This window comes from Canis lupus, chromosome X (assembly GCF_048164855.1).
Source record: "Canis lupus baileyi chromosome X, mCanLup2.hap1, whole genome shotgun sequence".
NCBI classification, from domain to species: Eukaryota; Metazoa; Chordata; class Mammalia; order Carnivora; family Canidae; genus Canis; species Canis lupus.
This window is the reverse complement of record NC_132876.1, coordinates 6,184,882-7,338,314: the sequence shown is the minus strand read 5'-3', so window position 1 is coordinate 7,338,314 and position 1,153,433 is coordinate 6,184,882. Positions and strand designations below refer to the sequence as shown.

Here is a 1,153,433-nt window from a genome sequence, read left to right as displayed (position 1 = left end):
CTGGAAGCAACTCACAGTCCAATGAGGGAAACAGAAATATAAATAAGTGATTGTAGTACATTAAGCATCATAGGAGAGGTATCCAACATTTACTGACTCCCTGCCATATGCCAAGCAGTGTGGTGACGAAGCAGGACGTGTGTACAAAGTTCTATGAGAGCACACACAAAAAAATTCGTAAAGACATTCACAAGGGTTGTCACCACAGTGTGACATCAGGGAGTTGGCAGTAGCCTAGAAGCCCATCACTAGGAAAATGTATCATCAGTAAAGTCTATGGAATACTCAGCAGCAGTGAGAAGCCAAAAACTAGGTGTACACACAGCAACGTGGATATAACTCAAGAACACAGTATTGAGTGAAAACAGTGAGAAACACATTTCCAGTCCAATATCATCTCTTTAAATGTAAAGGCATACACAAAACACTGCAAGTCTTAAATTATCAAGGATCTAGATCAACACATCGCAGTTGGTATCTAGAAGAAGGATGAGAGTAGTATTAAGATAATGAAAAATAATAACAACATAAAATAATAAAAATAAGAAGGGTTGGCAGTGACTGATGATGCTAATGTGCTAAGAATCGAGGAGCAAAGTTATTTTTTTTTGGTTGTTTTTGAGGAGCAAAGTTAACTCAACTCTCTGCACCTGAGGAAAAATAACTAGCTAATGGGAATCCATCCGAGGGGCACCTGAGTGGCTCAGTCAGCATCCAACTCCTGATTTTGGTTCAGGTCATGATCTCAGGGTCCTGGGATCGAGCCCCCAGTCAGGCTCTGCACTCAGTGTGCAGTCGGCTTGGGAGTCTCTCTCTCCCTCTCCCTCTGCCCCTGCCCTGGTCTCTCTCTCTCAAATAAATCTTTTATTCATTCATTCATGAGAGACACACGGGGGGGGGGGGGGCGGGGAGACAGAGACACAGGCAGGCTCCATGCAGGAAGCCTGATGTACTGGATTCTGGTCTCTAAGATCAGGCCCTGGGCTGAAGGTGGTGCTAAACTGCTGAGCCACCTAGGCTCCCCTAAAATAAATCTTTTAAAAACGGAATCCATCTGATAACCCTAAGGAGAAGGGTAATCCTGGGGATAATCCCTGTGTGTAGAGACATGGAGGCATGAAGTGACTCATAGATTCACGGAACAGCACCAGGTTTAGCAGGGCTTGTAGAAGTTTTGAAGAGCTGATAATGTCTGAAAGCCCTGGATGAACTGAACAACACCCTACACGTGGATGGTATAACCATTCGAGTCAATCTGTCCCCTTTAACTACATTGGGGTTAAAGAGCAGGCTCCGCTCCCATCCAGCCCGTGGTGAGATTCTCTTTCAGTCACCCTGCAGTCTTCACAGCTTGTGACTACCTCAGAAACCCTATTCCAATGGTTCATTTTTGTGTACTGTGGCCTCAAGGAATGTGGCCTTTGATCCACTGCTTTAAAACTGGAGCCCCACCCGTACTGCTCTGGCTAGGCTAGGCGTAGGGTGGGAAGGAAAGTGGAGGCCCAGGCATACCTCTAATTCTGGGGCACCTGCCTGGGGCGGTTCACCCAACCTCCACCAATTCTCTCTGGTCACATTCCAGCTGGAGTCACTTCCCAGTTCTGACCACCCCTGTCCCACCCCAGACTGGGTCCTGGCCACTATCATAGGTGTATCTAATTCTTCACAGCCCTTATCTCAGTTGCAACTCCACATTTACTTTTCTGATAATTTATGTCCATCTATGCCTCTACGTTCCTAGGTGAAATGCTGGCAACTTTTCTCTTTTTATTTCTCGCTAGCACTTAGCACAGTGCCTGGCATATAGCAGAGGCTCAATAAACGCCTCCTGTATCCTACGGAGTACAGGCCTTCCAAAGGAAACCTAGGTCAACGTGGATGCAAGCTCGGTGCAGAAACAGGAATAAGAAAGAGCTGAGGTTTGTTGTACTGTGGGGGGGTAAAGAGGGAGAGCTGCACCGAAAACAGGCGCACTGGCCCCTGCAGAGAGGTCACCTGACTGCTGTACACATGCGCACACTCCACCCTCCTATTCAGGGTGGGCATACAGTAGGGGCCAAACAGTAGGAAAATAAATTGTAAAGAAATTTAACGAGTGTTTTAAGACATTTTTTTTTTTTAAGTCAAGTATGGAACTGAGCCGAGGGAAGTACACGGGTCAGTGCTGGGTCTGAGGGCGGCCTGACATTTCCAGAGGTCCTGACGCAGTCCGCTGCCCTCAGAGGGCACAGGATGTAGCCACAGGACAGCCCAAAAGCTCTTGCGGAGGGAGCGGCGTTACTCTCACCTGCTGCCTCTAAGGGTCACACAAGGCTGGGTCACCGTGGAGGCCACTGTTACTAGTTCAAAGTCGTCTTCAGTGTGATTCTTCACCTGTAGTCTTGTCCCCTCCTCCACCCCCAGCTCAATGAGCCTCTGCCCCACTTAAACGAACCCTCCAACCCAAGGCAGCCCAGACTCGGATACGTGCATACACGTGACGCTACGCGAGCACCGTTCCCACGCCTCTGCTTGACCTTCTACAGGCAAAGGCGCTCTGGCCCTCGCCGGGCGACGCCAAGCGACGCCAAGCGCCGCCGCCTCGGCCAGCGGCGCAACCTGTCACCGCCCTTCCCGCCTTCCCGCCCTCCACCGAGCCCGCGCACGCCGAGCCCGCGCGCCTTACGTTGGGCCCGGCCCCCAGCCGGTGCCTCAGCTGCACGCATGCGCGCGCTCCTGGGCCCGCGGGGAGAAAGAGGGCGGGACCGTGGGGCCAAGCCCGCGGGGGGAGGGGCGGTGTCGGTCACGTGACGCGGTTTCACTGTTTACACGCGGAGCGGTCGGAGCTTTCGGCCTCAGTCAGGCGCTCGGCACCGTTTCGGTTTCACTTCCGGTGAGGGGCCGCCTCGGAGCGGGCGGTGAGCCGACGGCGAGCGCGGGTGGCGGCGGTGACGGCGGCGCCGCTGCCGGGGGGCGTGCGAGAGCGCGGCGGCGGCGGCGGCGGCGGCGGCGGCGGCGGCGGCTGGGCCTCCTGCGCCCGCAGCCCACCTCTCGGGGGCGGGCTCCCGGCGCGAGCAGGGCTTTCGAGAAGATGGAGGAGCTGGTGGTGGAAGTGCGGGGCTCCAATGGCGCTTTCTACAAGGTACTTGGCTCCAGGGCAGGCCCCATCTTCGCCCTCCTTTCCCTCCCTTTTCTTCTCGGCCTCGGCGGGAGGCAGGCCTGGGGCCCTCTTCCCGAGCGCCGCTCCCGGGGGCCAGGGAGCACTCGTTGGGATGTTGTTTGGGAGAGAAGGACTGGACTTCGGGCCTGTAGGAAGCCCCTCGAGCCCCGCTGCCTCTCCTGCGAGAGGCCCCGGTGCCTGTGGGAATGAGAGCGGGCAAGGAGAGGAAGGTGTCCTCTCGGGAGCCGACGGAGAGCCGGGGATGGCCAAGGGCCGGCAGCAGGTACAGGATCCTGGCGGGAAGGGCCGGTATCCGCGCGAACTGCCGGCGACGGCTGATTTCCCTTTCCTAAATATCCTCTCCCAGTGGGATCCGGGCCTGACGTGTGGGTAGTTGCTGAGTAGCGGGGGGCGCTTCCGTCGAGCCGCCTCCTGCCTTGCAAAGAGGTTTTGAGATCTCCTTTGGCTTCTCTTTTCCGGTCCAGCATTGGGACTTCGGAGAGCTCCACTGTTCAGGGCAAGGGGTGTGGAGAAAGAGTAGTAAGAAGCTGTAGTCCGTACCGACTCACAATGGCAACTGATTTTTGGTGGCCTCTCTTTGTGGATTTCAGAAGAGATTGTAGATCCAAAAGTTTCAGGAAGACCCTGACATAACCGAGTAATGCATTAGAGAAGCTCGTAATCTTAAATATTCGCGTTCCCTCTCCCTTGTTATAAATGCGGCCAAATCCAGGAATTCAGATGCTTCAGCATCTAAAAGCATTATAGCAACTCTGCTGCTTAAGGAAAAAAATTTTTAACCCTCCAAAGGCCTTGAATGTATGCCACGAAACTTCAGGCAATTAACTGAGAGTGCATTATTACTAGAGAATTTTAAATCGTGAGTAGAGATAATTGTGTTGTGCTCCAAGTACTTGACTGTCTTCTCTGAATGTGTAATGTTGCAGTCGACGGTATTCAGGTTTTAAATAGACATGCATAGTATTACTGTGGATTTTTCTTTTTTTACGTTACACCACTGCAGATCAACTAATAGCTTAGATTTTCAAAAGGAGGTTTAGAAATATGTTGATGTATCGGTTGTGCATCTGTTGATACATACTTAGTCTAGATCTCATAATTTATAGACTCTTGTTTTCTCTTGAATGTTTCTCTGTAACTTCTGTAGGTAATATCCCACCTTAGTACAGTATTTTGGCAGTAAAAGGTACATATGGGAAGAAGCATGGAAATTAGCTATTGTTGTCCAACACAATTCTTAAATTTATTATGGCATGACTTACACGTTTCAAACCAGACCTGTTTGCAATGGGAAAATTAACAATTGACTTCATGTTTACCAGTTCTGTGGAGATATTTGGAGATCAGCATATTTCATAAGTGGGTAAACTATGTAAACTGTTCATACTTTGAGCCAAAAGATAAAACCTGTAGCTGTAAAAGGAAGAAACCCAGCGTTTATGTTAACATTCTCACCAATATAAAATTGTCTCAGTTGACTCCACAGTCAAAATTTTGGTTGTATTTATTTCAGTGGTCCATAGTGATTCCTGCTAGTTAGTGTGGAATCATCTGGTTCCTAGATTGGTAGTTTTGCTCACTAGATTTGTGGTACTAGCTATAATAAATATAAGTAGGGGTTAATGATTGAGCAGTATTCTAATAGGCCTGTACTATTTGGTAAGATTGGACACCACTGTTAACGTCTTCCAGTGAAGTTTGCCTGCTACAGGAGGGGCTACTAAGTAGCACATCGTGGTGTTGAAGGACATATTGTTCTCTTCCAGCAGCAACGAATGATTTGCTCTGGTGATTTTTCTTGCAAAGTGATTGGAATATAATAAGAATCCTATATCTTTCCTATTAATCCCCCATTTTAATTGTCTTTAACAAATTTGCTTAATTTGAAGATGAATAACAAAAATGGATAGTCCCTTAGTTCCTTGAGGAGAAATGTGAAACTTGGTCAAATATGTGTAGAGAAATTGCTATTACATTTACTTAAAGTTTATTTTTCAGAAAACTTCGAATGGTCTGTATTGGTAGAAAAAGGTTCAAGTTTTTATAGGACTCATTGTTCTGAGTTACAAAAGTAAAGCAAAAAGTTAACCGAGTTGCTTATCCAGTGGGATGGGCAAAAAATATGGGAAATGAAGACCAATAAAAAATGAACTACTGTGGAGAAATGTTAGATTCATGAAAAAATAGGGACCTGTTCATCAAATTGATAGAAAAGCCTTTAAAAAACTGAACAACTCAGATGACTTCAGTATTAGTGAATTCGACTTTGATTTGCCTAACAGAACCACCATATTGCAAGGAATGATTCCCCATCTTCTGAGCACATGGTCCAAGTTTACAGTATAAACTGGATAAAGTATACTTGGGCATATGTGGATTCTTTCTTTGCAAAATAACTAAAGCTCAGGATTCAGAATTAACAGAACCATAAAACCTAAACCCTAAGATTGGACAGCTCATTTTTATTTTTCCTTCTGTTTATTCTTAAACACTTGAAAGTTAGATTTAGTAGTTGTCAGAGCCACTACTTTTGTGCTTAGGTATTACTTTGACTTAGAAAGTTAGTCTGTACACCTTAACCTCTTCTGTTACTTAAGACATGAAGTCCCTTGGATAAACCTCACAAAATCTTTACGAAGTGTTTCCTAAATGCATAATGTTGAAATAAGGTCTTTATTCTAGGGACATCTACCTAAAATAGTATAGTGTTTTGCCTTTTTTTTTATGTTGGGGGTTTCTTTGGAGGGGGGACTTGACTTTTGGTGTACTGAGAATGAAAATGAATTTAACTCCATTTTATGTATAGAATGTATGTCATTCTGGTATGAATATACTAGTATATCCTGATTCTTAGGTTTTGGGTACCAGTATGAAAATTGCTGAAGATGCATAAATCATGTGTTGGAAACATAAGGTTTAACACCTTTTTGTTTTCTGAAAATATAGTGACTGGTATCTGATTTGTTATTGTAATATGGTGTGAGAAAGCTAAATTGTATTATTTTTAGATTTTCATCTAATATATCTTATGTTTTTAAGTTTGATACCAGGATAGCTTTAACATGGTGAGTAATATTATGGAACTAGCAGCTACCTATGACAAAATGTACAATCAGGAGGAAATATTTTTAAGACATTAGTGGCCTAGCATGTCACGTTAGTTACCTAGCCTGCTAGAAATCAGTGTTTTACCACAAATAAACTTGCGTAAGGCATTATTCGTGTTTTCTCTGAAGTCTCTAGATCTAACTTTGCATACAGATGTTATTATGTACTTCAAGGAAGTGAATTATTCAGGTCAACCACATTTTTTTTTCTTCCCCAAGTCTAACTTTTTAATGTTCCGTGTCTTTGTGGAAGCATTGTTTTTCCCCCATTGAACTGTGCATTTTCCAACTTCATGGTCACACATTCTGAAAAACCTCCAAATTATTAATTAAATGCAAAATTTAGTGATACAATAATTGAGTTTCTGATTCCTGTCCACTGTGGGAAGGTGCACCTGAGATGACTGCAGTCATGATCACAATAACTGAGAGCTTTCTAGGTGCCAGGCACTGTTCTAGACATCTCTAAATAATTTACTTAATCCTCTACCACAATCCCGAGGTCCTGTTGTTATTTCCACTTCATAGATGAAGATGGAAATGTACAGAGAGATTAGGTAAGTGGCTTACTACTAAGCAGCAGAGCTAGTAAGGGTCCTCTGATCTGGAATTTGAGATCAGATAGATTGACTTCCTGAAATGATGAAATTTAGCTTGAGAAAATGAACTGCATTTGATTTCCTGCCTATTTTCTTTTTTTTTCCTGCCTATTTTCTTATTTCATTATAATCCTTGATTATATTTTGTTGCTGTAACACCTCCTTAGCATTCTTTACAGTTGGAAGGTGATGCTGCCACTTTTTAGTATTGATGCAAAGATGTCATGACCTACTCAGCTTACCTATCTGCTTCCTCTTTTATTAACTCTCACAACTTGATGTATTATACTGTATTTCATCATATGAATGCCTACTAAGGAAAGAGAAAGTTGACAATCTCTGACCTTGCTATAAAATCTGCTTTTGTTATGTTGGAAGCACATGAGAACTGAAGTATTGAAAAGTTAGAATACACACACACAGGAAAGTTCATACTATTCTCTCTCTCTCTCCCTCCCTGTGTGTTGTCTTGGGGTCAGGATGAATCAGAAAGAATGCATTTTTCTCAGAATTTGTGTTAAGTGTCCAAGCAAAGTCAAGTATTCCTGGACCTGTGCTGTGTGGTTTGAAAGGTTGTTGATGCTGTTAATTGTGCTTTTCCCTCTCCATTGTTCATTCCTTTATGTTGTTAGTGCCTACAAACAAAGGTGACAAAGTGGTAACTAATTTTATATGTGAAGCCTTGGGTTTGAATTATATATCCCTATCCTCTGGTCCTATGCGTTTTCTTTAAGAGGGACATTTTGCATTGCTCTGCATTTTTTTCTAATGAGAGTTGTCATTACACTATAGGTGTTGTCTTTGGTGATAATGTAGTAGTTGTAGTCAGTGGTGGTCAGGGGCTTATATTGAAATTTTGTCTGTACAAGTGCTCTTGTGACCAGTGACTCATTCATGAGTTTACTAAGCTAAGGGGTATGAGATTGACCGTGAGGGTTAAGAGTTCACCCAAATAAGGATGGACTTTTTAGTTTCATCAATCCTCATAATGTAATGTTTGAATTGGATAACTCTAGTCATTGCACACTTTGGTAAGTATGATTTTGTGATTGCTTCTTTGATCTATTTGCCAATAAGTTGGGGATCACATAATGACTTTTTGATTTCTTTGTTTATTCTCCTCATGAGGAGCCTATATCTTTTTTTTTTTTTTTTTGAGGAGCCTATATCTTTCTGCACTTTAGCACCTTTCTCAAACCCCAAAGATTTTTGTTACGTTTTTGTCTTCTCTGAGTCTGTAAACAACCTTCTAGTATTTCTTTGAGGAAATAGCCTTTTCTTTTTGTATCCCAATTTTTAAGTCTTTTTTTGTGTGTGTGCTTTAAGATGTAGCTTTCTCAACTGCAATAGTATTTATGGTTCTGCATCTTTTATAAAATACGCCCCTCTCTGCTTTACCTCCCATTTATTTAGTGCCAACTATGTGATATGCGGGCATTGTAGTAGACAATAGACATGTTTGATTTCATTACAGCACCCTTAGAAAGCAAGTCCAGTTCCCCTGTATCCTTTTGTACTTGCATTTGAGGAATCTGAGGCAGGGAGACCACTTGGAGAGTCGAGTCTCACAGCTTATCTTGTAGAACCAAAATCTTGAACCCAGGTCTCATTACCAACTCCTATAAGATCCCTAGCTCTCATTCAGAAGGGTGCAGCTCCTTTTGTGCATTCTATTCAAACTCCTTCTGTTTGCCTTCTTTGGTAACCTCTCAGGAATCCCCTGAACCTGTCTTCTCCCCAAATGCCAACTTTGCTTGGGATCAGAACAAAATGTAGTTTTCCTGATGGTGGCAGGTGGGGTGATAGTGCTCTGGCGATACCCAGGGAACAAGGGGAAGAGTATTGGAGTAAGGGAGGGGTGGCTAAAAGAACAGCTGTTGGAGAAAGTGTGATGAGCAGCAGGAGGATGGGACCTTTGTTGGAAGTGGATGACAGTTTAGTAAAAAGGCGTTAGAAGTCTAAAGAGGTGTTTGTCCTTGGTGTGAGTGCAGGAGAGATGTGACCAATAGTTTGTTTTAGTCAGTGTATTACAGTAGCAAGGAGAAGGTATTACTTACCTTCTGTATTTACTTAATATGCAAAGTGACTAAAAATGACTGATTTTGGAACAATTGTGCAAACATCCACATATAGATAAGCCTCATTAACTTGAAGGCCATGGGCTGGTAGGCCGTATGATTATTCAAACTGTTTCTGACACTCTACATCCGGAATTGCTTTCCGAAGCCTTTGGTTGTTAATAGTCACAACAGTTGCAGACTTTCCTCCTTTGAGGGAATGTTTGATATTAGGAACTAGGCAAATGTGATGAATGAGTATGATTAAACTATGCAATAACTTTGTGACAGAAAAATGCAGCTATAAAGTAATAAGACTTTTAGAATGCTTTTAAGGTGGGTTTGAAATCAGTCCCCCATGTTTGGAAATTATTTAATATTATTATTATTTTTTAGAGAGGGAAACAGGGGGGGAGGGAAGGAGAATCCTAAGGAGGCTCTATGCCCAGTGCAGAGCCTAAGGTGGGGCTCGATCCCACAACCTGAGATGAACCGAGCTGAAACCAAGAGTTGGACACTTAACCGACTTGAGCCACCCAGGCGCCCCTGTAAATGTTTTAGATCAGTGCCATACAATGGAATTTTCTGCAGTATTGGAAATGGTCTCTACCTATGCTATTCACTACAGTAGGCACTCTAAGCCCTGTGTGGCAATTGAGCACTTGAAATGTGGCAAGTATAATCGGGAGACTGCTTTTTCATTTTATTTAATTGTAATTAATTTAAATTAATCACATACGGCCAATGGCTGCTATAGTGGAATAGTTAGAATAGTTTTAGACAAGGGCAGTGGTATCGGAAAGATGCCTGATTAAGTGAGAACAGTTCCTCACTTAGCTGTAACAAGGTTCCCTTAACTGACTAAAGGACTTAACATTTTCAGCATAATATACAATAAGGAACTTACGTTAATTACTGCCAAGACATGCAAACATAAAACTTCAGACAAGAATGAAAACAGAAGCAATGGCCCTTCATGGTACAGAAAGGATCACTCCTAATAGGAGTCTTGATTTTAGCCCATGGTGGACTCCCTTCCCCCAAAAGCAGATTGTTAATTCGGTATTAGCTATCAGGTAAAGAGAAGGGAGAAATGGGGCTTGGGGGGGGGTCTGTTATTCCTATTCTTCATAATTTGCGGAGCTTACTTTTTAAAACTAAGAATAACCAAGAACTAACCAGAGCTAGAACTATAAACAAACAAGTGATCCAATGAAAATGTGTTGGTAAACATCTTCAAAGACTTGAAGTTTGAGCAGAGTCTGCTTCTCTTTCTCCCTCTGCAGCTCTCCCTCTGCATGCGCTCTCTCTCTCTCTCTCTCTCTCTCATGGTCCCTCAAATAAATAGATTTATTTGAAAATTCAAAAATTTATTTGAAAGTCCCATCTTTTTGGCATCTAAGAAAAACAAAAATGTAACAAAGTGCCCTGGTGGGGACATGCTGATGTCATCTCAAATAATGCCTGAAAAACATGTCTGAGAATGAATTAAGGAAGGGAAAAAATGCCTTCCAGATAATGGAAAACCAGCCTCCTCATAGAATCTAAACACTGATTTTTAAGTTGTCATTATTGTATGTGCCACTAAGAGAGAACATTAAACTATGACCTATAGTAACTATTAAAAAAAAAAAAAAGACTTGAAGTTGATTTTTGTATGTGGTCTGACGTAAGGGTCAAAAATTTATTCTTTTGCACGTGGATATGCAGTTGTCCAGGCACCATTTGTTAAAAACACTGTTCTTTTTCCCCATCGAATTGTGTGGGCTTCCTTGCCCACAAAGGATTTATTTCTACCATACCCTAAGCTGTGTGTCCAGGTCAGAGCTTTTGTTCCTACCCCTCCCCCTTAGGCCTGGCCGACTTCTATCCTCCACTCCCTTTTGTGTGGCTAATTCTTTCTCAGCCTTCAAAGTTTCATAAGGAAACTCACCTTCTTCAGTTTGTCTTCCCTGATGAACATAACACCACGCACAGTATGTGTGTACGGGCACGTCTTCCTCAAAGGGTAGGATAGGAACCCCTTAGGCACTGATCCATTTGATCACTCACGGAGTTCTTAGTAGGCGCTCTGAAGCCCAACTAAATATTAAGACCTTAGAAAACTTACTCTTAATGGGGAAATAATAATAATATGGTGGGGTAAGTTTATGGTAGGGATAAGCATGGGATATGCTACAAGAATGCAAACGACGGAATTTAATCTAATCTGGGTTTTCCCCTAGGTGGTGACATCTGAACTGAAACCTAAAAGACTAATAGGATGTAGCTAGATGAAAAGAGGGGAAGGACAATGAGAAAGAAGGAACAGCATTTAGGGAGAGAGGCCCAGTAGTTTAGCACTTTGCTGGATCATAGCCTCCAGGGATGTGAAAGATGAAGCTTGGAGAGGTGAGGGGTGGGGCCAGGTCTTGAAGGGCCTTTTACAGCCAGAAAAGGAGTTTGGCCATAATCCCACAGGCAGAGAGAAACCAAGGAAGGAGAGAAACGTGTACAGAACATTTTTGAGTAAGAAGCTTAAATCTCTCAAGCCATTTTAAAATGAATTAAGAGATAAAGCCCCTTGGGTTTCTTTATGCTTTACCCTACTCCTCTAATTGTCAAAACAAAAGCAAAACCTCCTTTCCTACACCTATTAAAAACTTAATTTTATAGAATTACAGACAGCATGCTGCTTAAAGAATTCTTGATAATTAGTTAGCTATTACTTTAGTTATGTCATTTTATAGAATTACGGACGGCATGCTGATTAAAGAATTCTTGATAATTAGTTAGCTATTACTTTTGTTATGTCTTTCTGCAGATTACTAGCAATTGCGTCATCAGATTTAAAAGATTTAAACCTCTACTTTGTATTACTGTTTTTTCCTTCAAGTGCCTCTGAGATTGAGAATTTAATTAAACTCTGGTAATTGGACATTTTAGTGGTATTAGCAGCATATTGTTGTTAAGGAAAATTTAGTGTGCTTGTATATACCTAGATTTGAGGTTGTATTTAGTCATTTACTGTGGTATTCTCCTAAAATTTATTAAGGAGAAAAAGATAAGTTACAACAGACCTATACAGGCTGGCATGTGGCTTGTGGAAAAAATTTTTGTTTTCAATAATTCTAGCCTAAAGTGCACCTCCAGGTTTGTACTCACCACCTGCATTGTAATTTTCAATTATTTTGCTCTCTCGCTCTCTCATTAGATGCTGAAATCTGGAGCAGTTTTTTTCATGTTTTGTTTTAATTAATCCGTATTCCTAGGGCCTCACACATAGTAGGTGGCTAAATAAAGATGTGATCCACGAATGGGTCATCCTCACAAACAGACAAACTTTCATTTGAAGCTCCATTTTTTTTTCTTAAACAGAAAATATTTGATATCTCTATAAAATTAAATAAAAACGTGGTCTTAAGCTTAGAAGTTAATTTACCTGGTGTTTTTCTTACAGGCATTTGTAAAGGATGTTCATGAAGATTCAATAACAGTTGCATTTGAAAACAAGTAAGTGTCTTGCTATAATGTTAATGTTCAGGTTCTTAAATATTTTTATAGTAATTATTCTTTTTATTCCTCATTTAAAATATTTCAGGTCTAGTTTGAGTGTTTTTCAGGAGTGGATCTTCATGTTACTGACCAGGAAGTTCCTGAACAACTCCATGTTAAAACCAATGGAATGACTGTTCCGCCTAATGACCTTAGAGATCCCTTTCGTTTAACCTTGATGCCTACATTTCCGTCCCCTTGAATGTGAAAAAGAAACCGATACTTCTGTATTAATAACTGAGAGTTTGGATAGAAATCTTTGTTAAAAGATGAAAATGAATGAATTCATGAGTATTGGTAAAATTAATGCGGGTTTTATAATGTTAAATCTAAAATCGATGGTTTTAGTTGTCTAGTATATTTTATCAGGAATAATCATATTATTTTACATCTGTTTTCATGTATTTATAATCAGTAACAGCGGTAACCAATCTTTTCTGCTACAAGAGTAAATAGAAATACTTATAGGCCTACGAATGTTAGCCATATGAAGACGTATAGATGTTAGCATTTTATCAAGAGAGACAAATTTCTTGACTTAAATTTTTTGAAAAGTAATAAGGGCTATTTTCAGAGTAGCAATTCAAGATTCTAAAGTACATATAAACAGCTTAGCCAGAGTGTTGATGTGATCATGATCTTAGGATCATATTGAACTCTGAATAATGGTCAACAACTACAACATTTTGGATTTTGTGTACTAAGAGAATTGATAGTATCCCAAAAGCAGGTTGCAAATCTATAGAGAAAAGAGATTAGTAGTTGCTTGGGGGTGGGGGTGGGGAGAATCATAACTAAAGGGCATAGGATTTCCTTTGGAGGTGATGAAAATGTTCTTAAATGCGGCTGGTGATGGTTGTACAAATATGTTAATATACTTAAAACCACTGAATTGTACATGCACAAGTGGATGGATTATATGGTATGTGAGTGACATCAGTAAATTTGTTAAAATATCATATCTGACCCAGACATACTATAATTTGACTGTTAGATTCTTTTAGCTACCGAGAGGACAAAGTAGTAGTATTCTTGGATGCCTGTAACACATTTAGGGGACAGAGATAAAAGGATTTAGAATATCCAACCCTATTCTCAGCTCTAGTCTAGTCTCAGTCCAGAATATAAGTATGAATAATCGAATAACTTTTTCTGAATGCATAGAGCCAAAAGTTCCAGAATTTGCCTCTGCTGTTTCTAGTATCCTTGGATTTGTGTGGTTATACACTAGACTGTAATATCACACTTTTAACAGGACAATCTTTGATAACTTGAGAGTAATTTTTTTTTGTAATTATACTTTTATCTGCTTGCTCCCATTATTAGATAAACACTTTCCCATAAAAGAAGAGTTCTCTTTATTTTCCACTTTTAATTTCTCCTATAGTGTTTAAAGTGTTAAGCAAACACTCATTTCCTCCATGCATTTAAGAATGTGTCTGGTTAATATACTAACTCATCAGATCAGTTTCTCTTTTGTTTTCAGATTTCTACTATAAACCTAGAATAATTCTACATTCGGACCTTCTAATTCTCTTCTGTATTATAGCTGCATAAAAGTTTCTCTTCAAGATGTCATCCTGAGAATTTGAAACAAATAAGCTGTTTTCCTTGTGTACATGAAGTATGTTTGAAATTCAACACTGGGTTTGAGCACATCACTAGGGTATGATAGGTCTCTACCAAAGTAGTTTCTGCCCTTTCTTGGGCATTTTCTTTTTGTTTTTCTGTTAAAAAAAACTAATGTTTTATAGAACTTTGGACTGTATTTACCCTTTCTTTCCTTTCAGTCATAAATTCCTATTACTATAGTACCACTTTATTTTAGATGCTGTTTTTACCTTCCATATTTCACATTTTTGAATGAAGAATTTGAATTTTTCTGTGTACATTAAGACTTAAAATAAATCATCCTTTAGAAAATTATGTATTTTTTTGAATCACGTTTAGCAATGAATTTGTAACATGTTAAAAGTCATTTTCGGTAAATATAAAAAGGCTTTTCTGAAGTAAAGACAATGTTTTCTAAAGCTTCATAGTTTTCACATGTGTATAATTCAGAGAAAGGGTTCCATATAATACAGGCCTAATTGGATTTCCACAAATTCTGACTTAATTACCTACCCTTCTTATATATGGCTCTTCTTTAAAAAAAAAATTAGGGATACCTGGATGGCTCAGTTGTGTAAGCATCTGACTCTTGGTTTTGGTTCAGGTCATGATCTCAAAGTCCTGAGAGTGAGCCCCAAGTCGAGCTCTGTGCTCAGCACAGAGTCTGCTTGAAATTCTCTCCCTCTCCTCCTCCATACTTCTCCCTCCTCCACCCCCTACCCCTGCACACTTTCTCTCAAATAAATAAATAAAATCTTTTAAAAAAATTAGCACTTTTTTCAGTCCGATTTTACTAAAGAAAGCTCTTCAGAAAACAAGAAATGACTGCTGCAGCAGTTGAATCCTCCAATGTTTTTGCAGTTGGTCTTTTAATATTTAATATCATTTTGGATATAAAAGAATAATTTGGTGTTTTTCAAAATTGTTCCATATCATTTTAAATTTAAAAACATAGGCAACTTACCAAACTCCTATAGGCTGTCTCCATCGGGTTTCTGTGGTTTAGCAGACCCCACGAGGCCATGCTGATCAGCAGCCAGCTATCCATGGCAAGAATTGACCACCTCGTGGGATCTAAAATTTAAAGGGGGAAAAGTGAGTTGTGAATTGCTGATGTGCTGACTGCCCCATTTTGCTTGGGAATTAGAGGGCATTTAGGACCAGTTTCTGTGGTCCTTAGAATGTGCTTAAAATTCTTTTGCAAGTGGAAGTATGGTGATGATGTTACTAACACTTACTAACATTTAATTTAAGCATCAGACGAAATTGCTGTTGTGGCCTTGCATTTAGCACTCTTAGAGGTTGATATTACTGAAAGAAAGACTTGTTTGGAAAATTGTAATGTTGATCTGTTGTGTTTAGAGGACTATTCCAAACAGAACTACAAGGCTGCTATGCTGCATGCATACTTTGTTGAAATGTCTCTACATTGCCATTATGCCCGACTCAGCAGAACACTGACTGTTTTCAAAGCATTTGCCTCTTTAAACTAGAAAAACAGAGGGTCACACTTAACCAAGAGTTGATGGCAGTGTGGTCATTATTTCCATCAAACCAGAAAGAATGTTAATTATGTATTTGCTTATTTGCAGCTGGCAGCCAGAGAGGCAGATTCCATTCCATGATGTGAGATTCCCACCACCTGTAGGTTATAATAAAGATATAAACGAAAGTGATGAAGTTGAGGTAAGTTTCCCCTGCCCTCACGTTACTAAGCACTGGAGTGGGAGCATTGAATTTGCCTGTGTGTTTTACACCCCTCCTATTTAACACTGCTTAGACTACCTTGAAAATTATAGCTGTGATGGACATGTGCTTTTGACTGAGCCACCTTAATAATGATCTGAAAATACCCCGTGATGTTTATATGTGGCTTCTTAAGCAGCACTGAGGGCACATCATTGAAAGTCAGTACTGATTTCCTTTGCCTGCTAGGAAATTCCTTTTGCCTTTTCCTTGAATCTCTGAATCTTTATTTGAATAATGTATTGTTGGCTTACAACTTTGTCTCCATTTTAAGCAAAATGGATTAGGAAAATTAGTTTCATAAAGGAGAAGAAGTCATGCCTTATAATAGAGCAGCATTCTAGAATTTCTTTAAGTAGCAGTAAATCCTCCTGGTGTATTATGAAAAATTCATCTATGAGTTTTAGTATAAACACATATAGGGAAAACATCTTTTCACTGGACATGCTGTGAACCACCTGCGCATGTGCCATTGATGTCTTTGATCAAAATGTGCTATAGAGATATAACACATTAACAGAAACATTGTGTTTATAATTTCTCTAGCCACTGAAAATTGTTTGAGGACTTAAAGCACTCGGAGTCTGTTTTATATTGTAGTTGATCTGTGTAGTGTCCTCTCCTTCCTCCCTTTTCACACCATTTTAAGCTGCTTCTCTTCTTTTTTCCACAAGGCCTATTAATAGTTGCAAATTCATGAATATTTGTGGTATGAAGGAGGCAGCTAAGTAGACATTTATATACAGGTAAGGTAAAGTGTACTAGGTCCTTGAATTCTTATTTCCTGTGCAAGGGTACAGATGGTATAGTGAAACAGAAGAGTCCCCTGCCTTTGATGAGGTCACATTCTAGTCAGAGTAGCTAATATCATGGCAGATGGAAGGAAAAAAGTAAGAGGATGCAAGGTGATAATAGGGGCAGGAGTAGTATTCTAGGCAATACTCAGGGAAGGCCTCTTGATGTCCAGGCCTGTGTTCTTTTCTCTTTCTAAAGTAGAATAGAATAAAGTACTATTTAGTTACCAAAAATGTACTCAGTATCTATTAGATATAAGCGAGTGGGCTTGGTGTTGTGAGGGATCCTAGTAGGAAACACATTGTCTGTACTTGAGGACCTTCAGTTGTCTGCTTCCCTAGGAGACTACAGGCTTCCTGAAGGCAAGGACATTTGATCTATGTCAGAAATGCTCTGATAATGTTGGGATGGACAGCAGAGACTTTTTCCCAACTGAGTCACATGACAGGTGGAGACCAATGAAATACTTTGCTAGAGTGGCCTTACAGTATTACTTGACAATGATACATAACAGATTGTTGCTCTAGCTAGAAAAGAGATGAAAGGGATTGATGGTGGCAAGAGGGAAAGGTAGGTTAAATTGTGTTAGTCACTGTATTTTATAACCATTAACTTAGACTATAAAAGGGACACAAGACACCGGGTCTTTTGGTCTGTCTGTATCAGGAATGCTCATGGTAGCGACTGATTGAGAGAACCCCCCCCCCCAATTTTGTCACATAAAGATGGGGGACCAGTGAGTTGCTGTTGCCAAGATGACCTCCCTGTATTACTTAACAATTAACTGGGTTATTTCTTTGGCTAGAGCAGAACTGAGACGAAGTGATGGGGGCAAGAGAGAAAGGGCAGGTTAAGCTGTATTTAGTCACTGTGTTGTGTGACTGTTAACTTCAATTGTAAAAGGAGTTTTACTCAAGAACTGCCTCATCACCTGTAGGCTCTGACCTCTCTCTCCTTTCCTCTCTTATCCTCCTTGTCTCCCTGCTTCTTTCTGCTTCTGAGTATTTGTTTCTATCTCCATGTATACTGTCCCATTAATTTTGATTTGCTAGTGTCTTTACAAAAGGTTCCATGCTGCACATCGTAAGTGAACTTTGACGTGATCACCAGAGAGATTGGTTAGAAGAACTGATCCAGTATGTGAGAGCAGGAAGGTGGTATCCACAGGATTGCCAGGATGGAGTTGTCCATTTTAGTGGAGAGAGGAAGCGGACAGGAGACCAGAGAGTGACCAGGGATCTGTTCATTTAGGCACCAGGAGACATGAATGCCAGGGTGGTATCCTTAGTGGACTGAGTAGTCAGAGGTCTCACCTATTTAGTGACCAGGCAGTAGGCCAGGGTCAATAACTTCCAATTAGTTATTTGCTTATTAGAGAAAAAGAAAAACAATTATATACATTTTTAGATATGTTTTCAAAGCTCACAAAGTATCCAAGCAAAGTATGCCCAGGTTTATGAACAATCTGCTTTTCTTGAGCATGCATATACAGAGGACTGATTATTACAGACCTGAAACAAAGAAATAGGAAAGTGCTTTGTACAGGGCTCTCCCAGGTAATCAAGCAGTTTCTGATTATGTTTCTCTGCCTAGCTATAGGGTTGCAGTCTACTTTAAGGTATATAACAAATGACTTTAAGAGATACCTGGCTCATTTTAAGAATTTTCTTCAATGTCTGATAATCTATAGATTTCTGAATGTTAATTATGAAATAATCTATGTTGTAATTTTTGTGTAGGTTTATTCCAGAGCAAATGAAAAAGAACCTTGCTGTTGGTGGTTAGCTAAAGTGAGGATGATAAAGGGTGAGGTAGGAAACTGCATATTTAAAATTTTTTATACTATTTGCGTTTTCTAAACCCAGGTATTAAAAAAAAAAAAAAAAAAAAAAAAACCCAGGTATTACATTTCAGTGTGGATGTCTGTTTTAAAGGAATATCTAACTTGTCATTTTATTAAAATGTTTTCTCTACATGTTCAGTATGTTTCATGTGTTTTACTTAATTGAGCAAATAGTGTTTTTTCTTCCCTTTGGAGAACTTAAAAATAACTGTATAGGTATAGCTTATTGTTCTTACTTTAAAAACTGACCAGGAATGACTTTCATCTATTTCTCTCAGTTTTATGTGATAGAATATGCAGCATGTGATGCTACATACAATGAAATTGTCACAATTGAACGTCTACGATCAGTTAATCCCAACAAACCTGCCACAAAAGATACTTTCCATAAAATCAAACTGGACGTGCCAGAAGACTTACGACAAATGTAAGTTGGTATGCAAGAAGTGCTGAGAACTTACAGGTGATATGCAATTAATTTAAAAGAATACGAATTTTATTTTATTTTATTTTATTTATTTATTTAATTTTTTTTAATAAATTTTTATTTATTTATGATAGTCACACAGAGAGAGAGAGAGAGGCAGAGACACAGGCAGAGGGAGAAGCAGGCTCCATGCACTGGGAGCCCGACGTGGGATTCGATCCCGGGTCTCCAGGATCGCGCCCTGGGCCAAAGGCAGGCGCCAAACCGCTGCGCCACCCAGGGATCCCAAAGAATACGAATTTTAAAATAATAGAAAACACTTTTTAAATTCGATGACCTTTGGCAAAAATGATTTGCAAAAGTAGTGAAAAAAATGCCTTTAGCTTTTCAGCTGTATAATCAAGCCAGTACTGCACTTGTCTAAACTTAGTTGGCTAGATACATAGCTAATATACATTTGTTTCCTAAAATTAACTTTATACATAGAATTTTGAAATTTTAAAACTGAGTAGCACAGATCTGTCATAAGTTACAAATCAAAATCTAGACAATGAAGACTTCCCCAGGTCTTTTTCCTTTAAGTTAGTATTTTCAGGTAAATATGTAACAGGAGTTAACGAAGCTTCCAGAGGTCATCTCCATCTTTTAATTCTTGGTCTGGAGTAATGGTTAAGACTTTTTAGATAAGAGATTCCTTTTTAAAGGTTTCATCAAGGGGGTATACTAGGGACACCTGGGTGGCTCAGCGGTTGAGCGTCTGCCTTTGGCTTAGGGCGTGATCCCAGAGTCCCGGGATTGAGTCCCACATCAGGCCCTCTGCATGGAGCCTGCTTCTCCCTCTGCCTGTGTCTCTGTCTCTCTCTCTCTGTGTCTCTCATGAATAAATAAAATCTTTTTAAAAAGGGGGGGTATACTGAGTTTGATTTGGATGTGTCATACTTCAGATAAAAATTAACCTGCAGTTCACAGTACATAGGAATCCTTTTTTGATTGGAGAGATTGCATATATGTATAAATTTTTGTGCTTTCTGACTCCTATACATTTCCTTCTCCCCCCTAAATTGGTCAGAAGTTTTTCTATAGAAAAGAAGCAGCAAAACAAAATTGAGTACCCTGTAGTTATCCCCAAAGGTTAAGAAAATTGCTAATCATATGTAACTGAAATAAGGAAACTTGCAGAGGAGAGTGACTCTCCTAAATAATGTCACCTTTGGTAATCTAGAACCACAAGCAATCCCTTAAGAGCATAACTGTTTTTTTCCTCTCTGTAATCTCAGATCCTTGAAAGGGCTGAGTATTACAGAGATGAATAGCAAAGGAACCTTTTTTGTAATCTCAAATACTTGAGTAGGCTAAAAGTATTTCAGAGATGCACAGCAAAGGAACTAAACTTTTTAATGGATATAACATTTTGCATGCATCATGTTTAGTATGAATTCACAGTTCTTTACTAAGTACAAATCTCTGCATATACTTAGGCCTGTAGTTGGTAATTATTCATCTTAACTTCACAGTGGATATTATTTTTATTTCTAGGTGTGCCAAAGAATCGGCACATAAGGACTTTAAAAAGGCAGTTGGTGCCTTTTCTGTAACTTATGATCCAGAGAATTATCAGCTTGTCATTTTGGTGAGTGTTTTTGACTTCTCTATTTTGAATACTCATTTGGAGTATTTGCTTTGATAATAATTGTGTTAAATTATGTCCTTTAGTCCATTAATGAAGTCACCTCGAAACGAGCACACATGCTAATTGACATGCACTTTCGGAGTCTGCGCACTAAGCTGTCTCTGATACTGAGAAACGAAGAAGCCAGTAAGCAGCTAGAGGTATGTGGCTTTCCCTAGTGCTGCTTGTGTAAGGCTATCTAGAAATGATAACTGTGGAGTTAAAAACTTGAATATGGGCAGGTTGTCCTTTATTTACTGTTTTTTTTTTAGCAATTCCCTATATTTTATATTTTGAAAAATTAAATTATACAAAGCCTAATCATACTAAACTTTTTTATGCCTAAGGTTTCAGAATTAAGCAGCAGTTGATGTATATTAAGGAACTTCTTGGTCAACTCACTTTTTCTAGAAGTTCATCAAAGCTGCTAATAAAATGAGGCAATGCTTCTTCCATATAACATGTTATCATTTAAGTACTAGAGAGTATTTAAATATCTAATCATATTCCTTTCATTATGTATGTTTATCTCTGTTTAAAAGGGTATAGAACTTCTTCATTCTAATTGGTTGTCACTCTTTAAAACTCCTGTCTTCAGATTCCTGCCAGAGGCTATTTCCCTAACTTACTATTTCGTCTCTTAAGGTGCATTTTATCTACTTTTATTAATCTTCCAATAATTTCCATCACCATACATTTATTTTCATTGATAACTATCTAGTACTTCCATCCATTACCATAGAAACTAAATGGATTTTAATGTCCCAACTCAAGTATATTACTGTCAGGTTCCAGAGTTCCTTGTCATTAATCATTTCATTAGAGGGAAAAGACTTACGCAGTTGAAATAATAAAGAAAAAAAGTTGCAAATTGCATATTAAGAGAAGGTAGTCAAGGCTATATTCTTGTAAAACTTGCCACCTTCCCACTTGATGTCTGATTGCTGAACTCTTAGCAGGAGAGGAGACTCTCATACCTCCTTTTGCTACTTTGTTTTCCTTACGGCCATGGAGGTCTGTTTAATTGGTTTTTACTCTCATTCTTTCTTGATGTCCCTATGTTCACACATTTGTGGTTTCTTTAGTAATTCTCTCATAACTTTTAGGCCAGAAAGAGCGCCCGGATAGCTCAGTCGGTAGAGCATCAAACTTTTAGGCCAGAACAGCCTCCTTATTTTCATTGTATTATGGAAAATATACTCATGCCTCTTCTTAAACATCTAATTCTTCTTAAATGATCTGTTATGATACCTTTGACTTACCATTTATCAGTGAAAAGAATAAACCAGGTGAATGAACCAGGATTCAAAAAACAAGACTTCTTGAAAAGTCCTAGGAACATTTGATACATTTTGTTACTCTGATACACAAAATGGATGATTAGACTTTTAAGAATTGTTTAGTTACACTCATACATTCAAATTAGCAGGTATGTTGAATACTGAGAAACTAGTGTGCATGCCTATCTTTCCTCACTACTAATATTAAAGAGATCCACATATTCAGATAAGAAATTTCCATTTTTCAACATGAGCCACTAATATGTTTGGTTTTCATTAATGGCATGCTAGAACTAAACATTAAATTTTGATGATGCTGTTTAAAGAGCGAGCAATTATCCACAAGTTTGAGGTGTCAAGTATAACATAGTTCAGTCATTACTGAATATTTGAAAGAATTCATCATACTTGTGGATCCAGACCACAAGGTCTTACAGACTCCCATATTAGGTTGCAGGTGTGTATGCAAGATAAGTTGTAAATCTTTGGCATTCTGTAATCATTTGATTTAATGACTGCACCAACAATTTTTTTGATTCTGTTCCTCAGGTTGGGGAGGTAGGGGAAGGAGAGTATTGTTTTAATGTCACCATTTCATCAGAGGGATATCTAGATCACAATATCTAATGATAAGTTACGTAAATGGTGCAGTTTCCAGGAAAAAAACTGAGAAAAATATGTATGTATATGTATCCTTTAAATAAAAACGAATATGATTTTCTGTAAAGATGGTATTTAAATTTTTATTTTACTTAAATAACATTGAGTCTGTCAGATCTGGTGAGCTGGTTTTTATTTGGGAACATTTGATCTGCTTAAGTATTACATTATTGATATCATTGGTTAACTAAGGCAGCCTTGCAAATAGGTTTTCGAAAGTTACCTTGGAAACTTGACAATAAGCCCTTTCCTATTAACAAAAATATATCAAATGGTATAGACCTTCAGGAACCTAAAAAGTACTTATGCCATGGAAGGTATTTTCTAAAACCTGTTAGTTTACAATTGAAACTAATTTATAGGCCCCCAATATATAGGGTCAAGATAATTTATATGGCTGACCTAAATACAGTTGTCTTAATAGGTGATAAAGCATATTAATCAGATGTGCATTTCTCTTTAGAGTTCAAGGCAACTTGCCTCAAGGTTTCATGAACAATTTATCGTACGAGAAGATCTGATGGGTCTAGCTATTGGTACTCATGGTGCTAATATTCAGCAAGCTAGAAAAGTACCTGGGGTCACTGCCATTGATCTAGATGAAGATACCTGCACATTTCATATTTATGGAGAGGTAAATATTTTACAATACAGCTTTTTTTCTAAAATAACAATATTTCACATGGCTCATCTTTTGTCCTATTTTTTCCCCTTTTTTGTTAGGATCAGGATGCAGTGAAAAAGGCTAGAAGCTTTCTTGAATTTGCTGAAGATGTCATTCAAGTTCCAAGGAACTTAGTTGGTGAGTCAGAAATTACTGTTGACATACACTACAAAACACCATTTAGAAACAATTTAGTTAATACTGATAGCATTCCATGTTCATATACTTGGGGGAGTGTCATTTAATTGAAGCTTAAGCTTTGAAATATGGTCTGTTGTTACAGTGTACAGAAAATATATGATAAATACAATACTCAAAAATTAGAAAGTATATAAGATACTGCTGTGCTAGTTCAAACCTATTAGTGCCTGGAAGGATAGATTTTGTACAGCCTCTTGAGCGTGTATTTTCTATATCTTAAAATTAAACATTTTTTTCAAAGGGTGCGTGGGTGGCTCAGTCAGTTAAGCGTCCAACTCTTGATTTTGGGCTCAGGTCATGATCTCGGGGTCCTGAGATCGAGGCCCTGCGTTGGGCTCTGTGCTCAGCAGGGGGTCTGCTTCTCTCCTCTTTCTGCCCCTCCCCTAACTCGCATTCTTGTGCTCACTTTCTCTCTCTGAAATACATAAATCTTTAGGAGCCCTGTGGCGGGGGGGTAGTTGGTTAAGGATCCAACTCTTGGTTTCAGCTCAGGTGGTGATCTCAGGTTTGTGGGATTGAGCCCTGCATCGGACCCTGTGCTCTGTGTAGAGTGCTTGGGACTTTCTCCCTCTTTCAAATAAATACATCTTTTAAATAATCAATCTTAAACGTTTTTTTCAAAATGAATTGATATTTGAGGGCTTTATAATTTGGAGGATATTGGTATTTATTTGATCTAAGGGGTCTATAAAATCATAGCATTTTGAGTTAAAGGTCTGAATGTCAGTTACTTAAATTTAGTAAGTTACAAACCTAAAAGTAACTGTCTCTGGGGCTTTTTGCAACATCAGTAGTAATTCTTCATTTTGACTTTGAATATTGTTTTATTACTATCACCATCACAAGTACCAGCAAATACCAGAAACTCTCTACCAATACTTTCAGGTGCTGCAGACACCGTTAGCAGAACATATCAAAACAAGTTGCAGTTTTTATCAAGAATATTACCTATGTCTTTAATTTATACATAAGATTGTGACATACTGCCTATACATTTTTTTATTTTCTGAACTTGATATCACACAACTGATTATAAAAAGTAGCACACACCCTTTGGAAGATTTGAAGAATGAGAAAATATGGCCTTCCTGTGCATTTTTGTTCCCATAGTTTCTGTCCTGCTTAACCTGCTTTTATTTTTTATCAGCATAGAATTAATCAGCATCTTCCTCTGCCATTAAAAACACTTGGAATAATATTTTTCTCTTGAAGAAAATTAGTTCAAGGATAAAGACTAGTGAAATGAATGCAGGATTATTCATTCAGCTGTGTTCTACAGACAGCTAAAGAATGCAATGTTATTGAGATAACTTGGACACAGTTGTGTGTATAGCACTGTTCTGATTACTTCAGAGTAAGCAGGGTTTTAAATGATAATTATTTTCTTTTTTATTTATAGTTTGTCAAGCAATTGCATACATTTTATAGTTAGAAAAGTTATTTTAAATTTAGAAATTCTTATAAAATATAGTCAGAAGACAGGTTTTTTTTTTTTTCAGTAATTACCAAACAGAAACTTAGGTGTCAGATTCACTAAAGTTCATTTGGGAGAAGGCATGATGCCTCTAGGGGAACGTTCTTGGGTGTTGGAGTTGAAGTTGAATTTAGATTTCGGTCTCTAATTCACTTTTTGGTAGCTATTTGACCTTGTAATTGATTCTGCCCCCTTGAATCTTATTTTTCTTACCTCTAAAAAAATGTGAATAATAGTGTCCACCTTACAGAGTTGCTGTGATAACTAAACAGATTGTAGATAGAAAGGTATAGATAGATAGATGTACATTGCCTAAGCTCTGGATGTAGTAGGGGACCCTGTTAATGTTACTTCTCTTTTCTCCTCCTGATTCAGAACAATTCCAGTTTAGTAGAGCAGAATTGTAGTAAGCTGTCAGTTGAAACTTGAAAATAATCGTGTGGAGTAGAATTACATCATCTGCTATTAAAAATAGGTTCTACCTGTGGTCATACCTGAAGAGAAGAGGGTCCCAGCAGTGATCTTTCACCAGAAAGCCTGCTGAAGTACAATCAGCCTGGGTTTTGTTTTGTTTCTAGTGAGTAAAATAAAACAGTTCTGTTTTAGAGATTGTCTACTATGACACTGGCAGTGTTGAGTTTTTTGAGAAAGCATTTTTATATAATAGATTTGGCAAGGCAAATCTTTAGGGAGAGGTCTAATTAGTATTACATGAGTTTTCTTTGAGTCCCACAATATGATTTGTGTTCTCTTTTATTTTCACAAACTCTCTAGTACTGACACAGATTTGTCATTCTTTTCTAAAAATTTGCTTGTTTTTCATCCACTTTGACAGTGAATTGGTTTAATTATTCAGTTAACTATAGTTAACATGTTATACCTAGGATAGTTGAGATATTAGCAACATGTGCCAAGTTCATTTTTCTTTTTCCTAACTCATTTAGACCTTTATTAAAATCACATTTATTCAAAAAATGTAAGTATCATAGATTAAAAACAAACTGTGGGACAACTCCATGTAACTTCTCTCTTCCCCCACCTCTTTTCCTTTGAAGACAAGAGGAGCAGAAACAATTGACAAAAGGACCTCCCTATATTGGGAGTCCTGATTTAGTATCAGTTCTGTTCCCTGACCGCCAACCAGTCAAAGGAGATTATAGGGGTGAGGCTGCCAGACATGGTAAGAGTGCCGAGGTTATGCTGATTAGAAGAATCACAAGATCTTGTCATGAGGCTTTCCCTGAGTTCTTCTGTAGGATAGACTTGAAGCAAATTTTGGCTTCCAATTTTTTCCCTATCCTTGCCTTAGACGAGATGGTGGAACAAGCACATGATGAGTTTGGCTGGTATAGGGTGCTTTAGGTACCTTGAGAGGGCTCCTGGAAGCCAATGTGATTCACATGTAGATTTCTAGAACCAATAGTTCTTTTTTTGTTTGTAGAGTCTTGGTTTACACTAATGCATGATGATGGCTATGAAAGTGGTCATTTCCCAGTTAAGGATATGATTCAATTTTATAAAATGAGGGAAACAATGCCTGTTGATTAGCAGTATTCAAAGTCTTTGGAGTTAGAACAGATGGTATTGAATAATACTTAATCTTGAACTGGTTATAAGTTTTTTCATTGTGGTTTTGAGTTCTCTTAAAGTGTGATTTCTTAATCTTTTATTCTGTGACTGTGACTAGAGATTAAGAAGTCATACTTGACCTTTTAATATACTGATACAAGCTAAGAGTGATACACAGGAGTAGTATTATATTTAACACATTGGCCTGAAAAATGTGCCTTTCTTTTAGTGTATGTTTAGCTGCTTAATTCCTTTTCAACTTAGAGTATCTTTTATAAATGTGACATATAAGATTCTAAAAATATTTACCATAGGCAAAGAAGCAGATTTAAATCAGATACAGACAGAACTAAAATTGTTGAATGAATAAACGAATGAATATATTTTCTGTTATCTGTCATTTCCCCTCATTCCTTTTACAGAACTTTGCAGAGTGATACAAACCACACAGTGACAACCTAGTAAAACAGAAAGCCAGGTTAACTCTGTCTTTATGAAAAGAGTTTCTGTTTGGGTTTTGAAATCTTACAGTTTTATGTGATAGTTTACAGTGGGGTGTGCTTACTGGTTTGAGATAACATGTTTTTAAAACCAAACATGAATTATTCATTTCTTAACTTAGGCAAGGTAATAGGAAAGAATGGAAAACTGATTCAGGAAATTGTGGACAAGTCAGGAGTTGTGAGGGTGAGAATTGAAGCTGAAAATGAGAAAAGTGTTCCACAAGAAGAGGTATGTTATAGTCATGTGTTTCTGATTTGTCTGATAAAAGTTTCATATTGTTTTATTCAACATGTTAATTTAGAGCCCTCTACTGTGCACATGCTGGGAATGTGAAAATTCTGACCATTAGTCATGCCAAACGTTGTTATAGCTGGAAAGTGACTTGGGACTAGTCACTTGAACACCTTTAAATCTTCTTTCTCAATCTTTAAAATGGATGTACATAAATTAAAAAAAAAGTATAAGGCATTTTTCAAATATTGTTTAATATTGCTGACAGATCAAGTTGGGACACTAGTTAGGTTTTCTGCCTTTTGTTCTCTGTCCTTTTCAGTTTGTGTGTGTATGTGTGTTTATTTTGTGGTTGCTTTCAATTTTTATCTGGGCATAATGTCTCTTCCCAGTCTTTAAATTGTATAATCTCCACTTTTATCTTCATGAATATATGCTTTTTGGTAGCAGCTTGTAAAGTATTTGTGTGGGTTGGGGGAGGTAAGGGTGTGCTCTTCTATACAGCAATACCGTTTAAAAATAAAATCCCCCTAAATTGCCATGTTTTTCACATATTGACTAGTCTTTTGTGCAAGGTTCTTTTAGCTTTTGGGGGTTTTACTGCATAATATTTGCATTCTGTAATTCCATGTGCCAAAAATGTTTATAGTAATTTATATTCTTAAAATATGATCATTGATACAAAAATGGAGCTAAATAAAGTCTTTTAAATTGGTCCTTTTTTCTCTGTTTTGTGTTTTTTACCAAGGAAATTATGCCACCAAATTCCCTACCTTCCAGTAACTCAAGGGTTGGACCTACTCCCTCAGAAGAAAAAAAACATATAGATATAAAGGAAAACAGCACTCATTTTTCTCAACCTAACAGTACAAAAGTCCAGAGGGTAAGAAATATTTGTCACTCTGAATTATACTATAAGTAATTTCTTTGACCCAGATGTCACAGTTGGTGTTTTGGGTGTTTTCTCTGATTAGGCTTATAGGCTACTCATTTTTTTGGTGTTTTTTTTTTTTGAAATCTAATTGCCAGCTTATGAAAGATTACAAACCAAAGTGATACCTACTTCTCAGTTTACTCACAGTGACAAATATGATGCTATAAACCTAAAATATGGGGTTACAATTAATGATCACATTTTTTCTTTTGAGGGTGGTCTTTCATTTTTACATGCTGTATCTTTTAAATTTTGCAGGTTGTGGTAGCTCAAAATGTACCTTCTGTTAGATACATTAGTTACTACTTAGAGCCATATTTTAGAAAGTGGTTTTCAATATTTGAACTAACCTAACTGTTTAGAAATGGGTTTAGAAGTCCTACAGTGAAAGTCCTGCGTTCAGGCTTCTGTGTATCATTTGTTATAGTTAATGACATCACTTGCATTCCTTATACTGCTTTAGGTGTTAGTGGTTTCATCAATTGTAGCAGGGGAATCCCAGAAACCTGAACTCAAGGCTTGGCAGGTAGGAAAACATTCCTTGAAAAATAATTTTAATTTTATATTTTAATGTTTATTCCCCTTGTTAAGAAAGACCATCAGGGTTGGGGGATGGTGGAAGAGTGTTTTGGGGTATGTTCATCCATTGCCCTGGGGAAAAAGCTCAAGTTCCTTCCTGTTGGCTTATCAGGCCTTTCTTTGATGTTCACCTGTCCTATGTCATCTCTTATCACTCCGCCCTCCTTTACCCTCCAGAGCAGCTTGAACCATACTGAAGTCCTTAGAGTTCTCTGAACACTATTATCTCTGTGTACATATGTTTCCTCCATCGGAGTGCCTTTTACCCTCCAACTTGCCATCTTGCTTGGACCTTGCTCCTTGTGCAGCTTTCTTTGTGTACTTGCCACAGGTCCCCTCCCCCTGGCTGGTTCGAGGGCCTTGTCCCCTTCTGTGTTCCAGTGTGCTCATCCCTCTTGGTAGCACTTACTACATACACTTTCACTTGTTAATCTCTTTGGCCACATCATTAGTTATTTGGGGGCAGGACCCACTCTGTGGCCCATGAGAACTATTTATGGGAAAAAATGTTATGGTTCACCAGAGATGAAAAGCAAAACCTACCATTTTATAAAGAGAAATACAACCACAAGTGGATTGGATATTCCTCTCTGCCGGGCAGCTCAGTTCTTATCCTAGTCAAGGAATCCCTTTGTCCTGGTGTCCATATTGAAGGCCCCCCTTTGTGCTCTTGGCCCTTTTTCATTTTACTATTCTGGTCCCCTAGTGCTCAAATTAGAATAGCACTTGGGTACCACAACAGTTTGGATGTGGGGAAAGAGAATATGTTTTAAAATTATTTGCTCCAGAGTGATCAGACTAAATCTGGGACTTAGGGCTTTAAAGTTTATTTTAGACATACATGATCTAGAGGGAAGAGTGTAGCATTTCATCATATGACATTTTGGAAAGTAATAAGGTTTAACTGCTTTGTAACAACATTAGTTGGGGGAAAAATAGTTAAAAAGTGTTTTTGAGAAACGGAGGTCTGATTCATAAGCCTGATTATTTCCACAGTACATATATTATTCGATGCAAAAAAAAATCTGTATGAAGCCCATGGGTTTTCAGTGGTACCTAACTCTTCAGGTGATCATTGCGCTAGGAAGCAGTGCCTTGCCTACCAGATACAGGTCATTTGACAAACATTATTTCTTCATTGTTCAGTTTTGTTCCCCATCAACAGCCATGTTCATGTGGAAAGGTGGGGGGAACCTGTTCAGCCCCATAATGCATTTAAGATGCTGTTTCCTGAATGCAGGCAAGCAAAAGCAGCCCAACAGTAGCCACACCTATCAAATGATTGCTCTTTCTAATTTAAAGGGGTGATACTTTCTAAAGACACAGCTTCTTGGTTTTTCTTTTTTTTTTTTTTTTTTTCTTCTTGGTTTTTCACACTTAAAAACTTTGCCTAGAAAATTTTATCCTCATCAAAGCTGTATGGTTTTCTATAGTCACATGTGAATATAAGTAACCATGTACATTTCTTCGGTCGCAAAATATTGACGTCTTCTCCACTTCAGATGTCATCATTGCTAGCTATCTGCACGATACCTAGGCTTCCCTAGAACTTCTGACAAGAAATTTTTTTTTCTCCTTTGTATTCATGGGCTAGAAGTATAAATTTTTCAGTATATTCCTTTCTGAAAATCTACATTAAAGTAGTGTCATGGGGAAAAGATCAAACTTCCCTTATGATTCAGCCTTCTATAATTTTTAGAGTACATTACTGAAATTTATTGAAATGCTAAATTTTGTGCTCATGGACCTGCCTCTTTACCCCATTCCCCCGCACAGATTAATTAGTGCATTTTAATTTATCCTAATTCTTTTTGTGTTTTGTTTTTACTCTCTTGACTTGGTTAGCAAAATGGATTTAGTTTTTATTTCTGTGCCCTAGTATTTAACTTTGAATTTCTCTTTAAAGAATTTGATCTAGATTCAGCCTGTAGTGTATGAATTAAAGTACTTTAAAGTATTTGTTTTGTTTATGCATCTCATGTCAGAGCTTGTATAATTTTGAATTACATAATTTGTGATTTTGCCAACATTTAATAGTAGCATTTAAAACATAACAATATGGTACACTCATGGGGTTGCTGTATTGATCTGTCGTTATTCACAGTAGATGTGTAAAATCTGCCAACTACTTTTGTTTCCATGTATTGAGTTATATTTTCAACAAACCTTTGTATACCTTCTGTTTGTCAGGCCCTGTGTTAGGGATTTAGTCACTATTTGCATTTTTGTCAAATAATCCATTATTGATGTTATAGGATCGTTGTTGCCATTTATTTTTCAGGGTATGGTACCATTTGTTTTTGTGGGAACAAAGGACAGCATTGCTAATGCCACTGTTCTTCTGGATTATCACCTGAACTATTTAAAGGTGAGAACAAGAAGAACTTTAACTTCTAATCCTTTTGTACTAAAATATAAAAACTCCACAGTCAGGCAGTCTTTCAGCAGTGAAGGTTCATTCTAGCCTGTACGTTACAATGAATGACCTGTAAAAGGTAATAGAGAAAATACTTTGTTTTGCTTATTATATTCCTTCTGAAAACACAAGTCCATTTTCTATCATTACAAATTAAAGGACCAATATCCCAGTTCTTAGTAAATTCCCCTATTTCCCATTATTCTATTGTTAAACCCTTACACTCAATTTAGGCACTCCTGTACATAGCCTTTTCATTCAGTTGATCCTTTCTAGCCTTTGTGAGTTTTTTCCAGGCCAAATTTTGTGTCTGTTAACACTTGCCTTTGTTTGTCCCTTTTATGTCATATATCAAGGAAATCTCAGTGTTTCATGAAGTCGTCTGTTTAAATGTTTACCCTTTGTATTTTTCTCTATACTCTGTTATACAAAATATAAACAACTTATGTCTTTTAGATGCTCGTTTTAGTTAGTGTTTGTACAGTTAGGCCTTCTCTAGATTGCAAACTGGAAATCAGGAACTAGGAAGCTACAAGATATAGTGGAAGGAGCACTGGATTGGCAGTCCAGTGACTTGCTTCTAGTCTGTCTTCTATCATGGACTAGTTTATGTGACTTTAGGCAAGTCACTTCTGCCTATATTGGATGCTTTTCTAAGATTTCCTGTGGCCAAAATGTTCTATAATTCAATGAAATGAGATCTTACCCATGTCACTTTTATAATTTCTTCTTTTTATATCTGTATGCATCAAAATTACAAGTGATTGGTACTAAATAGTATTTAAAAATAATCCAGCTTTCTATTTTATGTATGATCTTATCTTAATAAGAATATTTTTGCTGATTTCTTGAAAGAAATAAACAATTTTGATTTGGATGCAAATAAGGGGAACAAAAGTGCAATAGTTAGGCTTCACTCATCTTATGGTGGTCACGTAATAATTGAAAATGGGAAGGTTTCATCCAGCAAGGTTTGCATGGGTAGGATACCCCATTGGTTTGCTTTTTATTTTTGTTTTAAGGTGTGTTTTATTTGTAATCTGTTGTATGTGGTTTTTTTTATATTCTTAGCTTAAATAATTATGATGACCTGGAGAGTTAGGGTTGCATTATAATCAATCCCTTGTTCTTTTGACTAATGTTCTTTTTAAGATCCCTTTATTTATTCTTCACAATTGAATCTTTTTTGGTTATCAGCAGTTGTCCTGTTGCTATTCTTTCCATCACTAGATCTTCCCTTGATTGGGCCTGGCATCTCTCACCAAAAGGTGACTGCTTTGCCCCATTGGGATAACCTGGACTACCATTCTGTTTTGCAAGATACACCCATTCCATGAGCTATAACTATACTCTAGGAGTAAGCTACTCACTCAGTCTCTCCTTTGCTCAAGTCCTTTGTAAAACAGAAAATTTGGTTCAGAGCACAGATTAAACCTATCTGCCCTTTCTTTGCCAGAAGCATCCACAACCAGGATTTTAAGAACTTAGCTTAACAGGGGCTTATCCAGTGACTGTCCATGTAGGCAGTCCCTATGATGGCCACTGCTTTCCTCAGACACCCAGTACTATTAAGAGTTATGGATCCAGTTCCCTATAGCCAGTAAAGGAGATGTTTTTTGGGTAGATTGCAAGGACAAGGGTTAGAATTGAAGCTTCATCTGAATTTGACAGAACCCAGCATATCAGAAGCACTGTGTGTAAGGGTCTGTCAGTGGAGCCCAGGTGTATATTTTGATCAACATTAATACTGTTTTGTTGTACTTGTTCTAGCACAGTTGTAGTCTTTAAGAGCTTTCAAGGCTTGATGTTAAGTCTAACTTTTTTGGTCAGCTCTTAAATAGTCATATCCCCCTCCCCTACCATATAAGGAATAGGAGCATTTTCAGTTTGCTGAAAATAATTTTTCCTTAACTGTGTGATCATATCCAAAGACCTACCATAATATATGTTCCTTGAAAGCGGAAGATGGCCCAAACGCAGTGCTTCATAAATTAAGATAAGAACTGGCAAATATATTTCAGTTAAGATTATTTACAGTGTGTGATTTTTAAGGTTAGCTGGTTAAACCTTAAATGTCATTTACCTGTATTTTAGAGTTGCTTTATTCAACATCCTATCATCAAGAAGTCCCCAAACTAGCATATCTGTGCCTTAACAGATTCTATTGGATAATAGTACCAAATCAACTTTAAATTCTATACAGTAGAATTCTAATGCTGAGTATTTTTGTTATATCTCTAATTATGGACATCGATAATCTGTTATCTATAGTAATTTTTCTTTTTAAGGAGACCATTCAATTTCCTGATAATTCTGTGTAACAGTGTTTACTATAAATTTAGAACTGAAATTGAAATATTTCCAGTATATTTTTATCTGATGAAAAGGAGAAAGGTATTATTAAGTAAAATGTCAAATTATTTTTACTGTTATCTTGTATATTTTAAATAGGAAGTAGACCAGTTGCGTTTGGAGAGATTACAAATTGATGAGCAGTTGCGACAGATTGGAGCTAGTTCTAGACCACCACCAAATCGTACAGATAAGGAAAAAGGCTATGTGACTGATGATGGTCAAGGAATGGGTCGAGGTAGTAGACCTTACAGAAATAGGGGGCACGGCAGACGCGGTCCTGGATATACTTCAGGTACAAACTAAGCATTTTACTCAGTAACTTTATCTGTTCCTAGACTTAATAGCTGCTAATCTCTAATATTCATTAGAACCCCATTATAACGGTTTCTCACTACATGGTTTCCGATTCACAGTGGGTCAAATTGTGTTGCAAGAGACATATAGAGTTAAAACATGATAATAACACACAGAGTTTACAGGGCAGGTGTGAGTTCTGTCCACGTTCTGACTGGGGATAAATCTGCTTAAGCCCTTGTGTGTTGATGACTTTCTTAAGGCCTTTCCTGATTTTATTACTGTATAGCCAAAATTTTTTTCATTTGTGTACTGTGGCTCATTTTTTTGTCAGGCATGTGCTGGTCATACTTGCTGGATGGACTGTGTAAATCAGGGCTCTGCATCCTATGGCTCATAAGGTGATTTTGAGTGTCATGGCCAAAGTCAGCCCCAGGCACAGTCAAGAAGTAGGCAAAGCTTCTCTTTGCCTTCCCAGCTTTTCTGTCAGTGCTTCTTTCTTCTCTCCCAGTACCTTCCATTGAACACTGTCCCCACCTGCCAGTTCCTACTGTCTTTCTTGCTCAACTGTGTATCTACTATGTAACTTGCTAATGATGGTATAAGGTATAATCCATCTCACAAATATTTGCATTTCAAAAAGGAACTCTTTAAGATGGAAAAGCCTTCAAGATCCACAGGAAAGAAGCTATAATGGTGAAGCTATAATTGGTCATTAGCTCCAACAGAGGAAGAGAGAGAGGTAGTAGAGTTGATATTCTGGAGTGGGGGAGAGAGACACCTACTCCTAAGGCCAACCTTGAACCTAACCCCTAACCCCTCTCCCAACAGTCTGTTCTTTTTGCTGTTGAAGTCCCACCTCACCATAGAGCTCTATTCCCCCACTCCCATCCCCCTATATCATTAACCCACCCCCCTATGCATAATGAGTTTATCTTAATAATTCCTTTATTAATGATAAATTATTTCAGTGGGAGTGGGAGGGAAGGTTGTGGACCAAGCATCAGGCAAGCCTATCCCCTTTCAGCTAAATTCAATCCCTCATCCCACGAAAGACCCTTCGCTGACACAGTTGCCATGGTGGCCTTTGCCACCCTCTCAGAGGTGACCAAAATGTATGCATTCCCCTCTGTCCCTGGGCCAAACCTTGTTAAAAGGAACTCTCTTTATAGAGGTTTTGTTTATCAAGGTATTGCATTTAACTGTTGTAGACAACTTTTCCTCCAGAGAGCGCAGATGTTTAAAGGAGCACAGCTGTTTAATGATGTGGCATACTCAGGTTTGAACTTAGATGGCTAATAAAATACCTTTTATTTTTTTTTAACGAGAACCAAAAACATTTAAAATCAAAATTACCTCAAATATTGTGAAACCCTTCATTTTGAATTTAAGATAATTTGTTTTACAAAATGGAAGGTGATAATACTCTTTGGGCTTGTAAAATTGGGAAGAATATTGGATTGCCCCTGAAACGTCTCTGGAAGCTTCTGTTAACCTAACTTTTTTTTTTAAGTCGGACAACGGTATATAACTTTTAACTCTTGATAGGAACTAATTCTGAAGCATCAAATGCTTCTGAAACAGAATCTGACCACAGAGACGAACTCAGTGATTGGTCATTAGCTCCAACAGAGGAAGAGAGGGAGAACTTTCTGCGCAGAGGAGACGGACGGCGACGTGGTGGTGGAGGAAGAGGACAGGGAGGAAGAGGACGTGGAGGCGGCTTCAAAGGTACAGAGGTGTTCTTTTCTAATAATAAAAGGTGAATTTTAACAACTGTCTGAAGTCCTGTGAAAGATCGTGGTGATTCAAGGACGTATTACTAAAACCCTCTTTTCCTGTTATATACTGGTCACCAGAGGAAAGGCTCAGCAGTAATCAACAGAACATTAGCCTTTCCATGGTATGTGTAGAATACACAAATAAACACTGATGACTAGTTCAGCTTCTTTGGGGATTCTATGCATAACCTGTGATCATTAGCTCAGGCTGACTGTAACATAATTGATGCAGAATTGTAATGCCTATTTTCTCCTGCTTGGTACCATGCTAGATTTCTGAGCATTATGTACCTGGAATCACTAGATTGTTGATTATATTTTAGATTCTGTGCTCTAAATAAGTTGAGAATGTGGGAATAAAGAACTTCCAGTAAGCACGTCAGAATCAGTAACTGTTGAATGTCTTAAAAATGACCTATAGGAAATGACGATCACTCCCGAACAGATAATCGCCCGCGTAATCCAAGAGAGGCTAAAGGAAGAACAGCTGATGGATCCCTCCAGGTAAACCTGTGTGCCACTTTTCATCTAAATTATTTGAATTACTGTAGTTTGAGACTTACAAGTTTATTTTAATTTTTAAACATATTCAAAAGTTGTAAAATTGGTATATGTGAAAGATTTTCAACATTACATTGTGGGCAATCCTAGTTTTTCATGACAAGTATACAAAGATTTCCCTAGAGAATATGCGGTCTTAAGCATTTGTGAAGACTTTGACAGCTCATCAGGACTTAGTTCCAAGTTGGTGGTTCTCCCCGAATTCCCTGAAGAAAAGGGACATCCTGGAATATACTGAGAGAGAGAGACCTCAGTAAACCCTGTTGATCCCTCTTCCCCTTAGTTGCAGAGATAGGGTGATCTCTTTGAGTGGAAAGTAAGGAAAAGAAGGTGTCTATCTCATAGGTAATATGAGAGGGCTGATGATGCTCTCAGCTAGTACATGCTGAATCAGCCAGCTGTTTGTTTATAACCAGTCTCTATTCTGGGAATCCCATTTCAGTTGGTTATGACCTATGCTGACCCCATTGTTAAATAATTTTAAAATTACCCCTGGGGGATGTCGGACACCGTTGCTAAGTGGTTTGTGTGTGTTGTGTTATCTCATTTAATCTTTCAGCAGCCCCTGAGGTAAGTAGTTTTATTTTTCTATTCTTTAGGTGAGTAAACTGAAGCTTTTAGAAAGATTCAGTCCTTTGTCTGTGGTCACATAGTGAGCATACATATAGTAGAGTGATATTTGAGCCCTGGTGTCTGATTCCCAGAACCCATAGTCTCCTCTGCTCCTTTAACTCTCAGTTCTTAGTCTAAGTAGTTAGGGTTCCTTACTGACTACAGATTGGTTTGGGACCAACACCAACATTAGTGGGATGCTTTTTAAGAGCAGAAACTTCATGACAGAATATTCCTTAGGAGTCATAGCAATTGTAAGTAAGTGTTAACTATTGGCAAGTTCCCAAGGAATAGAAAAGACCTTAGATTGAGATAAAGAGATGATGAAATGATGTACATATGTGTGCTTTACAAAGATGTAAGGCATTTATCTGTTGGCCTTGTAATTCCCCACTTAAAGTGTGTCCCATGAATTTGGCAATCTGGTCATATTGGTTAAAAGGATGCGTGTTCATAATTATATTTATAATTAAAACAGGACATCAAATAAAAAGGTTGTATTTTCTGTGTAGGAGAATAGATCCAAGTTAGAGCACTAAATCCTTGACAGCCAAACATTTAAAACATACACTGACCTCTCTCTCTCTCTCTCTCTCTCTCTCTCTCTCTCTTTGTGTCTCTCATGAATAAATAAATAAAATCTTTTAAAAAAAAACATACACTGAGGGATGCCTGGGTGGCTCAGTGGTTGAGCCTCTGCCTTTGGCTCAGGGCGTGATCCTGGGATCTAGTCCCACATTGGGTTCCCTGCAGGGAGCCTCCTTCTCCCTCTGCCTATGCCTCTGCCTCTGCGTCTCGTGTATAAGTAAATAAAAATCCTTAAAATAAATAAACACACTGAGACACCCAACATGTGAACACACTTTGAAATTACAGCAAACCATTTTGAGATATATGTAGCATTTGTACTGGAAGCAGATCAATATTTGTAGTTGTTTTAAGCCCACTGGTCAATATTATCTTCCTTTTATACAGCATCTGGAATTGTTAGCAGTGTTTTAAGTGTTCCATGTTGGCACTTATAAGTGTTCCATGTTGGCACTTATATTCCAAGATTTATAGGATACTTTTATTTTCTGAATTGCATTCATCTTTACACATGTCTTGGGATTCTACTCCTTCCACATATTAGTATTGTCAAATTTCCCTATACCATCATATTCTTCAGACAGAGCTCAAGTTGTATTATCATCTGACTTCCCTTGCCCAAAATACAAGCTATAAGAAAGCAATGCTCAAATTTTTCTCGTGTAAGACAGTGGGAGCCTCAGTATAGAGAAAGTTAATCATACCTATGGTAGACAATTCAGGTGTTAACTAAAGGCTAGTTACATAACAAGTTAGTTGACTTCTTATTCTGGTAAAGGTGGAATAGGAAGGCAATGATTTGGGCCCTGCCCCCTTGGGTTTCATAGTCTTTAAAGAATAATCCATTCTTTTGAACTCTGGTATTACATAGGTATATATTATCTCATAATTAGTAATAGTAATTCATTAACTATTTCTCATTATTTTATTCTGCTTAGAAGAAGACACGGTAGGATTGTGAGTTTTTAATCTAACTTTGGACGCAATGAGATGACCAGTGTGTTCCGGTTAAAGAAGAGAAGAGTGTTTTAAAATCATAAACTAAATAAAAAATCCTACCTGACCTTAATTTCTTGTACCTGACCTTAATTTCTTATACTACTTCTATCCTCACTCCCATTTCCCCTTTTAACATGTGGAACTTACACTTCAGGCTTAAATTTCTTATCAGGCCAATTACAGATTACAATAGGATATGGTCTGTGTATATAACAACTATAACTTGTTTTAGATCAGAGTTGACTGCAATAATGAAAGGAGTGTCCACACTAAAACATTACAGAATACCTCCAGTGAAGGTAATCGGCTGCGCACGGGTAAAGATCGTAACCAGAAGAAGGAGAAGCCAGACAACGTGGATGGTCAGCAACCACTTGTGAACGGAGTACCCTAAACTGCATAATTCTGAAGTTATATTTCCTAAACCATTTCCATAACTCTTATTCCATATTAGAAAACTTTGTTAGGCCAAAGACAAATAGTAGGCAAGATGGCACAGGGCATGAAATGAACACAAATTCTGTTTAGGAAATTTATTTTTTTGGTATTGGCCATAAGCAACAATTTTCAAATTTGCACAAAAAGACGTTGAAATTTTGAAACATTGCTTTTAAGTAATACTTTAGCATTTCAGGGCAGGATTTTAGTTTGGTTTATTTTTTAAAGTACTGAGCAGTGATTTTTTGTTGTTGTTGTTGATTTGGACCATTTTCCTGCATCGGGTGATAACTCGCCGGTACATTTCAGTTTTTCTGAATAAATAGCATTTTTGGTAATCATATTACACTTCCGTTTTCAATCTCCTATAGAAGTCCATGAAAATACTATGTCATTTCATGTCCTGTGTCAGTTTATGTTTGGTCCACTTTTCCAGTATTTTAGTGGACCCTGAGATGTGTGTGATGTGACGTTTGTCATTTTCATTAGCAAAAAAAAAAAAAGTTGTATGATCTGTGCCTTTTTTATATCTTGGCAGGTAGGAATATTATATTTGGATGCAGAGTTCAGGGAAGATAAGTTGGAAACACTAAATGTTAAAGATGTAGCAAACCCTGTCAAACATTAGTACTTTATAGAAGAATGCATGCTTTCCATATTTTTTTCCTTACAGAAACATCAGGTTAGGCAGTATAAAGAATAGAACTTGTTTTTGTTTTCGTTTTGTTGCACTGAAGTTTGACAAATAGTGTTATTGAGAGGGATGTGTAATTTTTTTGTATAGACAGGAGAAGAAATAACTATCTTTTCATTTGAGAGAGGCTAAAATGTTTTCAGCTAGGAACAAATCTTCCTGGTCGAAAGTTAGTAGGATATGCCTGCTCTTTGGCCTGATGACCAATTTTAACTTAGAGCCTTTTTTATTTTGTCCTCCCCAAGTTTTGTGAAGTTTTTCATATTTTAATTTCAAGGTTATTTGGGGGAGATAGGAAGGTCATTTTCATGTGTGCATAATAATCCTGTGAAGTACAGGTACTTTGTCTAAGAAACATTGGAAGCAGGTTAAATGTTTTGTAAGCTTTGAAATGTTAGGTCTAATGTATAAGTGGGATTGGAAAGCAGACTAGAATTGGTTAACAAATACTTCTTTCCTTTAGTTTTTTTTTTTCTTTTGTTTTTTGATGTGTTGGGTTTTGGTTCTGTTTTTGAGTCTTTTTTATGAATGAAATTTACTGAGGAAAAATATGTGAAGGACCTTCACTCTTAAGATGTTATATTTTTCTTAAAAAATAACTCCAAGTAGGGGTACCACTGAATCTGTACAGAGCCGTGCAAACCGAAGTTCTGCCTCTGATGTATTTTGTGAGTTTGTTTCTTTGAATTTTCATTTTACAGTTACTTTTCCTTGCATACAAATAAGCATATAAAAATGGCAACAAACTGCACATGATTTCAAGAATATTAAAAAGTCTTTTAAAAGTATTGCCAAACATTAATGTTGATTTTTAGTTATTTATTCTGGGAATGTATAGTATTTGAAAACAGAAATTGGTACCTTGCACACATCATCTGTAAGCTGTTTGGTTTAAAATACTGTAGATAATTAACCAAGGTAGAATGACCTTGTAATGTAACTGCTCTTGGGCAATATTCTCTGTACATATTAGCGACAACAGATTGGATTTTATGTTGACATTTGTTTGGTTATAGTGCAATATATTTTGTATGCAAGCAGTTTCAATAAAGTTTGATCTTCCTCTGCTAAATTGATGTTGATGCAATCCTTACAAATGATTGCTTTTAAAATTTTAAGATAGGCAAAGAAATCTATAGGAAGTGTTCTGTTACAAAATGTAACTGTTACCACTGGAAGTTTCACATGTCATAGGAAGTTAGCTGTTATCTACCAACTTTCAAGAACTTGATCTTGTTTAATAAGGTGGAAAAAAATCAACAAAATGGTACAAAAGCACATTGTGCCATTACAATATGCACTAAGTCTCTTTTTTTACAAAGGCTGAATTCAGCAAGGCGCTAACTTGCTTAAATGTGAATTACTAACTTCTAAAACTGTAATTTGATTCACATGTTTTCAAATGGAGTTGGAGTTGATTCGTATTACAATATTTGTGTGCTAAACGTGTATGTTTTTCAGTTCTAAGTCATGATGTTTTTAAAATCTTATTAAAGTTTCAAAAATCTGAAGATTGTTTATCTAGATGTAAATTTTTATTAAAAAGTTGCACTTATGAAAAAGCAAAAAATTAGTCTGAAAGATGTTTGCTCCTGGTCTTAAATTTCTAAATATAGCAAATAGTAGCAGTATCTGGGGGGAGGGGGAATTATGTATCATGCAAAGCATATATGCCTTGCAAATAATGTTTTATGTGCCCTTAAAGGGCAAAAACATAACTATTGGAAAGTGATTCTCCATATTCCCAGTTATAAGATTTCAACACACTAATTACATAGGGTGCCACCATCCGTATTAAACACATACTCCTGTCTGTGTACACATAAATATACCCTGCCATTTGGAAAATACTAAATGTGTCTATGTAGTTTAAAAAAGAAAACAAAACTTTTGATATCGGTTTCTCCATAATAAAATAAATGATGGGTTTGTAGGTAGAAGGTGCCTGAAATGGCTGTTGTGGTCACTTCAAGAAACTTGGGCATACCCTAGAAGAAAGGGTAGAAATGGAGATGTGATCAAGACAAAGTTCTCCTCTGTGTTAGAATCCAAAATAACTTCCTGATGCAGGACAGTCTCTTCTACATTGATGGACTGCCTCTCCCTTCCCCCGACGCCTCCCTTGGAAAAATCCATCTTCATTTTCTGCCTTTCTGGTTTTTCATTCTCCTGCTGGTTCTCTGCTATCTCTTCTGCCTGGTTCTGGGCTCTTCCAGGGCCAAAAGAACTGAGCACAGTCCATTAAATATGGTAGGTAAAACCAATCTATGAAGAATTTGTGCCTGGTTTCACAGTGGGCTCCAATGCTGCATGTGAATAGCCTGTTGACATCAGCCTTGAGACTCCACTTGGCTTACTCAGGCATTTCTCCCATCTGATCGCGATCTTAGAGCTCCTGCCTTTTAGAATCAATATACTGATTTGATCCCTGTTGAGTCCATTTGTCTCGTGGCCAAAAGTAGCATCTTTCCCTCATGACCTTCTGATGCCTCTGTAACCAGTTATTCTGAAACAGCCTTTAGCAGATGAAAATCTTGATTGCTTAGAAGGCTTAACAGGTACTAATATTTAAATCTTCAGCATCTTTATCACTGTATGTTTATTTAAGGCTGTTTAAAAATTTTATTTGGGGGCTATTTAGAAGTCGTCTTTACAGCGCTCCTGGGTGGTACAGTGGGTTAAGTGACTGACTCTTGGTTTCAGCTTGGGTTGTGAGATCGAGCCACATGTCAGGCTCAGCACTCAGCAGCGTGGAGTCCTGTTTTCCGCTCCCTCTGCACCTCCCGCTCATTCTCTCAATAAATATTTCTATTTAAAATTTTTTTCTTTCTATTTCTGAGTACTTGCCAGAAAGAAACACGGAAATCCTTTTTTTTTTTTAATATTGAGTTTTATGTTAGTGGGAGAGGCCTTAAAACTCTTTGCAAACTGCACTTGCTAAATGATTAAAGACTAAGCTTCAAAATGGAGTGCTTGAAGGCTTTCCCACCAATTTGTGTATACCATAGACTTGATTACAGGGGTAGGTTGAAAATTGGAAAGGAAGATTGTCAATAAGAGATGGTTACACAGAATCCTGGAAATTGGGGTATATGATGATGATTCAGCATCATTCAAAACTTCGATGGCTCATGTGGGGAGGAATAAAAAATCCAATGTTATTTCTTCGGGTATCCAGTTTCTTTGCTAAATACTAAAGCATCTTTGTAGATTTCCCTGGAAATCAAAACCTATAAAATACGGCATCAAAGAACAGAATGCTAGTGCTCAAGGAATATATATCATTAAAAGTTGCAAATGCAGTGTAGCTACTACATGACAAAAAGGGACATCGGGAGTTATGCTGTGGAAAAGGGAATTGTGGAGTAGATTCCACCCTTGACCAGGGCACAGACTAGCTCAGTGGTAACTGAGTAAGTCCTTTCATTTCCATGTGTAGGCTTTTCCATGGGTTAAAGAAATGGTTGCTAATAAGTGTTTGTGTTTTATATGGAGAAAGCTACAGAGTCAGTGGCCATGAACCTCACCCCTGGTTTCATCTGGCTCTCCGTGAATAGTCCCTGAATATTTACTAAATAGGCACTTCACAAGCTTCTTGGGGAAATGGGCAGTATCTGAGACGTTCCAGAAGTTCAGTGTCAAGTGGGAGAGCTTGAATCAATGGGCAGCTGCAGCATCTGGTACAGAAGATACTAAAATGCACAGGGTGAGGTGGGAGCATGTAGAGGGACCTGCCCAAATCAGGGTGGTGTAGAGCCAGTAAAGGGCTTCTCAGGTGAAGTGAATCTTACTTAAAACAGATTGGAGGTGTTAGCCAGGTATAAGGGTACTGTGGGCATTAATCTAGGCATGAGAAACTATTTGGGAAGTTTCCAAGAGTTCCTCATGGTTAAAGCACAGAATTTGAGGAAGAGAGAGAGGAGATGTGCTGTCAGAGGCCTACGGTGCCACGTTACAGGTTGGACTTCAGAGAGTCTTGGAAGGATCTTAAATGATCAGATTTCCACTTGGGGTGTGGTGGGACAGACAGGATTTCCCCATGGCTTTGGGAGCCCCTGTCAAGTTACCTTGTAACCAGCTAGCAGGAGGGACTGGGCCCAAATCCAACTTCCAGGACGCTCCTCTGCCCCCCAGTCCAAATCCAGCTTCCCACAAGGTCACAGGTGCCAGTGGTCTGTGTTTCCAGACAGCTCCCCTGACAGCCGGCAGTTTTAAGTCCTGACTTGATCCTCCGAGTACAAGGCTGCTCCCAGGCTTACCGTGTGGAAGGATAGGCTGCCAGAGAAGAAATAGCCGCCTCCCAGAGTACAAACCCCAAGGTGCAGCCAGCAATGCTGTGACCTTCGCATCTCTGCGAGAGAAAATGGGCATCCACGTACCTCTCCTTGCCGGTAATTTTGCCTTATGAAAACCTCTTGCTTTTGTCTGGTGGAGTGCTGTTTGCCTTCACCCACTGTTTCACAGATGGTGCCCAGCATGAGGCAAATGCCACTTACTCCTGCTCCGACCTCTTGGAAACTGCAAAAGGGATCAACTAAGCCATTCCAGGATGGACAGCAGCCCTCCAAGAGCTAGTGGGAATCCAAGGGTAGTGGGAAAGCTGGCTGAGCTGAAATCACAGGTGAACATGTTATTCCAGTGCTTATGGCCATTCCACGTGCCACAAAGGCCATGGAAAGCTCTCTGTGTAAGGCAGATTGAAACAGTTTGATCCCTCAGCACTCTCAAGTCAGCCATCCCTGTGAGCCCTAAGAAGGAAGAAATTGGGAGAAAAGAACTTTTGGGCCCAAGTGCCATTAGAAGAGTCGATTGAGTCTAACCTTTTGGATCTGAAATCTATCATCGTGCCATGTAGCACCCAGGGGTTGTCAGGGGTGGGATGGAGGTGCATTAACAGTCACAGGGATCCATTGAGGTTTGAAGTGCTTGCAGGGTGAAGAAGCTGCATCCACGAGGCAAGTGACACAGTGGCCAGCATTTGGGGTTTACCACGGGATTCCCTTTTGCGGAATGAATTCGCTAGTATAACCAATGAGGAGGGAGCAAATGTGCCTGCCCTGTGCTTGAACTGGATGCTCATGGAAATCAGATTCACACAGCTGCAAGGAGGAGACCTTCCTGAGGCACTGAATGCAAAGTGAGACATCCCTGCTGAGGTCCCAGCAGCTTTGAGGCACCCAGGCACTATTTACATGGTTGTAGGAAAACTCTGGGCATTGAGGATAACTTGTGACCAAGTGACTTTAATTCAGAGAGTGCTGGCAAACCTGATGGCATCTTACATGAGGAAAAGATCCCTAATTTTGCCTCCGCTGGGGAGTGAGGGGTGGGATAGTCTGTGGGCTGACTTAAGCCCCATCCAAAGCCGGAAGATGAGATAAGGGGCCCTGTAAGGTGCACCAGGTCTCGACAAAAGTGGAAAGGCGGAAGAGCACCACTCCAGACCTCTTCTGAGGCTCTCTCAGGCAGCATGTTCTGGCTCTGGGTCTTGAATGAAGGGGTCCCTAAGTCAGGAGATAGATGGGGAAGGTAGAGAGGCAAGTGGGGTAAGTAACTTGAATCACTGTGAGATTGCAGAGAGAACACAGGGAGGTATGCAGGACAATAACTTACTCTTTTTAAATACATTATTTTAGAGAGAAAGTGAGTCAGCGGGGAGGGAGCGAGGGCAGTGGGGGAAGGAAGAGAGAATCCCAAGGAGACTCCTCATCGAGCACAACCGGAGTCCGACTCAGGGCTCCATCCCACCACCCTGAGATTATGACCTGAGCCAAAATCAAGAGTCAGACACGCAACCGACTGCACCACCCAAGCACCCCATTCATAACTGATTTTACACCAAGGAGACCCCTATAGAGAGCTGATGCAAGGAGGTCCTGGGTGGGGGGATTCCCCTTGGAGATGGAGGCCAGTTGTTTTCCCTACTGCCTGGCCAGCAAATCAGCAAAGCCTCTCATGTCCTTGGCGAAGGCTCCAGAAGAGGAAGTTCAGTGGTTAGCCACATCGTAATGCTGCTGAAAGAAACTCAAAGACCCCGTCTCCAACAGACCTCCGTGCCACTCAGGAGACTGATTTTCTAATCCAACTGCTGGAGGGCCTTCCAATTCAGATTTGAGTTCATTCCAAGCAAACTTGGCCTAGGGCCCAATCCTCTGCCCTCTTCAGGGGGTTGCTTTCTGTCCTGGTCCATGTAGCCTAGAGCAGGTGTGGGGAGGATCCAGCAGACCTGGACCTACCAGACACTAGCGCCCGAGGAGCCGTTGTTCTGGGACCAGTAAGTGCATGGTCAATGAATTTCCCTGGGAGGCTTTGGGATTGGTTTTATTACAGCCAAGAGACTCGGCACAGTTACTGCATATGCTGTTGGTCCCCCCGTCGGACTGCATGACAGGTACGGACATGCCGGGCTCCCTCGACCCAGCGCAGCGCACTGACCCGCGGAGTGGGTGCGGGTATTGCCATCTTTCCCTGTGAATGCAGAGCCTCTTGTATTTCCGAAGCCTGCCGGGACCATGCAGTAGGTGAGCAAGAACACATTGGAGGCCTATTCCGTTGCCAGGAGGCAGTGGTAGCCCCCAGTACCCTCCAGTTCCCAGCCCTCTTCAGCCAGTGAGTAAGTCCAGCATCTGTGGTCCCTGATTGCAGATCATCGTGTTTTTAATAGTGGCCACCGGGACACCCAAAGCATCTGATTCACCAACAGGCCTTACTGGCACTTGGTACGTGGCCGTAGAGTTGCACTGTCCAGTTCTTCAGCCACTAGACACATGTGGAGGCTGCTCAGAGCTTCTAACGTGGCTGGTGTGAACTGAGATATCCCGCCCTGAGCCGAAGGCCGACTCTCAACCACTGAGCCACCCAGGTGCCCCAACAATTCAGTACTTGAATATAAAGAAAAATTAGGAAGTCTTCAAAATCCATCGTATATTCTCTCAGGAATAAATAAAATCTTAAAAAGAATAAATACTGAATTGTTAATATTTTGGACCTGTTCAGTCAATTAAACTATGTCATTAACATTAGTTATACCTGTCTCTTACTGTTTTTCTTTCAAATAGGTCTACTAGAAAATTTTAAATTCCATGTGTGCCTCACATTATATTATTCTTGGACAGAATTGCCCTACATTTTGCTAATGTCGTCTTCTCCAGATTTCTCTAGGAAGAAAAAAAGTACTTTGTTTTCATCTGGCAAAGTGTTAATTTTACCTTTATCGTCGTGCCTCGGGCATTTTGAACTTCCCCAGCAATAATTAATAACTGGAATATATCAGTAATGAGTAGGGTAATCCATTATATTATGTTGATGATATTTTAGGGGTTTTATTGTTTTTATTATTTTTATTTTTTTAAATATTTTATTTATTTATTCATGAGAGACACACAGAGAGAGAGGCAGAGACACAGGCAGAGGGAGAGGCAGGCTCACTGTGGGGAGCCCCATGTGGGACTCAATCCTAGGACTTCAGGATCATGGCCTGAGCCAAAGGCAGGCGCTCAACTGTTGAGCCACCCAAGCGTCCCTATTTTAGGGTTTTAAAAAAAGATTTTTATTTATTAGAGAGAAATCATGAGGTGGAGGGGCAGAGGGAGCGGGAGAAGCAGACTCCCTGCTGAGCAGGGAGCCTGATGTGGGGCTCCATCCCACTGAGATCATGACCTGAGCTGAAGGCAGACGCTTCACCAGCTGAGCCACCCATGCACCCCAGTATCATCTTTTTATATAGGCTCCATGCCAAGCCTGGTGCCCAACACAGGCTTAAACTCAAGACCCTGAGATCAAGACCTGAGCGGAAATCGAGTTGGACCCTTAACCGACTGAGCCACCCAGACACCCCTGTTTTTCTGGTGGCCCTCACAGCTCTCTATGCATGCTCTCTAAGCACAGCTGTGCACAGGTGGCTACACCTTGAATTAGGATGGAGACCAGGACCAGGCCACTTGAGTGCCCAGCTTGGGGGCTACATGAGCAGCTGTCCAAAGAGCTATTCCACAACCTAATAAGAAAAATTGTTGGCCTTGCAAACACTAGCTACACAAAACAGCCCTTCTCACCTGTTTGGCCTCCGGGTATTAGAGGCAGCACATCCTGCACCCAAGAATGTTACTTAAGAACCCACTAAAGTCATCGGACAGGTAGACAAATGTGATTGGAGCCCTCTGCAGTAAAGCCATGGAAGGAACACAGGTAGCAGTAAAATAATACCTGCTCCACCCCCAGAACTCCCATGGAGTTTTAAGTACCGGGAACCTGTCTCATTTCTGATGCCTCTGGCAGTAATACTCTGCCAGTATATGGATGGGTCATATCTTTGCCATGGAATGGTACATGCCTTTTGGGACAATTACTGGTTCTGGTGGGGACAAATTGTCTCACTACAGAAGAAAGTGTGATCCTCAGTTCCAACATTCCCATCTTGCCATGGGGTGTGGTCACTAAACCAATATCGATCACGGTCCAATCAGGAAACCAGAAATCACACCAGTGTTTTTAATGGGAAATTTAATATAGAGCTTGGTTAGACAGACATTAGAGGATTGAAAATTCAAAACAGGAACATTAAGGTAACAGCAGAAGTGGAGTCTGCAGGAAGCATCTGCCATCTTGAGGCCTGGGGGAATGAAGGGATAAGGCTCAAAGGAAAGGCCCACAGATTTAAAACTCTGAGCTCTAGGAAAGGGATGCTGTTGGTTGATACTGGTACCTTGGTAACTCACGGGAAGGCCTCCATGGAGCTGGGACTTAGACCATTGAGGAGGGAGTGGCAGCCAACTGGTTGATGCTGGTGTCCCTGAGGAGATGTGCTGATGCTGGTTCTGATGGGGGGGGGGTGCAGGGGGGGATCTGGAAATTGAATTCAGCTGCTGTTACTGGAGCAAACCATTCCTGCCACGGTCTTCCAGCCTCCCTCTAGAGCCTCTTATCGGCAGAACCTAATAGGCAGCACTGGCAACGGAAAAATATGGTGTGCGGAGTCCTAGCCCCAGCCTCAGAGAGCAGAGCAGAGGATGGAAAGATGGTTTGGGACTGAGAGACAATAGTTTAATCATTGACAAAGTGCAACAAGCTGAAAAAATGTTAAATGGAAGCACAGCCAATTGGGGGTTAGGCCACTTGCAAAAATAGGTTGGCTACCCTCTCAATAGGAACTGAGATGCCCCCATTGGCTGCTTTGCTTGAGTTACTGGCTTAATAGGGGCCTCAATTTTGAGACTTGGTACCATACAAGGAAACATGTCTCACTGATGGGTGAATAAGTTCAGTAGAATGCTAAGCCATCTGTTATAATGATGGTTAGTGCTGACAACCCGTGGCATTAGTTGCTCTGCACAATGGGTGGAACTGCAAAGTGCTGCTTTCAGCAATAAAGCATTCTGCTCCTCAACGAATGAAATACACCTTTTCATAGACTCATGGGCTGCTGCTAATGGCCTCACTCCAGTCAGGCCATTGAGCGACCCAGGATGAGACCAGTAAAATCATGCCCTATGAAAACAAATACAACTCACCCACAGGCTCAATAAGTCACATAGGTGTTTGTCTCCTAGAAAGGGCCACATCCTGAGAAAAGCAAGGCATCTGCAAGAAGTAAGTCAATTGAGGTCATGAGACATCAGTCATATCCATATCCATGATGACCTACTAGATCTATGTACAGACCCACAACACTAACAAAACCACCACGAAGGGCTGCCATTTGACATACAAAGAAGCTACCAATGCCACCCCCACCCCCACCCCCACCAGAGCCTGCACTCACTGACAGCTTCCTAACCCTGTAATTCAGGGTGAACTTGGTCACACTACAAAAGACCAGACTGGCTGGCTCATGCTGACAGACAGACTTCACAGGCCCCCTGCCCTCATTCCATTTGAAAATGCTCTCTGGGTGTAGGGTTGCTGTCCCCTCCTCCAATCAGATAGCCCATAGAGATTTAAGGCTCTGATGGACCACCTTGCCACATGGCAGAGGAGGTCAAGAGAGACTTTCAGACCATGATGCAGATCTGACATTTAAGAGGGAAAAGGAAGGAAGGAAGATTGAGTAGGAAGGATCTTAGAGTATAACACGGTTCCAGGCATGTTTCTACCAGGCTGATGGAGGTTCTTGAGCCAAAGTCACCTGTTACAGGGGTTCTTCTCCTCATAAGAATGGATCCGCATTCGTCCCCCGCCACTGTGCTCAATTATTGGCTTGAGGTGGTCTATAGGAAACATGACCTTGGCACAAACAGCCATGAATGCAGAAGGGTAGCAAGTGGGGCTGTCAGACAATCACGCTTGCCACAACAGATTGAAGTGGCACACTTGCCACTTGAAGTGGGCACCACACTACATAATAATAATTCCCCCTTTCTTTGGACCTGCATTGACTACAGTGAGTAGCTGGAAAGTTTTTACTACATAGATGAAGGAAATGTGGATGAACACAAATTTAAAATGGCATCTGGTGTCCTTTCCCACCAGGCAGACAACTCTGACACTGGGTATGTCATAGACCTCCTCTGCAAGTCGAGGACACTCCTGGGGCTCTTACGCTCATGCAGTAAGTCACTTTTACACCGTAGCCATCTTCCTTGATTTCAAGAGACTGCCTTTGGTAATTGAATTGTTAGCCCTGGGTCTCTGTGGAGCTTTTCACTCCAGCCTCTAAAATAAGGGGCCTGGTTCATTCCTGAGGGGAGCTTATGGAACCCAACTGGTTGGGCATGGACAGATCCAACTCTAGGAAGCAAGTAGAGGATTAAGGGGCAAATAACCTCTCTTTTGTGAAATAAGTCAATCGGAGAAGGACAAACATTATACGGTCTCATTCATTTGGGGAATATAAATAATAGTGAAAGGGAATAAAGGGGAAAGGAGGAAAAATAAGTGGGAAATATCAGAAAGGGAGACAGAACATGGAAGACTCCTAACTCTGGGAAATGAACTAGGGGTGGTGGAAGGGGAGGTGGGCGGGGGGTGGGGGTGACTGGGTGGCGGGCACTGAGGGGGGCACTTGATGGGATGAGCACTGGGTATTATTCTGTACGTTGGCAAATTGAATACCAATAAAAAATAAATTTATTATTTAAAATAAATAAATAAATAAATAAATAAATAAATAAATAAATAAATAATTACTTGAAAAAAAAATAACCTCTCTTTTCCTAGGCCAGATATGGACAGATTGTTCCCATCTGGGGCAGTGACCATACTGCCAACTATCACAAAGCTTGATATGTCACCCCCAATTTGATTTGACTGTGGGGGATCTTATGACCACCCCACTATCAAACAGCAGCTCCAGTATTGCTTCTACCAGGCAGAGGGCTGAGCCACTCTTTGCCTGGATTTTCTACACTCATGTACCATTGCCCGTGATGTCCATGCTAAATGGGTACAGACGTTCACCTTGGACAGAACTCAAAGCAGGCTTTGTGTTCTTTTCACTCACTTCCAGGGACAGCCTGCATTGCCTCCCCTGCCTCCTGCTTGGACACAGAGCTTCCTGAGAATAGCCATACAACTCTTTGGTAACCAAAGACCCAGTGGGCACAGGCTATATATCCGAGATTCCGGTGCCTTTAGCAGGATCTATCTGGGGGCCTTAGGGACACAGTTTATCATCATTTTATATGGGCTTTCCTCCCACCAGGAGGTGTTTCTAAGGCAAACTTGAGATTCCCAATGAGATAGCTGGGGTCTTAATATCAAAGATATTCTTGATCCCTCGTCTCTGCTTGTGTTGGATACCTGCATAGCTTTGCATTATTTACTGACTAGACAGCTTGCACTCTGGACAACAGCTCCTGCTGTTTCTGACTGAATACCTCACTGCAAGTGAAGCTAATGTCAACTATAGGCACTAGCCACATGGCTCTAAACTGCCTCCCACCTAAGTCCTACAGTTTTCACGATGAACTTTGTGTTCTTATTTAGGATCGTCTTCATTTTGCAGTGTCTTGTTTGCCATTGTCACCATTTCCAGAAACCCCATTGGCAAATCCAATTAATGTCTTAGTCCAATGGGAAGGCAGGTTTCACTGTGGGATAATGACAGAACATGAGACCATGTGCCTCATCTCACTAATACTTAGGCTTATGAGGTACCCCAATCAAACCTATTCTTGTGCCCACTGTACAGGACTGGCATCTTCTTTCACTCACCTTCCAAAGATAGATTAAATGGAGCAAAACTAGAGGCAGGGAGGCCACGTTGTTGGAGTAATGAGCCAACGCAATGACACAGAATGAAGATGGTGGGATCACTATGATATTTAAGAGCTAGAAACAGTGAGACTTGGTGATTATTATGTATGGGGAAAGAGAAAGGGAAGAAACTAGGGTTATGATTCACATGGTTTGGGCTTGATTAATAGTTTTCTTTCAGAGGAATGTAGATTTATTCATACAACTAATGTTTATTAAACATATACCATGAGTCAGGCAGTATATTTGATGTGGAGATGCAGAAGAAAATGACACTCGGAAACAGAAAAATCAGCATAAAATAATAGATAATTACAGGGACAAAGAGATAATCGTGCCTCTTCATATGATGCAATGAGAAGGGCACAACTCACTCAGCAGTGTTCCTGTTAAAAAAAAAAAAAGCTTAACCTAATAATTCGGAAACATCAGACAAGTTCAAATTGATGGACATTTTACAAAATAAAAGGCTGGTACTTGTCATAATTATTGAGGTCATAAAAGACAAGGAAACACTGAAGAACTGTTTCCAATCAAAGCAAACTGAAAAGACATGACAGTTAAATGCAACATGTGGTCCTGCATTGGATCTTCAACCAGAAAATACTGTCATCTTCTGTTACAGAGGACATTATCGAGAAATGTGGCTTATAAATCAGGTCTGCAGATCACGTGCTAGGACAATGCAAATTTCCCATTTTTGATAATTGCACTGTGATTATATAAGAGGATGTTCCTGTTTTTAGGAACTACATGAGGTATTTAGGAGCTCCGATATGAACTGAAAGAAGTTTCGAGCAGTAGCATAGCGGCTAAGCATGCTTAGGCTTCGGGGTTAGACTGCAGGAGTTCCAATCCCAGCATAGTTATTTACTACCTATGAGGCTTTGGGCAAGTTATTAAAACATTCTATAGTTTAAGATTCCTCCCTGGTAAAATGGAAGATGTTAATAATAGCACCTAACTCATAGAGATGGCATGAGAGTGAGATTGCCATATGTAAAGCACTTAGCCCCGTGTCTGGCATGTATGCATAACCAATGCTGGCTGGATTTCTGCTCTTTTGCCTCTACCCTGGAAATACAGAGAGAAATGGGATATGGCTCCCTTGTTCAAAGAGCCACAGTCTCGTGGGAAAAATAAGGTTAATAGATAATAACAAAACCACGTGATAAGTGTTCTGCTAGGGATTTGAGCTGAGTGCAACTGAACCTAGGACAATGAGTTCTGCCAGAGGAAGTCAGGAGAAGTTTCACAGAGGGCTTCTGGTTTGAAATGGATCACCAGGGGTGAACAGGAGTTTGCCAAGAATGCACTTTTTCCCATTTTTGTCAGGCCCAGGGCATCATTGGTGCAAAAGCACAGAGCTCTGGAAAGGGCATTAAGTAGTAAGTAGAGTACAGCTTCGGCCATGCAGTAGTGGTTGGCAGAAGGGCCAATATTGACTACTAGTCAGTTGACACAGGTTGAGATCCCAGCTTAAATATCACCTACAAACAAACAATCTCCCTAAACCTTGATTTCCCTGAAATATGGAAATATTAACACTTCCCTCATGCCTGTTAGGAGGAATAAAATAATATGCTTAGCCCAGCGCCCAGGACATGGCTCATCCCCAATAAAGGATCATGGTTAGTACCAATGCTAGTGTTAGATATTTCTAGGGTTTGCCACATTTCCTGATTCTTCTTTCCTAGGCACAGGCCTCCTTTGAGTGAGGCTTGGCCCTGTAACTTCCTCAGGCCCACGAGGTGAAAGCAGAAAGGATGCATGTCCTTTTTGGGTCGAGGCCAGGATGCTGTGACTCTCCACACTCTCTTCCCCTGACATAGCGATGTGGAAGCTCAAGATGAGAGGGTGCCATCAGAAGACAGTGGCACATCTGTCAATCCAGTTAACGGTGACAACAATGAGCAGAGTGCCGCCTGCCAACCTGTGTTGGGCATGTAGCATGAGCAAGCAATAAACCCTTGCTGTTTTAAGGTACCAAGACTTTGGCATTTTATTATCTTTAGCCACCCTTATAAGCCCTGAGGAATCAGTGACTTTTCTAGATCCTTTGGTGTCCCATGCCGATTCCAGCTAAGGGAAAATAGGCATTCATCACTCTCCCACTTTGTTGATGGGGTGATAAAAACGGATGGAAGATTTAGAAGCATGTGTGGTTAACAGAGGAATTCAAAATCATTGTAAACAAAGAAAAGTCATCCTGTCTTGCAAAGACTCAAACAGTGAGTGGAGGAGGTGATAAACATGGAACAGATCTTTCTTTCTCTGAATTAACTATGAATTTGGTTTTTCACATTCAAGCACCATAAGATTAGTGATGTTATAACCTAACCTTCTAGGGAAGTATCAGGAGGGACTATAATCTTGTCTGGGGCTCAGGAAAAGTCTCACGAAGAAGTGATATTTGGGGCGCCTGGGTGGCTCAGTTGTTGAGTGTCTGTCTACCTTGGGCTCAGGTCGTGATTCTGGGGTCCTGGGATCGAGTCCCACATCAGGCTCCCCACAGGAAGGACTATGTCTCTGCCTCTCTCTGCCTATGTGTCTGCCTCTGTGTGTGTGTGTGTCTCTCATGGATAAATAAATAAAACCTTTTAAAAAAGTGATATTTAAACTGAGGCCTGAAGGAGGAAGAGGACAGGAAGAGAAAGTGTGTGAAAAGGTAGCAGAGAGCATCATGAGTCTGGGCGAGCTGGGTGTGGCCATAAGAGGAGGAGCTGAGGCTGGGGTGGTCAGCAAGGCGCAGAGCAGGTGAGCTCTCAGGAACCAGGATCCAAGGAAAGGAATTCGGGTTGTCAGGGCAATAATAACTGGCTGTCGAAAGGTTTCCAGAACGGGAGAGGGATGTGATCCGATTTATGTCTCTGCAAGTATACGGGGGTCACAGTGCGGTGAATGGACGGGAGTGGGCAAGGCTACAGGTAGAGATGAGCTGAGACTATCTCAGGAGTCCAGAGACAACGAGGGGGAGGCAGTGGAAACAAGAACAGCGGAAGGAATAGAGACCTTGTGTATCAGTCAGGGATCTCCAGGGAAATAAAACCCATAAAATATGTAAAATCAATATAGATTTAGTTTGAAGAATTGGTCTATGTGATTATAGGAGCTGACAAGTTCAAAATTCCTAGGGCAGGCGGGTAGGCTGAGAACTCAGACCGGAATTGATACTGCTATCTTGAGACAGGATTTCTTCATCAGGGACATTCCAATTTTGCCCTCAGGGTCTTTCAACTAATTAGATAAGGTCCGCCCAGATTATTGAGGCTAATGTCCTTTACTTAAAGTCAGCTGATTGTAGATGCTAACACACAGCTATAAAATACTTTCACAGTGACACCTAGGCTAGTGTGATGGACTGACTAGGTTCTACAGCCTGGCCAAGTTGACACCGAAAATGAATCGTCACACGTAGTTTCAGAGTTAGAATAGAGAGCTGTTGGTGACTGAATGAATGGGGATTGGAAAATATGGAGGACTCAGGGGCACCTGGGGGACTCAATGGTTGAGCATCTGCCTTCCGCTCAGGGCGTGATCCTGGGGTCCTGGGATCGAGTCCTGCATCAGGCTCCCCGCAAGAAGCCTGCTTCTCCCTCTGCCCTATGTCTCTGCCTCTTTCTCTCTGTGTCTCTCATGAAAAAATAAAATCTTTAAAAGAAAATAAAATAAAAGCAAAATATAGAGGACTCAGAGAAGACTCCCAGATTTCCCACTTGAGAAACTGGACAGAAGGTAGTACTGCTGATTAAGATAGTGAACAGTGCAGAAAGTGCGGGTTCGTGGCGGAGAATCATTCAATTTTGGATGTGAGCCGTTTCAAGTGCTGTGAGTCAGCCAAGCAGAGATGCTTAAGTGAGGTTAGGGAGAGAGATCTAAACTGAAGTTTTGTAAATAATCAAGATGTAAGGGCAAGTCAGCTGCTGGAGCGTAGTGATCCTTTGAGGGGACAGTGTAGAGTGAGGGAGGAAAAGAGAAGAAGGCCTAGCAGAGGGCCCAGCGGGGGGGCCTAGAGGAGGAGCATCCAACAGAGTAAATAAAAAACACATAGGAAAGGAAAATGAGGAGGCAGCAATCTGAAAGTGCCAAGGACTTCCTGAAGGAGGGAACAGATTTATTGTCATCATTTAGACTGTAGCCTTTAGGGAGCCAGCAGAGGTTATTTCAGTAGGAAGAATCATTTGACTGCAGTGAGTATGGTGGGTTAGAATTGTGAGACCCTATTGGTGGAGAGATCCTTTAGGAAACTTTTGCTGGTCGAGGGAAGAAGTAACTATGCAGGTCTAAGCTAGGACTGTTTAAGTAGAAATAGAAGAGAGGAATGGGACTGAGGAGTATTTTGAAGCAAGATCAACCGGCATCTAATTGGACATAAGGGATTAAGAATCCCAAAAAGCTCAGAGGTAGTAAATCAAAGGGATCCAAAGGATGAGAACATCTACAGGAAAAAGCAAGTCAGGAAAAGGTACTGGTTTGGGAGAAAAAGATCGGAAGGCCAGGTTTGTACATGCTTCGAGGTGTAGCAGAGTATTTACACCTGCCTCCCAAACACACCATGTCTATCATGTCCTTCCATTCCTCTGGGTCTCTGTTCGGCCTCTCCTCCATGAAAAAAATCTCCCCCATCTTGTTTGGCTGGACATTTTCTATTCAATCTTCAAAACTTAAATTAAATGTCACTTTTCAGTAGCTTTCACTGACAGCCTCAGGCTGAATTATTTGCCCTCTTCTCTCTGTTCCTATGGCACTCTGATCACACCTTTGTTTCCAAGAGCATTCATCACATTGTGTTATAATTGTATTTTACATGCCTGCTTCCCACCCTAGAGCGGAGCTCCCAGAGCCCAGGGCCTCTGACTTATTCCATCTGGTTCTCCTAGAAGCAACAACATTGAACTTGCTTTGTTGATCTCGAGTTTAGAGCTCAGGACAGGGGTGAGGCGAGTTATATAAAGATGAAAGCACCACTGACACAGAGTGATCAGCGAAGAAATGAAAATAAATATATCACTCAGGAAAAATCCAGCACAAATAAGTAGCAGTGGGCTAAATCTCAGGGAATGCCTACATTTAGCCAATGGGCTAGGGATTAGAAGGACATGAGATTTGTGCTTTGTCATAGCAATTATCCATTAAAATCTATTTATTTAGTGGATTCTGTGTGCCACTCACTGTGTAGGCATTAAAACTACATCAGTAAATAAGAAGCAAGATCCCTGCTCCTACAGAGCTCACAGTACTGTGGGGACACATGGCTTCCTCAGGGAAGGAAGAAAATTAACAGTTTCAAATGCTGCAAAGTGTTTGAAGGAGGATAAATACTTCAGTGGCTTTCGGGTTTGAAAATTGGAAGGTGGAGGAGCCATCTAGCCAGCTTCATTGCAAGGATAACGGCCAAGAGTTGTGATGGAAAGGAAGTCAGAGAAGTAGAGAATACAATTTTCTGGAATGTAGTAGGCCCTTGAGATGCAGAAAACGAAACAGGTGGTAAAATCAGATAATGTGAGTCCCAAACAGAGGAGATTGACCACAAGCATTGAAACCATGGTTTCAGAGAGCAAAGGGATCTAAGGTCTTTTACTGACCCTTTCTCTTTACCTGGAAGTAGGAGGAGCAGCATCCATCACAGAGGGTTTTCAGGACAGTGATGAACCCAGGAAGGGTTTGACAGTAGGAAGCTAAACTTCAGCTAATTCAAGGGGAAGGAGAACAGGAAAAAGGAAAAGTGTGAGGATTTAGAATAATTTCTCTTCATTAGGATGGAGAGGTAGGATTCTCTATACCATAGGAGGCGCAGTGGAAGGAGCTGATAGAGCAAGTCAGATGTGGAACGTGCCTGGGTGGTAGTAGCCCTGAACTGGCTGGGTGTGAGGCTATTGAAGGCGATAGAGGCTCACTCAATCTTTGGGGGTTTGCCTCCCTATACTACAGAAACTAGAAAGCTAAACACTACATTTCCCATATTTCCTTGCAGACATGGTTTTGGATGTGACTTAGGTATGACCAATTAGACAAAATTATATTATGCTTGAATTCCAAACTGAACCAAATGTGGAGCAAAGCATCACATGCAGGACATTCATTTTGCTGGTGAGAGTCTGGAGTCAACAGTTCTGGCAGCAAGTTCCCAATCCCCAGGTCCCAGCTAACGTAGCATTTTCCTAGAACCACCAGTTCTAGAGCTCCAGTCTCTCAACTAGAGCAAAGGTAGTAGTTCCTTTTATTGGATGACAAGGATATCTCACACGAGATACACTGGGGTGGATTGTTTTTTAACTTGGCTCTCTTTTATAGGACACAATTACTTTCAGTAATAATCATTACATGAAATGAATAAATATAAATGGCCAGAAAAGAAATGCAGCCAGTGTGAAAATTTTCTTTTATTGAACTTCATATGTATATATATATGCATATACATAATCACACCATAGATATTAATAAGTAATAAAGGAAATATTAGAATCCAAGTGCAAAAAAGAGAAGAAAAACAATGGGTTAATACTTCTTAATTACACTGATAATTTTTGGGGGGAAAAAGGGAGAACAAACTTACATCTATATATTGGTCTGTTGCAGTAATGAATAATAGCATTCTAGTTTAATAAAAATCAAATAACAAGAACAGCACTGTACAAAGAAGGATCCATCTCAATTTTAAAGATTTTCAAATTTGGTAAAATCGTTCATGAATAAACTGTCATTTCACATTTACACTTACTAAACAAGCACAAATATTAGAGACATGAACTATACCTGAAGTGAGCTTGCAAACTGTGATGAACTAATTCTCAAAAACGAGCGTATGTTGTTGAGTCCAACAGGTGTTAGGGATTGACCAGTTGGAAGTTCTCTAAAACTGGAAGTTCTCCAACTTAACTTCCATGTAAATACAATGTTGATTAAAGGATATGTCATTAAGATGTGCTGAATTGAAGCTTACATATCTATTATTATGACTCAACAGCAGTCACAGCAATTTGTTTAGAACATAGTCCAATAAATGATTTTTTTTTTCAGAAAGTAAGCCAGACAGGAGAGCAAATGCTTTGTGGTCTCATTTATATGCAGAATCTAATTTTTTTAAAAAAAGTCAAACTCGGGCAGCCTGGGTGGCTCAGCAGTTTAGGGCCGCCTTCAGCCCAGGCCGTGATCCTGGAGACCAGGGATCAGGTCCCACATCGGGCTCCCTGAATGGAGCCTGCTTCTCCCTCTGCCTGTGTCTCTGCCTCTCTCTCTCTCTCTCTCTCTGTCTCTCATGAATAAATAAATAAAATCTTAAAAAAAGTCAAACTCATAGAAAAAGAAATGGAGATTAGAAAAGAGATTGCCAGGAGCAGGGAGATGGGGAAAATAGGGAGAGGTTGGTAAAAAGGGTATAAACTTTCAGCTATAAGATGAATAAAGTCTGAGGATCTAACATGAAACAAGGCGACCACAGTTGGTAACACTGTATTATACCACTGAAATTTGCTAGGAGGATAGAACTTAAATGTTCTTGCCAAAAACAACAACAACAACAACAACAAAAACAAACAAAAAAACCCCCCACAAAAACAAAACAAATGAGAAAGAAAAGAAAAAAGAAACAAAACAAAAGATGAATATGTACGGTAATGGATGTCTTAATTAACTAGATGGAATCCTTTCACAGTGTACGTGTATATCAAATCACTATGTGCACATTTTAAATTTCTTACAATTTTTTTTAGCAGTTATACCTTAATAAAGTTGGAAAAAGAAGAGGTTGGCTTAATAGAACAGTGAAGTCACCTCTTGAAAACCTAGTATGACACCACCTAGGAGAAGGCAACCTGTGAGTTGTACACTCTGAACTAGAGCCAATAATCAACATACAGTGTAGTTTCTTCCATAACCGGAGACGTGAGGCTAAGAACTAAGGGTGGTGGTGAGAGATACCTGATGACCCACTTGCAAAAATCTTGTGCTTTGCTTATCATCCCCACAACTCTGGTTCCTGCCATTTTAGAAGCTTATTATCTAAGAGAGGACTTTTTCTTTCAGGGAACACAACAATGGTTTGCACTGAACTAGAAGCAGGGACTGCCACTTCATGCCACCAGGCAAAGTAGTAAAAAAAAGAGAATGACTATGTTGGCTAGGGTGATCGATCCTGATCACCATTAAGTACTATATGCTTAGGGGAAGGAACTACACTGTGTTTCCATTTCCCTACTGAGGCATCCTTTATATTGCTTTCATTAAACCAATGACCATCTTTGTACATGTCTCCTTTTACACATGGATGACAGGATAGATACCCAAAAGTGGAATTTCTGCATCACAGACTATGTGGATATTTAACTTTACAAAGTGTCGTCAAATTGCATTCCAACGTGGTTGTACCCACTTATATCGCCACCAGCAATGACTGAATTTCTATTTCTGCATATTCTTATGAATATTTATTAATTTTTGCCAATCTGATGAGCATAAAATGATATCTCATTGTTGATTAATTTGCATTCCCCTGATTACCTGAGGTTGAGCATCTTTTCATGTCTGTCTATAGCAATATTTAAAAAATAGTGTCAATTCTCAATTTCCCACAAGAACAGTAGTCACATTCTGAGCAGTGGTATGTACCACCTCATGAAGCAGTTCTTGTATTCATGCCCATATGACAGATTTTCCTCCCTAATTAGGTCTGGGTTGACTAGTATCAAATTTAGCTCCCTCAAGAATATAGAATGAAAGAGGAAAGCCAGTGCAGAATTTTAAATCACCATCTGATAATCTTCAAAATGGCCACTTCGTATGGCTTTTTGTGTCCCCAATCTTGAATTAGTGTTATGTAATCCAGGGATTGCTCAGGCATAATCTTAGGGATTTTGTCCCTCTGAGTTCCAGTTAGTAATTTGGGTTTCTTTTTTTTCTAAGATTTGATTTATTTATTCATGAGAGACAGAGAGAGAGAGGCAGAGACACAGGCAGAGACAGATGCAGGCTCCGTGCAGGGAGCCCGATGTGGGACTCGATCCTGGGACTCCAGGATCACACCTTGGGCTGAAGGCAGGTGACAAACCGCTGAGCCACCCAGGGATCCCCGTAATTTGGGTTTCTAATGGCTTAGAAGTACTGGCATTGTTGTAGAACTGCTATGTCTTGCCTCTTTGCAGCAACTGCAAATGCTACCATCCAGGACAAGTCACAGCAAGCTAGAGCGAGAAGGAATCTTCGTAATCAGTCTGCCCATAGCCCATGCTTTGCAGAAGGGGAAACAGTCTCAGAGAGCATAACCTGTGAAGCGGTCAAGAGCTGAGTGCCCAACCTGCGTGCTCTAGCTTAATCTCCTGAGCCCTCAGGGTGGTTGTGTGGTGCTTGGTCACACGCTCATTCTCCACATGTGCTATGACATGAACAAGGTTGCTGTTGGGAGGCAACTGTTCATGGATTTCTCAAGTTTCTGCATGTCTCAGGGGAGCTTTTGTCTTTTGTCTCTGACCCACTTGTCTTGCCTCTTCTGCCAGCAACTAGGAAACTGCAGCAGGCCACCCTGTTACTCACAAGTAGGCTAAAATCTCCAACACTTCAGCTTCTTAGAGTTGCAAGCAGTAGTTTCAGAAGCTGTTAATAGCGTTTTGTGGGGCAGGTGTCCTCTGGTTAAATTAGTTTGGGAAAAGCTGAGCCCAAAAAAATCATAAAAAAAAAATACAAGGAAGGAAAAGCAGGTTCTTTTCTTGTCAGATCCTTTAAGAAACTAAAGAGCCCTGTGAATTGCTCCTGGATGTGGGGATGGGGTTGAGCGGGCTAATTTCAAGAATTATTTGCATAGAAACTTCCCTCCCTCCTTCCCCCTAAGGAATGCCTATTAACAGTGGAAAGAACAACAGGAACAATAGCATAAAATCAGCAGAAAACCATTTGGAAAGCCAAAGTAAGATATTGTAGGAATAGGGATGGAAACGCAGTGGAGAGGGCCAGTTTTCACATCCCTTGAAAAATTGAAATGAGGCAGGCTACAGTTAAGCCAGCATCAAGCACTCGCTCCTCTTGCAGGCCTGTCCAAACCGTGCAAGCTGCTGGGATTTTGCCTGAGAGTCCGATTCGAGAGTCAAAAGGGGGCTTAGAGACGATGCTGAGTCTCTCTTTAGACATTGCTGTGCTAAGGCCCCAGGAGGGAGGCACTTAGGCCCCCCCCTCCGATTCTTTAGTGGCAAACGATGGGAATAAAATCTAAGTGCTCTTAGAGATACTCTTTAGTGTTCCTCGCATGTTCTTTGTTGTCACGTTGTCCTGTTTCATCTATTTGTACCCAAACCTTCAAATCTCTGCAGGCAGGTATCATTTCGGTCCGCTTAGAAGCTCCGAGGACTGTATTGGCTACAGTCACTGCGCACGTCCAGCGCCGCCCGCTCCAGCTGCCTGCCGGGCCGGAGTCGGCCCAAACCCGCACGGTCCCGCACGGCGATCGAGCGCTGCGTACGTGGCTAGCGTGACTGCCAAAACGGCTTCTTGATTCCGTTTCATTTTAGTGACCTAGAGTTAACATCTAAGCAGCCCCAGGGGGTAGCGGCCACCGCAGGGACTAACGGTAGTGACCGCAGAGCGCAGTGCGGGACACGGGGGCCGAATGCGAGCGGGGACGAGGCGCCAAGGCCGGAGTCGGAATTCTCGCGAGGCACTGGGTTGCTCGGGGACCAGCAGTCCCGCCACAGCGGGCAGGCCTCAGGCCGCGTACGTTCGCCAAGAGCATGTTTCACAAGCAGCAGAAGCGCCAGGGCGCGGCTGGGGGAGTGGCGCGCAAACGCAGACAGTCGTTAAAAAGGGGCGGGGCCTGGGGACGACGGCTGGCACGTGCCACGTGCAAAGTGGGCCACGTCAGCGTCACTGTCCCGGGGGATTGTGGGGCGTGAGTCGGCGACATTTGAGGTCTCACCTCAGCGAGGCGGCCACCTCTAGCCATGCCTTCCGAGGGGAAGTCGATGCGGGGGAGGACCCGGTCCAAGTCCAGGGTGCTGCGGGGAGCCCGCTCCAGGCTCAGCTCTGAGGCGGGGTGCGTTGCGGAGGATCCGGCGACTGGGTCGCATCCCGGAGGTAGCCTCCCGGGCCGCCAGGCCGTCATGGCTGCCACGCCTCAGCCTGGCTGGCAGGCGTCTCTGTGTGGCCTCCAGGCCGAGACTCGCCACTCTCTGGGAAGGATGTGGGCCCACAAGCGCTTCGCGCTCCTGTTGCTCGGCATCTGGGTCTTGGTGCTGTTCTGTTACTACCTGAACACCGGTGAGTGAGGGCGGCGGGCCTCTGCCAGCCACGCGTTCGCGCCGGCTCTCCTGCCCTTTGACTTCTACCTGCCTGGTTGCCCCTGAGAGCCCCTCAGAAAGCCCTTCCCTCCCCGACTTCCCCGCATAAGATTCTAACCCCCCTTCACCCCCCTGCTTTTTGTTCGAAAAATGGCGGTGACCTTCACCTCACGTGAAATGGACTTTGCGGCGAGCAAGTGAGGCAGTTTAGTATATTTCAGCGTTGCAGAGCCACCACCGCTGCCCAGTTCCAGAATGTGCTCGTCGCCCCGACTTAAAGCCCGCGTTCATTCGTAAAGCGGTTACTCCTCATCTCCCGGCCCCTGGCAACCACCAGTTTGCTTTCGGTCTCTGGGGATTTACCTTCCCCGGACATTTCGTATAGAGTTAACATAGAATATTTTTTCTTTTGTGTCCAGCTTAGTTTACTTAGCATAATTGCTTTCGGGATTTATGCCTCTGCTACTTCGCTTCATCGTAATGGTCGAATATTATTCTGTGGCATGAATATACCGCGTTTTGTTTATCCATTTATCATCTGATGGGCATTTGGGTTATTTCCAGGTGTTGGCTATTATGAATAATATTGCTGTGAATATTCATGTACAAGTTTTTGTGTCAATGTGATGTGAATTCGCTTAGGCGTATACCTAGGAGTCGGACTGCTGGATCATAGGGGAATCCCATGTTGAATTTTTTGACGAAGCCCCAAATTGTTTCACAAAGTAATCGAACCATTTTACATTCCCACTAACAATGTGGGAGGGTCCTAATTTCCCAGCATTTGTTACCACTCCCTTTTTGATCATCACCATCCTAATGGATAGAAGTGGTACCTTATAGTGGATTTCATTAGTTTCTATAAAGACTACTGATACTGAGTATCTTTTCATGTGCTTTTTGGGCGTTTGTATGCTTCTTTAGAGAAATGGCTGTTCAAGTTCTTTGACCATTTTTTAACTGGATTGTATGTGGTTTTGTTATTGAGTTGTAACAGTTATTTATGTATTTTGGATGTATGATTTTTACATATTGTCTCCCATTCTGTAGGTTGTCTTTTTTACTTTCTTGATAATCTTTTTTTTTCATGCACAAAAGTTTTTAATTTGAGGCAGCCCAGGTGGCTCAGCGGTTTAGGGCCGCCTTCAGCCCAGAGCCTGATACTGGAGACCTGGGATCGAGTCCCACATCGGGCTCCCTGCACGGGGCCTGCTTCTCCCTCTGCCTGCATCTCTGCCTCTCTCTCTCTCTCTGTGTCTCTCATGAATAAATAAAATAGAGTCTTTTAAAAAAGAGTTTTTAATTTGAGGAAATGCAATTTATCTGGTTTTTGAATTTTTTTATTTTGTCACTTGTGCTTTTGGTGTCCTATCTAAGAATCCATTGCCAAATCCAAAGCCAGAAAGATTTATTCCTATGATTTCTCTAAAGTAGTTTTTGGTTTTATTTTATTTTTTAAAATTTTAAATTTTTTAAAAAATGTTTTGGTTTTAGCTTTTCTATTTAGGTTGTTGATGCATTTTTTTTGTTTGTTTTAAAGATTTTTATTTACTTATTCATGGGAGAGACACAGACAGAGAGAAAGGCAGAGACACAGGCAGAGGGAGAAGCAGGCTCCAGGCAGAGAGCCCGACGTGGGACTCCATCCTGGGTCTCCAGGATCACGCCCTGCGCTGAAAGCGGTGCTAACCTGCTGAGCCACCCGGGCTGCGCAGCTGTTGATGCATTCTGAATTGATTTTTTAAAAATTTTTATTTATTTATGATAGTCACACACAGAGAGAGAGAGAGGTAGAGACACAGGCAGAGGGAGAAGCAGGCTCCTTGCACTGGGAGCCCGACGTGGGACTCGATCCCGGGTCTCCAGGATCGCACCCTGGGCCAAAGGCAGGCGCTAAACTGCTGCGCCACCCAGGGATCCCCTGAATTGATTTTTTTTAATAATAAATTTATTTTTTATTGGTGTTCAATTTGCCAACATACAGAATAACACCCAGTGCTCATCCCGTTGAATGGATTTTTGTATATGGTGTGTGTTAGGGATCCTACTTCATTCTACATGTGGATATCCAGTTGTCTCAGCACCATTTGATGAAGAGACCATTTGTTCCCCATTGAAAGGTCTTGGCATCCTTGTTGAAAATTAGTTGGCCATAGATGTATGGGTTTATTTCTGGACTCCTAAGTTCTGTTCTGCTGATCTGTGTATCTATCCCTGTGCCAGTACCATCCTTTTTTTGATTACTGTAACTTTATAGCAAGTTGAATAATTGGGACATGTGAGTTATCCGGTTTTGTTCTTTATTCATTAGGTTTTGAGCATTCAAGACCCTTTGTAATTCCATATACATTTGAGAATCAGCTTTTCCATTTATGCAAAAAAGCCACTAAAGTTTTGATAGAAATTGCAATGAATCTGTAGATCAGTTTGGGCATCTTGCCATCTTAACAGTATTAAGTCTTTCAGTCCATGGATATGAGATGTCTTTCCATCTATTTATGTCTCTCTTAATTTATTTTAGCAGTGCTTTGTAGTTTTCAGGGTACAAGTCTTTAACCTCCTTGGTTAAATTTTATTCCTAGATATTTTGTTCTTTTGAATGCTATTGTAAATGGAACTATTTTGTTGATTTCCTTTTTCGATTGTTCATTGCTGGCGTATAGAAAAACAATTGATATTTGCATGTTGATCTTGCAGATTCTGCAGAGTTGCAGGGTACAAGGTCAACATGCAAAAATCAAAGTACTAGCCTCCATTTCCCCTCTCTTAAAGTTCTTCTACCTCTAACCTCATTTTACTAAACCCCCTTACCTCACCTCTCAAATTCCTTTCTCCATCACCTCCCTTCACAGAGACCTTTCCTTGCTCACTTCGCCCACACCAAGGCCTTTCCTTCTTTTATGGTTTGCCTTCCCTGCCTCCTCTACTTTCACAATTGACTTTCCTCTTTCACCTCCTGCCTCAAAGGCCTCGTTCCCTCAAGCCCTCTCACAAAGTGGGAACTTCCCTCTCCTCACATAATACTGAACTTTCACCTCCTTTCTTAAAGAAGTGCTCTTCTGTGCTTACAGAGGCCTTCTCTCTGTCACCTCCCTTCACAGATGTATTCCCTCCCTCATCATTGCTCAAAAGTTCTTAACTTTTAGTCAAGGTCCTTTCACTTTTCACCTCCCCACAATGACTTTCCTTTGCTCACCTTATCGGCATCCTCTTCCCTCACTCAAAAGCCTTTCTTCTTTATCTCACAAAGCCCTGAACTCCCTTCACTCCATCTTCCTTTGAAAATGCCTTCATTCACCTCACGCTGTCTTCTCTCTAACTTACTTTCACAAAGCCCTTCCTTGCCTCAGTCAAAATCCTTGTCTTAGCTCCTTATTTACCCTTCTCCAGGCCTTCTTCACTCACTGTCCTCTTAGATGCCTCTTTCAGCCCTCCAAAGGCCCTCCTTCCCACTCACAGCTTTCCCCTCCTTCACCACTCAAAGGCACACTCTTCTTCCCCATAGTCGACTTTTCCTCCTTCTACTCAGTGGTCTTGCTGCCTCACTTTCCTCAGTCTTCCCAACTTTCTTCTCCAAATATGTCTTGCCCCCTCACTCAAGTACTTTTCTTTTCCCCACAGCCTTCACTTTTTAGCTCCAAGTTGGCCTTTTTAGAAGCACCTTCTCTACCTTACCTCCCATGGCCCACCCTCCCTTCCAACTCCCTCTCAATGGTATCCTATCTCCTCATCTGTATAAAGGCCTTGGCTTTCCCATAGTCTTTCTCCCTCCCTCAAACTCTAGCCTCAAGCTCAGCCCTTCCACCATCCACCTCTAATCTCAATGACTTCTCTTTCCCTGCCTGCTCCAGGGCCTTCTATGCCCTCAACCAAGGTTCTCCCACAGCCAAAGAAGGGGGCAAAACGTGGGGAGATGCATTGTGAGTAAATGGAATATAGACCTGTATATACTATGTCGTAACTTTGTGGGATTATGACTTTTGGTGAGGGATGAAATTTAAAACTGAATAAAGTACATGCTATGCATTCTTTTCCAGCTATTTTATATAAGCTGGGAAAATAGGATTTTTGTTCTTTCACAAATATCTCAAGATACTTTTAAAATGATTGCTTGCAAATCATATTACTTCAAATTATTCGTATTTATTTTTCTTACTATTCATCTAAAATACCAGAGTATTTCTGAATTACTTTTACTGTATTTGTAAATGTTAGTTACAAATACATTTGAAAGCCTTACAAACTGAGAGCTTTTTCATTCTTTGAAAAAGTAAGTTAAAAACAAAACTATAAATTGTACATCATTTTTTCTTAGTCCATGATTTCTTCATTTTCTATTTCTATTTTGGGTAGAACTCTTTACAAAAAAAGAATACTGTTATTCAGTGTGATTTCTTTATTTCCATGGGGACTTTTTCCAATATAGGCTTAACATGTTTTCTCCTAAAATAATCCATGATTCATTCTTTATATTGTCAGATTTCCCAGATTCCCAGGAGGTGATATGACACTGGATGGATTAAGTACCATTTTGCATTTTAAATGGTTTAACTTAATTAATTTAAATGCACTGTGTTATGGGTTAAATTGTATCCCTTCCACAGAAAAAGTTGGAATTTTAAACCAAAGGACCTCAGAATGTGACCTATTTGGAGTAAAGGTCTTTATAGAAGTAATTAAGTTAAAATGAAGTGAACCCTAATTCAGTATGATTGGTCTCCTTATAAAAAGGGGAAATTGGGACACAGAATTAGACATTCATAAAGGAAAGACAAAATTAATAGAACAGGGAGAAGACAGCTGTCTACAAGCCAAGGAAGGAGGCTTTTTTTTCTCAGCCCTCAGAAGGAACCAATCCTGTTGACATCTTGATTTTGGACTTCTAGCCTCCAGAACTGTGAGACAATAAGTTTCTGTTGTTTAAGTCACCCAATTTATGGTGCTTTGTTTCAATAACCCTAGGAAACTAATACACACTGAAGATTTAAATAATTTGGCCATGGCCTGGAGTATTATGGTGAAAGCAAGGCACGTGGTCTTAGAGCTAAATTCCCCTTCTGCTTACTAGACAGACCCTTCTGAGTTCTCTTTTTTTTTTTCTCTGAGTTCTCTTAGATTTAATGCCACTAATAGAATTTGAGGTTGAGGGACTTGAGGTAGATCTGGGATATCTCTAGTTTTGTATTTTCATTTGGGCTCCCAAGACACTTTGCTTTTCAGGTTCTGTTTATGTAGAAGATATGTAGACTAGTGGCATACAGAATGAGGAGACTAGCCGATTGAGGACTGGGAGTTTGATCCCACCTATTCCACCGATTCTCTGTAACCTATTGAATCAGTCCTCATTGCACATTTTTTCAGGGAGATTTAAAAAATAAAATAAGAAATAAAGATTGAATAATAGGTAATATTTTCGGAATGCTTTAAAAGCTCTATGGACAAAACCATGAGACTAGTTTCTCTATTATTATATTAGAATACTTCACTTATCTCCTATCCTTGGGAAATGAATGAGACGGTGCATATGGTCTGGCTACCTGCTGTGTACCTCATTAAGTATCAAGCTTGCTCTTGCCTTAACCATTTGTGTGTGTGGTATGGTTAGAGAAGCTCTGAATTAGGAGTTAGGAGACCCAAGTTATTTCGATTCTGCCACTGACTTGCTGTGTGACCTTTGATGAGTCACTTTACCTCTTTAGGTTGCAGTTACCTTGTCTAAAAATTGAGATTTCACTAGATGAGTGTTTCTCCTGACTCAGTCATTTGTATAACACCTGCCTGGCTCTTGGTTATCTTACTGTTACCAGTTTTTCATATTTTGTTAAACTGCCTATTTTTTTACATAAATATATTTATTTATTTATTTACTTATTTATTTATTTTTATAAATATATTTATTTTAAAAGAAAACTGTAGCACAATTGTAGATGGAAAACTGATCATATTTGCTATCAAGAGAATTATTTCTAAAAATAAATATCCTGAAAACAAAGTAATGTTATTACATTTACAATTCTAAGCAATAAAAATAAACAGTGAAAGACATATGACAAAATATTTACTCATTCTACATTGTACTTCATTTAATCCTTACAATCCTTCAAAATAAATATTATCCCCATTTTGCAGATGAATAAAGTGAGGCAAAGAGAAGTTTACTGCCCGACTAGTCTGTGGCAGAGCCAGAATGCAAATTCAGGTCTATTTGAGGCCAAAGCCCAGAAAGACTGCAGCATAGATAGACCCTCAACTTATGAAAGCCCCAGCAGAATCTTCTCCAACGTGATAACATGAGCCACTGTTCCCATTCTGTCCTCACTCTTTAATTCAGTTCCTCGAATCTGAGAGACCTCCCTGCAGAGTAGGGCTGACAGCATAATTCATATAAAGAAAATGCAGGGTGCCTTGTTCAAAATTTATTATACATTTCAAGATGATAACAGAATCATGAGTAGGGTCCTTCTAAGAGCCAGACTCTGTAGACTGTGCAGGTCTTATACCCGTGGAGCCTGCAGCTTTGAGTCTGTTTTTTTTTTTTTTTCTGAAATGTAGTTAGATTTTCAGTCTTTTTTTATAACAGAGAAATTAAAAAATAAAATTCTTTGTGATGGGGAAACATAATTGGTCCTTTACCATTTCTTGCTGCCATTTAAGGAAGCTGGCTCCTAATCTTTTGTTTGCTGAGCATGTTAATGAGTGTACAGATGCAAATTAGAGGTAGAGAGGATGGAATTATTCTGCCTATGAAAAGCAGTGCAGGAGGGGAAAGAGTCTGGAGTCTACCAGAGTGAAGAGGAAGATCTGAGAAGACTTGGGTGAGGGCTGATGGGAGATTTTGGAGAGAGGAAAGTACAGTTGAATTGCTCCCAGGGATGAAAGAACAGAGATGTTAAGGAGAGTTTTATAAAGGTTTGCCATATGGTGAGTTATGTCAACCTTGTTGGGTGTCATGGTAGTTTTGATAATGCTAGATTGATTGATCTATCTACCCACACACACACGTATATATATATAAGTGAAAAAGAGGAAGAGAGAAACAATCATATATTTCTTTCTATGCTTTTAAAGTAAATACATAAATAGCAAAAAATAAATACATACATAGATATTCAACTGTGTTCCTCCTAAAATTAACTCATGTAATACTTTTGGTACTCATGCCACACTTTGGGAAGTACTGCTCAAGATAATTTGTAAATAATTATCTTTAAATATAGGGAAGAAAGAAACCAGTGGTAGAGTGCAGGTTAAAACATGCTGGAGAATTTTGTTTCAGGCTGTCACCAATGGTGCCTATCTGAGTAAAATGTTTAATTGCCTCCTCTATTTCAAATGTCCATTGAAATGACCAAAAGATCTATAATGATTGAAAACCAAAAGAACGAAGAAGGGTGCCATATGCCATCAATATGCCAGAATTTTGGAGGGTTTTCTGAAAGATAGACAGGAGGCCAGGCCAGACACTACTAAGGAAAGTTGCAGCAACCTGTGTTTGACCTCAGGCTTAGGCCAAGCCTATCTGGTAGGGCCTGGAGACTAGGGTACTTTGAGTTGGGGATCAATCTCTGTCCTAGAGGGATACCAGAAAGTACAACCTCCTATAGAAATTAACCTAGAGTGGAAACTTAAGCCACGTTGTGCTATACTGCCAGCCAATGCTTCCTTCATATGATGCACCAACAAGGACAGTCAGTTGGGGAAGAGGAGGAGCACCAAGTGAACAAATGGCAGTTTCTGGTCCTGTCAAAGCCACTTATAATTGATTTCTTTTCTGTATGGTGTACAACAGTGAGCCCTCTACTCTATTGAAGTGTGCCTGGCAATATTAATCTCATTTTTTTGTACCCAGTGCTGGAAGCACTCTTCTAAGCCCTTGGTGTGCCCAGCTGCTTCTAATCCTTTTTTGAAACTTAAATATCATCTCAGGCCATCCTCTAGTTAAAGTAGGTCCCTTACCTTATACTGTATTGGTATCCCCTTTCTTCACAGAGCTCATTACAATTGGTAATTATTTAACTTCTTAGTTTACTTATTTTTTGTCTGTTTGCTCCACAATACTGTAAGCCCCAGGAAGGCAGGGTTCTTATTTGATTTGTTGTATTCCCAGAACCTAGAATATAGTAGTCATTAAATACATATATGAGTAGGAGTTAGGAAAAACAAATAGAACAAAATGGGTTATTTTAAATATTGTCAAGATGTGTAATATACAGTGAAGATAAAACTTTAATGAATGAATGTTTATGCATAATGTTAAAATAAAACAAATGGTCTTAGAAATTCAAGTAGAAATGGACAAAAACCACAGTCACGGTGGGAGACTCTAATACATATCTGTTAGTCCTTGACAGAAAAAATAAAGATATTGAGCATTTGAATAACACCCTGTAGCTTGATTTAGCATGTATAATAAAGTTCATATTCATGTAATACATTTCATATCATAAGAAAGTACTCTACAGGTTGAAAATACACACTCAAGTGTATGTGTATGGAAATTGGTCTCATTAAAATGAGAAGGGTTATTTTCATTGATATAAAGGAGATTTAAAAATTATAAGTGGATATTATTATGATTCCATTGTAATAATTATTTTGTAAGTGGCTGATTTCCTAGGAAAACATGAAGAAGTGAAATGCTGTTCAGGAACTATTCTCTCTACAAAATACAGTCAGACTATTTATGGATGACTTTTCCCAAACCTTTAATGGATCATGTATTTCTTGTTCTGTTTAAATTGTTTCAGTATAGAAAAAAAGGATGGGAAGCTTCCCAGATTATTTTATGAAGCAAATATAAACCCCACACCAAAACATACAGAGAGATAGCACAAAAGGAATTGCAGGCACACTTAGAAATGTTGATCCACAAATCCTACGTACAGTGTTAGCACTATGGGCTTTATTTCAAGAATGTAAGAATATTTTAATATTGGGAAATATATTAATATTCAACAGTTAATAGGCAGAGGGAAGTATGATTGTGGCAGTAAATATTAAGAGCATTTGATAAAATCCCAGTTCCATTCTTGATTTAAAAGTAACACAAAATAACAACAGAAACTCTGTAGTAAATCAGGACTAGAGGAATGCATCCTTAGTTTAATAAAAAATGTCTGCCCTAAGCCAGAAGTCAAAGTTATACTTAATGCTGAAACACTGGTGCATTCCCATTAAAGTCAGGATTGACTGTAGCATGCCCATTATCATAGCTGTTTTTCACCATAGTTTCAGAAGTTCTAGCAATACAGTGAGACAAAAAAGAAATGAACTGTTAGTATTGGAAAGAAAGGAGACAACACCATCTATATTTAGTGATTATATGATTGTATAGATCTGGAATGAAAGTGAAGAACAGTGGAGAGCTAATGAGTCAAATAAGGTAGTAAATCAGAATATACATGAACCAGGGCCACCTGGGTAGCTCAGTGGTTGAGTGTCTGCCTTTGGCTCAGGTCATGATCCTGGGGTCCTGGGATGGAAGCCTGCTTCTCTCTCTGCCTTGCTCTCTGTGTCTCTCAAGAATAAATAAAAATTTAAAAATATATATACATACACCAAAATCAATAGCTTTCTTACATACCAATAGTAAATCAGTAAGAAAATGTGACAATACAGATCATATTTGCATAGCAAAGTATATATGATATAAGGGAGTAAACATAGTAAGAAAGGTATGGGACCTATATGAATGTAACTATAAACCTTACTCAGAGAGAAAAAAGAGTTGAATGAGTGGAGAAAGCAAACTTATTATTGGGTGAGAAGATTTTGTACAGTTATCACTTCTCTCCAAATGAGTTGACATATAACTGAATTTATGCTTAGCACATGAGACACATAATAAATACTTTTTAATGAATATTAAGTAAGTGAACATAATTACAATAAAAATATTGCTAGATTTTTTGACTTGACAAAATGATTCTAAGCTTCATCTAAAAATGTTCTTCAGAGTTAAGAATAAAAGTTTGATAATGAAGACTAATGAAAGGATTGCCAGGTCAGTTATTAAAACATATAACAGTGTAAGATAAATTATAACATTTATTGGTGGTATTGGTGCGTGAACAGATAGATTCATGGAACAGAGTAGAAAGTCAAGAATCAGATTTATAATTGTTTAATGACTTAGAATATGATGGTGAGATCATAATTAGGAAAGGGTGGGTGTAATGTATTTGGACAACTGAAAAAAAAAAGCATCCCTACTTCAAAATATATTCCAAGTGGATGAATGACTTAAATTTCCAAAGTGAAGCTATAAAAGTGTTAGAAGGAAATATTGGAATTTATAATGTCTTTCTAAACATGACCCAAAAGGCAGAAATAGTAACAGAAGAGATTGATATATTTGATTACATAAAACACCTAAAATTTTGAACTTCCCAAAACATCATAAAAAATATAAAGGTAGCTGACTACCTTGAAAAATATTTGTAACACATGTGGTAGACTAAAGCTTAAGTTCTCTATTATACAACAAATGTATGAAAGATATAAGCTCCCTGATGACTAAAGGTGCAAAGTAAAACAAAAGAAATACCATTATTTTGGCTATCAAGCTGGCAAACAACAACAAAAAAGTCTGGGGTGCAAAGTAACTTGTATTTGCCTGCACTACTGGTAGAAGTGTACCTTTGAGCAGCCTTGCTAGAGGGTAGTGTGACCAAAATCAAGAGCCATCCCTTAATTATTTATCTTAAGGAATTTTTCATAGCTATTTGCAAATACAGAGTTCCAGTAGTAATCATTACAATGTTGTTTATTTCTTCTTTTTTTATTGAGGTATAATTGATATATAACATTGTTAGTTTCAGGTATACAACATAATGATTAGATATTTGTATATATTTCAAAAAGATCACAATAACTCTAGTTAACATCTGTCATACATAGTTACAGAATTTTTTTTCTTGTGATGAAAACTTTTTTAAAAAAGATTTTATTTATTTATTCATGAGAAGCAGAGAGAGAGGCAGAGGCACAGGCAGAGGGAGCAGCAGGCTCCATGCAGGGAGCCCGATGTGGGACTCAATCCTGGGACTCCAAGATCGCGCCCTGAGCTGAAGGTGGCGCTAAACCGCTGAGCTACCCAGGCTGCCCTGATGAAAACTTTTAAGATCTACTCACTTAGCAACTTTAAATATGCAATATGGTGTTCTTAACTATATTCACCATAGTATACATTACATCCCCAGGACTTATTTATTTTGTAGCTAGAAGTTTGTATGTTTTGATGTTTTTAACCCATTTCACCTACCTCCACCGCCTCCCTCTGGCAACCACCAGTCTCTTCTATGAGTTGTCGTCGTTGTTTTGTATCTATGAGTTCTATGCAGTGTTTTTCATAATATCAGCATCTTGTGAATAACTGAAATGTCTTTCTATGTGGGAATGGTTAACTCAGTTGTATTAGAGCCATATAATGGAATACTGTGGGATTTTTAAAAAAGATTTTATTTATTTATTCATGAGAGACAGAGGGGCAGACACATAGCAGAGGGAGAAGGAGGCTCCTTGCGAGGAGCTTGATGTGGGACTCAATCCCAGGACCCCGGGATCATGACCTGAGTCAAAAGCAGATGCTCAACTGTTGAGCCACCCAGGTGCCCTAAGTACTGTGAAATTATTAAGGATAGTGTTGAAAAATATTGAATGATATAGACAAATCCATGCTACAGAGACAAAAATGGATATACTTTCCTCTGATATAAAAGGAAATGATGCAAATAAAACTAAAAGCAGTTTGTTGGAAATATTAAGGAAGAAGGATAAGGAGAGTTTTACAATGTCTAAGGCCTTGATTTTTGTCTGTAAATAAAGATACCATCAATATATGCCAAGAGTTTCTGTGATGGAATCTAATTTAGTTCGGATACATACTGTTTCCAAGTAGTTAATTGATTGGGCCTCAGTGTTAATGCTGTTTGTGAGGGGCAAGTTCAGTATTATAATTCAGTTTACAGCACGAGATGTGTTAGCCTATGGCTTATGCATTTTAAAATTATTTTTTTAATCACAAAGTTTTAAAAAATTAATAGTTTTACAGTTTCACAACAGAATCACATTCTGATTATTAATAGTACCTAAGCTATTATGAGATTTAAGTATAATATCTGTTAGCTCTTAGACTTTTCATAATTAAGCAAAGGGTAATTACTATTAAAAGGTCATAGAAAGTGATCAATGCTTTGTATGTTGGGATTAATAATTTCACTTTTTCTTAAGGGTTCTTGAGTTTTGTGTCTCCAAGTGAATATATTCTGTGGAGCAATGAAGATGCTGATGGACAGTCTCTGGAAAAAAATTCTGCATGGGAAACTCTGTTGAATTTTTTCCTTCCAACAAGTAAGTTCTTTGATTTTTTTTTTCCTCTCAATGTCCTCGTTTTGAAATGAGTAGTTAAATGTTTAGGAGGCAGTGTGGTCCATTGGCACGGGGGTGAGACAGACCTGAGTTTCAAAAGATTTTATTTATTTATTCATGAGAGCCACAGAAAGAGAGGCAGAGATATATAGGCAGAGGGAGAAGCAGGGTCCATGCAGGGAGCCTGATGCGGAACTCAATCCCAGGACCCTGGGATCAGGCCCTGAGCTGAAGGCAGACATGCTCAACCACTGAGCCACCCAGGCATCCCCAGACCTGAGTTTTAATCCTAACTCTGCCCTTTGCCTTAGGCAGGATAACATCTCTGAACTTCAGTGTCCTCATCTTTAAAATGAAAATATTTACCACAAAGAATTGTGAGGATGACTTAAGACAATCCATAAATGTTTGTTATTCTTTATAGAAATACTCTTCCTTCACAAATATCTAAACCTTTCACAATTTACCTTAGTGGCATTGTTTGAAATTTAGTCACTCACCCAGTACTGTGAAATCAATGTCTTCTTTAGCATTAACCAGAGAATTTTGTGGCTCTAATATTACGGAATATACCAGATGTTTTGCCATCTGTTTTAATGATAAAAAGTTCAGGTTTCAAGTCACATCATCTTTTTGTGATTCTGGATATAATGTTTTTATCAAGCACATGATGACCCCTGAGAATTATTAACCACAAATAAACATGTTTCATTTTCTACAGCATGTGGTGCCCTTTCAAGGAGAAGCTTCAAATAAATTGACATGTGAATTACAAAGATGAAACTTTTATTAAAAATCATTAAAATTTATTCTAACAAAATTTGATGTACATATATAAGCACAGAATTATATTCACTGTTTAGTTTCAGACTCTACCACTTAATTCTTCTATGATCTTGCATAAATCTCTTCATATTTCTCTATACTCGTTTCGTCAAGTACAAAACAGGCATAATACCCACTCTAAATGAGAATAGCAAAACAAATGAGGCCCTTAAATAAATTTTAAAAACTGCCACGGTCAAGTTGAGTGAAGAAAGAGAAATTTGAAGGGTTTCCTGGCTGACTCAGTTGGTAGAACATGTGACTCTTGATTTTGGAGTTGTAAATTTGAGCCTCATGTTAGACGATAGAATTTACTGTAAAAAAAAAATAGAGGTGCTAGGTGGCTCAGTGGGGTAAGTGTCTGCCTCTTGATTTCAGCTCAGGTCAAGATCTCAGGGTCTTGAGATCAAGCCTCTTGTGGGGCTCCACACTCAGCAAGGAGTCTGCTTCTCTCCCTCCCCCCCACCCCTGCTCATGCACACACTCTCTCTCTCTAAAACAAATAAATGTTTTTGAAAAATAATAAAATCTTTTAAAAACAAGAAATTTGAGGGGGTAGTATGTTGTGAAACTAAAAAAAATGGTTTAGTGATTGCCAAAATTGGTCATAAATGACAACAAATGATGATTTAAGCTTTAGAGCTTATGAAGATAACAAACTGTTCCATAATTGTCTCTGATAACATTATATAAACACTGCAGCCGCCTTTAAAAATAGTCTAAATAAGAATATCTGCATTTCCAAAATATTCCTTCATCCTGCTGCAGTAAGTTGAGTCAAAATCAATTGTATGAGATGCCCAACAAAATCAGACTGTTCCATTTTAAGAGAAACATTGGACCCAGGTTGATTCAAATCTTTCAGAAACAGTGATTAAATATTTATAAAATGTACATGCTATCTCTTTGAAAAGAATAGCTATAAGTTCATAAAATGTGAAGTATTTTTAACCAATTTTTTCCTCCCCTGTATAATTGAAAAGGAACATTCTTCCCACTTAAAGCACGTGCACACACACACACACACACACACACACACACAAGCCTGCCGTTTTGTCATCAGGCTGTTCATGAAAGATTTATCTCTTGTGCATTAAAGTGATAACCTTGAGACAGACTGGCAGGGAATCTTGAGAGGTTACACAATCCTCCTCTCTTTGGACAAAATTATATACTTAAACCTGATACAAAGTATTCTACCCTTTTTATTCTTCAGAATGCAGGTGTCTCAGTAATTTAAGTCTGAAAGTTAATTTTGGTATCTGGCATAAAGTCCAACAGAAGCTCAGCATTAGGTGAGATCTTAGAGATCACTCAGTCCAGTCTCTTCTGTGATTTAAAATCTCTTCTATGATTTCCATTCCTGGAAAGTGGTCTTTGAGCAATGCCAATAGTGAAGAATTCAACACGCAGTAAAGTAAGTCCATACCGTTTCTGACTAGGCCTGACTATAGTCACCCTTTTCTGAGTGTGTGGTGCCTAGAACTGAAAATGGTATTCCAGATGAGTATCCAACTTGGGGAGGAAAGTCACTGTGGGCCTGGCAGAATTGAAGAATAGATTGCCCAAGTGTATATAACAACAAAGTAGACCAAAGTGTCACATGTCTAAAATGTTTGGGAAATGAATATCCAGGCCAACTGGTAATGCATTAAATTTGTGGCCTTGCACAGGTTACTTTGATCTTCATTTCTTTATTTCTAGAATGGGGATTGTACGACTTAGAGAGTTTTTTTGTGAAAATTAGAAATAATACGTGTAAAGTGAGGAACCTGGACCAAATATGTACCTAGTGAATAGTAGCTATTATTTTACCTTAGTTTCAGGAATTGCCAATCTTTAAAAAAGAGGATATAATAAAATATACCAAGAGAGAAAAATGTGCCTGTAACCATGATACTGTTCTTTGCTGATGTTAAAATTCTTTGGGGTGATCATAAAACATCAGTTATTAACTTTTCTAAGTCTGTAGTTGTTGATGGTATTGGAGATTGAATTAAATCTATGCTGGCTTTAAGCCATAATGTGGAAGTTTTCTTTTTGAATAAAAATTTGGTATCTTTTTGGTTGTCATTTGTTTCTCTTATAAAGCAGGATTTTTTTTAAGCAACAGCTATTTGAGCTTGCAAGTCTCTATGAGCTTGCAAGTCTTATAGATTCAGATATATATGAATTTATTACAGTTGCATGAACTTTGGTATTCATGCCATAAGTTTTTGCCTACTGAAAATTAGATAGTCATAACTTAAGGCCAAAAGGGAGAGACTTAAAAAATACTATAGTGCCAATATGGTAAGTGTTCACAGGAAGTAGATCAATAACCGATAGTATCCACTTAACCTTACACTCTAGCAGTAACCTGTGAATTTTACTTACATTCCTTTTCGTTGACATATTCAGTGAGTTTCTGTAGCTTAGTAAAATTGAGTGAGAGGATATATATGATATTTTAACAAGGTGTTAGTTTTAAGGACGTTTGGTATTGTTATTTAGCTCCTTCTGTGTTAGATTTGTATCACTACTACTCAGCTTATGATCCATAGTCCTTTTAAAACTACCTTGCCAATGACCTCTTAACAATTTATATTTTCTGCAGTTCATCTAGAATTGAAAGTGTGATGTTAAATAACTTTGTGGTAGTTTTTAGCTTAACTCTTATTTTTTCAGCATTCATCACTATTTGTATATATCATCTAGTCTGTACCAGTTTGATTGTTTATCTGTTTTGCAGTCATTATTTAATTAAGGAAAGTGTTTATTAACCATACTGAATTCTTTTTCTTGGATTTTGTTTCTAAAAGCTTGCATTCCAAAGGAGAATGAGGTGCTGAAGGCTTGCAATGAGCAGCGAGATTATAACAAGAGTGAATGTTTGGAATACAAATGCTGTTATTCATCCTCCGAGACTAGTAACTTCAGCTGCTTCGTCCCATTAAAGGATAGTAAGTTCATCCTCTTACGTTTATTATATTTCTATTTTTAAAAATCAAATAAATAGGTCACAATGGCATAAATTTAAATTTGGATCTCCCAGGGACTCCTGGGTGGCTCAGTGGTTGAGTGTTTGACTCAGGTCGTGATCCTGGGGTCCCAGGATCAAGACCTATATCAGGCTCCCAGCAGAGAGCCTGCTTCCCCCTCTGCCTATGTCTCTACCTCTCTCTCTCTCTGTGCCTCTCATGAATAAATAAGTAAAATCTTTTAAAAAAATATTTTTGGATCTCCCAGCTTAACACTTAAAAGTGTGCTCCCAGCCCTAGAGCAAAACTGTCTGTAAAAGTCCAGAGGTGGTCAGGCCTCTATCCATGAATAGTTTCTGCTTAGTCCTTAGATGTGACTTTGGCAGTTCAAAATTAGTTTCATCTTTTGCTTTAGTCACTCTCTTTCTTATTCCAAAGATTCCAGACTCGAGATGTAACCCTCAGTGTCTGGAGAAGATACCAGTCAGGCATGCCTTAACTTATTTTTCTCTTCTTACCTTTTCTTCCTACTTGAGGAGAATTCTTCCCATTTTTTAAAAAAGTTTTTTTTAAGATTTTATTTTTTTATTCATTCATGAGACACACACACAGACACACACAGAGAGAGAGAGAGAGACAGAGACACAGGCAGAGGGAGAAGCAGGCTCCATGCAGGAAGCCTGACGTGGGAGGGAGAGAGAGAGAGAGAGGGAGAGGCAGAGACACAGGCGGAGGGAGAAGCAGGCTCCATGCAGGAAGCCTGACGTGGGACTCGATCCCAGGTCCCCAGGATCAGGCCCTGGGCTGAAGGCGGCGCTAAACCGCTGAGCTACCTGGGCTGCCCAAATTCTTCCCATTTATCTTGTCTTCAACCTCTCAATATGTAACAGTAGACTCGAATGTTCCTTGTTAAGGTTTGTTTATTAGCTTCTCTTTGTTCTATTGGTTTTGAATCAGGTTCTTAAGATTTTTTTTCTCTACAAAGTTTTAAGAACTAGGCCATCTGTTTTTGTGCCTGCATTTGGATAGTGGGGACGTATTACCAATTGGTCCCATCATGGACATATTAGATATGATTAAACACCAACAAATTCTATAAAAAGGATGCATACAGAACAGTGTTTTAGGTTAATGTAGTCCTTATTCAAATTATAGCTCTTTATTGAACATCTAGCAATAATAATGGAAACTGAAATCCAATCATGAATATAGTATTATAATTTCAACACTGTCACATGGTGTTTATAATTCATTCATCAGTTTAGCCTTTATATTATATGTGAAGAGACATTTGGTCTTTGTAGAGGAAAAAATTAAAGTGTGATTATAATTCCCCAATCATATAAAATGCATTTCCAAATGAATATGAGAATAAAATATGCTTGAGGCACCTAGGTGGCTCAGTTGGTTGAACATCCACCTCTGGGTTTCGCCTCAGGTCATGACCTCAGGGTCATGAGATCAAGCCCCATAGTGGGCTCTGCAGTCAGCATGGAGTCTGCTTGTCCCTCTCCTGCTCCCCTTGCCACTAAAATAAATTAATTAAAATCTTAAACAAACAAAAATGTTAAAAAGAATAAAATATGCATATTCACCTGCGGATTCTTGATTTCTGATTTAATGTTTTGTAATTTGGAAGTAAACATTTAAGAAGCCATTCCTTTAACAAGTTAACTATTCATAGATTAATTCACTCTTTGAGTGCTCGAGGATGTATAACATACGGCCAAGGAAAAAAACACACTTAGGCCATAGGAAGAAATATATAGTATGAGTCATAATAGTCTCTTAACAAAAACAGTAGCATCATTTTGTTAAGGCTTCCTTTGGGAGGCGTGTATTTCAAGTGTAGTATTTAGTTGTATTTCAAGAACATTTCATAAACTCTTACTACTGATAGAGTAGCAAAAATATTTACCTGTCATATAAGACTACCTCCTTATTTTGCTTTATTCACTGATAGTTTTTTATAAGGACTTTATGAAAGAGCTCAGATTTGCTTCTCTTGCTTAAGTCATAAAAGTAACAGGATATAATTAAACCAACAGAGCCCACACAGATGTTCCGGATGTTTGGGTTTGGTATGATCAGCATGATCATGCTGGGATGTCTGCCCATTTATTGCTGTACTCTTTGCCGGAGGAGGTAGGCAAACATAAACTTTTATTTGCTGATTGCTGAGTGTATTTGGATATTTCTGTGTAGACACATTTATTCATATGCACTAGAAACACAGGGATTATGTTTGGGTCCCTATTGTTTAAAAGAAGGTAGCTTAGGAAAAGCCTCAAATAGAATTACCATAATATTCTTAAATACATGTTATTTTATTTTTCCATAAATTTAGACATTCTCTTGCATAGTCTGTAATTCCCTCATCAAACAATTGGAAGGAAAAATACATCAGTGTACTGGGAGTGTGTGAGTGGAAGTGGTTATTAACTGCAAGTCAGAAGAGTTCCCAGAAGTGTCATCTCCATCTAGTAGACGGTCATCTACAATTGGGTCTTAAAAGCCTTGGTCTGTCTTCAAGCCAATTTGTATCAGATTTCTTCTTAGCATCTTATAAAAAATCCCGTGGCCTATTGGCATGGTGCTTCTAAGGTTTTTAAAAAATAGCTCCCTACATTCTGTAACAGTGGATATAGAGATAGAGAGCAGGACCAGGATTAGGGTGGGGTGAGTGAGGCAGTTGGAGCACAAAATTTAAGGAGGCACTCACTCTCAGGTTTGTGCAAGTGCAGGGTCGGCACTAGCATGACCCTGAGAGTAATTATTTCCCTCAATTCTCCAGTAAAGAAAAGGTACTGGGGCACATGGGTGGCTCAGCTGGTTGTCCCAACTCTTCACTTTGGCTCAGGTCGTGATCTCAGGGTCATGAGATGGAGCCCTAAGCCCCATCTGATGCTCTATGCTCCGTCAGGAATCCGCTTCTCTCCATTTGTCCCTCACTGCCCTCCACCCCACCCTTGCTCATGCATGCATATGTGCATTCTCTCTCTCTCTCTCTCTCTCTGTCTCTCTCTCTCTCAAATGAATGGATAAAACTTAAAAAGAAAAGAAAAGGTACCTGTTGAAGATTAAGTATCTTTTATGTTTTTATTTGAGTTAATGAGAAAGTGGTATTGGAGATACCAAAAATTGTTTAGATTTCACTGGAAGATTGACACTACACACAAGTTACCATTTTTCCATAAAGATCATTAAGTCTTTTTTCTTTTTTCCACCTTTTCCTGGAGTTTGGTGAATGTGTCATATTCATCACTGTATTTTCAGTCCATAGTAGGTTACCTCATATATTAAGGTGCTTATATATTTTTGTTGAATAAATGAATGGTTGAATGAATAAAGTATAGTAGATGGCATTGGCTAGCCTGGAAGTCAGTCTTACAATAACTTAAACTTTCTCATAATTTAAATCATTTTCTTAGACCATTTTATTGCAAAGGGATTGTCCTCTACTTACCCTTTCTTTCTTTCCTTTTTTTATAAAGAGTTTTATTTATTTATTTGACACAGAGATAGAGCCAGAGAGTATAGTCAGGGGGGGATAGCAGAGGGAGAAGAAGCAGCAGCCTCCATGCTAAGCAGGGAGCTCAACGTGGGGCTTGATCTCTGGACCCTGGAATTATGACCTGAGCCAAAGGTGGACACTTAAGCTACTAAGCCATTTTGAAGACACAGTGGAGTCACAGCCTTTCAACTCCTCCAGTTTGCTATCTGACAAGTCAGTTCTCTCACTTTTCACTTAGTTTCCTATATTGAATGTGTAATCCCTAGGCCTCTCTCATTTTCTTTCTACAGATGATTGAAAATAGAAGTAGAGTTTTTGACCCTTCCTCTGTAAAGTTTGATTTCAGATAAAAGATAACCCATGAATAAAAATTAAATAATATTTGCTAGAAAATAGTAGTTAGGATTATACCATGAGATTTACAGTGTCTTGTATAATAGGCCTGGTATAATAATTTTATTATGGCCCCTCTATTGTGTCTCTGTCCAGGAGTTTAATGGGAAAATTCAGGGACATTGGATTTTTCTTTAAAATGAAATTCAAAGAATTATTCCTTGATAAGAATGTATTTTCTTCTTTCTACATAGTATAAACTACTTGAGAGAGTTGAACAATGTGAATAGTATATTTATTGAACACTAAAAATTTTGGTTTACTATCATTTATTCATTTGTTTGTTTTTTAAATTTATTTTACAATTTTGGGTAAGAGTGGTATGTTTCTTCAGACATCCTGGGTTGTTTGTTGCAACCACAGAGTATGTGCTTATTAGCAGTTTTCTGCTTAGCTTAATATCCAGGAACAATGAATGTTTGAGCGTGGATGGGGCATTGTCAAGCTTTTCCTGGTAAGCTGATTTTAGAGGCAATGGGAAAAATTGTGTTAGATAAAGATCCTATCCTTGATGCCAAACAAGGAGCTTAAATGAAAACCAAAGCCTGCTAACCAGCACCCCCTGCCTTTTTGGCTTAAGATATCCCTTCAGAAGTATCTCCTTAACTCACTTGCTAGTCTTCATTTCAAACAATAAAGAGATAGATAAAATATTACAGTAGGTAAAATAAATAACCACATAAAAGGGAAATAGATGCAGCAGTAAAATCAATATGTAGTGGTTTTAAAGAGAAAAGAAAGTAGCCAAACACAGTTGTTTGTCTAAATCAGAAGGGCTAAAAGCCAAAAGCAGATCTGCAGTAACATGATCTGGGCCTATTTGTTGGAAGAACTCTTGAGGCATTGGAAGGTACTCTTAAGCTCCTCCTCTGGTTGGATCCTGTCCTATGCATTAAATATACATACCTTCAGATGTTGTACCTCTCCCATCTCGGCCTTTAGTTGGAAGCCAAAATAAGTGATGTTTTGACATTCCTCAACTCCTGAAATTTGGAGAGTAAGTTTTATTTACAGATTGCTTTAGGACCTAACAACTAGCAAGAGTTGGAGGGAGTAAAAACGAGAAGTAATATGAGCAGGTGGGAGAAATGAAAGCAGTTTAGGGGAAGAGGATAAGCACTTTCCAGAACCAACTGTATTTTATTCTTTTGGTGCCTAATTCGTGCTTTCCACAGTTGACATATTCAGTCACTGCTTGTGCTAGGGAAGGATACAGAAATGTCTAAGACATAGGCCCCTCTTTTAAGGAGCTTAAATCTACCTTAAAATAAGTCCCAAGCATGACATGTTAAATAACAATATAAGATGGAATATAATTAAGGACTAAAAGAGTAATGGCAGTACCTTGTCAAAGTTCTGAAGCAGTGGGGATCAAGATGAGTGGGAAAAGACAGAGTGGGCTCCATGGTAGAGGTGCTATTTGAGCTAAGTTTTGAAGGGAGGTCAAGATTTAGGTTGGAGGAGGCTCCCACAGAATTCGTTAAGTCCAGATGGAGCCTCCTCATTAAAAACCCCTTAACTGCTTGTCATTTGTAAGCAGTGGTGACTGAACTTTGCCCCTGGAGTAATCTATAATGGAATCTCTAGCTCACTTCTACTTAACTTGAGTTCAAGAGTGGTACAAACCAGGTACACTGAGAACTCAAGCCAGCTTGAGCTGGTTGCGCATCTGCAAAAGGGAGCAGAGAGCATTAGTGAAAAGCTTTCTAAGAATTTGCTACTAATAGCCTTATTAAACTTGCATATAAGATGAGTTTTGAAATTCATTACATCTTCAAGGTTATGTAAGATCTATTTTTATTCTCATTAATAGATATCAGAAGCCTCATTAGGTTTAAGTGTCACTGGCAGGCTTAAGACTTATATAGAGATGAAGGAAGGAAAAGATCAGGTGGATGAGGACAAAAGGAAGCAGAGGAGGGGGGCTCTAGTGGGAGAGAGGAGAAGAGGGTTGGCTGAATTGTTCCCATTACAGTAATAAAGTACCAATAATAGAAGTCTCAAGTGCCAAATTCATTTTCTAATTTTTATCTGTTTTTAGATAAAGTTTAATCTCTATGCATAGGCTAGTTAAACATCTGTGTATTATATAGTCATATGATGCTTGAGTATGTACATAGCTTTGGTAAGGTGGAAAATTCAAACAATACCATGCCTATTAAACTCAGATGGAGTGCATTTTCTTGTTTTTTTTTTCTTCCTATCAGATTGAATTTGCAACTTTGAATTAAGAAAAAATTCAGAACTCAGTCTGCAAATGACAAAACTATGTTTTCTTTCAACTAATAAAAAGCCCTGTTTTTTTTTAAGATTGTAGATCATCTGATACACAGATGATGTAAATAGCACATCCCCCATACACTTTCAATATTGCTACTTGCCAGATGGCTGTTACTGAAAATTTCTACATTTAGACAAATCCTGCTGCGTGATTCTCTGTATTATAATGTGGTTTTCATTATGCAGATAGTCTTAATACCACTTAGTTTCTTAGAATAGGAGGTAAAGAATTGGGAATAAATGTGTCAAAAATTGCCTAAAAATCATCACCCATTGAATTTTAAAAATAGGCATTTACATTTTCAAATCCCCATGTTTGTGTGTTTCATTATACTGTACAATATAATTAGTAATGTTATTTTGAAAAGCTTTATGCAGTAATTAGCCAACTGCTGAAAGGTTTGAAGTTCTTAGGATTATATACATATGAATTCAGAGAAAGGAAATAAAGTCTATAAATTTTAAAAGTATGGCTAGTCTCTGAGAACTTTGATAAAATATGATCAGATGAGAATGTGAGCAAACTGGAGCCCTGCTCTAACATGAGTCACTATAGATTTGAAACTCACATAAAGCCTGTTCTTCTTGGACCATGTTCAAGGTAATTTAGTTACTGAAATAATAAGAGAATCTCATTATATGGGGATTATATGTCTGAGGTGTTCCCATTGCAAGGACTCCAAGGGCAACATTTTAGAGAATTCTGGAATAGTAGGTACTATTAAAAAGAACATTTTGTTGCCAAGTAACTAATAACCTCATTGCAAAATGCAGTGGCCTTTTCTCAGTTCCCATCCAACTTGACCTTTTTGTCGCACAGTACACTGCTGACTGCTTCCTTCTTGAAACTTTCCTTCCTTGGATTTCATTGTTCCCCTTACCATTCTGATCCATCTCAGTTTGCTTTTCTTTGTTTCCTCAACTGGGGTTGTTGAGTCAACTGCCTTTGACTCAGGTCCTAATCCCAGGTTCCTAGGATCAAGCCTGGTATTGGGCTCCCTGCTCAGCAGGGAGTTTGCTCCCCCACCCCCTACTCTCAAATAAATAAATAAATCTTTAAAAAAATGAATCCTGAAATCCTTACCTCTACCTCTTCCATATTTCCAATTGCCCTTGTGAATTATTTGTTCTGTTAGCATCTTAAATGCATCATGCAGAAAACTGAATTTATCTTTTTTTCTCTCAAATCATCTCTCCTTGATACCTGTCCATTTTTGTCAGTGATTTCTTTAGTCTCCCAGGCCAGAAACCTTGGAGTCATCTGTGACTATTTACTTTCCTTTATTTTCAATGTGTAATCTACTCTCTTAGTCCACTTGTCACTTTTTGGTTTCCTTTGGAATGAGTCTGAAATTTGCCTCTTCTCAAGTTTATTGTTACAACTTGGTCCATGTCTTGTATGCTGTCAACTTCTGTCCTTGGTAAGTGGTTTCAGGAAAGGAGCAAAAAGGAACCAAGGTGTATTAGTCTTCTAGGGCTGCCATAGCAAAATACCAGAGACAAGGGGACTTCAACAATAGACATTTAGTTTCTCACAGTTCTGCAAGCTAGAAGTCCATGATCATGATGCCAGCTGATTTGGTTTCTGGTGAGAGCTCTCTTCCTGCAGATGGACATCTTCTCACTGTGTACTCACATGGCCTTTCCTTAATGCATGGGAGAAGAGGGAGAAGAAGAAAGCAGATTTTCTAGTTCTTAGTTTAAAAAACTGAAAAATTGGGGCACCTGGGTGGCTCAGTCAGTTAAGCATCTGACTTTGGCTCAGATCATGACCTCAGGAAACTGGGTCCAGCTCCCTGCTCAGCAGGGAGTCTGCTTTTCCTTCACATTCTGCCCTGTCCCCCTGCTCAAGCTCTTTCTCTTTCTCTCTCAAATAAATAAAATATTTTAAAAATAAACAACTGAAAAGTTAGGTTTTTTTATAGTAGCATTCATTTTACTGATTGAGGCTCCACCCTTATTACCTCATTTAAACTTAATTATTTCCTTAGAGCCCCCAATCTGCAAATATAACTGCATTGGAAGCTAGGGCTTAAATATATGAGTTTCAGGGATATAATCATTCAGTCCCATAACACAAGGCTAGCTAGCATCTAAAGGCAAAGAAAGGATTGAGAACTGCAGAGGGCATTGGAATGAGGTATTTAATCCTTAGAGTTTATACAAGAGAGACTATAATAACTAGGATGGGACTACAAGTGAGATTTGGAAGATGGCTAGGAGTTGAGTACTGGGGAAGGTTCTTGGCACTTTAATAGGAATATATGGCTTAAGAAGGGGAGAGTTGGTTAGAATGCTTGCCATGTAAGTTTGGGCATATACCTGGATTCCTAATCTATGTTCCTTCCAATACATCCTATAATATCCTGCCAGATTAATCTTCCAAAGATAGTATTATTTCATTTCATTATATTTTTCAAGAACTTCTAATGTATCCAAGAATATCTGGATTCCAGATCTTGTGTTAGGTAATGTGAAGGACAAAAAGGTGATTCAGAGCATGCTCTGTTCTCAAGGGACACATAGTCTAATAAGGGATATATACAAATACCCAAGGTAAAAAGTCACACTCCATTAAAAAGGTACAGGTAAAAACAATTAGCTTATTCGACCTTTTCCAGTTTATGTAAAGTTTTCACATACTTTGTCTTATATGACCTTCAAAACAGAGATGCAGGAAGGTTTGGTCTCTTGCTCAAAGTTACATAATGATAGAGCAAGGATTACAAACTATATTCTGAGTTTCTTTTTCTACTATAGAAAATAGGAAGAAAAGAAATGTAGATAAAAATACAATGGCATCTTGTTGCTTCAAGTCCACTCAAAAGGCTGTGGCTTTCAAAGTTATCTATATTAGATTCATTTTGTAACTCCAATGACATTTCTTAGAACTCTCCATGTACCTTGTGTTCCGTCTAGGGAAGTATCTTTACTTTTCTTGGCATACCCCCGGCTTTATTCTTGCCTCTATTGTTTTGCCCATGTGGCTCCCAAATTTTGTGATTGTTCTTCATCCTCTTCACTAATTTGAATTCTCTCTTACCTTAATATTACAACTGCCCCGATTCGTCCATGAAGTGTTCTGCAACTGCTCCAGATCCCAATGTTTTCTCTTTTCTTGGAGCCTCTCTCTACATTTGTGTTTTTAGCCACATAGTATAACTCATAATTATCCTTTGTCTTATGTTACTAGTTTTCTTTCTCTGGCTGAATTGTAATTTCTGTGAGGACAAGTTGCCAAGCTTTGTACTTCTTTGAGTGTTGATCTGTGATTTCCCAAATGGGGTCCCTGCACTAGTATCATCATCATCTCCTGGGAGCACGTCAGAAATACATGTTCTCTAGCCCTACCCCAGACCTACTGAATCAGGGGCCTGAGGGTTAAAGCCCAACAATTTGTGTTTTAACAAGCCCAGCAAGTCATTTTCTCTTTTTTTAAAAATAAATTTATTTTTTTATTGGTGTTCAATTTGTCAACATATAGAATAACACCCAGTGCTCATCCTGTCAAGTGCCCCCCTCAGTGCCAGTCACCCAGTCATCCCCACCCCCCGCCCACCTCCCCTTCCACCACCCTTAGTTTGTTTCCTAGAGTTAGGAGTCTTTCATGTTCTGTCTCCCTTTCTGATATTTCCCACTTATTTTTTCTCCTTTCCCCTTTATTCCCTTTCACTATTTTTTATATTCCCCAAATGAGTGAGACCATATAATGTTTGTCCTTCTCTGATTGACTTATTTCACTCAGCATAATACCCTCCAGTTCCATCTACATCGAAGCAAATGCTGGGTATTTGTCGTTTCTAATGGCTGAGGAATATTCCATTGTATACATAAACCACATCGTTTTATCCATTCATCTTTCGATGGACACCGAGGCTCCTTTCACAGTTTGGCTATGGTGGACATTGCTGCTATAAACATCAGGGTGCAGGTGTCCCAGCGTTTCATTGCATCTGTATCTTAGGGGTAAATCCCCAGCAGTGCAATTGCTGGGTGATAGGGCAGATCTATTTTTAACTCTTTGAGGAACCTCCACACAGTTTTCCAGAGTGCACATTCCCACCAACAGTGCAGGAGGGTTCCCTTTTCTCCACATCCTCTCCGACATTTGTGGTTTCCTGCCTTGTTAATTTTCCCCATTCTCACTGGTGTGAGGTGGTATCTCATTGTGGTTTTGATTTGTATTTCCCTGATGGCAAGTGATGCGGAGCATTTTCTCATGTGCTTGTTGGCCATGTCTATGTCTTCCTTTGTGATATTTCTGTTCACATCTTTTGCCCATTTCATGATTGGATTGTTTCTTTGCTGTTGAGTTTAATAAGTTCTTTATAGATCTTGGAAACTAGCCCTTTATCTGATACGTCATTTGCAAATATCTCCCATTCTGTGGGTTGTCTTTTAGTTTTGTTGACTGTATCCTTTCCAGCAAGTCATTCTCATGTACACTCACATTTGAGAACCACAGGTCTCTAGAACATGTGGTAGGGAACTCAGTAAATAATGATTGAAATAATCTAGTCAGCCATTTTAGTGGATTTTCTATCTTTTCTATGTTGCAAATGATAAATTACATTGAAAAGTTTTTTATCTATAAGATTGATGTTATGTTCTTTAACTGTCTTAAAGAATTTATATTAATTACAGTTTTTTAAGAAATATGGAAAAATCAACCTACTAGACCAGTGTCTATGATGCTCTAGTCTGGAATATATAATATATATATATATATTATATATAAAATATATAATAATACAGATTCCCAGGATACACTCGAGAGATTCTGGTTTAGTAAGCCTGGGATTTGGACCTGAAATGTGTATTTTCTGAAGCACCCAAAATGAATCTGGTACCTAGCCATGTGGAACTACACTAGACTCTCTAGTTCAATCATTTATACATTATACATTATACATTCATTCTTTCTGCAAATATTTATCGAGTTCTTACTTTGGTCTGGGCACTTGCTAGGTATTACATTCTTCATCTGATCATCAACCTGGGCAGCCTCACTTTCAATGTTAGAAGCCACCTAGGCCCATAGCTTCAGGGTTCCCTGATTTACTAATTCTGAGGAATCTCTCTTGTATTCTGTATTGGCCACCCACTTTCATGCCCATATCCTGAATCTTGTAATTCATAAAAAATTAAACCTCTGAGTCTCTGAAATCTTAAACTTTCAAATCTGAAACTACTCTTTGACCATAGGTGCTTTATCCTCTAGGTTTTTTCTTTCTTTTAGTCTTGCTACGCCTGTTCTTATTGGGACCTCTAGGCTCTTTAACTCTGTTTTCCTCTATCTTTTGTCTTTTAATATTATATGGTTTTTCTATCCAGCCTCTGGATCCTGTTGTCTGATACGTAAATCCATTTTTTTCTAGCTCCTTTGTTTCATTGAAATTGAATCCACATCACTTGTCTGCTCCTAGATCTATAAGTTCCTGGGAATTCTTAGAGAAAAAAAAAAATCTCAAAACTGTATAGATCTGTATCACAAGAAATTACCAGTGAGCCAATTACTGTTTTCAACCCCACACTCTACTTGATGTTTACAAACAATATACTTCTTTGCCACTCTGGTCTTTTCATACAGTGTACCACCCACTGATTGAAATGCTTTTATACATCTTCCTATCTCTACCCTTCTTTATCTGGCTCACTCCATTCTGGATGCAGATCTCAGCTTAGACATGACCTCCTCTAGGAAGCTTACCCCAAACCTCTGGCCTAGACTGCTTCAGCCAGACTTCTTCCTATTTGTCTCCTACCAATCTCTGCTTACCTCTGTTTGATTATCTCAATGTATATAATTATCAGCTTATAAATATCTGTCTTCCCTTCTAAATCTTAAGCTTCTTGGGGGCAGGATCCATATATCGTTCATCTTCATGTCTCTAGTGTTTAGAATGGTGTTTATTTCATAAATGAGCAAATGTGTTAGTGAATGAATATGATATAAGTTGACCTATATATTTCTTTTTTTTTAAAGATTTTATTTATTTATTAATGAGAGACACACAGAGAGAGAGAGGCACAGGCAGAGGAAGAAGCAGGCTTCATGCAGGGAACCCGACTTGGGACTTGATCCCAGGTCTCCAGGATCACACCCCAGGCTGAAGGCGGCGCTAAACCGCTGAGCCACCAGGGCTGCCCCTGACCTATATATTTCAAGTGTGAATATGCTGGTCACAATATGACATTTTACATAAAAAGAAGAAAATAACCTCTAGGACTCTGGACAAATCATTTCACCCCTACTTTCTCCCTAATGAGAATGAGCATTCTCATTAGATAATGGATAGAATATCTAACATTGGATCTCAATAATAAATAAGTCTGAACCTAAGTCCTAGTTCTCTGCAATCTAAACTAGTGCAGTGCGTTTCAAAATAATAAGGCCATGTTGCATTTTCTTTGTCAATTAAGATGAAATGTATTCCATTAAATTAAAAATAAAATCTATGTATAAAGAAAACATTTTAATTACATGAAATAAAATATAGTGAAGTCACATTAGAAAAAAGCAAAAGTTCCCAATTTCTTATCTAAAATTCTGAAGTTCAAAAAGCTCTATAAACCTAAAGCTTTTTTCCTAACTCATTTGGTAGCAAAACCTGAGCTGACCTGACCTGAGACATTTTCTAGTCATTATTTAATCTTAGAGTGAATCTTTATATATTTTGTTGTAGAAAATTAATGTGTTTGATCATGAGATGTTTCCCCAGACCTTATGGGAGTATCATGTAATATTCAGTATATCATATATATTACCTTTCTAAAACCCAAAATATTGGACATTCTGAAACACATTTGGCCCCAAGAGACTGAGAACTATGTAGTTGTTTCAGTTATTCTTTTGAGACTGAAGTTAATAGCACTACAACATAAAGAGGCCATAGGTAAATCATAAATATATTTTTGGCCTTCACCAACTATTTCATTTATGCCTGGAGACATTTTTATGATTAATCGAAGAAAAAGTATTTATTTGCTCCATATTTGTCTTACCTAGTAGAGCTCAGTGACAACTCCGTAATGCAGTTTGAGGGGAGAAAAGTGAGTATTATCTTCAAAGTCATCTTTTCAAAGGCAGGCTTTTAAGTCTCTGGGCCCTACATGCTAAGAACCTGGTTGCTCTGTATAGCTAAGTAACACTGTCAGGATCCAGGTGTCCTCTTCTGTATACTATCTAGTTTTGAGCTGAGGATAAGACTATGTATTTGTCATTACCTCTTCATAATATCATATGGAAATCTTTCTTTCTCTTTTGGGTTTCTTTGAGCATTAGCTTTGAGCATCTCTAGTTTTGCTTCTTGGCTTGTGCTTAAATCTTTGGAAAGTGAAAGATCTTGGAGCACCTGGCTAGCTTATTCGATAGAGCATGCAACTCTTGATCTTGGGGTTATAAGTTCGAGCCCCACAGTGGGTATAGAGATTATTTTAAAAAGATTTTGGGATCCCTGGGTGGCGCAGTGGTTTAGCGCCTGCCTTTGGCCCAGGGCGCGATCCTGGAGACCCGGGATCGAATCCCACATCAGGCTCCCGGTGCATGGAGCCTGCTTCTCCCTCTGCCTATGTCTCTGCCTCTCTCTCTCTCTCTGTGTGACTATCATAAATAAATGAAAAATAAAAATAAAAAAATAAAAAGATTTTAACAAAATCTTTTTAAAAAGAAAGTGAAAGCTCCTATAAACATAAATATCAATTAACATTTCCTTAACCCTCATTGGGTACCAGGTTCTGTGAGATATATAAAGTTACAAGGTAAGGCTCTAGCCTGAAGATTTTTTCCAAACTCTGAGGGGGGAAAGGGACAGGTTTGCATAGTTAGTGAGAGATTGCTCTTTAGATTTAGGCAGGTGTGTATTTAAAACCTGGCACCACTACTGAATAGTCTGGTGACCTTAGGCAACTTACTTTCTCCTCCCTGGTGCCTCAGTTTTCCCATCTGAAAAATGGACATGATAGAACCTGCCACATCAAGTCATCATGAAGTTTAAGTAAGATCATGGCTTATATACAGGCCTTGGCGTGTGGAAAGTCTGTCATACTTGTTATTAGTCATCATTCACTAATACTGCAGTGTGGTCTAATGGAAAGAGGCTGTGTTTTAGAGCCAAACAGACCTTGGTTCAAATGCTAGCATCTCCGTTTACTACTTCTGTGTGACCTTGTGTGAGTTATCTTTCTTCTCCAAGCCCCAGCTTAATAATTTGCTGAACAGGAAATACAATATCCATCTTATAGGATTGTTATGAGGATTAAGTGAGATAAGGTATGTAAAGTATGTAAAGCACCTGGCCAAGTTATTAGCCTGTGATAGGCTCTCAGGCACCCACAACCCTGACTATTCATGCAAGTACAAGGAAGTACAATATTGAATACTAGATGATAGCAATAGTCAAAGTGCAAGCTTCTAAAATAGTAGATGATAATCTAATAATGTGAACTATTACCATTTAGTTTTGAAATTAATAGGATGGAAGAATCCCTATAGGCTAGGAGTAAAGGGAAGGTTTTCTTTTTTTTTTAAGATTTTATTTATTTATTCATGAGAGACACAGAAAGAGAGAAGCAGAGACATAGGGCAAAGGGAGAAGCAGGCTCCATGGAGGGAGCCTGATGTGGGACCCAATCCCAGTACTCCAGAATCACACCCTCAGTTGAAGGCAGACGCGTGTAACTGCTGAGCCACCCAGGCGTCCCAAGGGAAGGTTTTTTAGGCAAATATCTTGAAGGGTGAGTAACATTGATATCAGCAAAGGGGAGTTAGGACAGCATTCCTATTGTGGAGGATCAAGTGATCAGAATGACACTATGTAAATTGATAGTGATGGTTATAATGATAAATATGAATGAGCCAAATGCAATATTTTCTATCAGATTTGCTAAATATGGTAAGTTAAACAATCAGGTGGGACTGTGTAATGAGTTATATGAGTAAATAGCCTTTTCTTTATGACCCATCACTTTTTTATAACCCATAATTGTTATTGTTCTATCACTGTTGAAAAGTAAGGCTTCACTTTGAACTTGGAATATTACAGCAAATGGGCCAATCCTTTACGAAGGAGAGTCAGCAGAATTTTAAAGGATATGAAGAAACAAAAAATGAAAATGAAGAGGGATGCTGAAATGTCAGGGACAGCAGAAGAGGAGGAAGGTGCAGGTGATGATAAAGAGCAAGAGACCAAAGGTAATTAACAGTAGGATATAAGATTTAAGTATTTAATATTTGATTCTTGTTACCACCATCTTAGTTCAGTTATATATATATTTTTTTTACCACATAAATGCTTGGACCACAGAAGTATTAGTTTCTAAAACTAATTGTTTTATCACTAATTGAGATATTTGGATGCTAGGAAGGTGTACAAGAAATGTGTCAAGTTGTTTGGGTACCACATTATTTGGTATATATGGTTTAACCCTTCAGAAGAAATAGTGGAATGCCAGCTCTGACTTTTAGGCTCCATGAAAGATACCCTTGCTAAATAATAATGGCTGTAGTTCCCCCATACGCGTTGACCATGACAAATATCCAGGGGAAGGAGGGTAGCTTCGGGAATCTGACAGACTACAGTCAAATCCTGGATCCTAGCTGTTAATGTCAGCTACCAGTTCGCTAAACTTAAATAATTCGAGAGAGGGGATCCCAGAATCATACACCAGGGACTACCTGACCCTCAGGCTTACAGATTCCCTAGGCTTGGCCTGGGTTTCCTCCTTCCATAATCAGTATGAAGAGCCAACTAAGAATAAAATGGCTGGTGAGAAAAGAGGTACATTTTCGGGAACAGAGTATAGGATTTGGTGAGGGGATGGTCAGGAGACTCAGGCCATTAATTAGTGGACAAGTTAACCTTTCAACAACTTGATACCATCAGCAGAAATTTTTGTGTAGCTTAAACAATATAACAAATATGAAAATGCTTTGAAAATTGTAATGCATTACTCAAATTTAAGTTGTTAATTTCTAGCCTCAGTTACAGAGATGCAGAGGAATAGAATAACAGACAATTGACCTTAGTGTCAGGAGACTCTGGTTTTAGTCTCAGTTTTGCCATTACATACAGTGAGAGCTTGAGCAATTACCTTAACTTTCCTGAGCTTCAGTTCACCAAGCTGTAAAATAAGTTTGGATTAGGTGAACAGGAAATGTGATTAATCTAAGAAAAAACAAAATCCTTATACAAGGTATATATAAAATATATATATAAATACATATATATATATGTAAGGTTATATGTAAGTATATATAATAATCCTACATGTCTATATATTACTGATTTGTATAAATTTAATACATACATGTGCATATGTATGCAAACATAGACACACATATATGACATTATAAATAGAATAACAAAACAATTTCTGTGGGCCATTTACTGGGGCATGGAAGTTCACACCAACGACAATTCAGAAATTGTCATTGTATTTGCCACAGTGTGTTTTATTTTTATGCCTCACAGTAATATGAGATGGTACACTGACAAACTGAAAATACGTGAGTTAAACATAGCATTGAATATATAGAGTTTGAGAACTTTGTTGCAATCATTTCCTTTTCTAACAAAGCATGATGTATGTATATTAGTCCTATCAAGTTGTTTAACTCTACTTTGCTTTTCTCCAATAGCATTATTTTCCCACTAAGAAGAATGTGAACCATTCAGAGCAGAGGAGACTGTCCCAGTCATCTAAACCTGATGGAGCATTTTAGTACAAAAATTAATTGTTATTTTTGTCATATTTACTTCCAAATATAAAATAAAGTTGATAGTTCTGTTTCTATGCATCAAACCAGGCTCTGAATTCTTCTTATTAAAAATAGTTTCAGAATTTAAAAAATATATAAAAAGCATTGGTAGCATTTCAGGTTCTAGATAGTGACAGGATTTTTGCAAATTGGGTTATGTTATAAACATATACTTCTGTTAGGGTTAAATAACACAGAGATTTCATGTTCATATTCACCTTCTAGCAAAATGTGTGTGTGGGGAAACTTAGTGATAATTTTTCACTTTATATGATAATGTGTTTATTTTGAAAAAAAGAGGTAACAGTATTTTGTAGTAGGGTTCTTATTTTGTAATTTATAACATTATTTTTTCCACTATGAAAGATACACTCATAGAAAATTTGATAAATACTCTAGAAGAAAGAAAAAAAATCATCCCATAATCCTACTACCAAAGACCTGAACACTGTTATTAGCTTATTTTTTTTAACAACTGTGTTCTGTGACATACTTGAATTGGTTTTTAAAAAGTTATCTTTTCTTTATGATTCACTTTCCTCTTTTGAAATGTGTGGGGCTCAAGTTTACCTGGGCTTGTTGCTCACTCATTCAATAAGAATTGATTAAGCTTCTGCTATGGACACTGCACTTTCTATGTGCTAGGGATATAGTCATGAGGAAGGTAAAGTTGGCCTTTCCTTCATGGAGCTCACAGTCCAGCTGGAGAGGAAGTCAGATAAAGAAGTAATGACAAGGTTCTGATAGGAGTACCAAGTTCTATGAGAGTATTTAGCAGGGGCACTTAGCCCAGACTTCAGGAAGAGGCATAAAATGAAAGGTAAGAAGGACCAATAGGTGTTTCCCATGCAATCGCAGTGTGGTGGGAGGAGTGTTTCAGATATGAAGGCCCAAGGACATGGAGTATTTGGAATACTGCAAATAGTTCAGGGTGGCAGCAACTTCAACTTAGATGTTAGATTAGAAGAACTTTATTTTTGATTGATTTATTTATTTGAAAGAGAGAGCACAAGTTGGGGGAAGAAAGAGGGAGAGGGACAAGCAAAGTCCATGCTGAGTCAGATGTGGGACTTGATCCCAGGACCCTGAGATCATGACCTAAGCCAAAATCAAGAGTCTGATACTTAACTGACTGAACCACCAGGCACCACTGATGAGAACTTTATAACCCAAATTTTAAAAATGGATTTAATCTTGTAGACAGAAGGGAACCAATGAAGGGTTTTAAGCACAAGAGTGGTAAAGGTTAATCTATGTCCTTAGAGGTCACTCTATTGTGTGGAGAATTGGAAGTAAGTAGCACTGGAGTCAAGAGAATCAGTTATGAGGCTATTGTATTAATATAGATGAGAAAATATGGTGTCCTGGGCAAGGGTTAGTGGCACTGTAGATAAAAGTAAATACATCTAAGAGCTATATATATGGCATGTAGCATTACTAGGACTTGGTTATTAGTTTGTGTGGGGAAGAAATGAGGGGGTTGAAATGAGAGTATGAATTTCAGGTTTCTAAATGATGAACCAACTGGAAAGATAGTGGTCTTATTCCTATTCAGTGAGATGAGACAATGGGGAGAAGGACAGGTATGGCAGGGGAAGATGAGTCATTTTTGGATAGGCTGTTTGAAGTGCCTTTGGAACATCCAGGTAGAGATGACTAGCAGGCAGTCAGATTTATGGGTCTGGAGCTCAGGGGAAAAGTCTGGCTGTGTATAAAAGTTTAGGAATCATCAATATAGGGATGATAATTGAAGTCCCAGTTAATGATTGATATCAACCAACAAGAATAAGAAAAAAAGAGAACACAAGCTTTTAAAGCATAGTCAGAAATGGTGTAGTTGTTAGTGGTGACTGAAAAGTATGAGGATAAGCAGGAGAGAGTTGTTGGGGAGGAAATATTTTTATATACCTTTCAAACTCATTTTGGCTGATCTAAGAATAAAATTGAAAGAAAAATTAACAGGAGAAAATAAAATTTAATTATGTAGACACAGAGGCTCTATAAAGAATTTGAGGCCTATAGGCAGTCAGGCAATTGAAGCTTATATGCCATTCAGAGCTAAGGAGGAAGAGGATAGGGGTCTGGGACTTCAAAAGGAAGACAATTCACAGGTAGATAAAAAAGAGTGAATGTTTAATAAATGTTTGCTGGGCCATACAGAAGCAATGGGATACACAGAGAAATTTTAACAAACTTTGCTAGATTCCTCGTCTGCCACACCTAGTCCATATTATACTGTAGTTATCTATGCTTAGTAGATCCCTTCCTGGAGTAGATCCTCTATCTAAATCTTTTAGGCAGTTAGCAGGAAGGCAAAAAAAGAAAGAAAAGAAAACCTTCTTGAGTTTTCTTGAGTTTTCTTTTACTTAAAAAAATCAGCCTAAAATAATCCACATGCCAAAGAGACATATTTTGGGGTGGCAAGTTTTGCTCCCCTGCAGAGTAGTTTAATGAAATCCAAGAGGTGGCACATTTCAAAGAGGAGGGAATGATCAACAGTATCAGAATTCTGATTGATTTCCACTGGATTTGGCAACATGGAAGTCATTGGTGACTTTGGCAATAGCAGTTTCAGTGATGAGGTGGGAGCAGAAACTAGGTAACTTGAGTTGCAGAGTGACTTGGAAGTGAGAAAGTGAAAGCAGTGTGGACAGCTTGTTGAAGTTTGGCTGTGAAGTGAATCAGAGAAACAGTGGTATAGTAATTGGTAGTTTAGGTTGGGGAGAATTTTTTCAAGATAGGGAGTAGAAGGAGCAGAGTGTAAAGGCTGGCAATGTGGGGAAGTTTCAACTGATCCCCAACTTATCCTGTTCTGTTTATTCCATGGCATTTATCACCTGTGAACATACCATATAGTTATTTGTTATGCTTATTGTTTATTTTTTTGCCTTCTACCAGAATATAAGCTCTTCTAGGACAGAGGTAGTTTTAGGTATACAGTTCAGGGATATATCCCAAGTGCCTAGGACAGTGTCTGGCACACAGTAGGTGCTCAACAAATAAAATACCCATTGGATGATTGGATTGGAAATGAAGATATTTTTGTAGTATTCTTCACTTTTGCTATGATTAGTGGGCACTTCCAAGGCAAACTGAAGTCTTAGGAAAAAAGCCAAACTGTACAATAAATTATCACCAGAGTTTAGTAAACAAGTGGTTGCTTTCAAAGCTATTCTCCAAGAATCTGATACTGTTGCTCTAAATTTTAAGAGCTGCATTCAGGGGAAAATTAAATTAAGAACAACCAAAAAAGTTCTCTGGGTAGAAATAAGTAATAAAACAACTATATAAGGAAATGAATACTTTATAAAATTGAAATTTTAGCAAAAGCAGTGGCAATCTATGGATATAAGCATAGTGTGATGCAGTACTCTGAAAGCAATAGGAACATCTGCAGCGGTTCTCTAACAGATTAGAAACTAGGTTGCAGGGGACACTGATAGAGATTACCATTAAGTGATAATGTGAGGGGAAAAATGAGTTTAGAGTGGCAAACAACTATAGATGCAGAATAAATGCTGGGCCAGAAATGAAAAGTTGAAGCAATTTAGGGTTGTTATTATTAAAGATTAAAAGTCAAAGGGAGCCTCGTGAGAGTGGGAAGGAAATAAGTTTTTTGGAGAGCTGTCTCCAACACCAGTGCCTAGTGCACTACTAAATCATGTCTGACGTGGCTGACCAAGTCCTGCAAGAGATAGATTGGTAGATAAGTGTGTCACTAGCATGCAAACTTTAACAGTCACAGAATCATTTCCCTCAATCTATTACTGTATCTGTGCCAAATAAAAAGACACTAGCTAAACAAGAAGTACTTTTGATGCAGAGCCTGATTACTTAAACTGATTAGGGTGACTGCTTTACAAGCAGAGGTGATGAACATTCTCCCCAACTACAGAGACATTGAAACTTTATTATTTTTTTTATTTTTTTTGACACTGAAACTTTAAATCAAGAATGACCAGGCAGCCCGGGTGGCTCAGCGGTTTAGCGCCACCTTCAGCCCAGGGCCTGATCCTGGAGACCCGGGATCAAGTCCCACGTCGGGCTCCCTGAATGGAGCCTGCTTCTCCCTCTGCCTGTGTCTCTGCCTCTCTCTCTTTCTCTCTCATAAATAAAATCTTAAAAAAAAAAGAATGACCAAGTGTTCAAAACCAAATCTCTTCCACCTTACCCCATGGCCAACCAGATATTGGTAGAGAATCTGGATAGATGTAAAGTTTAGTTGTTAGGAAATGAGGATAAGATCTCTCTTAGATATCAGCATCATGGACAATAGAAGTGCTCCATAAAATAAAGGCTTGTCTTTAGTATAAGAAGACACATTTTATTCATTATGGCATTTTGTAAATATTTCTCATCTATTTATGGTCTAAATGATGTACAACTTCCTTTGGGAGGACTAGGAAAACTGATAATACCTATTATAGGATTGGCAGACTGAATTCAAAGCCTCAGATCAAGCTGTAATATGTGGGTTAGCTGTTGTCTGTCCCAGATATCAGGCAGAGGACTTGCCAAAAAAATGGAGCTGTATGTGGGCTTAGCTTCAGAGTAAAATGAGCAGAAGGAGGTGAAACTCAAATGGAAAATTATTTAGGAATAGCAAGACTAGCCATATAATATGTGGGGCCTAGCACAAAATGAAAATACAGGGCTGCATGTTCCCAGTTACTAAGAGTTTCAAGATAGTGACAACAGAATTATTAAACCAAGCACAGGGCCCTTCTAAGAGCTAGACCTGTGCACAATTGCATAAGTTGCATACCCACAAAACCAGCCTTGAGGGATAGTTGTCATACATGACAAATTTAGTTATCATATATGGATCCCTTCCCACCTTCACCCCTGCCAATGCCAAAAAATGATAAAGAGTTAATGGAACTCAGTGTTAAACTTAGCAACTAAAACTCTATCGAAAGCCTTAGAGTATGGTTAATGTATGAAGGGGAATGCAGGCGTTGGCCAGGGCCTACGGATGGCAAAGTGGTTAGGGTAAGGGTTTCTAGTTGCACTCTTTACTTTCTCTTCATTGTGCCCAGAGTCAGATTCCATTTTTAAAAGGTGAATATTACCGAAATTTCAAGAACAGATAATCCCAATCTTACACAAATTGTTCCAGAAAGTAGAATAACAAGAAAAGCTGCCCATCACTTTTATGAAGCTGGTATGCTATAGATACCACAACCAGAAGAAGATAGTGCAAGAATATTAGAGAATATTAGAGGCCAATTTAACTTAAGGACACAGATCCAAAAATCCTACGTGTGTGTGTGTGTGTGTGTGTGTGTGTACTGAAGCCAACAATGTGAATGCATAGGGATATAATTACATTAATGAACTGAAGGAGAAAAATTACATCATTTTCTGAAAAGGTACAGAAGAAAGCAATTGATAAATATCAACATCCGTTTATGATTTAGATATCTTAGCAAACTAGAAATAGAAGGAAAAACTCCCTTAACCTTTTAAAAGAAAATAAACAGTATTAATGAAGACAAGTTAGAGGTATTCCCTTTAAGGTCAGGAACAGGCAATGAAGGCTGGTATCACAGCTACTATTTTTGTTTTGTTTTGTTTAAGTAAATTCTACCCTCAATGTGGAACTCAAACTCAAGACCACAAGATCAAGAGTTGCATGCTCCACCACCTGAGCCAGCCAGGCACTCCCACAACTGCTGTTTAACATAATACTAGACAATCTAGCCAAAGTCCTTTAAGAAAAACAAATATATCCTTTAAAGACTAAAAGAGGAAAACTGTGATTTGCATACAATATTGTCATTTACATAGAAAATACAAGAGAATCAACAAGCAATTGGGACTAATCAAACAGTTAAAGATTGCTGTATTCAGCACCTAGAGTCCATAAGAAGTCTTATTTTATATCAGCTTCCGTGCACTTACTGCGCTGGGAAAGGATAACCACTGTCCTGGTTGCCCAGAAGAGAGGGGTTTTCTTGGATGCAGGACTTTCCATGCTAAAACCAAGACAATTACCCTAGCTCTGCCTCTGATTTCTTTCTTCCCTTATAACCCCCAGAAATTTACTTTCCTTTCAAGCTAGTCTGTGTATTAAAATTTGTTTGGGTATTGTATTTTATTCAACATTCCTAGATATTTTTAGCATAAGGTATGGGTCTACATCAGCTCAATCTGCTCTTTTTTCAGAATTCTTCATAATAATCCTTTAAGAATAATGAAATGTTCAGTTACATGGGAAAATGTTCATGTGTAGAGTGAAAAAGATGATAGAGCTATAATGAATAGCTGAGTACCATTTTTGTTATAAAAATATATCATGTATTCATATCTTTGAAATTTTTGAGATTTTCTTTAGAGAATTTCTGCAGGTAAAATTGACTTTAGTGTCTTTTGGGGTGGTTTATTGTGGGTAGAGGAAAAAAGAAATCTGATAGGTTGTTGAGCAGTTGAAAAAGGGGAAGGATGACGGTAGAAGAAAACTGGTGAAGATTGGGAGAAGTAACACAGAGACAATGTTACCATTGTAGTGAGAGGGTTTATATTATAAACATTTTTGACCCACAGCTCTTTCTCTTTTTTCACATTACATGACTCTTCTCTCATATTGGAGAGAGAGAGTGATCAAATGTTATTCCTCAGAGCCCAGGATCCAGATGGCATTGTCTTATTGAGCATGTAACTAGGTCATTGGAGCAGGCATTTTGAACAATCACTTACTAAAGGGATTTTGTAAAATCCATGCTTCAACCAGAACAAAAATATAAGTTAACTAAGATATATTTGAATGTCAAGTATTCCTAGAAAGGCTCTGACACATCTTGGGGTTTTTTTATGGCAATAAAGCAAATTGGTAGCTGTGAACCCAGGTTCAAAACAGTTTTGATGAGTTGTCAGGTATTTCTTGGTTAGGAAAATGGTAGAGATATGTTCTTGGAATTTTTAGGTATATGTGTGTCACAGGGAAATCCCGTCTGAGGCAGTTTCTTCTTTTCTTTTAGATCTTATTTATTTGAGAGAGAGAGAAAGAGAGAGAGAGAGAGAGAGAGAGAGAGAGAGCACAGAGAGGAGGAGCATAGGGAGAGAGAGAAGCACACTCCCCACTAAGCAGGGAGTGTGACTCAGTGCTCTATCCCAGGACCCTGGGATCAAGACCTGAGCTGAAGGCAGATACTCAACCAACTGGGCCACCCAGTTTCCCCGGAGGCAGTTTATTCTGTAAAGAGTTAAACACAGGTAATGTAGAGAAGAGTGGGAGGGGGGTATAACGATAAAGGAGTAGCACTAGGAGATCTTTGGGGTGATGGAGTAGTTTGTATGTATCTGGACTGCAGTAATGGTAACAGTGAACCTACATGTGATAAAATGACAAAACTGTGCACACACATTGTACTGATGTTAATTTCCTGGTTTTGATATTGTACTATAGCTATGTGAAATGTAACCATTGAGGAAAACTAGGTGGTGGATATGTGGGACCCCTCTGTTCTATCCTTGTAGCTTCCTGTGAATCTCTAATTATTTCAAAATAAAAGTTAGAAAAACACCAAAAATTAGGTCATGTAGACTAGCATCACCCAGGAAAAGCCAATGTAACTCCCAAATATTCTGTCTACTTTGTCCTAGTTGAGCACCAAGGCTGGGAGAAGAGTTTTGGGCTGACTGATATGTGTGTGCCTTGCCAAGTAGTGTGTTAGGCAATGGAAAGGTAAATATAACCTGAAAATCCTTGTTCATTTTCACTTTTATAGGCCACAGTGTCTTGCTGCAGTTAGAGAAATGACCTTCCAAAACATTCCACAATTGGTTTATTTAGACTGTTTAGTCAAATAACCAATTAATTCACTAGAGGGTGAAAAAATCACCTAATGAATTGAATGATCAGTTAGAATGTTAGGTTCTTCACTCAAGTATAGACAGACATGGGATGCATGTTCATGATAAAATGGCTTACAGAACAGCTTTTATACAATTTGACTTACAATTTTTTTAAGTAGAGGGTCATACTTGGAATAAGCATTAACAACAACTAGTACATTGGAGAATGGACCTTAACCATCTAAGCTAAGTTTAAATGTAATAAAAATATTTAGAATTAGAAAAGACCAAAATTCTCTAATTGAATCACCTCATTTTATATGTAGTAGAAGTTTATATCTGAGTAAAAACTAAGATTTAGACATATCTAGGCATCCATTTTCATAGGTTCATTACATCAGGCATGGGACCTGGTTAGCTTTGTGCTAGCCACCAGCTAGCAGAATCTTAGTGATGGATGGGTGAGTAGAGTGTATTCCCCTGATTGGCTCCATAGACTAGGCCCGAGCCCTATGGAGAGAAGAGCATTCTTTCCATTTCTCCTTGGAACATAATATGTATTAAGGGTAAAGCAGAGAAGAAACAATAGGCATAATAAATTATGTGATATGTTAGAATGTCATTAATACTATGGGAAAAAGTAGAAAGTACAGCAGAAGGAGAGGGGCTCAGGGAGGCACAGATTGCACTACTGAATAATCAGGATAGAATTCACAAAGCAGGGACTATTTGAGGAAAGATTTGAAAACATTAGCTGAGCTGATATCTATCTATGGGAGGTGCATTCCAGCAGAGAGGATAGCTACAGCAAAGGCCACAGGCAGGAATGTGCCTGGCATGTTTGTGGAACAGCAAAGAGGCCTGTGTGGCTGATTAAGAGAGCAAAGGGAAGGGTATGAGGTGAGGAGGTAAGAGTGGTGGTCAGGGCCAGAGGATAGATAGGGTCTTATAGGCCATGGTGAGGATGTGGGCTTTCTCTGTATGAGATGGGAAACTGGTGTGGGGTGTTAAGAAGAAAAGAAATGGGACATGGCTTGTGTTTTAATAGAATCACTTAGGTTGTTGTGTTGAGAATAGACTTTAGAATGGCAAGAGGAGAAAGAAGCAGGGACACCAGTGATGAGCGTGTTGCAGCAATGTAGGTAGGTTAAACCAGAGTGGAATCAGGTGAGAAGTGATGTGACGAAGGTCTGATGCTGGGGAAATTTTGAAGAAAGGGTTGATAGGATTTCCTAACAGATTGGATGTGAGGTATAAGAAAAAGAGTAATCAGGGAAGAATTGGAAGGATGGAGTTGCTATCAGTACTGATCTAGGGAAGGCTGCAGGAGGAGTAGATTTGAGGAGATGATCAGGAAATATCCATGTTGAATTTGAGATGATTATTAGATATTCCAGTGGAGATGTTGACTAGGTCATTGGGTATAGGAGTCGGGAATTCAAGATTGCAAGAATTGTCAGCCTGTAGATGGTATTTAAAGTCACGGGATAGAATGAGTAAGATAAAGAAGAGGACCAAGGAGTAATCTTTGGGGCATGCCAAAATTGATGTAAGGAAAAAGAGGAGAACTAGCAAAGGAGACAGGGAGTGTCAAGTGAAGGAGGAGGGAAACCCAAAGTGTATGGTGTTCAAGGGAGGAAAAGAGGAAGATGTGATCCATGGCCAAATGCTGCCAATAGGTCAATAAGATGATAGCTTGCACTTGGAGGCTTATCAATACTGAGGTCATTGTAGACCTTGATGAGAGTGGTGTGGTGGAGTGGGTGGAATGAAAACCTACTTCAAAGGAGTTTATGAAAGACTAAGAGGAATTAGAGACACCAGATATAGGCAACTCTTTTGAGAGATCTTGTTTCAGAGAGGAACAGAGAAATCAAGCGATAGTTGATAGGTGGTGGAGACTGAGATAAAGAAAAATGTGGTTTTATTAAGGCAATGTATATCATAATTGGAAAAAAAGATCATTTCCCCATTTGAAATTTATTGATAAATGCACAATTAATGCAGATTGTGTTGAATTAAGACAAATGGAAAAAGGGGGAGTAAAGCAGCAGTTTTCAAAGTGAGATTCCTGGAACAGCATGATCAGTATCGTTTGGGGGATGTGTTAGAAATGCAAATCTTGGCACCTATGCACCTCCCACCAAGACCTACAGAATCAGAAATCTGTACTTTAACAAGCCCTTCAGGTGATTCTGCTGTACACTGAAATTTGAGAGCCACTGGTGAAAGCACCATTATCAGGTGAGTGTACTTCAAAATCATTAACAGAATATCTCCATTTCTTCATTAAGAGCAGAAGGAATGTTTTTTTCCCTCTCCCTTCCCATCTCTAGGTTGCTCAAGTGTCTTCATCCTAAAAGAAGTCTCTGTCTCTCTCATGGGAAAAATAACAGCATATTTGTTTGCTGATGGGAATGATCTAGTCCAGACTAAAACACTAATGATATAGGAGAGAGAGTTGTAAATTTGTTGGAATCATGTGCTTCAACAGGCGAGAACAGAGGGATCTGATGCTTAGGTGGCATTAGGAGCAAAGAAAACATCTATGGTAATAGGCAGGAAGGCAGAGAGCATGGGCACAAGCAAAGGCTGTGGAAGTTCTTATTGTTCCAATTTTCTCAGTTAACTAGGAAGCAACATCATTAGTTGAGAGTGAGGATGGAGGAGTTTTGGCAAGCTTGGCATCACATTCTGTGAGCAATACTCTGTAAAAACAGTCACTCTCAAACATTGCTAGTGGGAGTATGGAATCATTATAAAAGGACTCCTATGGAGAAAGATTTAGCAAGATTTTTATCCTTTGACACAGCAGTCTCACTTCTAGTAATTTAGCCTGAAGATATCCCTCCACAAATATGAAACAACATATGCACAAGGTTATTTATTGCAGCATTGTTTGTAATAGCAATATATTGGAAATAACCTGACCATCCACAGAGGACTGGTTGATGGACTACCATGCATCTGTAGAAAGAATAAGGAAGATAACTATAAGCTGACATACAGTGATTTCCTGGCTATATTATTAAATGAAAAATGCAAGGTACAAGAGAGTTTATAGTATGCTACCTTTTGTGTAAGAAAGAAAAGGGAATGAGAATATATATTTATTTTTTTTACAAAAAGAAATGGATAAACCAGAAACTGAAGAAAATTATTACATAGAAGTGGTGGGTAGAAATAGGGTAAAGGGAAACAGAGATGGGGATAAGACTTCTCTCAAGTGTCTCTTATCATAGTATTCATAGTCTTATTTAGATGTAATTCAATATGTAAAGTTCACCCTTTCAAAGTGTACAGTTCAATGGTTTTTAGTATTCACAAAGTTTTTCATCAATAACAACCATCTAATTCCAGAATATTTTCATCAGTCCCAGAAAAACCCCACACTTGTTAGCACTTAGCCCCTTGCCTTACCTCCCCCAGCACCTGGCAACCACCAATACACTTTCTATCTCTATGCATTTGCCTGTTCTGCATACTTTCTACAAATGCAGTCACGTGATATGTGATCTTTAGTGTCTGATCTCTTTCACTTAGCATGATGTTGTCAGGGTTCATCCAGGTTATAGCATGTGTCAGTATTTCTTGACTTTTAATGACTCAATAATATTCCACTGCATGGATATACCACTTTTTGTTTATCCATTCATTAGTTCATGGACATTTGGGTTGCTTCCTTCCAATTTTTGGTTATTATGAATAATGAGATTATGCACACTCATGTACAACTTTTTGTGTGTTTTCATATGTCTTGAGTATATATCTAGTATATACCTAGAATTGTTTGGTCATATGGTACTACCGTATTTAATATATTGAAGAACTGCCAAACTAGCAATGTATTAGGGTTCCACTTGCTCCAAATCCTCACCAACATTTTTTATTTTCTGTCTTTTTGACTGTAGCCATTCTAGTGGGTGTGAAGTGGTATTACACTGTGGTTTTGATTTGCATTTCTCTAATGGTTGTTGAGGTTGAGCATCTTATATGTTTATTCTATGTTTATTCTTATGTTTATGTGTCAATTCCATGTCATCTTTAGAGAAAAGCTTATTCTAATCCTGTGCCCAGTTTTTTTTAAATAATTTATTTGTTTGAGAGAGAGAGAGAGCGTGCACAAGTGGGAGAGCCAGAGGGAGAGGAAGAGAGCCTCAAGCAGATGCCACAGTGAATGTAGAGACCAAGGCAGGGCTTGATCTTACAACCTTGGGATCATTGACCTGAGCCAAAACCTAGAGTCAGATGCTTAACTGATTGTGCCACCCAGGTGCCCCTGTCCAGTTTTTAATTGGGTTGTCTTTTCACTGATGACTTGTAAGTCTTCATGTATTTTGGATAAATTCAGATATAGGATTTGCAAATATTTTTCCTCTTCCATGGGTTGTTTTTTTTATCTATCTATCTATCTATCTATCTATCTATCTATCTATCTATCATCTATCTATCATCTATCAAGAGAGAGAGCACAAGAAGGAGGGGCAGAAGGAGAGGGCAAGAAGCAGACATGCTGAATGGGGAGCCAGATGTAGGGCTTGATCCCAGGACCCTGATATCATGATCTGATTCAAAGTCAGATGCTTAACCAAGTGAGCCACCCAGGCACCTCAGTCTTTTCACTATCTTGATAGTATCCTTTGAGGCATAAAAGTTTTTCATTTTGATGAAGTCAATTTGTTGATTTTTATTTGGTTGCTTGTAGCTTTGGTGTCATATTTAAGAATGTATCACCTAACCCAATGTCAAGAAATGTACTTGTAAGTTTTCTTCTAATGTTTTTATACTTTTACACCTTATATTTAGATATATGACCCATTTTTACTTTATTATTCTATATGGTATGAGGCAGGGGTTCAAATTCATTGTTTTGCTTATGGGTATGCAGTTGTCCCAGCACCATTTGTTGAAAATATTATTCTTTTTCAATCTGATTGTCTTATAACTCTTATTGAAAATCAATTAACTGTAAATGTAAGGCTTTATTTCTAGACTCTCAATTCTATTACATTAATCTTTATTTCTATCCTTATGTCTATACCACACTGTCTTGATTACTCTTGCTTTGTAGTGAGTTTTGGTTAGGAAGTGTGATTCTTCCAATATTGTTCTCTTTTTCAGATTGCTTTGGCTTTCCCAGACCTCTTGTATTTCCATTTGAGTTATAATGTCTGCTTATTAACTTTTTTCAAAAATGGCAGCTGGATTTTGGGTGAGGATTTCACTGAATCTGAAGATTGTTTTGGGGAGTACCAATATTAAGTCTTCTAACCCCAATCATGTCTTCTCATTTGCTTAGGTCTTTAATATCTCTCACCAATGTTGTCTTTTTTCTTTCTTTTTTTTTAACCGATGTTTTCATTCCAGTTTTTAGTGAACAAGTCCTGTACCTCCTTGGTTAGGAATAAAGTTCCTTAGCATTTTATTTTTTGATGCTTTCGTAAATGAAATTGTTTTCTTAATTTCATTTTCTGATTTTTTTATTGTGGTGCATAGAGATACTGTTGATGTTTGTGCCTATATTCATAATGGGTATTGGTCTATAGCTTTTTTTTATTGTGATGTCTATGTCTTTTTTAAAGGATTTTATTTATTTATTTGAGAGAGAGCATGAGTTGGGGGAGGAGCATAGAGAGAGAGAGAGAGAGAGAGAGAGAGAGAAAGAGAGAGATGGGAACAAGTAGACTCCCCACCGAGTGCAAAGCCTGACATGGGGCTTGCTCTCACAACCCTGAGATCATGTCCTGAGCTAAAGTCAGATGCCTAACTGTCTGAGCCACCTAGGCACCCCCATATCTTTTTCTTTATTGTGGAAAAATTTAGATTTAGCCAGCTGGACTCAGTTTAAATGATCCCAATTTTGTTGGCAACATCCAGAGCATCATAGTCAGGAGCCATTCAAACATATACCTTTTTCTCTCAATCAGGCCTGATCAGAGTGTTGACTATGATATATCTATGTCATAGAGCTTCTTCACAGTCTATTTGATACGGTGCTTGTTGGCCTTGACATCTGCAATGAACACAAATGTGTTGTCATCTTCTATCTTCTTCGTGGCTGACTCAGTAGTCAGGGGGAACTTGATAATGGCATAATGGTCAAGCTTGTTTCTCCTGGGGTTTCTCTATTGAGGACATTTGGGCTGCCTTCAGAGATGCAGTGTCTGGAGCCATTGGAAGGTAGGTGACATTCAGATCTTTATTCTGTGACTGTGGACACCTTTCAGCACTGCTTTCTTGGCCTTCAAGGTATTTGCTTTGGCTTCATCTTTGGGAGGGGCAAGGGCTTCCTTCTTTGCAAACTTTGGCACCATCTTAATGAAAGGGCTATGTCTGGTTTTGACATCAGAGTTATAATCGCCTCATATAATGAGTTGCGAAGTGTTTCCTTTTCTTCAGATAATAATCTGAAAGGGATTGTGGGACTTGGGCTTCTGTTTGGGGATAGTTTTTAAATTACTAATTGAATTTCTGCTTTTTAAAAGTCTATTTGGATTTTTTTTATTTCTTTGTATTATTGAGTTTCAGTAATTTTTACCCTTCTAGGAATTTATCCCTTTCCCCTAAGTTGTCTAAGTTATTGGCATATAATTGTTCATAGTATTCTTTTTACCTCTGTATCCTTTTTTGTTTTTGTTTTTTTAAAGATTTTATTTATTTATTCATGAGAGACACGGAGAGAGAGAGGCAGAGACACAGGCAGAGGGAGATGCAGGCCCCATGCAGGAAGCACAATGTGAGACTCGATCCCAGGACCCTGGGATCATGCCCTGAGCTGAAGGCAGATGCTCAACCACTGAGCCACCCAGGGGTCCCCCTTTTTTATTTTTGTAAGGTTGATAGTAATGTTTCCTCTTTCATTTCTGATTTTAATAATTTGAATCTTCTCTCTCTTTTGCTTGGTATTGATATAGTTAAAAATTTGTTAATTCTATTGACCTGTTCAAAGAACCAAACTTTGGTGTCATTGATCTCTATTTTTCAACTTTCTATTTTATTCATTTCTGCTCTGATCATTTCTGCTCTCTTCTACTTGCTTTAGGTTTAGTTTGCTCTTCCTTTTCTTGTTTCTTAAGGTGGAAGATCAGGATATTGATTTGAGATTTTTTTCTTTTAATATAGGTCTTCAGAGCCATAAATTTTCATCTGAATTTGTACCTTATAAGTTTGCTATGTTGTGTTTACATTTTCATTCATCTCAAAGTATTTTACAATTTTCTTTGTGATTTCTTCTTTGACTTTATGGTTATGAAGCAGTGTGTTGTTTAATTTCTACTCTTTTGGGGTACCTAGGTGGATCAGTCAGTTAAGTGTCCAACTCTTGATTTCAGCTCAGGTCATGATCTTGGGGTCCTGGGATCAAGTTCCATGTCAGGCTCTGCTCTCAGCATGGAGTCTGCGTGAAATTCTCTCTCTCCCTTTCCCTCTGCCCTTCTCACTCATGCTCTCTCTCTGTAAATAAAGTCTTAAAAAATAATAATTTCTACTCTTTTCATATAGTTTTAGCTTTTGAACCATGTAAATATTTGACATATCCAAAAGAGAATTAAGAAAAGCAAATTAAGTTGAATACATACAAAAACAAATGATCCCAACTGTCTATCAGATTGGTAACTAAATCACAGAAGAAAGAATTCAAGTAAATTTTGACTCTAAACAATCTCAGTAGGATATATCCTAAAGATATAAAAATCAGGTGATTATATAATTGTGGTTTATTCCTATACTTTTAATTTTGTTTCATTGATCTATTTATCTATGCTGTCCCCAATAGCACACTGTCAAGACCACACTGTGGGACTTGATATCTGGTTGTGTAATTCCTTCAGCTTTATTCTTTAAGGTTGTTTTGGCTATTCTTGACCTTTTGCATTTCCATATAAATTTCAGTATCAGCTTGTCAGTTTTCCTAACAAAGGTGCTGCAGTTTTATTTGGATTTCATTGACTGCATAAATCAAGGAAGAATTGACATATTAACAGTGTTCCCCGGGGGCCCAGTGTGCAATGGCTGCAAACAGTATCCTCCTTGGTAATGTGTGGGTTGGCCTAAGAAACCTTAGAGACAGCCCTTTCCGGTGGACATTGATGTCTGACCTCATACTATCTCCAATCTAGGCTCCATACAGGTATGCAGGGTACCTTTGGAAAGCCCAGGGCATGGTGGCCAGGGTCTACATTGGCCAAGTCATCATGTCCACCTGTACCAAACTGAAGACAAGGAGCATGTGATTGAGGCCCTATGCAGGGCCAAGTTCAAGTTCCCTGGCCACCAGAAGATCCAGACTTCCAAGAAGTGGGGCTCTACTAAGTTTAATGTGGATGAATTTGAAGACATGGGTGGCTGAAAAGTGGCTTATCCAAAATGGCTATGGGGTCAAATTGTAGCCCTTTGGACAAATGATGGGGTCTGCACTCATGAGAACTATGGCACTGTCCCCTCCCTATTCATGCTCACCAATAAATCCTACTTCCTGTCAAAAAACCCCTAGTATTAACAACACTGAGACTTTAACCTATGAACATGATATATCCCTACATTTATTTAGGTTTTCTTAAATTTCTCTCAATAATATTTTCTAGTTTTCAGTGTAAAGATCTTACAGATCTTTGTTAAATTTATTCTTAGGTATTTAGGTATTTGATAGCTTTTCTGTACTATTGTAAATTAAAATTTTTTTCTACTTGTCCTGATCTATAAAATTAAATTGATTTTTACATTTTAACTTTATATCAACATTGTTAAATACACTTATTAGTTCACATTGCTTGCAGATTCTTTTGGATTTCTTATATATATAATCATGCCTTGTGTTAAATGATAGCTTTTATTTCTTCGTTTCTATTTCTTTTACCTTTTTTTTTTTTTTTTTTTTTTTTTTTTTTTTTAATATTTTTTTTTCAATTTTTATTTATTTATGATAGTCACAGAGAGAGAGAGAGAGAGAGGCAGAGACACAGGCAGAGTGAGAAGCAGGCTCCATGCACCGGGAGCCCGATGCGGGATTCGATCCTGGGTCTCCAGGATCGCGCCCTGGGCCAAAGGCAGGCACCAAACCGCTGCGCCACCCAGGGATCCCTTCTTTTACCTTTTATATGTTTTCCTTGCTTAATTACACTATCTAGGATCTTCAGGACAGTATTAAATAGAACTGTTGCTAGCAGATATCCTTGTCTTATTCCTAATCTCAGGGGAAATTAAAAAATAATGATTTAAAAAAAATAAATGATTTTTTTTGGTAGCTATTATTTATTCAGACTAGTAAAGTTGCCTCTCCCACCTGCATGGCTCAGTTGGTTAAGTGTCTGCCTTTGGCTCAGGTCATGATCCCAGGGTCCTGGGATTGAGCCCTGCATCAGGTTCCCTGCTCAGCCAGGAGTCTGCTTCTCCCTCTCCCTCTGCCCATCCCCCCCCACTCATACTCTCTATCTCAAATAAACGAATAAAATCTTAAAAGAAAATTGCCTTTTCTTCCAAGTTTGCTACAAGTTTTTTTTTGCTATGAGTTTTTTTTAACATCAAGTGGGAGTAGAGTTTATTACATGCCTTTTCTGCATCTGTAATTTTCTAGCTTTTTCCTATATGCTAAATTACACAAATTGATTTTCCCACAAACCCCATTTCATTGAGATATATTATCATTGTTAAATATCACTGGATTAGATTTACACATATAAATCAATGTTTTTAATTTTCATTTTTATACCACTTATTAAGTTATAGCTTCCATGTTAAAAGCTGTACCTATATAATATATTGATGAGTATAGGTACAATATATTGTACCTATTTAATAACTTGATGAGTTTGGAGATAAGTAAAAACCATCAAGACCATAGACATATCCATCACCTTCCAAAGTTCCTTCCTGCTCCCTTTATTATTATTATGTGATTTTCATTCCTTGCAATTTTTTTCAAGTTTTGATCATGCTGGCTTCATAAAATATGATGGCAAATATCACCTTTTTTCTGATCTCTGAAAGTGTTTGTATAAGATCAATGTTATTTCTTCTGTAAGTGTTTGAAAGAATTTACTAGTAAAGCCATTTAGGTCTGAGGTTTAACTTAGTTGCAAGGTTTTTTTTTCAGGAGGAAGGTTTTTAATAACAAGATCATTTCTTACACACATATAGGACTCTTTTCGTCTTGTGTCAGTTTTATTGAATTGTGTTTCTCAAGGAATTTAATTTGCTTCTTCAAGGGCTGCTTCTGATCTATTCTCTCACTTTTCTGAGTCTCCCAAGTACACTCTCTACCTTATCTCTTATGTTTCTCATATGTCTAATTTCCATCCTTTTTGCTCCCCATTCTTCTTTTTAGATATTATCTATTGACCTATCTTTTAATGCACTAATCATGTTTTCAACTTTGCCCAATCTGCTGTTAAATCCATGTGTTAAAGTCTTAGTTTTAGTTATTTTATTTTCTGTTGCAGAATTTCCATTTGGCTTTTTCTTATAGTTTCCAGTTCTCTAATGAAAATTTCTCTTTTGCTATCTATTTTGTTGAACCTATTTATCACAATTATTTCAGAGTCTGTGTCTGATAACTCCAGTATCACCTATGTTTCTGTTTCTATCTTCTCTCTATTGCTCTTTGTCTTGTTTATTTGTATGTCAATAAATTTTGATTGAATGCCCAACATTATGTATGAAAAATTATAAAGGCTTCAGATCATGTTATCTTCCTCCAGAGAGGATTACTCCTCTCCTCTGGCAGATAGCAGAGATTCAGATCACTTTATTTCAACTACAGACTTTTCTGACTCAAGGCTAGTTTGCCATCTTTATATGTCCAGGTTTGCTTCTGGTTCACCCCTATTTCTAGGGGTAGCCCTCTGGGAGTTTCAAATAAGAATCAGGGTTGTTTGCTAGGGCTCCTTCTACTTGGCATATTATAACCTCTTTTTCTCTCTCCAGCACTGTGAGCCTGTCACAAACTTGCTCTGCTTTGCTGATGCTTTCTGCCTGACTTCTTGTCCTCATTCTCTGCACAACTTAAACTGTAAATAACTTTAGAAGAAAACTGGTTCCACATGTTAGGTTCTATTTTGTGTCCTCCTATCTCTCTAGGATCTTGGTCCCTCAATAGTCAGCTAACTTGGCAACTCCAAACTTGACTTTTATAGTTTTCTGAGCCCCTTAAGGCAACCTAAAGCTGATCTGCTGGCTTCTTTGTCTCGTGCTCTATGCCAAAATGATCCTGAGGGAAAAATAGTGTGCAGAAAGTAAGGATTACCTTAATGAGCTTCTCTTCTTTTTGGATCTGATCTCTCAAATCTTGGCTGTCTCAGTAGTCCCCTGATTCCTTCATAAAAGATATTTTTTTAAACCGGACTTTTGTAGTTTTTCTTGTTAGAATATTGGTCTGCTAGAAGGCTAGTCTATCACAGAAGTCTTCTGAACTCACGATTAAAATGTGTGTGTATGTGTATGCATGTATTTCCCCTTATCTCTGTACATTGATCAAAAAGATATAAGAACAAAAACTCTCCAGTAACAGTGAACACAGCTAGCAATCAGATCTTTGTTTCTGTACATCATTTCCCACTAAGATGAATTAAGTTTCCTTGAAGAAATAGCTGATTTCAAGGAAAGCACAAGATGAGTCTGAGTAGCTTGCTGGACCAGAAATTAAGAAAAAGATCAGAGAATGATGGGAACATGTCATAAGGACACAGAAGCCAAACTGAAGAATTCCACCCACTGGCTAAGCCTGGAATAATTTGAACACCAAAAATAGTAATGATGAGGAAACAAAAGCAAAAATGAACTATTGGAACTTCATCAAGATAAAAAGCTTCTGCACAGCAAAAGAAACAATCCACAATACTAAAAGGCACCCTACAAAATGGGGGGAAATATTTGCAAATTATATATCTGATAAAGGGTTAGTATCCAAAATTTATAAAGAACTTATCAAACTCAACACCCAAAAACCAAGTAATCCAGTGAAGAAATGGACAGAAGACATGAATAGAAACTTTTCCAAAGAAGACACCCAGATGGCCAACAGACACATGAAAAGATGCTCAACATCACTCATGATCAGAGAAATACAAATGAAAATCTGTCAGGATAGCTAAAATTAACAATACAAGAATCAGCAGGTGTTGGCAAAGATGCAGAGACAGGAAACCCTCTTACACTGTTGGTGGGAATGCAAACTAGTGCAGGCACTCTGGAAGACAGTATGGAGGTTCCTCAAATAGTTAAAATACAAATTCAGCAATTGCAGTACTATGTATTTACACAAAAAATACACAAATACAGATTCGAAGGGGCACATGTACCCTGATATTTATAGCAGCATTATCAACAATAGCCAAACTATGGAGAGAGCCCAAATGTCCATCGACTGAGGAATGATAAAAAAAGATGTTGCGTGTACACACACACGGGGAGAGAGAGAGAGAGAGAGAGAGAGAGAGAGAAATATTACTCAGCCATCAAAAAGAATGAAACCTTGCCATTTGCAACAATGTGGATAGAGCCAGAGTGTATCATGCTAAGTGAAGTAAGTCAACCAGATAAAGACAAATACCATATGATTTCACTCATATGTGAAATTTAAAAACAAAAAGATGAACATATAGGAAGGGGGGAAAGAAAGAGAGAGGGAAACAAACCATAAGAGACTCTTAAACATAGAAAACAAACTGAGGGTTTATGGAGGGAGGTGGGTGAGGGATGGACTAGACAGGTGATTGGGATTAAGGAGAGTACTTGTGATGAACACTGGGTATTATATGTAAGTGATGAGCCACTGAATTCTACTCTAGAAATCAATATTACACTATATGTTAACTAACTAGAATTTACATGAAAATTTGAAGAAAAAAATGAAGACAATTTAAGAAAATAATCATGGTAAGGGTTCCTGACTGGCTCAGTTGGTAGAGCATGTGACTCTTGATCTTGGGATCACGTGTTTGAGCCCCACGTTGGGGGTAGAGATTACTTAAATAAATAAGCTTTAAAAATAATGGTGGTCATAGTGTGTAATACATTGAGTTATGTAAAATCCATGAATCCATGGTGATATTTAAAATTAAAGGAGAAGAGAATAAAAGAGGAAAGCTCTGTTTTTGTTTTTATGTTTACAGAAGAATGCCAGCTATGAAATGTAAAAGGAATGGTTTAATTAGAAAATTGCTGTTTTGTAATCCTCAAAGGAATAATTGGTTTAGGTAAGGATCATCAGCTGATGCAAAATGTTCTTGGGAACAAGTCTCATATCGTTACTCCACAGATTACTTTTAATAAAGGGGAAAATGTGCTCTTATAATGGGAAAGTTCAGTGGTTACCACCTTAACCAAGTGATCAAGCCTGGCAATGCCAGTAGTGGTTTGACGGAGTACCTCCAGTATGATCCAGTGGGAGGTAGAGAATGTCATTTATGTGACACTTATGTGACAAGAACAATGTGATGTTCTTGCTAGAAATATTTTACCTGAATTTTATCATGAGGACACAGGCAGTTCTATAATGTGGGGAGTTATGAAGGACAACTGATGTGGACTCTTCAAAGGATTTGATATCATGAAGGACAGAAGGAGTCATGGGGATTGTTCAGGATTTCAGTACACTAAAGAAATACAAGCCAAATGCTCTGAGTCTTGAGTGGATCCTGGATTGGAAAAACAGAAGCCACAAAGGACATTTTGGGGACAAAAGTAGAAATTGTAGTATAGACTTGATGTTGGATATTGAATTTATGGTGATTTTTTTTTTTTTTTTTTTTTTTTTTGTAGAGTGTGCTAATGTAGTTAAATAAGGGGATCCTATTCTTGGGAAATGGGAACAAATATTTCATGGTGAAGTTTCATGATAAAAGTAGGCTATCTTTCTATGATTTGAAAAAGGAAATGTGGGTATGTGAGTGTGTAGCTGGATGGATTGAGTGTAGCAAAATGTTAACAGTTGATGAACATAGGTGAGGGGTGAGAAGAAAAAACCCCTTGCAGCTTTTTACTATTTTTTTTCCAACAAAAATCCACAAGATGGCAGTAGAGGAATGTTCTTAGAATATATTTCTGCGCAGCTTCTATAAGGTGACCATATTCCTGATTTGAAAAGCAGGATGTGAAATCCAACAAAAGATTGTTTTTGCCTTGTGAATACATTTATATGAAAGTTATACAAAAACGTGAACACAAAATGCTATTTAGCTGTCTCATTCTGTGGAATGCTTTTATTGAAAGGCCATTTTGTTAAATTTGGTCCAACCCCCCCCCCCCCCAAACTGTATCTAAAATGTTGTGTGTATGGCACTTTTTCTGGCGAGAATATCCACAGCTTTCACCATGTCTCAAAGTAGTCAGTTATCACTCCCCAAAATGAGAAGGTTGAAGGGTTCAAGAGAGCAACACTAGGTCAATGCCTTAATGACATCAGGGTTGGTACTGTTTGAGTTTAGTGTAGTGCCCTGGCAATGAGTATTTGTTAAGTGGATTGATGTAGGAATGGATGGATGTAGATGGATGGGAAACCAAAGACCTCGGTGTGAATGTGACATTATGTGTCCCTCTTTCTTACACTACCCCCCCAACCCACACACCATGACCAAATGTATTTAGCAAAATATTTGTGGCCACATAAAGCAATTTCCTACCAAACAGAATCATTTGTTTGCATCTGTTTATTGTTTTACTTCCCAAAGAAAAATAGTTTATTGGTCAATGGAGATGCTAGCCACATACAGCTTTCTTTTTATAAACATTTATCAAAAACGTTCATTTTTTTTTGTAGTAACATGAGCCAAGCTTCTTGTGATTACAGAAAGCTTCTACTGTCTTGTGAGTGTCACCTGTGCCTGGTTGGTTTCCTCCAAGAGTTCCTGGTTTGGATCACAACTAGATCTCTACAAATTGCAATATGGGCAGCTTGCAATGTGAGAGCCAAACCACCTAACACTCTTCTCTTTTTCATTCACTAACTAAAGAGCAGGCTTTGTTTTCTTTTTTTTTAATATATAAATTTATTTTTTGTTGGTGTTCAATTTGCCAACATATAGAATAACACCTAGTGCTCATCCCATCAAGTGCCCCCCTCAGTGCCTGTCACCCAGTCACCCCTACCCCCCGCCCACCTCCCCTTCCACCACCCCTAGTTCGTTTCCCAGAGTTAGGAGTCTCTCATGCTCTGTCTCCCTTTCTGATATTTCCCACTCATTTTTCTCCTTTCCCCTTTATTCTCTTTCACTATTTTTTATATTCCCCAAATGAATGAGACCATATAATGTTTGTCCTTCTCTGATTGACTTATTTCACTCAGCATAATACCCTCTAGTTCCATCCACGTAGAATTCTATGGAATTGAAAACAACCTGGTAGATAGCTTCTTAAAAACTTGTATATTGACTTGATTGTAAAAGAAAGTCCCTGCTAAGTGCCTTGATCTGGGTATCTGGGTGGTATGGATTTTTTTTTAAAGACTTATGTATTAGAATCAACCAAGGGAAAATAGAATGGCCGTTTAAGATGTGTTGGCAGTTTGTAGTTGCTTTAAAGTGTCATTTACTGAATTCTTATCATTTTTTTGCTCTCTCAACTTCATTAATGTCAGAGAATTCCTTATTGAGGATTATGAGCTACCAGTAGTTAGCAATGTGACTGCAAATGAGAGACTAAACAGTAAAATAGGCATTTCTTTAGAAAGGAACTTTTAACTCCTCTCCCCCTGCATTTTCAAGGATTTTTTTTAATGAAAATTTGGTCTAAATAAATAATGATATAAGGGGAGCATATGTTGCCACAATCCTCTGAGACCTTCATATGCTGAATGTAATTGTTGCTCAGTATAATCAGTTCTGTCATTCATCTTGAACAGACCCAAACCAAAGAATGCCAATTAATTAACTTATAAATTATATCCTTGCTACATTCAAAGCTGTTTACATTATTAAAAGGTCTGAAATGGAACAATAAAAATAAATGTATAAATTTAAAAAGACAAATTGTTTAGAAGAAATGAGATAACCATTTAGAAGGAAGGAGATAACTGTACCAGGAATCTGGAATGACTTCTCTACTGAAGAGTTTAGCTCTGAGCTTTCTGGTTCCCAAGTAAAAAAGACAAGTAGGTCGGCTCTGTTGTTTGTATTTGTGTTTTGTATTTATGCTGAAGAAGGAATAAGAAATTTATTGTATGATATTGACTATAAACAACAGTGAGTGACATATTGGACAATGTTTTTTTTTTTTCTATGTTTATAAAACACACAGAAACCTTTGAGTGAATATTTTCTCCATCTACCCTTTATAGAAACACAGACAAAATATCAAATCACAACTTAATCACTGAAAAAAAATTTTTGGGAAACTGAGGGAATGTATTCTAGGAGCATATTTTCCTGATGATCTAAACAAATCGTTTTCAAATCTGGCTGCACATCAGAATCAACTAAGAATCGTTTAGAAATTCAGATTCTGTGGTCTACCATGCATCTTCAGAGGTTCTCATTCTGAAGGTCTGATGTTGGACCCAAGAGCCTATAGTTATTGATTCTCTGTGCATACACTGATGCAAATCCTGCTTTGGGAACCATTGGTCTATGATACACAATAAGCATAGCGTGTTTTCCTCTAGCATACATTTTCTTCAAACGTAAAAAATTTAAAAACATTTTTTTATTAAAACAAACATGAATTATAAATCAGAATTCAAATTTTGCATTCATTTCTGAAATAAAACATGAGCCTTACACATTTCATGCATGTAAGGGTTCATTTGGGGCTGCATTCCCAGACCCTGAGGAGATAGAGTTCGTGCCTCACTACTATTAAAGTATTTTGATAGAAAGGCTTTTAAAGCCTATAGGGAATTGTATCAGTCAGGGTTCAGTGCTTATAAAATCTTTGGAAGGACTAGAAGATTGGGGATCAGGAGGTACCACTGTAACTGGAACCCAGAGGCTAGGAAGCTGCTGCTCCAGTCCCTGCCAACGGTGCTGCTGCCTACACTACCTCCCAATGACACTCAACCAGCAGTGATAACAGCACAGGAAGATGACCTTTGTCTCACTTCCACCTCCCAAGATTTGGGACTGCAAGTGCATCTCATTGGCTATAGAATTCACATCCAGAATTGTAGCTGTAAGAGAGCCTGGGAAATTGACTTTTCAGTTTTTCCATCCCTGTGGTTTATAAAAAGGTATATAGAAGAGGTAGGAATGGGTACTGTCTAGGGATGCTGTCAAACATGATCACGAGTCAAAAGTGCTAATGAGCTGGATCTAACTGGCTAGGGAAGGCCTTGAGGTTCACAAAAATGGAGATATTGCCATCCACTTGCAAAGCTGAGATAGTCTTTCTAAACACAGGCTAAAATGGAAATTAAGTTTTTCCCTTTTATGGAAGACATTCTATAGATGACTCTGTCCTCCAAATGGCATTTGGTGTTGGCACTGGCATTTGAGCCAAATATCTTCAACTGAGGATTTATGAATCACATTTTCCCCAAATAATAAGTTGCTCATGAAAACCTTTTTCTTTAAGCACGTATGTGATTGAATCTGAGTTATATGTGAACTGGTATCCCATTTTTTTGTTTGGCATATGTGTGTGTGTGTGTGTGTGTGTGTGTGTGTGTGTGTATACGTGTATGCACATGTGGTTTCTGGAAGGCTTTACTGAGCTGGGAGATAGGCTGGCAAGTCCTCTGATTGTCCAGACATGGGTTATCCAAGGCTGACTTTAGCCTGCCTGTATTTGGGTTGGCTTGGTATCAGAAGGGACACTTCTCTGAGTGGATCACTGTAATAATAAATATTTATTGAGCACTTGTTTTTTGGTTAACATTCTGCTAAGTGCTTGACATATATTATTTCTCTAATCCTTATAACTCCTTGAGGTATATGTTACTACCCTCATTTTACAGATTAGGAAACAGGCACAAAGAGATTAAATAACTTTCCAAGGTGACAGAGCTAGTAAATGGTAGAGCCAAAATTTGAACACAGGTGTCTGATGCTAAAGCATCACTGTGTTACATGACATTGAAGAGAACTGCTGATATCTCTTTTCTATTTTATGCTTATTATCCTTTTAGTCCCTCGATTTTGGTCCAATGAATGACCAGGTTCAGAGCTGCAATATTGAGAGTAATAATGTGTTTAGGAGGGGAAGGGAATGTTTTTACTATGAGCTAAGATATGCACCCAAAGATTCAGGCAGACCAAAATTCTGTGATTTTTATTCTGCTTATGAAATAATCAGCTGTTCCAGAGCAGACACAAGATGAAAATCCTCTTGTTTTCCCTCCTTTCATGCTATTTGCAATTTACAATTATGGGGGCTATAGTACCTTCTATGTATTCCTGTAATGCTTGGCATTTAGATAGCAGAATATATTGGAAAAAAATAATAACAAGGTAGAGAAATAACATGCATTTGTCCATTGTTTGAACAAATTCTGAGTAAAAGAGAAAGTTTCTCTCAAAAAACCATGAATATTAAATAATGGGAATTTGTTGCTTGTCATTGGAGTGATGGCAACAGAATTGGAGTGATTTCCGCTCCTTCTTTGCCTTGTTATCCCATAATTCCACTTTTGTGTGTGGCACAGGTCCATACATAGTCAAAGGGAGGATGCAGACAACAATTTCTATCCAGTGTAACATGCCTAGCCTAAGAGTAAAATAAATACAGCTGCCCTTATCTCACAGGCATCTGTTGTAGTGCTTCTCAAATAAGGAATAAGGTACCATTTATACTTTGGGAGGGACGGTTCTATTGGCAAGGGCTGTAAGTAGGTTGTTTAGGGTCTCTGACTTCAGTGCACTAAGTGTCAAGTAGCCCTGACCCCATCCTGGAGGAGCAGAAGGGGCCAGGGCTCTGCATAATCCACGTGAGAATAGGGAATGCTGATTTTCTGAGGGACGTCTCTGGAGAAAACCAAATCACAGAGAATGAGTTTGCTCAAAGCAGAATCCCCAGATACAATACAGGGTGCCCAGTTAAACGTTAATTTTAGATAAACCATGAATTTTTTTATATTATAAATTTAATATAGAATTTAACTGAGTGCCCTGGATTTTTATTTGCTGAATCTGGCAAGTAATCTGGCAAACCAAACCCAAGGTCAGTTGCAGATCTGTGACTCAATAAATGATAGATCTTTGCCTTGAAGGCAGGCCTGTTTATTTTATCTTTATTTTTTTCAGTGTAATCTCTACACCTAATGTGGGACTTAAGTTCACTACCCCAAGATCGAGAGTCACATGGGCTCTACCGACCAAGCCAGTCAGACATCCCAAAGGTAAGCCTGTTTAGTGTGACTTCAGCTTGTATGTTTTCCACCTTTGTTGACCAGCTCTCCTGTGCAAAAACCGTGCCCCGAAGGATGTAAAGATAGGGTTATGATTCCTGCCTTTTAATTATTTGGCTTCTCCATAATGAGAGAAGGGAGTTGGAAAGAACTATGTATTGGGGCTATCTTCTTGAGGACCTACTATGTGATAAAGCTGCATCAGTTTACATTCTAGAAGAATTTAGAAAGTTTAAACAAGGAACTTATTTTATGCCTTCCTCTGAGGAGTCTTTGTAGAAACATTCAGATTATTTTATGGAGTGAAATATCTATAGAAGCAGCACCAAGGGTGGCCCTTCCTGAAAGTGACTTCCTATTTTTCTTTTTTGGTTCAAGGGGTAGCTGATTAGGAGGCTCAACCAAGGTCAGAGGCTTACGTTCATTACTGGATTTCACATGTTGGGCAGGATAGTGCTACAGATATGAATACAACCCACCTAAGTAGCTTTCTCAAGTTAAGACTTTACTAAAAACTCTGGATTCCAAAAGCTGAAGAAGCACTTTTTAACATGTACACCTTTATCTTCCCATTGCCTTTATTAATGAGGCTGTGTATATGAAAGTGCTCTGCAAACTGGAGAAGAATTTGAATGACATAACTGTGAAACACTATCTTGAGATGTGTGTTTTAAATGTGAAGGAATAAACATCAGAAAAATTAAAGTTACAGATGAGTTAAACTGCACATATGTTTCTGAAACTTGCTTTATTCACTCAACATTGTTTTTGAGATTTATCTGTGTTAATATATATAGGTGTACACCGTTAATTTTAACTGTAATATAGTATTCCACGGTGTGCGTAAAACACAGTTTTACTTATCTGTTCCCCTACCGATGAAAAATTGGGTTACATTGACTTTCTGTCTCGCTATTGTAAACAGTACTACAATAAATATACTCTAAGGTACATGTCTCCTTAGGCACATGCATTAAAGTTTTCCTAGGACTGAAACCTAGAAGGGGTCGGTTTGATGCTAGAAAATTAAAAGTCACCCAGAACAATAGTATATATTGCATATGAATGCGTACATATAGAGACCAGAATAAGAATATTTATGGGTATACTTACCATCTGACCTATTACTTCAATAAACCAAAGACAAGTAATTTTATATAGGTTAATAAAAGACATGAACTCGGGCAGCCCCGGTGGCTCAGCGGTTTAGCACTGCCTTCAGCCTGGGGTGTGATCCTGGAGACCCGGGATGGAGTCGCACATCAGGCTCCCTGCATGGAGCCTGCTTCTCCCTCTGCCTGTGTCTCTGTCTCTCTCTGTGTCTCTCATGAATAAATAAGTAAAATCTTCAAAAAAAAAAAAAAAAGACATGAACTAAAAAAAAAAAAGGAAAAGGAGGGAAGATACGGGAGGGGTTTGGAGCTTAAGCTATAACATTTTAGATCTTAAACAGAAAATTCAGAAGCATATATGGCGAAATGTTAGCTTCTGTTAAATCTGGGTGGTAAATACAAGAGTGATGTTACTTTTTGCATAATATAAATATTTCATAAATGGTAAAATGAAAAATATTAAGTTATAAAACTAAAAATGATTAGGTTGAAGGAATTCAGTACATCATCCTCTGCATCTGACCACTAGCTCACACTCTGATAAAAATTGAAGAGTATAGAATTCTCCTTCCCTTTACCCCAGCAGAGTCACTTCCTGACGTGCCACACTTCCAGAAACAGGGGCATGCTTGTTCAAACCCAAGCAAAATATACCAAAATAAAAAAAGGTGTGCAGGGAATTTCTAAACAAATCCCTGTTCAGTCATATTTCATGTCCTCTGATGGAGATGAGGATCCAGTCAAATTTCTTCTGAGATGAGTGCTTTAAGATGGAGGCATGGCATTTCTAAACCTGAAAGAACTGGATTTTTCCATTGGCAGTTTCTTAACAATTGTAGTGACAAATCACATGGGGGAGCTCTGGGCAAAGGGAACTAGAAAAGGGTGCTGCGGGAGGAAGGAGATTTTTGCCCTAGAAACAGATTCAGACAGTGTCTGAGAGCCCTAACTACCTTTCTTAGGCCACTTGTTTTTTGAGCAAGGGTGAATGCTGTCTTGCAATTGCACAGATGATCTGAAAATAAAAGAACAATAGGAATATTTTACCAATTCCTCAATCCCAAATCCAAACCAATGCAAAACAGCAGGTAACTAGGGCCCAAATGCTAAATTTTAAGACAAGACATTTTCCTCCTTAATTAAATACAAGTCTATGTCACTATTTGACGTTACGGACCAGGAGTTGTAGGGTGAATTACTGAATTCTGACACATATTTATTCAATTAACAAACATAATAATGTTAAGAGACAAGAATAGAAATCCAAAGACTCTATAAAGCAGGGAACAAAAAAATCACATTGGTGCCTAATCAGAAGGTTATTTAATGTTAATCAGCAATCATTCATTAATTAATGTAATCCAGCAAACCAGGGTGTACTTTATTATGGTTTGCTGACCAGAGCCTAATCAATGTAGAAGCCATTTTACTTTAGATAAAACTACATTCATGTGAAAATTTTCTGCTTTATATTTTACTGCCACATAAATCCATCCCCCATTGCGTTTCACAGATCAGATTAATCTACCAATATTAATAGCAGAAGTGAAATTAAAAATGAGATCCCAGCCACTCATCCAAACTACTTAACCAGCACAGAATTAAGAAGGAGCTCTGTGTTTTCCTTTCCCCAGAACCCACGCACAGCAGAGGGCTTTGTCCTGGTTGCAAATCTGACCACATAGGAGAAATTTGCTAAAGTGGCTTTTGTGCATGCAGTGGCATCATCAGGGCTGGCCACTGCTGTGCTTCTTTGCCAACAACTGCTACTGAACATTTGCCACCTTCCCTGCTGCTGCTGAGGCTCAGGATTAGATGCAAGGAAGCCAGCAGCCCTCACAACTTCATCTGTTGGCGCTGCAGGCAGGCAGGAGCCAAGCAGCATGGCAGAGGGAGAAACCTTAGAAATCATCAATTTGAAGATCCTGCCTCGAATTGGCAAGTCATAATGAGATGGAAGTAAACAGGACTTGAAGGCAAAGGGCCCCTGAAGGCTCCTCAGAAGGAGAGAGAGAAAGAGAGAGAGAGAGAGAGAGCCCTTTGGGAGCTGATTGAGTAGAGAGGGACAGTCTTCTGATGGGGAAAGTGTGAGAGGCAGACAAGGTTTTGTTACCGTGGCAGAGGGGTCTCAACTTGGCACTATGCGCCAGATATTTCTTTGTTGTAGGGGGCTGTCCTGTACTCCTATACTCTGTAGGATGTTCAGCAACATCTCTGGCCCTTCCCCATTAGATGCCAGGAGCACCTTCCCTCTCACTCCATCAGATCAGACAACAAAAATGTCTGCAGACATTGCCAAGTGCAAGGGTCCTCCGGGCGGGCAGGCTTGAGAACCACCAGTGTAGCATGTGATGGCCTCTTCAGCAGTCCACATTGTGGATTTTTTAAAAAAGATTTTATTTATTTATTCATGAGAGAGAGACACAGAGGCAGAGACACAGGCAGAGGGAGAAGCAGGCTCCCTGCAGGGAGCCCAATGCAGGACTCAATCCCAGGACCCCAGGATCATACTCTGAGCCAAAGGTGCCCCCCCAGGTGCCTCCGACATTGTGGATTTTGGTACAGCAAATGTGTGATTCACCTCTATTATGAGTTGAATTGTGTCTCCCCCCAAAAGACATGTTGAAATCCTAACTCTTAGTGCCTCAGTATGTGATGTGACCTTATTTGGAAATAGGCTTCTGCATCTGCAAATAGTTAAGATGAGGTCATATTGGTATAGGGTAGGTCCTGACCCATGGCTGATGTCCTTATAAGAAGACAGAGATGCACACAGGGAGAAGGGCATGTGACGATGGGGCAGAGGCTGGGGTGAACACGAGGCCTGCCAGCAACATCAGAAGTTAAGAGAAAGGCATGCTAAGAGAAAGTGCCCTGCTGACACCTTGAGTTTGGATTTCTAGCCTCCAGAACCATGAGACAATAAATTTCTCTTGTTTAAGCCACCTGGTTTGTGGTACCTTTTTTATGGCAGGTCTAGCAAACAAATACAACATCCCTGCTAACGTGGGTCTGTTAATGAAGTTGCCTTGTAGGGAGGATGTTTTCAGGCCGGGATGTCAGAGACCTGCTAGTTCTCTCCAGGCCTACATCTGTTTCCTTGCGGTATATACGTCTGATCCTATCCTTTATCCCTCTCCTGCATCTTCCTCTCCAATTATTTCACTCATGCTAAATGCAGTAAGTCAGTCAGAGAAAGACAGATACCATATGATTTCACTCATATCTGGAATTTAAGAAACAAAACAAATGAACATAGGGGTGGAAAAGGACACAAACCAAGAAACAGACTCTTAAGGATAGAGAACAAACTCAGGATTGATGGAGGGAGGTGGGTGGGGGATGGGTTAGTCAGGTGATGGGTATTGAGGAGGGCACTTGTAGTGATGAGCATTGGGTGTTGCATGTAACTGATGAATAACTAAATTCTACACCTGAAACTAATATGGTACTGTATTTAGCTGGAATTTAAATAAAAACTTGGGGGGGCGGACCTCACAAACCATAGAGTAAGCATTTTTCTTCTTTCCCTGACAACTGGCATTAGTCTATGAGAAACTCAAATCCAACCAACCTTTCATGCTTGTGGTCAAACAGTGGCAAAATTAATTAGGATCTCGAGCTCCTGGTACCTCTTCCGTAAGCTCTCCTTCATGAAAACTGTGGCTCAGTGCAAAAACTGACTACAAGTGAGGTTGTGCTTAAGAGATACAAGGAGATGACTCAACGGGAATTGGTGAGGGCTGTTGATAGTTTAGAGTTTCCTTCTTTTAAGATTTTAAGACTAGGGTCTTTGGCATGTTCAGAACTACCCTAGTCCTTGGCTTCAGGCTCTTCCCTGGGGTTGAAGTCCCTTATAGTTTTCAGTCCCAAGTCCAGGGAAGGTGGATGGGCAAAAGGGAGAAGTCAGGATGAGAGGCAGTGAGCCCCTGGAGTGGTCCCTGCCCCCACTTGGCCTGTGGCCTCTTAATTTAGCTCTTACTCTGCCTTGGCAGAGCCAGCTGGTCACACAGAAAAATTTGCTGTTTCAAAGTGGAATAGAAGTGTCAATGAGAGTAATTATGTCGAACAAAGTTTTCCTATTTTTCTCAGAAATTGGGGTGTGGGGACACATGATAACAGCTCCCATTTCATGTGTGCTTTTGATGTGCCAGGTGCTTTACAGACCTGCCTCATGGAACTATGACATCTACCCTTGGGAACTGGAGATTATTAGACCTGTTTTCAGATGATATAACTGAGCCTCAGAGAGGTAAAAGGGTTTGCTCTAACTTTGTGCAACTGCAAGGAGTAGAGACCAATTTGAATCCAGTTTGGCAAGGGAAGAACTCTTTTCATGTCACCACATTGGTCCCTGCTATGAGCCTGCAGGGCTTTACAGTGTGGATAAGCAAAGCTGTCTGGAGAATCTGGACACCGTGGGCATAACAATGACCCCCCAGATGTCCATGTCCCCCCAGGACCTGTGAATATTGTACCTTACATAGCTTTAAGGATCAAATTGTGTCCTCACCCAGAAGATATGTTGATGTCCTCATCCCAGATACCTCGGAATGGGGCCTTATTTGGGAATGGAGTGATTGCAGATGTACTTAAGATGAAGTTATATTGGAGCAGGAAAGGCCCTTAACCCAATATGACTGGTATCCTTACATAAAGAAGGAAATTTGGACACGGGAGCATACAGAACAGAGGATGCCATATGATGATGGAGGCATGGATTTAAGTGCTCAGCTGTCAGGAACATCTGTGACTACCGGAAGTGGGAAGAGGCAAGGAAGGATCTTTCTTTGGAACCTTTGGAGGGAGCATGCCTGGTGGTACCTTGATTTCAGTCTTCCAGCCTCCAGACTGTGAGAGAATACATTTCTATTGTTTGAAGCCACCCAGTTTGTGGTACTTTGTTATGGCAGCCCCAGAAAATTAGTAACACATGGAAAAGCGATTTTGCCAATGTGATCAAGAGTACAAACCTTGAGATGAGGAGCTTTTCCTGATTTATTGGGGTAGGCCCAATATAATCATAAGGGTCCATGTAGGAGGGCAGCAGGAAGGTCAGGAGAAGAGAGATTTAATGATATTCTGCTGCTGGCTTTGAAGACGGAGGAAAGAGTCATAAGCCAAGGAAAATGGGTGGCTTCTAAAAGCTGGAAAAGGCAAGGAAATGGGGCCTCTTTTGTAGCTTCAAGAAGGGCTTTTGTCATAGCCCTGACAACAATTTGATTTGAGCCCACTGAGACCTATTTTGGACTTCTGACCTCCAGAACTAGGAGATAATACATTTGTATGGCTTTAAACCACTAAGTTTGTGGTAATTTGTTGCAGCAGCCATAAGTGATGAATACAGTGGAAAAGCTGGCAGCCTTGCCTCTGGCCAGCATCCAGCCCCCAGCACCCAGCTGCTGTCTTGGACACCAGGGTTAGAATGAGGACCTGCACAGTTTCACTCACATATCTCTGGGTATATTCTATGAAAAGGAACAAAACATATTTACAAAGCAGATGTTTCTCCAGACACTGACAATAATATCTAAAAATATGAAAAGAGAAAGGATAGTACAAGATGAATGAAAAGAAATGTGTAATTGTTAGTAACACCTACTAGGTGTAGAGAACTTTACATTTTGAAAAATGCTTTCTCCTGTATGACTTCACTTCCTTTTCGTGATACCACTAAGATGAAGATAGGTTAGGGATCCCAACATATGGATGAGAAAACTGAGTTTCTGAGAGGTTAAATGACTTGCTTAAGATCACAAAGCTAGTAAATGGTAGGACTGCCACTTGGTGATAGTTTCTAAGTAGAAGCCTTTTCTCCTACATCATGCCTTCTTTAGCCAATGTAGTAATGTTTGGTTTAAAAATGATTATACAGTAGATACAAATTTCATAGTCCACACAACTCAGTTGCACAAGTTAGCTCACTATTTCTTTTTTTTTAATTTTTTTTTATTTATTTATGATAGTCACACACAGAGAGAGAGAGAGAGAGAGTGAGGCAGAGACACAGGCAGAGGGAGAAGCAGGCTCCATGCACCGGGAGCCCGACGTGGGATTTGATCCCGGGTCTCCAGGATCGCGCCCTGGGCCAAAGGCAGGCGCCGAACCACTGCGCCACCCAGGGATCCCTAGCTCACTATTTCTGTAAGTGAATTTAGCTTCTTTCTTAAGTCCCGAATCTGCCAGATAGCACAAAGCGTAATCTCAGCCACTTTTAGGTCTTGGCTTATATCAGCATCCTCCTCCTTATTCTCTTCCCTGACTGTCTTCTAAGTTATAGGAGGTTCATAAAACTTTGAGTCATGGGGAAAGGGAGGGCATACCTGCTGCTGCTGTGATGTATGCCATCCCCTATAGTTCTTGTCCACTGTCAAGAACCTCTGGTTCTTGCTCCACCTCCATGGAGCAATCTCTGAGACAGTTGCATCCCCTTCTGGCCCCCCGCCATATGGCCCATGCCACTTAGCTAGCATTGTCCCCTCCTCACAATCACATGACTCTTTTGGGTCCACCAGCTCATCATTTCTCCTAGGAGTATGGGGACACCACCATGCTCTCTCTCTCTTTCACACACCATTTGGGGCTGTTTCAGAGTCTAGTTCTGCCCTTAGCATTTCTAGACGTTATCTGTGCTGCTCCCATGCTGTGGTGGTGTAAGGAACTCCTACCAGGCTGTCACCTTACATTCACTGTTTCTACCATGGGCTTCAAAAGCTGATACTCAAAAAGGGAACATTCACATGTTTTTCTTTTCTACATCTCTGCAGTGACAGTCCTAACATGAAGGCAATGCATGTGGAATTCTCTAGCTGTTTGGGCTTGACTGGTGCAAGGGCATATTGGTGTGGGAAAACATCAATGAATATTTCAGAATATTCTGAGTCATCTTAACTCAGTTATCAACTATCTGGAAATGCATTAGAATTTGGGAAGTTTTGGCAGCCCCGGTGGCTTAGTGGTTTAGTGCCGCCTTCCGCCCAGGGCGTTATCCTGGAGACCCGGGATCGAGACCCACGTCAGGCTCCCTGCATGGAGCCTGCTTCTCCCTCTGCCCCTTTCTCTCTCTCTCTCTCAAATACCGACTTCAGAATAATTAAGTAGGTCATGTTGGATGCGCATAATTTAATGGCCATTAAATCTCAGAGAAGTTGCTTAATTTCACTTAGCTTCAGTTGCTGTCTGTAAAATGGGGGTTATCAGGATCAGATCCAGGTTTTGTGGGGCTCAAAGCTTAAACTGTTTAGGGGCCCCTTTTTAAAAAAAGTAATAAAAAATTACAGAACCAAAATTAGGTATAAGAGGGGATATTTGGCTTATTATTTTCCAGCTTATCCATTTGGGGGATAATAACAACCTCTGCACATGTGCCTCAGAGTTGGTGAGAAGTCCAAAGATAATAGATGTGAGAATGTTTTGTAACCTATGAAATGTGGTATGGCTACAAGATTGGAATGAACTTTAGAATCATAAGTTTGATTTGTTACATGGAAATTCTTGGTCTAAGTAATTACATGTAGGGAATTTTAACTGATCTATTTTCTGAGGTACATTCCATGTTATCTTGGAAAAGATAATTTAGATGTAAAAAGGAAATCAGTTAAAAGGGGGCTTTTGAACTCAGGGCTTAAAAGAGTTTGAGCTTACACTAAGAGAAACCAGACTATTCTAAAATAGGTATAGAGAAAAGAAAAGAAAAAAGCACAGGTTTGGAGGTGACAGTAACTTTTCTCTGTGTTAGTAAACCTGAGTACTATTTCAGAATTGGAGTGTGGTAAGTGAACCTAGAATTGGGGTTCAGAAGAGTTGGATTCAAGTTTGGCTTTGACCTAATTCATTGTGTGACCTTGAAATGGTGTCTTATATCTGATTGAAGTCTCATTTTCTTACACATAAAATGAAATGATTATACTAGATAGACCTCAAATTTACTTCTTCATTCATTTTTAAAAAATTTTAAAACAAATGGAATTGTTTTGGTGTAAATGACAAATTTGAATTACAAATAATTTAAGGAAAAAAATTTAAGGAATAAAAAAAGTACAAAAGAAAGTTAGAAAGTCACCTTTAAATAATTAAAATCTGAAATTCAATGACTATATTAGAAGAGTAGACACAGCTGGAAAACAAATTCATGAGTTGGAAGACAGATCAGAAGAAATCCTCCAGAATATAGTTCAGCAAGACAGAGAGATGGGAAATGTGAAGGTAACACCAAAAACATGGAAGACTGAGAGATTTGATGTAATTGGTGTTTTGTTGGAGATAATAGAAGAAAAGGCAATATTAAAGAATTAACTTTTCAATTTTTCAATATTGCTGAAAGAAACCAATCCTCAGGTCCAGGAAACCAAAATGAATCCAAAGCAGAAAAAATTCCCCATTTAGAGGTATTGAAGTGAACCCATAGCACATCTAAGAAAAAGAGCATATCTTAGAAGCAGGCAGAGAGAAAAGATAGATCACCAGAACAGGAATACCAAGGATGAATGCCATCTCAACAGCAGCAATCAAAGTGAGAAGGCAGTAGAATCATATCTTCAGTAGGCTAAGAGGAAATAATCATCAATCAAGGTTGTACACACAACAAAAATATTTTTCAAAAATGAGACAATTAAAGATATTTTCAGAAAAACAAAAATTGGGATCTTCAAAAAAAAAAAAAAAAACTTGCTAGTTTAGCACTGTGTTCAGTCCAGGGCATGATCCTGGAGACCCAGGATCGAGTCCTACATCGGGCTCCCTGCATGGAGCCTGCTTCTCCCTCTGCCTGTGTCTCTGCCTCTCTCTCTCTCTCTCTCTCTGTGTCTCTCATGAATAAATAAATAAAATCTTAAGAAAAAACCTTGCTAATGGAAAAATTTAAGGCTATATTTCAAAGAGGAAGAAAATGATCCCAGATAGAAAGCCTGAAAGATAATAAGAGACATAAGTACAGATGTTGGTTAATATCTGTGTAAATCTAAAGGAACACTGATGGTATTAATTAACAAAGTGTCTAATTTGTGAAGTAAAAAATAGTTCAGAAGTAAAACATTGGACAATGATAGCATATAGCATTATGAACTAGTCTGAACACCTGATCCCTGAGGTAGATATAAACTTTAGATCTGGATCAATATCTGCTGCCATTTGTTGAAACCATAGGAAATGGGAGACACATGCAACTGGCTGCCCTTTGAACATTGGGCATGGCTCCAAGCTAGTCAGCTGTGCTTATATTTTAGCTGTTTAGCACTTCATCCTGGTGGTTCTATAACTAAGGATAAATGGAAGAATGGATATTGGGTTAGACACCTAGAAGTCACTGCCACAGCTACGTAGCTATACCTGATTACCTCGAGTTGTGGCTGGGGAAGAGGAGGCTCAGAAGAGTCACAAAGCTGATGATGATGGCTGGCAGAGAAGAGGCAATAGTCTGGTTCCTCTGACTCTGAGTTTAGTGTTCTTTTTCCAGCCCCAGCCAAATTCCAAGAGAAGTTATTTTTCATCTACAACTCCTTGACACAAGTGTGTTTTGTTAGAGGCTAACATTTAGATCTGATGTCAGACACCTGTCTGGATTAGCATGTCAGCTGAACCTAATCTATTAACTATCTCAAGGGGGATGAACACAGGCTATTTGAGCAGACTATTGTTCATAACTTTCAGCCCACTCTGAGGGGATCCTCCAGTGAACTGGGAAATAGCTTTCTTCCTCCCAGGAATACTTTAAACACCAGCTCTCAGAGGTCTCAGACCCTTGACTATCTGGGGGTGTCATCTGAATTTGGAGTAATCCAAGACTGTGGTTTGCCTAATTGACAAGAGGGGATCATTTTAAGTTTGTGGGAATCTGTGGGTGCAGATCAATTACCTGGTGTAATATTAGAACAGACATGAATTTCTAGGCAGCCTCGGTACTTTTAATAAGAGAGTTGACATTTGATGGAGAGGTTAGTGAGAATCTACAGTTAGTGAGAATCTACTTGGGGTCTTAGGTGGTCAAAATAGCAATGAGAATATGGTGGTTCTAGCAGTAGTTTATGCTGGCTTAAGTCAGAAAAGTTGACTGCAAAATTTAGAAATAGACCACACGTGAGTTAATCTTCAGAGACTTCAGGAAAGGGACTCTCTGAGGTGCTAGGAATATGGCTGACATACTTTAGAGATAATTGAATTGGCTAGTATCTTTGTGTTAACAATAGTTGCTGGGAGGAAGAAAAGGCTCCCTGAAGAGACCTTGACATTCTGGCATTTGCTTACACCACTCAACTCTATACTTTTATGTCATGTATGAATTTTTACTTAAAATAGTTCTTTTTATTTTTTTACTTAAAATAGTTCTTGATGGAGGTGCCTGGGCACCTCAGTTGGCTAGGCATCTGCCTTCAGCTCAGGTCATGATTGCAGGATCCTGAAATCAAGCCCTGCATTGGGCTCCCTGCTCATTAGGGAGTTTCCTTTTTCTCCCTCTCCATCTGCCCCTCCACCCTGCTCATGCTCTCTCTCTTTCAATAAGTAAGTAAATAAATAAATCAAATATTAAAAAATAAAATAGTTCTTGATAGTATGTTGCTTATTCTTTTTAAAAATTCTCCTTGCTGATTATCTCTACTCACCTATTTTTATACCTAGCTCAGATGACATTTCCTGTAACAAGTGTTGTCAAGCCTCCATATCTGGGAGAGGTCTCCCTTTCCTGTGCTCTCACAGTTACCTGCATGGATTACTGTGGTATAATTTCCTGTCTACTTGTCTATCTCTATCCCCAGTGCCCTGTGCCTGCACATAGCCAACTTCAATGAATATTCGTTGGACAGAGGGAGGGATGCCTGGCTGGCTTACTCTGGAGAGCATGCAACTCTTGATCTTGGGGTTGTAAGTTCAAGCTTCATGTTGGGTGTAGAGATTACTTAAAAGTAAAATCTTTAAAAACTACATTGGTTGAACAGAAAAATGAATGAATGAATTGCAGTTAAATATTTGTGAAGATTTATAGGAGAATGGATTTTCATCTCATTAGGTAGGATATAGTATACTCTATAAAGGATATATCATTAGAAATATTTTTCAAGGGGCACCTGGGTGGCTCAGTCAGTTAAGTGTCTGCCTTCAGCTCAGGTCATGATCCTGGGTCCTGCATGGAACCCTGCATTGGGCTGCCTGCTCAGGGGGGAGTCTACTTCTCCCTCTCCTTCTACCCCTCCCCCTGCTTGTGCTTTCTCTCTCAAATAAGTAAGTAAATAAATAAATAAAATATTTTTAAAAAGTAAATAAAAAATAAAAAAGAAATACTTTTCAAGAATATGTAGGATAGGGCCATGTGGGTGGCTCAGCTGGTTAAGTGTCTGCTTTTGGCTCAGGTCATGATCCTAAGGTCCTGGGATCAGGTCCTGAACTTGGCTCCCTGCTCAGCAGAGAGTCTGCTTCTCTCTTTGCCCCTCACCCCCCTCATGCTTGTGCTCTTTGCCTCTCTCTCTCTGAAATAAATAAATAAAAACTTTAAAATATTTTAAACTTTTTGGGGGCACCTGGGTGGCTCAGTAGGTTAAGCAAATGATTCTTGGTCCCAGCTCAGGTCATAATCTCAGGGTCCTGGGGTCAAGCCTTGTGTAGGGCTCCACTCTGAGCATGGAGTCTGCTTGGGATTCTTTCTCTCCCTCTGCCCCTCCTTTCTTTCTCTCTCTAAAATAAAATAAATAAATATTTAAAAATTATTTTAAAAAGAATATTGTAGGATTTTATAAGGGTGAAAAGGCAAGAAGAATTCCAGACAAAGGAAACATCATAAGTAAGCCACAGAGGTAGGAGGGGTAAAGTATAATTATGTAATGGCCAGTTCATATTGGCTAGATTCGTGGTTCTCAAACTTGAGGTACATTAGGATCACCTGGAAGACTTACTAAAACTCAGATTTGGGGTGCCTGGGTGGCTCAGGTGGTTAAGCATCTTCCTCTTGATTTTGGCTTGGGTCATGGTCTCAGGGTTAAAGATTGAGCCCTGTGCTGGGCTCTGTGCTGAATGTGGAGCCTGCTTAGGATTCTCTCTCCCTCAGCACTTTCCCACCTCTATCTTAAAAAATAAGTAAATAAAATATTTTTTAAATACCCAGATTGCTGGGCCCCACTCCTAGAGTTCTTGATTCAGTAGTTGTGTAGTAGGTTCCAATAATATGCCTTTCTAACAAGTTCCCAGGTAATGCTACTGCTGGTGCTCCAGAAACCATACTGTTAGAACCACTAGCTTGGAGAACAGTATATTTAGAAGGAATGGTGGTAGATAAAGCTGGAAAGGTAGATAAGACAGGTTAGGGCTGTAGTGTGGTTGGTCTTTAAATGATAAGTTGCCTATTTTATTTTATTGGTTTTATTGGTGTAGGGGAACCATTAGAGATACCTAAATGTGTAATTTTATCAAAGCTATTGCTTTTAGGAAAATTAATCTTGTGGTAACCTAAAGGATGACTCAATGGAGGTGGGTAGTTGGGGGTTGAATGGAGAGATTGGAGGCAGAAAACCAGGTAGGAGGGGATTTCAATAATCCAGGTTTCAGTAAACCATTCTATATTGCTGAACCTTACCTTTTAAAATGTTAATCATTTTGGATGGAAATCTTCCTAAAATATATTACACACTTTCTGCTCTCCTACAGAGAGAATCCTGTACATAATGCATCCTCTTGATGACTCCAAGTTATCGTTATAAACATCGATGATTGCACTGGGTTGTAACACAGTGTGCTCTCATGGGTATGGAGGTGTAAAGAGCTTTTTGCCCAATTTTAAATGCCCTAGAACTGCTGTGAATTTTTAGTTTTGTGTCTTCTATTGATAACATTTATAACTCTCCCTTGGCAGCTCCTCTCTTCATTCTAATTGGCTGATTCTAATCTGCAATGGGCTGGAAAACCAGATATAATTGTGTGTAATGTAAGAGTAAATAGAGTGTGGGTTAAGTACTATTCTATGAATAAAGTCTATAAGCTTTGGGGTGTGAACTCTGCAACATTTATTTGGGCTGCTTATAGGTCTTTCAGGGTTCTTCCTTGAAAATAAAATATGGCTCCATTCCAGGTAAGTGAGATTGCCAGAAAGATGAGAAAGTAAATGTGTTGTCAATGGGAGTATCATGTATTTTCTTTCCAAATAAGAATACTTGAAAGAATTTATAAAAGTCATAATTCTGAGTAAATTTACTTCAAAAATGGGGAGGTGATGGATAGCATTTAAAAAACAAATTGTTTTCAGATCAATCCTCCTTACCCCTAATATCCTTTACCCTGGTAGAAGATAGAAATTATACTCTAGACCACAAGTCATTTGTGATATTCCTCTTGAGAAGCCACCACAAAAGATGCAGAAAACTTTCTAATGTTTGAGATGATGAAGAGTGTTTATTGAAGTTATAAGATACACCATATCTTTGGTAGACTCAGGAGGCAGGAGAGTAGGGAAGATTCCCATTTGATAGCATATTGAGTCTCCAAATAGCCTGCCTTTCCAAAGGAAGCGGAGTCCTGCAAAAAGTCTTCAGGCAACTGCATATGGGCCCTGTGAAGTTTATTAACTTGTTTTTCACCAAAGTGTAAATGTTGTAGATCCAAATACCAGCAGTTGGGGGAGGGAAAGGGAAGAGAGAATGCTAGATCAAAATATTTATTACCACAATGACATTGTAAAGAACTTAGGGAACATTTATTTATAAGTTCACACACACACACACACACACACACACACATTATTGACAGAAGAAATTGCTTATGAAGTCATCAAATTTTTATCCTTAAAAGAAGAAGCCAGAAAACAAGACCACAAATGACAAAACATCCTAGTTAGAGCCCAGATGGCTGCATAAAATAAATAGCCATTTCCTTGATGGAAGCATAGGCAATTTGGCTGTGTGAAGCTGCAATTCCAGCAGAGATCCTTGAAACAGATGTTGATATTGCTTGTGCATCAAAACTTTCTGAAAGAGCAAGATGTTCAGGTAGGATGAGAAACAAATAACTGGTACCTTCAAACTCTTATGTCAGTGTCACAGGGAGACAGTGCTCTCCCAAAGGGAGATTGCATTGAGATACCCAGAGTAGAACACATAGGAACAAAAATTAGGGAAGTTGGAATTTTTCTATTTCTATTATAGACTGGGAACATCTCCCAAATCTCCATTTTCCTTGTGTTCATTTTGATCCTCCCATTCTGCCTCCCTGTGTAGCTCTGCCTTCCTGAAATCATGTCAGAGAGACTACTACATCGGCTGTTCCTTTGGGGGATGATAAAGAATCATGGGAAGGAGAATGAAATTCTCTCGTGTTAGGAGGAATAGTTGCTTATGTGAGAATGGTTGGGACTCTAACAGATGGAGATAGGTGAGGAAAAGCTGTGCAGATAGAGGAAATAGTAGAAGCAAAGACTAGAGGTGAGGGAATGTGATGTGTTTGTGGGACGGTACCAGAGAAATAGAGCTAGGATGTAGGGTTTGTAAGAGAGGAATGGAAGGTTAGAAAGAAGACTGAGAAAATTTCATGAAAAATAATTATTGACACATAATGAATTCAAAAACATTCCAGGAAATCTTATAAAAACAGTGACAGTTTAGTTAAAAGTTTCCATCTGATATCTTATTTGAGAAGAAGCACTGAGTTCCAGTAACTCCAGAAATATTTACCTTTAGAATAGGAACAAATATTAAGAATTTTATTTTATTTTTTATTTTATTTTTTTTAATATCTATTCTATTTTTTTATTTTTTTATTTATTTATGATAGTCACAGAGAGAGAGAGAGAGAGAGAGAGAGGCAGAGACACAGGCAGAGGGAGAAGCAGGCTCCATGCACCGGGAGCCCGACGTGGGATTCGATCCCGGGTCTCCAGGATCGCGCCCTGGGCCAAAGGCAGGCGCCAAACCGCTGCGCCACCCAGGGATCCCAATATTAGAAATTTTAAAAGTTAGTTATATTTATTTAAAAAATTCAGTTATCAGAATAAAATTTTTTTTACAAATAGAAATCGTGTATTTTTTATACATGGCCAGTAAGATATCCTTTATTAGAAATGAAAAAGATGTCACTAAAGATGCCTCAGATATTAAAGAAATAATAGTTATGAAGAACTGTATGCCAATGAACTAAAAAATTTAGATAAAGTGGATGAATTCCTAGAAAATATAAACGTACCAAAACTCATTTGACAAGAGTTAGAAACCAAGAAATTGAATCACTAATCAGGAGCCTTCCCACAAAGAAAACTCCAGGCCCAGATGGCTTCACTGGCAAGTTCTACCAAATATTCAAGAGAGAAAAAAATTCCAGCTTTGCACAAAACCTTCCAGAGAACAGAAAATGAGTGAACATTCTCTGACTTGTTTCGTGAGACTAGCGTAGTCCTGGTACTGATGGATAAAACATTTAGAGAAAAGAAAAATGGAGGACAATCTCCTTCATTTTAACAGATGCAAAAACCCTAAGCAAATATGAGGAAATACGATTCAGCAATAAAAAATAGAATAAATCATCATGACAAAATAGGATGTATGCCAGGAATACAAGACCATTAGAAAGCCAAACAATGTAATTTACTACATCAACAAATTAAAGGAGAAAAATCATATGATTCTCTCAATAGATGTAGATAAATTATGATAAAATTCAACATCCTTCATGATTAGAATTTTCAGCAAACTAGGAATACAAAGAAAAAGCTCTAATCTGAAAAAAGGTATTTATTAAAGTCCTACAGTAGAAGTGGAGATGCCCAGAATGACAGAGTAAGGACCTCCATAAATCCTGCCTTCCCATAAAAACAATGGAAATTCTGGCAAAAAAAAAAAAAAATCAAAATCAACTTTTTTAGAGCTCTGAAAATTAACCAAAGATTACAACAATTTTAGGAATAGTTTTTCAAGAAAAACTGCTGAATCTCAATAAGGACAGCAGGATTTGTGGCTTTTAAACTTCTATTCCCACCTAACTCTCCACAGTTCCATGATACCCTTGAAAACTATTGGATGCTGTGAAAACCAGCAGCCTTGCAGCCATTGGAGATGAACACTAGTTTTGTAGCTCCTCAAAAAATCCCATCTCCTGAGAATTATCACTATTTGACCTGTCTGGAAGGTCCCTAGAAAAAACCTATTCACAGGTTTGTCATTATTTGACCAGACTCAGTTTACTCTTCAAGAAAAGCCTTAACCCCAGGACATTTGTTGAAAACAATCAGTAGTTAGTGATTGTTTCACCTCACAGCTACATGAAGCTGTGATACCAGTTGGAGTAAATAAGAAAATGATAAAAAAATATTAACAGAAGATCTGGAACTACATGTCAATAGGAGCTTTGAGGCTCTTAATATATTTCTGGAGATCTTAGAAGTCCAGGCACATGTGCTAGGCTGAGAAATCCTGAATTCAAACCAAATAAAATCAGATTCACTTTTAGTGAAAGTGAAAACTGATACTCGTACTTTGGAAAATAATTTGACATTTTCTAATAAAGTAGAAAACGAAAAAAAAAAAATGAAGTACAGCAGGGACTCAGAACAACTACTCCTATGTATATTCCCTAAATCGGTGCATGCTTATAGTCATGATAATATTATTCTAAGTTGTCAAAAGCTGGAAACAAACCAAATGACCATCAGTAGAATTTGTAAGTAATATAAAACAATAAAAATGAATTAACTGCAGCCAAGCACAACATAGCTTAATCTTACAGCTATTATGCTGAGTGAAAAAAAGCAAGACCACAAAGAAACATACAGGGATTTCATGTATAGAAATTTCAAAACCATGGAAAAGTATACTGAAAGGTTTGGAACTCCATACATACAGTTAAACCATAAAGAAACGCAAGGAAAGTTATATACAATTTAGGACAATGACATCTTTCAAGGGGTTATGGTAATATGGAGGGGGCACATATGGGTTTCTGTGCAACAGCAGTAATCTTTTTTAAATTTGGTTGATGTGATACTGTGATTTATAAGAAATACATATTTGATCATTCAGATGAACAAAATATATATCTCACGTGTATTTAGATCGTGTCCATGATTCCTGGCTCACAGCTCCTAAAACCCTTGAAATTCCCTATGGTAAGAACCATGAAGGTATCTTGTGCTATGTTAATGAGGTGACTTTTGGAAAGCTTGTAGGTAACCTAACTGTGGGTGTTGGGTGCCAGGAGAACAGAACCTCGTGATTAGAGGGCTGGAACTTTCAGCCTCACCCCCTGACCTCCAGGGAGGGGCAAGGGGCTGGAGATTGAGTTTAGTCAACAATGGCCAATGACTTAATCAGTCTTGAAGCTTCCCTAAAAACTGAAAAGGACAGCTCGGAGAGCTTCCCAGTTGGTGAACATGTAGAGTTGCTGGGAGAGTAGCACCCTGGAGAGAGCATGATAGCTCCATACCCCTTCCCTATACGTTGCCTTATGCATCTTTTCTGTCTCCCCATTCCTGAGTTATATCCTTACTAGATCAACCAGTGGTCTAGTAAGTAAAATGTTTGAGTTCTGTGAGCCACATTAGCAAATTAATCCAAACTGAGGAGGGGGTCCTGGGAATCTTCAATCTGTAGCTGGCTGGTCAGAAGCATGGGCAATTACTTGGGCTGGTGACTGGTGTCTGAAGTGGTGGGAGAGGCAGTCTTGTGGGACAGAGGCCTTAACCTATAGAATCTGGGTAGGTAGTGTTAGAATTGAGTTGAATTGTAGGATACCCAGTTGGTGTTTGGAGAACTGCTTGGTAGTGGTTAGGGAGCCCCTCCTTTCCATGAATTGTACTTGGCATCTGGATGCTTTTAATTTGTGTCAGAAATGGGATTTGCTAGAATGGCTCTGGCTCACAAACCATGTGGTTTGGGAAGAGAGAGGATGCAAGGGTGGGAGATGAAGAACCTTGGATTCCTGGGTGGCCCTGTGGTCACCCATAGTATGGAGCAGCAGCTGGGCTGCCAGCAGTTACTAAAGGTAAAAGTTACTGATGGACCTCAGAAATAGATCCAATTCCTGGTAATTAGTTCATTTGATGCATAAGGAAATGCAAACTAATAAGAGAAAAACAAACTATCCAATCCCTTGGTTATTTTTATCTGTAGTAGCTAAGCTGAGAATAAAAGAAAGGGATGGGTCCAGCCTTGCTGCTAAACCAAGATCAGATTTGGGTAGTCTGAGTTTGACCACTAGTCTCAAATCTCCCCAGAAAGGGGAAAAATATGCAGGAACAACAGAAGATACCTCTAAATAAAGGACAAAACCAAGAAACTATTGAAACCAGGGGGTACAGTTGGAAGGAGTTGTTTCATTTTATGGATTGTTATCATCAGCTTCCTGAGGAACTCCTACTAACTTGGATTATGAGAGTAACGAATTTGGAAGCTGCATCTTTGGTTTTAGATGTTGCAGAGTAGAAGAACATGTTTGGATTGATACAGGACCCACAGCTGACTATGGAACAATCACAGATGGACCATTGTAGAACCAAACTAGAATGGAGTCACTTATGTCAAGGACAAAATGGAGATGGTCAATACAGGTGCATAAAGGAAATGTAACCTTACGGGAATTTACAACTCTTCTCAGAAATCAGCAGAGGACACCAGCTAATCCTCAAATGTCAAGTCTGTTCACACCATCTTTAGACTGCCTTGTTCCCCTGATTCAGCTACCCTGAGCCAAATAGGGAAGAAGACCACTAATTAACCAATCAGCTGAAAAAGCCAAAAAACTTTTGCATTTAATTCATAAAAATCCCTTAGTTTGTGAGCAGCTTGAAGCTTGTTGTTCCCATAGCCTTGGGTGGGTCTCTGGCAGTGTCAACTTTACCTGAATGTTTTATGGGAGTGGATATTTTTTTTTGTTTGTTTTTGGGAGTGGATATTATGTCTGGCTGTGGAACACTTCCCCCACCTAGTATTTTAAAACCCAAGCCTGTTAAAGAAGTCCTAGTGGGTGCTACAGTTAAGGAATGCAAGGGTTGATGGAATTAAGGTAAATGTTTGAAGGAGAATTGAAATGTTTGAACAGACTTTATGTGTAGTGTGTGTGTCTCTTTTACCTGACGGTATTATGGGGCTGGACATTGTATCTGGCTGGGGAACACCTTCCCTATGTAATATTGTGAAATAGAAGGCATGTAAATCCACCCTTCGAGCAATATTAATTGGACATGCTAAATGGGAAACAGATTGCCTGAGCCCACACAGGATAGAATAGAATCTGGAGTGTTGGTAGAAACAGATTCTTTGTGTGATAGCCTTATGTGGGGTATAGAAGGGCTTATGGCAAAAACCTGTGAACCCCTCCCAGTGATAACTATGGGACTTAGGACTAGAGAATTTCCATGCAAGTGGAATTTACTACCTTGTTGTTGGACATTATTAATTGAGGCTGCCCTTATGACTGAAGAACATTAAAATGATCTTAAAATCTGAAGTACCCACAATGTGATGTCAGAGGAACACTGTAATGGGGAATGGCAATGCCCAGAAGACTTCCATAATAAAATGGACATTGTTTTATTTTTTTATTTTTTTTTATTTTTTTTTTTAATTTTTATTTATTTATGATAGTCACACACACACACAGAGAGAGGCAGAGACACAGGCAGAGGGAGAAGCAGGCTCCATGCACCAGGAGCCCGACGTGGGAATCGATCCAGGGTCTCCCGGATCGCGCCCTGGGCCAAAGGCAGGCGCCAAACCGCTGCGCCACCCAGGGATCCCTGGACATTTTTTTATACAGGATTATGCTGCCTGGGGAATGCAAGGAGGATACTAACAGAGAGCCAATTTTCGCTTAGAACTGACTCTGGAACTGCATGAGGAAATGCCAGATTCTATCATCACTTGGACAGTGCCCTATAAACAGCTCTCCACAGACAAGGAGCTGCTTGGTTTGTGGATGGCAGTTCCAGGGTGGACGTACAACATCCTGTTTGGGAGGCTACCACTCTATAGAAGGTAAAAACAGATGAGCCTGGTGGGTTGGATTGCATGCTGTTGTCCCAGCAGTTCTGGGAAGAATTGAACAGTGGGAAAGGCCCCTGTGTTTGGCGATTTACTGACTTATGGGTGGTGGCCAATGGTCTGGCCATATGGTCAAGGAGGAGGGCAATAGAAATCTGGCTAATGAAAGGGATGCACGTGTAGGGCACAGCCCCATGGCAGTTTGAGAGGTGTGTTAAAATACAACATGTTGATGCCCATCAGAAGCACCCCTCCCAGGGCACCTGGGTGGCTCAGTGATTGAGTGTCTGCCTTTGGCTGAAGTCAAGATCCCAGGGTCCTGGGATCAAGTCCCGTATAGGGCTCCCCACAGGAAGCCTGCTTCTCTCTCTGCCTATATCTCTGCCTCTCTCTGTGTGTCTCTCGTGAATAAATGAATAAAATCTTTAAAAAAAAAAAAGAATGCCTCCCAGGTTTAGAAGGTAATTGATTGGAATCGATTAGCACCTATTCCCATGTGCTCACTTAAGGTAGTTAGCTGGGTCCATGAAATAAGTGGCCATTGGGGGGTTCTGCAGCAATGCAGAGATAGACTGAAGCTACACATACTCCTTTTGCAGCCTCTGAGGCACCAGAATTGTTCTGTCTGCCAGCAGAAGAGACAGAGTGTGGAGTGCAGATGGCTATGTGGCAGATTCCCCGGTGGGAAGGCCCTGAGCACAGCTGGCAAGTGACACTCCTGCTAGGAGCCTTGGGTGGTTACAAATGGGTCTTGACAGGAATAGACACTGACCCTAGACTGGGTTTTTGCTCACCTGGTGGTAGATGCACAAGCTCTAAGTGCCATAAAAGAACCGGCACAGAAGGTATTGCACTAATTTGAACCACTGAACATCCTGTCTTCAGGCCAAGGAACATACTTTATAGCCTATAAATGGCCAACAATGGCCAGAGAGCTACCCTTCTGAGACGACTAGTTTGATAGCGAATTGGACTGGGCAAATAAAATGTTGGTTGTCCAAAGCATCAGGAGATAAAAGCATGGAGGGCTGTTTTACGTACGTTCACAAGTGTAAGCTCACACTCAGCATGAGCATGAGTGCGGCTAAAAGGAGCGTTCCCACTGGATGGATTTCACTGTTTTCCTGGTGGAGCTGGCGGAAGAGAGTGTGGGGAAGGTACGGAATATCCCCCATCACCTCTACTTCCCTGCCCCCACCCCCCATTTGATGCGGTAGACCAGGAAGGGCGGGAAGCAGGGATGATTCCCAAGTAAGAAACTATTACTGTTTTTTAACCATTACATCACAATTCCTAGGAACCTGAAGGGACAGGATGTGCCTTTACCCCTTCTGACCAAATTAGGGCTAACAGTGAATGAGACTATATTGCCTGGTAGTAAATATAGCATTTATAATATTGCTGCCTGCTAACTACAACAGCACAGTGGCTGAACCTGATGTCCCTTCTAAAGGTGGCAAGAGTTTGGGTATAAATGGGGAGAAGGAAAAATAGTAGCTGACAGTAAGGGAATGAATAAATGGGTTATGTAATGAGGGAAATCCAGTATTGTATTAACTAACACCTCAAAAGAGGCTCAGAGCAATAGATGGTATGGTCTCTTAGCTTAAGTATACCAGATGCATGAAAGGGTGACGCCACATATTGCTGACACCACTCCTGCTTTTGGAAACTGACCAGATAGAAAAGAAGCCTGCAAACCTTGTCCTGGGAGATATATTCATAACATATGATTAAGGACTGGATAACTATTAATGACTGAATGAGATTCTAGTAATGTGCCAGCATCTTTTGACCTTTGTGATTGTTTTGCTGTAAGGGATCCGTGTTCCAAGGCCAGGGGGTGGACAGCCAAATTGTGATTTATAAGACATACATACTTGGTCATTCAAATGACCAAAATATATTTCTCATACTTATTTAGTTTTTGTCCAAGGTTCCTGGCTCTCAGCTCCTAAAACCTTCTGGATTTCCTGTGATAAAGAGCCATAAAGGTATCTTTTCTCATGTTAATGAGATCCTTTGGAAAGCCCTTAGGTAACCTAAGGATGGGGTTTGTTGCCAGGAGAACCAACCCTGTGATTAAGAGTTGGAATTTTCAGCCTCAGGGGAGGAGAGAGGGGCTAGAGATTGAATTTAATCATCAATGCCCATGATTTCATCAATTATGCCTATGTAATGAAGCCTCCATAAAAATACGCAAAATGACGGGGTTTGGAGGGCTTCTGGGTTGGTGAACATGTGGAGGTGCTGGAAAGGGTGTGAAAGCTCTGTGCCCTTTCTAAATCATGCCATGTGCTTCTCTTTCATCTGATTATTCCTGAGTTATATCGTTTTATAATCAACAAGTGATCTAGTAAGTAACATGTTTATCTGAGTTCTGTAAGCCATTCTAACCAATTAATTGGACCTGTGGACGGGGTTCTGGGAACCTCTGCTTTATAGCCAGTTGGTCAGAAGACAACATGGGCTTGTGATTGGCATTCTGAGTTGGAAAGGGGTTTGTTGGAACCTCCAATCTGTAGCCGGTTGGTCAGAAGCTTGGGGAACACTTAGCCCGTGGAATCTGATGCTGTCTATGGGTAGAAAGTGTCAAAATTGAGCTGTAGTATGGGACACCCAGTTGATGTGTACAGAATTGCTTGGTGTTGGAGGGAACCCCTGGCCCCATGAATAGGATCTAAATATTTTTTAGTTGAGGTGACATAGGTATTTATTAATTCATTTTCTTTATGTATGCTGTATTTACAAAAATGTAAGAAAGAGCTTACATGAGTTTTTGGAGGCACTGAAAGGTGGGCCAGTATGACTGAGTATAGAGTAAGGATGGGAAGGCTGAGGTGGTGATAATACTGTTCTTACAATTCAGCTAAAAAACAAGAAGTTACTGTTTATTATAATATTAACCTTAGCAAAATAGAACTGTTGAGGTGATTTTGCTGCTTAAATAGTCATATATAAAGCATGAGTCTCTATTTCTCTTCTCCCATGGCTTACATATTTCTGTTCATTACATAAGGCATAGTTATATGTCTATTAATAAGCATGTGCTATGTATATATTTCAAGATACATTGTATAATGGAAATATTCACAGTATATATTACATATTATGAATATATTAAATATATATAACTATATATATCCATTCTGTTTCTAGCAAAATATATATAATACATAGATATGCTATATAAGGATAAACAAGGTGCTCTAAGTATTGTTATTTGTATTAATTGAACTTACATTGATATATGTAAGGACAGGGAGGTGGAATTTATATATATCAGTATATCAGTGCAAGTTCTTAGGAATTAAGGGACACAGGCTGTTCCTTGATTCCCGAGATGGCAGTGTAGACAGGTCATACTTATGAGTGAGGCCTTTTAATGGAGGGATCATTGCTTTTAATCTATCTAACCATTGTACTCAGAATCCTACTTGTAACTTCTGATTTCCAGTACATATAAAACAGTTTATAAAATGCTCTTGAGAGCAGCCAGGATGATTGCTGAAAAAGCATGAGGATTTTTTGGGCAGTGGTGCCAAGGGATTCTCAGAGGAATGTTATCTTGATATAAAGGAATTATCTTTAAGGCCCTGGCTTGCACTAATGATCTGATTTGGCCTTTCTAGCATTCATAGTTGTAAAGAGTTCAACTACAGATAATGTCTGTCTACTTGAAGCTTTTGAACTTCAGCTACTAAATCAATCCTGGAGACTGAAACACAAAACACATTTCTTTTACTATGCAAACCAGGCTGCATCTACCCAGTAACCAATCTAGTTCACTCTAGGTGTCCTTAGAGCACAATTTCATCACCATTGCTACTTTGTATGTCTAGAGAGTGAATTCTCTCTTGGCTAGGGTTAAATTGGTAAGTGTCCCATGCTCTCAAGTCTGATCCCTTAAAAATCTTCTGCACATCTACAGGGTTTTTTTCCCCCATGATCTTCAAATAGGTACTTATTAGATATGTGATGGCAAGTAATAGGGCATGAGCATGGTGTTGGGCAAATAGAAGTCAGGGGACCAAGCAGGGTACATCTAATTGGAATATCCTCTAATTTAAGACTATGCAAGTCATTTGCTAGGATGCAAATGATCTAACTGAAAAAGAGGACAGGTCCTGGGGTCAACATGCATCTCTCACACTGCTGTAATGGTCAGTCACATTCTCTGCTCAGAAAATGTAAATAGATGAAAATGACCCTGAGACCACCCACAGAATGCACTGACTCCTTTGCTGATCTTTAGTATTGATACTTTGCTTTTCCCATTTTGTTTCTTTAAAAAATATTTTGCAGGATCACAGCCTGGTAGATGTGGGAAGGATCCTAGGGAAATTCTAATCTGGTGCTTATCCAATTGTGCTCTGAGAACATTTCTCAGAGCCATCACAGAGGGGACTCCAGACTCCCCTATTCCAATATAATCAGAATTCTGTTCATTTATTCATCAAAGAAATATTTTCTTAATACCTATCGTATGCCAGCTCACCACACACCCCGACTCCGTGTGTGTGTGTGTGTGTGTGTGTGTGTGTGTGTCTATGAGAATACCCAGTGGCAAGAGAAAACATGAGTTTTTGGAGGCACTGAAAGGTGGGCCAGTATGACTGAGTATAGAGTAAGGATGGGAAGGCTGAGGTGGTGATAATACTGAAGCAGAGAAAGTCTGTTTTGTGTGGTGGATCTCAAGTCCCTGGACTCACTAGATATTATTTTTATAGCAGAATTTGGGGACTGCTGTGGCTTACCCATGACCATCTCAATAGTCTACTCTTTCAGGTGGCAGATACACTGTCAAGTAATCATTTGGGAGAACACCTAGGAAGGTGTGATGTGTCTTTGATAAAAGTAATTTCTTTTTATTCTATTTTATACTATTATTATTATATTTTATTTTATTTATAACTAACTCATTTTGCTTGACGGAAACTATGCCTACTGATTAGTAACTTCCCACTTCCCTGACAGCCACCATTCTACTTTCTATGTTTCTGTGAATTTGACTATATATGACTTACACTCATGAGAGTGAAATCATGCAGTATTTTTCTTTCTGTGACTGGCTTATTTCACTTGTTATAATGTTCTCAAGGTTCACTCATGTTGTTGTGGTATTGTAGAATTTTCTTGTTTTTAAAAGGATGTGAAAGAGATGGAACCCTTGAACACTGTTGGTAGGAATGCAAAATGGTGTAGCCACTATGGAAAACAGTATGGAAGTTCCTAAAAAATTAGAAATAGAACTACCATATGATCTGGCAATCCCACTTCTGGGCATTCATCCAAAAGAATCAAAAATCTTGAAGAGACATTAACACTGTCATGATCATTTCAGTACTGTTCACAATAGCCAAAATGTGGAAACAACTTAAATGTCTATCAACAGATAAAGGATAAAAATGCTCTTGATAATAAGGAGGTAGTGGGTAGATAAGAAGAGTGTTAAAGATCTTAACCTCCAAGTCCTGGCTTCTAATTAACTGAATTTTTTCAACAGTTAGTTCAAATCCAGGTGTTATTTCTAGAAATTTTCCATGGGAATCATGTGCCAGGGTGGGAATATGTTGCTTTGGAACAATGATAGCTATGATATATGAGTGGTACACACTCTATGTGCATTATCTCACTGAATCCTCACAATAACCCTATGAGGTAGACACTATTATTGTTCTCATTTTCAGGTTTTGCAGGGATTAATTAACTTGCCCAAAGTCCCATAGCTAGGTGTTCCAGAGCAGGGGTTTGAATGTTTTGGACCTGACACAGAATCAATTTTTGAAAAAGATGCTATCATTTCAAAAGTATATTTAATTGAAAGACATGACCAGTAGCAGTGTCAGGAACTCCCCCACTATACCTCAGGGTGCCTAGTTTTCTTCACTTATGAGCTTAGTCAAAGCTATACTTTGAAGTCTGGAGCTACAGCTCCAGAAAGGTGTGCACACAGTGTCCTTGCCTGAAAAGGCCTTTGGTCTGTTTCTCTGGAGACCCCTGATTAATACAGGAGGAAGTATGACAAGCAAGTTAATGTGGGAGATTCATTTAGGAAGCTTAATTTCAAGTTGACAGAAAGGGAGAGGTTTGAGAAAAAGAAAAAGGGAGAAAGAGAGAATGTGATTTCAATAGCTAGGGAAGGATGTAGGGAGGGAGTTGATACTGTATTACTACTTACATAAACCTGTTGGGATTAAGTTTGGGGTAGTAATCCAAGGCCAGGAGAGGGTTCCATGGTGAATATTCCTGAACCAAGAAAGAGGGTTAGCTGGGAGGAATATATAGAGGACTGCTTACCACAAGGATGGTCCATAGGAGGGAGCCAGGGATTTGTCTTCTACCAGAGTAGTACCTGGCATTTAAGGTCATGGGTTGAAACCCAGGAAGCAGTGCCAAGAATGAGATTTCTACACACCAAAGTAGGAGCTGCAGGGTCACACAGGTTTCAAATTAGGATAAATCAACCTGTGGAGGGGGTAATGGAAGGGCTGAAATCATGAAATGTAACAAATGGGAGCAAGGGGTGGGCTAGGAACCTAACTGATGGTGTATGAATTAAAGAACGGAGCAAGAAGTGGGCCAGGCAGGGATGGGAGAAGCAAGTGAGGAGTGACTCATTGAAAGGAGATTTCGAAGTAGAAGGGAATGCTCTTGGCTCCTGCTTTTTGGCTCTCAAGGTCCTGGTTCCAGGTGGTAGGGCAAGTTAAAGGCATGCGGCAGAACTGTTGAAATTGGTGATTCAGGTGTAGGTTTGGCATTGCTCTGTAAATTAGAATATATTTCTTGATTGTTGACAATTTCTAAAGTAATATACAATGTTAAAATTGCTTTAAATTTCAGCCAAATTCATAATAGAAATTTGGCAGATTTTCTGACTAAAGTTCCATAAGGGCTGGGCTTTTGTCCATATGGCTCATCCCTGTAATCTGACTAAGAATAGTATCTGGCGAGAAGTAGGTATTCAATAAATGCCGAATGACTTAGCAACATGGCTGAACATGCTTAAAAAGAAGAACGAGGATTTGAGGAAATAGTGTGAAGAGGAAATGGACCAACTGATGCTGAAGATTTAAATGAGCTTAGAAACAACCAGTAGCAAAACCTTTAGAAAGATGTGGAGGAAGGTAGAGTTTAAGACCAAGAAGAGGGAATTGTAGCATCTTCTTTTTTTAAAATTTTTATTATTATTTTTTGGTATTTTTTTTTGTAGCATCTTCTAGAATGGCTGAAAACCAGGAACAGCAACAGCAGCCTAAAGCAGATTAGAAACAACATGAAACGGAGATGATGCAGTTAAAGCAAAAAGAAGTACTCAACACCCATTTCCTCTCTCAGTAAATGCGTATTTCAAGGACCATCATTGAATTGTAACACAGCTCTTTAAAAATGATCTTCTGGACTTTCAGGGTTGGTGTGCTTAAGGAGGAGTGCTCTCCAGTAAGAAGTCTTATACCAAGGAAAAGAGGAAACAGATTTTGTTGACAAATGAATGGCTGTACGTGGGTGGCTTCCAGGGAACAAAAGAGGACCATACTAATACTAGCCACAATTAATTGACTTCCTTCACTGTGTCAGGCACTTTATATACATCATTTCTAATCCCCTCCCCAGTCCTCCAAGGTGAACGTTATTATCCCTGTTATACAGATGGGGAAACTGAGGCTCAGATGTAATAAGTGTTTTGCCTTAGGTCCTGTACTCAGAGATGGTGGACCTGAGATTCTCAACCACTGTGCTGTGTTCCTGACTCATAACCAAATAGTTCTTCCACCAAGAAGGAACAGAAATAACTGGAATTGCCTCATGAATTTCCCTTGTACAGCTTTTTAGGAATCAGCAATCCAGGAGTATGGCTATAATTATCACGGTTGAGCTTGTATTCACTTTCTTTTTTCCATTTCAAGTTTTTATTTAAATTCTAGTTAGTTGGGGGATCCCTGGGTGGCTCAGCGGTTTAGCACCTGCCTTTGGCCCAGGAGGTAATCCCTGTGTGGAGCCTGCTTCTCCCTCTGCCTGTGTCTCTGACTCTCTCTCTCTCTCTCTCTGTGTGTGTGTGTGTGTGTCTCTCATGAATAATTAAATAAAATCTTTAAAAAAATAAAAAAAATTCTAGTTAGTTAGCATATATGGCAAAATTGGTTTCAGGTATAGAATTTAGTGATTCATCACTTATGTATAATACCCAGTGCTCATCACAAGTGCCCCCCTTAATCCCCATCACCTATTTAACCCATCCCGCCACTCATCTCCCTCCATAAACTCTCTGTTTGTTTGCTATAGTTCAGAGTCTGTTTTATGGTTTGGCTCTCTCTCTTTTTTCCTTTGCTCATTTGTTTTGTTTCTTAAATACCACGCATGAGTGAAATTATATGGTATTTGTCTTTCTCTGGCTGACTTATTTTGCTTAGCATAATACACTTTAGCTCCATCGTCATTGCAAATGGCAAGATTTCATTCTTTTTGATGGCTAAGTAATATTCCATTGTGTATATGTATCACATCTCCTTTATCCATCAGCCGGTAGACATCTGGGCTCTTTCCATAGTTTGGCTATTGTTGGTAATGCTACTATAAACATTGGTGTGCATGTGCCCCTTCAAATCAGACATTTTGTATCCTGTAGTGCAATTGCTGGGTCATAGAGTAGTTCTGTTTTTAACTTTTTGAGGAACCTCCATACCATTTTCCAGAGTGGCTGCACCAGTTTTCATTCCTGTGTTGTTAATTTTAGTCATTCTTCCATGTGTGAGGTGGTATCTCATCATGGTTTTGACTTTTATTTCCCTGATACTGAGTGATATTGAGCATCTTTTCATGAACTTGTACTATCAAAGATACACGGGTCTTCTGAAAAGGTAACAGTGAAATGGTAATTGAAAGGATTTGGAGCAAGTATTATGTTAAAACCTCACGATTTCTGAACTTGTCTCCTGGAGAGACTTCCCCTACACAGCAGAGGACACTGGTGCCACATGGCATGCAGAAAAAATGTAGGTAAAAATGTACTGTAAACAAAAAAGCCCTATGCATCCACTTTGTAGAGTTGTCATAAGGATTAAATGAGTTAATACATGTAAAGCAGTTAGAATAGTGCCTGGCACATGGTAAGCCCCTAATACATGTTAGCAGTCACTGTTCTCTCCATTTGTCACCATCATCATCACCATTGCCAACTAAGCACAAACAGTGAGCAGGGCTGTGCTGATGCATATATATTTTTTCATTTGGCATCTCCAGCAAATCTCTTGATTGGCAGCATCAGAGGTTTCTTCAAGAAGTAAGGAAGTGTCTTTGGCTGTAGGAGGAAAACAGTGAAAACAGTGGCACTCTATCCAAGCAGAAGTGTTGGAGTGAAGCAGTAGAGAATTCTTGCTTGGAGTGAGGATATCTCCATGGTCCTGATATTGATTCTATACTAGGAACTTGCTGTGTAATCCTGGGTCCATTTAATCCATTTAACCTCTCTTAACCTCAGTTTCATCATCTGTAGAGTGGAGATAGTTATATCTAGTGGTTAAACATTTTATCTTCCCCTTGAAACTCTATGATATAATTATGTTGGGTGTAGATCATAGCAAGGTGGATTCAATAGCCAAATATGATACATTCCTTATGCTAGAGAGTACCAAAGTCATCTAAACTATCTATTTACAAGCATGGTTTTGCCAAAAAGCCTGAGGAGAAATGGGCACCCCAAAAAGAATCCAAGTAATTACAATGTATTGCATTTCAGAACTGTTATATAAATGGAATAATAGAATGTATAAACTTTTGGGACTATCTTTTTCAATTAAGCATAATGCCTTGGAGATTTACCCAAGGTGTTGTATGTATTGCTGAATAGTATTCCATGGTATGGATGTACCACAGTTTGTTTATCCACACATCTGTTGAAGGATATTTGGATTCTTTTCACTATGGGGATATTACAAATAAAGCTGCTATGAATAATATTTGGTACAGATTTTTGGGTGAACTTAAATTTTCACTTAATTGAGATAAATTCCCAAGGGTGCAATTGCTGGGCTATATGATAACTATATTTAGTTTTATAAGAAACTGCTGATCTTTTTTCCAGAGTGGCTGTATCACAATATATTCATGCCATCAATTGGTGAGTCATCCAGTTTCTCTGCATCCTTGCCAGCATTTGCTGTTGTCACTATTTTTCTTTCTTTTTTTTTTATTTATGATAGTCACACACACACACAGAGAGAGAGAGAGGCAGAGACACAGGCAGAGGGAGAAGCGGGCTCCATGCACCGGGAGCCCGACGTGGGATTCGATCCCAGGTCTCCAGGATCACGCCCTGGGCCAAAGGCAGGCGCCAAACCGCTGTGCCACCCAGGGATCCCTGTCACTATTTTTCAATTCAGCTATTCTGATAGGTTTGTAGTAACATCTCATTGTAGTTTTAATTTGCATTTCTCTGATGTTAATGATGGTGAACATTTTTTATGTGCTTATGTATCATCTCTATGTCCTCTTCCTTGAAATGCAGCTAAATATCCTTTGCCCAGTTTGTATATCCTGGAGAACAGATTAGTGGCTGCCAGGGGCTAGGGATGGGGTGGGAGGGGGTGGAGGAGAAAGGTGGCTATGATGATAAATGGATACAACACAAGAGATCCTTATGGTGATGGAACTGTTCTGTATCTTCACTGGGGCTGTCACAAAGTTACAAAAGTACATAGAACTAAATACACATGTGTACACAACATGCAAAAACACACAAATGAGTACAAGTAAGATGGGGGATATTTGAATAAGTTGGGTGGACTATATCAATATCAATATCCTAGCTGTGATATTGTACTATAGTTTTGTAGAACATTACCATCAGGGGAACTAGGCAAAAGGTACATTGAAATTATATATTATTTAACAACTGGATGTGAATCTGCAATTATCTCAATAAAAATTTCAATTAAAAATGTAATTGGAGACAGTAACTGTATTAAAAGCCTTGTTGTTTTGTTTTAAGACATCACCTTTTTCCTAAGGACTGACAGATTATTCAGTGAATTAGGATCATTGCCATAGCCTATATAAAAATGAAAGGAATAAGCAGAGTACAGGGAACCATTTGTAATAGCTTAGGATATCTTAAGCACCATTCATGATTAATTAATCATGTAATTTACATAAAGTTTATCTCCTAATGTAGCTTTTTGTATGCATAGCCTGTGGCTGCATATTTTACTTACTTATTGCCTGGCTACACACTAGTAGATGCTCAATAAATATTATACTAGATGGATGAATGAACGAACAAATGAACAAACGAATGAGTAAATGTTGTCCCAGAGAAACTTGTCAAATGTAGATGTGAACTTCCAGAGGACAATGGAGCACGAGATTAGCAATTACAATGAGAACAGGGTTATCTGAAGCTAACATGAGTAGCTTTCATTTTTCACAGATCATAAAAAAATATATATTCATTGTAGATAACGTGAAAAGCACAAAAAAGTTAAAGCCATGAATAAGTAATTTAATAATTTTGCCACTAGGATACTTGTTAATGCTTTGGCCAACATTCCTTCAATTATATATTACATATGTGCATATGCACACAGACACACACAGACACTTTTGTGAATTGCTATATATACCTGCCTTTGATCTCTCTTTCTGGTAGGATAATAGCATTTTTCTTTTCAATTTGTATTGCTCTTTATATATTAAGGAAAATTACCTTTTGCCACATTTGTTATTATATTTCCAGTTTATTATTTGCATTTTAATTTTGTTTATGATATTTGGCATGCAGGAGTCTATTTTTTGCCTATAGCCAATGTGTCACTCTTTCAAAAAGTGGTGCAGTGAAAAGCATAGCTTTGAGTCAGAAACTGGGCTCTGCCAATTGCTGCTAGCAGTATGACTCTGGACAACGTCATAACTCTATGACTAAGTTTCATTAGCTGTAAAATATAGATAATGATACCTAAATTATAGTTTGTAAAGATTAGAAATAATGTCTTAATAACATGGGGAAAATACAGCCTTTACTTTATAGCTTTGATGTAAAGACTAAATGAGAATAACGCATATGAAAGGTTAGCATAGTGGTTCCGGTTCAAGATGGTGATGTAGGAAGACCCTGAACTCACCTCTTCCATAGAACACACCAAATTACACCTATTAATAAAACAATTCCTCCTGAAGAAGAACTGAGGGCTGGCTGAACAGCTACCAGACAGCCAAAGACAAGACAACAAGACAACAGCAGGAGAGATGGAGACATAGTAACAAAGGAAATCACCACCTCCCACACTGTGAATGGCAGTGAGGAGGGAGAGTATTAAGGGACTGGAAATAGATTTGTTTGTCCTTGGGCATAGAAAAAAGCCCCAGTTTAAAAAAGCAACTAGCATATAAAATAGACAACACTAGGGCTCTGCCAAGCAGTGCAGGAGCTGTGGGAATCTCTCTAGGTCAGAGGAACTGGAGAATGACCTGGTTTACATTCCCACCTGAGCCTAGGGTCCACAAGCCCATACAGCCCCCATTGTACTGGGGCACAGAAAAAGAAGCTGAGTTTTAAAAGGGCCAAGAGGCTGTTGGTACACTCTTCTCTTCCTCTGCCTTAAAATCCTCAAATTAAAAAAATCTAATTTATGCCTAAATGAACTAGAAAAGAAGAACAAATAAAGCCCAAGGTGAGTAGAAGAAAGAAAATAATAATGACCAGAGCAAAAATAAATGACATGGAGGCTAAAAAAAAAAAAAAAAAAAAAAAAAGAAAGAAAAAAGAAAACAGAAAAAAATCAGTGAAACCAAGAGCTGGTTCTCTGAAGAGACAAACAAAATTGATAAACCCTGAATCAGACTCATCAAGAAAAAAAGAGAAAGAACCCAAATAAACAAAATCAGAAATGAGAGAGGAGAAGTAACAACTGACACCACAGAAATACAAAGGATATAAGAGAATACTATGAAAAACAGTATGCCAACAAATGGGACAAGAGAAGAGACAGATAAATTTCTAGAAACATACAATCTTCCAAAACTGAACCAGAGAGAAATAAAAAGTCTAAACAGATTGATTTCAAGAAATGAAATTGAATTTATAATAAAAAAACCTCCCTCAAATAAAAGTCCAGCATTAGACGGATTTGCAAGTGACTTCTATCAGACATTTAAAGAAGAGTTAATACCTATTCTACTCAAACTATCCCAAAAAAGAAGAGGAAGGAAAGCTCTCAAATACTTTTTATGAAGCTGCATTACCCTGATACCAAAACCAGACAAAAGCACCACAAAAGAAGAAAACTATAGGGCAGTATCCATGATGAACATGGATGCTAAAATCCTCCACAAAATATTAGCAAATAGGCATATAACAATACATTAAAAAGATTATTCACAATGATCACGTGGGATTTATCCTTAGGATGCAAGGATGGTTCAATATTTGCAAATCAATCAATGTCATATACTGCATCAATGAAATAAAGGATAAAAATCATGTGGTCATCTCAATAGATACAAAAAAAGCATTTGACAGGATGTGACATCCATTCATGATAAAAACTTTCAACAAAATGCAGTTACAGGGAACGTATCTCAACATAATAAAGGCCATATATGAAAAACCCACAGCTAACATCATCCTTGATGGTGAAAAACTGAGAACTTTCCCTCTAACCTCAGAAACAAGACAAGGATGCCCACTCCCATCACTTTCATTCAAAATGCTACTCGAAGTCCTAGCCACCATAATCAGACAAGTAAAAAAATTAAGAGGCACCCATTATGGTAAAGAAGAAGTAAAACTGCCATTATTTGTAGATGACATGATATTATACATAGAAAGTCCTAAAGACTCCACCAAAAAAAAAAAAAAAAAAACTACTAGAAGTAATGAAGGAATTCAGTAAAATGACAGGATACAAAATTGATACCCATAAAGTGGTAGTATTTCTATGCACTAAAAAAGAATCACAGAAAGAGAAATTAAAAAAACAATACCATTTACAACTGCACCAAAAAGGATGAAATATCTAGGAATAAACTTAACCAAAGAGGTGAAAACCCTGTACTCTAAAAACTATGAAACACTGATGAAAGAAATTGAAGATAAAACAAATGAAGGGAAAGACATTCCATGCTCATGGAAAGGAAGAATTAATATTGTCAAAATGTCCATATGGCTCAAAGCAATCTATAGATTCAATGCAATCCCTATCAAAACACCAACAGCATTTTTCACAAAACTTGAACAAATAATACTAAAATTTATATGGAACCACAGGAAACTCCGAATAACCAAAGAAATCCTGAGAAAGAAGAACAAAATTGGTGGTATCACAATTCTGGATTTTAAGATATAACACAAAGCTGTAGTAATCAAGATAGTACAGTACTGGTGCAAAAATAGGCACACGAATCAAAGGAAAAGAATAGAGAACCCAGAAATAAACCCACATTTATATGGTCAATTAATCTATGACAAAGATAGGAAGAATATGCAATGAGGAAAAGACAGTTTTTTCAATAATGGTGCTGTGAAAACTGACAGCTATGTGTAAAAGAATGAACCTGGACCACTTTCTTACACAAAAATAAACTGAAAATGGATTAAAGATCTAAATGTAAGACCTGAAACCATAAAAATCCTAGAAGAGAGCAAAGGCAGTAATTTCTCTGACATTAGCCATAGCAACATTTTTCTAGATACATCTCCTAAGGCAAGGGAAACAAAAGCAAAAATAAACTATTGGGACTACAAAATAAAAAGCTTTTGCACAGTAAAGGAAACAGCCAACAAAACTAAAAGACAACCTACCAAATGGGAGAAGATATTTGCAAATGATGTTTCTTCCTTTCTTTTTTTTTTTTTTAATGTAATCTCTATGCCCTATGTGGGCCTTGAACTCATGACCCTGAGATCAAGAGTCACATGTTCTATCAACTGAGCCAGCCAGGCACATCGTAAATGATATTTCTGATAAGGTATTAATATCCAAAATATATAAAGAATTTATACAACTCAACACCAAAAAAACCCCAAACAGTCTGATTCAAAAATGGGCAGATGACCTGAAGAGACATTTTGCCCAAGAAGACATTCATATAGTCAGCAGACTCATGAAAATATGCTCAACATTACTCACCATCAAGGAAATGCAAATCAAAATCACAATGAGATTATCATCTCACACCTGTCAGAATGGTTAAAATCAAGAAGAGAAGAAAAAACAAGGGTTGGTGAGGATGTGGAGAAAAGGGAACTCTCATGCACTATTGGTGGGAATGTAAATTGGTGTAGTAGAAAACAGTATGGAGTTTCCTCGATCCAATAATTCCACTATTGGGTATCTGCCCAGGGAAAATGAATACACTAAGTAGAAAAGATAAATGCACCCTTATGTTTATTGCAGCATTATTTAGACTAGCCAAGACATGGAAGCAACCTAATTGTCCATTGATAAAGGAATGTGTAAGGAAAATGCACAGCCATACAAAATGGTGGGATTGTGCTATTTGAGACAACGTGGATGGACCTACAGGGTATTATGCCAAACAAAATAGGTGAGATTAAGAAAGACAAATACAATATGATTCTATTCATAAATGGAATAAAAAAAAAGGAATAAAATGACAAAAAGCAGAATCAGATTTATAAACACAGAAGACAAACTGATGGTTGCCAGGGAGGAAGAGGAGGGGTGGGAAGTTGAGCAAAATGGGTGAAGGGGAGAGGGAGATACAGACCTCCAGTTATGAAATGAGTAAGTCATGGGAACAAAAAGAGCATAAGGAATACAGTCAATGATATTGGAGTTTTTTTGTCCCCCACCCCACCCCTCAATGATACTGTAATAGTGATGTAATAGGACAGATGGTAGCTGCATTTGTGAACATAGCATAATGTATAAACTTGTCAAATCACTAAGTTGTACACTGGAAACTAATATAACATTGTGTGTCAACTATACTCAAATAAATTTGAAAACTTGAAAAAATCTTTGCTATTTATAAAGAAAATTAGCATGGTACCTGGCACATGATAAGTGTTCAGTGTTAGTTATTATTCTTTTACTGCATTTATCCATGGGAACTCTTTTTCGTTCAGCCAGAAAATATCCATCCATATTTTATATATTTTAGCATATGTGTGTGTATGTATATATATACATATTAGCATATGTGTGTATATGTGCACACACACATTTTTTAAAGTAATTTTTTCTACCTTTGTCTCTTTAATCCCTGTGGAATTTGTTTTAGAATGATGGTATAGCTCTCCTACCAGGATGACACTTTCCTGGCACAATTTATTGAATGAGTGTTTGGTTGGTTGAAACATCCCTAGCTTTTTTTTGGTCAGATCTGAGAATGAGTATTTTTCTAAGCTTTGCTTTGATGTTTGTGGGAGCTGATGCATCAGAATCTGGTGTGGGTAGAGGTTTGTGACAGGGCCTTTATGATGTAAAATTTCTGTAGTGTATCATAATAAAAATTATTTGAAATGGAACGATGTTTGTTTTCTATCCCAAAGAACTATTTGGTAATAATTTTGGGCTTAGCTCAGCTACATCCCTGCTCCTCCAAAGTTGACCAACAATATAGGCATAGTGTGGGAGGTTGTTAGAAATGCAGAATCTCAGGCCCTTCTCCAGACCTGCTTGCTAAATCAGAATCTGCATTTTAGCAAGAGCACGTGGAAGTGTGAGAAGTACTAAGCTAGATCATACTTTACTGCATATATATAAACACACATACTTTTTTTTCTTACAAAGTAATGAATGTTCATTGTATAATATGTGGAAATTTTAGTAAAGTGTAAAAAAGTAAAAATTACATAAAATCCAGCCATCTATAATTAGCATCTGTGAATTTGATACTTTTCTAGAATTTTATTCATTAATTTTTAAAATCAGCACTACAGTATACATATCATTGTGCATCTCTATTATTACCTTGCATTTCCACACGTACTAAATATTCTTTAAAATCATGATTTTTAAGCGGCATGAAAATCTACCCTATGGATGAGGTTCATTTACTTAGCCATAACTCCATTGTTAAATAGTTTCTATCTTATTGGTATTGTGCTGTGAACATTCTTGTACATGCATTTTGAATAAATATTTGATTAACTCCCAAAGATAGAGTCTTACAGGATTAAGGAGCAGGAATAATTGTAGGCATCTTAATATCTATGGCCCAATTATTACAACAATTTACCCTTCATAACAGTACACAAACTTGCCCGCTGTGCTATGTCTTCTAGGCAGCGTTTCTCCAATTCTTTATTTTGAAAAGAATATATAGTCTGTAGTCTGATGATTATAGATTCATAGAAAGTTGGAAAGTAGTAACTAGTAGAGTCCCTTGAGCTCTTCACCCAGTCTCCCAATGGTGACATCTTATGTAACTGTAGTTCAATATCAAAGCCAAGAAATTGACATAGAATACTATTAACTAGACTACAGATTTTATTCAGATTTCACCAATTTTTATATTTACTCATTCGTGTGTGTGTGTGTGTGTGTGTGTGTGTGTTTACCTCTAGGCCATTCAATCCATATATAGATGTGTGTAATCACCATCACAGTCAGAATACAGAACTGTTCTGTCACCACAAAGGAACTCCCTCGTGCTACTCCTTTATAGTCACGCTCATCTGCCCCAGTCCCGGTCCCCTGGCAATCATTAATCTCTTCTCCAACTTTATGGTTCTGTCATTTCAAAAATGTTATATAAATGCAATCATACAGTATGTAACCTTTTTAAATTGGCTTTTTCCCCCCTCAGAATGATGCACTTGAGATCTATTCAAGTTAATGTATGTATCACTATTTCACTCCTTTTTATTGCTGAGTAATATTCCATTACGGGTATATTATCAGAGTTTGTATCAGAGACCTTTTTGTTGCTTCCAGTTTTCAACTACTATGAATAAAGCTACATGAACATATATGTATACATTTTTGAGTGGACCTAAATTTTCATTTCTCGGAGATAAACACCCAAGAGTGCAATTGCTGGGTTTTATGGTAAATGGATATATAGTTTTATAAGACATTGCCATACTCTTTTCTAGAGTTGCGGTATCATTTTGTATTCCCGTCAGCAAGGTATGAGTGGTCCAGGCTCCATATCCTCTCCAGCATTTGGTATTGTCACTATTTTTATTTTAGCCATTCTGATAGGTAAGTAGTGATATCTCATTATAGTTTTAATGTCTATTTCCTTGCTGGCTAATCATTTTTTTAAAAAGATTTTATTTATTTATTCATGAGAGACACACAGAGAGAGGCAGAGATATAGGCAGAGGGAGAAGCAGGCTCCCTGCGGGGAGCCCAATGCAGGACTCAGTCCCAGGACCCCAGGATCATGCCCTGAGCCAAAGGCAGACAGATGCTCAACCACTGAGCCACCCAGGTGCCCCCGCCCTGCTGGCTAATCTTGAACATCTTTTCATGTGCTTATCTGCCATTCATAGCTTCTCTTTGGTGAAATGTCGGTTTGTCTTTTGCACAATTTCTAATTAGATTGTTTTCTTTGTACTCTTGAATTTTGAGAATTTTTTATGTATTCTCTTTGAGGTCTGTAGTCTAGTTCACAGGGTTGTACTGATGTCAGTTTCTTGATCTTGATATTGTAGTACAGTTATATAAAATGTCACTGTTGGTAGAGACGGGGCTAAGGGTTCAGGGGCCTCAAGTACTAAAGTGGTTAACTTTTTCAGATATGGGGTTTGCAGATATTTTATTACCTTTTTTGTAGTGTTTGTAATCAGATAGGAAAGCATTCCTTCCTTAGTGGTGTTGCACTGATCTGGCTTCATCTCCTGCCTCAGGTTGCAGGGCCTACTCTGCCTCAAGATCCCAATCTTGGGCAGGAAATATATTAAGTCTCTCTCTCTCTCTCTCTCTCTCTCTCTTTCAGAAGGCCTTCGACTTCTTGTTCAGCTTCAATCTTCCTTCTGGATGTTTCTTGATCTCTTGGTGTATAAGCCTTATGCTTGGCTTTATGCTTCCAGAAGCCTGGGTTCCCAGCCTCTTTTTGATGGCTGGCACTGGCCCAGTGTCATTCCTTTGTTACCCTTCTGGTCTTGACTTCTAACAACACCTGATCTGCAGTATCTGCTACACTGAAGTAGAATACAAAAGCTGTCATAACACGTAGCTGCACAACCTTGTGAAAGAGCCATTTTAACCTAGAGAACCCAAGTTAGGAAAAACTGCAAGATTAAATTCCAATCTATTTGAAGGTAAAATCGAGGATGGCGTGTATGCTGCATCCATCAGTGGCTAGGGATGAAGACACAAAGGGTACATGAACAAGGCACTGCACCCTGTAGGGTCCTGCCATTCTCTACTTGAAGGAAGAGAAAATGTATGAGAAAGGGAAGAGAATAGAGGGAGACAATGATCACATTTATTCTTTCTGAGTTCAGTTATCATGCATCATAACTAGAACCAGGATCTGCTTTTGTTTGACGAACATGATTAATCTTACAAATGAACAATCATTAATTAGAGGAAATGACATTCATTCCTCTTGCCTGTCCAATAGTTCCAGATTTAAAGTCATTCTGTGAATTGAAGAAATGTTTAATGAATGCCAGTGTTGTGCTGGAGCCAGCAAGAGCTGATTGCACGTACCTCTTCCCAACTCTGCCTTCAGTGACATAGTGTTAGTAATCTGAAGTCAGCCATGGTAAGAATATTTATGCCGTGAGATCAGCAAACACTACACATCAGGACTTTTTTTTTGTCTCTCATGGGGAGTCACTTGCTCAACATTAACCAGTTCACCACGGGATGCCTACAATTGGGTAATTGCGTAGACTCTGGGAGATGAGCCATAATCTTGCTCTCTGGGACCTCAAAATCTAGGAGTCACAACCCCCTTTTGGAGCCCTTGGAGCCCAAACCTCTTCTGTCAGCAATTTTCTTCAGCAGTCCCACCCTTGACCACCTTTTCCTTCCTTTCCCTCTTCTCAGCCCTTCCTCTTTGCCTTTGGGAACTCCCATTTCATTGTTAAGCAGCTTCCTTATAATTACTTTCTCTGACCATCTCTTGCCTTGCCTTGATTGAAGAGTGCATTTCTGAAGGTAGTTTTTTTTTTTTTCAACCCTCTCAAGTGGAACCCATGCTCCCATGCCCCCAGCCTATAATGGGTCTCAAGCAGTGGCTGCCATTCTGTTGGTTTTCTGTGGCTATTTCAGACCATTATTACACCACCTTTATTCAATTGCCCCTCTTCCCATACTATCCAATTAGACTATCTGCCTTTCATTAACCCAAAGAGGGAACACAGTAGGAGGAACAGGTTTGGGAGGGAAGGTTTTTGACCTGGGAGGTACTGGTGGGAGGTATTGCTGGAACATGGAGGTGGGAGATGTCCAGCCAGGTATTGGAAATGCAGCTTCCAGGGGCCTTTGTAAGCAAGAGACTTTGTGGGATTTTCCTGGAATCAGTACAAGGGGTTCCTTTTCTCTTCCTACTTCTTTTCTACCTACTTTTATAGCACTGGATAAGGAAAAGACAACAGTCTACCAGAGATAAGAAAAGATTTTGTTTTATCTTACAAAGCATCAAATTAAAATGAATTTATATCTAGTGTAGTTTTACTAATATATATTTCATTTTCACTTCAAAAATTGAGGATCCAGAGCACCTGGGTGGCTCAGTGATTAAGCATCTGCCTTTGAGTCATGTCATGATCCCGGGATCCTGGGATCGAGTCCCACATCAGGGTCCCCACAGGGAGCCTGCTTCTTCCTCTGCCTATGTCTCTGCTTCTCTCTCTGTGTCTCTCATGAATAAATAAATACAAATATTTTTTTAAAAATTGAGGATCCAATGGTTTATGGCATACAGTTGTGGTTTACTACGTCTATAAAAACTATTTACATGCTTGACAACAAAATATTGTCAGCATTCTCAAGGATTCAGTTAACCAAAAAAAAAGTCCCTTTCTGACCATTCTGATTAATTAAAGTATACTTTAATGCAGAGGTCCAGGGCAACAAAATAAAAGCTTGCACTTTGGCAACCTTGATCTGTTTCACAACAAATAGCAGGAAAGAAGAGAGGGAATCATAACCTCTACTGGGATCTCTCTCCATTTCTACATGTATGAGCCCATCCTGAGAATGCATACCCCAGTCTGATACAGGTACTTTAGCAATTCACCTCTTCTTTTCCCCGGAGCACACTGGTTGACATTGGAACACCAAGAGCTTTTTGACAGATTTCTTAAGAAGAAAATCCTCTCCTAACAGCTTTATTTTCCCTATCCTACCAATTACTGTCTAAATGCTTTCAAATTCTGAAAGAGCAAGGCAAGAACATGATACAGTTATCAGTCCAAGTACTTTCAATGCACTCTTCTGTCACCAGAGTGGTTTTTATTGTTCTTTTATCAGCAATCATGATTTTATAAAGTGTGTGCTGTATTAATAATAGACCAGGTTGATGAGTTACTTTGCTATCAATCAATTTACTGAGCAATCATCATTACAAACCACTTAATCTTCACTGTGACAGCTTCTGATAATGCCAGAAGAACTTCCATGATTAATTTACAGTTTGCAATCCATATACATCAAACAGATAGTGCATATAGTAATATTTGCCACAGTTAATGCAAAAAGTGAAGGCAGCAAAAACAGTTTCATTATGATGTGGAAATGCACCTTTCTAGGGAGAAATGAGGATTTAAAGTGTATTCGTGCTCATATGTAATCCTTTATAAATATTTTGGGTTGTACATGCCAACCAACCTTATACATCATTATGAATATTTAGCTAAATGCTAAAAAATGTTGACCCCATTTTACACATATAGAAATCAAGACATAGACAAGGGTTTGTCAACATCCTATAAATAAAGTAGCATATAATTCTACATTTCTGATTCTAAGCAACTTCTGAGTAGTATTGACATGATAGAAATATAGACAGACAACAGTATTGAAGGTTTGGAGGAAACCTGGAGACATTTTATTTTTCTTTTCTTTTGCCTAAATCTAGTAGGATGAGATGCAGTATAAAATAGTGGTTAAGAACAGGTCTCTATCATGACACTGTCTGGGTTCAGATTTTAGCTTCAGTATTTATTTTATTTTATTTTTTAAATATTTATTTATTTATTTAGCTCCAATATTTCTTTTTTTTAAATTTTTATTTATTTATGATAGTCACACACACACACACAGAGGGAGAGAGGCAGAGACATAGGCAGAGGGAGAAGCAGGCTCCATGCACCGGGAGCCTGACGTGGGATTTGATCCCGGGTCTCCAGGATCGTGCCCTGGGCCAAAGGCAGGCGCCAAACCGCTGCACCACCCAGGGATCCTGCTCCAATATTTCTTAACTGTGTGATATTTGATAAGTAGCTTAACTTCTATGTGCTTTAGTTTCCTCATCTGTAACAGTAGGGATGATGATGATGATAATGGTAGTACATGCATCATTGGATTGCTAAGAGCATTAAACAGTCAACATTTAAAGTGCTTAGAATAGTGTGTATATGACAAATGGTGTATAAATATTAGCCAATATATATAACGATTTTGCAGATCCTTTAACTCATTGGCTAAGTATCTGCTGATTGACTTTTGTAGCATGTCTATACAGTCTTTGTTGGTTTGTTTGTCTTGTTCCATCCAGAATAGATACCATTATCACTTCTATGTAGTCCTCCTTCATTCTCTAATTTAAGATTAAGTTCCCTCCTAGGCTTTCCTGCTTCAAGTTAAAATAATTACAGATCTTTTCATCTTTCATTGTAGCTTAGATTTTCCTAAACCTTGATTACCTCTTTCCAGTGTGTCCCTAACTCATATCAGGAACGATTTTGCCTGTTCATTAGTGTGACTCTGGATGCCTTTTTAAAAAAGGGTTATTTATTTATTTTAGAGAGAGGGCAAGTGAGTGAGGAAAGGGGCAGGGGGAGAGGGAGAAACTTTAGCAGACTCAAGTGCTGAGTGCAGAGCCCAATGTGGGCTGATCTCAAGACCTGAGATCATGATCTGAGCCAAAACCAAGAGTCCAACGCTCAACCCACTGTTTCACATAGAGGCCCCTCTGGATGCTTTTATTATTCCATTATAATGGGATAATGGTCTCCAAGTTTTGAAAGGCCCACAAGAGATTGTCTAAGGCAATGTCCCTCAAAATGTGGTGTGCATCAGAATCACCGATGGCTCTTATTGCAAATAAGAATGCTTTAGACCCACCCTAAAGATTCTGATTCAGTAGGTCTGCTGGGGGACTCTGACAGCTTTATTTTTCTTTTACAATCTTACAGGTGATTCTGAAGCAGAAGGGTTGGGAGCCACTGCACTAGGACAAATACTTCCCTATAGACAGAACTAGCTAGATGTACTGGGTCAAATACTAAAGAGACTCTTTAATGGAAAGCTGGAGCTTAATGCAGTCAGATATAATCCCATGTTCTCAAGGGGCTCTGTTGTTATTATCATCATTAATAATATTTAAAATGGAATAATAAAGTTAACACTTATATAGCACTTATTATTTACCAGGCAATGTTCTAATGCATTATATTGACATACATCTATCAAGGTATTTCATCTCCATAACACTGTGACATAGAGGCTACGTATCTTACCTTATTTAGCAGAACTACCTACCATCCTTGTTTTCAGAAACAGAAACAGAGACATAGAGAGGATACTAGCTAATCGTAGGGACCACTTACCCTTTGCCAGGTTCTGGGCTCAGTAATTCTTTCACATGCATCTAATCTTCACAACATTTAATGAGGACAGTGAGACCTCAGTGAGGTAAGTTCTTTTCCAAAGTTCCTGCTACTGGTGGGTGACTGCACCACAACAGTTTAGGTTTTCACTGATCTCAAAGTCTGCGAGCCCTAGTTGTCAAGCTAGGTTATTGGCTTTTTTTTTCATAATATGGAGAGTAATAATGAGCATATATCCATCTCTGATTTGTAGACTCTTTCATGGTGAGATAAAGGAGTTGGGAAAGACGTCATTCTTTGAAAGGCCTTTTGAAGCCCTGTTCTGAAGAAAGTAGGAGTTTCATTCAGTAAATTCTAGAGACAGGTCCCCCTAAGAGTGAATCCAATAACCTAGGGCAGGAACCTCTACCATGCCTTCCTCAAAGGAGTCGTTATAAAAATGTTCGCAAAGCCCTAGGTTTTTCAGAGAATGAAATGGAAGAGGAGGGGTTAGTCTCAGGGGCTTCTTGGCTGAAATTTTTCACTTTCTCCTAAGTCTTGCAAATGTTCTCAAACCTCAGAGCACAGGAGGAAAGGTGTTGGTGATGCATCTAGGTATGAAAGGCAATGCCTTTGGGTTTCAAAATACTGAAATTTAGGGGAACATTTTTGATATATTAAGGAGACAGAAAACCCTTGAGCTAGGAACTGGACTAGAAATCTGCTCACTGTGTACTAGTTGGGAGGCTTATACAGATTTTGACATTCTTATCTAGGAGTTGTGTGATCCCAGAGATAAGACAGGAAAGTTCTCTATAGTTCTTTGAGTGCCTGGGAGATTAAGAATACTTTTCTCTTGGGCAGAGTTTTGGATTGTCCCTGCTATTTGTGGGCAGTTGCATTTTGGGACTGGATGAGATTCTACAGATTCAAAGGGGACAACTAATTTCTTTGGGTTATAGGTATTTCCTGTCCTTTACTAAAAATAATATAATAAAAAGGAACAGGAAACACTAATAAGAAGCAACAATATATAAATTGATATGTGGAATTGAATACAAGAAATAGTCTGCCAATGTATAGCAAAAAAAAAAAGTAAATAAATGAGGTGGCAAAGGCCATGTCCATGTGTGGTGACAAAGATGGACTTCTTTGTAGGAGAGATTATGGTATTTGGGGGAGAGGGTAGACTTGCTACTCCAAGTGTGATCTGCAGACCAGCCACATGGACCTTACCTGGGAGCTTGTTAAAATCAGAATCTCAGGCCCCCTTCTAGATCTATTGAATCAACATCTGCATTTTAACAAGCTCAGCAGATGATTTGTTCTCACTTTAAGCTTTGAGAAGTGCTGGGGAGGAAGAGTTATTTAAGGTCTCACGTTTGCTGCTCCAGTTTTGTGTTTCCTCTATGAGGAAATCCCCCTTTTTTTTGTGGCAGGGAAAGGGGAAATGAACCTCTTGAGTGGTAAATGTAGAGACCAATCTTAGAAAAAGCACAGAAGCATATTACTGTCTGCTTCTCTGGTCCTGACAATGAAAGAAAAACCAAGGAATGGCTAGGTCTTTCCATTTACATTACATGTTGTAAATAGGAACACAAAAAATCATTACCTCCTTCTCCATAAACATCTATGAAGCAAGGCTTTGTGCATGTGACACTTACTTGGTTGCGACACTTTTATTCATAGCTGAAAAGTACTGAGAAGCATCCCTAAATCGGCTTCAGATTTGGGGTAGGTGAGGAACTGGTGGGGGAAGTTAAATGAAGTTGGTAAAGAATCATTCTGACAGGATAGGTATTAAGACTAACTACTTGTGTAATGGTATGGGAGCCTGGAGCACTGGCTGTAATTGAAAACCTGAATCTCCCTTTTGTATACAAGGAGACAGTGAAGGCCCCATAGCTGAAAGTATTCTAAAGTTGTTTTCAGCCTATATAGGGACTTTGTCTTATAGTAAAAAGCAGCAATATAAAACCTTTTGTTTTTATTCAATAAACTATTGACCAGTGGAATCTGTGTGACTTTCTCATCATGGAACTGAGTGAAAATACCAGCTACACAGTTTGGGTTCTGATTGTGGTTAAGTATATATTTTAGTAAAAAAAGTTTTGGGCAGTCAAAAAATCCAGGGGTAACCACCTGCTAGTGGTGCAAATGGAGCTGCGCTTCGAAATGTAACACTATTTTGCCAGGCTTCCAGGGACTAAAGGATACCATGAAACATAATTTATGTGCTTAAGTCCATTGTCACATTGAGACAGTTCCTAAACAGTATTTACAAACAATAGCCAGACTTTGGATCCTCAATAAAATGACAAAATGTATTGATAGTCCTGGTAAGTCTGTGACTTCCAGCTACTCAGCCAAGGCTGCAGTTTGTTTAAGAGTACATGGGGAATTACATCAGAATTTGAATCCTGATCCGACTTACTCAATGAGACCTCACAATTATGTTTTCTATCATTCATTAGCAATGAATGAATGGCCTTTCTTGGTTATATCTCCTGGAAAGAACTGGAGAATCATCTACTTATGTCTAGAAAAACCTACCAATCAGTCAATGAGCCAGTCTACCAACCATGCAGCCAATTTATCTGAACACCAATCAAGCAAGCAACAAATCAATTGAATTCCACAAATTCTTAAGCTCTTTGTACCAGACACTGTGCTAGGTGAGGATGGTATAAAATTTAATAAGATAAGGTCCCTGGTCTTGAGGAAAAGACAGGCATTTAAAGAAAAACATTATATGATAAGCGATAAAATAGAGGACACCATGTTTTCTGCCTGGAAATAGTGGTGAGATGGAGGGACAGGTCCAGGTAAGATATATAAAGGAGATGACATTTCAACTTTGTTTTAAAGAATGAGTCTGAATGGTGAGATAACCTCTCCAGAACTAGGTCACAGCATGAGCAAGATCATGGAGGCATCAAAGGTCATGGTTTGTTTACAGAACAGTGAAGATTGAAGATAGCATGGGGGTGGGGAAGTCATGTCATATAAGTGCCATCTTCCACATGCCTAAATAGATTAATCTGAGCTCACATTACAGCTGCTCAGCAGCTGGATTTCTCTAAAATAACCCAAATAGGCTTGAAAAATTGTCATTTCCCACATGGAAGAATTTAGACCCCCTACTAAGCCAAATGTTTTCATCTGAATATTAAAAGGTTTGGGTAGCTAGATCATTTCTAAGGGCTCTTCCAACCCTAATGTTTTTAGTTTCCATGTTTATGTTCAAAAGATGGGTAATTAGATAGAAATGCTTATACCTTAAAGGAAGGAGGTATATTTCAAGCTGAAAGGTATCATTAGGTATTTAAATCTGTTCTCGAATTCTGCCTTAATGTCACAGCTCTAAGATGTTAGTTTGAACTCTTTGATAGTTCTTAACTTTGACAAAGATGCTAAGGAAGAAGGCATGTGCCAAAAAAAAAAGGGAAGGCATGTGCCTTGTCAACTTTTTTTTCTTTGTCTTGTGTTTACTTTTTCTGATTTAAAGAATGGCTTGTAAGGAAAATACACTCAAGTGTCTGTGCTGTGTATGTCATTGTGCTGATTTGCATGAGACTTCTTAGCTGCATGGTGATTAGAAGAAAGAACACAAGGCCCTAGAAGAGGGAGCTGTTACAAAATGTCAATGAAGATGATTCATCATAGCAGATGACCAGGCTTGTCTCTAGGCCTACTGACCAAGAGAAAGTTTTATCTGTGATACCTTCTCATTTCCCCTTTCTATATCCTTGTCTCCCCTGCCTTTTTAAAAGATTTTTCTTATTTATTTATCCATTAGAGACACAGTAAGAGACGCAGAGACAGAAGCAGACTACCTGCAGGAAGCCCGTTACAGGACTCGGCTCACTCAGGGTGTAAGCCGAAGGCAGCAGCTCAACCACTGAGCCACTCAGGTGTCCCTATCCTTGTCCCCTTTATTCTCCTTTCCCTTGGAAGTACCATATAGTCATCTGGAAAGAGGAGATATTTTTGGCAAGGAATTTACTAGCATCCCTTGACTATCATTACATGGATAACCACCTATTCTATCTACTTACATGTTGAGCCCTTAATAGGTCTACCTGCTTGTAAGACAGTCAGAAGTCTTGGCAAAGATTTTCTCCTTAACCAAACTTTAGTCAGGTTCCTCTGAGTCTTCTTCTCAATTAGGTCTTGACCTTGGCTGAGCCCAGATTTAGTGAAGAATTCTGCTAGGGCAATATATCGAGAATCCCCTCACCTTTGGAATCTAATCAAGCTCCTCTTTTCTTGTTTATGTGTGATCATGCCCCTCATTGCAGGAAACCTATCAAGTCAGTTTAGTAAGAATCTCTCTACCCTTGATATCTAATCAAGTTCCATGTCACAATTTCCCCTTCACTGTTCTCTTCCCTCTTCTCATTTGCCACAAATCCCCAGTTGTCTTTGCTGTATTGGAAACTGAGTTCAGTCTCTCTCCCTTATTGTGATAGTCTCTTCCTTATTGCAGTAATCTTGAATAGAGTCTTCCTTACCATTTTAACAACTGCCAGAATAATTTCTATTTTTTTAAAGATTTTATTCATTCATTCATGAGAGACACAGAGAGGGGCAGAGACACAGGCAGAGGGAGAAGCAGGCTCCATGCAGGGAGCTTGATGTGGGACTCGATCCCCGGCCTCCAGGACCACAACCTGGGCCGAAGGTAGCGCTAAACTGCTGAGCCACCCAGGCTGCCCTGCCAGAATAATTTCTCTTTGACAGTCTGCCTGAGTCTTTGTGGTAGGCAGGATTCTAAGATAGCACCCATAACCTTCACCACTACCCCCAGGCCCCAGGTGTTACTCCCGTGCTTATGTTGTTACATAGCCAAAGGAATTTTGCAGATGTAATTAAGGTCACTAACCAGTTGACCTTAAGGTAACGAAATTGTGGTGGCTGGCTTAACCCAATCATGTGAGCCTGTTAAAAACAGAATTTTCCCATCTGGTAGCAGAAGAGGAAGTCGGAGAGATTCAAAGAATGAGAAAGGATTTAATGTACTATTGGTGATTTGAATACGGAGGAGCTAGATGGAAAGGATCTGAGAGTGGCTTCCAGGAGCTAAGAGTAGTCCATGGTCAACAGCTGGAAAATGGGACTTTGGTCCTATAGTTGCAAGGAACTGAATTCTGCCAACAACTTGAATGAGCTTGGAGATAGATTCTTCCCCTTGAGCCTCTTGATAAGAGCCCAGGCTAGTTCATCTTGATTTTTTCAATTGTTGATACCTTGATTTTGGCCTTAATGAGACCCTAAGCAGGGAACTCGGTGAGCCTGTTCTGACTTCTGGCCTACAGAACAGGGAGCTAATAAATGGGTGTTATTTTAGGCCACAAAGTTTGTGGTAATTTGTTACACACCAATAAAAAAACCAATAGATCTTATTGACATATCAGGGAGAAGGTTGATCGACTGCCAACTTTTAGTCAGCTCTGTAATCTCCTCTATGTGGCATAAAACCATACGGCCAGGTTTTTCTTAAATTCAGTCAGCTCAACTCCCTAATTTAAAAGATAGGTAAAATCAACTTTAGGATTTCATGTGGCATGAGAAATTGAAAATAGAAGTCAGCGGCGTTTATAACACAAACTCATTCATTCACTTAACAAATATTTATTGGAGGTCTACTATGTGTAAAGCACAAATTATATTCTGAATGACCCAGGGTTTTATAGTCATCTGATTTCTTACATCTGCTTTTGTTTGTTTGTTTGTTTGTTTTTATAGAATTAGAACCTACATGAGGACAATCATTTTTTTGCTAGCTGTTGCTTACCCTACCTATATTAGTCAGGGTTATCCAGGGAGACAGAACCAATAGGATTGCAGATGTAGATATATAGAGAAACATAGATATAAACAGAAATCTATATAAATCTAGATCAAATATATCTCTATGTTTTTAATCTCTATCTCTATTTATCTATCTAGATATTTAATTTAAGGAATCGGCTCATGCCATTGTGGAGGCTTGGCATATCTCTGCAAGGTATGCCATCAGGCTGTAGATACAGGAAGAGTTGCAGTTCAAGTCCAAAAAAATCAGCTAGCAGAATTCATTGTTCTTTCAGGGAGGTCATTTTCTCTGAAAGCCTGATTAGATGAGGCCCACCCACATTATGGAGGGTGTTCTGCTTTACTCAAAATCTACAGATTTAAATGTTAATCTCATTTAAAAAATATCTTTATAGGGAAGCCCCAGTGGCTCAGAGGTTTAGCACCGCCTTCAGCCTAGGGCGTGATCCTGGAGACCCAGGATCGAGTCCCATGTCAGGCTACCTACATGGAGCCTGCTTCTCCCTCTCCCTGTGTCTCTGCCTCTCTCTCTCTCTCTCTGTGTGTGTCTCTCATGAATAAATAAATAAAATCTTTAAAAAATACCTTTATAGAGACATCCAGAATAATGTTTGACCAAATATCTGGGTACCGTGGTCTGGCCAAGTTGACACATAAAATTAACCATAGCACAACCTGTCATGAATGGAGTAGTTGAAGATCAGGCTTCTACCTTTTTCTGACAGTCAACAGGGAAAGAACCATATTTATTCACTTGCCAGAGACAATTTACTGCCAGAGAGAGAATGAGAGAGTTCCCTTGCCTACCCAGTGACTTCTGTCCCATACCTAGCAACCTGATGAACCTTTCTTCTTTTCTTGAAGAGGATCCAGGAGAGGGTTGGAGAAAAGAATAGGAAGTTTCTCATAAGCTCCAGAGATAACAGAAATGTCCTGAGACAGGAACCTGAGGAGTAGAAGAGTTCTTCCAAAATGCAGTGCCTGCCTTCAAAGAACTTATAACCTAATTGGAATAATACAGAAATGACTGGTGACCCTTGCATCTCCTGTTCTTGGGAGGAGAAATCAAAGAATTTGTATAATCAACACCACACGATTGGCCTTCTTTATCAGCGGTTTCCCTTTCCATGGTTTCAGTTACCCGTGGTCCACTGCAGTCCAGAAGCAGATGATCCTCCTTCTGATGTATTGTTGGAAGGTCAATAGTAGCCTAACACTACATCACATGCCTACTTACGTCATTCACCTCACATTATCCCATCACATGGGCATTTTATCATTTCACTTCATCACAAGAAGGGTGAGTACAGTACCATACAGTATTTTGAGAGGGAGACCACATTCACATTTATTACAATATGTTGTTATAAGTGTCCTATTTTATTATGAGTTATTATCGTTAATCTCTGTGCCTAAATTTATTATCGTTAATCTCTGTGCCTTAATTTATAAATTAAGTTTTAGCATAGGCATATATGTATAAGAAAAAAAATGGTATATGTAGGGTTCAGCACTGTCTGCAGTTTCAGTCATCTCCTGGGAGTCTTGGAACATATGCCCCATAGATAAGGGGGAGACTATTGTAAATCATGTATGGAAGAATAATTCCACCCATGAGTTATAAACTCGGTGATTCAAAGTTATCAATTGGGCAGGAAAAGGTCATACTGCTACTTTCTTCAAGACCAACAGAGTCTTGGGAATAAGAGCCTGAGCTCAGATAGCCCCGAGTTCAAATAGTGACTAGGGCCACCTGCTGTGCGTGCGTGCATGTTTGTGCATGTGCATGTGTGAGGAAGCATGTGTGTCCGATCTATAAAATGGGGGTATGCATATCCACCTCACATGGCTTTTGTGAGGATGGTTTAAGATATCTTATGGAAGGAAACTCAAACAGTGCCCAGAACATAGTAAGAGATTGACAAGCTGGAGTTTGGATTATTGTGAATAGTAGCAGTACGATCAGGAGAGCTACAAGAAACGGGGTGCGTGAAGTGAGTCCATTCTTGAACATTTCCTGAACAGTACGGGCTTATTTATGGACCTGCTCACCTTTGTCAGTGGATAGCAGATGGCGAGCAATGGATCTTTTCTCAATCCCTTCTTCTTGTCTCATAAGTGACATTAACAGGACCAGTACATATGAAGTAAATATGAAAAATCAAAAATACGTATATTGTTTACCTTGCACATTATTTGCTGTCTTATATTGTGCCATGACTTTTGTATCGAGCTTTGTGACCTTGAATGGAAACAGCAAGTTACTTTGGATTTAATTGTTATAATTTATTGCTTTTTCTGCCTTCAGCTGCTGACTGTAAATTTTTGTAGAGAAACACAAAATCGCTTCCTGTTCTTGACACATAAAGGGCTTTTTCCCCCTAGTTATGCTCATAATTTTATGCTGGGTGACCTTTGCATCTGTGGCTTGGTTTTATGATTTAAAAACTGCGCTTTGGCTGACAGACAATTCTGGAAATGATTTTTTTTAACCTAATGCAAATTGCCTGAGCCCAAGACATAACGCGAGTTCCTCTCTTTATATTTCCTGTTAGCATCACCAGCGTCATGCTGCCTATAAATCAATTAATCTGCCCTGGATGAGAGGCTCAAGTCCTGTGAAAACCGTTTGAGAAAATACCTTTGTTTCTACCAACTTTCATTTCCAACATGGAATTCCTGTAAAATCACATTAAGAGGCAGTTGGAACTAAAAACAATCAATTAGTTTCTTGTTTAGATAAAAGGCTCAGTTCTGATCTATAACGAGGACCATCTGAGTGGGAAAGAAGAATTTTAGTACTGATTATGACTCAGTTGTGTCTGAAGCCTTACCCTCTCTTTCTTCCCCTGTTGTGTGTGAAGAGAAGAAAGCACCATAGGTAATTGGTATATGCAGCCCCCGCTGGTTTTTGATTGTGGAAACACAGGCCAAGGCCTGAGCATCTTGTTGACTCAGTTGAACAGATGGAAAGCATGAAGATTCACCCTCATCAGCAGGTTAGAATTTGGCAACTTGAGCTTATGAGATTCAATATGCATATGAATAAATAATAAGGAAGAAAAAGTATTTATCCCCAACAAACTTAAATAATTGTTCTTTTCACAAAAATGCAATAAAAGCAAAATTAAAAGAAGTATTTTATTTTCTCATAAGCACTAATGAACAAGGGCAAAGTGGTCCTGGACTTGGAACTGTAGCTCATAAGACCCATTTAAGGCTGTACCATCCATAAACCCCTTAGCAGGCCGATTTCCTGTTGAAATCTACGGGGAATTCACCAACTTCTGGAGGAGAAGATCAAGTCTCAGAGAAGCTTCTGCCTGTAAATTCATTCACTTCCCTCTCTTCTTTTTATGGTACATATATTATGATGATCAGTTTTATTACTGCTAGAGCTATTTAAGAGAAAACATGCAGGCAGATGATTAAGGCTGACCACGTCCAATGGTGAAGTTACCACAAGGCCTTGCAAAAGGACAGTGCTAACCTGTGCACAGACTCGTTTGATTTTTGCATTCATTTCTTTATATATTATACACATACACAGGGAACAAAATGTGAAACTAAGGGGGCAGAGCAGACATTAAGGGGTGGAAAACATTTTCACAGCAGTATCTTGTCAGCTTTCCAGTATCCTCTGACTTATCAAGATCCAGACTCTCACAGCTGGTGCACATTTTGATGCCAAATGACCGGCATGGCTGAAATTAGAAGTCACCACGTCTCCCTGTATCAATTTAGTCTTCTCGTTGTCCCGGGTAACTTCCGAACATAAGTTTGGATTTTAAAGAGGATATATTTTTTGGAGATGTGGGCTTTTTGAACTTAAGTCTAGGCCAAGTAGATATATGGCTGAGAAGTAAAGTGAAATGAAAACCCTGCTAAGTGCCTTCTTTTAAGTTGTCAACCAGGGATGTGCCAAAGCTATTGGCAGAAGTTCAGGTTCTTTCGAACAAGGGCAACTTACCAATCCAAGAACCAAGGACAGCAAAGGAACTATGTGCTTGTGCTCTCCCATATTGGCTCATTAGGTTTGAGTCACCCATTCTTAATAGGAATCATTCTCTGGCTGCTAACAATATCAACCTAACAAGAGCAGGCCCAAATTTAGGGTTCTTAAGGGCTTTTAAGAGGACAAGGGAGCAACAACAGCAATTCTAACAGTAGAGAGGTTGAACTAAGGTTGAGACAAGAGTGGTGGTGTATCCATCTGAGAAAAGGTGTTCTGAGTGTCTGATTCATGAGATCAATTTGAAGAGTAAAACAAAATGTTTTAGAAGGTTTCCGGATCACATGTGCATGAATGTGTGTGTGTGCACATATGCACACTCATGATGTCTGTGCTTGCAAATAGGGATCTCATAATGTCCTCATGACATCATCTTTTGGAGAGAAATGTTTTTTTCAGCTATCAGGTTTTGAAGGTTTGGTCCAGTCCAGTTTCTGAGCCCCTCCAATGTGAAGAGAGCCAAAAGATCCTTGTGGTTGCAGGATTTTAGAATTAGCCTCATTTCCATTGGCCTTGAACATCTAATGTGCTTGGTGGTGTTTTTAGTTCCCTCATATGCTTACCAAATCATAACTTTCCCACTCCCACCATGTCCACCTGGCTTCTGTGCCCGAGTTCATGGTGTAGTTTTGAGTTTCCCACTGGGAGTAAGTTTGTTTTTGATACCTGCCCACTTGGCTCAGTTCTTATACTCAGATACTGACTCTTTCCTTCACCAAGCCCTACATTTAAGAGTTCCTTTAAACTTGTGACATTGGCCTGCCTGCTGCTCTAACAAATACCCTACAGCTGAATCAGTGCCCCTCACCGTGGTTGGACAGACTGCAGGCTTCTTTTGCCTCCTCACTCGAATAGATTGAGAAGTCAGAGCATGCCATTCACCTGAGATTTTCTGCCTGATGACACTCAACATCGGAAAGTTCATACTTTGACAAAAAAGGCATGTTGAGGTTAGAATACCGTGAAATGTCAAAATGAATGGAAGTATTAAATAACGAGTAATCTTAGTGTGTTTTAGTAGTATATAACCTATTTGTATATAGTTTTTGAACAACTAATCACTGGCCTAATGTACTCCTTGTTCTGGCTCTGATTTGGTCATTAACAGTACCAATTTATATCAATGTTTCCTTTCATATATGTTACAAACTTTATTGCAAAGTTTATAAGCAATGATTGTCACACATATGTGGAAGTGAGGTATACATTTTAATGAAATATGTCATATATTTATAATTAATTGAATACAACAGGTAGGAAACATACTGGTTTTATATAAACCAAATTTAGAATTTAAAGGATTTCTAAGTTGGTCTTCTTTATTTTTTATTTTTTATTATTTTTTAATTTTATTTATCTATTCATGAGAGACACAGAGAGGGAGAGGCAGAGACACAGGCAGAGAGAGAGGCAGGCTCCATGTAGGGAGCACAGTGTGGGACTCGATCCCAGGACTCCAGGATCACGCCCTGGGCCAAAGGCAGGCACTAAACCTCTGAGCCACCCAGGGATCCCTATTTTTTAATTTTTTAAAGTAACCTCCATGGCCAATGTGGGGCTTGAACTCATGACCCTGAGATCAAAAGTTGCATGCTCTACAGCTTGGCATCCTTTAGAAAGAGACTGGGGGGCAGGAGATAAAAGATAAAGGAGGAAGAACTTAATTATGATGAATCATTTTAGTAGCAGAGAATATATTTCCCCATTATTTCTCTACTTTTCTGGGTTTTCATAACAGTAAATACACTATATGTGGTAATTTTATAAAGGTGCCAAATTATAAATAATACTTCCTATCACTGCTAAACCAATAGAGGACTTTTAAATCTGTAACCAGTGCTAAAATATGACATTTTCATAAAATACATTTCCATTTTCTCCATGTTGATACCTTGTTACCAATAATTGCCAAAATCTTATAGTGGGACCTAAATAAATTTCTACATACCCAGAGGAGGGGAGGGATGGTCCTACCTTCCAAAGCTGCCAGATTTGCTTCTTTGGGGTCTCCTGAAGTGTGCAACGGGGAGGTCAAGCATAGAAAGTGGTGAGGCAACTCGGAGCCCATGGACACTTACTTCTGCTCTCTGCAGAACACTTTTTGTGCAGACTTTGGGGTAAAAATCCTGCTCTATACATATGTGTATTTATTTATTTATTTATTTATTTATTTATTTATTTAAAGGTTTAAAATATGTTGCTGATTAACAAGAACTAAAATTGAGATTAAGAGGGGCTGAAATGTCAGGCTGAGACATGTTCCTGAACACAGAATTGCACACATGAGTTCACTACTCCAGCGCATGTGTACAGATACTTAGCTATGTGAATTATAATTTTTCCAATACTAGGCAACCAAAGGAATTCCAGAAACAAATTAGATGTTGAAGCAAATGGCAGTTCAATTGACAACCATAACCCCAGATTTCAAAACTTCATGTATATCCCAGACAGTTTTGTGCTTGTCATTAACTGACTTGGTAATAAGTAGATAGCTTCACCTTTGAGCTCATACAATAAACCCAACAAAATCAGGTCGATATATGGAAGTTCCATGTAAGATCATGTTTTTTAAAAATCTCACTGATAAAAAACTTATAAGCTTTAAGGCTCACTGATTTAATGAAAATAGTGTCTCTTTTACTATAATGATAATGATAATAATAATCATTTTTACAAAGTATGATCTTATCCATGATCTCATTTGTTCCAACAGCCTAGTTAAATAGGTAGCATGGGAATTGTCATTTCTATTTTACTGAGGAGAAAATTAAAGCTCAAAAAAGTAAAATGACTTACTCAGAGTCACAGGGTTATTGTGGCCCAAAGCCAAGATTCCAATCCAATTCTTGATTCCTCACTCAGCGATTTTTACTCAGCCCGCCTTGCAGCCACACTGCCTGAATGTTCCTGGTTCTGAAGTTAGGGACCCTTTCTCCTGGGTGGAGTGCCTCTGATGCCAAGGTTCACAGGAAGGTGCATTGGTCTCTCAAGGAGGGAGATTCTTGGTGCACTGTAGATTCTGACCAGTGTGGTGAATTAGGAGGTGCCACACTGGACTTGAATGGTGATGTGAGCCTAAGATGAGAAGTTAATTAGACCTTTCGATATCTAATGAGGGTTCACATAATTTATCACCAGTAGAGAGCACTATAAGATTAGAATTAATGGCGGGCCTTCCTCGAAGAAAGGATTGTTTATACCATGAATGTATTACCAAGGCAGAGTTAAAATGATTGATTTTAAGCAAGAATGATCTGCCCTTGTAATAGTAGATCATTTCCATCAGTTGAATCTTTAGAGAGCAGTCATTCAAAACTTGCATTTAAATATAATATCAATATTAAAAGAAGTAGGCATTGCTTGCTTGCTGAAGTGAAATGGAAGAGACTCAATTCTGAATCAGAACCCAGGCTTGCCTGCTTTCTCCTTGAATATCTTGCTTCCAAACTGCTGTTGGAGTGTTTGTAACGTAGGGCTCCTGTTGTTGCAAATGGGACTTCACACATACAGAATAGGCTCTAACATCAGTTAGTCGAAAATATTACAGGGCTTCATTCCGATTGCTTTTATTTCTCTTGCTTGGCATTTGTGGCTGCTGGGTTTTCTTGAAACATTTTTCTGGTTATAAATATAAAATCAAGATTCATTTCAGAAGTAGCCTTCAGTGTATTCATTGTATTCACATAGTTAAAAGACATGCAGTAAATACAAATCAGAGCTCACAGTCGATGGACTGAAATATTGGCATTTAGTTGCAACCCGATTATGGTATTTTACTAGTCTAAACACTGAGATGTATCACACAATGACTTTCGTGCTGTGGAAAGCTTTGAAATGGATCTGCCTTAAAGATAGATGCATTTACACTTCATATGTTTTCCATCATTTTTTTTTTTTTACCAATTTGCCAGCTCCCCAAACTAGCGGTATTTAAACAAATTCTTCCCCCACAGCCATTTTGTTCTCTGATTTCACCCTGCCGTGAAGTCTCAATGTGAAATTGGCGATAGCATGATTGATCATTTAGCTGACAGCATAATCATGAGCACAGGGTAGAAACTTAGCTTCATATCCAGTAAGAGGAGAAGCTGGAACGCAGAGGTATTAAAATACGAGTATCTCAAACGAAAACAGAGGTAACATGAGAGCTTTAATGTTTGAATAAATCTTTCCCCCCCCTGATAAATGTGCTTTCCTTTTCAATTTTGTTTCAGTACTCAGGTTTTCTTATAAGTAGTATATTTATTGAAAAAGGCTCTCTTCCTTTACCCCTCCTTTATGACAGCCATGAAAGAACGCCCTCCTTTCTCCCCCTTGCAAAATGAGCCTGCAAACGCTCTCTCCTCTAAGTCCTTAGTGACTTGTTTGCCTGAATAAGGAAGGGGCATGTCTGTAGTAATATTGCATGTTGGATGAGCCCCATTCAGAAAACAATCACAACCAGGTTTCTGTTTATACATGTGCCATTAGGTGGACTTACTGTCACGGTGAGATGTTAGCTAGCCAACCAGGTGCACTGCACGTGGAGATGAGGACTTTGCATTTTTAAACACGCAAGGAAGCTAACTACTGGCATGAAAATTGGGTCCCTCAAACATAGGTTCTGTTGTTTTCTTTCCCTGAAGGGGCTCTATCTGCGCTTACCTAGTATACTGAACCACTGTGCCCATTGTTGCTATTGAATACCAAGTCCATTAACAAAGATTTTTATAGCCTTCAATAGGGTTTTCAATTGGAGGTTGTTGTTTTTAATTTTACATTTCATATAAGGATTGGCATTTTAAGGCTACTGTGAACGTTGATTTACTGACAGTGATAGATAACATCTATGAAATACAGAATACGGTTCTCTGGAAAATACTGGTGTGAACATACATATAACAGAAGAATATATGATGAAAAGATTTCAAATTATTTGTGTTAAATATCCAATGAGACAATGGATAAAGAATGCCCCTTGTATACTCTAGAATCCTACCATAGCAAGGTAGTATTTTTGTAGCAATATTTCAAATCCTACATATTTTGAATCTATTCTTTGGGGCTGACAGTTTTTATGTATACATGAATGTCTCTGAAGTGAAGGTATGAGCAGAGGTTAACTAATAAGCCAAAAAAGGCAAATACCGAGGTGCTTCCACTCAGCCTGTGTGAAGAAAGAGAGTAAAAAAATCCAGAAAGTATCCCGAGGCTTTCTGTATGTTATAGGGCCCTTGCTCTTTCCAGCCCTTTCCAATTCACATTTTTTGTTGTTCAGTTGTTCAACAATTGCTTATCATTTTTGCTTTATATTTGACTTATTGTCTTGTTCTCATAGTTGAGCTTAGAAATGGTAAATTAAAAGCATGAACAGAGGAACTTATCAGAGCTCCCATCACTGAGCAGAAGCTCTCAGATTTGGGGTGTGGTTCACTTGTGCCTTTCATGTAATTTTTGCTCTCTTTGCAGGCCAGCCTTGTTCTGCAGAGAACTTGTGGCTGCTGTTTTTCTCATTATTTCCTTATTTTAGGTACCAGTGATGTGCATGTGGGGGGCTTTAAAAATATCCTTCTTGTGCTGTATGTGTCCTCCTAACATATACCTAAAAGTCATGAGCATCCAGGGTAATAGGATAGACTTGAGACATGTCAACGTTTTTCTTGTCTGGAAGATCTTTTATTACACAATAATAGAAAAGTAGAAAATTTGGAGCCAGAACAGAAAATACAGGTCTCTAAATATCATGTGATCCTCTCTCTACACTACGTAGGACAGAGTTTGGCATAACCCATCTTGGACCAGGTCCAGTGTGGTATTCAGTTACTGGCAGTGCTAGAAACACTTGGTAAATCATGGACTCGCTACTATCCAAGCAGTTCTGTGGCTCTGACCCCAAGGCTGGTATAACAGCAGGACTTCTGTGTATTACACACAAAGATGGAGATGTAGGGAGTGATCTTGTCCACCCACTCTCCAATGGCATTTAACACATTCTTCTGTTTAATCCTGCACGTTTGTAGACTAGTATTACATTTGTTCCAATAACTCTTTGATTCTTAATATTCCCTCAAAATTGACTTCAGGAAGAATCTGTTATATCATTCTGCCATCACAGCCAGGGCCACATTGTAGACACTCAGTAAATTTTCATTTTAGTAATGAATGAATGAATGAATGTGTTAGGATGAAAATAAGGGTTTACAAATTAGATTCATTTTGTTGGTCTTTCACCCTGGTACCTCTAATTATGTTTCTCCTTTCAAAGATTGATCTCAAGCAATATTGTTGCTGTTTCTAATTTAAAAATCTCCATCTCCTTATATTAATTGAGAAAATGTTTACCAAATACCTGGAATGGTTCTTGATACATGGTAGACGGGCACTACTAGAATAAAAGTTTGCTAAACTCTTCTTTTCCAACTAGGGCTGGGCAGAATGACTCCCACCAAGAAAGGAGGTGAGAAGAAGGGCCGTTCTGCCATCAACAAGGGTAGTGACCAGAGAAAACACCATTAATATTCATAAGCACATCCATGGAGTGGGTTTCAAGAAGTGTGCCCTGGGGCACTCAAAGAGATCCAAAGATTTGCCATGTAGTAGATGGAAACTCCAGATGTGTGCATTGACACCAGGCTCAACAAAGTTGTCTGGGCTAAAGGAATAAGGAATGTTCTGTACCATATCTATGTGTGATTGTCCAGAAAATGTAATGAGGATGAAGATTCACCAAACAAGTTTTATACATTGGTTCTCTATGTACCTGTCACCACTTTCAAAACTCTACAGGGGAGCTGGGGTGCCTCAGTCTGTTATGAATCTGACTTTGGCTCAAGTCATGTTCTTGGGGTCTTGGGATCGAGCCCTGCGACAGGCTCTGTGCTCCGTGGGGAGTCTGCTTCTCCTTCAGACCCTCCCCCAACTTGTGCTCACTCTCTCAAATAAATAAATCAAATCTTTAAAACAAATCTACATTTAGTGTGGATGAGAACTAACCACTGATTGTGAGATAAAACTATAAAACTGCAAAAAAAAATAAAAACAAAGTTTGTTGAAAATAATGTGACTTGTACTGGTAGGTTCAATTATTTTAAATAAAAGAAAGAATAAAAGGGTACGGCATCTATGAGCTATAATGCAAACAAAGGAATTTAGGGCTAGGCATTGGCTTTATACCATATATAGAGAAAAAGGTGAAAGGGAAGAAAAATCCAAGAAGAAGGAAGAAAGGAAAGAATTGTTTCAGTCTCCTACTGATTGACATTTCATCTTATTTTGGATAAAAATAAATGTCATTCTTCATGCTTTTTTGACATTTAAAAATTGTGATAAAATACATGTAACAGAATTTACCATTTTAAAGTGTACAATCCAGCAATATTTAGTACACCTACAATGTTGTGCATCCATCACCACTATCTAGTTCCAGAGCACTTTTTTTACCCCAAAGAAACCTCATACTCATTAGCAGTTACTCTCTACTTTCCTCTCCTCTAAATCCTCTATGGTTTGCTTACTGTGGATATGTAATATAAATGGAATCATATAATATGTGGCATTTAGCTACTGATTTATTTCATTTAGCGTAAAATTTTTGAGATTTATGCATGCAGTATCTATCAGGACTTAGCACTTCATTCCTTTTTATGGCTGAATAATGTTCCATTGTGTGGCTAGACCACATTTTGTTTATCCATGAATCTATTGATAGACACTTAGGTTATTTCCACCTTTCGGTTATTGTGAATAGTGCTGCTGTGAACATTTTTGTACGAGTTTTAATCTGAACACCTGTTTTCAATTCTCTTAAACATATACATAGGTGTGGAATTGCTAGGGCATATGGTAATTCTATGAATAGCTTATTAAGGAACCGCCATAGTGTTTTCTGCAGTGGCTGAGTCATTGTACATTCCCACCAGCAATGTATAAAGGTTCCAACTTCACATCTTCACCCTCATTTATTATTATTTTTTTATTTTTATTTTTTTGTATACATTTTTATTGGAGTTCGATTTGCCAACATATAGTCTAACCCTCAGTGCTCATCTCATCAAGTGCCCCCCTCAGTGCCCGTCACCCAGTCACCCCATCCCCCCGCCCACCTCCCTTTCCACCTACTTCTTGTTTGTTTCCCAGAGTTAGGAGTCTCTCATGTTCTGTCTCCCTCTCTGATATTTCCCACTCATTTTCTCTCCTCTCCCCTTTATTCCCTTTCACTATTTTTTATATTCCCCAAATGAATGAGACCATATAATGTTTGTCCTTCTACAATTGACTTACTTCACTCAGCATAATACCCTCCAGTTGTATCTACATTGAAGCAAATGGTGGGTATCTGTCCTTTTTGATGGCTGAGTAATATTCCATTGTGTATATAGACCACATCTTCTTTATCCATTCATCTTTCGATGGACACCGAGGCTCCTTCCACAGTTGGCTATTATGGACATTGCTGCTAGAAACATACCCTCACTTATTATTTTCCACTTTTCAAATTGTAGCCATCCTAGTGGGTGTAATCCCTTTTCACTCTAAATGTCCTTCCAAACCTCCACTTTGGAAGTCTGCAGTACTGTGCAGGGCACACATGAGGCATTCTGTGCCACCAGTGCTGGCTGAGGGCCACATGGTGAAGGAGACACAGTTTGGCTTTTGTGCCTTTATATCCCCATTCTGTATCTTTCCTTTTTTTTATTTATTTATGATAGTCACAGAGATAGATAGATAGATAGATAGATAGATAGATAGATAGATAGAGAGAGGCAGAGACACAGGCAGAAGGAGAAGCAGGCTCCATGCTGGGAGCCCGACGTGGGATTCGATCCTGGGTCTCCAGAATCGTGCCCTGGGCCAAAGGCAGGCGCTAAACCGCTGCGCCACCCAGGGATCCCCTGTATCTTTCCTTTATCCACTTTCATTAATGCTTCTTTTCTTTTTTCTAGTGCTTAGTTTCTGCCTTGCTCAAGGTTTGATTTATTCACATCAAGAGAATTTGACAGCATCTCATTCCTGATGGGGGGTGTTTAATTTTAATAGGTCAACTAAACTTCTGAAATTTCCTGCATTAGTCAGTAGACACAGTTTTAGGAGACAGGGAGTAGACAGTAGGCTTGCTATGAGCAGCTACTAAACACAGTGTTTGTGACTTCATAGTCTGTTGATTGGGTAAATAAGCAATGCCTAGTGTAAACAAGGCTCTCGTCATAAAGCACATCAAAAAGAGTCTATTAGTCACTTGTCAGGAGAGCAGTCATTCATTCATTTAATAACAATTTGCTAGGGCAGCCCAGGTGGCTCAGTGGTTAAGCACTGCCTTCAGCCTAGGACCTGATCCCAGAGACCTGGGATCAAGTCCCATGTCAGGCTCCTTGCATGGAGCCTGCCTTTCCCTCTGCCTGTGTCTCTGCCTCTCTTTCTGTGTCTATCATGAATAAATAAATAAAACCTTTTTTAAAAAAAAGAATTGGCCAAATGCTTCGTTTATGCCAGGTGCTGGGCAAGTCACGATGGGTTGAATCTGTTCTAGATCCTACCCTTAAGGAGTTTTTTTTCTTTAAGATTTAATTATTTGAGAGAGAGAGAGCAGGCACATGAGGGAGAGCAGGGGGAGGGCCTGAGGGGGGTGGAGAGAGAGAGAAAGAGAGAGAGAGAGAATCTCAAGCAGACTCCATGCTGAGCGTGGAGCCCAATACGGGGCTCCATCCCAGGACCCTGAGATCATGACCTGAGCTGAAATCAAGGGTTGGACACTCAACTGACTGTGCCACCCAGGGGCCCCCTTGAGGAATTGTTTTCACAAGCAGTAGGTAGGGCTGATGTTATGGGCATCCACATTATCTTCTGGTAGGGCTGCCTCCTGAGTTGTAGGGAACATGTGTTCAGTGGCTGGCCAGGTATACAAATATAATCTGTGCCCCTGAAAAAGGCAAAATGAATTTAGGAATGCTCACTGTGAAGCTGTGACTCATACATGAAGGCTGTGGCTCCCCATTTCTTACACCCTAGACCAGCTCTGTCCAATATAGTAGCCACATTTAGTTTTGGAGCATTTGAAATGTGGTTAGGGCAATGAGAAATTGGATTTTGAATTATAATTAATCAAAAAATGTATTTCAGTTATACAATATAATGTTATCAACCATAGTCACCATGTTATATAGTAGATCCTGAAACCTTATTCATCCTAGAGCTGAAAGTTTGCTCCCTTTGACCAACCTTGCCCATTTTCCCTGCCACTCTCACAGCCTTTGGCAAACAATTTTCTACTCTGTTTCTGTGAGTTTAACTTTTTATTTAGATTCCACATATATGCTAAACCATGCAGTATTTGTCTTTGTCTTATTTCACTCAAGACCATGCCCTCAAGGTATATCTGTATTGTTGCAAATCAGAGGATTTCCCTGTTTCTTATGGCTGAGTAATATTCCATTGTATATATACAGCACATCTTCTTTATCCATTCATCTGTTAATGGACACTTAGGTTGTTTTCATGTCTTGGCTATTGTGAATGATGCTGCAATGAGCACGGGAATGCAGAAATCTCTTTGAGATCCCATTTTCATTTCCATATAAGAAGTTGTGATTAATTCATATTTTAAAACTGATATTTGATTCAATTATTAGAAAGCTTTTAAATGTATTTAGAACAATTTGGGTATGTGAACCCACTTATCAACTGTTAATGTTATAAGACCTCAATATAGATTAAATATTTCCATTTAGCATCTGAATTGAGGCATGTTGTAAGTACAAAATACACAGCAGGTTTCAGAGACTTGGTATAAAAATGAATGTAAATGGTCTCCTCAATTATTTTTTCTATAAATTATATTGAAATGATAATATTTTGGATGTACTGAGTTAAAGAAAAAACAATATTAAAATTATTTTCTCCTGTTTCCTTTTACTTTAAAAAAATGTGGCTACTGGACAATTGAAAATGCCTTCTGTGACTCACATTGTGTTTCTACTGGATGGTGCTGCTCTAGAAGAACACCAGGGTCATCTAACGCTATTTAATGCAAGTGTATTTAGTATAAAACTTCCCCTTTGGAATTCTACTTTATTCCATCGTAACTCCCAAGGATACCATCACCTTGTCAAGCTTCTCAAGGCTGACTTCAAGCAAAATGACCAAGAAGTGAAGCTACATCTGGGACTTTCTCTGAGCCCCCTTTTTAAATGCATCCTTTCCCTCTCAGACTCTGTCCAATGCTCTCAAATCATGCTCCCCCAGGCTTTACTTGAGTGACAAAGCCATCCAATAGAGTAATTCACACTAAAATGATCTTAGTTCAATGTGTTATTCCTCTCAGGGATATCTGCATTTTAAAATTTATTGCCTGCAGGGAGCAACAGTTAACTCAAAGGAATGAATTTAAGGGTGGTATTTTCGATACTGTGACCTCTAAACTTGAGCGATTCTCTGCCAGGGGTCTTCTTGATCCAGTTTTCTAGTTATAAAAAAACAAACAAACAACAGCCCAGGTCTTCCTCAAGATTCTCTTCCTTTACCCCTCTTCTGTCCTATGAGTAAGTAGCCATTGATAGGAAAAATTATCTGCTTTAGATAAATTCGTCTGCTTCATACTGATATGAGTGGGGATATTTATGGCCATTCGGAGGCAAGATGTGAAAAATTAATATGCCTTTAATTTCTTTCTTTGTTCTAGGAATGATAATGATGAGCAGTTTCCCTTTAATTAGACTGTTGGCTCCTTTAGGGTCGGCTGCCTAGAACTGAAAATACCAAATAAGTGTTCAGTCAGTTTATTTGACTATTTTTTTGTGAATCTCCAAAAAATACATCCAATCTCAGTAAAGCACAACCTGTTAGCATGAAGAATCCAGGGGCAGGTTATGGTCCATTTTTTACTTTTTCTAGGGAGATTTATTAAGGCTTGAAGAACTGGACAACTGTTAAAACTGTATAACCTACGGCATGGACTCTGTCTCTGTATGTTATTAGGGAACATTTGATATGAGATAATAGATATGACAAAATGGATATTGTTCTTTCTGGTATAAGCATAACCATGTAATTATGTTTGTGATTTTTCTCTTAGTTCTTTAAAACTCTCTCTTTGGATGGAAGACTGATCTATTGCATTTTTCTCCAAGAGTCGACATGAATGAAAAATTTAGGTTTCTTTTTTGGGGGGCTGAAATGGAAGGACCCTATTGAACTGGAAAGGGAGGAACAGTGTTAGGACTTCATTGTTATGTTGTACTTACCAAGAATATAGGAATGTGATTTTGGAGTACCCCCGAAAGTGTTTCTTTTAATGCCCCATTACCAATGGAGAACTTGAGACAGAATAGGGTTAAGCAGTTTCCCAGTGTTCCACAGTAAATTAGCAGTTGAATTGGGATTAGAATCTAGGTCTCCAAACCTTGGGGACTTCTCCATTAGCTCAGATCATGTACGGCTCAGCAGTTTCTTTCACAAGATCCTCTTGACATGACACATGCCATCAGTCTTATTTTATAACAGATGTTTTGAGGGTGGAGCAGATGGTCTCTTCCCTTCACCCTCCCAGCCCTTGACTCCAGAGAGTCAGATCATGTCAGAAATGGCACTCACAGCCCTCTTTCCCCAGAGGTCCACCTCCCCGTCTGCTCATCCTTTTTTGTGTGCTCATCTTTCCTATGCTCAAGAAAATACTGTTTTACTGTTCTCTTTCCTTATTAGGCTATGTGCTTTCCACTGAAGACTTTTCTGTCACTCATGTTCCTGCTGTCCTGAGTCTTCTTGAATTTTCATAGTCTAGTCAGTGGGAAGATCACTGGCTTCTAAGACATTGGCTTCTAATCCCATCATGACTCTTGGTGTAATGGATGACCTGTGACAAGTTACTTTTTACCATTATATCATGTACATTTTGGGCTAACTTTGGCCACCCAGAAGACTCCTATGGATGCCACTTGAGAACACTTTGAAAGTCAGAGAAAATCAATAAGGCCTCACCTACAAGTCCCTGATGCTCCATTGGCTTAATTTGCATATAGCTTAATCTCTATAGTACCACTTTTGTTCTTGAATGTCATTTCTACATTATTTTTCTTAAATATCTAAAAATGACCACCTGACATTCACTTTCTTTTTATCTAACCAGCAAACTTCATCTTGTGTCTTGAGGGAACCCAGTATGAGAAGTATATTGTGTGTTTGTGCTTACACACATGTACATGTGGGTGCCTACATAGACGTTTATTCATGCATTTCTACCCATTTCAGGGCATTGTGTTTAATTATGGAAACATTGACTCCAGAGTGACAGATACTTTGAATGCCCAGTCCTGATACTCACAAGCTGTGTGACTTTGGGAAGGTTATTTTACTTCTCAGTCCTGCATAGAGACTCAGAACATCACTACTATTGTGGGGAAGCAATGGGAGAAATAAGATGTGTTGGGAGACCATGATAGCCAAAGAGAGGAAAGAAGGTTCCTCACTGGTGAGCCGTCATCTCCAGGAGGGAACTGTTGCCCACTCCCCAACCCCCTGCATCAGAGTGGGCAGTATTGAGTAGATTGAGCAGCTGAGTTACATGTGAACTTGTTCCATTCTGGAAAATCCTATAAGGAGAACTAGTCAGTATTTCTTTTAATACTGTAGACAAACTATCTCATTTATATTTTATTTTTATTTAATTTTTAAAAATAGGGTTCGCACCCAGCATGGAGCCCAACGTGGGGCCTGAACTCATGACCATTAGATCGAGACCTAAGCTGAGATCAAGAGTAGGATGCCCAACCAACTGAACCACCCAGGTGCCTCTCATTTACATTTTACTACAAGAAATTGGTGGAAATGATGGCCATTTGCTTCTGATAGTAGCTATAGTCGTTCTGTTTTTTAAAATTTTGCTATGTTATAAACAAAACAACCTTATAATTAATCCCAGTGTACTTTCCTGTGTTGAGCTGAGTGGATATAATAAGAATGAGGATGTTGAATTATAAACTGAAAGATTCTCATTTTCCTGGTGAGTCTATCACAAAGCCCTTCTGTGCCCCTTTGTCTCCACATATTGCAATACTTTTATCTGCAGCCAGTAGTGGGCCTTGTTTTTACTCTCTTCTGTCCTAACTTGGGATTCAGTTGTGTTTCACTTCCTGCTTATCTCTATTTGAGGAAGTACAGAATGCAGATGGAGAGCACTGATTCTCCTTGGACATAACCTTCAAGTTAGACCCTAGAGGGTCTTAGGAATTTTCCAATTATTTATTCCAGTGTTAACATGTTTTATGATCTCCCTGGGCTCTTCTCTGCTCACACTAACTCTGGTTAGGAGATTGGATTAAGTGACCTCTCATTAAGTGAATACCATTGCCCTTGGTTTCTTAATTTGGCTGCTAGCCAATATCTGTCCCTTTCTACTTTTGGGTCTGAAGTGTGTCACCTTTTAGGTCTGAAGCTGATTCTGGGATCATTGCAAGTAAGAAAGATTCATTTAAAACAATTGAAGGGATCAATCATTTTTAAAGACTTCATCTTATTTGGTCATTGCTTCATTATCTTTTCAAAGTCTTTCTTTAAAAACCCTGGTATAATGGCAGAGAAACCTTGTTGGAATATTAGCCCTTCTGAATATACAGGCACCTTGAAGTGTACTGATTTTTGTATAACCCCAGAACTATAGGAAATTTCATGAGATCATTGAACCCAGCCTCTGCTTTTAGTTCTCTTCCTAAATTCTCCCTGATAGATCATTGCTCACTAGGGGTGGAAAATTCTATAATAACATTTTATAGCCTATTCCAATATCTGGACAGGTGTAGAGTTGAGACTCATAAGACCTTGCTGTGTCTCACTGGAAATTAAATGAGATTCTTGCTCTCCTAATTTATTTGAGTTAACAAAATATCAGCTAGTATTCTACTCACAGAGGCTCAGATGTGAGGACTGTGACATCTATCACCAGAGTTGATCCAGCTGCTCTACTTGACGAGGAGCCTGTCCTCTTCCTTCCTCACTGCTCTGGGCTCAGCCAAAGAGGACAACCTTCCCAGATACTTACAATGTCATGGTAATTGGTAGCAACACTAAGCATCAGCCTGTGAGCTTGAGTTCACAAGAGTCTTATTATCCTTCATTAGAATAGAATACGCAAGGAGCTTGAGTTCTCATAAGCACCAGAAGGGCTGCATAATCATGCTGTCCTGCCAATGTTGACTCCTGTGGAATGCATTTTGTATACAGTTTTCTAATGATACTCCAGGGACTTTCTACTTCATTAGGTCCTTTGGCACCTTCTAACATATTTACTGACTTAGGACATGCCTCAATGCCCCCACTAAGAAGGGTTAGTGGGGGTTTCCATGTGCTGGGCTGCTTGGTGGGCAATTTAATGCCCTGGAAGATTTTCATTCTGGTTGTTTGTTAATTTCTGCAACTTTGAATTTTCTGTGCAAGAGTCACCACAAGGAGAAAACTTGAATGAACCTTGCATATTGCAGAGGGTGTGATGGGAATAAAGAGGTGGCTGTCCCAAACTTGGCCTTGGATCCTGACTTTGGTGCTCACCTACTTCTTAAGGTTCTTCTCTCTTCACTTTCTACATCAGAAATCTTTCCATCATAGGCCTTTGTATTTGTTTTCCTGTTGCCCTGTTTTTGAAGCTTTTTCCTCTTAATACCCAACAATACCTGCATTTGCCCAGCTAGCTCCACAGTCTTGACTTAAATATCACCTTGTGATCTGGTTGGGATGAGACAAGCTATACACTCAAAACTTAATGACTTCCCCTCCCCACTAAAATAGATTATTTACTTTCATAGCACTCTGAGATTTTCATTCATTCAACACTACTTAACTTTGTCACTATGGTAAGTAGAATTTTAAGGTGGTCCTCATGATCCCTAACTCCTGGTGATCACATATTTTTACAATCCTCTCTCCTTGAATATAAGCAGAGCTTGTGACTTACTTATAACCAGTAGAATATATAGCAAAGATGACAGGATGATCAAATGTCCATGACTGTGTATCTAGCCTGTCTTCCTAAAATCTTTCTGTTGTTGGCTTTAAGAATCAAGATACTATGAATCCTATGGCCAGCTACAAAGAAAATAATTCTGTCAGCAACCTGAGGGACCTTGAAAGTGCATCCATCCCCAGTAGAGCTTTCAGTTGAGATCTCAGTCCTAGTCAGCACCTTGGTTGCAATCTTTTTTTTTAAAAAATATTTTATTTAAATTCAATTTGCCAACATATAGTATAGCATCCAGTGCTCATCCCATCAAGTGCTCTCCTTAGTGCCCATCACTCAGTTACCCCATCCCCCCACAATCTTTTTTTTAAAAGATTTTATTTATTTATTCATGAGAGACACACAGAGAGAGGCAGAGACATAGGCAGAGGGAGGAGCAGGCTCCCTGTGGGGAGCCTGATGTGGAACTCAATCCCAGGACTCTGGGATCATGACCTGGCCCAAAAACAGACACTTAGCCACTGAGCCACCCAGGTGCCCCATCTTGGTTGCAATCCTGAGAGAGATTTTCAGTAGAGGACCCAGGTAATCTGTGCCCAGTCTCCTAATGCACAGAAATTATAAGTGTGTGTTTTATGCTTCTAAGTTTGTGGTAATTGGGGGATCCCTGGGTGGCTCAGTGGTTTAGCACCTGCCTTTGGCCCAGGGTGTGATTCTGGAGTCCTGGGATCAAGTCCCACATCAGGCTCCCTGCATGGAGCCTGCTTCACCCTCTGCCTGTGTCTCTGCCTCTCTCTCTCTCTCTCTCTGGGTCTCTCATGAATAAATAAATAAAATCTAAAAAAAAGTTTGTGGTAATTGGTTACACAACATAGAAAAGTAATACTGCTATTGAATAATTATTTGCATAATTATAGTCAAATGTTTACTTCCTCACATTTTGTAAGTCCCTTGAAGGCAGGACCATGTCTCTTTCTAATATTGCTGTATCCTTTATGCATATTATAATGCTAAAGAGTTACCACTAAGTGAATATTGGTTAAGTGAATACATTTATGAATAAATGAACAAATGAATTTGAATGTCAAGCTTAGTTCTGGGGGTCACACATATAGATACATTTAGCCAATTTTAGGATCTTCAGGGAAATCCAGAAAACATATTTTGTTTGATATAAGAGTTTGTGCATTGTGTTTGCAGCGGGGTTAACAATTATAGCTGCCCCTTTTGGGTTACTCTGTGAGGTGGTAGTGAATTCCATGTCATTTAGGGTACTCAATCAGAGAAGGGCAACCATTTTTTTAAGGATGTTGTAAAAGAAATAACTTTATTTAAATAACTTACTATTCAGTTGGAAAAGATGACATACAGAAGGCAGATAAATATCAACAAGAATCTATTGATGGATATGTAGGTTTTTAAAAAAATAATGAATGTGATTATGTCAGAACAGTTTAGCTGAAAACAGTCATTAGTCAAGTGCTTTTCCAGCCTCAGCAGAGAATTAATGTGAAATTTGAACACATTTCTTAGCTTCCTGATTTTTTAATTTCTGCTACAAAATGATAATGCTTCTCAGTTTCTCATTGAAACCTCAGGGTGCCAAGTATTAACTAAAGAGAAATGGCAGTAACTGGCACACTCTGAGTTTGCTCTATTACCGAAGATGTCACTAACAAAAATAAATCCTAGACCTTAATTCTCAGCCACTATGATGGGTTCTTCAGAGAGCTGGGATGCCAGAGAGGGAATTAATGATGAAGTATTCTTTTCAGATGGAAACAAGGGTTCTGCCTATTTCAGAATAATTTCTTGCCTTTTAAGATTGGGTTAGTTACTGATTTATGGAGTAGCTTTTGACAACACCGTGGCCTAGAATTCTCTTCACAGCATGGTTACCAGCAGCCTGAACTTTTTCCCTACCCTATTCCTAGGAACTTTGACCCCAGAGGACCATCCTCATACTTCTCCAAGGAGAAACACATATTTCATTCTATGCTGCCAGAACATTTTAAAGCTAAATAGTGTAATTTAAGATCACCTGTCTGGGAAAATATCCATTTGAGTAACAGCCAAATCTTTTTTAATGTATGTTTTTTCTTACTGATTTGAAATGTAAAACTGCCTTTTTTGGGGGGGGTGGTGGGGAGCTGTGTCTGGGAACCTAAATGAATGGTCTTTGTTCAAAAACTTTCTCCATATTAACTTCCTTTGGCTCTCACCCCAGTCTAGTCAACTTCATAATGTAGTTTTTGCTGGTTTTTATATTTCTATCCCTGAAATCAAGCACTCCTCGTACTATTTTAACCTAGATGTGATGGACTGCCTTAATATGTCATGAGCTCTTTTTAACAGAATGTGTTTCAATCCTATAGAAAGAAAAACAATTACTAATTGAGGATCAGTACTTAAACATTGGGATATTACTGCTAAAGGTGAATGGGAAGGTCTGTGTGAGCACTACACAACAACGAAGTGGGCCAAGATTAAGTATGTAAGAGTGTAAGATAGGTATCCCCCTACTAGGTGAAGCATGGTTCTTCAATGATGAAACATTAGTTTTTAGTATTGAGACACTATTCTATCTCTAGCACATCTACCACAGTGCCTGGAACATGATAGGGGCTCAATAAATATTCAAAGAAATAATGAATGAATCAGTCTTCCAATTTATTTGTAGCCCTGGCCCTGATTTTAACATCCATCTTGGAAGTATTTTAGCTTGGTAGGATTCCTTCTACAGAAGGTGGTGACTAAAATATACTGATCTTTGAATCTGTGAGTAAAAGTGACTGGCACGTAAAAGGTGCTCAATAAATATTTTCTAGATGCAGCTTTTAACGAAGATTTTTTTTTTAAGTAGGCTCCATACCTGGAATGGAGCCCAATGCAGAGCTTGAACTCATGATCCTGTGATCAAGACCTGAGCTGAGATTAAGAGTCAGATGCTTAGCCGACTGAGCCGCCCAGGTACCCCTAATGACATTCTTATTGCTTCTCTTCAAATTCCAGGATAACTCGCCACTATTTTTTCAGTTTTTTGCATAAGCCTTTGTGGAAAGACGAAGTGATGTTATACACAAAGGGAGAAAGTCTGAATACACTTGGTATAGAGTGTATTATGGATCGAATTGGCACTCCTACACCAATGATACAATTAGAAGGCACATACGAATTATGCAGAATTAAAATTGGGCCAGGATGCCGGAGAGTTTAAAATAATGGTGGTGGCCAAGAGAAAAGAAGTGAGTGGGCAAAGATTCTCTTTGTTGGGAAATATTGGTAGTATAAACAGCATTTCATGAATAAGAATCATATCCTTTAAGGTGCTCTTTAAACATAGCAGTGCCTACAGCATAGATGAACAGGCAGTGACAATTGTCATTCATAGGAGATTTGAACTTGCATTTGCATTATGCCAGGGGCTTTGTAACAAGGAAGTAATTGCAGAAAGTCAGTGTTCATTGTTGTTAGAAAATGTGTAGGAAATAAATGTTCTTAGTGCAATGGTAATGGGGTAGGAAGGATAGTCTTGGATTATCTTGTGGTATCCATTCTGAAAAGGCAATGGCCACCTTCACCCTCCTCATGCTTCTTACTGAAAAACAGCAACCACTGTTGACCTAGAGCAATTTTTCTCAACATGTGACTCCATCTTACAAACCAACCCGTTAGAAGCTTGCTAAATATGCAGATCCCATTAGAGAAATGCAAATCAAAACTGCAAAGAGATAGCACCTCATATCTATTAGGGTGGCTGTTATTTAAGAAAGAAAAAACCAGAAAATTATAAATGTTGGTGAGAATATGGAGAAATTGGAATCCTTGTACACTGCTGGTAGGAATGTAAAATTGTGTAGCTGCTATAGAAAACAGTATGGTAGTTCCTCAAAAAATTAAAAATAGGACTACCATATGATCCAGCAATCCCACTTCTGGGTATATACAGTATTTAAAAGAACTGAAAGCAAGATCTTGAAGAGATATTTGCACATCTATGTCGTAACAACATTATTCACAATACCTAAGAGATGGAAGCAACGCAAGTGTCCATCAATGGGTGAATGGATTAAAAAAAATGTGAGATACACACACACACACACACACACACACACACACAGTGGAATATTATTCAGCCTTAAAAATGAAGGACATTCTCACATATGTTACATGGATGGACCTTGAGAACATTGTGCTAAGTGAAATAAGCCAGTCCCCAAAACAAATACTGTATGATTGCTTTTATGATGTATCTAAAGTAGCCAAATTTATACAGAATGGTAACCAGGGGCTAGATGGAGGGGCAAATTGGGGAGTTGTTCAGTGGATATAGTTTTGGAGATCTACTGTACAGCAATGTGAATATACTTAAGACTATCAAACTATCCACTTAAAAATAGTTAAGCTGGTAAATTTTATGTTATATATGTTCCTTTTGAACCATAATAAAACATTTTTAAAAATGAAGATACATTATATGGTCTCATTCATTTGGGGAATATAAAAAATAGTGAAAGGGAATAAGGGGGAAAGGAGAAAAAATGAGTGGGAAATATCAGAAAGGGAGACAGAACGTGAGAGACACCTAACTCTGGGAAACGAACTATAACTCTGGGAAATGAACTAAGGGTGGGGGAAGGGGAGGTGGGGAAGGGGGTGGGGGTGACTGGGTGATGGGCACTGAGGTGGGCACTTGACAGGATGAGCACTGGGTGTTATTCTATATGTTGGCAAGTTGAACACCAATAAAAAATAAATTAAAAAAAAATAAAAATGAAGATCCCCAAACCCTACTGCCAACCTGTTAAATCAAATCTGTGAGGCCAGGGGTCTGGGAATGTACATTTAAAACAAGCTCCCTGGTGATTTCCAGGCACACACCCATGTCTGAGAAGAGAGGAGTTTGGCTTTCTCAATTCACAAAGTACTTTTTACTTCCATTTTCTTTTTTTAAATTGGATTTAAATAACTAAAGTTAAAAAAAAGAAGTTTGCTGTTAAGAGTTACAGGGAAAGGATGGTTAGCAAGAGGGGTCAGGGGAATTATTTTTTAAATTATCATTACAGAAAATTTCAAATACACACATAAGTGGAAAATTCCCATGTCCCCATCATCCAGATAGTATAATCATGAACTCAGGACTTTTTATCTACACTCCCACTCTCACCCTGGATTATTTTAGAATAAATCCTAGGCATTATATTATTTCTATCATAAATGTTTCATTATCTCTAAAAGATAAGGAGTCTTCAAAACATAACCACAGTCTCATTCTGTCTAAATGTTCACAATATCCCTCATATCCTCAAATATGCAGCCAATGTTCAGATCTCCCAAATTGTCAAGAAATACATGTGTAAGTAGTTTGTTTGAATCAGGATCAAATCCAGATTCACTCATTGCATTTGGTTGATATGACTTAAGTCTCTTTCTCTTTTTATTTATTTTTTATTTTTTAAATTAAATTAAGTTAATTTTTAAAATTTAAATTCAATTAATTAACATATAATGTATTACTGGCTTCAGAGATAGAGGTCAGTGGTTGATCAGTCGTATATAATACCCAGTGCTCATTATATCTTGTGCCCTCCTTAATGCCCATCACCCATCCCCCCACCTACCTCCCCTCCAGCCACCCTCAGTTTGTTTCCCATGATTAAGAGTCTCTCACGGCTTGTTTTACCTTCATTTTAATATTTAATACACCAACTCTGTAGGTGGGTATTATTGTGATCACTATTTTGCACATCAGGAAACTAAGGTGCAAAGAAGCTAAGCAAATTGCCCCAGGTCATAGAGCTAATAAGTAGTGGAGCCTGGGTTCGAGTCCAGGTTCAGGTGGCATCACACTCATCTACTTTCTAAGTGTATCTTAACTTACTGCTTATCTCTGCACGCCTGTTTCATCTTGGACACGAAAGTTAGATTTGATCTGCCTTCACGGGTCTGACAAAATCTTGAATGTCTCAAAATGGTATTTATTTGATCTCTTATGGTTATTCACATTAGCATTTCTAGAGGATGCTCATTCTTATTTATTACTATCTGATTGTCACCCACCCACAAATAATACCACCAGGTATTATTTGACTATGACTGAAGTTTTCTTCTATTTGGATTGATGCTCTCTATTTTTAGTCACTCCATGTATATAACTTGTGTGTTTTCCTCTGTTGATTTGTTCACATGTATACCTTGTATGGTTCCTATCCTATGTAGATTCATCTGAGGTTTCCTGTATTTATTTTCCTTTTACCTTTGGAGTATAACTTTGAATTCTGTTGATATCTCTCACATGCATTTTATTGAATTAATTAATGTCAATCCAAATCTTTAGTGGCTCCTGAATAAAAGTCTACCAAAATGACTACTGAATAACGTTCAAATTCCTTCACCTGGTGTGTGGGATCTCAATAATTTGCCCTCAAGACACCTTTCTAAGGGAGACAGAACATAAAGACCCCTAACTCTGGGAAACGTACTAGGGGTGGTGGAAGGGGAGGAGGGTGGGGGGTGGGGGTGAATGGGTGACGGGCACTGAGGAGGGCACTTGACGGGATGAGCACTGGGTGTTATTCTGTATGTTGGTAAATTGAACACCAATAAAAAATAAATTTATTAAAAAAAAAAGACACCTTTCTAGCTTTCTCTTTTCCGCATGCCCAACACTACATCTAATTGGATCTGGAGAATTCATCATTTTATGAATATGCACTGGACTTTTCTACCTTCTTGCTTTTGTTCTAAACATTCCCAGTGTTTAGAATGCCTCTTCCAGTCATATTTACCCATCTTTAGAAATTTGGCCTAATTATATTTTCTCCCTGACTTTCTTTGCATATGATCTCCATCCTAAAGTGATCTCTCATCCCATGTATTCTTATTGTATCTAGTTTGTTCTGTGTAAAATTGCCTTGTATTCTTACAATTTGCATGTGTGCCCATTTTCCTCTATAAGATTATAAAGACTTTAAGACACAGACTGTGAAGTCAAAATCCTTAGTTGAACAACATTACTTTTGAACCTACTAAGAGTTACTTACTCTGATAGACACTAGGGCCACTGAGATAAATGACAGTTCTTGCCCTTATGGGGTTCACAGCCTGAAAGAAGAGACAGAGAAGTAAACAATTTTATATCTTACACAAGTATAACTCCTTGCATTCACCTTTAGAAATGCCATTCGTACATATCTTTAAACTTTAGCAGAGTGGTCAGTAATCTAATTTCCTTGATAATTGATTAAATGTTTCCATTGGATCAAAAACTACTAGCCAGAAATGACTTATAACTTCTGAGCTAAAATCAAATATAAGTGGAAATTCACTCAACTGGCCTTGGACAATTTAATTCATATTTCTAAACTTGGATGGGACCCACTAATTTCTCTTCAATAGTCAATAAAACTTTTGCAATGAGGAATAAACATAGAAGAGTGATGGTTTCTTATGCACCAATCCATGGCTGTGGATTTTGTGTTGATGTATTTGGTGAGATTTTCTTCATAATCTATGATTGTGCTCATCTATAACTCCAAAAAAAAATCAATAACATATTGGAATGGTTTTGGGTGGGAGGAGGGCAGATTGGGGAAATAAGAAAAGATCATGCACAATGCAGTGACTTCATGAGAAAGAATTACAAATAGATAAACACAGAGTGAAATTGAAAGCACTCCTGCATTCATTTATTTTTTTCTAGCATTTGTAGCAAAGCTTAACACAACCTTTCTTAGGCCTAAGAAAATCGTCCCCATGGACCATACACTTAAGATACATCTGTCAGTTGAGGAGTATCAGTGTATTTTAAATGATGGAAAGTTTATTGTAAACTAAAAATAACAAGAATCGTGTAGTGTTTGGGGGCCCTTGTTATTGAAAAAGATAGTAGGTAGTGTTCTTGGGTGTTGCCCTACTTTTTCTTTAAAAAGACTGAAGCTGTTATTTGGGCTTGGCCCTCTGGAAGAGATGGTTATCTCTATTACTGTGCATTTGTTCAGCACTCTGTGCTGTCAAAGCCCTTTCTTTGTTCACCTGCTGGATATGTCAGATGTATTACTGAGATGTTTTAAGTCACAATTCATTGGTCTCTTTCCATTTTTGGCTTTTGATTGATGTTAAAGGTGGAATTACTGACTGGGTATGAGATCACAACAGTATCTTTAATTAATGGAGTGCCTTGGCAAACAGAAACACATCAGACACAAAACTGTTTTTAATGATACTTCAGTTTGCTCAAACTCTCTTTTAGAGATTTTCCCAGGGAAACCAGTTCTATTTTTACGCTTTGTGTTTGGTAATTTGTATTTGGTCCTTAGTATTTTTGTTTTAATTTATGAAGTCCAATGATGTGAATGAATAAAAAGATGTTTTCTTATGTTTTTTAAATGTGCACTTTAATACATACCTATATCTATATGTATATGTGTGTGCACACACATATACGCACCTCTTTTGTTTTGATCTTGGCCCTCCAAACTCAGCTAATCCACTTACACACATTCCATCTTGAAATTTTGGAAAAGCATTGAAGATTCTAGTTATTCCAGTGATCACTACCCACTCGCCATTTGATCTTGACCTTGGCTCTTCTCTTTTTCATTACATATCTTACCTCCATGCCTTTCTCTATCTGCCTTGGGCTTGGATACCCTTCCTGGATCTTCCTTTTACCTTCATATATCATGGCTTTCACACAGTGTTCTGGGTTCTGTGGATTCTGTTGACTGTAGTGTGTCTGTTGCTTTATTAAAGAAACCACCTGGAGCACCTGGGTGGCTCAGTTGGTTGAGCATCCGACTCTTGGTTTCGACTCAGGTCATGGTTTTAGGGTTATGGGATCGAGCCTCAAGTTGGGCTTCATGCTCAGTGTGGAGCCTGCTTGAGATTCTCTCTCCTTCTCCTCCTCCCCCCCACTTGTTATCTCTCTCTCTCTTTCAGAAGAAATAAATAAATATTAAAAAAAGAATCCTGTTTGCTCTAGCTTTGCTGGTTGATTCAGATGCTGGGCATACACATACACTAGAATACTGGTATGAGAAAATGAGAGGGGAAGGGGTGAAAATAAGGAAAGAAATATGGCACTTCACTTTGTGTGGCCCGAATCTATGTATTTAATCATTGGTAAAATATTTATTGAACTGAATGACCATCTGCAGCGCTCCCTCACCCCCTGCCCCAATCCAAGTCACCATCCTTTTGCCTGGACTACTGTAGTACTACTGTCCTCCCTGCTTCAACCCTTTCTCCCTACAATCCAAGCACCATGCAGCAGTAGAGATGCCTTTCACCTAAGTCAAAACCCTCAGGTGGGAAATCAGATAATAGTAAATTCTTGATCGTGACCTATGAGGCTTTATATGATCTGGCCCCTGCCTACTTCTCTACTTTCTCTTCTCTCTCCCCTCTGCTTGCTCTGCTTCAGCCTCAATGGCCTTCTTGCTTTTCTGCAGAAGCATCAAATTCTTTCTTACTTGAAAGCTTTGCACTGCTGTTTCTTCTTTTTGAAATACCCTGCCCCTAGATCTTCACACAGCTGATTCCTTCTTGTCATTCAGATTTCAGGTCAAATGGAGATTTCTATGGCCACCCAGTTAGATGTGTCTCCGAGTCACCCTACCACAATGTCCTATTTTATTTAATCATATGTTCTTGTTCATTCATATATTAAGCTATTTACTATCTCTCTCCTCATCACTAGCATGTGAATTCCATAAGAGGAGGCACTTTGTCTGGCTTGCTCAATTTCTGAAAACCCAGCAACCAGAATGATGCCTGGCACTGAGTGGGACTCAATAAATTTATTTTTTTTAAAGATTTTATTTATTTTTTTATTTATTCATGAGAGACACACAGAGAGAGGCAGAGAGATAGAGGGAGAAGTAGGCTCCTCGCAGGGAGCCCGATATGGGACTCCATCCCTAGACCGGGATCACACCCTGAGCCGAAGGCAGACGCTCAACCGCTGAGCCACCCAGGCGTCCCATTAAATTTCTGTTTCCTTAATATTTTTGAGTGATAGCTAGAGTGTATAAGGACTTAACACGTTTTAAATATACTTAACATATATTCACTCATTACTTCTCACAATGGCACTGTAAGATAAATGACATAGTCTTCATTACATAGATAAGGAAACCAAACATAGGAAAAGGTGGTGCTAGTATTGAACCCCAGGTGTACATGATGCTGTATTAGTTTTCTATTGATGCATAACACATTACCACAAATTTAGTGGCTTAAAAGGTTTTCATTTATTATCTCACAGTTTCTGTAGTTCAGATATATAGGCATAGCCTTTCTAGCTTCTCTGCTCACAGTTTCACAAGGCTATATAGTTAAGGTGTCAGCTGGGCTGTACTCTAATCTGGCAGCTCAATTATGGAAGGACCCATTCCCAAGCTCACTCTAATTGTTGGCAAAATTAATTTCTCGTGGCTGTAGAATTCTTGGTAGCTTTCTTCTTCTACACTGGCAATGGACAGAGATAGACTCTCTGCTCCTTTGAGTCTCTGACTTCAGGAAGATCTAGACTCTATCTTAAAGGGCTAACCTGATTGGGTCAGGTCCATCCAAGATTATCTCTCTTTTGATTAACTAAACATCAACTAATTAGGGACTTTAATTACTTTTGCAAAATCCCTTAACCTTTGCCATATGATGTAACATAATCAAAGATTTGATAGCCTATTATCTTTGCCATATTATATTGCTTAGAAATAGGTTACAGGACTTTACCTATACTCGAGTAGGAGATTTATACAGGGATGTGGGTCACTGAGGGTCATCTTAAAATTTTGCCTACCACATGTTGCAAAAGATCATGCTATTTGTACTCTAATCTCTTTTGGGCAGAAGATTGGGAGCAACGACATTTAGAATACTAAGATGTTATAATTGCATAAGTAAAAGGAGAAGGAATAATACCCAAATGAATGAATTGTTTGAGAAGAGATTACCCAAACTGTTGTGCTTGAAGACACAATGCAAATCACAAGAAATAAATGGAACATTGCATATGATTGAATGTAAGAGGTTGACCCTCACCTCTCATTTTGGATCACAGTTTGCTTTGCAGTTTTCTGCCCCTCCTGGCCATCTCATTTTGTCATTTGGAATGGAGACACTCCACTTTAAAGGTAAACTCATGTTGTCAGATGTGTGCCTTACTGAAGCAAAAAGATGGCCTTCTATGGCAAGTGAACAGATTTAACCAGGCAGCTGCAGTAAAGACATGCTTTTGAAATGCCTTTTTGAATTTTCTGCTTTGAAGACTAGAAGAAAGGGATGAGCCATGTCTAGAGAGTCCACATGTATTCATTCACTGAACTTCTACAGAGCATCTACCAGGTGCCGGACCCAATGGGGCCTAGGCACAGAGGCCCAGAGACGCACAAAGTGCCTATCTTGAGGAGCTTTCAGTGTAGTGGAAGAAAGAGACACAGCAGCTGAATGGTATACAGATGGGTGTGAACACAGGCATCAGGGTGGGGGTGGAGAGCAATCACATTTGCTGCTAAGCTGAGGAGAGTTTTCCCAGAGGACAAGCCAGGTCATGAAAGAAGCGTAGGTGCTCACTTTGCTGACGAGAAGGATGGGACAGAAAGATCATTCTGATGAAGGCCAACAGCATGCGCAAAGGAGTGAAGCCCTGAAAGGGCATGGCTGTTGGGGTGGTGTGAAGCATGCAGAGGAGAGAGTGCAGGGTGAGTATGGGGACAGGATTGGTGACAGAACTAGGTGGTATTTTTGGCACTGGTGCAAACCACAGTGTGAAAAGAGATTTTACACTGTGAATGGCACTGGGGTTGCGCTATGAGTGGCCTCATTCAGACATAAGTAACCCAGGCAGACTCAGTGATGATAGGACACGGTCTGCCCTTCTATGCTTCCGTAAGAGCTATTTGCCAGTGGAAGTAGCATGGTGCAAGCAGCGCCCAGGGGCCCTCTGCGGAGGCTGTGTGATATCTGGGACTTTCTGCTATAAAGCTAATTAGTGAAAATCTGTGGAACTCCTAATGGTGCTTTTGCTTTTCATATCATTTCAGCTGAAATTTTGCATTTGCTCAGTCCTAACTAACCAACATTGACGGTTTTGCAAAATTGGAGTATATGGGAAAAAAAAAGATACATTTTATTTTTCTTCCTATCTTACCAAGGCCAACAAAAGTTGTTCATTCGACCTGATAATACTAAGTGTCTTTCAGCACGAATGTGTCTGCTTTTGCATGAAGGTGAAATATATGAAATTGAGGGAGGAACTGAACGAACACACAAGTCGCTAGTACGCCTGTTAATTCTCACAAGGTGATTCTGATGGTGGCGCTATAAGTGAGTGGTGCCAGAGTGGGTGTTCAGAGTGTGCATTTCAAATGATGCCAGACCTGAAATCTAAGAGGCTGATGGCCTCAGTATTTGTGTCTGCACTTACGGGGAAAGAGGATGGAAGCAAAGTTGAAAACAAACTCAAGGGGATCCCTGGGTGGCTCAGCAGTTTAGCACCACCTTCGGCCAGGGCGTGATCCTAGAGACCTGGGATCGAGTCCTGCATCAGGCTCCCTGCATGGAGCCTGCTTCTCCCTCTGCCTGTGTCTCTGCCTCTCTCTCTCTGTGTCTCTCTCATGAATAAATAAATAAATAATCTTTAAAAAAAGAAAACAAACTCAAGGGCTACCTGGGTGCCTCAGTCCACTCAGTAAGTGTCTGACTCTTGATTTTGGCTCAGGTCAGGATCTCAGGGTTGTGAGATTGAGCTTCACTTTGGGCTCTGCATTCAGTGGGGAGTCTGCTTGAGATTCTTTCTCTCCCTCTTCCTCTGCCCTTCCCCTTGCTCTCTCTCTCTTTCTCTCAAAAAAAAAAAAAAAAAGAAAAATGAACTCAAGATACACAAGTCCATCACTTACAGTAATGCTCCATAAGGATTGATTCTTTTTCTTTTTCTTAAATATTAATTCATAATTGATAGATAACTTGAAAATCCTGTAAGAAGGTCAGTATTTGGAACTAGCCAGATACTCCTACCTCCCAGCTATTTTTATTTGCAGGTTTGGGAAGTCGCTCCCCTTCTGCAAATTTCAGTTATCTCAATTCTAAAAATGGGAATAGTTTTATTTATCTCAAAGTTTCACAAAATGAATTATGTGAGCTAACATGTGCAAAGTGTCTAACATACTATCTGGAGCGAGAGATAGAAAAAGACAGCATGCAGTCTTATCCATCACTCAATAAGTGCTGGTTGAATTAGGCATTCAGGGAGCATTAGGTCCTGGGCTAGGGACTGGGTGCACAGTGCCGAATAAGGTGCCATGATCTCCTCTGTGAGACCTTGAAACCCCATGATCAGAATATCAGCTCTGCCACTTGTCAACTACGTGACCTTGGAAAGCCAGTTCATGTCTCTCAGCTTTAGTTTGCACATCTGTAAAGAGGGTGTAATAATACCTGCCTTGTAGTATTCTGTGGAGGTTGAAGGAGACAACGTGTGTAAAATACTGGGCTTATTGTAGGTACTCAGTAAATGGTGGCATAGATCAGCAGCAGCACCAGCACCATCACCATCACCAAAATCCCATTATTGCCATGAGAAATTTGAAGCAATCGGGCCTAACTGTGGTTCTATGGATTTTGTAACACTTTGATCTTTCAGCAATTGAATCCCACCCTCCAACCCTGCCCTCAGTCCATTTATGTTCAGGGGATAAACACAAACTTCAACATTGCAAAAGCATACGATGGTGACCCCTGCAGAAGCCTAGTGTGGGATGTGTTCCAACCTCCTTAATGTACCAATGAGGAAACAAAGGGGAGTTAGTGCCAGTCAGGACCAGAACCTTGCTCCTCTGACTCCAGGTCGACTGCTCTTCCTACCTTTCCACTGCTGCCTTACAGAGTGAAGGACCAATGTGACAGATGTACTGCAAACTGAACATAACGCAAAGCAAATGGTGTCCTAAATATATCTGAGCATGGACTGAGAGCAAAAAAGAGGGATTGCTTCATCAAGGGCCATGTTGTCATTAAGGTCATTGTAGACCACGACTCTAGTTTTGTTGATCTTGTGTTGACAAGCTTCAAGTGTACTTGGTTTCTATCTGCTGGGTAGTTATTGGGTTCTATGCCATCCATGTAAGTCTGATTTGTGATTTGCTCATTCATATTTTCTGCTGCCTCTTTTACTTTGATCTTCAGTTCTAGAATGGCATCATGGGAACACACAGCTACTTGAGCCAGTGATAACTCTGAACTCAAATCCTGTCACTCCCAATTACCCTCTGTGTGGGTGACTTGAGACATGTCACTTAACCTCTCTGAGCCTCACATTCCTTGTAAGTTAAAATCAAGGTAATAAGTTTTATACTGTAGGGTTATTGGGAGGATTACATGAATTAATCCATGTAATCAGCTTAGAATATTGCCTGGCACCTAGTATGTACTCAGTAAATATTGGCTCTTGTTATTGCATCCATATTTCTGTACAAGACTATCAATCGGCAGTTGCTTCCATCTTAGTTTGATGCAGATATTGAGAAGCGTAATAGACATTTAAAGTCAATCACCATGGTGATAACACTTTAATATCACCTTACACTTAGATGACACTGTAACTTTCTAATCTTTCAATATGTTAATAAATACTGATTGAGTGCCTGTTCTGGGCCAGGCTGAGTTTTATCCCTATGAAAGAGGCAAGGTCAGTGTATTTCTCTCCATCTGAAAAAGGAGAAAGCATGTGTAGGGAGAGGTTAGTGGATTTGCTTCACGTTGTGCTGTTAGCATTTCAGGTGGGGCTGGAGCTCAGATCTTTTGACTTTCTACCCAAAGCTCTTCTAGTTTTATCCTGCTTTTATGCCTAGCACAATGGGCCTGGCCAGACGCATGGTTAAGTGAGTATCAGGGATGCTTCTTCAAGGGTGCTGATAAAAGAAAAAAAAAAAAAAAGAGGGCAAGGAGCCACCAAGAGCTAGGGGACAGTCAGAAATCAAAGTTCAGGAGAAAAGCAGGGTTTGGGGAGGGGGCAGACAGGTGTCAAGAGCCTAGTGGGGAGTGCTACAAGGTGCCCACGAGGACTTTTGCAGATAGCCCGGCTGACCAGAGTGGGCTTCCTGTCTGAGTGGCAGCTCTTGTTCTGGGGCACATCCAGTCCGGAGCTGGACTTCTTGCCCTGCCTGATGCTTTGTTTTTCTTGAGCTGTTTCTTTTGAAAGGCTTTCTATTGTCTTGATGACAATAACACAGACTAGCAGCATTATAAATTGGTGAAGTTTATTGTTACGGTTTAGTCACGGGGAAGTGCCGGAACCCCACACAACTTTGGCAGTAGTGAGGCCTGTAAAGGAAATTTCGTGTGGGAGCGGGGAAGGCAGCTAAACGGAATAGGCTGTCCTGTGCATGTCAACATGGCCCCCCTGACTTCTGATCATTTCCCTCCCAGCCACGAGGATGGGTTTGCACTGGGCTGGCCACATTTTCTCCTTAGCTCCCGTTGTGACCAACAGCACCATTTGCCAGATGGTTCAATGGGGTGAGGGGACAGCATGCGGCTATGACATGTGACAGAGTGAAGTGAACTGACCCATGTGGGAATTGGACTGATAGCTTTCATATAAGGCTTTCAGAATCTCATTTCTCATAAACTATAGAATTAAACAAAAGGTTATGTAAACAGATCCAAACCAATTGACTTTGGAGTTAAAAACCAGCATTCATTCTGATTTCTAATCCTCATCAATCTTTTAGACAGATGTCTGGGGTTAGGGGTTCAGACAAAGACTTAGTTTGAAAATGACAAGGCCTTCATATGGACTCCGGGAGGACTTGGGTACCTATCAATTGCTAGCTAGTGAGAATATACTGTTGGCCCTGAGCAGGCAACTTTAAATGTCAAGAGGTTTGGGAGTAAAGGGCTGAATATCCCCTAAGTCAGGATCTCCAAATCTCAAGATCCTCAATACGACCGATTTTGATCCCCAGCGCCTCTGTTGAAGAAAATAGTGGCTTTAAAGAGCTCCTTGAATTTCTTGAAGTATGAAATTCCTCTCCAGGTGGAAAGTTCTTTTTCCATTTCTGTGCTTCAAATCTATGGAAATAGAGGAATCAAAGTTAAACATGCTGTCACACAGAAAGTTCAAGTTCCACATCTTGCTGCAGGTAAGGAGTCCGCTTGGTAGTTACCTCTAGTACTTTCCTAGCCGTGCTCGTACTGTCAGGGCTACCAAAGCAATCAGCACCATTTTGATGTTCTCTGTGGTGGTCAGCCTCTCTCCTGGCCTTCTTCCTCACCCTCGTCCCTGTCCTTGTCACCCTCTTCTGCTCGCCCCTGACTTGCAGGGGTAGAGACTCTAGTGGAAATTCACTTGTCCTTCCCTTTCCGTAAAGGCCTTTCCTCTTTCATTTCTCCCCATTGTCTCTGAATCGAGCCCGAGTTTTACAGTAAGGCTCCCACCTGCTTTCGATTGCAGAATGACCTTGGAATCTTCTGCTGGGGGAGTACGGCTCTCTCGCCTTCTAGCTAGTAATTAGTGTCAGATGATGTAAACTGCACAGGTTACAAATAGAGCTAGGAAAGATGAGACATGCCTTTTGGTTGAAAATGTTCACACTATGGAACAATTGGAAAACTTGAATGATGATCCCTTGCAAATATGTATATATATACATATAATATCAATCTGTATATGTGATGTATGCATGTACCTACCCATGCACATATGCACATGTATACATGTACACACATATATAATTTTTCTAATAGGATATGGCGGGGCTGCAACTCCTCCTCATTCTTCCATTTGGAGCAGAGTTTCTTCACACTGCGGTATTCGTTTTGATAACCGTGCAGAGACAGATGGCATTTTGTCCGCCTTCCAGAACGGAGGACTAGTTCGCCGAGCGATAGCTAGTATAATGAGAAGCCGTGTAAGTTGAAGCTGAGGTAAAACCAGAGCAGCTGTCAGTCCTTGTGTGCCAGATTGGAGATGCTGCAGACAAACTAATATTTCAACAAAAAGTTGAAGCGAGTATAGATTTGTGACCAAAATGATGGCATTTGATAACAATGCCATAGCAGATGTCCTAGAGTTCATGCTTGCTTTTTATCACTGCTCTGTGAGTGTTTTTGGAAGCGAGACCTACCGGCACAGCTTGTATGGAGCATGTTCGTTATAAAATTTTCTTTTACAGAAAACAATGAGATGGAAAATTTGTAGCTAATTTGGTACTTTCCTACTCTATCATGTTTCTTGACTTATTATTTAGGGAAAGATTCTATTCTTGTTTGATTTATGTTGGCACTTTCTGGCCTAATAAAAGAACATCGTGTTAATTTGAAATAGGGAATGAGAAACCCGAGTTAAGGTTCATGATCTAATGTTAAGTTTCCAGTATGGACCATGGGAAGATGCGACTCAGCCTATTTAGCGCCCTCCTATTCATCCGTCCGGTCTTACGTTTTGTGTTACCTGAGGGTAAATTTAAAAAATTTTAAAAAGAAATATGATTTTTTCACTAATGGCTTCTATCTACAGTTCTATTAATACTTGATCTTTCCTCAAAAAAGCAATTGTTTTAGATTCAGAGGGCTTACGGTCTTTACATATGGTGAAAAATGTGTTTTTAAGTGTGCATAATGCCTTTCTGGCCCGAGTGCTACATAAGGCAGTGTTAACATGACTCAGTGTTAGAAAGTCACTCGCTCAGAACCCAGCTCCCATGATGTGTGCATTATATGAAGGACAATTATTCAGGGTTTCAGCAGAATGGGAAATAGCTATATAACCTGATTGCCTTCTAACAGATTCCTTATTGGGAGAAGGCAATTATTTTCAAAGGTTGCTGAATGTTAATAAAAGGTTACATGTGGTAGTGAAAATGTTATAGCATTGAGTTTACAGATGGGGAGATAGTCCAATTACATACAAGAATATTTCTTATTACAGGGGCTGTTAGGACCAGCCCTGTGCCATACCTTTTAAGTGAATGGTGTTCATGGACAAGTGTTTCTGTCTCCCAGCAACTCACTGGCTCTTGAGAAATGTGTGGTTTAATTTCTGGCACTTCTGTTTTTCTTTTTTTTAACTTCCCTTCAAGAACTTCCTTTGAATTGTTTTATTTCCTAGCAGTTTGTGGGGTTGGAGTCTTAGGGTGATGGTGAAAGCAGTAGCATGGTTTCAGGTATGCCTGAATGAGTTGACCTACAGTTGTTTTGCAGGGTGTTAAACCACATTCCCGGCAAATCTCAGCTGGAATTGGAAACGTTATGATATAGTGACACACTAGTGTGTTAAAATAAATATGTGTGTAATTAAATAAACATATCTAAGCTAAAAGAGGAAAAAAACAACTCATTCAAGTTTACTCTCACCTACCTAAAAACAGTCTTGCTTGTCTGTTGTCCTTACATTGCCTGCTTGCTCAGAGCTCTTTTATTAAACAATTTTATTTTTTTTATTTATTTTTTTAACAATTTTATTTTTAAAGAGGATTGAATTTTGTGTCTTTTAAACGTTGAGTATATTATAATTATCAGATAAATGTAGTGTTATAAAAAGCATGTCCAAGATATTAGGCTTCTGAGACTTTTAAACTACTTAAATTAGTTTTGAAAAACTATTTAGGTTGCATTGCAGAAGAGTTTGGTGTAGTTTTAACTGTCATACTGCAGAGAATTTCCTTCCACTTCCCTTGGACCTGATCAGATTACTTGCTTGTGTAGAAACCTTCAAAGGTCCAGAGGAGAAATGTATCTTAGAGGAGAAACACCTTTATTTTTTTTTTATTTTTATTTTTTTTGAGAAACACCTTTAAATGGCATTCAAGGTCTTTCACATCTGCCCCCTACCTTCCTAGTGGGCCCTGAATCCCAGCACCCCTCCCCACCCCACATCCACACATCACACATTGAGCTCCAATGCTCAAAACCCAAGTCACATGATGGCTTCCCCATGCTTCCTTACCTTGGTATGTGCTTGTAGCCTCTGAGTAAATTGCCCTCTCTATTCCTCACACTCTGTTCCCTCCTTTAATTTCCCTATCAGGCATGACATACGTATTCTGGCACTGAAATTCTCAAAATTGCCAAATGGGTATCCTATTATAACTCGTGTGAGCTCTTCTGGAAGCTCAGGGTGCAAATATGTGTATACTTGTCACTTTTTTCAATTAAGTGCTCAGGCTCCCACCTGCTCGTTAGCAGGAAATGTAGTATCTCCCTCTTTTTTTAGAGAGAGAGAGAGAAAGATTGGGGTGGGGAGGGGCAGAGGGAGAGGTAGGTAGAGAGAGAATCTTAAGCGGGCTCCACACCCAGCACTGAGGCCTGACAAGCAAGACTGTTTTTAGGTAGGTGAGAGTAAACTTGAATGGGTTGTTTTTCCTCTTTTAGCTTAGATATGTTTATTTAATTACACACATATTTATTTTAACACACTAGTGTGTCACTGTATCATAACATTTCCAATTCAAACTGAAGCCTAACCCTGAGATCATGACCTGATCTGAAATCAAGAGTTGATGCTTTTTTTTTAAAAAAAAATATTTTATTTATTTACCTAATTGAGAGAGTGTGCAAGCAGCGGGGAGGGGAGGGAGAGGGACAAGCAGACTCTGTGCTGAGTCTGGAGCCTGACAAGGAAGGGGCTCATCACATTATCCTCAGATCATGACCTGAACTGAAATCAAGAGTCCAACACCTAACCAACGGTGCCTCCCAGGTGCTCGTGCAGTATTTCCCTCTTGATACTTCTCCATCCCCTTTAAATGACTAGGAATTCTAGGGGCTCCTGCAATTCAGCGACAATGGGCCTCTGGTTTCTTTACCTAAATAAAGGGGAAACTGAAATCCAAGTCCACACTTACTTACTATTGCCATACAGGGATATTTTTGAAAATTGGCAATGTTCAAAGGTTTCAAGAAGATTTTTCTTGCACCTCTCACACTGGCAAAAAGAAAAACACATGTTTGATTTCCATGGGGCATCTCTCTATCCTAGAATTTCAAAATTTTGTGCTTAATAATAAACCAGGCCTTACATTTGAATGACTCTTTCAAAATATATTCACATGATATCAGCAGAGCAGATCCAGTTGCCCCTTGGTAGAGGTGAAAAAGTTGAGGCTCAGAAAAGTTAAAATTTGACTAACATGGGGCAGCCTGGGTGGCTCAGTGGTTTGGCGCCACCTTCGGCCTGGGGCCTGATCCTGGAGACCCGGGAGCGAGTCCCATGTCGGGCTCCCTGCATGGAGCCTGCTTCTCCCTCTGCCTGTGTCTCTGCCTCTCTCTCTCTCTCTCTCTCTCTTTCTTTCTCTCTCTCTCATGAATAAATAAATAAAATCTTTAAAAAAAATTTGACTAACATGTTTAAGTTTGCAAAGTAAGCTAATCATGGATTTGGGACCAGAGCCTGTTTTTGACTCTGTCTCTCCTTTAAGTTTCTGCTTTTGCATTGCGGATCTCCTTTGTTTTGGTCCTCTGGCTCCTGGTTCTGCCCTTCCCTCTAGGATTGGGCCCATACTAGGGGCTCTCTCTCTTTTGGGTTACCTGAAAGGTACACCCCATCTGGCCAGTTCCTTGACATCCAACCCTGATTACTGGGCCCAGAACTGAGGCAGAGAGGAAAGAGTTTAAACCACTCTTAGCCCAAAGTACTTTCTCCTCCATGACTTTTCATGTTATAAGCAAATAAGCATCATTTCTCTTTTTCTTGCTTTTACTCTAATTAATTATCTTAACCTAAGATAGGAAAGTAAATTTTTTTTCTGTTATATCCATGTTTATGTGACTGTGCAACTAGCAACCATGGTGACTCTTCTATGTCTATGTGGACAATTGCTATGCTCAGGAACTCGCCTTTAGAATGGCTTTTGCCATTGAGCCACTTATTAAGTAAAATATACTAATTAAAAATAAGAAATCAAAGGACAGTTTGTGGGAGAAGTTGCCTCTGGGTGGGAAGAGGGCAGACTGTACTGAATGTATACTCTCTCAGGGTCAGCACACAGGCCGTGTTTCTTATGAGATAAACAAATGGCGTAGACCCAAAGATGACGCAGGAAACCAAAAGCAGCTTCATTTCATTGTCTGATAACCTAATCTTGTACATAATTCTAAACTCAGATCCTGCAGTATTGCTTGTGCAAGACCAGGGCTTGGAAAATGGACAAAGAAAGAATAAATTAAATTCAAGATTGAAAGAAATTATTTGAATTCTCTTTTGCACAAAACAGGCATATTTATTCAAAATTAAGCTCAACAAGAATAAGGAAGTTTACAAATCAGTGACTTGGTGGAATCTGTCAATTCTTCCCTCAGAGTAACTTAAGAAGGGCGCTGGGTGGCGTAGTAGTTTAAGCATCTGCCTTTGGCTCAGGTCATGATCTCAAGGTCCTGGGATCCTGGGATAGAGCCCTGTGACAGCTCCCTGCTCAGTAGGGAGTCTGCTTCTCCTTCTCCCTCTGCCCCTCCCCCCCAGTTATGCTCTCTCAAATAAATAAATAACATATTTTCTTAAAAAAGTAACTTAAGAAAGGGTAGGAAGCTCCCAGGACTGCCGTGAGGAAGTTTAACATAAAAATGGGTAGTGATATTGAAGAGATACCTGCACCTTCATGCTGATTGTAGCGTATTCACAATAGCCAAGATATGGAAACAACTTAAGTGTCTATGAACAAATAAATGCATAAAGATGATGTTGTGTGTACACACACACACACACACAGGAATATCACTCAGCCATGGGAAAGAAAGAATATCCTGCCATTTGCAACAACATGAATGGACCTTGAGGGCATGATGCTAGGTGAAGTAAGCTAGACAGAGAAAGACAAATACTGCATGGTATCACTTAACAGTGCAAACTTTCAACTGTAGATTGAATAAGGTTTGAGGATCTAATATGAAATATGGTGATGAGTATTGATAACACGATTGTATAATTGGAATTTCCTAAGACAATAGAACTTAAATGTTCTCACACAAAAAAAGTATACAAGGTGATGGATGTCTTAATTCTAACTAGATTGGGGGAATCCTTTCACAGTGTATATGTATATCAAATCACCATGATGTATACTTTAAATATCTTATAATTTTATATGTTAGTTATACCTCAATAAAGCTGAAATAAAACAATAGGTAGCAGATCCCAAAGTTATATACTGAGTTTAGATGCATCATTTTTCAAAGGACAGTTGAAGTAATCCTGGACTGTATACAAGTGAGAGGTCACAGCCAGCCTTGCTCCATGTCACCATCCCTCAAAATCCCTGTGCATTAATACTGACTCATGAGCAGTATTAAAAGAATTTTCATTACTTAAATCACCATTTTAGACTAAAACTCAGATGACTCATTTGCATACTGTTGACTTTGGATAGATTGAATCTTTTTCTTGCACCCACTATGGCTTTTTTACCTTTCACTATATTAACTCCTATCTTTAGTGATATTTTTTATTGGTGTCCATTGAAATAAAATGGTCTATTAGATTTGGAGCAAAGATATTAGAAGTGTTTCCAACAATAAAAAATTATATGATGCAAATCTGTAGATTCTGTTTTGAATACCAAGTCATGCAAATCTGTACAATTTGTGCAAATCAATAGAAAACCATACAGTGTAACATGTATTTTAGGTAAATGGTAGCACAAATATGTTTAATTTTGTAACCTACTTTCATCCTTCAAAGAACTGAAATGATAAAATGTCTGCAGACATATTTCCATGTCCCCCCCCCCTCAAAAATATCAGCAACTTTTTTTTATTGGCTGTGTGGCAAATAAATTAACCTGTCTCCTGTTGAGGTACATTTGGATTTTTTCCTGTTTTTCACTATTCCGAACAGTGCTCCAATAAACATTCTCATGAATACTGGGATTTTGTATTTTGTGATTGTCTTCTTTGGGTTGACAATTTTCAACTTTTCTAACCCGGCAATTGAGTGATGGTATCTCATGATAGTTCTTATTGTGCTGTTTAGATGATTACTAAAGTTGGATATACTTTCATATGCTTGCCATTTGTTTTGCTCTTTTTATTTTATAAGGTGCTCTTTGCAGTTTCTTTGGTTTTTAACACCTTTTTATTTTGAAAAATTTGGTTTGTAAGAGCTCACTGTATATTGGGATATGTTCCTTTATCTTATCATATTTGGTTGGAAAATATTTTCCCCAGTTTGTCATTTTTCTTCCAACTTTGTTTGAGGTATTATTTTACTATATGTAAGTTTTTATTTTCTAGTTTTTGTATATTCAAATTTTCTAGGGTTTTAAGTTATGGTTTCAGGGTTCCTATGTCACGTTAGGCATTTCTCACCCCAATATTTTAAGAAAAACCCAACCAAATTATCTTTTAGAAACTTTATGCTATTGCTTTTTATTACTGTATCTTCAATCTATCTAAATTGAATTTGATATAGAGTCAGATAGAATTTCAACTAGTAATGCAATTTTGACTTCGTCTCATACACAAACTTTAATGTTAGTTGGGGTTGATTTTTTAAAATCTTGATTGCTATCTAGTTGACCAAATACCATTTATGAAATAGTAATTCATCTTTTCCCGAATGATTTATTATATAGACATATATGATAAAATTACCACATATAATGGGTTCTATATCTAGACAGTATTTAATGAAATACTCATATTTACTTTAGGAAGCTGTGTCACTTATTTCAAAGAATGTACCGTTGAGGCCATTCATACTTAGGTGTTTAGATCATTTGGAAGAGAACTTATCTCTTCTGAGTGCCTACTATTTGGAGGTACTTTATATACAACTCTATCATCTCTAAACTGTTTGACCTTTGGTTAAGCACTTAACTTCCCTGATTTTCCCCTGTGACATTTGATCATATAACCTGTGCCCTAAGGTTTTTGTGAATCTCAAATGAAATAATGTAAGGCAGTCCCTGCTTTGTCCAGTAGTGCAGAACCATAAAAATGACCATGTAAGTTGAAACAATGCAAAGTGGTCCCACTGATGGAAAAAATTACAAATGTTTTGTGACCTTTATCGTTTTTGTCAAAACACTACAAACTCTTTTACTGTCAGTTATAAATGTACAGAGAGATGAAATAAAACTAAAACTAATATTTATTTATTTAGTACATTATACTTTAAAACAGTAGAAACCAAAGGTTTTATATCAAGAGTAGTTTGGACAGTGTTTGCCTTCTTGTTGTGTAACTTAAGATATGGAGCAACCATCATTTTTATGCCCTGGTGAGTTGTTATATACTCTTCCAAGTTTGGACCAGTTTCCAATATTTTAACCTTTTTACTTTCAATATTGTGAAATATCTCCAAGAATCCCCTTAATATGAAGATTTTTGTCAGTGTCACTTCCTTTGGGACCTCATCATCCTTTTCTCATAACTCCTTTGCTCATTTATGTTGATTAGCTCATCTTCACTGGGGTTTTTTGGTGCCATATCTTGGGTCTCTTGAATGGCGGCAGGGTCATAAGTCCCATGGTCAATAATTTCTCCTATAATCCATTTTCACTTCCATTGTTACCACTTTTCATTTCTTTGCTTCACTATTGTCATTGTTGGACAATTTCTTCTTTCAATTTTCCATTTTTTGGTAAAATGTCACATGGGTTTATCACTGGGACACAAGGAGGCAATGTAATGACACAATTTGTTTAGTGTACTTGAACCGAATAACAGATGCTCAGTGACCAATTACAGACAGACTTTGAAAGAAGTGACATAATTGATCACTAACCATGATGCACACATGTTATATATGTAGTGACTTATGGGCTGACAAGCTAACAGTGAAGTTTATACTTAATTCATATACTATGATAACAAATTTGAACTGTGTTGTTGGGGGCTTGTTCTTTAAGTAAACTATGGTAACAACAATTTGTGCATATCAGAATTGTGTAGTGAGGACTGCTTGTAAATTATATACCACAATGCTTGACACACAGTAGAAGCTTGTGAAATATAAATTCCCTTTTTTCTTCTTTTCCCTTCAGATGGATCTAAATAGCACTACACAAACTTTAGTGTTGATTAGAGTTAGTTACTGAGTTCATTATTTGAGGAAAGATAATTATATTGCATTGTTTCACATGGCCAACTTCTCTTCCTACAAGTGAGTTTGGAAAGGTCATGTGAATATATGACCTACACCATATCATCCAATTTCCGATTATGCATTATTGTTGTACCCTAAATACAGCCTTTTCTTTTGGCTATTACTAATCTCTCATATTCTCTCTTCATGGTTTCCATCCCTGGTTTGGGACATTAGTTATGCCTTTCAAGATGATTTTAGCTATCCATCCTGATAATTTTTGACATGACTCGAACACTTATTGGGCTTCAATTTTAGTATTTGCAACCAGTGTAAATATGTGAGTTTTAAAATTAAATATTCTTCCTCAAAAAATCAAATGCTCCCAAGTCACATAGGCATTGTTAATGGAACAAGTGTGTTTTCTCAATGGGAACAGACCTAAGTAGGCGAACCAAGCAGAAAGTTCATTATAGGGACAGTGTTTTAAAATATCACTTATAATGATACCGGACTTGAATTATTTATTTATTTTATTTTTAAAGATTTTATTTTTAAGGATCTCTATACCCAGTGTGGGCCTTAAACTCACAACCCCAAGATCAAGAGTTGCATACTGTATCAACTGACGCAGGCGCCTGTGGAGTTGAATTATTTATTGGCTCTAGGAGACTAGAATGTTGAATTTACTGTGGAAACTTAAAATATATTGTTACCTCTTTCTGCTAGCACTTTAGGACAGATAAACCAGTGTTGCAGTGCTACTTCTTCCCCTATAGCTCTTCATTCAGTATGTGAAAGGACTCTGAAGTACCAATTTTAGATATGTCAGTTATAGTTCATGGTTTATCTTCCACAGAAAGGTAGACCACCATTTTGTCATTCTTTAGTGAGATGCCAATTGCTGTTAAGTTAAACTTGCTAGAAACAATAGTAGTTCTCTGGCATGATGACTCTCATGGCCATCTGTTAGGGTGGCACTGTGCCCACCCATAGGATGGTATGCCAGTTTCAACAGGGCACAGGTGCCAGCCAAACATAGGTTTAGAAGGATAGCCTGCAAGAACTCAGCAAGGAGATCCTCCAAGTGGTTAGTGATGCCAAATTAGACCCACATGCTTCATTACAAGGGAACACATCTGTTGATGCTTGTGGGCATTATATTGTCAATTAAGGCTTTCTTTTTCTGTTTCTTTATTCATTCTGACTCTGGACTGGGAATACAGAAAATCAGGGGAAAAACTAGTCCTCAGCCAGGAAAACAATCAGGATTTCCCATGTCTTCTTCTAATATCTGTCTTCTGCAGTCCCAAACTTTATTCTAAATTATGTGAAAACTAGAAAGCACATGATATTAGCCTATGAAGTTCTCTGTTATTAAACATTTAGGAAACAACCAACCAATATAATGTCTGATTATCAGCAACACTTTAAGAATTTATCTGCTGGAACTAGAGATTGTGATTCTAGTTAAATGTGTGTCTTATGTATTATCTGTTATTTCTTTATTGAAGGATTATTTTCAACCAAGAATGAGACAAACCATAATGAGTCATTCATTATCCAGTGTTTGCATTCAGGTCTGGGCTGCAGTGCATGGCTTGACTCCAGAATAGTGTTATTACACCTTTGTGTGTTTCAAACTACATTCTAGGTTAGGTACGTGAGGCATAAGGGAAATACAGCTATCTATGCCATATAGAAAGAGCTTAAAACAAAGACTTTGGAGATTTAGGAGCAGAGGCAGGTCTGGGGTTGGAGGTCTTTCTTGTCATAATAGAGACTGTGGTATGTTGTAGTAGGTAAAAACCTGTACTTTAATTACAGGGTGGAATTTTAAAGGTCATGTCAGCCACTTTTCTCTATCACAAATGTTTGTGCACCCAGACAACAGATAAATTCTTGAAAAGTTAATAATACCATAGCTTGTCATGTAAAAGAACCTACCGGATTTTGAAATATATTCCCTACTTTTTGTAGTTGCTAGCTTGCATGGCAGATTTTTCTTCTCTCTCTACTTTCCCTTAGTCTCACTACCATAATCAGAAATCAGAATTTGCATGGAAACTGTATGAAGGGATATGGATGGTAGGGAGAAGAGGAAGAGAGTAGAATAGGAAGCACACAGGTTTTGGAGTCACAGAGACCTGGGTTTGAATTCCAGCTCTATTAACTAATAATGCTCCTCTTTTTTATTGAAGTTCAATTTGCCAGCATATAATATTAACATCCAGTGCTCATCCCATCAAATGCCCTCTTCAGTGCCCATCACCCAGTGCAAATGCTCCTCTTAATGCTAGTAACTGCTACTATCAGCTATGTGACCTTGAGCAAACAATTAAAATTCTCTGGTCCTCAGTTTTCTCATCTGTAAAATAAAGACAAAATATAAGGTGCCTGGCACATGGTTGGCACTCAATAAATGATAGTTGTTAATAGTAGGGTTATTATTATTAGGCTGTAGTGTCAAGGAAAGGAAAAAGTGGCAAAGGATTGGCTTTATTTTGTCAGCATACAGCCTAAGATGGCCTACTGGGCACTTCTCAGAATTCTTTTGGAAAACTGAGATTGATTTCCTGTTACATATTCCCCAGTGGCTCTCCTAAGTTCCCATCTTCCTCCCCTAGCCTCTAATTTCTTTTTTTTTTTTTTTCCTAGCCTCTAATTTCATCATAGTGCCCCTCACCAGGCACATCTGACTGTCCTTGTCTGCATGATTACACTTTCTCTTTTTTGTGTTAAGAGATACTTAACATACACAAATGAATATATATGTACATCTGCATATTATTATTGTCAGACATTAGAAGCTGCCAATCTGGTGCTATAAAACTGTACCTTGTGGCAAGTCAAATTTGTTTCCCTTATTACTAATGAATGTGGACATCTTATGTTTATTGGCCATTCATTTTTATTACTCAGTGAAATGGCTGTTAAGTCTTTTGCCTGCTTTTCTACTGGCTTATTTTAAGTGATTCTCGTTATATTTAGTAACATTTTTTTCCTTAAAGTTGATTTTGCCTGATATTAATGGCAATTCCAGCTTTCTTTGAGGTACTATCAGCACAATGTAGCTTCTCCCTCTCTGTTACCCTATGTTTTAGATATGTCTGTTATAACTAGATAGATTTTTAAAAATTCAGACAACAATCTTTATCTTTTAATTGGAGAGTTTAGTTCATTTACATTTAATGTAATTAATGACATATTTGTGTTCAAATCTACTGGTTTTTACTTTCGGTTAGTATTGCCTGTTCTATTTAATTTTCCTTGCATTAATCAATGCCTTTCAGAGTGCTTGCTTGTATGTTCATTGCATCCCCCAACTGTATTTGTTTAGAAGTTATATACCCTATATTTATTATTTTAATTATAATATGCATACTTTATTTCTATTATTTTGGTTTATAGCAGGCATGCCTAATTTATTAACACCTAATGGTAATGAATAACTTCACTCTTCTCCTGGGGAGTGCAAAGAACTTTGGACACTTTTCTTCATTTATTCCCCTCCCAACTTATTTTTTTTTATTTATTTTTTTTTTAAATTTTATTTATTTATGATAGTCACATAGAGAGAGAGAGAGAGAGAGAGAGAGAGAGGCAGAGACATAGGCAGAGGGAGAAGCAGGCTCCATGCACCGGGAGCCTGACGTGGGATTCGATCCGGGGTCTCCAGGATCGCGCCCTGGGCCAAAGGCAGGCGCCAAACCGCTGCGCCACCCAGGGATCCCCCCTCCCAACTTATATTAATATAAATACCCTATTTCCATCTTGTTTTCTAAGCCCATTGGACATCATTACTACAGTTTGATACACTCAGTGCTCATTCCATTTGCCTGCACATTTACTATTTCTTTCTTTCTTTCTTTCTTTCTTTCTTTCTTTCTTTCTTTCTTTCTTTCTTTCTTTCTTTTTTTTTTTTTACTATTTCTTTTTTTAATACTTCTTGCCGCTCAGACCTTCCATCTGTGATCACTATCCTTCTGCTCAAAGTGTATCTTGTAGAATTTCCTTTAGTGAGGCTCTGCTGGTGGTAAATTCTGTTTTGGTTTATTTTTAAATGTCTTTATTTCCCCTTCATTTTTGAAATATATTTTTTCTGGGTATAGCATTTTTTTTTAGCACATTGAAGTTCCACTCTTCTCTGGCTTCTATTGTTGGTATTTCTCTGGCTTCTTTAAAAGGATTGCTTTTGGGACGCCTGGATGGCTCAGCGGTTGAGCGTCTGCCTTCAGCTCAACGCATGATCCTGAGTCCAAAGATCGAGTCCCACATCAGGCTCACTGTGAGAAGCCTCCTTATCCCTCTATCTATATGTCTCTGCCTCTGTGTCTCTAATGAATAAATAAATAAAATCTTTTAAAAAATAAAGGATTTCTTTTTGTCCTGTGATATATCTGGGCATAGATTTCTCTTTGGTTTTTCCTACTTAGGAGTCATTGTGCTTCTGGAATCTGTGGATTAGGATTTTTAGTTTGTTCTAGAAAATTCTCAGCCCTTCTGTTTTCAAATGTTACCTCTCCTCCAATGTCTCTAGTTTTTCCCTCTGAGAGCCTGAATAGACTTATGCTAGGCCTTTCTTTACATGCTGTATTTTATATCTCTTAGTTTCTCTTTCCTTCTTTTTCCTGTGCTCTATTCTGAATAGTTTCTTCAACTTCATATTTGAGTTCACTGTTTCTCTCTTCAGCTATATTTAATCTGTTGCTTAAACCACCTATTAAGATTTAATCTCAGTAGCAATATTCATTTGTAGTTGTGTTTTTGATTCTCAAATCTTTGTGTTCATCGTTGATAGTCTTTTATTCTCTTCTATTTTTTTAAGATCCATATTTTTATATATTCCATTTCTTATCAGTAATACCTGTAATCCTTAATGGTTTAACTGTTCTTTCTTGTTTCTTCTGTGTTTTGTTCATGGTAACTTTTTTCCTTGTGTGTTTAGAGACTATTGTTGTGTACTTCAATTTGGTCTGAAGTTAATCTCTGGGACTTTTGTAGGTCTGGGTTGCAGATGCTTTATTCATAGAGGATCTATATACTTTCACTGGTAATCAGGAGTGCTGCTATATTAAAATAACTTCTAGGCTCGATGTTTCCAATCATGCCAGATGAATAAATTTAAGCCCCAGTCCCTTCTAAAACATCTCTGGAAACAAATTATTGGGATGGGTGTGGTAGGAACTCTGCTATTACTATTATTATTAATTTCCATCCATCTGCTGCCGTGGTTTATTCTGGGCTTGCTCTGATGGCTACCAGATATTGTTTCTGGCCTATCTTTTACTAATGATGTAGCACTTTCAAGAGGGCCAGATTTAAGTAAGGGTCTCAGGTACGGCTTCTCCATTTGCCTAAACCCAAGGATTAGGACTTAATTTTCAGCTCCTAAAACTCTGGCTTCCTGGTATGACTATTTTTACCCTGAGCCTTCCTTGGTTTTAAGTTTGCTTACAGTCTGCTGTGGTTTCAGCTTGCTCTTCCAACTCTTTCACCCTCCTCTTACCCTCCCCCACCTCTCTCCCTCCCCTACCTCTCTGACTTCTCCCTCCTCTTCTCCCATCTCCATCACCTTGGATTTCTCTTAGTTTCTTTTGAGCTCAACAATGCATTTAAATATATATTGTTATAATTAATCCAGCATTTAGGAGTTTTGAAGTAGGAAGGCTATTTAGAATGTCTTATTCACCATGTTGCTAAAAGAGAAATCTACCTTTCTCTTAATTTCCAACTCTCAAACTATAGTGCCTTTCTTCTTTCAAGTCAGCACCTCTTCTTGTGTTCTTGATCTTATCTCTGCTTACTTTCTCCTGAACCTGTCTCTATAATGTCTCCCACAAGTCTGTTTCATCTTCAACCTTTCTTGCCTTCTGTATTCAAATACTCTTGGGTTTCCTCTCTTCCAAGAAAATCTTCCCACAGCCCTGGTACCTCTCAACCTATTATTCTCTCTCATTTTTAACTAATCAATCAGATAAATATTATTATTAGAAATTTGCTATGTCCCAGGAACTCTGCTGGGTTTTAGGTACTGTCAAATAAGACAGCAAAGGCCCCTTCCAGAACTGGAATTCAGGCTTGTCTGACTCTGAGGTTTAGAATCTTTCTACTACAACTTACTTCATGTTTTCAGAATGGTCAGAGATGTATTTTAACTTAAGGAGCAAACATTTAATGAATATCTACTGTGTGCCAGGTAATCTGCTAGGGGTTGTGATATGATAGTAAGAAAAGCTTGTCTGGGAGGAAGAATTTTACTCTGCCCTTCAAGATCCTTCTAGTTGGACTAAGAATCAAATTGACACAAGACAGATTAACAGGAGAAAATCGAATTTAATAGCATAGTTATGGGGGTATCCAAACAGACATAAAATTCTAAAGACAGACAATTTGAGGGTTATTTGACATTCTGAGCTAAGGAGAAGGTTTAGGATCTGAGGATACAAAGGAGAGGAAGACCTTTAGCAGGACAGTGAGAGGAAATGACCAGAAAACAAGTTCCGCTATTATGCAGATAAGTTTCTTAGGTAAAGTGGAATCTCTGTTAGAAGCTCTTTGCCTGGTACTAACAGGCAGTTGAGGGGGAGGTGAAGAGCTTTTTCTGAATGATCAGATTTTAATTTAACTCAAAATAATCTTTTAACTCAAAGTGGCCCATCTTGGGGCATCCTGCCCTTGGCCCCTCCAGGTGAAATAACATCCTCACTCTCATGGAGCATGTGGTGAACAATTCAACATAGGAGATGTGCAGGGAGATAAGAGAAGATATAAAAGAGGGATGTATTCTATTTGAGGGGATCAGAAAAGGCATCCCCAAGGAAGTGACAAACAATGTCAACATCAACAATGCCTTACTCTCTTTATGCTTATTCTTCCTCGCCACTGGTTCAGCTTTATCTTGTTGCTAAAGTGCTATCTTGAGGATTACTAATGGCCTCCAAATGACTAAATCCCATGGCTTTTTTTCAACTCAACTTTTTAAATGTCTCCATATCAGGCAGCACTCTTTGACACCAGCCCTGTACCTTCCTTGAAGCCTTGAAATCCTTGGATTCCTTTCTTCCTCTCTACATACAGGTAGTTGCCATATCCTATGCTATAAGCCTCCTTCTGCAACAAATTTCATATCCAGTATTTCTGTCCCAGGATGCAGCCCTACTTAGTATCTCATCATCTCTTGACTAAATTATTGCAGAACTCTCTGCTCACTCTCTATCCCTAGCTTCATCCTTGCCAAAGCTGCTTCTTCAGTTCAATAGTTTGCAGCCCTGGTGTTTCATTAGAAAAAAAACATTAATACCCTGATATCACCCCCAGATTTCTTACTTAATGGATATGGTGGAGGGCTTTGTGTCTGTCTCTAGGTGATTCTAATATGCAGCCACGATTGTGATCTGTTGCTTCAATCTGGTGGTTCTCACACTTTGGAGTGTATCAGAATCTCCTGGAGGGCTTATTCAAATGCACTGCTGGTCTTTGCCCCCAGATTTTCCAATTCAGTGAGTATGCAGCAGGCCTGCATTTCTAAGGAGCTCTCAGGTGATGCTGTTGTTGCTGGACCAGGGACTACAGTTCAAATTCTATATCCATCATCAAATTTTCTTAAGCAAGAAGTCTCATAATATCACTCCTCTGCAAGAAATCTTTAAGGGCTCCCTTTGATCTATCAAAATAAGTACAAACCACCCACCATGGCCTTCAAAGCCTCTTACTATCTGTTCCTAGATGCCTATCCTATTATGTTTCCCATTACTACTCTCACCAACCAAATGAAACTACTGGCTCTTCTTTAAGCACACCGAGGTACTTCCTTGCCCTCATGTGTTTGCTCACATTGTTAACCTAGCTGATGCTCTTATTCTCGTGTATTTACCTGTTGAAGTTCCACCTGTCCCTCAAAGTTTATCTCATATAATTTTCTCAGTAGTACTTCCTTCCCTTACTTCCCAATTACCAGTACATACACACTCATTCACTCACTTGCGCTCTCATTCAGTGTCACAGTTTTCCCACCATTCCCAAGTACATCTCCCCTAAATCTGTGTGCTATCCACAGGCTGCTCAGCATGCCCTGCCTCATATTATACTGTATGTCTTCATGCGGAACCCTTCCCCAACTAAATTATACATGCCTTGAAGGCAAGGAATGCTTTGTGTTTATCTTTTTATATCCTATGGCCTTTCTAATCAAAGTGTGGCCCAAGGTTCAGGAGGGCTGCCATCAGCTGAATGGTCACTGGGAATGTAAAACCTCAGATTCCACCCCAGAACTATTGAATCAGAATCTGCATTTAAAGGATCTGCAATGATTTGTATGCATGTTAAAGCTTGAGAAGTGGACGCCTGGGTGGCTCAGCAGTTGAGCGTCTGCCTTTGGCACAGGGCGTGATCACAGGGTCCTGGGATCGGGTCCCACATCGGGCTCCCTGCATGGAGCCTGCTTCTGCCTCTGTCTGTGTCTGCCTTTCTCTCTCTCTCTGTGTTCTCTCAAGAATAAATAAATACAATCTTAAATATATGCATATGTATATGTATAAAAGCTTGAGAAGCTGTTCTGTAGTGCCTAGAACAGCTTGGCACCTAGTAAGTAGGTGTGAAATATCTGTTGACTTCAATTACCTAGAATGGAAGGTACAGTAGAATAGATCAATGCTTTTTCCCACCTGCCCCGGGGATGCTGCTCATCCAATTGCTTCCTGCATCTTTTTTGCAATAAACAATAAGATTCATTGAGTTAAGATTGAGTCAGAACACAGACTGAAGTGCACTGAGGGGGATATCAGAAAGTAGGAACACTTGTCTGGAAGAATTTGTAATCCAACTCAGCAGACCAGACAGCCCACTAAGATAATCTCTGTTTTGGATGACATCACAGGTTATAAAGTGGACAAAGCCCCCACCACCTGTGGGGGCCACAGTGCAATCAGGATATCTCAGTTCCCAAGGGTTTATTTCTCTATTTCTGGAGTTTTGAGCACCTGCCCTCTGGAAATTTTTGAATTTTTATTTACAATCTTAGGAGAAAGATACTGGTCTTATGGAATATTGCCTATTAGTGTTAGTCACCTCAGTGTAAGGGACCGCCCTGAAGTTGATTTTCTGTGAGACATTTTCTTGTTCCATACTTAATGGAACAGGCTGTGTACATACTCCATTCTTGGCTTTCACTGACAGAAATAAAATAGTCATTTAATTAATAATTATTTTTAAGGAATGTATTTGATACTTCATTCTGTGAAAGATTTGAGGCAATTTGCAACATTAACATGTGAATCATATGTGAGGAAAATAGAAATCAAAATAAAAAAATAAAAAAATTAAGACTATAGAGGTAATAGTATTAACACATAGACAAGAAACATTTTCCAATGTACTTTGAATTCATCCAACTATTTCTCAACTCCACTGCTATACTATAGTCCAAACCAATGTTCTCTCTGGCCTAGCTTCTTTCCCACCTCCATCGTCGCTCCACATTCTCATCCATTGCTCACACAGCAGCCAGAGGATCCTTTAGAAATAGAAGCCTGATCCTGTAAATTGCACCTTCCCCCCACCCACCCTGTTTAACAGCTCTACATATTCCCTTTGCACTTATGATAAAAGCCAATGTCCTTCAATATAGCCCGATAGACCTTTTGTGGTCTGTGCTGACAACCTGTAGTGGCCATTGTTGATTTTGAGGTACCCAGTATACATTTGTGCTTCCTAATCACATCCCAATTTTCTTTTAGGAAATCACCACTTTCCCATTGGATGCCGTCTGTTGGAACCATCAGTCAGGTGCCCTGCTCTCCCCTAGGTATGGGGCAAGCATATTTTCTTTTTTGCAAGCACATCTTAACAACAAGGCCAAGAGATCCTCCAAGAATGTGGGCCGAGGAACAAAGAGGTCAAAGTTGATTTAAGTTGATTCATCCAAGGGGCAGCACCCAGGCCTGGCCATTTCTGTTATAAGACTCTTCCTGGACTTCCTACTCCCTAGCCCCTTGGAGCTTCCTGAATCCTCACTATTTGTAAGCCTTTCCATCAATCCTGTTAGTCCCCAATATCCTTCCAAAAAATTTCATTTTACTTACATAAACCAGAAAACCAGAGTTGGTTCCAACCAATAAACCTTATTGACATATTGCTTCTCCTCTGTCACTCTCCCCCTTTCTTACTCTGCTCCTGTTAGATTGGTCTTTTGTTGTTTCCTAAAAGAGCTCTTGCCTCTGTCAGGGTCCTTACACATACTATGTTACCTTTATTCGAAGTGCTCTTTCCCCAACCACTTTAGTCAATCCATACTCACCCTAGATATCTCAGCTCAAGGTCATTTCCTCATGGATGACTGCCCTAATTTCCCTGATGGATTCAGATCCTTCTATTGGAACTCTTTTGGAACATTTCTCTTCACAATAGCTCTTATCACAGTTGCTATTTTATATTGAGTTGCGTGATTCTTTGTTATGTCTCTTGGCTCTAGGATGTTACTTACAAGAGGACGGGGTTTGTGTCCATTTTGCTTACTAATGCACTCTTGGTACATGGGGCAGTGTCTAACATATATTAGGCTCTCAATAAATATCTGTTAAATAGATGAAAGCAAAATTTGTGTGGAAATTTAAGCCAAAGCATGCTATTTCCAAACAGTTCCTGTTTGCTGCCAGTATAGTCATAGGAAAATACAGTCAGAGACTCTTTAGTGGGAAAATTTAAGACATATTGAGATAGTTGTGACTCACATGAATAAAACAACCACTTGGAAGTCATATTTCTTCCTTCCTTCATTTATTTGTTTCTCTCTCTAATCATCCATGTCCTTAACAAAAATGTATTAAGTATCCAATTACTGGTGCTGCAATGATGAATAAATGCGAACAAATAAGTTTTGAATATTAGAAATGTGCTTTTTGTTATAAATATGCCCAGTTAGAATAGTGAAAAAATTTAACTAGTTATTTGATGTGCAAACAACTACAGTTTGATGTATAAATTGCCTGATCTTTTACTCCCATTGAGATATTGGTCTCATATAGTCACCAAAATAACCTTTATGGGTTTTCTGTTTTTTATTTTTTACTTTTTAGGTAGCTCCCTTCACTGTTTTCCCAATGTTGTGGCTCTTTATCTCAATATTAGCAGAGACATGCCCAGCTCTCATTGCCTGATATCCCCAAGCATCTCCAATTAACTCTTGGACCATTGTGACAGGGTTGTGTTTTTTTTTTTTTTTTTTTTTTTTTTTTTTTTACCATTTTCATGCTACAGAACTAATTTTCATTGGCTGTGTTTCTTAAATAACCACATGGCATTTTTTGAGAGAGGAGATAAGTAGGGCATCAAATAAAATAACAACAAGATAAGGTGCTATACTCCACAAAGATTGGAAATTACTCGTTATCTTTTTAGAGTCAGCTTCCATCTGTGATATTCTCTCTCTCTCTCTCTCTCACACACACACACACACACACACAAACACAGCCTGACCCTGTCCATAAACAATGAACATGTTACTCTAAATTCAATAATATTTCAGTTTAAAAAAATAATAAGTGATCGTTTCTTTGTTGTTAATCATTTGCCCTACTTAATTCATTCATTATACTCTGAAGCTCTGAGATTAAGCCCCCAGGCTGGAGAGCTTCATATGAATCCTTTCTTTTTTATCTATTCCAAGTTAGATTAAGTCTAGGTCCTGTTTAATGAGGTGCCACTTGCTGGGTTTTCATGCAGAAAGAATTCCTCATCCTCAATGGTATGTATATACCAAATAAATTATCAGGCTTTTTTTTTTTTTTGAATTTCCAACTACTGCTTCCTGTAGGAAAGACTATCATTATGAGCTCCCTGGGATCTGGGCAGCTGGATTTCTTTGATTTGGATTTTTTTTCTTTTCATCAAAGCCCTATCTTGTTTTTCATTATATTTAGGGGGTGTGAGATTATGAAGAGATTTCCAGACAGCATTAAATGTCATGCCATGATGAACATGGGGATGGGGCTACGGGTGTAAGAAATGAGTCACGTTATGGGACTCTCCATCTCTAGTCCATTTGTACTGTTCTTAGTATAACCTGCTTAAAAATGAGCACAACTACTCATGTTTCTGCCCCAAATCCTATCATGTGTGTGTATGTGTGTTTGCACACCTGTGTGTTGGGGGTAGGAATTGCCAATGTTTTCATGTTTCATGCAAGGTTCCACACACAGGATCAATAACTGGATTTCCCCTTAAATGCTGCCTTTTGCTGAATATCCCAGCTCTAGACTACACAGTACTCCTTCCTCATGGGTCTGCTTGGCTACACTGGGACTCAGTAGCCCTATAGCAGGCTAGGAAGTAGTCAGGGAGAAAGGGAAAAGTATACAGAAAAAAATAGAGCAAAGAGTTAGAGGTGGTGGGAGAAGAGAGGAGAGGAGGTTCCCATGGGAGGTAATAAGACACTGGTAGTGCTAGGACACCACCCCTGATGGCACCCACCATTCCTGGCCTCCTCTAGATGATCTGGATCTTCCTGTCTGCCTTTTGGGAAACTAGTGTGTTTGATAAGAACCCAGTAGTAATGAGGCCAGCATCTTGGGTGATATTATATTATGGTCTACTTGGCTGTGGATAGAGGAAAAATAGTTCCTACACACCCTTACTGCCACTATTGACAACTCAGAAAACCAAGACAAAGTATAAATGATAGAGTGTGGCCCACTACTAACAGCTGAGAATCAAACATAGCAGCAGATTATATATAATTAAAGCCTCTCCTCAACAAAGTAAAATGTAAAAGAACAGATGGATTTTACCAGGTTTAATGTTCTGCTGTTTTAGTGTTCTGTCCTAGCAATGGCATTCTAGAGCAGTGTTTCCCAAACTTCTTCATGCTATGGAACAACTAGAGAGTGATGTCTGTTCTGCCTCCTTAGGTAGCTGGAAGAGGCTGTACATGATTGGGAGAGACAGGCCCAGGGGCTCTGGCTATCCCAGGTCTCACCCAGCCACCATGAGGACCATAGGGATCAGTACAGGGTCACTATAACCACTAGGTGGGTGGGCTCTGATCAATAGCATTTCAACAGAATGGGGTTCTATCACTTCAAGGGATTATTCTGTTAAGCACATTTTTCTAGTTAACCTCCTGGATATTGTATGTATCTGTGAATACATTTTTATTTTTCCCTTAAATCATTTTTCTTCCAATCTTCTACTTCCAAGACTGAGTCATGAGGCCTATTGCCCCAAGGAAGAAGAGGGCAAAACCTGCCCAAGACAAAGAGGTTGTTGATGAGCTTTAAGTCTCAAAATTGACTATTTTGAGACCATAGAAAGACCATTGTTTTGAAAGCCTGTCTTTGATGAGAGAGAAAGTGATTTCCTAAATCCCTTTAGCTCTCATCTAGCATATGACAAACTAGGCATTGCCGACTAGATCATGGATGTTTACTGTATTCTTAAAATAGAAGTCAGGATCTAAGAAAAGAAGTGCAAACCCTGTTCCTTCTGGTCCTGGTGGGTAGAGGAAAGAGGAGAGGAGAAGGAGAGAGGGAAAGGAGTTCAGATGCTGGGGTCTTCATTTTCCTTTTCTTTTGGGATGTTAGAGGAAAGACATTATTTACACGTTTCCAACTGGGTTCAAAGGAGCCTGAAAACATTGGGAGGCAGAGGGACAAGATACTCTTGTCATAGCCTTGGGAGGTCTCAGGTCTCTTGCAGAAGCCCTACAGAGGGCCACATCCAGCATGCTGCAGGAGTAATTGTGCAGCACTAGCAATGGAAAGCAGTACTTGAGGATCCTCATGGACTACACAGGCTGGAAAATTCATGTGTCCTAGTGAGGAAATGAGGAAGGCTGAGAGTGCCTAGACTTAGAACACAATTGACTCTGTGAATGAGGACTCAGGTCTGAAGGAAAATGGTTAAGACTATGGACCCTGGTGCTGGATGTGAGCTGGTTGCCCCAAAAGGTATGATGAAACCCACTGTATCTTAGACATCACCAGTCCAAGGAGCAGAACAGAGTGCTCTGCTATAGATAGCAGTTAAGGTGTAGAGGATACTATGTGGACCCATGGACTCTTTCATGTCTACCACTACTACCATGGGTATGGTACAAGCTGTTGGTGTTCACAACTTTGTGTAATACCCTCCACTTGACTGTGGGTGGGACCTGTAACCTGCTCCTAACCAATAAGATGATAATGGGATGCCATTCTCATGATTATGTTATATGTCAAAGATGAAGGGATGTCACTCCTGTGATAATGTTTTCTAGGATCTGTGTTACCAGCAGACTATCTCTAGAATCTCTTATTCTCTGTTGCTGACTTTGAAGAAGCAAGTTGTCATCAATCCCACTGCCATAGAGAAATGAATTCTGGCAACAACAGGAGTGATCTTGGAAGTGGATCCTCTCCAAGTTAAGCCTCCAGATGAGAAACCAGTCTTGGCCAACATCTTAATTGTAGCCTGTATGATCCTGAGCAAAGGACCCAGTTAAGCTACTATGCCCAGACCTCTGACCCACAAAAACAGTGAAATAATGAATGTGCATTATTTAAGCCACTAAGATTATGGTGATTTGTTGCATGGCATAAAAAACAAATACATGCAAGGTTATATAACTTTAGGGCCCCTTAGACCTATGCATCATCCTGAAGAGAAGGAGAGGAGGAGGAAATATGAAAGAGTGAGTATTTACCTAAGAGCCCATTAACATGAGAAGAGACTGGATTGGACTAAGTTTACTCAACTGCAGGAAGTTTTTCCTAATATCCAGGAGTGTGGGGTGTTAGGATCATGTGGAAGTTTTGACAAACTAGAGAGAAGCAAGGTACCTTTTTGTACATGAGTCTAGTGGGAGTAAATTAATCACATGCGTGCACACATGCACACACCACAGCATTAAGGTTATCTTTGAATTTATGTCTGGAGTCATTTAGGGGGTTCCATCCTTCTTGGATCCAGAGTGTTCATGTCTATGATATCTCTTTACTGAAACCTGATATTAAGTAAGGTTCAACCTGGAAAAATTGGGAGGATGAAGTAGGTTAAAGAGTCCCATAAGCATCCTGTTTCTTTGAACACAGTTCAATAAAATGAATAAAGCCCAGTATCAATGGCTTTTGTTTGTGAGATTTGGACTGCTCAGTATAATGAGTCCTCATTTGGGAAATTGTATCTTCATTTGTAAGAAACCTTAAGATATGGAGGGAGCATTAAAATGGCCCAGTTGATTAATTATACTTGGATGGCGTTCAGATTTGTTCATGTCAATGCATCTGGGAAACAGTACCCAGTCACAGAGTTCAGGCATCTTTCAGCCACCATGTGGCTCGTGTTGACAGTGTGAAATGAAGGCTTTGCCCTCTGACAGAGAACCTGGAATAGATCACATGCAGAGTTCAGGAGACTGTTCACTTGGGCTTCCCTCAGTGGACTTGGATCTCTCCAAAAAGGGAGGCACTGATGGAGTTTTGTTAGATTCTGGCAAAATGAAGGTTGGCACAGTGTTTGGTTTTCCTACTCAGCTCTGCCAGAGCTGATCATTCCTGAAGAGCAAGTTCCCCATCACTTTTCAACAGTTGCATCCTCTTTGGGTGCCATATTCTGTGCCTCCCTGACTCCTCACTGATTATGGGCAGGACCACTGAGTTTCCATCCATTTGGTATCCGAGGAAAGATTCATTTCCAGACTCCTAAAGTGATGATCCAGGACTCCAGTGAACCCTGGGCTGAGAAAATGTCTCTGGGCAAGCACTGGACAGAAGGAAACAAAAGGAGTACTGTTGTCCTTCCAGAAATGGATATGAAGATAAGGTAGAGAGATTCCATCATGGAGGGTAAAGTTTGGGCAGTGGCCACACAAGCAGCTGGCAACTCCATGGGGTTGGCAAGCCATGGGTGCAGCCCAGGGCCTTAAGTACAACAGAGCAAGGAGGAGGATAAATCAAGCACCGGGTAGTGTTGGGAGGTACTCCCCCGTTCCAGTTCATTTTCAGCAAAATTAAATAACCAACTGCTAATTCAATTTTTCTCACATATGCACACACCACTAAGAAAGAAGGGCTGGAGCACAATACATATGCCCTGAGTTATGTTAGTTTCCTCAAAAAGAGTGCTTTGAAAGAGAAAATAATCACTGTTGAGACAGTGTGATGGTGTGAAAGAGTTTCCTTTAATAAATTTAAAACTACTATGGATTGATTTATTTTTAAATGACAAGGTTGAAGTTAGCAAGGGTGAGCGTGGAGAAATGGAAAGAATGAATTACTTATGTCCATGTGTCCACATGTCTGTGTGTGTGTGTGTGTGTGTGTGTGCTTTCTTGAAATAGATATGCTGGTTTGGCTATTGCTCCATCCATATATTCTATTTCCTAGAGCTGAAACAATCTGTTTTTTTTTTCCAAGAGGAATAACAAATGGTTTGCATCACTCTGCATCTGGGTACTGTACTGGTGGCACTGTGCAGGAGGCCTGCCTCCCACTGACTTCTTTAGAGGAAAGAACAGTAACATTTCAGCTTCATAGTGGGCTGTTATCAAATATTTTGAACTGTAATCTTGTAATTACTATTAATGTTGCATTAAAAGATTATTTAATGAAGGAGATCATGCCGGGAACAAGCATTATAATGGCTCCAAGCAGCCTGCCTCCCACATACCTGGAAAAGTTCCCTACTGTTGTAGAAAGCGAAGATGAGCACTGCTTGCCAGTTCTAAACAATAGGCGTCACGCTAGATCTGTTAAGACCTGTTGCTTTTGGCAGACACACACACACGCACACATGCATACACTCACACACATCGAAGACATGAGTAAAAATTGATACCTATGGCTTAAGACAAGTTGAACAGAAGTCTCTAGCTTTAACCGCGTTGTTTAATCTGAGATGGTGCAGTGAAGACTTCACACAGAGAAGCTCTATGGAGTGTGTCTGCAAGTGTGTTTTATCTAGAAAAAGATTTTCTCTACCTATCTCCCACCAGTCTGGGTCATCTTCTTTCAGAGCCAGGTTTTCAGAGGCTTGTGCCTAATTCTGGAGCGAAAGCCATTTCCATACAGAGAAAGTGGGTGACAAATCAAGGAAATGACCTGTTTGTAAACTAGTTAGTGGCATTTGCAGTGGAATTGAGTTCTGTATGGGACAACATGGCTTTTTAGGATACATATTTGATCAGTGTATTTTATAATCCTTTGGAAACCCATTTGAGCATTCACGTGTGCAAGCTGAGAAACAGAGTGCCTGCGGAGCAAACTGAGAGTTTGGTTTCTATAAGCAAGCCCTCCAAACACCAAGAGCTTATCTCTAGTCACCAAGGAAAAGGGACCGTGCTTTATTGAATACTTACCATGTTCAATAGCTGAGCTCAATTCTATGCACACGTCTGTCTAGTGTGGGGCTTTTCAACTTCAGCTCTATTGACATCGAGCCCAGATGACTCTGACATGAGGGGCTGTACTTTGCCTTGTAGGATATTTAAGAGTATCTCTGGCCTGCACCCACTAGATGCCAGTAGCACTGCTTGCCCAGTCATAACAACCAAAAACATCTCCAGACATGGCTAAATGTCTCCTGAGCAGGGATATGTGTGTGAGCAAATTCATCCCCAGTTGAGAACCACTGCTCTAGTGTGATCCTGCAACCCTGTGTGGCAGGTGCTACTATTGTCCCCATTTTTTCAGATGAGGCAGCTGAACCTGGGAGAGGTAGTGACCCACCCAAGATCACACAAGCACGCATGTAGGAGAGTGCCCAGCTCCTTCCCTTCTGCTGGTGTCTCCAGGCCACTAGGTAATGAGAACAGCAGAGTGAGTGGGCCTGAGCATCAGCTTCGGGCCACCTGGGAGGTGGGTCTCTTCACATGTTGAGGCCTGAGTTTCTGTCCATTGCAGTTGAGGTGGCTGTAGCTTTAAAGGGAGAACATTAGAATTATGGCTGGAAGCCTGGGGTCCTTCCCAGGATCCTTTGCTTCATATTTATCAGTGGCCATCACCACCACCACCACCATCATCATCATTAGAATGGAAGAGATTTCAGATTTTGAGGATGAATTCTTTTCTAGAGCTAGGCCTCACTATCTCTGGATGTCAGGGGTTCACCTAGTGCCAAATAGAAAGAAGAGGTGTGAAGCATCAGAAGGGTAGGTTCTAATCCTGTGTGACTTTGGGCAAGTCCTTGCCCCTCTCTGGACCTCATTTGGACATCTGTGGAAGGACAGGGTGAGACTCAGTTACCCCAAAAGGCCATTTCAGCTTTAACCCTCTTCAGAGGGCTTAGTCACTATTAATTGTGACATGTGTAACATGCATCCTTTGGACTTGGTATTACTGGCTTAATGGCGACGAACTGGGTGAATGACATGGGGAAGGTTTATAGAGTATCTCAGTGATACCCTCCTTGTGCAGACTTAAGAGGACATAGGCACAGCCTCATGCTAAGGGAAAATGCACAGAGAGGAAAATTCCTTGTCAGTGCTTGTTTTTCTAGGTTTTAAAAACCACTGCTGTCAACCTGGGGAAATGCCACTGATTTGGCATCATAAAAAGAGTATAAAGACTTTTGCTCACAGTGCTATGGTTTTTATTAGGTTGCTGGGAAAAGAACAGCAGAGGATTCTTTATTATATATCTTCAGGTCAGAACTTTATTGCTTTTGGCCAAAGGCCATGGCAAGACTTATAGAGCAAAGGGTAGATACAATGTGATTTTTAAAAGAAATTATAACGATCAAAATAGAACTAAGTTAAAGTGGATCTCTGAGTGTAAGAGCTGGCAACATTTTAGCATTGTTTTCATAAAAGGGATCAGCTTCCTCTGCTGCTTTAACTAGGGTTTGCAATAGCTTATGCTTTGGTAATTGAAGGATCCAGTACAAATAGACATTTGATATATACACCTGCAAAATGTAGTAAGTGGTTAAAATCAGCCCTCAACAAATCAAACTCCAGTAAAAAAAAATACACAAAAAAATTAGCCCTGAAATGTTTGGGTTATTTCCAGAGACAGGTGACTTTGTACACAACCATGGGCATCACCCACATGCACAGGTTTCTCAGGCTAGGAAATTCTGGCTGGCGCTGCCTTCAATCATGGAAGCGGGTGTGCCTTGTAAATAGTTTTGTAGAGCAGTGGTCCTTCACCTTGGCTGCGCATTTGCATACTATTGCTCAGGTTTCACTACCTGGGATTCTGACCTAGTTGTTTTAGCATGTGGCCTATGCATGGGTGGGGGTGTGTGTGTGGGGGGTGTTTAGAAGTCCTGCCGGTGATTCCAATGAGCAGCCAAAGTTAAGAACTGGACTGTGAAGACTTGTCTCTGAAAGGTAACTTTTCCCAAGTAATTCCTTTTCATTATCCGCTACCACTTGGAAAATGACATGGGGAGTGATAACAGATCTAGGCATATAATTAGTCATCAGTGTGTGTTCAGTCTGGATCTGAATCTGGAAGAATTATACCTCTGAAAGATCCAGCCCATCAAACAGAGTATCTGATTGAAGATCTGTTCACCTAGATTCTCTTTGCCTCCACTTCTGATCTCAACTCCAAGTCTGTACATCCAGTTGTCCAAGGAACACTGTCTTATGTGTCCTGTGAGGACCCCACATTCCATGTGTGCTTGAGACTGGAATCATGATTGTCCTCCTCAAAACCTGCTTCTCTTCCTCAGGTCTATTGACAGTGACACACACCATCAGCCAACCATCATGTAACTCCTCTCTTCCTCTCAACTCTGAGATCATTCAGCCACAGCCTTTTTTTCCCCAAAATTTTATTTATGAGAAAGAGAGAGAGAGAGAGAGAGAGAGAGAGAGAGAGAGAGGCAGAGACACAGGCAAAAGGAGAGAGGCAGGCTCCATGCAGGAAGCCTGATGTGGGATTTGATTCCGGGACCCCAGGATCATGCCCTGAGCTGAAGGCAGGCACTCAACCACTGAGCCACCCAGGCATCCCAGGCATAGCCTTTTTTTTAAAATTTTTATTTATTTATGATAGTCACACACAGAGAGAGAGAGAGAGAGGCAGAGACATAGGCAGAGGGAGAAGCAGGCTCCATGCACCGGGAGCCTGATGTGGGATTCGATCCTGTCTCCAGGATCGCGCCCTGGGCCAAAGGCAGGCGCCAAACCGCTGCGCCACCCAGGGATCCCCATAGCCTTTTTAATTAAACATCAGAAATGTCTTTTTAATCTGTCTCCTCCTTTCTTTCCTCCTTTCTTTTTTTTTTACATTTTTTAAATTTAAATTCAATTTACCAATACATAGTATAACACCTAGTGCTCATTCCATCAAGTGCCCTCCTCAGTGCCCGTCAACTAGTTCCCCTTTTCTTCTTCATTGTCATCATGACTGCTTTAATACAGGCACCTCTCCCCCTGTTGGCCACAACTTGTTGATCACAACTGTAGATGTTTATTATAATTATCTGGGTGAACTTTGAAAGTATCTTGATGTCTGAGATCACATCCAGATACTGGCTTCAAATACTCTGGGTTAACACCAATAAAAAATTATTTTATTAAAAAAAATACTCTGGGTTGGGTTGGCATTCAGGCATGTTTTAAGAAACTTCCAGCTTTCTAATAGATGTGGGCAGGGTTGAGAGTCCCTGAATCTTATAGACTTCTCTTAGCAGCTTCCTTGCCTCCAACAAGTATATTCTGTTACTATCTGATATAATCTTATGAAATTCCCATCTGGACCCTTCAACGTCTCCTCATGACTTTTATGGTAAGGTCCCAACTCTTTTACAAGGTGTCGATGGTCCTTAAGAGATCTGGTCCCAGTCAACTTTTTGTTCCATCTCTCACCACTTCCATTTTGCACTCTGCTCCACAGGCCCACATGCCTCTGAGTTTGCTCTCATGGCTCCCTCTCCCTGAGCGCCTTTTCCTTCTCTGCCCAGCACTAATATATCAAGATTCATCTTCTGGGATCCCCAAAGCATATTGCTCAACGTTTGTTTTAGCAATGATCGTATTGCAGACCAATTTAAAAATGCTTAAGTGTTTGTTTCTCTACCTTTCTCCACCCCAACTGGACTGTGATTTCTTTGAGGATGGAGCCCATGTTGTATTCATTTTATATCCCCAGTGCATGGGTCACTGTTCTGTGCATTGTAGAGATTCAATAAATCGATTCAACTAATAGGCTAGTGTCCACTTTAACCCTGTAAATCAAAGATAATAGAATTGACACAATACAAATTATTTATAAAATTTGTTCTTCCTATTGTGAGGCTGAAGCCAACATAGATTTGAGACCTATTTCTTGAGGGGAAAATGGCACATTCTTTGGATATTTTATTATGGTCTCATAAATATAGATTTTTAAAAAATTATTTTTACATAATCTCTACATCCAACATGGAGCATGAACCTACAACCCCACGATCAAGAGTTGCATGCTCTACTGACTGAGTCAGCCAGGCACCCCATGAATATATATTCTGATTTGAATCCAAAATGATGGAATTAATGCTTCCATCGTACTGGAGAGCTGGTGGTGTTGGTAAATGCAAGTGATTATAGAAGGCTTTTTTATAATGTTTCCAGGTTTGCACTCTGTTTATTGTCCCAGCCCCACTCCTTTGTTCACATAGAATTTGAGTCACTGTACTACACTATGGAAGAGTTTTAGAGGATGATCGATTAAGTGGCCCCCTATGGTGCAGGAGCATTTCAGTCTGGTTCCTATGGCTTTAGTGACTGTGGCCTTTAATGTCTTAGTGTGTCATTTCCCAGAAAGTGCTTAGTTAAAATAAATACCAATATCCAGTATCAATTAACTGACTGCTAATATAGAGCCCATCAAATTGCCAGTTTGCCCCCCTTCCAATCATCAATTTTCTTTTTGGATAATTAATATTTAATGATGATTCTTTAAATAAATCAAGCCATTTTAACATATATAGGGGTCCTAAGTGAATATTTTTAGATATATTTACACTACACCTCATTTCACAAAGGACTTGAGGGGACTTCTAAGAGGACAAAAAATACATATTAAAATCAACACAAAATTCCAGAGTCGTAAAGGTTACAAGCTTTATAAAATATTGGCAAATACAGGGATAGATGTTGGAGGGTCAATTGAGGAAGTAAAAATACTAGGCAAGACAACTTTTGATAATTTGGTGTTAGATTATTAACCTGAGAACTACCCTGCAATCCAGTAATTGCACTACTTGGTATTTACCCAAAGGATATAAAAATACTGAATTGAAGGGGCACGGGCACCCCAATGTTTACAGCAGCATTTATCAACAATGACCAAACTATAGAGAGAGCCCAAATGTCCATTGACTGATGAGTGGATAAAGCAGACATGGTGTGTGAGGAATATTATTCTGCCATCAAAAAGAATGAAATCTTGCCATTTGCAATGATCCGGATGGAACCAGAGGGTATTATTCTAAGCTATAAAAGTCAGAAAAAGAGAAACACCATATGATTTTACTCATATGTGGAATTTAAGAAGGGAAACAGACAAACATATGGGAAAGGGGAAAAGAAAAAAGGAGAGAGGGAAACAAGCCATAAGAGATTCTTTTTTAAAAAAAGAAAATTTAAATTCTTTATTAATTTGAGAGGGAGGGAGAGAGTGCAGGGGAGGGGAAGAGGGAGAGGGAGAGAAAGTCTTCAGCAAACTTTGTTGTGCTGAGCATGGAGCCCCACCCAGGGCTCAATCTCACCACCCCAAGATCAGGACCTGAGCCAAAACCAAGAGTTGGATGCTCAGCTGGCGATGACACCCATGTGCCCCATGAGACTCTTAATTATAGAGGACAAAGTGAGGGTTGATGGAGTGATGTGTGTCGGGGATGAGCTAGATAGGGAATGAGCATTAAGGAGGGCACTTGTGATGAGCACTGGGTGTTGTATGTAAGGGATGAGTCACTGAATTCTACTCTTGAAACCAATATTGCACTGCATGTTAACTAAGTAAAATTTAAATTAAAAAAATAGATTATTAACCTGGATCTTCTAGGATAAATGAATGCTAAGCTATCTTATAAAATATTTATTAAGAAGGAAAAAGTTTCATGACTGTTCTGTATTTTACTGATTTATGTATTAAAATGTAAACAAGGATCATTAGCAGTGCCCATTTGGGGTTTTTCTAGGACCCCATCCTCAGGCAACAAGTTGCAATACCCTCCACTGCTACCTTGGCAGGACAGATCAGGACCCAGGGCTCCCTCACATTTTTAAAATGACAGAAAAGAGAGGAGAACCACAAAGAAGCAGGAGAAAAGTCACCAGGAACCGCCACTACAGTAAATAAACTGACTAATAGAAGCAAGCCAAAAACATAAAGTTTATTACTTGCACACAACAGCGATTTGGAATTTGTATGGCAGTAATGAAATACCCTGTAATCTGATTGCAAGATTAAGTATGTCATTAAGGTGAAGGTTGAATAGAAACGGGACTAAGATATGCCCTTGCTTCACCCCTTGGTCAAAGAACTGGAAATTCTTACCTTTATTATATCAAGGGTGTCAGTGAGAACCTGCTGAAGCAGAACTAAGAGAGGCCTATCAATGATGGGGCAGGGCCACTGGGCCAGAGCTGCTTTCTGGTGATGGAGCCAAAGGCTGCAGAGTAGCATTTCATAGTGCTTCGTATACTCTGTTACAGAAAAAGATAAAGTTTGTTTTATTATGTATAAAATTCTATGTGCACTGAGAGCAAGTCATGCTAAACTAAGTTTAATGCCTTCAACATCTATTTAGAAGAGTTTTAAAAGTCTATTGCTAGACTCTCAGGGCAGGAGAATGCTATAGATGTAGAACATTTGGTTTTCTGCACAGTGTTTGACATTAATTCATTCAACAAATATTTACCGAGTGACTACTATCTGCTACCCTGTGTGCAGGTACTCTTTTAGGCACTGGTGATACAGTAGTGGACAAAACGGTAAAAAAAAAAATCCATGTTTCTTGGAGCTGACATTCTCCTGGGAAGGAGAGGAAACAAGCTAATACAGTAACTAATATGATATTCCTGCTGATGTTAGGTGCTAGGGGATAGGGAGCCCAGGGGGGCCTGGGATAGGGCAAGGGATATTGCTTAATATAGGACAAGGTCAGACCCCTCTATTAAGATGACTGTGAGCAGAAACCTGAAGGAAGGGAGAAAACAAGCCACGTGTCTGTCTGGATAGAGTGTCCCAGGTAGAGAGAACAGCAAGTGCAAAGCTCCTGAAGCACAAAGGTGAGTGTTTGAAAACCCCAGCAAGGAGGCCAGCATGGTTGTAGCTGATGAAGCCCAGAGAGGACAGGGAGAGAAAGACAGTAATGGCAGAGTATGGGACCAGTGGGCATGCAATGTTCAGGCATGGTGAGGGCCTTGGAATTTACTGAAGCAGAATGAGATGCCAGGGTCCCTTATGGCATCTTGAGGATAGAGAAATGAATACTGGATGAAAGTTCAGTGGAGTGAAATTCTGGCTGGTGGAGCCATTACATGCAAAGTGATGATTAGTGGATCATTGCAAAAGTGGAAGGAGGGCTCTAAGTGGCCTACCATGGAGCTCTGCCCTTAGCTCCACCATCATATGCAATGCTTTCCTTTGACTTGGGTAAATAATCATGGTTATATGAATAATCACTAATACTTAAATAGTACTTAGTGCAAGCCAAGCACAGTTCCAATTGCTTCACATGTATCCACTTATCTAATTCTTTATGAGTAAGCACTGTAATTACCATCACTTCACCAGTAAGGCAACAGAAGCACTGAGATGCAAAATAAAGTGCCCAAGGTTATAAGGCTTGCAAGATGGTAGCCTGGTTCCAGAGTCCATCCTTATAATCACCATTCCATACTCTCAATGTAGAACTCAGACAAGTTCACCAAATTTTCAGATAAAACAAAGCTGGAGTCCATGATAATGTGTTAGTTGATAAAAGCAGGGTTCATATGAAAGACAGGTTTGTATCATCCTCTAGAACACAAATGTGTACAGGCATGAACATGCACATGCACACACACACACAGTCACTCAAATACAAGGTTTATATAACAACGTGTCCTTGGTTTTACTATGTCAGATGCATTCTGATCTCTTCGTTTCTAATTTTATTTTTTTTAAAGAGAGCACACGACAACAAAATTAATCTCACATCTCATTAATGGGTCCAGCCCACAATTTGAAAAACACTGACTAAAGCAATATATAATGAAGCACCACTTGCACCTGACCCACCAACACACAGGCACACCTCCTGTCCCTGCATTTCCTGGGAATTGCATTCTTTGAGTGAAGAAGAGCTTTATGAACAGGCTGAGAGGAGAAGAGCATTTGGGCTGTATTGGAAATTTGCCCCATGGAGTAGAAGGACAATGACTCAGTTTTCTCATCGGGGAAACGTGGTACAGCTGAATCAGTGGGGAGATTGCAGGAAGGTAAGTTCTGTGTCCAGTTGTGTTGTCCAGTCCAGTGTCAATGACTTTGCAGTTGTAGTTGGTAGCAATTCCCCTGTGATTTTGGCACTAGACTTACCATCAACCTAGTGTTTCATCCTTTCTTTAGTGTTTCACAGGAATTTATTTTTTTTTAAATTTTTTCACAGGAATTTCAAGAGAGAACTTATCAAGAGCTGATTATCTCAACTGTGATGTGGTAGGTAATTTTTGTAGAAATTCAGTATTTATTTTGAGTTTAGTAGTTTTGTATTCCAATTCCTCCATTCCTTTCATTTCCTTCCTCCTTCCCTTCTTCTCTCCCTCCTTTCCTTCCTTTCCTATTTTCTTTTTGGCATAGCAGACGGTCATTTGGTTCCTAACCATTAATTATTTTTTCCTTTGTAACAGAAAACTAGATTTTAGGTAATCACTGATTCATTGGAAGAGACAGTAAATTTAATATCCCTAAATATAACACTAAAATATAAAAATGTCACTTAAAGAGAAATTCATCTTTGCATTTTAAAACTACCATGAATTTCACAACTTGGTAGATACCAAGAGTCCTTGGGCACTTGCTGTGTCTATAGGGCCAAGGCCACATGGTGTCTCAGTCCCCCCACTCCTTGCCCCTCTTTGAACTACTCTCTTTTCTCTTTGTCTTCCATAATGGCATTTGGCCTTTGCTTGGTACTAAAGCTCTCATACAAAAATGCAAGTGTGAGTTCTGAACATATATTCTAGTACTTGGCTACAAGATGGCCACGAGATGAAAGTGATTCTTTCAGATTATAATAACAAATGAAAATATACAACTAAGTATTATAAAACTCTAGGATCATGGAGAATTTGTTATTTGATCTTGGAGAATCATTGAATTACATAATTCATCAGTTTCTAATGAAAAATACCAGTGTTTCTCCTGTGGTTATCCGTGGTGGGCACAGTCAAAACAAGTGTGGGTGTCATATAGTTCTTTTTCCTGATGTTTCAATGGGCTCATTGAAAGTGACTTTAACGGAGCGGAGGCAACATGGTTCAAGCAGACACCATTCTGGTGGCCAGGCTTGATCTCAGGATCTATGTGAAGATAGAAAGGTTGTTGGTAGATTACAGGTCTTTCAGCATGGTGTCCGGTGTGAAACCTTGCTCTAAGAGAACAGACTGAAAAAAAAAAAACCCATTAAATCCAAAAACACAGGCTGCAGAGTCACAGATCTGGATTTAAATCTTGGCTCCTCATCCTAGGCTGGTCTCTGTTATTTTCTCATTAGCCTGAGACACTTAAAACATTTCTAATTGGCACCAGCGTGGCTGTAAACACAAAACCCAACAAGGGAGCTGAAATTACAAGGCAGTGCCCAGCTATAGGTAGGGCATCCAGATGATTTCTAAAATGCTGATAGCTGATACTAATTTTTTAGATCTGATTGAAATTAAAACCTTCACTTTAAAACATTCTTCTGGAACTACAGAACACTGAGGATATGACAGTGGATCTTAGTTTAGGAAACAGTACATGAAATAAACCTTGCTAGACTCAGGAAGGTTGGATGACAAGGGTCCATCTGTAGGGCTGAAAAGGATTTAGTCAATCCTAAAATAGATATGGAGTGGGCTATGGGATGTCCCAATATTTTGCAGCAAACCCTGAGTCAGAAGAGACCTTGCTTTGTTTGAGAATACCTGAGTATAAGATCTAAGAAAACAATATATGGAAACAAGACTGAGATGGAATGTGCCTTATAAGCCTGGCTTCTCACACTCATGTGTATGGGAATCCCAGTGTGTCTTGCAAAATGCAAGTTCTTATTCCATAAAACTGGGGCAGGGCCTGAGATCCTGCATTCCTAACTCAGCTCCAGGTCATGTCAGTGCTGCTTGTCTGTAGGCCACTCTTGAATAGCAAGAGATTAGAGCCCTGGTTCACAAGTTTGCCTACGCATTTGAATTACCTGGAAAAATTTAAAATATTGATGCCTGGGACCCATCTCCAGGGATTCTGACCCAGTTGGTATGAAGTCTGACCTGGGCATCAGGATTTGGAAAAGCTCTCAGGGTGATTTTTATTATGCAGCCAAGTATGAGAAGCACAGCATTATAGAGAGCACCCAGAAGTAGATGGTGAAAGGGTGGCAAAAGGTCTAGAAATCATACCACGTAAGAGATAGCTGAAAAATACCCAGGTCATACAGCCCAGATTAAGAGATGTGTGCATGCACATGGGTGTGCATTTAAAGTCCCTGTGTTCGTGTATTTGATGGTAGAGAGGACTGAGTCTGATGGTTGCAGTGGATAAAGCCAGGGCTGGAGGGCGAGAAAGCTACATACTAATTTGATTTCGGCGCTTGTGTTAAGCACAGGTTGTCATTTTCTGATCTGCTGGGCTGTCCACCAGAGGAACGAGCTACCTCTTGGGGTTGTGAGCTCCTCATCACTCAAAGTGTGGTCTGCTGGCAGGGTTTCAGAAGGGCTTGGTGCAAAGTACAGGAGTTTCGACTTACCTGACTTCTAATTTCCCTCCTGATGGGCAGGGCTCATGGAAACCCCTAATTGGATCCTACCACCTGCCCTAACAATGCCAGGTTGTGACTCCAGTAGTTAGTGTACTCTTCAAAAGTTTTAGCAACTAGAGAATAGATAGAGCCAAAGACACCTCATTACCCGACTAGGGCTTTAATTATGAGATAACTTTCTTTCCTTTTAAATTTGAGTAGTACATTATTTTTATGCAGTTGATTAAATAATAAACCTACCTTCTCACCCTTATTTGTGATTGCATTCATAAGCCATGAATAATTAGAAATAATATTTGAAACAAAGGCCTTCTGGGCTTATCTCATGAAAAAAATAATTAAACTGTAATGAAATTTCTTAAGAATAATCAGCCTCTCTCCCCTCCCCCCCCAAAGACTACATACACGTGCATGCACACACACACACACACACACAACACTACGTGTAATAGTTCTCAAAATTAGAAGAATTGGTATAGGTCATTTGTTCTTCCATGTGAGGTGTTGTTCTGGGCATCATGGTGATTGTGTTTATCCCTGTCAGATTCGCCATTATTTTGCATTGATCAAGTGGTCAAACCTCAGATCTCTTCACAGAGGTCGGGTAGACAAAAAAAGACCAGGCTGGGGGTCAGAGGGAGCTAGCCCGAATACTGGAGCTGCATTCCTCAGCTGCCCAAAGACCTCAGGCAAATTGCTTAACCCCTCTAAGTCAAAGCACTAATACTGTCCTTATGGGGCTGTGGCCATGATCATCTGTTAAGTACCTAGTACAGTGCTGGGCACGTTTGGGGGCTCAACGCAGGGCAAAGCTCATATTGCTACACTGACAATGTGATTTATAAACCCCTGACTCAGAGGCACCTCATACATATACATGAGTAGTGGATAATACTGAATGGTAGCTGCCCACCCTCCAAGTGGCAGCTGTTTTTTGCTGACTGAGAACACCTGAGAAGTGCTTAGTCTAAGGACATGGTTTTTTTTGGTACAGAAAAGTGGAAAACTAAGAAATCCTGGTATCTAAGATTTTTGTGCCACCACCCAATCCCTTCTAGTTCCTACTGTTGTGGAGGGCAGAAATGATACTAATGACAACCTCAGCAGCAGTAATCCTGGACATAACATTCCTTCCTCCCACCCAACCCCAGTTTTGAGCTATAACTGCCATACATCACTGTAGGAGTTTCAGGTGTACAGATAAACGTTTGACTTACATTGTGGAATGATTATCACAATAAGTTAACATTCATCATGTCATGCAAATAGATAAAAAGAAATTAAAAAAAAGAAAAAAATTCTCCTTGTGATGAGAACTCTTAGGGTGTACTCTCTTAACTTTTCTCTCAGGCAGCAGTGGTAACTATAGTCACATGTTGTATGTGACATCCCCAGGGCTAATTTATCTTACAACTGGAAGTTTGTACCTTTTCCCAGTTCTCCCCCCCCACCACCTTCTGCCTCTGGTAACCACAAATCTGTGGTTACCTCTTTCTGTGAGCTTGCTTTCTTTCTTTCTTTCTTTCTTTCTTTCTTTCTTTCTTTCTTTCTTTCTTTCTTTCTTTCTTTTTTTCTTTGAGCATGTGACACTGGTTGGGGGGGGAGGGATGTAGAGGGAAGGGGAAGGGGTAGAGGGAGAGAGAGAGAATCTTAAGCAGGCTTCATGCCCAGCATGTAGTTCCTTGCAGGGCTTGATCTCAGGACTCAGAGGTCATGACCTGAATCGAAATCAATTAATCAACTGAGCCACTTAGGCACCCCAAGTTTTCTTTATTTTTTTAAGATTCCACATAGAACTGAGATCATACAGTATTTATCTTTCTCTGTCTGACTTATCTCAGCACAATGCCTCAAGATCCATCCATGTTGTTGAAAATGGCAGGATTTCCACATTGTTTATGGCCTAATTAGATTCCATTATATATCTATACCACATCTTCTTTATTCATTCATCAATTCAGGGACACTTAGGTGAGATAATAACTTTTTGAGCTCTTCATGTCAGGTACCACTGAAAGCTTTACCCATACTTGCTCTTTTAAGATGAGGTAACTACTGTTGATCCCATTTTACAAAAGAGGAAAATGAGGCTCAGGTTAGGAAATCACCCAGGAGGAGCACACTACTGGCAATGTGTACATGAAGATATAGATTCACAATCTCTGACCTGTAATTCCTAAATCCTCTACAGATGGAAAACTGAATATTTTTTGTAGGTTTGCTGGTTTGGTGTCAAAAGTTGACCTTAACTTACTGAGAGGCTATTTATGATCTTTCTTTATCCTACTTCATCTGAGTATTCATCTGCTTTGCCTCAGAAAAATTATTGTCTTGATTACAGGATATTGCTCCTGACCCCAATGGGGGCCTTACATTATACACAGTATATACATTGGGTTCTGTTTCTGAAATCCAAGTAATCCTGATATCTGCGACATTAGGCTCCAAGGGTTTCAGGTGAGCAATCATGAGCCTGCTATTGAAAAGATCTGTATTTGGGGGAACAAATCCACATTTAAGCTATGCTCCATGTGGATCAATTAACCATTTGTGAGCTGGACATGTAAGGGACTGACTCACCAATGGACTTTTGGAACAGACCCTTTCCCTAAATTTGCCTCCCTGCTTATAAAATTCGAGGAAGAGAAATTGTCCAAGCTGTGCCCTGTCTGGTGTGCTGGTGTTACCTGGCAACAGCTCCTACTAGGATTAAGGTTAAGGACAAGGAAACCCAACTTGCAAACAGATCAAATAACACAATCTAATTTCCATAATTAAGGTTAGAGACATTTGGGAAGATTGGAAATGTGGTTTCATTCCCCCAACTCTTTGGAACACTTCCATTTTCCCTTCTCTTTTGTGGCTCTGATTGGGGTAGAAGCTAAGACATGTGTAGAGAGAGGCAGCCGCCAGGCCCTTGTTTATCCCACAGCTACACCTGTGTCTCAGCCATCAACACCTGGCTCTGGGGATCCCTCAGCGCTTCGCCTTGGAGCAGGCACCAGGAAAAATTGCTGTTACAAGTTGCTGCAGCACGACCGCTACTGCCCTATATGTAGACTTCTCTGTAGTTCCCCAGGTAAGTATTTGGTTGAAGAAGTAGATCAACTTTTTGAGGGAGAGGGAGGGCAGGGCATAGAGGAGGAAGAGCACGGGAAAGATACAATCATCTCCCTGATGATTAATCAGTCCCCAAAACACAAACAGGACGAGGGGTTTTCTCATTGTAGTTGGTATCTGCCACCAAAATATTGGTTTTATTTTGCTTTTGTTTTTCTTTCTTTTTTTTTCCCTCCTGTACATTTTGGCACTTCTCACTGTGTGTTTCAGGTGACAGGATGGAGGACACTTAATGACTTTCAGGAAAACACAGTGAAATCAGAGTGAAAATTGAATGTGATTTCTCATGGTGCCCAAATAAGAACCAATCTCCCAAATCCATTCTGGTACATTCTTTCGAACTTTTTACAACATAAAAACATCTAACCTGTATTCAGAGCTATGAACCAGACACAGTTCTTGGTACTGAATTCATTTATGCTGAACAACAACCTCATGTGGTGAGGTAGTGTTTTTAGATCTATTTATTGTGTTTTTTAGACCTATTTATTAAGTTTAATCACATGCCATACTAAAGTATACAGTTCTATGGTTTTTAATATATTTACACATATGTACAACAATTGCCATGATCAATTTTGGAACAACCTATCACACCCAAACGAAACCCCATACCCATTAGCAGTCACTTCCTGGTCTCTCTCCCTCCAGTCCCTAGAAACTACTAATCTGTTTTCTGTCTGTAGATTTCCCTATTTTGGATATTCCATATAATTGGAATCATATCGCATGTGGCCTTTTGTGCTTGGCTTCTTAGGATAATTTTTCAAGGGTCATCCATGATGTAACGTGGATCAGAACTTCACACCTTTTATGGCTGAATGATATTCCATTGTGGATTTAGACCTTAATTTGTTTATCCATTCATCTATTGAAGGGCATTTGGGTTGTTTCCTGTATTGGGTTATTGTCAATACTGCTGCCATATACACTCCTGTGCAAGTTTTTGTATTTTCATTTCTCCTGGATATAGACCTAGAGGTGGAAGTATTTTCATGAATCTCCCTTTTACAGGAGAGAGAAGTGAACCACTGAGAGCAGAAGGGGTAGAGCTGGGATTTAATCCAGGAAGGGTTGTGAGGGAGCCCATGCTGGCTTTTCCCCATGGAGTCATATGTCTCTTTCACCAGAAAAGCAGTGCATTGCGTCTCACTAATCCAGTTGAGCATACTGGCTTTAGAGTTACTCTGATGGGGGTTCAAATTCTGTCCCACTTCCTCACTCTGTGACCTTGGGCAAGTCAGTTAATCTCCATGAGCTTCTTTTTCTGTAGGATGGTCGTGAAAGCAATAGCAGTTGTGTCGTGGGTTACTGTTATTATGAGGATTGAAGGGAACATCACATGTGAAATTCTAAGCATAATACTTGCCTGGCTCAGTAGCTTTTAGCTGTTGTTGTTATTATTATTATTAGCTTCTCCAGCACCTATGGCAATCCTGTATAAATTCTAGTTCAAAGTGACATTAACAATGAAATCTGTAATGTTTGTCACTGAGTGCCAGGACAGGGTGGGAGTCTTCCAAAGGAAAATGGTCTTTATGAATTGCAGGAACTTGAGTGAGTACCCACACAGTTTGGAGACTGACCAGGGGCAGAAGTGCCCACTGACCTGTTGGGCACATCACTCCAGATGGACTTAGTGATCAGGACCAGGAAGTCAGCTCTATAGAGTTTTTAGGAAGTTTAGACACATCAGTAAGGTTTCTCATACATACTTGACATGAGTGAGGTTGTATAGTGTGGAGACTATAGGTGAGGACTCTGGTACTAGACTGCCCATATCCAAATCATACTCTATCTCTTATGCACCGTGGAGCTTGGGCAGGTCACTTAGCATCTCTGTGCCTCAATTTCCTAATTTGTAGAGATAATAATAGCGCTTACCTCACAGGTCTGTTGTGAGGACAAAATGAGTTCATAGACATAACTCACTAGGAACCCGGCACATAGTACGTCCTATATATGGGCTCATTGTTACTACTGTTCCGGTTCCTGCTACTATTCTGTTGACTCATAGCCAACGGGCTTTTCAGGTGTCTGTTGGCCCAGTGAGATGCTACTTATGTGGATTGTGTCTTGTTTTTGTTATTGTTGATGTGAGACAAATGGCCCCAAAGCTTAGTAGTTTAAAATAACAACCATTTTGTTAAGCTCACAGATTCTGTGGTTGAAGAATTGAGGTGATTCTTTTGTAACTTGTGGCATTAACTAATGTCCCTCAGTGGCCCTCATCTGGTATATGGACTGGTCTGGAGAATCCACGATGATGTTATTTCTGTATCTGGTAGCTGGGTAGGGATGACTCACAGATCAGGACTGCTCCCAGAGCACTTTCCATCAGCCTCCTCATGTGGTGTGGGCTTTCTCACAGCATGGCAGACTCAGGGGTTCCAGTGCATAGGCAGAAGTCACATAGCATCATCTGTCACAGAACCAGGGTTTGAACCCAGCTCTGTTTGTCACCAGAGCTTGTATTTGTAATGAGCCTTTCTCCTTGCTCTAGGCTAGAATGGGATGTGTAGAAAGACATCTCATTGGTATGGTAGAAAACTAACTACATATGACAATTTTCACTGAAGTTATTCACTTGGTTTCCTCCCATGGTCACTTTATTATTGATAAATACAGCTGATGTTTCCATTGCACGTGATGTGATTTTGAGAGAGAGGAGGGAAACAAAAGGAATTCCTTTTCCTCAAAGACAATCAGGTTTATTCTTGCTCCCAGAGAGCTTGTAGTTTTCACTTAACTCAAGAAAAAAGAAAAAATACTAACCAAGAGCCAACTTGAGGAAACAGCAGTTGGGAGCTGCTAAGATATATTTCTCTGAATTACCAAGTGTTATGTGTAGGGGGGAAATGGGTTTATTGAAATGCAAAAATATACAGTACATGTTATGCTAAAAAGAGCCTATGGTGTAATTTAAATTTAAGTATGCTACCAAAAAAAATCAAATGTGGGGTAGGCTCACTTTTTCTATCCTGAAATTGAGTCTGTCCTTCATACAATAATTACAGTGATTACACAATCATTGTTTAGAGGGATCAATGATTTTAATGTAACTGATGTTGTATGCATTGTAGGCTTTAGAAAAACATTATGCCTATGACTGAGATAAGGCCCAAACTGTTGAAATTCATATGTGTGCAGGTTTCTTTGTTTCATTAAGATGACCTTGTCAGGTAACATGGCAAAATGACAAGTTCATATCATCTGTTCTGCGATTTTAGTCCGTTTGGTTATGAATGTCAGCTTTAGCAAGCCTGCAAGATGAGAGTTGAGAATTTAAGGTTATTGTATTTTCCTAGGTGAGGGTTCAAGAGAGATTCTCAGTGAATTCAGATTCAGGTAATATTTATTTAGTACCTTCCCTGTACCTGGCACCGTACTGGGCATTTTCATCTCATGCTAGCTCAATTAATCTTCCTTACAACTGTTTGTGGTTGCCTGAGTCTGGTTAGATTATGAATGCTTGTGATTATCACACTTGCCTTTGTGGCCTGGAAGGCTTTTCCCTTCTTTCAGAGATCCTTCAAGGCTTGGCTTAAATGACCCTTTCAAAAGATCTCTTACTCCTCAGAGGGAGCAAGGCCTTCCTTCCAGCTACTTCCAGAAAGCCCATTCTCTGTGATCATTTCCAGTCCTTTGCAGACTAATCAGTATTAAAGTCTCGGAGTGATTCCTTGCTTAGTTTGTTTCTCTCATTAACGTTTAAAGTCCAGCAGGGCAGGGGATTTTGTCTGTCTTGTGCTTCATCGCAACCTCAATGCCTACTTAGTCCATTGCCTGACACATAGCAGATGCTCAAGAAACATTAACTGATAGGCTGATCCAGAGAGAATGATTGGCTTGCACATGATCACACAGTTGGCATCTGCAACAAGGAAGAACAGTTACTAGATTCATGATTTATCCTTCTGTTTGTCCTCCAGTAAACAAACTAATGGTTTACAAATAAGTTTCTGCCTAATCAGAAGTGTGGGTGTAAGTAGTATCAGCTGAGTCAGGTTTTCTACTAAGAAGTGTAAAGCGTGACAAATAGAAATCAAGTTTACTTTTTAAGCAGTTATTCACAGCAGATTGTTACAGTGGTTTAGAAAATAGGACTTTTGGAGCCAGAATGTCTGGGTTGGAATTCAGTGTTGGTATTTACTCTATGTAGGGCTGGAGACAAGTTACTGAGTCTCACTGTACCTTGGTTTCCTCCTCTGTGAAGTAGGGATAGTCATTATAGTAGAATCCATTCCTGGCCTTTTCCAGCTTTTGGTGGCTGCTGGCCGTCCTTGGCTATATCGCTCCAATTTCTGCCTCCATGAGCACATTGCCTTCTCCTCCTCTGTACCTCTGAGTGTCTCCCTCTGCTTCTCTCCTATAAGGACACTTGTGACATCACTTAGGGTTTGTCTGGATATTCCAGGATAATCTCCTCATCTCAATATCCTTCATTTAATCATATCTGTAAAATCCCTTTTGACAAATAACATTCACAAATTCTAGGACTTTGGGTACAGTATCAGCATCCAGCACCACTTCTTGTGGAGGAGGCTATCACCTTAGTGTTGAAGCACATGCTCTCCCAGTCATCTATGGTGTCCTGGTCATGGCCTCATGGTGCCTTACTCAAAGCTTCCTCTACATTCAAAAGTCTGCTGTGTCCTGGGTGGTTTCATGTCTTCATGCTAACAGCGCACAGAGTACCCTGGTCTCACAGTTCTCTGGACCCCCACGTAGTAATGAGCTCTATACTCTAGAGGCTCCTCATCATTATTGTCAATGTCCCTTTGATACCAGGAACTCTAGTGTCTCACTCTCTGTCACACCACTGATTCATCCATCTTTCTTATATCCTTCCTTCTCTATTCCTGCTTTTTAAAAATTTTATTTATTTTACTTTTATTTTTTATTTTTTAGATTTTATTTATTTATTCATGAGAGACACACAGAGAGAGGCAGAGACATAAGCAGAGGGAGAAGCAGGCTCTCTGCAGGGAGCCTGACGTGGGATTCAATTCCAGGACTTTGGGATCACACCCTGAGCCGAAGGTAGATGTTCAACCACTGAGCCACACAGGCACCCCAATTCCTGCCTTTTTAAAAAAAATTAATAGCATTTAACAAGTATATCCAAAATATCATTTCAACTTATAATCAATTTGTAAGAATATTAATGAGATTTTATATTCTTTATGAAAATCATCAAAATTCAGAGTGTATGTTTTATTTACAGCATGTCTCAATTTGGCACTGAATTTCATTGGAAATGCTTGATCTGGTTTGAATTGGGGCTGGCTAGTGCACCTGAGGAACTAAATTTTTTATTTTAATTAATTTTAAAACTTATAACTGATTCAGTTATTGGGAAACTTTTAAGTATATTTGGGACATCTTGGGTAGATGTACTCATATGCTTATATGTACTCCTGATTTTTTATCTCAAAAATGATCTCTGGTCCAGTTAGCCCCCCTCCTGGCTTCTCTGCCTTTCCTGTCCAGAAATAGTCCAGCTTTACAATATCCTTTTTGCCTATTGGCATATATCTCTTTATTTTTTTTATTTTTTGTGGCATTTATCCTATAAAACTCTAGATTATCTAGCCTCTTTGCTCCAACACTCACTCAGACCAATGAGGATAGCTAAAGATCATAGCCCTCTGTGGATGCGGGCTACAGTGACATCACAGTCTCTAATATCACCTGGGGCCTGACAGTCCTTCCCTGGTTCCTAATCAGCATCCTTGTCCATTCCCCTTAGCAGCAAGTTTAGATACCTGTTTCCTGCCTAAAGCCTTAAACCCCTGGGGTACACAAATCTTTCTTTTTTTTTTTTTTAATTTACTTTTTTATTGGTGTTCAATTTACTAACATACAGAATAACACCCAGTGCCCGTCACCCATTCACTCCCACCCCCCGCCCTCCTCCCCTTCTACCACCCCTAGTTCGTTTCCCAGAGTTAGCAGTCTTTATGTTCTGTCTCCCTTTCTGATATTTCCCACACATTTCTTCTCCCTTCCCTTATTTTCCCTTTCACTATTATTTATATTCCCCAAATGAATGAGAACATATAATGTTTGTCCTTCTCTGACTGACTTACTTCACTCAGCATAATACCCTCCAGTTCCATCCACGTTGAAGCAAATGGTGGGTATTTGTCATTTCTAATAGCTGAGTAATATTCCATTGTATACATAAACCACATCTTCTTTATCCATTCATCTTTCGTTGGACACCGAGGCTCCTTCCACAGTTTGGCTATCGTGGCCATTGCTGCTAGAAACATCGGGGTGCATGTGTCCCGGCATTTCATTGCATTTGTATCTTTGGGGTAAATCCCCAACAGTGCAATTGCTGGGTCGTAGGGCAGGTATATTTTTAACTCTTTGAGGAACCTCCACACAGTTTTCCAGAGTGGCTGCACCAGTTCACATTCCCACCAACAGTGTAAGAGGGTTCCCTTTTCTCCGCATCCTCTCCAACATTTGTTGTTTCCTGCCTTGTTAATTTTCCCCATTCTCACTGGTGTGAGGTGGTATCTCATTGTAGTTTTCATTTGTATTTCCCTGATGGCAAGTGATGCAGAGCATTTTCTCATATGCATGTTGGCCATGTCTATGTCTTCCTCTGTGAGATTTCTGTTCATGTCTTTTGCCCATTTCATGATTGGATTGTTTGTTTCTTTGGTGTTGAGTTTAATAAGTTCTTTATAGATCTTGGAAACTAGCCCTTTATCTGATATGTCATTTGCAAATATCTTCTCCCATTCTGTAGGTTGTCTTTGAGTTTTGTTGACTGTATCCTTTGCTGTGCAAAAGCTTCTTATCTTGATGAAGTCCCAATAGTTCATTTTTGCTTTTGTTTCTTTTGCCTTCGTGGATGTATCTTGCAAGAAGTTACTATGGCCGAGTTCAAAAAGGGTGTTGCCTGTGTTCTTCTCTAGGATTTTGATGGAATCTTGTCTCACATTTAGATCTTTCATCCATTTTGAGTTTATCTTTGTGTATGGTGAAAGAGAGTGGTCTAGTTTCATTCTTCTGCATGTGGATGTCCAATTTTCCCAGCACCATTTATTGAAGAGACTGTCTTTCTTCCAATGGATAGTCTTTCCTCCTTTATCGAATATTAGTTGCCCATAAAGTTCAGGGTCCACTTCTGGATTCTCTATTCTGTTCCACTGATCTATGTGTCTGTTTTTGTGCCAGTACCACACTGTCTTGATGACCACAGCTTTGTAGTACAACTTGAAATCTGGCATTGTGATGCCCCCAGATATGGTTTTCTTTTTTAAAATTCCCCTGGCTATTCGGGGTCTTTTCTGATTCCACACAAATCTTAAAATAATTTGTTCTAACTCTCTGAAGAAAGTCCATGGTATTTTGATAGGGATTGCATTAAACGTGTATATTGCCCTGGGTAACATTGACATTTTCACAATATTAATTCTGCCAATCCATGAGCATGGAATATTTTTCCATCTCTTTGTGTCTTCCTCAATTTCTTTCAGAAGTGTTCTATAGTTTTGAGGGTATAGATCCTTTACCTCTTTGGTGAGGTTTATTCCTAGGTATCTTATGCTTTTGGGTGCAATTGTAAATGGGATTGACTCCTTAATTTCTCTTTCTTCAGTCTCATTGTTAGTGTATAGAAATGCCACTGACTTCTGGGCATTGATTTTGTATCCTGCCACGCTACCAAATTGCTGTATGAGTTCTAGCAATCTTGGGGTGGAGACTTTTGGGTTTTCTATGTAGAGTATCATGTCATCGGCGAAGAGGGAGAGTTTGACTTCTTCTTTGCCAATTTGAATGCCTTTAATGTCTTTTTGTTGTCTGATTGCTGAGGCTAGGACTTCCAGTACTATGTTGAATAGCAGTGGTGAGAGTGGACATCCCTGTCTTGTTCCTGATCTTAGGGGAAAGGCTCCCAGTGCTTCCCCATTCAGAATGATATTTGCTGTGGGCTTTTCATAGATGGCTTTTAAGATGTCGAGGAATGTTCCCTCTATCCCTACACTCTGAAGAGTTTTGATCAGGAATGGATGCTGTATTTTGTCAAATGCTTTCTCTGCATCCAATGAGAGGATCATATGGTTCTTGGTTTTTCTCTTGCTGATATGATGAATCACATTGATTGTTTTACGGGTGTTGAACCAGCCTTGTGTCCCAGGGATAAATCCTACTTGGTCATGGTGAATAATTTTCTTAATGTACTGTTGGATCCTATTGGCCAGTATCTTGTTGAGAATTTTTGCATCCATGTTCATCAGGGATATTGGTCTGTAATTCTCCTTTTTGGCGGGGTCTTTGTCTGGCTTTGGAATTAAGGTGATGCTGGCTTCATAGAACGAATTTGGAAGTACTCCATCTCTTTCTATCTTTCCAAACAGCTTTAGGAGAATAGGTATGATTTCTTCTTTAAACGTTTGATAAAATTCTCCTGGGAAGCCATCTGGCCCTGGACTCTTGTGTCTTGGGAGGTTTTTGATGACTGCTTCAATTTCCTCCCTGGTTATTGGCCTGTTCAGGTTTTCTATTTCTTCCTGTTCCAGTTTTGGTAGTTTGTGGCTTTCCAGGAATGCGTCCATTTCTTCTAGATTGCCTAATTTATTGGCGTATAGCTGTTCATAATATGTTTTTAAAATCGTTTGTATTTCCTTGGTGTTGGTAGTGATCTCTCCTTTCTCATTCATGATTTTATTAATTTGAGTCTTCTCTCTCTTCTTTTTAATAAGGCTGGCTAATGGTTTATCTATCTTATTAATTCTTTCAAAGAACCAACTCCTGGTTCTGTTGATCTGTTCCACAGTTCTTCTGGTCTCGATTTCGTTGAGTTCTGCTCGAATCTTTATTAACTCCCTTCTTCTCTTGGGTGTAGGATCTATTTGCTGTTTTTTCTCTAGCTCCTTTATGTGTAAGGTTAGCTTTTGTATTTGAGTTCTTTCCAGTTTTTGAATGGATGCTTGTATTGCGATGTATTTCCCCCTTAGGACTGCTTTTGCTGCATCCCAAAGATTTTGAACGGTTGTATCTTCATTCTCATTAGTTTCCATGAATCTTTTTAATTCTTCCTTAATTTCCTGGTTGACCCTTTTATCTTTTAGCAGGATGGTCCTTAACCTCCATGTGTTTGAGGTCCTTCCAAACTTCTTGTTGTGATTTAGTTCTAATTTCAAGGCATTATGGTCCGAGAATATGCAGGGGACAATCCCAATCTTTTGGTATCGGTTCAGCCCCGATTTGTGACCCAATATGTGGTCTATTCTGGAGAAAGTTCCATGTGCGCTTGAGAAGAATGTGTATTCGGTTGAGTTTGGATGTAAAGTTCTGTAGATATCTGTGAAATCCATCTGGTCCAGTGTATCATTTAAAGCTCTCGTTTCTTTGGAGATGTTTTGCTTAGAAGACCTATCGAGTATAGAAAGAGCTAGATTGAAGTCACCAAGTATAAGTGTATTATTATCTAAGTATTTCTTCACTTTGGTTAATAATTGATTTATATATTTGGCAGCTCCCACATTCGGAGCATATATATTGAGGATTGTTAAGTCCTCTTGTTGAATAGATCCTTTAAGTATGATATAGTGTCCCTCTTCATCTCTCACTACAGTCTTTGGGGTAAATTTTAGTTTATCTGATATAAGGATGGCTACCCCTGCTTTCTTTTGAGGACCATTCGAATGGTAAATGGTTCTCCAACCTTTTATTTTCAGGCTGTAGGTGTCCTTCTGTCTAAAATGAGTCTCTTGTAGACAGCAAATAGATGGGTCCTGCTTTTTTATCCAGTCTGAAACCCTGCGCCTTTTGATGGGGTCATTAAGCCCGTTCACATTCAGAGTTACTATTGAGAGATATGAGTTTAGTGTCATCATGATATCTATTCAGTCTTTGTTTTTGTGGACTGTTCCACTGAACTTCTTCTTAAAGGGGAATTTTAAGAGTCCCCCTTAAAATTTCTTGCAGAGCTGGTTTGGAGGTCACATATTCTTTTAGTTGCTGCCTGTCTTGGAAGCTCTTTATCTCTCCTTCCATTTTGAATGAGAGCCTTGCTGGATAAAGTATTCTTGGTTGCATGTTCTTCTCATTTAGGACCCTGAATATATCCTGCCAGCCCTTTCTGGCCTGCCAGGTCTCTGTGGAGAGGTCTGCTGTTACCCTAATACTCCTCCCCATAAAAGTCAGGGATTTCTTGTCTCTTGCTGCTTTAAGGATCTTCTCCTTATCTTTGGAATTTGCAAGCTTCACAATTAAATGTCGAGGTGTTGAACGGTTTTTATTGATTTTAGGGGGGGATCTCTCTATTTCCTGGATCTGAATGCCTGTTTCCCTTCCCAGATTAGGAAAGTTTTCAGCTAGAATTTGTTCAAATACATATTCTGGCCCTCTGTCCCTTTCGGCGCCCTCGGGAACCCCAATTAAACGTAGGTTTTTCTTCCTCAGGCTGTCATTTATTTCCCTTAATCTATCTTCATGGTCTTTTAATTGTTTGTCTCTTTTTTCCTCAGTTTCCCTCTTTGCTATCAACTTGTCTTCTATGTCACTCACTCGTTCTTCCACCTCGTTAACCCTCGTCGTTAGGACTTCTAGTTTGGATTGCATCTCATTCAATTGATTTTTAATTTCTGCCTGATTAGCTCTAAATTCTGCAGTCATGAAGTCTCTTGAGTCCTTTATACTTTTTTCTAGAGCCACCAGTAGCTGTATAATAGTGCTTCTGAATTGGCTTTCTGACATTGAATTGTAATCCAGATTTTGTAACTCTGTGGGAGAGAGGACTGTTTCTGATTCTTTCTTTTGAGGTGAGGTTTTCCTTCTAGTCATTTTGCTCAGTGCAGAGTGGCCAAAAGCAAATTGTATTGGGAAAAAGGAAAAAGAGAGGAGAGAAAGAAGGAAAGAAAAGAGAAAGAGAAAAAAAAAAGGGAAGAAAAGAAAAAAAAACGAGAAAAAAAAAAGAAGAAGAAAAAGAGAAAGAAAAAGAAAGGAGAAAAAAAGGGGTTGGGGGAAGGAAACAAATCAAAAAGCAAAACAAAACAAAAACAAAAACAAAAAAAAAAAAACAAAAAAAACAAAAAAAAAAGGAACCACAGGGGAGTATCTTCTGATTCTGTGTTCTTTAAGTCCCTTGGCTTCTCCTGGAAGTTGTCAGTCTAGCTGATCTTCTGGGGGAGGGGCCTGTTGTGCTGATTTTCAGGTGTTAGCAGTTGGGGGAGCTGCTGTGCCCCTGCCTGGTGCAGGGCTCAGTGGGGGTTGTTTACCCCGTGAGGCCGCAGGAGGAACAGCCCCAGTGGCGGGGCAGCTCTGGAAACCTGGATTCAGCTCCGGAGCTCTCCGTCTGCAGGGCCTGGAGGCTCCGGGGCGGGGCCGCTGATCTGCTCAGCTCGGGGCAGGAGCGTCCTTGCTGTCCTGGGCCCTCCCGGCCTCTGCCTGTCCCGGGGGGAGGCGGGATCCTGGGCTGTGTCCCGGCGCCCTGTGCTCCGGAGCCTGCGCTGGTGGATTCGCGCTCCCCGGCCGCGCAACCCCCTCCGCGGAGCCGCCGCCCGAGCCCCCCGAGCTGCTCCTGGAACCGCGCAGCCCCCTCCGCACGGAGCCTCTTCCTCTGCCCGAGCCCCTCCGAGCTGCTCCCGGGGCCGCGCAGCCGGTGAGGATACCAAGGAGAGGAACGCGAATGTCGCAGTTCTCAAGTGCAGTCCGCCCCTCCCACGTGGTAGATTTTTGGCAACTTGACCCTCCTTCCTCCCGATTCTAACGCCCTCCGGAGCCGTCCCTAGTGACGTCACCCACAAACCTTTCTTAATCCGAATTAATCTGGAGGAGGTTTTATAAATCAGAATCTTAGGCCCTACCCCTAACCGAGCCTATACTGTTTCCAGACTTTAGACATTCCCAATTGCTTTTAATCATTTCTAACGTACTTTATATAAGGAGATCAATGCATTTGCATTTTTCCAATAATCCTTTTATTGTCCTATCAGGGAAAGTAGCCAGTTTGCCCTGTTAAGATCAAAATAGCAAAGCTGAACTATATGATATTTGAATCCCAGAAGAACTTGGGTAAGGATTCAAATACTGTGAGTCTCAGTCTGGATGGTTAGCCCAACCTTGCAGGAAGAGAAAAATAAATATGAGTAGGAAATGGCTATTCTCTTTGAAAGTAACTGAAGGTCCATCAGTTGGTTCTTCTAGGTCATTTTTGTAAGACTTGCAAGGAAAGGTAGTGTTTCTTCATTCTGTGGCCTCATTTTACTGATGTAGGGAGAGGTGGGAATATTGGAGTCCAAATAGTTTCAAATTCCACATGAGCAGTGGAGTGCCACAACATCCTCTGTTCCCTTTGACCCACTGCTACTGCTGCACTTGGGACCTTGAAACAGTACATGGATGTTTCCTTATGCAGTTTTACCTCATCCATTGCTTTTCATGCTCCTTGGTTCAGACCTGGGAACATTCTAACAAATGAAACAAAAATAAGCCAAAGAATCCCTGGGGCAGTAGGACCAGGCCTCCAAGACCAAATTGCACTCTGTTCTCCTGGAACTGAATTTACTATGAATCTCTGCCCAGAAATGCTGGCCTTTTCTTCCATTCTGCCAATAACAGGACCTCAGTGTTCTGGAGCTTTATGGATAGCTCCTTTTAGAGCTTCATTGTAGGATATGGATTCAGGCATCCATTTGGGGTTATGTTCCACATATATGGCTTTCAGTATTCTAACATTTTATACAGAACCTCCCTTGTTCATGGTACTGAGCTAGGTACACAGAGAAGACTAAAGACATGACATCTTCCCTCAAGGAGCTTGTATAGTAGATAGTGGGGGTAATGGTGTCCTGGAACTGGTTTGAACTAGCTCATGAGAGCTGAGCATTAAAGTTTTAGGAATTTGGAGAGCTGATTGTTAAACACGACCATTAGTGAAAATTAAATTATATAAACCTATGGTACATTTTATTAAAAGCAAAAGTAAATAATTATTTTTTGAATTGTTTTACTGTATTATTGTCCATGCTTTTGAGATCATTTACATCTATTGTATTTGTGGAAATACTAGATAACGGTTTACTACTGAGTATCTCTTTACAGCTCTGTGTTCAGTGACATCAGATCGGCAGTTTGAAATTGGCCATGGTGGGAGTATTTACATCATGAAAATCAGCAAATGCTGTATGTAAATCAGGACTTTTTTGAGTCTCTTGTCAAACATCTACAAGTGCACCACTGGCTTGGCAGGGAATGAGTTAGAGAAATGCCATCATGGGAGTTCAGAGCAAGTCCTCTGTTGGGATTAGGGAAAATGCTTCAGGGAGGTGAGGACATTTGAGAAAGACCTTGCAAGATGGATCAGATTTTATCAGGCAGAGATTGATAGGTCTGGTAACCTTAACAGAGGGAAAAATGAATAAGGTCATGGCAGGGAGAAATCACTGAACATAATTGGGGAACAGCTAGGACTGTATGTGGCTGATACACGAGGCCAATGGAAGTTGATAGTAAAGATAAGGATGAGAAAGCTAGGTGAAGCCTAATTGTGAAAGGTTAAAAAGTCACAGTGAAGAGCTTGTACAAAAGTCAGTGGGAAATGGGGAACCATGGGAGATTTCTGAGCAGAAACATGACATCTTGGGGGCCATGCTTTTGACATTTTGCTATACCGGGCTTATCCAGGAGGGCCAGAAACAGGAGGTCCTTGCCTAGTTAGTAAGGCCATTGATTCAGTGTTGTGGTGGTAATAAAGACCTGAATTGGGAGTGCTGGCTCAGGAAGGAGAAAGGAGGAGGGTCCTGATATAAGAGACATTTTGAATGCAGGTTACACTATTCATCTGTCTTTTGATGCCAGCAAGATTCATTGCTATCTGGTGTCTTGGCCACGTGATAAAAGAAAAAATATATAGAAGCAGATAAAATACATGTTTTTAATGGGAACTATTAACAAGTGTTTTGCTAGTCACTTTTTGATTTGACTCTCAAAAGGAAATGTGCCTTTAATGTGAGTTCAGGAAGATGAATAATAGGATTTAAGATGTTTAATATGGCTAAACTAATTCTAGGAGTCAGTGTAGTAAGGTAGTTCCCATGGTCATGGTTCCACAACTTGACCTTTAGAAAATTAGTATGGTAAAAGGTTAATGTGGTGGAAGAAACAATCTCTCTTTCTCTCCCTCTGTTTCCCTCCCTCCCTCCCTCTTTCAATCCCCAGTAATTAAATATATATTCTGTTTTCTTTAGCAATATCCATGACATCTGGCTATGGGGCAATGGGATCCTAGAAGTGTTTGGGCATCCTTACCATACCTTGAGTGAGAGAATTGAATCAAGTATCAAAAGTTTTCTTCTAAGGAGGATTGTGTGCTGAGTCTTTCTCTTTTCACCCCTCTCCACCTCTCTTCCTCCATTGAAAGCTCAGGATTTTTGGTTGTATCAAAAGGTGCCTGAAATTTTTCCAAAGTGGTGTTTTAAGAAAACTCATGGTCTGTGGGCACATCAAGTGGGCACGACATTCCCACTCTCAAGAACACAAAGTTTTCTGCTTCGCTTTTGAGATTTCTCAGCAAAGGTAGCTCCCTACATTCCCTCATCTTGAAATGTAATAGAGATAAGATTTCTGCTGACACCAATTTTATTAAGATGCTTGTGCTTAAACTAGCTAAAGAGATTTGTATGTGGAATTTACATTCATGCTGAGTGAGAAGAGTGTGTGGTGGTCCATCATGTGAGTTTTGAGGGGGCTCTTGGAAATGACAGGTCGCTGGGAGCAGATATGGCTGAAGGTATCCAGAAGAGGCAATGGGGGAGGATTGGCATGGATATTCCAGAGGTGGAGCAGGCTAAGGACTGGGGGAGAATAGGTTCGAAGGAAGTGTGCTGTGGCTGCTGATGGATTGTAGTGTGGTGAGAGGTATTGAGTGGACATGCATACTACCTAGAGGGCAGTTGGACATTCGCTTTATTGCTTGTGGGCAACCCTGTGGAGGTGATGTCAGGCAAAGAGTATGAGGGAGATCTGCTGGGCTAGTGCTCTCCTTGAGACTTGAGTCCAGGGACCTGGCATCCTGAGCATGGTTTTCTCAGATAGTGGGTTGTTTTTGTTATGTTAGTGTGGGCAATTCATTGGAAAAGGATGGTGTTTCCCCCCACCCCCGATTCATATGTTGAACCCCTCATCCCCAGTGTGATGGTATTTGGAGGTAGGGCTTTGGGGAGATAATTAGGTCACAAAGGTGGAGCCCTCTTGAATAGGATTAGTGCCTTATGAAAAGAGGCCAGAGAGCTATGTTGTATTTTTCTGCCATGAGAACACAATGTGTCACAACATGGGATGGATTTTGAGGACATGGTACTAAGTGAAATAAGTTACACAGAGAAAGACCAACGCCATATGATCTCACTTACATGTGAAATCTTAAAAAAAAAAAATAACATCATAGAAACAGATCAGATTTGTGGCTACCAGAGGCCAGGAGCAGGAGTGGGGGAGTTGGACAAAGGGATGTCATGCACAGCATGGTGACTCTACCAGAAGTGCCATATGACATGCAGGAAAGCAAGGAGAGTAAATCCTCAGCATCCCCATCAAAAAAATAAATAAATAAAAGATACGAAGTGAAGTGGGCAGCCTGCAGCCCAGAAGAGGGTCTTCAGCACAACTCAGCCGTTGAGCTCTGAGCCTCCAGGACTGTGGGAAATACATTTCTGTTGTTTCAGCCAGAAACATGATGTGGAACTGTGTTAGAGCAGCTACCAGAAGATAATAGTGGGTGCAGGGAGAACAGTTGGGAGACTACTGGTGACAGATGACACAGGCCTGGCTGCATCGTTGATGTTGGAAATGAAGAATGCAAGGTGGATAGTAGTTGTGATGACAGATGCTGATAGACACAAGGGGAAGGAAAACTGAAAGAAATTTTAGAAAAGGGATATCTGATACATTTATATGATGCCAGGGAGGGTCGGCTGCAGACACAAAGCTGGGAACCACAGCACCAGGGTGGGGAGTCTTCAGGTACCGTCAGCTCACATGCAATGCACAGTCTCCAAATTTTTCCCTGAACTCTCTGGGAGCAGATGTGTTTCCAAATGGCAGTCCCTTCTGGAATGGGCACCAACCTTTTCCTCTTTGTGTGTTTGTTTTTTCCAAAGCTGACCCCAGGCCCTCTCTCCACATCATTTCCTAACCTCCTGACCTGACCTCCTTGGGGCCACCCCCCAGAGGGGCTCAGAAAGCCTCAGCTGCAGCAGAGAGGGGGGTTGGGCTAGAGGCAAGCCCAGCACAAAACACCTCTTCTATCTGCATCTGGGGCTGGCTTTGGGGGTTCTCTGCTCCTCTCCAAGAACCATTCAAGAAAACCTCTTTGTCCTTGGCCTTCAAAGGTAATCCAGCAACAACATTCTCTTCCCCATGAGAAAAGAGCCAGGACAGTCATCACTGTGATCCAAGGTCCAGGTTTCACACTCCAGTTCCCAGAATAAATCTCCCAACTCCAGAGCATATCTCTCTGTGGCAAAGTGCCCAAGCTTAGTCAATGGTGCAGTTATATTCTAAGTAGTAGTATGATAGCTCTCACGACATTCCAAGACAACTGAAGAATTTGGACCACCTTTAGACTCTGTTACAACCAAATCCTGTGCCGAGTCAGCTTTACTCCTCCACTCTATTTGAGCATGCTTCTAAACTGGAAGTGAGGAAGGTTCCCATTTTCTGTCCCCAGATCGATAATTGCTGGATGAAAGTTTTCTTTTCCAGTGGAGATAATTAGCTAGTCACCTTTATTCTTTATTTCATCCTGAAGTCCAAGCCTTGCATTGGCTTATGTTATTTCAAGAGTGATAACCAGAGGAATGGTGTGAAGAGGGAGAGGGGGAGCTTGGCAGCAAGAGATATTAGTGGAGATTTTTTTTTCCCTCAGCAGGAGGAGTTGGGAACAAGACTCTAAGCTGGGAGGAGGTGAAGGAGAACTGTATGGGATTTGCAAGCGTTAGCTCTCCACCAGCTGATTGGAACCCCTGAAAGCTGAGAGATTGTGCCAGAAGAAGGAGGGTGCTCTGCAGACATGCTTGCTTCTTGATCCTGGATACTCCACAGCCTAGGGAGCCAGATAGGCCAAGGCTGGGCTTAGAATTCTGGCTACATGACCCTGAGACTCAGTTTTTTTTTTTTTTCATCTTCGACCCCTCCTTTCCCCTCTACCCACATCTGGTCCACCTGCATATCCTGCAAGTTCCATATCCAAAGCATATTCCACGTTTGCCTACTTCTCCCTGCCTCCTCCAGCAATACTCTAGCCAGTCCCTGACTGTCCCTCACTAGGACTCTCAGTGTCACTGTTCTCCCTACACTCACTCTTGCCTCCTTCAGTCCATTTGCCAAAGTAACCTTCGGAAAATGCAGATCAAACACAATCCTCCAGTGGCTTGCCATTGCCCTTGGAAGGCGGTTCACACTTGAGAGGTTTTTCCATTGGTTTCAAGGTCTTCACTGATCAGTCCCTGCCTGTTTCTCTGGCTCCATCCCCTGCACTTTTCCATCTGGCTCACTATATTCCAACCCTTCCCTCCCCCACCCGCACGCAGGGTCACTCCAGTTATAGAACACCAGGGTCTCTTCCCTGCATCAGGGCATTTGCTCGACTGTCCCCTCTGCTTGGGGAACTCATGTACCTATGCCCATCCACCTCCAATCCTTGCAGGATTAGATTCTTCTCATCCTTCAGGTCTTAATTCAAATAAAACCCTCTTTCTTGTCCACTCTATCAAAAGGAGCACCTTGCATGGCATCACTCCTTTATTGTTTTATTCACGGCACTTATCATCCTTTGGGGTGTGTGTGTGTATGTGTGTGTTTCATCTTTACTGCTGGTTTCTCCCCAGATCATAAACTCTACAAGAACAGGTGCCTTAATTATTCCCCCCCTGGTCTTTCTAGCATCTAGAATGGTGCCTGACACATCATAGGTGCTTAACATATTTGTTGAAAATGAATAGACGAATGAATATTAATACAAATAAGATGAATACATTGTTGCAAGGATCAGGTGAAATAATAGAGGAGGCAATGATTTGTAACCTGTCTAGCACCATTTTTTTTTTGCAGTTGTTCCCATTATAAACCTTGCATTGTTGATTCCCAGGAACTCCTATCCACAGAAGATAGGAAATGGGCAATTCTTGGCTGCTGTCCTCTGCCTTATGCTCTGACCACCCATGTTCTACTGATTTGTTTGGTGACTTTTCAGTGGCTGCTTCTTCACTACCCTGTGCATTTCCAGCATTTATTTTGGCTTAATGGCCCATCATCCCATTTTCTATTTCTAAACACAGTAAAGCCTGATTTGTTAGGTGAAAGAACTTGAATTTATTTGAGGAAACTGTTTATCCATTCACAGTAATCCCTCGCCCCTTTGTTGGAGGGCTTGGTTTAGGGGTATGGTGTAGGCCCATTAACCATGATGGAGGTTTTTGTTGTCGTTATTTATTCATTTGTTTCCAGTATGATTAACATAGATTGTTATATGAGTTCCAGTTGTACAATATAGTAACTCAGCAATTGTGTACATTACTCAGTGCTCGTCAGGGTAAGTGTACTCTTTTTTTTTTTTTTTTCAGAGCCCAATATGGGGCCCGAACTCAACAATCCTGCGATCAAGACCTGAGCTGAGATCGAGTCAGATGCTTAACCAACTGGGTCACCCAGTTGCCCCAGGGTAAGTGTACTCTTAATCCCCTTCACCTAGTTCACCAATATTCTTCCAAGATAGATTAGATGTAAACAGTTGATTCTCTGTGTGGGAGTGCCTTTCAGAGAGCAGCTTAAAGATAAACGCTATTGCCTTTGGATAAACATTAAAAATGCTGGGACACTTCTCCCAAGGATGTTTTTTACACCACCCAATTTTGTCTTTCCCCAAACCATTGAGTGGGAACTTCAGTTGGTTGCTTGAGTCACCTGCCATAGGCCTCTCCAAATAGTAAATCTTGCCTGGCTTTTTCAGCCAAACCAATCCCTTATGCCATCCGTAGAAGTACTGGTTTAGGTGGTGGCCACTCCTCTCCTGAGGGATGCTGAGGGAGGCTGGGCCACCTGGCAGGCTCAGTGTAAATGGTTGTGACACCAGCTCAGTGGCAACGGCAACATTGCACTTTACAGGGGACCTTGTGGCCTTCCTCAAAGGCTTTCCCATAAATTATGGATTTCCTCAAGGGCAGTTTGAAGAAGCTGCCTCCAAAAATGGGATATGTAGGCTGTTTTTTGACCACACAGTTTTTCAGTAAGCCAAACTCATATCTCATATCCTATCTCCTAAAGCCACTAACTGTCAACACTGAGAAAACTTTAGGAGCCCTGATCTCTAGCACTCAGATGTTTGTTCCTCAGCCAACAAAGTTATTCTCATTGTTGGCCTTGAATTCCTGTTTAGATTTTGATACATATATTTGTCTCATTTGTTTGAATTTAGCTGTGTCTCTCAGGAATAAGATTCTCTTTTGCCTTATTCTTTTGGTAGTGTTTTTCTTTTTTAACTGTGGTAAACCTTACAGAAAGACATGATGTCAATTGTAAGATTGTTTTCACTTACAATAGAATGGAAAACACAGAACAGCACATCAGGCTCAGTTGGCCTGGACGGGAGCATACAGCTGCACATTTCTTAAAACCTTAATAAGGGGGCACTTGGGTGGTTCAGTGGTTGAGTGTCTGTCTCTGGTTCAGGTCTTGATCCCAGGGTCCCAGGATCGAGTCCCACGTCGGGCTCCCTGTGAAGAGCCTGCTTCTCTCCCTCTCTCTCTCTGTGTGTGTGTGTGTGTCTCATGAATAAATAAATCTTTAAAAAAAAACCTTAATTAGGATCCTTCATTTACTTCATCTTTTATCAACTGTCAGATGACATTGTAAAAGTAGTTAAGACTCCCAGGACCTTAACGTCTTGAAACTCCCACTCTTGACCAGAAGAGACTGACAAATGACATCATTTATTCTGAGAGCAGGTTGAATTTTAGCTTCCCAGTCAACACATTGGCAGTCATCTCTTGCTTTTCCACTGTTAATTTTAGGGATACCATCATTTGCATTCTGCCGATCTTCCCTAGAGAAATAAATGTCCCTCGTGAGTAAGAAAGTGTACACTAGAGTGAAAACTGCTGGAGTGCTGTCAGGATTCTGAGGGTCAGAGAAGCCAAAATCCAAATCCTTGCAAGAGCAAGTTGTTCCAATCCATTTGCTGTGAAATCCTCCTCACTGTTTTCTCTTAGTCCCAGTCTTGTGGTACATCTGTAAGCCAAGTGCCTCATTGCTATGAATAATAAATCCTCTTTTAGGGGACAATGGTAAGTGAAAGAAGTCAGTCAGATAAAGGCAAATGCCACATGATTTCATTCATGTGGAATTTAAGAAACAAATGAGCAAAGGAAAAAAGAGACAAACCAGAAAACAGACTTGACTCTAGAGAACAACTTGATGGTCGCCAGAGGGGAGAGGAATAGGGGGATGGGGGAAATAGGTGAAGGGGATAAAGAGTACACTTATCCTGATGAGCATTGAGTAATGTATGGAACTGTTGAATCGCTCTCTTGTATACCTGACACTCATAGAACACTATATGTTAAACTGAACTGTAATTGAAATTTTTAAAGAATACATTTAATTTAAAGAAAAAAGAAATTCTCTTTTACAATATGCTTACGCCCTGCTAGGGAGGAGAGAGCCTGGCCTGGCTGCAGCTGCAGGGAGCCTCTGCAAAGCTGAGGCTTGTGGGGGAGGTGTGTCTTGCCCAGAGCATCTGGGGCTGGGAAAATCAAGGAAAGATGCATCTTGAGGGAGGTGGGCATGGTTGAGATCAGAACACCAAAGAAGGGAATAAATAGGTCATCAGAGGAACAGAAAGGTTGAGATGCTGCTGTGTGTGGGGGGAACAGATCTGGGGAGAGGAAGGTCAGATGTCATGGGTTGAGAGGTAAGTGAGTGGGTGGGCCTGGGAAAATTCTTGTGTGGTAGGTGTGGGGAGCTAGGACCCGCATCTGGCTTTTTATTTGCTTTCCTTGTCATGTGCGTGGGAGAACCAATCACATTTCCAACCGTGATCACTGACCCTAATCACCTGTATCCTGCTCTGAGCAAGCACATGCCTTCTTCCAGTGGTGAAAAAACTTTTGTTCATGGGAAATACTTTTAGGAAATAAAAATATTCACTGGCCTCGTGTGTCCCCATTCAAGGTGGAAATCACTATATGGAGTTTATGGCAAAAAGAAAAGAAAAAAGAAAAAAAATGCTTACAACTTAGTTTACCTGCTTTATTGAAGACCACCAATGAGGAAATCGGCACTGCTTTGAAGTCACTGCAGTTGATATCCAGACACATTAGAGAAATAGCTCACCAGGAGGCAGACTTCTCATATTTTCTCCTGAGGTGGGAGAGCAGACCATAGTGTCAACGCAGGCTCACCATTTGTGTATAGGTCCTGAGTTACTCATCATTCCTGAGTGTAACACAAGTTGTGTAGATGTATTCTAAAATGACTTTGACTGGTTGCTATGGTGACAGTGGTCTCCAGAGTTCTGGAAAGTAGGCTTCATTGAAAAGGTGACATCTGAGAAAACATTTACAGGAAGTATGGAAGTGAGCCAAGAGGATACCTGTGAAAGAACATTCTAAGCTGAGAGGAGAGTAAGTGCAAAGGCCCTGAGACAGAAGCTTGCCTGGCATATGTGAGGAACAGTAGGGGGCTAGTATGATATGGTCTCCAGACATTATTTAGGGAGACAGAAGTGCTGCCAAGCAGGGAAAACCTTTGGCTGAAGGCAGTTTTCCATTGCTGTAATTGGCACCATCTGAGACCCCGAGTAAGCGAGCGATGGAGGACTCTGGAATTCAATGGTGACAGACAGTTAAAATAAAGAGACATAGAGAATTGTGGTTAAATGCAGAGGCTTTGTTTTTAAAAAAATGTAAGTTGCTCTGTAAAAGACACTGTTAAGGGAATGAAAAGACAAGCCAAGACTAAGAAAATATTTGCAAGTCACATATCTGATAAAGGACTTGTGCCAAAATCATACAAGGAAACTCAACAGTAAGAAAACAAACTAACCAGTTTTTAAAAGTGCAAGATATCTGAGCAGACACCTCAGCAAAAATTCATACAGATGGCCAATAAGCACATGCAAATTAAAACAACAAGGACATACTACTGCACACCTATCAGAATAGCTAAAATCCCAAACACTGACAGCACCAAATGCTTCAAGGATGTGGAGCAACAGGAACTCTCATTCATTGCTTCTGGGAATGTAAAATGGTCTAGCCACTTTGGAAGACAGTCTAACAGTTTATTATCAAGTTAAAATATGACCCAGCAATCACATTTCTAGGTTTTCATCCAAGTGAGTTGGAAACTTATGTCCACAGCCCATGAATGTTTATAGTAGTTTCATTCATAATTACCCCAAACGGGAAGCAGCCAAGATGTTCTTCAGTAGGTGAATGGATAAACAAACTGCGGGCACATCCAGACAGCGGTAAAAAGGGATGAACTGCTGATACATTCAACAACCTGAATGAATCTTATATGCATATTGCTAAGAGAAAGTCACCGATCTGAAAAGGCATGATTCCATCCATGTGATATTCTGGACAAGGCAAAAGTACAGAAGCAAGAAACAGGTCCGTGGTTTCCCGGGGTTTGGGGAATGGGGACGATTGACTAGGTGAAGTACAGGGGATTATTATTTTTTAGGATGGTGGAACTATTGTATATGATATTATACTTGTGCATTTGACCTTGCACATTTGTCAAGACCCATGGAACTTTATAGCATGAAGAGTAAACTGAATGGACACAAATTAAAAAAAAAATCATTTTGCAAATGGGAGACTCCCAGGATGGAATGTAGACCATGACAGAAGAACCTAACCTCATTACAAATATTTGAAGCCACCTCACTGAATGAGACAGGGGTGGAGGGAAGTTTCCTAAGTAACTTTGGAAATGTGTGGGGTTGTTAAGACCAAAGGCAAAAGAATCTGCACATAAATGCCAGGCTCTAATTCATAAAGGTGTTTCATGAATGAGTCTGATATTGCTCTGCATGTTCACTGAGATGGAACAGCTAAGTCAATGGATGGCAGGTGGTGGGAACCAGGAATCTCATTGTTGGAGAGGGAGTCGAGATAAGCAAAGGGGTTGGAGTTGGAGACATGTTTAGCTTAGTATAGATACAGATGGTTACATGGAGAGCTACATGTGTTTAAAGGCTCACATGTAGGTGAGCCATGTGAGGCAGGCCCCTTAAGGAGGCACTGTCACTGTTTCGATCAGTATTTCTCTCAACTGCTCCCTCTCTCCTTCTTTCATCTTTTGGTCTGATTCAATCTGATGCCAACCTTTCCAGTGAGATGAAAATAAAGCCATGGCTTCGAGATCTAACGACATGTTGCTTATTGAAATTATTTGAAAGGAAGTGTCACTGATAATGTATTATCCAGTTCTGTCTTGGGTAATAGTAGCCAGGTTCTCAAAATATATGGAGGCCAGACTCCAAATTTGCATGTACAGAGCTACTCTTTGAAAATGAGCTCTACCAGTCCCTGCTTCATTAATTTTGTGGTGCTTACTTCATTAACTAATTTAGTTTTCACTTCATTAATTTTCCCAGAATCTCTTTAACTTTTTCAATGCCAGTAGCAATTCCTCTTGCACATTCACATGATGGAAATACATGCTTGCATTTCCCCTCCCCCCTTGCTCTCTTTCTTCCGCAGTCTCATATGCATACCACACTTGATTCTGCAACTTGCTAATTATCTGTGGGAAATATTTGATCCCAATGTTTATTCTCAGTACTCCCAAAGATAGGTTTCTGCAGTTTTTTCCTTCTGTCTTTAGCTTTCATGCTCAGGGACAGAGCCTAAAGAAGACCTACAGTGTTTTGGCTTTAAGATCAAGGTCAATAGCCCTGAATTAGATGTTTCTGGGACCTTTGGATCTAGATTCTTACCTCTTCCAGGAATGGAGATGTGTCATATTGCTGTTTTGAATTCACAAAATTCATGTGCCTGTGACAAAGTAATAATGACCTGTATAGATATGATTACCAGGCACTAAATAACAGCAGGGGAAATCCTTTCATAAAATCTGAACCTAATTTATAATGGGGGAAGGAAATTACAGATATGCTCAGTGTCTGCATTTGAAAATGACGGTGCCAACTGAGCTTTTCTATAAAATCCATGGTGCTGGGTAGGGCAAAGAGAAGATACGAAATAGAAGTCAATTGTATAAGTTCAGCACTGCATCCCTGTATTGTCCCTCTGGGACAATAGCCACTCAGTGGAAAACATGTTGGTGTTCTTAGCTCTCTGGACATTCGAGTTGCTTAGGAGTAAAAGGACTCTCCCTATCACCTCATTTACTGCACAGCAGATGCTGTTCTTTGATAAAGAGCTGAGCCATAGAGGTATCTCAAGACCTTCTTTGGTGGGCCTTCAAAACTTAGACTTGACTATATATTCTTTGTCAATTCTGCCAAATTATTTTTTTGGAAGAACATTTTCTGATGCAGCCCACAGCTAAAATCAAAGGCTCAACTTAGTACAAGGTTTCAATGAAAGATCATGTATTTTAAGAAATTACTATGAGATGTCCCCCACACCAGACTGGGTAGATGACTTGCCTGACCCAGTAGAGCCTTTGCATTTGTGAGCTAGCCCACTATAATGTGTGTTTCCTCAGCAGGGATGATATGTGTGGGAGTATTTAATAAATCTTTATAGAACAAATGAGGCTATTATAGAATGAAATTTTGGTGTTTGTTATACGTTCCAGAACTTTGAACACTTAAAGTTTTAGAAGATTTGCATCGGCTAAAGATAGAATAAAAGAAGAGTAACTACCAACATGACCAATTTCTTTTGTACAAGTGAGAGTCTGTGCTAAGGACTTCCTCTTAGTCAATGAAAGCTGCTTCATTTGCTAGGTAAGTGTGATTATCACAAGTCAAGCATTCATAATACAGCTAGGCCTGTTCCATTTTTCTTCAGTTTAAGACATTTCATAAAGCAGGAGGACCTAATTAAACAATGGCTAGCTTTTGGACCAGGAATATATTCACAATCACAGTGAATTAATTAAACACAACGAACTAATTTGATCATTTTTTTCTGGCTGTGGCTAATATTTGACATTTGGTATATTAGTTCTAAAATTATCAACTCCAAATTGTTACTACAAAATGAAAGGGCTGGGGCTTTTTTTCTTTTTCTTTATTTAAACAAATGCACCAGAATATTTCTCACTCTAAATGAACATTGTCCTTCAGACTAGTCTCCTTGGTAGAAAGACACTCATTCCAATGATGTTGCAATTGGTCAATCCATTTTTGAAGTTCTTCTCTTCATTCATTCATTTCATAAGTATGTATTAAATGCTGGTTTTGTGCCAGTCACTGTGATAGGTCCTGGAGACAGAGTGGAAAACAAGCCCCCGCTTCTGACTTCCCAGAGTTTTTAACCTAGTCTCACGGCAATGCCTTCAGAGTTGTGGTTCTGATAAGAAAACCACTTCATTTAATACTTTGTTTTTCTTTTTTTTTAATACTTTGTTTTTCTTGCCAAATCCTTTCTATCAGCCTGATCGCCCACTTGATTCCCCACCTCATTCATTACACGTGTATCCAAATGAATTTCTACCAAACAACAAAACCAAAGCAAAAGAAACTATCACCTCAGTATACTTATTCCCATCCAGTAGCCTCCCTCCTCTGGATCATTACCACTGGTCTCCATACCCATTGCTTTAGTCCTCTACTAGTCCTCTACCATTTGAAACCCTTCAAAAGCTCCTTATTACCCAAAAGATGAACTCAAAACTACCTTTCTGGTGTCATCTCTTGCCCTACGTCCTGATTTTCATGCTTAGTAATCTGGGGCACCTCTTTATTGGGCTGGTGCATTATTCAAAACCTTGCAGATCTCATGCTGCCCTTCTTTTTATATGTTCAAGACAGCTTTGTTGGGTCTAAATTCTAATGCCATCAGCATTCTCCCTCAGAACGCTGTAGACATTGCTCCTTTGTCTTTTGGTAGTTTTTGTTGAAAAGAAAAAAATCATGATAATTTCAATTTATTTGTTTGTTCCTTGAATGCTAATGGGAATCTTTTAAGTTATTTACCAGGACATAATAAACAGGACATATATTTCTTTGTGTAGTAATCAATATATTGATCTTTGGTAGTTTTGTTTATAACATGGAACATGGTGGTCCTCTCTAATACCTAATCTCAGATAATTTTTCTAAACTGAAACATTTTCTTCTAGTATAGCTTTGATTATTGTTTCTAATCCATTACTTCCATTTACTTCCTCAGAAATACCTGGTACTGGTAGATAGACTATGTGACCTACCTTCCACAACAGCTACTTTTTTTTCTATTCTCTACAAAGCATTTTGGGAATGTTTTTCCGTTTATTTGTCTGCTTCCATGATTCAACTTCCTGTGGTGTCAAGTCTATTTTCTCCTTTTGATTCATTCTTTCATCTTGATCATTGCATTTTTTTTGTTGCTGTTGCATCACAGGAACCTGTTATAGAGGATTGTGTAAATCTGTAAATGAATACAGAATATTCTACTTTTAAAAGAAGGCTCTTTTTTATCCTGGTTGCTTTATAGCTGTATTAAAGGTGATTTGGGATAGAGATTTTTCAAGTTACCTCACTCATCTCTCTGTCTTCCTGAAAGATGGATGTATAAATGCTGACACGTTTATACACAATATAAATGCTGAATTCTGGGAATTTAGAATATTCAAAAAGTATAGCATGTTTTTGCTGTATTAGCCATAACCTGGCTAGGGATCCCATATTTTGTAGCTATGTTGCAAGTTCTTCCCTGTAAGTTTTAGTACTTTATGTTGGTTATTGCCTTTGGATAGTAAATACATAACTAAAAATCATTATTCTTCTCCATGTTCCTCTTTTTTTTTTTTTGGTGTTCTCTCCATGTCTCTCTTCATGTCTCTTAGTGAATTTAGCACCATATGCAGTTCTGCTAATAGCCCAATTAAAACACTAAATGAAATTTTGATCAGTTATATAACTTTTTTTACAAAATGGAAATAACTTTATTGTCTTTTGATCATAAAAGCAATGTATGCCCATACTATAAAAAGGCAAACAATATAGAAGCAGGGTGTTTGTTCTAAAAAAAAAAAAAAGGAGTTCATTGAAGAGATAAATGATATAGATGATTGATGGTTTGGCTTTTAGGGAATTATTAATGGAACTAAGATATGTTGCCTATGAAAGAAGTAGTTAAGCATTATACACATTATTTGTATTTATTTTATGAAATTCTTTTTTTCCTTTCATTTTATGAAATTCTTTTTTTTAAAGGATTTTATTTATTTATTCATGAGGGACATAGAGAGTGAGAGGCAGAGACATAGGCAGAGGGAGAAGCAGACTTCATGCAGGGAGCCCGATGTGGGACTTGATCCCGGGACTCCAAGATCATGCCCTGAGCCCCAGGCAGACACGCTCAACCGTTGAGCCACCCAGGCGTCCCCATTTTATGAAATTCTTAAGATAACGTTTAGGTTCCTAGAGTGAGTAGGAAAATCTTTTGCTGGATAACTCTCAGAAACTGCTAAATACTTGGAAAACACAATTATGTAATGCTCAAGAAGTATGTAGTTTAACTACCTGTTTAAAACTCAGATGCTGTACATGTTTCTAACTAGTTGGGATGCCTGCATGTTTATGATAGAGGGAGCATTTAATGGGGTTGGACAGACTGGAGTTCCAGACTCCAAAATACAGATGATGAATTGCAAATTCCTCTACTTGATCCCTATGGGTTATGGTTTCCTCCTTAAAAGCTGTATTTGAATGATATATAGTGGCTGGTAATAGTATCTGGCTCCAACCTTGTAACTCCCTTTGGGACTTTGTAAAGCTTATGGGTTTTGTTCATATTCCTTTATTTTAAAGAATAGCTTCCATGGTCTTCTCTAAAGGAATATTGTTTGGAGCAGCAATTAGTTGGGTGATTAATAAGTCTTTTCAGACATAAGTGTGTATATACACAGGTACAGATGTGAGTGTAAATGTGAACTATATATCTAAATAATGCATATTTTCAAAAAACTTACATTTGACCAGTTAAATGATATCTTAGCAACATCCAAATGACTGATGAAGCTCTTTTGATTTTACTTTTATTTTTAATGTAAATGTATATCTCTACCTACCTGACTGATTGTCCATCGTTTCCAGATAGCATGAAATTCACCATAGGGGTGTTGTTTCCATACTCATTCATTACTTCAGTCTTCTATTAATTTATGGAGGACCTGTTATGTGCCAAGCACTGTACTAGTTTCTGGGTAAACAAAGACTGAATGGCGGAGAAGAGGCTTTGATTTCTATGAGCCAGTAATACTCTAGTGGTGCCTATAGATAATTACAGCACAGTGTAGTAAGTACAGGGAAAAAGATGGCTCCATGGTGCCTGTGGAGCACAGAGTAGGGACAATTCACTTCGAATGATAGACTAGAATATAAACTGTATTCTTATCAATGAACCATTGGCTGAATTTCTATTGTAAGGTGGATTCCATGGTGAGTTCTGAGTGTCCAAGAGGTATATGACCTCAAGTTGCTTAAGACCAACACGAAGCTCAAGTTAGTGAAAAGGCATATTTACATGTTTAAGGAATAATGAATAGAGTTAACATGTAGGACTCTTGTAGAGTAATAGCAGGAAAAAGAGTTGAAGAGGTAGTTTAGGGTCACATTGTGGAGGTCCTGGAACGTTACACTATGAGTTTTTACACTTAATTCAATGTAAAAGCTAGTGGAGGGGCCACTGAAGATTTTTGAGAGGAATGAATGTGAATGTCCAGCTTCCCTGCTAAATATAAGCTCAATCAAGTAGCTGCTCCTCCCTTGCTTATCATTATCAGCTCAGAGGCAAGCACAGTACTTAAAATGTAGTATGTCCTCGAGAAATATTTCTTGACCAACTGCCTATATACAAAATGGTGTCTTCGACAATGCTGGCTGTTGTTAATAGCATGCGTTGAGTGACAGATGAGAGCCGGGAAAACCAGTTTGGCTGCCCTTGAGTAAAGTAATGAAGACTTGGACTTCAGCAGGATTATTGGAAATAGAATGAAGAAGTGATTGCAAGAAAGAAATGGATAGTACTTTGTGACTGGATAGGTCAGTGGAAAAAGGAAAATGGAAGAAACATGGATTAATCTAAGGTTTTGAGAGGGTAAGAGGAAAGGGCTGTTAGCAGAAATAGGGAGCCTAGCAAGGAAGCTAACTTGGAAAGAAATATTATAAGCATGGGCTTTAAAAATGTGAAGACACTAGTCCAGCAGTTTTCAACTAACCTCCAGTAAACTAGTCATAGAGATTATAGGTAACTTGTTTTGTCTGTTCCTGTATGATATACTGGTTATGTCCAAGCCATCAGTTATGGGAGTGGCCTGATGCCAAGGCTATAGCATTTTACACACACACACACACACACACACACACACACACTTCACCCCACCCCCCCACACAGCAGTAGGCAGAAAGACCACTGTGCCTTCTAAGATTGAAGCTTTTTAAATGTGAAGCAAACTAATCAATCAGATGAAAGCACAAGTGACTTCCACGGCAACTAAATAACAACAACAACAACAACAACAACAACAATAATAATAATAATAAAAATTACACAGGATATTTTAAATACCTAACCATTGAAATGCTATCTTTTGAAATTTAGTACTTCAATTTCAAGGTACAGTTCCATTAACTAGCATAATGAGAGAAAAATGCTATGTATGTCCTTACAGAGAACAAGCATTTGAATAGTGTTTAAAAAAATAGTAATAAAAAGACAATAGCAATTTGCTAAGGCAGTATGTCATAACTTTGATTATGCAAAAAGTGAAGTGGAGTGTAGTGAATTTGAGGTCAACTTTTCAAACAAGTCATCAGGGGGAAAATAAGAAAAGTGCCAGAGAGCTAAATATGCATGAAGCTGCTATTGAAGTTTAATGGAAAAATGGGGCTCTTGTCAGCTAGCTGAGTACTTAATAATGTTAACACCACTACAAACAAGTTGTGGTTTATTGCTTCAATTTCCTACGTACTGGCAAGAGAATTAACAAGACTGATGCATTAAGATCTTAGATTTCAGTCAAATTAGGTGACTAAGAGGGTGATGAAAAACACTTGTTCTCGAAGGGAACACAACTCTATCAGGAACTTGTTACATTCTGCATCAGATCATTGGATGAGCTGCTGATTTAACAGTTGCGCTGAAAAGGAAGCCCCTTAATCAATCCTTTTTGTACAAGAGCTATTATGTATTAGGTGATTTAAAGGAATAATATGCAGAGGTGGGAAGCACAGGTACATCTCTGAATATTTATGTTTGAATTCAGAGAGATGAGTAAGATAACGGAGACTTTGTGACTCTCCCTGTTTCATTTACAATGTAGGATGCTATTGAAGTAGACTTTTTGAAGATGAACTCGCTTAAGTTTTCCCTCCGATTTAAAGTAGGATCTCCATGCAATTAAATGACTCATCTGGAATCACTTGGTCAAATGGAATCTTTCTCCTTCAGGCTCTTTCTCAGCGCTAGTATGGATGGCAATTGTCACTGTTATGCTCAAGTATCTACCTTTACTGCCCTGTAAACCAGACAGAAAAAACGCATGGCTCATTACAAAACAGAGCATACATACGGCTTCTTCAGAAAAGGGGTTTATGAACAAAAGGTGAGAGTAGTAGACTGGTTGATGAAGGGCTGAAGATGTTTAATGAAAATGTACAGCTTCCACTTCTTTGGTGAAAAAGATCCTCATTGTATACTTGACTCAACTGAAAATCACCCAGCCATAGTACATAGAGAAAAAAATCAGACTGTCACTGCCTGAATATTAAGTTTCCTCTATAGAATATGGGAGGCCTCTCCTAAGTTGATACATCTCCAGAAGGTTTATCTGGTATGATTTGTCTCTTGGAATCAAAGTTACAGAGTCACTGAATCACGACTTGTTAGACTTTAAGGCCAGTGCTTTAAAAAATCTTAGCAGTAGGATTCTTTGTAAAATGGCATCTATGCGGATGCCCATTATATCTATGTATGAAAGCAGGCTGTTTTGGGAAAGATAGGGAAGGGAGCTGGACCCACCATCTGTCCCTCCAACTCTGCAGCAGCCACCCCTAGGGCACCTTAGAGGAGCCCTAGAACAGCAGGTATGATTGGAAAACACACCAATTCCATAGATGATAAAACCGAGGCTCAGAGTGGTGAAATGACTTGGCCAAGGTCATGCAAATCCGAAAACTAGGGCAGTATTTAGCAGTAGAAGCCATGTTTCTTCTAAATTGGGCTAGAGTGAGGTGAGAACAACCACCTGCTGGATGGAGACAAGGTGCCTTAGGTCTTCAGGCCTCTCCAGCTCTCACTTTGTGGCAACGTTCAGCGAGAATTGACACAAATAATTAACAGAAAGTTGCATTAATTTATGTCTCGTTAGATAGATGGTTTGGGAGTAAAAGGCAAAACTGCTTTTGTCTAGTGCTTGGTAGCTTTCAATTCCATGGAGGAAAGGAAGAGGTTAGGCGCAGTCATTAGGAAGGCTTCTTAGAGAAGCTGAAGTTGCTTGGGAAATGACACCACCATTGACTAGTAGAATACATCAGGTACAAAAGGGAGATGTAATAATAGAAAAGTAGTTATGCACCAAAATGTAGTATTACATCCATCCTGAGAGGTAATCACTCCTGTCATTACTGAGCTCTGTGATCGTTCAGTCTAGCATGATAGACGGCTTCGAGCTCAATCCCATCATCGGCGGATCTCGCTGCAGAGGCCTGGGCTTGTACAGCTCAGCTGGGGTTCAGGCAGATGAGAGAAATAGCCACCCTGGCAGTTCTTCACTGACCTTTAGGTATTGGTTATAGGCCTATGTAATTGAAATAAATGATTTTTTTTCATTAGTGCTTTATGGAACCATTTAAAATTATAATCTTTCCTGTCCGAGAATTAGTTTAATATGATCCACTATGATTACCTCTAATTGGATTTAATTTAGATTGAAATGTTGGAGCTCACATAATGGATAAGGCTCCAGTGCAGTGTGTGTGTGTGTGTGTGTGTGTGTGTATCTGTGTTTTCAAATTTCAGGAGATTGATTTTTCTTGCTATTGACTGCTCTGATTGTATGTTACTAAACCCTGTGCTGGCAAAAGACCTGGAATGTTCTTTTACTCCAAAGATAGTTGGAGTTAGAGAACATACAGTGTATTAAAATTCGGTTTTGGGAAGGGACAAAATCGAGCCACACGATTTCCCTCTATTCCTTGTCCCATTTTTGCCTGTTAGGGTACACTGCAGCTCTCCCCGTAAAATGCCATTTACTGGCTACACATCCCTCTAAATCTCTTGAGGTTTGGGTGGCCATTCCTAGTGTGGATGCTGAAAACCCTCTTTAACAGGCAAAGTGGTAAATGGCATAAGCATTTAATTGGGGGAACAGACTTGGAAAAAATAGTCTGGGGCTCTGAACAATGGATGAAATGTTGTGAAAGACTGGGATATAATGGCATTGTGTGACAACCCACTCTTGGCACCTAACAGCTCTGTTTGCTTTCTGCTTGCTTCTCTGTCCTTAGTGGATTTTTACTTGTGTCTTGCTGCTTCTTTCCTCTATTAGGGCTCTAAATGACTTAGTTTTTGCCATAATCAGGCAAGCATTTGACTAAAATATTTTGGTGCTTTTCCAAACATGTATTTTTAAAGCCATTTACACAGTGACACTGTGTCTTCTGAGCTCAGCATCTCACCAGGGGCCTGGCACTCACAGTTACTAATGTACTGGCTTCATTCCCTTTCTAACAGGAGGCACTGGTTAAAAGCCTGCTCCCACCTCAGGCTCGTTGGGTCTGAAACCTGACTGGCCCAGAGGAGCCTTATTTTAGTGATTAAGACTTCAGATGGATTACCCCCAACTTGGGCGCTGTGGATGGATTTGGTTATCACAGTGTGCAGATTTAAGGCTTGCTATTGAAAACCACAGAGATGAGTTATCAAAACTGTTCCCTGTAAAATTGGAAGCCTTACATACCAACCAGACAGGCACGTGAAACCAAGAAAGGGCAGGAGGAGCAAATCTGATTCCAAACCAAATGGGTATAATGCCTCCTTCCTTTGGTTTCTATCCAATCTTTCCTAGCATTCTGGAAGCTAGAATTCATAGCCTTGGGAATCTATTAAAATGAGTTTTAGAATACTGTCAGATTGAAAAAAATGAGTTAAGGGAAAACCCTGCTACCTGCTTGAAACCAAGCCAATTTACCGTTAAACTTCATTCACTGTGATTTTGCTCCACCTGAAAACATCTCGGCGCCAGGGTAACAGAGAAATTGTCTCATCAAGGACAATGAGCCAGATGCTAATATTACGATGGAGATGTTGGTCTTGAAAAGCCAGAAGGGAGAGTTGGAAGTTGGCTATTCATCTTTAATCCTTTAGAGGCTGATTTGACTTAGAAAGAGTTGCCCTTAGAGTAAGATGTTGATTCTGACCAAACTTTCCACTTCACCATGGGATTTTCTCTTTTTTTAAGGACAGACAGGAAGCATCAAGGCAGGTACCATTGTGGTCAAAAGGGTTGGGTGATCCTCATTCACTACCCAGAGAAAGGAGGAAGTCCAATGTTCCTTATCTTCATTAGGTGGAGTATATAAAAAAAATCTGAGCACCTCTCAGAGTCTGTGGATGCCTCTTTAATCTCCAGGCAAGGGTGAGGGTCAACATGAAGGGAAAGATTATATATATTCAACATAATATATTTGCATATATTGTTATATATTAATATAAGATACTATTAATACATATTAGCATATTTAATATATAATATAATAATATATACATACAATACGTTGGGAAGTTGGGAACGTATGTAATTTAGTCAAGTGGCTCCTGAACGAAATGAATAAGGCAAAGTCTTAGTGAGACTCTTAATAGGAGAGAGGAACTAGTAGCACAAATAGACAGTTTCCTGGATGGTTTGCACATTTATCTGTTCATATAAATAAAATCCAGGATATGACCTGGGGATTCCCAACTCTACCATAGTTGAGATGTCCTTTATTTTAATACCTTTCCATGCCAGCCTCATTTATCTGAGTAAAAGTAGCGAATGACATATAGTTGTTATATCTTAGTTTAAGGTGAACACAAATTATTTCTGGGGTGGGAGAATAGAATTTCACAATGTTCCTTAAGATAATTAGAGGCACTCTGAGGTGTCACAAAACCAACATTGGGAAACTGAACTAACTCTTCCGTTAAATTTGGTTTAAAGGGTTGGTAACTTTCAAATTTGTAATAAGTATGTTTAGAAATCCTGAGAACAAACTTCCTTTGGGTTTTTACCAATTTCACCTTTTACCACAGCCTCTTCCAACACCATGGCCATCTGTTTTGAGGTGGGGCCTGATAAGTCCTATAGGGAACTTTAAATTCTTATCTATTCTTTTTGGTGGGAGAGACATCTTTGCTTTGGAGGAATTTTGTGGTCCAGATCTTTAAATGATAGCATCCATACGAGAAATCACATTTGGTGATTTTGTGCTCCTGAGTGGACAAAATAAAAAACTATGTGGCATTGGTTGATTATTAGTACAAACAGCCCAAGGGAGCACTGCCAATAACCCACTATTTGATTTTGAGAAGGGTTAAAGGAAGGCGAAGACAGCCAGTGGAAACTGTTCTTGTCATTTTATCATCACCATCACCTCCATCATCATCATCATCATCATCATCATCATCATCATCATTTGTTGTTGCTATAAAAGAATGCACAAAAGAAAAATTCTCAGTGGTACCGGATAAAAAGCAAAAGTCTCCCCGACCCTTGCCCCCTTCTAGTTCCATTTCCCAGAGAAGCCACTTGTAACTGTTTTAAAGAGTCTGGAAGATCTCGCCATAATGCTAAATAGTATATAGCAGAATTTCTCAATTTGTCCATTTTAGATAGTACATATCAACTGCATTTTCTGTTGCTATGACAGATGAGGAATTTAGCAAACTGTGCTGTTTTCCACATTTCTTCTCCCTTCAACTTCTTCATTGGGTTAATTATATTATTTTTAAATGCCTTCCAGTGATGTTATTTACAAACTTTAAACAGTATATATCCTGTTCTATTTCTTATTTCATCCAATGTCAACACTATTTGCTCCCTACCTTGTAAACAAACAAAACACATGCCCACTTACCGCCATCTCTCCTTCCCCCTCTGCCTCCTGACTGTTTTCTCCTGTGTCATTAATTTTATGTTGTCAAGGTTTATAACATTTACAATTTATTCTGTAACTTCTGAACTCAACCATATGAAATTGTCATTTTTTATGTCAAAATAGCCCAATATCAGCAATTTCCTGTGGTTTGATCTAATAGTTTTACTCTTTGTGTTTGTCTATAGCTTGATTCTAAACATTGAAAACCAATAAATATCTGTAATATTAGATATATGTATGTTTCCCGTGATAGAACAAAGTAGTGTCACTGGCCTCATGATTTTAAATACCGTTTAATGACTCCCAAATATAAATCCCCAGCTCCAATCTCTCCCCCAAAGTGGAAACATTTCTAACTATGTACTTGATACCTGTGTATCACATTCTACTGACAGTTGCCTAACTGGTTTCCCTGTTTCTATTCTTGTTCTCATCCTGACAGTCCATCCTACTGCCCATTCTCCAGAGAGTAGTTAGAGTGATCTTAGAGCAGAAATCAGATCATTTCCCTCCATTGCTTGAAACCTTCCAATTGTGGGGTGCCTGGCTGGCTCAACTGGTAAAGCATGAAATTTTTGATCTCATAGGAGTTCTAGTCCCACATTGGGGGTAGGGTTCACTTAAAAAAACAAAACAAAACAAAACCCTTCCAATTGTACGGTTTTGTATTTAGAATGAAACAAAAAATCTTGTGCATGAGTCATAAGGCTTTGCTTAATTCTGATCCCGTCAAACCTCTTTGATCATATTTCCCATTACTGATGCCCCTCATTTCTTGTCTTCTAGCCACCATGGCCTTATGCTGTTTCTGCCACATACCATCATGGTTCCTGTCTTAAGGCCTTACAATGTGCTGTTTCTTCTGCCTACAGCACCCTGCTTCCAGATCTTTCCATGGCTGGCTGTTTTTTGTCATTCAGGTCTCAGCTCAAATACCACTTGCTTGCCTGACCACCCAGTCTTAAATAGTACATACCATTTCACCACTAGTCACTCATCCAGTTTTATTTTCTTAAAGAATGCTTAAAACACGATGAAATATTCTTGTTTGCTCATTTGTGTTTTATTTTTTTAAGTAAGCTCTATGACCAATGTGGGGCTTGAACTCCTGACTCCAAAGTTCAAGAGTTGCATGCTCTACTGATGGAGCCAGCCAGGCTCCCCATGTTTTTTTTTTTTTAATCTATCTTCCAGCATTTGAATGTTTACTCCATGAGGATAGGAAATTGTTTTATGTTTCTTTTCATAACCGTATAGCCCCTGAGCACCTAAGACACTGTCCAGCATGTCATAAGTACTCAACAAATATTTGCTTAAGAATATATTTCACTGAGAAGTAAATGTAATCCTAGGTAATTGAGAAGCATCAAGATTGAATGGATTATCTTTTTATACTCTGTCAATTATTCAAAAGGTGCCACATTTTATTTTGCTTCATATTTGGACCATAGTTTTGTGTGGATTAAAAAAAAAGTCTTTTATTGTATGTCTGTCTGTCTCTCTCCCTCTCCCTCTCTCTTTCCCTCCCCTACCCACCTCTCTACCTCCCTCCCTTCCTTCCTCCCCCCTCCCTTTCTGAAAGAAGAGAAACTTTCCTTCATTTCATAAGTAAGAACCTTAGAAATAGGTTCTTACACATATAGTTTATGGGGTAGCATTTTTTTTTTCTTGAACATCTTTTTAAAGCATCCTTCTAACTTCCTGTTCAGATTGAGCCAATTACATTCTGTCATTCTGTGATATGTATGCCTGTCTGGTACATTTCAGAAACAGAGAGGAGGCTAGTTTGACAAGAGTAGGGTGAATGAAGGAGTAGTAGGAGATGAGGTCACAGAGGTTATAGACATGTCGCGGAAGACTTGATAGGTTAGAATAAAGACTTTAGCTTGAACTCTGAGTGTTATCTTAGGGTATAAAATTTTTGTTCTTTAGCCCCTCTACTTAAAAAATTTTGAAAAACTTTCTTCTGTTATTGCTTCTTTTTCATAGGAGCCCATTCTTGACTTCTGTTCCTTGCATAATCTATTTTCTCTGGGGTCGTTTGTTTTGTTTATTCATGTTGGTCCTTCTCTTTTATTCTGTTGGTATTGCACAGACATCTGGTTATCTATGATTTATAAATGAAGAACCACATTGATTAGAACAGTAGCTGGCATGAGTTTCTTTCATAGTTGTACCGATGGGCTACCCTCTGGATCGAGAGTACTCCTCCGTAGAAGGGCTAAAGTGAGGGGTCTTTACTTTGAAGTCTTTCAAAGTATTTCAGACTAACTCTAGAAGTAGTAGACTTTAATGTATTTCATTCCTTGGAGAAGCTGCCCTTCCTTGTTTGTTTGTTTCCCTTCCAGGTGAGGCAGAGTGTCATCCTACGCTGTACCATGCCTTCTACAGCAAATATTTCACTCTGCTTAGGAAACAGCTCTTGGGAATCCAGCGAGGAACAAATACTGCAGCAGGCTACTTTGTATACATGGAGGAGGGGGAGAGGATAACTTGCCCTGTTACCAAAGACAGTCCTTTAATGTGGCCACCCTGATTGTTGTCCCACACCCCATGTTTGCTCTTAATACTTGTTGACTCTGTTCTTGGAGCTTCTCGGGGGCTCTGCTGAAGAAAGGATCCTCCATGTCCCTTGAGCCTTCTTCCATATATATTTTGGATGATGCCAGGGAGTTTGGTCCTAACCAATGCACTATGGTGCTTCCCAGCATGTATTTCCTGTGATGTGATTGGGCACTTGCAGGACAAAGAAGTAAGCACGTAGGATCAGGCAGTCATCTGGAACCAGAAACACTGAGACCATTTTCCAACTTTAACTGCAGTACTTTTCTGACTTTCCAGTTTAATAACATGATTACTGCATCAAACAGCTAGAGATATTACATTCTTTTTCATATACTATCTATAGCCTTCAGATATGGATCCTACCACAGACTTGCCTTTGCTTCCTTGGGCCATTGGTTGGAAATGGAGGCTAGGGAAGGGTAGGCCTGTGCCCTACAGAGGGTCTTCATTTAATATTCTTGGCAGCCTTATGAGGTGGTTAATAACCCCATTTTATAGATGAGAAAACAGAAACTCAGAGAACATAGGAACTAGCCCAGTGCCACATTGTTGGTGGCAGACCTGGGACTGGGCTCCAAATGTATTTCACTTCAATCCTTGTGGACTTTCTTTTATACCAATCTCCCTCCCCATCTCTTTGCCATTTTCCTCTGTGATAGGAAAGAACTCTGGCTAACTTAACTGTGATCTTTGTCGGCATGAGAGTTTCAGCATGCTGTGTGTGAAAAACATTGTTAGGTATAGGCTTTAATTGGTAATTATCTAAGTTTCTTGGTATTTTAGCATCTTTTTTCTTTGTCTTTGAAACACACATTGCTTTTCAAATATTGTGAAATTTTTCTCAGTGGAGATGCTGATACTATGTGTTCCTTGTTTCTATCATGAGCTTAATTAATAACCAGTAAATTCTGCTGAAGGGGGTGGTTGTGTTAATACATTTGGTTGTACATGGATGGAGTTTGCATTTCAGGTAGTGGCTCGTCTTTCCCCAAATAGGCAGCTTTTACAGAACAAAAGAGTGGCCATCCTAAAAGCAGTTGACTGTTCCCATCCAGCTCTAACCAGCTAAACCCTGCAGGCACTTGCTCAATTGTAAAGCTATGAGTGCACCACGTAAGCAAAGGTCTGAACAGATCAAGACAATATGTTGTAGACTCAAAAAAGCATGCTGGCTGCAGTAGGATAGATCCTCAAATCAGGGCCACAGTGGTAGGGATGCAGAGGGGAAGCTGGTCACTCTATCTCTTCATTCTGCACTCTCTTCTCCACTCACTGCTACCAGACCATCTTGGTTCTACCTGCAAGGACACTCTGAACCCAGAGACACACATGACAGTTACAAAAGCAGCCACCCCCAGCTGCCGGAAAATGTGTGTTTGGGTCCTGCTGATGGTGCTTCCAGCCCTCTGACTCACTTTCCTGCCCCACATTTCCCTTCCTTCAATAAATTTGCACACATTTTGAGGGACTGCTGAAATCAAGTATAATGTCCTTTGCCTATGTTCTTTGTCACCTTATAAATACTTATTCTGTTCGTGCTGCTTTTAGACACAATTCAGAGTCAAGGTCAAGGAAGGCTAGTAGGAGGTGGGTTTGGTACTTGCCCTGGGCACAGAATTAAAGAGGTGCAAAAAAAAAAAAAAACCCTCCCTTACTAATAAAGATGATTACCATTTCAATGCAGTGATTTTTAAAAATTACAATGAATGCTGGGTGCCTGTGTGGCACAGTCGGTTGAACAGCGGACTCTTAATCTCTGCTCAGGTCATGATCTCAGGGTCATGAGATCCAACCTCACACTGGGCTCCACACTCAGCCTGGAGTCTGCTTGAGATTCTCTTTCTCCCTCTCCATCTGCCCCTCCCCCTACTCTCTCTCTAAAATAAATAGATCTTTAAAAAATCACAATGAACATAAAATATTCCATGATGAACAAAATACTAAAATATTGAATAAAGACAGGATGTGACAGGGCTGGGATTTGGGGGAGGTGAAAGAGATGAGCCATGCAAGGGTAGGGTCAGATCCTGTCAAAATGTTTCCTTAGAATTTGAAATAAGGGCAAGAAACATTCTCAGGATTGTTGTTTTGCTTTTTATCACTTTAAATGAGAAAGAAGTGTAAAAGTGCTTTCAAAAGATCTTAAACGTGACATAAATGTAAAATATGACTGTATAACCATTATCATTTGTTTCCAATAATGACTGCCTGGTTGGATTGACATTTTAAACAAGTCTGTTCAGTTCTTTGAATCGCTAAAGATTTACACTAATTTGACTCCTTTTTTTCCTCTTTAAGTCATACAGGGAGCATTTGATTCAACTTTCCGCCCCTTCTTTCTTTTCTTAATTACCATTTACTTAAAACACAAAACAGAGGGAAACCCAGTGCCCAGCTCCCAGTCACAGTGAGGGAGATGCTGTCTTCAGCCCCACACTGAGAAAGGATAAGATGGCAATTGCATTTTAGAAGCAATTAGAGGAACTTCTGGATTTCCACACACTCTGTGACTTGGCATCTTGGTAGAATCTAAAAGATTTTAATGTTAGTGCTGAAAGATGGTAAAAATCATGTCTTGTGATGTAGAAAATGGAAGTTCCTGCTAAAGCTGCATTAATGAGCCTATTTCCCTAAACTTCATTAAGCCAACCATAGACGCTGCTCAGTTGCAGCCTGTCTTGCAGTTATTAGAAAGTGGTGTCAACGCAGCAAAGATTTAGGATTTACAAGTTAGGACTTAGTGTTCAACCCCAGCCTTTGAACCACCCTGAAGTGATCTTCTCGTTTAATTAAAGGCATGTGTGAATCCAACAAGCTACCTATCTCCTGTCTTGGCGCGCATCACAGGTAGTCTAGGAAGAGAGCAGAGCAGAATGGAATGCTGTTTATATAAATACGGTGTAGTACAGGTGTTGCTGCCTCCTGGAGATATTGGATTCCCGTGAATGAACGTACCATGGCAGGAATTTTCGACAAGCCCAGAAAATGACAGATTAGACAATGACAAAATAGAAACAAGAGCTACAGCTAATGTAAGGAAATTGAAATCACCATTAGATTGGGGAACGTGTCCAATGGAGCGTGTGTGGCCTAAAAGTACAAAATACAACTTGCCCCCTAATTGGGGGCTCAAGTTTGTATGTGCGGAAGCATGCCATTCTTGGCTCTTTCACTTGGGATTGATCAGCTAGGAGAGTTCAGATGGTAGGGATGAGGGTCAACTGGTTTCCCTCAAATCCATTCCAGTTTTAAGGAGGCCAGTTCTTAAAGGTTCTGATTTCTGTGTTTTGGTGTCTAAATTTAGGAATGGAATGGACACTCCAAACATCTACCCGAACAATCTTATGTTTTACGTACCTTCCAGTTTGCAAAGACTTTTAACTTTCCTTTGGTGATTTAATGCCACTGAGGCAGAGTCTGAGAGGTGGGAAAGCCTCATGGCGGAGAGTGCAGGCTCTAGGGTCAACCCGCCCTGGGTATGAGGCCTGTCTCTGAGTGGTAGCTGGGTACCCGAGGGTGGGGGGGGGGGAAATCATGGAATCTGGCTGAGCCCTCACTTCTTCTTTTGTCCAAAGGGGATCACAAGACCTCCCTGCAGGGATGGTTGTGAAGTATAAAGGAGGAAACACATGCCAAGTGCTGGGTGCTGTCTCTGGCATAGAGTCAATCCTGCCAGACATTAGCTGCCATTGTTACAAGTTCTCCAAAGACCCCTGTGAATGAGACAGGATTATTTCTTACCTACAGATTGAGAAATCAAGGCGGGGGTGGGGGTGGGGAGTGGTGTGTGAAATGCCCACCCCAATTAACAGAACAAGGATTCAAGCTCAGATCTTCTGACTTCAGTTTAGAGTACATCCCAGCTCCCTTAGCCACAATTGGTAAGCTAGTATATTAATTTCCAGCGGCCGCTGTAACAAATTAACACATATTTGATGGTGTCAGATAACAACGTTTTTGGGTCCCGTTCTGGAGGCCAGAAGCCCCAAGTCATTTTTGCTGAACTGAAATCAAGGTGTTGGCAGGCCCCCATTTCCCTTGGCGGCTTTAGGGAAGAATCCATTCCATGCCCCTTCCAGCTTCTGGTGGATGCCAGCAGTCCTTAGACTGTGGCCACATAGTTCCAGTTTCTGCTTCCGTGGATACACTGTCCTCTCCTCTTCTTTGCCTGTCAAATCTCTCTCCACCTCTTCTTTTTTTTCTTAAGATTTTATTTATTTATGAGAGACACAGAGAGAGAGGCAGAGACACAAGCAGGAGAAGAAGCAGGCTCTCTGAAGGGAGCCCGATGTGGGACTCGATCCCAAGACCCCAGGATCACGCCCTGAGCCACCCAGGCACCCCCTCGACCCCTTTCTAATAAGGCTACATGTGATGGCCTGTAGGGCCCACTGGGATAATCCAGTGTCATCTCTCCATTGCAGGAGCCTTAACTTAATCACACCTGCAAAGTCCCTTTGTGCTGTATAAGGTGACATTCACAGGTCACAGGAATTAATTAGGACATGGATATCTTTGGGGGAGGGGCTATTATTCAACCTACCACAGCTAGCATGTGAAAATTGTAGACTGGGCAACCTGTGCCCAGCTCAATTCCTACCTCATGCCAGTTTATTCCAATGCAAGCCCTCCATCTCCCCTCCTGCTGGCTTAGACATCTACAGCCCTAGTGGCCAACCTGGGCTCCTGAGCTGCCTTAGGAAAAGCCTAGCATGTCAAATTCTGATTCCAGCTTTATCCTCAAGATCCAAAATTGCCTTTCTGCCTGGGCCTAGCACTTGTGAGCTTGCCATTTCCTCTCCCACAGGCAATCAGTGTGGCCCAGGGCATGCCTTCCAGAGTCAGCTGAGTTCCATCCTCACACAAGGAGGGTTGATCTGCATTCTACAAGTAGACATGGGGATACTAGTGGAAAGTTCTGATGCACTCAGGTTGACTAGAATATGATGCAAGGATTTTAGGGCCTACAACCCTGGACACTTTCTCCCAGATTAGAGTACTCGGAGGAAAACATGTAAAGAGCTGCAGCTCCAAAGCCAATACCGTCTGGTCTAGAATCTTCTCTATGAATTTATTAATGGTTACAGAAATTTATTTTTATACATAATGTGTCTGTGTAAATGTGCATGGTCACGTATGCATATGTGTGTGTGTGTGTGTGTGTGTGTATCCTGTACTTTTCATCAAAATACCTCATTAATAGATTTTAATTCATGAGAAAACTCTAATAACACCTCTCACTGGTTCTCATGCTTTCATGTCAAATCGACTGAGCACCTCCTCCATGCCAGGCCCTTTTCTAGGTGCTAGGGATATAGAGGTGAAACTTCTGTTTCCCATAAACTCTTAAGGGGATAACAGTATAGGGAGTAGACACATTTAGAAATGACTAAAGAATGGTGTGATCAGTTCTGTTCATCTACACAAGGTTGGAAAAGGGTGCAGTACTTGCCTAGGGCACATAATTTAAGGAAGTTTTGAAACTCAGTATTGATTACTGAATTCTTTTTTTTTAAAGGTTGTATTTATTTATTTATTTATTTATTTATTTATTTGAGACACATAGAGAGGCAGAGACATAAGTACAGGGAGAAGCAGGCTCCCCTGGGGCAGCCTGATATGGGATTAAATCCCAGGACCCCAGGATCACAACCTGAGCTGAAGGCAGAAGCGCAACCGCTGAGCCACCCGGGTGCCCCTGATTACTGAATTCTTTCCCCCTAATGGTAAACAACACTTTAATGCAGTATTAAAAAAAAATCAAGACTACTGCCAAAAAAATCCATGATGAACAAAAGTGCCCCCCCCCCTTTTTTTGCCATGTAAGGTAATATCTCCACAGGTTCCAGGGATTAGGTCACAGACTTCTTAGGAGAGGAGGCACTGAAATGAGTGGGGTTCTTTGTGAGGCAAGGCCTGTGGAAGGGTGAAGCAGCAGGAGGGAGGCCACTACCCCACTTACTAGCAGCACATGTCTTGCCTCTGAGTCTTAATCCAGTCGGTGTCTGGGGCTTTGGCAGCAGCTTAGCTTTGGGTGTAGGTCTGTAGGAACTTTCACGTTGCCAAAATAGACTGTGCACCCTGGTGATGGCTGCTCTGGGAAATTAAAGCAGGAGCTCACCCAGAAATGCTCTATGTCAATGGCGTGCTAGCCAGATGTGGTGTTCCGGCCCTCTGGACAGAGGACTAGCGGGGTGGCTTTGGCATGTGCTTCAGGGGACTATGAGACTGGTCAAGGCAGTAACCACTGTGGTGTCTGTGCAGGGGCAAGACTGAAATCTGTAAGTAAATCAGGCCTGTTGCCTTCTGGGTGATATCCTTGAGACTTAGGTGTTATAGCAAGTTATTGAGGGTCACAGTGGATGGGGGGAGATTGGCATAATGCAGATTTTAGAGGCAGCTCCTAGTAGGCGGTGGCCCAAGTGGAACTCTCTAAGCTTATCTTGCTTGCATTGGGGAAAATTTGTCTTAGGCTGTTCAATTTCAAGATAAGAGCCACAGCAGTATGACTCTTGATTAAGTTACTAGAGCAGAAAAAGAAATAGGCTTAAGAGCATGAAGAAGGGCCAGGTTTCCTAGCTCACATTACCCCCTCGTCCCCTGCCCCTACACTCCATGCACCTAGCATCCACCTGTTGTCAAAACCTCCAAGAAGGTATGAGTTCCATTTCCCAAACAGAAGCGATTTTTGTAGTCTTCTCGCAGATCCTGAGTCATGCTGCATTTCTATTCCCGTGTCAGGGCCACACCAAGATCAGCTAAGAAATCTCTTGGTTTTTAATGCAGTTTTCTATTGTAAAAGTCATAAATATTCGGGGCACCTATGTGGCTCAGTTGGTTCAGGTTTCGCTCAGGTCTTGATCTCAGGGTCCTGGGATTGAGTCCCACATCAGGCTCCCTGCTCAGCACAGAGTCTGCTTCTCCCTCTCCCTCTCCTCCTCCCCCTGTTCTCTCTCTCAAATAAATAAATAAATAAATAAATCTTTTTAAAAAAGGAATAAATATTCATTATAGAAAACTGGGAAAATATAGAAAAATGAAATAAAGGAATCATATAACCTGACTTCTAAAATTTGATTATTGATAATATTATAACATATTTCCAGGGCACCTGGGTGACTCAGTGGTTAAGTATCTGCCTTTGGCTCAGGTTGTGATCCCAGAGTCCTGGGATCAAGTCCTGCATTGGGCTCCCCATAGGGAGCCTGCTTCTCCTTCTGCCTAGGTCTCTGCCTCTCTGTATCTCTCATAAATAAGTAAATAAAATCTCTCATAAATAAGTAAATAAAATTTATTAAAAAATAACATATTTCCTTTCAGTTTTATTGTCTGTGATAATTATTTTTCTATGCATCACTATATACGTGTATGGGTGTATAAATACATATATGTATGTGTGTAGGTATATGTTTACATGTGTCTATACATGTACACATGTGTGCCTATACAGTGAACACACAGATATCATTAAGGGTGTTTACCTTCCTGCAAGGAGCCTGCTTCTCCCTCTGCCTGTGTCTCTGCCTCTCTCTCTCTATCTCTGAATAAATAAATAAATAAATAAATCTTTAAAAAAAGGGGGGTGTTTACAATTTTGTACTTTGATTTTTTTTTACTTACTCTTCTTTGTTCTCATCTGTTTTGACCTATCAGCATCAGCCCACATAGTCAACCACTTTATCTTTGAAACACTCACTTGCCTTGGCTTCTCTGTTAGCACATTCTCCTGGTTTTTCTCTGATTCACTTCCCATTTGTTCCTAGTATCCTTTGTTAACATAGCTTTCCTTATCTGACCATCAAATATTGGGATTCTACAAAGCTAACAACTCCCCCCCCTTACTTTGCATTCATGTTTTTGGTGATTTTACCCATTGCCATGACTTTAAGTAGAAATGACATGCAGATGTCTCCCACATTTGTTTTTGTTATTTTTAATTCCAGTTTGCTTAATATACAGTGTAATATGAGGTTCAGGTATACAATGTAGTGATTCAGCATTTCTGCATATCCCTTGGTGCTCATCATGGCAAGTGTCCTCCTTAATCCCCATCACCTCACCCGTCTCCCAACCCACCTCCCTTCTGGTAACCATCAGTTTGTTCTTTGTAGTTAAGAGTCTGTTTCTTGCTTTGTTTCATTCTCTTCTCTCCCCATTGCTCATTTGTTTCATTTCTTAATTCCTCATATGGGTAAAATCATATGGTATTTGTTTTTCTCTGACTGAGCTATTTCACTCAGCATTTTACCCTTTAGCTCCACCTACATCATTGCGAATGGCAAGATTTCATTCCTTTTTATGGCTGAATAATATTCCACTGTATATTTATATTGTATCTTCTTCATCTATTCATCTGTTGATGGACACTTGGGTAGCCTCCATAATTTGGCTTTTGTCGATAATGCTGCAATAAATGTAGGTGTGCATGTATCAGTTTGAATCAGTGTTTTTATATTTTGGGAGTACATACCCAGTAGTGTGATTACTGGATCATAGGGTAGTTCCATTTTTAACTTTTTGAGGAACCTCCATACTGTTTTCTACAGTGGCTGCACGAGCCTACACTCCCATAAGCAGTGAAAGGGGCTTCCCCTTTCTCCACATCCTTGCCAACACCTGTGGCTTCTTATGTTGTTGATTTTAGCCATTCTGACTGGTGTGAGGTGATATCTCATTATAGTTTTGATTTGCATTTCCCTGATGAGTGATGTTGAGCGTCTTTTTGTGTGTCTGTTGGCCATCTGGATGTCTTTGGAGAAATGTCTATTTATGTCTTCTGGCCATTTTTTAATTGGGTTATTTGTTTTTTGAGTGTTGAATTGTATAAGTTCTTTATACATTTTGGATATTAACCCTGTAATGTCTCCCACTTTTAAAATTTTTTTTTTCATTTATTTATGATAGTCACAGAGAGAGAGAGAGAGAGGCAGAGACATAGGCAGAGGGAGAAGCAGGCTCCATGCACTGGGAGCCTGACGTGGGATTCGATCCCGGGTCTCCAGGATCACGCCCTGGGCCAAAGGCAGGCGCTAAACCGCTGCGCCACCCAGGGATCCCTCTCCCACTTTTTAAAAAAAGATTTTGTTTATTTATTCTTGAGAGAGAGACAGAGACAGAGACAGAGATACAGGCAGAGGGAGAAGCAGGCTCCATGCAGGGAGCCTGATGTGGGACTCGATTCCGAGACTCCAGGATTATGGCCTGGGCCGAAGGCAGGTACTAAACCACTGAGCCACGGAGGTATCCTTGTCTCCCGCATTTATGTCTCTAGCACAAACTTCTTTAAGATCCAGGTTCACAGACTGAGCTGCCTATTTGCTATTTCAATCTGAATGTTTCGTAGGCATCTCAAACTCAGCAGGTCTGCACAGAGATCTTGACTTCCCCTTCCTCCATTTGCCTCCTCCAGTCTTGCCCTTTTCAGCAAATGGTACCACTCTCAACCAGTGGCTCAATCTCAGAACTAAAGAGTCCTCCTTCATGCCTCCCTTTCCCTTACCTCTCACATCCAATCCATTACCAGGTCTGTTCTGTTCTACCCTACATGATATCTTGAATTGACCTACTTTTATATATGTCCCTTGCTATTCTTTGAGCTTAACAAATAGCCTCTTTTATTTGGCTATGACAGTAGTCTCTAAGTCTTGCCCCTTCCAACCCATTCTCTGTATAACATCCATAATTATCTCTCTAAAAGATAAATCATATTATGTGATAAAAATCTTTAACTAGATAACCATTGACTGATTAAATGAATTGTAGTACAACCATATGATGAAATACTATACAATTATAAAAATGAGGGGGGAGGGGCACGATGGGGGGGAGGGGTAAGATGGCGGAAGAGTAGGGTCCCCAAATCACCTGTCCCCACCAAATTACCTAGAAAACCTTCAAATTTTCCTGAAAATCTATGAATTCGGCCTGAGAATTAAAGAGAGACCAGCTGGAATGCTACAGTGAGAAGAGTTCGCGCTACTATCAAGGTAGGAAGACGGGGGGAAAAGAAAGAAAGAAACAAAAGGCCTCCAAGGGGGAGGGGCCCCGCGAGGAGCCGGGCTGAGGCCGGGGCGAGTGTCCCCAGGACAGGAGAGCCCCGTCCCGGAGAAGCAGGAGCTGCACCGACCTTCCCGGGCAGAAAGGGGCTCGCAGGGAGTTGGAGCAGGACCCAGGAGGGCGGGGATGCCCTCGGGCTCCCGGGGACACTAACAGACACCTGCGCGCCCAGGAGAGTGCGCCGAGCTCCCTAAGGGCTGCAGTGCGCACGGCGGGACCAGGGAGCAGCTCGGAGGGGCTCGGGGGCGGCTCCGCGGAGGGGGCTGCAGGGCGGGAGCAGCTGGGAGGGCTCGGGGGCGGCTCCGCAGAGGTGGCTGCGGGGCGGGAGCAGCTCGGAGGGGCTCGGGCGGCGGCTGCGCGGAGGGGGCTGCGAGGCGGGAGCGCAAATCCAACAGCGCAGGCCCACAAGGAGCCCAGGGTGCTGAGGGACACAGCCCAGGATCCGGCCTCCCCCGGGACAGGCAGAGGCCGGGAGGGCCCAGGACAGCGAGGACGCTCCTGCCCCGAGCTGAGCAGATCAGCGGCCCCGCCCCCGGAGCCTCCAGGCCCTGCAGACGGAGAGCTCTGGAGTTACTGCGGGAGCTGACTCCAGGGCTCCAGAGCTGGCCCCGCCACTGCGGTTGTTCCTCCTGGGGCCTCACGGGGTAAACAACCCCCACTGAGCCCTGCACCAGGCGGGGGGCAGAGCAGCTCCCCCAACTGCTAACACCTGAAAATCAGCACAACAGGCCCCTCCCCCAGAAGACCAGCTAGACGGACAAGTTCCAGGGGAAGTCAAGGGACTTAAAGAACACAGAATCAGAAGATACTCCTCCGTGGTTTTTTGTTGTTGTTGTTGTTGTTGTTTTGTTTTTGTTTGTTTGTTTTTATTTCTGATTGCGTCCCCCACCCCTTTTATCCCCTTTCTTAATTTTTCTTTCTCTTTTTCTTCTTTTTTTCCTTTTTTCTTTTTCTCTTTTATTTCCTTCTTTCTCTCCTCTCTTTTGCTCCTTTTCCAATACAACTTGTTTTTGGCCACTCTGCACTAAGCAAAATGACTAGAAGGAAAACATCACCTCAAAAGAAAGAATCAGAAACAGTCCTCTCTCCCACAGAGTTACAAAATCTGGACTGCAATTCAATGTCAGAAAGCCAATTCAGAAGCACTATTATACAGCTACTGGTGGCTCTAGAAAAAAGCATAAAGGACTCAAGAGACTTCATGACTGCAGAATTTAGATCCCATCAGGCAGAAATTAAAAATCAATTGAATGAGATGCAATCCAAACTAGAAGTCCTAACAACGAGAGTTAATGAGGTGGAAGAACGAGCGAGTGACATAGAAGACAAGTTGATAGCAAAGAGGGAAACTGAGGAAAAAAGAGACAATTAAAAGACCATGAAGATAGATTAAGGGAAATAAACGACAGCCTGAGGAAGAAAAACCTATGTTTAATTGGAGTTCCCGAGGGCGCTGAAAGGGCCAGAGAGCCAGAATATGTATTTGAACAAATTCTAGCTGAAAACTTTCCTAATCTGGGAAGGGAAACAGGCATTCAGATCCAGGAAATAGAGAGATCCCCCCCTAAAATCAATAAAAACTGTTCAACACCTCGACATTTAATAGTGAAGCTTGCAAATTCCAAAGATAAAGAGAAGATCCGTAAAGCAGCAAGAGACATGAAATCCCTGACTTTTATAGGGAGGAGTATTAGGATAACAGCAGACCTCTCCACAGAGACCTGGCAGGCCAGAAAGGCCTGGCAGGATATATTCAGGGTCCTAAATGAGAAGAACATGCAACCAAGAATACTTTATCCAACAAGGCTCTCATTCAAAATGGAAGGAGAGATAAAGAGCTTCCAAGACAGGCAGGAACTGAAAGAATATGTGACCTCCAAACCAGCTCTGCAAGAAATTTTAAGGGGGACTCTTAAAATTCCCCTTTAAGAAGAAGTTCAGTGGAACAATACACAAAAACAAGGACTGAATAGATATCATGATGACACTAAACTCATATCTGTCAATAGTAACTCTGAACGTGAACGGGCTTAATGACGCCATCAAAAGGCACAGGGTTTCAGACTGGATAAAAAAGCAGGACCCATCTATTTGCTGTCTACAAGAGACTCATTTTAGACAGAAGGACACCTACAGCCTGAAAATAAAAGGTTGGAGAACCATTTACCATTCGAATGGTCCTCAAAAGAAAGCAGGGGTAGCCATCCTTATATCAGATAAACTAAAATTTACCCCGAAGACTGTAGTGAGAGATGAAGAGGGACACTATATCATACTTAAAGGATCTATCCAACAAGAGGACTTAACAATCCTCAATATATATGCCCCGAATGTGGGAGCTGCCAAATATATCAATCAATTAACCAAACTGAAGAAATACTTAGATAATAATACACTTATACTTGGTGACTTCAATCTAGCTCTTTCTACCCTCGATAGGTCTTCTAAGTACAACATCTCCAAAGAAACAAGAGCTTTAAATGATACACTGGACCAGATGGATTTCACAGATATCTACAGAACTTTACATCCAAACTCAACTGAATACACATTCTTCTCAAGTGCACTCTATTCTCCAGAATAGACCACATACTGGGTCACAAATCGGGTCTGAACCGATACCAAAAGATTGGGATCGTCCCCTGCATATTCTTAGACCATAATGCCTTGAAATTAGAACTAAATCACAACAAGAAGTTTGGAAGGACCTCAAACACATGGAGGTTAAGGACCATCCTGCTAAAAGATGAAAGGGTCAACCAGGAAATTAAGGAAGAATGAAAAAGTTTCAAGGAAACTAATGAGAATGAAGATACAACTGTTCAAAATCTTTGGGATGCAGCAAAAGCAGTCATCAGGGGGAAATACATCGCAATACAAGCATCCATTCAAAAACTGGAAAGAACTCAAATACAAAAGCTAACCTTACACATAAAGGAGCTAGAGAAAAAACAGCAAATAGATCCTACACCCAGGAGAAGAAGAGAGTTAATAAAGATTCGTGCAGAACTCAACGAAATCGAGACCAGGAGAACTGTGGAACAGATCAACAGAACCACGAGTTGGTTCTTTGAAAGAATTAATAAGATAGATAAACCATTAGCCAGCCTTATTAAAAAGAAGAGAGAGAAGACTAAAATTAATAAAATCATGAATGAGAAAGGAGATCACTACCAACACCAAGGAAATACAAACGATTTTAACAACATATTATGAACAGCTATACGCCAATAAATTAGGCAATCTAGAAGAAATGGACACTTTTCTGGAAAGCCACAAACTACCAAAACTGGAACAGGAAGAAATAGAAAAACTGAACAGGCCAATAACCAGGGAGGAAATAGAAGCAGTCATCAAAAACCTCCCAAGACACAAGAGTCCAGGGCCAGATGGCTTCCCAGGGGAATTCTATCAAACGTTTAAAGAAGAAACCATACCTATTCTCCTAAAGCTGTTTGGAAAGATAGAAAGAGATGGAGTACTTCCAAATTCGTTCTATGAGGACAGCATCACCTTAATTCCAAAACCAGACAAAGACCCCACCAAAAAGGAGAATTACAGACCAATATCCCTGATGAACATGGATGCAAAAATTCTCAACAAGATACTGGCCAATAGGATCCAACAGTGCATTAAGAAAATTATTCACCATGACCAAGTAGGATTTATCCCTGGGACACAAGGCTGGTTCAACACCCGTAAAACAATCAATGTGATTCATCATATCAGCAAGAGAAAAACCAAGAACCATATGATCCTCTCATCAGATGCAGAGAAAGCATTTGACAAAATACAGCATCCATTCCTGATCAAAACTCTTCAGAGTGTAGGGATAGAGGGAACATTCCTTAACATCTTAAAAGCCATCTACGAAAAGCCCACAGGAAATATCATTCTCAATGGGGAAGCACTGGGAGCCTTTCCCCTAAGATCAGGAACAAGACAGGGATGTCCACTCTCACCACTGCTATTCAACATAGTACTGGAAGTCCTAGCCTCAGCAATCAGACAACAAAAAGACATTAAAGGCATTCAAATTGGCAAAGAAGAAGTCAAACTCTCCCTCTTCGCCGACGACATGATACTCTACATAGAAAACCCAAAAGCCTCCACCCCAAGATTGCTAGAACTCATACTGCAATTTGGTAGGGTGGCAGGATACAAAATCAATGCCCAGAAATCAGTGGCATTTCTATACACTAACAATGAGACTGAAGAAAGAGAAATTAAGGAGTCAATCCCATTTACAATTGCACCCAAAAGCATAAGATACCTAGGAATAAACCTAACCAAAGAGGTAAAGGATCTATACCCTAAAAACTACAGAACACTTCTGAAAGAAATTGAGGAAGACACAAAGAGATGGAAAAATATTCCATGCTCATGGATTGGCAGATTTAATATTGTGAAAATGTCAATGTTACCCAGGGCAATTTACACATTTAATGCAATCCCTATCAAAATACCATGGACTTTCTTCAGAGAGTTGGAACAAATTATTTTAAGATTTGTGTGGAATCAGAAAAGACCCCGAATAGCCAGGGGAATTTTGAAAAAGAAAACCATATCTGGGGGCATCACAATGCCAGATTTCAGGTTGTACTACAAAGCTGTGGTCATCAAAACAGTGTGGTACTGGCACAAAAACAGACACACAGATCAATGGAACAGAATAGAGAACCCAGAAGTGGACCCTGAACTTTATGGTCAACTAATATTCGATAAAGGAGGAAAGACTATCCATTGGAAGAAAGATAGTCTCTTCAATAAATGGTCCTGGGAAAATTGGACATCCACATGCAGAAGAATGAAACTAGACCACTCTCTTGCACCATACACAAAGATAAACTCAAAATGGATGAAAGATCTAAACGTGAGACAAGATTCCATCAAAATCCTAGAGGCGAACACAGGCAACACCCTTTTTGAACTCGGCCACAGTAACTTCTTGCAAGATACTTCCACGAAGGCAAAAGAAACAAAAGCAAAAATGAGCTATTGGGACTTCATCAAGATAAGAAGCTTTTGCACAGCAAAGGATACAGTCAACAAAACTCAAAGACAACCTACAGAATGGGAGAAGATATTTGCAAATGACATATCAGATAAAGGGCTAGTTTCCAAGATCTATAAAGAACTTCTTAAACTCAACACCAAAGAAACAAACAATCCAATCATGAAATGGGCAAAAGACATGAAGAGAAATCTCACAGAGGAAGACATAGACATGGCCAACAGGCACATGAGAAAATGCTCTGCATCACTTGCCATCAGGGAAATACAAATCAAAACCACAATGAGATACCACCTCACACCAGGGAGAATGGGGCAAATTAACAAGGCAGGAAACAACAAATGTTGGAGAGGATGCGGAGAAAAGGGAACCCTCTTACACTGTTGGTGAGAATGTGAACTGGTGCAGCCACTCTGGAAAACTGTGTGGAGGTTCCTCAAAGAGTTAAGAGTAGACCTGCCCTACCACCCAGCAATTGCACTGCTGGGGATTTACCCCAAAGATACAGATGCAGTGAAACGCTGGGACACCTGCACCCCGATGTTTCTAGCAGCAATGTCCACAATAGCCAAACAGTGGAAGGAGCCTCGGTGTCCATCGAAAGATGAATGGATAAAGAAGATGTGGTTTATGTATACAATGGAATATTACTCAGCTATTAGAAATGACAAATACCCACCATTTGCTTCAACGTGGATGGAACTGGAGGGTATTATGCTGAGTGAAGTAAGTCAGTCGGAGAAGGACAAACATTATATGTTCTCATTCATTTGGGGACTATAAATAATAGTGAAAAAGAATAGAAGGGAAGGGAGAAGAAATGTGTGGGAAATATCAGAAAGGGAGACAGAACGTAAAGACTGCTAACTCTGGGAAACAAACTAGGGGTGGTAGAAGGGGAGGAGGGTGGGGGGTGGGAGTGAATGGGTGACGGGCACTGGGGGTTATTCTGTATGTTGGTAAATTGAACACCAATAAAAAATAAATTAAAAAAAATAAAAATGAATGAGGAAGGAAGCCATGTAATGAAATGGAAAGAGCTCCAAGATATTATTAAGTGAAAGAAATGTATAGAGTGGTATGTATGGTATATAACTTTTGGCATATGACATAGAGACAAGTCAACAATATACATTTGCATTTGCATCAAAACTGACAGGATTCCTAAGAAACTAATGAAAAGGATTACTTGTAGATGAGTAAGAGGAAATATCCAGTGGATAGTACAGGGGTGAAAGTGAGACTCATCATAGTAAACCTTTTTTATTATTATTATTTGGACTTTTGAATCATGTGGATGTATTCACTATTCAAAAATGAAAAGAAGACTTATCTTCTCATTGCACTTAGAATATAACTGATACTATTCCCTACCATGGCCTGCAAGCCCCTTCCTAGTCAAGCCTCTGCCCACCTCTCCATGTTTACCTTCTACCATTCCTATCACTTTCACTTCCAAATCCAAACGATCTTCTTTCAACTAATCAAATAGACCTTGAGTTTTTCCTTCTCAGTGCCTTTGCATTGTCTTTTTTTCTGTTGATTGCCATTTCTCCTGGTCTTCCTATGGCTATCTCCTTTTCATCCATAAATCTCTGTTAAAATGTAATCTCATTTTGTCATCAGAGATACCTTCTCTGGCTTCTTCACCTTGGGATGTTCACCCCCACCCCAACCTACCTTTTATTCTCAATCATGGCACCATGGTCTCTTCCTTCCTAGCATTCCTCAGCATTTTGTATTGTTTGTTTAAATAAATTATTTATTTTGTTGTTCATTCCCCTGGAGACTAAAATTCACGAGGCTGGGAACCATTTATATAATTTTCACTACTGTATAACCAGCCTGTACCCAGTGCCTGGTACATAGTAGATGATCCATATGTCTTTGCCGACTGAATACATGCTTGAAGATGTATAAGTATTTACCCACATCGTTATCAATTTTTCAGCAATATCCCTATAATAACTTGCATAATATTCCATACAGTGGATCTACCACAGTTAACCATTTTCATATTATTTGACACCTAGGTGGTTATTGAATCAATGTATAAAAATAGGTTTAGGGGTGCCTGGTTGGCTCAGTCTGTTCAGCATCTGTCTTCAGCTTAAGCTCAGGTCATGATCCTGGGGTCCTAGGACTAAGCTCTGCATCAGGCTTTCTGCTCAGTGGGGAGTCTGCTTCTCCCTCCCCCTTTGCCCCTCTCCTTGTTTGTGTCCTCTCTCTCTCTCAAATAAAAAATCTTTAAAAAGTAAGAGTAGGTTTAACCTTTAACCTCGACATTGTTAGTATGGCTTGTCATATTTAAAACATTTTGATTTATGTAATAGCTCAAAAAGTGGTATCTTTAAAATTTTTAATTTATATTTCTTTAATTACTGATACAATTTTACACATTTTCCATATTAGCTACTTGGATTTCTTTTATGGATTGTCTTCAACATCTTTTGAATTATGCCCTTCTCCTTCCCCAGTGCTACTGTCTGAGATCAGGGTCTTACTATTTTTAGCGTGAGTTGCTTGAACAATCTCTCTACTGGTTTCAGGACCTCTGATCTTGCTGCCCTCCTGAGTATCCTTTCTCCTGAAGCCAGAGCACTTTTTCTAAAATGTATATTTGTTCATGGCATTGCCTGCTCACCACTCGTAGGTTCTGCATTGCCTAGAAGATAAAAAATAAGGTCTGTCATGTTATGTCCTTTAAGTATGGCTTCAATGGCTCCAGCCAAAAGTCTTACCCCAATCCAACATCATCCACACGCATGCCCAACATGCCCATCATATCTCTGGGTCTACTTAAGTTTGCTCTCTTTCTGGAAGACTCTTATATTGCATCTCTTGTAGAGCTGGGAACATTCACTTATCTTTCAAAATTAGGTCAAGAGCCATTTTTTCCATGAAGCTTTATTCCCCCAACGTTGATTAACTGGACCACTACCTTCCTTGTATTCTACTTCTGACTCATTCAGACTTCTGTCATAGCAACGATAACACTTAGTTGTGCCACTTTTTTTTCATTTGTCTCCCTGTGGATTTCAAGTACTTTTAGAGGCAGATTAGTTGTTATAAACTCAATGTTCCTTAGTGCCTAGCACATTTCTTGAAATAGGGTGTGTCCAATGAATATTTGTCCAGTATATTGTCCAGGTATTTGAGAATTTGTATTTTCCTTATGGATTTATGACAGTGATGTATATGTTAAAGCTAGGAATCCTTTGTTTTATTTATTATGAATATTTTTATCAGTTTCTAAATTGCCTTTTAAGTTTGAATGCTTTGGTTGTTTTAGAGGAGTTTTTAATATGTATCAAGGCAAATTTATGAATGTTCTAAATTATTTCTCACATTATTTATAAATTTAGAAATTCCTATTCCTATTAGACATTTGATAAATATTTATTTCCGTTTTCTTGTTTTTTGGTTTGAATTTTATTTTTACCATTTAACTCAGTAATCCATGTATGAATTACTTTGTGGTATATACTAAGAAATTCATTAATTTTTTCCCAGATAGTTAACCACTTGTCCCAATGCCATTTATTAATAACCTTTTTCTTCCTCTTGGTTTGAGATGTCTCCTTTATCATATATTAGTTTCATATACATAGTAGGATCTGCATGGAGGATATATATGATATCATTGATTTGTATATCTAAATTTGTTCCAGTATCCTAGCGCTTTAATAATTATAGATTTATAACATGTATTTTGAATGCAGTAGACTATAAATAAAAATTGTGATAATCTGATGGGGCTAATTCCCCTTCATTACTCTTCTTTTATGAAGTTTTCTATGCAATTTTCTTTCATTTGTTTTTCCTACTAAATCTTAGGATTATTTTGTCAAGTTCCCAAAAGAATCCTGTTAGTGTTTTGATTGGAGTTCAACTAATATTATAAATAATTGGAGGGCAAATTGATTTCTCTCTATCACATTTCGCCTTCCAATTCAGGAACACGGTATGTCTTCCTACGTATTCGAGTCTTTTTTATATAGTTCTCGGTGAAGTTTTATAGTCCTCTTTTTGTAGGTCTCATATGGTTCTAATTAAAGTTACTCCAAGGCATTTTGGATTTCACTCAGCATACTTCTCTGGTATGACTGAAAATGCCCATGCAGCCCACTGATAAATCTAAACCAGAAGATCAGGGCCCATATTTTCTAAGCCACATGGTTTGACAGTAATTGAGGCCATATAGTATGGTGGTTAAGTGCATGGGATTTGACATCTAGATAGATCTGGTTCTGAATCCTCATTCTGTCACTTATTAGCTATATAACCTTTCACAAGACATGTAAACTCTGTCTCAGTTGCTTCATCTATAGACCTGGACTACTAATACTACCTTTGCTGACATGGGTTTGGTGAGGTAAATGCAGGGTCATGAAAGTGAAGGTTTAACATGGCACTTGGTTTAGAACGAGTGCTCAATAAATGTGAGCTATGGTGATGATGCTGATGATGCTGACGATGATTAGAAAGTACAGAAAAAATGGGAAATAGGACAGTCTTGAGAATTTCACATTGCCAAAATCATGGGGAAATGAAAACCATAAATGATTCAAAGGCGAAGGAAAGGTGTACAGGGAGAGAGAGAGCAGGAAACAAAGAGGTGCTTACAGTAAGGAGTTCCAAGATTTCCTCTTTCTGTTTGAAGACTATGGCAAAAGGCTGCATCATTGTTGGAACCAGGCACAAGGACCTTTCTGAGGAAACCTCCAGAGGCTGAGGATGGGGAAGGGGAGGCAAATGAAATGTATGGATAGCCATTCTTCAAACAGCTACTCCCCTGCCTACCCAGCTGGGCCTTAGACCCAGGATGGGGAGAGAAACTTGTTTGAGAACCATTGTGTTGGAAGGATCTGGCCTGGTGGCCATGGGAACCCCTGGAACCAAATTTCTACTTGTAAGAGATGCTATTTGTGATGGTGTAGATTGGAGAGGACAGCTAAGTGATTCTCTAAGGGAAACCACAAAAAGGAACAAGCGTGGCCTTTGGAAAGTGATGGAGAAGTATCTGATAACCTAACCCCTTGAGCTGGGAGCCCATGGAGTTGCCTCATTATTATTTTATTAATCATGGTATATGTTGAGAATGTTGCATGCATTTAACTAGACGGTGAGATAACTTCTTAAATGGCAATGGGCATGGAATGGGGGAGGATGGAAGGGAGGGAGGGAAAGAGAAGAAAAAAGATTGGTGCCTATATGTGAACGCTTTCACAAATGTATACTCAATTGAATCACAGGCAAAGCAGAGTGTGAGTTTTAATCTGTAGGTGTTTTTACACAGTCAATTGCAAGGATGAAACTTTATCTACTGTGTGTAGCATTGTTTGGGGAAAAAAATCAAACTAACATCCTTAATTCTTAATTTAACCCAAAGTACAAAGAGTGAGCTGAAGGGTCAGGACCCCTGTAAAGAGCATATGAGAAAATATCCTCTTACCTAATGGTTCCTGTTCTAACTCCTTTATATTCCCAAGAACATCTTACTTTTTTTTTTTTTTTTTTTTTTTTAGAGGGAGAGGGAGAGGGAGGGACAGAGGGAGAGCGAAGGAGAGAGAATCTCAAGCGTGCTCCATGCCCAGTGTGGAGATCGATGCAGGACTCAATCTTACAACCCCGAGATCATGACCTGAGCTGAAATTAAGAGTTGGACACTTAACTGACTGGACCACCCAGGCACCCCACGAAAAATTTCAAGATGCAATTCAGCAATGTTTTTCAATAAAAGGTCCATTATTAAATAGTAGATGTTTTGAGAGATTCCTGGATAGCATGGTACCCTAGAACATTAATTTTGGAAAAGCCCTTCAAGACCAACCAACAGAGCCACCAGAGGAGGGATATGACTCACATATAGCTGTTCAGTGAGCTGTTAGACGAGCCAAAACCCAAAATGAGGTCTCCTGAACTCTACTGCCTTTTTTCCCCCATCAGAGCATAGGATCTGCCTATTTTAGAAACCCCCTAGGGCATTTGTCTCTTAGCACTTATTTTGCCCTGGGACCTTCTTCGCACATGTGGAACGTGTGTTATAAACCCACCAATGTAATTTCCTTTTCTTTGGAAGAATAGGGTGATGGGAATGTAGTATAGCCCACATGTGAGGCAGGAAGAAAGGGCTTCCAGAAGCTGAATTGTCTATCTTATTTCTTCCTTCTAAAGATATTTCCAAAAAGATATTTTAGATTTTAAACATTTTCATTTAATAGCATGGAAGATTGGCCTGTCTGGGTAAGGCCTTTAAGATGGGCTATGCTAGCCAACTCTGCTCTCCATCTAGTCTTCCCATAGGATCTTGAGCACACCTTCGGATATTACCGCTTTCACTGTGTGGTAATTGGCCAAGTCTACAGCACTATATCATAGTCTCTGTCTGACCTAATTGTGATTTCCTCCAGGGTCAGACCCAGTGCTGATACCCCAACCCCAGTGAAGGGCAGGGGCCCAAGAAATGCCTAAGGATTGAATCCAAGGAGCAGAGACAATTTGAGGGGCTCGGGGCTTGTACATGTGCTGTGTGGCCTTGGGTCAGTCAATGAACGTTTGTCTCCTTTCTAAGGGGATGGTGATAATAGTGTCACCCCAGAGGAATGTTTGGATAAATGAGATTTTGATCACCAAAGCTTTCTGTGACCTGCAAGGGACTATATAAAAAATAGGGCATATGATAGTAATGGCCAGCCTTCTTTGAGAACTCACTGAGGGACAGAAAGCAATTAAATCTGCACAATGACCCTATGACGAAAGGACTATTGTTATCCCCATTTTATAGATGGGAAAACTGAGGCATAGAGAGGCTAGACAATTTTTCCAGGATCCTACATCCCCAAGGACACACAACCAATAAGTGCTTATGATATTATAAACTAGAGAGAGGCTATAACTTATTCAAGCTGACACAGCCAAGGGTCAGAGACGGAACTAAAATCTAGGTCTTTTGACTCCCAGTTCAGTGCTCTTCCTACTGAACCTAATGTATGATGTGCTAGGAAAACCATCCCAGGTATCTCCTATGGAGGCATGATTGGAGGGCATGGCATTGCTGCTCGGAATGTGGCCTCTCAGCCTGAGGAAAAGGCACAGAAAGTGAAAATAAGAAGTTCTCTCTGGGCTGGAGGACTTCAAATCATGGGTCAGTTTTCAAAATGAGTCATTGAGGGGCCCAGGGGACGGCCTGTCATGCCAGGTGGGTTGGTGAAAGTGAAGGAGCACAGACCAACCTTGGTTTAGAAATAAATGACACATTTCTGTCCCTCCTATATTTCCATCCTAAACAATCTAGATCTCTGTCACATATATTTTTCATACCAACTTGCTGAAAGGTTATTTTTAAATAAGATATGACACAAATATAACTTGGCCAACAGCAGGCACCTTTGTATTACAATCTGACATTTCTAATAAACACCCAGTGATGTGGGGCTTATTACCTAGGCTTTGTATATAAAGCTAGGACCCTTTTGCTATTTCTGAAAACAAATTCTACTGCTCAACACTAATCCAGAGATCCTTTAAATGCCAATAGTCCACACTGTGTGCACATTTCTGAGCCACCTACTCTTTACTTTTCATGTGTGTGTGCATGCACATGCATGCACACCCAGTCCTTGTCCTCACAAAACTTAGCATCAAGTGAAATAGCTTATATCCACAAAACACTGGTTTTCTTCAAAGTATATAATAATGATGATGATGATGATGATGATAATAATAATAATAATAATATGAACAATAGCACTTACAGAAGGATTTATAGTCCTCAAAATACATGCATGCTATTTTAAATCCTGTATTATTTTCCTGGTTATGCACACGTGCTTGGTCCTTTAAAAGATTATCAGGACTATAGTAACATACAACACAGACTGGGACTGTCCCCCATAATGCCACACCACTGCAGGTAGCTCTCTCCAGTGACCACTTCGTGTCTATTTCCTATGTACCTTGCTCTGTGTGGGGGTGGGAATATATATTACAAAACAGGAAGAATCCAATGCAAAGAGTTTTACACTTGCTTTTTGTCACTTCTCTCAGCATGTCTTGGATGGCTTTGTATCCCCATACACATATCCTTAAAATGGGGGTTAGCAAATGACGGCCCACCAGCCATATCTGGCCCATGACCTATTTTTGTAAATAAAGTTTCATTGGCACACAGGCCTGCCCATTTGTTTACCTATTGTATGTGCCTGCTTTCATGCCATGACTGCAGAACATATTTAGTATCTGGCCCTTTACAGAAAAAGTCTTGTCCCTGCCTTATGACAACCATCCAAATTAGGCAGGGCTAGGATCACCTTATTTAGGTGTGTGTTTCTCCGTATTGGGTATGTAAGTGTCCTATTAACCTCACACTATGTGATATTCTCATTCATGAAATGTCATGTGTCAGTTGAGTCATATTTTCATTTTGCTAATTAAAGAACCGTTCTATGAAGTGACTTGTCCAAATGAGGAGTCTTTCTGTGAAGCGAATGGGCACCACCTACTTTGTCTGGTTTGTATGGTGTTTTAGGCCTACTAAAAAGCATTCCAGTTCATTTCAAACCCACACACATACAAATACATCCTCAATCACACTGAGGCACACGCATTCTCCCACAGTTACTAATTTACACACACACACACATGCTTATGTGCACAGGACCACGTCGAGTGACATAATACAATCATGCCACCAGCACTGGCAGACTTGCCATCACTTCATTCTAGGAGGTACCATGGGTTTCATTTCCACTGAAGGAAGGCTAGATTTAAGAAGGTGGGATGCTGGGGCCTCTGACAGGCTCATGAGCCTGAAGTTAGGGAAGGCATCCAGGGAAAAGAAGCTAAGTTGGAAGATGGTCATCAGATGCAGAGCGGGGAGGAGGTAGTGAGAGGCTCTCTAGAGAAGGCCAGTCTAGCTCTCTAGAGAAGGCCAGATCAGGCTCTAGAGCCTGATCCCATGAATCAGTGCCTTATTTTGGGGCAGAAAGTGGAGGAGGAGGTGGTGGTGAGGAGCCATTGGCTGGGCTATAGGAAAGGTGGGAAGGAAAGAAAAAACTAACGAAGATTGTGGCATTGATGTGAACAATTAATCAACATATAATGTATCATTAGTTTCAGAGGTAGAGGTCAGCGATTCATCAGTCTTATATAACACCCAGTGCTCATCACTCAGTTACCCCATCCCCCCCACACACCCCGGCCACCCTCAGTTTGTTTCCTATGATTAATATGAAAGCTCTTATTAAACACTACCCTCTACTCCAGGCTTCTCTACTTTTTTGTGTGCAGTCATATTACCTGGGAATTCTGTTAAAATATAGATCTTTGGCTCTTCAGGTGTGGGGAGGGGCCTGAGAGTCTATACTTCTAAGGGGCAGCCAGGTGATGCTGAGGCTGCTGGGCTTCAGGCCCCATTTTGAGGAGCAAGGCTCTGTTGCTTCTTTAGTGTACATACTTCTTAAGAACCTCTAGCAAATCTCCCAAATGTCTCCCCACTGAGTTTAGAACATTAGCTTTCAGGGTTTCTATGCCTAGATATAAGTCTCACTGAATTCAACTTAGTTTGTCCTGTAGCTTGTCTTCATTGCCAAACATGTCCTTCACATCTGCAATACAGAAACACCCCCTGAATTACCCCTGCTTCATCAATCAACTGCTTTCAGGACTTATCCGATGCATTTCTGAGATGCCAGATACAAATGATTGATTATTACCTTTTCACTTGCCTGAAAGGTACTATAAGTAATTGCTTGGTTCTTTTCCTTACCATTTGTTCAACAAATGTATATGACATTCCCACTATGGGCCAGGCACTGTTCTAGGCACTCAGGATAGAGCAGTTAACAAAGCCAGAGATGCCTATCCTCACGGAGTCTACATACTTTTGAGAGGGAAGGCAAGAAATAAACAAAGCAAGAATACTAGCAAGTGTGTCAGTTGAGTAAATGCACACAGGAGGGTAGAGAGGGCTGGGGTGGGAGATGCTTTTCTGTGTAGCTAGCTAGCAAAGACCTCACAGATAATGTGGTGTTGGAGCAGAGCCCTCAGAGAAACAAGAGAGCACATCAAATTACTATTTGGGAAGAGAGAATTGCAGCTAGAGGGACCAGCAAGTACAAAGGCTAGGGGCGGGGGCTACCTGGTTTATTTGGAGAACAGCCAGGAGCAGACTATGGGAGTGAGAGAGAGGCAAGTAGCAGGAGGTGAGGTTGCAGAAGTCATAGAGGGTCAGAGTGAGGAGGACCTTAGAGGTCTTGTAAGGAATGGGCTTTTACATTTGTGATGTGGGAACCATGGCAGGATTTTGAGCAGAGCAGTTTTTACGAGATCACTCTGGCTTCTGCATTAGGAATTAACAGGAGGGGAGTGCTTGGGGTTAGGTAGGAATAGGAACGGGGACACCAGTAAGGAGGTTGGAAATATTTACTTTACAACATTTTGTGACATGGTAAGCATTTAACACTGATAGGGTTACTGGGTTGAACTCCGTCCAAAGATTCAGTAATAAGGATGTTCACGGCAGTTACCACTGAGGACCTACTATTTTCTAGGCACATGGATAGTGGCTCCACATGGGCTGTTCTCATTGAATCCTCACCACAGCCTTATCAATTAGGCCAATGCCATTTTCAGAGAAGGAAACAGAAGTTCAGAAAGATTAAGCCACTTGCTTAAGGTCACACAGCAAGTAAAGGGCAGAATCAGGAGTCAAGCTCAGGTCTCTAATTCCACAATGCAACCTTCCCTACCATGATCCCAAGCATTACAGTTAAAGAAAAATTAAAACTGCTCTCAACTCTGCAACTCATCATTATTACCTATTTTTATTGATAAGTTTTTTTAAAAGGTCTACTGTTTCATGGCTTTATGATCAGTTTTTAAGTTCGAATGCTACAAAATAACATTATGAGTGCAAGGTCTCAGGCTGGAAAATTGGGTCTAGTTTCATCAGATGCCTCCCCTGGCAAAGAATAAAAAGCCTGTTGGTTAGTTTATGCTGGAGGCCATATCCTGTGCTTGGCTGCATACGGTGTCTCACCTCTAAAATGACATTAAAGAAAAAACCAAAGTTTATATTGCTTTTCAAGCTTGCTATTAGGATAGTATCCACAGGAGTTCATATGCTCACGGAATTTGCTGTGACTTTTTAAGGACTCTACCATGTACCCACTGCATCTTGGAAATTCAACTTAGAATAAAAAGTTGCTGCTGTAATCTTTAAGATCGCATCAAGCTGAAAAGGCTGTGGTGACTTAAACAGGGAAAAGACCTTTTCCTTCTAGGTTGAACAAATCTACTAATAGATCCATTTAACTTCATATTACCTTTCCACTCCTTTCCTGTTCTCCTAAACATGTATGTATCCTTGCGCACGCATAAGCATCTGTGCACGCGCGCGTGCACACACACACAGGAAAGGCTGCAAGCTGTCTTTATAGACTTTCTATTGCTTCAGAAGCCACTTCCTGGCCTGTGCTTTCATCTGAAATCTCGGTATGACATCTCAGCCCTGAAGGCAGTTATTTCTGTTGGTCTCTGGTCAAGAGATAGGCAACGTCCCATCTCTGAAGCTTCATTCTGTGGGTTGGGTAGCCATGCTGCCCCCCACCCCCACCCCAATCTGCTCCCCACCCAACAACCAAAGAAGAGTGAAATTCTGGAACGCAGACCTAACTTTTTTTTTTTTTTAAGACTCAAAAACCTTACTATTTATTGCCAGTGCATAAGCCTCCTGCAGATTTGTGTGTATTTTCTGGCAAATGCTCAGATACATGGCCAGCTGTTGCCCAAATTAAAGGGCATCAGGTGTTCCCTATGGGCAAAAACTGCAAGTCCTTTGTCTGTCAGATGGCAAGCAACCCTTAAGGCTTTGCCACTTAACTGTCTTGTGACCACGAGCAAGTCTCTTTGGGTCTCTGAGCCACAGTGTCCTCTCTGGAAAAGGAGGGAAATGGCACTTCCTTTATTTGTACTGTTGGCCATTGTTTGCTCTAGTGCAGGCCCTCTGGTTTGGTGGTGAGTCCATTTCCCATCCTGACTTGCCTTGAGTGCAATCTCCAGATAATGGGAAAGGGGACATAGCGGGTGAGAAGAAAGAGCTGATCAGCCACCTTCTCCCCAACTCCATGAAAATTCTTGGGCACACACAAAGTCCTTGGCCAAGAACACAGGACTCTTGTGACCTTGCAGAGACACTGAGAGACCAGCCTTTGTAGGAGGGCAAGCTGTCTCAAGTGGCCCAAGAACAGAGGACAACAGGCAAAAGTGAGCATTTGCTCTGCAGCCTAGGCATCATAGGTGGGGCTGTTCTATAGTTCTGGGCCATATTTTTCAGTTTATAGACATTTTACTATCCACAATATCATTCAAGCCTTCTACCACTGTGTGAAGTAGCCAGGGCAGGTGTTACTGTGCCCATTTTTATAGACAAATAAACTGAGACCCAGAGTTGAAGGGGTTTGCTTTTGGACACAAGAGTCAAGTCCCTGAGACCAGCTAGCTTCATCATTAACTCAGTGCTTTTTCTTTTTTTTTAAGATTTTATTTATTTATTCATGAGAGACACAGAGAGACAGAGGCAGAGACACAGGCAGAGGGAGAAGCAGGCTCCATGCAGGGAGCCCGATGTGGGACTCGATCCCAGGACTGCGGGATCATGACCCAAGCCAAAGGCAGACGCTCAATCTCTGAGCCACCCAGGCATCCCAACTCAATGCTTTTTCATTGTGCCCCTACCTTATTGCTAGGCATGTCCATAGATTTCAAATAGGAATGTACCTTCATAATGCATCGGGAAAAACAATCACAGCTGAAAATCTTCTCTGTCTACATTTAGTACATGATGATCTCATGGCTTTAAATACCATCTATATACTAATGGTTTCCCCAGTGTGGACTCCTCTAGAACTCGAGACTCATCTATGCAACCTACTACCTGGCATCTCCACTGGGACTGTTAGGATATGTTTCAAATCTCACAGGTCCCAAGCTGTAATCCTGATCTTCTGCACCACCACCATCACCACCACCCCCCCACCGGCAGTGGGCCATTCTTCCAGTTGCTCAGGCCAAAATCCTTGTGGTCACTTTTGACACCTCAACACTCACATCTTGAATTCAGGCCATCAGCAAGTCCTATTTGGCTATAATTTCAAATCATGTCCCCAACCTAATCATGTCAGCACCTGCCACATCTTCCAGTTTGGACTGAGCCTCTATCACCTCTCACCTATGTTGTAATAACTTCCTAATTGGTGCTAGTGTTTCTGCCCTCTCCCCCGCCCCACCCCCATACTTTATTCCTCCCCCAGGGGCCAGAGAGATCCTGATAAAATGTAAATCAGAGCACGCCTCTTCTCTGCCCTGAATCCTCCTGTGATCTCCCAACTCAGTAAAAATCACCACAGTGGCTGCTTGGTCCTAACATGACCCCACATACTCTTACCTCTCAGACCTTCTCTCCTACTATTCTCTTGGCTACTCTTGTCACTTAAACTATGCTGCCCACCTAGCTGTTCCTGAAACACAGCAGGCATGCTCCTACCTCTGGGCCTGTGCCTTACACTCTTCACCCCAGTGTCATTGGAGCCTCTGCTGCTCCTTCAACTCTGCTCGCACCTCATCATCTCAGCGAGGTCCATGCCAGTCATCCTCATTTATTTATTTCCTTTTCTCCCCTCCCCGCTCCCCCTCTGTCATCCCCATGTGTAGTGTGACTCACATTTAAGCGGGCCTCTTACCGTGCTTTATTTTCCCCTGAGAACTTGTAACCTTCTAACATATACAATTAACTTGTTAACTTATTGTCCATTCAAGTTTAAGATTCATGGACAGGGATTTATTTTTGTCTCTTTTGCTCACTGGTGTATCTCAAGTGTTTAAAACAGTGTCTGCCAGAAAAGAGTGGCTTGAGACATCTTGTTGACTGAATATTTGTTGGATGTAGAAAGAGGGAAATAGAAAGCTGGTGAATGTCACAGATGAAGAGTTAAGAGCACCAAGTCATGCCCCACTCATGCTGATAACTTAACACTCGTCCCATTGCATTGTAATTTATGGGTTTGCATATCTGAGTGAGTCAAGGTGTTAGGATAATGATTAGAGACAGGGACCTTAAAGGCTTCATCTTTGAAACCCTAGCTTCTAGCACAGTTATTAGGGTATGCTGAGTGCTGAGAAAAATGTTTATGGAGTGTGTGAAGCAGTGATGAATGAGCTCATGAGCAACAGGGGTAATTATTAACTAAAGATCAAAATGAGGAGGAGAGAGGGAGTATATATTCTTAAGGATGATAAAGATGCTGTGAATTATATGCAGCATTTACTCCATGCCTGGCACTGTGTTAAAATGTTTTGCACATATTAACTCATTTAAGTCTCATAGAACCCTCTGAGGTTATTTATATATGTGTTATTTTCCTCATCTTTCCAAAGATGGAACAGAGGTATGGTGGGATTAAGTAACTTGACTGTGGCCATACAGCTAGTTAATTTTAGAGCTAGGATTTGAACTCAGGTGGTCTGATCCAGAATTCATGTTATTAACCCCTACATTATAGAAAACTAGAATTTAAGATTATTATTATTAAAAAAGGCTTATTATAGAAAATAATGAAGATTATTATGAGAAAATATACATACTATTTTCATATGCTAAGTCTTAGAAGATCAAGGAAAGGGTAAACCTATTAGAATTCAGTATTTTCCAATGTTTTCGATACCTTTTCTGGACAAAACTATTAGATGGCCCTCTTGACTAATGTTTGACAAGATGTAGTGTAATATATTGTTCTACTTGCTATTTTTTTAAGCTCATTGCAACTTATGCAAGGTATGCAAACCTTGACCAAGAGTGAGACAAAGTTCAGATAATGATTAGGAATAAGGTTAGGAATTGGCCCTCAAGAGCAGAAACCTCATATGCTTTATCTTTGAAACCTAGTTTCTCGCACAGAGGAGGTATTGTTCAAGGAAGGATATAAAAATAAAAGGCTTTGCTCATGTGCTCTCCTGAAAATATCATTACTGGGCCATAGAGTCGGCTGACCTTGACCTAGGCTAGAATGCCATCTATCAAAGGACAGGAACAGAAAGTATGTAACCTTGGGAATTGTTTTGAAACCCAAAGACTAAAATGCTGTGGAATTGCCCTACAGTAAGGAACTCCACTAAGATGAGTACATATTTATGCCAAGCAAGTGTAAATTAATGTTGTTTTCATTTTGGTGGTTGTTCTTTGAACATCCTGGGGAGATAGACTGACAAAGTTTATATGCAGCCTTTCAAAGCCTTTTAAAAACATGTCACTATTATTGGAATGATAAAAAGACTCAGAACTGTTCAATGTTGTTATCTTTAAATTGCATGATTTAACGTATGGGATTTTAAAACTATATTCCTAATTCAGGTTTCCTTTAAGCTAGTAAAAACATTAAAAATACAGTGAAAATTGAATCAATAAGATCACATCATATATACTTAGCTGCACATCTTCACTGACAAAAGTACAACAAAGGGGGCTATGTTGTGGTTCTACATGAATCTGTGTTGGTGGCTTTCTTCACTAAGTATATTATGAGACAAGTTAATACTTCCTGTTAAATGTATCAGACAACAATGATCTATAAGTCCAGTAGGTTGCAACCTAAATTTTATGATACAGCCTCTGTCTTTATGGCCATCTATATTTCAATATAATTAAGTGATTGGTCCAAGTAATTCTGACATATGGAGTGTCCTGTGCATCAAGATGAGAGACAAAAACAACAAAAGAGTTGAATGGTAGCAGTTCCCAGAACTTGCTATGGTTTTGCAATCCAAGGTACCAGGCCCATGACAACATTTTGCTCACTTGGAAGAACATATTTGCCATGTGCAGTCCCTGATACAGAGGTGGTCATCATAGAGATGTTGCAGAGAGACAGTGACATCATTTGGCACCATGGAACAGCCACATAGTGCCAGGCCCTGTACTGGGCCCTGAGATGAAGAAATCTTAGTCCTGGCCCAATTCGCAGGTTTCGTTTGGGTTTTGAAGGAGTATCTAATAGCATTATCATCCAATGGGAAGCTGATTTGTGGTTGTGGAATATAAAGGTTGTGTTTGCTTTGAGGAAGAAAGGCATCATCGGGGCATTCCAGTTTGATTGCTTGACATTTTCCTTCATATTTTCTTCACTGAACAATGGCTCTCCGTGCGGAAATCAGATGGGTTGGCAATTTTTAATGTGGGTGATTAAGGATTTTCCAAAGAAATGTGGAGCTGACGACAGTTATAAATAAACGTTTAACTATTCATAATTAATGTAGTCATAGTTTATGTATTACTACAAATGTTAGTAATGTCACTTGTAAATATATCATTGACTTGGAAATGGAAATGACTTATTGAATTTTCTAGTCCATTTTCTGCCAATGCAAAAATTGTTCCCTCCTATATTTCTTTAATTGTTTAAGCCAATCAGTCATGTTTTTAATGACTTGATATATTAATAAATTAAGGTTTGGGGCCCACAGAGGGAAAATGTATACACATATTAGAGTCGATTATGTTCCTTACAGGAGGTTATATTCCTGCCAATATAGGAAATATTTGCTTTTTAAAATAACAAAGGAGACTTCAAATTTTAGGAGGGGATCTCGAACTTAATATAAAGGCTAGCAAGAAAATCATAGTTATTAACAAGCCTTCTATTTGAGTAAAATGAAAACAATTTAATATTTAGCTTCACCCTGTCATAATATTTTTCTTCTTTTCAGTATTATGGTTACATTTTGGATACCATGTACCTTGGGATTTTTCCAAAATGTCCTTGAAGAATTGAAAGAACGATTGATTTTTTTTTTAAGGAGACTGAATCTTCATCTCTAGTGTCCCTGCCTTTACCTAAGATGCAGTAAAGTTCTAACTCTTCCACAGGATTCTCCTACTGTGAATGCCAATATTGTAATTATTATCAAAAAAGACAGTCTGTTGTGTCCTATGATCATGAATCAATCTCTCTCTCTTTAAAGTGTTGTTCCCTTTATTCAGTACATCTTTCCCCTTCCCAAACAGGTGCCCAAGATAGAAAAAAGACCTGTGAACAAAACCACTTAAGCAGCTATTAATACAAATCTCAAAAATCAGACCAACAATAAATGAATAGATCAATGACTGGACTTGAGTACAAGAGAAATTTGAAAACATGAACAAATTGTGGAATATGTAGTCTTTAAAATGAGATCTTGCTCAGTACCCCAAATTATTTGACATTTATACGAGACTTTGTTTTCTTGAACTCTTTAAGTACAGAGAGCTTTGTGAAAAAACAGACACATAGACCAATGGAACAGAATCGAGAGCCCAGAAATAAACCCACACATATACAGTCAACTAACATTTGAAAGAAGAGCCAAAAATATTCAGTGGAGAAGAGATAATCTCTCAAAAAATGGTACTGGGAAAACTGGATATCCACATGCAAAAGAATGAAATTGGACCTATATCTTATACCATTCACAAAAATTAACACAAAACAAAACAACTTAAATGTAAGACCTAAAGCCATAAAACTCCTAGAAATAAACATAAGTGAAAAGCTCCTTGACTATGATTTTTTTTGGCTATGACACCAAAAGTACAAGTGACAAAAGCAAAAATAAACAAGTGGGACTACATCAAACTAAAAACCTTCTGCACAGCAAAAGAAATGATCAACAAAATGACAAAACAACCTATGTAATTGGAGAAAATATTTGCAGATAATATATCTTAGAAGGGGTTCATATCCAAAATATATAAGGAACCCATACAACTCAGTTTTAAAAAAAAACTATCTGATTCAAAAATTAGCAGAGGACTTGAATAGATTTCCAAAGAAGACATACAAATGACCAACAAGTATATAGAAAATGTTCAACATCACAAATCAGGGAAACACAAATCAAAACCACAATGAGAAATTATCTCACACTTGTTTGAATGGATATTATCAAAAAGACAGGAGCCAACGTGAAGGTGTGGAGACAAGGGAGCCCTCATTCACTGTTGTTGGGAATGTAAACTGTTGCAGCCACTATGGAAAATGGTATGGAGGTTCTTCAAAAAATTAAAAACAGAACTACCATATGATCCAGCAGTCCCATTTCTGGGTATATATTCAAAGGAAATTATTGCTATATAGAAGAGGTATCTGTACCCCCATGTTCACAGCAGCATTATTTACAATAGCCAAGACATAGAAACAACCTAAGTGTTCAATGGATGGATGAATGGATAAAGAAAATGTGAGAGATATATGTTAATATTTAATATTAATATATGGTGTTATAATATGTATTATATATCATGATATATATGTGAAATCATCACATTGTAGATTTTAAATATATATCATTATATTTGTCAATTCCAATTATTTCTCAATAAACTTAAAAAAAGAAAATGTGGAAGCACCTGGGTGGCTCAATTGGTTAAGCATAAAACTCTTGATTTCAGTTCAGGTCATGGTCTCAGGGTTGCGAGATTGAGCCCCACATCAAGCTTTGTGCTCAGTGCAGCATCTGCCTGCAATTCTCTCTCTCTCTCTCTGCCCCTCCCCCTTTGCATGCTCTCTCTCTCTCTCTCTTTTTCTCTCTCTCTCTCAAATAAATAAATAAAATCTTTTGAAAGAAAGAAAATGTGGTATATAAACACAATGGAACATATATAGCCATAAAAAGGAAATCCTGCCATTTGAGACAATATGGATGGGCCTTGAGGACATTGTGTTAAATGAAATAAATGAGGCAGAGAAAGACAAATCCTGTATGATCTCACTTATATGTGAACTCTAAAACAAAAACCTCAAACTCATAGAAACAGAGTAGATTGGCGGTTGCCCAGGAAGGGGAGTGGGGAGTGAGGGAAATGGAAAAATGTTGGTGAAAGTGTATAAACATCCAGTTATAAGACCAATAAGTTCTGGGGCTCTAATGCAGAGAACAGTGACTTGGAGTTAACAGTGCTGTATTGTATGCTTGAAAGTTGCTAAGGAAGTAGATTTGAAAAGTTTTCACTAAGAGAAAAGGTAAGTGTGAGGTGATGGATGTGTTAACTAACCTTGTTATAGTAATCATTTCACAATATACATACATATGTGTTTGTGTGTGTATCAAATCATCACATTGTACATTTTATTTATTTAATTTTTTAAAGATTTTTATTCATTCATTCATTCATTCATTCATGAGAGACACAGAGGCAGAAACATAGGCAGAGGGAGAAGACGGCTCCTCATGGGAGCCTGATGTGGAACTCAATCCCCAGACCGGGATCACAACCTGAACCAAAGGCAGATGCTCAACCACGGAGCCACCCAGGTGCCCCCACACTGTATATTTTAAGCGTACATAATGTTATGTCAATTATATTTCAATAAACCTGGGAAAACAAAGGGCTTTGTGATACTGACTTATTCACTTCCATGTTGTGTGTGGGAGTTCAGCATTACATCAAGATCTCCTTTACACAGGGCCACTTGGAGACTGACTTAGGAAGGACCCGCTTTCAGCACCACTGACTCATGGGAAAATACAGAGGAAACCAAGGACAATACTCATATAACCAACTCCACCTCCTAACTTGGGCACTGTTTTCATTGGGATCAGTAGATTAAAACCATTTCCACTGGTTCCTGTTCACTGCTTAAACTATGACTGAGGGACGGGGCAGTCTTTTCTTGAGTTCAGAGAATAGGAACTTTGTATCCTTATGTTCAGATTCAGGCCACAAGATTTTTAGTTAACTCCATTAATCTTGTTTCTGTATCTTTTTTCTCATGCTGGAAGTCCCAGGGAGGGATCCCTGGGTGGCTCAGCGGTTTAGTACCTGCCGTTGGCCCAGGGCGTGACCCTGGAGTCCCGGGATCAAGTGCTGCATCGAGCTCCCTGCATGGAGCCTGCTTCTCCCTCTGCCTGTGTCTTTGCCTCTCTCTCTGTGTGTGTCTCTCATGAATAAATAAATAAAATCTTTAAAAAAATAAAAAAAAGTCCCAGGGATATGGAAGAGGCACGTGGGGTCCTGGTAGTTTATTAAAATGGGAGAGACTGGAGTCCAGTGAAGTGAAAGAGCTGTCACACCAGGGAAAGTTGAAAACAAAGGAAAGGAGTTGATAATCAGTGGTGTGGAATCCCTGATCAAGTAAGAAGGATATTTCACCCATAAAACCAGTAAGCAACAGATAAAATCTTAGGACATTGATGCAGGAATCATGAGAAGTCTTTGTCACTTGGATGGTTCCTTCCCCTAGATTCTGTGGGAATGCGGGTTCTCCCCTATATTGATCTTGTCACGGCCATTAGTCTTAAGTGGGGCATCATGTGTGGGTTCTCTACTGCCCACGGCAGTGACTCATTTCAGAATAGAACTGGCTTGGATTCCCAAACCAATGTTCTTTTTCCACATTATGCTGTGGTTGAAAACAGCATTATTTTAAAAATTATCTTCATTATTTTTAATTGTTGATTAACAATTTTCTCTGCACTTTATACATTCCATCTAGCAGTTTGATTTAGAGCTGCTTCCTGCATATGAAATCAATCTGAGGGCCTGATGTCTAAGGAACCCTCTTCTCCCATATGAAATCAATCTGAGGCCCAGATGTCTAAGGAGCCCTCTTCTCCCACTCCCCTACCCATGCCCCTCTCATTACTCAGTGCAAATGTCTTTTAACATTTATTACCATTTGAAATGATCTTGTTAAATGGTTTACTTGTTTATGATCAGACTCCCCAACCAGACTCAGAAAATTTCTTTGTTCTATTCCTCCAACCATATCCAAAGTTCCTAGAAAAGTACCTGGAACATAGGCAGCCCTAGATGAGGCCATAGAAGGAGTCTATAAGAATGTAATGCCTGTCCTTTCCCAAAGGATAGAATTTGTAATGAATATATACATGCATGCATACATACTTTGTAAAAAGGGGTCTTCATAATAGCGTGGACTGTGTTTACTCATTCGTTTAAAAATATTTATTGGATTAAAACTATGAGCCATATTACTTGCCCAGGTGTTTAGAGTACAACAAAAATACAATATGATCCATGCCTTCAAGGAGCTCATAGACTAGTGAGGAAGGAGACATGTAAGCAAAAATGGAAATATGGGGTAAATAGTACTATATTCAAAGTTCATATAAATCGTCCTTGACTTCTCATTCCTGGCTTCATTGGAGTCATCCAGGGAGACTTAAAAAACACTGATGCCTGAAAGAAGCCAGACTCAAAGGCCATATGTGATAGGAGGCCATTTATATGAACTATTTGAAATAGGCAAGTGTGTGGAGGCAGAAAGTAGAGTAGGTGGTTGTCAGAGGCTGAGGGGCTGAGGCGGAGGGCAAGAGGGAGTGAGGAATGACTGTTCTTGGGTATGAAGTATCTTTTTGGGATACTTTTGGGTTCTAGAATTTGATAGCAGTGACGATTTCACGGCCTTGTAGATGTACTAAAAGCCATCTGATTGTACACTTTCAATGGGTACATTGAATGCCATGTGAATTCTCTTTCAGGGAAAGTGTTAAAAATGCTGATGCCTGGCTCCTATCCCTAAAGATTCTGATTTAGTTGGCTCTGGATATATTGTAGACATCGGGATGTTAGAGGCTTCTCTGGGAGCCCAGGTGAGGACTGCTGGCCTAACCATAGTGGAGGCTCAGAGAAGGCAGAGATCAACTCTGTTTGGATGGAGTAGAAAAGGCAGTTTATGCTCCAACTGAGGCTTGAAGGATAAGCAGGTCATTTGATCTTTCATAGGTGTGACAAAAACTTGATTGGGCATGGAGAAAGACTGTTATTGCTATTTTTTCAAGATTCCACCAATATCTAGGCATTTATCTATTTCAGAAGCATTGGCCACAAGGGTGATTTTTTTTTTACCTTCAAACACAGTATATGGGATTGTATTCTTCCACATGTAAATATGTGTTCTGCAGGAATATACACTCCGAACCTAGTGTAGTCAAGTTTCTTTTTTTTTTTAATTTACAGAGGAGTTGATAAAGCCAGCAAACATAAATTTTGAATAGCTTTGGATCATAGATGACTCACTGTTCGATCAGATAGATTGCTTAACCTGTGAGATTTCTTTTCTTCTACCCAGTATCTTCTGAGAGAATAGATATATAGAACCAGTACAATTTAACAAAGGAATGTTCTTACATGTCAGCCCCCATTTTTACTATTCTTAAGGTCACCTTCAAATTCTAAGGCAAAATAAGTCAAAGACCCATTGATTATGATTCCTTTTTGCAATAGAAAACAAGTTGGCCAAGGAAAGCATTAGGAAATCTGAGTTAAGTTAGAGGTACCACTTCGTGTTCCACACCCTGAAATTTATGTGATAAAGTCAAATTACCAAATTATCAACCACAAATCCTTCCCATCGCAGGGGCCTATTCATGTACTACTGCTTCTTTACCTCCCATTACTTCAGCATTTAGAGTACAAACGTAGGAGACCAGAATTTTCTCATTCACTGGTGATGACTACAGAAACTCTACAAGAGTAAAGCCAAACAGTCCAGAGACATGGTAAGAAAGAATAAAAGAAAAAAAAGAGCAGAGAAAAAGCAGCAGAGATGGTAAGCTACAGAAATACAGAGAAATTCACAGACTCAATAGGTGTTAAATCAGCACCTCCAAACCCTTATGCTCATCAGCAGGACCAGGTCCTTATTAGGAACAGAGATCTCTGGTCTCCCTACCAGAAAACCCAGTTCAGCAAGCCTAGGCTGGGTCTCCAATGTAAATTTCTACATTGTCCCACCCAGATGCAAATGGTCCCCATCCCACACTTGGAGCAACCCAGTAGTAGAGAAGACCAGGAAGGAACAGTAGCACTAGTGACAAAAATAGTGGTTTGTAAATATAAAGTACTTTTGCTTTTTAAAAAATAAATTCCAATATAGTTAACATACAGTGTTATATCAATCTCAGGTGTGCAATATAGTAATTCAACAATTCTATACAGTACCCAGTGCTTATCAGGATAGGTGTACTCTTAATCCACTTCCCTGATTTCACTCATGCCCCCAACCCCTCCTGAATGTGAACCATAAGTGTGTTCTCTAGAATTCAGAGCCTGATTCTTGACTTCCTTCTCTCCCTTTTGCTACATTTTAATTGTTTTCCCTCGTAGGATCTTCGGAGACAGACTGGGTAAGTATTGTCTTGTTCATTTTACAAATGAGTATACTGAAGTTCCAGGAAGTTAAATGATTTGTCCAAACCTACCCTATAGGAGGTGAGGTAGGTGATAAGAGTCAAGACTGAAATTTCAGGAATGAGCATTCCTTCCATTAAAGCAAGAAATTTGCATAAAACAGTTCAGTAACGTGGAGTCATACGGTGTAAGGGCAGGCAGTCACACAAACCTCAGTACTCTTTATGGGCCCTGAACAATAGTCCATGCCTAGGCTTGTCTCATCAAGAAAATTGTCTTTATTTCAGGGTATTATTTCAGAGTAGAAGATAATAGAATATATTGTGGAAAGAATTTTTTTGTCTTAACATTTTAAAATTGAAGACATTTCAAGTCCTCTCCTTTTTAGTTAGAGCCCTCAATCATATAGAATAACCCAATAAACATTTATTCATTCATTCATTCAACAAATATGCCACATAATTGAGATATTACTAGTACAACATTCCCACAACCTTGCCTTTGTGAATCTCTGGAAACATCCTCAGTTTTCTATACATTATTTTATCCTTATTATCCTTTATTATTATAAAATGTATCTGCATGCTACACATATTTATACTTTGCTATTTTCCATCTGTAAACCCAATAGTAAGCCCATAGGCTGTATTCAACAATTCCTTATTAAGTCATTGCTCTCTAGGACTCACTGTTTTCCTCATCCACTAGATGATTTCTAGCCTGAGTCACCCATTCAGGTGATCATCATTTTTTTCATCCCCCAGATCATAATTCTTTGTTCTTGAGCTTCATCATTTTTTTCTCACCTAATCTAGGCCAAACGGCTCTTGAGTAGCATGTAGACCGTTGGGTTGGAGCTAGGCCCCAATGACTTTCTTCTGCCTTCTTAACCATGGAGCACTAAAAGAATTCTTGATCATGTTCAGCCCTCCCTTCTCTAGTGACAAGCTGCCTTCTGGCTACATACCCAGAACACATTTTGAAGGGAACTGTGCAGGGAACAAGGAACTGGTGCCAGAATGTCCTTGATCAGCTCTATACTTTCCTTATAACTAACTCCCAAATCCTCTACCTGTCCCTTCTGTTTTTGATGCCTTCATTCCCATACACCAATTTCCTTTAGCATCATCTTCCACTACAAACAATTGGGAAGGATTATGCCGAGCCCTTCGTCTGCCTACACATTTTGTACACTGATAAAAAATTTTTCCATTTAAGTATTGTGTTTATAGCTTTATGTTTTGTATCATCAAGTTTGTCTCCTGCTTCTTAAGTCTGATGGAGATATTTTGAATCCGTTCTGCCTGCCTTTTGCTGCTCTTGCCTATGTGGTGTAATGCATCAGCTGAAACAGCTGTGACTACTATGATTGGCCAAAGGAAGCCCTGATGTGGACCAAAATGGAAAACACTTAGTAAAGGTGCAGAAAAGTGGAGATTAGCCCACCAAATTTAGCAAAGCGAGAATTTCAAGTTTTAAAAAAGCAGAGGGGCGCCTGAGTGCCTATTGATTTCGACTCAGGTCATGAGCTTAGGGTCCTGGGATTGAGCCTCTGCGTCGGGCTCCTTGCTGAGTGGGGAGCCTGCTTGGGTTTCTCTTTCTCGTTCTGCCTCTCCCCGTCCACACACCTGCTCACATGCTCTCTTTCTATCTCTAAAAAATGAAAATAAAGTTAACAAAAAAGCACAGACATTGGGCCCAGATGATGTGATTTCCTAAATACTATACTCTGCATAGTGTAACTTGTCCCTGGGTGTTGAAAACTAAATGTCTTAGGCAGCTCAGGTCGCCATAACAAAATACCACAGACTCGGTAGCTTAAACAACAGAAATGTATTTTCTCACAGTTCCGGAGGCGGGAAGTCTGATATCAGAGTGCTGGCAAGTTGGGTTCCAGTGAGGACTGTCTAGCTAGCAAATGGCCACTTTTCATTCTGTGCTCACAGGACTTTTCCTCTGAGTATGTGGAGACAGAGAGAGCAAACTCTCTGGTGTTTGGCACTAATCCCATCATAAGGGTGGAGCACTCATGACTTCATCTACAAGCTTCCAACACTATAGAACTTCCACACTGTGAACTCATGACATGCCTCTGAGAGATGCAGAGAGGAGACCTGGGCCACCAAGCCCACTCATGCATCCTTTGAGATTAAAACAAAGTGACCTCGAACCTGCACCAGGCTTTTTGGTTTGGTCTCATGCAACTATTATCAACGGTTCTTTTTTATATCTCCAGTGATCTGCTATAGACCTTATCAGTGGGTTCACAGTCAACACATATAGGAAGGGGCTCTGTGGGAGGCTCTGCCTCCCTCCTTGCTTCATGTTCATTTCTCCTCCCCACCTCCTCTATTCTAACTTTTCTAGTTGTTGATCCTGGGTATGTAATTGCATTGACATTGAGTAAATCATTTATTCATTTATTGATTGATTGAATAAATCATTTAGTCTTACAAGAAATACTTTTAAGCACCTACTACATACCAGATAGGGGTTCCGGGCACTTGGTATAGAGCAGTGAACAATAGAAGTAAAAACTTGCCCTTGTGCAGCAGACATTAGAGTATTAGATGGTGTGCAGAGCAATGGGGGAAATGGCACAGGCAGGAAAGACTGTTAGACTGTCTAACGGTAGACTGTTCTAGGGGGTCACGTTAGACAGGATGGCCAGGGAAAACGTCACTAAGAACTGCCATTTGAGGAAAGACCTGAAGGAAGTGGGAACACAAGGCATCTGGATATCCTGGGGAAGATAGTTTCAGGTGGAGAGGATAGGAGGTGAACAAGCCCTGAGGAGGGAACAGGCTTGGGATGTTGGAAGAACAGCAAGGAGGTGCGTGCGATTGTAGGGGAGCAGGGGCCTGACATCATGCAGGGTATTGCAGGGTGCCCAGATGGAATCGTACGTCCCTGCTATATACCCTACCACATCATCACTTGAAGAAAAAGTCAAGATTTGTTGAGGATAAAATGTATTTTCCGTCACTCGCCCATTAGGAATACCCTTCATGGGCATTTTCTACCATAACTCAAGTCAAAATCTACCAGTTTTATCTGGATAAAGCCTGCTGCCAATCTCTCCTGTCATGGGTAGAAGTTTTTTTTTTTTTGCTTAATTTAATGTAGTGTACATTCAATAATGCCCATGATCTAGTTTCTAATGTCCTGCATCTCTCTTTTAAAAGCATTGTTATTGTACCTTATAGTAATACCAAAAGCTATCATATATTGAGTGGCTGCCATGTGCTAGACACTTAACAGATGTTGTATCATTTAATCACCCAATAATTAGCCAACCAGTTAACCTCTGGGGTAAATATTATTATTATCCCCACTTTATAGATGAGCACACTGAGCCCTGGAAGGATGGAACACCTTGCCTAAGGTTGTTATAAAGTCAGACTTTAAAACTATACCCAAGTCAAAAAGCTCCTCTTTTCACCACACTAGGCTACAGATCTCCTTGGATAAATCAGTTTCCCCATAATGGAATCTCTTAGAGTTTAACCTTGAAGACTCATATCTGGAGACCTTGACAACTTTGTCTTTCATAGTGGGTCCTACCACTCCCTGACATCTTAGAAAGCAGAGAAGCTTTACATTCCTTGATCTTTTTTCTATTTCCATAATTTAAATTTTGCCCTGTTCTAATAGAGATTTACATATCCTCCCTATAGGTATATGTCAAGTGTTCTGTCTTTTGATAAATTAATTCCAGTTATTACCAAAGTATAATCAGAAAAGTTAGTATCTTTTCCTTTTGATTACATAGCACCTATTATAGCATTCACTTTTTGGCAATTCTGTTAACCTACTTCTTTTTCATAACCTTTTTTTTTTTGGAATATATTTGTAAGTAGCCTCCATTTCAGGATTCTTACATGACAGTTCTAAATATCTGACATGTTTTTTCTGCTTTTAACGTTGTCATCTTTTTTGTTGATATAGTTTTTTTTAAATAAATTTATTTTTTATTGGTGTTCAATTTACCAACATACAGAATAACACCCAGTGCTCATCCCGTCAAGTGCCCCCCTCAGTGCCCGTCACCCATTCACCCCCACCCCCCACCCTCCTCCCCTTCCACCACCCCTAGTTCGTTTCCCAGAGTGAGGAGTCTTTATGTTCTGTCTCCCTTTCTGATATTTCCCACACATTTCTTCTCCCTTCCCTTATATTCCCTTTCACTATTATTTATATTCCCCAAATGAATGAGAACATACACTGTTTGTCCTTCTCCGATCGACTTACTTCACTCAGCTTAATACCCTCCAGTTCCATCCACGTTGAAGCAAATGGTGGGTATCTGTTGTTTCTAATGGCTGAGGAATATTCCATTGTATACACAGACCACATCTTCTTTATCCATTCATCTTTCGATGGACACCGAGGCTCCTTCCACTGTTTGGCTATTGTTTTGTTGATATAGTTGATTGCTTCCTATCCTCACCCTTCAATCAAATAACTTTTGATATTTTCCCTTTCTTATACAGTTTTGGGGTTATAAGGTCATATCCATTCCCAGTATTGATCTTATCCATTCTCACATTCGTGTGTGTGTGTCTGTGTGTGTGTTGTGTGTATCAGGTACTCAATCAATATAACTTTCATTCTTAAATCCTAATGCCCTATGACATCCTCTATTAAATTCTGCCATTAAATCAGTGGTTTTCAATGTTTCAAGTAAGGGCAGTACTTTTTTAAAAATAGCTATTACTGTGCTTTCATCATCAAATTAGATGTGTTTAATTTTTTTAAGTAGGCTCCACACCCAACATGGGGCTTTAACTCATGACTCTGAGATCAGGAGTCGCATGCTCTACTGACTGAGCCAGCCAGGCACCCCAAAATTAGATGTATTTAAATTCTCATGGAGACAGTGGCTTTCAGAGTCAGGGATCTCTGAATTTCCAAAATTCCTTTTATATATCAAAAGGCAAAAGTGTCACATCCACTTGGATGGCTGTAATAAAAACTGACAACCCAGGTGCTGGCAAAGATGCAGGACTATAGCTGCACTGCTGGTTGGAATATAAAATGGTGCAGCCACTTTGGAAAACAGTGTCACAGTTCCTCAAAAAGTTAAACATAAGAGTTATCTGTGACCCAGCAATTCAAGTCCTAAATATATATCCAAGAGGAAGGAAAATCTATGTTCAAACAAAAGCTTGTACATGAATGTTCATAGAGGCAGCATTATTTATAACAATCGAAAGGTAGAAACAACCCCAATTTTATCAACTAGTGAATGGATTAGCAAAATGTGGTCTCTCCACACAATGGAATATTATTCAGCCTTAAAGAGGAATGGAGTCTGGTACATACTACAATATGGATGATTCTTGAAATGACATGCTAAGTGAGAGAAGCCAGTCACAAAAGCCCACATACTGTATGATTCCATTTATATGAAATGTCCCAAGTGTGTAAATCCATAAAGACAAAGTAGATTAGTGATTGCCTGAGATTGTGGGGAGGGGGAAATAAGGACCTCTAATGGATTTGGGGTTTCTTTTGGGGGTGCTGAAATAGTCCTAAAATTAGATAGTGGTGATGGTTGTATGACTCTGTGAATATACTAAAACCCACTGAATTACACTTTAAACGATAAATTTTGTGGTAAGTGAAATACACTTCAAAAAAGCTGTAAGAAAAAAGAAGGGAGAGAGGAGGAGGAAGGGGCAAGCCTGGTCAACTGAGACTGTAGCCATAAACTGGGAAAACTCAGAATATGATGCAAGCAAAGGATCTACTCTTTAGAAACAAAATGGAGCATGCCAAGAGGTGGCAGAGAGAGTGAAAGAGAGAAGGAGGAAAAAGCCAGACACCAGTGTTCCACCTCTCCTACTTATCCCATATTAATATGGGTGGACCCCATGGGGGAGTGGAGTTTTCACATTCCGACCAAGTTTGAGGAGGAATTGACAACAGACTGTATTTAACCCATCTTTGCTCTTTGGGACTCTGGGAGACCACCTTTCAGAGTAGAGTGCCCCTCGTTAACGAGGGGCAATCATAACAGAGGAGAAATCAATGCAAGAGGGTGGGCCACTTCTTCCTCAGTGCCCATCTGCCTTAGAGGGATCCAGAAGTTTCCACATGTCCTAGTAGAGATTATGTAGGTGGCTGAATGTTGGGAGTGAGCAGGCCTGCCATGGGGCCACCACAGGAAGGGCAGTCATAGACTGAGGCAGGGCTGGGACAATGAGGTGGAGCCCCATATCAGGCCTGGAAGGTACTTAGTGATGGAACGGGGGGTATCTTGGGACATTACTATAGAGGCCAGTGAGGACCTTCCACAAGGACCCCCATACCAGCCTCTGTTGCCATTTTGGGGAGTTTGAAATAGGGCTAGATGGTGAAACTCTGAAACACTGAGAATTTACCCAAAGTTACTAAGTTAACCCAGAAGAAATTATTTTTAATGGACAGAGAACTGAGTTTCCATTGATTAGGGGATTTTAAGATACCTTTCACCACTGTCATCCATGAGAATAGGGATTTTAGATGGATAGGAGAACTTGTACCAGGGTTTCTTGACTTCGGCATCATTGACATGTCAGTTGGATAACCCTTTGCTGTGGAGGTTGTCCTGGGCAGTGTAAAATATTTGGCAGCACCCATGCCCTCTACCCTCTACCCACTAGATGCCAGTAGCAAATCCCCCCCAAGTCATGGCCATCTGTCCCCTTGGGGGGGTAAAATTGCCCTAGTCAAAACCACTTTATTATAACCATAAAGAATGCCACACATTGTACACATATCTGAGGACAGAGGATGAGTCTTCAGCCCCTCTGTCTGAATACATGTCCCAGCTCAGACCTCAGCTATTTTACATGATGTGACCCAAGCAAACTTTCTCTCTTGTATGACTTCTTTCCCCTGTTGACCACTGCGAAGAGCCTGGTAGCCATATTCTTTCATGCATAATGCATATCCTTCTTTGTATGCAGCCTTGTTTCTGAGACTAAAATGACATCTTGTGTCTTTGCTCTCAGAGCCCCACGGGCTCCGTGTTGGATTTCCTGTGTTCTGAAACTATTTGTATTACCTGCTCTAAGATGTGCTTTCCCCGTTGGTGTGATTTTAATTAGTCCTTCCAGGTTTCCTTTGACCTCCCTCATCTTTCTACCCTCCTCTGCTGCCTCCCCTTAGCTGCTGCTCCTTTCGCTTTGTCTCTTCTTGCTTCAACTGGACCCATCTCTATTGGCTCATCTCTTTTGTCATGTTCTCCATTGGCTTCTTGGAGGCCTACCTGCTGCCCCTCTGTGTGGAACCTTCTAATTGAAGCAAGGTTAGGCCTTCCATCCTGTCCCCACCTCATCCTGACACTTCTTCCTCCCTAGCATCTTTCTCTGTTTTCCTTCTTTGTTTCTTGTCCACTGCCAGCTGAAATCGAGCTTCTTCCTTCTTTACCACACTTGTGACAACATGTCTGTGGCTCCCCAGCAGCTGGAGGGCGGCAACCTGGTGTAGGGGCAGGGCACAGAGCTGCGTGTCAGGCAGACAGGGACATGGATCTTGGACCTTAACACTTTGCTCATCTGTGTAAAGTGGGAATAACAAGAGTGCCTAGTCCAGGGGGACACTGGAGGATAAGGGGCATTTACGCTGTATTCCAGACCATACGCTCTGGCATCTAGTAGGTAACAGAGGGAATGTTTGTTTATCAAACAGCTGAAAGCTTGTATCATCAACATCCAGCCTGAGGCCCCGGGCACAGTAAGTGCTCAAGGCAGAAACATCCTTGAACTGAGCTGAAGTGAACTCTCCTTCCTACACAAGCTTGGACAGTCCAGACCTCAAACCTTACTTTCTTCCTATGTCACAACCTTTTCTTCTTCAGCTTGAAACTTCTCCTGCATCTTAGATTTGATTTCTCAAGCAAAGATGTTACCTGAACCTGCTGCATGGAATTCTTCTTTAAAACACACACACACACATACACACACACACACATTCCTGCTGCCTTTCTCCTAGTACACTCTCCAAAAGAAATCCTATTTTTCTGCTGATCTGAGACTTATATCAAACTCCTTTACTTTCTGGGATTTAATTATGACGAATATGTCCCTAGGGCTCATGCCAATTGGATTAGTAATCAGGATCCCCCCAGCGCACCATCACCATGCAGCTTTTGAAGCTGATCCGCACACCAATTCTTCCCTTGGTGGACTGTCCCCACTTGTTTTCTTCCTCCAGTGTGGAAAGCCTCTCTCCTCTTCTCTCATCCCCTGGCTTCCTCTCTGCCTGCAGCTCTTATGGAAAGCCAAGGACAGATGCTGCCTGCATTATCCGCTTTCTTGTCACTTCCTTTTTCCTATTCCCCATTCTTTTGCCTCCCTCCACTCCACTGCCATTCTTCAGATTTTTCTCTTTACCCTCTGATTATTAAAGTCAATTGAATCCTGTTGGATGAATTGAGTGGTTGGTACCAGCTCCGCTGGCAGATGAGGAAATAACCACGAGCAGTGAGGTTACCTGTTCACATCATAGAGTGGCACATCACCCACCGGCAGAGCTTAGAAGACAAATAAGCCCCGCCTCTTACCTGCAGTTTTTTTCACCTTGTCTAAACCATATTGACTTTATTTATTTTATTTTATTTATTTGAAAGAAAGAGAGAGGAGAGAGAGAGAAAGCAAGGATGGGTGGGGGGATGCCTGGGTGACTCAGCAGTTAGACCAGACGCTTAACCTGCTTAACCCATTGAACCACCCAGGCGCCCCAAAACCATATTGACTCTAAATGACGCATCAAGGATGGCAACAGTGGTCATTACTTAGTCCCTATAGAATCTATGAAATGCTTTTTTTTTATCCTTAAAGGTTAATGCAAATATCACAGAAGGAATCCACAAGAGTTCCCTCTAATATTTGTATAGAGGTGGTGGTGTTCAACACCGTTAGTCATTCGTTCTTTCAAAAATTATTTATACACCTTCTCACAGACAGCAGGAAGGCATCGTCTGTCCTTGGCCTTCCATAAGAGCTGCAGTGCTATAAACAAAAACTACAAATTCATAGCACTTCAAATTTACCAAGTCCTTTCATGAGCCATCATTTCATGTGAATCTTCAAAATGATCTTGCAAAGAGGGCATTATTAATCCCATTTTACAGATCATGAAACTGAGGCTCAGAAAGCTTGGACGATTTAATGTAAGACACAGCCAGGAAGTAGCAGAGCTGTGACTCAAACACTTTTTCCTCTTGACTCCAAAGCTCATATTCTTTCTATTTTAGCATTCCACTTCACACATGAAGGGACTACATTTCTAAAATCCATTTAGCTTAGTTTATGAATATTTATTGTTAAGAGTAGAAATGCATCAAATTTACTGACAAACAAGGTAAAGGCAAATCAGTAATATTATGTTTAGCTATTGATATGAGATGGAGCTGCTTGCAAAATTAGAATTCATTACAAGCAATAGATCTTTTTCATGACTAAGCTTTGCTGGATCTTATTATCTTGTAAATAGCACCAAAATAAAAGACTTGGGGTTTAATAGGGTAATGAAACAAGTTGATTTAGTCCCCAATTAAGCATGGTGGGCCAAGGCCTGCCTGATGGCTCACTCACAGAACCCTGGAGGGCTGTGGCAGGGTCTGGGGGACCAGACCAGGCTCTGCAAAACTGCATGAATCACCTGCATTCTCAACATTGGGAGCTTGATCAGGATTTTTGTAACGAATTTACAAGCGAGAAAGATTTGGATTATAAGACTGCATTAGGGGATCCCTGGGTGGCGCAGCGGTTTAGCGCCTGCCTTCGGCCCAGGGTGTGATCCTGGAGACCCAGGATCGAATCCCACGTCAGGCTCCCGGTGCGTGGAGCCTGCTTCTCCCTCTGCCCGTGTCTCTGCCTCTCTCTCTCTGTGTGACTATCATAAATAAATAAAAATTTAAAAAAAAATAAGACTGCATTAGGTAACTCTTTGAAAACTCAGTTTGTTTCTATGAATCACTGGAATACAATGAAGCACCAAATGCCTGAATCTGCCTACTACAAGGAGATGCGGTTTCCTCTAAGCCAGAGATTCTTAATCTTGGGTCCATGGATGGACTTCATGAGTACTCTGAAGGTCAGGGGTCACGTTGGGGGGGGGATAAATGCTTATGTGCGTGGTTCTTGAGTTTCACAGAGAGGGCAGGGCATGGTTAGCCACTGACAGAGAGGGCATAAGTGAGTACTTACTAGGGAGTGAGTAAGCCCACCTGGAGGGAGTGGGGCCAGAGGAAGGTCCCAGGCAGAACCTAGGAAATCGACCAACTGTAAGGTATGTCAGATATTTTAATAAAATGATTCTCAAGTCAGTGTCACAGGAATCACAGATGGTACGATTGGATCTCATGACAGGGGGTGATTATTAATGCCTTTTGACCCGGGCCTACGGGGATACTATATGAGGTTCATAAACTCCCTGAAATTGGATGTGACGTTTTGCATGTACATGCAGATGAACATATTTGTAAGGAGAGGAGCTCGGGCATTTCATCAAAGTCTTAGAGAGGGGTCCTTGATCCCTGAAGGTTAAGAATCACCGAGCTGGAAGAATTGTTCATGAAGCTTCGAGCTTCTGGCAATGACAGTGATTCAGGTTCCTTCCTATGTCCTACTTTCACCTTTATGTAATCTCTTTTCCATCTCTCTCTCTCTCTCTCTCTTTCTCTTTTCACTCAGCACTTGAGTCCTGCCTTGGCATGTGGGAAGAAGACCCCTTGGATAGAGAGGCATGGACAGGAGGCTTCGGGCTGACCACATAATTGAGTATTGAGTTCACACGCAAGACGAGGGATTTCCCCTTTGATTGTGTAAGACACTGTAAATGAGGGAGGCCATTGCCAGATGGAATACTTCATGGGCTATTTGTCATTATAAAGTGGGCAGGAGGAATTGACTGACCTGGTGGGTTAATCAGGATTCTGAGCAATGGCTTCATTGCATGATAATTCAGCACACAAGATTTATATAGCTCCTGTCTTCATTAACAATATAAATATTTCTTTAAAATAACATTTTGGAATGGAACACAGAATCATAATAAGTTTCTTCCCTCACTGAACTGCTAGGAATTGATTCTCACCTAGTTGGGTGGATGGCACTTAGGCTTCAGTGCTCCCCAGAATCATCCACAAGACATGAGTTACTGTGCTATAATTCTCACCTTGCCAGGGTTTCTAGCTTTCATAAAGGAAGCTGTCCTTGGCATCAGTAGGAAATCTCCAGGAGCAGATTGGATCTGTGACAGGACTGCCTCAGAATAATCTGGAATCCAAGTGGTGCTCTTGAGCTTCCCAATTCCTTCCCCACAAGAGCCAGAGACTATAGCGGGTATGCCCCACTTATGTAAGAGGTGTGCTTCTGAAAATCAGTGAGTAAATTACACAAACATATACATATGTAATGAAGCTTTCAATTCACATAGTCTGGTCACTATTGTAGAGCAAATTTTTATAAAGCAAAATGTCTTTTTGTAATATGAATACCACCACTGATTTTATAAGCATGTGTTTTTTGTATATTAAATTTGCTCTATTTGTATGTGAGCCTAGGGAACTACTAATTGCTGTCTTCATGTGTTCAGGCTGATTGGGTCAATATTTTCATAGGGTCTCTAATTCTTTTTTGTTGGGAACAGATGGCCCTGTTATATGAATAATAAACTATGAAAATTGAGCATACAAAACATTAGTATTATAATCAAATAAAACGTGCAACAAAGTTAAAAGGAGATATGTCTAATGATTTCTGTGATAATTGCATCAAAATATTAAGTGGTTTCAAAGCAACCCAAAATATTAAGTGGTTTCTATAAATGGCAATAATTATCATGACCCTGCAGGCCAATGAAACATTTGCAGGGACAGAGGTCATTGAAGAGAGTAAGGAAAACAGACTGGTAGCCTCTTCGATGGCCCCAAATCCATGGCGCAGGGAGACTCAAGCCTTTCCTTCCTTCAGCTGGTCATTTCATTGGCCCAACTTTCATGGAGCTCTTGATGGACAGAGATTTATTGTGTCAGACCTAACCTTGTAAGACCAAACCAGGAAAGTCACACTTACCACAGACTAGTGGTTCCTCAACTTGCGTAGGAGTCAGAACCACCTCCACCCACCCCCCCCCACCCCCCCACCCGGAAAGCTTGTTAAGGCATAGATTGCTCAGCCCCAATTCCACAGCTTATCATTCAATAAGGCCTATGGTTGGATTCAAGAATTTGCATTTCTTTTTTTGTATTATTTCTTTTTTTATTTCTTTTGAAGTAAGCTCCACCCCAGCACAGAGCGCAACTTGGGGCCTGAACTCACAACCCTGAGATTAAGACCTGGGCTGAGATCAAGAGTTGGGCACTTAGCCGACTGAACAACCCAGGCGTCCCCCCCCTTTTTTTTTAAGATTTTATTTTTAAGTAATCTCTACACTCAATGTGGGGCTCAAACTCATGCTCTTCACTTGGCTATCAAGATACCACACTCTTTGGATTTTATTTTTATCTTACTAGCTGCTAATTTCTCAGTCTTTATTGCTAGTTCCTCCTCCTCTTCCTGACTTCTAAACATTGGAGTAGACCTGGACTTAGTCCTTGTCTCTCTTCTCCTTTCTGCTGTATCTACCTGCTGGGTGATCTCATCTGGCCCAAAGGCTTTAAATATTTTAAATACACTGAAGCCTCCAAAGTTACTCTAATGAATGCATAACTACAAACTGTCACCAGTGTTCTGAAGAAAAGATACAAGGTATTGTGAGATCATATACCAGGGATTCTTGTTTCACTCTAGAACAGTGGTCAAGAAACTTTAACCTGAGGGCTGGTATTCAGCCTGGGACCTCCTTCTGCCAATAAAGTTTTATTAAAAGTTAGTCCCACCCATCTGTTGGTGTCATTCATCTAAGGCTGCTCTTGCACTAAAACCGCAGGGTTGAATTGTTGCAACAGAGACTACATACCTTGCAAACCTGACAATATTTACTATCTGGCCCTCTATAAGAAAATCTGTTGACCCCTGGCCTAAGAGATTGAGCTGCAAATGAAATTTGAGTTAAGGTTGGAAAAGTGAATATGAGTCATCCAGGCAACAAAGTGGGAAGAGTGTTTCAGGCCTCCAGAATAGCACTATGTGGACCATGTGAAGGAAGGGAGCATGGGGAATCAGAGAATCTGATGGAAAGCTAGTGTGGCAGGAGAATGAGATCAAGATGAGACTGACAAAGATAGAGATAGTTGTGTGCCTCACAAACACTGCCTAAAGCAATGCTTCCAAAATTTTATTATGCCTTAACAGATTTTGATACAACAGGTCTGGGATGGGGCCTGTCATCCTGCTTTTCAATAAGTTTCTAAGTGATGCCTAAAGGCCAGGTGCCATATACCACCTAGAAAGTAGAAAGACATGATCTCATTAAAGCTGAGGACTTGGGTGAGGGGCCCGAAGGAGAGGAAGGAATCAAGGATAACTCCTGATCTCTAACTTGAACAGCCCAATGGTGCCACTTCCTGGTCAGAGAAGCCTGGGGAGCAGGCAAATTTGAATATGGAAGTGGTGAGCTGAATCTGTGACATTCTTGGGACATTTACATGCAGAATAGTGGGTAGCTGAATGTTCAAGGCTGAAGCTGGCATGAGAGGGGATTAGGATTAAGGAAGGATTTTTCAAAATTAGGGGAGTGAGACTTGATTATTTTCACAGGCTTAGGGGAAGGTATAAGTGATGAGGCAAGGTATTATGGGGCTAAATCCAGAGGAATTACTACCCATGGCCAGGAAGAGGTTGGGGTATGACTGGTAAGAATAGTATTTATGCAGGTGTGTTGGGTGGAATTTGAAGACACTCACTGCTTGCCTCAATTTTCTTTGTGAAAAAGGAAGCAAGACCGTCCACTTGACACTGAGGCAATACAGTTGAAAGAGGAAAAAAGGAGGGAGGAATTTATGTACATGTGTGAGTGTGTATGCAAAATATCCAAAATTTGTGTCTTTTGATAAGATTTTGGTTTTTTTTTCCTTTAAGTATTGTGGCTAAGTGGTATTTTGGAAAAAGCACAGAACTTGGAAAGAATCAAGAAAACTGCTATGGACTTTCTATTTGACCTTTGACAAATCCTTTCCTTTGTGTGAGCCTCAATTTCCTCACTTGTAAAATGAGAGCAGCTGGAATTGATCCCTAAAGCGTCATCTAGTTTATGGTTCTGACTGAGTCCAAGAAAAGATTTTTAAATTTAGCATATAGATAAAGTAATATTTAATAGAAGTGTTTACATTTTATCTCGGGTCTTAACGAGGAGTACCTACGCTGCCTAGAATTTGGACAAGACTCAAATAAACATTTCATTTCAAATCCTCCTGAAACTATTCAGTACATTATAAAGAATAAGAACTAGGTAAGGATTTCAGCCTTGCAGAATTTCTAACTGAAGGTACACGACACTATTCAACACTCAAAACCTTCCAAGGGTTGGGTAATCCTGAGTCCATCTTCACAAAATGTGGAAACGGACGGAAGGGGATTGTGACTTGTCTAGGGCTTCGGAGGGAAACTTGTAATCCTGTTTGTTAATGCTAGGGCCTGAAGAAGAGTCATGTTTGGCTGATTTTCTTTGCTTGAAGTGAAAGGGCTCTGGGGGAAGCCTGTGGGGTCCCTGTGCTACATCACCTTCACCTTCACCTTCACATAATGACATGAAGTGTATCTTGTCGACAAGGTGTTCTTTGAGAGGATGTTTGAGAAGCTCCTTAAGAGCTGGGACCACATACAGCTTGTCTTGATATTTCCTACAGTAGTTGAATAGGGATTTATTTCGTTTTAAGCACTGTTTCTTAGAATGAGAAAATTAGATGTTTCCCAGCTAAGGTCTGGCTCACAATTAGGAAGGTCATGACTGATCCTGAGGTTCGTAGTCTTGATTATAGAGAATGTGATTCTAAAACCAAGTTCCTGGCAGGAAATTGGGTTTTGCCCGATTTGCTCTCTGGAATGAGAAGGTGGATCTTGGCCTTTCACTAAGTTGCTGTGTGCCACTGTGGCTCAGGTTCTGCTTTTCTGTTTTCTCATTTAGAAGTCCACAGCAACAGTGCCTCGGCCTATCTATCTTTTGGGAAGATAACTTTTAAGCACGCTGAGCTCTTAGAAGAAAAGTGTTTTATATGCCAAGAATTGTCACATCCATGCTAGATGCTTTGTAGTCGAGATACATTTTCTTTTTTTTAAGATTTTATTTATTTATTCATGAGAGACACAGAGATAGGCAGAGACACAGGCAGAGGGAGAAGCAGCCTCACTGCAACAAGCCCGATGTGGGAATCCATCCCAGGACCCCAGGATCCCGACCTGAGCCAAAGGCAGACACTCAACTACTGAGCCACCCAGGCATCCCCGAGATACATTTTCAAACCAAAATAAAAAGAGTTTGTCGAGTACTCCTTAATAAATAGAAATGGATATACTGGCCATATCTGCTTCATAGGGGAGTTGAAAGAACTAATTGGTGCTTGTAAGTTCCTTGAAGTCTTTGAATTAAAGAGTCTAGAATTTGCAAGGTATGATTACCTTCTGTATTATAAATGTTATAATTAATACACACATATTTTCCAATTCAGATGCATAGCTAGGACTTGTTCAAAATGAATAAACCCTTTAAAATGAATATTTTGGGGAGTAGCTTTTATATCCTCCAGAGTTCTGACTCATTTGGGTAGGCACCAATTGATATGGACTCTGGTCTCACCCAAGTACATTTTACCACCTGTGCTTTGTAATTTTAGTAATCTGCCTTGCATTTGTGGCAGGAAGGACTGAAATAACCTTGTGTTATGATTTATTCAAGCTTGACAGAAATCAGGAGCCAAATAAAAGGGAGGACATAAAATTCTCTGTCCAACAAGGTTACCTCTGATTGCTTGATGTTCTCTGTGACATTTGCTTGCAAAACTTTCTTCCAGCTTCATTAAACTGTCTTTGGTATGTAGCAACTAAATATTCCCTGTAGTCTAGATTTTCACATCCCCAAATGATTGGCCTTAGGGTTTGGGAGGGGAGGAAGGATGCCATTCAGGGCTTGGGTGGGCGCAGGCAGTGGGGGTAGTAGCAAAGGAGTGGTCTTTAAGCAGCAAAGACCTTTGAGATTTTTTTTTTTAGAAACATACTGTATTTACCTTCATTTACTGAGAAAATAGACACAATTAGTTCAGATTACAAAAGAATGTCCCATTTAGGTACATACTGTTCAGAGGACAGAGAACAAAATGCCTCTGCCCAAGCCGACCTGGTCACAGTGTACTGGGGAAAAACAAATGAAAGCGATGTTTTTAGAGTTCAAAAACATTTGAGTACTGTTAACTCTAAGGTTTTTTCAAGTTCACTATAGATTTGAAAATTTTTAAATAAAATGTTGGAGGAGGAAAAATAAGCCATGCCTCTTTACTCCTATTACACTACCATCTCTCCCTACCTCAGACATCAGGCACAGAATCAGAGCTCCCCAGATCTACTTCATCACCTTGTAAGATATATATTCTAGAATGTCCCTTGCCCTTCCAAAGTGAACATTAGGCATTTCTCTCCCCTTGTGTAAAGGGCTGACAATAAGATTATTAGAGCCACCTATGCTAACAGATTCTAAAACATGGACTCATAGAGGAAATAGGAAAGATGATAATGACAGACTTCACACACTTACTATTTTTTTAAAGATTTCTATTTATTCATTTAACAGAGAAAGAGCACAAGCAGGGGAAGTGACAGAGGGAGAGGCAGGCTCCCCTTGGAAGCAGGGAGCCCAACATGGGGCTCGATCCCAGGACCTGGGATCATGACCTGAGCCAAAGGCAGATGCTCAACCACCCGGCCAGCCAGGCACCCCATGCATTATTATTAACATCCAAGTCACCAGAGGTGATCTGAGATTCTCCTTTTTGGAGATGGGTATGAGGGAGAGGGGAAGGGGAGAACAGTTGACAGTTAAATTTAAAAGGCCATGGTTTATATGATGTGATGCGCTGAGTAGGTTCTTTAAAAATGTGGACCAACCATTTAAAAAGGGGAACTAACCCAATCTCATGGAACGACTGTTGCAATTATGAGGATTGTATTTTCCAAACCTAAAACTGGGACACGTACCTTGAAACTGGGACTGCCTGGAAAATGCAAGATATGTAATATATCCCATGCTCTGGTTCCAATCTCTGGCTTTGTACTCCCAGAGGCTGAAGGAAAACATTTGTGATAAAGTTCTATGGTTTGTCATGAATCTCATTTTATGTAAAGGGACAATTGGCATTTTGAATTGGAGTCCTGGGGCTGAAAGCACATGTGCATAATGTAAATATCTTAATTATCATTCATTATGCATCTTTGGGAGGTACATTATTATACATAATTATGCATATGCCTGTAAAGAGGTATGGCTCCTACCTACAGTGGCCACATTTCCCAAATCCCAAACTGAGAAGCATAATCAGAAACGTGGTCTGACAAGGAGATTGGATTTTTAAAAATCTGGGCTGTCTTGGAAAAGCTCAAATGTCCCTTGGCAGTAGATGTGCCCAATGTGTATGCACTTTTTAACAAAATACTAGGAGACTTGAAGATTGGCCCAAGTTTGTAAGACTCTAGAGTGTGGCCCAGTGGGCCAATTCTTCAGATGGCAAAGGTTAGAAGGAGGTCATGACTGGGTGACCTGAGAGCCATTTGGTTGTGTATCTTTGGCATCTGGGAGGAGTTAGGGAGACTTATACTGAAGCTTTAGGAACAAGGGAACACGGTCTCCATTTGGCAGGGAGATGAAACAGAGGAGGAAAAGAAACTAGTATTTCTGAGGGCAGGCAGTACCACTGCTCGGGCTGGGGGCTGGAGCCACAGGCCCCAGGCTCACCGTGCGTCAGCATGCAAGCTGCTATGGGCTGGCTTGTGTCCCCCCATATTTATATGTTGAAGGTCTCACCCCCTCGCCCCCGTACTTCAGAATGTGACTGTATTGGGAGATGGGGCCTTTAACAAGGTAATTACATTAAGATGAGGTCAATAGGGTGGGCCCTAATCCAGTATGGCTGGTATTCTTATAAGAGGAGGTTAGGGCACAAAGATCCCCCGGGGAGAAAAGCATGTGAAGACACAGGTAGAAAACAAGGCCAAGCAGAGAGGCCTCAGAAGGCACAAACCCTGCCAACATCTTGAGCTCAGACTTCCCATCTTCCAGAACCGTGAGACAATACATGTCTGTTGTGTAAGTCCTCCAGTCTGGGGTACTTGGTTACAAAGCCCTAGCAAACTAATGCACAAGCATAATGTTGACGTGATACAGGGGTTCCATGAGGGCCTGGGAGACAATAGGCCCTCTGGGAATGGCTTGGCTCTGGGGTTGAGCTCATCTGCTCCTTGAAGCAAGGAGAAAGGTAAAAATGTGACACTCTCTGAGGCCTTACGGACTGAGGTTTTCACCCCTGGCTCTTGACTTCTCCAAGGAGGGATTTGAGTATTATGCATATAGAGTATGAAGCTGGGCCAGAATTTAATGAAACCAGTTTGCAGAGACACTGAGAAGGCTTGTGTGTGGATTCCACATGATATTGCTGATGAATGTTACCCAGTAGTACCCCTAAAGTGGGGGACAGGATCATGATACAGTATCATCTTCAACCAATACCCCAATAGCTGTGTGAATCTGATCATACCCAAGGACAACGTTCACTTGCCATCAGCTTATTGTCATCTGTTCCCAGCATAGCTGTTTTTTTCCCAGATGAAGTGGGACTCAGGTTAACCATGAAGCCATCACATCACTTGTCTCTTAACTAGGCATGTTGAGAGGGGTCTAGGAGGTAGAATTTCCTCTGCCCTTAATGGTCCTTCTAGCTGGACTAAGAAACTGACATGAGACCCCTGAACAGGAGAAAAACAAATTCAACAGTGTACATATGGGGGGTCCACACACACATGGAAATTCCAAAGACAGTGAGACAGCATGATGCTCACATGAGCTCAGGAGAGGGGGAGGGGTCTGAGGATACACAGGGGAGGAAGACCATTAGCAGGAAGGTGAGGGCAGCATTTAGAAAGTAAAGGTTGCCCTAGGACACAAATAAGTTTCTTGGGTAAAGAAGAATCTCAGTTTTAGCTCTCTGCCTGGTACTGGCAGGCTTTTAAAGAGCTTTTCCTGAATCTGCTGAGCTTGGATTGCTTTTAAGTCAAAATAATGTTCATGCCAAAGTGGCTCATCTTGGGACGGCCTGCCTTTGGCCCGCACAGATGTCTGGACTTAGCCTGGGAAGACAAAGGCTGAGAGAGGGGGAGGCAGTGGAGCAAAGAGGCTCCTGACATCTCTCCCTCCCTCCTGTCTGTGTCCTCTGCACCAGGGCTGCTCCAACTGTTGGACATGCCCCATGTCATTTCCTTCTCGCAGCCAGCTTGTGAGGTTGGTGGGTGAGGAAACAGGCTCAGAGAGCCAAAGGCACTTACCTAAAGCCACAGAGCCAGTGAGTGACAGGGCCGGGCAGAGAAGCCAGGTCTGTGTGATTCAAAGCTTATGCCCTGGCTTACCCCACATGCCACTCCCCCCTCCCCCACACCACTGAAAGGATATAAATAGACCATCCTGGACTTACTCATTAAATCCCAGGATGCTAAAATGAAAGAACAACTTCCTTCCCTGCATGCCTTGAACACATCCTGAAACGGAAAGGAGGCACTTTAGAACAAATGGAAGGCAGTTGTCTTCATTGAGGGGCTGGGGGGACAAAAATACTACTTATTTTTTTTTAACCTCAAGTTGTATAGCATGGAAAAGTTGGCTTGAGAAGAGTTTACAGCAGTTCCTTAGATACCTGCAGGTCTATAGGATAGAAATGGGGGTTTTGCTATTCTCCTAGGCACACACACAAACAGAAATGCTCTCAAGGTGACGGAGAACTTATCTGGGCTCCCCTGAGGACTGTGCAGGCAGCCAAGGCCACGAGTGCTTTGACCTTGGGCCGGGATTCTGTGGAGACCATCAGTTATGGCTTCCGACTAGTAACTTTGCCTCATCTTAACCATTAGAGCTCATCAGTGCTGAGTACTTGCTGTGTGCCGACCACTCTTTACCTTATTCTGTGTTCATGGTGGTCGTGAGGCGGTGGCTGGTCTCACCTCCCTTTTACAGGCGAGGAACTTGAGGCCAGTGCACCTGGATGAGAAACTCAAATCGCCGGATCCTTTTAATTCACTTTTTGAGGGGGGAGGGAAGTTTGATTATTACCTCCTAAGTGCAGTTGGTTTAAAGAAGGTTATCCAAAGAAATAAATGCAGTTCGGTATGTCAGAATGTTTCAAACTATGTAGCTCCCAATGGGGAAAACCTATGAAAAGGTGATGATGAGTAGATGGGGCTGTTTGTTGGCTGACATCATGTCATGAGTAAGGGCCTCATGCCAGGGAAGTCAGGGAAGTCGAGGAAGTTCAGAGGAAACCCTAACCCTTGGGGCCACCTCAAGGAGAGCCGTCTCTGAGCTGGCTGAGTCACTGGAATAATCTACTTCTTCTGTAAAAGCACAAAACACCAGAAATCAGTCATCCTATACCACGAAGACAACTCACAAATCCAGAAATATGCACAAAAGCTATACACATAGACAATAAATCCGTGGCTTGAGCCTCATTCCTACACAAAAATGCACCACTCTCGCCTCCTAGTCTACTTACTGTCGCAGGCTACACTTTGCTCGAATGCTCAGATCCATTGGGGTTAGAAATCCCAAGCATAGCAACAGTGTCCAAGCAGAAGCAGCAGTCAAATGTCCCCGACTAGCAGAGGAAAGGCCTGAGTGACGACAGTCAAGCTCAAGAGCCAAATCAGAAGTGGGCTCAGTGGTAGCTGGCACGGCAGAGGGTAAGAATGGCAAGGGGCGGGGTGTAAGCAGCCTCCGGCTTTTAGGTTTTTGCCCCAGACCTATGGAAATCTTGTGCTTCCTGGCAGGCCAGCTGAGGGCATCGCAGCTAGTTAGGAGAAAAACATTGGCAAAAGACACTAGATCTTCCTCAGAAACAACAATACTTGCTGTTGAGTGATGGCTTACCACCGGCCAGATACTATGCAAAGCACACATTATCTCATTTAATTTTACTGAGTGACCATCAACGACCCTATGTGGCAGGCATATGTAGGCCCCATTTTACACCCAGGGAAACAGAGGCTCAGGAAGGTTCACAAACTTCTGAGGTGACACAGCTTCAAAGTAACAATTTATGGTCCATGTGAATTCTGAGCCCAGTCTTTACCCACCAGGCTGGGGGACAGCAAACTTTTTTTGTAAAGGGCCGGATGGTAAGTATTTTCAGACTTACAGACCACGTGGTCTCTGCCACAACTACTGAACTCCTCCCTAATCGTGCAAAAGCAGCCATAGAAGATATGTCAATGGATGGGTATGGCTGTGTGCCAGTAAAAGTTTATTTAAAAGACAGCTAGTGGGCCTGGGTTGGCTGTCGTTTGCTGACCTCTGAACGAGGCTCTAACACCTCCCTGTCTGCAGCAACATGTTGCTCTGGTCTTAAATTACGTGCCCTGGAACTAGAGCCTGATCTATCGGAAGGAAAGAGAACTAAGGAGTTGGGGCTTGAACCCCAGTGGCGCCACTACATTTCTGTGGGAATTTGGGGCAGTTCTGTAGTGCCTCTGTGCGTTACTTTTCCTACTTATGAAAAAAAAAAAAAAAAAGGAGAACCCCTGTGAAATCTACCTGTCTGGAATATATGTTTTCAGGATGAGGGAGAAAACATACATGGCCCCCATGTTGAAAAGTGAAATCACCATGCAAATCTTGAGTGCTTGCTTCTGCTTACACGGGGGAGTGGCCGTCCGGAGCACTGAGCCCTGATTCCCCCCCAGGTGACAACGGAGGCCTGGCCCCTGGTGTCTTTGGACAGAGCAGCAGGTGAGTCGGTGGCATTGCATATCCGTATGAAGGTCGATTCCTATGGCAACAAACAGAATCAAAAGCAGCTCCCTCACTGTGCAAAGGAACAATGGGAGGATAGTAAACCAGAAAGTGAAAATCAGACGAGATAGGGAATTGCAAGGAGAGTCGGTTAAGCTCAGCTTGAGTGGCTAATGCTGATACCAGAATAAACTGCTGATGTTGATAATGTGCCATCTCTCTCAGCAATAAGGGATTGTTTTCGTCGGGTGAGAGAAAGCTCTTGCTTTGTTGGAGCATTTGTTCGTGACACCATTAAACAGTCAAAAAGCATACTCCTTCCTGACAAGGAGCTGCTTGGTGCGAGCTGCCAGCAGGAAGCACGTCCTTTTGCCTTGCTGTCCGTCCATCTGTGTTTCCAGAAGGGCGATGGAGACCAAAAGGTAGCCAGCAGAAGGCCCTCTGATGTACAGCAAGACCTGCATGAGAAACCAGGTCTCCTGACTCTCTTGCCCAATGAGTTGGCCCAGATTTGGAATCTGAAATGAGTATTGCCACACACTCCTGTGTATCACAGCTGCTTTCATGGAGATGCCCTGATTTTGGCCAGTGAACCCACATCCAGAATCTCCTTACATATTATGCATTTTGGCACATCTTTAATTCACAGCCAACTATTGGACCTCTTTCTTTCCTGCCAAAGAAATAAAGAAAAAAGGTCCTGTATACTTCCATGTTCTCATGAAGTAGTTTCAATGATTAGGTTGCAAACAATACCTTGTTCCAGTGGTCATACCCCATGGTCACCTTGGTAGTAGCTGAAACTGCTCTTCAATGTGCATTCAGAGAACAAGAATTATGTATTGTAGGGTATCTTTTTTTAAAGCTTTCCTTTACTAACTACTGCCAGACCTAACCGCTATGCAGTACCTTTTAACTAATACTCAGCAAATTAGGCCACTGAAGTGACCAAACGATAAAGTATTTTCTTGCAGCTTTGCCAAGTCCATGAAGGACTCAAACAATAAAACCTCTTCCCTCCTGGATGTGGCAGGCTGTAAGGGTCAGCTTCGCCCCTGATTAGCTTCTAGATGTATTTACACAGAGATGTAGTAGTTTTCTAACATGTTTTTTTGAGAGAAAGAGAGAGAGCAAGGTGGTGGGGCAGAGGGAGAGCAAGACAGAGAATAGGAAGCAGGCTCCACACCCACCGCAGGGCCCACATGGGTCTTGATCCCACAACCCTGAGATTATGACCTGAGCCAAAACCAAGAGCTGGTTTGCTTAACTGAGGCACCCAAGTTTCTAATATTTCCAGGTAGACTGTTTCTTCCACGTTTCCAAGGTGTTTATTTATATCCTATGCTTTGCACACTTGAGGAACTGTGGGGGGCAAGAAGAGGTTAAATATAGAGGTTAAGAACTTAGGGTTTGGAGTCAGAGTGGAGCGATTGTGGGAGAATTACCTAAACTCTGTCCTCGGCTTTCTCATCAATAATGTCAGGAAAATAATGGTACCTGCCTCGAAGGGCAGAGTTGCAGGTGAAATGAGCTGATGCAGTCAGTACTTGGCAGATGTGCGCTCAGGAAGTGTGAGCCATTATTTCCTCGGGGAGCCTGAGAAGTTTATACTACTTATTTGCTATGATGCAGGAAGAAACAGAAAATATTTATTTTGAAGCCGTGAATAATGTGAGATAAAAATACAGAAATGCCAATTGTTAGTGCCGACGCACACATCCTCTATGTTCAGCCTACTTAAAGTCAATTTCTCCATCAAAAATTCTGTGCCGGGAGAGAATATTTTTCTCTGTGCCAAATGCCTTCCGTTTTCGACGTAACGGGTGTGTTCGATTATTGCTACATCATTTCCCACTGAAACATCTTTCCTCCAGAGCATGTGATGTCATTTATAGCTACTGGCACAAACATCTTTTCCCATATTTTGTCAATTAAGCATGCCACCGAATTTAATCTTTACAGTCTTGTGTGGTCTACTGAATGATTTGGAGGAAAAGGGAAATAAGAGCTAAGGGGAGGAACCTACCCTGTTGATTTCATTAGTGAATATTAAATATCATTATGAGGCTTGTAATGAACATACTGATAAACTTTGGTAAGCATTTCAAAGAACAAATTAATATTTAAATATTTAATATTTGGAACACAAACTTTTACACTGGTGCTTGCCAGTTCTCTCATAACAGACAAGATCTGCCTCAGGAAGCAGATGGCACAGCATGCGGGTGCAAGGTAAGGCTGCTCATTGCCAAAAGCTAGGTAGCACAGAGCCCAACTCATCTGTATTGGTGAGGTCGGTGTGGTGACTCGAGCAGGTCACAGAAATCTTCAGTTTGAGTATAAGCTGATGGTTGCGTCCGCATTGTGTTCCCCTCTAATTTTGCAGTCCTAACCCCCAGCACCTCAGGATGTGACTATATTTGGAGACAAAGTCTGTCAGAGGTGATTTAGTTAAAATGACGTCATCAAGGGGGCTCTAATCCAATATGACTAGTGTGTTTATAAAAAGAGATTAGGACACAGACACACACACACACACACAGGGAAGAGCATATGAAGACACAGGGAGGAGACAGCCATCTTCCAGCAAGGAGAGAGGCCTCAAAGACATCAATGTACCTGACACAGATGCCAGCCTTCCAGCCTCCAGAACTGTGAGGAAATGATTTCTGTTGGTTAGGCCCCCCAGTCTCTGGTACTTTGTTATGGCAGCCCCAGGAAATTAAGTCATTGGTGCCGTGATCCCATCAGCTGAAGCAGAGAATTGTAGTGGGTTCGCATCTGTTACCCTCCTGCTTCGGTGACTCCATGTGTGAGGAGCAAAACCGTCGCAATGCACACCCAGCCCTTGTCGAATGGCTGCCCCTTAGGTAACAGAGGAACTGGGTTTTCCTGGCAGAGGTCAGGCACTGGGCACCAGGGAATGGCCAGCAGGTGGGAAATCTAGGATTTTTGCCTAGGCCAAAATCTAGGCATGGGCTGAGTGGACCCGAAGGTGTTAGGAGGCGAGAAAGGCAGCTAAGTGAGCTAAGCTAACCTGAAAGTGCCTATGATCGAAGTGCCAAGACGTGAACTTGATGCAGATGCTGAGGTCTGCCTTAGCCAGAGGTCTCCCTTGTTCTTCCTGCGGCTCAGGGATGAGTCCCAGGATGAGCAGCATTGAGCTGAAACAAGCAGCATGGTACCGTGAAAAGAATAACAGGCCTCCGGTCGAGAGGCCTCGTCTCATAGTTTTGGACTGGTTATTCTGGTACCTCATTGTCCTAGGATGTGTTGGGTATTTGTTATAATGATGAGGTGCTGAACAAGGGACTGGGAACAAGAAACCGTGGTCTAGAGGGAGATAACAAGGGAAATTGGAGCAGAAGTGGGAACTTCCACTTAAGCTTAGTCGAAACACCCCCCGCCCTTGAAAATTTAAAACACTGGGTAGGACAAATGTGCTCTAATTGTCCAAAATCAATCAATAAATAATAGGCTATTGAAGTACAAGCAGGTCAAAATCTCCGGGAAATGGGAACTGAAGTGTTTTGCCAGTCCAGGCCAACTTGGCCTTCATGTGTCGTGGCCTCACAGGGTCAGGGGACAGAAGCAAAAACCCAAGGCCTGCCCTACAGAAGACACTAATAAAAGGCTCTTCCCACATTCAACTTGGACCCTGAAGGATTATACTCTGGTAGAAAGTAGGAACCAAAGGTATTCTCCTTCAGGGTTAATGAGAGCAGTAGAAATAAAAGGAGAAAAACTTGTCACTGAGAATTGTGGCCATGGATCCGTCCTCATGGGAAATTGCAGCCTATGTTGGCACTGTCTCTGTTGCCATTAATGGATCATCAAAGAAAAATATCAAGCTGTGAAGTATACTGAAGGTGGTCTTGGACTGGTGGTAATGGCCCTCAAGCACCTGGCAGAAGCAAATGCAGATCCTTCTGGAAGAAATTACTTTAAAAATGCCCACAAATAATTCTACAACAACGAGACATACACTCCACCTCAGTTTATTTATTTATTTATTTATTTATTTATTTATTTATTTATTTATTTATTTATCTATCCACCTCACTTTAAAGAAAGCGAACTACTTGGATAACACATTAAATAAATTTGACCCAATAGACTACATAGAAAATGTTAAAATCCACAACGATATTATGCACATTCTTTTCAGGCACATATGGAACATTCTAAAACTTCAACAATACCTTGTGCCAAAAGCAAGTCTAAACATATTTCAAAGTATTACCATCAGCTCACTGCAATCAGTAGAAATCAATAGGAAAAATACAACTAACACAGTCTCATGTATTTGGCTTTTATATTTTTTCATCACTTAACTATATTATTATCATTATTTTTTAAGTAGGTTCTCTGCCCAATGTGGGGCTCGAACTCATGATCCTGAAGTCAAGAGTCACATGCTCTACTGACTGAGCCCACCCATCATCACTTCATTTTAATTGAAAATGTAGACATTAAAATATGGCACAATTCTTACATTCTTTTTAATTTCTTCATTTTTCCATTGAGTTGCAACATGGATACAGTAATGTATAACATGCACTAATCTTTGGTATCTGGCTTAATTTTTTATTTTTAGAATTAACATACAGTAAAATCAATTCTTTGTTATATAGGTCTGTGAATTTTATACCATTTATAAATTCATATAACCACCAGCACAATCAAAATACAGAGCTGTTCCATCACTCCACCTTTAACCCCTGGCAGCCCCTGATCCATTCTCCATTTTTATAGTTCTAGTTTTATCTTTTCAAGAACATCATTAAAACATAAAAATATATACCCATAGGCTATAACCTTTAGAGACTGGCTTTCTTCACTCAGAATAAATTTCTCCAGATCTATCTAACCGTTCATTCCTTTTTATTATGTAATAGTATTCCATGATATGGATGTACCACAGCTTACTTAATTGTTAACTCATTGAAAGATATGGGGGGGTCGCTTCCAGTCTGGGCTATTTATTAATAGAGTTTCTATAAACATCCATATACAGGTTTTTGTGTGGGTATACATTTTCATTTCACTGGGCTAACCATGAATGCAATTACTAGGTGGTATGTTTAAGGTATGCTTAATTTCGTGAGAAACAAACTAATTTCTAGAGGGACTGTAACATTTCAAATTCTCACCAGCAATGCATGAGTGATTTGCCAGCACTTGACATGGTATTTTCAAAGTTCTTTTTAGAACTTTTTGTTTTAAAAATAATTTTAATTTTAATTTTTTAAAAACAGGCATGTATGTATGTATGTATGTATGTATTTATATGTTAGCTCCACACCCAATGAGAGGCTTTTAACTCATGACCCTGAGCCCAAGAGTCTCATGCTCTACCAACTTTTGCTATGTCTGATATCTTGTCTCCTAATCCTATGTCATGAAGATTTTCTCTTATGTTATCTACTAAAACTTTTATGGTCTAATATTATATGTTTGAATTTATTATGCATTTATTATCCATTTGAGGATAACAAGATATGAAGTTTAGATTGAGATTTTATTTTTTTGCCTATAGATGCCCAATTGCATCAGCATCATTTCTTGAAAAGACTATCCTTCTTCCATTGAATACCTGTGTTTCTTTGTTAAAGTCTGTTGGTCATACTTCTGTACATCTATTTCTGGATTCTCGATTCTGTTCCACTGATCTATGTATTTATTCCTCTGCCAGTGCCATGCTGTCTTGAGTAATGTAGCATTTTAGTAACTCTTAAAATCAGGTAGAATGATTCCTCACTTTGTTTTTCTTTATAAAAATTTTTTTGGCTATTCTAGTTCCTTTACCTTTCCATATGTATCTTAAAATCCTTTTGTCTATAATCTACAAAATGATCCTGCTAGGATTTTGATAGGAATTGGGTTAAACCTGTATAGCAGTTTGGGAAGCACTGACATCTTTCCTATGTAGAGTTTTCCACTCCATGAACATAGTGCGCCTTCCATTTATTTAGGTTTTTAAATTTATTTTATTAACATTCTGTAGTTCTAAAAATATTTTGTGGATTTTTTATTGGATTTATATGTGAGTATAAAAACGACCAGGTGATGAAGATGGGGGTTGTAATTTCAAGTAGATTAATCAAGGTAATATTTGAGAAAGGACATGAGGGAGTTAGTCATGCCAGTATCTGAGAGAAGATCATTCCTGGTAATGCAAAAACCTCACCAGTGCAAAAGCTCTAAAGCAGGAGTATTCTAAGCATAGCAAGGAGACTAGTTGATGGTTAGGGCAAATGAAGAGGAATGTAGTGGGAGAGGCAGCCTGAGAAAGAATGGAGGGACAAGGCCATACAGGGCCATCTAGTTCGGGCCTTACGTAAGATTTTGGCTTTTATCCTGAGTGAATTGGTGAGCTACTGGAGGGATCTGTGTAGAGCCGGGCCGTGATCTGACTTTGATTTTAAGAGAACATCTGTAGCAGCTGTGTTGAGAATAGACTGTAAGTGATCAAGGATGGAAGAAATGAGACCACTTCAGGAAGCTAGGGTAGTAAACCAGAAGCGGTTGGGTTCCGAAGAGTTGGTTCATTCAATAAATAAGCATTGACCAATGGTAAAGGCTATAGGAAGTCGTCAATGATGCCACCAAAACTCAGGTAATGATCTGGAAAGTGACAACTCTGAAACCAAATTTGGAAAGGAAAAGTACATTACAACAGCATGAATAACCATCTAATTACAAGTGTTAAAACCTAATTAGTATTCAGTTTATAACACCTAAGGTGCAAACAGCAGTGTGTGGGAAGTGTAGGATGCTGTCGGACCCATCCTCTTTTCTTGGATGAACACCAGAGTATTGTCTGCAATGGGTCTCCACAGAAATATGGATGGCATATCTACTAGCTTTGAAAAAGTTGTAAGGACTCAGTATTAGAAATTAGGCAATTAATTCAGCTGAAATAGTACTGTACCATGGGTTTACTCCTTGAGAAAACCAAAACTTGAATCAAACTAAATCAATCCTGTTAATTTGAGAAGCCAAGCAGAAATTTACTTAGCTTTGTTTCTGCTACTCAGCCAATGATATGTGACCCCAAATCACACCTCCAGTTTTTGATGTGTGCATTCGTAAATGCTTGTCATTGGGCCTGATATAATTAAATGGATTTTGAAATGTTTTTCGAGGTACATTGCCCCTCCATCCTCAGAGCACTATGGCCATTATACCATAGATCCTCATTAGGCAAAGGCTTACAAATCTTCAGTGACTTCATAAGGAAGGATTATAAAATTAAATCAGGGTTTTTAATGTTGAAACTTATGAGCTGTAATTTTATTAGGGCATATTTTTCTTCCTCCGACTGCACATATCTGCAAATAGCTTATACTCTTTGTATAATCCCAGGACTAGTTATAGACTATTTACTTGTTTTAAGAAGTAATTTAGACTGAAATGAATAACTATGCCTTAATAGATATAAAATATGTTGAACTTATCCCTGTGATTAGTTCATCATTTTCAGGAGGCAGGGAGTGGGGGACAGAATTTTTCATAAAGTGATTTAAAACCTAGTGGAAGCCTCCTGAAATAATGAAATAATAAATGTGAATTCTCTAGCTTTTTATAGAATTACTGGACAATGTCAGCTTACAGGTAGAAGGATATTTAGCTGTTATCTAGAACCATATCTGCCAAAGGAACAAATTATTTCGCCAAACTCCCTAAGATTTGGTATCAAGCCTCTGCTTGGACATCCTCACCAATCGGGAGCTCACTACATATTGGAACAACCTATTCTTATCAAATCTGTCTCCCAAGCCCTTCTGCCTACTAGTTCCATTGGAATAAATCAGAGCTGATTTATATCCCTCCTCACCTTGAGAATCCTTCAAATACTTGAAGCCCACTGTTCCTGACCTCTAGACCTTTCCCCAAACTGGTTGCCTTCCTTTGGATGTGTGTATGTTAGTTTGGCTTTGAATATCAACACTTTGGTATCTCATTTGTACCTTTACTGGTGCTTCCTGAGGGTTCTGTCCCAGAAGATCATTTACCTTCATAAGAAAAAAAATCTCCACAATGTTTCCAGGTCTGTGTGGGCTAGAAGGGGAAGGAATCCAACCATTTGGAGTCCAAGCTAGCTCAAGAGTCATGCAGGATACTCTTTAAGTATGGACAGGAGATCAAAGAATGCAAATACAGTAAAATCTTTGGGTTCTCCTACACAGGTATGACCCTCCTCCTCAGGTATAATCACACAAATATATTTGCTGGAATTTTCTGAAACCTTGCAACCCATTCTGCCCCTCCATACTATAGCTAATTGCTAGCTGTTACATTTCATAGTAGTGAATTAGGCAACTAAATGTCCTATTTGATTAGTAAGGTGACATAATGGGCCTACAAATAGGGTAAGGTTACCTCAGACTTCTCAGGGGCTGAACTGGATCAATAAAACATTTGATCCACTATTCAGTGGCTGACCCTCAGAAACAAATGCTACTTTGCTTGGTTTGGGTTTATTAATAACAGCTAATATTTATTTTTTGCTTAGTATGTGCAAGACAATGTGTGAAGCATTAGGTCATTTAATCCTCATAACAATTTTATTATGGAAGTTTCATCATCCACATTTTACAGATTAAAAATTGAATGTTCAGAGGGTCGAGTAATTTGGCCTGGGTCACATAGCCAACAAATAGCAGAGATAGAATTCAAATCTCAATCCATCTCACTGCAAAAGTCTAAGGTTTTGATCCTTGCATTATTCTGTAGTGGTCTGTGGAATACAGCTCTATAGCTGTAACATCAGATTTAAGGCCCATCGTGCAAGTCTGTGGCAAGGGTAGAGGTGGAGTTCTGGTGGATAAATTGAATGCTGGGCCATTCTAGCAGAGATGTTGTCAGTTTATTAACTATGTTTCTATTTTCACCCTTGGTATCATTGTCCAGGACCTGCTGGGTATCCTTTTTACTCCCACCCCCCATATCTGGATTTCGTCCTTCACAAAAGAGTTCTCTCTGGATTCCAAAATGTGAAATATATGATAGGGTAAATAAGTTCATCCTAATCTGTAAACAAGAGATGGCTAGAGCACGTATGACTCAGAATCTTCTTTATCATCTCTGGTAACATGTTCTTATTTAATGGGAGACTTCTGGCTGCACACCTCTGTGTTGGATGTTTAACCTTGAACAATGATTAAAATGCTGGGGTCTCAGGTCAGGCAAACTCCCTAGCAAGCAGGTGGAGGAGATAATTTGGATCAGATATGACCTTGAGAGCCTTCATTGATTATAGCTTTTGTAGAGCTAATTCTTTTTGTAGATGCTTGATGAAAGCAATCAGTTTAAAACTCGGATATCACATCCACTTTGCATAAGAACATACAATTCGTGGAGTGCCTGCGTGGCTTAGTTGGTTGAGTGTCTGGCTCTTGATTTTGGCTCAGGTCATGATCTCAGGGTCATGGGATCAGGCTCCACATCCAGCTCTGCACCCAGCAGAAAGTCTACTTGAGATTCTCTCCCTCCCTCTATCTCTCTAAAATAAAATCTTAGAAAAAAAGAACATACACTTCATGTGCAGAATCTGGGCAATGTTTCTATATGTGGAAAAGCCACTGATCAAGTCACTTAACTAGGTCAATCAGGTTATTTGGTTTCCTAACACAAAAAGTCATACTGAATAATAAAGCTAGCTTCTTAACTGCAAAATAAAAGATAAGGTGGTATGTGTGTGTTTAAATGCATTTCAGATAACAATGAGATCACAATCACGGAATTCTAGGGTCTATTGGCTATAAAGTGACATACTAAATATTGCTTTCCAATTTTTAGTTGTAATGTGTGAAATAGATAAGCACATCCTTTTAGAATAGAAATAGAAAATGCAAATCTATTGGAATAGCGATGAGAACTATATGGTATTAATGAAGAGAGAACTTTTTGAAGGAAATAATAGATGTTTGGGACTTTTTATCACCAAAGATCTGTTTCAGAAGTTAGAGGTTGTATTTTGCAATTGACTCCATGTGGATAACTGTCTTCCAAGAATTGCTCTCATGTTGTTCCAAAGTGAGCGAAGGGGGAAATGTAGAAACTAGGAATCTAAAGAAGCAGAGCAATATAAAAATGATAAATCGGTGGAGCATGTGGAATTAATTTAGCAAACAACAAATACTTTATTTTGAATGTCCAGTCTGCATGGTGGTTATCTAGAGTTTATTCTGAGTAAACACTGTAGCATAATTACAGCTTCATCCTAGTGTTCTTGAAAAATGGTATAGTTGGAGTGCCAGGGTGGCTCAATTAGTTAAGCATCTGGCTGGTAATTTTGGCTCAGGTTGTGATCTCTTGGGGTTGTGGGATGGAGCCCCACATTGGGCTCTGTGCTTGTCAGGGATCTGCTTGAGATTCTCTCCCTCTGCCTTTCTCTCTCACTCTCTCTCAAATAAATAAATAAATAAATAAATAAATAAATAAATAAATCTTGAAAAAAGGAAAGTGGCATAGGTATTCATTTGGGGTATCCATCCAGAGTGGATTAGTATTCCATTAGCATTCCATTCTTAAAATAAGCAAAAGAGCCAAAATAATTTTTGTTCAATGGGAGAATAACTGTTCCTTAAGGTAAGCCAAAGCAATAGTGTCTGTATTCATTTCCCAGGGTGGTTTTAACAAACTGCCACAAACTTGGTGGCTTTACACAACAGAAATGTATTGTCTCACAGCTCTAGAGGCTAGAAGTTTGAAATCAAGATGCTGGCCGGACTGTGCTCCTCTGAAGGCTTTAGGTGAAGAAAAATATCTGTGTCTTTCAGCTTCTGGTGTTGCCAGCATCTTTGGCCTACAGATATATCACACCAATCTCTGTCTCACCTCCACATGGCCTACACTTCTGTGTGCCTGTATCTCTGTGTCTATAATCCCCTCTTCTTATACAGGACACCAGTTGTTGGATAGGCCCCATCTTAAGTTGGTTATGTCTGTGAAGACTCTATTTCCAAACGAGATCACATGCATAGGTATGAAGGGCTAGGACGTCACTTGTCTTTTGGGGAGATGCAGTTCAATCCACAGCAGTATCCTATAAAATTACTGTATTCTTGAAAATCTCCTTATTAAAGAAAGAGATGCCACTCAACTACACTTTGAGGGTGGTATATCTGCAAGATAGACTTTGGAAACTTGAATGAGAAATTAACAAAGGGCAGAACCTGGACCTGAATACTCTCTCCAGACTCTGAGAAGCTCTCTTCTCACCTACCACCTCTGCTGCCCATGATACCTCCTAGGGCCAGTGGAGAGTGTCGGGAGTATCTTTGAGCGACCCAAATGCCTAAGCTTCATTTGATCCCCATTTCTCACTGTATCTCTGGTTAACAGCACAGACTCTAGAGCTGGATTGTTTAGGTTTAAATTTCAGCCCCGCTGCTTGTGAACTGGCTGTGTCCCTTAGTACCAACTCCCAGGCAAATTGGAGGGGCTGACACAATTTTTTTAATTGAGTTTCTCACAGTGAAGCTGTTTAGTGACTTCTATCATGTGGCGTCAGACTCACTGCTCCGCCTCTATTATCTCTGGGACACTTTTTTTAAATGTTTTCATCAAAAGAAAAATATACTTCTTGATGCATTCCATTCTTTTATTCGTATACAACTGGATGCCTAGCTCTCTATTCTGAACCTACTGCTCAACGTGGGGTCTGGCCCATTGACCTTTACAGTCTAGTGGAAATGAGCACAAAAATATTTTCTGGGAGTTCTTTTTTTCTAAATATTATTTTTGACAAGTGCTGGATATTTTAACTGATCTTTGACTTAAACCCTGGCAGTCTTATCTTTTATGTCCTCCTTTACTCTTGTGGATGCGTTTGGGTAATTATTCTGAAAAGAATGTCAAAACACAGCAAATGGTTTAGAATAACTCTGTTTATATCCCTTAGAGTGAGAGGGGAAAGGTCTTGGGAGAGAATTAATAATGTCCCATAGCTGCTTGCAGGGGACATCAAACAAATTGATAGTGATCTTGTTTGTAACTGTAAGATAGGACTGAAATTCATAGAGATGAACTAAAGCTGCAGAGCCTGGACCAGATGGAGAGGGTATTTCTGTGTGGGTCTGCATTGCTCATTAGCGTAGGAAGGAAATGCAGAGACAAGATGGGTGGTCAGTAAGCCCATTGGAGAAATGTCTCTGTGAGTGCAATGAGGGTATGATTATTTATAGCCAGCAGCGGAGTATATTTGCTTTTGTCTACATTGTGAAATTATTCTGAACAATTTTGAGAATCACTGGCTTCCATCTGCATCTCAAGGGAATCCTTCCAGGCCACTTTGAAAGGAGCTTTATCTTTTTCTTCTCCTAGGTCACTGAGTATTAATGGGACAAATCAAAACTCCATGGCACCAGCATGTGTAGCAGGAAAGAGCAAGTTGCCCTTTAATAAAACTAGAAAACACCAATATTTTCTCAGAAGAAATCGCAATTTTCATTTTTAATGTGTTCTGATAAAGTCGCAGAAGATTCAGGGCTTTCTCTGCTGCTCTCAGGTCAGTAGGGGTCCTTGACTATTATTTCCAGGCCTTCAGTCGAGCCCTCCTCCACCTCCTGGCCTCCCAAGGAACCCAATCCACACCCGGGGAATTCTATTTCACTTAGAAAGCACAACGTGCAATGAAGGCTCGACCTCTAGGGCAGGAAGTGGCACGAATGTACCTGCAGCTCATTGTAGATGTTCTAGGAGGAAAATTGTTCCCATTTCCAAGCAAAACTTGTACCCGGGAAGGGGCAAAAATTTCCAGAGCTCCAGGCAGGAAGGCGGGTGGCCAGGGTTCCAGCCCCAGCCCTCCCACCGGCTCCCTGTGTGGCCATGAACAGGCAAGTCTCAGTGTTTCCATCTCAAACATGATCAGGTTTGACCAGATGAAATCTAAGGGGGTTTTCTTGCTCTGGAGCCGGTGTGTTTCCCAATACTCTGCAGCTGGTGTCCCAGTGTGGGTTCTTGGACCCATCTCTGGGGCCAGGATCTTCCCCCCACGTCTTTGGGATCATTTCTTTTTTTTTTAATAAATTAATTTTTTATTGGTGTTCAATTTACCAACATACAGAATAATACCCAGTGCTCATCCCGTCAAGTGTCCCCCTCAGTGCCCGTCACCCATTCACCCCCACACCCCGCCCTCCTCCCCTTCTACCACCCCTAGTTCGTTTCCCAGAGTTAGGAGTCTATATGTTCTGTCTCCCTTTCTGATATTTCCCACACATTTGGGATCATTTCTATTTCCTCCCCTCCTCTGCTCCTTACCTTTCTCATCATTTTGCCTTTTCTCTGCCTTTTTGCTGATCCCTCCTCTCTTTCCCCTCAGCCTAAATTAGCAGTAGGTGAATTCCCTGTGGGCTTGGCTTAACGTTCAAGGTGGCATTTGGCTCTAACGAGGCTGTCAACCTCTGTTCAACAAGGCAGACTTTTTATTTCAAATCAAGTTTTAAAATGTATTCAGGAGGCTCTTAGTACCACTAGAGTATGATGAGGCATCCAAAAGATACTGCTGCAGTCCTGTTTTCAATCCAGCACTCAGGGGCCCCTTCCCAAGGCTGCTGACATTATGTCTACTGTCCAAGCCACCACCACCACCACCACCACCACACCTGCCCCAACTTTGGAGGGTTGCCCAGGGCTGGAGAGACAGGTTGATCTGATGGGACTCTTCGCTGAAACCAAGACACTCTGACTGCCAAAGTAAAGATGTTGGTCTGGAAGCTCTAGGGGCCGGTCCACCTCAGGAGCCACTGAGACTTGGTCATGCTGGGCGTCTCCATCAGCTGGCCCTCACAGCCTTGTTGGGGCCACTACTGGGAGAATTTGCCATCCCCACCCCCACACCCAGCAAATAGAGGTCTGATTTGTTTCACTATTTGTACAGCAGACTTTTGTAGCCTTCTAGGTTTTCAACAACCACAAAATTACTCTCTCGGCTCTGTTGTGGGAGCTTGGAAATGAATAGGAGCTAACACATGTTTGCCATGCATTCAGTCCCTCCCCGCCAAAACTCCAGGGGGTAGACAATGTGCTTATCAGCCCCATTCAGTGGCCAAGAAAGTTGAGGCATGATGATATCATGCAATTTATATAGCATGCAGAGCTAAGAAAGAGATGATCCAGGTGTCCAACCTAGGTAGCCTGGGCAAAAGTTTTGACATGCAAACATCATGCCATACTCACATGTGCTTTCCCATTGTTCCACATCTGGGCACTGGTTGGACTGGAACAAGAACCCATGCCTGTCTGGGGCCAGAGACCCCAGCTACCTAAGCTACCATGTCCCCGCTGGGGCCACCTGGGTGGCTCATTTGGTTAAGCATCCGACTCCTTTTTTTTTTTTTTTAAGATTTTATGTATTTATTCATGAGAGACACAGAGAAAGGGGCAGAGACACAGGCAGAGGGAGAAGCAGGCTCCCTGTGGGGAGCCCAATGCGGGACTCGATCCCAGGACCGTGGGATCACGACCTGGACCAAAGGCAGATGCTCAACTGCCAAGCCACCCAGGCGTCCCAGCATCCGACTCTTGATTTCAGCTCAGGTCATGATCTCGGGGTCCTGGGATGGAGCCCCACGTCAGGCTCCATGCTTAGCGGGGCATCTGAGAGTCTCTCTCTCCCTCTCCCTCTGCCCTTCCCCCTCCAACTTGCAGATGCGGGCACTCTCTCAAATAAACAAATCAATCTTTAAAAAAAATAAATAAATAATTGAAGTGTGGGGAAAATTCTCTGAAGGCAACCAACAGTGGTAGGTTGCCAGGCTCTGGAGCGTCACTTTGTAAAGCAGAAACATGAAAGTTAATGTACACCTTGAGAATTACAGAACTGCCAAACGAAAATGGCAGGTAAATTGTGATACCTGAAACCTGGGCTCCAGGCAGAAACTAATGGGGGAGGGGCAGGGCAGAAACTCAGTAAAATAGATTTTTAGCATTCATACAATGAACTATCTAATAAACTTGGCAATTGTCATAATATTTGGTTTCATTGAGAACACAGCCTGTTAGCAACAGGGAATAACTTAATCTGTTAATTAAATACAAAATTCAGTTCTCATAAAAACATCATAATTAGCCTTTTCTTACCTTAGGATATCTGCATCAGCAAATACTGGAATTTCTCAAGAAGGGAAATGAGGGGGTTCTTATGTCTGTGATGCTCACTGTGGCTTTGCCACTGTAGCTTTGCAAGTTCAGCACTCAGGAGACTTTTTCCTTCTAGATGCTTTTCTAGCAATTAGGGTATGCTACTATCCAGCGACAGCAGATGACTCAGTTAAATTCATGTTGCTTGAACTACAAAAGATTCATACATTACAGGTCCGAGTCTTGCTGTGAATTTCCACTGCTCTAAACCCGACTAAACCTTGCCTTCTCCCTTGCCACCTCCCACCTCCAGAAAAACACCTCATTTTAAGAATTTCAGAAGCAAGTCAGCGAACCATTCATTGGTAAAGTTGATAATTGTATAGAATGAGATCAAAGGGACAAACACTTGGAGTCGTGGATAATCATAAGCACCTGTGCAGGTCGGATGGCGAAGTGGTGAGGTACCCAGAGACTCTGAAGGACCTGGTTTCACAATCCAGCTCTGTATCTGTTTAGCCTCAGGATCATAGGTAGGTCAATTATTTAACATCTCAAAGCCTCCTTCTCTTGTGTGGAGTTAATTATATGTACCTATTGTAGTTTCATTGTTGTGAAGATTAAGCAAGAGAATATAAATGAGAGGCTTGGCCCAGGGCCAAGGTCACCCCCAGGCTCCAGTCACTGAACCACCTATGTGGTTTTCTATGAAAGCCAGGCTAGGGTCTCGCTTGTCCCTCTCAAGGCCTTCTAGTTCCTTCACCCAGTGGTGCCCTTTGCCTTCTGTCCTCTCCATGCCCTCTAGGCATGCATTCAGAAGTCACCTTCCTTAAGAAGGCTTCATTACTGTTAATTGTGTTAAGTGTGATAGCAATTATGTTTTATAAAAGTCCTTATAATAAGTTGAAGAAGTATAATAAAGTATAAGTGAAATGACAGGATGTCTGATAGGGCTTGAAATACTTCAGGAAGAAAATGATGGGAAGAGAATGAATGAAAGAACTGTCAACAGTTATGAAGCTGGGTTATGGGCGCACATGGTTTTAGTGTACGTTTTGTTTTCTTTTTGGATACATTAAGCATTTTCCAAAAAAAGTACACAGATCTTTCTTGACCTCCCTCCTCAACTGGATTAGATGTTTTTCCTATATACCCTTTAACAATGCCATTCTATCATCCCTTAAGTGCTCTCCGAATCATCTGGTTCCTTGATCGTCCCCACTATTAGACCATGAACCCTGTCAGGGTGGAGACCTCCATATTATTCATTTATGTGTCACCATCCCTGGCACAAAACAAAAACATAGAAAGATCACTTGGGAGCAAACTATTCATTGAATTGAATATACATTTTGTTTGGAATGTCTCTTTTATGTTTTGAAGCCTCCTCCTCCTCCTCCTCCTCCTCCTCCTCCTCCTCCTCCTCCTCCTCCTCCTCCGAGAAGCTTGTTTTCAGGAACTTCCCAAGGTAATTTTAGGAGCTGGTAATCCTCTCCTATTCTAGCCACTGGCTCTGAGAATTAATTAAAGAAAAAAGCCATTATAACACATCTTGTGCTAAGAATCGAAAACTCTCCATCACCAGTTGTCTTTAATTAGAAGGAGGTGATTTTCCACTTTACTCAAAGAATAAAACATCCACCTTCTCCCAACAAATTCAAGCTGCAACTTTGATTTAATACATGTGTACACAACACTTCCTTAACAGTTCTCCGGCAATGGCTAGGGACTCCAAAACCATCTTTTTCTAGATTGTAAATATAGACTTCAGGCACATTTATGACAGTGTTGGTGCTACCTGTGGGTCTCCCAAACATCCGCTGGCCTGCCACTTTTAGATTATGTATAAAAGTAACAACATATATTTAGAACATATGGTATATTCCTGAGGATCAAAATTCCAATGTTAGGATCCATTCCGCTTAATCGCCAAAAGTCTGGAGTACTCTATTGCCCGTCTTGAAGCACTGAGGCCTTTCATCATCAAATCATGAAAAGTGAGGCAGTCATTCCTCCAACAAATATCCATTAAGCTCTTCCCATGGGTACCAGGCCCTGTTCTAGGTACTGGCAATACAGCAGAGGACAGACCACACGAACGCCTCTGCCCTTATAGAATCTACACTTTAGAGTTTCCCCAGTCCCATTTTCAGGATGCAAACAACTAGTATTGGAAGTTGTTATTGGGGTTCCCAGTGAGAGTTATTCATGCACTACGTTTCTCCCTTCTCACCTACTAGTCAAGGAGCTTACGTAATAATCATTCTCTCTCTCTCTCTCTCTCTCTCTCTCTTTCTCCCTCCCTCCCTCCCTCCTTCCCTCCCTCCTTCCCTCCTTCCTGCATCATTGGTTTTATTTTCTCCTCAGGATCATTGTCATCAGCACACACACACATCACGATGTCTCTCAGTCAAGGAAAAAACAGCCCTCTCTAGCAACCACCTGCTTTCCTTGCCCCTCTGTACAGTAAAAATTCCTTAAAAAACATTGCCTGTACACACATATGCACTTTCTCTCCTCTCATTCTCCACTCATCAGCTATTCCTTTCCACTGGAAAGGCTTTTTGTCAGGGTCACCTATGACCTTTACTTTGTTCAACTCAATGATCAACTTGTCATCTCCTGACTTTCCTCCTCAGTCTCCTCTGCTGGTTCACCTCTTCCCTCCATCCAGTATCTTGCCTCCATCTGCATTCCTCCCCATGCAGCTGTCATCAAATCTCATGGCTTTAAAGACCATCTATATGCCAACCATTCCCAGGTATCTCTCTCTGTGCTAGACCTCTCCCCTGAACTCTGGGCTCATACATCCCCCTGCCTGCTCAATATTCCCATGAAGTAGTAGACATCTTAAACTTCACATAACTCAAATTGACCTCCTGATTCTTCACTCTCCTCCAACGGCTTCCTATCTCCTTTACAGTAAAACTCAAGTTTCTATAATCACCTATAAAACTCTCTATGCTTGTTCCCTGGAATACCTTTCCTGCAGACATCTGCGTGGCTTCCTCCTGCCTTTCTTTCTGGTCTTTGTTCAAGTGTCTCCTTCTCGATAAGACCTTCCCTGATAATCCTATTTAAAACTACAATCTGGGGTGCCTGAGTGGCTCAGTCAGCTAAGCATCCAACTCTTGATTTCAGACCAGGTCATGATCTCAGGGTCCTGGGATAGACCCCCACATTGGGTCAAGTTCTGCGCTCAGCAGGGAGTCTGCTTCTCTCCCTCTCCCTCTGCCTCTCCTCTCCCCCTCAAATAAATAAATAAATCATAAATAAATAAATAATCAATCAATCTACAACCTTCCTCTGCCCTACACTCTCTACCCTCTTTGTTTTTATCCATAGCTCTTGCCATAAATGAACATACTACATATTGTACTTTCTTGCTTATTTTCTATACTCCTCCCTGCCCCCCACACACCCAGAATGTAAACACCAGAAGAGTCAGGGCTTTTTTTTTTTTAAATCTGTTTTATTCATTGCTGAATCTCCAGTGCATAGAACAATGTCAGGCACATGGTAGGCACTCAGTAACTAGTTATTGATTTCTTGAATGAATGAATGAATGAATGAACACTTCTTCTTAGCCGAGCACAGGAGATACAGTAATCAACAAGACATAGTTCTTACCTGAGAAGCTCACAATGTAAAGAGGGGAAATAGAAAAGTTAACATAATTTCTATTCAATGTGTTAATTGCAATACTAGGGATGCATACCAAGGGGGCTATGGGCACACATGGTAGACACTCAGTAAATGAATGCCTGGTAAATGTTGAATAAATGATTTCTAATTTTATTAATAACAACAGAAATACTTCTCTTGAAACACTGACAGCCTCCTAATGACTCTTGTCCTTTTCAGCCCCTGGGGAACGAGTGAAGAGAGACCCTGTTGATAGAACACTGTCCAGCTCTACCCTGTACCACCTAAAGCGCTGATCTTTGTTTCTTGCTAAAATCACAAAGTCAAAATAGTGTTAAACTGAAAGCAAAAAACAAAAACGTGCCAGGATGCATAGCTCCCTAGAGAACTACAATAAGACTTATTATTCTGCATTAAGATGTAAATTGCATATACTCTTTTGAGTCAATATTTGCTGATTTTATACTTCTTTTAGCCAAAGGTGAGTTGGTTTCAGGTTGGGAAAAGAGAAAATAACAGAAACATGAGTTGCTGAAATGGAACCTTCCTCCTGCTGCTAAAACTTTGCACTGAAGCTGTGTCTGACAACAAAGCAATAGATTGGAAAATGAAAAATTGAGTCAACCAATTGTTCTGTCCACATGACATGTATTCTTTGACTTCTTTCCCCACTGAATTGATATTGTGTATATGTGGTTTGAAGAGTTGAAACTAGGCCAATGACGGGGGTAGGGGGTATCATGAGAGGCATTTGGCTTTTCTTGGGTGGTGGGAGCTTGGGAGTCCCCATAAACTGTTCTACAGCTGTCCTAAATGCAGTGTGCATATTGGGATCCCCAGTAGTCCCATCTGAATTTCTTCACATCCTGAGAATAGCACCCCTCGATCTGTACTAGAAGCAGATGAAGTTTTCACAGGAGCAATTGGTAGTTGGTACTGTGGGTTAGGGGCACAGAGAAAGAGAAAAGAGGATGAAGGTCAGTCTCATAGGAACCCCTTCATTGAAGGGGCCCCTTAGAGAGAGGACATGAAGAGAACAGTCAGAGAAGCTGAAAGAGTGGTTCATTTCAGTAGTCAGGAAAAGAAAGGATTTATGATGGAGGTAAACAGCATCACATGCCTCTAAAAGGTCATATAAGATGAGGACTAGCCTTAAGTTTGGGTCAACCTAAATACCCATTGACTTATGAATAGATAAGCAAAAAGTGGTATATCCATGAAATGGAATATTATTTCATCTTCAAAAGTAATGAAGCACTGATCTGTGCTATGGTATGGATGAATCTTGACAACATCATTCTAAGTGAAAGAAGCCAGTCACAAAAAGACCACATATTGTATGATCCTGTTTATATGAAATGTCTAGAAGAGGTAAATCCATAGACAAAAGGTAGGTTAGTGATTGCCAGGGGCTGAGGGGGAAAGAATAGTGACTGACCAACACAAACAGGATCTCCTTTTAGGGCAATGGAAAATGTTCTGGAACGAGAGGCCATGGTTGTACATGTGGATACTAAATGCCACGGAAGTGTACAGTTCAAAATGGTTAACTCTACGTTAGTGTGAGTTTCACCTCAATTGAAAAAATATGATTAGGCCTTAGGAGTGGTCATGGGATCAGGAGTTGGTCAGTGAAGGCATGGCTGACCATTGAGGAAAGGGAATGCAAGGAGTATAGAGAAATCTTTCAAGAAGTAGCAAAACAGGGTTAAACTGTGAAGGTTAAAAGAGGATGTCAGTTATTCAATGTGAGTCTCTGTGTTAGCCCAGAAGGAGCCAGTGGAGAGAGTGGGGTTGAGGATCCAGGGAGATGTTGGCTGTCTGATGGGGCATGGTCTCTGCAGAGGAGGTGATGATGGGAGCCAAAGCAAAGCAAATGGGTGAGCCTTAAATAAAAGGCAGAACTATGCCTCCCCTCATATGGGAGGCATGAAGGAAGGATGCCAGGGCAGATGGGAAGGGCAAGAAGAAGCTGCGAACATTCCCATCTATTGGCATTGTCTCTGTAAGATGAGGAGGAAGGGCAACAGATAGAGGAATGATTAAGACTGGTCACTTGAAATGGCCCCATGTGGCTACCAGAAGCTAGCTGACTTCCTTTCCTAGAATTTTTAGTGATGGAACAAAGATTGGTGTCAGGAATCTTTCATTTTTATTTATTTCAGTTGTCTAAATAAGCTCCTATTTTTCCATGTTAAAACTATTTATCCCACACACACATGAATTTAAGTTTTGAATTCCATTTGTCTAATGAGTAAATACAATTGTAATGATAAAAATAACAGTATGTTCAGTGAGTACTCCGATTGTACTAATCTACAAGTACAGTGTCTGAGGCATCGAAAGTTCAACACCTTAGAGAGTTAATTAAATCAAGTTAATTGGAAAAGATCTAATCTCCAGATAGGTAACATGGTTGATTATCTTATTTATGCTTAAACAGAGTAACAGAGGTCATTACAAGACTTTTTAGAAGATTATTGATTGATATATAATTTCTTAATTAATTTTGATTGACAATATCTCTTGCTTCTTGAATTCACCCCTCCTTCTTTGGAATCTCCTCAGCACAGTTGATTTATTGAAATCATGATGATTTAGCAAATTTTTTTTTTGGTTTAACCTAGTTTTAACAACAACAAAAAAAATCCTCTGCCATTTGGCATTTTATTGTGACTCTCTACAAATCAAACATGTGGCATGCAGCCAAGGGCAGAACTGGGAAGATGGAAGTTTCTGGGAGCATCGGAGGTACTAATTCGTGACTTAGTCTCCTTTGATCTTCCTAACTTTTTCCCACTCCCAAATTATGTGAAATAAACACATACTCCTGGTAAAAATCACGTGCTTGCTAGGCAAATGCAATTTGAAGACAAGCTTTTAATCCCTCTTCTCAACCAGTCTGTAACCTGTAAGCTCCTGCCCCAAAGAAATGCCAACATAGAGGGCACCTGGGTAGCTCAGTTGATTAAGCATTGACTCTTGGTTTTGGCTCAGGTCATGATCTAGGGGTTGTGAGATCTAGCCCCCAGGCAGGCTCCCCCACTCAGCACAGAATCTGAGTCTGCTTAAGACTCTCTCCTTCTCCTTCTCCAACTCCCTGCCTCTCAAATAAGTAAATAAATCTTTTTTTAAAAAGGTGCACCTTTACACTGAGTGGCTCAGTCATTTAGGTGTCTGTCTTTGGCTCAGGTCATGATCCCAGGGTCCTGGAATCAAGCCGTACATGGGGCTCCCTGTTCAGTGAGGAGTCTACTTCCTCTCCCTCTGCCCCTCCTCCCTACCTGTGGTCTCTCTCTATCTCAAGTAAATAAATAAAATATTAAAAAAAAAAGAAATTCTAGAGTAATTTCTGACCACTCTGCTTAAGGCAACCATTTCTTTTTTTTTTTTAATAATAAATTTATTTTTTATTGGTGTTCAATTTGCCAACATACAGAATAACACCCAGTGCTCATCCCATCAAGTGCCCCCCTCAGTGCCCATCACCCATTCACCCCCACCACCCGCCCTCCTCCCCTTCCACCACCCCTAGTCCGTTTCCCAGAGTTAGGAGTCTTTATGTTCTGTCTCCCTTTCTGATATTTCCCACACACTTCTTCTCCCTTCCCTTATATTCCCTTTCACTATTATTTATATTCCCCAAATGAATGAGAACATATAATGTTTGTCCTTCTCCAATTGACTTATTTCACTCAGCATAATACCCTTCAGTTCCATCCACGTTGAAGCAAATGGTGGGTATTTGTCATTTCTAATGGCTGAATAATATTCCATTGTATACATAAACCACATCTTCTTTATCCATTCATCTTTCGATGGACACCGAGGCTCCTTCCACAGTTTGGCTATTGTGGACATTGCTGCTAGAAACATCGGGGTGCAGGTGTCCCGGCGTTTTATTACATCTGTTTCTTTGGGGTAAATCCCCAACAGTGCAATTGCTGGGTCGTTGGGCAGATCTATTTTTAACTCTTTGAAGAACCTCCACACAGTATTCCTGAGTGGCTGCACCAGTTCACATTCCCACCACCACTGCAAGAGGGCTCTCCTTTCTCCACATCCTCTCCAACATTTGTGGTTTCCTGCCTTGTTAATGTTCCCCATTCTCACTGGTGTGAGGTGGTATCTCATTGAGGTTTTGATTTGTATTTCCCTGATGGCGAGTGATGCAGAGCATTTTCTCATGTGCATGTTGGCCATGTCTATGTCTTCCTCTGTGAGATTTCTCTTCATGTCTTTTAAGGCAACCATTTCTAATAATGGAGCAGGAACTGACTGCTTTGTCACTGGAAGGCAATGCAAACAGGAGAGAGCATCTGTTTGGGAGGCTGTAAGAATTTCTAGTTTGGATAGTTTAGACTAATGTGATCTTCTGGGTGCATTTAATGATAAATTCTTTCATTACAGGATCTACAATAAGGTTGAACCAAAGAGATCTTGAAATCATTTAAGTGTAACTATCTATGTATCTGTGCGTATTTCATTGAAATTCCTGTGGTATAATATTACAACTATTAAAATATTTGTTTATCTCGGGGTGCTTGGCTGGCTCAGTCAGTAGAGCATGTGACTCTTGATCTCAGGGTTGTGAGTTCAAGACCCATGTTGAGTGTAGAGATTACTTAAAAATAAAATCTTTTTTTTTAAAAGATACTTGTTTATCTAGATCCCTGTTTCCTCCAAAATATTAATTATCATAAAATGTATTTCCTACCTTTTCTTAGAACAGTAGTTGTTTCTAAAAACATATTCCCAAAATACATTCTGAAGGCAAATTAGCCTTCTTTTCTGAAATATTCCATATATTAACGTTAATGATTTCAAAGCATCTATCTGGAACACACCACAAGCTTTTGGAGAAAAGGAGCTCACGTGGATTCTAACTCACTTTAAAGTGCTTGCTTCCACATTTCCAAGTTACCTTCACCAAATGTCTGCTATTCTGACCATTTTAGAAGCATAAAAGATGGAGTCCAAATGATCAAATTGAAAAGAATGGAGAAAATTGACAATAATACATAAAGCAGCTGTGTTTAAAAGAAACCTTCAAGTATTCCCCACCTCATCACTGGCACAGCTGTAGGGGAAACTGCTGTAAATGAGCATGTTTTACATTTGGACAGTATAATGAATTTTCCCATAACACTTAAGCAATTAGCTAAGCACTGGTGTTTTGCATAGAATTTTGTCCTTGTTATAATAATTTCTTACATGTTTATATCACTTTAGGGTTTACAAACGTGCTTTGATGTGTATCGTCTTACTTTAACAAGTTTCTGCGCCAGGCACTTGGCACCCTCGGTGAGCTATTGCTGTTGGAGGCAGTAGGGTCTGGGATCGCAGTTTATAAATGAGCAGACTAAGGCAGAGCTGGGGTCGGTGCCTTGTCCCCACTGATGCAGTTAGGAAGCAGAGCCCAGCTTCTTGGTCCAATCCAAGTGGCCCAGAACCCATGCTCTTCAGCATCATGCTGTGTGGCCTCTGACGCTTTTCCTTTCTGCGTGCCTCGCCTCCTTTCTTTTCTAACCTGTGGTCCCTTTTTGTGCAAAAGTTTTATTGCTAGTCACTATGAAGGAGTAGTCATAAGAAAGAAGTGCTAAACACTAACAACCATAATTACAACAGTCATAACGGTAATTGCTAATATGTATTGAGCTTGACTGAGTGACTATCTGGCACTGACTGGGGGCTTTAGATCCCTTATCTCATGAAATGCCCACCTCGTGCCTATGTTGCATCTGAACCCGACTCAGTCCTGGGAGGCTTGCAGCACTAGTGTCATTCTTCACGTTGCAGATAAGACCTCAGGTTCCTTGAGCTTAAAGGACATGTCTAAGGTCACAGTGCTTAACAGTATGGATCTAAGAGTCCAGGTCATCTATCTTCCTGTCAGATACCCTAACTCTCCCCACTACACCTCACAAATACCAGGCCTTGGCCACTATGCCCCACAGATGATACTCTGCATGTTTGTTTTGCCATTTTATTTCCACGGCAGGAACCAATACTGCAGTGAAATTAATGATTGTGTCCTTCCTTACTGCTCCTTTATTCAAATTGCTTTATGCCCCAAGGAGAAGCAAGTGATGGCCTCTCTGTGCATCTGTGTCCCTTTTTCATTTCATCTTGTTCCTGACAACAAATTGAACTTCTGATGGGGATAGATAAGATTCTGACTCATTGAGCTGCAAGGCAGGAATGACTCAGTAGAATGAATGTGTTCTCTGGGAAGTCTACAGAAGTGATCTTAAGGAAGAAGAGTATGTACCAAGAAAACTATGCCTCTCTACAGGATAAGAGACTGAGTCAGTGCCCCAGAACCTATAACCCATTTTGTTCAAAGTGCTGTGAGACGTCCAGCTACTTTGCTTCTGTTGTCTAGGAGGAGGTGACAATAGGGAATAGGAGAACTGAGTTCTCAACCCAGCTCTACCACTAAGCCTAAGTCTCTTCATTGGCAAAAGGAGGATGTTGTACTAAATCATCTCTAAGTGAATGCCTTTCTGCATCAAAAAGAATGATGGCTAAGTTTGGTAGAAGATTTTATGAAATGCTTTTATGAACCCCCATCCCATTTACTCATTACAAGCCAGCAAAGTGGATGTTTGTCTTTCTCCATATTATGGATGAGGAAAGGACCAGGGCTCAAGAGCATAAGTGACTGTCCAAGGTCATACAGCTAGAAGTGGTGAAACTAGTACAAACTCAGGGCTTTTTGATCTTGAACTCCATCTTCTTACTATTATCGCATGTCTGTATTTGCTTATTCTATGTCTGGGCAATTGTGCTTAACATTGGTCTGGATCCTACTAATTGATGGGGTAGTCCCAACAGTTGATTCAGTTGTTTGTTTAGATTTTTTTCTAAATGGCCAATCATTACCTTAATTTGCTGACTTCCAATGTAGGACAGAGTATGCTACCATTTTGAGGGAGAATAATCTTTTTAAAAAGTAAATAACCTCCTGAATAGAAGCTATCATTTACAAACATTTCCCTATATTTAGGGCTTAAATTTACTCAGAACTCAATAAACCCCAAAGAAAATTGCTCCTCCTGCAAAGCCAGCCAAGATCTGCTTCTGAACCTCTTGCAACTTCTGCTTTCCACACAAAGGTCTGAGATAGAGATTCGGATTAATATGTGGCCTATCATCCACACCTTGTGACAGAGCCCTGGGGGTTGCAGATGTAGCTAGAAAAACACCTAGATGGACTTTTGGCTGGGTTTCTGTAGGGTAATTCTATCTTCTCAAAAGTAGAAAACATACAAGTTACTCCTTTTTATTACTTGGTGGGGACATTCAGGATCTATGTTTTCAAGTGTTCCTGTTAAGTTTGATTTGATAAACATGCATTGACCTCATAGACAGCAAGCTCTGTGTGAAGTGTGGGGAAGAAGGGATGAAGAGAGGTATGGTTCCTATTCTTAAAGAGCTTGGATACAAGTAGGGAAGACAAGCAAATCATAGTTATAACTCCACACAGGATAGAGTGAGTAATATGTGAAAATATGAACAAGGCATGGGCTATGGAAACCCAGAATATAGAATAAAGTAAATCTGAGTTGGTGTGAGGGGCTGGGGAGGTGGAGAGTGGACTTAGTGATCAAGTGATCAAGGAAGGCTTCATAGAGGAAGCAGCACTGGAACTATGACTTAAGGAAGGGTATGATTGCAAGATATGGAGAAACAGCATCCAAGGCTAAAGAAAAAAAAAAACAGCATGTGGAATGTCACAGAGACATGGATGTGCATACCGAGATCTAGATGGTCTTGAGTTCCATACTTTATTCTATAACTGGTGGGGAAGCATTGCAGGGTTTTGAGCAAGAGACAGATGTGATTCATCTAGAGTTTAAGAAGAAATCTTAGGTAGAGGTTTGGAGGAATGACTTGGTGGGCAGGGGTGATACAGGAAAAATTGGATGTAATCATGAAGTTATTATGACAATGGTGATGAGATTCTGAGTTCCTGAAGGGCAGTAACAATGGAAATACAAACATGAAAACAATTCTTTCAGCATTTTTACACTAAAGAGGGAGAATGTAATCATTTGGATGTGAGGGTGATGGAGAAAGACATATCTAGGATGACTTTCAGGTTTAGGACCTTGGGAACTGGGTCAATGTCTCCCTTCCACCAATAATAAAAATGATTTTAAAAGACACAAAACTTGGGGTGCCTGGGTGGCACAGTTGGTTAAGCATCCAGCTCTTAGTTTTGGCTCAGGTCATGGTCACAGGGTTGTAAGATCGAGCCCCATGTCGGGCTCCACACTCAGTATGCAGTCTGCTTGGGATTCCCTCTCGCTCTGCCCCTTCCCCTTGTTCTCTCTCTCTCTCTCTCTCTCTCTCAAATAAATAAATAAATCTTTAAAAAATTTAAAAACACAAATCTTGCATGGCACTTATGATGAAGCAGGTCCTGTTCTAAGTGCTGTCCATAGATGGATTTGTTTAATCTTCAGCCTTTATGAGGTAGAACCTCTGATCATCCCCGCTGTAAAACATGGAGAAGTTGAGGCAAAGTAAGGTATGATTATCTGCCCAAATTCACACAGATAGTGTTGTGGTAAACCTGACATTGGAATCCAGGCACTTCGGCTTTTTAATCATTATGCTAAGCCACCAATAGGACATGGAGTGCCTGTAACCCCACAGCCTTGAAAATACTTCGTGTACTGTCAAAAACTATTGCCAATGTAAGTACAAGAGAATGCCTCATAATTAATTTATATATTTTTATTATTAATAAGTTGGAACAACTTTCATGTATTTACTGACCATTTAAAATATATCCTACCTGTTTATATCGTTCGTTAATTTCCTTATTGGGATTTTTTTCAATATTGTATGAGTATTTATATGTAAGGAACATCAGGTCTCTGTAACATGTATTAATTTATATTACATGAATTTGCCAATATTTAATCACGTATGACTTACAAAAATGGCAATTTCAGATGGTTCTGCTGAATATTTTCATTTCATTAGTCATAGTGACAACTGGTATTTATTTAATACTTAATATTTGTCAGGCACTGTGCTTTACCTACATGCATTACCTCATTTAATTCTACAACTACTCCAGGAGGTATGTACTCTCATCTCCATTTTAAGATGAGGAATCTGAGGGACAGAAGGATTAAGTAACTTGCTATAATTCTTTTTTTTAAGATTTTATTTATTTATTCATGACAGAGAGAGAGAGAGAGAGAGAGGGAGGGAGAGGGAGAAGCAGGCTCCATCCATCCACACAGCCCAATGTGGGACTCCATCCCAGAACTCCAGGATCACGCCCTGAGCTGAAGGCAGATGCTCAACTACTGAGTCACCCAGGCATCCCTCTTGCTGTAATTTATGAAGCTAGTTGGTAGGCATGAGTGGGAGGCCTATCAAGAGTGAAACATGGTCTTTCTGCCTCAAAAGCCTATGATCCCAACCACTGCACTATATTGTCTTGCATTCTTCTTCTAGAAACAAGTTCCTCAAAAAACTTCCTGGTGGAATTTTAATTGGGATTGTCTTAAGTATAGATAAGTACAGGCACAATTGATATCTTTATACTATTGAGTCCTCCTATCTGAAAGCAAGGTGTATTTCTCCATTAATTTGAGTATTCTTTTACCCCCTTTTGGAGTGTTACAGATTTATTCATAGAATTATTCAAAATGATTAATTCTAAGGATTTATTGAAGGTTATCCTTTGGGTTTTTAACTTTTGTGTTGCTAATGTGATAGGATTTTTCTTCCATTATATGGTCTAAATGGTTATTATTCATATATGGAAAAGCTATTGATTTTTGGTACATTATTTTTGTAGTTATCCATGTTATGGGATTTTCTCTAAGTACCTCTTCCCTCTTCTCCATCACAAAACCACCATCTTCTCTCAGCTGGGTGACCAAACAGCCTTCTAGCTGGCCTTGTTGCTTCCTGGCTTGCCCCCCTAAAATCTGTCCTCCACACTTTGCCACAGTGATCTTTCAAAAGTACCAATTTCATGTCCCATGCTGAAGACTCTTAGGTCGATCCATCCTTACTGTCTTTAGAAGACATTTATGCCTCCTCATAAGGTATCCAAGCCCCCTTGTGGCCTGCCTTGGTCCACCTACCTTCCCAGTATGTCTCTTGCTACTCACCCACATGGATTCAACATTGGAGCCAGACCCACCATTCATATTTCTCATAGCGCAGCATGAATGCTCATGCCTTGGCACATATTGCACTCTGAATGCTTTCTCCTTTTTTCCACTTCTGCCTGGGGAGCTGCCCTTTGGGTCTTAGCTCCTCAACTCTTCTCTGAGGTCTTCCTTGAGTGTCTCAGGCAAGCTTTTCCATGCCTTTCTTTTTGTCTCCACACCATACCCTGTATATACTCCCATTATTGCAACTGCCATGCAGGAATGTCATTGTTCCTCTACACCAGCTAGTGGTTAAGATGGATTTTTAGAATTAGATAGACCTGGGTTTATACTCAACACAGCCAGCCACTTGCTATTTGTGTGACCTTGGCAAGAATAAATACTCTTGGGCAGCCCAGGTGGCTCAGCGGTTTAGTGCTGCCTTCAGCCCAGGGTGTGATCCTGGAGACGTGGGATTGAGTCCCACGTTGGGCTCCCTGCATGGAGCCTGCTTCTCCCTCTGCCTGTGTCTCTGCCTTTCTCTCTCTCTCTCTCTGTGTCTCTTATGAATAAATAAATAAAATCTTTAAAAAAAAAAGAATAAATACAGGGCAACTGTGAGGATTATTTAGGGCAGTATGTGCAAAGTATGTAGCCCGGGGCTAGGCACATGGTAGATACTCAGTATGTTTTTAAATTAACAGTGTAGAAGATGAGAAGAACATAGACTAACCAGATGGCATGGGCCTCAGAGACAGAGGTGTTGCTATGGAGAATTGAGGGAAGTTACACTGCAGAGCAGAGAGAGGGATGACTTATCTTTGGGCCATTGTGTATGAGGGATATGGAAGACTGAGCGGCCTCCACTGAAGAGTATTGCTAGACAATGACATTTTAATGGAGATTCAAGTTTTAGTTAAGGCAGTGGAAGTTGCAGAGGGAATACCTAAGGTTTCCACAGGGAGTTGCATGTGATGTTGTACCTGGGAACCCTCACTCATCCTATACCAGAGACCAAGCTGGCCTAACAGTTGGAGGTAAAAATGGAGTGATAGTGGTGAGTCTTGGGATGGAGGCCAGTTGTGGAGCCACTCCACATTCTAGTCAGGTTGGTAGTGACAAGAGTGTTATTTTACTAGCAGCTCAGGGTTCTGACAATCCCGAGGCCTGACACTGAGGCTTCCTTCTGAGTCAAGTACAGAAAATGAATCCCAAAACCCTGCCTCATGATATGAGTTCCCCCAGCCCCTCTATGTGATAACCTTATTTCCGACCCTGCTAACCAGAGGCCCTCTAATTACTTTGTACATTTTCTCTCAGGATAATCTGTATGGCTTTGGTTATTTGGCAGCTGTGACGCCATGAGGATGGGAAAAGAGCATCCATTATCTTCCGTTATGGTCTCTGGCCCTCAGGCATCCTCTGCCTTCTGGGGAGGCCTTTCTGAGGGTGTGGCTGGTATCTTCACTCTGGTGGAATATACACCCTGATACTGTGATGTCTAGAACCAAGGCAGGCCAGAACCATTGACCATTTCCTTGTCAATGCTTTTGCTTTTCTTTGCATAGCTCAAATCTTTGCTCTGGTGAGGGAAAAGATGAGAACGAGACAGAGACAGAGAAAGCAAGGGAGGAAGGGAAGGAGGTGAAAACAATTCACTATGTCTTTTCTTTGAAGAGAGAAGCCAGTCAAAATGCAGATGTTGGAGAGGGAGATGGAGGTATAGCCCTGCTTCACTACTTCTGACCTCTGTGGTGTGGGCCTAGTTGTTTAATCTTTTTGAGCTTTAGTTTGTCCATCTGTAAAGTGAAGATCTCATTGTATGACCATGAGCATCAGCAAATAAACATACAAAGAAATGGCAAATTTTTTTTCATCTACATAGGAAGAAATTCTTAAAATTTTTTTTTAATTTTTATTTATTTATGATAGTCACGGAGACAGAGAGAGAGAGAGAGAGAGAGAGGCAGAGACACAGGCAGAGGGAGAAGCAGGCTCCATGCACCGGGAGCCCGATGTGGGATTCGATCTGGGGTCTCCAGGATCGCGCCCTGGGCCAAAGGCAGGCGCCAAACCGCTGCGCCACCCAGGGATCCCGAAGAAATTCTTTACAAAGCAAAAACTAGCCCAGAGGTTGTCTAGTTGAAAGCACGTGGACTCAGGATGCACCTGGACCCAGGCTGGAGTCCTGACCAGTGTGATGCTGAGAAAGCAACATCATGTTTTAGAGCCCTGGTGGCCTTCTGAGTGTGAAATTTATTCAATTGCATTGAAGTCGATGTAAAGTGTATATGAAATGCCTAGTGTAGCTTCTGGAATACAGCAGGGCCTTAGCAATTGTTAGCTCTTACTTTTGTAAGGTAAGGTAAGGTAAGGTAAGGTAAGGTAAGGTAAGGTCATCACCTTCCTCCTCCTCCTCCTTTCCTCCTCCTTTCCTCCTCTTCTTCCTCCTCATTGTTTTGTGAAAGTTGACCCAAGCAGGGAGACTATGATTTGGGGGATATATACCAAACATGTTGGCTTTTCCAGGTTTGGTATCAATAGCAGCAGCAAACGTTTATGTGATGCTTATTCTATTCAAACAGGTATATTCTGTTTGTTATCCCACTTATTAATTAAATGCTGAATAGTCTCGAGTAATGGAAACAAAAAATGTATGGTGGCTTGGCTTATGTCAAGTCATCACCTGGCAGGATACAGGACAACATACCATCTACAGAGCGTCCCCGGAAGTTCTTTGTCCTCCAGACTATGTCCTGAAGCGGTAGTTATCTATTTCTAGTCCCCACATTAAAGAGTTTTTTCCCTCTTTTGTGTGCATATGTGTGATGAGTGGGGAGGTGTTGAAGGAAACTGGATGAAGAATGGAAGTGGGCCAGATCTTTTCCCTCTTTGTCATTTAAGAAAATGATTCAGCTTTCCATTTGGGGAGTTTCTAAGGGTCACCTTTATCCAATTATGACTCATTTTCGGTTTTTGTGTTATATTCTTAGACTTGAGAACTCGTACAAATGGAATTTTTTAAAAATATATGTTTTCTTAATAGTGGAAGTGACTAAAACTCACTAAAAATCAAAGATCTTTGTGAGCATGTCACTTAAAATTGGAAAAAAAAGAAATCTTTTCATGAAAAAAACTCTTTTATAGGTAGTAGTAATTCCCTCTTCTCCAACAATGCCAAGGTGGAGAAGGAATTATTTCAGATTTTTTAAAAAAGTGGATGGATTTAATTTTTCACCTCCTGAATTGTTAACAAAAGAACAATAACAAAATATTTCAGTAGGTAGACATGCACACACACCTGGGACCAATTAAATATTTTCCTTCATTTTAATCAGAATGATCAGGCTTTCTTTTAGAGTAGACCTACATTCCCCAATTTTGAGAGGTTTTTAATGCTATTTTTTAATGCTATTTTTAACAAGCCACATTCAATGATATTATTTGGGGATTTATTTAAATCAAATAAATGACTTGATCTAATGGTAGTTATAATATTTCACATTTGGATTGATTTTACAGATTTCAAATGGCTTTCATATATTATTTCATTTGATTCTCCCACTAGAAACATGTAACAGTCTTGAAAGGTAAGATAGCCAGGCAGTATTTTCTTGCTATTTTACAGGTGAGAAGACTTTTTCCACCAGTTTAGGTAGCCACAAGGCCAGACTCAAACCCAGGTCATCTGACTGCCTATCCAAGTGCTCTTCCAAATGTACTACCTTACTACTTGATCTGTCTTTGTTTCTTTTCCATTCCTTTAAAATGGTGTGGGGAACCATATTAGTTTTCCACAGCAGCTGTAACAAAGTCCACAAACTTGTTGGCTTACAATAATACCAATTTATTTTCTCATAGTTCTGGAAGCCCAAAGTCCCAAATCAAGGATTCAGCGGGCCATGCTTCCTCTGAAAGCCCTGGGGGTATACTTTCCTTCTTCTTCCTCAATTTTGGTGATTACTGAGATTCCTTGGCATTCCTTACCTTGTAGCTACATCACTCCAGTCTGCGTCCCTTGTCATGTGGTCTTTCACCGTGAGGCTCTGTCTTTGTCCAGATTTCTAAGGGTGCCAATGATATTGGATGAGAGCCCACCCCACTCTAGAATAACCTTAGGTTAACTAATGGCCTGTGTAAGAATGCTATTTCTAAGTAAGTTTATATCAGAGGTATTCAGGGTTAGGACTTTAATGTCAATCTTTTGGGGAGACACAATTCAGCCCATAACATGATTGAAATATGGCTCTCTTTCTTTGGAGTGTAATTTGATAAATTATACTAAAGACCATAAAATATTTTTACACCAAGAATAAAAGGACATATGTAGATACTGACAAAAACACACACAAATAATTTAATCTGTGATATGCTGTTTGGTGATCGGAATCTACTACAAATGGTCAGGGGGGTGGTACTTTTAGTGCACTTTCTGGGCATTGATTTGCATGTGGGCATGTTTTATCCCATAAGTGACCTTTTTTCTCTGAGGGCTATCAGAACCTTTTAGTTCCCAAAGGGAAGGAAGGTTACTAAAGTTGGATTTTTTTGAAAAACTGTCTTCAGGATTGATTTACATCTCTCATAACATGGATCTGGATATCACAAGAGCTGGAAATGAATTCATGTTGAAGCATGATTCTCATGAGCAATTGCCTTGAGAGGGTGTTTGGAGGGATTTTATAATTAGAGAAGAGTCATCAGAAGGTATTTTGGGCAGCCCAGGTGGCTCAGTGGTTTAGCGCTGTCTTCGGCCCAGGGTGTGATCCTGGAGGTCCAGGATCGAGTCCCACGTCAGGCTCCCTGCATGGAGCCTGCTTCTCCCTCTGCCTGTATCTCTGCCTCTGTGTGTGTGTGTGTGTGTGTGATGAATAAATAAATAATTTTTTTTAAAAGAAGGTATTTCTTTCGAATTTGGGTTGGAATATAAGCCTGGCTTTGCAGAATGTCCTGGATCAGTGCTTCGTAGTGCAAATCACCACTACCTTCATGACCACAGGCCTTGCAGAAGGCCTCTAAATAAATCATAGGGGTTTCATGAAATGAACATTTATTGAGCAGTTATCCTGTGCAAGGCCCTTTGCTATGGAGGACACAGGAAGAAGTCAGCCTTGCTTTTACCCTTCAGGGAATCTAGTCAAGTTGTTTAATTACAAAATCCTGGCAACCTACTATGTGTCAGAACTGTGAAGACACTGGTGATGTGAAGGATGTGGAGAGTTTGAAAAGAGAAGGAAGAGGGAGGGATAACTTCACAGAAGGTGCTCCATTACTCATGGGCTGGGGAAGGCAAGTGGGAAGCCTTACATAATTCAATAGGATTCAAACTGTGGCTAGAACAGGGCCACCTAACACAGCCTGAAGTCTCAGGCAGAGCCATTGCCTTGCACAGCTCCAAGGGCCTCTGGTCACATAACTCACAGTGTGGGAGTTTCTGCTTCCTGAGCTGATCAAGTGATGAATTAGACTCAGCCCAGTATAAAATGGAGCAAGGAGAGACCCACCACTGGTTCACACTAGTCTGTACATTAGCCCCTTTCTCTAGGTGGGTGCAGCCTGGTGAATGGAACATCGAAGTCTAAAACTGAGTCTGCCAGCAGGGTGGGGGCACAGCACTGACAACACTGGGAGGGGCAGGAGCTTTGGAAAGATTGCCCTGGCAGCAAAACACAGAAGAATGGAAGTAGGAAAGTGTGTAGGCAGCGAAGCCAGTTAGAGGCTATTTATCATGAGGGTCTGTTTAGACGAGAAAGCCATCATTTCCAACCAGGCCAGTTGCTTGGTCTTCCTACTCATCTGGCCCTGCTACAACCCATACCCCACCCAGCATCTAAATTCAGTGGTTTCAAGCCTAAGTCAAATCATGCCACTCCCTGCTGACCGCCTGTCGGTGGTTCCTTATTGTCTCTTAACACGGCTGACCTTGGTGTCCAAGGCTTGAGGATGGCCCAGCCTCCCTCTTCAAATTCTTCCCACTTCTCTCATCCCTTTCACTTTCTGCTCTCCAGCCAAACCACTTTCTTTTCAGGACTTGAAACGCAAAGCTCTTATCTGCTTTAAAACCTTTGCACTGGCTATTCCCTCTACTTGGAAAGCTTTTTCCCCAGATCTTGTTATTATCCTAATCTTCCAGATTTCAGATAAAATGTCATCCACTCTCAGAGAGGTCTTTACCTCACCACCTTATCTAAAGCATCCTCCCTATTGCCCTATCTCTTCATCCTACACACTGGACATTGCTGATTGCCGAGCCAGCAGGTAACCTCTGGCCCTTCCCCCTTCCTTCCTAACGAAAACTCATTTTGTTCACATACCCATCCTTTCCCCATTCAATCCTGAGTCTTAAGGGAAGCTGATGCTGCCACAGGTCCAGGAACGGACATGCTGGTCTAGAGATTATTTTAGCTCACTTGCCCATGACTGGTTGAGGAATGGGCATGCAGCCCAACTCTGGACAATTTATTCACTCAGAAAGAAATGTTCTGTACACTGTTCTACGTCCTGGGGATGCTGCAGGGAATAAAACAAATAAAATCTCTTCCTTCATGAAACTTGCATTCTGGTAGCCAGACAGGCAAGAAACTAGGGCAGAAACGTGCAGAGTGGCTAGAAGATTATTGCAATAGGCCAGGCAAGTGATGGTGGCTGTGTTGACAGTGAAGGGGTGTGAAGTTGTAGATTCGGAGTATATTTTTATGGTATAGTTGATAGAATTTCCTAATATATTGAAAAGAGAGAAATCAAGGGTGATAGCAAGATTATTTTGCCTGAATAACTGAAAGAATGGAGTTGATATCAACCTGATGAGCCAGATGGCAGGTGGTATGGTCTGAATGTTTGTCTCCCTGACCACCCCTCCCCCCCCCAATTTTTTTCTTACGTTGAAATCCTAAGCTTCAAGGTGATGGTATTAGGAGGTGAGGCCTTTAGAAGATGATTAGGTCATGATTGGGATTGAGACCCTTATAAAAGAGACCTCAGAGAGCTAGCTTGTCCCTTCTACCATGTGAGGTTTAATGAAATGACAGTCATCTACAAGGAAACAGGTCTCGCCAGACACCAAATCTACCAGCATCATGATCTTGCACTTCCCAGCCTCTAGAATTGCAAGAAGTAAATGTTTGTTGTTTATAAGCCCCCCGGTTTGTGGTATTTTTGTCATAGCAGCCTGAATAAACTAAGATAGCAGGATAAGCTGGATTTGGGGAGAAGGATAGGACAGAGTGGTCAAGAGTCCAGTTTGGGGCAGTCAAGTTGGAGGTGCCTATTAGACATACGGGTGGGAATATCAAATTGTTAGTTGGTTATGGAGATTCCAAAGAGAGGTCCAGATTAGAGATATAAATTTGAGAGTCATAAACATATAGATGATGACTTAAGGCTTTTTTAGAAAAAAGATTTCATTTACTTATTCATGAGAGACACAGAGAGAGAGGCAGAGACATAGGCAGAGGGAGAAGCAGGCTCCCTGCAGGGAGCCCAATAATGCAGGACTTGATCCCAGGACCCAGGGATCATGACCTGAGCCAAAGGTAGACACTCACCACTGAGCCACCCAGGTACCCCAGTGACTTAAGTCTTGAGACTAGATGGTATGACCATGAGACTGACTATAGTAGAAGCGAAAAGGACTAAGAAATGGGCCCTTAAGCTCAGATGTGCTGCAGATGAGAAGAACCAACAAAGGAGATGTAAAAGAATGGTTAGAAAGGTAAAAAGAAAACCATAAGTTTGTGGTTTCATGCAAATCAAGTGAAGCAGGGTTTCAGTGAGGACAAAGTAAGTGATTGATCAGTTGTGTCCAAGGCTACAGAAAGGTCAAGTAAAGTGAAAATGGAGGAATGACCATTGGATTTAGTCGCATGGCAGTCATTGTTGATGTGGAGAAGAGCAGTTGGGAGAGTGAGCCTGAATGGAATAGATGGGAAGAGAACTTAGAGAAAAAAAATCAAATACTGGGTTCATAGGCTATGCTTTCAGGAGTTTTGCTGAGGAAGGAAGGAGAGAAATTTGGCTAGCACCTGGAGGGGAAATCAGAGTCAAAAGAAGGTTTCGGTTTTTTTAAATTTCTGTCAAGAGAGAAGAAGTAATGGCATATTTTTATGCTCATGAGAATGATCCATGAGAAAAGGAGAACTTGAGATGGAGAAGAGACAGGGAAATTCATTAGAATGAAGTTCTTGGTTCAGTGAGAGGGCATGGAGTCTACTGCACAGTTAATCCATCGTATCTGGGCAGAGTATGTGGGTGCAAACACAGGTGGGTGGGAGTTTGTGGGAGTTCTCTTCTGTTTTCTCATTGAAATGGGAAGCAAGGTCGCCAGCTGGGGGGCGGGAAAGGAGGAAAAGTATTGGAGGTGTGACAAGAGAAAGGAAAATATAAAAGAGTTTTCCAGGATGGTGGAAGAGAAAATGGACTAAGAAAATATGATCACAAGGCAATATGAAGAGTTCACCTAAGGTGACCATTAATCTCAAGTGAGACCAGTCATTACGGCTGTATGGTTTTCTCCTGGCACATTCAGCCAAATGGGTAGAGTGTAAGAGAGAAGATGGAAACAGTGAGATGGGGAAGAAGCCTACTACAGGATTTCTGGAAAAACTTTCCTCTCATTTGAGTAGGAGTAGATCCAGATTGTGTGGAAACTGCAGCCTATCTGGTTTGAGAAAAATAATACAAAATTGCAAATATAAAATTATTACAAAACTTGATATTTAGAATGAGAAAATACATGAGGGGTTGGGACTTTAAAAATCTGACCTCACGAGTTCAGCAAAGCAGCACATTATTTTTATTAATGGCCTGACAAACCACTAGAATGTTTTTCCCCCTGAATTTTTGGTGAAATACTCTTTAATCACCTCTTGGAATAACAGTAATTGTGTAATATTTTCTATAGAAAGATAAACGAGTCCTTCCTCTAATGTGATTGATTAAAATTTTATGTTTTATGATTGATAACTTACAACAACACTTTCATAATCATTTAGAAACAATTCAAGGCTTTTCACTGGTTGTTTATAATTAGTGAGAATTCCCATTTTGATAGGTGTGAATGAAAACCAAATTTTGTCCTTATGATTTTACATGTTTGATTGTCGAAAAGATGTTCCACAGACTAGCTTCTGGCTTTGGATGTTTGAAACCTTGTTTTTTCCTTCAGTATTCACATATTCCTGAGGCTGGGCATGGTAGAACATAAAATTCTAGAACTCATGCCCAACACCTTCATTTCATAATACAAGGTGAGTCACCACAATGGGCAGTGGGAATATTCCTGAAAGCCGTTGCTACTCTGGAATGGCTAGCGATAACTTAAGTTTGTGCAGAAGTAACTGAGAAGTGTGTAAAAATATATTACTAGATCCATATTAAATATATCTACAACTCAAGTCTCTCCCTTAGCTGGATCCCTACAGTTCCCATGGTCATGCCAGTGCCCTCTGACACAAGGGGAAGTGTGACAGGACATGCCAGAGTGGAAAGAGACAGAGGCCTAAACGAAAGTTCTTAAAATACCTTATCTTTGCAAGTTTTATGAAAACCTATGACGGATGGGATTGCTAGGCTTTCCCCAGAGCTTTCAAAGGAGTTTGGGCAAGAGAAGATCTCTGAGGTTTAACTGAGCTTTATTAACAGCACAATAAGCCTTCCTCTTTCTTGCAAAGACACCCACCCCCCAAGAATGTCTCTCTTACACTTCTGAAGTTGTAGCATTTTCCCCTGGTGCTTAGAATTGCTGCAGCATCTTGTTCCCAGCCCAAAGATGAAGTCAATTTGAAGATGACAGTGTAGAGATAAACACTAGTTGGATACTTGATGATATTGTTGAGCCATTGATGAACAAACCCTGGAACCTAACTTACTTCCAGACTTCCTGTTACACAAGATAATAGATTACCTTACTCTTTAAACCATTTTGAATGGGAGTTTCTACTACACATAGCTGAAAGCATCCTTATTCCCTTTGTTTATTTTCCTCTAACCTTTAATTTTCCTAAAATTATGTTTTGAATTTATTCCTTTTTTTTGGTCTATCTAAATGTAAGTTCCACAAGATTTTATCTTGTCTCACGTGGTAGCTACAAAACCGAAGACAGTGCTCCGTTCATAGTAGATGTTCAATAAATATCTGTTGAATTGGACAAATGAATGAAGTATGGCATTGGCAGTACATGAGGCCAGCAATGAGTCTTCACTTTTGTCGTGCTTTATACTCCCAGCTATGCACCCTCACAGAAAAAAAGTGCATTTCAGTAAAAATATTCTCCTGATATTTTGAGAGTGCTGTGCTGAGGCATTGCCATTGCAGACGTTTCTCTGTTTCTCTCAAGACAAGTGACCCATTGGTTTTATCCTGTCAACAAGGCCAGGCTGGGAAATGGACATGTAAACCCAGAGGTTGCATTGCCTTGTTTCCACATGAGTACTAAATTATGGGCCCCATAGCAGTTTAAAAAGCTAGACCTCTCGGTGGGGAAAAGGAAGGAATTTTCTTTGGAGAGTAACTTTTGGCTTCTCAGTATGCTTTGTTCCTCACATTCCATCTGTCATCATGTTCTGACATTTCCCCGAACAGAACATCATCTGTGTTTGCCCTCTTCTCTTTATTCCCTGAGTTGGCTCCTTACTGGAGTTATCTAGTGCCCTCAGCACTTTTGCAAATGTTCTCCACCAACCCACTCTCCATCTCTGGCCAGTTTCTCCCTTAATTCCCTACGTTCATAATTGCTTTCTGCCAAAGAGTCTTTAGTGGCTCCCTGGAGTCTTGGGGGTTAAGACCATGTTTGTTTCCTCTCAGTTTTAAGAAAAAGTTATTGGATTCCCTGGAGACAAGAATTGAGGACTTATAGAATTAGCACTGGTGACAGCAGCCAATTCCGATTAGAGGATTAACAAGGCACAGGACCATTCTACAAATCAGAGAATACTGCCTAGGTGTGAATCTTTTCTTTCTTCCTTTTCTCTTTCTTTTCTTCCTTCCCTTATTCCTTCTTTCTTTCTTCTCTCTTACTTTCTCTCACTTACTATGTGCCAGACACTAAGACACTGTGGCCAAAGCAGGGGGCCACAGAAAAGAATAAGGCACAGTTCTTATCTCTCAGGGTGCTCACTGGAAGGTCATCAAGCCCACTCCTGGTGACTCAAGCAATACATAGAGGAGGTGAATCCTACAGTCATGGATCAAGGATGAATATGAATTAGCTCAGTTTGGTTAGAGTATTGATGGAAGATATTCCAGGGATGATGAACAGCATGCACAGAGGTCTAAAAGCAAGAAAGTACATGGCACATTCAAGGCAGTTTGGTTGGTAGAGTGGCATTAGATAACATCAAACACATAAGAAAGAGCCATAGCATGGAAGACTTCAAGAGAAATGTTGAGGCATTGATGGGTTTTCAGCAAAGGAATGGCATGGTCAGATTTACATTTCAGAAATGTCACTATGGCTTCAGTGTAGAAAATTGATTGGAGAGGATTCTTACAGCAGTGAGATCAGTCAGGAGGCTGGTGCAGTAGCTTAGGTGAGAGATACCACTAGCTTGACCTGGGATGTTAGTGGTGATTGTGGAAAACACTGAATATATGTGGAACACATTTTGGAGGCATGTTTTATAGGAATTGGTGACTAATTGGTTACTGGGAAGTTGAAGGAGAGGGAGAAATCAAAATAAAGATAGGGATAGGCAAGGATTTCTTACACAGAACACACATTAAAACACACACACATACACACACACACAAAAACAAAAGATTGATGTAGTGACTTCACTGAAATTAGGAATTTCTGTTCATCCAAAGATGCCTTTCAGAAAGTGAAAGGGCAAGTCACAGAGTAGGAAAAATACTAATTTATGTATATCTGTCAGAGAACTCATGTCTAGAATATATAAAGAAATTCTACCCATCAAGAGGAAAAAGGCAATCCAGTGTAAAGTCTGAGTAAAAATCTTGAATAGTCATTTTGACCGGTATAAGAGCAACCGGGTGGATGGTGGTGCCATCAACTGAATTGGGGAATATGATTGCAGTCGGTCTGAGTAAAAATCTTGAATAGTCATTTTATAAGTCATTTTATAAGACTTCCACATGGCCAATAAGCACATGAAAAGGTACTCAACATTATTAGTCATAAGGGAAATGCATATTAAAACCACAATGAGATATGATTATACACGCACAAGAATGGCTGAAATTTAAGCCTGACAATATCAAGTGCTGACATGGTTGTGCAACAATTAGCACTTATATACTGCTGGTAGGAGTATAAATTGGTACACCCACTTGGGAAAATTGTTTGGCAGCATCTACTAAAGTTAAATATACCTATTCTGTGACTCAACAATCCCACTTCTGGGTATATGCCTGAGATAAATGAATGGCCATGCCTACCAAAAACATGCACAAAAATGTTATTATCATGGTGATTCATAAAAGCCCCAACTGGAAACAACCCAAATGTCCATCATAGAATGGACAAATGAATTGTGGTATATTCCTACAATGGGATATTACACGGCAATAAAAAAAACACAAACTATTAACACATTCAGTGGAATGGGTGAGTCTTACAGCTACAGTATTTGTGAAAGACAAAAGAGTACCTACAATATGAACCTACTTATGTGAACAGACAAAACTAATCAAACCTGATAGATGTCAGAATAGCGATTATCTTTGGATGTTGGTAGTGATCCAGAAGGGGCACTCTGAAGCCTTCTAGGTACTAAAAATATTCCATAACCTAATATGGGTAGGGGTTACATGGTTGTATACATACGTAAGTATTCATTGAACTTTGTACTTCAGTTGTTTGTGCTTTCTGTATGTGTATAATACTTCAGAAATAGTGAATAGGAGTCAAGGATGATTTTTCAGATTATTTTTTTAAAGATATAATTTATTTATACATGAGAGACAGAGAGGGGGTGGTGCAGAGGCACAGGCAGAGGGAGAAGCAGGCTCCACGCAGGGAGCCTGATGTGGGACTCGATCCCGGGTCTCCAGGATCACACCCTGAGCCAAAGGCAGGCGCTAAACTGCTGAGCCACCTAGGGATCCCCGATTTTTCAGATTTCTAATTTGAGCAACCGGGTGGATGGTGGTGCCATCAACTGAATTGGGGAATATGATTGCAGTCGGCTGAAGCAGGCATAGGGGTCGTAGGAGAGGATGATGTCAGATTTGGACATTCTGAATTACAGGTGCTTAAACACACTAAGACATATCAGACTAACCTTGGGAAAGAGATCTAGACTGGATTTTTCAAATTAGTGGCTATTTTCCACTATTTGTACATTGTGCCCTTAAAATAAGATAAAAACATGGAGCCCATAAGAGTCACAATCATGAATGATCTCTGCTTTTAGAAACCCCCTTGCAGAAGAGTGTGGAGCAATGAATAACATTGGTGAAAAATAGTGAGACCAGCTGATGAAGGGCCCTAAATCTTCATCTGAAGAGTAAGGAATTGATTCAACATGTAGTTGAAAGCTATTATGGGTTCTTGAGTCTGGGAGGAACCTAACAGAAATACTCCTTAAAGTAGATTATTCCTGTAGCCATGTGAAAGATGCACAGGAGCAGGCCAAGGCTGGCATGGGAAACACCAATGAGGATGCCAGCTGCGGTCATTCAGGCTTGAGGTCCAGAAGGTCTGGCCAGAGGAGTGCCCCTGGGGATCAAGAGGAGCAGATGCAAGAACAAGGAACAGTGAGGAAAAAATCAACAGCACTTGCTGGCTGTAGGTGCGTGAGGGAGAAAGAACACTGAAGTCTAGCTCCAGCTGAAATCGTATGAGTTAGCCGACTTCTTCAAACCAGTACTTGAACCTGTTTCATAGTTATTGGGCATATCTAATGAGGCAATATGTGTAAAGTGGTTAGCACAGGCCTGACACACGCTAAGTATTCAATTAAGTTAGCTGCTATTATTCTATCTACAGCTGCTCACTGCTGGAGAACTTCACACAAGCAGGCGGGTTGGTTCCACTTTAAATTCATGTTTACCTACCTCAAGTGGGTCTTTTTTTTTTTTTAATTTTTTTTTTTATTTATTTACTTACGATAGTCACAGAGAGAGAGAGAGGCAGAGACACAGGCAGAGGGAGAAGCAGGCTCCATGCACCGGGAGCCCGATATGGGATTCGATCCTGGGTCTCCAGGATCGCGCCCTGGGCCAAAGGCAGGCGCCAAACCGCTGCGCCACCCAGGGATCCCTCAAGTGGGTCCTTAACACAGCTTACTCTTTCATTTGCTGTACCCGCCAGTACAAATCTTTCCACCTTCCTCAAGCACCTTGCCTCACTCCACCTTTCATTCTCAGCATATGAGCTAGCCGCTTGCATTATGGAGAAAATAGATGCCGTTAGAAAACCTCTCTGTCAACACCTGATCACCCAGCCCACGTGTTTGTGTCTGCCCCATGTGTTTGTGTCCTCCTCACCTGTTGCTACCATGGGGAGGTGTGCTATCCCAAAGACTGGTACTCTAGACAGCACCATTTCCTGCCTACCCTGGGCACCTCTAGAAAACTTGGGGTCAGCCCATCACCTGTCGCTTCAACCTCTCCATCTCTAGAGCCCAGCAGGTCAATGTAGGGCCCTCACTGCTTGGGTTCATCCACTGGCTTTGTCACTTATCAGCCATGGGTGATGCTCTTTGCCTCTCGGCACCACTGGGTCCTCAACTATGAACTGTCCTCAGCTGTGAATAAGGACCGTCTTCTTGGATTGATGTGAACCTTTACTGAGATTGTGCATGGAAAGGGCTTAGCCAGTGCCTACTGTGTGTATTATCTATGACTTCTTGAGTCTTGCTGTCAGTATTTAAATATTCTCAAGTGTGTCATGTCTAAAAAAAAAGAAAAAGAAAAAAGAAAAAACCTCTGTGGATCCCACAGGCTCCTATAACTATTGCTTCATTTATTTACTGCAATAAAACAAATATTCTGTGCACGCTGTACTCAGTTCCACCCCCCGCCCCCATTCACTCTTCAAATATGTCCAATCTTGTCAAGGTCACCAATGACTGAAATGTTGCTGGGTCCAACAGACGTTCTTCTATCCTCATCTTATTTAACCTTTCTGCAGAATTTCCATGTTTTCTGAACATGCCCTCATGTTTTAATGCTTCACTGCCCTTGACTTCAGGACCCCCACATCTTAATTCTCCTCCCACCATTCTGGCAGATTCTGTACAGTCTTTGCCACCCGATCCTCATCTACCCACACTTTAGCTATTGGTATTCTTAAGGCTCTGTTCTAGACTCTCCCATGACTTCAATTACCATCCACAGTAGTCAGGTGGGCTGTGTTATGCTGTGGTCACCAATTAGTCCTGAAATCCCAGGGATTGAACACACAACAATGATTTCTTCCTCACTCACTGCCAATACAGGGACTCAGGCTGACACCTTCTCATGTCATCATTTTGTGTCATGGCTTCAGTGACCACCACATCAGGGAGACAGGATGTGGAGAACTTCCACTCCCTCTTAATTGCTTCCAACTTTATAGTGACACCTGTCATTTCCACAGCCAGAACTAGACACATAGCTCAGCCCAACTTCAAAGGAAACTGGGACATTATATTATGTGCCAAAGGAGAAAAGAGCTGAATATGGTGAGTTCTATTAATTTCTAATACACCATTTACATGCCAGTGACTCACCAGATGATGTGTCTAGCTGAGACTTCTCTTCTGACCTCCAAATCTGTTTAAGTCAGGACTCCTGATTGCAAGTGATAGAAATCTAACTCAAATTACTTATGGGGTAAAATAATTTGTTTGAAAGATTATTAGATTGTCTTGAGAAACCTAGAGTCAGATATATCTATCTGATATATCTGCCAGGAATGAACCAGAACCATGGAAACTAGAACCTAGGAATGAGTGTGTCCATCTACCACCTTTTCCCTCTCTCTCTGTGTGTGTCTACTTCATGATTTCCTTTTGATTCTTTCTACCTGAATGTTTCTGACCCCAGTCATCATGGGAGAACATGATCACTGCCAGCAGCTGGGTTTCAAAGTCCTGTTTCAACCAGTAGAAGAGACTATGATTTCTTTTCCTCAGTCCTGTGTCCCAAATGCTGAGAAAGAATGTATATCGTCCAGCTTGGGGTAGGCGCCAGCTCCCTGGTTAATTCACTATGTCCGGAGTGTCCGTCAACCAAGTTAGTGATGAGGGGGTGGGGCAGGCAGGGGGGAGACAATCCCTAGAAATTGAGGGCAGTTTGGAAATAAACAAAACAGCAGACATCAAATAAAAACTAGTTTTACATTTAGCAGATAGTTAATGAGTACATACTATATCCCCAAGTCCATTCTGGGCATCGAGCATACATTATGGAACAGGACAGAGCCCCTGGCTCTGGTGCTATATTCTGGTGGAGGCAAACTAAGGTGAAGAAATAATCATATAATTTGAGGTGATGATAAATATGAGGAAACAAAATGAAATAAATGGATTATAGAGTGATAAGGGATGGCATTCTAGCTGGGACAATCAGGGATCTGATAGGACGATCTGAAGAGGTGCTATTTGAACAGACACCTGGATGAAATGTGAGAGCAATTCATGAGAATATCTGGGAGGGAGAGTGTTCCAGGCAGAGAGAAGAGCAAATATAAAGGCTCTGCAACAGGACTGAGTGTGTCATGTCCTAGTAGGAGCAAGAATGCCCATGTGGCTGAAGCAGTGTGAGCTGAGGGCAGAGTGATCGCCACTGAGCTTGGAGAAGCAGGCATGGTCAGGTCATGGAGGGACTGGTTGGCTCTCTAAGGAATTTGTATTATAATCAGAGCATAGTGGGAAGACTTTGAAGAGGTTAGAGAAAGCAGCATGGCATGAACTGATTTATATCTTTTAAGGATTGTTCTGGCTGCTATGTTGGTAATAATCTCTAGCAGGGGGAAAGTAGAAGCAGGGCGCCTGGTAGGAGACTGAGAGACTGTGGCAGCATCCAAAGGAGAGAGGATGGTGACCAGAACTAGGGTGGTCACAGGAGGAGTGATGAAAAGATGTGGTCAGACTGTGGGTGTACTTTTTTAGATCATGGGTATAAATGGTGTAAAAAATGTTTTTTACCACATGGGTGTAATTAACTCTACACCCAACATGGGGCTTGAACTTGCTACCCCAAGATTAAGAGTTGCATGCGCTATGGACTGAACCAGCCAAACGCCCCAACTATGGATGTATTTCAAGATAGAGTTTCCAGAGCTTCTGGTGAAATTAGATGTGAGGAGTGAGAAAGGGAGAAATCCGGTGAGAGTCCTACGTTTTTGGCTGGAGCACCCAGATAGATGGTGTTACCAGTTACTGAGATGAGGAAGATGGGGAGAAGCAGCCTTTAGTTGGGGAGTGAGCAGGATTCAGGTTATGTGTTTTTTTTTTTTTTTTGACAAATTGAATTTGAACCAACAGATATCCATGAGGTGGGAGCCATTGGCAGGTAGATGACACAAATCCAGGGGCTGAATGTGTCATAGCAGGCTTGAAACCCAAGCTCACAGGCTTCCCCCATTCTCTTCCTTGACCTATATCTTCTCCTGAGGAGAATATTCAGTCAATCACCAAATTACAATTTATTTTGAAGCCAAAATAGTCCTTGAATCCCACCACTTCTCATGGAAATGATCATGCCACCCCCTTGCTCAAAACTATCCAAGAGACTCTCATTGCTTCAGGATAAACCCAAATCCTTTCCCACAACCCACAAGGCTTTACGCAACCAACCTCATGGTCCTCTCAAGTTTTCTTCCCCATCTCGGATGCCTCCTTCCCAGCACACTCCACTCCTATCATGCCGGCTTTCTTTTGGTTCCTCGAACACACCAAAAACTCTCCCCCTGGACATTGTTTGTGGCTCCTGAAATATTCTTTCTCGACTTCTGCAATTTAATTTCAATAAGCAGTATTGCATCAGAGTGGCAAGGGCAGGTTCTGCAGCTGCAGGATGTCTGAGAACTGCCTAAATTTACTGCATGCCTCAGTTTCTCCATTTGTGTAATAAAGATATATAGCTTTTGTGTGGATTAAATGTTTGATCATATAAAAACCCTTCAAATAATACCTGTCACAGAGCAAGTACCCAATAAACAGATGCAGTTTTTATTATTTTTTAAAGTAATCTCTATGCCCAACATGGGGCTCAAACTCATGACCCCAAGATCGAGTCTCATGCTCTGCCAACTGAGCCACCCAGGCACCCCCAGATGCTATTCTTTTTTTTAAATTTTTTTAAATTTTTTATTTATTTATGATAGTCACAGATAGAGAGAGAGAGAGAGAGAGAGAGAGAGGCAGAGACATAGGCAGAGGGAGAAGCAGGCTCCATGCATCGGGAGCCCGATGTGGGATTCGATCCCGGGTCTCCAGGATCGCGCCCTGGGCCAAAGGCAGGCGCCAAACCACTGCGCCACTCAGGGTTCCCCCCAGATGCTCTTCTTAAATTAGTTCCTTTGGGTCCATTTTCCATGTCCTGTCCTAGATGTGCCCACAGTCCACTTTACACATCTTCACCTCCCTGATCATGATGGTAATTTCCTGTGGTCCTGAAGTTCCAATTCATTCCTTCCCAGTCACCCACTTCTGGTGGTTAAACACAGTGTTTCACCATATATCATGAGACAAAACAGCTGGGTGTCCCACACCACCCAACCCTTTGTACTACAGAGATGTCATGATCACTAAAATGTGCATCCAACTCTGTTAACAGAGTTTCAACATTCATCCTTAAAGAAATTAGTGTGTGTAAAAAAAAAAAAAAAAACTAGTGCCCTCATGGGGTGTCACAGAGCTATCCCTACAGGGAGTCATTGGGCACCTAGCTCGGTGGGAAACAGTTTCAACATATGTCCCTCAAGAAGTATACATGTAGCATGTGTTGTTAAACAGTGTTTCGCGCAGCTATCACTACAGCGAGTCATCGAGTCATCCATGCACCTAGCTGGGTTATACAGCATTTCAACATATGTCACTAAAGAAAGTAGCACTTGGACCACACACCGCTAACCACACTATCTCACAGAGATGGGGCCATACCGGGAGCTCGCACATCTAGCTCTGTTAAATACAACGTCTTTGGGGGCATATTTGGGAAGGAGGAAAGGGTCAAAGTCTACTCCTGAGGCCACAGCTTCTGTCTTGCTTGTTCCTACTCGCTGATCCCATTTCCACCTCATCACTCAGCCTGCAATTCCCAGGGAAGTGTTAAGCTTCATCCCAAGTATGGACGTGATCATACAAGCTTTCACAGGGAATCCACTTAAGAGTTCACTCCAGGGTACCTAGGACTGTTTCACTGTCCTTGAGCTGGGTCCTGTACCGCCCTCAGACCCACACAGCATACCCCTACCCTCAGACCTCCTCTGCAGATTCCCAGAGGGATCAGGCAGGTCATGAGTAGGATCTGTCCTTTCCCTGCTGGGCCACAGTGATTTCCCACAGACTATGTCCCAAACTCGGAGCTAGGTCAGAGTGAATCCTGGGGCTTAGGGTAGGGGCTTCATCGGGGCCTCCAGCACTCATAACCCAGGGCCTTCAGCATCTCCCCGCTGTAGTGGCGGGCTCCCTTACATGCCTCCCCATCTGGGTGACCCAAGATGTAGTTACTGTAAAGAGACATAAGCATACACACAGACATATGCACATCCCCAGAGGACACATCAAGATTCTCCAAATAGGGCTGTCTGAATCCTTATTAAGGAGGAGAAACATTTCCTGACTTTACAGTGATCAGCCCAGCTGACCCAAGACTGCTCTGGAAGTAGCATTTTAGTCTATTATGCAGAGCAGTACCAACCCCCCCTTTGTTCACTTTAGTGCTTTCTAGACTGTGCCCCAGGGCCTATAGGTGCATAAGGAATGGAAGCCATTACCGGGCTGCTTACCTCTTAATGGCCACCACTTAACTACACAAACACCTGGCGGAAGCTTTGAAATGAAAGGGTTTCCTTTGTCTTGCCTGTTTTTTAATTTCATAAATCTGACATATTACATTGTATAAATTTAAGGTGTATGGCATGTTACTTTGATATATTTATATATTGTAATATGATTGCCATTGAAGCGAATTTATCACATCACATCATTCCAGTACAGTATTATTGTCTATATTCATTACAATGTGCATTATATCTGCACAGTTTATTTACTACTCCTTACAAGTGTATACCCTTAAACACCATCAATCTTATCCCCCCCTACCCCCCATCCTCCGGTCACCACTATTTTACTCTCTGGTTTTTGTGCTCTTTTTTTTTCTTCCTAGTTAGAATTTTAGATTCCACATGTAAATGATATCATACAGTACTTGTTTTTCTCTGACTTATCCCGCTTAGGATGTCGTACTCAAGGTCCATCTGTGTTGTACCAAATGGCAGGCTATCTTCCTTTCTCATGGCTCAATAATATTCCTATATACAGACTTTCACACACACACAATATGTATGTATATACATTATATACATACTATGTGTGTGTGTGTATATATATATATATGGCATATGTGTGTGTGTGTGTTTGTTCATTCATCTACTGAGGGGCATCTAGGTGATTTCTATATCTTGGCTATTGTGGATAATGCTGCCCTAAACACGGGTGGGTACATATCTCATTGAAACTCTTTTCATTTCCTTTGGGTGTACACCCAGAACTGGAATTGCTGGATTACATAGTAGATCTATTTTCAAGTTTTTAAGGACTTGCCATATTGTTTTCCGTAGTGGTTGGACTAATTCACTTTCGCATTGATGGTGTTATAAGTGTTCCTTTTTCATCACATCCTTGTCAGCACTTGTTGTCTCTTGTCTTCTTGGCGATAGCCATCCTAACAGGTGTAAGGTGATATCTCACTGTGGTTTGGATTTGCATTGCCCTGAAAATGTATGATGTTGAGCATCTTTTCATGTGCTTGTTGGCCATTTTGATGTACTCTTTGGGAAAATGTCTTTTTAGTTCTTCTGCCCATTTTTAAATCAGATCATTTTTTGTTGTGTTAGTTTTTTATGTTTTGGATATTAACCCCATATGTGATGCATGGTGTACAAAAAATTTTCTCCCATTCCATAGGTTGATCTTTCATTTTGTTGTTTCTTTTGCTGTGCAGAAGCTTTTGAGTTTGATGTAACAACAAAATAAAAAATCAACAAATGGGACTACATCAATGTCTTCTATTTTGAAATGTGGTCACTTTGCTGGACAGGATGCTGAGCTGTAATCTCAGTGGGCCCAGGGGGGTCCAAAGTGAAGCTCTAATATCCTCTAATCTAAGTAACTGTCTGGGCTATAGATGCTGATGGGATAACAACATGTTACCCTTGTAGTTACCTAGAAAATGATTTGAATGATTACTTAGCATCTATCTTTGCCTCCCACTGTATTCTCCATGTTTGATTCCATACCTTAATGCCTGGTACATAGTAACTGCTTAATGAATATTTAGTCAATGAATGAATCTTCTGGAAGTATGAGTAGGTCACCATACTTTTAAAGACAAGTGATGAAGGAATTCAGAGAACTAACGTGGTAAGCTGATGGTAGAGGATACAAGATGAGCAGAAAGGAGACTGGCCAAGTTCACTTGGTGTTAAGAAGTAAAGGACTTTATCTAGGAGGTAAATGGGTATAGAATTTGTATTGCTAGTTACCACTGGTCCAGGCAGGAAGGTCAAGTCTAGAAGTCCAGGGCTGGAACACAGACAGAAACCCAGCATCATGAAATGGCAACTTTTCCAGGGAGCAGGCAAATGCAGGGGGAAATGGATGAGTTCCAGATGCTTGAGCAAGCACCCTTGGCTGGGGAGGGCAACAGTACTGGATAATACAGAAGCTGGATACTGGCAAATGGAACCTCAGCTCAGGGCAGCTGGGCAGCAGGAAACTAATCCACAATCTCAGGTGGACTCATCAACAGAAGGCGCCAATTCACACACCCAGAATATGGATCTGAGGCATAGAAGTGTCAGGTTTGAGCAGCGGGCCCTGAATTAGCAACAAAATTTGAGTCTACATCATAATAAAACAGAGGCCTTGCATCCTAAGGCCAGAACTAGGTTCCAAGTGTTGGCAGGATGGAACTGCCAAGTGCAAACTGACTTGGGTGTGGGAACGTTTACAAACAAAGGGAACCAAGCAGCTCTTGAAAGCAGAGGATGATGGAGTAAAAAGAGCACCCGAAACATCCTGACTTCCTGCACATGGTCCCTTCATTCCTATTAGTGTTCCTTTGGTTTTGCTCGTCTCTTTTCCTTCTGTCAATTCCATCCTACTACTTTTATTGTTGTTGTTGTTGTTATTAAACAGGTAATATATGAGTACTTTTTAATATTCATTTACATAAGATTCTGATGGACTATTATTTCTCTGAAGTCCAGTATGTTCTAAAAGTCTTTCTGACCCTGACCCCATGCTGATGTTATAATGGATCCTCTTCCAACTTCTTTTTTTTTCTCTTCCTTAGAACCTCTAAATCTGTTTTGTTATTGTTATTCTTTTTTTTTCTTTTGTGTCCCATTACTATGACCTCGGTTATTGTTACTTTGAACGCTCTCTAGGATTCCATTTATGGCTATTATTGCACGCTTTTGAGGACAGGGTCTAGTTTCTTGGTAAACCCTGTCATCATCAATTCATTCCTTCAAAGCACCTGTTGAGTGCTTAGTCTATACTAGGTGCTTGTTTCATCCAGAGTCATTGCTCTCAGAAGTCATACTGGCCAATATACAGAATATATTTATTGTCTGATACCTCTTTTTTTTTAAAAAAAAAAAACAAGAATAAAAGAGGAAAGCAATTAATATTGTGAATGCTGATTTAGCAACCAAACTTAGTCCATTTTTATTTTAGGACTAATAGTTGGTCTGGCCTACCTGGATTGGCCTTTTGCCAGCTCTTTCTGCCTGGCCTCAAGTGCAGCCCTCTGATACCTGTTCCACTGACAGGGAAGTTAGCTGTTGTTGCTAAAGGTCATCGTTATTGCAGGCTGCTGTAGTTTATTGCTCCTAACCTGGGAGAATTCCCTTTAATGGGTTCAATTTTCATAAAGTCTTTTCTGCTCTTTGGAGCAGCCATAATTTAGTGCCCCCAATTAATTGAGGGAGCAAAAATTTCATACATAGTTAACTACACCTTCCATCAGTATTTGGTGCCTCGAAAATAAGTCCCCAATGGACATTTGCCCCTACAAGTCATGCTGCACTGAAAAATTGGTGCCTGTGTGCAGACTGTTTCTCCTTCAAATGTTCAAGTTCAACAATGAGAGCAGTCGGCCGAGTGGAGAGTGTTTCCAAGAAAAAGAGCACTCAATGCTACTCTAGGGTATCCGACAGAGAAATGGAAGTGACTTTAACTTCCTCCAGGTAGATGAGTCAATGGTTATATTATCCACTCTTCAACCCATGCTAAATGAGTGAGGGTCCCCAAGAAGCTATCCATTCTCTTCCAATGGGTTGTAAGTGTTTGGTAGAAGCAGTTACTCAACCCAGTGGCTGACAGGACCTCACCAATTATGGATTGTTCAGATATGGCCGCTCAACCTGTACACTCCTTCAAACCCCTGAGAAGAAATATTTTTAAAAGGTTCACACTACGGGCACCTGTCCATCTCAGTCAGAAGAGCACACAACTCTTGACCTCGGTATTGTGAGTTCAAGCCCCACATAGAGTGTGGAGATGACTAAAATAAATAAATGAACTAAGAAAAATGGAGGTTCACACAGATTTCTAACTGGGATGGCCACTGTGGGGAAGAGACTCTGATCGTTGTCAACTGTCACCACACAGTGCAAGAGAAACAACTCAAATGCCCATCAACTGGCAAATGGTTCAACAAAATTTGGTCTGTCCCACAACAGAATACTACTTGGCCTCAAAGAGGAATGGAACACTGATACACATAACCGCAGAGAGGAACCTTGACTACATCATGCTAATTGAAAGAAGCCAGACACAAAAGGCTACACACATTATGTGATTCTACTTAAATTAAAGGTCCAGAATAGGCAAATCTGTAGAGATAGAAACTAGATTAGTGCTTGCCAGAAACAGGAGGAAGGGGAACAGAAAACAACTGCTTAATGGGTACAAGGTTTCCTTTTGGGGATGATGAGCATGTTCTAGAATTGAATGGTGGTGGTGGTTGTACATCTCTGAGAATATACTCAAAGCCACTGAGTTGTACACTTTAAAAGAATCACAAGAGTAGCTTGTTGAAAACATGGATTCTAGTCTCCTCCCTTATAGATGTGGCAATCAGGAAGTCAGGGGTGGGTGCTGGACAATCCATATTTTTAACAAGTGGCCAGGTAACTCTAATTGTCAGAGAAATTTATTAAAACACTGTTGTAATGGCTTCCCTTAGAGTTCTTCTAGGTCTCTACTATTTGACTTCTTTGCTATTCATGTTACCCATTTGTTTATCTACATGCTGTGCACTGTACACTTGAATCAATGCACCAGACATCCCTCTGGGGAGATAGAGATGGGTGGTATAGACAGTCTTTGCCCTAGTGGAACTCACAGGTGGTACTTTGGGTGCAGGGGATGCTTCTAAATGCCTTGTAAGTTCTAATTCACTTCCTATTGAACAACCAACCAATCTATCAAGAGAAGGCTGATGACATCTACCTAATAAATTCTTTTTTTTAGGTGGAAAAGAAAAATCAAGATATGAAAGTGTGGCTTTCAAACAAATTACCTTCCTTTGGTCTAGTCCTGCAGAGTCCACAGACAACATCCACAGTCCCTTTGATTAAATTAATAATCAAGACACTCAATAGATGGTTTTTCAGAGAAGTGCAATAATATGGAAGACTCCACACTGAGATATCATTTCTGGGGGAGCTTTGGTCCATGGCAACACAGTAGGCTGAATATAGTTGAGGTTTGGGCAGAGAGGCCTTCCTAACTGACCACTGGGAGACGGCCTCGCAGCAGATGCCTCTCTTGGCACTTGGAAAGAGCTGCTTCTCACACTATTAGCTGCTGTCGCAAACCCTTGAAAATTCTGAGGTTGACCTTGAAAAACAGTGAAACCACGACACAATGGTGAGAGTGCTGCAGTAATTAATGCTGAAGGTTTGGAGACAAATTGTCTGAAATGATGCTGATGTTTTTGAATGCAATAGAAAAATGGATATTTTCTCTGTTTTTGAGATCTATTTATTTATTTGAAAGAGAGCGTGTAACTGAGATGGGAAGGGGCAGAGGGAGAGAGAGAGAGAGAGAATCTTGAAGCAGACTTCTTGCTGAGCATAGAGCCCGATGTAGGGCTCCATCCAAGGACCATGAGTTCATGACCTGAGCTGAAATCAAGAGTCAGATGCTTAACAGACTGAGCCACCCAAGGGCCCCTGGATATTTTCAACTAATAGCAGGCCTTCGATAAGTTCTTATAATTGAATTAAGGAAAAAGAAAGCATAGCAAAAGGCTTAAGTAGGGGGAGGAAGGAGTGCACCAAAAGGATTCACAGAGTTTCAGAATCCCTGACTAATTCTGCTACTGTCCATCTTCTGTGCATCTCAGAGGCTCCAAGGGTCTTTGAGGAGGGCTCTGCGTGGCCAGAAGACTGAAGGTAGAGGAGGAAGAAAGATGATGCCACCAGAGCCCTCACTTTTCCTGCAAAAATATTGCCACTCTGGAGAGAGCGATTAAAGACCATTCTTTTTTTTTTTTAAACTAGAATGCTGGAAAGCTCATGAAGCTCTTCTGGTTCAAGTCCTTCTGTCTCTTGAGAGAACTAGGCAGGGCAAACTGGAACAAACTGGAACCAGAAGCTCCAGGTGGGACTTTCCTCCCTCTGGCTGGCTGCCAAGGAGATTCACACTTATTTCTCCCCTCCACTCTTCCCCCTCCATTCTCTTCTCCTTGCTGTCTTTTCTCTCTCTACCTCTTGTCCACCCTTCCTTGGGCCCTGATCCATGTTCTAAGGAACCAGAGATGAGTTAGCCTTGGTCACTGCCTGCAGGGAGCTCACAGCCTGTCAGATGACATGGACTTTGATGAGGGTATAGGAGGCAGAATGACACCAGCTGTACCAGACACATGGACAGGAGTTTGAACCCACTTGCACCATACACTGTCTGTATGAGCCTTGCCAGGAATGTGAGATTCAAAGGTAGCTGACTTGCTGGTTTTCACTGGGGACTCACGGTCATGTCTTTCCCTTCTTGCCACTTAGCCACAGCCAACATCCTAGGAGGACTTGCTTGTGGGAGATTTATTAAATACTTCAAACTAAATGCAGTCAGTAGAAGAGGATAGAGTTTCCCTTGGAGGACATGCTTTGAAAATGTAAGACCCCTTCTGGATTCCCGAGGGCTCCTGGGTTCCTGGATGGTTGCAACATAAATGTTTTCAGGATGGAAATGTGCCTATTAAAAATCACAGAATAAGAAGGCCTCACTCTGACTACTAAGTAGCCAGGCTGTGGACTATTGAATGTGACAAGCTAGAATGAAGGCCGGGAGTCTCCTTCTGTCTTTTGTTCTGCAGGATATAAATAACGATGCTGGGGAGCTCGGTCTCTCACACTGACACACCTGTAGCCCTAAGCAGGCAGCACAGGGTGGTGGGCAGTGTCTGAGAGCTTCCGTCAAGGGTGACCTGGAGTTCACACTGATTAATATTTGTTCAGCTGGTATCCAATGGAATCCTTGATTGCACAGAACTGAGAAAATTAGAGCTGGACCAACCCTGTAATGCCTTCTTCCTGGTACCAACACTGTTAAATCGGTCCTTGACGTCTAGTGTCAGTTCACCAAGCATTGCTTGTATATACACTAGTATCTTCCTCTTTAAAGGCTAAAATCTGAAGAAATGGTAATACAGTCATGAGCTATTGCAAGTAATCCGATGATGAGAAAAACAGAGACATATTGCTTATTTCTCACTTTTTTCTCCTGTTACCGAATGCCCTTCTCTCCTCTACTTGTTTCCTTGTGATTCTGTGCCACAGTTTAACACCGCACATGTCCTAATTCTGCAATACAGTTTGCCGAGTATCTCCAGGCATGGAGAATAGAGCTGAAATAAAATGTATTTTTAGCCCATCATTAACTCCCGATTGCCCATGCACACAGATGCTGTATTGCAAAGGATGCGGGCTTTGCATGGAGTGCAAAGGATGGAGTGGGAGCTGCATGGGAACCTGGTCCCACCCTTCAGGTAACAAATATTCATGGAGCAGCTGCCATTTTTCACTTACTCAGTGTGTGAACTTGGGTAACATCATCACCTGCACATTGGAAATAATAACTACCACTTACTATGTGCTAGGAATTGTTCTGAGTGTCTACACCTATCACTCCCTCAGGCATCAAAACAACCCCATTCCTATTGTAACAGAGGAAGAAAGGGAGCACAAAAAAACTTAAGTCACTTACCCAGGTTCATAAATTTTTTAACCTCCCTGGGCCTCAGTTTCCTTATCTGTAAAATGTGATAGTGATAGTACCAAATTTATAAGACTATTGAGATATTTAAGTAGGCTAAATAGACAGTCATTTAGAAAGAAATGCTTGGTACAGAATAAGCCCTCTCAATTTCCACGTTATTATCTTTAAGGAATATGGCCCTTTCAGAGGTCACCTTGTATATGTGCTTACTTGCTTATTTTCAGCCTCTCTCACTAGATTCTGTCTCTCTCATCAGATCAGGGCCTCTGTCTGGGTTCTTCTCTGTTATGTCTTTTAAATGCCTGTAACAGTGACTGTACATAGAAGGCAGTTAACTAATTGTTTTGTGAACGAATGCATGACCATGTTAATGACTTCTACAACGAACTGCCAAAGAAAATGACAAGTTCACCATGTTTCCATTTATTTCCTCCATGACAAGTGGTTCCTACAGATCAGTGACTTGGTTTGCTGTATGTTGAATGGCCCCATATTCTTTTTAAAAAAGATTTTATTTATTTATTTGAGAGAGAGCGAGAGAGAGAGAGCATGAGAAGGGAGGGGCATAGGGACAAACAGACTCCCTGCTGAGTGGGGAGCCCCAGGCATAGGGCTCTATCCCAGGAACCTGAGATCATGACCTGAGCTAAAGGCAGACACTTAACTGACTGAGCCACCCAGGCACCCAAAATGGCCCTATGTTCTATAATGAAAACTTTTCTACTTTTTAGCTGGCCTCTGTGTAATAAGATGCTAATAATCACACAGAGTTTTTTTTTTTAAGATTTTATTTATTTACTTGAGAGAAAGAGAGAACATGAGTGGGGGAGGAGCAGAGGGAAAAGGGGAATCTCAAGCAGACTCTGAGCTGAGCATGGAGCCTGATGCAGGGCTCCATCTCATGACCCTGAGATCATGACCTGAGCCAAAATCAAGAGTCGTGTGCTCAACCAACTGAGCCACCCAGGCGCCCCACGCAGAGGTTTTGTTAAAAGTTTTCAATCTCATGCCAGAAAACAATATCATCCCTGAATCACACCGTAATTCTCTGCTACAAGTCCTTGGAGCAACTTCACCTAATTTTCTTTATCTTTTTTGATGATTTTTAGCTCCTAGCTCAAAGTCACTGTCCCTGGTACTACTCCTGTATTTATTCTTGGTAATTTCAATGTTGACAAAGATGGTCCTTCTGGCACCCTGGCTTCTCAGTTTCTTAACCTCTTCCCTTTGTACAATCAACTTGTTCTTTCCCCTTCAGCCGGGCACCCCCAGGAACATACCAGAGCTCTTGTCATTGCTGATAACTACAACCCTCACAACTTCAGTTTCATGCATCCTAGTCTCTTTCCGCTACTTCCTGTCTTTCTGGTTACTCCCTCTAATGTCCAATTGCCAACCACCCCTTTAACTGTAGCAGACCCTGTAATCCTCTGATCCTATATGCTTTTCATTGTCTTTCTTCCACCTCGCATCCTCTCTCTCCTCCTATAGACATCCTCAACTCCTTTGCTCCCTTTTCACCGTGCTTAGCAACACTACAACCTACTTTGCAACTGTACTTGTGCAACTGGACGTGAATGTGAAAAACCCCACAAAGATGCTGGCTGGTTTGACTTTAAATTCACAACCATGACCCTCACATAGATCCTTAATGTGGCTCAGCAGCCATACACTATTTGCCAGGTCCTTACTCTTTCCCACTCTCAAAGATGACTATTTTGTACCTTCTCACTCCCCAAATTTCCATGTCCTCCTCCCTATCTTCATTTCAGTCGATAACCATGCTTTTTCTTCACTGAGAAAGTAGAAGCAAACAGGACAGTTTCCTCAGACTCCCACCATGACATCCACCTTCCCATCTCCCCTCCTGTTACACTGATCAACTGTGCTAAATGTAATGGTCAAGCTTTAGTTCTCCTCTTACCTGACAGCAACAGCTTGTTCACACACTTGAGCATTCCCTTCTCCTGGAAATGTTTTCTCAACAGTCAGGACCCCCAAACTCTTGGTTGTCTTCTGTTGCTACCTGCAACTCCTTAATCTCTTTGACTGACTCCCCCTCACCTCCCTAATCTCTAAACACTGGAGTCACCCTGAATCAGTGTCTACACTCTTTCCTGGGGTGATCTCAGCCAGTCTCATAGCTTTAAATACCATCTACATGTTGATGACTCCCAATTTATTTTTCCAACCCAGGCCTGATCCTCCTGCATGAGAAATGCAACCCACCCATATCCCCAGCACTGTCACTTCCACTTAGTAGGTTATGTTTCATTCATAGCTTAGCATGTAGCAATATCCAACATGCTAAGTGCTTTTAAAAATGTTTATTTTCAGGACACCTGGGTGGCTCTGTGGTTGAGCATCTGCCTTCAACTCAGAGCATGATCCCGGGGTCCTGGGATCAAGTTCCACATTAGGCTCCCCACAGAGAGCCTTATCCTCCCTCTGCCTGTGTCTCTGCCTCTCTGTGTCTCTCATGATTAAATAAATAATAAAATCTTAAAAAATAAAAATAAATAAAAATGTTTATTTTCTGTCTTCTCTTATTAGAATAAGCCCCAGTGAGACAGAATGTTGTGTCTGTGTGCTTTTTTCATTGATGTGTCCTTAGTGCTCAAAATGGTACCTTCCATGAAGTAGACGTTAAGGCTATGAAATAAGAATTTTCAGAAGAAAAGTCCTGGCAATTGGTTTACTTAACATGGATGCAAGGTGATTGCTGACTATCAGGAAAGTTGGGGGAGGTCTGGCCTAATCAGACCTTCTAGAAGCTGGCCCTTCCTTACCTCCGCAACTTAATTTTGTTCATTCTCTACCTTCCTCATATTGCTCTGTCTCATTGGTGTTTGTTTGTTTGTTTTGAGGTATATCAACATAATAATGTGTTTCAGGTATACAAGGCAATGATTTAATATTTGTATATATTGCAAAAAGATCACCACAGTAAGTCCAATTAAGATCCATCATCATACATAGTTACAGCAAAGTTTTTTTTTCCCATGATAAGAACTTTTAAGAAATACCACACTGGCTTTTTTATGGCTCATATAACATGCCAAACATCTTCCAACCCCAGGGCCTTTGCAATTTGATGTTCTCTCTGCTAGGAATGTTTTCTGCATGACTTGTTTGCTCAGTTTATTCAGGACAATGATTGAGTTGATGTAGTTTAATCCATTTTATTCAGAGCTAATAAATATTCAGGATTAGGCTTAAAAGATGCTCTAAGAGGTCTTTTCTGCCCCCATCCTTCTCAGTCTGGTGCCTGCTTTATTGTTCTTCATAGCACTTATGGCCACTTGGAATTAGGTAATATGTTTCTTTTTTGTCTGTGTAGACTACAATGTAAAAATAATAATAGCTGGACTATCTTCCAGGTACTATTTTAAGTGCTTTGCATGTAATAATTTTTTTGATCTTCACAACAGCTCTAAAGTTGCTATTACCATACTCACTTTGTGGATGTGGAAAATTGAGGCATGGAGAGGTAAGTAGCTAGCCCAAGGTCACACTACTAGCAGGCAGCAGAGCCTGGGCAATCTGGCTCCTGAGACTGCCTTTTGTTAGGTGACCTGAAAATAAAGATTTATGTCTGTTTTATTTACCATTATATCTCCAGGCCTGAAACATGGTGGGCACCTAGTAGGTGCTCAATAAATAATAGTTAAATGAATCATTTGGGGCTTTTATTAGTCTGTTAGGACTGCTATAACAAAATACCACAGACTCAGTGTCTTAAACAACAGAAATCTATGTTCTCATACTTCTGGAGGCTGAAGTCCAAGGTCAAGGTGTCAGCAAGTTTGATTTATCCTGAGGCCTCTCTCCTTGGCTTATAGGTGCCCACCTTCTCACTGTGTCTTCACATGGCCTTTATTTACTCTGTGTGTGAACACCCCTGGTATCTCTTCCTCTTCTCCTAAGGACACCTGCCCTATTGGATTAGGGTCCCTCCCTAACGAATTTATTTCACCTTAGTTACCTCTTTAAAGCCTTATTTCTAAATACAGCTATGTGGGGTTAGAGCTTCAATACAGAAATTTGGGGGAGACACGATTCAGTCTATAATAGGGTGGAAGCTCCAGTTGCTAGAGAATTAGCAAGATCAGAATTGTTACCAAGGACAAGACATGCCAGGGTAAAGAGAAATTTATACACAATGTAGTCCATTGGCTTTTGAAATCTTTTTTATTTTAATTTTTTTTTGTCTTTTAGTAACTGAAGCCCTTTCTCAAAAGTAATCTCCAGAGGAAGCCTACTACAAGCATGCAAACATGTTTTCCCTTTTGAGAGCTGAGATGGAAGGCCATGTGAGTACTGTACCTGGAAGGCCCCCTGACCAAATCCCAGCACCTCACTTTACAGAAAAGAGTTTTGAGTCTATAAAGCACCTCAAACACTTTCTACATTCTCCATGTCTCACAACAGGCTTGTCAGCTCAAAGAGAGGGTAACTGAATCTCCAGCTCAGGATTTATGGGCTCCAGGTAGAAGCCTGGAGACCTAGGCCACAGGGAGCTAGGTGGTCTTTAAACCTAAACCAAGGGAGGGAGAAGGGTGCCCATTACAAGCACACCAGGTGTAGCTGGGGAGGCCTGACCTCACCCCAATCAGAATAACGACCAGGCTGCTGCTGCCTTTGTATTAGTAGCAGCTCATCATTTTTATGAAAGGTTTAGGCCAAGTTTGAGTGAGACAAAAGCTGGCAGATAAGTTCTCTGATTGTATAGATCTCCATCACCTTCATTCTAAAGCACTGCTGAAAACATTATAAATCACTCCCAAGTGCCTCAGTTCAAATATTATTTCAGTATGCAAATTATAGTCATAAAGCATAATGAAGCACATTTGAATATCTAGTACAAAAGTCACCATATAAATATAAAATAGAAGTGAATGAATGTGGTCAAAGTTTAATTTTATAAATGTAATTTGCTTCCTGAAGCCTTTAAAGAGCTCCTGGACAATACTTGGAGGACCCAGCTAAATCTATGACCAGGAATTCCATTGTTTTCATTTTGAAGGCAGCAAGAATGTGACTATATATATATATATATATATATATATATATATATATATACACATGTGGATATAGGTATAAATCTAGATGTAGGTAGAAACATATGGAGGTAGGCCTAATGTCATCTTGTTCTCTACATTTCCTACTGATGCCTGGGTTTTAAGTAGTTTCTCTGGCATCACCATTTGTTGCATCTGAGATTCTCTATAAGTTTGGAGATCAGAAGTATACCTTAGACCACCTTGCTGGCAGGGCTGGGGTGTGGAAAGAACTCAGAGAGATTGGCTAGAGGAACATGTGAACAAGTCAAGGATTAGGCTGCCTTGCTGAAGGGTCAGGGTCCCAAGTAACAGAGCTACAATACTGAAGAACCCACGGGGACTGGAATGATTTTTGTCACAGGAAATGTTAATGTTGTGTCCTGGAGTCTTGCTTGATGCTTTGGTATGACCTGAGTCCCTAGGATTTTGTTTAATCACAAGAGTCTCTACAGATGACTGAGTTTGTATAGCATAGGACCTCAGAAGTGCAAGTCAGATGAAAGAGAATATTACAAGGATAATACAAAAAGTTTTTCTTATACTCCAACCCAAATCTGTGTCCATCTCCAAACATAAATGAGAAGGAAGTTCTCATCCTTGGCCCTGTGCTTTGCTTTTGCTCCTGCCTTTCTTTCCTTCTCTTTGACAGTAATATCCTATTATATCTTTTGGATTACGTAGGTAATACAAGAGTACATCCGTGTCATATAAGATTCTGGTTACCATTGCTTCTGTCAAGACCCAGCTCCAGATTGATGTTTTCTAAGAAATCTTTCCCACTCTGATACCTATCTGATAATTTCATGACTGCCTCCTTGGAACTTTAGGTGTTGCGTTGTTCCCCACTATCAGAACTCATTGTCTATCATTTGGAAACAATTCTAGAGATTTCCTTACATGTTTTATCTCTCTGAGTAGATTACCATCTTCTCAAGCAAAGGGCTATATAAGGGTCTTTTATTTATTTAATAATGTCCCATGCTTAATTCAATAACTTGAAGTGTTTGTGGATTGCCTGCTCAGTGTAAAACAACGTATCAGATACTTTTTACGTTCGTGAATGAATGAATAGCTTTTGGAAGGAGAAGCTTCTGATTAGATTTAGAAGAGGTGAGCTGCAAAGACCTAAGCACCCAAGCTTCATGACCTTCACTGACTTCATTCATAGTCACTTCCTTTGCCCCTGGATTGGGAAGACTCTGTGCCTCTTGGCTTGAGGAACCCTACCCTTGTCCCCGAACTATTTTTTGTCCTTTTATATTTGATTGAAACTGAGTTTCTGTTCACTGTCAAAGCCAGACTATCTATTACAAAGGCCTCTTCAATCTTTGTTCTAGACTATTGTTTGGGCCAGTCTCCCTAGTGTGAGTTTTCTCAATATGTGTGCTTGATAAAATGTAGATTCCTAAACCCAATCCTAGACCTTCCAAATAATATCTGTGATGGGGTCTGGGAATCTGCATCTTAACATATCTATCCCAAGTGTTTCTGAAGCACATCAGAGTTTGAGAGCCCTGTTTCTAGCAGCTCTGCAGCCACTGTGGTAAGGTCTATCTTGACCCTCAGTGTCTCTACTTTGCCTCACCTTCCTTCACTCAAACAGTGCAGACTGCCTCCTCTCTCTGAATGGCTGTTTCTAGTCTGTGAAGTCAGCTCTTGCTTAGATGCAAAGCAGATCTGCCTGCACAGTGGCAGATGATCCCCATCATTTATAAATGGCATTTATATATTGCCATTTTCATTCACTATTTTCCACTAATTTCAGAATGCAGGTGCCTTCAGGAGTGTGGTCTTTCAGAAGCTTTCATAATTTGCTTTCATATTTTGGGCCATACCATAATATTTTAAATGAACATTGATCATGGTGTAGGTAACAGTCCCACCAAGGAAAGAGGAAGTTCTGAGTATATTCAAAGTCGTGTGCTCACACAGAAGCCATTTTCAACATATTCAAAATACTACCTATTTGCTTTAATTCTAGTACTATTTATTGCACACGCTTTATGTTCTGGATATTACACTAGGCAATATGGGGCTAAAAACAAGTATTAATGATCAATTCCTATACATGGTCTGTATCTTCACATCTTGATTGGTATTTGGCTGCTCAGCTTCTTAGACAGTTGAATCAAAATGAAAGAAATCACTTATTCAGCAAATATTTGATGAACACCATCCACTGTGCTAGGTCCTGAAGACACAATGGTAACCAAGACAGACATGGTTGTTGCCCTCTTGGAAATGGCAATCTAATAGAGGATAGAGGTAATAAATACATAAATGAATAGATGAAACAATTATGTATTGTTAGATACATAAACTCAACACAAACCATGGCATGCTATATTCTAGGGAATAGAGTGGAGTTGAAGAGACGTGGATGAATTCAAGATATAATTTGGGCATACAGCCATATAGACATGCTGATAGATTGGATATGGAGGGATCAAAGACCAAAAGTTACCAAAGAAGATTTCTAGTTTTCTGTCTTGACAACTGAGTGGATGGTGGTGTCATTTACTCATATGAGAAAGACAAGACTTATGATACCTGGCCAATAAATGGGTGCTCTAAATCAGATATGCTATAGTTGAGATGTTCTATGAGAAATGCAAGAGTATATGTGGATATGTGCACATGGAATGCAGGAAAGGGTCAGGGCTAAACATTTGCAGTTGGACAGAGAATGTGGAGAAAGAAGAGAGAAACTGGAAAGCTATAAAGTATTCGAAGAGAAGCTCTAACTCAGTAGTCACCTGAGAAATAGAAATTAAAACTACAATGGGATCTCACCCAGTGGAAAGAGGAAGTTTGAAAAGTGGAAAATGGCAAATGTGGATGAAGATATGGGATCAAAGAGCCTCAGGTAGTATTGGCAGGAGTGGAGACTGGAGCAGGCATTCTGGGTGGCAATCTGGTTAGTACATGATCACATTCAACACATACTCCATGATGTAACAGTTCAGTCCCTGGGTGTGCAGCTCAAAGGGTCAATGGGGGACACTAGCAAGAATGTTCACGGCAGCACTGACAATCGTAATAATTGTAGTGAGCTGGAGATAATCTGTATGTGTACCTCTGGGGGAGTGGATAGTCAGGATGTGGTATGAGTAAGCACACCATGGAATATTATGTAACAGTAAGTATAAGTAACAGATCAGATGGATCCAACTAATGTTGAGTAAATAAATGCAAAACAGCATGGCATATATAATGCAGTACCTTTGCAGAAGTTAAAATATGCACACACAAACAACTCTCTGTATTTTATAAGAATGCATACAAACAAAATGATACACACAGAATACATTAGAATGGTTATCCACAAGGCCAAAGGGAAGTGAGAATGGGAGATGGTGATGAAAGGGAGTAAACACATAAATAAAACAAGAGAAAGGCTTTGTACAGGCCCCAGATAATGGGTTGTGATCTGAGGACCAATAAAACCCAGTCCTCCAGAGACCCAAATCCAAAGGAAATAAAATATGGGGAAAACAGCATGTGCCACACTGAAGAGCACCAGTATTTAGAGATTGGGGGAGATGAATGAATTAATTAATTCATTGGGTAGGTATCGTGTTCACCATGCCCTGAGACTACATGCAAGATGCACACAGATGTTGGTTCCCTGCCAGAAGACAGGGGTTTCTCCCTTCTCATTTTTTGGAACTCCAATTCATCCCCACTCCACCAAGGTTTTTATGGTTTAATTCTGGAGATAAATGATACACAAATCAGAATGACCATTTCTGATTTGTCTCAGGAGATACTATCCTTCAATGACTTAAATAAATGAGACAGCAAAAATATGTTGTGTCTCAGTTTTCTCAGATATGAAATGATGATCATATGGCCCTCATCATCTCTTGCGGGTTTATACCGACAGCCTCCTAATTGATCTCCTTGTCTGAGACTTTTCCAATCTACCTTCTATGTCACCAGGATGATATTTTTAAAATATAAATGTTATGAAGTCATTCCCTTCATTAAAAATGCTATGTGGCTCACTAGTGTATTCTTTTATTTTTTTAAGATTTTATTTATTTATTCATGAGAGACAGAGAGAGAGGCAGAGACACAGGCAGAGGGAGAAGCAGGCTCCATGCAGGGAGCCTCCATGCCAGGATCATGCCCTGGGCTGAAGGCAGGTACTAAACCACTGAGCCACCCAGGGATCCCCTCACTAGTGTATTCAGAAAAAAATGTTCCCTGCCAGGAACAAGGCAGCATGATTTTGGAAGAAGATCAGGGGCTTGGGAGTTAGACAAATCTATTTGACCACTAATTGGCTGTGTGACCTTATGTAAGTTATTGTACCTCTCTGAGTTTAATTTCTGTACCTCTAAAATATGTAATAAGAATTCTTACCTTATAGGGCAGTGGTTCTCATACTTTAGTATGTGTTAGAATCCCCCAGAGGGCTTGTTAAAATATGAATGCTGGCACCCATCTCTAGAGCTACTGACTCTGTAGGTGTGGGATGGACTTAAGAAGCCGCATTTCTAATAAGAAACTGCATTTCTAGTAAGTTCCTAGGTGATATTGATGCTAGTGCTGCTGGTCCTAGGACCACACTTGGCACACCACTGTTACAGGTTATTGTGAGGACCAGAAATGACGCATGTCAAGAGCTTCCCTGCTACACCATCCATAAATGGATATTACTGTTGTTGCTTTCATGTCCTGCCGTCTCTGGCTCTGTACTTCTCAAGTTTCATTGCCCACCACCAGCCTGCACACATCCTGTGTGCCAACCACAGCCAACCACTCACTGTTCCCTGAACCTTCTGTGCAGTTTTTGTCCTTGGGGGCTTTTATGCCTGTTCTTGTCTTTCTTCCAAGAATGTCCCTGTCTTTTCTCCCACCCTTACCACAATTCTACTTTGGAAGAGCTTCCTTTTCAAGGCCCAGCTCAAATGCCCAGGAAGTTTCTGCCTATCTTCTCCAGTTAGGATTAATTGGTCTTTCCCAATAATGCTTCATCCATCTGTTCATTTATTGATTCATTTTGTAAATATTTATTGAGTGTCACTATGTGCCAGACTCTGTGCTAGCTGTTGAGTGTACCGTGGTGAGCAAAAACGGATACTCTCCCTGCTCTCAAGGACTTCAAAGCCTTAGAGGAGAAAAGAGATGGCACTCAAATAAATACAAATGAATGTAAAATTACAATAGTGACAAGCAGTAAAGTGGGGAGGGTGCTGCTGCTTTAAGTACTATATAACACAGGAAGTTCCACAGAGGCTTAAAATGGCCCATTTTCTATAGGAATCATTGAACTCTGTAAGGTTGGAATGGGGGAAGAATCCAAAAATGACTTGAGTATGCATAGTGTCTTATATACAATGCACTTATTTTCTGGTCTGTTACAAGATTACTTCACTAATTCTCATAACACCATGATATGCAATCTCCCAGCTAACACTTGTTGAGCACATACTATGTCCTTGCCAGTAGTCTAGCTGGTATCAGAGGTTTCCAGATAAATAAGATGCCACATTTAATTCATTCCCCATACCACAGTAAAACAAAACAAAACAAAACAAAGGAACAAACAAAAAACCTAACACAACCACATAACTCCCTAAAAAAACCTTTTAGCTGTTCCCTCTGTGCTCTTGGGAGAAGTCCAGACTCCGTGAGCTTTAAGGCCCTTTGTGATCTGGATCTGGTATATATCTTCTGTTTCAACTAATGTCCAACACCAGTGCCCCCAATGTGGTCCACCTAGAGTTGTGGTTCCTTGAATAGGCCAGACTCTTTCCTGGAAACCCCACTCCTTACTCCTGTCCATTGGCCAGTGCTGGTGCATATAGGCTAAAAATTGAATTTCCCCATATTGGGATAAACCTACCTTTCTTACATCCTACCTTTCAATGGGGATGGGGTGGGAAGATGGAGTTATTTATTACTGACAGTGTCATTAACAATTGAAAGAGAATCCCAATGGTCTTGCAGTACCTCCAGACACTTGTAGCTCCTGATTTAGCAACACCATTTTCAAATTAATTTCAGATGAATATGTGATAGTTTGATGAGTCAACACAACAGTTGCTGCAGAAGTAAGTAATAATGACCCTGTCCTTCAAGAGAATCTTTCCTATTTTGTGAATCAATGAGAGACCAAGAATGTTGTCCCTTGTGCCTCTGCTAGGGACAGAGCATATCTCTGCATTTCAATTTTCTTAACCTATAAATGGAAAATCAATCTGTGTCCTTATCTGCAGAGAGCTTCAGGATCCCAAATGGGTCTGTCCCGTAAATTCAAAGCATACCGTAGAAAAAAGGCAAACACAAAGGTCATGGCCAGATCCTGTGGCTGCTCCTCAAGGGAAGCTTTAGTCTCTTAGGAATGTCTGCATACTCTTCCTGCCATGCTGTTGACTGTTAACACCTGGCCTTTCCGTGCCATAAGAAGAAATTTTATTAAAATATTTTGGCACTTCTGCTTTTAGTAGAACTAGGAAGCCGTGAAGCATGCACACAGGGCATGAAAATGAAACACACCCTGAGGATAGTTATGAAACTTTTTCAGACCCAAGAAAAGTCTCACTTTAGGCTCCATATCAGCTTGGGTGGGAGCCTGCATGATTTCCTTCACTTAGGCCAGCAGATCCACATCTATTTCTGACTGTTCACTTCTTGACTAAAATGGCCTATTGGCCTCCTCAGGGCAGACGTGGGCAATTCTAATGAGGTCAGGCAGTGGACACTTCCAGGTAGAGATGGGCCTCTACTGTCCATTCCCCTCATCCTAAAGAAGTCAAAAAGTCAAGGTTGACTTACAGACTTCTGAGCAAACACTCAGTAAGCTGAATCAAACTCAGCCAGTTGATCTCATAATATGGCTATTTGTGTGCCTCCTTTCTCTACTAGCATGTGAGCCAGCACACTAACATGAATATAAGCAACTTTCTGATTCAGTAAATTTCACAAAGGCCTGTAAGGCACTGTGCCAGAAGCAGGGGGGTGGCAAAGGGAGGTTGGAAGAGGATAATGCAAAAGATTGAACAGAATCTGATCATGTTAGTATGTTGGCCTCTCACCACAGACCAACCTGTATTTGCTATAGAGTTGAATGCAATGCACCGAGAGGCCATCTGGGACCTCGCTCTTCTGGTGGGTTAGTGCTGCAGTGCCAGGAAGACTTCCCAAAGCACAGGTCCTGAGTCCAACAGTGGAGGGAGGCTTCCAAGTAGCAAAATTATGCCTTTTCCCTTCAAGATTTTCTTTTCATTTAATTAGTGGGAAAAAATTGAGTTATCTTTCTTTCTTTACATGATGAGAAACATGACAGCCGTGCCATCCATTTATAAATATATCACCAGTGAAATATCGTGATGCTTAATTTTCCGACCTCCATCATACCCACATCCTATTTATGAAATGAAGTTAATTCACCTAAAAAAAAAAAAAGAAGTGGCCCCTGCCATTCCTCTGTTTCTGCTGGTCTGGCAGGTGACACATAAATTCTTGGACACATTCAGGCAGGACCTGGAGGCATAAAATGTTCCAGGATTGTGAATGATGCTGCAAAACCATTTTGCCATGGCCAATTGGGAGAATGAAGCAAATGGAGCTCTGGACACTGCATTCTGGTAAGCTGCTGGCAACTGAAATGTATGCAGCATTCTCTTGTCCTCTCTGTTTCTAAGAAAGGAGTTATAATTATGAAAGGGCAAACCACAACATTTGGATGCTTAGATAACTGTATCTTTGATGAGAATCCATGCTGTCTCAATGTGGGCTGGGAGCCTGGTTAGATGAAGAGTTGAGAGATTCCCATTTGAGAACCATTTTGGAAGTTTGGGCTTGGCATATCCCTGGAAGGACAGTGTAAATGATTTTCATCTTTAACTATTTATTGTTGTTCTGGACACCAAAGACTATCAGTAAAAACTAACCCAGAAATACATTTCTAAATCAGAAAGTTGAGAAACTGTCAGTTCAGGTCTGCACTGATGGTTCCTATTCAACTGGGCCCCTTTTGAATGAGAATCATTTGCCATATCAAGTTTCCAGTGCCTCTGTCTAAAAACCTTGGAGCAATCCTTGAATCCTTTCACAATTCAAATCCAAGCCATCAGGGAATCCTATTGGCTCTACCCTCAAAACCTGTCCAGAATGTGACCAATTCTGCTTCCACTGGTACTACCCTGATTGACAGCAACAGATTGGATTACTCGGTAGTTCTTTCTTGGATCTGTGGGTTTATACTTTTCATCAAAATTGGAAATCTTTGGGGCACCTGGGTTGCTCAGTGGTTGAGCATCTGCCTTCAGCTCAGGTCATGATCCCAGGGTCCTGGGATCAAGTCCTGCCTTGGGCTCCCTGCGGGAGGAGCCTGCTTCTCCCTCTGCCTATGTCTCTGCCTCTCTCTGTCTCTCATGAATAGATAAATTTAAAAAAATTGGAAATCTTCTTACTATTAATTCATCAGTATTTTTTCTCCCCCCTCTCTTCTCCTTTGGGGACTCCAGTTACACATATATCAGGCAGCTTGAAGCTAACTTACTGCTCATCAATGCTATTATTTATTTTTGTGGTGGGATTCTTTCTTTGCTCTGTTTCATTTTGGATGATTCCTATTTCTATGTCTAACCAATGTATTAACCTTCTCTCATGCAATGTTGAATCTGTTACTAATCCTAATCCAGGGTATATTTCATTTCAGACATCATTATTTTCATCCCTGGAAATTCAGTTTGGATCTTTTTTGTACATCTTTCAGGTCTCTGTGTAATGTTTGGTATTTCCCCTAGCTTCCTGAATATATGGAGTACAGTTTTACTGTTCTTATCTCCTAATTCTGTCATCTGTGTGAATTCTGGGTCTTTTTCAATTGATTGACTTTTCTCCTCATTATAGGTTAGTATTTCTCTCCTTCTTTGCATGCTTGATAATTTTCAATGGGATGCTAGACTTTGTGATTTTTTTTTATTTCGTAGTGTGCCATGTAGTTTTTGATTCTCTGTGGATATTGTTGAGCTTTGTAATGACCATATTTCAGCTTTTTGGGGGGCAAAATCTGTGGCCTTCTCTATGGTACCCTAACCTTTTCTATTAGATAATTAGTGTTACTGTGGTGTTTGGTCCTTTGACAGAAACAACTGTCTACAAACTTTCCTGTGAAGTTTCATTTGAACTAAAATTCTCACTTATAGGGCTCGTTTGTCACTTTTCCCATTTTGAGGGGATTTTATTCTACTATTGGCACTACTTTATTCATCTCCTTCCCACCTTTGCTTCTTCCCTAAGCAGCTATCCCTCCACCGTCCTTGTAGTTGTTTGGGGTCCTGGCCTATGGCTGTTAATGAGCATCGCTGAGGGCCTGTCCAGGTTCAAACTCTGTATCCTCTTCAGTTGGAACATTTAAGGCATCTTTGAACAAATAAAAACTAGATATGGCTAGGTTGATCCAAAGAACATGATTATAAGCAGGGTTTTTCCAAATTTCTTGAGGAAATCTACCCTACTTGCTTCTGATATATCTACAATATATCATAATCAATATATTTAGTAAGTGTTGTACCTTAAGTATATGTCATTTTCAAGCAGATTCAGATCATGCTTGTTAAGGGAGGACTAAATGATGACAAATGGAATGGAACCATAGCATTTCCTGTATCCAGTCTATTGAAATTCACTCTAAAGTGTAAAAAATTAGGTGGCACAAATGTATTCCCTCTTGAAAGGCTTTTGTTGTATAATTTCTGTGTGGGAAAAAAGAAGGATAGATGACAGTTAATAGTTTTTGTAAATGGAAACAGCACCGAGAGTCTGCCTGAGGAGAAATTGTCTATGAAGATCATATTTCTGAATGAAAACAGGATTTCCTTTGTGGCTTAATTCAATGAGCAATTATGGGAAAACATTATTAATTCAGATATACTCACTTTCACAGTGGACTGAAGCTTACTCTTGTCTTGCAAGTTTCTTCTTTACATTTGGCTATTATCTGTAACTTTGTCTTATTAGTCCCCCATCCTTCTTAATTCTGTTCTGCTTTTCATCATTCTAGCTACCTACCCTCCCTCACAGTTCATTTGTAGCTCATGTTCTCATCTTGATCTCAAAGCAGAGACCCCCATGAGCCACATTAATAATGATCTTTTAGATGTATAGAGTGATTTTCACTTTACAAAGACTTCTAATATTTATTTTTTTTTGATCCTCACAAGAGATAATTTTTCTCCCCATTTTACAGATAGGAACATTGAAGTTCAGTGTGGTAGTTGTTAATACTGTTTACCAACCGTTTGCACTTCTTCCCCCTTCCCATGCAGATGCTAGGATGGCATTTCCTGGCTTCTTTATGGTTGTGTGAAGCCAGATGACTTGTACTCACCAATGAATGGATAGTGGAAGTGACATGCACCACTTCTAGGCTGATCACTTAGTTGTCAATATCATACCCTACAGAGTAATCCTTTCCCCTTGCCACAGTGACTGGTAATATTTGTGACAGTGGCTAATAATAGCATGATCTATTGGGATTTGGGGGCTGTAAGTTTATTGTAGGCATCTCAAGTGTTGCATTCAGTAATAAATATAAATAGGACTATGATGCAAGTCTCCTCACCCATCCCAGTTTCTACTACACTGGTGTTTCCAAAAGACAAGAATGTCTTCTAGCGAACAGAGTTAAACAGTATTCTCTTTAACTTGGTTTGTCCAAGACTCTAAATACTAAGATGCACTGGGAATCTCCAGGAGGTGACTAGTTGTGAATAAATAGTACGTGAAACTTTCCAAAATTACTTGACCAGGAAGATTTATCTTTTCATTTATAAGAATTGCTGGATTAGGGCACCTGGGCGGCTCAGTCAGTTAAGCATCTGCCTTTGGCTCAGGTCATGATCCCAGCATCCTGGGATCAGGTCTCACATCAGGCTCCCTGCTCAGCGGGGAGCCTGCCCCTCTCTCCCTCCACCCATCCTCCCTGCTCGTGCTCTCTCTCTCTCTCTCAAATAAATACATAAAATCGTTTTTAAAAATTGCACAATTAGCATTGTACATAACACACTTTGGAAAGCATTGCACTAGTCACCCTGTGCTTCTCTTCATGTACCTTTTTTCATCTTTCTGGGGTTAAAAACTTTGGTTAGAGATGTGGTTAGGGAAGTTAGGTGGAGGTCTTGAGGTAGATTAGGGTTAGACTGAAGACCACTTATCAGCAAGATCAGCCCAAGTTGGGGAGCGTGGTGGCCAGGGGGAATATGTAAAGGAGTAAGACTAAGGCAAGCTGTAGGTTCACAAACACAGTGTGAACATGAAGACAGAGAGAAGGGCAGCTGCCTAGAGAATGCTATAGGTGATGAATATCCAAGTGAACCTCCAAAAGACGTGTAGTTGCTGAAGATGGGACAGAAGACCAGTCCATCAGTGAGCATGAGAAAGGTCAGAGGTGTCACCTTGCAGACAGCTTTGATACCAACTAACAAAGCCTGTAGTTAGGGAACTAACTAAGTGCTAGGTACTTTGATTAGCACTTTACATTTTATCACTTAATCCTACAGCTGTTGTTAGTGTCTCGATTCACAGATGAGAAACTTAGCTGTTGTTACTCAAACAGTAAGAGAACAAGTTGGGATTTACATCCTTATCAGTCTAATTTCACCACCAGGTATTGAGCCATAGTTCATGTAGTCCAGTTCTTACCAAAGATACCTCCTGCCACATTGACTTTTCTCTTTAATAGCCTAATTAGTGGACTTGGAGTGTATTGTCAATAGAGAATCCAGAGCACTAGACCTGTGGGATAATATAAAGGGGACTTTTATGTTTGGGCAGCCAAGTATTCTGGTTTTCTTCTCCAAAGTCAATCGTATAGATGAATCATCTTCCAAAATTGTGATAGTAAACAAAATGCCTTCAAAACACCTTGATGAGGGATCCCTGAGTGGCGCAGCGGTTTGGCGCCTGCCTTTGGCCCAGGGCGCGATCCTGGAGACCCGGGATCGAATCCCACGTCGGGCTCCCGGTGCATGGAGCCTGCTTCTCCCTCTGCCCCTCTCTCTCTCTCTCTCTCTGTGACTATCATAAAGAAATAAAAATTAAAAAAAAAAAAAACACCTTGATGAATAGAATTTACTTCCTAATCTAAGGCAACATCATTCTCATGTCAAAAACAAACTGGTTACAACTTGATCTTTTCTATGGATCGTTTCAGTCATTTGTAACTGAAGAAATAAGTTTTAAATTGCTAAGCCTCTGAAAGAAGGTGATTTCTTCTAATTCCAAAGTTTCTTTTTCTTCTTGCACTGCTAAAAGATTGGATTTGGACCATTTAGTACCCCCTACAATATTTAGTTTCCATGATTAGGTCCACAGAATTCAAGAAATATGAGTCATAAACTTTGAAACTAAAAAGCTCTGATTCATCTAGAATTTGTTGAGTAGATGAGACAGTGTATTGATTAACTTGAGTGGTTATGACATTTTCCCCTTTCATTACTAGTCATCCAGACCCAGATTTGGTAGTGAGATACTGTTTTATGCTTTTTGATCCTCAAACTTTGTTTGCTGTGGTTTGGTTAGCATTTTTTAATTTCTTAGTTGTCTCTTCAGGGCTGAAAATCAAGCTATAAACAAAGGCATTGATTGACTCAGTGAGTTGAATCACTTGGTGTTTAATTATGAACTACTTGGAGATTGTTAAAAATTCATGCAGTCTTGTATTTGTGGTGTACAGGTTTAAAAGTCATTAAGAAACAGCATGACTAGCTTAGATAATTAATATTTGGCTTGAAAAATAAAAACATTGCAATTATGAACAGCATGACCCATGGTCAATTATCTATCCCATTTTTTTCAAGTAAACCCCACAGCTCAAATAGATTCATTATGAAATTAGCCATTCATTCATTCATTCATTCATTCAACAGGCATTTTTTAATGATTATTAACTACTAGGTGACACGAACTATGCTGGAAACTGCCAAGGTTACAGAGATGAACAAAATACTTCTCTGTCCTCAAAGAGCTTATAGTCTAGCAGACGAGTTAATACCTCTGCATACAAAATACCAAATTAATACAAGATACACGTAGAAAATGAGTAATAGAAGGAAAATAACAAAGTAATTCAGAGAAGAGATACCTTACCTCCAGGGGAGAATATAGGAAAATCTTCATAGGACATATGGGATTCTGAGAAGCAATAGTGGACAGAATAGGCATGATTAGAAAGCAGAAAACTGTGAAAATCAAGGAACACTCAAGGACTGATACTATGATATTTTAACAACTACAAATGCACAGTGTGAGGTAATGCCTCCCAAATTCTATCATTTGTATAAAATGTGAAGGTCTTATGAAAATGGAGATTTTTTAAAAAATTTCTTTGGCAGGTCCAGGGTGGGGGATACGGTCTGCATTTCTAAACAAGCTGCCAAGCGACATCCATGCTGTTGCAAAATGTAGTCCACATTTTGAGTAGCAAGGTCCTAGGGCACTGCATTAGGAGTCAAATAGCAAGGAATGCTAATGGTCAACAGTGGGATACAGACTGGATTTGATAAGAAGTTGAGGTCAATGAGCACTGGAGTGATTAGAGAATGTTTCAGAAGAGAAGCAGAGCTAGAACTAGGATGTGGAAGAGTCAAGGACTCAATCAAATGTATGTGAAGAGGCAGAGATTCTAGGAAGGTAAAATATAGTGAACAAAGGTGCAGGGGAAGGAATGCATAGGGCGTCCTCAGGTAACAATAAGCAGATGAATCTGGCTGGAGTAGAGGCATTGTGGAGGGGATAAGTGGGTCATAATGCTAAAAGCATAAGGTTAGGACCACATCACAGAGAGCCTTGGCAATGAGACTAAGATGCTTGGGTGTCAGCTTTTCTATAAGCTTGGCATGATGAGAGTACACATTGAAAAGTCAACAAGAAACACAAAAGTACTGTCCGATTATTGACCCATGTACCCACAGCACTGGCCCTGCCTGGAAGAGATGCTTTTTCCATTTAGTACAGAGCTGCATATAAGCACCTGGGAAGGAAGGCTGGTAAGGAGAGTATCAGGCTGGTTTGGGCTTCCACAGAGGGTTTATTTGCTAATTCTTAGTACTCCTGTAAACCAGGAAGAAACATCAAAACTCAGCTGCTCTTTTTTTTTTTGAGATTTTATTTATTTATTTGAAAGAGAAACAGCATGAGTGAGAGGAGCTGAGAGAGAGAATCTTAAGCAGACTCCAAGCTGAGCATGGGCATGGAACCTGATGCAGGGCTCAATCCCAGAACCCTGAGATCATGACCTGAGCTGAAACCAAGAATCAGACATTTAACTGACTGTGCCATTCTGGTGCCCCAAGACTCAGCTAGACTTAAAGGACTGAAGACTGGGAGGAAGGTCACCGTTTCAGCCTTGGAAGATGATGAAATTGCCCAAGGCAGAAGTCTAGGGCAGGAGGTCTTAACGTTTCCTGGACCCCTTTGAAATCTGATGAAATTTATGGACCCTTTCACCCAAATTAATGCATAGATGCACACGCAAACACAATTTGTCATAAACGTACAGAGATTTCCTGGAAGTCTCTGGAGCCTGTTGGTTAATTGGGAAGTTAGGAAACTCTTCCTTCTAGAGGGGAAAAGAGAAGAGATAGAAGCAAAAAGGCTTGGAAGAAGAAGTAGTAAAGACAAACAAGGAGTTCTTGGTGAGTAAGAGGAGAGTCTAAACACTTTGGTATAGCATTGCCTGCACCAAGGGAAAAGAGAGTTTCTGGGGGACTGAGTATGTCAGCATTATTGTAGGTCAATGATGGGAAAACATGCTGATCAGGCAAAGTCAAGGTTGTTGTGCAGAAGAAATTTTAGTAGTGTGTTGAGTACATAAAACCCTACAAAGACAGTTAAGGTGTATGTCAACCATGAGGCAGTGAAGTTGGACAGGACTTGAAAAAAAGAGGGGGAGATGATGGAAAAGATGGGTAAGGCAGAGAGGAATTCTAGCATGAATCTGAAGAGAGCTGAGGAAGCTCATGGCAGTAAGTTAGGGCATGTGGTCATTGACCAAAGAGGGCATGGCAAGTGGCAGCTTGAGAAAATGCTGGAATTGGCATTGTGAACATAGGGAGTCCATCAAAGATGAAATCAAGGTTTGCGATCAATACCTGATGTACTACTAACGATGAAATGGATGGTGCTTTTGAGTTTGCAATATTTCTCTGTGCCAAGTGTCCCCAAGGATTGACCACAGATATCTGACACAGTCAATGGCAGGGCTAAATACTTGGTGCAAAAGGCTGGTCATAAAGGCTCCAAGCTGTAATCTCATGTTACTGCAAGTTTGTTTTCTGTAAACAACTTTCCAAGAGTGGTTATTTCACCCATTGAGCCAAATTCTTCCTGTGGAAAGGCAGCGTTATCTGTACAGCCAATCCATTGGAGAGGCAGCTATTGACAGCAAAATAAATTAAATACTGCACCTATTGTACCTAATCCACTTAATTGAAACTACTGTATACACATGCAGATGGGGTGCAATTTCATATTAAAATGTGAATGTAAATCATGAGTATCAGATAGCCAATCAGCAGGAATTTGGAATATATAATGGTTATTGGCATACTACCCAGCGTAGTGATAACAGTCCAATTTGGAGCAGACTAAATACAGGCAGATTTAGGTTTCCTCTGCTTCCTGGCGAAGGGTCTAAAGTCCTGAGGGGGAAGTTGTGTGGATCAGGAGGGATAGAGACTGATCCAGGCTAACATGGTAAGGCACACACACACTTTGCAGACAAATTATAAGTTGTTGGTGCCTGCCCAAATTGTGAGTGGATCTGCAAGATTGATTAAAATGATTGCTGGCAGTGTAGGCTATCAGAAATCATCACTTTCCACTTCTATCCCCTCTGACAAAGGTGCCCACTGAGATAGCACGCGGCCAGCACCTCGTACAGGGCCTGGTAATCACAGGGTATGCACCCAGTGGATTCTCGAGAAGGGCACTTTCTCCTTCCTAACAGGTGATTGCAGGGAGGAGGCACTGCTGTTTTGGTAATAGCACAGTGAACCCAGCTTTAGCAATTAAGGCTTCCACCCATAGTGAAACTTCATTTTCATTTTAATTCATAAATAGTTAGATTTTCGAGCCTCCGCATGAATTTTGTCGACATTTGTCCACATTACAAAAACGCAACACCAGATGACACATTTTGGCGCTGCATTTAATCTCCGTTTGAGAGACAGAGAATTGTAATGGGGAGTTGGCAGAGGTGTGTGTCTGCATTTCTAGCCGGTTGTAGCGTTCCGGTCCTCTTTGAAGCTCTAAAAGTTCTCACTTCTCTGAAGCTGTGAGAAAATGGCCAGACTCTCTGAGATGCCAATATTTTACCATCATCAATTCATCCAGTGCCAAAGAACACACTCACAAGTCATCTACGGTGTTCTAACAAAAGAACCCAAATGGAGCCTTGTAAAATTTGGGGTCCTAGCCTACCAGCCATTCAGCTGTTATGTGTGATATAAGCACAGTACTGCCTCCATCAAAAAACATTTGCTAAAAACCTAATTGGCATTCTGGAGTATTCTAGGAAGAGAAGGACATAAAACCCAGGGCTTCAAAGAGGAAGACATGGACTTGGGGCCCTCAGAGGTCCCAAATGCTACACGAAGCCAGTGGAGCATGCATACAGGGAACAGAATAAACATGCTCGGCCCCGCGTGACTGTCCAGTCAGGCATATGGCAGATAGGCTGTCCTCATTTGGCGTCTTTCCTCTGTTTTGGTATCTCACAACCAGTTAACATCTATTTTTGAGGGCCTACAATGTGCAGACCCTCGTGTTAATGTCTGTGGTCTGTGGCCCTCTTCATTACCATGGGGAAAGGGCGCTATCACCCACTCCCTGGGTCAGCACTCTGAGAAGCAGAGCAGGATTGTCGAAGATGGGCCATGTGAGTTCCGATCCCAAATCTGGCACCTTCTAGCTGCATGACCTTGGGCCAGGCAATGCCTCGGTTTCCCCATCTACAAAAGGGTGATAACTATAATACCTGCCTCATTGGGTTATTCTGAGGACTAAATGTGTGAAGTGTTTAGAACAGTGTGTGGCCTATCATAACAGTAATCACTACGTGAGTGTGGTTGGTGAGGGTTGGGGACAGGCCCCAGAGTGATTTCCCTGCAAGCCCAGCATGGTTTTAGGAGCAAAAGATTAGAAACGATGGGGGTGTCTCGAGGCCGAGGGCACAGAGGCAGCCTCCTGGTCTTCCTCAGCTGAAGAGTGGCACAAAAGAGCAGCTGACGTGACATCTGGATCTGAGAAGGAGCCAGGGTGGGAAGAGGGCTCACAGAGGGGAGGGAGGACACAGTGGTGGTAACATACGTAGGTGCCAGCATGGGAGGATGGTGCGTGCTAACGGACCTGACGCACTTGTCCCTGGAACCCCAGTGCTGAGTGAGCAGAGAGCCCCTGAACTGACACAATGTGTCCACCACCCAGCAAAACAGGGAGCAGAAAAAGGAGCAACTGTACTCTGTGCTAATTGTTGTTATTGTCACTGTATAGACAAGGAACGTGAAGCCGAGGAAGGTTATGTGGCTTGCCCAAGGTCACAGGGCTAGCTAGGGACGGAGCGAGGATTCCAACCAGGTCCCTGGGGCCAGAGGCGTGGAGGGAGCATGCACATCCAGATCTCGAGAAAGTGGGACTCAGGCAGGCTTCAGCAAATGCTAGAAAGCACGCCATGTACCTTCTGCTGGGCCTCCGTCTCTGCCCAGGACTTGAGCAGGTCCATTTTACATGTCAGAATGAACCTCCCAGCCAGGGCCCTCACCTCGGCCCTGCTAGCCTTTCCAAGCTCACCTGGCAGGTTTCCCAGAACAAAACAAGGCAGGGTCATTTCATTGCCAGGAAAAGAGCTAGATAACACTCATTCGAGCTCTTTTCACATGGTGTTATTTCTTACAGTATGAAATAAATATGTCAGACATCAGACCCTCGGTGACAAGAAATCTCCAAGAACATCTTGGATACTGTTTTTGAAAAAAGGCCTAATCCAAAGATTGGTGTGTCATTGGAACAAAGATACTGTAAACCCTTAAGCCTGGAATTGTTTTGGCAGCCAAGCCCAGTGCTGCCTTCTGACTCAAACAGACAGTTCCTCTAATTGATTTATATCTCTAGAGGCTATTTTACCAGGGCTCTGTCTCACCTGTAATGCTGTGCCTGCTTGACTACAGTTTCCGATAATTTTACGTATTAAAGCACGTATGAATCATAGCTCAAAAGGTTAAGTCAAAGAGATGCAAAACCAGACAGAAGAAATTTTAAACTAATGCATTGATCTGGATGCAAGAGAAATCCCAGTTCCAGCATCCACCCTGATTGTTCAAGGCCATGCTTGAACGGAACCCAGAAGATGAGTATAAGCATTGGAAGGCTCAGCTGCTCAGGGTTTGGGTTGTCTGGCCTTGGCCTTGGCCTTGCAAGGGCCTCTGGTAGAGAGCCATTATCTGGGTTGAGTTTACCTTATTCTCACCAAGCTTTACTCAGCTACATAAGCCACAGAATTTAAACACTTTGTAGAAGTGCACATAATACATGATGTGCTTTTATTTGTAAAAAATCTCCCCTACTTATGCAAAGAATATTGAATCTTATTTCCTTTCTATGTTTGGAATGCTGGCTGAGCTTATTTAAATCTTCACTGACATACCTTTAAGCAGTATCTCGTTTGAATGCTTTCATTGCCTGATGCTAATAGTACAGTTTTTCTTGATGCTTTTGGTTTCACTTTGCTTCCTACTAGGATATGGCATTTTTAGGTATGAATGATCATAGGCAAAATAATGCAACGGGGATTTAGAGCCACAGAAAAATCTTACTTTGTGCTTTTCGCAGAGGATAAGACTCTCCCCACAGATCTGAAGGCACAAGACTTAGCAGGCGTACCTACTGAAAATAGTATCATAGCGTCAACTCTTGATTATCCACATAGACCTTATCCTCTTTGTGACTTGTTTGCATTAATTTTGTAATGCCCGTATCAGCTTCAACCTTCTTCCAGTCCATCTCTCCCCATTGACTGGAGCCATTTACATTCTCATTTGCTGGGAGTGGTGACTAAAGTTAAAAATGTAAAATAGAATGAGGAAAGTAAGCTTAAGTAAAAGACATAAATGTCCTAAGCTAAGACAGTACACTTCTAAAACCAAATAGCAACGACTTTGGGCTTTTCGGACGTTTTGAGTTACCCGTCCTACAATTCCTCTCCCCTTTATGGCTTACTGAGAGTTGGCTACAATTTTCATTGGTGTTGAATCATGCACATACAAGCAGACTTCAGCCAAGAAGCTTGTACATCTTCCATATGGAGCTGTTACAGAAATTAGCCAGCTGAGGTTGAAACAGTGAAAATAAGAGGCCAATCTCGCTGGAACAGTAGAAGTAACGGGAAGATAAAAGACCAGAGGAGGGAAAAGTTGACCTCCATTTTCTTATTTTTCCTATGCTGCTCATTGTTCTAACAATTTTTTAAATAAAATTAGCTGTTGGATATAGAGCTTTGGGCGAAATTCATTAAAAGTTGTGCTCTGGAAAATGTAGATTAAAGTCACAATGAAATGTCAGATGTATTCATTGTAAAATAAATCTCAACAAATTAAAAGGAAGTAAAAAACAATTGTGTTCTGGGTGGGCTCATGTTCTCATCTCTCTGAATCACTGATCATGGTGAAACAAGCCAACTGTGCGTGGATGGTGGTGAACCTAGCAAATCACTCTTCAGATATCTGTAAAAACTTCAAATGTCTTTTTTCAGACTCTTTTTTAAACAGAAAAGTGAATCTGTGCATTTGAGGAAAAGACTGATAAGGAGATGCTATGTATTATCCAAGTAAATCATTAAGCCTTTTAAAAGGATTTTTCTTGGAGACCAAATGTCCGGTTCTGTGAAATTATACAGACGTAAAATGCAATAAGGTCATGTTCATCCAAGAGGAACTTGGAAACTGATGTTCATTGTAAACTTCAGTTAAATTCATTCTTACTTCTTTCCTCTGGGTCTTTGTGAATAGCTCATAAAAAACATTCTCAATAAAGCACCTCTCTAAGCAGTATCTCGTCTGAATGCTCTCATTGCCTGATGCTAATTTCACAGTTTTTCCTGGTGCTTTTGGTTTCACTTTGCCATGATTAAAGAGGATAAAGAAGAAAGTCTAACAGTGGAGGCTTTTTTTTTTTTTATCTTGGTTTCATCTGGCTTGATGTGGCTACATGACCGAAATACCAGGATTTGCTTTTTGTGCATTATCCGTGCATCTTGCTTTTCTACCTAAATCAGATTATGCTTGGGCCATGAGTAAATCAGCTCTTGCTTGTGATCATGCTGCAAGTGAAGTGTTGAGTTTATGTCCAGCTGGAAAAGAATGAGAGCCAGCACACAAATGACAAAATGTCTTCTTTACTGACAGCAACCATGGACCAAGGCATCTGATGTTGGATTAATTCCTTTGAAATTTGGTCCCAGGTGCACCGCGGGGTTGAGACTCCAAGTTTATTTAGCACGACAGAGCAAGTAAACTAGTCAGAAGCACATCTTTTCAAAAGCTTGAACCAGGAGGTAGTCCAGGAAACAGCCTGAATGGAGGCAAAGAGCAATGGATGAGGGCTCAGGAGAACTGGGGGACTTTGGATCAGTCACTTCCCCTCCTTGAGATGATATTTTTCCTCTGCAAAGTAGGAGCAATAATATGCCCCCTGTGTTCTTGTGAGGATGGCAGGGAAGAGTTTTCCAAGCCATAAAATACCAGGGGCTTGTACTGCATTCTTATTATTGAGAAAGGGGATTACTATTCTCCAAAGAGAACAAAGAGACTGTTGGTTGTTTATCTTTATGTCATATGTAATATGTGATTTGTTGTTGTTTAATAACTATAGAATGTTTATATTCCACTAGGATGCCAGCTGGCAGAGTTTGCACTGAAGTCAAAACAGATAAAGGAGGAGATGGATCATATTAGAAGTAATAGTGGGAGGCTTCTTAAAAGTCCTATCCTAATGGTTATGCCTAAATCAGTTTCCATACCCAATTTTTCAGTTAGGAATTTATGAAATGTGGTTTGGTTTCTTTGAGTTTCTAAATTCTATTTGGATGTGCTACTGTTCCCCGATACAAATTCCCTCATTTGGAAAGTGAATAAGCCATTAACAGTCTTTACAATTCAGTGCCTAGAATATGCAGTGTGCTCCAGGTATTATCAACTGGTGATACTTAAGAAGGAACCAAGTCATTTTCTGGCCTTTTTTTTTCCTCAGTGACACAATGTCACAGTGACATTCTCAATTCTCTTAGTCACTCAGGTCAGACAACGTCACTGACTCTGAGCGCTGTGCCTGGCATGCAAACTCTCCGTGCTTCCAATGAACACCCTGTGCCATCCTTTTTTTTTTTTTTTTTTCAGTCACTCATACATATTGGTGTGGCTTTCGATTGCTTCCTTAAGCCACATGAGGCATAAGTACAACAGGCTGATCAGAATGAGAAAAACTTTGAAACATCCTATCTTGGTTTTAGGAAGTAGTCTTAAAGTGTTAGTGACAATGAATGTGATTTTGGAAGCACTTAGACTGGAGATATCCTTGGAGGTCTTTTCCAGAACTACTAGAGGCAACTCTTCTGAAATCATTAGCAGATATTGTTGGTTGGCAAGTTTGACAGCCATTTTCAGCTCCCTGTGGATCCTGGGAGCAAAGTATCTATAGCTAGTTTTGGCCATGGGGGTTCAGTGTGGGACAATGAGACATAGGGGGAAATCTGTTGTAATACCTGGGAGATACTTGTGGTTTCTGGATAACAAGGCATATGTGGCTCCCCCTTTTTATTCTTTTTTGTTTGTTTATTTTTTTTATTTAAGTCATCTCTACACCCAGCATGGGGCTCAATCAAACTCACAACCGCAAGATCAAGAGCTGCACACTCCTCCAACCAAGACAGCCAGGTGCTTCCCACTTTTTATTCTTCTTGCTAAAATGTAGACAAAATGTGTGAAGCTGCAGCAAGTTTCTTATGACCATGAGGTGATAAGACCTCACTACCATACACATATACACACAAAGCCAAAACTTTGAGTGTAGCAGAGTAGAGAGATGGAAAGAGCCTAAGTCCTTGAGGACACTGTTGAGCCATCTGCCCAACTCTGAGACCACCTATTTCATACCTTATTGTAAATTAAGAGTAAATGTTCTTATAGTCTTATAGTTCTATATTCTTCAGGTACTATTTACTTTTTGCCAAAAGTGCTCCCAATGACTATAAAACACAAACCTGCATGACAGTTTCAGAAAGATAAAGAGAGAGGCATTTTTCCTTATAAATATTCATGACTTCTATCCCTTGGCTTGCCAACAAAACTTTATAAAGTATACTAGAAGCAGGAGTCTGACAGTAGAATGTTTTCATTAGACATCATTTTGTATCTAAAAGTTGGATTATCTATTCCTAATGGGGCGGTCCTCCTGCCACAAAAGTAAATTCTCATACTTAATTCTCCACTGAGTTGTAGCAATATTGCTGTTATCTATTACTCCCTTTGACAAAAGGAAGTGAGATTACTTTTTTCCAAGTTGGATTAAAAGCATCTTAAATAATTTAAATAAATAATAAACACAAACTAACAACAAGTAGCTGACAAATGGATTTTTTAAAAAGGAAGGAAAGAGGGAATCTATATGAAGACCAATCACTCAGCATAACTTGAAGACAGAGAGTACCCAAATTTCAAATAACTGTACTGGAAAACAGAAAATTTACCAGTTCCCAGAATGTGATCTCTCATGGCCCCAACCCATGCCTGCCCTCTGTAAGGCTCTGTGGCAGCAAAGACAAGAAAAACTTATGAGAGGACAGGACAGGGAAGTTGGCAAAAGGTCCTAAGTTTATTTTAAATCTATTGCCGGAAAGACTAAGTCAACACTAAGTTTGAAAATACTAAAAGAAAAAGTTTCTAGGAAGATCAGAGCATGAACCACAAGGAGGGAACTTCAAATTATACATGATTGAAGTGATACCTCTGGTCAAGCCCTAGTTAACCAGGCAGGCATGATGTAAAAGAATAGGCACGGTATAAAGGAACAGCGTTCAAAACACATAGCTTGGGTGGTGGTGGGGGGCACAAAAAGGAAGAGAAAAGAATCATTTGGCAGTTGGGTAGTCAAGAAGAATACAAAGGAAAAGGGAGAAAATTTAGGGCCTGAAAGAGAGCCACAAAATCTAAAATCTTCCCACCTCTACCATCATTACAGAATTACCTGAACTTCACTATACCGACAGAAGAACTAGCCTGTATTAAGTTGGCTTGAGCTGCCATAACAAATATAATAGACAGTGTAGCTTAAACAATAGACATTTATTTTTGCATAGTTCTGGAGGCTGGGAAGTCCAAGGTCAAGGTCTAGCAGGGTTCAGCTTCTTAAGAGGGCTCTCTTCCTAGCTTGACATCAGCAACTTTCTCACTGTGTCCTTACATAGCCATTCTTCTATGCATGAAGAGAGAAAGAGAGAGAGAGAGAGAGAGAGAGAGAGAGAGAGAGAGAGATCTTCCTCTTCTTCTACGGCCACCAATCCTAAAGGATAATAGCCTTACCCTTACTTACCTCTTTAGAGACCCTATCTACATGCAGTTACCTTGGAGGTTAAAGCTTCAACATATGGATTTTGAAGGGAGGCAATTCAGTTCATAGCAGTGCTGTTAAATTAGAAGTCCTGTAAAATGCCCTAATGCCATAAACATGAACCAAAGAAAAGAAAGCTATAGCAGAAAAATCAGGAAATAAAAAATACATATGAACTGAGGGCAGTACCCCTCCCCCAAAAGAAGACAAAACATGAAGCCTAGAAAAAAAACCACATGTGAACCACCAGACATAATTAAATACACTTAAACAAGTTCTTAAGGCTATCAAAAACTACCTTGAATCAGAAATTCAAAAACTAAAAATAGAAATGGACTGAAAACAAGGAGAAATAAAGAGACTTGAATGGGCCTTGGAAATAAATGGAAGAAAAAGACAAAATTATTTCATAAAAGAAGAATAAATTACAAGGGGCCCAAGGGAGGGGGAGAACAGGTTGAAATGAAAAAAAAAAAAAGGCAGGAAGGTTAAAACCAAGAGAATAAAAATGCTGTAAAGAAATGAGTAAAGGGATCCCTGGGTGGTGCAGCGGTTTGGTGCCTGCCTTTGGCCCAGGGTGTGATCCTGGAGACCCGGGATCGAATCCCACATCGGGCTCCCGGTGCATGGAGCCTGCTTCTCCTTCTGCCTGTGTCTCTGCCTCTCTGTCTCTCTCTGTGTGACTATCATGAATAAATAAATAAAAAAAAAACAAGAAATGAGTAAAAACAGTCATGTAGAAGGCAGTAGGAAGGGAAGAGAGGTAAAGAAGGAATAATATTTGTATTATTGGAGTCCCTGGAGAAGAAACAGCAAAACACTGAAACAGAGCTAAGATTTAAAACTATACAATAATAAAACGTCCCATAAACAGAAGACCTGAATTGGCCCACAGGCACCTAGGGAAATTAAAAGAGAATGATCAGCTCCAAGACATGACCTGGTAAAAGTATTATATTTCAAAAAGAAAAATAAAATCTCTGAGGCCTCCAGGCAAAAAGATCAATTAGCTTATACAACAATTAAGCCGGCATAGACTTTTCAAAGCAGACAACAATGGAACACTGCAGCATTTAAAACAAAACAAAACAAAAAAGAAAACCAAATTTAATGAAAGATAGCATAAAGCAAGGATATATATCCAACCAGGCCATCTTTGAAGTTTCCAGACTGCAGGAGACCAGTGTGCAACATACAGGAACTCAGGGAAGTCTGCATTTCTCAGGTCATTTTGAGGAATACCGTAAGGGGTGACCTTTATCTAATCGTATGGCTGGGGAACTTCTGCAAAAAGACTGACAGTGGGCATACTAAAATATATCTAAGACAGAAAGGAAGAGTTGTGGTGGGATATTTGTGCACAAAACTACACATTTGGACAGAGTAGAAATAACCCAATTACCATTAGGAGGAGGAAGGAGAATGAAAGACGAAATGGGAAAGGTGATAGGTGTGTGTTACAGTAACTAGGGAGAACAAATACAAAAACCAGACAGTAAAAGATTAAACAAGAAAGCCAGGTATGTTTTTTTAAAAAAAGTATGAACCATAGTGGTAAACACTAGGGTGAAAACCAAGGCCTTCCTGAGTAACAGAAAAAAATAATAAACAAAAAAGAAAAGTATTTGTATTTTGTAGAGAAAGGCATAGAAAATATAGCAAAATAAGCATAAGGATATAATATTACAGCACATTTGAGAGAAAACCTATCAGTCATACCAATAGATGCAGATAAGCTGAACTCATCAATTAATTTTTTTAAGAGAGAGAGAGAGCACATGTGCACACACATGGGGGTGAGGAGGGGCAAAGGGAGAGAATCTTCAGAAGGCTGCACGCCCATCACAGAGCCCAATGTGTAGCTCAATCTCACAACCCTGTGTTCATGACCTGAGCCAAAATCAAGACTCGGATGCTTAGCCGGCTGAGCCACCCAGGCACCCCCATTAATTAATTCTTAATTAGCACTGTAGTTGGCTCAAAACAAAAGAGCCAACTATAAGCCACATACCAAGCTGGACCTAAAACCACTCGATGTGGCAAGGCTACAAACAGAGATGAATGAAAGAATAGCTGACAGATGGAAACCAAAAGAGATAATGAGACTGATACCAGACAAAGCAGGTGTCAAGCCACAGAGCATTAACTGTGACCTAGTAGACAACTTTTTTCTTGACTAGAGCTTAATCAGTTTTATTAATCTTTCAAGGAACCATCTTTTGATTTCACTGATTTTCTCCATTGTGTTCGTTTTCAATGTAATTGATTTCTCTTTTCATCTTTGTTCTTTACTTCCTTTTCCTTGTTTTGGGTCTCATTTTCTGTTCTTTGTCTATTTAAGGTAGAAACTTTGGTGGATAATCTTAGATATTTCTCCTTCTGCCCCCCTAATTTGTGCACTTAATGTTCTAAATTTCCCTCTGGCACCATATTAACTGTGTCCCACTGATTTTGATATGCTATTTTCTTATTTTTATTCAGTTCAAAATACTTTTTTTTGTAGATTTTAAAAATGTATTTATTCATGAGAGACACAGAGAGAGAGAGAAGCATAGGCAAAGGGAGAGGCAGGCTCCATGCAAGGAGCCTGATGTGGGACTCGATCCCAGGACCCCAGGATCACAACCTGAGCTGAAGGCAGTTGCTCAACCACTGAGCCACCCAGGTGCCTCTGTTCAAAATACTTCTTAATTTTCCTGGAAAATATCGCATTCACTCATGGGTTATTTAGCAGTATGTTGTTTAATTTACAAATATGTGGGCATTTTCCAGATATCTTTTTGTTATCAACTTCTGTACTAAAACTGTTATAGTCTAAGAACATAATTTTATTATTTCTATTCTTTTAAATTCAATTTTTGCTTTATGGCTCAGATTATGGTCTATCATGGTGATTGGTCCATGTACCCTTAGAAAGAACATAAATGTATATGCTGTTGGCAGGTGGAACATTCTATTAATATCATTTAGTAAGGTGGTCAGTAGCATTGTTCAGCTTATCTGTATCTCACTTTCTGCGGTTCTGTCTACCTGTTTTATCAATTACTGAGAAAAGAATCTTGAAATCTCCAACTAGAAGGATAGATTTGTCTCTTTATGCTTTCAAACTGATCAGTGTTTTTGCCTCATGTGTTTTGAAGCTCTGTTGTTAGGTGTATAAATGTTAAAGATTGTTATGTCTTCTTGAGCAATTGACCTCTCATCATTATGTAATGTCCCATTTTATCCCTGACGACATTCCGATGTCTACTTTGTCTGAAATTAATATAGCTTTCTTTTGGTTGCTGGTTGTGTATTATATCTTTCTTCATATTTCACTTTTAACCTATCCACTTATTTCTATTCAAAGTGGGTTTCTTGTAGACATAGGGATGCATATTACTGCTAAAAGCCATGATTCACAATAAAGATATATCATTTATGAATATTTATGTACCAAATAAGACATCAACCACCTTTATGAAGCAAAAACTACAGGATATGGCACTAATAATGGAGAGATTAATAAACCACTCTCAGCATAAAAAAGATCAAGCGGACAATAATTAAGCAGAGAGATGAGCTAAACAACACAGTCAATTGGGTAGATTTTATGGAAATATATTAAATTCCCTTATAAGAGCAAATGTACACTCTCTCAATAAACCATGGCACAGGCACTGATTGATACTAGAGCATAAAAAAATATCAGTAACTTCCATAAAGCAAAAATATTACAAACAATACTCTCTAATAATAATGTAATAAAAGTAGACATTGTTAACAAAACAAAAAACAGAAAATGCTCATCAAATTGGAATTAAGAAAGCCTTCTATTAAACAACAGTTCAGTAAAATAGAAAATGTAAATTACATTACAGAATTTATAAAATAATTACATTGAAAAGACTATACATCAGAATCTATGAAATACATTCAAAACAGTGATCAGAGAATAATTCAGTGCACTATACACCTTTATCAATAAAAGGAAAGGCCTAAAATAAATGAAATACTTAGCTCAAAAATAACTAGGGGGAAGCCCGGGTGGCTCAGTGGTTTAGCACCGCCTTCAGCCCAGGGCCTGATCCTGGAGTCCCGGGATCAAGTCCCACGTCGGGCTCCCTGTGTGGAGCCTGCTTCTCCCTCTGCCTGTGTCTCTGCCTCTCTCTCTCTCTGTGTCTCTCATGAATGAATGGATAAAATCTTTAAAACAACAACAACAACAACAACAACAACAAACCAATAATGTCATAATAGGGGTGCCTGAGTGGCTCAGTTGGTTAAGCATCTGCCTTTGGTTCAGGTCATGATCCTGGGGTCCTAGGATCAAACCCTAAGTTGGGCTCCCTGCTCTGCGGGAATCTGCTTCTTACTCTCCCTCTGCCCTTCCCCCTGGCTTGTGTTCTTTCTCTCACATAAATAAATATAAAAAAAAACTTAAAAAATAACTAGGAAAAAATTTAAAAATGTACAAGGAAGAAAATAATAAAAACAGGAATTTATGAAGCAGAGGATAGAAAAAGATTTAATTAATAAATCAAAATCATTGGAGATTCCTTTTTGAAAATTATCAAAATAGTTAAATCAGTAACTAAAGAAAAGGAGAAAGTAAAATTGTACAAAACAAGGAAAGATAAGAGGGAAGAAATATAAATAAAATCTGAGATACTACTTTTCATGTCTTTATGTAAAAACATTTAAAAACCTTAATTAAGTGGATGATTTCTTATGAAAATCTAGATTACTGAAAATGAGCTTTTGATTTTTTTTTTATTTAGAAAGCTAAGCTGACCAATTTTCATCAAAGAGATACAGAAAGTTTAAAGGTTTTACTCCCATACCAAAAGAAACACCAGACTCCGATGATTTTACAGGGGAATTATATCAAATCTTCAATTACCAGTTTGTCCTAATGTGCTGTAAATTCTTCCTGTGCATTGAAAAGAAAGGAAAACTTTTTAACTCCTTTCAGGAAGCAAGTATAACATGGGTAACTCAATGAAATGAAGGCAATATTAAGAAACAAAACTAGAGAACAGCATCACCCATAAATATCAATGCAAAAATACTAGATAAAATATTAGCAAACAGAATCCAATACCATATTATGAAAATAATACACCACGACCACATGAGATTTATTCCAGGCATGTAAGGTTGGTTTAATAATAGGATGTTCATTAATACAGTGTATTAATAGACCTAAGGAAACAAATCATGTAATTATCTCCATAGATGTTGAAAAACCTTTTGACAAAATTTATTATCCATTCATAAATAAAACATTGATGAAAAGAATAGTTTAATATGTGACAAAAGTGTTATCTCTAATCACTGGGGTCAAGATAGTATAAAGATGGATTTTTCATAAGAATTTCCGGGAAAACTGGGAGGTTATTTGAAAAAAAAATGTCCTTTTTTGTTCACATAAAAGACATAAACAGACTCCAAATGGATTGGGATCCAGATGTCAAAAATGAAACCATACAAGTACTGGAAGACTGGTGGGCAAATTCCTCTTAACTTTGATATAAGGGATGCCTTCCTAATTATAGCTCAAAGTCCAGAGCCAATAAAAGAAAAAAAATCAATGAATTTGACTATGTACAATTAAAAAATACATGGCAAAGAACTATAAACAAAGTCAAAGATAACTGACAAAATGGGAGACAAATATTTGTGACATACACCACAGACAAGAAGGCTTATACCCTTCCTCTATAAAGAATTCTTAAGGGATCCCTGGGTGGCGCAGCGGTTTGGCGCCTGCCTTTGGCCCAGGGCGCGATCCTGGAGACCTGGGATGGAGTCCCACGTTGGGCTCCTGGTGCATGGAGCCTGCTTCTCCCTCTGCCTGTGTCTCTGCCTCTCTCTCTCTGTGTGTGTGACTATCATAAAAAAAAAAGAAGAATTCTTAAAAACTTAGGGACAAACAACCAAGAACCCAATATAATAAATGGGTAAAAGACACGAACAGACAATTCGCACACATGAACACATAGACACAGACTCACACACGTACACACACATGCACACACACGCATACACTTTCCAGATCTGTCTGCTGAGAGATGTAGGAGCAATGATCCCCTATTAGCAATGAATACACCCAGTGCCCAGATCTTGGTTTCTAAATCCCTTGCTCCCATAAAAGCAATCAGAGACCCTTGAGGAAGTAGTTGATTCCAGAGCCGAAGCAAAGAAAATGCAAGATGAATGTGGAACATGTTGTGGTAACTAAAAATAAAAAATTGCTCAAAACAGTGGGTGCATGTCAATAGGAAAACAGATTTCAAACTAAATGAGCTTCCAATGGCCAAATATGGTACAGTCTGTGAAGGAAACAAAATAATGATAGTATTCGATTATAACTTATAAAAGATAATAAGTGTACATGAGTCCATGGTGATATAAATAATTCAATAAATGGGGGCAGCTCTTCCTTAGAGAATGATGCCAATTGATAAATGAAGAAGGAAAGAGGAAAATAGAAAAATCACCATTAAAACTTCACAATAATTGTTGCAGCACCATCCATTGATGGATATTAAAAATGATGGGCAAAAATTTGTGGAGAAAGATTATTTCCACAGTCTCAAAGTGTCTTCCCCAAGGTCTTTATTAATTATGATGGGCAAAGTCATTACTTTATAGTGGAGAAACCCAGCAGACACTTTAACTGGGTGATCAAGGTTAACATCACCAGAGATAACACGTTAGCACCATGAACCCCATGATATAATACACTGAGGAGGGTGCAGTATTACATCTTTGATATTTTTACCAGAATTGCATGACCTCAATCTAATCATGAGAAAACAGCAGACAAACTCAAATTGAAGGACATTCTCAAAATAACAAGCCTGTGCTCATCAAAAGGATCAAGGTCATTAACATCAAGGAAAGACTGAGAAATCATCACAGATTGGAGGAGACTAAAGTGACAGGGCATCTAAATGCAACATGGGATTCCAGATTGGATTCTTGAACAGGAAAAAAAAAATGAGATTGGGTGGAAAGGGGTGACATTTGAATGATTTCTGTAGTTTAGTTACTAGTATTGTACCAATTTTCCTTTCCTGGTTTTGATCATTTTAGTAGGCCTCTGTAAGTTGTTAACATTAGGGGGAGCTGGGTGAGGAGTATATGGCAACTCTTTGTACTACTTTTGTAACTGTTCTGTATGTCTAAAATCATTTGTAAGTAAAAAGTAAAAAACAAAAAGACAGACAGATACACCTCCCCTTCTGAAGCTGTTGTTCTGATGGGGAGAACAGAAAATAAAGCATAGACATAACAATAAACTTTAAAAAATGGAACCTTCCCCGCCCCTCCGGAAGTACCACAACGACCTGGAGCAACACCCAATTTTAAGGTGTCACAGGGATAAAGGGGCTTAAAATCCTGCACTTGAATAGTTTCTGTTTGCTGCCTTGAGCTGCCATCGTGGTTCTTTGAGGAATCCTTGCTGAATTCCTTTTTGGATGTTAGTATAAATACATGGAGCCTGAAACAGTTTGAATCGGCCATGACAAGGACTTGGCTGTTGTCTTCCCTCACTCCATTCAATTTCCTTTGATGGAATCCTCTCGAAATCAATTGTCCTTTTCACCCCTTCTGAGGAATATATCTCACTGAGGAGATCACTACCGATGTACATCTCTTACAGAAACAAAGGCAGGGGCTTGGTCCCCAGGGGAGATTGGCCCTGGGGCTTCTGCAGAGACCCTAGTCCAATCTGTGCACAAACTTTTTGATATGAAAGTTTAATTTTTACAATTAAAAGGTAATACAGGGGCATTACAAAAATTTCTGGAAAGCACAGAAAAGTGAAGGAAAAAAAAATCACCCAAATCTCACTCCCTCATCTTCCCCCAGAGACTACTATATACTTTTTGATGCATTTGCTTCCAGTCTGCTTCCAATGCACCTGTTTTGTGTTTCTCAGGGCCACACTGTTTATATAATTGTGTGACATAACTTTTACATTCTGAACACAACCTTTTTTTATTTTTATTTTTTGGAATATTACAAGCCTTTTGTAAACATAACTGGAGTGCCTCTATACCTCCTCGAGTTTGGGCTATTTCATTGGGAGAACTGACTTGTTGCTCTTTCTAAATGATGCCAACTATTGGCAAGTTTTGCAGAGAACCATGTGATGGAGAGGAACAGGCACTGAGCTTGATGCGGGAGACATGGGTTAGAAGCTTGACTCTGTTCCTTATAAAACTTTCAAACTGTGTTCTGCTCATTTTCCCTCCCTGGTCTTTTTCATTAGCCGCAAAATGCCATAACCGATCCACCATCCCCCAGGGTTCTTCAAGCTCTAACATTCTATGAGAAGAATATTTTATTTTTTTAAAGGATTTTATTTATTTATTCATGAGAGACACAGAGAGAGAGAGAGAGAGAGGCAGAGACACAGGCAGAGGGAGAAGCAGTCTCCATGCAGGGAGCCCGATGTGGGACTCGATCCCAGGTCTTCAGGATCACACCCTGGGCTGAAGGCGGCGCTAAACCACTGAGCCACTGGGACTGCCCCAAGAAGAATATTTTCATTAAAAATTTTTATGAGGCTTTTTAGCAATTTTCAAAAATTCTGTATGTCTATGTATCAACATTGACATTGAGATTTACATGTTGATACCTCAAAGGTTATATAGGACATATTTATATGGTTCAGAATGTCATGTAATGGCACCCGCATAGTTTTGTTTTGCTGGGAGGCACACTGTTTGGCACCTGGGAACTCTAAAAAAACTTTTAAAAGTTTTATAAATTATCCCCTGCTTTGTATAGAATGCCCCTGTTTATATATTATAATAGTTTGCATAGTGTTAGCCACATTCTCAGAGGTCCTTGATTAATGGACTCACCATGAGATGTTTGTTCCTTATTTTGTGATTATCTTCAGGTCTTATTGAGATTGGGGACTTGTCCCTATAAACTGTCCTAATGCCTCTTCAGCCTTAGAAAATGTTAACTATAACCAGAATTCTTGCAGAAAGTTTTTATTGTTATGCTATCAGGAAACTTAAAGGAACTACACTTTGATGAGTGCTATGCATAGGTTCTAACTGGCTACATGGAAGCCTATTAATACAGGCTAATGGCTCTGAAAAAAACAAAAACCTCACTCATTAAAAATGTGCTTTAGGTCAAAGGCAGATACTCTAGCCAAAACAGTGGTACATGAAAATGGAAGGAAAATACCAGGTAGCATGTAGGTCCTATATTGGCGGGATTTCCATAACCCACATATACTAGGAAAGGATACCACATTGGAGAAAACACACATTACTAATAAGATTAATGGGAAATGAAAGTATAGTCAGCGCATTTCCCTTTCCAGAGCCCGTGGCTTTGTTTTTGGTTTTATTCTTTAATTGAGAACTATTTTGGTACCTTATAGTCCAGAGTCAGTATAATTCTTTCCAGGAAGGCCTGCTTTAAATAAGGTAAATTGCATGTGTTTTCTAAGAAGAGCTGTGTTTTCTCTCTTCAAGCAGTGCTATGGGGCAAAGTGTCTACCTAACTTGGGATCTTTGGGAACTTAATGAACACTTGTTGACAGTTATTGACTAGAGACCACCAATCCTCAAAACAACCAACCACCTTGAAGATTCTATTACAGACTATTGGATGGAAATTTGCAATTTTTCTCCAAAGGAAAAGACTTTGCTTAATAGGTCAAAGAACAAGTGTTTTATGATGTCATTACAAATGGTGCAAGATGCAACAGCTTGAGATTTCAGGACTGCAGGATTTAGGCATTCTGCAGAGGCTTAGGACACATGGTTATGGTTCTGACTCTGATAGAACTAGCTTTGTGATCTTGGTGAGCAACCCGGGCCCCTGTTGGGCTAGATATAATCAATAAGACTCCCAGTGGTGCTGATGTCCTATGATTCTTTTTTTTAAAGATTTTATTTATTTGAGAGCCCGATGTGGGACTTAATCCCAGGACTTTGGGATTGCACCTAGAGCCAAAGGCAGACACTTAACTGCTGAGCCACCCAGGCATCTCTGATATTCTATGATTCTATGATCTATAAAACTAAGTGCTGACAGGAAAGAAAAAGGCAATCTTGGGGGCATTATCCTGCTGATAAATTCAAATTTAAGTACAAAAACAAAACAAAACAAAACAAAAAAACCCCTCATCATGGCCTAATAAGTAAGGTCACAAGATCTGGGGAGGTGACATAAGGAAAGGCTACTGAGGCTCCAGGATGACACCCTGAAGTGCTGGGGAAGGGATGTGGCCCTCTTCCTGGCTGTAGTCTCTCAGAAGAAGGAGCTTTGGACTGGAAGACACCTTTTAATTGGATCCCTTTTAGCAGAGCAAAGTAGAGCACTGGGTAGAGACGGGCAGGGCCATCTCCCATTATCGTTGGCAGTAGATCCAGAGGGGTCTGACTCATTGAGGTGGTTGTAGGTTTAGGAAAGGAAAGCCTAAGTCAGGCTGTTGGGAGAGTGGTAGAAAGTCTTCTCAGCCACGCATCTGCTCCAGTCCAGCTGACTGTGGCCCATCATCCCTATCTGGCCCAAGTGCTGTGAAAAAGAGCAAGGGACAGGTGCCTCCCTCCCCCCATAGAACAAATGCACTAATTGTACCTCTGATGCTCATTCTGGACTTTCAGTTAAAGGATGAATGAGTTCTGGGATCTAATGTTTGGCTGATATATAGGGATCTAGCATACAGAACTAATGGTACTGATACCATTAATGATACTGAACTGTATACTTGAAATTTGCTAAGAGAATAGATCTTAAGTGTTCTCAACACACACACACACACACACACACACACACACACACACACACGGTTACTATATGAGGTGACCTGTGTGTTAATTAGCTTGATTGGGATAATCATGTTACGATATACATGAATATCAAACCATCCTTTTGTATATCTTAAATATATACATTTTAATTTCTCAGTTATACCTCAATAAAGCTGAAAGAAAGGAGAGAGTACTTCAAAGGAGGAGGGACTTATCAGTGCATTTTACTTCCTGAAAATAGAAAGGCAGAGCAGCTTAAATTTACTGTAGGCAGTCATTTCATGTCTTCTAATGCCACTGCTAAGGATTTGATTGTTAGCAACTTAATAGAAAAATAAAAATAGAAATAGAAAAATAAAGGTTTCACATGATGCTAAGAACCAGGAAACCTTAAACAAACTCACTGATTTAAAACTCTTAAATGTTTGATTATGAAAATCAATAAGCTGAACCCTTTCCAAAAAACGGTTACCAAGTAAAAAGAAATTTCTATTTCTTAATATTATTTTGACTTACAGCTTATTAGCCGGACTCAGGCACCCACGGCATGTGTGTCCCTTTGCCAAATAGAAACAAATACAAAACAAAACAAAAATACAAAGGCAATCCCTACAAACACAACCAGTGTAGTCAGCACCGCTGATCTCGCCTGATGGAGAAGCCTCTGAGACAGCAACCCTAGGGATGAAGAGAGCACGTATCTATATGCGGCTTTTTACCATTTACAAAACAGTTTCAGAGACATTAGGTTCCCTCTCTCTGACCACCGGGAAAATGCTTACCTTCCCTCTGGAATTCAGCCCTTCAGCCTTGCAGAGTGGGCTCTGGGAAAAGACTCTTGGCAATGCTATGAGAGCAGCCCAGGGACAGGGCTCTGAGCTCCAGGAAGCAGATTTTTCAACCACCGGACCAGGAACGGAGATGATGGATCTGGGTAATCAAGGTGACTCTTCACTTTACCTCTCTCATCATTACAAATTACCAATCTGCAGTTGGCCATGGATGGAGGGTGGGCGGAGGGTGTTGTATAAAGGGACTTCAAATCAAGGAGCCCTAGAATGTCAGGGCTGGAGTGTTTCCAACCCCCTTAATTTATAGACAAGACAGTGGAGTCCACAGATGCAGGAGAGGATTCCCCAGTGACATCTCAGAGCCAGCCACCAGGCACTCCCCCACAGTCAGCCTAAACACTATCTTCAACCTAGATTTCTAATCTCCAGGAAAAAGACCCATCTGAGTCTCCTTAAGTGATGAAGCAAGAATTACTCCACCATCTTCTTGCTTCCTGTTGCCTGACTGACTTTCTTTAATATGAGGGCATGGCTCAGCCAACTGCCTTCCCCCACTTCAGCCACAGTTGAGATGGGGGAAATTGCACCATGAGAATTTTTTTTTTAATCCAACAGTTAACTGATGCCACTGCAGTCCCAAAGTCCCAGAATCTTAGAGTTCCTGGGAGTGGCCCTGGGACTGTAAACAGTAAGGTGGGAAGGAGAGCACATGCTGGATTCACAGCCTAGATGACCTTGTCTTAGCTTTCATCGCTCAGTGGTCCCATTGTATAATCTTGGCAAAGTCATTTAACGTGTTCCCTCAACTGTCAAACCGAGATAATGGTCCCTTCCTTGTCGCCTTCCCCACAGCCACAGTGAGAGGAAACCCTTTGTGGGTGCAGAATGGAGGGTGCCAGGCAGCAAGGATGAGTCCCTGAGCTTTGGCAGCAAACAAACTAAATGCTCTGTGACTCTGGGCAAGTCCTCGGCCTCTGAGAGCCTCGGTTTCCTCTTGCAAGATAACATATGATAGTAGCGCCTACCTCAGAGAATCATGGTGAGGAGTAAATGAAATAATGTACATAAAATGCTTGGCGCAGGTGACCTGGGCGGCTCAGTCGGTTCAGCGTCTGCCTTCAGCTCAGGTCATGATCTCAAGGTCCTGGGATCAAGTCCCACATGGGGCTTCTTGTTCAGCCCTGCTTGTGCACACTCACTCTGTCAAATAAATCGATAAAATATTTTTAAAAAAATGCTTAGCAGAGCTCCTGGTACATAATAAAGGCTCAGTTGACATAATCTCTTTTTTCTTATGCTAAATATGTCCAAGAAGTCATAGGAATGTGCCATATAAAATCATAAAACACCATCATCAATACTGTACATCTAAACAGGCAGTGACTGATATGAAGTTTGGTGGTAGGTGATATTTAGGACTCAACGGAAGCCCGGAGCCGGGGACTTTGGAAGATCTCTGAAATGGGGTCTTTGTCTACAATAGTCAGAAAGCCCAAGAGAAGAGACTTTCCACTGTGATATATGATTGAGACCCAAAGTACAAAGTGGTAGAACGAGAGGTTCAGAGAATTGCCTTGATGTAATTTCAGTTCATCTCCTGGGATTGCCACCTTCATGGAGACTGGTCCGGCAGGCCCTGGAAGACTTGGTACACAGCAGATCCTGTGCTAGGCTTTGATGACACAGACCTAGGCCCTTCCCTCAAGAGGCTTACAGTTTCTGGGGGCACTGACACAGAACAAGGATGGATATTCTGGATTCTTTTCTCTTTCTTTTCTTTCTTTCTTTCTTTCTTTCTTTCTTTCTTTCTTTCTTTCTTTCTTTCTTTTTTCTTTCTTTCTTTCTTTCTTTCTTTCTTTCTTTCTTTCTTTCTTTCTTTCTTTCTTTCTTTCAAGATTTCATTTATTTATTCATGAGAGACACAGAGAGGGAGGCAGAAACACAGGCAGAGGGATAAGCAGGCTCCTGCGGGGAGCCCGATACAGGACTTGATCCCAGGACCGCAAGATCATGACCTGAACCAAAGGCAGATGCTCAACCACTGAGCCACCCAGGGGCCCCTGGTTCTTTCACCTGTGTGTGAGAACTGCCTTGAATTCAGAGTCACACGGGTCAATTCATTCCAAACTCATGACAGCACCAGGCTGCTCTGCCAGAGGAAGAGCCACAGTAGTAGAAGTTGGTGCGTCCCAAAATGGAGCCCATGGAACCCTTCCAAGCATGCTTGTTTCCGCAGGTGAGCTGTTACCTTGACCAGAATTTCTTCCTAGAGAGTAACGCAGCCTGACTGCACAGTGGGTCAGAGAGAAATGCTTCATATTTTAAGCAGAAATCTGAGGTGTGACAGGATGACACATGTATCACACGCTGTCGATTTGTTCATTTCTTGGAACTGACATTCACAGTGAAACTTTCCTAAATTAATCTTAATTTTAGACACTATCTACCAGAACCTGTGTGATAGTGCCTTTACTACAACTGCAAGAATGGAAGATTTCAAGTTCTTTGAAATGAAGATTAGTACCTGGAGACTCCAAATTAAACTCCTTTAGAAGTAATTCAAGTCAAAATCTCACTTTAGAAAGTCTGAGAATCAGCATTTCCATACAATCAAGCCTCTTAGAAAATGATTTCTGGTTTTGCCTCAAGAGATAAAAGACCCATCTAGCCTCTTCTTCGTTGTGATTCTGTTCTCTGGGGCCAGTGGTCCTCCCAGGAGGTTCTTTGGGTCAGGGTTTTTGGATATGGGGGGGATTGGTCAGGTGTGGAGCCCCCCACCCCCTCCCCCGACTGGGTCAGAGAGAATGGGAGAGAGAGAATGGGAGAAGCCAACAGAGCGAGGAAGGCCAAAGGAGAGGGGATTCAGCTTCTGGAAGTTGGGCTGAACTCAGAGCTGTGTGGCCAGACCAGAGAGGGGCTTTTCCAGGCAAAGCCAGAACAGCCTGGCCCAGAGGAATCTTCCACCTTAGCCGAGGTGCCCGAGGAGTGGAACCGGACAGAGGGAAGCAACGTGACCCGAGGGACTGGATGTCTGAGCTGCCAGTAGGACAGCAGCACTTGGCTCTGATCCAAGACAGCCTTATTTCCTTTCTCTTGCTCCTGCCCTCCCTGCAACCCGCTTTCCCTTTTCGGAGCTGCTGCTAAGCGCACTGGAGGAAGCTTGGCTCCGAGGCATATCTGAAGGTCCTCTAAGGGGCTGAGTTCTAAGGCTCTGGGGCCCCATCAGAGCCTGAGCTGGGGTGAGGGGGGAGGAGGAGGAGGAGGAGGAGGAGGAGGAGGAGGAGGAGGAGGAGGAGGAAGGGAGAAGGCAAAGCTGCTACCCTGTGTGGGAGCTGATGCTGACAGTGAGCGAGTGCAGGGCCTGGCAGGCTGGCTGGCCTCAGGGACAGCCTGGCCCCTTTGATGCTGCCTGTCTCAGCGGCCTCCCTGTTCCAGGAGGGTGGCTGGGAGTGCGAGCTCCTTCTGCCCAGCCCAGCCTTCCCTCCTGGTTTTGATCTTGGGAAGAGAAAGCCCCTGCCCCTTTTCGGAAGCAGCAGCAGGCACCACTTGTCTCTTCTCTCCTTCCCGCAGGCACTTCTGTTCCGAGTGCTGCCTCTTGCTGGCTCCTTCTGCTTCTGCTTGGTCTTCCCGCTGATTGGGAAGAAAGTGCACCAGTGGGGTGATGGGGGTCTGGAATTCTTAAAGGAGCAGCTTTATTTCTGTTGGAAATTTATTTACCCAGCACATAATTTTTCTTGTCTTTCCACAATCGATACAATCTGGTGAGAAAAGTGAATACAAAGTGACCATAATCACCACATTTAAATGTTAATTGTGGATGTTCTGGTTTCTCTCTAAGGATTTTCTAGCAGATCAAGCACTAGCCCTGGCAACAATCATTATTAGCAATCAAATCCAATTTGAGAATCGTTTACGGAGGGCACAAAGGTTGGGGGCCACAAATCTGAGCAGGGCAGCCCCTGCCACCTCAAGGGTTCCCAGGCGAGGGCTGGAACTCCCAGGAATAAAGAAGCCACCGAAATCATTTGAAAATCCCCTGCACCAATTTTGCCAATAGCTTTTTTGTGATGGAGGCTTTGAGCAGAGGAGTTTACAAGAAGCCAAACTGGTAAGGCAATCTGAAATGTAGTCTTCCTCTGGTTGCTCCTTGGTCGGTTTGCACTCAGTCAGCCAGTATTTGTGAAGAACTTGTTTTTTTTTATGCAAAATACATAAACATTTGAGCAAAGCCTCACTGGGTGCTAGAGTAGCCATATCTTAGCCCCCTGTTTCTGTATGTCAGTGATGTGGTTTTTTTTTTCTCACACTGAGATTGCACAAGAATTGAAACTCTGGGCCCCTTCAAGCTCAGATTCTGAAGGCAGCCACTTCTTGAAGCTGTGGTACCTTCTACCTACTTGAAGCTGTGGCTTCCCTGATTCGAGGTTCCAGTCCAGTTTCCCCTTTAGGAGAAATGTCGTATCTTGAGCAAAGTACCCAGTCTCAGTGCCTCTGTTTCTTCCGGGGTGGGGGGGCGGAGAGGAGAATAAAGCGAAGCCATTTGGATGATTTGGAGAATATGAGATAGTCTTAGAGAAACATATTCAAACAGAAAGAGAATGGCCAGGATGGCAAGAGCCAGATGGCAGCTGGATCAAGTCTCTATTCTTAGGGATGAAGAAAGTGAGCCCCTGGGAAGAAACTTTGCTGAGAGTCACACAGAGAGTCACTGATAGGATCAGAACTGGCACCCTGCTCTGTCAATTCTCAGTCTACTGCTCTTCCTAGGAGTCCCAGCCTTAGGATTTCAATAAGGCGCCAATACGATTTCCTCTGCAGAGGAACATGAAGAAGGCAAGGGAGATGTCTGGGACTCTAGAGCACGAGCGCAGCTGAAACGCAGAGCCGGGTCCCGCCCCTTCCGACACCCCTACTCCCTTCTCCCACACCCCGACTGCCTTCGAAGGCCAGGAAGCCTTACCCGAGGGCATTGGCTAAAGGGCTGCACTCAGTCCTGGAGCACCACTGGCGGCTGAAGAGAGGGGTGAAGCTGCACGTGGGGACAGATTCTCCGGCCAGGAGTGAGACAGGCAGCCGGCCGGTGGGCTAGTGGGCACACACCCGGTGGCTCTCCGTTTGCGGGAGGAGGAAAGAGCAGAAGTCGTTTGCCCCCCGGGCACGTGGCGGCTGTGCGGGGAAAGGTGATAGCGCAACCGACTTTCCCAGCCTCCTAATCACGTACCCGTGGTTCTCACAGGGGCAGTGGCTGCCGCCTACCCGAGCAGCCCACGGAATCCGGGGCCCCGAGCGCGCGGACCTACTAGGTGCGCGCCGCACCCCGCAGCCCGGCACGACACTGCGGCACGGATGGCCGGCCTGGGTGCGGGCACGCGGCGCCGCGGGGACGGTGAAGGTGACCGCCTTCTCCTTTCCGGCCCCGCGTGCTCTGTGCTGCGGGCCCGAGGGATGCTCGGGCCCGCCAAAGTTTGCTTCGGTGCTCGGGAGCCGGAGGAGAGTCCCCCGGGCAGTGGGGGGTGGGGGCGGGGTCGACCCCGATCCACGCAGCAGTTTGTGTGCCCTTTTCTGGTTCCCACCAGTAACTCGCGTGGTGGGAATGGGCGGGGGTTCAGAGAGGGGGGGTCCCTTTCTCGGGGCCTGTGTCCTGAGTCCCCCGTCCGCATCCCCGCAGCTGCCCCTCGGGCTCGGGCCCGGGTCCCCAGCTCTGCAGCCGCTCTCGGCAGCTGATTTTGACAGAGGGGGGTCCCGGGCCGCGCAGGCGGGAGCGGCGAGCCCCTGCCAGATCCGGGGCCGATAACGTGCCGGCTCCATGTCGCGGCTTCGGGCTGCCCAGGCTCCGCCCCCTGTGAGTGTGTAAGTGTGTGATGCTGCCGCGGCCGCCGCCGCCGCCGCCGCCGCCGCCGCCGCCGCCGCCGCCTGTGCAGCCGCCGCTGCCGCCGCCGCCGCTGCCGCCTCGGCTGCCGCGCCGCGCCGCGCCGCTGCCGCTGCCGCCCCGGCCGCCCCCGCCGCCGCCGCCGCCGCCGCCGGCCCGCAGCCCGCCAGGCGGGCGGCCCCGCCGGCCCGAGCCCCCAGCGCCTGCAGCCGCAGCGTCGGGGCGCTGGGCGCGCGGGCAGCTGCCGAGCGAGCGGACCCGAGCGGGCGGCCGGGCACTTCCTCGCCCCGTGCCGCCGCCGCCGCCGCCGCTCCGGAGCGCAGGACCCGGCACCCCCGGCGCCCGCCGCCGCCGCCGATGCGGCCTGGGCACTTTTAGCCGGGCGGGAGGGCCGGAGAGCCGGGCCGCCGAGAGCAGCGAGCGAGCCGCGCCGAAAGCCGCGCCGACCCGCCGCGAGCAGGGACGGACGCCCGCCTGCCGCCGCCGCCGCCCGGCCGCTATGGATCTATTCGACTTTTTCAGGGACTGGGACTTGGAGCAGCAGTGGTAGGTGTTGAATTTTGCCTTCTCCGTGCTACGCAGGTCCCCCGGCTGGGGCTGGGCTTTTCGCCTTTGTTAAGAGGAGCCCGGGCTGTGGTGGGGGCGCCCCAGACGCCCTCCCACTTGATCTCAGCCACCTCTGGCCCCGCCGCCGCGACTCCTCGGTCGGGTGCCCGGGCGGGGGGGGGGAGGTGCGGGCACAGGGTGGGATGCGGGTCCCCACAGCGTCGCTTGGCACTCCAAGTCCAAAGAGTTGCGTCTGGCCCAAATCGGAACCCGTGCCGCCCGGGGGGTTAGCCGCACGACCTCCGCGGGGATTTTCTCCGCGCACCGCTAGCCCCGGCCGGTCCCCCGGCGCACCGGATCCTGCCCGTCCCCAGTGCCTCAACTTTCCAGGTGTCCAGCCGCGGGGACAGTCGGCGGTAAGGTGCCGCCGGCCTCCCTCCGCTTCCTCTGCGGCCACCTCCCCCGCCGCCGCCACCTCCGTCCCCGCGCCGCGCGCACACCTTCCCTGCCACTCGCTCAGCCCAAGTTCCCCGCTCTCGGGCGCCTAGTGGCTTCGGGGGCCACCAAGCGGGGGTCCCCGGGTCCGGGCCGACTTCGGCGTTGCCTTTCTAGCCTGAGGGGTTTTGAAGTTGGCCCCCCGAAGTCGGCTGCTCGGACGTCTGTGCATATTTGATTGCCGGCTGGACCCCTATCCGCCCCCACTGGGAGGCGGCCGCAGATTTCTGTAATGGGCACCCAGCTCGGATTCCAAGATTTAGTCAGCTTTACCCAAAATACCGTAAACTTGTCTCTGAGAGCGTTTTGAAAGATGGTGCAAAGGTGATTGGGGAGCCGGAAAGTTGTTACTCACTGCATGCTGTGCGCGCGCGTGTGCATAAATAGTGATATACATATCTATTAACTTCTTAAAAAACTCCATCTTCTGCCACATGCGTTATTATTGTTAATCCGTCACAATATTTTAACATATCAATCGCCCCCCCCCCACAGCCCGTGGAATGAGACGGGGGTGGGGGGGAGGATGCGGCTGCACCGATTTAGAATTGCATTCTTGGTTATTGCCTTTTTAAATGTAGTTAGGGTAATCCACAATAGCGACCGATTGTGCGAAATCTTCTGCAATGTTAAACTGCTAGCAGCCGTTGGCTATGAATACTGTGTATTTTTACAAGGATTTCCCTTGCTGATGTGATATTTTAGGCAATTTCCTTCTTTAGAAAAGGGTCATACTCTTAGCCAATAGCTTCATTATACCAATCGTGACTCCCTTAGTTGCAAATCCAAGATAATCAGAACTTAAATACATTTTATTTTATAGCAATTCCGGGTAAATCCTTGAAGCCACAAATTACGCTGTATCAGTATTAATCTGTAAGGCATTTTTGATACCATGCAGGGTTTTATCAGCCCTGCAGAAAAACATTATGTTACAATTTTTAATAACCATGCTGTTATTTAAAAGTAAAGATCACAATAAAATTACTCCTCAATTAAATATTATGCTCCTGCACACAGCCTTTACTCTGCTTCACTAATTTATTTTGCAGACAACTGATAACCACAGCATTACTATTTGCATACAATTTGCCTAATATATGGTGTGGGTAACATCATTAATTTAACAGACATTGTTATAATTGATTTCGTGGGTGTAGTTCAAATGTCAAACATATCCAAGGTATTAGGTTTTTAAAAATGTGTTTCTTATATGGTTTTAATTTCAATTGAATCTTAGACACATGCAGTTGCATATTTAATGTAGATGGGCTCTTTTGATTTCTTTTTTCAGAAAGACAGGTTCCCCCCCCCCCCTTGGAGGGCTATTTTTTCCCTTACAAAGGAAAATTCAAAACCTTTTCTCCTCCAGTTCTGTAACTATGCCCCATCAGTTAAGAAACGTGCAGACTTGGACACTCTGTAGATATTATGTGAAATACGGATGAATTAATGTAACACATCTGCATAAATAAGCTGGCCTTTTCCCCCTGTGCACAGGTTCCAGGGAAAATTCTCCTTCTTACTGTTTGATTGTGAGGGGCAAACTTCCTTATGAATCTCTAAACATTTGTAATGAAGTTTGTGCATCAGTTTTGACCCCCCCCCGGAAAAAAAGGGGAACATAAATGTGACAATAGTGGATGAGCTCAAAAGCTTGATAGTGCCTTGAATGGAAATCTGTCCCTTTCCAAACTCTGTGGACATCTAGAGCATGCCAATTACATGTTCATTACATGTTCACTTCCCCTCCTGGGGAGTAAGTAGCTGCTTAGAGTGCTGGCATCCATTCCCCCCCCCCCAGGAGGTCCAAGGAGGAAAAAGGCGCCAGCCAAGTGAAGGGTCTCATTTACATTGGATCTTTTCTCAACATTCACTTGTGGAACAGAAAACTCTGAGCTGTCTCTCCCGCAACCCTAGACGTCTGACAACAAATGCATCAGGCCAGCGCAAAAACAAACTCATTTACCTAGACTTAATGAAGGAAGACTTTACATACACAGGCATATGTGTTATTTGCAAACACTTGACTACAGTAAACAAAAAGTACATGCCCATTTATAAACACACATTTGTCAGGATGAATGCAAATGGGAAGGATGGGGCATGAATGACGCTGCAGTGTGCTTCTGTGCTGGGTCTGGGCACGCTCAGTGCCTAAAGGAACAGACCCCTGCACAAACTGCACAAGTATCTTAATGGGTCATGCTCTGGACTCGACGAAAGGGCCAAAGCACAAGTTCTTTAAGATTCATGGATGAATGAGCAATGTTCACCTGAGTATGAATTTAATATGAACCATTCTGTGAAAGAGGAGGAAGGTGCAGAAATCTTGTCTGTGTGCACCAAAGACACCATTGCTGTCACAAAAAAATGAAAAAAAGGTAAAGAAAAAAATGAAATGGAGCTGTTTTAATCATTGCATAGATTTGCCTCTAGTAACTCGGTAAATGAATTCTTGAGGTGTCTGGAGATCTTGTGGCTAGATTTAGGCTTGTTTACCAGCAGTGGGGATGTCATTAATTCCTATTTAAGAGGGTATAAAAAGCAAAAGCAGAGAGCCTACAAAGCGTACAGCCTGTCAGTCCGGTGAGCACCACCTCCCCCCCCCCCATATTGATCGGCTATTGCTTTGTGACAGGCCAAGGTCCTTTGTGGGGATGCTTCTCTTCTTTTCATTAATTAAAAAGAAAGAAAGAAAGAAGGACAGACAGATACAGAAAGGGACACATTCTTAAACATCAGAAATGAAAAGAAAACCACCATGGCAGCAAACTCAAACTGTGAAAAAGTCTAGTGAAAATTGTGGTGAGGCAGTTGTGACGGTGGCTGACTTCTCGCGGCGAAGGCCGGCAGCAATTGCTTGTAGTTTTCAGTGATGTCTCACAAGTAGCCTAATTAGAGGCGAGCTTGCACACGGGCAGTTATACAGGAAGAAACTTAAACTCACTAAACTGTTATATAAATAGAAAGTTCAAAGGTCTGCAAGGGGCTGTCAAGGCTGGGAAGGGGCCATGTGCACACCAGGCTTCTTCTCCTGGGGGTGGGGGGAGGCAGGCCCCCCCGGGGGGGCCTGCCCCAGCAGCCCCTGCTTCCCCCAGTTTTCCTCAACCTCACGGGGGAGGGGGAGACCCTGCCTTTCCAGACAAAAGTGAACTGTTTCAGATGCAGCCGGGCATGGCCCGTGCACTGCAGCAGCCTGGCCGCCACCGCCAGCTCCGGGTGCACAGGTCCTGCGAGGCCTCTGTGGCTGGCATCCTGCGCAAGAGGGGAACAGACCTGTTTATAGATGGGAAGGTGGGAAGGGGGTGGGGGGAGAACCCATCCTGTCCTTGCCTTGGGGTGGTAGGAATGTGCAGGCGGCAGGGCAGGTCCGTGTTTTGATTAAGGCCCACAGGTTGCCAGGATTTCTCATTCTCTACCTGCAGCCATTTATCTTTCCCCCTTCCCCTCTGTTTGTCTTCCATTAAAAGGGAGGCAGTCTGTGGTCTGTTTTCTTTGCTAGTACAATCTGCATTCTCCAGTGTGCTGGAGCATTCATTCAGCCACCCATTGGGGGTTGGGTATGGGGAGGCTAGACTTGAGGCCGTGAAATTAGCTGATGTGATAAGGTCTCCCCCCCAACACCCCCCCAACCCCCCACCCCAAGAATAAAAGCTATTTCTGTAAATCTTAAAAAGGCCCATCTATTGGGCAAGAAAGAAAATTATCTCATGTTAGAAATCAGTTTAATGATACATGAATTGTTTTGCTAATGATTCAGTCAAGCATTTAACAACTTTAAAATATACAAATCAAGATTGAAAATGACTGCCTCAAAAATGAATCTGTCATTATAGACATAAACGAGATTCCAAACATTTAAGCATTTTGTAGATGGATAAAAATTATATTGTATTTAAACATGCTAATTATTGTTGAATAGAAATGACTTTAATGTGCCGAACCTTTATTTCATGCCCATTATTCTTAGCTAAGACTATTTCTTGCGTGCAAAATTTGTACGCATTTTACGTAATTTCAGAATCATAAAGGTCCAATAAAATGGCCATCTCTGGAACCGTCTAGAAGCTGTAGCCCTGTGAGCTTGTAGTTCCTACCTCAGAAAGCAAAACTGCCGGATACTTGATTAGCCTGTCATGTAGACAAAACAACTGGTACAGTGATAACATTTTTCACTTTTAATTTTGTCTTTCTTTTTCTGATTGTTGTGGGATAAAGAAAAATGAAAAAAAACTTGTTTACTGTTAATGGAAAGAAATGTGTTGCTGGTTAAAGAACTTGAAACCACAACTCAAGGAAACCTTTTGAAGTGTGTGTGTGTGTGTGTGTGTGTGTGTGTATGAATCTGTGTGTGTTTCACCTGTGCATATTAGAATGCATCGTCATTGTTGCTACTATTATTTGAGTATTTACTCTGTGCCCCAGGCATCACCGAGTGCTTTAAATAGTCAATCTCACTTTATCCTTCACACATCTTTATGCGATAGGACCTGTTATGATCTCTATTTTACAGATGAAGTGATGGAATCACCAGCTACTTGGTGATGCAGTCCAGGTTCTACCTTAGATGGAGTTGACCCCCAGAGCCTGCACCACGGACAACTGACGTTTTGTGTGAGCCTTTTCGACATGTGGAATCCTTTCCCGTGTGTCACCTCATTTGGTCCTTGTAAAATAGGATATGCAGGTGGTATTCCCATTTTACAGATGAGCAAACAGCCCTAGAGAGGTTGTTTGATTCACTTAAGTTCACGCAACCTGGTTAGTGGTAGAACTAGGTCAGAAATCTACATCTCCTAATTTCCAGGTCAGGTACCTCTCCCTGAAACCTCATTGCCTGTTATTTATTGTTATTGCAGGATTCTGAGCATTTAGCTGTCACTGAAACCAATGGATTGGATTGTGTATATCATACTTGTGTTAAAAAAAAATCTGTGGAATTAGCATGTAATTGACTAGCCATGAAAGTCTACTTTTTTCTTTTAAATACAAAAAAGAACAGTTCATGTACTGATATAATCTCTTAGCACTTCTTTGGTGGATGCCCCTTTAATGAAAACATGTGAAAGGCAGATTTTATATATATATAAAGAGGCAGAACTCAAGTCCTTGGGAACTGTCCATTTACATTTGAATGCCTTCAGTTTGAAGATTTGACACTTGCACGTAAAGAAGACCATGGTATATTTGGTTGTTTTGGAGCCCCAAAACTGGGAATCGGAGATTGGATGACATTTCTTTCCAAAGCTTAGTCACCTAAGTCCTTTGATTTGATCCTCACGATAACCTTTTGGGTTTGTCAAGACCAATATTGTTAGCTGCATTTTATAGATGAGAAAACTGAAGTTCAGAGAGGTTAAATGCCTTGCCTAAGTTTACACAGTAAGTGGATGGTCTTAGGATTTGTGTTCATTGCTCTTTCACTGCGTTACTGCTATTGCATTAAGTCGTTTATGTTTAAATATCCACACTGCTTCCTAGGGAATGGTGTATCACCCTCTTGCATCATCTAGCACAGTGCCTTTCCCATTACAGGTGCTCAATAAACATCTGTTGATTGATGTTGGAGCCCGTCAGCTCGGAGGGTCCTATGCAAATGCTTGTATCTTTCAAAGATAGTTGCTCAGTAAATCCTGGTGATAGTACTGGCCCTCTGCCTCTTTGATAGTGTTTTAATTGTCTGTAATGTTTTTGAAGGGCTCCTAGCCAGTCTGGCCTCTCTTGCGAATGTAATGAGAAAGAAAAACGGTTACAAAAAGAAGCTTGAGAGGACGAGGCAAAATCAGAACTCATGTTATTTATTGGTGTGATTTAAAAAAAAATTCCTGTGAATTCCAAGATACCCATAGAACTGAGAAAGCCAACTTTTAAGGCATAGGACACGGGAGCTAACGGACTAGAATTGTGTCTCAATCCGTACGGAGAACGTTAAAGAAGAATGTGTGACAAAAATCTGAAGGAATTGAATGGTGGAGGTTGGGATTCCTCCAGCTTTCCTTGAGTTTCAGCCTTCATGACTTGTATTTCATCACGGGAAGGCTGTTTTTCTACTTAACTGTAGCAGATCCACGCCATAAATTATCATGACTGTTAAACAAAGGTCCAGCACTAGGTTCCTCTAATGTAAAACTTTTATGTTGCACTTTAATGAAATTTTATATGCATGTTCAAAGCAAGGCACACTTTACGCTGCAGAGAGGGCGATGCTCTGAATTGTTGAATTTATTTTAAAGTAAATCTTTTCGATGACCTTAGCTGCTAACATCCACCTACTTACTGAGCTGAGAAAAATTATCTGAGGGCTTAAATAAAATGGCATGATTTAAGCAGGGCTGACAATAGCACTACAGCGAGAATCTGATTTTGATTATGGATTGCTCGGTTTATGGAATGCCATTTTTTTTATATACCTGTGCATTTTGCTTCATTTGAAAAAGAAAATCAGCCAGTGATTTAAAGTAATTTTTGATTTGGTTCTTCAAGAGGCATGTGCTGGTATAGGAAGGTTTAAAAGCCACACATTGGGAAGTAAGCTAAGGAAACAGGTTTGGCTTTCATTACCAACTCAAAATCACTCATCTGTTTATTTTTTCAATGTTCCCTTTGGTAAAAAAAAAAAAAAAGGATAAGAAAAAAACTCATTACCTCTGTCCTATGAAGAATGATTCATTTTGTTGCATTTCCAAATAAGTTTTGTTGCATTTCCAAATAGAGTTCTCTGTATTGTCTATGATCCTCAGTGGAAACCAGATCTCAGTAGCAGATACTGGTTCACTTGGTGGCCTTGATTAAACTATATGCCTGGAGTCCGAATTTTGTGTTCTATAGGCAGCATATCTCCTGGAAATAGCATTGAAATGGTTTCTTTCTTTCTACATTAATAAAAAGTAAAACTCCACTTATCTGGTAGTAATACTGCAATTGCAGTGTCTGCTTTAACAATCATTGGAAGAAGAAGTTTCATAGGAGTCTGATGTCTGCTTGGTCTGGGGGTCTCTAGCATGGTTTGATCAGACCAGCCAGCCAGAAGAAGCATGTTACGAAGTCAGTTTAACCTTCTGACTGTGGCAATATGTACACGAGGACCAAGCTATCTGGTGAACAATGAAAAATGCAATCACAGAGGCTTTACTTCTCCTTCCAGGATGTCAGTCAACTAATTTTTTAAACAAATTAATTTTCCAAAGGGACTGGTTGTTTTCGTGCCAGGTCGGCACAGCCACAGTAACTAAATTAAATTCCAGCATGATGGATGTTTCTGATGAAGTGCCATGGAATCATGGAGAGGTCTCATCAATTAGCCATTATTTATTTGCTGGCAAAAGGCTTGGCTCTGGTGTTTAGAAATTAATCAATCCCTCCAACCTGGTGCTTAAGGACTGGAGGGTGCTTCAGAATCGTGTGGTCCAGCCTTCTCATTATACAGATCGGGAGACTGAGGCCCAGGATGAGGAAATTGGCTTGCCCAAGGACACACGATCAGTAAGTGACACAGCTGGGTCGGGAGCCGGTGCCCTCGTTCAGTGTTTGTCAACTGTCTCAAGAACTCTTCATTTTTTTTTTCTTTTTTTTTTTTTAGGAAAGAACTCTTTTTACTGTGTACCTGCTCTGTGCTCAGCACTTTGTGAGGTGGCCACTTTCTGGGGGAGGTGAAAGGAATACCAAGCTGACCTCTGGCCCCACTGAATTGACAGCACAATGTAGAACTAGATTTAGGGAAATAGCGTGTCATGGATATAAGTAAAATAGGAATTCCGAGAGAGCGAGAATGTGAACTAGAGTCAAAGAAGTGGTCCTTATTGAGTGAAACTCTTTGAGTACCATCCACACAGTCCAGAGTGTAATGGAAAGCCAGAAATCTAGATTGTTTAGAGGGCCAGGAGTAGCCAACACTCGATAGTAAACAATGACCCTAGCCCCTTGAGTTCTCTGGTTTGACAGTAGCTCACACTTGTGACATCATTACCACAGTTATGTTTCACCATGTGGATGGAGTGTTCTCATTAACACTGACCACCATTTGCTGGGGGGCGACCACAGAACTCTTGACAACTATCTTGACTCTATGAATTATGGAATTATTTGCACAAACATTCTTCAAATAAATACCAAATGAAAATTTGTTTTCCTGAATCAGTTGAAACAAATGCTTGTAAATTGGTACAATTGCTGACAAAATAGCTATTTTCTTTCCTTTAAAAAAGATTTATTTACTTATTTATTTGGGGGGGGAGAGCAAGCGCACACAAGCAAGAGGAGGGGCAGAGGGAGAGGGAGAAGCAGGCTGTGGGGCTGAAGCAGAGGGAGAGGGAGAAGCAGATGTGGGGCTCCATCCCAGGACCCTGAGATCATGACCCAAGCTGAAGGCAGACACTTAACCAACTGAACCACCCAAGTGCCCCCAAAATAGCTATTTTCAAAAGAAGTGTATGTTGTGGCTCTTGAGATGTACCCAAATATATTTCTTCTTTTGTTTTTCTTCTTTTTTTAAACGAAGAATTAACTCATTTTTCTGGAAGGTGGGTACCAAGATTTTGACTTTTGTATTTCCTTTCCCTAAAGAGTGAGTTAGTGCCTTGGCACCATTTAATTAGGGTTTATATCTGTGTTTATGATTAGTTGTTTGGCCACCAAATAATTCTTTGTCTGGCTATCTCATCTGTCAAATCTTAGCTTGGTCTCTGGGAAGCCACTGGCTGTCATCCCCCTGCCTCCTTTGCCCAACAAACTCCTGCCCTGTCGTGTTAGACTCCCCTCCTCGGTGCTGCCGTATCACCTTGAACATGACTTGTGATGTACCTGAACTGTCCTGAGGGATGGGAATACATCTTTTATTTCTGTATTCCTAGTGTCTGATCCATTCAGAGTGCAGCATTATTCATTTATTGGATTCATTCAGGCACTGTGTTAGGTCTCAAAATATGAGGTGTAGGTGGGAAGCCATAGTAAGAATAAAGTGAAAATAATAAGCAGAGCTAACATTTCCAATGGGACAGGCTGGTTTGTGTTATCTGATTTCCCAGTTATACAAGGTGAGGAGACTGAGAAATACGGGTTCAGTGACTCGCCCAAGGTCACACAGGTAGTATATTGCAGAGCTGAAATGAACACATAGGCCACCTGAATCCTCAGCTTCTTTGCTAACCCGAGAGGATACCCCAAGGGAGATGTTAGGCAAGTGGCAAGCATGTTGTGGGGCACCGCAGTGGATTGGGTTGATGAGGTCTTTGTCACCCAGCTTTGGTATTACAAATCAGGCTGGGTTTGAGACAATAGAAAAATCGGAGATGTAGCTGGCCTGGTATCTACAGCAAGAGACCGCAAGATTCTCTCCTCTTGGATGTAAACAACAGATTAGGTGTATGGCAGGGGACCGCAATGATGTGTAAACTTTGAGTTAATTCAAACTTGACAACAACAGGAGCTCCCTGGGGATGGGTGTTTTGTTTTGTTTAGTTATATTCACTAGTGCTTCGGCAGTGCTCACAACCTTGCCTGGCACACAGTGGGTGCTCAGTGATTTTTGCTAACTGAATAAATGGATGGATCTATGGTAACCTGCTTCATGCTTTGTGTGGTCACGTTTGTGCACAGAGAGTTCAGAGATGTGCAAGAATGAGGTCTAAAGAGAAGAGTTAGAATCAAGGGAAGGGGGAAGAAATGTGTGGGAAATATCAGAAAGGGAGACAGAACGTAAAGACTGCTAACTCTGGGAAACGAACTAGGGGTGTTGGAAGGGGAGGAGGGCGGGGGGTGGGAGTGAATGGGTGACGGGCACTGGGGGTTATTCTGTATGTTAGTAAATTGAACACCAATAAAAAAAAAAACTTTAAACTTAAAAAAAAAAAAAAGAATCACGGTGGTCAGACAGGTAGGTACAGGTGGGTGTGTTGCCTTGCCTTCAATAGATATATTCTTGAAATAGCATGCTTATTAACATGCTGTCAATTAAATGCTCTATATGTGCATCTTGCTTGCCAGGAATCCTGTGGGGAATTCTTTATTAGGGCTCCCTGATAGCCCTAACTAAGCTTACCAGGTTTGTGATTTTAGATTTTTTACATACAGCATTCCCCCACCCCCTCCAATTTATGCCTACATTTAGTATCTATGGTAATGCTGTGATGGTAATTGTGGCAACTTAAAAAAAAGATGTCTTAGTTTATTGTCATCACTGGATGAGACAATTTTTTTTGAGGCTTTTGACTAGTACTAAGTGTGAGTGTCGGGGGAAGAACACACCTTCAACTTTTGCGGAGTATTTTTCTCCACACTTTTATAGCATTTTCTCCTGTGAGCCAGATGCCTTGTTTGTTTGTTTTGTCTTTCTTCTTTAAAAAAATAGTTTCTGCTTTGATGGCTAACCTAGGATTTGGGTTTTCCTAACATATATTTTTAGACTGAACACATTTTCTATTTAAGCCTCTGGAGGATTAAGATTTCAGTTTTGTCCCAAGGATGTGCAGAAAAGGTTCCATATGTTTTGTGAAATGGTTTGCTAGTCGAGGTATGAGACCCAGCATTTGCAGAGCATCATGTCACATGCTTTACGCACAAGACCTCATTGAACACGCACGCCAAAAGAGGTGTTTTACCCCTGCCTTCACAGAATTAGAATCAGCTATGTCTGAGCCGGACATCATAGAGTTTGATGGGTGATGAGGAGCATCTTTTCTTGTGTCCTTTGGCCATCTGTGTGTCTTCTTTGGAAGAATATCTGCTCGTGTCTTCTGTCCATTTTTTAAAATTGGATTATTTATATTTATGGTGTTGAGTTTCATTTTTTATATAATCTAGATACTAGCCTTTTATCAAATAGGTGTCATTTCCAAGTATCCATCAACTGATGAATGGATAAAGAAGATGGAATATTACTTAGCCATGAAAAAGAACAAAATTTTGCCATTTGCAGTGACATGGATGCCGCTAGAGAATATCATGCTAAGTGAAATAGGCAGTCAGAGGAAGGCAAATACCATAGGATCTCACTCACATGGAATTTAAGAAACAAAACAGAAAAGCAAAGGGAAAAGAGAGAGAGAGAGAGAGAGAGAGAGAGAGAGAGAGAGAAATTAAGAAACAGCCTCTTAACTACAGAGAACACACTGATGGTCATCAGAGGGGAAGTGGGGTGACAGGATGGGGCAAATAGGTGATGAGGATGAAGGAGGGCACTTGTGCTGAGCACCAGCCAATGTATGGAAATGTTGAATTACTGCATTGCACACCTGAAACTAACAGGACACTATATTTAAGTCATTGGAGTTAAAACCTAAAAAAATATTCTAATGGGAAACTTCAAAGTATTAAAAATAGTCTTGGAAAAGAACCTCTAAACATCTGTTTACTGTTTTCTTAGTGCAAAATTAAAGGTGACACAATGGACATTAAGGAAGACAGACAGATAAAAGGTAATAGAAAAATCTGGGACATTTTAATCCAGATAAAACAGCCAAGTAGTTCAATTAATCAGATATTAAGATACATAGTGGGAGGAGGGACTGTAGGTACTTACAGGTCTTTAATACGTTAGGTCACATAATCAGAAACGAAACATTCCTGAGTAGCAAAGATCCAGGAGAAGTTCAAGAGCTATAATGGACCTTTTTTTTTAAAGATCTGCTTATTTATTTTGGAGAGAAGAGTGCAGGGGGGAGGGGCAGAGGGAGAGGGAGAGAGAGACTCAAGCAGAGTCTGTGCTCAGCGCTCAGCACAGAGTTGGACATGGGGCTTGATCCTACCACCCTGAGATCACAACCTGAGCCAAAAAGCAAGAGTCAGATGCTCAACTGACTGCATTCCCCAGACGCCCCCACAATAGACCTCTTTTTTTTTTTTTCCACAATAGACTTTTAAAAAAAAGTTAAATATAGGGCAGCCCGGGTGGCGCAGTGGTTTAGCGCCTGCCTTTGGCCCAGGGCGCGATCCTGGAGACCCGGAATCGAGTCCCACGTCAGGCTCCCTACATGGAGCCTGCTTCTCCCTCTACCTGTGTCTCTGCCTCTCTCTCTCTCTCTGTGTGTGTCTCTCATGAATAAATAAATAAAAATCTTTTGAAAAAAGTTAAATATAAACTATATCCCTCTTGCTACAGTTAGACATTTTGACCAGTCACTTTTGAAGTTCTATAACGGTGCGTATATATTCAGACCGAATAGTAGTAGTCCCCATCTAGAATGATGAAGCCCATTGCTTTAGGATTTTGATTAGTATTTTACTCAGAAATTACACTAAATGCCAGTGCACACTCTAATGCCATTGAAAATTGACATGACTGGCACACTTCTACCATTCAAGGTTTTGTAAACAATTGCAGTTATTCGTGTATTTTCAGCAAAAAAATAGAAATTTGATAACCCTGTTTCAAGAGGTGTAAAAAGCTAAAGTGAATTCTAAATGTAGATTAGTAGCAAATGATGACAGCCAAACTAGTATTACCTCAGTTGATTAATCTATAAGGATACTGGTCAATGATTTTAACCAACAGCTATGCATAGTAGAATCCTAATGGGATCTGTCTGTTAAAATTACATAAAGTGGAGCATTTGATTTATTTCATAGTTTCTCAAGGCTCAATTTTAACTTCATACAAATAATGCATTAGTCACCCGGGATAAATGACACATTGAATAAAGTTGTGATTTTGTCTGCTTTTCATAATCTGATTTAGCACAGGATTACATCTGGCCTCGTAGTTTATGCCTATCCTAAACGTTTGGAGGGAGAGTGGGATCCTTACGTCTCCTGCTTCATATGTCATTAGATGAGAATGGACAGTATAGCCCTTGCCCAGCCTATGATGTGTGTGGAAGTCCTTCTAACTTGGGTGTAGTATTAAGAACTACCACATCTGGGGTCGCCTGGGTGGCTCAGGCAGTTAAACATCTGCCTTTGGCTCAGGTCCTGATCCCCGGGTCCTGGGATAGAGCCCTGCATCAGGCTCCATGCTTAGCAGGGAGTCTGCTTCTCCCTCTCCCTCTGCCTCTCCCCTAGCTCATGTTCTCTATCTCTCAAATAAATAAAATCTTTTAGAAAAAAGAACTACCACAGCTACAGTAAGGCAGATGGAAGGTTTTAGATGTTGTCCCACTTAATAGGTGATGAGCTGACACATTTCAGTTTTGGTTGGTAACCAATTTGAGGTGGGTTACGTTTTCAGGCCTGGAATATGCATTATTATAAAGGACATTTAATGAAAGAACACAAATCACTAAAATTCACTAAAACAAGTTAAAAAGCAAGAGACCACCAAACTTTGCCTAGGTGCCACATTCCAGCCCACCATCTCTGGTCATGCCTTTACCCTTAGCCCTGGGGTTGGGAAGTGTTTCCCTTGGCCCATGAATGGGGTAGTGGTTGCTCCAGGGGGGTATATCCCTCTGAGCCTTACCATGTCACCCACTACCCAATTTCTGGGCCGAGACCTGACAACTTTTTCTACTCTGATCACTGTTATTGCCATCTTTCATTAGGTTCGTTGCCGTAATGGAAGGTGGAAAGGTGAGTTTGTCCAACAGAAAAGCTTTGAAATCTGTTCGGCTTATAGTTGCATACCAAAATTAGAAGAAAGGAGGGGTTTTACATTCATAGCTGACTGGAAATATGTGGGCTTATATTTTTAAGAAGTAAAAAACATGATTAGTAGAAAGTTCCTAGAACTTCATGGACATCAAATAACTCTTAAAAACATGTAAATGATGAAGTATGAGGTAGATTTCTCTAAATTGAACGTAATCATAAAAATTCAGGGAGAAGCAATATATTCTGCAAAATTTATGAGTTTTTTGCGGGGGGAGAGTTTGCAAAGCTTGACAACCCCCAGTGCATCTGGCCTGGCACATTCCTGTTTGTAATGAGAACCTTATGAGGTTCTGGGCTTGCCCCCCAGGGGGTATCATAAATGATATGCAAGTCAGAAACTTCATGGCTCATGGCATTTCTCAGAGATGTTTTAGTTAACCCAGCCACAGGGGCAGAAGTTGGGAAGAGAGTCCACTCATAAATCTTCACAGAGCTTTCATTAAGTCATTTCTTTGCTATTGTTTATGGGAATTAGAGAGGGGAAGACAAAACTGAATGGATATACCCACCTGACCTCACAGAAATGATCCATGTTCTTGGGGTTGATGTGACTTTCATCATTTCATAGCCCCCCCCTTTTTTTTAACAACCACCACCACCACCAGAAAACCACAGAAGTGTAAATACCAGTAATGGAATCTCGAATGTACAGAGGCAGAAAAAGAAGGAAGAGTGCAATGCCAAAGTGATGGCTGTTTTTTTCCAGGTGTTTCTTCTGTCTCATCCTTCCTTATCTTCCCCATGTGCTGTGAAAGATTGGAATCGACCGCGGTCTCACTCGTGTAGGATGGGTGGCGTCCAATGGCTGGGAGGTCATGTGCCCGACATTTGTGAATTCATTGGATTTGCTGAACATAACTGTGATGCCACTTTATCATCAAGAGATGGGACCTTATTCCAATCTCGATGCTGCCTTTTGGGGGGGTGGGGAGTGGGGGTGGGAAAAGCTTGAGTTGACTTGGCCTGTGTAATGTTGACCCTTTAACGAGCTCCTACCTCCAACTCCCCTGTGAATTCTTGCCCCTTTCTGCATGTGCCCAGGGCTCAGCAGCCTTTGGGAGAAGCCTCGTGTTGGTTTGAACTGCACCACCCTCCTTCTGGGGTGTGGGGGGTGCCTAGCTGCCTCAGTCGGAAGAGCATATGACTCTTGATTTCAAGCGCAAGGTCCTGAGTTCGAGTGCCATGGTGGGCGTGGAGATTACTTCAAGAAGAAAAATGAATGACACAACCCTCCATCCTCTTTCCCCTGCCTTGCTCTCGCCATCTCTCGAATTCCTGACATCCATTCCTACAAACAGCTTAATTGTTCCAATTTTCTTTGCTTCCTTGGGTAGGTCTAATAGCATTCAGGCAAAGACAGCATGGGCATCACTGTCCTTTTCATTGTCTTCCTTTTAATCATATCTGTTACATCTGATCAATTTTCAGACTTGTTTACCCTTTATTATCCCAGTGAGCTGGGATACTTACAGCCGTGTTTGGAAAGGGGAAAAACAACACTGCTTTCTGGGAGCCATTTAACTTATTTCTCCTAAGGACTATTTGTGCATTTTATGAGAGACATGCTTAAAAGGTTATAGTGAATGAGGCAGCTACCTTGGAAGACTGAGGAGATGAGACAACAAGAAACATTTTTTTTAAAGGGAAAAAAGAGCAGTTTTCCCCCTTCATAAGTTTATTTAGAAAGGGTGACAGAGAAACTGCGCTGTATCCTCAGCTGGGAAAGAAGTGGCAATGACATCTTGCAAAATGTTTCTGTGAATTCCAAATCGTCAGTTCCAAACTCTTGCAGGTGATAGGGATTTATGCCCTACGAACTCGAAGAATCGGAGAAGGCCTCTCTTATTATTCAAATTATTTGCCCTTCATCTTCAACAAAATGGAAGGACGCTGGAAATGGCAGCCATTTTGCTTTGGCCACTTCAGCCACACTTGTTTCTACTTCCGGTGTCTAATAGTGAGATGGAATTTTCATAAACAGAGAATGGTGGTTGATGGAGGCTTCCTAGCACCAGTCCCGGTACTCTGCATCTACACCTCCGTTGCATATTGACAGGAATTCAGGCTGTCTGGGAGGCACATTTGTTTTCTCACAACGATAATCTCCCATTTCAAAACTGAAATGTAAAAATCATAAAAGCTATAAAAATATAAAAAGAAATATGATCAATTTTCATGAATCAATTTGAGCTCCTTTTCAGTGGCGTGTAGGCAAAATGATAAATGCAGCTATGGCTTGATTCTCACAAAATGGGAGATCATAAAGAGCTGTTGCTGTCTTCGAACTTGAGGCTCGTGGAGCTCTTGGAGGTTGTTAGAGCGCGGCCCTTTCCTCAGTCTCCCCACCGGTCGGAACCCAGCCTCTGCCAGGCCAAAAAAACTGGAGGAGATTGAAGATATACTTCTTGAGACAGCTAATTCCCTATGTGGAAGTTCTGATAGAAACTGCATGGTATGTATGAAAGGGGCCTCTCTGAGCTTCCAGTTCTGGGTTGCATTTCTGCCCCGGAGACCACACAGAATAAATATAATCTCTTTGGTTCACCCGAGCCCTTCGTGGGTTTGAAGACAGTCTTCCTGTGTTCACTGTGTTCTCATTTCTTAGGGCAAAATGCCCCAGCTTGTGGATAATTGCTCAGAGAGACTCATAGTGACCCTGCCTTGAAATGCAGATGGGAGGTGGCTGTGCCCCGAAGGCTCTCGTCCTGTTTTTTTAGGGTAGTTAGACCAGAGGGAGGCCTCTCTGCCCTGTCCATACAAACTTTTTCAGAGGTTGGGGTGATGAGCAGATCCTCAAAAGCCCTTGCTCGAGGAAACTTCCCTCTGGATAGTTTCTCCTTTAATTGCCACAATATGGGAATCCCAAAGGATGGAAAGACTAACAGGAACTTTTCCAGAAGGAATCAAATAACTAAGGTTGAATACTGGGGCCTCCGGGGAAACTGTATCTCTCTCACTGTGGCCACGTTGGCTTATACTTGGCAGGTGCGATGGCCCCCGTGTATTGAGCAGCTACTGTCCGTCAGACACTCTTTCTGAACGCTTTCAAAGCATGAACTTTGTTCAACCTTGCAGTAACCCTGTGAGGTAGTAGACATGTTTATCATTGACATTTTTACATCAGGGAGATTGCAGCCCAAAGAGGCTAAGTCAGTTGCTCAGGATCACGTAGGTAGGTGTGGTAGCAGATTCGAACCCTGGCACTGTAATAATGCACTGTAAGACGGCTTCTCGGAGACAAGTCTTGAGATGTTGCTCCACACTGGCCACCTCCTAACAAGCTACTACTTTGATGGTGCAAAAAGCCCCTCTTCTTCTTTCTGTGACCATCACTTCATCTCACACTACACCCTTGACTGGTCACATTCTCCTTGTGGTCTCGACCAAAACCCAACCTTTGTGATAGATGAAATTCTAAGTGTTTGGTCTTCTGAACTGGGAAATAGATGTTCATTCATTCCTTCATTTGTTAAGTATGTGTTGGGTGTCTACCACTGGCCAGGCTCTGGGGATCTCATGGTGGCCATTGTAGAAATGGCCCCTGGAGACTGACCACTAAATGCTGGACGTAGGGTGAGTGTTGGGCCAATGTTCTATCTGAGGATCCTTTCAGTTGTAAGGATTATGACCCTCTTTATGATGACAAGAACAGATACCCCTTGACCAGTCCTACTCAGTACCACTGCTCAGGTTGGTGTGTGCTGGAGATCTACGTGAAGGAGGGAGCATGAGAAAGAGGATTGGCCAGAGCCACCGCAAACCATCTCCAAAGACACCATTCTGAAAGGGCTCGAGTCATCAGTCATATGTGGAAACGTATGGCACAGGGCATCTGGCTTTCTTTGTGGCTTCCAGGAGGCAAGGATGACCTCACGCTGCCTTGAATAGTTTCTTTGGTGTTCAGTACTTATTATTTTGTGCACCTGTTGCATGAGAGGGATCTTAAATCAAAATCTAGCCTCTCTGACATTGTGCTTCAATGTTGGTTACCACAAAGTTTCATTCACTATTCAACAGACCATTTCCTGTACTGCACTACTGATGAATTTACTGTAAAGCCCCGAATTCAGCTGTACGGTAGGGATTCTCTGCGCCAATAGCAATCTAGATTATGAAATAATTTTCTCACACATTATTGTCACTGCTACTAGTGGGGCATCCTAAGATGAGTAATTTCTTGCTACTGAATGCTTTTTTGGTAAATATTTAGTTTAGAATCCAGACCAGAGCCTGGACCTGGAGGATGAGCCCAAGGAGACTTTAGATTCCATTTCGTTTTGGTCCAGTCTTGGCACTGGAGTACGAATTTTGCTGACAAGACCGAACACAGCCAGCTGTTTTCTTCCAGAGAGTCACCTTGACTCTCAGTGTGTGTGATAGATGACAGCCGTGGTGTTAAGAAGTTTATTTTATTTAATTGGATGGTGGTCCAATTATTTGTATTTGCAGTGCTTTGCTGGCATGGTCTTCCTCTTCCACAAGAAAGTTCTACATGACCATGGGTCATTTACTGACTGTCAGGCGAAACCTTTATAAGCCCTGTGCTCTTGTGCTCTGTCCCCAGCAGTGACCCCACAGATGTCTGACCCTTGATGGGGAGACTAAGGAGTGGCAGGTGGCGCTTGGTCACTTTCCACTTGAGTAGAGGTTACTTTGTGGAATCTCAGGTAGGGGAGTTTGTATGTCTTGTGTTTAAGCTAAGACTGGCTGACCCTTATCGGGAATGTTGTAGAGGGGATTCCAGCGGTAGATAAAGGTTGAACTAGATGACCTTTGAGGTGGTTTCAACTGCTGAGTTTTTATGATGCTTTAAATTCCCTTAGGAGAAAAGCTGTGGTGTAGGGCACTGGCTATGAATCTCAAGCTTGAAATTGTCGGAAAATAATGCCCCACTCCAATCACGCTACACTCACTTTAAATTTCAGAAATATACGGCTCACCATATTTTGCCTGATTTGGGAGGAGGGACTGTGGTGAGAGGGAGAATAGGGAAGAAGATTACTTGCAACATGAAATACAACAGACAACGAAAATAGCATCAGCACCCCAAACTTTAAATTAAAAAACATTTTTTTAAAGGATTGGGAATCACTGACACATATAGTGTCTAAAAAAATGTTTGCCTCATTTGTGAGCTCGACAAATGGAGCCTGTTAATTACCATTGCTGCGTATTGGCATTTAAATGGTGCCTTATCTAAATAGAGAGAGTGATGCTGGCTGCTTCTCTCCCAAACTTCTCTGTTCTTGCACTCCTGCCTCCATTTGGTTATTGGCAGGCTTGTTACAGAAGTGGCTTAACTCTTCTCTGGGTCAGGAGGGAGATGCTAACACTCTCAGGGTGGAGGATGTGTATTTACCTCCCTCTTAGCCACTCAATTTCTACGTGTCATCAAAAATCAAACCCAGGCGTCTTATCCTTCGTTGTTAATAACACCATGGAATAAATATTACAGTCTTGAAACACATTCTTAACAAAATCCCTTACAGCGATTTCTAGCTCAGTTTGGTTTATAGTAAATGTCTCCCACTCATGTAGACCCGAGAACAATATAGAGGGGAAGAAACTACAAATTAAAAAAAAAAAACCAAATGAGAAAATGAGAGCTTAAAAACGCAGGGAGGAATTTCACCTGTCCCTTGTGTTCACACATCATAATGTTCACCTGTGCGTATATATCGCGTAGACTTACACACTCATGTAGACATACATATATGTACACATGCGTGCATACAGAAGTTAGCCATAGATTCTAGGCTTTTGTGAAACTTAATCTCTTTAGATATGTAGTCCTGATACCCAGGACCCACCTCCCTCCCCGGTACATACAAACAACCTGTCTTACTCTGTTAGCCTTTTTGTTTGGTTGAGGGCTGTTTTGTCTAAACAACTTATGTCATTATTTTCTTTTAAACACTCTTTCTTTTAAAAACAATAAAATAATCAATGCCAGCTGCCCAGACACTTGTGCATTTAAAGAAAAAAAATGATATAAAACCAGCTTATATCGGAGATGCTTCAAAGGGGGAACTTTTACTATCCAGCATTTCTAACCATATAAAATCTGTTAATGTTCAGGATGCATTCTGGGCCTGATGCTTGTCTAGAATGATTTTCAAGTGTTTCTGAGTCCAGGAAAACCCCAAATGTATGTTGCCCCATGCCCTTTAACCCTCTTTAGTTTTGAGACCACTGTGTATTTGGAGGGAAATGTAATCCATCTGTTTCTGATTCATTTACACTCAACTCATCAAAATGGTGTCTTGTAAGAGCCATTTGATGTTCAAGAAGCTTTTGTGCATTCTTTAAAATAAGCTTTTGAAAACCTTCCCCAGCACCCCCACTTCCCCTCAGAAAGGCGTGTTTTGCCGAGGATGAGCAGACTGAATTGCCAGGGGGCTTCAGGTGGCAGGCACTGGGCTCCCATGTTTGCGCATTGGGTTGATGGGCTCATCAGGTCACAGAACTCTTCTGGCTCTTCACACTGGCCCAGCTGGCTCTGTTTTGGATGCAGTGGAAGGGATCTCGGAATAAATCTAAACAGAACAGGGAATTGACTGCCCTTAACCAGAACTTTCATTCACCTCTTCAGAGAAGAAGGGCATTTGTCCCAATTTGTCATCTGAAATAATATGTCTGAAAGTGGAAATAACTCCATACCTCACTCAGGTGCAATGTGTCCTTTATTTTTAGACCTTCCAGCTTTTGAAAAAGAATTTAATTTGCCTCACCGGCAGTTAATTTTTTTCTATTTACTAAACAATACGATATAAAATAATCAGAAATCTCTTTGATTTCTGCTGGTGGCAGACAGTGTCCCCAAGAAGAAGTCTGTGTGGAAGTCAGTTTAGTGGAGCATAAAGAGCACACGTTGCTAAGGCCAGTGTGGGCATTTATCGGTGCACTGCCTACATTGCACTGAAAATGAACTTTGGCCTGACAGGAGCAGTACAATTACAGGGGAGCCTCTGATGGTGCCACTGTCACCATTCCTGCACCCTGTGACAACACAGAGGGCTGGCTAATTGCAAACCCAGTACGGCCTCTAGTAATTACTTCAACTCAAGGTACATTCAGGTATAACTCATGATAGCTCCACAGCCTGGGGAAGAAACTTTTGCTTTCTTCTTATTAAGAAGTTCTCTTAAAGATTTATTAATTTGTTTGAGAGAGAGCGAGAGCGAGAGCGAGAGAGAGAGAGAGAGAATGCAAGTGAGCGAGGGAGGGGCATGGGGTGGGGGAGAGGGAGAGAATCCTCAAGCAGACTCTGTGCTGAGCATGGAGCCCAAAGTGGGGCTGGATCCCAGGACCCTGAGATCATGACCTGAGCTGAAATCAAGAGCTGGCCGCTCAACCGAATGAGCCACCCAGGCTCCCCAAGAAGTTCTCCTAAAAAAGAATATGTCTACTTCCAGGAATTAACACTGAAACATATCATAAGAGATCATTTGAGTTCTCAAGAGACATTTTCCTTCTATTATAAACAGTAAGAAAGTCTTAGGATCAAATTATATATATTCTGTAGTGTGTGTGTGTGTGTAATCTCCAGGAATTTTTTTTTAAGATTTTATTTATTTACTCATGAGACACACACACACACACACACACAGAGGGAGAGAGAGAGAGTGAGAGAGGCAGAGACACAGGCAGAGAGGGAGAAGCAGGCTCCATGCAGGGAGCCCGATGTGGGACTTGATCCCGGGCCTCCAGGATCACGCCCTGGGCTGACAGCAGCACTAAACTGCTGAGCCACCCAGGCTGCCCATCTCTAGGGATTTCTAAACTTGATAACGCCAATCCTTGGATTTGTCCTGATGTGGAAGCCAGTGGCTCCCTGACTACCTAGGTTCTCAGTTGGGGCCACGTGAATATTTCACATGAATATTTCAGGTCAGATTCGATCTGCTCATAAGTTCTTATTCTCATAACTTGTGAGTGTGTGGCTTCAGTGTGAAAAAGAGAGGGGTCAAATGAGTTGTGTCTGGGAGTCCTGCAGTGAGGTTGAAAAAGCATCGCATGTGTGGAACAGGCCTCACTCCCTCCACAGACAGCAGCCCTGCCAGGTCGGGACAGTGAGCAGGGGCAGAGAGTTTCAAGTGAAACCTTTGCCCAAATGTAAGCATCTGTCACTGCATGGCCAGTGAGCCGGAGCCTTTCCCTCTGCACTGGGGGCTGCGCAAGATCTTGCAGCTGGCCTCCCTGGGTCCCAGCGGGTTCCAGCTTGCCTTTGGACTCTCAAAACCTCCCCCCAAAAGTTCTAATGCAAAATAGTCAAACCATGGCTGTTATTTGCCCGCCACCTGTCCCGACCTAATGTCTTCACTTCTCCAAGCATGGCAGGTGCACAGCGCTCTATATTTAACTTCGTGGGCTGTCGCCGAGGCAGTTGACAAGGCTGTGCACGCATTTGCGTGGGCTGGATGACCAGCTCTTGTCTCTGGTCCATCTGGTGATAAGGACAGTTTCACATTATGTGTATTTTGGGGGGCATTTTGTATTAAGAGGCGAGAGCGGGCTTTCTGGGCATGTACTCACTTGTTTATATAGAAACAGGCACACAGTGCATCTACGAAACATCAGAAGAAAAAAAAAACACAGGCTTGGAGGGAAAACTTTAGTTCCTTCCTGCTGGGGCATCATGCTGCAGGGACCTTTTCAGTTTCGTATTCACTATTTTACTATTTGTTCTAGGGCTACATTGGGTGGGACTTAAATTTTAAATGCACATTACGTCTTTGAAAAGACTTTTCACATACCATTGTACCACAGTTGCTTACAATTGATGTGGATTTCCACTGACCCCTGCTAAGCAGGAGTAGCATCACCAGCCCTGTCTCAGTTTTGCAAAGAAAAAAATCCCTCAACAACCCTAGTTCATTAAGATATCCCTATCTTGTTGATATGATCAGGCTTATATTTTTAAAAAAGATTTTCTTTATTTATTTGAGAGATGGAGAGAGAGAGCGAGAGAGAGCATGAGAAGGGAGAGAGGCAGAGGGAGAAGCAGACTCCCCACTGAGTGTGGAGTCGGACCTGGGGCTCTATCCCAGGACCCTGGAATCATGACCTGAGCGGAAGGCAAATGCTTAACTGACTGAGCCACCCGGGCACCCTATCATGCTTATACTTTGATTTGTTGCAACCTAAGCTTTTGGGCACGTACTCATTTATAAACCATTCCAATAGCTTAGTGTACACACATACACAGAGGCGTACACATACATAAAAAGGAAACTGAGGCACAGAGAAATCATGCACCTTTTCTGAGGTCAGTGTTTATGTTGGGCATAGCAGTGAGAAATCATCCCTGAAATTGGAATTCAACTGCAGTTGCTAAAGCACTTGCTCCCTGCAGCATCTCTGTGGAATGCAAGGGTGATGTATATACATATAAATCTTCATTAAGATGAACGTGAGATATTATCATAACTGTTAATGTTAATATCTATTTTCAACATTAATAACCAGATGAGCAAAACGAGGCCAATAGATCTCGGTTCTGTATGTGATTAAAATTATTTATTTTCATTTCAAGTGAAAATGTTAAGTCAATTGCATGGTTTCCTCTGGATTTGTAATAGTGACATTGTAAAACATACACGTGCACATATACCCCATTCATGTAATTAAACCGATTCATCAAACATATTGTTGGAGAATCTCGGAAACGTGTGGGACAGAGGATTAATTAACTCAGAAGCATGTAAACTCCAAAAAGTTTGTCAGTCTATTTTTATTATACATATGCTCTTCCATGTATGATTTGTGACAGCTTAAGGACAGATGGCCAAGTGATTTACAACTCTGACTTCAATTATATACCATGTAGTCCAAGTGAAAATAGCTCTCTTGCAGCCCAAATAGAGATGTTAGCAACCATTTATAAGTGTTTTGAAATTCGAATCAAAGTCGAAGCCTTCTTTGTTTGATTTCAGGCAAAAAAAAAAAAAAGTGGATCTCCTGTTCTTAAAATAATCTCTGAATATTAATTTCTGTTCCTTGGGCAGTTTTAAAAATGTGCAAGTTTAAAAATGATGGTTTTTTCCCTCTTTTGTGTAATTCGTAGCAGATATTTCAACCCTGTCACCTCTTAAGAAAACCCTTAGATCCAGCTTCTCCAGATTTTTTTTTAATTTTTTTATTTATTTATGATAGGCACACAGTGAGAGAGAGAGAGAGAGGCAGAGACACAGGCAGAGGGAGAAGCAGGCTCCATGCACCAGGAGCCCGACGTGGGATTCGATCCCGGGTCTCCAGGATCGCGCCCTGGGCCAAAGGCAGGCGCCAAACCGCTGCGCCACCCAGGGATCCCTAGCTTCTCCAGATTGAGGAAGAAATGATCCACTGCTCGGTGTCATCATGTAGGCAGGGATGAGGAGGATGGTCAAGGGGAGAGAATTCTTTTTTGTGTTTTGACATGTAAAGGCACCCACCCCACCCTTATATTTTCAAAGTGGCAGTGTGATTCTCATTCAAAGCATGGGACACCATGGAAGAAACCCTTCTTTCTTGCCACTTATTGTTAGTATTTCAGTATTGATGCATAACTTATGTTAAAGCCTGTGGGGTATGTGCGTTTGTGTGTGTGCGTGTGCACGTGCGCATGTGCACATGTGGTCTTGGTTGTGCTGGTGATTTGAGAAGTATGTGCCTCCCTCCTGCAGACTATAACCTAGCCTTTTAATGTGAGGAGCGAGAGTAAAAATAAATATATGCCTCAAGAGAGAAGAGGTGGTAATATATTTTTGCCTTTCCATTTTTAATTTGCCCATCCTAAATACCGTTCCAGAAGGGTTTGTATGACTTTATACTTTCCAGAAATATTCTATTTTTGTAGGCTAATGGTTCAGTTTACTTCTCATTTCTTCATTGCCTTTCAGATAAGTACTTCCCCAGGAACTTAGTATTAAAGTTTGCCTTTCCAAATGTACCATATGGAATTCCCAAAGGAAATTATTTTCCAAGTGTCAGTCTCACTCATGAATTTGGCTGTAGAGTTGAGTTCTTTTCCTAGCACAACCCCCCCTCCCCAATTTGAAACATTTTCATAAATGAAAATACAGAGGGACTGAAAAAGGATCCCTGGATACTTGATTTCCATAAACATTTATTCGTGTAGAATTTTCCAGAACATTCCCGTCATAAAGGGAATGTAGAGGCAAAATCTGAACTGACAAACTTAGAATCTAAGAGGCCAGGCTTAAAGAGCACTTTTCCATCCTCAGGGTTGTTTTCATACGTAGATTCAGAGACATTTTCTATGTGTACTGCTGATGCCTTCCAAACAGCAGGCAGCAGGCGGCATGTGTGTCCTGGGATGCCGGTCTAGCCTTCCCCTGGATTCAGGACTTGTGGTTGCCACATCACCATTTGGAGCTACGACTTATAAAGTACTCAATCTCCTTGTCGACAAGTGTTGCACCCCTCCCTACAAGTTCTAAGAAATCAGGTCAGTTGAATTTTCTAGTATTTTTGGAATGCAAATTACCCCTACAAAAAGCTTCAACTGCAGTTGTAATTGTGGCTTGTTAAAAGTGAAAAACAGAGTTGTCAGAATTCTATTAGGAAGGAATAGTTTGGGTAATATTTTTCTGCTGTATTGACCTTGCTACTCTATAAAAAGCAAGTGAGTACAACATTTCATTTGTGTGTGTGTGTGTGTGAGAGAGAGAGAGAGAGAGAGAGAGACAGAGAGACAGAGACAGAGAGACAGGGAGACAGAGAGAAGTTAGTCACTGGTTTCCTCTTCTTCCTTTCTATAACCAAATGTAAGATGTTAAAAGAGCTTTGACATAACATTTAAAGTCTAAACTACAGCCAATGTCAATATTATGTAGCTAATATTGAGTTTAATCAAAAAGGTCTGGCTAATGTTAAAGCTTATAAAAAACAAACAAAATTGTGACACTTATCACTAAACTACCACTATTCAAGTCTATGGGCGATAACCTCAGCTTAGTGAATGAGCTGACTTTCAGAGATAATGGTGCTATTAGTCAGATTTGGTCCCTTTACCTTATCTATATTACAGATAAATAGCTCATATTTAAATAATCAGAATAGAAGACTTCATAAATATACATTAGGTTTTGGGCTATAGATTTCAACACTGTCTAGCTGTAGATAGAGCTCCAAAGAGATGGATATTAAATGTAGTAAGTTATCACTTAAGTGTTTTGTAGTATCACTGAAAGGGATCACACCCGAACCATAATTAGAAAGATTTTAAATGTTGGAAAAACAATTGAGTGGTGCGATTCACAGGGAAAGGCAGGAAGAATGTTTTTGAACAGTTAAGCCAGCTTGGAGATGAATGAAGGCAGACGACAGGTTATGCGGTGTGTGTGTGTGTGTGTATACACGTGTGCACGTGCTTACCTATATAATTCATTGCGTGGTGGGGTCCCAGTGTGTTAGTGGGCTACAAAGAAATCTGGAAGTCCTGAGTGCCCTGAAGGCTCAGAACCTCCACAGAGCACGGGACCTTGATTGCCAAGTTCGGGACTTCCAGGACTCTGCAGTCGCCCAGGCACAGCTCTCAGAGACAGACCCTTAGATGTAGTGACATCCGCAGATGTTTCTGAGAGTCGTTGCAGTAGTTGTTTTGAGTCCATGCGATATCTTGGGTGAGCAAGAAAACTGGCTGAAATGGATTAGGAAATCCAGGCAAAAAACTTGGTTTTCTACTCTGAGAGCTTTTCCTTCTCCCGTATCGATCGATTTAATCACTTAATCAGTTGACTCTTATTTTATTCCACTCTCCTCTGTTTGGGAGAATATTATTTTTGCATAAGTAGTCCATCCAGCACAGATTCCTAACTAGCTGGGTATTTCCCCTCTCCCCCGTGGCTGCTGGTGTAAATAAGCTGCATCTCTGCATTGGTAAATAGCACCAACACAATTTTCAAAAATGACTTTGAAAAAAGACATTACTGTCATTTGTATTTATTTCCAACATTCAAGATAACTGTCGATTCAGACACACTTGTCAGAAATAATACACAGAGATCCTCTGTACCCTTACCCAGTTTTCCACTTGGTAATATCTTACAAAACTATAGTACAGTATTACTGTCTCATTATCGTGAAGCACATTGTCCCAGACTTCACCAGTGGGAGACTCTTCAAGTTGGTTCCTGTGTTCTTTTGATCTTTGCGCACTTCCTTAATTTCTTTTTTTTTTAATTTATTTTTTATTGGTGTTCAATTTACTAACATACAGAATAACCCCCAGTGCCCGTCACCCATTCACTCCCACCCCCCGCCCTCCTCAATGAGATACCACCTCACACCAGTGAGAATGGGGAAAATTAACAAGGCAGGAAACAACAAATGTTGGAGAGGATGCGGAGAAAAGGGAACCCTCATACACTGTTGGTGGGAATGTGAACTGGTGCAGCCACTCTGGAAAACTGTGTGGAGGTTCCTCAAACAGTTAAAAATAGACCTGCCCTACGACCCAGCAATTGCACTGTTGGGGATTTACCCCAAAGATACAAATGCAATGAAACGCCGGGACACCTGCACCCCGATGTTTATAGCAGCAATGGCCACGATAGCCAAACTTCCTTAATTTCTGATACAGTGAGATGCTCTAGCCCATCTTGTGTTTTTTTTTTTCCTTTTTTTGCTTTATCCCTGAGGGGCTTTGATTCCTTTTATTGGAAAATGGTATTTAGAGAACAAGACCTGGGGGTTAGGTGTGCCTTTTTTAAAAAAGATTTTATTTATTTGAGAGGGAAAGAGCACACGCACACACAAGCAGGGAGAGTGGCAGGCAGAGGGAGAGAGAGAAGCAGACTCCTGGCTGAGCAGGGAGCCTGATGCAGGACTCAATCCCAGGACCCGAGGATCATAACCTGAGCTGAAAGCAGACTCTTGACCTACTGAACCACCTGGGCGCCCCGAGCTGTGCTTTTTACTACTAGAATGACATTATTTGTATGTTATCTCAGTACACGCAGCTACAAGATACTTGTATGTGCTTATCCCCAGATATACACATACACATGCATCTGTATCTATATCTGTTCATCTGTATAGGTGGTAAAATACCACAAGGTCGCACTCCTACCACCTATTCCAGTCAAAGACCACCATGTTCCTGTCTTCCCCCTTTGTTAAATGGTAACTCCTTCCTCTAAAATCGAGAAACCTAGCTCTCACAATCCACAATACATTTTTTTATTTGGGTCAAACCTACCATTACTAACCCACACCACTAGGAAAAAATGATTCAGTCAAAAGTCACTGATAGATTCTGAAAGTGGTGGATGGACATTCGAGGAGGAATGAGATATTTACACAATTTATGTGTCTCTGTCCACAAAATATCGCAAGGGGAATAAGAGTACCTTGCATTGGTGAAAGCTGGTGGACACCACCTTAGCCAAGCGATCAAAGGTGCCATTGTTAGATTTGGGACAGGTTGACTTCATCTGCTTCCCGTTATGAGGTATTGGAGAGGATACAACATCACTCTTCTGTGTGGTTCTTGATGAAAATGTGCAACTTGAATCTGATCTTGAAGAAACATCAGACAACAAACCCAAACTGAGGAGCGTTGTACACAATGTCAGGGTCATGAGAAACAGAAGAATGTAAGGACTACTACTTTAGGTTAAAAGAAACTCAAGGCACATGACAACTACATGTACTGCATGAACCTAGATCAGCTCCGAAGTCTATTTTTAGTTTTTTATAAAGTGTATTATTGAGGCAATGACAAACTTTAAATCAAGTTGGTAGATTAGGTCTAACAGAGTATCAACATTTAGGTCTTGATTACATGATAGTTACATTGTGGTTCTGTAAGAGAACGTTTGTATTTTCTGGAAATATACACTGAAGGATTTAGAGATAGAGGAGAATCATACCTTGGTAAAGGATATATGTATGGGCTTTTGTTTCATATTTTTGTGACTTTTCTGGAATTTTGAACTGTTTTCAAACCAAAAATGTTTTTAAAAAGAGGTAAGTGAAGGTCTACTTGTCTACCTCTATCATTTTCTGGAATAGTCATAGGGTCCCTTCTAAGCCATCTGATGCCATCTTGTCTGCTTGCCCTCACTCTAGTTGGGTTCAGATGAGTGTGCCTCTATCTTCCATCACTTCTGACTGCAGAGAAACAATTGAGGGACAGTGTACATATTGCCCCTCTGCTTACCTCTCCTCACAAGCTCTCCAGTGACCATTTGCACCAAGACAGTGATGATGCTTGGGAAACAGGGGCAGTGTCCTCTAAGTGCAGATTTCAGCTTCCCTGATGAATCCAGAGTAGCAGATGGCAAGTAACAATTTGTGCCAGGAGAAGAGCTAGGATAATTGTAATTAATTTTGTTTCTTAAATTCACCCCTGGGAAAGGAAGAACAACACAGCCAGTAAACAGTTAAGGGCTTCATTCATTTGTTTATTTGGTATTTGCACACACAGGTATATCTCACTTTATGTATTTTGTCTACTTTGGGAAATCATTAGCACATTAGTCAAGTGTATAGTATTTTTATGTCTCGTGATGGGTTTTCCACTTAAAAGGGAATTGAGGGGTGCCTGGCTGGCTCAATCGGAGGGGAGCATGTGTGGCTCTTGATCTCACAGTTGTGAGTTTGAGCCTCACGTTGGTGTAGAGATGATTTAAAAGTAAGATCTTTAAAAAAATAAAGGGGGACTGAAATAAATGCCTTTGTAAAATAAGACATCCCTTCCTACTTTTGATAAGGGAAATATTTTTCTGTGTTCGTCTATCTTTTGCTGTGAAGTGCACTTATCTGTTAGAGATATTCTTATGATGTGTTTGGTGCCCAGCACCTTAGACAAAATTCTGATCACAAGGTCTTGAAAGGAAGGCATGATGTTATATGGGAATCACCTGGATCAGGAAAGGTTCTAGAACTGTGGAGGGAAGGCAGTGCCTTCCTAGTAACATTTTGGATTCATTTCAGGTCGTTGTGGGTTTTTTTCCTAAGTAACTATAATAGTTTAAAATTATGAATATTGCTAAAAGAAGCCATTGGTCTTCCATTCACTTAAACCAATGTATTCAAAAAACCACATAGATGTTATTTTCATTCAGAAAATGACACAGCTGGGTATGGAATTTGCTTCAACTTCAGCATGCTGAGTGCAGGGGCTCCTTCTTCTTTTTATTTTTTTTAAAGACTTTTTTTTGGAGGGAGGCAGGTGGTAGATACCTAAACACATACAGATACCATGGAAAGGATTCAAATGAGACATCCCAAATGCTGATAAATTCTTTGGAAGACTTTGCAAGCCCAGGGCTGGCCATGGTGGGCACGGAGAGAGATGTGCGGGTCGTGCCTGGCTCTACCATCTTCACCATCTAGGTAGAGCTTTCCTTCATCCTTCGCAGAAGATGGCATAGGCCACGGTGTTGTCATGGAATGAACCCTGGAGTACGTGGCGAGGGAAGCTCTGCTACCTCCTGGCTCTGGGCTTCAGCTTCTTGAGAGGGACCAGAGAATCTCACAGGCACCTTTCTCGGGCCCCTTCTCTGTTCCCGTGAGACGGGGCTTCTATATGCAAACCCAAGGTACAGATACACATGGCCACAGCAACGGGCTGATGGGTAGATGAGTCGACTGGCTATGCTGACATTGCTGTTCCCAACCTGATCATTAGTTTGTTTAACCGATGGTTGTTAACATATCAAAACCAAGCTTGAAAAGTGATAAATTGGGTGCCTGTTTGTTCTCTTGTCTCTGATGCGAAATGATTTTTTTGAACAACAATCTTTTGATGTGTACAGATCCTCCAGTGAGGTGAGGGTAAATGAATTGTGCTTTGAAGTTTCGAGCACCCTCGCAACCAGGTTTCCAAACCAAAGAATGAGGCATCTTGCAAACCCACCCAGATTTTCCTAAGTATTGCCAGGTGGTCGTAAGGATTATTAAAACAAAATTGGAACATTTTTCTTTGCTTCTGTTGCTGGAAATGAAGAGACATAAATGTCTCTCTTGGCATGGCCTGCTGCTTCCTCATCATGTTAGTCGCCTGTCTCGCAGGGTGGTTGTGGCTGTTGGACAGGTTAATATGTAAACGGGCCGAGAGCCTGCCTGGCTCGTCATAAATAGCTGGGCCTACCTCACAGGGCTCTCGGGAGCATTAGATGAGTTGACACATCTAATATACATTAAAAAGTATCTAGAATGGTTCCTGAGTCATACTGTTATAATTATTACCCTCAGGTCATCTGGGGGCAGGTTTGCTACTCGTTTCATTTGAGGAGTAGGTGCTCAATAAATGGTAGCTATTATTATTCAACAGTATTAGGCCCAACAACATGTAATAAGTGCTCCATAAATATTAGTATCCTTACTATTAAAATTATTATTGTGCTATGAAAACTCCCAGAACTCTCCCATCTGGTCGAGTCGACAACATGTTCCAAGGTAGATGATTTGACAGGTGTTGCCTTGGGGTGATTTGCAGATTGGTCATACTTCCAGTTTGTATCTTCCCCTCCCCGTGTTGTGTCCTCCTCTCTCCATGAGAACTAACCCCATGTGTGGAGATCTCCTTACTCTGGTTGTAATTCTTGTAAAGTAGCTCTTTTTAGCCTGTTTGCAAATGTCTAGTATAGTTAAGCTGCACTTCCTCGTGTCACCAGCAGGTGCTGACGACTAACAGTGTGTGTCAGCCTCAAAATTTCTGTGATTGGAAGCTGGGAATTCAGGGAAACAAATTAATGCCGTGCTCAGTAAACGGGGACATTGGAACTTGTGTACAATGAATTGGCCCACAACAAGTAATGCCAGTAGGTGTGGTACCCTATTTTTTTTAAAGATTTTATTTATTTATTCATGAGACACACACACACACACACACACACACACACGGACAGAGGGAGAAGCAGGCTCCATGCAGGGAGCCCGATGTGGCACTCGATCCCGGGTCTCCAGGATCAGACCCTGGGTTGAAGGCGGCGCTAAACCGCTGAGCCACTGGGCTGTGTACCCTATTTTTGTCAGAGAATTTAAAGCTTAAAGCCTTCTGCTCTTGTTTGTTCAATCACTTAGCAAATATTTGAGTGCCTACTATCTGCATGGTGCTCGGTTGAGTACTCTGGGAGCCAATGACAAGAAACCATAGAAAACAGACTTTAACTTTGCCCTGGGGCTTTTCTTTCTTTTTTTTTTAATAGGTGTGCACACACAGGAAAAATGGCTTTAATGGTAGTTTGTCCAGACAAATAGTACTTCTGTCATTAAAACAGACTTTATTGAAGGAGTATCAGAAAGATTAAAGAAAAAAATAAAATTAAAATATAGTAAAAAGGACACCTGGGTGGCTCAGTTGGTTAAGCATCTGCCTTTGGCTCAGGTCATGATCCCAGGGTCCTGGGATCGAGCCCTGAATCAGGCCCCCTGCTCAGCAGGGAGCCTGCTTCTCCCTCTGCCTCTGCCTGCTGCTCCTCCTGCTTGTGCTCTCTTGCTCTTTCTGTCAAATGCATAAATAAAATATTTTAAAAAATAAAATATGGTAAAAATCTGAACAGAACATTCAAATGCATTTTTGAGAATGAGGTAGAGGTGAGCCTTAGATGACACAGTACCTTCCCACCTCCCTTTGGAAGTAGTCTTTATAAAACACTGGCTTTATTAGGAGGACTGAATATTCACTTTCACAAAAGAAGGCAATTTAACTTCATACTGATCTAAATAAAATGAACTCCCATGTTCCAGAACTCTGAATATTTTCCTGCTGTATCTTCCATGTGGCAATGATATACAAGGCACATTTTTCCAACCTGTCCTTTACCTTGTATTTATTTTTTTCTAATATTTATTTATTTGAGAGACAGAGAGAGAGAGAGAGAGAGAGAGAGACAGAGAGAGAGAGCACGCACACAGGGGGAGGGAGGAGCAGAGGGAGAGGGAGAGAGAATCTGAAACAGACTCCCCATTGAGTTCAGAGCCCTACACAGGGCTCCATCCCAGGACCCAGAGATCATGACCTGAGCCAAAATCAAGAGACAGATGGTTAACCGACTGAGCCAACCAGGTGGCCCTACTTTGTACCTTAAATAGGAAATTGTTATTTATCAGCATCTTCAGGAGCTCTATGGTGCATTCCACTGGGGCAAGACTGTAAATGTGTATTTATTTGTGCATGATCACCTCCTATAGGTAAAACGTGACATAGAGGAAGGAGCCTGGGACCTCTAGGAGACTCAGTCTTTCCATCTGTGTGATGTGGCTTTTGTGAAGGCCCTAGGAGACAGTGTAGGCAGAAGCACTTGTAAAACTCTTAAGCACTGGGATCCCTGGGTGGCGCAGCGGTTTGGCGCCTGCCTTTGGCCCAGGGCGCGATCCTGGAGGCCTGGGATCGAATCCCACGTCGGGCTCCCTGCATGGAGCCTGCTTCTCCCTCTGCCTGTGTCTCTGCCTCTCTGTCTCTCTCTGTGTAACTATCATGAATAAATAAATAAAATCTTAAAAAAAAACTCTTAAGCACTATACAAATGTTGGGATTGGTTAAGGGGTTAGTTTTAAATTTGGAAGTTATAGCAGTATGGCATGTGTCTGTCCACATAAGAAGTTGGAAATATTTGTCTTCTTATTACCAGGAGATCAGATATTTGGTGGCTTCAAAAGGCACACAACTCAGCTGATTTCACTCTACTTTTATTTTTATTTATTTTTTTAATAATGTCTGTGTACCTTTGTGGGAAGAATAAGTATTTACAAGAGATCATGAATTGCCCTTTTCAAAAACAAAATATTGGACTAGCGTCTGCCTGTCTTATTTGCTCAAGTGTTGTTAACACTCTTCAGGGGTGGTTTTTAATCAGTTCATCAGCATCACCAAAAAGTACATCATTGAAATCTAGATTTAGTAACACAGCTAAGGCAGATCATACAAATTGACATTTGTACATTTTCCTGATTCTCATCTTGTGCAAAGCTAACTTAAGATGCCAGTAACTCACAAAACATATTGTTTAAACATGTTCAGATTGCTAACAGACCATACTGTTATGCCTTTTAGATTCCAATAAACCATATGAAAATGCTAATTATTGAGTCTACATTAATTTGTATAAATTATGCAAATTGAGTAGCAATTAAGCACTACTGTGGTTGAGGTAGATTCCATGCTATTTTTTAACTTAATGTTGGACTGACATAGACTCTGTTCACTAAAATAAATTGTTTTATTGTTGAGTGTTTACAAAGCAATTGCTGATGGTAATTGGTTGTAGATGACACTATTGTGCATTTCAGTAAGATTTATTTAACCATATGCACTGCAACTGAAACACACGCACATAGGAAGAATGGTCAAGGAACGGCTTTATGGCAGTTCATTCAGAAAAAAAATAGAACTTCTGTCCATTAGCATAGACATTCCTCATGAAAGTCATTTGAGAAAGATGAAAACAAGAGAATGGGAGAGCACTTGGAGAGATAGACTTAGGAATACTTGAAAGCAGACTGTAGCAGGAGGTCAAAGCACAATACTCAAGTCTTTTAAACCGAATACTAGGGAGTAATTATAGTTTTATTTATTTTTAATTTTATTAATTTATTTATTCATGAGAGACACAGAAAGAGGGGCAGAGACAGAGGCAGAGGGAGAAGCAGGCTTCCTCCGGTGTTCCCGGTGCGGGACTTGACTCCAGGACCCCAGGATCATGACCGGATCCAAAGTCAGATGCTCAACCACTGAGCCACCCAGGAGTCCCAGTAATTGTAATTTTAGATTGCTCTTTGGTATATGGATGAGAAGTCCAGCCCTGATTTGGTCTAACCAGTTGTGTGTGCTTTGCTCTGGCACACAGTGGTTTCTCCCAGATCTCTGGATGTGCACAAATACCTGAACCACATAGTATGCCTGCATGCACACACCCACACGTGTGTGCATTTAGCAGTGGGTGGAAGGGCATCTTCATACTCGATCAAACATTAAATTATTAAGTGTCATTGCCCTGGGAGCAGCCTATCCAGTTAGAAGGCTAAAACTCTGCAGGAGCTCATGTCCACCCGTTTCTCTGGAAAACAGGAATCTGCAATCTTCTGTTCCCACTGAGCAGACCTCCAGGCCAACCACCTCTTTGTCTTTGGGATTCAGATCGGGTTTTTCAGATGCAAAGGTTAAGCACGTTGGTACAATAATGGCAAGAGGAAGATAAATCCTTCCTTTCCTCCAAAATTATTCTGTGAAAGAGTGTGTAAGTTATGATTTGCAAGTGCAGTAATGGCTTTAATGGTGAAACGTGGCATTGTGGTGAGAAGCAGATCATGTCAGCCTTTGGTAATTTATTTCATTTTAGTTTCTCTAATCGGCAATGGATTTGGGGAATTCATAGCAAGATTCATAGCAAGTGATCTTCCTGAGACTTTGACCAACATGAAGAGAATATGTTATGGAATGTCTACGGAGGTTATATTTATGCCATTATTCTAATAAGAACTTTAGTAAGACAAATCTGGAAAGCGATTAGTTTTACTGGCTTCATAAATGTGTTTTCTGTAACCTCCAAACCAATTTTCATCGGTTTTCCTTGGCTTGAAATATATCAGAATTCTGAAAAATCCATTGAGTAAATCATTAACTTCAGGTTTCGTTATGTAATATTTTAATAATGATATATCTCCTCCAGGACTTTTTCATTTTAAACTTTATGGCTTGAAATACAGCTCACTAAGTCCTTTGGTTTTCCTCTACAAACCATAATTATAATCCCTGTTACTTTTGCCAGATTTTCCGTTTCCCTGGCTAAATCCATCGGGGGGAAACAAGGTTTTAGAGCAAGGTCTGTACTATGAAAATGTCATTCACACTAGCTCACTAAATCATTTAGAGCCAAAGGATTTGAATAGACCTCTACTTCCAGGAAAAGAGGTGAAGCTGTGCATTACCACGGGAGTCAAAACTTTGTTGCAGCTCTCAGATGGAATGGCTAGGGGTGGTGGTGGGCCAGCACTGAGCCAAGAGTCCAAAGACCTCTGTTCCGGACCAGCTTCGTGGCTTCAGACCTATTCAAACTCTGTGCCTGAGTGTCCTCATCTGTGAGAGTCCTCATCTGTCGCTTCCATAAAGACCAAATAATCTGCATATGGAAAAGCTCTCTGGAAATCTGAAAGGATGTCTAAATGTCAAGGATTATCATTTGTCAATAGAGCAAGATATTTAAAAGTCAGCATCACGCGTTGATTGAAGCTCAAACCATGATACCAGACAGGCCTCAGTTTCCACATCTGTGAAATGGTGAAAAGGACAGATCATCCACCTTATGAGATTGTTATAAGGATTAAACCAATTCATGTCTGGCGCAGAAAAGGCACTTAATGAAGGTCAGTTATTAATGTTGGGACCCATTGTATTACTGTTGACAAAATAGAAGCACTGCTCATTTGTCAGGTACTAGATGTCTGGTAATGTTTTATTTCTTTTTGTGTTTATTGTCTACCTACAGAAGCTTAGATGCTTAAAACTGTATCGAATTCTCCAGGCTACCCCAGATTTGCCAACATAGTGCCATTTTGCTTCTAGATCATGGATCCAATCTTATGACCTACTTACTCCGTTGAATAGAATGGCCCCACAAACGGCATCTTGAGATGTCATGTAGTGAAATGATGTTTAAAAAGTGGATTTCTGGGATCCCTGGGTGGCGCAGCGGTTTGGCGCCTGCCTTTGGCCCAGGGCGCGATCCTGGAGATCCGGGATCGAATCCCACGTCGGGCTTCCGGTGCATGGAGCCTGCTTCTCCCTCTGCCTATGTTTCTGCCTCTCTCTCTCTCTGTGTGTGTGACTATCATAAATAAATAAAAAAGAAAAAAATTAAAAATAAAAAGTGGATTTCTGTGGTCAGAGGGGCATGGATTCAGATGCCGACCTTTTTCTCATTGCAGAACGGAGATACTTGTAGTACCTGAGTCATAGGATACCTGATTATGAGATTATCCACACAAGAACTTGACCTATCATATTTACTAATCTTGGCCACTACCACCATCATTGTGATTGTTCTTCCAAAGACATTCTTGTTTTGATTTTTAATAATTAAGTCCAAATTCCCGAGACTGGCCTTGATTGATTGAAGTATAGTTAATTCACAATGTTACTTTAATTTCAGGTGTATAACATAGTGATTCCAGAACCCGATATGTTATGCTGTGCTCAAGACTGTGGTTGCCATCAGCGTACAACGCTCTCTCCCTACTGCTGACTGTACTCCTCACGCTGTACCTTTCATCTCCATGACTCCTAAGACTGGCATTTAAAAACTCTGTATAATATGGCCTACCTCCATTCTTTTCTTTCTTCACACATCGACATTTTAAAGGATAAGTATATCCCAAATCTTGCAGGGGACATCCTTCTCCCGAGTAATAATTGGTTATTTATGTGATATTCAGATGTAACCTGGCGTCCTATATTTTCACTTGCCAAATCTGGCTGCTTTCCTCCCATGTATGCTTCTTCTTTTCCTGCTTCCTCCCCTTCCTCCAAGGGGGAAAGACCTCTGGGAAGATAGAGCCTCCCCACCCACCTCTGGAGTCTCTGCTTGAGAGCTGCTCAGACCCCTGATTGTGCGATTATAGCAAGAAATGTTTTTATTCTTTTCCATTCATTTCTTTTGGTTAACGTTTTTTTTTTCTTTTTTTTTTTTTTTTTTAATTCTTGCTCTGCAAATGTGCGATGTGTAGATGGGGGGCCCACCCACTCTCCTCGTGGCTCCTGGCTGCAGTGGCCAACCTGGGTCACTGCCCTGCCCCGCCCTGCAGCCTCGGGACTCTCCTTGCAGTGCTCCACCCTGGCCAGTGGCATCCGCTTCTCTGGCACCGTGCCCCCAGCATTGGCATGTTATATAAGCTCTCCTGCGTGATGCTGATGTGTGGCTTGGTAGGGAATAATTGCTAAGCCCATGCTGCAAGTTGTTCCTTTGACCTGATGTGCCCCCTTCATTCCCATGTGCACATTTTTCTCGTTAAAAATACTACCATCCTTGAAGACCCCAAATCCTGTCCCTTTGGTCATCTTCCCTGGACACTCGTCACCACCTGACTTCCATCAGGGGGCAGCCTTCTTGTGTCTGGCACCTTCCCCCATAATGTCGGAAGCCTGGAGGGCTGGGGTGCCAACTGGGATTCACGGTCCCTTCCCCTTGTGCCACGGTAGGCTGCCCAGTGGAATTGACTGATCATGTAGAGACCCCGACCTACTGTGAAGATACTAGAGACAGAAACTTGGTATGACTGCTCGCAGTATGTTTTCCTGGAGAATTAATGCAGATATTTAGCAATCGTTTTGTAACAAACTAGAATTTTTAACTACCTGTATTAAAATTTTGTGTTTTTTTAAAGATTTATTAATTTGAGAGGGGGTGTGAAGAGGGGCAGAGAGAGAGGGAGAGAGAATCTCAAGCAGATTCCCCACTGAGCATGGAGCCAAACGTGGGGCTCGATCCCACAACCCTGAGATCTATGACCTGAGCTGAAATCAAGAGTTGGTTGCTTAACCAGCTGAGCCACCCAGGTGCCCCCCTATATTGTAAAGAGAGTAATAAATATCTTCATAGGAAACATTAATATTAGGTTTTGGTTTCTAGTTTTACCTTGCTACCTCAAGTCCTGTAGAAGTTGTTTCAAAACCAAAAGAGGAAGCATTGAACTGGCTTAATTGTATACTTCACAGTCATGAACTTTGGGAATTGTAGTCTCCTATGTGTGACTCCTAGACACCCATTATGATATCTGTGCTTTTGTTTAAAACTGATTAAGCCAATAGGAAAATAAAAGATCTTTACCCATGTCAGTGAGCAGTGAAATCTGAATCTATAGCTTGCAATTGAAACTATTTTTTTTCCAAAGCCTTTGAGGGCTGTTACTCAGTCTGGTGTAAACAATTTATTGTTAAAGTCCTAGAATATTTGCATTTTAATTAAAGAAAATTTTAATTAAACTAGAAACTTTGTTCAGAAAAGGCAAGTTTGGGCAGCAAGTACACTTGCATGCTAAAGCTCTCATTCAGAGATGATGTACACTTCGGGAATTCTGTGTTTGGTGCCATTTAAATGTGGCATATGTGTCTGTCTTGCTAACTTATTTGAAAATGTCTCCCAGGCACCTTTGGGGATCCTCTGCTGGAGCAGCCAAAGGAGGCTGGCCTCTGAAGGGCTGCAGACTGGCTGGGTGTTGAGATGTTTTAGACAGAGATGGAGACAACAAATTAGATTTTCTTTGGCAGGGGATGGAGGGAGGTTAGAGAATCAAAAGAAATACAAAAGCTATCTTAATAGAAATATTTTAATACATTTTTGTGCACTGTGACCATGGGAAATAGATTTGACCGCACTGAAACTAAGTGCTTTTACTAAATAGCCTCTTAAAATAGCACCCCTATCGGAAGTTGGTCACCACGATCCAGAGGCGTGGATCTAGCCTTGGATCTACAGCAAGAAGATTGCATTCAGGTCTGGCTTCTGTCCCATTTTAAAAGCTGTGTATCCTTGGACAGGCCACAGAATAAAGATTGTAGACCTAGCCTCTCTCTGGACCTCAGTTTCCTTGCCAGTGATCACCTCTGCTCTTTGAACCACACCAGGCTTCTGTGATGGTCAAGTGATAGAATGCATCTGGAAAACTAGGCAGACACAAGGACCATTTACGTGCCCTATCAGTTTAAAACATATTTTGGTAAGATCTGTGAGGAAATCTAATGTAAAGTACAAAAACGGTGAGTGATTCAAACATTCAGGGGAAGTTCCTCATATTGTTGAGATGCAAAGTAGACGTCTTGATCTGTCACGATTCTTAGTCCTGCTAAGAGTAAACCATGGCTTGGGTGTTGAACCCAACTTTCAGGTTGCCCACGGTGATGCATTCATTTCACCTGAATCCGGGAGTCCTCTGAAAGATGAGATGCCTCAGTTTCTCTAAAGAGAAGCGTGACACTGAGAAGGATTCTTAATATCCCATAAGCAAGTTCTGCACACATGGCGACAGATGTCAAAGAAGAGGTTTGGCGAGCGTGGGTCAAGTTCCGGGGCAGACACGGCTTAGGTGAGAGGTGTATCTCAGCAGGAACAAGCCCTACCTGAGCTCCTCCCGTGTGCTGGGCACCGAGACACCAGACCTAAGGCTTTCCCAGACTGGTGACATGGTCCAGCTCTAAGTTGTTGACAGCCTGCTCTGTGACGGTAGCGGTGGGATTGGAAAGGAAAGGAGGAGAAATGCACTTCTAAGTTGTCATTTGTCCATGGTGTTCTTCCGTCCAGTGAGCGCTTATGTAGGGGCAGTCCTGTGGATCCTGCCTTGGCTCTCTCGGGAGAATAACAGGTAGTGCAGGTTTTTGTTTATTTTCAGGAGCTTTCTTTTTTTTGTTTTATTTACTTATTATTAATTTATTTATTTAAATTCAATCAGTCAACATATAGAGCATTGTTAGTTTCAGAGGTAGAGGTCAGTAATTCATCAGTCGCATATAACTCCTAGCGCTCATCACATCACGTGCCCTCCTTAATGCCCATCACCCGGTTACCCCTCCCCTCCAGCAACCCTCAGTTTCTTTCTCATAGTTAAGAGTCTCTCATGGTTTGTTTCCCTCTGATTTCTTCCCATTATGTTTTTGCCTCTCTGCCCCCATGATCCTCTGCACTGCTTCTTTTTTGTTCATATATTGAAGTATTCACAAATTTTTATTTTATTTTATTTTATTTTATTTTATTTTTCATTGAAGTTCGATTTGCCAACATATAACACCCAGTGCTCATCCCATCAAGTGCTCCCCTCAGTGCCTGTCACCCAGTCACCCCATCCCCCCGCCCGCCTCCCCTTTACAGGAGTTTTCACTGAAGTCCATTCACTGTTTGTGCCCTGGTGGCAGGCCTTGCTTCCCCTTCCCACTGCTTAGCTCCCAGCTGCAGGTAGATATTTGGCCATTTGGGGAGGTGGGGATGATGAGGGGGATGATGAGGGTGTCCCTTTGTCTTGAGATGAAGCTCAGAGAGCAGAGGAGGAAAAGGCAGCAGTTCAGGGAGAAGCAGAAATGGCCCGATCAGTAGCATCAGGATTATTCAACAGTTCTCCTATCTTGTGGTAGGAAATGAGGCATTTTCAGCCGGGCGAGCTCTGATAGCTGTGTCCTTGTGGTGCCACGCAGGATGTGCGGGGGTGTGGGTGGTTTGTAATGAAGCAAGTTAAGAAATAGACCCAGACGTGGGCCATTTTCTCCTCTCCATAAAGGCGGCCTGCAGTGTGATTAGACCAAGCCCCCCCCACCATCCAAACCTTAAACAGAAACGCTGACAGATATCTGACTGAACCCAAGAAAATCTGCCTTTTCTCATGTAGTAGCTGTTTATCAAGGAATGAATTCAAGCAAATGTCATGGGGGCCTGTAGTGAATGCTTACCGCATGTAAGGCACCATACCTAATACAGTCACTGCACAGCTAGAAGCACACAGATTGCTGGGCTCAGCCCCAGAGACTCAAATAAATGGGTCCATCGTGGGGCCCAAGAAGCCACCTTTTAACAGGCTTCTAGCTGACGCCCACGCTGCTGGTCCGGGGACCACACTTGGAACAGCCAAGTTGAAAGGCACCCTACTAGATTCATGCTTCTCCTACTTTTTAATGTGTTAAAATGCAGATTGCAACTCAGTAGATGCAGAGAGGCACTGGCCGAGTCTACCTGACTGAGCAAAGCCTCTTGATGTGCTCATCAGAACAATCTGATCCTGCCAAGAACAGCATTTAAAAAGAAAATAAGCCTTGTATCCCCAAATAGCTACCATTTATGAATTCTTGCTGTGTGCAGCATGCTGTGCTAAGTGCTCTGCAGGCCTTCTCTCCTTTAGTCCGGACAAGAACTGACTGAGTGGAGACAATGCCCATTCCACAGATGAGACAACTGAGCCTCGTTGGGATTGCTCCTGTGACATAGCTATGTCAGTGGCAGTCTCCAGACCTGAACCCAGCTGTGGCTGACTTTGAAGCCCTGGACTTCTGGACGATACTGTTGCCTCTCATTGCTACCCCAATATCCCCCTGAAGACTTTCATCTGATACTTCGAGTACCTGTCCTTCGATGGGTTCTCTGCTAAAGCAGAATCTTTATGGCTCCACACAGATAAACAGACAGGCTCTGCTAACTGGAAATCTTCGCAATTCTCCAATAAGCGTGTGATGGATTACAGAGTTGTACTTTGTCTTCAACTCTGGGTAACCTTTAAATGTAGTCTTATGAGAGTTATGGGCAGACAAAACAATGTCATATATTAGGCCTTATTATGTACCTTGGACTTTTCATATCTGTTTTTCATTTCCAACTCTCTTTACTGCCCTGAAAGTGGGAGTTATCTCCTCTCGTTTGAACATATGACAACTACAGAAGCTCCTTGAGCTGCTCAGCATCCCACAGACAGAGAGACTGAGCTGTGCCCGGAAGCCAGTTCTTCCTCTTAGGCCCTACTGCCTCTCAGTTCCTTTTCTGTGAAATGGGGAGACTAATACCCATTACTCAAGCAAATCCTAGTGCATGGCATTGAGGAGGTGTTCGGTATAGGGGAGCTGTGTAGTAGTTTGATTATTTTGATGAAGCTCCCCATGGGTCGGAAGCCCTTGCTCCTCTCCCTGCCTCCCCTCCCCACCCCAATTCTCTGAATTGAAATAGACCCTGCCTGGCCCCCAGTGTGGACTTCTGTATCTTCCGGTTTGTGGCTTTGGCTCTTGCCGTCAGTTTCAAAGAGTGCCATTCACTTCCCTTTAATTAAGGTCAATGCCCCATGTCACTTGGAAAGTTTCGGTGTTAGATTCTGAGCTGTGGGTTTAGAAGGACCTGATTGCTAGATCGAGACGTCATTTCTGTTCTCGTAGCCCTAAACACCAGCTTGTTCCAATTAGAAATAACTGTAAGGCATCTGCTGAAAATATGTGCACTTTTGGTAATCTGGGGTTACTCAAGAGAATGGAAAAGAGGTTTATATATTACGCTGGCTAATAAAGAGAAATGTTAAATATAAACAGTATTTCAAGATGAGGACTAAAACAAAATACCTGAAGCCTTACCAACTCCAGCTGGTTCATATTTACATTGCCAGGAGGAAACACTGCAAATGCACACCACCTTCTGCATTCTTAAAATTAAAGGGACAAATCGTTATCTGCAACGAGCCGTGTGCCAGAGTGGGTGGTGGGGGTGGGTGGGTATAATAGGATCGGCCAGAACAAAGACCGTCACTGACCAGCCAAAAAGATGGGCTCCCCCCCACCAACCTCATTTTTTCCTGAATCTAAAAACGAATCCCATTAAGTTGCATCATGACATTAGGACCCAGCTATAACAAAGAAAAGCCAATACCATCACAGAAGCGAAGTTTATACTCTGCCCCCCGCCACCCCCGCCTAAGCAGAGATGGGCCTGTGGTATAATTCACATTGACTCCGCTTCCCCTGGAGCAGACCCCACTTTCTGGGAGTAAGTGAAGCATTTTTGGTAGCAGTTCTCCCAGTTGGTCTCAGGCCACTAGGGTCCCATTCACTAAGTTATTGCTTCAGGACACCGAATGGTGCCCTGGTGGCCCAAAATGAATGAATGCAGCTTCCAGAAGATCCTCACTTTCAGGAGTAGCTGGCACACGAGGAGAATCTGCTTCGCATAAGCCACGCAAAATCCATGCCACGAGATGCTTTGGAAGCTTCCAGAATCCCGTTACATCCAGTGTGGGTAAGAATCATTGACATCTTTCACAAAAGCAAAGCTGCCTTCTTGCTGCTTCTTGCCCTCTCTGTAGCCAAGGCGGGTGGGCAAACAAGGCTTACAAATTTAAGAGCTTTCAGCTTCGCTGGATGCTTTTGGAAAGAAAGAGCTCAGTCATTCAAACAGCGTGATTTTATGAAGTGACATTTTAGATTATGATATGACATTGCAGATTTGACATGATTGTGCTAATTGTGAGAAAATGTGCTACTTTGATCAGACTGGGATAAAGGAAATAAAAAGACATTGTGGTTCAACTTGTAGTAAAGAGTGGCTCATCCTCATGGCTCTCGGATGGTTGCCATTGGTATCTGGTCAGCATGGCACACACAACACAGTTAACGTGTCCCCACCCGTAGCCTGTTGCGTGCTCATTGTTGAAAGGAATTTAACATGTGAGCTTTCGTATGAGTTGTTTGCCTAATTCTGATTCCTTGTGCTGACTGGCATGAGACAGGGAGCTGGATTGTATTTAACTGGTTTTATTGTGACGTGACTATGATGGATGTGACAAGGGCCTCTATTATTCGCTGGGGAGTGTGGCCGTTAATGAAGCCATTAGCTGAGCTAAGGCAAGTGAGGAAAATAGGGAAATTACCATTATTCTGAAGCCATTAAGTTGTAATCCACCACTTTCTCTCCTTACTCAAAAAGGCATCTTCTTTTTAAGGCCTCCCTGACTGTCCTTTAAAGATTCATTAATTCATTAACTTTCCAAGGAGATGGGGGTGGATGGCATAGTTGAAATTTTAATCAGTCCAGCATATCATATTATTACCATTATGCTGGTGTCTGTGTTCATTGCTGGACCACATCAGGTTAATTTTAAACAAACCACATTACAGCAGATGTTGTTCTGTTCTGTGTGTAACAGAAAGAGCTTCCATTTGTAGAGTGCTTCAGAGTTCACAGAGCTCTTTCATGCTCAGTAGGTACACAGGACAGGCAGTATGTACCCCTATTTTACAGATGACTGAACTGAAACTTAGTGAGCCTAAATCACCCGCGGAGTGAATATCAGGTGGGAGGAAATGGGTTTCACACTCACATTCTCCTTAAATGTTTTTTCTTTCTTCTTCTTTTTTTTTTTTCTTGCTATTATGACTCGTGCTTTCCCCATGTAAATTTTTGGCCAGAAAAGTGAAACTAACCCCTAGTTAGCACACATCTCTTGAAAAGGAACGTCTTGCATTGTATACCATACCAAGTGTATCTCTCCTGAGTCATAGCTAAGCAGGGCTTTGCAAAGTTGGTTAAACAATGCCATTGTGCTAGTTCTGGCTCTGTTGGGCATGGTCTGCTACTTCTGCATTTCTGTGGAGGAAAGGCAAACGCTGTCTGGGCGAGTCATAGATGTCTTCTGCAGCACCGGGAAGCTTGCCCTGTGGTTGGTTTCAGTTGACTCAAAACACACACACACACACACACACACACACGTTTTGCTCAGTCAAATTGAGCAAAGTCTACTTTCTGGCAAAGCAGTGGTTTCTTAAAGACACAGGCCCAGCTCCTCCTGCCCTCAGGAAATTACTGTTAGGACAGCTTCTCTTTTAGAGGGATGGTGAGGTCAATTTCCATGCCTGATTCTTGATATACTAAGGAAGTCTGCCACCTGGAACCTGTGCCTTCGCTCACTAGGCTTGGCATGACCCCAGATGGATGCATCTCCAAACCTGTTAGTACAGGTATGGTGCATATATGATTGTGATTATATACTTCAAGGACCAAATGGGTAAGGGGTAGAAATGAAAGGCTTCTGCACCAGGGTATCAGTCTCAGGCTGTCCTGAAGGGGGGTGAGCAGATCTGCAGTGACCACCTTTGGTTGGCCATCTGTGTATGTGTACACTGGCTCCAAGGCTGAGGGGTGGCCAGAGGACACAAGGTAGTGGGATGGGAACTGAAATAAAGAATATGTCTGGTTACATGTTTGTGTGTTTCCCCAGGTGGGCTGGAGCCTAGCCCTGCCTAGAAGCTCTGTGCATATTTGTTAAAGGGAAGGGGCGCTGGCTGGCCAAGAGCGATCTTGAGGGCCATCCTTCTCTTCTTCACCAGTGAGTCCATATGTGGAAGTGGAGCTTGGTCCTCCCCATCACAGGGTGGGGCATCTGGGGTGGAGTGGGAGTCGAATCTCTGTTCCTGCTGCCACCTGGCCTTGAGATGTTTCTGTGTCAGGTAGTAAATGCTTTCCTGATGACTTTTCATACTCTGAGTGGCAGAGCCAGGACTTGAATCTGGGCCTTCCTGAATCCTCAACCTTTGCCTATCCAAACTGGGGTCTCTGGACCAACTGCATCTACCTTACTTGGTGTAGCCTGTATGAAATGCCCAGTCTCAATGTCTTGCCTGCAGCGTCACAGGATTCCCGGGGGATGCAGATGCGCAGGAAGGACCCAGAAGCCCAGTCCCTGGAGCACACTGCCGATAAAGCTTGACATGCTTTGAAATGTGAATCTTGCACTGAATGAGCAAAAGCTAATGTCCTTGCTTTACTTTTTCAGAAGAAGAGGAAGGGACCTGACCTTGACTGAGGCACCAGCTGCTGAACATGCTTGGCGTGTTAGAGCCGGGCTTGCTCAGCCTTCCCAACTGCCCGGTGATGTAAGCACTGCCTTCGTCACAGGATAAAGTAGGAAACCCAGACTGAAAGACATGAGGCAGCGTGCCCATGGTCATGGTCATGGTCATGGTCACGGAGCCATGGTTTATGCAGTTCCAAAGCCTTCCGAGGATGGCACGCTGTAGGAGGGAGCAGAGAGGGGAGATCCAGCGCAGGTGGCATTGCCAATGCCTTCGGGTGTCTCCAGAGAGACCCCTTCATTATTGTTACTTAACAGCTCCTGATAAACATGTGGTAACTGTTATTGGGGGAGAATATAACACTGGGCTGTCGGTGTGTGCTTTTGTCAAGCGCTCAATTATCTGCATGGCTTACCTACCACTTTTTAGGAATGGGGTTAAAGCAGGTGTTCAGACGCAGGTGTTCAGACCCTTTGTTGTCACCATCCTTGTCGTTTATTTTTTTTTGTCCCCCCGTGTTCCATGAAGACAGAAGTCTTTTAAGCCAAAGCGTGTAATTACCTTCCATGGGAGGGAGCTGGAAAGATAGAAAACCGCCACAAGGTCAGGTCACTTGAAGCTGGTGATGTGCCATGGTCTGAGGTGAGGCAGTCCTTTCTGAACTCGGAGTGGACAGTCACTAAGTAGGAGGCCTTCCATAACCTGCCTAATTCATTCTGCAGTCACATTTCCCCTGAATGAAATACTCATCAGGTTTAAATAGAAACTAACCTTTGTCTGAATTACTTTTTACAAATGATTTTGGGATTCACCATTTGTTTTTTTTTATTTATTTTTTTATTGGTGTTCAATTTGCCAACATATAGAATAACACCCAGTGCTCATCCCATCAAGTGCCCCCCTCAGTGTCCATCACCAGTCACCCCCAACCCCCGCCCACCTCCCCTTCCACCACCCCTTGTTCGTTTCCCAGAGTTAGGAGTCTCTCATGTTCTGTCTCCCTTTCTGATATTTCCCACTCATTTTTTCTCCTTTCCCCTTTATTCCCTTTCACTATTTTTTATATTCCCCAAATGAATGAGACCATATAATGTTTGTCCTTCTCCGATTGACTTACTTCACTCAGCATAATACCCTCCAGTTCCATCCACGTCGAAGCAAATGGTGGTATTTCTATACACTAACAATGAGACTTATGAAAGAGAAATTAAGGAGTCAATCCCATTTACAATTGCACCAAAAAGCATAAGATACCTAGGAATAAACCTAACCAAAGAGGTGAAGGATCTATACCCTAAAAACTACAGAACACTTCTGAAAGACATTGAGGAAGACACAAAGAGATGGAAAAATATTCCATGCTCATGGATTGGAAGAATTAATATTGTGAAAATGTCAATGTTAACCAGGGCAATTTACATGTTTAATGCAATCCCTATCAAAATACCATGGACTTTCTTCAGATAGTTGGAACAAATTATTTTAAGATTTGTGTGGAATCAGAAAAGACCCCGAATAGCCAGGGGAATTTTAAAAAAGAAAACCATATCTGGGGGTATCACAATGCCAGATTTCAGGTTGTACTACAAAGCTGTGGTCATCAAGACAGTGTGGTACTGGCACAGAAACAGACACAGTGATCAACGGAACAGAATAGAGAATCCAGAAGTGGACCCTCAACTTTATGGTCAACTAATATTCGACAAAGCAGGAAAGACTATCCACTGGAAAAAAGACAGTCTCTTCAATAAATGGTGCTGGGAAAATTGGACATCCACATGCAGAAGAATGAAACGAGACCACTCTCTTGCACCATACACAAAGATATACTCAAAATGGATGAAAGATCTAAATATGAGACAAGATTCCATCAAAATCCTAGAGGAAAACACAGGCAACACCCTTTTTGAACTTGGCCACAGCAACTTCTTGCAAGATACATCCATGAAGGTAAGGGAAACAAAAGCAAAAATGACTTATTGGGACTTCATCAAGATAAAAAGCTTTTGCACATCAAAAGAAACAGTAAACAAAACTCAAAGACAACCTACAGAATGGGAGAAGATATTTGCAAATGACGTATCAGATAAAGGGCTAGTATCCAAGATCTACAAAGAACTTATTAATCTCAACAGCAAAGAAACAAACAATCCAATCATGAAATGGGCAAAAGACATGAACAGAAATCTCATAGAGGAAGACATAGACATGGCCAACAAGCACATGAGAAAATGCTCCGCATCACTGGCCATCAGGGAAATACAAATCAAAACCACAATGAGATACCACCTCACACCAGTGAGAATGGGGAAAATTAACAAGGCAGGAAACCACAGATGTTGGAGAAGATGTGGAGAAAGGGGAACCCTCTTGCCCTGTTGGGGAGAGTGTGAACTGATGCAGCCACTCTGGAAAACTTGGGATTCACCATTTGAATTACCCACGTGACTTCTTAGAGTCACGACGGTTTCTTAAAGCATCCCACATGGGAAATGATTTGATGCCCTAAGAAAACAAGGGGGTTTCTATCCATTCTTCCATTTTTTTTTTTTTTGGTTTCTTCAACTTGGACCAACAGAACTGTCACAACAGGCATCTGTGTGTGTGTATGAGTGCATGTGCACATGCGTACAAGTGTGTGCTTGGGTCTCTAATCGTCTGCTTTAGAGATTGGGTCTGTTGCAGGGCAGCATTGTAATGGGCAGGTTTGCCTACATGTTTATTGCTAATCTTAATGTTTTCTCTTGTGTTTTGTTTTATTATTATTATTTTTAAGTAGGCTCCATGCCCAACATGGAGCCCAATGCAGATGGTTGAGGGGGGGGCTTGAACTCACAACTCTGAGATCAAGGCCTGAGCTGAGATCGAGAGTTGGACACTTCACCTACTGAGCCACCTGGGCGCCCCTTTGTCCCGTGTTTTGTTCATACAAGTCTGTGAATCAGCTATTGTCTTATTCTTATTTTGAGGCTTTGTCAATTGCCTTGAACTCAGGTTTATGAGTATTTCAGAAGACGTTTTCTCAAAAAGCCTTTAGTGAGAAAGACAGGAGACTGTGAGTCCATTGAGCTCAGTTTGTGTGGGTGGCCAGGCCAGCCATTGGCAGAATTGGTGGTCCCATGTGACAGTCACCACAGTCATGAGTCAATTTGGGAGGAGACACTTAGAAGCTGCACAAATATCCTGTTGCTCTTTACAGTTTCGCCCCAACTTTAGCATCCATTGGTGGATGTTGCCTGCAGAAATACTTACTGTGGTGTTCTAATGAAGATTTCCCACTTTCCTCCTTCCTTCTACTTTTATTAATTGGAATCCTTCTGCAAAGAAGGGCTACCCTTTCCCCCTTTTACTTCTTTATTCAGTCATTTATTTATACCAGTAGAAACTCACTCATGGACATTTATTTTATTCTATGGGTTATAATCTAATACCATTATTATTCATGTTCCTGCTCAGATTGTTCTAGCTTTAGCCATTGCGGCCCCTTCATTTCAGACTGGGAAACTTGAGTTTCATAGTTGGGTGCAGGAGGAACATGTGGGTGTTGACCCACATGTCAACAGCTATGCTCAAGTCTGTCAAATACTCGGGATTTTGCCAGCACAATTCCCTGAAGAATGGGATTTAAAATAAGAGGGGTGCATCTTGTATGCATTTTAAGTGGTTACCCCATCATAAGGCAGCATAGGTAGGGGGGCCACATGGTCAGCTTCCTAGTTTCCCTGGAACAGTCTTAGTCTGTACCTGTTTTCCAGGTGCGATAGTCAGTAATGTCCCCTTTCTCCCTCAAAAGTATACAGATTTGGATGATCACTCATACAGTCGCCCCAAGCCACTAGTTTTCAATCTTTTGCTCTCCATCAGAATCATCTGGAGGGCTTGTTAAACCACAGACACAGTGCCCCACCCCCACCCCAGTTTCTCATCCATGTAGTTTGGGACAGGGCCTGAGAATGGGAGTGTGTAGCAAGCTCTAAGGTGATGCCAGTCTGCCTTTTGGGGACTCCACTTGAAGAACAACTGCCCTAAGCATAGGACAAGCACTCACAGGTGAATGGATGGATTAAGTGTCCACTGTATAACAGGCACTGTACTAGTTGCTAGTCTAGTGGGAGCAGAGGGGCAGGCAGATGCAGGGTGATGAGATACTGCAATGGGCAGTGATAGGGCAAGTACAGGGTGCTCTGTGAGTGGACCCCAGAGGCACCTGCCATAGAATTGAGGCCTCTCTGCCTGGACTCTGAAAAGAAGGTTGTATTGAGCTTCCAGCACCTGATTGAATCACCTTTTTCCTAGTCCATTCTACAAATGTCATAATTCAGTCATTGGACACCAACCAAGGGTCTAACTCAGCATTTTCTACTCTTAATTTTTATTTATTTATATTTATTATTTTATTTATTTAGTCATGAGAGACACAGAAGCAGAGAGAGAAGCAGGCTCCCTGTGGGGAGCGTGATGCAGGACTGGATCCCAGGATCCTGGGATCATGACCTGAGCCAAAGGCAGAAGCTCAACCACTGAGCCACCCAGGTGCCCCAAGATTTTTATTTGAATTCAGGAGTTAAGGAAACAGTTGCTTTCCACTCCCAGGATGGGCATGTACTAGTTCTAAGCACGATACATACACATGCTTGTCAGGTTGAATTGGATTCCATGTCTCAGTTATGTCATGGAATAAGGATGGAGTCATTGCTGTCTACTACCTGTGTGCATCTCCTAGGCTGAACAGTGTTCAAAAGTGACCTTGCATCTCCATGGGATCCAGAAGGATAAGTACCTTATTACTGTATTTATTAAGGCAGGAAACATGAAGGGTTATGGCACATTTTGGAAGGAATTTTAGCAATAAGAGATGGAATAAAAGATTTTCAACTAACTCTTTACTTAACCACAAAGTATACTTAATCAGAACAACCTATCCCTCAAATAGTTCATAAAATTATGTTTCCTTGGGGGTTCATAGTTTGAATATAGTGATGGGGGCTGTTTTTCATAACAGCACTAGGAAAAGTATTCCATAGGCCAATCACTCTAGTCATGTACATTTTCTGGTAAGCACCTTGCCTTCAGACTCTGTTCTCAAAAAGGTTTAAGTTCACATTGAAATCTGTCATTGAACGTGGCTTTTCCTCATATCACCTAATGAGAGGAGTTCAAGCTGATGGCATAGTCATTGGCTATCTAGGCTCTTGCTTGGGGTTAGGAATATTGTCCTACTTTCTAGGGCTAATTATTTGGCTTGGCCTCCATCCATCACCTGTTGACCAGAATTAGCAACAGGTACTCTCTGTACTGTGCTTTGATTTTAGAGCTAAGATGAAAACAAAAACGTTTGGAATTCATCACCTTCAGAGTCATGGATATACTGTGTGACTAGTAAGGTAACCTCAAGAAATGTTTCACTTGTGGGCATTATTAACGTTTGTTAATAGAAAGTGATCTTTTATACCTTGGCACGATGCCGTGGGATAGATTCATTTAAAATATTTCTCACTTTTTCCAACCAGTAAATTATGTTTATAGAGATGTGGTTAGTGACACAGGCAAGATAATAGTAATAGCATTACTAATTATATTGCTGTACATAAAAAAGTGACATCGATATTATCAAGTACCATTAGTGGTTCCAAATGGTGTTGGATGCAGCAACCTCTGATTTGAATATAGCTTGTAAATCTTGCTAAACCTTTTTCTCTCCCTCCACATTTGCAATTTTGCATTGGCTCTGCAGTTAGTTTTTATTTAAAGAGAAACAGAACCGCTTGGGAGAGTCAGCCTATCCCTTTTATAGTAGTGGCTGTGGGGACAGAGTTGACACCTGCTTCCTAAATGGCTTGGGTTGATGACCTTTATTATCTGGTATGCTAAGGACAAGGTGATCTCGTGCCCTGGTCCTTCATGTAAAGGAAGCACGAAAGATGGATGTGTGTGTGCACAGGTACCAGTGACTACTATGATGATGGCAAACTTAGAAGCAGTCTTTCCTTTTGCTATTTCTTGGTAAAAGCCAGTGTTCCACCAATAGCATCTCTAGCTTTTTCATGGCTGCTATGTGTGTTCTGCATCGCTCCCCACATAGAACTGAATTTGAGACCCAATATGTATCATTGTATCATGCTGTGTTTCCACATTATTGTCTCCCTAACACCTTGTTAATGTTTGAATGCTTCAATAGTGGGTTACACATAAATTACTTTCCTCCTTGTCTCTGAGGGAGAAGATCCCTTGGATGGGTATCTCACCGTGGTTCTAATCAGATTGTCAATAATACAACAAAATCCTGAAGGCTTGTGTCTCAAGTATTCTCTCTCTGTAGGCCAGGTATATTTAGAGCCTTGGAGGAAGCTGTGTTAAGTTGTGTGCCCCTGTTTTGTGTCTGCTTCGGTCACATGCAAAAAGATACCACTATTCAGCACTGACTGGGTCTCAGGAGTTGTTTGTGTTTATTGAGTGGCTAGTAAGTGCTAGGGGCTGTGAGAAATAAGCATGTGATCAAGACATTGGCTTGGCCCTCGAGTCCTTTGCAGTCTTGTTGGGGAGATTATACATGCCCACAAACACTCTGAAAAGTAGACAGAATTAGGGGCGAAGAGAGAGCCTGGTGGGGATTCAGAGGAAGGACTGTTCCTTTCCCACGGTGAGGGGTGAAGAGCGGCCTTGAGATGGCCTTTGTACGTGAGTCAATGAGAAAGGACAGATACAGGAGAAAAAAGGCAAAAAAAATATAATAAAGTCCAGAGAATGGTTTGTAGATTTATGTGTCTGGTTGTGAGCCAGGAAATAGGACAGGAAGCCATGGGTGGGTTGCATGGGCTGGGTGTCTGCTGTGAGGGTGGCCCACTGTTCTGCACACCTCAGGGAGCCACTGTGGCCAGGGACACAGCAAACTACGCCAAAGAGTCCAAGGCAATCCTGATGCAGGTGGCCTGATGCTGGCCCTTGGTGAAATGCAGGGACTGTCCTTTCTGGGGCTAAAAAGGCAGTGGGTCTTTGTCCACCAGCAACCTGCCTGCTGTGGGCCCAGGACTATGGTGGGGATCCTCTAGACCTTTCCTCATTTCGTCCTCAGTGTTTCCCTGTGGCCGAACAAATGCAATTTCCATGAGTTTCATCTGGTCCCAAGGCCCCTCTGTAATTAAGAAGCTCTCAAGGGAGAAGCTTTGTCTTCTCAAGCATCCAGGTTTAATCAAAATCACACGAGGAGAAAGCCCTTCCTTGAAGACATAAATTGAGCTGGAGGCACCCCCTTCTCCTTTGTGTTCCCCGTCCGTCTGGGTGTGTAGCAAGATCAAGGTCACATCTCCTCTCTTCGTCCTGTGTCTGTGTCACTCTCTGTTGCTTGCCCTGCCAGCCTCTCGTCACTGGGCAGTTACTCATGACTCAACAGAGGCCTCGTGGAAAGCAGGACAGTGGCCCTTGCGACTCAGCTGTGTCCCCACTGCAGTGGGCCTGCTGTGGTTACCTGTAGGTCTTGTGCCCGTGTCACACTTTGGGATACACTGCGGTGGGAGGGCTCAGATCAGTTCATTCTGCTCTGGCCACCCACGGCCCTCGAACACTGCCCTGTGCCCACTGGGTCTCACCCATGGACACTCTGTGCTGGAGACATGGGCCAAATGCTTCGTTTCCAGCCACCGCTTCCCAGGGTTTCGCTACATGCAGAGTTCTCATTATTTGTGTCTCAGAGCTGGCTGTGACTGAAATGCCCACCTTTCTCAGGACAGGAAGCAGCCCTTTCCTACCAAGTTTAAAACCTCATATTCTAGTCCCACAGTGTAGCCACCTCCATATGGTGGGAATACCTTGCACAGAATGGACTCTGACCACTTAGCTCATGGAACCAAGAGGATAAAAATGTAATCTTTTCATGTTTGTGTGTCTTAACATACACTGGCCAGATCGATCTTTCATCTTATTGTAATTTTTTAAGAGGGAGAGAGAGGGGGTAGGCACAGAGGGAGAGGGAGAGAGAGAATCTTCAGCAGGCTCCACACCCAGCATGAAGCCCAATGTGGGGCTCTATCTCACGACCTTGAGCTCGTGACCTGAGCTGAAACCAAGGGTTGGGCGCTTACCTGATGAAGCCACCCAGACACCCCTAGATCGATCTTTCATCATCTTTAAAAGAGTTCAGATGTGATCTGCCATGAAAATAACTCTGCACTGGCATAAAGGTTTTGGTTTTATGATTATTTTCGGTCTTGATTAGAAAGGAAGGACCAGACAGCTAAAGGGAACTTTTAGAAATCATCAGACTTATCCTCACAACATAGAGATGAACCATTCTAGGCAAATGAATATGTAGTTTGCTCCTGAAGGTGTCCTGAGAAGTAGTTGCCACAGCCTTGAGGGTGGGTAACTTTCGTGTTTCCTTACCTGTGAATCACAGGAGCTCAACAAACACTCATCGAATTAACGAATGAGCGTTTATTGGAAACACATTTAATTGGCCAGCAAATAGGTTCTGAACACGTTTTTGTGGAGTGGACGCCTACATGAAGAGTGGACAGACAAGCCAGTAGGAAAGTTCTCAGCAGAGCTAAGGTGATTTTCTCCTGTTGCAGATAAAATCCTTTTCGTCTTACTCAGTTTGTGAAATGTGAGTGAGTTCCCTTGGCTCTTCCCATCCCCTGGATATTTGAGGGAAGTAATGAATTCTTCCCTCAGCCCGGCCTTCCTCCAGCTGGGTAATCACAGCCTCATTTACCTTTCTTCGGAGTTTCATCTTCCCAGGCCTGGAAGAGTCTCTGTGGCTCTCTGAGCCCCGACTGCATCATAATCCTCTGTGTGTTGTGGATCCCAGGCTCGGGTATGCCAAAGTGAGGTTTACGGAGGATTAGTGAGTGTTTTGTTTCTCAACCTGGATGATGGCAATCACAGACTTCATTAGTGGCTGAAGGAAACCCTAAGACAATAGAGGTTTTGTTGGATTTGTGATGAGTTTCTCGAAATCTGGTCTGACCGCTCTTTGCTCTTCCTTCCCCCAGCTGCTATTTCTAGAACTCACAGTTGTGATTAGACCGCATCAAGAGGGGAGGCTACTGTGTTTCCCTCTCGGTTATTGAAAACGATATGCTTAATAGTTTATTAAGCATTTTCAAAGAGCTTCCTCTGAGAGCTGGAGCAAGATCCCCCCCTCCAGTATAATTCCATGGCTCCAATATTGTCCTTTGGCTGGAAAATATTGATCTGCCGTTGTTTAGCCCCCAGTGGATTGCTTCTTATCTCCGACACTGGAGTTTTGTGAGAATGAGGGCTGACAGAAGCCAGATTCAGTCGAGAGAAGTATGTCAGGGTCGGCAAAACGGCCAACACTGAGAATAAATGGGGTGTTAACTTGGGACATTTTGTGTGAATTTTGTGAAATGAAGTTATATCAGGAATCAGGACCTTTGTGGTGCATGTTTGTTAAAGCTAATTATTTAAATGCCCCAGTCTCCTGGCAGATGGAGGGGACTGGTTTCCCTGGGTTCGTTTATATAGGTTAAGTCGTAAGATGAGACTGAAATGGGAACCCATCCAGATCTTCAACAGTAAGAGAAGAATTGCAGAAGTTGGGGATAGCCATATGCTAGATGATAGTGGATTTGTCTTCTTTGTACTTTTAGGAAATTTTCAGCTTTGTTTTACGGTGCCCCCAGGTTGCTTTTTATACATAGGCCTACAGTGAGCAAGGTGTGTGGGTCATTCTCCTCAGTTGTTGCACCTGAGCCGGGTCTTGGGGGGCCTGATGCAGATGTGGGTCCTCTCGCTCATGGCAAGTGAGGGTTCCAGAAGGTTAGGGGTGAACTGTGGGGTGAAGACTCCACATCAGTGCCTTCGCCGGTGTGTGCACGCTCCAATTGAGAGGCCACAACTGGCTGCAAGGCCCTCTTGGGGGCAGATGAGAAGGGGAGCCCAGGCCCCGGCCTGGAACACACTGCACTGGAGCCTTGGAGCTGTCTCCACCTGGGGAGGCTCGTGCTCGCCCCCCCTTCCCCATGGAGTCAGACACATGGGGACCCTTGCCAGGGTTGCCTCTGCCGGGCAGGCAGGGCAAAGGCAGGCCTCTAATTGCATTTTGGTTCTCGATTGTCCTGAGCAGTGTTCCCAAATGGCTCGCCACGCTCCTTGGCCTCACTTGGCTGTTTTGTTTTGGAGTGGAAGGACCAAGTTCAATATTACAAAGTGAGTCTCGACTTCACGGTACAGATCAAGATACCTTTGCATGAAGGAAAGAGTCAAATCTGGGAGAATGGGAGGCTTTCATGGTTTTCGAATTTTCTCTCACATGTTTTGTTCAAAGTCTGTTTGCCTCTAGTTATGGAAATCAGGGACATCCCTCACTTATTTATTACCTCTGTAGTGACAATCCCTGAGTCAGGGCCCAGCTCACTTTGAGTCGTCATTGCTCTGTGGGAGAGCAAGCAGATAGGAAACGAGAGGCTTCTCCCCGATAGTTTGGACTCGGTGGTGAGACAGGGACTTACACCAAAGATCTGACATCTAGTGGGATTCACAGAATGCTCAGGGTGGTTCTCCCTTTTATGTCAGAACATATTCTTTGAGGGTGAGAAAAGAGGAGACTCTCTTAATGGGCAGATCTGAGGGGTTCACTTCAACGAGTGTTGACGGTTGCGTCCACCCAGGTACCGATGACACAAAGCAAGGTAAAGATGAGCTCTGTTCGTTAGCAGTTGATGTCGCCACATCCATAATTCACAGCGGTCTTGAGCCACGTTAGAAAAGAAAAAAAGAAACAGGTGATGACAATTTTAATACTAGAGTTTAACCCAGCCATTCCAATTTCAACACAGCATTAGTGTAGAAATCGTATCCAGAAACGTTACCACTCTTTTGAAACTTGGTATACATGACACAACTCAACTTAGATGCTAACTTTTTAAAAAAATATTGTAGTGAACCACACATAGCATAGATTTTACAGTGGCTTTCTCTGAAAGGAGTTTTGAAAAAGTGTTTGAAATGAATGAGTAGGGGCTGCCCGAGTAGAATACCCTCCCTCGGTTTCCACTTCCCAGTGCCACAGAATTCCGGATCCCTGTGAACAGAAGGTAGTCATGCCTTTCTGTGACATAATCTGAAGACATGAACTACATGTGAGCCTCAGGCTGTGCCCTTGATCTATTCTTTTTCTTCCCATCTCTGACCCCCAACTTCCTTCCACTTCTATTACATTACTGAGTGCTTAGTGAGTGCAGGGAGCTATAGAGTTGCTAGCAAGGGAAAGACGGTGCCATTGTCCTGGTCCCAGAGCAGCTGACAACCCAGTGGAAGGAGACACTTCCACATGCCATTGTAGACAAATAAAGACACGGCCTTTGGATTAGATTAAACTTCTGGAAGGTGAAGCCTAACCTTTAAAGCATGGTTAGAAGTTGATGAGGCAAAGCAGAAAGAACAGGCACGAAGAGTGAATAGAGCCTGAATAGACAGGTGGCTAGCTCCACCATTTACAGGCTGTGTCACCTTGGGCCAATTGCTTTATATCTCTGGGCCTCTTTCCCATCACCTATAAAGTAGTGATGAAGAGACCTATGTACCAGAGCTGTCAAAAAATCAAACAGAAAAAGATGATTAAACACCTTTTACAATGATTGGGTCATTCACTCATTCAACTATTCAGCAAGTACCTTAAAACCCCTACCACATGCTGACTGCTGGGAATATTGTAGCATGGTGTGTATCCTCCCAAGCTCGATGTCTGTCCAAGGCATTTAATTTACAGTAGCTGTTTTATTGAGAGGAGAGGCAGGCTGGAGAAAGGGAGAGGTTAGTGGAGGGAGATAAGATTGGGGACAAGAGTGGGACCCACCTCACAGTCTCACTCTTGCTGAAAACATTTTGAGACTCTTCTTCAGTGTTTACCAATATCTGGGATTATTTATCTACTTAAATAAAACCAGAATATGCTGTCGTGAGGATAACAGGAGACACTTTAGTTTGATTTGCATTTGCCATGTCTTACCATCCAGATTTCACACTGGGATGTGGGACTGGACTGTATCAGAATTGTTCACCCCATTCCTATGCTAAGTCCTTTCATCGTGCTACCCAGACTTAGGTTTTTCTTGACTTCAGTGAATGCATAGTCCCTGGCGTCAGACCTGGCACATGATGTTGGCTCTGTAGATGTGGGTTGAGAAGCTGAATGAGCAAATGGGTGGTCCAATACTTGTGCGCATCAAGGCTGCTCTGTGAGTCAAGCCTTGCAGTGGAGAGGCATGTAGCTGCTCAACCAAAGGGGCCCTGGTCTAGAAATGAGGATGTATGGATTGCAGCCCTATCTCTGTCTTTCATCTGCCTTGTGACTTTGGGCAAGTCACTTAACTCCTCTGGGCCTTTCGCCCAACCTGCAAAAGAATGAGTCTTGACTCCATGACCTCTGGGATCTTGTTTCACATTCCATGATCATCTGGCTCCCGGGGTTCATTTCCTCCATGCTCCAGGCCCCTGGCATGCACACATTGTGCTTTGGGCAACTGAACTCACACCTATTGAGGATGGAGCATGTGGGCAAGACTTTTAGTGGTGACAGCTCAATCTGTTGTTGCCACAGAGGGGTAGCAAGGGGATTCTTGTCTCTGTTGGGGCCCATGTTTGGTTCATCTGAGCTGCATTTAGAAGTACACATTAGTATTGTGCCCGAGTGAGTCTGGATTCTGCCCTCATAACGTAGTTTCTATCCTGACCTTTTCGATCTTTAATATGTTCTGCGTCCTAATTTGGACACCAGACCTGGACTTGTGAAGACATGTCTGGCAGCAAGATTGACATTTCTTTTTGTAGTTGGGTTACTGTGGGAGCAGTAGGAGTGTGGATTGGAGGTGTCCGAGCCCAGGACCATTTTGTATGGTCCTCCCATACAAAACTAAAATAAACATAAGAGAATTTTCTGCATATGGAAGAGTCTGCATTTTCAGCCCTGGACTATCCATTCAGTTTTTATGCATCAAATTATGCACATACCAAGAACCCTGTAATTTATGGATGCTTGCTATTAGGTTTTATTTCAATGAGTTCCTTCCAAAAGGAACCAGCTTCTGTTCTGAAGAAATAAATAAACTGCATGAGGCAAACTTTCCTACAACTGGTTTTCAGCATGGAGTTTTCAGGGTGTAATTTAGAAGTAGCTGTGGTGGTTTACAACTAGAAAAAGGGTATGTAGGTATGTAGGTAGGAGGCTACACGGACTTACTTGTGAATGAATGGAAGCCAGGGGGCAGAGGGAGAGATCTAGTGGTGCGGATTTCAGCTCAGTTTCACGTCTCTACCCTAAGGCATTCGATGCTGCTAATTCTTCAAAAGCCAAAGATTTGTTTTACAGAAGAAATTCTGATTTGATTAAGATATTGCTTCCAGACCTAATGTTCCTTTAGCAAATCATGCCTACATCCATGATTGGAAATAAACTGCATGTTATCTAAGCATAAAAAAGCCACATGATTTGGAACTATTCTACAGAAGTAACATTTAGTGTAATTACAGTACATTTAGATTAATTATAGTGCTGGTTCCGGGCGCCACCACACTTAAGACCGTATCAGCGTTTTCATCATTAACCCTGTATGGAAGAAGTTTGTCTTCTGGCTGTATGTTTTTTCCTCCAGGAAAACATTTGCATCTGATATGGGGCCAGATCACAATTGAAAGCCCCTTCTACTTTTAAGGTGACTTTATGAAGATAGAGTCTCGGAGGAATTATTCTTAAGACTGCTACTTCTGTGTAGGATCTCAAAATAGGCAGAGATTCTTTTTCAAAAAGTGAAAACGGTCAGAATGCCTAGGTAGGAGATCGACTTGCTAATAAATGGCTTGTGCCTCCCTTTCTGGGCTTTCCAACATTGCCCAGAAGGTACCGAGGGGCTGCTGCTTAACCAGCGGGCCCAGAACCTACCTGTCCACGCTGGCTTTGGCTCCATTCAAAGTGACCTCCTCGGGAGGCCTCGCCTTAGTCCATCAGAGCAGCTGCACAAGGTAACGGTTGGCAGTTTCATTCATTTTCAGTATCATTTATAGGCCTCAGCTTCTCATCTCTCTGTAGCGTCAGTGATTTTTTTTTTATTTCTGAAACCACCAAAAGTAATTTCGAGCCAGATTTGGCTACGAAGGAGGCTGATAAGGTCGAATACACATTTTACTAAAAAATGAGCTATGGCTCTAAAATAATGAGCTTCATTTTCATGCATGGTTCATAACTACAGCTGAAGGTAATTCCCTCAGAGGAATTCCAAACTCTGTTGAGCAATGCCTGTCTCCTTGAAAACAGCGTATAGCTTCCTCTTGGCACTGCTTCCAAGGTGCTGGTATTCATTTGAATGTCAAATGTCTTCTGGCTTGTTCTATGAAAAGTCTCATTATTTTATGGTTCTACACCATATAAATAAAAGGAGGTTTCTTAAGAATTCTTAGTGATTGACTTAAATGGCATGAAAAATCATTCCGGTCTGTTATATGTGTCTAAAAAAATCCGCTAAAATATAACTTTCTATAAATGAATATACATATTCTCCAAAATATTAGTAGTAATAAGTTAGCATCTTACTGAAGACTTTCCATGAGTCAGGCAGTGTGTTTTCTGTGCTTTAACTCATGCACCTGTAATTTTTTTTTTCTGATTTGATTTTTTTAAAGCGATCTCTATACACAACATGGGGCTTGAACCCACAACCCTCACAGCAAGAGAGACATGCTCCGCCAACCAAACCAGCCACCTGTGATTTTTTTTTTTTTGTAAAGAGCTTCACGTGCCCATCTTTTCACATGGTATCTGTAACACTGACTTGTGAAGGGCCAATCTGATATTTCACCCCATGTGATGCATCTCTACCTGTGACAGGCACATGCATTGTGGGTAAAGCCACAGTATACTGCTTCCCGCCATCCTCTTGGAGGATGAAGGTGAAAATTGAGACCATGTAGGCAAGTTTTACAGAGCAGGTTATGTTAAATGAACAAAAGAATCAGGGCAAAAGCAGTGCATTTTTTAAAGGCCTGACCTGGTTTGATTTTTCTTTTTCCCTTTCTACTTTGCCCTGCGAGGTTATATTTTCCCTTTTCCTGGTACAGTCGTGCAGGCGAGTAGTTCTTATCAGGAACAAATGATGCCATAAATCTGGACCGAAATCAATGAGGTTCTGAGCACTGAGAGTGAGATGTTGTTTTCCATGCTTACCATGCTGCATATTTGAAGGCAGAAGCCAGAGATTTGGGTGTAGTTTCCTACACAGCTCTCTCATTTACGGCCCTATATATAGCTGCTCTGTCACCAAGCTGGGTTCCCAATACCCATATCCCCCTTTTAAACATGAGGAATATTTAGAAGATATAATAGAGAGCACATATGTTCTCATGTCTGTCTCCAAACATATAAGAAAAGAAATGGAAAATGATGTGCCAAACAAAACCACCTCTTGGTAATAACGCTATAAAGTAAACACTGTAGCCTAGAAGTCTTGGAAGTGGCTCCCTACCCACCCCTGCCCTCCCCAGAGAGACTGGCACTGGCTCTTTAGCTTTCCTTGGCTGGGGAGAACTTATTTACCATTGCCAAATGCATGGATTTAGTAAAAGGGAAGAAAATAGCGATGGAGAACATTCAGCTTTCTGATGACTGAGTATGGCCATTTCCTAACGTACTGACTTTACTTGGGGAAAGCCCCTGGATAGAGACCCCAGGAGTCTCAGGCACCAGTTAGGCCCTAGAGCCACCTCCTGGGTGCTGTGTGCTCCCGTTCTCAGTTCTCACCCCCTTGGGTGTGCTAAGTCACGAAAAGTGGGGGCAAGCGCTGAGGTTTGCCCTCCCAAGAAGACAGGTCCATGCCCATCATTTCTTAGGTCCTGTGGGGGGAAGATAGTTTGGGGGTTGGAGTGGGTCTTCTCCAGTTGAGTTTGTGGACAAGTGGACTGATTGTCTCCTCTCTCAGCACAGAGATTTCTTGACTTGGGGAAGGGCCAGGCCTGGGGTGAGGCAGGTGAAGCATTTGCCCGAGCCCTGTGATTCAGGTGGCACCAGAGCCTCCACCATTGAGGCAAGGGATACTGAATGTGGTATTTGTTAAAAAATAAAATAATCAAAATCAATGTAAAAAAAATCCATGATGAATGAAAGATCTAATTGTTAAATAAAGACAGGATCAGTAGCAGTGCTGTTCTGAGCGACGGTGGAGCCCGGGGCAAAAGAAAAAAAAAATACCACATTCGTTTTAATTAAAAAAAAAAAAGTGCCTTAAGATTCCATTTATCTTGATGACAGAGATTTTTGGACACGTCCTGCTCTCCTGAAAGCCCAATTCTAGTGCCATCTCTCTCAAGTTTTCCTTGATTTCTCTCTGTCCCCCCTCCACTGGCTTCTCTGTCAGGAAGTATTTTACCTCTGGGCTTTCACAGCACTTTCTGCAGGTCTCCTGACAGCATTTGCCATGGTAGGGTCTAATTATTTGTTTGGGGTTTCTGCCTCTTTCAGAAGACTATGGCTTCCTTGAGGATAAAGACCACGTTGCCAGCCAGGCATTCAGGAGGTACTCAAAAATATATTTGCTGGCTGTTAGAAACAGCACATGAGTGCACAAATGTCTTAAATGAATAAGTGAAAATGACCTTTGAGTCTTTAGGGCTGAGTGGGTGGCCATTTCCAGTTATTCCTCAGTATTACCTTGGGTCGCTGGGGACCCTGTCTTTGGGAATCCCAGGTGCCAGAGAGAGAACTTCCCTTTCTGAAGATGGAGCCAGGAGTCGGGCCATCATTAAGTTGGTCACACACACTGGTCCCAGCATCAGGAGTATGTCGGGGAGCCCCAGCTCAGCAAAGCCCCCAAGCCCAGAAGGATTGTGCCCAATGGGGGCTTTGGGAGGCCCTCCACGGCTTTCTTCCTCCCGGGGCCTGGCCCCTCCACCAGGGTCAGAAGAGGGAGTCTCAGAAGGGGGGTGCTCTCCTGAGATGAGATGCCAGGGGATGCCCAGGTTCCACCTCGCCCCACCCCACAGAGCCAGAATTTCCAGAGGCAAGGGATGGGAGGGAGGTGGCTGCCCTGATTTTGAAGGGCCATATGCAGTAGTAATACATGACCACACTCAAGAACACAGCCCCAGGCTTCTGTGTGTGCTGGCTGTGGGGATGGTGGTGGTGGTGGTGGTGGTGCTTCACGTTCTTTGAGAGCCACATTCTCTTACATATTTTTATGGCAGTGACTCAATGGTGAATTGCCCTGAACTGAAATGGTTCATCCTAGGGCCTCGTACTAAAAGGGGGGGGGGAAGAAAAGAAACAAACAAACGGAGTGAGGCAAGTTATACAATATTCATGATCACTTCCAATAAGAGACGCGGAAGTAAGGATTGAAATGGCCCCTTGCACATGGAGCTCATGATTAACACGCAGGGGCCGTGGGTTCTAATCCTAGCTGTAGGACACTGGGAAATCATTGAGCCTATTTATGGGAAAATGTTAATGAAAGTGAGGCGGTCCCCAGCCCCCACCATTGTTACTTCTTCAACAATTTAAGGCGACGGAGTCGTGGGGGCCTGTGGCAGTGTGGCTCTGTCTACCTGATGACAAATGACCGGTCTGACCCATTTCTTTCATAACTACCACATTTAATCACTTGGCAGGTTGCTCTGGCATCGTGGAGACATAGCCTGGGTTTCCCCAGGAGCTGCGTATTGATCTAGTGTTAAGGAGCTGGGGCCGAAAGGCAAGGAAGTCGCACAATCGTAGAATACAGACCCAGGTCACACAGCTGTGAGATACAGACCCACGGCAGAACAGAGACTCCGCTGCTCAGTGTGTGGCCGAGATGCTCGGGAAAGCAGCCCCTTTGGTGGCTCCTCTTGGCGCCCCGTGTCCTGCCCGCGATCTCAGAAGTGGAAGAGGCCAAATCCAGCCTGGGTGGCCTGCGAAGGGCCCGTCGGAGTGCAGACCCGAGCGCCGAGGGGAAGCGAGCATCTTCGGGAAGCTACTCCAGGAGACGGCGGCACAATTACAAAAGGCCCCGAGGCGGGGACATGCTTGGCTTGTTGGAGGAACAAAACGAGCCTTGTCGAGGACAGCAACCTCTCCGTGGAGGAGGTCAGGACCAGAGCAGTGGGTACTTCAAAGGCTGACATAAGCGATTTGAATCTGTTCTACCTGCAGTGGGAAGGCATTGGAGGATGTGAGGCAGGGGGAAGACACGATCCAACGTATGTGGAGCCAAGGCCAGGGCCAGGGCCAGGGCGGACTGGCTGCTGGGTGGCCGCCACGCCGCCACAGGGAGGCAAGAAGGAGGTGATGGGGATTTCAGGGTGGGGGAGGCGCAGAGGTGAATGATTGGAGGCAGAGAGTCCAGTAGGTGCTGCTGGTGAGGCCTGTGTGTAACGTGGGGGGGCGGGGGGCAAGGCCAGGGAAAGGGAGGCATTGGGCGGGCCCTCTGTCTTCGTATTCTGTGTCAGCCGGACAGCAGCTTGGTTATTTATCTGGGTGGTGGCCCGGTCATTGGTGATGCTTTGCATTCATGTCACTAGGGTGTCTGCTGAGATGGTTTTCGAAAACAGAGGACTTATCTTTGCCAAAGAACGACTGATGTTTTTTTGCTTTGGTTAAATAATAATAAACTAAAGCAGAACTACTTGCAGCCCACTCACAGTCACCTCTCACCCCCCCAGCCCACACGCTCATTTGGAGGCTCTCAGATGTCCTGAGTCAGTGCGTTCCGTGATGGTACATGAGGCACTCTGTCTCGTTCCTTCTGGAGCTTCTCGTGTCATTGTGAATGCCCCGCACATGGCAGGACTTTGGTAAGTGCTTGTTGAAAGGCAGGAAAGAAAGTCCCTCGTTAGAACTTGCCTTCCTCTTATTTGCAGGGGTTATCTCGAACACGAAGGGGATATGTAAAGGGAAGTAAAATAAGGGAATCTCCACAGAGTGGGAAAGAAACCTTGGTTCACCGAGAAGGGGAAGACATGATTGAAGACAACAAACATGCTGAAAATAATTTCTCTCTCCCTGCGGAAGCATTCAATAAACCTACCATGGCACTTCCTTATCTGGCAATATGATAATGTTTAGAACTGAAGTTGCAACGCTAGTTGATGATTTGAATTCAATCCCAGATACATTTTATTAATTGTTTTTTAAAGATTTTTATGTATTTATTCATGAGAGATGCAGAGAGAGAGAGGCAGAGACACAGGCAGAGGGAGAATCAGGCTCCCTGTGGGGAGCCCGACATGGGACTCAATCCTAGGACCCTGGGCCGAAGGCAGACGCTCAACCACTGAGCCACCTGGTGCCTTCCAGATACGTTTTAGATGTATATTTGGTTTATGTCTGGACACTTAGGATGACAGGTATACTGCCTTAAGACTATATTCAGTGACTAATAAAGGAATTACTAACAAAGGGAATTCCTAAATGGCCAGGGAAGTATGGAGGAGCTGCTTCATTCACTGGATGCAGTCAGGGCAATGAACTATCTAGAAGAAAGGTATTTTTCTGCAAAGCATTTGCTAGTTGTTCTTGATTAAAGGGAAAAGCGTCGACATTACTCAACACACTGTTTTGGAGGCATCTTGAATTGGCCTCACCTGGCTTTTTGCACGCGCCTTCTGCTCTGCCATGTGACACCATTTCACATCCTTACTTACTTCTTCTTTCCTTCATTCCTCTTCTGTGCCTTTACTCTTGCTCTACCAGTGGTCAAGAAGACCCTTCCCTCACCTCACCTCCAGTCGCCTAATTATCCTTTAGTGTTCGGCTGAAGTGCAACCTCCTCCAAGCAGCCTTCCCGATTTCCCTAGGCCGAATGTCTAGTCTTCCCGTGTGTTTCCTCTGGCTTATGTTATGTTCATTTTTTTTTATTGGCTGCTTCACACGACTACACTGTACCTATCTTCCACAGTCCCTAGAGAATGAATTCCACAAAATAATGCTCAATAGAGATTATTGATGACTAAGGAGGATTCCAATAATATCATGATCGTTTTTCTCATCTTCTTGCTCTGCATCGGAAGGAGTGTGCGTGAAGAGTTGGCTGCTCTCTGCCGTGCTCTTTACAGCAGTTCAAAAACAGTTGTAAGTTCTGATACATCCCATGCAATCGAAGTGAAGAGGCAGGAGCAGGGATGCTTGTTATTAGTAGGATCATGGACATGAGAGGGGAAATGATGCCAATGACTGCCCTGTTAGTCTCAACCTAAGAAACTGGCGGCGCTTGGCTTTGTGGCTATACAGCCTAAGACTTTGCCACAGTATATATTGGAAAATAGTTGAATATTTCTCAGTACTTGGAGGAGCATTATGTAATTCATCTCCAGTTTATATATATGACAAGAACAAATTCTGTATCCCTTGTATTTTATTTTCTTAGGTTGTAAAAACTGACTTCTTTCAACCACTTTATTCCATATTTCCCCAAAGGCATCAGCAGCAAAAATTTATGGATATATTTTATTAGAGATGATTTGGTTTTTATTCCTTGGAAACAGAGCCAGAAAAACTTTAAGGTCATTAGCCATAATAATCTTAAATACATAGTCGTTTGAGTACGTTCGTTTCAGCTTTTTGGTTCTCTGCTATCTTTAGCTCTTTCCATTTTAAGTTCATAACAATAAAAATAAATCTCATATTTATTAGCTTTTTTCATCCTAAGGTGTTTCACAAACCTTAGGAGTGCAAATGTAATGTTGTGATCCATATGCTCGCTTCTAGGTTTATGGCCCCGAGAGCGCTTGATTACAATTAGTTGTATTTGTTGCATAACAGCTATGTGTTGCATTCTGAGCTCAACCCTGCAGACCAAAAGGTCAATAAGGCTGTCAGAAGTATGGATAAGTAGATAGGGATGTGTTGTTTAGCGAGCAATAAGGTAGGTTGTATGTATATAGCAATAAGGTAGGTAGGTATCTGCACACATACGTATGTATATACCAAGTATGTGTAAATGTATATGTCAGAAGTCCATTGTCAGGTGTGTGCCTATGCTAAGCCCTCATTTCCTTTTTTTAAAATTTTATTTATTTATTCTTGAGAGACAGAGACACAGGCAGAGGGAGAAGCAGGCTCTCTGCTGAGAGCCCGATGTGGGACTCTATCCCAGGGGGATGAAAAGTATGAAAAGTATGAAATCAGTTGCACCAGTATGAACACCAAAGCATCTGTTTGTTTGCTCGATACGTGCTTTGGGGGTAAAGAGCCTCCAGGCACCGGTGCTCCGTGTTGGATTCAGAGCATGCAGTACAGCATTTCAGCGACTGCTGCATTCCCCTCTGTTCCAGCTAAACACCACCTTATTGAATTACTTTCTGGTGTGGTCCTTTCACTGTCATCATGGTAGCAAAGAGGGAACTTTCATACTTAAAATGTGTCAAAACGCCAGCTGAGGCACCAGGGTAGACCATGAGGCCCCCCATTCCTAAGGATCTCTGTGTGGAGAAAACCATTTCCTCACGAGAGCTGAGCCATTGCCCTCTCAAGATCTCAGGATTTGGGACACCTGGGTGGCTCAGCGGTTGGGCGTCTCCCTTCGGCTCAGGTCATGATCCCAGGGTCTGGGATCGAGTCCCTCATCAGGCTCCCTGCGTGGAGCCTGCTTCTCCCTCTGCCTGTATGTCTCTGCCTCTCTCTCTCAGCCTGCATCTTTCATGAATAAATAAGTAAATCTTAAAAAAAAATCTCAGAATTTTGCAGAACATGCATGTTTCAAGTTAATTTCACCTTGGGGGGGGTGGCACACCCCGCTGTGGTTGTCTTAGGATGAGCAAGGTGCCAGCACCACACCAGCGTGTCTCTGCAGCCCCAGAGACCAGCTTTTCCTGCCTCCTAGGTGCTTGTAGCTCTGGCTTCGAAGTGTCTAATAATTGCAGTTCACCTTAGGTGCCACTGTTTGCTGACTGCCCGTGTCCCGTGCTGGATTGGGAACTCGGGGGAAACAGGGACTGTGTCTATGGCTCGGCGCCACACCTCACCTGCCGTGCTGAAGACCCTGTGACGGGCACTCAATGAATATTTATCGAGGTGGGAATAAATGAATGGAATCTGGTAGCAGACTCGACACATGCGACCACGCGGCGGATTTAGTCTTGATTGATGCCACAGAGAGCCCCATTCTTAGTTTTGAAGAACAGGCCTCGCTCGATGCCTCTTTCATGGCCTAACAGCTCTGGGGGTTTTATGTGACGGAGGGCAGGTCTGTTTGCTCGGTGATTACAAGAGACAGATACAATATTTACTAGCCTTAGCAACTCCTGAGCAAATGTGGTCCCTGGAGAAGGACACACAATAATAAAGCAGGGAAACCCAGCCGCTATCTTGCAGCAGAGCCACCCAGGCATCACGGCCGTGACTCCTGATCCTGTGGTCAGGTGCTCCGGAGTTCTCCGGGATAATTCACGGCTACACTGTGAGACAGAATTCATTGAAATCCGGTGACGGCTGAAGCATTTTGAAGGGACAAAAGTCAGTTCGCGGCTGGGCGGATACCTTGTTGACCTCTTATCGCTCTCCCATCCGGCAGTGCTTCGAGGGCTCATGCTAAAGTGCTCGAGTCCTGATGCGACCCAGGAGATGCGGACGGACCACGGCTGCTTCGCGCGCTGGGGACCTGGGTTTCGGGAAACGGAGCCCGCGCTCGGCCCCACTCAGCCCATTGTTCCTTGATTGGTTAAATGACGCTCTAAATGGACAACTGTACTAGCGAAAAATAAATGTTTTATACAGCGCTAGAAAAAGCTTTGGGGGGAAATTTTAGCCAAAGAACAGATTCTTCTCTTGTTTCTATAGAAACTGGTAGCGATCGGGGGAGTGAGGGGTTCTTTCAAGTGTACACGGTAGGGAGGCCAGCTCAGCGGTCCCCTGCGCACTCCAGGGCTGGCGCAAAGCCCCGCTCACTGGGCGCACCCCCGCCTGTGTCCCTTTGATCTCCCCGGGAGCGGGGGAAACCTTGCTGCCAGTCCTCGCTCCCCCACGGGCCAAGGAGGGCTGCGGTCTGCCCTCGCGCAGCATCCCAGGACCAGAAAGGCTCTTAGTGGGTGTCTCTTGTTGAAAGAGGAAGAGAAAGGTGAACCTAAGGGAAGCTCTACAGGCCTTCCAGCCGCTGCCCTACCATCGTAGCACAAAGTGTCCTGCTCCCATCACGACCAGCCCCCTGATGAGTGGCCCAAGCAAGCATTGGAGCCATCGGATGGTTAGGACAATTTGCTGCCCTTCCAACGTGCCTGCTTGCATATGATCTCTTTCTGAATGAAATTCGAATTAAAGGTGTCTTTTTTTGGTTTCGTTTGTGAAGCTGTTACATCCGTGACAAGGGAATGCTGGGCAAGACTTAAATCAGATTCTGAGGCAAACGCTTTTCTAAAGCCTAATCAATACTACAGCTTTAAAATGAAGTTTAGGTCAAATGTGATGACAGGATGAAACAGGCGTGTTTTGCTTCAATCTGACATGTCCCAGAAGGTAAGAGGAATATCTAGTAACTGACAAAAGGGTTTTCCCTTTGCTTGACATTTACTTTGTATGTAAACAATCCAGTATATTGGCATGTCAATGTATTAGTTGGTGGTGGTCCAACACATGATGTGAATTTAGATAGTCTATCTTTCTGTTCACAAAAACACACTCTTGATCAACAAGAGAACATTTATTGCAGTCTTGCCTTGCAGTTGGCACAGCCGAATGAATCATTTTGAAATATAAACTTCCTCACATCTAAAATATATCACAAGAAAACACAAGACATAAGGGGAGTGGATTATGAAATAAAAGGAACACAGTTAGGAGTCCATAGGTTATAAACATCGACTGTCGTCAATAAAATACTGGGACAAACGTAGAAGACTGCGTTTAGTGAGCATGGCTAAGAGCTGTGTCACTTCTCGAAGCTGTGCCATGGAGGCGGTGTGGAGGGTGTGGAATGACCTCCTACTGGCTGTGTGAGCTCAGGTAAGTCACTTCCCCTCTCTGAACTTCAGCTTCCTTATCTGTGAAAGTGACCATGCTAGTAGTGGGCGTTTCTCTTGTACCAAGTGTTCAGCTGTCATCTCTCCACTGGGAAACGAGATCCAAAGTTTTCCTGAAAGATACTTTGGCAGAAGAGTAAACAGACTTCCCTATGTCAGAAGCTTACGTGGAATGACAAATACCCCATGTTTCCTAGATATGTTTTATTCCGGCTCCCCTTCCCCTGGGAGTAGAATTCTGGTGTGAGAATCTATCACATCCTTCTACGGATTGCAGATGAAGAAACCTTGGGACCTGAGGCTTTTCTGGAGGATTGTGTGTGTCCCAGAATTCACTCTGGGACTAGAGTCAGAGCATCAGCCTCATCTGCCATTAGTACTCAGAGGCTCTTCCTATTTCTGGATAAGCCTTGGCTGCCTAGCAGGCATATAATGGGAACTCGATAAATATCTGTTGAATGAATAAATGACAGTATTATGGAATGAAATTAAAAGTGTAATGCTTACCAAACAGATCTCATGACATTTGTTTCAATGCTTTTTTTTCCCTCCCATGCGATCCATGGGTCATATCAGCCCATGTGCAACACATGAAAAAGGGGTGGCTGTAGATAAAATGGGAAGAACCCTGGTTTCTATGTCGCTGGCCTTATTGAAATATATACCAAAGTCTCCTATTGACGTGATTGATTGGATTAGTATCTGACTTAATTTTGACTGGACCATGGTGCAGGCTGTAGTTTCTACTAACCCAAAGTGACTGGCATTTGTGTGTGGTGATCTGTAATCCCCAGTCATTACTACCATCATTTAACCTAGTTTGAACCCTTCTAGTTAAATCACATCACGATATCTATGTAAATACTAAGTCACTGATTTCTGGACTTACTTAGCTCACAGACTCATCAATTTGACCCACACGGCCATTGCTGGTCCTTTATCACACACCATACCCACAGCCAGAACAAGACCTGATGTCTCGTTGTATTTAGTGAGGTCGACACATGTGTCTTCAGAGAAGAAACGTGGAATGTATACCGTGTTGTTCCTTTTCATTTCCAAGCTGGTGCTAGTGACGGGGCTGATGAGGTGGCCATGCAGATATGGTTGGAAGCGCCACTGTAGAACGCGACAGCCCTTCCACCTCAGGTACTTCAGAAAGTCTTCCCTTTGCCTAGTGCCTGGAGCTGTGTATTCACTTCCTAAGGTTGCTGTGACAAAGTACCACAAACCGTGTAGCTTAGTATAACAAAAATGCATTGTCTCCCAGCTCTGGAGGCTAGAGGTTTGAAATCAAGATGTTGGCATGGCCATGCTTCCTCCGAGGGCACTAGGGACAGGCTTTTGGTAGCCTCAGGTGTTCCTTGACTTCTAGACACATTGCTCTAATCCTCTTTCATATGGCCGTCTCCTTTCTGTGTCTTCACATGGCTTTCTGTCTGTGCATGCCTCTCTGTGTCTACATCTCTTCTTTTCATAAGGACACCAGTCACACTGGATTCAGGTCCACCCTAATGATGTCATCTTAACCTGACTGCCTCTGTGAAGGTCCTATTTCTGAATGAGGTCACAATCCAAGGTAGTGGGAATTAGGACTCCAGCAGGTCTTTTTTGAGGAGAGACACAATTGAATCCACAATGACCTGTCATCTCGAAAGGTGGTGATTTGCAGCTGTGCCTCTGACACCTGTGGCCCAGATGGAACGTTAGCCCCGTCAAAGCAACTCTGATCTTTGGACCTGCTTGCTGGGCAAGCCTGTGGGCTACTTAATTGTTGCCCAGGCCCCAATATGTTAGGCCACGTGACCTAAGGCCCTGCTTCTATGGATCCTTAGACATGGACATGATTGCCATACCCGATCAGTTACTGCAGCATTGCTTTCCAAATATTCCGGAACTCAAATTTGTCATGAATTCAGCCTGGCTTGCCCTCTACTCCCCTCCCCTCCCTACCCTGCAGTTTGTCTAGGTTGGTAAGTATAAATGGATCTGAATGATATAAAGAAAATTTAAACTTTTGGGCAAATTTAATTTAAATGGGAAACCAGATGGCAAAGCTGTCTTGGATTGCAAAGTACAAGGTAGTAGTGATTAAAGAAAGGATTTCTAAAAGTCTTGCAGCTACACTGTGTTCCGGTGGGAGAAGCTGCTAAGTGAGATCCTCCGAGGTAAATAATGCCAATTTAGGGAAAAAAAGTTCTGAGTTCACTTGTTCTGAAGCAAGCATTCACAAAATGTAGCATTATCATTTTAAAACTACTAAATCTTTTCGGGAAGTTTGAGAAGGTTCCTTGTCCTAAGGACAATGGACACCTGATAAAGCGTTGATGTTCCAATCTAAGGATCAGCTCAGGGTTAGAGGGCCAGTGGTAGAAGGACTGATATTCTAGATCCATCTACACAGAGGAAGTACTTTGTAGAAATAATGAAAAAACTCATGCAGCGGCATTAGCAATTATTTCGTTTAAAAATTGAGAGGGGTTTTCAATGGACATGATCAAGAAATTGAAAAGGTATCCCAAGAATGAGAAGAAACGTTCACAAATCATATATCTGATAAGGTACTACTATCTAGAATACATAAAGTGCTGGTACAACTCAATATTTAAAAAAGAAATGACCCAATTAAAGATGAGCAAAACCCCTGAATAGACATTTTTCCAAAGAAGATAAATAAAAGATCAATAAAAACACGAGAAGGTGTTCAACATCCTAAGCCATCAGGAAAATGCAAATCAAAACCACAACGAGATAGCACTTCACATCCTCTAGGATGGCTAGCCTCAAAAAGATAGACAAGAAGTGTTGAGAAGGATGTAGAGACATGAGAATCCTTATATATCAAGGAGGAGGTAAAATGGTGCAGCCACTGCGGGAAACATTTTGGTGGTTCCTCAAAAGGTTCAACATACAGTTACCATATGGCCCAGCACTTCCACTCCTAAGTATATATCCAAGAGAATTGAACCCATACATCCACACAAAATCTGTACATGAGCATGAATCACAGCATTATCCATATTAGCTCCAAAGTGGAAACAACCCAAGTGTCCGTCAACTGGTGAATGGATATACAGCATATGGTTTATCCATACATTGGGCTGTTAGCCACAAAAAGGCATGAGGTCCTGGCACTTGATACCACATGGATGAACCTTGAAAGCCTTATGCTAAGTGAAAGAAGGCAGATCCAGAGGGTCATATATTGTACCACTTCATTTATGTAAAATAACCAGAATAGGTAAATCCCTAGAGCGGTTGCCAGGAGCTGGGGGAAGGGCAGAATGGAGAGCACTTGGTAATGAGTACAGCATTTCTTTTAGGGGTGATGCAGATGTTCTGGAATTAGATAATGGTGTCGGGGACGCCTGGGTGGCTGGCTCAGTGGTTGAGCGTCTGCCTTTGGCTCAGGTCGTGATCCTGGGATCGAGTCCCACATTTGGCTCCCTGCATGGAGCCTGCTTCTCCCTCTGCCTGTGTCACTGCCTCTCTCTCTGTGTCTCTCATGAATGAATAAGTAAAATCTTAAAAAAAGATAATGGTGTCGATCGCCCATTTCCGTGAATATATAAGAACCGCTGGAGTATGTACTTTAAAACAGTGACTTGTATTTATATGAATTCTATCTCAGTAAAGCTGTTAGAAAGAAGCTTCACTCACTAACTTTCACATTCATTGATGATTCATTGAAACAGTAACTAGATCCACTGTTTACAACTTAGCCCAACAAAATTTCTATCGGGGAGGAGTATTTTATCCCTGGCATTTAGAATTGTTGTTGCACGGTGATAATAAATAGCAGACAGCCTTAAAAGTTGTTAGGGAAGATGCACTGCAATACATTAATCACCCTAGTTAGGTAAGAATCACCAAGCTGCTGGAATAAGAAACACAGAAAATTTTCAGCAATGGGCCAGGGAACAGCGGCAGTCAACAGCCAGTGGTTTGCTGGCTTTCCAGTTGGATGATCAGCCATTTAGGGTCCTGTGAGCCTCTGGGACCCTGATCCCCAGCACCTCCACTAGAGGGGGAGCAAGCCAGATATGGGAGACTGGAAAATCCAGGCTAAGCATACAGTTTCTTGTGTGTGTCTGTCAAGGGCAAGTCGATACCAACCCTGTGCTCTTTAAGATGGTGATCAAGACAAAATTTTTGTCCTCAGAAATACCATAGAAGAGTCATGAAAGTTAGAATCTGTTTCAGTTGAACATCGGGGTTATTCTGAATTATATGTTGTTGTTTTTGTTGTTTTAAAAAGCATGCGCGGAGGAAAGCTAACTTTGATGTGAACACAACTGTTAAAAAGCAACAGCATATTTAAGGTTAATATCTCTCTTATTTCCACACATGGAGACCTTTAGTGTTTTCTTGCAGTCCTGGAAACCAGTTCCAGTTAAGTAATATAGGGATTTGCAATTTCATCCTCTGGAAAGAAAAGCTGAATGATGGGGAAAATGGGACATTCTATATATTTGAGGAGAAAGAAAAACCATAATTTGGCAATAAAATTAGTATTAGCTGTCATGTTCTGATCCGACCACTGAAACTAGGAATGTGTGGCAAATGTGCATTTCTGAGACTCCAAACTGAAATGCTTAGAGCTGGATTTTCTCACCCTTAGCATGATGTACTCTGCCTTGATAAGGAGGAGACAAAGGATAAGCCACCAATCTTTTAAGAGAATAAATATAGAGGTTATGTCAGAGGGATAGTGGAGATTTAGCCCAATCTATATTTCTCAGAGTGGCATCAGGGTTTATGATGACCTGAATCACCCAAAGAAAAAATAAATAGTGTTCAGTAAGGATTTAGTAACAACTGGATTTTATCATTGTTTGAGTCCTGAAAATTGGTAACCCATGTCTATAAGCATACTGATGGTTCATGAAAATATTCAGTGATCCACATTAGCTCGTTCAGTCCGGACAGCGTATTGTCAGTTCTCACCAATCTATAAACTGATTTTCTGATATGTAGATTGCTTGTGGCTCTCATGCCCTGGTGACAAAGGGGAGGGCCGGGGCTTTGTGAATGGATCTGATTGAATAGCCCTATAAGTGTTGGTGTTGACAAAGCCAAAGTTAGTGGATTCTTCATTATGATTCATGGCCTCTTGTAGGCAGCCGCACAACATACTGAGCCATAACCACAGCTCTGGGTCTGGTTGCTTTGATCCCAGTCAGTGACCTGGAAATCTCTCTTAATAATAGGAGCACACACATTCGTTCTGTAGCACAGCAACTTGCTTATTCTTGCTTGGGTCAAACTGTTCATGGAAGGGGATGTGACTGAGGATGTGCCGGGGACAGTGGGCTGAACAGGTGGTGCTTTTTCCTGTCCCTATGCTTCGGGGAGATGACTGATTAATTTGGTGCTAGGTGACTTTGGCCTTAGCCTTGTACCCACTTGCTAATCTGTAACAGTGATGATTGCCATTAACTGGGACTGGACCAGGCCCTTTACTCACCCTGCCGCTTACTCCTCAGCAGAAAGCTAAGGGGTACACATTATTCTTTCAGTTTTAGAGATGATGAAACCGAGAGTTTGAGAAGCCCCTACAGCTGGTACCATTCCCTGCCTCTGTTAGGATATTGCATGGATTCATGAATATATGCATGGTGCTGGTAGACCCGTGTGTGTGTGTGTGTGCTTGCACATGTGTGTGTGATTGGAAACTGAACGTGTTGCCTGGGACATGAGAAGGACATGAGAAACCCTCAGGAAATGAAAGCCATACTTCTTTTGTCTTGCACAGCCCTGAGTATTTTACCAGTGCCTAACAGGTTCGATAGATAGTAGGCGAATTGAATTAAAATCTTGCTAAATAGATTTTGCAAGTTGGCTTTCCTTCTGTAATTAGCTTTCTGACAATTTGGGTGGTAATTGGTTGATGGAAAGAATAATTAATAATAAAGGTGGTTTATTTGTGGGGTAAGCATTTATCATAGTTTTCAGTCCTTTCCATCAGCATTTAATTCACGAAAAGGCTCATAAGTTAACGACAGAGAAATTATATTACTAAATATTGAATAGTAATTACAATATATGATATGTTTTCCCTTTAATTAGCAGATAGGCTGTTCATTATGTTTTAGATAATTGTTACATATCATTTGATTTTATTTCTTTATCATTTGTGGCAGGTGATTACATTTCCACAGGGTATAATTTTTTATCACATTATTTTGAAATTTGATTGCAAGATTATGCCATACAGAATTCAGTGTATTCAGATCACCCTGAATTCTCTCACATTCTTTGCTTCTGGAAGATTTGCATTTCTTTTTTCCTTCCCTGTATGTGCGTGATACATAACCTCGATAATTGTGCAGCTCTCTCTAAATGCCCCAAATCAGAGACCTTGGAACTTGAACTTGGGAACTTCTGCTGGTTTCCTGTTGTGATAGCCATCGCTTTGAAAAATCTGTCTCTTTTGCTAATAAATGCAAATAACGTATCAATGTAAACAACAATATAAAACGATATATAATAATGCAATAATGTATAAGCATTAATGATCTTGTAATCTCTAACAGTGTTGCAATAAATACAAATGACGGTAAAAGCAAATGTTACGTCCACACATCTCTGAGCCCTGAGGGAGCTCAAAGCCTGGTAGTGGTAGCGGCTGGCTTACCTCTCCCTTCTCTTTGAGTAATTGGGCTGATAATGCCCCTCATTGCCCTGCTACAGGATTGACACTGTGAGTTTAGCTATGACAGGAAATCAGTAACGGTGTGTGTGTTGCTTGAATACATTCAGACCTCCCTGCCTCTGCTTTGATAATGTTATTTATGATGAAGGCGAGATCACAGGCTGCACAAATTATGGTTATTGCGGTATTCAGGCATTGGCGGATATGGCACCCAGATGCCTGGTCACAATTTGTCTTATTAACTTGATTATCTGATTTCCTACAAGTTCTGCAATGTCTAAATGGCAGCCTTTGAGGGGAAAGTTTCATAGAATTAGCACTGTTCTGTGCAAGGCAACCGGCTTGCTTTAAAATAAGATCCAATCAGAGGAAGGGGCAGTGGCTGCAATTATATGGACTCACCAAGATTGTTAGGATATTAAATGTGAGACAAAACTCTTTCATTCCCTCATTTCATTTTGTTCCAAGGAGTTTAAATAATACTGCCTCATGCTTTCAGTTCGATGTCAGTACTTCAAGGAAATAACTTTGCTATTTAGATTTGGTCATACAGTCTGTTTAACAGCTATTCCCTTTATAATGGCATGTTGCGGTTCCCAGCATTCCTTAGGGCATGCAGGGAGAATGGCATGGACCTCTTGAATAATTAATATGGTTTTCAGAGCAGTAGTCATGGAAACCCAAGCAGTGTCACATATTTGGATTATAAGAATTAGGCACATTTTGAATATTACATTGAACCAAAAGAAGTGGCTATCCCCCAGAGACAAAAGTGTTTTTCCCAATTCCCCCGGCTCAGTGAAATGAATCTGGGTTTGTTTGTTTGTTTGTTTTTAGGGTGTATGTGAGACTACTCCATGCTTCAGAAGAAAATTATTTTTATACTTTGGTGTTTGAATTGCTTAATTGGTTTCCTTTGCTCTATATTTGGATTCCCTGTCTAATTGAGATGTTTTCACATGCCAGCTTCTGTTTTCATACTTTATCTAGTGCTGCTCATGGTCACAGGTTATTACTTTTTTATTAAAGAGAAAATGTAGAACTTAATTTACAATAAAATAGCATAGACCACTTGCTGTCTTGAGTATCTTCAAGGTATCACATCCTTTCTAATGCTGCCCCAAACCTCTGATGATATTAGGATGGAGGGTTCGACAGTTGCTCTGTACAAAAAGGCTGCAGTGATCCCACAAAGTTTCTAGACCTGTTCTGTTAGATCACTTGTATGGCTCCTTTATTTGTCTCAAAAGGTGTCTCTTCAGAATCAGTATCGTCATTACCTTGGGGGTGTGTGTGTGTGCATGTGTGCGTGCAGGTGTGTGTGTGTGCACGCGCGTGTGAGCGTAAGAAGTCAACCAGGCAATAGCAAAAAGCTATCATCCAGTCTTCAGTAAGAGTGTACGTGTAAAGAATAAGAATACATGGAAGTTATTTATAGAGTGTAAACCCTCTGGTTTCATAAAGCATGTTGTGCTGTTATTTGCTCAGGTTATTCCCACAAACAACTGCAGCGTCTGATGCTCCCGAGCCTCTGCTTTCCTACAAGTGATGAAGGAAGTGATTAGTAAAACCCTTAGCACAGAATGAAAGAGTCAGGATGATAAAGGAAAGCAAAGGCCTCGTTTCCTTCCTACTGCTGGTTTTCTGCCTGCTGTTTAAGCTTGACTTTCTCACAAAAACGTGTCCATTCAGGGAAGCCCACCCTTGTTTCACCTGTTTCCTCTTTGCCAAGTGCCCCGGAGCAGCCGGGTCCTCCCTGGAGTCCCAGATGCTCCGCTTGCCTGATGTGGAACTCTCCTCTAGGATGCACACGCTTAGTGGTGTCATCCTTTCTTCCCAAAGGTTGTTACAGCAGTGCCACCATGTCTCACCTGCACGAGACCCCACCTGCTCATTGCCCCTCAGCCCGCACTGGTGCTTGCTGTAGGATTCGGGCTGCGTTGCTGGCCCGGCTTCCACCCATCTGTTGATGAGTTGCAGCTTCTCTGCTATTGTTTTGGGAATTACCAGACAAGCACTGGATCAGTGCTTCTACAGAAGCTCTTGGTTCTTTCTCTGGTCCCCCAGCCAGTGCACTGTCCTACTGCTTTGTTGTTGTTTTTATTTTTTTTTAAGATTTATTTATTTATGATGAGAGAGAGAGAGAGAGAGAGAGGCAGAGACACAGGAGGAGGGAGAAGCAGGCTTCATGCTGGGAGCCTGATGTGGGACTCGATCCCGGGACTCCAAGATTGCGCTCTGGGCCAAAGGCAGGCGCCAAACCGCTGAGCCACCCAGGGATCCCCTGTTGTTGTTTTTAGATTAATTTACTTATTTTAGACAGGGGAGAGGGGCAGAAGGAGAGAGAGAGGGAGAGAGAGAGAGAGAGAGAGAGAGAGAGAGAGAGAGAGAGAATTTCAAGCTGACTTCCCCACTGAGCGTGGAGCTGGATGAGGGACGCAGGGCTTGATCTCATGACCCTGAGATAAGACCTGAGCCAAAACCAAGAGTTGGATGCTCAACCGAGTCACCCAGGGCTCCCCATTACTGTTGTTGTTTTTATTTTTGTCATGTATTATAGTTATTGTAGGTCTTGGCCTTTAATTTTTTCTGTGAACTGATCCAGTCAGAAAATTCTGAATTACCTCTGATTCGAGGTGCTCTACCTTCTTGGAAATTCCCAGTCTGTGTTCATGGAGTCTATCTGCTTGCAGAGGCTTCTGGACTTATTCCTCTCTGCCTCTGCTTTACACCCAGGGCTGTCTCTTGGCTGTTGCCCCAGTCCTGACTGCCTTTCATGGTTTCTTAAGGTCGTTTGCAATGGTTTTCCAGCCTCCTCCCTCCATGCCCATTGCTTTTTCTAGCCTGTCCATACTCATCTTCGAAGGTCCTAGTTGAGGGTCATCTCTTCCCCTTTCATGGTACCTGGTGCCCTGAGATTGAACCAAGTGCCCTGTCTCTAGACACTGCCAGAGCACTAGCAGGTGTGTTGGATAGATCTACTCTCCTGTTGCCCCCACCACCCAGAAACAGTGAGGGTATTCAGGACAAGCACTCTGTTTTATTTTTGTGGTCCCAGCCTTTTGTACAGTGTCTAGCACATAGGGGGTGCCAAATAAATGTCCCTGACAACATTGGTTCCATTTCAAACTATGTCAAGATTGTCACGTTGGTTTTGTTAGCTCAGGTGATTTCTGCTACCTCTGGATGTGCTCTGTTTGGGAAAAACAAGCAAACACATCATGGGCCACTCCGAGACAACTTGTCACCTAGCTGGTGCTTCGCAGGACAAAGATGGTTCGATACAGACTGTGAAACAGACCAATTTAAAATTCAAAAAGTTAGGGCAGTCCCCGTGGCTCAGTGGTTTAGCACCGCCTTCAGCCTAGGGCGTGGTCCTGGGATCCTGGGATCAAGTCCTGCGTCGGGCTCCCTGTGTGGAGCCTGCTTCTCCCTCTGCCTGTGTCTCTGCCTCTCTCTCTCTGTCTTTCATGAATAAATAAGTAAAATCTTTAAAAAAATTCAAAAAATTAAATCGATTTGAAAATTCTCACTTAAGTATGCACAGCCGTTGAAAAAAAATGTGCAGGGTGTCCAGTGACATAAATGTTAGGATCTGGCCTCTTAGGCAAATGTTTTAGAATGGTACTTCCCATCCCCTCCACCAAATCACTGCTTTCACCCTAATTAAACACCAGTCGAAAGATCTCCCCTGGAGAGGGGCTCCAGGAGTTACCCTAGGAAGGACACCTTTTCCCAGAGGCTGTGCTTGGGTGTTACCCTAGTTGCAGATTTTGTTTCTAGGCTGGAGTCAGCCACGCTTGAGCCGTGCCTGTGTTAGCGCGGTCACTAAGCTGTTTTGACGCATGAGACACCAGGGCTCTTGTGAACTTATGGAAAATGTGTCTGTGATCAGGAATGCAGCAGCAGACAGAATCAAATAGTAACTTGAAATAGAAATGTTTTGTTGTGACAATTAAGCACCATTGTTAGTCTCCATATGCTGAACTGAGAACCCAAGTAAGTCTGTAATTGATGGCTGGAATGGCTGAATATAGCCTCCGTATTTGTTAGCAGATTGTTTCCAGTGCATTTTTGTCTGTAAATAACATGGGAGTAGTACACACATCTATATGGAGCTAAATTTCACCTGAGATGCACGCTCACAATTTTCTCTGAGTTTAGTACAAGGCCAAGCACAGTTTAATTCAGTGAATAACAGGCTTTTATCAGCAACATGTATATCATAGCCACATGTGTTTTGAAAAATAAAGTGCTTGTTGTCATTTGCCATCGTGAAAAGGGAGTTGTCTGTAGTAATATATTTACATGATGCTATTAGTCACTCATGCCCCCAATATAAATGCTGTGTCCTGTTTGTTTTATTAAATATAACAGGATAGCAAAGAATCTTTCGATGCTCAGAGCCCTAACTGGAAACGGGGCTAAATAAAATTAAAGAGCAATCAGCGCACGCTGCGTGTGGGAACCAAGTGAAAAGAGTCTCGTGTCTTGTGATCGCGTGGAAAGCTTGTGATGAAACTATGGGCTGGGCTTTATCACACTGGGTCCGCGAGGTGGGCAGGTAGACATGAAGCTATAGAAATATTTGTTAGAGTGAACGATTGGGAGGTGCTAGGAGGGGCAAGGAGAAGCAGCTGAATCTGGTTCTTGGCGTGCGGGCAGTAGCCAGGGGAGGATGGGCAGTGCTTCTTTTGTGACCCTATTAAACTGCTTTCCTTTGGGTCCTGCATTTCTCACATGTATTTGAGGGATAACACGTGGCCCTTGAATTTTTCCATTGCTCAGCTATGTTATTGCTGTCTCCTCTGCTGCCAGGTTGGTCTTTGCTCAGAGCCTGCGGACTGAGCCGGACATGCTCTGCTGCTTATAACCAAGGGACTGCTGTGGGACTGGTGCTGCAGCCACTTCTCTGAGAAGCCCTGGATTTGCCCGGCTAAGCTTGGCCATTCATATCCAGTGTCTTTGTGCCCCATGCCTCCTATTTGCCAGATGGCTGCTACTAGTTATGAGTCAGTGACGCTTGTGCTTATCAAATTGAACTCAGCTTCTAGGAGTCTCAGCTTCTAGGGGGCTTATCCTTGGAATGAGCCCATCCACCTTTTATAAAAGGGTCCCCAAGGGAAAAAAAAATCCAGGTCATTGGATATGTCTTTTAAGGGAAAAATTGTTAAAATAAAATGAAAAATAAATTTTGCCCATTCTTTCAAATAACAGTGCCATCCAAACAGAGTTGGAGAGAGGGCCAAAAACCTTGTTTTTTTTCCCCCAAGGGAAACTATTTAAAATGAGACACTTTGGTGAAGAAATTAAGAAAAGAAAAACTAAACTCAGACCACTGGTTGACATTAAACTACTTAATGTAAATAATAAGCAAGATCAACTTTATACTACTATTTAGGCTCAGTTTTTATTTTAACTTTTAATTTTTAGAGACGTTCAGACTCACAGAAAAGTTGCAAGAATCCTGTGAGGAATTCCCGTATATACGTGTCACCCAGATTCCCCCAATGTTATCACTTTACCCCATTTGCTATTTCCTTCTTTGTCTCTCTATATAACTGTCTATGCACTTTTTTTCTGAGTTATTTGAGAATCAATCATAGACATGGTACAACTTCACCCCTAAATAGTTGAATGTCTATTTCCTAAAGACAAATGAATTCTCTTACATGAGCACAACACATTAGTCACAATCAGGAAGTTGACATTGGTGCGATACTCCCATCTCATCTAGAGATAGTCCGAGTTTGCCAACTGTCCCAATAATGTCCTCTATAGCAGTGGCAATCCAGCTTTCAGCCTTTATGTCTTCTTTTTTTTTTTTAAGATTTTATTTATGTGTCAGCTTCCTCCTCTGTAAAGTTAGCATTTTTCTCTTTGTAATTAATATCTTAAGGGGAGATACTTTAAGGGCATGTCAGTTATTTTGCTCCTCAGCACAGTCTTACCTACAACTCAATTGAAAAGTGGGCAAGAGCCTGTGCCTAGACACTTCATCAAAGAGGGTTTACAAAAGCAACGATGGCCAGCATCATCAGCCACCAGGGAAATACAAATTAAAACCGCAATGAGATTGCACTTCATACCCCCTGGGATAACTCTAATCAAAAAGACACACAATAACAAGTGATTGTTGAGGAAGTAGAGATTGATGAGGAGGTAGAGAAATTTGAGTCCTTGCATTCTGCTAGGTGGGAATATAAAACGGTGTAGCTGCTGTGGAAAAAAGTTTGGAAGGCTCTCAGAAAGTGAAACACAGAGTTACTGTGTGCCCCAAGAATTCCACTCCTGGGTATATATTCAAGGGAACTTAAAAGAGATATCCACACAAACACTTGTACACGAGTATTCATAGCAGCATCACTTATAGTAGTCCCAAAGTGGATCAACAACATATGCTGTATCCATGAAATAGAATATTATTTAGCCTTAAAAAGAAATGGAATTCTAGGGGCCCCTGGGTGGCTCAGTGGTTGAGCATCTATCTGCCTTTGGCTCAATTCGTGATCCCGGGGGTCCTGGGATCAAGTCCCATATCGGGTTCCCCGCAGGGAGTCTGCTTCTTCCTCTGCCTGTGTCTCTCTGCCTCTCTCTCTGTCTCTCATGAATAAATACATAAAATTGTTAAAAAAAAAAAGAAATAGAATTCTCATATCTGGCTAAACCTTAAAAACATCATACTGAGTGAAAGAAGCTAGTCCCAAAGGACCACATATATGATTTCATTTACATGAATTGTCCCCAATAGACAAATCCATAGAGACACAAGTACATTTGTGCGAAGTGTTTTGCAGTTGGTGGTGATGGTTGCACAAGCTTGTAAATGTACCTGAAGCCACTGAATTGGCATTTGTTGATGATTCATTGGTGACCTCATCAGATCAGTTATTATGGCGGTTGCTAAATGATGATTTTTGATTCCACCATTCTGGGCAGCCCAGGTGGCTCAGCGGTTTAGCGCCGCCTTCAGCCTGGGGCCTGATCCTGGAAACCCGGGATCGAGTCCCACGTCAGGCTCCCTGCATGGAGCCTGCTTCTCCCTCTTCCTGTGTCTCTGCCTCTGTGTGTGTGTGTGTGTGTGTGTCTCATGAATAAATAAATAAAATCTTTAAAAAAAAAGATTCCACCATTCTTGTGACATTTATGTTGGCTTTCTAACGTGAAGACAGTCGTTCCTTGTGTTGTCTTTCAGAAGTGTGGGTTCTTATGTTTTTCAATAGGCTGTAGTCCTTTACCCATCATCCTGTGTTCTGATTCTCAAATTGTTCCTAGTTTGACCAGGGAGAGCTCCATGAGGGTGGTTCTGGTATCTTTTTGTCATGTGCCCATCATAATGTAAGTCTGTTCTTACTTTATACCTAAAGAATAATCCTGGTTCATGCTGTACTTTCTCTGTTCCAGCCCTGGAGCCAACTGTTTTCCAAGGAATACCGTCAGTGAAAACAGCATTTGAAAAGCAAGATCTGGGCACTACATGTGCTAATTACTACTGGGCCACAATTGAATCTAATCCTTCTTAGCAGATAGAGCTAGAAAATGCAGGTGCATAGAAATGTGTGTATGTACGTACATACATACACATTTATTATGTATTTGTCTATGTCGTATAGTCTTCAATATATATATATATAGACTTCAATATATATGTATAAATGAAACCTATAATTTATACACGCCCCCAAACACACAGAACCATGAATTTGTACTTATACCTCCAATTCCAATCCAACAATAGGGTTCATTCTATTCTTTTCTCTTTCCATATTTATAACTCCTTTTTCTGACGTTGAGAAACCTGGATCCCTTTACTCACTGTATATTACCTTCTTTGCTCAATTCTAGAATACACAGAAAGTCTCAAAATTGCTAAACCATGATATTATGAAAAGAAGCCTACTAACTAGTGTACAGTATTCACTTGTAGCTTTCTTTTTGTTCTTTAACCTAAAGGTATATAGTTAAAAGATTGGTTTCAAAAGTTACCCGGGTTCCTTCTCCATCTGCCTTCTGCCCTCCCCCCCCGCCCCTGCCTTTCCCGAGTGTCGTTATGTTCTTCGTTTGAACCATAGTTCAGTTCATTTGTTTCTTTGGGGGGCGGTTGTTTCTCAGTCTTCAGTATTTATTACTTTTCTTCTGAAATCGTTGTGAAACATTTTTAACATGGTTTCAAATGTTCGAGCTTTTTCACTTAAAAATATGTCTTGGAGCTCACTCCGTAGCAGTTCATAGAGCTCTTCCTCATTTTAGAGCTTATTTTATTTTATTATTTATTTATTTCTAAGATTTTATTTATTTATTCTTGAGAGACACACAGAGAGGCAGAGACACAGGCAGGAGGAGAAGCAGGTTCCCAGTGGGGAGCCTGATGTGGGACTTGATCTCAGGACTCCGGGATCATGCCCTGAGCCGAAGGCAGAGGCTCAGTCACTGAGCTACCCAGGTGTCCCTAGAGCTTATTTTAATTAAACGAATCTCTGGTAAAGGAATCTCAAATAATTTATTGCTTCTTTACAAAAAGTTCCCTTAATCTTTTATTTTGAAACTTATTTTCAAATGCCTGGGACTTTTAAAAATGATGGCAGAGAATATGAAGGCATCATTAGCAACCCAAGAGGGAGAACTAGGACAATGGCCATTGTAATCATCAAATAATCAAGGAAGGGATTGAAAAACTGAACTTTATTATGTCTGCTTACCAGCTGTTAATGTGAATCACCAAGGTCAGCATGACCTAGTTATGTGTCCTTGGGGATAAATCATATCGTCACTTTTTTTTTTTAACTGAGTATCTACTTTGTACCAAGTGCCATTTGGACATAGGAGAAACATGAGATATAGTCCCTGATCTTAAAGAGCTTCAGATCTAACTGAAGAAAGAAGCCAAACATGTATAAACAAAAAAATCAAATCTTGCAGAATGAGGTGCCGTTCCAGGATAGTAGATAATTATTTAACAAATGGATTGTTCCAGCTCCCAAGAATGTCATGACTGCTCTGAGGGTTCAGAGTCCTGGCTCAGCCTGGTCCGGTCAGGATATATTTGAAAGCTGGCATCTGAGATGGTTTGGGAGAGCACATGGGCAGGTGCAGGGAACAGGGAAGCTGTTGCAGGATGTGAAACCGCTAGTGGGTACAACAGAGGCGGTATACATCCAGTGGTTTTGAGGCCAGCACCAGAGCCAGATTGCCCATCAGTGACCTTTGTCTCTAAAATGCAGGGATAATGGTACCTAGCATCTGGAGAACTTGTGAAGCTTAAACAAGATCACATGTGCAGCATTTAGCACAGAGTCTGGCACATGGTGTGCTTTCAATAAATATTTGCCACTTTTGTGTGAAAGCACAAAGGCAGAAAGCAGGGGATGTAATTTAAGAAGAGTGAGTAAAGCAGTCTGATTGGATTGGAATGTTCAAGATGGGAGCAGTGGGAAGCAGAGCTTGAAATATATGTTAAAGGATGCCTGGGTGGCTCAGTGGTTGAGCATCTGCCTTTGGCTCAGGGAGTGATCCTGGGTCCCCGGATCAAGTCCCACATTGGGCTCCCCACAAAGAGTCTGCTTCTTCCTCTGCCTGTGTCTCTGCCTCTCTCTGTGTGTCTCTCATGAATAAATAAATGAAATCTTTTTTAAAAAATATATGTTGAGACTCCCTCATGGAGGGAGCAGCATAGTAGCTAATATTTATAAGGGGCCTACTGTGTGCTGACCATTGTACTCTGTGGTACACATATCAGTCTGTTTACTCCTCTCATGAACCTTGTGATCTAGGGATCACTAGTATCCCCAATTTGTAAATGAGGATCACTTGAGGCACAGAGGTGTTAGGGAACTTGCCCAAGATCACACTGCTTCTGAGTGGAGGACCCTAGGTGTCAGTTCAAGGAGTGTGAATTTTGTTCTGTAGACAGTGGGGAGCTATTGGTGCTCTGTAATTGTATGTGTGGGCATATGGGAGATGATTTACATCTACTTGCTTGAATTAACTAATTGGTCAACCTGCCTCCGACCCTAGACGAAGCCAGAGAGAAGAAGAGAGAGTAAGGGAAGGAGGGAAGAAGACAGGATGGCAGAGAGGGAGAGAGAGATATCTAGGGCTAAGTAAATGAATGAATAATGACAGTTCCTCACCTTGAGCTTCCTCTTTTAGTGTGTATAATGGTGTGTAATGGAGAAAGCATCAAGCTTAAGAAAATATGATATTCTTTTTAAAAGTCTCTAAATTTGGATGCCTGGGTGGCTCAGTTGGTGAAGTGTCTGACTCTGGATTTCAACTCAGGTCAGGATCTCCGGGTCGTGACATTGAGCTCCACATGGGGCTCTGCACCGGGTGTGGAGCCTGTTTGAGATTCTCTCCCTCTCCCTCTGCACCTCCCCTCTGCCTCTCTCTCTCTCAAAAAAAAAAAGTCTCTAAATTTGTTCACTGTAGATTCACTGATCCTGAATGTGAAGTTGTACAAATACTCTTGTAGGTTGTTAATAGAAGCACTAGCTCAGTAGACACACAGCATTAACTAGCCTTGAGTTATAGGGTTTGTGCATACTCGGAGCGATGTCATCACGTCACTTCCGGGAGCTGTTAATTTGGAAAGTGGAGGAGTTAGTTGCGGCAGTGCTGTAATTAGCGGAAGATAATCTCAGCCACAGTTTGATGGAAAGACTTTTTAGGCTTTTAGAGATTCAAGAGATTAATATTCTACACATGTTCATTTTAGGTGACACGAGCTTTCTTTCCTCTCCTGAGTATACATTATTACAGGAGGATAATACTCAAATTGTTGAACTAGAGTGGTGACAAGTGTTTTAGTAAATCTGTGGAAACACTTTGGAATCTGAGCCCTGTCAGTCTACAAATTAAGCAAATATATGCCCAGTTCATCTTTCCAGTGCAGTTTAAATATTTGAAACAAAGAATTCTCTGGCGTTTGGAGAATGGGGCAGATATTAGACTAATAAGGGGGGTGCTCTTCTGAATACTTTGACATGTTTCCATTGGCAAGCAGAGAGCACTTTTTAAATGATCTATATTACCATTGACCTCAGTGGGTGGTTTAACTCCTAGAATCACAGACTTTTAAAGCTGGCAGGAATTTTAGCCATTGTCTGGTCTACCCTCTTCATTTGACCCACTAGAGAGTGAGGCTCCCACACCTAGAACAGCTGGCCTGCCTTCTTTCTTTATTCCCTTTTCCTTCCTTCTTCCTACACTCCCCCCCCCCCAGCTCCCTTCTCCTTCCTTGTTTCCTGGTTTCCTCCCAACAAACGTTTATGTCCTGGGAACCTTCTAAGTGCCCAGCAGTGAACGAGGCAGCAAAGCTCCTTGCTTGCATAACCTCAGTCTGGAACTCTTAAACGTCTTTCTTCCAGACCGGAGCACGTCCCCACCCTACTCCATTACTCTGCTTGGGATTCACCGACCAAGATGATCTAGAGGGGGAGGTAGCTTCTGCTTTAAGCAAAAGCACACGTAAGTAACATTATGCAGCCAGCATTTTGCATATTTTAGGGGATAGGTACTGGAAGGGGCTTTCCTGTTTACCCTGGTTCTGACAGCATTTCCAAAGCCAGGAAGGCCGAGCACTCCAAAATTAGATGACCAGTGGGAAATTACTTTTGAACGTATCACTCATGATGAAAAAGCATGCATTTTAGTGTATGAATATTTTATTGAGCAAAGTGCCTGCAAATAGCTCCAGAATTTTGTAATATGCAGCATGAAGTATGTAATAAATTTCATAATTGAAAAAAGAGAGGTGATTACAAAAACATGGCTTTAAGGGGTCTAATAACTCCTAGAAAGAGCACACCCAAGCGTAACTGCTTGAGCATTAGTGTGCTCCATCTAACAAAAGGCCTGTAGTAAATGTTAGAGTTGAGTCCTTAAAAGAAAACATCACACTAAAGGTACCTTTATGTCTTTGCCACGGGAAAGAGGCTGTGTGGGGAAGAGCAGCTGACCTGCATAGCCTGGCCCTAAGCACCTTCGCAAATGGGACAAATGGAATCCAGAGTCATACTGGCTCCTGTTGGAAAAGCAGACCTAGAGATATAGAGATGTATTAGGTGCCAGTCCAGTTCTCTGTTGACGTCCTGCAGTTTCCCGGTTACCTGGCATGCACTTTACACAGAGGAGGCATCCCCTGCACGTGGGCTTGTAGGCCCAGTTTTCAGGGTTTCTGCTTCCCCCATGATGCAGCCTCCCCCCCCCCCCCCCCCGCCGAGGTCCTCTTTAGGGAGCACCAGTGTGTTTTAGCTGATATGGCTTCACTAGTCCGGAGAATGGCTCTCTTGATGCCCTCGGTGGACTTTGAGCAGGTTTCCAGCACAGGCTCTAAGGCAGCGCGTGCACACATGTGGCCATATACGTAGCACGGCTTTCCACTTTCGGGAAATGTCAGCCTTGATCCAGGAGCAACAGTGTTTGCTCATATGGGTAAAATGTTAACATTTCTAATGCGGTGACAGTGACGTGAGCTGGCCAAAGTCACTCTTTGACATTATGGAGGGGCAGTAGTGCTGGAGCTTTAAGGGTTTTGTTCATGAAATGTGCAGAGGCCATAGATGGACCCAGGCAGTGGATATTTCACTGTCATTGCTTCATCACGTCTCCTCTTTCGTAGCCCTCCCGACTTTTGAATTTGCCACTTTGCACCCCAGGACGAAACCGGAGGGAACCTATTTCTATAGGTCGGAGAGGGAGTGGACCTATGATTCTGGATTCCAGTAGAGAATGCATTGATCTTTGGGGTTGGTCAGTGACTCAAGTCACAGAAATTATGTGAAATTTTTCCTCCAGACCAATCATTTCCTGTCCCCGTTAAAAAAAAAAATCAGGGGTACCTGGGTGGCTCAGTGGTTGAGCCCTTTGGATCAGGGGTCCTGGGATCGAGTTCTGCATCGGGCTCCCCACGAGGAGCCTGCTTCTCCCTCTGCCTATGTCTCTGCCCCTCTCTGTGTGTCTCTCAGGAATGAATAAATGGAATCTTAAAAAAAAATTAAAATCTGAGTGTAAACATATTATTAGCGTGCTTTCCTTCCAGTGTGAAAAGTTGTGCTCAAAGTCAAGTGGAAATACCAAAGCTTATGCAATTTACACTAGCTTACCAACGCAAAGGCCCAGTTGGTTTGGTCACCGGCTCGCCACTGTCACTTTGTTTTCTTTAATCGTCTTGCCCTGGGTTGTTGGCGAGAGCTGATAGGAGAGGAGGCTAGGTTAAAGTGAGTCCCAGGGTCCCCGATCCTTCTGTCCACAGAGTTTGTCGAGGTGCAACGACACCCTTGCCATGGAGATGAGAGGAGCCGCTGTGTGGCATTGGCTAAAAGAGACTGACACCGTGCCATCCGTGGAGCCACATGGCATGTGGCCAGTGGGGAGCTGAGCCAGGTTGGCATTCACAGCGGTGGGGTTGGAGAATTGCCCAGGTCACACCTAGCCCAGCGGGTCTCTCAGTGTGGTGACAAGACAATCAACTTGACAGACTTTGAGAACTTTCCTCTTGGAGCACACGGGGGGGCGGGGGAGCGGACACAGAGGCAGTGCGAGGCTTTTAACTGTGCTGATGTGACTTTTTAAATTTACTGTCACTGCTGCCGTGGATGGTAATTCTGGCAGGGCTAATTATGAGGAATTCAAGAGCCACTCGCAACAGACTGTACCCTTCGCACTTTGATAAAAACGAGGCTCCGGCGTGAGAACGTTCCTTCATTAATATCTGTCCCCGAAGGGCTACTGCATACAGTGTTCTGAATCTGAATCCAGATCCAGATCCTTTTTTTTGAAAGATTTTAAAAAATTTATTTATTCATTAGACACACACACACAGAAAGAGAGAGAGAAAGAGAGAGAGAGGCAGAGATACAGGCAGAGGGAGCAGGATCCGTGCAGGGAGCCTGACGTGGGACTCGATCCCGGGACTCCCGGATCACGCCCTGGGCCACAGGCAGGCACTAAACCACTGAGTCAGCCAGGGATCCCCCAGATCTGAATCCTTTCACTAGCAAGGGGTGCTGGCTGAAGCGGAGGAGGCAGGATTCCGAGGCCAGAGTGACCATTTCAGGAAAAATCCTGTAGCTCCTGCCTGTAGATCACCCATCTGGTGACATCCGGAGAGGAGGATGTATTTATTTGCTTGCTGACGTGTTCTGAGTTTGGCAATACGGTTTTGACCACATTCTGTGTAGACCCCGTGGCGCGTGGGCTCCCGGCGTGTGTTACCCTAGTGGCTCTAGGGTGTGCATTTTCATTTTTGGGAAAATTGCGCCAGCACCTTACAAACTAGGCATTTGTCCACCAGCCTGATGCATTATACCAAAGAGCGATCTTGTTACATGCAAACACATCGCGGAAAGTCAACTGCGGAAAACACCAATGTGAACAGTGCTGCTGTGAGGCCGTATTATGGAGGAAACCCATCTAGAAATGGAAATCGGTAAAACTGTTAAAATGCTACCTTTCAGCCAAACTGCAGCCCTGTTGTTCAACGGGTTGGGCACCCAGGCTGGTCACAGAGCAGCTCTCCATGTCAAGACTTGTCGGAAACACGAGTGTTTCAGTAACGGCATCTGCTAATCATTACCAGAAAGCACACAGTTGGATAGACATTAAAATCTACTACCTTGCATACAGAGCAGAGCTGGCATTGTGAACACAGAGCTCTTCTTGGATTTGCTGGCTGTATGAGGAGCAAAGGCAGCCATGGGCTAGTAGGAAAAAGAAAGAAGCAAATCCATCAATATGTGATTAGCCCTTCCCTTCTGTCTAAAGATCATATTGCTCAAGGGGACCTAGACAGGCACACCACTGTTTCTCTATCTGTGTGCTCTCTTTAACACCTTTCCCTGCCTGGTGAGTGGCCACCTACCTGGGCCTCGCTTCTGGTCATCAACTAACTCTTTGCCTATCCACGGTCTGCACACTTTCAGGTCTTTCTCCTTCTTCCTCCCTCATCCCCTCCCTTCCTCCCTCCCTTCTTTTTTTTAATTTTTTTAATTTTTATTTATGATAGTCACACACACACACACAGAGAGAGAGAGAGAGAGAGAGAGAGAGGCAGAGACACAGGCAGAGGGAGAAGCAGGCTCCATGCACCGGGAGCCCGACGTGGGACTCGATCCCGGGTCTTCAGGATCGCGCCCTGGGCCAAAGGCAGGCACTAAACCGCTGCGCCACCCAGGGATCCCCCTCCCTCCCTTCTTATTTTCTTTTTTTCTTTGGTCTCTGGAGCCCCTGAGACACTGGAAATCCAGTGAATGTATCCTCACCTGCCCAGATTCTCTTTCTGGAAGCGGGAGCAAACCCAGCATTGCCTCCTTCATGGTTCCAGGGTATCTGAGTGTGGTAATGTTCTCAGTGGCATCTTTCTGGAAGAACCAGAGAGTCACTAGGGCAAGGTGGAATGGAGTCCAGGGTTACGAATATCCCAAATGAGGCATTTCCACATGTATTAGATTTCTTTAGGAAATGTTTCCTACACCCAAGTCTCAGTAAAATGGTTACTTTTCTTTATGATTTCGTCGAGGGGTAAATGAAGGCAGGGGAGGGGTTGTATGTACAAAACGACTGGAACATAACCCCAGATGCCATGTGTATACTCTTGTGATTTTTCCATTCAGAAAGTACTTGCACATATCAAAGTAGTGGGGGCGAGGTGGGGTGCAGTTTACTGTGTAACCCCCGTTTTCAGTTTACCCTCAAATGCACAAAATGGTTGTTTTTGCTTCCATTTGACTCACTCTTGCCGCCACTTGGGTATTATAGACATATCAGTATAGGTGGTGAGCTTGTATGGTTATTGAAGCATTAGCAGTCCTCATTCCAGTGTATCCTTGGTCTGGTTTTTCTTCCTCTTGAGTTTCTTGTTCTTGGTGTACTGCTGGTCCTGGGAGTACCATCAAAAGATAACGTTGGAGGTAAGGTCCATCCACAGACACGAACCACGGGGAGTAAGGGAGACATAGGTCATCAGTTCTTGGGAAGTGCTGGAATCAAAAGAACACTTGAAGTGTGTGGAGGTTTGTCTGCAAGTCGGTCCGCTGGGTTCATTGTAGGGCAGAGAGTTCCAGAACTCTCGAGTAGGAAGAGCTGACCCAGCCCCACTACTGACAGCTAGGTTAGTTCACCTATGAGAACTTCAGTTTCTCTCTCTCTCTCTCTCTCTCTCTCTCTCGGATCAAGGCGATAATCATTTCTACCTTGCTTTTGTCATGAAGGATCAAACAAAATACAGAGCAAGCGCTTCCAGTACCAAATAGTGTCACGCGCGTGCCGATCATTCTTGTGCACTGTATATTATTATCTACATCCTTTATTTAATGGCTTCCAGCCTCGATCAGCTCTTTTAAGGCATGGGCTGGATTTATTGCATCATTAGCAAAGAAACTTCCTTTTCTGAGAAGCCCAAGATTAGATTCTGTGTAATGTTGCCTTTCCTAAAAGTGACCACTTTCAAGTACTAATTTTACGTGCTCTTGAGCATTTGGCAAATGAAGTGGAACACTTTTGAAAAAAAACATCTTTCCATTCAGACAATTGTTTCAAAACACAGACCTATCATTTCTGATCAGAGCAAGGCACACCGTTTTCGATGGGATTTCTTTTTGTCGTTGAAAAGGCAGCTCGTCCCCAACCTGTTCCTGTCTGGGGAAAATGCTTACCGCCACATTTCCTCATTAGCTTTGCCTAAGACGGGCTCCTGTGTCACAGCTGATGGAGCCTTTATGAGCCTTTTAGCCAAATGACTGATGTTTGCCTCGTTATGTCAGATCTGAGGGCACTCCTGGCATCTCTCTTTATTCCCTGTCTAACACCATCAATCGAGCAGCTGCCGTGCACCCATGATCAGGCTGATTATGAAAATGTGCTCAGGAGCCTGATGACGCCAATTGTCTTTTATCTGAAGAGGCCAGTAGATGCTGCCTAGGGCTTGCTGTTCTGTGAACAGCGTTTCCTGTTCCGGGACGGGCAGGTGAGACTCACCCGAGTCCGTTGGCACTGGGTATGGGCCATGCAAATGAATTTTGGTTCATTATGGAAGAAGTTCCTGGAAGGGATGATCTGGTCCTCTTTAGCCATTTCTCTATTCACCCGAGAAGATTCTTTGGTCCTTTCATTTTGATTTCTTGCCCAATAGACAAGTTCATTATTCCTGGTGCTATGGGAAGAAAGATGAAACCCAAGGCCTGCTACATAGAGAATATGTTTTTCTAAATGCACTTTAAAGAAATGAAGGTAAATGCTTGTTTATAGAGAGCAGCGGATTCCAGCTGTACCTTCACAAAGTTTTCCTGAATGGGTAATGACAACTTCCTTCGTTGCTGAAGATAAAGATGATATGTGAGGTTTTGTGGTTCTGGGACTGCTCCAGGCCTGCCTGACAGGTGGACTGCTCTGCATGTAATGGGGCTTGGGCTTCCTTAGGAGATTTGCAATCCCCCCATTCCCAAGCCAGTTGGATGGGGTTAGGGGCTATTGGCCCATGGCCTCTGGATAGAGAGTGGATAGGGTGGATAGGTGCCTTGTGCAGTGTCAGCTATGCAACCTTGGTCTCATCAATGGCATGTGCATTCAGTGGAGCTTCGGCAAGGTGACTGGTCCCTGATGGCTCTGAGGTTGTGGCAGCCTCACTGCCTTGCCTCCTTCTGGCTTGCCACTCACCCAAATGTATGCTACCCATGTAGCATTTCCCTTGTTGCCCCTGGGTCCAGCCTCCCTTTGTATACTTCCTGGCTTGGAAAACCAGAAGCTTGTTTTTAAAATAATTTAGTTCGGGACCTCAGGTTGCCCTAATGGTGTTTGAAATAGATTGTTCTGCAGACCCTGCAGGTGAGTGCAGGCTGACTGTACAGAAGGGCCTCCCCCACTTATTCAGGGAAACTTGGAGAGAGTGTAGCTGGAACTTGACATGCTCATTTCTCGTCATTTCTGACCAGCTTTCCATTCTCTAAACCAGCAAGTTCCTGTGGTGGTCAAATAGTGGGTGGGTGGGGAGCGATCTTTATATCTGTTTAACATTTTGTATAAATAGTGTATCATGATTGCATTTGTCTGTAATGACAAGGAGTCTAGTACATGGGTGTGAATAAAGACATGGTGGTACATAAAATATATCATTCAAGGCCACCTGGGACCTAAGGAGGAAGTTTGGTAAAGAGCATAGGTTTGCAACTCTGGCTTAGCATCAGACTCGCCTAGGGAGATCAGAAAACATACCCGGGTCTAGAATGCATACCTAGCAGTTAGTCCAAACCTCTGGGGAGTGCCCTGGTGTGGGTATGTTTGCACAGCTTCCCAGGTGATTTGAGTGTGCAGCCAGGGATGAAAACCACTTGTGTGGTAGAAGAAGTGTGGGGGTTTACCTCAAAGATGGGGTTTTAGCCTAGTCTGTGTCTTTATTGGCACTGTGAACTTAGATCATTTAACCTCTCTGAATCTCAGGATCCTTATCTGTAGAATCAGAATCAGAGGAATAGCTACCATTTATCGGTTGCTTCCTATGCACCAGCCATGAGCCGACTGCATTACACATGAGGTCTAATTTAATCTTCACAAAACCTTCAGAACGTTTGAGTGCTACAGTTAACCCCATTATACAGATGTGGAAGCTGAGGCTCAGGGAGTTTGGAGAATTTGTCTAGGGTCATGCAAATAATGAACGTAGAACCAAGACTCTAACCCAGGTGACATGGACTCCAGAGTCCCGAGCTCTTAACCATTATTCTAGAAAATATGGAACACCAGGGTCATGATAGTTTCTTTGCAGAGTTTTTTTATGTCTGAATACTCTTTAAACTGTGTGTGGATATGCACGTGGAAGTTGTTTATTAGTAGTGGTAATAGTAATAAGAAGACTGGGCTGGGAATTTCAGTTTATGACACATCAGCCCTTTGGAACGGCTTATTCTGAGCCAGCCAGGTTTTACTGAGATCTGGAATCAATTCAGAAATACATCTGGGACACCGTCCTCAGGACCCCTTTTTACCTCATGTTTATGTCTGCCAAATTTCAGGTTCTTGCTCAGTGTACAGAGGTACCTATGGAACATCATATGTGAATTAGCTGCTTTGACTTTTTTGAGTGCTGGATTGATCACATGTATCTAATTTTACTCTCTTCCAAAGCCATACCAAAACTAGTGAAGGGACTTTTTAAGAGGGATAAACCCCACAGGATAGGGAAGATGGGAGAAATTGAATTTGGGAAACTGGAAAGCATTCAAATAAATAGTAACTGATTTAGCAGATCTAGAAATCGAAGTCCTAGCAGATCTAGAAATCGAAGTCCTAAGCCTCCAGTTGGAAAGGCTGAGAATCAATCCAGCTCATGGAACAGAATCTCCCAAAAGCCCAGGGATCGGTGGTGCCAGATATCCCTGGAAGTGGCAGTGACTAGAGTCTGAAATATAGAGGATGAATTGAGAGCTGTGTAAGAAAAGTAGACTTCCCACTCTCCTCCCTTACTCTTTCATTCTCCCACCTCTACAGAAAATGGGAAGTCTGTTTTCTGAGAGTATAAAACAGAAGGTTTTCCTGGGGTACTTCCCTGGAAACAGGGACATTAAGTGAACACATGCATATACCACCAACCAAATTCAGGGACTGCCAGGCTGCTTCCCCCAGAATGCTGGCAGCCAGGATTCATCGTGATATTCTAGAAACAAAAGGAGATAAAGAGAAATGTCCACAAGCTCCTCAAACAGGAAGAAGGAGGAGGGGAGGGGAGGGAGACAGAGAAAGAGAGAGAATGCACAAGCACGCATCACACAAAGGGACAGAGATGTGTATGAACTTCATGGCAACTTTGGAAGCTAGAAGACAATTCTGAGTGAAAATTACTTCCGACCTAAGATTTCTACCCTAGCCAAATTATTGGTCAAGTGGGAGGGCAGAATGAAGACAATTTCAGACATCCAAGATCTCACAGAGATTTGCCTCAGTAAGCTACTGGAAGATTTGTTTGTTCAGTAAAGTGAGGGAATATATCAAGGAAGAGGATGGCATGCATACTGGACGGGAACACAGAAGTGCCAACATGGGAGACAGGCCAGGACAGGCTGCTGGAGGATGATGGTGAAATGAATTCCACGTGTAGAGGGGACCAGTCTAGATTGGGGAAGGTCAGAAAGCTCTGAATGAAATTTATCAATGATCAAGTGATGGTATTTTCACAACTGGTATAGTTCAGGTTGGGCTCAGTGATAAGTGCATAAAAAAGCCAAAGACAAGGATTAACTCCAAAGAAATGTGCAGGAAAGGAAAATCAGAGTTTAGTAGATGGCTTAGTGTTGAATGGCATATGTAATCATAAGAATGTAAAGAGAAATTTCCAGGGGGCACCTGGGCAGTTCAGTCGGTTAAGCATCCAACTCTTGCATTTGGCTCAGGTAATGATCTCATGGGTCGTGAGATCCAGCCATGTCAGGCTCCATGCTCAGCAGAGTCTGCTTGGGATTCTCTCTCTGCCTCTGCCCCTCATCACCGCCCCCATTCCCCTCCCGCCCTACTCGCATGCATGTGCGATCTCTCTCTCTCTCTCTCTCTCTCTGTAAAATAAAGAAATGCATCTTTAAAAAAAATTCTACCTAACCAAACTTTTGATAAAACATGTTAGGAAGCTGGAGGGATGGGAAGGACATCAATGTGGTGGTGTAGGGACAAAGGGAGAAGGTTGAGTGCTCATCTTACACTGAGGTAAGTCAATAAAAAGTATTTGAAACTGAAAAATCCAGAAAGAGCCATACAGTTGTGTCATGGAGAGAGAAATGGGGGCATATGTGTGGAAAGGATGGACTCAAGAAAAGTTACAATTGCCTCTTGAGGAAGGAGAAGGAGATGGGGGTTAAGTGCAAACCTGGAGACTGCTGTTGTCTTCACAAATCACTTGGAACCAGTTGACTCTTTAGCATCATGTGCAGATATAAATTTGATAATATCTCAAGCATCTTCTGCTCCTTTTTGCAAAAACAGTGAAAAATACTTTGAGATAGAAAATGAACAAAGTAATAGAAACAATCTCACAGCAAGAAAGTGGGGTCTGTGCAGCCAGGGGAACAAGAGGCTGCCCCTGCCATTTGTGACCACTTGCATATTGACATGACTGCCTAGCCAAGGGGCCAGGAAAGCAGCGCAAGGACCCCTTCAAGGAGCCAGGTCTCTTCTTTCATTGCCTGCATACCCAGTGGCACTAACTTGAAGACAATGGACACTTTTGAGGTAATCTCTGAAGAGTATAAAGTGGGATTTCTATGTCCCATTTCCTTTGTCTAGGGATCGGGATTGTCCCTGACTTTACCATTGGCATCCCTCTTTAGTATTTCAGCTTTCTAAATGAGGCTGAACTCTGGGACAGATCCTAAATGCCAGTTAGCAAGGTTTAATGAAATACAAGTGCTCAGCGCATGGGAAAATTGTATTAACAGATATCTGTAGATATTTACATAATTGACATGACTCATTAGTTTAACCAGGAGAATATGGGAAATATTTGTTACTGTTTTCACCTCCTTTTGTCTTTCTGCATAATAAAGATGTGGCGATGGCAGTATGTGTTGACTAACTCCTCAGGGAACATGATATATCTTGCCATAATAAGAACCCTGATAAACTCTCAGCGTTATTAATGAGTGACTCAGTAATCATGCTATGTCAACACTTCCTCTTGGTCACCAGGTAGCCACCAAGGGGTTGCCGTAGCTGGACTCTCTAGAGAAAGGGCCAGCAACATCAGATGAGGCAGATGGGCTTGAGGGTGTTCAAACTACTGTGTTTTCTGGGGTGAAGCTCCAGTGAGTTCATTTGAAACAAGTTGTGCCTTGGAGTTTCCAAAGGCCCTCCGCCTGCAGGGTTTTGTAACAAGGAGGAGGGCTTTTAAGCTGGAAAATGCTTAGGAGCATTTAAAATCTCCAGCCCTGCTGTTTTCCTGTGTTGCCCTAAGAAAGGCCCTGGAAAGGGGTGAGGAAGCAAAGGTGGGTGAAGAAGGGAGTGCAGTAATCTCAAAGAGCATGGTGGGCTGGCCAGGGACTCTTTTTCTGTGCACCAGGTAAAATCCACACAGGAACCCTTAATCGCATGTTGTTCTATGGTATTATTAAGTGAATACATTTTTCATGGCCCACCTGCTAGTGTAACTAATTAACAGCCATTCTCATTAATTACATTGATCAGGATCATAAAATAATTTCAAATTGCTGAACATGATCAGCAGGAGTAAAATGGTTTCACTTTAATCCCTTAATGATTTTTTCATGATTAATCAAACAAAATATATGTAGTTATTTGATCCATTTTTTTCATCTTGGAACTGCAACTCAGGGCAATTATAGTAGACATAAAGTTGATGCAAACAGAACTACATTTCGTGCAGTAGCTAATTAAGCAATAAGGCACAATGGGGTGGGGGGGATATGATTATCATGAGATAATCACCCCCCTGAGGAGTCACAAAGCAAAAGGTACAGTTGAGTACCTGTGCTCCCACAGGGCTGTGATTACCTTCGGATAACCACATATCCCGCTGGCGCCTTACTGCTGATCAGAAACTCATCTGTTTTACGCAGAAATACATTGAGGAAAAATGACTTTGATCATAAGAAATGGTTCACTACAGTATAAAGGTTTCATCTATTAATAGTGACAACATTAATGCGTGCTTTAGAAGGTTAAATAATCAATCATACTGTTCTCATGTCCTCCATGGGTGTTGGAACTATTTTCAATTTATTGTTTACACTTTGGAGAATGCATACATTTGGTGGCTTGGGCGTGTAAAACAATATCTTCAGATGCTCACACATCTGATAATTTTTTATCAAATCGGAAAGTTCTTGCCTTCAAGGTACTAAACATTTTTGGGAATGAAATCATACAAGGATAGTAGGGCAACTTACAGAGTCTAAGAAAGAACAAAATACATCTGTTATATTTTAGCCATGAGCTCCTAGATCACTTTCAGCTACGAAACTTTCACCGGGGGCAGCCCGGGTGGCTCAGCGGTTTAGCACCGCCTTCAGCCCAGTGCCTGATCCTGGGGTCCTGGGATCGAGTCCCACGTCAGGCTTCCTGCATGGAGCCTACTTCTCCCTCTGCCTATGTCTCTGCCTCTCTCTCTCTGCCTCTCATGAATAAATAAATAAAATCTTAAAAAGAAAGAAACTTTCACCGTATTGTACAGCCAGCTCCAGATGTGACAGTGGGAATGCACAACCATTTAAGCAGGGAGGATGATTTGGGTTCTTTCTAGGACATGACTCCCCTTCCTTTCTTCCAAAGGAAAAAGGAATGACAAGAATCAGACCCACACAAGGAAGAACAAAGCAAACTGACAGATATCCTTTCTGTGCGCAGGGCCAGCTGGCAGGGTAGAAGGTCCTGCTCTCTTGGGTGCCACTGTCTGTGGCATTAGTTTCTCCGTCCTCACCTGTGCTCTCCATGGTGAGGGAAACGTGAGTTCACCCCCACTACCAGAAAAGAGTTATTTCTTCATTTAGGGACACTAATGGGATTGTGGCGGGGCCATGCAAAAGGAGAACAAAATAAAAATAGAAACCCCACCAGTCGCACCAACAGCTTCTAAGCAGCAGTGTCAGCCTAACACCTAATGGTTGACAAACTCACATTTGGCAAGGGTGCCTGGTGGTGTGCTGTTTGCATTTACTGTACAGAACTATTTCCTTCTTGGGCACCTGGGTGGCTCAGTCGGGTAAGCATCTGCCTTTGGCTCAGGTCATGGTCCTGGGATCCTGGGATCGAACCCCACATCGGGCTCCCTGCTCAATGGGGAGTCTGCTTCTCCCTCTCCTTCTGCTCCTCCCTCCCTGCTTATGCTTTCTCTCTCAAATAAGTAAAAACATAAAAAAAAAACCTGTTTCCTTCTTGCCAACTGTAAAGAGATACCCTGTAAACTTTATTTTGACCAACTGGTCTTCCTTTTTTGTTATTAAAAATCACTATATTTGAGTTATACCTAAAATGATCAGATTTATTTCACTTCATATTACCTTCCCCCTCTTTGGCTAAAATATTTAGTGACTTTTTGTTTGTTTTTTTCTATTTTCACTGTAGACCAGTAACAAAGAAGTTGAGTGATTGTTGATTGGTGAAGATGTTCATCCAAATTGGCCCAGGTTTGTTTCCAAATGAGGATGCCTGGTTTAGCATCTGTGGGCTTTCTGAAGGAAATGTAGCTGTGTACTTATTGTGACCCTGCAAAATGAAGATAAATTGTGTCACGTGTAGGATACATTACTGACTTTATGACATGCATAAATTGACAATTGAGTGCATCCCTTCCATAAAAGCATCCTCCCATTGCTTATATTGTGTTTTTAATGTAACGTTGTTAACAGTGCAGTGCTTTGAAAAATGTGAAGGTAAAACAGTTGGACACCAGACCCAGGGTTTTGCCTTCAAGTGTCAGTAAGTGCTAGTTTTGAAAAGAACAGTCTCACTTTAACCTTACTAAGCATTCAATTCAAGCCATGTTGCTTGATCAAGTCAAACCATTTGGCTTCATGTGGCTCTCTGCTTGGCATGGGGCTCTCTCCCCTCAGAAGCACATTTTGGTCAAGGTTAAGAGTGAGCAAGATTTTATTGAAAAACAAAATAGGCGCAAGAGATAGGCAATCAGTATGATCTTGAAACATTGGCTTCATACTGAGTGTACTGGTCTCGAGGCTTATCTCAGGTTCGCAGCAGTACTCAGGCTTACATTATGCATTACGAAGAGGAAATGTCAGTTATTAACTTAAGTAGCATAGGTACGAATTGTAAAAGGGCTTTTAAAGTGCCAAACACTGAAAAAGGAAATTAAATGTAGCTATTTATGATAGAGCTTTAGAAATACTTCGATTTGTTCTTGGGAGACCTGGCATTTAGATTTGAACCTATGTGCGGTCTTCAAACTCGCACAATTTATGTACAAATAATAATGCAGGCATCTTCCAGTATAATCATCCATGTGTGCCATACATGTGTTTGGCTGTGGATAAGCCCTCCCCCCCAAAGCAACCATCATGACTTTAGCCTTCTCTACGATGTGAAACGTCATGGTAGCTGATGAGTGAAAACGATGACAGATGAAACTTCATGGATGAATGAAGGTCATTTGAAAAACTCTATCAGTTGCAGTGAGTTAATTTTTTTGAATTCCTGCTAGTCATCAACATTCGGTGGAGACCGAATGGAGGAGTCTGCGCCTGTAAGCATTGCAGGTGTTCTGATCTTCCCAGGCTAAGCAGACCTGATCAAGTCGTTAGCTAGATAGCCCATATGATACCAATGAAGTGCCACTTAGGACATGCTCATTGGCCCCAACAAGTGGGAGGCAAGCTTGGCCAGACAGATAGAAAGGGCTCCTTTAAGAAGGGATCAGGGAAGGCACTGCTCCTCCGCTGGCCTAAATCCACTAATCTGATGTTATTATTAGCGATAAGGAGCAGTGGCCAGAAGAAAATCTCATTCTCTGCAAATGTCATTTAAATAGGACTCTGATATTTTCTGGTCAAGTCGACAGGCTTTAGTCAAATAGTGAGCACTTTATTTGTAAATGTGGCCTGGTGGGGGGAGCGTTGGTGGGAGAGAGAATAGATTCAGTTCAGCAGTTCTTTGGCTGTCGGCTTACCAGTATTGATTAATCGTCCAGCAGTGGCAGCTGCTTCTTTATTAAATGTGCGGCTCGCCAGACCAGAGCTATCAGGTGTAAGAAATGTTTGTTGACAATTCACCTTTTCTCCCAATATGGCGCACCAGGCTCTTGCATGTTTCTCAACTACTGTTCCTGGGAATTCAGCCCCTTCCCCTCTCTACTCACTGCCTCCTCAAGCATGAGCTACTAGGGTGAGCCACTCCCCAACAGGTTGTGACTGCACAATTAAAAAAAATCTTTGGACATATTTTATCTTTCTCCTCCTTCTTCTTTTTTGGTTATTGTGAGGCTCTGTGGGAAGATCTTGCCACTGAAGTACCAATTGTTTGTTTTTTTTTTTTTAATTTTTTTTTTAATTTATTTATGATAGTCACAGAGAGAGAGAGAGAAGGCAGAGATGCAGGCAGAGGGAGAAGCAGGCTCCATGCACCGGGAGCCTGACGTGGGATTCGATACCGGGTCTCCAGGATCGCGCCCTGGGCCAAAGGCAGGCGCCAAACCGCTGCGCCACCCAGGGATCCCTGAAGTACCAATTGTAATTACAGATGTAGCTCATATATTGCTTATGACTCCTGTTCTCAGAGTTGTGAAGCTACTACCCCTTGCTTGGGGCATGAGGCATCTTAAGAAGCCCTAAGAGCACCATGGGACCACTGGGGTCCTATGTCACAGGTTACCTGCTTTTTGTTTTGAAATCATACCCCAGCGAGGGCAAAGCCTTCCCAGTTTCCTCCAATATCTCAAAGTCCGAGGAGAGTTGACACTTTAGAAGAATCTGACATATATGTCAATCTCCAATGGGTTTACCCCAAATGCCCCTTTAAGAAACACAAATCCGATCAAAAAGCTTTCCAACCCCTTCCAGATCTACTTTTAGGGATTCCCCAGCTCTTTAAGCTTCCATGGCATTTCACTTCTGTGGCCTTCACTTGGCATTTGGTGTAAATTATGTGTGTGTGTTACAGGTGCCTTTTCTTCCACTTCTGGCTAGAGAGTTAGAACTTTGTGTAAGGCAATGACTTTTTGACTGGGAATCATATATTGTGAATGTTTATGAACAGTTCATTTTAAAAGATTTTATCTAAGCCTCATAAATCATCATGGTGCCTTAGAAGGGTCAATATCTCAGCATCCTAACAACCACCTCTAGAAGCCTCTTTTGGTAAGTGACCTAAAAATGTTTGGTTCTACCCCATGTCCTCATTATTGATACACAAAATATGACCAGTATACTGATTTTTCATTCCTCATTCAGTAAATTTCCACTGCATGGCTACTATGTGTGCCACATTCTAGGTACTTGAAGATATGGCAAACAGCATGACAAAGCAAAAGGTAATACGTACCATTAAGGAAATAGCACTGGCTAATGTTGACAGGGAGGGACCGGGTGCAATGATGGAGTGAGGCACTACCTTTGTTAGGGTGCTCAGGAACGGTCTTTCAGAGGAGGTGATATTTGAGCAGAGACATGAAGGAAGAGCCAGGAGAAGAGTATTCTGTGCCAGTTGTACAACACATACAAAGGCTCTGAGGTGTGAGGGAGAGAAAGGAGGCCGGTATTGACATGAAGAGAGTGATTACGTTGGACAGCGGCATGAGATACATTCAGAGAGAGAAGAAGGGATAGATACATTGCATTCTGAGTGCAGTGGGAAGCCATTGGAGAATTTAAGTCAGGCAGTGACAAGATTTGATTTATGTTTTATTAATAAGTTGCTTTGGCTTCTCTGTGGAGAATGGATTGGAGGGGGGGGATAGTGGAAGCAGGAGGTTATTACGGCAGTTGTCCAAGTGAGAATTGGTTCTGGCTTAGACCAGAGTCATGGACTTATTCTAGATGGAGAGGTAGACAGAGAATGAAGGGAGGGGTAGGCAATACGGTGTCATTGTTAGGAGCTCATGCTTTGGAATGGAGTGGCCTTGGTTTTGGGTGAGTTAGTTCACTTTGTAGTTCTGACTTTCTCCATCTGTAGAAAGTGGATAATAATAGTTACTTCATAAGACTTTTTTTTTAAAGGAATATGTAAGAACTACTGCCAGTAAAGGGCTTATTAGCAGGGTACGTCATAACAAGCCCTCTGAAGATACTTACAAAGGAATGTTAGGAGATGAACAACTTTGGAACTTTGTGTAAGTTTTTATTAAATAACTGATTAGGGGCACACCCCCCAGTCAATGTGAACTATCTGATCTGATGTGTTTAAAAGTTGAGTCAGAAATTCCAGGGGCACCTGGGTGTCTCAGTAATTGAGCATCAGGCCGTGATCCCGGGGTCCTGTGATTGACTCCCACATCAGGCTCCCCGGACAGACCTTGCTTCTCCCTCTATGTCTCTGCCTCTCTCTGTGTGTCTCTCATGAATAAATAAAATCTTTTTTTTTAAAAGAAAAACTCCAGTTAGCAGAGGGCAAAGTCTGTAGCATAGCTGGCTATCTTGAGAAATTTCCCCTACTCGAATCATAAGAAATAACAGCAATTGGAAAAGTAAATTCTACGCAACACCTACTGCTCAGCATAATTTGAAGACCAAGAATGCCAAAAGGGTGAAACAACTGTGAGTAAAAAAGGGAGAAATTTCCAGATCTCAGGGTGTGATCTTCTTCTTCCGCTCCACCCCCTTCTCTGACACAGGGCTTTGCATTGAGCCAAGGGAGACAGAGAAATACTTCAAAAGCAGCTCTTGAGTGTGGAATTCGCTGAGTTCTTGTATGTTGAAAACATTTTTTCCCCTTTTTCTTTCTGTAGCCCTGATGTAACCAGCCAGACACAAAATCTAGTGACTCTCTTTCACTGAATTGAGTTTTTTAAGGGCTGCTCCATTGCTTCTTTGCTTTTGTAAATTCCGATGTCATTCTTTCTCTCTTGCCTTTGTGAGTTACTTGATGGTTTTTGTCTAGAGGTCTTGAGAGCTTTGTCTTTATCCTTGTAATCGAATGGTTTTACCACTTTATGTCTTTGAGGTGATCATTCTGGATAATTTTCCTAGGTATGCATGGAGCCCCGTTGGGTGAATTTATTCTGCTCTTGCTTTATGTTTGGGGAACATTTTCTTGTATTGTAAATTTAAACATTAATTGTTCTAGTGTTTTGTTTTTCTTTTCCACGGACTTCAGTAACGGGTATTATTTCTTCTTGCCTTCTTTCCTCTTGCACTACTTTCTCTCTGACCTTTTACACTTTTGTTTCTATGACATTTTCAGTCTCTCTCTGTTTTCCCTTCTGCAGTGTCTTTTCTTAAATTTTCACTTGAATATATTTTCCCCTGTAATTTATTCTTTATGCTCCAGATAATTTTGTCTTCTCCATTTTGTTCCTGTGTTTCATCAACTCACTTCTCATTCCTTTCTGTTTTTCTTGTATGTTTTTAATTTTAGATTTTGCATTTCTGATTCAAGGTGGTTTTTCATATCTTCAAAATGACGTCTTGAGAATGGTCTTTTTAGTACGTTTCTCTTTACAGTGTTAGCTTAACACTTTTCTTGTGCTTCTTAATTGTTTCTTGGAAAGGGCATTCCCACAATTGATGAGTATAAATTTTCACTTCCTATGTGATGACAGCTTCACAAAAAGTTAACATATATTAGGTCACAAGGCAAACATCAGTAATGTTCATAAAGTAGAAATAGTGCAAATGACACTCTGTAATCATGGTGTAATAAAACTAGAAAGCACTAGTAATATAAAAACCAGAATGCCACTTTTATCTAGCAATTTTAAAAGCTCCAATTACTTCCTTCATGAAATAGGAAATACGAACTTAAAAATTATAGATTCAAAGATAGAAATGATAACACCACATGTAAGAATCTCTGGATGCTTTTCGAACAATGATCAGAGGAAGATTCATCACAGTGAACACTTGTACCAAAAAAAAAAAAAATACGGAAGACTGAAAATAAATGGGAAAATACCCAGGTCAAAAAACTGGAAAAAAGACAACAGAATACACCAAGAGAAAACACAAGGAGAGAAATAATAAAGATAAAAATGGAAAATAATGAGCTAGGGAACAGAAAAAAAGAGTAAATCTAATCAATAAATCAAAGTCCTGTGTCTTAAGAAATTATTAAAGTAGAGAAACCACTAACTTAAAGAAAAAGAAAGGATGGGAAAAACTTTACAAAATAGTAGATAAGAAGGAGGAAATATCTATTTGAAAAAAATTTTTTTTTTTGAAAAAAATTTTTTAATCTCAAGAGACTTGTTTTCAAACATCCATGGAGAGTAGAAAACTTAAATAAAATTGATAATTCCCTAGAAAAATACAGGCTGCCAGAATGTAGATGATTTGATTTAGAAAGCCTTGAACATCTTAACACCTATGAAAGCAATAGAGAAAGTTATTAATGAACTACCTCACAAAAGACCAGATGGTTTCATAGTCCTGAAACTATGTTTATTTTAGGGTTGATCACACTTGTGAATATATTATAGATAATGAGTGTAGATGTCTCGCTGTTGGAAGAAAGAGCTACACAAAAGCAAAGGAAAAAGGGTGGAATGAAATTTGTGGTGTTGGATTGCAATTGGAGGTATCTAATGAACTCCTGTAGTGTAGATAAGTAAGTGGTAAGTGTGTTGCATACATATATATATTTCCTGGCTTGATCTGCTATGAGAGCCTAAACGTAATGGCATTCTCATAGCAATGAGCACACCTAGCACCAAGATTTTGTTTTTTAAATCCCATATTCCAACATGGGAAACTAGGAACACTTGGTGAATAGATTGATTCTAGCACTAGGATGACAAAAGAATAAAATTCTGAGATATCTTGTGTCAGAAGTAAGGAAGTGCAAAAAGTTGTCACACCTTGGCAGAAGGACATAGGAGCCAACAAGAAAAACCACAGAACGGTCAAATCTCAGACAATTTGTACAATAAAATAAATAATGGTAGTAATGCAGTGTAATTCATAGAATAAAATTAATCTCCATTAGCTCCTGTTTCTAAGAAAGAATAAATGAATGAATGATTGAAATACAAAGTCCCTATTTGACAAAGACCATGGTATTGTGTAGCAGGCCAGATCCACCAATGACTATTGAATCTGTAGATGAACATTTGAGGGGAAACAAGATATTAGTGTGGTCACCAAATCTCTCCCCCAAATTTTGATCAGTGGCAAAGGAGAAAAATGAAAAAAATTTAAAAATTAGCGATGTTGCAGACATCTTGGGTTAAACGATGGAGGTTCCTATCACTAGTAATAAGATATATGGACCTCACGAACTTCCTGAGGTGATGCGTGGAGAAGAGTAAGGTGACTTGAATGTCACTTCTGTGCAATTCTTGCCTATATGCATAACTTACATATAACTGTGATAAAACATCTGACATACCCAAATTGGGAAACCTTTTACAAAACAGTTGACCAGTATTCATCAAAAGTGTCAAGGTCATGAGACTTTGACCTTGAGAGAAAAGATGTGGTGTTGTCACAAATTGGAGGAGACCAAGGAGACCTGACTAAATATAATGCTGACTCCTGAATGGGATCCAGTAACAGAGACAAGGACATTAGGGGAAAACCTGATGAGATTTAGTGTTTTATTAATGTCGATTCCCTGTTTTGTAATAATTGGATTGCAGTTACGTAGGTTAACATTATGGAAGGCTGGGCAGAGGATGTACATGCGTTCATTGTACTGTACTTGCAACTTTTCTATAAAATTCGTTCAAAATAAGAAAAATTAAGTCAGCCTTGCAGATAGATTCATAACACTTTCTAGCCGCTCTCATGATTTTCAGTGTATTCCCAAGCCTTATAAAGGCCATAATGTGTTATTATGAATGGAATGTTTGGCTCTCCCCTAAAATTTGTATGTTGAAACCCTACCACCCAATGTGCTGGCATCTGGAGGTAGGGCTTATGGGATGTAATTGTGATTAGATGAGGCCATGAGGGTAGAGCCTCACAAATGGGATTCCTGCCCTTTTAAGAGTCACAAGAGGGTTTGCTTCCCCTCTGTGCCCAGAGCCATGTGAGGATTTGGTGAGAAGGTGGCCATCTTCAGCCCTGACATGAGGGCCCTCACCAGAACACAGCTATGCCAGCCTGATCTTGGCCTCACAGCCTCCATAACTGTGAGAGATAAATGTTGGTGGTACCCCAGTCTGTGGTACTCCTAGCAGACTAAGATACATGTGAAGGCCCTATGGCACATTTTTCACAGTTTCTATGCCATGCAAGTACTACCAACTTTCATTCACTTAATGCTAAAACTCTATTGGATATAAACCTTCAGAGTTTGCATTATCTCTGGATCAGGATTGTGAATGTCTTGTTATCATTTTACAACATAAGAGACACACATGCAAGTGCCAGCTAACAGATTTCTGGTTGACATGCTGCCGTGTTAGGCAGTATCCTCCCCCATTGAGATCTGAGTTAATGAGAGTGGAATAAATAACTTGTTCTCTCTCTTTTTTTAAAAGCATGAACCCTGAGGGCAGCTGACCTTGCTTCTGGGCATTACACAGCTCTATTGCCCAAAGGCCATGAAGAAGACTTTGGCTTCCTATGCCATGCCATTTAGGATCATGTGCATTAAGATGTAAGTTAGAACATTGAGGTCCTGCTTGGTGCTCAGTACTTCAAGATGGGAAAGCAGACTCTTGGAGAGGTACAGTGACTGGCTCCCCATGCTCCCTCAGCCAGTGAGTAGCCCTTTTTCCCAAAGCGTTCAGATTCCAAAACCTAGGTGCTTTGCATGATCTCAAGTTGTTTCTAGAACATAAGTATTAAATCATTTGAGGATATGACCAGTCTAGACATGGAGGGTCAGCATACACCACTCTCTAGAAATCCTGGGGGAATGTCCTGTTTGTCACAGATATGTGACCTCATACAAACTCTTTCTTTCATCATCTGAAGATTTCTATCAGTGAGCTTATGGCATAAAAACTTTATTTTGTATTTAATTATAAAGGAACAGATCGCTTTGGAATGGTTCTAAAAGTCTGGGTTTTCTTTCCTTTTATGTAAGTTATATCCTGATAATGCGCCCGGTAGACCCTTGCTATTTGATCAGACCTACAGGAGGGTTTGGACTCTGAAGGATTCCTACCTGTCATGTGTAATTAGAGAATAAGAATGATAAGATGAGCCTTGTAAGAAGTTGTGGATGCCTTGTCATCTTTGGAACTCCTGCGAAAAAGGAATATTTAACATACCCTATAGAGAGGCGATTGTGTTCTGTGTGCTAGAAGTTCACTATACAGCTCGGATCTAGCCTTGTTGCCACTCCTGAGGTCCAGGAGACAATGTGACCCCTGAGAGTAGGGTCCTTGATTGTCATTGACCTCTCTCTGTATCTGGTATTTGATTAGAGAAGTTGACAACAAAGCCATGGTGGGTTATTGGATTACGTAGTCTAGCAAGGCTAATTCCAGGATTCACAGCCTTGGGTTTGACATGTCCCAGCATGTCAGTGCATTTGTCCAGATGGTGTGATAAAGCTATCAAATTCTGTTCAAGCAAAATTAATTTTATTTCATTGTATTTTTTTAAATATTTTTATTTATTTATTTAGGATAGTCACAGAGAGAGAGAGAGAGAGAGAGGCAGAGACACAGGCAGAGGGAGAAGCAGGCTCCATGCACCGGGAGCCCGACGTGGGATTCGATCCCGGGTCTCCAGGATCGCGCCCTGGGCCAAAGGCAGGCGCCAAACCGCTGCGCCACCCAGGGATCCCTATTTCATTGTATTTTTAAAAAAAGATTTTATTTATTTATCTGACAGAGAGAAAGCAAGAGAGTGCAAGCAGGGGGAGGGGCAGAAGGGGAAGGAGAAGCTGACTCCCCACTGAGCAGGGAACCCGATGTGGGGCTCCATCTCAGGATCCTGGGATCATGACCTGAGCTGAAGGCAGATGCTTAACTGACTGAGCCACCTGGGTGTCCTGCAAAATTAATTTTATTTCGATTTTTTAATAAATAAATACAAACCATGCAGCACTTCTCTATAAAGGAATGGGAGGGGTGTCATGAAATCTGAGGACACAGATAGGGGATTGTGCCTTCAGAATCAGTGGGAAATTCTGGCTGCCTGGTGACTTTGGGGACGTTGCCTGGCTCTGCAGGAGGCAAAGGTTTTAGTTAATTAGTTAGTTAGTTAGTTAGTTTATTTGGCAGAGGAGTTGGTGAAATATTCCAAACTTCTGTTAACATCTCCACAGAAGTCTGCATTTTACGTTCTTGTCCTCAAATTCAAACTTACTTTGCAGTGGCATATATATGTAAAGGTGCCTTAAACAATAGGAATGTTTAGTGCAGTGTAGAGAGTCTTTGAGCCAAATCCTGCCTTCGATGTGCACTTAAGTTTCCATTAAAGGGGAGTTGCAACTGAGCTTGCAGAGCTGAGGGCAAAATTTGAATTCTGCTGTAGGAAATCAGAGTATTAGAAGCTAGAATATAGAATTTCACTTTTCCCAGTGCTGACATTGACTTTCCTCTGGAGCATCACTAACTAGTGAGATCTAGTTCAGTTGCATGATTTTTTATTTTTCTTCACTAACCCAAATCCAGAGATACAAATCCGGGGCTTAGGGGGGGTCTCATATAGATTTGCAATATTCCTGAGGGTCTGTGATATCTTAATCACTTTCATATTTTATTTATAAAGCAAATGTTTCATGACATTGAAACATTAAATGGATTTTACTCAGCCATGTGCAATGTATAATTTTCTAAAATCTCCGATTAATTTAATATGGGTGATTTTCATTCTTTGATACGTAGCCTTACTGTAATTTACAACAAGCTATAAATATTTGAAATGCCGTGGAAATGTGGTTTGGGGAATAGTATTAACACCTGCCTTATATGCTAGTTGGGTTATATTAAGCTCTGAACATACATGGGTGTGTTTCTGGGACACCATTTGAATTGTGCTCCATGTGAACCTGTGTATGTAATGACTGGCTGGATTATAAGGGGTTCTGAGCATTTTCTTAGCTTTTGATCCAAAACCAAGTCTCAGTTTGGGGAGTCTTATGGCAGCAGTCTGTCTCTTATGCCCTTTTAAATTTGTGTCAAAGCAGAACTGCCAAATCTGATCTTTCCCTGCTTCTATGGAAAGGCAGGTAGAAAGACAGCCTACAGCCCGGAGACGAGACTTTTCTCTGGGATCAGTGGCCTGCCCTTTGTCGCTCCGGCATCCAGCTTGTCCTTGGGAGGCAGGGTGAGCGTGAAGCACTTGCCCAGTTCCACTGCTGAATAATCTGAACCTCATGGAACCTTACGGAACCTCACTTCCATTTTCTGTAAACTAGGATTGTTTTCAGAATTAGGTATTACACACGCGTGCACACACACACAGTAAGGGAAGGAGAGCGCACAAGCTCCTGGTACATAGTATGGGAACATCATGATTAGCACTCTTGTTCATTTTCTGCTGTGAATAATCTTGATCGTGAATGGCTTGGTATTAAGTCACAGGCAGTAAAAATGGTCTGTGTGTTGGTCCTTTGGTAACTTGTATTAATGACCAACCCACAAGCAGAATCTGAGGTGTCTCACTCCTATTTACGATTTATTGCACTTGATCATGTGCTTTCTGCCCTCTCAAGTATCCCTTGGCAGATGATGTCTATGCTGTGATGCATTTCCTTTCCAAACAATAAAACAAAACAAAGGTTCTTGCAGATAATTAACCTGTAGTGGGGGCAAAGTGAGGTGTACTTCTCTTTTCTGTTTTGTTCTCTTTTATTTTGAGGGAGCTGTGGTAATACCAGTAAAAGGTGTGGAGCTCCCTCTTTTTTTGGCCTGCAAGATTAGTGATTTATGGAGTCAGCTGGGGATCGCTTCTCCCAAGTGAATTTCTGACATTCTGACTGCATTTCTAATGGGTACCATGCCGGGAGAGGTGTGTGGGCTGATGCAGCCAATGTGCCAGGTGCTGCTACAGCCTGGCATTTGGGAAGTGACACAAGGTTATCTCTGCACAGCGTGACACTGGTCTCAACTGGTCCTGTCAGCCTTTGCAAAGTCCACTGTGTTAAGAGGTAGGATGAAATCTATTTCTCATAAATTTCATTTCTCCATATAAACAAGAACGCCCCTTACAAGGTGATTCAGGGACATTATTAAACGGTAAATACAGCTAAGGAAGAAAGAACACTTTGAAAGAATTGTGTTGCAGATACCAAAACCCACAAAATTAAAAAGAAAGTTTTTTTTAAAAAAGATTTTATTTATTTGTTCATGAGAGACACACAAAGAGAGGCAGAGACATAGGCAGGGGGAGAAGCAGGCTCCCTGTTGGGAATCAGATGTAGGACTCGATCCCAGGACCCTGAGATCATGACCTGAGCCAAAGGCAGATGCTCAACCAACTGAGCCCTACAGGCACCCCATAGAAGTTCTTTATATATTTTGGGTATGAGCCCTTTAGTGGATATGTTGTTTGCAAATATCTTCTCCTATTCAGTAGGTTGTCTTTTCATTTTGTTGATTATTTCCTTTGCTGTGCAGAAACTTTTTATGTTGATGCAGTCCCAATAGTTTAATTTTGCTTTTGTTTCTCTTGCCTGAGGAGACATACCCAGAAAAAAATTTTATATGGCTGATGTCAGAGAAATTACTACCTAGGATTTCTCTAGGATTTTTATGATCTCAGGTCTTACATTTAGGCCTTTAATCCATTTCCAGTTTGTTTTTCATATGGTGTAAGAAATTGATCCAGTTTCATTCTTTGGCATGTAGCTGTCCAGTTCTACCAACACCATTTGTTGAAGAGACCGTCTTTTCCCCATTGCATAGTCTTGTCTCCTTTGTCAAAGATTAATTGACCATATAATCGTGGGTTTATTTCTGGGCTCTCTCTTCTATTGATCTCTGTATCTATTTTTGTGCCTTCCATGGTGCATCCTTGTGATGTTGCTTTCTAATTTATTAAAAATGACAACTATGAATGCTCTAAGACTTGTGATTTTGAGAATGACATACTTTGCAAGGTGACACTTCCAGGGAGGCATTCGAATTTTAGGAGGTAATCTCCTAAATTACTGACTTGTTTGCCTCCTACTTCTGGATAGTTCTCATTGTCTTTCTGTCTTGTCTATGATATGTTGTAATTAAAAAACAAATTTCAGGTAGTATGGTCTAATGGTTAGCATGAGGCTGTGAAAATGAGAGATATATTTGTGTATACATATGCAATATTAGTTTTCTCTGGCTGCTGTAACAAATCACCATACACTTAGTGGCTTAAAACAACACACGTTTATTCTCTTACCAGTTCTGGAAGTCAGAAGGCTGAAATGGGTTGATAGGGCTCTGCCCCTGGAGGCTCTAGGGAAGAATTCTTTTTCTTGTCTTTTCCAGTTCCCAGAGGCTGCCTACTTTTCTTGGCTGTTGGTTCTCTGTCATCCTGACCTGTGCTTCCATCATCTTCACCCACCCTCTCCTCTGATTCTACCTACCTCTTCTAAGGACCCCTGTGATAACAATGGACCCGCTTACATAATCCAGGATAATTTTCCCACCTCAGCATCCATAACTCAATCACTTCTGCAAAGTCTGTTTTGCCACGAAAGATAACATAATCCCTGGGTCCAGGGATTCAGATGTGGACATCTTTGGGGGATGTTATTCCGCTGACCACACATATGATTAATCTTGTGCTTCAGTCTCCTCATTTGTAAAGGACTGGGCAAAAATGCCCCCCATTCCCCATGAACCCTTCTACTCCTTGGAAATTTAGTGAAGTACTTCCCCCAAAGTGCTTTAAGTGCCTTGGGAATTAGTTTCTATGCAAATAAAAAGTAATCAACAATGATATGCTAGTTGATCTCTGAAACGTGAAACTCAGAATTTTCTTACCTTGCCTTAGGTTCTTCCCTGCCCTTCCCTGCATTACTTGGTATCTTCCACCCCCTTAATCCATTTTACATCTTCACCTGAGCTTGGCTGAAAGCATCCTTTGGCAAAAATCATTTCTTCCCTGAACTGTTTGATGGAGTCTGAACTCTTTGGCCTATACCCCACACCTTCCATGGTGCCCCCAAACTACTTCCCCATACTCATCTTCCTTTGTGTTCCTAAGTATCCTCTTTCTTCAGACAGACTCAGGCGCTCACCATCCCCTGGGTGGGCTGCATGGACTCCTAGCCCTGAGCCTCGTGTCCCGCCCCCATCCCCTGGGCCTCCTTGGGCACCCTCCCCCTCTGGCACGGCTCTGATTTAAACTCATCCATGAAGCCTTGCTTGCCTACTCCAGCCTTCAAGGGTTTTTTTTTCCCTTCTGTGAGCCCTCTAGGAGTTATAATCTATATCACTCATTTTGGCCACTGTTAGGGAGGGTCTAATTTGGTTAATTGTCTTTGCGTGTCAATAGGTCCTATTTCTCCAAACAATTATCATCTCGAGATCAAGGGCCATACCTTTCATACTGGCAAGCTCTCCACTCAGCATTTAGCACCCAGTAAGCCTTAAATACATATTTCTTGATAACAGTGTGTGTGAATAGGGATTAGCTTTGCAGACCTTTTGTTCTGGGATTTATTTTCCTGTGCTATTAATCAGGCACTTTAGGCCATTTAAATATATGGACATTTAATTTCTTAACTTGCACATGGAAGTCTCCTCTGTCTGCTCTAGAAAATTATGTACTGCTTCATTTTTCTGACTGTGAAGCTGTATGAAAGTTCATGTAATTCTGTGATAAGCTCCACAGACAACCTTTTGTAGTTCTGAGAATTGGGAGGTGGTTTTTTTTTTTTTTGTTTTGTTTTTTTATTGTTGTTGTTGTTTTGTTTTGTTTTGTTTTTAGCTTCAGCCCATATTATCTGACCGGGCACATCTAAAGAGATTTCTCATCTATGGATATTTTCTCCCTACTTGATATACCCTCTTTCCTTGCATTTTATTTTTGTAAGGCATCATCTGTTTCTGTTTTGTTTGATTTTTTTATTTTTGAGAGAGAGAGAGCATGAGGGGGGTGGGCAGGGGTAGAGGGAGAGCGAGAATCCTAAGCAGATTCCATGCCCAGCATGGAGCCCAACTCGGGGCTCAATCTCACAACCCTGTGATCCTGACCTGAGCCGAAATCAAGAGTCAGACACTTAACCCATGGAGCCACCCGGGCGCCCCAAGTAAGGCATCATCTTTGTAATTTCCTCCAAAGATGCCCCCAACATGGGAGAGTAAACTCTACGCAAGCTGTTGTGTACACACTGCTTTCCCAGTAGGGGAGCTCCTACCTGCTGCTGCCCTCCTGCCGGACAGAAAGGTCTGTGTGACTGTGTTAGCAGATGAAGATCGACACTGTTTTTGGAGAAAAACGTTTCTAGGGGCTTTCAAAGTGATAGGAAGACATGATCCTTAGACCCATCACAAGTTTGTGGGTTCCCTAGAGCTGGATTTGTGAGTTGATCATTCTCCTTGTGGCATACCGGTCACGGGAGGGAGCTGGCAGTGAACATTTAGTGCAACATGATTTGCTGGTTGGTAAGAGGAAATAACCAATGTGCAGATATTTACGAACCTATTGGTGGAAATTCCAAGTGGTTTGAGGCCCTGGAAAACGTGGCCTTCGTGATCTTGGTTTTTTCTTTTTCTTTTTTTTTAAATTTGGTCTTTTAAAAGGAAGGGAAGGGAAGGGGGGAGGGAATCGTCCACAGACGTTACAAAATAATCACCGTATTTATGTCAAAGCTGCTTTTTGAGGCTATAATAATGATCACATCACAAATTTTAAGATGGTCTTTCACTCCAGTTTCTAAATTGGAGAGGCTCTTTCCAGGACACTCAATGGTGACCATAAGGATCGTGTTTAGCTTTTATTCTGGCATGCCTTCATTTCGCACCCCCTAATATATGAGGCCATAGAAATCAGAAGTGTGAATTCAGCCTTTCATTTATCATTGCAGTTCCCCACTTACCATTAAATCCTTAATTTTGAAGGCTCAAGTGCCTATTGTGCTGGCAATTAGCCAATTGCAGGTGCAAAATCTTGAAGGCATCGATAGGGAGGTCTTGGTGGGAATCGTCTTAAGAAGTGGATCTCGTTATGTGTCGGGGTGCAGGATTTGTGAAGGGTGAGTATAAAGAATAGTAAATGGATACAGATGCCATTCCAGGAAAGAATTGCTGAAGCCATCGAAAATGAACATGACATTGCTTGTCTGGGGGTTGACCTCCTTTGCTAGGCAAAAGAGACCATTCACCCTAAGCCTTTCACAATTGAAATGGCCAGGGAGGCGGTTAGAGGTGCACCACAGCTCTCCCGTTTGTCTGCCCTGTGAGAGTTCAGTAACCGTGTGGCCTTCCTCTCTGTCCCATTCAAAATCAAGGCCGGAAAAATTAGAGAGGGAGACAAACCATGAGAGACTCCTAACTCTGGGAAACAAACGAAAAGGTTGTGGAAGGGGAGGTGGGTGGGGGGATGGAGTAACTGTGTGACGGGCATTGAGGGGGGCACTTGATGGGATGAGCACTGGGTGTTACACTATATGTTGGCAAATTGAATCTAAATTTAAAAAATTTTTAAAAATCATGGCTGGATGTAGGGGCTTGGCTTATAAACCGAGGCACAACTTGGCTCCCAGCTTTGTCTCCCATCCAGCCCCATTCCCCCAAACCTTGTGCCGTAGTCCTGCTTTTTTACCCAGGCTGTTCCCTCTTTCTGAAATGCCTTTCCCTACTCTATACCCCTTGAACAGTCTGTCAGGAACCACTTCGTATCCTCATCTCTCCTCAGAAACTTTTCCAGATCCTTGCACCCAAAGGTGAAATCTTTGTCAGCCACATTCTTGTGGCCCCTTGTACCTCTTTTTTTTTTATACTTAGACCTGAATTAGAGTGATTTATGTCTCATCCATCTGTGTATTCCTATAAAACCTAGCCCAGTGCTTTGGCACCAATTCATTAATTAATAACAACCATATATCCAGCTTAGGAAAAACTTGGCATAAGAAAATCTGAGCACATTTCTTTAAATAAGATATATGAAGAGTTGGCAGCTCATTAACGACTTAATGGAGAGGCTGGGGGCCATCGGAGACAAAGAGCTGAATTGTTAGGATAAACTATCAATTGGTGATCAATTGGAAATGAAGACAAACCATTTTTAAAACTACAGTCGATGAGAAAGTGGCAATTGACTAATGGTAGTTTAATTGGCACGCACCTTTGCAAGAACACAGTGTCACACAGCCCTGCGACAAGCTGTGTTTGGTTTTTTAGTCTGCTACACCTTTCTGAAATATCGGGCATTATTGTCGAATTAGATGGGAAGCTGCATTGTCCTTTGGAGAGGGAGAAGCGTCGTTAATGGCATTTGTGGGTCTAATGTTAGGGGTACAAGGGAGCAAATGAGATACAGTATCCCAATTTTCAGCAGGACTCTTGAAAACCAACCTCAAGAGTCAGCTGAGTCCAAATTTCTGTAGCAGGATACTTCTTGCACAGCTGTCTTCTATTGCTTATTGATATTCTCTCTTAACCTGTCTTTCTGGGCAAAGAGAAAGGACTAATCATTTTCCCTGAACGAATGATTCTGTGCAAGAGACCCTATACATCGCTTCCCCTTCCTTCCTCCCTTCCTTCCTCCCTCCCTCCCTCCCTCCCTCCCTCCCTCCCTCCCTCCCTCCCTCCCTTCCTTCCTTCCTTCCTTCCTTCCTTCCTTCCTTCCTTCCTTCCTTCCTTCCTTCTTTTTCTTTCTTTCTTAGATTTTTTTATTTATTCATTCATGAGAGACAGACAGAGAGAGAGAGAGAGGCAGAGACACAGGCAGAGGGAGAAGCAGGCCCCATGCAGGGAGCCCGATGTGGGACTCCATCCCGGGTCTCCAGGATCAGGCCCTGGGCTGAAGGCGGCACCAAACAGCTGAGCCACCTGGGCTGCCTTTTCTTTTCTTTTCTTTTCTTTTCTTTTCTTTTCTTTTCTTTTCTTTTCTTTTCTTTTCTTTTCTTTTCTTTTCTTTTCTTTTCTTTTCTTTTCTTTCTTTTCTTTTCTTTTCTTTTCTTTCTTCTTTTCTTTTCTTTTCTTTTTTCTTTTCTTTCTTTCTTTCAATTCTCCAAATGAAAGTCCATTTCTGTTAACCTGAATAATTCTTTGCTTAGCTCCAACGATTTTGTCATCAGTTCCTGAATGTCTGCAGCAAGTTTATATGGCCTTGGACACCCCGCACAATTGGTGCCTGCCTCTTATTCCTATTATTTCCAAGCTAAGGGCGTTCAAGCCCTTTTTGGAGTTAAGAGAGTAAAGAGAATCATGAAATCCAAGAATGCTCTCGGTGGCCAAAAGACAGACTCTCCTGGGCTCATGCACCATTGTGGCGTCTTTTTGCGACTTGCTGCCTTGCACATGGGAGATGTGTGATTAGTTGGGAAGAGTTAAAATGGAACTTTCCTTGGACAGTGTCATTCTGGGTGTTTTAAAGTTTAGATGGAGTTGTCAATTATTACTGTGGCTCTGCCTCATGATCCCTAAAAGAAAATTACCGTAGGTGAAATTAAAATGAATCATTCCTGATTTTCCAGTCTCTTTTCTATTTGTGCCTTTAGGGGGCCTTTAAGGACTAGAAGGCAGAATATTATGAAAGGAGATATATTTGTTCTACTCCTGTGAAGGCTCGATGCTCTTGGCCTCGCCGCCTGTGAATCATCCTGTCTTTCCTCCCTTGAAGGATAAATATGGCATTCATTCCAACCCATTTAGCCCATTATTCTTTTGTATATAAAATAGGCCCAATTAAGACATTCTTGTGTTAATTTCTGCATTCTATGTATGGCTGGAAAGAGTTTAAAAATATCCATCGCAGCAAACGTCTCAAAATGCTCCGTGCATACTGAACATACAGCCCTGGCCCCCCTCCCCAACCGAAGGCAATAATTCACCCAATCACGGAGATTTGCGATTTGCTGTTTTCCACTTACCTACATTAACGGTCTGTCTATGCACAATCCAATATTTAGATGAAAACATGTGTTTGTAAATATCTAGGGTTTTGACTAAAAATTTTAATTTTCATCCAGATGTCTGGCATTCTAGAGACCCAGACTAGGAGTCTGCTCTCTCTCTCTCTCTCTCTCTCTCTCTTTCTCTCTGCATGTGTTAACTCATTCGTGGCTACTCCAGTGCACAAACGGAAGGAGTTGTGCTCTCCCTCCTCCACCTCTGCCATCCCTGCTCCTCCCCCCAGTGAGGGGGCAGGGTCATTGCTTCGAGGTGTCTAACTGAAATTCCATTTCGTGTCTGCCGTTGGTTATGCCAAGTCATTAGACAAACCACATTTGGCCAAGTCTGGAGGCCTGGGCTCTAGTCCTCCTCCTATCACTTACCAGCCATGTGCTCTCCAGAGATTTATTTAACTTCTCTGGGCATCTGGCTTCTTCAACATTGAAAAAGGGAGTCCAGGGGCGAGTTAGGACCCTGTAATCATTAAGATTCCATTCTAACCCAAAGTTCTGTGGATTCCCTTGGCCCTCCCCACATCTAAAAATTAATTGCTAATGGATATTATGGTGCCAGCGTGCCTTTTGGTATCCCTACCAGCTGTGAGGTTGCTTTGGCATCTTGTGGGTAAGTGGCTAAAGTATACGATAACTAAACACATGGTTTTTGAAAAAAAATTTTTCAAAAGACAATTCCATTTTCTTTATGTTGATGTGACTCACTGTCGCCTCACATTCACTTCTTGTAAAATCTTTCTTATATATACCTTTTTGATAAACTTAGCATGTAAGAACCTCATATAAAATATCTATTTCCCAAGATGCCATAACATTTGGTTACTAGAAAGATTAGCTTCCAGAAAAGATTCAACAGAGTTCCTCTGAATTATGATATAAAGCTTTGAATTTCAAAATGTTGCTTTCTCTTAAAAGGTGTCTTATGGCAGGGAGAACATGATAAACCTTTAAACTTAAGTGACATCTAGTGAGAATATATAGAGTATATACAATGAACCTTATTCCTCATTCATGTTCACTTGCACATGCGCACGTGCGCACTCTCTCTCTCTCCAAATATATAGATACAGATTATTAGAAGAAGCTGAAAGTTATTTATAACCTGAATTCTATCCCTCCTGTAACTAACTCTTACAAAGAATCTAAATATCTGTTTGAGTCATTAAACAAAACTCATTTTCTTACCTAGGGGACAATTGAAGCTTATAACCTTTGAGATGAATCTAATTTAAAAAAAATCATACCGTTTCATTCCTGTATGAATCTTTCCCTGTATGATGACATCAGCAGAAACTGGTACAAGGTACATTTTACAAGAGGGCCTCATTTTAGCTGGGAGGGTTTATTTAGGTATGGCTATAATTTTCTTAATGAAGAAGATAAACGAATTCCGCTACTGGAATACAGGGGCAAGTCCTACACTGGAAGAGATTTCTAGCTGAAATGGATACCCACTGATCGATGCTTCTGGACCTGACACAGTTTGTTGCTCCCTGTGCCTCACTGCAGGCCATAGACCCAGTGACTGTCCCACAGTCCTTCAGGAGGAAAGAAGCCCCTATGCTCCTGAGTGAGGTTGTGGCCCAGTTGTGCGGAGGCCAAAAAATGGGTGGGAACACTCAGGGACTCTGGGGGGAACTGAGGTGAACATTGTTTCCTTCCTGTTTCTTCTCCAGCTGCTTGTATTCTGTTTTCCTTTACCATGGCCTGTCATTGGTCTTCAGAATCCCTCAAGCTGTGGGGTTGGGAGGATTCCCCAAGTAGCCCGACATACAAGCCCTCTGGCTTTCAGAAAGACCTAATAATTTGTCCTGCAGGAGTCCCTTCTGACCTCTCTTATCCTTCGGATCCCGACTTCCATACAAAGGGCTCAGGTGGTAATGTCAGCAAAGCAGGGCCAGAGATGGTGGGTGCTTCATGGCAGTGGAGGGGGGGGGGTGCCATCTCACTGTGGAAGCGAAAGTGGGATGGGGACTTTTGACCAAATACATGGCTGAGCCTGGAGCATACATTATAGACAAAACCCTCCAACTGCCCCGCTTGACGGCTTTTCCCCCCAGATAGCTCCAGTGTGTTCACTATACCTACTTTTTGGCAGAGCTGTTCACAAACAAATTGGGAGAAACACGAGTTTCATCTGTTGTTCCTGCTACTGATCTTCTAATAGGTGGTAGGATGGCTGGAAGACGAGGGATCAGTGGAAGAGGAGCCGTCAAATTGATCTAAGACTTTTCTGTATTGATCAGAGCAGTAAATCCCACATATGCATTCTGGAAACAGCCATGTGGGGGTGCTTTGTTGTATTTTGTGTGTCTGAGCTCCCAGCTGCACAAGCTACATAGAGAAGTCAAGGAGGAAGATATGTGCCTAAATATATGACGTGTTTTTTTGTCATCTTGCATCTCTGGATGACTTCCCCAAGGGCCCTCTTGGTGGCTGCTATTTTACACTTGGGCTATGTGTTTTTCTGAGTTCTGTGTTTTCTACCCACACAGTTTTGTTTGCTCTAGCAGTTTTGCCAAGAAATTCTTAATTGGGATTATTGTCCTGACAAAGCATTTTCCTCACTGTGATTAGAAGTTCATCATTTGGGAGAGTGACGGTAATTACCACCTCGATGCAAGCCCTTTTGTGCTTAGCTTGGGAGGACTATGTCCTCGACACGCCACTGAGACGAGCATGCAGATGTCGTCAGCATTGTCAAACTCTGGAATTCAGGCTGGGCAGAGCTGTCACCAAGATAGGAGTCAAAGGCATTAGTTTTTCTTGGGGAATAATGCCTTGAGCCATCGGTTGTATAAAGTAGGGCTTGTTTCTCATTCCTACTCAGTGGTCTAGCAAGTGATTTTCTTAGGAAATCCGTATGTGGTGGTTTGTGGCTAGCAAATGGAATGAGCCAGGTGGCAGAAGAGTTGGGTTTGTCATAAAGATTGTTTCCATGTTTTCAAGAACAACCTTCTGTCATACCATTCTTGTTCATAAGCTATACCTTAGAACTTCCCCAAGATATAAGGCCAGGATCTTTGAAAATCTGTGTTAATCTTTTCATTTAGGGGACACTAGAATTATAAATTGGTGCATTTCGTCTCACCTGATTAATTTCAGAATCACTCAACATGCCCTGGGCTCAACACAGAATATAGCCATATCCTCTGTTTATGGTGATTTTGGGGGGTTGCAAATTCGACTGGTCTTACTCTGGAATGATGTCCAGATCAGAAGGGCTGGATTCCAGTCTCTCTGACACTCTGATCCTGATTTGTGACTTGAAGCAAATGGGCTTATACATCTCTACTGGATCTTAGCTACTCTGCCCCTAGTGGGGCTCTGTTTTGGCTCTCTAGGAGGTTTCAGGACTCTGTTCTCCCCCAAGGAAAGCAGTGCCTGTTTAGCCTCCAGATTTTAGCCAACTGTCGTAACCACTCGTTTCGTGAAAACCTTTTATCAGAAGTGCCAACTCATACCATAAAGGATAGATGGACAATCTCAATTCTTCTTTTTTCTAGTCTGCCCTCTGTTGGCAATACCAGCAAGTATTCGCACACTTAAGGACACTGCCAGAGAGTGAAATAATGATAGAAAACACTCTCAAAGGGAGAGCCATCCAAGGCAGTAAAAGCTTATGAACCAGACAAGTGTATGAATTCAGAAGAGGCAATCTCTGGGATCTGTACTGGTCTGGCTGCTGTAGCACAAGTGATGCAGTAACTAAGGGCATACCTTTCCTGAATTATGGTTCCTGCATTAGAACAGGAGCCCTTTGGGATGAGATTGGGACCAGTGGTTGGTTCACTAATCAAAAAGTTAGAGCAGGGAATTATTGAAAAACTATGAAATATAAACCATTCTACTTTGATTTAACATGTACTTGACATACATATATATGTATGTATGCATTTTATATGCATATATTATTAATATTATGTATTATATATATTATATTGTATTAAGATTTATTTCTGAGAGAGAGCACAATGGGGGAGAGGCCGAGGGAGAGGGAGGAAGAGTCTTAAGCAGACTCCAAGATTAGCATGGAGCCTGACACGGGGCTCAATCTCACTGCCCCGAGATCCCCACCTGAACTGAAGCCAGGAGTCAGATGCATAACCGGCTGCGCCACCCAGGTGCTCCATGCATAAAATATATTTACTCACTAATTTTTGGTGGTCTTTTAAAATGTATCAGATATAATATAATAAATATAATATAATATAATATAATATAATATAATACCATATAATATATGGAAGAGTATGTCTCAGGAGATCCGTACTCTGTCTCTCTGGGCAAATCACTGTCCCTCTCTGGCCCTTAGTTTTCTTACATGTAAAATGAAGGGGCTGCATAAAGTGTTTTTACAGCTCTAATTGCCAGTGATTTTAGTTGACTCTTCATGCAGAAGACCATGTATGGTCATTAATATTGAAAGGATCACAGACTGGGTTTCCTAAACATTTGAGAGGCTTAGAGCTTGAAACAAGTTGTTTTGCAAGGCACTTGGCTGGCTCAGTCGGTAAAGCATGCAACCCTTGATCTCAGGGTCATGCATTCTAGCCCCACGTTGGGCGTGGAGCCTACTTCAAAAAAAATTATTTTTCTTAAGATCTGTATGAATAGGCATGCCCTGAAAAAAATGACAATGTCTTTGCATCCCTCTAGTCCATGGTGCCTAGCTGAGTGCCTGGCACAGGGGAGATGTTCACAGAAACGGGAGGAAGCACAGAAGGACTGGAAGGTTTCTTTTAGTCCTTATGTCTTACAGAAGTTGTTAGCAGTTCCGTTAGGTAGTTCGTAAATGTATGTCCTGCGCAAACATTTGACTTAAGATGCCCTCGTTCAGTTGGTCTAGAACGAATGATCACATGTTTAAAACCACCTCAAATAATTTGAGGATCGAGGAGAGTTATAACTAGACAGGGAAGTCAAATGACACAAATAAACAGACGACCTCCTGGAGGGAAGACCCGGGTAGCTGTTAGTCATTAATGTAAGAGAAACGGCACCCTTCCAAGTGTCTCAGGCTGCCCGGGCCACAGCAAAGCCACAGTCCTCAGTGGAAGCAGCTCCTGTCCCGCCCAGCTCTGTAGGAAATTCTGCTCTTTTAAAACGGGATTTTGTAATTTGGGCAGCACGTGTGCCCTTTAAAGCCTACAGGGTCAGGGCAAGGGCTGCAATAAGCTGACAGTTTTATATTCAGATAGTGATTTTATAAGTGCAATTTGACAAATGCCACGCATTTAATTCTTAAGTTGTTTCTAAACCAGTAGCTCTAGACATCGCAAGCCAATGATAAATACCATAGCATAGGCTTTTTTTAAAGGCTAAATCTTTACAATTTCTGATTTATTGGGCAATTTTGAAGTGTTGAGAAATGCATCTTCTAAAGTTAAGCTTTTGCGAATCAGCAGAGGTTTTGCAGTCTGCAGCCCTCCCCCATCACTGCCTCTAAACTTGTCACCAGCCACTGTTTGAGGCTTCTTTCCTTTACTGCCTACATTTTCAAAAAAAAAATCTTGTGCACGCAAAACTATAATGGCATAGCTTTAAATGTATTTGATCCCAACATGACATTTTTATTTTATTTTTTTAAAGATTTTATTTATTTGTTTGAGAGAGGGGGACGGAGAGCATGGGTGGAGGTAGGAGCAGAGGGGGAGTGAGAGAATCTCAAGCAGACTCTGTGTTGAGTGTGGAGCCCAACAGGGGGCTTGATCTCATGACCCTGAGATTATGACCTGAGCCAAAATCAAGTGTCGGCTGCTTAACTGACTGAGCCACCCAGGAGCCCCACGACATTTTTTTTTAAAGGCTTTGCTTTCTTTTTCAGTGCAACATTGAAGTTGCTTCCCACCTTTGGAAGTAACGTAGCCATATTACCAGCATGACTTTACTTTCTATATCTGCATCAGTATACCTTTTATGTGGCCTGCGCAGTTCATATTTAAGTTGCTCATCATAAAGGGATGAGTTTCAACTCATTTTTACATTTTTCCCTTTATGCTATACGTCTCCTTTTTATAGAACAATAATGACCAGAAAGAAAGTAGGACTAGATTGTTCCAAAAATGTGCCTAGTGTTCACTTCTCTTTACATTTCTTTTTGCTTACACATCAATAGAATTTATGATACCATGTTACTTTCTTTTTTTTTTAATTTATTTTTTATTGGTGTTCAATTTACTAACATACAGAATAACCCCCAGTGCCCGTCACCCATTCACTCCCACCCCCCGCCCTCCTCCCCTTCTACCACCCCTAGTTCGTTTCCCAGAGTTAGCAGTCTTTACGTTCTGTCTCCCTTTCTGATATTTCCCACACATTTCTTCTCCCTTCCCTTCTATTCCCTTTCACTATTATTTATATTCCCCAAATGAATGAGAACATATAATGTTTGTCCTTCTCCGACTGACTTACTTCACTCAGCATAATACCCTCCAGTTCCATCCACGTTGAAGCAAATGGTGGGTATTTGTCATTTCTAATAGCTGAGTAATATTCCATTGTATACATAAACCACATCTTCTTTATCCATTCATCTTTCATTGGACACCGAGGCTCCTTCCACAGTTTGGCTATCGTGGCCATTGCTGCTAGAAACATCGGGGTGCAGGTGTCCCGGCGTTTCATTGCATTTGTATCTTTGGGGTAAATCCCCAACAGTGCAATTGCTGGGTCGTAGGGCAGGTATATTTTTAACTGTTTGAGGAACCTCCACACAGTTTTCCAGAGTGGCTGCACCAGTTCACATTCCCACCAACAGTGTAAGAGGGTTCCCTTTTCTCCGCATCCTCTCCAACATTTGTTGTTTCCTGCCTTGTTCATTTTCCCCATTCTCACTGGTGTGAGGTGGTATCTCATTGTAGTTTTGATTTGTATTTCCCTGATGGCAAGTGATGCAGAAAACCATATCTGGGGGCATCACAATGCCAGATTTCAGGTTGTACTACAAAGCTGTGGTCACCATGTTACTTTCAATGTAAGACAAATTACTACTGTCCAAAGACAGACTCTAGGGCACCTGAAATCCAGGTGGGAACTAAAATCTCTGACATTTCCAATCCCATCTCCACTCTTCCCCCATGATGGCAATCTTTCTCCTCTTTAGAAATTATCTATGCCTCAAACTGTATTCAGAAACATGGATGGCCAAAAAATGGAGTTCTAAGTAGTGCTGAAGGTTGTCTGAAATTTGGTTTGTACTCAGCCAATAGCACAATACAAGTGAACACAAGCAACCCACAGCCCGCACTTTGAATCTCCGAATGGGAGCTCCCTTTTCTCCTCTGTTTTCTCCCTTTGTGTGCTAATCAGACGAGGTGCTTCTCCTGGTGTAGCTGTCCTACGGGGGCTCTGATCACTTTCCTTGGAACGAGGAAGGACCTGCCACTCCTCATTGACTTCTTCCTTGTACTTTGTTTTCTCTGCAGCCTTTGCTTGTCCACAGGGATGAGCTACTCCAAAGGAGGGAGATCTAACTTGGGGCTCCCCGCACAGCAGCCACACACAGTCATTAGTTGTGAATAAGGACCTCTAGGCATTGAGCTACAAGATTGATGTGTCTGTGGCTGATTGAGCATGCTGGACCAGCGTGACTTGTGGAATTGTTATCTTGTCAGTGACAGATGTGCTTAGTGGTGGTGACTTTTGACCCCCTCCTCCTCCCAAAAAGGCCAAAGGAGCAAAAGGGAACTTCAAAGAACAGGAGTGTGGTCACCCTTTGCAGACCGAGAGAACATGTACCGTAATCAGCCTCATTATCCATCACTTTTTGCCTTGTGCTAATCGGACTACTTTTCGTTTAGTGATATAGTGCTGCCCCTCCCTGCCTCCTCTGGATTGGACATCAAAGGATTCAGATTCTTTCATTTCCCTCATCTTATTAATGTGCTGTAAAAAAAAATCACACTTTCTTTCCACCATCGGAGAAATGTCTTTGTTCCTAAAGATAGAAGATCCTTCAGCCATTCTGACTTCGAAAGAGAAGTAAAATGCATTAGTTCAATTTAAGCACGAAAGACCGTTATCACCAATGACCTGTTTCAGCAGGGCATATCATGGGGATTAATGACAGACTCAGGGGACCTGATGACCCACAGCAAAACCAAAGGGCCATTAACCCCCATCAGTCATTTAATTCCCAGGGAAAACCCATTGAGAGGTAATTATTGCTGTTATAACCTGAAAAAAAAAAACAGAGGTGCATGAATTACATTAATGAGCTCTGATCATTTATTTTATAATGTTAGCCCAAGAAGAAGTAGATGGACCTAGAAATGTGAGTTCCCCTATTAAATCTCTAAGGAAATACTCTTTTGCAAACAGTGGTGGTCTCAAGACAAGCCCACAAGGTTCGGTGGACTCCCTCCAATATTCTGTGTTCGGTTCTCGATCCCAGACAGTGTGGACCACAGAGACATGGACTTCAGGCTGTATAGTCCTAGCATGTCCTCTCTGGACCATTTACTTTTGGTGGGTTACTTGTGCTCAGAGTAGAGATGAGGCCTATGAAGCCAGGCAGCCCTTCTGCTTTCCAGTCCACACCCGAGTCTCTTCCCCCTACTGATGCAGGGCCAGGTTGAAAGAGGTAGACTTTTACATTCAGGTGTGTACAAGGATCCTATAGGGTGGGATTGCATAAGTGTAGAGACAGGACAATGGAGGGATTGGGGGCAGAGTAGAGACAGAGGATTGCCCGTGTACAGGCTATAGAGTACAGGGGTGAGGGACAAGTTTGCAGAGATGGACCAAGGCCATCCTTCAGGCTTGCTTGAAAGAATAAACACGGCACGATAGGGCAAGAAACTGTGCAGGTGCTTACAAGAGAAAGGGAACAAATTCGAGCCAGGCCAGTAGCATAGGAACTGATGAGAAGGGTTGGATTCTGAAGGTAAAATTACCTGGAAGCCTGTCTATGTCACAGACGGAGTAAGTGGGCCCCAGGCAAGAGTGAGTGAGAGGAGAGCAGCAGAGATGAGGCCCAAATGGCAATCCTGCATGTCTGGGATGTGGGTGAAATGGATGAGAGAAATAAGCAACACATGAAGAGGAGTGAGCATGGGAGAGAAGGTGAGACCTTGGAAAGTCAGGCAGGAATGCCACTCAACCAGGTGAGATTTCGGGGCTTGAGTTCAGAGAGATGTCACAGCCTAGGGATTTGGGGGTCTTTTATGTAGGGCACTCTTCCAAGCCCTGGGATTGGCAAGCCCTAGGATTGGCCGGTGTGACAGAGGGCACGTGTGTGGTGGTAGAGAGTGAGCAAGCACAAAGAGAGAGTTGGAGACCTAGTCCACTAGGAGGAGCAGAAGGTGTCAAGAAGGAAGCTGGTGAAGGTGCCTTGCTGCAGAGTTCTGTGTCCCAGAAGCCAGGTGGGAAGGGGTCGGGAAAGTGGGACCTCTTTGGGGGAACAGCAGTTTTGGAAAATAGTGGTGCTGGTCACACAGCATCTGTGAATGTCCATGCTGCCCCTGTGAATTGTGCACTTGGAAATGGTTAAAATGGCAAAACTTCTCATATATCTACTCTGTCTCTAAAGGTATTCTATTGTCTGCAGTCTGTATTCTATATCTCTATAGATAATAAGGGATAAGAATTGGGAAGAGGAAGTGAACCGCTTTTAAAATCCTTGCCCGGCAGAACCACGATTGGAAAGGTCACGTAGTGGCCCCCAGTCGCCCTACTTCTTTTGGCCATTTGGAAAATCGTATTTGCATGGGGCTTGCTTCCTCAGGTGTTGGTCTTGGCTTGACATTATAAAAAGACTCACGGGGCTGTGAATGCATGGCCTCCTTAGAGCCGAAGTGGTCACATTCGTGTTTAAACATCGGAGCAAGAGAAGGGAACTATGAGATAGGCCGTTAGGAGTGCAGCCACAATGCTTGTAGATAATGATATGCTAATTGCCGTAAAGATACAGTGGCAGTTTCTTCGAAACTTTGCCACCTTCTCTGGATTGACAGAACAGCTGCACTGTAGTGGAAAACTAACTTCTGTCTTGGCAGATGAACTGTGGCGGTCTCTAGTAGGCACCTCTTGGAATGCTAAGCTGTTAGTTTTGCTCTAATTTCTCTTGGATGTGTTGGTTGGCATTGCCATAGCAATGAGCCTTTGCACCAGACATACATGTAATTTTTTGATAACTATCATTGTCCTGTTCGGTAAATGGAAATGAAATATGAACTTCCTAAAATATGTCCCATTTTAAAACAATGATCCAAGGGCAATAGAAACCTCATAGAGACTATGAGCCGCTCTCACATTAGGCGTCTGGGGTGACTGAGTGTGTGAGTGTGTGTGCCTGCACAGGCTGTGGGGGGGTGAGGGGAGGAATGGGAGGGGATAACCTCCCTGGGCCTTAGTTTTCTCATCTGTCAGTGAGGGCCCAGGACCAGTTGACCTCTGAGTGTACTTTCAAGTGTAAATATTATGCGCTCCTAATATTGTGAATGGATCAGCAACAGACATGTCTAAAAGTTCGAGATAAAGCCTTATATGCTTTCAAGTGGCAAGTTGTTTAATGAATCAAAACTTTGAAACTTTGAAAAGTCAAATATTTGATTAATTGCACCATTAACCTATTCCTATTAGTCGATTGAAACAAATTGTTTATTAAATTAATTTCCAGTTGGTAATATGTAAGTTTGTAATTGAATTAAAATCCCATTATGTATTTTCTTAAGACAAAAAGGCACATTGATATATAGTTTGATGAGTGAAGCGTAGCAAATGGTAAGGAATCAGCTCAGCTGCAAGAAGGATGATCTCTTACCAAGCTCTGCAGAGGGAGAGGGGGGCCCAGGAACCGGACCCTCTCAGAATCATGGTTAAGCAAGCTTTTTATAGAACGTGCCCTCCACTGCACATTGACCAGTGAGTATGGCTCACGCTGTCCTCAACAAATCTGAAAAATCAGCATTTCAGAGATGAGGAGGCTTTTGGAGATCATTGGGTTCTCTTCTTTGGGCGTGAATTAGCAGCTGCCAGTTTAGCAGTCCTACAAGCCTGCTGGAGCCCCTCTGGTGATGGGGAGCTGGTGCGTCGGCTGCCCTCCTGTTCTTTTGGGTGGAGCCAAGCCGTCCCCCATGTCCCCTTATCAGCCCCTCAGAAGGCAGCTCCTTCTTCCCCCAGCCTGCCCTTGGGAAATTGAAAACCTGGGGCCCCTCCATGCCTGGAGCCTTGTCTTTTTTTAAAGCCAAACATCCCGGCCCTTTCAATCAAGCAGCGTGCACAGGCGAGCGTGGAGCCCCCTCCGCTTCCCTGGAAGCGGAGCACATTCCATTTTGCCTAGTTCCGCTGATCAGTGGGCCCATAGAAATGCTCCCTGTGGGGAGTCAGGGTGACCAATTAGACTTACTTTCCTTCGGGGGCCTTTGTGCCTGCCTGGGAGGCTCCTTGATGAGGGGGCAGGTGTTTCCTGCAAAACATCCTTAAGTAGGCATTTCCCAGCAGGCATTCAGCCCTCACTGGGCTTTGAAATGCACTGGGGACCCTATGGGGCATTTGGCATTTTGGTTTCCATTTTCTGGGTAAAGGACCTAAGGTTGTTGGGGAGATACAAGATACATTTGCACTTGCCTTTGTAATGTAATTCTGGGGCTCTAGGGGAAGTACTTCTCCTCTTTGTTGTCCTCAAAGCCTTCCCTGGGTCTCCCAGGTGGGGAACCCTGTGGGTCACCTGGGGGCACTCCTCCAGCAACTTTCTTCCCCCGGGCTGGCCCCTCGCTCCTCACCCTGTTCCCCCCACCCCTGCTCTGGGTTGACCCAGGTGTAGACCCAGTCTCCACTGCTGTGGGAACCTGGGCGGGGCTTGCAGACACGTGACCTCCCCTGCCCCCCAACCCCACCCTGTGCCCCTTCCTGTCCTGGGCTGGCTCCTTGCTAACCTTTTTGGGGCCCTTTCTCCCGACTATGGAGCAGACCTCTGGTCCAGCCTGATGTCTTCTTCAAGGCTGCCATTCCAGAGCTTTCCTTTCTCCGGGGGGCTTGTCCTCCTATTATCCCCAGGCTCTGAGCAGTTGGTCGCATCTTATTGTCCCTGAGCCTCTCCAGCTCCAGTCACTTTCTGCCTCGCCTGGGGAGCAGAGTCCTGCTCACTCCCACATTCACCCCTTGGTCTGGGAACACTGGAGCTTTCTCTCCTCTTTATTGTCAGGATTGAGTGTCCTGGAAGATTCTGTTTGCCTGAAGACTCACCACCAGAGGAGCTACACCCTGCATGCAAATAAATCCCTTCTCCATCTAAGAATATGTAGTAAGGTGATACTGATAAACTTTTGAGGCTTAAAGCCACAAAGGAAGGAGGACACAAATTCCTGATTTTGCTAAGATTGCTTTAGGGAAGTTTTCAGGGAAAGCAAAAAAGATACATATGGTTGCCAGGCATACACAATCAAGACAAGGCCAAGGCCAAAGCCTGATGGATTGGACTGGAAAAGATACTAAGGGGAGGCAGTTTCCCAATGAGGTGGTTTGGTGCACACACAGACAGGCAAGGCAGCATGAGCTGTGGGGCCAGGTCCCCTCCTTCTTGGTGGACATAAAAAGAACATAGAAGGGGGAACCTGGGTGGCTCAGTGGCTGAGCATCTGCCTTTAGCCCATGTCGTGATCTTGGGGTCCTGGGATCGAGTCCCATTTCGGGCTTCTCTCTCTGCTTGTGTCTCTGCCTCCCCCTGTCTCTCATAAATAAATAAATAAATAAATAAATAAATAAGATCTTAAAAAAAAAACAGGGAAAGAAGAGGGTCTGGGTGAGCAGTGGGTACCCCTTTGCCAGAGTTCCAAGGTGGGGGGTGGGGATTGGCCAGAACCAGGAGTTGATGAGAAACTTTGTCCTAAGGGTCTTCCAGGGCAGATGGGGAGGTGATTGGGAGCAGGTCTCGGGGCCTCTCGTGTTCATGGAGGAGCACGGGGCGGGCCGTGGAGACTCAGACCAGCTGTGGCTCAGGCCTCTGCCTCCATACAAGGTGGCCAGGGTGCCGTGGCAGTGCCTTGGCCCTACAGCTGTGAAGGGCCACATAAAGCACAGCTAATAATGCTGTGTCTTCCTGTCTGTTTTAAAGCCCTCCTGTGTGAGCTGAGGGATTCTGTGGAAATGCAGCCATCATTTTTGAGTTTCAGTGGCCTACGAACCCAGTAGCAAAAGACTGAAAACTAATTTCTATTTAACTTGAATGCTAACTTAATAATCATATAAATACCTTCATGTTTAATGCTTAGGCAGAATTTCATTAAAATTTCTTTGACGTTAAGCCAAATTTTGAAGTGAATTGGAACTGGTTTGCATTTCTTAAATTGGTCTTTCTTTGGAAATAATGAAAAAGTGTTAGAGTCTTGGCCGAATTCCAATGACTGTGACTCAACTTGTTAAAGTTAAATTTTAATATTTACACATTACATAGTATAATATTTATACTAGGCAACAGATTGGGAGTGTGGAATTCAAAATAGGATACACTTTGACTTGGAATTCCAGTATGGTAACCGTTACACCCAGAGAATCGGGGGTTATCTAATGCTGAGGCTGGGGCCGTTGGAGCAAAGGGTTTGGAAATACAAACATTGCTAAGTGTGCAGTTCTTGCTTGCACTTGTGTGTTGGGTTTCATGGCAATGTGTGCTTTGTTTACTGGATGATCATTGATTTCTGTCTCATGGAGATACTTGGGGGGCGGCTGGCTTGTACACGACACTGGGGCCTAGCTTGGCTGGTATTAGATCCAGTGAGGTGGCCGGTGACCTGTCCCAAGCCTGCCGGCACCTGGGCTGCCCCAGGGGTGGTACAAAAGGGATGGGCTTTCCATTGGAGAAGGCAGAGAGAGCTACCAAGAGGTGAAAACCAACACGCAGGACTCTGGAAATTAGCCAGTATGAGCACTGTGTTTTACATGTGAGGAAACTGAGGCCCCAAAGGGTGACATAATTTGCTTGAGGTGACCAGGCTAGTTTGGGATAGGTCTAAGATGGGAACCCAGTCTCCAGACTCCCACCCAGGGAGCTTTAGCACTCCCAGTGGGAAATCCGCATGCAGCTGCCTGAAGGTTACAGATTTGCTGCTGTAAAGGGCATTCAAGAGTCCATTGGAGGCTGAAGGGCAACTGGATGATGTATTTGTTCCTCTCTCCTCCTCCTCCTCCTCCTCCTTGTCTTCATCTTCCTCTTCATCTTCTTCTTCCTCTTCATCTTCTTTAAGATCTGTTTGAGAGAGAGAGTGTGTGGGGGGAGGGGCAGAGGGAGAGGGAGGAGAACCTCAAGCAGACTCCCCCTGAGCATGGAGCCCCACCGTGGGCTCGATCCCAGGACCCTGAGATCATGACCTGAGCCAAAACCAAGAGTCAGCCACTTAACCAACTGAGCCACCCAGGCACCCCTCTCTATTCCTTCCAAAGCCTCCCAGTCAGGGTTCCACGGGTGCTGTGAAAAAGCGGCTCAGGTCTGAAGCCAAGAGGGGGAGGATCCGACACAATGCCCTTTCTCCCCAGTCACGGCCATGTGCAGATGGAGGTTTTGTTCTTACTGAGTGGAAGGCTGGACAGCTGAACCAGATGACTTTTGGGGTCTCTTCTACTCTGAAATGCTCTGATAGAAATCCACCTCACTAAGTTGTGGATGCACCTGTGTGGCCACACTCAGGGCCCACCAGCCTTCACTGCATCCCGCCACTCAACCAGACTGTGGGGTCAAGAGCCTCAGGTTGTGCCTACTGACAACATTGAGGCAACCGGTTACAAGGAACACGTTCTGTCACTCACTTGCCCGTTAGTCGGCCCCTCCTTCTTTATTTAATAACTTTCTCTGCTTTGTGCCAAAGCATGGGCTTTCCTTGGAGGGCTTCCAAGTTACTTCTCTCCCCAAGTAATCCCACACAGTCTGGAATATGACAGCCTTTTCACATGGAGTAGGTTGCTTGCAGACACTAAGGCCTGCTTAGTTTTTAGTGATTCATGAGTGTTGGAGAGCAAATTTCCTCCACCCCATTTTCTCTGTTCAGCCTCCTGTTTACGAGCCCCTTCTTGGAAGCCACTTCTCCATAGCCTGGCCTTTCTGTCCCAAGCAGCAAGCTGGCAGCAGCAAGCAGGGGTCAGGGAACCTGAAGGGAGAACACAGGGAAGAGAGCACTAAATTACAAGTTGGGACCTGGGCTCCAGTCCAAGTCATGCCACCGCTGCCCAGGTGGATGACACTGGGTGACCCAGTTCACCTCTTTATACTTGATCTTCCCCATAATGGCAAATGACAGCTTTGATCTTGACACCCTCTCAAGACCATGTGATTGAAGGTTGTTTTCATGCTCAATTTTCTCCCATTTTCACATTCTCGGTTTGAACGACAATGAGGGTTTTTTTTTTTTTTTTAATTTTATTTTTATTTATTTATGATAGTCACAGAGAGAGAGAGAGAGGCAGAGACATAGGCAGAGGGAGAAGCAGGCTCCATGCACCGGGAGCCTGACGTGGGACTCGATCCCGGGTCTCCAGGATCCCGCCCTGGGCCAAAGGCAGGCGCCAAACCGCTGCGCCACCCAGGGATCCCGACAATGAGGGTTTTGCAGGTGTGTGGGGCCTTTCGGGATGACTTCGCTCCTACTGGAAGATGTATTGTCATCCCTATTGTTGTAATGTCATGGAACCGTCTTATTAATCAATAAAATTGACGGGTTAATGTGTATGACTTGATAAATGAGTAACAATCAGATTTCACACTGCTGTAATATGTAAACAGGGCGAACCCATCTTTGTTGTGTTCAACTACAAAGTAAGAGGGCAAGTGGGGCCCCACTTATCTTGAGCAATTGAGCATCTAGTCATTTGAAGTAATTTAAATGTCTTGTGCCAGTCTCTTAAGCTACTTGCATATGAATAGAAAACGTACTTCAGGTCACTTTCAGATGGCTCTTCTTATTGAGATTTACTGAGTAATGATACCGTATATCTTCTGTGGAAGTGGGCCCTCTTCCCTCTTCTCTCTCTCACCCAAAGGTCTGGTGTGTCTTTTCTTAGTGATAACAAGGATCAGGTTAGGCAACACAGACAGAGCAAGCTACCTTCACAGACCTTTTCACATACATTATCGGATTTGATGGTCACAGCAAGGCCCAGAGACACTGGTGAGAAAAGTCAAGCCTTGGAGGCTTGTCATGAGCAGGTGCTGAGGAACATGGGCTTTCGAGCTTTGCCCTGCATCCCCCATTTGGCAGTCTTTGTGTGTGAAATACTTTCCAGAAGAGACCTTTGAAAACTTTAATGAATCATTCTTGTGCCTTCACTCATTCATCCCGTTAAGAATATTGAAGCTGTATTAATGCCATGTAATGGCCTCGGGCACTGGGAGGGCAAGAGTGATTTATCTGTGGCAGACAGAATAGTGTTCCCCCAAAGATGTCCATGCCTCAATCCCCCAAACCTGGGGGTATGTTACTTATACAGCAAGAGGGACTTTGCAGGTATGGTTAAGTGAAGGTGCTCTAGCTGGTGAGGTGATCCTGGATTGAACAGGTGGGCCCTCAATGTAATCACAAGGGTCTTTCTAAGAGGGAGGCAGGAGGGCAGGGGTCAGAGTTGGGAGACGTGTCATCATGGAAGTAGACATAAGAGAGAGATGCTCCGCTGCTGGCTTTGAACTTGGCTGGAGGGGTCATGAGCCAAGGGATGGGGGTGACCCTTGAAACCTAGAAAAAGCAAGAAAACCTATCCCCCCTACCCCATAGCCTTTTGAAGGAAAGCAGCTATGTTGACACCTTGATTTTAGCTCAGTGAGCTGCATTTCAGTCTTCTGATCTCCAGAACTGAAAAAGACTAAATGTGTGAAAGAGACCAAGTAGGTGGCAGTTTGTCATGGCAGCCCCAGGAAGCTAATGTAGTGCCTGGCTCTGGAAAGTCACCCTCTGTTTCATAGGAAGCAGTTCCAGGAGAGTGGAGTAAGTGAATTTGAGGAGGAGGAACTGCCAAGTGCCGGAGACCAGGGGGCTCTGCTCCTAGCCTGGATGGAAGGTGGGGCATCCCGCAGCAAGGAACATGAGTTCCCAACATCTGGGGCACTCTAGGGGGAAATGGATCCCCTGAGGATTCCATTTGTCCTAAAGGCTGGAGGACAGAGCAGTGGAGGACCCACTGCTCCTGAGGATTCTGTGCCCTGCCTGGCCTTCCAGGTGCTTCCATGAAGGCCAGCAAGCCCACCAAGCGGCCATCGGTTATAGAACTATGTGAAATCTACATACATGAAATATATATGAGTGTGTGTATCTATAACTCTGAAGATCCATCTCATGCAACCCAGCATATATATCAGCACAATATTCAACATCCATTAACTTAGGGACACACTGTGGAATTTGAAACAGCTGAAGCTTGAAGTTGATCATCTCCTTTCTTTCCAGTTTGCGTTAGAGCATACATTACGATGAATGGAGGCAATTACAGGCGGATTCAATGACAGTGCCATCATTTATTGGAGTATAATTCCTCTAGCCAATCAGTGCTCTAAGTAACAATAAATTATATTAGACTTCCAAGTATTACTTGAGCATGTTGGGGGCTATGGATCAATGGGTATCTGATACTTGAAAAGCTTCAGCATTCATGTCTTGTTGAATCTGTAATTAACAAATGAAACTAAACTAATCATAGCAAATTGTTCATTTGACTACATCCTTGTTGTTGAGCACACTGTGTGCTGAGACACAAGAGTGGAGTGCTGTGGAGCGTGGGCTGGTGCTCTTGTGTGTCGCGGTGCCCTTCAGCAAATGAATGCATCTATCAGAGCATTCGGATGGTGTGTTCCTGTGATCAAATGCTTCATCCTTGCAGGCTGCTGATTCATCTGGCTTGCACAGTATGTGTTAATCAATGATTGTTTTATATTAGAAGGCACAGTTTAATTTTGCTACAGATTGGCTGGCGATTTTCCAAGAAAATATCAGTAAACTGAGGAGTTCTAAAAGTAACGTGTGAAATGTATGTGAAACAGGTAGAAAGAAACTGCTGGTGGCTTATGCTAATCAAAATTCTTCCTAACTATGGTAAGCACCTTGGAAAGAAAACAAGCATAGAAGGCTTCGAAATTGCACAGGGTTTAGATTTAAAGGCACAGTTATTGGTAGATTAAGTACCACTCTATTATTTATTCTCTTTAGTCTCTATATCTGAACAAATGCCTTTGTCTTGTAAAATGGAATTGACATTAAGCCTAGAAGAGTGCTTAGGCTCCTTTGATAATTCAGAAAAGGGCCCGTGCTGGTACCCCCCACACGAGCACGGTGTTTGCAACGCTCATTAAAAATATTAGGGATCACAGTGTTAGGCAACTACTTAGCATAATTTTGTTTTATAGTTTACTATGCACCAGTGATACTCAATTGAGTCATAGCATTAATACGCTTATAATATACAGTGTAGTGCCTCCATATGGTGCATCGGGTAGAAGCATATTAAACATATTACACAAACAGAGCTCAACACCTCACGTACTATTGATCAACAATGCACCAATTAGACAATACTGCAGTCAGGAAAAGAAACACTGGCATATGTGCCCGAGGCCTAACGGAAAACGAGATTGAGGGAGCAACCACGAATAGAGACGGGGACTGCTAGGTTAGGCTGTTACAACAAACCCAAAGGTACAGAGTCTTTTACGGCCCTGGGGCAGAGCTCTGAAACCAGGATCATTCGAACTAAGTGGGTTATTGAGTAGAACTAGGACATGACTCTTTTGCGGCCAGTGCTGTCCAATAGAAAGATAAGGTGAGCCACAAACACAAGCCACACAGAAAAATTTGAAATTTCCTGGTAGCCACATAAAAAAATAAAGGTGAAAAGAAAATGATGAAACAGGTGAAATGAATTGTAGTAACATTTGACACCGTGTATGCCAGATAGTATTTCAATATGCCATGGTATCAAATTATGAATTTTATATTTAATACTACTTTTGTACCAAGTCTTCGAAATCCGATGTGTATTTTATCCTTACAGCATGTCTTGGTGCTCAGTTTCCCCAGTGGCTGCAAATTAGACAATGCAGTTTGGGATGATCCCACTGCAGTATCATGTACTTCATTGGACAAGTGGTACTTTCAAAGAATTTGACCATGAGGCTGAAGGTGTTCACTGCAGAGACAGGCCAAGAGGGGCCCAGTGACTTACTCAAGGTCACATAGCTTTAAATGAAAGAACTACTCTCAGAGGTCTTTCCACTGTATGGTATCCTCCTTCCAAGATCCCATCCTGTATACATCCCTCCATTTTTTTTTGTTTGTTTTATATGAAGGCACACTTACAGGCTATTAGCTATGGACTACTAATAATGATAACCCATGGAAGGCAATTTTCAAAAAAAAAAAAAAAACCTGAAAGAACGTCCCTTCGCTGTCACACTTAGCCACATTTCCCATGTTCTAGAAGAATAGAATCAGCAAACAGTGATTAGAGCACAAGGTGGCACAGTAGAAACGCAAAGCACTTCCAGACACAGACAAATCCCCTTTGCTTCTTGTTGGCCACACCTTAGCTGGGCTACAAGTTGAATATTAGGCAGTTAACTCATATGAGTCTCAGTGTCTTCATCTGTGAAATGGGAGGTCACCCTCCTGTTTCTCAGGGTCGTTGCAAATCTCACGTAAGATCATGCTTGTGTAAAGTACTTTGTGAAGTGAGAAGTACCATGCAAACGTAAGAGTCTGTTGCTTTTCCAAAGAGGAGCAAAGATTTAAAATGTTGGTATGTAGCTGCTTCATTGATGTATTTATTTTGTCATGACGTCAATAATAGGTGAATCTGCTTACCTTCAAAAGTTACATTAGTACAGATGAGGCCAAGCCCCCCTCAGCCAACCCCTAATTTCTTCTTCCTCCCCATAGCCACCTGCTGTGCATCCACCTATATGGGCCTTTTGTCAAGGTGAGGATGTTTGGGTTCAGGCACTAGATCCTGGACAAGCAGTCAGTGCACATGTACTGTGGAACAACAGGCTGAATTAGTGACCTCAGGTAAGCAGAAGGCCCTCCCCTGCACAGCACAGCATGTCTCAATGCCACAACGTATGTGCTTATTTTTTTAGATTTTATTTATTTATTTATTCATGAGAGACACACACAGAGAGAGAGAGAGAGAGAGAGAGGCAGAGACACAGGCAGAGGGAGAAGCAGGCTTCATGCAGGGAGCCTGACATGGGACTCGATCCCGGCTCTCCAGGATCAGGACCTGGGCTGAAGGTGGCAGTAAACTGCTGAGCAACCCAGGCTGCCCAACGTATGTGCTTATTAAGTGTGTGTAAGGGGGTGCACACACACACTGGGCCAATCCATCGGATCCCTACTGGAAGCCTAACATAAACCTGCCTCTCCCATGGACTCCTTTTCACAAGACGTGGAGAAACAAGAAAAGCTAGCACTCTCTTTTCTGTATTAATTGGCAGGAAAGTTGGCCCTTAAGCCTTCTGTGACATATTTGCTGTAGAGAATTTTCTCTTTATTCAGTGATAATGGTGGAAGGGAAAGAAAAATCTGCCACCGGACACTGTCATGGCCCCTTCAGCGACAGTAAAATAATGATGATAATAATGAGAGATACAGGAACTGCTGTTTGATCAACGAGAACAAGTTAGTTTTGTTTCAGTGTGAAATATTAAAATATTACATTGCAAGACATTGTCCATTTGTGTTCACTGCTCTTCAGAGAGCAAATGCAATGTGACAGAAGGATTTTAATAACAATAGCAAGCATACCTAGAATAAGCATTGTTAACTGATGTCATTAACATGTGTCATGTTTTCAAAGATGAACGTGTTGTTTTAATTTGCTTTTTAAACATCCACAACAGGCCCTCTCTAAGCATTTAAATAAAACAGAAATAGTTCATTAGAACAGAAGGAAACTATCTGGATAGATTGGTCACAACTTGCTTGCAAGCATTTCTGACAGCAGCCCTCTGTTGAAGGGAAAATTGCACAAATTGCCAGTTATTATCATTTTTAATAAATAAGCCTTCTATCTTCTCCCTCCCTCCCTCTCTCCCTCCCTCCCTCTGGCTTCTGTGCGATTGTGTTCAACAAGCATATTTTCAGTGGGACCATTTCTATTACAGAGTGATTGAGCTCTGATTTACACATCAATTACCCACCTTCATGGAGATTTTCATGCTCCCCTAGCTGACATCAATGAAGCATAACTGCGTAAACGCTTTATTTCATACCAGTTTTGGATAACTGAGACTGATAACTAATCATATCGAGAGACAATGTGCTATAATACAGGAAACAATAAATGCTTCCCTTTGAAATCTAATCTATTCTTTATGAGCTCACCATTCACATGCTTATCTCAGCCATCCATTTCTTTCTGTATGGTGCTTCCTCTCCGTATCACAAGTGCAATTAGGGTTTTACCCTTGAATATGAGCATCGGCAAAGACCAAACTCTCATTTTCCAGCTTCCCCAAAGAGCAGGAAATCTCACTGTTTTGCCGTCACTGTTGTAGACCAATTTCGCCAGACATGGGCCATCCCAGGGACGGGGCTTGGCTGCATCTTTAATCTTTCGTTCACGCGTCCATGTTTGTCCCATGGGATCATCTTTGGTTAGCATGTACTTGAACTGTCTGATGTGCAGGATGTGAACCCTTCCATCACTCAAGGCCCAGCCAGAACCCAGCTGCCTAATTTTGCTTCCCACCCCACCCCAACCTGAGAATGTTCCCACAGCGCTTTGCTCCTATAGGCATAGTGTATGTCACCCTGTACCAGGATTATTTTGGAATGGATTTGCCTTACCCTTCTGGGCTGTGAATTTCTCCAACACTTGCAACATGTCTTTTTTTTTTTTTTTCTGAGCACCAAACATGGTGCCCGATGTGACGTAGGCACCCGGTAAATGTTTGTTGATTAAATAGACAAGTTAATTAATATATTAATTAATAGATCTTTGTCAACATTTGTCACTGAACTTGGGCAGAAAAAATATGTTTGCCTGTCATTTGTTCATGCAGTCAGTTAAAAAAATTTATTGAGAGCTGAACACTGAGCTTGGCACTTTTCCAGATAAATAGGAAGCAAAAATGCGTTAATTCCTCTCTGGTGACAGTTTCATTGAATAACCACAGTTCTCTTAGAGCAGAAGAGAGGGGAAGAAGGAGAGTTGTGCTGGAGTAGAAGGGAGAGGAATGGGTGACATGTCATTGGGAGTAAAACAGAGAATCCTAAGGTCTGGATCATCTGCACGTGCTCTGATGTGGCCTGACGTTTTGCTTGTGAACTGGCTCAGAGGTGCAGTCTGAAGGCGGGTTAGTTGGCTAGGGCTGCCATATCAAAGTACTACAGACTAGCAGGTGTTAAACAATAGAGATGGATCGTCTGTCTCATGGTCTGGAAGCTAGAAGTCTGAGGTCCAGGTGTGGGAAGGGTTGGTTCCTTCTGAGGCTGTGAGGGAAGAGTGTGTTTAGGCCTCTTCCTGGTGAGGGAAGAGCATGTCCCAGGCCTCTTCCCAGGGAGGGGAGAATGTGATCAGACCTCTTGCCCAGCTTGCCATGACTTGCCAGCGGGCTTCAGTGCTCCTTGGCTTGTAGCAGTATCGCCCCCATGTCTGTCTTCATCTTCATGTAGTATTCTCCCCATGTGTTTCTGTGTTCAGTGTCCCCTTCTTACAGTGTCACCGGTCATATTGGATTAGGGGCGACCCTTCTCCGGGACAACCTCCTTTTAACTTACCTAGTTTCATCCACAATGACCCGATTTCCAAGTAAGGTCACATTCTGAGGGAGATGAATTTTGAGGTGAACACACTTCAAACAGCACAGGGCGCCTTGTCGGGCACCTCGTTTAGGCAAGAGGGAGAAGTGGGACCCAGGAGAACCGTGCTCCTGGGTCCGTGCGACCTGTGAGAAAACAAGCATGGGATCGTGACTGTAAGCGGAGGGCCCAACAAGCCTGGCTGCATGCTCAGACCAGAGCTCCGGGGGTGCCTGCCACAGAGGCAAGGGTCCAAAGGGTGAGCTTTTAGGGGGTCGATTTTGCCTGGGTAAAAATTAGTGAGTACACGGGGATCAAAGGGTTTGGTGAGACTCGAAAATAGAGTCAACCTCCAACTGTCATTTATCAACTGCTTGTTAAGGGCATTAATTTCCTTAGTTGGAACGTAATTCAGCCTATGATTTCTGAGAAAATATTGTTTTAAATTAAGTAGTTATTGAAATTGTCTTGCTTATAGCTAACTGAAAATAAAACACCTTTTAAAAAGTGTCATTTACGAGAAGCCAGGATCTATTAAGGCTTTGACTTGGAAAAGAATTCCCAATCTTTAATGGGCATAGGGAGGAAATCCTTCAGGGGGCTTTTTCCTAACTCAAAAGACAGAGTTGTGCAGTGTGGGTTGGCTGCAGAGGCAGCAGGTATGGAGCTGGGGACAAGGCACACAGGACGGTGCCAGGATCCATTGGGGCTGGACAAGCGATCATCAAGAGCAGAGGGTCAAGCCAAGCCCAGGGCCAGCCAAGCAGGGTGCACTGCCTGCCACAGGGCACAATTCCAGCCCACGACAAAGACTTCTCGAGCCATCAGGAGTACCCCAAGCATGGCATCACTGTCTCACACGTGGATCCATGGACTTGTTTCTATTGACAAAAGCTGCTCAACGTTTCCTGCAAGTAGATCAAGGTTTAGATCGAGAAGCTCTTTAAAACTCAGCATGATTAGCCTCAACTCTGAATAGTTTAAAGAAAACAATGATAAATGAGATCATTTCAACTGGACATGAAAGAGGGCATGGAGGAACATTGGATGAATAAACAGGAAAATAATAAAACTGGTTACATGTGATTGGCAGGGACACACAGGGCTGGCGCTGACAAGAGTGGGGATGAGAATGTTCTATGGCATTTTGATTTTTATATAGTTTTGGGTTTTGAACCCGTTCAAGAGCCATATAAGGAAATACATTCACTATATTCACTCTCTCGTTGTGGGTACTCTATTCTTCAAGAAGGTGTTTGGAAGGCTTCTGAATCATGAAGTTGTTTGCAGCTGTCTTGGTTTGGCCACATTGAATGCAAGGTGCTTGTCAGACACTGGTTTGTGTTGACCGGTGGGTCAATGAGCCAGAAGTGATAGCGGCTTGTCATTTTTAATGAATGGATCAGAAGTAGAGTTAGTTTTAAGTGATTTTCAATAAAAATGGAAATCGGACACTTCACCTAAGAAAATGTTATAAAAGCTGAAAAGAAACTCCGGCATGTTTATATTTGTATTGTGCAATGCTGTCTTCTTGTAGTGGGGTCCCTGACTGTGGAAGATGAAGGGGTGCTTGACATGAAGGTGAAGGAGATACAGGACCATGGTTGTCAAGGGATAGCTCACACATTCTGAGCCACCCAGAAGAGGAGCTGAGGAGACGGGGTCCTCTCTCCAGCAGTCACGATATTGGACTGTGTCTCTTAATCAACGGCTAGAGTGTGTGAATACAAAAGAATTTAATTTCACTGCAAAGACTGCTTTTAAAATGCATTGTGACAGGCTTCTAGAAGGTTCTTGAGAAGCTGAGTGCCACTGCAGGCAGATGGGAACCTTTGCGTTGCCAGACTCATGGTCATTCTATATGAAAGTGGCACCTCAAAAAAAAAAAAGGAATTTTAGTGCGCTCTGAGAATATTAATAATAATATCCACTTGAGTATCTACCCACGCTTGCTGTTCTGAGAAGCTACAAGAGCACCTCCCAAGCCAAGATATGCTGCAGGGAGTTCAGATTTTAGACATTCTCCCCTGGATCATTTGTCCCATGCCTGTCATGTCAGCAGAGCTTAGATGTGTGCTTGTGCCCCCTCTGTCCACGCCATCTCTTCTTCCTACTGGCATCTTCTTTTAGGCAGAGAGGGTGGCTTCGGAATTCTGGCAGCTTTCACGGCCACTCTGCTTGCACTGCATACTAACTGTGTGATGCTTGGCCTGTTAGCCTCCTTGTCATTCATGTGACACAGTTTCCTCATCTGCAAAGTGAGGGTGGTAGTACCTCATCAGAGTTTTGGTGAGGATTAAGTGAGATCATACTCATAAAATGCCTAGCTTAGTGCCTAGCATAGAGGAAGGAGTCAACAGAGAGTAGCCATTGGGGTTATTCTTGTTTTTTCTGCCTGACAAGTCTGTTCTTGCAGTAACTGCTTTTCACCTTCAAGGCATTTCTGCCGACATATATTAGCAATGTAGATTTCTGAATAATAGAATACATCTGTTCCCTACAGGGGCCTGGTTCTTGATTTACCTTCATGTTAAGTCCATCAGATTTAAGCATGCCCAAATGGGTCCAATAAAGAAGTTTATATACGAATGATCCTATCATGAACGACGACCAGAAGGTGTTTTAGGCCGGATGCCTGAGACCCACTCTGGGACATTCTGATGCGTTTGGTCTCACATGTGACCTGGGCGTGAGGATTTATACAATCTTCCCTGGGTGATTCCCATGTGCAGCCAGAGTTGAGAACCAGATGATTGAAGATTAATAATGTTTAGGAATATTTTATTTTATTTATGACAGTCACACACAGATAGAGATAGAGAGGCAGAGACACAGGCAGAGGGAGAAGCAGGCTCCATGCACCGGGAGCCTGACATGGGATTCGATCCCGGGTCTCTAGGATCGCGCCCTGGGCCAAAGGCAGGCGCCAAACCGCTGCGCCACCCAGGGATCCCTAGGAATATTTTAGATTAAAAAGTTATGACTTTAAACCTCATGTATTTGTGAATGAAGTCCATGTATTTGGGGCCTCTATCATGTAGATCCTTTTTGAGTCTATGGAGAAAACTTCTCAGCGGGAATCTGATGGAATATACACTTTGCCCTCATCTGTTACTAGAAAGACTTTAGACCTCAGCAATAATGAAAATTTGCTATAATTTTTGTGGAGTAAAGGGAACTTCTGCAAGCTACATGTGAATATATTTGGCATACACAGGCCTTGTAACAGTGTTTCAGACTTTGCAAGAGCCCTGAACTAGGAATCAGGCGAGTGGTGTCCTGGATATATAGCTGTCATAGTCTGGAACAATTTTCTGAACCTCCATTTCCCATCCTTACATGGAAATCATATTCCCGGCCCTGTTAATTTGCCAGGTGTTGTTGAGGCGCACATGAATTAACATGCAGTGAAGTTTGCTGTGATGAAGGTCAAGTCCAGTCAGGGTGCCAGTCATCCCAGCCATTAGTAGTTTCCAAGAGCTCTTCTCATCCCCCATCATATTTAACCTTGATACCAGCTGCAGGAAGAGGGAAGAGGAAGATTATTCCTGTTTTACAAATAATGAAACTGAGGCTTAGAAATAGCGCTCTATAAATGATCAAGTGATTTTGAAGTGAAAGAGGTAGAGCCCCAGCTCAGCTCTCCTGAAAATAGATACCATCATTTCTGGACACACTGCAGAATTCTTCAGAACGCAGAACCTGTTTTATTGGTTGATGTTGGTTTTGTTTTGTTTTTTACCAAGTTTTTTGCCATTTCTGGATGTAATCAATTGCCTTTGCCGCTTGAGTATTGTGTATTTCTTAGAAGTATCACCACATTTGGGGAGTTTGGTAGGCTAGTCAAAATACTTTTGTCCTAAGCCTAAGGCAAATACTTTTTAAATTTATTTTCTGCACAATATCTGTATTTGACATGATTTATTTATGTACAGGAAGCCTTGCTGTGATCACCTGTTGCATGACTTAGAAGGGACTTAGAAGCCAAAGACCTTTCCTTTAAAGAGTAAAGTCTGTTGGGAGACAGAGAGGACCCCAGTGAAATCATTATAAGCTCACAACAGTGAATCCCCTTAATAAGCATGGTGTAATATAGGACCAGGAAAATACAGTGGAATATTATTCAGGTGTACAAGGGGTGAAGTATTGATCTGTGCTACACTATGGATGGGCCTTGAAAATACTATGCTATGTGAAAGAAGTCAGGCACAAAAGACCATATATTGTATAATTCCATGTATATGAAATGTCCAGAATAACCAAATTCATTCAGAGAGAGAAAGTAGATTAGTGGTTGCTTAGGGCTAGGCTGGATGGGAAGATGGGGGTGGTGGTGACCAGTAATCAAAGGATATAGGGCTCCTTTTGGGGTGATGAGAATATTCTAAAATGCTCTCACAGTAATAGTTGCAGAACTCTGGAATATACTGAATACCCCTGGATTGCACACTTGTTTTATTTATTTTTTTAAATTATTTATTTATTTATGATAGAGAGAGAGAGAGAGAGGCAGAGACATAGGCAGAGGGAGAAGCAGGCTCCATGCATCAGGAGCCCGACGTGGGATTCGATCCCGGGTCTCCAGGATTGCGCCCTGGGCCAAAGGCAGGTGCCAAACCGCTGCGCCACCCAGGGATCCCGGCACACTTGTTTTAGGTGAATTGAATAATATGTGATTTATATCTCAATTAAGACTGCTACATTTTTTTTAAAAGAAGAGGGTGGGGACCAGGAATTAAGGGGAGCTAAGCAACACAGACTCAAGATGAGGAGAGTGGTTCTTGGAATGACTGCCTGACCCCACTGCAGGATGACTTGACAATTTTTGCCTTTGTTTTCAGAAGTGGAGGGAAGGGGGGGGTCTCCTCAAGGTGCCCCGACAAGGATATATCAAGCCAGGTTCCTGCCAGGACTCCTGGGAGTATTGGTGTATGCTTCATTTTAAAAAGCACAGATTTAAGGGAACTCTCAGAATAAGCATTCACCCATTTCCCTAAGACCTACAGAAATTGGCATGACCGAATGGGCAACTGACAGATGTGTAAATGTCATATGTATTTTCTCTCCTTTTTTTCCTATCTTTTTTTTTTTTTTTTTTAATGAGAGCCAGTGTGAGTGGGGAGAGAGTCCATACGGTAAAGAGAGTGGTTGTATACAGAGGTCTCAGTGAGTCCTGCTGTCTAAACATGAGTTAGAAGTTCCAATGATTTAAGATTTCATTTATTTATTTGAGAGAGTGAGAGTATGAGCTAGGGGGAGGGGCAGAGGGAGAGAAAGAAGCAGACTCCCCTCTGAGCATGGACCCCCACATGTGAGTCTTGATCCCAGGACCTTGGGATCATGACCTGAACGGAAGGCAGATGCTCAACCACTGAGCCACCAAGGCACCCCTAGCAGTTTGCATTTAAGTACTCGTGGATATTAACAGATAAAATAAGTACATAGCTAGGGCGTGGTGATTTTGAGGGTGTTCGATAGCAGAGATTTTCTTTTTTTTAAGTAATAGGAGCTATGTCAAGATTAGGTCAATGTCAAATTCAAAATAGGGCTGGCTGTTGGGAAAAAAAGTACCACTTGGAACTCTGGAACATGTAGTAAGTATAAATACAAATTTTATAGAAGGCAGAAATTCATTCAGGAGAGCCATAAGGGGTGAGTTATGGCTTATGTTTGTCCCTTGGGTGAATTAAATATGTATTTTTTATGCATTTACAAAGATATTAGCCAAAATAAAGGTATTTTAGTGCCAGTTGGATTAGAAAATGAGATTGAATTATTTACCTTCATGTATGTCATTACTACAGTAAATCCTGTATGAGTTGGTGGTATTTTTAAACAAACTTGTCATTTTAAGATATCAGTTCTTTTTTTTTTAACGTTTCCCCAACTTGCTTTGTAAAATCACCAAATTAGGTAAACGATGATTATTATACTTCATGAAATACACAGAGCAAATGGACTTCAACTGGTTTTACTCTCTCCCGCTTGGCTTCTCCCCGCAGATGTAGTTAATTTTTACGATCCCTTTAGGGTCTGTGCATTTGGTGTAAGGAAACTAATGCTCTTTCTATACTCGAATCCAAATTAAATTCCTAAAGTTTTTTTTTTCTTCCTACTGGCAATCTCTAATCAAACACAATCCTAAGGAAAGTTGACCAACAGCGTGCAAATAGGACTGGTATTTATTCTTGAGTGCGAGAGAAGCCTTCGGCTGCAGAAGGCGCAGACCATGGGGTGTTCGGAGGAGACAAGTCTGGGCACTGGAAAACCTGCTGCGGGTCCCATCACCTTTACGAGCTCAATTTTCCTCACCTGGAAAATGAAGAGAGCAGAACTGCCTGACTGCTAATGTCTCCTCCTGCTGACAGTCTTTGTTCTAAAAGATGAGCCTGCGTCGTCCTCAGCCGGAGTGTGCTGCCACCAGGAGCTAATGAAGATGGCATGATTGAACTTTCTGCATCTCCGTGAATCTACAGGTGCCCTGGGTCTTACATCCTAGCTATGCACCTGTGGCTTCTAGTGATGAGAACTAGGGTTACTGGTGCACATGACCCGGTTTAAGTTCCGGGAGGGGAGCCTACCTGAGAGGAGGAGAAGATGAGGAGGAGAAGTCGCTTGACCTTGGAGGTGCTAGAGGCGCAAGTTCACATCTTCCTTTGCCTTTACCCTGATGAGGGCTCGGCTCCACTCCCTGTTTTTCGGGAGGACTTTGATTTCCTCCTGTGTTAATCAGGGCATCTCCTTGGGGACTGAGGCCGGAGGGGCAGACTGGTGTGCGAAGTCAGAGCTGACAGAAGAGCCCCCTTCTAGAGAGAAGCTTCTCACCATTCCACCTTGCACTGGAGTGAGTCACAGAGTAGTTACATGCCTCTTGTTCTTTATGTAGCTAGTGCAGGGCTCATTGAAATGGGCATTCCAAGACCTAGGCTGGGGAGAGAGAGAGGGAGAGGGAGAGAGGGAGAAATCAGAGAGGCCTTTGGTTAATTCAGAGTAAAGTGAATTGGGCACCTGGGTGGTTCAGCGGTTGAGCATCTGCCTTCGGCCCAGGGCGTGATCCCGGGGTCCTGGGATCGAGTCCCGCAGAGGGCTTCTTGCAGGGAGCCTGCTTCTCCCCTGTTTCTCTGCCTCGCTCTCTGTGTCTCTCATGAATAAATAAATAAAATATTTTAAAAAAGGGTAGAGTGAGCTGTGAGTGGCCGTTGGTTCTGATGGCACCCTACTGTGTGACACACTGTATTCTGTCTGGGAGACAACCAGCTGGGAGGACATCCTAACTCAAGCTGAGCTTTTGGGCTCAACCTTCCAATAGGGAAGTGGGTTTTCACACTGATAGGACCCATGTCCTCCAGTCCTCATCAGAGTGAATAGGGTTGAATGGTTCAGATTACTGAACTAATTCAGATTCCTGGCTCGAGCATTTCTTCATGGGCTGTAGAACCCTTCCATTCTTTGGAGAACAAGCCCAGGGGCGTCAGGATACCTCACATCGTGGCGGGGTTGGGGGAGACATATGCTTTTACGTGGCCCCCGCAGGGCTCACCAGTTCAAACGCAACCTGCCTGCATCCTAAGTAAGAACTTTAATTGAGTAGATAAAGAGGTCCTCATAATTATAAACTGCAGTAGGTATAACAAGAGGCTAAATACATAGCTGTGGTTTTAATTAGCTGGTGCTTCAAATTAGTCCTTTTGGTTTCAGTCAGAAATCGGTGACGTTCTGCACTGTGAAAGCCTCACCACCATGTAGCCCCTTCTCCATTATACCTCGCCCTGGGAAGCTTTCACTACAACGCCCTGCTGAGTGAAAGAGGAAAAAGTTGGAGAGATTTGGTTGCCTTCCAAGCGCGGTGGTGTTCTGTGGAGATTAAATCCATTCTTGCCAGAGATATGAGAATTAACTGTTCTTTGTTATATGTGTTAAAAAATGCAGCAGGCAGTTTGCTTGCAACAGATAACACCCATGTGCACACTCAATCTGCTATTCACATTTTCATCTGGAATTTGGTAGCTAATGAACTGAGGCAAAATGGAGCCAAGAGCCTCCTCGCAAATCAAACCCAGGTCAAAAGCGCCCAAAGTGCCCTGACTGCTGGCCGCTTGAAGGGTTGTCATGAGAGTTGATGCACGTTTCCTTTTCTTCTTCTCCTCCTCCTCCTCCTTTTGCCTTCCAGGTTTTAATTATATCTTTCCCTTGGAGGAGAAGAAAGGTAGTTTGCAAAGCCAAGAGACCCGAGTACTTCGGTTCTCTTCATGGGAGGATTAAATGTGATCTATGGGCCTGTCATTCTGGGCTGTCAGGTGCACTGAGGGAACAGATCGCTAGCAAACTGACATCCTGCTTGCGTTGCTCAGAAGCGTGAGGTTTGGGCTCTGGTGTTGGGGTGGAGCAGAGTCATCTGCTGTGGCAGGAGAAGAAATTAGTGTCTTCTTTTGCAACCAACCTTCGTGGTGCCCGCACTGACTGCTTTGCCCGCCTCCACCCCAGGACACCTTCTCCCTCTTACGTTGTGACACAGCAGTGATGGGCTTGGGTTGTGCACTGCCAGTGTATGGTGTTGGAGTCTGATCCCATGCCCCGTGTGCAAGATCTGAAGACGGGACTGTGTCTGGCTGGTCACACTTCAGCCTCCAACACAAAGATGTGGGGACCCACAGCAGCCGTTTGCGGCTCTGATCTCACCCTGTGCCCGGAGAGGAAAGAGGATGCCAGCAAGTGTTATACCTGTGGGTGGTGTCTGAGACTCCAAAGGAGAGTATGCCTTCTAGGATCTGGACTTGGCATCTTCCTTGACCAGATGGGGTCCAGATGTGGGGCCTGGGCTTCGTGTGTCTTCCCCAGATGGTGATAACACCTGCTGAGCACTCTCATGACTAGTCCAGCGAGCTCCTCTGTGCCTAGCATTGTTCGTACAGGGAAAGCATAATGTACGTTTGGATAGCCTTTCGATGTTGCCACTTTTTTTTTTTTAATTGGAGAAATGAAGTGTTGATTCTGGAGACAAGACTATCAAAGTCACTTTGAATTTGTCAGTTCAAGGATTCCTGTGGAGAAAGAGGGATGATGAAGTGTAGTGGCATCTTGCACTCCGTGTATATCAATATCTAGTTAAGCTGCCATGGATATTTCATGCTCTGGACTCTTATTTTGTAAATTAAAAGTTACGATCCTCAGGAGCAAACTAGGCTACCAAGGATAGGCATTAAGGTCTGGGATATATTCAAAACCTGTGGACTATACTCTTCTATCAGTGTATCTCTTGTAATTCCTTTAGCTATTATGTTCATTTGCATACCAATTATCTAATTAAGTCTTAACATGGCAGTATTAACATGGGGAAGAAAAGCAACATTTGTATAGCACCTGCTAGGCATTTTACATACGTTTATACAATTTACACTTGCCCCCCGTATATTTGCTCACTTTGGGTAAGATTTCAAAGCAGAGGGGAAAGAAGACCCAATGGACAAAATAAAATCCACCACTTTTGAGACGTACAGATTTAGTGTGATATGCACATCCTTGCATTACCAATGAAGAAAACCATTGCTTCATCAAGAAGCATTTCATTGTATAAAATCCCAGGGCCTGGAGTAGATCTTCAGTATTGTCTGGAAGCTTCTGTTCTGATCCTCCAATGGGAAAGCCTGAAACGCCACTGTCTACACAGCACGCCACTACTAAAACACATGTGCCTTGAGGTCATTCAAGGCTTTTGACATCTTTCATTGTTAGTAGTTTGCCATTCAAGCCAAACACCTTTCTTTGTGAAGAGCTTCCTCAAAAGGCTGTCAGTTGCCTATGACTCAAGCTATGGGCAGAGCAAATCGACAGCACCACCACAGAAGAGGAAGCGTGAGTGAATGAGTGATTCAGGGTTTTGTCGACTTCCAAAAACATCCTTCAACTCTCCTGTGATTTTGTTACAACAGGTGAACTATGGCTATGGGCTCAGGACAGAATTACAATTGGTCTGTGACATCTCAGTTAATTCCTTTCCCTTGGGACTTTGTAACATCTATGAATTCTGAGCCCTAAGTGGTTGGCAACACAGAGCAACTTGAGTTCAGTACCATTCTGCACAGTGGACTGACTTTGGGTGTGGGGGTGGGGAGCCTGCAATTGCCGGGAGTATTCAAGCAAGGGCAAGAGGAGAGGATTCTGGAAGACTAGCAGGCATGACTATGGTCTCTAATAAGCCATTTTCTATGTTCTTCCGTATTGCAAAGAGCTGGTCAAAATCTTAAAATCATTTGGGAGTCAAGAAAAGGTTTCTCTGCTCTCTGTGTGACGTATCCGTTCGGGTAGCCTTGGCTTGTATGGTTTATCTTCTTTTTGATAACAAGGGAGATCTGAATGACCTACATGACTAATTAATCTTTTTCTCCTTTTGTCTTTCTCTTTTCCTCTCAGCCACTATGAACAAGACCGTAGTGCACTTAAGAAAAGGGAATGGGAGCGGAGGAATCAGGAAGTCCAGCAAGAAGACGATCTCTTTTCTTCAGGCTTTGATCTTTTTGGGGAGCCCTACAAGGTAGCTGAATATGTATGTAATTTCTCTTTCTGGAACATGGTTGCTTATTACGTTTTTGAACACGCTAATCAACATTTAATCTATTTTTAAAGCTCCCAGATCATTTCCAGGAGAATATATTTGACAAATGAAATCTTTGCATACCCTGTGCTGGGGGCAATTGCAGCTTTCTGAAGAAGTCTTCAGAGACCAATTCTGTCATCTTGGGGGAGTACTGTCAGATGTGGACGGGACTAGCGAGACTCCCCATCTCAAAGGAACCCTCTCCCGCCCAGCACTTCCTAGAGTGGACAATGCCTTCTTGGCGCTTGTCCCCACTTTGACTATCAGCAAGGCAGCCCCTGAAGGCTTCATCAGAAGGTCAATGGCTCTGTGTCTTTTCTCCTCCCAATCAGCGCCATCCACTGCCGGCAAGGCCACTGCTTTCCTTTCCCATGTTAGGTTGTTAACAGCTGTGGAGTGGTTTGAGTGCTCTTTGAAAATCATTGTTCTAGGACAAGGGGAAAAGCCAATCATTTTTTTCCTGGTGGTTAATCATCCTGCATGGGGAGATTGCCTCAGCCAGGGAGGGGGGTGAGTATGCCAGGTTGATTGCCTAGTGCTATCCTAGCTGGTTTGTAGCTCCAGTAACACTCATGCCACTATGTCTGCAAGTACTGATTTCACAATGACTGCCTCTGAACTTTCTATTTGGGGTGGGGCTTGGGGGAAGGATCTTGTGGAATTGCTGGCGGCTGGTGAGAGTTTATTGAAATTTAGTAGCAGTGTCATTTTTGTAATGAAACAAAATGATATAAGAATGAAGACAACAATCCAGGGCAGTTTTTGAGAGCCATGCTTTTACAAGGGCACCAATTAGGGGACAGTGACTTCTGGAAAAGGAAATGACAGCATGGGCACAAATACCACTTTTTGGGTGGAGAGTAAGCTGTTTGGATTGGTGACCAGTGAGACCAGAGTCTTGCTACCTTGTTCACCATAAGTAAGCAGCTCTTGACTGAGACTCAGGTGCCTTCCAAGTTCAAGAAGTCTGACCAAGAAAGAGAGTTAGGTTACCTAAATTACTCTTCTCCAATCTGTCAATAGTAGTATGATCCTTAAAACAGCACTTTCCCTAGCTCAATTGATTAAATTTACATACTACCTTTGAATGCAAGTATTTAGTGATATGATGAGTTTAGCAGACATTTGTTGAAGGCCCGCTATGTACTAGTCATGTCTTAGGCCAATGTAGAAAGAGGAATAATGACTTTCTGCCCAGTGGCAGATCTCCTCACGAGCGAGGGAAGGCACGAGTGCATGGTAGCTGCTACAGAGATAGGTGGGGGACAGGTTAGCAGAGACTTGGCACCTTGTGCCGAGGAGTTTGGACACAATTCTGTACCTGAAGAGAAGTCACTATAAGCTTTCAAGTAAGGGAATGGCCAGAGCAGACAGAGAATTTTCAAGACGATGTTGAAAATGTGTTGAGTTGGTTGGAGGTAAGGCAAACAAAAAGGCAGATAGAGAAGATTTGTAGTTAGCTAAAGGGCGTTCATGGCAGGGAGGATTTCAGGCAGAGCAAGGAAGTTGACATGACAAGACTGGGGATCTGACTGGATGCAGAGAAGGCAGGACAAGAGTGAAAGATTCACATATTTTTGACTTGAGTAGATGGCAGTCTCATCAACAGGTTGTTCAGGAGGAAACAGGGTTGGTGCTTGCAGAGAAAAAAAAAAGAATTCTGTTTTGAGCACGCTTGGTTTGAGATACCAGTGGGACTGAAGGCAGATATGGATGTAGGGATCTAGAGCTATTGAGAGTGCTCAAGAGAGCAAGTTAGGTGTTAGCAGGTAGGTGGCAGTGGAAGCTGTCAGATTATTGAGCAAGAAGGACAAAGATTATCTTGGGGAGCAGCAATGTTTAAGCAGTGAAAGAGATGGCAAAGTAAAGTCCAGGAACCTAAAAAGGAGTGATTGATCACAGAGGTAGGAAGAGAACTAGGAGAGAATCCTTTAATAGAAATCAAGGGGATACAGGGTTGGCTGGAGGAGTGATTTGTTATTTGTGTCCCAGAGGTAAGGAAAGGTCAGGACTACAAAGTGCCTGTTGGATTTGGTAGTTAAGGGAGGTGGATCAGTGACTTTAGGGAGAGTTGTTTTATTTGTTGATGGTGGCACTCATTGTGGGGAGCCAAACTGCCTGGGGTCTGGGAGTAGAAGAAATGTGAACACGTTTAGAGATTGATGGGAAGGCCCCAATGTCAGTCAAGAGGGAGAGGGTGAAGGGACAGGAGGAAGAGGTGATGATGAATGAGGTAGGCTCCCAGAGCAAGCACAAAATCAAGAACATGTGAAGAGTGATCAGCCATGGGAAGATGTTGTGGCCTCCATTTTTTTCCAGAAAATGGAAGAGAGGTTAAAAGATGGTAGATGCCTTTTCCCTTCTTGAGGAAGAGGAATAACCAGATGAGTTTTACACCTCATCTTTGGATAAGTTAGAAAAATGAGCTTTACTCAAAGAGTCATTCTTAAAATTCAAAACCTACTCCATTCCCAATGCTATTTCCATTATGAGGTGTAGAACCCTTGGTTTATACCCCTTCATAACTTTAAGTCATGTTGAATTAATGGCCTTGTACCTCTAAGGTAAGGGCCATCCCTTGTTAACAAGCCTGTAATATAGACATGTATTTATTTTAAGATGTAAGCAGTGTATTTCTGAGTAAGCAGTTAAAAAACCTGAAATCACCATTTCCAGAAGTTTTCAAAAGTCATCTGTCTCACTATGACAAGGGTATATCAACGAGAGGCGCTAGGTGGGAACATTTGTCTAGCTCAGGGCCAGGCCTATTGTGTGATTAGTAGCCTGTCACCATTATGTTTCCTGATGGGGAAGAGCTGTTGTTCTTTAGTCAAGACTGTATAGGAGAGAAATTAAGCTAACAGTTGATGACCTAGTGATTCTCTTTCTTTCACCATTGCTTTGATGACCAGCTGCCATCTTTGCTGTGTCTGTGTTCAGGATTCTCCTGTGTTCAGGAGAGTATGCTTTTCCTACTCCCTTCCCATATTATGATACTAGAACTGCTGTGCACCTCCATCAGCTCCCTAGACCTGGACTGATGTGGACACCCTTGGAGTATCTGGACATACCAGTGGCAGGGAGAGTTTTAGAGCTGGCCCATGGTCTGTTGGTAGAGACAAAGACATATCCCAACCCTTCCTTAGGGTTGTGGTGGGAATGCTTATCAAATTAAAAATCACAACTTCTGGTGGTGGATCAGGACTTTCAGGAAACTTCTTGCCACCCTAAAGCCTAAAATGTGGTCTGATCAGTTGTCCAGTAGTGTTGGTAGTTCATGAAGTAGCCAATGAGCATTGGTCCCTAAAACCCCCTGCCCTTTCTCAGCAATTAGAAGAAACCGTGATCTCTCATCATCCTGGCTGATTTCTTTCCTTTCATTGCTTCACCCCTACCATTCACAGAATGGAAAGAATGTTGACCACCCTTATATTTGGTTGGTGATGGGTAACTTCTCTGGGCAGCTGCTTCTGTCACTTATAACTCAAATCCGACTTTGTGCTATGGTGTTGAGAAGGATGTCTTCAAAAGCACTTGGAAAACATGAAGCTATATGACGTGTGTAGGCTAGTGTGGGAAGACTGGGCGAGATGAGGAACTGGCATGTATCCAGTGCCTGCTGTACACCAGGCATATGCTAGGGCTTTATATGTGCCTGGTTAGTCCTTATGACACCTGGAGTACTCGTTTTCCTCATGTTGCCCACGAGGAATTTGAGGCTCAGAGAGGTGAGGTAGCTTCTCTACAGCTTCATATCCATGCCAGTGGTGAATCTTGACCAAGTTCTGTGTGGTTCAGTACCTGTCACAGGAAGCTGTTTATCCTCCCACTGGAGGTCAGAAGACCTGATAAGCTTATTACCTACCTCCTGTGGGACTTTGATGAAGAAACTTCATTCCTCTGACCTATAGTTTCCTCCTCTGTGAATTGAATAATAATACCTGATATGAAATAATCCCTGATAATAGTAATAATAAAGCAACAACAGCAACTAACATTTTATAACTCTTTGCACTCTACGAGAACGAGGAAAGCGAGGCACATAGAGATTAAGTGGCTTACCCAAGGTCATTGGGGTTGGGAAGGTAGAAGCCAGAATGAGATCAGAGCTGCTCTGCTGACTCACATGATGGTTGTAAGGATCAAATCAAACGAGTTGGGAGACCTTGCTTTGAAATCTGGAAAGTGCCGTACAAGTTTGAGATATTATCGTTATTATAATTAAAGAAAGAAATAGCAACTTACGGCTTAAGAGATTAACTGAAAAAATATTACAATTAGAAAAAAAAGGAATGACTAAATCACACACATTAGCCACAATGAAATAAAGGGAAAAAAATGAGCCTCAAAACTTAAATTATTTTGCTTCTTTTTGTCAAAAAGAAATATGATGGTACAGTCGCCTCCTAGCGCATTAGTCTTGCAAATGAACTTCTACTACTGATTTGTAGATAGCATTAGAAGCAAACTGAGGCAACTTTGCGTTTCTTGGAGTAGCGAGAGGAAAAAAGCTTAAATGAAGGAGTGCTGTTAGTCATTAGCCACAAACCAGACATGTAATTTATGCCTGAAAATACTTGGAAAATGCATTTCCTTGATGATGGAGAAATTGTGATTACTTAGAAAGTAAGAGCTGCTGAGGTTACCTTTGAGAATCAACCAATTATCTAGAACGGGAAGTAAAGAACTGGCCAATTGAAAGAAGCCTGTAATTGATCGAAATGGCTAAATTTCATTTTTGCCATGTTTATAATGTCTGATCAAGACTGCCAAGAATACCTTGCTCCTTAATAGGATCACTGAGACTCTGGAGGGTGAAAAAGAACATTCAGTGTAAATCAGAAGTTGCTGTTGTGTATAATGAGAGTCCATTGTGTAGGTTTTCTATCTGGTGGCTCTCATGTGTACATCTTGAGAAATTTAAAAACTGCTTGACAGTTACCCAGCTCCAGTGGTGGAAAGACAGGGAGGCGACCCAGGCGACCTAGACTGTACTGTTAATTATTTGGAGATTGTTAAATGGTGGACTTTTTGAGGCTATCTGTCTGTGTGTCCTCTGTGCCTTACCCTGCCTGGTGATTGTTGACTTTACCAGTATGTGTCTTAAGCATGACTATGGTAATTTCTACTTGTAGCCACGGCACGTCTATTATGCAAAGCATATGGATCTTCCTTCAATCAGCAACTCAAAGTGTCGCCAGTGAACTCAACCTTGAACTGCCTGCCATGCAGTTCCGCTCACAAGTCCCTCTGAGGCCATTGCTCTGTGAGGAAGCTAGTATAAGGGAGTTGACGTCCCTTCATTCCTCCAGGTTCTCCCAATTCGGCCCCTGTGTCATTTGTGCACAGGAAAACCCCACACCTGGAGCTCTTAGCCTAGCCCCTAACTCCACATGTAGATGTGCCTTCACTGAATTAGACGTGAATGCAATGCTCTTCCTTTAATCATCATAAGAAAAAGCCACATGAAGAACATCATTGCATCTTCTGTAGAATTGGTGCTGAAAAAAAATGTTTTATTGTTAAGTTTCTTTTTAAAAAAGATTTATTTATTAGAGAGCGCACACGTGTGTGTGCATGTGCAGGGGAAGAGTAAAGGGAGAAGGAGTGGGAGATGATCTCAGTCAGACTCCATGCTGAGCTCAGAGCCCAACATAGGGCTCCAGCTCATGATCCAGGAGATCATGACCTGAGCCAAAACCAAGAGTCAGACGCCTAACCGGCAGAGCCACTCAGGTGCCCCATGTTTAAAGGTTCTTGTAACTGAACCAATAAGAATTCCTTTTTACATTTTAGTATCTGGAAATCATTTGTCTTATTTAATAAATTAAGCTATGCTTCCTTCCATCAGACAAAGAGAATTCTGTAAGCTCTAAGCTTTTCCTTTTTGTCTTCGCTACCAGGGAGCTCAAAGTGCAATTTGATGTTCAGTCACAGTAATGGAATCAGACTGACTTTTGTTTTTCTATTTACGTACCTTTTACTCCAAGCTGTTTCAAAGCCTTTATTTTGATATAGGTAGGGTATGAATTATAATTTGATTCTGTTCGTGTTAGTAACAGTTTTTTTGAGTGCTTGATATACACCTGACATGGTGCTAATAAGTCTTGAGGATATAAAGGTGAACAAAGGGTGGCCTCTGACCTTTAAGAGCTCATACTTATATGCAGGAAAATAAATCATTACTGTAGTATACCTTCAATGGTGGGAGGTTGATTTTCTAGACCTAGTCAGAGAACTTTTAATTTTCCTCTGATTTTATTTATGTAGCTGTAGTTTTAGACATTGGCCAGTTCTCCTAATTTCAAGCATATTTTAAAACCTGGAGATGGGAAAAAAATCTTTGCATGTATTGGAAACCCAGAGCATTATAACAGTAGAGGTAAATTAAGAGACATTAAAACCTAATCAAGGTTCTCTCCATTGAAGAAAAGATGAACATGTCCCTTTTATTTACTACTGAACAGGAACAGAAATGTGACTAGCTTGCTTGCAAGCAAATGAGTCTTAAGGTTCTTGAGTCTTGACCACGTTGGCCTGGAGAGAGTGAGTTACTTTGTGCTGGTCTCTTTGACATCTCGAGGCACAGTTCTGATTCTGTAGAACTCAGTTTCTTTTTTTTTTCTCTCCCCCCCGCTTTTTTTTAAACTCCGTTTCAATGGAAGTTCAGACAACTTTTAATGAATGTCCAGGAAACTTCCAATGAAAGTTCAGCCAGTTGAACTTTGAGCTTCCTGGTAGCTAAGGCAAAAAGGGAAAAGTGCTTATCTTACAGAATAATCTTTGAGGGAAGGAAGCACATCCAAATTCATGAAATGAGGCAGTGTAAAACAAAGGCATTTTACATGGAAAATGAAATGGTGTTGTCTCCCCCACCTTGCTGGGTCAGATTCTTGAAAATAGTCAAGTACTAGTGTTCATTAGGCCATCATCTGACCTAAGAGGTTAACTGTTTGAGGGGCCAGAACAAGTTTGCAAGTATCTAAAGCTTGCATCAAATTCTTACTGGGCGCTCAGCACGATGAAATCTCTTCATTTTGAATGAAGGGACTGAATGGGGGGAGACTGGGTTTTGGCTGCTGCCCAAATGTTTAGTCACAAGCCACCATGGAAGGAAACCACCATATCCAGAGTTTATTCTGGCCTTAGCTGAAGAGTAATTTGTGCCATTAAAATGGACAAACCTAGGGATTTTCAGGGAATGTAAGTGATTTCTACCCGTCTCTATTAAATAGGCCTTTCAGATGTACTTCTGAAAATGGAGTGAGCGATTATCCAGCCGAGGATTATATGGAATGTTAATTGTTTAATCACTGCTTTAGCACCAAGGTTGCATGTGATGCAATATCAGATGTTCTTGTGGATAAGAAAGGTGAAACGGACATTTATTGGATTTCCGAAATTCCCCATCCCCAACAGGACCCTTTTAGCAGTTATTGAGCATACTTTTCCTTAATCTCTGGAATCCTATTTCCCTCACTGCCCTCATTTCTTTGGAAATGTCTTATATGATTTCACACATGCTATGATTTGGATACCGCATACAGTACACGGAGATCATGTTAACAACGAGGCCAAGGTCACCAGTTTGATTACTTCTCTGGTTGCTCCTTCTTGGTATCCTTTGCAGGCTCCTCTTCTTCTCTCGATCGCTTAAAAAAGGTTGATACATCCCAAGGTGGCCTCCTGAGCCTGATCTTCTCATTCTGTATTTTCTTTCTCTGGGTGATTTCATCCATTTCCAGCACTTCACCCTCCATTCATCTGCACACTTCCATCATCACATACAGAGAACAGCACACAGCCAGACAGCCTAGGTGTAGACTGAGATCCCAGACTTGGGTAGGCACACTCCCTGTGTATTGCCAGGAGCTTGGGCTGAGTTAAGGGCATGTGAGAAATCTGAGATGTTAAACATCTGCAGTGGAGGCTGTACCAGTGGGGAGGTTGTCACCCCTTCCCATGCATGGAGAGCATGCCCATGGGCTCTTGGGACCGAGAGGCTACATAGGGTGGGGGTGTCTTCCCCATCCAGTGGTTCTGCTGCCACATGGCTCCATGGATGCCTGTAGCCTTGTTTCATTGCAATGGCTCGTACCAGGGTAGTGCAGCCTGGGTACAAAGAAGTCCTTTGCCCTTCCAAATACAACAGCTTGTTTTGAGAACACCTCTGTCTTGTAAAGGGAATAGTAAGAAGTCACTTTCAAAGATGAACAGCTGAGCTTTCTTCAAAATCTATATGCCGTTTCCAAGCATATAGCTGTCTACCATTTTCTAGTTATGAAAGCCGTGCTTTCTGTATTACAAAAACCCATGCGGCAACTTAATGATTTGAAAAACAACCACAGCCATTTTAACAAGATTAGTATTTCCTACAGGGGATGATATAACCGGTCTGTTGATTGTCCATAGAATGATTTAGTTGCCAACATCACTTTGGAAATCTGACTTTGTTTTGATTTACGTAGGCAACAGTTTGAGTTCTTGAACAAATTTTTTCTAGATCATTGAAAAGACACAGGAGAGCTTGAGTCAGTGTTGATGAACAATTGCACTATTTCAAAGTAAACAAACATGAATCATCAATATATACACAGTTGTCCCCAGAATATGTGGGCTGACACCAGTAATTTATACAGTCCTTTGATGAAAAGGAATTAGATTCACTTTAGTCATGTTAGCTCAATTAGATGTTGAGCTTTTCTAAACCAATGCATCCACGACTGCACAGTTTCACTGACTTCCTTATCCAATGGGCTAAGCCTTTTTCATGGTATAATGTGGCGCAAAGGGCTGACGTGTCAAGAACAAATATAAGTCAAACGTTCCATTACAATTCCAGTGATCACTAAGCTGAAGTTGTTCATCACAATATGGAATATAACCATTCAGTTCATCTGACCTAAAGTAAGTTACTTTGCTAATAAAATTCATAAGCGACGTAATTTAAAACTTTCTCCCAATGAGCATGTTTAAGGACAGGCCAGGGAGTATACAGACGTTAATCACACAACTCATTCCAAGAGGCTCTTTCAATAGTGTTATTGATTTTTTTTCTTACATAGCACATGAAAAGTATGAAATTATATGGCAGCATGAGAATTTTAAAGAACCCTATATGCTAGTCTACTTAGGGCATCTGTTTGAAACATTAACATTAGGAAACACAAACCTATTCATTCTCTCTCCTCCCACCCCCATCTTTTTGTTATTTTAGACAAACAAAGGGGATGCACTTGCCAACCGAGTCCAGAACACGCTGGGAAACTATGATGAAATGAAGGATTTGCTAACTAACCATTCTAATCAGAATCATCTAGTGGGAATCCCAAAGAATTCGGTGCCCCAGACTCCCATCAACAAAAATGAACCAAGCTTTTTCCCAGAACAAAAGAACCGAATGCTCCCATCTCACCAGGATAGCACTCACCCCTCGGCACCAATGCCTCCACCTTCCGTCGTGATACTGAATTCCACTCTAATACACAGCAACAGGAAACCAAAAGCCGAGTGGCCCCGAGATAGTCAGAGTGCTAGCACTGTCCCAGCCAGCCAGGCCAGTGGTCAGCCAAACAAGTTGCAGCCATCTACACAGGACCAGCCCCAAGCCCGACTGGAAGACTTCTTTGTTTACCCAGCTGAACAGCCCCAGGTCGGAGTAGTTGAAGAGTCAAATGCATCTGCAAAGGAAGATGGTAGTCTCAAATCCAGTGCAGGGGATCCGTTCAAAGAAATCTTTCAATCCGTCTCACCAGAAGAATCTGAATTCACAGTGCAAGCTCCTGGGTCTCCCCTAGTTGCCTCCTCTTTGTTAGCTCCCAGCAGTGGCCTTTCAGTTCAGAACTTTCCACCAGGGCTTTACTGCAAAACAAACATGGGGCAGCAAAAGCCAACTGCATATGTCAGACCCATGGATGGCCAGGACCAGGCATCAGACGTCCCTCCGACACTGAAGCCCTCAATTGAATTCGAGAACAGCTTTGGGAATCTGTCATTTGGATCCCTCTTGGATGGAAAACCCAGTGCAGCCAGTTCAAAGCCTAAACTGCCCAAGTTCACGATTCTCCAAACAAGTGAAGTAAGTAATTTTTAAAGTTTTGTTTTGTTTCATTTTTTTCCTTGGTTGACTGCTCTAACCTCTATAATCAAGTATTCACCAGCAGCTCTTATTTACCTTCTTGAGCCATAGAGGAGACTCTTCAAGATCAGAGTCTCAGTCTCGATCTTCTGTCACTTCTGACTTGGCTGATTACCATTCTGCAAATACAGTCAAATCTCCATAATGTGGAATGGCAACAGACAAGGTCAGTCTGAGTGAATGAGAAGTTGCACTTAGAAAATAGTCTCAGAGAGTGCACTTGTAGTGATATGTACGAACTAATAACACTGGAGATTATAACTGGTCATAAGCAGTGTGAGGTCCACGCAAAGATTGGGAGTCACCATAGGCCTTCACTAGCAGATAGCATCTCATAAGCACAAAGCACAGAAGCTCCTTAAGGTACAAGAATATAAACATGTGGTTTGCTGGCATCGGAAGTGGAAGGCATTCTTTAAGAATCTTAGTTTCTTGAATGCTTACTGGGGCCATTCCTTGGCAAGATCCTAACGTTGTCTTCCGTATCCCTCAATCTTGCCTTCTGCACCAACCGTCTTGCACAAGTACCTTCATAGCCCTCTTATACTACCTTGATCCCTTCTGTCAAAGCCAAAGGCATTATACTCAACTACCATCCCACTGGGTTTAGAGTGACTAAATGTCCCACCCATCTCAGGAATCATTGCCTTATAAAAGAGAAGTCGGAGGGACCACAGCCTCTCCCAAAGGAGTGAATCGCTAATGATTGGATCCCAGGCCTTGTGGCTCCTGGGTGGGGGTCATATATTGGGTGCCCCCCAGATACCACCACGTAAGCGGCTGCCCTACTGCACCTCCAGCGCTTGATTGGAAGAAGCCACTGCTTTTAGATTGGATTCCTGTTACTGGTGCCTAAAGGCTTGAAAAGACACAGAGGAAGAAAGTAGGTTGAAATTCTTACTCAATGGGAGGCACAGACAGTCGGTGTGAATTGTTGCAGATTCCAAGTTAGTGGTGTCTGAATTAGAGAAATCTGACTGTATGCGCCGCTCTGGCTCTCGCACCCTCGTTCGCACTCAGCAGATGCGGGGACTTCAGAGGATGATGGGAACACCGAGGGAGGGAGGAATGGGGCTGTGGGTCATATATTCGGAATGCATGTTTTTCATATCTTTTCATTTCTGAGGCCGTCTTGCTTCTTGTATCATTATTCATCAAGTCTTGTCAAGCTTCCTCCCAAAGATCTCTCCAGCCTGTCCCCTCTTTACCCTCCCTGCCTTCGGAGTGCCCGTGGGCCCCTGTGACGGCCCCTCCTCTCTGCTCTCCCTCTAGTCTCACCTCTCTTCCAAACCATCCTCCATTCAGGCTGACATCATGGGCAGATCCAACCATGTCACTCCCTGCTTTGGATTCTTCCAGTGCCTTCGCATCGCTTCCTGGACAAGGTCCAAGTTTCTTAGTCCTGCATACAAAGCTCTTCACTCTGATTCCATGCTCCTTCTCTGACTTCCCATTTCACCATTTCTTCACCTGCAGACGAAGTCTCAGCCATGTCGAGTGGCTACCTGTGGTTCCCCGTCATGTCACGCGATATCATGCTTCCTTGCTTTTGTGCCTGCCGTTCTCTCAGCCTAGAACGTCTTTCCCTCCCCTCCCCTTTGTCTTCTGGTGAAGCCCTGTTCCTCCTTCAAGTCTGCTAGATTGTTCCTTTCTCTGTGAAAGCTCCCCTGCTTCCTCTGGGCTCCTCTAGCGCCTTACCACTGATTTATGTGTCTGTCTCCTCTACTAGACTGTGAGCTCCTGGAGAGCAAGGAATGTCTCCTTCTTTGTATCCCGAGCACCGGCAAATGCCTGGCACCCAGTAGATACTTAATAAATATTTGTTAAATGAATGAAATTAAAAAATGGTTACTTGAGTACATTTTCTAAGCCATGGTGTTAATCAACTACCACGAACAAAGGGAAATGAATGCTTGAAAATCCATCATCAGTTAAATCTCTTTAGTTGTGCCCTGTCTGCCTGTGTCTTACTCTGCTCTGCTCCTGCACAGTCGTTTCGAAGTCTTCATCCTCATTTCCACTGGATTACTTCATATGGGATTGAAATCCTTAAAATCCAACAAGAAGCCTGTCTTGGGAGAGGAGTATAATGAGAGGCTGGCATGTATCATTCTTGTCCCTTCTCTTGCCCTGGTATCTGGTGTCATTCCCTCCTGCCACAGCAATGCCATCGCTTGGGGCCAGTCTGGGAATGGCACTGGCCCATTAAAAGGTCTGTCAACCTGCGTCTGGACCTCATTAGCCAAGGGACAGGTCACAGTCCCAGTGAGATTCACTCCATTGTAATCTCTCTCTTAGATATTCACAACATGGCTGACACAGATTCAGAAACGACTTCATACTTTTTCTTTTTTTTTTGCCTTTCTTTCTTTCTTTCTTCCTTCCTTCCTTCCTTCCTTCCTTCCTTCCTTCCTTCCTTCCTTCCTTCCTTCCTTCCTTCCTTCTTTCTTTCTTTCTTTCTTTCTTTCTTTCTTTCTTTCTTTCTTTCTCCTTTCCTTTTTTTTTATTTTTTTTAAACTCAATGCTCTGGCACACCAATGAGAGCTACATTTCCAAAGAGAGTCTGAGCTGTCTTCAACTCTGGAGATGAACATCCAAAAAGCCACCTATGTGCACACAACCTTTGGTGATGGTACAAATAGACTTTGGTAGAGCCTCGTATGAAAAATGGGTCAGATGTAATAATGTCATGATGAGAGATCAGTGGAGAGAGTACTTATTTTAAAATATAGGTCTCAAGGAAGGATTTGAAAGAGGGATGGTCAGAAGCTTAGGGCCCTCAAGTCAGGGGAACATATTGGCTTCAAGGGAAATGTGGAAGCCAAGAATAGGATGCAAGGAAATGAGAAGTCTGACAGCCGGCCTGAGAACTTACAAGGGTGTAGGTTAAAACATGAGCATAAATATAGACAGGGTGGAGCATTATGGAGCATTGCACCTAATGGAGTTTATGTGGCTAAAACTCTGACCAAGTCTGGAAATTCACCCTATTAAATCTTGATGTACTTTTCAAAAGCACTTAGCATGAGAATTCAGCCCCAGTCCCTGGCGCCGAGAGGTCCAGGCATTGGGTTCTGGGTCCCCAGTCAAATTAGCCATCACTGATGAGTGGTAGCATTATTCCTTGGTTATTGCTAAAAGGGCTTGTCAGGAGAGCAGTCAGGGGGCTCTGTGAGTATTCCCCACTTTGTCCCTGGCTCTAGTGAGAGACGCCAACTTGTATGTTCATGAAGTACATTTGGGAGCTGTGGGAAGTTGAATGACCAGAACACAGACAGTATTCTACGATGTACAAATAAGCAGATATGAATATACTTGTGAGTTGAGAGACTGAAGTGGAATGAGCATGTGCGTGTGCCCATGTTTGCTTATGTGTCTATGCTCATGTGTAGAGTGGGGAAATTTTATTTATGGCCCATCCTTGAAACATTTCCTTGCTTCTTAGAATTTCTGTATCCATGCTAAGGATTCTAGAAGTCTAACCGACTTTATTGCAAAAGGTCCGCTTTTCAATGGAAGCATGCTTTTGGAACAAAATAATTTGTTTAAAACTTAGTTTTGCAGAATTTACTAACATACCAGGCAACCTCCCCCCACCCCCCACCCCCACCGCAAAGACTGATGTGTTTTGCAGTTGAGCTTAGAAGAATTTTCTGGGAACTGCGTCTGAAAACAGTAAAAGACCTATTTATATCAAGTGGAAACTGAGGGTAGCTTGCAGATGGTATTTTATTAGGAAATTAATTTGTTAATAAATGTAGCTTTATACTTGATTTTATTACAGATGTTTTACTTATGTTTCTCATTAGGATAAAAATCTTTTGGTGTGGCTAGCTTTGCATTTTGGCACAGTTCATTGGTAGGATTGTTTGGGGGGGTAAATAATCACATGTAAATTAAAGGATCGATGATGGATATTAAGTATTTCCATCTTAGGTCAATAAGCTTTCATAAGTACAATACTAATGGGTGGAGTGCCATCACCATAAAGTATCATTTGCCTCACAAGCTGCTCTTGCCTGTGACCTAAGGCTGTCTGAGGCCGCAATTGCCTCAAAATTAGGAATCTCTTAGAAGAGTTTAATGGAACTGATACAAATGATAGGAACTGCCTTTAGCTTATTTTAGTGGCTGGCTTTGTTGACCAGCTGAAAAGTTATTGCTTGCATTTGTGACTGTGCTCTATTGGTTTTGCATCCTATGCAGTGAACACTGTGTATAATTAGCTTTATTTATTATGAGGTAGATAGGAAGCTCAAGTCCCTTGTGGGAGAACTGCAGAGAACACTGGGAGCTTAGCATTCATGTGCTGGATGTGCCCCAGCAGCCCCATAGAAACCACAGAGGCAGCTCCTTCAAAGGATGGAAGGCCATCAGCTACTGGGTGCAACCGGGCCAAACAGATTTCACTTGATATACATCACGAGTTTATTTTTGGCCCATTCTTATGGAAACAAAATAGTCTCCAGTCCAGGGTAATAATAGGATTTATTCTCACCTCATCGGGAATGAATGAAGATACCTCTGAAAGTCTTCACACATTCAGGGTACCAGCAGAGGCCTTGATCTTAGCACTTATTCCATGGAAGTGTAAGATCCAGAAAGCTTTGTAGATCCTCTGCCAGCCCATCACCTAGTGCTTGCTTTTTATTGAGGCTTTTTGACTAACTCTTCCAACCACATGGTGCCATGGGTGCTAAAATTCATTTTCCTTACCACGCCTCTTCATTCCCCCAGAATTTTAGTGTCTCCCTAAGCTGACTGAAGTGGCCCCAACTAAGCATCTGGAAAGGATAGCCAGTAAGACAGATAGAACCCAGCCAGAGCCTTGCATTGTTTGTGACTGAGAGGAGAGAGGTGCCGAGTGATCAGGAAGGGCGTCTTGGGGAAGGGTAGCCAAGACCATCCTCATAGTCTTAGGGCTGTTTCACCAGACATTGATGCATAGGAGCAACTCCAGAAGGTTTTACAGAGATAGGATGCAAGATAAATTTTGAACCTAGGATGCCTGGGTGGCTCAGTGGTTGAGCGTATGCCTTTGGCTCAGGTCATGATCCTGGGGACCGGGATTGAGTCCCACATCAGGCTCCCCACAGGGAGCCTGCTTCTCCTTCTGCCTGGGTCTCTGCCTCTCTCTGTGTCTCTCATGAATAAATAAATAAAATCTTTAAAAACGTTTTTTTTTTTAACCTGACCTTGAATACTGGGTGGGATTACAGTAGGTGAAGAAGGATCAGGAGGGAAGTTCATACTTGTACAATTCAGTGACAGGGGGGAGATTGGCAAGTACAAAGAAGGGAGGTCAGAACCTGCAAGATACATTCTGAGGATGAGCCAGTTTGTCTGCAGCTGTGGGGTTATGGCACCAAAGTGCGATGTGGCAACTGGATGGTGATGGTGAACTTGAAACTTCACTTTTGCAATGGCTTCATGTGCTCTGACCGAGGACCTCGCTCGAGCCTGTTGCTCTCACCAGCTCCAAGCAGTAACTTCTGAGCTCCAGTGTTCCCTCTTCCCTCTTTTCTTGCTTTGGAGACAAAGCAAGACTGTCAGCTTTTCCTGACAGTGCTTTCCCAAGGCTCTTTCTACAGTAGTGCTGAAGTGGTTGTTCTGGACCACACTCTCCTTCCATGCTGCCCCCCCAATGTGCATTGTCTTCTTTCCATTTGCTCATCAGAACGAGGCAGACTGAGGAGTAGGGCTCAACTTTTGGCTTTAGTAAAGATCTTGCAGATCCCTGGTTTTGTTTTTGAGTGTTTTTTTTTCCCTCCTCATTTCCTCGAGTCCTGTTCTTTAGCATCTGTGTTTTCTTTTCTGAGGCTGGATGTAAGTGATTGTAGCCCTCGGCATCCTGGAACGTCTGCTATTTTTTGCTGTGCTGTGCTTTTGAATCCCTTGTCACTTCTAACATTTTTTTATTTGGAAAAAAGCCAAAAGATTGACTTGTTCTTATTCCATGAGAAAAAAAGAAAACCTTTAATTCCTATACCACGCAAATTTAAGTCATCCTTAATAATGACATGTCTTTAAACATCACTGTTTATTAATAATTTCAGTGAATCTTTAGAAGCTAGCTGAAAGTCAATCTTATGTGATGGAACACATGGTGTACTAGCAAGTAGGGCTTGGATGATGTTCTACTGAGCTGTGGATTCCACGTCTGGCCTTGACTTGCTCTGTGAAGTCTTGAGAGAGCAATTTTGCCTCCTGTTACATGAGGAGTTTACGCTGGGTCTCCAGTGAGGTTTCTTCCAGCTGTCCATCTCTGAGGGCATGCTTCTCCTTTGCAATGGGCCCAAACCTGCCTTGCTTGGGAGGTAACTTCAGTTGTTCCCTGGTCGCCCACACCCCACTGAGAGTCTGGGGACAGCGTAGAGGGATGTGAACCCTGCCTGCACCAGCCTCTTAATCAACCATTCTTCAGAACAGCTGGGGAAGTTTTAAGACTAGGTAAGTAGGGGAAAACTAGAATTGGATCTTCCTTTGGGGTTGGATACTAGCTCAGCCCAGATTCAACTCATTTTTAAAAAAGATAAACAGCTATCTGCTATAATTCACTGGAAAACACCAAGCTGTGAACTCAGGAAATAGCCTCCTAATCCTTTTGTCTCCACCCACTCACATCATGAAAGATGAAGAACTTCTATTTTCACATTACTTCTCGGAAAATATTTTGACAGATTCAGTATGCAGTAAAATGATAAGCTTTTCTTACGTGTGTTCCAAATCATCCTGTTATCACTGGATATATCGATTAGCTTAGTACCTTCTGAGCCAGTCATAAAAAACAGGCTGCTCACATTCTGTGTTAAAGAATAAGAAAAATTGACAAGTAGATAACCATATTGATTCAACCCAAATAGTGAATGCGAAGGGCTTTAGAAAGGAGTTATAAACTCTTTATGGCTGTTGTAAGTCTCTTTAGTATTTTTTAATTGATGTAAGAACAAATAATCTTTAATTAACTATCTTTTTAAGAAGTGCTGTGCTTTGGTTACCAATGGAGTTTATAATGTTGGTGACTATAATAAACACCTTTACCTTTTGTACTTGATAATTTACAAATGCTTTCACATACATCATCTTATTTTCCCCTAGCTATATTGAAGAGTGATTGACAACAATTGTGTCTGTTCAAGGTATACAAGATGTTTTGATATATGTGAACATTGTGAAATTATCCCTAGATCAGGTTAATTAATATATCCATCACCTTGTATATCTGCTGGTTTTTGAGTATGTGGTGAGAACACTTACAATTTTACTCTTTTAGAAAATTTCAAGTATACAATACAGTATTGCTAACTGTGGTCACCATACTGGATAGTTGATCTCTAGAACTTAGTCATCTTCCATTACTGGAATTTTGTACCACTTGACCAACGTCTCCCTATTTCCCGTTCCCCCTAGCCATCTTATTTTGATCCGATTCTAAGAGCATCCAGGGTTATCATCATTCCCTTTTCATAGATGCAGAAGTGTAGTCTGATAGAGACTTAGAGTTTCTCGCCTGAAGTCACACAGCCAGCAAGTGACTCTGCTGGGACTAGAAGCCAGGTCCTCAGTGTCATTTTCATGATGGCATTTGGTGTCCAGCGTGCTACTATATATGTATGGGTTAATTTTCTAAAAGTAGCTTCTCTGCTGGCACATAAGGGGCAAGAGAATAACAAGCTGAATCCAGCTTAAGTTGAAATTCCCTTGCTGGGTTCATATTTCAAAAGTCTGGGGCCAAGCATACCAAAAGAGCAATTTTTCTTGTGGTATTACAGGTTACAGTCATATGTTTTTCATTTACAAATATGGTGAGAAGTAGTGTTTTTGCAATATTCCTAAATGAGTAACATATGACACAACTTGTTAGAGGACCTTTTCTTGGTTCATGAAGTTTCCGAGTTTTTGGCTATTTGGTAAGATGGTTTAAGCAGAGTGCTCAGACAACATAGCTAAAATCTGGATTTCTGGGGCTGAAACAAAACCACCATGGAGATAAACCTGACACGTGACTGAGAGGTCAGTAAAAAGCAGGCATGTAAATGATCTCTATAGAAGGTATGAGTAACACTTCTCTCAAATGTCTGAGCCCCCCACGTAGACTGATGGAAACGGCTTACAGATCATCAATTTGCAAGAGTAGTTATCAAAGGATGGGCAGGTTCCCTGGCTTTTATTTGTAGATACTACATGGGTGATTCTCCCTGGACGTCCACACAATAATGCAGGTCATCCATGGACTGCCTGTCCAGAAAGTCACTGTGAGCATAAGTGAGCTATGTAGCTGTGAAAGGTCTTTGAAAAATTTATAAGACTCTAGAAATGGAAGATATATTACTTTTCTATAGATGCCCTAACAAAGTATCATAAACTGGATGGCTTCAAACAGCAGAAGTGTAATCTCTCATGGTTACTGAGGCTGGAGATCCACAAGGGTGTTGGCAGGGCTGAATTCCCTCCACTTGCTCTACGGGATAATCTGTCCTTGCCACTTCTACCTTCAAGGTGGCCCTTGGCTTGTTGCAGCTTTGCTCCCATTGCTGCCTTCATCTTTACTCGTCTTCTCCTCTGTATGTCTCTCTGTGTCCTCACTTCTTCATGTAAGGACATTAGTCATCGGATTTAGGGCCCACTTGATATCCAAGGTGATTTCATACCTACAGCCTTAACTAATTACATCTGCACAAAGACCAGATTTCCAAATAGCCACATTCTGAGGTTCTGGGTAGACATGAGTTTTGGGGGGCCGCTAGTCAACCCACTCTGAGAAAGGGTCATTCCTCTACTTCCCAGGCCAGGAATGGAGGGAGGCCAGGCAGTGTTCATTGTGAAAAACCCAAGCCAGTCCAAAGGAGGAAGGTGGGCTCCTCCATCTCAGAAGCCACTTTAGGTTTGTAGCCCAGTTCTCTGAGCTCTTTAGCTTGACTGTGCCTATGTGAGAGAACATTTCTGTGAATAAGTGATTCAATACAACTGCAGAAAAGTGATTTTTAAAAATCTTCTAGAATAGTAAGTATAATGGGTTTTTTTCTCATTAAGTAATAAAGAATTTGTCAATACAATTGACTCAATTATGAACTAAAGCTTAGGTGGGCAAGCTTCTTCTAAACATTTTCAGTTTTGTGGGCCATACAGTCTGTGGCACATACTCCACTTTGCCACTGTAGTGTGAGAACAGCCATGGGCAGTACTTGAATGAACGGGTGTGGCTGGATGCCAATACAATTTTACCTTTGGATACTGAAACTTAAATGCCATGTGTTCCCATGGGTCATGAAATGTTCTTTTGGCTTCTTTCAACCATTTTACGGTGTAAAAACCATTCTTAGCCTGTGAGCCATACACAACTGGGCAGCGGGCTGGATCTGATTTGGAGCACGTAGTGTGCCGAGCCCTGGACTAGATCTTGACAAAGCTTCAGACAGCAAAACATGCTTGGTGTCCTCTGCCTGTCATCACCAGGAAGATGTTTGAGCAGAGAAGAGAGGGAAGTCAGCCCTGCTGATGGTAGAGGGCAGTATCCTAGAGATGGGAGAGATAGCTATAGTTGAGGTAGAGTTGGCCCCTGGAGTAGAGGCTCTGCTAGGTCTATACACAGGTGGATAAAAAAAGGCTTTGCACCCAGGATCAGAAATACCTTTTGCACTACAAATCACATCACCATTCGAAAGGGTTCTTTTTCCTTAGTAACTCATGAGGTGACAATGATGTGTCTTTTGCCGTCTTAGAGCTGGAGTGCCCGAGCTCCCAGGGCACTGACGTTTGTGTTTGACTTGGGTGGCGTCATACGGGTTTTTGAGATTCCAGGAAGAACAGATCCTCTTGCACAGCCTGAGACTTTGAGTTAAACGGGATGAAAGGACTGATGGTGTGTGGCAGCCTGCACTGGCTCTTCAGAGCTGCTGTGTCAGGGGTGTTGTGCACGTGGGTATGTGTCTGGATGTGTCAGTGTCCACATGTCTCTCTGGGAGGCCAGAGAAAGCCATTGGACTTCTAGGAGGAGAAGGTTGGAGAATGACGGCTTTCTTGGTACTCCGTGAAGTTTTACCTAGCCTCCAGGAAGATATCTAGGTTCTGGAGGATGGGTAGGAGAAAGGATCTATCTTATTAAGGCTTTAAAGATGAAACAAGGTTAAGGTAAAACTTCAAATAGCTAAAATATGTGCATTGATGGGAAAAAGGAATTCAGATCTTAGCTAGATCAAATGAGCTAAACTAAAGCTGTAGAAATTAGTGGGGTTTCGAGGGCCATGCTCCTGTGATAGAGGGGTGCCATGATAGCTCACTGCTTAAAGTAGGTACTATAGAAGAATTGTTACATCTGTGTTGTACTTTCATTAATTAGGTTGGTGGTGGCCAAAGTAGCTGCCATCTTATACAGTCTCAGGAGTCACTGTTCACTCAGGCTACATGTGTGAACAATGACTCTTGAAGCTGGTTAAGAATGTGTCCCTGGCTTTAAAGCAAACCTGCCATTGGACCTCCCCTTGCCTGTCAGCATCTTATTCACCCAGGTCTTGAGGTAAACTTACCGGAGAAGCTGGCATCCTCTGGGAGACCCAGAAATGTCCTCCCAGGCACCCGATAGAGATGCATACCAGGATGGCTCACCCAGAGTGGGGTCCCACTAAGTGTACCCATGTTGTCTCTCTGTAGTTCTGCACTATTTGCTTGAACAAATGTGATCTTCAGATCCTTGGGAAGATGAAGAGATCTAACATCCTCCCAGGCAAGATTGATGGGTAAAGAGGACCCACATTAGAGAATTCAGTTTGAATCCACAATCCACCTAAAATAAACCTCAAAGAAAATGGTCTTGTTGGATATTTGAACACAACATTTGGCCCAAGGACAGACATAAAAAAAACTCCAAGTGTAATATTTTGAGCTGTTCACATTGAATCTGATATTATGAATTGTGATGTTTTAAATCTGAAAATATTGTCATTTGCATTGTGGGAAAGGTCTGTTAGAAGAGAATATCTGTAAGGCAGATCTTCTTTATTCTGTTTGTTTTATTCATTTATTCATTTGTTTGACAAACTTTTATTGAGTACCCATTGTGTGCCAGGCACTATGCCAGGAGCTTGAAGGCCGACATGATGAAGACATGTTGCCTGATCTTAAGTAGCTTAAGTCAGGGGATGTAGACACAAAAACAGAAATATCACAGTGAAATATAATAGATGGTTGTTGAGTATTCTTTGGGAGTGGAGAGCATGGCTGGCTAAGACTGTCTGAAGTGTTCAGGAAAGCCTCTTCAAGAAGGTAGTAGCTGGTGTGCTAGCTCTTGAAGCATGATTGGAAGTTTTCTTGGTGAAGTGGCAGTACGAACATTTCCTACAATGTCAGCCCACATCAGGCTGTAAATGGGCTTGATGATTCCTTGAGAGGCAAAATAATCTACTGTGTTTGGGGAGTTCAGATGGAAGATTGGTTGGGAAGATTGGGGTCTTGGTGTCAGCCCTAGGTGTTGAGGAGCTTTTTAATGCTCTAAGTGTGGCAGGTGATACTTTAGAAAAGCCATGCTGGAGCAGGGATTGGCTGGATTGCAAGAAGGGAGTAGCGGGTATGATAGGGCTGGAGAGGTTTAAGGCAGAAAGAACACTGAACAAGCTATTAAAATATTCCAGGCAGAAATGCTGGCAATTTGAATTACAGCCATTCTTGAGATTTTTCAGGTTGATTTGATGAGATTCAGGGATCAATTAGATGGGCCATTGAAAGGAAGCCAGCAGAGAGGGTCTGAAATGACTGAGGTTTCTAGCTTGGGCAGTCTGTGGATGGTGACACCATTACCCAAGATTCTTTACTTTGACACCTAAATCTTCACAAAACAAGTAAGTTTCTTCTGTCTGTTTTACTGTCATGTTGTCATGATATTATAGCCTTTTAATGTCATGATATTTGATTGATGTTTGCACGGTGCTTCTTATGCAAGGCGTTGTACAAAAAGTCATGATAATTTTCTTATGCTTCAATGAGGGATTTATTTCCTATAAATGGCCTTTTTGGTTCTCCACTTAAAAATTAATATCTTAACTCAGGAAGATTATAGTACTTCAGAGAACATGGGAAACTATGCTGAATACTTTCTTAGAAATCATAGAATTGAAAGTGACAATTTTCTCTAAGTTATGGAGTATATTAAATGTTACATTATGTTTTGTATGTTGTAATTTTTGAAAATTAAATGAATGCATTTCCAGTTGAATTTCTCTTGTAGTGATAGCTGTGGACTCTACTATGATCCTTCCTGATTTTTTGTTCCTTTAGATTCACGCTGTCTCCACAGGGAACATGTTTACAATGGTGGCGTGTTGCGGTAACTTTCTACTCAACACTATCCTCATCCTGGCCATGATATAATCTTAGGGAGAAATTTCATTTTTGATGTTGGTGGAGTTGGAGTAGGGTTATTGCGACTGGCTATTTAGGTAAATTGTTACCTTAAAAACTGTTCAGCTCTGCTTCCTTGCCTTTATTTGGTGGACATGGTCATTGCCTTTTCAGTTAAGGTCATGAATTTCTGGAAGTGGAAGCAGAAGAAAGGAGCAGAATTGAGTTTGCAACATGTTTGCATTCCATGGTTACTAGGATTGAAATGATGTTTTTCGAATACAGGAAAAGATCATAATGTATTTACTCAATTTTACTTATCCACTCCTCTCCTGTCATCAACTGCTTTAAATCCTCTCTGAAATTTCTACATACTTCCATATTTGGAAATTCTTCTACATGCAGACTTTGGGAGCTGGAAAGCCTCACTTCCCACGTAGAAGCCAGGTGGGAAAAGATCTCATCAAAGGCCTCACTGTGCCAAGTTATAGAGCTGAACCTTGAACTCCAGACTCGTAACTCTGGACATTAAGTTAAAGGAAAGAAGTGGTCACTATCTTAAAAAGCAATGGTACAGCTTGTAGAATTAGAGAATATTCATGCTGTAAGGACTCTGCAAAGTCAACCAATCCAGCTGGCTTAATAGAAATGTGTTAGTCTGCTACTAGGCTGCACATTCCTCACTCAAGAATGGGCAAATCCTTAAAGGCCACACATGAAACTTTCATCTGAGAGTACTTGCACCAAAAATAATCATGTGCAACATGGAAGTTGGCCACTTTCCACATCTCAGAGATACAGATAAAAGTTCATTTGTTGGGATGTTCCAGCAAATATATTACCAATTGTGAAAAAACAACCTCTAGTTTCCGTATTTTGACTTATGAAGGAAAAGGCATCCATATCACATAAATATGTTCTTTTCACCATCTGGGAGGAAAAGAAAAAAATGACAACTGTGGTGTGTTATTGAATCTTCCAGAAATTAGCCTGTAAGGTTTGGGAAGATTGAAAAATTGAAGGCCAGTGCCTTCTACACACACAAAACCAAAAAAAAGGCACGCTCTCCATTTGCTTCAGCACTGGTTCAGTTCTTAAATAGAGTTAGTCCAAATCCCTGTTCAAAATGTCCATGTGTTCTATATCAAAGCTTTGAGATGGTAAAATATATATTGGGTTGGGAAGAAATTACTGATGAAATATTACACTTAGTTTGTGGATTTTAATTGCAACATAAATTATTATGTGATTTCCATAGGTAGACATAAATACATTTCTTTCCAAATTGTGTAACGATATAACACATAAAAGCCATACAGTAAAACAAGCAAAAATTGAACTAGATCACTGGTAAGAAAAGATTACTGTAAATTTTTTTTAATGGCAAACTGATATTAAAGTCAAAGTGGCATGGGAAAAAAGAAAGAATTCACTAATAGGAGTTTAAAAATTGTGCCTTCAAAAATCAAGAGGATATAGTACTTGGAGCTAGAAATAACAGTGTTGTGCTTCCTGTTTTGAATATGCCATTAGGCATTTTTGTCTTTGCATTCCTATTTAATCTGTACAGCATTATTTATTCCAATAATTAGTGTTAACTTTCTTGGCAGTAGGCAATATAATTACCTTTAAAATTTAAATGGAATAAAAATGCCTTGAGAACATGGTTTAGGAAAACTCTTAATATTTATTTTCAATTACCTCTTTAATTATTCATTTAGTAGTATTTGAGGGGAAAAAAAGGCATCTTGGAAACTGAGAGGCCACTGACAGAATGACATCCCAGATGAATGGCCTCATTTCCTCAGTTGGTTGAGTAACATCATAGACAGCGAAGAGCTTAGCAATGCCAAATGGAAGCCCTGCTACCTGTACACCTTGCCTGTCTAAATATACTTCATTTAGATCAGCCCATGCTGCTTTTTCTTATTCTGATTGGTTCTCCCTAAAATAAGTCTCTATCATCATCCCTGTCCCTCTCCCTTCTAGGTATGTAAAATCCCAAGGCTGTAACTCACTGAATTACAAGCTTTGACCTCTCCACTCCCTGGGCAAGGAGGCACTTACTTCAGTTTATTGGAAGCCTCTTTGTGCCATTTATGTGACTCTTGATTTCAAATGTAAATATGAAAGTGATTATTTTTGTAACTATATAAATTCATTAGAAACCACTTTTTAAGCTTAATAAACCATATAATTCTGAATAAGCATGCTTAGTTTCAAGGAAAATCAATGTCTCTAAAGATGGGAGGAATAGAACTGGCCTGTTCTGAGCCATTATGAAGAGCAAAAGCAATCTCAGGGTAACATGGATAGTTATTCATTCATTCATTCATTATGTAGTGAGCACATCCACATGCATAATGTAGTTTCAGCCTTTATGGGGGACTCGAAAATGTTAGAAGAGATGACTGGGTTTTTGCCAGTTATAGTCAGAATACTTGGCACAGAATAGGTGCTCAGTAAACATGTGCTGAATAAGTGAATGAATCCCTCGAAAGAGTCAAGAGTCCATAGCGTGTCTGAGGTGACCAGGAAATGGTGACGAGAAAACGTGTCTTCTGTTGTGTGCTAACAAGGTACAAATGGAAGGGTATTTTTGGCACAGGCCTTTCTATCAGATGAGGGCCCTAAGATTGACCAGCCAACAAAGATAGGACTGGAGGAGGTGACCCCTCTAGGTGAGAGGAATTAGATGACCAAAGATGAAGAGAAGAAGTAAGAGCAGTTTTGATGAGGAGCAGCCAGTCACTGAAGCCGCCTTGTTCGACCTTGTCAGGTGCCCCTGATGTGCAGAGTACACAGGGTGTGGCTTTGGGAGAGATAAGAGTTGGACAATATTGTGCCCTGTATTCAATAAACTTATCTCTAGAGGGGTGACGATAGTATGTGCACAAATATCCACAGAACAAGACCAAATACCAGGGTTCCAGGGGAGTGCAAGCACCATGGGAGCTCAGAGGAGGGAGGAGGTGGGGCAGGCTGGGAGGCAGATCAAGGATGGGTCTGGGGAAGCATTGCCATCTACTCCACATTCTATAGAGCACTGGGATGAAATAATGGCAATTCATTGTCTTTGAGAAGATGATGAAACCTCTAGCTCCTTTCCCCAAATGAATAGATCCAAACATTTGTCTATACAATTGCTTAGATTTCCTGAGGACAGTCTGTGCACCTTCCAGGGTATCCCTGTACCCCAAATTGAGACCTCTTGTGTAGTGGGCAAAATGGCTGAGCTACATTCAAATTGCAACTCCATAACCTCTCGCTATGTGATTTGGCCACGTTTTCAAGCTCTGTCTTGATTCTCTCATCTATGAAACAAGGACAGTAATACCCACTTCAGAGTATTGAGGCATGAAATGAGTCAGTAGAAGTCACGTGGTTACATTGTGAGGTGCCAAACACATTCCACTTTTCACAATACCATGTGGCTGTGTATGTTGCCCCTAGAGCAGGGGAATTGGCTGCAGAGCTGGGTTATTTTAGTAAGTGCTTTCTTTCTTCTGCCCGTTCCCACCAACCAACAAGCTATTTGTTTTAAAATAATCCCCAGTACATAACAGGGGATGAGCATAGGGGGCAAAATTAACTGGGAAATATAATCCCACACTGGATTCCTAGCATAAGCAAATTAAAAAATGAGCCTAAGCGTTCTCTCTTGATATTGTCCATCACAGTGTGCTAGAAGGGGCATGTGCATGTGCACACATTTGTCCATGTATGCATGTGAATAATGGGGCTTTGTGATCTCTGTTTCACCTTCCCCTCCAGAGGGCTTTGTGCTTTCACACACACTCGATATGCCTTGAAACCATCTTCCCGTATTTCCCCATGGTCTATTTTGATTTATTGGTGGATACCTCGAGATTTTGATAGGCGCATCCTTATTTGTACAGAAATACAAACACAGAAGTACACATATATATTTAAACACACACAAAAGCCTGTATTACAACAGTACAAAAGCAGCAGGTGACAAATGCATACTGTAGTTGTGGTACAAACTCATAATGTAGCTTTACAAACATGATATTTACAGAAGTAAAAGGAGGGTGGCAATGGGTGGTTGGGTTTAAAAGCAAAAGTTACGCAGCTGGTCATCATACAGGTGACTCAGGTTGGCTTTGTACACTGTGAGCATTTTGATTGCGGGGCTTAAACGTATGTAATCCTAATTTTAAGAAAACTGGTGAAATAAATACTCGTTGCACAAATAAAAGCCCTTCCATTCAGCTTTTCATTGCTTTGCAATTATTTTCTCCCAAATAAAATGAGTAATTATTGGAAAGTACTTTTAGCACACACACCATGGGGGCTAAGCTTGTTCCTGACATCCACAGTCCTTTGAATGGAAGTGCCAAAGGCTCTGCCACGATGGGCCACAGCCAAGTGTCCTGTGAATCTGCGTCTCACAGGTTACCTGGGAAAGAAAGGACTGCCACACCAGCCTGCTCCTGAGAAAGATGCAAAATGCAAGGTCTAGAGAAGAGCGACAAGGTCTTGTGTGAGACTAGACACTGATTAGGTATTTCATACATGTATGTTGGTGGATGGGCGGATAAGCGGGTGGGTAGATGGACAAATGGATGGTGGGATGGATGGAGGATGGTGGGCAATTCGAGCCACCCAGTGAGGTAGCAAGACTAGAAACTTCAGAATAGATCAAGGTTTGGTTATTCACTTACACGAAAAAAGGAAACTTTCTCAAAACAAGATCTTGTGATTTGGTTCACAGTAGTGAACGCTCCGTGATTTTCTGATAAAAAAACTCACATAAAATGATCCTAACCTGTATTATTTGGCTTTCTTTCCCTTTGTGCTGAGAAACTCCACAAAGTTGATGATTTAGGTAGGTTCTAATTCCTCCAGCTCAGGTGTTGGTGAACTATACGATAGAAATCATGGTGCTCAGGAGATGGAAGGTAGTATTCTATTGTTGTCATCATTATTGGAAAGACAGTCTTTCTGGAGCCAGGAATAACAGTGGGTACATGTTTGGCTATACCATGCCCTTACCCGAGGTGAACAAGATGGAGAGATCCAACGAGAACTTTACCAGCAACTAGCAAATCTAACTTGTGGTCTTGGGTCTTCTTGTATCAGGCAAGTCTCATCTCTCCTGCGAGCCACATATTTCTCGGCTCTATAAGAGGGAGAAGTGATCCCTGCTTTTTTTTCCTTCGAAGGCTACATGAAAATATCCTGAGGTGATGGATGTGCAGGTGCTGTATAAACTGTGAAGTGCATTATGCATGCAAGACGAGAGTGTCCCAGATCCTTTTATCTGCCCACTTGACACCACGTATGTGTTCTTCTTCATCACCATGGTTGTGAGTGGGAGTGTATCTGTCGGTGTAGTACTCAGTGGCTGAATGGATTGATCATTGAGGTTAAAATACTATGTTTTGAGCTCTAACTTTGCATGTTTGCGAACGTCGAGAATTGCCCACATGGAATTGCCTTTTCTGCTTTGCTTTCTTGTGGGGGGTGGGGAGGGGCGGAGGGATCTGGAGTGGCCCTGGATCGTTGCTGTATTAATTTGGCCCATATGCATTTTATATGTTGGTCTCAGGTCTTTTTAAGTGTAGAGTTTATATTCAGGGCCTGTTCTCCCCTCTCCATTGATAAGTTGTGACTGTGGTTTTTGTTTGTGAGCTTTCCAAACCTGGCTGTCCATCATTCCACTCAGCTTTTCTCTTGATGAAACAGGAGCCCCAAATGCTTTGTGTATTCCTGGTCAAGGTTTAGATTTGAGCTCTTCCTGAGTGGTAAGACACTTTTAGTCAGCATCTTGTCTCTTGGAAGACCACTTTGCTGGGATTGCTGACTTTTGTTGGCTTTTGAGACTTGGGGAACTATTTAGGACATTTCTTTTTATGAGGCAACATTGCCCAATGGAAACTGGCTTTCTGTTGACTTTACATCATTAAAATGAATTTGTGCCTGGCTTACATTAATTTTACCCATACCTAATTGCTCAGAAGATACCCCGTGTGAGAGCCTATGCAAACATATTAAATGAAGATAAGCTAATGCACAATCTCGATCTGAAAAGCATTAAAAAATTTAAAAGCATCGTCATTGGAGAGGAAGTGATGGGGAGGCTATTCTTAATCCGAGCAGGATCGTTATTGTTAGAAAATGATTAATGAATATAATTGGCCCTTCCTAATCAGAAAGCTTTCAAATTAGAGTCAGCCCTTAGAATTCTGACTCCTTTCAATTCAGCCATGCCCACCAGTTTTGATTTTGAAGGAAACTTTTGGTTGGCCTTTAAATCTGTACTTTTAGCTTCAAATGCAGCATCTGTCTGCAGTGTGATATGTGAGCCCAAATAGCATTTGCTGAGAAATGCAATTCGTTTCTCCAAAACATTTTTAAAAGGCAACATAGCAAGTCTGATAAAGGGATCACCTGTAAGTACATCATTAATGGCAGAGTCCAATTTCCTAACCTGGGCCCCCTCTTCAAAGCACAAATTCCTGTAACCGCTCGAAATAGCACTTAGGCACTTAGAACAAATATATACCTGGCCACCTACACACCTATTTGATTTTCTAAATGTCAGAGCAGAGCTCCAGAGTTTAAAAATGAACCTCAGTAAGCAAGTATCAATTTACAGAATAAGCACCCTGGTCACTAAATTGAGAAATGCATTTGTAATTATTTGGTGAAGTAGAAATCAGGTCAATGCAGTTACACGTTGGTTGTTGTACCATAAACTCAAAAGGGAAATGTCTTCATTTTTTTTAAAACTAACATTGCCATCTTTTAACCTCGAGTTTGTTAGAACCTATTTTTCCATGAGCCTTATCTGTATTTTTTTAAAGATTTTATTGATGTATTCATGACACACACACACACACACACACACACACACACACACACACACAGAAGGGGGCAGAGACACCAGGCAGAGGGAGAAGCGGGCTCCCTGCAGGGAGCCCGATGTGGGACTCAGTCCCAGGACCCCGGGATCATACCCTGAGCCAAAGGCAGACACTCAATCCCTGAGCCACCCAGGCGCCCCGGCATTATTTATATTATATGTTTAGACACCAAAGCAGTTCTTAGGATCCAACAGGTAAGTAGAAATAAACGTGTACTTTTTGAGAAGCTTCTCTAGTGTACAAAGAGCGACCATTGCTTTTCTGATTTAAGTAGTAGAACTTAGAATGGGATCAAGGTTAGACATTTCCAATGAAAGACATTTCTGTAGGTGCTTAAGTTCAAGTTAAATGTGTTAAGGCCCAAGTTAGAATCAATCTGATGTGAGCCAGTTTCGTCTGAGCCACAGTCCTGGGCAATGACAAGTGAAGTGCTAGGTCAAGGCTTAGCTCGGCTCTTGGCACTGACATCATGGGGGAGGGGCTGAGAAGGGGGAAGGGCAGATGGAAGAATAGTGACCAGTGGCTAAAAGTAATGTAATAATTAGTTCTATACACTCATTAGTTCTTGCAATATTTAAACAGAACCAGGAACATTTTCAGCTCAGTTAGTTACACCTGTCCCATAACAGGGATTATTGAAGGATGCCAAAGGAATACACCGGGTCACCTGAAACATTGGCATAGAGATTTTAAGGTTTCATTCCTTTCTGTCTAGCACAAATTAGCACAGGGGGTGACTTGATTTTCCTATGAGTTTGACTTTTTTCTTTTCTTAAAATACTGGATAACATTTTCGGAATTATGAATACCTAAATGAAATATCCAAGCTCTAGAATGGGGCGATAAAATCCCTTTGGACAAAAATCTCTTCTGGTGAAATATCACTGTAGATAGGAGCCATTTCAGAGGTTGCATTCCTATACAAGTACAGGTTTTGGAACTTAATGCTCCAGTTGGCCAAATATCTCCCTTTTTCTGAAGAGCTCCCTTCCCTTCCAGTTCCCTACCAGAATACCACTTTATCTTCATTTTTAAAAATTGCTGGTCTATTTAACTCTTGTGCAAAATTTCAGAACTTTAATATATGGCTTTCACTCATTCATTTCATTTATTCATATCGTTCTCCTTCTCTTTCTTTCCATCCCTCCTCTCCCTCCCTTTCTCCCCCACCTTCTTAACCTACATTCCCTCTGTCCCTGCTCCCCCACTTATACTTTCATTTTCTCCTCAGGAGATTTGAAGTCAGAAGGCCAATGTACTTTTTAATTTCAGAAATTGCCGGCATGGAATTTACTAGTATACTTTTTGTGAAAATTGTCAAGTCTGTGATTTTTAGCAAAATCTAAATGAATCTGTGATAACTAATACAAATGTAATAACATGTTATGTTTCTGTAATGATTTCCATTCTGACAAATTCGTGCCAATTTCATATATATATTTCGTGTGTGTGTGTGTGTGTGTGTGTGTGTGTGTGTATCTGCAATTCAGAAATTGAGGGAAGAAGTGAAATCATTGAACTCGTTGCATATGTGCTGAATAAGAGGCCCAGGCAGAAAGCAGGTCTTCAGACTCTCACATAAATGTATACAGCAGGAGTGACCCCTTCCCTTCTGCTTTTCATTCCAGAATGCAGCACCCAGTGACCGAGCACCTACTCTGTGCTAGATACTGACAGGGTGTGACCCATATGACAATATGAGTTGTTCTGAGTGGGATACTTTAGAAGTGGAGAGAGACATGAACCAGTGCTCAGGCAGTTGACATCACTGGTGGGACCTTTAGACAAGTGACTTGTTAGCCTCTCAAACCTTCACTTGTCTCAACTGGAGATGAGAATCACGCAGACATACAGGTGGTGTGTGTGTGATGCCTAACAGTGCCTGGTTCACACAGTAAGTCCCTCCAAAGCATTCATTTCTTCCTCTTCCCTGGAAGCCTTACCACCACTGCAATCCTGTGCATTTTTGTCTAATACTTAAGGGCACTGGGCAAATGCTGTCTTCTGTTGGGGTATGTAGTACGCATGCATGTCTTCTAATGCTATTTGGATCATAATTCGCTAGGGAGCTGAGTGTGCCTTATTTATCTTTGCATTTACCAAGAAACCGTTAATTGATTAGCTATTGATGGAACACCCTAATTTCGCAGCAATGTTTTTGAAACAAGGTAGGTATAGATCAGCAGGCAAAATAAAGCATGCCTACATGGGATGAATACACAAGAACTTGTGAAATTAAAGACCTCATGTGGCCTCCAAACATGCTTTAGTGTCATGCTCCAACAGTGGCTGTGACCAAGGACATTTTGCCAACTAAATTCTGATATCGGAATCATCAGTTTTGATTTCATAAAACATGTGTTGGCGTTTTCATTAGAATTGGGTGAAAGTGAAGAAATGGCCATCTCTATATGACAGGATTTCTCTTTAAAAAAAAAAAACAGATCAAATGATCAGGTTTCAGTTTCAACTATTTAAAAAAAAAATCTTGCCAAAAACGTGTTTTAAAACTTGCAATTTTGTACATTTGGGGATGGGTTTGATTTTTTTAGATGTTTAAAAATAACATATGGAGATTGCAAAAATCGAAAGTTTTCTCATGGTGGTAGCCTTGTTTCTTTATTTTTAATTAAAGTCAATTAGGTGCATATCAACGTGTTGATTTGGTAGCAGCAGAAAATTCAGTAGTGCCTTTCATACTAGAAAAAAATGTTGAAAGGCATATTTTCAAATGTCATTTAGTTGATGAGATTTAGAGTTTTCTACATATTTAGTTTGCTCCTTAAGATGATATTGGTACTTAGATAAGAGCTCATTATCTTGAGACTTTGATTTCCCTTCTGCTTGATCCTGCTGTGAAACCAAAAGCTTGTGTCTGTAACTTCCTGGTCTCTTTCTATACAGTGTTTTTCCTTCATGGCACAACTGAGGGTGTAGGGAAGTGTGCCAAAGGGTTTAATTGACACTGATGTTTAAACAGATAAAGGTGTTAGAGAAAACCAGCTGGGTAAAGAATGTGGCCTTACATATGATAAATCTCATCTCTGCTTTTCTCCTTCTCCTCCTGTTCCTCCTCCTCCTCCTCCTCTCTCCTTTCTTCTGTTCTGAATACCTGCTATGCACTAGACATCAGATATGCATACACAGCTGCCTTTTAGACGTCTGGACTTGGATGTTCCCACAGGTGCCCCATACCTAACTAACACTGAATGGTTGACGGCCCTACCATGTAATCACCGAAGATTCATTCCCACTTCCTCTTGCCCTGTCCCCTATCAGTCATGATGGCGTACCTTCATTTACTTTGAAACTGTAGCTCCAACGCTTTCGCCATCACCTTACACCAGGTGATCGTCATGACTCAGCTGACTGCCATACCTGCTTTTCTTGCCTCTGGTCTTGTCCTCCTTCTCCCCATCCCCCATGCCTTCTGTGCCTTGCAGCCAGGCTCACCTTTGAGTGCCTCTCATTGCCTAAAGGTAGAGGTGAAGCCTCTGGAACTCTCTTTTGACCTGACCCTTGCTCCATGTGTCAGAGTGGATGGCTTAAACAAGACACTTGGTTTGTGTGTGTGTGTGTGTGTGTGTGTGTGTGTGTGTGTGTGTGTTTGGTACTTCTTGAGGCTAGAAGCCCAAGGTCAAGATGTCAACAAGGTTGATTTCTTCTGGGGCTTCTCTCCTTGGCCTGTAGATGCCCTCTCCTCCCTGTGTCATCACATGGTCTTCTGTATGTGTCTTTGTGTTCTACTGTCTTCTTATAGGGACACCGCTCATCCAACTTGGCCTGAATGACCTCATTTTGACTTAATTAAGTTTTTAAAGGCCCTGTCTTCAAACACAGTCACACTCTGAGGTACTGGGCTTTAGGGCTTCAATACATGAATTTTGAGGGGACAACTTGCTTTTCAGATACTGGCACTCCAGCAGACACTTGTCCTGCTTAAGGCCTATCTTACTATATATGGAAACACATGTTGGGAGTGTGATTCTCACAGTGGGTACTAGGGGTATTGGGGAGTCCCAGGGTTTTAAGCATGTGTGTTCCCCAAGACCGCTGCTGGGCAGAGAATGTATCTTCTTCTAGGTCATGGATTCAGTTGACCTAATTGCTTGAGTGGCACTGCCAATAGGCTGTTCTGTAGAGCAGAGGTGAACAGATACCCTTTGATAATGTTGGCGGCACTGCCTAATCCCAAGGGCTTTTCCCTCAATCTCAGCACCCAAAGCTCTTGTCAACTATTTAACATGTGCCCATCAGTAGAATGCCATGTTGATTTAATCAAATCTAATCATTTGCTTTTTTGCAAGCATATTTGAAAGACTTTATCCTTAGCTCCTCTGGGTTGATTTGCTGCTGCAAAGCAGACATGGATACTCAGAGAGCAGTTGACTGGCCTTGGTGCATTTGTCACCTTACAGATGAATGGAATCTACTGGTTATTTGTTCATTTAGAAATGTACAAATTATCAATAGCCTATTCTCCCCTTGGTGTGTTCAATTGACTGGCATTGTTTGCAATCTCTAAAGTATTCTTTGTGTATACAAAATTCCAGAGTCATGTGCAGTTGAAATATGAAATTAAAATGTTATCGAAAGACTCAGGCTTTCTCAGCCAAGTCTGACAGCTCATCTAATGGAAGGCCTGTTTGAATCAATGGACCCCTGATGTCATCAGACCCAGACTGCTCTGGTCAGAGGAGAGGAAGTGTCTAGAATCATAGATCTTCCAAAGGAAAAAGGCTGCTCATTTGCACTGGCTGCAGTTTGCAGTGAGGGATTGTCTGTAAGAGGCAACTTGATAAATTTAGCAGTAGTGATCAAATATTTGAGGAAGAGAATGCCCTGAATGGTCAGCATATAGAGTTGATGCTTGAACAATGCTGGGGTGCAGTCGAAATCTCCCTATCTGACTTTTGACTCCCCCAAATATCCTATTAATAGTCACACTTCCAAAATCATATCTACTTTGACTCCCCCTCAAACTTAACCAAAACATAAAGTCAGTACAAACACACACATACTTTGGATGTTATGTGAATTATATACTGTATTCTTACAATAAAGTAAACTGGAGAAAATAAAATGTTATGAAGAAAATCATAAGAGAAAATACATTTGCAGTACTGTCCTGTATTTCTAAAATAAAAAAAATCTATGTATATGTGGACCTGTGCAGTTCAAACCTGTGTAGTTCAAGGGTCAATTGTATAATCATTCAATGGCAAGTCAAAGATAACTGTATAACCTGGCGCAGAGCTTTTTGTTTTCCACTGAATCAACCGTTACTGCCAGCTCTCTGGCCATGTGGACCAGAGACTTGCTCAACTACAAAGGATGAAGGAAGGATCCATAGGGATCATTTAGTCCAAACCTCTCATTTAGACATTTGGGGAAAATGAGGCCCGACGAGAGCAACATGTTGCTTTGGACAGTGTGTTGTGCCAGTGATAGGGCAGGGACCAGGATTTAAATCTCCTGACCCTCAGTCCAGCCTTCTTTTCTCAGCATGCCAGGGGAATTAGACCTCACCATTTAGAGGGACCATGGCTGGCCAGCTCAGTGGAGGGCAGTATTGCTTAGTGGTTAGGAGCATGTACTCCAGGACCAAACTGCCTGAATCTGCATCTCGTATTAGCTCTATGACCTTCAGCAAGGTATTCTGTTTGTCTTAGTTTGCTATGGCTGCCTTAAAAAAGTATCCCAGGCTGGATGGCTTAAACAAGAGGAGTTTATTTCCTTACAGTTCTGGAGACTGGTAGTTTAAGATCAAGGTGTTGGCAGGGTTGGTTCCTGGGGGCTCCTTGGCTTGCAGATGGCAGTTTCCTCCTGGTGTCCTCACCTGGTCATCCCTCTCTGTGCGTCTGTGTCCTAATCCCCTCTTCTTAAAAGGACACTGGTCATATTGGATGAGGGCCCACCACAATACCTCATTTTACCTAAATTACTTCTTTAAAGGCCTTATTTCCAAATACAGTCCATTTGAGGTACTGAGGTTTAAAACATTAACATATGAATTTTGGGGGGCATGCAATTTAGCCCATAACCATGACTCTAGGTCTTGATCATCTTATCTACAAAACAGAAATGATAATAGGTCCTCCTCCAAAAAGGTGTGGGAATTAAATGAGTTGGCCCCCATAGAGTGCTTAGAGCAGTACCTAGTATGTGGTAAGCCCTCATGAAACCTTACCTAATATTCTGGAAAGTCAGGTCCAGAATAGTTTTGAGGCTGTTTTGTTGTTGACCTATAAGCACAGTAATAGTATACATTCCTCATTTCCAATGGATCTTTAATTTGTAAACCAACAAAGACATGATCTAAAAGACTGTCAAATCAAACTTCTCTAAATGGATCAGTATAATTTGAAACACACTGAACCTTCATGCTGAGGGTTCTGAGAGTTGGAAATGTATTATGTTTAAAGGTATAGTCTTGGATAATGACCCCGAAGGGTAAAATTAACTAACAAAGGATAGAATTGTGGTTCTGTTTGTGCTTCTACTCTCCTGGGCTATTATTTAATAGAGCTTTTTTTCTTGATCAGTTGGCTACCACCAGAAATCTCTTTTTGGGCCCTAGCTCCCTAGTAGATGAAACATATGAAATATAGACTTTTGAAAATGTAAATACATTTTTTTTTTACTTTCACTCATTTATTCAACAAATGTTTATTTTATGTCCATGGATCTTACATGGTGGTAATTGCCATCTCTCACCTCAAGAAACTCATAGTATAGAGAGATACAGGATTATAAGTAAAGGAAATGAAGGAGAGATGAGTAGGGAGGCACCCTCTTAGAAGCACTAATTCGGCCTAAGAGAGCCTAAAATGTTTCCCAGTGGATGTGAGTGAAGAACTAAATCATGAACTATGACTACAAATTGGCCACAGAGCCAAATGAGGGCACAGTATGCATGAAGGCTAAAGAATCTGGATGAGTGTGGTAGTGAGTGGACACCCCATAGTTTGCTATTGCTGGACCATCTCACGTGCTGGCTGGAGTGGTCTGTGCTGAGACTGAAGGTCTTGTGTCATCCTCAGGAGGTCAGATTATATTCTGTAAAGTGGAGTTGGCCTACAGTGATGGCCAGCATTACTGCTTGGTAGCAGCGCTCACTCCCAGTGAGCCTGATTGAGGCCTCCGACTCCACCTGGACACAGCCATAACTACTCATCACCTGAAATTGGCCTCTACCTTAGCTGTGGCAATGATCAATGAACAAAATTAAGGCAGAAACATTGTTTCTCCTAAAAACAATTAGTCTTGGAGTAGTAGTCTGAAACTATCCAAGTTGTTAGTTTTCAAAATGTTCTTTCTTGCTTGATTTGTAGATGCGAGAGAAGTAGTCCTCCGAAGAATTGAATTTAGATGAGATGCAACAATTTGGGTTTACAAGGGTTTCCTGAATAAAGGAGAAGATAGAACTATCCCTACATGTTCATTTGAATGTATAAAATTCTTTTTCAAAGGTTTTTAAAATTTATTTATTCATGAGAGACAGAGAGAGAGGCAAAGAGAGACACAGGCAGAGGGAGAAGCAGGCTCCCTGCAGGGCACTTGATGAGGGACTGGATCCTAGGATCCCGGGATCACACCCCGAGCCAAAGGCAGACGCTCAACCACTGAGCCATCCAGGCGTCCTGAATATATAAGGTTTTTAAAGTACAATGGAATGTTCAAGTATCATCATCGTTCCGTGGCCATGGGTATCTTGGCCTAAAACTCAGCATGAGAGAGTTTGAAGAATGATTCACTTAGTATTTTTACATTTTCTCCAGTGGATAATGATTTTTTCCCACAAATCCAAACAAAACAGAACCCCTGAGATTACCCTCACCTGTAATAAGGTAAGCTTTAGAACACAGTATATTGGTCAGCATTACCAATTTGTATCACAAGGTCTATGGGCTGCACCCAATATTCTGGAAAACTTGACTAGGTTTTCTGTGTGCTGTTTTGATACTTGTGTTTTAGTTCACCATGGGAGAGGTTGCTATTAAGGTAATTTAAACTTAACTGGCCACTTCTGGTTTGGGTGAGGTTTATATAATCTTTAACAATCATGAGTTACTAATTTCTGGTAAGGTGAAGTCACATATATTTTGGCACTAGACATATATAAACATATAAAACCTAAGATATAGTTGCACATTTTATTTATTTTCTGGTGTTATGTACACAGAGATCACGGATGTTATTGACATGTAATGATGTTCTCACAGTTCAGTTTCGCGAGGAAGCCAACTCTGAGATGGCGATTTGTATGTGGGAAGCATTTTGAGGAGTGCTTTTAGGGTCAACACCTATGAAGGAATAAACTGAAATAACTTTTCAAAGTTGTCCCAAATTTAGACCAGGTGCCAGGCCTATAAACCACTGCATCATCCAGTTACTAGATACATGCTGTCCCCAGGAAGGGGATGCGACTTTGCATGAGGAGCTCTCTTAGGCTAAGGACAATCCCTGGAAAGGTAGTTCAGTTAAGGGGAGTCAGAATGCTCTCAGTTGCTGGAGGAATGCATGCTTCTGCCTGGAATAGAAGCAGGGGTCTGGGACACTGGGGGCACTGCATGGACACATGCATTTATACAAATATGCATGTTCTTTGCATCTCATGGAAAGTGGTCTCTCCACTGATGGTGGTGTACCTAATAAATACTTAGCCTAGGACTTTTCTGCCGATTTTTAGTTTTTCCACTATTTCTCTCCGGAGTGCCCTGATTTACATATATTTCCTTAAACTGTCCCCAGTTGGTGTAACCCGATCCTTGTTTCTGGCCCCCTGGACCAAGCCACGTGAGGAAAGGCTTTCATTTGCTATATACTGTCATAATTCTGTCTTTTATATGCATGCGAGTGCCCGAGCCCATTGGCTGTGCCTGCCAAAGGACAGGAAGCCATTGTCTCAATTGAATGAGTGTTTCTGGCCTCACCTGCCAATAAGCTGTCATTTGGTATAGACTTATATTGAATTCAAGTTCCTTTCCTCATGCCACCCACCCTTTAAAAATGAAAGTCAAGGGATCCCTGGGTGGCGCAGCGGTTTGGCGCCTGCCTTTGGCCCAGGGCGCGATCCTGGAGACTCGGGATCGAATCCCACATCGGGCTCCCGGTGCATGGAGCCTGCTTCTCCCTCTGCCTGTGTCTCAGCCTCTCTCCTCTCTCTGTGTGACTATCATAAATAAATAAAAAATTAAAAAAAAAAAAAAAAATAAAAATGAAAGTCAAAATCAGAGTCCTGTTTAAGGATGAAATACCCAAGGGCAGAAAGCTGTGCGATTGGCTAGGACCAGCCTCCTGATGGTGCCTTACAGGGAGAAGCTCTTTTAGCTGGAAAAGACCCTTCACTCAAAGGCATGTGCTCTAGGGCATGACTCTTGTTAACCTGGAAGGGACCATTGGATACAACCTAGTGTCCATCCACAGTCCCAGGTAGGGTGTGGAAGAGGGGACAGTAAAGCTCATAAAGTTCCAAAGCTACTCATGAACAACATGTTTGAGTATTTTCATATCTTAAAAAGAAAACATTGGCTTATCAGGCTTAAATTACCTGGGGTTTGTTTGAATGTTTTGATGCTCTAACTCCAGAGAGATACATTCACAGAAGCATTTGCATTCATGCAGCAATTGTCATTTAATTATAATGAATGAATTTAGGAGAATTACTTGATTCACCATTTTCCAGTAAGGGTTTTGAGATGTTGTGTTTGTTTTTAAATTTGGAAATAGAATGTCTGTTTTGAACTATGCATGGGGTATCATAAAGCATATGATTTATTAACCACCATGCAGCCTGCCCACTCAGTTACCATTTGTGTGGACTAGGTTTTATTTCTAGCCTCATTTTAACTTCCCAAATATCGACCAAGTGCCTACCAAGTAGAAAGCAGAATTTGTCTGATAAGACCCCATCTGGTGATAGGTAGCGAGGCTATGCATTTGGATGGTGCTGACGCCTGGTCATGATGGAATCTGTGCCATTGGAGACGTTGCCCCAACTCTGTCTGAGATAATGACACTGTAGTGTAATGCATGTATATAGAATCAGAAGACAGCCCTGATGAATAACAATACCATCTGACAGCAAATAATCAACGCGGGAAATTTAGGCCACAGCAGCTTGCTTGCTCTTTACACTGTCATGGTTGATTGGTTATTCTCATCACCCTTTGTTTAAAATCATTTCAGAATTAATTGGCATTCATTAACGAGAGTCTTTGCAGTGGAATTGCAGAAACAGTCATTAATGTAGCTAATAAACATAAAAAAGAAAAAAAAGGTCCTATTACTGGGTCCCTACAGGCTGTTAACTAACATTTTGAATAAGAATACATAAACATAAATTAAACATTTTTCAAACTGCTAAGAATGTGGGAATTTCACACGGTGGTCCGCAATCATGCTTTGAACTAATTTGTTCCTTTTTAAAAAGTGTGCTCCAGAGAAAGTAGTTCAGGTTAGGAATCTTCGTCTTGGGTGATCTCTCAGAGAAGCCAGGCCAAGGCCAGAGATAAGCCATCCCATCAGCCAGTAGAGCTTACGTAAAAGTGGTCTTTTAACATGCTGGGTCTAACATCATGGCATTATTTGATCACGCAGGAGGTTCCCAAGGTAAGCACCTTCCTGAGATTTAGAGAAAGAATCATTTCACAAGAGAGAGAAACAAATCTCTAAGAACACATGATGATTTCTTGACCAGGTGTGGCGTATCAGCGTTATAAATGCCAAATCTTCAACCACCTTTCATAAGAATGAACTCCAGAAAACATCCACATTATTTTGCCATGATGGAATGATGCTGACCCCTCTGTTTCCACCCAAGGACCCAGGCACTAGGACTCATGAATATTTTCAAATGAGCTTTTAACCTGCGTCCCTGAATATCTTCATATGCACAGATCCACTAATGCCCAAAAGGCACAGCATTCAGGAAGTGATCTGCAGCCAGGCTAGAGAATCCATACAAATTTCTCATTTCTTTTTTTCTGTGATGCCACCAGACATTTCCAGTGAGCTGAGTGGAAGTGAAAACAAAATATGGTTTTAAAAATTCACTTGACTATTCAAAGGATAGGATATTTGTATTGTATGGTAATGTTGTGTTTTTAAAATATTTTATTTATTTATTAATGAGACACACACACACAGAGAGAGAGAGAGAGAGAGAGAGTGGCAGAGACACATGCAGGCTCCATGCAGGGAGCCTGACATGGGACTTGATCCTGGGTCTCCAGGATCAGGCCCTGGGCTGAAGGCGAAGCTAAACTGCTGAGCCACCCGGGCTGGGCTGACCCAATGTTGTGTTTTTAAGAATAGTGCAAGGCATGGGAGTGGGAGAACCCTTGCTCTAACACCAAGTACCATACCAGCTTCCTTAACTTACCTCTGCCCAACTGTGAACCTGGAAGATTCGCCAATGTTCTCTAAGCCCTGTGGGCAATGTCCTGGCTGCCAGAGGCAACTTTCAGGTACACCTACTGCTTTAGCTCCCACCAGTTGAATTGTACGGCTAGTGGGAGGTTAGCTGTTTGCCCCTAATCCTGTTAATGACAGTTGTATTTAGTATTGTAATTATGTAATTTAACTCAGTATTGTATAAGCCAGGGAAAAATGAGTGTGAAAAAAGGAAATTGTTTCTCCTATGACATGAAGTTGAATGTTTTGACAAAACTCAGTTCTGTTAGTCTCCCATTGTTGTCGTAACAAATTACCACAGTTTAGTGGCTTAAAACAAATTTATTCTCTTCTGCTTCTTAGAAGTTAGAGATCTGAAATGGAAATCATAGGCAAAACTCAGTGTGCCTGTCTCTTCTTTCTGGAGGCTTTAGGGAAATTTTTGGTTCTTGGCTGCTTTAGCTTCGAGGGGCTACCTGCATTTCCTGGCTTATTACCTCTTCTTCCATCTTCAAAGCCAACAGTGCACCATCTTCAAATCCTTCTCTCTCTGACCTCCACTTCCATCCTCACATAGCCTGTTCTATTCCTGTTTTCACTGTCACATTGCCCTCTCCAATACTGACTCTCCTGCTTCTCTCTTACACCTTTGAAGACTCCCGAAATTTTGTTGGCCTAGGATAGCCCAAGACAGTCTCCCCATCTCAAGATCCTTACCTTAATCACATCTTACAAAATTGTTTTGGCCACGGAAGGTAACATATACAAAGGTCCTGGGGATTGGGCTATCGGCACCTTTGAGGAGGCATCCTTCTCTCTACCACAATCCAATCTCTGGGCCTCAAAGATTCATGTCCATCCCACTTGCAAAATATATTCACCCCATCCCAACATATCCAGAAGGTCTCCCTCTACCTATTACATCAGTAAAGTTCACTTGTTTAAAAAATGTCATAAAGATAAGTATTGATGAGACAACTATTAAAGATTGAGGAAACAATTATAAGAACCTAAAAGATTCTGCACTAGGATTACTTCTTTTTTTAAAGATTTTATTTATTTATTCATGAGAGACACAGAGACATAGGGAGAAGCAGGCTCCCTGTAGAGAGCCTGATGTGGAACTCGATCCCAGAACCCTAGGATCCGACCCTAGCCAAAGGCAGTTGCTCAACCACTGAGCCACCCAGGTGCCCCTGTACTTGGATTGCCTCTTAAGCATCTTAAGTTCCTAGTCCACTTGCCAGAATCTCAAACAAGCAATGTTTGAGGTTGTACTAGAGGTGTGGTTCATGTGAGAAGTATGTTGTGGAAATCCAGCCTGTGTTCTGTACTCACAGGCTTTGGCCTTGGATTATAGAGATTTATAAATGAATTAACAGTTTTATGGGTGAGGTTATAATACAACTTTTAACATACCAAAATGTTGTGCTACACCATTTGAACAAAATCCTTTGATTCAGTGACCAACTACAGGTTGTAATCAAGTCCAGCTGAAAAAGCTTCCTTAACCATAGAGTGTAATTCTAGGCTGAGAGTTACTATCTCAGATGAATAAACAAAGTTGGGAATTATGGGTCTTGTGTTTAGGTCTTGCCACTACATCATCTTCTGTCAGCAGATTGGGCTACTCACTGACACCCAAACTCCTCATGCACATGTCTGTCTTTGGTAACAAGGGACATTTGTCTTATCTCTGGTTCTCTTTTAAAAGGAGTCAATTTAGGTAAATTTATAATTCTGAACTTTGGCAATTTGATGAATAGCTTCCATAGCGAAGTATCTGAGGTCACTGTGTCCACAAAGACATGGTGGGGGTGTTGTATATGCAAAACATCAGAGTCCTGCCCAGGGCTCTGGGTGTCTTGTCTACTGACAGTTATTTCGGAGCGTCTAGAAATGATGATACTGTAGCCGGTTTCTAATCTGTTATAGATTTAGCCTAGAAAAATATTTGCTAATGTATTTGAGCATAAAGATACCAGGACCAGGTAATTTGTAATGGGATGCTGATACAGTTTTAATAAATGCCCAGTCTCCTCAGAAGTGCAAATGCTGAATGTATTGCAACAAAACATAATTTCATTATGGCGGCAACCGTACACGCGTGTGTCTGGGGTATCCATGTAACTGCGGGCATCATAGTACAGGGGATTTCATATTTAACTCTTAACTACAACTAAAGTCAGTCCTGATGTGATAAAGAAAAATTGTGTTAACCTTTGGTAATTAGAATATAAAACCAGGAAGACTAAAAATTGTTAGTCTAACTTTTGTTTATTGACTAGAACATCTAAATGGCTTCAGGCATCACAAAACAATAAAAAAATGTGGCTTCCTATTGGGTCTTTGATCCATTTTAATTTATTTTTGATGCTGTATGCAGTTTCTGAATATCTTTTGTGGCTTGTAATAAAATAGCCGCAGTGCAATTTTGCATGTATGTCAAGCGACGCGTGACCTGCTATGCAAATGTAATACCAAGGTGCCAAAGCTGAATTCATAATGTTTCCCAGCTACAGAGCTGTTTAAGGCAGTTTAGAAATCAATGAATATGTAATATGAAGGTGATAAGACCTAAATAAAAACCCTATTTATCTACTATGAAAAAGTATTTATACACAGAATACTTAGCACAAGCAGAAAATGGACAGAGTTTCCAATTATATGGTTTGCATAAACAAATGTTAAACTGCGTGCTCTGCATAGATAATAATGTAGGCAGTCCCTCTGCATTGTACTTTAAACTTTGAAAATGTTTACAGATGTGTTCTCCCTCGTAGGATATAAATAAAATGAAATGTGCAGCCAAAGCAGTGGATGTCCTCTGAGTTCCAGTATTTCTTCCGTGTAGTATGTCAGCTTAGATTCTATACTGTATCAAGGACTGAATCTCTTTGATACCAGGGTAAACAGATATGTGTCTCCTGATGTCTTGCAGTCAGTTTTGCAATAAGAGAAATCAATTGACAGCAATTGATGAGAGTGAGAAAATCTTTTGGCCAGGTTATTTTAGAATGTGTAATATTATAAGGGTCTCACCTTTTGATATGCCACTATTCACATCGATGTAATGCTCTCGATTCTGAGGGAGTAGCTATGCCATAATTTGAGGAAACATCTCAGGAGTTTGCTGACTGGTTCCCTGTGTAGTAACTGGCTCATCCGTGAACAGAGACGGATGGGGAGGGGAAGACAGGACTTGATTGATGGGCATCCGTCCTAGCTTTTTATCGTGAGAAAAATATATTTCCACTTCTCCCTAGAGAGTGTTACAAAGCGAGCTAGTGTGTTTGTGTATATGCAGTGTGTGTGCACACATGCATATGTGAGTATGCATATGTGTGCAGCGTTTTTGTGTGTGCACGCATGCATGCACACACATACATATACACACTCAATCTGCACTGTTTTATGACACCCCTGCCAGTCAGATTCCAGACACATTTATATCTTCTGGCTTAGAGGAAGCTACCACAATAATGACTAATAGTGTGTAGAGCAGTCAAGGAAAATGTAGGGGTGGGATTTGAAAAAGGCATCCATAATGCCATCTGGGTGGTGCTGATACTTGGAAGAGCTGGAGATGCACCTATCTGGAGGCCAAATGCTATCATAACAAAGTCAGAAGAAAGTCCAAGTGATAGGGGAATATCACAACTCTTGGTAGATGGTGATAAACTTTCCTACTGGGTCTGTGTTTAGGTCTTTCAGGGGGAAAAAAATCAGTTTCTAGAAACGTAATGCCGTGAAAGCCACAATTTGTCCTTAGACCAGTTGCCAGAGTAGACACTAGAGCTAGAAAACTGGTGGGTCTCTGCCTTTGAATTTTCACTTGCCATATGTTTCCTTTGGAAAGCAGCAAACTCAATCAGAGGGCTTAAAAATCAGGCAGTAATTCTGAGGAAGGACAAAATAAAGACTAAATGTATCTAATATAATCTCAAGATTTTCATAGCAAATTTTATTTGCATTGGTGTTTGTCATTGTGTATTTTCCATTAAAGCTTAAATACCCAGTAATTTATGCATTTCACCCGAAGGTTACATATTGCTTTCTAAACGAGATGTGATGTCAGGTACTGTTCATCTTATTTAACAAATGGGGAAGCTGTCAGGGTAAGTAATGTGATCCTCCAAAGATTGCTGACATATTTGGGTTGTGGAGATGGTGAAATGGAGATTTGGCAATTATCTGGGTCATTTCATCAACAGAGACAGCCAAACTTGATAATTCAGACAAAAAATAATCTACCTTGGCCACTTTTATTGAACAGATGAACTGAAAAATTGCCAAATCCCTACTTCCTCATGCTCCGTTCAAACCAGCCTTGCCTGCAACAGTGCCAGGCAAGCAGGCTGACTCCCAGGGTAGGCTCTCGTTCTACTTAGCTTAATTAAATATCCCAGACACCCAAAGTGATGGAGTTACCCATGAGAGTCCTTGAGCCCCATATTGAACCAAAGAGAGGTGTGCTATTTGGCGTTAGGAGGTGCCACCCCCGTGCCTAAACAAGCCACGGTCTTGACACGTAAGTCCTGGCAACCTCCACAAACTCTCCTCCCATAATGCATTCTTCCCAGGAAGCTCTTCTGACCCTGGCCTGGTGCTGATGCTTTTGGGAAGAAGTGGCTCCTAAGGGATGCTTTGGAATATAGCTACAGAAGAACATTAAAAATTGTTGTTGTTGTTGTTTAGAAGGAACATCTGTAGATGCTATTTTTCAAGATTCAAATTTACTGCCATCAAACAACAGGCCAAATGACATTATCTGTATTTAGCCCTAGTCTGTTGCTGTACTCCTGAGGATTGAATTGGCAAGCAAATGTCCTGTCAAAATGCTTTCTGGGGCTGGAAATCTTTCTAGCTCTTACAGATTATAAGGCTCAAAATGAACTAGAATTCCCCTAATAAAATTTTAGTTTGTCATGTAGGGCCTTTGTCCTTTGTATTCTGTGAAAACCTTTCTTTCCTGGGTATGATGATAGGGAGTATGTATGTGTGTGTGTTGTGCCCATGTGCACATGTGCCCACACCATTATGGTAAATTGCCTTGGTGGATTCCACTCAGCTGTGCAAAAATCTGTAATGCTGGCAGGAGCAATTATATCATGTCCATAATATTGAAATAGACCTCCCAGATTGAGAAAAAAGTGGTGTTTGAATGGGCAGACAAAATCGTGTTCTAAGTGATGTGCTTGTAAGCATTTTGATGAGCATGAGCTTATGTGTGGAAAACATCTGAACTGTCTCTCAATACCTAGTCAAACACTGGCTGGTTTGAACATTTAACGTGCTCTTTTTTTATGAGACTTTTAAAAACTGTATAGGGCCCTCTGTCTATTCTGATTTCCATTCCTTTGTGGATAAGAAAAACCTGTTCATTGCTCTATTATTTATTGCCGTGATAAATGACGCAATTTCGAGGGAATTCATATAAAGTCCAAATGATGAAAAATCCAAAGGGACTCTGCACTTAAAATATAACACATTGATCACTTGCAACAATTATCCATGATTGTGGATTTTCAAAAAAAGCAACAATGTTTTGAAGTTATTTGAATGCTCGTGCAAAAGAGCACTATTTTCCTAAAGGAGGATTTTTCTAGACTCGTCACTTTAGAATGTAGTTTTTGGCGTGTCTTAGGGAAACCTCTTATGACATACCCATGCTCTCGTTTTTAACCCTGAAGTGTAATTTACTTAGCAGTTAAATGGATTTTATTTGCGGTTGTGTGTCTGTACATTAGTCTGTGACTTACTGTGAAATTTGCCATCTTTGCCATGACCAACCCATGAAATTTATCATCTGTCTTTCTGATTTACATAAAACTCCATTTACAGTCATCAACCCCAGTTCACACGCGAAAAGTGTGAGATGACAATCCTCAGCATGGAAGCATTTTGACTTTGTATTTCTTGTGCGATGAAAAGGTAAATTGTGAGAGTGAAGCACGTATAGATATTTTGACATTTATATATTTAGGTTTCATTTGATCTTAAGTGTGCCATCGTTATGAATTCATTTGCTATTACTGGAAAAGTACTTAGTATAATGGATTCATTTGGTATCCATGTGGATGTCACATGTTCTTTTATACATGTTCTACTATAATTTTATTTCAATTCCACTTTAATTCAGAATTGGTTAATGGACTCTATCATAACTATAGTTCATTTTTTAAAAATCCAAACCTCCCAACTAAATTTTCTCATACTTAAAGCTGTTGAGCGTATGCCTTGGAAGTAGCAAATTTTACTTGGTCCTTGTCAGAACTATGGAGTAACAGAAGCTCCGTCAGAATGGAGTGCATTGTTGATAGCGGGGCGCAATGCAAGGGAAACAGAAATGGGTGGGGCACTGGGTGTCTCTTTCAGTTAAACCCTTGACTCTTGATTTCAGCTCAGGTCATGATCTTGGGGTTGTGAGATCGAGCCCCATGTGGGACTCTGCACTGGCCATAGAGCCTGCTGAAGATTCTCTCCCCTCACTCTATTTGTGTGCTCTCATTCTCTCTCTCTCTCTCTCTCTCTCAAATAAATAAGCAAAATAAAATAAATGGTGTTAAAGGTAATGGTGGTAAGGGAAAAACAAACACCATTTCCAAGCAAGTTTTTCTGTACTTGATATGTTATTCTGTTAAATGGTGCCTTCTCAATCCATCCTTTGTTTTCCTCCCTGCCCCACCCCACCACCCAATCTTCATACTTTCTCTGTCCCTTCAGAGCTTCAGTAGGGATACTTTACCTGGTAGAAGGATTATTCAGCATGGTCAGGAGTGTCACATGAAAGCCCTTCCTGGTATCTCCAGACCATGCTGATCTGTCATCCCCTTGTGGAGGAGGGTTCTTGGAAGTCACTTTGACACTTAAGCAGTACAATTACCTAATGTGGCAGCCCACACCCATGCAATTCACAAGGAATCTTCCTAGGGCATTTTCAACAAAAGTGGCTTCGTAGCCAATTACATCGGAAAGGGCAGACAGTCTGCATCGAAGCTTTGGATTGCTGAGAAACAATAGCATAAGGTCATAATTTTAGTTTGTTTGTAGAGCGATCGTGAACTGTTTGCCCAAGATTCGGTCTAGGGTAAACAAGGCCCTCTAGACTCACTTGGAAAAGCCAGCAAACTCACTGAAGCTCTTTGCCTATTAGGCTCAGGATGAAAAGGCAAGGCTGAAAGCTGCCAATATTTATTACAGTATTTGATTCAGTTGTTTTATCTAATAGTAAAACCAGTCAGGGGGAGACAGAGACTTTGAGGGACCAGAACAAACAAAAGTATATATAGATATAGATATAGATAAAATTACTTTATCAAGATGTGGTGTCAAGGTGTTCAGATCTCTCTATCCTACTGCCTGGGTTTCTTGTTGCCTTTAACAGTGTGCCATTGGTCTACTCTACGGTCTATTGCAGTTTTCTAGATCAGGAGCAGATTACATAGTAGAGTTCTTTTCATATCTCAGGGCTATGACAACAAAGTAGTGCAAGTCTCAACCAGGATATTTCAGGTTATGACCTGGGTTGTTTTTGTTTGTTTGTTTTGTTTTTTGACCCTCATTCATCATTAAACATGATTTCCTCCTCCCATTCACAATCAGAAAACATGCGTCATGCCAAACGCTTCCTTTAAAATCATATCTGGTGCCTGTATCATGGCTGGACGTGTATCCCAAGGAAAATGATTCTCATGACTTGGATGTAGCCCCCAAAGCACACCCAACTTGGAAAGTAAAAGAGTAGCTTTGTTGTGGAGGGGGGTCATGAATTATGAAATTGAGTTTTTGTTTTATAGCTGTTTGAGGGTGTAAATGCCTTGCTTTATTCATCACTGATCCAGTGGCACAGGCAGTATATCCATAATGAAATTTCAGAGGATTTACTGTATGGTTCTCAGCCTTATCCTGTACCCTCACCCTGCCACCGATGCTGGTGATCCTCAACTTACATCTCCTGTCCACGATCACATTTCTAACTACACAGTAAATGTTTACCTCGATGCTTTGCATATACTAAGAAAGCCAACTATTTTATTCTTAACTGTTACACTTATATTAATGAGTTATAATTATTAATGAAACCTTACATAACTCAGAAAGATGGACCCCCATAGTCTTTTACAACGTCATATTTTTCATTTTTGTCTGATGAAAGGCCACCATCCACACAGGCACCCAGACTCCCATCAGACACCCACTCCGAACATCCCATCATTCGCTTGCCTGTCCATATACCCACATTCTCTTCCATCTAACTCATTTTCCATATTCTTTGATTGACTAATTTAAAACAAAACAAAACACTTGTCACCATTTATTTCTCTGCTCAAAAACCTGGACAGTATTATGTTTCCTGAAGAGTGAAGTCCAACCTTATCTCAACTCTCAGCCCCAAGCTTATCCCCCATTTTCCTTCTCCAGAGCTCCATTCTGCTCCCATGAGCCTTGTCTTCCAGCCTCTGATGTCCTTGTGTGTACCAAATGCTTTCACATCTCTGTACTTTGGCATAGGCTAGTTTAGGTTGGAATAATCTTCCTTCCTCCCAAAATCCTATTTATCCTTTAAAGTTATCTACCAAAGTACCTCCTTCTGGGACATTTATAGTGCTCCCACATCTCCTAAGCAGAATCAATGATGCTTTCCTCTTTGGACCTTTCTGAATATCTTAGTCATGATATGTATCACACTTTACTTTTTTGTCATATCACCTCTGTCTTTCTTTCTGGAATGTGTGTTCTCTGAGTAGGCTTTTTGTTTTATTCATCATGGTATCCTCAATTCCAAACACAATATTTTCACATACTAGGTACTTTATAGATGTGTGTTAATTCAGTCTGCTGGAGTCAAATGGGATCCACGTAAGCTGCATAAGGTCAGGGTACAACAGGAATGACTTCATGGTGGAGGCATCATGCTTCTAGTGGTTAGCATGGGATGTCATTTCTTATTGTGATCAAAATAACAAATAGGTTCTTGGTCGGCCAGGAGGAAGTCTACAGTGTTTTGCAAAAGGTCAGTGATCATTGCAGTTGACTCGGAACTTTTAAGAGTGTGACATGAGAGTTTCACTGAGGGCTGAGTGCCACAGTTAAATGGAGCATAAGCTGGAATGGATTAGAAAGGGAAGGGAGGGCTCCAAGCTTTATCATAGGAAACAGAGGCAGTGAACTTAGAGGAAGAGAATATACATCTTCCAATCTGTCAAATGGAAGGGAAACTGGATTAAGCTTGTTCTTTGTGGCTCTAAGAGATGGAATCCCAATCAATCAGGGAGGCCAGTTTTGGCTGAGTGTTCAGTAATGTATGCCTCATCCTGAGGCAGAGGAGGTACAATGGATTTCCTGCTGCAGAAAATATGTAAGGAGAAGCTGCACAGGAGAGTCAAGTATCACATGGAGATTTCAGCTAGATGACCACAACTAAATAGCCCTTCCAACCCTACAATCCTATGGTTCTATACATTCAGGAGGGCTCTCCTTCACATTCCATACAATGTATATGGACTCAAGTTGTCTGTGTACATTTCAATCCTCTATCAAACGACTGGGTTTCTTAAGCCCCTTAGCTGGTTTATTTGGTATATTTATTTAGCTTCTTTTTTTAAAATTTTTTTTTAATTTTTATTTACTTATGATAGTCACACACACACACACACAGAGAGAGAGAGAGAGAGAGAGAGAGAGGCAGAGACACAGGCAGAGGGAGAAGCAGGCTCCATGCACCGGGAGCCCGATGTGGGATTCGATCCCGGGTCTCCAGGATCGCGCCCTGGGCCAAAGGCAGGCGCCAAACCGCTGCGCCACCCAGGGATCCATATTTATTTAGCTTCTGATGTCACTTTTCTAACTTCAATGTAAGAAGCACCTGTGCTGTCCAGTTAAATCTTCAACCTTGCATCTCGGAGCCTTGCACTGCATTTGCAGTTACAGGGGCGCATGCTTCCTGTGGCCCTGCTAGCTGTGGTTCTTTCTAGGAAGCCATATGGGCAGGATGTCATTTTGGACACTGTCCAACCAGCAAGGAAACAAGTGCTTAACCTTGGGATACAGAGCAATAGAATTGTACACCAGAAGGAACCCTTCGTAGTTTCTGTAAGGGATCTCCCACTGTTGAAGCCACTGGCATTACTCTTACCATAAAAGCTACATGTCACATAAGCTCAGCTCTCGGAAACTTTGAAAACACCCACACATTAATGGTAACCTACAAGATGAGAAGAACTACCAATGCTGTAATACCTGCATTTCAACTGAGTTGTCCCAGATACGTTTAAATACCCGAGTGTTTCATTTTCCAGACTTAAAATGTTCAGGTTAGAACCATAGGGTGTGTTGATGTCATATCTAGCCTGGAACCCAGGGATGCTCTTTCTTTTAAGGCATAGAAAGATTAAATGGACTAGCTCTTTTGAAAAGAATATGGTTTTCTGTCTTGCAGTTTCTGGTTCACTAAGCATTTACAAGGTTATTCTATAGTTGATGAGTGATACTTTTGAGTTTATTGGGAAAAAACTCATTGGCCACTTTGAATACTGTCTATAAATAATCTTTAAAAAAAGGGGGGGGATCCCTGGGTGGCTCAGCGGTTTAGCGCTTGCTTTTGGCACAGGGCATGATCCTGGAGTCCCAGGATCAAGTTCCGCATCAGGCTCCCTGCATGGAGCCTGCTTCTCCCTCTGCCTGTGTCTCTGCCTCTCTCTCTCTCTGTCTCTCACTCTCTCTGTCTCTCATGAATAAATAAATAAAATCTTTTAAAAAAAATAAATGTGTTGTCCGATGCTTAAACCAAAGATTCTTATTTTAGGAGAGATAACATTCTTTCATCCATCTGGCTTTAGAACCAAGCCACCTCTCTCAATGGTCTGTCATTTCCTTGAGGGCAGAGATTATGTCTTGTCTTTCTTTGTGTCCACAGGGCCCATCAGAGCCACTTGCACTCATGGTAGGGGCTTTGGAGCCGTTTGCCGGAGTGAATGGTTTTAATTTAATTTGGAAAGTTTTGATCTGCTCTAGCTTTTAATTCAGTTTTGGTTTCCTAACAATAGATCTGATGCACAAGTTGGAAGAACCTAAGCTGTTAGAAGAAATCCCAAAAAGCAATATGAATATACAGAGAGACAATTTAATTCTCCTTTCTAGGAATAATAATAAGGTGACCTCTGACACTCCTCGCAGTACCTCTCTTTGAGGAGTTGAAATGCTCTGCTTGCTGTATTTGTACAAGGATATCTTTTATTAAAGTTTGATCTACTCATTGTAGGGACTAGGATCTGTGCATTGTAATCCATAACATATTCATCTGTTTTAATTATCCAAAATAGGATCTCTTTGGCACTTCTGTGTTTGGAAATTCTGTCCCAGAATTAGGCAGATTTATAAAGAGTATATCCTGTTACAGAATTTAAAATACTACATGTTTTTTTTTCTTTTTCTTTTTGGTCATTTGGGGAGAGGAGTAGAAGTTGCATTTATTGAGTGTCTCGTATGTGCCCCAAAAATGTGATTGGTTTCAGTATGCAGCATTTCATTTCTACAATTCCTGGAAGCAGGAGTTGTCATCCTTCTATTTCTATGAAGGTTGAAACTGAAGCTGTAAGGGATTCAAGTATCTGGCCTGAGGGCACAGAGTAAAAGAGTTAAACCTAGATCTCTCCAGTTTCAAAATAGATGTTTATACTACAATATATCCATTGAGTTGGATTTGGGGCTTGCGGTACAGTGTTTTTAATTTAATTTAATTTAATTCAATTCAATTTAATTTAATTTATTTTTTTGAGAGAGGGAAGTGGGACAGAGGGAGAGGGAGAGAGAGAAAATCCCAAGTAGACTCCACAACCAGAGTGGAGCCTGATGTGAGGCTTGATCTCATGACCCTGAGATCATGTCCTGAGCCAAAATCAAGAGTTAGCTGCTTAATAGACTGAACTGCCCAGACACTCTGGTATGGGGTTTTACATTAGCAGCAGTTTTAATGTTGATCCTGTGACTGTCACCATTAGAGCTTTGTAACATCTGTCATTTATTCCAAGGATAGCTAAGATAGACAGGGATGCACAAAAGATGGTCTCTCAAATTTTAGTGTTGGTGGTGTCAGGGAGCTGGGGTTCCAGTGGTTGAAAATATAAAATAGAAAGGATAAGCCTTATTGTCAGAATTATCGTGCAGCTCCTCCCCCCATCTTTTAGGCTTCATTAACTTATCGTATTTGTGGGCTTGTCATTGTTACCGTTCTTGTATTTCATTTTTTCTTTAATGCATGCTCACTCATTGTTCTGAGATGCTCTGGTAATTAGATCTTTAAAAAAATCTTCTGTATATTGTAGACGAGCTTGTCTGTAAATTTGCATGGATTAGAGCCTGAACTGTGTGTTTTAACCACTACACAGAGATATTTACAGCATCCTAGGAAGTTATGCCATGGAATAAAAAGGAGTTAAATTGAAGGGTTACCTTGCCTCATGTCACTCTATTAGAGACAACTACTCACATGTACCATTGTAGTCTAGGTGAAAAGTGAGTTTTACAAGTAATAACTTTTTTCTTATATTCTTTGATCAACTCAACTCAGTTGGAAATGCACAAGCAATAAATCTCCAGCAGGTTAACTCTTTGCCTTTCATCTACTTTGGTCAGAAAGATAAATCTAGAAATAGGGTAATATGATACAAAATGGACCACTTCAGACCAAAATTTCAGGGGTCAACTTTTACAGTTAAATTGTAGGCTAATCAAATTCTAGGGATCCCTGGGTGGCGCAGCGGTTTGGCGCCTGCCTTTGGCCCAGGGCGCGATCCTGGAGACCCGGGATCGAATCCCATGTCAGGCTCCCGGTGCATGGCGCCTGCTTCTTCTCCCTCTGCCTATGTCTCTGCCCCTCTCTCTCTCTCTCTCTGTATGACTATCATAAATAAATTTTAAAAAATTTTAAATTCAAATTCTAGAAAAAGTTGACCACTTTAGCCAGATGTGCTGGAGTCATTTAACTGCCTCTTGACCTACTGTTAACTTGAATGTGAAAAGGTAGTATCAGAATGAGTACAATTGACAATTTTCAAAACATGTCTTCATGTGTCCTTGACACTGAGACCAGTGGCTGGCCCTCAATAAGTGGTGGGCCCTTAATAAATGAGTTTTTTGAACATGAATTAGTTCCTTAATGTGAGCACTCAGGGGGGAAAACACAATGTACTATGTACCACCTCTGCAATATTATAATGACAATTAACTCATAGGGTTAGTATAAGGATAAAATTATATAATCTTGTAAAGTCCCTTGAATAGTATGTGGCATGTTGTAATCACTTAATAAATATTAGAGTATAAATCAGATAGTAATGGCTTCTTACAGTGACTTTGCTGTTGGAACTAAGTTTGAGACATGGATGTACACACACACACACACAAACACACACACACACACACACACACAGTGTGGCATAGTAGAAAGAGTAACATACTAGTGGCCAGGAGTAGCAGTTTCTGAAACCCATTCCACAGTTTGCATGTCCTCTGACCCCAGGAAAGCATCATTACCTATCTTGCTTCAATTGTCATGCCTGTAAATGGGAATTATAGTACTTGAACTGCTTAAAGGCAAGGTTTTAAGACAAAGCCCCTCTAGAGGGCTTTTCTACGATACTTACTGGCCATAAGCCAATGATAATCTTAATATAAATTGTGAAAGCCTGATATGAGAATAGATTGATGATCTAGAAATACTTAATCTGAAAATTGTGATTGTGGTGATGATCAAAGACTCTGGAACAGTGATAGATTCTTCGAACTGAAAGAATTCCTCACACAGCAGATTTGGAAATAGAGTCCCAGTTAAATGAAGTAAATTTGCCAAGGCTGGTCCCTGTTACTTACTAAGGGGAATATTCTCGATTAGAAATTAGGTGTTCAGCTGGTGATGAGCTCGATCAAGTTATTTTTATTGCATCACTGACTTGGATGAAAAGATAGAACAACAGAACTGAAGACAAATAAGGCTCTTAAAACATATGCAGTGATAAAATGGATCTCTTTGAAAATGGATGATTCCCTGTCCCCTTCCTCTCTGCCTCCCTTGATAGCGGCGCCCATCCATCACATAGGCAATACAGATCTGCGAGCAACATTTATAATATTTTCTAGGGTTCTGTTCCATCTTCCTGCTTAGACAAATGGAAACATTTAAATTCTTATGACTTTATAAATAACATAGCATTTAAATTCTTTTATTTTGGTGGAGTACAGAACACTAGGTTTACCATTTTTACCCATTTGATAATCATACCCAGTATGATTCCATGGCATTAAGTACATTTGCAATGATGTGTAACCAGCACTGGGATCTGTTGCCAAAACTTGCATTATCCAGAACAGACATAGAGCATTTTGGAAAATAAAATAGACCTTGATTTTTGGAAAATTGTGCTGGGATGGTGCATTATCTCCACGTCGGTAAGTGGATTTATTCCATGCATTTTGCTCCTGTTCAATTCAATTTAAACAATTGGTTTTATCTTCTAGGTCTCTGCCATATTCCTCTGAGGCAATCTTCACAATTTTGCATCTGTTAAATCTTAACAGTTCCAGGAGATGGGAGGAGGCACTGGTTTTAGGTCAATTGGCTGGCTGACCTATAATTATTAACTCTCTTGAAAATAATGACAGAGCTAATTTTAGTATTCTTCATACTGATTGCTGTTTTTATATGTTGTTTAATTATTTAGAAACCTCTTTTTGTAATAATGAATTATACCTGATGAAGTTACTAACATTACCATGTGTTTAAATGTGCCAACTGTAGTCAAACATAATCATTGAAATGCTTGACATACCAAGTTTAGACTGCATTGTCAAGAGCAACTGTGAATCTACAAGGGCTGAAGGCATTGGCTCCATGTAGACTATCTTTTCCCTTGCTTGAATATATCATAGTTTAAAAATTTCTAGGAGTGAACAAAGTCTTCAATCCAATTTGGCGCTGCGAAAAAAAATCATTTTGTAAAATGGATAAACTGCCATTTTCCATAGCCAGTGATTCATCATGTATTTCTAAATTCTGATAAGAATTGTTACAAGTCTTTTCTGTAGCATTATTTGAAAAATCTACATTATTATGTATGACAGACCATGTCAAAATAATTGTGTGCGGGACTAGTCTGGGTTAAGGAGAATCATATTTGATGTTACTAATTTTCACATTATTTCACCCATAAAAATTCTTCTAGCAGCAAAAGTTTTATTGCACTGTATTTCAGAGTCTCTAATTTATTCATGGGATAAATGTTTCATATAATGAATTTTCAAGTAAATGTATTCTGAAATTCATGCATAACCACGGCTGCTGTAAAACCATAAAAATTTGGTTAAAATTGAGGCATCTCTCTATTCCTCTTGGAAAGTGTAGTGGGGAACCTGGAAGATTTTATGCTAATGAAGACAATATTGTTCGGCTTTCCTTTTTATCCAATATAGCCCTTTTATTGAGTTCAGGCTATTATCACAATTAATAACTTTAAATGGAAGCACTTCATCAATTGTACTGAGCCACTACTACTGCTTAAAGGATAGCGTGTGCTAGATCCATTTGGTGTCATTGAACACATGCCTCTTGCTAGACAAATGTTCTCTATATTGCCTTCTGAATGCCTTGGGTGGTAGTAGTTCAAGAGCCCTCCCCCTTTTAGTCTTATGCCTTTATGCCTGCCCTTCCCCCCTCGCTCCCTCTGTGTCCCACTACACCTATGGATGTTGGTGGTGGTGGCGGTAGTTGTGGAGCTCTATGCGTGGACCTTGCTGAGTGGCTTCTCTCTACTGTGACCCATATACGATAAAGAGACATGAATAAAAGCAGGGGTTTTAAGCATGGGTCACACCTGCCTCCATCCTCACCTATAAAAGTGGGATCAGATTACTTCACCAGGGATTTTATTCTAGTTTTCATTCTTTTCAATTCACAGAAGGAAGAGGTAATCCTAGGATTTGGAAGAATAGACTCTGTGTTCATCGCGAAGATCAGGAATCCTTGTGATGTGGGAATGTTTCTGTATGCCAAACCCATGGAATTACATTTAAAGATTAAGTTCACCAAAATAACTCCGATTTTGAAAGCATGCTCTAATACTACATTTGAGAAGTTTTTAAGTAGAATACCCCTTTAAAAAGAAATCTGGAGTTCACTCATCCTCAAGACAGTGTTTCTTAAGGACCAGGACAACACAAAAGTTAAGGGATCACATAGCACATGTTCCTGTCTAGACAGCCTCTCTGGTTTGGAATCCTTCCTTGAAAGATGAACAATGATCACCATGGAATGGGCAACCCCCTCCTCAAAAAACCAAAAAAGAAAGAAAATGGGCTATTAGGTATGATTTTTTTTTAGTGAGTAGAATCAGAAATTCAATATATAATTATCTGTCTCATTTGAAGAGAGAGGAACTATTGCACATGCAGACCTGTTCATTCATTCAACGTTAATTGTGTACCAACTATGGGCCAGTCACTTTTCTAGGCACCAGAGACATGATAATAAAGCCACGTCCCTGCCCTCATTAACCTTCTGTTTCAGAGAGGGGTGGGGGAGTGGTGGACAGAATACACAAAGTGGGTGTAGACTAAAATATAGACTATGCGGGGTAATGGCAGTGCTCAGGAAGGCAGCAGAGCAGGGAAGGCATTGGGGCACGGGTCACAGGAGCTCAGTTTTTAAAAGAGTGGTTAAGAGAGGCCCTGTTGAGAAGATGATATTGGAGAACAGACTTGAAGAGGTGAAGGAGCAAGCCGTGGGGTTCTGTGTGGGAAGAACCTTCTAGATAAGGGCAATAGCAGGTGCAAAGTTATGTCTAAGAAATACAAAGCAGGTCACTGAAGGTGGAGCAGAGTGTGCAAGAGGGAGAAAGGTAGGAGGTAGGGCAGAGAGCAGGAGGTCAGATAGACAGCAGGTCATGGAGCATCTTGGAGGCCATTTTTAAGGGCCCTGGATTTTGTTCTAAGTAACAGGAGGCTTTTAAGCAGTATGAGCTAGGCACCCTTGCATGGCATTTTGGTCAATTAAAAAAGGGGGGGGCATCAAATGTAGTCCTCTTCCTTGGTTTGTAACGTAAGCTTTAGTAAGAAGATATGGTAAAAACTATGTCTCTGAGGGCCAGCACCTTTGGGGTAGGGGAGGTCAACCTTGCCTGGAAGGATGCACAGTTGGCCCTGATCTTAAAGGGGGAGAAATAGATTTCACAGGAAATGCCTCTAGTATAGAATTTCCAGAACTTCTTATTCTACCCAATGCACAAAATTTCTGACAATAAATTCTGTTCCCAAACCTCTAGCAGCCAGCCTAATTATAGGCATCTAAACAATCCCCTCTATCCATTGGCAGAAATAAACTTGAAAAGTCTGCCCAGTTATTGACTCTGAGTCCCCAGATCAATGTGAGGTAGTCAGTTCTCAAATAGAAGAGGGTGAGGAGGATGCAGAAAGAGGCTTGAAAAATTAGCCTCTTCAGAAATGCAGGAAGAGGATGTTTGCAGTCTTCTGGGGGTGGGGGTGGGGAGGGGGCATACTTCCTAGCAGCCTGTCTTGGAGGGGCCCAATTGAGGCAAATGAGTTGATCTTAGTCTGCTCCAGAAGTTCTGTTCTAATGGCTTTCAGGGTATGAAAATGCAAAGTGAATCCTCAGACGACCAGATGCATGGAAGCAGGTTTTAAATGACCACAGTGTAATTGATCTATGCTGCCATCAGTTGTGACCCAGGTAATAGTGGAGCTAAAACAATTTCAAGTGGGTCAAGACATCCCTGGAGTACTTGCTGCCGTGATATAGAAATCTCCCGGCCATGTGTCTTAAGTCCTGTAAATCACATTAGACTTAATGAAACCTTCTGCAGGAGTGTTCCATTTCTATGATGCATTTAACTGCAGTTGTTGACATGTTGTATCTGGATTGAAGAAATATGTAAACTTTTGATTAATTGCTGTGGTCCTAGGAAGATAAAATATACAAGCCACCAGTTTTTCCAAGGAAGGTTCAAGAGTGCGTGTCTGACCTGAGGTGTTGTATCACAGTTACTGTTGTTGCCGAGGCACAATTGAGTTTGATTGAAAAATACTGCTAGTCAAGTCCAGTCCTGTGGATGAATGCAGTGGCTATGGAGTGCCTACTCTGTGCAACACTGTGCTTGGGGAGCATCTTCACTGGGAACCGGTTAGAGACCACAGTCATAACACAAGGCTACTGGGAACCAAAATTTATTATTTATTTATTTATTTATTTATTTATTTATTTATTTATTTATTTATTTATTTATTTCATTATGAGAGACACAGAGAAAGAGGCAAGAGACATAGGCGGAGAGAGAAGCAGGCTCCCTGTGGGGAGCCTGATGCGGGACTCGATCCCGGGACTCTGGGATCATGACCTGAGCCAAAAACAGATATTTAACCACTGAGCCACCCAAGGCATCCCAAGAATCCAAATTTAAAGCAACACATGGCATTGTCTCCTGTCTCTTGCTCTCTCTCCCCCTCTCCTTCCACCACACTCTCTCTCTCCATACACATACATGAAACATAAATTTAATCTTTGGAGCAGAAATTTTGTCCATTCTCTCGTTTTTTTCCCCTCTTGGGCTTAGTAAACATCTATGGCCAATGCTCCATAGCTGTTCATTTTCAGTCACAGTGATAATGGTGGTAGAAAGAGCAAGACATGTGCTATTCCTTGGTGCTTTTGATCTCATGTACCAAATTAAACATTAATGCTGCCATCAATTACTCCCCAAAAGATGGTGGAAGCATATTTGTTAGTAATATTTTGATAATAACTATATAAACATATTTGTCATGCTATTCTGACTCCTACATTTTCGTTCACGGAAGAACATTTTATTTACATTGTCAACTAAGAGGGTGGCAGTTTAACCAAGACTTGCAATTTATCACTCAGTTTGCTTTCCAAGGCAAGTCCTGGAAGTGGCTTCCCACCCTACCCCCACCCCCACCCCTGAAATGGATCTATGATCATTCTCTTGAAATGTCTGTTTTATGTTATGCTCAGAAGGGAAAAACAGCTATCTGTATGTATATATTTATGTCTATATATACCCTCCCTCTGCATCCCAGGATGCAATTTTCTTTTGAGTGCATACTTCCCAGGCCACAGTGGGGTGGAAGCTTGGATGCACAAGAGGTAGCACGAAACCGAACAGAATTGGGCCAGACTAAAAAATATTACATGCAAAGGGAAACTCGAACATGGCAGTGAGAAGCGCGTGTTCTGGAGTGGTATGGAACCAGCTCTACCACTTATTGGCCATGTGGCATTGGGGAAAGTCTTTCTGGGCCACTGTCTGCTCACCTGTAAAATGTGGACAACAGACCCTGCCCCGTGGCACCGTCGTGAGGCTCAAATGAAACAAATGCATTTATAATCAATTGTGAGGCTAACACTCCTGAGGGTAACAGGAGATAAGGCTTAGCAGGCAGTGATCACATGGAATCACTTAATAGACGAGAGTAGTCAGCAGATGGACTGTCTGTGACAGCCCCTCCTTAGAATGGCACCATCCACCTCAGGCCAGCAGTGGAGGGCAGGGAAGGGTTATGGGCTGATGATTGTTTTCTGACTTTTAGGGACAGGTCATTTCAGGCTTGAAGAGACAGAGTGAGCCTCATGGAGGAGCCAGGATTTTATTTTATTGTTGCGATTCACAAGTGTATCTGTTTGCTAGGGCTGCTCTAAAAAGTACCACAAACCAGGTGGCATAAACCTCAGAAGTGTGTCGTCTCACTGTTCCAAAGGCTAGCAATCTGAAATCAAGGCAAAGATAGAGCCATGGTCACTGTGAAGGTGCCAGGGGAGGATCCTTCCTCACCCCTCTCAGCTTCTGGTGACCTCAGGTGTTCTTGACTCGTACCTGTGCACTTAGGATGTAGTTCAGCCTGACAGCAGGTATGTTTCAAGGTCCTGCTCCTCGCTGGGTGCTGGTCTTAATTGGGAAGGACTGGCAGGCAGGGCAGAGGAAGGAGGGCTTATAAGTGAGGGACATCACATGACTTGAGGTTCCAGAGAAGAAAAGCACAATTCTGTCCAGGAAGTAAGACGCCGATGTGCCGGGAGCCTGTGGGAGGAGTTGCAGGGAAGGTGGGCTATGTCACATGTGACAGCCTGCTGATATCTGGAATCACAATGGCCCCTTTTGTCTTACTGCCCAACCTGGGGACTGGCCTTGTCCTCTACTCACCCTCATAAGATGCAAACCTGCAAGACATCCAAGACTTCCTACCTCTTCCCACCTCCATGTGCTTCTCCTTGCTCAGCCTTTAGGGCTGGCGGGTTGACCTCTTTCCTACACACTCTCACTGCCTGGGACATGGCTATGTTTCTTTCTAAGCTGTTGCTCTGACCCCAGGTCCTCTGTCTGATTGATCTAACATACCGCTGCACATTTCATCATGCTCAGCTCCACATGGAGACCCCTTCAGTGGTCCTCAAACACCTACATGATAAAAGTCAAATTCCTTGTTTTAGCACAGAGGCTGAACATACCTACCCCTTCACTACTGGACCCCATAAGGACTTTTTGTTCCTATCACTCTGAACTCCCATCTGGAGCACCTCAACTACCCCATACTGGGTCACGTGTAATGCCTTCTTCACATCCCGTTGCCCCGAGGAGTGCCTGCTTCCTTCAGCCGGTTCACTGTCTTGTTAGTTCCTTCTCATCTTCAACACTCAAACATAGTCTCCTCCAGAAAGCCTTTCCTGACCCCCTTTCTGGTCTTCAACAAGGTGTTCCTTCTTCTCATGCTTCCTGAGTGTAGAGCTGTTGTCACTTCTCTGCCCGGTTTCATGGCACAATGTAACACAAGCACCGATGACCTTGGTTTTGCACTCTACCACACGGTGAGTGCTTAAAAAGGGCTGGGGCTAATGTCTCTGTAGCTCCCATGCCTGATGCTAGGCCTGGCCCAGGGAAGGCTGTCGGAAGATGTTCATGAGCTACAGACTGGAAGGGTACAGGCAGGCCAACATCATGGCCTTTGAGCTACCCCTGAGAGAACTGACCCCCTAATGTCTTCTGGCAAAAATGCAGGTAGAAACGTCTTCTCCACACCCCTACAAACACTGTCACTGAAGAGGAATGTAATTCAACTGAGAGATAAGGGGAGAAACTTTCTAATTATATAGCCCACGGGCCCCATCATTTGGCAGGGACCATATGCAACACTCACTTTTCTCTGTTTTAATCCACCATTTCCCCAAGTCTAATTATTGAGAGAACATTAGGCAGAAGATGGGGAGGGAGGAAAAAACTTGAATAGACAGTCACCTTGTAAACATCTTGTGATGGGGATGGCTATTAAACCGGGACGCCCGGCACCAACTGAAGCTCGAGCGAGCTTAGCCAAGCAAATCAATGCAAGTTAATCTTTCAGTGTCAGCTGGCTGAGTTTTGGACGAGTGATGAATGCCTTGACTGGAAAGATGGAATGCCGGAATGCCAGCCAGTGCTCTGACAGCTACAGATGGTGCCAATTACTGCCAGTGGAGCCTGTCCTGCTGTGAGCCCAAGATGTCTGATTTGTGGCCACAGGAAAATGAAAAAGAGGCCTTCCAGCTGGGCCTGTCACCTGTCCTTTATTGTTTTGTAACCAAAATCGTATTCAGGTGTGAAGACCTTTTTGGTGATGATGGCAGGGGGGCGTCGAGGATGGAGAGAGGACAGCGTGCCTCATGTTAATTACACAGCCATGCTAATTGCCAAGCATATGCCCAAGAAGGGTGGGGCAAGTCACTATCAAGGTTGGCCACTCTGTCCCACCCCATTCCCAGCAAACAAAAGACTAACTATAATTCATCCTGGAATACTGACAAAGGCAAAGGAAAATATCCCATATACTTGTGATTTCTAAGGAATTGTCTACACAGCAGTATTTAGTATGTTGTTTGATTAGGTGTGCACTTGCTAGAAGCATTGCTGTGCTTCGGTCCTGTGGCAGAGTTTAGAGCTGGGCTCTTCCTGTGTTTAGATCTTGGTAATGAATGAGCCCACGGTCTTCAGTAGTCACTCTCATTGGATGAGAGCTGCTGATGCACTTTTATCTGAGTTCTTCTTAATCTTAACAACCTTGCCTACGAGATATTACCCCACTTTAAAATGCAGGGACTCAGCAGCAGAGTACCTGAATGGCTTTCTTAAGGGCTCAGAATCACCGAGTGATGCCACCTGGATCTGAGTACGATGCTCCAAATCTTAAGAATAAGTAAGGCCAAGAGCAGAGAAGAAGACTATTGGTTTCCATGCCACATAGTTGAAGAGTAAAGTGCTTGATAAATGTCGGTAGGAACAGTAATACATTTTTACTTATCATTTTACTAAAATCATTTTACTAAATCATTTACATTTTTACTGTTATTGGTAGCCATGCTTTCTCTCCAGTGGGTCACCACTAAATCTGACAGTTCTGGCCTTGGGTAATAGTTAGGCACCAGGGTGTGTTTTCCTGAAGTAAGGTGATAGAGACAACTGACACTCAAAAGCTTGAGTCAAGAGGAAATACCAACCTACTCTAGTTGCTGAGCCTTGGAGGGGCATTGGACCCTTTCAGAATACCTGAAAGAAGCTACTCCGGCCACACTCATCAATAGTTTTGTCATCCCTTGGGAGCCCCAAAGATGCAGGGTGAGGAGTGCCAAATGGGACTGCAAGGACCCCCCAGCCCATGGAGACCACATGGCCTGTTCTTCATCCACACACCTCAGCTCTGTCCACGTGGATGTGGTCCTCCACACAGTGTGGTTTCCCTGGACGGAGTGTCGTAGTAGGAGTCTGCTGGGATTCTCTTCTCAGGATTTGGGAGTATGGGTCCCGTGTTTGGAGTATCATATATTGCATTAGAAGACCATCCTCCCTTTGATAAAATATGAAACAAAATCAGGCTTCAGTGACCTCTGGGAAAGCCTCAGAGACTTAACACACAGTGTCTTCAAAGATAGTCCCTCCAAGTCTGTGGGCCGGTAGACATAGCACTTGGGTCCTAAGGAAACTTGGCTCAGTAGGAGGTGGCTTGTGTCTTCAGACCATTTTGCTTTTCCGACACAATTCCTCTTTGATAAACTTTCAGTACATTTCTCCCTTTCCTACTTTGTTCTTTGGTACATTTTTTTTCCTTTTTCACCACAAATTACCATTTACTGCACTTCCACATTTCTTTTTCTTTGTGATATTTAATAGAATTAATATCTAAGAACCACTAGATAGTGGTTCTAGGAACCACTCTGGTGGCAAGTTGGAGCTGACCTGAAAACCTTCTGGGGTTGAGGTGCTACCACATTAGGGCACATACACCAAGTATGATCCCTGAGGGCCCGTGTGGTCCCTTCTGCAGATCAAATTTACCATCCTAAATTCGATGTGACACAGCCTCCCATGTGACTGCTCCCCCCCCCGCCCCGCAAGGGGAAGTGGTGGCTCTAAGGGGTAGGGGTAGTCCTTTCCAGCTAAATTTAGACGTTTGCTTATCTACTTACATATTTATTTAAAATTAGTAATGATCTAATGATTAACCCAGTTTAAGCAAAATAATGTAGAGATCTGCTTTCTCTGTGGAATTCTCTGGCTGGAATTACCTAACTGCTAATAGTTTGTAAATTGAGATGGAGAAAACATTTCGCTCTCATTTTATTAAATGTGACCTATAGGAATTGAGCTATTTTGCCCTTGACTTCACACATAGACACTTTGCAGATTTTAGGATCTGTTTTACCATAGACAAGTGGCCCTATAAAAATGACTCTTTAAGCACCTGGGAATCTAGTCAGAAGTCCCAAGAAGAGCCTTTGTTTGCCAGTTGCGTACGTTCAATTTCCAGCCATAACACTTTGGAGAATTGGTAGCTTCTGCTCCAAATGACTATGAATAGCTAACATGTAGTCTCTTAAGTGGGAAAAGTGGTTTTCAATGCTAGAATGTTTGGAAGCGAAGGTGAGCAGAGCGAGTGGCACAGGGCTCAATCAGGATGTAGCACTTGATAGTTTACAAAATATTGTCTCGTCGATTCCCACTACTGTCCTCTGCGGTTGGCATTCTCATTCCTACTTCATAGGTCAAGGAAGATGGAAGTGGGCACCTGCTGCACATTACTGTCAACCAACAGATAATAAAGCGGGGATCCAAGCACAGCCACCTGCCTCCTTGCCTCCGTACCCTTCAGTGTCACCATGAGGCTTGGAACCATCCGCCTTCACCTGACTCCAGCAGGAAAATGACTTTAGGAAAAAAAAAAAAAAAACACTACTTTGAGTAGTAGAGAAAACCTACTTTGTAGCCTCCTGGCACCTCTAGACTGATCTTTCCCTTGCAAATATTCCTCACTGCTTCCCTTCAAGGATTCCCAGCTACAAAGAGGTTGTATTTTGTAGGTTTTGGGCAGGTGATGGGATGGATGTTTGGGTAGATGAGAAGACACCAACTTGCCAAGACTTACGGACTATTATACAATGTAACCTCTGAGTGTCACAGGGGCTGGAGGAGCTTTTGGCTGGCAACACTCCTGCCAATAGAGGTGATCACCTGAATAGCTCCGTAGTTTGTTTGCCTTACTAGTCAGACCTGCTGCTGCTGAGCTAAAGTCACCAAGTCCCTCTGTTGGTGGTTTGGTGGTTTGTGTGGATGAAGCTGCTTGCAAGGTTCGCGTCCATGCAGAGCTGCTCCCCCAGTGGCCCCAGGCTTTCTGGCCATTTCCCTTTGTCCTAGACCATTTAACAGCCCATCTCCAGGCTTTCACCTTCCCTGGGCCTGGCCGCTTGCTAAAGGAATCTCTGCCGTCTCCTGAACCCATTTTCATTTCCTGCCGGCAAGAAGAGAAGGGGTAAAGCTGGCGCAATCCAGAGGCCAGAGGCCCCAAGTGGACAGTTTTCTGCAGAGCTGGAGAGGACGATGGACGGGTTTATGTAACATTAAACCCAGGCGGGCACTTACCCACTTTGCCTCAGTGTAACTCGTCTAGGACTTGGCACAAATTGGTGTGTTTGCGTTTCATTCCACTTGGCCACTGGCCAGCAGGGATATTCTATTTTCATTTTGAAATTCCACTTGGCAGATCCTTAAAAGTCACCAGAGAACTTTTCCTGAGTAATAAAAAGCAACTTTTATTGAAAACTAATTATTTTTTCAGATGAATATGCCAGCTGTTTGAAAATGTTCTGGTCACGTTAAAGCATATTTTAATAGTGAGCTTACAAATGCGGATTCAGTTGTGAAATCCTTTTTGACAGTCACTTATAAGCACTTTATTCCAAAGTGCTTTGAAGGCCTGGGTCAATGCAGGTCTAGAAATCTGATAAATGGGAAAAATAGCCACTAGTTTAATAAATCAATGAGTTGGGGAATGGGCAAATAGTGTACAATATCAATATAGAACTTGGAGCATTTTTTCCCTTTGAGCTAAGACTAACAAAATAAATCCACATTTCATTTGTTGAGCAGTTCGAAGGTTTTAGAAGCAAGTGGGACCCAATGACCTGGGAAGGTTTGGGTTATGCTAAGTGTACTTGGTTTTGTGTTTCATTATTTGGGTATACCTCTGCTGCTGTGTTTCTTGTGTTCTAGGCTCTGTACTAGCCACTAGGATGTGTATGAAACACTCAGTGGAATTAGACATTGTCTTTGCCTGCCAGGAATTTTTAGACCCATGGGGTGAATCAGAAGGGGGGTGAGAATAGAAATGTAAGCCAGCCAGACTAATGTGGATATAAAATGAAGGGTTAAGGGGTATCTTGAGCAAGCCCAGAGCCTTGTGTACATTCTGAACGAAGGGACCAAGGGAGAATGTGAGAGAAGAGGGACCATTTGAGTGAGGCCTTGAAGGACAAGAAAGTTATTGGCAAGTGGAATATGGAGAAAGGCCATTTCTCATTGAAGGAGCAATCACAGAGGCACAAAGGAAGTGGAAGGGCATGGTCTGAAAGAGACAATGTAGAAGGAGATGAAGCTGGTTGGAGCAGATGATGGAAGGTCTAAATGTCATAGTATGGAGGGTAATCTCTTTTCTGCAGGGGTTTTGTGAGAAGGAGACTTACATATATAGGCTTCGTTTTAATTTCAGTGGAAAAGGGATTGGAGGGGCAGGAGACAGGACTGGGAAGCTGACCAGTTAGGCACTGTTGCAGTAGTTCAGGGGAGGGTTGATGAGGGGCGTTAAAACAATTATCCAGTGAATTTAATCAATGCAGAGTGTGATCTGACTAATCTGGGGGTGGGGGTGTGGGTGGGCAGAGGCACTTTACTCTCAATCACTTGTTTTTATTGGCTTGACTTGGCCAGATAATTGTCTCAACTCTCCACTTTGCTTTGCCTTTGTCACAGCCATTGTATAGTGTGGACAAATTGCTCAGTGTCTCTAGGTTTCCTTTTTGCCAGCTGTAGAATAGGGATAATAATTCTTGCCACCAATAGTAACGGCCTCATAGGAATGCTCTATGCATTTGTGTGAGGGCTAGTGTATTCTTGGCATGAAATGATCATTAATAACATTTCTAATACTTCTGGTAATGTGCTTCGAGATCTTCAGAAAAGTCAACATCCCCAAATACTAAACATTTTAGATATGAGGAAACATTCCAAAGTAATAAAAGGTGACACCATTTCATTAAGCAGCAATCCCCAATGGCCTTTCCTTTCATTTGCAAATCCTCTCTGATCCATTTTCATTTAATTCACAGAACTTCATTTTGTAAAACAAATGCAACATCCAAAGTTGTCTGGAGAACCTTTCTAGGGTTTTTGCAACAGATGGGAGGCTCCCTTCCACCAGCTCAAAGGGTACTCCAAACTCCCAGAGTTAGCCTGTCTGTCTGTGGGTGACAGCTGAAGTCCACCGGTTGTCTCCAAGCTTGGCAGAGTCCTTTGCCTGTGGCTCTAGTTTGCCAGGAAATGCAGGCAAGTGACAGGCTGAGCTCTGCATTACTGGGAAATGTGGCTTTCTGATGGCGCTATGGCCTCAAGAAGCCAAGCTGTGGAAGAGAGAAGCTTCATTTCAGCCATTAATAGTCCATATGATGTGGAATGAACCTTATTCCTGGATGAGAAGTTGAGCAGGCATCCCTGGGTGGTGCAGCGGTTTGGCGCCTGCCTTTGGCCCAGGGCGCGATCCTGGAGACCCGGGATCGAATCCCACGTCGGGCTCCCAGTGCATGGAGCCTGCTTCTCCCTCTGCCTATGTCTCTGCCTCTCTCTCTCTCTCTCTCTCTCTCTCTCTCTCTGTGTGTGTGTGTGTGACTATCATAAATAAATAAAAAAAAATTAAAAAAAAAAAAAAGAGAGAAGTTGAGCAGCCATGAAGACTCTAAGTACACATATGGGTGAGATCCCAGAGGCCACCCTCAGAGAATCACCCCTCACTGACAAGTCATTTTAGGGAGACAATCACTTCAAGGAACTGCAGCCAGTTCCTTAAGTGGCCTAAATTCCCTTGATGTTCCTCTACCTGTCCTCCCCACCACCCGAGACCCTGTTAACCTTAAAAATAAAACTGTCAGTTATTGTACCAGCAGAAATGCGTTTATTCAGGAATAGCAAGGAATTGTGATTCAAAACATACAAGCTACAGCAAAACCATGGGCAAATCTGAAGAACAAAGGAAAGGACGGGTCCTTTATAGAGGAGAGAGGGAGTGGGAGGGGCTGTGGTGAACACAAAGCCCATTGGAGTGAAGTGGGACTTTGGGGTGCAGTGGCTTCTCATTGGCTGGGCTGTTGCCAGGCAAGGAGAAGATCTTTCCTCCTGCTGGGGTAATAAAGTAGTAGCTTCATCCTATTGAGAATAAAGGTATTCTAAGGCATGTCTTTTTCTGGTGCAGTCTGCAGTCGATAGGGCACAAGAGCTTTCCCCTTTTAGCTTCCTGACTCCATTTGATATGAGGTTTCCTTTTAGTACTGTTCTTATTTCCAAAGGGTTCACCTCCGTGCTTGTCCAGGTGCCTTAGACCAGCTTCTAGAGAACTGTTCCTTTTCATGTGTGCCATCCTCGGGATTTGACAGCATAGAGCCAAGCCATGTGTCCTTTCCTAGCTGGTTTTGCTGAAAGGTCAGTCCAAGAGAAGTGCATCTGGGGTGACAATATTTGAATTGATCAGAATGGGTTTCTTTAATAGGAATGGGAAGGAAGATGCAGCCTGCAAGACCATGGGCCCTAACCTGATACCGGACTACTGATTCACTTTTCTTTTCTTTTTTTTTTTTTTGTCTTTTTTTTCTTCTTTTTCTGATTCACTTTTCATACCACTCTCCCAAGCATCTCAGAAGAAGTATTTTCCTTTAGAGAACAACCTTTATCTTGTCTTAGAAGTAACAGGAGAAAGGAAGCCTTTGGGACAGAGCATTTACTTCTGAACAAGATGGAGAGCCCTATTTATTTTTGGAAAGGAAGAGTTCAAAAAGCATCGGCTATAGATTCAAAAGGTGTGAGGTGCAAGGAGAAATTCTACTGATGGTTTTATTACTGTGATTTGGTGTAAGTCACTTCAGCCTTCTGACCATCTGTCTCTTCTCATAGAAAAGGGGAATATCTAGGTACCTGCTCCACTGGCCTCAGCATTGGTTAAAGGGTCAAAGAGGATGTTCCCTATACTCGGTTCTTTGAAAACAATCAAGGATAGTTTATTTGGAGGCTTCTATTTGGGGTGAGGACTGTATTATGAGCAAATGGCCTGTGATTGTCCATGTTAATTACCTGCCAATAGAGGCAGGAAGAATCCAATAACCCAGCAGACCACTCATATTCAAACAATACTGAATGACATGTTTGTGGCTTCCTTTTTCCTTGTATATAAATAGCACTAGCTTAGAAGTGATTTGATCTTTGGTCAAGAGGTTATCACTGACTCTGATTTAAAGATGCAGTTAACTTTCCATCAATGACTGTGGCTGACCTCAAACAATTATAATAATTATTCTTTTCCCTGCAAGGTTTTGGCTGGAGGTAGGGTTAACTATTTTTTCCCATCAATGAACTGGTAAGAATAAAGTAATCAAATAGTTTATTTTGGCCACTCATGCAGCATATCATCCACGGGTTTTATATTATCTCTTAAGGACATTTGATTATGGATGAATGATGTTGTCATGAGTTTATTCGTAAAATGTTTGTGACACAGCATTCATATCTCCAGCACTGTCACCTTAGGTTACTAAACAATGTAGGATTTGTGGGGTTTTTTTGCCATAAACTGTTGTGTGTCTCTCTCTTTTTTAAAGATTTTATTTATTTATTCATGACACACACACACACACACACACACACACAGAGGCAGAGACAGAGGCAGAGGGAGAAGCAGGCTCCATGCAAGGCGCCCAATGTGGGACTCGATCCTGGGACTGCGGGATCACGACCCCAACTAAAGGCAGATGCTCAACTGCTGAGCCACCCAGGTGTCCCAACCATTGTGTCTCTTAAGCCTAGAATACTTTTCTGTCTTTTGTATATTCACTCATTTACTTGATAAATATTAAAATGAACCTTTGTTCTTTCTATGGAGCTATGCTCATAGTCTGGAGGTGGGGTTCAGTAGGCTTATCTATGATCCCTAACATGGAGGAATCTCTAAAACTGATTTTTATGAAAATGAAAAAATTAAAACACAGCTGATGAACAAAACTATAATTTTATTAAGGCAAAAGACACACTTCCCAAAACTCCATGATTTGTGTTTTTCTGCCTGTAGGGTTTTTTTCCCCTCCTCTGGAGTGTCACCACTGAGTTAACATATCAGTAGGTGCACAACTCACCAGAATATATCATGAATGCTTGGAAATTTTGGGTCTTACCAAGCACAGGAAAATGTCCCAATTTGACAGTGGGCCTGACCAAATGCTAATTATTCGTAAAGAAAAAACTATCCAGTTAGGTAGCTACATGCATATGGTCTGTAATCTAAATGGAAGCAGATCAAAACCTCCTCGGCAATTTCCAAGTGATGGCCCCACTTTCAACAATAGTACCGTTCTCCATAGACCATTAAATATCCACGCAAGGCATGATTTTATGTAATTATACTGGTATGGCGTCAGGAGCCTGGGGACAGAATGTGTGTGCCCTGGCCCTGTGTCCCCTCAGGGGAGACCTCCCTGGCCATATTACCCTCACACAGTGGGGATGGTGGAGAAGTGTTTGCTCTGTACTTTCTCTGCCCCCAGTTCTTATCTTTGGATTCCTTTCCTGTAATACGCCCTTCTTTGGCTCTTGATCTTGAGATCTCTTGTGATCTCAGCTTAAGAGTCTTGTCCAAGTTTGGAGGAAGGGACCATGGGGATGGCAGTGCTGTGAGACCAGCCATGGAAAAAGGAAGAGCGGGTGCTTGGGTGGCTCAGTCGGTTAAGCATCTGCCTTTGGCTCAGGTCATGATCTCAGAGTCCTGGTATCCAGCCCCGCATCAGGCCTCCTGCTCAGCAGGGAGTCTGCTTCTCCCTCTTCCTCTGTCTGTGACTGTCCTTGCTTGTGCACATGCCTCTCTCTCTCTCTCTCTCTCTCTCTTGCTCTCACTCTCTATCTCTCTCTTATTCTGTCAAATAAAATAAAATCTTAAAAAAGAAAAAGGAAGAGAAAGGATCAAAGTTATTAAGTATATACTATTGTGCTTGGGACTTTGTTGGGCCTTTATACACATCATTTCATTGGAACTTCCCAACATCATTGGGAGAAGGAGCTAGTATTGTATCCCCACTAGTGACCAGCCAGCCTTTCTAAAGCCATGTAGTATGTATGGAGTCAGGATTCAAACTCAAGGTCACATAGATGCCCCACATTGTGCTCTTCTCTCTATGCCACACTGACTCCCTCTCCATCTTTCCTTGTTGAATCTGGAAATGACAGATGATCATGAATGAAGGCAGGCCATTTTGTTGGGTGGCTTAAACTGAGCAGTGTCATCATTTTTAAGATGTTTACTTAAACCATTTTAGAACTTTAGAAGATTTTAAAAATCCATCTCAAGGTTTCCCAATGTGAGGCCCCCATTCCCACTATTTCCCCCATTCCCACCAAATAATGGGGGCAGTGAAACCCATCTACCAAAACAGTACATTGTAAACCTGGTTTTTTTTATATCTTGTGCCTTTGTATTTTTTGTGTGCATTCAACCAATTTGCATATGTACCAAGAAACAGGTGTGAGAACTAAAAGAAGCCTCCATGATCATTCAGCACATTTGAAAGACGGTTAAACTGGAATCCAGAGGAGACTCTTATTTCTTCCAAAGTCACCCAGCAAGCAAGTGGCAGCACTAGAACTTAACTCTGAAGAAAGTGTCACTGTGTGCCTTTAGCTATAAATTTGATCACCCAGACTCATTGGTGGCAGTTAAGAATAGACTCTTGGGTTTTGCAGTGGCTTGACAAGTATGTATGAGTGGCTTGTGTGGAAATTGGATACATTTTAGGCATTAAAGCAAGAGGCAGCGCATCATCTTTGATGAAAGGAAAACCAGAGACTTAGTAAAACAATTATTCATTGGAGAATGAGTACAAAAACACTCTCATGTTTTTCTGATGTACAGTTCCCCTTGAAGATCTGTGTATACTTAGATACATACCCACCCTTTGTCTGTTCATTCTTTCTTTCTTTTTTTTTTTTTTTTGTTCATTCTTTCAATCCTACATTTAGCTCTTTGGAATTTAAACACTGTCTGTGTTTTTTGCTTTTGTTGTGTTTTGCATTTTGCTCGAGCACATTAAAGACAACATTGGAGGTAGAACATGGCTGCAGAATGGCTCTACCATACAGTTTATAATCTGTAAATAGGTCAACAGATGGATACATCTTAGAATATTAAAATTTGTTTCTCCAGTAACTTCACTTTTTTACTTATTAGTTAAAGAAACAAATACAAGTCATTGGAGACTCTTTTATTGAGCAGCGCAAATAAATTTTCTTGGTGTGCATAAGTTAAATCAAGATAGTACCTCTGTACGTTCCAATCTATTAACTTTAAGACTTCTGTTTCAAGCAATTTACAGATAGAAATACAAATTAGTGTTCAGCAATGTTTGCTAGACAGCTTTCTGCAAATCTATATTAGTTTCTGGATAGAAATTATGCTTGATTCACCAGGTCCTCTTAAAACTTGGAGTCGTGTTTTCATAACAGGGAAGGAGAGAGTAAAACTTTGGGTCTAATAATTCCATTTTGTATGGATTTGTAGAAAGTGCTAGAAATGATCGGTTTTGAGTTTAAAAAGTATAATTAAAAGCTCTAAAGGGAAAGCAAACTTTTTATTTTCAGTTTGTTGAGACTAATAGCATGTGATTGTGGAGTTACCACATCAGAGTCAGAATGCATTGGACATCTGTTTTCCTGTCTTTATTATTTTTTTTTTTTAAGATTTATTTATTTATTCATGATAGACATAGAGAGAGAGAAAGAGGCAGAGACACAGGAGGAGGGAGAAGCAGGCTCCATGCACCGGGAGCCTGACGTGGGATTCGATCCCGGGTCTCCAGGATCGCGCCCTGGGCCAAAGGCAGGCGCCAAACCGCTGCGCCACCCAGGGATCCCCTGTTTTCCTGTCTTTAAAGTAAAAATGGAACTTAAATGATCTGTAAGGTTCTTGAAATTCTGACATTGTGTGCTTGGTGAACTTGCATCTGTTTTGCAGGTAGGGAAATTAAGAACCATGTTAGTTGCAAAACAAAATGTGTTTTGAGTATGATTTTGCCACAGGAATAGGATGACTGGATTGTAATGTTAATCTTAAAAATCAAACTGCCTGGGGGCACCTGGGGGGCTCAGTCGGTTAGGCATCCCACTCTTGATTTCGGCTCAGGTCATGATCTCAGGGTAGTGAGATAGAGCCTCTAGTCCAGGCCTGCACTGGGCATGGAGCCTGCTTAAGATTCTCTCCTTCTACTCTCCCCTCTCCCCTTCTCTTAAATAAGTAAGTAAGTAAGTCTATTACTTTACCAACAAAAATGGGTTTCTATGGGGAATGTTAGATAATTGCAGTTTGGGACATGTAAAGCTATGGCAAAACCACGAGCAAGTTTTGGGAAGGAAGGAGGAAAGCTCTTTGATAGAGGTAGAAGGAGGGTTGTGAGGGGCTATGCTAAAAAGTCGGTTGGAGTAAACTGGGAGCTGGCAGTATATTGGCTCCTCATTGGTCAGCTTGTGATGGTCTCTCCATTGGTGGGGGTGTTGCTGGGCAGGGAGAAAATCTTCTCTACTCTTCTCTACTCTAGAGCTACTTCTAGTAGCTAAAGTCAGATGGACTTGCAGGGTAGGGCTCTTCCAGTCTGGTCTGCCATTTTTGACTGGCCCAGCCGAGAGATCCGCCTGCTGTCTTCCAACTCCATTTTGAATGTGATATCCTTTTATTAATCATCACACTAAACAGTAGTGGTTCATGTTGACGAACTTGGATCACTTCATCTTCCTGCCAACACTCAAGAAGTCTGGGGATCCCTGGGTGGCGCAGCGGTTTAGCGCCTGCCTTTGGCCCAGGGCGCGATCCTGGAGACCTGGGATCGAGTCCCGCATCGGGCTCCCTGCATGGAGCCTGCTTCTCCCTCTGCCTGTGTCTCTGCCTCTCTCTCTCTCTCTGTGACTATCATGAATAAATAGATAAAATCTTAAAAAAAAAAAAGTCTGTAAGTTCTCTAGATTTCTTCTCTTGGCTTCAGAAATTTTATTTGGATTTTATTCTAGCCTCCATTTTCTTGATTTATCCAAAACTGACTGCTTTTTATACTGTTGCTGTTTTCTTCTTTTGGTGATTTGCTACTATTTTGTGTTTATTGGCAGAGGTAAATCGTATACTGTTCATTTGTTTTCAGTTTTATATCTAGCTGCCTCTTCCTGCCCTAACCATCACTGTCTCTAATCTGGCCTTAAGCTTTTCATTTTCTTTTCAGTTTACAGTTGTTTTTTTCCATAAAGCTTTTGTGATACTACTGCCTTATGGGCCTGAGATATGATGGCATAGTATTGTAATGATCTAATGCAATCAACTATTGTGCAGATGAGGTGTTTTTCAATGAATAACTGTATTTCTCAAGGATGTGTTACTCCATTTTGAATAATGGAAGGCATTCACTGTCCTTCAATAGTAACAATAGTTGAAAGTAAAGACTTTTCTGATCAAAGTTTATATGTTTTTTGGGGGGCAGCCTGGGTGCCTCAGCAGTTTATCACCTGCCTCAGCCCAGGGTGTGAGCCTGGAGTCCTGGGATCGAGTCCCACATCGGGCTCCCTGCATGGAGCCTGCTTCTCCCTCTGCCTGTGTCTATGCCTTTCTCTCTCTTTCTCTGTGTCTCTCGTGAATAAATAAATAAAATATTTTAAAAAACCCTCAAAGTTTATATGTTTTTTAATGAACCTGAGAAGTGTTGCGTTTATTTATTTTAAGATTTTATTTATTTATTCATGAGAGACACAGAGAGAGAGGCCATAAATAAAGATATGTAAAAGAAATATATAGAGGGACACCTGAGTGGCTCAGTCAGTTAACTGTCTGACTTTGGCTTGGGTCATGATCTCAGCGACCAGGTCCTGGGATCGAGTCCCGAGTTGGGCTCCCTGCTCAGCAGGGAGTCTGTTTCTCCCTCTGCCCCTCAGTCGTGCTCATGCTCTCTCTAAAATAAATAAATCTATAAATAAAATATCTTCCAGAAAAAGAAATACATAGAAAAAATGTGTAAATGTGTGCTTATATTATTATTCTTTTCACTATGTTGGGATTTCTGTATAGAAATAGCCTGAGAAATCCTATTCCTTTTTCTTTTTTAAATATTTTATCTATCTATTCATGAAAGACATAGAGAAAGAGAGAGAGAGAGAGAAAGAGGCAGACACAGGCAGAGGGAGAAGCAGACTCCATGCAGGAAGTCTGATGTGGGACTCAGTTCCGGGACTCCAGGATCACACGCCGAGCCAAAGGCAGACTCTCAACTGCTGAGCCACCCATGCGTCTCAGAAATCCTATTCCTAATTGTTTACATTTTACGTGTCCAAAGAAAAGAGTAAGTAGTAGTGCTAAAACCCCAAGAAGATTACATTATACTTTTTAAATTGATGCCTTCTACCTCCTGTCTTTCAGTGCTCTAAACAGCTGTGTACAGGAGGAGACCCTATGAGGATAGTTAATTTGGGCTCGGCAAGGTTAACTAGCAATCTGCCCTGGAGTATACTGCCAGTGAGTGGCGGGCCTGGGGCTCAGACCTGACTTATAACCAAGCGTGTTGTCTATTTTTCATGATTGAATTTTATTACTGTATGATGTTAAGAATTTTGCATATATGTAAAAGTGTATAGAAGAAAACAAAGCTAAGGCTTAATATCATCACCCCAAAATATCAGTGTGTTGGTTTATGTATGCATGTATGTGCATATAGACAAGAAGAATTCAAATAGATCATCACAATAGAGTTTTGCTCTTTGTTTTATGCCTCTTCATGTGATGTTATGAGCATCTTCCCATGTTATTACATAGGATGCAGGATTGAAATTTTAAACTCTCATGCCTTTCTCCTGGCTTATGCTGCCTCTTTTCAAAAAAGACAATGCCGCACATGGAAACAGAACACATGCTGATGTTCAAATATTTATGATTGTATTGTTGTGTGGAAGTGTCACTGTAGCGTTTTGTTTTGTTTTTGTCTGTGTTTTGGTTTTTGGTTTTTGGTTTTGCATCTGTTCCAAGGAAGGCATGGAGAGAGGGGCCTCTGTAGCTAGTTGTCAGGTTTTCAAGCTGCCCTTACTTCCCTTCATACCTCTCTAGTTGTCATAATCCCCCTCTTATTTCTTATCTGTAAAGTAGGCATGTCCCTCACCAGTGAGGGCAGGATTCAGTGAAGATTCAGCATCTCTGAACATGTAGGACTGTGGCCAAAGCCATAAAGGATAGTCTAGGATTTCTCGAGATATCTCTACCATGGCATGGTGTGTGGTGACCTCTGTGCCTGGGTCCCTGCTTTTCTTACATAGAGTGACCTGTCAGGTGATTATTGCTCTTGTAAATATCCCCTTGTCAATATCCTTTTGAGAATCAACTGGTCATCAGCACTTCTGGGTTTTCCGTGTTGCCTTGTCTAATTGCTCTATGGCCCCAGCCATTTTTTTCATCTTTGTGGCTTCATCTCTAAAATGTTAGACTCTCAAAAGATGGGACTAGCTGATCTCCACATACCTCCAAATTCTAAATTTGGTGTATGACTTTCATCTCCTGGACAGTGAATGACCAAACAGAAGCCCTCTAATGCAGCTCTGTAGGCAGGGATGCGGAGGTGGAAGACATACATTTTCTGATTGCCATTAATCCTTTCCCCCATGTACCCCCCACTTCAGGATTTCTTTTAGAAGGCAAGTGCTTCTTGGCTTCTTGCAAAACAATGTTTTGATGTGTTAATTTAAGATGGATCAGCAACATATGGACTCTATTTTACTTGAAATATCCATTGGTTTAAAAATGAAACAAACAAAAAGGACTTTGGCAAATGTTTTTCAAAGTATGTTGAAACATAACCCAGACTTCCTGTGACTATGCCTTTCTATGAATGTGGTGATTATGGTTCCCTTTTCATTAAATTCCCGAGGCCTGCCATGTCCATTACGATTATATGCGCACTAAAGAACCAGTAGGTATAAGCTGACAGTCATACTGTATCACTGGCAGCAGGCGCCATGTAGCTTGTCAATTAAAAAAAAAAATCATGACCCAAGCTAAAACAAGGAAATATCAATCAAAATGGCTCCTTTATTAGCAGTGGGTGATGATGCTATAGGCAGACAAGGAGCAATAGTCTTGTACTTTATATGCATTCTTTTTTTTTTTTAGAGAGAGAGAGATTTTGTCTTTACATAATCTCCACAACCATCATGGGGCTCAAACTCACACCGAGATCATGAGTCGCATGCTTTACTGCCAGAGCCAGCCAGGTGTCCCTATTTCTGTCTATTCTTAATGAATCTTGAATCCCTGACAGGTTTTTCATTGAGAATTCTGCTTTCGGCCTTTGAATATCGGCTCTTGTTTGTAAGACGCTACTTAGATTTCCCCTATCTAGAGCCTAACCTTTTCTGTCTGAAGCCTTTAGAAAATGAATTATTTCATGGCATCATTTGCCTTCCTTTATGCCCAGAGTGTTTGGGAAACTACAAATAAGGGAACGCAGGTTGCAAAGCCGGGCAAAATCCTTCCTCTTACTTTTATCGTATCAATCAGAGTGTTGGTTTCTCTAAAGGGATCAATGCCGTTTATCTGTTGGAACACATTAAACCCCTGACTAAAGGATTTAGACTAGTGTTTTCCCTTCTAGAAAGGAATTACCACAGCCATACAAATCAACAGAGTAAGAGGTTAAAGTCATTTTATCGATTGACTCATTCATTCATTCATTCATTCATTCATTCTGCAGTATCTGCTGCTTCCTCTCTGGCACAGGAGGCAAAGCAAATGAACAGTGGCCACAGCATGCCCTCCAGTAGAGAAATGATTGGGGTACTGGGAACTCAAGCCAGGAGGGACTCAGTGCCATCAGGGAAGGCTTCTCAGAGTGGATTTACTCTCTGGAACCTTAGGGCCAGTTCACTGGTAGGAATCGGTTGCAAATGTCATCCCAGCAAGTAGAAACTGATTGTACCGAAGCATAGAAATGTAAAAGGGTCTGGACTAACCTCAGAAAGAAGGGAATTTCGGCCAGTGTAGCCGTTGGCTTGGTGGCATAGACGCAGATGATCTGGGGACAGGGTTCCCAGACACGAGAGAAGCATTAGGCACTTGATGATTTCTCTTAGAAAAATACAAATCTTTTTCAAGTACATGTTTCACTGTGACCCTCTGACTTCGACATGGAGCTTGCCAGACTCACCCATGCAGAGACACAGGTGTCGGTAAAAGTTATCATTGGCAGTAACACAGACTGCTCGTCACAAACTCCTACTCACCCCTGAAGACCTAGCTGAAATGGCTCTTTTGCAAGGAAGATCACTGACTGCGGGTACACTAACATAGCGCTTCTCACACATGATGGGCATTCCTTTTGAAAATTGCCTGTCCTCTACAGTAGCCTGGCCTGTGTGTCTCACTCACTGCTCCATCTTAGAGCCCAACATGCCTCCCCCCGTCCCTAGGAGGAGCTCAATACATAAGTTCCAGATGTACAAAAGAATATGTGTTAAGCCCATTAAAATTCTATGAAGGATGTAGGCACAAGCCTGAGCGAATATGCAAAAAAGGTAGAAACCTTTTTTGGCCTAAAGAGGAAATGGAAGTAACAGTTTGAGCCTTTCTGGCAAGACCTGGATTACAAGGCACCAAGTTTGGTTTTCCAGGGTCACTTCCCAGATAGTCCTGCCTGGGACTGTTTTGTTGTTTACAGATTTCTTCTCCCCACCCCCCCCCCCCTTGCTGTTATTTCCATCAACAACAAATACTTCAATGGGATGCTAAACTGAACTATATTAGATCAGCTAGAAATCTTTTAGGCTCTCAAAGCATGGGTATTACATATTCAAAACAGGACCTAATGTTTCAGAGCTTCATATTCTACTATAATTATATGGTTCAATGCAAGTGATTATATCTCTTCTTCAGTAACGGGCTGAAAAGTTTTGGTTTGCTGGTTCCCTCATAATTTACTGCCTAGGTATAATAGGCCAGTCTTGCGGAAAAAAAGATGATAAATGATGCTGGCTAGGATTCATAGATTTATTAAATTTCTATCAAACAGTGCAACAAAAAAAATCTGCTTAAGTTAGAAATGGGCTCAAATTTTTTAATCAAAATTCATGAGTCCTGATGCTTGGTTCAGTAGGTCCAAGGAAGGCTTGAATTGAAGACTGATTAAAGAAAATAAAAGGCTTATTTGAAGTAATTTTTCAATGACGGCTTTTAATTGGATGTTAAATCAAATTCTTATCTGCCTTTCTGCAGATAGCACATTATATAAAATACAGTTAGTGGCACTACCGCTGTAACGGATACACTGAATAACAATTGACTTCTCACTTTACGCCGAGAGGGGAGCAGGGCTGCGGTTGTCAGCCTGTCAGAAATTAAGTATGTAAATTAATGCTTAAGTGTATGAATATGAATATGATTTACAAGAGGCTGGGAGTGTTGTTGGGGGAAAATACTAAGGTTTTTCTTTCCCCTTCAAGGTTAACAAGTGCTCAGTGACCTTTTCTAGGCGATGTGCGTGGCTGTGCCCATGTGTGCATTTTGCCACCAAGCCCTGGCTGGGCGCTGGAACATTCCCGAAGAGCAGACACTCTTCTCTCGTTCTCTCATGTCCCTGTCTGCCATCCATGAATGTCAGCCCATAAAGGCAATTTCATTAGCATTTCCTCATTTTCCGATATAAGCCGTGTGGCCTAATCTTGGGCTCTTATCCAGCCTCTGCAGAGGACGAGTGCTGTGCCTCCTGGAGGGAGGGGGCTGCCGGGGTGAGCAGAGTGGGGGTGCTTGGGGAGCACCCCAGTTGCCAGGTGGGAGCACTTAGGGCCCCATTTGGGTTTGGGTGGGCTTTCCTGGAAAAGCCTGTTCCCTTCTGGAGGTGGCCTTTGCAGGAGAGGTGGAACTAATGCCTCTTTCACAGCTGACTTAGGTGGCCATGGTTTGCAAGAGTTAATAGAACTTTCTCGCAAATGCTGAGTTAACTCCCAGGATAGCGTTTATAGGCTGCGGGAATGGAGTTTGCATAGACTGGTTTTCTCATATACATTTTTAATGGTAGATCTTTAGTAGACAGCTCATTAATTTCATGGTTCTTTATTGCCAAGAATAATATCCTGTAGGCTTGGGAAAAGTTTCTCCCGTTTTTGTCCTGATTTTTGGAGGAACTGTAAAAGCTGCGCTTCATGGAATTTTAACAGGGGAAACCCTAGTACATAGCTCGGATCCAAATACATCTTCGTTTCCCTGCTACCCTAAATAGAATTGCATCTGTATTGGCTTTCTGTGTTTGAAATTACACACAATGTAGTCATTTTGCTGCTTGAAAATTATTCAACCTAGTGCAATTTATGTTGCCTGACTAGATAGTCTTTTTTTTTATTGTGTGTTTTGTTGACCTTTTTAAAGAGTAGACTTCAGTTTAATTTCCTGATTCTGAATTTCGTTAATAATACTACTTACGTCTACTTCATATTGAGGACCTACTTTGGGGCCAGTCACTTTATTTTTTTTTTAAGATTTTATTTATTTATTTACTTTTAATTTTTTTTTATTGGAGTTCAATTTGCCAACATATAGCATAACACCCAGTGCTCATCCCACCAAGTGCCCCCCTCAGTGCCCGTCACCCAGTCACCCCAACCCCCACCCACTTCCCCTTCCACTACCCCTTGTTCATTTCCCAGAGTCAGGAGTCTATCATGTTTTGTTACCCTCACTGATATTTTCACTCATTTTCTCTCCTTTCCCTTTATTCCCTTTCACTAATTTTTATATTCCCCAAATGAATGAGACCATATAATGTTTGTCCTTTTCCAATTGACTTATTTCACTCAGCATAATACCCTCCAGGTCCATCCACGTTGAAGCAAATGGTGGGTATTTGTCGTTTCTAATGGCTGAGTAATATTCCATTGTATACATAGACCACATCTTTAAAGATTCTATTTATTTATTCATGAGAGACACAGAGGGAGAGGCAGAGACACAGGCAGAGGGAGAAGCAGGCTCCCTACAGGGAGCCCGATGTGGGAATCCATCCCAGGACCCCAGGATCCCGACCTGAGCCCAAGGCAGACACTCAACTACTGAGCCACCAGGGTGTCCCCAGGCCAGTCACTTTAGATTGGTGGCCACAAAGCCAGAGATCAGTGCTGGGACCCTGAGGAATGGCCCAGGGCCATGAGCTAATGCTAAAAGTGACCAAGCTGGCACTGCAGCCCTGTATGGACTGACCCCAGATCCAACATGCTGCTGTACAAGGCAGCATGCTTTTTTTCCCTCAAACCTTCACTGCTCCAGCAAGGTAGCTGGCCTGAAGTCCATTTTACAGATGGAGAGGCTGAGGCTCAGGAAGGGGGAGTTACAAAGAGCATGACTGTGGGGGCCGTTGTGCAGTCTGTCCAATTCATCCCTTCAGCCCTTCCTCCTGCCGCTGCAGGTACTTTGTCCACCAGCGCCCCTGATACTCATCTGGAGCCTCCTAAGCAGTGACCCATCTGTCCACAGACCTTGTCTTTCTTGGGTTGACTTTTTGAAAGGCAGCGCACATGCCACGGTTCCCAATCCTCCTCTCAAAAACTCTTTCGATGACATTGCATTCTATCTGTTCTCAGCTCCATCCCCCACCCCCACCCCCTATCCCCCCAGGTCTGTCCTCTCCCACCCACCTTTCCCTTCCATGCCCCACACTGGGGGGTCTGGGTTTGGATCTTGAGCAAACTCAGTCATCAGGTTTATTCATTCCTAGGGCTCCAATTCTCTTAACCACGGATTCCTTCCTGTGCTGTGTCTCCCACGTTCCTAGCCATCCACTGCTTGCACCAGATTTGGAGTTAAACCTAGATCCTCCAGAGCACCTGCCCTGTAACCTCAGGAAAGTCAATGAACATTTGTAGGCCTAGTTTTCTCATTGGTTGACTAATAGTGCCCCACAGAGTTTTGTAAGGATTGAAACCAAAGTCATAGAGATATAGGACTGAGTGCTACGCCTGGCATGGAACACGCTCTGCGCCAATGGGTGTTGTTGTTATGAGTATCAACACTCATCGCCAGTCACCTGTCACCACCCGCCTTGCACTGTCATTTTTAATGGCTGCGTCTTGCCTCCCTGAGAGCCCATGAGCAACTGGGACTGTAGGTATCTATCAGTGTCGCTCAATAAAAAGGCAGATCCTTGACTCCTCTTTTGGTGGCCAGTAGTTCATTTTCATTCTCTGAGCTGAGCAGAACAATCTTTGCTTTTTTCCAAATTCTCCAGTGTTTACAGATTGTAATTGAAACCACATAAGATACCACAGTTATAACACAGAGCTAATAATTCTGTACTAACAATATTGTCTAATATTTTAACGAAAGAGCCAGTTTGTGTAGAGAAATTGCTAGTTTCACCAACGTTTATGATGAGGTTACTGACTTGGTTTGTTCAACTGTGGCCAGGTCACGGTGCTGGATTGGAACTGCTGTAGACAGTGGAAGAGGCCCAGCAGTGGTATGCAACGAGTTCATAAGCCTCATTCTGATATATGCGAGTGCTAGATCATTCACTCTGTGGACTGTGCTGCTTTCCCAAAGATGGAGTTGCTTTGGGAATGAGAGAGGTGTGGTATCTCCAGAGCACTTTGGGATTCCTAGATTTCTAAAGTAGTTATGTACACCTCTAAGATACCCTACTCTGGAGGACAGGGCATGTGTGTGGGTACGTCTGCCCTGAATATGTGTGTGTGTGTGTGTGTGTGCACATGTGCGCATGCACATGCGCGCGCACATGCATGCATGTATGTATATCAGTGGAGGCCAGGAGCTTATGAGTACAGAATACATCTTGTTTTGGGTGGCCAAATGTCAGGTGTTTAAAAATTACTGTGGTAGTGGCACCCATCACCCTTTCTTAACTAGGCCTCTTGGATTCTGCTCCTTTCCCTGATGTGACTTGTTTTTCTGTCCTCCATACCTTTTTAAAAAAGATTTATTTATTTAAATAACCTCTGTGCCCATCGTAGGGCTCAGATCCAGAAACCCAAGATCAAGAGTCACATGCTCATCTAACGGAGTCAGCCAGGCACTCCTGTTCTCCATGCCTTTATATATATATATATATTTTTTTCCCCCCAGGGGCAGGGGACAGAGTGAGAGGGAGAGAGAGAGAATCTCAAGCAGGTTTCACACCCAGTGCAGAGCCAGATGCTGGGTTTGATCTCACTGAGATCGTGACCTGAGCAGAAATCAAGAGTGGGATGCTCAATTGACTGAGCCACTGGGCACCCCTGTCATCCATGTCTTTAAGTGTGCTATTCCCACTGCTAGGGATGCCATCCTACTTCTTCTCTGCTAATTCATAACCATCCCCACTTTCCAAATGCAAGAGAGGCAACAAATGACTGTGTGAACTTTGTGCGTGCTCGTCTGTTTTCTCTCACTAGGCTGTCCACCTACCCACATATGTCCAGTATCCAACACAATGTCTTGTGTTGGAGCTCTCTGACTGTTTATAGATGGAAGGAAGGGCATGGCGGGGAGATAAGCAGAAGAGGGGCAATTTAGTCACACCACTGGGGAATCCAGCAACTCATTAATAATCAGCTTCGGAGTTTGCGCATCCGGTCTTATTCCTGAATAGCATCCCAATTAAAAAAATTGGATTTCAAGTGAGAGAATGTCATGGTCACATTAGTATTGAACGAGCCAGAGCACGTCCCTGATTTAATTATGTTATGTGAAAATCTAAGTAGTGATGTAAGAACATATCCCTTTTGGGGCATTTGCTGTTTTTTAATTTAACCTTTGTGGCAGCTGAAACCATCTCCTCCATAAAGCAGTATTATCTGGTGAAGACCTTAATGAACATTGGCAGAAATTCGTGTTTTTCTTTTAACTGCATAGAAGAAAAATAGTATGTTACTTGTGCAGATATGTTTCTAATTATAGCTTTTGCATTATACTGTTTTAATTGTCTTCTTAAATGCAGTGTTTGACATCCTGCCAAGAACCGCTCAGTGATTTCTTCATTGAACAGAGGATTTTTCGACATTGATTCCACTTCTTAAAACTGTACATTTTAACAACATTAAAATCTCCTCTTTCCTCCCAGAGTCACGTTGCAGCTTGTACTCCTCCTTTCCCAGGGCACCTCGTCCCCTGGGCCTGAGTGCCAAGGCCAAAGTCCTGAGCATTTGTAAGGCCTCCTTCTCCTTTTGCAGCTCCAAGACCTTGGAGATGTTGTGAGGATATAGCTGTTTGTGGGGGAGGAAATAGGATTAAATTAAATGAAACCATACCAGAATCACTCAACTCCACATTTTTATAGTGTGCATAATCTGCTTTTTTTTTTTTTTTTGCCCTGGAAGTCATGAAAGATGTTCTTTATTTCTTGTTTTACAAAAATAGCTGCCCCCGGGTGTTGATAATGCTAGTTTAAATTCTTCAAAAGAATCCGTGAATTGTAACTGCTCTGATAGTTCTGCAGCTATTTTTAAGTTTGTGTTTTTTGCTCGGAAAATTATACACTGTGGGGTAAATTTTATGTGCAATTATACATTGCCGGAGGAGACTTTTGAGGCAAGAACATAAATGGACTTAGGAGACAGCGTCCTCATAATATGGCCCAGCCGATTTTGTGACACGTACATCTGGTCATACACGCTTTGGCACCCCTTCATCTATCTCATTAAACTTTTTCTGACATATTGTTTTCATGTTAATAGCTTTTCTGATCTCTGTGGTTGCCAAAACATCACCATTGCATCTTTTGTGGGAAGCTACTACCATCTCTGCCTTGGTCTCCTGGAGCTGCAGAGCCTGCATTTTATTGAGTGGCAGAAGGACTGCTTGTCCTTGTTGCTTATGACCGGGATCACCTGTAGACATGAAAATTCCATCCCATGCCCTGAAATGACAGTTTCCCACAGATCGTTGATAGAAGAGGGCACGTGGAGTCTGTGTTGGTCGAGTGTGGCTCCAGATTCCATGGCAGCCACCACCACCTGGCCTGCCACTTAGCCTTCCAAGCCTCTCTCCCATTCCTTCTAGATAAATCTGACCTCCTGATCTTCCTACAGGCGTCTAGCTAAGATGTACATAATAAACTCCACAACTTCCCTATACTGAAGCAAGCTCTTGTTTTGCACATGAAGGGACAGTGTGAGAGCAGGCCTTTTGTTTCTGATCAAGAGCTCCCCATCCAATTAATCAGGGCTACTATCTAGAGTAGGCCAGGAAGGCAGAGAGCACAACTGTAAGCCTCCAAAATCACTGAACCTAGCAAAATTATGTTCCAAATCCTATTAAAAGAGCACTAATGTACAACACACATCGATTATACAAGAGACCTCATTATGCCACATATAATATGCAGCACACATGAGCAACTGTACTATTAAGACTTTTTATCTCTATTAATCTAATAAGCTAACTCTAATAAGCATTAATTCAACATTTAATTACCAATAATTGTGTTTGGCTTCTTAGAATTCTAAGGAACTTTTGGCAATTGATTTGGTTTTCCACATCTCTTTAAAGTCTTTTTCTGGGAAACCATCAGTACCAATGCCTTGCCCTTAGAACTGCTGTTCTGCGTGTACCCCTGCTTCAAAAATAGCCATTGTTGTATTAAAACCACTAGAGGCCTTGCAAGAAACTCCATGATAAAAGTCTGGGGAGCAGAATCCTCTTGGTTCTTGTATTTTCTGTTTTGCGCCTCTCTGCAACTAACCAACCAACCAACCAAACACCTCTCTCCAAAAAAAATCGGGTATATCTCTGAAGCAACCAGCAATCACAAAACATTAAGTGGTGTAAAAAAAAAAAAAAAAAAAAAAAAAAAAAAAAAAAAACATTAAGTGGTGGCCGCGGAAGAAGATGAAACAGAAGGTTTTTTTGGCCCTGAGAATGCAAGGACTGTTCGTGGGCTCCCTGCATGGATCCAAACATCTGACCTTAATGCCACTAATGAAATTAGCCACCATTGACCTCTTCTTCCTGCTTTCCCCCTCCCCTCCTCTCCCCCAGTTCCTTTCCAGCACCAGCAAGACGGAGCACCCTACTAGACAATCCATTTGGCCTTTGGGTATCGATGATGCATTGTTGGAGGGATAGTTAGTCACTGTTGGAGGGGAGTGTTTCAAGTACTGAAAAGTGGGAACTCTTCTTTCCTGTTGTGAGATGGTTCCATTTAAATGCCCCATTAAGGAATAATAATGAATGCCATGTATTCCCTGCCCTCCAAAAGCTCATCATCTATTAGTAGGGGAAGAAAAATATACAGGAAAGCATGATGACATCAGTAACAGGGCTCTCTCTCCCCCCTTAGCATCTTTCTGGGCTGCGTATAAACCAGATGGTGGCATGAGCAGGCTGGTGGCGTTCACTGTCTCATAGATGGGGATGTTGGTTGTAGTGATGATTACGTTTCTGTGATTGTCAGAGCGAGTTTGGGAGTTAAGGGGATAGATTAATATATGAAACTTCCTGATTGCTTTCCATTTTGACATCGGGTTATCGCTTTACGTGTGCTCAAACCTGAAACTCCCATGTCCAATCAGTTCTTTCCATACTTTGTTTTTTGCCCTATCTTGATCATGACTGAAACTGCTTTTGTCACTTCTGTTTTTAAACCATGGTGATGCCAAGGCAGTTCAGTTCTTTGTGCTTAATTATGATATTTAGTTACAGAAAAATGTTTCCGTTTTTTTTTTTTTTCAGCCTACACTAATCAAAGCCTTTGGTATTGACCTCTTAGCTCTGGATCATGTTGTGTTTGCTCCGCAACAGAATAGCAGAGGGGGTTCCTGCTCAGGTTACACTAAATCGCAAACTGATGAGGGGCGACAGGTTCTGCAGTAAGGTGGAATCGCATGTTGTTTGATTTTTGCCTCTACGGGCCAAATTTCGACACACAGACAAAAAAGACATAGGAGGTCACTGCACATGTGCAAATAGTCTGAAATGAGATCACAGCACCGCTGTGACAGCATCTTATTCTTTAGGTAAGAGAACCATATCAAAGTTTCCAACAACAAAACACAAAATACCCAAACATCATTAAAGCTATTATACAGTAAAATACCCATGTATATATTTATATTGGTGTGCATGTGTTCTATATTATTAAATATCTATCTTTTAGGAGAGATACAGTACCTTTGTTCATATCTGTCCTCTTCTATATACCATGTCATCTTATGAGATGTTTCCTAAATTTTGCTTGGAACTCCTGAATACCTTCTCTGAATCAAATGTGCTGTTGGTCATCTGAGCCCTTTGCTCCTTCAAAAAAAAATCATTGAAGCAGAACAGCTGACGTTGAGACATTGGCAAGTTTTAATGTTTGTGATTAGTGATTATTTACAAGTTTGATGGACTGAACTTGTCCAGCAAAGTATATAAAGAGAGTGGGCCCATGTCAGTAAAGAGCAGTGAAGCATAGGGGATTAGCATAGACCAGACTGTAGACTATGAGAGCTGGTGTTTATGTCCAGGAGCTATTTCATACTAGTGTGGGCAAGATAGTGAACTGCCCTGAGTCTCATTTTTCATTATCTATAAAATGCAGATAATAATAGCACCTGCCTTAGAGGGTCAGTGAGGATCACGTGAAATAAAACATGAAAAGTGCTTAACAAAATATGTTTTCTATGTACTAACATTTAAATAGAGTGGGTGGCTCAGTGGTTGAGCGTCTGCCTTTGGCTCAGGGCAGATCTTGGGATCCTGGGATCGAGTTCTGCATCGGGCTCCCTGCATGGAGCCTGCTTCTCCCTCTGCCTATGTCTCTGCCTTTCTCTGTGTTTCTCTCATGAATAAATAAATACAGTCTTTAAAAAAATAAATAGAGTGGTCTTGGTGGAAGAATGGAGCTGACTAGGGCTGCAGAGGACAAGCACGGTTAATGGTTGGAAACAGTAACACAGGCACTTTGCAGACCTTGAACTGGCATGATCTCACATGCAAGAGTCCACTCCGTTTTCCTCCTTGCTGATAAGTGAAGTAGGAGGATTCTGAATTTTTATGCCTTTGAGATGTGAACATTTCATTTGATAGTGGTTATTCGCATCCTTTGTAATTTATAAACAATCAACTTATTTATTCGCCATAAAAAAGGCAGTTCAAGAATTGCTTTATTTCTCTCTGTTATCTGGTATTGGTAAATTGGGAGGCTTCATTCCCTGTGTCTGAACAGTACTGAAACCTACCCAGGCATGGTAACCAAAGGTAGAGCTTTGGATTTTAAAAATAAAATAAAACTGATGCTTTGCAGCAAAAGCTTTCTCACTCTCTGGATGATTTGATTGATTGATTGATTGATTGATTGATGTAAAGATTTTGTTTTTAAGTAATCTCTACACCCAATATGGGGCTCAAACTTAAAACCCTGAGATCAAGAGTCTCATGCTCCAGAAGCTGAGCCAGCCAAGTACCCTTCTGGATGATTAGATTTATTTTTTTAAAAATTTTTAAAATTTTTTTAAATTTTTATTTATTTATGATAGTCACAGAGAAAGAGAGAGAGAGGCGCAGAGACACAGGCAGAGGGAGAAGCAGGCTCCATGCACCGGGAACCCGATGTGGGATTCGATCCTGAGTCTCCAGGATCGCGCCCTGGGCCAAAGGCAGGCGCCAAACCGTTGCGCCACCCAGGGATCCCCGGATGATTAGATTTAGATGGTGCAGGATGAGTATTTTGAGGGCTCGTGTGGCAGTTTAGCATAGTGTGTGTTCATGAGAGTTATGTTTCAGAAAGGAACTAACACCTTAAATAGAGACACCTAAATGTGAGCAGTGAATGATAAGCAGCTAACTCTTGGTTTCTCAAGTCATTACATTTGACCTGTTGACCCCGGTCAGGGTGAGTGTTCAGGGAGTGACCACGTGATATGAGTACATGGAATCAGCAAAAGGGTCAGGAGGCCTGGATTCTTGTCCTCCAAAGGGGGTAGGAAATTTTGTTCTATAACAGTCTTGCTTCAGGGTATGATGTTCTGGTTGTGGCCAATACTATATCAAATTTCATTTGGTCTAGAGTAGGGGTTTACAAACTATAGACACCTGTTTTTGAAATTAAGTTTTTTTTTTTACAAATAAAGTTTTATCAGCACACAAGCATGCCCATTTATTTACTTAATGTCTGTGCTTGCTTTTGTTCTATGAGCATAGTGTCAAGTAGTTGTGATAGGGACCATGCAGCATGCCAAGTTAAAAATATATACTCTATGGTCCCTTACAGGGCAGATTTGCTGTCTTAATGTGCATATGTGCATATAATATGCATAAAATATATATACATATAAATTTTAGAGCACCATATATACATATTTATTGGAAAATAAAATAGATTACCATGCCATGCTCTTGGCATGGTAGTTGATTGCCTTAGGTGCCAATAAATGAGACTTATTCCTAGATTCTTAAGGAATAGGGGCACTCCTCAAATATTTGATAGATATTTTTGTGGTTTTGTTTGTTTTGGGGGGTGATTCTTTGGCAGACATTTCCAATAACTTGTTTTAATAAAAGTAATAGAAGTTGACTGTGGAAAAGTAGGAAACTACAGAAAAGTGTAAAGACTAGACTGAAAATTACACATAATCTCACCAACTAGCAATGACCACTGTAGACATCTCCATGATATCTCTCTCTCTCTCTTAACTCAGATATTTATCTCCTCCAAACAGAATCATACTATGTATACAATTTTCTGTCATGCTTTTTTGAGCATTCTCACTTACCATTAATTTTTAAAACTTTATTTTAGGGGCTGATAATATAATATCATGGAATATGACTACATCGTATTTGATTTAACCATTCCCCCTTCGTTGAACATTTAAACTTTCCATTCTTTAGCATAGTAAATAGAACTTCAATAAATAGTATTATGCATGAGTCATTTCATGCATGTCAGGCTTTTTCCCCTTAGGATAAAATCCTAGAAGTAGAATTATTGAATCAGAGGGTATGAACATTTTTAAGGCTATTGATGCTTGTTGTCAAAAGTCTTCCAGCAGGGTGAGAGAATGCCAGTATCCCCTACTACTCCTTGATAGACAGCTCTAGGTGACATCACTTTGAAAGTTTTGCTGTTTTGAAAGTTGAAACATATCATTTTGAAATGTATATTAACAAAATTTTTTCCCTTACCTCTCCATTGGCTATTGTTCAGGCATCTGGAGATGCTCTGACATGTAAGACTGAGTCTTTGACCTTCAGGAGGCTTTGTAAGAAAAGATGTCTCTCAAAGTAGGAACATCGTATCTCTCTTTATTCAGAGCCCAGGCCCAGGCAATGATCCAGGTCTTGCTGCCAGGGAACGTATGTTCTAGATAGGAAGACCAACTGTCCTTTCTTTCTTTCTTTCTTTCTTTCTTTCTTTCTTTCTTTCTTTCTTTCTTTCGAGCACAAGTGAGTGGCAGGGGGAGAGAAAGACAGAATCTTAAGCAGACCCCATGCTCAGCACTGAGCCCAACTCGGGGATCAATCTCATGACAGATCATGACCTGAGCTGGAATCAGGAGTCTGACGCTTAAGGGACTGAACCACCCGGACACATACCCCCACTCCCCTCCCATCCTGCATTTTCCTTTTTTAAAAAGATTTTATTTATTTATGACACACACACACAGAGGCAGAGACATAGACAGAAGGAGAAGCAGGCTCCATGCAGGAAGCCTAATGTGGGACTCGATCCTGGGTCTCCAGGATCGGGCCCTGGGCTGAAGGCGGTGCTAAACCGCTGAGCCACCCCGGCTGCCCCATCCTGCATTTTCAATGCTCGACTGGGTAGTCTTGGCAATCCAAGACAGTTGTTCACTCTGTTTTGCTTGGTATCACCCGGACATAAGACTTGAATCCTGGAAATGTTAGACAGGGGATTTGAAATGTGAGGGAGTCCTTACAGAAAGCTACATTTCTGTGAAAGAGTCTTTCCTGTGTTTCGCAGGATCCTTGAAGATATTTACAAAATTGTAAGCCATTCTACTTTTGAAGCTTTGAAAAGTTTGAGTACTGGACTTAATTATTTGCATGACTTTACGGGTTCTGGGACATATCTTATTTCTTTTGAACTATGGAAAAAAAAAACACATTTAAACCCCAAACCAGAAAGAATGAAGGGTTTTGCTCCTCCAGAAATATTGTGAAATGAGTTCAAGGATTGTTACTGAGATAAGAAGGTATGAATGCAGTGTGACAATGAGGGCACAATGTATTCAGAGAAGCAAAGTGGTTCTGAAAATGACATTTTCTGACATAGTTCTCAACTGATGCTATTGTAACTACAGAATGCACCGTGTGCAGATGGTGTTGATTCCAAATCACAGTAGGAGAAATAGAGGGTGGAGACAGTTTTCATTATCTTTTGAGGATGGAAGGATCATTATGTTATTCTAGGGATAGTTTTGTTAATGGAAATACCTCCGATCTTCCCTATATCCATCATAAATAGACTCTGATAGCTTCAAGGACACTGATCCTGCCTCCCACTCCACTTCACCTGGGTACCGTGATGATGAGAACATGTGAGAAAGCCAAGCTGCACTCAGGCTGGGATGAGAATCATTGTCCCGCCAAGTGAATCCCATAATTTCATCAACTTCTTAGGCACGTTGTGGGAAAAAAAAAAAAAAAGAAAGGAAAAAAAAAAACCATGAAGAGCTTTTCTTTTGACACTTGTGTGTTGAGCCACAGGTAGAAATGATGGAGGGGAAAATTTGCCTGAAAGAACGTACTCATTTTTCTAGGAACGTTATCTGCCCCACAGCCAGTTTTACTCTTTTTATAATAATAACTAGCATTTTAAAGTTAAACACAAAACATTGAAATGAAGCCATTTGCTGTTTTCTTTGTTCCAATGTGTCACCGTTAGAATTTTCACTGGATTGGAAACACCGCTCACTCCCTGGCTAAGGCCTGGTACACCAGGTTTACTAACCAGAGCCTCTGACCTAGGCGAACCAGGATTTGAAATGGAAACAGTGGCACACCCCTTGAAGTCTGTGAAGCAGCATTGACTGGCGCTGCCTAAAAAGCCAAAGTGTAGTTTTCGATGGATCTCCGTTCAAAGGATTCTAATTCTTGCTTGTACTACTTGATTACACAAAGCGCTGTAAAGGGTGGGTGAGAGACACCCCCTTTCTTCCTTCCTCTCTGACAGAATTTACAAAAATGTCCTCAGACTTTCAGCAGTGTCTCTGTGGCTCCTCCAGAAGAGACATGACCCTCGGGCCTTGTCATATCTCTTTGGGGAGAGACACCCCCTCACAGCCGGGCTGGCTCCATGGACTCCCAGACAATGGAAGGGCGAGCTGTTTGTGACTGAGAAGAAGGGAAGGAAGCCACTGAGAAGAAATTGCAAATTTTCCATGTGTGAAAGAGTGGAAATACTCTGAAATATAGATGTGCACACTTAGACTTTATAGCCTTCGTCTTCTGGAACGCTGGTAGCATTTTCAGAAGTGTCTCAAGCAAGGCCTTGTTGGTTGGATGGTTTATCAAAAAGGGTAAAAAAAAAGCATCTGCAACTCTTGGGAAAGTTTGAAGTCATTTTTCCAGAACATAAATGTGCAGGATTTGAAAATGTGCCCATATTAATCTGCCATCCCAAGCCTACAGTTGTGACACCTCAATGCCTCTATGTGCCAATAGAGGATCTTCTGCTTTGGGCTCTTTCCATGTTACTTCATGCATCTTCTGGTAGCCTTAGGAGGGTCTTAAACTGTAGTAATACTATTTCTAAGTGTTCTAGACTCGGTTTCCTTACATATCAAATGACCTTTATGTCTTCTGACCATGTTGTGGATTTGTGGGGCAGTCAAGAGCGATAGTGTGTCAGCTGGCCCAAAGTGCTAGGACTTACAGCTCCAGCTGCAGTTGAAATATTCAGCTCTTTGGAGACTTTTAGAGATCGTAGTGTTTTTTAAAATTGTTTTCACCTATTCTTTCTAAGTATTTTTGGATATTGTACAGTTTGAGGAAAAAGTCATTGTACTTCTAGCTCAGTCCTGTGTATATATGTTGGGGGAAGGGAACCATGACGCCACAGAATGGTAGAGTAGATCTGCAGAATAGATCATGATGGCATATCACTCAGCTGAAAGGGTTCACCATCCAGTTCCTTTCTACTTCCAGTTCCAGTCAAACCCTGACCATTCAGTCCACTTCTGCCCATTTGCTAGCTCTCCAGACCACAAGGTCATTTGGTGGTTGATTCAACAGATGTTTTCAGAGTCCTGATGCACAACAGTCCTTGGACCATTGGGGTGCTGCTTGGGCAGGGTCTGTTGTGTCATTTAGCATCTCCTTATGAAGATCTGGAAAAGCAAGTCATCTCAGAGCTTTATCCAAGCCAAGGGCTCTTCCTTGGCATCCACTTGGCCCCTTCTAACTTTATGTGCCCTCACCCTCTCCCTAACTTCTCAGGGACCCCTGTTTGCTCTGGCTGCCAGGAACCAGCTCCTCTCTTTTGACCCACTTGCAGTAAGTATCCAGGCTTTCATAGAAAGCATTTGGGCTAAAAAAAAAAAAAAAGGCATTTGGGCTAAAAAAAAAAAAGAAAAAGGCATTTGGGCTACTTAATCTTGGCCTAATCCCACTGTCCTGATTCCTTCCATTTTTATATCCTTGCATGAGGTTTATCTCCACAGGCTGCCTCATACCTATCTTGTGACAGGCCAGGATTGAACTTGGGGAGTATAAAATCAAAGTGCATGTGGTATAGCCTAGGCTGATAAGGCTTTTTCTGGATAACTTAGTTCTGGAACTCTGGGTGTGCTTGCTGAATTACTTTATATTTTCAAATAAATGTACATGGCCTTTCTCAGAACAACAAACATTGACTTTAAAAAAAATACCCCTTCTTTTAGGATTGAGAACCTCAAAGCATTTTGCAGGCTAAAGACATCTAGACTTAACCATATGCTCCTGGTAATGACTTTTCTAGTACTTGGCATTGCACTGGGCACTCAAAACATGTTTGCTGAATTGACTTATTCTGTACATTTTACCTGAGGATTAGAAACCCAAACCAAAAATCTTGGTCCCTAAAATATGCATTAATCCTCAGGCTGGCTTTTAATGCTGGATTCTGGAATCCGTATTTTATGACACCATACTCCAAACACCACTTTCGGCTTTTCTTCATCTGATTATTTTTTTTTTTTAAACTTTTTATTTATTTATGATAGTCACAGAGAGAGAGAGAGAGAGAGAGGCAGAGACACAGGCAGAGGGAGGAGCAGGCTCCATGCACCGGGAGCCCGATGTGGGATTCGATCCCGGGTCTCCAGGATCGCGCTCTGGGCCAAAGACAGGCGCTAAACCGCTGCGCCACCTAGGGATCCCCTCTTCATCTGATTATTTTTGTGAAATAGCCAGGTAAGTAATTAGTAAGAGAAATTGAAGATGAATGCAGGGATGTTCAAGTTCTGGACCTCCAGAGAGACTGCTTCGATTGCCCAGTGATCAATTTTTGTCTTTACCACTGCCTTTACAGTGGTTCTAGTTGGAAGCATAGCATGCAAGGTGTCACCCAATAAAGGAATTTGCTCAGGGAATAAACTATAACCATAAGGTTTTCCTGGGAGCAGAGGGAGTAATTAGAACAATAACTTTTAGAGACTTGATTTCAGGAAAGTTTATGCTTTAATATTCAAATAATAATTACATTAATCTGTAGATTAGTCAGCTGAAATTTTAAATGCTTTGGCACAAGCTTAATGAGAATTGTCCTAACGGTGCCAAAAAGAAATCTTATGGTCGCCTTTTAAATACCAAAGAAATTCCCCATTGTTGTGATAAAATACAGATGTGGCTTAGAAAGGAACTTGCATGGTGAGCAGAAATAGAATATATAATTAGAACAAAGAGGGCTTAAATCAAATTAATCTTCATCTGACAGGAACAGTTACATTTACATCATTGAGTGCAAAGTCATAGCCAAAATTGAAATTAGAAACAGATAATTATGATAAGAGAGGACACTTATGCTGACTTTTCTCGTGCATAATTGGAAAGCATACAAAATGCAATGCTTGTTCTAATTAGAATTAGCATTAAAAGATGCCAGTTTTGATGAATTCTGGGTTTTGCTATAAAGTAAGTTGTTTAAATAATTGGACTATGGACATGCAAATTTATTGGCCTGTTTGTTCAGGATCAGAACAGGAAGCTAGTTTAAGAATACAACGTTAATAGTAGCAGCAATATGACTTATGTTAATTTCTTTTGTCAATGGCATATTGTAATTTTGTGGGCTTTGTTTTGTTTTGTTTTCAGGAATCTGATTTTATTCTTAAAACCTGCCTTTTGTTTCCTTTCGCGAAGCCTATTTCTGCATGTGTACCTACATACACACATACCTCCTAAAAACAGAAGATCCACTTGTTCACTTGTCACGCACGACTTTGTGACATGAAACTGTCTGTGACGTTTCACAAATGCAGATGTCAAAAGACTTTGTGATACAGTCCCGTTATTTCATCTTGAAGTTGAAATTTGCTCTTTCTGAATGATTGCGCTCAAAGGGAAAATTTGCTTCTCATTGATAGAGCCTTTCGAAACACTTGCTCCTGAATTCCTTACTGGAGTCAATCCCTTTGGCTGGGGGACATTTGCAGTGATGCTGGCAGCTGAGAGAGGCAGGACAAGGTGTTGGCCAACATTCTGGGGCTTCGAAAGGAACCCCAGGGGGTCATTGCTCTATGGTACATGCTTTACCACTCTGTGTCCTCTGCTTTTCCTGATCTCATGCCCTGTTACACTTTACTTACTCCTTTTTCCTTCTTCTGGGTTGAAGATTCTGGTTTCTTCAGTAGCAGTAGATGGCTGAGCTGTCTAACTAAGCCTCCAGGAACCCTTGGGGGTGATTGCATTCTTTTCCATTAGACCCTTTCTGTCATATGTGTGGTGATGCACATTACTGTGGATTGGGAAACTCCTAATGCCACCTTTATCGGTAACAAATGGGTTCCTAGTAAGAGACGGACCAAAACACACACCAATGGAGTTTGATTTTTTCGTTTTTAAAGAATGTATTTATTTGAGAGAGTGCAAGCAGGGTGAGGGGGCAGAGTAAGAAATAGACTCCCCACTGAGCAGGGAGCCTGATGCGGGGCTCCATCCCAGGACCCTGAGATCATGACCCTAGCCGAAGGCAGGTGTTTAACCGACTGAGCCACTTTGGCACCCCTGGACTTTGATTTTTATTTTATTTATTTATTTATTTATTTATTTATTTAGGAATTTGATTTTTAAAGCCCCTTACTTCTTGACTGTGGGTAAAGAGTTTTGTCTATGCATAAACAAAGGATACCTTGGTTGCTTTCTGAAAGTAGATGAATCAAGGTTTCTAGAACCCCTTTCTGCGTAGCATACAGGATTTCTTTTTAGGTCAACATTGAATGCCTCACCATTTAAGTGACGTTGTAGATTTCCTTCCTAAGAAGGTCTTTATAAGCAAGGATTCTGATCTGTCAAGGATGATTTAGGGTGATGTGCCTGAGGTTTCTCTAATTCTACGGTAATCCTGATCATTGTCCGCTTTCTTCTTGGCTTAGTGTTCTCTCAGAATTTTCTAGTGCTCAGAAATGCCAGAAGTACTGAAGTGTGGATTCTCCCTTGATTCTGAGTAGCAGCATCTTTCTTTGGCCTTCACATTTCTGTTTGGATTATATTTTTGTTTGTTAGGTTTTGGTCTCAGGGCAAAGAAGAGGGTAGCTAGTGTCTGATCTGGGGGAGCACAGTGATAGAATATGCAAAATGCCACCTGAATACAACTTCTCAAATTGTTGTCCCACACTGTGGTACAGGCAACTCTGTCCTCGCCAACATGAATTATAGGAATGATTCCTATATTGTCCATTGTTTCAAGAAAGGCACTTGGGGAAAAAAGGGGATTTTCAGTGTTAAAATGAAACATGATAATTTATCATAAGGTTCCATTTGTATTATGAATACAGTGAGGCGATGTAGGTCAAAAGATCACAGTCGATTAAAAGATAGTTATAAAAACTAAGCATTAATAACTTCTTGAATGAAAGGTCTTTATTTGAGAAAGTGACATCATGGGAGGAAGCATGACCGGGATGCAACGAATGGCATCAATGTGACCATCCCAGGAAGAGTTCTGTTAAGAAGCAAATGAACCCCCTCCTGTGATGGAGGCAGAAGAGAGTTTTCACTTGAGAGATGGAGATATACAGGCTGATTGGGGGCAGGGCCCGCTAATGAAGACCCCCTGCAACATAAAGCACAGCCTTATGAGAGAAAGGCGTTCCAAAGCTCGTGATTTCAGAATATCCTTGCAACCACTTGCCGAATGAACTCATTTGCTAAGAACTTAAAAGGGCTGGCAGACAAATTACAGCCATCTTGATAGAGGGTGATTATTGGCATTACTGACTCAGTTGGTTATTCTTAATGAAATAAGACAGCTTTATTTTCACAACTGGGCTTGTAATGTAGGTGAAGGATATTTAATGTTTTTTTAATGAGCAATACGACACAGCTCTATAGTGTTTTACATTTGCCGGCATCATTGAAGTCAGTTGTGTTTTCCTCTCCTTCTGATTCTTCTTTTTTTTAAGGATTTTATTTATTTATTCATGAGAGACACACACAGAGAGAGAGAGAGGCAGTGACACAGGCAGAGGGAGAAGCAGGCTCCCTGCAGGGTGTCCAATGCGGGACTTGTGCATATTGTGACTGCTGGTGGCCCTTGCATCTGAGACATGAGCCTGGTTACCTTCTGGGGTAGAGATGGCAGGGGAGCGAAGCAGCATTTTGGGTTCACTGACTGAAATGCTTTTGGTTTGGCAGCAGGTTATGGGACATGTTTTTGCATGTGTGGTGATTTGGTGGCCATACAGCCTGTCAGTGAGGAGCCTGTGTCTCCTCCTGGCTGCATGGATTTAGGAATCACATCTTACATCATCTCACTTCTTTTTCTTTCCCAACCTTTGCCTTTGAATCCCCTTCTGCAACCCTTGGAAATAGGTGCTGTTCTCTCCCATTTCTGGATGAGAAGGTCGAGATTCAGAGAGGCCCAGGAGCTTGGTATGTGGCCACTGACCGTGCCAGGTGTACAGAAGGTCTGTGTCCTGAAACGGCTGCCTCTCATCTCACCCAGCACGATGGAGTGGGGACCCTGCCTGCCGTAGAGAAAGTTGATAGGTGAAAAACCATAGTACAGAATAGATAATTTTGGATTTTTCTTGTAAAAAGGCTTGCTATAAAAATCTTTACAGTTGGACTTGCTTTCTGGAAAGCCAGATGCACCTTCCTTACACAGGGGCTATTTTGAATCCACTGGAGAAAAGGCAGTTAGAGCGGCATGAAGGCTGCCAACCAGCGTGAAGCGTCAGTGGTTTCCACTAATGGCAAGAATACAAACCCGTAACAGAAGAAACTAAGGTGACAGGGTAGCAGCCAGTGCTGACAATGATGTATTTTTGTTCCCCATTGATAAACTGTTAAACAGTTTTTAAATGAATCGTGCTTTATGTCCAAGTGTGTCACTGGCTACCCCGGCAGAAATGTAGAGCCCTTTCTTGGTACGTAGGGGACAAAGACTTCACACACACACACACACACACATACACACACACACACACACCAACGCTGGGCTTGGCTCCTGTCTCCCTCTGGGGGCTGTAGTTTCAGTGGGAGTCCAGAACAGACATTCTGAATGATTTGGGCGCGAGCCAGAGTTGTTTGAGTAATGTGGAAAATGCTGTTCCTCGGACCCAGGACTCCAAATTAATTGAACAGATTCCAAACCCAGACCCCTTCTCATTGCCCTGATATTAAATTTTGGGCTCTTTCCCAGGCAAGATCTGCAGATTTCCAGCTGTCCAAATGGGAAATTCATTTCAAAGAAGTACATTTTGCATTCAAGTAAAAACGGTTCTATAGCATTGTGATTCCCGCTGCTGCAGGCAGAGCTTTCTTTGTGAACACGTGCCTTCTTTATAAGTCCAGTTATCAGCAAAATTCATATGGGCCAATTCAAAGCCTTTCCAGATTATTCCGTCATCCACCCACCCCCAACACACATTTGTTTGGTGCCCACTAGGTGTGAGTACCATTAGACATTAGTGGTGTGTGATGGGGAATGAATGAAGGGTACAGAAATTTATCCTGGTTGGACTGGACCCTGCCTTCATGCAGCTTGCATATAGAAACGGAAGCCATGCATGTGGCAAGATAAACAACCCGAATGGTGGTGGTTTGAGGTAGAAACTACTGTAAAGGTACAGAGTAAGTCCATCCAGGGTCATTGGGGAAGGCTTCAGAAGAGGAGATGGCATTTGATCTGATCTTTGAAATTTCAATGGGATTTGTAATTGTGGAGTTGGGGGAGGTGTGTGGCCTTGAGGTGTTGCAAGTGGAGGAAGTATAATAACGACATGGACGAATGGGTGGGATCCCATGCAGATTCAAATTGCACAGTAAGTAATATTGCCAGGTAGTCCCTGATCCTTTGAGAAATTAAAGGGATGGCCATGGCTCCTTTGGCCTGGGAAGGCCTCACAGACGGCTTGGATAGAACATTCGAAGAACCTGAATGGGGAATGCATTTCATTCCTCCATGAGGGTTGACTGAAGAACATATTTTCATGCGGAGCCTCCCTCGACTTGCTTATGATGACTTTTCAGGGTCCAGTTGCTCCCTGAAATTATTCGTGGCTTCATAGAATGAGTGCATTTCACTGCAAGTGTATTTGTGTGGTATCGACACCATAATCTTTAGAAAAGCCTGCTTGCAAGGTTGGCCCTTGGCTGGGGTCTGGGAACTTGGCTTTGGAAACATTCCCTAACTGAAAAAGCTGGCTTACTGTGCCTCGACTGTTTCTTCAAGCGAGGTGATTCATGCTGAGCGCCTGATTTCTTTCCAAGAGTCTGGAGTTTGGGTACATGTCAGGTAGACAGTGCCCGTGGGGCCAGCCCCAGATGCAGACCTGGGCAGAAGCATCATGTGCATGTGACTGTGTTTTCACCATTGGGGCAGAGCGTTCTCTGTGTGACCCTTCCCAGCAGGGAGAGAACACAAGGAATCCTCCAGACCCACCTGTGTCTTTTCCCCTCATGATTTTGCCATGTGTCCTTTGTTGTTGGAAACCTTAGCGGTGACTCTAACTGTATGCTGATTCTCGTGAACTCTCCAATTGCTCCAGAATGGGACTAAATGACTACCTAGGACTAAATGACTAAATGTCATCTAAGAGAAGAGAACATCCATTTTCGGATGCAGCAATTGCCACAAACAGACCCGAGACCTGCATTTGGTCCTTAATAACCATTTCTTCCTTCACTTTGCCGACTGTGATTGCAAGAAAGTGGCCCCTGATTTCCGTATTGGACTGCCCGGTAATGAACAGTCCCTCCACCCTATTGCATTCCCAGAATGGAAGCCACCCTTTTGGCCCCATCACCATCTTGTCTGTGTTGTAACTGGCAGTGATCCAAGTAAAGATAGTAGTAAAAATTTTTTCTCTTCTCACACCAGGTGATCCTCGGTCGATCTGATTGCTGACTCATTTCCTCCCTCACTGTAACAGATGTTGCATTTGGAGATGGAAATCAATGTTACAAAGTATTAACAGGAGGAGAACTTACAGGAAAGTGAACCCAAATGACTCCCTGCTTATTTAATACAGCATGATCTTGGCCTGTTGTTATGTCAGGTTTTGCCAATAGATTTCAAGGGACATAATTTGAAGTAGGCAATTAGTTCTGTGAAGTGCATACATGCATCCCAGATAGCCAAGGTAGGAAGGAAGACGAGACCCCAATTTGAAATGAAAGGACAGATCGAAAGTTTGCTTGCAAAAGACACCTGCAGAATTCATGCAAGACTGGATGTAGGCAGGAGACCGTTGGCCCTACAAATGTGTTATTTGACCCATAATAGGTTACAGCCTGATTTAATAGGTCACATTTCACTGCCTTTATGGGCATCCTTACATCTTCTTTTCAGGGTAATTATCTCAACACACATCTGATGTGGCAATGTAATTGACTCTTGCTTTGGTACAGTTATAGGTTAATGAACCAGACTGACTTTTTAAAACTAAATCACTCATGTTTTGTTTTTGAAATGAGATAGAAATGTATTTAGAAGGCGATGTTTGATACATTAAAAATTCTCAGATGGCTGACAACTTTGATTTCTCATCCTTTATGCATCCCAGTGTGTAGCCATGAAGAAAGGATTATAGAGGCATCTGAAAGCAGCTTGGATGTTTGAAATTTGGAATCCGAGAGGAAAGAATGGCAAAATGATGCTTTTTATGAGTTTAACATTGGACATATAAAATACCATGTGATGATTATAGAAGAGTGCTTTACACATTCAAGAGTTTGGCTTTATTTTTTCCACTCTTGTGAATTTCAGGTATAATATTTGGTTACGTTAAAATTTCTCTCAAAAACCTTTCCAGAAGTCTGTTTGGAACATAATCATTTCATCTTCTAATGAAAGCTGTGTGATGATTTCTTTATTAGGAATCTCCAGGTAGCTGAAAGCAATGAGGAAATAAGGGATATTTAGGCTTAGAAGTGGATTAAGAAAACAGATGCCTTATGCATTTCGTTTTACACGTTTTTATTTGTCATGGAGTTGCAGTACTATGGAATCAAAACCAGCATAAGAAGACAAACTATAATGATAACAAATCATTCATCCATTGATCAAGAAGCAATTGATTATCTATGGTATAATCTATTTTACTTCTTAAGAAAGTTTATGTATGTAAAAAAGAACAAAACACTAGAAGAGCATACACTGAGATGTTCTCTCTAGTAATTTCTAGGTGGGGGGAGTCTATAGGGTCTTTTTCATTAATTGTATTGCCTAAATTTTTTATAGATACCATGCCCTTTTTTGTTATAAGATAAAATTATGTATCTTTAGGGGCATCTGGGTGGCTCAGGTGGTTATGTCTGCCTTCGGCTTGGGTCATGATCTTAGAGTCCTAGGATTAAGACCCACCTTGCCAGGCTCCCTGCTCACTGGGGAGTTTGCTTCTTCCTCTCCCTCTGCCCCACCCCCCAACTCGTGCTCATTCTTTCTCCCAAATAAATAAATAAATAAATAAATAAAATCTTTAAAAATTATATATCTTTGTAAAAAGAAGTGATTAGTGTGAGGAGCTATGAAAGTAATAGTGACTATATATTTGAATGTAGTTACTTTTTTCCCCCAAATCTTTAAGAGGAGATAGTACCCCCCTCCCAATGAAGGGCTGTTTCTAGCTCTTATTAACCAGCCTCTCATAACCAAATTGAAGGCCAGGGCAATTTTACAAGCACTTGTGAAGAGGGTAGCCTCCTGAGTAGTAAATGAGATTCATCCTGGAAATATGCAAAATTGGAGAGAGAATTAATCAGAATGACATGCAAATGATGCATATGCTATAGAGATGTAAAGCTGCTATTGGAAAAAACATTGTCAAAGGTTTGGTGAAATTAGCTTTCACTTCAGGAGCCCTTAAAGCAGGAAGAGTTTATGGGGAGAAAATAAGACAGACAGTAACTTCTCTTTTTGTCCTGGATGGAAACCATCTCGAGAAGTGTGTTGGCTCTGCAGAGTCCCTCAATATTAGAAATATAGAGAAAAAAAAGAAATATAGAGAAAACAAGTAAGAAAGGCCCTCAAATGTACAGAAAAGTAGGCCTCTCCCAGAATATCAGAGTGAGAAGTCATTCATTTTGCAATGACTTAAAATATAGGAGGTGTGTGACTACCAGGCTCCAATCAGTTATTTCATGTAGGCAGTCTTGAGCTTTTGAAAGAAACCCTCCATTTCCGAGAGTTTCCTCTTCGTATGAAGATGTAGGGCTCATCTTCAGTTGTAGATACAATGAGCAGCACTTACTGGTCAGAAATGGCAAGTCGGTATGGCTGTCTCTATCCTATCATTTTTTTAAAGATTTTATTTATTTATTTATTCATGAGAGACACAATGAGAGAGAGAAGCAGAGACACAGGCAGAGGGAGAAGCAGGCTCCATGCAGTGAGCCTGACATGGGACTCGATCCCGGCTCTCCAGGATCAGGCCCTGGGCTGAAGGCAGCACTAAACCGCTGAGCGACCCTGACCACCCTATATCCTATCATTTTTTAACTCACTCGCTATTATTGGTTTATGACCCAGCTCGCCCCCAAAATAAATCAAGGCAGCAAAAAATTAAAATGAATATTGGCAAAGGCAATTCAGATAATGTTTAAAAGTGTTTCAAAAGCTATTTAGGAGAAGAAGGAGGAGACATACCAAAAACCTTATATATAATCATCATCCACAACTGAGCACTTACTTTAGCTCTGATAATTATCTTTTTAGCAGGAGGTGGACATCCTCTTCACCATATGTGAGCACACATTGACATGGAAGAAAACAAAAGAGTCTGGAGACATGTGCCCAACACCCTGTTGACCCAGACCATTTTTCTGTGCTTAATGACAAGCTCTTTAGCCATCTTCTCTCTTCGCCTCCTTTTCCCCTCTTCCTTCCCACTCCGCTGACTTCATATCCCATATTTCTCCCTCATTCATCAGCCTTTCTTGTGTATCCTGCCACATTTATATCTCTCTGCTATAGAGTTGGCTATTACTGTCACAATCCTGATGGCCACTTAAAAAAATCAGGGGATCCCTGGGTGGCTCAGCGGTTTAGCTCCTGCCTTCGGCCCGGGGTGTAATCCTGGAGTCCTGGGATCGAGACCTGTGTCTACCTGTGTCTCTGCCTCTCTCTCCCTCTCTCTCTCTGTCTCTCATGACTAAGTAAATAAAACCTTTAAAAAAAATCAGCCCAAGAGCAACTGGTGCAATTTTAGAATCCACCCCCCTTCCTTCTCCTTCCTATTTATGGGAGCATATTGGTTTTGCATATTCATTTCTTTGGCCTCAAGACCAGTAGGTTGGGTGTGAAGTTCACAACTAGCTGGAGAGGCCACGCTCTGCAGAAAAATTGCCTGAGGCTGTTCCTTATTCGTGGGCCAAGCAGCAGAAAAAAAAATAAAAATCAGTACATGTTCATCATGTAATGAACTTTGGGAGCCTTTTGCGTGATCAGAAAGAGCGAGTTGGACTTTATTGGACTAGAACCTGCCGAGTAATTTTTATGGATTGGGTAGTTCAGCTCTTTTGCCTGATTCATTGTAATTATGCACAATCAACACATCCTTATTTTGAATGATTATTCATGCAAATGGATCTGCCCTTAGTGAAAAGCTCTAAGGCATAGTGTAGCCCTCTTCATTCATTTACATATGGTTGATATCAGTGCTAGCGCACACTTTGCGTTCCTCAGTAGCACTAATACGGGGGCTTAAGGGTGCCGAATCCCTACACAGTTGAAAATCTGCATGTAACTTTTGACTCCGCCAGAACCTAACTAATAGCCTATTATTGACCAGAAGCCTTACTGATCAGATATATGTGGATTTTCTTTGACAAATATTTTATCTTCCCTGTGATTTTCTTTTCTTTAGCTTACTTTATTGTAAGAATATAGTATATAATACACGTAACATACAAAATATGTGTTGACTGGGCAGACTCATTCAGTTCAACCCTATGCTGTCCAAGGGTTAATTGTACTTATCCGCAAGTTGATCACATTCAATCTGTGAGGTAGACTTCACTGGGTTCATGTTACAGCCAAGCAAAGTGAGGTCCAGGGTTGTATTAGTTTCTTCTGGCTACTATAGTAAGTTAATGCAACTTGAGTGGCTTGCAACAACAGAAGTGTATTCTACAATAGTTGTAGAGGCTAGAAGTCCAAATTGAAGGTGTATGCAGGACCTTTGGAGGCCCTGAGAGAGAATCCTTCCTTGCCTTTCTCAGCTTTTTCATATGCTAAGAACTGCCAGTGGCTGTTCCAGTCTCTGTTTCTGTCTTCACATCAGATTCTCTGTGTGTTTCTATGTCCTCTCCTGTTCTGTGTCTGTCTCAAAACTCTTCCTTTATATAAGGATACATGTGATTGTATTTAGGGCCCACCCAGATGATCCAGGATAAATTCCTCCTTAATGTAATCACATCTTTTGTCATAGAAGCTAATATTCACAGATTCTAGGGATTGGACATGGACTTATCTTTTTCTTTTTTTAAAGATTTTATTTATTTATTCATGAGAGACACAGAGAGAAAGAGGCAGAGACACAGTCGGAGGGAGAAGTAGGCTCCATGCAGGGGGCCCGATGCAGAACTCGATCCCAGGACTCAAGGATCACGCCCTGAGCCAAAGGCAGTTGCTTAACCACTGAGCCACCCAGGCATTCCAGGACTTATCTTTTTCAAAACTGTAATTTTTTTGGTCTTCCGCAAAGGTTATTCAGCCAGTAAGTGGAAGAACTGAGACAGACTCAGTTCTCTGAAGTCCAGGTAGCTGAATACCCAAAGCTTGTGTTCTTTCTAATAGCATCTGCAAACTATACCTTCTATCTGCACCAGAACAGATTTGGAGATCACCTTTAAAGGTTATGAAACTGAGTCCCCCTAAGGAGAAATGTTTTGGAGATATTATTAAAGTTTGTTTATTTATTTATTTATTTATTTATTTATTTATTTATTTAGGAGGGGTGGGGCAGAGGAAGAAGGAGAGGGAGAGAGAATCCTGGAGTAGACTTCCTGCCAAGTGTGGAGTCTGCCACAGGGCTTGATCTCATGACCCTGTGAGATCATGACCTGAGCCGAAATTGAGAGTCGAATACTTAAGCAACTGAGCCACCCAGGCACCCGTTGGAAATATTAAGAAATCAGGATGATAAACATAAAAACAAGTCACAGTTAATACAGGCAGGTTGTTGTTTTGCTGTTTCTCTATAAGGGAGTATAGGTTTTCCTTGGTATATTTCACACTGAGGACTTTGGGATATTATTTAGACTAAACTAGGCTAAAAAGAATATTTTATTTCATTATGCATTTTAGTGAGCTTATTATCAGTAATATGTTTAGCATAAAATTTATTAGTGACATGCCCTTTAATTTAGCCTGTCTAATTGGTACTAATTTAGTTAGATTGCATTAAATTACACCATTTAATGTAGCTATACGTGGGTCAAGAAATCTATTTCAACAAGTTAGGTAATTTTTCATACAGCTGAACAGTAAAAAAAAAAATATGGCACTGAGGTGGCTGAAAAATGCAATATTCCAAAATAATAATTTTCTTGGAGTCTTGTTGGAAAGAACTTAGCACATGGCATTTATCTTTTGTCTCATCTCATTTTCCCAATCTGTAAAAATTAGGCAAGTACAAATGAGGAAAAGAGGATTGATACGTTCAAGCATACCAGAATCTTTACACATGGTCCTTGTTCCAGCGTTCCATTTCTGATTCACCATGTTAAGGAGTAAATAACGTCGGGCGGGGAATGGTTTTCCATCTTTGATCTGTAGGCTTCCTTACCTATTCAAATCTTACCAGTTAGAGTTATTGACATTTTTCCTCTCAGTGGTATAAGAAAAAAGCAGTTGACATTCAGAAAACACAGAGACAGGCACCTGAATGGCTCAGTGGTTAAGCATATGCCTTTGGCTCAGGGTGTGTTCCCGGGGTCCTGGGATCGAGTCCCGCATCGGGCTCCCCACAGGGAGCCTGCTTCTCCCTCTGCCTGTGTCTCTGCCCCTCTCTCTGTGTCTCTCATGAATAAATACATAAAACATTTTTTAAAAAAGAAAATATAGAGACAATTAGAATATCACCCCAAACCCTCTCGGGGGTGCGTGATGCTTAGAGGATGAAGAGCAGGAACAGGTGGCACGTTAGCAGTCACCTTGCTGCGTGGTCTCCAGGTCAAGCCTCCTGTTTGCTTTTACCTCTGCCCTTCAACGACGTGTATCACACATCACCCATAGGTGACACAATTGGTGCCACAGCATGACTGGAGTTCATTCTAGAATGTAAGAACAGTCCTGGGGTGTGACTTGTGACTTGTCTCTCTAGAAGGAAGGATTGCCTTGGTCCCTGGGAGATCTACAGGAATTCAAATTAGACCCACAGGTGGTTTTTTCTTTGGTTTCTTTGTAGATAGCTAAGACACGGGGCAGAGCTGCTGAACTGTATATACAGATTGGACAGACTTCCCGCTTTTTCTAATGGGGTCCGCAAGATCACAGATGAGTCAAGCCCTGGGTGCCTTGTAAACTGAGTGTGGGCGCTCCTCCTGGACTTCCAGCACAATCTCGCCTTTGCCTCCCTTCCTCGGCATTCTGTGGTAATGAGAGTGAATGCCTTACAGCCCAATTGGTTTTGCCATTGTGCACATCTGAAACTTGAGCCTTTAAAGAATGTTCTTTTCAGTGGCAGAAGAGACACTCAGCCCGGGAGTGACAAGAGTACAGAGTGGATTGAAGAAAACTTACTTAATTCCAGAGAACTAGCAAGGTGTGCCAGGCATCGCTGTCTACATCTGACAGCATTGTCACTCCCAGTTTTGCCCTACCCCTGGGGCCTGGCTATGGGTAGCACCCCGTCACTGCCACCCACTTTGTGGGCCTCAGACCCAAGACTTACGAGAGAGGGAGCTCTGCCAGGAAAAACTGCCGGAAGCAAGTGAATTGGAGGCAGCATTTTAAAAGAAATTGAGGAACAAGTTGGGTTTGCTGAACCCCCGAGCTGAATACCTTGGTGAGATGAGCCAGTCCCTGGCACCTAATGCTGGAGTGCTTTAAGGATTAGATCGCTCTCGCTGAGTACCATTCCTTCTAATAATAAAATTAATTTGACCATTTGGAACAAGATTTAGTAATGGGCCTCATCCAAGCCTCTAAATATGCATATTCCACTTTGGAACTGTACATAATTGCTCAATTGCACCTGCAAATCATGTTGTTAGCTCACTAATTATTCAAATAGTGGGGGCAATCCCACAATTGTGTGTGTAATTGTGTTAATTGTTAATGCAGTTAGGTACAGGTGCACCGTGACTAATTATACATGCAGGAGCGCCTCCCGAACAGCCCACTGTCTCCATGCAGGGGCTGTCCCTCTCAGAGACAGACATAAGTGGGTGACACACACAAAGCCACAGGCCATCAGTGGGGGTTGATCTGGCGCAGCTTTCACTTGGGAGCCACAGCATATACATTTGGGAAACAATTAGGTCTTTGACTGAATTCAGCTGTTGATGCTTTTGCTTCTCTTGTGCCCCCTGCGCCCCCTGCGCCCCCCGCACCCCTGCCTCCCTCCCTGCATTAGCAGAGAGAGCAGGGGGTGCATGCTCCCATACAGTTACATGTTCACACACGGTCACAGAGTCACACAGTCACACGCAACTTAGTTTGTGGAGCTGGCCCGACTCATCTTTTCACTGATGGTTCCCTTGTCTGGTGAGATTAGCCTTTAGTTGGCGGTTTTCTTATTTTCTTTCCCAGTCACCCATATGGTATCAGGAATCTCATGTGTCGGAACCCGGTGTCTGGATATTTATGTCACTTTCAGGGTAAGATGCAGCCTGGGAGGTGAGATTTAGGTGATGTCTAGGACATTATGATGCTTTATGTTTGTAGGACCAAAATAGGGACTGCTGCTGTGTTCACACTTCCCCTTCTCACTCGTCTCTTCAGCCCCTTCAGCCTTGATGTAGGGCACTGGGGAGAGTCCCCCCACCCCCACTCTTCAGCCATCAGACAAGCCTGGTGAATACCAAGGGTTTCTGTGTCTGTTGGTCAGGAGCTGGGTGCATACTCATGCTGCAGAACATACACTATTGATATGTCCTCAATGTTTCAAGACCCCCCGAATTTCAAATACTCTGCCCAAGCATCCCCATAAGCCAGAAGTCTTTTAACCTTTGATGGATCACAGTGTATTTTGAAAGTTTGATTGAAATTATTTCCCTTGCCAGAAAATGCACATAGGCATGCACGCAAAATTTTGCACACAATTTCAGATCCCCTTAAGCCCCTTCATGGATCCCAGGTTAAGAACCCATTCCACAAATGCTTTGTGTCTTAGCACCAAACAAGGTACCCAGTTCATAGAAGAGCTTTGATTTCCTTAAATACATTATATGATGGACCTCAGCTTTGGAGTATATGGTAACTGAATGAAGTTGGTAAGAATTACAATGCAAATATACTCAAGCCTCTTTCTCTCTGTCTCTCTCTGTATCTCTCTGTCTCTCTCTGTCTCTCTCATGCACACACACACACACACCTGGGAGATGATAAATTCTACTTTTTTGTTTGGAAAGATACGGTCAGCATTAGCTATAGGTTTCTGTTATTGTCATGACCATCTGTTACTTTAATAACAGTTGGTAAGTTAAAAAATGAGTATTCACCGCCAAGTACGCATTTGTTGCTCTGGAGCTTTTGTGCTTGGGAGGGAGGGAGGGGATCATGAGTTAGGGGGTGGTTCAGTGTAGACCCATAGACTCACTTGGACACAGAATGTGGGACTCCTGGGTCTGCACATTGCACCTGGGGCCCTTTAGCACTCCATGTCTACTTACTTTTGATTTTGTGCTCTGGAAGCCAGGCTCTGGGGAACTGGCTCTCTTAGGAGAATCTTTACATACCCTCCCTGCTTTAAGGAAGGAAGGCCAGCTGTAAGAAATTAATTAGCACTGGCTTGGAAGCTCAGTGCCAAAAAGGAAATGGACTACATATAAGATGAATCAGTCTGTGAGCAATACAGGAGAAGCTTTTTAGGGGATCATTGAGGATAGGGGTAAGGAAACCCACCTGAGTGTGGGCTTTGTCTGGAAGAAGAGGCACTCTGCATCCCTGCTGCATGGGGAACAGAATTGAGTAGCTTCATACCCAAGTTTGTGGTCTGGCAAGTGCCCAGTGGAACATGGGGATAATGCTCGCACTCACCTCCCAGGATTGCTGTGCGGATTAAATGAGATAATCCTTGTGGGACATTTAGCGCACTGCCTAGCACCCATTAAGTACTTAGTAAATGTGACTATAATTTGTATCATTATTAATCATTACTGTTATTGCAGTTCTTATTTCTATTGTTGTTACTTTAATCTATCAATGTGGGGAATTATTCTGGCAGGGCTGTTGCCTTCTCCTACTCCCACCACAGCAATTAACACTGTTGCCCCTGCCATTGAACAGTGTTCTTACCTTCCTTTTGTCGTTTCTTTCTTTCTTTTTTTTAAGTGAGGGAGAGAGTGGGGTGAAGGGGGAAGAGCAGAAGGGGAGGGACAGAGAGAATCCCAAGGAGGCTTTTATGCTGGGCGCAGATCCCGACTTGGAGCTGGGTGCCACGACCCCGAGATCACAACCTAAGCCAAAATCAAGAGTCACCCGACTGAGCCACCCAGGCACCCCACCTTTCATCGTTTTGTATAGTCTGCCTTGTAGCATAGGCATGCCTATGTTTGTTTTTTCCCACCAACTAGGCCAATTGACTATGTTAATTTGCTAAGGCCACAGGAGCAAAGTACCACAAAGTGGTTTAAACAATAGGAATGTACAGTCTCATAATCTGAGATCAAGGTGTTGGCTGGATTGATTTCTTCCTAGGGCTGTGAGAACTGTTCCAGGCTTGGACATGGCTGTCTTATCCCCATGTTTTCACAGTCTCTCCCCCATCTGCATGTCTTTTCTTTATTGTGCTTTGCGGATACTGTGTTGTTGGTTCTTTTTGCAAGATGAAGGTGGGTGACAACACTATTGAGCAAGTCTATCGGTGCCACTTTTCCAACTGTATTCACTCACTTTATGTCTCCGTGTCACATTTCGGTAATTTTGGGAATATTTCAAGCTTTTTCATTAGTATTGTATCTGTTGTGGTGATCTGTGATCAGTGATTACGACTCACTCAAAGTCCAAATGATGCCTAGCATTTTCTAGCAATACAGAGTTCTTGTTTAAGGTATGTACATTGTTATTTTGGATATAATGCTATTGTACACTTTATAGACTATAGTATAGTGTAAACATAACTTTTATGTGCACTGGGAAACCAAAAAAAGTCACTCGAGTCACTTTACTGTGATAGTTACTTTATTGTGAGCTGCAGTATCCCCGAGGGTGCCTGTGTGAGGGCATCAGGCATATTGGAGCAGGGCCCACCATAATTGATCTCATTTTAACTTAATTACGTATGAAAAAACCCTATCACTGAATGAGGACAGATCCCGAGGTACTAGGGGTTATGACCTTAATGTGAATTTTGGGGGACACAATTTAAACCATAGCAATGAGCATTAATGGTTGGGCCTGTGTTTTACATGTCTTTGGAGCATTGTCTAGTGCCGTGCCTGGACTACAGTAGAAGAAGCAATGGGCCTGATGTGGTGGAGACCAACAGGCCTAGGTTCTCATCTCAGTTCTCTTTATCCATGGGCCAGTTAGCCAGTCCTAGCCTGCTCCCTGTCTAAATGTGAGGCACTGGTTCCTACCTCATGGACATTATGAACATTACAGTTTATATATGTGCCAAGTACCTGCACATAATAGATGCTTCAGTAAAGGGTGGTTATTAGTCACAAATGTTTACTGAATTAATTAATTAATTAATTAAGAACCGAGGTGTCTGGTCACAATTTTTAGCCAGAATTAGGTTTTTAACTTTTTTATTAAGGTGGTCTCTCTATGATTACATTTCATGATTTTATACCCAGTTCTATGTAGTGGAAGGGAACTTGTGCATCAGTATGGAATGGTGTAAAAAAAAAAGTATGGAATGGTGTGAAAAGTTAGTCAACCTTCTGAATCAGTTTTTTGAATAACAATCAATATGTATCTGTGTGTGTATATGTGTATGTGGTGACGGGGGTGGGGGGAGCAGTCTAAGCTGCCTCTTTGAGATGTGATATTTATTTTGTGGATAGGCAAAGCTGTTTCATTATCACTCCAAACTGAAATGTGTCTACTACATTTCCAAAATATGTGTCATTATGTAAAAAACCCAAAACCTCCCAATAACAACAGCGTATTATAGATGATTGGCCACAATGTCCAGTAGTTAGGAAGCAGAAGAAAGGCACTTGTTATGAGACTAGGAAAATTGAAAGTTCACATCGACGTTGTTCTTCATTATAGTTTCAGTTCATTAGCATCGGAGTGTCAAAATCAAACTCAGATTTCCTTTTGCCTGCTAGTGTCAACATTGCAACAGTGGCTTAATGTGCATTATTTGCAATTTGGTTGAAATAGATCGGAAAATCAGTAACACCAAAAAGCCAACCTCATAATCACCGATTTTTAACACTGTGTCAATTGCTGTAAATCACAGAGATATAGATACGTGTAGTTGTCATGTTGAAAGTGATTAAAAGATGCTGAATCTCTAATCACTACAATGAAAGAGATTGTCATCAATAAAGAGACTCTAGAGCTGGGGAATTGTATTGATCCGAGCAGAGGAATTTGCAAACTCTCTTTCCCCGTTCATCTTGTCCTTCTAGAACTGTAGCAGACACCTTTCAAGATAGAGTGGCACATTTGGTGGTTGAAGAAAGTCCATATTTTAGTTAAGGGTACTTTGTTCAGTTTCAGCTTCCAGGTTCTAATGTGAGCCTTCTTAGCGGATGGCTAAATCATCATCTGTGTTATCTGAGACTTGATGTATCTCTCCCCACCAAGCACAGCTTCAGTGCCTCTGGCAGCACATTCTGACTGGTTTAGACCTCATGGAAAAAATCATCTGGGGCGGGGAGAGGGACTTCAGTGATTGTTTATCTTTCATTGGAATTATCCACAGGCGGCGGTTGGTTTCACACTCACTCCAGAGCGGTATAGAATTGTGTGTAAAATGCATACTAAACGGCCTAATGCCATAAAAATGAAGCATGTACTTCCATTAGGTTTTTGGTTTCCAGCAGTTCCACAAAGCCACATATCGAGAACTGTGTCTGTGTGGCTCCCTATTCATATAGAATCTGTGTGATTGCAGGTCCAAGGGGCCCTGGCTGTTTCTTTCTGGGGCCTTTACCAGCGTTCACCGTGCAGAGCCGACCCACCTTCCCACTGTCCTGCCCCCAATCGCGCCACCCTCTTCTGCATGCTTGGGTGGTCAGATTTTGAAATGTCCCCAGGCCCGGTTTGTCATGCAGTCACGTTTCTCATCACATCTGAAGGCTGTTGTGCCTCGCATGGTAATGAGGCCCTCTTTGTTTGGCTGCCGCACTGCTCCCAGGAACTCCCATCCCTCACCCTCCCATTCTGCAGTCTGGGGCTAGTGCGGTGAAGGCAGAGAGCCTGGCGGGGCCTCTCGGAGCCAACAGCTCACCTAGTTTTTAAAAACTGATTCCTGTCGGCTTCAGGTTTGAAGCTGTTATGTGTACTCTGGTTTGTTTGTTTGTTGTCGTTGTTGTTGTTAACGTACTAACACAATTTAGGAGCATCATTTGCAAGCCCTGCTTGTATGGCACAGGCACGTTTGCCTGGATTATTGTGCTCATGGATACAACTTACTGCATATTTACTAAAGAGGCTGAACTAAATGACGCCCACTTGGATGTGTTCTAGGGAGAAATGATACCCCTGGAAGGCATTAATTTCTTGATGAATTTAAGAGCTGGGATGGTATATTTCCCACCAGAACTACTGAAGAAGATTATTGTCTGTCATCTCTTGGAATGATTATTTGGTTTTAAATTGCTTTAGAGTGTGTCCTAAGAACATGTTGCCTTTACAGGCATGTGGTCAGTCAGCTTTCTAAAATAATGCACCCACGCCCTATCTCAGCCAAGGAAGAATCTAGTCCTGCAGTCTTTATCTAAACCCCAGAAATGAGTGGCAGCTTGATGCTGGGAAAGGACGATGGATTTGAGTTTTCTATCCTACCAGTTTAGCCACTTGCTAATTGAACCACTGTCCCAATGGGATCTGCATCCTCTGATTTGGGACGGATATACTGGTTATCACCAAAGGTGATTATTTCGCCTTAACACTCCAGGAGGTCCTGCGGATCATGGGGATATGGATAGAGGCTCTTATACAGTATAGACCAGGGCGAGAATCAGACTCCTTCATTTCATCAAGGAGTCTTTGGCCTGGAGAACAGAGGTGATTCACCAAAGACAAACACTTGATGAAAAATGGACACCAACTATCAGAATAAATAGTGAGATTTGGCTCAGATGACATAGTTTGAAACTATCCAATGTTGTCTTGACAAAATGAAGAAGGTCTGAGAGTCCAAGCCTTACCGAGCACTCTGGATGAAAGTATAACTCGCCTTCCTAAAAGGAATCATTACTTGTAGGTTATTATAAAAAGATTCTCCCAATCTTCTTGATTTCAGTATAACCAATTCATTTGAGCACCAGCCACAGTATTATTTTGGGGAGCTCTGTAAAATCTGGGATACGTGTTCTTTCCAGTTTCTTCATTTCATGGGTGAGAGATCCAGAAGGAAGAGTAGAACCAGGCTCTTCTGACCTCGGCTGCAAGGTTCTTCCATTAGCTACCCCCGTCCTCCCTTGGTAAACCATACATTTTAAAAACTCCCCTCTATTGTTGGTAAAATCAGGCAGGCTAATTATGAAGTGTATTTATCATCCAATCTTGGGCTCTGGAAACAGGGAGTTGGAAATACAAGTCTCTTGGTAAGTTGAATTGACCAGACAGCGGAACCGGTTGTCAGAGGGTCAGCTAGACCATGATCAAAGTGTAAGGAGCATTGCAAACCTGACTGGACCACAGAGTTTTTCACTTTGAAAGCTTCCAGTCATGATAATACAGGAAAGAGTAGGTTTTCTCTCATGTGAGCCAAATGGAATAAACAAACAAGTAGTGTATCCATTAGAGGGAATTTGTGAGAAATGCAGCCTTTGAAAAATTTGGCTTTGAAATTCACTCAAAGAGGATCCATTTTGCCATTAGATTCTCAGTTGTGGGTCAGTATATATCTATTCCATATACACTTGCATCCATATTTCACATCTGCAGAGAGAAACACTAAAGTTTCAAATGCAGAAATCCATAACAGGTCAATTCAAATTTTTCCTTTTCTATAAACTTTCACTTCTGAGTGACTTGTCTCTATTCAACAGGCTCTACATAATCTTACATTCTGGTTTGGTTGAATTTGTTATATACAAAGTAAAAAATGCCACCGAATCCTTTCATGGCCATTTTAATCAGTTCCTCTTTGAGATCCTTTGAAATAGCCCATTAAGCTTACACATTTACTTTGTATAGATTAATTTGAAGCGATTGCATTGGCCATAGTAGTTGTGAATGCAAAGAAATAATCATGATATCTTGTTTATCCTACACAGCCGGGCATATATAATCTTATGCTCATCCGAACAATGGAAAAATTGGGCTTGTTGAACTGCAACTTGTATGTTCACTACATTCTGTTATATTGGTATGACAAAGGAGTTTTACAAAGTGAAAAGAATTAACACAACTTTAATAAGGGCTACTACGTAGTTTACTTTTTTGTAACATTTTTTTTTCCTCAGACAATGGTTAAGAACCATTGTCATACAGACATGGTTTGCCATCTTGGCTTTATCACATGTTAACTGTGTGACCTTGGGCAAATCATTTAACCTCTCTGAACCTCACTTTCACCATCCATAAAATGAGGACAGTTATACCCATGTTATAGGTTTTGTTGACATCATAGTTTGCTTGCGTAGTTTTTGCACCTTACCATTAGCTTAGTATACTGTTAAGCAGTTAGCTGTGAAAATAATTATGTAAGATGCTATTGCTGGGGTAGTTTGCATATAGCATTCAGTGTGCCTTGGGGGCAGCCAAATGTTCACTCTAGAGTCTAGATGGACTAGGCCTGGATGTTGCTGTCAGGCCATAGGTTGGTTAGAGGTTTAGTGTTAAAGTGGTCATGTAGATGCTTATTGTTCACAGAAATGTTTGTGGGACACTTACAGGGGGGTGGGCCTATCTCTGAGCTTACTTCATCTCGATGAGCACACTATGATGTAGGCATTTGAAGGGTCATTTACAAAATGGGTTTATTCCTCTAACCTTCTCTTCTCAATACTTCCCAGTTTCTTGTCTCTTTACTTTGATTGCCTCAGGTGTTTAGACCAAACGTGGTGCTGTGGAAGCCAATGCAATGACCATTACCGCTATGCCCCTACCTACAGAGCCAAAGAATCTAAGCAGGACCTTTGGCCTGTTGCCCAAACCTCCCCCCATAGCTCCGGGCAGAGCTGGATTCTGACTTTCTGATCATGCAGCCTCTGGTGGTGCTGGTGGGGGAGGGTGGGGCCTGTGCTGCCCCTGACTGAAGTGTGAGCAAATCAAAAATGCGCCAGACACTGCCTCCCTCTTAGGTGTCTTGTGGCCTGCACACGGCTTTCTCACATGTCTGTTGTCACACTCTTAACAATCGCTGGGACACCTGGGTGGCTCAGTGGTTGAGCGTCTGACTTTGACTCAGGGCATAATCCTGGAGTCCTGGGATCGAGTCCCACATGGGGCTTCCTGCATGGAGTCTGATTCTCCCTCTGCCTATGTCTCTGCTTCTCTATCCCTCTGTGTGTCTTTCATAAATAAATAAATAAAATCTTTAAGAAAAAGCAGTTGCCACGGCATCACACCATTTAAAATTTAAATTTTTTGAAGAGATGCCTCATTTAGATCCTGTTTTCAGGAGTAAGGCCAACATTACTCTGCCTGCTGCACCCCTGCTGCCCTCCTTCCACTCCACCACTTCCCAACAGAATACAGAGGAGACTGTGTAAATAGATCATTTAGATCTTCCAGAAGAAGCTTGAGCAGAGCTGCATTAGTTGTTTAATTGAATTGACGTGACTTGAATCGGATTAAATGGAATCTGAGGTAATGAGTCTTCAATCATGGGGATTATGTAAGTTAGTGGTTGTATAATATGATGACAAAAACTTGACCTTTTCAGTCCGATGGACCAGAGTTTAGCCCCAGTCCTTCCATTCTACCTGGCCATGTGACCTTGAGCCAACTCTTTTACCTCTCTGCACTTTATTGGTTCTTAGTTTTAAAATGGGCTACATGTTGGAAGGTTGGAGTATATAAAACCCCGTCCTTTTTCTGGCAAGAGTATATTGTGAGATGAATGTATCCATTACTGGACAAGCAACTAAAAGCATTCCATTGAGAACTAAATTCTCAGGTGACAGATGGCACGTATATCACTAGAGAGTTATTTCACTTATTACCTGGTCCTTCTCCTCTCTGCCCTCCAGCAGATTTAGTAGGTCATGATCAAAACTTGAATGCTTTGGGCCAGAGGCCTCCACCAATACCTGTAATGGCCATCATGGGTGGTCTTCTTTCAGAGTACCCATCTTACTCCAAGGGACCCAATTTCTAAAGATGAAAAGGTTGCCCCTGCCAACTCTATTTGGCTACTTCCCCATTCCTTGAGTGGAATAATAAAAGGGGAAGGATATGTTGTGTTGGGTGAGCAAGTGTCTTTCTTCATTCCAGCCTCAGCCTGGCACCAGTAAGCTCATTTCGCCAGAAACCCATGATTTCTAAAATCAGTATTGACTGTGACTGTTCATGGGAAGACGGTTTTCATGGCCTATTTGGACTGCCCATGAATCTGTAGGAATTTCCTTCAATTGGATGAAAATGGTCAAGAAATGGAAGCCAAAGGGGGAGCAGAGTAGAGTAGCAAGGTGCTGACCTGAGTGTTGAACTTGGAAAGCCTGGCTGGAGGAACAGGGTGGTCTACTGGTAACAATAGCAGGTACTCTTCAAAGCACAGACACTGATTGATGATTGGACAAGTGGTGTACCTTGAAGACACTCTTCTTCCTCTCTCAAGTTTTCAGTATGCCATTTCATAGGTCTCTCTTTAGACCACAAGTGATCGTTTTCCTGTTTTTGTTGATGGTTTGGAATTTGTTAGAACGTTATTTGCCCTGTAACAGAGGTAAGTATCTTCTTGTCCCAGAGGGGAGCCTTTGTTGCAGTCTATGAACTTGTCTCCTGAATTCCTGTGGCTTTCATGGGAACTCTATCAATCTATGTTTATAGACCAGCAGCACGAAATGATGCCACCAGGGACCTCTTCTTGGAGTTTTGAATTAAGGGGTTAAGATCTTCACATTAAGGATTTTGGAAATCTCACTTGGGTTTAGGTTATCATTTATAGAGAAGAGAAACTGAGAATTTTGAAAATGCTAATTGGAAGGTTATCATTACAAAATAGATGTTTGATGCCACTCCAAAAACCTAGTAGCATCCTGATAAGGTATCATGCCTGCTTCTGGAACACGGATTGTAAGACAAAGGTGAAACATTTAGAAATTGATGAAATGTATTTTTATAGTACACCTTAGTGTGAGGCAGGTAATTTCAAGATGAGGGTGATCACAATAAATTTTACAGTATGCCCTCAGCCCAGAGCCTTTTGGGTACCCAGCTGAATGCACACTAAGTATTAGTAATTGCATCGTTTAAATTGGCATATTACTTTACATTTTAAAAGTCCCTCTTCTTTATGATAATCCATTTGAATGAAGAATGCCCTTAAAACTGATTCTAAAGATCATCAAATAACACTTTATAGTATAATATATATTGGTGAGTTTATTTATCTTGAGTTGGGAGCTTTTATAGATTCCAGCTATATGTCTTCACCACAAATCTTGTTTTTTGTGCTCATGGCATCAGTGAGAATTAATGGAAGTTGTGAAGTCTGTGAAGGCCACTGGAGGGGATTTCCCAATCTCCTAATATATCAGTATCTTTTCGTGTCTGTTTCTGATGGGGTCCAACAGCAGGTCAACATCCTTAGGTAAAGAAAGGCTTCCTCAGAGTGAGCAGCAGCCATTGAAAGTAAATTAATGAAAGCCAGAGACTGTTGATCTCTTTGACAAGACGGAATTCTTGCTGCCAACATTTAGAAACCACTAGAAGTGGTCTCCATTGGAAACCAGGTTTCGACTTTCTGCCCTGGGCTGCCAAAAGTATTGTGGTAGAAAATGCGAAAGTAAGTTGAACTTTGAATTATAATTTCAATGGCTGTCTAGTGAAATGGATTCATGCTCTGGCACTGCACCTTTCAGGCTCTGGGTTGATTCGCATAAGATAAAAATCTGTCTGGGCTGACAGTCGAAAAGGTCGTAAGCACACTTGATGTCTGGTTGTCTCAATACGTTCCCAAATCTTGATTAAAAAAGGAAGATTTAGGAGCCATTATGAGATTTTTCAAAATCACCTTTTCAAACAGACCCATTTCTACATATTTTGGCTTCAAGTGTATTGACTTAGCCAAGTATAGATTATATTTTCACTACCATTTAGGAATAACCTCTAACTCAACGCGAAGATCTCACATGATTGAGGCACTTTGCTTTGGGGCCAGCGTGTTCTTTTTGAAAATGACATCTAATTGTCGTTGTGGTCTCCCTGATAATAAAAAGCAAACCGTTCACATTTTAAATGCTTCCACTGAAGTTCTAATGCATAGTGTCTGTCTGTTTCCATTTCGAAAATACTTGCTGAAATGGCTTGACATTTTTACTTCTGTAGATTGTGTACACTCTACAACTTTGAAATTGCTAGCTCTTAATTTTAGATTGGAGACTTCTTTTTTAATATAATGCTTTTTTTAAAAAAATTTATTTTAAGTAATCTCTGCACCCACTGTGGGACTCAAACTCACCAACCTGGTGTCAAGAGTCACATGTTTTTCTGGCTGAGCCAGCCACGTGCTCCTATATTGGAGAGTTCTTTTATTTTTATTTTTTTTTTTTTTTAAATTTTTATTTATTTATGATAGTCACAGAGAGAGAGAGGCAGAGACACAGGCAGAGGGAGAAGCAGGCTCCATGCACCGGGAGCCCGATGTGGGATTCGATCCCGGGTCTCCAGGATCGCGCCCTGGGCCAAAGGCAGGCGCCAAACCGCTGCGCCACCCAGGGATCCCTGGAGAGTTCTTTTAATGAGTGATCAGCTGATGAATACAAGTTGAAGTCTTAAAATTAATTTGTTTTGGACCACAGACTGATAGACTTGTTTTAACAGGACTGGAGTCACTTCTGAGGCTGGATTCTAGGCCAGCCCCTTTGTTTTACATCTGGAGAAACTGTAACTTGCCAGAAGGCATACAGTGCTATAGTTACTACCTGTCCAAATCTGTTCTTATTCAAAGGTAAGGTCAAGTCTCACTCACTTCCTTGCCTGACCACCCCAGATCCACAGACAGGTTTCCCTCCTGTGACTTCCTGTTACAAGTATTGTCAAAGCCATTCATCTGTCCTTTTTATTTTATTTTTTAGAATTTTATTTTTAAGTCATCTCTACACCCAATGTGGGGCTCGAACTCATGACCCCGAGATCAAGAGTCACACGCTCCACTGACTCAGCCAGCCAGGCATCCCACATCCTTCTTTTTTTTTCCACATCCGTCTTTTTTAAAAGCAGAATTGCCATTGGGATTTATGGGATAGTCCTGATGTGAAATAATCACTTTCATTCTTCCTGTATTAGATACTCTGGAAATTCGCACATTTGGTCATCCAAATGACTGGATGGCCAAACTGGCTCTCATACTCACTCAGTGAAAAATCCTCCTGTCCGTGTGCCTGGTTCAAAGATCAGAAAATATGTGCTAACTGGCACTGTCATTACTTGTTGTAGGTATGTAGGTCCTGTATGTTCATCTGGAGTATATGCTCCCTGTGGATATTTAGTCTTTTATCATCTACTGCATTTACTGAATTTCCCATAATGCTTAACACAGGGTACTCTGCGGAGTGGGGATGCAGTATACATTTTCCATTTGGGACAATTTTCTTAACATGAATAGATTTTTTCTAAACTCCCCAAGTTTGGAAGTCCTCCAACCACACTGATTCAGGAATAAGTGTGGTTATCTCACTGAGTGTATTTTATTTGTATCAGTAATGTGTTGTAATTATACCTGGAATTATAAACACCTGCCAGGTGTCTGTTTATCCTGCAGCCATTCACAGCTCAGAAGTAACCAATCCCAGGTTTTCGTGCGGATGTGAGACAAGTGAAGATCATTGGTGCCATGCATATGCTGTCCACATTAATTGGCATAAAATGTTAGACTCCATAGACCATGGTACACCATGCATCACTCCCTCTTTGGTCTTTGGTGTATAATACAGTGGTCTCAAGATGCACCACAGAGCAGGCCCACACTTAATGCCACAGACCTTTTCTTTACGATGCTGTGTCAAGGGTCTGTGTTTGCAGAGTGATTTTCTGGAAAAATGCCATGCCCTTCCGTGAGCCAAATGTTTCAGAACGTCCCATAAATGCTCGGAAGATGGGGCCTTGGGGCCATCTCTCAAGCTAACTGCAGATACTAAGTAAGACCCAGGGGAAGTTTAAGAAACAGGAACTTCTTGTATTTGTTCTATTGATTTTTCTGCCAACAAAAAAGTGTAACCAGTTGTGGTGTTTTCAAATAAAAGCATCAGGAATAAAGTCCAGTTTTAGAGAGCAGTTTCGGGAAACACGAGCAGGTGCATTTAGGGGAAGTCTGGATGGAGCTGGAGACAAGTCACAATGCCAGTTCGCCTAACAAAGCAGGAAGTGGTAAGGGCCAGGATTGTGAACCATTATTTATAATCAAACAATGTGGTAATTTTGCCAACTCTCTGTTCTCAAACACGAGACCATCTTCATGGTAATCAAACTATTACTCTGACACAGTTTACTTATCAGGAGACCAATTTGCAATTGTGACCTGAAAATGGAGGTTGTCTTTCAATTCATTTGAATTGCAAACAGGGTAGACAACCTATAGCTACTGTGGCATATTTTTTAAAGCAAAATCAGGCACCTACATTGACCTCCTATTTACATTTCTTTGAGAAGAAAAAAAATCGCATAAAAGCTATCAAGAAACACATTTCACAGCAGGCAAATTAATTGGTTTTACAGTATTTGAATGGAGGGTTTGTCAAATAAAACATGCCGTGACAGTTAATAGTGTCATTTAGAGCCAGAAAATTATTGGCTTATTTGTTATTGGATAAAAGGAAGGCAAACATTTTGTATTAGGAAGTTTTAATGTGTTTAAAATCCTCATTAGGGATTAATGGACATGCTTGCTTAGCATAGCGCCTCATTAATTTGGGGCTAAACAGTTATTTCTGTGTTTCAATCTCAGTGTTGTTTCTTAACATTTTTTTTACTTCTCTTTAATTAGATCTTGCATTTGAGTTTGGTCTCTACACCATTGGAGATGTAGAATTAATTAATGAGATTTATAAATCTAATGGAAGTGAGTTATTCTTAGCTATCGTTTCATTTTAGCGAACAGTGAAACCACGTGTAAGTGGGCGCAGATCTAAGAGATTTCAGAAGTATAGGGAAAAAATGTGAACTTCCCTGAATATATTTAGCAGTGTCACTTGGCATTAATAGATAAAAGTGTTTTAATTAGAGTTATAAATAATAGGGGAGCTGGTGAAGATTCAGTCCCCATGTGTGCTGCTTGTTCTTTGGGATCATCACTGTCTGAGAAGAGCAACTGTAACTTTTTCTGTGGAACGCGGTGTCATCCGCTGGCAATTAAGACAATCCTAAATGCAGGGTTTAGAGAGCCAAGAAGGCACCAAGTTCATTAGAGGTTAGTCTGAAAGTGGAGCCACTCTCTATCAAGTGTATGCTGTTGTCACATCTTTATTGAGGGCATGTGTGGGTACAACTCATAGAGTCTGTTCTGCTTATGTGACTCTAAGGAGAATTTAGCTAGATAAAAATCCAACTGAAATCTGGGTTTCTCGTTTTACAATAGACATTTATATCATTAGCTGCGTATTCAGGAGAAGACCAGAGTGCTTTTCTCTTGGGTGAGAGATTATGAATGTCAAGGAAAGACCTTCATTTTCTGCAAGTTTTTCAAACAATATAATCCAAAGATAGATTAAAAGGTTCTTTTATAAATGGGGTTACAGCACTTAATTGAAGACCCCATAAGATGCCCGTAGCACTATCTTGAGGAGCTACCAGAAAAACAGAAGTCCTTGTATCTTTATACAACCATAAATGCTTTTGAGGAACTTGTCCATCCAAGGTGTATTATAAGAGAAAATCATCTTTTGAAACATCTTTCCTGTTGAGGCACCTGGGTGGCTTAGTGGTTGAGCGTCTGCCTTTGGCTCAGGGCGTGATCCTGAGGTCCTGGGATTGAGTCCCATGTTGGGCTCCCCACAGAGAGCCTGCTTCTCCTTCTGCCTGTGTCTCTGCCTCTCTCTGTGTGTCTCTCATGAATAAATAAATAAAATCTTTAAAAAATAAATAAATAAAATCTTTCATGCTAATGAGCACATGATAAGTGTTTGTGTAAATGCAAAATATTTGAATAATTTAATGCAACTCCTCTTGAAACGATCTGGCAACTTCTTTTCCATGCTGTATAGGAATGCTCTGTCTCAGGAGGCTGTGGGTTAATCGGGTTCTCTGCTTCCCTAGAGACCAAGTTGAATTCATTTAGCCCCAGAGAGGAGATCCTCCAGCTCTGTGGCCGTATTTGGCCCTGGGCTTATTTTCATCTGGCCTTCTGCATAATATTATGGGCTTCGCCACTGTGTGGTCCCAGAAAATCATTACTCCTGCTCCTGGGCTCTCTGCTTGTTTCATACAGAGTGAAGCCTCTCACGGATTAGAGCAGTTGGAGAACTGTGAACTGTAGGTAATTAGCTAATCAGTGCTGGAAAGGGCAGTACTATTAGTGGGGAGCAGAGTGTCACCTCCTTCTAAATCACTGGAGCTACTTGGCCTCCAGCTCTTTCTCTTTCCCCCTGCCTCCCCCTTCCTTTCTCTCCCAACTGAGGGTATGCACAGCATCTCCTGTGTTTCTCAGGTAGCTCGCTAGTGCTCTCTCTTCTCTCTCCCTCTCTCTGTCTCTCCCTTCAACATCACCTGAGAGTTCTGTTAGGCATCCCTAGCAAATCCATGGTTCTGTTCTCCAAGACAACTATTTCCCGCCTTTCCTTTCTCTTCACATTTCCAATAACTACCCCCCATCCTTAGCTGATGACCTTGCCGCGTACTGCATGGAGCAGAATAGATACAATCAGACAAGGGCCGCCGCATCTTCTCATCTTTAATTGCTCTAACCCAATTGCTTCTGTCTATATACACTCTGCCTTCCCTCCCTGTTACAATGGAAGGAGCATCCAGAGTGTCCATGCTCCTGTTTCAGGCCGTCTTCTCCAATTGTGTCCCGATGCACTCTCTCCTCCTCAAGGACTTTGCTTTTACAACCATCCACTTTCTCTTTTGCAACACTTTTCCCCTCTCTCCACCCACTGGTTTATAAAATGCCTTAATATCATCTCTCTTAAAAAAAAAAAGTAAAAACCTTGACCTGGCCCACATCACCACTTCCTCTCTCCCCATTTTTCTGCTCCCTTTTACAGGAGGAATCGATCATTTGCTCTCTCCTTCCATCCTCCCACTCCCTCCTCAACACACTCCAGTCAGCTTTGCGCTCACACTAGCCTCACAGCGTGCCACTGAAACAGCTCTGACCAAGGTTGCCCATGACCTAGACCTTGCCAAACTCAACCTCCAAGTCCTCATCCTTGTCTTATTTAATGGCCATTTTCTCTTTAAAGCACTTTCCTCTCCAGGCTTCTAGGACACCGTGCTACCTGATTTTCCTCCTGCCCCTTCCCCCACCCCAGCCCCTCCTAAGAATTCATGTTGGGCTTTGGAATACACGGCACATGATAGATCATATGCTGTACTGTAGGGAATGTGGACTCCTAGCAAAAGAGACTGCAAATGGTCTTTCCTAAGTGGTCTTCAGGTTCATCTTCAGGATGACTAAGGTGTGAAACCAGTTTCACAGGTAAGGCCCACAGGATGTGTGTGCTGTGTGTTCTGTGTGACTTGTTACATGAGGGTTGCTTTCTTAATTATGTTTCTGTTGATTGGTCCAAAAACGAGTCTGCCTCTCTTGTGCATTTAAAAGCCATCTGCAGGGAAAGAGAACAGTGGTCCATGGAGAAAATAATCCATGGGTAGGAGATAGAGAATTGACTGTCCAGAAGTCTACTGCTACGTAGAATAAAATATAAGTAATGTAACAGAATCAAATAGAAGGTGTGTCAAATTACAAAATGCAGAAGATACCCCAGAGATCATCTCACCTGGCAACCCGTTCAAGACAAAGGTTATTCTGTGGCAAAATGGGAACTGTAAGAACGGTGGTATGTATGTTTGATGTTGGTCTAAGTTTGCTGTCTTATGTTTTGAAGAACCTGTCATGTATTTGGAGATTGTACCCTTCCTACCTTTTGGATATTGTTTTTGGAATGACCTTTCATGGCAAACTAAACAGTTGGTTATCTTATGTAGGTCTCTGATTGTTTTTGTAACATCATGTGAGACACAAAACATTAGGAACTTGTAGCATGTTCCCCTGCCTTTCTTGTAGAGGCTGGAGAGCAATGAAGTGAATTGTCCCAAACCACACAGCTAATTAGTGCTGGAAAACCTGGACACGAAACTGTTTCCTGTCGGTATGTTTTCCTTCCCTCCTTTATCAGATCATAGTTAGCTGAAAAGGAGATGGCTGCCTGGCAATGGTTTGGTTGCCATATATCATGAGAATTTGCTGTGATCGTGGGGTGTTAGGATTATATGAACACTCTAAAACCTCTAGTGTTTATTCTTTAAATGACAAAATTCAAAAGTGAACTTGCTTCTTGGAACATCTTCTCGATACGTGTCCATCATGCATGCTGGCCTCATTAACAGCAGCTATTGATAGAGTTCAGAAGTTGCCTGATGTCACTCCAGTCTGTATCTGTTGCTTTCCAGTACCCTCTTTTACTAGAAGATTATCGGCCTGCCCACAATCCTGCTGTTAACATTAATGGTTAATGGCAGTGTGGCAAGTAGGGATTTACTGGGATAAGATTCTTATTTTAAATGGTTCTTGGTTCTAGAAATCTCAAAGGGGAGAGACCACAGCCAGAGGGTCTGTGGGTTATAGGGCAAGAGCAAGGCTAAGATCCCAGGCAGGAAAGGGCAAGCAAGGTGGGCCTGAGATTGGGAGGCTGGCAACGAGGAGGAGAATACACTTTATGTGTGAGCAACACAATTAAGGAATCTAGGCACAAAACCTCGAGAATGTGTACTCAGGGGGTCTGGCCCTGGGGCTCCTTCACAGTGAACGGTGTGTAGCCTAGGTTTGGCTGTGGATAGCGACACAGTGGCAGTGGCCAGAATAACCTCGTTGCCCTGCCCAGGTGACCAGAGAACTTCCAGATAGCCTCTAGGTTTCTTAGGGCGATCTTTCTAGATGTGTACCTTATTTTTCTTTAAGACCATAATCCCGCTCCCCATTTATAGCTCACTCTTCTATAGAAGCTAGTTATTACACCAAATAAATGAACAATGAGCTAATGGCTATTCAGAGCCCACTGAATTAAGTACTCTTCACTTGAAATTCCATCTGCCATTAGGTACTCTCAGCTGATGATGGGCCTTTCTGCATATGCATTCTGCCCTTGCCCATGCCTAATGTAATCAGAGAAGAGATGTCCTCATAATGAAGCACGTTGCACACTCTTCCCCCCTCCCACCCCCACACCTCCCCCCGCCCCGTCACTCTGTTGTCCTACCCCCCTCATGTTCCATCTTCAGCATCATTTGTCATCTTCAGGGAGAGCCACCAGATGGAGCAGCAGCCCGAGACTCCTTATACGTTGGGCCCCCTCAATAGGCTTTAACAATTAGTGACATGCATGTGATGTCATGGGGGCCAATTTACAAGGAGACCAGACTGTCTCCTTGGTGATTCCAAGTGTCAAGACACCTGGCTTTGAGGCAACTTGCAATAGAAGTTGGGAAGGGGGCTTATGATGTACATCTCAGACACATAACGGTACTACAAGTGTATTTTTTTATTCCCCTCCTGTAGTTAGGTAGACACAGACTTGGAGAAGTTCAAGGATCTTGCCCCAGTTCACAGAGCAAATTAAATATCGAAGCTGAGATTAGAATCCGAGTCGGTCCAGCTTCAAAGACCGTATTCTTTCTGCTACCCCTTGATGCCCCCCAAAAATAGAGTAAATTATCTCATTTATTTGCTCAAATAAATAAAATGTAATCATGCCCCCTTCCTATTTAGTTTAATGCCATATAAGATTCTAGACAGAAGGTCATTTTTTGATACTTGGCCCATAGTGGTAAGTACATTAAATTCCTTTGTGTTTCCTCTTTTACTTTGAGGGAATGGTGACTATTAGCTTGCTTTACATAGGCTGTTTTGACCATGTGACTCTCTTAACTATTGGTCAAAAGGCATGTTTGAAAGTAAAATTCAACTCTGGACAGCTAGGAGTTTGGCTAGATTAAAAAGATTATGCTGAGTGAAATAAGTCAATTGGAGAAGAACAAACATTATATGGTCTCATTCATTTGGGGAATATAAATAATAGTGAAAGGGAATAGAAGGGAAGGGAGAAGAAATGGGTAGGAAATATCAGAAAGGGAGACAGAACATGAAGACTCCTAACTCTGGGAAATGAACTAAGGGTGGTGGAAGGGGAGGAGGGTGAGGGGTAGGGGTGAATGGGTGACGGGCACTGAGGGGAGGCACTTGACAGGATGAGCACTGGGTGTTATTCTGTATGTTGGCAAATTGAACACCAATAAAAAATAAATTTATTATTAAAAATAAATAAATAAATAAATAAATAAATAAATAAATAAATAAATAAAAGAAATCAGAAGATGAGCTGCTTGGCTGTACCCGTGTAAGCATTGTGAAACCTTTTTTTGTTTTGATTAAAGTTATATTACCTGAGGACTTTTGTCTGCAGCTTATGTAATATTAACTGTTCCTGTTTAATCAGAGACTCATGAATACCAACTAGAATAGGGACAGGTTAAGGTGAGGCAGGAAGCCAGGGGCTGATGGATCCTAATGTGAACTGGGTTTATAGTTTTCCAAATTAGAGAACCCGAGACTCCCCGGATGGGGTGCAGAGATCAAGGGATCCCCGGGCACATGCAAATCGGAGCTTCAGAGGCTTGTTGCCTCTTGTTTTTACAAATGACCAACCATGGGGATTAAACATTTTTAAAAGATGGCAAACTCATTTGGTAGTGCAATATCACAACCTGACTTTTCATTCTATTAGTGATGCCGTGTCGGGGGAGCTCTGTGCCCCAGAAATCAGTCGTGGGGATAAATGTGGCAGTTTGTTAATGAAAATACAAACGGAATTAGTCAGGAAGCACCGTGGGGTGTCAGTCATGCATATTGTTTGGCTGGGCGTTTAGGGTGGTATGTGGCGTTAGCCATGTGTCACTCAGTCACTTGTATTTGTTAGGGGAATCCAAGCATTCGCCGGCGATTAAGCTTGTGATTTTTGAGTTTTACTTTGCGAAGTCTATGTCAAGGTGGAATATGCCTAGAACAGTGAGCTTTGATTACCAGATACTGTGGGACAACCTTAGGGTGCTTTTAGGGAAAAAAAAAAATAATGACCCTTCTGTTACGACAGTCCCTTAATAGTAGCGTACTGGGAGGTATGCACTGAGCTCCCCCTCCCCGGGTTATGGTGTGATGATCATTATTCTTTGAATGTTTTACATCCATCTCCGTGTTGTCTGTTAGTGCTAGCTGCTGCTTATGTCTCTCAATGCCTCAATCAGGGTATTTCTGATATCTTGTATTACCCTAATCGCCAAGAAGTATGCTCCAAACTGATTAATTCCAGGATGATTAAACCATCCTCTGCAATTCGTTTATTGTTGCTGCAGTTAATTGAATATTTGATGCTTTAAAGGTACCCTCGTTATTTCCTGAGATATGTATTTATCAGCGGCCAGACGATCGGTGCATAGTCTCTCTGTGGCTACATGCAGTGGCAGCCTGCACGGTCACGTGCAGGGGGGGACGGCTCTTGTGAGGGCTCCCCATCAACTCCCCACCTGCCTGCTGGGCACCTGCCGTCCCTGGCCCTGGGAGGACCGCATCCGTGCCTGGCCTGAGACAGGGTGGTGTGGGGCCAGGCAGGAGAGCTCAGCCTCCCCTGTGCGGGCGTGCAGCCTGCTCTCTGCTCTGGGAGGAGGGGGCGGAGAGGGGGGCATGCAAAGGACGCCGCAGCTCTGAGTGGCTAACTTGTGCTTTGTGGACTATCTGAGTGCTCAGGAGTGGATTGAAAGGGAGGAGAAGGTGGCTCGGGGATTAAGCGGCAGCTTGGCAACTCGGCGGGCAGTAGTTCTAATCCCACTGTCACCACTAGTTCTGTAGTCTCCTTTCCCACCTGTCCGAGTGACTCCTCCAGAGGGGTGTGCGTGCGTGTGCATGTGTGCAAGCTCGTGAGACAGAAGTGGGGGGGGGTGAGAGTGCCACTGGGCAACATCCCGGGGCTGAGCCCCAGCCTCAGTGCAGCTGCTTTAAGTGTGCAGAGTGACCCCCGCACGCAGCTCCGCAGGGGGCTGAGACTCAAGTGGCCTCAGGTGGCCCCACCACTTCTTGCCATGTCAGATCCTTGGCTCCTCACTCCCATGTGGAGTGAGGACGACAGTGGGGACCTCGGCGGCTGGGAGCTTCTGTCGGACATGGCTCTGTCTGTGAACCCGGTAGGTACCCTCTCCCCGCCACTTTGTCAGCCCTCCCGTTCCCTATTGTCTGTGTCCCGTGTCAATGTTTGTCTCCCCAGTTTGCGTGGAGTCTTGAAGCCAGGAATTATGTTGTCTTCAGCGTCCTCAAGCCCTCCTCCCCTTGGCACCATCCTGAGCACAGTGTGAGCTCAATCAGGATTTGTTGTCTAAAGAAATAAATGGGGAGGACTGATGAATAGGCGGTCGGGTGCTGAATACGATCCTATTACCCTTGTCACGACTACCTTACAATGTATGTCCCAGTGGGTCTCTAATTGTTTGCTTTTGCTGTCCCATCCAGACATTTAACTCCGAGAGAAAGAGGCCAAGTCTCATAGCTGTTTGTGTCACCAGCCCCCACCACACCATCCCTAACACTAGTCTAGGCGCAGAGGAGATGCTTGCTGGTTAATTCAGAAGCACTCGCAGAAGGGAAAGCCCTTGCTGCTCAAATGTAGTTGTCTTGAGGGGAAAACAGCTGTGGGGCAGGCTAGACCAGTTGCAGGACTAGTGACACCATGCCAATACTGGATTCCAGTATTTTCTTAAAAAAGAAAAACAATCTGAACAGTCGGCATGGACGCATACTTCTTTGACTGTCCTCGTCCGTAGAGCCCTTCCCCATCCTGATTGCTCCTGACCCCAAGAAGTCATTATTAGATTTCCTGCAAAGCCCCCGAGTCAACAACTCTTTCTATTTTGACAGCGGTTACCCCAGAAGGAAATGGATATTTATAATAGCCAGTGTAGGAATGGTATTTGCAGTTGGTGAGAGTGAGTCAGGTCTTTCCTTGAAAAGATGGGAAGACTCGACTTTGTAATAAAGCAGTGAGGAGAACAATGGGACAAGGGGTAATAACCTAGATCATCGTGTGGGGCTTTGTGGGGTGCGGAGCACATGTACATCACTTATTTCATTTGCTGCTCACAGACCACCGGTGAGATTTGAAAGGAGCAGGTATTATTATGATGGCGATTTTATTTTATTCTACTTGGTTTTACAGTTGGGGAAACTGGAACTCAGAGAGGTAAAGTTTCGAAGTCCTGTTCCCGAGTGGTAGGGCCAGAACTCCCACCCACCTCCTTATAGACGCATAGGCAAGCGTTCTTGTTGTGTCTGCATATTGCGGGTATGTTTTTCTTTGTGGTTTAAAAATTAACATTACGTTTTTGTGTGGAAGGAGAAATGTATTCACTTTTTTATGAAAGTGGCACATACATTTTGAGGCCAGACAGCCCACATGGATGGAATGCAACAACGATATTGAAATGTTATTCTGCTATAATCATCTTGGCCTTTGTCCCGGGTTATTTGTTGGAAGTTCAAAGGCTGTCTTGGAAAATACAGTTGTTGGAGCATTGAGCAATGGAATGAGATTTTATATGCTGTTAAGACTAACCAGTTGAGTTCTGTAATCCTGTAGTATGTTAGACCAGCACCTCCCAGAGTGTGTTCTGCAAATGCTAGTTCCATATGGAATGGTGGTAATTGTTGATTGGGAAACAAAAATCACAAAAACTAAAAACCCAGGAATTCATTGGTCAAGAAAGTTGGGGATGTGTTGCACTGAACAGTTAGATCCATGGCTCAGAGCCTTTAATTCATGTGGTGGATTTCCATGGTGGGGGGTGGATCACAGTATTTCCCACACTTATTTGGACAGGGAATCCTTCATTTGGCGATTCCTCCTATCCACCTTACTCTTGAGTCTACAAACTGCATGAGGGAGGAAGCTGTGTGTCCTTTGGCTTTTCACTGTATCTGTGCCTAGCATAAGGCAGGAGGCACGGTGGGCCCTGGCCCTCAGAAAATTTGTTGAATGAGTGAATGACCTGTGCCAGGCCAAACTACCTGTGATTCCCACTTTTTCAGCCTCTTTCTACTGTTCTTTCTTTTTTTTTTTTAATTTTTTATTTATTTATGATAGTCACACAGAGAGAGAGAGAGAGAAAGGCACAGAAACAGGCAGAGGGAGAAGCAGGCTCCATGCACCGGGAGCCCGACGTGGGATTCGATCCCGGGTCTCCAGGATCGCGCCCTGGGCCAAAGGCAGGCGCCAAACCGCTGCGCCATCCAGGGATCCCTCTACTGTTCTTTCTACCCGGTACTGGAATATTCTTGTGCCAGGAAGAGTAACTGTATAAGCCATCATCCAAACTGCGACATTTTTGAGGGAGAAAGGTGACACCGTCAATAATTACTTCAGGGTAACAGGTGTAACCTGGAACCATACAGGATAACCCATGGCCCCTTTGTTATTGGTGACTCTTTCTCAGCCTGCCTCTGCCACTAGGGATTTTATGCTCCTGAAGCAAAGACCTTTAAACAAAGGTTTAAATTAATGCCTGTACAGTAGTGACCTTAATGCTAAATTAAGATTTGCTGATGGTTGTAGCATGTCCTTTTTCGGGTTGAAGGGAACTGGGGCTATGTTCTGTTTTCCACTTCCCCCAAATAGAGTTATGTCCTTACCTCAGCCTATCCGGGTAAGTAGGGGTTCATCACCCAATTGCCCTTGCAAGAGGTCTGGGACATAGAGCCTCTGGCAGTGCTGTCTTTACAGGACTGACCTTTCGTCCTCTGAGGCAGTGAATTAAAGAGACCAAATGTTCTCCTTGCCACAACTGGAGAGAAGTGGAAGTAGAAAATTGCAGTCCTGAAGAGGGTGAAGGTGTGAAGGAGAGAGCGATATTTGGGGGATGCCTGTAACTCACACAGGTGGTGTCATGCCTGCAGACCTTTCTCTGAGTCCCTCCCAGTTGCTGCTTTAGAGCTGGTGTCTCACTTTGGTGTTCAGCTTCTGGCTTTCACTGATTACAGAGTCCCTGGAGGATAGAGCCATGTGCCAGACCGGCAGTAAGTCCTCAGTACATTTCTACAAGTTGCTTGAATTTCGATTGATTAGGAAGATGTCACACTAAGAGAGATGGCTCATGGGATTCACTTTGTATGTTTGTGACATTCTCTCTAAGAGCCAAGGCACATGTGCAATTTACCCATGAGTTTGAGCCTTGGTTTTTTGGATATGAATTGTAGGCATCTGGCTAGACTTCTCTAAATTAAAAAAAAAAAAAGAACTTAGTCCGATCATAGATATCCTTCTAGGCCTTGTCTTTTAAAAATCTGTGATGATGAATAATACATTAAACTCTGTCAGAGGGTCAAATGAGCCTTAAAGTTAGGGAAGTCAAGCTCCTTCTTTGGATGAATGAGCCAAGTAAAGCCTACATGATGGGGGAGGACAGCCCTAGCCTCCTACAGAAAATTGGTGATGGAATGAGTCACCCTCTTTCTGCACCTTACCCTGTGGTCTTACTGCTTCATTAAAGCAAAACAAAATTGGCCACTAGCAGACACTTTCTACTTTGTACTTAACAGGAGAAAACCCTGCATTGATAGCTCTCATTCTTTTCCTTATTACCGTTTTTCCTGCTGTGTAAAATACTATGCAACAAGCTTCTCTGAGAACAACTAGATGGTGCTTAATTTTTGTTTGTTTATTTTCTTTTAGGTAAGCCTTCCCAGTGATCCAAGCTGTGTTGAAGAAATCTTGCGGGTGAGTTTAAACCTTTATTTCTGTGCCTTTTAATAATGAAGCAATCTATCTGCTTAAGCTGTTTAAAGTAATTACTGTGCTGTTTCTGGGAGTATCCTGATGGGGAATCCTCACGTGTCACCTCAAGCCAAGCCCCTGGTGCTCACACCTCCCAGCTCATTTCTCACCTGTCCTCTCCACATCCCCGGCCAAGCTAGTCTTGTCATCTCACCAGGCTTCCGTTTCATTCTTGTGATTTTCTGGATCTTTCTTCTGAGACTCCCCACCTTCCCCAGGAAACTCTCCTGATTCCAGCAGCCTACCCTAAATCTTGGGCTTTCTGCTCTCTGGGATCTGAGCCTCAAACCCCTGCTGCCTCCCTTACCAGCATGGGTGGGAACGTGGTTGTGGGGACTGTGGCCCCTGGTGCGGGGGCCAGATGTGGGAGGGTGGGGACGGGTGGTGAGAAGGAGAGACTTGAGAGAGAAGGCAAGTTGTAGGAACCGCTACTGATGGGAGGGAATGTGTGCCTAAGAATGGCTCGGAGGCAGCCCAGAGCTGCAAAAGATGTCAGTGACAACTCCCAAAGTAGACACTTAAGCGAAGGGAAGAACCAGAGCCCAGCTGGGAAAATGGGTCTCCTGTGTCTGGCTGTTAGCGTCATAAGGCGAGGTGACATGGTATATGAAGAACAGGAGTCCCAGGGCCTGCCCTGCTGTTTGTCACTCTGTGATTTGGACGGAGAACTCCCATCGTTCTGAATCTCCATTCCTTGTCCGTGAAACAGGATAATAATACCTGTCCTAATTCCCTTAGAAGCTGCCAAGCGCTATAGATGCTCATTATTATGATAAATGATGATCAGTGTGGCCATGAGAAAAGCACGCAGGCTTGCCGCCCAGGAAAGAAAACAATTTGTGTGCCATTGAAAAGTCTGCACCCCCCTCCCTCCACCTACTGAAGTGAGGAGCTCACCGTCCCCGCCTGCAACACCCTGTGGTGCCTGCCTTCGCTCATGGCAGCCCAGGGTTCCTGGGGACCCTGTGACAGTGCAGCCCAAGGAATAATAAAGAGGACAAAGCTGTTTATTGTCAAGTTGACCTGAGCACCAATTTCACCTGTTGGGGATATCCGTGCCTCCTTTTCAGCCCACGAGCATTGTTGATGAGTCCCATTACCCTGATCAGAGATGAGACTCTATGAATTGGTGATATGCTGACTACTTAAAAAAAGAAAGATTCATATATTTGAGAGAGCATGCACACAAGACAGAAGAGGGGCAACAAGAGAGGAAGAGAGAGAGAGAATCTCAAGCAGACTCCCTGCCGAGCGTGGAGCCCAAGGCAGGGCTTGATTTCATGACCCTGAGATCATCACCTGAGCCAAAACCAGGAGTCGGACGCCAAACCAACTGAGCCCCCCCAGGTGCCCCTATACCGGCTACTTTTGTGAGAGCCCAGGAACCCCTCTCCCATCTCTCCTGGGGCCCAAGGGTCGGGGTGGAGGGTGGGGGGCTGTTGAGAGCTCCATCGGCATGCAGCACCTTGGGACTGCAGCCACCTGCTCCTTGCATTGGGCAGAGATGGGTCAAATAAAGCAGAGACAGCCAATCCTTGCTAGCATGTTGGCTGCCTTGTTCAGAGAAAGGTTACATGGCAACGTTTTTCTCTCTTCCAAGTGAAGTCAGCACTCTTTTCTTAATTCCCAAAGGAATGTCAGACCCATTTCAAAATCACCACCTAATTGGTCACAACTGGAGTCTCTTCTTAAGAGCAGCCTGGCCCTGCTGCCTGTGTGCTTGCACGCTGCCTGAGAGAGGGGAGCCAGGGGAACACCTGGCAGAGGCTGGCGGCCCCAGTCCGCTGGAGGAGCCACTTAGAGAAACAACAGAATGTCACTTAAACATGGAAAGAAAAGAAGCAGGTTGCCTTAATAAGCTCGTAAAAGATAGCACCCTTTGAGGAAGTAACAAAAGTCCTTCTGTTCTTGAAAGAGAATCTAGGGAAACGTATTTTTTTTTTGAAGGGCTATAGATTGTATAGAATTCTGTTTTTTTTTTTTCTCAACAGTCCCATTAATGAGTGTGCTTTCCTTTATTGAAGAATACCATGTTTCATTTCCCATGCCTAGAATAAAAATAAGAATCTTGAAGCCAATGTCCTAAATTTTGTGAGGGATTCTTAAATCTGTAAAGCCCACATTGTATAGCACAACAGGCTTGTGTTCCTGCTCGTTTGAGGGCTGTGGAGCTGGGCGGATGGCGTCATGGTGCTCTGTGTTGCCCTGCTCCCCATCTGCCTCCTTCTGGGGTCAGGGGGTACCTCTTCTCTCCACCTCTCTCTGACCCCTTCTGTGCTTTTCAGACCGGCAAGTTCATGTTCTCCGTGGCTGAGGTGTAGGTGTGTAGAGGAAGGAGCTCAAGCCCGGGGGTGGGACGAGCTGTGTTCATCACTCTCTAGCTGTGCAGCTTTTTGATCTATTCATGTAGCAAAGAAGGGGTAATAACTCGCCCTCCCACCCCACTATGCACCTGCAGCGAGAGAACCCTTAAAGCGTGCACACAGTCTGCATGGGAAACCTGGAGATAGATCTCAATCTGTTTGTTCTCCCAACATGCCCACCTCACTGATCCACACACACCCCTTTTTGCCCTCCACAACCCAGCAAATGAAGCATGCAGACCCACTGCATCTCACATTGGGCCAGACTTCTTTTATTAAACCAACTACAACAACACTGGCCTCTCCCCTCTCTCAGACCCTCAATCCCGTAGCAACAGAAATACTTTGTCCTAATGCATTTTATTTCAACCTCCTTTTCCAAAGCACCATTCATATTTAGACCAATTGGCTTTCTTTGCAAGTTGCCCTCACCTCTGATCGTGGTCTCAGCTCTCCCTCAGGCCACTTCTTCCACTTCTTTTTCTTTGTGTTCCTGCTTCTTATACTGTCCTGTAGCCCACCTCCTCTGATAGAATGACCTGATTTTTCTATGGCACATGATTGCCTTGGCAAGCACATGAACCCCATTATCTTTGATACAAAACTGCGGCGCCATCCCTAATTATTTCAGGAGATTGAGGCCCAGAGAGGTTATAAATGACCTGCAGCGAGGGTGAAGCTAGTACACAGCAGAAGCAGAAATGGAACCTGGTCTTCAGTTGACACTACACCAAACTGTCCACTGCCCTATCACAAACCTATGGGGAGAATCTCTAGATTTAAAAAAAAAACAATTGTCCCAGATGCTGGCTGACTTAGTTCTGGCAACTTTAAGAATACCACCAAACCAACAGAATTGGAGCAGGTGTCAGGAATTATTTCTTTCCTCTTGCCCATCCTCACCTCAATATTGTCAAATCTCACCTCAAATAATCAAATAAGAACAGTGACAAATTACTGCCACTAATGAAAACTAATAGTAAAGTGCCACTTCCAGGGAGAGTAGTTGAGCACATTGAGTCGTGTGCCTCTCACGACAGTCCTGTAACTCGGCATTAATAGTCACAATTTGCAGAATAGGAACAAGTGGCACCTAGGGAGGTGTCAGTTGCCCCCAGGTCTCCAACAACCGCCATGCTTTCCGTTCATTCTGTTCCTGTTGGCTCACTCAAACCCACTCCGATTTCACACCCATTGCGATGGCATCAGCCACCAAGTCCTTTCAGCTGCTGTTGCTTCCTTAAGATGTACAAATCCAGTTATGCCAAAATAATTTCAAGTAGTTTGCAAGCAGACCAGAATTCCCCAGCCTATAGCACCTCTGCCTCTAACCACCCTTCCACCATAAAACAAGCCACCCCAATTCACTTGTCTTTGCTACCTATCAAGTACATTGTTGAATATTATACATTTTACAAATCAGAGACTTAAAGGCACACCATTTGCTCTTTAGACTCAAGCTACCCTTGAGTCCAAACAGAAATGAAAACCAACAATAACTCTGGCCCTGGTAGTGACGTTCTGCAGTTACAATTCATCTACTCCAAAGCTGTTCATATGTAATAATCTAGGCAGAGGCAGCTTCTTTCCTGAGCTCCACAGGGTTTGATGAGTCCTAGAGTCATCATTTCTGAAAGAGTTAAGCCAAGGAGAGCAGCAGGCACTAAATGCTACTAGCTGAGGATGGATGTTCAATGATTATTTGTTTTGCAGTACTATGATTTATTTGTTCCTTGCAAGAACTGACTTAAAAATATCAACAAACTATCAATTAAGTCCTTTCTCAAGTCAAAAACGCAGATAGAGCGCTTCTCTTAGGCTTGACGCCGAACAGATTGTGTTTCCTAGCAAAGTACCTTCAGTAGTTGATAATTTCATAGTCTAACATCTGTAAGGGTAATTCACTGTTTATGGGGAATGCTGAATTTGCTAGCTCAGATTTAGGGAACTTGATTTGATAAACTGTATCATCTTACAGATCTCTCCCTGCCATATGGATCAGGTTGGTAAACACCGACATGGGTACCACTTTTGGATTATGGCATGATCTGTGTTTACAGCATTCTAAATTATGGCAATTCCACGTATTAGGTCTGTGTTTAAGTGCACAGTTTTAGCATGGAAAGATCCTACCAAATAATTACAGAACAATCGTGCACAGTACTTGCTATTTTTTTACTTACACGAGGGGGAAAGAAATGAAGAAGCCCATCTTAAGAACAAGAAAGAAACGAATTGGGGAACAAAATTGGTCAATTATGTCTGAAAGGAAATTTGATTATATTATCATAACTATGCACCATAATCAAGCACCTTTCAGTAGAATTTCTTTGATAAATTTAACCAATAATTAGGCAATTGATTTTATATCCTGTCAAATTAATGTATAAATAATGCTTAAATTGGAATCATGCAAACGATTTTCTGTATAGCAGTCTTAACTACTAATCCTTCCAGAATGCTTCAAAAAGAATCTCTCCTCTTCTGGTGTGGACTTTTAAAATTATAGTTTCTTGAAATAGTAATGTAGTGTTCCATCCAAGAAAGACAACAATTGCTAAATATAATTTAGACTATAATTAATGTTAACATTGATGGAGTCAAATAAATGAACTAACTACTGATTGCACCCTCTGTTCTTCTGATGACTAGCTCTTACCTAATGACATTGGGAAATATGTAAATTTATCAGCAGGTGAAAATGCCCTTGACTGGGTAAATTATGTGGAGTATTACCTTTTCTGAAGCTAATTCAAAGCACTAATGGACTTAATACGTAGCATGCATATGTGAGGTGAGCTATTCATGGGAGCAAATTAGCCCATAAGAGATATTAGCCATTATTTGCCTCCCAGTAATCATTTTCTCTTTTCTCAAACACAAACCAACCCAGAAGAAAGATGCTAAATTTAATTATAACAACTATTATGTGAACAATGTAGGTAAGCCATCTAGTGTGCTTCCAAATGCACTTAGAGCCTGTCAAGCAGTTTAAATATTTTCATGTGGAATCTAGGGGCTTGCAGCTATGTATGATGTGAATTTTAAATGATTACATAGACGTCATTGGGAAAATGAGTAACGTGAGTAACGAGGTGACTGGCCCGGTGATTCATGGGAACCTGTCAAATGTGGGACATGTCAGGGAAGAGATGATGTCAAATACCAGTAACTTAGCAACTCAGCATTTAGCTGTCCAGGGAGTGAGCAAGAGTAGCCCCTTTAAACTAACTGAGTCAATATATGAGTCCCTATATATTGTAGGTGTGCTATAAAAATAAGTCTGTTTTTCTGACAACCTGTTTCTGTCTGTGAATATGGTGATTTATTATTTTCTATTGAATTGAATGAAAGCAGGTGAGAATTTAAGCCACGTGTAGAATTTACACCTGCTTTCTGTATCTTGGGTATACAGAGGGTAATGAAACAGTGTATTGGTTTGCCAAAGAGCAGTCTAGTCTTATCTGAAAGAAGTAATAGCTTCCAACTGTTGTTTGAGAACCAGCCTTATACTGTCCTGACTGTGCTAGTGGGATTGGGTTGGCAAAAAAAGAGGTAATGCCAGGAGGCCAGCCATCGCACTTGCATCTGTGTGGAGGTAAAACCAGCGTCTTTGGAGACTACATTGAGAATGTCACCTCTCCAAGTCAATTTGGCATGCATCTTTCAGTTTTGAAATGAAAGAATAGAACAAGGCTCACATCCTCTCTTGTAAATCACCAAAAGCATTATGGAGAACGAGAAAAACAAATGTTAACTCCGTAACTGTTCTAACTAAAAGACACACATACATAAGCCTAAGTCACAATTTATTTTGTGAAGGTCAAACAGGGAAGTATCCAAAGGATGGTTCCCATGGTCATAGATTGAGAGCATAGCTGATGAAACACTGCTTTTTAGGATAAGTAACACAGGGGTGCCAGGGTGGCTCAGTTGGTAAAGCATCCAACACTTGATTTCGGCTTAGGTCATGATCTCAGGGTCCTGGGACTGAGTCCCTCATCAGGCTCCCCACTCGGGGGTAAGTCTGATTGTTTCTCTCTCCCTCTGCCCCTACCCCTGCTTGTACTCTCTCTCCCTAAAATAAATACTTTTTTTAAGAAAAAAGGATAAATGGCACACCATGTAAAGCAAAACCAATACAGAAATAATGGGGATGGATGTGAAGGTTTGTAATGGAAGCTTCTATGAACCAAATCTGGAACATGCAGATCTTGAGAAGTGGGAAAGGCAGAAATGAATGAGAAGTTTCGTAACTGATCCACATTTGTGGAAAGCACTTTGTTGCTGAGGCAAGGTAGAAGAGTGAGGTGTTGCTTTATGAGCAGCCTGTAGGCCTGATATCTCTTGATAAGACAGAAATAAAGGCCAAAGCACTTGATCGCACACACTGGTGTTGAGAAGAGAACTCCTGCTAGTCTGGAATGGAGCCACATCCCCTGCTGCCACAAAAATATCCTGCAAACCACTCTTGTCCAGGAAAAACTCTTATCACTAAAAAAAAATTAGTAATAATGAAAAAATGAACAACTGTAAGAGCTCTGCAGAAATACCAAACAAAAACAAAAAGGAAGAAAGGGGGGGAAAAGGAATTTTAAAAATGTTGCTAGGGAACAAATCAAAGCTATGACCAACACAGTGGCATGAATTATTTTAAAATGAAGCAATTTTATCTTAAAAAAACAAGAGCCAAAGCAGTGATACAAGAGCCTAAAGATGCAATTTTAAAAGTAGATAAAGAGCTGCAAAGTAATGAATTTTAGACAGAAAATCATTAGAATTAGCACATTTAAGATACATCTTTTTCTGAGATAAAAGAGGAATAGCAATCAATGATTTGTTAGTTAACCTCTCCAAGAGAAAAATGGGGGGAAAGCACAAATACATAAAACAAGGAATAATTAAGAGTAATAACTTTTCAGATTCAGAGAAAATCAAAATAATTGTTAGTGGCAATTTACTCACCTCTGCACAAATAAATATAAGCATCTAGATGAGATGGATAATTTTTCTAGTGAAATGTAATTGACTCAAACTGTCTCCAGAAAAGAGAAAATCTAAACAGACTTACTACCATCAATGAAATGGAGTCCCACTCATTCATGAAATCATCAATCCCAGGTGAGGTTTCATAGGGAAATTAAGCCAAACCATGGAGGAACAATACAGCTCAGCAGTTTCAGAACATAGAACCAGAAGAAAATATTGCAAAGTATTTTTTTGGGGGGGGGGAAAGCCAAATCAGCACATCACATTGATGCCAAAATCTGACAAAAACAGCATGCAAAACAGAAAATTACAGAGTAACATCACTTGTGAATATTGATGCAAATTTCTTCAGTGAACTGCTAATAGATTGAGATAGAACTTTTAAGGATATGAACCATGACCAAGTGGGTTTTATTCCAGGAAAGTGAAGCTGGTTCAGTATTAAGAAATCCATTAATATAGTGCTTTTTATGGATAGAATAAGAAAGAAAAAACTATGTGATCATCTTCATCGATGCTAAATGATACTTGACAAAACTCAACACTTACTCTGGATAAAGTAGAAATAGGTGAAAACATCCTTAATGTGACAAAATACATCCATCTCAACCCAAAAGCTAGTGTAACATTTCACAGAGGAACTCTAAAAGCATTCCCATTATAGTTGAGAAATCAGACTAAATGTTCTTTATCACCATTATTATTTAATATTATCCTGGAGGTGAGCCAAGGCAATTAAACAAGCTAAAGAAATAAGAGGTATTAAAATAGGAGAGAATATGTAAATAATTATCTGTAGATAATATATGTGTATACACACACACACACATACACACTATTTTCCTGAAATCCCCAAAAGCACTATTACAAACAATACAACAATTCAGCAATATTTCAGTGTGCAAAATATATAGAAACAGTCTTTACATGTAAGCAACCAACTGTAAGATATAATGGGCCAACAGACCCAATTTATATCTTATGAATTCATTTAACAAGAAATGTGCCAGAAGCTATATGAACACATTAAGTCACTATGAGAGACACTAAAGAATAAAGAAATGGAAAGGCGTATTATTCTTAGATAGGAAGGATGGTATCACAAACATTTCTGTTCTCCTCAAGTTAATCTTGGATTCCTACCTCACACCACACAACAATAGTATTTCCAGATGCATTAAAGATCAAACTCAAAAACTTACTAGAAGTAAATGCGGAAGCATTTCACAATTTTTTATTTCCAGCCCAAGTCTCCTGAAGAGCCAGTAGAGGTTGGAGGTAATCAGGGAAAAGTTTAGAGGTTTGAGGAGATTGGAGAAGGTTTGAAATAATCATTGACAGGGAGAAAGGGGGCTACCTAAGGAATACTATTAGTAAGATTATGAGGCAGTGTCAAAGTTCCAATCTAGATTTTGTGTGATTTCTCCAGAAGTGCTTTGCTCATTACCCAGAGACCACTGACTGATGGGCCAAGGGCAGCCTGGAGGCCTCAGAGAGGTTAAATAATTTGTCCCAAAGCACATAACCATATAGCTACTAAAGGGATTGAAACAGGACTGGAAGTCAATTTGGCCTGAATTAAATGTACACACTAGAGGTGCCTGGGTGGCTCAGTGGTTGAGCATCTGCCTTCGGCTCAGGTAATGATCCTGGGGTCCTGGGATTGAGTCCTGTATTGGTCCCCCCGCAGCAAGCCTGCTTCTGCCTCTGCCTGTATTTCTCATGAATAAATAAATAAATAAAATCTTTAAAAACAAAAGAATCTACACACTAATAATAATATCAAATGGTTGCATAGCAGATTTTTATACCTAACACTGTTTTAAGGAGTTTACATATAGTAACTCAAATAATCACCACAGCAATGCCAGGAAGCTAATGCTATCATCATCTCCACCAATGCATGTAATGAAATGGAGGTACTTTGAGCTTAAGTGACTTTCCAAGTTCAACAGCTAGCCAGTGGCAGAACCAAGATCTCAACCCAGGGAGCCTGGATTCCGTCTTTAACCATGATGATATAGGGCTGAAGAAATAGATTTTAAGTGATTACTGCAGGGCTCAGCCCCTGACCCATGGGTAATGATGAAACTAAGCAAGCTTGCTAACAATACCATGTGTCGGAATCAGGAAAACAGCTTACCAGATGGACCAAATCTAATAAAATGAAGTTTCATAAGGGTATATCTATATGGTAATGCACTTGAGTCCACCCGTGTTTAAAGTAGATAAGAAAAAAATTAGTGGTAACATGTATTACTGCCCACAGATGTATTCATGCAAGTATCTAGAGCAGGATTCAGCAAACTTTTCCCATAAAGGGCTAGATTGTAAATATATTTGGCTTTTTAGGCCATATAGTCTCTGTCTCAACAGCTAAACTCTGTTGTTTTAGCATGAAAGCATCCATAGGCAGTGTGTAAAGCAATGCTTGTGGCTATGTTCCAATAAAACTTTATTTACAAAAACAGGCAGTGGGCTACAATTAGCCTGTGAGAGGTAGTTTGCCGACCTGTGATCTAGAACTCCTAGAACTAAGAAGGGGATAGATCCACTCTGCCCTGTTCTACTTAGACCACACTTGGCATGTGCTATTAATTTCTGGCCAGCTCTTTTTTTTTATTCATTCAGCAAAATTTATCTTTTTAAAAATTACATTCATGTGGGCTTTAACATGTGTATAGATTCCTGTAATCAGTGCCTTCAACAGAATATAAAACAATTCCAGTATTCCGAAGAGTTCCCTTATATCACACTTTGGCAGTCAGACTCTCCTCCCTACCCCTAACCCCTAGCAAACACCAAACTTTTCTCTGTCCCTACCATGTTGCCTTGTCCAGGATACCGTACATAAACAGAATCATGCAGTATGTAATCTTTCCATAGCGATTCTGTCACTCAACATATGCCTTTGAAATTCATTCAGGTTGTTGTATTTAGAAATAGTTCGTTCCTTTCTGTTCCTGAATATTATTCCATTACGTGGATGTTCCACAATTTGTTTCTTCATTCATCCATTGAAGAATACTTGGGTTGTTTTAGCTGTTTGGTGATTATAAATAGTGTTGCTATTAATAATTATGTACAGATATTTGTGTGATCATGTTGTTTTTTATCTTGGATATATACCTAGGAGGGGTTTGCTGGGGGTCAAGTGTATGCTTAACCTTATTTTTAGAAAGTGCTGAGTTGTTTTCCAGAGGGACTGTATCATTTTGCATTCACACCAGCAATTTGTGGAAGACCTAGCTCACATCCTTGCTGGCACTTGATCTTATTGTTACTTTTTTATTTAAGCCTTTTTAATAAATATGTAGTGGTATGTCATTGTGGGTTTAAATTGCATTTCCCAAATGGCTAATAATGTTGAGCATCTTTTCATGTGCTCATTTTCAGTTTTGTATATTTTCTCTGATGAATTGTGCATTCAAACCCGTTATCCACTTTAAAAACCAGATTGTTTGTTACCTTGGTGTTAAATTTCCAAGGTTTTATATGTATGTATATGCTGGATATAAGCTTTTGGCCAGATATGTGCTTTGAAAATATTTTCTTTCTTTCTTTTCCTTGACAGTGCCCTTCTAAGAGCAAATGTTTTCTTTTTCTTTTTTTTTTTTTAGCAAGTTTTTTTTTTTTCTTTTGCTGGAGTTGAATTTATCAGTTTTTTTTTTGTGTGTGTGTGGTTTATGATTTTGGTGTCAAGTCTGAGAACTTGTTATCAAACCCAATGTCATAAAAATTTTCTCCCGTGCTATGTTCTAAAAATTTAATAGTTTTATGTCTTACATTTAGGACTATGACCTATTTTGAATTAATTCTGGTATATGTTGCAAGGTGCAGGTTGAAGCTCATTGTTCATTGCATTCTGGCACCATTTGTTGAAAACACTATCTTTCTCTATTGGATTGATTTTGCAGTTTTGTAAAAAGTAGCTTGACCTTATTTATGTGGTTCTGTTTCTGGTTTCTTTAGTCTCTTCCATTGATCCATGCCCCTGACCTTTCACCAACACCGTAGTGTCTTGAATACTATAGCTTTAGAGCACGTCTTAAAATCAGGATAATATGAATCTTCCAACTTTGTTCTTTTTTCTAAAATGATTTGACTATTCTAGTTTCCTTTTCTTTCCATATGAATTTGAGAAACATGTTGTCTGCATTTATAAAAAATTCTACTCGAATGCTAGTTAGTATTGCATTGTATCAATAGATGAATTTACCTTGGCGTGCCTTTTTACCTCATGAACACAATGTGTCTCTACATTTATCTAGGTTGGCCATCCCATTTTTAGAAGGACATTGATCATCTATCATTCCATTTTGGGGAAATCATGATACGGGGGAAATTCAGACCCCTAGAAAATCTATGTGAACAAAGTTATTCATTACAACATGATATATAATAGCAAAAAAAAATGCTACTATATGTCCAACAATAAGGGGATAGTTAAGCAAGTTCTGATTTATACACTCAGAAAAATAATCGGCCATTGAAAAGATGGCTTTGAGGATGATGTAGTGAAGGAATAAAAAAACAACCTTACCATATACTGCAAAGTGAAATAATCTGCTATAACATTTTATGTACTTACTTTTTATGGCCATGTAAAGATATGAATAAAAAGAAACTAAAGGAAAATACCCTGAAATAATAGTCCTTATTTTGTTAGGGTGACAGGATGATGGGTGAGTTTTTTCCTTTTCTAAATTTTTTCAATTTCTAAAATTTTCATTAGTTTCATAACCCGTTTTAAGAGGTATGCTGCTGAACTGAAATACATTTAGCAGAAAGTAAGTAGGATAGTGAGTGGATTCACAATCAGAATGACTGAAGAGAGAGGTTATCCAAGAGAAGATGGAACTAGAAGAGGGAGCAGACCACTGCTGCCTGAGGGACTCACAGTGGTGGGAGCAGGGCTCAAGGCTGGATTTAGGCGAGGAGACTTCAAATGGTGGAACCCAACCCCTGAGGGGCAGTTACAAGGGGATAAGTATCTGAGCAATTAAAGGAAGAATGTTTGGGGGTCATCTGGGTGGCTCGGTGGTTGAGGGTGGTTAAGCGTCTCCCTTTGGCTCAGATCGTGATCCCAGGGTCCTCGGATTGAGTCCCACATTGGACTCCCTGTGGGGAGCCTGTTTCTCCCTCTGCCTGTGTCTCTGCCTCTGTCTCTGCATCTCTCATGAATAAATAAATAAAATATTTTAAACATATATTTTTAAAAACCTGGGATAATACAGCCAAATTTTCAGGATTAATAGGAGGATCAAATGAGCTGATGTATGTTAGTTATGCCCTTAGGATGTGCTTGGAACACTGGGTAAGTATTAGGTCCTTCCTCTCTCCCCTGTTCTAATTGGTTAGTTTGTTTGAGGATGACGGGAAGTGACATTTCTGGCACTAGAGGTGTTCACGCAGAAGTATTGTGCTTCCCCAACACCTAGAGGATGAATTCCCAAATCCTCATCTTGGCAGTCATGGCCCTTCTGACATGCTGTCATGGCTTGTGCCTACCTCACCTCTTGCTACTTTTCCTTCATTCTCCAGAGACTTCTTTCCCCCTGCCTCCCACCACCTCTGTCTGGCACTCCATCCACTCCTGTCTGCCTGGCAAACTCCTGTTCACACCATGGGAGAGCCAACACTAACATTGCTTCTTCTAGGGAGCCCTAACTGTCCAAATGAGGTGAATCTCTCTCTCCTCCTTCTGGGTCCCCTCACTACCTTTTCCACATCCATGGTTGTCACCTTTGTATGTTGGGAAAAGCTGCCTCTCATGGCATAATGTGAGGTTCCTTTGATCAGAGTCTGTGTCACATTCATCTTTCTGCCCCTTAGCCTAACCCAGGAGCCCCTTCTCCCCCAGACACAAAGGTGACAAATGTAGGTGTATTAAAAAATGCATAGAGTAGCTGTTTGTTGAGTGACTAAAATTTATAGAGGACTGGTTAGAGAAAATGGTGTCACAGTACCATGTCTGCCCTTGGTGAAGTAATAATATGTTTTCTATGGAGCTATTGTAAGTTAATAAGCAGATGATAGTGTTTAGTGAGTAGAATAGTGATACAAATGCTAGGCATTATAATGACTCCATTTCTTATTTCTTCCAATAATATATTTAGTGCTACTTTTTGTGCTAGGGTTTTCCATTGCCAAGTATTATTTAATACCTTTGCTCTAACCTATTTTTAATATTGCTCCTCAAAGTACAATAATGTTGTCATTATCACTTTAAACAAGGCATTGATTAAAAGCAAAGGTGGAAGCCCCATATGCTACTGTAATCCCAGAGAGCTGATTTGAATCTCTTAAATCATGTTTTAAAGGGGCTGATTTGGTGCCACTACACTGTGCTTATTATCATTGTGGTCACAAGAAAGATGCTTCCATGACATGTTTCCCCCCGCCCCCTCCGGAGGGAATTTTCCAGACCTTTTTTTTTTTTTTTGTGGCTGAAAACCTGTATGTTGTTTCTATTAGGCACTCTCAGCCTCACAGCAAAGATTGTATCAAAACAGAGCACTTCCCCCTAATCTCCTGTTCCTGGGGTGAGCATGCTAACACAGTCTAGCTCATCCAGCTCTTCCCTGGCAACATGTTAATTTGAAATTGCCAGTTCACAAAATACAGAACAAAGGCCCATGGAACAGTAAAGCAGAACAAAAGCATCCCGCCTGTCTGGGCCTCTGGTGGTTTTCTCTCCAGTCCCTTCCAACTTCTCAGGACCTGTTGGGGCTGGAGAAAACCCAAGAAGCTTGTCTACCCTCACATTCTGCAGCCTCTTTCCTGCTCTTCAACCCAACAGCCCCTAGCACAGCCTCACACGCCCACAATTTTTAAAAAGATTTTATCTATTTATTCATGAGGGACACACAGAGGCAGAGACACAGGCAGAGGGAGAAGTAGGCTCCCTGCAGGGAGCCTGATGTGGGACTCAATCCCAGGACCCTGGGATCACAATCTGAGCTGAAGGCAGATGCTCAACCACTGAGCCACCCCACATCCAACACTTTTGATACCAAAGTGAATGGTGGTCTGTGTTAAACAGCAAGACCACAGAACTCCAACCTTTGAAAGGACTGGGATTAAGAGGAAAGCACTGGACTGGGCACCAAGAGACCTCAGAGCTAGCCCTGACCTGTCCACTACCTTCTTTTGTAACCCTTGGCCGGTCTCTGAACCATTATGGGCTTCAGGTTTTCCATCTGTAAAATTGGACTGTTGACTAGCGTGTTCTGTCCAGTATGGTAACGTGGCTGGTTAGTGATGTTTAAATCTGTTCAATTATAATAAAAGTTCAGTTCCTCAGTCCACGAGGCATATCATAAGCCCTCAAGAGCCACATGTGGCCAGTAGCTATTGCTGGCCAGTACAGAATAACAATATTTCCATCATTGCTGAAAATTCTAGTGAAGAGAACTGCCCCTGGCTTCTCTCTTAACATCTGCTTCAGGTCTTCATTCTGAGTCTGATCATTAAATAAAACCCAATCTAGTTTGACTTTTTGATGATGTACCCTTAGCCATGTTTAGAGTCTATCTGAATCATTTATTTCCATCCTGAGGCTTATGTAGAATCTATTGGTCAAATGCGACTCTAGTTCTGAGTGGTACTCCTACTATATCAAAAAGAACCAAATATCGGGCTAAGTAGGTAGAAAGAGATAAAGTGAATGTACCCACAAAAGAGAGAAGAGGAAGGAAATCTGAGGCATGGATGCCTGGCTTGGTGGGTTGTGCAGGGAAGTGCCCACCTACACTCCAGGCTTCAGGCACGTTGTTTCCTCTGTGTTCAGTAGGATTGATAATGCCTTTATATCCAGGTTCTGGGAAGCAAACATACATGAGACCCTGAAAGGGCCCTTTCCAGAAAAAATGGTACTATGAAAACCCAGCACCTGATTTGCATGCACTTCCCCTCTTTCCCCTCCCTCTCCTTCACTTCTCTTTCCTACCATTTCCAGCTTATTTATGTCTTGAGGTAGTCACCTAAGGCCCACCATCAAAGGAAGGACCACAGGCAACACTTGGACAGTTCTGGAGACTCTAGATGACCCATGACTTTATTAGGGAAATTGCTCACCTACACCATGATCTAGTACTCTTACAGGGCCCCCAAATCTGGATTATTAAACTTAACATGGCCTAAATCCTGTTGACAGCCACTCATTGGATTCTATGTTAGTGACAAGGCTCATTTAATAAGTCAAGGCTTCTCCTTAGAGGTGGACTTATTGCCTTCGATTTGCCATCCAGATTGTATGACGCACACACATGACAATAAATTGAGAAAGTAGCATGAGTAAGGGCAGGGGTTTCAAAACAACTACAAGTAGCTCTTAAAATGACCAAAATACGATTAGCCTACAGAAAGGTGACCAAGCCTGCTTCCTGCGGCCTCTTTGACAATATTCCCTTTTGGAGAGCCCATCATCCTTATGGAGCACAGTGGTGGCACAAGCCCAGAGGGCAAAGCCACTGCTGGGACAGAGGTCTTTCGCCCATCACGAGGTGGCTTCGTGACTCTGAGCCAGAGGTTGCTCTTCTCTAGGACTCAGGAATCTGATCTATGAGATGAGAACAAGGAGAGCTACTTCCCTAGATTCTGGAGTGGATGAAACACAGCAACATGAATGAGACTTCGGTGCATCCAAGGCAACATGAATGAGACTTCGGTGCATCCAAGGCATTCTAGCCACTATATACATGCAAAATTCTATTGGGTTGAATTGTGACTCTTAATTGTTCAGCAATCCCAAATATCCTTGAAGCATGGCTTTGAATTCCATGTTTCAAGCCTTTCACAGGCTCCCAATCCAGTTGAGCTGAGGAGTGTAAATTGCCCCTGCGATGGTTTTCCTCATGATTAAATAGATGAGCTCCGTTCGTGTCTTTTAATACAGGGCATTTTTCCCCTTTTTCATTTTTGACCACTCCACGGTTCATAAGGCACTTTGCAGCTTTTCAAATTGTCACATTTGTTTAATTAGCCCAGAGACCCTGCCACGTCGGTTTCTGTCAGCTATATAACAGTCTCTGTGGGTAGCTCGCAAATCCCTGTCCGGGATTGTTTTTAATGATTTTGCGCATTTCTTTTCTTGTTGAAAGCAAATGAAGGACAGACTAGATGAGCAGGAGCCAGTGGCACGAAGGGGCCAGGGTGTATGTGACTAGAGCCCCAGTAGAAGACCACTGGTTGACAACTGGCAATTGGACAAGAGATACAAATTGATTACACACCATGGTCTGAAGCCCAGGCCTGAGAGAGGGAAGTTTATGGGGGGAGAGTCCTCCATGTGCATTTATTTATCTCGAGTCCAATGTGACAGTTGCTCATTAGAACTTTTCCAGCAGAGGGTTTTGATAATATTCTCTTTGGATCTTCTCTTTGGTGCTTTCCTAAATTTATGCCAGGGTGTAAACGTATTGGTCTAGTGACCCCAAGAGATGATATTGGCTGAAAACAGAAGTTTAAAGAGGATTTAGAGACATCCATGAGCCGTGGGTTCCCACAAGGTCATTACCAAAAGCTTGGTGGGGGGAGCAGGGGGTGATGGGAGAATCGGAAAGTTTCCCTTTCTCGTGGTGTGCAAATGCTTTGGAAGCCTCAAGGATATCAACGGGAAATTCTTAATAAAAAGACACTTTGATGACAGACTCTATGATTGTTACCTTTTTAATAATAATAATATAATAATAATAATAATAATAATAATAATAATAATAATAAACCAAACATGACGAGGTGGTAAAATGCAAGAATCAGATTGAATTTTTGTTTAGTAAATGCTCAGCGTATGGTATCTCTGTGTTCTGATTTCCAAAGCCATATCATGTCAGTAGCTACTTCTAGCTTATGCTGTTTGGTAGGTAGCTGTATTCACCAAGGCAAACAGGGACCAGCCTTCCTGATTTTAACAGAGGATTGAAGCTTTATAGCATGCCTGTGGAGCAAGGTTTTATGTCCACACTGCCTGTCCCCTAGAGCGTTCATATTGGGTTTAGAATGTTCTCTTTCTCTATTAGCCAGACATCCCTAGAAAAAGATATGGCTCTCACTTATGCGGCTTCTTTGCCAGTCTTAATATGGAATAAAGAAGCTATTTATTTCCCATTATTTGAAGTAATTGCAGAAAGAAACTAATCTGGAGAGAGGAGTGACTGTCCAGGCATTGAAGAATACTCAGCCTGTTAGGGGCTTGGAATATTCTGAGGGGGATTTCTGAATCAGTTTCACCGAGGCTTAGACGTGGTTATAATGTTTTAAATTCAGGCAACTGCAGAGAGTGTGATGTTTCTGTTGGCTTATTTTTATTTTTAAAAAAATTTAAAGAAGGTTTTATTTATTTGAGAGAGAGATAGCACATGAGTGGATGGAGAGGGAGAGAAGCAGACTCCCCACTGATCAGGGAGCCCAATGCAGGGCTCTATCCTAGGACCCTGCGATCGTGACCTGAGCTGAAGTCAGACAGTTCACTAGCTGAGACACTCAGGCATCCCTGGCTTATTTTTATTTTTACTGGGGGGAGTGTGTTGATGGGGGAGGAAGACCTGGTGTTCAGTAGCTACACCAAAACCTTATGATCAATTTGTTAGTTAATTTTTTGTGAATGGGGCAAACCGGTTCCCTTTCATCCCCCTGGTGCTGTGATTCTGTGATTCCACGAGGAAAGACAATTCCATGCAAATCATATTGGCTGGAGTTTCAGCTGTATTAGTGGCCTGACGCCTTATTTTTACTGAGCTTAGAAATAATGAGAGAGCAAAGCTATGGCCAAGTTGTTCACTGGAGGGCTCTTTCCATGAAAATAGATATTACTTCTTTTTTTCCTCAGCAATTGAGCCTTTGTTCCTTCTAAAAGGAGTTGTCATGAACTCCTCATTACCATTTTTCTTAATGTGATAAGTGTAAACTACAAGAAAGCTATCATGTTTGAAAAGCTATGGCAGCCCTTAGAAAGGAATACTGATGCCTTGTGTGTGTCTTATAAAAGGCTTAGACTGGGAATTGCACGAAATGTTTCCTCCTGCCTCCCTTTGCCTGGACTTGTCTTTCACTTATGATATAAGCTGTGTCTCCGCACCTGCAGGCTCAATCTGCCTGTCCCGTGGTGTGAGATCAGCCCATCTCTGGTGATTTCTGGAACACGATAACAAATTGAATGTGACTCTTTTTTAAGCCAACTCTGACAGGTTTACTTTAGTTCAACTTTTGAATGATAACCAATAATTGCTATTATTTGATACCCATTCCAATTATGAATACTCTAGTTACCTAAGTAGAGCCCAGCTACACCCTGTGCCTGGACCTGGTCCAGATACCTGGCTCTTAGATACCTTGCAAAGAGTAGACAATAATTTTTTTTAGATGAATGAAACTGAATGTAGATCATTAAAGATGGTGCTGGGGGAGCATCCAATGAAGGTGTGTTAATTTTATCAAATTGCTTTGGCTGACCTGAAGCTAAGGGAGCAAATTGGAGATTAACCCTAAAAAATTCTTTCGTGCTGTGAGGATATGGTGTGTCATTTCATCCAGCAAAGTTGCTCTGAAACAAAAAACAAGGGCCACACCATTATATTATGTTTTAAGTGATGGTCATTTGGATGCAGTCGATGGCAAAATAATTTGAAACACAAACTCAACAGTGAAGCTTAAAAAATCACTTTTGAAAAAATGTAATAGTGTCAAAATTAGTTTCTGGATGAAGAAAACAAGTTCCTGAGTTAGAAAGGGAAGAGATGGCCTTCAAGAAACCTCAGAATCCTCTGATGCTTGGGCTGGACCACAGAGCAAAAATATTTCTCAATGGCCATTTTTTTTTACATTTCTTACTCTTGAACTCGTGCTAATTTTGCCTTTACCCAGGAAAGCAATTTTGATTGAAATCAACCTAGCAGCATTTCCTACTGGTGTGGCCAGTCTTCTGTACTGGTTGCTTTGACCAATGGAGACAGATGTCCTGAGAAGGATCCAAATTTACAAGGCCATCATCTATGGGGGTGTTCAACCCCATTAATTAGGTGAGCTGCAGCCTCAGGGTTCCCCTGCTGGAAACACATGCAGAACTCCATGGGTCTGGTTGAATTCAGCCCAATATTTCACCATGCTGGTCTGCCTACCTATTGCTGCCCTTAGAGAGGTTTCTTTGTGGATTCTGAGTGCAGAGCATCTGACAAGTAACTTCCCATGGCTATACACATCCCTGTTATGTTTAGCGAATGAAATGGAATTCATTGCATCTGGCAATGGCTAGAAGATGGACTCATTGCCTGAATGAACACATGGTGAAGCCATAGGATCACTGATCACTGAGCTCCCCAACTGTAAATTAGAATTAGGCCTTTTAAAGTAGAATCCTTGTTGGGGGTGGGGGTGCCAGGATGACGGCAGCCAGTGTGAGCTGGACCTTTTGCATGTACAGCCCTGGGGCTGATGAAGAAAATTTTCAGAGTCCCTGGAACAACTGCTGGCACTGAAGAGTTTTGAATAAAGCAGTCAATTATTTATTTGAAGAAAGAAATAGTGACAGGATTTTTATACCATGTCAGTGAAATCATAACTTAGTGTTAGAAACTTTTTTAAAAAACATTAGCCTTGGGATCCCTGGGTGGCGCAGCGGTTTGGCGCCTGCCTTTGGCCCAGGGCGCGATCCTGGAGACCCGGGATCGAATCCCACGTCAGGCTCCCGGTGCATGGAGCCTGCTTCTCCCTCGGCCTGTGTCTCTGCCTCTCTCTCTCTCTCTCTGTGACTATCATAAATAAATAAAAATTGAAAAAAATATAAAAAAAACATTAGCCTTTTTTTTCTTGGTGGATTGCATTTTGTGTTGGACCATTATTAGGAAGTTATGTTTAACAGGACAGTTAATTTTATACCTCTTCCCTACGAGCACTTGCATAGAAATTGGAGATACACTCTCAGGAGACTGTCTTAAGACTGTTCCAAAGAGAAGAATATTCATTCAATTTCGTGGAACAGCATTTTGACCACTAGAGAGGCTTGGCAGGAGTGTTAGTGATCAAGCCCAGGAAAGTCTATGGTTCCACTGTTGTTGGACTTTCCAAGAGCTGAGCGAATGATCAGACAAATGAGGCTGTTGGCTTTCACTGTGAGGTAGCAGGCCCTCCCTGGTACTCCTCCCCCACCGTCCCTGGGAGAATGATGAATCTCCTTAGCCAATGTCGCCATCCATGTTTGTATGTCATGTCAAAAAAAAAAAAAAAAAAAGCAGATGACAGCCCTGCTGTCTCAGATTCAGTTTGCCTCATAAATATCCTTGACTTCATCAAGATGAAGAATATGATCATAAGATCATTGGTCCTTAACCTCTTTGCCCCGCCTCTTTAGGAATCCCTTTAAATCTCCTGCCTTTAGAGATGGGCCCCCATTGCCTTCTAGAGCCATCAGCTCCATGATTGGAAAGCTCATATGAATGGAAAATCTTTTATAGTTTGAGCTAAAATTGGTCTCCTGATAACTTCTACCCATAGGGCAAGCCCTCACCTCTTGGTCTATAGAACAGGTCCCAAATCTCTTTCATATGAGAGCCCTTAGGGTACTTGCAGGCACCTGTCAGATCTTCCCTCTCTCCCTCTGCTGTAGACTAAATATTCCCTTTTAAAGGGAATATCCATGTGATGAGCTTTCCAGGCTCTTCTGGTTCTCATGGCTGTCCCTAGTAAGAGATTGCAGTCCTCCGATGCCCCTGCCAGCATGGGCCCATCCACAGTGGCCCTGGTTCTGATGCAGTCTGATGCAGTCTGATAGTCTACTGTGTGCTATTATCTACTTACTGCCTTCCACACCGTGGCCGTCAGACTTGCCCTAATATCACCTGTGTTGGCATTGGTTCTTTTGGCTGGTAAATCCCCCAAACTAAAATCCTCGGGGTTTTAGCCCATGAATTACATACAGCTATGTCAGGCGGGCTTTCTCATTCTGCGGTTTGACACTTGGTTTGTAGAACATCATTGTGATTTCCATTTACCTCTGCTAAAATTCATCTTCTTGGCTTCAGGCCGGGTTTGGCAAGCTCTTTCTGAATTTTGATTCCTTGCCGTTTACTGTCACCTACAATTTTGATAAGCAGACATTCTGTATGTTCATAAGTTGTCGGTTAAATGAGATAGTGCTTCTGAAAGTGATGTCTTGCTATCAAAAAAGCGCAATAAAGAGGAAGGCAGCATTCTCATTAAAAGTGGTGATCAAGGAAGGAGCACAAGTGGCCAAGCCGTATGAAATGCCTCCGGAGGCGGCTTTCAAGGTTGAACTTGTTGATTCCACAACTCGTGTAAGTTTGTTCGGCTGCACTGTAAATCTACCTGAGTGCGTGATGACGCACCTTGTGCATCTCCACCCTCAGCCGAGGGAGTTGTGAGGTTCGCTCGATGCCTTACTGACGCCAGGATGATCTCTGGTCATTTCCCAGCCTTCCAAGTAGGATCTTGTTTCCCCAGTGCTGTCAACGTTCTAGATTGTGGCCTGGCCAGTGTTAAAAAGGCCCTCGAACCCTAAGTAAGCAGCTTATTTTTATATGAGCACATTTAGGACAAAACATTCTGGGAAACACAACGTCTTTCCTGGAGGGGTCCAGGCAGGGTGGGGGGAGAGAAAGAGAGAGAGACCAGTAGCTCTTCCCATGTGCCCTGCTTCTTCACATGGGAACTTTTATGACCCTGGCCAAAGGGTTCCATCTTCCTGCCCTTGTCCTCCCGGGGCCTGTCAGAAGGAGAGCCTGCCAAGAGAAGCAGGAAGGTGCATGATTCTGCAGGGACTGCATGCTGGTGGGCCACGCTGGGAATAGCAGCCTGTGCGGACTGCATACAGTCAGCTCGTGGATCCGCTCCCAGCTGACTGCTCAGCTCCCTGCAGGCACCCACCCCAAGGCCTGCTCAGCTCCCATGGTCCATTTCCTAGTGAACAGCCAGCCCCACTGCTGCTGCAGGTAACAGAGCTAATACTCCTGCCTGGCTTCCCTTTCCTATCAGGGGGAAGCAGAGCCTCCTACAGGCCAGTGAGCAACTGATCGCGGATTGAAGACAGGAATGACCTGGTTGCTATTCCCCCGAGGCCTGATTCCCAAGGCCGGCCCTTCTGGGGACCCCAAGAGCCCTTGACCCTTATTGGCTGGCAACCCTCATGCCTAACTCCACCTCACTCCCCTGTTTCTGGCCTTGTGAAGAACCATTAGGGCCCATGGATACAAAGATTCTAAATCATGTATTCAAGCAACTTAGGTTTTCTGAGGAGTTATTAACATGTCCCCTACCCCTACCCGCACACACTTGTGCTTTTGCTCTGGAGAAGGGAGAGTCCTTTGGCTAAAGAAGCAGAGTTGACTCTAGTGAACACCCCTCACTTGGATATTTGGGACCCATGGACTGGACTCACTAGTTTCATGTTGTAGTTAGTTTTGGACAAAGGAAGGTGCTGATGTTTCTGTATTGTTAGGCCCTGACAGCATGTCAGACTGCACAGTGTATATATTTACTTTCCTATCATGCTTCCTGGAACTAGAAACAGAAAAAAAAAGTATCCCCTCCCCCAATAGAAGTTGGAGTCCAAGGTCATTTAAGTCCAAGTCTCAGTGAAAACAAACTCAGACCTGATTTTTGTGGACTTCTTTGTCTATTCAATCATATTTGTATTTTAAAACCACTCAGCTGTTCCCATGTATTGTTAGTCTTCCTCACAAGAATTTGTATTTCCAAAATGGCAGTTATTTTATTCTTAGCATTTCTTTTTTTTTCTTAAGATTTTATTTATTTATTTGAGAGAGAGAGAGAGAGAGAGAGAAAGCATAAGTGGGGCAGCGGCAGGGGCAGAGGGCAAAAAAGAAGCAGACTCCCCACAGAGCAGGGAGCCCGATGTGGGTCTCGATGTAGGGCTCCATCCTGGGACTCCAGGATCACAACCTGGACTGAAGGCAGACACTTAACCAACTGAGTCACCCAGGTGCCCCTATATTCTTAGCATTTCAAGAGAGGGAAGGGGAAGGTGTACAGAGCCCCTCTCATCTGGAGCTCCAGACAGAGCCTGAGCTGCCTGCCTGCTAAGCGCATACAGGCAGTGCCTTGGCTCTGCTTGCAGGGCTGGTGGCCACAAGCTTTGGGTGTGTTTGACCCTGTGCTTTCTGGACCCCTCACCTGTGCATTAGCTCCCTTTCCCCTGTGGCAGGCCTGGAGACATGGCAGCAGAGGTCAACGGTGTTGACAGCTGAGAGAACCCCCAGAGGCCATCTCAGCCAAAGCCCACATGCTGTACGTAGGAAAACAGAGGCTCAGAGAGGGCAAGTGACTTGACTGGGGTCACTCGGGTAGCTTTCGGCCAAATGGAGACGTGAATTAAGCTCTCCTTACTCTCAGTCCAGGAGTCTTTAGGGGAGCTTTAGTACTCTAGCAACAACAATGAAATATGTGAGATATTGCCATTGTATTCATTAGGATGGTTATTTGAAAAAATAATCACTTCTTCACTTAACTCTTTGAGGTAGGGACCTTAATATTTATGTTACGCTATAGAACCTAAACATACACTGCTTGAACACCTACTGTGTGCCACATAGAGTGTTAGCCTCTGAAAAGAATACACATGCAGACACACACACATACATGCACACACATAGCTCCTCTTGCTTTCAATATGAACCCTTTCTCAAAAGCCTCACACAATGGATTCCTTCTGATGCCTTGGCACATTTCCCTCTTGAGGTGGTGAGCACATCAAGCAGAGTGAGTTCTTCTTGGGGAGGAAGGATTTTGACTTTTTATCCTTTTTATCCTTTCTAGATCCCGGTGACTGGCACTTTAGAAGTTAGTAGAACAAAATACAGGGCATCCACCAAACAGACCCAGCCATTTACTAATTGGGTGACCTTGGCCATGCCCCTTGACCTCCTCGTGTCTCCAAAGGAGTATGAGTAACCCTTGCCTCTTTAGTTTGTAGTACACGAATGCTGAGTATGGGAACTGAGTGCCTAGCACTGTAAGCACTTGGTGAATCTTAATAATTATTATTATTAATTCAAACACACAAACTTCAGACACTAATAAGAATATCTCAGATTAACCAGTTACTATATACTAGACTCTGGAGATGCAGAGTTGAGTAAAACAAGGCTTGAGACCACATCCTAGTTACTACAAAGAACAGCCAGACAGGGAGCTTTGTGTTGGGTGAGTACGGGATGCATTTGAAATTAGGAGAATCTGGAATCCAGACTATCTTCTGCTCCTTAGCCAGTGGCACACCCAGCAAAGTGATTCTATGCACAAGTTGTTTGGGATTCATTAGAATCCTCTCCGTGAACCATAATATGGTTAATATGCTGGAGAAGTAATCCCTGGTGGAAAATTGGTCATTATCTGGGGCACCTGGGTGGCTCAGTTGGCTGAGTGTCTGACTCTTGATTTTGGCTCAGGTCATGATCTCAGGGTTGTGGGATCGAGCCCCCTGTTGGACTCTGTGCTCAGTGGGGAGTCTGCTTCAGATTCTCTCCCTCCGCCCCATCCACACATCCCTCTCAAGTAAATAAATAAATCTTACTAAAACAGGGGCGACTGGGTGGCTCAGTCATTTGAGCATCTGACTCTTGGTTTTGGCTCAAATCATGATCTCAGAGCTGTGCTTAGGGCTCTGCACTCAACATGGAGTCTGCTTGAGAGTCTCTCTCCCTGTATCCCTCTCCCTTTGTGCCTCCCCCCTGCTCGTGCTGTAAATCAAGCAGTTGATCAATCAAATCTTTGAAGGATAGGGAAAATTGGGCTTTTTCTGATTTTTCTGTGTTCGATTTTGAAGTCTTCAGCTCACATTAATTTAAGCACCCATCCCGTTGTTAGAGATTACATAGAATGCTCTGTTTCTTGTGAAACTCATTCTTTGTCAATTGCTGAAAGATAAAACATCATTACTTACCTAGTCCTTTCTCCATTGACTATGGTAGTCAACTTTATAATAACAGTCAACCTATCTGGTGTAGTGGAAAGAACGTGAACTTTGGAACTGGTCACCAGCATTCACTTACCACTACCCAATGGGAAGATGAGTCCCTGCTTTATTTCTCTCTCAGGGAGGACTAAGGGAGCCCAGAGATGAAGGAATTTCAGACCAATCACATGCATGGACGCATGCATGCAAATGTGTGTGTGTGTGTGTGTGTGTGTGTGTGTGTGTGTGTGTGAGGGAGAGAGAGGGAAGTTTGTTGTTAATGGAGGAATGACACTTGGTGTTAAGCACGGGTGCTCAGCACTGGAGCCTGTTGTAAAAGCCTTGGCAATACTGCGGAGCAATACTGTGCTCATCCCTACCTGATGAATACAGTACAGTGGGATAAGGGTGCATGGGTGTTCTTATCTTGGGAATAGCAAGAACATAAAAATAGATTAATATCCTTCAAGTGTGAATGAAAAGGATGACAATGGAAAATCTGCTGTGAGCTCTCCACACTTTACAGGTCTAGCTCATTTTGAGAAGCAAAAGAGTTTTCTCCAACGTTCCTGCCTGAAGATAGCCTTTCAGGAAATTATATTCCTTTTAACTGCGTCTTCTTACTCTAATCAAATGCATCGGTGGTAACATGGAATCAGCTTGCCATTTCATGAAATTTCACATTTCAAATATAGAGAATCAGTTGTAATTGAAAATGCAAAATGGGTTGCAGTTCTGCGTGGATTGGTCAGCAGAGTGGTGCACTCTGACGGTAGTTCAGGATAATCCCATTCTGCCACAGAGTCAATTCAGATGACCTGGGGGAGAAGGTACACGTTTGAGAGGGAGTTCATCCTTCCAGGTGTCTGAAACACCTTTCAACAAATCCAGAGGCACACCTCTAAAGCCCATGGTGAAAAGGGTTGTAACCAAGCCTCTCGCCGATTGAGGCATACTCTGTAGGTGCTGGTAAGAGACAGTGCTTCTCGATTCCCACCGCTGGGGCTTATAGCTCCTTGGTTAGCTCAGCCACGAGAGGACCAGTATGTTTGAGATGGGGACAAATTGTGGAGAAGACCAGCCTCGGTCAGAAAAAAGAAGACACCCAAACTTGAAAAGAAACTACCCAGTAATTGGAATTCAGCTTTAAACTGTTGTCACGTCGAGTTACTTTGGGCCAGTCTGGATGAATGCGTAAGGAGCGTTTGTCACAAACGTTATCAACTGCATATAAATGCACAACTCGAAAACACTTGAAAATAGTCTCTCTCTTAAGTAGGTTAAGCATCCCCTCTAAATCTTGTATGCATATTTAATGTCCTTAGCGCCTCCTTGTAAATAGTGCTAGGTAGGATCCAATCTGTGTCAGCCCTTGTCTGAATCATACTTACAAATTCTGCTTCAGCGTTGCACTGTGAATGAATCTGTGAAGTATCTCTTTGCATTACAGCTCTTCATACATCAAAGGCTCTTTTTGAACTGGGTAATTATAGAAGGGGGAAAAAGTTTTCATGCTACCTGAGTGTTCTTATTAATATTACCTTTGAAATGACTAATTACGTTACCCATAAAGATTGGGGGAAAGTATTATGTAACTGACTCATTAAAAAAAAAAAAAAAGGCCTTTCATAAACTTTGATCCTCTCCACTCCTCCCCAAAGCTCTCCTTCTTTTTTCCCCCATGACCGCATTGATTTTGCTGTTGAGTGTTTATACACCAAAAATGTCTGATGAATACAACACACGCTGGCACCCTCCTGCTTTACAAACTTCGTCACTCTGGTGCTGGGACGTGGAGCCTGTGATTTGATTACCCTTACTATTCGGGGGAAAGCATGTTGGCCATGAGCCCTCAGACTCGAGCAAGATTTGAATAGCAACTCTTTTCACGCCAAGTGTTTGGAGGCATCGAGAAGGTGGCCCTGCTGATAAGGAGTTTCTCCTGCTTTGAGACCTGAACTCAGAAAGGCTGTGCGGATGGCTGGGCGGAACAGTGTTACCAATCTCGTAGAAACCTTCTCGATGAATGAGAATGAATTCTCTTCAGTGGCCTTTTCTGTGTATGGAAGAATCAACAGCATGCTCCCCATCTTGTCGCCAAGAGAAATGAGTATCAGAGTCTCCGGAATGAAGGTAGTGACCGTGCTGCCCTTCTCTGAGCTGGCATATCACACCCGAAACAGGATGCCATGAGTTAGATGAGCCCCAGGCAATCAGACAGTTGACAGAATGCAGAACTCAAGCATTAGAAGGAAAGTTGAAGTCTCCCAATGATGAATGAACAAGCTACAGATGTCTCAGACTAGAGAAAAAGCAGCACCAGGGGACAGGAATTGCTGTCTTCCAACAGCCGAAGGCTTGTCATGTGAAGGAAGAGATGTATTCTGTATGGTTCCAAAGTACAATCCATAGGTAGAAGCTCCTGAGAGACAGGCATTTAGTTCACCATCAGTAGGAATAGTGTGATCAGGTTGTCTCAACATGGGACAGGCTGCTTCAAGCATTAGGGAGCTAGCTCCTGTCACTGGCAGTGTGCAAGTGGATGTTGGGTGATCCTTTGTGCCATAGATAGGCTTCAAGCACCGGGACAGAGGCAGGGGGATGGAGTTGATGAATTTAAGTTCCTCTGAAAATAATTAAACCACCTAAGTAAGTATTTATAAGGAGTCCTGCTATATGTAGTGCCAAGGAAGTTTTTGGTTTTTGGAGTACCCCAAAATAAAGTTGCTTTGTTTTTCTTTACCAGGAGATGACCCATTCCTGGCCTGCTCCTCTCACTGCCATGCATACTTCTGGAAACTCTGAGAAGAACACACTTTCTACCCCAGGACAGGTCAATTCTCTTCCTTCCTCCATTTTCCTTTATCTTGTTTCAGATGTATCAGTCTTCCAGTTGGAGTCTTAAAAATAAAAATGGCCTTGGTGTTCTAGTGCCATAAAATCTAGACTTCCTTGGGGCACCTGGATGGTGCAGTCGGTTAAGCATCCGACTGTTGGTTTCGGCTCAGGTCCTGATCTCAGGGTTGTGAGATCAAGCCCTGCATTGAGCTCCATGCTCAGTGTGGAATCTGCTTGAGATTCTTTCTCCCTCTCTCTCCCCCACCCCACCCTTCTCCCTGCTCATGCTCTCTCTCTAAAATAAATAAGTAAATACAATCTTTAAAAAAGTCTAGACTTCCTCTTGCCCCTTGGGATGTTAACGTAAATCTCATTTTTACTGAAGAAGAGGCTTTAAGATCATATATACACACAGACACTGGCATGTGTATTGTACTACCTAGAGCACTGCCCCTGTCTAAGTCACTGTGCCCAGAATTGATGAGTCAGAAGAGTGAGATCATCCCTTAGGAAGCCCAATTAGGTGATGTAACAACAATTTTCAATAATTTTTAATTAAAAAAAACTATACTCTTCACTCCAATAGGTCGATTTTCAATTTTGTGTATCACCTTCCAGTCCTTGCTCACAAGCACACAGATCTTTACACGCCATCACATCACACTGATAGAACTTCTACACTTCTATCATCCAGTGTTTATTTTTTTTCCTCACCTGCTCCCAGTAAGAAGTGTTTCTCACCATCAGTTTTTCGAATGCCTAAATAACCATGGCTATTGTAATAACACATATTTTTAAAAAGTGTCTTTCTCCCTTCCTTCCTTCCATCCAATTAACCATCCATTCATCCATCCACTCATTTATTCAGAAATCATTTTCTGAGGTCATACAACAGACTTAAAGTTAGGGATGAAAGAAACCCTCTACTTGTTATCAGCTAATTGACAAAACAGTGTAGAAAGTGTCTTTGTAGAGAATAAAAGGTTCAGAGAAGTATCTAGCAGTCCCTGGGTGTTGAGGAAGTGCTCAGAGAGGTGGCAGCATTTGTAGGATGCTTACAGCTTTGACAGGTGGAGAATGGCCTAAGAGAAGAGCACTCCACGCAGAGGAACAGGATGGGTAAAGGTACAAGGAGATGAGGGATCATGGCATGATCCATACCAGTGTGGTCTCGAGTGGCTGGTTCACAGTTTGAGTGATGGGAAGTAGAGAGAGATACGAACCCCAGGCAAATAAGTGCATCTCTGTAAAAAACCTTGAGTGCCAGCAAGGAGTTTAGACTATTTGCAGAAGGAGAAACCCAGTCATCCTTCAGCATTTAGGGTCATGAGTTGAGCAATAACATTGGCCTAAACTGTGTTTAATTATCCCCTTCTACCTTTGAAAGGGGTCAGGAGGGATCCCTGGGTGGCGCAGCGGTTTGGCGCCTGCCTTTGGCCCAGGGCGTGATCCTGGAGACCCGGGATCGAACCCCACATCGGGCTCCCGGTGCATGGAGCCTGCTTCTCCCTCTGCCTGTGTCTCTGCCTCTCTCTCTCTCTCTCTGTATCTGTCATAAATAAATAAAAAATGTTTAAAAAAAAATGAAAGGGGTCAGGAGTAAGAGCAACAACCCTCTCTGTCCAATATCCGGTGTGTGTGTCATTCCTTTCCATATGCCCCCTGTCCGTCCCTCCTTAGGCCGCTCTGGGCTTCGTGTCCTCTCCCTAGCATCCCAGCCAAGGGATCAATCCAGCCGTTTCAGGCGTTGAATCCAACACTGGTACAGCAATTGCAGTGTTTTCAGCTGTGTTCTCCAATTCTGGAGATAATTTGCGCAAGTTGCAATTTTGACATTTACAAGTGTATACAATAGAACCAGTTGTTTAAATGGGCTTTTGTAGTTAGTGCACAATTTGGAATCAGGCACGATTTGCATTTTCTGCTAATTATCTGTGCTCCCATCACCACATGATAAAGGTAGAGGTGACTAGGATAAAATGGTGAAACCAGCATGGATACACACCCACTCTTTTGTTTCACTTGGCTCCTGCCAAAATGTTGGTTTAAAAGAGAAGTACATTTTCAATAACAGTAATGACATCAACAACATAAGGCTGCGACGTGCTTCACCTCATTCTAAGCACATAATACCTAGTAAATAATTCAATCCTCATTGCAACCCAGAGATTGGTATTTCGACTCTCCAAAATTCACAGAGGAGGAAACTGAGGCACAGAGTAAGGTAATGTGCTCCAAATCCCCCAGCTAAAAGAATCAGGAGACCAGCCCTTTAGACTCAGGTGTTGTGGCGATGTGTTTATCACACAGATTTACAGTTGCCTCAGTTCAAATTCCATTTTCCAAAATGTGGCTGTGTACAGTACACGTACCTGGGTGATCCCTCCTTCCTCAGGGCTTGAACCAGAACCAGGTGACCCCACCCTCTCAGGAAGCATCCATTTCATACATTCATGATAGAGCTTGAGCAGCCTAAAGGGTGCCATCTTCATTGCCTTGGGAGCTATAGACCTGGCTGCTTGAATCCTGGCCCTGCCAATTGCTAGCTAGGTGGTCCTGCTCAAGTTCTCCTGAGTCTCGTTTCCCCTTCTGCACTGTGTGCGTGTGTGTGTGTGTGCATGCATGCACGTGCTCCACGGGTGTCTGTGTGTACCATATAATCCCAGTGGATTTTTCAGGTCAAATAGTAATTCTACAAACTTACAAAAACAGACACGGTTGAAAATTCCCAACTTAGTGAAGTTTACTTATCCATCCCAAACTGAAAATGCCATGTTTTCTCATAGAGCATGGAAAAACTCACAAGGAAGGGAGTACTCCTTGCTAAACAGGAGTGGAGCTAATAGTGTCCTCAAGGGAAGTTCAGTGAAGGCTCCATGGAGGTAATCAAACTCCAGACAGAGGCTGGCAAACTATAGCCCATGGGCTGTTAGATTTTTAAATGGTCAGGGTTTTCAAGAGAAAAAGAATGTGAATAGTTATGAGCATTATGAGTTACTGTGAATGATATGAAATAACGTAAGTGATATGAAATTCAAATTTCAGCATCTATAACTCAAGCTTTCTTGGAATCCAGCCACACTGGTTCATTTAACGTATTAGCTATGGCTGCTATCACACTACAGCGGCAAAGTTGAGTAGTTATGACAGAGACTGTATGCCCCCCCAAGGCTTAAAATATTTCGTATCTGGCCCTTTATGGGAAAAGTTTGCCAATTCCTGCTCTAGAGTCTAGATCCTGTGGGAGTGTCTGATTGTGGGATTATCATCAAAGTTATTATGGAAAATATTCTCACATGAATTTGTGAAAACAATTTGACATCATTATATTCTATTACTAAAATTACCTATATGACATGTCCATGAAAGAAACACACAGATCAAAGTTAGGCTTTTCTTTTTTAAAAATTTGTATTATGGGCATCAACAATTATTGCATGAACAATTCAGATTTTTCCCACAACCAGGCTCTTTCCCATTGGAGTTGGGTGTGTTTCTACGATAACTTGGGTAATATCCAAAGGTGTTTCATTTGTTTGGAATTCTAGTTTTAAAAAGTCTTATCTAGCTTAACATTAAAAACAGTATCAAGGGGCTCCTGGGTGGCTTAGTCGATAGAGCGTTTGACTCTTGATTTCAGGATTGTGAATTCAAGCCCCAAGTTCGGCGTGGAGCCTACTTTAAAAAAAAAAAAGTATCAAGAATACGTAACTCTAATGACTCAAATTCAGTAAATAATGCAATCCTCAAATTCATTTTATGGATCACTGCCCTAATTCCTTGAACAACTGACTATTTGGGTCTAATATCCAGAATACTTGGCTGAAGGTTAAAACTTCAGTCTAGCTTTCTGGGACCAGTAGTTGCTGCACATGTCACTCTCTAACCAAGTATTTGGTTTATTTGACTTTGGAACTTGTCATTTGTTTCCTAATGGTATACAAGCCCAATCTTGCCCCATACAATTGTAATGAAATCCCTTATAAAAATTAAACAGGGGGAAATATTGGATGTAGTGAAAGACATACACATGGCTAACCCCTCATTTATTTGGCATTCCAGGAAATGAGGTGTTCTGGATGATTGAAATTCTTGGATAACCAAAGGCCCATCCTTCCATAGGAATCCTGTTATACACATCATTTTGGGATGTAATTAATATTTTCCCACTTCTTATAACAATTATACCAAATGTGCTTTAGTCTTTCTTGATAACTTAGACATTATGATGAACACCAGTTATTGGACTATGCTGTAATTATGCCCTCAGGAGCTATTAAGATGGATAGGAATACTTGCTTCTATATTCAATGGCCATAGACTCCTGTGCTTTGTAAGTTCTGACTTTGTGTGTCATTTTCTTTGGCTCCCTGTGCTATGCGTTTTCATGGCTTGGTGTTCCCAGCAGCTGTACCTCTAGGACTGTTCTCCCCTTCCTCGCCATCCATGATTTGCTAAGGAGTGGGAAGCAAATGGCCAAGCTTGTTAGAGTTTTTCGTCAAAAGTCAATTCTCTATCAAGTGAAGGTAGAGGAGCCTTTGAGCAGCAAACTGCATGGGCTTTGTCATAGCTCTTCAGTTGAGAGGCCTTTTCCATCTCTTGTGGAGTTTATGGTCATCTTCTGGAGTGGTGATCTTGCTGGAAGTGAAGTCTCCTAGGCAGCAGAATCATGCTGAATAGATCGAAAAATCCACTTTCCATTAAAACGCAGTGTAATGGTTCTAGATTACTTCTCTTAAAGACAAAGGATACTGTGATTCTCTCTTTTCTTCCATAGGGTGGCAAAATTAGGCTTCAAGAGTAGATTACTTACATCAGTAGTTGATATAACTAAATTCTTGTTTTACTTGAATTCATGGTCTCCCTTTCGAAGCTCTTGTCTTGCAGTCAGTATCCTCTCTTCTGTCTGCATACCCTGTCCACTGTCACAAGGCTTCTGCCTGCAGGTTTGGTCAGGAGCCACACAGGTTTGTCATGCTTCCAGAAAGTCCAATGTGTAGAAATCTGTGTTTCTCAAAAACAGTGAATGAGCCATGTGCAGGGTGACTTTCAAATCCAATCTACATCCCTTTAAATAATATGCTCCACTTGTATATTTCAAATGACTTCCTATACTTCACCAAATTTGTAATGAAGTTTTAAGAACACTTCTCTCGTGAAAATGAGATCCATCTATCACATATGTGTCACAGTGAAGATAGAAAATTGGAGTTGTTACTATAAAAGGGAACGATGGAGCAAATCTATTAATTAGGGTCTTGTTTACACTTCTACCAAAACCAGGATCGTTTGTTAGTTTGAACTGGGGCCCCTTTCCTTCCTTAGAGACATCACTGCCTAGCTAAGTGAGAAATTAAACACTTGAATTTCACACGTGTGGGTCATTTATTCCCATGCTGCACACATTTCATCAGTGTGGAATGGCAGTTATGGTCATGTTGCAGCAGGTTTGACTGGCAAATGTTTATCCTTCAATAGAGCTATGAACAGAAGCTTTACTTGATGGAATTGCTAATAGCGGTTTCCTTTTTGGCAAACATTAGGCAAGTTCTGTCTTCAACAATAACAGATACACCTTTTGTTCCCTGTGTAGCATTTAACTAATATCTGTATTGTGTGTTCTTCCTTATAGGAATCCCAACACCTGACCCCTGGATTCACCTTACAAAGTAGGTGTTTTTAAAACATTCTCCTTCATCCAAACATTCATGTCATCTCCTCCCCCACTTTTTTCTCTTTCCTACCTGATGTTGTGAAAATGTGAATTGACAGTGGCAAAAATTCAGATTGTGATACATCCAATTGGTTCCTTTACTTTTTCATCTGTGACTTATGATAGGATGCTGTTCTTTCTATCTATCTATCTATCTATCTATCTATCTATCTATCTATGCATTCTTCAAACATGCTACACGTTTAAAGATTAATTTCAAAAAAAAAAAGATTAATTTCATTCAGAGTGATCATTTGACAGTAGAAAACATGGGTAGTAATCATGTGTGCCCTTTCTTTTCAGAGTGGAGTGACCCAACCAGCAGAGCTTCTACAAAGTCAGTATCGCTTGAGTTGTGAGTATTTGGGTTTCCAAAGCAGGCTTCTTTGGGGGCATTTGGCAAGGAAACAGTGCCTGGCTGCTGAGTGGATCTTGTTCTCCTGCTCCATGAAAATAGGAACCTTGGCTTATAATAATGTGGAGTTTGGTTAGAGAAGAAAATGAGATTTCCTACAATAAGCGAGTAGCAGTAAAAATGAATGAGGTCACCATTAGACTCTCTAGTGATGTAAATACAGGCTACATTAATAATACCTGGAATATGAAAACAATTGTGATTCTTGACTAGTTAGTCTGAACATTATGTAACTTCAGCCACAGACCTCATTATACACAATATTCAGACACCCCTGACTAGGATGGAGGAAGGACACATCTCAGCAGCCATGATTGGACATGAAGTGTTGAGTGGATTGTTATGGCCAGTCAGCCCGAGACCTTGCTGTTTGCAGGTCATCTGGTGACTGTATATTAAAGATAAACAAGGACAGCCAGAAAGATATGGAATAAGAGCTTACATGATGCTGGGTTGAAGTTCAGAAGCCAGGATCCTGCGATTCTCTCAGCACTGGCTTCATTTGTTATTAATGCTAACTGAAGGAAGGGTATGGAGAAACCAATTTCCTCAGATTAACTACTGTAGATTTTGTAATATCCATTTGTCCAAGAACGTATCAAGGGAGTATTTCTCTCACAACTTCTTTCCTTCCTAATAATAGAAAATGAAAGTCGACTTTTCTATATGAGTAATAGTCACATACTTGAAAATTTTCAAAATGAAATAATTTATGACATTCAAGTGGTCTAATGGCACACTTGAAGTGAATTGCTCACCTTTTGGAAGATCACGAATAATTGCGTAAAACAACTGGGAATGACTCCCAAATAGACCATGGCTTGGAGAAAGTCAGTGGCATTTCCACTGTCCTGGTTCTGTTGAACAGGAGAGCCCCTAGAGCCCTGACCCCATTGTCAGTCCTCTTATTTGGTTTTCTGGCCAGATCTGTGCCTTCTAATTCAAAGTTCAATTTCAGCAACCAAGAACTCTCATTCAAAGAGGTGAGCAAAAAATAAGGAAGGGGGGAGGGAATAAAACCATAACCCTGAATTAAGGACCAAATTATGTGGAAACGTGGAAACCAAAATCGTCTTTGATAGTGTTCATTTCAGCTTTTCCATTCATTGCATCTTGAATTGCCCTTTCCCTTGTTATTCTAGTAAACAATAGATCTTATTCTAATACCTAGCCCTCCTCCCATTAAAATGTCAGTAAAATTCACACACGCACATGCACATGCTTGAACATTTAGAAAGTCAACACAGGTTTCCAAACATGAAAAAATATAAAAATATTTTTCCCACTGTAAAATGATCTTACTCCTAAAGCAAGAGTATTAGGCTCCTGCTGTGAAATATGCTGATTTCCATATAGACCATAAAATTCCATATTTCAGTAGTTTGTAACTAACAGAAATAAACTCGTCAATTGTGATTTATAGTTAGAGGCTGCATTTCCAGAAAACAGCACTTCATAGCACAGGGAGTATGTTGCGTAATTCAGTAGGACTAAGGTTCTGTATAGGAAGCGTCGATAAAACTAGAAGACACTGAGTCCATTTTATGAATGAGCCGCTTTCTTTTTAGCTGCTGGATCTACAGACCAGGCATTGGCCATCAGACATCAGCTAGAATAAGTTCCCTTCTTTATGGTAGGGTGTCAGTTTAATACAGGACAGATAGAATTACAGTAATTGTTTTTAGCTTCCAAATGATTATCCGCTTAGCCATTACTATCATTATTCCCTATTTTACTACAGTGTGCTTTTCAAACCAGCTTCTAGGATTTTCCATGTGGCAGGGTAATCTCCAAGCAACTAAGAACATTCTGTGTGTAGACAGACTGCTGGTGGCTCAGGTTTGGTGGGAAACAACCCTAAAGTTGGCCCTGCTGCAGGAGAGACACCTTCCCAAGGCTGGCAAATGCCCGGGATGTGCTCCTGCCATGTACTGCAGTGAGAGAGAGGAGTCTTGCAAGCAGAATCCCTTAATTACTGGGATGCTTTATTAGTTTTTCTCATCTTGACTTCTCTTCCCCAGTTGATGAAATACAGATCTTCCTTTTGGGCCTGGATTGTTTTTAAGGACTGCATGCATGGGCAGCAGGTTCAAAAACACTGGTCCAAGTGTGTCCCAATCCAAACTGGGAACCAGCCAGGCTTCCCCTGTGTTCCTGAGAGCTGCTGCTCCCTCTGGGCTGACCCCAGAAGTCTGGCTTTTGGAGGCCGGGGTCTCTCCTCACTCAGTAGATTTCACTGACCTACAGTGCTTTTTATAGGATGTCCATCCTTGAGGTGACATCCTACCTGCTCTGTCTAGAACTCTCACTGCCCATGACACCAGAGCATTAGACTGGGGGACTTCCAAGACCTGAGTTCGCATCTCTGTTCCATGGTGGTTATGGTGTTAGGAAAGGACTGACCTGGGATTCAGAGGACACAAATGTAAATCAGGGGTGAACTTTATTTCAAAATATACAGGTAGAGTCCCCTGGGAGAAATTAAGCAAATTAATGAGCTGTACCTATGCACATAAAAGTACACACACAAACACTTGTCAGAATTCAAATGTAAACAGTTATGCTCTAAAAAAAAAGCTATACTCTTTAGTAATTAGACTTAACAACATAAAAGTGCCTTTACTTTTAGCCCTTGGTATATTCTAGGGGATAGAAGGCCCAGTTTTTGTTTGCCTCCACCTCTGTGAATCTTGAAACAGGCCTCATCCAGGGCTTCTAAATCCAGTGGAGCTTCTAGCCTCATTCCAAAAGAGGTCCCTCTCCCAAAAGAGGGTGGGCCATGGGCATCTGAAGGTCCAATTGTATTTTTCAGGGCTCTAGGGTTGTATATTCTTGCAAAAATATCAGGTCTGTTCTGCCTCTGGGAGATCCATTTATTTCCATTACAAGATTCAGGGATTGAATGTACACTGTTAATGAAGCCATTAAGGACTGATGGAGGACAAAACTGATACCAAACCCAAAGAACTTGGATTTTCTTTGTCGAGTTGGATTGCTTCATCTTGCTTATAACATCTTGTCAATTCCTTGTCAGTACAGTGGCTTTACAAAAATACATGACCTTGTTGGTCTTTGATGAGCCATCCTAAATAGGAACAGGTAAGATGTATTCAGTTGCCCTGAGAAGCATTTTCAGATAGCATCCATGTACTCAAGGGTATTCATGTAGCAGTCCTTGACGTCAGCTAATTTTGTGAGTACTATTGAGAAGATGGAAACTCCAAATATCCAGTGCCTTTGTTATACTTGGTTGTTAGCATCTGGACTCTGTCCAGTTGGAAACCATCCAGACCCCCTTTTAATCAAGCAGCTCCTGTGTTTTAAGCCATGCTGTCTCGAACGCCTGGCTGGTTTCCATTAAAGCCCAATATGAAGGCAGATGTAGCCATAATGCTGTTCTTTCCTTGCCATATGACCAGTTCTTACACTTCCGGTATTAGCTACAGGTTTGAAAACATCCCAGCTGTGGTCCCAGAAAAACGATGAAAGGCTGTTCAGAGACAGACTAGTAGTAGCTAGCCTCACTTCACCTGTGGGTGATGGACACACATGCCACGCAAACAGATCCTTGACGGTAGCACCAGTTAGGAGGGAAAGATGATACTATCACAGGAATAGCAGAGGTCTCGGGCCCTTATGAGCACATATACCAGGCCCCATGCCAGTGCTTTTACACACATCACCCCTCCATCCTGGAGGGGCTCCAAATTATTTCCATTTTACAGTTGAGAAAAGCAAAGCTACAATAAACTCCCTCCTCATGAAGCATGCACAGTACAGTGTGAAGACAAACTGACCATGCACGCTTGTCTGGAATGGACATCTTGGCTCTGAGTATGCAGGAGGGCCGAGTGAGTCACACTGCTCCTTGGCAGGAAAGCCTGAATGCAGGCCTCTTCCTCCCACCACTGTGCCCTTGTGTGTGGGCTCTCATGAGTTCGGGGATTTGGAACGCCCCAGTTGGCATTTTGAACGTGGAAGACTTGTACAGCTGAAGTTAGTGGGAAGAAGTCCCACAATGAATTATACCCAAACCCGGTCCACATTGCTTTAAACAAAGCATTATTTCTGAACTCTTCTCTATGTGTTAGGAAGAGTTCCTTACCACAGAGAACAGAAAGATTATTAGAATGTTTTTCAGTTTATTATAACCAATAGTGAGCACTACATTATTTCTCCAGTGAATTCTGAGGGTATTTTTACACCCCCCCCCAAAAAAAAACCCCTCGCATTCATTACAACCCTGACCATCCTATCTAAATTTTTCTCTTCAAAAATGTTTCTTTTGAGAATCTGATTTGAGATTCGAGAACTGCCAGGGCTTATTATGGAGCAACTGGTGGCCCACATCTCTAGCAATTTCATATACTCTTCCCTAAGTAGATGTTTGGTCTACTTTTTAGATACAATTTTGGTAGCAAAGCCACTGTGCAATGGGGCAGGAGGAAAGAGGCTGTGATTTATTTAATCAGATGAATTCTTAATCAGAATCCGTGATTTGGCACTCAGAATTTGGAAATGCTATTGAGGAGTGTGAGGCTTACAAGAGTCCAACTCAACTCTCCTGATAAACCAGTAATTTCAACGGCCTTCACAAGTTGCAGCCATTCCAGTGTTCAGTCCGAGACGTATGCCAACTCTTGCTTTGAACCTGTCTTATATGCCCTGCATCTCAGCACTTGCCAACTTTTCCTAAGGACTTAATATTTTTTTGGATGTTCTCCACCACATCAGGGACAGCCACCTGGGAGCAGAGAAAACAAAATTTGGCAGCCTGTTCAGGCTGTGAATTAAAGGTAATTCACAGTTTGAAATGAATCAGCATGAGGTCCTTAAGAAGAGTAATCAGACATCAAGAGGATTTTATTTTGAGGATTGTATATTGGCTAATGTGACAACAAGCAATATTGGCATTTGGAATGTTCGCATCAAGAAGCACTGAAGCTACTGGTGCTTGACAGGCGCCGAGACTAAAAAGTGAGGCTCCTTCAGTGGGAGGGGTGGGTTTCCACTTTCCTGATAGAAGCTCAAAACCCAGATGTTTTTGCTCAGCTAGCATCAATCTGGAAAAATCAGATTTGATCTTAACGTTGTTCGGGTACCCAAGATTCGTCTGTTTCTGGTGGATTGTGAGAATCTGGAATGAGAAGCCAGTGTTGCCCCCTCTTTCTCACAGGGAAAAGTTGAGTATCTCTTTTCTTTCCAACTGATTTGCATCCGTATTTATTCATCCATTCAAGCTTTCATTCCATCCCACAAAAATGCATGAAGCCCCTAGTGTGCAAAGCTCTGGGCGAAGTGTTGTGGTAAATTCACACATCCTTCCCTCAATGAGCTCCCAGGTCAGTGGAGTTTACGCTCCCAATAGTAACACCAGTACCTCAACTAAACTATATTGGCCGAGTGCCTACTATGCGCCAGGCACTTTGTCCCTTTAGAACAAGCATGTGGGAGTCACCTCATTATATTCCACAGAGGCAGAACCCAAAAGTCAGAGGCACTGTGTGAGTTGCCCAGAAAAGCTACAATAACGTGACAGGCTTCAGAGCACATGCCTTCACCTACACTAAAGCCACCCCATGGAAACTTTGCAGATGGCCCTACTAACTTCCAACCAGTTGTGATCTTACCCAGGCATTAGGCCCAAGTGGACTGACCACAATTGCAGGCCAGAATGGTCACTCTTAGTTTGGTTTAGATCAGGGAAAGCATTAGATCATAATACCGTCATTGAGAAGTCTTTCATATACTGCACCTGTGGACATGGATACAGTATAGATGAGCATGGATCTGTCCTCAGCTCAGGACCTAGAGCCCAACTGTGTCATCGTGCCTGTAGGATGCTCCCTGCAGAGGGGCAGAAGGGTCTGTGCCTCTCAGGGACCCATACCACCATGTCAAATCCCCATGAGGCTGATTTCTATGACCTGTGGAGGAACAGCATCCCTCTCCAGAAATCTCCATTTTGCCATCTTAGAGCAAACAGAAGACAAGTGATGTTTGGGTCTGTTTCTATGAGAGGTTCAGCCATTGCCCTGCATACTTACCAGCTTGGTTGATAATTGAGACATTTCTTTTTTTTTTTTGAGACATTTCTTTATGTTCTCATAGTAGAATAATGTTTAAAAAGTATTCCCAGTGTGATCAACCAATGGCTTAGTCTCAAGTTCTCCTAGACGTTTTGGACAGTAACTGGGAGTGAAGGAAGTAAGGCTGGCAGAAGGCACTGAAGTTCGTAAGCAAGGCACCAAAGTGAAAATAATTCCAGTTGTATAATTGAATGTAATGTGATCACACACACACACACACACACACACACACACGTGCACCACATGCTCTGTATTACAGTGTCAGGTCCCTCTAATGGTGTCCAGTCTAATGAGATGCACGCACACATATGCACGCTCTTTTATTTTAGTTACTGATTGTAAAACACTACGACCAGGGCTACTTTCCTGTGCACTGTGATTATTTTTTTAAAGGATTTTTTTAAGATTTATTTATTTATTTGAGAGAGAGAGAGAAAAAGTGCATGAGTTCAAAGAGAGAGAGAGAGAAAGAGAATCCCCAAGCAGACTCCCTGCTGAGTGCGGAGCTTGACACAGAGCTGGATCCCACAACCCGGAGATCATGACCTGAGCCCAAATCAAGAGTTGGGCGCTTAAGCAGCTGTACCACCCAAGGGCCCCTGTGTTTCATTATCATAAAGGTGCCCACACAATGCATTAGTCTCACGTGATGTCACAGCAATACTGATAGACAGCCACAGGTGAAAGGAAACCAGGCCGGGCTAGGGGAAGATACTTGCCCGACGTCCCCCAAGCAGGGATGAGGGAGCTGGGATGGGAAGGCAAGAGTTCTGCATCCCCATTAGGACATGCTGTCTTGTCCCCAGAGTCCCCAGATGGCTGCAGGGCTGGAGCACATCATCCAGAGTGCCGACAAATCTTCCAAGTGAAGAAACTGCAGCAGCAGTCTAGACAAGCCCCTGGATTATTCCTAGGAATTAAAAAGAAGCAAACCAACCCAGCTGAGGCTGAGAAAGAATATCCACTTTGCTTCTAAACTGTTCCTTCTTCTTTTCCATTTCCATCCTATCAAGCATTTCACAAATGGCCAGATCCTTTGCCACAGTTATGTTATCGGGAGCATTGTGTTTAAAGGGTCTGCTCTTGACACCTTTCCGGAGCTGCTAAAAGCCCTTCCATTTTACTGACGAGTGGGGAATGGTGTTAGTAGAATACTGCAGATGCTTGCACAATTCCAGCTGCACTATCAGTTGAAAAATCTGACAAATGCCTTTCTTTGTGGTTCATCCATCCACATCAGTAATGAGGACCCAGACAGGAGAAGGTCTCAAAGCTATTCAATCGACATCTCCAAATATGCTGCCAAGATGGGGCCAGAGGGCCATAGGGACAGCACACCTTGCAAATCCAAATGAACACGGTGTCTTTTCTTTGCTATCCCCTGGGATCTTGGCACCCAATATCCACCAGTGCAGCTCCTAATACATTGCCTGGTCCTTAGCTCAGGGGAAAGGGGATCTGGGAAGCAGGGGGGATGGAAGGTAATGATTTACCCAGATGCCAGCCTACAGTTGTGCCACCTCTGTGACCAGTTTCAGGACTAACCCCAATTCTGCACAGGTTGCCTACTTCTAAAAATCCTGGGCTAATATCTCAATATTGTAATAACATGAAGTATTTCTAGATTTTCAAGAGAGAAATCCTCAAAAAGTCCCTCATACTCATAATATCTACACATGGTCTAGGATAGGTGGAACTTAAAAAGATTATTCTAGGGGCACCTGGGTGGCTCAGTTGGTTAAGTGTCTGCCTTTGGCTCAGGTCATGATCCTGGAGTCCTGGGATAGAGCCCCATGTCAGGCTCTCTGCTCAATGGGGAGCCTGTTGCTCCCTCTCCCTCTGCTGCTCCTTCCGCTTGTTCTCTCTCTTTCTCTCTCTCATTTTTTCTCAAATAAATAAATAAAAATCTTTAAAATAAAAAAGAAAAAGCTACTCTAGGTTTCTCCAAAATCACTTTTGTGTGTCCTGTAGTACAGCAAGAAAGGAAGCATAGAAACTGCATGTGAACAATGTGCTTGGGTAGTTCTAGCCACCACTTCTAGGCACCTTCCATGTGGGTAGTTCTAGCCACCACTTCTAGGCACCTTCCATGTGGCATCACCACCACTCCCAGGCTTGTCCTCACTAAGTTCTCACCCCAAATAGCCATGTCCACATGACTGCTGTTAGAGCCAACTCTGGGGACCTGGCCTGCCTAGCATCCTTTGCCTGTGCCCCTTCTCTGCTTCAGCCACCACACCACCCTCCATCCTACAGTGCCTGTGTAGGAGATTTGAAGAGAAGGAGATTTCCTCTTAGCAGGTGGATGACTTGGTCAGGATCACAGATCTTTTTTTTTTTTAAAGATTTTATTTATTTATTCATGATAGTCACACAGAGAGAGACAGAGAGGCAGAGACACAGGCAGAGGGAGGAGCAGGCTCCATGTAGGGAGCCCGATGTGGGATTCGATCCCGGATCTCCAGGATTGTGCCCCGGGCCAAAGGCAGGCGCCAAACCGCTGCGCCACCCAGGGATCCCAGGATCACAGATCTAATTAGTGACAGAGCTGGAATTTCACTCTAGGATTCTCAGATTACAGAACTCAGACTTCTGTTTCTTATACTTGCCACACCAGTAGCACATTTCAATTGAACAATCATTAATTGTTAAATACGAAGGCAAATAACACTGCTGATAATAATAATGCTTTCTAGGCCCATGAAACTTGCTGTTTCTGCACTTAATTGTTACATTTGGTTTTGCCTCAATCCTGGGTGGCAGGAGATGGAGCGGCTCAGATCCCAGCCCTCTCACTCCTTGCCATGTGACTTCATGATGTCACTTGATGCTTCCCCAAGCCTTTGCTGCATCATGTTATAAAATGGAGACTCAATATTACTCAGATTCCTTGTGAATTGTGCTGCTGTCAGACAAGCTCACGAATGGAATCACAGGCAGTTATTTGCCTTACTTCTCTGCCCACGGTAGAAATCAGGCAAGTCATACTCAGGGGGCTTGAGTGAGGTGCCCAGGCTTACACAGCATGTAGTGTTGCAAGACTCAGTCCCAAGCTTCTTGAGTCCAGGTTGAGTACTATTTTTGCTAATATCTGTCATTACTTATTGAAAGTGTCTCATCGATGTGGTTTGAATCAAAGGATTGATGCCCAGGGCTGACAGAACAGTTGACTTAAAATCAATCACTATGTTGCCACTCCTCCCCTGGTTACACTAGCTGTGCCCAACACATTTCTGGACGTTTCACCTCGTTGGCGAGAGTGAGTGCATTTTCCCACTTCCTCACACCCAAGGTACCATCTCTTCAGTTTTGTTATAGTTTGAGCATTTGTGGAAAAATTTGAAAACTCTGCCCCCCAAAATCACATACATATTATAGCCTCGCTGTCTTAGAACATGCAGTTTGGGGTTAGGATGGCCCTTTATCTTCATACTTTTTCGGGGTGCTCTCTTACTCTGAGATTGAAGGGGACCTGCGATCTGTCTTGACCTTTCCTACTGGGTTAAAATTCCAGGTTGCTCTTGTGGTAACCATACCTTGAAAATTAGATCTTGACAGTCACTACAAAATTTAAAAGTGCACTGCTGCCATGAACTTTGAAGAAACATTGCTTACCATTGTCAGCGACATCCTCCTCTTGATTGAAATAATCTGCCTTTCCGTCTGCTAGAAAGAGTTTGGAGGGGGGTGCAAAAAGATTATATCTTGATGGATTTTTTTAACATAAAAAATGGCTGTGCTTTGAAGCAAAGCTGTTTTCTGCATGAAATTTAAATCAACTTCAGCTCAATTTATACTATTCAGAGAGAACTGTGATATTTGGGGTGGCAAGAAGCCAAGATGCACAGTAAAAATGTAGAGACACTGAGAAAAGATGCTTCTGGGGGTCCATCCCGGACAAACCTCAGAGGTCTGGGAGTCCAAATGTCACCCACTTCCAAACCACAGATTGTGGTGCCCAGGGCTTGGCGCGGTAGAGAAATGCACAACAGCCTTTCAGATTAAGGGGGCAGTCACTGACTTGCCCGGTGGCATAAAGAGCTTGAAATCGTATAGAGGCTCCCAAGTCAGGGAAATGAAACAAGCAATGCAGGGTATCTCACTTGGGAAGAAGCTGAGGCATTGAGGCATTTGCAATTTCAGGGACTCTCTGGCTGCCCTTCCCTATCGCCTTTCCCTCCAGACGAGCACATTATGGTGAGTCTGGCTTTATAATTAGTTGTGGGCTATGTCTGTCGTTCCATAACATGATTTTTTTATTCGACTGGACTTTTAAAATTTTTTTGACATGCTCGTAACAAGATTTCAATGTGTCTTTCCTACACAACACATAGGAAATATCACTTGACCTCTCTGAAAGGGGCAATTTCAGACAGAAGTGATGCTCGCCCTCTGAGAAAGTTGGCATACTCTTTCCCACACAGCAAGTGTCAAACATTCAACCTGTTGGATGGTATCAGGTAGTTGGGAGGGAGGGATGCGGAGCAACAGAATACAAAGAGGTAGCTCTGTCTGAAGGCCTTTGGTGGGGTGGGGGGCGAGACTGCCTCTCACGTCACTTGAGAGCCTCTTCATTCTGGTTTGGCCAATCTGTGTGCCGAGGAGAACAGGGTAGTGCTGAGTGGATCATCGCGATATTCCTCCAAACGTAAGGAATGTCCAGGAAAACCCAGCCAGCAGTCTTCCACTCGTTAGCATTTTGAAATATTTTATTCCATTCCTCAGTCCACTTGGAAGAGGTAGTATCATAAGAAGTGAGGGGCACCTGGGTGGCTCAGTGGTTGAGCGTCTGCCTTTGTCTCAGGGCATGATCACAGGGTCCTGGGATTGAGTCACACATGGGGATCCCCTTAGGGAGCCTGCTTCTCCCTTTGCTTATGTCTCTGCCTCTATCTCTCTGTATCTTTCATGAATAAATAAATACAATCTTTAAAAAAAGAAGAAGAAGTAAAAAGATATGTGTGGGTGGGTCTGAGTACAGTTGAGTCTTGAAAAGCAATATAACAGAGATTGAAGTGTATAGTCTGGAGTCAGATTGCCTGGGTTCAAATCCCAGCTCTGCCATCTTGAGTCAGGTGATCTTGGGCAAGTCACTCAACCTATTACTCAGTTTTCCTCATCTGTAAAATGGGAATGGTAATAGCATCTACATCGTAGAATTAAGTGACTGAAGTGCTTATCGCAGTGCTTGGTACATAGAAAGTTCTTGGTAGACATTAATTATTGTTATTAATTATGCTCATGATTAGTCCTGAGCGCTCTGAGCCAGTATCATTTGCACTGGGTTCTAATCTCTAGCTACTCGGGGAGCCTTTCACTTGATTCCCTGAGTTGTTCTGGAGGTTCCCAGTTGGAACAAGACCTCTCCAGAGCTAGCAAACCTGGACTACATTGATCATTTCCTCTGTTGACCTACCTACCCCGGCCCCCGAGGATAAAAGTGATGAATAGCTAAAATGTCTGAAACACATACACTTTGGGTACTAGGCACATTCTTCTCCTTCTTGGAGTTCATCACAGCATCTTATCACAGCCTCTCTTGTGCCCTTAATTCTGTGATAATTTTTAAAAATAAAAGCTGGGCTTTATTCTGTGCCAGGCACTATGCTGAGCGCTTATCTCCACTAGCTAATTGAATAGTCACACCCCAATGAGTTGGAGGCACTACTGTTAGCCACATTTAACACAGGAGGAACTGAGGTTCGTGAGTTCAGGACGGTGGGTTCCTGTCTTGAACCTACATCTGGCTGACCCTAGTAAGAGACCCCTGAACCCTGGCCTTTCTACCTTCCCGTGGAATCACCAATTGCCGAATCCACCTGAACTTGATTGTTTGGGGGAAATGGCAGTACCTTGTCAGACATAATAGAGAACAAGCGAGGACCAGAGCTTGACCAGACATTCTCTGCCCCCGGTTCCCAGGATTGCCTCTCACCTTTTGTAAAAATCACCCCTGGCGTGCTTTCCTGAGTCATGATTGTGGACCTCTTGGTTCACATATATATGAATAACTGCTTCTGAAATATAACAAGCACATTGGCAATTTAATAATTAGATAGAACAATCCTTTTCTGAATTCCCTCCTTTTTTTGCATGCATAAAGGGATTCATCTGAATAAGAAAACAGATGAATAAAATGTCATGGGCTAGCCCCCGCCATTCTGTGAAATAAACACTCTATTCCCTTGCCTGGGCAAATCATTTCTGATGCCGCATCTCCGCTTCTGTTTCCTTGGTCTAAAAAGACATTTCAGACTCTGCCTTTAATTATAATCAGGCTTGACTATGAATCCCTTGAGAAATAAGCTTGTTTTTGCTGGGAGGGAAGGTAAAATAACATTTAAATAGGTTTTAAAAATAAGAAAGAAATCTCAGAAGACACACTATTGTAGAACACACTGTATATCAAAATATATAAGCACGTAGTTGTAACAGTGACTTAGTAAACACATTGCTGAGTGAACTATGAAAAATAATCCACCGAGGTGCTATTTCCCTTACTCCTAAGCACTGACTTAAGAGAGCATTGCCATAAAGTAGATATGCACTGTTTAAAAATATTTGTGTGTGGTGTTTTTTTTTTTTTAATATCTCTTTTGGACCCAGTAGACTAATCTTTTTTCTTCCCTTGCTAGGAAAAGTACACTGTAAGGAATTTAGTTAAGTGGTATATTAAGTGAAGGTCTAAAACAGTTTTAGAAGATAGCATTTCTGAGCAAAGAAATGTCTTGAGCAGTTTGATTTCGAATATGACATAGATCAACTATTAAATAGAATTAAAATTTGTCCAGTGAAACCTTTGCAATCTGTTGTATAATTTAGAATTTGACATCTATTGTATTTGCTACTGGCATCTTTATTAGTATAAGAGCTTGAAACTGTGAGTAAAATAAATATAGCAGTACAAGTAAATGAATTTCCATGTTTTGGAAAGTGATCTTTCTCTGTCTGGACAGCATGAATTCTGCTGGTTAAGCGACCACCTCTGTGGAAGAACAACCCTCTCAAAGACCATTCTTGGCATCAAGTTTTGTCTTAAACTCTTAGAAGCCCTGTTCCAAAATTACAGGATGATAGGAGGTATTCCTGAACATACGTCCCGCTATAGCTCTCCCTAAAACATTTAGATCTAAGCTGTAAAGGAACTTGACTTTTAAAATCATGCCACAATTTAGGTTTGTTGTCTTTTAATTCCATGTTTAAAAAAAAAAGTTTGACGAGATAGGATGAGACAGTTCATTATGCACATCAGAGCACGTCAAGCCATTTCCAGTTTAAAGCCGTTACATAATCTCCCACGTTTGAAGCCGTGGCATAAAACTCTTTTCTTAGTTGAATTCCAATAAAGGTTTCAAAGAATTGTTTCTCACAAATAGCGATTCAACAGTTCCTCCTTTTCAAAAGAAGGCAAAGGACAAAGCCGACAAATCATGACAGTCTCTCATAATGAACAAACTGAGAGAATGCACAGCCACGTGCCTGCTCCAGTGCAGTGCTGTTTGGCTGCATGATGGTTATCGCTGAATGATTATAACTCACAATTTTATGTGGGAGAGAAAAAAGAAAGACATATAGAGATGTTTTCCCACTTGAAGCAAACCTGTCACCAAAATTCTAGCATATATTTCCAAACAGATAAAAAGGTAATTTTTCACCCTTAAAAAGAATCCTTCACTTTGAAAGTGATTCACTGCAGGTTTCCTCTAAATAGTAAGCTCATCTCATGCATTTACAATATGGTTTGATTTTCAAAACATCAATTTACATTCACTTTCCAGAAACAAATCTATTGTGCAAAGTGGCGCTTCCTTGTATAGCATCGAAAGGTAAAAGTATTTTTTTTTAAATTGGGGTCCATGATTTATGGAGTGTGCCCATCATTAATATTAATGATTTTGAGTCCAGCAGCTTTTGCTAACGCAAGTAGAGATGGAGATGCCACAGGCTGCCTCAGAGGTAATTCCATAGTGCTCGTTCATAATTAGCGAAATGCCAGATTGCAACAGCAGCCTATCAGATGCCACCTTGTTCTTGTTCTCATGGGAACCTAATACTGGAGTCCCTTCTTTCCCCTTCAGTGTGCCTGGCCCATGGACACATCCCATGAGCTGAACATCTTATGGTAAATTACTGAGAAAATTAGGGCAGTTTTCATGACTACCACTGGAGATGGAATGCAATCCTCAGTGTGCAGTATACTCACAGCCACTGTGAAGTGGACAGGTCAGGCGCTGGAGATGAGGGGTAGTGTCTCTCAGAGCATGAATTCTCTAAAGCACCCCGGCAACCCGTTAGGGAAACTTGCCTTAGTATCATTGTTCAAACGGAGCAGGGTGCCACTGTAGAGGGAGGCAGGGCTGAGCCATGTAGCATCATATGACACCTGTGCATCTGGGAACTGCAAGCCAGTCTCCGTTACAGGGGACACACCTCCGCATGTTTCCCGGGAGGTTTTCATCCAGGTGCTGGATGGTTTGGCTCTTTAAAATGTGTTCAGTCTTTGTCAGAGAGAGGGTCAAACCATGCAGGCACATTTATGGCAAGACAGAGATAGGCACTATATGGATTCTCTCTTCTAAGATGCTTTCTTTGGGAAACTTGTCTTGCTGTGCATGAAAATAAACAGCTCCAGGGGTACCTGGGTGGCTCAGTTGGTTAAGCGTCTGCCTTCAGCTCAGCTGATGATCCCAGGGTCCTGGCATCGGGCCCCAGGTAGGGCTCCCTGCTCAGCGGGGGAGTCTGCTTCTCCTTCTCCCTCCCCCCACTCATGCGTGTGCTCTCTCTCAAATAAGTAAATAAAATCTTAAAAATTTGTTTAATAAACAAAGTAAACGGCCCCAGAAGTAAAGGCGAGCATTTTAAAACCCTCATCCAACTTGGCTAAACAGTTTTGAACTTCCATATGGAACTTTTAGCTTGAGCAGTTTTGCCAAAGGTTTTTAAGAACCAATTATATAGGGTTAATCTTGGGTCTTTTATTTGTGGAGCACTGGTTTCAGACTGTTTTTTTTTTTTCCTTTTTTAAAAGATTTATTTATTTATTTGAGAGAGAGAAATGGGAGGGGCAGAGGGAGAGAGAATCTCAAGCAGACATGGGGCTCAATCTCACAACCCCAAGATCACAATCTGAGCCAAAACCAAGAGTTGGACCCTTACGACTGAGCCCCCCAGGTGCCCCTTCAGACTTTTTTTTTTCCAAATGTAGCTGTCTCAGATCGTTTCCAAGAACACATTGAGGTACTCAACTATAAAACACAAAAGTCCATTTCTGTACTCCTTTGTGAGTACTGGGAAGGTTGGCCAGAGAGTCATGAATGTGGCATGGCTGGTTATTTCAAGGATTTTAGTATATTGATCTTCATCTTCTCATTGAGAATCAGGCTTTTACCAGGCTGTTTACAGTAATTTCCTATTAGTGTCAAACAATTTTCTTTGGAAGGTTTGGCTGTATGATCTTAAACTCATGCCATGCAAATGATGTGGATACTTGAGGCAAATCAGTTCAGTGGGAAAGAAAATAACTTCAACTTTTCAGTCAGTTTATGTGGCCATGTAAGGCAAAAGTATTCTATTTTTATTTATCTATTTTTTAAGATTTTATTTATTCATGAGAGACACAAAGAGAGGCAGAGACACAGGCAGAGGGAGAAACAGGCTCCCCATTGGGAGCCTGATGTGGGACCCCAGGATCATGACCTGAGCAGAAGGCAGATGTTCAACTGAGCCACCCAGGTTCCCCATGGCATTATTTTAGATATGAAATATCTAGATCCACCTTCCCTCAGTTGTTTATCATAAATATCACCATGGAACAGTAATTGTTACTCTGGGGAAAAAAGACTTTTATGATCCAATATATTTGGGAACCAGTGGGTTAAAAAGAATAACAAAACTTAACAAGTCTTTTCATGTAGAAATCCTTGGAGCCTTTAATATGCTAATGTTCACTGTGTTTCTACAGGAGGGATGTAGAATATGAAGTGTTTCCCAAACTGACTGGGCCATAGAATTTTTCCCCCAGAATACCTACCAATGCCCATGCAGATGTAGACTCTACTTCATTAGCCACCTGGAGTGGAGATGCTCCATGTTTGTTTATGCTGCTGCTCCTCCTCTGCTTTTCTTCTAGTCGCCTGGCCAGATCAGAAAGTATGCTTTAAATCTATAATGTCCCTTTTAAAGCAGCTTAGTGAAATGACAGCTTGTATTCAAAAATCACGGAGGCTTTATTTTTTTTTTTTGAGGCTTTATTTTTGTATTGGTCACAAGGAAGGTATTCTGGAATCCCACCAACTTTCACTCTGAAGATTTCCTTTGTGAGGAGCCTTTTGTCTGTTTTTGTTTTTTTTTCCCCCAGACCACCTGCAATTGTAAGTTGTCTCCTGAGTGGTTGACTCCAGTCCTCCCATCATCTTCCCTCACTGTGGGGAGAAAAGCTGGCTGAATAGAGAAAGAATCTCTGCATACTCACTGAACATTCTTGGCAGATAATTTGCTGCCATGTTTTATAAAACCAGGGACTGGATGTGCTTAAGAGCTTTTTATTAGATATTGCCGAGAGAGATAATAGTCCTATTATCCTGGTGACTTTTGAGACCATTCTGAATGCTGGTATTATTGAAAATGCAGTAATGAAGTCAACTCTCAAATCTAAGCATGTGGATTGTCCACTTCAAACTGTGTCTTCCCCAGCTGGCAGGTCTGGGCTGCCTCCCTGCACGTGCGCGCGCGCGCGCGCGCACACACACACACACCCTTTTGCAGGAATGCGTTTTTGGAATGTGACTTTGCATAATGTTAGATTGAGAAAAAATACAATGAAGAAGTTTTTTTTTTTTTGTTTGGTTGGTTGGTTTTTTTGTTTTTGTTTTTGTTTTTAATTTTGGGAGGGAGGTTGCATCACACACAATCCAGAGTCTAAAGGGAAGAATTTCCCATTTGGCACTAGTGTTCTGTGTGCTACTTGGCTCTACCAGCACCAGTAATCCAGAGCTGATGTATTCCCTCCTAAACAGCCAAATCATATTTTCAACAAGGCTAAGAATGTGTCCTTTACTTAAGCACTTTCTTTATAACAGATCCCTTATTACAAGGAGCAGTAACTATGCAGTGAAGCTGGTATAAACTCCCATATTGGGATTTATTCTGATCTACAAGCTTAAAACGAAGAAGTTTCTGTGTACAGAGTACACCATTTAATTATCATTTTAAATTACTTTATTGACTGAAACATCAGTTTTGTATGCATTTTACAACAATGACTATAACATACAAGCCGTGTATAATTTTCATTATGTCTTATCTCATTCACATTATCTGAGGCATGATAGTAGCTAATTAGTTGATTGGGTATGAAAGTGCCCAAAATATTGATGGGCAGCAGAGATGAGCTCTGATTAGTTGCCTTCGCCAATTACATACTGCTGTTTGTATTTATTCCTGATGTATACTCATTATTAGTAACATGCTTCTTATAAAATTTGTAGAAAGTGAGATGGTTCAGTGATGGTATTTGGAATATATTGCAACAGCTACCTTATACTATGGAAGAATTCAAATATTGACATTTTTATTTCTGGGATTAACTTTTTGCCTTTAGATTTTCTCATGCATTATTATCACTATTTATTTTATGCATGCATGTCAGGGACACATTTTTGCAAATACCGTGTTTCTTAGCAAATCAGTAGGGTTGTTAGGAAATGCAGCAGCAGAAGAATGATCCACCCAAAAAATAACGAAGATGAAAATACAAAATGCTGAGAGGCTGGCTGGTGCAAAAGTACGACTGGTAAGACTGGACCCTTCTCGAGGTTGGAAGTTGTGGGGCAGGATGGCTGACAGTCACACATCATGATCTCTGTGCATCATGCTCTTGTTTACATTATCTTGATTACCTGGACTAGGAAGTGGCCATCCAACCACAGGTAGTGTTTACAAAATCTGGCTGATTGATTGCCTTATTCACCGAGGTCTGGGAATCTCATATTGAAACATCATCCAGGCTGTGTAGCAAGTTACTTTTCCAAGGGCATTTTTTTTAAAGGCACGCCAGTAAACTTCCCATCTAGATTCATGATGATTCTTTGAGAGAATACCTGAGTAGATACAGAAGCCCAGCTTATCTTGTCAGGTCGTAAAGTCATCCTATTGAAGGGTTGCCTCTTACTGTGAGTCAAGCCTTCTCTTGCTGTCCTGGTGTTTTCCTTCGTCCACGGGGAAAAAGGGGCTAGGCTGGGAATGATGCTGGAAATCCAGGTGGCAGTGTGAGCAGGCATGTGTATTTTCATCCGCAAAGAGAAGTCGAAATTAGATTCTTAGCAATCAGAAGACTCCTGTGTTTGCCCTCAGATAAAGTTCTGCCAGCTAATCAGCCCCAGGTGGACACGGCCTTGGGGTAGAAGGATCCTTATTTTGTGTTTCTCTCACTGCAGCTGAGTTCTGATGAAAGCCAAGAGAGACAAATTGAAAAGTATCAAACACGGGCTTAGAGACTCACTGAGGCTGCACTGTGTGTCCTTTGTTAATAAGGCCTGGTGCCCTCTGAGCACATCTTCATCATTTGGTGCATGTCCAGTGAGAGATATTTACCTCAAAGAGAAGCAGACAGAGTACTGATTGACTTTGACTCCGCCAGTTGGCCTACCTTGAAAGCCCAGAGTGGATTGGCTTCAGATGGGTAACCGATGCAGTTTTTCAAAGGGATGTCCAACTCCAACTCAGTGACTTCAAACCATCCAGAAAGGGTGGGAAGGCTTCTCTGCGTCTGTAACTGCTGATGTGGCAGTCAAGAACTGGGAGTCTTGTTGCTGATGCGGTTAATGCAGACAATGGGCATTGCCTCTGGAAAGGGGAGCCCTACTATGTGAGGTGAAGCCCAGTGGCTTGACTTTTCCCCACAGCCCATGAAAACAATAGTCTGAATGTATTTCTTTTTCACACATGTGTGTCCCAGTGTCCTAGAAACAGGTATAGACTCATGCAGATTAATTTGGCATAGTACAGCAAATTGCTGCTGCGAGATCTATTTTAGAATTACTTCCTAGCTCAGGCTAATGGCTAGAATCAAATAAAACATAAAAATAGGTTTAGGTAGATTGTTTTATAAATCAGAGAAAGCTTTATGTTACCTACTATTGGAACTGGACGCATTTTCGCAAGCAACGTTAAGGCTTGTTCATGTAATACTTTCATTATTTCCAGCAAGAGTGAAACAAAATAGAAACAAGTCCATTGAATTTAGCCACCATTAACTACCATTAAGTGCAATTTTTCCTGACAAGCTCTCTCTCATCTGATGATGAGTGAAACATTGGGAAAAGTCGCCTGAAAAATTGCATAAATGTTAATGAAATATGCCCTTGTATTTTAAGTGTGCCCAGTTCAGACATTTAAAATAGAGCAATTTGTAATGTGTTAGCAGCTGGAACTCCATCTTGTTTTAAATAAATTTATTTTTCTACTTCTTGCGAGACTCTAACTCATTGTGGGAAGGCTCATGACATTTCACTGCACTAGGCAGGTCACAAATGGAATAACGCGAAGTAACGTTATTAGGGAACCGAAGACAATGATATGGCAATAACGTGTTCTACAGTAAAATGTGATAGTTCTCTAACGATCAATGAGTGTGTTTGTTACTTTGAAGTAAAAGGACAAAGGCTTCCTAATGGAATCTGGAGAAACACCCGAATTAAAGGAATCTTTGCCAGATGAAATGAACAGCTTTCCCAGTGTGCAGCGAATTCAGAAAATACAGCACGCACTTTGCAGTAAGAAGAAATATCCTAGGTGCTCTCTGTGATCACACACCATTATAAAACTACTCCCAAATGCATGCAAGTCCTCTCGTGGCCACACAGAATAAAACAAGCTGCAAGTCGCACGGGTCTTGTCCTGTCCCAAACATTGATGGAAGGGGCACTTTATAAAAGGAGAAAGAAACAGCGGGGCACCTTCATTTGCATCACCAAACGCTAATGATGGAGGCGCTTTTATGGACACACTGTGTACACAGAATAGGTTCAATTAAAAAGAAGCTATTTTACACTGGCCTTTACCCCACCAGGATTTAAAAGAAGAGGATGACGACTATGACAAAACAAAGACCATTTATCTAGATAACAATACATTACTTAAAAAATAATAATAAATGATCCCTAGTGTGGAATATAGGGTAAGCAAGAAGCATGGATCTCCCATGGTTTTCTCTCTGCCACTTCTCTTCTCATCCGGTACGCCTCTCAGACTTCATGAAGACGTGTCTTTGTCGAAATAAGATAAATGTGAATGATGATTAAGGTATGCAGGAACGTGGTAGCTGATCCTACTAAGAACAGGATTCAGAACTTGTTATGAGTTTAAAATCAAGCTGCATTAGCAAGGACCAAAAATGAATTGCTGTCTGATATTTCTGGCTTTGATAAAATGAGTTTGGGGTTTGAGTTCAATGCTTATGGACAGATGTTCCACAGACAAAAAACGAGGCTCTTAATTGGCACTAATTAGCACCCTTGTTGGCAGGGAGGGATTGACAAGGTTATTTCTATGGTACCCTGCCCCCCTGCTGACTCCCAGAGCTGTTCTTTCCAGGACAAGGGGAGGGCAATGTAGGTAAACTTCTGCTCTTAGCCTTCAAGGATTACTTGTGCCCCCAAACAAAGAGAGGCTTCACATTTCTAAGCTGTCAACTTAGTGAGATTCTTTGCCTAGGATATACATTGGCTTTTATTTTTAATTAAATAACGTGTAATTAGTAGGAAACGATCAATACAGTAGAGTGACAGGCACTTTTTTGTTGGTCTGTTTGTCCCTGCTTAAAGAAGCAGAAGCAAAAAGGGAAAAAAAAAACAGAAGAAGGTGTATTAAGGATGAGAAAAACAGTCTTGGCACATTCTAGATGCTCCCACTCATATAGAACATAGGCAATGTTTTGTACCAGCGCAGATCCCTGCAACGTGCTGTGCATACATCTTTTCACTGTGCTGCTTCTAATCCCTCCCATCTGTAAAATGGGAAGAGCCACCAGCCTTGTAACAGGGCTCAAGTGTTGCTAGAATGAGGGAGAGCAGGCAGTAAGTATGTGATGAAGGAGCCTGTGGCTGCATTCTAATAAATCTTTAGCAAAGCTATGTGGAAATACGCTTTAAGTTTCTGCAAATGCTCCTCACTCTATAATTGCAAGCTTGGGAATTATGCAAAAGTAGTTATTTTTGCATTTATTCAATTTAGTGCTAATAAGGAACTCAAAGAATGGATTAAAGCCATTTTTAGTAACACGACAGATTCTCTTATGCTGTAGCATGATGGTGTACATTTCTGAAGAGTTAGAGAGGGTAGTAAATCTAGATTAAGCCCTTATTTTCTCCCAGGAAGACTAAGGGATTAGATCTCCCAAATGGAACAGACCCAAGAATGTCCATCCCCAAGACCCACAGATGTGAGAAAGGATTGGGGTTGAGGCAGTCGGATGTCCGGTTCCTTAGAAGCAGAGCCTGATCCAAGCATTTCTTGATAATGCACCTGAAGGAAGAGAAACCCTTTTTTTTTTAAGGTTTTATTTATTTATTCATGAGAGACACACAGAGAGAGGCAGAGACACAGGCAGAGGGAGAAGCAGGCTCCCTGCAGGGAGCCCAATGTGGGACTCAATCCCAGGACCCCAGGATCATGACCTGAGCTGACAGCAGACCCTCAGCCACTGAGCCACCCAGGTGCCCTGGAAGAAAACCTTCTAAGGAAGCAAATAAAGGGAGCAGGATGGGGGTGGAATGGGGGATGACGGCCAAGCAAGGTGGTGGTCTCGACTGGAGCCTGCATTTAGTCTGATCCCACAGGGAGGACAACAAAGGGTTGTCCCTTATCATTGGATCATCAGAGAGAGGCTTTCCTACCCAAGAGCAAGGTGGCTGTTTTCTGCCAAGGGCAGTGCTCTGCAGAGCCCCTCTGGAGGTCATGAAGGAGGACCCACAGCAGCCGGAGGACTGGTATGCCAGCCTGGTGATGGGGATGTGGGAAGGCCCTCCATGCCAGGGCAGCAGGCTGGCAGAGCCAGGTAGCTGGCTGCCCAAGCAGGGCCCTTAGGTTCCTGAGCAGCTTTTGGGAGAGCAAGATTTTATTGAGCAGAATGAAGTCCATCCCTAAATATCCTTCAGTGGTCAGTGCCAGCACATAGAGAGAGGAGCTGAACAGAATTTTCTTCAGCGAGAACAGTCTCATTTTAAGTACAAGGAGACAACACGCATGCTGATTTGGGTTCTTTTTTTTAAGATTTTATTTATTTATCTATGAGAGAGAGAGAGAGAGAGGCAGAGACACAGGCAGAGGGAGGAAAAGCAGGCTCCATGCAGGAGCTGGATGTGGAACTCGATCCCTGAACTCTGGAATCATGTCCTGAGCCGAAAGAGGATGCTCAACTGCTGAGCCACCCAGGCGTCCCTGATTTGGGTTCTTAATAGGGTCTATGCTATAGAAACCCAAGATTTGTTAGTTCTGCAAATAAGCTGTTCTGTTTCAGACCTGCCCATTCTTCTGTGGGCTTCCTGGGCTTCTTGGGCCAGTGGCCACTGAGTCCTTGTCATACAGTCCTCCCACAGGATTGCCCACAAACATGAGCAAGGCCTTCCAGAACACAGGAGCATCCCAGCAAGAAGTCATCGTGCAGGCTCTATGAATACCCCTGTCCCAGAAGCAAAGCTTCTCTGATATGTCAACTGCACCCTTAAGTCTAGGGCCACCACTCCTACCAGCAGTCCCAAGCCCTGTGCCACTTGAGGTGCATTTCTTCTCCCTGAGAGTGTGAGCAGGTGCCACCAGGACACTTTTCTCACTTTCTCACCAGGAAGACCTGGCAGCCCTTCCCTGTCACATGTTCAGATTCTGTGCTGGCCTCCCACCCCCTATCCCCTCGCCTGCCCCACTGAACAGCCTCTTCCAGATGCTCCAGGCCCTTGCTCCCTCAGGGCCATACCACTACTCCACAGATAATGGGTGGCCCAGCCATGACGTTCAGGGTCTGTGGCCTCTGTTGCCCTTGAAAGGAATCTTCCTCAGGAGAACTTCATGGCCAGAGTTGTGCTTTAGAAAGACCCCAGCGGCCCACATGAGAGATGCCGTAAGCTTGAAATAAGGTGAGGATAGAGACGAGAGGAGATACTGGAAAGTTGCTCTGGGGTCCCATCAAGAGAAGTGGATGACTGACAAGATGATGGGAAGGAGAGGGTAGAAATCTTAAAATAACTCAAAGCTGTCTTGCTTGGAAATCTGTCTTGCTTGGAAATCTGGGTAGCTGGTGACACAATTGAGAGATGCAAAAAGAAAGCAGAAGGACCAAGCGCTGGTTTATACTACAGCGTGGATAGATCTTGAAAACATCATGCAAAGTGAAAGAAGCTGGATACCTAGGGCCACATATTGTATGATCCCTTTTATATGCGATGTCCAGAGTAAGCCAATGCATAGGGCACAGAAGGCAGATTAGAGATTGCCTAGGGCTGGTAGAGGGGTAGGGATGGGGGTAGTGATAGCTCAGTAGTATAGGATTTCTTTCTGGAGTGATGAAAAGGCCCTGGAACTAGGTATACATGATCGCCGCACATTTCAAATGTATGAAAAAGCATGGATTAGACCTGTTCTAAAATGGTAAATTTGAGGTGCTTGGGTGGCTCAGTCAGTTGAGCATCTGCCTTTGGCTCAGGTCATGATTCCGGAGTCCTGGGATCAAGTTCCGCATCAGGCTCCCTGCTCACAGAGAGTCTGCTTCTCCCTCTGCCCCTCACCCAGCTTGTGCTCTCTCTTGATCACTCTGTCTCTCAAATAAATAAGATATTTTTTAAAAATGAAGGATAGGGATGCCTGGGTGGCTCAGTGGTTGAGCATCTGCCTTCAGCTCAGGTCGTGACCCCAGGGTCCTGGGATCGAGTCCCACATCGGGCTTCCCGCAGGGACCCTGCCTCTCCCTCTGCCTGTGTCTCTGCCTCTCTCTGTGTCTCTCATGAATAATTAAATAAAATCTTGTAAAAAGCTGTTAAAATGGTAAATCTTATGCATATTTTACCATAATAATAATAGATAGATAGATAGATAGATAGATAGATAGATAGATGATAGATAGATAGATAATAGATAGACCACCCATAAAATGGATGGATGGCTAGATACTTAAATAAAACAAACCAGGAAGGGCGATAGGCTAGAGATGATGAGTTCAGTTTTGTTTTCTCGGGCTTGAGGCATTTGTGGGATGTGGTGGTAGACTGTCCAGTGGAGAGCAGAATCTATGAGTCCAGAGCTCATGAGAATGTTCTCAACTGAAGATGTAGATGTGGGGATCAGGGCAGTGGATGATGCCAACCAGAAAGAGTGGAAAAGCAAGCAGATCAAGGGGAAGAGTGCCATTTGCAGATAGGTGGATGGAGGGGGAACCATGTCTGTACCCCCTTTCTCTTTCATCCCCTTATGTTAGGAGACCTAAGCACCATTACTGGCCATGCCTCCAGCATCAGTAATTATCTTACATTCTGGCTTTTTCCTTCATGTCATACCCTTTGGCATCTGATTCCTCATTCTGTGTGACTCACTTTTGGTTTTGAGATCTTCTGTCCAGCATGTTCCAAAAGGGTGACATTTAAGCTAAGGGGACAAAAATCATGGTACAGCAAAGTTTTCATTCTAAAATGTCACATAGTTAAAGAGTTGGAATCTGCCTTCCGATGGCATGGTCAGAAATAACTGGAAACAAAATTCGGCTTTACCACTCATAAGAATAGAAGTGAAATCAATGAGGATTACCAAAAGAAAATAACCTAACTCTGGGAAACAAAGGGTTGCAGAAGGGGAAAAGGGGGGGGGGATAGAGTGACTGGGTGACAAGCACTGAGGAGGGCACTTGATGGGATGAGCACTGAGTGTTATACTATATGTTGGCAAACTGAATTTAAATGAAATATTTTAAAAATAAGCAGTATCTCTTAAATAGGATGAAGAGGGCCATGAGGTTCAATTGAGTTTAGTTCAGGAGATACTTTGACTCAAGAGGCTTGAATGACCCAAGTTTCAATTATTTCCTGCTTTAGAAAATTGATTCCCGGGAGGCTTCCTGCCATCAGCTTAGTTGATCATTTCTCCCAGCAAACATGTTTCTATCTCACCCCCAAATGTTTCTTTCCCCTTGTCATTAGATGGGGAGCAAGTGTATCAAAAGGTAGCGATTAGGAGGATTAGGAGTAGGAACAGATTAGGAGTAGGAACAGATTAGGAGTAGCAGCACGTCCTCCCCATGGCACATATCCGGGGGTTCTGGGAAGTGCAGTAAAGTCCCGTGTAAGTTTCTTGCTACATATTGTCTCCCAATTCTGGAGATGTGAAATCCAAGGTCAGGTGTGGATAGGATTGGTTCCCTTTGAGGATTGGGAGGGAAGGATCTGTTCCAGGCCTCCTCTGTGGCTCGTGGATGTCTGTCTTTCTCCTTTCTGCATCTTCACATGGCCATCCTCAATGTGTCCATCTGTCTACATTACCCCTCTTTATAAGGACACCAGTCGCATGTGATTAGGGCCCACCCTGGTGACCTCACTTTAATTTGATCCCCTCTGTAAAGGCCCTGTCTCCAAACCGGGTCACATTCGGATGTCCTGGGGGTGGGGGGGTAGCACTCTGTATGAATTAGACTTCAACCCACAAGAACCTGGCTCTTGAAATCACGTTTTCTGAAAGGCAGCGATTCTAAAGGCCTTGGCTAAACCTGTCCCCTCAGATGGCAGTAGTGATCGGTTCCTCTGTTCTTCTCTCACATCCCAGACAGTGGGAATTTGGGGGGCGGCAGTCGCACCCCCCAGCTCCCTTCTTCTCTGCCCCCTAAGAATGGCATAGAAGGAGGGAGCTGACTCAGGAGGCATCTGCAAGCAGGCATTTCCAGATAACATTGTTCCCGCAGTTACCAAGTTAAGAGAAGCCTGCCCAGCCACTCCTTGGGCGACTGATAAAGTAATGGGGGAGAAAAACACACACACAACAGATTTTCTTTTTCCTGTGGAGACAGACTGTTTGTAGGAAGCAGTCCCCACATTCTGTGTAAGCAGGGCTGCCGTGGCTTTTCCCGAAGCGAGCCGAGCCTCAGACCGGCCTGCCTTCCTGTGCTAGTCCGTTCTCGGGCTGCGTGGTAGCACCTGATGCCAGTAGAACCCGCCGGAGACCCGAGACACAGATCAGGCTGTTGTCCCACATCCTCTCTCCGCTAAATCATGTGGGGTTTTTTCTTTTTTGTTTCCCCGGGGGAAAGTGGCTATTGTCAAACTGTCATGCTGAAGCCAGCACGCTGGGCTGACGTCAAGGCCCCTGGTAGCAATAGCAGCTCTCACTGTGGGCACCAGCCCTGCACACAGTGACGAGGCAACCGGGCCTTGAAAGGTGAGCCATGCAAAATAACAAAAGGTGAGAAGGAGAAGAAGAGGAGACCCCTAGGGCTCCGTGGGCCAGAAGCCAAGGAGGCAGCCCAGGATTCCGCGCTTGAATCTGGCCCCCAGACAGGACATCTTCTCTGAAGTGGCCCTGGAGGTGTCCCCTGCTGGAGACAGGGGATGGAAGGTAGGCCAGCAAGGTGTACATCTCGTTCTTCGGGCTTGACAACTGGAGCCTGCACAGGGGGAACCGTTCTTCATGGCGTCCTATCTCAGCTCGTGAAGGAGACACAGCTAAAGGGAAATGCTCTCTCTGCTCAGGGGAACCCCAACTTAAACCAGTTTCGTGACCTAACATTTGCATTGCATGGGAGCTGCTCCCTGGCACTGGGCACCCCAATCCCCCTGCAGCAGGGTCTGGACAATTGATCCCAGGCCCCGGGCTCCCACTCAACAGAGGTGGGGATGGCTGTCACACCAGCAAGAGGGAGCTCCTTTCCCCAACCTAGACACAGGCAGCAGTTTCCGTCCCACGTTCCCTTCTGGGGCTTAATGAACTGCTTTACAAAAGGATCGGCCAGCCGAGGGTCAGCCCTACCTCCTGGTCCCAGCTTCTCCTTCCTTTCACTGCTGTACTGCAAGCCTCCTTCTGTAAGTCCTGACATCCGCTTACATCAACTCATCCAAATTGTCAGCCCACATTAAATATGTGCCCGGGGCACCTGGGCGGCTCACTGGTTGAGTGTCTGCCTTTGGCTCAGGTCGTGATCCTGGGGTCCTGGGATCGAATCCCACATCGCGCTCCCCACAGGGAGCCTGCTTCTCCCTCTGCCTGTGTCTCTGCCTCTCTCTCTGTGTCTCTCATGAATAAATAAATAACATCTTCTTAAAAAATAAACATAAATAAACACATGCCTGCCTGTGGGTTTTATGGGGTTTGGAGGAGGAGGAAGGAGAGAGGAGCCTCTTCATGGACTGTTTCCTCTCTTTACTTGCCTTGGGTTTGGAAAATCTGAAGTCAAGGAGGGATAGAGCGTCTTTGCTGAAGGGTTCCTGGCTTGGTCTCCACCCCATCCAGACAGCTGTCTCTTGAATGTAATGTTTTGTCACTCCTGGAAAACACAAAGCCTTTTTCCCTTGGTGCAGCTTCTGCTGGCTATATCAATTGCAGTTTTAATGTAGGAAAAATGGGAGGGTGAGAGGGATTACATGGAGCAAAATCACTCATTTTCTCTCAGCATGTTTCTCCATAGATGTGAGTAGGAATGTGTATGAGACCTCCTGCCAATCTCTTCTATGCAAGGTGGCACGTGCTGTGGTTAGGGACATGGGTTTTGGCATCAGGCAGGTGTGGGTTGTCATCTGGGCTCACTCTCTTCCACTTGGCCAGCTGTGTAACTTTTTAAAAATAGCAGCTTTATTGAGATTCACATACCATAAAATTCACCCTTTGAAAGTGAACAATTCAGTGTTTTTTTGTTTTGTTTTGTTTTTTGTTTTTTTTTTTTAGTAGTCACACTGTTGTGCACCCACAACTTCCCTCTCTAGTCCCAGGATATTTTCATTACCCCTAGGAATCCCGATGCCTCCCCATTCCTCTTCACCCCAGCCCCTGGTGACAAGTAATCTCCTTTCTGCTTCTCTAGATTTTCCTGTTCGAGACATTTCATATTAATGGGATCATTTAATATGTGACCTTTCATGTCTGGCTTCTTTCTCTTTAGCATCATGATTTTGGTGTGCATCCATGTGGTTGCGTGTACCAGTACTTCACTCCCTTTTACAGCCAATGAGGGTAAATTTCATGAGCATTTTTAAAAAAGATTTTATTTATTCATGAGAGACACAGGCCGAGGGAGAAGCAGGCTCCCCGCAGGGAGCCCAATGTGGGACTTGATCCCAGGACCCCGGGATCATGACCTGAGCCAAAGGCACACGCTCAACCACTGAGCCACCCAGGTGCCCCATTTCATGAGCATTTTGGTGATTTCCACTTTGTGTCTATTTCCCTATGACTAACAATACTGAGTATCTTTTCATCCACTTACTGAACATTTGTAGATCTTCCTTGGGAGACATGTCCATTCAGATCCCTGCCCATTCTTTAATGGGGTTCCCTGTCATTTTCTTGTTGGGATTTCCAGGCTTCTTGACATACTGCGGGTACTAGACTCTTATGAGATCTGTGATTTGCAAGTATTTCCTCCCATCCTCTTCTTAACTTTCCCAAACCTGAGTTTCCTTCCCTAAAAACAGAAAAAATACAAGTACAACCTTCCAGATTTCTTGGAAAGAGTCAATGAAGTGATCGATTCATGTATTTAGCAAAGTGAATGTCTGGCATACATTAGGCTTCCCTGGGTAAGTATTGGCTAACTTAGATTCCTTGTGACACAGGGGCAAGATGTGAGCCCTCAAATCATAATTACACATCTGACAGGTATTACATGGAAGGTTCAGAATGCTTTGATTGGACCAAAGTGTTATTCCTAGAATGACTGCAAAAGTTTTGGGGGGACTGATTACATTTTTATCACAAATAAATTTTATAGTTCTAAAAATGAGATGATAACTACTGGCCAGTATTGGGATCTTCCACTATCCATACATCTATATTTATAACTCTCTCTCTGTGTTTCTCTATCTAGACAGCTAGTTACCCATCTATCACGAAGGTGAGTCTATGACTAACAAGATAGAAATAGCCCAGAGATCCCTGGGTGGCTCAGCGGTTTAGTGCCTGCCTTCAGCCCAGGGCATCAGCCTGGAGTCCCAGGATCAAGTCCCAGATCGGGCTCCCTGCATGGAGCCTGCTTCTCCCTCTGCCTGTGTCTCTGCCTGTGCGCGCGCACGCGTGTGTGTGTGTGTGTGTGTGTTTCTCATGAATAAATAAATAAAATCTTTTTAAAAAAAAAAGATAGAAATAGCCTTAGTCCTGGGGCAGATATTCAAAATTGACACTTTCTTACCTAGAGCCAACTCATGAAAGAATACATTTTTCAATTTTCTACAATGTTTACCTACTGTATGTAACACCTACTCTGATGGCTCTCTGTTGTTCTAAACTACTTTCTTCCACCAGAGTCGGGTGATCTCCTCTGTGGTGATTTTTTTTTAAGATTTATTCATTTATTTTAGAGGGGGGAAGGCACAAAGGCAGAGGGAAAGAATCCTCAGCAGACTCCTCACTGAGCACTGAGCCCAACATTGGGCTTGAGCCCACGACCCTGAGATCGTGACCTGAGCTTAAATCAAGAGTTGGATGTTTTACTGACTCAGGTGCCCCGCTGCAGTGATGCCTTTAATGCTGCTTATGAATGCATTGTTCTAAGAACTGGTCTCCAGTTCTGATATCAGTAATAACAAAAGTAGTAGCATTTATTAAACACTCACCATCATCTTTTCACATGTTATTTGCATCACTCTTCACAACAACCAAGCAAAGTAAGTATTAGCAGCCTCCTTCTAGAGATAGACAACAGAGGCCTAGAGAGGTCAATCAGTTGTCCTAGATTCGCACAACTGAATACAAGGCCCAGACTAGACCTCTAGTCCGTCCAACTTCCAAGTCTTTGCTCTTTCCTTTGTATCGTGTCGCCTGTTAGGGGATTAGATTTACCAGAGCCCTGAATCATTAGGCACCTGGATCATTTCCATGTTTCAGAATTAGAAAGCCAATCCCTTCCGATTCATCAAGGAATGGTAGCACATAACAACTGAGATCTGTATGCCACTCAGTTGTCAACAGTGGGCCCTCCCCTATTTTGAGAATCCTCTCTCAGAAATCCAGCTCTTGTTTTGGTGTCAAGGGCAGTGATCAGGTGAGGGCCTTAGATGTATTCAGCAGGGTCCCAGGGTTAGGAAACTCAGTGTATTGGTGATCCACAACAAATGCTATTGCAATGAGTTGAGGTTCAGAGAGAGATGGCCAAAATGACTCAACATGGCTGGCTTTCCACATCAATGTGATTGTGCCATGTGCTGTAATTTATAGTGTAAACAAGTTTTCTGCAAAAGCTAAATATATCATGCAACTCATTTAACATGCACAGAAGGAGCTGTTAAATTATTTCAGTCCCATTACTCAAAATGTTCAGAAAATTCCTCTGTATTAGAGCCAGTGCAGGATTGGCTCTGCAGCCAAGTGCATCAACATAAATGTTGAATTCCTGGGGGAAATGCATGTTACTTAGGGAAAATATATGCCCAGACATTGTGGAGCCCCTTCTAAAACAATTCTCATTTTGTTCAAACAATAGGATCAAATTTTCAGTCATGTTACCCAGCATCTCTGCATTTGTAAGGCTTGCAGGCAGACATGAACGTCAATAAAATGGTGATGTATTTTTAAAGGATTAATACTTTATGAAATGTGGAAGTGGAAACTGAGGTTTTCCATGTCATTTTCTAATTTTGTCTTTACCTGCATGGAAAGAATCCCTTGTGAAAATCATATGTGATGCCTCAAAACTGCTTAAATTACAGTAATGATCAGAACAAATGGTGTCATTGGATATTTGTTTGTGCTCCCTATGTCTACCCAGTGAATCAACATTAATACAGACTTTTAGAAACACTTGAAACATAGTCATCTGTGATTTCATTTTTTATTTAAAAGACATGTTTAAAAATTTTTTTTTAAATTTTTTTTTTAATTTTTATTTATTTATGATAGTCACAGAGAGAGAGAGAGAGAGGCAGAGACACAGGCAGAGGGAGAAGCAGGCTCCATGCACCGGGAGCCTGACGTGGGATTCGATCCCGGGTCTCCAGGATCGCGCCCTGGGCCAAAGGCAGGCGCTAAACCACTGCGCCACCCAGGGATCCCCATGTTTAAAAATTGATCTAACCTTCCTACCTGCTTAAAACATACCTCTAGATCCCCAGTTTTTCTTTACATATTCCTTATCCAGAAAGGATGTACCCCTTCTCTACCTGGGTTTTAAAGAGCCTGGGTCAGAAATGTGGGTGAAATGTTATCAAGTATATTTTGGCATCCATTAAGATGATCACATGGTTTTTATCATTTTATTTGTTGATGACATGATGTAGTATACTAATAAAGTTCTCAATATCAAGCTGTAGGTAGTCCAGTTGCATTTTATATAGGTTTGAATTTTCCAGATTTGAAAATGTTGATATAACGATATTAATAAAAACTTTGTACCCCCCAAATTGTTCTACTTCTACTTCTGGCATGCAAAAGCTATTTGTGGAGAAGGTACAGTTATTTTTCTTCCCGTAACTTGTGCTCTAACATGAGAACAAGTGCCCTAACACAAGAGAATTTCTCTTGTTTCTCTTATTTTCAAATAAAATGACATCTGATATGTTTAGGGTAATCTAGGCTGAACTGTCTTGAGCCAGTAACCACAGTAAGTGATAAAGATTGGCTGATTTCTATGTGCTAGGGATGTGAAGTGGGTTCTTTCATTTAGTCACGGAAGCCTATATAAGGTGGTGCTGTTATGATCTTCTTTCAGCCAGGCATTTGGAAGTTCAAGGAATTTGGTCCAATATGATCAAACAACTACAGCTAGGGAGGGTTTGAACCTGGGCCTGTATGTCTGCAGAGAAGGCTCAGGCCCTACCTTCACTGTGCTCAGGAGTAATCTGCGAGTCAGTTGGCTTTGCAGAGAGGAAAGTTGCTGGTCTCCCAGGAACCTGAATATTGGCTAGTTCCTGCATATGCATTTCCTTGGACTCAAGCTATGGCTAGCTTAGCTCACATTCATCACTTTTAGCAGAGAAAGAAGTCCATTAGCTTTTTTATGCTTCTGGTAATAATACCTAGCCTTTGTTAGAACTTAAATGTGGGCAGCACGTTTGACACGAGACATCAGTAAATGAGGACGTTCAGCATGGTGCTAGAATCTGAAAAGCAGCTCCCACAAGGAGGAGTTATCAACTGACTGAGATATCTGGTGGCATAGGGGAACAATCCTCCCACAGCACTACGGACATCCTGAAGGTATCCAGATAGGCCAGGAGGGTCGAGGTTTGAACCACAGCTAATCTAAGTCTTGGCAGAACATATAGTGATCCTCCCAGAAGAGGAAAGGACAAGAAGATCTTGAGATGTACTTTTAGTCCATCTGCCACCTGCCCCCTCTATCTTCTGGGAGGCTGTCATGAGACCATTTCCCATCACCTCCCCTGTTCTGATGAGGTAGAGAATGTTCTGTCCCACCCCCTGGAGAATAGACCCGCAGCCTATAAAGCCCCTTAACTGAAATCTGGAACAGACTCCTCTGGAACAGGATATCCCACAGCTTGCTCCGCAGCCCTGGGACACCTTCTGTTTCACGGACATATTTTCTGGTGTAGGGAACAAGGATCCAAGGAGCAGACACCTTTGGCAAATCTTCCTTTCTTTCATCATGTGAGTACTAAACTGAATCAACAAGTGAATTGCTGTATCTTCACCAGTTGAATCACTCAGGCCTTGGTCTTGGCCTGTCTTGTGTGTGAGCGTGTGACAGGTAGTGTGTAATGTGCTCATCTGATGGAATGTTCACAGGGCTATGCTCCTGAGCTCCATGTACCCAAGAAAGTCTTCCAGCTCTTGCATTTTACAAGGCTGAAATACCATCAATGTGGGCTGTGAGACAGTTCCTCCTTCTATCCTAAATGAAAGTGTGTGTCAGGGGGTTCCTTCAGATGCCACGGAAAGCACCTGAGCATAGAAATCAGGTTGGGTTTTCATAAAAAAATGGGGCAATGTTGCCTGTCAACATTTTTGTTGGGCCTAAAATGTCAGGTGTGACCATTTCACTTAAACGATATGAATTAACATGTGAATTCTTTATCCATCAGCAGAACGGAAATTCTATCTGCTGTGTCACTTCAGGTAAACAGACCTTCTGGACGACCTTTCTCACAAAATGGGGTAGAAGAAAAGTTTAAAGCACTCCAAGTTAAAGTGCTGTGTTATCAGCAGCTGAGAATTCACGATGTCTCGGATCTAAGAATTGGTCCTTGCCCTCTCTTCCAGAGTTTGATGTGAGGCACGGTGGCTGTCGGCAGGCATGACTTGTAGTGCACTTAACAGGGACTTAGTATTGCACTTAACAGTGACTTAGTGTTTCAGTTGTTTTGAAGAGTTTCCCTAGATAGAGATTAATGGACCAGCTCTATAAAGGAGTTCTTAATCTGTTAACAAATAAGAGCTGATGTACAGAGATAAGTAATGAAATGGCCTCTGTGATTGGGGGGGTACTTTGGAGGTAACCATGGGGATTTCTTCTCTCTGATCAGCTCTTGTTGCTCTAAGATGCTGAAGGAAGGCTTCATGGCAAGGAGTCAGCACTTCCTCATCAATTAGGAATGCAGCTCACCGGGTGTGTGTCCAGAAGGGCAAGTTGAGAGCTAGAGAGAGACACTCCTTCTACCTAGCAGCCAAGGTCCTAGAGCATTATCAGAGCCTTGGGAGAATGAAGGGACAGCCATCAATATCGAGGGGTGGCCTAGGGTGGGGATGTGTGCATGCTTGGGAGTTTGGTGGGATTCATGATACAAATTCAGTGGCCTCGGAGTAGCTAAGTAGTCTTGGGTTGCCACAATCATCAGTGTCTCCAATTCAGTTGGTTCTAATTTTGACCTGTCTTGAGACTCTTGCCCCTTCTCTTCTCCACCCTCACTCTCTGTGCTCTGGCCCAGGCCATCACCCTCTGCCACCTTGGCTACTCCAGTGGTGGCCTAACCAGTTCCCTTGCTCCTTCCTTCCAGTTTATAGTCCCTGCTCTCAGAGATCTCTACTTCTGACCTTCCATGCTCCCCACCCCCACCTAAAAGCTTTGGTTGTCCTCCTTTCTGTTCTTTAGAAAGAGTTTCACCCCAACCTACTTCCTCAGCCTCCCCCCTTTTCAGTAGCACCTACACATAGTATACTCCAGCCAAACCAAGTACCCTACTCTCCTCAAAACCTCTGGTCTTTTGATACCTCTTTTTGTTCTCCTTAGGCTGCCCTTTCCTTTCTGACTCCCCTGGCAGATCATTCTGTCTCCAAGATATTGCTCGAAGGCCACCACTTCTGTGTAGCCTTCCCCAGCCTCTCTGTGTAGCATTGAATTGTCATTGTCACTGTTTATGAAGGCTTTGTCCCTGCTAAAGGGCACGCTTTATTAGGAGGAGGGACCAGGTCCCACTCCTAGTTGCTCCCCATGACTGTGTTTCAGGCACAGTCATGGCAAGTAATAATAACAGTAACAGTCACTATTGAGTGCTTGCCAACTATTTTTCATACATCATTCCATGTAATCCTCATACCAGCCCTCTGAAATAGGTCCTATTATTGGCTCCATTTTACAGATTAGAACATGGAAGCTCTAAGTTCCATAACTTGCCCAAATCCACACTCAGTAAGTTTTAGAGCTGGAGTTCAAATTAGCACAGACCAACTCTACAACCTGTCTTCTTAAGGGCTGCAGTTGGGTCTCACCCACAAATATTGGGCCCAGGAAATTGTCTCAGGTGAATCTCTATTAATCCACTTGGATGACTCTCTGTTGCCAGTATGACTCCAGGAAGTTTGTTCAAGATGACTTGCATGGTCTTACTGAAGAGTACAATGTCAGATATCCAGATCCATGCCTGAGATATTTTTAAAGTCAAAGAATTCTCTTTTCTCCTTTGGAATTATCTCAACATTTGATTTCAGGTCCAGTTGGGTCTACTGGGTTATGGTCTTCTCTGGGGAAATCCACTCTTAGATGTTTTTTACACACACACACCCTGAAAAAATGATACGATAGTGTTATGCTGTGTGTAACATTATTGAAAGCCCTCTGAATTATATTAGGCAGTTTGTCATTTGCATGATAACTTGGGTTCCCGCATTGGGAGAAAATTATATAACCCAGAGAAATATACCAATAAAATGAAAATCAAATTCAAAATAATGACCATGGAGCAGAAAATTGGTATGGTGCTGAATTTATGTGATCAATTCTGAGGAAGTCCAAGGTTGAAGAGGTGGCAGTTTGATACAAGACAATAGTCATATATATCAAGGCTCACGCTATTAGCTTTGGCTTATGCGTGTAGCATAGATATAAATCCATATGTACCACAGGTACATCTAGAAAAAGGATATTTATTCATTTCTTTTTTCCTACTATTGCCTTTTATGTACTCTACACTCTGCCCAAACTGACTGTTCAGCATTTCCTGATCTCCAAGAGACATATTATTTCATTCCCATTGCACAGGGGAGTAAACCAAGGTTCAGAGAGGTTACATAACTAAAATTTAGGTTCTCTAACAAAGTTCTATGAAATATCCATGAAGCCAGAATTACTCCAACAAATAAGATTTATGTAGCTGAGTTGTTTTCACACACTATGTTCCTCTAATCCCTGGGGCCCTCCAGATGTCCCCCAAAACCTGGCTGTGACAAAAACAGTGGTACCTTAATCTCTTTTTCATTGGGAGTTCCTTGTAAGATTTCACTGGGCAGCGGAAGGATTCTTGAATTTAAAGAGAATTTGAAACTATTGGCTTCAAGCAGAGGGTCCACAGACTTTGGTATGTAAAGGCTCACATAGTAAATATTTCGGGTTTTGGGGGCCATGTGTTCTCTGTTACAACTACAGAACCCAGCCATTGTAGCATAAAAGCACAGCCAATATGCAAATGGATGAGCATGGCTGTGTTCCAATACAACTTTATTTATGGATAATGAAATTTGAATTCCATATAATTTTCATATGTCATGAAATATCATCCTTCTCTTGATTTTGTCTTTCTCAACCATTTAAAAAGGTCAGCGCCATCCTTAACTCACAGGCAACTTAAGAATGGAGGGAGGGTGGCTTTGGATGGAGAGCCTCAGTCTGCCAAGCCCTGGCCTGTATTATTCCTAAAGGAACTTCCAGTTCTCTTGCTAAGAAATCAGAATAACTTTACGGGGTGCTCATTTTATGAAACCCCTAAAGGCCATCAGTAACAAAAGACACTCCTTCTCTGATTTGCATGCCCATGGCAGAGTGCATGATCTAGTTTAGACCCAGGCTGTGGGGCCCACTGGGCGGCACTGGGCTAGAGGGCCCCACCCAACAGGCCTTGGGAAATTCATCCCTCTGGAATATAGCCTAGATCTTCAAACCATTTGTCACTTCTGTGGCCCTCAGACTGGGATTTTCTAGGATTCCCAGCAGGGTGGTCATGGAAGCAGACTGAAGCTAAAACCTTGAGAAAATTAAATGCAACTTCTCCCAAGAAAAAAAGCCAGAGCCTCCTTACATCAGGGAAACAGAATGAGTGCTTTGAAAAATATCACTGCCGCTTCCTCATTGCCCGCCTTGCTTACCAACAAATGATTCAGTGCTGCAGAAACTACATGGCACTAGGTAGGAAAATATAGAATTCCCCGAGTAATTCTAAACCAATCATGTTTCATTCCTCCCAGCCTACTTTATGAAGAAGAAGTACCCTTTAAGGAGTCAGTAGGGCTAAGTTACTATTCTAGAAGAGGGCCCTCAATAAGATGATTCCTAATTTTTGTTTAGAGCCCCAAACCTACATGAAGCAGCAGCCCAGCTCCTGCCTCCATCCCCAACCCTCCCATCACACAGTGTAGCCAGCAGCACTAGCTCTGTCCCTGACACCATTCCACGTCCAGGCTCCCAGTGTGGGGTGTGGAGAACAAGACTCAGGCTACCACATGGAAATTCCAAGAAAGCACAGGGCAGTTCCTAACTGGCAGAACTTTCTAACAGTTAAAGCTCCTGAACAATAGAAGCATTGCCCGCTACCCATCAGACAATGGCTTCTGGCCATGTGTGAGGGATATTGTAAATTTGTTCATTGGGTGACAAGGTGGAATGGATAACCCTTCCAGGCACTTCCAACTGTAGGAGCCATGATCTGTCGGAGTGTCGGTCACTAGCATTGCAGCTCTTTCCACAGATACTTGGAAGCTGGAATCCAGCCAGTATCAAGCAGTACGCCTGACAAGCTGTCCACCCAGAGGGGCGCCATTTTGTCATTCACAAAAAGGCAATCTGTAGGCTTGCAACCTACACATTCAGGGCTCTGAAGGTTGCTTCTGAGCAAGGATTCTGGATCAACTAACAGCCTCTGATCCTTCTGGATCAACCCTCGCCTTTTATACAATGGTTAAAGCCGGATGTTTATTGGAAATGCCTCTTGAGAGTGGCATGCCCAAAGACAACGTGCTCAAGGTGAGCACAGCTTCCGGTAGGGGCCATCTTTTGCTCATATCTCTGGACCTACAGGTCACCCCACAGACAGAAGGAGCAAGGTATCAGGGCCACTCTTATTTTTATTTAAACTTTCACTTGGAACTGTCTATGTGTTTCATCTTACAATAAGGCTTCAGATATCCAGGGGATCTTAAGTACTCTGGAGGATCTTAGGAAACCCAAAACAGCCATGATGAATTTGGAACATTCTTGAAGTGTAAATCCAAGTGCAGAAACTTTCCAAACTCCTTCAGAATCTCTGAACCATGCCTCACCTGGCATCCAATGATGCTTGCTATTTGATACCTCTGCCAGTCTTTGGGTCACCAGCAGAGCCTTTTGTTTTATTGTTCCATTCTGTAAAGCATCGTTTCTCAGGTAATAATAATGATAGCAATAGCAATAATGACCAGTATGCAAACAACAGCTATTTATATTGACTCCTGGGTGATCTGTACAAATGTGCTTTTTCTAATCCTTCCCAAACTCTCCAAAGTGCATATTATTATTGCTTATTTTCACATGTGAGAAAATTGAGATTCAAAGAGTTGTACTGACTAGTTCAAGAGAGCAAACCCAACTAAAGGTTTCATTTCCATAGAACCTTCTATAATAATGGTCCAAGCCTTCTGTTTTTTCCTCTTCAGAATCACCTAAGCATTCCATTATGTGAAGTGGCAGGGTTAATAGAGAGCGATCTTATGATTTTATGATTATAACTCACATAGGGCCTGTCACAGTGTCATGTGCTGGGATGTCCCAGTGCCAGGAGCCCTCTGAGGTTACCAGGATCAGCTTGAGACCCAGAGAGTTAGCAACAGAAGCTACCCTGGGTGCAACTCACCCTTCCTTCAGGGCAAGGATTTGGTTTTGTGGATGTAGTTTTTTGAACTATTTAACTTCATAATAATATAGAAATTATGTCTTGGTAAAAGTAAAAACCAGAGAGTTTTCACAGAGACAGGCACTATTAACTACCAGATCCCAAACAAATATCTAAAGTCACTAAGGAGGCCTACTTTGTTCCATTTTCATTGAATTGAGAAGTGGAAGAACAATAGTCATTTTTTAAGATTACACACATAGGAATACATATGAGCATGATTTTCTCACACTGTGAGATACCCAGCGTGTGATGAATTTGTCTATGGAGCTGTGACCTCATGAAAAGAACTTACCATCTTTCTGCTGAGACTACCTTAACTGCAGTGGGTGTGAATGGTGCCGCTATAATAATTAAATCCAAAATCTTTCATAATCCTCCTCTTTCCCTTGAGTAATGTTGAGTATTAGCTACAGAAGGAAATGCAAACAAGTACATGTATATTCAAGAATAAAGCTTAATAGGTCAGTGAAGGAGCAGAATGAAATGAATGCCTAACACGTCCAGAGATAACTAATGGTGGTTTGCCTTCCTAGTTACTTCTCAACTTGTGTTTACCAGGACTTTAACATATGCGTCCCATTGTCCTTTATTAATAACCAAATCCATACCAAGCTTGTTGCGTGGGGGAGGTGTTTAATGTCAATCACTATGGAGATCAGTTACCTATTTCCAAAACTGGACGTTGGAAGACCTTTCACTTCCATGTTAGAATCACATAGAGTTGGTCGGAGAGGAAAATGACTGTTGAATTCAAGTCTCTGAATTATGGCTCTGGATGTTACTAGTTCTCCCTAAAGAAGAGTAGCTTGAAGACCACAAGCCCATTTTTGGCTTTAGCTTGGAGATTTTAGGAGACACGGTCTGAGTCACCACAAAGCTTACCTTCTGATTGCTCGGCAAAGGAAGATGACAACAAAGTCTCATGAAGACTTGCTTGTGATTACTTGTTAGCAGTGTTAATGGTGTACATTATTTCTAACTGTGATGACATCTTTCCAAACTTAATGATACCCTGCATTCATTTTGTGCTTTCATAAAGCATTTCACATGCTTTAGTTGATATTATGTTCACCACTGCCACCACCCTGTGAAAGAGTTTAATGATTATTATGCCCTTTAACAGACAAGGGATGCAGATAAGGTTCAGAGACAGTAAGTGACTTTCCCAAGATATCAGAGTTTATGAGTAACCTCAGTTGAATCTAAATATCTTGACTCACCAGTGTGTTTTGTGGGTTTTCTGTTGTTGCTGTTGATTTTCTTTAATATACCATCTTTTGTCAATTACACCCTCTAGGAAGACATTATATACTCTCGAGTTCTGGCTGGAGATGGCCAGTTCCATGTTTGCCTCCACGATTTCCTAGCTGTGTGATCATAAACAAGTTCCTTACCTCTCTAAGCCTCAGTGTTCCTTTCAGCCTGGAAAATGGGGCTAATGATAGCTGATGCTTCATACAGGCCAAATTACAAGCCTCTGGTCAAATACTTAGCACTTTCCGTGACACATAAATGGATCTTCTGAATGAGGAATTATCAATAATTTATTTTGCCCAACACTTCTATGGAAATTAACACATAGACATTGCCTACCTGAATTGAGGTACACACACATACACACACACGGAAAATGAGACACTTCATGACCAGCATAGGTAGTTTTAAAATATTTATGTTCTGTAGCTTATGAGAATAATATAGTCTCCGTCTGTGACAATGTGTTGTAAAGAATTATTTGCTCGGTGTCATCAGCCTGCAACTGCAAAAGAAATGGGGGGATACATTTTGTCTTCTTCTCTAAGATCTTCAAAACATCCTTTAGTCTCATGAAGGACAGTCATAAATCTTGCAAGTTTAGTTTATCTGAAACCAACTCAAACCAACTATCCAACCAACTCAAACAGCTATCCTTCCAACCATTCTATCAGTCTTTGGTTTTCAGACCTCAGTGAACATATCCTGGTTTTCTATGGCTGAGCATGAAAGTGAGAGAGCCGTGCTTCCCTCAGAGACTTAAGAGTGGATACCCACTTTGACCTGGATCTCTTTTGAACATTTGAACATAACTTCTAAAATAATTTATTCCTTTATTTATCAAGTTAGAAGTTGCCCTTTGCTTTCCAACTTCCTTTCTGGAAAAAACACTCAGGCAGAAATCAGGACATGAGAGTTTTAGGACTGGCTCTAGCACAACTAGCCGTGTGACCTTGCACAAAGCACTTGGCTTCTCTGAACCTTCTTTCCCTGTCTGCAAAATGAGGGTGGCAAGCGTTATCATTTCTGGGAAGACAGAAGTAAGTTGCAACCACAGCCATGCGGGAATGAGTGACCACTGTGGGCTTGCTCAGTGGAAAGCAGTGCTGTGCTCCAGCTGGACCCAGGGTGGGGCAGAAGGAAAAGGTGTTTTTTCTGATCTAGGTGTTATTTCTCAAAAGCTTTTTGTGGAGGACATGGTATCTGGCTGAGCTATGGAGGAAAAATAGGGTTTTCAGAGTTGAAGAAGGAAATTCTAGCCTGGGAACTGAGCCTGATTCTGAGTCTGGAAGTAAGAAAGAGCAAATCATGCTCAGAAAATGGTCATTGGTCCAGGGAGGCTGGGACTGCCCCCATTTGAAAGCTGGGAATGAGGTCTAAAGTTGTATTTAGTACTTAGAAATATTCACACCAATTGGTCTTTTGAAGGCTGTGTAACTAGAATTTTAAGATCATAAGTCACTCCTACTGTGGCTCAGGTTTGGGGATAGAGCGGGTGGCACTGTGGAAACAAGAGGCTCTGTGTGCTCGATAAACAATTTTGAAAGTGCTAGTTCATTGCCAAAATTCGGACCACTAGTATTTTTCAGGTACCTTGCCTTAGGAGAGAAAGATTTCTCATCCACATCATGGGCTTACATCTCTTGGATCAAATTTTACAGGAAGCGATCGGTCATATATCAAAAGGTTAATGACTAGCCATTTCTCTGCCCAGCTATTTTGTGGCCACAGAACTGCCACGGTGCAGAGGGCACTGTGAGGCAGCGGAAAGTTTGCTGGGCCTTTTGCCTCTGTCATCCAGAGAGCCCCAGCAGGCTACAACAACAGCCTCTAGAGCTGGGGGCTGTTACCCTGCCCCAATTCTTTCATGGGAGGCTCACAGCCTCCTTTCCTGTAGAGATCCCGTGTCACGTGCCACTCCACACTGATTGATCAGTACATTTATTACATTTTCAGTAGTAAAAATATATAGACTCCAGTCATCTCTGGAGATGCTGAAATAGTCCTTTTTTTTCCCCTTGATTTAGGGGAAGGTAGAGAGAGGGAAGATGTGTGCCGAGTATGACACATAAATATAAGAGCTCAAATATCTAATTAGCTGAAAGAATCTTGGTTCCCTCTGCACCTTTGACAGAATTGCAGCTGTCAGATTGTAGCTTCAATATTTTATCCTCATTGCAAGATGTAGCTGAGGATGATTTAGAAAAGACGCCTTCTAACACGCACATCACCCTGCTTTTCTTGTAGGATGCTTGAGGACGATCTGAAGCTGAGCAGTGATGAAGATGACCTTGAACCTGTGAAGACCTTGGCCACTCAGTGCACAGCCACTGAGCTCTACCAGGTAGGAAGAGCTTCACGCTTGGTTTGGGACCCAAAGGGAGGGAGCATAAAGGACCGCAAGGGTTTTGCCATCCGCTAGCCTACCCTCTGCTTCATCTCTGGGCTGCAGAGAGAGGGGAAAGCCGCACGGCTGGGCACAGTGGTCTGGAACAGGTGGAATCAGTTCATGGTTTCATTCAAGCTCCAGCGAGGAGATGCCGAGCTCTTGAAAACTGCTCACACCTCCTCCCTCCGCTCCCTTGTCAAACACACGTAGGGGTCGTCAGTAAGTGAGAGCCTGTCTTTCCCTCTCTCGGACTCAGCATTGTCTCGGGCGAGGTGTAACTTTCCCTTAGTGAGGCCGACGCGAGGCTTACAGCCCACGCTCATTAATTAATTAGGGCATCAACGCGAGGGCTGCATTCCCCTCTCCCAGGTGCACCACTTCAGAGCACGTGCCGACACTTGGCACCCAGCCTCCTGCAGCGTGCACCAGCCTTCGGGCCAAAGGCGTTTGGCAAAAACTTGCTGCCACCCCGTCTTCATCCACTCTGCATTTGTAAGTGTGTACAGCACTTGCCCCCAAAGGAGAGAGCAGAAATGCCTTTACAGCATTTCTGGTGAGACTGGACTTGGGTTGGAAAAGGCCAAGGATCGTGCGTGAGCCATGAGAATGGCAGTGCGGTGGATGGTGTCAGCGATGCTTATGCATTTTCTCTGTGGCTGAACTGTCTCACGTGTGGGCTCCTCCTGGGTGTGTTCATAACCTCCGATGAGGAACACAGGAGGAGTGCCTTTTTTAACAGCTGTACCGGTACCTGACCAAGTTCTTTGGATGGTCAAGTCGGCTGTGTTAGGAAACTGGAAGCAGACGGTTTTAAGGAATGCTCATGCACTGGTGTGTCAAGATAATTATCAAATACAGAACCCCAGGGGTGCCTGGGGGCTCAGTTAAGCGTCTGCCTTCAGCTCAGGACATGATCCCGGGGTCCCACGATCGAGTCCCTCATTGGGCTCCCTGCTCAGTGGGAAGCCTGCTTCTCCCTCTGCTCTTTCCCCACCCCAGCTTTGTTCTCTCTCTCTCTCTCTCTCCTTTCAAGTGAATAAATAAAATCCTTTTTAAAATACAGAATTCCATATTCACTAAATGTGTTGTGAGGAGACAGCAAAGAAAAGCTTAGGAAAATCTCTCCGGGCTCACCTACCCTGTTCTCCTATACAGTTGTGTGCCACGCCAGAACTCCCGCCATTTGGTAGAATTTTAAAATTGAAAACAAAAATACAGTACAATAAAAGAAAATTGAAGTCATTTGCCATGTTATGTGGCCAATACTTGGCTCGCCTTTACTTTCTCCTCCTTATTCCTAAGCTTGTGTTTTTTGCAACATGTAACAATTGCATCTTTGCACTGTGGTGCCTTGTCAAGAACAAGCTCCATTGTCTCCCGGAGGCTTGCTGTTCCTGTCCTGGGTGCAAGAAGTCCCTCTCCTATGTGAGTCATGGGCTTCAGAGTTGATGCAGAATGCATGCTGAAATTCCAGTGTCTGTTTTTCCTGTTTTCTACATTTAATAGACCAGTGACGAGCACAGTGGTGGTAAATAAAACAAAAAAATCCTAGATCATTGATTTTGACAGATGCTGCATTACTTTTTAATGGAAATGTTTAAAGCAGTAATCAACAATAAGTGAAAGTAGGTTTTGCACATTGACTTCCTCTCTGTGATTACATAAACGCAATCTGCTTTTTAGCCTCTCAAGTTGTTTTATTCTGTATTTACCTGAAGGAGCGGCAGTGGGTCTGTTGGCCTGAATCATCTGGCTTTTTAGGGTGTGTGTTTGCTGACTTCGTGTTGGTGCTGAGACCATCAGGGAATCCCAATTGGTGCATTGGCCAGCTGGCTGTGGCATGCCGCCCTTAGGCCAGTCATGCCTTCATCAACCAAGCTTCTCATCTGAAGGGGAGGTTGAATGGGGAGACCTAAGGCAGAGCAGAATGACAATTTATCCCCCCTCACTGGGCCCTGGAAGCAAGAAGTAGATGCAACGTTACAAACATTTACAAATAAGCCCCCTACAGAGTTTGAGGACTTGTTAAAAGGCAAGAAGGCTAAAGACCAAGGAGAATGTCGTGCAGTAGCAGAAGTTATAGTACCAAGCAGTGTCTGGTAAGCTCTGGCTTTATGAGGCCTCTTTTTTTTTTTTTTTCAAAGAAAGATGCATTGAAATTATTCTCCCTTTTTTTTGCATTGTGGTAAAATTCACATGACATCAAATTCACCATTTTAAAGTGTACAATTCGGTGGTGTTTGGTACATTTACAAGATTGCACAACCATGACGCAGTTCCAGAATATTTTCACCACCCCGGGAGGAGATCCCACATACATTAAGCAGTGACTCACCATTTCCCCTCCCCCAGCCCTTGACAACCACTTCTCTGTTGTGTCTCTGTGGACTTGCTGATTTTATATATAATATGTAACCATTTGTGACTAGCTTCTTTCACTTGCTGTAATGTTCTTTAGGTCCATCCACATTATACCATAGATGAGCACTTTCTTCCTTCTTTATGGCTGAGTGATACTCCATTGGATGGATACACCTGTTCCATAAACCTGTTTGGTTTACCTGTTCATCAGTTAGATGGATGGGCATGTTGAGGTTTCCACCTTTTGGCTACTTCAGATAGCACTGCTGTGAGGACATGTATATAAGTCTTTTTCCGAGCACCTGGTTTTGGTTCCTTTGAACTGACTCTTTCAGGTGAGGTAACATAGTACTGTGTAGATAACAGGGTCCTCTTCTTCCGTCTTGTAATTGGGACTGTCATACTGCCAGCGACATCAGGAGGAGTGCTGAGCACTCCCATTGACAGAGCCACCCTTGCTCTGTGCCTGATATTAAGTTAGGTTCTCTGTCTTCTTTGAATCTTACCAATAAACCTTAGAGATATACTTGGGCTTCTGGTCTGAGCTACAGAATTACAGGATTATCCTATTTGTGGCAGGATGATTGAGGCAAAAGCATAGAAACAAATGCATTGGTGCATTAGGTGTTGTGTCCAAGGAGCCAGACCGTACCATTCGTCTGAGCTGACATTGTACTTAGAAGCTTTCTCAGAACCCGGAGGCTATATTCATGCAGACATAGTCCAATAAAAAAGCCATTAGCTTTCTGGAGACCATCTCAGATCATCTCACCTGTGATCATTGTACCTGGACTCACCTCAGGAGACCCAGATTGTCCAGGCTAAGTGAGAGTAGATACCAATCCTTTCCAAAAGCTCCTAAGACCTTAATGGTAGAGTTTGCAACATAAGAAATCCTAAGGGAATGCATTTCCAATGTATTTATGAAAAGGAAACACAGGATCCAGACGTGCCAGTTCCTACTATGGCATTTCAGTGCCAAGTGTCTCAGAATCAGAACAACCTCCCCCCTCCTTACCCACCACTGGCTAGGCTGAACAGGTCCTGTGCAGGAACACCAACAGAGCCTTTAGAGTGTGCTTAAAAGCGAAGCATTATTCCTGCAAACAAGAAAATGAAGCGTGAGGCCGGAATGGGAGAATTATAATATAGAAATTAAAGATGCCAATGGTCAGCCATGGAGACTCAAGGTTGTTTAAAAAAAGTTTTTAGGGCAGCCTGGGTGGCTCAGTGGTTTAGCGCTACCTTCAGCCCAGCTCGTGGTCCTAGAGACCCAGGATCGAGTCCCACGTCGGGCTCCCTGCATGGAGCCTGCTTCTCCCTCTGCCTGTGTCTCTACCTCTCTCTGTGTGTGTGTCTCTCATGAATAAATAAATGAAATTTTTAAAAAATGCTTTAAAAAACGTTTTTAACACAAGCTTTTACCTTCTAGAGACTTTTTAAAGGCAGAGATGCACAATCACATATGCACATGGTTTTTGGGGAAAAAGCGATAGTGATCGTTACTCTGAAAATATTTGTTAAAAAGTTGTGTTCTCTCCACATTCCCTGCCACACTTTGCTTTCTCAGTTGAGACTGTTTAGGAAGCAAATATGTCTGTGCTACCTTCTAAGATGGTGTGGCCCTGCTGACACAATGTAGGAAGGCAGAGCAAGAATATACATACGTAGATAGATGCAGCTTGAATCTGTCTCTGCCACTTACTGGATGACCTTGGGCCAAAGGCCTAAGTGTCTCTAAAATGGAGGTAACAATAGCACCTACTTTACTGAGTCCTAGTGAGGATTTAGTGACTAAGTGAATGGATGTGGGCTAGATCGTCTGACACTTTGCTCAGCACATAGTAAGTGTGTATCGCTTCACACAATCGTCAGTGTCAGTGTCACTATCATTAGTAGTGATCTAAAAGGTCTCATGTTCTTTGGGACGTGGGCTACATTACTTTGCCTTTTGTTGTAAGGAGTAGGATGTTAAAGAGAGCTGCTGAATTTACTACCTAGAGAACAGTCAGTATGTGGCAACCCTGGCCATGGGAATTATATGTGTAGTCATAAAGAGCATAGCTTTTGGAATAGAGAATGAAAAAGCTCTGAAAACTATGAGCCCTACACAAATCAGTGGCTATTCTTCCCTGTGGCCCTTTTATTTTTATTATTGTTACTTTTTAAGATTTTATTTTTTCATTTATTTATTCACAGAGAGAGGCAGAGGGAGAAGCAGGCTCCCTGTAGGGAGCCCAATGCGGGACTCGATCCCAGGAACCCAGGATCAAGATCGGAGCCAAGGCAGATGCTCAGCTGCTGAGCCACCCAGATTGCCCCCCTGTAGCCCCTTTAAACATTAATTGGAAGTCCCCTCTTTTGGCTCCATTGGTACATAAAGCTTGCCCTTTGCTTTGGCTTTGGTGTCCATAGGGGTCTGCTAGAAAGAGAACTCAGTGTCCCAACTGGGTGTGAACAACCTTTCCTCCCCTGTGACACCTGGCAGGTTTTAAACCAGACATGACAGGAAGAAAGGCCAGGTTGCCAGTGACACTGCACCAAGTCCTCTGGGTAAATTATGTGTCTCTCAACAAGGGTTTCTCTTTGGAGGACTGACGTGGGTGAGCAGCTGAGTCATACTTTCTGATCATACTTCTTCCCTTCTTTCCTCCTGCCCTGGAGAAAGACAGAGGGTGTGCTGTGATGCTGCACTCTCCGTGGCTTTCTCTTGGAGCTTCGCCAGAATGGGAAATCATCACTTGAAGTCCATATTGGAATCTGGAATGTTTCAGAACAGGGTTTGAATCGGATACCGTGTTTTGTAATTAGACTCTGCGTCCATATCTGTGTTGTGGTAGGTTCTGTTTTTCAAGGTTGGACGTCACTAACATAGTTAGGAGCTACACGATGTCCACTGGCCAGCTGACTGACTACAGTTTTTACCCCTCAGCTGGCTGCTCTCGACATCACAGACCTAAAACTCCAGCCTGGCCCTCCACATACCACGCTCACTGAAAGGACATCTTCCAGCCAGGCCTCTGGGGCGGGCAGGGAGTTCGCGGTGTATCCACTGGTGTGTGGCTGGGGCAGCAGGACCCAGTGGGCCAGGCTTCTCAAGAGCGGGTACATGCGGGGTTCTCTGCATGCCCTCACCTTGTCCCACTGAACCTGCAGTTTTCCTTGGGTTACATTTTTCTTCGTGTGCTTCTTGGGACTTAAAGGACCCCTGAAAATGAGGAGTTAAACCTGGAATCAATTTTCATTTACAGCTAAGAAGCAGTTATTCATGCTGTGCTTGCAGCTCAATAAAAGATCTAAAGATATAGACCTTGTGCTTCTCTTTCAATATAAGCAGCCTAATCAGTCTCAAATGTTTTCTTAACAAAGAAATTGTATTGACAGGTTTATTAAAATTGCTGTCTTTAAAGTTTTAAGCTACCCACAATTTGACCTATTCCAAAGACTTCTAGAATGTGTGGTGGCCAAACTCCTGAGCTCCCTCCAGCATCTATCCACAGAACCAGGTAGACATCTGCTTCACGTTTCACCAAATGATGATCGTGATGCTTGATTTATGCAGCTCTTGGCGTGCGGCCTCATTCTAGGCTGGCAGGACAGTCTGGGGGCTGGGGGGCCTGGGCTCTGAAGGCAGGCTGGACCTGAGCATGGCACTCTCAATCCCCAGCCATCTCCAACTGGCACGAGAAGCAGCAAAATTTAGAAGTACAAAGACTAAAGAAATGGGTATTGTTAGAAACCACCCTCAGGGCATTTTAATATTAATACCATCTTGTTATTAACGTGAATTAGACTGAGATTTTAGAGGACTTCATTTAGCTCCAGAAGAAGTTGAGCGAATGAGGAGTGTGATGGGAAGTGTTCAGTTAGTGACTGACTCAGCTCTTTAGTGGAGATAAAGCTTGGAGTGGCGTTGGTGCTTTAAAAACACAGCCAGGGGATCCCTGGGTGGTGCAGCGGTTTAGTGCCTGCCTTTGGCCCAGGGCGCGATCCTGGAGACCCGGGATCGAATCCCACGTCGGGCTCCCGGTGCATGGAGCTTGCTTCTCCCTCTGCCTGTGTCTCTGCCTCTCTTTCTCTCTCTATCATAAAGAAATAAAAATTAAAAATAAATAAATAAATAAATAAATAAATAAATAAATAAATAAATAACAAATAAAAACACAGCCAGACAATTCAGATTTGCTTTGAGCACAAAGGCATTCTGATGAGTTGTGTCTGGATACGTTGTTGCAAGTAGCTCCCATGTACCCCGGTAGCTCCCATGCACCTGGTTTTATTTAACTGGATCTTTCTGCTTTTTCTGCCTAAGGATTGCTCTGGTACCCTTAGAGATGGGCACTTCTTTCAAAGTGTGTTACTGGGGATGTGTGGACTTTTGAACTGGAGGCTGGTGGTGGGTCTGCCCCTCAACAGTGTTAACATTGACCAAAAAAATAGTGTCTTCTCAGCTCTTGCCCTCCATTTCATAATTTTATTTTTTTGGCCAAAGATCACTCATTACCTCGTACACGGGTAGCTTACTTTTATTTTTTTTTTAAAGATTTTATTTATTTATTCATGAGAGACACAGAGAGGCAGAGACATAGGCAGAGGGAGAAGCAGGCTCCCTGTGAGGAGCCCGATGCAGGACTCGATCCCAGGACCCCGGGATCATAACCTGAGTCAAAGGTAGATACTCAACCACTGAGCCATCCAGGTACCCCAGTAGCTCACTTTTAATCCAAGTTCTTGATTTTGGTTTTATATTTGATCCAGTTTTGCTTGTTTTTGTTATTGTTGGGCCAGTTCCCTGGCCAGGTCCTTACTGGATCATTGCAAATGAGCTGCCTTCCACGGTAGCAGAAGACACAAAAGTTCTGGCCACTTTGGATATGTTTCTTATACCTGGGATGCATGTTACTCTTTCAAAACATGGAGTCAGGTTAAACTCAAGCCCACTTTCACATTTAAAGTTTGCTAATGGAAACGCGGCAATAAATGTTGCTCCTGCTATTAGCTGGCTCTTTGGAAGCCAATGTGCTGTCGCGAATGCATTCATTGTGACAACAGACACTCTTCCCTGCTGTAATCGGTCCTCTTGTTTTAGCCACAGCTCTCCCTCATCATGCTGAACAAGTTGTTACCTCCCTGGGGTTTCTCTGAATTTCCATTTACTTTGTTATCAGCAGAAAGGCTGGGGAAGGCCCCCTTCAGTAATGACATCAATATGGCACACACAGCAAGAGAGGTCAGCCTGTCAGAGCTAGAGAAACAGCAGATGGATTAGGATGAAACCAGGTGCAAAATAACTTTGATAGAGTCTTTTAATGTAAACAGTTTATCTGTCATTGCCTTTCATTGAAATCCCCCACAAAATGATAGAGTTTGGGCAGTTAAGGCTGCAGAATGTAGCTGAATAAAATCCGTGCATTGTCATACCCTAAGTACCCAGCAATTAGAGAATGAGAGGACATTTTAATTTATTCATTAAAGACAGGAAAGTAAATAGGATAACATATAAGGTTAATAGAATAACATTGGCCTTCATATTCCCAAGATTGTGTTTCCCATTTGGCTGTATTAGCATAGAGACTAGATTAATAAGAAACTGCTTAGGGCTTGTATGATGTGATTTTTTTAATATGCTCCAGGCAAGTCTGTGACTGTTTAGAAACCTGCATGCTGATTTTTTTTTCATTGTAATTAGCTCTTCCACTTTTAGTACCAAATATTTTGACTTGTAATCTCCATAGATTGCCTTTTTATTGTAATCTCAATAAAATGCTTAGAGATAGGCGAGCAGCGCAGTGTTTTTACATGGTATGCTTATCACAGCTGATGACCAGATACTGGCTAATGTCCACTACAGCTTATGAATTATCCATCTCTGAGCACTCCAACTGCAAAGCCACTGCCTCTTTTGCTTAGCCTGCCATTCCTCCCACAGTGAGTTGAAATCAGACATTGGCGACGGTGTGCTGTGCGCCCTAGGAGCCAAACAGAAGCAAAAATGGGTTTGATCGTTATTTCAGAAAAGGTAGCTCTCCTGTAGGACAGAGATGGCCATGGCCTTATGTTACAGGGCACCTGTCTGTGAAGAACAGGGCGGGGACGGGGGTAGCCACCATCTCCAGGAAGTTGGGGATCACTCAGTTGACTTGAATTGAAGTCCCCAGGGATGGTCTCATCTCCACTCTCACCCCACCCTATGTTTGGTCCAAGCATATCCTTTTTCTGAGGCCTCTCCATCTCCCCAGTTCGGGTCCCAAATCCATGATTGCAACTTGGAGGTTCTGTCTCAGAGCCATTAGCCAACAAACCCAAGGCAATGTACCACGTGTACCGGAAGTTTACTGCAAGTTTCCAAGTCCTGAATTCAATCTGGGTTCTAGCATATACTAGAGCAATATGAACATCTCCAGCAAAAGCTGGATAATAAAACACTGCCAGACTGAAAATGTGAGATTTTGAAATTTATATGCTGGCTTTGAAAAATATACTGGGGCTTTGGTTTAAGGCCAAGAATGCTTTCCTCTGTTCCCCAAATATCTGCCATCTGCTGGAAAAGCTACCAGGCAGGCTGCAAACACCCAGGACGTTGTCCTGAATGGGAAACGGAATCCATCTTATTCTTAAGCAGCTCTATATTTCTTCTATGTATTTGTGTAAGAGCAAAGAGCATAGGCATTGTAAATACACAGAAGAAGTATCCAAATTTGAGATTAGCTACCAATGTAAGATTAACCATTCAGAATTCAAGTAGATGGGCAGATCAAAGCAGCAGATGCTTCCAGAATGTATGGGATGGCATAACCCATATATCACAGAGTACTACATGGGACTCTCTGGAACATCAGATAGAAACATTTATGAACTTGGCAATAAATCTTGTTTATTGCTAATAGAGGTAGACTCAGGTTCCATATTTATCCCTGAGTCATATATGTGTAGAGAGACTATAATACCTGTGTATGAATATGGAATACCAGACCTTAAAATGACCATGGAGACCCTTTATTCCAGCTGCTTCATGTTGCCAATAAGGACATTGAGGCACAGGAAAGTCAGTTGGTATTTGGTGGTATAAGATAATAGAAAATATAGATATAGGTATATAGATATATTGGTGTCTGTCCCTGGTTCCTGGCATGGTATCCTAAGACATTATAATTTTCTAAGTGATAAGAGCACTTAGGAGCATCTTTTATTCTCACATTTGGCCTTTGACCCCTGTTGCTGATACAGGGCACCAAATCCCTTGGAATTTCCTGGGCAATAGGAGTGTTTTAATGAGGTGACTGCGTGAGCTCCTGGATGGGAGCTTCTCACCAGAAAGACAAAGTCATTCTGGAGCTTTAAGGCCTGTTCCCCCACTCACCCCTGAGACATGCACGCACGCACACACGCACACACACACACACACACACACACACTTCTGGAGCAGGGAGAGAACCTGGAAACTGATGTAATAATAAATCACATTTATGTTAAGCCTCCACAAAATCTCAATAGTATGGGGTTTGGAGTGTTTCCAGGTCAGTGAACACATCCATGTCCTGGGAGGGTGATGAACCCCAAGTCCATGGGGATAGAAGCTCTTACACTCAGGATCCTCCCAGACCTCGCCCTGTGTATCTCTTCGTGATCATGGTATCTCCCCTGCCAGGTAAGTATACCCCTGTGTATCTCTTCATCTGACTATCCACCTGTCTCTTCAATCACGTCCTTTAACAAACTGGCAGACATAAGTAAACTGTTTGCCTGAGTTGTATGAACCACTGTAGTCAAGTAATCGAAACTGAGGAGGGGGTCGTGGGTTTGTAGCAGACTGGTTAGAGTGAAAGGTGACAACCTGGGCCTGCCATGAGCATTGGAAGTGGGAGGCAGTCTTGTGGGATGGAGCCCTTAAACTGTGGGGTCTGACACTGTCCCCAGGGAGAGAGTGTCAGACGTGAGTTAAATCATAGAACACCCAGCCAGTGTAACACAGAGCTGTTTGGTGGGGACAACCCCTAATACATCTGGTGTCAGGAGTATTGTGAGCGTGGTAGCAGTGTGAGAGGAAGGGAGACTCACAGGTGGAACACTAGTGGGTTTTCTAATACAGGTATATGGATAATGATGGATATAGCGTTCTCACCTGGAGTATAACATGCTCCAAAAAGACAGAAAGCCTAAATACATTAGTATGCTCATGCTAAGGATACGTCATCAGTATTCACTCCCATGTAGGTTGTAGCATACTTCTATATAATTGGGTACCTACTATGCACTGAGAATATCCTTCCCATTTTCCTGGCCACAGATGGTAAGGAGAGAGTCTCTATTAGGTGTTGATCATCTCCCACCAAAAGACACCTGTCATTTTGCAAGGGGTGTCCCTCTAGCACCAGGGGCAGGGGGGCTCAGATTGGCAGGGGGAAAGAAAATTGAATTTTCAAATCCACAACCCCCAGGGGAATGGGGTAACTAAGTGCCTCTTACATTGGCCCTTCTAATGGGGAGAATAAATAATTCCAGCCAGTGCTGAGATGCTCTGCCTGGTGTCTCTATATTTACTCCACTTAGAGAATGATTAATGTCAACAGAAGACCCTTATGAGTGAAATGTGCTCTTTCACCAGAGACAGTGCATTTTTCCTTAAGTTACACTAGATCCAAACTTTAGTTATAAACAAAATCGCCAATTGACAAATGGATCTCACTAAAGGCACTTGAAAAACTCTTCGTGGTTGCCTTGTTAGCAAAATACACACGTGGGGACAAGCAGGACCTGCAATAAGGCCACCATTGAGCAGGTGCTGACAGGGTCTTGAACAACAGGGTGGGTGAGGCTGATGAGTAATTCAGTGAGCGGTGGGAAGCCAGGAAGGACTCTGAGAAAGTTGTCATTAAGGGATAGCATCAGGGATGGTGGCTCAAGTCGTGATCCTAGGGTCCTGGGATCGAGTCCCGCATTGGGCTCCCTGCTGAGCATGGAGCCTGCTTCTCCCTCTGCCTGTGTCTCTGCCTCTCCCAGTGAGTCTCTCATGAATGAATAAATAAAATATTTTTAAAAAGGGGGGAGCATCAAAGGGGGTAAAACAGAGAGATGGGCAGACCAGTGAAGGGGCAGTGGCCATCATCCAGGTGAACAGTAATAAAGAGGGGGCCAGCGCCTAGCTGCAGGAAGAGCCAGGAGGGCAGTGGCCTGCTGCCAGAGCACAGGCTGGGAAATCGCCGTCAGTGCCACCCAGACTCCTTCTTCCTGGGGTGTGAAGAGGAGCCTCAGGGGTCCTGGCAGCCAGGATCCAGATGCATGCATCCTAGACCTTACCTTGGCTTTTGCTCCAGCACCTTTCCACGCCCAGAGCAATTCTCAGACCCCTCAGACTCACGGTGATCCCCCATTTATTTGTCCGGTCAGTGTTTATTAAGTGACTATTAGGTACAAGATGCAGTACCCTCCACCTGGGAATAATTTCCTCCAAGCTCTGCTGGTCAGGATTCTCTGGCCACCCCTGTTACATCTAGCATTGGCCTACTTCATATATGCATGGCAAACAGTGAGTTCAATTAAAATGGGAGAAGTCCAGTACTCTAAAGACAGGGAACATGTTTTTGCTTCCTACATGTAGGTTCAGTGTTCAAATACGTGACATTTCCACGTTTCCTTGTGGGCCCCTCTCCAGAGGGGTAAATAATAACAATAGGTCGTGTTTTGCTAAAGATTTCCAGCCCTAGATATTGAGTCAGAAATTCAGGCAGACATCCAGGTGTTGCAAAATGCTGAGTGACATCTCCTCTTCATCTGCAATTCCGGCTATGTGTGTGTGCTGCCAGCTGAAACCCCAGCCTATAGGAGATAATATAAGCCTCTGGCTGTTGTACTCATTCCGGTGAAATCTATTTAAATGCTGTAATTAAGCAATTCATTTTTATATTTGGGCAAGTGTTCTCAGTATATGTCTCTTTAATTGATTTAACCAATTCTGCAGGTATTGATTTTAGACCATCTGAATACCCTAATGATGAGTTCATTTGTTAATAGAGGAGTTTTCTCTTCTGGACTTAGGCAATCGATACGATTTACCAATACATGCCACTAGGTTAAGGTAGGGCTGCATCTCACAGAACAGCCCTGTGAAAAGTCAAAGAAGGCAAAACATAGAAACTCAAAAGCAATGCAATCAACTGTCTTATTTCCATAGTGCCCAATATTTAGTTATTTAAAATTATCTGAATGATTGACTCCTTACTTTTTTTTTAATCAAGAAATGTATTGTCTAGACCCAGCTTGGGCGCGTCTGCTAGGAAAATGCCAGGAAAAAAACATATAAGCAGGAGAGGTCAAAGCTATATGGAGCAGTGCTAATAGAATCACATTTTATGCTCTACTGACAACATTATTATTGATTAAGGAAAAAAGCAGTACCTGAATACATAGCCTTATGAAATGAGTCTACTGCTACAATATGTGTAGGCCCTCCGAGTACTCACCTTGACAGTGTCAACAAAGAGGAAACGTATTGCATGGGGTCCCTTTTCTGCCAATCTGGGGGCAAGGGGAAAGCATTATCATAAGTCTGGATATCACGGTTCAGGGTATGCTTCTTAAAAGCTGAAAAAGATTCTCTCATTTTTAAAAAATATTTTTAAAAGATTTATTTATTTGGGGGGGCATGTGAGTGGGGAGAGGGACAGAGAGAATGGGAGAGAGAGAATCTCCAGCAGACTCCCTGCTGAATGTGGAGTCTGACAAGGGACATGGGGCTCGATCTCATGACCCTGAGATCAAGACCTGAGCCAAAATCAAGAGTCAGACACTTAGCTGACTGAGCCACCCAGGTGCCCCAACATCTTCTCATTTTTTAAATAAATGTAATGGACTAGAGTAACACTGGGACAGAATTAACAAAGAGTTTTTTTTAATTAGATCCGTCTTTAGAAGATGTTGAGCAAGTATATGTAGCATTTTCTCCCTAATGAGACATGATGTTATGTATGCCGCAGAGGATGGGACTCAATAGACCGCCACTTTGTATCCTTCCTTCTTTCTATTTTCTTGTACTAGCTCTACAGTTTTTATGGTTCACGTAATTCAGTATGATCCCTGAGTCACTTGGGCTTTGGTGCAGCCAGGAGATTCTCCACATAACATAAAGACAAGGTCCTTCTTATTTTTTTTAATAATAAATTTATTTTTTATTGGTGTTCAATTTGCCAACATACAGAATAACACCCAGTGCTCATCCCGTCAAGTGCCCCCCTCAGTGCCCGTCACCCATTCACCCCTACCCCCCGCCCTCCTCCCCTTCCACCACCTCTAGTTCATTTCCCAGAGTTAGGAGTCTTCATGTTCTGTCTCCCTTTCTGATATTTCCTACCCATTTCTTCTCCCTTCCCTTCTATTCCCTTTCACTATTATTTATATTCCCCAAATGAATGAGACCATATAATGTTTGTCCTTCTCCAATTGACTTGTATTATGCTGAGTGAAATAGGTCCTTCTTATTTTTAAGAATATAGATTTAATGAGTGAGCAACTCTGAGCATGTCCTGAGCCACATCGTCCCTCCTGAGGAAATAAATTTGCTGCTTAGCAGGATACCATGAATAGTACAATGCTAGTAATAAGAGAAGAATCCGTTCATAAATAGCCCTTGGAAGGAGGGAAGCACCTTCTCCCTGGGCATATAATTTTTCAAGATCCCATATGACAGAGGAGGCTCACCTGCAGTAGCATCCTCAGGGCTTCTCAACCTTAGGATCAAATGTTAGCGAAAAAGCACAGCACCCTCCTCATGGAGTGAGATTTGCAAGGGGTGGGGGGTGTGCTGATGGAGGAATCCTCTGGAAAGAAGGGAGGCTTCCTAGGCTTCCTTGTGGAGGAGGGTCGGGGAGAAGGAGGCAGACAGACAGATTTGAGTATACACACCTGCACTTTTCCCCCACACCACCTCAGGTGCCCTGGCCTCCCTGCCACCAACACAAGCCCCCGAGAAGGTTCAGGGCAGAGGCCTGTGTGAAGGTACAAGGGCTCTCTCCTGCTGGCCTAGGCATGTCAGGATCTGAACACATACCAATCTCCCTAGAGTAGGACTTTTCAGACAGCAGCATTCTATTTAGCCCAGAACTGCTCCTGACATGCCAAGAAGAACAGAGTGGCTCCTGTAATCCTGGTTGGCATAACTGCATAGGTTCGCTACTGCATCCTGGTCACTGAGTCAGCGAGCCCGTGAATTGAACTCTCAGGCCATGCAGGTGTGTGCACCAAAGCCCAAAAGCAGGCAGGTCACAATGCACTGTATCTGCATGGCACGCAGTGGTTTCTAGAGCGCCATCGCAGAATGTTGGCCACTCCCGACCACCCTTGATTTAGGCAGGATGGGAATGCTTATCTTCATTTTTTAAAACAAGGAAACACAAGTGTCAGCTGCCTTGCTAATGTCCTGATGATAGTAAGTGGCAAAGACAGGAGCCAAACCCAGGTTTCTGGATTTCTCGCTCATCACTCTTCCCACTGTAGCCCACAGCCTCTCGCCACACTGCAGTGGAGTCTATTTTCTAGCATGTTAATTTATCGTATCATCCTTATACTAGAGCTTCGTTAATGGCAAGATAAGTATCATGTTAGGGAAACATGGAACAAAATAAGTAGAATATAGGTTTTAGAAAGCATATAGACGTTGCAAATTAAAGCAGCATGAGTGTTAACTATCTAGCCTCCATCTTCCAATCAGTTTAAATTACTTTAATGTATGTTTTTAAACTCAAAATGAGCTGTAATCCCAATATGCAACCCTCTTAATGTGTGGTGAATTACACAAGATCATTTCATTTTGATTCCCCTCGTTTTGAACGGTATCTCACATTTCAGAACTGGGGATCAGTGTTTTCATGTCCCGTTATCTGCACAGAGGAATGTTCTCCTTGTATATTTTGTAGGCCACTTGTTAGACCTTAAAGACATATATAGTTTTCCTGCAAAGAATTCACTAAACTTTTTCTTCAAAGTCTCTGAGTTGAATAATTCTTTATAACATGCTTGACACAGTGTGGCATTACAGCAAGAGTAAAGAACACTAATTGTGAGCTCTTGTCTCTGGTCTGGTGGAGACTCCCTGCGACCGTTTAGCTTAGAGATGAAAGGTGGTGAGCACACAGGAGGATGATGTGAACTCCAAAGAAACGAGAACCTCTCAGCAGAGACATTTTCAATCAATAGCCAAGCAGCCCAGAAAACATAAATTTGAATGAAATTATTTTCCTATGATGGCTGTATAAAAAGACATAGGTTTCAAAGAAACTGGCCTTGAACATGATTATGTTCCTCTTGATCAGAGAAAACTAACTGGGTCTAATTGACAGTCCTGAAGCAAAGAGAAGAGAAGACATTTTCAAAAACTGTGTCACTGAATGAAAGCTAGGTTAAGCAATGTCACTTTGATTTCTCCCTCCCTGTCTTCTGCCGATGGCATGCTCATGCTATTGCATCCAGTGTGCTCTAAAAGGAAACCCCTTGAATACTGTGCTCGTGACTTTACGATCACCTAAGTCTTCTTCAAGAATAGACCTGTTTGGATTGCAAGGGATGGGAGAAAGCAGGCTCATGTCATTTCCACAATGACATGTCTTCAGCCCTCTACCATACCCCATTCCAAACCAGCCAGGACTGGGGGAGAAAGGGTGGTAGAGAAGGAAGCTGTAGGTGTGCATGGGCGGGCAGACTGGGTGCAGCTCCTGTTCCTTGCCACCATCCGCCTCTTCCTTCCCGCTTCCTTTCCAGGGCCAGACCTGCTCAGGGCCAGACCCTTGTACCCTTTTTTTTAAGAGTTTATTTATTCATGAGAGACACAAAGAGAGACAGAGACATAGGCAGAAGGAGAAGTAGGCTCCCTGCCTTCCCGCGGGGAGCCTGATGTGGAACTCAATCCCAGGACCCCGGGATCACGTCCTGAGCAGAAGGCAGACGCTCAACCACTGAACCACCCAGGTCCCCAGACCCTTCTATCCTAACTACATGTGAGACGTGACTTGAGCTGGCCACACACATATTGCTTATTTTTATCATTTTCACCTGTTACCTCCCGCTCTTGCTTTCTTGCTGCTCTACTGCCTGCCAAAATTCAGCCTCAGGCACAGATGGTGAGATGATTTTTGCCACTGAGAGCCAAAGAAAGTACCCAAATATTAATGGGTATTTACCTAGCAATGGAACTCAAGACTTAATAGAGGAGGGCTTGAATTTCCAACACAAATTTCTAAATTTGAGAAGTGTTTCATTTAAAAAATGGCTTTGGAGTGCGTTGAGCTGTTGTCATGCATAGAAGGGTCCGGGGTACTTACTGCACCAGGCGCCCAGAACGCCAAGTCTGATGTTATAAGTAGCTGCCCTTGCCCACTTCCAGGGTTCACAAATATAAAGGTCTCCAAATGGATACTTCTGGAAAGGGTCTGAATATCCTAGAGACTGCCACACCACTGCTTTAGCACTCCCCATGTTAGATGTTATTTCTATAGTCTGCAAAAGTCTAGGGGAGTACCAGTTTGGTTCTGATTACATAATTATGCTACAGAAGTATGAAAAAAATCATCACTAAAACCCTCCAGGTGCTTAAACAGTTTGATAGACTGTAGCCATTCTGCCATCAGCGCCCCCAGCTGTGTTGCTTAGCAACATTTTAATTCCAGAAGAATCGAAGGAGATGCAGTCCCTGTGGAGAGGGAAACAGAAATAAGAGGGCTGTTGACAGATGATCTGAGTTGTTTCTTCTAATATACTGTGAAGATCACTAGCTCTTTTCATGAATGATAAATGGACTGTACACAGATCAATGGGTTCAGCAATAAACTGGAACCAGACTCCATGTCTAAGGCGACACAGGCCGAGAGGCCCACAGATTTCCTCATTTCGATGATTTGGTGTGTGTTTTCTTAAAGGTTCCACGGGAGGAAATTGATCCGAGCAGTCGGTCATCCCTTGGCCTTTTGTGGTCTCTGCTAATAAAAATGATTTTAGAAATGGCTACTTTGGCCCTGCTCTCACCATGCAGGTGTGGCCAGGTGTCAGGAGTCACACAGCATAAACGAGGCCCCACTGCAAATCTAAAAATCTCGGGTGTGCCCATGACCATCCCCGCTCTCCCACCACCACCACCTTCTCCGCGCCCACCCCCCCTGACTGCCACACCTGACTCCCCACTGTGTCAAAACGACCCAAACAGGCCCACCCAGGCGCTAAGATCTGAGTGTGAGGCAGGCAGAGAGGAATGAGTATCTGTGTCTGAAAGCTGCACTTGGACAGGTAACCATGTGCCTTGGGAAAGGAAATTGTGTTCTGTGTCTCCAGTCTGCTTATTGCAAGCAGCCTGCTTCAGTTAGGTCCTTATGTTTCGGAAGAGCATTCTATATTGCTTATCGTTTTGGTAACTAGTTACGAAGATTATGCCTGCTAATGTTGTCTAATTGCCTTTTTTCCTTCTGTTTACAGGCTGTTGAAAAGGCAAAACCTAAGAATAATCCTGTGAAGTAAGTTATTTTTTATTATTTGGAAATTTTAATTTAAATGGACTCTGTGCGTGTGTCAAAAGAGACCTCGACTGAAAAACGAAAACAAACCAAGGGGAATGAACAAACTACCTAAAACCAAAACCCAAATCTCCTATTGAGCAGGGGCCAGCTTTGATTTTGATTTTATTTTTGCCTGTGGTTCTGATGGGGAAGTGCCCCAAGTTGTGCCCAGTTTACATAAATTAATATGTGCCATCCATGAAGAGCTGCCAAAGACTATTATAATCCTATTCAATGCATGGTACTTCAAACCTTTGGGTCTTGCACATGCTAAAAAGATTATATTTTTAATTGCAAACCTTGGACCTATGACAGAGACTGAAATGGCTGAAAATGCGCCAAGTGATTTCCAGCCACGTGGGGAGGTTTGGCGCCTTGGCATCAAGAGCTCTTTCCAGGGCGTTTTATGGGACACTCTTAAATTATAAACAAGCAGCACAGCACTCTTTTAAATCTAGTTCATCTTAGACATCCTTGGAAAGTCTTCCACAGGGGAGACTTTCAAATTAAGAAGGCTGTTTGTCTTGTCATTTGGGTTTGTGGCATCTGATTATGGTGTTATGCAGACCAGGCCCACCAGCCGTGTGGCCTAGGGAAGTCCTACTCTCTTTGCTGGGTTATCGTAGGCCTCGCAATATCACATCTCTGGGAGCTTCGTATTAATTTATAATCGCCAACTTCCGTTGTAGTGAGCACCAAATGCCAAAATGGGGAGTGCATTAAATTTTAATAGTTTCTGGGAGACTGGATTAGCTAATACCAATGACAAGAAGGCTGCTTTTCCAAAGCACTAGGGTAGTGTTTAGCACACCATTAAATCCAAGCTCTAATTCATTTTTCCAAAAGGTTCTGTATACTTTCTTTTTAGATTTAATTTTCCAGGGATCCCTGGGTGGCGCAGCGGTTTGGCGCCTGCCTTTGGCCCAGGGCGCGATCCTAGAGACCCGGGATCGATTCCCATGTCGGGCTCCTGGTGCATGGAGCCTGCTTCTCCCTCTGCCTGTGTCTCTGCCTCTCTTTCTCTCTCTGTGACTATCATAAATAAATAAAAATTAAAAAAAAGATTTAATTTTCCATAGGCCACGAAATAGTCCTTATCGGCTTTTGTAGCCTCTGGAGGAGCATCTGAAGTCTGGAGATATGTTATGCTAGAGTCATCCTATGGGAGTATTTCTGGTAGCTGTTGTCTGGTTATTTGATTGGGGTTGAAATCTTCTCTGCAGCCTGATTTCTTTTCTGGCTGTGCCCTGAAGGCTTCTCTACTGCACGCCTGTGGCAGGATTAGAGGATGGTGCTAATGAGGCCAAAGCCAGGGCTGCCTGTCCCTGGGTGGGCCATTAGTGATCGTCTTTCCCCTAATCCGATTGCACCCTTCCCTCCAGTCTACCTATGTGCAAATGTGTGCCCCAGGTCACAAGAGATGGGGCAAGAGCTGGAAGAGTGTAAACCCAGGCCTCAGTGGGACAAACATCCCCAAGTTCAAGCCCTCCCTGTAGGAAGTAAGCCCCAAGCTCTGTGTGGGCATGTGCAGAACCACCCATTGGTAGTATGTGGAGCTACACAAAATCAGACTCCAGTGGCCCAGTTTTGTGGGACCAGTTTTGTCTCTGCTCCTTGGCAGGATTCGACCCTCCAGACAATTATATCTTTTGAGGAGCTCTGGTTAATTCACAGTACAGACTCTATTTAACATCTGGCATTTTATGGACTATTATAAAGAGCAAACAGGAAAACTAGAAGAACCAAAGGATTAGTAATAGAATATGAGCTTTGTACTTTTAAATCTATCTGCAAATCTGCTTAGTTATAAGCCTTAGCCACAATCAACTGGTAGATGTTTAGAATCGTCTTCTAACTAAATAAGGTACTGTTCTCCACGTGCATTCAGGCGTCCTGTTGCAAGCAGGCTCACGATGCCTGACCCACCTTCCCAGTCACAACCACTGGGCGCTTGAAGAAGGGAACCTCCTTGAGACCTCAGCTCAGGGACAGAGATGCCAGAGCATGGTTCATATACACTGCCTGAGAGCAGAGCAGAAGCATAGTCTTGTGAAGTTTTATGCAGAGTGGTCCTCTTTCTGTTTCTGAGGTCTAGCCAAGAATTCCACTTACCCACAGTGCACTAAGAACCCAAATAAATGTTTTCCTGAATAAATGAACAGGGAAGCAAATTGGACACATCCCAAAGAATGGGCCTTCCAGGATCCTGGCCTGGAGGCTTAATGAGACTGGTGGCCCTACACTAGAGTGTTGGACCAGAAGGGGCCACGCTTTGTACCTGATCAAGGTGTCCATGACCCTCTTATTCTCGACTTACGCCATGGGTAAAATGCTCCCTACACTGCCCCGGTTCATTCCCACTACTTTGCCCCTGATCAGGTGCCGGCTTGCTCTCGTATGCAAGAATGAACATATGATTGAGTTTACAATGGAAAGTGTGTACAGTCTTGCCAGAAAAGCAGAGGTCTGGAGGCATTTACAACCAAAGCCTGAACACAGATTGGTGCAGATGATCATATGTGTGATTGGATGTCATCCTCTGGTGCAGAGTTTGGCAAATGGTTGGGGAAAAGAAATCAAAAGAATCTTTTGTGACATGTGAAAATCATATGAAATTCAAATTTCAGTGTCTATAAAAAAGCTCCATTGGCACGCCACGGCACGCTCATTTGTTTCCATATTGTCTGTGGCTCCTTTTGTGCTATGGTGGCAGGGATGAGTTGTGACAGAGACAGTACAAGCCACAAAACTGAAACTATTTCCTCTCTGGCCCATTGCAGAAAAAGTTTGCCAACCTTTGCTCTAGTTTCAGGTAGAAGAAGGCACAGAGAGTGAGCTTTTCCATGGCTGTAAGGGTTTAACTATCACCCCTCTGTCTTTTTTGGTTTAAAACATTGAGCAGGCATTGACCAAGCCCTTTTCCTGTGTTCTGGACTTTCTGGGGCCAATGTACACCCAATTCTCATTCAGAGCAAAGAGGCCACTCCAAATTTACCATATTTGAAGTCATTACGGGGATGAGATCCAGTGACAGGGCGGTGATGCCTCAGAAGCCAGTGAACACAGAGCCAGAGCCTACTTCTCATCTTCCAAGTTGTGTGTGGATGGATGGCTTGCAAAAGGCATATGCATGTTCTAAAATTCTGTTACTCCCCAAGATCTAACTCAGGCTAAGCAAACTTTCCATTACAGCCATGGTAAATGATTCACAATATCCATTTTGTTTGTCTGTTTCCCTCTCTAAAGGTTCACCTCCTCCTCCCTATTTCTCAACTACTTGTTCAATTTACTTTTAATACCTTCATGGTTGTAAGCTTCTCTCATCACCATAGAGAGACTGTGGTACACATTAATTACACTCCATATAAAGGAGAAATTAAAATATATGCTTAGTGAATGTAAGCACATAATGTACCTGGATACACTAATGATTTTACCTTGAAACATTAAATATTACTCTGAGGGTAAGAATCAAAATTGAATGTTCTTAAGATCAGTGATCAGGACAAGAGATGCTGGTGTATTTCTCAGTCTACTGGAGCCGTGCCGGTATCAAAGCTTGATTAGTATGTTCAAACTGTGGCTCTTTAATGTGTCAGAGAGACTTTCACTTGTATGTTAATGTTCTGCGGCAATTATCTTCAAGCTTTCATTGTGACAACAAGGCCTGAGAGATGTACAGATTTCTTCTACCATATGTGACTTATCACATACATTTTTTTAAAAACACATTTCTGTTATTAAGACATATGTGATAGTACACTTCTGCAAATGTGAATTGCTTTTGGCTAAAAGCCATGCACTAATAAGTTGAGTTGAATCTAACCGAGGTTGACATCTGTTACCAAAAGAGAGAGAGGGAAAGGGAGGGAGGGAGAAGGAGGGAGGGCGGGCGAGAGCACAGTTGTCAAGCATAACATTCTTCCTTGCTTTTACACTTTAACAACGTTAAACAACGTAGTTGTTGTCTTTCACAAATCAGGATCAGAATCCACTCTGCTTAGGAAATTACAGCTTTATTTAAGAACCAATCCATCTTCCAGATACGGTGGTTTCATTATTGAAAATGACAAATAGCCACAAAGATTGTCCTGACCGTGGTGTTTGTGCATTATTCATTTATTCATCCAATGAATATTTATTGAGAATCTACAGCATTCCGGGAACTGTGATAGATGCTGAGGGAATTAAAAATAAATCTGACACAGGTCTTACCCTCGAGGAGTTTAGAGTCCAGTAGGAGGGATAAAATCAGTTTGTAAAAAACTAAATACAAGATAGAGATGTTCATTAAGTAGGAAACAGATAAAGTACTAGTGAAGCTCTAAGGACAGAAGGTGCTTCCAGTTAGCAATATTGGAGAAGGTGGGGGGGGAGGGCATTCACACCAAGATTCTTTAAAGACTGTTGGTTTGAGCCATTGGTGCTGAGGTGGCAGCGAAAAGTCAGGTTGGAAACCAAGGCTCAGAAATGGTCACTTAGGGACCTCAGGGCTTATCCAGATGAGAGAGATTAGCTCGGTGGAGTTGATAGTGGTGAAGAACCCTAACTTATGACTGAGTCACCATTGAGTCCCCTATTATTAAACATAAACAAAGAGTCCATAGACCTGGGATCTACTCCTTAATCTAACACTAGCTTGTGGTGTGAAATTGGACATGTTCCTTCCTTGCTACAGACCTCAGCTATATGATTTATACAGTTATTCCAGCTCTTGAAAAAAGCCAAAGCTCGAATGCCTATTTTGTAATTATTTTAGGAGATATTTGATGTTCAAGTTTGATATAGATGCATACAAGCACATATGTTGGAAACACATACATAATACACGTGTTTATTCACACACATGCACGGGCACACGCCATGTCTTTTCCCATCATTTCTGCCTTATATGCTTGTGAAATGAGGGCCAAAGAGCCACATCATTAGAACCTTCGAGAGATACATTAGAGAGAAGATGAGCATGCCTCCAAGAACATTGGGGTGAGTCATTTAGATGACCCCTTACAGCCAAAGAAAATTCTGCAGCTGGGGTTCATTTGTCTTGCGATGCTCTTGGAAAGATGCACAGCACAGTTGTGCAGCATGTCACTGGAATCAGCACATCTTCTCGGCTTGAGAAGGCAAAGGATCCTGTACTGTGAAGTGCCACAAACTAGCCTTGCAGGATCATCTCCTTTAGGAATAAAAGGTTCCAGCACCACAGAGGTTTGGCACACATGATCACCTCCCTTTCTTGGAGTGCCCCTGTGCACGTCTGAATAATGCAAGGTCAAAGAAGTCCTGTAACAAGAGGCCTGTTTTACTTTGTCTTATTCAAGTTTTCCCGAATGTGTTTAGCCAGAGGACAGCCTTCCCTGACATGGTGCTTCATGGAACACAGAATAGGATGCTCAGGTCCGTGGGAGATAAAATGACCACAAGGGAGCCTGGTAGTTCGAAAAACATAGGGCCTTATAACTTACATCCATCCCTGATAAGAATATATGAAATGAGCAGATGATTTAGAAAGTCAACCATGGAAAGGAAAGAAATCCCTCAAGTCTGAAATGATAAAGTATCTCCTATATCTCTTTTACAGTTTCACACTCTAAATGTTTTTTATGAATTGGGACTATCCTGGGGGCGGTCCTCAGTGAGGGGAATGGACATTTAGGGTTAGGTCCCTCGGAGTCAGATCTGTGACCCACTTGTTTTCTGGCAGGCACTCAGCCCAGTGCACTAGTGGACTAGCTATAATCAGATGCAGAAGATTTCAGCAGTCGTCTACACGACACAGATTTCTGGACATCCTCCTTTTTAAAGACTTTTTTAAATAAGATTTTATTTATTTATTCATGAGAGACACAGAAAGGCAGAGACATAGGCAGAGGGAGAAGCAGGCTCCGTGCGGGGAGCCCATGCAGGACTCAATCCCAGGACCCCGGGATCATGACCTGAGCTGAAGGCAGATGTTCAACCACTGAGCCACCCAGGTGCTCCTCCCCATTTTTGTTGGCAATCAGAGTGGAGTCATGTAGGTGGTTCTAGACAAGGCAACTGAGATCCCGAGAGCAGACTACCCAGAGCCCCCAGGGGCCAGATCGTTCTTTCCACCTTGGACCCTTTGCCTCTTTCTCGTCACCTCTTAGGGACACACATGTCCACTTTAAAATTTGTGGTTGGTTTTCAAAGTCATATTAGCTAAGTTTACATAACATGTATGGTTTTCTTAGAGTATGGCACCAACTGTTTCAAAAATTACTGAACCAGCAAGTTTCCAGGCACTTGGACAATTAGGCCACCTTCACTTCTGGTAACTTTATATCAATAAGAAAGAGTTTCTTCGAAACTCCAAGCATGTTGGTTTGTCTCATTAGCATCACTGATCTTTTCAAAAGTATTAGGAGCACCTTTTTTTCGCGATGAAATGGATGTGGAAAGCACCCATCCATTGGTGAAGCAGAGGGACCTCACACAAGCCACCAAATGTGGGATCAAGCCACTTTAAAGGAAGTTAAGCCACTTTTTAAGCAACAGCATTCATAAAATACTTCTTTATCCAGGACTTTATAAAACACTGTCTTACTTTCTAACTCTCTGCTTCTAAAGCATGTACTGCTTAGACAAGAACAGACAACCCTTTCATCCATTCACACAGTCCAACCCATTTTTTGGTACATAGGAGTTATAGCTAGAATTTGACTTTAACGTGACTGCTCGGCAGTCTTTCAGAAGGCTGTCACAAACTCCAAATCACATAGCGGATCCGCACAAAATGCAAGCAAGCCCTGCACATGTGTTCTTTTGATAAACGTGATGGTTCCAGGCTCAGTGGATGGGGAGGTGAGTAAGGCACGGTGTCTGCCCTGGAGGTCCTCACACTCTCATATGGAAACAGACGCCCCATCGCACTATGGAGTGGATATGCTCTGCGAATAAAGTGGAGGAACAAAGTGAGCACCTGCTTGGGGTGGGCTCACGCTGGCTCAGCAGGAAACCCTGGGGTGAACAGCGAGCAACACTTGCAAACAGCATGGTGAGAAGAAAGCAGAAACTGTGTTGTGAGCAGTGTCTGGTAGGTAGAGGCATCCAAGGAGAAGGGGACACTCTTCTAGAAAGCACGATCGTGAATTGCAGGAGAGGAAAGAAGGAAAGGAAGAGCTGTGTGTGCCAGGACACCCGAAGCATCAGGCTGCCAAAGCTCCGGGTCCCACTTTCAACAAGAAGAGGAGAGCAGTGCAATGTAGGTAGACATAACTAAGAAAACGCTCAAAAGGATTCTTTTGTTCTAGAAAGGTAAAGGTTAGAGTTAGGGAGGGATTAGAATCCACCCTTCTTAAACTGTTTGCGGAGAAATAGACATGTCAAATCCTTCCTGATTAGATCTGGCTAATCCCTCTCCGTGGACTTTTATGTAAATCTCAGCTCACGTAGGGTTCCTCTAAGCATCCGGCTGTTCCCTTGTGGCTTTATCCACCTTCGATTGTTTCTTACGTTTTTTTTAAAAATTTTGGTTCCGTACAGTTCCTTTCACGTTATTCAAACATCTAGTATTTTAGGCATGACACATAACACTATTATTCTAGCTTTATTTTCTGAATTTGTTGCATAGACATAAAAATTCTCTCTGAATGTATTTTTACCAGCCACAGACATAAGCACAGTAGGGCTATTTTGATTTCTAGGGAAATGAGGCATGCCCCCATGGTAACTACACACGGGGCTTCAAACAGTAAATCAGCCCTCCATCGACCACAAAATATGTTCAAAGTCAGGAGCCTAGGGTCATAAGTTATCATTTAGTTGACTACTAGTTGTTGGGGGCGGGGGGTGAGGAGGGAAATGAAGAACTATGGAGATGACTCTCTTTGGCCAGGAACTGAAACAGGAAGTAAAAAGTTTCTGCTTTATTAAAGCTTTTTCCCAAACCAAAAGCAGTTGTCTAGAAACTCAACATTTAATAATAATAATAATAATAATAATAATAAAGGTAAACAATCCTACCACAGTGAAGTGTTTCCATTTGTAGGATTTACAGCATGGGGATCGATGGCATGTCATTATGACCCAGTTTTATATATACACACATATTTATATACTTTGTGCATCAATATGGTCTCATGCTCCATGGTGATTTTTTTTATAAATTTATTTTTTATTGGTGTTCAATTTGCCAACATATAGAATAACACCCAGTGCTCATCCCATCAAGTGCCCCCTCAGTGCCCATCACCCAGTCACCCTCACCCCCCACCCACCTCCATGGTGATTTAAATCTAAGATGGAAGCACTGGTGATGGGCAGGTGGAACAGCCCTAACTATAGAGGTCCTGAAATCTTTCTTTTTTTTCTTTTTGGTGTCTGTTTTCCCTGTCCTCATCACCCCCTAATATTTGACTGTTTTCCTTCTCCCAGGACCATATTCCCACAAATGCATTCCATGTGGTTGGTGAAAATATTTCAGAAAAGTCTTGTGGCTTTTTGCTTATTTTTTTGGTGGCTTCAGGGAGCACGTGACTGCACACTTCCCTGGAAGCCCAGGGTAGTCGGGGGGGCTTCTTTATACTCACTGGCTCTGCATCATCAGACCCTGCAGGCTGAGTTGCCAGGAATCTACTAATCATAGCACCTATGCTAGGAGCACATCTTATTCATCTCTCTCCCACTCCCTAGAGATATAGGTCACTACCAATACTAGCTAAGTGAAGGTTTCACTTGCTTCAAGATGCATGAGTTTACTCAGCAAATTAGACAAGCTCACCACCCTGCTTTAAAGATAGGTGTGGGGGCACCTAGGTGGCTCAGAGGTTGAGCATCTGCCTTCTGCCCAAGGCATGATCCTGGGGTCCTGGGATCAAGTCCCATATCGGGCTCCCTGCCTGGAGCCTGCTTCTCCCTCTGCCTGTCTGTCTCTCTCTCTCTCTCTCTCTCTCTCTCTCTCTCTCTGTCTTTCTCTCTCTCTCTCCTCTCTCTCTGTGTCTCTCATGAATAAATAAAAAAAATCTTAGAAAAAACATAGGTGTGGATGTGTGTATGCACTCTCTACACATATGGACTACACTGCTCAGATATAGATCAAACCTTGCCCATTTCCCCAAATGGATTTGACATGACTGAAACAAGATCATAGGGGAGGATGTTTAAAGGCGACAGAACACCCTGCTGTTTCCTAGCACCGTGGAAACACCTGTTAACATGTATGCAGCAACTAGCAAAATGCGCTATGTGTTTTTAAATCCACCCAAATGAGGGCTGGCCTACAATGACAGAGATGCAGGGATGCCGTTGTACAAAGCCTGTTGGGAGATCAACTTGCAGACCACTGGTCACACACGTGTGACCTTCTTCTGCCGGCGCTTAGCAATGGGTGCTAAATCCTGGAATGAGGGTTTAACTTTTGAAAACTATCCCAAGATGGGGACTCAGAGCCTTGACTTGAAAAAGTGGTCAGTAGGGAAATAAACATGCATATTGCTTCAAAATAAGAGTGATTTTCTCTTGTGGATACTGAATGCCCCCAAGAGGAGTTTTAAAGGCGTTGTGCAAGAGTGACAGCGTTGGACAAGCACCCCATGCAAAATAGCGACTGCTCCCACATGTACCCTCACCATCCCCTTTGGCCTCCTTTTTTTTTTTCCACTTTAGCAGTTAATATACTGTATTTGTCTGTCAGATTCATCTGTGTAGTGAGCTGTCATCTCTGTTTTCAAGGGTCACTTCCCACAAGAATGTAAAGTCCATATGGGTGTGAACTTTGTACACGCCACTATAACCCTAGCACCTGAACAGTATCTGGCATGCAGTAGGATCTCAATATTTGTTGAATGAATGAGTGCAGGTATCTTGGGAGGGGGACTTTGAAGTTCAGCCATCCGAGTTCGGTAGGTGTATGAGTTTGGTTTTAGAGTAAGCCTGTTTCACACAGCCCTGTGGACAATTGCTGAACTCCTCACTCACCCTCACGTGAGTTACTAACTTTTTCTGGAAAGGAACCAAGCGTTCTTTTAAAATAGTCTGTGTTCCATACTGGATTAACTCTGAGGCATTTTAAAGTTCCAGTTCCTATCTTGACAGCGCTGGAATTTCACCTCACAGATGATTCATTCCTCTGGTCTATACCCACCTTCCAACTCAGGATATATTCCCTCTCTTAATTTTGAAGGGAGGGCACAGGGGTAAAGATGTTGGCTTTCCTATGAGTTGGGGTTATGCGTGGGTGGTTGCATGAGAGGTCATTAAGCATTTTCAAGAATGACAGAAAGCACATTTTTTGTCACTGTGGGACAAGTAATCAGAAAGGTTATTAAGCGAACAACTGACAACACATGCTATTTCCTATTTTTGAAAGGCCACTCTGATGCTCAGAAATTAGCGGGATGGGACACAGAGCAGCCAGTAGCAAAACACCCACACTTGCCCTCTGCCTACAGCTGGGGAGTCTGAGAAGCCCCCTATCTCCTCTTCCTCCTTCCCATCATACTTCACCATCAGAGCATGAAGAAGTTTCCAGTAACTCCCCATGGGCCGATTGTCCCAGGAGCTGGATGGCTCTGCTGGTCTTTCAGCAGGGCTTGATACACAGAGTCACAGACATTTCCAGCCACAAGGGTTTAGGCAGTAACTCCAAGGAATGGTAAAAGTAAACATGCTTTCTTTTACTTGTTATTGTCATGAATATGTAAGTGCTGTAATTGAGTCCTTTGGTCACATCTCCATGACAGGCTTGAAAAAATTTCCCTCACTTTATATCGATGTGTATGAAAAAAAAAGAGAGAAGAAAAGAAAAGAAAAAAAGAAAAGAAAAGAAACAAGACCAGGTTTCAGGAAATAACACTGCTCCAAGGTTAATTTTGCCTCATACAGCATTTCCTAGAATTGAATTGCCTGATCTCCTCCCTCGGGGATTGCTCTTATGCTTGCAATAATCGAGGCTGATTTTATTGGAAAATCACCTCTGGATGAGGAACGTACTCCAGAGGAAACTTTGTATGGGGCAGGCTATTTTCTGGTGCCAGTGGCACGCTATCCAGGCCCATGCTGTTCGGGTTCCTGATCTTTCTGTTCCTTTAGGCAGCACGTTCAGTAGCGAGCCTTCAGGAAGAGTAGAATAACTAGACATATTAGGGAAATTTACTTTGAATTGTGTTGGGGACTTACTGGCTAACAAGTCGGTAATCAAACTGTAGCTTTTAATATGCACATGAAATGTTTTACTAGTTGTGGCCGGACTCACTGTAGTTTTACTTCACCTACTTACCATAAAACCATTTTGTGTCATGATTTAAGTCCTCAAAGATTCTGGGTGCATGTCAGGGGAGAATTATGGAGGGTAGGATAAGGGGGAGAGGAGGGTGATGCTGCATATTAAAACTGACATGCTACTTTTGTAGGCATGGCTCATCTATCAAATAATTTCCTGCTTGTTGACTGTGTTAACTATAAGAAGGATCCAGAGTTATCTGGATAGAGCAGTGCAGCACAACTAACCAGGAGGCCCCAATTCAGAAATGTATCCCAGCTCTCAGACTCCTCCCCCAAGTGGAAATTGAGAATATTATAGATGGAATATATGGAGCGTCTAGAACAGAAGCAGGGAAGGAGAAAACTGATAGAAAGGCCACACACCAGGGGACTCTGGTAACCCTGGGGTGACATTGACTCTGAAGGCTGAAGGAAAGGTCCTTGAAAGCTGATTTGATTCATGAAGACAGAAGAGTTGGGTGGAGGAAGCCAGAAAGTATAGTTTAATGTGCAAGAGAAAGAAGCAGAGCAGAGGGAATACTCCTCCCCCAAGAGGCAGTAGTCCTCTAGTTTCTAAGGCAAAACCTACAGTAGGTAGGAGAGAGCTAATTCCCCCTATTGTGCTGCCATTAATAGTCTCCATGCTTGGGCCACTCATCGGAGCACAGGAAAACTTGATCAGGGGCGATGGGCTTAATGCCTACTGCTGGGTTTGAAATCATTCAGACACTCAGTGTAGAAGCCAAACTGCTGGTGTGTGCTGACTGGTTGGCACCCTTCTTTTATGAGTTTTGTGCCCAGATTATTACTATTATTTACTTTAACCAAGAGAGGAAAAGTAAAACGATTCCCATGATCCAACAGACACACAAAGCTTTTTAAGTCCCGATGTCAGTGGCATATGGCTTAGTAGTTGGGTTTCCAGCAATCAAGGAAAAAACCTTGTGCAATATTACGGGAGCTGAGTTCCCCAGTGGGCATAACAGAGATGATTAGATATATTGAGTTTTTTGTGTCATTCAAAGAAAGCAGAATCTCATACACGTTGGTGTTAGCTTCCCCTCACTTCATTTCAATTTTCAATAACCAGTGTCATCACATGTAACAGTTTCTTTGTAATGAAACTTCATGTCAAATTGGATTTGTCTTTCAGGTGAAAGTATATTGTGAAACCCCCTGAAATCTGATTTTTCAAATAATTTTTACTGCCACAAAAATCATAAATATAACTCAAATTCTCCCCAAACAAGAATAATGCGGCCAATGAATGATAAAAACAAAATCTCTGTGTTTGAAAAAAAAAGTTATATTTCTGCTTTTGACTTTTGACAGGCCTGGGGAAAGCAGTGTTCCAGTTAATCAAAATGATTTGGTTAACAGAACTATCAGATGTAGAGAAGATGATTTTCAAGGAATTAGGAGAGAGTGAATGCCCCTGATAAGAAACAGTGCCAGGTATAATCTAATCCTCCTTCAATGGCTCGGCCACAAACAGTTGACTAACAGGGGTAGGCACTCAGTTACCAACAGTGAGCACCTAGAACTTCCAAATAACCAAGATTCCTGTGCAGACAGCACAATGAGAACTATTCGTAGTGTCCTCTCATAAAAACCACCAGAGATAACAAGGGTCAGCAAAGGTGTGGAGAAAAGGGAGTCTCATGCACTGTTGAGAGTGTACATTAGTGCAGCCGCTATGAAAACCAGCATAGAGGGTGCTCAGAAGATTCAAATGGGAACTACTGTACGATCCAGCGATCCCACTGCTGGGAACAGAGCTGAAGGCAATGAAGTCACCATCTCAAAGAGCTAGCTGCACCCCTGTGTTCATTGTAGCATTCTTCACCATAGCTAAGACATGAGATGAATGAGTAAAGAAAATGTGATATGTAATGGAATATTATTCACACACACACACACACACACACACCAGAAGGAAATCCTGCCATTTGCAGCAACATGGATGAATCCTGAAGGGATTATACTAAGTGAAACAAGACAGAGAAAGGCAAATACCGTGTGATCTCACTTATATATTTGGAATCTAATAAAACCCAGACTCATAGAAACAGAATAGATTGGTACTTGCCGGGGGACAGGGCGTGGGGAAAGGGTGAAGGTGGTCAAAAGGTACAAACTTCCACTTATAAGATGAATAACTTCTGGGGACCTGATGCACAGCATGGCGACTATAGTTAATAATGCTGTATTGTATACCTGACAGTCGTTAAAAAGAGTAAATTTTTTAAAAGATTTTATTTATTTATTCATGAGAGACACAGAAAGAGAAACAGACAGAGGCAGACAGAGACCTAAGCAGAGGGAGAAGCAGGCTCCATGCAAGGAGCCCACTGTGGGACTCGATCTTGGGATCACACCCTGAACCAAAGGTAGACACTCAACCACTGAGCCATCCAAGCTCCCCTAAAAGAGTAGATCTTAAAAGTTCTCACCACATACATACAAATGGTAACTATGTGAGGTGATGAATGTGTTAACTGAACTTATTGGAGTATTCATTTTGCAATATAGTCTATCAAATCATCATGTACACCCTAAACTTACACCACATCATATATCAATTTTATCTCGATAAAGAAGGGACAAAGTTCTAGGTGCTTAGATGTGATAATGACCAGTCTGATTTCCTAAAAGTATCCAGTTCTGTTCCTGGATTTTGTAGTTTGTTAAATCACCCCTTTGCTCTACCTGCTTCCTCCCACCTCAAGAAAGCCATAGTCAGTCTCACAGTGATGGGAAAAACTTTCCGGTGATATCTGTACAAATACTCCAATGTCCAGAGAAGTCAGGTATCACCTCCACCACTTGTATGCTCATTCTTAAACATGAAAAGAATTGAATTTGGGTGGTTTTGTGATAGACTGTACAAAGCAGAACTTCCCCACCACTCCTTAGTGGCATAGATGACAGAAATGCTGATATATTGATCCTTGTAATCCTTGGGGTGGCAGGGCCCAGGAGCCATGGAGTCTGTTGATTGCAAACCATACCATTCTTTTGTGGACCAAGATGTGGAAAAGGTCAGGAAACGCTATTCTAAGGATTTGAGTGTTGTGCCTACATGTTCATATTTTTAAAGTTTAGCTTCAAGATCATGATTCTCTCTTCCTCTGGCTAATTTGATGGGCTAAATTAGCTTTTCCCCAAAGTGTGGTCTATGGAGAGTGTCTTAAAGGATGTTAATAGGTTATTCAGGAGACAAAACAGGTATTTGTACATGGGTGTATGTGTGTGGTGAAGAATTGTCAAATAAGTATGGGAAATGCTGGGTTAAAAAAGTTTTCTCCTAAGGTTGACTTTGAGCCCTTAATGTTCTAATGTATGTTGTGCATCTCTGTGAGGGGGAAATGTAGTTTACTGCAGTGCTTCCCAAGCTCGTTTGACCTAGAAGGCTTTTGGCTATGGAATCTCACAATCTACTTTGAGATATGCTGCAGTAGGTAAAGCTGGATTGCATTAATGATGTCAAGTCAGTAGCAAAGTAATTCTCACTTGAGGACAGCCCCATGAGCCAGAAACAGAAGTCTCTGTAGCCAACCTACCATTGGTATATGGAGCTCCTGGGACATAACCTAGAAGGTTCACCAGCCTGCCAAGGAGGCCTCTAAAGAGGCCACTAGTCTGAATCAGTAGCCAGTGGTCCTGAACAGAGTCTTGAAGCCAGAGCCACACTGTAAGCAGATCATGTGAACTAGAAAATTGGAGTTATGGTCTAATGAGTTCACTAAATATGAATACCCATGTCATCTAGATCAGCATCCCCTGTAATGTCTGTTTGCTCTCTTAAAACTTTCTTCACGCCATAGAAAGTGGAATTTTTGAGGTGATAATGCAATCTTTTAAACAGCTATTTTGAGATATGCTCCATATAACATACAATTTAATGATTTAAGGCATACTGTTCAGTGGGTTTTAGTGTATTTTCAGATTTGTGTGACAATCATCACAATCGATTTTAGAACATTTCCATCACCCTGGAAGGAAACCCTGAGCCCATTGAGCCATCACTCCCCATTCTTCCCCCCACGCAGCCCTTACCACTCTGTCTATGGATTTGTCTATTCTTGGCATCCCATATAAGTGTGCTCTTATGTGGTTTTCCTCACTTAGCATAATGGTTTCAAGGTGAAGGGCAAGGGGCATGAATCAGTACTTCATTCCTCTTTATGGCTGAGTAATATTGTTCCATCTTATGGATAGACCACATCATGTATGTCCATTTGTCAACTGATAGGCATTTAAGTTGTTTTCACCTCTTGTCTATTGTGTGCAATGTGGCTGTGAACATGGGTGCACAAGTTTTTGTGTAAACATATGTTGTTCAGCTCTTTTAGGTATATACTTAAGAGTGGAGTTGCTGAGTCATATGGTAACTCTGTGTTCAGCCTTTTGAGATCATGCCAGACTGTGTTCTAGACTGGCCGTTCCATTTACATTCTCACCAGCAGTATATGAGGCTTCCCATTTTTTTGACAACATCACCCACGCTGGTTTTTATCTGTCTTTTGATTATGGCCATCCTAGTAGGTGTGAAGAGAGAACTCATTGTGGTTTTGATTCACATTTACCTGATGACTAATGATGTTAAGCACCTTTTCATGTGCTTAGAGCCAATTTTGTATCTTTGGAGAAATATTTATTCAGGTCCTGTGTTTTTATTATTTATTTGTAATAATTCTTTATATATCCCAGCTACAAGTCCCTTATCAGGCATATGATATACAAAAGAGTTTTCATTCTTAGGCCTTATTTTTAGCTTTTTGATCCATTTTTTTAAGATTTTATTTATTCACTCATGAGAGACACACAGAGAGAGGCAGAGACACAAGCAGAGGGAGAAGCAGGCTCCATGTAGGGAGTCCGACATGGGACTCGATCCCAGGACTCCAGAATCATGCTCTGGGCCAAAGGCAGGCACTTAACCGCTGAGCCACCCAGGGATCCCCAAATTTTTTGATCCGTTTTGAGTTGATCTCTATGTATGGTCTGAGGTGAAGGTCCAACTTCATTCTTTTGCATATAGAAATCCAGTTGTCCCAGCATCATTTGTTGAAAAGACTATTACTCGTTCCCTATTGAATTATCTTGAGGCCATTGTCAAAAGTCAGTTGATCATAAATGTGAGAGTTTACTGCTGGGCCTTATTTCTGTTCCATTGATCTATATATCTATTCTTATTTTAATACCACACCATCTTGATTACTGTAGCTTTGTAGTAGATTTTGAAATTGAGAACTGGGATTCCTCCAACTTTTTTCATTTCCAAGGTTGCTTTGACTGTTCTGGGTTCCAATTAACACATTTTTAAATTTCACTTTACTTCTGTAGACACCGCCTCTTAGTTTAGAAGGCAACCCCTGAGCCAGTATTTGGACTTCACATATGGGACACGAAGACAAAAAGCCTTAGCTCGGTGTAGAAGTGTATATTTCCAATTCTGAATTTAAGAGCCCCAAGAGAATGGGATTGGGAATTAGGCCTCACAACTTTCCAAAAGTCTCAACCTGGGTGGAACCAAGGTTATCTCCAAATCTGTGTGTTTTCCCTCATGAATCACCGTGATTGCGATTTTTCTTACAACCATGCTGGAGGCTGTGATTCCCCAGAGCATCCATTATGCTTGAGACCAACTAGTTGACTCGGACTAGGGAATGTCACCAAGAAAAGGGGAAAGCCTTCCCTTTTTTTATATTCCAATATACTGAGGAAGAATTTAATAGTATTTTAAATATATTGGAGATATTACAACTAAAAGTAAATTATGACTTGATATTTAATGCTTAGAATAAAACAACTACGTCATGTGAATCCTTCTCAAAAGCATCTAACATCTTATGGCTTGGTAAGCTGGTGTGAAATATGAATGGTGTTCTTCAATTCCATAAACTGATTCATTCTACTTACAAAACAGGGGGGCGGTGTGGCTATTGTATCACATAGCCAAGGCTTCGCAGTCTGTGTTCTTACTTCTTGGCAGTTTTCTGTAATTTTATGAAACATTTTAATATGACAAAGTCACTTCAATTACACAGTCATTATAAGTTTTGCCAAGGTTGAGTATGGATTGTTTTGTGTTCATTAGAGCACAAAATTAGAATTTTCATTGCTGCAACTGTAAACACTGTTTTTGGCTCAAAGGAATCAAGCGTTTTCTCATAAAATCTTGGATAGCTGATAATTGGTATTTTTGCCATTTTTCAGCATCTTTTAATTTTTTGAAACTATTTGCTGTTTTCCCTCTTTTGGTCTATTTCAGGAAGTTGAATAAGTGATTCTCTCCCAAATGGATGGTACTGCATGCAGTGCAAGAACTGCTGGGCACAGAGAGAGCGGTCCCCAGAGTCAGGAGAAAGAGAATAAATTATTTCTTTTATTTTCTCAGCTTTAGTTGGCCCAAAGTCTGGCAGTTAGACCTGAGTAAGTCTGGAAAAACCATCTGGCACACCTACATCTGTTCTCACATTTGCCAATCAGGATTTATCAAAAATCAATGGCTCAAAAACATGAAGCCCTTAAGAGGTGCTAATTTGTGGCTAAAGAATAATTCAAATGCTGCACCATTTGGTCCTCATGGATTATAGTTTGGTTTTGGGGAACTGAGTGAATCTGCTTTATCTTACTCTCTTACGTTCCCTGGAAAAATAAGAAAATAGTGAAAAGTAGTTCACATCTGAGGACTTTCTTTTCCCTCCCTTTGTCTCTTCAGATACTAGAATGATTTTGCCAATGGGGTTTAGACACCTCAGTGCTATTCATTAATGGACAGCCAGACATCCCTACTCATTTCCCAGTTATTAGGATGTTCTCAGCAAAACACCAACACTTGATTCTTTCTTTTTTTTAGATTTTATTTATTTATTCATTGGAGAGATGTTAAGAGACAGAGAGAGTAGGGGGAGGGACAGAGAAAGAGGGAGAGAGAGAAACCTCAAGCAGACTCCCCGCTGAGCATGGAGCTCAATGTGGCTCGATCTCACAACCCCAAGATCATGACCTGAGCCACAATCAAGAGTCGGACACTCAACCAACGGAGCCATCCAGGCTCCCCACCAACACTTGATTCTGAATCATTGGCCACTTACCATCTCTGTTCTCCAACCTTCTGCCTGCCACTCAGAGTCAGTCATCTATGAAGAACACTCCCATCCTTTTCCCTCCCTACCAGCAAAAGGGAGAGGGCATTCATTATTCATTACAATGCTTCCTCTTGGCCAAGGTATATTCTCTTGCTTCAAACTCAGAACAGCACATTGGCTTGTGGAGATCCAACAGCCACGGGCGGAGGAACAAGTTTATTATGGAAAGCACATGACTCTGCCAGATTTCACTGACAGATTTTAAAGCCGGAGCAAGCAATTGGCTGGCACTCTTTGTGCATTAATGTCCTTTGGCCCTCACCATGCTCATTGTTACACAGGTGCCCCTTATAAAGCACAGAGACATTTCTAAGATAATGAAACAAATAATGCCATTCACATACCAGCAACTATGGGGAATTTATGCCTCAAAACCAAATCTGTACCACGACGGCCCATATGTAATAGATGAAATTATGGTTTGATACAATTATAGATTGCTTTTATCCGACCTTGTAGAGTTGATGATTCAATGGTTTACTTTTGTACTTTATGTGGCTGTATGCCTGGCACAAGGGGTTTTGTCGCTGAATTGCCAAAAGCACCTGGTTAAAAGGTGATTTCCTGACAAATAAATGACTTCCGAGGTCCAGCTTTATGGTGCAAGAGCTAAGTGCATGAATATTAAACTCTAAGTGCATGAATATTAAACTATACTACTGTTTGCTAAAATATGGAAACTGAAACACAGCAAACCATGTCTAACTTACTAGTAAGTAAAAACAAAGCATGTGTGACAGATCAAATATGGGCATGTGTTAAAAATCGCAGTGTGCATTAGCAGAGTTGAATGGGGTCCCACAGATAGAGCATAGGGAATCGAAAAATACTTCAACTCCTAGGAAAACACATGATTATTTGCTTTGTAGGATGTATATAGCCTCTGCCTAGAAGGATTTTATTCTCTGCCAGGGAGTCTGCCATGTACCAAACACTCCCTGTCGCAGGGTCCCAAATCACTTTCTAAAGCCAACCAGAAGCTTCTCTGTCGGCACGTGTTTATGAGGCTGTTATCTAGCCCTTAGAGGGAAGAGGACCGTCTGCATGGATTTGTTACAGAAAAAGGAGGTTAGGGGTGATTCTCTGGGCTGTTTATCTGTCATGGAGAAAATGGAATATGTCAAAAGGGAGCCACAGCTTAGACTTTGGCAATTGCCAGCAGCTAAATGGGTCTAATTATATTTAAGAGTTCAGCTCTATTGACGTAGATAGAATAACATTAGAAACGACCCCCCATATTTTAGAGTTTTCTATAGAAAGTGAATTGAATCTCACCTTTCTATAGATGGCTGAGCCTCAAATCCTCTTAAGGTGGAAGGGCAACTGTGAGAACTCAAAACTGAAACTCTACTGCACACATTTTGATTTGCTTCAGGGACCTAATTAATGACCAACAACCATGATTAAACCCACCAGCTAATGAAATGAGAATAGTGAGAGTTGTAAAAAAGAAAGCAACAAACTATCATGTGCATGTGCGTGCGTGTATGTGTTGTGTATGTGTACTTTTAGCAAGCATCGATTTCCTGTCACTGAAGGCAAACATGTTTAGCTTCAGAGTTCTTACCTGTATGTCATGGCTCCCATCTAGATGAACAGTGCCTGATTTTTATGGGATCATGAAAATGAAGATAATTTGGACAGCTACTCCCTCACCCAGGAAAAGCATTCGGTATGATTTGATGCACTTGAATGGAAATGTGTTGAGCCTCTACTCTGCAAGACACTGTAGGGGATGCCAAAATGGGGGTGCCAACACCCGCCCACAGGGGCATTAGGGTTTCGTTGTGGGGTGTGGGGGTGAGTTCAGATACACAGATGCTTCTACTTCCAGATAGATGCCAACCTAAGTGTGATACAGAATCGATTTTTTAAATGTTAGAATTGAGCCAAGCCTCGCCCCCCCCCCCCACACACACACACATCCTGCTGGCAACAACAATCTTTTGGTAATGTGGGCTTGTGCAGCTCCCACTGAGGTCTAAAGTCTCTATGTTCTTCAGTTTTGTCAGATTTTACCAAGAGGATCTTCGTAGGTTACATATCACCCAACAACCCAGCCAGGTCTGCTTCAGAAGTGACACTTACACACCCAAATTTAACCATCGCACAGTGATAAGGAGATCGCTGTGATACTGGATTGAATCATTTTAACAATTTGCTTTTAAAAGCTACTGTCCAGGGGGCACCTGGGTGGCTTAGTTGGTTAAGCATCTGTCTTCAGCTCACGTTATGATCCCAGGGTCTTGGATTGAGCCTTGCATAGGGCTCCCCGCTCAGGGGGGAGCCTGCTTCTACATCTCCCTCTGCTGCCCCCGCCCCTGCTTATGCTCTCTTTCTCAAATAAATAAATAAAATCTCTTAAAAATAAAATAAAAACTGCTTTCAGTTGGCCTCCATTGCCCCCTGAATTGGAAAACAGAAACCACATGAGCTCTGTGGCTCTGGGCAGCTCTGATCCTGTCTAATCTATGAATCCATTCTGTTAATGTGTAGCTCCCTGTCATTGAGTAGCCATAGGGAGAAAGCTGAGAATATCTTGTTATTTTATTCCAATTTTTTTAAGTAGGCCACACACTGGACATGGAGCTCAGTGCAGGGCTTGAACTCACAACCCTGAGCTCAACACCTGAGTGGAGATCAAGAGTTGGATGATTGACTGAACCGCCCAGGCAAATTTGAAAGATAGCTTCATAAGGACATGTGGTTATCATCTCTATGTTTAGAGGAAATTAGAAAAAATAGAAAAATAACTTGAACCTTTTAATCAATTTCAACAGTCAGCGTCTAGCACACAGTAGGAATTTAATATTTGTTTCAATGAATGGATGCAAGAAATAATGAAGGCAACCTCAACCTTTGGAACAGCACCTCTGCAGTGTGTCACATGCGCACACTTATCCCAAGGGATGCTAGCGGTCACTTCTACAGCACAATTCTGGCTGTTGGCCCTGGGACCAGGAGTCCTAGCCCTCTTTGTGAGGCTTTCAGAGAGTCCAGGTGATGGGAGGCATGGTGTGGTGATGTGAGGAGCACAGGCTGAAGTGTCGGTCCAAATCCCACTGCTGCCCCTTCCCCACCAAGTAGCTTTGGGCAGATTTGCCTCACTTCTTTTTGCCTCCTTCTCCTCATCTGGAAAATGAGGATAATGATAGAACCTGCTCCATAGGGTGCAACAGAGAATGAATGTGTTGATAATGCATAAGGCCCTCAGAATACCATAGCTATACAAGTGTCTGCCGTGATGTTGGTCCCTGTATCAGAAAGCCCACCGGCTGGGTTCAGTCACCAGAGCTCTGAACCTGGTGTCAGAAGACTAGGATTTGAAACCTGGCTAGCTTTGTGGCCTTGGGCAATTTCCTTAACTTTTGTCAGCCTTAGTTTCCTTATTTCTGAAATGGGATAATGCCTCCTCTAATGTGCATCAAAATCCCTGGCATATGGCTAGTGCTCGATAAACATCTGCTGAGTCTGCTGGATGCAGGTTCTTAGAGCAGTTGCCACGAAAACAAGCCACAGTTCAGCCTATCAGATATTTCTAGTATTTTCCTGGCCTTGTCTGGCAGCTCTCCTGCTTCCCATGTTCTGTGCATTATGCAAAGACTGAGTCCAGAGATGGGGAGGCATCAGGGCTGTCCTGGAAGTTCCATTTGAATTCTAAGCCTGCTATGTCATAAAAGAAAATAACAAAGTATGTGTTGGGTGTCCTCTGCCAAAAGCAGCCTCGCCACATCAAAGCCTGACAATCCTACTTATTCAGGCTCTTCTGAAATGAGAAGGCTGGATAGAAACTCCCCTACTCTGCATCACACTGGTTACATGAGCTCCCTGCTACTAACACTATCCAAATGGGGCTGTAGCTCAGGAGGGAAACACACACACACACACACACACACACTCACACATACACACACACTCCAAGTCACATCACCTTTCCTATGCAAAGCAGAAAGTCCTTAAAGTTCGTATGAGTGGCTTTTGTTGAGTATCTGTGGGGAAATCAGTTTCATTGCAGAACTGAGGTGTAAGCGGCCTGAATGCCATAGTTTCTAAATGAAGATAGAGCATATGGAGAACACAGAGTGGAATTTATGGCTCATCATTATAGAGGCTACGTTGGAGCGTCCGTCTTGCTGGTGTTCACAGCAATCTGCTCTCTCTCACATCAAAGCATGACCAAGTGGCAGTGACCTCCCCACCATTTCCCTGGCAGTGAACCTGGCCCACCCTGCTTCAGTCCATATTCATTGATTTTTGTCACTCAAATGGAAGCTCATTGGTGGATCTGCTTGGGTGACCTCTTAGAATAAAAGCCTCCACATCACGTGGAAAGCACAGCTTGGGACATCTTCCCTGATGCTCTCATTGAAAAGTATAGAAAACTTTTGGCTGATGCCTTCCACCCAGCTCTGTTTCTTCCCTGATAATTTAAGATTCTCCAACCCTGACACCTAAGTCTTCATTTCCCACACTGGTTCTGTTTGAGTGGGGCTTGGTTTGTTTTTTGTTTTTTAAATGAATTCTAATCGTTGGTTTACCTTTTGGTGCCACTTTGACTAATGTTAGGATTTTTTTTTTTTTGTATGCCAAAGACTTAGACTTTGAAGTTTATCCAGAGAATTGATAGATTCTGGAAGGAAGAGAAACTAGGAACTTGAACATGGGCATATAGTAATAACTACTGAATGCTGTGGCTGGAATTCTTGCATGAGAGGGAGTATGGCCAGGGCTGGGTTCAAGGCGGGAGCTATGTCTTGGCAGAGACCTGGCAGCAGCCAGACCAATGAGTTCCATCATTTTCCTCCTTCAATAAGTAACTCAGGCCACCACAAATCGTTCTTCTCTTTCTATTTTTTTCTCTCGCTTTTGTCTCTTTCATCGTATTTTCTCTTTCCTCTTCACTCTGCACCCGCCTCCCTCTCTCTTACAGGTTTTCTCAGAATCCTCTTTCACTTCTTGCCAGGACTCACACTCAGCCTTGTTCTCATTACGCTGCAGCCCGCAGCATGTGCGCAAAGCCAAGTGAGGGCTGGACCAGAGGTGAGGGGCCTGCAGCTAGTCTCTTGCATTTGGTTATTATTTTGATCATAACTACACAGAGATTCGATCACAAGACAAAGAGATACCTCGCATTCTGCATCCCAGCCAGATGTTGGCTTCTTTCGTGGAGGGTCATGAAAAGTGTTAATAACGAAAGCACTGCCAAACTCCCTACTTTAGAAGACTCAAACAAATGATATTATCATGTTTTTATGTATTCACTGTCAACCTGGCCTTCATTTGACCGTCACAGTATCGGGTAAGAATTTGCCAGTGTTCCAGTGCTATTGTCATGTGCTGAGTTTACAAAATGAATGCAAAGATGATTAGGGGTTCTCCTTGTCTTCCAGAACATTCAGATGGTATCCAAAATCCCCTCAATGGAAGCCCTGGCTCTGCTTTTCATAAGCTTCCCACTCTGTTTAGATACAAGACTGTATCTTAAATATAAACCTATCATCAGGTTTAGCAAATCAATACCATAAGAGTGTGAAATGGTCCCCAGAACTCTCCACAAGGGCATTTCACAGTAAAAGCAATTGAAAAAGAAGCTGCAATGGAATATCTTATGAGATAGCCATTTAGATCACAAAAGGGCCATAAAAGTCACAAGCAGTTTGTGTGAAGCAAGGTTCATAATATAACCATACAGGACTTGCTAGGAAGAAAGAGGAAAATTGCAAACCAATTTGTAGTTATAGCTTTTTCTGTCAATTCTATTGGGATTTAAAACTTGTAAAAGGTAGAAACTTCTGCCAGCTTACATTATGTAGAGAGTGTGTGATAACTATAATCATAGCAGCCAAACAAACACCAATTATTTGAAGCCAATAAAGTCTTTATTAACTTCAAAGCAATTAGTGCTTCTTGGGTTCATTTAGCCACAGAATGGGAAGGTGCCACCCAAGATCATTTGTCAGTAACAAATTTGGGAGACATCCCAGGATGTTTCATTTACATCTTTCTAAAATAGGTTTGCAAATGCTGGATGAATCGTTGTGAGACATAGTAGACAAAAGGACGGCCCTGCCTTTGAGAGCCCAGGCAGCCTCCAGGACTCCAAGATGGTGCACAGAGGCAGCCTCAGGTGGCATTTCCGCTCTCAGACGCCTTCTCCATTGTTAAGGTCTCTGCAGACCAGCCCACCTTCTGAAAGCAATTACGGCCATAATTACAGTCTATACTGAGCACCTGCTGGGCACCACCCAGTCTACAGGCATCTTCTCACCTCGGCTCAGCAATTCTGCAAGACCTTGTTCTCTTTCTGTATGATAAAGCTGAGGCTTAGAAAGGTTATGTAGTAGTAGTGAAGAACCTGACCCAGAGCTGCTTGGAGTCCCCACCCGGGATCTCGCCAGGACGTCAGTCTCTTCCTCCACTCGATGAGTCGGTTGATGGCCAGAGCCACACACCTTACACATTTGTTTTCCTTGGGTCACCCGTTGGCATTACCACGTCGAGATTTAATCTTCAAGTTCTCCCACGCTGGAGACAGGAACTGACGGATCTCCTAGACATGCACCATTCTGCATTTCTTGTGCTAGCTCTAAATTAATCTCTCCAAACAGTAAGAAAACTAATTAGATTACCATTGCGAGTCTTTTAGCATGAATCTTTATGATTTGCTGTTGATTACAAGCTAATGCATAGCCAGTCTACCCAGGTCTTTATTTCCATCTGAGCAATAAAAGTAGTTTCTGGTTTCCCTTCAGTTAACATTTCTCTTTAAAGAGCACCACTCCATTAATGAAGATATATGAAATGATATCCCATCTCTGCTGTACTCAATCCGATTTCTTCAAATAAATGAAAAGTAATACTGCCTCTTTTAATGTCATTAGAAAACCTGACTTCTCGTAATTATCTTTAGATCCTAGTGTAGCTGATGCAAGAGTCCCCATGTTTTTGCACCACTTGCGATTCGCCGAAGTACTTTTCTTCGTGTGGCAAAATGGATTCCACCAGGCACCCTTGTCATCTGTCTCCATCTAGAGTAGCCTTTCTGAGACCAGAGAGAAATGTGTTTCTGTGTTTTGCAGAATCCACAGTCATCCTGATTCCATGACTGAAGGGTACTTTCTGCAGATGGTTCACTGGTCTTCACTAAGCTAGAGGTCAGCCCAGAACCCAGGTGTCATTATTCCTTTGCCTCACCTATGAAACCAAAGATGAAAAGAAACCTAGATTCGTAGGTAGTTCAGAAGAGTTCTGGAAGTTCCCAGCCAGGGCTCAGAGCCAGCTTCTGCCAGACCCTACCCAGGAGTCCTGCCTGCCCAAGTGAACAAAGCAGGTGTGCGGCCACTGCCTTCGGTGTGCCATGCAGCATCACAGTCTCAGGCAGAGCTATGACATGAGAAGCCAGGTAGGTGTCAGACAGACTCAGGCCATCCTGACACTGCCACGTGCTAGCATTATAGCCTTGAACTAGTCTAGTTTCCTTCAGGGGCATCAACTCTTCATTGGTCAATGGGGATAATAATCTCTGTGCTGGGGAGTGGTGGGTGTCAGGGTCATGCAGAGCACTTGCCATCTCCACAATGAAATGGAACTAACAGGGGGCTAGCGGGGGAGCTCTGTGCCCACAAGCCAGCCTGGACCACTGTGACCTGTGTGGAGTCAGCTGTCCCAGAATTCCTTCTCCAGTTTAGAAACTGGTTCACCTCAAATGGTCAGGGCCAGTTAGTAGCTGGGCCCTGCCCATGAGTCAGCCTGTCTTCAAAGGCTCTGTCCTCTATCCCCATTCACCACGGTCATCCTCGCATTCGGGTTTCAGTTGCATTGGTCCTAAGCCATGATGCACATCACAAATAAAGCAAGGACTCTGAGGCCTCCAGTGGAACTGGAAAAATGTCTGTCATCTCACTCATCACTTACCTGCAGCTGATGGGTGCTGCCAGGGCACAGTGATCATGGTCTCACGGCCACTAACACAGTGCTGTTTCCATACCTGCTGCTGGCCTACTTCAGATAGGGACTCAGGATGAGGGGTATTTCTGCAAGCTGCAAACGCCTCTGATTAATTAAGGGGTTTCATTCATTTCATTAAAGACGGAATACATTGTAAAAGTGGTTGTGCTACGACGATCATTTAAGAACTCCTATGCAAGCTGTGTTTGTGATGTACATTCCAACACTGAGTTATGTCACACTATCTGCCTATTGCAGTGCATTGATATGTTAAATAATATCAGCTTCTTAAGAGTGAAAAGAGAAAAAAATGTGTGAGGGTTATAATAGCCATCGTAACCTATTTATCAGGGTGGTACGTTTATAAATAGTACTTCTCCAATTAATTGGTAACCTTAGTCATTATATACACACAAATCATCCTGAGCAGGCATCTTCTCATTTGCAGGTCGTATACCACTTTTATCATCTATAATGACTGACATCGGTGAAATAAATTTATTAATGCCAACTCCAAAAGACAAAGGCAAATTATTTTGCTTTTCCTTGGGTTTGTAAATAAGACGAAGGTTGAAATGCATGTTATTCATTCTGCTCCAGGTGTAGCGTATCCACTTGGAGGGTGGTAGGGTTCTCTTTCCAAAAGTGCATCAGGAAGTCAAATCTTTTGACTGGCCGAGAGCATGTGAAGGATCAGCTCCAAACACCATCGTGGGAAGGACCCACTGCAGAAGAAGGGAGTGGCCATCACAGCGCGTTGGCCCATAAGTCCAACCATTCATGTCATTCTCCTGCTATTTACACGTAACTGGGGCTTTATTTCTATCTTTTTTGGTGTTGCTGCTGCTACTGCTGATATCAGAAAGCATAACTTATGCCAATATCAGCCTCAGTATAGCAAATATGGCACAGAGTCCCCTGGGAACTCAGAGACTGGCACTCCCCCACCAAATCTGTCCCCAGCTCAGCATGTCCCTTTCCTCTATGGTCCCGGTCTGTTCTGAGTGAGAGGAATGGATGAGAAATTCTCCAAGTCCCACTCTGAAAACTTCGGTGTGGAATGCTAGAAGTTTGGATTTGCTTCTGAGGATAAATCCTGTGGAAGCAGCAGTACCACGCAGTTCACAATCGGGTGTGACCTGGGGCCACTTCATCTCCTAAGAATTTTCCAGATTAGAAACAAGTGCGAGGGATCCTTTTGGCTTCTTGGGGTTTCACAACAAACTGGAGGCTGTTCAGCGGCCACTACTCTTCTCCAGGTTTGGAAAGAAGGGGCAGTGGGCATCTACCAGTCTTTGATGTTCCTGTCTACATAATAGGAAGGGCTCTGGAGTCCGGCAGTCCTGGATTTGATTAGTAGCTCTTCCAGTTACTAGCTGTGTGGTCTTAGGCAAGCTTACTTCAGCTACCTGAGCCTCAGTGTCTGAGAAGCTGGATCCAGCTAGGTACCCTCTCAGGAGCCTTCCTTGCCCACCCCCAACATCAAACTTATCCACTCCTTCCCTCTAGTTGAGTCCAGCTGAGTTCCAGCACTCTTCTCATTTCTTTGGAGAATTACTGTAAGGCTAGAGGTGATTTATGTCAAGTACTCGGCTCCTGATACCAAATGGTTGCTCAGTAAGCAGGCACTATTATTGATATTATGTTATTAGTGGTTTACTTTTCAGACATCGAATCCACCAACCTTACCTAATTCACAAAACACACACTTTGACACTTATTCACATTCATTCACACATGAGATATTTAACCAGAGGCCAGGCACTTTTTTAGGAACTAGGGCCAGAGCAGGAAACAAAACAGTCCAAAGCTCTGCTCTAGAGAGATTTCTATCAGGTGTAGATAGACCGTAAACAACATACGGATATAATGATAAAATATGTTTCAAGGTGATACGTGTTATGGGGAGAATTCAGAGAAGAGCGCTAGAGAGAAATGGGGGTAGAGTTGCGATTTCAGGATGGTCAGGGAAGGCCTCGCTGAGAACTGGAATCTTGGGCAAAGACCTAAAGAAAATGAGGTAATGAGCCCCTCAGAGGTTTGAGGGAAGAGCATTCCAGGAAGAATAGCACATGAACAAACCCTGAAGCAGGCAGGTACCCACATACCTGGTGTGCCTGGAAACAGTAAAGAAGATAGTTCAGTTGCAGCAGAAGTAAGTAAAGGTGAGAATGTTACCAGAGGAGATCCGACTATTCTCTGGGAATCATTACATAAGAGATGGTAGGCCATGGGAAGATTTTGAGCAGAGGAGAGACCCGATCTGATTTCTGTCATAATAGGGTCACACTGTGGGGGAGGGGCAGGGGCAGAAGCAGAGAGAACAGTAAGGAGACTATTGCCATAATCCAGCTGAGAATTGTGATGGCTTGGACAAGGGTAGGGGTGGTGAGGGTGGTGACAGGTGGATGGATTAGAGACATATTTTGAAGGGAGCGCAGATTACATTTACTGATGGGTTCACTGAATGCAGGAAAAAAATACGGAAATGAAGAATGATTCCAAGATTTTTAACCTGAGCACTTGAGAAACAATACTATTGCTATTAACTGCATAATTTATTATAATTATTATCAACAGCCTGATAACAATGAGATCATACGGAAATATTTGAATTTTTTTTCCTGATAAGTGAACCAGGAGAATGTTAGTCACTTCCTATCTTTCTTATACTAATATTGAAGGGGAAATGTGCAAAATACACCAGGACATTTCTCTTAAGCCAGCAGCTCTGAGTTTGGATGTACATCAGAATCACCTATGAAGCTTATTAAGAAATCCAGATAAGCGATCACCCCCTGAGATCTATGGAATCAGATTCTGTGCTTTAAGCATATGCACACATATACAAGGACACACGTCATGTTGTCACTGTTAGGTTTTTACAGCATTGAATTGGTCAGATGCCTGGTTTGTGGTCCATCACTAAGCAGCTTTTACAACAAAACAGCTGACTGTTTTAAATAAAATGTTTTTCTTCTCTGGATTGTTTGCGCTCATCAGCTCCTGTCCGCCACCAAAGCAAATTGGCCACAGCCGATCCTATCAAGGGAGGAGAGGTTAGGAGGTTGATTGACTCACTCACGTGACCTTTAGCTCACTGAACATACTACTGATTGGCTTCGGTTCCTCTTCTGACAATTGAGAGAGATGGATTCATAAATGCCCAGGGTCCTCTCTAGCTACAGGATTCTATGATACTATGATTCAGCTCTGTCATTATGAAATTGTTAGTAGAAGAAGGCCATTAAAATGGAGTTATTTACTAAACCAGAAACCCAATTGACAGTGATCGATATTTTATTTAAATTACATATGGGGATTAATCCCCAACCCCTGCAGGATAGCATAGTAGCAAGAGATCACAGCCCTTGGAATGAGATCTTTAAGCAAGTTGCTTCACTGCTTAAGCCTCCGTTTTCTCACATGTAAAAAAGTATAGAGTGGGCTTCCTGGCACAGGACCTGGCACGCTGTAGGAGCCTAATAAATGGTCATCGTCCTCATTACCATTGATATTAACTGAAGAATAATTTGTAAGCATTATGCATTTTCAATTGTTATTACAGAAGGCTGCAAATAATTTTGTGAAAGCATATGTTTAAAGGTTTTAGTACTCGTTCTCCGATAGATCTTTCTGAAAAGACACATATGGATGAACGATTGGCAGAAATAGAGCAGAACTTTTCAAAATGTGTTCCGGCAAAACAAACAGAAAAACAAGCAAAAGGAGAGATTGTTGCTGCCTAGCCTTTCACTGGCTGTAAGGCCTTGGACAAGTCACGTATTAAGAACTCAGTAACATTAGGAGCACCTGGGTGGTACAGTCAGTTGAGCATCTGACTGTTGATTTCGGCTCAGGTCATGATCTCAGGATCATGAGATAGAGCCCTATGTTGGGCTCCATGCTCAACGAGGAATCTGCTTGATAGTCTCTCCCTCTGCCCCTCTCCCCCACTCCCGCTCCCCCCTCAAATAAATAAATGAAATCTTCTTTAAAAAAAAAAAAAAAAGAACTCGGGCAGCCCCGGTGGCTTAGCGGTTTGGCGCCGCCTTCAGCCTAGGGCCTGATCCTGGAGACCCAGGATTGAGTCCCACGTCAGTTTCCCTGCATGGAGCCTGCTTTTCCCTCTGCCTCTTCCCCCCGCCCCAGTGTCTCTAATAAATAAATAAATAAAATTTTTAAAAAAATAACTCAATAACATTAAATATTATTAGTATTACCATGACTACATACAATGTGGGTAGTAATGGTGGTTAAAAAAAATGTTTGGTAGAAGAATTTTGAACAAAAGATATGTGCCACCTCCTAATAATACCTTCGGTAGGTCTTAACACTCAGGCATCAGAGGAGAGAGGAACTGATTTTGAAATTAGATTTATAGGAGACTTTCTCTTTATAGACTGTAGATTGTGGCTAGGCTAACAATAACCTGATTTTTTTCTGTCCTTTGAAATTACATATATATTCCATGTATATATAGGGTATCTGCTCATCCTCATGAACTTCCAAGCTCAAATTTCATATTCCTACCATCCTCCCATACCTCAGTAGCTTATTGTCAGAGGTGATGCTCTTGGGGCTCACTGTTCTCAGGGACAAGTTCAGTCCATACCACCTCATCCCGAACCTTCCTGCGGCTCTCTCTGCCCTCCTCCCTCAACTCTGTGATCAGTTCCAGGTGAGGACACAAACCCACCAACCACACAATCTGTAGTGTCAGGTGAGCTCACCTCCCCCTAGAGGCTGGAAAAGAGATGAGGACCCTGCACAAGCATAGACTCCCAGCTCTGATACTGCCATGTAATCAGAAGCTTGCCTGCAATTTGACTATTTCACAATAATTGCCATGTTTTCAATAAGAATGATAAAAAGGCAGATACAAAGGCAAATATCAAGGCCTCTGGCTGACAAAAGCAGATTTCAGAGAGAAATGAGAAAATAGCAACTGACTTCAGCAATAAAGAGAGTATATTTTATACTCCAGGTTTTTTTTTTTTTTCGTTTTGTAAAATCATGACTTTCTAGTAAATGACATCCCAGAAGATATTTATCAAAGACAGAAAGCTGTGGAAAGGAGCACCTCGCATTCGCTTTAATATTTCGCCTTTTCTTTTGACATTTTCTTGCCTAGAGATCTAATTCCATTAAATATGTACATTTTTTTTTTGGCTGGAAGTCTTCTTCATGTATCTTTCAGATAAATCTTAAAAGTACATAAGGTCTGTAGGGCAGCTTTTTTTAAGTGCAAATGAGACACACAGTAGAATATTGTCTATGAGGGTTTCCAAATTATTTATATTCCTGCAGAGCTTTACCTTGCACTTTCTGTGATAATGATAAGAGGAAAGGTGAGATTCCAATGTGCCTTCTGTGGAGCACTGTCAAACCACATTAGTCATATTTAATGTCTGACAGGCAGGGACTTTCTTTGGTTGATCACTACTTTGATTGGCTTTATTAAGCATTGTCATGACCGTAACTTTGCCTGATGGACAAGGTAAATAGAAGTGTGACAAATTGTCAAGTTAGCAGTGCGCTGGATAATATGCCATTGTGCCTTTGCAAATGGGCATGGGTTGACTATTCTGCTTCACTGTTAGACTTCTCTAGAATCTTGCTTAGACTGAAAGTGCTTCCTAAATTGGAAGGATTATATTCCAGAGTCTATAAGCACTGTCGGGGGATTTGGGACGTCTTGGAGTAAACCTTTCAAGCCTAAAAACTTTTTTAAATTGATTTATTTTTATTTCTTGTTTTTTAATTTTGATTCCCCATGATTAACATACAGTGTTATATTAGTTTCAGGTGCATGATACAATGAGTCAACACTTCCATACATCACCTGGTGCTCATCACAACAGGTGTACTTCTTAATCCCCATCCCTCACCACCTCCCTCTGGTGACCAGCGGTGTGTTCTCTAGAGTTAAAAGTTTGTTTCTTCACTTCATCACCCCTAAAAATCCCCTGTAGTTAACCCCTCAGTAGTAAACCACTCCACCAATCCCAGCCTGTGGAAACCACTGATCTATGGTCCATAACAGTTTTATCTGTCAGAATGTCGTATAAGTGGACTCATACAGTATATACCCTTTCCAGTCTGGTTTTTTTCATCCATGTTGTATACATCAGTACTTTCTTCCTTGTTTTCTGCTGAGTAGTATTCCATTTTGGGTGTACCACAGTTTATCTTGTTGGAGGAGATTTGGGTGACTTCCAGTTTGGAGCCATTATGAATGAAATGCTACAAATATTGTTTTTAAAAAGAGTCTATTTCTTGGTTTGTCCCTCTATGTTTTTCATTTGCTCATTTTTTTGCTTCTTAATTTCCACGTATGAGTGAAATAATACAGTATTTGTCTTTGTCCAACTCACTTCACTTAGCATTATACTCTCTAGCTCCATCCATGTTGTTGTAAGTGGTAAGGTTTTATTCCTTTTTATGGCTGAGTAATATTCCAATGTGTCTATGTGCCACCTCTTATTTATCCATTCATCCATCTCTGATACACTCAAGCTGCTTCCATATCTTGGTTATTGTAAGTAATGCTGCTATAAATGTAGGGGTGCCTGTATCCCTATGAATTAGTGTTTTTATATGCTTTGGATACATACCCAGTAGTACAATTACTGGATTGTAGGGCAGTTCTATTTTTAACTTGTTGAGGAATCTCTCTACTCTTTGCCATAGTGGCTGTAACCTACAAGCCTAAAATTTTGCATCCATAATTTCTTCTCTTTATTTTTCATTCCCTACGTTTTCAACTATCTCCTGCATTCATGTGACAGTAAACTCTCACCATGAGTATTCATGAATACAGGATTTAGAATGTCATCTTTCTTTTTTTTTTTTTTTAATTTTTTTTTTATTATTTATTTATGATAGGCACACAGTGAGAGAGAGAGGCAGAGACACAGGCAGAGGGAGAAGCAGGCTCCATGCACCGGGAGCCCGACGTGGGATTCGATCCTGGGTCTCCAGGATCGCGCCCTAGGCCAAAGGCAGGCGCTAAACCACTGCGCCACCCAGGGATCCCTAGAATGTCATCTTTCATGGGTGGTTATTGTGGTGGGATCGGGGGGTTGCATTGCAGGGGACCTAGAGTTGGAGTGATCCAGATTTGTTTGCTGATATGCAACAGAACTACTGCTTCATTACTACATATTTTCTGGGTGTTATCTTTATAGCAGGTAAGACCTGTGTAAAACAAGAGAAAATGCAAAGTCATTGAATAATTAAAGTTAGTCATAGCACCGAGAAGCTACTGCAGGACAGAATAGTCAGGTTGGCATGTGACATTACTCAGAAACTCAGGACTGCAGTGCAGGCTCCAGCCTCCTCAGACCCTCCAGCAGAAATTCATGGTGGCTGCTGGCCTGGGGCCCTATGGGAAAGGAGAGGAGATCACCGTGAAGAGTAGTTTTTCCTTTGAATTCCGAGAGCAGGAAACAAGCACCTGTGATCAGAACGTTCTCTGCCTTCAGGTGACCCCTCTGAAGGCAGTGACACTGAAAACAGATCCTGCACGGTCTTACTGCACACGCGCATGCGTACGCGCACACATGCACACACAGATTGTAATTACGCGAGGTGACAGAGGGGTTAACTAGCCCTATTGCGGTACTCATTTCAGGATATAGAAGTGTATCAAATCATCATGTGGTGCACCTTAAAATCACACAATGTGATATGTCAATTATATCTTAACAAAGCTAGGGAAAAAAATAAAGACAAATGAGACTAGACATCAGAAAGACAGATGTGAGAGCTCAGAGCAAAAGAAAGGGAATGAAGGGGGAAAATCTAGTCCAAAACGCAAATAAACCGTGTCCCCAGTCCACCTTCACCAGTTGGTTTGTAAAAGACATCTTTCCACAAGAGGAGCTCGTCCTTCTTTTCTCCTGTCATTGGATAATTGCCATGGCGTGACTCAACTAATTTTCCTATCACTGAAGACAAGGAAGTGTTGAAGTTACTACATGGTGGAGGAGATGGTGGGAATGACGGGAGAGCACAAAATCTGTTGCTTTTGCAAAATTGTCATCGAAAGGATAGCCAGAACATAAATGATACTGTTTTGGCTTCAAAAGGGTAAGCAGGTGTCTTCGAAGTCCCAAATGAGCTGTGTACAAGCTTGTACAAACAAGCGCAGAATCAGGCCTGTTTGTTATTCACACAAACAGAGTTTAAACCATCTGAATTCCACAGTTCCCAGAATTCAGATGGTGCACAATGGTCCATAATGAGCAGCACCTGTGCTTACCTCAATTAGCAGGCAGTTCTGAACAACGGCAGAAAGGGCTTACTAGAATTTTTTTTTCAATAATAGATTTAGTTATGTCTTTCATAATTGGATTCAAAAGCTCAAAATTTCATTTTGCAACTTGTTCATAAAATTTGTATGAAAAAGTCTGGCATTTATTCAAAAGAAATAGTCTATGAAGGAAAAATTGCAAAACAGCCAACCGCTGGTAACTAAGCAGCCAAATTATAGTCCAAGCACTTGGCAAATACACCATCTTTTTATTATTTCAGTAATTGAATTTCTGTTAAAGCGTGGAGCATAATTTAACATGAGGAATTTATTTATAATACAATAGTGTTTCAGTAATAAATGCATTATTATTGTCACTTTTAATGGAGTCTTATGTATTCCCTCTGAGACTGCGTGGCAGACTTTGAGACAGCCACTGCACCAGTGTTGTTTGTAGACAATTGAATTAATTGGAGACAGGGTCATTAACTCGACCTGAATACCTCTGATTGCTTCTGTAAATAAGGTTAGAGAGCAAATGGCTAATCTTCATCGTCATTATAGATTCCTCTTACATTTTCACACTGCCTTGTATGTTAAGATCATTTTGCTAAGCAGCTTTTCAGACTCTCCTCATATTTACAGTATTGTCTTGCGTGGCACATAACCATAATTGTATCAGACTTATATTACATTCTCCATATCTTTATAAAACACGATACTAGAAATGAACCTATGTTGAATCACAACTCATAAAAACCATTAGACCAATAAATGAATAAACCACAGTGTCTAAGCCATCGTATTAAAGGAAAGTAAAATCACAGAGCAAAAGTTGCTTCGGTCTCCTCTTGCAGATCCATGTACAAGTTGGAAACACAATTAACACAAGATGGGCTCCCAAAGATGCCATCTCTAAAGAAAGAGCACAGCAAGGGGAGCTTTGATTAAAATCTCAGTATGTGCCAGGTGAGGCTATGCCCCTTCTTTCCCTACTATAGCAGTGTCAATAACATACAAATTATAGGAAGTTGGGTCCTTTTTCCCTGTTTGTTCTGAAATGGAGTTAACTGACAACTATTTGAAACATAAATATTAAGAACTTTTAAATACTTGTTATTTTTCATAGATTAGCATGTTAGAGGCATATAAGATATTTAGGGAGGATTTGGGACAAAAAAAATCTCCCATTATAATGACTCAAATAATTCAAAAAGAAATATACTGGAAACATTTCTAAAAATGGACCTTCTCAAGTCATTTTAAAATACAATTCAGAAAGAAAAGACCATTAAAAATGGACAATGTTATGTGGAATAATGAGACTTTTTACAAGATACCAGAACGAGGCAGAAGAAGAGGAAGAAGAAAGAGGAAAGAAAAGTAATTCTATACTTTATAATTTTTCTTGACAAAACAAAAAATTACTGGAAGTATCAGATCATCAGTACTAGATCTGTACTACTAGATCATCTATACTACTAGGAGGGGGTTAATTCTATACAAGCCATAGCTCCAACACCAGGAATTTATCATTGTCTTACCACCAACTGGAAGCCTATCAGTTTTTTCAGCTTTATTGATATAAGATTGACAAATAAAAATCATACATTTCAGATGTACACTGTGTCATTTTCATAGTCATATCCATTGTGGAATGATTACCACAACCAAGCTAATTAACACTTCTGACACCTCACATGATTACCTTCCTTGTTTGTGGTGAAAAGACTTGATATCTACTCTCTTAGCAAATTTCGAGTATACAGTACATTATTATGAACTATGGTCAACAGGCTGTACATTACATCTTTGTAAGATGAGTAAGTTTGGGGCATCCCAGGTGGCTCAGCGGTTTAGCGCCGTCTTCAGCCCAGGGCATGATCCTTGAGACCCAGGATCGAGTCCCACATCGGGCTCTCTGCATGGAGCCTGCTCCTCCCTCTGTCTGTCTCTGCCTCTCTCTCTGTGTCTCTCATGAATAAATAAAAATATTTTTAAAAAACAATGAAAATTTGTACCCTTTGACCAACATGTCCCCTTTTCTTCCAACTGCCCAACCCCTGGTAACCACCATTTTGCTCTCTCTTACTATGAGTTGGACTTTTTTTTTTTTAAGATTCCACATGTAAGTGAGCCCATGCAGTATTTGTCTTTCCATCTGGCTTGTTTCCCTTAGCATAATGTCCTCCAGGTTCATCCACGTTGTCTCAAGTAGCAGGATTTCCTTCTTTCTTAAGGCTGAATAGCACTCCATTGTAGGGGCTCAGTCAGTTAAGCGTCTGCCTTCAGCTCAGGTCATGATCCTGAGGTCCTGGGACCGAACCCCACATCAGGCTCCCTGCTCAGTGGAGAACCTGCTTCTCCCTCTCCTCCCTGCTCATGCCCTCTATTGCTATCTCTGTCTCTTTCTCAAATAAATAAATAAAATCTTTAAAAATAATACTCCACTGTAAATACATAGATTGCATTTTCTATATCCATTCATCTGTTGGAAAACCCTTAAGTTGTTTCCATGTATCGGAACCCTGTCAGTGTTCATGAGTTTCATGGCTAACTGAAAGTTCTCATTTCCCTTGGCTACTTAATGAGTCTTGTCCAACAGATAGAAAAATAACCATCATTTAAGTTCTTTCAGATTTTTTTGCCTTTATACATTATTTATAAAACTAACATATGATGAGACCTTGAGTAATAGTTGACCCTCGTATATGTGAGCATATACTTGTGTCTCCTCTTAAAACATAACTTGAACCCAAATAGGGCTTAATGTAAACATTGGCCAGCAACAATATCTTCTCTATTAAATGCTGAATGCCCAGTATATACTACAGAGGCCAACATTTCTGTCCTTATGCAGCTAATAGCAACATTATTTTTAAAATTAATATTATGTACCTCTCTTGAAGGATGATACTGCTCCCAATATTTTTTACTTCTTAGCCAGCAATCTTAATTGATGCTGCAACTATCTGACTTCTCTTGGTCTTAACCATCTTGGATTTTAGCTAACAGATGTATACACAGTCACATATACTATCACTCACAGGCACATGGGCACACACACACACACACACTTAAACATGGGCACACACACATTCTCTCATTCAAATACCTTGAATTTGGGTATAGCTGTCTGAAATATGTATCAAAACATAATTATCATCAAAGGGAACATTTTAACATCTAACCTTTCTGGAAGATATTTCTCCCAACAGATTTTGTTTTTTTTGTTTTGTTTTGTTTCATTTTTTTGTCCATGTTTCCAATTGGCAGAGTCATTATGTAGCTCAAGCAGTGTAGACTCCTGGAAACTGCGAAGGAATTTGAGATACTGAGATACCATTGATACTGTCAGACACATAGTCACACCTCACTGAAAGTACCTGTCTCATGTGGTTTGCAAATGAGCATATCTTTCTCATGTTGCATGTTTAACTTATGCCTCTAAGTTGTGAATGTTTTGTCTTCACTGTGACTCCCTAAGGTGGACCTTTGTTTGGGCTTAGCTGGTGGGGCCCTGTATAATTGTGACTTGCTATTGACATAACTCTCGGGACATGCACATTCCCAGGTTTTTCTGCTGACCACAAATGTAATTTGCTTAGCCTCACAAGACATTTTTAATTGTCTGTTTTTAAAGTCCTTTTTATTCTAAATTCTACCTTCTTTGGAATTGCTGAATTTCCCAAATTCTCTGCATGACAAATTTCTCCACATGACAGATTCCTCTTAATGACAAAACCAAACACCCTGACCTTATTACTACCGGCCTGTTTGTCATTATCTCGATCCTGCCAGTTCTTGGAGAAATGCCGAAGTTTGTTTCCATTTCTTTCTAGGTCAGCTTTTAAGTGGCTCTGAGTTCATTTGTAATATGGGATCGCCATTCTTGTTGCTGCTGTTCTAGATTCAAGTGTAAGCCCTGCCATTCCATATACAGGAGTCAGCGTTGGCTAAGGCTGCCTGTGCTCAGCTATCTTATCCCTGGTGGCTATGCCCTGACTTTTGTGTAAAGCAAGTTTGGGTGCAAGATGAGGCGAGTGTGGTTCCCTCTTCTTCTCTCATTTGCACTTGACCTCCTTTAATTTAGCACTGATGAGAAGGGAGGCTGTTAGCTGGAAGGCAAGATTTGGGGGCAGATAGCATTATGGGATTAAGAAGATCCAGTGTTTCTTTGCTGTCATTCAAAATAACAGGAATAGGAAATTCTGTTTAAAATAGCTGGGCTTTTTTGACTTAGAGGGCTTCTGTATAGAAGATTTCAGATGTCAGCTTTAAATATGACATTGATAGTCTTAAGCAAAGAATGGGAGTGAATTCTTGTAGAAACTGTCGTTTTTTTTTTTCCCTGCCTGTTTATTAATGGTCTTTGTGATTTATAGTAAATGCTGGGGAGGATTTTCAGGACCATTTATCATGGGAAGGGAACACCTTCTTGTTCTTAATGTGAGTGTGTCATAATTAGCAAGGCATGTGGGCTAGGAGATTTAGTTCTATCTTTTGTGAAAGTCCTTCAACCTCATATTTAATCCCAAATTGATTGAATATTTTTTCTTCCATGAGGAAATTAATTATGCCACTAGGAAAACCATCAAGTAGAAAGGGAGTTAATATCAAGCACAATGTAGACTGGGCTGGTTAATGTATCAAAATGATATGACAAGAGTAGCTCACATTTCACACAAATCGGAATAATGGAATCATCATTTTAATTAAAAATAGGAAGGCCTGTGTGTATGTGCAGCACTCACTTTCAGTAAGAGCCACACCATTTATTTCTCATATTCATGCATGTATATGTACTCTGCAACCCATCGATGGCTGTTGCTCTAAATATTGATCACAGGGATCCCTGGGTGGCGCAGCGGTTTGTCGCCTGCCTTTGGCCCAGGGCGCGATCCTGGAGACCCGGGATCGAATCCCACATCGGGCTCCCGGTGCATGGAGCCTGCTTCTCCCTCTGCCTGTGTCTCTGCCTCTCTCTCTCTCTCTGTGACTATCATAAATAAATTAAAAAAAATTAAAAAAAAATAAAAAAAATAAATATTGATCACATTAAAAATGGCCATCCTGAGAAGTTGTGTTTTGCCAAGGAACTGAAGCTGAAGAAAGAGGCAGACACCATGATGGACCAGCATCCACTCAGCCAGTTGAAAGATTACAGATCCATCATTGGGAAACCTATTTTCTTCATTATTTTCATCAAATTAACTTATAACTCAGGATATTTTGGTATTGCCTGGGTTTGCCTAAGTATAGACTTCTGTTGAGAGTCAGCAATACATAGACATTTCACAGTTAAGTATCATTCTTTACCAGGTGACCTCATTTGTGTGGATTGTCTACTCATTATGCAGCCATTTGGAATATTTTTTCATCACCAGAAAATTGTATATAGGTTATTATGCTAGGCACCTTAGGATATATGAAATGACTGTACAATCTGGCACCTGCCATCACAAAATGTATGGTTTAGTTATGGAGGCAAAAGGTTAGCCCAATGAAAGAATTTGAAAATAATTAAGTAACAAACAGTGATGCAGTTAGAGCAAATAAATCAGAATAGGGAGGTACCAAGGAGAATTAAAGTCATCGGCGAAGACCTGATATTATTTGAATTTGAGCTTAAAAGATAAAGATTTAAGCAAGCAGAAGCAAGGGGGGAAGGTGCTATCGTAGACAGTATAAATGGGCTGAGCAAAGGCTTGGGGGCAGTGTGGGAGGAAGGAGGAGACAAAAGTGGCAGATGTGCTGGAAATAGAGGGGAATAAAAACCAGCACTAGGGTAGGGTGGCTATGGAGATAGATCTCAGCAAATCCCATGGAGAAGAGCACATCTACCTGTGAGGGAGTCATTGTGAATTCTGAAACCAAGAGATCTCATGTTGTATATGGTCCCTGGGACCAAGTACAAAAGAAGTCAAAGCTTTTAGTCCAAAAGGGAGTGAGGTCAAGAAGAGTAAGGGAAGGACACCTGATTTGCAATGGCAAGTGGGCAGGACAGGGATTAGTGGCTGCAATTGAAAGCAATCTCAGTAGATCAAAGAATTACAAAGCCTGATTACTGGGTTTATAGAAGTCTCTATAGAAGTCTCTAGTGGTTAGGAGGCAGAACCAGCATGCGTTGACCACATCTTTAAGATGTGTCATGGTGGAGGAAGTTCAGTGACTGTTTCCTGATTTGGAACCTGCAGCCTGGTCCCACCGAGCAGGGCTGTCTCAGTGCCTTCTATTCCTTACAGTATGTGTTACGTTACTGCCTCTTCCTCGTGGTAGGGTGACACACTGCACTGTTGCAAGTTGTAATTTTTGCCATTCACTTGAGGCTTTTATTGCTGATGTTTGTAATATATTTCAGGCACTATTATGAGGACATATTTAGTAAGGAGACTGTATGAGTTTTATTTTAGAAATTATGTGTGTGACTTTGAATGCCACACATTGAATGCCCTGCCATCCCACATACAGGAAGGGCTTTTTTTAAAAAAGATATTACCTTTATAATTAAAAAAAACCTTTATTTTAGAAGTACATGCCTCAGTATTCATAAATATATGGGGCAATGGGAAGTAGAGGATCAGATCAACTTTTCACTGTGTGCCCTTCAGTATCTTTTGGATTCAGTATCATATGTTTATTATCTATTTTAAAAATATATGATTTTTGGAATGACGCAATGGTGTGAAATCTAAAGGGCATTTAAATTTCCCCTCCTTAATCTTAACAAACTTTTCATGTATGTGGAAGAGTTATCCACTGTGAGCTATAAATCTCCTCATCTAGACTCAATGAGATTTCTCCTTTGAGTCAAATGCAGCACGGGTTTGCCTAGCGTAAAGCATTTATGGCCTTCAGTGTTTTCAGCATCACATTCTTGCAGACAATCTCATTTGGTCACTTGAATAAAGCATTTGGAATTAATTCTGTGTCCCTGTTGCCCTTTGATCTGATGACAAGGGTGGGTTTTGTAGTGGATCCCCAATCACTTTCATTTCCTCAAGCTGACTTGGCACTACCGAAGCAGCCACAGCAGCCTGATGAAACCCCTGCCTCCTCAGGCCTCAGACACATGACTTTGACTTAGAGGTCCTGGAGCTTCGTGGCCAAGGTGGACAGGATACCTGTTTTATCTACCCCCCCCCCACTACTCACTGTTCTTATGACAACCAAATGAGATCATGGGAGTGAAAATGCTGGAACATTATCAAGTGCTCCACAGTTAAAAAGTATTTTGGTCTTATTCATCCAATGATGAGAGAATGATGAGAGTTTTGGGACCATGGGGACATAGACAATAGGCAGTGGATATACCTAGGGACTGTGTTCTCAGAGATCTATAGAGAAGACTTATTTAGGGCTTTACTCTAGGGTGCCTTAGGTTCATGACGCATTTACAGTGTGTGTGTGTGTGTGTGTGTGTGTGTGTGTGTGTGTGTGTCTGATAAAGCCTCTGGCTTTAGAAGCTTACCCTCTAAATCAAGTGTCTGTGATACATCAGGTAACAAATCAGACATGAAGGGGAACAAACAATACTGATAAGGAGATTGGCATTGAGAGACATCAAAGAAGAAATGTAGTCTAGGGAGAGACTAGAAGAGGGATGCCCACTTTCCAAATCAAGAGACCACTCTAAGCATAATGGGCAACAGAAAGAAGCCATCAAGCAAAAAAAAAAAAAAAAAAAAAGTAGAGGCTTGTGTTGAGCTGCTCTGAGCCCATCTCCAGCCTGCTCAACACTCTCCTGGTACCCTTAGCACTCTCCTGGTACCTTCAGCCTGCCTGTGCCCAGGCTCTCCTGCTCATCTCCAGACCAGTTGTGTGCATACAGTAAAGAGATTCCTACATTGAGCCAGCTTCCAGGTTTGAGTCACCCAAAGCACATATACTCTGCTCCATGTCAGATTTGTGACTGATGGAATTCTTTGTTGGAAGGCTTAGACCTTGTTTGAGATTCTTGGCATCAGGATCTCTCTGGGTTCCTTATGAGTGTGAATCATTCACCCTCTGCTTTGGTAGCAACCAGGGCTTGTGGGAATCGGTGTTCACAGCCACTTGCCTGCCTTCATTCTCTCCCTTGCTCCCATTTCTTTTAATTTTAAGATTTTTCTTTATTTATTCATGAGAGACACACAGAGAGGCAGAGACACAGGCAGAGGGAGAAGCAGGCTCCCTATGGGGAGCCTGATGGCAGGACTCGATCCCAGGACCCCAGGATCACGCCTTGAGCCAAAGGCAGATGCTCAACCACTGAGCCACCCAGGCGCCCCTGTTACTCCCATTTCTGTAAATGTACTTTGAAGGCAAAAGGGACAAAAATACTTGGCTGCCTATGATTTTTGGCCACCTGTTTAGCTGTTTGATTGAAGCAACTCTGAGCGACAGCAGAAAAGTCTGTGTGGCTTTTAATTATTTCCAGAAGCATTTAAATGTCAGTTTATTCTCCCCAGTGCAAAGTGTGATGTTCTCAAGATATCACGGGCCCATTAGCCAGAGCTGAGCAGCCTTACTGGGAGCACACCGGCGCCTCCACAGTGCTGGCTCACCACAGACTGTGCTAGGCGGGAGCCAGGTGCCTTGGTTTTCTTTTTGTTTTTCTTTTTGTTTTTTCATTTCTTTGAAACTACACATTGAACTTTATCCCATAGTATCCTTAAAACTATTTTTCACCTTGACATTGTTTGTTACTAAGTCTCAGTATTCTCGGCTGTAAAATGGAAGTAGTAAGAGTGTCCTAGATATGGCCATTCCTGCAGTGGATCCCACCCTGACCCTCGGCTAGGGTGGTGGCAAGCCGCCTTTGAGGCTCGCAGGGAGCCACAGGCCACATTCAGGGAAGACAGTTGTGCCTTTGGCCAAACACTGGTTGCAGGCAGGCAGCCTCCGGAAAGTTGTCAGCTTCTCAGAAGGAATCTGATAAAACCTCTTCAGGCACAATTGCCCAAAGAAAGCTTAAACTTGACCAGGTTAGATTTAAAATAGCACAAGGAGATCAAATCTGTCTATTACTAAAGGAGGACAGAATAATTATGGAAACATAAAATCCACAGTCAATCTCAAAAGTCTATTTTTCCCCTTAGTTTCAAATTCACGAAATTACATTTTGCACGAGCAGCTTGTATCTGAATAGCCCATGTAGGGTAGAGCTTCACTCTTCTCTGTGTGGCCCACCAACCAAGAGTGTCACATCACCTGCCAGTGCATTAGAAATGCAGAACTTGGGATGCCTGGATGGCTCAGCAGTTGAGCACCTGCCTTTAGCCCAGCCATCACTCCAGGGCGTGATCCTGGAGTCCCGGGATCGAGTCTCACATCAGGCTTCCTGCATGGAGTCTGCTTCTCCCTCTGCCTGTGTCTCTGCCTCTCTCTGTGTCTGTCACAAATAAATAGAGTCTTAAAAATTAAAAAAAAAAAAAGAAATGCAGAACTCGGGGGATGCCTGGGTGTCTCAGGGTCTTAGCATCTGCCTTTGGCTCAGGTCATGGTCCCAGGGTCCTGGGATTGAGTCCCACATCAGGCTCCCCACAGGGAGCCTGCTTCTCTCTCTGCCTGTGTCTCTGCCTCTCTCTCTGGGTCTTTCATGAATGAATGGATAAAATCTTAAAAAAAAAAAAAGAAATGCAGAACTTGGGTTCCATCGAGGCCAAGCTAATTTGATTCGAGTCTGCATGTTAGTGTGTCTCCAGGTGAGTTGCACATACACCACAGTTTGAGAAAGCTCCTCTAAATGTACTCACTCAGTCCTCTCACAGCCGATGTGAATATAGTAGACCCATTTCACAGATGAGGAATTGGAAACCCTATGTTCAAGTGCTTAGCCTGAGGTCACACAATAATAAAGTATCCAAGGTGACATTCAAGAGATTGTCTGATTTCCAATCCCATGTCCTTCCCACTAGATTAAAACTACCTCTTTAAAACCAGTAGGGGAGGGAGCTCGCTTCTATTGGCTAGATGAGGTGCTGCTTGATTCATGAGTCTTATTAGCCAATTAGATGTTTAAAATTAAAAAATAAATAGTAGGGGAAACATAGCTGTTTAGATGTGTGAAATAGATTGGAAATGGAGACAGGCCATAGAAGGAAAATAAGACAAGGGCCTGGGGCTGGTCAGTCCCCAAAAGGCTAACCAAGGGGCACCTGGGTGGCTCAGTTGTTAAGTGTCAGACTCATGATTTCAGCTGGAGTCATGACCCCAGGTCCTGAGACTGAGCCCTGTTTTGGTCTCCATACTCAACAGGGAATCTGCTGGATATTCTCTCTCTCTCCCTCTCCCTCTGCCCCTTCCCTTCCCACTCCCCTCCCCTCTCTAAAATAAAAAATAAATAAATAAATCTTTGAAAAGAAAAAAAGGCTAACCCAACTGGTTGCAAACCAAATGTGATTATGCAAAGCCATTGCCAAAATCACTCATCAGTATCACCTCATGACTTGAGGGATCATGACTTGAGCCAAAATCAAGAGACAGGCGCATGACCAACTGAGCCACCCAGGTGCCCCAGCTGTAGCATTTTAAAAGTCTTTCCTGATGTTGAGGTGAGATCTTCCTGACTAGATCTCTAGCTCACTAGTACCAGTTTTACCTTGGAAAAAGGAAGTAGGTGTCGATTAGGTAGGGACCAATAAGCAAAAACTGCTGGTGATAGACCAATAGGAGGATCCAGTCATTTTCAGTTTTTTTAAAGATTTTATTTATTCATGAAAGACACACAGAGAGAGGCAGAGACATAGACAGATGGAGAAGCAGGCCGCCTGCAGGGAGCCCAATGCAGAACTCAATCCCAGGACCCCAGGATCACGACCTTAAGGCAGACACTCAACCACTGAGCCACCCAGGTGTCCCTCCTAGGGCCTTCGTGACACAGAGCTCTGGCTCCCAGAGACCCTGTGACTACATGGGGCCACCCAGGTGATCCAGGATCATCTCCCCATCTCAAATCCTGAATATAATCATCTCTGCAAAATATCTTTTGCCACATGAAGTACCATAGTCACAGGTTCTAGGGCTTAAGACATGGACATCCTGGGGGGAATCACTATTTTGCCAAGCCCAGATCTCTTTAGTCAGAGCTTTAAACAATCTCGTGTTCAGGAACTTGCCCATGAAAATGAGTATGAGCGGGTAGGGGTGCATCTCCTTATCACTCCTTACAAATAAGTTGAGCAGATCCCATTTCAAAGACTATGATCAGACAAAAGGGCAGATACCCAGTGTACACATGTTGGACAAAGATTATCTCCTGTGTAGCCCAAATTGTAACTGGACAGTGATTCACTACCCCCGCTCATCAACAGCGTGAGTGCTTTAACACAAAAGACACTCGATCCCAGGTTGCTGGCGATAATACTGGGATGTCAAGCATTTTACTTTCAAACTGTGTTTGGGGACCACCTCAGGGAGGAGGACATGCTGCTGGCAATGCCCTCTCCCAACTCCTTTCCAGATTTCTGTTGCCACCAGGACAACTCTGCCCTTATCTGTTTTCTGTAATTACGCTTCTGCATACACTTTCTATTGGATGAGGGTGCCACATGGATTTTCTGGGGTAAGTAGGATAGTTATCAAAACTACTGACTCAAACTAAAAATGGATTCCTCCTACCCCTCTGGCTGGGATAGGTTCAGAGTTCAGAGTATCTGCCTCTAGTAGCCTAGCGTGGTGAGGCAGGGGAATTGTTCCAGTTCCAGAACCCCGAGTTCAGAGAGGAAAATGAAGAAGAGAAGTAAGATCAGCAATAAATGTTGATTCCTTTGCCCCAGGGCCATCCCTTTACAGCCTAATGATGACTTCAAATATGGAAGCATTTCAAATTATCTGGGAGACAGACATTTGATCCCTATAAAACTGCAAAAAGGTAACATTGATGAAATTAGTACAAGTCCTAACTGAAGACAAGGGTTTAGTACAGGACACTCCATCAGACATCTCATGCTACAGGCCTTTGGCACATCCTGAGCCTTGTGAAATGCATTGCCAAGATCAGTAACATTGGGACTTGCTTGTCAGACCCTTCCTGTGTATGTTTCCCACTACGAAGTTGTCATCCATTCTGGAGCCTTTCTCGTTTGATGCCCACACAGCTTGATTGAGCAGAATGGCCAATTCATCATCCCTGTTTATCTCCTGAGAAAGGAATTTACAGTTAAATTAGGATTAGAATCAGCACTGATGCAGATGTTTGGCTTTCTGGAGGCTGTTAATCTGAATTAGTGAAAAGTCTGATTTATAAAATAGCCCTACAGAAATGCAGCGTTAATCCTCTGAGGCTCACACAAGAGCTCTGTGACTGATAAAGTGTTGCCAAGAGCAGGTCATTGCAGAGCTGCCTTAAGGAGCAGATTGGATGGTGCAGACATGTCCCCACACGCTTCCTCTAGGGTCCTAAAGAGCCCCTTATAATCCTTTATACACAATATTTTCATAAGGATCAGAATCTTTGAGCTGGAAAACATGTTAAAGATCACCCGACCCCATTGGGACCCACGATAGGAATCTGTCTTACAATGTTCTCTGTTGCCGGCTACCTGGTCATCTTCAGGTATTGAGCTCAGTGGCCTACAAAGCCTTGGCTTCTTTCTGTGGCCAGTTGTAGATTTTTTTTTAGACAGAGAGTGGGAGGGAGGGGCAGAGGGGAGAGGGAGAGAATCTTAAGCAGGCTTCACGCCCAGTGCAGAGCCCAAAGTGGGGCTTAATTTAATGACCCCTGGGATCATGACTTGAGCCAAAATCAAGAGTCAGGTGCATGACTAACTGAGCCACCCAGGTGCCCCAGCTGTAGCATTTTAAAAGTCTTTCCTGATGTTGAGGTGAGATCTTCCTGACTAGATCTCTAGCTCACTGGTACCAGTTTTACCTTGGAAAAAGCCCAGAACAAACCCACCCCCTTTCGCTCAAGACAGACCTTCCAGGTTTATTGAAGAAGGGGCCTGGTCAGTGTAAGCATGGAGACACTGTCATGTCTAGAGATGAAGGTGCCTAGACTACCACTCAAAACCCACCCTTCTCCCCTGGTATGCTGAAGCCTTCCACACCAGGCCAACTGTGCCTGGAACAAGGCTTTGTAAATGCCTCCCAATCTTCTCTCCCACCGGCCTGCTCTTTGATCCTTCCCTAGCCCTGAACTTCTCCCCTAAGGTCTTTGACTTGCCATGCCAGTTCCTTTGCCCTCAGTCTGGCCCCCAACCATGAGGACCTACTAAATGGACTTGGGGTTTCACTACTCAGTGAAGATCATTCGCACTGATGAGCACAACAGCGGATTCTGCTCTCTGAAAAGGTTGAGCTGCTGACCTCGAAGTTGTTATAAATGTGGGCCCTTGGAGAAATTTTATTACATTGGGGTGAAGTCACAGAGTACAATTGTAATATTTGCAGACTATGGAGTAGATGGTTTTCATACACCGAATGTCAGTGATTTTTAGTATAACACGTTGTAACCACGAGCCTTCTTTTAAGAAGCAGTTGATTAAACTATGAGTGGATATGGTGCCTGGGAAATTATCCTAATACAGTTCGGTGAGTGAAGAATGTGTAAACTGCACATTCCTCCCTCATCTCCCAGGCAGGAAGGACCCAGTATCACGGGGGCTAGCTTCACTCGTAGCCACTTTTGTATGCATTTGGGAAATAAATTGGCGATGTATGAAAAGAAATGCAGCAGAAGGGGAGGAGGGATTTAACTGGCTAAGCAGCTAACGGTTCACTGTCAAGACCCGGAAGTGAAATATTCTGCTGATTTGCCCACTCGTAAGTTCCACCGTGGCTTCTAGACAAGAATGTGACCCCAAGCCTGTCATCCTCCTGTTGATGTCTGGACTGCTGGGGAAGGCAATGTTTTGGTTTTGCGTTCATTTTCTGTCCCCAGGAGCTGCTGCAGCTGGGTGCAGGGTAAGCCCAGAGAAGCAAGGGTCAGAGAGACTCAAATATGGGCCTCACATCCCTCAGCAGGCTGGGTGCCGCTGGATCCTCCAGCCAGCTCAGGAACAGCAGGTGGATAATAGAGGCAGAGGGAGGTACTGGGGAGAGCAGTTTTGCTTGCATTTTCAACAACTCTTATTCTCTCCCAGGAATGCTGGCTCTACTCCCCCCCAACCACCCCCCACCCCTGCCCCGTTTCCAACTGTGCAGCTGCCCAGAGAAAGCAATTCTTTCTCATTAAGATGCGCATGTCCTTGACCCCCAGCTGGAGTCCTCTTAGTGCCCTCTCTGAATTCAAGTCCATCATCCTCCTTGGCCCCCAGTATCCATGTTCATTGACAGAATACAAAAAGCTGGCGAACCTCTTCCTATTCCTTTTACACACATTTTCCTTAAGGGGACATTGTCCACATTGACTGGCTGTGGGGTCCTCCTTGAGAACATGGCCATGGATTTAGCTGTAAGAAGTCTTAGGGACAGGGGACCCCTGGGGAGCTCAGTGGTTGAGTGGCTGCCTCTGGCTCAGGGTGTGATCTCAGGGTCCTGGGACTGAGTCTTGCATCGGGCTCCCCACAGGGAAGCTGCTTCTCCCTCTGCCTGTGTCTCTGCCCCTCTCTCTGTCTCGTCTCCACCATGAATAAATAAAAGCTTTAACAGAAAAAAAAAGAAGTCTTAGGGAAAATAATTTTAGGTCTCATTTTATTGGGTCTTGGTTAAGGTCACTGTGACTTTTGAAAGTCTTTATTTTATATCCATATCTGTCTACATTTACATGTACATGTAGTGTCTGTTTTTTGTATGTGGTTTCTGTCCATATCCACAATCCCTTAATCACAATTATGAAATTGAGAAAGTCCTGAGAGCTGTCATTTTCTAGAACTTTGGGACAAACTCATTTCATGACAGAACCTGACCTCTTACTGTAGCAGTATTAACGAGTCCTACGAAGGGGTGCTTCCCCAGATCCCACTGGAGGTATATGTTTGTGGTAGATTCATGTTGTTAAAATTAAAAAATCCAAACATCAAAATTCTTCTCCCCTGCAAAGGGCTTTGGATAAGGAACACCTGTGTACAAATGCACACATACAAGTTTCCAGCTAAGCCCATGAAGCTTTATTGTGGTATAGCTGATGAATACGTTTATTCTGGTCAATAAAACGTCTGTGCTTCATGTGTATCACCTCAATGCATTCAGCTTTAAGGGAATAATCCCTGGGATTGTTTTGTTTCTTACAGCAGTTGCTCAAAAATAATCCAGTAAATGGAAACACTATCCAGAAATATTCCAAAGTAAATCTAGACTTGAGTTTGGTAATATTAGGATGAGCGGAGTCTTGCGAGAAGCCAGACATTAATGCACAGATATGAAAAGAAACTAGGAAGCCGCTTTTCACTTGCAAATCATAAATGTGAGTATGAGTTCGATTTTATCTCAGTCCAGCAGCCAGTCAGCTCAGGGCTATGGATGCTCCGTGCCGGACTGGAAACGTTTCTTGGGGGGAATTGAGGCCAAGTTAGCATCATGTCTGGATTGGTCTCATTAAATCTGTTCCCTCCGTCTTTATTTAGTAACCAAAGACAAAAACAATTGATTACATTTAGAGGGCATTTTGCATAAATATGGAATCTTCACTGCCGTTAAGGAGAGACCTGAAAAAGAACGCAGGGAAGGAGAGTGCTGGGTTGTAGGTCCCTGCCCCCCCACCCCCACCCCACCCCCACCCCCCATTGGGGACACACACGCTTGCACGCACGTGCTCATGCACATACACACACACACACACACACACACACGTCTCTGAGTGCACTTTCCCAGGGGATACAGTCCCCTATTTCCTCTGCTTCCCCTAATCTCTTGGTGTATTTGGCAGAGAAATGTACTTTCAGATAGCATTTACTTAGCAGATAGCATTTTAAAATGAGCTTTGCTATATGAAAGAAAATACCTACCTGGGAGATTAAAGGAGCAGTCTTTAGGGAGGGCAAGGCACATGGCATGAAAAGGCTCTCTGCATCGGATAGGGACTTACTAGGGGGCCATGCTGCCTTAAAAGGGAACCTGTTCCTCCCCAAGCAGCAGCTGAGCAGAGCTCCAGCTTAGCAGGCAAGAGCTGTAATGTTGGAGAGAAATAGGCGCTGCTGAGAGAGTGGGGTGGGGGCAGGCAAGGAGTAATGCTCTGTGCTTCCAGAAGCCTTCAGCAAAGGGGTCCTTGGAGACCCTCTTGGTGCCATTTGAAGGTGGGACCACAGGAGGCTGATTTGTCACGGGCACAGGGAGCAAACGATTGGTAAGGAAAACTATAGATTATCAATAAAGACAGACTGGCAAGTGGTGTCAATTTTCAAGTGCCTTTCATGGTCAGCTTTACAGATTTGAAATCAAGCCTTAGACTTGCTTAGTCCTTTATGATCATCCCTCCCAGTAAGAGGTGTTTTCCAAAGGGTTCACAAAAATTGGGGTGAGGGAGGCCAAGAAATGGGACTCTAGTTCCTTCAGGGCTGGGTGCTGGTACTCAGCAGTGAATATGCTTTTCACAGCCCCTGTGCTTGGAGTTCCTAGCTCACTTCTCCGCCTAGGCCTGAGGCAGAAGCAAGCCTCTCTCCCTATGGACTTAGTTTCCTCCACTTAAATGGGGGTTGAATCCCCCCTCCTTGGTGAGAGGAGTGTACTGTGTGTATAGCTGAGATCACAGCCCCGTGACAAACCTCTGGGTTTCTCAACTAAATGGCACCAGAAAGTGAAAACTTACCCTAGCCAAAAAAGCCTGGGATCGTTAAGAATCTAAGGCTGCGAGTGGGTCTGTGGTATGTGCATCTGTGTCCAGAAGGCATGTGCCCTTGGCTTCAGGTTTTCATGTGCAATGTGGGAGGCAGGGCTTTCCCAAGAGGGACGGCAGTGTCGTGGAACCCAAGGAACTTGGCCACACGCAGGCTGGGTTCTAATGAATCATTTGACCTTTGGCCACACCCGGCGCCTCCTGAGCCTCACATTTCCCATCTGTGGAATGGGACGATGTGCTCTGCTCTGCCGGGACCTGACACATCACAGGCCCTTGTGCTGAACGGGGTGGGAGAGGGGCTTGATGTGCTGATTTGAGACGCAGTGAGGCAATGAGTGATGTGATTTTCTTTCAGCCCACTCCTGGCCACACCTCAGCCTCCACCTGCGGTGCCAGCCAGTGGGGCATCTGGCAGCTCCAGTGACTCTGAGAGCAGCTCTGAGTCAGACTCAGACACTGAAAGCAGCACCACCGACAGCGAATCCAATGAGGCGCCTCGTGCGGCCACTCCAGAGGTGAGTGAAGGGACCGGGGGCCTAGAGTGCAATTTGCAGGTCCCCAGGGTGGCCCTCCTGGGCACGTGCGTGTGCGCACAAGCACACACACTTCCAACACAAGAAAGATTTCAAGGAAGTATTTAAGCATCGGATAGCATTTTTCACCCTCTAAAACATGTACATGCACAGTTCCTACAAGCAGACATTTCTTGCTGGGTGACTCCCATAGCTCCTCCGAGCCTCCAGCCTCCTCATGTGTAAATCTGGAATAGTGATAACTGAGCTAGCGATTTCTCTTTTGAGAGAACCAGTCAAGACCACCTCGTACTCCATGTCGAAGTGATGAATTGCCACTTGGCAATGAAGACCCAAGAAATGGGATGGCGTTTTCAAATTTCGACTTGCATCCTCCAAATGTATTTGATCATAATTCACTAAAGCATTCAACACGGCTCCCTACAATACCAAAAATATACTTTTGAAATAAAAAACAAGGTGCTGGGATCCCTGGGTGGCGCAGCGGTTTAGCGCCTGCCTTTGGCCCAGGGCGCGATCCTGGAGACCCGGGATCGGATCCCACGTCGGGCTCCCGGTGCATGGAGCCTGCTTCTCCCTCTGCCTGTGTCTCTGCCTCTCTCTCTCTCTCTGTGACTATCATAAATAAATAAAAAAATTTAAAAAAAAAAAAAAAAAAACAAGGTGCTATCTTCTCCTCCCATCCTCTGTGAGTCCAGAATAACTCCTCAGCGCCCCCAAGGCTGCACCTCATGGAGCAAGCAGATCCCTCCAGGGTTCCATGCACACTTGTTTGTAATAATCGGAGAGGAATAGTGGAGAATGCAATAGTGCTAATCGGCTGTTAATCGTAGCCAGCACTGCTCGATCACGGGCCCTGGGCCAGGCACTGCGAGATGCTCTTGACTTGCACTTTTTTATTTTTTCCCCATAACACTTCTCTGGGGTCCTTGCGATTAGCATCCCCATTTTATGGATTAGAGAATAAGACTCTGAGAGGTTAATAAAAAACTTTCCCGAGATCTCCCAGGCAGACAGTGGTCAAGCCAGGGCTGAAACCAGTGTCAGTGCACTGGCAGAGCTGGTGCCCCTGATCAACAGCTCCAGCCAACACGATTTCCCCGACCCTGGCCTGCATTGCTTTGTGTGTGCTGGAATCACAGCTACTCAAGTGTTTTTAATTCTCTCACCCTCTGTTGGCTGGTGCCATAAGCCTCAGCTGATTGGCTTTCAAAAGAAGAACAGTTCTAATAAAAATGATGGCTCTTTTAGTTCAACAGGCAGAATTCAGAGTTGGGAATCAAGCACCTGAATGGTACGCCTCATTTCCGTGGCTTAACAGCGGACACTAATGTCTGTGTGCATGTCCCCATAAATTGGTTATTGCCCATACACCGAGGAAAGTGAGGTGGTTTGGGGGAAGTCAAATCTTTTCATCCTTCAGTAAAAATAGAAAAGGCTTGTTCTTTTTGCAGTGAACTACTACATCACACAGGAAAAACTGGCACTTTGGCAGATAGAAAGCCTTTCCTTTTGAATTACACTTGAGGCACACTTACATTGCTTTTCGGGACCCGAGATCATTACCTCTGCCTCCTGGTGAGAGGTTGAGCAATGAGTCCCACCAGAGGATTTGGGAAACAGGTTTCCCTGCCAGGCCTCCATGCCCACCCTCTGGGAAAACTCTCTGTGAATAATTCTTTCCTTCCTGGCCAGAGTGGAGGCTGTTTTCAGAAGAGGAGTGGAAGTTCATTGAAATAAGTAGATTGGGGCTGGTTTACGGGGTATTTGTCTATCTGGATAATTTGATTAATTGAGATTCCGTGTGTGTGTGTGCATGCTTCTAAATGTGTGAATGGGCACTTCACATCCACTGCTTTTATCAGCACTCAGTGTACTGAGAGTCCATCCAGATCCTTCCAACATGTGAAATTCCTTCTTGCCGTTGTTTCTCATCTGCAGCCTGAGCCGCCCTCAACTAACAAGTGGCAGTTGGATAAATGGCTTAACAAAGTGACATCCCAGAACAAGTCGTTTATTTGTGGCCAAAATGAAACACCCATGGAGACGCTTTCTGTGCCTCCTCCAATCATCCAGCCAATGGAAGTCCAGGTCAAAGTGAAGACAAACCCCAGCCAGGTCCTGGCTGAACCCAAAGAGAGGCCTCTCCTCAGTCTTATCAGGGAGAAAGCTCGTCCACGGCCTACCCAGAAAACTCCAGAAACAAAGGCTTTGAAGCATAAGTTGTCGACAACCATTGAGACAGCTTCTCAAAGGACAATTGGAAAAAAACAGCCCAAAAAAGTCGAGAAGAATACCAGCATTGATGAGTTTACCTGGCCCAAACCAAATATTACCAGCAGCACCCCCAAAGAAAAAGAAAGTGTGGAGCCTCCTGAGCCACCAAGAGGCCGCAACAAAGCCACTGCCCACAAACCAGTCCCTAGGAAGGAACCGAGGCCAAACATTTCCGTGGCTGCCGAGAAAAAGAAGTATAGAGGGCCTGGCAAGATCGTGCCAAAGTCCCGGGAATTCATCGAAACGGATTCATCCACGTCCGATTCCAACACAGATCAAGAAGAGACCCTGCAGATCAAAGTCCTGCCTCCTTGCACTGCTCCTGGGGGCAATACTGCCAAATCCAAGGAAGCCTGTGGTGCCAGCCTGACCCTTGGCTCCTTAGTCAGCAGCAGCACCAACAACAGTGTAGCCACCAGTAATGAGGAGCCAGCTTTCTCACCCATCCCTGTCATGCAACCCGAGCTTCTGTCCCCTCTGCAAGATCAAGAGAATATGAAAAATCTCTGGGTGAAGATTGACCTTGGCCTGCTGTCTAGAGTACCTGGCCACCACGCACTGCCAGCAGCGCTGGCCAAGCCGGACCACAAGGAGACCGTGTCCAAGCCCAAGCGCCAGAGTGCTGCCGCGGCCACAGAGAAACCCATCCCTAAGGGCAAGCGTAAGCACAAGGTGAGCTGTGCCCCGGGGTTGGCCAAGGGATCACGAGCAGTGGCTCTCAGTTGCCCAAGTTGATCTTGAGCCTCATTTGCAAGGAGGTCAACAGCAATGGTTTGCAGTTTCTGGTGAAGGCAGTGATGCTTTCCATGGGAAATGGAGTACTTGACATGACAGGGAAGGAGGTGTTAGGAATAGTCAGGGTTTGGCAGCCAAAGTGAAGAGTATCCTATATGGCACATGAGGGGTTATGATGTGTAGGAAAGAAGACTGTGGAGACTGTCCCTGGGATCAGTTCCTTAAGCTGCTCCTGCTTCTAGGACTCACGGGGCCACACCCCACAGTCCCCACCCCACACCAACAGGGCACCCCAGTACTCCCAAGTGCCTCAACATGCCTTTTAATTTGTCCGGACACACGTCAGCATTCTTGCCCCCCAGTTACACTTCGATGCCCCCAGCTCCTAGCAGACGCACAGTCAGCCCAGCCTGCTGGCACCCTGAGCTGTGTGGTTGGCCCGACTTGTGGAAACCTCAGTGCAAGACATTAGGGTCACAAACTATCAGCAGAAGGGCAGGGGTGCCTGGCTGGCTTGGTCAGTAGAGCACACAACGCTCAGTCTTGGCATCATGAGTTCGAGCCCCACATTGGGTACAGAGCTTACTTAAAAACAAAACAGAAAACTCTCATCAGAAGGGGAAATCCAGCATGGCCTCTTCCATTTCAAGTACATTAGTCTCATTTTGTTGTATCTCCAGATCTCAGGGCACTTTTTTGGAGTAACAGCATCTCATGGTGATATTTGGGTAATATTACTTTTAACAGCTGCCAAAGAAGGTCTGGGGCTCCTGCTTCTCACTATTTCCCTGCTCTCAGGGATGACAGTGGTGCAAGCAGAGGCCAAAGCGTACCTTCAGAACCAGCACATGCGAAGGCATGCCTTGCACATGCATTTTTGCCTTGCATGTTGTTGACCCTTTAAGTGACCTTTATATGTAACCCACAAACCCCACACTACTTGCACGCTTTTATGCCGTGTTAGAGTTGCAGTGGGTTTTTTTAAGCAGTTTATTTATTTATTTGAGCGAGATAGTGAGAGAGAGCACAAGCAGAGAGAAGGGCAGAGAGAGAAAGAGAGGGAGAAGCAGACTCCCCACTGAGCAGGGAGCCCAACATGGGACTCGATCCCAGGACCCTGGGATCAGGACCTGGGCCAAAGGCAGATGCCTAACCGACTGAGCCACCCAGGTGCCTCAGGGTTACAGTGGTAGTTTCTCTACTACTCATCTGTGGGGGCATGGTTGATGGAAGAAGGGTCTGAAAATGATAGGTTCTCTTTACTTTGGGTAGGAGACTCCTGTGCCCCCCAATCTTTAATCAGAGGTTCACAGCACAGCACAGCTTGCTCAGATGCCAGCTCCTGGGCTGATTGCTTTTCTTTCTGATCAAAGGTGTGCATTTAACTCCCCTAGCTAATCTAGAAGTTAAAATAGAAGCAAACTGTCTACCTTGCTCATGGTTTTTAAATGTTTGCATGTGCCATGTATTTCAAGCTCTATATTTTTCTTCCCATTAAAGCCAACAGAAACTGCAGAGAAAATCCCTGAAAAGAAGCAACGCCTGGAGGAGGCCACCACTATCTGCCTGCTGCCACCCTGCATCTCACCAGCCCCACCCCACAAGCCTCCCAACGCTAAAGAGTGAGTTTTCCCTGTCTTCATATCACCCCCCGATTGCTCAGACCCTTCAGAAATCTCGAAGCCTTTTGGTGGTGGTGGGGTTGGGGGGTTCCTATTTCAGAGGAATGGTAAGGAAGGAAACAAGAGTTGCCCAGCCCATCCTGACAGCTGACCCTGGCCATCAGTCCTGCAAGCATGGGATAAAGGGTGGAGTGCAGGCTGTCAGATTTTGCATGACTCCATGAGCTTTATAGCAAGATTTCTTGACTCCAACTAATGCAGAGGACCAAAATAAGCCAAAGAGAACTTTTAGCACAAAGGGGAGAGTATATGGGGTAAGGGAGTTGAGAAGGGCCAGCGCCCAGCCACACCTGTCACTCAAAGCAGATCACTGGCTTCTGGGCAACTTCCAGTGTGGTTGGTAATGAAAGCAGTCCCTTGGTCTTGACACGATGACCCACTGCTGCTTCCACTTTGGTGTTATTCCTTAACCTCAGTACAGAGCTTGAGGACTAGGAGGTACATCCTGGCCTTGCCAGAGCCCAGGGGAAGGGGCTCTGACCCATTAGAGAAGGCCAAGGAGATGATATGTCTGGGAGTCGTCCTCCCCGAGGGGGTTGTGTGTCAGGGAAAGCTGACTGGGGGTACATTGGTTAGTTCCAACCAGCTGGCACATCCGCTGCCTCTCCCACTTTGCGTAAAGTACCAGAGTCAGGTGGGAGGCCACCCAGGCCCCTCCACACTCACATGGCCCCGGCCTTCCCTGGAGAGGTCCCAGCCTCTGTTGCTACCAAGTGTTGTGACCAAGTTCTTGCATCTTAGAAATACCACTTCATTAACAGTCACATTGGCTGCTGGAAGTGTTCCGTCTGGATAATTCTTTCCATAAATTTATTCACTGTTAGAGATTACTTCCATCAAAGACCAGTTCCAGAGCCTATAAGCAGCCCAGAGCACAGAGGCAATGTGGCTAACTGCTGCTGACAGTTGAGCTCCCAGATTCCTGTTTAACATCATTGTTCTAGTACCAGTCCACCGCAGATAAGACATTGGAAATAAATTTTTGGCTTACAGTTTATTTATTTTTTTTTAATTTTTATTTATTTATGATAGTCACAGAGAGAGAGAGAGGCAAAGACATAGGCAGAGGGAGAAGCAGGCTCCATGCACCGGGAGCCCGATGTGGGACTCGATCCCAGGTCTCCAGGATCGCACCCTGGGCCAAAGGCAGGCACTAAACCGCTGCGCCACCCAGGGATCCCCTGGCTTACAGTTTAGATCCTTCTTGTTTTTGAGATAAAAGTTAGGAAAAGATCAATTCCCACTGTAGCCCCTTGGGATGATATGGAGACTGAGGCCCTGAGCTACCCCTTCCCCTGATGATCCATAGCTCTTTGTTTAGCGTGTCTATACCCCTGGTATAACTTTGCTTTGAAGCATCCCATCACGTACTCAGAGTTCTCAGAATGAGTAGTAGTTCTTCCTGTGGGCCAAGCTGATGAGTGAGCCAGGCCTGTGGGGAAGCCTGTTCCTTCCCCAGTGATCTCGCATGGATCACCACAGCCCTCCTCCTTCCCTGGAGGATTGACTAAATGGCATGGCTGTGGTGGCTGTACGTCCCCAGTTCCTGGGCTTTGACCAGTTCAGGCCACCTGACGGCACAGGGAAAAGGCAGGAGGTGTTGCCTCAGCCATCAATGTCCAATGCTGGTCTCCCTTAGCAGCCCAGGGACCTGTTGCTTCTCCCATCTCATGGAAGAGGCAAGACCAAGCATTAAGTACACATCTAATAATTTGAATTTGTTCTTCACAAAATGGTGTCTCTAACTCATGGTTTTTGCAGTCTCTCTTCTATTGTAGTCATTAGAAAAGCAGTGTTTACCTAGTAGCATTCCTCATTCAGGAAGGGCCTGGAGCAGATTCTCAGGCTTCTCAAACAAACCTAAGTCCATGGTAAAAAAAATCTCCATAGCTGAGAGAGAATGAAGTGAGGACTAGCCTCTCAGGGCTCTTCTCTTGGAAACCCTCTCCTCAATTGCCATCTAGTCCTTTGTGCCTTGTTGAGCCTCCAAATGAAAACCTTGGAAATTTGTATGAGACAGCATTTGCCTTTCTAAATGAATGTTCTAAACCCAGCAAAGATTGCCATGCCAGATTATGACAGCTGCAGCCCTCCATCATCCAACAGGAGGGCCCTGCTGAGTACACACACACACACACACACACACACTGGTTCTACATGTCAAAGCACTTTTTAAAATCCATTGGCAAATATTTTTCTTAATTAATCTGAACTGATGAAGGTAGTGGCAGAAATAGCTAATGCTTTTAAATATTTTGCTGCTTGAACAAAAATTGATGTAGGGCCATGTTTATGAAACAAAAGATGAAGAAGATGGTGAATGTTATTACAGTGGCAAATTTGGGCAACACAGTGGAAGGGGAACAAGGAGACTGCATTGACTCCCAACATTTCAGGAAATCAGGCCACTGGAATGCTTGTTCATCTTTGATTTGTTGCCTTGAGATATTGCAAATCTATATTCCTAGACACTGACTGAAATTGACCAAGAGGAAAACATAAATTCTTGTTGACTTAATTTGCTATTGAAAATTGTAGTCGATAATCATGGAAAGTAAATGGCTGCACAGTGCAACCAGAGTTGTCTAAGAAAAGATTAAAATTCAAGTAATCTTCATTGATTAGGCTAAGACAGTAACTAAAATGAAAATCCATGACCCAATTACCATGTTAAGCAGCTAGCATAAAGTTTTAGTTGTTCTGTTTTATTTGAAGTCTCTGTCTCCTTGATGGTACCCATTTAATGGACAGATAAATCAGTCTGAAAGTGCGGGAGTACTTCCAGGACTACAGATGTCTTGTGACGATATGACAAAATCGTTTTCAAATGGGTTCTGTAAAGTGGAGCGCACCAGCACTCCAGTGGAACAACTTAAGGTCAGGGGCTTCTTACGCATTGGCGTGGCCATAGAGCATTTTGAACAGACAGTTCACAGTGGGTCACAGACGTATTTAGTGTGTCACTGATAGCTGAGAAATGTACAAGTGTAATATTTCTTAAGAAAATATCCCTCCACTAATTGTTTATTGTACCATTTACTGTGTGATTAGGCAGTAAAGTCCTAGGGCAAAATAAGTAGGGACCGTCCTAAAAAAATTGACAGGATTAAAGTCTGCATTGGATTTTCCATAAAAATCTAATTAAGAGGAATCTTGAAAGGTTGCATGTATCACACTGTAGCACCCTCCATTAGACGTCTACATGTACCATGGAGTTCTGCTTCAAAGACATGTGTTTATTCTTGGATACATATATTTGCATTTGTTTATAGCAATATTTCTCTATCAGTATCTCTGTCAACGTGTGTTTTTATATATACTCTTCACCATAGGTAAAGGACCATCAACTAAAATAGTGCTTAAGCTGAGAAAGTACTAGCATCATGGGGAGAAAAGCATGAGGGGGAGGGAAAACTTTGTGACACTCTACACTTTTTGTTTACACAGAAACAATTCATCCAGGAGAGCGAATAGAAGGAAAGAAGAAAAGCTGTTTCCTCCTCCACTTTCCCCACTGCCAGAGGACCCTCCACGCCGCAGAAACAGTGGCAGCAATGGCCCCTTTGGTCAAGACAAAAACATCCCCATTGTTGGACATATCACCTCTACCAAACCTAAGAGGAATGAAGGCAAATTCTGTGCTACTTTCAAAGGGATATCCGTAAATGTAAGCATCTCAGAAGAAATATTATAATCATCAGGTAGAGACGAGTTGACCCAGCTTGTCTAACTGGATGTGACTGCAAGGGGCTGAGAGGAAGAGGCAGAGAGAAAAGTATACAGAAATATACAAATTCTGCATCATTTCAAACCTTGATTATTCTAACATAGGATGAATTTTTCATCCAGATTATTATGTCGAGACTCAGGGCTTTGGACATCCTTTGGTCCAATATTTTCATATCTCGATAGTGGGGACACTTCCAAAATAGTGATCACAACATTGGGCCCAGTGTGCAGGCACTGATCATTTAGTGAATGAAAGAACAAATGGATGGGGTGGGGTTGCCTAAGGTCACTGAATTGGGGCTGGAACTCCCAGATGCATCTTCCCACCACCCAGCTTAGCAGGTGTGAATGGAGTTCAAAATAGTGACTCAAAAGGCTGGAATTTAAAAGATAAATCTGTTGCTAAAAACCACACAACTGTGGTTCTAATCTCAACTAGAGAATTACCCAGCCCTTTGGATTTTCTGCACTGCTGCACCATTAGCATAGAAAAATGAGACTTTGTATCACTTTCCACATTCGCTTGATCTTTCCATCTGTCTCAGGTATAGGTACCTGAAGCACAGAAGCCACAAACCAAGTGTCGCCAGTGAATATTAATGGCAAATACATCTGCTTTTCCATGTAAATGCATCTATGTGCAGATGTAGCATCCATATGCATCTGGTCTCCTTTAAGTGTAATATAAAAGAGCAAATATGTGAAAATCAATGAGCTTTTGAATGTCTTGAGGCCAACCTGGTGGACTCTGAACCAAGAGTGCCAATTTGCCACTCCATAAAAAGCCATGAGGCCTCTGAGCTTGAAGGACTCCAAGGGGGAGTCCTCCATCATCTGAAATGACTGGCATGGCATGCATATCTAGGCAAATTTCATCACTGGTATAGAGAAATTGTACTATTATAAAATAGTCATTTTCCATACAAAATTGTGTGTATGCATGTGAGCGTGTGTGCGCCCACATAATATTTGCATTCACATTTAAAAATGCTGACTTTGTTAGAAATTAAACCATCTATTCTAAACAGTAATTATACTATCAATCCCATTTTTCATACTGAATGTAATTAATACTATAAACTCCAATGGGGGCTCTTTTCTACCACGAGCTTTGGGAGGGCATATGCCATACCTAGGCAATTCTCTGTACAGTGCCTGGTACATTGGCACAAAGAATTAGATGCTTAATACAGTTGTGATCATGACAGTGGGAATGCTTAAAAGAATCTGCAAAGTCATTTCTACAAGAGCTAAAAGCTGCTAGGGAAACCCAATAAATACAGTTACATCTGCACCTAGAAAGGGATTGTCCTTCTTAAGGAAATCACTGGAATCTTCCATGAGAAGTCATGACTGACTTCCCATTGCCCCTTCTTTGGCCACTTCTTCTTTTCATAAATGGCTTGGAAGCTGGAAGATGAGTACATTTTTGGCCTAGCTTGGGAGTTAAGAGACTTGGTGCACGGTGCTAAAACTGCAGCAGGTTTTCTGTGGCCTTGGGCAAATTAGGAAACCTCTCCGAGTCCATAAACTGAGTGGATTTGACTAGATGATTGATAAGGCTTTTTCCACCTCCCAAAGTGTTTTCAATCTTGTGTTCTCAGTGTCTTCTGTATTCTACTTTTGCATGAAGTCTTGTCTTTTGACCCAGTGGTTGGCTGAGCATGGACAGAGGACATGTTCATATAACTTGCATGATCATGGTTGCAGTCAGACTCACCAGGGATGACATGAGTGTTATGTGCACAGTGGATGCAGTACTTCAGAGTCCTTGACATGTATCTTGACCATAGAGATGAGTGTGACCGTCTGGGGCTGACTCCACTGTTTGGTCTGAGCCATCTGACTTTGGCAGTAGAAACATGGAGCTGGCTTGGGAGTTTTAGAAACCTTCGATGTTTTTATGAGTTTGGGTCAAATAAAATCCATGCTGATTTGTCAACTGTTTTCTCCCTGTCCATCATAACGATTTTTAGATGTGTTAGCCTCTCACCACCTTTCTCTCAGTGATAAGAATTTCTGATAATCAGAAGATCCAGGATCAAGGAGAAAAGATAGACTTTTGTGGATGTAAGAAATGGTCACATTTGGCTGCTGTTTTTAAACTGACCCTTTTGGGATCCCTGGGTGGCACAGCAGTTTGGCGCCTGCCTTTGGCCCAGGGCGCGATCCTGGAGACCCGGGATCGAATCCCACGTCGGGCTCCCGGTGCATGGAGCCTGCTTCTCCCTCTGCCTGTGTCTCTGCGCCTCTCTCTCTCTGTGACTATCATAAATAAATAAAAATTTAAAAAAAAATAAACTGACCCTTTTGATGAAGGCAGGTATAAGTGCATGCACTCAGCAAATTACTGGGAGCATGAGGCTGTGGGGCAGGGGGATGGGGTGAGGTAGTGAAGTCATAAATCAGAGATGGCTCCCGTGTTCAGAGAGCTCTCAATCGAAGGTCAGCAATGAGACATGTGCTCAAAAAAACCCACAATATAAAATGGCTGCTGATTGGTGTTATGGAGAGGGATTGAGACAGATTTCAGATCTCTAAAGGGACCAAGGGGAATTAAAGCACTTCCGGCTGTAAACATGAGGTGGCTTTCTTGGACGAGAAGGCAATTTGTTGATCTGGGCCTCAGTAGATGAGTCCAGTTCAGAAATGAATGAGGTGGTTAAACAAAATGTGATCTGTCCATACAATGGAATATCATTCAGCTTTGAAACGGAAGGAAATTCTGACCCCTTGCTACAACACGGATGAACCTTAAAAACTTGATGATGAGTAAAATACGCCAGTCGTGTGCATTTTACCACAATTCTTTTTTTAATTAAAAAGTAGAGAAAATTATCACGAGGCGAAAAAAGAAAAGCCATGAAGGGGAAGTTCTTTCAACTCTAAGACCCCACATGAACCAAAGCAAGAAAGTGAAGAAAGTGGAGTGTGTTCAGTTTGGGGGAAGGCCCATGGGAATGAGTAGTGGGAGATAAAGTGGAAAGCTGATGCCAGACCAGGGAGGACCTTAGAGGCCAGCAAAGAGCTCAGCCTCGGGTTTGTGTTTGGTTGCAAGGTGGTGAGATGCATGGAGCTTTGTGTAAGAAGCTCAGGCTGGCCGGCAGCAGATTGAGAGTGGATTGGGAAAGCTAGCTCAGAGGTCGGGGGACCAGTCCCGAGGTTGATGGTCTCAGGCAGAAGCCACAAGGATCTGCACTTGGAGGCTTCAAAGGAGGAAGAGACAGATCTGAGAAATAGTGGGAAGATGCAATGAATAGGACTCTGTAATTGATTGGATAAGGGTAATGGAGAGGAAGAAATTCAAGATGAAATAAAGCAGTAAAATTCACTTTATTTTGATGCTCTTTTCAAAAGAGTTTTAGGAACATTATCATTTTTTTTTGACATGGAGGAATTTACAGAACTTCAATACACAGAGCTGATTAGAGCAGCTCAGATGGAAGGCAAGGTGGGGAGTACACTGGTTCCAATGCTCCTAGCCCGGGGATGACCACAGCCCCCTTACTGACATGGAGAAACCCAGCCTCAGGGATGGGGAAGACCATCCTGCCATTAACAGAAAGAGGAAACTGATTTAGTTATCAATTTGATTTCAGGGCAATTTAAGGTGTTAATGTGCCATCTTGGTGATAATGATCCAGCGGTGATCACCGCACATCTGGGGCTTTAGAGAGAGGGTAAGATTGAGGTTTCCATTTGGCAGTGATCTGTGTATTGTCAGATCTGCGCCAACAGATACAGGATCAGCAGATCCTGTCAAGGTCAAGAAAGAAGAGATCTGAGGAATGAACCTCAGGAGATACCAACCTTAGGGAGATACCAACTCAGAAGAGCAGAAGGAGGAGGAGGCGCAGTGGCAAGCATGATCAGAGGTAGAACAATCAGGATCACCCCACTGTTGCCAGGTGGGGAGGGCGGAGTCTACCATGTGAACACAGCCCGTGGTCTCCTGACACACACTGTCACAGAAGTACAGATCTTGCCACCTACTTTTTTCATCTGGAGTCCATTCTTCCCATGGCAATGACAGTTCAAGTGAACCCCAGAAGCCTCTTCCCCCATTTGGTCTTTGATCTGGTCAAAATGAGCTTTTATCATCCCAAGACTTCAAAATGAGGAGGCACTCATGTAATGTTCACATGGCCAGACTTCAGTCAAGGCCTGAAAGAACAAAAGGGCAGCTTCAGCCTTGCTTCCAGGGTATAAGGCCTGGTTTGCTGCACTGGATTTGATATTTTGCAGAGTGACTGGAGTATTTTATTTACCCTAGTGAAAGTTTCTGTTCCCTTGTCAAAAATATAGATATCAGGGTTACCTCTCTCTCTGTCTCCCTCTCTCTCTCTCTCATATGCTCACTCTTGCCCTGTCTTCTCTCTCCTTCCTCCCATGTCTTTCCCTCCTCTCCCCACCTACATCTCCTGCCAGATTTGCCAATGGTTGTCTTCATGGGATCATGAGGCTTATGTAATCATAGCACCTGACTAGCTTGGTGATTGGCGTCATCACAGAACAAAAGCTGGTGATATACCAGGGTCACCTGTTTATTCTCAAGCTGTATGCATTGTTTTCTTTCTCTTGCCTTGTTTCCTAATGTGCTCAGCATCCAAAGTATATATGAAAAGATGTTCCAAGAGGCTGGACCTTATGGCAACTGTTTGTCCTTTTTCCCAGGATGGAGACACTCCAAAAAAGACAGCCTCTGCCACCGTCACGGTCACCAACACTGCTATTGCCACTGTCACTGCTACTGCCATTGTCACCGCCACTGTCACGGCCACTGCAACTACCACTGCCACAGCCACTACCACGACCACTACCACAACCATTTCCACCATCACCTCTACCATCACTACTGGCCTCATGGACAGCAGTCACCTGGAGATGGCATCCTGGGCGGCCCTGCCTCTTCTGTCCAGTAGCACTGCCAACGTCCGGAGACCCAAGCTAACCTTTGATGACTCGTATGTTGTCCCCAGATTATCATGGGCACGGTGTGAGAGTGGGGAATGGGGGTGGGTGCAGGCAGTCTGGTTTTTCTAGCACTGTGCACATGCCACTCAAAGTAAAACTCAGTGGCAACTCCTCCTCCCTACGCACCTCTGTCCCCACCAAGACATGTCTTTTGGTCCATTGTAGTCATGAAGATCTTTGACCATTTCCAAAGACAGGTGCTTCATTCTAGGTCGCTTTGTCCCCCTTTCTTATCTGTGTCCTCAGATTGGAGAGTGTGCTAGCAGCAGCTCAGTTCATTGGGGTCCACTGAATATTTGCACAGTGGAATGGTTGGGTTGGAGGGGGCACTTATTAATCCCAATGGGCCATCATGTACTTCACATCCCACTGCCAGGCTTCTTTTGAGGTTGGTGATTCTATGAATGATTGCACTCACCTAGCCTTTCGAAGGCTCTATATTAGGATGGATTTCAAGCAAAACCACTTGTGGCTCTTCATTCTTTCAGTGAATAGATGAGATGCTGGTTGTTGAAAGAGCCCGTTTTTTTTTTTTTTCTTTAGGGTTCACAACGCTGATTATTACATGCAAGAGGCAAAGAAGCTCAAGCACAAAGCTGATGCGCTGGTAGGTTTTCCCTCTCATAGTGTTCCTCCCATTGTGTTGTTGTGCTCTGAAGGGAAACAGAGCTAGCTGACTTTACAAATGGGTCAAACTTCCTCATTGCTACTCCAACATAGGGAGATTGGGGCTAGTTAATTCCTTACCCCAGAGTTCCCAAGTTCTTGCCATATACCGTTGTTGGCTTTCACATGAATCTGAAATGACTTTTGAAACCACCCTGGAGCAAGTGGGAACTCCCACTGGTTCCAATAAATCAGGACTGGTATGGGCAGAGAGCAGGTTGTGGGGAGCTGGTCAAGTGGCCCCCAAAATTGGCTTGGGGAAACCCAGACTTGTAGAAAACAAACACAGCCCCGTGCTGCATTGATGACATGTTTCTAGGCCAAGGCCTGTAGCCAGGCTAGGCCCCTACACAGACAAGGGAAGTTCTGTCATCTGGAGTTCTGAGGATGCATGGACCCTGCTGCCTCTGAGGGTCTTGGCCACTGGGATCAATGATGAGCTCAGCATATGGAATTATCTTGATTGCTCCTCCTAACTGGGGGTCTCAACCACATGTTATATTTACTTGGGAGGGCTTTAAAACAAAACTGATTCCCAAGCCATACCCCAGACAAATGGACTGAAAATTTCTGAGACGGGGGCCCAGACATGGATATTTACACTCTCTGCTGCCCTGGAGAGGACACTGGCTCAGTTCAGAGTACTCACCTTTGAGTGAACCCGAGCACAATTAGAGGTATTAGTCCAACTCCATTATTAAAAAAAAAAAAAAAAAAAAAACAAAAACCAGAAACAACAGCAACAACAAAAACAGTATCCTCCATCATGGCAGTGTGTCCATCCAAGACTTAGCTGACCCACGGTGTTTGACACCGGTGTGGGGCTGTGCTCGAGTACCACAACAGCCCCTGCACTATGACTCATGTCCCCATCAACTATGTCTGTTGCTTCCCTACTTTCTGTCATATTCTCACCATGGTCCAGATTGCTCTGGTATGGTCTACAGCTAACCTTTCTGTGGTATAAACTGGCCTTTGAAAGCTATTGTCCCCTGCTCCTGCAGACAAAAATGACAAGGCAGACTAGGTGCCTGCTCCCCTAGAGATGCTGGGGAGACTGCCTGGGTGCATCGTCTGGGCAGCCAGAGATTTGGAAGGCACTGGGTGGCAGTGCTGCTGTCTTGAAGACCAATGGTCTTCTCTGCATGTCCCTAACTCTGTGGCACCACGTGGTCCTGGAGATGACCCTGTCCAAATCAGGGCAAGAGATCACATACATGTGCCCTTGAAAAGCTGGTCTGTGGGCTCATGATGAGTGGGGCACACATGTGAGACCACGTAGGAAAGATTCAGAATGGAGAAAAATCAGAGCCACAGAAATACGTACAAAGGATTCAATGAACCAACATCACTCTGTACCTTCCAGGCTCATGTTTATGTATAGCCCCCAAATCACTTTTGGTCCAAGCAATTTAGAAAATGCATTTTAACTTGGGGAGATTCCATTCCTCCATGGGGTACAAAGACCAGTTTTGGAGGACAAAGTCAAAAAGCCAGACATTACAATGGTGCCCCACCCTACAGGCCACAGTGTGTGAAGAGATACTGAGTATATTTTTGGTATTTAAATTTCGGTGGAGATGTGTGAAAAATATATCTCAAATAGCTCCCACAGTGGCTGAAACAATGATTGAGAAACACTAATTTAGAGGAAACTATCTTTGCTAGGTTCATGTTTGTCCCAGAGCTGGAAGCCCCCCTGTAGTCTGAACCCCTCACTTTATGGATGGAAAAACTGAGGTTCTGAACCACCAATTGGCACTATGGCCGTGTAATCTTCTCTCTGGACTTCAATTTCTCCTTTTGGAAAAAGAGAGGTTTGGTTCAGGAGAGCTTTAAGAAGCTTTCCAGCTATGGGTTTTTGAATGAAAAGTCACTTCGAAAAATCAGGATGCAAAGATTAATTTCCCCATAGGAGAGTCAGTCAGAGCTCGATTACCGCAGAAAATGATCTTGTATGGCACAAGAAGGAGATAGTTTGCAAATACACATGTAGGTTTTCATAAAATCACTTTGAATTTGGTTGAAACCAATATTCTTCCACAAGAGCTTACAGTAAGGCAACTGCAGAATTCCTGCAGTGTGTAAAAGCTGAAGAACATTTATTGTAAGGAGAGTCATTTACAACAAGCGGTTCTGCAGGACCTGTAACTCATCATTTTATAGTTGTACTTAATCCTTTGCCAGAGACAGCCACTCTGCCATTTTGAGAATTGAAACCTTCACAGTTGCAAGAAAATATTTTGATAAAAGGTATACAAGAAAAATAAAATAGCTAAATCTGCATTATATTGGTTCTTTTACATAAAATTCTCTATTAGTAGAATTCTTACATCCAGCTATCAAAAATTGAAAACATTAAATACTGTTATAAAATACTCACTATAAAAGTGTCATATATAATATTCATTACACATAAAAAAGAAATCAGTATGTCTAAGTCAGTTTAATCATGACCATTATCAGGGCTAAAACCTTTTGCAATAAAATTTTACTAAACTAAAATATTTAGTAGTGCTATATTTTTTGGCGTTTTGACACACTATTTCAGACCATCATTTACAATGAAAGTGATGTGATTATTGTCAAGAGTCACACGGAAGCTTCACATTTTTCATGACAATAGCATCAATTTATTACTCGTTTCCTGGAGGTGGGGTTGATGTGCTCCCCAAGAGTTCCAAGCAAAGACTGTATATGTCAGGTGTCCCTGAGGCTTAAAAAGAGCAGAGTGCCATTTGCAGGCTCTGTCTGGAGGATGCTACAATGCCCAGTGTAGTCAACTCAAAGGACAGAAACTAGTCAAGGCAATGACTTGCATTCTGGTCCACCAAAAACTAATCACAACAGCAACAGCACCACAAATACGTTACAAAACCACACGCGATCCCTTGTCTGCATTTTTCTCTTCTCTCCCATCCTCGGTGTCATGACATAAAACCTTAGATCAGCTGTGTCATTGTCAATGCAAATTCACACATCAACACCCCCCCCAACTCCATCAGGGTTTCTCAACCTAATAATTCTCCACTTTGGGGGAGGCTGTCCTGTGTGCCTTGTGGGGTGCTCAGCAGCATCTCTGGCCTCTGCTGACTGGTCCCTCGTGCCAAGGACCCCAAATATCTCTAGACGTTGCCAAATGTGCCCTGGGCGAGGGGTGCAAAATTGCCCCAGGATTAAACCCCCCTCCTTTATATGAGGGAGAAAAGAGGCAATATTGTGTTGATGTGTCGCCTTCCTGTTTCAGTTTGAGAAATTTGGCAAAGCCGTGAATTATGCCGATGCAGCCCTGTCCTTCACCGAATGTGGCAATGCGATGGAACGTGACCCCCTGGAAGCCAAGTCTCCGTATACCATGTACTCCGAGACCGTGGAGCTCCTCAGGTTAATGGCCTTTCTGCTGCCATCTTCCCAAGCTCATTTCAGTCATAATTAGAAGCTGCTATGTTTTTTAAAAATATCATTTCCTCCTCCTAATGGTTTGTCCTCCGCATCTTCTTCTTGGAAGTCATCATAATTAGTTCTTGCCATTTTATTAATGTCATGGAACATTTATAATTGATGGACACTGCTTTTATAAATTATCCCCTTCAGAGGTTATAATGTGAGTGTGATCATTTGCAATATTCATAAAATTAAAATGGAAACGTAGCGGGTGGAAGTAAAGTATAATAATTTCACCATTTGGCATCGACACGTGTCTTTGCAAAGCTCACTTCTATAATTTGAGAAAGGTGGCGCTAGCAGGGTTTTTGTTATAAATCCCTGTTTTCTCAGAATTTCTGCCAGGGTTATTAAAAAGGGGGGGGGGGCGTTGTTCCCACACAGAGTTGGCGTTGAGGGCCGCAGGTGTGCGGTGAACTTCCTGCGCGTCTGTAATTTCAGGGAAACAGACAAGGTGGTAGCAGGGGGAGGGGTAAGAATCAGAGATAGATGAGAACAGGAGCCAGTATATTAACCACACAGATTATCAGTCTCATTTGCATGTGAAATGAAATTTCCTGGCCTATCCTTGGTCTTGCTGGAGTAGAATTTGTGAGGAATCAGAAAAATTCCTGGAAGAAGGGAAAAGAGAAGAAACGCCCACAGTTGTGTATTTTCCAGTAACGTGCAGATATTTGTAAAATAATTTAATCCCGCTCTGAAGAATGGAAAGGCATCATCACTTGCTGGATGGACTAAATAATTGCTTTTGTTGGAATGAGCGGTTCCTCACCTGATAGGTCCTTCTCTCCGGGTCATCACCTCCGGCTCCATTAGTTGCTATGCCAGGCCTGGTTTTTCCTATGTTGCCTGTGCCTGCATAAACTGTTACAAATCTGAGGTCCTTATAATTAAACCTTCAGACAAACATTGGACACATTTAGCAAGCATATTTTCCCAGCAAAGCATTCAAAAGAATGTGAACCATTATAAAGTGGGGGGGGGGGGTACTGTGCTTGCATAGAATCAGAAGATGAAGTTAAAGCCACAATAGTAAGGGGGGGGCGGGGCGGATTATGACAAAAGCAGCCTTACCTTGCCAGGCCAGATGGCCACCTTTGGCTTTCCTCTGTTGGGAGAAGCATGTAAAGCATCTCTCAGGCCTACTTTCTGTTCTGTGAAAGCCACCACCATCACCGTTCTGTAGCTTTTAAGGGGAAATTGATTTCTCAGTGTATTCAAGGCTGCCAGTGATTTGTAAAGATGCACAAGATGAAAATGCTGGCAAAAATTAAAAATCGTGGGGCAGCATTATTGAACAAACAGGGAGAAAAATCAGGGTCTTTATCCATCCAAAACTGAAAACTTTTTTTAAAGGCACTTTTTAAATTAATAAGAAAACATAAAAATGCTAATACCTAGTGTTCATATACACACACGTGCGCACATGCGCGCACTAAATTATGGTGACCTAGGCCTCTCCTTTGCTGGTGGTGGAAATGGAAATTGATCGTTGTAAATTGAGGGCAATTTGGCATTGTGGAGGAAAACCTTTACAAATGAGCATTCATATCTTTTCAGCCAGTAATTCAACTTCTGGAAATGTGAATTTCCTCCACTGAAGAAAATAATTGTAAGAGTAGAGCGAGTTATCTGTATGGTGTTCAGTTTGGCATATATTATAGCACACAATTAGAAGCAAACCAAATAATCAATCACAGAAGAGTAAGTAATTACACTGTAGTACACTCAACAGAATTCTTTGCAGCCACTGAATTGCGGGCAAGGATGGAGCTTATGTAGCTGCAGAATTATAAACACACTACATTTCTGACCATGAAAAGCATGCTTCTGCCTGTGGCCCAAGCAGGAGGGGAAATGATTTCAATAGGGTGAAATTATGAGTGTTTCCCATCTCTCTGTATTTTTCTTTGTTCTTCATTTTCTTGTAGGAAAACACATGCTCTCTTAACGATAGAGAAGCTGAGCACCATATTTTGTTTCTGGTAAAAATGCAGTGTGAGTCTTTGAGTAATATTTATTCCCAATAGAAAATACTTCTGTTTTCATAATTATTTACAGTGGAGAATGTACAGACGTTCACTTTAGAGTCAATATTTTGCAACTTTACCTTGAGTTAATTGTAGATTCCTGTGCAGTTGTAAGAAATGATCTGGAAAGTTCCTGTGGCCCCACACCTGGTTTCCCCCAACACTATCACAAATAGGACAGTGACATTGATAAAAATCAGTGGACTTTATTCAGAGTTTTACATGCACTCCTTTGTGTGCCCTCCCTCTATATGTACATTTCTTTGCATTTTCTGTAAAGCGTATATGGGTATAACTTTTTTTTAGAGAAATTTCAGTTGGGAAATAAAATGGGCTAAAGCAACTAGGTCTTCTGGTCCATGGAAGCAACTGAAGTTTCGCCATCCACTCACTTCAAAAGTGGTTGCAATTAGAGGGTGACTATAACATGAACATAGTTTTTAGTAGCATAATATTGTGTTGGAGAGATTTTTATTTCTCTCTTTTTCTCTCTGACAGTATGCTGGCCACAGAGAGCCCAGTTTTCTTCCTTCTAGTAATTATAGTGGCTCTGAGCCTTGGGAATCTGCAATAGAAATGTATTGTGCAAACAAGTGGGGCATCACAATGACTTGACATTTCTGCGATCCAACTCAAAGGCAGTTTGATTTATTACATAATAAAAATCCGTTTGCTTAATATGGCAACAACAGCAGAAGGGACCCACATCAAGTGTGCAAGTCCTTTTATTGGAAAACGTTCCCTTAACAGAAGTGGAGCCATAAGCAGGAGAAGGAGTGCCGAGTCTTGGGGGGAAGTCCCAGGGTCCCGGTGTTCTGGGGAGGCTGTTGAAAACAGGGAGTCCATGGTGCAGGCTCACCATCACCTTCTCGTAAATGAGAACTAGCCCAGGCTGCCTGCACACTTCCAACTTCCTTCTGCAACACTGAACTAACTCCATTACTTATTCCTCCACAGGCACCTGTGAAATTGCATTAAAGCTCAGACAATGATTTTATGCAATGAATTGATTTTCAAGAGTCTAAATGCCCAGAATGGGATGTGCTCAGCTAGAAGAAAAAAAAATGAGAACTGCTCCACCTTTGATCACCCCAGTGTGGAACAGTAACAATTAAAGAGAATGGAAAGACAAAATATACAAGCACCATAAATTAAGGGTGCTTAGACCTTCAAATGCTGTGAAATCGACCTTCCTTAAAAAAAAAAAAAAAAAACACTTTCGCTAGGAATATATTCAAAACCTGAGCCATTAGAAAGGGACCTTTTTAACTATGTGATTGTGGGCTCCCTGTGCCCATGTCAGTCGTAGTCATATATTATTTATCTCGTCTGTCATAAACTCAACAGAGACTGACATCTGTGGCCACTTGTCATTGCAAACCAGTCATGCCGCTGTGATGCTAGAGTGGTCCTAGAGGACAGCCTTTTGCCAACGTGTTTTTTCCATTCTTTTTTTTTTAAGTTTTTATCTAAATTCCAGTGCTTAAATAAATAAATAAATAAATAAATAAATAAATAAATAAATAAATAAATATAAATTCCAGTGATCACTGGATGTTATACTATATGTTGGCAAATTGAATCTAAACTTAAAAAAAAAAAAAACAGAAAAAAATTAAATTCCAGTTAGTTAACATAGAGACGGTGTTCTATTAGTTTTAGGTGTGCGGTATGGTATAGTGACTCAACGCTTCCATGCATCACGAGTGCCCTCCTTCATCCTCATCACCTGTGTCCCCCGCACCCCCTACCCCCACCCTGCTGGTCACCATCAGTTTGTTCTCTATAGTTAAGAGTCTGTTTCTTAATTTGTCTCTCTTTTTCTCCTCCCTTTGCGCACTTGTTTTGTTTCTGAGATTCCACGTATGAGTGAGATCATGTGATATTCGCCTTCCTCAGACCGACTTCACTTAGCATGATGCCCTCCAGGTCCCCCCGTGTCGTGGTGAACAGCAAGCTTTCATTCTCTGTTATGCTTTTGCCACACCAAACTAGCAGTAGTCCCACAGCCCCATCCTAGAATGTGGGCTCCAGATTCAGCTGACCTCTCCAGGACTAACTTCTGTGTGTCACTCTTGGGATCATCGCTGTGCACACATTTCCAGGAAAGCGTGCTCTTGGCCATGAGCCTGAGAGTGTCCTCCCTGCCCCCCACCCCAGAGCAAATGTGGCACTAAGGTATTCAGGCGATGGGAACACCCATGATTTCTGGACTTTTCTGAGGGGTCATAGAGATGGCACTTGAGCTTGTCCTTTCTCTTCCAAAGGTATGCTATGCGACTGAAGAACTTTGCGAGCCCCTTGGCTTCGGATGGGGACAAAAAGCTGGCAGTATTATGGTAAGTGTCAGGGAGGCTCTGAAGAAGCAGCTGAAATGTCACAGAAGGATTTGAAAACTCCAGATCGACTTAAGCTGCTTACCCCAGATCATTATTCTTGTTTTCCATTAAACTATTAAAGGATAACTAATGGATTTCTTCCCTCGCTGACTAAACGTTTACTCTCCTAATTTACGCCCTTATCAAGATGGGATTTTAATGCTCACCCCTTCTCTTTGAAAAATTCTTTTTTTTTACTTCTCCTCCATAACCGTAGGAGAGTAACCACAAACTGTGAATCAGCATTTTGCTGCCCGTGTGTAGCTTTCCTGAAGCCCCGGCATTAACATAATCCTCTCCTCCTCCCACAGCTACAGATGTTTATCACTTCTCTACTTGCGGATGTTCAAGCTGAAGAAGGACCATGCTATGAAGTACTCCAGATCACTGATGGAATATTTTAAGGTAATCCTTATTTTGTATAAGTACCGGGTGAATAAAATCACTAATGAGACGTGGCAGGCATGTTATTAAATGTTAAGGTTGTTGTTGCCAGAGGCTTAACCTCCATCATTTGAGCCGGCCATGGCCCTCCTGCCTCGCCTCCAGGACTCAGCAGAGAGTTCAGGTGTGATTTGATTCCAGGATGAGAAGGTGCAGTGGTACAATCCCCTGATTATCTTCTAGACTGACCAAATGGCCCTTGGCATCTTCCTGGTTGCAGTCAAGGGAATGATGCCTTCTTCTCTGCTCTGTATGATGGACCCACCAGGAGACCCAGGGTGTGACTGTGGCTGTAGCCAGTCTTGTGTTAAGTGAGCGGCCAGCCCAGAAAGTTCTCAATAGTGGGAAAAGTCACTGTGGCCACCCTGGGCTCAGAGGGGATAGCCATTCCCGTAGAAGCCCTTTGGCCATGGGGAGTCTTGGAGCACAATGGTTGCACTTTAAAACAACTGATCAAGAAGAAGAATAGAATAGAATAGAATAGAATAGAATAGAATAGAATAGAACAACTAATGACTCTCATTACCAAAATAAACAAGCATACAAACAAGAAGCAAATAAATAAATCCGTGGTCTAGGGAGCTGGAGATTTTAATTTGCAAGCAAAAAAAAGGAAGAAAGGAAGAGAAAGAAAAAGAAAGAAAGAAAAGAAAGAAAGAAAGAAAGAAAGAAAAGAAAAGAAAAGAAAAGAAAAGAAGAAAAGAAAAAAAAGAAAAAAGAAAAGAAAAGAATAAAGAAAGGTAGTTAAACTGCAAAAAGAATGCCATTATTTGGGAATGAGCCCAGATAAAAACCACAAGCCACTCAAGTGTCACCGGCTTGATGGTCTCTGAAGCTTCGGCTTCAGTTGCCCCCCAGAACTGGCTCTGATTTAGATTTGAGAAGGCTCAAGGCTCCTGTTAGGTCTTGAAGGAAAAGCTGGTTATATGATGATGATGATGATGATGATGATGATGATGATGATGATTGATGATTTTCTGCCAAGTTCATGAGACTGCTTGGCTAAATTACACTAAAGCAGTTGTCTGAAATGAATCAAACCATCACCAGAATCCCGTGAGTGGCAGTATGTAGCCGTATGAGGACACTGCCTCAGTTGGGAAAAAGCAAGTTGCAAGTTCACCAGCTATTATGCAGTGTGGCCATGATGCCATAAAGCTGGTGCTCATGTAGGTGAATGCATCAAAGATAACAGATGCCCAGCCCTTTCTATGTCTCTGGTCTCCACTCTGCTGTAGAAAGGCGGTTCTCGAACCTGAGTGGGCATCTGGATCCCCTGGAGTGCTCGGGGAACCAGAGTCCTGGGTCTCATCCCCCGTGTCTGACCCTGGAGGTCTGGGACAGGGTCTGAGCACTAGTGCATGTAACGAGTCTCCAGGTGATGCTTATGCTGCTCATCTTGTGGTTATGCTTTGAGAGCCACAGCTCTAGTATCTGTCCTCTTTGGCTTGTTCTTTGTGGCCAAAATACTGAACAGATGTTAAATAAGCCACTTTCCTGGCAGCATGTTGAGCTTCTTTTAGATTAAAAACTGGAGTTTGCAGAACACACCTTAGGGGTGAGTCTCTATGCTCCAGCGAAGTGTCGCATGTTCACTGGGCTCCTGAAAATGCCTGACTCTCCCTAGCACCCCATTTGCAAAGGGGACTGAGCCAGAACCCAAGAGTCAGGGGAGGAGCATAACCTTGGTCTCTGGGCTGAAAAGGCCGGTCTGAGTTAGGCTCAGGGCCCCAGGGGTCCTGATCTTGTGCACTTGGGGTTCTGATCTGGTGATGTCACTATAATGAGCTAGACCACTGTCCTAATGTGGTGGTGCTGGGTGCTTCACAACTGTGTGCCTCTCCCCTCCACCACCACCACCTCCCCACCCCCCCGCCAATGCAGGAGGCCCATTTTTGAAACCAGCTCAGTTCCACCCAGAGGGACAAATAATACTTAGCAGTCCACGGCAGTGCAGTCCCGGACCAGTTGAATGGTTCATCAGGGACTTTGCATGTAAAGATAGCAAATCAAAGTGATGCATGACAAAACAAACCACAAAACACTGCTCAGTCCTGGCACATTCCTGGGATGTCAGAAATTACAGCCCACCTTGCATTCCCACGGAAAAAGTTTGCCACGGGAGCTAAAGGTGAAAAGCTTGCCAGTACTCTGAAGAGCTTGTTTTGCAGAATAAATTTCAGATGAGGATAATTAAGCCACTTCTTGGAGAACTGAGTCTGATTTCACTGGGCCTTTTAGTATATAAGATCTTTCATCAAGTGACTTGCATGGTCCTGATTGGAGCCCGCTAATTATCCTACCCAGCTATTTTCATCGAGTGTGCGTCGTGGTGTGCTGACGCGCACGTACATCCCAGCTCCGCTAACGGAACAGGAGGCATCCCGAAATGCTGCAATCAATATTAATGTACTCTAAATCACACTTCCATCTGTTTCTGAATTAATAAAACACAAAATAGATGTCCTTATTTCCCTCTCTCTCTCTCTCTTTTAGCAAAATGCTTCAAAAGTCGCTCAGATACCATCTCCCTGGGTAGGCAATGGAAAGTAAGTATCTTATGAAAATTGCTTTTTCAGAAACTCAGTGATTGAATAGAGCCCAAATATTTTGTATTGACAACTCAGGAGCGAAGGTCAAGTCTGAGACTAGGGTAATTTGTGTGCACACAAAATTCTGCTCAGGTTTCAGCTGATGGCAAGACAGAAAAGTTTAACATGATGTGATTCCAAATTTGTTTAACTATTTGATCTTTAAGCCAAATTATTGCCATAAAAATATCTGTTAATGAGATGGCAAGCACCATGCTATTTTGAGGGAGGCAGGGTAAAGTTAACTCCACGGCAGTGATTTTTCAATGATTCACTCAGTAATGAAAGACCAATGAAATATTCATTGATACATAGTAAGTGCCGTTTAATAAAACCAAAGGCATAATAGTGTTGAGAATGTGAAGGCACTTAGTCAGCCAATTATCTGAGCCTTCATGGTGATTCTTATATTAATACTAAAACACCCTGACCTAAAATACATAAAAGCATCCACTATCCTGCTGATCTAAGGCTCGATGGACTCCCCCACTCCCTCGGCCATAGTGGGAGCAGTGTGTGCCTGGGTCACGGGGTGTCCCTGCTGTGGGGTGCGAGTCCACCCATCCGGAGACTGTCCTGAGCTCCCTGGGGGGCTGAGGGATGGAGCTTAGGACCCCTCTCCCACACTAGGCGTGTTTCTCTGGCTCTAAAAGGAAAGGGCCAGACTCAGTGGCATCAGAGGCCCCAGTGAAGAGATGTTCCTGTAGAGGAAGATTTAGAATCCCAATTCTATGCCGTGAACTGGCTCTGTGCTTGCCAGTCTTGAGCATCAGAGTTCCCTCCACTTCCAGTGCCTTCCTCCCCACCCCAGGCCTACTTGCCACCACCAATGGGAAGGAAAACTCATCCTGGCTGTGGACCCAGACTCGGGCAAAGAGCTACTTTTTCCATTTCTCATCATTTCAAAATTCTTGTGTCTCTGATCCATACACTTTCTTCCAGAGAAGACTAGTCCCATTTGCCACTCTATAAATATCTACAAAGTATCCTCCCAAAGCAGTGGGACTTGAACCCTACTTCAAGCTCATAAAAACATTCCGAGTGAGGGAACAGACCCATTAAAAACTCTGCATTAACTCAATCACTGTATTGAAAGGAAGTACCATTTAAATTGTTGATTCTTACTTTTATATTGACGAACAAAAGCAGAAAGAATGCTTCTCTCTGGAAGTTGAGAAAATAAAAATAACCATTAAAAGGCCCAGAGAAAGCTATTTTCTCTGAGCTCAGACTTGAGCAAGGGCAAGTTCAGGTAAGTAGCCATTAAAGGATTTCTGGGAAATGTTTTTTCTTTTATTTCTGAAATGAAAGAACTCCAACACATCCTAAGCTTGTGAAGTCACATTAAAAGCATCCAGAAAGGATGTTTTTGACAGCTTCTGTGTGAAGAGAGCACATTCCCTTTGGTAGGCCAGAGAGGTTTTATATGAGGCAACTCCAAATGATCACCCAGGAGTTACCTCCCATTCATTCAGCAGATGCTTCAGGTGCATTTCTATATGAGGGGCTGGGGGTTCAGCTGAATTTGATGGGATCCCTGTACTCTGGAAGCTCACAGTCCAGTGGAGGGAGGTGGCAGATGGGAACAAAGTTCCATGGAAGCCAAAGAGAAAACGAGCTTAGGCCTCCATGGATGGTCAGGGAGGGTTTCCTCCATGTGAGCAAGACCATAGCCTGCCTTTCCCAGCACCCCACAGTAGCTGGCACCACACAGGGCCTCACAGGTACCTTCTAGAAGCAGCAACCCTGACCATGAGGGCTGGGAGAGAACATTGCAAAGGAGCAATTGGAAGAAGAAGAAAAATCTTAGTACCGAGCAGGGATTGGCAAACTTTTTCTGTGGCTTAGAGGCTGAGCACCATGCTTGGTACATGGTAACTTTACCATTGGAGCTGGAAAGCATACCCTCTCGCACCCCTAGAACTCCCACAGTTCATGGTGTGTACTTTGCCTTGGGCACTTACCCTAGATTGTCAGAAATTCATGGATCTGCTCTCCTACTAGACTGTTCGCCCTTCCCAATAAGGGGCTATCCAGTCTTTCCTTTGCCACCTATTTACTGAGTGTGTACTATGGGTGAGACACTCCGCCAGACACTTAATAGACACACCCTCCCATCTTTGCATTATACATTGTTCGCCTACCCTCTCCAGAGCATCTTCTATGTAGTGGATACTAAATAATGACAGAGAGATGGTTGGAAGACAGTTCATTCATTTATTTAACTAGCATTGTGCACAAGGCACCGTTCTAGATGTTGGGTATAGACATAAAAATCCCTGCCCTCCTTGAGTTTAGTGCAGGTCACATTCTTTTGGAGAAGCACAGCAACAACAACAACAAATATATATATGTGGTTTGCTAAATGGTGGTAAATGTCATAGAGCAAATGGTTACTGAGAAGGAGGATAGGAAGCTCGGCTGTGGGATGGGATTGGGGAACAGGACACCTGCCTTGATTAGGGATGTTAGAGAAGGATGGGGGAGAGCAGTCCATGTAGACACCTGAGGGCAGTACATCCCAAGCAGAGGGACAGCGATCACCTTCCAGAGTGGCCTGTGCCAAATGAGTCCCAGGAACAGCAAGGGGGCGAGTGTGGCTGAGAGGCAGATTGGACAGGCCTGCTAATGGTGAAAGCAGTGGGAAGTGTGTGCCTGTGTGCACACCCTCATCTGCGTGTGCCATGGAGGTGTGAAGAGAAAGACAAGATCAGCAAGTAGACCCTTAGAATGAGAACAGGACAAGGAACCCCAAGCAGTGCAGTGAGCCCAGTGGGAGTTGGAGGCCCCCCACAATGAACAGGGCATCACTCCTTCATAGCCAGAATCACAGCTCCATAGGCAGCTTTGGATTCTTTCCGCAGTGCAATGTGGCCTACAGATAGGCTCATGGGGAGCACACTCCCAGAGCCTTGTGCAAGATCGGCCACGATCAACAGCAAACCCATGACCTAGCTCCCCTTGCCCGAGCTCCCCTTGCCTCCACTACTGACCATGTACAACAAAATAGGCAGTAAGAGGCAAAGAAAGCCCCTCAACTGGCACTCTGATGTTACCAACCAAAAAGGTCATTTGGAGATGTAGAAAGGAAACAGAGGTGATGCGTTTCCCCATGGAACTTCTGGACATGCCCAGAAATCACTCAGTCCAACCTTGGCTTCCAGTCAGGGGAAGGCTTGGCAAGGGGAAGGGACACACCCAGGAGCACAGAGTAGTTTAGTGCAGGGCTGGGCTTAGAATACAGGGCTGCCGGGATTTCAGTGTGTACTTTGTTCCAAGCATGACACAGTTCCCCTTTCAGCATTGGAGATACCCACCAGCTCTGTGATTTTTGTCTAGCAATTACTAATGAGGGCATACTCTTCTTTTGCCCGAGGCTGGCCTCTAAGAGTTAATGAGCACTGCTCGGAGAAAAGAAAATAGCATTTGCAACCAGTCACAACAAAGAAATTTGGCATTCACTGTCTGCTTTTTTTGTTTTTTGGGGGTGGCTTTTTTTAATTAAATTAATTTGATTCTATTCTATTCTATTCTATTCTATTCTATTCTATTCTATTCTATTCTATTATTTTAGGTCATTAGTTAACCCTTCTGTGTTAGGCTCCTGAGCTTGAACATCTCTCTCCCCACCCCACCTCTGCCTTGAGAATAAATCTTTTTTTTTTTTGAGAATAAATCTTTCTATCAAGAAGTGCCAGAAAGCCTCAGAAATTATACACAGAGCAGGAACACCTTCACACCCTCTCACAGACCAGTGCAGAGCCAAGTGTGAGGATCTACTTTCCCCCTCATACTACAACATACCAGAAGACATACTGTTTCTGGAGATGAACCAAAGCTCTCACATGGCCTGGCACAGCCTGCATGAGTATTTTAGTCCATTGTGATTGCCACTGCCCCCAGATCCTATGTGCATGGGGCCTGACAGGGTGCACACCCGTGGTGTGAGCATGGATTGGCTCTGAGGAAAACAGCCAACCTGGAAATCTAGAGTTGCCAGCAGCCATGGCTGGGAACAGTGAGGTAGGGGTTGCGGGGGGAGAGGTTGCCTCAATGATCTGCTGGGTATGTTTGGAAGAATAAGGAGTCCCAAACACAGCTTTCTCTGTTTCTTCTACTCTCTCAGAATGTTCTGTCCTAATAAAGTGGTGGTGCATTTGGGCACCATGAGGTAGTCATTCAAAGTCTCCCTGAAGGAGGATAGGAAGGCTGGGGGTGTGCAGAGGCCTTGCTCATGTGCACAGAAAGTCACCCAGGCCCTCCCTGCTATGTGCAGACTGCAGAAGACTCTTTGTTGCCGACGTCAATTTAATTAAAGAATTTAACTAAAAAATATATCCGAACATTGGTTCCACCCAAAGTAGGAACCGCAAAGGCTTCCTTTCATAAACAGGGTGCAGGTGAATGGTCAGCAATTAAGAAGGCATCTCTGTAGCATGTCTTAGAGAATCTCAAAGAGACAATCAGAATTTTACTTTTTCCAGCTTCCTTAATCCTGCTTCTTGGGAGGCTTTCAAGAACTGCACTTTGTTTATTATGGTGACTGGATTTAGAGCAAATTGTCATTGCAGTTTCCGCAAAACACTTTGATAATAGCCCACTATTGCACATCAAGTCTTTCCTAACTGCCAGTAGCCATTCTGGCAGCAGGTAGAGAACTCATCATAGCTCTGAGCTGTTTCTTTCTCTGAAGCATCACAACGCTCGTTATGTGTATTCAAAATCAGAGCTACGTTTGCAGATAGAATTAATGCCAGAGAAAGATTCACCCGGCTCCCTCTGGTACCTTAAAACAAACGGAGCAGTCCTCACGGAGTCACCAGGGCTTGTCAGAGGCAGTGAGAGGTCAGCGTTCCACTGGGTTAGGAGAGGAGCACGGCTCATTCTGGAGCCCGGCCCTGTCACCCTGTGTGGCTTGGTCAGACAAAGCCAGAATGCGGTGACAACACATAAGCTCTTTCTACTCTGGGGCCTCAAGAGAAAACTGACGTGTTGGCAGAAGCTACAGGATGGCCTCTGAGAACAAGCCTCACCACACTTGGTCTCCATGTGTGGTCACCATGCGAAACCTCACATGGCAGTGATGTTGTCGTGAGGTCTCAGTGTGAGGACGGAGGCCTAGAAGGCCACTGTCATTCTTGGTGGCCAACCTAACCAGACCTGTGTCTTCCCCTTCCCCCAGGAACACGCCATCCCCAGTGTCTCTCAACAATGTCTCTCCCATCAACGCGATGGGCAGCTGTAACAACGGCCCAGTCACCATTCCCCAGCGCATCCACCACATGGCCGCCAGCCATGTCAACATCACCAGCAATGTGTTACGGGGCTACGAACACTGGGACATGGCCGACAAACTGACAAGAGAGAACAAAGGTATGCTCCCTGCTCCACCCTTGCTCATGGACCATGGCGGGCTCCCCCGTGCTTTGAAGCTCTTGAGGTTTGCGTGGTGGCTTTACCTTTCTGTCTCTGATTTCCAGGGTATAGATGAGGAGAGAGGAGTACATGTGTCCTCAGGGGGGACACAGTGACCAGTTTTTTTTTGCTGAAGGAGTGAACAAGGCCTGGGATGGTTTTCTTGTTTTGTTTTGTTTTTCCCTCCTTCAGAGCTTCAACTCATCTGAGCTGCAATGGGTGGGAAAGTGACTGCTTCAGATTTTTACTGGGTGGTCAGGGGCAGCACTGATAAACAGAGGCAAAGGGGAAAAGAAGGATTTGCAAATTAATTAAGGTCCTCTTAGTCTTTGTTGTCAACTTGAATTCTTTTAGATTTTATTTTATTTTTTTGGAATGGTGGAGTTGAAGCAAAGTCTGGCCACTTTCATTACAGCTATCGGCTCTGGGGAGCACATGATAACATGGCTTGTGCTCAGAAGCAGAGGCCAAAGCTCCCCTGGTATTTTCTGCACACTGACAGCTGGGATGAAGGACCAGGGTCCTGCTTATGGTAGCACGTGGGGTTTGCTGCAGAACAAATGCAGGGAGGACCCCGCTTCACCAGAGAGTGAGTCAGTGGTCTTTGGCAACTCCCGCTGGACTCTGTGCCCTTGCTGTCACCTAGGTTCTCAGCGAAGCCTCACTGTCCTAATGAAGGTGGGACATGCAAATAGACTAAGCTCCTGCCCTGGCCCTTCGTGTGGCTTGGCTGATGCTGGCTCAGGAGTCACAGACAGTCAAGGTGGGGACAGATGTGGGACTTTCAGAATCAGGTAGCAAAGAGGTACCCAGCAGTCGAGAAGGGGGAAACTGTCTGGCCAGGAAGTGAGAGGCACTGGCATCCCATGGCCCGGGGTGCATGATGCAGTGCAGGCTGCACTGAGTCATGGGTGCGGGTGCTACTAGGTCCCCAGCAGTGACCGGGCTTTTCAGGAAGCGAGCTGGGGCTGCAGGACACCGACAGGCAAATGGCAGTTCTGTGGATTTGACCAAAACAGACTGCTTGTTCCCCCACCGGCCCTATCCTTCTCCCAGGCCCTAAAGTCCTCACAGCCCAGGCGGCTCCCCTTCCCTTCCTCCTCGGGGACTGAGGTTCTCTCCAGTGCCTGGTTATGGAAGGGCACACACTTCCCAGTAGTTTGCACTACTCCCCCTTACTCCTGTGGTGCTGAGTGTGTGGAGAAAACAGCCCCACTGAAGTAGGAAGTATGCAGATTTTGAAGCCTAATCATTTAAGTTAGAATCTTGCCTGGGTCGTGCAGTGCTGGGCAACCTCAGGCAAGTGACTTAAATCTCTGAGCCACTTCCTAGCTTCCTTTCTGTGATGGATATCCTAACATATAGAGCAGCTAGCATAAAATAGCAGGTATGAGGTACAAAGCCGACAAATATTCTCTCTTAATCCATATCATCATGTATCTATATAACTCCAGGATTCTGTGGCTATCAAAGCACATTCCATAATCTGAGACTTCGACCCACAGCCCAGTCATACACTGATGCTGACCCCTGGGACTATCTGCACGTCTTGCTTACATTGGTGACTGAGAAGAAATCGGGCAACAATTTCTACAGACCAGCCACTATACTATTTACCCGGTCATCTGTTGCCTCATTTGTCCCTGTTCTGTAGATAAGGAAACTGAGGCTCCATGAGGTTAATAAACTCACCCCTGACATCACAGCCCTTAACGCTGGAAGCAGGAATTGAGTCTAGAACTGTGTGATTCCAGAGTCTGAACTCTTAACCACTAGGCTACACTGCCCATCTAGAGAGCAAAATTTTTTATAATAAATTTATTTTTTATTGGTGTTAAATTTGCCAATATACAGAATAACACCCAGTGCTCATCCCGTCAAGTGCCCCCCTCAGTGCCCGTCACCCATTCACCCCCACCCCCCGCCCTCCTCCCCTTCCACCACCCCTAGTTCATTTCCCAGAGTTAGGAGTCTTTATGTTCTGTCTCCATTTCTGATATTTCCCACACACTTCTCCCTTCCCTTCTATTCCCTTTCACTATTATTTATATTCCCCAAATGAATGAGGACATACAATGTTTGTCCTTCTCCGATTGACTCACTTCACTCAGCATGATACCTTCCAGTTCCATCCACGTTTAAGCAAATGGTGGGTGTTTGTCATTTCTAATGGCTGAGTAATATTCCATTGTATACATAAACCACATCTTCTTTATCCATTCATCTTTCGATGGACACCGAGGCTCTTTCCACAGTTTGGCTATTGTGGACATTGCTGCTAGAAACATCGGGGTTCAGGTGTCCCGGCGTTTCACTGCATCTGTATCTTTGGGGTAAATCCCCAGCAGTGCAATTGCTCGGTCGTAGGGCAGGTCTATTTTTAACTCTTTGAGGAACCTCCACACAGTTTTCCAGAGTGGCTGCACCAGGTCACATTCCCACCAACAGTGTAAGAGGGTTCCCTTTTCTCCGCATCCTCTCCAACATGTGTTGTTTCCTGCCTTGTTAATGTTCCCCATTCTCACTGGTGTGAGGTGGGATCTCATTGTGGTTTTGATTTGTATTTCCCTGATGGCAAGTGATTTTCCCTGATGGCAAGTGATGAGAGCAAAATTAATAAGAGGTCCTCAGAGATCTTCAGTGAGCTCCTGCCCTCACTTACCTGATGATGGGCCGTTCTTAACTTCTCTACTTCTCTAAATCCAAAGACAATGGCCCAGATGGCCAGGCCCATCCAAAAGTTCTAGAATTGCAAGGGAAAGCAAAAGCATCTGAACACTTGCCTGGCTTGTCTGCCTCCACTCTTCTCCCCTGATTTTGTGTTGGTACCTGGGGGGCAGCTCAATATTTATGGATTTCTGTCATAATTGCATCCATTTTCAAAATCTGTTAAAGTAATTCCTTCTAAATTAACCACAGGACTTTCCAGGAGCCATGGGGTGGCTGTGCTGATATTCAAGGGAAATGGTGCTGATCTTGTCCTCTGCACAGTGTGCCAAGGGTCATTAGGTTCCCTGCCTAACAGTGACTCAAACCAGCTCTGCATACTGCATGGAGTCAGAGAGCTTTCTCCCATCTGTCCTGTCCACATGGTGATGGGGAACTGAGGAACTTCCCTTCTGACTGGTACTCTGCATCCCAATGGGGCCAACTGTGTACTTGCACTTCACCACCTACCCCAGTGGTGCAGTGTACCAACACCTCGAGGTGTGAGGTTGGCTAGCTTCCCCCGGTGGAAGGTTCCCACCCCACCCCACACCCGGCCACCCATGCAGCCACACATGGCTTCTGGCAGAGGATTCTAGTGCTCACATGGGCCAGTGGGGGTGATGCTGCCCCCCAGCCTTTGATCTAGAAGCCCTGTTTGCTGCCTCCCCAGCTGCTTACTCTAAGCCACTATCAAGATGGTGACTTGGGTATCTAGTTAGGAATGCCACAACGGGCTGGGTACAGAACACCCAGGGGATGTCCCGGCTCACATGCGGCTCACGTTCATTTGGCAATGACTAGGTCCTCTAACATTCCCCCTTCATATTGCATTACATAAAAAGGCATTTCAAAAAAAAAGAAAAAAAAAAAGAAGGCATTTCGGATGCCAAAAATAATTTACTCCTTTATCAGCAGAAATTACTTTTATTGCATAGTGCGGGTTTAAGAGTATCACATAATCAAATGAAGTTGATACCTAGAGAGGGAGCCCATATGTTATACATAACGTGAAGAATCGATGCATTGTTTAACGAAATACCATCCGCTGGTCAATCAAGCGCATGTAGCCCCTGCATGGAAATCGCCTTCCAGGAAGGTGGGAGAGCATCCCAACCACTTGAAGGTAGACCCACCCCCCACTCCAGATTCCCACCCCCGGCCAAAACAGGCCTGGCGTCTTCACAGTTGGGACTGCTTCTCCTGTCTAGAGCTGACAAAGAGCCCTCTCATAACCAAGATCAACGCTGTGGCAGACAAATGCATTCAGACATGGAAAGGGGGCACCTAGGTGTTTTTCTAGACATCAGATAGACTTCATGTATCTCCCACCCCACTCCAAAGCAGGTGATGTAAAACTCCAGCCCCAGTGGCTGGCAATGTGGCCTCAGCACTACCCCTTCTCCAAATCAGCTGGAGGGGGATCAGCAAGGGAGCCTTACCATCTTCAAGGCAAGGAGGGTGTTAGCGACAGATATTTGCAGGTCATTGCCCTTCCCTAAAGGAATTGGTAATAAGACTTACCGAATCAGACTTACTGAATGCCTTCTAGACGTTTATTCAGCATTAGATGCTGATGGCTATAATTGCTGTCCAGGTTCACTGGCTATGTCTGCATCGTGCCAAGAAAAATCACTAAACTCAGTTCATTTAGAGAAAGGGAAAAGCGAATACTTTCAATTCAGTAACACATATGATGGCAAACAGCTCGATATCCTATTGACCGTGGCCCCCTACCATTTTGGGTATATGGGCCTCTTTCTAAATATAAATTTGTAATATCTAAAAATTCAAATTCTCTACATAATTTTAATATATATTCAAATATATTTTATTTTAATATGTAATTGATGTCTATCCTTTGACTTCTACAAATGTTATGTATCTTTATTATATGAACATATACAAATATATAAACAAATATGTTTTTATATATAATGTTGTGAGGTGTGTGCACACACACACCTCCACAGGATTATAATATACTTGTAGAATCCACTGAGAGAATATATAGTGATTTGAAAAATCTTGCTGTGAATCAACAAATTTAAACGAATTTGTGTTTTATTAATCACAATAACACAAACATTATTTATGCTGCAGAATTTTTGGAGCTACCTAAAGATTAAAATAATAGTGCCTCCTATACATAAGGAGCTTCAGTTCCTTATCACGTAGTCTATAATTTTTTGTTAAATGAATGAACGATGGAAACTTTTTCAGCATCCGCGTGGTTGTGTAGTTGTGCAAAGGCAACCTGAGTAACGCAGTACATATTTCTGTGATGATATTTAAAAGCCTGACCAAGGTCTGCTCTGATTTTCAGAATTCTTTGGTGATCTGGACACACTGATGGGGCCTCTGACCCAGCACAGCAGCATGACCAATCTCGTCCGCTACGTTCGCCAGGGACTGTGTTGGCTGCGCATCGACGCCCATTTATTGTAGTGGGTGTGCCCTGATCTCCAGCATTACCACCCATCACTCTACCTCTACCAGAGCACCAACGGTCACTGGTGGAACTCCACTCATTTGGGAAAGTTCTCTTTGATTATGTTTGTTTTTACGCTTCTTTTGATATCTGTGAAAAACAGAAGTCATTGTAAGTGGACACTACAACTTGAGAGCAGTATATGTTTTATTACTTAGTCATTTTTCAGTATTTTATATGCATTTCTCAGATCCCACCATCCTTTTGTGCTTGATACAATGACACAGTCCCTACAGTATTGTTTTAAGTTCATACTACCCAAAACAAAGAATGGGAAGTACTTGTGATGATAACAGGTTCCTGAGAAATGAAATGTCATATATATATATATATATATATATATATATATATATATATATATACAAAGGACCTACAAAGATTCAGATTTTCCATAACAGCCATTCCCCAAACTGTACTCTTATGTCCAGAAAAGAAAGTATTTCAGAATCCATTGTTAAGCTTTTGTGGTTCCCACAGACTCAGTCTTCAGGTGAGAATTTTCATTTTCAAAGCCCACTGGTTAGATGTTATAGCCACATCATAAAATCAAGAGTATTAAGAAAATAAACGGGCATAGCAATGCCACTCTTAAAACAAAACTATGGCGTACAACCAGAGGACTTGCTTGCTGGCATCCCTTCCCTGATGCCCTATTTTTAAAATTTATGAGATGTAGTGGCAACATTTATTTCCACAACTTTAAGGCATCAGCTGGCATTAGATATTTTTTGAACTCCCTGATCTGAAGCGTAAATCCTCACCTGGGATTCTCTTTGTGTAAAGCTCTCCTTTTGAGGGGCATCTGAGTGGGTGCACACCCTAGGAGCCAAAATTTGGCACCCCAGTCTTAGAGATGAGAGATAGGAGAGATCTGGAAATGTCCAAGGAACTCATACCTCTGCCTCTTTTGCAGTTGGTAGGCAGGTCCATTACTGGCAGGATATTTTTTATTCTGTTTTGCTCAAATCTCTGGAAACAAAAGTCATCACTACCTAGGAGTTAGAATATACAGTCTGCTTCCAGTTATAATCCACATCTTCTCATTCGCAGTGCTTCTCCTCCTCTTTTTTTGTCCTCTTCTTTCTCCTCCTCCTCTTTTCTCCTCTTCCTCCTCCTCCCCCTCCTCCTCCTCCTCCTCCTCCTTCTTCTTCTTCTTCTTCTTCTCCTTCTCCTTCTCCTTCTCCTCCTCCTCCTCCTTCCTCTTTCTTTGATCTTTCTTTTCCTTTGTTTGGGCTCAATAACTTTTGACTGAAATACTGAGATCACTGATTTTATTCAAGTCTATATTAGCATGAATCATTTCCATGAACATTCCAGAGAAAACTCCAAATTCTCTAAGTAGTGGCTAGCCCTTTAACAAAAAAAAAAAAATGAGTCTTGGGGTAACGCTTCACCCCAGGGTGCTTTGAAAGACCCCTGAAGATCGGGAACAGCTCACCTAATTTGGAGACATTTCCACATCACTTATAACTATTCCCACCCCTTCTGATCCTCCACATTCATTTATGTCCCCAAACATCACAATGTAAATATCATCTTTGGTGTTCCATCTCACTGGAAGAATCCCCCACATGTAGTCAACACTATTCATACATTAGTTCTTTATAATTACCTGCTGGTATAGAATTCCACATCGCCTTTAATCTGTTGAGTTTATTGAATTCTGTTCATGAGTGATGACCAGATAAAACGATAGACATATGCACACGAAAGGTGCAAACTTGTATGATTTTTAAAGCAAGTCATGGAAGTCTGTGACAGGAACAGCAAGGGATCACCCTGCACTCTCGTTGTCAAGGTTAGCTACATCCCCAGTTGCAAAAGAGCCAGACTCAAGCTCCACTCTGGTCATCTTTGAGTTCAAGACCCTTTGTTTTATAATAAGGTTGTGGAAGTTGTACTCCAATGGCTGAGGCCATGTTGTCAGGTGACTGCTGGGAGCATCCCAGCAGCTGAGCCCAGCACTTTCTATGCTCCCAGTGTGGTTGAGCTTTACACGCGCAGTCTCCGCAACAACACACAGACACACACACACACACACACACACACACACACATGCAGACATGCACACAGACAAATGAAACCTGAGAGAATCTTCTCTGAGCCTCTTAAATGGGGAACATGATCACATGAAAGACTCTAAACACCCAAGGTGGGTGTCACACATAAAAGTTAAGCTGATGGTTTTGCAGGGATTCACGTTCTCTGTTAGGTTTCCGTGGCTTACCAGGTAGAATGCCTCTTACTATCTAATGAAGCCCGCTGGCTTGACTTGTAAATTCAATCTAAACTATGATCCTAGACCACCATGGATTTAGGGGTAGATTCCTCTTGGAATTCAGTCTCCAGAAACTAGACACTCAAATGCTAAGGGCAGTTTCCAAGAGAAACAAGCATCTTGCCTCTTGGATGAAAGACTTGTAGCTCTAGTTTCAGCGAGTCCTTTTATCTACTTTACATACAACGGGGAGGCAGCAGCAGATCCTGCTGCCCAATGTCACCTCTGGTGGCTGACCATACAGTGTGTGCCAAATCAGCAGCACGATGATCAAATCTGACAGTTGAGCCCAGGTTCACCACCTGACTATTCAGTAGACCCATTTGTAAAGCAGCTTAGAAACCAATTAAACATGGAGGATGAATGGCCTTCCCATCCCTGGAGATGAGACATCTTTTGGTTTCACAATTAAGGATTATTGCCATTTTCTGGGCACTGTATCCATCACACTGTGAATGGTGATGTGTGTCGTAGATGTGCGGCTATGTGAGGGATTGAGATATTTTGTGAAGTAAATCTCTTCAGTGTACCAGTTTGTGGGAGGGATATAGGACATGTGGATGGCAGTGAGAGATCCTGCCTCAAGACCTTGACGGAGACTTGGAGAGACACATCTCCATGAGCACGCGGAGGCAGGGGGATGGGCAGAGTAATGGGAAGCTCCACTTGAGCAAATACACAGAAGGATCTCGGCCCTGCAACGTGACCCAGATAGGGCCACCACTATGCCTTCCTTTGTCACCCAAGCTCCAACCACAGAGAGTTTGACAAGTTTGTGTTAGGATGTTGGCTTGGCTTTGTATTTTTACTTAACTTTGGATTTTTTTAGTGGTTTTGTCATATTACTGTCTGAGTTTGGTAGGTAGGATTAATTTGAAAAAAAAAAAAAAGAGTATACTAGTGTGGTCCTTGGGGTAGAATTTAGCCGTAAGCATGTTGTTAGCCAGCCTGTAGACTGTTAATTACTTAATAATCTCATTGGGAAAATACTCGTAGTTTTATATTTGGATGACATCATTGGAAAAGCAGATTAGTTGCTGCTAACGTTTAAAAGACTTGAGGTTGACAGAAAAAGATTCACATCTTCAGTCAATAACCAAGTTGCTAAATTAGAAACCATTGGCTAAAGTGTGTTTTGTTGAGTTTCAAAATGGACGGATTTGCATGTGGACATCGCACCTCTAAATGCATTGGAAAGATACTTGCTCTAGCACATCTTTCCCAAAAGCTGTCTGATTCGGAGTTTGTTTTATTCAAATTTGCATCCTGGAGGTTGAAGTTGAAGTTGGAAAGTGTTTTTGAAGGCAGAATCAACTTAGCTGTGAGGGCTTCCCCCTCACATACTTCTCAACAGACATGAGAACATTCACCTGCATGAGTTGGCAGGTGGGAGAACCAAACTGGATCACTGGGTAGGACTACTCAGTGAGGCAATGAACTGCTCACTTAGAGAAGCATCACTATCCCCATTGAGAAACTGTGTGGCGAGACAGTGTAGCTACACAATATCAAACGAATGGGTCGATTCAGTGCCCCCAAATTCAATTCTGTGGGGGCAAAATATTGAGCCAGTTGTCACCGCTCGGTTACATGACTGGCAGACAAAACTCTTCGTCGTTATGGTTGTCGTTGTTGTTGTTGTTGTTGTTGTTGTTTGTCATTTCCACCCGCACAGCCTTATTCTCATAATTAAACCCTGATTCATTTTCTCTTTGGTGTTAGCAAACTCCAACAGCAGAGATGGCATCTGTGTATTGATAATTGGCATTTACCCTGGCAGGAGGCTAATCGGATAGGCTGGTCTCAGACGTGGATCCTACCATCTGATATTTTTCAGGGAAAGAAAAAGTAAATCCCTTTCCATTCTCCTCCTCGCAAATCTAGAAGCCCTCTTTACCAAGAGCATCACATTTCCTCTGTAATCCATCGACTCACAGAAAATTGCATCATGGGGAGGGCGGAGGGGGGTGGGGTGGGGGGTGGAGGGGAGGGCAGTCCTTCCAGGCCAGGCTGCAGTTCTTGCCCCTTTCTGCTTCTGACATGAGATGTTAATGAATCATTCATCAGGCTCACATGGGGTTAGGGGACACTGAACTGCTTTTCCGATCCATGATCAATCATCGTTCTTCTAAGAGATTGGAGCTTTGCTGTTTCATTAACTGTGCAGTGTAGACTAATGGTGTTTAATAAAAATCATTCAAAATTTCAAACTCTTTTGCCAGTGACCTCAATTTTGTTGGCTCTTTGATTCGTACTAGACTTTGAGGAGGGAAGGGGGAAGCAAAGGAAGCCTGCTACCAGGTGCCTGGCAGGATGCTGCAGGGGCAAACCCAGTGCCTGCCAGCACTTGCTGGTGAGTGGCAGCGTGCAGACCAGCTGGGGGGAATCTCCTGAGGGATGCCACAGTGGATGCTTTCAGCCGGGGATAGCTTGTTCCTACTGAGGGACTCGTTCTCCAAGCCTCTGCAGCAGGAAGCCAGCTGCCGTATCCGGAGCTTAATAAGAATTGTAAATGCTCTACCTATCTGGTTTTGGCCTGCCCCACTTGCATGGCTACCACATAGGAGAAGTATCTCTAAGAGTAGAGCCCAGGGGGCGACAGCAATAGCCAAATGCATCCCAGATGCTCCAGCCTTCTGGGCAGGAGGTGAAATCAGAGAAACCCCCGCCCCCCAACACACTGAGTTGGTGCTGTGTTGCCCAGAGAACTAGCTTCTCCTTTGGTCAGCCTGACATGCAACCGGTGGAGTACTGCTAAAAATGTTGACCAGCCAGCCCTCTGAGAACAGAAAGCACCTGACTTACTTGTAGCGTTGGCCAATTTCCGTAGTGTCAGTATCGCCACCGTGGCTGATTTCGGGCTCCTAACTGTGATGTTGCAGATCGCAGAGTTGGGAAGGGATGCACACAAAGTTGGGAGTCGGAGCAAGGCCACTCCAACACACTGCTGAATGCAGCCATCCAAAGAGGGTTCCAATTTCACATTTATGTTCACGTGGACACGCGTGCAAACATACAGCCACACACACACACACACTTCCGTGACAGATTGTTCCATCACTTTCAAATGCAAATTGATCCTCTATGTACGTAGGTAGTTTGTGATATGGCCCAAGAGGAACGGATTTTAAGCAGGAAATAGCAAAGAAGAATGGCCTCTTGAGACCAAAGCACAGACAAATGGGGGCGGGGGGGGGGGTGTCATCACATCTCAAAGGAAAAACAGCAGTGAGATCAGCCCTTAGAAAACCCAGATGGTTGGTTGAAAATAGGATCGGTGAGTGTTCTTTTATTATTATTATTTTGTAACTGTCCAACTGGTATTTCTAACTTGTAAATGTAACTTGGATAAATGATTTACTCTTCATCCTTCTGATGACAACCTCTGTGTAGTTAAGAGGCATTAGGGCCTCTATGGAGAATAGCACAATCCAAAATGTATTGTGCTGTTTTCTTGTAACATGGAAACTCAGTATTTCTCCCGCCTCCCTACTGTTGTTCAGAAGAGTTTTACTTTAGTTATTAGAGATCGAAGTTATGTGTTTAAAATGTGTTTTTAGTTAAAAGTAACTATTACTGTCCTAGTTCTGAATTCAAACCAGAATGTCTCCTGTATCAATTACATGACTAATACTCAGAAATGATCATCTAAACCAAAATAATTCCATTTTCTACTCAATATTAGGAAAACCAGAGTCCCTAACAAGAAGGTATAAACATCAGTATACTTTTTTAAGAGAATGAGATTTTCATTAAATTCCTATACATACCTATACATTCCCTTAGGCCTCCTCATTATAAATCATCCTGAGAGTAGAATAGAGAGTCTCAAAGGGCCCATTCTCCCAGTCCTGTGCATCTTCTGTGGCTAATAAGAGGTCTATATCTGGAAATGTTGAAGAACTTGCCCTACAATCCTATTTTTCTTTAAACATTTCCACATTCTGTCTGAGCCTGTGCCCATGGTCGAATGTCAGCCCTGAAGGGGACCCATGTCTTACTCTTTCCTTCTGGCCTCTCTTTTGCCCTTGTGGTTCCTTCTGTGGCCAGTACAATAACAGGGTTGCAGGGGGTCTTCTATCCCCTCATGGTATTCGTGAAACATTTGTCCTACTAGAGAATGGTAACAACATCTGGGGCTGGTTTAATTGACATTACACTCACACAGGGACTCCTCTGAGTCCCTGTAGGCAATGGACCGGTTTGCATGGATACAGAGCTAGAAATATGTTCATCATCATCTGGTGATTGCCTATTTCAAAACCATCCTCACTAATCAATCATATTCACCCACAAATATTACAAATGAGATCGATTCTGTCTCAAGACAATTTGTCAAATAGTTTTCTTCCTGGATGATTCGACTCTCTGGATACTTTAGAAAGCGAAATGTCTAAGATGAAATCCCTCACATTTATTCAATTCTGCAGATTGCTATTTTTATTCCTATTTTCATCGGAATAGTGCTTCTGGAGATTGTTTGATGTGTTGTCTTCAGATAAAATTAATACATAAAAAATGAGCCCAGTATCGATACTATGCTCATAATGTTCCTTGGGATCAGCAGATACCTAAAATTCTTCCCCTTGGCACACTCGATTAGTTGAGTGACATGTCCTTGAGATCCTCCAAAGAAAAGTCTGGTTTCTTTTCTGGTTTTGTGGTGGTTGTGGCTGTGGTTGTGGTTGTTGTTGTGATCTGTTTCTCTCTCTCTCTCACTCGCTTGCTTTGGCTCTGGCTTTCGCTTTCCTGCTCGGGCTCTTTCTCTCTCTAAACAAATGAGTAGTTGAGTTAAACGTGAGCTTCTGAATTGTACTTGTTCATGCTTTTAAGACATAACAGATTAATAAAAATAGATGTGTTCTAATTTAAAACATGCCACCTGGAAAGGCATGCTGTATTATGAAACCATGACATTAGAAATATTAGTCTGTTGAATCCATTTGTCCAATTGTATAACTTTGTGGAGCAGTGTTTTGACCTTTACGACATAATTTTGGAGCAAGTGGAGTGGTTGCAGGCAGATGAGACAGTTTATATCAGGATTTTTCAATGAACTTTAGTTGTAGGCCTTGCAGTTGTCAACATCTTCAGATGTTGCTGTAACCATTATAAATATGAAGAACAAATTTCTGTTCTAGAAATTTCCCAGAACGTTTCAGTCAAGAATTTTTTTTAGGTTCGTCTTTTTTTCTTTTTTCTTTTTTTTCTTTTCTTTTCTTTTTTATTTCTTTTCTTTTTTTGAAGCTGTTTATTATTATTGACTGAAGAAATATTTTGATTGATTGTACTGTGTATTTCTGTTCTCTTCTCTTTCCCTCTCTCTTTCTCCACTCTCTCTTTCCCTCTCTGTCTCTCTCTCCATTAAAATATTAAAATCTGGAGTCTTTGGTAAATCTGCATTAGACCAGTCTGTAGGCCAGGAATGAAATCGAAATCTAAACAAACCCTGATGGGTTTTCAAAGAGGAACACTCCGTGTTCATTGGGCCCTTCCACACTCCACATCGACAAATGACAAGACAGAGGTACTTCTTGGCAGAGGGGCACTTTTATAATATTCTCTGATACCTGATGCAGTTTAACAAATGACTCCACCTGTTTTTCCAGTAAAGTCATTTGACTGAGACTTGAAAAATACCCCTGAAAGTTGCCAGGGGTGTCTTCTGCTTGGTCTACAGTGTGTGTGTTTGCTTTGTATCTAAAAGGCACAATCACGTCTTGTGTGCTCATGTGAAGTGTTTCCTAGCATTCCCATCAGCCTGTATATAAGAACCAGAAAAGATAATCCCAACATGTTGTAAATGAAGATGTGACTCTATAAACCTTTCCCTTGTTCTTCAAAAGAGAAGACATTTTCATGCATATTTTAAACAGAAACTTTGTATATTTAAGTGTCTTGGAAAATTTGTATTGAGTAACCAGGATACAAATGGGAATTCAATTGTCATCATAAGCTTTGTTGTGTGGGTGTGTGTGTGTGTTTTTTTTTGGGGGGGGGTGCTGGTCAACACCATGACCTGGGACCATTGTGGCAAGCCGTAACTGTACAAATAGAACATGTCGTCTGTGTGTGTGTGTGTGTGTGTGTGTGTGTGTATGTGTGCGCATGTGCAACATGTCTGGCTTGCCATGTCCTTCACAGGATTTTAGCTTTCCCTTCTTGCAAAACATTCATTTACAGTTCCAGGAGGCCATGGCTATGTCGCTGTATGAAGGCAGTGATTTGAAATGAAAATTCCTTTCCTTTTGGGAGTTTTAATCGTAACATCATGATTCAGCCACGTGGGTCCTCTGGCCTTTGTGAGGAAAGAGGCTTTGTTCAAATCTGAGTTTCCAAGAGAAAACTGTAGGTCAAGATGCATGGGATGGAGGATAGAGGCCACCTCAGCTGCAGCAACGTATGAGCTGAGTTGAGCCCTCTGGTTTGGGCTGAGCTCGCCCGAAGCTACAGCTCAACTCCCTGGAACCAGTGTCTTGGCCAGGGCTCCCTCCACATCCGTGGACAAGGAGAACCATCAGAAATAGCCTGGCCTGGACCCTGAGAAGAAAATTTCCTGAGGCCCTGCCCCTAGTGGGAGACCCTTTCCCACACTGGTGGCAGCCCAGGTGGCCATGAAAATGCACTGGATAATTCAAAATGTGCCCCCTTTGTTTTGCCATGCTCCAATTAGTCTTTTGAACCACTTTTTCTTGAGTGTAGATCTCCAATGTTAATACTCATTGCAGACTCCTCATCACTGTGCGTAAGCATGCTCGTCTCGTCAGAATTTCAGTAAATTCAGATGTTTTGTATAGACCAAGGTAACTGTCCTTAACATCCGGCAATGAATGAAATGGTATCTGGTTCCTGAAACTGGTTTCATGTGCTTTATATGTATAAAACTGTATCTGCCTGTGTTGCTTTGCATTTCAAATGTGTGGCGCACAAGCGTTTTGTTGGTGCTTTGTTCTCAGTACAGTAACTCTGTGTACAAACATTCTAATGTAGTTTTGTTGTTTTCCAACACGATGTCTCTGTAAAAATGATATTGGCTGAGCTGGTGCGTTGGTTTCTCTCATAGAGGCATTAACTATACTGCCAATGCATTGAATTATTTAAAAATGCAAAATAAAATTTTTATGAAAATCTCATTTTAGACATGTAGATTATTCTGCTTACAGACTTTCCAGCCTTAAGTCCCTTGTTAGCACCCCTTTCAAATTATACTACACACTCAGTGCTCTCACCTCAACAGCTTTAAAACTGGGGTTCTGTAAATAAATCAATTCTCTCAAAGTTGATGCATTTTATAAGAGAGACCCTTGGCCCATCATTCAAAGCCCACTTCAGAGCAAACTTTCAAATGTTTAGTTATCTGGATCCCTGGTGCACTGCACCAAAAAAAAAAAGCTTACAAAATTGAAAGTCATAACTGTAGCAGGTGCTAAGGGAAGAGGAAATCCTCAAATGAGGCTACAAGGTTAAAAGCACAGCCGCCAATGGCCGTCTACTGTAGGGGCATGCAGCCACTGGCCTAGAAGGCTGGCAGATGTAATCATTCAGTTCAATATATGATTTGAAGTCATCAGGAAAAGGTTATCTTGAGTATACCTGTTTTACCAAGACAGAAGAGCATGGCATGTTGTAGGACTACATCTTTCAAAATGGTAAACATTTTCCAGACCCTGAAAGAGGTGGTCTTGGATATCTAGAAATTTCTGTGGCCACACAAAGTGAAAAAGTGCAATGTAAGACATCATACAGCACTTACAGACACTTGTGAGTGAACACAATGTTAATAATTGGCGAAATTTTCTGTGAACAAATGAACTACACTTGGCTTGGCCAGATGTTTTGAGATGGCACAAGGATAGTCCATGTGTGAACATTAATGCAGGTGCGTGTAGTTGAAACTGGTAGTTGTAACGCCATCCCTGAGTTCCAAATCCTTTCCAAAATTTGAAGCCTACAATGTCAATAAACATGAAACTTTTTCTTATGAGATAATGAAGAACTATTTAATCTGAGTTGACAGAGCTCAATGGATTATAAATCCATTCTCAAGCCACCAAGTTGTTTTCTACGTCTCTCAAAAACCCCATGCCATGGATTTCGGGCACACGTAGGTAAAGGTATGCTTGTGTGCAGAAACTGAAGGAATCATGTAGAATGACATTTTTGAAAGGTAGAGTGCTGAGATTCTGCTAACTAGTCAGGCACTGGGTCTGCCTTCCGGAAGCGTCTCTTTCCATGAAGAATGACAGCAGGTGGCAGGTAGAGTCAGAAACTCAGGAAAGGGTGGGTAAGGAGCACCCTTTAGGCCTGGAAGTAGTAGCAAAGGGAAGTGATTGCACCACCTTCTTGGCTGGGCACCGCAGCTGGGGTGATAGCCAGGCCTTGATCAGCCTTCACATCGGTTCCCTCGGAGGCCTGCATGGGGTGGTTGAACCCCTACTCTTGTCTCTGACCCGCCAGCATGGGTTCAGAAAGGAAGTGGGAAAAGCCAGGGGAGCAGGTGCACTGAGCTTTGAGGCAGGATTTTAGAGCAGCCTCTGGCTGCTTGCCTCAAAGGAAATGCTCGACTTCCCTGTGCCTCCCTCTCTTCTGCAAAGTGGGCTCCGTGATATCAGCCCTACCCCTGCTCTCCAGAGAGGACCAGTGTTTCTCATCCGACATCCCATCTTGGCAACTCTGCAGGGTGGGTCACCCCAAAGAATCTCCCCAACGCGCTGCCATCGTCAAGGCCAGCAAGTGGCCTTCACCCTCTGAGGGTGCTCAAGCAGTGAGGGCAAAGGCAAGGTTGCTTCGCCAGCAGGTGCCACACCACAGCGGGTCGGCGGCTGGCAGCAGGTACCACGCAGATAGCTAGCAGTGCCCCAAGCCCCATGCTTTGCACAGAGAACATGCTTAGTCCTGCGAGGCACCCCGGGAAATACATTTTGGGCTTGGGTGGGCTATCTTGTCCCCCTCACCCTCTTTATAGAAAAGAAAATACAGTCATAAAACCTTTAGCAGTGATACAAGGGATCTATGTTATTTGTGGAAGGGGATTTTGCCTAGAAGTTTCAAGTGTAGACATCTGACCTTGACATGTGTTCTCAGGGCCCTTGCAGCCGTGATTAGTGATGTGCGGGTCATGACCTGGAGGTGTGCTAAGAATGACAGTCACAGGACCTAGTGTGTGACTGAGGAGGCCTAGGGTGCGAGGGGGGCAGGAAATGACCTGCAAGCCCTGTCTTTCTAGCTCTGTGACTCTGTCCTGCATCCTACCCACCTTCCTGAGGATGGCAGGGTGGTGGGAGGGAGATTTTAAGAGTCAAGAGGGAACAGGACAGAATGGTACTTCTAGTGCTCTAGAATCCAAGGAATCCCAGCACGCTGCTCCGGAGAAGGGATTCCCGTTCACATTTCCTAAATAAGATAGGCCTTGCCCGGGGCCAGTGAGGGAAACCCCAAGAGGAGGCCTATGACACCTCTCTGAAAACATAATCTCAGGCGGGGCTGGACCTGGGCAGAGGAGGATGGTGGTGAGCAGATAGTCTCCCAGAATTCTGGACTCTGGGAGCACAGCCAAACCGAGGGACCAGGAAGGAAGCTCCCCTGACACAAGTTCATTTAAAGACACCCCCCTTGGGTGCTTGGGTGGCATGGTTGGTTGAGCTTCCGGCTTTTAGCTTCATCTCAGGTCAAGAGCATGGGGCAGGATAGAGCCCCATGTCAGGCTCCTCACCCAGCATGGAGTCTGCTTGAGATTCTCTCTCTCTCCCTCTGGCCCTCCCACATGTGCTCACTCTCGTTCTCTCTCTCCCCCCTTCAAATAAATATATATATATATATTTTAAAAAGATACCCTCCACCCCCATAAGCCTTAGTTGAGCTAAAGTATTGGTAGGACAGTAGGCTGGGACTGGTTTGCCCAGAAGCCCATTGACAGGGGCCCCAGGGTGGCTCAGCAGTTGAGCTTCTGCCTTCAGCTCAAGGCATGATGCTGGGGTCCTGGGATCAAGTCCCGCATCAGGTTGCCTGCATGGAACCTGCTTCTCCCTCTGCTTATGTCTCTGCCTCTCTCAGTGTGTCTCTCATGAATAAATAAAATCTTTAAAAAGATGAAGCCCACTGAGAAAAAACAAAATTTTACACATCCCTTTGTTTTACATAGAGCTCAAATAAGCAGATTTTGACCCGTTTTGAGCTTGCCTGCTTTGCATAACCCACAAAACTCTATCCAACACCTGCTTGCCACAGATAAAGTAAACCCTAAGGCTGTGAAGACCCCAAGCCTCTGCTGCCCTTCAGAACTGTCTGGTCTGGGGGCCCTGATGAGTGGTGTCACCTAGGCACTGAAGCGCATGCACTGACCTCCTGTCCCCCAGGAATTCTTTTGTTCTCTTCCTCTTCTGGGTAGAGGCCTTTGAAAGTCTCATCCTGGGAGGGACACCCCCACTGCCATATGCAAACCTACTAAAGTGTCACCCAAATAAAGCTTGTTGTGTGCTCCTGCCACCTCATGGTCACATCTTTTTCCTCGCTCAGCCCCCAGATCCTCGAATTCACGACACCTAGGCAGCCAAACAGGCCCTGAGAGATCAACTGATGGGGAGTGGTGACAGGCTCCATCTGGAGTCTCCTCCTGGCAGCCTCCGGGTACCCCAGATACACCTTGAACTGGCCAAGTCTTGACCTCAACTCACCACAGCAGTACAGTAATAGCTGCCATTCACATCCTAAAGCAACGTCCACCCTCCTCCAGTGTCCCGCTGTGGCTCAGGCCCAGCTCCTCCTGCCCTGCCAGCTGCCTCCCCAGGCCCCTGTCTCCAGCCAGCTGGATAGGGGGTCTTTGCCCTGGTCTGGAGTTAGAGCTGGGCTCATCTCCTACCCTCTGACAGAGGGCACCTCCACCTTGGCTGAGCTTAATACCTTACTCAAAATTCTGATGTAGTTGATTCAGGTACTATTTCCCAGCCCCCAAAGCCCCCAAGAGCATAGTTTCTAAAGCTCTCCAGGTGATTCCAAACTGCAATCAGGATTAAGAATCATTTTTTTCCAGCCAAAGCTCTTCAGGCTGGGGCTGTACCCCATGTCTCACCACTCTTTATCCCAGTGTCTAGGATTGGTGGACTGGATCCTTACATATAGCTGAATTTCTTGGCTCATAGCCGGTCTCTGGCTGGGCATCAGAGGTCATTCAAAAGCCAACAGACATTTGGGCTTGGGAGCTCATGTCTGGATGCTATGGTGTCTTCTTTGGATCCCTGAATGTTCTTAAAATCCCTGTGGAATCTGTTACCAACTGAAATAGTCATCCACAAAACAATTCTAATTTGTAACCAACCGTCAAGTACAAATTGCACCAGTTTATGACTTAAGACATGCCAGTTCTTCCTTAGAATATAGCCTTTATGTTATATGTTATATATATGTTTTGCTCTCATCCTTTTCTACTATATGATATACTATATATTATAACCTGGGTGGCACAGTCGGTTGAGTGTCTGAGTCCTGGTTTTGGCTGAGGTCATGATCTCACAGCTGTGGGATCAAGGCACGCAATGGGCTCTGCACTCAGCACAGAATCTTCAGATTCTTTCTCCCTCCCCCTCTACCCCTCCTGCTCTCATGTGTGTTCTCTCTCTTTCTAATAAATAACTAAAATCTTAAAAAAAAAGATGAATATAACCTTCAGAAGTGGAAACCTAGGATTACATCCAACCTTCAGCTGAGGACAAAGAAGAAACCTAGGATTACATCTGACCTCTGCATGAGCTCCCTGTGATGATTCCTTCTCTGGACCTCAGTCAGTGTCCTCTAGGAACAATGAGAATGACAACAGCTTTGCTTGGTGCTCAGTGGGAACAAGGATTAGGGCATGGCATGCTGTCTCTGACATAGGGACCTGGGACCTGGGTTGGTTCTTCTCTGGCTGGAATCTTTCTCTCCTGCCCATCCTCCCCCAGGGTCTGAGGCATTACCTAGGGGAATTTCTGAAAGTAGACACTTTCTTCTAAGCCCCTGCTTCACCCTCAAACTGTTGTGTAGTTTGCATTTATAGGCTACATAAATTCCATGTTTGTTTTACTGTAAGAATTACCTTTTCCCCTCCAAACCCCAAATTCCCACCCCATGGTGATGTGCCTGGCTTCCTTGTGGCTCGGCAAACTCCCAGCATGTTGCCTTGAACTGGATACCCTTGCCCCCCTCGACCTGTTGGCAGGACTTGCTTCCTTGCGGCTGTAGAACTCGTGTTACCTTGCTCGGTCAAGGCCAGCAGGGGAGAGAATCCATCCTCCAGACCCTCTTTTAAAGAACTTGCTGGATTAGGTCAGGCCCACCCAGGATAATCTCCCTTTTGATTAACTCAAATCAAACTGATTAGAGGGCCTTAATGACTTCTGCAAAATCCCATCAGCTTTTCCGTATCACATAGCCTAATCACCCAAGTGACATTCATCTTCCGGGGTCTTGCCCATGCTCCAGGGGGCTTCCACAGGGCATGAGGAGCAGAGGCGAGAATTTGGGAGCCCACCTTAGAATTCTGCCCACCACGTGCCTCTGAGCACCCCAAGACTTCGCCTCCTACCTGACAGACTTCCCCCCCCTCCTCTCCATGATCTCTGCAGCAGCAGACCTAGGACTTCTTGAACTATGGCCTTGCCACCCACATGGTCCCTTTTGCCCTCCCTTAGTATCTCCAAGCAGAAAAAAAATTCTTCAAGCAATCCGTCCTTCCGTGCTGCCGAAGGGAGCATAATAAATTAATGAATTAATTGTGTTAAACTCATTAGTCAGATGAAAGGTGCTATCGAAATGCAAATTATTATTATTTTGAAGTCTTGTGGCTGTCACTGTAAAGTTTGCACTTGGTTATTAGACACTGTGCCTTTGCCATCTATCAGCCCCCAGTTCAATAACAATGCTCGTATTTTGTTTCAAACCATTAATTTGAAAATAACCACCTTGGTGCTCATGATGTGCTGATGGGGAATTATCTGCCCTGGGAAATTGCCAGCAAGAATTATAAAAAGAGATGTGCATTAGCTGAAGCTCAAAGAGAGGAACCAATCAGGAAGCAGGAAGAGCACCCCCTGCCCCCGTGTTTGCCTCTCTTCCCTGCAGAGGACAGCCTGCCAGCATCTCCCACCTCCCGGGGGGGGGGGGGGGGCGGGGGCTGGTGTCCCAGTGGGCCAGGTGCAGCCCTGCGGCTCCTGCCTTCTGACTGCAGCTGCAGCTGCCCCGAGATGATTTGGGATTCCTAAGGGGGGGCAACTCCTTTTCCCGGTCCGTGCATCCCAAGCCCTCCTTGGAAGATCTGAGCCCTGCTCCCCAGGCAGCTTGTCTCTCGGTGGGGCCAAGCCTTACCCTTCTGCAGGGTCCCTCTGGAGCCTCTGCCCCCTTCCGGCCCTTCCCATCAAACTGGGAATCCCCTCCTGAGCTCTTTCCTTGCAACACCCCCCACTGTGCCCCCATGTTGGTTGTAGGGGAGCTCTGTTCCCCGGTCTAGCCCTTACCCCTTCTGGAAGCCTCCTCTGTGCAAGCCTACACATTAGTCAACAGTAACTGGAGAAAAGATGGAGTGGGTGGGAAGGGAAAGCAGGCCTTGACCTAGAGACACCCAAGCCTGAGGCCTTGTGTCTGGCCTCACCCTTCTGGGTTGTTCCAGCCCTCCACTAGCTGCCAGAGACCCCTCCACAATCGCCACAGGGACAGGGTGACTGGATTTGAACGTGCAGGAAATAGACCTGTTATTCTTCTTAGCACTGACCTGGAAAATCATTCTGAACACTTGCTATCGAGGCACCTTAGGACTTTCTGCTCCCAGCTTGGTGGACTTCTACTTACGGATTGCATTCTGTCTCCCTAAAATCCATATGTTGGAGTACTAACTGTATTCAGCACCCCAGAATATAACCTTCTTTGGAGACAGGGTCTTCACAGACATAACCAGGTTAAAATGGGGTCATTAAGGTGGGCTACAACCCAAGATGACTGGTGCCCATACAAAAAGGAGATTTGGGGAGACAAACTTGCATCCAGAGAGAAGACCATGTGAATGTGAAGACAGCTAGCTGAGACGGTGGCTCAGCGTTCGAGCATCTGCCTTCATCTCAGGGCATGATCCTGGGATCCGGGATCGAGTCCTGCATTGGGCTCCCTGCAGGGAGCCTACTTCTCCCTCTGCCTGTGTCTCTGCCTCTCTCAGGAATAAATAAATAAAATCTTTTTTAAAAAGTTATCTCTAAGCCAAGAAGAGAGACCTCGAACAGATCCTGCCCTCATAGCTCTCAGAAGGAACCTACCCTGCCCCCACCTTGAGCTTGGACTTCTGGTCTCCAGAACTGGGAGACAACACATTTCTGTTGTTCAAGCTACCCAGTCTGTGGTACTTGGTTACAGCAGCCCGAGCAATGGATGAGGACATGAATGAATACACCTGTCCTCCTCCATTTGTCAGGCAAAAATAGTCACACAGTATGAGGGCCTGGGACTGCAAGGGGGAGCAAAACCAGATCCTGCTCTGCCCCCGTGCAGCTTAAGGCCAGTGAGAGAGAAAGCCCTTCAGCAGATAATTACACAGATACATGTGAATTTGCATCAAAGATGAGTACTGGGAAGAAAAATTCCCTGGCGCTGTAAGAGCTTGTAATGGGGTTAGGTAGCAAATCAAGGGTGGCTTCACCGAGGAGGTGCTGAGTGAGCTGAAATTTGAAAGTAGCCAAGGAAGAAAGGGAAGAGCAGTTCAGGCCTCAGGAGCAGCAGATGCAAAGGCCCTGTGGTAGACTTGACACAGGCCCCACTCAGAGTCACTCTCAGGTAGCCCTCGAACATCCATCAGCCTCATGGGCCACACAACAGTGCCATTTAGCCATTGCCAGCTGTATGACGGCACCCCAAGTGACCCTCACCAAGGTATACCCCTTGATGGAGGAGGGAGAAAAAAATCAGATGATAAAAAAGCCTGCGAGCTAAGGCAAGAACTGGCTTCAGTCCTCAGCGCCCCGGGGCCATGAGACCCACACCAAAGACAGCAGAGGCATTGCATGGCACAGCCACGAGGAGGCAGGCCTTGGCTTGAACTGCCTCTGCCATGTATGAGGCAAGTTATCTCAAACACGTCACTTCCCCTTTCTGAATCTCAATTTTCTCATCTGTAAAATGGGGATAATAAGAGTGCCTCCCAGTATTGAGCTAATCTAAAGGATGCAGCGCCAGAGAAATACTCCATAATAAGTACTTTTATTATGAATGGGGTGAGCCCATCCCCCCCACCCCTGCCACACTCATGTTCCATATTGGTAGTGTTTCTGGAAATGGAGAGGGGCAGATAGCCAACTTCCTTAGAGTCACAGCAGACCACAGGCGGTGCTGGTCAGGCAGGTGGGGCCCCCCTGAGGAGAGGGCACCTCCTACCAGGGCAAGGGCCAGTGGGGTGAGGATGTGGTAGCCAAGGAGAGGAAGCAGGACCAGCCTCCCTCTGCAGGGCACCTGGAGCAGCTCCCTAGACCCAGGCCCAACCCAAAGTGATTCAGGCCCACCACCTCTGGCCATTGGCTATATTTCCTTCCTGCTTTTCAGGGACCATAATTTATAGCTCTGCAAACTCTGCCTTCTTTGTAGTGGAGCCATTGTGTTTGTTAGCATAATCATTTCTCAGAAAGGATGTCAATAAAGGCTGGGGAGTGAAACACAAAACCCCCCACAACCCCAACTGCTAAATAATTTCTGGAATGAGTTGTCAGGAACCTTTTATTTACTGATTTCGCGCATTTCATTTATTTCTGGCACGGGGCCAACCTTCCTGACAGTTAAGATTTATTGATTTAATTGCCTAGGGTAACCATGCAATAAAATCATCTCAAAGATAAATTTTCATGGCACTGTGCAGCATGGAGGTAATTTTTCAAATGCTACGGCTATATTTCTGCAGGTTACAGGTGCAAAATTTGCTTAAAGCAGGGATGTCTCATTATTGCAGCTCGGGAACATCGGGGCCAGCTCTTTGGTGGAAATTCTTTAGAGAGAGAAAGAGCAGAGAGAGAGCCAGAGGAGACGAGAGGGGAGGAGAGCATGGGAAGAGAGGGAAGGAGAGGAGAGGAGAGGAGAGGAGAGGAGAGGAGAGGAGAGGAGAGGAGAGGAGAGGAGAGGAGAGGAGAGGAGAGGAGAGGAGAGGAGAGGAGAGGAGAGGAGAGAGAAGAGAACACAGGCTTTTCGGGAAAGAAATGATATTTCCTTAATTGGTTCATATATTCAATGCCCCTGAGAAAGTGGGGCTCTACTTTAATTAGGAGTGGGCTTGGAGGTTATTTACAGTGTTCTGAGGATTCATTTGTTTCCAGCTGTGCGACGCTGTGTACGCACAAGCTTCACAAGGTAGATGATTGCCACTTGTGACATTCGCGTTTATTGCTTCTTTAGATTTTTTTATTTACCCTGTTAAAGTGCTCATTCGCGGCTCCAAACAACGGGTAAATGAAAAAGTCTGATTAACTCCCAGGTTAATGGTAACATTTCGGGAAGTTGGAAATAGCATAAACTTTTAACAATGTGAAATCTTTTCTTATCTCTCTTGATTTATTTTACAGTGTTTCTGCTTTGATTGCAGGTTTCAGATGGTGCCGTTTAATAGCTTATTAAACTTGCAGCCTAGCAGGTTTGCTGCTTGGATAAAATTTCATTTTTGCTCAGGTGTAAACCTTTGGAGCAGGTTGGGATTTCTTTTTTTCTTCATTTTTTCTCCACACCTTCTGAATTCCCGCAGCAAACAAGGGTGTGGCCTGTTTTCTCGGAGGCTCTTGGCGCAGCGCAGCAGCAGCAGAAGCAGCAATGTGCAGGAGCTGGTCTGAAACTGCTTCCCGTGGGGGACCACATCCTCGCCCAGCGTGAAGAGGGGTGACACCGGGGAGGGGCAGGGGAGGCCGCTTCAGTGTCTGCAAGGGTCATGTGCTGTATTTGCATCCCAGCCCCAGGCCCTTATTGCTCAGAAGGAGAAACTGAGGGCGGGGTGGTTAGGAGCAGGGGCAGGTCTAAAGGCAGATGCCCACACACTCCGGGCACACCAGCCCCTTCTTCTGCTCCCGTGTTGCTCGGTTCCCACTGCTCGAGCATGCAGCACACTCGCACCCTATCCCAGGCTGTGCATCACTCCTCTCTGTACTTCAGCGTCTGTTTACAGACTAGGGGTGCTGGCGTAGATGCTCCCCAAGGGCTGGCCCCCACGTGCACCCATCTGCGGCTCTGGGGCATGGGCGCTGCCAGCCAGTCTCCCCCACCACCGGCCATTTGCGCCACCGAACCATCGGCCCCAGAGTGGCCAGACCTGGCGAATTCAATCTCTGCACCTTGCAGCTGCCCACCATTTGGTGGCTGCGTATTCTCTTCCGAAGGAGCAGGCTTTGCCTAGTTCCCAGGCTGGGACTGGCTGAACCACAACAGAGTGAAATTAGGTTACGGCTAAAGAGACAGCGGTGGGAGGGAGTTCGGGATACGATGACACGGTGCAGCCAGGTGACCCAGGGGACCTGCCGCCCCGCCACAGCCAACGGCTGTCTGGGAAACCCATGTGACCTGGGCTGTCTGTGGCCACGTGCCTCAGGCTTGCTGCTAGGACTGGTTGCTAGACACAGGGACTGTGTGTGTGCACACTCACCTGTCCCACACGAACAGGTGAGGTGGCCTGCAGGCCTCTGCAGGAGGCAATATGAAGACAGGGGCCACGTGGGCGTCAAAAGGATCAACCCAGCTTAGGTGGCCTGACCGGTACCCGCTCTGCAAACTCTGAGGCTCAGAGATCTGCATCGTTGCCCTGCAGAACGGCCTCCTGCCTCTGCTCCTGCTGGGTCCCATGTGCTCTGCCTACACAGCAGCCGGAGGCGTCTTTCTCACATGAAAGTCTGATCATGCTGCCCCCCACTTAGAATCCTTAAAAGACTCCCCATCACCCCCAGGATAAAGTCCAAAAAGCCTTAGTGTGACTTGATAAAGTCTGGATGACCTGGGCCAGCTGTCCTCTCCCTTCTCATTCAACCAGTCACCAACTCCCCTAGAGCTTCGTGAATCAACCCAGGGGCTCAAATCTCTCAATCTCTCTCTCTCTCTCTCTCTCTCTCTCTCTCTCTCTCTCTCTCACACACACACACACACACATACACACACATTGTCCTTAATTTTCTCCTTTCCATAATCATTCCTATCCAATCCATCAAGCAGCCCTATCAACACTACCTCCAATTCGGATCCAGAGCCTGTCTCCTCCCCCCACCCCATTGCCACTGTCTCCAGCCTAGTCCAAGCCCCTATCATCTCCCCCACCCCTGCCTGCATGTTAACATATTAAGGACTGAGAAATCTCTGGAAAGGGAAAGCAGTTTATGGTTAACCCATATACAGTTGACGATGGCTTTTGCTGAACAGCTGTGATCATTCATTCAGCAACTATTTATCGGGTGCTACGTTGTGCTGTGAACTGTCTAGGTGTCGAAAATATGTCACCGAAGACACAAAGTCCTTTATGTCTTGCACAGGATGCACTCACATACCCAGGACATGGGTAGTAAGTGTGAAAGACAGGAGGATGCCTGGAGTATAGATGGACTTTGACGGTGACCAAAGGGAAGGCAGCGTGAAGTGGCACATGCTCCTCAGAATGAAATGTTGGCGTTCCAGGAAATGCCATTCATGTGTTCAGAAAAAGCTCCCTGGAGGACAAATGCCTAACCCAAGAAACTCCTTGTTCCAGCTGAGTCTCTCGGGCATCCTAGCTCTGGCCACCCCACCTCCCCAGCTGCCCTGATGTGCTCACACGTGCTCCCCTCGGGCCATACCAACCATGTTCCATTTTTCCCAAACTACCTTGTGACTTCCTTTGCCCACATGGTTCTCTCCACCCGAAACGCTGTCTCTGAGTCTTCGCCTGGCAAAATTAGACTGGTGGTTGTGTCCTTCACCTTCCTCCTGGCAGTTAGCACAAGGCCTTGGCTCTGAACATAACTGTTGGCTTGAACTGTCCCACTTCTCCCTCCACCTAGTTCATGCCTCCCTTCCCGCAGCCACACCATGGCCCCCAGCTTTCAGGGGAGAAAGCTAAGCTGCCCCAGAAGGTTGCCTAGGCCAACAGGCTGTCATGTCCCATTTGAACACAGAATGACGTCTTAAGGCCTCCAGCCAGGTGCAGCCCCAGATCTCCTTTGGAGGGAGTCCCATGTGAGGCATGGGAAGCTCCGAGCTGTGCTGTCTCCTCCCCTCCATGAGTCCTGAGAGTCAAGGGCCCAGCCCAAAGGCACACATCTGAATCTTGGGTCCTCGCCACTCATTCCTGGGTCACTGCAGAGGGATACGTGAGACCAATGGAGGTCTTTCCCCAGCCAAAGAAGTCAGTGGCCAATAAAGGGCTGATGTCAAGAGAGGAGTTAGGGGACCACCGATGGGCAAAGCAGAGAGCCGATCCCCAGTGAAGATTTCTGGGAACTTGTTAGGACCCAGTTAGTCTGAGGGCAGGGGTGGAAAAATGAAGGTCTCCCTCATATGGAAGACATTAAGATTGTAACACAGGAAGTTCATGGTGGGAAGGATATTAAAAAGCACACACTTGTACTAATTTGGAAACAGTCAATTGGAAGAATGTGCGGGACCGGGGCAGGTCTGCCAGTGCTCTCTGGCCTAGAAAGCTGGGGGCATATTTCTCAATTGATCAAATTCCTATGGGCGTCAGGCAGACTTCTGCCCCTGCGCCATCAAACAGCAGCCCGAATTCCAAATGCACCGAAGCATTTATGGCTCTGCTTTTTTTTTAATTAATTATTTTTTGTATATGTTTTTATTGGAGTTCGATTTGTATGGTTCTGCATTAACATTTTAAAGTCCACTGGGATGTCCGTGTCTCTCTAATTAGAAAATTCCCATTGTCGAGGGTGCCAGGCTCTGGCCTGGTAGAACCATTAAAAATCTTTCCATTGTAGTGGCCTGCAGGCACCTGCATAGCAGGAATGACCGGGTTCCTTGGCTCGTCCATGCGGGACATTGACCAACCTATCTGGTCTGTTGTGCATGACAATGGCCATTACAGAGTGTGCACGACACATGTAAATTCAGGCCAGACAGGATTAAATGAACCGTGCTGGCACAGGGTAAAGCCCTTTCTGTTACTGAGTGGGTTCCACTCAGAGGCATGTGTCCACACAGACAGCTTCACGGAACTTCCTGAGCCGGGCTGGGGTGGTGGCAGCAGCCAGGACAATGCACATTGGCCTCTGAATTGGATCATTGCTATGGAGCCACGAAAAACCCATCGTTTGTGGTTTCTCGTTCTGTAACAGTCCTTCCCCAGGGGATCTGTGGCTCAGCCTGGCCAACCGGCAGAAGCCAGGGGCATGAGCCTGGACAGCTGGCCCCACAAGCAGGAGCAGCACTTCGGAAGGAACTGGGCCTTCGAGTACAATCTCACGGTTTAGTTCCACCCACACCTGGCTTCATGTGGGACTGAACTGCTCTTCCTGACTTCCCAGGCCCCCATCTTCTCTGAAACTCTCTGGGGTCTTATCCGCTCGTGCCTTCATGAGCTCAGTAGTCACTGGACACCTGCTGTGTGCCAGGCACCCCACTGGGCATGGGAGATATGAAAATGAATGCCCTAGGCTCCCCTCCTCAAGGGAAGACAGACGAGAGGCTCACACAAAACCTGTGTGCAGTGGCCTGTGGTTGTTACCGTGGACCTAGCCACATGCCTCATTCCTTCCTCTCCATTAGTAGACCTCAAGCTTTTGGGTCTCGGGGCCCTTTTATATTCCTAAAAATGATTGCTTGTATTTATGTGGGTTATGTCTATCCTCATCTATCACATTAGAAATGAAAACTGAGAGTTTTAAACAACATTAATGTGTTCATTCACCTTAAAATAAAATCAACCCAGTACCTGGGTACATCAAGAATATATTGTTAGAGAAGAGTAACTCTGTTTTCCAAAATAAAAACAATTTAGTGAGAAGGGTTGCACTACTTTACATATGTGCAAAATTTTTAGTATTGTATTAATGAAAGGTTGAATCTCCTACAATATGTTATTAGACTTGATGGCATATGAAGAAAATGCATGTAAACATGCATTTGGAAAAGGGAAATCTATTTTAATAGGCTTTTCAGGGAATGGAGGCTCTTCTTCGGTACAACGTGAGACTCAACAAGAGGAAGTTTATTAAAAGGTTAGTAATAAAGATTTAAAAACCATATCAGGGACACCTGGGTGGCTCAGCGGTTTGGCACCTGCCTTTGGCCCAGGGCGTGATCCTGGAGTTGCCAGATCGAGTCCCACGTCGGGTTCTCCGCAAGGAGCCTGCTTCTCCCTCTGCCTGTGTCTCTGCCTCTCTCTCTCTCTGTGTCTCTCATGAATGAATAAATAAAAAAATTTTTTTTAAAAAAGAAAGAAAACCATATCAATGGGGACACATGAATGGCTCAGTCAGTTAAGCAACTGCCTTGACTCGAGTCATGATCTTAGGGTTGTGGGATCTAGTTTTGGTGTCAGGGTCCCCACTCAGTGGTCGCTATCTCTGTCTCAAATAAATAAATAAATAAATAAATAAATAAATAAATAAATAAAGTTTTTAAAAAACAATATCAATGAACATTTTCTACTCTGCTATGTTAAAAGCCAGTGGTCTGTCTTTCCCCTTGAATGGATCTTTTAAGCAGTCATGATTTGGTAACACTGTGCATTTGTTATTTGGAAAATACTGGTACCCTGAGTTATGTCAATCTTCCAGATGACAACACCGCCTTTCATTATGCAATACCCCAAAGTCACATTTCTTAATATTACCACCTGTCTGATGGGAAGTCTTTGAGTATTGGGAAGCTGTCAAACTCATAGCAGTGGATTCAAGCTGTCCAAAATAGTAATTTTTGCCTGAAAGCTCAACTTTTATTGCTAGGAAAGAAAAATACCTGTCAATTGTTTTCCTTGAAGTGATGGGCTCACCTTGTTCCTTCTCAAGAAAATCCCTACCAAATGCCCAACTCGCAATGACCATAGTTTGTCCCGCATTCTTTCAATTAAAAATGGAATTTCTTTGCAAAAAGAAAGTCAACCAGTTCAGATCAGAACTCAGTTGCACAAGTGATTTCCTTTGAGGCAACCGTGGTGCCGCGATATGTAATAAAAGCTTTACACAAAAATTAAAAAAAAAAAAAAAAGGGATCCCTGGGTGGCGCAGCGGTTTGGCGCCAGCCTTTGGCCCAGGGCGCGATCTTCGAGACCCGGGATTGAATCCCACGTCGGGCTCCCGCTGCATGGAGCCTGCTTCTCCCTCTGCCTGTGTCTCTGCCTCTCTCTCTCTCTGTGTGTGTGACTATCATAAATAAATAAAAAATTAAAAAATTAAAAAATAAATGCTTTACACACAGCTCCCACTTTGTTGTACCGAATGTTAAAAAGTTAGATGTGCCAGGGCTGAGCTTTAATAAAATTAGTATTTGTTTTTCTACTTTATCAAAGACTTTCTTAAGTGAAACTGGCAATCTTTTCCCCCCTTTTTGCTAACTACAAGTGTAAGAGTGAAAAAGACATAGACTTGGGATTCCTATGGGTCCATGGACCACACTTCAAGAATCACTGTTCTGTTTCATTTTCATGCTACTCCCTTTAAAATGGGTGACTCACCTCCCCCCCCAGTAACTCCAAATGGTAGGACCTGAGTTGTCATGTGTGCAGACTTTGTCAGGACAGGATTCTGCTTGTTGCTGTGCCCCTCTTGCCTATCACAGTGTCTCATGTGCTATTTGCAGACTAGATAAATGAACAAGTGGATGAGTTGCTCAGAGCGCAGTGGGACACAGGGCACTAGGAAAGGTCCAGCCAGAGGTGGTTGCCCTGCTCCCTAGCTACTTCTCTACCATACTCGTTTCTGCATATGGAAGGCTGGACCACACCTCTTGTGGAAGAGTGGGGCTTCCAGCACCAGGTGGGCAGAGGCTACATTCACAGAGCCTTTTCTGCAGGGAGTGTTTGCAGTGGTCCAAAAATCGCTAAATGGGAACTTGGTTGAGGGGGGGCTGGGGAATAAGAAATCCATTCTTTTTCATGCAAAGACCATTTCATTTTTCATCTTAAAATGCCAATGATGCTGGCCTAATGACATCTGACTCACAGAGGTGGCACCAGGAGGCCCCTGGGGAGACAAGGCTATGCCTAATGAGTGGGTTGCAGTGACCCAGGATGGAGCTCAGCAAACAGCTCTCCTGAGCCACTCTACAGAGAGCCTTACACAGGAGAGCCACGTTTGAAAAATAAATTTCCCATTTAAAAGGTAGCTCCCAGGGAAGCCCAGATGGCTCAGCGGTTTTGTGCCACCTTCAGTCCAGGGCGTGATCCTGGAGTCCCGGGATCGAGTCCCACATTGGGTTCCTTGCATGGAGCCTGCTTCTCCCTCTGCCTGTGTCTCTGCCCACCCCCCTCTCTCTTTCTCTGTCTCTCATGAATAAATAAAATTTTTAAATAAATAAAAGGTAGCTCCCAGAGATCACAAAAAAAGCAAGAACTGTGTGCAGGAGTGATGACAACCCACAGGGAGGTTTCTTTCTGTTCTGAGCTGCACAGATAGTGAATGCATGGGTCACAGCTGCTGGTGTAGGTGACCCTTCTGTCTCATTCGTGGTGGCTCAGCATAGCGCCTGACCAATAGTGGATCCCTGTCTATATAAACAATTTAATGAAACTCTATATGACAAAACTCATGGTCTCATGTGACATATAGGGACTTGTTGCCTAAGATTTAGCATGACAGGGAGAAAGGAGGGATTTCCCTGTTTGTTTCTTGCCCCATCAGTGTGTGTAAAGGTTCATGTAGGATTCAGGCGCCATGTCTTCCTGTTCAGGTCCAGAAACTGCCTTTTCATGTTCCTTATTGTCCAATGAACTGTGCATAGATATTTTCATATCTCCCCATGGAGAGGAAAGGGAAGTATTGGTGTTGCTCACATGCCCTGGCTCTTCAAAACCTGCTGCTATTGGAGGAACCTAGATCTTGGCTCTGCAGGCCCCTGGCGCCATGAACTTCATACTGGCTATACCATTACTTGGGACACTGCCATTATCCATTGGGCCACTTGTGGGCAGCAGCTACCAACTGACAGACATTGTTACTGTGCTTCGTTGATGATGACCCCAAACATAAGCCTTCCCCAAAGTATGCAGGAACATGTGAATGACAAGTTGTTTTCTGGTCATATTCAATGGACTGTAAGGCATTTTATAGCATGAATGTAGAACACCACATCTTCCCACCATGTCCTCTCTTGAGCTCCCCAGGATGTCGCCACAGCGTTTCCTAAGTGGGCTCTCTCCATGTTGACTTCACCCTTGCATTCCATACACTGCCACCAGAAGGAAGGAGGGGTGAGGGGTCCACTGGCAAACCATGAAAATGAAGAGTGGTCCCTTTCATGTAAGAAATGAACATAACATCACCATGTGGTTGAAAGCAAAAGAGGACATTTATCAGAAGGGCCCCTGGAGGAAGGAGGCAACAGTTGCCTCTGTATGATATGACTTCTTGACAAGTGGCACAGACCCACAGAACGGATGGTGTTCTGGGTGTTGATGACAGGGGGACACACCAGCTAAAGGATTCCTGCTACTAACCTCCACCTTCAGGTGCTGTAGTCTCGGGGGAGGGGGCATGGCTAGAACACAGATGGCCAAAGGGCCAATGTACAGGCCCACACAGGTAACTCAGGCCTTAGACATGACTCCTGGAGCATCTTGGGACATCAGGTTGAACCCACGATCAGGAGTGAGGCACCACAGGAAGATAGTTGGAGAGTACCCAGAGAAGAGAAATGGGGACTGGGAACTCTGTGGGTTCCTAGCCAGTCTCGGGGTGCCCTACTCAATTAGCACTGCCAGTCTGGCTAGTCACCGTCACTGAAAAGGGACTTAGAAATTTTCAAGGAAGGCTTTTATAGTGATCAGGACCCATGGTGGACCAAGTCCAGGCCTGGGACATCATGCCTGGGTGACATTGCTGGCCCTGGCTGGTCCCAAGCACCAGAGGGGGTCTTGGAAAATTTTAGAAGGCATTCCAAATGAGGAAATCTTCTCCTGAGCAATGGGGACTGGGACAGATGGCTTGTTTGTTCATGTCTGAGTGAAGTAGCACCATGAGAAGCTATACTTCCAAGCTCTCCTTAAATCTAGGAAGTTGGGGCACCTGGGTGGCTCAGTGGTTGAGCATCTGCCTTTGGCTCAGGCCGTCATGATCCTGGGGCCCTGGGATCGAGTCCCACATTGGACTCCCTGCAGAAAGCCTGCTTCTCCCTCTGCCTATTTCTCTGCCTCTCTCTCTCTCTCTCTCTCTCTCTCTCTCTGTGTGTCTCTCATGAATAAATAAATAAAATCTTTAAAAAAAGATCTAGGTGAAATTATAACACTAATCCCTACCAATGGAATAAGTAGAACCAAAGTGTGCTGCTTCTGGACCAAGCTAGTTAAAGAACAAGTGTGACTTTTCCAGCCTTTATTGCCACTTCTTTTGACTGGAAGCAGATTTCTCTGAGGTCTTGGTGGTAGTAGAGCCACGAGATGGAAGGACTAGGCCCCAGAGTCCCCATGTGGAGGAAAGGTTGCCACCCAGCAATGTCCACAGTGCACTGCTACCTGAATGAGAAACCAGCTTTGATTGTATTAAGCTCCTGACATTGGGTTCAGTTTATTTGTTAATGAACCAGTGTCATCCAAATTATATGGCCCAAGTTTATGTTGGCTTACAATTAGAATGAGGCTGCACAGTATTAAAGCTCTCCAAATGTGTTTGCTGGCATTCCAGTCTCCAGCAACCTCGTTAAGGCTGACATAGCTTGTGACTCAGTGGGACTGCAGTAGGTGAGGATACCAAATGCCTAGAGGTCACAGCTCAGGAAAGAAGGATCAGCAAGAGGGACAGGTCTGTAGCATTTTGGCATTTCTAGATGCACTCTGCAAAACTGACTGCTCTTCTAGGTTCTGATGAGTGAGTCTAAGCCCTCCACAAAATTTCCCCCAATCTCCAGAAGCCATTTTAGAAACAGGGAATCTAGGACAATGGTGGTTAACTCTGGGGCCGAAATAGATGGAGAAAGGTACTGAGGTTGATCTGTGTTCCCTGAATTTATTAGGCAAAGCTTTGATGGACTACATGGTTTCCTGGCCCTTTAGAGTCTCCATTTTTCCGTGAAATATAGCATATAGAACACTAATAATGGATGATATTGATTTAATGGGGGACTTTCACGAGGAACAGATTTTTATGAGATGCAACAGTACTTATTTGAAACATATTGACATTTTTAGTGGTTGACAGCATACATGCTGAGCAGTTTCCAGATTTGCAGGATGCAGTCTTGTAATAGGAAAAAAGACAATGAAAATCATTAAGAATTCTAAATTAAATTGGGAATCTTTTAAGAACTGTAAAGTTTTAGTCAGAAAGTAGCTGTCAAGCGGGCCCCAGGTATTAACTCTGGGATTTCTGGTCACAGCCATCATGCCTTAGAAAACAATAGAAAGGACAATTCATTCCTAGCTGTTTTAACACAGGAACTCATCTCAATAGAAAATGTCTTGGCTTGACTCCAACCCTGGGAGTTTCTAGCAAGTGCGATCACTTATTTTGTGGTTACCCAGCTATCAGAGCCCAAGAAACACTGAAGAGCTAAGTGATGGAGTTATATGAGCGAGACGAAGAGATAGAGGCAGTGTGAAAAGCAACATCTTTATCATCAACTGGGTTGTCAGCTTCTAAATATATCATGAGTCTCTTGGGGCTGGAATATTGTCAGCTCCTCATCTTTGTACATCCCTCCAAGCTATCACACAGTAAGCCTAACTCAATGATGTGCACATAGTAGGAATCAAAGGTCACTTATTCATAGACTCACTCATTCATTAAATGCATATTCCCTGAGGCCTGCTCTGTGCTAGGCCCTGGGGATACAGGAAGAGACAACAAGGCCTGACCCTAAGCCTCTAATTTCACAGTACAGCAGGGGAGATCTACATGTAGGTCACCACAATATAGAATAGAAGCATGCTGTTGTAGAATAATATTTAATGGCATGTGGAAATGTTCAAGATATAGCAGATTAGAAAAAAGGATAGATAACACTGCTTCCCTGTCATACAAAAAATAATTATGCAAGCACCTTTTGCGAAGACAAAATTGGAACTGTCTGCTCAGGATTGCATTGTAGATTCATACTTTGAGCCCTGTCCTGTCACATCACCCTTTCCCTTTCCCTTCCCATTCTTCAGACCCACACTGTTGTGAAATGAAATGTGGGGAGAAAATGTCTCTAAAAATGGAGCCACACTCCAAAACAAAATATCATCTCTGGACTTAAAATGGTACAGAAAAGCAACATAGCAAGCAGGGATGAAGTGTCCAGTAAGGTCTGTAGGGTACTGATTTGGAAAGCAAGAGGTGTCTGAGAGTTCAGTATCTGATGGGTAATGCAACACAGAAATACACTACACAATATGGAAAAAGAGGTAAGGCTTACTGCTCAAAATGATGGGTGGGAATAGGACTCCTCCACCAAAAAAGAACCTGAAATATCTCAGCACATGGAAGGAAGCAGACCAGAGTGCTCAGCCTGGCCTTGGGCCAAGGTGTGGATAGTCTTATGGTCAGATCTGTGACAGTCCCAGTACTGTAAAGGAGGAGGGAACCCTACGCTGGATTGGGGACTCAGGAGGCTGGACGAAGGCAAGTGCAAAACCATAAGTATGTTTATAATCCTCAAAGAGAAAAAGGAAAGAATAACTAATGAAATAAACCATACATTATGAAAACATACATGTAGAAGGAAAACAACTAGAAGCTTGAAATACTGGAAATTCCACATACATATATGGAATACACATATGTACATATACATATAGAGCAAAAGAGAGAGATGGAGAGAGAGAGACAGAGACAGAGAGACACTGGGATTGAGAGAGAGACTGAAACAAAAACTCAATAGATGGGAGTCAAAGAACAAATTAGTAAACTGGAAAACTCTTCTACAAATCAGCACAAGAGACAGAGATACTAAAAAGTACGTGAAAGTGTATGAATAAAAGTGTAAGAAAAACATTGAGACATAAAGGACAGATTTAGAAATGCCAACATACATGTCTTAAGAGTTACAGAAGTAGGGATCCCTGGGTGGCGCAGCGGTTTGGCGCCTGCCTTTGGCCCGGGGCACGATCCTGGAGACCGGGGATCGAATCCCACGTCGGGCTCCCGGTGCATGGAGCCTGCTTCTCCCTCTGCCTGTGTCTCTGCCTCTCTCTCTCTCTCTGTGACTATCATAAATAAATAAAAATTTAAAAATTAAAAAAAAAAGAGTTACAGAAGTAAAGAAATAGCAGAAAATATTTGAAGAGTTAGTGGCTGAGAACTTTCCAGAACTAAAGAAAAATATCAAAGTACGTCAAATCAATTTCACATGGATTACTGATAGAAATATTAAAGATTATTTCTTTTTTTTAAATTTTTATTTATTTATGATAGTCACAGAGAGAGACAGAGAGGCAGAGACACAGGCAGAGGGAGAAGCAGGCTCCATGCACCAGGAGCCCAACGTGGGATTCGATCCCGGGTCTCCAGGATCGCGCCCTGGGCCAAAGGCAGGCGCCAAACTGCTGTGCCACCCAGGGATCCCTGATAGAAATATTAAAAGAAAAACAGTAGAGCTTGTTAAAAAATAATAGAATAACACAAGGGAACATATGTATGACCTTAGTGTAGGCAAAGATGTATTAAACAAAAGAAAAAAAAATCATGAACCCTAAAGGTAAATTTTCAAAATGAACTACATTAGAAGAACTTCTATTCATCCAAAGATACAATTAAGAACTTGGGAAACACAAGAAACAAAGTAGAAAGTATATCTGCGAAAAATATAAGTGATAAACAACTTGTGTACAGCATTTTGAAAGAATTCCTGCAATTCAAGAAGAAAAAGACATTACTAGAAAAACAGGAAATGACTCAATCAGACATTTCATAAGACAATTGTCAACAAGCATAGTAGAGGTACTCAGTGTGGGGAGTCATCAGGGAAATTCAAATTAAAACCACACACATTACCACACTTGCCCAACTGGTTAAAAAAAAGGATTCACAACAGTATCACATGTTGGTGAGCATGCAAAACAACCAGAACTCTCTGACACTAGTAGGGGGGAGTAGACATTGGCACAGCTATACTGGAAAGCTGTCGGTATCTGCTAAAGCTGAATATATGCATACTTTATGGTCCAACAATTATATTCTTAGGTAAATCTAATAGAAAAGTATATATGGTGCACCAAAAGCCATGCACCAGAATGTTCTCAGCAGCACTATTTTTAAAGCCTTAAACAGAAAAAAAAAGCCCAAATGTCCATCAACAGGACAGACCAATAAATTATGCTATAAGAATGGTCTGCCTCCACATACAACAACATGAATGGGTCTCACAAATGGTATTGAACAGGTGCATCCAGACACATGTCAGTAGATACCATATTATTCCAGGGATATAAACTGTGAAAAGTGGGCAAATCAGTCTAGGATGGTAGAAGAAGCTAAAATGGTGGTCACCTTTGAGGAGGGGAGTGTGGAAAGTGACCAGGAGCGTGCGAGACCACAGCTTCTGGGGGCTAGAAATGCTGTACTTGGTGATCTAGATGATGCTCACATGGATGTATTCACTTTATGAAAAGTCTTCAAACCACACTTTTAGGATCTGTGCACATTTCTGTAAGTAGAAATTTATAATGATCAAAAGACTTCTACAATCTCCAGGATGGATATACTGCTAATGAAACAAATCAAGATAAGAAAAAGGTTTGTATGCTTTCATTTTATCTTTAAGTAAGCTCTACACCCAATGTGGGGCTCGAACTCATGACGCAGAGATCAAGAGTCATGTGCTTCACCAACTGAACCAGGTAGGTGCCCCTATATGCTCTCATCTATCTAAAAAGGGGAAGGAGATGAATACACACAAACACACACACACACACACACACACACACACACACACACACAGTCTTTGCTACACCCTCCTCAAAAAAAGGGATAGCCATAATATTTTTTAAAGGGCCTCTTATAGGGAAAGAGGGGACACAGGATGACAGTAAAGGGGGGAAATCCATACCTTTTTGAGTATATCGGGATTGTATATCAAACTTTGGAATGATATAAACGTTCTGCATAATTATAATGCAGAATTAAATGAAAATGTAAACAAGAGCCATTCCTACAAACTGAAAATGATATTAAACAAATTAAAAGAACTGTTGTTCATTGAGTTGGTGGCAGAACCATACAGAAAGGAATTATTCCTCATGGCAGGGATTTGACTGTTCATCCCTAGCAGGATACACTTTAGGGAGGAAAAAGCCAACAAAACAACAACAAAACCAAACAAACCAAACTCAAACCCCCAGAACAACAAAGCAAAACAAACAAGCAAAAACAATCTTTAAATTATTTTCAGTAATTACATTGGTAACTTAAAAAACAGTTTTGTTGTTCTGAATATATGGAAGTGTGTTAATGCCATTAGCAATTAGGATTCTCTGCACAAGAGAAAAGAAATATCGGGAAAATATTTCAGATATTTCAAATCTACAATCCTGATTTTGAATTGGAAGTATGAATTTAAATTCATAATGTATTTGGGTCTTGATTTGAACAAACCAAGTATAAAACGTTAATAGACAATTCGAAAATGAATTTGACCCATGACTGAATGTTTGATAATATTAAGGAATTATCATTTTAAATGTGAAATAGTCTATAAGCTTTTTAAAATGTGCTTAAGATCAGCATAGGGAAGAGAGACAATGGTATTATAATAGGGTTGTATGGTGACAGATGGTAGCTACACTTGTGGTGAGCACAGCATAACTTATAGGGAAGTTGAATCACTATGTTGCACACCTGAAACTAATGTAACATTGTGTGTCTACTATACTCAAATAAAAAAATATTTTTCGAGTGTGCTTAAAATGCCAAGCAGGATAAATGAAACCAAATCTTGGCTCTGTGTATCTATACACATAATAAATCTCATGTTCTCATATGGAGGAAAAAAAGAAAATCTTATACACTACCATAAAGGCAGTATATTGCTGCATATGAATTACCCTCCAAGCTTAGTGGCTTAAAACAACAAGTCTTATCTCACAGTTTCAGTGGACCAGGAATGTAAGTGCGGCTTAGCTGGCTAACTCTGCCTCAAGATCTCTCACAAACTTCAGCCAAGGCATCGGTTGGGACCTCAGTGTCATCTAAAGGTTAAGCCCAGAGAGGATCTGCCTCTGCACTCACTTATGTGAGCTTCATGGGGTTCAGTTTCTCACTAGTTATTGGACCAGGTCCCAGCTCTTTCCTAGCTACTGGATGGAGGGGCTTCCTCGGAGCCTTGCCACGTATGCCTCTCCTTAGGGAAGCTCACCACCTGGCAGCCGACTTCATCAGAGCAGGAAAGAAGGAGAGGAACAGAGGCCATCCAAGATGGAAGCCAGATCTTTTCTGTAACCCAGTCTTGGAAGTAACATCTTATTACTTTTGTTATATTCTATTCATCAGAAGAAAGTCACTAGGCTCAGCCCACACTGAAAGGCAGGGGCCTACAAGAGGGGACACACACCAGTAGCTAGAGATCACAAAGCATCATTCATTTTAGATGTAGCCTACCACTGGCTATACCTGATAAAGCAACAAAAATTAGATTGGCAGGTTTTTCATCAGCAATAATGGATCCTCAAAGATAATGAGAGACTATCTCCGAAATGCTACAGGAAAATAGCCACCAGTCTAGAATTTTATTTCAGGCTAAGTCTGGTAGAATAAAAGAGGTGTTTCTTCAAAAGTCAATGAAAAGTAATTTTAAAAAAAGACCATAGCTCTGGAGTAAACAATATTATTCAATATATCTAGAATCCTATATCAAGATAAAGTGGTATGGCATTTAAGACTAAAAGATAAAACATGTTTTTCTGTACATAAAATAAGAGACCTTACTAGGATATCCTTTGGTGGCATGAAGAAAAGTGATCTGAGAAATGACATTAAACCTGTCCCATCAGGGGAGAAAGGAAGCTAAAACAGATGTCCTGAAGAGAGGACTTCACCATGACCAAAGAAGAGATCACTATGTTAGGGCGGTCACATGACTTGCACCTGGCACAAGGCAGGGCTTCTCCCTTCCTCATTCCCTTCTTGGAATGGGCCTTTGGGAAGTCATAGGAAAGAGTTGGAGGCCATTGATATAAAATCTCACTGAAATTATTCCATAAACGATGGTACATATCAGCCAGAGAGAGTTTTGCTGCCTTATAGATATTTCACTTTGAGCTTCCCCTCCCCCTCCATCAAGGGGAAAACATGAAGGAATCAACATTTTCTGACTGAGAGGCCTATGGAGAGGCCAGAGGAGGGAAAAACTGAGGACAGCCAGTCAAGACAATGTATTTTTAGATTTAGGAAAAGAAAAACAGGGCAAAACAAGACAAGGAAAGACAGTAAAGGTATTGTTCCAAATGCTGACAAAGGTTATCTCTAGGAAATGTGACTAGGGATGATTTTTCCTTTTATGTATATTTTCTTAAGTTTCTAAGGGAATAATACATGTGTTTGTAATAATACAAAAAACTGTCTCTTCAAAATTGAAAGGATTAAATTACAAAAACAACCTTTATCTTCCCAGCGTCCTGAGGGTTTGTCATAGCGTATTGGGGGTAGGGTCGCTGAACATGGTTAACAGAAATAGTATAAACTTGTCTCATCCCAGTCCCCCAACCGCCAATCAGTTTCAGGTACCAGATGGCATACACCGTCCTGTGGGAGTCATTGGTGCTGCTCACCCAATGTTTCTGGCTATCTTCTAGGGCACGTGATGGGATTGTACTTCTCTATCCTTCTTTGAAGTTACGCTCAGTTGCGGGACTTGATTTGCCCACAAGCTCTGAGTGCAAGTGACACTGTCACCTTTGGGTGCCGTTTGCGGAGTCACCCTCCTTTTATTGAGGTAATGAGGAGATTGCACGCTGAAGTGGAACCTCCAAGGGCTGGAAGACTCTGAAGGGCTGCCATGAGTGGTCCCGGTCCCCTCTGCTGACCCTTGCTGGATGCATAGCAGGTGCAAAACAAAAACAGACTTTCATTGCATTGCGCCACTCCGATTTGGGAGTTGTTTGTTATTGCAGCCATTCAGCGATCCTCTTGAGAGATTGGTCCAGCTGATATTCTACTGCTATTAGGGTTTCTCATTTTTCTGCTGACAAATTTAAGAACCAAATGAATGGAGCAAAAATAGGTCTCCCCTAATATCTTTCAAATGATAGGCTTAAAATCACCTGATGGCTTCACCTTAAACTTTGAACACTTCACGCTTAGGAGATTTGCTCCAATAATGGCCAGGGCTTCGGAAGGATCTGTTCCTATTATTTACTCACAAAATGTCTCCAGTGCTCACAGAGAGAAAAAAATCTCAGGATTGCTGCACATCAAGGCCTTCTTTTCCTCCACACAAATGGCTAATTGCCTTGGAATCCCAGAGGCAGTGCAAGGCAGAAGGGAGAGGAAGAATAAAAGAAAATTGCTTTAAATGGGCTAAATATACCTATGAAGAAAAAAAAAAAGCAAATTCTCCTACAAGGCAAGTGCATCAATTAAACCTTTCAATGGGGAGATCTTACTTATGCTCTCGGCATTAGTCTGGAATATATATTATGGAACTCTATTTACTCCTCTAATTAATATAAATGAGCGGTTACCATAGCAATTATTGCATTATATGATGCACATAAAACTCTGGCTATGCTTAGAGCTAGGGTCAACATTTTAAATCACTCTTGACTCATCATGAATCAAATGTCCCTTTCTGGATATTCCGATGCACGAAGGTTGAGCATTTATTAGTAATAATGGAATGTAGAATTAATGTAGCACATTGTATCTTCAAAGTGCTTGAACTGTATTAACTAGCTAACCTCCACAGGATCTCCTTTGTGTCTGTCTCACCCATCTTTCCAATGGGCAACCAAGAGGAGGCCTGCTGACAGGAGGTCCCTGGGGGGCCATTCCCAGAAAGAATAACATTTTGGAACTTAGAAATCCAAGGTCTAGTATGTTATTTGTCATAGGAATGATAGAAGAGAATTTGTCATAGGAATGATAGAAGAGAGAAGATTTGACATCAAACAAGAGTCTGAGGAAATGTGAGGAGCCCGGGGTTGCCAGGTAGGAGCACTGTGGTGGAGAGGGGAGAGGAAGTATTGGGGGACGGTGTTTGGCCTAGAACATAGCCTGATGGCCTTGGGCAGGTCGGCAGTGGGGTGGGAGTGGCACACAGCCTGGACCCACTTGTGCAGTCAGGGCCAGCTCATGGGTGTGAAGCCAGGGTGTCTGCCCAGGGTTTGAGCTCAGATGGGCTGTGGACTTGGTTTATTTATTTATTTTGTAAATATTTTATTTATTTATTCATGAAAGACATAGAGAGAGAGGCAGAGACACAGGCAGAGGGAGAAGCAGGCTCCATGCAGGGAGCCCAATGTAGGACTTGATCCCGGGACTCCAGGATCACGTCCCGGGCTGAAGGCAGGTGCTAAACTGCTGAGGGATTCCCCTCTGTGCTTGGTTTAATGCTCTGTGCTCACTCTGAAATTCTAAACGATGTTATCTCTGACTTTATGTTTTGTAGGCAAAGTCTGCTGGGACAGTAAAGCTGGTAGCCTTACCTTACTCCCCACCTCCCTCACCTCCCCGAGAGGGTCCTTGGCTATCTGCTCCCCAACCCTGCTACTCCTGAGAACCACCTTGCCTCACACTCCACAGCTCTCTGTCCCCACAGGGACCCAGGTATAGGCAGACTTAGGCACATGTGTGCTGTGGAGCGTCAGGACAGGACCCTGCCCCAGGCTGGCAGCATCACCACACATTCAGAAACTAGACAGAGGTAAGCCTCATACCCACCCTGATCCTCTCTGCATGGGGGCAGGGGTCTCCTACATGCTATGGGTTGGGGTGGTGGTGGGGTGGTGGGAAAGAGAAGTGCCTGGCTTGACTTCCCTGCCCTCAAGCCCTCAAGCAAAGCACCGTGTGGCCATCTGGAAGCTGGTGGGCCTCATAGGGCCTCCTGGGCACCTTTGAGGGTTGAAGGCAAGTATCTCTGTGCTCAAGTGAATGTGACATTGAACAGCAAATAAAAATCACCAAGATAGGTCCAGAGAGAGATGGCGGAAGAAAGGAAAAAGGTTTCATATTTTTGTAACTTTGAGAAACCCTTCCCTGACTTTTGAACAAGTGGCCTCTTGCTAATTTTGTGCTGGCTCTCATGAATTATGGAGCCGGCCTGTCCTTACTACCCTTGTAACTTGGGTGTTTGGGGTCCAAGTTACTTAACTTTTCTATGTCTCAGTTTTCTCATCTGTAAAATGGGCCATCTGGGATTCAACTATATGAAAATGCCATTTTTATAAATCAGAAATGGTCAAATCTTCTAATTTTGTATGATTCAACTTAATATCACCTTCCTCATAGGAGTCCAGTGGTGATTCAATGACCCAGCACGGGAAACGGATTGAGAAGGGGGCCCAGCTCATAATAAGCACCCAAAAGATGTTCAGTACTTGGCTTTTATTCATAGTGGTGATGCTATTAGGAGGACACGAATCTTCTTTTTATACAAACCTGAGGCCCCTAGAAAGTAGGTGCCACAGCCAGAAGGTGATAGGCCGCCTTGCTTTGCTTCCATGGGCTGTTCTGAGAAAGCACTAGGCTCTACACATCCTGGTACAATGTTGGCCGAAGGAAGTGTGTCCTGAGCTGATGAGTGTCTTGTCTCTGTGGCTGACCCTGAGTTTGAGATCCGGCCTGCATGTCATGCTTTGAAGCACACAGTCACATGGTGTTCTCATTGTGTCTAAAACGAGAGGAATATCTCCAAACGGACAGTTGGCATGCAATGTCTCCAATGCAGTTGGCATGTTTGCATTTATTCAGGGTGGGAGGCAGCTTTGCCAGAGAGGTATTGTCTCAGGAGAATGAGTGTTTTCCTTGAGTTCGACCCAGTTTTCCAAGGACAGACACATCTCAAGATTTGTCCTCTCTGATGGCTTGCTTCTTGGAGGACTCGACAGGATTATAACTTCAATTGATTTCTTTTTATTAGCTGAGGATGAACTGCAAAAGGGTAAAGGTTCATTTTGGATAAATCCTCAAAAGTTCGAGAAAGCTCCCAAGACTCCTGCTGAACTTTCTTAATCTCTCTACAGCTTTGCGTTCTGTGCAATTATCCATATTTGTGAAGGGTAAACTACTCTTGCCTTCATCTCTGTCACTGCCGATGGCCTGCTGGTCCCAGAAGCCCCACCACCCTGGTCTCTGCCGGTCTACACAAGGTCGCCACTGTCTGGGAAGACACAGGGCAGCTCCTCCCCAAGGATGCCAGGCCTGAGAGTGGACACCGTTCAAGTCACGGAGCTGGAAGGCAGGGGCCAGTGAGGGAAAAAAAACCCTGAAATTAAGGAGATTTAAAGAACGAAAGGCCTTTGGAAGACGAATGTGGTACTAAATTTTCCTGGTACGACCTGAGTGATGGTCACCATTTCTCTTATTTACGAAGCAGTGAACAAAAATGTCTTTCCCGCTCTCCTTTCTGAGAATTTCCTGACACAGCCATGCCAGCAGGCTTGCTGAGGGATTTTGAGACGTGGTTTCTCATCCAGCCTCAGTCCTAAGGCAATGTTGTCTCTGACAAGCAAGATGAGACAGGAGGGAAAGTGACTTTGAAATGCTCCATGCCACATTCCATCCTCTCACATGAGGCAATAGCAAGGGTTGGAAAATTCACTGCAGTGTCTGAGGGGCCTGGGTCCTCATCCCAGCTCTGCTGGTCTCTAGCTTTGGGCCTGGTAACAAGGCTTCTCTTCTCTGAACCTTGATGTCTCTGGCTGGAAAACGAGGGGCAGGTCAGCCAGAGGGCCTTACAGGCCAGTCCTGCCACCATAGGATTAAATAATTTCAAATAAAGTTTGATCCAGAAACTAGCATTGATAGCTCCGACCACGTTAAGGAAATTACTACCTTCCTTAATAGAAAATAAAATTTATAGCCTTCAAGGATGGCAATCTCTGCTGTGGACTGAATATTTGTATCCTTGCCCTCCATTCATATGTTGAAGCCCTAATCCTTCATGTAATGCTATTTAGAGGGGAAGCCTTTGGGAGATAATTAGGTCATGAGGGTGGAACTCTCATGATGGGATTAGTGCCCTTATAAGAAGAGACACTAAAGTGATGGTGTCTCTCTTTTTCCTGTGAAAATACAAGATGGTGGCCATCTATGAACCAAGAAGAGGGCTCTCACCATAACCCAGCCATGATCTTGGACTTCTAGCTTCCAGCTTCCAGAAATAAATGTCTGTTGCTTAAGCCCATCCAGTTCTATGTTATTTTTGTTATAGCAACCTGAGCTAAGACAATAGTCCTTCTAGAGGGAGGCTCTTCAAGTGAGGAAGTTGACCCTCCAAGCTATATTTTATACCCTAAGCTGAAGTCAAGAGCCCCACTCATCATATGGCCTGCCTCTTCACTGATTCCTGACTTTGCTCACAGCCGGCCATATTGCAGGTTGATAGTGGGCATGTCGGGGGGTGGTTGTGATGGGAGGTGGGGTGGCAGTTGGTCTACCCTGTTATCCATCATTCTAGGGGGGTGGACATAGGACACTACCCTTTATCACTCATAATGTAAAAGAAGCATGGCTGGAGCATTTAAATAAAACTTTACAGGACTTTACTACAGGGTCAGGAATAACAACTGGAAAATTGACTATGTAATCTAGGAATCTAAATAATTGTCTTGAAAGCTTTATTTTATTCTCTAAAGAATGCCTTGGCCCTGTCCCATCCTAGCTCCTGGCCTACCTACAGTCTCTACAAGAGCAATCCTGGCAAGCACCCAAGAATACTAGCTCAGAGATGTGCACTCCCTGGATGGTATACTCAAAAAAAGTCAGTTTAAAGAGAAGTCGGGTCACTTTACATTCTCTTGCCCTCCTCAAGGTCATCTACCTAGTTATAATTCCCTAAGAATCCACCTTTCTAGGGATAGACCAGGGCAGAGCACAGCTACCAGGGACTACCCAGACAACTTGAACCCAATTGCAATGTAACACAGCCACGCCAAGAGCTAACATGTGGGAGCACCTATCATGCCCCAGAGAGGCATCTGAACAATTTCTCATATGCTAACCAACTTACTTCTCCCAACAAGGCTATGGGATTGATACTATTATACTAATTTAACAGATGAGAAAATTGAGATCCAGAGAGGGGAAGTAGCTTGCCTGAAGTCACAGAGCAAATTATAACAAAGCTAGGATTCAAACCCAGGCAATCGGACCCCAGAGACCACACACTGCATTGTGACACTGTGCTGTGCACAGTGGGAACAGCACGGGGCTGAACATGCCCTGAGACAAGCTAGAAAGATCAGTCCTCAGACGTGGAAAAAAATAACGGCAATATAATGCCATAGGGCACGGATAGGATGGTTACTGCCTGCTGCTGGAGGGTTCATAGAAGGCATCAGAGAGGAAGAGACCTGGAGGCTTAAAGCTTAAAACAAGCAACTACTAGGCCTTTCCTCCCAAGCGAGCACACCAAGTCTCCCAGGTGCACTGTTGCTGTGCATACAGAGAGTATATTGTTCCTCGTTGTGTTGGTGAAATTCTAAAAGATAGGCCACATTTGATATGTAAAGGAGACATTAGATATGTTAAGAGATTACTGCAGAGCCAAAAGATAGGTGTTGGTGAGGATGTAGAGAAACTGGAATCCCCGTTGCGGGAAGGGAAGATGATACAGCCATCGTGGGAAAAAAACAGTATGGTTACTCAAAACATTAAACATAGAATTTACCCTACGATCTAGCAATTACATTTCCGGGTATATTTCCAAAAACAATGGAATCAAGATCCCAAAGAGATATTTGCACACTAGCAATGTTATTTAAACTACACAGAGGTCGAAGCAACCCAAGTGTGCACCAGCTAATGAATGGATAAACAAAATGTGGTCTGTACGTACAGGGTGATGTTATTCAGCCTTAAAAAAAGGGACATTGTGTCACATGGTACAACATGGATGAATCTCGAGGACATTAGGCTCAGTGAAAGAAGCCAGGCACGAGAGGACAATATTGTACGTTTCCACTTACAGGAGGAAGTCACGTTCTCGGAGAGAGAAAGAAGGGTGATACCAGGGGTTGCAGGGAGGGGAAATAGGCAGTTGTCCCACGCCGGGAATAGAGCTTCAGCTTTGCAAGATGAAAGAGTTCTGGAGATCGGTTGCAAACAATGTGAATATACTGAACAGTACTGAACTGTATACCTTGACATGGTAAAAGATGGTGAATTTTATGTTATCTGTTTCTTACCACAATTATTAAAAAGCCTACATATACACTATGGCGGTTGTGTCCTATGCCAGGATGTGTTACCATCCTGCCCAAATACAAACCCACAATTTCGAAGTGATGTCCGCTGATTCCTAATGGATCTTTGTTCACACTGATGCTACCTTGATTTCTAAGCATAGCATGAAATGGCAGCCAGATGCACCTGGAATCCATGAATGAATCCCACTTTGGCCCTTTTGTTTCTAAAAGCCTTTTCCCCCATATTAGTACATTATTAACAACAAACATGCCAACTGCTTAATTGAGAAGACATAGCCACAGCATAATGATCGATGTGTTCAATAACCATAATGGTATTTATCCTGCACAAGATAAAGATCATCAGAGTCTTGTAAAAGGCCTCAAACATGGAAGCTATTGTCTTCCCATTTAAATTGAAAAGAGGAGTCCATGATTGGTGCTGCATGTTAAACAAAAAAAGCCCTTGAAAGGCAGAGAGTAGCCTCATGGAGTAAAGACTGGGACTTCCCACCCCCCCTACCCCGGGCTTGGCTACAGCAAACCTTGATCCTTACCAGTGTCTAGTCAAGCAGTCTTTGGGATGAATGGGGCTGGGCGAAGTTTCTTCAGTACTCAGCAGAGGAGGGCTTCATTCTGCCCTTCTGAGGGGCCGATCTGACAGTCACCACATGCACTTTGGAGTGGAGTCTTGATGGATCTTCTGCTGGAGCTCCCGTTCTCAGCAAGGGCACAGTCCTGTTGGGAAAGACAGTAATGTGCAATGTTTGAGAGTATGGTTTCTGGAGTCTTAAGCCCTAGATTCAAATTCTAGCCCTTCTGCTTCCTGGCAATATATCGGAAGACATTTTCATCTAAATGTGTTATTTTCTCCCGTATTTCAACGTCCCTCTTTGTAAAATATGAGAATCACAGTAGTGGGCTCGCAGAGGTGTGAGAATGAATGTGTCGGATAATAAACATAAAGCTCTTAGCATGGTACACCCTTAATACATTATTCCTATTTTTATTGCCTTTTTAAGATGGTGCTTCCTAAAAGGGAATGCCCAGTGGACTTCCTGAAGTATTTTTGTGGCTTAGATTTCCTGGAAGAGGAAAAGTGTCTTCAGAAATCACTGCACTTGGATATGGTTCAGTCAGACAACAGGTGGATCCCGGGGACTCAAGGGGCTCTATCCCACTACTGCCCAGGAGCACTGCTGTCTCTTCCCCTTCATCTGTCCATGAGTCATGCTGTACTTAGTAGGCCTCTATTAGTGTGGCTGAAAGGAGATGTCTAAGCAAGCACCCGCACGGCTCAGAACAGAGATCTCTGCTGCATCAGCTGAACCTTCAAGCCATTGTAGCTCTTCATCACCTCCATGGCAGGTGCCAAGTTTCTTGGCTTGGAGCCAGTAGTAGAAAGACCAGAAAGGCAAGGTCTCCCTCCTACAGACAGTGCAGGTATTTCTTAGTCAGCCTTAAATAGCCAGACCACCAAAGAAGAGACGCCTTCCTTAGCTGCTAGAGCTTAGTCCCTTCTCAAAGGATTATGAGGGCTTCCCCAGACCAGTTGGACAGTTATTTGACAGCCATGAAAGCAGGATGTTGGCAACCAGCACACCCACTGGCCAACATTGGTGGGCTCTGAGCTGCACCCAGCAGAAACCAGGTCTTCACAGATCTTACACACCTCACTCTCATTCTGAAAGCATGTATCACTCGCCAGACATACTTCTAAGCACTTGACGTGTATTTGCTTAAGTGATGCTCATAGACAACTCCTGTGAAGTAGATGCTTACGCGAGTCAGGGCTGTCAGCTGCTTACTTCCTCAAAGGGACCAAACAACACCACTGCAGGAGATTCTCCTGGGAGGTCGCCTTCCCAGTCCAAAGAGCATGCCCTCTGCTTGCAGTAAGTTGCAGAATAAACATTATTTTTGAAATGAGTTATGGACAGGATCTGAAGCCCTGGCACCTGGTGTACATCCCAGAATACAATGTACTATGAAGATGGTATGTGTGGGGTAGGTGAGTAAATGAATGAATGAATGAAGCCTGTTAATGTTTTTTCAGCACAGATTTATGTTAAATGGTCCTCGCTATGGTCTGCATGTCAGTGTCCTCCCCAAATTCTTATGGTGAAATCCTAACTCCCAGAGTGAAGGCATTAGGAGATGGGGCCTCTGGGAGGTGCTTTCATCATGCAAGTGGAACCTCATGAATGGGAGTAGTGTTCTTCTAAAAGGGGCTCCACAGAGATCCCTCTCCTCTTCCACCATACAGGGATATAACAAAAAGTCAGTTGTCTGTACCTCAGAAGCAGGCTCTCAGCAGAACACAACCATTCTGGCCCCCTGATCTTGGACTTCTAGCCTCCAGGACCATGAGAAATAAGTTTCTACTGTTTCTTAAGCCACCCAGAGTGTGGCTTGTTGTGATAGTAGCCTGAACGGACTAAGCCAACCCAATAGCTAAATAAACAAAGAAAGCAGAGAATAAGAAGAGACTTTTCACTTCTACTTTGCAGGACCCAGAGTTCAGGACACAGAAACCTAATTCTGTTGGTTCCCAAACTTCCTCTGGGCACTGAGATGGAAATGAGAAAAGACTTAAGGACTCAGGAACAGAGGGGCGCGACGCTTGGAGCAGCTACATAATTTCTACACAGGACAGTGGCACAGGAAGTTGGATGTTGCCTCTCAAGGCAGACTTGGTCCCGGCCCACTCTGTTCCCTGAGCTACTGAACATGAAGTTAGGAGATGGACGCTGGCCTCCCAGAGACTTGCATCTGGCCAAAACCGCACTGAAAGGCTTGTCTTTGTGCTGTTTTCAGGGGAACTCCTGAGGTCCCCAGCCCTGCATTATGAGCTTCAGATGATCTAGGTAACGCAGATTTGTCATCCTTCATCCAGTGCTTCAGTCTGATCCCCAGGAAAGCGCTTTGAATCCTGGTCTCAGTAAACATCTTCCCTCTAATCTGTAAGCTATTTATCAAATATGAATGTGCTTTTTGAAATGAGTAACTCATTTCCCTGGTGTTTTTGTTCCAAAAATAATTGGAAGTGACAATACAAAGAATTACACATGGAGTTGAATCATCATAGAATAAATATAAAGTTGGAAGTGCCCTTGGAGGCCAGCTCTCTTGTGCAGCTTCCTCTCCAAGGAGGTGTGGGGACTTCTATAGGCAGATCTGTGTTCCATTATTGATTAGCTTTTAGACTCTTGTTACATATTAGATTAGGATGGCTCTCTGGATAGAGAATGAATAGTCCAACTACACATACAAACATCTTACAAAAGAGCTTCCAATGTGATTTAAAAAAAAAAAAAAAGGAAACCATATTGGGACAAAATTGGAGAAAATGACAGAGTCCATTAAGCCCATGCTCTAGGTGACTATATGCATATTCTGTTCTTTTCAGAATGAAGCTCAAGATCACTTTTACCAGATTTGGCACAGAAGCATGTGTGCGTGCATGTACTTGGATGTATGAGTGTCTGTACACATGTATATACATCAACCACTTTGGGCAGCAATTTGAAACTAAAGCATTAGAAGACATTCTGAAGGCATAAATGAAATATAAGACTATTCCCTAAGATTAAGCCATTAAAACTCTAAAATTCATGTTCAGAAGAGGTTCTGAGGGACGCCTGGGTGGCTCAGTGGTTGAGCACCTGCCTTGGGCTCAGGGCATGATCCCGGGATCCTGGGATGGAGTCCTGCATCAGGCTTCTGGCATGGGGCCTGTTTCTCCCTCTGCCTGTGTCTCTGCCTCTCTCTTTCTGTGTCTCTCATGAATAAGTAAATAAAATCTTTAAAAAAATAAAGAAGAGGTTCTGAGCTCAAATATCCTGAATGTAGCCAAAAACATTTGGCAGCTCACTCTTAACTTCTGCTTCCTCTCCCTCTCCTGCTCTCTCTCAATTTTCCTCTCGTTAGTGGATTTGCCACAGAAACTGCAGGGGTGAGACACCAGTGAGCCTTGGAAAGTTGTGCTGGTTCTAATGGTCCAGTGCCAAAACAACCAACTGGATGTGGGCCTGTTGATTTGCAGCACTCCTTAGGCATGGTCCCAACTGCAAAATCCTGGTTGCTAGACTGAACCCCACTTTACTCATTCTAGAATTTATTTCTGCTGGTTAAAGAGGCATGGACAATGCTGTCTTATTTGTCCTCAAATTGACAAAATAACCTTCCTAACCACACACTTATCGATCAGTCTCTGAGCCCATGTAGGTTTGTATTGCTGCTATAGCAAATTACAATAATTTAGTGGCTTCAAACAACACAAATTTATTACCTTATTGTTCCAGAGGTTAGAAGTCAGACATGGGTCTCACTGGGCTAAAGATCAAGGGTGTTAGCAGGGCTGAGTTCCTTTCCAGAGGCTCCAGGGGAGAATCAGTTTCTTTATTCTTTCAGGCTTCTAGAGGCTATCTGCATTGCTTGACTTATGGTCCATTGCTCCATCTTCAAAGTCAACAATGTCACATCTCTCTGACTCGTCTTCCATCATGACATCTTCTTCTGACTATAGCCAAGAAACTTTCTCTGCTTTTAAAAATCATGTCCCTTTAGCCATATGAGGTAACATATTCACAGGTTCTGGATTTAAGACATAGATATCTATGTTGTTTTTCTTGGTATCAGTCATGCTAGAAGAACCTCCTCACTACTAATGGATCTGAAAAGAACAACAGGGCTTACACCACCCAAGAAACTCAGGGAAGAGCCTCTTGACCATCATGGTGGTCACTGAGATGCTCATTGGCCAAGGCCTAACAACAAGGCTTATCTACTCAGCTCTGATGGATGGGCTGCCATAGTTAGGGGGTATGTGTCATGGGGTCTATGACACAACTTGGTCCCTTCAAAGCCCCTCCTTCCTGAGATTAGGTATTGTTTCTGCATGGATGGATGTTTTCAACTTTCATAAAATCATACTTTGAAAGTTGTCTGTTGTTAACAGATATATAAAGTTTGTGTACATTTCACATAAAAAAAAACACATTTTCTTTTGCCAAATTAGAGCATAACATGTTTTTGCCTTCACTTGATAAACACCCTTTTCCATTTAAATCCTACTAAACAGCAACATAATTGTACAGAGTGAGGGAATGCAAACTCAGCCAAGGGGCCTTAATCACCTTTCAAGCCAAATTATGAATCGTGATTCCACGGCAGTTAAAACAAGTGTAGGTGGCTGCCCTTGAGCAGATCAACTGCATTTTTTCAGCACATGGAAGTTACATATTTTCCCCCAAAAAAGGTGTTTAATACAATATTTCATGATACAAACTGGATAGTGGGGGAGGGAGGAGGAGGGGTTCCCAGGTAGGTTCAGCGTGGGAGCTGACATGGGCGCTACAGCTCACCTAGACAGATCCAGACTGCCAACTCCCAAGGACTGGCGATGTCTGTATCATTCAGGATGAGAAAATAAATAATCTCCTTCTCCTTCATTTCCTGGATAATTAAGGAAAACACTGACTTAGCAGCCTGTATAATCACAGGCCCAGAAACCCAGCCGCAGGCCGTCTATGCAAGTGCCAATAAAATCACCTGAAAAGTGCAAAATATAAGATACGCAACCGGTGGCTTTGTTAAGCAGAGCAACTGGTTTAATTTATTTCCTTCCCCACCCCCGACCCCATCCCTTTTGAACAGATGAGAATAGGCAAACGAGTCTGAAGTGTCTGCTCTGGTGCCCTATACTCTGCCTCAAATGTGCACACACCTGAGCTATGGAAGGTGATGATGAGGACACTCCTGGCTGTGTCTAGAACCTTCGGCAGGCCTGGCTGTCCCGTTCACCCAAACCTTGTTACAACACCTATTCCCACCTCTGCTCCTGCTTCACCGAGGAAATCGGGATCAAGGGGTATGAATTTTACCTCAACTTTCTGCCCTTATGCTAGAGTGTCTATCCCTCTTCCTAGTTGTGTGACTTTGGGCAACTCCTTTCACCTCTCTGAACCTCAGTTTGCTCCTGTGTAAATGAAGCAACTTGCAGACATAATGCAGTAAGTGCCAGAGGAAACACGACCACAGATGATGGTGAGAGAGGTGTACCCAGTCCTCCGCCGTCTTCTGAGGGAAGGAGAAAACTGACTGCGGTGATGTGAGGTTTGCCCACCTTGACAAGTCTCTGCTTGCATCTTTCTCCACCTCTTCTCCCTCCATCCCATCTCAAGCTTCCCAGTTGAGGGCTGGGAGGGGAGAAGGGAGTGAGGATATAAGAACTCTCTCAGACACATGATGGCAAACAATCCCGACAGAGGCCAAGTTGTCTCTTGTATTCCTTCCTGTCTTCTGGGAGAAGACATTACCAAAGTGGGATGACCGAAACCATTCTGTACTTGGAGTAGAGAGAGATCTGAGGGCCATGAACCCCCTTCCCTTTTGAAAAGCTCACACCGAGTGGTTAAGATGCAACAAGAAAAAATTTTGGAAGCCAGATGTGCCTTCTGGATGGAGAGTGGTCCAGTTGAGTGTCAGAGGGTGACCACTGGGTCCTACCTCAGGATCCTGAGCCATCCTGGAAGAGATCTCACTTTGTAGCTGTGCCCACATCACCATTCAGTCCTCTTGCCCCAGGCAGATGGAGAAGACAGGTTTCATCCTGTGCGAAAAAAAAGCTCTCTTTTATTTTAGTTCAGTCTCTTCGAGTGTTACGTCATAGATTTTGCAGAATATGAGATTCAGAAAGAAAAAAATCAACCAGAATTAGAACCATAAGGGACACCTGGGTGGCTCAGTGGTTGAGCATCTGCCTTTGACTCAGAGTGTGATCCCGGGGTCCTGGGATCGAGTCCCACATCAGGCTCCCCAGCCTGATTCTCCCTCTGCCTATGTCTCTGCCTCTCTCTGTTTCTTTCATGAATAAATAAATATTTTTTTAAAAAAGAAGTAGAACTATCTATTTCATAAGCCAAACATGCAAACCAAACGTGACTTACAATGTAGTGGCATTTCTCTACTAGCTGGCTTCCTTTAAATTCAGACCGAGGCAGGAAAATCATGGGCTATGGAATCAGGAAAATAGGGTTCGAAGTCCTAGTTCCTTGTGTATGAGCCTTTCTAATGTTGAGCTATTTGGTTTACCTCCCAAAGACTTTCTTGTCTTACCTCTAAAACGGAGGTGAGGATTATTGTTGTCCTAGCTACTTTTGAATGTATGAAACATAGCTATAATAGCTTATTTTCTATGTTTTTAATGAACTTTTAAGTTTAGAATAGTTTCAAATTTACAGGAAAATTGTGTTGTAAGGTAGTACAAAGAGGTCTTGTGTACTTCATCTGTCGTCCCTATTGTTAACATCTGATATGGGCATGAGACATTTGTTACAACTAATGAACCAATGTTGATACATTATTATTATTAAATCCCATACTTAATTCAGATTTCCTAAGTTTTTACCTAATGTTCCTTTTCTGTTCTAGGATCCCATCCAGATTATATTTAGTTGTCATGTCTCCTTAGGTTTCTCTTGACTGTGACAGTTTCTCAGTCTTTCCTTGTCTTTGACAGTTTTATGGAGTCGGGTCAAGTATTTTGTCAAATGAGGCTCAGCTGGGATTTGTCTGCTATTTCTCTCATGATTAGGATGGGGCTCTGGCTTTTGGGGAGGAAGACCAGTCACAGAGGCAAAGTGTCCTTCCCATTTCACCATATGCTATCAGCATGACTCATCATTGTGATGTTAACCTTTATCACCTGGCCAAGATAGTGTTTGTCAGCTTTCTACACGGCAGAGTTACTCCTTTCTTCTCCGCATATTGTCCTCTTTGAGAGAAAACCACTATACACAGCCCACGTTTAAGGGGTGGGGAGTTATGCTCTACCTCCTTGAGGGGGTAGTAGCTACATAAATTACTTGGACTTCTTTTGTACAAGAGATAGATCTGTTTGTTCTCCTTCATTTAATAATTGATTTTATCATTTATTTATGTCAGTATAAACTCTTGAATGTTATTTAATGCCTGGAGTTATAATCTAATATTCCTTTATTTATTTTGTTGCTCAGTTTGTTCTAGCTGTGACCACTTGAAGCTCCTTCAGTGGCTCCTGTGTCACTTTGACATGCTCCACCCTTTTGTGGTTTTGATCCCATCCTTACTCTCTGGCGCTACAAGATGGTCCAGGCTGATCCTGTCTATTTCCTTCCCCAGCCTTGGAATCTTCCATTTCTCTAAGGATCCTGGTTTCTTTCTTTTGATAATGGAATTTGAAACCAAGCTCTGGGTGCTAGCTATGCTTGTTGCTATGGGGATGCCATTGTTTCTAGTCTGTCTCAGTGGAAAGAGTTAAGTAAATATGTCTGTGCATACTAACCCACATGTATACATATATCTGCAATTATTTTTAAATCCATCTGTATATGTATCTCCATCTATATCTATATGAAGTTAAACGTGAGTCTCGACTCTACTCTAGGACCACAAGGCTCATTCTAGCCTGGCTTCCTTGTTTGTCTGTGTCGCTCACTCCCACCTGACAAACCTACCTCCCACCATCTGCCCTCCGTTTACTCCATGTGATTCCATCATACGTGTACAGTGATTTCAAAATTGTCAACCCATACAATGGGAAACAACTTCACCAACTAGAATACAGTACTGATGTACAGTTCCTTTTGTCTTTAGACCTAACATCTCCATTCATTTCCAAAGTTACTTAGGCCAGCACCTTTGCACACCACCCGCTTCAGTGAAGCGATGCCATGCCTTTGTGATGCAATTACATTATTTTGTCATGGTTTGCCCATTGGGGTTCATCATCTCCCAGTTGAAAGAGATTTATAATTTGGATATTTATTTATTTATTTTATTTTTAAAAAAAGATTTTATTTATTTATTCATGAGAGACACACACACACAGAGAGAGGCAGAGACTCCATGCAAGGAGCCTGATGCGGGACTTGATCCCAGGACTCCAGGATCACACCCTGGGCCAAAGGTAGGCGCTAAACTGCTGAGCCACCCAGGGATCCCCTAATTTGGATATTTATACTTTGTGCTGTAATGTTTTTCGGGTTTTGACAAATGCCATATTGTTGTGAATTCACAACTACACTATTGTAGAATAGTTTCACCATCCTAAAAATTCCCTCATGGTTCACCTATTCAGTGCTACCTCCTCCCCAAACCTCTGGCAAATACTGATCTGTTTTCTGTCTCTGTTTCATCTTTTTCCAAATGTCACAGAAATGGAATCATATAGTATGTCCCCTTTTCAGACTGATCTTCACATCTCATTCTTTTTTATCACTGGGTAGTATTCCATTGTGTGGATGGACCAGTTCATTGATCCATTTACCAACTGAAGTCTGTCTTGCTTGCATCCAGTTTTTAGTGATTATCTTCTGGGATTTCCTATGAATTACTCACTCTCCAGAAGTCCTGCTAAACCTAAAGGTTATGTGTCCAGGTAAGCACCTCAGACTGGCTGAATCCACTAGTCAATTAGGATCACAGGCCCTGCAGTGAGGCCCATAGCCTGTTTTCCCTTTCTTTTGGGGCTAAGAACCTGAATGGGAGACCTTCAACCTAGGGAAATACATGGACAGGATCAGATGACATGGTGTCTCCTCTAAGAGGATGAAACTTGTTGGGCACATTCATAGAAATGAACTCTACTGGGGGCACCTGGGTGGCTCAGTGGTTGAGTGTCTGCCTCTGGCTCAGATTGTGATCCTGGGGTCCTGGGATCAAGTCCTGTATCAGGCTCCCCACAGGGAGCCTGCTTCTGCCTCTGCCTGTGTCTTTGCCTCTTTCTGTGTCTCTTTTGAATAAATAAATAAAATCTTTTTAAAAAAATGACAAACCACGAGAGACTCCTAAATATGGCAAACAAAGGGTTGCATAAGGGGAGGTGGGTGGGGGGATGGGGTAGCTGGGTGACAGACAATGAGGAGAGCACTTGATGGGATGAGCACTGGGTATTATACTATATGTTGGCAAATTGAATTTAAATTTTAAAAAATGAACTCTACTAGTGTTTCAGCTGTGATACAAGCTCCAAGGGAGGTAGAATGCTAATAGTGCCAACAGTAAAGTCCGATGAGAAAAGTGGTTTGTGAGGACACATGTTGAGAAGACCTGTGCACATGAGGCTCACACTCCTATGGTTAAGCTAAAATCTCCCCCACAGACCCCTGCCCCCCAGAACGCCCATCAGTCCTACTTTCCTGAATGCCATCACCCAGCACTTCTGGCACATGGACACCTGCCTCATCCCTCTACAGAGTTAACACCCAAGTCAGGAGCTATGTCTAATGAGAAGAGTGTGACCCTCAGATCTGAAATAAGACTGGGGTGTTCAGTGGGGGCAGGTTTATTTGCTGAAATCTGACAGCCCAAAGGCAGTGATTTCAGACTGGAAAATGGAAAATGGAGCAGAGCTACATGGATGCTAGGAAAAGCAGGTGGAGTGGGAAAGTTTCTGGGTACATAAGAGTCATTTGTAGCCAGGAAGTGGGATGATTCACACCTCTATAGAAAGCTAAATGTGACCACATTACCTTGCAGGGATTTTCAGTTAGACATACCAAATCTAGGTAATGGTGGGTGAGAGACAACAGAATGAGTCACTGAAAAGGATTACTGTGAGAAAAGGCATAGAGGAGATAGGTGATCCTGCCAGGTGACCCAGCAGAACTGACTTGTGGAGATGAACAGGGTGACAGGTCAGTCTGGAAGGCTGTTTAGGAAGGTGATAAAGAAATGGCCCCTTTCTCCCACCAAAACATCTTGGCCTCATCTGCACTGCCTCCCCCTCACCCATGAAGGTGTCAGCATGGTGCTTTGTGATGTCTGCCTGCCCCTGAGAGCTGCCATTGGCTGAGGGAGTGACTAGATGACCACATAATGCTTAAGGGCGTGGCCCATCATTGCCCTCCCAGGAGAGTATATATAGGGGGGTTCAGGGCCTCTGGGGCATACCACTGGGAGTCTTAGAAATGGCTAGGGTGACCAGGAAAACTCAAACTCCACTGGCTTCTAGCACAGTCATTCAACAATCCACCTCAGGCACCAAAGGGAGAAAACATACGAAGGCAACCTGTAAACCCAGATCCAGGGAGAGTGGCAAGGTGAGATGACCCCACTCAATCTCTTCCCCATTGTCACCCCCCACAAGACCCCTGCCCTGTCCTTGCCTGGCACATACCCCTTCTTCAGAGCGCCCTTGTTCTCCTGAAGTCCCTGTTCCCATCTGCCCTCGACCCCGTCCCCCCAAAACCAGTGCCCTTCTGTGATCACTCTGTTGTTCTTCCAGGTGCCCAAAACAACTACAAGGGTAGAAAGACATCTTCGAAAGAATTTAACAGGAAAAGCTTCTCCAAAACCTTCCACCTCTTCAAGAAAACTCAAGAAAGGTAAAAGAACAACACTGTTTGGACACTACCACAGGCTGAAAAAAGCGCTAAAGCACAATGAGTCAGAGAGACGCCAAGAAAGGGGGGAAAAACCCACCACTTCATGTGCTTATCTGGGCAGCCAATAACTCCAGAGCAAGGCCAGGGATCTCAGACCTCCCTGCCAAGTCTCTGACGTTTGGCCCTTGAAAATTGGCCAACTGTCTAGACATCGAGTGTTACACCGATGGGATAAAACATTCGTGAAAATCAAAATAAAACCAGCCTGTTACAAAAATGTACGTGTCTCTGTGAGTTCTCTGATGGTGGGGAGTGGAGAAGGAAGGGAAGAGGCTGGCTTGTAGGGGAGGGAGCTGGGTCTTGTGGGGTTGGGGGTTAGACCAGTAGGTCAGGTTAGCCAGAAAGCAGGGCTAAGGACTGGGTCAGGACTGAGCACCGGAGACAAACTTCCCCTAGAACTTGGTACATCTTTGTGTGTGTGTAGGTAGGTGTGTAGACCTGGATGGGGAGAGGTGTTATGTGTGGGACAACAGTGCCAATCCCCTAAAAGGCAGAGAAAGTCACTGCCTGCAGGTCGCTTACCTCACAATGGTGTTTCTTATGCCTCACCCTGTTATGTCAGCAACTAGCAGTCCTCAAAATACCCAGACTTCTCACCCTAAAAGTTAGTCCAAAGGACTAAAATAATGGTATTTTGAAGACAAAAACCCAACACTGTTTAGGCCACTTTCCTCCATATATAATTTGGGTCTTTTTTATGTCTTCCATGACTCTACTAAACTGTTTGAACATACAGAATACATTTATCACAACGATTTTAATGTCCCAGTCTGGCAATTCGAAAATCTGTGTCAGTTTTGGATTGATTTCCTTTTCTCAGGATAGTTTTTTTCTTTTTCTTACCTTAGTGAGGTGAAATAGCTTTTTTTGAAAAGAATTATTGATTTATTTTAGAAAGATCTGAGAGAGAGAGAGTATGAGTGGGAGGGGCAGAGGAAGAGGGTGGGAATCCCAAGAAGACTGGTGCTGAGCACAGAGCCTGTCACAGGACTCAACCCCACAACCATGAGATCACAACCGGAGCGGAAACAAGAGTTGGATGCTGAACCAATTGTGCACACAGGTGCCCCCAACTTTTTTTTTAAGATTTATTTATTATTTGAGAAAGAATGTGTGTGAGTGGGGGGTAGAGGCAGAGGTAAAGAATCTTCAAGAAGACTCCCCACTGAGCATGGAGGCCAATGTGGGGCTTGATCTCTGGACCCTGAGATCATAACCTGAGGCAAACCAAGAGTCAGGCGCTTAGCCAACTAAGCCACTCAGATACCCCTGAAACAGCTTTTAATATAGTTAAGGGCCAGTTCTATATACCTTTTGTGAATTGTCTGTATTTTTTCACATTTTTCTATCAAATTTTGTGTCCTTCATCCATTGGTTTTTCAATCTTTAAATGTAAGGAATATTAGCCTTACTATTAGCTCTAATTAGAGATCTAAGTTGTTACAATATGTTTTCCCCATTTATTGTCTTTTGATTTTTAAATTTTTCTTTAAAGATTTTATTTATTTGACACAGAGAGAGAGAGCACAAGCAGGCGTGGTGGCAGGCAGAGGGAGAGGGAGAAGCAGGCTCCCCACTAAGCAGGGAGCCTGATGCGGAACTCAATCCCAGGACCCAGGACCCTGGGATCATGACCTGAGCTAAAGGCAGGCACTAAACAAACTGAGCCACCCAGGTGCCCCTGTCTTTTGATTTATTTTTTTAAAGATTGTATTTATTTATTCATGATAGACAAGAGAGAGAGGCAGAGACACAAGCAGGGAGAGAAGCAGGCTCCCTGCAGAAAGCCCGATGCAGGTTCCCTGGATCATGCTCTGAGCCAAAGGCAGATGCTCAACCACTGAGCCACCCAGGTGCCCTTGATTTACTTTATGATGTATTTTTGTACGTGTGTCTTTTACGATTTTAAACATGTGTGATGCATCCTGGCTGAGTAAACAATTGGGTGGACACCAGGAAGTGAGTGTTTCAAAAGAAACCCAGGAAACCCCACTAAGCCAAAAGGTTGTGCCCAGGAGAATACTCAGGCTGGCTGAACCTGCTAATCTCCAGAACATAAGGCCTGCAGAGAAGTCAACCATGCCTTTCCTTCAGGGCCATAAACCCAAACGGACAACCCTCTATCTAGGGAGCTATGTAGATAGGACATGATCACACAGTGTCTCCTTGGAGAGGCTGGAAGCTTGTTGTAGCCAGAGCTGGCTTCCCGGGGGGGGGGGGGTGACAGTGAGTTTACACAGGGTGCCACGTTTAGAAAGGTTCCATGTACTCGGTTTGGTGCTCTGCTGTTGGAATGTTAAAATTTGTAGTAATTTTTTAACAGGGGCCCACGATTTCATTTTATGCTCAGCCTTGTGAAGTGTGTAATTGGTTTTGTCCCCACCCCCTGGCCTCTGGAATCAAAATTTCTGCGGTTGAGTGCCAGATCTCTATGTAAGAGGGCTTGAGTCCCATGGCTGTACTGCTTCCCAGCTGCAAACAATTCTCTGACTCCCTTATCCAATTTCACGTGCAAAAGACATAGGTAGATGCACTGAAGTCCACAGCAAAAGAAGTGTGTGGTTCTCAGGGCGCTCTTCCCAGCAGGTCCCTGTACTGGCCTGCTTCAAGGCCCAAAGGTGGCATCTGTGCAAAACCAGGACCTCAGCCATTGGCGCCTCCTGTCTGCATCTGAAACTCATCCTTCCACCTTCCAGTTGAAGCCAGACCTTGAAACCCAGGGCAGCCCCACAAGCAGGCAACACGGAGCTGCCTTCCAGAGTTGAGCTCTTTCAATGCTCTTGACTTCTAAGTTCCGAAATGAGGCCATGACCCGCTGGACTTTGTGATGTCCTCCACTTCTGAGTCAGAAGAAAGGGGTTGGCAGAGGCTTTGTAGATCCGGAGGACATCTGGCAGCCCTTATGACCTTTTTATAATTGTGAAGGATTCAGCAACCTGTGGAGGAAATGCTGCCCCAAGCACTAACAAATTATAAGACGAAGAAGAGGGGTTGAACAAAACACGCTGGTCGGACTCCAAAAGTAGCAGAGGTTGTGGAGGACCCCAGATGATGAAGCCTCACTTGCCTGTTTTCTCTCCAGCTATCTCAACAGCCACGGAGATCTGAGAAGGCAGATTTCAAATGCTGATGACCACATGTTCCGGAGGATCGTACATTCAGGGCACCACCAGCTGCTCCTTTCATACCTTCCCTTTCCGAACTTGCTAGCTGAACATCAGAGCTCTCGCCTGCCCTGTGGAACGTAAGCCATATCATCTCTTTCATAGTCGCTCCAAGCTGAAAGTGACCCAACTACAAAAACAGGCATTTTGCACCTGCCGGGAATTTACTCTGGAGGAGTTTCTTTCTGCACTGCCTCCTCTGCTCAGCTTCTGCCAAGGCTGAGGATGAGCATGAGGGTTCCACTGCTCAAGTGGCCTTTGACACAACGGCTCCAAAGCATAGTAGTATGTCCGTGCTGGCTTACATTTCAGCATCTTCTTTAATGGCTTGAGCAGGAACTTCTGAGGTTTGGAAGAATATGTATTTTGTCCCCTCTCAGTGTTCAGAGCCGAAGCGTCGTGACAGTGGGCCTGACAGAGGCAGGAAAGGTACTGTGGCAGGTGCAACAGATTCTGAGTAGGACTAAGTAAACCCATTTCTCCTTACAACAAATATGCTCCAAACTGGTAAAGGCAGATGAACAAACACGAATCCCTCCCAAAGACAGACAAAGCCTTTAAGTTGTGTGGTCTCTACACTGGTTCTCTGTCTCTCTTCCTTTTAAGGATCTTGCAGTGCTCCTGCAACATGCAAGAAATGAACAAACAAACAAAAAAGGTAACCCAGCTCACACCTGGTAGGATGGTCATTATTAAGAAAACCAAAAACAGAGGTGCCTGGGTGGCTCAGTGGTTGAGCGTTTGGCTCAGGTCATCACCCTGGGGTCCTGGGATCGAGTCCTACATCGGGCTTCCTGCAGGGACCCTGCTTCTCCCTCTGCCTGTGTCTCTGCCTCTCTGTGTCTCTCATGAATAAATCAATAAAATCTTTAAAAAAAGAAAAAAACCCGTCCAGATGCTTCCTAAAAGTGCCATGGTATCGTGGTCAACAGTAGGGACTTTGGATCTAGACTGCCTGGGTTCAAATTTCAGTTCTGAGAGCTGCTCACTTTGTCATGTCTGCTTCCTCACCTATATAATAGGGATAAATAATAATATTCACATAAGAGCATATGTGAAGCATATAAATATTGGATAATTATTACATGTCACAAATTTCTAATGCCTGTATTATATATAATGTCTATATTATAATAAACGAATTATAAATTTATTCTAAAATGTAACTAAATCTAAAATAGTTTATTCTGCATTTTTCTCAATCAGCTGATGCCAAAAAGCATAATTACTGTCTAGTGAGGGCATCATGATTGATTTGGATCTACAAAATAAAGGATGGCGGGCCTCCTTAATGCATTGCCCCTTGACCGTAGTGTCTCTCGGGCCATTTGTCTAGCTGGACCGAGTCTGAGATTCAGGACTGGGTGGGCCCAGCTTTTTATCCCAGCCCTACTCCTCTGTCAGTCATCCAAAAACTATTTATTAGGAACCCAATTATAGTAGGCCAAGATGAGATTCTCCCCCTCAGCTGGGAAAGTTATACATTCCTTCACCAGCCTACACCTCATTTTCCTTGCCTGTGAAATGGACATCTAACTCCCAGACTGTTTTGCAAATTAGATGAGTAACATCTGGAAAATTATCTGACCCAGTTCCTGTCACAGAGAAGATGCTCAATAAATGGCCACTATTTTCCTAACCCACGAAATGGCAATTGAAAAATGGCCGTATAACTTGCCTCATCTCCTAAATATGAAAAATCAGATATGGTTCCATGGTAGTCATAAGAGGTGAAATGCACCCTGCCCTCTTCAAGCAGGGGCTGAGAAGATTGAAAAATTAGATCCCATAAATCAGATCTTAGCCAGGGGCTGCTATTGTCCTTTGTGGGAAAGAGCCCAGCACACAGGCACTGGGAGGAGAGACCCTAGACTGGAAATACTCCATGGCTGGAAATTTAATCAGGTTGAGTGTCAACATCTAGTTATAGATATGACTCCTAAAGGAACTCTGAACAATATCAATATCTTTTAGATAAACCTGTGGGGCCTCAAGGCCAAAGAGAAGAGTGGGGCTCTGAGTGCTGGGATGAAGGATGGGAAGATAAAGGGAGGCAGACCAGGAACATCAGTTAACCTCAGGCACGGAACAATCATTTGTAATTCATCCCTGTGGTTGACATGACATTCAAGTATATGCACAAAGGACACTGCAGGAATGATGATAAATCCCCCACTACATCAGGCATCAGGGTGACATGTGCCATGAGCTTTCTTATGGGAAGAAGCTAGTTATGCATCCTCCAACATGGTATGGAGGATCCAGTGGTGAATACATTGGACAAAGACCCTGCCCTCATGGAACTTGCAGTCTAGGAAGAGACAAATAGCAAACACATGAACATATAACATCAAGGGAGGTGATAAGCACATGAAGCAAAATGAATCAGGGGAAGGGGTTCATGAGTGACATAGTAAGTGAGGCTGGGGGGTAGAAAGTGCGTTTTAAGATATAGTGGTCAAGAAAAGTGTCTCTGAAGAGGAGACTTTTGAGCAGAAGGGTGACTGTGGCAGGGGAGCAAGTCCCGCAAAGGTCTGCAGAAAGTGTTCCAGTCAGATGACCAAGCAAGTGCAAAGGCAGAGGCATAAATGAGCTGATGAGGCCAGTGACGATGAGAAAAGCAGTGTGGGAGTTGTGAGGGAAAGGTAGGAGAAGATGTCATAAAGGTAGCCAAGATACGACCACTAGTAGCCACCACTATTGCTACCACCTTGGTCAAGGGCTGCATCATTTCTTGCCTAGATGACTATAATAGTCTCCTCAACTGGTCTTCGAGTTTCTGCTCTTGGTCTCCTTCCATCTGTTCTATTGCCTCCCAAGCTTTGCTGTGCGTTATAATCATTTGGGGAGCTTGTAAAACTTCGCACAACCATGTAATGCTCCAAACTGATATAATCAGAAAGCCTGGAGGTGGGTGCCAGGCATTAGCATGTTTATTGATCCTCAGGTGATTCTAGGATGCAGTGGAATTTAGGAATCACTGGCCTCTTCTCAACACTGTACTATTTACCCCTCTCCTCCTTAAATCCCTCCAATGACTTCATTACACTTAGAATAAAATCAGGCTTTTTCCTGTGACCTACAAGGCTCCACATGACCTGGCTGGCCCCTATTCATCTCTCCATCATTATCTGGGGGCATTCATCCCCTCACCATGCTCCAACCACTGGCCTTTTTTCTATACCTTAAACATGCTGAGATTTTCCTGCCTTAGAATTCCTGGTACTTTGAAATTGGAACACTCTTCCTGATAAGATGTGCAGGACTGGATTCTTCTTGCTAATCAGGCCTCAGCCCTAATAATATCACCCCCGAGAGGCCTTCCCTGACTCCTCTGGCCAATTTTGTATACACACACATTCTGTATGGATGCCATGGTGTGCCATCCAGACTCTCCATTAGGAGAACTTATTACCCCAGCTGCTAGGAATGGTGCCAGCACTTGACCTTGGCTGGAAAGACCACACCTCAGGTATAGCCTGCATGCAGCGACTGGTCACTGGTGCAGTTCAAGGACACAGACACCTCACTGCAATGTGAAGGATTTTTTCCAGCCTCAACACTCATGAAGGTAGTGGTCAAAGCTTTGAGCAGATGTCACAGCCAGCGTCTCCCTCTTTCCAGTCCTGCTTCCTACCATTCTACAAGAGCACTTGATCACAAGAGCATCCCCTAATATTCTAACACCCTAATTTCCATGTCAGAATCCAATATAACTCATACTGCTGAAGCTGGTGCCAGGAATCTGAAAAAGCAAATGCTAAGACAGCGTTCTGGGGCTGAAACACCTGTCAGACAGCTGGCACCAAGGCTCCTTTCACTGGACATAGGAGGCCTTGTAATAGCTCTGGGACAAGGTAACAATTCAATTGTCAACATGCCACAGTACCTGTGGGAACTGCGATGTCATACTTGGGGAAGGAAATTCACTCACAAGAGTGGAATTGGGTGGCTTTTGCTAAGCATGATTGATGCTTTGGAGAAAGACAACCAAAGGCTGTGAATGATTAATTGGCAATTAAAAGCTAGGTGTGAAAAACAGAAAGCTTCCCTTGTAGAAGGTAAAGAAGTTTTTATCTCTTGTATTCAGGGAACAGAGAAAGTTGAGGTCCAGGCCTAGAAGTCATCAGAGTAGCAGAGCTCCAAAGAAGCTCATACCCCTAACCCCAATTCTGTTATCCCTGACTGGGAAAGAATTGGGTCCCAAATCATGGTGTGTGGCACCTGAGCTGATGCAACTAAAAATCTGGAATCCTCAGGATTCCCCTGAAACCTCTGCATCTGCAGAAGAAGCCTAGTTTTCTGTAAATGCTTCTTCCTTTCTTGAGGGTGATACATAGGCTTCTCCCCTGAAGGGGACACATGGTCCCTTGGGATCTGCACCTGCCCAATAGCTAGGATTATGTCACAATATAATCTGGCTGGAGGATGTGCTAGGTCTGTTAAGGGAGGAGAGGGACATGACCTCATAGAAGCATCTGGACCTAGCCAGCATGAACCAGCAGGAGTCAGGAGAGTGTGCCTGGGTCTGAATCCTGAGAGTACTGGGTCAAGGGGGAGCCAAACATCAGACTGGATAAAAGATACTGACATGGGAGCACTCACTAGAAATATAGGATTTAACCTAGCAAGGAGCCCAGGAGATGGTATGAAAACGCTGCTTAGGATGAATCTTAGAAATAAGGAAAAAGCAATGGTCCACACCAAGCAAGGTAGAAATGCCAGAATTGTCAAAGCAGACAATAGAAAAAAGAAATTAAAGGCTCCAAGAAGTGGGCCTACTCGAGTAGCTATTCCATGGAAGTCTGGATGGCTTATCAGGCAACTATATTCTACAGAAGGCCTTGGAGTATATACCATTCCCCAGGCCATCAGGAAAACAGCAGTGAGAGGGGGACTGGCATCACTGAGAAGGTCAGTGGCAGATCTCCCTTATAGGGCAAGGAAGATCATAAGAGAGGTGATCATAGAGCTGCGCTCACTGACAGCTACACAGACGTAAATAGAGGCCAGGTGGTGATGTGTTAGCATCAGAAACCACAAAATAGAGGGGTAGCTAACAAGGGTGGGACTCAATCTACACCATCAGAAGAGATCAGGATGGGTGCAAGAGGATGTGGGTGATCACAACCACAAAGTCAAAAGCCCCTGCCTAGTTTCCAAACTGGAGCTACATTTCAGACCTGAAAGCCACTGACCGAAGGGTCTCTAGGAGGGAGGATCTGGCAGCAACATGCAGATGTATGTAGTAATTGTTCCTCTGGGGTTTTCTTCAAAAAAAGATAAATGGCTATTTACTTGGGTAACTGTATATTCATGAAAAGGGACTATCTGAAACATTTCACAGAATCCAAGTTTCTAGGGACACCTGGGTAGTTCAGCAGTTGAGCATCTGCCTTCAGCTCAGGGTGTGATCCCAGGTCCGGGATCGAGTCCTGCATCGGGCTCCCTGCGAGGAGCCTACTTCTCTATCTGTGTCTCTGTCTCTGTCTCTGTCTCTGTCTCTCTCTCTCTCTTTGTCTCATGAATAAATAAATAAAATCCAAAAAAAAAAAGAGAGAGAGAATCCACGTTTCTATTGACATCCATGGTATGGATATCCGGGTACTTGAAGGCATCGTCATAATCGTTAAAGTAAGGGCATATGATGACTAGATAATAAATGGCCTGATCCAGCTCTGGCTCACAATGTGCCCACTGGATCCAGAGACTCATATGACCATCATTCCCCTAGTCTCCAATTGTACAATTAGAATGGACATACTTGGTAGTTGGCATGAGCCCCGCATTTGTTTCTTGGCCTGTGATACAAGAGGTACCATAATGGAGAAGAGTAAATGGAAGCCTCTGTGTCAGCTGGGTTTATAGCAAGCCCATATAGGAGAATAACAACAAAGACCTCTAGGGCTCTTCAGCAAGGCCATGCCATCTATGGTGAAGAATTATACACATTTCATAAAATAGTCCCTGGTTTGCTACTGGGCCCTGGTAGAAATAAAGTGCTTGACCATAGCTCATCAGGTGGCTATGCAGCCAAAGCTGCTCTCCATGCACTGGATTCTTTCAGATCCAGATGACTTCATTGAGGAATTCTATCTTTAAAAAGTTATTTCAGTGTTACACAAACTATTCAAGAGGAAAAAGAGATTATACATCCAAGTTATCTTATGAAGATATCCTATGATATAAAACCTGACAACTACAATACAAAAAAATTACATGTCAATCTCACTCATAGCCATGGTAAAAATCTGAAACAAATACTAGCATACCAAACCCAGCAATATGTGAAAAAAAATACATCATGATCCATCTGCATTTATGTCAAGAATGCAAAGTTCATTCAATATTAGAGTATGAATTTATGTAATTCATTATTAACATAAAGAAAATTAATATTAAATTAATAAAAAGGAGAAAAATCACATGGTTTTATCAATTGATGAAGAAATCACGTTTAATAAAACCCAACATATATTTGCGATAAAGCATCAAAACCTCTCAAGTGGCAGAGCTTTCTAGATCTGATGGCATTTCAAAAAACCTACCATAGGGATCCCTGGGTGGCGCAGCGGTTTGGCGCCTGCCTTTGGCCCAGGGCGTGATCCTGGAGACCCCGGATCGAATCCCACGTCGGGCTCCCGGTGCATGGAGCCTGCTTCTCCCTCTGCCTGTGTCTCTGCCTCTCTCCCTCTGTGTGTCTACCATAAATGAATAAATAAAATCTTTGAAAAAAAAAAAAAAAAAAAAAACCTACCATAAACATAATGATGAAACACTCAAATCTTTCACTTTGTGATAAAGAAGACAGAGACTGACCATTATCACCACTTCTGTTTAACATTATATTGGAGTTCCTAGTCAGCACAGTAAAGCAAGAAAAAAAGAAAAGTATAAGGATTTTAAAGAGAGAAACAAAACCATTACTCACAGATGATATAATTACATACATTGAAAATCCAAAATTATTTACAGATAAATTATTTTAATTACTAAGAGTTATCAAGTTTACTAGATTCAAAAACAATACTCACAAAATTGCATTTCTAGGTAAATACAACTTTTAAATAGATATCCTTTAAAATAGCATTAAATTAATACAAAACCTAGGAATAACTCAAACAAAATGTGCAAGTCATCTGTGCACATAATTGTAAAGTAACATGGAGAGAAATTAAAGAACGTGAAAATAAATGGGGAGATATTCTATATTCAAGGAATGGAAGATCCTATATGGCAAATATATTAATTCTTCCCAAACCAATCTATAGATCTAATGCTAATTCTACTCAATAGTGTGTGTGTGTAGAACCCGAAAACTGCTTCTAAAATTTATATAAAATGCATAAGGCCAAGAATATGCATTGAAAAGAACAACATGAGGGATCCCTGGGTGGCGCAGCGGTTTGTCACCTGCCTTTGGCCCAGGGCGCGATCCTGGAGACCCGGGATGGAATACCACATCGGGCTCCCGGTGCATGGAGCCTGCTTCTCCCTCTGCCTGTGTCTCTGCCTCTCTCTCTCTCACTGTGTGCCTATCATAAATAAAAAAATAAAAAAATTTAAAAAAAATTTAAAAAAAAGAAAAGAACAACATGAGAGGATTTGCTTTGTTGTATATCAAGACATGTTATAAAATTACATTAACTAAAACAGTATGGTATGAACACAAAATGGAGTAAACAAGGTGGTCAGAATAGAAAGCCCAGAAATAGACCCACACATATATGGATACTTGTTTTATGGAAAAGTTCACTGTAGAGCACTAGAGAAAGGTTAGCCTTTCCAAGAAATGGTATTGGATCAACAGGATAGCTATTTGGGGAAAAAATGAAATTGGGCCTGTCTCTCATTTATACACAAAAATCAATGAGTGTGTTGTAGAGCTAACTGTGAATGGCAAAACAATAAACCTTTTAGAAATGAATATAGGGGAGTATCTTCAAAAGCTGAAGATTAAAAGTCATTTTAAATGGATCACAAAAAGTACTAAACAATAAAGGAAAATATTAATGATATTTTTATAAAAAAGACCTCATTAAAAGTGTGAAAAGGCAAACAATGCTCTCACCCTCACCCTTTTACTCCACTTTGTATATAGCAGACAGAGCATTCAATGAAAAATAGAAATCGGATCGTATCACTGCCTTGCTTAAAACCTTCCCAACTTCTTACCCTAGCCCATACTTTGTCTAGCACCACTCTCTTCCTTGTCCATTTTAATCCAGCTATGCCCCAAATGCCTTTCCTACCTTGGGACTTCACACACGTTGTTTTCTGTCTGTTTCTACTCCACTCTTCACTGAACTTTCATTCCCATCCTTTAGATTTCAGCTTAAATGTCTCCTTCCCAGAGAAGCCTTCTTTGGACATCTAATTTAAGTAGGGCTTCACATTATTATCTCATAGAACACCCTGGCCCTTCATAATACTTATAGTATATATTTTCATTATATAAATCAGATATCTTGCTTGTTCACTGCCAATTGTCTGATTACACTTAAGTTCCAAATACATGTTAAATGTGGATGGATGGATGGATGACTAAACTAGTAACAGTCATCTTCCTAATCCAGAATTTGCTCTTAATATCTGGTGAAAGGTCTGCATTTCCAGACCCCAAATTCAATAATTTTCTTTCACTGGATATCTTTTCAGGTGTGTAAAGGATCAGTTATTTATTTTTCCATTAAGTGAATGAATTCAATTCATTGAATCAAATTCAATGAATTCATCAATGAATATTCAATCATTCATTCAAAAAATGTTTTTGCAGGACTGTAAAAAAGACTTTATTTATTTATTCATGACAGAGAGAAAGAGGGGCAGAGACACAGGCAGAGGGAGAAGCAGGCTCCATGAGAGGAGTCCTATGTGGGACTTGATCCTGTGACCCTGGGATCATGCCCTGAGCCGAAGACAGATGCTCAACTACTAAGCCACCCAGGGGTCCCTCAAAAAAAGTTTTTGAAAGGCTTTTTGCATAAGAGAATATGGGTCAAGCCATTGGATGAGCAGATTTATAACTGAAAGGAGAGACATGAAGGGCACGGTAAAATCCCTACATACATAAACACGTTAAGGACCCATAGAAATATGATTTAGGGGAGAAGTTTTCTATGTTTCAGCTGTGGCTTTCTTGGCAGTTAAAGAGTGAAAGATGGCAACATGCTCCGTAACATCAACAACTTTTTATTCCAAATTTGCAAATGAGTCATCAGTTACTTCTGTCAATTTTTCTCAAGTATCATATAACAGCTGTAGTTTGGAAATTACATTGTTTACTGAGTCAACTATTGTTTCCGGTGATTGTCTGAAAGTGGCATGTGAACAATTTTGGCAGCATCTTCTGAGTTATTCCACTTCTTGTAGCAGGCACAGAAAACAGTTAAGAGAAATTAAGATGTGTGGTGGTTGTAAAACATGGCTGCAAATTTTCAACACTCTTCCCATTGAGATACTGGGTCGTGCCCCCTCTCTCTGATTCTGGGCAGGCTTGTGGCTGCTTTGACAATTAGAATATGGCAGACGTGACTCTATGTTCCAAGACTAGGTCAAAAGTCTATGCAGAGTCTGTCCCACTCTCTTAAAACATTTGCTTTATTTGAAAACTAATCTCAGGATGCTCTCTCTTAGGAAACAGCTGTCATATCATAAGAGATCCAAGTCATAGTAATAGGCCACATGGAAGTACTCTGGTCATCAGTCCCAGCTAAGCCTATCCTTGAAGACATTGAAGCCTAGGTGTCAGATGGGAGTGAGGAACCCTTCCAGATAGTTCCAGTCCCCAGCTGTTTGTTACCCCGGTTATAGGAGTCTCCCCAGCTGAGGTCCCAGAAAAGGTGAAACAATCCTCACTGTGCCTAGTCCAGTTCCTGACTCACAGAATCCTTGAATGGTTGTTTGGGGTAGTTTGTCATGTAATAGTAACTGGAACACAATGATAAAATGAAAATTTTGGCTAAAGCACTGAAAGATGGCAACATCTTAATATGGGATGTGCAAAGATGAATAAATAAATAGACACGTTATAAAAAGATTCACAAAACAGACTGGGAATGATGACTTAAAGGCAAGAGACTCATTTTCAGGGTTAAATTATTGGACGGTGTCCCTGCATTACATGGTTAGTAATATTTGAACCAAAATTTAGGAAGAATCAAGTACGCTATTACTTTAATTATCCAAAGGTCAGTGTTCTCTGACGCCCTCCAGCTTCTGGAACATAGCCATTAATCTAGAAGTGAAAAAAAATATGTAGCCACAAAACAAACAAACAAATAAGATGGGCTGCTGGATAAATAGAAGGATGGATCGATGATAGAAGAATACAGCAAGCATAGTGATAAAGCAAGTGTAGTAAGAGGTTAATGATAAGATATAGATATGTGGGGGGGGGATGACATCTATTGCTGTATAATAAACAACTCCAAAAGTTAGTATCTTAAAACAGCACCCACTTACTATTCCAAAGTTTCTGTGATCAGAAATGTGGTCGTGGCTTAGCTGGGTCTTCCGGACCAGAGTCTCTCACAAGGTGGCAGTCGAGGTGTCACTAGCCCTACATTTATTTTAACTTTGGACTGAGGGGTGGACCAGGTCCACTCAAGAGGTCATTGGCTGGATTCAATTCCTCACACACTGATCACCACAAACTTCCTTTGGTTCCTTATCACATGGGCCTCTCCGTAGGGTGGCTCACAACATGGTAGCTGGCTTCCCACAGAGTGACACAGAGAACTAGAGAGAGTGCTAGCAAGATAGGAAGTCAGTCTTCTGTAACCTGATCTTGAGAGTGACACCTCATCACTTTGGCCATATTCTATTCATTAGAAGCAAGTGATTAGGTCTGGCCCACCCTCAAGGGGAGGGGATTGCACAAAAGTCTCAATACGAGAATGCGGGGACCACTACAGGGGTAGGAGGGGTGGGATGGCAGAGGGGATCATCTGTAAAGGCTACGTCCTGCATGAGGTCTGCTGTAAAATGAATATTTTCATTATAAAATATTTGGGGAAATTATTTTATATCTAGATATATACACCTAAATCTGCATTCTCTGCTCTGTGGGAAGCCATAGCAAACTTCAGGCTTTAATGCAAAATAGGGCACCAGCCTAGAAGCATTGAGGCATAAAGACAAAGAGAAAAGCAACAACTAGTATATAAAAAGAAGAATGAGAGAAAATGTTACCTAGGGTCATGTAGTTTTTTTTTAAGTTTATTTATTTATTTTAGTAATCTCTATACTCAACGAGGGGCTCAAACTCATGACCCTGAGATCAAGAGTCCCACGCTCTTCCAGCTGAGCCAGCCAGGCACCCATGTGTCAGAGCAAAATATCCCACAGAGCTCACTGTCCCTGAGAGTGTATGTAAAATAGAAAACACACCATCTTAAACCCTTTACACGTAGTAGCAGATTTAACCCACACAACAAAACAACGAGGAAGGTAATATTATTAGCCCCATTTACAGATGAGAAAGTTGAGGTGTAGAAAGGTTACACAATTTTACCAGGGTCATAATGTCACTCTTAAATCATCAAGATGAACTTATAGTCACTCTTTTTCAAAGGCAGGGAAGCCTGCCCTGTGCCTTAGAAAGATTTCCAGCTGAAAGAACTCAAATCAAAAGCATTCTTGAGCTGAAGGCTATAAACTTGAGTTATCTGAAACGTCCCCTTATAAGGACTCGCAGCATTCTGCTGCTTCCCTGAAGAGACTCTCTGACCTCTGAAGATTCCATCCTTCCTTGAACCGCTGGCTTTGTGCTCCAGAATCCTTGCAGTCCTGGCAGCCCACCAAACCTGTGATCCCTACCCAGGGAGGTGAGATAAAATACAGGGACTCGGGTTAAATTAGAATTTAAACAACAAAGACTTAAAAAAGAAAAGTAAGTATATCCCACGTATTGCATGGGACATACATTAAAAAGGATTCATTGTTTGTCTGAAAGTCAGTTTTGGGCTCCCAACACCTTTCCTTGCTCATCTGGTTGCCCTAGCCCTTGCAGAGCTCTCCTGCCCAAGCCCCTATACCTCCCACGCTCCCTCTCTTTGATTCCCCCAGGACTTTCCACCTTCCACCTTCCAAGCCTAAAGGAAACGAGAAACTGGGGAGCTTAGGCTCCAGCTGCCAGAGGCTAGAAAGGGCTGGGGAATTGCTTCTGGCATCCACAATTAGCCCTGGGAGCGCATTTTCCCAGAGAAACAATGATCCTAATGGCGGCTGGCTCCCTAGTGCTACGGGCCCTATAGTCCAGCCATATTCTGGGTTAAATAGGCTTTTGTGGACTGGCCTGGGAACCTTCTCACCATTTGTAACATTGTTTCCATGGGAAAAACCCTTCTCAAGTTCCAAACAACTGACTTACAAACAAATTTTTTGAACAAAATGCTTTTGGTTAGTTGGGGAAGCCTGTAGACTCTCCCAGAGTCATTCAAAGGCCTGTGACTTCACTCCAAGATGTTAGCAACGTTTAGGACTATTTAGCATACCAAAGGGAGGCCACTGGATTTGCCAAAGAAACTTTAATAAGCAAACAGACAAGATTGACAGAGCCATAATGGACAAACTGACTCTGCCTTTGATTGGCTACATAGGCCAGCATTTACATTGAATGATTTCCCTTAATCAAACACATGCCTTATCTGGACAGGCAGGACACTTATCCGACTAAGTGGGTGGTTATTAAGGAGATGGCAGGTACTCTGTATCTAATTGTACATGTAGCACACTTTCACAGACACCAGCGCGCCAGAGGAAAGACAAGCTTATTTTTTCCCTCCATTGTCTGATACTTTCAATGTTTCATTGGTTCGTTCACCTTGATGAAAACAGAGCAATTATGCAGCTTTTTCATCTGCTTCTTTGAAAGGCATATGGAAAATTCTGCTTTCAGGAATAAAATGTTAATTCAGAAAAAGTACTTCAAGGCATTCTGAGAGGCGGTCTCCCATATTGCTGAAATTACATGCATAGCAAATGTGGCAGGATGGTTACTTAAGAGACCAAGACAGGAGGAATAAAATGTATACAGATACCTTGTTTCTCATTAATTATTATTTGAAATGAAATGTAATGCCAGGAGCTATAGGGTGCCAGAAGAAGGAAATATATCATCATGTATTTAAAAACCTTTGCAGAGTATAATAATAATTAAGAAATTATTACACTACTGATCTTTTAGAAGCAGTGTAGCCACCTGTTCACGCCTTTATTAATCACCAATTTTCTTCTTCCTTAACACTGCACAGCAAAGATTATTAAAGGGAAGCATGCAAAAATGGAGGTGCTGAGACATAATTTATATCACGTAGCAAAAGTATATTAAAATGCATCATTTTAATTAAGACTTTCACTAGTAGAGAAAGTCATATTTTAGGTCTGGTTTATAGCAACATATAATTTGACTTAAAAGAATAGCAATGCATATTAGCAATTATTATTGTTGATATTATTAATTTGCTCTAAAATTAGCTCGAAGAGATTCTTTTTTTTCTCCTCTGAGCAGCAAGCAATCACTACCATAAAAGTGTGTTTCCCAGGTAGTTCAGAGGGATACATTCAAGCCAGGGCAGTACACAGGGGAGAAGGCACTGTGTTTCTCAAGGGGAGGGTGGTCTAGGGATAAGCTGGCACAGCAAAGCTTGGTCCCCACATCCCAGTGGGCTTAGTCCCTGCTCAGGTAAAGTGTGTGGCCCTCATGGCTACGGGGGGCACACTGGTGCTACAGGGTGCATTAACAGATACCCATTTAACGGTGTTGGGAAGGAAATGGTGCATGGAGTCACAGCTCTCTGTTCAGGTTTTGACAGAGCATTTTCTTTCTTTTTTCTTTCTTCCTTCCTTTCTTTTATTATTTATTTATTTATTTATTTATTTATTTATTTATTTATTTATTTATTTATTTATAGACAGAGATAACATGAGGAAGGGGGTGGGGAGAATAAAAGGGAGAGAGAGAATCTCAAGCAGGCTCCATACCCAGGGTGGAGTCTGACATGTGGCTCGATCTCATGACCCAGAGATTGGAGATCATGACCTAAGCTGAAATCAAGAGTCAGGAGCTTAAATGACTGAGCCACCCAGGCACCACTTTTTATTTTATTTTTAAATTCACACAAAGTGAAAGTGACATTTGGGGGTATACAGTTCTGTGAATTTTGACATATGTATAAATTTGAGCAACTGCCACCATAATCGGGGCACAGAACAATTCCACCCCCCCTTAAAACTGCCCCCCATCCCTTTATAATGACACTTTCCCCACCTAGCCCTGGCAACCACTGATCTGTTCTGCATCACTACAGTTTTATCTTTTCAAGACCGTCATATAAATGGAATCATACAGTTATATGACCTTTTGAAATTGGCTTCCCTCACTGAGCATGCCTTTGAGATTCATCCAGATTGTTGTGCATATCACTAGCTCTTCCCGTTTAATGGCTTTGTGATAATCTGTTGTATGGATGTACCATAATTTGTTTACCCAATCATCCACTGAAGGACATCTCAGTTGTTTCTAGTTTGATTATGTTTCCAGTTGATTACTCAGGGAATTATGAATAGACCCATAGACATTCACTTGCAGGCTTTTGCATGAACATGACTTCATTTCTCTAGGGAAGAGTGATTGCTGAATCATATAGTAAGTACATGTTTAACTTTATAAAAAATTGCCTGTTTCTCAGAGTGGCTCTACTATTTTGCTTTCCTACCAGCAATATGTAAGAATCGGAGTTGCTCTGCATTCTTGTCAGCACTTCATATTGTCAATATTTTTTATTTTAGCCATTTCATAGGTTTGTAATGGCATTTCATTGTAGTTTTTTACATTTTATTTATTTATTCATGAGACACACAGAGAGAGGCAGAGACACAGGCAGAGGGAGAAGCAGACTCCATGCAGGGAGCCCAACATGGGACTGGATCCCTGGTCTCCAGGATCATGCCCAGGGCTGAAGGCAGCGCTAAACCGATGAGCCACCCAGGCTGCCCTTCATTGTAGTTTTCATTTACATATCAGTACTACCTAACGATGTTGAACATCTTTTCATGTTATTTTCCATCCGTATATTTCCACTGATAATGTGTCTGTTGAAGTATTTTGTCCATTTTTTTAAAATTGGGTTGTTTGTCTCCTTAATGTTGAGTTTTGAGAATTCAATATGTATTCTGCACACAAATCCTTTGTCAGATATGTGATTTACCAGTATTTTCTCCCGGCATATGATTGCCTTTTTATTATCTTGATGTGGCTTTGGCAGAGCAAAATTATTTAATTTTTTTCTCTATATTTTTTATTGAAGTTTGATTTGCCAATATATAGTATAATACCCAGTGCTTATCCTGTCAAGTGCCCCCTCAGTCACCCCACCTAGTCACCCAGTCACCCCACCCTCCCACCCACCTCCCCTTCCGCTATCCCTTGTTTGTTTCCCAGAGTTTGGAGTCTTTCATGTTCTGTCACTCTCTAATTTTTCCTACTCATTTTCCCTCCGTTCCCCTATAATCCTTTTCACTATTTCTTATATTTCCCGTATGAGTGAAACCATGTAATGATTTTGATGAAGTTTGACTTACTTTTATATTTTGTGTTTTTGGTGTTATGCCTAAGAATTCTTTGCCTAAATTTAGGTCAAAATGTCTCTTTTTTAAAAAGCTTTGCTGTTTTAGGGGCTCCTGGGTGGCTTAATCAATTGGGAAGCTGACTCTTGATTTCAGCTCAGGTCATGATTTTGGGTCCTGGCATTGAGCTCTGCATCAGTCTATACTCTGCAGGGAGTCTGCTTCAGGATTCTCTCTCCTTCTCCTTCTGCCCCTCCTCATGCTCTCTCTCTTCTCTCTCTCTTTCTCTCTCTCTCTCACACACACACAAATAAATATATCTTTAAAAAAACTTGTGGTTTGAGGTTTTACATTTGGATCTATGATATATTTTCTATTAATTTTTGTATAAAGTATAAGTTTAGTTCAAAGTTTATTGTTTTGTCTATGGATATGTGTCCAATTGCTCCAGTACCATTTGTTGAACAGGTAATCCTTCCTCCATTGAATTTTGTACCTTCGTCAAAAGTAAACTGGCACCATCATCTTTTGCCTAGACCAGGGATTAGCAGACTATGCCCATGGGCCAATTCAGCCCATTAACTATTTTTGTATTCAGTTTTATTGGGACAAAGATACACCCATTTGTTTGTCTTGTTTACACATCATCTAGGGCTGTTTTTGTGCCACAAGAGTAGAGTTTTATAGTTGTGACAGACACCAAAACTTTCCTATTTGGCCTTTAACAGGAAAAGTTTGCCAGCCCCTGGTCTAGGCCACAGCAGCAGCTTTTACAGTGTGATGAACAGAACTGTCAGACTCTGACCTTGGCAGTTCATTTTGGCTTACCTGGAGAATGAGCTGGCTGGGGCTGAAGGTTCTCCCATCTCCTAGAAGGGAAGAGGCTGCACCCAAGCTCAAGTTCTCTGTGTGTCTGTCTCTCATGAATAAATTAAAAAATCTTTAAAAAAATAAAAAAATAAACCAAAATCTTTTTTTAAGATTTTATTTATTTATTCATGAGAGACAGAGAGAGAGAGGCAGAGACACAGGCAGAGGGAGAAGCAGGCTCCATGCAGGGAGCCTGATGTGGGAATCGATCCTGGACTCCAGGATCATACCCTGAGCCGAAGGCAGACACTCAACTGCTGAGCTGCCCAGGCGTCCCTAAACCAAAATCTTTAACATGGCTTCATAAGACCCATATGATCTTGCAACTGCCTTTCTCTCTAGTTTTATCTCCTATCATTCTTCTTTCCTCTCTGAACCCAACCAAACAAACCAGGATTTAGTTTATTTCAGTGAATGTTTCACATGCACTTGAAAAGAATATCTCTTCTGCTGTTGTTAGTATTCCATAAATGCTGATTAATTCCTCTTGGTTGATAGTATTGTTCAGTTCTTTTATATTCTAGATTATTTTTGTTTACTAATTCTATCAATTACTGAGAGAAGAGTGTTGAAGTCTTCAATTATATTTGTGGATTTGTCTACCTTTCTTTTTAGTTCTGTCAGTTTTTGTTTCATATGTTACAAATATCTGCTGTTGGTGCTTACACATTTTACCATTATATGATAGCGCTCTTTACTCCTGATAATCTTCTTTGTTCTGAATTCTAATTTCTGTGAAATTGGTTTTTCCACTCTAACTTTCACTGGGTTAATGATTGATGATATATCTTTTTACATCCTTTTGCTTTTTTTCTTTTTAAGTAAGTTCTACACCCAACATGGGGCTTGAACTCATAACCCCAAGATCAAGAACTACATACTCTACCAACTGAGCCAGCCAGGAGCCCCTATAACCTTTCACTTTTTATCTACTTATACCATTATGTTTAAAGTGAGTTTCTTATATACAGCCTATAGTTAGATCCTGTGTATTTTTAAATGTATTCTGACAATCTCTATCTTTTAATTCATATGTTTAAACCATTTACATCTAATGTAACTGCTGTTAGATCTGAATTTGGAACTACTATTTACTATTTGTTTCCTCTATTTTTCATTCATATGTTGCCACTCTTCTGCCTGCTGTATGGTTATTTGAACATTAGTAATGCATAGTAATTTATATCTTGTGTTTTTGAATCTATATCTTTGACTAGTTCTTTATTATTATTTGTTGTTATAGCAATTACAATATAAATATTTTACAGTCTACTTAGAATCAGTGTATTACAACTTCAAAGGAAAATAGAAACCTTACCACTCTATCAGTCTCTTTACCTTCCACTATTTTATGTTGTAAATGTGTTATGTGTTACATCTTTGTTCATTAAAACCCAATCAGGCAATATTACAACTTTGGATTTCAACTTTCAAATATGCTTTAAGAACTCAAGATGAGGGGATCCCTGGGTGGCTCAGCGGTTTGGCACCTGCCTTTGGCTCAGGGTATGATCCTGGAGTCCGGGGATCGAGTCCCGCATTGGGCTCCTTGTATGGAGCCTGCTTCTCCCTCTGCCTATGTCTCTGTCTCTCTTTCTCTCTCTGTGTCTCTCATGAATAAATAAATAAAATCTTCAAAAAAAAGAACTCAAGATAAGAATGATCTATTCTAATTATGTTCACATTGCTCTTCTTTAGTTCCTAATATTCCAGGTTTCCTTCTGGTATCATATCCCCCACCCAGAACTCTTGGTTGATAGTTTTTTCCTTTTAATGCCTTAAAAAAGTTTTACAGGGATCCCTGGGTGGCGCAGCGGTTTGGCACCTGCCTTTGGCCCAGGGCGTGATCCTGGAGACCCGGGATCGAATCCCACATCGGGCTCCCAGTGCATGGAGCCTGCTTCTCCCTCTGCCTGTGTCTCTGCCTCTCTCTCATTCTCTCTCTCTGTGTGACTATCATAAAAAAAAAAGAAATTAAAAAAAAAGTTTTACATTTTCCTTCTGGCCTAAATGATTTCCAATGAATGTCAAGCACTCCCTGAGCAATAGCATGGTGACAGCTGCTAGGTTGGTTTATCGCACTTTCATAGATTTGGCTAGTAAGAATATAGTGAGCCCAAATGGAGTTAGACAGTTGATTACTATTTCTTGAGCCAGAACTAGAAGTTTTCTCCTGGAGCCTTCTCTGAGTCCTAGGCTATTGTGGGCTCAGGAATGAAGATACAGAAGGAAAAAACTGGTAAAGTTACTACCAATTTGGCACACAGCTTAATTGGATTAAGATCATGATCTTACCATTACATGAAATTCTAATCCAGGAAGATTAAATATATATATATATATATATATATATATATATATATATATATATATATATTACATGTATAATATATATATATTATATATATCTTTCCCCACCAGGGGCTTCCTGAACATTCATTGATTTGAGCAAAAGGACAACTAACTTTCATCAGGATAATGATCCTCTTCTCAAAATGATAGATCATTCAACAGACTTTTTGTTGATTGTTGATTGTTACTCTTCGAGCTTACTTAAAAACCTTCACTTCACTGTCTACTAATTCCAAACTATTAATATATCACAAACTATGTCCAATTCTAATCATACTTTAGCATTTATTTATCTACCTTACATCAGATTTTGCTTGATCAACAGCTTATTATGGTGGGGCTTATTATGGTGGGTTTTGTTTTTGAGGTTGATAGTTGACAGACCTTACCCCAAAATAGTCTGGATGGACCAAGACAGCAGTTAAAACTCCTTAACAATACTTTCTACTTTCACAAAAATAAAGCAGTTAAGACAGCTCACTGAATAAAGATTTCGAGTGTTTATGCATCACAAATGAGAGACATGAAAAGTGTCCAATTCATTTACACATACCAACCTTTGCTAACTAGGAAGTTCCCTGGATCTCTCTCCCAGCATTGCCAATGAGAGGCTTTTACATTTGTTTTGCTTCGTTACACATAATATGGGGAAGATAATTTTATTTTTATATGTCTTGTTTTTCATTCAAGAACTTTCCTATACTGCAGTCCTGTGGTTAACTCCTACTGGGTCTCTCCCAAGCTCCAAGACACCTACCACAAAGCACATGTTAACTTCCGTTCTCTTCTTTATCAAACCAAAGTTCCTTGTTTCTGTATGTGCAAATCTATCACCTCTTTCATAGAGAACCAAACCATAATTAGTGTATGCATGAATTGTAAATGCCACACACTAGTGTGTTAATGTAGGTATGTGTGTAATTAAATAAATATGTCTGAGCTAAAAGAAGAAAAATAACCTGTTCAAATCTTATTCCAATTTAGTTACAGGTAATCAGATTTGTCTGTTCTTTTTATTTTGCCTAATTTCCCAAAGGCTCTTTTCTTCCCCTTTTGCTTTTTATTCTGAAGCAGACTGACATTGGGGTTTTAAAAATTATTATGTAAATATCATGTCATGCATGGTGTAATCAAGAAGTGAGGCATCATGATTTTTAAATCTGTGTCTTTAAAATTTTACTTTGCATTTTAGAAATGTTCCCTGTAGTTTTAACTGTCATGTTGCAGTTTCTTTTTCATCTCCAGCTTCATTTTACTACCCTAAAGTGTCCACTCCTGTTTGAACACCCACTCCACTTTCCTCTCTGTTTCCCACTTGGGGCCCCTCACTCTAATTACTCCTATCAGGAATGACTCACATTTTCTCATCTGGAGATTTGTCTCTGGTCAAGTATACAGAGATAACGCTATCTACATTAGAATTTTGCTTGTGGGGAACTCACAGTGGGGAAAGGAGCAGTATAACCCCATTTTGAGGGAGGGGAGCTTTATTTATCTCTGTTCTCAGGGCTTCTTATTAAACAAATTCACATAGCTCTTCTGTATAATATTCGTGTTTCCTGTTTACAATCACTTTGATATGCATTTGATCCATACAAATCTTGACTGAGACAGAGAACATCATTGCTCTTCTTGAATAGATTAGGAAACTGAGGCTTGCTGAAGAAAGGGGTACCATGGGCTATGTACTAAACTAGTATTGGGGAAGAAGAGAATTCCTCTACTTTTTGAAGTCCTTCTACTTGGACTAAGTATCAAATTAATATGAGGCAGGTGAACAAGAGAAAGTGAAATTTGATTTCCTATGCATAGGGAACCCACACAGGCTTGAAACTTCAAAGACAGGCAACAGGAGCTAAGGAATTGTGACATCTGAGCTAAGGAGAGAGGAGTAAGGGTCTGAGGATACAAAGTGGGAGGAAGACCAGTAGCAGAAAATTGAGAGGAGATGTGCAGAAAACAAAAGTTGCTCTGTTATGGAGACAGGTTTCTTAGGTAAAGAAGAATCTGTTAATAGCTGTCTTCCTGGTGCAGTCTCTCCCTTCCAATATAAATTTAGGCAGTGACCGGGGAGGCAAAGAGCTTACCTTAAATCTGCTGGGTTTTGATTCCTTTTAACTAGAAATAATTTTCATGCCAAAGTGGCCCATCTTGGAGAGGCCTTCCCTTGGACCCTATACAAGCAGGTTTCCCATGATTGCTTTTTTATTGATTCATTTTTTTTTACTAGATAAATATCTTCCGCACTCTTAGAATGTGCCAGTTTCTGTGCTAGGTGCTAGGACCAGCTCCTGTGTTTCTCCCCAACTCCTGAAGGAGACAGATGAGACACCTTCCTTTACAGTATAGACAATGAAATTCTTTTTATTTCCAGATCAAGCCCAAGCATATTTCAGCCCAGCCCAAGTTGAATTGGAAATTAATGAAAGCAAGCAGAAATAGCAGCAAAACAAGGCTCAAGAGATATTATGTACCAAACCCGACTCAGCCTTTAACTCCAAGTATGACTTTAGACAAATCCTTTCTCCCTCTGGGCCTCAGTTTCTCCATCTTTAAAGAGAAGTGTTAGACTAAGGGTATTAATAGCTCTAAGAATCTGCCTTTAAAGATTTGTGTTAATTGGCTCTTACTATTTATTCCAAGATACACTAGGTCAGAGACTCTCAGTGGTAGAGGTGGCTACATTCCCCAAGGTGAGGGTGTGTCAGATTCTCAGAGTGTGTGGAATTTGAAAAGGCACTCTTAATATTATAATTAAAGATTTCAAAGACGGAGAAAACCTTGATATTATATTGGAAACTGCAGAATGCAAAGTTCATGTAGTCTCCTGGACTGGTAAGAACAGATGGCGATATTAGCATCAATAAGGGGTGGGGTGGGGACAAATGGACTATCTGTTGATCTACAGGATCTGTGGGTTTTAAGAAATAGAAAATGCTATGCTTTGCTTGCAGAAGTGGCAGCCCAGGCTAGGTCAGGCGACACAGACCCTTTGGCCCTCCGTCTACCCCAAGGATAGAACCCTGGTGGGTTGTGTGCTGGGTGTCACTCCCCTTCTCCTTCTTCTAGGTCCCTGTCTGTCATGTTGCAGGGAGGGGATTCTACTACAGGGCTGTCTCCCTGCTGCAACAGCTCCCTTCCCCAATTGAAGTACTGATTAAATTACTGCCTGCTATATGCCAAGTGGCTGATTACTTAACAACCGTTTACCTTGTTTTGCTGTCTTCCTTTATAGATGATTTAATTTTGGTTTTGATCTCCATACTGTGTTTTTTACTTTTTGGTCTCCCAACTTGTTGGTTTCAGCGAGGATGCCCTTGCTGCCCAATTCACTCTTTATTTCATCTCTCATTTCATTTAACCAGTCTGTTTACACGTCACTCACTCATTGTTTTTCATTCCCTCTTCACCAATTATCACCTCAGTTTATACTCCCTCTCCCAGCCTCATCTGTAGCTTTTGTTCTATCTAGCATTTATCCACCCAGATCTTTGTCATAGTCTTGCAGCCTGCTAGACCTGAAGCAGCGATTTTCCCCCTTTTTGCTTGAGAAAATAGTTGCTAGCTAAATGATTGTGCTTTTCAAGCCTCCCCTACTAGAAGCCCACAAATTATCATTGATCAAGGACTTTCATTAAGTGCATCATTAAGCAAACACTATTCTTTAACACACCCGAAATCTGTCTCTCCCAGAAGAAGGGAGCGGGGAGAAGCCCAGGGCAATTCTGTTGGCTAAGTTCTTCATACAAATGCGAAGGCGGCATAAAGAGCGGCCCTTCATCTCAATGGGGCCGCTCTCGTCTCCACACGAGCACATAACTGGCAGTGACATAAATCGATTTCGTACGGATTAACACAGGCTTCCTTGCAGAAGACAGGCAGGGTTCCTGGTGACTTGCATCTGAAGAATGCTCCTGATTTCTTTTCTTGCCCCCTTTCAAATAAAATAAATGTAGAAGCTTGGAGCTGAAAGTCTCCTGGGTGCTAGCAAAGCTCTGTTGAACGAAGCAACTTGGCATGCACTGCTGAACTCTCCTTGCTCCCAGAAATGCCACTTGAGCCACCTTCCAAACCTCCACCTCTGTGGCACCCCTTTGAAAAGCCATTGTTTCTACTTCAACTGCTAAATGTGGCCACTGACTCCTCATTTACCCCTTTGAAGCCCAGCAAAAAGGAGAAGTCAGAGGGAGGAAAGACCTGGGAAAAGCCACCCAAGAGCAAACATCAAAATGCTGGCACCCTGCGTGTGTTTAAAAAAAGTCAGGGAAACCCAGTGGGAGCCGGTAGCGTGTGTTTCTTATTCCTAAAACTCCAGCAGGCTTCACTCTGCCCAGGCCAACTTTTGAAATGGAAAGGAGAAAAAAGAAAGAGGGTATGATTAACAAAGAAGAAAAGCCATGCTTAGATGATGATTTCATTTCCCAGATATGCCTTTCCTGCCTCATTAATATACCTCTGGAGTGGATGAAAGTCCTTGGCATCCAAAGCAGGTAGTAATGGCCCATCAAGAGATCCCATGTCAGTTTCCTAATGCTTTATCAAAGGTTTATTGAAGAATACAGTCATCTTGCTACTCTCACTGGTTTTAAAGAGTTACATGAAGACAAATGAAATGTCCCTTTCCTTCACGCATTTTTCCTCAACCATTTCTGACAATATCTTTGATGTATAAATCATACTTTTCTGATAGCATTTGGCTGGGTCTACCATATTAACAATGGGACCAAGACAAGGCCAGAGGTCTTCGTAAATGTGTTATGTTCATTTAAAGATGCAGAAACATGTTCACAGCATATTAAACCCCAGAGAGCAGTGGGCCGTGCTACAATTTTACTGGTGCTACAACTTGGGATTTGTAAGATGGTAAATATATTATTGGAATGCTATTTATAGATATAGTTGAGACTACATTATTAGCAATAGTAAAATGGAAAAGCAGTTCATACCAGGGGTTTTATTCAACCCAAGCTTGAATCAACTTCTGCCTGTTTGTCACTATTGAAGGATGGAGGAAGATTTACCCAGGTGCCCAGCCTTGGGTGGTTCAATATTTCAGACACTAGCAGTGGAGCTCAAGTTTCTTGTGTGTCAAAGACTGCCCATCACACACACCCCACCCCCTACCACCTGTTCCTCTGGCCCTAGGCTTTGAGTCTTTTGGCTCCTTCCTATCCCCCGTTCTCTGCCTTTTATCAGTTGGTCTGTCCTGTTGTTTCTCTGTTGTATTATAGATTCTTCTTTTTTTAAATAAATTTATTTTTTATTGGTGTTCAATTTGCCAACATATAGAATAACACCCAGTGCTCATCCCGTCAAGTGCCCACCTCAGTGCCCATCACCCAGTCACCCCCACCCCCCGCCCACTTCCCCTTCCACCACCCCTAGTTCGTTTCCCAGAGTTAGGAGTCTTTCATGTTCTGTCTCCCTTTATAGATTCTTCTATCTGTTCCATCCTCCCTATGGCTGTCCTAGTCAGTACCTCATGACCACTTATTGGAACTGTTGGGGAGGAGGAATTTCTTCTGCTCTTCAAGATCCTTCTAGCTGAACTAAAAAGCAATTTGATGTGAGACAGATTAATAAGAGGAAATCAAATTTGATAGCATATGTACAGGGAGTCCACACCGATCCCAAAGACAGTGAGGCAATATGTTGCTTATATGAGCTCAGGAGAGGGAGAGGGGTCTGCAGATACAAAAGGGAGAAAGACAATTAAGCAAGAAGGTAAGAGGAGATGTTTGGAAAACAAAGATGCCCTATTAAGCAAATAAGTTTCTTAGGTAAAGAAGAATCTCTGTTAACAGCTCTTTTCCTGGTACAGGCAGGCAATTGAGAGGGAGATAAAGAGCTTTTCCTAAATCTGCTGAGTTTTGAGCGCTTTAACTCAAAATAATGCTCGTGCCAACTGGCCCAACTAGGGGTGGCCTGATTTTGGTCCTATAGGATACTGTAATAATCTCTCTGAGGGTCTACACATACACACCATTCCACCCAGTGAATGCACCTGTGCCGATCCACCCACCATGCTGTGGCTGAGTGCCTATTCCAAATGCAGCCCTATCACATGCCTCTTTACCCACCACTTCCACTGCAAAATCTTGAAAGGTTTCAATTTGCTTGCAGAAGGAAGTCCTACTTCCTTGCCCTGGCATTCAGTCATCCTCCATGAGAGTCCAGAGGCTCCCAGTACAACCTTTCCATACTGATATTTTGTTACTACTCCTTTTCCACCCAAGTGAAACCACTTGCTGTTCCCCATATGACAGACTTTCCAAGTCTGTCACTTGCTCAGCTATAGGCACTTGATCAAGCTATTCTTTCCATCACTTGCTCAAGCTATTCTTTCCATAACTCACCCTGCCCCCACCCCATGCCTACATGTCCAAATCTTACTCATCTTTCTTTATTTTTAAAATTTTTTTAGACAGAGAGAGTAAGCAGGGTGGAGGTACAGAGGGAGAGGGAAAGAGAGAATCTCAAGCAGGCTCCACACTCAACATAGAGCCCAACACAGGGCTCCATCTGATGACCCTGAGTTCATGACCTGAGCCCAAATCAAGAGTCAGATGTTTAACCAACTGAACTACCCAGGTGCCCCCAAATCTTACTCATCTGTCAAGACTCAGTTCAAAAGTCAGGTCCCCTATGCAGTCTTCTCTGCTTCACACAGCTAGAGGTGATTGCTTCCTCTCTGAACCTGCAGAATACTCTCTTTGCCTCTTTTGTGCTTTGTCACTATTGAGCTTTTCATTCCTCCTTATACATACGACAGCATTTTTTATTTCCAAATATTGTCATATACTGTAGTTTATGTGACCTTTTTAACAGCCCTGTGACATAGGAAGTCTTTGCTATCCCTATTTTACAGATAAACTAAGGCTTAGAATTATAAATGACAAGATCCCACAGTTTGTGGTAGAGTTAGGAGTCAAACCCAGATTTGTTCCCAGTTCTTTTTTTTTAAGATTTTATTTATTTACTCATGAGAGACACAGAGAGAGAGAAAGGCAGAGACACAGGCAGAGGGAGAAGCAGGCTCCATGCAGGGAGCCTGACGTGGGACTCGATCCCAGGTCTCCAGGATCACACCCTGGGCTGAAGGTGGCGCTAAACCGCTGAGCCACACGGGCTGCCCTGTTCCAGTTCTAATTCTTTATAACTCCTGCTTGTCAATAGGGAAAAGAAATGTGGTTGAAATTTCTTATTGACAGAGAAAGAGATTTTTATCTGGATAATGAGTTGTTTGACTCAATTCATCTACCTATCACCTCGCTCTAAGTAATTTGGGTGTATACCTACTGTAGGAGAGTGGAAAGGATACATTTTAACCTGTGTTTATTCTCTGCCACCTTCAACTTATACGTTCTTGGCAAACCACTTTCTCGCTCTGGTCTTTACTTTCCAGATCTGTAAAATGGATCTGTAATCCTGGCTCTCCTTAGCCATGATTAAGAGGAAAATACATTCACTAAGCACACATGAAGTACTCAACAAACATCAGAGGATTGGTCAGTACCGTTCTTTCTCTTATGTGCCCTGGGCGTTCCCTGGAGTTGGGGGATTCATCAGAGTTCTCTGCCCACTTTGGGAAATGGAGAGTGAGGAGATAAACACTCCCATCCCTGCCACCAAACACCTGAATTCTATCCCAGGATACATCAATGGAGTAGATTATTTTCTGACCTTTCCTAAGTGAGATAGTATCAAAAGTATCCCAAAGAGCCAATTTTCTTTTTCAGAAGCAGCTTCATGCAAATGATAAGGTTTTGTTCATAGGTCTGACCAGAGCATACCTAGCAATAAGAACCAAACTTTTGGATTTGATGCAAAAAAAACAATTTGTGATGGGGCCACTTTGTGCTAACTGGCTTAATTTAACTCAATCATTTAGAGAGTACAGTGCTCAACAGACCAAAGGTTTCAGACTGATCTACACATGGACTGCTTGGCCATGTAGCATGCTATCCCCTTAGTTCCCTCTAGCCTCCTGCTACTTTGTCATAGGACAGCTACCTGGCTAGTTACCAGGAAACTGAATGAATGATTCAAAGTGGGAATAAATAATAGAGACAGATCAGGGAAAAAAAGGGTAGGATTTTTTTTAAGTACAGTATACATACAGAACAGTATAAAAACCAATGAATTTTTAAAGTGAACACATCCATGGAACTCCATCCAGGTCAAGAAACAGAATATTACCTGGATCCCAAAAGTCTTCCTCATGCCCCCTTCTAACCACTACTCTCTTCTCCAGGGAAAATTAATTTTGCCAAAAGACAGATCAAAAAGGGGTGAAACTTCTAGAAGTACCATCAGTACGGGAGGCAAGACACAGCACAGTGAGTACAAAGTGAACGTAAGTTTCTTAACTGTTAGGCTGGTCTCTTTATAGCCACACTATGATAAAAGAACAAGTAAAATGGCAGCCTGGGAGAGTAGAGTGAGAACTGGACACACTGGAAAATGGGGGGAAAATAATGTCTACCTCAGAAGGTTATTGTGATAATTAAGTGAAACCATTCATTTACATTTTTAAAAGATTTATTTATGTGTGTGTGTGAGAAAGAGAGAGAGAGAGAGAGAATTGGGGGAGGAACAAAGGGAGAGAATTTTCAAGCAGAATCCACACTGAGTGGGGAGTCTGACGGGGGGGCTCAATCCCACAATATGTGAGATCATCACCTGAGCCAAAACCAAGAGTTTCAACTGACTGAGTCACCCAGACAACCCTGCATTTACATTTTATTATATAAACCTAGTAGATACTCAATGAATAGGAACTACTATTTTGCCTTCATCATTCTTGGTGAGTTTAGAAAATGCAGCATAATTCTAAACTCAAGGCACATATACTCTCAAAGCAATTGGTTATAGTTACCTTTATTCACTACAAAAAGCATGTTATTTCTTTATCATTTATTTAAACCATATCAAGCCTTTTGATCGAGTAGAGAGTAGTTCAGTTCGGAAGTTGACACAGCACTATAACAACTGATTTGTATATTTTATTTAGCAAGCAATTATCCTTATTCACTGCCCAAACATTTTAAATTCTATTTCATGAACATTGTTATTTGAGGACAGTATCTTCAGAGTGACACCTGTAAAAACAACACAGTGACCCTTCCTGCACACTTGAACTTGTTTGACATCTTGGAGATTACCTCCCTTTATTTCAACAGGCCTCAGTTCTAACCCCTGAAAGTCCCCTTCACTAGAGCTGTAAGCCACTTTAATTGCCACCCTAGCTTTAATCTATGTCAATAGCAGTGGCTGCAAGAGGGGAAGCCACTGTAAGTGGTTCTCCTCACTGACAGACACAAGGCCGGTTCCTACAAACATCCCCTAGGACCAGGCTACAGATGCCCAAGAATTAATTCTACCTGCTTCATCAAATAACCAACATGTTTCTGGGCAATCCAGGCCCAATCTCGGCTCTGCACTTGCAATTAGTTAGGACTGCAGGCAAACATTGAACAGAAACCAATGACAGTTCCCCATGGGGAGGGCTGCAGAAGCAGGATGGGGAAAATAGAACACAGAGGGTCCAAGGGCTATGATGGGTGAACTAAAAAAGAGTAGGGTAGTGTGGTCAGAATGTCCTTTTCATACCATTTTTGTGAGTTGCTCAGATCTTGTTATGGCCATCTCTTTTTAGTCATATGTATTATGATGAGTTGAGATATGTACTATCTTCTCTGTTCTTCTAAAGAACACTTAGAAGCAAGTGGGGGTAGTGACAGGTTTAAACCCTTTCTAAAATTAATATCAATAATCTTGCCTTTCTTTTTCAACAAATGGTGCTGGGAGAACTTACTAACCACATGCCAAAAAATGAAGCTGGATCCTTACCTAACACCTTACACAAAAATTAATTCCAAATGGATCAAGACCTAAACATAAGACCTAAAACAATAAACAACAAAACTCTTAGAAGAAAACATAAGACCAAAGCTTTGCAACATTGGCTTGTGTAACGATTTCTTGCCTATGCTACCAAAGGCACAGGTAACTTGTCTAAATATACAAGTTGGGCTCCATGAAAATTTTTAAATTTTGTGCATCAAAAGACATTCTGTAGAGTAAAAGAGGCAACCCACAGAATGGGAGAGAATATTTGTCAGTGATATCATATATATGATAAAAATTAATATCTAGAATACATAGAGAGCTCAAAAACCCAAACAACCTCATTCAATAATGGACAAAAGACTAGACTAGATATTTCTACAAAAAAAAAGATATACAAATAGCTAATAACATGAAAAGATGCTCAATATCACTAGTCATTAGGGAAATGCAAATCAGATGTACACTGAGATACCGTATCCATTAGGATGACTACTACCAAGCAGAAAACAGCAAGCGTTGGCCCAGATGTGGAGAAATTGGAACCCTTGTGCACTGTCAGTGATAATGGAAAATAGTACAGCTGCTACGGAAAACAGTATGGTGGTTCCAAAAAAACTGAAAATGTAATTACCACATGACTCAGCCATTCCACTTCTGGGTGTATACCACAAGAATTTAAAACAGTGTCTTGAAAAGGCATTTGTATACCCAGTTTCATAGTAGCATTATACACAGTAGCTAAAATGGAAGGCAACACAAATGTCCATTGGCCAATGAATGGATAAGCAAAATGTGGAACATACATACAATGCAATATTATTCAGCCTTTAAAAAGAAGAAAATTAGGGGCTCCTGGGTGGCTCAGTGGTTGAGCATCTGCCTTTGGCTCAGGTTGTGATTCTGGGGTCCTGGAATCGGGTCCCGTATCGATCTCCCTACAGGGAGCCTGCTTCTCCCTCTGCCTCTGTCTCTGCCCCTCTCTCTGTGTCTCTTATGAATAAATAAACAAAACCTCAAAAGAAGAAGAAGAAGATTTCACAATATGCTACAAAGATGAACACTGAAGACATTATGCTAAGTGAAATAAACCAGTCACAAACAGACAAATATTATATGGTTCTACTTATATGAGCTACTTAGTACAGTCAAAATCATGAAGACAGAAAGCATAATGGTGGTTGGCAGAGGCTGTGAAACAAGGAGCCTGGGGAGCTAGTGTTTAATGGGGACAGACTTTCCGTTTTGCAAGATGAAAGGACTTATAGGGATGGCTAGTGGTGTTTGGCTGCATCATACTGCGAATGTACTTAATGCCACTGGACCATACACTTAAAAATGGTTAAGATGGTCAGTTTCATGTTATATGTATTTTACCACAATTTGTTTAAAAAAAGAAAAACAAATAACCATGGCTTTCACGATGCTTTGCTCTGAGCCTTCAACAAAAGCACTTGGTAATATCTAGTAGGATGATGCTTCTTGCCCTCAGAAGAAAGGAAAGATCTGTTTTTTGCTTTCTGGCTTCCTTTTTACAATGTCTAGCCTTTCCCCCAAACAATTCCATCTTGTCTTCGGGCCCATTCCACCTCAAAGCTCCCACAGGCACCAGCCCCTGTCCTCTCCCTACTACCTATGGTCCTTACTCTTCAGGGGCCAGACACTCTGGCCTTTCCAGTTAGGCAGCTTGGCGGTTTCTCTACAAACTCTGGTAGACCTGGCAAACCATTCCTCTTTATAAGGACAAGATTCAGCTCATGCTTCTATCCCTTTGGGAAGCTTTCCCAGACCCACCCAAGAAAAACTTGATCCTTCCTCTCCTTGTTGCCACCTTTACCTGACCTGGAGTCCAGCACGGACTCCTTTGCATGAGGAAAGATTATTCATCTCTTGGTCTCACATTCCGTGAGCCCCTTGAAGAGTAAGGACATATTTTTATTATTCATCTCTGTACCTTTAGCTTTTAACTCAGTGCCTAACACATGAAAAGTATTCATCCCCCTCCCCCCATTGATGAATGAGTCTTGGTACTGATCATACACTATGAAAAAATTTAGTTGCCAGTTTCTTTTGTCTCAACTTTTCTCAAAAAGTAACAATAAAGTAATAATAATTTCAATCTTTCCTACATTCAACCTGAAGCCAAAGCTTGTTTGATGTAGCTACTTATATTTAAAAACACAAACAAACTAAAAATCCCCAACCAACTAGCCCTCCTGCAAGACTCCCCTTACTCCGCCCAGCCCCCCTTTCCTCTTTCCTTTTTTCTCCCCTCACAGACATTCTAGGGCCTGGTCTACTTGGCCCATCACACTCCTTGACTTGAAATTTGACTACTTGACTGCATGTTTCAGGGGCTGGAAAAAAAAGAGTTACATTCAACTCTCACTTTAGCCACGTATCCAAAGTTGTCCTAAAACTAGCCCACAAACCACTTTTCCAGCTTATATCACAGCACCTCCTTGAAGTTTGAGTTATACTGGACTATACCCCCTTCTATTACTTCTATCATCAGCTTTCATGCTTTCATATTTTTGTTCAAATGGGTCACTCCTATAACTTCTTTTCCTGTCCTTTTGGCTCCCTGCCATCTTATTCAGGTCCATACCAATCTTTAATATCACCTCTACCATGGAATTAACTGCCTCCCCTCTACTCCTGTAACGCTTTGTATACCATTCCTTGAATCCATGTATCCTTTGTATGTTGTAAGATGCATTATTACTTCCATACCTGCCTGCTACCTGCACTAGTCTCCATAATTCTCTGTCTTGTCTGTGTTGGTATCTCTAGTATCTGCCCCAACTGGGTACCCGACGAATGATGGTTAAACCAAAAAGACCCATGGTCTGTCCTCCAAATGTCATTTTATTTAATATAGATTTTAGAAAACTTAAAATGTGTTTTAAGTCAAACAGGTTGTGATTTTAAAACAGAATTTCTCTATGACCTTTTTTGAAAACAGTCTCACTTATCAAGAGAAATCAAGTCCATCATTATTACCTGGGAATTCTTTCGTAAAATTTTTCAAATGAGAAAAGGTGTCATTAGCTGAATCACATTGCCCTCATTACTTGATCATATATGACAATGATTCAACTGTCATTAAGTAAGAATTAAAATATTTTTCTGATGATCTTGATTTTAACATGCATTTTAATATATATTGATGGCACCCTAACGAGGACTATAGGAGGCAGAGTTACCACAGATTAGAAATCATTTTTTCCCTAATGTCAATTATTAAGGGTCAATTGACATTTTCATCTTGAGATGTGATTTTCAGGTACAACTGGCCCAGAGATGCGAGCTGAATGAGAAATACTTGATTCCGAAAGGCAGGTCACAAAAACCATGCCATTTTGGGAGATTAAAAGTTGTCTGTGGTTGTCTTTGGGCTTGGCCATGGAAAGAAATAGGGATTGGCCATGGAAAGAAATAGCCGTGCATGGGATGCCTTGGCTTTGGGGGAATTGCTTTTGTTTTTCAGTAAACCAGACTTATCTTCAAGAATGAAATGTTTTTCTGGAGGATTTCTGAAGGCTGCGCTCTGACTGAAGCTTGCCCATTTGGCCTGTTTGCCCTTCCACATTGTGCCACCCCTCACTCGTGACCTTCCTGGCAACGAAGTAACTGGGAGCCTCCCGACAGTGAGAGGGAAGAAGAGATGGAGAATGTACTAAGGATGACTTTTCCCACAAGGTCTCTGGTTCAGAAACTCCCCCACCCAAGGCGAGGGGGAAGGCTTTTTGAGGTCCCTGAGCTGTTTTCTATCCATTTAGGTCACTTAACACCTTATCGAGCCAAGTCATTTATAGAGCATTAAAATTAATGTCCAAGAACATTCAACGTAAGTGAACATATCCGGGAGATTGAATCACTCTGTCTAATCAACCTAAAGGCTCTAAAAGCTAAACAAGCAGTCTATCCCAGGAGTTACAGCAGAAAGGTCAATGGGTACCGACTTCCCTAACACCAGATCGCAGGCTTCAAAACAAGGGCCAGTCAAAAGTGACAGAATCCAGCCGTGATGATGTATGGAGACCTTCTCGGGTGACCTGAGGTGGCAACCCACAATGTAGTGACTCATCAGTGAGGAAGAAACAGTGGAGAGGGATCAGGAAAACAGTAATCTGGTTATGACATGTAATGTATGCCTAGAAACGAGTGTCAATTTCACTCAGACGGCCTTTTTAGCCTTGAAAAATTAGATCAACACGAATGAATGGAGTTCTGAAAGTTCAAAAGGTTTTTTTTTTTTTTTTTTTTTTAAGGGGGGAAAAATCGCTTCCTTAAAATCAAGCAATCACTCAGGAGGCATACAATGCTATTACTTCCAAATGTCTCTCATTACCACTCTGAATATTTTTGTCTCAGATTTATGGCAGTTTGAGTTTGTTTTCCCCAAAATCTTTCTTTATCCAAAGAGCCCCTTTTAATTTGTAACTTGGAAAAAAATAAATTCCCCACAAACATTCATAGGCAGCTGCCACCTCGTGTTGCAAATTCCACTTTCAGATGGGATTCCAGTTTTGCTCATTTTCACCTGAATTCTTTTGTTCTGTGCAGCAGAAGCATGCGTTCTTATTTCCACTGCCTTCTGTACTTCTCTTGTTAAGACCTCTAGGTCCTGAATAAGAAATTCAAGCTTTTGAAGGCTGACTAAGAAAAATCAGAAACAGGAACTGATTTCTGTTTCCAAGAGTGCACATAGCCACCCTGAAGTCACCAAGAGCAGCGGGCATCAGAGACCAGAGTCTGCCTTGGCAGGCAAACGTATTTATTGCATCTACATCTTAGTTACTTGGATTGAACAGGCAAACTCACTTAGCAATTCACTTATCGCACCAAAACCCCAAGGCTTGTTTCATCTTAAGAGAATGTTCATGTGTCTTCCAGATGCTGGCAACATGAGGCAGTAACCATGATGTCTGTTGGATATGTGTGTGGGTGGGGGCAGAGGGTAGCAGAGGACGTCCCTCAGGAAATTTCTAACCGGAATGGTTTTGTGCATGGCAGTGAGTACTGTCTAGATTGCAGTCTTTGTGTTGGTGGGAAGGGTTTAAAACGCAGAGTTTTCAGAGGGAAAATGATAACGACAGTGTGGCCTTAGACAATCCACTGTATAATTAGCTTCTGCTGAAATTAAAGGCTCTTAAGTGATATGTTATCTTGTTGTCAACTTGAATGTGATTGCAAGAGTTTTAACACAAATCTCACTATCCTCCTTCTGCACACATCACCCCCTCCAATACACATCACCCCCAACACACACAGACATACAGACACACACACACACACACACACACACACACACACAAAGGATTTGTAGATTCCATGTAGAGTAGGTCCTCCCTTCCCCCATGCTGCAGAATAAATTTGCTACTTATTCTACACCGGGGATTGTTTTTAGTCAGCTCAATATAGATGAAAGCCACACACCCAAGGAGCCCACGTGTAACATTTTCCTTTGAGTTGTAACTGATGTTATTCTCTATGTATTTAGGTCTAACAAATGTAGATCCAAGCCAGTTTGAGCTGGCTCTGTTTTTAAGAGTATTAGAAATATCTCACTTTTTGGGTGGGGGGAAGATTATTGTAATTTAGTTACACTTGGGATTTGAGAATTTAAAATGATTCTTTGGGTTCAGTTCCAGGTTGGGATGGGGGGTGGGGTGAGGTGGGAGATCAGTTTAGGCTGGTTTCCAATTCAATCCTGTTTGCAAAAAGAGAAACTTGATCTCACATACACAGGGCTCAGGATGAGAGACCTTTGCTATTCGAGGTGGGGGTCTCCAATTTCAATTCTTTTTTTAAGAGGGAAAACCTGGACTCAATCCATCTAAGTGAAGGGTAGGTTTTTTAGCTTATTTAAGTCTCAAAGGAGCCCCCTTAGACACATCTCTTTGGTTACAAATCTGTTTTAACCTTTTCCAGGCAAGTTTCCAGTCTATAAATACCAAAATGCACAGGAACAGCCCTTTCCCGATCATTAAAGCATACAGTTAGTGGATCCTCTGTCAATTATTGGCCAAAACAGTATCATTATTTACAGGGATTCTGTTCTCTTCCTCCTCCTCTGCTCCCACCACACATACTGTGCAATCTCCTGATGGATTGTCTTTGAACATGGCCACCTGACTCATCGTCCGTGGGATTACCTACTGCTTCTTACAGCCTATATTATTCCAGTTCTCAAGAGTTAAAAATGTCCAGACAGAAGGAAACATTACAAAAGGTAAAGGAAAAATAAACTAGCAGAAAACCAGCAAGCAGCAAAGGAAAATCTAAATCGCATTCCACAGATATATGTACACTTGGCTGAAACATGGCAAAGCGGAGCCAAAAATGGAACATTTTAAATCCAAATGCTGCATCAATCCATTGGTTTAATATAATACCTCACTCCTTATAAATATGGTTAAAAGTTATGAGTACAAGTCTGAAAAATGACACAGCCAAAAATGAATGCATAAGAGATGGGCTGCTGGGTTTAAGGCACTGGGTCTGTCAGGCAGGAAGGAGGAAAAATCTCCTTTGGGAGGAGAGAGACTGTTACATCATTTGTGAATTGGTCCTGCTCATTTTATGAGGTGTGTGATAGAGTTAAAAAATAGTTTATGCACAAATGTGTGGTCCATAAATCAATAGATAGAGGTATTGTAATTTCTAAAGGACAGCACAACATTGATTAAATGACTATTTCTTTACTAATAATATTAACTCCAGAAATTGTTTCTATCCATTCCAGATTTTTATGAGGAGAATTTACAACCAGATTTACATAATACTTCATGCAAGACATCTTTGTTTGAGGGAACACTGCATTGGGCCAGAGTGCATTGACTCCATTCTGACTCAGTGTCTTGACTTTATGTGATTGGCTAATAAAAAACTAGGTTGAGCACCTACAAGCCATGTCCCAAGACACTCTAGAATCAGGTGCAGTGATCTGGACGAAGGCTTCAAGATATTTTTAAAGATAACATGGAGAATGGCCAGCAAAAAAGATCTGACAAGGAGGCAATGTGTCATAGTGGTTCAGCACGCAGAACTTCGAATTGTTGGGGAGGAAATTTTTTTCTTTATTCTTCAAGGTTCTTTTGGCTGGTATATGAATTAAATTGACAAGAGACGGATTAATAGGAGATAATCAAAGAAAAATTTAATAACATGCATACCTCCTGTATCCATGGGAGAAACACAAGAAAAGTGAGTACCTCTCCAAAATGGGCAAAGCCAACACCTTAAATTCCGTCTTCAGCTAAAGACAAAAGAAGATTGGGGGGGGCGGGGCGGTGTGAAGTCAAGTATGAGAGATGACTAGGAAAAGCACAGTAATAAAGAAGAGGTTGTTATGCAGATTTAAGTCATGTCTTCTCCATTGATACCAGTTTCTTTTTTTATAATAAATTTATTTTTTATTGGTGTTCAATTTGCCAACATACAGAATAAAACCCAGTGCTCATCCCATCAAGTGCCCCCCTCAGTGCCCGTCACCCATTCACCCCCACCCCCCGCCCTCCTCCCCTTCCACCACCCCTAGTTCGTTTCCCAGAGTTAGGAGTCTTTATGTTCTGTCTCCCTTTCTGATATTTCCCACATATTTCTTCTCCCTTGATACCAGTGATTTAGAGTCAACTCACCCTTCCTGGTACAGAGAGGGAGACACCTTTACAAATGGTGATTTCTCTTGTAAATGTAAATGTCTCTTACAAAGAGGTAACTTTACCTGGTTTTCAGAACCTCACCACAACTGCTGTTTTTTTTTTTTTTTTTTTAAATAGCCAGCTCCAAATAACCAATATACCATAAAGGCATGTTTTGGGTTGGTACATCCTGCTCCTCTTAAGAATCCAATTGTCTTAGGGCAAATCCTGGCTCTACCACCACAACTATGTGCCCATGGGCAACTTAATGCCCCTGAGCTTCAGTGTTCTTATCTATAAACTGGAGATAATTAAAGTGCATACTTCAGAGGGTTGTTGTAAAGATAAAATGAGACAACTCATATAAAGCACTTAGAAGAGTGACAAGGAATAAGCACCAAGTGAATGTTAGCTCTTGATTTTTTTTTTTTTTTTTTTTTTTTTTTTTTTTTTTTTTTTTTGCTAATGTTATAGGCGAAGGATTCTGGACTACTGCTGAAAGAATTTACACATGGCTGCCTTTGAGATTGTATCCACAGGGTGCCACTGGTCAAAAGCTGATTCTGGCATTCATATAAGAGCAAGAAAAGAGAAGCGTGAGGGCATAACTGACACTTTTTTGCTGGGCAAAACAAATATGGCTCAGGCACAAGTAAGAGAGCAATGAAACAAATAGATGTAGTTCCTTGATGGGTGAGTCTTACAATCTACCTCTTCTTCCCACTTGTGGGCCTGAGGGATCTGAAATAATCTTTCACCATGCAGAAACCATCAGAGTTCTGCCTCTGGAACCCCGATGGTTTAGAACACAACCCCTCAAAACTGTCTGCAAAATAACATATGACTGACAGCTTTCAGAATTGCAGGGGTTTGTGGTAAATACTTGTATGAAAATGAACAGATAACACCTTAATTACTTCTATGATGTTTATTTATGTTTGCGTATATGTTTTTTTAACCTGTCTAATTCTTGTAAGTTCGTGAGGCAACATAAATCATATACTGTACGATAAGACAACAATAAATGGGGAGGCTTCGCTCAAAATAGCAGATTAAGAACATACATCTTCAACCCCTCTGCCTAACATCATTAGAAAATACATAAAAATATGTTTTACAGGAAAGTAATAAATGTAAAGCAGTGCTGATAAACAAAAAAAGATTGCCATCAGGAGGCCAGACATGTTAAGGAATCTCTGGAAGATAGAAAGCAGATCAGACTGAAACTAAGGCCGACATACACACAAGAGATCATTTCAAACTCACAAACAATAGGTACAACTAGCTGCAGAGTCTCCAGGATACCTGTCAGGGCAAGTAACTGGAGAATTATTTCCAATCAGAGTTCTAGAAAAAGAGATGAGAGAGATGATAGAGGGAAGAGAATCAATAATAGAAGATAATTTCCCAGAGCTAAAGAAACACATGACATTTGAGAGATGCAGATGCTATAGAAAATGAATGAAAAAAGGTACTCACTTATGGATATCATGGTTAAATCTTAGGATCCGAAAGATAAAGAAAAAAATCCTAACAGCTGCCAGAGATCACATACAAAAGAACAAGAATCAGATTCACATCAGACTTCTCATCAATAATACTGCATGTGAGAAAAGGATGAGATGATAAAAGTGAAAATTATTTTGAATCTTGAATCCTATTCCTAGCTAAACAAGGTCTCATGCATAAAGTTATTTTTAGGCATACTTGAGTCCTAAAAGTTTATAATCCACACCTTTGAATCCCATTCTTTTTTCTTGTTACACCTTTGAATTTCTCAATGCTGTAGTTCATCAAAGTGAAATAACAAATGTAAGAACAAAAGATGACATGAGAGCATGAAAGGGAAGTGAACAAAGAAACCTGTAGAAGTTATTAAGTCCAAAGAACAGTTGATGAATAACATTTTTAGAAAGAAAAAGGAGGGTAATGGTAATAAGTTAACTATCAAATGATCTAGAAATGAAGGGGAAGAACAGTGAACACACATTAAAATTCTTGTTACAGTTTAAAGGCCATTGGTCTGATTCTGTTACTGCAGAGAGGCAGGATCACGGTGGCAGTTTAGAACTTGAGCCATAGGATAACTTGACTGAGTCAAGGCCTGACCTCTGCTATTTGCTTACTCTATGACTTTGGAAAGTTTACTTACCTCTCCTTGCCTCAGATTTTTTCATCTGTAAAATGGAAATAATTAAAACCATCTTGTTGAAGTGCTGTGAAGCTGAAATTAATTAATAGTTGTGCAGCACTTGCAACAGTGTCTGGCACTCCATAAATGTCAGCTATTACTATTAGCATCATTAGTGTTAACTCTAGATGTTGACTTTACTAATATAAGATTAAATATGTGGACAGAATTTAAGGGTTTGTGCTATAGGAATAGAAGTAGGGATGTATAACTTGTAAACCACTACAGGAAAAAGCACATAGACTAAGGAAAATGTGAGAGGCAACAGAGGCTGGACAGAAAAGCTAGAACAACAATAATAAATTTTTATGTAAATAGAAAACAAATTAAGATAGCATGGATCAGTAACCATAATAATTGCAAATAAATCCCTTTATTAAACACAGAGATGCCCAGATTGGGTGTAAAAAATCTAATTACATATTCTTTCTGAGAGATGTGTCTGAAACAAAATAACACACAGAGGTAAAAAGATGAAACGATGGAAAAGATAGTCCATGTGAAATGTTCACAGAAGGAGAACATAGGCCACAGTATTAATACTGAACAAGATAGAATTCAAGATGAGAAACATTAAAATGGACATTTTGTAGTGAGTTTCCTACACATTTAGCAAAATAGTTTGGAAATATATGATGTAAAAATTATTATAAATGGAAAGATAAATTGAAAATTCATAGTCTACAATCCTGGTGGGAGACTTCGATTTAGTCATCTAAGAAATCAACAGATTGAGTGAACAAAAATATAACGAACCCTCTATGAAGCCACAAAGAAAATCTCAACAAATTCTCAAAAACAGAGATCATACAGGTTATATTCTTTAACTTCATTCAATAAAATTTGAAATAGGCCACAAAGGATGAACAAAAATATTTTAATGTTTTTCTAAATAATCATTGGGTTAAAGTAAAAACTAATGACCAAAATTCATAAGCTTTTTAGAAACAACCATAAGAACGTCAAAACCTGTGAGATGCATCCAGTGTAGAATTCACAGGGAAATGTAATGCCATGTATTAGAGAACACGAACTATTCAAAATAAATGGCCTAAGATTTAACACAAGATGATAAAGAAAGCACAGCAAGTAATCTCAAAGAAGGTGATAAAAGTAATTACTAAAGGCAAAGAACACATTAATAAAATATAAAAATTATGCTTGATCAATAAAACTAAAAGAAACATAAATATAAGAGACAAATCTTTGAAACTGTGCCAAGGAAAGAGAGAAGACACATCTAAACAAAATAGGACAGGAAAGGGGATATATATATATCACATTCATCCATTTATATGTCTATTTCTATACCCATATTTCATGGTCTTTTTTTTTTAATTTTTATTTACTTATGATAGGCACACAGTGAGAGAGAGAGAGGCAGAGACACAGGCAGAGGGAGAAGCAGGCTTCATGCACCAGGAGCCCGACGTGGGATTCGATCCTGGGTCTCCAGGATCGCGCCCTGGGCCAAAGGCAGGCGCCAAACCGCTGCGCCACCCAGGGATCCCTATTTCATGGTCTTAATGTATTATTCATGATTACATATATAATATAACATATATTCATATAGGTAAACACATACATAACATATATTTACATATGCACATACATATATTATACACATATAATAAATATGCACATGCATATGTGTATGCGTATATATGTAATATATGTGTCATATACATATAAGGAAAAGAGACTGTTATGGGTAGCAAAAATAGAAACAGGGGCTCAGAAGACCTTTGTAGTACTCCAGGTGTTAGATGATGGTAGCTGTGTTGGGGTACAGCCCTGAAGATGGGGATATGTGCTAAGTTTCTAGATATATTATGCTGGTAGAGCCCATTGAATTTGTTGATGGACTAGATGTAGGAAAGAGGAAGGAGTCACAGAGGACCCCAAGATTTTTGACCAAAGCAACTGGAAGAATGGAATTGACCTTTTTAATATATTATTATAAGGAAGATTGCAGGTATTCTAAGGACTGAGAATGACCTTAGACCGGGTAATATGGAGATCATGTGTGATCTTGAAAAGAACATTTCCAGTGGAGGAGTAAGGGCAAAGCTTGCCTGAAGTGGGTGCAAGAGAGAACAGCAGGAGGACAGTGGAGACAGGAATAGTAGATAGCTTTTTTGAGTTTGGTCATAAAGGGAAACGGAGAAGTGGGACAGAAGTCCGACTGGCATGTGAGGTCAAGGAACTGGTCTTAGGCCGATCAGACCGCTATAACAGAATGCTACAGACTGGGGAACTTCTAAACAGCAGACATTTCTGGAGTCTGGAAATCCTAGACGAGGGTGCCAGCATGGTTGGATGAGGGCCCTCTTCTGCATTGCAGACTGCTAACATCTGGCGGTGTCCTCGCACGGTGGAAGGGGCTAGGGAGATCTATTACATTCATCTCGTTTATGAGGGCTCCACCATCATGACCTAATCACCTCCCAAATGCGCCACCTACAAATACCATCACCCTTGGGACTTAGAATTTTCACATATGAATTTTAGAGGGACACCAGCATTCAGACTACAGCAGAGTCATGGTTTCACGGTGGGATGTGTTCACATGCTGAACATAGCAGGTATATTTGTTGATGCAAATGAGCCAATTGAAAGCAGTAAATTGATGATGCATTTCTCCCTAATTTATGTTTTAGGCCTTCTCTGGAGGTCTGTGTATGGATACAAGAATTTATGGATTCCCTCCCCTGCAATTCTGAGTCACAGAAACTGAATGTGGCCCTCTCATGCTTAGACACAGTGCTCTTCCATTTGCACTCAAGTGTCTGATCTCTAAACTTGAAGGCAATTCACTCATGCCTGTCTTGGGATTCCACTTGGTAGAGGAGGTAATGGGGGGCACCCATGGCACTCCTGGACAAAATGGACTTTTCCAAACTCTCACCTGGTTCTTTCTGCCCAGAAACTGTGTGCCTCCTTTCCTTCCATATTAGGAAACCAGCTCGAAGCTCAGAAGTCAAGATTTATGGCAGAGATTGCTGTGATGGTTTCCTGGATGTATACTTACCTCTAAACTCCCCAAGTTGTACACATGAACTATGTACAACTTTATGGCAGAGATTGCTGTGATGGTTTCCTGGATGTATACTTACCTCTAAACTCCCCAAGTTGTACACATGAACTATGTACAACTTTATGTACGTCAGTCATGCCTCAATAAGGAGGTTTTTAAAAACAGAGGAAAAAGGAATTAACTTCTTTTTTTTCTAATTCAACTGGCAACATTCCTTTCCTTGAGGTTGTGAAGGCCAAAGCCTAGCTTGAGTAGGGAGGAGAGGCAAATAAAAGGATTGTAAGGACAGAAAATATGTGAAATGTCGTTATTTCATGTATCATCCCACCACATCCAACAATGTGTCATCAGTTGCCTTTTTTCACAAGTGAAAATAATGAGCAAGTGATGGGAAAGAGTCCAACTTTTGGAGATCAAGCCGCTAGAATCAATTTGTTTTTAAGAAATCCCTATATCTTAGCCTTCACATAAAACATCATGTCAGCTTAACCCTGATTGGGGTCAATTCAGACTCTTTTAGTTCAAGAACCTATCACTGAAATGCATCACTTGAGCAAGTCCCTCAAAGTCATAATGGTCGTTACTGACGTTTCAGTGTCTTGAGGAGATCTCAGTCTTGGTTGCAAAAGCACACATGGCATCTTGCTCCTTGACAGTCAGCATATTTTATTGTCAAAAAGAGTCTTGGATTCACTGCTTGATTCTTCTTGTAGCAGCCATAAAAGAAGGAAAATCAGAGGCCATATTTTGATTGTATTTGCAATTTTCACCATTCCTTTCAAAACCAAGACATTATCAGGAGACAAGTTGTTGACCATCAGTTGTTTCCAAGAACAAATCTGTTTGGGCCATTCAGGCACGACCTCTAATTCTTTGTTTTATAACACCCTTCCTTGCTGTGCACATTGAAGATTCTCTATCAGGACTAATCCAGGCCCACTGTTCTTCCTAGTTAAAATCATCACTCACAAAATAATCATCAACTAAATGAAGAAAATAAACCCTTTTCTTCTGTACTCCAGGTTGTCAGTGATAAACAGAGCAATAATAAAAGTAACTGAATGCAACAATCATATGTGCCCTATACACATGCCAAGAGCCTGTGGTTTTATTTAACTATAGTCTGAGATAGCTGCTTTCATGCACACGTGATAGCAATTGCTCTTCCTTTTGTTTGTCATGGATGTTTTGTAACATCCAACAGTGTCATTTAACACCTTTTTATTCTTTCTCTCTGAGTAGAGTATTTGTCATTAAATTTGCAGCTGCTATCACAACGTTCTTGGCAATCAGCTTAACTTGGCTATGAAGCCTGAGTATATGTTTGGCTGCGTGAAATAGAGGCCAAAATTAACAGAGGCTTCAACAAACTAAAAGTTGATTTCTGTCTCAAATTATTCGGAAATCGGAAGCTTTAGAACTGGCATGGAGGTTCCGCTCCAGAAAGTCATCCAGAGATCTAGGCTCCTTGAAGCTTTTCCCCACATCTTCTCTCAACTGTTGCCCTCACCTGTATGGTCCAAGATGGCTCACTGCCACATCCACGTTCCAGGCAGCAGATGGAGGAAGGAGAGGGGAAGGCACATACCCTTCCCCTTTAAGGACACACTTGAGAAGTTGTGCAGGTCACTTGCCCTCACGTCCCATTGGCTGAAATTTAGTCACATGACCATGTGTAATTGCAAAAAGCTGAGCCATCTCCATCTCCTATGTATTTTGAGTGTGGAGGTATCCAACTAAAGTCAGAGTGTCTTTTTCAGCAAAAAGGAGGTCAGGGATCTGGGTGACCCTGAGCAGCCTCTGTCACATCCTGATTTTGATATAAGGTGCAAATCCTTGAATCAAGCACCTGTACTTTAGCCTGTTCTTTGATTTTAGTGAAAAAAAATAATTTATTCCTGCAAAGTCTTTATTGTGTATTGCATTGGAAATAATGTTGTGTGCTGTGCTAGAAAAAGACATGAGAGCTGCCATGCCTACATGCAACCTTTTAACAAAGTTTTATTTAAAAATAAATTATTTATGAGAAACACAGAAAGAGGCAGAGACATAGGCAGAGGGAGAAGCAGGCTCCCTGAGGGACTCCATGCAGGACTCCATGCAGGGAGCTCCATGCAGGACTCGATCCCAGGACCCTGGGATCATGACCTAAGCCAAAGACAGATGTTCAACCACTAAGCCACCCAGGGGCCCCAAAAAACATTTTCTTTTTTAACACAGTCATCAGCATATTTCCTAGCTACATTTTCCCCCTTTTTCTGGCTGCTTACTTGAAATCATCACAAGCGCACATTCACTTGTCCTAGAACACACAGCTACACAGTCTGTAGTTATACTTGAGTTCTGCTCGCTATTTAAGTTTACAGCATTATTTGGAACTATATTTATGCTACCATTTTCTTGAGTTCTTTTATATCTCATCAAACCATTGTGAGTCATTGATCTGTTGTTTTGAGTTGGGGATATAATCAAGGGCAATAGACAATAGGACCAACAAAAAATATAATACCCATAAATAATAACAACAAATGACATAAAAATGTAAGTGAAGAGCCATCTGGTAACTGAATTATTGGGTAGACTAGCTGATAAATCCCATCCTTTAAGACTATACTGCTTATTAGGAATTTCTGTGACAGTCATAATTGATCTTACCTCTCAAATCTAAGGAGTCTCTGTGAATTAATTAATTTCATTGCCTTTTTCACTAAAATTATGGAACTCTCTTGGAATCACTTGATAGATTATCAGGGATCCATTAGTGGTCTGAGGTCTGCACTTTGAGAAACAACATCTCCTTATTTAAATTGGCCTTAGTGTGGTTTGTATATTTATTTGCAGGCCTCAGAATGCCTGGATTGCTCAGTGGTTAAGCATCTGCCTTGGGCCTAGGGCATGATCTTGGAGTCCTGGGATCGAGTCCCACATCAGGCTCCCTGCATGGAGCCTGCTTCTCTCTCTGCTTCTTTCTCTGCCCATATCTCTGCCTTTCTATGTGTTTCTCATGAATAAATAAATAAATAAAAATCTTTAAAAATAAATAAGGAAATATTTGCAGGCCTCCACCAATTAGTTTCAGTCTGGTGTTATAGCTGGCACAAAGCCTTAAGGCAGGAGGGTATGTATTCTTATTTGGGGTGGGGGTGCAGATGTAGTCGGAGGCTGGAAGCAAGGGAGGCAGAAAGTCAATACTATTTAATTCCTATTTAAATAGAAAATCCCATTAGCAGAGATTTTAATATCTCTGAAAATTAGTTTGAGTCAGTCAGTGGTATAATGGATTACAAAGTCATCTTTGCTACTCAGTTACCCCTTTTCTCCACCTTTAAAAAGTTTTGGAAAGATGCTTGAGATATGTATGTAATTTAGATTCCAGCGATCCCTGGATTTTTAAAATCTCTAGCATAACTACTAATACACTAACATTCCAAGACCAAAGTCCTTATGAAAAATGGAGATCAAAATATGTGTCAACTTACCATTTTTCCTATGTGGATTTGGGAGATTTATTTGACTATTATATAATCTACCAAAGGAAGAATATCTCCCTGGCCTATGTTAAAGCTAAGGAAAGAATGTCTAGTGGATGGCTTCCCTCTGGGACCTACAGGGCTGGCCAGGCCACTTTGCCCAGCATCATTCCTTTGGCCTTCTCTGAAGCATAGCTCCAGAACCTTTGGGAACCTTCACCAAACTTTTGGAGGTGAGGAAGTTGATCTAGAGTCATTTTCACACTTGTAAGAAATCTGAAAGATTTTGAGACAATAGAATAAGATGGATATTGACTTTAACTCATTAAACTCAATGGAGTGTTTTTCTGATTGAATTAGAATTGTAAAAACTGATGGATCAAAAGACATTTGCTCACTTCAGAAAACTTTTCATATCCTTCCACAAACTTGGAAAATATCAGGGCTACAAGAGTCCTTAGATGGACTTTCTTTCTACTCTATTCCATCTGGTATCCGATTATGATACAGCACCGGTACTATGTAACTTCTAAGTGATCACTATCTGTATTAGTTAGCTATTACCACAATAATGGTGCATAACGAGCCCTCCTCCCTGAAACTCAGTACAATGCCATAATCAGCAGTTGGCTTGCATTCATGCATCTGTGAATTGGCTGGAGTTCAGGTGGTCTAGGTTGGGCTCAGCTGTGAGTTGGATTCAGGTCTGCTTTACAGGTCTCTCATTGTCCTTGGACCAGCAACTACATGGGTTTGTTCTCATGGTGAAATATAGGAGAGCGAGAGAGTAACCAAAACTCAAGCTCTGTTTGCATCATATGTACTGACATCACATTGGCCAAGACCAAAGTTAAAGGTCAGGAAAGTATACTGTGTTCACCACAAGACTATGGCAAAGATATGGATGTATTACAGTATTATAGAGGATAAAGAATGGGAAGCAACAACTTAGTGTACCACACCATCCCTAGGGCCTTCAATGATTCATCACATAACATAGTTCTGAGACCCTCCCCATCATGAGAACTCTCCTCTGAGAATGATCATGTCTCTTTTTATTCCTCTGATGATGTGCTGGGCCCATGGTTGTATAATACTCCAGGCAAGGTTGATAGTCAGCAGATACATACCAGGGGCCGTCCCTTTATATTTGTCATGGTGTCTATTAGCCCTGGTTCCATGTACTGCCTGAGCTATACACAGTAGCCCAGACTTCTCATCTATTCCTGAAAATTCTACTTTATGTCACATGAGATTCCATTAACTTTTTGGTATCAATACTTTGCTAACACATTAATAGCCATAATACTCTTCAATTAACCATCTCAATTATGAAGTTCCCATTTCCATTTTCATGTTGCAGGCAGTTAATGGTCTCTTTAGGAAGAACACATCTGATAGAGTATTTTGTAGGATCTACTGAAGTATTATGATTTTTAACAAATCAATCAGAATGTATGCGAGTGAGTGAGTGTGTGAAATCCTCAAATTAATAGGTTCTTTTTTATAGAGGGAGGTCATAAACTTATTTGAAACATTTGTGAACATTGCCTTGCACATTACCTTATGAGTCTACAGGACAGGCCATACTAGTATAAAACTCAAGGGCATTGACAGTAAATTCAGATATAGGTCCTTAATAAATGTAACTCTGCTTATGCACAAAGAATATTCAAGGTCTCTCTCCTTGACACTTTAATGGGCTTACTATTAGAGCTTATGGAGGAAAATGAAGAAGTCAGATTAGCCCTGTTAATATTAACACCACACAGCTTTTTTTAGAGTTCTGGAAAAGTAGGTAAGTAGCTTTCACATCCCAAAATAGGAAGCAGTCCCCAGCGATTGGTGCCGTGATGAATGATCTCAAGATGGCTTAGCAAGATTTCTGGACTATATGCTCTGGTAAAGCACTAGTATTCCCCTATCAGAGGTGGAGTATATTTATCCTCTCTGGGAACCTACTCAGGCTTTTGCAAATGCCTTCACGATGTAGCAGAAGTAACACTATGGGGCTAGGTCAAAAAAGACAATAGCACTTCCACCTACCCACTCCATCCCTCTGTTGCGATGCTTGACCTTGGAACCCAGGCACCATCAGGTGAGAAAGCTATGAGGCCACATGGAAAGGCTACTTGTAGGCTACTGCAAGACATGTGAGTGATTCATTCTCCAGCTTTCGAGATAATCAGTTGAAGTCAAGTACATCAGAGCCCTACTCAAACTGCATATTCATAAGCAAAAGAAATATTGTGTTAGGCCATTATTTGGAGATATTTTTCATGTAGCAGTAGATAACAGGAACAGAGGGAGAGCTATGGGAGTAGCTTGAGGGTTTGTGAAGACAAGGGAGAGTGGGATGGGAGGTAATAGAAGATGTTTTGTGAGGAGTAGAGGGGAAGTCATGAATTTGGTTTTAGGTCTGTTGTGTTTGAACTGCCTGAGAGGAGCATCCAAGTAGAGGTGTTCAGTAAGCGTTCAGAGACAACAAGTCAAAAGGTTAGAGAAGTCACCCTTCTGAAAATAATGTTGGCCTGGGAGGCAAGAAACCTCTGTTCATTTCTGACTCAGCTCCTAAAACTTTCTGGGGGATCACGGCAAGAGGCAAGCTCCCCTTCCTCTCTCAGAATCAATATCCTTTATGCTCACTGTGAGGTCCTTTTCTGCTCTAACATCATGCACCATAGTTTTTCTCGCTGCATATGTATTTCTTGTGCCAGCACAGGATAATATAACTGAAATGGTGATCTTCAACATGTTTAGCATCCAGTGAGGCGAGTTCAAAAATCAAACTTAACTTGGATTTCTCAAAGTCACATCTCCAATGACAATGTAGGGGGCTCTTATATATTCAGAGAATGTAGTTTAGCCCTAGAAATTCAACCTTAGGGAGTTCCCATGATATGGTGTCCTGACCCAGTAACAAATAGGAATGATGTGCTTCTTTCATTTTTCTAAGGGGTCCTCACCTAGATAGGTTGGAACATGTAGCCGTTACATTTCAACTGATAATACTAAATAGTATCCAGAGTTGAATTCCTGCCTTTATCCACAGACCAATTTCCAATATCATGAGTTCAATGTGATTTTGAACCTGTTGGGAGTTTCGGGGAAAGCTAGGGAGATTCTGCCCAGAAAAATAAAAACGTACATCTTCACGCGATTATTTGAACAGCCTTGAGTAGCTCACAGGCCACTCTCCCCACACTGAAGCCAGAGCTCGGATCAGTAGGCTAATAGTCTCCATGAATTAAGACCATTTTATTCTCTTTACCAGTAGATTGACTTACTAAACGCTTACTTTGTGATCATGGAAAAGTTTCTCAAATTTCATCCCCTGCTATCCCATTTATTTATTTATTTATTTATTTTTAAAATTTTTATTTATTTATGATAGTCACAGAGAGAGAGAGAGAGAGAGAGAGAGGGGCAGAGACACAGGCAGAGGGAGAAGCAGGCTCCATGCACCGGGAACCCAACGTGGGATTCGATCCCGGGTCTCCGGGATCGCGCCCTGGGCCAAAGGCAGGCGCCAAACCGCTGCGCCACCCAGGGATCCCCCCTGCTATCCCATTTATTGTTGCATTATAATCTTTTTAAAAGTCTACTTTACTTTTAGGCAGTTTTAGGTTTGCAGCAAAATCAGATGAAAGGTACAGAGTTCTTATCTACTCCCTGCCCCCATACTCTCAAAACCCTCCCTGCCCCCACTATCAAAATCCCACAGAACAGGGGATCCCTGGGTGGCTCAGCGGTTTAGCGCCTGCCTTCGGCCCAGGGCGTGGTCCTGGAGTCCTGGGATGGAGTCCCACGTGAAGATCCCTGCATGAAGACCTGTGTGTGTCTCTCATGAATAAATAAATAAAATCTCTTCATGAGAGACACACACACACACAGAGGCAGAGACACAGGCAGAGAGAGAAGCAGGCAGAGAGACAAGCAGGCTCCATGCAGAGAGCCCGACGTGGGACTCAATCCCGGGTCTCCAGGATCAGGCCCTGGGCTGAAGGCAGCGCTAAACCACTGAGCCACCCGAGCTGCCCCAATAAATAAATAAAATCTTAAAAGAAATCCCACACCACACTGTACATTTGTTACAATTAATGAACCTACACTGAAACATGGTTATCCCCCCAAACCCATTGTTTACATTAAGGTTCCCTCTTGGTGTTGTACATTCTATGAATTTTTGACAAATGTACAATGAAACGTATCCATTCTTGTAGTATCATGTAGAAGTGTTTCATTACCCTATAAATCTGTACTTCTTAACTCTCCCTCCCTCCTAACTCCCTATAACCACTGTTCTTACGACTGTCGCCACAGTTTTGCCTTTTCCATAATGTCATATATTCGGAATCACAGAATATAGCCTTTTTGGACTGGCCTTTTTCACTTGAGACTATGCATTTAAGATTCCTCCATGTTTTTTGATAGTTTCATAGCTCATTTCTTTTTAGTTGTGAAAAATATCCCATTGTCTGGACGTATAGTACAGTTTATTTACCCATTTGCTTACTGAAGGGCATCTTGGTTGCTTCTAAGTCTTGGCAATTATGAAGAAAGCTGCTATAAACATTTATGTGCAGATTTTTGTGTGGACATAAATTTTTAACTCATTGAAGTGCCAAGGAATACAGTCTCTGTATTGTATGGGAAGATTTTGTTTAGTTTTGCAAGAAACTGTCAGACTGTCTTTTAAAGGCACCATACCATTTTGCATTCCTACCAGCAATGAAAGAGAGTTCGTGTTCCTCCACACCCTAGCCAGTATTTGGTGCTGTCAATGTTAGAGATTTTGGTCATTCTAACGGGTGCATAGTGGTATCTCATTGTTGTTTTAATTTGTAATTCCCTAAGGACATATGGTGTTGACTATCTATTTATATGCTATTTGCCATTTAGTATATCTTCTTTGGTGAGGTGTTTATTAAGGTCTTTGCCCATTTTTATTTATTTTTAATTTTTTATTTAAATTCAATGTGCTTAACAGATAGTGTATGATTAGTTTCAGGAGTAGAATTTAGAGATTCCTCAGTTACATATAACACCCTGTGCTCATCCCATCACGTGACCTCCTTAAAGCCCGTCCCCCAGTTACCCCATCCCCCCATTCACCTCATTTTAAAATCAGACTACTCAGCTCCTTACTGTTGAGTTTTTAGAGTTCTTTGTTTATTTCAGATAACAGTCTTTTATCAGATGTGTCTTTTGAAAATATTTTCTCCCAATCTGTGGTTTGTATTCTCATTCTGTTGACACTGTCTTTCACAAGGCACAGGTTTTAAATTTTAATGAGGTTCAGTTTATCAATTATTTCTCTCATGGATTATGCCTTTAGTGTTGTATCTAAAAAGTCATTGTCATACCCAAGTTCATCTAGGTTTTTTTCTTATGTTATCTTCTAAGAATTTTTATATTTTTGTGTTTTACATTGAAGTCTATGACCCATTTTGAGTTAATTTTTGTGAAGGGTGTAAGGTCTGTGTCTAGATTTATAATTTTACTTGTGGATGTCCTCTTGCTTAACCACCATTTGTTGAAAGGGCTATGTTTTCTCCACTGTGTTGCCTTTAATCCTTTGTCAAAGATCAGTTGATTATATTTATGGGGTCTATTTCTGGGGTCTCTATTCTATTCAGTTGATCTATTTGTCTATTTCACCAATACCACATTGTCTTGATTACTATAGCTTTATAATAAGACTTGAAGTCAGATAGTGTCAGTCCTCTGGCTTTGTTCTTCTCCTTAAATATTTAGTTGGTTATTCAGAGTCCTTTGTCTCTCCAGATAAACCTTAGAATTAGTTTGTCAATATCCACAGAATAACATGCTGAGATTTTTATTGGCATTGTGTTGAATCTATAGGTCAAGTTGGCAAAAACTGGCATCTTGACAATATCGAGTCTTTCTATCTATGAACATGGAATGTCTCTCCATTTGTTTAGGTCTTCTTTGATCTCTTTTATCAGAGTTTTGTAGGTTTTCTCATATAAGTCTTGTACATATTTTGTTAGATTTATACTTAAGTATTTCTTTTTTGGAGGCATTAATATAAATGGCAATGTGTTTTTAATTTCAAATCCCATGTGTACATTGTTGGTATGTAAGAAAGCAACTGACTTTTCTATATTAATCCTGTATCCTGGAGGTTTGCTGTAACTGGTTATTAATTCCAGGGTTTTTTTTTCAAATCTTTCAGATTTTCTACATGGACAGTCACATCATCTATAAATGAAGAGTTTTATTTCTCTCTTCTCAACTTGTATATCTTTTATTTCCTTTTCTTGTCTTATTTAATTAGCTAAGATTTCTGGTATGATGTTGCAAAGGAATGGTGAGTACAGACATCCTTGCTTTGTTTCCAATCTTGGTAGGAAAGTTTCAGGTTTCCCACCATTAAGTTTGATGTTGGTTGTAGGTGTTTTGTAGATGGACTTGATCAAGTTTAGGGAGTTCCCCTCTAGTCCTAGTTTATGGACACCTTTTTTTTAAAAAGTCATGAATGGGTGTTGAATTCTGTCAAATGCTTTTTCTATACCTATTGATATGACCATCAATGATTATCAATATGATTTTTCTCCTTTAGGCTGTTGATATTATGGATTATCACTTATTGTTTTTAAAAGCAGTGAATAAACAAGGAAATAACATCTACCTTCTGGTGCTAATGTAAAATCTAGATTAAATAACACATGTCAATGGCTTAGCATCATGCCTGCTAAATAATAGGAGCTTAGTAACTGGTAATTCCTCTCTTAGAACTCTTCCAAAAAGGTGGAAACCACTGACACTCAAGCCCCTACACTCCAGCCTGCTCCCAGTGGGGCTATGAATTCCCTGCTAGAGGAACATACTGGCACTTGGGAGGAAGCTATCACTATGTGATTTCCAGCTTTCTGACTCTTGCCAACTCGTCAAAGAGCAGGTCTCATGGTGTCATGCTTCTACTGTGTTTTCAAAGCAATTATCATCAATACATCTCTAATAGCAAACACAAAATGAGTAGAAACTTAGTTGACAGCAGAATGAAGGTTACTTTTTTGGAACACTGTTTTTTTTTCCTGACTACATCATCATCACACATTGAATTTTCTAATGCTTAGTAGTGCAAGTGTCTGCCAAGCTCATTAGACATCAGCAGATAAATGAATTTGACCCCATAATTTATGAAATATCACACTGGCACAGTGGAGCAAGAAGTCCATGGTTTAGAATCAGTTGATATTTAATTCATCCCAGAGAGTATTTGGAAGGAACCAGACCTAAGGTAGTGACTCAACACAGCTTTCAAACACATTGGTCAGAAAAAAGACAGACTCCAATAGAAGTATTTGAGAATCAGAATGACAAGGGATGAACATTTTCCTAGGGTGGCTTGAATGGCATTCTGAAACAGACACACTTAAAGATTAGGGCTTGTCTGCTCTGCCTTCTGTACCTAGACATTGTGTATAAAACAGAACCAGGAGTTTGCATGGAGTGGGTACAAGTGAGAGTCTACCTAAAGGACATTATAAGACAGACATGTATCTTCCCCATAGATCCCAGAGCCAGGACTTCCCTCTGAAGAGCCCTATCAGAAGGTCTCTATGCCTGTGGGTATGGATCATAGTCTGCCAATTCATTGCTTTTTTTTTAATTCTAATATTTTATTTAAATTCAACTTGCCAACATATAGTATAACACCCAGTGTTCATCCCATCAAGTGCCCTCCTTAGCGTCTGTCACCTGGTTACCCCAGCTTCCCACCTCCCTCCCTTTCCACAACCCTTTGTTTGTTTCTCAGAGTCAGGAGTCTCTCATGGTTTGTCTTACTCTCTAATTGTTCCCCACTCTGTTTCCCTCCTCTCCTTATAGTCCCTTTCACTAGTTTAATTGCAACTCATGAGACTGCGACTTTATAGGCAACTTTGTAGGCCTTCCCTCAGTTTCAGTAATTCGGAAGGAACTTATAAATCTGGGAGACTCTGCTCCATTCTTAAATTTATGGGCCTAGGGAAGAGGGTTGTCTTATGTCAGAGGCACCAAAGAAATCATCAGATCAAAAGTTCCCATTCCATGCAGCAAACGCCCATGAGGTAGGAGGCTGAAGGAGCTGCAGAAATGAAGTTGGCACAACCCTTGCCCCCGCAGATTTTACAGGATCATGGAGGCAAGAGCGACAGAGACAACTAGTTAAAAAACCAGGGGAGAATCTGGAAAATCTTTGTAGAAAATCTCTAGAAAGCACTTAGGATGCTGTAGGTGTTAAAACTTTCAGAAAGTTTGAATGTCTGTTTTGTTGATTTGGTTTGTATATGTGGGAGTTTTAAGTAGCTGCAGAGAGATAATAATTATGGCCACTACAAAATCAGGCACTTCTTAAATATGCTTTACAGGAAATGACTCAGTGGGCACTCAGAGCTGACCTATGTAAGAGGTAACATCATCATCATTTTCCTTTCAGAAAAAGATGAATATTTGATTAAAATCTGTATGGTTTTTGATTTAAAACTGTATGTTTTTTCAGGCAATTAGAGATAAATTGCAGATCCGTGAAAAGCAAGAAAAAAATAAAGCTTTTAAATAAAAAGAAAACCTTTTGATCTTGGACTAGGTAAGAAAATCCTAAGATTTCAAAGGCATAAAAGTAATCATTACTTTTAGTTTTTAAATTTTTAAAAAGTTTTTATGTGACTTCCAGTATAGTTAACATACACTGTTATATCAGTTTCAGGTGTACAATATGGTGATTAACCACTTCCATACATCACCAGTTCTCAACACAAGAACTGCAATCCTTAATTCCCATCACCTATTTCACCCATCCAATCCCCCTCGGTAACCATCAGTGTGTTCTTTAGAGTTAAGAGTCTGTTTCTTGGTTTGTCTCTCTTTTTTTCCCTTCGCTCATCTGTCTGTTTCTTAAATTCCACGTATGAATGAAGTCATATGGTATTTGTCTTTTTCTGACTGACTTATTTCAGTTAGCATAATATCCTCTAGCTCATTGTCAATGTCATTGTAAATAGCAAGATTTCATTTTTATGGTTGAATAATATTGTATGTATATATCACACCTTCTTCATCCATTCATGATTCAATGGATACTTGGGCTGTTTCTATAATCTGGCTATTGCAAATAATGTTGCTATAAACATCAGGGTGCATGTATCCCTTTGAATTAGTATTTTTGTATTCTTTGGATAAATACAGAGTAGTGCAATTGCTGGATCATAGGAGTTCTATGTTTAACTTTTTGAGGAACCTCCATACTGTTTTCCAGAGTGGCTGCACCAGTTTGCATTCCTACCAACAATATAAGAGGGTTCCCCTTTTTTCTGCCTCCTCACCAACATCTGTTGTCTCCTATGTTGTTGATTTTGGCCATTCTGACAGGTGTGAGGTGATAGCTCATTGTAATTTTGATTTGCATTTCCCTGATGATCAGTAATGTTGAGCATAGAAGCAATAAATTTTGATAAATTGGATCATATTAAAATTAAGAACTTCTGTTTGTCAAAAGACATTGCTAAGATAGTTTAAAATGCACCACAAAGTGGAAGAAGATAGTCATAATACATATACTAGACAAAGGTTCATATTCTAAATATATGTATATAAATATATATATGTTTTGTTGATTTGACATATATATATACACACACATACACATACATATATATATGTGTATCTTATGTATGAGGCACCAAAGGTCATATGTGTATGTATGTATATGTGTATGTATATATATATATATATATATATATATTACATACTTAAATAAGTAAACACTCTATAAGCCATCAAGAAAAAGACAGATTAGGTTAATTTAATTAACCTAATTAATTAGGTTAAAGGCATGAACAAACACCTCACAAGAGATATTAAAATGACCATAAAAAATCAAATGGCTTTAACTTGACTAATCATAAGACAAACACAAATTTATATCATAACAAGATAACAGGACACCCCCACCAGAATGGTTACAATGAAAAAGATGGAAAATACTAAGTGTCAGTAAAGATGTGGAGCAATCAGAACTCTCTTGATGGGAGTGTAAATAGATAAAACCGCTCTAGAAAATTCTTTGGTGTTATCTACTAAAGCTAACCATATACATATCCTATGACTTAGCAGTTTAACTCCCAGGTATATGTTAATGGAAAATTTTATATATGTTGATCAAAAGACAAGTACTATAATGTTCATAACAGCACTGCTTGTAATAAACTCAAACTGAAGACTACTCAAATGCCCAGCAACCATCGAATGGACAGTTACAGTATACTCACACAAAGGAATACTATACAACAATGAAAATGAACAAGCTATAACTTTGTACAACCACACTGATGAATCTCATAAATACAAATGTTAGTAAAATAAGTCAGACTTAAGAGAGTACATGATATTTGATTGCAATGTTATAAATTAGAAAAACAGGCAAACATATTTATGCTGATAACATTCAGGATAGTAATTACCTGAGGGTGGAGGAAATGACTAGAAGAGGACTTAAGGAGAAACCTGAGCTGCTGTTATACTCTGTTTATTGATCTGGATGCTGGTCACACAGGCATGTTCAGTTTCTGAACATTTATCAAACTGTACCCTTAAGACCTGTGCACTTATTGTTTATGATATTTCAATAAAATGATGTAAAATATGTCAAACATCAAAATGTCAAAATAGATTTGATTTAAAAAATAAAGAGAAACTCAAGCTTTGCCTATTTGGATACTCTTCTATAAATAGACTATAACAAACCACTGTTGCTCTCAAAGGGACTTAGTATTTATGTAGAATAATAAAAATTTAAAGATGATTCCCTAAATATAACTCATGGGTTTTTGTCCAAGGACAACACTTGACTTTTTAGAACATCATTATATACAAACAATGAAATTGGACCCTTATCTTACACTATACACAAAAATCAAGTCAAAATGGGTTAATTACCTAAAGATAAGACCCCAAACTGTAACGCTGCTAGAAGAAAACATAGTGGAACTTCATGGCATTGGTCTTGGCAATGAATTCACAGATATGACACCAAACTATGGGCACCAAGAGCAAAAATAGAAAAGTGGGACTGCATCAATTTAAATGCTTCTATACAAGAAAATAAACAGAGTGAAGAGAGAACCTAAAGGATGGAAGAAAATATTTGCAAACCATATATCAGAAAAGGGTTAATATTCAGAATATATAAGGAACTCCCACAACTCAGTAGTAAATAAATTTTAAAAAAGCCTAACAACATGATTAAAAGATGGGCTAAGGACTGGAATAGCCATTTCTCCAAAGAAGGTATACAAATGGCTAGCAAGCACATGAAAAGATGTTCAACATCACTAATCACCAGGGAAATACAAATCAAAATTACAATGAGATAACCCTTTATACCGATAAGGGTGGCTTATCAAAAACAAAACAACAGTGACAAAAGGTAACAAATATTGGCAAAAATGTGGAGAAATTTGGAGCCCCTGTGCACTATTGGTGGGAATGTAAAATGTTGCAGCTATTATGGAAAATAGAATGGACATCCTTCAAAAATGAAAAATAGAACTATCAAATGATCCAGCAATCCAATTTCTGGTAATTTATTCAAAGAATTGAAATCAGGATCCTGAAGAGATATTCATATGTTCATTGCAGCATTATTCACAATTGCCAAGAGGTGCAAACAACCTAAATGATCACTTATGGATGAACTTATAAAGAAAACATGGTAAATACATACAGTGAAATATTCAGCCTTAAAAAGGAGGAAATCCTGTCATATCCAACAATATGGATAAATCTTGAGGACATTATACTAAGTGAAATAAGCCAGTCACAGAAGGAAAAATGTTGCATGAGTCTACTTATATGAGATATCTAAAATAGTCAAACTCATAGAAGCTTAGAGGGGGAGAATGTTTGCCAGGAGCAAGTGGGGAGAAGAAATTGGGAGTTGCTAATCAACAGGTATAAATTCTCAGTAATGCAAGATGAAAAAGTTCTAGAAATCTGCTTTGCAACGTTTTGCCTATAGTTAACAATATCGTGTTGTACAACAAAAAATCTATAAAAAGCATAGATCTTATGTTAAGATTCTTACCAAAACAAAATTAAAATTAAAAAAGATTAAAGATGTGTTTCACAATTTTCTATTTCATTGACCTCTCTGATTTTTATTATTTTCTCTTTTTTTTTGCTTAATTTATGCTTATTTTGCTTTTCTTTAGTTTTTGAAGATTGGTACTGATGCCATTGATTTGAAACCTTTGCTCTCTTCTGATATAGAATTTTTAATGCTAATAATTCCTTGTTTTCCTTTGCCTGCTTTTAAGATTTTCTGTTTATCACTAGTGTTAGGCAGTTTGATTATGATGTGCCTTGATGTAGTTTACTTATGTTTCTTGGGTTTCCTAGAGTTTCAGGAATCTGTAGATTTATAGTTGCAATCAAATATGGAGTTTTTCCATCTGTTATTATTTCAGATATATTTTCTACTCCTTCCCCCTCTCCACTTCACCTCTCCTTCTTCCAGGACTCACATTACATATCTATTAGGCTGCTTGAAATTGTCACACAGCCCACTGATGCTTTGTTCATTTTTTTCAGTCTTTATTTCCTCACTATTTTTCTTTTGGATGTTTCCGCTATTGGCCTTCAAGCCACTAGTCTTTTCTTTAAAAAATATTTATTTATTCATGAGAGACACAGAGAGACAGAGGCAGAGACATAGGCAGAGGGAGAAGCAGGCTCCTCACAGGGACCCTGATGTGGGACTTGATCCCAGGACCCCAGGATCACACCCTGAGGCAAAGTCAGACGCTCAACCACTGAGCCACCCAGGCACCTCTCATCTTTTCTTCTGCAATGTCTGATATGCTGTTAATAATACTCACTGAACTATTCACATCGGATATTATGGTTTCTATCTCTAGAAGATAGATTGGGGTTGTTTTGCCACATATTCCCTGTCTCTACCTAACATGTTCAGAATTTCATCTGGTTTCTTGAAAATATGAAATATAGTTATAATAATTGTTTAGAATTAGTGTCTATTAATTATATTATCTGTATCCTCAAGTCTGTTTTGATTGATGGATTTTTCTCCTCACTATGTGTTGTAGTTCCATGCTTCTTTGAATGTCTTAATTTTTTTATTGGATACCGAACATTATGTACTTTAACTTGATTGGTGCTAGATATATTTTTATTCTTATAAATATTCTTGAGATTTATATGTCACTACTGTTACATCACTTGAAAACAGTTTGATCCTTTCAGGTCTCATTTTCTAATTTTGTTAGGTGAGACCAGAGCAACGTTTATAAAATTTAGGATTAATTTGCCCCTATGACTCAGGCAAGCCCCATTTGACATGGCACCCAATATCCCAGGAATGATGAGATTTTTCCACTCTGGCTCTTAGGAACAGGCAGTATTTAGGACTTGCATGGACTCTGAAGATAGCTTCCTCTATTTCTTTTCTGTTGGTTCTTTCCCTGACCTTTGGTACTTCCTCACATGCACTTGAACATTCAAGCAGGACTCTGAAGACCTCCAGTGTTTTCTCTGTGTAGTTGTCTCCTCTCAGGTATTTTACTTGTAAACTCCAGCTGCCTTGGCCTTCATGGATTCTCAACTTCTCCCTCCACTTAAGGAAACCATCCTCCCTGCTCTCCAGCCTGGAAACTTTCTCCAACTATCAAGCTGAACCAATTGCAGGTCCCACTCCATTTGTTTCCTGTCTCTCTGGGATCACTATTCTTTATTGCTTAATGTCCAATGTCTTGAGAATCACTGTTTCATATTATTTTTCTTTTCTTGGTTGTTATTTCAGGTGGGAGGTAAACCCAGACCTTGGGACTCCATCTCACCGAGAAGCAGGAGTCCTCCGTAGTTTATTTTAATGGGAGGAACTGAGTATGTTTGAAAGCAAAGAGGAAAGTTATCATCAAGAGGGGGTGATTTAATATTAAAAAAAAGATTAAAAAATTAAAAAAAGATAATAGTGCTCAGTTTTTGAGAAGACAAGTATGGATGAGATCTATAATATAGGTGGAAATATGGTAGAAAGAGCACTCATCTATTACAACAGAAGAGGCAGAAGAGAGATGGTTGTAAATGTGGCAGGATTTCCCATCTCATGGATTCTATTTTTCTGTGAAATAGAAGGGAAAGCTATTTTCTGAGACTGGAGGTGGTGGTAGATGTTAGAGACATTGTAGAGACGTGGTGCTTTGAGAAAAAATGCTGCAGAGAGGGGGAAATCAGTCAACCAGAGAAACATGTCTGGCCAAGCCTTACCGATGAACCCTTTGAGGCTGGTGACCATAAATATATATCGGCACAAGTCTAACCTCTTGATCCTGAATAGCTCAAATACAATATGTCTACAATTGAAAACATCATCTTGAAGTGACTACTTGTCTTGGTTAACTGGATGGATAAAACATGACATTTATTGAGATGATTTGCACAGAAGCAGGGACAACTTATAAGGGCAATGTGTTCAGTTTTGAGCAACCTGAATTTAGGAGAACTTAGTGACTGCCAAGACGGCACAGCTTGAGCTTCACACATAGGTGAAGCTAATCTCTATGGTTACCTTTGGTCATCAGTACTCCAGATCATTGGTGACCTTGGTAAAAAACATTTCAGTGAGGGGTAGAGGCAGATGAGAGGGGGTGATAACTGAGAACGACATAGAACCTAAGGAAGAAAAAGAAGTAAGAGACTTCAGCATATTTTAAATATTGATGGATAAGATTTAGTAGAGGGGGGGGAAGGATGATTATACAACAGAGAGAAAAATATTGCTATTACTATATGGTATTTGAGAAATTGGGTAGGGTTGGAATCTAGAACACAGGTAAAAATGTTGGCCTTATTATTTATTTACTGCCTTCAATTATACAGACAGAATCTATCAATAGAATAAACTATATGAGCTTAACATAGGTTCCTGACTAAGTACTTCCATGAAATGTGCATGTTTTATGCCACTAAAAGAATCAGTCAGGACAGACAGAAATGGTCTCCTGATGTAACAGATCATATTTTTCAGAGACAAAATATAGGGCTGTATCTTATACCCTCTTCTTAATTTGAGAGGCCTTCAGAGGTCACTGGCTCTCATCAAAACCTAAATTGTTTTTGTGGACCTTGTAAACAGTCACCAAAACATAAATAACACCACTTCACAGGCCAACATGGTCAGTTACTCCAGGGCACATTTGGCAGCAAACTCAACTTGGCAGCCTTACACAGAATCAGACCTTTTGAGGAGCATGAATGAGTGTTTTCTATGACTGAAGGCAGTGACACCCACTCTGAAATTCTTGGAGGCCAAGATAATTTCTGCTGTACCCTCAGCTGTAGAACTCCAGGATCTCAGTGAAGCTCCTGTCCAAGAGGCATCATGGTTACAGCATGGAACCCAAAGCCAGATGGCATGAATTTAGTTCTTGGCTCTGCTGCTTACCAGCTGTGTTATTTTAGGTAGGTTATTTAAGGAATCTGTGCATTAGGTTTCTTATCTTTAAATGGGAAGAGGTTATAGTGCTTACCCTATAGTACAGGCTTAAACAAGTTAATATTTGTAAGGCACTTAAAGTAGTGCCAGGTACATAGTAAATACTTAGTGTCTATGAAATAGAAATTAATATTTAAAATGACACAGAGCTGCATTGTGAGAGAAATTCTGCCTACAGGGCAAACTTTTATCTGGGTAAAAATATTGGCCAATAAAGTCAACTTTGATAGCATCACCAACTTGTCTGTTAGCTAAGTTATATCAGTCTTAACCTTAATCGACTAAATAGAATATTAGAGATACTAAAGAAAGCCACATCTTGAACTGTATGCCATGAATCTAGTAAAACTCTAGCAGAGAAGTATGAAAATTAAAGAAGGTAGTATGTAAGGTATGCTATTCATATACCTCCAGATACTGAAAATTCTAACTTTTATTAATTTAGACTTTTGGAAAAGTCTATGCTTGGCCTCATTTGTTTATTTTGCTGTAGAAGCACTTTCACTGAGTTGTGCTTTATTGTTATGTCCTTGGCTTTTACCAAGGATGCACAAAGAAAATGCCAAAATATTTACTAAGTGAATGGATAGAAAGATGGATGGATTGACTGCTGCCTCTGCTGCAAAACCACCATGCAAGATATTGTCCATTATGTTTCTCAATGTCCCCAGGATAAAAACTACACCACCAAGGAAAAGTTTGATTTCTTGAAGAATTGGTAGCCTTCCTTCTATCACAAAATAACTCTACAGCATATATTCTCTAGTTGCCTAGAAACTCATAGTCAAGTTTAACACTCAATCACTGTAACTCTTAACCTCAATGTTAGTTTATTTTTCATTCTCATCTGCATATATTTGACTTCCCAGTTTCATCCTAATGATTTCAACATGTATCTTTTATAAGGAAAGTAACAATAAGTATCTATTGAGTTCTTACTATTTTCCAGATAATGTTCTAGGAGCCTTGAATATCTCATTGTAAGCTGCTACAAACCGTTTGGGAAAGTATAAGGATATAAATCAATAAAGATGCATGTATCTGGCAGTGCAAATTGATTATTAGACGAAAATAAGATTTTATAGTCAGAAATAAAAATACTCAACATTGATGAATCCGTTGATTACCTTTGTTTAAAGAAGAGTTTAGAGGGCAGCCTGGGTGGCTCAGCGGTTTAGCGCCGCCTTCCGTCCAGGGTGTGATCCTGGAGACCCGGTCCCACATCCGGCTCCCTGCTTCTCCCTCTGTGTGTCTCTGCCTCTCTCTCCATGTCTCTTATGAATAAATAAATAAATCTTTTTTTATGTTTCGTTTTTAAATAAATAAATCTTTAAAAATTTAGAAGAGTTTAGGGAACTTCAGTTTCTAGCAGTATTGTCCATTAGATACTCTGAACAATGCTCCTGATAAATATAACTAAAACACTGGTTAAAACACATCTGTCCTTAATTTAGTGACTTTATTTTTTTCCTGAAAGTCCTACCACTAAGTGGAAAGCTGCTAAATGAAAAATATTTTCCATTAATTTTAATGGGAACAATTATTATGCATTCATCTCAACACAAGATACATAAACAATAGTTGTTACCTATATTGAGCAATGAGATTGAATAATTGATAAAAATAAGTTTATATAAGTAACAAACAACAATGTGAAAATAAATATGGCTTGAACATACAGTATAAATTACTAAAGTTTTATTATACTCATTCTTTCCTTTCTTTATACATCATATTCTCAACCCATTTTTTAATATTTGGGGCAGGGGAGGGTTCAAGGTCATCTTGTAAGACACTGCATCTAAGAATAAAGGTATAGAACAGAAAATCACCTTTAGAGGAAAATAAAGGCAAAATACTAAACCATGTTGAAATATGTGGTGTTAAGGGATGCCTGGGTGGCTCAGTGGTTGAGGGTATGCCTTCAGCTCAGGTCGTGACCCCCAGGTCCTAGGATCGAGTCCCACCTGAGATTCCCCACAGAGTGCCTGCTTCTCCCTCTGCCTGTGTCTCTGCCCCCCTCTCTCTCTGTGTCTCTCATGAATAAATAAATAAAGCCATTTTTTAAAACAAAAATAAATATGTGGTGTTAAAAACAAGACAACAGACCCCAAATGCTGTCGCTTATGCTAAGCCCCATATCACCAAACTGAGACTTAACCTAATTACTGTTTAGGCTCTCAAAGAAATGGAATCTTCAATCAGTCCATCAGGAATCGCCTGATCAGCACTAGTTAGGTCATCTGCCTGATGGATCCCTACCATCCCCTAAAGGAAAATAACCTTGTAATAACCAACCTTATTTTTTGCCTAGTATAACTTCCTTCTTCCTGCTCCCTTCTGCCTATAAAAATCTTTCATTTTGTATAGCTCCTCAGAGCTCCTTTCAATCTGCTAGATTGGGTGCTGCCTGATAGGAATCAATTTTTGCTGAAATAAATTCTTAAAATTTGTAATATGCCTCAGTTTGTCTTTTAGCAATGGAATAGATCATGTGCATGACAGAAGTTGCACAACTTAGTAGTTAGAAGAAGCTACCTCTTCATCCTTTACTTGAATATGTATGCCAAGTAAATGTTTCGAGTTCATTTAAACTTACTGCACAGTTTAACTTTGTTCCACATCAAATTTTCTGACCAAAACTGTTGTGTTGACTACATTCACAAGGGTGTCTTTGTCTGAAATCATAATTTTGAAATATCACTTTTAATAGCAATTTATTTAGTAAGATTTTACTGAATAAAGACTGTGGCACAAAACTGCTAGCAACCATTATATTCCTCACCATCACATACTTGCAGCAAAAACAAAGCCAATTTTGCATAAGAATGTCCTCGATAAATCATTAAAAATTATTAATTATATTAAATCTTGATCTTTGTCTTTTTAATACTCTGTATGACAAAATAAGATGTATAAAAGTACTTCTTTTACATACCAAAGTCCAATGACTGCCTCAACTTTGAGTTGTGAGCTGAAATAGATGATTTTCTCAAAGAATAGCATTTTTACTTGAAAGAATGAATCAGAGATAAATGGTGCTTACTCAAATTTGGGTATTTAGGAGATGTTTCCTTAAAAATGAACAAATTGAACCTATCAGTTCAAGAAAAACAACTACCTTGGGGTGCTTGGGTGGCTCAGTCAGTTAAGTGTCTGCCTTTGGCTCAGGTCATGATCCCAGGGTCCTGGGATAGAGCTCTGCATTGGGGCCCTTGCTCAGAGGGGAGCCTGTTTCTCCCTCTGTCACTCACTCTGTTCATGCTCTCTCTCTCTCTTTCCCTCTAAAATAAATAAATCCTTAAAAAAATAAAAAGAAAAACAACTACCTTATTATCATAAAAGCCATATACAAAAGACCCACAGTGAATATCATCCTCAACAGGAAAAACAGAGACCTTTTCCCCTAAGGTAAGGAACATGACAGGAATGTCCATTCTTACCATTGTTGTTCAACATAGTACTCAAAGTCCTAGCCTCAACAATCAGACAACAAAAACAAATAAAGGCATCCAAATTGGCAAAGAAGAAGTAAAACTTTCACTCTTTGCAGGGGACATGATACTCTATGTAAAAAGCCCAAAGACTCCACAAAAAAAGTACTAGAACTGGTACAGGAATTCAGCAAAGTTGCAGAATATAAAAATCAATGCACAGAAGTCAGTTGCATTTCTTACACTAACAATGAAGCAGAAGAAAGAGAAATCAAGGAATCCATCCCATTTACAATTCCACCAAAAACCATAAGATACCTAGGAAAAAATGTAACCAAAGAGGTAAAGGATCTGTATTCTAAAACTATAGAACACTCATTAAAGAAATTGAGGAAGACACAAAGAAATGGAAAAACATTCCATGCTCATGGATTGGAAGAACAATGTTAAAATGTCTGTGTTATCCAAAGAAATCTACACATTCAATGCAATCCCTATGAAGATACCACCAGTATTTTTCACAGAGCTGGAACAATCCTAAAATATGTATGGAACCAGAAAAGACTCCAAATAGGCAAAGGAATGTTGAAAAAGAAAACTAAAGCTGGAGGCATCATAATTCCAGACTTCAAGCTGTATTATAAAGCTGCAATCATCAAGACAGCATGGTACTGGCACAAAAAGAGACACATAGATCAATGGAATAAAATTGAGAACCCAGAAATGGATCCTCAACTCTATGGTCAACTAATCTTTGATAAAGCAGGAAATAATATCCATTGGAAAAAAGTCGATCTCTTGAACAAATGGTATTGGGAAAATTGGATAGTCACATGCAGAAGAATCAAACTGGACCATTCTCTTACACCATACACAAAAATAAACTCAAAATTGATTAAAGTTCTAAATGTGAGACAGGAATCCACCAAAATCCTAAAGGAGAACACAGGCAGCAACCTCTTTAACCTCAGCCACAGCAACTTCTTGCTAGACACATCTTCAAAGGCAAGGGAAACAAAAGCAAAAATGAACTCTTGGGACTTCATCAAGATAAAAAGCTTTTACACAGCAAAGGAAACAGTCAACAAAGCTAAAAGGCAACCTACAGAATGGGAGAAGATATTTGCAAATGACAAATAAGATAAAGGGCTAGTATCCAAAACCTATGAAGAGCTTAACACTCAAAAAAACAAAAAAATCCAGTCAAGAAATGGACAGAAGATATGAATAGACATTTCTCCAAAGAAGACATATGATTGGCCAACAGATACATGAAAAGATGCTCACATCACTCGGCATCGGAAATACAAATCAAAACCACAATGAGATACCACCTCACACTAGTCAGAACGGCTAAAATCAACAACTCAGGAAGCAACAGATGTTGGCAAGGATGCAGAGAAAGCAGAACACTCTCACACTGTTGGTGGGAATGCAAGCTGGTGCAGCCACTCTGGAAAATAGTATGGATGTTCCTCAAAAAGTTAAGAATAGAACTACCCCACGACCCAGCAATTGCACTATTAGGTATTTACCCAAAGGAGACAAACACAGTGATTTGAAGGGATACATGCACCCCACTGTTTATGGCAGCAGTGTACACAATAGCCAAACTATGGAAAGAGCCCAGATGTCCACCAACAGATGAATGAATAAAGAAGAGGTGGTATATATACATATATACAATGGAATATTACTCAACCATCAAAAAGAATGAAATCTTGCCATTTACAATGATACAGATAGAACTCAAAGGTATTATGCTAAGCAAAATAAGTCAGTCAGAGAAAGACAAATGCCATGTTTTCATTCATATATGGAATTTGAGAAACAAAACAGATGTACATAGAGAAAGGGAAGGAAAAATAAGATAAAAACAGAAAGGGAAGCAAACCACAATGGATTCTTAACTCTAGGGAACAGAGTGTAGCTGAAAGGCAAGGGGGGAGATGGGGTAACTGGAGGATGGACATTAAGGAGGGCACGTGATATAATGAGCATTGGGTGTTATATGCAATGGATGAATCAGTAAATTTTACCCTTGAATCTAATAATACAGTATATGTTAATTAAATGGAATTTAAATAAAAACTTTTTTAAAGAAAAAGAAATAAAAAAGAAAAACAACTGATAGTATTTATTGCCTGTGATAAAATTCCAGCTTTAAAGTGGAAATTAGAATTTTGAAAAACCTGAATCTGCTGCTTTGACAGCTTTCAAGTGCTAAGGATTTTTCTAATGAAACAGGCAGTAATATACATGAACGTAAATTTCTGATATTATATAATGAAATGCATCAACATTTGGAAGATCTCCATAATCCAGTAAACCAGCACTGTACCAAAAAAACCCTAATGTACAATGTTACAAACATATTCATGAGTAAAAAATCCATTCAAAGTGTGAGATCAATGGGCTATAATGTAATCGAGTATGATAGATTCATTGGTATGGTTTCAGAACCCATATTTTAAATTTTAAGAAGCTACCACTTGTTAGCTTTAGTGTAATATCAAAGAAGAATATCCACTATTATTTTAAAAGGCTATTAGAATATACTTCACTTTTCCAACTACGTTTTTGTGTGAGGTCAGATTTCCTTTATACACTTTAGATAAAACAATATAATGCCACAGATTGAATATGAAAGCAGTTATGACAAACCAACTATCTTTTATTAAATTAGACATTAAAGAGATTTGAAAGAACTTAAAACAATTCAATTCTGACTAAATGTGTTCTATTTTAGAAAATATATTCATTTTCATAAAATAATTTTTTCATTATAACAATTTTTTAGGGATCCCTGGGTGGCTCAGCGGTTTAGTGCCTGCCTTCGGCCCAGGGCATAATCCTGGAGTCCCGGGATTGAGTCCCGAATCAGGCTCCCTGCATGGAGCCTGCTTCTCTCTCTGCCTATGTCTCTGCCTCTCTCTCTCTCTGTGTCTCTCATGAATAAATAAATAAATAAATCTAAAAAAACCCACAATTTTTTATTATTGTAAAATAAATAAATATTTTAAAATTGAATCAGTTTTAATTTTGCATATGGTAAATACTAATAGTTAAAAATCATATAAACAAAAACTCCTTGGGATCTCCAATAATTTTTAGGAGTGCAAAAAGTTCCTAAATCTATAACTTTTGAAAATACTGCTCCGTGTAAGCACTTTGTGGAGAAACTTATAAAATTTTATTTAAAGACATTAAAGCAAACTAAAAAATGGAGAAATGGGTGATTTTTCTTGGATTGAAAATTTTAATATTGTAAAGATGTAGTCCTTCTAAATTGATCTACAAATTCAAAGAGATTCCAATAAAAATCCCTATTTTTTTCCCAGGGGAAATTAAATGAATTCTAGATTTTATATGAATACAACAAATATCTTAAAATAAATACACTTCTAAAAAAAGAACAAGGTAGGAAGATTTACCCTACTTGATATCAAGATATATCGTTAAGTTACCCTCTATAAGACAGTATAGGACTAGCACTGGGATAAACAGATATATTAGTGGAACAAAGTAGAGAACCCAGAATCTACCTCACGCATATTAAATTCCATTTATGAGTGAAGTCATATGGTATTTGTCTTTATCTGACTGACTTATTTGCTTAACACAATACTCTCTAGTTCATCCATGTCATTGCAAATGACAAGCTTTCATTCTTTTTAATGGCTACACACACCACATCTTCCTTATCCATCTATCAATTGATGGACACTTGGGCTGCTTTCATATCTTGGCTGTTATAAATAATACTGCTATGATTATTGGGGTGCATGTATCCTTTTGAATTAGTTTTTGTATTCTTTGGATAAATATCAAGTAGTAGGATTACTGGGTTGTAGGGTAGTTCTATTTTTAACTTCTTGAGAAACCTCCATATTGTTTTCCACAGTGGTTGTACCAGTTTCCATTCCCACCAAGAATTCACTAGTGTTCCTTTATCTCCACATCCTTACCAACATTTGTTGCTTCTTGTGTTAATTTGAGCCATTCTGACAGGTGTGAGGTGAGATTTCTCATTGTAGTTTTGATTTGCATTTCCCTGATGGTAAGTGATGTTGAGTGTCTTTTCATGTGTCTTTGGCCATCTGGATGTTTTCTTTGGAAAAATGTCTGTTCATGTCTTCGGCCTATTTTTTAATTGGGTTATTTGTTTTGGTGATATTGAGTTGTATGAGTTCTTTATATATTTTGGATACTAACCTTTTATCAGATATGTCATTTGCAAATATCTTCTCCCATTGTGTAGGTTGCCTTTTACTTTTGCTGTTTCCTTCACTGTGTAGAAGCTTTTTATTTTGATGTAAAAACTATTCAAACTTTTAAAAGACAATAATGGTAGGTACCTTTATGACTTCAGAGCAGGAAGTTTTAAAACAAGTTACAAAAGGCCCAAATTATAAAGGAAGTAACTAATAAATACAGAAAAATGTAAGACTTGTTGTTCATCAAGACATAATAAAGGGGATAAAAAAAACAAGCCAGCGGCTGGGTGAAGGAATTTGCAACACCTGTTACCCAAGTAAGTAGTATCCAAATATTTAAAAGGCTTACAAATCAATCAGGAACCCCCCCCCCCACACACACACACAAATAACTCATAGGTAACAACAACAACAGCAGCAGATAAAAGACCTAAACAGGCATTTCCTAGAAGATGAATGCACAAATGACCGATACACCTATGGATAAATGTTTATGGCCACTAGCAATCAGAGAAACGCAGATTGAAATTTTACTCTTCATGTGTTCCCTAGAAAAAAATCATACTTTAAGACACATACAAAAATGTTTAGAGTAGCATTGCACCAAATATCCAAAAACTGAATGTCTGTGGTGGAATGGGTGAATGAATCGTGGTTTATTCTAACATGGTTACATTATAGCCTGGGCTGCTATGTGTATATTGATTCATGGGCTGTGCATAACAGAGCTCTGGGGAAGGGGACATTCACAGAGACTAGGAACTACAGTTGGATGTATCAGCATGGAAAAATCTCAAAAACAGTAAAGTGAGTAAAAGAAGTAAGTAATAGAAAATTTCCTAGAGTGCGATTTCATTTAAATTCAAAAACAGACAAAACTAACAATATGCTGGTCAAAGATGCAGTATGAGGACAAAAGAACATGAGAGAGAAGAGAAAATTTAGGAGAAAGTTCCCCCTCAGGTGGGGATGGATAGGCAGGGCACACAGGGGGCCTCTAAATTAGGGGAAGACTCTGTCTCATATGATGGGTGCTGGGTTTCTCAAATTTTTATTATTTTGAATGTATGATATATTTCACAATATTTGAAAAGGACTAAAGGCCCCAGGTCATAACGATTTTATTATTTATTTATTTATTTATTTATTTATTTATTTATTTATTTATTTTTGGTCATAACAATTTTTTTAAATAAATTTATTTTTTTATTGGTGTTCAATTTGTCAACATACAGAATAACACCCAGTGGTCATCCCGTCAAGTGTCCATCTTAGTGCCCACCACCCAGTCAACACCACCCCCACCCACCTCCCCTTACACCACCCCTAGTTTGTTTCCCAGAGTTAGGAGGCTTTCATGTTCTGTCTCTCTTTCTGGTATTTCCCACTATTTTTTCTTCTTTCCTCTTTATTCCCTTTCACTATTTTTTATATTCCCCCAATGAATGAGACCATACAATGTTTGTCCTTCTCCAATTGATTTATTTCACTCAGCATAAACCCTCCAGTTCCATCCATGTCGAAGCAAATGGTGGGTATTTGTCGTTTCTAATGGCTGAGGAATATTCCATCATATACATAGACCACATCTTCTTTATCCATTCATCTTTCGATGGACACCGAGGCTCCTTCCACAGTTTGGCTATTGTGGACATTGCTGCTACAAACATCGGGGTGCAGGTGTCCCGGCTTTTCATTGCTGGGTAAATCCCCAGCAGTGCAATTACTGGGTCGTAGGGCAGGTCTATTTTTAACTCTTGGAGGAACCTCCACACAGTTTTCCAGAGTGGCTGCACCAGTGCACATTCCCACCAACAGTGTAAGAGGGTTCCCCTTTTCTCCACATACTCTCCAACATTTGTGGTTTTCTGCCTTGTTAATTTTCCCCATTCTCACTGGTGTGAGGTAGTATCTCACTGTGGTTTTTTTTTTTTTTTCATTGTGGTTTTGATTTGTATTTCCCTGATGGCAAGTGACGCGGAGCATTCTCTCATGTGCGTGTTGGTCATGTCTATGTCTTCCTCTGTGAGATTTCTGTTCATGTCTTTTGCCCATTTCATGATTGGATTCTTTGTTTCTTTGCTGTTGAGTTTAATAAGTTCTTTATAGATCTTGGAAACTAGCCCTTTATCTGATGCGTCATTTGAAAATATCTTCTCCCATTCTGTAGGTTGTCTTTTAGTTTTGTTGACTGTATCCTTTGCTGTGCAAAAGCTTCTTATCTTGATGAAGTCCCAATAATTCATTTTTGCTTTTGTTTCTTTTGCCTTCGTGGATGTATCTTGCAAGAAGTTACTGTGGCCGAGTTCAAAAAGGGTGTTGCCTGTGTTCTTCTCTAGGATTTTGATGGAATCTTGTCTCACATTTAGATCTTTCATCCATTTTGAGTTTATCTTTGTGTATGGTGCAAGAGAGTGGTCTAGTTTCCTTCTTCTGCATGTGGCTGTCCAATTTTCCTAGCACCATTTATTGAAGAGACTGTCTTTCTTCCAATGGATAGTCATTCCTCCTTTATCGAATATTAGTTGACCATAAAGTTGAGGGTCCACTTCTGGGTTCTCTATTCTGTTCCATTGATCTGTGTGTCTGTTTTTGTGCCAGTACCACACTGTCTTGATGACCACAGCTTTGTAGTACAACCTGAAATCTGGCATTGTGATGCCCCCAGCTATGGTTTTCTTTTTCAAAATTCCCCTGGCTATTCGGGGTCTTTTCTGATTCCACACAAATCTTAAAATAATTTGTTCCAACTCTCTGAAGAAAGTCCATGGTATTTTGGTATGGATTGCATTATATGTATAAATTTCTCTGGGTAACATTGACATTTTCACAATATTAATTCTGCCAATCCATGAGCATGGAATATTTTTCCATCTCTTTGTGTCTTCCTCAATACCTTTCAGAAGTGTCCTATAGTTTTTAGGGTATAGATCCTTTACCTCTTTGGTTAGGTTTATTCCTAGGTATCTTATGCTTTTGGGTGCAATTGGAAATGAGATTGACTCCTTAATTTCTCTTCCTTCAGTCTCATTGTTAGTGTATAGAAATGCCACTGACTTCTGGGCATTGATTTTGTATCCTGCCACACTGCCAAACTGCTGTATGAGTTCTAGCAATCTTGGGGGGGGGAGTTTTTTGGGTTTTCTATGTAGAGTATTATGTCATTGAGAGGGAGAGTTTGACTTCTTCTTTGCCAATTTGAATGCCTTTTATTTCTTTTTGTTGTCTGATTGCTGAGGCTAGGACTTCCAGTACTATGTTGAATAGCAGTGGTGAGAGTGGACATCCCTGTCTTGTTCCTGATCTTAGGGGAAAGGCTCCCAGTGCTTCCCCATTGAGAATGATATTTGCTGTGGGCTTTTCATAGATGGCTTTTAAGATGTTGAGGAATGTCCCCTCTATCCCTACACTCTGAAGAGTTTTGATCAGAAATGGATGCTGTATTTTTTCAAATGCTTTCTCTGCATCTATTGAAAGGATCATATGGTTCTTGTTTTTTCTCTTGCTGATATGATGAATCACATTGATTGTTTTACGAGTGTTGAACCAGCCTTGCATCCCGGGGATAAATCCTACTTGGTCATGGTGAATAATTTTCATAATGTACTGTTGGATCCTATTGGCTAGTATCTTGTTGAGAGTTTTTGCATCCATGTTCATCAGGGATATTGGTCTATAATTCTCCTTTTTGGTGGGGTCTTTTTCTGGTTTTGGAATTAAGGCGATGCTGTCCTCATAGAACGAGATTGGAAGTACTCCATCTCTTTCTATCTTTCCAAACAGCTTTAGTAGAATAGGTATGGTTTCTTCTTTAAACATTTGATAGAATTCCCCAGGGAAGCCATCTGGCCCTGGACTTTTGTGTCTTGGGAGGTTTTTGATGACTGCTTCAATTTCCTCCCTGGTTATTGGTCTGTTCAGGTTTTCTATTTCTTCCTGTTCCAGTTTTGGTAGTTTGTGGTTTTCCAGAAATACATCCATTTCTTCTAGATTGCCTAATTTATTGGCGTATAGCTGTTCATAATATGTTTTTAAAATCGTTTGTATTTCCTTGGTGTTGGTAGTGATCTCTCCTTTCTCATTCATGATTTTATTAATTTGAGTCTTCTCTCTCTTCTTTTTAATAAGGCTGGCTAATGGTTTATCTATCTTATTAATTCTTTCAAGGAACCAACTGGTTTTGTTGATCTGTTCCACAGTTCTTCTGGTCTCGATTTCATTGAGTTCTGCTCGAATCTTTATTAACTCTCTTCTTCTGCTGGGTGTAGGATCTATTTGCTGTTTTTTCTCTAGCTCCTTTATGTGTAAGCTTAGCTTTTGTATTTGAGTTCTTTCCAGTTTTTGGATGGATGCTTGTATTGCGATGTATTTCCCCCTCAGGACTGCTTTTGCTGTATCCTAAAGATTTTGAACGGTTGTATCTTCATTCTAATTAGTTTACATGAAACTTTTTAATTCTTCCTTAATTTCCTGGTTAACCCTTTCATCTTTTAGCAGGATGGTCCTTAACCTCCACGTGTTTGAAATCCTAAACTACTTGTTGTGATTTAGTTCTAATTTCAAGGCATTATGGTCTGAGAATATGCAGGGGACGATCCCAATATTTTGGTATCGGTTCAGACCCGATTTGTGACCCAGCATGTGGTCTATTCTGGAGAAAGTTGCATGTGCACTTGAGAAGAATGTGTATTCAGTTGAGTTTGGATGTAAAGTTCTGTAGATATCTGTGAAATCCATCTGGTCCAGTGTATCATTTAAAGCTCTCGATTCGGGCAGCCCCGGTGGTGCGGCGGTTTGGCGCCGCCTGCAGCCTGGGGTGTGATCCTTGGGACCCGGGATCGAGTCCCACATCGGGCTCCCTGCATGGAGCCTGCTTCTGCCTCTGTCTGTGTCTCTGCCTCTCTCTCTGTGTGTCTATGAATAAATAAATAAATAAATCTTAAAAAAATAAATAAAATTAAGCTCTCGTTTCTTTGGAGATGTGCTTAGAAAACCTATCGAGTGTAGAAAGCTCTAGATTGAAGTCACCAAGTATTAGTGTATTATTATCTAAGTATGTCTTAACTTTGGTTATTAATTGATTGAGGTCATAACGATTTAAAACAAACTTTTTGCTGGTGACAAAATATGAGAGACTCCTAACTCTGGGAAACAAAGAGTAGCGGAAGGGAGGAGGCGAGGGGGATGGGGTAACTGGGTGATGGGCACTGAGGAGGGCACTCGATGGGATGAGCACTGTTGGCAAATCGAACTTAAATTAAAAAAAAGTTATTTTAATGTAAAAAAAAACAACAACAACAACACTAGGGGCGCCTGGGTGAGTCAGTGTTGAGCCTCTGCCTTTGACTCAGGGTGTGATCCCAGGGGTCCTATGATTGAGTCCCGTACCAGGCTCCCCGCAGGGAGCCTACTTCTCCCTCTGTCTATGTCTCTGTCTCTCTCTCTGCGTATCTCATAAATAAACAAATAAACAAAATAAATAAATAAATAAAAGCTTTTTTAAAAAACCAACATTAATGGGGGCACCTGAGTGGCTCAGTCATTTGTTTTGCCTTCAGCTCCAATCATGATCCCAGTGTCCCAGGATCAGGCTCCCTGCTCAGGGATGAGACTGCTTCTCCCTCTCCCCTCCCTCTTGTTCGTGTGCTCGTTTTCTCTCTCTCTCTCTCTCTCTCTCTCTCTCTCTCTCTCTCTCTCTCGTTCTATTTCAAATAAACAAATAAGTTTTTTTAAAAAAACCAACACTAATGACTTTCAGCATATGCTTTCCTAGGTTGGCATGCTAAACTTGATTTGCGGAGAGGAAACAATAAGCAGTCACTAATGATGGTTTCCATATTTCTCCTCTTCACACCCAGTGAACATACTCTCCAGAGAAAAGATATTGCCACAGCAGATGAGACAGGTGTGTTGCCCAACTGAGCTCGCCTCAAGTCCCAATTAGTCCTGCGGCAAAGACACACAAAATAAGGCAGGCACATGCTTTGCTATTATTAAAGAGCTATGAAGGTATTTTTAAAGAGTATCACATGTGAATGTTTTCCTTCCAGAGTTAGAGATTTGAGGAGGTGGGTTGGCTGGGGAGGTCCATCAAAAGACATGCCTCCATTTACATAGACCTCAGGGTGTGCAGGCAGGAGCCCTCCCTGACCAGCCAGCAGACCATTCTAAGCCCTTTAAAATTCCTCACAGGCCTGGGGTGAAGATGTTCCAGGAAAGTCTCTCGCCATTAACTGCGAACTTTCCAGAGTGATCCTGTGAAGATGGAAGTTGTACTTTCAAGCAGTCCAAGGTCTCCAACCACGACAGTCATAGAGTCTCCCAACTCTGTTTTCCTGGAAGTAATAGCAATACAATTACCACATCAGAAGATAAGAAAACAGAATAATGTTTCATCAAATCTTATTTGCATTGCAATCTTCTGAAGCAGGTATTAATTGTCCCCATTTTGTAGACGAGAACACTGAGGCACCCACCATCTTGTCTGAGTGTTTTCTCTACATTGCCTCCATAAATCCCCACACCACACGCTCTTTCTGAGCTCTTGCAGCACTTTGCTTGAAGTGCTTTTGAGGACTTAGTTCATCTAGGTTTGTATGTAGCACAGCTACCTCTCCCCATTATGATACTTCATATACCATTCTAGGTAATGTAAACTCACCTTGGCCTTTTCAGCATCCACGTCAATTTTAGTTCCAGGACACAGGAATCAGTACACTTGGCCTTGCTTTTAGCCCACACAGAGCAAAGGCGGTCAAGGCTCTGTATTAGGGAGGAGGCATGTGAAACACCTCCACCAGTGTGGAGTGTAGGGCAAATAAAGGTTGTCCACCGTGAGAAAGGACCCATTGAAAGAATCTCTACAGCTTCAGATCAACCTGGAGAGGTACTGAGCATGATTCATGACCTCAGTCTCCTAGATCCTTTCCTTCTGCCATGAGTAGTAGAGGTCTAAAATTCTGTTGTGTAAGTCAACACAATAACAGCAGCTTCAGTGCATTTAATGCTTAGTGTGTGCCAGGCACTGGATTGAATGCTTTGTGCACATCATCTCATTTAACCTCTCAACACAAACAAGTTAGAAACTATCCTTTTCTTTACTTAGGAACAGAAGGAGCTGGAGGTTGTACCGATGTAGTGCCTTGTCCAAGATCGCACAGGTCACAAAGGGAAATTCTGGGATTCAAACCCAGAGCCCTGTGACTCTGCTACTGCTGCCAATAACATCATAGAAATCCAAAGTGAAACAATTCACCTGTGATTCCACCAGCTTCATTAATCAGGCAAGATGTCATGGTGGAAAGACAACCAGCTTTTGCGTCCTGAATCTGCCACTCCCTGGAAATGTGATCTGCAGCTGTTCCATGAATAAGCATGATAACAGTGCTGACCTCCCAGGCTTGTCGTGGGCATTAAATGAAATAATGTGCACGAAGTACCTCATAACTATAATTTACTGGGTACTCTGCTTGTAATTATGTTTGTCTTTTATACTCTCTTCCAGCTCCTGTCCACAAGCATATAACCTTTTGCAGCTACGATAGTTGTACACACAAGTTCATTGCTTGCTCCTTGCTCCGATCATGGACTTGCTGGCCTGTTCCTGTATCATCACTATCATCATTTTTCAAGGTAGTGTGCTATCTTACGGGGATGAGCCAAAATGCACCAAGCCATTTCTGCACTGTCGGGTGGTATATCTATTCCTGAAGCTTTACTACATAGATAGCAAGAGCCTTTAGCAGTTTATATTCTTTTGAACATCAACAGGAAACTCTAAACTTGAAGTCTGTAAGGGCGAAAGAAGTTCTTCTGAAAGCCTAATTGGCCAAAGTCAGGTCTGCTGCCAGTAAGGCTTTCATGAGTTACAGCAGTCAGGCCTTGAAGACAGTGCCTCAGGACCCACACATTGTGTTCTGTGCCCCTGCAAAGACAGGAAACAAAGACAGAGGGGGGGCCTGGGCTGCGCTATTTCAATGCAACTGTGAGCAGTTGCTATGCATATGGCTGGGAGCACTTAGGAATAGATGTAAACACAACTTTCAAATACCAAAGCCAAAGTCTCTGCCCCAAGAGGTTATAGTTCAAAGCATTCTAATTGGATGTGGGAACAAGGAGAGAGGTGGCCCAGGCTGACAGTCCCAAGGAGGCTGAAGATAGAATTGGCACCATAGGAGGTTTTGCCAGGAGGCAGGTCTAAGGACAGCCCAGAGTCGGAGGAGCGGTCAGAAGGAAAGGAGGCCAGAGCCAAGCACCAGTCAGAAGGAAAGACCAGGAGAACGGAGGCAGTGAGGGACAGCAAAAGGAATCAGAAAAGGCTTTTTTATTTTTTACATATATATATATATATTTTTTATTTTTTACATATATATACATATATTTTTTATTGGAGTTCGATTTGCCAACATATAGTATAACACCCAGTGCTCATCTCATCATGTGCCCCACTCAGTGCCCGTCACCCAGTCACCCTATCCCCCCACCCACCTCCCCTTCCACTGCCCCTTGTTCGTTTCCCAGAGTTAGGAGTCTCTCATGTTTTGTCACCCTCTCTGATTTTTCCCACTCATTTTCTCTCCTTTCCCCTATAATCCCTTTCACTATTTTTTATACTCCCTGTATGAGTGAAACCATGTGATGATTGTCCTTCTCTGATTGACTTACTTCACTCAGCATAATACCCTCCAGTTCCATAATACCCTCAGTTCTGAGCAAGTAGAGCCTGATAGTAGACAAGAGCCAGAATGTTTGCCATCAACAGAGCGAAGGTGGTGATCCTGCAGCCATCTCTTCTTCATGTGACATCCTCCAAGATGACTCCAGCCAGAAACTACAGCTGGATGTGGATCTGGGACAGGGAGCACAGGATTAGTTGAATGGCCTAATTGCTACAATCACCCTTGCAGGTGATGACAAGTACTTAAAGAGGTCCTCTCAAGGCAAAGCTTTCTCAGAGTCGTTCCAAAGGTGCCCTGTACTATGTACACCACCTCAGACGCCTCAGACACCCAGACACGGAGAACAACAGTGGAAGTCTCCTGAATATTTTAAAGAACCGGTATTTGCTCCTCCACAAATGAAACCTTCACAGGACATGATAGGTGCATTTATCTGGTACTGACTTATTTACCAGCAACTAAAACATGAAATTAGCTGGTCCCTAAAGGCAATTTTGTCCTTCCCTGTCTGGTGATTTAATAAATCATTCCAATCAAGGAGGTCGGGAGGCGCTGGGGGAAGGTTCCACATTTGCTTTCCATATTCTCACATTCTGCATGAACAATCATTTTCCATTTAGGGCCTGTGATGACGCCCTTGAGACTGTCTGCATGATCCTGTGATTTCTAGTTTCTATGGGACGGGCCATGTGTTTGCCTTGGCAGACTCTAATAGGAAACTTTTTCACTTTTTTTTTTTTTTTGGTTTTCAAATTTAAAGTCCTAGGAATGTTTTAGAAACAGGCCCCTGACCAGGACAATGTTTCTACTGTAATAGAACATAACAGGGTGCTTCTCATGAGCATGATCCTTCTCCTTCTCCAGCCACACTTTTTATGAGAGCAGAGGAGGCTTGATTGCAATTGCGCACATTTCCATCAATTCTCCAATGCTATGAGAAATGATGAGTGTGTCCTAGGAGACGCCATTTTTCTGCCAAACATTAAACCCACAAGAGGCTGGAAAGAAAGAAGGTCCCCAGGCCCTGAGGATGAGGGGAGTGCAGCTTATGGTCCAGTGAAGGTCAGTGACAGTAACGGAGATGGTCGTGCTAAGGCCAGAGGGGCCTTTCTCTTGGGCTGAGGGGGTCAGGGAGGACCTATGAGCCATGAGCCTTGGCGATCCATCTGGAAATATAAGCAATGTACAATGTGGCCCAGGGCTCCCGATGCCAGGAGTTCAAGAGCTTGCTTTCCAGTGCTAGAAGTCCAGGTGCCTCCTGAGACTTCCAAAAGCCAACGAGATGTGAAAAGCAAAAGGTTCTTGGTTCCCCTTCTTAGGTCAGCATTGCAGCGGCTGAATCAGAAGTTCCTAATTAGGTATTTGTATTTTCTTCAATTCGTATGTTTTTTTTTTAAAACAGATGAGTGTCCCTGACGCCAGGATCTGGAAATGAGGCAGCTCATTAACTGTCATGATCTGAGAGGGCATTCTCTTTAATTTTTAAAAATTAATCACTTAATCTTTTGTGATGCCTTCGATAGCAATTTCACAAATCAAACCAGTACCCTTTAACAGAGTGAGGAAGCTCGAAATTTCACTGTTTGCTTCCAGGGTTGCAGGAGATGGCAAAGTGAGACTGCTCCCCACCCCCACCCCCATTGCATGCTTTTTTTAAAGAAAAGATTAATTCTTTATGATGCCTTTAATGGAAATGAAGAGAATAAAATTAGCATTAGCATTTTATCACAAAGTTAAGAAATTGAAGGAAAATGTCAAAGTGCCCATTTTAGTTAGAGCCTGAGAGAGAGAGACACAGAGGGGGAGGGAGAGAGTCAGAGAGAGAGAGGAGTCTTTGAGCCTGAGGGTTTCAGTTTCTTCCCATGTAAAATGAGGCTGTGGAAATAGGTGCTGGTGCAAAAAGCCCATGTGTGGTGCCCTTACCAGACACAGCCTGATCTGTGACACTTTAAGGAGTGATTTGAGGCAACAAATGGGACATCATAGTCCAGCCAGTTTCCAAGGACCTGGTACGCATTACATGCTGAACTGAGTACACATTATCAAGCCCTCTCTAGTCCTTTCTGGATCAGCTGAGAAATAAACTAATAAAAACATCATCTGATCGATGCTATGAAGTAGATCCTATGATTGTTCCCACTTTATGGATAAGGAAACTAAGGCTGAGGCAGGTGAAGTCATTTGTGCAAGATTACACAGCTAATAACTAGAGAATCCATGCTTCTAACCCAGTACCGTAGATGCCAGACTTCCTGTTCTTTCCTGTAATCTGCTTTCCCTGGAATTGGTATGCCTGGAACTCTTCGATGGCGTCATTACATCATAGAAATATCACAACTGGAAGGGATCTCAAGAGACTATCTAATCCACCCATTTCTTTTCACAAATGAGAATGCTGAAGTTCAAATTGGGTAAGTGGTTTGACCCAGGTCACACAGAAAATGATTGGCAGAGAGCTGGAATGGGAATAAAAGCTGGCAGGCCCAGGAGGGACCCTCCCTGGGAAACCGTCCCTCCTCCCCCAGGCCACTGCTCAGCAGAGGGAGAGGAGGGGAGGGCTGGCCCTCCTTCTGAGAGGGGTTCTCAATCCAGGAACCAGAAACGTGGGTTGGACAAAAGTCACACTGTTAATTTCACCAGCTTCTAAGTAGAACTTAGAATCGCACCCCGATTAATGAACGCAGGTAATGAGTCACAGTGGTGGCAAGGTCCCAAGAGATGTTAGAGATATTTGTAAATCACGTTGGAGCTGTTGCTATCTCCAACAACCACTTACATTCACTGCTCTGAAATGACAATAGTTGTTCCTAACTCCTTAACAAAGAAGTACATAGGCTGCTATTGCACAGATTTGTCTGTAAAACATATTATAACTCTATCTCAATATTACTGGTCACCTTCGGAATACCATGTACTTTAGTTTATGCCTTTAAAGGCTTTTCTGATATGAAGCCTATGGGCTTCATCAGACCATCAAGGGGGTCAGGGCACAATCCAGGTTAAGACCTCCTGCCCCACCATAAATAGCATTCTCCTGCCAGGCAGGGCTAACCTCCAAGGGTGAACAGTTCAACAAAAACTCATCACCACAGGAGCACAATTCAGAGGTATGCTGAAATAGCCTCTCGCAGGCTCAGCTCAAGGAAAGAGGGGGCTGAAGGAGCAGGAATCATGTCATCAGCCAACACCAACCTTCAGCCAAAAATTCTTTCTTAGGAGCCCCACAGACTTTTTGCTACATGATCTTCTGGGCTGTGGTGTCACTGACCCGTGTAGACTGAGTTCTGGCCCTTAGTGGGCAAGAACAAAGCAAGTCCCGATTCTGCATTCTGAGAAGAGACGATCGGCCCTGGATTTGTGTGAAAAGCATGACATCAAAATAAGTTGTCAAATACACATCAAGCTATGCCCTGTGAAACCTCGCTACCAATGCTGGGGTAGGGGCCGGGGTGTAGCTAACTGAATATCTGAAGAACATTCCTCCCTTGCACCATCCCCTTGTCCCTTACTGCCTCCTCCCTTTCCCTTTGCTGAGTCTGTGCACACTGTGGTTGGTCACACCGGCAAAGATGCCACACAGGGGGGCATTGCCTTGGGATGAACTGCAAACTATGAAAAATGTGCATTCCCTCTGATTTCCACTCATGCCCAACAACTTATGTTGATCCATGGAATAATGTACCCTTCGTGCATCCATTTCACCCGTGGATTCTTATGTGTGCAATTGCACCGAGACCTGTGTTTGTAGACGCTATTTCCTCAGTTAGACAGAAAACACGATCATTTCCATGTGAGAGAAGTGCCCACAGGGTAAGGATGCAGCAGCAGCCCCTTGTACAGCAAAGGGGTGGCTGTAGTATCATCTCCACTTTAGATAGACAAGGAAACAAGGTCACGCGAATTGCCCAAGGTCACACAGGCAGCCAGAAGCCCAGCCAGCACTCATATCTTCTCTCACCCAGGGCTAGAGTGGTGTGAAACTCAACAGCTTCAGTTTCTTTGCACTCTGAAGGTGACAAGAGGCCAGTAGCAACAGTCTTGCCTGACCAACAGATGACATCTTCTTCCAAATCCCCAAAGGTATGTGTAGTGACATGCCCAAAGCTAGACCTGAAAATCAGTTCTTCCTGCAACTGGATTTTGGTTTGACCCTGTTTCCCTTTCCCAGCTGAACACGGATGGAGGCTCCTAATGAGTCATCGAGGGCTGAGAGACAAGGAGAGATTTGCTCCACCCACAAATCCTTTCAGGAGGCAGGGAGCTGGCTTTTACTCCTTGGACGCAACACCACCAACCAGCAACAGAGTACGTGTTCCCATCCCAGGACTCATGGGACACACAATCACTGGGACCTCAGAGGGCAAAGTCAACTAGACAGGAATCTAAGAATTTCCCACTTGGAAGCACAGAGAATGAGTGACAAAGTAATTAAGGGACATACTGTTGAAAGATCCCTGGCAAACTTTCTCTCTGAGTATAACAGCGGTTCCCACGAGTCTGATGCTGGAGATGTCCAGAATACACCTGTAAATACTCAACTGCTGGCGCAATTATAGCAGTTAGCTGGCCATCTGTCATTTGGGGAAACAACTGCCTAATTGCATCCTTAACTGAGTATTTGCAGATGTGTTCAGTACATGCAAAAGAGGAGGCCACTCCGAGCCATGACCAAGGGCCTTATTATCACATTATCAAATCTTTCTACAACAACCAGAGAAGACCTGCAAGTCGGTGGCTTTGCCCCAGATCAGCTATCCTAGAGGGACAAGGAGGAACAGAATGAGAGAGAGAGAGACAGAGAGAGGGATCAAGCCCTGTTCTTCTCCAAGGGCCTGAGGCAGGCTTCTGGGGTGGTCTCCACCAGGCTCACTTACTGCCAGAGAAGTGGCTTTGGGACGTTGGCTGTGGAAGGACAGAGGGAGGACACTGGTTCTTCATGTCCTCAGACCTGTCCTGAGACAGTACTGGTTGAACACGTGTAAGGTTCGGTCAGATCCTCCAGAGCCTTGGTTAACCATGCCCTACCACAACTAAAGCGTGGCCATTGCTGTGAATTGCTGGGTCTACCCACAGAGCTACCTGGGAGCATGTGATAGTTTTCGACGATGGCAAAACCTAAATATTTGGTGCAAACACTCTCCTCTCCCCTTTTATAGTCACCAAGGGGAACTGGGGAAGGGCTTCACTGGCTCGGGTCTCTCAGTAGTACCATGATCAGACTTACCTGGCAGTCGGGAAGCTAACTTGACATATCGGAGAATCGAGAAATACCTGAGCTTGGGAGAGCCCTTGACCAGCATGTCAGGTGCCCCCCCCACCTTATTTAATTTGCAGATAAGGAAGTAGTAGAGGTAGAGAGAAGAGAGGCCTGTGTGAGATCACACAGAAAGTCAGGGGCAGAAGAGAAACTAGAACCCAGGTCTCCTGGGGCAGGGGCCAGGATGCCACCTGCTCACCAACGGCTGCTTAATCTGAAATGCACAGAGATGACCCCTTTAAATAGATGGCAGGCGTGATGGATCCTCAAGAGACACAAGACAGGCCGCTTCCAAATCTGTCCCGAAGAGCCCTCGGCTGCACCTTGATTCTGATGAATATTTGGCAGATGGAACTTCCTGTCCTCATGTTGTCGCAAAGCCTTCCTAAAGTTAATGCCACTGGAAATATGCATAAATTAATGATGGCTGTGGATGGCAAGATCTCGTGGCAGGCAAAGCCATAAAAATCGAGAACAAGCTTCCCTAGGTGTAAATATAAAACTCCTCTGGGAACATATCTGAGGGAAGAGTGTTTTTATAACACGGAGTTAAAATCTAAATTACATTATTCAGAGCTGTGTAAGTACGGACTAATAAATAACACATAAAATAAAGCAGCATTTTATGAGGAAGACTCATCCTATATTTCAAGCATTTTCCCACTCTTAACTTCGTTATTTAATATGGACACTTTTAGCCACAAAATTTCTAGAGTTTATTCAATATCTTTTATGTGCTTTACAAGGTCATTAGAGAATTTATTTGCTCTTTCCCTTACAGATTGGAAGGTGGGCAGTGATATATGAGGTTTCACATTTTATTTATTCACCAAACTGTTCCAGATGTGATCCCATCATTTATCCACTGACACATCAAACCTGCTGGGTGCCCTGTACACTGACCTCCTCCCCACATTCGCTTTCATGCTCTTAAAGTTATAGCCGGGCTGACTTCGATGAGAAGACAAGAGAATTGCTATTTGGGGAGAGATGGTGGTGGGAGGGAGGTGATCGAACTTCAGTAATAAAAAATTTAATTGCTCAGCTCCAATTTGAAAACGATATCCAGGTGGAAAAGTGACCTAGTACCATTCTCCCAAACCACCGTTTCCCGCAAGCCCTCCACACGGGGCTGCGTGCCTCCCGTTTGGAATGTGCAGGATCTGAATAAACGAAATTGAACAGGTACTAAATCATTTCCCCCTTCTCCTAGTGATTTGTCACCGTAATAAGCATTCTGAGGGTGATAGACCTTTTATTACTACATACTGTTAAGCAGGAAGGAGGCTGCAATGTATTCCTGGTGCTCTTTAGGGAAAATAATTACCCCATGCAGACATTTTTTTTGAATATCGATTTAACAGAAAGAGTTATATTTAAACCCAAGTGCTTGTTTAGTGCAACATATGAAACATTGTTATGTTTGTGTTGGAGAGGATAATGGTGACACTTGCTATGACACTACGTCCCTGAGATGTGATCTGCACTTTGCGCGCCACCTCCCGACATGTGTTTTGGTGGAGGACAGGAGGAGGAGAGGTTGCCACTTGAGGAATGCCTCTATGACGCCAGTTCTACATATATAAATACTGACACTCTCAGCTAATATTTGAAGAGCATTTTGTAATTGGCCAAACAATGTCATTTGTACCATCCCATTTGATCCCCACAACGGCCCTGTGAGGGTTTCAGGGCTGATGTTGTTAATCCCATTTTCCAGAGGGGACAGACTCATAGGAACAGATAGGAGAATACAGAGTGTATACGGAACTGGCATCATAGCTAGGGTTTTCAAATTTAGCAAAAAAGAAAAGAAAAAGAAAAAGAAAAAGAAAGGAAAGAAAGAAAGAAGAAAGAAAGAAAGAAAGAAAGAAAGAAAGAAAGAAAGAAAGAAAGAAAGAAGAAGGAAGGAAGGAAGGAAGGAGAAAGAAAGAAAGAAGAAAGAAAGAAAGAAAGAAAGAAAGAAGAAAGAAAGAAAGAAAGAAAGAAAGAAAGAAAGAAAGAAAGAAAGAAAGAAAGAAAGAAAAACCATATTGCATGGGACATACTTGTATTACAAATGTATTCAGTGTATACTTGAAATTCTATGTACCTGGGCATCCTGTATTTTTGGCTGACAACCCTAAGTATAGCAGGACTCCGAAGTGAGAAGTCCTAACACCTTCTTGCCCCCACCAAAAAAGAACTGTATGGCTTAGTTAAGAAAGTGTGGGTGACTGGCCCGCAGTCAGCATGGTAAGCAAATGTCATGGTCAGGAAATCGAGTCATTTCTGTGACTTCTTAGCTGAGTGATTTTAAATTCTCCCCTGCCTGCCCAACTTCCACCTGGGACCAGAGCGGGGAGCACTGGAGCTCACTGTGACAGGAGAACAGCACACCTAGTACAGCTAGGGTGGGAAACAGCCCTCTCTGGCCTTTGAGGTACCTATGTCCCCAGGGAACGCAATGATCCAGGGCCACCGGGGCCTGGCATCCCCACACTCAACCCTGAGGGCATCATCTGAATGCAACCCAATCCACAACCAGCGGGCCCAAATGGACGGTTCTCTGCAAAAGTGAGCATAAGAAAGTGTGCTCTGTCTTACTTGGAAGTTCAGACATGCACATCAAAGCAATGCAATACCATTTTCTGCTTAGCAGATCGGCAAAACACCAAGTTCTATTATACCCGGAGCTGCTGAGGGTGAGGGGAAAGAGACCTCTCCTACAGTGTTAGTAAGAGTGTAAATATATGCCATCTTTGTAGGAATCAATTTAGCACTATCTATGGCAATTTAAAACTCACATAGCCTTTGACCCGGTGTCTCACACTGCTGGAAATGAACTTGCCCATAATGCCACCTGAGCAGAGGCTTGCATGGCCCACCCCTAGCCACTGGCTGGAAGACCCGATTAGACAAATTCAACACCGTTTTGCTCACACCGAGGATAAGAGCACCCACCCTTAGCACCAAGAGCTGGACTTAGTTCTCCACTCACATTCATTCCATTTCATCCCGTAAAGTCGATACTGGTAATAGCACATCATGCTCATGGGGGAAACTGAGACTCAGAGATTTAATAACCCACCTCAGATACACAATTAGTAAATGGAGGAGCAGGTATTTGAACCCAAATCTATTTTATACTAACATCTGCTCATCCGGCCCTTTCCACACTGCTACCTGGAGGGAGGGTAAGGAGGGAGCCATGGCTACAGAGTCCCACAGGGGGACAGGAACTAGATGCCCCTCTCCCTGGTGGGTTGTGATATTTTCTGTCATGGTTCGGCTGCTCAAACTTCTGGAACTAGTCATTAGCAGGCATAGGAAGTCTGCACAGAATCTAGGGGCCCAGCGAGCCTCCTGGGATAAAGAGTATAAATGAATGGGTGCATCGGGATGTCTGAGTGGGTAGTGGTTGAGCGTCTGTCCTTGACTTAGGCCATGATCCCAGGGTCCTGGGATTAAGTCCTGCATCGGGCTCCTCTCAGGGAGCCTGCTTCTCCCTCTGCCTGTGTCTCTGCTTCTCCCTCTCTCTCTGTGTCTCTTATGAATAAATAAATAAAATCTTAAAAAAGAATTTAAAAAAATGAATGGATACATTAGTAATAATAGATTTCTGCTCACCATAGGAATCCATTTCTGGGGTTTCAAGCAAAATGTGTATCAGTCTTTTTTCATTTTTTTTTAAATGTTTGTAGTCAAGTCCTTTCATCAAAAGCAAATGACAGCTGGATGGTATAAATGATCAATTTGGAGGTGTCATCTTGAGGAGATGATGAGGACATTCTGAAGGGCTGCCACCACTGTGAAGTGATGAGGAAGAAATTATTTTTAAAAATGTTCCAGTTACATGATTAACCCTAAAGGCAAGAAAGATGTAACCCTATTGGGATGGTTTGGGGTTTTTGTTTTTTTTTAATGAAGTAAAAGATGAATGGCTTTAATGAGCAAGCACTGAAACATTTCAACTCCCCTCCCCAACAAAAAGAAAAAAGGGGGAAAATGGTTATGGAGGACCTATAGTATGCAAGGAAGACACTGTAGTAGGTTTGTGCCCCTCAGAGATCACCCTAGTCTCACTCTGCCCTCCGAGATCAGAGACATGCATACAAAACCACAAGCCAAAGCAATATGGTGGAGTGCAAAGGGCTCTAGTCCACTGTTGGTGCTAGAGACTAGCTGGATGGGTCTTGGGCAAGGCCCTGCCAGGCCTCAGTATCCTGATCTGTAGCGTGAGAATTATCATGCCTGTTTTATACCTCACTGGGCAATGAAGCTTCTAGAAGTAGAATGAACAGAGGGGAGAGAGTGCTGAGGCAAGTAAGGGCATGATATGGCTGCCTGGTGCTGTTGGCAAGAGGCTGCTTCTGGAGAGGACATTACAGTTATGTCTCCATTCTGGTTGGACTGGCCTCGAGACCTTGGAAAAGTCACTTCATCACCTCTGAGACTTCTTAATTGCGGGAGTAATGGAAGAGCCACATTTGGCTAATATTCAGTTGCAAATATGTGCAAGACGTAGGATATAGATCCTGTAAAAATAGTGATTTCAGCCATGAACAATTATGCCCTCAGAAAAATTTTCCTGAGAGCTAAAAGTGTCCTGGGTTGTAGAGAGTGCCATTTGTTTATAAGTGGTGTGTGGTTTATGTGTGAGGCCCTCTGGGGCTGCCTTGAAGGCTAGCGTGTCATGTGTTCACTGCTCCTACTTGTATGGGCCCCTGTCACCCAAGTGCCCACAAAGAGAGCCTCTCTGGATGACTGTCTCTAGAACTTTCTTCTCGTGTGCTGTAATTCGGGTAGAATCGATACACGATAAAATGTGCCTATTTAAACTATCCTCTTATTTTGAATATATAAAAACGCTTTAAGTGTTTTGAGGCTTTTTCTGTCTGCTTTACCTGGTCAGTCACTTTTCCATGCACAATTTCTTTGTCAAAGATTTCTACTGCTTCATGTGGAGCCTGCTCAGGAGCACTTTGTAGGTGTCTGCTTATTATTTAGCTTCTCGTTAGTTATTCCTCTGGCTTGGGTAACATAGCAGCATTTTGCATATATGTTTTCTTCATCCATTTACAGATGTTTGTGCTTCTTGTCATCCTAATAATATCTTTTATCTATTAGTAATCTTTTTAGAATGATTTTATTGATTTATTAATTTGAGAGAGAGAGAGAGAGAGAGCGCAGGGGTTAAAAGGAGAAAGAGAGAGGGACAAGCAGGCTCCCTGCCCAGTGCAGAGCCCAACACAGGGCTTGATCTCACCACCCTGGGATCATGATCTGAACTGAAATCAAGAGTCAGACACTTAACCTACTGCACCACTGGGACACCCCTCTATCAGTAATCTTTTAATAGCCACAGCATTTCGTTTACCATTAAAAAATGTAATGGTTGCTCATTCATTCACAGTGAATTTCCTGAGTCTCGTAGGTCTCCCTTAGAAACTAACTTTACTAATAAACCACTAGCATATACACTGACGATGTCAGAATTTAGCTATGACACTCATTTCTGTCTCCTATAAATAATATAATACTTCTGAGTGCATCCCAGAGCCAACTAGTTGGGCTGCAGTGAGGTTGCCAGGGGCCGTGTCCATCTCAGGGCCGCTGTGGGAATTACACGCAGCTATGCAGGGATGGTCCCCACACTCTGGGCAGTGCCACACATGTGTGAATGGTCATGTTTCCCCATGCCACTCATACTCCGGGCAAGAAGAAGCAAACTTTGAGCTTCAGAAGGAAGACACCACCATGCTGCTAAATGCAGAGTGGTGTGTGCCCCTCTCAGATCACAGGTGCTGAGCTCTGCAAAGTTTTCTCTGGCACAGAGCCAGGGGCTTTGGCTGTATTTGATGATTTACCCAGCCAGATGAACACGACCCAGCTCACTTTGCCCTAGCTGCCTGGGGTACAGACGCACCTCATGGAAGCAGGTGAACATGATTCAATGGCTTGGGAGCAAACTGAATCAGATAGTGGCTAAGCTGATGGTTTCCTTTTGTCCAGTGATAAAACACACGCATGACAACTGCCACTCTGGAATACAGGAAGAATGACTCTCTAAAGAAAAAGCATGGCACTGGGGTTAAACCGGATACAAGTGACGGACTCAATGTAGCCAAAGACCAGAAGGCCCCTTGTAATGCCAGCCAGTCTCCTACTTTCAAGAAGCCCCCTAATTGTTTTTTTTTAAAGATCTTATTTATTTATTCATGAGAGACACACACAGAGAGGTAAAGACACAGGCAGAGGGAGAAGCAGGCTCCCCGTGGGGAGCCCGATGTGGGACTTGATCCCAGGACCCCAGGATCATGACCTGAGCTGAAGGCAGATGCTCAACTGCTGAGCCACCTAGGCATCTCGAAGCCCCCCTCATTGTTAGTTTTGTGGTCCAAGGACAGGTTACTGTGACACTTAGGTGAGAAGTGATGGTGGCCCTGACTCGGATGGCCAACTGTGGGGCCAAACGGAAGATGAGTCATATGAGAGGTATGCTGGGAACAGTGTGGAACATCTCTCGTTCACTGAAGAAAATCCCCACTTGAGCTAGAGGTGAGGGAGATGGCGGTGCATGTAGTCTTTATCCTGCATAATGTGAATATTCATACATTTCACTGCAGAAACATCATTTGTTTGATTATAGGATGCTGCCCTAGTATATGTAATAAATGATGTATTACTTTTTAGATTTTGAAATGTTTAAAAACTGTGAACCACACCTGGCTCTGAGGGCTTCAGGTAAGGGATGGTGGATGTGCATCATAGTGGTTAGAAAGGTGGGCACTAGAAAAGAGCAAAGGAAAGCATTTACTGGCACAACTAGGCCTCACTGCCAACACCGGGGGCTACAATGCTCAAGACGTGACATATCTTTGGGATCCAGACTTGGTCTACCATCAACTCATGCTGTGACCTTGAGCAAGCCACTTGCCCTCTCGAGACCTTTGAACCTGACGGGGGGGAAATTATACCATTTCTAAAGGGTGTCCAGCTTGAACACACTGATGCCAACAGGTACGTACTACAGAACAACTCTGATCGGGGATTTGAAAACCTCTCACATGGGCCTTTCAGGGGGCCATGGCAATACAATCCTTGTTTTCATACCCTAGGGCTACATCCAGGGCTGGAGCAGAGCAGCAGATGGACAGACCCAGCTCCTACATGTTTATAATTGATCAGGACACACTATGATGAAGTAATTTTCTTGTCTTCATTCTCTGTGTCAGCAGGGATCTGTCTGCCACGCAGGAAGGGTGACAGAGTAATCTGAGCCGCAGCTGAAAACCTGCTTTTTCTCCACAGTTATGTAGCCTGCCACGAGCTATGGCAGGCAGCGGGAAAGAGTCCAGACAAGCAGGGGAGTTTGGCTGCTCTCAAAATCTCATACAGGAACTTTAAAAATTGAACTGATTTATGCTTCGTAATGTTTTCAATAATGTGTAAATTAAGTTAGAGTCTGAATCTGGGGTAAAGGCGAAATTTTATATGTTACCAGCCATGAAAGGGCCACAGAAAAATCTCATTGTATGATAATGTCCCTTTCGCTGTACCAAGAATTGCGCTTTGGATAAATAATGGGCTCTGGGCAAGAATATGTAACATGCATTACCTTTTCGTATCAAAGAATGCTCGAAATTACTTGGTGACCTGAGAACTCCTCTGGGGCTCATGAATCTCTGGGTGGAGGCAAGTGTATCACCACCACAGACTTGACTTGCCAGCTCTGTAAGCTCAACGTGTGCTGCCAGGGGGACCTGACACAAGCCTCAGACTTCTCGGTTGAGGCATGGATGTCCCAAGCCCGTGACCTTCCCCAAACCAGACCCTGGATTAGGAAAAAAAAAAAAACACATTCTGAGTGGGAACTTATGCGGAAGATGATGCCCCCCCCCCCACAAACCGTGAAAGCCAAGGCCCTAGAATGCCCTCCATGCATCCATTTTCTGAGCCAGTGGCCCATCTTTCCCCCAAAGTTTTATTATCTTGCACTTCTTTGACCTCAGAGAATTTTACAATAACTAGGTTTGACAAACCAAACAAAACATGACAACAGCAAAACAAGTCTCATATGATACTGAAACAAAGAGTTAGGAGGAATAAGTGTAACATAGGCCTGCATGTTGTAGCCTTTTGCTGGTCTAGCTCCCTATGTGTGAACAGCTAGACGGGCCTTCCTGAAACCCAGTGGCCCTGAGTCGGTCATTACAATCCATTCCATTTGTTATCATCTGATTTGAGGTGACTATAGCAAACATCTCCAGGGACACTGTGCTTCTGTCTTGCAAAATCTTCAGTGCAGCATCTGTTGGCGCACTGGGAACCTTCAAAGGGGAACTGTCCAGCTCATCAAAAGGCAAGGAGAGTTTGACATTTGCATTATTGAAAGGCTTCTCTAGAAGTTGGCATTCTGGCTAATTCTGAAAAGTATTAGATGTTGTTTCATACTTGAAATACCATAAGTGAAAACACTTGGTAGAGCATAGAGTACAGATGGTCCCTGACTTACGATGGTTCGACTTATGATTTTTCTACTTTACGATGGTGTGAAAGTGATATGCATTCAGTAGAAACCATACTTGGAATTTTGAATTTGGATCTTTTCCTGGGCTAGCGATATGCGGTCTGATCCTCCCTTATGATGCCGGGCAGCATCAGTGAGCCGCAGCTCCCAGTCAGCCACGTAATCAAGAGGGTCAATGACCCATACACTGACAACCATTCTGCCCCCATACAGTCAATCTGCTTTTCACTTTCAGTACAGTATTTGATACATTACATGAGAGGGTCAACACTGTATTAACAAATGGGCTTTGTGTTCAATGATTTTGCCCAACTGTAGGCTCATGTATGTGTTTTGGCCACATCTAAGGTAGGCTAGGCTAAGCTATGATGTGCAATAAGGTATATTAAGTGCATTTTCAACTTAATGATATTTCCAACTTATGAGTTTATCTGGTCCTAAACCCCATCATAGGTCAAGGAAGGCCCAGACTACACAGTATACAGATGTCACATGGAAGCTCTGAAATTGCAGAGGATACTGCAGTTTTCATTTGACATCATAGTATTTAAGTTATAAGATGTGAAGGAGAGAGTAAACATCACTCAAGGACTTGACTTCCTCTTCTGGAGAAGGGGGCATTATGCTTTAGGTTGTACATAGGGTGGTTGTACCATGTTAGTGGAATTATGATCCTGTTATTGTCCTTATTTGAAGATCAGGTATGGTTTACAGAGATGTGTATGGGTACCAAGTTGACAAGAGATGAGCTTTTGATGAATTTTATGTGCCAACTCGAATGGGCCACGGGGGGCTAGATATCTGGTTAAACATTATTTTTGGGTGTGTCTGGGTGTATCATGAAGCTGGAGAGATATGTTGGATGCAGGATGGGCCAGAACATGAGGAAATCAGAGAGAAGGTGTTGACCATTGATGGAGCAGCCAGAGAAATGGGTTCTGTCCATGGAAGGGGTATGTCTGGAGCTCAGGCTCTGGATTCAGTAGAAGTGGCTCTGTTCTGGATGGGACCAGTGGCAGGTTAACCATGGCATGTGCAGAAAGATTAGAGCTCAGGCCATTACTTCAAACACCCCAGTGAGGCAGGCCTGGTTAAGCTGAAGGTTGAATGGGCTGGCTCTTGTCAAGGAGTCTGTGCCTAGAATCTTAGATCCACAACAATGGTGGCATATTTAGACCAGCTGAGTCTCTGAGGCCCCAGCCTCATGCCTAGTGACACATTTTTATGCACAAAGATTTCAGTCACATTCACAACTGGCCCATCAGGTGCCAGAATGGTGATCATTAATATAATGCAGCTTGGCATAAATATAGAACTTAAACTTTTCAAAGCATTTCTTCATCAATGAATTCATTTCTGTTTTAATAGAAAATCTCAGGCAGGTAAGGCAGATGTTATCCTCACATGCATATATAGAGAGATTTTTTACCTAAGGCTACCCAACCAGCCAACGACAGAGGAAGGTGGCCTAGCCCCTAGTCTTCAGGATTTTCCACCAGCCTCATGCCCTTTTTTTTTAAAGACTTGCTGGCTCAAAATCAGTCAGGTTTTCACTAGTGAATAGCCTATTTCCACAGGGCAGCCAGATCCTGGGCTGCTTAGAACCAGAGCCCCTCATTTTCCAGTAGGTCTGCAATTTAAAGACTAGATTCTGATGAGAAGTATCTGGAGTCTGATAAAGGCTAATTACAGTTAAGGAATATGAAAATTAGGAGCTCGAAAGAAGATTGGCTTCCACTACTGCCTGGGCAGAATAATCAAGAAATTAGCAGAAAGTGATGGTGACCATAAAGAGGCACTAGAGGATAATTGAAGTATTAAAATTAAAGATATGCTGGCAAGTGGTCTATCCCTTGAGGATCCGGGCCATCTTCTTTGCTATCAGGCCATAATATGACTGAAGAGCTTTTCAACAAGGCAATGGGGGCTCTGTAGAGGGGTTGTCTCATAAGTGACGGCTGCAGAAGCAGCTGAGGGACACTGGATAATGAGCAGGTTTTTCCACATGATGCATGGGGACCCTGACTGGGCCCCACTCTGGGGGTTGCTCTGACAAAGTTGAGCAAGTTCACAGAAGCTCAATCGGAGAAATGAAGGGTCTGAATTGACAGTATGGAAAAGTATTTAAGGATAGCCAGGATTTTAGCTGGTGAGGCAATAGCTCCAGATGGGCACAGTCAGCATTTTCAGTTATTTTAGTGGGGACATCACAAGGAGAAGGGATTATATATAGTCATTGGATTCCCAGAGGAAGAGCTAAAAATACATTCAAAGCATTCTAAACCAAAAATTGTTGGACTCCTTTCTTGTCCCACACAATGGACATATACTTTTCAGACATGGTCTCATTTATTCCTCAAGATCATGAAGTAGGGTCAGAGCTGCAAAAGAAGATATTACCCCCCCCACACTTTTTTTTTTTTACAGTTGGTAGAACTGAGGCTCAGAGAGGTAAAGTGACTTGCCAAAAGTCAAGTGAGGGGAGACCAGATCTTGACTTCAGTTCTATCCTGTCCCATAGCCAATGCTCTTTCCATTATTTCATGTAGATTTTAACCTGACATAAGAAAAACTCAGCATTTATAGCATGTGACAGTGGAATCTATGCTTCACAAGGTAATGAATTCTCTAGTATTTGAGACATCCAAACAGAAGCTGGAGGAAAATCACCCAGTATTCAGACATTAGGTATAGGTTGGACCATATAACCTCTCATGTCCCTACCGGCATTGAGCTGTTTGGACTTGGCCACCTCAAAAGCACATGTGAAGTGGGTGGGGCACATGTTGTGTACTGGGCATCATGATTGATCCCCAGTAACTGGAAAGAGGCAAGATCAATGACTCACAAATCATGCTAAATCCTTCTTTTAGCCTCCTAATCCAGAGGTTATTTACTACCCACTTCACAAAGTTCACTAATTTGACAGCAGCCTTCTGTTTTTTTTTTGTTTGTTTTTTTCCCTTTAAGTCAAGGTAGAAAAATGTCCATAGAGGAAAAGAGGGACAGATGGTCCAACCTGGATATGCAGCTTAGCATTGAAAACAGTTGCAAAAAGTCCAGGGGAAAAGAGTGAGAGGGCACACCTTGACATGAGACCTATCAATATTTTCATCAATTGACCATTTTCCAAAAGGCACAGGGTCTTACTCTAGCTAATAAATCTTACTCTTCACCCTCAAGCTTTATAATAGGATCCCTAAGAAGAATGCCCTTTACTCTACCTCTGCCTCACTTTCCTATCATCCTCCCAAGGAATTGTGCCCCCACATTTCCATCTGATCTGTGGCTAACCTTACCTTCGAGCTTTGAATGTGTTTGCTGACTGAGCCTCAATGTGAATTTTGATACAATTTCATTGGGTAATGTGATCAAAGGGAACCCTTAAATCATTAGCCTTGGAAATACAAATGTGTGTAGAGGTACAAGCAATGTTTTTATATCTTCATACCCCATCTACTTCTCCAGAAGTTTTTGGTTCTGTGTACAATATTTTAGAGGAAATACCACGAAACCAAAAATGTTTAAACAAGAGAAAAAAATAGAAGGATCAGGTAATAATAAGGAGTTGAGGGGAGGAAGATCTGGACCAGAAGTCACAAACTCAGATGCTTATAGGGGCCAGGCAGGTAGCATAAATGTTGGATTGGGCCAGATTTAAGACAAACTTTACAATATATACATATGTATATATTCTAATGTATATACATGTATACTGCGTGTGTGCCCAAAAGCCACGTGAATATTTTTAAACATAAGGCTAGTTAAACATAATTCATCTACAAGAAACATTTGGGCCCCCATTTCTGACTCCTGACCCAGATGAAGAGAAACTTAAAAATGGGCAACAATTTGACTCTGAGATTCCTGGAAGACAAGGCAAAGATGGATAGCTGATGAATACCTACAGTATTTTCAAGCAGCTCTCAAAAGCAACTAGACTAGTCTGTTGAGAAAGATAACCTGTTTCTTATTTCATAACTCTAAGAAAAATCTGTTGCCTAGGTCTTTGCTTAAGGAAATTTGCACAACATAATGAATGGTACACTTAACAGAAGTTTTACCCAAGAAGTGTCCTGATATTCCACATATGGTGTCTATTATGTAGACCCTCAGGAAAATCCAAATGTATAACGTTAAGCTCTAGTTCTGTGAAGGCAATCCATGGGGGAACAGAGTGATAGAGACCAGGTCTGTAACTTCCTGGAGCTCTGGTATGATGCAGCGATAAAGCTTTGAAAATTTGGAAGAATTCCCTAAAACTGGCACTCTTGAATATCAACAGCTTCCTTTGGGTTTTTGACAGGAACTGTAATGCAGATAATTCAAACTAGAGGTCCTGTGAGATGGCTGGAAAAAGTGGGAGGTACTCTTCAATGTTGACAGAAAGAGGATCCATATCCAACTCAACATGAAGGCAGCCAGGATATCATCTGCAGACTAGGTTCATGCTCGCCTGAAAGGGCAGCTTCATTATACATTTGGGATGTATTCTCTCTCTCCCCAGTCAGCCTTTAGCTACAACACATCTGTGCATACCACAGACACACAAGGGGTTGCGATCACATCCATTCCGATGGCTTTAAATACCAACTTTATGCTCATGAATTCCAAATTGCTATCTCTAGTCTAGACCTCTTCCCTGAGCTACAGACTTGCAGAGTCAACTGTTCTCTTTACGTCTCCCCTTGGGTGTCTCAATAGCATCTTGAATCTTGCATGGCCAAAACTAAACTTGATTTTTTTCTTTCTCCAAATTTTTTCCTCTTCCAGTCTTGTTCACCTCAGGAAATGGCATGAACATCTTCCCAACTGCTCAAGCCAGAAAGCTGGGAGCCATCACCCTTGATTCCTACTTCTTGAGATCACACTAGAACACAGAGGAGAAGAGTCTGGGCCCTGAAATTCAATGCCTGGATTTTAATCATAGGACCACTTTTAACCAGTTGTGTGATCTTGGGAAAGTCACTCAAAAGTATCTATGACTCAGTTTTCACATTTGCAAAATGAAAATAATAGTAACACCTATTTTTACAGAGTTTTAGGAGGATTCAATGAGATAGAGCATAATAAGCTTTTGGGATAATAGTTGGCACTTAGTAGTACATGTTCAATAAATGGTTGCTGTTAACTGTTGTCCCTTTAACTTTGTATTCTACCTATTATCAGTCTTCTTTTTCTGTAAAGTATAGATTATACAGCCTATCTAATGGAATATTTGGATGATTAAAAGAGATCAAGTACATATAGCACCTGAGTAGCTCAATAAATAGCAGCTTTTATTAGGGATAATTAGTGTTTTTGCTGAGGCATCAAGGAGTAGTAAGAAGAATTCATTCATTCATTAATAATTCAACAGATATTTTTTGAGCATCCTACCAAATGTCAGGCATTGTGATAGAGGCTGGGAATAGAGTAACGATCAAAATGAAGATCCTTGCCCTCATGGGGGTTTATTTTCCAATGAGGGTTCGGGGAGCCAATAAATGTAGTAAATAAATCATCACATCATATTTTTTTGTATATTTTTATTGGAGTCCAACCTGCCAACATAGAGTATAGCACCCAGTACTCATCTCATCACCTGCCCTGCTCAGTGCCTGTCACCCAGTCACCCCATCCCCCCACCCACCTCCCCGTCCACTACCCCTTGTCCGTTTCTCAGAGTTAGGAGTCTCTCATGTTTTGTCACCCTCTCTGATTTTTCCCCACTCAATTTCTCTCCTTTCCCCTATAATCCCTTTCACTGTTTTTTATATTCCCTGTATGAGTGAAACCATATAATGTTTGTCCTTCTCTGATTGACTTACTTCACTCAGCATAATACCCTCCAGTTCTATCCACGTGGAAGCAAATGGTGGGTATTCGTCGTTTCTAATGGCTGAGTATATTCCATTGTATAGATAGATCACATCTTCTTTATCCATCCATCTTTCCATGGACACCGAGGCTCTTTCCACAGTTTGGCTATTGTGGACATTGCTGCTATAAACATTGGGGTGCAGGTGTCTCGGTTTTTCACTGCATCTGTATCTTCGGGGTAAATCCCCAGCAGTGCAATTGCTGGGTTGTAGGATAGCTCTATTTTTAACTCTTCAAGGAACCTCCACACAGTTTTCCAGAGTGTCTGTACCAGTTCACATTCCCACCAACAGTGCAAGAAGGTTCCCCTTTCTCTTCTCCTCTAGGATTTTAATGGATTCTTGTCTCACATTTAGATCTTTCATCCATTTTGAGTTTCTCTTTGTGTATGGTGTAAGAGAATGGTCCAGTTTCATTCTTCTGCATGTGGATGTCCAATTTTCCCAGTACCATTTATTGAACAGACTGTTGTTTTTCCAGTGGATAGTCTTTCCTGTTTTGTTGAATATAGTTGACTGTAGAGTTGAGGGTCCATTTCTGGGTTCTCTATTATGTTCCATTGATCTATGTGTCTGTTTTTGTGCCAGTACCACACTATCTTGATGACCGCAGCTTTGCAGTGCAACTTGAAATCCGGCATTGTGATGCACCCGGTTCTGGTTTTCTTTTTCAATATTCCCCTGGCTATTCGGGGTCTTTTCTGATTCCACACAGATCTTAAGATTATTTGTTCCAACTCTCTGAAGAAAGTCCATGGTATTTTGATAGGGATTTCACTGAACATGTAAATTGCCCTGGGTAGCATAGACATTTTCACAATATTAATTCTTCCAATCCATGAGCATGGAATTTTTCCATTTCTTTGTATCTTCCTCAATTTCTTTCAGAAGTGTTCTGTAGTTTTTAGGGTGTAGATCCTTTACCTCTTTGGTGAGGTTTATTCCTAGGTATCTTATGCTTTGGGGCACAATAGTAAATGGAATTGACTCCTTACTTTCTCTTTCTTCAGTCTCATTGTTAGTGTATAGAAATGCCATTGATTCCTGGGCATTTTGTATCCTGCCACATTGCTGAATTGCTGTGTGAGTTCTAGCAATCTTGGGGTGGAGGCTTTTGGGTTTTCTATGTAGAGTATCATGTCATCGGCGAAGAGGGAGAGTTTGACTTCTTTGCCAATTTGAATGCCTTTTATTTCTTTTTGCTGTCTGATTGATGAGGCTAGGACTTCTAGTACTATGTTGAATAACAGTGGTGAGAGTGTTACATGGGGAAAAATACTGCTGGGAAAAATAATGTAGAGAAGGAAAATAAGGAGTTAAAGAGAGGGAAGTTCTCCCTGAGAAGGTGACATTTGAGTAAAAACATAAGGAGGGGAGGAGGAAACCAAGTGGATATCTGAAGAAAGAGGACTCTAGGCAGAGTGAAAAGCAATTTGCTAAGGCCATAAAGCAGGACATGGCCACCTTCTTTGAGGAACAGCAGGGGCCAGTGTGGCTGAAGTGAAGGGAATTAGCAAAGTGGCAGCAGATGCAGTTAGACAACAAGGGACCAGACCTTGGAGGGCCTTAGAGACCCTGGTAAGGACTTTAACTTTTACTCTTAGTGAGATGAAGAGTTTCAATGATAGCAGAAACATGATCTGTTTTTTAAATTTTTTAATTTAATTTTAATTTAGTTAACATATACTGTATTATTAGTTTCAGAGATAGAATTCAGTGATTCATCAGTTGCATATAATACCCAGTGCTCATTACATCATGTACCCTCCTTAATGTCCATCACCCAATTATCACATACTCCCAACCTCCTCCCCCCCTGCAACCCTCAGTTTGTTTCCTGTAGTTAAGTGTCTCTTATGATTTTCTTTAAAAGCTCCACTCTGCCTACTATATTGAGATTAGATTGAACGTGGTGGGGGTAAGAATGGAAGTGGAAGAAGGGAGTTCAGTCAGGAGGCTATTGCAATGAAGGGAGCCAGAGGTGATGACAGTTTGGACCAGAGTAGTATCAATGCAGGTGGTGAGAAGTGTTCAGATTTTGGTTATATTTTGTAAGTAGAGCTCACAGGGTTTGCTAATTGCCTATGAAAATGTTTTTTTTAAAGAGAGTTGAAGATAATTTCAAGTTTTGGAATCAGAAAGGTCTGACTTCAAATCCCAGCTTTGCAACTGATCTTCTCTGTTTGAATTCAAGTGGCAAATTATAAACACTGGAGCTGGGGACCACAGGCACCTAAAACCCTGAGAGAAGTAGATCTCTATTCAAAAGATCTTTGGTTCAAAGGGACGGGAAACTAAACAAGAAATCAATCACAATAATATCTGGAAAATCCTTAAACTTTTGGAAATAAGGTAACAAAATTTAAAATAATACATGGGTCAAAAAGGAAGTCTCAGTAAAGTAAAAGATACACACACACACACATATTTAACTGAATAAAAATGCAACATATCAAAATCTATGGCATGTTGCTAAAAGAGTACATAGAGGAAAATGTATAGCACTAACCATTTACTCAGAAAAGAAGAAAGTTCTGAAATCAATAATCTAAGCTTCTGTTTCAGGATGTTTTTAAAAATCAAGCCAAAGATAAACATTGTAAAGAGCAAAAATCAGTGAAATTTAAAATGATAGAAAAACTAAATGAAACCCAAAGTTTATTGAACAGATCAATAAAACTGATAACCTCTCAATAAGAATTACAAAGAAAAAAGAGAAAAAAATATATCAATATCAGGAATAAAATCAAGGAATATCCCTACAGACCTGTGGATAATACAAAGAAAATAAGGGCGTCTTATTAACAACTCTATTTACATATATTCAACAACTTAGGCAAAATGGGCCAATCCCTTGAAAATGACAAACTACCAAAATTCATGAAACATGAAATACATAACATCAACAGTCCTATAGCTATTAAATAAATTAAATTTATATTTTTAAGACTTCCAAAAAAGAAATTAACACTCCCAGATGGATTTATTGGTGAATTCTACTAAATATTTATAGAAGTTATAACCCATTTTACATAATTTCATCCCAAATTGAGAAGAGGCAACACTTCCCAATTCATTTTATGAGGCCATCATTACCATAATACCAAAATTGGACAAAGTAATTACAAGAAAAGTACAGATCAATATTCCTCATGAATACAATTCCTCAACAAAATATTAGCAAATAAAATTCTGAAATATGTAAAAAATAATTATTATTTCACAACTAAGTGGGATTTATTTTAGAATTGCAATGTTGGTTCAATATTCAGTAATCAATAGATACAATCCAGAATATTAACAGTCTAGGTAAAAAGCACATGATTTTTTTCAATAGGTGCAAAAGAACCATGTGACAAGTTCCAAAATATATTCATGATTAAGAAAATTTCTCAACTGATAAAGGGCATCTACAAAAAACCTGCACCTAACATCACACAATAGTGAAATACTGGATGGATGCTTTCCCCTTAAGATTGGAAATAAGACAAGAAAGTCCACTTTCACTACTCCTATTTGACATCATACTGAAAGCTTTAGCACAATAGGAAAGAAAAAGAACTAAAAGGCATACAGATTGAAATGGAAGAAATAAAATTGCCCTATTTGCAGATGATATGATTGCTTATGTAAAAATTCCCAAGGAATCTACAAAAAAATCTACTAAAACTAAAAAGTGAGTTCATCAAAGGCACAGGATACAAGATCAACACACACAAAATCCACTATACCTCTATACTCTAGCAATGAACAGTTGGAAACCAAAATTTTTAAAACGTACCATTTCTAATAGCTCAAAAATCTGAAATACTTAGGGGTAAATCTAACATGTACAGAATGGATATGCTGAAAATTACAAAACACTGATAAAGAATAAAAGGCAACCTAAATAAATAGAGAGACAAACTGTGTTTATGGATTGGAAGGCTCAGCATACTGACCATGTCAATTCTTTCAAGTTTATTTTACAGATTTAATGCAATTCCAATAAAAGTCCCAATAGGATTGTATACACACACACACACACACACACACACACACACACATATATATATATGAGACAAGTCATATATATATGAGAGACAAGTTGATCCTAGAATTTATATGAATTCATATATGAATTTATATGAAAAGGAAAAGAAGCTAGAATACTCAAAACAATTTTGAAAGAATAAAGTTGGAGGACTCACACTACCCAATTACATAACTTACTATATAGCTACAGTAATCAAGACAGCATGGTATTGGCAGAGGGATAGACACATGGATCAATGGATCCAAAGTGTCCAGAGGATGACCCTCACAAATACATCCAATTGATTTTTGACAGAAGAAAGATATTCTTTTGAACACATGGTGTTGAAAAATTTGGACATGTATAGGCCAAGAGAGAGAGAGAGAGAGAGAGAGAGAGCCCACACCAAAATACCTAAAAATCTCACTCTCCTTAACCTCATATTTTATTTTAAAAAGTTAAATGTATGTTAATCATAAAAAACACAATACTATAAAACATTTAGAAGAAAACAGGAGAAAATTTCTGTAACCTGAAGGTGGGCAGTTAGTACTTAGACATGACACCAATAGATTGATCCATAAAGGAAAAATTGATAGATTGGACTTCATCAAAAATGAAAACTTTTTCTAAGCAAAAGACACTATAAGAAAATTAAAAGACCATCTAAGAACTGGGAAAAATATTTTAAAAATCACATATCTGATAAGGGACTTATATTGAGAACATATGAAGAAACTCAACAAATAACAATAAGAAAACAAGAAATATAATTAGAGAACGAACAAAAGATCTCAATAGACACTTCACCAAAAGGGATATATGGATGACAAATATGCACATGGAAAGATGTTCAGCCTCACTAGCCATGAGGGAAATGCAAATTAAAAGCACAACGATAAAACCACAATAAAATCACTACACACTTATTGGGATTGTTTATGATAAAAAATACTGACAAAATATTGGTGAGCATGCTGAGTATGCTGGATGGAATTCAAAATGGTACAGCCCCTCTGGAAAATAGTTTGGGAGTTTTTTGGTATAAATTTAAACATGCACTAGCCATATGACCCACCAACAGCATTCTCAGGCATTTTTCCCAGAGAAATTAGAACTTATGTCCATAAAAAAACAAATATATCTGTGCTTAAAATAGCTTTCTTTATAATCACAAATTGGAAGCAGTCCAAATGTCCATCAGTAGGTGAACAGAAAGGCAAATTTTGGTACATCCATGTCGTGGAATGCTACTCAGCAATGAAAAGGAATCAACTGATGATACAGATACCAACCCGGATGAATCTTAAAGCCATTATAGATAGATCTTAAAGGCATCATTGGCTCATATGACTCTCTCCAAAAGGCAAAAACATTGGTGGTGGAGAACAGTATATGAAGGTATTAAGTTTTAGACACTATTCTGTTACATTGATCTATGTGCCTATTCTTACTGAAGACTGAGCCTTTCAAGGGCAATGGCCACATCACATTTACCTTTGAACCTCCGACATTTTGCACATAGTAGGCATCACTTACAGGTTCCTGGATGGAAGAAGACTGGCTTCCAAATTCACATATGGAGACACAAGTGGGATGCTTGAGAAATAGAACTCAGATCATGACCCTTCACACTCACACATGCCTAGTTATCAATACCCAGAAGTAGCAACTATTTCAGCACATCTTCTTGAAGAAGATTAAGCATTCTCTCAGCTCTCCATATTATAATTGCTGTTCACAACAGCCAAGCTCAAGAATAATCCTATCACAGAAGTGGTCTTGCTCTAAGTAATTCTGAATCGTGATAAGCTAATATCTTGCTGAGATGGTCAAGGGGACTTTTACTTGTTTATCTACCTCCTTGACTGGGAAATTGGTGGTACATTGGCAAGGTACCCTCAACCATATTGCAAACATTTTTAAAAGAGCTGCCAACAGCAAATTTCAGATGGGTCTTCTATCATCTCAGATTCTGATGATTTTGGGCCAAATCCTTAGCATAATTTTGTAGAAGTCACAGAGTGTCAATTTTGTGAATTTTGGCAAGTCATGTGTTGTTTTTTTCTTGGCTTAGAAAGTTGGTATGCTTTATGCTTTTGTAGTTTGGAGGCCAGAATTCTGCAGTTGTCCATTTGCTCATGTTTATAAGATTGGTAGCTGATGGTTCTACACATATATCACATCAGCATTTGTGAAGATGGTGGCAATCGGATTATGGCCATATGATGCCATATCGGACAAACTTCATTTGACCTTCCAAACCAATTATATGCCTAATAATAAAATGGGCTTTTTTTTCTAGTCTTGTCTGTCATAAACACATTCAAACATTCTTAAGGCAAATCACACAAAATAAATGAATTCATCAAAACAAATCCTTTTGCAAATTAACATTACAAATTCATTTACCCAAATAGCTAATCCTCCAAACCACGGTCTCCATGGAAGCACCCATCAAGGCTCCAGTCTGTGGTCAGAGGCTCATGTGTGTCTGAAGCTTAGTGGTGTCTGCCTGCCCATACATCCCGGCTACTGGGTGACTGCTCTGGGACGATGTCATGCATGCCACATGATAAGAGTGGTGAATTGAAAGAAATGGAGGCTATAGAAGCTCCCCCTTATTTATCGATTTGGTCTAGGTCACCTGCATACTTGGCCATTATCTTTAGCTCATTGGTTTTCAATTCTAGCTGCACATCAGAATCACCTGGAAATAATTTAAAATACCCTATGGCCAGAACCCACAGCAGAACAGGATTAACTCCAAATCTCTGGAGGTGAGACCCAGCATTCGTTTAGTAAAATTCTTCAGGTATTCCCATGGCAGCAGTCTGGAATGCTTGAGGAGTGTTCCTTTGGATTGACCACAGTTAAGGATGCTCCCACTCGATCACCGTGACCCCTGCTCCAACTCCAATGTTATTTGTAATTTCCAGTTCCTGAGGACTTGGTGAAAATGGATTTATAATCTGGGAGGAGCTTAGCCTTCCAAAGGAATCTCTATTGGTAGAACTGTTGCTGGGAGGAAAAAGAAATTGCGGTCAAATGTCAGCCCCAAGGCTCTCCTTGAGTTTAATCCTCCAAGGTCTGAGGCCCTCTTAGGTACAGCTCTTTCACTCCAGGTGTTTGGGCAGTTCTTCGTGACAACACAGGCTCACTATGTCTGGCGGTAAGGGTGGCAAGAGCATGGAAGTTTTCCTCCAAGCCGTGGAGTCAAGATAGTATACTTGGGGAACCTCATTGAACAAGTTCAGTAACCCTCCAGGCTGAGACGTGAGCAGATATTTTGTCTTAGTCTCTTTAAATGACCAGAGATTAGAAGGAAGCCGGATCCTGGAGACCCAGGATCGAGTCCCATGTCGGGCTCCCTGCATGGCGCCTGCTTCTCTCTCTGCCTGCCTCTCTCTCTCTCTCTCTCATTCTCTCTCTCTCTCTCTCAATCTCTCTGTGTCTCATGAATTAATAAAGAAAATCTTTAAAAAAATAGAAGAAAGTGGGGGATGGGTCAGCAGAGCACAGAGGATTCTTAGGGAGGTGTAACTACTCTGTATAGTACTAGAGTGGTGCATACATGTTATCATACACTTGTAAAAACCCATAAAATATGACAAGAACCCTAATATAAGCCATAGACTTTGGATGATTATGATGTTTCAGTGTAGGTTCATCAGTGGTAACAAAAATGTACCACTCTGGTGGGAGATGCTGATAGCAGAGGAGGTTGTGTATGTTGGGGGAGAGGGGACAGGGAATATATGGGAAATCTCTGTACCTTCTGCTTAATCTTGCTATAAATCTAAAATTTCTCGAAAAAATAAGGTATATTAAAATTCACATAAAATTTGCCATTTAAAAATGCACAACTCAATGTCTTTCAGTATGTACAATTGTTGTGCAAGCATCACCATTATATAATTCTAGAACATTTTCATTACTCCTTCTCAAAAAGACACCTTACCTGGTAGCAGCCATTTCCCATTTCCCTCCCCCAACCTCCAGCCCCTGCAACCACTAATCTACCTTCAGTCTCTATGGATTTGCTTATTGTGGATGTTTAATGTAAATGAACCGTACAATATGTGGACTTTTGTGACTGGATTATTTTACTTATTACAATGTTTTCAAGGTCCACCCATGATGTAGCATGGATCAGTACTTTATTCCTTTTTATGACTGAATAATAATCCATTGCATGTGGAGCACCTGGGTGACTCAGTCAGTTAAGCAGCCGACTCTTGATTTTGGCTCAGGTCATGATCTCAGGGTCCTGGGATCAAGCCCTGCCTACCTCTGTGCTCAGTGAGGAGTCTGCTTGAGGATTCTTTCTCTCTCCATCTGCCCCTCCCCCAACTCATGTACACTCTCTAAAATAAATAATCTTTAACAAAATAATAATAATATATTGCATGAACATTTGAGTAGTTTCTACTTTTTGTCTTTTGTCAGTAGTGCTACTATGAATATTTGCGTATGAGTTTTGCGGGGACATATGTTTTCATTTTTCTTGAGTATATACTTAAAAGTGGAATTGCGGGGTCACAAGGTGACTCTGTGTTTAACTTTTTGAGGAACTGCCAAATTAATTTCCACAGCAGGTGCACCATTTTACATTCCCATTGGTAGTGTTTGAGGGTTCCAATTTCTCTACATCCTTGCCAATACTTGCATTTTCCTTTTAAAAAAATTATAGCCTTCCTAGTGAGTGTTAAGTGGTGTCTAATTATGGTTTGCATTTGCATTTCCCTAATGACTAATGATGTTGAGCATCTTTTCCTGTGTTTCATGGTCATTTGTATATCTCTTTTGAAGAAATTTCTATTAATATTCATATGCCCATTTATTAATTTGGTTGTCTTTTTATTGTTGAATTCCATTCTGGATACAAATCTCATTAATATATGGTTGGCAAATATTTTCCTCCATTCTGTAGGTTGTCTTTTCACTTTATTCATAGTTGACTTGGATAGAGAAAAGTTTTGTTTTTGATGAAGTCTAATTTATGTTATTTGGTTGCTTGTGCTTTTGGTGTCATATCTAAGAAATCGTTGGCTAGTGCAATGTCACAAACACTTATGCCTATATTTTCTTCCAAAAATTTTATAGATTTAGGTCTTACATTTAGGTTTTTTATCAATTTTGAGTTCATATTTGTATGTGGTGTGAAGCATGGGTACACAATCATTTTTCCCCTGTAGATATTCAGTTGTCCCACTTCTTGAAAAGGCTATTTTTTTCACCATTGAATTTTCTTGCCACTCTTCTCAAATATCGATTAACCATATATGTAAGTATTTATTTCTGGAATCTCAATTCTACTCCATTGATCTATGTCTATCTTTATGCTAGTACCACACTGTCTTGATTACTGATGCTTTGTAATTAAGTTTTGAAATCATGAAGTGTGAGTCCTCCAACTTTGTTCTTCTTTTACAGAATTTTTTTGGCTGCTGAGGTTCCTGTACATTTCCATACGAATTTTAGAATCTGTCCATTTCTGCAAAAGGTGCAAATTTAATGGGGATCATATTGAATCTATACATCAATATGGGGAGTACTGCCATCTTAACCATATTGTTTTCCTGTCCATGAACATGGCTGTCTTTCCATTTATTTAACACTTCTTAAATTTCTTTCAACAAGGTTTTGTAGTTTCAGAACAAGTCTTGTACTTCTTTGGTATAATTTATTCTTAAGTATTTTATTCTTTGTGATGCTATTGTAAGTGGAATTGTTTTAATATTATATTCAGATTGTTCATTGCCAGTGTATAGAAAGACAACAGATTTTTGTGAACAGATCTTGTATCCTGCAACTTTTCTCAACTCATTTATTAGTTTGAACCTTTTATCTGAATTCCTTAGGATTTTCTATATGAGACCATGTCATTGGCAAATAGATATATCTCCCTATTTCCTTTTCAATTTGGAAGCTTTTTAAATTTCTTTATCCTACTTACTTGCCTTGGCTGTATCTAGATTTTTTATTTCTTCTTGTGTCAATTTTGGTAGTTTGTATCTTTCTAGAGTCTGCTCATTTTACTAGAGTACTTAATTTGTACACATACATTGCCAACACCTTCTTGGTGGGATTGATCCCTTATCATTATAAAATGTCCTTCTTGGGGCTCCTGGGTGGCTCAGTTGGTTAAGTGTTTGCCTTTGGCTCCAGTCTTGACCTCAGGGTCCTGGGATGGAGCCCTATGTTGGGCTCTCTGCTCAGTGGGGAGTCTACTTTTCCCTCTCCCTCTGCCCCTCCCCCCACCCCACTTGTGCACACACATGCTCTCTCTCTCAAATAAATAAACAAAATATTAAAAAAATAAAATGTCCTTCTTTGTCTCTAGTAACTTTTTTCCCCCTTAAAGTCTATTTTATCTGATATTAGTATAGCCATCCTGGCTCTCTTTGTTTCCCATTAGCATAGTTTATCCTTTTCCATCCTTTTACTTTCAACCTATTTGTGTTTTTGAATCTAGTCTCTCATAGAAAGCATGTACTGTAGTCCCCCTTATCTGAGAGGAATATATTTCAAGACCCCCAGTGGATGCCTGAAACAGCAGATAGTACTGAACTATATATATATATATATATAGTATATATATATATATATATATATACACACACACACACACATACATAACTATGATGAAGTTTATTTAGGAATTAGGTATACTAAGGGATTATAACAATAACTAATAATATAGAATAATTATAAAAATATACTATAATAAAAGTTATATGAATGTTCTCACTCTCTCTCAAAGTATCTTATTGTACTGTTCACACCTGTTTCCTTCTTGTGATGTGAGATGATAAAATGCCAATAAGATGAGATGAAATGAGGTAAAAGATGTAGGCACTGTGATGTACCATTAGGCTATTATTGACCTTTTGACATTATGTCAAAAAGAAGATCGTCTGCTTCTGGGACTGCTACTTGGATTCTACGTGTCTTATATCTTTTTACTCCTAATTTCCTCCATTACTATCTTCTTTTGTGGTAGATATTCTCTAGTGTACCATTTTGATCCATTTTAATCTAGTTAAAAATAAACCTTAATTTAGGAAGACCTTATTCAAATTAATACAAACTTACCTTCAAGAGCATGCAGAAGCTTTGTGCCTATATAGCTCCAAACATCCATATTATGCTGTTATTGTCACAAATTACTCCTTTATATGTTGTGTGCCCACAACATATTATTGCTTTATGCAGTTGTCTTTTAAGTCAAATAGGGAGAAAAAAAGGACTTACAAATAAATTATACATTTAGACTGTCTTTTATATTTACCTATGTAGTTACCTTTAATGGTGCTCTTTTTCCCCATGTGGATATAAGTTACCACTGTCCAGTGTCCTTCCATTTAAACCTGAAGGAAATAAGAATTTTTTTTGGGCAGATCTTCTAGCAATGGACTCTTGGGATTTATTTATCTTGTAATGTTTTAATTTCTCCTTTATTTTTGAAGGATAGTTTTCCTAGATATAGAATTCTTGGTTGAAAGTTTTTTTTTCTTTCTGTACCTTTAATATATCATCCCACTATCTTCTGGCCTACTTAGTTTCTTTTTTTTTTTTTTTTAAGATTTTATTTATTTATTCATGATAGTCACACAGAGAGAGAGAGAGAGGCAGAGACACAGGCAGAGGGAGAAGCAGGCTCCATGCACCGGGAGCCCGACGTGGGATTCGATCCCGAGTCTCCAGGATCGCGCCCCGGGCCAAAGGCAGGCGCCAAACCGCTGCGCCACCCAGGGATCCCAAGCCTACTTAGTTTCTGATGAGAAATCACCCACTAATTTTTTTGAAGATCTCTTCTATGTGATGAGTCATTTCTCTATTGCTGCATTCAAGAATTTATCTTTGACTTTGTCTTTAAACAGTTTGATTATGAAGTATCCAGGTGTGGATCTCCTAAAGTTGATTCTAATTGGAGCTTATAGCATTTCTTGGGTGTACAGGTTAATGTTTTTCCTAAAATTGGGCAAATTATCAACTATTATCTCTTTCAATATTCTTTTTGCTCCTTTGTCTCTATACTCTCCTTCTGGGACTTCCATTATGCATATGTTGGTAGGTAGACTTGGTGGCGTACCACAGATCTCTGAGGCCCTGATCATTTTCCTTCCTTAATTTTTCTTTATTGTCCTAAAAATGAATAATCTCAATTTTTGAGTTTTCTACAATCCTTATAAGTATCTTATTTCACAGCCTTTTTTCTAAACCTTTGTGGTTAGTCTACTGTTCATCCTAATTGTTATCCATTGCCTCAAGCAAAATGACTAAAATATTTTCCTGTAAATGTTTTTGACATATGCCTCCAGGGTAGAAATTTTAGGACTAGGTGACTTTTGAGTCAGGCGAAATAAAAGAAGACTTCTGAGAAGGTCTTCCAGGGAGCCATTGGACAGATGAAATAATGATAATTCTTTGCAAACAAAGTCTGTTCTACTCTCTCTAGAATCAGGAATGTGTGCTGTTATTTTCAAGAGTATCTCTGAGCTGGATTGCGGGGGATAGGACTAGGGTAAATGAAAATACCATAAAGTTTGCTGTTCTTACTGAGATTCAGTTGGGTATTTTTAAAAATAAATGCCCCTTGGGTGGCTGCAAACCTTTATTTAATTCCCAGAGTTCCAAAAAAGTTGATCTGACAGTTACTGCCATTTTTAGATTGCTTTTCTGGAGGGGCAGAATTTTAAAGTTCCTTATTCTGACATTTTGCTGGTGTCACCTTTCATATCATTTTTTAACATTTTCTGTTTTACAAGCAAAGAAATATCTATCTTTATAAGGATCTCATTTTATCCTGCTAAAAACCTTTTAATATGATTATTCTTCTCTAATAGATGGGGAAAGTATGATGAAAATCTTCTTTTTTTAAAATAAATTTATTTTTTATTGGTGTTCAATTTACCAACATACAGAATAACACCCAGTGCTCATCCCGTCAAGTGCCCCCCTCAGTGCCTGTCACCCTTTCACTCCCACCTCCCGCCCTCCTCCCCTTCCACCACCCCTAGTTCATTTCCCAGAGTTAGGAGTCTTTATGTTCTGTCTCCCTTTCTGATATTTCCCACACATTTCTTCTCCCTTCCCTTATATTCTCTTTCACTATTATTTATATTCCCCAAATGAATGAGAACATATAATGTTTGTCCTTCTCCAATTGACTTACTTCACTCAGCATAATACCCTCCAGTTCCATCCACGTTGAAGAAAATGGTGGGTATTTGTCGTTTCTAATGACTGAGTAATATTCCATTGTATACATAAACCACATCTTCTTTATCCATTCATCTTTCGATGGACACAGAGGCTCCTTCCACAGTTTGGCTATTGTGGCCATTGCTGCTAGAAACATCGGGGTGCAGGTGTCCCGGCGTTTCATTGCATCTGAATCTTTGGGGTAAATCCCCAGCAGTGCAATTGCTGGGTCATAGGGCAGGTCCCTTTTTAACTCTTTGAGGAACTTCCACACAGTTTTCCAGAGTGGCTGCACCAGTTCACATTCCCACCAACAGTGTAAGAGGGTTCCCTTTTCTCCGCATCCTTCCAACATTTGTGGTTTCCTGCCTTGTTAATTTTCCCCATTCTCACTGGTGTGAGGTAGTATCTCATTTTGGTTTTGATTTGTATTTCCCTGATGGCAAGTGATGCAGAGCATTTTCTCATGTGCATGTTGGCCATGTCTATGTCTTCCTCTGTGAGATTTCTCTCAGATTTCAGGTTGTACTACAAAGCTGTGGTCATCAAGACAGTGTGGTTCTGGCACAAAAACAGACACATAGATCAATGGAACAGAATAGAGAACCCAGAAGTGGACCCTCAACTTTATGGTCAACTAATATTCAATAAAGGAGGAAAGACTATCCATTGGAAAAAAGACAGTCTCTTCAATAAATGGTGCTGGGAAAATTGGACATCCACATGCAGAAGAATGAAACTAGACTAGTCTCTTGCACCATACACAAAGATAAACTCAAAATGGATGAAAGATCTAAATGTGAGACAAGATTCCATCAAAATCCTAGAGGAGAACACAGGCAACACCCTTTTTGAACTCAGCCACAGTAACTTCTTGCAAGATACATCCACGAAGGCAAAAGAAACAAAAGCAAAAGTGAACTATTGGGACTTCATCAAGATAAGGTCTAGTTTCCAAGATCTATAAAGAACTTATTAAACTCAACACCAAAGAAACAAACAATCCAATCATGAAATGGGCAAAAGACATGATGAAAATCTTCTAAAACTGAATTATACCGATGGTTGTACAACACAGCAAACTTACTATAAACCAGTGAATTGTACACTTAAAAATTGCTTGGAGAATTTAAATAACTTGCTCAAGATCATACTTGGAAGTTACAGAACTGCAATCTGAATCCAGTCCTATCTAACTGAAAAGAATATTTTCTTTACACCACATCAGGTGACCTCCATGGTAAGATCAGGATGAAAGCCTGCTGAATCAGAATCAAGGAGATTTGGGAGGGTAGTTACTAGTCGAGGGTATAAGTGAATACCATAGATGGCCCCAGTCTCACAGGAAATGAACATTCCCACAGGTTTGGTTCAAGTTATTATCAGATGGAATGTCAGCTAGGGAATGAGTACATTATCAGCGGCTGATGCCTGCTGTAAGCTGCTTCATGTTCTTACTATATGGCCATCCCCCTGGTTTGCCAAAGATGGTAATATTTTTTTTATGTAAAATTGACATCTGTCACTGTAGAATAGTCTTTGAGGCTAGGCCTAGCATCTCTGACTACCTAGAGGAATATCTTTGAGGGCCTAGAAGATTTGATAAAGAGAGTACTTCCTCCTAAAGCTCTTCCCAATCCTCTGGTCAGGATAAATTCCTTATTTAGAGACTATTGAGAGTCAATGGACCTTTCATTTGGAACACTTGTCATTGTTGCAATTTTACATTCATTGGTGTGACTACTATTATTTCCCCCACCAGAATGCAAGCTCCTTAAGGGTAGAGACCTTGACGCTCTTTTCACCTCTATGCCAGTGCCTGACATATAGAAGAGATTCAACAAATATTTGTGAATGAATGAATGAATGCAGGAATGAATTAACAGGCAACTCAACTTCCTTCTTTGATACAGGCTGGTTTGGGAACTGAGCTCCATTTAAAAGACTAAAAGATGGGCAGCCCAGGTGGCTTAGCAGTTTAGCGCTGCCTTCAGCCCAGGGCATGAAGCTAGAGACACAGGATTGAGTCCCACGTCAGGCTCCCTGCATGGAGGCTGCTTCTCCTTCTGCCTGTGTGTGTGTGTGTGTGTGTGTGTGTGTGTCTGTCTGTCTCATGAAAGAATAAATAAATAAAATAAATAAATAAAATCTTTTAAAAAAAGACTAAAAGATTAAAAATACTGAGCATTGGTCAAAACAAACAAGACACAATATAGTAAAAAGATACAGCAAAAAAAAAGAAAACCACAATCAAACCAGTTTAAAAAAAAAAACATTTTTTTTTTGCTGGGACGGGTTCCACATTTTGTTTTGCCTGTACCTTATAAAATTTGAGGGGAACCTTTTAAGAAAAAGAGTGTTGCCTGAACTAAGAATTGCTAGGATTCCCTCCTACTCAAAGACATAGGCACAAGCCAGCAAGCACTTTTATTTGGGCAAAAGCAGCTGTAAGCTTCTGCCAAGAAGCCCATACAGAGTCCTCAAATGAACCCCGCCAGGCTGTGGGTGGAGAGAGGAGCATGTGATCTCCGGCAGCTGTGGAAAGGGTCAGTGTGCTGCTATTCCCTTAATAGGTTCCCAGGCAGCTGGCAGTACCACCTTCCTTTTAACTTCCCTAGGTTCCAGGTACCTTAGGTGGTCTATTGTGATTGGCCTAAATTGTACAGCGCTCAGAAAGTCTTCTGGTTTCCAACTCTCTAGAGGCACAGAGAAGAGAAAACAGGCATCTCTTTTGGAGAAAATGAGATATGAGTTGAAGAGGCATATTGTAAAGACTAGAACTCCCTGACAACAGACAGTATGCCAGAGACATCAACTTTAGCCATGCTGACACACAATAGGCACTCAGGAAATACCTGTGGCATTAAAATGGTCAGGTCTGACAAAGGGAGCTACCATCCAGCTTGTTTCCAACCCCAGCCCACCATCTTAGCAGGAGGCTACAGAATTTCCTGGAGGTTCGCTTAGCAATCTCTAAAGTTTCCTTCCCTATTACACCAAAGCTGCATCACTCTGGTTTAACTGAGCCACAGAATACATAGGTTTCCTGATATTACTTGAAAATAGTACCCTTTGTAGCAATTGTGCCATCAATCCAAAGGACATTCCTCCCTCTGTGAACAAGCAAGGCCAGAGACAAATAAATGGTCAGCAAACATCATGAATCCCCTTGTGATTGAGAAAGGCATAGCACTTTCCCCAGAGAAAGGGATAAAGTTCAGCACATTTGTATAAAAATAAAAATAGATGGTATAATGTTCTGCAGCAATCTGAATTTTAGCTGGTCTGGCATCTAACGATGTCTTCTTCAATGTCAACTACCTCAGAGTACAGACTGCTTATCAGGGCTTTTTAGTGAAAATATAAACCTAAGTGGATTAACTTCCAAAACGATCCCCACACCTTTGGCTCACAGCAAAGCAACTAGCTCTCCTAATTTCTGCAATGCAGGGTTTGCCTGCAGACCAACATTACCACCTACATTAAAGGAAAAGAAGCACCCAGGCACTGAACAGGGGCAAGAATGGAGCATCCAATTATCAAGCCTCGAAGTAGCTCCTCCTTTGTCATTTTTCCATTTATGTTACAAACAATTAATGTACCTACAGTAGCAGACAACTCTACGATCACCTTGTGGGCAGAGATCATGTCTTGTTTTTTGCTATAAAGGACCATGAACACAGCATGGAAGAAGATGTAGCCTTGGACTTCAAGGAGATCACAAAACAGGAAGAGAGATATATAACCCAATTAAAATTCATTATGACCAGTGTGATGATAGAGGTTGGCATAGCACTTGGTCTCAAGAGATAGTGAGAGGCTCCCTGAGTGAAGTGGCACCTAAAGTGACATCAGAAAAAGAGGTAGCACTGTGCCATTTGGAAGGCAAAGGAAAGTACATGGTCAAGGGCTTGGAGATGAATAGGATCAAGACATGTTGTGGGAACCTAAGGAAGTTTTACTATGGTTGGAGAGCCAAGTTTAGTCTGACTGATAGGGAGGAAGTAAAAGATGAGGCTGGAGAAACAGGCCAGAGCCTGATCACAAACCCTATTAAGAAGCATAAATTATCACTGCAGCAATGGGAAGCTATTGAAGGGTTTCAATCAAGGAAGCAGCTGATTATATTTGCACCCTGGAAAGATCCCTTTGGCTACAGAGTAGAAAATGGATTGAAGGAGAAGAGACTGTGTCCATGTGGAAAGACTGTTGAAACAGTCCAAGTAAGAGAAGATGGTGGCCTGAACTTAAGTGGAGACAGTGGGGAATGGAGAAAAAGCAGACAGATTCAAGAGGTGCTTCAGGAGCTATATTCAGGAAGACATGTGGGGTGAAGGAAAAGAAACAGACTGGGTATTTTCACTCTCCAGGGCTGAAGTGAGAGACTAGGTGCAATGTCTAGAAAAGAAAGCAAGTTTTGATACAGATCAAGAGATTGCTGCTACCGAGAGGTGCACATAGGCAAAAGCTAGAAGCAGGACTCCAAGGGATAGGCCACTGATGGGGTCAGGGAAGTTGTGATCTGAGTAAACACTCTGGAGCAGGATCTGGCTGGCAGGAGCTCAAGGGTGTCAAGAACTATGTTCACAAGGAACAGCTAGCTCCTGCAGGCTAAGGAACAGGACCCCAAATTACACCATGCTTCTTCCATGTATTCCGTTCCAATCAAAATAATCTCAGGGACAGGAGCAAACCAGGGTCCAAAGTTAATGTGCTTCAGTAGATTCAGTTGCAGGAGACCAAGGCAAGGTAAGATTTCATCATTGTGTGGGTACACACATAGCTGGGTTTTTTTTTTCCATAACTAATGGCAAAATTCAATTAAAGGATATCATGAATTGGAAGGTTTCTCCATAGTTCTCAAACTATTATGGTTCTTCACTAATTTATCCCATCCAATTTCATAGCATGTTCCACTCTCAATATTTTGAACAGTTTTATAATTGTGTTTTCTGACTCTTTGTAGTTCTTACTGAGATTCTCTGCTGAAGAAGAAATAAGGATGCGGTAGAGAATAGGGGCCATGTGCCAAAATGGAAATATGCATGTTAGCAGGTCCTCAAAGTCAGTGGTCAGGACAGAAGAGAGGAAAAAGAAAGCAAAGCATGCCATGGCAAAAGATATAGGCTCCTGAGAGCCCCTGATCCATAGACCTGAGATGGCTTTTTAATGCCAGGGTTTAATGCCAGGCATGCAGAGATCTCCTGAGACTATGAGGCCTCTGGGTACCAGAAAGGGCCATGTGCTGCACATGGTGGATGCCCTTCTGAACCAATCTTCTTATCCAAATGCCTCTTTGCAAATCCCAACTCAAATGAAAAAGTAAAAGCTGTCAACTTTGATATATTAGGAAGATAATTCAAGCAGCTGTTATTTGTATTTTATTTTTAGACCTCTTTTTTTCCCTTCAGACAGATCACAATTTCTAAAATATTATTCCTTCTTCTAGGTCAAACATCTGTTGTATAAAAAAGAATGAACTATTTCACATTGTGAAGTTTACAGCTTCCATTTTTATTGTGCCACAGCAATATCATGCAATTATTTAATTTCCCTCTGAAGAAGTCGTTATGGTTGGTGGTGTCAATATCCCATGGATTAGGGGATCCCCAAGTAGACTGTGACACATGGTTGAGGCTTTTAGTGTCAATAATCCTTGGGTAGGCTCTCATATGATAAACCGTAATCGCTCCAAATGAGAAGTTCCTGTTTATCATTAAGATGGAACACTGATTATGCCAAGGAATACCTCCAGAAAGTTCCCTGTTAAATATTTTTGCTTCTCCCTGTCTTAGAATCTCTGGTAAATAACAAATGTAGATGAAGTCACTCCTGCAGCTTGGCCCTAATAATGAGGATATATGCTATTAAAAGAAGCAAATGAGTAAATTTTCAACTAATGAGCAGGTTACTATAGCTAAAAATTACCAAAGAATCAACCTCTCTGGCCTCCTTTCAGTTTGACATACATGCCGTTTGCTCCTTCTGCCTGGAAAGCTCTTCCCTTTGCCTGCTCCTTTCCTAGCTAACGCCTACACATCCTTCAGATCTTAGCACAGCTGTCATTGCCATCCTTAATCCCTTCCACCACAGAACAGGTCAAAGCCCATTATTATACTTTCCTACCACGCCATGTATCTTTCTGTTTTAGCATTTCCCACAGTCGCAATTTTATTTATATTTGTGCAATCATGGAACTGGAAGTTCTGAGTGTAGGGACCATGTCTGATTTGCTCATCACTATATCCCTAGCACCTAGTTTGATACTTGGAAGATAATGGACATTCAACAATCATTTGATGAATCATCAAGCTCTCTGTTCCTGTATTGGTTAGAACAAGTAACACTAGCTGCTGTAACATACAACCCCAAAATCTCAGTTGCTTAACACAAAGATTAATTTCTCACATTGAGATCTAATGCGGATTGGGTAGCTCTCATTGGAGGTTCCTTTCCATGTGATGATCCAGTTCCATCTAGTGATTCTGCAGTCTTCAACATATAACCTCCATAGACTCCAAAGAAGCAGAAGAGAGAGCATGGATAGTCTTGCAGGGGATTTTATGGCCAGACTTATAAGACACACTGTCACTTCTACTCACATTCTATTGACCGGAATCTAGTCCCATGCCCCAACATAACCACAAGGGTAGCTGGGAAATGTAGTCTTTCCATGTGCCCAGGGAGAGAAAACAGGATTGGCAAGTATCCAATCCATCCTTGCCATATTCTCTGCCATAACTTACCATCTTCTACAACTATGGGTACTGAGTTGAGTTACTTAGAGAAACAAAAAAGGATGGATGGACAGATAGACAGATAGATAGCTAGAAGAGATTTATTATAGGAGTTGGCTCCCCTGGTCATGGAGGCCAAGAGGTCCCATAACCTGCCATTTGCAAACTGGAGAATGAGGAAAGCTGGTGGTGTAATTCAGTCCGAGTCCAAAGGCCTGAGAATGGGGAAGCCAATGCAGTAAGTCCTGGTCTAAGTCCAAAAGCCTGAGAACCAGGAGCACCAATGTCCAAGGGTAGGAGCACATAGATGTCACAGTTCAAGCAGAGAGAGTGAATTACTCTTCCTCCACCTTTTCATTCTAGGCAGGCTCTCAAGGGACTGGATGATGCACACCTGCATTGGTGAGGGTGATCTTTTCTCAGTCTACTGATTCATATGCTTATTTCTTCCAGAGACACTCTCCTAGCCACACTCAGAAATGTTTTATTAGCTATCAGAATTCCTTAGCCCCATCAAGCTGACACATAAAATTAACCATCACAGGTCCCAATAAGAAATCTAATCCAACAAATAAACCCCCAACCACTTTGCCTACTCTCTCTCCCACGCTCATGCCCTATATTTGCCATTCGATCTCAAATAGGAGTTAGGGGTTTTAAGTGGCTGATGTCTTAGATAAGAAACAAGTAGATGCCTAGAGAAGCACAGAACATAACCCAGGTCAGATTCCCTGATTAAAACCTTTCAAGCTCCCCACTGCCTATCACACTGGTTCACAAGGTTTTCTATGATTTAAATCTTAAAACATCTCCAGAAGTAAGCAACTCTGTTGAAGGTAATTTGCTTCATTTTAAATATTCATGTGAAATTCTGGCATTTGGCATCCATTATATACCCATGGGCGTTTAAATTTAGACTGTTTCCCTTGGAATTTCTAAATACAGTTACTATTCCAGGAAGATGCCCTGCCTTTATCCAATGGTTTTAGATGCTGCTTGGCATGGGTGCAAAGGTTTGAGCTCCAAGGCCCTGGAAGCCCTGAGTAACTGTGTGGCAAACTGACTCTACTGGAAAGAGCCCGGCAGAGATGCCCCTCACTCTCCAGGGCTCGTATTAGTTTGCTAGACCTGTCATAACAAAGTGCTACGACTTGGGTGGCTTACACAAGAGAAATTAAGTTTCTCACTGTTCTGGAGGCTAGGAGGCTAGCAGCTCAAGATCAGTATGTTAGCAGGGTGAGTTTCTCTTGAGGTCTCTCCCCAGGACTTGCAGATGGCTGCCTTCTCTCTGTGTTCTCACACAGCCACCTCTCTGTGTGTGTGTACATGTCTTGTGTCCTAATCTTCCCTTCTTATAAGGATACCAGCCAGATTGGATTAAGGCCCACCTCTGTGACCGTTTTCTATCTTACCTCTTTAAAGGCCCTACCTCCAAATACAGTCACATCCCAAGGTACTGGGGGTTAAGACTTCAACATATGAATTTGGGTGGGGGGGGACACATAATTCAGCCCATAACAGACCCCAAAGGTAATCTGAAGAGCAGGGACAGCCACAGTACTGCCAAAAGAAAAAAATATTCCCCTACTGAATTTATTGCAAGAAACAAATTGCCCCTCCCTCCTTACACACACCTATCCACCCAGGTCTTGGCAGGTTTAGATTCAGAGGATTTTGATTTAGGGAATCTTTGCATTGGCCTGCTGGCTGTGGAGGAGTTCTATGCTTTGTGGCATTGTTTTGTAGTTGGTTTTGCCATGGCTGCTGTACATCTCAAGCAATGAAAGGGATTTGAATTGCAATAATTTGGCCTTCTCTCTGTCTTTCACAGTGCTCTGACTTGGTTGTCAAGCTTTTGAGGAAAATCACAATTACACACATGCTTTCTGTGCTGATACCTGCCACCCCTCTATTTGTTTTCTGATAAATATGCCCTTTCCCTAGAATTTTATTCAAATGCCAGACTGTGATCGATTCTGGTGCTTGTCTTGTCCCTGTGTTCTGTGACAATCCTGCCTGTGTAAGAGGCCCTGCCCTTCAGAGAGATGTGCTCAGAACTGTCTCTCCACTCCTCCCCCAGCCAGCAGTCAGCAGCTGCTGAGCAGAAATGGGTTTGGGGAATGCCAATGTGACAATTACACAGGTATCTGGGAGGACCTGAAGCTCTGGTCTCGGCTGCGTGACGGCTTCAGGGAAATTAAGTGCAAGCTGTTTGGAGAATATTTCTCCACAGGACATTATGAAATCTCAGAGGTGGGAGTGCGTGGACAGTGACTGCTTCCCTCTTCTCCCCTCCCCCAGTTTCCAGAAAGAAGAAAGAAAAAGCTGCAGCTTAGTATTTGATATTTAGAATTAATTAGAGCCCCAAATCCCATACCAGCCAGCAGGTTTCTTAATGAGGCCAATGTATTCATCTTCTTCAGCCTACTTCTCCAATCCATATCCAACCCACACAGGGACCATTATAATGCCTCACGATGCCCCGTGGTTTTCAAAGTGCTACCGCATGCTGCTGCCTCATCTGGCCCCCACGATCACCCTGGTAGGTGGTCAAGACAGGAGCCATTCTCCCCACTTCCTCGATGAGTTTTCAGAGAGGTTGAGTCACTTTCCCAAGGTCATGTAACTAATAATCAGTAGAAACTGGATTTGAACTCAGCTGGTCTAGCACCAGGGCTCATGCAGTTAAACCACTGCTATTCCACTGCCTCCCCGGAAAGAGGCATGACTGTGTCAATGTCAGAGAGCCAAACCTAAGACTCCTGGGTGACAGAGCTACCCAGCTAGGGTTGCAGCATAAAATGCAGGAGGCCTCGTTAAATTTGCATTTCAGATGAACAAAGAACAAATTCTTAGTATAGTGTGTCCCAAAGTTATGCCTATCTCAAATACTGCGTGGTACATACTTATACATACTAAACATTTATTCAATATTTATCTGAAATTCAAATCCAACTGGGTATCTGGCTTTGTGTTTGCTAGATCAGTCAACCCCATCCTCAGCATGAGCCTATCAAAGCTGGCCAGCCACCAGGCCTTCTGCTCAACTCTGTCCCAGTCCTTCCCTTGATTCTCTGATGTCACTTTCTTCGACTGTTCCTGGCTTGGAGCCCTCCTACGAATTCACCTCTCCAATATATAACCAAGCCCCAAAAAGTTAGCATCTGCTTTGGTTCTCCCATTCAGCTGCTCTCGACTCCCCCAACTGCCACCCTGAGCCAAAAGCCTATTCTCTCTCACCTGAATCATGATGACTCGACAGACGATTGCCAGACTTTTTCATTACCAAAGCACAAGGCATTCTCCTATTCTAAACCCTCCCAAGACTCCCTAAGCTCCTTAAGTGCAGCCTTTGAAGCTTTCCAGATGAAGTTCCAACGCGATGATGCTACTGCCTTCCTGTACCCTCACCACGGTGGAGTATGAACCCTAACTTGAGCCACACTGAGGATCCCAGCATCCTATAATACAGGTATACCTGCAACTGTCTGTGCTCAGGCCTTGAATACCACTCCCTTGACATCCCCAAGTCCAGCCCTACTGCAACTACTTCCATGGCTACAAGTGATCTTGCCTCTGACACGACCCTCATGGCACTTCCTACCCCTTTTCAGTACTTGATATATTACATCTGGGTTCTTTTTATTCTGGCACATGTCTTAGCTCCTCCTCCCACCATCTTATGTCCCTGGGGGCCAAGAGCTATTTTGTGTGATTTGCTTTCCCTCTACATGGCCTAGCATAATTTGGGGCACATGCTAATTGTTCCACAGAAATAGTTGGATATAAGTGAATGGCTTGACCCCACAGACATTCTCTACTCTATGACACCTATTCTATGCCAGGACCAGGCCAAACCACGGGGCTAAAGCAGAGCAGTGAATAAGGTCTGGTCTTGTCCTCAGGGCATACCATGAAAGCAGAGCAACCTGCAACTGCAATGAAACTCAGTTACATTGAGGCTCATCTCAGCCCAATGTCTCTGCAAGAGGGTCACACACCCAACTCCAGAATGCTTTGAGTAAAGTAGGATTTTACCAAATGACCCTTGAGAAGTTGAAGAGGGTAGGGAAGGACAAGAAGGAAAATATATACTATAGCCTGCAACAAAGTATCCCCAAAGTCTTCCTTCTGCCTCTCCATCCCAAGCCCACTCTTCACGTTGGCTGCATTCCAGGTGTGGCCTGCACAACCTAGAGTTTCTAAAGAGGCCAAAATTTTGAAAGTGAAATATTTGTTCCCACCATAAATCAGTGAGATATTCTGTGAGGGCCTTCTAGAGGTGAAGAGAGAAGTCCTGAAAAGAAGAAGAGACTTTGAAGGAAGGCCTGAAGAGGGGGTCAGGGCCCCATATTGCTCTTCCACCTTTGATGATACTTTCTCTTCCAAGGCTCCCCTGCAAATTGCAGTAAGTGATCTCTAAGGTGGGCTCTTAGATGCCCCCAATGGTCCCTCTTCCTGGTATTCATGCCCTCGTGTAATCCCTTTCTCCTAAAATTTGGACAGGACTTGATGATTCACTTGTAATGAAATGAAACATGACAGAAGTGATGGGATGTCACTTCTGAGATTAGGTTATTGAAAGATTCCAGCTGCCATTTTTTGGTCCCTTTCATTTATTCACACTCTCTCACTCTCTCTTGGATTGCTAACCTTGGGGGAAAGCCAGCTGTCATGGCATGACACAGTCATTTGGGGAGGTCCACACGAGTGAGCTGGGAAAAGATCCCCCATCTTTTTTTTTTTAAAGATTTTATTTATTTATTCATGAGAGAGAGAGAGAGGCAGAGACACAGGCAGAGGGAGAAGCAGGCTCCATGCAGGGAGCCTGATGTGGGACTCGATCCTGGGTCTCCAGGATCACGCCCTAGGCTGAAGGCAGCACTAAACTGCTGAGCAACCCAGGGATTCCCCCCCATCTTTTTTTTAAGATTTTATTAATTTATTCATGAGAGACACACAGAGAGGCAGAGATATAGGTAGAGGGAGAAGCAGGCTCCCTGCAGGAAGCCTGATGTGGGACTCAATCCCAGGACCCTGGAATCATGCCCTGAGCCAAAGGCAGACACTCAACCACTGAGCCATGCAAGCACCCCAAAGATCCCCATCTTAGTGAAGCCTTGAGATAACAGCAACTTCATAAGAGACCTCGAGTTCAAGGCCCCTAGCTAAGCTTCACCCAAATTCCTGAGCCATGCAAACCATGTGATAATGATTGTTGTTTTAAACCACTAAGTTGTGGGGTGATTTTGTTACGCAGCAATAGGAACTAATACACAGCCGAAGCCTCTGCATGCTTCTTCCTCAAGAGAAGTGATGCCACTGGCTCTGGGAGCTAGCCAGCAGGCAAAGATGCAAGCACACCCATCCTATTTCATGTCCAAATGTCATTTTATAATGCTGCAGTCAAAATGCTAGAGCCAGCAGTCTCCAGAGACAGTCGAGGGGCTTTTATAGCTGTTACAAATCCTGCTTCGTGAATCCCAGACCCATATGCAAATGTGAAGCTCAACCTTTGATAAGCCATTTGATTTCCCTTTTAGTTAATGAAGTGAAAATACACCATTTTACACTAAGATTAAATTGCTAAAATGTTTCACTCTGGTCCCCAGTTAGTTGTAATTAAAAATAGAAAGAGAAGAACAGGAAAGTCACTCATTTTCTTCGGGTGTCCTGAGGCATGGAAGGAAAAACTTGAGTGGAGGTGAGAGGATGGGAGGGAAGAGCAGGGCAAGAGCACAACGGGCAGCCCCCACACACACCTCAACTGGCAAAGTCTGTGCCTTCACACCTGCAGCCCCAGAGGCTCAGCATGCCAGGGGAGATGCTGCTCCGTGCTTCCTGGGTAGGAGGAAGGGAGACAGGGTGCTCCACGAGTGGGTTTCAAAGGGCCCAGATATTCCCAACACACAGCAAGAACTCCAGTGTATGGAAAAGAATGTGTCTGTGAGTGTATGGGTGATAACGGTGTACCTGTGTGGATGTGACAGAGAATGGGTGAAGGAGTATATATGTATCTGTGCACATGCACACGTGTGTTACATAAGTACTCACAGGTGTGAAAGAAAATGAGTGGGACATATATGTACGTGTATGAGTGAGAATGGTGTGCAGGTACGCATGCATGTGTGAGAGAGGATGAGGGAGGAGAGCACATAGGTATCTGCATAGGGTGTGAGAGAATGCATAAAGGGGAGTATCTGTACCTATCTGTGTCTCTGTTGGCGTTTGTGTAAGTGTATGAGTTAGAGATCTATATGCACCTGTGTGGGGGAGGGCTGTATATGTGTGAATATGTGTGTATGAGAGATCAGGTGAGAAGCCAGATATGTGCAGGACTGGACACCTGCACAGATGAAGGGGTGGCTATGTGTGTATGTGAGCGGATAGGAAGGAAGTGCATACATATGTGGAAGGGTAATATGTTGGTGAAGGAGGGCATATATGTGAGTGTATAGGTGGGGAGAGCTATATATAAACGTGTGTTTGAGTGTCTTAGTGAGGCAAGTCAATGTGCCCATGTGTGATGGTGTGAGTAAAGAGTGATGAGGGGCTTTATGGACGTGTGTGTTCCTGTATGAGTGAAGGAAGTACATATGTATGTGTCTGTGAGTGCATAAGCATATGGGTGAAGGGTGTATTGCTGTGGTAGCATTTGTGAACATGTGAGGTAACTACATATATGTGGGTGTCAGGGTATATTCATGACAAGGTTGTATAAAAGTGGGGATACAGTTACGTACAGGTGAGAGGGTATATATGAATGTGGATGTGACAGTGTATGAATGAGGGGGTGGAATGCACATGTGTGCAAGTTTTCAGATGCACCTTGCACATACACACATATATGTATGTGTATGAAAAAGGCATGGGTTAAATGAGTGTATGCACATGTTTGTGGGTGGATGTATGGTTGAGGAGGTACATATATATATGCCTGTGAGAGAGATTGGGTGAAGGTGGTGTATATGGACGTGTGTGCATATGTACATCCATGGTAGGGGTAGCATAAAGCAGTGTGTGTACAGGTGTGTAAATGTGTTGGTGATGGCTATGTTTGTACTTGGTGAGTGATATACTCATAATGTGAGTGTGAGAATGTATGGCTAAGCATGTACTATGTGTGTTTGTGTGTGTATGTGTGAATGGAATACATAAGTACATGTAAATGAGTGTATGGTTGCAGGGTATATGTGTGACTGGATAAAAGATTGTATATGTGCTTCTATTTCTGTATAATTTTATGGGTGAGGGATAGATGCATATGAATGTGTGTGAATGTGTTTGTGAAGGGTGTATATAGGTACATGTGTGAGTTTATGCATGAGGCAGGTCTATATGTATGTGTTTGTGAGAGAGTATGGATGAGGCCAGCATATGTGTGTGTGTGTGTGTGTGTGTGTGTGTGTGTGTGTGTGCTTGAGTGTATAGGGTAGGAAGTTTAGATTTACATGTGTATATGCATAAGTGTACAGTTGAGGGGGTAGTAAAAGTGTGTGTTTGTGCAACATTATAGTTGAAGTAATAAGTTTATGAGTCTGTGTATGTGAGTGTAAGGATGATAGGATGTAAATATATGTGTCCACATTATGAGATTATGGGTTTGGGATGTATATATAGGTGTGAGTGAGATTATGGCATAGGTAGGTTTATATGTACATGTATATAAGTGTGGGCATGAGGGATTGAGTATAAATGTACATGTGTATATACGTGTACATGCATAAATGTATGGATGAGGAGTCTACATATATGTGTATATGCAAGTGGGATCTATATGTATCTGTGTGTGTTGGTGTAGGGATGAAGGGCTGCATATGTATGTTTCAGGTGAGATATCTATGTGTATATATATATGTGTGTGCATATTAAAGTGTGTGGTGGTGGAGGGTGCATCCTCGTCCCTGTATGAGTATATGTCAAGAGGGATGTGTATGTAGTTTTTTTCTTATTTGAGAGAGAGACAGCACACAGAGGGAGAGGGAAAGAGAGAAGCACACTCCTCGCTGAGCAGGGAGCCCGAAGTGGGGCTTGATCCCAGGACCCTGAGATCACGATCTGAGCCAAAGGCAGATGCTTAATGGACTGAGCCACCCAGGTGCCCCATGTTTGTGTGTGTGTGTGTGTGTGTGTGTGTGTGTGTGTTTATGACAGTCTGGGTGAGGGATGTATATTTAAGTATATGCATTAGGGAGTATATGATTATGTCCTATGTATAAATGCATGCATGGGGGGTTATATGTGCTTGTGAATGTATGTGAGTGTATGGTTGGGATAGATCTACACATGTGTTTATTCACATGTGCATGTTTATGCATATACCCACACACGTATGCGTACATTTATGGGTGGGGGGTAGAAGGAAGGGAGTGAATAGTTAAGTTCATAGTTGAGACAGTATCTGCATGTGTATGTTTACATACTTATGTGAAGGGGTATGTATGCTTGTGTATGCTTTGGTGATAGGGTGAGAGAGTTTATGTTTAATTGTGTATGTGTCTTCTGGATGTGTAGAACGGTATAGTATCTGTGTGTGTGATGCATCTGCATGGGTGAGGGATTATGTGTGTATATGTGTGCTCACCAGTATACAGAAAAGTGGAGTATACATATTTGTGTATATATGTGTGATGGGTTGCCGATTTTGTGTGTGAAAGTGCATGGGGAAGGGGCACATATATGTGTGAGTGTATGGATGACTGATTTTTAAAAATATTTTATTTATTTATTTATTAATGAGAGACACAGAGACAGAGAGAGCGGCAGAGACACAGGCAGAGGGAGAAGCAGGCTCCATACAGGGAGCCCGACGTGGGACTCAATCCCAGGTCTCCAGGATCACGCCCTGGGCTGAAGGTGGTGTTAAACCATTGAGCCACCCAGGCTGCCCGGATGACTGATTTTCATGTGTCTGTGCATAACGATATGGATGAGGAATTTGTATGTACATGTTTAAGTGTATGTGCAGTTTAGGGGAGTGTATGGTATGTGTGGGAGTAGTGCTGCCTATGTTGACAAGGGAAGCTATGTATACATGTGTGAATTTGAGAATATATAGGTGAGGTGGGTTTATATGTACCTGTGTGTCAGTATAGGCATGAGATGGTGGTGTGTGTGTGTGTGTATGTAAGGGGGTGTATTTGTCTGTGTATGTTTGAGTGGACTCCATATGTATCTGTATGTGTGTCTATATGTGAGTATACTACCAACATGTATACATATGTGCGTTTATGAGGATACAGTTGAATGGGCTGTATATTTATGGTTGTGTTTTTAAATAATTTCACTATATTTGTAAGTATGTGAGAGAAAGTATATGAGTGAGGGCAGTTTATATACCTTTGATATGTCTGTGAGCATATATTCATGTGGGTGGTATATGAACCTGGGTGTGTGGGTGTATGAGTGTGAGGCATTTATACACCCTGTGTTTTTGTATTGAGTGGGTGCATGTCCATTTTCTTCATAGCATGCATTAATATGGTGTAGAGTTTCAGAACACAGCTTTGAGTCAGGCAAATGTGGGTCTCACTCCTGGCTCTTTTACTTGATAGCCGTGTGACTTTAAGCAAGTTACTTGACTTTGTCTTGCCTCCGTGTTTTTATCTGTAAAATGAGAGGCATACTGCTACTTACCTCATAGTGTTGTGGTGAAGATTTTAAAGAATTGTATATAACATATGAAAATGCTTAACACAGAGCTTGGTACCTAATAAACTCATTTAGTAAATGTCAGTTGTCACATAGATATTGTTACAATTTTGATTATTAGCAGCAGATCCTCAAAGGAGCCCGTTGAGCTAAAGGGAGTTGTTTTTATGGATCCTGGCTGGGCAAGGGACAAAGAGGGCACAGAGGAAAGTCTGAGGAGAGGTGTGTGTCCTGGTTGTCCCTCACTCCAAGGACACTGGCCTACCACTGCCACAAGTCTGAATAGTGGCCCAAACAGCTTTTTGGGTTCTGATGGGTTCTGATACAACTAGCCCCCAGCAGGTCCGAGAATCTAGGTTGTCTCTGGATACCCAGCCAACCCACTGAGAAGCAAAGCACTGAGCAACAAAAATGCAGAGGTAGGACTGGGGGGTCATGGGGGATGGCGGACCTTTATCATCTGAAACTGGTATCTGGTTCTTGCCTTTAATTCCTGTTTAAGACGATAGAGATGCCATTTCGCCCACTCGTTTCTGTGAACATTTCCTAAGTACCGAATACTGTGTGTTCCAGATCCATGCTAGTTGCAAGGGATCTGTGGTCACTCCTTCAACAAAAGCTTGGTGAGCGGCCCCTCTGGGCTCCGCACCATGCAAGGCATGGGAGAAACATCAGTCAGAAGAAGCCCTCCCCACCAGGAGTCCTCAGCCTTTCCCTGTGCTTCTCTCTCCTGCCTGCCCCCTCCCTTCTCTATGCCTCACCTGTGCTGGGGACGGGGGTAGTCTTCTCAGCTGTTCCAGTTGAAGAGGCTCGATGGTCCAGAATGTTGAAAACCACTACATCAGTGGGACATCTGGGTGGCTCAGTGGTTGAGCGTCTGCCTTTGGCTCAGGTCATGATCCTGGGGTCCCAGGATCGAGTCCTGCATCAGGCTCCCCGCAGGAGCCTGCTTCTCCCTCTGCCTGTCTCTCATTAATAAATAAGTAGAATCTAAAAGAAAAGAAAAACACTACATCAGTGACATGAGGGACACGTGCTTCCACATCACCTGGGCAGTTATTTGGGCAGGTGGGCCCCCAAGCCCCACCTACTGAGGCTCCAATTCAGGATGTGAGCAGGGGCCGGGAATCTGCGTGCTTGCAGGCCCAGGTGATCATTAGGCAGGCAGGTCCAGAGAGAAACTCTCGTGTGAATCACAGAGATGCAGGGCAGTGAAAAGGGATGACAGAGGCCGTCAGTCCACAGATGAGGAGACCACGGGTGGGGACAGCCAGTGGCTGGGGCACAGCAGCACATCTAGCAAACGAGAAGCCTCAGCTCAAAGCCGGTATCCTGCCTGCCGGCTCTGTAAGCCTTGAGCCCCAGCGACACTTCCCAAACAGGTGAGGGGTAGGGGGACCGGAGCTGAAAGTGCAATTCCGTAAAAGGTCTTTTCAGTGACTCCCCACTCCGCCCTGGCCCCGGGGTGCCCCTGTTGGTGAGTGTTGCCCACGTCCCAGGAGGACACTGGGGAAGAAAAGTTGTGGAAGCCAGGAAGCACAAGGCAGCCTGGACACACGAGCCCTGCAGGGGGGCCACCCTCGCTGGCAGTCCAGAGGGTCAGACCCGGGGAGTCCCTCGGCACTGGGAAGGCTCCAGAGCCAGTGCAGAAAGCCTGCTGGCAGCGAAGGAAAGGGCCCATAGGGCCCGGCTTGAGAGGAACCAGTGGCCTATGGCATTTTATAGCAGGGGCCCTTCAAAGACATGCTCACAAAACGGCCAGGCACTATCTTTCATGCACCCCTCACACCAGGTGACAGTCTCTGCCATCACCCTGTCACCCTCCGTGTCGCCCGCTCATCTCAGATGCCAAATACCAGCCGATGCTTTTCGGAATCCAAGCCCGCACACAGCCCCTGTGCTTCCTGTATCTTCCATGACAGCAATGTATTCAAAGGACTTCTGCTGGCAATTTTAAAACATCCTCCTCTGGCTTGGAGCTTAGTTTGCCAGGGAGCTTTTACTTGGGTGTTAGATATGAGAGGGGAGGGCCGGGGAGGGCCAGCCGCCCTGCGGAGGTGACCCTCTAAAGTCGTGAGGCTTTCCTTTTCCCCTGTAACTGTGATTCATTAACTAGGGTCCATGGGCAGGCTCCAAGAGAGCTGCCGATACCTGAAACAATCCACGCAATGTGTGCCTGGGCCTGGGTGGAGTTTTCTGGAGAAAGCAGCTGCAGTTTTAATTTGAATCCAAGACCCCAAAGAGGATAGTAAAAGACAGAGCAAATCCTTCAGGAGGGCACCCACTGGGCACTCACTCCCAGCTCCAGTTTTCTTATCACTGTGAAGGTATTAGAAGAGCTGTCCTCAAGAACTGGGGGTACCATTTGCATATGGCTTAAGTCAATCAACAGAGGGCCTTGGAATCAGATAAACTGGGACTGGATCACAGCACTGCCACCTCACTAGCTGTGTGACCTTGGCCCAGTTACTTTCCTTTGCTGAGCCCTAGTGTGGACACCTATACAGTGGACACACTACCAATAGAATTGCCATGAAAGGGCAGTCCTGGTGGCTCAGTGGTTTAGCGCCACCTTTGGCCCAGGGCCTGATCCTGGAGACCCAGGATCGAGTCCCACGTCGGGCTCCCCCGTCGGGCAAGGATGGAGCTTGCTTCTCCCTCTGCCTGTGTCTCTGCCTCTCTCTCTCTCTCTCTCTCTCTCTCTCTGTGTCTCTCATGAATAAATTAATAAAAATTCTTAAAAAAAAAGAATTGCCATGAAAGTTCTATGAGCAAAAGTATTGCTACTATCCAGCACGTGGTTGGTTGGCATTGGGCAAACATTCTTTTCCTTTCTCCCAAGTCTGATTACAGAGGAAAGTTCTGATGATTCTTCAGAGTTTGCACTCTCCACTCTGAAAGAGTTCTTAGTGCTCATATTCACGAGGTGCTATAGGGTACCAACCATATGCCAGGGCCTGCCCCAAGAGCTCCACGTATGTTTATTCAGTTCATCATTACAAAAACCCACTGGGGAGGTGCTGTTTTCACCTCCATTTTACAGATGAAGTAATGGAGGCAGGTATTGAGGTGTCCACAGTCACCCAATTGATAAGGGGCAAAGCTCAGCTTCTAATCCCAAAAATCCTGATGCACTTCCGTGCAAACTGCTACACAGTACTGACTCCTGTTGGTTAGCAATAAGGATGCATAAGCCTGGGTTTTCCTCGGGCTTCTGAGGGAAGCCTCAGCTCACCCCAAACTCCAGGATCCTCAGATATGGCAAGGACCTGCAGTTTCATGGTTAGACTACTCATACCAGCCCACTCCCACCCTAGGCTAGACTCAACCATGTCCACTGGACTCAGGAAACCGGATTCATATCAATTCCTGCCATCATAATCTCTGCTCCATTCATTCGTTCATTCATTCATTCATTCATTCAGAAATCCATGGCACCATCCATTCACTTGATAACTCTGTTCCTTTTACATCACTCCTTCCCTGTCCTTTCACCCCCCTCACTTGTGCCTCATCCTCCATAATACACTGTAGTGAGCTGATGGCATCCTTCCATAATTTTTCTACTGCTCATGTCATCACATTTGGATATATGCATGTACACACACACACACACACACACACACACACACACATTTGCGGTGGTTGGTCATTGCTTTATAGAACTAAGATCATATTGTATATCCTTTTCCTCACCTTGCTTTCCTCATTCAGCAATCCCTCCAGGACCATCCCTCTGGGGCAACTGGCAAAGTGCCAGCTCAGACTTTGTCATGAGTGTGTTCATATCCACCATCCACCTTGTCTTTTAGCCACGTTGAATTACTGGCAGTTCCTTGAGTACCCCAGACTATGTCCTGCCCCTGTGTCTTTGGGCCTGCTGCTTGCTGGCCTGCAAAGTCCATGTCTCTGTCTGCCTAGAAGACACCTTCTCATCTGTTGAGACTCAGCTCATGGCAATATTTTCCTGACCATCAACTGACCCAGAAGAATTGACGTTGCTCTCCCGTGTCCTCAGGCTGCTCTGAACAGACTTTTATCTGAGGATGTCTAAAGTGTTAGCAGTTACATGCTGGTGGTTGTCTCCCCCAACGAGGCCCTATATTCCAGGAAAACATCCCTGTCTGTTATATACATGGTTGGCACTCTGTAGATAGCAAATAAATATTTGTTGATGTTATGAATGAACAAATGAGAATGAATAAGATTCTGAACCAAAGGACTGACAGGGGAGGGAAGCAGCGTTGGTGAACTTCAGAGTCATTCATGATGTAGAACTGCCAGGATCTGGCAATTGACCTGAGTGTTTCCTCATTTCCATAAGAACATGAGAACCATGGAAGATCACATCCGTCTTGTTCATAGCTCCATCCCCATCATCTGGATTAAATAGTGCCTGGTACAGAGCTGGTACTCACTAAATATTTATAAAATAAATTAATTCCACTGTATTCAAGGATCTCTGGCCTGGGCCTTGCCCCTGACCCTGTGGGACCTCAAAGTCTTCTACCATTTTCTTGCCACCTGTGCTTCCAAATCAAGGGTCAGGATAACTCTTCCAAAACCTTTCTGTGGTCTGCACCTCAGCCTGCCCCAGCTATCTCCAGCCCAGGCCTGGGGCCAAGGAGTGGCTGCATGTGCACACACCCACATGCATGTGTGCAGCTGTATATGTGCAAATGGCATATGTGACTGTGATGCACAACCCAAGCAGGAAAGCTCAGAATATTTCTATCACACAGAGAACACGGAAGCTGAGCCCAAGGGTTCTCCTGGGAGCACTAAAGGAAACCAAAGTTTCTATGCTGTTGGCAATAGAGGGGGTAGGGGGAGGATGGGCAGAGATGCCTCACTCTCCTGTCACCACCAGGCCAGAATCCAGGATCTGCAGGGAAACCTAGAGCCTAAAGCAAACTCAGGAAGTAGACATAACTGGGGCATATGTACTGGGTGTCTTGAGGAACCCTGGGTCTGGGAACAGGTATAGAAGAAGAGATCCAGGCCCCTAGGAGAGCTTCAGGATGAAAAGACAATTCCATACCCCATAGCCCCATCCAAAGGAAGGGTCCCCAGAAGCCAAACACTGTTCACGTAGGGCAAAAAAAAGGGGGGGGGGCAAGGAAGAGTGAATCCTTCTCGGGATCCATGGCCACACTTGCCTATGGGTCCCCCCTATAAATCAAGGCCACAGGTGCAAAGAATCATCATCCTAGGACAAAGTGGTAGCCTCAGCGGAGGCACTGGCACTGAAGAGCGTGGAAGGTTCCATGGGCTACCGCGAGAAGCTCAGTTTGTTCAGAGGTGCATGTAGGGCTATAGTGAGAAGACTGGTAAGGTAGGAGATTCATCCTGAGGGGAATGTGAGCAGAAGGAGAGAGTGGTCTAGGAAAGAGCTTAGGCAGGGCTGTGGCATGATTGGTCAGGCCCATAAAGGACACTTTGGTGGCAGTGTGGAAAACAGACTGCAGGAAGGGCAAGATCAAGGGGATGCTTAGGGGACAGACTTGGCAGACCTAGGCGGTGGCCAAGGGCTGGAGGGCAGGACTAGATGTCAAGCAGATGATGAGAAGTTGTGGGAGATGGACTGGATTTGAAGGAAGCCTTGACTATGAGAGGCAAGAGTCCAGTCAGAGGTGACACGGCTGCACAAAGAGCCAGGAATAGAAATTATGAACAGAAGAGCAGCAGGGGGATGTTCATATGGTTGGAGGGATGTGAAGGCACTGTCCTGACCACCTTGACCCCGAGATCTCAGCTGTCGGCAGAGTGCAAATGCCTCACAGGCAGCTGGGATGAGGTCAGTGCTGGAGAGAACAACATGACATTGACCACATGAGAGGACTCAACCCTCAAGCCAGGCCGGAACGACATCACTGACCCAGAACAGAGGCTCAGACAGACTGGGCAATCGTGGCCTTCAACTTGGCATGAGGCACGTGCTGTGAAGCCTGACAGTGATGAGTTCCCACAACTTAAGATCCCCCTCCCATCCGTATGGCTTGAAGGAGATGCATTTAGCTTAGGTTTGGAATATAAAATGTTTATATAACCATTTACTCCATTAGTACCTTTACTTCCCACTTCAGAACTAAATGTCTCTACTAATTAAATACATTTATTTTAACTGCAGAAGCATTTATTTCCAAAATAAGGACATGTTAATTATCTGCAGAGTGAAATTAACCCCAGGATGCTAATCTATACATTCATCTGCCTGGATATATATTACCCGTGGATGCCTGGTTGTACTGCCAACCATCGCATAGCACTGCTCCACATGCTCCTGAACACAGGCCCTCTTGCCACCTGGATCCACATCCCTCTCGTTATCCTCTTACTGAGAATGGCATGGCAGTGTGAAATGCGGAATATTAACATTACTATGCTCATTCCAAACCTAAGAAGACTAGAGATTCAAGATTCACAAGCATGTGCTGATATAATTCAAGGGCATTTTTGCTGGGAGAAAAGGTAACTGTCTCCAATTACCCTGAGGAGTTTTTTGCTCCTGTTTTATGAGAACTGACACCTTAATTCTCTTGTCACTGATACTTCCTAGACACGGGTACATATCTGTAATTCTCATGATAAGTCATTAGTATTAATTAAGCCACATCAATAGCATAATTTAGCTAGTCAGTCAACATCTTCTGAGAGCTCACAGTGGGGGCAGCCCCAGCTCATAACATTGGAGAGTTAATAAGGGAAGAAATGCAGCATGGGAGATAGAGAGCTTTCTAGAACTATGGGCATTGCTGTCTTCACAGCCTCTGGGGAGTTACTGTTTTTCTTCATCTGCACAATGGAGTAGCAATGCCTTGTAGCCACCTGGCACCAAGAGAGAGAAACTTCAGAGGGAGTGGAATGTGCTTGGTTCTAGTAGAGATTTGACCTTTGGCCAAATTCTGGCCTTTGGTCCACCAATACTGGTGAGTCAGAAGTGAAAAGGTGAGAGAGCTCTTAGTTAACAGAATCCCTTCCTTCCTTCTCTCCATCCTTCCTCCTTTCTCTCTCCCTTCCTACCATCCTTCCTCCCTTCAAGAATATTCACTGAGCACTTACCATGTGCCAGGCACTGGGCAGAGGAGGAGAAGGGGACAGAATTGATTAGAGCAGATGCTATTTTAACACGAGATACCTCCCATGTATCACAGAGACAAAGCAGTCCAATGACAGGGCCCCTTATACAGACAGGCACATAAGTCCAATGAAGTAGTTTCATACACCATACCCATCTCCTGGCCCCATGGAGATGATAAGTGTTCACTGACTTCCAGAGATCTCCAAAATATTCTTCTTGCATCTCCATTCCCAGTCTTCCTTGGGATGATCAAAACATTGCCTACTGTGGGCATTAGATGGAGTTAGGCCCATATGGCTTCCTTTAAGCACAGAGACTTCTCATGTGATTGCTGTGTGTCCTTTAGACTGGATATTCCCAAGGCAGCAGTGAAAGGCAGCAGGAAGGTGGCTTATTCCTGCTCTTGGATACCCAGATTCAGGAGTATACACATAGTGTTAGTAGCGACTGGAGTACATTCCAACCTTTAAAAGTGCTAGCTGGATGCCATTGGAACTATAGACTGTGAACACCCAAGTGGCTTTCTTAGGCAAGCACCATGTGCCGATGCCTACAGAAACACAGAGGCCATCACCATCCATTTTTCCCCTAGGGTAGCAGCTTACCCTTGGGGATCTTCTAGCTCTTGAAGAGAGGTAGGATCGGAAGTGATGTTTCTATCTCTACGAATGACACATAGGTTGGGCTCAGGGTAAGTAAAAGAGGCTCAAACTGAATGGACCTTGATCTTTTTTGAGAGTGATCTGACGTCAAGAACATGCAAGGGTAATTAAAGCGTTCCAAATGAGGACTGAAACTCCAGATCCTGTGGCCAGCTATTCATCCTTGATTGTGTTGTGTGGAAGAAATATGACAAAAAAATATGGATTGCATTAGGTCATTTTACACATACGATTTTTAAACACACTAAATTCAAGATGCTTGAATTTTCTTTGATTGGCAGCCAGTGGCTCTAAAAACTATACTCAAGGCATGTGTATTACCAAATATCTCTGATAAATGATGGTGGAGGAAAGATTGCCTTCCTATGCCTATGGATGTCTACCAACCTGAAAGAATAGCTCATGCTATTGAGGCTCTTGTCTCTTCTTAGTGGCCATAGAAAAAGTTAAAATGTGAATTATCTGGAAAACCTCAATCTGTGTTGATTACTCTTATATAGTGATGTGTTCTTTTGTTTTTGCCCATCTCTCCCCATAGGAATGAGTGTTCCATGATTGTTTTGTGTATTGCTATATCCCCAGTGCCCAAATAGAGTCTGGCCCCAAGTAGATATTCAACAAATATTTGTTGCATGAATGAATGAATGACATAACTTTTTGTAGTAGGTCTGTGGGAGAACACAAGCCACGGGCCCATAAGGTGCTAGGTTGCCTGAAGAGGCCTGTGTGTTTTGTTTTGATTTGTTTTGTTGTTTTACTCTACACTTTTGAGAGTTCTTTGTATATTCTGGATGTAAGTTCTTTGTCAGATATGTGCTTTGCAAATATTTTCTGTGCCTTGTCTTTTCATTCTTTTAATGGTACCCTTTGAAGAGCTGAGTTTTTAAATTTTGTTGAAGTCTGGTTTACCATGGGGTTCTTTTATGGCTTGTGCTTCTCATGCCATATCTTAAAAAACTGCCTAAGCCAAGGTCATACAGATTCTTTCCTATGTTTTCTTCTAAAACTTCTACAGTTTTAGGTTTGACATTCAGGTCTGTGATCCATTTCAAGTTAATTTCTGATTATGGTGAGGTAGGGCTAAAAGTTCAGTTTTTTGCATTTGAATATCCAATTGTTCCAACACCATTTGTTGAAAAGATTATCCTTTCTCTATGAATGCAGCAATATTTGTAATAGCACGGTACTGAAAACATAAATGTCCATTAATAGAGGACCAGTTAAATAAACTTCAGCACATCTATTCAGTGGAAATCCATGACACCATTAGCAACAAAGAAACAGTCTACAAACACATTTAAAGTAAAACACATTTGCATTTCCTTTTGCAACCTATCTTTTCATTCAATAAATATTCATTGATCCTATGTGTGCCAACCACTGTTCTAGGCACCAAGGACAGAGCAGTGATATTTGGTAGGGAAAAGCAGACAATAAACAAAAAATTAGCAACACATTAAGTCTTATTATAGAGACATAGAGAAAAATAAGACAGGGTAAGAAATGTGGACAGGGTGGGATTGGAGGCTTACAATTTTAAATAGGGTAGTCATGAGGGACTTTACCAAGGATGTGACATTTAAGCAAAGACTTAAAGAAGGTGAGGGAGTAAGCCACAGGAACATCTGGGGGACAAGCATTAAAGGCTGCAGGAACAGCAAGACCCTGAGGTGAGAGATGTTAGAGGAGAATGAAGAGGCCAGTGTCATTGGTGCAGAATGACCAAGTGGAGGGGAGCAGTAGGAGATGAGTGGGGACAGACGACAGACCACACAGGCCTTGTAGGTTTACCATGAGGACTTTGGCTTTGACTCTGAGTGAGATAAGGAGTGATTAGGGGTTTCAGCAGAAGAGGACGGGGTTTATCTTGTTTATTTTCAAGAGCTCTTTATATATTAAGGATATTACTTCATCTGCCATATGTTTTGAAATTTATTAGTCCTCATTTGTCATTTATGTTTCAACATTGCTTATAATATGTTTCTATGTAAAACTTGTCAATCTTGACTTAGTCAAATTTATCAATTTTTTTGTCTAATGGATAGCTGTTATTGGCTTACCCAGAATTAATTTTTGCTTTATCCAATAATAGGCCATAATTTTCATTTGGAATCCATCCTTCTCCCTAATCCTCCCTCCTTGTAATACACATCATTTAGGAGCCTGAAATCTCTTGGAAATAACCAGGCCAAACACTGCATTCCTTAGCACTTGCTTTCCTCAGTCAATAGTGACTGGTTGAAGACAAACATGAGACCTCAGCAACTCCCAGGGCCCAGCTATTGGCTTCCAGTTCCACATCCTCCTCTGAACAGGAGATCAAACTCCATAGCAGACTGCCTAAATTAGCCTGTGCCCAGCTGTTTGCAAGGGGGTCTGGGGTACTGAGATTCTCCCTCTCTCCACTCCATACCTCTTTCATATATGAATGATAGAAATAAGCAACTTCGTGATCTATTACCTCTGTTATCTCAACCCAAATCAGAGGGAAAAGGAGCAAGTCAGTAGTACCCAAGGAGTTCTCAGGCCCTCAGATTGAACTTTACCTATACATACAAAGTATATACCTCTTTAATGCTTTTATTATATGGCTTCCACTACTTCCCCACCCAGTGTTTAAAAATAATAACCACTTCATAGAGTTTGGAAGAGTTAAGCCAGTTACTACAACCTAACCACCGAGGGCCGGCAACAAGTGCTCCCTTAGGGTGGACCTACAGTTCTCCTCTTCTGAGACCATATTTAGGTTGATGTTTCCAGTTTCCTCTATTATGTCATTTTCATTTGCGGAGTGGTCTAGTGTCTTTGGTGATCTCTTAAGTGCCTGAGTGGTCTCTCTTTGATGACAATCCTAATTAGAACTGCTTTTCCTTCAAGTGTGTGAAATGCATTACATTTCTATGGCCCTGTGAGAAGCTAGATGTTGCCTTTCTACTCTATTTTGCTGATGATGCCTGTCGGCAGTTGGCCAGTCTGATTTTTTATTTCCAATGCCTTTGTGCTTTGGGTTTTGCTTTTTGGAAGAGAACTGCTTTTTTATATTACTTTCTGCTATGTCTACTTTTCTCTAAAACACGATTAAATATTAAAGGTATTATTTATTTGAATTTATTTTATGGCTCAAAAGTTGCACTGAATCTATACGTTAATGTAGGGTGATTTGACACTGGCGTAATGTTGATACCCTATCCACAGCCAGGATACCTCTTTCCATATATTCCAATCTTCTGTTATGCCCCTCAACAATTTTCTTCGTATAAATGCTGCATTTTAAAAGTTTATTCTTGTTTTGTCAATATCCTTTTAAAAAAATAATTTCAATGTGGCCTTTTTTCCCCTTACTCTACATCAGGAATAGGAAAACTATGGCCTATGGGCTATATCCAGCCCACTGGCTGTTTTTGTAAGTAAAGTTTTGCAATAAAGTTCAAATGGCCATATCCAATCCTTTGCATGCTGTCAGTGGCTGCTTTTGTGCCACAGTGACAGAACTGAGTAGTCGTAACAGAAGCCATATGGCCTGCAAAGCCAAAAAATATCTACTATCCGGTCTCTTTCATTTTTTTTAAGATTTTATTTTATTTATTCATGACAGACACACCCAGAGAGAGGCAGAGACACAGGTAGAGGGAGAAGCAGGCTCCATGCAGGGAGCTCGATGTGGGACTCGATCCCGGGACTCCAGGATCACTCCCTGAGCCAAAGGCAGATGCTCAACCACTGAGCCACCCAGGCATCCCTATTTGGTCTCTTTCAATAGCTTGTCCATCTCTGCTCTATATTTTTGATCTGGTTGTTGAATAAAAGAAAGCTATTAATATTTCTATATTAATTTTACCCAGCTACCTTGCCAAATATGTTTATTTTTTAATAGTTTTAAAGTGTTTATCTTAGATTTTTTAGGTATAACATCTGCAAATATTGATAATTCCACCTGCTAATATTTCATTTAGGACTTTTTAAAAAAGATTTTATTTATTTATTCATGAGAGCCACAGAAAGAGAGACAGAGACAGAGACAAAGAGAGAGACAGAGAGAGAGGGAGAGAGAGGCAGAGACACAGGCCCCGGGCTCAAGGCGCCACTAAACTGCTGAGCCACCCGGGCTGCCCCAACATTTAGAATATTTATTTATTTATTTATTTATTTATTTATTTATTTATTTATATTTTTTATTTTTTTTAGAATTTTTATATTTATATTCACACGAGAAATTGGTTTTAACTTCCTTTTTGTGTTTATCAACCTGGGTTCACACAGAAAAACAGAGCCACTTGGGATGCCTGGGTGGCTCAGTGGTTGAGCATCTGCCTTCAGCTCAGGTCATGATCTCAAGGTCCTGGGATCAAATCCCATATCAGGCTCCCCACAGGGAGCCTGGTTCTCCCTCTGCCTGTGTCTTTGCCTCTCTCTGTGTCTCTCATGAATAAATAAATTTTAAAAATCATAAATAAATAAATAAATAAATAAATAAATAAATAAATAAAAAACAGAGCCACTTAAGTATCTGAGAAGTGTTACTATAGAAATTTGGGCTTATTTTAATTTTGAATTCTTTGAATTGTCCAAATTGTTTGAATTATTATTATAATAATTATTACTGTAATAATTTGGTGGATTCCAAATGAAAACTGAGGCCTATTACTCAGTAGCAAGATTTAATAAAGCAAGATTTAATTCTGGGTAGGTCACCAACAACAATCTATTATGCAAAAGATTGATAAACTTGATTAAAGATTAATTTGCATTATTTGAATTAATACAAAAATCCAGGCCTATCTAAACTTTGGGAAAGCTAGTGAAGCAAGTCAGCAGAATCACTGCAGTGAAAGTTGCATTTGGAAGGTCCAGGAAACAGACACTGAAGGTCCATGGAAGTGAAGAATCCTCAAATTCTTACTAGGCAACTGCTGGAATTCTCAAGAACCTCTGAGAATGCTCCCATTCTGCAGCAACAAAGAAGTGGTTCTCAAGCTACTGACAAGAAGTCATTGTGAATCTCTCATCCATCCTTATGTCTGATTGCATTATTTCGCAGAGAAATACTACTTATCTCTGCCTCCTAAGTCTCATGAGAGTTCCTCTCATTTGGCCACCTCTAACCCAGAACACATAGGGCAGGTGATTCTGAGAAATGTAGTCCCTGGTTTCTCCAAGGGATGAGGATGATGTCAAGTTGACAAAAATCTAGCATCTTTTTTTTTTAAGCTTTGGTATCAATACTTTCTTTGTGTTCTTAATATATAATCTGTTTTTGTGATTATTCCACAGGCTCATGAAAAGAAGATGTATTCTCTAATTTCAGAATACAAAATCAATCGATTAACTAGTTGTTAATAAAGGTAGATTTTTAAATTATGTTTAATAATATGACTTATTAATTTGGTTATTTATATCCCCTACAATTATTTTTTGACTATTTGTTAAGGAATACTAGAGCTAAATTAAAAACTCCTACTTTGTGTTTCTAATTCTCATTGTATTCCTCTAAATTCTGCTTTATAAATTTTGACAGCATGTTACTTAGTGCATAGATATTCACTGTTGTTAGACCTTCATTATGTATTGTGTCCTGCCCTTCTCTGTCTCATTTTGTCTTGAATTCAACTTTATCTAATAACAATTTTCAGATGTCTGTTTTCTTTTATTTCCATGCATCCTTATAGGTTTTTTACCATTCTTTTCTTTTACTTTCAATTTTTCTGAGTCATTTCATTTTAGATAAGTATCATATAGTCAATATTTAATTGTGTTTTGCTTTGTGAATTCAATATCAGAGTCACTTTTTCTGTGCATTAATGTGGCAGATACATTTATTATGAATGTTATAATTTTTTAAAAACTGATTTTCTGCTTTGTTTTGTATGGTGTTTCCTTCTATTATGAAGGGTATACAGTTTCTCAATTCTAATGGATGTCTTTATAAGAATCATAATTGTATGTACTGTATTAATCCTCTACTTATTTAGCTAGTATCTATTGATTTCTTAATAGTAGTAATAAACTAAATAAATATATCCCTACTCTTCCCTCCACCTCCTAATTTTGTGGGGTGTGCCATTAATTTTAGTTCTTCTAGTTCTTTTATTGGTTAACTTTATACATTTAAATATATTTGTGCCTTTTAAACTTTAATGGCTGTCCTTTAAAATATCTTTTGTCCCCCTATTATGAAAAATAAGAAAATCAGTTTACAGGCACAATCTCGGTTTCTCTCCCCTTCCAGCCCCTAACTTTTTTTTTTTTTTTAGCCCTTAACTTTTGTTGTTAATTTTAGTATTTCTCCACTGTCATGGCTGACTACATTTACATTTTGGTTTTCTAATGTTCATTCCCATAATTGTTTCAACATTTAACCACAGTTTTACATTTATATTTGCCACAGGTTTTTCCATTCATTTTTTGGTTCAACTCCATCTTCTAGTACCTTAGTCAAAAGTGTTCATGAGAACTATACTCCCTGAATTCTTGCATATTTGGAAATATTTGTCTGTTGCCACTATACTTGAAAGGCAATTTAGCAAGGCATAAATTAATTGGGCTATACAGTCTTTTCCTGAAGACTTGGTAAGCATTCCTTCATTGTCTTCTAATGTTGAACATGGATGGGTCTTCAGCCGACTTGTGCTTTTTATTCAATTGTTATTAGTAGTTGGATCATTTTGGCCTAGTTACCCATCAGATTTTTTCCCCATTATCTTTTAATTCAGACAACTTTACTAACTATGGTTCTTTGCTGACTAACCTTTTTGTTTTTCCTAAGACATACTGTGCCATGTCAATCTTTAGACTCAAATCTTATTTGATATTTAAAAGTTTTAAAAATTATATCTTTGAATATTTTATAATTTTTAAGAGTTTTTTCTTCAAGAAGAAGACATTTTTGCTTATGGTGTCTCTTTCTCTCTCCTTTGCCTGTCTTCCATATCTACAATTTTTCTGTAATCATTTTTTAAGTTTCCATTTTCTTTTACCTCATTGTCTCAAGCCTGCCATCCAAATTCTGTGATCAGTGTTTACTATTACATCAGTTAATAGTATGAGGATACTATGTCATCAGTTACTACAATTTGCAAAGTAGTCATAATTTCTGTGCTTTTAGCTTTCTCTTCTACTTTGTGTCCTAGACATAGCCAGCTTAATTTTAATCTCCTTCTGTTGCCTTTCTTGATTCCTTATGGCTCTGCATTGAGCTTTTAATTCATACAGGATTTCTTTTTAGTTCTTTGAATTCTAAGACAAATATTTAGTCATAATTTTCATCAGTTCCACATCAAAATGTTCATACTATGTAGTCTTAGTTTGCCTTTTTCTCCTGTTATTTTCCACCATTTTGTGATATTTTTGTACAAATCTCCTGGTTCCCCTTGCATTATTAGTCATCCTTAAGTGAGCAGAAATCTTCCTAGACCAGATATTTGAAAGGAATAGTGTGGAAGAAGGGCCAGGGCAACATTCTGTGTTAGCATAAAATCCCCTGATTTCTAGTAAAGTTCTTTTATAATTCATGGTCTTGTGGGAGAAGATGGTGGGGTGGTTTTTGTGGATGTGTTTTGTGAGTGACAGAGAGTGACAAAGAGGTAGATTAAACTTTCTTTCTTTTTAGCACACAAAGAATGGCCACTATAGAGCTGCTTGACAACCACAAGCTTTCCTCCACATGTTGTACTTTTACAAAGATGGAGTATCTGTGAGTTTTCTCACTCATTTCTATCTCCTCTGCCGTTTTAAAGTATTCAAAAGGATTTGGGAGGCTCCTGCAAACAAACATGCACCCAGATCTTATTGTTCCAAGTAAAGAACTGTTGGATTTGTCCTAGGGTAGACCACCTAATTTGGAGAATTTTGTGCTTTGCTCACTCTCCTTGAGATCTGGAAAGTCATTTATCCACTACTGGAGTCCCCATCACTTCAGTCCAATGTTCACTGCATATGACATCTCATATAATTTTTGTGATTCATGATTATAGGTGTTTCCTAGTTTCAAAAAATTAGAGTATCTGTCTGTTTCTCATTTTTTTCCAATTTGGTTTCAGAGAAAATACATTCTTACTCCAATATCTTAAAACTAATGTCTAGGAGGAAGGTAGATTTCTCATTTATATCTGTTGTGCTGTACATGGTGTGGCAGACTGCCACCTGTGCAGGAGAATCTATTCCTCTCCTGAATATTCAAGAAGACTACATTTCCCAGCCGCCCTTGCAGTTTTATGTGGCCACATGACTGAAATATAGCAGTGGAATTTAGGTAGAAGCAAGGTGTGCTAATTCTAAGCCTGGTTCATTAAAAACTCCAACATGCATTCTTCTACACTTTCCCCCTTTTGCCTGATTAAGTTGGAGATGGCCACAGTGACACGTATAGCCATATGCTATAGAAGGCAGAGTCTCCTTCAGCCTGCAGCCTTGAATGCCTATGTGGAACAGAAGACCAGAGTCCTCTGTCAATCTGAGACCATATTGGCTTATTTGAGTTTTTTTTTTTTAAAGGTTTACTTATTTGAGAGAGAGATGGTCTGAGAGCAGAGGGAAGGGTGGAAGGAGAGAGATAATCCTCAAGCCTACTCCTCACTAAGCATAGAGTCTGATTTGGGGCTCAATCTCAGGACCCTGAGATCATGACCTGAGCTGAAATCAAGAGTCTGTCACTTAAGCAACTGAGCCACCCAGGCACCCCCACTTTGGACTGTTACATGAGCAAGAAATAAACTTCGACTGTGTTCAGCCATTAGATGTGTGGATTTGTTTATTAGTGCAGCCTAACCTAACAAAAACAATATAGTGATGGAGCCAAGACAACAGGGAAGGCTCTTCAGTGTATACTTATCCTTAGAGGCCATTCTAAAAATTATAAGGCTCAAACACCAATGCTGGATAACCCAACATAGATCAGAATAAGCAGTAATATGATGCCAAAAAGAGGAGCCATGGCTATGAGAGAGAGACTGACCATTGCTATGGACAGAAAAGTAAGAGCAAAGTAGCTAACCACTAGAATCCTTATATTAAGGAGGACTGGAGCCTACCCATATGTAAAATACAGGAAGGAAATAGAACAGGGCAATCAAGGTAAATCAAGGACATAACCCTTTGCCCATAAGAGAATTTAAAGGAAAAACCTTTTACCTATTTCAGGCTGAAGAGGCCTTCCAGCTGTTAGACTTTCTACACTTAAAAAGATTGCATCGTCCAGACCTTCTGGGACCCAGAATGAATTAGGCCATGGGTAGGAAGGAAAAGACTCAGGTCATAGAGCAGCTCTTCTGGCCATTGCCATCTAGCCTGCTGCTGCCCTCAGAAGAATGAAATAAAGAAGCATCACTTTCAAGCTTCCCCTTCTCTCCAAAGGGATTTGAGATCCAGACCTCCTCCTAGCCACTGTTTCTGCTTCTTTTTATTTAACATCCAGTCACTGATCATTATACTCATAAGACACTAAACATTGTATCGCACACCAAGCATTATACTAATAAGAACAGGAGAGACAAGGACTCTACCAATGCTGGATGAGAATGAAGACATGACCCTTCCCTCCAGGAGCTCCTGGTTTTCCCTTGGCACCACGCTTACTCCCCAGGCCAGACGGACTGTGGAAAAGCAGCAATCTCTGGTGGTTTTATTGGGAAGTTACTGAAGATTCAGCCAAATGGTCCTTATTTGCAGGGACCCTTTCCAAGGCTCTATAATTGACTTTGTAATTTTGAATTTTTTTTTCTCAAAGAGGTACTCTAAATTATATAAGCTTCAGGTCCTATAAAATCTGGATCTTCTCCCTGGAAGCCAAATAGCTTGATCAGAAATAACTTCCAGGGCTCATCAGGTACTAGAGCAGTCATGGTTAGAAAATATAAATTGAAATGCACAGAATATGCCGGACCTTCAGGCTGAAACCAAGGCTCTGCTGTGGATGGTGTGACTGCCAGGAAACAGAAAGCGGGGCATCCCCACCTGCTGGCAGAAGACCAAAAGTGCACCACATGGCCTGGACTGCAGACAGTGGGCTTTGTTTCCCTTTAAGTGAATAAATAAAATCACGCAAGCAGCATCATATGGGGTTAGGAAAAGAGGAGAAAGACTCAGGAGCATATTCCCACAACAACACCATCACTTCCATTTTGAAGAACATCGTCCAGGTTCTGTTTACAGGCACTCAGAGTTTTACCTGGACATAACAGCCTTCTAGACAGTTCTGTGTCGTGGAAGGCATTTTATTTTCACTGATCATGAGCCTTTCACATGCTTCTACATTGTCCTTATAGCCAGCTGTTTTAATTGCTACCTCATATACCAGAGAGGCACTGAGCAATTCAAGCAGCCCCCTCTAGGTAGCTTCCGTATACCACTTTTATAAATGATGCTGTAATGGCCGCTTTTGAGTATAAAACTTTGTATCTCCCAGGGGTTATTTAGGGAAAACAGAGGTGACCAATTCCCAGGCTATGGCCAGGCTTAGGAGAAGCAGGATTTCAAAGGGCAGAGTGGCCTGGTGAGAGAATGAATGAGTGACTCTGTCGGTCAGTGAATGACATATAAAGCGACTCCAAGGGGGTTGCTCCAATTTGCACAATCCCTGGAATATTCCAGCATGCCAGTCTCACCACACTCTCATCAACATTGACAGCCAGTATTCAGAGCATTTGGGCCAGGAGGTTTTTGACATTCTGCTCTGGAATCTCTGAGTTCCAACTGCTTTAACAATTTACATACTCAGTCAAATGTAGAATCTAGTGAATTATTTATAGCAATTTCACTCCACATATTGAAAGGGCATTCTACATTAATCAATTACAAATTGTGATAAATTGCTTTCTAAAAATTGTACATATGAAACCCAGAAATTGCCAAGCCCCTCTCCTGGGCACACCCACCTCCAGTCTACATTTGTGGCCAATGCCGGCTGCCTGAGGGATCGGGAAACAGGCAAGAGGGTGCACCAAACAAACAGCTGACCCAGAGTGAGAGGACCTAGCTTCTCTTCCTATTCCTACCATGGATTTACACTGTGACCCTGGTCAAGTCCCATGCCCTCTCTGTTCCCTTCTAACCTGGAGCACTAACTTACTTTCTGAGGTCCTTCTAAAACCAGAGTTCTATTAGTTTATCAGACCAGACAGTCTCAGACCTTGCCAAGATCACAAGGCATCAGAAGGCCTTGGGGCTTCCCCTTCCTGGACCAAACACTCCAAGTTGAGACCTTAAGAATGAGCCCACGCTATTGTCCACTTATACAAGAGAGGAGGTAGCAGAGGCCACAGGACAGCCCTCTGTCAACCCAGGAACTAGGGTGCCGTTGCAGAAATCATTCTCCAGGAAGCAACTTGCAAGCATGGGCCTGGCTAAGGAGAGTCTGACTGCTGTATGCCTGTGAGACAATGCATGCCTTCCTGCCGGGCAGGCAGCCAGGGAGTACAGTGCCATCAAGGACCATGCCTCGGCCTACCTCAGCATGCCTGGGAGTGGGCTACCAACCTCAAAATACAACTCCGCACACTTTCTGAGCTCCTCTCCAGGCGATGCCACTCAGCCCCAGGAGAACTCTAGAGATAAGGCAGGCAGGGCATTTTCCCCCCAAGTGGCTCACAATCTAGGGGAGGCGGCAGGCCCACTGCATAGTCATGAAAATCCCGATAGGATGGCTGAGTTCTTCAAGAGGGCTCAAAACAACACAGGGAGAAATCACTTTAGACAGACTGGGGAGGTTGGGAGAGATGGTGCCAGGAATGGCTTCCTGAGGAAATGCCACTGGTGATGAGTCGTAGACAAGTTCGACTTTGACAGAATGCAAGGAAGCAATAAGAAGCGTGGTGGGGAGGCGGAGATCCTGTCAGAAAGCACGGCATGAGCCAAGGTCTGCGGGCAGGAAAGCTTGGGCGGTGGCCGCCAGCAGTGAAGAGCATGGTTTGAGCGGAGCACAGGAGGCCCAGAGGGGACCCCCCATGGGTAGGCTCCCCTGCTCCATAGGAGTTCACTGTGGCTGGAAAAGGAACAGATCAAAACAGATCTTGTTTGAGCCTTGGCCCAACAATGGGGCCGGCCACTGACCATGACCTCGTGCCCCAGATGGCATCATGCTCTTAAGCCAGACCTAGGGTTGCGCCAAGACAGATGCACATCGCAATGCAGGAATCAAGAGCCTCTGTCTCGTTCTCTTGGCTTTAGGAAGACCTAAGTGAAACAGTGAGGTCTCCCAAGGAGGAAAGAAGCGGGTTGGTCCCCGAGGAAGAGGAGGCTCCTCCATGTGGCTGTTCTCAGCATGCAGAGGCCTGCTCAGTGCCCCTGCTGCCAAGCCTGATGCTTCCCAGATGGTCAGCTCAGATGTGCAACACTCCTCAATTTTTATTATTTGAGCAATATAATCATTATAGCTCTCGTTACCCAAAATCACATAAACACCCGTTTAAGAGTGATGTAGGGATCATTTTTCTCCTTTATTTGATGAGATGATCTTTCTGGTTGGCTCTTCTGGCAAGAGGGGTGGGCAGTAGGGAGCAGCCTGCCTTATTACAGTCTCTCTTCCGTTTGCTTCTCAGCCACATGCCCCACAAACCCCACCCCTACAGGTTAGCAAAAAGGGCCTGTGGAGGCCTCAGATGGCCCCAGAGCCTGACATCCTGGACATCACCAACAGGAGTCATTACTTGTTTAGGCTAGAGGGCAACCTAGTGCTCTACTTACCTCGGGAATGGCAAATGGGATCCATCTCACTTTCCAAATTCTGAATGGTTGGGAGTGCCTGTCTGGAGTGTTACGTGAAGAAGGAGTCTGAGGCAGCATCTGGACTCTGTATGAATACGCCTGAGAGATGACGCTTTCAAAACCTGTATGGGGGGCGGAGAAGGGATTGCTAACAGCCATCATCGACCACATATCTACTGTGTGCCAGATGTTGTGACCACTCTCTCCTCCATATCCCACTGGACTTTGCACATGACCCCCACCCCATACACAAATATTAGGTAACAGCTAACATCTCAGAACAATTCATTGGGCCCAACCCCTGGACCTGCTTTTTGAGATCGGCACTACTTTCCACTCTTTGGAACCCCTAAAGCCCAGCATAGGGGCTGACCCACTGCCGCCTGTCGGGAAAGTCACTTGGATTGATCATTGGACAAACCCAGGGGTGGGTGTCTGACTCTAGAGCCCAAGGTCTTCCTCCTGTGGGGTGTGGCTCAGATTCCTTGGGGAGTGCCACTCCATGCAGAGCTGGGCCTGAACACACACCTCATTTTTACTTGCAAGGACCTGAGACTCTGAGATCTGCTTGAATGTTATTCCTGAACCATATTTTCCAAGCACATAGACCTAAGTTTGTCAAATCCCTTCAGAGCTCTGCTGAAGCATGGGTGCCCTTGTCACCTCTTTGTCTGTTTGTTTAGATTTTATTTATTTATTCATGAGAGATACAGAGAGAGGCAGGGACACAGAGGGAGAAGCAGGTTCCCCACGGGGAGCCCAATGCGGGATTTGATCCCAGGACCCCGGGACCATGACCTGAGCCAAAGACAGACACTCAACCACTAAGCCACCTAGGCATTCCCTCCCTTGTGACCCCTTGAGAGGTGATGAAGCAAGAAGGCAAGTGGATTAGGTCCTTGGGGGCTGTGATAACCAAGTACTACAAGTGAGGTGGCTTGAAACGACAGAAATGTATTGTCTCCATTCTGGAGACCAGAAGTCCAAGATCAAGGCATCAGCAGGCTGGGTTCCTTGACTTGTAGGAGCATCATCCCACTCTCTGCCTTCAGGTCCACACGGCATTCTCCCTAGTTGCAAGCCATCTCTGTTTCTGAACAGTGCCTTTTTATCAGGACCACAGACATACTGGGTTAGGGTTCATCCTCATGAGTTTAGCTAAGCTGGATTACATAGAGTCTGTGAAAACTCTCCTTCCAAACAAGGCCACACTCTGAAGTACTGGAGGTTAGGACTCTGATATAGGAATTTAGGGGGAACACAGTCCAACCCATCACAGCAAAGTGCAGCCAGAGAACAGAGGTCAGCCATGAGCAGTGAGGTCATAAGAGCCTAAAAGGCTTTCAGAGGGAGGGCAGAGAACGGGGTTCTGGAAAGAGGGTGGGGTAGCAGCCCTGACTCTGCCTCTCTGGGTTGTGGAGAGGAAAGACAGGAAGATACGTGCTTTTCTGACAGGAAAGCACAGCTGACTAGAGTTCTTTAGCCACCGATGGTGGCATATGCCATTTGCTGTTATCGCCTTACCACCCTCCCTGCTACCTGCCCAGAGACAGACATACCTGCATGGCCAGAAGTGGGAAGCCACTTCAAAGACATAAAACTTCATAAAGTCCCTTGTCTTTGTACTAGAATAAGACAGTTGGCCATCAGTAAGCTAGCAGAACCTGCAGCTCTCATCTTCCATAGCTGAATGGTTGGTCACAGAATAAGAGCAACCGGATGTTTCTCAAACCTGGCTGCAGGTTTTATGTGATCCTAAGTGGAGAAACTGACTCACCCAAGATCACATGGTGAGTTAGAGACAGACTCGGATCTCACTCCCCAGCTTCTAGGACCCTACAAGAACTCCCAGGTCCTGGGGATGGCCGAACTCGGTATTCTTTCTACTGATTCCCTTCCTTCAGCGTGCCATCTTGCCCATCTTGCTAGGAAGGTGGTAGCAGAATTTCCCACCCTATGCAGGCCCTGGGGATTGTCTACAGGGGCCTCCTAGAAATACCTCCTTGCGCCAAAGAGGGGATTCCCGCGGTGGGCAGGGGGAGGGGGCGCATTCCCAGTGTTGTGTTGAAGTAGGAGCTCTGGGCAAGTTGTGTGTCTCCCCTTCCCCACGGAGACAACTGTTGCTTCCTATTCTCTAGCAGCCTGTCATTGGAAACATGCCACCTGACATCTCAGGGCTGCTTCTGCTCTGTTGGGAGGTGGATCAGGAAATGGACATCAAGCAAAGACTACAACGCGGAGGCAAGAGCTCTGTACAAAGAGCTCTCTGTACAACGCGGAGGCAAGAGCTCTGTACAAAGTCTGGATGTACTAGCGCAAGGACTTTGGGGCAGCCACTTCAGCCACTGGGATGGAGGAGCAGGAAGGGGGGTGTTGGCTTTTGTCTCATTCTTCAGGGGCTACTCAACAGGTGGCAGGGTAGTTGAGCTTGGGACCCTAGAAGGTGAGTGAGGAAGGGTCTATGGAGGGCAATGTCCAAGCCTTTTAGGTGCTGAGAGCCTGGGGCATAGCAAGAGTACCAGCAGCTGTGTGTTTCCCAGGAAACACTTGGCCCTCAGTGATAGCCCCAAGAGACAGTGTGTTCTCCAGAATGATGTCCTCTTCCCTGAGGGCGTCACTGACTCTCGCGCCAAGATGCCTGTCACTTAGCCATTTGACTAAAAGGCAACCCTTGTAAATGTTTCTTCAGCAATACCCACGACACACAATTTGTCTGGGGACACTTGCATTTGTCACCTTTCTAACTGCCAACTATTATTAAAGGCATTAGAATAGACCTAAAGTAACTATTTCACCATTAACATAGAGATGGCTTTTAAGTTGTCCTGGGATAAAAGAAATCGTGAGACCATTCAAATGTATGAGGTCAAGCACCTAAGTGAGTGGCTGCTCCATTCTTTAAAGTAACTAACAATTTGCATGTAAGAGATTTCATGCAATCAAATGAATGGAAAAATGAAGGTGGGAATAATGTTTATTTTACCTTTCTAAGCCACAAAATGTACTAGAGTGCTGGAATATCATACTAGCACAATGCATTTTTATAAGCTACCCATTTTACACTGGCTTTTCAATAATACTTCTCTAAGATCCATCATCAAAAATTCCTCAGGGTCATCCTTATGTTAAGGTTGAACCAGAAAATGGAGTTGACAACCCATTCATCAGCATTCTATTAACATGTGTCAAGCTGTGTGGCAGGTCCCACACTGGGTACCTTGTATTTTATCTCCTTGTGCCCTGAGCAACAACCCAGTGAGGCACAGGTTAATGGCAGTTTACAATAGGGGCGACTGATGCCCAGAGAAATGAAGTAACTTGCCCCAGGGCACACAGCTAGTGAGAGATAGAGCCAGAATTTGAACTCGTGCCTGTGCTCTTGTGTGCTACTATCTGCCCCCAAACCAACCAATAGTAGCCATGTGGCTCTGCCCAGACTATCCTGGAGAATCACTTGGCCAGGGTTCTTTCCCTCTCCGTAGATAAGGGACCAGTCTTTACTGCAATATAAAGTATGAAATGCCTCTCCCACATCACCTCACATCTAGTCTCATTGAGAAGCCAGCCCAACACTTCCATCCCCTGAGACATAAGGGGTGGGAATATTCACTTACGAAAATGAGTCTGTATCATCCTCCAAAGGGGGGGGTAACCATGCCCTGTTTGGGTAGCCTGGCTTCATGACTCATCATCTTCTCTGGATTAACATCTTGGGGTACCTCATATCTGGGAGCACATGATATGCTTTTATCAAATGAACAAATACATGAGAGAACCAAAAAAAATGGATGAGGGGGGTAGTGGATTCTTCTTGCTTCCTATTATTTTTCAAAGATTTTTATTTATTTATTCATGAGAGACACACAGAGGCAGAAACACAGGCAGAGGGAGAAGCAGGCTTCCTGGGGAAACCTGATGTGGGACTCCATCCTAGGACCTAGGGGTCATGACCTGAGCCAAAGGCAGATGCTCAATCACTGAGCCACCCAGGTGCCCCTCCTTTTTAAAGATTTTATTTATTTATTAATGAGAGACTCAGAGAGAGAACCAGAGACACACACAGGCAGAGGGAGAAGCAGGCTTCCTACAGGGAGCCTAATGCGGGACTTGATCCCAGGACCCTGGGACCATGACCGGAGCTAAAGGCAGATGCTCAACCACTGAGCACCCAGGTGCCCTCTTGCTTTCTATTTTTTGCAGAAGTTTCTAGGGCTCTGTCACCTTGTCCAGCCTATAGCCAGCAGCACAGATTTGCACAACCAAGAGGTAAGGACAAAGGAGTCCTGGAAATAGAAGCAATAAAAATTCAAGGAACTTCACATTAAGACATGCCCAGTTTTGCCTTTGAATCTAGGGCCCCAGTTTACCCTGTAAGGCCTTTTTCCATATCTCTCAGGGTTGGTGGTACTTTAGATTGCACAAAGTCTTTCCTCCAGATGTTAAAAAAAAAATCCACATAAAAATGTCCCCAGCCTACACGCAGCTAGGATAGCAGAGTATGGGAGACAAATGGGTGTTACAGAGAGGGGTCTCTGAACAACGAGGCCTGAATAAGGTGAAAGAGTTTTAAGAAGGAATCCAAGTGTGTTTTCAGGAGCATCCAGGGCCCACCCCCAGCTCTGAGATCCTTTCCAGAAACAGACTGAGTTGGAATCGATTTGCTGTGTTGATGAGTTCCTCATTACAGCTCGGGTGACACGGGTGAGACAACATGTTCTCCTACCTCGCGTGCAGATCTTGGATTCCCTTCTCTCCCCGAGGGTAGGAGACATTTCCGGAAGAAATGGAAAACAGCTGGGGAAAACAACACAGCCCGGTGGTGAACCTCAGATGCCATCCACCAGATTAGCTCCTGATATCCATTTTCAGAGGAAGAACAATATGCCCTTAATGCAATTAGACTGCAGTACTGCAAGCCAACCAAGAAGCGAAAAGGCGGAGGCATCTCCCTAAGTTCTAAGTGGCTTTGTGTGCGCCAGTTTAACTTTCCACCAAGATTTTAGGAGTGTGACATTGGAGCCTATGAATTTAGATAGCTCATTGGTTGTGGGACACTAACCACGCACTGGTATCAAGTATGTTTTCAGATCCCTCAGACATGAGGAGAATTCAGGTAGAGCATCATATGTTACTACCTACTGCAGACTCGGACACAGCTCTGAATTTCTATTATGGCCTTATCCATAACTTCAGACTTCATTAATTTGGGGAGAATTATGGTTTGGCTTTGGCTTTTTTAAAAAGGTTGTGTGTGACAAAAAAATTATGCTTTCAATTTGTAAAACCAAATACCTACTTGGGACCCGTCATGGCCAGCATGAGCGGCAGACAGTCGCATTGATGGGGTTAATTGCCATTTTAAAATAATTCACTGCCTCCAGATTGATTCTTCTGTTTTTTGTCTTTACACAACATTACTGTGTCTCACTCTAATTATTCAATGCTAAGTTCATACTTCTGAAGCAGGAGACTGCAGTCAGAGGAAATGGTGTTTGATTTGTTGCCATGGAAACGTCTCACTGTAGATGGACTCTAATCCCATGACAACTCTCTCTCTTAAGAACCATTTTTTTCTGACATAATAAAAATCTGATCAAGGTCAGATTTAATAACCATCTCAATTCCCCGACTTTCCCCCGTATTTGGTGTCAGAGAGTCATTTTTGACAAAGAGATGCTTAAAAGAACTTTTGCTTCTTTTCGGTATGAAATTAGTGTTTATGCCTCGAAAAATGCATAAACCTGGCTCCATGTCACATTAATTTGCAGCCATACCTTTTGTTATTGCATAATTTCTGCATTAAACAAAAGTTACTTATAATTGTTGGCACTGCGTTGGCAGATGTTAACATTTTGTGGTGCATTGTTCTCGCTAATACATACATTAGGGGTATCAATAAAGCTTATCGTTTGCCAACAACTGGTGTTTACAGTATTAACAAATGCCACGACCATTTATCTTTCACTTTGCACTGTAATAATTTTCTGAACTGATTATCATGCAAGATGCAAGCATGCAGTTCAGTGAGACGAGAACTGTGCAATACCACACCGAAATGAAGTACTTTGTATTGGAGAAAGGTAAATAAAGAAGTGCCTGCTGGTTGACCTTGAGAGAGGCCCTACCTCTCTCTGGGCCCTCGTTGGCCTCATCAGTGTGACCCGATCAGGGCAATGCCACGTGAGACCACGTGGTCTCTAAGGACCCCTCCCGCATCTGACACCCTGATCTATACCAGTCCTGCACACTGAGGGTCCTGAGGGTTTCATGGAGCCCTAGGCCTATAACTAGCTCTTCTTGCTGCCATGCACGTGGTACTTGGCCTGTCCCAAGTGCCTTTCATCTGCTTCATGGTGGCCTCATGCTCATCCTGTAAAGGGGAAGGGTGGGAGTTTTTAACTTCAGTTTATAGGTGAAGAGGCTGAGATTCAGAGAGGTTAAGCCACCTGCCAAACATCATGCAGCTGCTCTTGAGCGGAAGTAGGGGTCAGGTTCCCATTCCTCCACACTGCCAAAGGAGTCTGCTTAGTGAAGCTTTGCTGGGGAGGACAGACATACCCAACCCCTTTCATACTCAGGATTTGAAAGCCCAGCTCTGTCTCTTACCACTTATGTGTCCTAGGGAAAATGATTTAACCCCATGCTACCTCAGTTTCCTTATGTGTAACAAAGGGAAACTGACCACGCTACTTCACTGAGTGATACAGAAAACTGAGGTCACACATGGAGAGGGCCCGACTCAGGGCCTGGCACACAGTAGGTGCTCGTGATGGCAGTGATGATTAGCATCATCGGCACCCCCACAACTCCAGATGGAGCCTACGCACCCCCTGACGGCTGCCTTTCCATCATTCCTTCTGTATTCTCTGGAGATCCAGGGGCTTTCTCTTCCTTTCCCAGCTCTGGCATGCCCGTCATTCCCAACGACTACAAATCTTACAGGAAAACACCAAACATAAAATAAACCAGATGCGTATGTGCTTAAATCATTCTATTGCTTGACAGTCATTCTGTAAACATGGTTCTGATCTCCCTTTAGACATAAAAGCCCCATGATTTGTGTGACAAATGTAGCAGATGCAAATATTTTTCTTGCCTACTCTCCTGCTTCCTTCCGCCAGTCATCAAAGCTTGTACCACAGCCACAGAGACTTGTGAAGGCGGCCTTCGCCAGAGGGAGGGTCATCAGAAGACCAGGTGACCTGAAAGCCCATCCATCGTGGCAGGGGGACTACTTCCTCCCAGAAGACTTCACTCATTCTGCAATTCTACAAATGTCTGAACACTCTGGTCTCTGCAGTACTTGGAGTGGGGCACAGGGAAGGGGGAGCCACAGATTCCTTGCCTTGCCTCAGAGCCCTGAGTACCTTCAGTTGTTTCCCATAATCACTCTTATTTGAGGGTTGCCTACCTCCAAATTCTGGCTCTGGGGTCTCCATAAACTGCCCATGCAACTCTTCCATTCTAGTTTCCCATCCAACCCCTCCCCAACATAACCACCTCAGAATGAATGGATTGGACTGGGCAGCTCTCAATGTCCCCTCCTATGCTGCCAGTGTGGACACAAGCCTGGCTGGTGGGACTGGGACTCATTGCTCTCAGGGCCACAGCCTCAAGAAAGTACAAACACTGAGTCACTCTGGGCCACCACTCCTGTAAAATCCACTTTTTTCATTTACCAGAAGCCAATGGAGGACTAGGTTACACAGGAAGTAGAATATTTTATAGACCTATGGCCAGGTGTTTGCTCTCTGAACTCTAATGCTGACAGGACCCTGAGATGCAGGCAAGATATTAAAGTGGTTTGTACTCACTTGAATGGCCATAACAATACTTTTTTCTTGCTGCCCTCTTACTCTCCTTCCAATTCCACCCTAGGGAGAGCTTCCTAAAATACAAATGTCTCCAAAATAAAATGCACACCTTACCATGTCCCTGCCCAGCTTAAAGTTCTTCATTGATTCTCTACTATCTTCAGAATCAAGCCTAAGCTGTTGAGGGGGCCCCTAGGCCCCACCTGATCTGGCCCAACCAAGTCTCTTGACTCAACCCTCTCCAGTTTCAATGTGCCAAATCAAATCACCTTCTGTTTACCCATCAACAAATGCATTAATTCTCTTCTTTTGCTGACCTCCACACCCATCTCTGCTGAAAGGGATCATTAGCATGAATTGGGTACCATCTATGGCAGATTGACTGCAAAAATAGCTGCTAAGAATTTCTCTCATTCCTGTAAACACATGCCTCTCCTCCTCCCATCAACAGGAGGTGACCACTTGGTCCCAGCATCCCAGGTGAGCCCAGGCCCCAGCAAATCCACCAATTAAATGCAGCCACGAGGGAGCCCAAGGAGGATCTGCAAGAGAATCACCCAGCTGACCCACAGCATTGTGAGAAATAATACATCTTTGTTGTGTTAAGCCACTAAGTTGTAGGGTACATTGTTACCTGGCAATAGAGAACTAAAATGTCACCTATGTGCCTAGTCATTTTTCAGTGTGAAATTATCACCTGGACTCTTTTAAAAGCATACAGCCTAGTTACCTTTACTTCTCTCGCATACGTACAGCAATTAGAAGAAGAGAAGACAATCACTAATTATGAGGCCATATGGTACTACGGAAAATGCCAGAATCTGGGCTCACATCCCAGTCTGGCTGTGTGACCCTTGGGAATTCATATTTCTACGCTAGGTCTCAGTTTGTTCTGGGCATGTGTAGGGTTTGTACATAAGTTCTAAGGGACCTGCTAGCCCCAAGTCCACCATGAGTGTGAAATGCTCTTGGTGGACTACCTGAGTGAGGGCTGTGGGAGCGATGGTGGAAGTGTGCTGGGAAAGGAGTCACATAATACCCAGTCTGTGAAAAAGGACTTAATAGGCAGGTACCCCCCGCAAAAAATTTAAAAAGCAGGTACCCCACCATCAAACACTGTACTTGAGGTAGGCACCAGGGACACAGCAATGAGCACTCACTGCTCCTTTCATATGATAGGCATGTCATGGGCTGTGATGGTGGCTGGGGAGGAGCTACAGAGAACACAGCACTTACATCATATGTGGGACCCTGCAAACAGCTCATAACCTCTCTGGGCCTCAGGCTCCTTGACAGTAAAATGGGCATGAGAGGGAGAGCCCAGTCCATCTCCTGGGGGTGTGGCTAGACCTGGATGAGACTATGCAGAGAGAGGGCTCCATCCATCACAAAATGCTGTGCTGAGGAACAGTGGCATCCCTGTGGCCTCTGGAATTCTGAGTAATCTTGAGCAGGCCTCTCAGGGAAGGGAGACGTGGCCTGAGAGTTTGGCAGGGATTGTGCATGGTAAGAAGGAAAATAAAGGAACTTCCCTGACTCCCAAAGCTCAGTGATACCAAAGAGCGACAGATCTGTCCCTGGCGACCACCACCCCAGCTGCAGCTGTCTCTATGACCAATACAATGTCCCTGTCCCCTTTATTTAGCCCAGGTGTCATTCAGAGTCGAGAGCAGGTTATCAGAAGCCCAGTGCTGAAAAGAAAATGAACAGTCCAATGGGGCTGCCAGATTGTAAAGTGCTGTCAACGGTCTGGGGACCAAAGCTATCATTTCTGTCTTATACTGCTCCAGTTTCCCTGTATCCCAGTCTCACTATTTTGTAAGAAAACATGTCAAATAATTTATGGCAAGAGCCAAGAACTGAAAGGAAAGTTGCCACAGGCACATGAGAGCCACTGCTGTCAGAAAACACAGACTGGTTTGGGCAAATACTGGGGAATGTCTCACAATGTCCCAGCGGGCACGGTAAACCTCCCAAGGAGGTCCTGCTGATGGTGGGGGCTGCAGGGGTGGCAGTGGAAAGGGCAGACAGCATGGGCAGGAGCTTCCTTCCATCCCACAGACAGCCCTGCACCCGAAGTCCCCACCACCTTTAACGAGCAGTGTCCAGCCGGCCTTCCCACTGGTGAGCTCACCATTCCTTCTGAGGCAAGCACACCAGATCAGGAGTTAGGGCACCCCAGGTGGAGTCCTTGGTTTGCCTCCTGCAGGCTCAGGGATTTGGGGCAGAGGCCTTGACCTCGCTGGTTCTCGGTTTCCTCATCTGTGAGATGGGGTGGATCTCCCCCGACCCCACAAACTTGTGTGAGATAAGAGAAGGCAACGCCATTTGAAGGCCGTAAAGTGCTACGCAAATAGAAGTGATTTTTATTATTAAATCAAGCCTGGGAATTTATACATTCACTGGCTGCTCTCAAGGTCGAAAATAGAGCCCAAAGGTCAAGTGCAATTTGTTAGAGCCTAATTAGAAGAACAAATTGTCTTTCATTCGAACATGTGATACAGAATCCAGCAGCTTAAGAAATAAGGCTGGTTGATTCAAAATGCCTTGCTTGAATTCAAAACTTGTGGGAGTTGCCGAGCAGCTGCGTGGTGTGGGCTCTCTGCCGCAGAGGAGAGGGCACCGCTCCCACCTGCCTAGAGCGTGCCGTCCAGTATGGATGAGAAGACAAGGCCACAAATAAGCAAAAGACAGGGTGTGCTTGGGGGCCAATATAGCTGCAGGCCTACTGCCCTAGGCCACGTTCCCTTGGGGATAGCAGTTTCATCTAATTGGGAAGAAGTCAAGGTTGTTCTAAGAGAAGGGCTCGATGGAGCAAAAAGGGAACAAGCCTGTGGGCTGGCAGAGACAAGAGGCACAAAAACAGCAGACAGAAGCAAAGTAGCAGAGGTGGAAGAAAGTGGGCCCAGTTCAGAACCTGCCCCCATCCCCCACCTTTAGTTGGGCCTAGGTTTGGGAGGTGCACTGCACGGGGGCCAGCTGGTGGAACTGGGCCTCTCCCTAGAAGCTGGGAAATATCGGGCAAAGGAACTCGGCCTTCAGTCGGTCCTCAGTGAAGAGTTGTAGATAGCCATGGAGCCCGGCAGAAATGACTCCACGCACTGTGATTCTCTTCTGCTGGCGTTAGTGACTCCAAAGCCTTCCTGTGTCCCTGTCCTGCCTGCATGCAGGACCATTCACACTCAGTCTGGGCTCGGTCTGTAACACCCCGGCCTTTTCCCTCAACTAGCCAGTCTTTCTTTCCATAATCAAGGATTGAACACCCTGACAGCTTTGTGATAGGTCCATTTGCTTAGGCTCAACTGCAGTTCCCAGCTATTGTTTTTTATTAATAAATTTATTTTTTATTGGTGTTCAATTTGTCAACATACAGAATAACACCCAGTGCTCATCCCGTCAATTGCCCACCTCAGTGCCCGCCACCAAGTCACCCCCACCCCCCACCCACCTCCCCTTCCACCACCCCTAGTTCGTTTCCCAGAGTTAGGAGTCTTTCATGTTCTGTCTCCCTTTCTGATATTTCCCACTTATTTTTTCTCCTTTACCCTTTATTCCCTTTCATTATTTTTTATATTCCCCAAATGAATGAGACCATATAATGTTTGTCCTTCTCCAATTGACTTATTTCACTCAGCATAATACCCTCCAGTTCCATCCACGTCGAAGCAAATGGTGGGTATTTGTCATTTCTAATGGCTGAGGAATATTCCATTGTATACATAGACCACAGCTTCTTTATCCATTCATCTTTCAATGGACACCGAGGCTCCTTCCACAGTTTGGCTATTGTGGACATTGCTGCTATAAACATCGGGGTGCAGGTATCCCAGCGTTTCACTGCATCTGTATCTTTGAGGTAAATCCCCAGCAGTGCAATTGCTGGGTCGTAGGGCAGGTCTACTCTTAACTCTTTGAGGAACCTCCACACAGTTTTCCAGAGTGGCTGCACCAGTTCACATTCACACCAACAGTGCAAGAGGGTTCCCTTTTCTCCAGAAGTCAGTGGCATTTCTATACACTAACAATGAGACTGAAGAAAGAGAAATTAAGGAGTCAATCCCATTTACAATTGCACCCAAAAGCATAAGATACCTAGGAATAAACCTAACCAAAGAGGTAAAGGATCTATACCCTAAAATCTATAGAACACTTCTGAAAGAAATTGAGGAAGACACAAAGAGATGGAAAAATATTCCATGCTCATGGATTGGAAGAATTAATATTGTGAAAATGTCAATGTTACCCAGGGCAGTTTACACGTTTAATGCAATCCCTATCAAAATATCATGGACTTTCTTCAGAGAGTTGGAACAAATTATTTTAAGATTTGTGTGGAATCAGAAAAGACCCCGAATAGCCAGGGGAATTTTAAAAAAGAAAACCATATCTGGGGGCATCACAATGCCAGATTTCAGGTTGTACTACAAAGCTGTGGTCATCAAGACAGTGTGGTACTAGCACAAAAACAGACACATAGATCAATGGAACAGAATAGAGAATCCAGAAGTGGACCCTCAACTTTAAGGCCAACTAATATTCGACAAAGGAGGAAAGACTATCCACTGGAAAAAAGACAGTCTCTTCAATAAATGGTGCTGGGAAAATTGGACAGCCACATGCAGAAGAAGGAAACTAGACACTCTCTTTCACCATACACAAAGAGAAACTCAAAATGGATGAAAGATCTAATGTGAGACAAGATTCCATCAAAATCCTAGAGGAGAACACAGGCAACACCCTTTTTAAACTCGGCCACAGTAACTTCTTGCAAGATACATCCACGAAGGCAAAAGAAACAAAAGCAAAAATGAACTATTGGGACTTCATCAAGATAAGAAGCTTTTGCACAGCAAAGGATACAGTCAACAAAACTAAGACAACCTACAGAATGGGAGAAGATATTTCCAAATGACGTATCAGATAAAGGGCTAATTTCCAAGATCTATAAAGAACTTCTTAAACTCAACACCAAAGAAACAAACAATCCAATCATGAAATGGGCAAAAGACATGAAGAGAAATCTCACAGAGGAAGACATAGACATGGCCAACAAGCACATGAGAGAATGCTCTGCATCACTGGCCATCAGGGAAATACAAATCAAAACCACAATGAGCTACCACCTCACCCCAGTGAGAATAGGGAAAATTAACAAGGCAGGAAACCACAAATGTTGGAGAGGATGTGGAGAAAAGGGAACCCTCTTACACTGTTGGTGGGAATGTGAACTGGTGCAGTTCCCAGCTATTCAATCAAACATATGGGTGCTACAATGAAGGGGTGAAGGGGATTTGCAAGATGTAATTCAATTTCCTAATCAGTGGACTGCAATCAATCCAAGCTGGGTGTGTGTGTGTGGTTATCCTAGGTAGGCCTGACCTAATCAGGAGAGCCCTTTAAAGGCACGATTAGGCCCTCCGTGGGGCAGAGAGACTCCAAACAGTTCCTGATCGAGGGGTGTCAGCCTGCCCGTGATCCCCTCCCCTGACGGCTTCCTGGGGATATCGAGCTTTAACTGTCGTCTTCCCTCTTGACTGCCTGCTCTACTGACTTCAGGCTTGCTCTTCCAGACCCCACATTTCATTAGCCAGTTCCTTGTAAACACACATACACATCTGCATGGTACATAATGGGGTAGTTACGAGATGCACACAGGCGCATTTTACTGTCAGCCTCCGCGCCTCTGGTGGGGCTCCTTGCAGATAACAACCACATGGTACCAAACTGCAGGGCAGAGAGGGCACGGTGGTGAGCAAGACACAGTCCCTGTTCTCCAGAAGTTCAAGAAGAAGTAAGACAGGTGAGTCATCTAGTATTTCAAGATAGCAGATCTATTCAGTGGGGACGAAGTGTCTGTTCTGTAAGATGAATGAGATCTAGAGATATGCCAAACCACACTGTGCCTGGAGTTCACCACACAGCACTGTGCCCTGAAATGCTGGTAAGAGAGCCGACCCCACATCAAGAGTTCCTAGCACAATTAAGACAGCTGGTAAGTATGAGAAAAGGGTGACAAATGCAAGCGCAAAGGACATTTAAGCCAGAAAGAGGAGGTAAGAAATGTTCTAGGGAATACATGACAACAGATTTATTTTAAAGATTTTATTTATTTATTCATGAGAGACATAGAGACAGAGGCAGAGACATAGGCAGAGGGAGAAGCAGGCTCCCTACAGGGAGCCCGATGTGGGACTTGATCCCAGGACCCCAAGATCACACCCTGAGCCAAAGGCAGACGCTCAACCACTGAGCCACCTGGGGACCCCAACAGGAGTTAGCTAATGCTGTACTACAGACTTGCAAGTTGCTGAGTAGATCTTAAATGTTCTCACCACAAAAAAGAAGGGGTAATTATGTGACCTGATGAAGGTGTTAGCTAACTCTAAGGTGGCAATCATTTTGCAATATATATCAAATCAACCCAGTTGTATGCCTTCAACTTACACAATGTTGGGTTCAATTATATCTCCACAAAGGTGGAAGAAATAAAAGTACATGAAAATTTTTTTAGAAATCTGGAATATTCCACTCACACTTCCCCCTTTGGATTTCCAAAGCTGGTAAGATCTTGCTACCGATTTTATTGGAATCTAGGAACTGGGGATCTCTGGATGGCTCAGCGGTTTACCGCCTGCCTTCAGCCCAGGGCATGATCCTGGAGTCCTGGGATCGAGTCTCATTTTGGGCTCCCTGCATGGAGCCTGCTTCTCCCTCTGCCTGTGTCTCTGTCTCTCTGTCTGTCTCTCTCTCTCTCTCTAATGAATAAATAAATAAAATCTTTAAAAAAAAAGAATCTAGGAACTTCTGCATTAAAATAGTCTGAGCTCATAACCCAAACTTAGCACAGTAGTGCTACATAGCACATAGTAGATGCTGAATAAATATATGTGGAATAAACAAATGACTTATTGGCCATATATGCCTACCTAAAAAAAGAAGACATTGGGTAAGAATACAAGTCAGGCAGAAGCAGTGCTTGTCGAAGTAAGGAAAGGAAGAAGAAGTGAGGTGGTCTACAAAGATTCTTTGAATAATAGTTCTCCTGGGGTACAGTTTGGGCAAGTCGGCCACAGCCCACTGAGCCTGCATCTACATGCGGTAACTTTTCCTCCATGCTAGGTCAACTTGAAGGAGTCCTATCTGGTCCAGAAGTGACAGTGTAGTTATGGGATGAAACCAACTTCAGGAAAAGACTTTTTTAAAAAATATTTTATTTATTTATTCATGAGAGACACACACAGAGAGAGAGAGGCAGAGACACAGGCAGAGGGAAAAGCAGGCTCCATGCTGGGAGCCCAACATGGGGCTCGATCCTGGGACTCCAGGGTCACGCCCTGGGCTGAAGGTGGTGCTAAACCTCTGAGCCACCCAGGCTGCCCGGGTTAAAAGGAAGAATATAGATGAATCCAGGCCAAAGGAAGGCCAAGGTCAGGTGACAGAGAGGAAGATTGGGTCTGATAAAGAACACTGTATCTCCCAGATTTAAAGACCTTGGCCATATTTGGTGGATACAGCCTTTCAAAAGGTTGTGAGGTTTAAATTTTTAAAAAATATTTTTCTTTCTTTATTTTGGGAGAGTGGCAAAGGGACAGAGAGACTCTCAAGCAGACTCCTCAGTGAGCATGGAGCCGGACACTGGACCCAATCTCATGACCCTGAGATCGTGACCTGAGCTGAAATCAAGAATCGGACACTTAACCCATGGAGCCACCCAGGTGTCCCAAAGAGCTGTTTTTTTTTTTAATTCAGACTTCTAATATAATTCTCTGGTACTAATCCAAGGAAGCAAAGAAATAAAATGTAAAGAGAAAGAAGGTATGGTTGCCTTAAGTGTAAGACTAAGAATGGCAGTACTAATACAAAACAAAACAAAACAAAACAAAACAAAAAACAAAACAAAAGAAACTCTGGCCTGTAAAGATCTGATAACAATACTGGAAGCTGTTTCAAAGTGCCTGACACTGCTCTACGGAACAAAATCAGTGACATATTGATCCCTTGAGGAAATGACTGAGCCTTCCTAGTAGCTATCCCCAGAAAGATTTCTCTGAAAAAGAGGGAAACTGACCAGTCCTGTTAATGGTGGGTCAATCTTGCTGATTCAAATGACATTTAGCTTTTGACTAGAGTCTGAAAGCACACTTAGCAAACAAAGATGACACTGACAGGAACTATCTACAACAGTGGTGATGCACCATGTGATTCTTTTTGTTTTCCTTCCCCAATCTGTCACTTCATCATACCTCGTGCCAGCCACTGGAGCTCTAAAGACAAATCAGCCATAATCCCTGCCCTCAAGGAACACTTCCATGAGAGACATGAAAGAATCGAAGTGGAGGAAAAACTGGAGGGAAATTCTGCCTGGGATCCCAAGGAGGTCAGTTATTCCAAAAGGAGGATGGTTCCCAGAGGGGGCTGTTGAGAACCATCTGGAGGAGGGAGAGACATTCTAGGCAGAGGAGGTCATGGGCAGTAAGGCCCAGAACCTGGCATGTTTTTGAACCAGGTTATTTCCTACTGGCTGGAGTGTTAGGTGAGAGAGGGAAAGAAGGGTCAGATTATCAAAGGCTGATCAGTGCCATGTTAAGGAGGTTAGAGTTGATCCTATAGTTAGTGCCTCTCGACTCTACATGAGAGTCGCTGGGGACTGGTAGAAAAATGACTGGGGACCACTGAGCCAGGATCTGGGGTTTGGGATGCAGACCAAGGGTGGCAAAGCAAGGCTGGAGACACTGAGTACCTTTGCAGGATTCTTTGACAGTGAGGCCATGTCTACCACACCCTGAATGATAATTTACAGTATTAATAAGGTCTTCTGGCCCCAAGTATTTTCTGTTAAAACCTTTAGATATCAGGGCACCTCGGTGGCTCAGTGGTTGAGGGTCTGCCTTTGGCTCAGGTCGTAATCCCAGGATCCTGGGATCGAGTCCTGCATCAGACCCCCTCACAGGGAGCCTGCTTCTCCCTCTGCCTGTGTCTCTGCCTCTCTCCCTGTGTCTCTCATGAACAAATAAATAAAATCTTTAAAAAGAAAACTTTAGATATGATGACTGATATGGAATTTAAATTTAACCTGCCTTCTTCACAAAGAGTCTGCATGTGAAGCTACGCCGGCCACATGGGGACACCCCACTGTCATTCACTCAGTCCCAAACAATCCTCACCTTCAGTTTCCCCAGATTCTTGCTTCTTAATTTTCCTGCTTTTGTTTGATAGTACATAGTACAGAGGCCTTCACTCTGACCTCCCTCAGCACCAGCCTCAGCATTCAAGAAACTGGCTTTGCTCTGCTCCCAGCTGTGGGCAAAAGAGGTAAAGAGGTGAGAACTCCACCAAAGCTGTGCTGGGGAGGAGGGCTGCTTACTGCCTTTGGACTCCACCTGTTCTATTGGCTCTCCCGGGTCTCCAGCCTGCCAGCCCACACTACAGATTTGAACTCACCAGCCTCCATAGTCATAGGAGCCTATAATCAGTTTTCACACACACACACACACACACACACACACACACACACACACACACACGGTTGTATTTCTCTGGAGAACCCTGACTGACAACAAGACTATCCCCACATAGTGTCAGTGGAGGACACAGAGGAGGCCAGCAGTAGTGAGGTGCTCCCCCCACCCCTGCTCGGCTGGGGTTTTGGAGGGCCCAGTGGAAACCTAGAACTCATCCCCTCTAGACAGTGATCAGCTCTTACCCTTGCACCGTGTCAGCAGAGGTCAGGGTGGGGAGCAGTAATGAGGTCTTTTCCCTTTCCCTGGAGCAAGGATGTATCAATGGAGGCCTGGTGGGGAGTGTGAACTCCCACCACCACCCAGTAGGAGTAACAAGAAGCCCCAGACTGGGTGTCAACAAAGGCCGTGGTAGACCTAGAAGTCCATCCTTACCCAGCAGTAACAAGGCAGTACCTCTGGTCCCAGTGAAGCAGAACCGGATTGAGTAGGCTTGTTGGTAACCATGTTGGTGTGACAACTCCCAAACTACTTTTCGTGTATTGAGCAAGTGAGTAAATATACTGATATTGTCAGAAACTAAAATTCTCACTGTAGGAGAAAAGAGATGCAGGTATAGAACTGAGAAAGGGGAGAAAGAATCTTGGATTGGAATTTAAAGGATCAGTACCAAGCTGCAATTTAAAATGAGATGAAGGGGTACATATGCACATCTGGCTTCCTGTCTCTGTCCCCTGGAAGTAACTAGGATTATGGTCGCCCTAGCAGCCAAGAGTGCATCTAGCCTGCAGTTATTGGGTTACATCCCCCACTCCAAGGAATCAGAGCTTCTTGGAGAAATGGCAGGTTCCAAGCTGGGGAAAAATAGGGCATCTCTGTGGGGGCAGCCACCTCACAGCAGTCAGAAGCCTGCTGATACTCTCTATGATAACAGCTGGAGCTAAAGGATGCTGGCCAGATAGCCAAAGGAGAAGCAGTCATTTGGAGCCTGATCCTGCATGTGGCTAAAGGTAACACAAGAAGCTAGAATCCCTGACCCACCTAGCAAGGCTTCCTTGCCATGCTTTTTTAGTGTTCTTTTCTCTCAAAGGCTGTGGCCTACCTCAGCTTTGCCATAAGAACTAAGGAAGAGGCTTCTGTCCTTACCTAAGCTAGATATTTAGCAGGGTTTCAACATAATTTGGGGACCATCCAAAGCCAGGGTATTCCCTGGAAGGACCACTGGTTACCTTGTCTTTCCTTACAGTGACTCTTTCTAGAGTTCTTGGCTTCTTCATGGGAAGCTCAGGTGGTTCTTCCAACAGGAGAGGATGGTGTCCAACAAGCTTGTTATGAGGCCTGATGGAATTTTATACTTTTGTTATTGATCTTGCTTTATGGTAACTTTCATGTGGAGGAGTAGTTCTCAATCCTTTATACAGTGGGAGCCCAGAGTCAGCTGGCCTGATGGGTCACCACCCTGTAGGCAGAAGGTAACTGGGCAGAAGGTGAATTTGCTTGCCTATAGGCAGCTTTAATATTAGGGCTTTCCACACAGCCATCTGTGATGGGCATGGGATGGGGGATGCCCAAACAGCTGCATCTCTAAAGTGTGGATTACAAGTGTAATCAGTGACAACAATAGTAATAGCTATCCTATATTGAACATCAACCATGTGCCAGGCATGATGTTAGGGACTCACTCATTGCCTGGCTAACCAGAAACCCAGCCTTGCAAAGTAAACAGAATCATCCCTATTTTACAGAAGAAACTGAAGCAAATGAGAAACTGAACAAATATTCTGGCCAACATGACAAGAGTGAATATCCTTCATATATAAAAAGCTCTCATAATCAGTAATAAAACAACAACACAAAAGAGACAGAAGACACAAATAGACAATCACAACACACACACATCCTATATGTCCAATAAACATTTAAATGCCCAACATGACTGGTAATCAAAGAAATGAAAATGAGACACCATTTTTTTGCACATCAAATCAACAAAGATTTTTAAGCATGCAGACATGGATGGGTTATAGATTAAGTACTTAGGAACAGTCCCAAACAGTCAATGTTTTCAGGGGAAAACCTGAATTAATGGCACACATGAAGATGGCATAGCCAAATGGAGGGGACTCCTTCTCACTTCCTGCCCCAGGACCCCAACACATCCCCACCTCTATGCATCTACTTCTAGCACATGTCTGCCTGGAAGGCCTCCTTGCACTACCCTGTACCCTCCCCTCCTTTTCCCTCCACTCCCCTCCTCTCCCCTCCCCTCTGCTCCTCTCCACCAGGGCTATTGATCATCTTTCCCTGAAAGCCGATCCCACCCTACAGAGATTCAGCTTGTGGCCCCCTTTAGGCAACTAGCCAAGGATACCAGGCAGCATACGGTCTCTTGGGGAGGCTGGAAACCCCTCAAATGTGTATGCTGCACCCCAACATAGGCCCTGCTCAATAGATGTCTGGCAGGGAGGTCACAGATGTGGCAGTGCAGCCACGGAGATCTGGGAAGGTCATTAAGTAGAATAATATTCCAGAAGGGTGTATATGCTGTTCTGTTCCCCATTATCCTGCTTGCTTGTACCTTTCAGGTCCTCAAGAATTTATGGCGCAGCAAAAATCCCATTAGAACAGGCTACAAGAAGGTGTTCGAATTACATCACTGTACTGGAATTTGGGTTGTTGAAGGCAACTCCAAATGAAAGAGCCACTGGCCAGGACTTTGGTGGTTTCCATTAAAGTGGAATTTGCCTTGTAATGTCATTAACAGGAACAAGATCTGCCTGGTCCTGAGGTTGCCTATGGAATGAAGTGATAAATGCCTGGACAGAAACTGCAAGTAGATTTTGTAAAAGCTAAATATCGTCCTCTGAGTATACGATCAGAGTGTACCCTGGGTAGCTGAGGCTGGCCAATGAGTGGGAATGGGTTCCATAGTCTCAGGGACTGACCCAGAGCAGCAGAGTAACTGTTCGGATGACGTAGCTCCTGATGCTAAACACTGGCTATATATTTGTATTTTGTGTATAAACATGACGGCCTCTCTCCCGTTACTCTGAGGAATCTTTGATAATTCACATGTGAAATTAAAGGCATCTTATTCATTCAGTTATTTATTATTCTCTGTAAAATGAGTTAGGAATTTGTCCCCGTGAATAATGTTAGCCATAATAGTTAATTTACTCCTATTCATTGGCAGTAATAAAAATGTACAAGGGGAGGCAGAAACATTATTATTTCTTGCTTGAAGTGCAATTTCATGTGGTGAGAGAAACATGTTAATATGCTGCAAAGTGCTACAGGAATTTCGTTCTCAAAGGAATGGCGGTATTAAATGTATTCTGACAAGAAGGAGCCTCGGAAGGGAAACATTTATCTTCATAAAGTCATTAAATTTACTGAGCAGCATCGCATTCTTCCTGCAATCTGCTCACTCCATTAAAGGCGAAGCTGTGGAACTGGCTCTGTCACATGAGCGGCCCCTGCGTTTCTGAAAAGAGGAAGGATGGGGCTCTTTCCCCAAGAATAGGCCCCCTCCTCAAAGCCAGTATGCTCAAGCCCAGACACACACAGAGGTGCTCTGTCACCCCTTTCCAAAATAAATACATGGGGTTCTGACAAGTTTCTTCCTTTCCTCACTTCAGATGATTCTTCACGAGACCATGAGATAACAGATCTGGGAAACCCTCCTGGGTCACAATTTCAAGAGCCTCTCAGCTCTGAGGGTGTTTGGCCATCCTGCTGGGATGGGTCCCCAGCAGCTCACACAGGTCCTGGTCAGTGGGATGGCATGAGCTGGTCCCTAATTGGGGCATCCTCACCCATGCATAGTGGCAGGAGTCAGTGTTCTTGAAAATCACAGAGGGAGAGAGGGCTCTGCTTCCATGTGGTTATGGGTTTCTCTTGCATTTCAATAGGTAGGTGTCTTTAGTGGGCTAAAGCTGCCAAGATGCACAGACTTCAGGACCAAGGCCACACCGCCAGCTTGGACACACAGGAGGGAAGGAAAACAAACAGAATCATTATCAATATACCATGAGGGCATTTCCCACTCGTCCAATATCTTTTCTTCCCAACACGTTGCAGACAACTGCTGTTCTGGGGATGAGGACAAATATCCTATCTGCATTCATGTCATGAGAAAGGATGTGATTTCAGGTGCAGTTCAGGAGAGGATGAGGGTAGAGAGCAGAAGATAAAGACATTAAATTAAGAAGAGGGGCTGCAGATGGTGATTTAAAAACCCCAGTGCAAGTTTGTCTAGAGAAGCAAATGGCTTTAACCGAGCCAAGAGAGCTAAGGCTTCGTCCACACTCTGCCACAGGCCACAGCCAGGGCTGGCTAAAGCCAAACCCAGAAGAGTCAAGCCATTTATTTAGTGATGTGAAAAGCAGATAATTGAACGGAACAAACTATAAGCTACAAGAGGTCAGAGGCAATTTTTGTCACTATTATTGTCCCAGCACCTAGCTCACAGCTGGTGCTCAATATCATTTATTAAGTAAAAGAATGGATGGATACATGAATCGCTCAGTTTTGCAGGGCTAGATGGATGTACTCCTAATCCTGTCCTCCTAGTGATATTGGTCTGTCCAAAGGAGACTGCATTTTGTTAGCAGGATGGATTCTGAAAATGCTTGACCAGTGACCAAGTCCCAGAATTCTCACTCTCTGTTCTGAGAAAAGACTAGTATTTGTTGAGAATCCATCATGTGCTAATTATTATTTAACCTGTGTTCTCATTGAATTCTTACAGCAGCCCATTTTACAAATGAGGAACCTCAGAAAGGTTAAGCGACGTGCCTAAGAGCACACAGCCGGTAACTGTGCCTACTGCATACACATTCATTCATTTCACAATTATCCGATGTGAGGCCCCAACACGCCAGGCCCTGTTCTCTGCCTTCCTAGAGCCAATGGTCTAGAGGTGGAGACTGTCATTCAACAATTAATAAACCAAAGAATGACATGGCTGCACTGGTGATAAGTGCCACAAAGTAGCAACCCGTGTGCTAGAACAAACCACAGGCAGAACTACCATTATCTTGGATGAGGGTCACAGAGGCTTCCTTGACAAAGTGATGTTTGAATAACACTTTTAAGGATCAATTAGAATGGAGCAGATAGGGAGGAGGGGCAAGATGGCAGAAGAGTAGGGTCTCCAAATCACCTGTCCCCACCAAATTACCTAGATAACCTTCAAATTATCCTGAAAATCTACGAATTTGGCCTGAGATTTAAAGAGAGACCAGCTGGAATGCTACAGTGAGAAGAGTTCGCGCTTCTATCAAGGTAGGAAAACAGGGAAAAAAGAAATAAAGAAACAAAAGGCCTCCAAGGGGGAGGGGTCCCCAAGGAGCCGGGCTAACACCGGGACGAGTGCCCCCAGGACAAGAGAGTCCCAACCCGGAGAAGCAGGAGCTTCACCAATCTTCCCGGGCAGAAAGGCACTCGCAGGGAGTTGGAGCAGGACCCCAGGAGGGCAGGGAAGCCCTCAGGCTCCCTGGGACAGTAACAGAGGAACTGCGCCCCGAGGAGAGTGCGCCGAGCTCCCTGAAGGGCTGCAGCATGCACACGGCTGGACCCGGGAGCAGCTCGGAGGGGCTCGGGCAGAGGAAGAGGCTCCGTGTGGAGGGGGCTGCGTGGCTCCGGGAGCAGCTCGGAGGATCTCGGGCAGAGGAAGAGGCTCCGCAGAGAGGGCTGCGCGGCCCCGGGAGAAGCTCAGCGGAGCTCGGTTGGCAGCTCCGTGGAGGGGGCTGCGCCACTGGGAGTGCGAATCCAACAGCTCAGGTCCGGGAGCACTGGGCGCCGGGGACACAGCCCAGGATCTGGCCTCCCCCCGGGACAGGCAGAGGCTGGGAGGGCCCAGGACCCCAAGGACGCTCCTGCCCAAGCTGAGCAGATCAGCGGCCCGGCCCCGGAGCATCCAGGCCCTGCAGACGGAGAGCTCTGGAGTTACTGCGGGAGCTGAATCCAGGGCTCCAGAGCTGCCGCAGCCACTGCGGTTGTTCCTCCTGGGGCCTCACGGGGTAAACAATCCCCACTGAGCCCTGCACCAGGCAGGGGGCAGAGCAGCTCCCCCAAGTGCTAACACCTGAAAATCAGCACAACAGGCCCCTCCCCCAGAAGGCCAGCTAGACGGACAAGTTCCAGGGGAAGTCAAGGGACTTAAAGTATACAGAATCAGAAGATACTCCCCCGTGATTTTTTTTGTTTTTTGTGGGGTTTTTTTGGGTTTTTTTTTTTTTTTTTGGCTTTTTGATTTGTTTGCTTCCCCCATCCCTTTTTTCCCTTTCTTTCTTTTTCTTCTTTTTTTCTCCCTTTTTTCTTTTTTCTTTTTCTCTTTTCTTTCCTTCTTTCTCTCCTATCTTTTTTTCCTTTTCCCAATGCAACTTGTTTTTTGGCCACTCTGCACTGAGCAAAATGACTAGAAGGAAAACCTCACCTCAAAAGAAAGAATCAAAAACAGTCTTCTCTCCCACAGAGTTACAAAATCTGGATTACAATTCATGCCAGAAAGCCAATTCAGAAGCACTATTATACAGCTATTGGTGGCTCTAGAAAAAAGCATAAAGGACTCAAGAGACTTCATGACTGCAGAATTTAGATCCAATCAGGCGGAAATTAAAAATCAATTGAATGAGATGCAATCCAAACTAGAAGTCCTAACAACGAGGGTTAACGAGGTGGAAGAACGAGTGAGTGACGTAGAAGGCAAGTTGATGGCAAAGAGGGAGACTGAGGAAAAAAGAGACAAACAATTAAAAGACCATGAGGATAGATTAAGGGAAATAAACGACAGCCTGAGGAAGAAAAACCTACGTTTAATTGGGGTTCCCGGGGGCGCCGAAAGGGACACAGGGCCAGAATATGTATTTGAACAAATCCTAGCTGAAAACTTTCCTAATTTGGGAAGGGAAACAGGCATTCAGATCCAGGAAATAGAGAGATTTCCCCCCCCCCTAAAATCAATAAAAACAATTCAACACCTCGACATTTAATAGTTAAGCTTGCAAATTCCAAAGATAAAGAGAAGATCCTTAAAGCAGCAAGGGACAAGAAATCCCTGACTTTTATGGGGAGGAGTATTAGGGTAACAGCAGATCTCTCCAGAGAGACCTGGCAGGCCAGAAAGGGCTGGCAGGATATATTCAGGGTCCTAAATGAGAAGAACATGCAACCAAGAATACTTTATCCAGCAAGGCTCTCATTCACAATGGAAGGAGAGATAAAGAGCATCCAAGACAGGCAGGAACTGAAAGAATATGTGACCTCCAAACCAGCTCTGCAAGAAACTTTAAGGGGGAATCTTAAAATTCCCCTTTAAGAAGTTCAGTGGAACAATCCACAAAAACAAGGACTGAGTAGATATCATGGTGACACTAAACTCCTATCTCTCAATAGTAACTCTGAATGTGAACGGGCTTAATGATGCCCTCAAAAGGCGCAGGGTTTCAGACTGGATAAAAAAGCAGGACCCATCTATTTGCTGTCTACAAGAGACTCATTTTAGACAGAAGGACACCTACAGCCTGAAAATAAAAGGTTGGAGAACCATTTACCATTCGAATGGTCCTCAAAAGAAAGCAGGGGTAGCCATCCTTATATCAGATAAATTAAATTTACCCCGAAGACTGTAGTGAGAGATGAAGAGGGACACTATATCATACTTAAAGGATCAATCCAACAAGAGGACTTAACAATCCTCAATATATATGCCCCGAATGTGGGAGCTGCCAAATATATCAATCAATTAATAACCAATGTGAAGAAGTACTTAGATAATAATACACTTATGCTTGGTGACTTCAATCTAGCTCTTTCTATACTCGATAGGTCTTCTAAGCACAACATCTCCAAAGAAACGAGAGCTTTAAATGATACACTGGACCAGATGGATTTCACAGATATCTACAGAACTTTACATCCAAACTCAACTGAATATACATTCTTCTCAAGTGCACATGGAATTTTCTCCAGAATAGACCACATACTGGGTCACAAATCGGGTCTGAACCGATACCAAAAGATTGGGGTCGTCCCCTGCATATTCTCAGACCATAATGCCTTGAAATTAGAACTAAATCACAAGAAGTTTGGAAGGACCTCAAACACATGGAGGTTAAGGACCATCCTGATAAAAGATGAAAGGGTCAACCAGGAAATTAAGGAAGAATGAAAAAGATTCATGGAAACTAATGAGAATGAAGATACAACCATTCAAAATCTTTGGGATGCAGCAAAAGCAGTCCTAAGGGGGAAATACATCGCAATACAAGCATCCATCCAAAAACTGGAAAGAACTCAAATACAAAAGCTAACCTTACACATAAAGGAGCTAGAAAAAAAACAGCAAATAGATCCTACACCCAGCAGAAGAAGAGAGTTAATAAAGATTTGAGCAGAAATCAACGAAATCGAGACCAGAAGAACTGTGGAACAGATCAACAGAACCAGGAGTTGGTTCTTTGAAAGAATTAATAAGATAGATAAACCATTAGTGAGCCTTATTAAAAAGAAGAGAGAGAAGACTCAAATTAATAAAATCATGAATGAGGGATCCCTGGGTGGCGCAGAGGTTTAGCGCCTGCCTTTGGCCCAGGGCGCGATCCTGGAGACTCGGGATCGAATCCCACATCGGGCTCCTGGTGCATGGAGCCTGCTTCTCCCTCTGCCTATGTCTCTGCCTCTCTCTCTCTCTCTCTCTCTCTGTGACTATCATAAATAAATAAAAATTTAAAAAAAAAAAAAATAAAAATAAAATCATGAATGAGAAAGGAGAGATCACTACCAACACCAAGGAAATACAAACGGTTTTAAAAACATATTATGAACAGCTATACGCCAATAAATTAGGCAATCTAGAAGAAATGGATGCATTCCTGGAAATCCAAAAACTACCAAAACTGGAACAGGAAGAAATAGAAAACCTGAACAGGCCAATAATCAGGGAGGAAATTGAAGCAGTCATCAAAAACCTCCCAAGATACAAGAGTCCAGGGCCAGATGGCTTCCCAGGGGAATTCTATCAAACGTTTAAAGAAGAAACCATACCTATTCTACTAAAGCTGTTTGGAAAGATAGAGATGGAGTACTTCCAAATTCGTTCTATGAGGCCAGCATCACCTTAATTCCAAAACCAGACAAAGACCCCACCAAAAAGGAGAATTACAGACCAATATCCCTGATGACCATGGATGCAAAAACTCTCAACAAGATACTAGCCAATAGGGTCCAACAGTACATTAAGAAAATTATTCACCATGACCAAGTAGGATTTATCCCCGGTACACAAGGCTGGTTCAACACTCGTAAAACAATCAATGTGATTCATCATATCAGCAAGAGAAAAACCAAGAACCATATGATCCTCTCATTAGATGCAGAGAAAGCATTTGACAAAATACAGCATCGATTTCTGATCAAAACTCTTCAGAGTGTAGGGATAGAGGGGACATTCCTCAACATCTTAAAAGCCATCTATGAAAAGCCCACAGCAAATATCATTCTCAATGGGGAAGCACTGGGAGCCTTTCCCCTAAGATCAGGAACAAGACAGGGATGTCCACTCTCACCACTGCTATTCAACATAGTACTAGAAGTCCTAGCCTCAGCAATCAGACAACAAAAAGGCATTAAAGGCATTCAAATTGGCAAAGAAGAAGTCAAACTCTCCCTCTTTGCCGATGACATGATACTCTACATAGAAAACCCAAAAGCCTCCACCCCAAGATTGCTAGAACTCATACAGCAATTTGGTATCGTGGCAGGATACAAAATCAATGCCCAGAAATCAATGGCATTTCTATACTCTAACGAGACTGAAGAAAGAGAAATTAAGGAGTCAATCCCATTTACAATTGCACCCAAAAGCATAAGATACCTAGGAATAAACCTAACCAAAGAGGTAAAGGATCTATACCCTAAAAACTATAGAACACTTCTGAAAGAAATTGAGGAAGACACAAAGAGATGGAAAAATATTCCATGCTCATGGATTGGCAGAATTAATATTGTGAAAATGTCAATGTTACCCAGGGCAATTTACACGTTTAATGTAATGCCTATCAAAATACCATGGACTTTCTTAAGAGAGTTGGAACAAATTATTTTAAGATGTGTGTGGAATCAGAAAAGATCCCGAATAGCCAGGGGAATTTTAAAAAAGAAAACCATAGCTGGGGGCATCATAATGCCAGATTTCAGGTTGTACTACAAAGCTGTGGTCATCAAGACAGTGTGGTACTGGCACAAAAACAGACACATAGATCAATGGAACAGAATAGAGAATCCAGAAGTGGACCCTGAACTTTATGGTCAACAAATATTCGATAAAGGAGGAAAGACTATCCACTGGAAGAAAGACAGTCTCTTCAATAAATGGTGCTGGGAAAATTGGACATCCACATGCAGAAGAAGGAAACTAGACCACTCTCTTTCACCATACACAAAGATAAACTCAAAATGGATGAAAGATCTAAATGTGAGACAAGATTCCATCAAAATCTTAGAGGAGAACACAGGCAACACCCTTTTTGAACTCAGCCACAGTAACTTCTTGCAAGATACATCCACGAAGGCAAAAGAAACAAAAGCAAAAGTGAACTATTGGGACTTCATCAAGATAAGAAGCTTTTGCACAGCAAAGGATACAGTCAACAAAACTCAAAGACAACCTACAGAATGGGAGAAGATATTTGCAAATGACGTATCAGATCAAGGGCTAGCTTCCAAGATCTATAAAGAACTTATTAAACTCAACACCAAAGAAACAAACAATCCAATCATGAAATAGGCAAAAGACATGAAGAGAAATCTCACAGAGGAAGACATAGACATGGCCAACATGCACATGAGAAAATGCTTTGCATCACTTGCCATCAGGGAAATACAAATCAAAGCCACAATGAGCTACCACCTCACCCCAGTGAGAATGGGGAACATTAACAAGGCAGGAAACCACAAATGTTGTAGAGGATGCGGAGAAAAGGGAACCCTCTTACACTGTTGGTGGGAATGTGAACTGGTGCAGCCACTCTGGAAAACTGTGTGGAGGTTCCTCAAAGAGTTAAAAATAGACCTGCCATATGACCCAGCAATTGCACTGTTGGGGATTTACCCCAAAGATACAAATGCAATGAAACGCCGGGACACCTGCACCCCGACGTTTACAGCAGCAATGTCCACAATAGCCAAACTGTGGAAGGAGCCTCGGTGTCCATTGAAAGATGAATGGATAAAGAATATGTGGTCTATATATACAATGGAATATTACTCAGCCATTAGAAAGGACAAATACCCACCATTTGCTTCAATGTGGATGGAACTGGAGGGTATTATGCTGAGTGAAATGAGTCAATCGGAGAAGGACAAACATTATATGGTCTCATTCATTTGGGGAATATAAAAATTAGTGAAAGGGAATAAAGGGAAAGGAGAAGAAAATGAGTGAAAATATCAGTGAGGGTGACAAAACATGAGAGACACATAACTCTGGGAAATGAACAAGGGTGGGGGGTTGGGGTGCTGAGTGATGGGCACTGGGGGGGCACTTGGTGGGATGAGCACTGGGTGTTATGCTATATGTTGGCAAATTGAACTCCGATTAAAAAAAATTTAAACCCCCCACCTGGCCTTTAGATGATAGAGAGACCAAACAGGTTTGGGCTTACTGGTAGGTGGGGATAGAGATGCCTCTCTGACACAATTAGCATCATTTTTTTTTTGAAATTTAAAAAATCTTTATTATTTCTATTGAATGTAAATGCAAAAGATGGTCATGGGACAATCTTTTGGGGTGGGGGGCTGGGGTGCTGAGTGATGGGCACTGAGGGGGGCATTTGGTGGGATGAGCACTGGGTGTTATGCTATATGTTGGCAAATTGAACTCTGATTTAAAAAAATTTAAAAATAAATAAAATTTAAAAAAGATTTAGATTCAGCAGTGGATGTGTTTAAATATTATTTTATGTACTTTTTCATTTTATGATGTTTGTCCCATGACCATCTTTTGCATTTACATTCAATAGAAAGAATAAAGATTTTTTAAATTTCAAAAAAAAATTGATGCTAATTGTGTCAGAGAGGCATCTCTATCCCCACCAGTAAGCAGCCCAAACCTGTTTGGTCTCTCTATCATCTCAAGGCCAGGCTGCCTAGCCCTTGCCCCCAGAGCTCAGTGACTAGAGGATGCAGAACGAAATACCACTGATGGACCAAGTGTTTGCTGGAGCCTCACACAGTCTGTTCAATGAATTTTTTCAAAGACCTCTGAAACATTCAAGTGGATAAAAGCATTTTAGAATATCTGCCCTCTATAACTGATCTGGCTAATTGCCAGCCCATCTGGAGACCCACAGAGGAGAAGGCAGAGGAGTTTTCAAAAAATGGACTGTGCCAAGCTCAATGTTTAACAGCTCAGTGACTCTGTGAGATGATCTATCAAGAGGGAACGAGTTGAGCGATCTTTGCCTGAACGGAATAGTAGCAGGCTGGCCCTTCAAAGAGGTACTTGTTCCCATAAAGTACGATCATTTGCCTTTAGTGCTATTTTTATTCAGCATTTATTGATTTACTGACCCCAAGCATAGATCGTACAGCACATGAAACTCCTATATACACAGTATGTCTAAATAAAGGAGATACATTTATTCAACAAAGATTTTATAGGAAAATGTAAAATTAAATGTTCAAAAAAGTCCTTGTGTCTGAGCAATATGGTGGTCATTCTACAGACTGTTCATGGATTATGCCATTGCCCCATCACTTCCCAAGTACTACTCCATGCTAGGCCCTGCAGCCCAACTCTTACTGTCTGCTTTGGCACCTCCCTTTGGCAACCTTTTGGACTACCTTCTCTCACTTTCTGGATGTAGTTTGCCACTTGGTGCTCAATTCTGAATGCTTTTGTAAGCTCAGTGTGGCCCAACTAGAGGAATTCTCAGAAGCTGAGGATTGTGGGGAAGCCTTGCTTGAATTCACGGAAGGAACACTGAGCATAAAGTCCAAAAGGCTGCCAAAAGTGAAGCCCCAAGGCAGACCGTGAGAGTTGGGCTGCAGGGCCTAGCATGCAGTCATGGCTTCTGCATGGAGAATGGATTGCTAAGGGCCAGGCATGGAAGCAGGGGCCAGCAGGGCCATGGCTAGGGTCCAGGAGAGACACTAGTGGCTTGACCAGGGTGGGAACAATGGGGTTGGAGAGAAACAAATGGAGACAGGCTACATTATGGAGGTGGAGACAACAGAACTTGCAGTGAGTTGAGCTCAAGGAGTGAGGTAAGAATTGAACCTGCCACCGTGTTTATGATCATTCTGTTTATGATTATGAAAGTCATATGCCCATTACAATTGTGGTCATTCCACAGTAGAATACTCAAAAGAGAAGAAACCGGTAACTACAAAATCATTTTTTCCCATCAGAATAATTAGCATAACCAATTAGAACACTCTGATTTCCTATTTTAAATATTCTATTTATTTTAGAGAGACAAAGAGCACATGAGCAGGGGGAGGAGCAGGGGGAGGAGCAGAGGGAGGAGCAGAGGGAGGAGCAGAGGGAGAGGGAGAAGCAGACTCTTTGCTAAGAGCCTGACATGAGGCTAAATCCCACAACCCTGAGATCATGACCTCAGTTGAAATCAAGAGTAAGATGCTCAACCGAGTGAGCCACCCAGACACCTCCACTGTGATTTTTCTTTTCTTTTTTTTTTAATTTTTATTTATTTATGATAGTCACACAGAGAGAGAGAGAGAGAGAGAGAGAGAGAGAGGCAGAGACATAGGCAGAGGGAGAAGCAGGCTCCATGCAGGGAGCCCCACGTGGGATTCGATCCCGGGTCTCCAGGATCGCGCCCTGGGCCAAAGGCAGGTGCCAAACCACTGCGCCACCCAGGGATCCCTCCACTGTGATTTTTCTTAATAGTGTCCATAATCATTAATGAATCAATTGTTTAAATATCATTCCTCAGACAAAATGGCAAAAGGCCTGCTCATTTCTGAAGTATATAACTTCTTTCATAGAAGTCAGCTCTATCCAAATTGTTTCAAAGGAAAGAACATAAAATTCTAAGGGCTGCAAACCCGGACAAGGACCCCTCTTTTCTATGTAGACCAGAAAGCAAGTATAGAAGAGAATTACATCAATATGATTGCCAAGGAAACACTTCCAGTGAGGGGCCCACTGACTTGGAGAAACAGAATAGATTCCTGTTAGCTATCCATTGTGCGTGTGTGTGTGTTTAATTTTTTTTAGCTTACTTAATCTTTACAATGACCCTATGAGGTAGAGACCATTGTCATCTATATTCTACACTTGGGATTTGATAATGGAGGTAGAATGTAAAATAACTATTTAGTAAGTGAAAACTTTTTTCCTCTCACCTTTTCCATCCAATGGAAAACTTTTTTTACCTCACCTCTTCCATCCAATTCCAATGAATTAAAGAGTTAAGTTTTAAAATGAAGTTATTAAACAGCACATCGATACATAGGTAAATATTTATCAGATCATGGAATGAGGAAAGATTTCCATGATAAAAATTGAAGCATAAAACAAAACACTATAAATTTGATTATAGATATGTATGTAAAATCACCACATAAAAATACCATAAGCAAAGTGCAAGACACAAATGACAGAGTCAGAAAATATCTGTAGCTACTACAATACAGAGCTATTAGCATCTTCACAGTGGGGTGGCTGCTTTGGCGTCAGACTGCTTTCACCTGAATCGTGGCTCTGCCATTGACCACCTGTGTGACCTGGAGCAAGTTATTAAACATCTCTCTTCCTGTTTTTCTCATCGGTAAAATGGGACTAATAATGGTACCAAAGGATTATGATTTTATAT

The 1,153,433-nt window shown here is 41.9% G+C and overlaps 3 protein-coding genes, 3 long non-coding RNA genes and 1 pseudogene across 25 annotated transcripts; 5 read left to right on the top strand and 2 right to left on the bottom strand.

The window, feature by feature from the left end:
- Positions 1–2,965: 2,965 nt before the first annotated feature.
- FMR1 (fragile X messenger ribonucleoprotein 1) lies at positions 2,966–40,454 on the top strand. Of its 15 annotated transcripts, none has more exons than XM_072817203.1 (17): positions 2,966–3,121; positions 12,363–12,415; positions 15,661–15,754; positions 18,349–18,420; positions 18,731–18,879; positions 20,416–20,509; positions 20,593–20,709; positions 22,952–23,122; positions 23,212–23,290; positions 27,019–27,128; positions 27,880–28,014; positions 28,529–28,591; positions 30,926–31,012; positions 33,512–33,707; positions 35,258–35,440; positions 35,912–35,994; positions 38,483–38,796. In XM_072817203.1, the coding sequence occupies exons 1-17, from the start codon at positions 3,071–3,073 to the stop codon at positions 38,642–38,644; spliced, it is 1,899 nt and encodes a 632-aa protein (XP_072673304.1). In that variant the 5' UTR covers positions 2,966–3,070; the 3' UTR covers positions 38,645–38,796. The 15 variants fall into 15 exon arrangements, with proteins under 15 accessions (XP_072673304.1, XP_072673305.1, XP_072673301.1 ...); XM_072817200.1 differs by having other exon boundaries at positions 2,967–3,121; positions 35,333–35,440; positions 38,534–40,454; XM_072817199.1 differs by having other exon boundaries at positions 2,967–3,121; positions 35,294–35,440; positions 38,534–40,454.
- A 21,968-nt stretch (positions 40,455–62,422) lies between these two features.
- Positions 62,423–95,979, top strand: FMR1NB (FMR1 neighbor). Its single transcript, XM_072815856.1, has 6 exons — positions 62,423–62,815; positions 75,067–75,186; positions 78,831–78,971; positions 81,038–81,134; positions 94,221–94,369; positions 95,816–95,979. The coding sequence occupies exons 1-6, from the start codon at positions 62,500–62,502 to the stop codon at positions 95,830–95,832; spliced, it is 840 nt and encodes a 279-aa protein (XP_072671957.1). The 5' UTR covers positions 62,423–62,499; the 3' UTR covers positions 95,833–95,979.
- Positions 95,980–111,679: 15,700 nt separating this feature from the next.
- Positions 111,680–111,802, top strand: LOC140628936 (small nucleolar RNA SNORA70; annotated as a pseudogene).
- A 137,480-nt stretch (positions 111,803–249,282) lies between these two features.
- On the top strand, positions 249,283–274,455 carry LOC140627677 (uncharacterized). Its single transcript, XR_012026324.1, has 3 exons — positions 249,283–249,485; positions 268,117–268,214; positions 274,328–274,455. It is a non-coding gene; the product is annotated as an uncharacterized lncRNA (long non-coding RNA).
- Positions 274,456–437,613: 163,158 nt separating this feature from the next.
- LOC140627619 (uncharacterized) lies at positions 437,614–444,560 on the bottom strand. The gene is made up of 2 exons (XR_012026273.1): positions 444,052–444,560; positions 437,614–438,364 (listed from the first exon to the last, which is right to left on the bottom strand). It is a non-coding gene; the product is annotated as an uncharacterized lncRNA (long non-coding RNA).
- A 5,649-nt stretch (positions 444,561–450,209) lies between these two features.
- AFF2 (ALF transcription elongation factor 2) lies at positions 450,210–922,992 on the top strand. Of its 6 annotated transcripts, none has more exons than XM_072817060.1 (21): positions 450,210–450,475; positions 603,075–603,195; positions 612,476–613,336; positions 736,669–736,713; positions 764,795–764,881; positions 770,519–770,555; positions 770,903–770,936; positions 813,091–813,187; positions 831,047–831,084; positions 882,765–882,924; positions 884,884–885,891; positions 887,455–887,576; positions 891,084–891,303; positions 896,040–896,329; positions 896,883–896,946; positions 900,253–900,389; positions 904,747–904,818; positions 905,169–905,262; positions 907,798–907,850; positions 913,075–913,265; positions 918,340–922,992. In XM_072817060.1, exons 1-21 carry the CDS (start codon positions 450,429–450,431, stop codon positions 918,459–918,461), a joined length of 3,900 nt encoding a protein of 1,299 aa, XP_072673161.1. In that variant the 5' UTR covers positions 450,210–450,428; the 3' UTR covers positions 918,462–922,992. The 6 variants fall into 6 exon arrangements, with proteins under 6 accessions (XP_072673161.1, XP_072673160.1, XP_072673164.1 ...); XM_072817059.1 differs by having other exon boundaries at positions 603,075–603,207; XM_072817063.1 differs by lacking the exon at positions 612,476–613,336.
- Positions 922,993–956,488: 33,496 nt separating this feature from the next.
- LOC140627978 (uncharacterized) lies at positions 956,489–964,801 on the bottom strand. The gene is made up of 3 exons (XR_012026445.1): positions 964,498–964,801; positions 960,764–960,944; positions 956,489–956,949 (listed from the first exon to the last, which is right to left on the bottom strand). It is a non-coding gene; the product is annotated as an uncharacterized lncRNA (long non-coding RNA).
- Positions 964,802–1,153,433: the final 188,632 nt, after the last annotated feature.

Coding starts and splice junctions, on each gene's coding strand:
- FMR1 (XM_072817203.1), top strand. CDS start 3,071: ATGGAGGAGCTGGTGGTGGAAGTGCGGGGCTCCAATGGCGCTTTCTAC. Junction 3,122..12,362: donor CCAATGGCGCTTTCTACAAG/GTACTTGGCTCC, acceptor TTTTTCTTACAG/GCATTTGTAAAGGATGTTCA. Junction 33,708..35,257: donor CGGTCCTGGATATACTTCAG/GTACAAACTAAG, acceptor AACTCTTGATAG/GAACTAATTCTGAAGCATCA.
- FMR1NB (XM_072815856.1), top strand. CDS start 62,500: ATGCCTTCCGAGGGGAAGTCGATGCGGGGGAGGACCCGGTCCAAGTCC. Junction 62,816..75,066: donor CTGTTACTACCTGAACACCG/GTGAGTGAGGGC, acceptor CTTTTTCTTAAG/GGTTCTTGAGTTTTGTGTCT. Junction 75,187..78,830: donor GAATTTTTTCCTTCCAACAA/GTAAGTTCTTTG, acceptor TGTTTCTAAAAG/CTTGCATTCCAAAGGAGAAT.
- AFF2 (XM_072817059.1), top strand. CDS start 450,429: ATGGATCTATTCGACTTTTTCAGGGACTGGGACTTGGAGCAGCAGTG. Junction 450,476..603,074: donor TGGGACTTGGAGCAGCAGTG/GTAGGTGTTGAA, acceptor TTTTCCTCTCAG/CCACTATGAACAAGACCGTA. Junction 904,819..905,168: donor AAAAAGCTGGCAGTATTATG/GTAAGTGTCAGG, acceptor CTCCTCCCACAG/CTACAGATGTTTATCACTTC.